We start from the raw sequence: 1037291 nt of genomic DNA on the forward strand, positions 1-1037291 counted from the left end.
TCAACTGTGTAAAACTCAAGCAGTGCTTTTGGTGAGAAGTGAAACATTTCTTTACCCAAATGTGTTTCCTTAGAGAAGAATTAACATAAAACATTTCAGAACAGAAAGACATAAAAACCCATTCAGAAGAAGCTAAAAGAACCAAAAACAAAAATGCAAAAAACAAACGTTTGGTCAGTAAAGTAAAATAGTATATTAAAATAATGATAAAGTAAATATTGAAGTCACTTAAATATGATTTATACCATACATACAGTACATGCATATATACAAATACAGCATCTCTTTCTGAAGTGTTTTTCTTTCAAAGCAATTCTAAGCTTGTCAGCGTTTTCATTCAACACATTGGCATTCGGTTTAATACAGGCTCTTCAAGCTGCCTATGATTCATAGGAAAATATTTATACTGCCATTCATTACAACACTTGAATAATAGATTAAATCAACTTTGTCCCTAAACAAGTAGGAATTACAATAGTGGTAATCTTACACATTTTGAGGGAACCATAGTAGGAAAGGTTGCACTGGAGATGGCTCCTATATTGCCTTTGCAGCTATTACCATCATTTGTTGCTCACATGTTACGCCAAAAGCGGGAAGATTCAATCGGCCACTTTGGAAGGGAACATAACTTTGAACCAGGACTCAAGTTTCTAATTAATGGTTGGCTATAACCACCATGACCTGGGTTAGATACCCATATCCCAAGCGATAGCAATAAAATACAAAACTACCACATCCATTAAAACACACAAATATTAAAACAGTAGCATACCCTATTAGATTTAAAAGGAATCTTGCTTCTGAATATTAAACTTAGTTCCAATAAAATCCCAATGTGATAAATGCCAAGACCTCCTAAACCAGTGGCTCTCAACCTGTGGGTCGGGACCCCATTTTGGGTCGAATGATCATTTCACCGGGGTCGCCAAACAACACAGTCCACCATTTTTTCCCCCTTTTCCTTAGCTGTGCTACTCCCTTTTATTCTACTGGCTTTTGAAAGCCAATAGAATAGACTCTCTTGAATAGAGTCTAATTCTATTGGTTTTCAAAAGCCAATAGGAATTGTCCAGGCTGTCTCTGCCCTGCTGAGCCCGCCAAAAGTCCCATTCTGCAAACGGTGCTGCAAGTTGTCTGCAGCGAAGGCGAGCTGCCTGGAAGCTTCCACCCCTCCCTGCTGAGCAACTACTAAAAATGTAAGTAAAAGAGGACCAGGGGTGGGAGGTGGGAGGCCGGTGGGCGCAGAGAGGGTTACTGGTGTGCGTGGGGCCCGGCGGGTGCCTTACCTCCCTTGGGCTGGGCCAGCTGGTGGCCCAGCCGGTGGTCGGCCTGCGCTGTCTCTGCCGCTTGCCAGCTACGCCTCGGCCAGCGCAGGGGGTGGCACCACGCATGCGCAGCGCTCCCGGGCAGGGAAAGTCCTCGACTTACGACCGGTTGAGGGTCGCGGCATTAAAAAGGTTGAGAACCACTGTCCTAAACTATTCCTGCAAATGTGTAATTCAAAAAGATCAGTTTAACATAAGCCTACATGTCTATTACAGCCTCTGTGTGTGTGTGTGTGTGTGTGTGTGTGTTTGTGCATGCACAAACAAGCACACACTTTCAAATGAGCGTTGGTTTCAGCGACTGCCTGTAACAAGTGCCTGCAATTTTCTTGGAAAGATTTCCACTAAGGCAGAACTAGAACTCTTGGTTTCCTGGTTTCTGGTGCCTTCACCACTACACCAAACTCACGTAGGCTCCATCCATTACAAGGTATCCTTGACTATTTATTCTTGGTGATGTATATAGACTATACTTTTATGCTGAAGAGATCTCACACTGTCAGAGTCTGAACTTCCAGGAAAAGGATGTGATCATAGGTGTTATTGCTGAAGCACTTCAAAATTGCTGGAATATTTGCTGGCTTCAGGAAACAGCTGTTTCCAATATCATTCCTACATTTTCCATACTTTTTTTCCTGCTGAAAGAAAACTCTCAGGGTGATGTCACTGCTCCTCCAAGTTTATTTGCTGAACCCTGAAAAAGTATGATGACTATCATAAATAAATCTTTGGTATCTCTAACCAGGCTTTATTTTGGGATTTGCACTCCAACCCTTCCAGAGCCTTTTTTTTTTCTGGGAACATAGCTATTTTTATCTTCAAAATAGATTGCATTTCTCTAATACAGGATTTATATCTTTAATATTAGCCTTGCAACCAAGTGCTCATTTGGTCAATAGGCAAGATGTATGGTTAAGGCAAGCTATAATGCTCCATAACTGCTGGAGGGCTACTGCAATCAAAATGGCAGCCACCTGGAGTGCTATCAGCGCAAGAGAAAGTTTTCTTGTTTATCATAATGTTTATTTAAAGGTTTGTAAACATGAGACTGTTTTAGAGCACCCAAATCAAACTTACACCATTTTCAAACATTTTTCAGGTCATGAATGCTTCCAAATAATGTTAAAATATATCCAGTATATTTAGTTGAGCAAATGTATTTGTCTTCATTAAAATCTGTGGATGTTTCCTAAGCCTCTCTGTATTAAATACTTTTGCTTGTGTTGAAAAGAGAGACAGAGAGACAGAGTTATTTCACCAATCTAATAAACTTGCTTTGTAACCACAGCAGAAGTAGATCTGGGGTGTTGACATTTTCAAAGAAATACTATTCCTGTATCACACATGTTAACTTTATTCCAATCATGAATTCTCAGCAAGTGATTGTAGCTGGGTGTGTTTTCTACTTCATTTTCATTTTCTACCATACACCTGAAATGATATGTAAATAGAATTTCCATCAGTTGCAAAGCAAAATCAGGAGTCTCTTTGCTTTGAATTTTGGATTGAAATACAAACATAAGAAATTGCTTGCAGAATCACTTTAGTTTAGGTTCAAATTTAGGAGTTCGTTCACAAGCTACTTTTTAATGGTGGTTAGCATTTCAATGTCTTACTATTGGGACATTAAATAATCACGCCTCAAGTATTGTAAACATTAGGAGCTGAGCAGGATCCCAAAACTATTTATCATGCTGTAATTCTCGCATAGTCTCTAAAATAATTGTAGAAATTACTGTCTAGTCAAAGATTTGCAGAAGTCAGTCAGAAGATTAAAGCAATCAATTGGATATTTTTAATAATGTATAGAATAATATAGTAGTAATTATATTAAAACATGGTGGCTGGCACAATAGTAACTAAAAGATAAGTGATGTGGGCAAAATCTAATTGAAACCATGAAATCATTAGCAGATCTATGTAGAAGACACTGCTGTTATTGGAAGCTTATATTTTGTACTAAATAAACTAAATATGTTGTCATAGCATGTGTATTCATCTTTCAGCTTGCAATTACCAGAAGCAGCTCTTTCCTCAAAGCTACACTTGAGCCCTAATCTCAGCCCAGTTTAGCAAAATCTAAGAGCAAGCATAGGAAAGACCTTCTCTGAGGTAAGACCATTCATCTCTCCAAGTCAGTTTTGTCAACACTGAGTAGCAGAGCACTCAGTTGAACACATCCTTCAGCTGGTATCTGATATTTTAACTAACAATGTGCAGGGATGCTGTGACCCTCCTGGTTGTGATCTTGTAATCTATTAAATTTATACTCATAGACCCAAAAAGTCCATAAGGAGTCTCCACGCATCCATGAATATCAATAATGACTTTTCTCTAATCAAAGAAGATAGTTTGGTTGTCTCAACAAGTTCTGTCAATTTCACCATTCATTCCTCCTTGGTGGGTAATACCAAATCTTTCCATCTTTGTGCGTATAATCATTTTACCACAGTAATTATACACTGAAATAATATTTTATGATTCTTTTATATATATATATATATATATATATATATATATATATATATATATATATATATATATATATATATATATATATTGTTTTCTGAGGTTGGGTTTTCTCCGCGTAAAATTGGAAGTGTCTTGGCGACGTTTCGACGAAGTCCCATTCGTCATCTTCAGGCTGGTGTTTTCAGCTTCGTGCTTTGAGCAGCAATCGATTGCTGCTTGAAGCACGAAGCTGAAAACACCAGCCTGAAGATGACGAATGGGACTTCGTCGAAACGTCGCCAAGACACTTCCAATTTTACGCGAGAGAAAACCCGAACAACCAAAGACCTACATATATATATATATATATATATATAATATATATATATATATATATATATATATATATATATGCTTGGCGACGTTTCGACGAAGTCCCATTCGTCATCTTCAGGCTGGTGTTTTCAGCTTCGTGCTTTGAGCAGCAATGTGTGGTCTTAGCTGTTTCTTCCTTTTAACTGCCAGTGGGGGTATGAACTGATTGGGTGGGAGCTTGGCTGTGTTCTGATTGGGTGGAGGTGTGTTCTGAATGGTTAGGGGCTTGGCTGTGCTCTGATTGGCTGGGGGAGTGTTCTGTTTGGTTGTGCTCAGGTTAGTCTGAGTTGCAGAGGGGTTTGAGATTTTGGGCTGCCTTGCTACTTTTTGGCTTCGCGTTCGTGGTCGTGCTTCATCTTCATGGAGGGTGTCAGTTTGCTTCATGTATGGATTGGAGGGGTTTAAAGTGGCTAATGATGCAGCTGTGGTCTGGCTTCTGGTTTGTGGTCGTGCCTCGTCATCGGTGTGGCTTTGGGTTTGTTTTTTGCGTGGATGTGTGGTGGTGACATCCTGTGTGGTTTTTGTGAGTGTGGGTCTGGTATCATTTTTTGTGTTAGGGAGTCGTTTGTCAATAAGGGCGGGTTTCCAAATGGCTGGTAGGCGGGAGGTATCATCTCGCTTGTTCATGCTGTGTGGGCGTTTTTCTATCTCGATGGCTTCTCTGATTATTCTGTTATTAAAATGTTCACTTTTGGCAATGGTTCTGGTATTTTTAAAGTCAATTTCATGTCCTGTGGCTTTAAGGTGTTGGACCAGGGAAGATGTTGGTTCCTCTTTTTTGACTGAGTTCTTATGTTCTTCAATGCGTGCACTTATTCTTCTGTTGGTTTGTCCGATGTATGTGGTGGGACAAGTGGTGCATGGGATTTCGTATACTCCTTGATTTTCTAATTCAATTTTATCTTTGGGGTTTCTAAGGATGGTGGATATTTTTCTGTTTGTGCAGAATGCTGTTTTGATGTTGTGTTTATGGAGGATCTTACTGATTCTGTCTGTGGTGCCTTTTATGTATGGGAGGAGGGCTTTGCCGTTTTCTTGTTCTTTGTCTTGGATTTTAGTGGGGGTTTCTTTTTGGATTAGGTTTGTAATCTTATTTCTATGGAATCCATTGGATGTTAATACATTGGTGAGAGTGTGTAGTTCGGGTTTTAGGTGTTGTTCATCAGCTATAATGCTATTGGACATTATAAGTCAGTATGGAGACTGTGGACCCACAAATTTTAACAGACTTTTGAGAGATTTTTCTAGAAAAGAAAAGATCAGTTTAGGATTAGGAGGATGAGCCTGGACATCTGTTAATAATCAGAACCCAGGTATCAGGTGTGGTTTATTTATTTATTTATTTATGAGACTTATATACCGCTTTAAGTGCAAGCACTCTCTAAGTGGTGTACACCTGTAAGCAATGTATATATATATTTACATTGCCCCCAACAATCTGGGTCCTCATTTTACCTACCCCGGAAGGATGGAAGGCTGAGTCAACCTTGAGCCGGTGAGATTTGAACCGCTGACCTGCTGAACACAGTCAGCTAAAGTGGCCTGCAGTACTGCACTCTAACTGCTGCGCCACCTGGTTCCAGAGACATGTCCAAAAAAGCCCATGTGATTGATTCAAGCTCTGCTTGAACAAATGTCACTCTACGTGGTTCCCTATGGTAAACTGAACGGGTTGTGTGGCAAGGGTGGCTGGGATCCCTCCTGCAATGCACTCATCCAATGAAATCAGCTTCTTCAGCCTCCTCACCAGGATTCCTAAATTCTCCACCAGGGTTGGGCTTATGAGGCAGTGAGTGCAGCCGGAGTCTATTAGAGCTCTTAATGCAACTTTTTCTGGCATCCCTTGCCTAAACAGTTGTATGGTTCTCCAATCCACCCTGGGGTTCCATTTCATTAGCCCCGCCATGCCTAACAAGAGTGGGCTGTCAATGCTGCAAATACTGTATATTCTTGCTTTGACAATATGCAAAACTGTCTGGCATTTATTGGGTTAATACTTAGCTTAGACTGAGCGGGGGGGGGGGGAAAAGCCCAGGAAAGAAAGAGGAAGTAAACGTTTGACCTTCTCACTAATTGGATAATGTGACCTGTGACTGCATGAGAAGGGAGGGGTTGAGCAAGGAAAGCTTGATGCCAGCGACAGGAAGTTCAGATTCTGGCATAACCAGTCCAACATGGTGACCGGCAAAAATTGTAGCTCTGCAAATAAAGACTTTAGGAAACATGCCTGAAAGTTCTTTGAAGTGCTTCATTAGTCGGAACATGTGACATCATGCCAGAATCCACACTTTTTTCAAACGATCTACGTCCCGATCTATCAACAGCTGTGACATGGGCATTCCATTCCACGGGTCACCACAAACATTTAAAAAAAATCTCTCCATGATTTTTAAAGATCACTTATCAAACAAAAATGTCCTTCTGCTTGAAACTAAAAGAATGTGTAAAATTATTTGGAAGATGTGCTGATAAGAGTAACATGGGGGTGAGATTCCCTTTTGAAAATCTGAATAAAATATTCCGTTTTGAAAATCTGAATGAAATATTTTATGTGTAAGCTCACCTATAGCTTTTACTAAAACAGCATGAGTAAAGTGTGGGTTGAGAGGCCACAATAACCCAAATCAGCAGCTATTTATTTCTTCCAAGAAGAGAAAAATTGATCAGTCAAGGAGAGGTAAGCCAAGAACTCATCTTCAAATACTTCCCTTCAACCAATATTTCAACTAGCAGGGTTTCATTGGGGCCTTTAACAGGGCACAGCCGGAGGACAATATTTACCCTGGTGTGGGGAAAGGAGAGGGCACACTGGATGATCTCCAAAATTTGCATGGAATTGCTTCAAATGCAAATGCATCCATGTATTTAGGTGCAAAACTCTACATGAGAAAGTTTGTCTTCTTGGCATTTAATGGTTTGACTGTGGCTGAAATACAATTATTACCCATATGGCTAATAGGTTTGATTTTAGCATTAGTAGCCTGTACTAAAAGATCCTGAATTTGTTGTTTTTTCAGGCAGTGGAAGATTTGAAACAAATTTCCAGGTATATCTTGACCTGCTCAATTTGCATATAATTTCCAGTTATGCAAGCTGTTTGGCTCTTTGTGATGCATCTGTCATCATTCTCAAAGGTTGATTTCCAGCTTTTATCTTCAGAACAAGATGTGCAGGCCATTCCTGGACACAAGCCAAGAAGCAATGTCATCAGCATTTGGAAGGATAGAAATTGATTGGCGGGCCAAGGTTCAGGGATGGAAATCAAATTTGGTGTGAGCCTGAAACAATGTTGTTAACAGAAAAGATAAATAATAGAAGAGCTAAAATATTGCCACGTTTGATTTTTCTCAGAGTGGGAATGGAATCCGCTGTGTCATTATTACATGAATATTTAACAAGCATAAATGTTTTCATATAGCATTTTTATACGTTTATCAAAAAGTGAGACTGTTAATGCCCTTCACAGCCTTTCCTGAAAATTGACTAAAAAGCCATCTTCAAATCAATGAAGGTGGCTTAGAGTAAGCTTCAATAATATTTTTTATTTAAGAACTAAATTAGTACTATATTTATATTGTCAGGCATGAGGAACCAAGAATGTATCCAGGATCTACTCAGAGTAGTTTCTTTATTGCTGTCCACCCATAGACCGGATTTCTTGCCAGACTAAAGCACAGTCTGCCTACATATTAGACATATAATCCCTGTGAATTGCTGAGGGGAGGGGGGGTTCCACCTTGGGACTCCTGCTTACCAAGGATTCCAGGATGATTTGCCTTTTAGCTCCTTGGGAAAGACCCCTTCTCTCCTATGACTCTGCCCCACATTCCAGGACAATATAAATTATTATTATTTGTAGAAATATGTATTTATTTAAGATTTGTTTAATAAATTGGAATTGCTTATGGCAACATTTGGTCATGTTAAGAATTGTCACAATAGTAACTATTTGCACCCATGAGTAAATATGAGTCCCAGCACAGCAGCCCCCGTTCAGGATTTATTGTTAGCTGCTTTGGGATAATCAAATATGAGGATGTCTGAAGGAGTTTCTGGGAGCCAACAGGTACTGTCTCAGAAAAGGCCAAGCATGAGCACAAACCACAGTTTCTTTTCTGAAAGTGATTGCTGAATGAACATTTCAGTTCGTTATATTATTCATTATAACTACCAATATGCATATACGTACATACACACACACACATACACACGTACATTTATATACAGATGGATCTCAACTTACGACTATTCGTTGAGTGACTGTTCAGAGTTATAACAGCACTGAAAAAAGTGACTTATGACCCTTTTTCACACTTACAATTGTTGAAGCATCCCATAGTCACATGATGAAAATTTGGGCATTGACAACTGGCGTATAATTATGATAGTTACATTGTCTCAGGGTCATGTGATCACCATTTTAACCTTCCCAGCTGGCTTCCAACAAACAAAGTCAATGAGAGAAGCCAGATTTCCTTAATGACCACATGATTTACTTAACAAATGCAGTGATTTGCTTAACAACTGTGGCAAAAAAATATATCATAAAATAGGCTAAAATTCACTTAACAACAGAAATGTTGATCTCAGTTGTGGTCATAAGTTGAGAACTAGCTATATACAGTGGTAGGATTCAAATATGTGAACAACCGGTTCTCTGTGTTGGATGCCGCTTCCGGAAGTCCATTCTGGGCCTTGGCAACAAAAAATTAGCTACTGGTTCTGCCGAAGTGGTGCGAACCGGCTGAATCCCATCACTGGCTATATACAAATTCAAATAGAAGGAGACAAAATGAATGGGATTAGAATCTTATTAGATTTCCTTATTTCAGCATTTTTTATCCCTGGGCAAAGGAGAAGAGGCATGCTTTGGATCTGAACTTTACTTGCTCATGCAAACAGTTATGAACAAAGATTCCTGCGTGAGTAAGGAAGAGAAGCCAGTCCTGCTTTTCTGCCTTTAAAAGGTTACTGGATGGACCAGGGATAGGCAATCTTGGCTCTTTTATAGCTGGCTCAGGAATTCTGGGAGTTGAAGACCACGAGTCATAGGAGAGCCAAGGTTGCCTACCCCTGGGATGGACTCATGATCTGAGCTGATATAATACTTGCTTCATATTTTACTACTTATTCACTGGTTGGTTTCTTACATTCACACCTCACATTTTCTCTAGCAGCAAAAGATAACATACATACCATTTCCTCCTTCACTTTCTCCCACAAGAACAATCCTTGAAAGACTGGGCTGAGAGGGTGGCTAGTTCAAAGTCATCTAACAAGTTTCTATGACTAAGGGTCTCCCCAGTTCTGATCCCAACATCTTAACCACTACATCGGCACACCTAATGGAACATATCTTAATCATAGCCAATTGAACAGCAAAACATTCTTAGCCATTGATGAATAAGGCATCCAATAATGCCTGGAAAACTTGGGCCTAAGAATCTGGATATATATATAGAGTTTATTTTCTGAAAACAGGTTCTAAAAGCACATGAAAGGGACACGCTTCAGAATAAAACAATCTCTGGTATCTAGATAGATTTAGAAAAAGAACAATCCTGCCATCTATATACATAACCTAAGAAAAAAGAGTGATGGATTCTGTGCTCTTTCATTGTAATTAGATAGAAATAAAATGCCAAGAGGCGGGTGCTATTTGGCTGTAAAGGAAAGTGAGAACATAGACATATTTCAACATTGATTTTAACCTGGTAACGAAGATTATCAGAGAAACTTCTTCCACATAAGTCAATACTAGAGTTGTCTCATCTTTGCTAAAAGCATCAGGGCTTTTTTTTTTTCTCATAGAACACCTAGAACAGAGTTCCGGCATCTTTTTGGGATGGAACCTTGTAGGGTGGGCAAGGCGGGTTGTATGACATGTGTGAGTGCTGGGACCTTTTTTTTTTTTTTTTTAGAAAAAAAGCACTGAAAAGCATCTTTTAAAAATAGAACCAGAAGCCATATTTAAGTTACTAAGTGCCACAGACAATTAGCATTCATATCAGCTAAATATTTAGATATGATATGAATCACAGCCATGACCTGTGGCTGGATTAAATGTCTACCCTGAGTTCTAATATATTTCACAAAATATGTTATTTTAAACCCTGAAGTGTTCTGGGTTCCATAACAAAAATCTAAAGTATATCTATCTTGGAAGATATGTAGCATTACTGGAAACACAGCAAACTATTTAGAAGAAGAAGAAAGCTATTCTGAGCAAATGTCTTGACCGTTATCTGAATGTTGACTTTATAAATATTGAAATATCTGAATTTCATCCCTCTATAAGGAATATAGCAAACAAATTGCTAAAAATTCTTATCACTCAATAGGGAAGAATAAATATAATTAAATTATATACACAGAGACACATATGCACACTAGGAAAAAGATCCTGAAGTTAATAAGTATGTGAAATATATTGATAAGTCATTGAGAGAGGTTTTATAGGATAGATAAATTCTGCCCTCCCTCCAGGGTTTTTTTTAAATCTAACCTGTGTCTTCCATATAAAGATAAGGAGTTTAATTTTCCTGATTTTCAACTTTATTGTTGGGCTTATATTTTGATTTGGATATATTTGTGGTAGCTTTTTCCCGTAAAACACTAAGACAAGGATGTAAAACTGCCGGCCCGCGGGCTGGATGCTTCATACCAAAACCACGCCCACCCCAATTCCAGCAATGGGGAAAAAGTCGTGATATGTTGCGACACGTCACATGACATGGCAAGTTTCACACCCCTGCACTAAGACATATTTGTTGATATTTTTCCTATTTTGACATGGCAATTTTCTTGCTGGAAATGTGATATATTTGAAATGATCACATATATGGTTGGCTTTTGCTCTCCAGTTGTTCCACTTGGATTCAGTATTCATATTATTGTTAATCTGAAATAGAAAGTGAAAGAGAAATAGCTTCCAAGATATTAATATGATATTGAATTTATTTATGACAAAATTCTGAAGAGAGACAGATGATAGATATTGACTCCTGACAATTGTCCCTGCAGTTTTTTGAGCAAGATTTCAGAAGTGATTTGCCCTTGCCTACTTTCTAGGGCTGAGAGAGGATGACTGGCCCAGGATCACCCAGCTGGCTATTTGCCTGAAGCACAGCTAGAATTCATAATCTCCTGATCTCTAGCTTGATGCTTTCACTGCTTATATCAGACTGTCTCTCTCTATAATAGCTACTAAGATTCCCTAAGTATTTTACTGTTAATTGTATTGTAACTCATTTGTCTAATCCTAATAAGGTATTTGAGTGGCTTCTTGTTTTAGGCATGTTCATAGAAATTTTTCCCCCTTCCCCAACAACCCCTAAACATAACAGGATACCTACATTTCCAGCATCCATGATTTTGTTTTCAAGGTAATTTAACACTCGGCCTTGCCTTGCTGCAGGGAACTGGAATATTATGTGAACAGATATGCTTATCTCAATGTGATTAGATAAAGACATATGGTTGTTGTGGCAGTGGCCCAGGAAATGGCTGAGTACATCATGCAAGCAAGAAAGAACAGCTATTGAATATGCATTTTTCTGAGTTGCCAGCCTGTTTTTTTAAAAAAAAAAAAAATCAGGGAGGTTAAAAAAAAAAAAAGAATTTGCTCCTCTTTCTGTGAAAGGAGTTCCAGCTAAGTAGACTTTTTCTTGCTTCAAAGAAGGTGAGGTTTGGAATTATTGTCTCATAGAATATCAGTACCCAGTAAAATGCCAACCAGTCCTTTTTTTGTCCAAACATGAGGCACAGGTTCCCTTTATTCCCTGGATCTTGAGGGAATAAATATATATTTATTCAATGATTAGGGGACTGGAGGCTAAAACATATAAGGAACGGTTGCTAGAATTGGGTATGTCTAGTTTAACGAAGAGAAGGACGAGGCGGGACATGATAGCAGTATTCCAATATCTCAGAGGCTGCCACAAAGAAGAGGGAATGAAGCTATTCTCCAAAGCACCTGAAGGCAGGACAAGAAGCAACGGGTGGAAACTAATCAAGGAGAGAAGCAACCTAGAACTAAGGAGAAACTTACTGACAGTGAGAACAATTAATCAGTGGAACAGCCTGCCTCCAGAAGCAGTAAATGCTCCAACACTGGAAGTTTTTAAGAAGAGACTGGACAGCCATTTGTCCGAAATGGTGTAGGGTTTCCTGCCTTAGCAGGGGGCTGGACTAGATGACCTCCAAGGTCCCTTCCAACTTTACTACTATTACTATTACTAATATCCTCTTCAAATGTATATTTTATTCATTTATTTTCAGGCTGTATATACTGCTCCAGTTGGTACCTTTTTTTGTAAATAAGAGTCAAAATAAACAATGTCTGTTTGGTAGAACATTCAAAAGGTTTTCAAGAGAAAGATAAAGTTTTCACCACAATTATTTTTGTTAGGTATTATTGTAGATTGTGATGCTAAAGAAACTATTTTAATGTTGAATTTTATTACAGCCGCAAGGTTACTGGTTGGGCAATATTGGAGGAAAGATTCTTTGCCCACTATAGAAGAATGGTCGCTTAAAGTTTCTAATTTAGCAGAAATGGCCAAAAATTCTGCTTATGTGAAGGATCATTCACAAGAAAGATACATCTCTGTGTGGAGAAGATGGATAAATTATGTATAGAATAAATATGGGATTAGAAAGTATCATTTAGTTTTTGAATAACTTATAGTTTAAAGTGGGAATTGTTTATATTGTTATTTTTGTTTTAAATTTTCTTGTATTTGAGTTAAAGTATTTTACGGATTTGGTTATTGGTATAGTTGGATAAGCTTAGTTAGAATTTGTTTGCTTATTTGTAACCCTGTAATCAGCTCTGGGAAGTGAGGGGGGGTTAGGGTTAGGGTGGGGGGGAGGGAAGGAGGGATATTGTATTGTAATAAAATGGAAAATTTGTATAAAACTTTTCAATAAAAATAAATAAAAAAATAAACAGTGTCTGGTTGCTAAGAGTTGACAATGACTGAATGGCACATAATCAATTAATCTTAATAATAATCTGCAGTAAAAGAATCAGCAATCATGAAATGCATAGTAGACTAGCCCTAAGTAGAGAGGCAATGAAGACCTTGGAAAAGATGTTCGGATGCAGAGATGTGCCTACTACTACAAAAGATCAGAATCATGTAGGAATGGGCTTCCCTGTGACACTCTATGGAAGTGAAAGCTGGATTTGAAAGAGTATTGAGGAGATTCCTGGGAATATCATGGATAGCCAAGTAGATAAACAAATGGATAATCAAACAACTCAAGCCAAAGTTCTCACTTGAATGCTCTGTCTCTTCTGCTACTTCAACCGCTCAGAAAACCAGAGTACCACTTGATTGATGCACAGAGGCCATATAGGAACAATCTAATCCAAAGCCCTCATCACATACCCATTCGATGCAGAGATTAAAACCTTAGTTGAACTACATACACATCCCCAAGAAAAAGCCTAAGCCCTCTGTGAAATCCATCTGGATCTATTAGTCACCTGAATGAACTGGTCAAATAAATCCTCCCTGTAGCAGAAGGCAGCACCAACAAGCTGAAAGGTGATCAGAAAGCCAAAAAAGTCATAAAGTAAAAACATCAAAGAAGCCCCAAGTAAGGGGAAACTAAGATGTGATGGAGAGAAGGAGCTCATTGTAAGAAAGGTCAGTGGAGATATACGGACAGAATTGTGTAAAGGCCCTCTTTGCCACAGCTGTTACTCAGGAAATGAGGGTCAAAAGGGATTCCCAAATTATGAACTAGTTTGACCTTGGGACTACAACCTTGTTTAAAGATGGAATACTCCTGGAATTGTCACTTAATACTCAGATGGGATTGTCACTTAAAACCATGCTACCTCACAGGGACTGAGCTTAAGTTTGTTAGGAGGCTCTAACAGCCTCCAGACAATACTGTGTCCCTGAAAAGGAGAAATAGCAAAGAGATGAAATCAGGTTACAATGATAAAACATGGGGAGAACTTCTCTACAAAGCCCATGAGATGGGGATACGGATCTTGTCTTCTGAATCAGTGGTTCTCTGCCTTTCACATAGCTCTGCCTTTCACATACTTTAAGTCATACCTGACATGTTTTCCTCCTAGCAGTCTGGATAAGGAACAGTTAATTCAAAAACTAGTAATATTTATTAGAAAGAAGATGAAGATTAAAGTACAAGAATTCCATTTGTTTTCAAATGAGGTTTCTCTATTTACCCAATTTTGGCAGCTAAAGCCTTATATGTTTTCTCAGGCTCTCATAATAAAGGGGACTGAAAGCCAGCCGTTTGTGTAAAGACAAGAAAGCTTTGCACCTGTTCATGGTTCTGATAAAAGTTGTAGTGTCTTTAGCAGCCTGAGAATCAACTCCCACATCAACCGTCTCTGTCAAAGAACCTTCATGATTCATCCTTAAAAAATGCACTTTTCCCAAGAAGGACGTTTACATAGAAAGGAGAGCATGGAGATGGGCATCCTTGGTGAATGCTCCCTTCATTAGCAGTTTATCCCTGAGGCAAAAATGCCCCCCTCATTCTTAGGGCCCTCCAGAGAACAATTAAAACTTGTCTTTCCAGAGCAGGTAGAGAAAGATCCACATCAATATTGCTTGTTCTTGTGTACAATTCTCTATCTTTTTATTACAGTACATCCTCTCTTTTTTGTAAAATCCAGTCCTTGCATTGTTCCTAGATTTTGACTTTGTATATTGCCTAGAATTCTGGAATAGAGTAGTTTGTAAACTTTATCAATAAATTTAGGCATTCTGCTGTAATAGTTATCATTTGTGACAAGTTTCAAAAAGTATAATTTCAAACACTTACGTTATGTTCCACTTACTGAGTCCCATCTAAAATCTGTTCTAGACTGCTGATCATCCTACCAACACATCCAGCCTTTGCTCTGTTCCCATTTATGCAGATTGGCCTCAGCTTATAACCACAATTGAGCCCAAAATTTCTGTTGCTAAGTGGGACATTTGTTAAGTGAGTTTTGCTCCATTTTACAACGTTTCTTGCCACAGTTGTTAAGGGAATCACTGCAGTTGTTAAGTTAGTAATATGGTTGTTAAGTGAATCTGGCTTCCCCATTGACTTTGCTTGTCAAAAAGTCGCAAAAGGGGATCACATGACACTGGGACACTGCAACCATCATAAATATGAGTCAGTTGACAAGGGGCAAAATTTTAATCATGTGACCATGGAGATGCTGCAATGGTCGTAAGTGTGAAAAATGGGCATAAGTCACTTTTTTCAATGCCTATGCAACTTCAAACGATCACTAAAAGTACTGTTGTAAGTCGAGGACCACCACCTGTACTATCTTCTCAAGAACGTTGTTTATTAATTTGCAAAATGTGTGTGGTGCCCATCCAAGCCAGGATTTCATTTGAAGCCTAGCTCTGAACCTTCTGTCTTTTATTTGGGATTGAGCTTCCAAAATGTGGGAGTCTGTGGACACATTTCAAATTTAGAATGGGTTTTAGGGGTGCTCTGACCAAATGGCTGCTAGGACGGACCATCCACCAGATGGTGGAATTTGCTGAAGTTTATCCTCCTTCTAATCCACCGAAACAATCCAGCTTATTCTTCTCTTCTCTTTCTGGGTAAACTTCCAAGCAAGGCAGTGGTGGAGTAACCCATTATTTTCCAAGAATGCTGTGAGGTTCTAACCCAGTGTTTCTCAACTTTGACAATTTTAAGGCATGTGGACTTCAACTCCCAGAATTCCACAGCCAGCATTGCTGGCTGTGGAATTCTGGGAGTTGAAGTCCACATGCCTTAAAATTGTCAAGGTTGAGAAACACTGTAAAAAACCTTTTAAGAACTACGCTTGATGCCGGAGATTAATTTGCTTTTACATGGATTTTAAATTTTGACTATTAAAAAATATTTTTAAAAAGTTGAGAAAAAGGTAAGTGAGTCATCAGAATATCAAGGAAATCGTAACTTCACCGGAACTCATACAGGCATTTTTTGCAGACCTCGACTAAGTCAGATAGAAAGCTCTCTTTGATTTTGGATGTTTGATTTATAGCTGCTGGATTATTTGAACGGTGGCCTGCATAATCTTCTGCAGGTGCAAAAGTTTATGCCAATTTTGTGCTATCAAAAACCTCAGGAAGCTGAACCTCTGGAGACAGCTTGGTGTTCTCCAAACCACACTGAAGTTTGGCAAGTGAATGGCAGTGGTGATGCATAGCATGCTGGATTAAGCAATGTAATTCTCCAGGAGCCAAGATTACAGTTGACTGGTTTCTATTCCCATCTGAAATGAAAATATGTGGAGTTTAGGGTTGACATAAGGAGTACTTGGTGCTCTCTGAGCTTGGTTATTTTCTTGCAGACCTTCCATTACCCAAACTAGCTAACATCATCATTGCTAATAAGTAATGGGGTTTGCTCTGAGTTTACATTCTAGTGGCTTGTCTGTCAGTGTTGGTGAGGGTGGTCTTAGAGATTCTTGGTTGGGCTGTTTACTGTTGGCTTGTTTGGCATTCCTTGACTGGGTATTGTTGACTTGATTGTTGGTCTGTTATTAATCTTGGAGTTAATCTATGCTCATCTGGATGCTGATTGCTGGCGGGGATGTTTGGGTCTTTTTGATCCCTTTTTGGCTTATTGATTGCTTCTTTTGCATAGTAGGTGTAGACATTGTTTATGTCTAGTGTCTATTGATGGCTAATTTGTCAGAGGTCAACCACCATTACTGCCTTGCAATTCTGGAATGTTGAAAGGATACATCTGGTTGATACCACCAGTCTTGGTTGGAGATGTGGAGCCATCCTGCCATTCCTCCTCCCCTTTTTCCATGGTTATCAGTCTCAAGTGATCTCCACTAAAATCAGTTGTGCTGCCTTTTTTTTTCTGTTCACTGGAACTTGCCAGGCGATATTATGGCAAGTGGGAAAGGAGACGAGTAGCTAATGTAATGCTGCAGAGATTTGGGGTGGGAATAGTTTTAAAAGTAAGGGAAGAGAAAGTGGGACAGGCATGGGAAAGTAACATGGGAAGTTTGTCCATGGCCTTTTCAAAATTAGTCATGCCATCACAAGAGAGCAGCCAAAATTCTATTCTAGCACATGTTTTGACTAATTGTGTGCTCAAAACTCAGTTCCCTTGCAATTAATCCGGTAAACATATTAAACTTATTCTACTGGTTCTATTCTTACTTATGCTTCATTTGATCCTTTTTATTGCTGACTGCTTTTCTTATATCTGGCTGCCAAATAGGGTCCTCTATTGTTTTTCATGTTAAAGCAAGAAAGGTTAATTAACGCCCTCCATTATATGTGTTCCTTTTAATTGTCCAATTAATCCATGTTCTATCAAGATAATGTTGTCTCTCCTCAAAGCTTATAAAGAAAAATCAACAAAATCTAGGGACGCTCTTTAAGTTTTATATTGAACTCTGCATTTGATATATTCTTGTGCCCACAAGGGATAAGAATGCAAGTACCATTACTTTTTTTTATTTTGCCAGAACTATAAAATAGTAGCAATTAATTGTTATTACCCAAATGAGGCCTTGAACTGAAAAAAAAACCTCTATACAATTTAGAGATAATTTATCGTCATATACTTAGAATGGAGTCACAGGGGTAACCAAAACACTCACAAAAGGAGAATTGGCAAGGTCAAGAATTTTCACTGCATGTAAAAAATAAATCCCGGGGAACTTTATCAGGGGAAATGGAATGCTGGATGAATATGGGAAGCTCACAGGGTAGACCTGAGGCAACGGAATGGAATATTCTTGAAAGGGGCATGACTGGCTGGGCAGTAAACCAGAGCATTCTATACTACAATTTGGTATACAGGTGGTTCTCGTTTAGTTACCAAAATTGGCCTAGCAACTCAGACATTAAGTGAACCAGGGCTTTTTTTAATCACAGAATGCCCAGAACGGAGTTCCGGCACCTTTTTTAGATGGAACCTTGTAGGGTAGGCAAGGCGGGTTATATGACATGTGTGAGTTCTGGCACCTTTTTTTTTTTTTTTACAAAAAAAGCACTGAGTGAAACTGTGACTATACTTGCTAAGAAAAATCATAATTCACTATTCCTTATTTGTCCACCTAGGAAAGAAGAAAAGCAAGCATCAGCAAGCTTCAGAGAACCTTAAGATTTCAATAAAACAAACCTAAGGATTGTAGACCCTTCTAAACATTAAAGTAGGTGTGGAAAGTATTATTATACAGGGCATTTTCCTATACAACTTTTTCTTTGGGGTTCTATTTTCTCTATATAATATCAGCTAGGTAGGTGAAGTTTGTTACTTTTTTTTTTAATTATAAGCCACACTGGAAAGCATTTGTTGATGGAAAGTGGGTGTATACTTAATAAATATTTGCAATTATCTAAGGACAGATTGTACAATCATACCACTGACTCCACATCATTTATCTACTGCCAATATGCCAAGCCTGAATAGTCCTTATCACAGGCCTTGAAAAAAATAATGAATATTGTGCAAAAGACCACAAGGTGTACTATCAGAAAAGAAACAGTTAAATTCTTGCAGCTATTCAGCAAGATTCCAGTCTGGCCTTTTAGGATTTCTGAGATCTCAAAATGGACCAAACAAAATAGCTTTTCAGTTGACTGCAAAAAATATCTGGTATTAAGAAAATCACTGAGAGCAACTGATCTTTCACACACACACACACACACACACACAGAGAGAGAGAGAGAGAGAGAGAGAGAGAGAGAGAGAGAGAGAGAGAGAGAGAGAGAGAGAGAGAGAGAGAGAGGAGACAATCTCAGCCTGTGACAGTCATCTGGAATGCTTTCCAAATATATTCTGGTACATAAGCTATGTTTTTTAACTCTGTACTTGAAGTATGTTTGTCTGCACTTCTTTTTCTGCAATTAAGTATTGCTTTAACAGAAAAAACAGCCACAGAACAGGCTTTTTTTTAAAAAAAAATTAGAAATATGGTTCTCCACAGGGTATGGTGGAAAAAAAAGAAGACAGTGCAGTCCAAGCTCTGCCTGGTTTTTATGTGGATTGCAGAGCTTGTGTCACACTGTTGCAGCCTCCATCTTCACTTTTTCCACCACATTTTTATTATTAATGTGTTTATTAAATTCATATACTGCCCATCTCACTATCCAGAGCAACTCTGGACAGCTTACAATACATTAAAAATAGAAGTATTTTAATTAAAATTAAAATTACAAGAACTAAATAGACTAGGGATGTCTTGGTTAGGAAATATAGACCACCAGTGAAGACAAATTCTGGAAAGATGTTTTCTCCCACATGATCTTGTCTGAAATTTCATAGCTGCTCTGGGCATTCTGGTTGTTGAACAAGATGGGTTCAGATGTTGGGTGGAATGAACTAACAAGCAGACTGCTGGGGATCCAAATTTTATGCTCAGGTTTTGTAAAGAAAGGCTTGTATTCCAAGCACCAGTTATAAGTCATTTATTGTCCATTCAGGATCTTCTACTGTAATTACAGTTATAAATACCGTCCGGGGACCATGATTGAGAAGTCTTCCTGAGAGTAGGAGAAAGGGACACTCCCAGGTTCTAGTATCGACTTTTTCATATTCCAGGCAATAGGTGAATAAATGTCAATGCTAATTTTTAATTAATGTGTTAACGGTTGGCTTAGTACTGAACAAATTTAAAAGCACCCTTTCTATTCCCATCCTCATCACTCGCTAGGATAGCAAATGGGAGGGGGGGGGGGAGAATTGAAGCATAATTAGATACCTTCAGTTTATTACACTGTGGTTTAGTAAATTAGGATATGAAGAAATATTCCCTCCTGTATCCATCACTTCTGATTCATAGAACCTGTGAAACCTGCCAGGAACATTTCAGGTAATTTAATTCTTTCTCTCTTTAGCTCTGTTACACTCAAACTGGGAAGCAATTCAGTAAGTTGCCATTTCAATAATACTGTCAGTGCCTGGCAACATCAACCAAAGCCCATTTGCTAAAAAAAAAAAAAAAATGAGCTAAATAATCACTTGGCCTTATAGCACTAATGTCATACTAAACAACTGCATTTATTTGGGGCCAGGAACCAAAGAGCAAGAGGTTTTGCTAAAATCAATTTATAGGTGTACTCATTAAGCAAAAACCTGATTTTTAAATAGCCTTTTGGGCATCTTCGGCTCAGAAAGCTGGCAGCTCAGAGAGTAAGAGAAAAATGACTGTGAATTTCATGTAAAAAATGGCTAGCAGTTATAGATCTGTCTACGTGAGGCTAAGCAGGGCAGAAAGGACACAGATGCTGTCATTTATTATCGCCTTAATTGTGAATTGTCTGCCATCTATAGGTAAATACAGACATTGCAGGAGAAATATATAATTTCCAGATGCTTGTTTATTGCCCACCCCAACCTCCAAAAAGATTTAGAAATATATTACAGTATAAACATTTCAGAACTATAGCTCATTTCTATCTTCTTAGCAATATTTTTACATCAGATGAAGGTCATGTAATGAGTGACCATAGGAAAGTATGGCAGGAAACGGTTCTCTGCTAGCAGAGAATTGGAAACTACAATTTGGAGATGGGAGAGAGGTGCAGTGGATGTACTGTGCATATGACAACATTATTACAATATACACAAGAGTGCTGTTGGACATAGTGATCCTTTGCAAGGGTCTAGGTGGAGAACAGAAGACTTCAGCTGAACTCTGGCAAGACTGAGTGAGGGGTTTGGGGGCCTGCCAATTCTAGGACTATTTTATTTTATTTAGTTATATCCCGCATTTATTATTTTTGTAACTAAGCATTATATAGATAGCCTTCAACTTACGACTACAATGGTGCCTGCCCATTATGTTCGTAAATTACCACAGTCATAAAGTAGGTCATCATGTGACTGACCCAATTTTACAACCTTTTTTGGGGGGGCAGTCTGTAAGCCAATCATTATGGATGTAAAGTGAATTGAGGTAGTCATGGGGTGTTTTTGCCGAAAACCAGAAGTAAAGGCCGCAGCAAAAATTTTGTAACTTATGGTCACATGACCGTGGAATGCTGCAAATCGACATAAATGCAGGTAGTTGCTGAGGGCCTGTGAGGAATGAAATTTAACTCCAAGGGTGTTGGAAAACAAAACAAGTTTTATTGAAGCATTTGCAAAGGCTGGTGGACCCTTATACCTGCAAGTAAAGGGCCACACCTAGATTAGTTCAGCATAAACCTTTATACCTGTCTTGTAGAATATGCCACATCCTTCTTTTCCAGACCCAGTTGATAGGTCCAGTCTGGTCACATGCTTTCTAACTGCCTAGTAGACACTCCAGCTATACAATTAATAATTCTCCTTTGTTTTATCTTTATCTTTCCCTTTTCGTGTTCCTGACATTCAACCAGCTCAGCTCACAATAGGATTGTGTTTGTCTAAGCTGGATGATACAAATATTTCAACCCTGTTCCCTTGCCTATCCATCTACAATTAATGCTTGCTTCAAACCAAAAGTTGTGTATGTCATCACTTTAACAAGGTTAAATACAGCTGCACTTTGGCTACATGATTATACCTTAAAATATTGGCTCTAAATAGTTTTTATAAAATATAAACTAATCTATATTATGAAAAATTTTAACATATACATTTATGTATATGACCCAATCGGCAGTCACTTAGCTGCAGAGGCCCCTAGCCATCAGAATTTCCAAAGCAGGTTGTACCTTTTGGGAAGTCTGTCGTGACTTCAAATGGTTGCTACGTAGCCAATTGTAAGCAAGGACTACCTGTAGTGACATAATTGGGGCAAAGGTTTTTAAGGTATGTGGAGAGACAGCAAGAAAAAGAGGGAAAGAAGATAGCAATACATAGAGATAATACATAGATGACAGATAGATAAGTAGGTTGCAGTAAACTTCATGGAGAATCAGTGCACCAACTTTGCATCATTCTGATGCCGAAAAAAAGGTTGACTCTCCCCATCATTTCTCACACTTGTATTAAGTATGGCCTTCAGCCTCTAAAAGGTTTCTTACTTTTGTTTTAATCAATTACCTGGAAGTACCCCCATTTAACCGGTTTGTGCTGTTAGGCCCCTTCCACTGATAAGATTGCTTGGCCTGTGACACCCCTCACCCCCTACTCCCCAAAAGCAACAAAATTTCCAGGTATCTTCACAATGTATAATTGTGGAGGTAAGTCTGCAGTATTTACTGGAGCTGCAGAATAAGTGGTTCTCTACTAATTTAATTCCCTTGGTTCCTGAATTTTTCCTCAGCCTGCCTCTTATTATGAAGATATTGTAATTCTGTGACCTTTCACAGGCATTGAGGAGAGTAAAGATAGTCTCATAAGACCGCTGCAGAAGGTAAGGGAGGCAAAATTAACAGGTGTGCAGAAGTGTCCCTAGTAATTTTACTTGGTAAAAATGCCAAAATTTAAGCTATATGTACTATTATTACTTCTATTCATTATCCCACCTAAAAAAACCCACATCTTTTAAAAGAGCAAATGGAGTTTTAATTCTCTTTTTTCCCCATCTTGAACTTCCTGACTTCCTGGGATACTTGTAGGTAAAGTTAATGTAACTAACATTGGTCTTTTCTTCCTAGATGGATAGAAATGGTGGGGGGAATTGAAAGATCATGGGGGAAGAGGGCAGGGAAGAATTAGGACATTAATTTTGAAAAAAACAAATGAACAAACTTTGGAATTCTGTGTTGTGAATACAAAATTGAAGGCCGAAATCAAAAGGCCTTTTCTAGGCATTTGGTTTTCAGTGGGTGTTTCTTAATGCTCCAATAATTTTTAAGACTAAAAAAGACTCTATTTTCCTACCTTTTTCTTCCTAAAAGTAGGAATTAGGGCCTTCTTTCTTGCCCTACATATTTTGGCCTGCCTCATGTTTCTGCCTCATGTTTCTGATTTCTCAAATAATTTGTTCCATTTTTAAATTTTTACTACCCACTAAATAATAGGGATATTTAACTTTACCTTTGAGCAATATCTGTCATGTAACTACCCATTTAGTAGCAATACATTAAATCTGAAGTATGGGACTCTGAAATGTGATTAATCATGATGGCAGCCTACAGTTTGTATGTTCAGAGTATTATTTGTCAGAACATAAAAAGAAGGGAGATCTAGTTCTCTCTGTGTCCTTTTATTTGGTTACCCAGAAATATCTCCACAGCCTCTGTTGAAAACTGTAACCTTGACTATCGATGCAGTCATTAAAATGCAATATTCAGGTAGGTCATCTTGATATAATTATATCAAGATGACCAATCTGAATATTGCACTTTAATGTAGAATATTTTGAACTTTAATGTGGAAACTTTTTAATCCATAACCTACACATAGCTTTATGGGAACTGTTGAAATTAATGTAAGCATTTAATGTTAATTTATTAAGTGAGTCTTCTGTCAAAATCTGAAAGTTTTGGGAGTTTTTTGTGTTTTTGGTTCTGAACTTCCTTTAAGCTGCTGGTTTATGGGCTTTAGCTGTGATATGTTGTGGCCACGGTTGTCAGGCACAAGTAACCAGGAACAGGAGTTGAGTTCAAAGCACTAAAAGTTATTCCATGCTACTTATAGGTAAGAAACTAATGATCAAGCCAAATTGGTGCTAGATAACGGTCAAAGGAATTCATGGGGGAGTGGGCTGAACTTGGGTCTCTTGTGACTGCGCAAAAGAATAAAGTTTTTTTTTTTTTTTTTTGCTTTTAGAAGATTTAGAGCAGGGGTCTCCAACCTTGGCAACTTTAAGACTTGTGGACTTCAATTCCCAGAATTCCTCAGCCAGCTTTGTTGGCTGAGGAATTCTAGGAGTCGAAGTCCACAAGTCTTAAAGTTGCCACGGTTGAGGACCCCAGATTTAGAGCACACCCCAATCCAAATGGATTTTGGGTGGAGTATAACAAGATCAAAACAGAAACAAAATGTTAAAAATCATATAGAAATAATAAAAATCATCATGTTATTTTTAATCTTCCAGGTATGCTGAAAATGCATTATGTTCTACTAGCATCCCCAAATATGTTGGCAGAAGTTAAGATATTTCACTCATAGACTATTGCAAATAGAGCTCTCAGGATTCTGTCTTTGCAATATTTATCAGGTTTTATCAACATCGTTTTTGTTTTGTCTATGGTCAGCATATATCCAGGAATGGGGTGCTTGTTTCAGTATCTTGGCTTGGCTAGGTCATCTTGGCCTTACTGCCATTTGTTTTATGAAATCTGTATTATGAGAATTTTATCTCAGTTATTGTTTGGTCGCTTTTCTCACAACTTCCTCAATTTGAATCTTGTCTTTTTGACATTCTACTCTGTATTTCTCCACTGTATTGACATTTTTTGTCTTGCAACTTGCCGAAGATCTTACTTTGCCCTTGATATTCAAGTCTGATTTTTCATCGGCTCTTTGTGAGATGCCTAGTCTTACTTCAGCATTGCTTCTCCCATTTTAAAGGTTTCCATCCATTCACACATTCAGACGTGTTATGTATTTGGGAAGTTGATAACAAAAACAGCAAAGCAAACCAAAGGCTAGCTGTGATGTGACAATCTTTCTCTGTGTTTCGTCCTCTACAAATCTTTCTTGCTACTGAGATGTTTCATGAGGCAGGTGGGCTTTGTTCAAAGCATTTAAATTACCCTCTCTCTTTTTTTTTGGGTATACATCTTTTAAAAATGTATAAGGCAGCATTCCCTTACTATATAGGGGCCATACTTTGGCATCTTCCAGATGTGTTTAGATCAGTGGTTCTCAACGTTTCTAATGCCGTGACCCCATAATACAATTCCCCATGTTGTGGTGACCCCCAACAACTTATACATCACCGGGTGCCAGGGGCGTGGCCAAAGAAAAGGGGGGAAAATGGCGGACAGCCTTGTTTGGCGACCCCTGTGAAATGGTCGTTCGACCCCAAATGGGGTCCCGACCCACAGGTTGGGAACCACTGGTTTAGATTGTAACTTCCATAATTCTCAAACAGCTGTTGGCCAAGAACCTGGGAGTTCTGATCCCAATGCATCTGGAGAGCACTAGATTTGGAAACAATGACGTTAACAACGACAATAAAGTAAATGAAAGCTAGGCTTTAGTGACGCTTTCTCACTCACTGGCAGCTATTCCTAAAAGGAACGCATTGATTGCATACATGCTGGGTAGGCAGCTTTGTATCATAAGTTACCATGGTACTCTATTCGTTTGCCATTATGTTAAGCCAGATTGTAAATCAGGGCTATAGGGGTGCAACCAACATAGAAAGAACTCTAGCAAAATATCTTGGTGTGTTGTTGTTTTTTTTGTTTTTTTAAAAAAGCATCTTCGAGAACAATGTAAACCTGGCCGTTGCCAGCAAATGTTTCCCCAGGAAACACAATCGCAAATCTCCCACGGAAGCTATTGGCAAGATAACCTCAAGCACATTTCAGAGTAGAAAACCAAATGTTTGCTTCTTAGTTGAGAGGCTTGATAAGTATGTACAATTGTCCCCCTTGTCCCAAAGCAAAGGAAGATGGAGTAATTATAACAAATAATGGCAATGCAAGGATATTTTCCAAGAGCAAAGCACAAATTTAAAGCAGCAGGGAGACAATATTTGAGGACCTGAGATAACAATTCTGCCACCTCTCCTTCTGGAGTGCTGCTAGGAGGATTCTTACTGTCGGAGGAGGACTTCAAGGATAGGTGCTGAGGCCTCCCACTCCCAATGCCAGTGTTATTTTCCACACACAAAAAAAACAAAGAAATCATTACCCTGCTAAAAGTTGTCACCAAAACTCAGTAGCAGCAGCAGCTGAATTTACAAGACAGTGGGGGTGGCCTGCAAATGGAGCACTGTTGCACCGCAAATAGCTTTATACAGAAGACAGAAGGCATATAGAGGGAAACACTGGAATATAACTTTTATAAGAAATTATTTGGGGGGCCGGGGCTTGCATGAAAGAAAAATAAATATAAGCTTTATTTGATGGGGGGGAGGAAAACCATGGTAACCGGAAAACCTGAGTTACTTAAACTAGTCTGCAGCTAAGAACATTTAATGTGCACCCCTCTGTTACGGGAAAAAGTGCACGTTGAAGTAAAAAAAAAAAAAAAGGAGAAGTCAACCATGAGTGAGACAATGCAATGAAAAGACAGCCCCAAGAAGTTCAGCTTAATCAATAGGAGACATTTCAAGGGGAGACATCCAAAGTAAGAATTTTAGAGGAGGAAAGTAAGTAGAAACAAAACTGGATATATTCTTTTCTCTAATTAAAACGGTCAATTTTGCCATCTCTGTTAGCTCTATCACTTTCTCCATTGGTTCTTCTATTGTGAGGACTGATGCATCTGTCCATCTCTGTGCATGAAGACTTCTCACTGCAGTCAGTGGATACAATAATGAAGTTCCAAATCTTTTTTCCAACCGTAATCTTTTCCAGACTCTTCTCAAGGCTGCCATCACTAGACCCTTACAGGCACCCATGTCTCCCACTCAAGATCTCTTTGATATCATCAGCTCCCCCCCCCACGCTCCTCCTAAGTTGCCGCTGTGCGCACACCCTTATGCTCTCCCACCTCCAAAATGCTGAACCTCAAACACCAATTCTCCTTCTTCCCATCTCCTTCTTTTGTGAGATTCTGCCCGATGAAGAGTTCTGAAGACCCTTAAAGTTTTCATGCTCATCCAGGCCATTTTTCTGGCTCTTAGTAAAGGAAATATTATTCTACGATTGGATTTTTTTGCTTTACATGGCAGTCAATTTTCTATTCTGAAGTACTAACATATTTTCCCCTTCTCCCAACAAATATACATGGCTGCTTTGCTGTAGCTACCAGTGCATGTAATGGGGGAGATAAAAGCCAGCATTTGCAGTCTACTACAGAGTAATAGCTCTCCCTCCCTCAACATATTTTTCCTTTAGCTCTCCATTATCCAAGCAGATAAATGTGTGCTGAAAGATAGCAGTGCAAACAGCTCTTCCTTCATCTGCTATGTGAGCAAGATAGCCCGATCAAGAGTTATCCTAGGCAACTGCTCAGAATCACCCAGGGTGGGGGCATTCCTCTCACTCCTGCTTATTTGAAAGCTCTGGGCATTGTTTTCATCAATGAAGCCACAATTGCATAGTTAATACAAATGAAAATGCAGATGATAGAAAACCAGAGTCCCCTCCTTAGAGGATGTCCTTCTCACCAGTGCTGGATGAGGCAGTTTGAGGAAGGGGACGTTGTTTCACCATAATTAGAATAAAAGAGAAAATTAAATGCTCCATTCAAAGCTGTGCCAAAAGTTCTGCCTTTGCTTCATTGGCCAGCATAGGCATTTTCCCTCTCATTCCCAGAAAGACTGACTTTAGTTTGTTGCAAGCCTTGTTCTGTATCAATCTCCTTGGTTTTTCTTTTTTTTTCAATCGAATTAATGGAAGTTAAATAAAGGGAAAGGGTACCATGCACTGGAAAGATTCTATGTGAATCTTTGGTTTTTACTTTCCCTTGCCTGCGGATAAGATGGTTAGACAGTCTGAACTTTCAAAGACTATTTGCATTTTTCTAGAAAATGCAAGAAAATGCAAAAGCCTGACTCCATTGCTCAGAAGACAAATTTCTTGAATGTTATTGCAGAACTGAAGAAGAATTAGTCAGTTCTGGTAAAATTAATGTTATTAACTCCTGGTAAAAAAAAAAATAGGGGATTTCAACAGCAGTAAATACTTGGTTCATTTAATGACAGAAAAAACACACATTTCCAATGTTCAGAACAATCTTCATCTCCCCCCCCCCGCATTATTATATTTAATGAGACAGAGCTTGATCAATAATAATGTCAAACAGTATCTTTTATGTATTCGGGATTCAGGCATTACACGAAGGCACATTGTGAACAACAAGCTTCTTTATTTATCTTCTCCTTACAACCAGCAAAGCAAAAATGGCATGCAGGCCTTTTATAGTGTTCGGACCATGGACAACAACAACCAATAGAAATCTGGCTATTTCGCACCTTGCGCATGTGCGCATGTGCGCAAGGCTGGCGCCAGCCAGTCTAGTCCTGAGCAGCTTTTGGTTTGCCCGGGACTGTTTGCAACATTTCTGAGCCTGCTGAATACTTCAGCAGGCTCAGGACACAACACACCTTAGCTGTACACACAGGTACATTTGTTCAAGGGGCAGGGAGTAGTGGAGTTACAATGACTTGCACACAGGCAGAGCACTTGTACAAAATAATTATTTCAACTAACAAAACTGCACCCAAATCATATATTGTATATAACACTCTGTACTGAGTGTTAGTCAGCTTCCTGTTCCAGACTAGCAAGGTTCCCTTTGCCTTGACAGAAACCTCACATAGTCTCCAAGACGTTTGGGTGGGCACTTGGCCCGATGTGACCTTCTAATGGCCAGTGAGTGTGCCTGGCCTACCAGCTCGCCTGCCAGGCTAGGCAGACCAGGACTTTGATGCTCCAAGGACCCAGGTGACCCACCCAGCTGCTGACTGGCTGGATCCTCTGAATCCAAGCCAGGGCTCCTTGGGGGGGTGGAATTCCCCAAGTCCCGTGGAAGGGTAGAATTCCCAAGTCCACAATGGACCCGTCTTGGGAGCACTGTCCTTCGAGCCCAAAACCAGCAGCTGGAGTGGCCTGAGTGGTGGAAGTGCCCCAGTACCCCCTAGCCCCCATGTACGTGCCGGGGGTGCCAGAGTCAGGAGCCGCCTCCATGGCAAACCCCCTTTCTGGAGACTTCCTTTTTGGAGCAGTAGCTGAACTGTGTGAGTGCCCCTGGTGAAATTCCCTGTCTGGGGCTATATTTGAATTGTGTGGATACCCCGGTGCGACTCCCTGTCTGGAGCACTATCTGAAGTATTTGGATTATGTGGATACCCCCGGTGCGACTCCCTGTCTGGAGCACTTGCTGAAGTTTGTGAAAACCCCTGAACTGCCGCAGGAGCAGTTTCAGCATTGTGTGAGATGCTGCTGGAACTGAGAAACTATGAACCAGAATGCAGATTATGGTCCTTCTCCCCCCCCCCCCCAGAGCAGAGCCAGGAGCGGAAGTGTTGCTGTGAAGCCTCCAACGCAGTTGGTCAATGTGTCTGCGGATGATATGTCCATCATCCAAGGCCACTTTGTATGATAGCAGCCCAGAGACCTTGCATACCACTGCTGTGACCCAGAGGTGTCCAGGCCTATAGTTCCTTGCCCAGACCGGATCGCCCACCTGAAGTCTCCTGGGTGCTCGCGGCTGTGACACCTGTGAAGCCACCTGGTCTGGGTGCAACCTGTCCAGTTTGGTGATGAGGCGGCAACCCCAGCAGAGTTCTGCTGGGCTCTTTCCTGTGGCTGTGCAAGGTGTGGTGCGGTGTGCAAGAAGGAAATCTGCTAACCTGTGATGCCAGTTACCATAAGTCAGTTTCTTGGGAGCATCTTTGGTAGTGCACATCATCCTCTCTGCTTGGCCGTTGGAAGATGGGTGGAAGGGAGCAGAAGTCGCATGCCGGATCAAGTTGGCCTGAAGAAAAGCCTGGAACTCAGAAGTGGTAAATTGGGGGCCATTATCTGAAACCAGGACATCTGGAAGTCCATGTGAGGCAAAAATTCCTCTCAACACCTGGATGGTCCTGGCAGTGGAGGAAACAGGAACAACCTCTAGCCACTTGGAATGGCTGTCAATGAGGAGAAGGAAGAATTGCCCCTGAAAGGGCCCAGCGTAATCTATATGTACCCTTGACCAAGGGGTTTGTGTTTCCTCCCAAGTATGTACTGGGGCCTGAGGCATTTCAGGCCATGACTGTTGGCACATTTGGCACCCATGCACCTGGGCCTCGATGTCTTTATTGAGCCCAGGCCAACAGAGATGGCTGCGCGCAAGCGCTTTCATCCTTACTATTCCTAGATGTCCCTCATGCAGAGAGAGCAAGACTCTAAACCTCAATGAGGCTGGGATGACTATCCTACTACCCCATAACAGGCACCCTTTGAACGTGGAAAGCTCGTGCTTCCTTTGCCAGAAGCTTTGAAACTCAGTATTTGGACATGTGTCAGGCCATCCTGACAACACCCATATCAGCACACGTGTAAGCATGTGATTAGTGGCTGTTTCAGCAGCCATATCCCTAGCATTGAGGGGAGATTCAGGCAACTCCTGAATGGAGAGAATGTTGTAACAGGAGCAGGATCTGCCTCTATCTGTTTTAGAGGTACTCTGCTAAGGCCATCTGCATGGCCCATCTCTTTTCCAAGTTTGTGAATGAGGGTGTAATCATATGTTGACAGGAAAATAGACCACTTCAGCATACGTGGAGAAATGACGTGTGGTGTTTGTTTGTTTGTTGTAAACAAACCCAGCAGAGGCATATGGTCTGTGTAGACAGTGAAGTGGTGGCCATATAAGAAATCATGGAATTTCTTTATGCCAGCCACTATGGCCAAAGCCTGTCAATCTGAGCATAATTACGCTCTGCAGATGACAGAGTCCTTGAGTAGTAGGCCACAAGAACTTGTGTTCCATCAGCCTTCAGGTGACTAAGTACTGCTCCTACACCATAAGGGGATGCATCACATGCGATGCAAACAGGCAATTGCTCATTAAAATGTGCTAACACAGCATTTGAAGAGAGCAAGGCCTTAACCTCATTGAAACTCCTTTCATGGACTTTAGTCCACTGCCATGGAGCCTGCTTGTCTAAGAGCCGATGTAATGGCTCTGCCACTGCAGCCTTATGTGGGAGAAATGTGTGATATAAATTTAAGAGTCCCAGAAAAGCCTGAAGTTCGCTTTGGGACTTGGGGCCTGCTGAATCACTTGAAGCTTGGATTCAGCAGGGTGGATGCCTTGAGCATCAATTCTGAATCCTAGGAAGTCAGTAGAATTGACATTTGTCTTGCTTTAATTTCAGGCCTGCTTGGCAGAAATGAAGCAAAACAGCCCTTAATCTTTCTGCTAGATTTTGAGATGACTCCCAGCAATGAGGACGTCATCAAAGTAGGGACAGACCCCAGGAATACCACAAAGCGTGCGCTCCATCACACTTTGAAAGATGCCAGGAGCTACATTAACACCAAACTGTAGTCCTTGACTTTGAAGGCTCCTCTGTGTGTTACAATGGTTTGAGCCTCAGCTGTTGCCTCATCAACAGGTAACTGTTGGTAGGCCTGAGCCAAATCAAGCTTTGCAAAGAGACACCCCTCCTTGAGGGAGGCCAGAATGTGGCTTACCACAGGCACTGGGTATGCATGCTGCTGCAGCGCTTTATTTAATGTGCACTTATAGTCTGCGCAAATTCGGACTTCTCCATTAGCCTTTAGAGGCATCACAATGGAGGTTTCCCATGGACTAGAGTCCACAGGCTCTAAGATTCCCTGCTGGAGCAGCTTGTCCAGCTCTGCATCAATTTTGCTTTTGAGAGCAAAAGACACCCTTCTAGGCTTAATCCTAATGGGTGTGATAGCTGGGTCTAAGCATAAGGAAATGGAGGGGGGGCTTGTAGGAACCAAGCTCTGAGCTAAACACATCAACAAACTCCTTGCAGACTTCTGCAAGGCCTGGCGTTTGCAGGCTGTGCAGCCCAGTCACTTGGATTCCCAGGGCCTCAAACCAATCGAGGCCAATAAGGCTTGTGTGATCACTCCCAACTATCACCACATCTAGTAGGCCTTCAAAGGCCTTACACTGCACTTTGAGCATAGCCTCCCCCTTTACACTGACTCTAGAATTCTGGAAGTCAGTGAGAATTAAGTTCGATGGCCTGAGTTTGACTCGAAGGCCGCTACTGCTGCAAATCCTTTTGAAGGTGTCATGTGAAATGATTAATAGAGCGGACCCTGTGTCCAACTCCATCGATAAGGGAACCCCTTGCAACTTCATGTCAATGCGAAGCTTTTTCTTAAGGGGCTTGTGTGTCCCTGTCCTCAGAAAGCATGATGCGCAGAAACCCACCCTGTGTTGGCTGGGGACCCTGGTACCTTTCTGAAGCAATTCTTCCCTAGGTTGGGCCTTCTGGCGACCCAAACAGATGGCAGCAATGTGGCCTTGCCTGCCACACGCCTGGCAGATGGCGGAGCAGAATCTGCAGTCAGCTCACTTGTGGCGTCCTCCACACCCGAAGCACTGAGGAGATGCTGGGGCCTTGTCTGGACGCCCCTTTGGCCTTCTCTCTGCTGGCTGGTGAAGTCTGTCCACCTCCTCTTCAGGATCCGATTCTAGATCTTCTCGAGAGACCTCTTGATGGACGGTCACGGTGGCTGGAAGGTTTCTGGCGAGCCGCAAAGGTTTCATAGCTCCGCCCGCTGCTTCTTCAGCTGCAACCTCTCTCAAGGCATCTTGGAATGAAACTTCTTCTTTGGTGAAGATCTTCTGTTGCAGCGCTCTACTTCTTAGACCGCAAACGAAGCGATCTCGCAGCCTCTCTTCCAGATCCTTGAATTCACAAGTTTTGGCTGCTTGTCTTAAGGCAGCAATAAAGTCCGTGGCAGACTCACCCAGCCTCTGGTCTCTCTGCTCGAACGTGTGCCTCCAAGCGATTACAGACAGTTTAGGCTGGAAATGTTCCTTAAGCATTTTCTTTAAGTCTGTATAAATCACAGACTCCAAAAGCACAGGGGCCACCAAGTTCTCAGCAATGTCGAACATTTCCTGGCCACAGACACAGAGCAAAGTTGCCGCTTTAAGGCCATCTTCTCTTATTTGATTTACTCTAAAGTAGTTCTCCACCCTTGCTACATACAAATTCCATCGTTCCGGGTGGGAGACATCAAAGTCCATCAAGTGGCCAATTTTTGACATTGTAAAATTTTACTGCCCTCGTTAATTGCCTCCACTGCAAGCTTGTAGTTGGGGAAGGGGTCTGTTTGCCGAGCTCACCTCCAGCGATGCTGTACTGGCGGGCTGAGTTGCGAATGCAGGACGCCGACTTCCCAGTCTTCAGGCCCTTCTTGGTGAGTCCTACTTGTTTCTCTTGCTTGCAGGGATCCCACCTTCGTCGCCAGTTTTATGTATTCGGGATTCAGGCATTACATGAAGGCACATTGTGAACAACAAGCTTCTTTATTTATCTTCTCCTTACAACCAACAAAGCAAAAATGGTACACAGGCCTTTTATAGTATCCGGACCCCAGACAACAACCAATAGAAATCTGGCTATTTCACGCCTTGTACATATGCACAAGGCTGGCGCCAGCCAGTCTAGTCCCAGGCAGCTTTTGGTTTGCCCAGGACCATTTGCAACATTTCTGAGCCTGCTGAATACTTCAGCAGGCTCAGGACATAACAATATCCATTATCTGGACAAGTCTCTGCAGTTTTCTTTCAGAAATATTTTGCTATTGCCTGATCCTTCCTTGTGCTCAGAGAGAATGATTGGGCCAAGGTTACCCAGCTGGCTTCATGACTAAGGCAAAATTTGAACTCACAGCTTTCTGGTTTCTAGTCTGGTATCCTCACCACTATACCAAACTCACTCTCTACTGTCTATGTGTTACTACAATAACAAAAAGGGACTGGATAATGTTATACTATTTTAATGGGAACAAAATCAAGGCTTTGTGGACTGGTCAACTTTTCTTGGCATCTCAGTCCAAAAGGAAATTCCCATACAGACCTTTTCCTTATTAGACTACAATATGAAGTGAACCAACAATTTGCTGCCTTCTCCTAACAGCCATTATCACTAGTCCTTCTCCCTAATTAGTGGTAGAAATGATCAAGATACCATGGGTAATTTTGCTGACCACTCTGGATCTTTGATTGGCAAGCTTCTTTGTTACAGAACTCAATACACAGATAAAAGGACTGTGTTATCCTTTTCCTGCTGATTAACTAAGGGAAGGGCAAAAGATGGAAAGCTGTGAATAATGGCATTGGAAAGGCTGTGGTCACCAGCACTCTTCCTAGTAACTTAGAAGAACAGAAAGAAGATGGTACTACAACCTCAGGACTTTGTTATTCATCCCAGAGCATGAGGTCATTGACACAGAACCCACATGGGCTCATGACCTCTCCATTCTACCTCTCCCCTGGATTGATTCATTATTCATTTATTAATGTGTAGGCCACCTGACTTCATTGCCACTCTAGGTGGCATGCAAGATAAAAGAGCTTAAAGCAATACAATGCAAAGCATACATGTGGAAAGAACAATAGATTCATCTGATAGTGTGTTGGCTACACCCTCCAGCCAAAGTCCTGGAGGAACTGTTTTAGGGGCTCATTTAAATAAATGTGAGAACAATATCAGAGGCCAAGTTCTATGACAGAAAAGACATACTTTCTGGATCCCTTCAGGTGACACTGTTTAATCAATGGGACCTAAAGCATGATGATTCTGCTGGATTGTATGAGATAGGCAGAAACTACAGAAAACAGATGATCCTTCAGGTAACAGGCCATATTGTAAGTAATAAACAACATCTGGAATTGCACAAACAACATCTGGAATTGCACCTGGCCAGTGCACCTCATGAAGCAGAAGTGTCAAGTAGCTGTAGCTACAGTGGTTGTTAGTTTTTATCTGTTCTTTAAGAGAGAGTGAAGACTTTGACACAAGCTATTTCTGCTTTATTTTTCTGAGTCATCCTTGGGAAGACTCAGCTAATTATAAGAAAATTAATTTCCTTTATACACAGACTATTTGCACAAGGGAGAAAAGGGGATTGATCTCAATTAGGCCAAAGAAGAAATACATCACACTCTTCTTAAAAGGCTTATAATCAAGTTATTGAAAAATAATGCAATTATTTGTCTCTTGTCTCCTGAAACAATTCAGGCTGGAAATGGTATTGGCATTGGCCTTAGATGGTTAGCAAGACAGATAAGACTGAGATGGTCTTTGATCAAAAGTCTGAATTATTTTTGATATCACAGTGAGGGAATCAATTCCTCCCTATGAATGGATGTCATGGGAAAAAATAAACATTCTTCTGTACTCAGTTGAAAATCTTTTTTCCAATGTGTTCTGATCATTTAGATTTGATGTGAAACTCAATCACATTTAAATAGGATATCAGCTTGTCCAAATGGATAAAGATTTCTGTAATCCTAGATTATGCACAATTGCAATTGCCTGCAATAAAATAACCATTGGGGATATTTATCAATTGTCAAAAAGTCATAGACTAAATTTCTCCAGTAGTGGGATCTTGAAAGCAATTCTTCAGAATCTTTTTTTGCTAAAATCTTGCCCATGTACTTGGCTAAAAGCAATTTGCCTGAAATTAATGAGACTTATTTCTGAACACATACATAAAAATCACTTTATAATTAATGTCACTGTTGTTCCACTTTTAATAAATATTAAAAATGCATTTAGCACAACCTGCTACTGCTTTGAGGATGGCCAATTACAGTATTTCTATAAAAATAAGTAAAGTCTGAACATTTGAAAGAAAAAATATATTTCATATATTTCGAAAAACGACTGAGATATTGGTAGGATTATTCTTTTTTCATTTCTTTAAAAAAAAGCATTTTACAGGAGTGTGTAATGTTGAAAACACACGGGAAAAATGGAATTAGACTTTGTTTTAGTTAAATAAGTACCTTAAAAGCACCACATTATTAGTCCTGCTTTTCCATGACAGCTAGTGACTAGATGTGACCCTGCCCTTAGGCAAAATGAGAGAGCTTCAGGCAGCTGCTCTCTGGATATCATGAAATGGCAAGAAATTGTCACGTATTTAATTAATTTTCGTTGTAACTTTTACTGAAGGAAGAGGAGGAAAAATATTGTAGGCTTTCCCCTTCATTGGCTAAAATAACTTTGCTGGCCTTGTAATCCACTTTGATAAGACAGCACTATTTATTGTCTTGGCTGAAAGACGAAATGTTTTGTGGCAGCCCTAAGAAGGTCTTGCAGCATTGTTGTGAATTGTGAATGGAAGGACTGCCAAAGAGCTTTTTATGGTGTAATTGTTGTGCCGTATTGATAAAATTTGATAGATGGCCTGGTCATCGTCTTTAGTTGTAAATCTCCTTGGTTTTTCTCAGATACCTTATTCATTTAACAGTTCTAAAGCAATTTTGGGTCAAAAGCTTTAGTCTGTTTTGTATATTATTATTATTATTATTATTATTATTATTATTATTATTATTATTATTATATCCATTCAGTGATTATCACAAACTTTAGACTGATATACAGCAGTCTGTATAAATTTGGAATTTAAAATTTGGAATTTAAAACCAAATGCCAGAGAATTAGGGAATTGTTGCTGCCATACATTTGTTCACAAGGGAAAGAATGAGTGGCCAACAGCAAAGAATATTTTCATTAGTATTATTAGAAATCCCATTGGAAGCCTCATCAAACTATGAAAATGTTCTTCTTTATAGTGACAAGAAATGGAATGCTACAAATGAATATTCATATTTTACTGGGTTTGTATTTCACCCATCCTATTGGAGTTCAGGGTGACTGTTCCCTTCCCATTCACAGGGATGGAATGGCAGAAAAAATATATTTGAAGAACAAGAGGAAGAGCTGCAAACCAAGACTACAGACAAATAAAAGAAATCTACGGTTCTCATCAAGATTAAGGGAGACGTAAGGGGAAGCGCATTCAGATTCAGAGTGTGCAACTATGCTTTCATAATCAGAGATATATTGGCCTTCATGTTTTGGTTTCCTAGTCTGGCCTGCCTTAAAGGGTTGACAGGTTAGAACGTGTGTGTGTGTGTGTGTGTGTGTGTGTGTGTGTGTGTGTGTGTGTGTGTAAAGTTCTGGAACCCCTGATTAAGGGGGTTGGGGCTTCTGCACATCAGCTGACAAACTGCCTTTTCTGGAGCGACTGGCTGAGTGCATTTGAGAGCTTTTCCCCATTTATTCCTTTGCAGGGAGTTTTTTTCTCCTTAGTCCTAGAAGGGACTATGGTACTAAAGACAATATTTTTGAGGTTTTGAATATTGAGGGAAGCAGAGGGCTGAGATTTGGTGGAGGACATCTCATGCCAAGTAAAACCTCTAATGGGAAATAATGGATTGCTGCATTTTAAAATAGCCTACTGTTTACCTCCAGTTACATTCAACTTCTATATTTTAAAAGAAAATAAATTGCTAAAAAAGACATTCCCAGACGTAACCATTCCCAAGCATTCCGTGTTTCTTGGCGATGTCCATGTTCCTATCCGAGTTCATGTTCAGGGTGCTTGGGAACAATAAGGAGGGCACTGACATTTCTACAGTGTCCTATCTATCTATCCTGGTAAAATACATGGAAAAATGCTATTTGGGAAAATTCCACTTAGGATTAGAGTTAGGTCACCATGAAATCGGATTGCAAGATGGACATCGGCAAAAAACTCAAGAGTGCTTAGGAATCGTAAGGGGGTCACTGACTTTTCAACCTACCCTATCTATGTTACCTGGTAAAATATATGGGAAAATCATATTTGTGAAAATTCCACTTAGGGTTAGGGTTAGGTCACCATGAACTTGGAGAGAAAAATGCTTGGGAATGGTAAAGAGGGCACTGACGTTCCTATCTATGTTTCCTGGTAAAATACAGGGGAAAATCCTATTTGGGAAAATTTCACTTAGGGTTAGGGTTAGGGTTAGGTCAGCATGAACTCAGATTGCAAAATGGACATCAGCAACATATTCGGGGTGCTTGGGAATGGTAAGGAGGGCACTGAATTTTCTAGCCTGTCCTCTCTATGTTTCCTGGTAAAATACATGGGAAAATCCTCTTTGTGAAAATTCCACTAAGGGTTAGGTTTAGGTCAGCATGAACTCGGAGAGGAAAATGGATATTTCCAACAAACTCAGATTGCTTGGAAATGGTTAGCTGAGCACTGACCTTTCTAGGCTTTCTTGTCTATGTTTCCTGGTAAAATACATGGGAAAATCCTGTTTGTGAAAATTCCACCTAGGGGTAGGGTTAGGTCATCATGAACTTGGAGAGCAAAATGGACTTCGCAAAAAAATTTGGGGTGCTTGGGAATGGTTAGGAGAGCACTGACCTTTCTAGGCTTTGCTGTCCATGTTTCCTGGCAAAATACATGGGAAAATCCTATTTGGGAAAATTCCACTTAGGGTTAGGGTTAGGTTACCAGGAACTCAGAGAGCAAAATGGACATCGGCAACAAACCTGGAATGCTTGGATATGGTTAGGAAAGTACTGAGTTTTCAACAGTGTCCTATCTATGGGAAAATCCTATTTGGGAAACATGGGAAAATCCTATTTGGGAAAAATCCACTTAGGGTTAGGGTTAGGTCAGCATGAATTCGGAGAGCAAAACAGACATCGCCCACAAACATGCATGCTTGGGAATATTTAGGAGGGCACTGACTTTTCTAGGCTGTCCTATCTATGTTTCCGGGTAAAACCCATTGGAAAATCCAATTTGGGAAAATTTCTCTTAGGGTTACATAATCAAATCCAAAGATGCTCCTTTTGGGAAGTGAATTTCTCAGGAAGGGCAGTGAACACCTATCAAATACAGACTTTCATTACATTTGTTAATTTTTGCTTTTGATTAGTGTAATATGCTCCTCATTCCAAACTGAGAATGCCTGCCCTTTATTCTATAGCAATTTTTAGCTATGCTTGTTCTTACTGTCCCCCCCCCTGTTAATAAGAGGTAAATTTGCTATAAGAACATACCTTTATTACAATTCAGCACGCATTTGGCAATCAATGCCATGTAATGACCTTCATTTTAATAATCTGAGACTAGAAATTGATCTCAGGCTCTAAGATGACACATATTAGCAGAATTTGGCTGTCATATAAAAGATAAAAATATCCTGAGCTTGAGCTCAGCTCTTGCAGTGTTGTTGGCTGTAAAGAGCTTTACAACTGCTTTCTTCCAGGATGTGTTGTGTTTGTGTGTGTTTATATTCCCAATCTACCCTGCAGCCCAAATTCCTAGGCAGCTTCCCAAACAAGTACTAACCAAGGCCAATCCTGTAGAGCTTCCAAGATCAGCCAAGATTCTGCAGACCTGTTGAACAAACAATAAGACAAAAAATTCAGATCTATTTAGTAGTCTCAGGCCTTGGCCAAGCTTTGAAGTACAAGATGAGCTCATTAAATACAAAAATGTTTTAAAATATCCCACTGATTACAGGGGGACTTTTTTTTTTTTAATCTTCCAGCTGGGCATTACTTCCTGTAGTCTGGCTTTGCAACAGGTCTCTTGAATGAAGTTACACTAAAGATACCAACAAACAGAATCCAAAGACCAAAGACAGAAAATGAGCCAGCTAGAATTCTGGGGCATGAAGGAAAGGATTAAAAATCAAAGGCAGCATATATGGAAGATGTGGCAACAGGACTGAGAATCAAGGTCTGGAGCAAGCAGATCAGGGGTAGGCAACCTTGGCTCTTTTATGACTCATGGACTTCAACTCCCAGAATTCCTGAGCCAGCCATGAGTCATAAAAGAGCCAAGGTTGCCTACCCCTGAAGCAAATAAAGGAATCTGTATAGCCATTTGCTAAAAATAATTGTTTAGACTGAGGAACCATGTTTAGGCAATACAGGCAGTCCTCAAACTACAACCAGAATTCAACCCAAAATTTCCATTGCTCAACAAGACTTTTGTCCCACTTTACGACCTTTCTTGCCACAGTTGTTAACTGAATCACTGCACTTATTCAGCTAGTAACATGGTTGTTTAGTGAGTCTGGCTTCCCCTTTGACTTTGCTTATCAGAAAAGCGATCACATGACCCTGAGACACTGCAACCGTCATTAATACATGCCAGTTGCCAAGCATCCGAATTTTGATCATGTGACTATGGGGATGCTGCAACGGTGTCAGTGTGAAAACCTGTCATAAGTCACTAACCAATTGGTTGTAAGTCAAGGACTATCTGTAGAAACATAATATGAGGCAAACCTCATTAGTTTTCTTCGTTAATTGGTCCAGCTGATTTGTTAAAGTGAAGTAGCAGTTCCATTCATTTGAAGAACGAGTACAAAAAGTCCATGCCTGCCTTTCTCCTACAGCAGGAGTGTCAAACTCAATTTCATTGAGGGCCGCATCAGCATTGCAGTCGCCCTTGGGGGGGCAGGTGGGTGTGGCCAGGGTGGGTGCGGCCTACTGGGTGGGTGTGGAGGGAGTGGGTGTGGCCTACTGGGTGGGCATAGTCAGCTCTACATCATTCACGTCAATGGTGCCTGTGGGGGCCTGGGCAGGAGTGGGACAGACCTGAGGGTCTCTGGCAGAAGGGGGTGGGACCAGGGCAAGTGCCAAGGCATGGTCCACTGGAGGAGCCTCACTGTTCCTCTCAAGCCATGTGGGGAGGGGCTGGATGGTGGTGCGGACTGCCCGCCCTGGGTAGCAGAGGTCAAATGCCCAGCCTGGCCCTCGAGCACCAAGCCTAGCCCCACTTCCCAAGGGGGTGCCCAGCTGCACTTATCTCCTCCTCAAGGCTGCTGCTGCTTTGCTTGCTCTCCTTAGCCAGGTTGTTCATGATGGGTACCAGGGCAAAGTCAGAGGGAGACTGAATGCGTTTCAGCATAGATGGCCATCACAAAATTGTACATTAGCTCCAGGCCGGCCGGCCTGGGCCAGGGCCAAGGCAGTGGGGGCCATTCCCTCACTGTTTCCAGGATGGCTTTGTGGACCACATGAAACCACTTCGCGGGCCGCATCCTGCCCCCGGGCCTTGTGTTTGACATGTCTGTCCTACAGTATTGAGAATAAGGTATCTAGTCCCAGTTAGATGGGTCCCTAATTCCTGTGCATTGGCATCTTATTAGTATTTTCTAGGATTCAAAGTTTATTCTTCCATGAGTGTGCAAGATTGCCTAGAAAATAAACAATATAAAACCCACAAAGGGTACCTTTTGTTATCCTCTTGTACTGGTTCTTGATCTGTAAAACTTGTGATCAAGTATTATCAATCAGAGAGCTTTATGTGCCCTCTAGTGGCAAAGCACAGTTTGGGAGTTATTTTAAATTTTGGCCTTATGGAACAAAAACACAGCTTCACATATTGCATCTACACGGTTCCGAATCAGGTTGGAGGATCCTGTGTTGTTATCCCCACTGGGCTGCTGAGTTGATTTATTTCCAGATGAGCTGAGGAGCCACAGGAATTGTTCTTGAAACCATTGAAAAGCAGAAATGCAGGAATTCAACATTTTAAGACTGGCTACAGGGAGGGAACATGGGACCTGATATGAAACATTTCTTAAATTTGGGGAAATAAAAACACTAATGTGTAGAAGTATGCATAGCATCAAATTTGATTTTGTTTTATTTCAACCACATTTCATATGCATTAATATAGAATTAAGGGCCTGCCTGACTTAGTTTTAGATGTGAATTCAACTAATTATGGCTTACTCAAACCATTTTTTAACAAAATCATGGGATAGTATGTGAATGCAGCTAGTATAAGAAAGCCTCTGGGAACGTGGAGTGATAGGTTGCTTGCACAAAGAACAGAGTCAACAAAAACATTCTAAATAATTTAGTCCAACTTTCCTACTTGATGCAGGAAATCAGAGCGGAAATGTTGCCAATGGCAACTATCCAGTTTTTGTTTGAAAATTCCATGAAGGAAGAATCTATCACCCTTCTACTGTAAGTAATTAGATTCACATTAAGAAAACTGTTCTGAAAGCAAAATAGCCAACAAACCCTAATAAGATATGGTCTTTCTAAAAAGAGATTTTTAAATTGGCTGAAAAGTCTTTGTTCTGCTCCCCCTGTACATGACAGCCTATATCTGGATTACTGGATCAACTGTGCCTGGTCTGGCCTAAATGGCTCACTTGCCCCCTGCCACTTACAGCCCTATGCATGCCAGGGGTATATATCTTCATTTGCCCAAAAAACCACACAAGGTTAGTGTGCTGTGATGAATGCCTGATTCCAAGCGAGGGCTTATTTGGAGAAAGGGTAAAATGACTGCCGTAAACATCTCCAAGACTTACATCATTCATTTTGCCCCTTAACCCCCCCCCCAACACTTGTGAATGCAAAAAAAGAGGCTAGGTTTTGGGGACTCAGTTAGTTAAGTGGGCTAGGAAGCAGAAAAGGGATGATGGCACATTTTTGTATCCTTGATATATGCTTCCATCTGGTTTAAATGTAGTGAAGGTGGAAATCAAGGATTTCTAAGAATAAAAAATTATGCAATGAAGCAATCAGACAATGCAGTCACATGAATCTTAATTAGGAAATAAAAATGCTGAAGGCAGAAATTAATAAACTGTGGTAACTGTACACCAATCTTCTTGAAAGGTATGACTCTTCATGAAACCTATATCTTTGTTTTGTTTTTGCTTTTATTATTACATAGATGGTGAACCTTTTAGAGACTGAGTGCCCAAACTGCAACCCAAAACCCACTTCTGCATCGTCGGGTGCCAGGTGGGCGTGGCCCATTGGGTGGGTGTGGCCCATTGGATGGGCGTGGCTGCGGTGGTAACGGCAGATTGGGTGGGACTAAAAAGTTCAATCAATCAATTCCAACTTTGCAAGAACTTTTTTTTTCCCCATGAGAAGTTGAAATTGACTGATTGATAGAACCTTTGGGGGGGGTACACGGCAACGGAGGCCTAAAGCAAAAAGGTTTTATAAAACCCAGCTGAAAGCCTAGGACTGGGGCGACGGCACGCGTGCCCACAGAGAGGGCTCTGAGTGCCGCCTCTGGCACCCGTGCCATAGGTTCGCCACCACTGACATAGACAATTAATTGCAAAATGTCAGAGAGACAAAACTATGTTCCTTTTAATAGTAATTTTATTAAAGATTATAATGACAACAGTAAAAACTAATACAAGATAAAAGAATACAAAGAAAAAATAGAAGGTGCAGAAAAGAAAGAGAAAAAAGGGAAAAGTAAGAATAAAGAAAAGTAAGAATATAGTAAAGAAAAACAAATATATAAAGAAGTGATTTCCCCCCTTTATGACAGCTAGGGACTAGGGGTGATATGATAGCAGTGTTCCAATATCTCAGGGGTTGTCACAAAGAAGAGGGGGATCAACCCATTCTCCAAAGCACCTGAGGGCAGGATAAGAAGCAACGGATGGAAACTAACCAAAGAGAGAAGCAACCTAGAACTAAGGAGAAATTTCCTGACAGAACAATTAATCAGTGGAACGACTTGCCTCCAGAAGTTGTGGGTGCTCCAACACTGGAGGTTTTGAAAAAGACATTGGACAACCATTTGTCTGAAATGGTATAGGGCAGTAATGGCGAATGTTTTAAAGACCGAGTGCCCAAACTGCAACCCAAAACCCACTTATGCATCGTCGGGTGCCGGGTAGGTGTGGCCCATTGGCTGGGTGTGGCCAATTGGGGTGTGTGGCCCATTGGCTGGGTGTGGCCAATTGGAATGTGTGGCCCATTGGGTGGGCGTGGCTGTGGTGGTAACGGCAGACTGGGTGGGACTAAAAAATTCAATCAGTCAAGTCCAACTTTGCAAGATCTTTTTTTCCCCCGCAAGAACTTGAAATTGACTGATTGATTGAACCTTTTTTTTTTTTTTTTTGCACATGGCAGCGGAGGCCTAAAGCGAAAAAGTTTTATAAAACACAGCTGAAGGCCTAGGACTGGGGCAATAGTGCGCATGCCCACAGAGAGGGCTCTGAGTGCCGCCTCTGGCACCCGTGCCATAGGTTCACCACCACTGGTATAGGGTTTCCTGCCTGAGCAGGACAAGACCTCCAAGGTCCCTTCCAATTCTGTTATTTCATTAAAGCGAAAGTATAAACAATTTTAGTAACTTATCACCTTTTCTTAAAATACAACAAATGATTTCTTCTTCCCATATCCCATCTCCTACCTCTCATGGGTGATCTCAAATCCTCTCCTTTACCAGTGAGGAATTACTAAAGAGCCAATCTACTCGCTGGTTTTTCATTCCACCACGGTCTTTGGCTCCATTTTTTCGCAAAGCCATCTCCACCATTTCTCCCTCAGAAGTTCTTGAGTTTGTAGATAAAGAAGCATTAAGAAGCATCTCCTTCAAGGTGACCACAATCCCTGGTGAATTTATGCTCATGCCTATGTCTATGTAGTTTCCTTAGCAACTAAACAGAAATGGCAAATCTTTGTCTTCTTTGGGGATATTTCCCATGTTAGTCCATAACTTTGGGGTTTTCTGGGTGGTCTCTCATTTAAAAACTAACAAGATCTAGCTCTGTTTGGTTTTTAAACTTTAAGTGACGTGAGCGGAGTATCACCATCTTGCAGTCTTTAACTGAGATATTTGCTTATGTTGGTAGTTTACATTGCCTCTGGGAGCTTAAGATGTTATACAGAATTTTTTCTCTTCATCTCAGAACATTGGTTGTTGTTGTTGTTGAAGGACGTCCCCCCAAACACCCAGAAAACTTCACGAATGAGTTGAAATTTAAATCTGGGACTTTACTGTCAGGATTCTTAGTCTACTCTACACATCACACTAGTTCTCCTCTTATGTTTTTCTCCCCTTATATAATTAGTTATGGATCTTCAGGCTAACTATATACCGTAAATGCCAGCGTATAAGGCGACTTCCGCGAGCGCTGAAATCGGCGCCAAAGACGGGGGTCGTCTTATACGCCGAGTTGTCTTATACGCCGGAAATACTGGTAGTTTCCGGCGTATAAGATGACGTTCTAGGAATGCGGCCCGGCTATAAAGACGGGGGTCGTCTTATACGCCGGGTCGCCTTGTACGCCGGCATTTACGGTAGGTACTTCTCACTCAATGACTGCCCTGTTTAGCAGCTAATCAAAGTACAGCGGTGCTGAAAAAGTAACTTTATAACCAGCCCTTGCATTTACGACTGTTGCCGCATCCCCACAATCATGTGATCAAGATTTAGGTGCTTTCCAGCTGGCATCCATTTACAGCTATTTCAGTGTCTAGTGATTACATGTTTGCCATTGGTGAATTTCATAGCCGGCTTTCTATAAAATCAACAGAAAAACCAACAGTAAAATTGTAGGGCATGGTCATGTGATGTTTTACTTAATAACCCCATCACTTAGCAATGGAGTTGCTGGTCCCAATCATGTTTGTTAAGTGAGGATCATCTGTATTTATTTATTTTGAAAATGTATACATGATTGGTTTACTTCCCCGTTACTGTTGCATGGAATGTCACCTTCCATTCAGTTCTCAAGCAAGAACACTGCCCTCTCAGCATAAACCCTATTGATGCCAACGGACAAGCAACTTCTGCCAATACTTGTCACAAAAGAAACACTTTATCTGTCAACTTCTGATCTGTCCGAAATGGTGTAGGTAGGGTTTCCTGCCTGAGCAGGGGGTTGGACTCGATGACCTCCAAGGTCCCCTCCAACTTTATTATTGTTATTATTGTTATTATTAGTAGTAGTATTAGTATCTGAGTAGTTACGAATTTAAAAAGCTAACATATAATGAAGAGATTTTTAATTATAATGATGACAGCAGTAGGTTTAAAAACATACATACTTGACAGATGATAACTTTAACTGAGAGGTAACAAGCCCTCAATCGGTACATCAAAAGGGAACTTTCTCAAATGCTTGCAATCCATGCTGTTTCCATTAGATTGGTGTAAGGCTGATAAAACAGCAGTTGTTTCTTTGGGAAGATGTATTGCCTGAGGAACCTGGAAAATAATAATGACTGTTCACATTTCAAGTGTCAAACACAGTGTCAGAAGGAGCATTATGGGCACTGGTTTTCCCCAGAGTTGAGAGGAGTGTGAAAAAGGAAGTGCAGATTGTTGTTCTGTGTATGGCTTTGAGTGTTGTTCTTGTGTACAACCACCTCAGGAATTTCCCTTTTGGGGGAATGGTAGATTAATGTATTGTTTAAAATGTTCCAAGAGGAAGGCCATGCTGGTCTTTGGTGATGAAATAGGAGGATTCTAATGTTTGTAAATCCGCTTTGTGTAGCCTCCATCTGCAGAATAGCCTTATCTTACCCTCCCTTTCCTATCCCCATCTTCCCTCTCAATTTAAAGCTACATCAGTCTAGCCACTTTATGCATTTCATGAAATAAACTACAACACACAAAACCTCATGCTCTTCAAGCAAGTGTATTAGCTAGAAAAAGTGCTAGCAGACTCATCTTTCAAGTAACCTACAAAACATCTTTCAACCCAGATGATACTGGATATAAACACATCCGTATGTATCTCTCAAACAACATTCAGGTATCCTGAAAACTGGTATCTTTAATTTACTTTGTATAAGCAAGGATTCTGAAAGCAAACCTCTGAAAACACCTGAAACGAAATGGTATGGGGCTAAAACAGGAGATAATTTTGTTATAACTAAAAAGTGAAAAACAGTAGAGATGATTCTGAACTATTTTTATGTTTAAATGTAGTATAAAATTCTGAAATATGTTCCAGTGAAGGGAAGCTCTGTACATTGGATTCCTAAATATAATTTCTTTGCACAACTTATCTTAATCATGTAAAGGGATTTTTTTTGTATGGGATAGATATTACTATATTAATTTCTTAATTAGTTATATTTATAGTTACGCGTATATCCCTTTTTGCCTTCAGGAGGTTAAGATATACATGGTACGTCTCTGTTTTAACCCACTACTACAACTTTGGGCAAGCTTGGGCAAAGTCTGAAAGTGTGATTGGCCTAAATCCATCCAGTAAACTTTATAACAGTGGCTGAAGGTGGGCTAAAACCTGGATCTCCTTAATGCCCTTAACTACCCCAACAGCTGTCATAGAGTTTTTTTAAGAGTTAACAAAGAAGAAATATGTGTATGGAACAATAATTTACAGTTCAGATTTCAGGTCATATATAGGAACACACAAGTAACTTCATGCCTACAATCCAATTGCTGCTGCTCAACTCCTTCAGCCTTTATTGTTGGCTTGTCTGATTCTGTATTATGCCTGAATCAGGATCCTTCACAAATTCTTCTCCTAGGAAACCAATGCCACAAACAAACAAACAAACAAAAAAAGCCTTGATCAGAGATCTTCTGTTTCTTTCATCCACTCTCACTAGCAGGAATAGATATAGAGAGCAGATGGTTAGCATTTGTTTGCCTATTCCAACATCTGAACCAGTCAGAAGAACTGAAGAATGCAGAGGAGACCATAATATTGGAACAGGTGGTTTCATGCGTTGCTGGCTGACACAAGAAATTACATCTTTTGAGACATTTCCCATCTGTTTCATTACATTACATTTTTTTAATCAACAAGCAGAAATTGAAGCACAACTGAACTATTGCCACAAAGGAAATGTAGGTCACTGCTCCCCAGAAACAATAGTATGGCACCAAGCTTATAAAGCGCAAGTAGCATCAGGCATTACACCGTAGAGGAGAGAAGATTCTCCAGTGTTATCTTCCTTTCTGAAGAACTTGTACACGTGTTTCACAAATGTACAACCTGGTTCAAATGAGCATTTAAAAGCATTGAAGCAAAATGCTACTAACGAAGTGCTTGCTTGCCTCATGTGTCCGTTTATTTTAATCTACCAGGTTAATCCACTGGCTAATGGACCAAAATTTCTACACTGATAATTCATTGCATGGTATTCTCCAAGCTTCCGATGTATTTGGCTACATCAGATCTCTTTTGAGCCAAACAAGAAGAGAGACGTCAAAGGGAGAAATATCAGGTTGAAATGCAATTTTTGTACCACATGATGCTGGCAAGAAAACAGTCAGTAGCCGCTTAGTTGGGTAAAATATATTTCAAGAAAACACATGCATATGTTATGCGTGTCCTGTATTGCAATCAAGATCGTACAAGACTGTTCTGCATTGAAAAGGAAATGTGAAACAAAGCAGGGAAGTATTGGTCCACCCAATTACATTTTTTTGATTGCTGTTGAAAGTTTGGTTTTCCATCTAAAGCGGTGTGGAAAATGTATCTGATTTGGAGTTGCCCTATCCTTCAAGAAGAAAGTAATGTTTCTTTTGCATGTATCTGCACATTTAGCCGGGGGGGGGGAGATTTCTTCATTTTGATGCATTTGTGCAAGTTCAATTAATGTGCATTGTACCCATCAAGATATCATTATGCTTCCTCATTCACTTTCCCAATTGTTCAAGAAAGATCTCCAATCGAAACATGCATAGAAAAATATGTAATATTGGGCAAAAACACAAACAAAACTTTTGGTGAAACCCATGTCCCAAATGCATTGTATTAAGGAAAACTGCTTGTCAAACAGTGTATTAAAATGGCATATGAAACCAATTTAGATTTTAGAGCTGCATGCCATTTAAAAAAAATAAAAATAAAAATGATAAATTAAAGCAGAAAGAACCTAAGGTCATAAAAATGAGAATTTGAGCAAAACTGAAATGTATATATTCTTTATTTAGTGAAAATAATTGAAACAAACATTTTAGTTAAGTACTCTAGTTCCTATAACACAATTCTCACTCAACTTCTTCCCTTCCTAATCCTTCATAACAAGAGGAAGAGGTAGTATCAGTGGCTGTAGCAGTAGTAGTAGTACTAGTAGTAGGATTAGTAGATAGCCAGCTTTCTTCTAGTTTGTGATAAATCTGCGCAGGTCTGGGAAACATGTCCCAAATGAGATATCAACATGGAAACATGCAGAATTGGAGCTGATCTAGGACTGATCCAAGAATACATATAGATCAGACATGTCAAACACAAGGCCCAGAGAACAGATGCGGCCCGCAAAGTGGTTTCATATGGACCACGAAGCCATCCTGGAAACAGTGAGGGAACGGTCCCCTCTGCCTTGGCCTTGGCCCTGGCCCAGGCCAGCCAGGAGCCAATGTACAATTTTGTGGTGGCCATCTATGCTGAAACGCATTCAGTCTTAGCTCCCCAAGGCCGTCTGGAAACAGTGAGGAATCAGCCCCTGCTGCATCGGCCCCACTCCCTTGATGCATGCTGGGGAGGTGTCACCCTTTGCGAGGAATGAAGAAATGCACCATCGCCTGGAAGTGGCCAGCAAATGGCCCTCGCCTATTTCACATATCCGGCTTGATGGGCTCCGGGGGAGGGGTTTCGGCAGGCAGCAGGGCGCTCTCCTCACAGCGCCGAGAGGCTGAGCCGGGTGGCACGAATCCAAAAAGTACGATGCCACCCAGCCCCCAGCCTACCCGGTTTCGAGGGGCTGGGCAGCATTGTGCAGGTAATGTTGACTCTCACACAGTTCATGACACCCCCTCTCCCAGCCAGGTCTACTCCATGGAGAAGGAATGAGCCTCCCTCTGACTTTGACCTCATACCTATCATGAGCAACCTGGGTAAAGAGAGCAAGCACAGCAGCATCAGCCTTGAGGAAGAGATAAGTGCAGCTGGGCGCCCCTTGGGGAAGTGGGGCTGGGCTTGGTGCTGCGGGTGCTTGAGGGCCAGGCTGGGCATTTGACTTCTGCTGTCCAGGGCTCCGGGTAACCTGCACCACCATCCAGCCCCCCCCCGCATGGCCTGAGAGGAACAGTGAGGCTCCTTCAATAGACCATGCCTTGGCACTTGCCCTGGTCCCACCCCTTTCTGCCATCCCCAGATCTGTCCCACTCATGCCCAGGCCCCCACAGGCACCCTTGATGCAAACGATGTACAGCTGGCCACGCTCACCCAGTAGGCCACACCCACTACATCCATGCCCACCTGGTAGGCCACACCCAACCTGGCCACACCCACCCGGCCCCCCAAGGTCAACTGCAATGCTTATGCGGCCCTCAATGAAATTGAGTTTGACACCCCTGATATAGATGGTAAGATATTAGAAGTGTCATTCCAAGATGGTACTAAAAGATATCTCCCTTCAAAATACATTCTGGAAATAACAGGGATTAATAGAGGGATTAGGGAGTCACAGATCACTCTGAAAGAAGCTTGGAGTTCTAGGAACTATCTCTATCAGAGTGACAGATTTATGAATATATATATTGGGTGCCAGAGAAAGCATGGATTGGTAACCTTAGATACATTGTGAAATATAGGTTACTATGATTTAAGGAAAGGAGAGAAAAAAGACACAGGCCCATGTTTCCAACTAAAAGACACAGGTCCATATTTCCCAACCAATTTAATACCAAGTTCTACATTCCAAAGGAACTACAAATGATTTACATATTTCTTAGAAATTCAAAGGCATTTTCCACTAAATTCAATGGATCAAAATTAGCAGTAAAAATAATCAGCTGAATCCAGCATGCACTATATATATATATATATATATATATATATATATATATATATATATATATATATATATATATATATAGAAAAAACAAACACCAGGATATAATAAACCAGACTGTTTAATATAAACAAGCCTGTGGTTAAGAAGAGTCACTAAGCTTTCGTCCGGCCAAAAAACTGCCAGCGTCATCAGAGTTAGAATAGCAGGAGATCGGGAAGGCAGCTCATATAGCTGTCAAAGACTGTTTGCCTGCTGCGGAACAACTCTGTGCGATACGGATTAACACAATCAAGGGGGCGATGACACGCTCAAGGAGCCAGGCGCAGAGGCAGGAGGCTATATGAGCTCCCTTCCCGATCTCCTGCTATTCTAACTCTGATGACGCCGGCAGTTTTTTGGCCGGATGAAAGCTTAGCGACTCTTCTTAACCACAGGCTTGTTTATATTAAACAGGCTGGTTTATTATATCCTGGTGTTCGTTTTAAAGCTAAAAATTCGACTCTTGGGTAAGTCCATAATAAAAACCAATAAATACCGATCATCAAGAGGAAAGTAGTAAAAAATTTAATGAGCTGAGCTTTCGTTCCCAGTGACTGCTTTTAAAGCCCTGACGATGTTGGGTGATCCTAACGAAAGCTCGGCTCATTAAATTTTTGAAAATAAAAATGTGATTCCTGGGTAGTCAATTACCAATAAAACGTGAACACCAGGAATATAATAAACTATAAAAGTTTAATACCATCACCGATCACCAAGCTTTCGTCAGATACTTCTGACATCGTCAGGGTTAATGCTGGTCTGTGGGAGAGTGCCTTTATAGGTGAGCCGTCATTTGCACATGGCTCCTAGATCTTGTCGTAGGTCCTAATTGATTTAACTGCTTTTTAATTATGGCTTCCATACTGATGACTCCTCTTTTCTTGCTTTTACTGCTTGTGGGTGTGTCATTGTTCCCCTCTACCTCCCACTGTCTTGAATTAGGGAGGTTCTTTCCTCCCCTTTTTTGGTCATTCCTATCTCTAAGTTGTTCCCTCTTCATACCTCCATGTCTCCTACCTTCCTCCTTCTTCTGATCTTTACTTGCTCCCCAATTGTCATCCCTCATTCTATGGGGGCATGCTCTCAGCCTTTCTCCCCATCCCTTGCTTTCCATTTCCCTCTCTTTGGCTGCATAAACTCCATTTCTGTTGTTGCCATTCCGTCTGACATCTACTTGCTCTTTCACCCCATTATCAATGTTCTCAGACTCCACGTCAGATTGAATCCTTTGAATATCTCCTTCCTCCTCATACAAGCCCTTGTGTGCCCTCCTTTTTTGAATATGTATGCCTGGTTCCTTTGTATCCCTCCCAAAAAAGGGAGGGGAGGAAAGAACCTCCCTAATTCAAGACAGTGGGAGGTAGAGGGGAACAATGACACACCCACAGCAGTAAAAGCAAGAAAAGAGGAGTCATCAGTATGGAAGCCATAATGAAAAAGCAGTTAAATCAATTAGGACCTACAACAAGATCTAGGAGCCGTGTGCAAATGACGGCTCACCTATAAAGGCACTCTCCCACAGACCAGCATTAACCCTGATGATGTCAGAAGTATCTGACGAAAGCTTGGTGATCGGTGATGGTATTAAACTTTTATAGTTTATTATATTCCTGGTGTTCACGTTTTATTGGTAATTGACTATATATATATGCATTATTGAACATATGTGTGTGTGTGTGTTTGTGTGTGTGTGTGTGTGTGTTCAATAATGCAATCTTCGATCTCCAGGAAGAGTATAACCTAGTTGTTTATTGTTAAAACAATATTTAAAACAATAAAAACAGTTATATACAAAGTTAAAAACAACTTAGCTTTCTCTGGTCCTCTGCCAGCGTCCTCAGAGTGAGGCTCAGGGGGCGGGGAAGTTCTTTTTATCTCCTTGCCGATCTAACTGCTTGCTCATTGCTCGCGTGACAGGGCCACTCTTCCTGATTGCCTGTAACTGCCTTAGTTGCCCCACCCTCTTTTTATTGCTCTCCAATTTTGCATTTTTCTGCTCTATCATCCTTGTCCAGCCTCCTCCTCCCTGTATTGTTGTTACTGATATATTCTCCAATCGCTCTTTACTACTCATTGCGGGGTACACCTTCCAATCTGGTATTACAAGAGTCCTGCCATGGGGTTTTCCCTTTTTATTCTCCTTGTTGGTCTGCTGGTCTGCCTGCTGTTTTTGCATTCCATTATCCATTCCTATCCCATCTCCCTCCTCCAGTTTTTCTCCTGCTGATCTATATCCCATTTCTGCCTTCCATCATCCATTCTTATCAATCCTCCCTTCTCCAATTTTTCCCCACCCCCTGAGCCTCACTCTGAGGACGCTGGCAGAGGACCAGCGAAAGCTAAGTTGTTTTTAACTTTGCATATAACTGTTTTTATTGTTTTAAATATTGTTTTAACAATAAACAAGTAGGTTATGCTCTTCCCGGAGATCGAAGATTGTAATGTAAGGCAGCGAGATGCGTTTTAAGGTTAGTTGCATTAAAGCATTATTTAAGCACGTGGACTCCCACTGCAGCACGGATGAGTTTAAAAAGGAAGAGAGGAAACACCTCTTCCACGTCTGTCAACATAATGGATATCCTATGAGATTTATCAGACAGCATAGAGTGACATCCCACTTCCGAGGCAGTCAGCGGAGAGATGAACCATCTTTACAAAAAACATGCATCTCGCTGCCTTACATTAGTAATGTCTCGGAAGCAACGGCCAGACTGCTGGGCCCCCATGGGATAGAAGTGGCTCACGAACCCAATCAGACTTTGCAGTCCAAAGTCATGCGCCCCAAAGACCCATTGCCTGTTATGGAAAAATCAGCAGTAATTTATAAAATCAACTGTAAAAACTGCCAGGGCAATTATGTGGGTGAAACAGCTAAACGGCTAAAAACTCGGCTCCACGAGCACAAGCTAGCCATAAGACGGGGTGAACAACATTCTCAAATATGGATGCACATGGCACAACATGGACATCAATTTGACTTTGATAAGACACGTATTATGTCCAATGATGCCACAAAGGGAGGCCGGCTGCTGAAGGAAGCTTGGTTCTCGAATAAGAATTCAATTAACCGCCATATCAACCTGTATTCAGCGCAATAAGCATTGAGAAAGTGGGACTCTAATCATCACTCCACTCGTTGTAAACAACTAGACCAACATCTGCAACATCGTAGATATGATGTTATATCCGATTCTTGTTCTGAATGGGTGCATGGAATTCCAACTGACCACCAATACTCCACTGATGCCTCCTCAACATCCAATCAACAACAACCTGAACAGCTGAGGAATTCCCCGCTGTTGAATACATATAGACGCGCACTGATTGTGGACTTCCCTCCGGAAGAGAAAGGGGGGGGGGGAAATCCACCGGGTAGACAACTTGTATACTCTTCAACAGTGTCCCGATAGATCCCCACCTTTCAGGTGGAAGAGAAACAATGATAATGACAATAGGGAATTGGAAGATCTAATGGTGAGATCCCTGAGCTTGGGGCTATTTACGGTAACGGAGAGGGATTCCCAATACAATTTCATGAACGGACGAGAAGCAATGAATGAGGAACACTCCTATTTGCAATTAGATCCTCCTCAGGAGGAGCGTGAAAGATCTACTCTGGACACTAAACAACGAAAGACAGTTGATGCAGAGAACGCTATGATGGAGGGTGGAAACATAAGCACCGGAATGCACAATGCCCGGATAAATGTCACTCATATGGTTAAGGGAGAGGGGAATACAGAACAGGAAGAAAATACCAATCTACAATCAAAGGGGGTGAAAAGTACTTGGAGCCCTAATGGAATGAGGATTAACACTGAATCAAATGCCCCTGAGACCCGTAGCAGAAAGAAGGATGTGATGAGAGCAAATATCACCGAAGGGGAGGGGGATACGAGGGTGTCAATAGACTTAAAAATTAACAACAAAGGGGCAGGTAGGAAGATCCGAAGGAACAATAGAAGAGAACGTAACACCAAAGAAACATCTGGAACATTAATTGACTAGCTGAGGCCGGTAACGCGGTCTAGGAGCCGGGTGCAGATGTCAGCCAAACCTATTTAAGTCATTCTTGTTAAACTGGCTTTTTAGCCCTGACGATGTTGGGAGTTCCCAATGAAAGCTAGGCAGCTTTTAGTAAAGTATTTTTTACTTAAACTCTCCTGGTGATCGCATATTATTTATTCTATTCATAATTATGCCCGGGAGTCGTATTTTTACAGATATTATCATATATATATTAAAAAGAATATTAAAAATAGAAGCATGATTCCTGGGTGTATACATGGTGAGAGTAAAATATGATCACCAGGAAAAGTTAAAACATTAAAAGTTTTAATATAAAACAGAAGTTTTAAATAAAAACTTTAAAAGTTTTAAAAATTAGCAACCTAGCTTTCGTTGGCTCCTGCCAACTTCATCAGGGCATACACAAATAATGGGAGTAAACATTTATATGTAAGTTAACGCCTGCGCTCGACTCCTGGATCGTGTAATAGGTCCAGGTCGGCCAATCATAGCATTCACTGCAATTGCTGCATGATTGAGTGACTCATCTACTTGTATCACGCGTCCCCCATCAGAGTTTAAACAAGCCTCCGACTCTCTACTCATCCGTACCCGTGGTCTAGGAGGATCCTCGATCTTATTCCAACTCGAGGTGTCATCCCCACCACCAAGTCGTCTCCCCCTTCTCTCTTCCTTTGAACTCTCCGTGAGTTTAGGGCCCTCCCCTTCTCCACCATTCTGACATCTACCCTTAACATCATGATGTTTTTTACAACGAAGCCTCACTCTGGGTAATGTACTTGTGCTCTCGCTGCATAGTTCTCCCGCACGCACTATTTTCCCAGCTTTCCCAGCCTCGCTAAGTTCTGTAACAGTTGCTCTCCCCTTTTTTTGAGCAACTGCCAACCCATTGTGGGGGTTGGACTGTAAATCATATTGGCCAATCATCGAGGCCGTCAAAATCCCCAAAGGTGGTTGCTTGCAAACTCCAGTGGGTCGGCTCTCCTCACTTCTCCCCCGGAAGGGGGTGTGTGATGTAAAGCGCGATGCGGATCCTGATGAAATGCACACGCTATCATTCACCCCAGCTAGTAATGCTGCCTTCCGTGATCGCGTGATTATTCCTTTGGCAGGGGGTTTACGACAACAAGGACTAATATCCAGTCAAACAATAGCCGACGGCCTGAGACTCCCCGGAGCACTGCAATAGAAACGCGATCACCATGCCAAGAAACACCTGCCGGGGCCAGGGATTTAATCCCTGACACATTAGGCATCTTCTCCACCTCCTCAGAAACCCCCGTGATGACCAACCCGTATGTCGGTCGATCGGAGATGCGCTCACCTCCGTGGAGTGTAACGCGAGCTCGGATTGACAGTTTGACCACACCCCCTACAGACACACAAGGAGAGGGCTACCGTAAACCCCCTGCTGAAGGAATAATCACGCGATCTCAGAAGGCAGCATTACTAGCCGGGGTGAATGGTAGCGTGTGCATTTCATCAGGATCCGCATCGCGCTTTACATCACACACCTCCTTCCGGGGGAGAAGCGAGGAGAGCCAACCCACTAGAGTTTGCAAGCAACCACCTTTGGGGATTTTGACGGCCTCGATGATTGGCCAACATGATTTACAGTCCAACCTCCACAATGGGTTGGCAGTTGCTCAAAAAAAGGGGAGAGCAACTGTTACGGAACTTAGCGAGACTGGGAAAGCTGGGGAAATAGTGCGTGCGGGAGAACATGCAGCGAGACCACAAGTACATTACCCAGAGTGAGGCTTCATTGTAAAAAACATCATGATGTTAAGGGTAGATGTCAGAATGGTGGAGAAGGGGAGGACCCTAAACTCACAGAGAGTTCAAAGGAAGAGAGAAGGGGGAGACGACTTGGTGGTGGGGATGACACCTCGAGTTGGAATAAGATCGAGGATCCTCCTAGACCACGGATACGGATGAGTAGAGAGTCGGAGGCTTGTTTAAACTCTGATGAGGGACGCGTGATACAAGTAGATGAGTCACTCAATCATGCAGCAATTGCAGTGAATGCTATGATTGGCCGACCTGGACCTATTACACGATCCAGGAGTCGAGCACAGGCGTTAACTTACATATAAATGTTTACTCCCATTAATTTGTGTACGCCCTGATGAAGTTGGCAGGAGCCAACAAAAGCTAGGTTGCTAATTTTTAAAACTTTTAAGGTTTTTATTTAAAACATCTGTTTTATATTAAAACTTTTAATGTTTTAACTTTTCCTGGTGATCATATTTTACTCTCACTATATGTGTGTGTGTGTGTGTGTGTGTGTGTGTATACACATACTAATTTCGCTAAAAACACGAATCCTGGGTATAGTCATATTATAAAAACAAACAAACACGAACACCAGGAAAGATTTAAAACTAAAAACATTTAATCTAATGCCAACTCGATCGTGATTGAAAGAAGAGAACAACTCAGAACACCATAGACAATACAAGGACCACAACGACAGATTTATAACGAACATAAAAAAGGGGGGAGGAACAAATGGCCACCCCACCAACTAACCCTATATGCAAGCATAGGGCCATGAGAAAGAGAGGTGTAGGCTCAAACACACAATGCAACAATACCCCCATGAAGAGTAAATGTGTACTAGCCACATTAGACAAAGGCAACGGATCGAAACAGAGACTGCAACGCAATGATCAGCGCGATGCAAACGTAATGAGCATCGGAGACGAGAAAGAGAGGGTGGAGACCATAGGAGGTGATGTATGCATAGGACATGGCCATGAATATATGGGAAGGATAGCGGGGGGGGGGGGGAAGATGAGAGGAGAATACCCAGCGCACAGCCCAATGGAGCGAGAAGGAGTTGTAACGATGCTAAGAAAAAGACTCAGGCATGTCTTGAGCAGAGGTTTTGAAGCTGCATGACACAGCTTCACACAGCTTCTCCAACTCTGAGTTTATTGTTTTTTATATACTTTTTACATACATAGGCTTTACCATTAACTGCTGACATTTTACATTTAGAAGTTTAACCTTTAGTTGTTGACATAAAGTAATTGAAAAATTCCTTCATATAAGCAATTATTTTCTAGTAACACATTACCTGTTGAGAGCAGGTAAAACAAATACAGGTAAATTAGAAAAGGAGAAAGAACTGATAAAGACAAGAAGAGATAAAGACAGGAAGAGATAAGGGGGAACTTATTATTTAGGTAGGTAAGATATTAAGTCAAAAGGGGGTGATCTTTTGGCTGCTTCCTTGGGACAAAGGGTATCAAAAGGTTATGAGGTTTGTGGGGGGCAATGCATGGCAGTTTGCTGCACGTGCAAATTCCTCCACAGGAGTAACTGGGAAAACACGGAGGAAACGAACGGCCAAAAAAGGGGGGGAAGAGTATGCCGAACTCAGGAGCCTGTAGTGAGGAGATAGATAACAACACACGTACGAAGAAGGAGAGTGGAGGAAGCAGAGCAAGTAACGGAGCAGCAGCATCAATCAACATCAAGAATATAACCAACACACAGCCCAATCAAGTAGGACGATGACGAGGTCCAGGAGCCATGTGCATAAACTGACTAGCACTATAAAGGAGACTCCCATCGACCGGCTTGGCATTAGATTAAACTTTTTTAGTTTTAAATCTTTCCTGGTGTTTGTGTTTGTTTGTTTTTATAATACACACACACACACACACACACACACACACACACACATATTTTTTAAAAGAATGGATATCTGTATGTTGCTAATCACTTATGGCTCTTAAGGGATTATGTGGCATTTAAATATCTAAATTAAGCTAAGATTAACTAAAAAATATTTAATGAGTCTGCATATTTGTAAATCAATTGGATAGTAATGAAATGCTTTGGTTAGCCAGTTTATACTACAAACTTTTATTAGGTTTTTACTGAAATAAATTCATTACTTTTTCTGTTTTTCTTATAAGAATTGCCACAGTGTTAAAATATGAGACAGCTGTATAGCTGGAAGCTTTGAAACAAAATAATAATAAACCTGGTATGAAATCATTACAAGGAATGTTGCTGACATAAGTCATTCTTCCAAATGCACAAGAATTTTCACAACGCAGTGTAATTTAAGATTAAGAATCTATTTTTTTTACCATCAAACCATGTGCAATTGTAGTAGAACTGAAAACAGGTGAGCTCTCTTTGTTTTATCCTGATCTAATTGTAGCACTACCCCCGAAAGGGCTGCTGGAGTCTGGATTCCACTGGCCTTCTTTTCCAATCATCCAGGTACCTTCCCCTGCTACAGTCTGTTGTTATAGCTGCTAGCCTACTCTGATCCCTCGCTCAGGCACCTCCACTTGTCTGGATCAACTGGACTCTGCTGTCTTGTCATTCCAGCTGGTCCCTTGTGCAGTCTCCTCTCAGCAGTCGGATCACGCAGTGGGGGGGTGGTAGTCCCATTGCCAGTCGGTCCTTCTTCCTCTCTCCTCTCTCTCTCTCCGTCCCCTCCTGCTGCTTGCTGGTTTCTCCTGCCATGGCCTCTATTTCTTCATTGATTCCTCTGCCTACCTCCCTATCAATCTCTCTCTTTCCTCTTCGTCCTTCTCTTTTCCCAACTTTTCCTCAAACACTTTCCCCTACTTTCCCTACACTCCTTTCTCCATCTTCTCTCCCACTCCTTTTTTCTATCTTTCTTCTACCTATCCTCAAGCGCATTCCCCCCTTCACTTAGTGGGGTGGAGGCCAAGTAGGCCAATAGCCCCTTTTTCCTCAGGTCTGTCCCCCAAAGAGACTCACCTCTCTCTCTTGCCTTCTCTCTCTACCTTTGCTCTCCTTGCCCACCAAAACCTCCTCCTTTTCATTCCCCCTTCACTCGGTGGGATCAAGACCAAATCAGCTGGTACATCCTGCTTCTCTCTCTTTTCTCTCAGGCCTGTCCCACAAGGAGAGAGAGTCTCTCTCTCTATCTCTCTCTCTCTCTCTCTCTCTCCCTTGCTCTCTCCCATTTCCCACCAAAACCACCTCCTTTCATTCTTTTTTCCCTCTTCCCCATGCTACATAATATTAATGTTGTTTGTTGATAGATAGATAGATAGATAGATAGATAGATAGATAGATAGATAGATAGATGTTTAGTTAAATAGGTTGATATAGATGATAAATAGAAAGTGTCAAAAGAGGGAAAGATCACATTCTATTCCATAAAGTTACTACAGATTCCTCAACTGCAATCAACAAGCGCAGATCTGATGCATGAAATTGCATAGTTTTCAATCTATACATCTGCTTGCGAGAGGATGAACATCTGTTACTGCCATGCAAATAGATTGGTGTCATTAGCCATGACAATGGGAATTTGCCGCAGAAGCAAAGCGATGCGGCAGACACGGACCGAGACATGGTACACAACCCAATGCAATTCCCTTTGCAGTGAAAAAAGAATCCAGAAGCCTATTTTTTTTTTAGACTATCTGTTTGGGCTGCTTTAATCAAGTGGGATTTGGAGCACTCTTTGCTCAAAGACAGCCCTCTCCTCCCACCTATTAATCTTTTATAGCTACAGTCTTTCTAGCAGACAGCACAATATTCTTGTACTCCAATAACGATTTGATGAAAGAAAAGTAAAGTATGGAAAAGTTTACAGCTCTTGAAACTTGGAAATACTAGACACACAACATATACATACTGGTAATAATAACCTTGTTTCTGAAGGGATTAAAAATGAGACCCTTAAAAATTCAGGGAAGGTTTATGAAGTTGGCTTATTTGATCAGAACTAAAAGAGGAAAATAGTTGTATCCAGTTCCCATACTGGACTTTGACTGGCAAGGAACAATGGATGAAATACATGGATTATGTTTTTTTTACCAAGTGGTCAACTATGGGTGGGTGGAGAGAGATTATGTTGTATTTAGAAATATGAGTTATTAAAATTGTTTTTAATTGCTGGGATGAAGTTACTCTTTCTTTTCTCTTTCCTTTTTCATACCTTTTTTCCTTTTTGTATCTCTTTGCATTTTTCATAGTTTGCATTTGCTTTTATTTCTTTCATTTATATTTTTTAAATAAAATTTGCAAAAAAGGAAATATGTCATAAACTAAAAAAAAAGACACACATCCCCTTATACATATGCACACACCAAATACATACCTTACATATGTGAGTCTTTTTTTTTCTAAAAACCTGTTTACATTGTTGTTGTTAGTTGCGAAGTCGTGTCCGAGCCATCGTGACCTCATGGACCACGTTCCTCCAGGCCTTCCTGTCCTCTACCATCTTCTGGAGTCCATGTAAACTCACGCCTACTGCTTCAGTGACTCCATCCAGCCACCTCATTCTCTGTCGTCCCCTTCTTCTATTGCCCTCAATCTTTCCCAGCATTAGGCTCTTCTCCAGTGAGTCCTTCCTTCTCATTAGGTGGCCAAAGTACTTGAGTTTCAACTTCAGGATCTGGCCTTCTAAAGAGCAGTCGGGGTTAATTTCCTCTAGGACTGACCGGTTTGATCACCTTGTAGTCCAGGGGACTCGCAGGAGTCTTCTCCAGCACTATAGTTCAAAGGCCTCAATTCTTTTGCGCTGTTTACATAGGTGTGTTATAAAAAAAAGAATTTGGGAGATATGATACCAATCTGTGAAAAGGAGTGGATCATCTAACCCACAGGTGTCAAACTCGCCATGTCACGTGTCGTGACATATCGTGACTCTTTTTGCATTGCCGGCAATGGGATGGGTGCGGCTTCGATATGATGAAACTGGCCCACGGGCCAGCAGTTTGACACCCCTGGTCTAATCTCTTATATATTATGAAAGAAACCATTGAAATTAGTTGAGGAATAATGTTTTCTAGTGGGAAATGAAACGTAAGGGCCACACATACTGTAATTTATATGGTTAGGTATGACAAATAAACCCAGGATCAAGATAGTGTAAATAGCACCATGCTTACTTATGTTTGTTGTGCAACTGCATCTAATTAATACCTTCGCATATATTTTATTCTGGCCCACCTACTCTTTGCTGAAGCCCCATCCACCCCATGGACCCCAGGAGAAATGTGGTCCTCAATGGAAAGAGCTGTTCATCCACATCTTCCATCCTGAAAGTCTCATACATAAACATAATAGGGTTTCCACTCCATACTGGGAGCAAATTGGCTTTGAATTATACTGAAATCTCCAAACCCGTATTTTATAGCCATTTATGATCAAATACAGTTCTGTTTCCACATGAATTCACATGTTCAAATATTTATACCACAGTTGTGACTGTCACACTGAAGGGTTTCTTTTTCAAACTCCATGAAAATATAGGCTGATGTTTTTAAAAAGCAGCATTTTCATTGTATGAATAGCGAATGTCAAAATTAAGAATACCTGCAGATGATGACAGTACCATGTGAATAGTTATTCTAAATGCATCATTAATATTCCATAGACAGAATAAACTGAATGAGACACATACTTTTTAAAATTCTTTCTTTTTGTCTCCCTGTCCCTCCTCGCATTGCATTAGTGAAATATGGGAGAGAGGCATCCGGATTATGAATCATGCTTCAAGGTACAATTATAATATGTGAAACAAAGTCCTTGCCATCCAGGAAAGTAGGCATTAAGATTTCCAAAGTTTTGCTTTGTCAATGTCAAATGACACTTACAGTTGTTCTTTTCTCTGGGATTATGTAGGTCCTTTGAGGACGCAGACCTATGGCTGAAACCACTGGGCTCCTCTGAATTCTCTTAATGATGAAATGGACTGGGAAAAGGAATTCTATAGATCATTTGCCAGGTTATTGTCAGACCCAGGCAATAGATTAATACATGAAGAGTTCAAATTCACTACGTTATTGCAATCCTATCTATAATAAAGGAATCTCCCCAGACTTCTTATCTTCCCTTGGGAACAGATAGATAAGGTTCCATGAAGCTTGGGGAGGGGTGTCACTTGTGGCTGCACAGTGATTCAAGGCTAACTCCCTGCTTGACTTCTCCTCTGTCTTGCTAGGCATTCCCAACAATTATTAACTGCCAGTCTTGCAAGTTAGCTCAGACAGAAAGCATGACTAGATGGATTAATTCTACTTTATAAGGTCACACTAACAGAATTGTGCAAGATTGAAAGTACACGCCCCCCATTTTTACAGCCCAGGAAACTAGGCAGAATCCCTTCTGTGGCATTTGCAATGCCCACATTTGTGTTGTGGTCTAAGCTACATTTTATCAGACTGTTGTCTAGTCTGTGGCTCTTCCTCCTTTTTACCAAAGTCTTTCTCCCCCATATCATTACATTGAGGGTCTTAGGATCTTAGGGTCTAACTAATACTTCTACTTCTCCTAGTAAAAAAATGACATAGTGCTGGATTACTGCTGGGAGGGTCCAGGATGAAATCTATTTTCTGCCTTGAACCTAAAGAAGTAACTTTGGGCCAATCATTTAGTCCAGAACTAGGTATTCTGATGCCTTGAAATATTTTGGGTTTCAGATCCTGTTTGCTTCAGTTAATATGGCAATGGCAAGTGACTATAGGTATTCAAAACATCTGGATGACACCAATTTTGCAAGCACTGAAGTATCTTACAAGACATGACGTTTACATATGAGAGAGATGATAACTGTGATTCTCAGATTAAATTATAAAAAATATACTACAATTATATATTACTTGACCATTCTTAATTTATTTATGCTGACAGAATACTTTTCCTGTGATCCGGCCACTAAAATACAGATATCCATCCTGCTAGGCTGGTTCTGACATGGTTATATACATAGTGGCTGGACAGATTTTATTTATTTATTTAAAATATTTCTATGGCCCATCTTAAAACCAGAACTCTGAGTGGCTTGGTGGGTTTAGGGTTGGAAGCTCAAATATAAATCTATCCCAGGGCCACTTAGGATCTTTTTAAAGTCATTATTACTAATTTTGGACTGTAGTTTTTATATCCTTATTTGAGTGAACTAAACTGAATTTCATGAAGAGCAACTTTTCATAGAACCATTCCAAGTAGGTTCTATGTCATGCTTGCATCATTATGTTTGCTTAAATAATTTTAATTTGATGTGAATTATGTTTGATGTGGGAATGGTATTAAAATAAATAAAGTAGACCACAACCTACTCCCTGGTAAGCTAGAAAAAGGTGGAATGCACAACATCACCACCAGATGGATCTGTAGCCGGCTGGCAAACTGTACTCAACGAGTAGTCTTCAACGGCACTACATCCACATGGGAGAGAAGTAAGCGTGGGGTACAACAAGGTTCCGTTTTAGGCCCAGTACTCTTCAATATCTTCATCAATGACTTAGATGAGGAAACAGAAGGGGAACTCATCAAATTTGCAGATGACACTAAACTGGCAGGAATAGCCAGCACCCCAGAAGACAAGTTCAGAATCCAATAAGATCTAGACAAAATTGAACAATGGGCCCTATCCAACAAAATGAGTTTGAATGTGGAGAAAAGCAAAGTTTTACATTTAGGCAGGAAAAATCAAAGATACAAATACAGATTAGGCAAGACCTGACTTAAAAACAGTAACTGTGAGAGGGACCTTGGAGTCCTAGTGGACAATCACTTGACCATGAGCCAGCAGTGTGCAGCAGCAGCCAAAAAAGCTAATACAATCTTGAGTTGGTATAAACAGAGGCATAGAATCAAGATCATGCGAGGTATTAGTACTGCTTTATAAAACCCTAGTAAGACTACACCTGGAATATTGCAGCCAATTTTGGCCAACATGTCACAAAAAAGATATTTAGAGTTTGGAAACAATTCAGAGAAGAGCAACTAAGATCAAAGGCCTGGAGACTAAAACATATAAAGAACGGCTGCAGGACTTGGGTTTGGCTAGTCTAAAAAAAAGAAATAGGGGAAACATGATAGTAGTATTCCAGTATTTGAGGGGCTGCCACAAAGAAGACGGAGCCCCGTTATTCACCAAAGCAACAGAGGGCAGGACAAGAAACAAGGGTTGAAAACTGATCAAAGAGAGAGAAGCAACCTGGAATTAAGGAGAAACTTCCTGACAGTGAGGACAATTAACCAATGGAATAGCTTGCCCTCAGAAATCGTAGGTGCTCCATCACTGGAGACTTTTAAAAAGAGGCTAGACAGTCACTTGTCTGAGATGGTATAGGTTCTCCTGCTTGAGCTGGGGGGGGAGGGCTGGACTGGAAGACCTCCAAGGCTCCTTCCAGCTCTATTCTTTCTATTCTAAAAATATTTTAAATTATTAAACATAAATATTTATTCAGATTGCTTCATCTCACAAATATTGCTTATGCCTTTAAGAAACTGCATTTTTTTCTGGAGGTAACTTGTACATTTATTTACATGGAAAGAGCACGAAGAATTTTCTAACAATGAGAGAATGTAAAATGTAAGCAATTAAATAGAGAAAAAACTGTAGCTGGTTAAATTAGCAAAATAACTCAACCCAGATACCCTAAAGGTAAAATAAGAATAAACTCTTTGGACCAAGACTGAGGAAATAAATAATGTCTGGGTGAGATGTTCGTATCATATTTAAATGAAAAATAAATATAATTTGTATGAATTAATGTGGCATATCCAATCTGCCTATTATTTAGTTACTAAAAAGTAAACAAATTCTACTATATAAATCAATAAAATGAATATTTTGTATCTCATTTATGTAGAAATCAACATTTTAACTAAGGAAAGTCATTTCTACTTTTAGTCACTTTTCCATATTATTTACAGTACATCGGTATGAATATATGCTATCGTGAAATAAGATTATAACTTTAATGTCATTGAGAGTTAAAAACAGATTTGGAGAAACCCCAAATTTGCAAAAATAATATCTAATTTAGCAAATAATTTGGGTGCCTGTAAAATTAGTGGGAGGTGGAGGGCACAAAAACTAACCCTTCTGAAGGATGACAGAACATTAAGCATGTGACTGTCCATTGTTTTTCACAAATTATAAAGCCCCAATTAGTTCCCAACTGGTTCGGAACTGGAGTGTTTGAGGGGCTATGAAAATTTTATGAAGCCCTCACTGCCAGAAATACATTTGCCAAGCAAATATAAGAAGGCCTCCTTCTCCTTTCTTAGTCCCAAGCTGTGGAACATGTTCCTTTGCTTTTCTCCATTGTTATTCCTGATGTTAGGAAAGAGTTCAAGCTTTTTAGTAGGTTTATAATTATTGTAATATTTTTAAATGGTATATTAAGTTAATTTTTTAAAAAAAATGGCATTAGCAAGCCTATAAGTGCCTGCCCTAGGGACAGAAAAGTAGGATATAAAAATAAAACATGGGAGGTGGTCAAATAATGTAGTAAAACCAGGGCTTTTTGCCCAGAACAGAGTTCTAGCACCTTTTTTGGATGGAACCTTGTAGGGTAGGCAAGGTGGGCTGTATGACGTGTGTGAGTTCTGGCACCTTTTTTTTTTTTTTTAGAAAAAAAGCACTGAGTAAAACAGGTCACTTATTGGCTGTCTGGATGATTACATCTGCAACATTTTGATTCTAATTTTGTATTCTGTACGTATAAAAGCTATGTGCGTGTATATACAATTAATTATGTGCCGTCATGTCAATATCAACTTTTAGGTACTGCATAGATATATTTTCTCCTTGATGATCTGTCCCTGACCTGGTCTTTCAGGTCTTCCAACATCCCTTTAACTGAGTTCATCCACCTTACTGCTGATCATCTTTTTCCACCTTTCCCAACATTAGAAGCTTGTCTAAGGAAATAGAGTCTTCACATAATGTGTCCAAAGTAAGATAATTTGAATCCATTCATTTATGCCATAAGTGAAAATTCTGGCTTGATTTACTTAATTATCCATTGGTTTCTTTTCTTGATTGAGCACTGCATTCTCAAAAATCTTCTGAGTTTGTATATTCTCAATATAGCATGTCTAACTTAATGCTTTTTGAAATCCAAATTAACTGTAACTTTATCATATCACAAATATCCATGCCACCTAAATCTCAGGTCATGTGTTCCTAATTCTAAAAGTCTTTTATTTCTCAACAACACCCATACCAAACTTTAAGCTGCAAAATATAATAAAATCAATCCTCCTCTTTCCTTTGCATCATATAATAATCTTATTTAACTTGTGGCTTTTTCCTGTGCCATACAAACTTAGGTAAATTTTTTGCCATTTTTTAAAGTGATACATCATTTGTCAAATCTGGGTATTGTCTGAAACAAAAACATTATACTATTTTTCATATCTAGATTGAAAAAAAGGAGAAAACGGAAAGAATCAAAACAGAGAAAAAGGCCACTGCAGTAGCATATTCCTCATAAGCTGCCCAAGAATTTTCAGATGTGTATGCTGTTTTGAACTTCCTTCAAAGGGGCCTGACCAAGTGGTCCCTAAGAGTGGGGACAGTACAGTGCCCAGTGGCAAACTTCAGGGTGACATGGAGTTAGGGTGAGCAAGGGTCTGTTGTCAAATTCATGTTGGCACAGATAGGTTTGTGTATGGATAGAGGTAGTCCTTGGCTTACAACTGTAATGGAGCTCGCCCATTATGGTTGTAAGTCATGAAGGTCATAAAGTGATTACCATGTGACGGGACCCAGTTTTATGACTTTTGTGGCAGTCATAAACTGACTGCTGCAGTCATTAATCAACTACTTTGGCCACCTAATGAGAAGAAAGCACTCATTGGAAAAGACCCTGATGTTGGGAAAGATTAAAGGCAAAAAGAGAAGGGGATGGCAGAGGATGAGATGGTGAGATAGAGTCACCGATGCAATCAGTATGAATTTGGACAAGCTCTGGGAGATAATGGAGGATGGGGGGGGGCAGATGTGCTATGGTCCATGGCAGTGGTTCTCAACCTTTTTAATGCCGCGACCCCCACCGGTTGTAAGTCGAGGACTATTCAACCGGTCGTAAGTCGAGGACTACTCAATTGGTGCAGCACCGTTTGCAGAATGGGACTTTTGGCGGGCTCAGCAGGGCAGAGACAGCCTGGACCATTCCTATTGGCTTTTGAAAGCCAATAGAATTAGACTCTGTTCAAGAGAGTCTATTCTATTGGCTTTCAAAAGCCAATAGAATAAAAGGGAGTAGCACAGCTAAGGAAAAGGGGAAAAAATGGCGGACTGCGTTGTTTGGCCGTGAAATGGTCATTCGACCCCAAATGGGGTCCCGACCCACAGGTTGAGAACCACTGGTCCATGGGGTTGTGAAGGGTCAGACATGACTTAGCAACTGAAGAACATAACAACCTCCAGTTCTGACCCTAGTTGTCATATCTTCCAATCCTATAATTTTTATATTATAGTCTTTAATTCTGAATGAATTAAAGGCTCCTTATTCTGAATAATTGTAAGAGGTGAACCGTATTTCCTCTCACCAAAAGCCCCTGCACACCTGTTGCTTTACTTTCCTGCAATAGATTTGTTTGTTTTTTACTTACATGAAAGAGACTATAAAAGTGTTGCATTAGCTTTGGAGAACTACAAGTGAATGCCATTTATTTTCCTTGAAAACTTCTGTGAATGAGTTAGAGCGAGAACACAATGAAACCATCTTATCTGCAAATGTCTTTAGTCTGTGTGTCCTCTTTCTATTTCTAATTCAAAAAGCATTCCAACAAAACTTACAAATACTGTTTAAACAAGATTGGTTTATTTCAATAATATGAAAAAAAGGAAATTGTTGTTTCTCTAATGGATTTCCTACTGGTATTTCTAAATCAGCCCAACCATGCTTGAATTGCATCTTATAATAGGCTCATTTGTGCTAGAGGTGTATGCTCTGTAAAAAAAAATGAGTACATTCTTAAAAAGAAAGTCAAAAGAGAAAGATGTTGGCCTTAGGAATCAGAGCCTTATGCTTGAATAGACAGGAATTATCTCTGAAGCATATTTTCAATGCATACTTGCAATAAAAGGAATATTTTTGCTTCTATTCAAGAAGCAAAACAAGAGTAATGAAAGCCATTCTCGTAGGATCTGAGTTTCAGCTATGAACATAATGTCCCATTTTCTCTTCTTGAGGTGGATTGCATAGAAAGACAAAGTCCTATTATAAAGCCGCATTCACATAAACAAGGAATAAAGTGGTCATATTGCACCTGCACTGTATCCCAAGAAGCCCACAATCATTCATATAGGAACTTTTCTGCATGCACACACATACACAAACACACACACGCTATATACTACTCATTGTCATGATCTTTTAACTGGGCGAAAAGAAGTACTGTATCATATGGCAACAATTTTTGAACCAAGGATCTCAAATGGGTTATCTTACAGAATGTAACCGAAATCCAGGATCCATGACTCCCAAGGGAATGAAGTTTGGAAAAGTTGTGCCTGCTTCAGTGCTACTAGCAGCTGCTATACTGATGACGCAATGATGTTATTTTCATTTTTAATGTTCTATGAAAGTTTCCAGGCCAGTCCTCACTCACTCCCCCCCACAGCAGCAGCTACTTACCTGCTACTGGAAAGAGGAGGGAAGGGTGGAGAGGAAGAAACCCCTACACACCCTTTCTGACCCATGCCAGCCTATGTGCTCCCCTGACCTGTACCACTCCTTGTGCGCCTTCCTTGACCCACATCCCCATGTATATTTCCTGACTTACGAAATACATATTGTTCACTCTCTTGCACCCTCCCTGACCCACCTTCCCTTCCCACATGCCTTCCCCCACCCATGCATCACCTTTTCATCATACCATCACACCCTTCTCAAACTACACCATCTCCCTCATGTGCCATCCCTGACCTTCCCAGTATCTCATCACATTCTCAAGCACCCTCAGGCACTCTTCCCAATCTACGTCATTCCCTGTGCGCCATACCCAAACCGCCCGTCACCCCTGCAACCCCTATGCATTCTTCTTGATCCATGCCCCCCTCGTGCACCTTACTTGACCTGGATGACACCTTTTACACATTTGTGACCCACACACTCCTGACCTATACTGCCTACCATGTACCCCCCAACCCATGTGGCATCTCTGGCGCACACCCATACACCCTTCCCAACCCACACAACACTTCTCACACACCCACACATACCATTCCTGACCTGCACCTCACTCCCTCCCTCACCCAGCAGTAGCTACTTGCGACTTCCTGCAGGTTTCCCCACTGCAACTTCCTGCAGGCTTTCCCACTGACATGAAGGAATGAAGGAAGGCACAGAGAAGGAATGTAGAAAAAAAGGGAAGAAAGAAATGGTGGAAGAAACTGTAAGGGAAGAAGGGAGGGAGAAAGGAAGGAAGATTTCTGATGCATCCTGCTAGCTTCCTACAAGGAAACTCAATGGAGAAGCTGGTAGGAAATTGATGTTGCTCCTTTCTCACTGTTTTTTTTTTTTTTTTGCCCACCCATTGTCATTCTGTCATTCTGTTTCTCATACTCAGTTCCCCACTTTCCAAATCTCAACATGGGGAAAAGTAATACTTCTGGAATTATTATAAGGATGACAATTGGATGAACTTCGTGTGATTTTTAAAAATATTATTTGAGTGCTTTTATTCATCATTATATCCTGAAATGCACATTATCTGGATGTTTCTTTATAAAATGCTAAACAGTCATCTTCATAAAACGAATTCTAAGCTCTGATTATTTTAAGACTGTTACAATAATATTAGAAATTAAAATGTCAATATACTAAAGTTGAGAGATAGGGACTTGCTAAATCAGCAAGCAACAGAAGCAATTTAAAATGCTGAAGTAATTGAAATGGCCTTGAACTGTTATTGAAAGCAGCACAAGGTCATCATACAGCCTATTCTTTGTAGAAAAACTTTCAGTAAAGGTCTTAGGATGCTTTAGAAGCATTTGCTGAAGGATATATAAAACAGTAGTGTATGTGAACAATAATATATTGTTATTTAAGCAATCAAATTGTTTACATTCTGATAAAGGTGAGTCAGACAAGCCTGATGCTCAAGAAAAACCTAATCGTAGCTTATGTTTATAACAGATACAGCTGCATTTAGACACTGTCACAGGATAGTCAAGAAATTCTTGCTTTTCGGTTACAATTCTCTGAGGTCCATCAGAAATTTTGAGGGTTCTTAGAAGCATTACTTTAAAAGATGTCTTGGCAGCTTCTTGCTGTTGCACAACTGAATCTGAGGTTACCTTTGCTTTAAAGTGTTTTCTAAATGTTTCTGAACAGAGCATTCTAAATATACCAAATCAAGAAGTCACAGTGGGATTATATCTGAATGAAATGGTTATATTGTACTGGAACAGAACAAAATAATCATGACTAGAAGAAGAAAGTTCAGATTTACAGAAAATATAAAATGAGTGTGTGGGAAGTCAGCCTCCCCCCCCCCAGAGAAGGAAATATTAAAAAGGCAGAATATTATATTTTCTCGACGGATCTTAAAAAGGCAGAAAAGCATGCCCAGTTTTTCTTAATAGCCCCAAGTCTCCCTCCCCCAAGCAGAAACCAGCTCTGTAGAAATGCAGATTATCATAATCCTTTCAGAAAGACTGGCACCAAGAAGCTTAGAGCTGATGGGATTAGGAAGACAAAGATCCCTAGAACTAACAACCCTTCACCCAAAAAAACCCAACACAGGACAAAGCAATCAGCCACAATCACAGCCCCAGGGAAGCAGGATATGACCTTTAGGACATAATAGGATTAACCCACCACCATCAGAATACCAGAAAGGCACACTGAACCTTAGGTCAAAGTTTATGCCACAGGAACAACTCCAAACACAAAAGCCCAAGAAGGTATAAAAGCCCACCACTCCATGTGATCAGCTTTCCCAGAGCCATGCTTCTTTCTGGCTCTGCTCTTCAATAAACTACAACCTTCTTTCTAAAGCAGTCTCCATTTTGTTTATTCCCAGCCTGAACTGGACCCTGATGATTTTTCTTTCAACTAGTGTTTGGTATGGTTTATTCCCTGGAAAAGGTATGCATTGTTCATTCGCAAAGATTGTAACTGAGGACTTTAATATTAGTAGACAGCAAGTCTCTACCAGTACAATGGATGTGGAAATACACTCCCCCAAATGCTAGACAATATTTGTGTTTTAACTGTATGATTATGTCTCTTAATGGGTATTGTGTAATTCTTATACTATTTAGACGCCCATCATGATCATAGAACAAGTATCAACACAAAAACAATTATGTAAGTTGAAATTTTTCTTGAAAGGCAAAACCCAAACCAGCTTTTCTATAATGAGAATTTTAACGTATGTATTCCTAAATCAAGGTGCTGACTAAGATCTTTGCAAGATTGAAAGGACACAAGGCATTGTAACTTAGAATGAAGTGTTTCAATTAGGATAGCAATTCCAGAAAGAAGTGTTTTAACATTAATGTAATTTGTTCATAGCAACTCTGAGTTATTTACTTAGTGGCACCTTCACACTATTTTCTACTTTATCTCCAGTGTGCTTAGATAAAATAATCTGGACAGAGAGAAATAGGTAATCTTTGTGTTTAAGGTATAGAGAGGCAATCTAAATCCCATCTGCTGTTATGCATTAAATATATAGATATGAAAGCATATATGAATAAGAATTGTTTGTCTTTTGATCAAGCAAAAAGGAGAAAGAAAAATGCACCTAACTAGGAAAACCATGAGTGAACAGTCTGGGACTGGCTACTGAACAAGCTTGCATATGACTGTTGGAGAAAAATCTGCAAGATAGAATTCCTGAATTCATTTTCATCATACTTATGACTTAATAAGTTTTTCTCCCTTCTCCCTTGGTCGCTCAGGACAAAATGAACTTCATTTTCTCAGTCAAGGGGGGCACCAGAGACCTTCAGTTTCCAAATTTTATTACACTGTCTGCAAACCCAGATCAAGCAAACAACGGCCCGTTTAGTAGTACTCCATGGACAAGGCCTCAAAACAGAGAAAATATCTTAATGATGGTAATTGGGACTGGCAACTCCATTCCTAAGCAATACAATTATAAAGTACAATATCACTGTTATGTCCCGAGCCTTGCAAACGGCTTGGGCGTTTGCAGGCAGTCCCGGGCAGGTGCAAGGCTGCCCGGGACCAGACAGGCTGTCGCCAGCGCCGTGCGCATGCGCGGGTGCTGGCGCGGGAAAAGTAACACATTTACCTGGGAGTTGCCTATATAAGAGGCTGCGAGCGTTTGGGAAGCTTAAGGAAAAGCCATCTACTTGTAAGCTGAACGCAGAATAAAGAAAATGAGAACTCCAGCTGCTTCTCGTGTCTGCTTTGCGCCAAGGACTCAACACTGGCGACGAAGGTGGGATGCCTTACACCGCCTGGAAAGGAAGAAGTGTAAGCTTACCCAAGTGAGTCCTGAGCGGCGGAACGGTGTCGACTCGGCAGCTGCCCGCCAATCCAGTGCGCATTCGGGGGTAGGCTGGCTGATAGACCCGTCTCCTGAAGATGGCAAAAATCGGAAGGCTTTCAGAGTTCGACGTCTCACATCCAGAGCGGTGGGAGTCCTACGTAGCCAGGGTGGAGAACTACTTCAAGGCAAACCAAGTGAGGGAAGAGAGCTTGAAGGCTGCCACCCTGGTTTGTGTTTGCGGTCAAGACGCCTTCGACATCGCAGAAAACCTTGCAGCACCTGTTCCAGTAGAGTCTGTCAGCTACGCAGATCTGAAGAAGCTATTGAAGGAGCACTTCCACCCCAAGATGTCTGTCATCGCATGGCGCCACACCTTCGAGCAGAGGGATCAACGGCTCGGTGAGTCGGCCAAAGAATTCATCGCCGCATTACGGAAGGCCGCCAAGCACTGCGAGTTCAAAGACCTCGAAGAACGACTGAGGGACCGATTCGTGTGCGGGTTAAGGCATCGAGATCTACAACAGAGACTTTTCGCTAAAGAAGAATTGTCCTACCAAGATGCCTTAAGGGAAGTCACCGCAGAAGAAGCAGCCGGCGGCGCTGTCAAGAACATGCGGCCGATCAGAAACAGTCCAGAGGTTGCATCCGTGCACCAGGAAGACGTCCAAAGAAACTCCGAGGAGGATCCGGACGAGGAAGTCAACCGTCTCCACCCCACGAAGGAAGAAAATCAGAAGGGAAGCTCTTCAACTCCGCTCAAGTGCATCGGCTGTGGAGGTCGCCACAGGAGAACCGACTGCAAGTTCCGCTTCGCTACCTGCCGGGCATGCGGCAAACAAGGACACATTGCAGCTGTGTGTCTGGGCCGACGAAAGGTACAACCTCAGGAAGAACTGCGCCTGAAAGGTACCAGATTCCCCAGCCAGAATAGGGTAGGGTTTTGCGCTTCGCGAAGAAGCATCCTTAGGACAGGCACACACAAGCCCATTAAGAAAAAGCTGTCACTCAAGGTGAAGCTACAAGGGGTTCCATTGTCTATGGAACTGGACCCAGGGTCTGCCCTTTCAATCATCTCCTTGCATACATTTAGGAAGATTTGTTCCGGTAGTGGAACTCAGGCCAAGTTAAGGCCTTCTGACATTGTGTTAACAGATTTTCAAAATTCAAGAGTGTGTGTTAAGGGGAGGCCACCCTTAACGTGCAATACAAGAGTTTTGAAGGTCCACTAGACTTATTAGTAGTAGGGGGTGAACGAACGAGTCTCATAGGACTCGATTGGTTTGATGCCCTGGGGATACACGTCACAGGACTCAACAGTTTACAAACACTCGACCTACAGGAAGTCTGCAAAGAATTTGCAGATGTTTTCAGCCCCCAGCTGGGCACATTCAAAGGACCCCCTGTGTCCTTAAAGCTAGACCCCACTGTCACTCCCATTATAATTAAAGCAAGAAGGGTCCCTTTTGCTTTAAAGAGTAAAATTGACACTGAGTTAGACAAACTGATTCAACAGGGAATCCTAGACCCTGTTGATTCCAGTCCTTGGGAGACCCCCATTGTCACGCCTCTAAAGGCAAATGGGGACATTCGCATTTGTGCTGACTACAAATGCACTCTGAATAAGGCATTGCAGCAACATGCCTATCCTGTTCCTGTGGTCAGTCATATTCTGGCCTCCCTCAAAGGGGGGCGCGTTTTTGCAAAGCTTGACCTAGCTCAAGCGTATCAACAGCTGCCTGTTGATGATGCTGCTGCTATAGCTCAGACTATTGTGACCCACAGGGGAGCCTTTAAGGTAAAAAGGCTGCAGTTTGGAGTGAATGTCGCTCCTGGGATTTTCCAAAGCGTAATGGAAAACACACTGCGGGGCATACCGGGGGTTTGCCCCTACTTTGATGATGTCTTAAGTGCAGGAGACTCCACACACATTCTAGCTGAAAGGCTAAGGGCTGTTCTGTTAAGGTTCAGGAAAACAGGCCTCAAGCTCAAAAAAGACAAATGCAAAATTGGGGTGCCTTCTACTGAATTTCTGTGATTCAAAATTGATGCTGCTGGAATTCACCCTGCTGAATCCAAACTAACTGCCATTTTAGAAGCACCTAGGCCAAAGTCCAAGGCCGAACTTCAGGCCTTCCTGGGTCTCCTGAATTTCTACAATTCTTTTCTTCCACCTAAAGCTAGTGTAGCTGAGCCTCTTCACAGGCTACTAGACAAGCAAGCAGTGTGGCGGTGGTCACAGACGCATGAGGCCTGCTTTAACGAAGTCAAGGCCTTGCTCACTTCTAACAGTGTACTTGCACATTTCAACGAGTCTCTTCCTGTGTGCATCGCGTGTGATGCGTCCCCTTACGGGGTTGGGGCTGTCCTGAGCCACCTCAGGTCTGATGGAACTCAGGTTCCTGTTGCATATTATTCAAGAACATTGTCTTCTGCCGAGCGCAACAACGCTCAGATAGACAGGGAAGCTCTGGCTGTTGTTGCGGGAATTAAAAAATTCCATGATTTTCTATATGGCAGGCATTTCACGGTCTTCACTGACCATAAGCCTCTGGTGGGACTGTTTACCACACGTAAGCAGACTCCCCAAATCATTTCCCCTAGAATGCTTAGGTGGTCTATTTTTTTGTCTGCATATGATTTTTCTTTACTCCACAAGCCTGGGAAAGATATGGGCCATGCTGATGGCCTCAGTAGACTGCCTCTGCCAACAGTGGAAGCTGACCCTGCGCCAGCTGTCAACAGTCTATCAATCCAAGCCTTGCCCGAGCTCCCTCTTAGTGCCAGGGATGTTGCCGCTGAAACAGTACAGATCACACACTTTCACGTGTCCGTTCCTGGGTTTTGTCTGGTTGGCCTGAGCACTGCCCTAGTCCTGAGTTTCAGAGTTTCTGGTCCAAAAGGAACGAGCTGTCCCTTTCTCAGGGTTGTTTGCTTTGGGGAAACAGAGTTGTCATTCCTACCTCAATGAGGACTAGGGTCTTGGAATCCTCCACGAGGGTCATCCTGGCATTGTTCGTATGAAGGCTCTTGCACGCAGCCACTTATGGTGGCCTGGTTTAGATAAAAATATTGAGGCTAAGGTGCATGCATGCCACCTGTGCCAACGATCTCGCCCAGAGATGCCCCAAGCTCCCGTGCACCGATGGGAGGAAACACAGTCCCCATGGTCTAGGGTGCACATTGACTACGCTGGGCCCTTTCAGGGCCAGTTCTTCTTGGTCCTTGTTGACAGCCACTCGAAATGGCTTGAGGTTGTACCTGTCTCATCCACCACCACTGCAAAGACTATTCAGGTACTGAGGGGGATTTTTGCTGCACACGGGCTTCCAGATGTCATCATGTCTGACAACGGCCCTCAATTCACTTCCTCCGAATTCCAAGCTTTCTTACAGGCTAACATGATTCATCATGCCACTTCTGCGCCTTTCCACCCGTCCACCAACGGTATGGCTGAACGTATGGTGCGCATCACAAAGGACGCCTTGAAAAGACTCACCTACGGGGACTGGCATCACAGGTTGGCTGACTTTCTCCTTTCTTATCGCACCACACCGTCCACTTCTACAGGGAGAAGTCCAGCTGAACTTCGTTGGGGGCGTCAACTTACTACTAAACTTGACCGGTTGCATCCGGACAGATTGCCTTCATCTACCTCACATCCTAGGGCACCTAGACAATTACTTGAGGGTGCCCCGGTCTGGACTCGCAATTACGGGCCTGGTCATACATGGGTCCCCGCTTCTGTCTCCAGGGTCACGGGTCCTCTATCCTACGAGGTAGCTCTGGACAACGGTCGTGTCCTGCGCAGGCACATCGACCAACTCCGCCCTAGGCGGCATCTTCCAGCTGAGACTCCTGGGTCTTTTCCAGGGGGGAGAGGGGGACCCTTTGGAGCAAAGGGAAGGGCACGAGCTGCTGCCCGTCTCCACTGATGGAGCCACAAACGGCCCATTCCAGGGTTCCGCGAGAACTCCGAACAAGAATTCTATGAGCCTACCCAACTACCAGGCATCCACGCCTACTCCAGCCAGGGAGTCACCCCGGGGGCATACTCACTTTCCACACATATCACACAGCACTCCAGTTACGGAGGATACCCGGGGGCATCCCAACAAATCATTCCCCGCAAGAGAGCTGGCACACAATCCCCAAGGTTGGCCTGACCTTACCCCAAATCCTACAGGGGGTCAAACATACAGGGAGGTGGTCGAGGAACCAAGTTCCGACTACAACACCTCTAGCCCAAATCAGGGAATAACTGAGTTTGGGGAAGGTACAGAAACCCACACAAGCCCGGACACAGAATGGGGTTCAGGGAATGGACAGCCTCCTGACAGGTCTTGGACGGACCTAGGAGGGTCAACAGAGACGCTCAGCAGTGGCTATCACTTCAGGGGGCCCAAGGGTCTACAGCTAGGCAGGTCAACCAGGTCACAAAGTGACAGAAGCCCTGGCCTGACGAGCCCGGTGGGCGAGCCAGCAGGCCAGGCATCAGGGCACAGCCCTTGGAAGGCACCAAGACAAAATAAGGAGAACAGGCTCACATCTCCCTACAGTCAGGGAACTCCTGCTAGTAACCCAGAGCTGAGAAGGTCACAGAGAGCAAAGAAATCTCCTAAGTACCTAGAGGATTATATAACATTGCTGGCAAGGCAAAAGCCAGCAAACAATGGAAGCACTGGGGAGCGGAACGCTGTATAGAACAAATGATTATATGTTGGTAGTAGTTTCAGCCCGGGGGAAAGGGGTGTTATGTCCCGAGCCTTGCAAACGGCTCGGGCATTTGCAGGCAGTCCCGGGCAGGTGCAAGGCTGCCCGGGACCAGACAGGCTGTCGCCAGCGCCGTGCGCATGCGCGGGTGCTGGCGCGGGAAAAGTAACACATTTACCTGGGAGTTGCCTATATAAGAGGCTGCGAGCGTTTGGGAAGCTTAAGGAAAAGCCATCTACTTGTAAGCTGAATGCAGAATAAAGAAAACTGAGAACTCCAGCTGCTTTTCGTGTCTGCTTTGCGCCAAGGACTCAACAATCAGGTAAGTGCACCAACTTGCAATGGCAATTCTGGCAGTCCTAGTTGCTGTCATTAAGTGAATCTGGTGCAGTTACAGCATCCTGCAATCATATAATCACCATCTGCAACTTTCCAACAGCTTTCCCACTGACTTTGCTTATCAGAAACCAGCAGTGAAGGTAGCAAATAGCAATCATTTGACTGTGGGATGCTGTGATGTCATAACTGACAGGCTGTTGCAAAGCGCCTGAATCACCATCACATGACTGCAGAACAGGGGTGGGGAACTACAATATGGCCCTTTTATGACTAGTGGACTTCAACTCCCAGAATTCCAGAACCAGTCATAAAGGGGCTGTAGTTCTCCACCTCTGTTGCAGAAGGATTGTAACAGTCACAACTACAAGGACTGTCATTAACTCCCATTTAATTAGTGCTGTTGTAGACTTAAGCAGTCAATGAGCAAGAGAGGAGTTCCCACTACCTGTGTTTATGACTGAGCAAAAAGGAACTACAGAAATACAGGAGTGGTTACAAGTTGATTACCGTAGTCCTTGATTTACTATCCCAATTGAGCTCAACATTTGTGTTGCTGAGTGAGACAGTTAAGTGAATTTTGCCCCATTGTATGACCTTTCTTGCCACAGTTGTTAAGTGAATCACTGCAGTTAAGTTAGTAACACTATTGTTAAGTGGAAATGGCTTCCCCATTGACTTTACTTGTCAGAGGTTGCAAAAGGTGATCACATGACCCCAGGACACTGAAACTGTCATAAATATAAGTCAGTTGCCAAGCATCTGAATTTTAATCACGTGACCGTGGGGATGCTGCAGCGTTTGTGTGAAAAATGGTCATAAGTCACTCTTTTCAGTGTCATTGTAACTTTGGTCCCTAAGTGAACTATTGTAACTCAAGGACTACCTGTATAAAAAGGGAACAAGTTTAAATAGATTCTTTATGCTGCATCACATTTGTTAAATGTCAAAACCACAACTTTGTATTAATTCTAATTCTCAGATCAACTTCCTCTTGAAATCTAACTGCTAGCAGAGTTACAGTTATGCTACAAGCTTGTTAATTAATAGTTGCTGTATTTAAATTTCTTGCTTTGCACAGGACCTGCATGAAAAAAAAACATATTAATATTCAGACTGCTTACATTCTTTTACAACTGTTTTGCACAAAAGTGTTATTTATTTCATTTTACAAATGTTCTCTCTCAACAGATACAACTATTTAACTGCCATTCCTGCACATCCAGCAATAACTTAGTTTTCATCTAAGTAGCTGTTTTGGTTTGCCAATTCAAACCATTTTGAGCTGCTTTTTAAGGGCCCCCCCCCCCCCGTCTTCCCAAGCTGTTTTGTACAATTATTCAGGAACCGAAATGCATAAATGAGCACCAACAAAACTATTTTTACACACTCCCAAATCTCTAACATAATAAATTACCAGGATTTCATGCACAAAGACAGGCTGACCTTGATCCCTATTGTTATATTTCCCATAATCCTGTTTTCCAGCCTTGAAAATATAACAAGTGCATGCATTATCCAGACGTGATTTCCTTTGGAATGAGGTCACTGGAGGTTGATGGCTTTGCTTCTTTGTCTTAATGCGAGAAGGTCATTTAAAGTTTATTTATGCATGTCTACAGGAGCTCAAAGTAATCACGTGCCAAATAGATATTGCTATCCATCTGATTTTTTTGCAAGCTCCTGCATCCTAAACATACTTCCAAAGTAGTATAACTTAACTGCAATGACTAGAAACTGTTCTCACTTTACAGATCTTAAAAGAGCAGCACAGAAGGCTTAGGTCTTTTTCCTAATGCCGTAGCCCAGGGCTTTTCAACCAGTGGTACGGGTACCACCTGTGGTACATTGGCACCTGGCAGGTGGTACACAACCATCCTAGAAAAGTGGTAGCAGGGGAGGGGAATGAGCTGAACCGGTGGCAGCAACGCACAAGCCTGAGTGAGAGATGGCTGGAGATGCAGGGCTGTCAGGGCTCAGCGGAAGCTCCAGGATCAGTGCTGCTTTCCAACTGATCAGAGCTTCTTCGGGGCTGTCAGGGTTCAGGGGAAGTGCCAGGATCAGCGCCAGGCTCCAGCTGGAGCTCGGCATTGATCCTGGTGCTTCTGCTGAGCCCTGAAGAAGCATCGATCAGCAGCATCTCCAGGGTATTGTGATTTACATTCAGATGCTTGGCAACTGATTCATATTTATGACAGTCACAGTGTCCCAGGGTCATGTGAAGTGACAAAAACTTGCTGCAACCACCCAGCAGATGGGGGGAATAAAAACCAAACACCCCCCACCCCACCTCCGCTGCCAATTCTCCACCGAAATGCTCACAATAATGGAAACCTCAGACAGGAGGAAGAGCGCTGCCGGGTGGGCAGGCAGGTGTCTTGTTCGGCTGTGGCTTGGGGGGCACTTTTTTCAATGCCATTGTAACTTCTAACAGTCACTAAGCAAACTATTGTAAGTCAAGGACTACCTGTACTTTATCACTTTTTTCCTTTTTGGGGGAGAGGGGATCATCAAGTTTTTGACACCTTGCTAGGCGACTGGTGGTACTCGGATGTTGCCATATCCTAAAAGTGGTACAATGGGTGAAAAGGTTGAAAAGCCCTGCCATAGCCCTTTTTCAAATATTTCCCCAATAAAAAATAAATGCAGCAGGCTGCGCTGGGGTAATATTGGTTTTCCAACACAAAAGTTTAGTTCAGGCTTATTCAGCTATCCAGCTTGGATCCAGAACAGATGTGGTACTCTTGAGCAACAGAAACATAAAGAGCAAGACCTGCAACTTACTGGTAACAAAAGACTGTACAGTATCTTTTAATATGCTTTTTGGAACTTGGAAGCCTGCAGAATAGGTGGGACCAGATTACATGTGTGGGCAGGACTGAACTGCTGCTGGGTGTTTTGGAGCAGTGGTGTGTTTATTTTAGGACCTATATTACAGGGTTTCTCTGTTTTTCAACTCAAAGGGCAGGAAATGGTGTTGTCAGTTTGCAGCCATCATAGACAGCAGGTGATTTTGAAAGCTGTTTGGGCTCTGCAGAGGTGCACTGTTGCAAAGCAACAATCTAGCTTTGCTCTGGTTTCAACTAATCTAATCATTTATCTCCCCCAAAGAGTCGACATTGTGAAATCAAACATGCCTGTGGCTGCTTCTGAAATGTAAGAGGCCTTGTGTTGAGATATCTTATGTCAGAAAATGGACAATCTATAATTAATCTTATCTACTGCAGTATGTGATAAAGCAAGCTAACCTGAAACAGTGATTTCCAATTTTTACTTTGTTTTAAACCACCAAGATCCATCACATTTCCAGTAAGCTGAAACTGTTTAGATAAAAATAAGCCAGGTTTAATGAGAAAAGGAAATAAAAATACTGAATATCCCTATTATAGGGCAGTGGATGTTGGAGAAAGGAAATATCTGAGTTTAAAAGCACCTGACACTGAATCACAATCTTAATCCAGTTGGGAGAAGCTTTAGAAGCTTCTGTTTAAAAGATACTAGTGAATTTCAATAAATATCATCTACAATTATTATACTCCTCCAAAAAGATATTTTCTCACTAATGTAATGGATTAATAGAAGGTATAGATCTATAAATCTTCAACCTTTTTACCCATTGTACCACTTTTAGGATATGGGAATATCTGAGTACCACCAGTCGCCTAGCAAGGTGTCAAAAACTTAATGACTCCCCTCCCCCAAAAAGGAAAAAAGTGATAAAGTACAGGTAATCCTCGACTTACAATAGTTCGCTTAGTGACTGTTCGAAGTTACAATGGCATTGAAAAAAGTGCCCCCCAAGCCACAGCCGAACAAGACACCTGCCTGCCCACCCGGTGGTGCTCTTCCTCCTGTCTGCAGTTTTCATTGTTGTGAGCATTTCTGTTGAGGATTGGCAGCGGGGGGGGTGTTTGGTTTTTATTCCCCCCATCTGCTGGGTGGTTGCAGCAGGTTTTTGTCACTTCACATGACCCTGGGACACTGTGACCGTCATAAATATGAATCAGTTGCCAAGCATCTGAATGTAAATATATTTACTGGTGTACACCGCTTAGAGAGTGCTTGCACTTAAAGCGGTATATAAGTCTCATAAATAAATAAATCACAAGACCCTGGAAATGCTGCAACATTCCAGCTGATCGGCGCTTCTTCTGGGCTTGGCAGAAGTGTCAGGATCAGCGCCGAGCTCCAGCTGGAGCCGGGCGCTGATCCTGGCACTTCCCCTGAGCCCTGACAGCTCCGAAGCTCTGATCAGTTGGAAAGCGGCACTGATCCTGGCGCTTCCACTGAGCCCTGACAGCCTGCAGCTCCAGCCGTCTCTCTCTCAGATCTCTCAGGCTTGTGCGGTGCTGCCACCAGTTCAGCTCATTCCCCTCCCCTGCTACTTTTCTAGGATGGTTGCGTACCATCTGCCAGGTGCCAATGTACCACAAGTGGTACCCATACCACTGGTTGAAAAGCCCTGGTATAGATCACTATATCACATACTTGGTATTTTTTAATGTTTTGATAACTATATTTGTATACAATTGTTTTCCTTTGCAACAGTCTGTAGCTATGTATTTTACTTTGTCTATATTTTTTCTGAAAGGGCTCTTTTAAGTTTTACCAGATTCTCAAAGAGGGTTAGTTCCCTACGATTCTCAAGGTATTCCTGCTGTGTACTAACATAGTAAAGTAAAACACTCTAAAAGATGCTACAGATACTAACTTAACTTAGTTTGCTGAACTTTGCCTCTTTATACAGTGGAAAGGGTGGCTTAGTTTATTTTCCTCTGACTAATCATTTGTATTCTTTTATTAGATGGGTTCACAGTTACAATTTATTTATATCTCTGCTTTTATTGTTTTTATAAATAACTCAAGAGGTGGGCATATCCTACAAACTTTCCTCCTATTTTTCCCACAGCAATAACCAGGTGAGGTGGATTGGCTGAGAGAGAGTGACTGGAGCAAAGTCACCCAATTGGGTTTCATGGATAAAGATTGAATTAAGAGTTACCTGCAACAGTGCATAGGTGTTGCCACATATACACGCTGCCAAGGGATTCATGGATAAGCATAAATTGCAGATCGCTGCAGACAGGGTGGTGCATACATCTCCCAAATACCAATTGCAATGGTGAGGAGGTGCATGTCCTGCACGATGATTGGTTGATCCAACTTCCTGTTCAGTGCTCTGCTGTTTGAGCACTCATAGCCAGAACGAACATTTGCAGAGTATAAATGCAACAGCTGTGCAACTGTATTCAAACAACGATGCGTGTTTCCTGATGTGCGGTGCTAGAGAAGTCTGCTCGATCCTTAAACCAGGGCTTGAACGCATGGCCCCCTCTTTCTAGCCTAGTGCTAATCTTAACCACTAGATTAACGAACCAGCATTGCCTAATTGACCCAAACCTAAATGATACATGAAGCATGTCATCAAATTGGGTGATGAAAAGAAAGAAGCAAAGTGATGTAAAACCTTACTTAAAATTATAGCAACCGCCTTTTGGATTCCGCTAACATACAAACCATAATTTAAAATATGACCGGATTCTCACACTGCTCAAAACCCTAACACGGTTTAGTCGATTTTGGCTTGGGGGAAAAAAAAAGTTTTGTAAGCAGGAGGCGTTACCCTCATCTCTCCTTCGCTTTCTCTTCAGCTTCTCTTAAGCACGTCCCGAAATTTTGTGAAACTCCGCCAAGCTTTCTTCTCTCCCGCCCCTTTCTTTGGGCTGCACCGCCCCACTTTTATCTTTCCCAATAAAAAAGCAAAGCAGCGCCCTGCGTACTAGGGCTAGTAATAACGCTACCTAGTAGTGAGATCGCGTGCTCTTTCACCGAACTCTTATGGCAAATCCGGAATTGTCACCGCCGCCTTCCCCGACTAAAGGGGGGCACCCTCCCGCAGGTAAGGAGAGGCGGGTTAGAGAAAGGGGGGGCAGGTGGGGAACCTGTGACGCAGTTCTTCAGTGAAAGTTTCTTTCTTTTGGAGAAAAGGTGATTCTTCCCCCGCCCCCAAAAGCTAAGATTTACTGAAGGAGAATGAGGCGGCTCCAATCTTCTCCATGACGGCTTAAGCTTGGTACTTTGGGTGGACTTGCCAGTTTTTTAAAGCCTAAAGAGTCATCTTCGCCTGCACAATAACAATTAGGGGGGGGGGAGATAGAGAAATGTGAAAGTATACGCTAGATACATGACGCTTTCACCTCCCCCCCCCCAATCTGTTTCGCCGACGTCAGGGGAGGCTGCAAGGGTCTCTGTTGCCCACTTCCGCCCTCCCGGGATGCCGTTCTGCCTCGTCTGGGTTCACTCTCTTCCGCACAACAAGGGCCAAAGTACAGCCTTGTTTTGCTTGGGTTTTATTCAGGAGCAGCGGAGCGCCGGTGGAGGGGGAAGGGCGATGCTTTGATCTTTTATGGCGACTGCGGTTTACGACCCGAGCCCTTCACTTTCCCTCAGCCAGCCGCACCATCCAGGCTGCGGCTCCTCCCCTTTCATCTGAGGGTCTGCATTTTTGTATTCGGGCTTCTTACGCGTTGGCTCGGGGACGCGCAGCTGTTGTTTCCATCCCAGATGTTTTGAAACACGAGCCTTTGCATTTCCACAGCCCTTCCCCTTGGGAAAGGAGCCAGGTTCTAGCTAGCAGGACATATTTGGATCACGGTTAGGCCGCAAACGTCTTTAAGTCTTACAGATAGGGCCACACACGCGCTTTCTGACTTAAGCTTCTTCACGTGCATGTGGTTTAGCTTTGCACCTGGGTTTGATCTGGTTAGCAATTGAGATACATCACTAGTTGGATAAGTGTGGTACTGGCTTAGTTTAATGGTTACCTGTAATTCACAAAATAACTTTGAATGGAGTAGGAAACTGAGTTAGCTGTGGTAGCAATTGCCTAATGTTTCCTCCAACTAAAATTCCACACCAACAAGAAAGCTGTATTGGCAGTCCCTATCATTCCCCACATCCTGTAGAAATCAAAAGCCAACATAAGAATGCCAAAGGAAGGCAAATTTGCTGATCTTACTCCTGTTTCCACCAGTAAGTGGATCTGAAAGATTTTAAACTGTAATTAAAGTAGAACTATGTGAGGGTGCAATGTACTTCAAGTGTAACATAGTAAGTCATACCACAGTTTGATTTTGGCCTAGGCATTGTGTTAATCATGCTACAGTACATAAACTATGATATAATTGTATAATGTCCAAACTGGTCAGCTTTGGCTGGGATTGCACTACACCAGTGGTTCTCAACCTTTCTAATGCCGCGACCCCATAATACAGTTCCCCATGTTGTGGTGATCCCCAACCACTTATACATCACTGGGTGCCAGGGGCGTGGCCAAAAAAAGGGGAAAAAATGGCGGACAGCCTTGTTTGGAGACCCCCGTGAAATGGTCATTCGACCCCAAATGGGGTCCCGACCCACAGGTTGAGAACCACTGCACTACACAGAGATTAAAGTGTGGGTAGTTTGTCTTGATGTGACTTGTTTATTCAGACAGCTACAGTCTTGTTTATCCAGACAAATACAGTCATATAGTCAATGGTAAGATAGCACTGATAGTGAGTTACAGCAGTGATACTTTATGAACACCCTTTCCCCCTTCCTCATTGGTTGGGCAAGGAAAAATGGGTTTGGCTTGAACATAGCAGCCAATCAGTGTTGTATACTGTAAATCTTTTTTAAAGACAATATTGTTTCCTTGAAGAACTTAGTGGGGATTTTGTTCTTGTACCCCAATCTGACCAAGGGAAGATTGTTTTATTAAATTGAATTAATCAGGATTATGGATGTGTATAGCATGCATAACTTAGAAGTTATCTGTTGACTGTATTTATTATTAAATTTATTTGCCACCCATCTCGCTGAAATGTTGTCTGAAGGCAGGTGATTTGGGGTAATTCAGCAAACTGGGTCAGTGTGCTGTGCAACTATCAAATATAGTTGCTTGTCCAAAAATCAGTTTAGTCTAGTGATTAAGGCACCAGGCTAGAAAGACTCTGAGTTCTAGTTCTGCCTTAACCCTAATCCTGAAAGCCAGCTGCGTCAGTCCTTCTCTCTCAGCCCAACTCACCTCACAGGGTGGTGATTGTGGAGAAAACTGGAGGAGGAAGGAGTGTTAAGTATGTTTGCCACCTTGAGTTGTTTATAAAAATAATAAAGGTAAGATTAAAAATGTAAAAAAAATAGTTAAAAATTATAATTTATCAATTCAATAGTACAAGTTAATGTTAAACTGTGGCCAGTCACTACACTATTCTTCATCCTATTCTTTATTCTTCCTTACAGCAAGGAAGCTGTAAATACTGTCCTAAGACACATAGCATAAGATTGGAATAAAACTTCTTTCAGTTTAACATTGTTTAAACATGCTACTGATTGTTCAAGAATTGCAAATAGCATAGCTTTATTCTCTAACAGAAAAAAGCAACAAAGGACTCTCCAACTTTATTTAACTGAATTCTTCCTGAATACTGCATCCTAATACTTTCCATTCCCCTTTATGGTTGGGAAACCCTTACATTCGAATTACCTAAGTATAATTCTTAGCAGATCAATAAAGCAAATCAGTACTGTAATTATTTAGTCCCAGTGCTATTGCTGCTTTTGAATTTCCATAGCTGGGAGGAATCAGTTGAGGTTCCTAAACCAGCAATCTATTTTTATAGTAAATTGATGAAATGGATACTGTTTACATGATTTTGGAGCCCTGAAGTTGAATAATGGAAGGTTGCTTTAAAAATGTGGCATTAGTTTATTTTTTAAAAATAAAATTATACTTCCGAAAAAGTGCAGGTAGCCCTTGACTTACAACAGTTCATTTAGTGACCATTCAAAGTTACAATAGCACTGAAAAAGTGATTTTATGACCATTTTTCACAGTTACGACCTTCGCAGCATCCTCATGATCATGTGATCAAAATTCAGATGCTTGGCAACTGGTTCAGATTTATGACCATTGATGTGTCCCAAGGTCATGTGCTCACCTTTTGTGACCTGACAAGCAAAGTCAATGGGGAAACCAGATTCAGTTAAGAACTGAGTTATTAACTGATCAACTGCAGTAATTCAAACAACTAAGGCAGGAAAAGTCATAAAATGGAACAAAACACACTTAACAAATGTCTCACTTAACAACAGAAATTTTGGGCTCAGTTGTGGTTGTAAGTCGAGGACTACCTGTATTTCAGGTATAATTGGATATCCCCCAAAATAATATTATAAACCTTGGTGGCAATGTCTTGCTGTTGAAAATACAAACTAGGAATTAAAATATTCATTCATATGCTCTAGTTGTGTCCTATCAAATTTTTATTTGAAATCCCCCCCCCCAAAAAAAAATGACTTAGTAACATGACTTAGAACAAATCAGGGCAGGGTAAGAACATAGCGGTTTGGTATGGATATATCTCCAGCACTTGGACTTTATTAAAATATCAAGAACTGGATTTTTACAAATGGATGATGGCCAAAATAAATATATACAATAATAGGAAAAGAAGTCTAAATCTGTTTTGCAACAGCAGATTATTAATATGTGTTTTTGGCAATATACTTTAGTTGTTTGAGATAAGGAAGAACACTTCACAGAAAGTAATTTAGTTTTGGATATTTTTCATGTTAATTGTAAAATCAAGTCTCCTTTAAGTTGAGACTAAATCTTGATGATTTTTCAGACATATCTGTGTAGTTTTCTTGGTCATATCCCAGATTTAAAAAAAAAAAAAATTTTCCAGATTAGTTTATAACCTTGGGCTTGTTTGGTAGTTTCTCATCCAAGTAAGGCCTATCCTTACTTAGTTTATGGATTTATAAAGATCAGAAAAGTGGTGTCACATGCTGAAATTCTGTTAATAGACAGCTGCTAAGTAGGAAAAATAGAAATGCATGAAGACAATGTGATATTGAGATCTGGACATTGTCCAAAAGACAAAGAGATACTTAGTTATTTCTTGTGGAAACATGTAGCAATTAAATATTTAAGTCAATTTAGAACATCAAGTAACTGCAACGATAAATTGCATTTAAAATAATATTTGTTTGCTGAAGTCTTATTTTCTTTTTCTGCCCAGAAGGTAGTGCCTTAAAAGAAAAATTCAGATGTCACACCAATAATTCAGAAGAAATAAAACATTTAAAAATGCTGCTTTAAGAACCTTGACAAAAACAGATTACATGGTACCAAAAAAATATCGAGGCACCTAGTGTACATATTCATACATTCTCTTCTCTCCTTTGTTAACCCTTAGTCAACCCTTAGTCAACTTCCTCAGCCGACATACCATTTTTTAAAACTTTGTCTCTTTTTTTCCTTAGATAAAATATAAATAATATATCTCTTTCCTGGGCAGGGGCTTTTTCTCCAGTACAGCACCAGTACAGTGTGTTGTCATGTGTTCTCCTGTACACAACCAGCTACAGGTCCTGTTTGAGTTAAAGTTTCATTAGAATGGAATCCTATTTGTTAATATTTTCCAGGTTAATTTTTATCAACTGTAAACTATAATGACCCATGCAGCTTAATAGAGAAGATATAATCATTGTACAAGTATTTAAATACGTATCTGAATTTCATGTTTGCCTAAATTATCTTACTATGGTGATGTTTTTATACATTCTGGATTTTTTTATGCTTCAGGAGTAATTTTTACTATACAACTCTGTACTTTTTTCTTTCCTACCATTAGTTTTTTTGCAGTCCATTTCAGTGGAAGGCAAGATTCTCTCTTGAGAGTTTTACTGTAGAGAATAAGACAAAGTTTAAAAAGCTTAGCACTGGTGTTCAGGTTTAAAACACCGTAAATCCCTCAGTTAAGGCAGAAACTTTTTCAATGTGATGTCCCAATTGATAAAGAGAAGAAGGTGTATCGGATGTGTTTGCGGTCTTGAGTTATTTGTAAAAATAATAAAGGCGAGATATAAATAAATAAATAAATATTACAGTGTTGTTTAATTTGATGTGAATAATATTTAGCAATATTGGACATCCACATGTCCAAGTAGGTCAGCTAGGGTGGGCATGCTTCTAGTCCTTTCCCCAAATATTGTCATCTAATGAATCTTTCTGGCTCTGTAGATCAGCAGCACCTAGGCGGCTGGTGGGGGAGGGGATGGTTTCACATTCGTGCCTGCCCCTTGTGCAAATGGAGCTTTGCACACTCGCCTGCCACTTGCACGGACCGGTTCCCAACGTGCCATGGACCAGTATCAGTCTGTAGACCAGGGTTTGGGGACCCCTGTCTAATGGGAAGTAGGAAGTGGTGGCAGCCCCTGCCTTGTGGCAAGTGTTCCCAATCCCCAGCCTGTGGACCAGCACTGGTCCACAGCATGCAAGAAACTGGAGCGAGCAAACAAGCGAAGCCCCATCCACGGGATGCAGGCAGTGTGTGAAACCACTCCCCTTCTGGTCTGCGGAAAAACCTCTCTCCATGGAACCGGTCCCTGGTGCCCAAAAGGTTGGGGGGAGCACTGCCTTATGGAATACTTTGCCTTCTGAAGTTCAGCCCCACCCTCCTACCTTTCCATAAAACTTTAAAGATCTAGCTTTTCCCTCAGGTGCTGGAATATGATTGGATAACGGGACATTAGAAGGTTGACTTGGTGCCAGGTGTTTGTTGTTTTTAATGTTTTAATCGGTTTAATTTTATAATTTTAATACATTATTGCATGTTGTTTTAACTTTTGATTGGGTGGCATCCAAGGCTTGTTGGAAAATGGGTGGCTATATAAATGTTTTAAATTAATAAATTCAAATAAATATGCCACACAAAAATCTAGATAAGTGAGCTGTTGATTTCAAACTTTTTTAATGACTTTAACTTCCATTTTAAATTGTAGCATAGCTTTAATGGGGGCTAATTGGTTTTTTTGACTGGCAAGCATATTAACAGAACATATAATTATGTAGCAGAGAACATTTGACTAACATAGCAAAAAATAATTTTTAATATACTCCTGGGAACATCAGTACCATGCCATTTCTCATGAAGTATCAGACGCTTCAAGGCAGATAGCAATTAATACAATTCTAATAAGCACTGTTCAAAATTCTGAAAACCCCAATCCTATTCACTTTGTGACTCAAAATAAATTTTTTAACTGGTGGCAGAAATGTAAGGCATAGTTAGCAATGAATTGGGTTGTGATTGCTCAGTGGTTCAAGACATTGAGTTTGTCATCTCAAAAGCTGACAGGCTGGGTTTGAGACCCAAGCATTGCGCAGGAGAGTGACTCCTGTTCCTGCCCATCTAGCAATTTGAAAGCACACAAATGCAAGTAGATTAATAGATACCCCTTTGGTGGGAAGCGATCAGTATAGCCATGTTGGCCACATGAGCACAGAAAATGTCTTTGGCAACGTTGGCTTTCTCGGCCAAGAAACAGAGATGAGCCCGTGCCCTAGAGCAGAGGTCCCCAACCTAAGGGCCGTGGCCCACTACTGGGCCGTGGCCTCTTGGCCACTGGGCTGTGTGAGTGGCGGGCCAATGCACACACGCATGTGCATGCACTCACCCCCTATCCTTGTGCTGGCGCTAGGTGGGCTGCGAGCTGCTAGCTGAGCTACAAAGCTCTCACTGGTGCTAGCCGAGCCATGAGCCTCTCGCCGGCGCTAGCCAAGTCACGAGCCACATGCTGGCAGTAGGAGAACTGCAAGCCATGCACTGGTGCTAGGAGAGCCATAAGCCTCTCACCGGCACTGGGCAAGCCGCGTGCTGCATGCTGGTGCTAGCAGCCCCATTTGCAATGCCACATGCTCATGGCCCTGTTTGCGCACACACTGCCATATTTGCAGGTGTGCACATGCACACCTAAAGGTGCCTGTCCCTCCCTTTCCCACCAGGCCCCCCACTCTAGGACGGGTTGGTGACCCCTGTCATAGAGTCAGACGTGACTGGACAGGGAAACCTTTACCTTTACCTTAGCACAGTTGCTGGCTGAGGAATTCTGGGAGTTGAAGTCCACAAGTCTTAAAGTTGCCAAGGTTGAGAACCCCTGCCTTAGCAGTAAATTAAAATGTTTGTTTCTCTTTCAATATTTTGAAAAATTATATCAAGATTTTCATGTACAAGTGTAATTTTTTAAGTAAATATTGTTAGATAACTGCAACACTCCCAACAGGGTTCATATTAAACTGCCTGAAGACAATTACTATAAATACATGGGACAGGTCTGCTGATACCTTTATGAATGCCACAACTACATAATGCTTTTCAATCTATTGATATGCCATTGGGAGAAAGAGATAGCCTTATGAATTATAGCTACTTATGATGTTACTTATAGTTAGGGTGTAGAGTAGCAGGGTTCCTTCCTTTCTCCCTCCCTCCCTCCCTCCCTCCCTCCCTCCCTTCCCGTCCCTGCCTTCTATTTAGCCCACATTTATTATTTTTATAAATAACTCAAGGCAGCGAACATACCTAATGCACCTTCTTCCTTCTATTTTCTCAACAACAACAACAATTCTATGTGATGACTTAGGCTGAGAGAGGGTGAGAAGCCCAAATTTACCAAATTTCAATGTAAGGCAGGGTTAGAACTCAGAATCTCTTGGTTTTTAGCCTGAGGCCTTAACCACAGATTGAACTGGCTCTGTGTAGCTAGGAGAGCCTCATAAAAGAACACATTTCACAATTGTAATAAACACAATGTTTCTGGTTAAATACCACTACCAGCATTCATTTGCCTTCAATGCATACAACTGCATGAATGTCTTTTTCGCTAAATAAGAGGGACAATAATATCTTTGTTTCTAAGTGTAGCCTAAGAATTAAGATATTCAAGGGGATTAACTTGTAGACAGAAAATATGTGGCTTCCGATGCTTTCAAGTCCATAAGAAATATTCTGCTTGAAGATCAAAACAACTGTGCCAGAAAACAATATGGAGGGAAACGGACCTGTAGATTGATCCAACAGCTGAATTTATCCAAGTTGCAAAGACATAATATGGTTTCTATGATTTTGTTTTGTGAACTCAGCCAGTAAATCATGGTTTGTGGGACAAACCATGGGATAGCATAGATGCTCATCTAGTTGACATCCTCCTCCAATAATTGTTTTGGTGGGATTAGGATTTGATAAGAAATAAGTATAAAAAATCATTTTTAATAATAAATTTTACTCTATATTTCACAAGAGTTTTCCAGCTTTCTGGGCTAACACAAGCATAGCAGAGAGTGAGTCTTGACAATGCTCAAGCTTTTCCTGATTAGACTGTAAAAAAAATGTGACCACAACTCCCCCCTCTCCCCCTTCCACAGTTGCTCCCGATTCTTGGGCTGTGATCCATAGTTTGAGCGTCTCTGGCTTAACATAATGTGTTAATTGAGTCTGTGACAACATTTATGTAACACAATCAAGCCATAGAGCAGTTGACTTGTTTGTGTACAAACATATCTCTACAGCCAGTTCCTGCATACTTGTTTGTGGCTTATCATGTTGTGTGAAATGAACCCTGATTAAAATAAAGCTTAGCATATGAAGTATGAATTTAATCTTATTTCTTTTTAGCATTTTTGAATGTAGATTTGATAATATTTGCATAATATTTGAAAAATACACTAACCCTGCTTTTTTTCAACAGTCAAAGCTGGAGGCATGAGAGTTTCTCAGAAGCTAGAAAATGCACCAGTTGAAAGAAGTTCTAAACTCCCTGGAAAAGAGAAGACTAGGTATATGACCTGCTCGTGTTGTTTTTTTTTTATTATTATTATTTCTGTTGAACAGTAAATGAATTGTGGCATAACGGAAGGTTTTGCGTGGTAAATAGCACTTCAACAGCAAAATGAAAATTTTATGAAACAATTCAGAGAGAAAAACAAGTACAGCGTGGTCACTGGTCCTCTCTGAGCGTGGTTATTTGCTTGCAGATGTTTCATTATTCAACTAGGTAACATCACCAGTGCAAGTGAATGTGGGGTTTGCTCTGTGTTTAAATTCAGTGGCTTACCTCAGGGGTCCCCAACCTATGGGCCGTGGCCCAGGATTGGGCTGCGGGCTCTTGGCCAGCAGGCTGTGAAAATGACTGGCCAGTGCGCGCATGCAGGGTACGCATTCCCCCTCACTTGTGCTAGCACCCATGGTCCCATTTGCATATGTGCACAGGCACAAACGGGGCCACTAGCACTGGGCAGGTTGCGCAGCCTGTTTGCGCAAGCACAAATGGGGCCGCTAACCACCACGGGGATATGCAGCCGTTCACGCATGTGCACGATGCCAGCACATGCTGATGTTTGAATGGGGCCGCTAGTGCTGTGCCAGTGCACGTGGCCCCATTTGCATTTGTGCACACGCACCAATTAGAAAGCTGTTCTCCTTCCCTCCGGGCCACGATCCCAGAATGGTTGGAGACCTCTGGCTTACCTTACCAATTTTGATGAGGGTATGATTTTCTCTTTAGTAATTCCTTGATTAGGGTATTGTTTTGCATTCGTTCTTACATAGGTCCTCTTGTGGGAAGTTATTACTTCGGTAATGGAGCACTTGGCTATTACCAAAGTACCCAACCATAAGTATTCACTCTTCCTACATAAGAGGAGTTGTGTAAGGATATTGTTCAGACAAATGCATTGTAGCAATCCAGAATACCAAAGACACCAAAGAGTCACAATTCAACATATATTTTCTTCTATTGGAACATGAGACATATTCAAGCCTAGGAAATTGTGTGCGGATAGCTGTTTTAACTGTTCAAAATTAAGGACCTTCTAAACTTCCATTTTTAAAATAACTTCGTAGCTGCTCGGCCTTTATATGCAGGGATAAATGTTTAAACTGCTACATTACCAAATATTGTTTCTGGCATTTACTTAATTCTCACTTCCTCAGGAATATGCACTGGAGACTTTTCATTGTTACCTATCTCACCCTTTCAGTTGTAAAGTGTTTGAAACAGTTTCAGGACATTACAACGTTTTGAGCTATATCTTAAACATTAGAATGATGGCCTTTATCCACAACCATTAAAAAATACACTTGTTCCTTAGTGTGTGTTTTATTATTTGGAGCATATATGCTACTTCTGGTAAAATTCATAAAGCATTCATTCTATTATTTGAAAAACAGTATATACACTAAACCTTAAAATAATGTTTAAATAAAAGCTGAGGAGATGTGCTTTGTGTAAGGTTTTTTTATTGTTATTTTCTCTGGAACTAACAGCATTTTTTAAATAAATCTCTCACACAAAAAAAAATTATTTTAGTTTTTTCTTTAATCTTATAATCCTATTCCCAGACTTAGGCTAAACTATTATCACTGATTTCACTTTCCATTCATGAGCAAGATAGAATTTGCTCTCTTTAATTATTGCCTTTTATAGTAGAAAACATTTTAAAATGTTTGAAATATGTCACTGTACATTCTTATTCTAATTTCACAGCTGCTTACTAGTCATAATTAAGGGGTGATTATGTTTGTGATCCAAATAATATGTAAAACCTCAGCCATTTTGGAGTTTACATCCCTAAGACAAGGATTGAATCAACAATGCTGGAGTTGTGCTTAACCTTTTTAATCGCTAGTTAAATAAGAGCCAGTTACTATATCAAAGAAGGGAAGTCTGGGGAAGAAGAACAGAAATGTAGGTTGTGGCTTACCTGTGAGCATAAAACATACCGGTAGGTGCTACAAAACTTTTATCAAATTCCCCACCCTCAGACATCATAATTTTCACTGGGGAATCTTTTCCTGAGACTATTCAGTGACTCAGGCATTTTTAAAAAATCAAAATACTACTTTTTCCCTGCAAGATCAGCTCTTATCAATAACCTTATTGTACTAATCATTGACCACAACAGGTTAGTTTTCTATAGATGATTTTCAGTTCAAATGTTGTAATGAAATTATATATGTTTCACCCAATATAAAAAGTTCCACGTTTATCCTATATGGTTTCCTTACAGTGACTGGTTTTCACATCAAGTTAAAGTATTATGATAGCAGGACTATGGCACCGAGGGGCTCAAGTGTTATTTAAGAGGAATAAAAATGGAATGTACAAGAGGCCAGATGCTCAGTGTCATCTGATTTAATCATAAATTTGGGGAGGGGGACTTAATTGGTAATATCAAAAACTTTTCTATTTATGCTTTGCAGCTCTGCTCCAGTTATAAAAGTACAGAGCATGAGTATCTTACTGGCAGATACCCTCCAGAAAGTAAGTATAGAGCAAAAAGCCATACTTCATTCAAGATTTTTCATTTGAATTGATAAGGACAATATCCAGAAGTAGGCATATATATTAATGTGCAGTAACATGAGTAAAAATTAGTGTTATAATATTTTAATCCCTAGTGAATGGATCTGTTCTGAAGTAGTTTGCTGGCCTTGTTGCTTTATTAGTTTCTTTTCTCAGTTGAAGATCCTCAACTAGTATATTTTATAAATTTTTAAATGTGGTAGGGAAGAGGGCAAAAAAGTTGGACAAACTGCCATGATCTTTTTATGAATTATATTACAATGGATGGAAGCTTATCAAGGAGAGAACCAACCTAGAAATAAGGAGAAATTTCCTGACAGTGAGAACAATTAATCAGTGGAACAGGTTGCCTTCAGAAATTGTGGGTGCTCCATCACTGGAGATTTTTAAGAAGACATTGAACAGCCATTTATCCAGAATGGCATAGGTCTCCCGCTTAAGAAGGGGGATGGACTAGAAGATCTCCAAGATCCCTTCCAACTCTGTTATTCTGTTATTAGTGACCACTTCAAAATATGAATTGATGATAGAAACAGAATCATCTTGGGAGAGGCCAGTGTACTTTTTTTTTTTTTTTTAGTAAATAACAGATTTAATTTGTCATTGTCAGATGATATGGTAAATGTTTATAAGATATGCAGTCAGGATATTGGATCTTACTGGGTGATTCTGTTATCAACTCTTACTATTGTGAATGGTTATTGTACTTACTTTGTATACAGATACACTGTGCATAGAAGCTGTCCTATATGTATTGCAAACTAGGAATATGAAGGCAGGATTATATCATTGGTTTCTTTGTCATCCGCTCCCAAATTGCTGATAATGTAGTAAGGGGATAGACAAAAACTAAAACAACAACAACTCTAGACAGCTAATATTTTCTGGCCTTCTAACTGACCTTTAATTTAGGATGGTGAATGGAAGCAGGGATCATATTGAGGAATCTGAAAAGAGGAACATTAAGGCAAGGATAGAATTCTAGGCCTGCTTTCTTGTTATTTTGCTACCTCCTTCCCTTCCTTCTGTAATATAGTAAAGGTTAAGGAGTCCCTGCAGATTTTACTCCGCTAGTCCTTGCCAACTAGATGGGGTGGTACTCATCTGCATTTCAAGGCCATTGAGCCAGTGCTGTCCAAAGACATTTCTGCAGTCATGTAGCCCGTATAATGTCACGGAGTGCTGTTACTTTCCCACCAAAGTGATACCTATTTATCTACTCACATTTACATGCTTTCAAACTGCTAGGTTGGGAGGACCTGGGGCGAGGACGGGAGTTCACCCTGTCATATGGCACACGGGTCTCAAACTTGGGCTGCTGGCTTTGCAGCCAACGAGCCCAGAGTCTTAACTGCTGAGCCACCATGCCATCCCTTTGTATAATATAAATTAACTAAATATTTCCAGGAGGATTATTTTGTTTATTCGTCCTAATATGGTATTCTTTTTTATTCAGTATTAAAGTTCCGGGGTATTTAAAAGTTTGCTGCTTCCTTCTTCTCCTTTTTCTCATAGGCCCATTTTCTTTAGGATCTCATCTTTAAATCTAGCTACCTATTAAGTGATCAGGAGCACTCTGAATATTTTGAAACTGAGCCATCAGTTTGATATGTAACTAATAAAGGAGGTCTTTTGTTAGGTTGGATTTGAACATGGATGATTTGTAAGCAACAATTAAATTATTTCTTCTTTTTTAACTCCTGCAGCTGAGGCATAAATTTCCAGCCACCGCAGCACAAGGAGCATATGAGAAGCCACGACCTACTCTGGAAAAAATTATATTGCCCAAACGAATGTGCATTATTCAGCAGCCTCGGAAATGTTAAACATGTAGAATAAAATATTCATATATTTGACAGACCTGCACTTAACAAAAACACCAGTTAGCTAGGCAAGCAGTAAATAGACCAAATTGCTCAGGCATTTTGTTTTTCTCACAATAAAAACTGTATATATTCCATTGTTGTTGTTTTTTTCTTGAAATGATTTTTGTTTTAGTATGGCTTCTTAGTGACCACAAACCCTTATTTTACCATTTTTCACCATGTTATTATAGCAATTACAGCTTGGAATAGAGAAGCACTTTTCTGAAACTATATCTGCTAGAGTGGCAGAAATGTTCTAGCCTCATTATGTATCCTTTAAAAAAAAGCAAACAAAATCATTACGAATGTGGATATATAGAGAAAAACAGAGAGCAGTAGAACTTTCATAACTTCTGTATTGTTATTAATAAACTAATTGTTTCCTGATAATAGTCCAGGTTCACTAAGGATAAGGATAAATAGGGACACTTTGTTTCTCTGGAAACTGTTAGGTTGGTTTGGAGAGAGAAAAAGAAAATTATTAGTTGCTGTAATGATGGGTCTATTACCAGCACATGAAAAAATTAATTCTTTTGCACACAAATAATCTTACTTACTCCTTAGAACCTAGGTTTAGTTTATATGTAATAGTTTAGGCTATGTCAAGGAGCATGGATCTTTAATGGCCACGATTTCTATTCCAAAGGGTCCAGGTTCATAAAAGTTATATTCTGGTGCAACCAGCAATAGTGCCTTAGAATAACAGCAAAAAAAGATAATAAAATTTGTAGAAAAGTAGGTAACACACCAAACAAAAAAATTAAGTTCTCCTATTTGGATGCCTCTCAATGTTAGTGCTTAGGACTGATTAACAATGATTTAATTTAATGTATCTTTTAGAAACCTTCAAGTAAAATCAACTCTATCCCATTTATATCTTCCTTTTTTTCTCTCCAGGAACTCAAGGCTATGTATGTGATTCTTCATTCTCTAATACTATTGACCCACAATCCTGTGAGGCTGAGGGTTTCATGCCCGAGTGAGAATTTGAATTTAATCCAACAAGCATAAGCAATAATTCTTAACTGAGTAGGAAGTCAGCTTAAATGTAAGTGAACCTGGATAAAAACTGCCTTTGCCTGCTAATGGAAGAGTAGCTAACCTACTTTCCCTTTGTACAGAATCCGACCCCCTTATGACACAAGGCCTATAGCAGTGGTGGCGAACCTATGGCACGGGTGCCAGAGGTGGCACTCAGAGCCCTCTCTGTGGGCACGCACACCATCGCCCCAGTCCTAGGCCTTCAGCTGGGTTTTATAAAACCTTTTTGCTTTAGGCCTCCGCTGCCATTTACAAAAAAAAAAAGATTCAATCAATCAGTCAATTTCAACTTCTCACGGGAAAAAAAAAATCTTGCAAAGTTGGAATTGATTAATTGAACTTTTTAGTCCCACCCAGTCTGCTGTTACCACCGCAGCCATGCCCACCCAATGGGCCACACCCACCCAATGGGCCATACCCACCTGGCACCCGACGATGCTTAAGTGGGTTTTGAGTTGTAGTTTGGGCACTCGGTCTCTAAAAGATTCACCATCACTGGCCTATTGGATACATGCTTGACAATATTTGTCTGAAAAAAATGAAAACAGACAAGATTGAAATAGATTAACACAGAGAAATAAAAATTGAAAGAGGTGGGAAAACCTACACAATTTGGGATTGGGCTACTACAGCTACTTTTAAGGAAAAATGTAAAACTCTACATTTCTGCCCAGAAAGACATTTGTGCTAATAAAGGAGAATATTTATAGCTCAGGGTTGACTTGAGGGGTCCTTGGTGTTCTTATGAGCTTGCTTGTTTGGGGGGGTTTGGTTTGGGTTGGGTTTTTTTGCAGACCAGCACTAGCACTGATGATGTTACCTAGTTTGGGGAATGAAATATCTGCAAGCAAACAAGCAGGCTCAGAGAGCACCAAAGACATTTGTGCAGATGTAAGCTATTTAAGACATTGAGAGTATCTTTGAATAAAACAATCCTTAATTATAATATGACTCAACGCTCTACTGTTGTCTTAATAGTACTAATCCAAATAAAGATGTGCAGTTGTCAGTCTTGTAAGAATGAGTCAACAGGTTTTAATAGCATCCTCATAAATCTTCAAAACTGCATTTGTTGATTTTTTTAATGAAATGTGGTATCTTCCAAAATCGGCTTCTTTGTATTAAAAATTGGTATCAGCCATTGTGATGCCATTTTTTTTCCAAACAAAATATCAGAAATTAAATAGAACAAACCTTGATGTCTTCAGACTGGTGCCTAGGAAAGCTGTGCTTAAGTGCGTAAAATCTTATACCAGTGATGGCGAACCTTTTAGAGACTGTGCACCCAAAAACTGGCCCCACTCTTGCCCCACCCTCTGCCCCACCCCCACTCCGCCCCATCCTGCCTGCCCGCAGGGCTACTCACCGCCTCCTGGGCCCGCCGCAGATCGCCCAGGCAGCCCAGCAGCGCCATGGCAGCCACGCCCTCTGCCAGCGCCCCACAACATCAGCTGCATGTTGGGGCATGAGGGCAGAGTCTTGTCTACGCTGTCTGGCTGTCATGTCCTTGGCTGCGCTGCTCGGGGGCGATTCTCCTCCAGGGAGGTTGCTGGTGAGGAGGGGGTCGCAGGCGGAGGCAAGGCTGGGGCAACGGCACATGTGCCCATAGAGAGGGCTCCGAGTGCCACCTCTGGCACCCGTTCCATAGGTTCGCCACCACTATCTTATACATATAATTTTTAATAATTCACAGACTTTTTTTCTTTAAGAATTTGGAACAGGTTACTTTAGCCTTGAAAAGAACATAGTAGAGAAATAAAAAGGGTCTCTTTAAAGCTATTTGCATTTCCAGGAGAGCAAACATGTAGAGAGATAAAAGGGAATAAGGAGAAAGTTATTTTATTTTATTTTTCTTTCTTTCTTTCTTTTTTGTCTTACAGCTTCTTGCTCTTTTGCATGATGAGCATGAATTCAAGTAGGCAGAAATGTAGAATCTAGAATCTAGGCTAGAATGGATTCTGCAGAAGTTCATTTTGACAAATGAAAACATATTATTAGCTTAGGAATTAATGCAGTGGTTCTCAAGTAATTCTACAAATAGCACTTTTTGCATGATCTCATCTGTTGAAAAGCTCCCAGTCTTCTGCTAGGAAACCTCAGCATATTGCAGAAAATGAGGTCATATTTTCTAAAATGCAATTGGAATTCATGCTGGGAAAGTCTTTGCATTATATGAAATGAGTGATATGCAACATCAAGAAAGTGGATTTCCACTGTCTTGTTCTTGACTTTAAAAAAGTCATCGATAAAGCATATTGAGTTTAACAGTGCGGCCATTTAAAGTCTCTTGTCTAAGTCAAAATTCTGTCCATTGATATGCTTTCATGGGTATCCAGCACCTTTTTCCAAACCAAACTGGAGTTTTTATTTTTAACCTTTCAAAAATGTTTGACTGAAAATCTCTTGTTTAAATTAAACTTTTGCCCTAACAGCATGCTTTCATTTGTACTTAGCACCTTTTCTGAAAACTATAATCCTGTACAACTCCATGATCACAGTATAGTTAGATATTATTTAATGGTTAAATCAAAACAAGACTGTTTCTCCAACAATGGGTGTGTTTGCATGGATTTTATCATTGTTGCATTTGTAATCTGGCTTTCCCTGTATTGCCAAATGACAACTGCCAGTTGTCCCACCCACAACAGCCATTGCCATAGTGAATTAAGCTTCTGGAAATCATAGTTTGGCTTATTTGGAAGACAGAGAATCTTCGTTTCTTGGAATGGCTATTTCATCATCCCAATTCTCTTCCATTTACTTTGGTACACAGTATTGATTTAATGAGCTGTGGAACAATTTTCAAAAGTTAAGGAAAGCAGGTTGTTGCAGGAGTAGACAACTTGTAGGTCTCCAGATTGCTGAAACACAACCTCCAGCTATAACTCTCATTGGTTATCAGGCTTTTAATGGCTGGCATCGTACTTCAATAATGTAAGTAGGTCAGCAGGTGTCTCATTTTTACATTCAGTCTTATGAATTAGATGGTATTTCACATCTACAGCCTGAAATATTACATTTAGATATTTAATCACATTCTTTGTATTATCCAATCAACAACATTTCATAACTATCTCACAGAATTAAGATCTTCAGCATATAAATATATAATGGATGACAAACGATTTCAGCAACTTTTGGAATTTATCCCAAGGCTGAAAATGAATCAAAATTATTTTTTCTTGAGTATATTTCAAGGGTGCTCTTGTTTTTATGTAAGAGCTTTTCAATATTTTTAACCATTGCCTCCAAGCCTTTATTTTTACTGAACCAAAATAATCTTGCCATTATTTAGCCAGTGTTTTAATCAGATTAGCTATCACTTTGGCATATTTTTGTTTTGTTTTGATATGGCATTATTCAATAATTAGTCGTCTACTCTAGATTTTATTATTTTATTTTGTTACCACCAGAGGGTAGTATATGCCTACAATATATATACAACTCAAATCGTTTGAAGTTACCCTTTGGACTAGATACTGTCTTTTTCCCACTCTTGACATTTCTGTTCGGTCTGTAAACATAAAACTGTTGACTGCAACAGTTAAGAAAACTTTGTATTTCATAATATATTGAACTTTGCATTAAGCTCTCTCCCTTCCTCTCTAAGTGCATGTACAAATAATTAATAAAAAGTGGGCCATGATACAATGAATAGTTTTAAATACATAAATATGCTTAAGTTTCTTGGAAATCAGAATTATTCTGTAGTGGGATGGGTGGTCAATAAATTTAATAAATAAATAAATAAATCACTTAATGCCTTTATCACTTTTATATGTTAATATCTTGTTCTAGGCAAAAAAAATGTAGACAAAATGAACTTTTTAAAAACTGATGAGCTTAGGTGATTTTGCCTTTATGTCATTTTAAAATAATATGCCAGCCTTCCAAACAAAAGGCTGTAATTTTACATGTACATAAAATGGATATAGTGGAGTTACACCCATGTCTGTATATACAGAATTGTACTCTACGTTTATTGCTCAAGTTGATATTTCAGTGTATAATATTTGTGTGTTGATATAACGTTTGTAAGTCAATATACTTTTATAAAGTTTAAATTGTACTGATTTTATTATACGCATTTTAGGACTGGGAATGTTTTCATTGTAGTAAATCCAATTGATTTTAAAAAGTAGTACTGTATATAAATGCATGAAATAAATAACATTCTGTCTTCACGGATTGGCTGCCTTAATTCTTTCCTTAAGCCTCTCTTGACACTCTCTGTTTAGAGTATTTCAACAAGTTACTGGGCTCAGAATTGTCAGCATGTTGGATATGGTTCTTTCCTCCTTAAATACATCATGAAATGTACCAGCTTACATTCAGAAACATTTCACTTTAACTGATTTTATTTGACAACTGATGGGGAAGAGATGAAGTACTGTATATAGATTGGGGCTGCCTGGATCAGCTGCAGAATCTTAATATTTAAATTTAACAAGTCTTAGGGTTGGGATGAAAAGTTTATTTACGTTATGTTCACACACTCTCTGGCTAATAAAGGGAAGCCACCTATATCAGAATCCAAACACAGAGGGGATCTGTCCACATTCCTTACAAACCGAGATCAAATAAAGAGAAATCCTACAAAATTTTTCCAACCTCTTCACCGATCTAGAGGGCCTAAGGAATGGCCTTGAAGTATAGTAGGAAGAACCACTACCAAGGCAAGTGCAGCTTACCTCCATTCCAAAAACTAATTTGAGAAAACAGATACAGGGAAGACGGAACGGGACAAGTCACCACAGTCAACTTGCCACGGGACAACTCACCACGGTCAACTTGCTGCAGGACGACAAACGGTGGGACAATGTAACAATTCAATTTAATTATTTAAAATAAATGAATGACTATTTTAATTTTTGTCATTCTCATTTCATTCCGTCCCTGCTTTGGCATCCTTTCTTTAATGATTCTATTCCACCATTTCTTTGCTATTAGTATAACTCTTGTCCTGCAGTGAGTTGTCTCATGCCGAGTTGGCTGTGGCGAGTTGTCCCACATCGAGTGGGCCGTGGTGAGTTGGCTGTGGCGAATTGGCCATGGCAAATTGTCATAGACCCCAGAGAGGGAGCGGGAAGCCCATTCAGACTTGCAAGATTCTATTACTATAGCTAATTTAATTAAAGTAGTTCTAAGTCACATGGCATTGGTTTCTTAATTGGATCTATACTGAAGGACTGACTACTAACAATGACCCTAGTAAAAGCCTGTGTTGGCTTCTATGTCACAAAATAACATGTGTCTGTATTTATGATCTTAACATTGAGTTTTTGTATGTGATATGTGTGCAGTGGTAAACACAGGGCAAGCTGCCTATAGTCTGAGCTGTATGATCAAGAGAAAGTTAGGGTGGATCAGTCTGCAACACTGCCCCACTGTGATATTTTTCTTGAATGTTGCTTGATCTGGCCCATTTTCAAACTTTGCATTTCTTTTGCCAGCTTCCCCTGTCATGTCCAATTTGGCTCTGTTCCACTCAATTTTAAGAGAATTAACCAGCTGATGGCAGACAGAGTCTCAAGGCCCTTTATGTATTTCCCCCCCCCCCAACATTCCTTGGGTTAAAAAGAATTTTAAAAAGACCTGACAGAAAGGATGGGCTTTTTTTTGGTCAGTCAGAGGTACAGCCTTCACGTGTTACTGCTGCATCTGACTTAATTCTTCAAAGCTCAGTTGTGATGGCCAGGAATGCTGTTATGATGGTAAGCATTTTTTTAAAAAAATATTCAGTTCCAGCAATTAACAGAGCAGCTAAACTGTTATCCAGCATTAGTGGAACAGAGTTAACCCAACTTCTTTATAGAGTTGATTGGGTCTCCTGATCTTAAATGCCCATTATTTTCCATAGCAATGTATGCCTGATCAATGAATTGTTTTTCAATAGATTATAGGCTTCTTCCTTTTATCTTTCTAGGCCATGTTTTCCTTCTAGTGAGATTTCCTTGCTCTGAGTTTCAAAATTCTGGGTATTCTTGCTTTTTACTAAAGCATCTCAGTAAAGCAAGAAAGCTTCTTCCACTATCATAACTCTTGTTTTGTATTTGCCTTAGGATCAAGTTCTCAGTTAAATTGTATGCAAGTGTTTATAGTTTGTTATCTGACATACACTGGCCCTGTGGTTTTTATTCCTATTCTCCAAATTATTAGTCTCTGAACAATAAAAGGATACCTCTTATCCCATGACTCCTACATTTGTTTAGGAACCTTTGATCGGGGAGGTAGCCACAATTCTTTCAAAAGTCCAAGTAAACAATTAATACAAGATCACTCTTCCCACGTGGTAGGTTCATGAGCAATGTAGCATAAATGTGCAGGAGAGGTTGGCCTAAATTAGGACTTTTGTTTCTTCTACATATAGTCCAAGTAATTGTGAAATACTCCTGATGTTTTATGTGCAGCAAGAATAATAATTTTGGTTTAGTTATTTTAAAGGCCTCATGGGTAACTTGGGAAGAACACTGACCTTGGGGCATATGGTAAACATGATTATTTTTAAAAAGTCTGTATCAGCAACTAAGTCATGCTTTCCTGTAGAATGAATTCAGAGGCTTGGCTCCGTAGAAAAGTCAGCATTCACCAAAGATAGAATGGATTCGTTAATTATACAGATCAGTATGGAAATCCTGACCAAGTCAAGCCACCAGCATGCCTGGAATTCAAATTTGTCTAACAACTGATGTGATCTGTTATAGAATTTGCATCATGAATTGTCAGCCTGAAATATACTTAAGGTTTTATCTGGCTTAGGTCTCACAGAGAAAGGAACTTCATAGCTCTCAATTCGACGCTTAGCAATTTATCCAGAAGCAAAAAGAATCTGCAGATGCTTACATTAGGTGTATGTTTCTTTTACACTGAGTGGAAACTTGTCTAGGTTTAAGGCCCCTCTTCGCTCACACACATAATGCCCTAATTTGGCCCCTCGTAAATCACTGTCTTCTGCCAAAAGCTTTCATGGCTTCATCTGGTAGCAATGATTCAAGTCTCTTGTTTAAATTTCCTGTGAAGCAACACTTCCTCGGAAGCATTCCGATGTGCCGTAGGAAGCTTTTATAGTGGCTCTGAACTGCTAAAGCATGCACAGAGATTGGGACAGATATTAGCAGTAGATCCTGCCTGAGCACTAGGATTCTTGCATCGGCAGAAGAATGCAGCTTGCTGATGCTAGATGCAGTAATATGCTTATGTCACATTGACCATACAGGATAATGTAACTGTGATTGTGATATTCTAATTAGCACCCATTTGGGGTGTAATGGTTTTGTCCTATGTTAGGATTAGGCATTCTGCTTCACACTTCTGCCAATTATTCAGGAGTAACACTTCCACCATATTTAGCCATTAGTGGTGAAGGAGTGTACTGATGATAGCTGTAATGTAAAATAAAAGATTAACAGAATAAGAGAGTTGGAAGGGACCAGGGAGGTCTTCTAGTCCAACCCCTTGCTTAAGCAGGAAACCTTATACCATTTCAAATAAAGGGTTGTTCAATCTCTTCTTAAAAACCTCCAGTGAAGGAGCACCACAACTTCTGGAGGCAAGTCATTCCACTGATTAATTGTTTTAACTGTTAGGAAATTTCTCCTTACTTCTAGGTTATTTCTCTCCTTGATTAGTTTCCATCCGTTGCCTTCAGGTGCCTTAGAGAATATCTGTGGAAGACTACGGCACCTACCTACTTTGTGTAAGATTTCTTAGGAAAATATCTGAAGGGAGCAGTCATGAAAGCATGGTAAATCTTTGCTGTAGTGCGGCCTCGCTTAATCTTGTCTATAAGTTTCTTTTATTTTTGAAATGTGACCTTGAAAAAAGCATGGCTTTGTGGAATCCCCTGAGCTTTCTGATAATAATTACTTTCATGGTAACCACCCAGCAGCATCAGAACGGATTGACAAATAAATTAACTCTGACAGCCAGCAGGCTGAAATAATCAAAAACAGATTGTAATTTTCCTTGAGCAACAGGCAATAAAAATGGGGGGAAATGTTATAGATCATGTACAGGAAAATGTTTTTATCCTCCTCTAAATCAAAGTTGCACTCTTAAAAGATGTACAGTTTGAGAGTCGCCTATACTAAATGATGGTCACTCTAGTGTCCTACATGGCTGAAATGATTGAAAGAATGTTATTCTGCACCCCTACTGTGTAAGATCATCCTTCTGGCAAAACAGCACCACCAACTTTTTGGGGGTAGAATTTTATACTGAATGCACTAATGGGAGTATTTAATGATCACCTGTGAGTTGTTTTAGCCTCTTCCTTGCAGATTTAACTTGCACTATGGCTTATCTGCTTTGGGATCTGTCTAAAGCCCAAGATAATTTTTAAACACCATGTATTATGAATATTATATTACAAAGATTTCTGCTACCTTAAAGGCAAGCTTTATTATGCCAAAGTTTATATTGGCACAATACTTCCAAACAAAAATAGTGTCACAGGGGATTACTATTAATTTCTTTTGCCAAATAACACTAACATTATTCATAGGATCCAATAAAATCTGTAGGCTGTTATTTAGCATCAGATTCTAGTAATAACGGCAATAATAATAATTACAAATAATAATTGGCATTACCCATAGAAGGTAATATTTGTAACTCAGGGTTGAAATGAGGGGTCCTTGACACTCTCTGAACTTGGCTGTTTTCTTACAGATATTTCATTACCAAACTAAGTAATATCATCAATGCCATAGGTATTGAAACATCTGCAAGAAAACAACCAAGCTCAGAGAGCACCAAGGACTCCACAATAATATGGGCCTTATGTGCAATCCCCAAACAAGTGGAGCACCACTTAAACACCATTGGCATAGACAAAATCATGACTGGTCAATTGCAAAAGGCAGCTTTACTTGGAACAGCTTACATCCTGTGATGACACCTGTTAATACAGGGCTTTTCAACCTTTTCACATATTGTACCAATTTTAGGATATGGCAATATTTGAGTACCACCAGTCACCTAGCAAGGTATCAAAAACTTGATGATCAAAAAAAAAAGGAAAAAAGTGATAAAGTACAGGTAGTCCTCGACTTACAACAGTTTGCTTAGTGACTGTTCGAAGTTACAACGGCATTGAAAAAAGTGACTTATGACCACTTTTCACACTTATGACGGTTGCAGCATCCCCAGGGTCATGTGATTTACATTCGGATGCTTGGCAACTGATTCATACTTATGATGGTCACAGTATCCTAGGATCATGTGATCACTTTTTGCAACTTTTTGACAAGCAAAGACAATGGCTGGGGGGGGGGGCATGGCCAGCTCATTGCTCAGATCGCGGGGCACCTGTGGGGTATGTTGGCGTGGCTGTGGGGGGATCTCTGGTGGAGGGGGGATGGGACTGGGGAGGCGCTAGAGCATGGTCCATCAGAAGAGCCTTGCTGTCTCTCTTGGGCCATGCAGGGGTCTCCTGAACAGTAGCGTGGACTGCCTGGAGCCCTGGGCAGTGGAGGGCAAGCACCTGCCTGGTCCTTGAGCTCCCGGGGCACCAAGACCCTGCAGCCCAACCCACTCCAGCCCCACTTCCCTGAGGGGGCATCTGGCTGTGCTTACCTCCTCGTCAAGGCTGCTGCTGCTTGGACAGGTTGCTCATAGTGGGTGCAGGAGGGCAAAGTTCTTGGGTCAGAGGCAGGCCCACTCCCTCTCCTTGTGAGGAGATCCGGCTTTGTCATCAAAGCATCCTTAGTGATAGGATGGGAGACCATCAGGATAGGCCAGGAGGAGGGGGCAAGGGGATGGCGAAAGGGCAGCAGGGCTGCTGGTGGCCAAGTGCTAAGGCAGGACTTGTCTCAGACCCTCCCTCCTTCTCATTCCAATCTCCCGCTTTCCTTCCTTCCTTCCTTCCTTCCTTCCTTCCTTCCTTCCTTCCTTCCTTCCTTCCTCCCATTGTCTCTTTCTTCCTTCCCTCCCTCTCATTCCTATCTCCTTCCTTCCTCTATGCCCAGGAAGGGACAAGGTGAGGGGGAGAGACTGCCAGCATGGCTGGTGGCCATGCTGCTGGTGGCCATGGCTTGAAAGTCCACTGTAAATTCCTAGACAAGAGCCGCACAGTCTTAAGAGCAGAGTGGCGGGAAGATATTTGTGATGAGGGAGAAAAACAGGCAAGAAATGCAGCTAGGGAAGGGTTGCCCTCCGGGAGGAATGAAGAAAGGCAACATCCCATGAAGGAGACCAGCAAATGGCCCTCGCCCACTTCACACACCCGTGGACTCTGGGGGAGTGGATGCCATGAGTGGCGTGAGAGTCCACATTACCTGTGCTATGCCGCCCAAACTCCAACCTCCCCGGTTTTGGCCGGCAGCAGCGCGCTCTCCTCACTGCGTGAAGAGGCTGGGCCAGGCAAGGTGAAGTTGGCGAGAAGCTGAACCTGCCTGGGTGCATGCAGAGGAGGGGGCGAGCGCCTGCCTCCTGGTGTCCTGGGTGAAAGGGAATCGCTCAGAACATGATCAGCCTGCAGAACAAAACAGTCATCCGGGACACCAGAGGCCACGCTTTGCCTCGCCCCAGCCGCCTTGCAGCTCCTGAGGACTCTCACAGCAAATCCTGCACTGCGCCGTTTTGGCTCGTTCCCTCCCCCGCTACACTTGGCTATGCTAGACATGGTCGCATACCACCTGCCAGGTGCTAATGTACCACTGGTGGTACATGTACCACCAGTTAAAAAGCCCTGTGTTAATACCATCATACATCAACATCTGTCTAACCCCAAGTCTTTGGGAAGGAATTGAGAGATGGATAAAAATGCCAAATAACATGAGGTTGACTGTGCAATAAATCCTAATAATAGTAAGATAGTAATATTTTTGATAGGTATCGATGCTTTGTCTATCAATATAAACTTTTTACTAAACATACTGACCTTTAAACTTAATAATAAAATTTGATTTTATTTAAACACTTAAATTCAATTATACAATAATTTCACACCAGCATTTCTAAATAATCATATCTGGATATATACAGCACATCCTGTTTTGTACATCTGAATAAATGAGGTGGAAATAGTTAAAGTATATTTATATGCAATATTATATTAACATTATTTATCAAGGTCTGTTGTTTTCAAGCAAAACAGGATTTCCAAACTCACAATCAATATGAGATTGTTTATTTGCAGTTTTTGTTTATTTTGATGTAATATCCACATTTGGATATTATACTAATGAAGAAAAATGACACTACCATCTATTCATGATTCCATGTAGCCTAACAATCACAAAATATAAATAAGATACGAATGCTATCTTGGAAATAGCCAACATAAATGAAAAAAAAATACATTATAAATATCTCATCGATCTATGTTATTAGACCATATGTTTGAATTCCTTTCCTTCAAAATGTATCATCCCCTTGTGAGTGATATGTATGCTACAGTGTCATATAACCCTCTCTCCCCATCTTTTTCTATTTTTTGCTTTTAATCTCAAAATATAGTACTAATCCTTATTAATTACAGGCTTCTTAAAAATATAAAATGTAGAATTTGTATGTTGCTATCTACAAGGATTTTCCCGTTAGAGCAGGGGGTCTCCAACCTCCGGGCTACAGACTAGTCCCGGTCCGTGGCCTGTTAGGAACTGGGCTGCATAGCTGGAAGTCAATGGTGGGTGAGCAAATGAAACAGAAACCACCACCACCCCAGTCTGCATAAAAATTGTCTTCCACAAAACCGGTTCCTGGTGCCAGAAAAGTTGGGGACTGCTGCTTTAAAGCATCTCTCAGTGGTTTACTGACCATCTCATTTGTTATTTTCTTCAGCTGTTTTGCAAAAATCCAACACAAACTCTTACCCACATACACAGACTGTTCTGGCACTACTTATCTCCAGTGGCTGCTTAAGGACGAGCAGGCTGTGATTACAATGCAGGTGGCTAGATTCTGCGCAGCAGCACTGGGGATTCGTCGGAAACATAAATAAGATAAACATAAATAAGATAAACATATCTGAAAATATTATTTCCAGATTTTGTATATTGTGATTTTATAGAGGTAGTTGGGTCTAAAGACGTTACTTCTAATTCTATCAAAATTTACAAGCCATTTGGATCTATTTTATTCTTTCTGCTTTTATCAATAAGAAGGAACATGTTTCTATACCCTCTATGCAGTAAAATCTGTTTAATAACTTAATAACTTATAGCCTAACTTATAGGAGATGGCAAAAAGTCCAGATGCCATTGTTTATTACACGTCAGAGGAATATATCCAAACTTTAATAAGACTGTATCAACTAGTGATGAGGCACTTTATTTTGCTGGTTAACAGTTAACACGGCTGACCTTTTGGCTGTAATATAGATGAAGTGGTTGTTAAACAAATGGCTGTAAGTCAAGGACATTGTACCATCATTTGTTTGGATACATTCATCATTTTTAATAATACTTTTTAAAGTTATTTTTATTATATGTGTTCTTATTTATCATTAGATCATGCTCAGTGCATTTTTATGTATGTACGTACGTACGTATGTATGTAAGTAGCCTACAATTGGATATTTTACTGTTTCTGGCCATATGGCTGTAATAAACTGATTTGATTTGATACAGAGACCAAGATGCTGGAATTTTCACTTGCCTGCCAGTTATTTCATTTTGTTACCTTCACACCTGTTTAAAATAAATATAGAACAAATGTATGAGCAAGAGTGGGCAGATCAGGAGTGGAAATCTGAATATCCTTTTAAAAACAGAAGAAAAGCTACTCTATAAAACTATGAATTTGGTTAGGATTATAATGCAGGTTACTTGGAAGCAATACCATTTCATAAATTAGAATCAGTTTCTTCCTCTCTTAGGAAGAATTCCTAAGATAACAAATATTGTAATCAGGCAGCTAATTAGACAATTCCATTCGATTAATGACATAGATTCAAATACCATAACATACCATACTTTTTCAAATATCACATGTTTGGTCATCTTTGCTACTACTACTACTTCTGGTGGAAGGATTTGCCAGGGGACACCCAGTTGGGGGCTATTTTTGTGTCCCAGTAAAGTTGCTCGCCAAAGTGGTACTCCTCTATCTACTCATGCTTGCCCGCTTTTGAACTGCTGGGTCAGCAGGAGCTGCAGTGTGATGGGAGCTCACATCACCCATGGCAACAACGGGCCTCAAATGCAAGCCCACCAATCGTCTACCCAGCATTCTAACCTCATGAGCCACTTGTCATCTTTGTTGATGTTACTATATTCCTTAGGGTAGTAAAATCATAAGGGATTGCACCAAAATTCTAATCAATTTGTCCAAAATGGATGAACTGACTTTACAATGTCATATCCATGTAGTTCATTGTAAAACAAAACAAAACAAAACAAAAAAGTTAAAATATAACTGCTAATAATTCCCCGACAGAAACTTTTGGGAACCACACATTTGGCGTACTATGTATAGCAGAGGTCCCCAACCTTTTGAGCACCAGGGACCGGTTTCATGGAGAGAGGTTTTTCTGCAGACCAGAGGGGGTGTGGTTTCATGTACTGCCTGCATCCCGCAGATGGGTTTTGCTTGTTTGCGTGGACCAGTTTCTGGCATGCCGCAGCCTGGTACCGGCCCATGGACCGGGGATGGGGGGCCCTGATGTATAGTTCTGGTCACCATACTTCGACATTACAGGGCTACAAAGGGCAACCAATTGATAAAGGGTCTAGAAAGACTCAGCAATTTGGTCTTTTAATTTGGAATGAAGGATAAGGGGAACATGATTGAGGTATGTAAACCCATGCAAGCATGTATAGATCATATAGATAGATACTTTTCTCCCTCACAACGTTAGAAGTCAAAGTTGGCCATGTAAGAAAATTCAGGACTGATCAAAGAAACACTTTTGTAAACAGCACATAGATAATTTCCCCACTAGTGATTCATAATGTCCTCTAAACTCATCCAACCATCATTGTACTGAAGTAATGATAATGAAGATAGGGTTTATATCACTTCAGTGATATCTGGATAATGTTATGAAAAGACTATAAGTCACTACTAATGAAATGGTTGTAGCAGTGATGCCCACAGTGAGGATCAAAATCAACAACATGATGGACAAAGTGTTGTGAAATTACATCACCACAATCTTGTTGATTTTCACATCCAGAGATACTATTGAATCATAGTTAAACTGGGGAATTTACTGTGATAACAATTTACATGATTTTGAAAAAGGGTTGCACCTTTCATGGAGGATCAGGCCATTAATGGCTGCTAATATTGATGGTCCATGACTGGTTTGGGTAGAATAGCAGTTAGTTTCTGGTGAAGGTGATCACAACTTTGTGTTGCAAGGTGTCAATGGTGAAGTGAACCTGTCTTATCCTTTTGTTAAGATGTTCTTGTGCTTTCTGTAAGATCTTGTCTGCTCTGTAACTCTTGACTGTGGATTGCAGGCATAGGCTTGTTGGAATGAGGCTCTGTTGTCTCCATCTGAGGTTAAAGTGTAGGCGATTCCTGTAGTCTGTCACACTTTTGCTGTCTTATCGTATTCTGAGACCATCCTCAGGGTTTCTTTCCAAAATGTGTGGCAACATATCAATAAAGATTCTCAGTCATCCTGGTAAAGGTGTCTGGAAAATGAGTCATGGCAACTGGATTTCTTTTCTTGTTGGTTCGAAACATGTTGTTGCTTATCAAGTAGCTTCTTTGGGCTGAGCAAGTTGGTTAGGGTGAACCCATATATGTCCTCTAGGAGGTCACCTAATCTGGATGGGCTCATTAGGTGAGTAGGCAGAGAGTCACTGGGGTGATGGTTTTACTTAATCAATCATAGGTAGCAGGGCTTAAAAAACGGCTGTAGCAGGGAAAGAAAATTATTGACTTCAACTCCAGAACTGAAAAATATCACAGACAATAAGCAGTGGGAGGAAGCTGTATCACCAGTTTGTTTTTCAGTAGAAGATATTTAATAAGTGGCCATCCAAGAATACCCCCAGCTCAAAAGCATCTTTTGTAGATCAAATCCAAAATGCTGCACAGCTCTATTGGCTTCTTTAATCTTAGTTTACTAAATAGGTCAAAATTGACATTTGGTCATTCACATAATACACGAAAAGTGGTGACCCAAAGCTTTTAATGGGAGTGGGCATCTGTTGGAGATCGAGTCTAAAGAATTACCTAACATTAACAAAACAAAAAAATTGAGATGACCACAGTGTGGCAGCAGAGGTTTAGAATTTAGACTTTTTTATATAGCTCTTTGCTGCCATCTACTGCTCAAATGAATTTTTGCAATCCTAATTGGCTAACTGCACACAAACATGAACCTGGTCATTAAGACTTTGTGAGAGGCAGTGGTGGCTGAGAGTTTAGAAAGACATTGGTATTTGATGCAGCAAAACTATAGAGACTAAGAAAGATCACCTTTACAGAAATATATAGGAACCATTATCTAGGCAAAGGGCTGAAGTATTTTTAAAGTCCAGAATGACATTTGACATTGGCTCAGGAAGATGCCTCCAGAATTAATTGAAGTATAAGAAGGAAAGTCAGCCTTGCAAGATTATGTTATTCTAGATCAGGGGTGTCAAACTGCCGGCCCATGGGCCTGATGCATCATAGCAAAACCACACCCACCCAATTGCCAGCAATGGCAAAAAAAGTCGGGATATGTCACAACACGTCACATGACATTGTGAGTTTGACACTCCTGTTCTCGATAATTTTAGGCAGTTTTAGGCAACCTGTAGAGTTTATTTCTTGGTCTGTTTTACCTAGTACAGCTGATTAAAAGCCTACCAAAATATACTTTTACTTTAGGTGTAGAAACATAATTCAAAACTGCCTCCTCTTAAACAATTCAAAATGGTCTTCTGTCAAACAAATACAGGTGAAAAGGACCAGAGACTTTATGCTCTTGGTCTAAACATTCTTTAATTATCTGCAAGGCAGAAGAATGAAATGACACCATCATCATAGGTAAAAAGAAAAGGAACTTGAGGTTTGCAAAACTTCTGCAAAATATATCCTTGTTTTTGTATTTGGTGCTTCTGGTCGCTAATTTTTTTAGTTCTTTGTAAAAGACCAAACAGAGACCGTGGGAAGCTTCTGTGCAAACATGTTCCAAGAAGCAGCTGTATCTCATGAAAGCTCTATTGTTCTAAACTATATGCTGGGCTCTCTATTTATACCCTTAAAAAACCTTTTAGGGTCAGCTGCTTGTGCTAAAACAAAATTGATAATTATTAGCCATCAACTGTAAGCACTGTGACCATTGCTTCTTATCCTGGAACAGTTACATTTTGGTGCCTATGTGCTGCACAAAATGAGTTCCTTTGAATAGCCTTCTTCTAATTGCGGTAGTCTGAACAAAGGAACGCAACCAAAAGAGCAACTACATTTTGTAACTAGAAACCATAGTAGAAAGTAGCCAAAATAAATGGCTAGGAACAAATATGTTATAGCAGGAGGGAAAGTTTCTGAACTCCCAAAGCTTGGACCAGCCTTTTGCTGCTGTCATTCCTAGCTCAGATTATGTTGGTTGATAACTTGAACAGATTTCTCAATACTTTCAATTTTTGCAAGGGGAAATTTGAGAAACTGAAAGCAGACACAGCTCCTATTTTAAAAAAAAAAACTCAGAAAGCTGTTTGGCTCAGACAAATTATCTGAATATCAGAGCAAGAGGAGAAGTCTTAAGTGGAAGAACAGCTGTGAATTTGGCTCCTTCTAGGAGGAAGCTCCTGAAGATGATAATATTCTGTTTCTTTCTTTCCGTATCATTAGACATAGTACCCTAAAAAGCATAATATTCCAGATTCCAAACCATTCTGTTGAGATTCTGTTTCTTTTACATTTAAGTATTCCAGATCATATTATTATGCATGGGATTACCACATCTGCTTAACAAAGATCGAAATGATAAATAGCAGCAAAGAGATGCAGAAAACTACAATGGGATGGGATTGTTGTTTTTTGCTATTTAGTGGTTGTCTGAATTTCTGCAGAGCAGATTTGATAATCCAATTTGTGTACTATTAAAGGAATTTAATAAATCAGAAATGTCTTGTCTGTAAGAAGTTTCCTACAGGATTTCCAAAAATGTGCAATGATACTAAAACCATGGTTTAACTATTGTTTCTTGAAAATGTATTTAGCTGGCTGCATTCATATATTCATGCTGAGTTCATTAGCATTCATTAAGAATTATAAATTATACTTGTGAATTCAGATGATACACTAAAGCCGGTTAGTGAGACTGGTTACCTTTTTCTTCAATCAGCTACACTTGAGGATTACAGAAACCAGTTTGCTACCTATGACAAACCATAGATACCCATTCTAGTTTTTGTAAACTCTAAATGGCAGCCCCTTGAGATTCAGACCAGATAAGTCTAGGTCTTCAATTAAAATGCTGCACGAGACTGAGGGAGTACCATGCCAATTAGGCAAACATAGCTTAAGCCAAAAGAACCAACCATGTAATGGGTTAGTGCAGACATGTCAAACTCGCGACGTCACATGACGTCGTGCAACGTATCAGAGCTTTTTCCCCATTGCCAGCAATGGGGTGGGCGCGGTTTCGTGATGTGTCTGGCCTGTAGGCCGGCAGTTTGACACCCCTGGGTTAATAGGATGTGTAACAGTCTTGATCCCACTGGCAGAAGAAGAATTGTCTTCAGGATGGCATCTTAAATCAATGTATCCCCATTTCTTGAGCTCACACTTAAAACCATGTCTTATCTCAGGGTTATGCTGATAACCATTCCCTGATTACGTGAACAAGACATTCCAAAGTATTTCAGCCACACCTTCTGGGACTTCACTACTTAATGGGCATTAAATTCTTCCAGAGATAACAGTTCTTTTATTTACCTCATCTGTCAACACAGGATGAAAGGGAGACAGACAGGAGTTTCTAATCTTGTCTCTTGCAAGTCATTTCAACCTGAATAACTCTTGGAATATGTACCCAAACCAGATGGCAAAGTTTGTCCAAGTCAGATGATTCTATAAACTGGGGAGGGGGGATTTTCCCCAAGGTTATGGGCCCATGGAGTTCTGTCGACAGTGGGAGGGGGTGGAACCAGTTGACCAAGGATAGAATTTGCATCATTACAAGTATGGCTGTGGTTTCTCTTTGCACCTATTCTTTTACTTTTTTTTTTAAAGAAAACTGGTATATGTTCTGTACACAACATGGGTGTAATTCCTGTGGAGCATTTAAGAGTGGGAGGAATGGTTCCCACATCCAGAAGTGAAATTATAAAGAGATTCTAAGTTTGAAATCTGGGGACTTCAATCCCAACCAATTAGATTAAACAATCACGTTATTATGTTCTGCCTACAACACAGGAATCTCCCTAGTCTGGCAACCTAGTCCTGGGAGCAAATAGATAAATCTCCAAGGAAGTTAAATGTGTGTATGTCTGGGTCAAACCTAGCTCTTTTGTGGTTATGCAGCGACTCCAGGCTAGTTCCACATTTGGTCCTTCCTCCCTGCCACCTGGCTGGGTGCTTCCCAACATAACCATCCCCAATAACTTTTTTCTATAGCTGTATTTAAGAATTAAAGGAGGCTGATATTTATCAGACTATACATTCGTTCTCTATGCTTTACATAGAGAACCTATTTAAGTTCAAACATATTAATTTTATTTATATATATTTATTTATTTATTAAATTTGTTTGCTACCCATCTCACTATGGGTTAACTTTTAAGTATGATTTGTTGACTAAGCTAGTTTGCCAGGTTTAAACATGGTACTAATCAATCAACCACTATTTATAAATCAAAATGGCTTGGTCCCCATGTTGTGAAACACTAAAAGAAAGCAAATGATACTATGGGATGTAATGATTTGTAAATCATGAATGTGAGAAATTTGTTTAAGAAAATGGTAAAACTCCTTGCTCTAAAGATGTGGACAGCAATATAGTTCAGGCTAAGAGCAAAGTAATCATAGAGATTATTTTACTACATGATTAAAAGCTTTCAGGATTTTTGAAATAGCTTCATCCCCCATCCTTTCTAGTAAAGTTTTTAAAGAATTCAACTGATCATTATTCTGGTATTCTTGTGGAAGGAAAATTGATATAATTCCAAATAAGGAAAGATTTTCAACTGATTCTATTCACAAAATATAATTGACAAAGTATCAGACTGATATTATCCTGTATATTCCAATATTAAAAGACCCTCTAGAACAGTGGTTCTCAACCTGTGGGTTGGGACCCCATTTGGGGTCGAATGACCATTTCATGGGGGTCACCAAACCATGCTGTCCGCCATTTTTTTCCCTTTTCCCTAGCTGTCCTACTCCCTCTTATTGGTGGCCACACCCACTTGGGGGTCACCACAACATGGGGAACTGTATTATGGGGTCACAGCATTAGAAAGGTTGAGAATCACTGCTCTAGAAACTATAAATGTTGGGAGATAAAAGACATCAGGGTAATGATACACAGATAAGTAAGATGTCTGCAGCTAGACTGATATAAAGCAGTAATTTCTTACAACAGAGCTAATTGTGAGTTCTCTACAAAGAAAACTAAAAGGGTTGCTTTCAACTTTATAGGTCACACTAAATTGTGATGGAGACAGTAAACTCAGAAATTTTTTTTTGATCTTATGCAGCAAATTAAATCAATACAATTATAAAGCACCAACCGATCAAGATTGTACTGTCACTAAAAATTCAGCTGTTATTGATATAGTTACTTATAAGTAATTCTTATTAAATAACAGTTCTGAATAAATATCTAATTGCATTTTTACAGATATATATGCAGAATAATAAAATTATTGGATCAAAATGTTAAATAGCTACGTTTGTGAAACCGCCCCCTCAATACTTCTATTATAAAGATGGTGGGTTCATTTTAAGGTTGCCATCTTTCAAAAGTCTTAGGCTATTTGAAATAAGTTACATACTGGTAGTCCTTGACTTACAAATGTAATGGAGCCTACCCATTATAGCCATAAGTTGTGATGATTGTAAAATGGGTCATCATGTGACTTTTTTTATGACAGTCATAAAGCAGCCACCATGGTCATTAAGTAAATCCATGATTTTGCTGAAAACTGGAAGTAACTGCCAATTTTTGACAAAACCTTGGTAAAAGGTGATCATGTGATTGCAGGATGTTAAACAGCTATAAATGCAGCTAGGATACTGGGTCCTGAAGTTCGGTCATATGACCACTGGGGGAGGCAACCATTCAGACCCCTGAATCTGGATCGTAAATAGCCGCCTGGTAGGTCCGTTATAACTTCAAATGTTTGCTGTGCAATTGTAAGTCGAGGACTACTCGTAATCAGGTACAAATATAGGTAGTCCTCATTTAATGACAATTGGGACAAGCGAATTCATTGTTAAGCAAAGCAGTTGCTAAATGAAACTGCAACTGTAGTTACAATCTTACTTCAGCCTTCCTTTGCTTTATAGACCTGCAAAAGTTGTAAATGCATGGCTTGATCACAATTACTTTTTCATCAGCGTCATAATGGCAAACAGTGAAGCATTATTTATTTACTGAATTCATACCCCACCACAACTCCAAATAATTATGAATTTATTTCTTCTAGAAATCAACCATGAGGTGGTCAACTATATAAATTTTAAAAATAAAATATTTGATTTTCTGTAAAAGATTTTAAGGATTTTTTTTTTAAAAAAAAATCAGGGTTGAACAACTCTGCTCTCACCTTAATTTGGTAAAGAGGAGGGAATTGTGAGGCATAGGAGAAAGATGGAGAGAGAAAAAAAGTTGGAAGAGTTAACAATAGATTGAGCAAGAGAAAGGAAAGCTCTCTGAAAGTGATCAGTTTAGACCTCTGGCACAGAGGAGTAAAAATGACAGATAGGAAAAAGCCCTTTCTACAAATGATAAGTTTAGGCCTTTGGCTGACAGAAGGCAGTGGAAGACTGGATTCAAGCCATAATGCAGTTTATTTGGGTTTGACTCATATCCTTCAGCTGACAGAAAACTTTTTATGTACATGAAATCTGCTGTCCCCATTACAGATCTGGCTGTTTCAGATTAGCACAGTCCCCTTAATCTCTAGTTAGACAATTTTATAGGCCTTGTTGCTACTCTTGGAAGAAGTGGGAAGAGGAGGGGAAATGGTGTTTTAACTACAGAATGAGAAATCATAAGAAGGCAATGTTATGTGGGAGCAGGGGAAGAGGCATACAGGATATGCTTGCACTATGCTTAGGTGCAAATGGGGAAAACCTGCTAAATTAAAAAGGGGGGAGGGAAGTAGTTCTCTGTATTTGGTTCTGCCTTTTTGCTGCTTCTGCTGTACAGTCCTCGATTTATGACTACAAATGGAACAAGAATTTGTTGTTAAGCAAGGCAATTGTTAAGTGAATCATATGGTCATTAAGTGAATCCAGTTCTCCCACCCCCGACTTTGCTTTTGGAATCTAGTTGGAAAGGTTGCAAATGATAATCACGTGGACCCAAGTGCTCCAACTGTTGTAAATACATGCCTGTTGCCAAGGGCCTGAATTCTGATCACGATTGTGAGGTTACTGTGATGGTCCTAAGTTGAGGACCAGTTGTAAATAACTTTTTTCAGTTTCACTGTAACTTCAAACAGTCATTAAATGAATGGTTGTAAGTTCAGGACAACTTGTACTCCACGGACTTATTCTTGTGTACCCCACCAGAAAGATGGTCCTGAAAAAGAGGAAAAACAAATCAAATCTGTTTGAAAGGGTTTTTTTTTTAAGTGTCTCTTTTCTTTTTTAAAAAAGGAAATTATTACAGCAGAGATATAGTAAGAATTCAGCCAGATTTATTTACCAAATATTTGAAAAGTATTTTTACTCAAAGGACAAGATATATGAGTCACCTGAAGGCAGGTAAAAACTATAAAGGTGTTCTTTTTTTTTTAACGACAACTTTTGAAGATACTGCCTTCATCAAAAAGGGGACACTTAATCTCAGTCCTCTAAAACACCTTTTCTTCATTTTTTAATCCCAACGCTTACCCCTCAGGTGAAAAACCTGTGTCTCTTGGAACCACAACAATGAACTCCAAGTGCACACAATGGCAGAGCTTACATTGTGTGGAAGCCGGTCGCAACACGCAGGTCTTACATACTTCACAGATACCAGAGAGCGCGCAGCAATCCCCTCCCCACGGGCTGCTTTCTTTGAACCCTGCCAGCAAAAGGACAACCCCACAGATCAGGCAAACAACGCGCAGTAGAAGACAGATGTCAGTTGCATTTTTTCCCCTTTCGACCGACTGACTCTACATCGCTTCCTCCCCCCCCCTTTGAATGTCATGCCCCGGCCTCCCCCCACCCTGACTTCCAGTTCGCCTTGTTGATCCTGGGAGGGAGAGAGGGAGGCGGGAATGCCAAAGGCCGGGGCTCTAAACCCGGCCTGCAATCCTGCTGAGCCCCTTCCTGCTAATTGGTCCCAGATAGTTGTGCTTTTTACCAAGCAATAGGAACTTTGGCCGCCCGGGGTGGGGGGAGGGTAAAGTGCGGGCAGGAACCGAGGAGGAAAAAAAAATGGGGTTGCCGCGGTGAGTTGGCCGCGCCCAGGGGGGGGGGGTGAGGGTTGGCTTAAGCTGCGGAGTCTCAGCCCAGCCTTGCCCGGCCCTGCCGCCCAAATCAGACGGGTGGAGGAGAAGGGGAAGACGCGAGACATCCATTGCAACCTGGAAACTCCTTCCCTTCCCCCAGCACGAGACTGGCTGCCCAGGGAAAGGCGGCCTGAGGGAGAAACGCGGAAGGCGGGGACTGGGGCTGCTGGCTTCCAATGAGCTCACCCGCTTTGCTTTGCCTTGCTTGCCCGGCGCTACTGGAGGAGTCTCGGTCGAGAGACGCTCCGAGAGACCCTGAAACGCCTTAGAGGCGCTGGACGGCCAGCCAGGCGGTAAGTGCCCGCTCGCGCAACGGCGACGACGACAGCAGCAGCAGCAGCAGGGCGCTTCCTCAGCCCTCACTTTGCACCGCTAGGCATCCGCCCTGACTCCCCCGCCTCGGCGTTTACAGCCTTTCCTATACAGAAATAGAGGTAAACATATCTATTAAATGGAAGCAAAGCGAGCCGAAGTTTCTGGCTGGAGCAAATGTGTGCGTATGTTTGCGGCAAAGATTCGGCTTCCTGCTTTCCGCGGCGGTGAACCGCGCATTCGGGGGTGCTGTCTGTAGGTTGCAAAAACGCGGACGACCACGAGGCGGCAGAAAGCATTGGCGTTTTCTGCCCCACTTGGCTCACTTCTCGTGGTCCTCGGGATTTTCGCAGCCGGATCGGGTAGCCCTGGGAGAGGTGGAAGCCCAGGTGAGGGTGGAGCTGGGAAAAAGCTGCTCTAAAGCTGCGCGTATCGGATTCCATTGTGGGCACCGGAGGCTGGCATGGACGACGAGGTTTTCCAGGGCCTAGAGGCGGTGCGGCTACAGGCAAACGATCTTGATCTTTACCTCACCGGCACGAGAGGCAATCCAAATTCGTTCACATTGCACTCAGGAATTTGAGGAACAAGAGGGGATCTTGCCCTGATGATGAGCATAGACCTGGTAACTTGGTTTTGTGGAGTAGCCAGTCTTCTAAAACAGGCTGCGTGGTACATACTGACAAGAAGGTCAGTGGTTAAAGGGTTCTTCTTGGGTGGCGTGTGTGATCAATTGTCAAAGATGAGAGAATCGCTTCACAGGTGGCAATTTTTCTACATGGCTGGAGGAAAGCTACAACTTTAGTTGAGCATGATAGAAGCCTGCATGCATTTATGGGAAAATAGACGAGGATTACTTGTTCAAGCTGTGTTGTATTTATGGATGTGATTTTTCTAGGCTTGTTTAGGAGGATCATGAAGCAGCACAGTTGTAAGAGAAGTTGGCAGCAAGGTAGCCAGGGTCCCTTCAAATTTATGCATTTCTCTTAGAATAAAGAACCTAAGGCCTAGGAGGCAGCGTGTTTTTCATGTCATCACTGAGTAATCTTCAGTACTGTACTTCCAATCCACTTGATATTAGAAAACAAAAAGTTTAGCATTAAAAAGTTATTTTTCAGGTTCAATATTGATCACAGGAGTATGCTCCGAATGTTCTGTTTGGAAATAGGATGTAGGGCAGAGAGGGAAGGTAGTTAATACTGTATATTGATCATCTTGGAAAATTAGGCTTAAGGAAGATTGAAGCACTTGGTATTATGATTTTTAAAAAAGGAAGGCTAAGCTTATAGTGGTGTTTCCAAATGGAAATGTTTCAAATAGGCTTTTGTATGAAAAGAGGCTTTTGTATGAAAAGGTGAAATAATATTTTTGGCAGAGAAGTCAGAAGCACATTTTATTTTTTTTTCCTCAGTTAAGTGTGCTTATTGCGTATCTAACCTACAAATGGTGATGTCTCTGTGAAAAAAAATTCAAGATTAAATGTTGTTTTGCAACATAGAAAACTTATTTTGTATTGGCCTTTATCAAGTAAATGTCATCTGTAATTAGAAGTAGAAAGATACAGAATCAGGTGGCATGTTTCTGCCTTGGTTGATTTGTCTTTTAACAATTAAAAAATGGATGTAACAGAGTTGCCCAATGATGGTAAGGGAAAAGAAAGGGAATAATCTATTCAAAAGGAAAGGTGACCAAGTAGTTCTGTTCTCAAACTAAGATCTGTGGATTTAGTCCAGATTTAATGTATAATTTACTTCAGTGTACGGTAAGTTTTATGTAAAATCTTCCTTTTCTGTGTATAGCTGAACAGTCTATTTGCTTAAACAAGTTGAGTCAAGCATGATTTTAAGGCTGTGTTAATATATTGTGCTAAGACAGAATGTGGTTTGTTTGGTTTTGGCTTATGTTAGTACCGGCATTATCTATTGTAAATCATGTCTTAGGACATGCTGTTAGAACCTAGCCATTTGTTTCCACTAAACATTTGTTTAGTATAATATATGAATTCCTTTTAATCCAATTCTTGTTCCACAAATATCACTGGCATTGTCTACTCTACGGTATCTTCTTTGCAGCAGTTGAGCTGGGCACTCTGGGGTATGATTCCAATCCACTGAAGAGAGAGCAGTAATGAAGCAAACAAAATAGTATTTAATAAACTGGCTTCATTTTTATGTTTTACATTGTCAGGTTTTCACTGAACGCTGTTCTTTATTATTTGTGTATTGATATGAGATTGTCTCTAGCGTGTACTGGGAATTTTTGTAATTACCATTTTTTTAAACATACAGTACAAGCTGGTTCTTTCACTCAGAATGCCTAAACCACTTAGCCCATGGGTGTCAAACTTGGCACGTCACGTGACATGTCATAATGTATTGTGACTTTTTCTGCATTGCTGGAACCGTGATGGGTGCGGCCTCCGCATGATGCAACTGGCCCATGTGCCAGCAGTTTGACACCCCTGACTTAGCCACAAATCTGGTCATGGCTGTTGTCAGAGTTGGCTCAAGGGTTACCATTTTAGGAACATGGAGTATCGTTCTGTCCATTTCCTCCAATTGGATCTCAAACTGATGAGCACTTCTGATGGAAAAGCACTGACAAGGCTTTATTACATCAATACCTCCTTTTCCCCATTGGCTAGTAGGCAGTAGAGATCATGGGTATAGTTCACTATCAGGACTTGGAAGATATTGCCTTGATATTCTATGTGTTTTTGAGTAGGACTTGAACTGTATCTTACAGATGATTGGATTTTCAAGTTTTCATAACATAATTGACTAGGAGAGGATAGTTGACTCACAGTTGCTTTTGGCCCAATAAGTACTTGAACAGGCTGTCCACACCTCCCTTCTCCAGTTGCTTTAAGTGTATTAAGTGAATTACGTTGCTGTCTTTATATATTAAATTGTGACTTGTTTAATGATAGAACAATAAACCAGAATTGTTTTGCATTCATGCCACTTGCTAAGCCATGATTTACAAACTGCAGTGACTTGGTTCACAAAATAGGGTCAGTCACAAAAAAGCAGAGAATATTATAGCTGAATATATTGTGTCACAATAACCATTGTCTCCTAATGCAGAGGTCCCCAACCTTTTGAGCACCAGGGACCGGTTCCGTGGAGAGAGGTTTTTCTGCAGACCGGAGGGGGCCTGGTTTCATGTACTGCCTGCATCCCGCAGATGGGGCTTTGCTTGTTTGTGCGGAACGATTTCTGGATTTTCATAACACATTGTTCCACATATTGGCCAAACACATTCTGTTCTTGCCTGTTGAGTGTTCTCAATCTCTGCCAAACAGAGTTGACAGTGCTAAACTAGATAGAACAGGGGTCCTCAACCTTGGCAACTTTAAGACTTGTGGATTCAACTCTCAGAATTCCTTTGCTGGCTGAGGAATTCTGGGAGTTGAAGTCCACAAGTCTTAAAGTTGCCAAGGCTGGAGACCCCTGAGATAGACCAATGCCTGACATGGTATCAGGAAGGATTCTGTGACAGCAAATAAACACCATGAACTAATCCTGGTAATTTTCATCATTTATGGTTACATAGTTTGAATCTTTTAAAATATTTTGTATACAGTTCAGAGCTAATCCACCTCTAGAAATTCATATGATCACCAAATTGTTCATGGGAGACTATTGAGGAAGAAATAGTTTATCAAAAGCTACCTGATTAGCAGTAAGTTGGAGATTCTGTTTATACTTTAGCTCTTAAGACTAGCTGTCAGTACAGAAACTGTTGTTGTGGGTGCAGTGACTATTAATACTTATTATGGAATGTTTCCCTAGATAACACTGAAGTTTTGTTGGTGATACTCATTGTACTTTCTTAATACCGTTCTGTCATATGTAGTTATGACTCTATTGGCTTCTGTTGTATATGGCTAGCAGTGGACACTAGTGATACTGCCTGATATTAAAAGTATCTAACAGTAGGGTATCCAAAGTACCAAGATTAATAAAAATGGAAAAGATGGATAACTAAATCTTAATTTTCAAGAATTGAGATTTTAAAAATTACTCTGTATGTGGTGTCTAAATCTGGTTCTCTTTAAACAGGGTTGAGCACCTTGAAGATACACTTAACTGAAGTGCTAAAGGTGGGATATTACAACAAAGTTTACAGCTACTATATTTGGGCTCCAGATTCTGAGGTACAGTTTGATGGTAGCAGAGAGTACAAGTATGTGTTATATATGATGCCATCTTGTGATCATTTGGATTTTGCAGCTCAGATATGATAGCGGGCAGAGCTGTGTTGTGTTCATGAGCAGCTCAGGGATCTTTTTCCCCCTCTTTCTGAGAACCAGGGCAGGTGTGGTTTGTTTATTAAAGAATACTAAGTCTACTTTAAAGTTCACATTTCGGCTTTTAGATTTTTTTTTGTGGGGGGGGGTTGCCTCAAAATGCAAAGAAACAATAGTGTTTAGATGGAGTTATTCCACTTTAAAATAGTAGAAGCCAAGGTAACTGATGTCAACTTCTCTGTGACTTATCAACTGCTATAATCCATTTTGAAGAAATTTGAAAGACAAATGTTGAACTCACCATTTAACTAGGTTTTTAGAAGCTTAACTTGAAACATTCCCAAATGATTGCTAGTTAAAATTTATGTTGGATACTGATATAAAATCTCTACATCTTATAAAACTAATTAGATTGTAATGATACTGAGGAGTCATGCAATTTCCTTGGTACTGGTTTAGTGTCAATTGTGGTTTATTTGGAAAACAAATTATGGGTTAAGAAGATGTGTGAATCCCAGTGATGGTTTAATATATAAATCAATTTTTTGCCCAAGCCATAGCATCTCAATTAAAATCTAAATGATCAACCCTTTAGTTCTAAGCTCTATTGAATTAAAATAAATCGTGGCAACAACAAAAGTAACCCATAAATAATATATTTGGGATGAAGGTTTTCTGCTTGGGGAAAACATACTACTTTACTAATGTGTTTGTTAAAATTTCTTTCTAATAGTATGGTTCTTTTGTAACTTCAAAAGAAGTTACCATTGCTTTAATTGTGTTTGTTATAGTGTTTGCATGCGCATACCCAAACAGTGGTGCTTAAAGATTTTTGAACCCTTTTGAATTTTCAATATTTCTGCACAGATATGATCTAAAACATTATCTGTTCTGCATAAGTCCTAAGAATAGATAAAGATAATCCAATTAAACAAATGAGACCAAAACACACACACACACACACACACACATGTACAAACATACAGACAAAACCACTGTGTGCTTTATTTAGCTGGTCCATTAAAAAAAAATTAGGGGTAGACAGTGAATTATCAGCTGCTTGCAGAATTTGTCAGCTATAAACTTTGGTCTGTGGCCTTAAAGAGAAATCCTAGCATAATATCCAACTTGCATTACGAAAGGAAATGAAGGCAATATCTTACATCCTTCAGAATTTCCTTTTAAGAGCTGATTTTATTTGTGTGCGTGTGTTTTGGGATACAAAACTACTATGAGACTTCCTAGTTTTTGAGGAGCGTTAATGAGAAATTTGATGTTATGGTATTTATTTAAATCTGTTATGAGAGAGCAAATGATTAAATGTGAAAATTGGACTTGATGTGCAGGACATGTTTATGATAGGGTAGAAGGAGCTTTACAGTATAAAGTACCAGTTGTTCTGCTTTCTTGGTTTAGTTAACCACTGGAATGTCCAAATGATGATAAATTAGGTCTACTACAGAGCCAAAGCATACTTGGTTTTTTTCCAGAATTGCTTGCTTCCCATCGCTGCCTCTTTCTGCCTTTAACTGTTTTATACAATCGATGCCATGGCAGTTCTGAATTGGAGGGACATCATTTTAAAGTCAGCTGTGGAATCTGTACTAAAGTGTATGTGTTTAAGGAAAAATGCTATCTAGGGAAGTTTCCCTTGAATGATATATGCAAGCCACTTTCTAGTTAAGCCAAGTATATTAATATTTAAAACTAGGTTGTGAAAATTATTTCATGTTTTCAAGACTTAGAACTTTAAAAAGCCTTTGAAAACTTTCCAAACTCAAAGTGGATCAATGGAGGTATAAAAATAGGGTCTAATCTATATTTTAAAAAGATGGTATCATCCTAGAAATAACCATATAGAAAATCTGAAACCAAATAATCATATACATACCTTGGGAAATGTCCATTATTATGATTATGAGAAGTTTGTATATTACAGGGAGCAATACATTCTCTTGTCATCTGTGGAAAAAACTTGCTTGTAGGAATTCTTTATTCCTTTCATTGCCAGGGAATACAACAGTTCTTTTGACCTGTATTGTTCCTATGGCAGGTAATTGATTTATCAGCATATACAGTCATAGATCCCTCATCCCAACTCACAGCTGCATTATTTTTACTTTGTGGGAGTGAATGGCATGTACTTACCAACTTGTTTATACTATAGTGCTGATTTTGTGCAATTTTAATGACTAATCCTGGCCAAAATGACATCATCACTTGTAGGAGAAGACACTATAAACATATTTAGAAGAACTCTGCAAAGTTTCAGAAGTGCAAAGAAACCTATTACTGAAATCTTTCCTTCCCAAACACTCAAATGAAAACTGACCCTGTTCAGTGGTCCTGAATGATTTGTATGGGGTAGGAAAAGAGGATGGAACTGGATATTGGGGGGGGGGACTTGAATAAGAGCTCTTCCCTTTGCAGCATTTATTTATAAAATAAATGGATCCCAATTGGTTTATAATAGAAGAACACAATAGCATCAGCATTACAATTACAAACTTAAAAGTGGAAAAAATTAAGACTTCCAGCCTTATCCATGCTAGTTTACCCTTTTGCAGTAAATGCGACTGATGAAGAAGGGAGAATCTCCAGATTACTTTCTTCTGGATTTGCTCTGTTCCTGGGAAAGACAACGGATACTCAATTTGCAAGCCATTGCTTTTAATGTGATCCAGGAAATAGATTCACACAGAGACTTCAATAAATTTGGAAGCCATTGCTTTTAATATGATCCAGGAAATGGATTCACGCAGAGACCTTTATATTGCATACATATGATTCTCTTGATGTATGCCACCAGATCAAAAGACTCGTTTACATCCATATGTTTCCCTTTCATTATGTAGGCATATGAAAAGGGTGATTCCCCACCCCCACGGTGACTGCTGCATACAGAAGTGACATATTTGGATTCCTTCTGTTGTCGTGTAAATGGATTTCATATATCACAACTTTAAGCGCTTTTGTAACTGTAAAACGTATAATTGCTAAACATAATTTTAACATACAATTGTTAAAAAGACATAATGGGGATGTGGTTAGTGGCTTTTGCATATTATAACTATGATGAGTGAGTATTTTTAGAATTATTCCACGTGGGAGCTGTAGCACAAAAATAAATCTAACTCTTGTGGTTGTGGATATGAGCTCTGTGGATATAAAATGGTGAACTTGTACTCTCTGCTTTTTTCTGCGTAGCATGTGTCCTATCTAGTTTAAGAAGGTTAATAGAGGGACATTTTCATCTGCTTCTTCCCTTGTACCCAATTATGACCTCTAAAGTCTGTCATTATATTCAAGATTTTTGTGGGAAGAGTTGCAGCAGTTTGTTGAAGGAAGACCAAATTTGTCCTCTTCTGCATTTTCAAAAGCACCCCTGATTCTAGAGATTTTAAATTTATTTATTTCTCATATACCACTCATCTTTCATGTAAGTGACTTTGGGCAGCATACAACGTTTAATTAAAAAACAAATACATAAAACTATCACACTTAAAAATAATTATAAAGGGCACACAAAACAGGAGAGGATGATAATTATCATACAGTTCTTGATTGTATATTGTAGATGCTTTGCTATTATTCCTTACTGTAAAGTGACAGGGATGTATAGTTGTTCTGGTGGTATAGAATTTTAATTCTTTATTAAGTAAATTAGATAAATATTTTGTTAGATTTTTTTTGGGGGGGGGGAAGAGTCCAGGTAGATTAAGAAGGGAGAAGTTGGGAAAGTAGCCTTTTATGAATTATCTTAAGCCAAGTTAATTTAGGCTTTAAACCTAATTCATCATAAAAATGCATATTCTGAGAAAAAAACTTTTTTTAGAATACCTCTTGTTCAAGTCTACTTACTATGGAGATTGCCACATAGTTTTAAATTTTGGGTTAACTACCACGTATGGTTATGAACTATTGTCCATATAACATATTATAATAATGTCACAATAATATCATCTTGCAAATAATACCCAAATTCCATATGGATTTTGAATGTGTGTTTGTGTATGTGAGACAATATTTCTGGATGGATCACATATATCTCTAAGCCATGGTTTCCATAATCATAATTACTGAATACAATGCAGGGCTTAGTTTTTGAAACCTATTGAACATGTGTCTGTATTTTGGTTTTGGTTTTTGTGCTAATATGACCACAGTCTCAGTGCTATCCTATTGCTGAATTGCTGATAGATAATTTTTAAAAGGAATTTAAGTATTCCATTCTAAAAGGATATAATTACTTAGGCTTAACAATTTAGCAGTAAGTTTCAGGAATTAAGTGTATCAATCTAGCCAACAGCTTACTCCCTCTGTTCTGATGATAGCCTCCTTGGGGAATAAGTCTCACTGAAATGCATAGGATAGTGATGGCTAACCTTTTAGAGCAGCGGTTCTCAACCTGTGGGTCGCGACCCCATTTGGGGTCGAACGACCATTTCACGGGGGTCACCAAACAACGCAGTCCGCCATTTTTTTGCCCTTTTCCTTAGCTGTGCTACTCCCTTTTATTCTATTGGCTTTTGAAAGCCAATAGAATAGACTCTCTTGAATAGAGTCTAATTCTATTGGCTTTCAAAAGCCAATAGGAATTGTCCAGGCTGTCTCTGCCCTGCTGAGCCCGCCAAAAGTCCCATTCTGCAAACAGTGCTGCAATTTGTCTGCAGCGAAGGCGAGCTGTCTGGAAGTTTCCACCCCTCCCTGCTGAGCAACTACTAAAAATGTAAGTAAAAGAGGGCCAGGGGTGGGAGGTGGGAGGCCGGCGGGCACAGGGAGGGTTGCTGGCGCGCGTGGGGCCCAGCGGGTGCCTTACCTCCCTTGGGCTGGGCCAGCTGGTGCCCAGCCGGTGGTTGGCCTGCGCCGTCTCTGCCGCTTGCCAGCTACGCCTCAGCCGGCGCAGGGGGCAGCATCACACATGCACAGCGCTCCCGGGCAGGGAAAGTCCTCAACTTACGACCGGTTGGGTAGTCCTCGACTTACAACTGGTTGGGTAGTCCTCGACTTACAACCGGTTGGGGGGTTGCGGCATTAAAAAGGTTGAGAACCACTGTTTTAGAGACTGAGTGCCCAAACTGCAACCCAAAACCCACTTATTTATCACTGGGTGCCAGGTGGCCGTGGCCCACTGGGTGGGGGTGGCTGTAGTGGTCATGGCAGACAGGGTGGGGGTGGCCAAGATAGGCATGGTCACCTCGATGCTGCTCATGGGGAGGGACGCCTGTGGGGGCCAGGCAGGGTGGGGGAGATTCAGGGGGTCTCTGGCAGGTGGGGTGGTGGGCAGGAGTCTCGTCCTGCAGGGTGAGGCGAGGCAGGGTGGGGGTGCCATTGTTGCAGGGCAAAGTGAGGCCGGGGTGGCTGCTGCCTGACACCATCAGCCCCCGCACACACAGGCCAGTGAGCGCATGGGGGCCGACAGTGTCTGTCAGCAGCCACAGCTTGCTGTCACCTTGACCAGCGCACTCTAGAGCTCCACAGCCTACCACCAACAGTTCAGAGAAGCCGCCTCTGAGCTGGACGGCCGGCCAACAGCTGAGGAGGCAGTGCAGTGAGTTGTGCCGGGAAAAGGAGAGCATGCGAGGCCAGGAGGGATGGGATGGGAAACCAGCTGTGCTGGGATGCATCCGGACACGTGGGATCTCGGCAAGTTAGCGGGCGGCCAATTGAAGAGGGACGGCTGCCATCTCCAGGGCATGGTGTGTGTGCCCACAGAGAGGGCTCTGAGTGCCGCTTCTACACACATGCCATAGGTTTGCCACCACAGGCATAGGATTATATCTCAAAACAGGAATTACAAAATTATGAAAAAGTTGGCTAAAGTTTTGCTTGATTAAAAACGGGAAATATTTTAAGACGTTAAAGGTCATACTTGTGTACCATTTTAGATGCTGTCGCTTAAGGAAGGAAAACTGAATAAAAAACTTTTACTTAGAGGTGATGTGCTGTTTAATGAATGACAGAATAACAAAATAGGAAGGGACCTTGGAAGTCTTCAAATCCAACCCTCTATAGCAGGAGTGTCAAACTGCTGGCCAGTTGCATCATACGGAGACACCCATCTCAGCTCCAGCAATGCAAAAAAGTCACAATTTGTTGTGACATATCACGTGATGTGGAGAGTTTGACACCTATGCTCTATAGAAACCCTATACCATTTCAAACAAATGAGAGTTTAAATATCTCAGAAAAGCATCTTTTTTGAGAAAAACAAACTTATAAAGGCTGTCACCCACCCAGTTAACACACTTCCATTATTTAACAATTCTGCTTTCTAATTATATTTTGTAACATAAAAACAATTATGTAACATGCAGATGCTTAGTTCTAGCAGGATTGTGTTCTCCAAAGTCTAACATTTCTTTATTCAGGAGCTTACTGATAGAAATGAAGATCATACAACAGTTGAGTGTCATGTCTTTTCATGTAGTTGGAGAAAGTTTTATAAAAACGTTCAAAGCTAAGAAAATAGAAGTAGAAGAAAAAACTGAGATTGAGAATCAAACAGCATACAAACTTCATAATTATGATATTATTTAATGAGAGTATATGGAATGCATGAATATCAAATATTTATATTTCATATTTCTTAACTACTCATCTCCCTTTACAAACTGATTATTTATAGAGTTAGTCTTTGTTTAGCGATTGTGTCAGTCAGCAAGTCTTTGCAGTTACAATAGTGATGAAAAGGTAATTTTGTGACCAATGCTCATATTTAGAACTTTATCAGCAACTCTCAGTCACGTGTTTGCCATTATTATTAGTCCTGTGCCTTTTTCTCCCCCCCCCCCCCAGTGGAGAGAGTCATTAAACAAGCTATCTCTTCTTGGGCTGCTGTTCTCTGCAGTGCAGCATCTAAAAAAATTAACAAGTTCATCTCTATGACCTTAATTGCTAGTTGAATCAAACCCTCTGCCAGCTGGCTGGTTCTGCTCCTGATGCTGACCAGACCCTAATTTCACACTGAAGGATTTTTTGCCTCCTAAGCAGCTAATGAATTCCTGTCCATGTGATTTCTCTATTGTGTGCATGATTACTCTCTTGTAATCCTGTCCTCTGCAATGAACAAATACAAATACCAATTCTCTTGCCAATTATCTCCATGCCAGGTGAGCATCCCAAAGGATGTGGGGTTGGGGAAAATGGGCTATAAGATTTGCCATTTTATTCAGCTTCCTTGTGAGTAAAGTTCCAGAAACTTTATGGGTCCAGGTTACTTGAGGGACTGTCTCACCCCAATGGGATTGACCCGTACCACTAGTGCCAGTAGTGGAGGCATGTTGCAGGTCCCATCAACCCGATTATTTCAGTTAACGGGGTCCAGAAGTAAGGCCTTCTCTGCTGTTGCTCCTGCCCTCTAGAACATCTTGCTCCCCGATGTGAGGTTGGCCCTAACTCTCCTATCTTTTCATAAGGGTTTAAAGACGTGGTTTTGCCAGTCAGCTTAGGGTCCCAGTGGGGGATCAACGCAATGGAGGTGGTTGATTGAGTAATAATAGATCCCACCTACCCCTACCCCCCACTCCATCCCCATTCACCCCATGTGTCTTTGGTTTTAATGTTTGATTTTAACTTTTTATGTTTTAGCTTAGAATAGATGTAACTCTAAGCTACTCAGAGTTACCCTATGGTAAGATGGGCATCCAATAACTGTTAGCCATAGAGGGTCATTAGATGACTTTGAGCCAATCATTCTCTTTCAGCTCAATCTTTCTCACAAGATGGTTGGGAGAAGATTGAAGAAGGGAACATCAAGCCTTGAGTTCCTGGAGAAAAGGTGGGAAATGGCAGATAACATGATTCCTCAGTCTGCAAAGGGCGTTCCAGACTCCCCCGCCAGAAAGAAACACAAGTCTTCCACAGTGGAAGCAGCGGGGAGGCTCAAGGCTAAGGCCAGGGCTCAGTCCACTAAGAAGCCCTCGAAGGCAGCTGAGAAGGAGGCCAGTAGATGTCATCAGGCCTTGGAGAAGTAATTCTCCAAGGCACGGAAACTAACTGCAGGTGAGGCAGATTTTTTTTTTTTTTTATTGAAATTTTTCAAAATTTTACAAATAAACATCCCCCCCCTCCCAAACCACCCCACCGTCCCCCCCCGACTTCCCAGAACTGAATATAGGATTATTTAACAAATTTTAAAAAATAACGTTTACAATTTATAAGATAATTAATAAAAATAATAAAGATCATAATAATAATATATATAATAATATATATAATAATAATATGCATAACATAAGCTTTAAAATGAATAATATGTACTAAGAAAAAGAGAAAAAAAAAGGAAAAAGAAAAGAGAGAGAGAGAAAAAAAAATAGACGAAAAATAGAACATATATATATAAAAAATATATATAAGTAATAATACGTAAAGAAAAAAGGAAGAAAGAAAGAAGGAAAAAACAATCATTACAAATTATAAAAAAGCTAAATGATATTTTTCCATATCCAAATTATATTGTATGAAATTTATCCATTTTTCCCATACTGCAAAGAATTTCTCTTGAGATTGCTCCTTTAAAAAAGCCGAAATCTTTGCCATTTCTGCCAGATACGAAACTTTGTGAAACCACTCTTGCAAAGTAGGCAAGGATTCCTTCTTCCAATATTGCCCTATTAACAGCCTAGCGGCTGTAATCAAATTTAACATCAATATAACCTCCTTAGCATCACAATCAGTAACAATACCTAGTAAAAATAATTGCGGAGTAAATTTTACCCTCCGTTTAAAAATTCTTTGGATATTCCACCATATCTTAATCCAAAAAGCTTTTATATGCTTACACGTCCACCAAGTATGATAATAAGTAGCATCCAAATGTCCACATCTCCAGCATTTCGGCTGCAGATTAGGGTACATAATGGACATTTTCTTTGGATCAAGGTGCCATCTATAAAACATCTTATAAAAATTCTCTCTTAAATTTTGCGCTTGTGTGAATTTAACATTTCTTATCCAAATAAGTTCCCAGGTATCCATTGAAATCGTTTCACCAATATTCTGTGCCCATTTAATCATACAATCTTTAACTAATTCAGGTTCTGAGTCCAATTCCACTAAAACCCCATAAACTCTCTTAATATGGGTTGGCCTTTGATCTCTTACTTGTTTTAAAATAGCTTCATCTTCTCTAAGCCAGCCCATTTTACAATCCATCTTCCATCTGTCCACTATTTGTCTGTATTGGAACCATGAATAAGTTAAATTTTCATGCGTTAATTCTTCCAAAGATTTTAACTGCCAATCTTGGCAGGTGAGGCAGATATTAACACTCCTGCTCCACCTGTGATATCGCTGTTCGAGCCACAGCTAGTCCCCTCTAATCTGGCTCCAGGGGCGTGGTCTCCTTAGCCTTCCATCCTTCCGGGGTAGGTAAAATGAGGACCCAGATTGTTGGGGGCAATGTAAATATATATATATATATACATTGCTTACTGGTGTACACCGCTTAGAGAGTGCTTGCACTTAAAGCGGTATATAAGTCTCATAAATAAATAAATAAATAAATACAGATGGAATCCACTTTCCCTAGCCAGGGTTTGGAACCGCAGAGGGTTTTCCCTCCAGTCACAGTGTCATCAGGGGCGGAGGCAACCTTTACGCCCACCGCAGCGGGGCTTCGTCCCACAGGGGCACAGGTAGCATGGCCTGATCCGTTTCAATCAATGATGGCTCAGGCCTTCGCCCAGTTTATGGCCTCTTCAGCCTACCAGTGGCCCCGACAGGAACCTCCAGTTCCACTAGGGTTGTTCCCTCAGACAGCGGTCCCTACATTTCCTTATGCGGCTTCTTCCATCAGATCCTCTCATGACGAGGAATCAGGATCTGAGGACTTTGAACCATTGGATCTACTCCTGTCAGACGATGAGGAGGCTCCTTCTTCAGACCTGTCACCGCTCGCCGGCTTGTTCGACCAGTCACTGTTTGGTTCTCTACTTCTCAAGGCGTGCACCTCAGCTAACATCGCCCCAGAGCAGGAATCTCAACCGGCTCCTTCTACCTCCCAGGGCCCGAATCCTTTGTACTCTGAGCCAGTGGTGGCACAGAAACATATTCCCTGCCCGCCTTTCTTTCGCAACACAGTCCAGAAACAGTGGGCAAACCTGGGCTCCTTCCCCATGCCTGCTGTATCGGAAAAAAGTTATTTAACGTAGCTCCTTCCTTCTCATCGTTACTGGAGGTCCCCCTAGTGGAAGAACCGTTAAATTCTCTGTTTTCTAATCCCACTGTTCCAGGGGACATGGCCGAAGCTCTGAAGGCGGAGGACAGGAGATTTAAATCTGCCGTACGCAGATCCCATCAGGCTTCGGCATGGGCGGTAAAGGCATCTATATTCCTGGCCTTCTTTGCCAGAGCCTCCATCATCTGGCTACGTGAGCTTCAGGATATGGTTCCCCCAGACCAGGTTCAAGTGCATCAGAACCTGGGTAAGTTGCTGGTGACATCACAATACATGGCGGACACTTCTCTCCATGCTGCCAGGTATTCTTCACAAGCCATAGCCACAGACGTCTCAGCCCACAGACTGCTTTGGCTCAAACAGTGGCGAGCGGACTTGAAGTCCAAGTGGCGTTTGGCTACCGCTCCCTACAGTGGAGGTCAGCTTTTCGGTGAGATTCTCAACCCTTATCTGGTTGAGGGAAAAGACAAGCGCAAAGTTATGTTACATAGGAAAGCGAATAGGCGGTCCCACCAATACTTTCGCAGACAGTCCTTTCATTCACCTTCCACTTGGGACTGGTCTCAACCCCCTCGTTCCTTTCCCCCCAGACCAGATCGTCCTCAGGACCGTCCTGCACCCAGGACCAGATCACAATTCCAGGCGAAGCAGTACTTTCAAGGCTCGGGAGGACGTCCTTTTAGAAGGACCAGGTGACTCCAGGGACGATTCTCCCATAGGTGGCTGACTGTCCCTCTTTGCCAGCATATGGGAAGCCACCACCACGGACTCCTGGCACTCATGGTCTACCCTGGAATTCCTGTCCAGTCCTCCAGAACGTTTCCATTCTTGTCCTAAACCCAGGGACACAATCAAAGCCAGTCTCATGTCAGAGGCTATTTCCCAATTGTTGCAAATAAGGGCCATAGAGCCAGTTCCAGAGGATCAGAGGGGACGGGGGTTTTATTCCAATCTTTTTGTCGTTCCGAAGTCCTCAGGGGGCTGGAGAGCAATATTGGATTTAAAAAAGCTCAATTACCACCTAACTTACAGGAAGTTCAAGATGCAAACACTCCAGTCTATCCTAGGCAGCATCAGGAGGGGAGACTTCCTGACATCCATAGACTTAATGGAGGTGTACTTGCATATTCCCATCCTTCCTGGACATCGCAAGTACCTCAGGTTCTGCCAGGCCGGCCAGCATTTCCAATACAGAGCACTTCCATTTGGTCTCTCCTCGGCCCCTTGAGTATTCACGAAGGTCCTGGCAGTGCTGGCCGCCTACCTGAGACAAATTCCGGTACGAGTCCAGTGTTACTTGGATGATATTCTGATCCAGATCTTCAGTGGCTCCAACTAACCGTTTGGCAATTGAGCGACGGGCCTTGACCCGGGACTGGTATTCATTGAGGGTGATCGCCATGATCCAGCAATCCAGGCGCCCCTCTACAAATAGGATTTACGATGCCACATGGAGGAACTTTTGTCTCTGGGGTTCAGGGTACAAGGTGCAACTCTCGTACATCACTATCCCAATAGTTCTAGAATACCTGATGGATGGGCTGGACAAAGGGTTTCACCAAATACCATCCGCAGACAGGTGTCGACCCTGTCCACGGTGCTCCTTTGTGATAATTCCGCCCCTTTGGCACACCACCCCCTGGTGCGCTTCTTCCTTAAGGGGGCGACTAACGCCAGGCCACCAGCGGTCCACCGTTATCTCTCTTGGGACCTGCCCCGGGTCTTACAGACCCTTACCTCACCACCGTTTGAACCTATTAAGACACTAAGGCTAAGGCTACTGTCTATGAAGGTGGCTTTCCTTGGGGCGGTCACGTCAGCCAGGTGAATATCAGAGCTGGCTGCCCTCTCCATTAGAGAGGACCTGTGCGTTTTCCATGCAGACAGGGTGATCCTTTGTCTGGATCCTTCCTTCATCCCAAAGATTAATTCCCTGTACCACAGGTCCCAGGAGGTGGTGCTTCCTAATTTCTACCCTCACCCGTCTCATGAACTAGAGAAGCAGTGGCATAGTCTGGACGTTCGCAGGGCCCTGTGGCGTTATATCAAACAGATTTCTGCCTTCTCTAAATCTGAGGCACTGTTTGTTTCCTTTCAGCCCTCTTCCATGGGTCAAAAGGCTTCCTCCTGGACCATAGGCAGGTGGATTAGGGCTTGCATTGCTCAAGCATACTGGTCACAATCATTACCCGTTCCCGGTCACATCACTGCCCATTCCACCCGCAGTGTTGCTACATCGGCGGCGTGGGCAACCCAAGCTTCGATCGGGGAGATATGCAGAGCGGCGACTTGGTCCTCGCCCTCCTCGTTTATCAAACATTACAAAATTGACAAATTTGCCTCCACGGATGTCTCGTTTGGACGGAGGGTGTTACAGCAAATGGTATCAGCCAGTAGGACACAGGCCCAGACTACTTTCCCCCCTTAGGGACAACAGGGCTTTGGTATGTCCCACTCGTGGATTCTCCATCTCCGTGCTGAGAAAAGGCGTTCAGGTAAGACAATGCCCCTTCTCAGCATGATGATAGAGAATCCACATCCTCCCTTTAGTGTCCATCTGGCCCTGTATCCAGTGTAGGAGGAGCATTTGTGTCGGACTATCGTCTGTGCCTTGCCTTTGTCGTAAACTGGGGTGTTCTAGCCCAGCAGAGGCATGGCAACTTTCAGACTTAGTCTAATTTGAGCAGGAAGATTAAGACAACCCACTCGTGGATTCTCCATCATCATGCTGAGAAAAGGCGTTCAGGTAAGGCAACGCCCCATTTGCTTTATAAAGCAAAACTGGCTTTATTTCAATTGCAAATACTTACTTATGCTAGTATATAGAAGAAGTTTGGCTCTTTATATAAAGTAATGCATCAAGTTACGTAATGTAAAAGTGTATCTAGCGGGGAGTCATTAAGCTATTTATCTAGATAAATATTAATTTAATATCTAGAGTTGGCTCCAAATATGAATGTCACAATATTTATATGCATTATCTTATAAGCATTTGAATATAGTTTGAAATCCTGACTTTGTCATGTACCTCCAGAAGTCTATTGAAGTGATTATTGGATAAAAGTTATGTATTGTTCTTGCATATTTTCATTATGTTCCATTATGTTTACTTATTTTGAAATCTCTTGATATTTTAAGGAACACTTAAAATAATTAAAATTAATAAGAAGTCCAATTTTACAGAATTTCAAAAAAAAATCCAGTTTTTTTCTTTTTAATTATTTCTTACCTGGATATGATCCATAACAAATTTTCCTAGGTCTTAGCGTCCTTTCACAAGTTTTTACCGGCTTGGTTTGACAAATTACTACTTGTGTATTGAAGGGCAAGATGTATTAATAGTAGTTCCTTGAAATTAATAATAATATGCTGTGATCTTACACATATCTACATTTTGTTTATGGAGAATAGAATTTGATCAGAATGTTTTCAGCTTCTCAGTTTGTACGTTATTTGGGCTGGTGTGTACATAATCATTATTCTTGTTTACACTATAAATGTGTTGTGGTACAAAATATTACTACTGTAAGCATGCAGTTCAGATTAGGATCTTTGGAAGTAATAATCATGTACCCTTAAAATAAGTGTGCAAACTATTCCATGAAATATTGGTGACCATATTCCTATGGATCTTTTTAGAGTTTAAAAATGCAAACTTGTGTATATTTATTTTATAGAAAAGTTCTATAAAAGCTTGAATTTTCTGTTCTGTATATTTCTATGCTTCCAGTCCAGAAGGATCTGGTTATTATTTTTTAATATATAATTTACTCTTACAAAAGCAAGTAGCACATAACCTGTCACTCTAGTCTAGGTTTTTTAATTTTGTAAGAAATGTAACTTGTCATTCCAAATATCCTTGGGGAAAAAAGAAGGTATTAGGTCCCTTGATCCATTTTCATTTTAGAAATTTGCGAACTAGATTTTAGAAGCTCCCCAAACAAAACCGGTGTTTATGAAGCAGGTATAAAGTCTGTACCTTGCTCTCCACTGTACATTCAGAAACCTTTGATATTCACATATATAGGGGAAATGTGCAATCGTTAGTTTAGGAAATAATTTTTAAGATATAAGTCACAGCAAGTCACAAGCTTCTACATACAGTCGAAGTCCATGCTTGTGGCTACAAGTCATTATTTAAATAACAGTGATTAATAAACATCACTATATTGCCAGAAAAAGGCTACTTTTTATGCATAGCCCGCATGCTCCTGTATGCACTACTGGGCAGCAATTTGCAAACGTGAAATCCACCAAGGTAAATTTTGGTGATCAGGTGGTGAGTTCTCTTTGTTTCTGTCTCATGGGTAGTAACAGCCTTTTACTTTCAGAAGGAAGATTTGTCTTCCCCTCCCCTTCTGATAAAATACTGTGGAAATAATTAGATGATAAAGCCACATAAAGAACTACAGGATTATAATTAACACTGATGGATTAAACAAAATGAGATGTTGGAGATCCATAATTAGCTATTCATATATATTTTTTTAAAGCCATAGGGATTGCTATGGGAATGCAAATGCTTACCTGCATGCTGTTTTCCTACACTAAGTCTGTATTTGTGTGACAAGCTGACCCATGGTTAATCATGGTTAATGAAATTAACTCAGTAAATCACTACATAGGCTGATTCACACAAACTGAGAACTAACCAAACTGAGAGCCAGTTTGGTGTAATGGGTAAGGCATCATGCTAGAAAGCAAGAAACTGTTAGTTGAGGTCCCACCTTAGCCATGAAAGCCAGCTGGGTGACCTTGGGCCAGTCATTCTCAACCCAACTCACCTCACAAGGTTGTTGTGGGGAAAATAGGAAGCTGGGTTGTATATGTTTGCCACCTTGGAAAAATAATGTGGGATATGAATCAACAAACGATAGGCTGATGTGTGGTTCCTTGTGTTATACAAACATAAAACTATCTGTTCATATTGGTTTAGAACAGGGGTGTCAAACTGCTGACCCCACGGGCTGGATGCATCATGCCGAAACCATGCCTACCCCATTGCTGGCAATGGAAAAAAACTCACGATACGTTGCAACGTGTCATGTGACATTGTGAGTTTGACATCCCTGCTTTAGAACCTAGCTGATTTTATTCAAGTTATGTGTTCTCTACTGTGGTAAATAACAGCTTAAAAGGAATAAATACAATGAAGAAAATAGTACAAAAGGCAAAGGTTATTCCCCTTTCCTTGTTCTATCCAGTTTGAGCCTTCCTACAACTGCTTTTGAAAGACCAAATAACCGCTTTCCTACATTTCCTCTGGATTGGCCATTAAGCAAATTGGAGAAAAAGAAATGTAGTGGTTGTTTGATCTGAATATTTTAAAAAAAGCCTTAATAGCATCATACCACATCATAAGATTGCTTTAGACTTGCTTCCCCACCTCCTACCCCCATAGGCATATACTTGGGGGAGGGAGATAATGAGTCATCTTTAGCAATTTTTCTAAACTGATAGGAGTTATTTTATTTTATTTTCTGATTTCTTGAATCTTAACAAATTTCGGTACTGAATCACCCTCTATTATTTTTTTTACATTTTTAAAAATGTACACATTTTCATAAAGAGTTACAAAGTTCATAAATAAAAAAGAAAAGTGGTAAAATATTTGAGGAAGTCTAAAATACTTGACAGCTGTTAATTTGCATAATTGCCAAAATATGGGATACTAAAATATTGAAGTTAATCTTAAATATACTAAAATAGCAATTTTTGCATGTTTGGTTACTATAAATAATGAAAGGCTTAAAACTTCCCCTTTATTAATAATTCCATGGAATAGAGAAACTGCTTCCGAATATAGTTGCCTGAAAATGACTCTGTATATCAAATATATTTTTGTCTCTATTTTTTATTTATTTCATAGAGAATGTGTAAGATGAGGAAGGCTTAACCTTTTCTCATTAAACTTTCCCTGGCACAGAAATGGGAGATGGTTGAGAAGGAAAAATTAATCCTGTGTGGTAATTCCAATTTGTAATGCTATCATGCAATTTTAGTTGGCACAAAAATAGAGAGGGAACTATATACTAAAGCAAACACAGTAGATCCTCATAGCAAAAGCATCTTCACATATTTTATTAAAATATATTGTGTAGAAATATATAATGCTTGGGTCCAATTTTGGCATAAGTATCCTTGCTACACTCTGAGCTCCTTACACCACATCCAAAGAGCTCTTCCCTGCTTGGAATACAAATACTTTAATAATATGATTTGATCAATTTTGGTTTAGCACAGTGGTTCTCAACCTGTGGGCTGGGACCCCATTTGGGGTCGAACGACCATTTCATGGGGGTCGCCAAACAACGCAATCCACCATTTTTCCCCCCTTTTCCTTAGCTGTGCTACTCCCTTTTATTCTATTGGCTTTTGAAAGCCAATAGAATAGACTCTCTTGAATAGAGTCTAATTCTATTGGCTTTCAAAAGCCAATAGGAATTGTCCAGGCTGTCTCTGCCCTGCTGAGCCCAGAAAGTCCCATTCTGCAAATGGTGCTGCACCAGTTGAGTAGTCCTCGACTTACGACCGGTTGGGGGGTCGCGACATTAAAAAGGTTGAGAACCACTGATTTAGCATCATGTTTGGGGTTAATTTGACACAGTATTTAAATAACATTATGCTTTAATATCATGCGTGAACCCATAATGTAGTTTGTGGAGGCAGAGCTGGATAGTGAGTATTGTTATAGACTGCAGCTACACATAGTTACAGGGAGGTGAACTTCAAGACAGTCAGGTAGATGATGAGTCAGAGACAAGAAACCGAAACTAGTCAAAGCCCAATTACTCATCCTAATGTACTCTGGAAGATTTGGACTTCTAGTCCCTTCAGCCCTAGCCATATAATAAGGAATGGAGGGAACTGTAATCTAGAACTTCTGAAGACAACTTCTTGTTGTCTTCTCCTGCCAAAGTATTATGAGTCTGTTGCAGCTTGAATTGAAAAACTGGATTGACTATGAGGGATTTCTAGTATATGCAGGTTGGATGTAAAGTTAGCAGGCTATATTAAACTTGGGAAATAAGCTGTGAAACAGCAACCTCAGGGAGACCAGGTGACCTACTTTGCTTGATGTTTTGAGGAACCAGTTTTTGAACCATTAATTCAAGAGGCAGGATTAGAATGACCCTGAAAGAGAAATAAGCCATTCTTCCCTCTTTGGTGAGATATAGAGCAGGAGAAAATGGTATCTTCTGGGTGATCTTCTGATCTTGTGGAAGTCAGACAAGTCTTTTAATATGTATTATGGGGGTCTATAGAGAATATACCTTTTTAGTGGTTACTGCTTACCTGGAAGCATCATGGAAATGAGGGTAATAACTAGGGATGGAGGAGGCAAAGGGGTCTCAGTTGCCCTTTTTGTGGGGTCTCCTTCATATTTCAGCTTTGTTGATGGCATTCCATGATATAGGTATTTACTTGTGTCTTCAGTTCTCAAATGTACAGTTAGGAATAATGTTGATGGAGAGGCAGGGCTCCTTGTTTTATGCAAGTGTTCATTGGCTTGAACTATTTGGTGGAGTTATATGATATCGACCCTAACCCTAACTTGGGACCATTTTACATTTTATTAACATAATATTCCAAAATGTTTAGATTGGCTATCAAAGGTTGATGGGAGGATTCTGAATCGAAATATTTTTATATGTTTCTTTTAGCCACAGAATTAGATAAGGGAAATCATATGAATAAGGGATATGCTAGTCCAGGTGTAGGCAACCTTGGCTCTGTTATGACTCGTGGACTTCATCTCCCAGAATTCTTGAGTCAGCCATGTTGCCTCAGGAATTCTGGGAGTTGAAGTCCATGAGTCATAAAAGAGCCAAGGTTGCCTACCCCTGTTAGCCTTTATAATATTTGAAGGCAAGAGCGAGTTACTAAGGATTGTTCAAAGAAGACATATCAGACCTCAGTCTAATATGCACTTATTTCACATTAAATGAACACATCTGTCTGTATATGAAAGATATGAGCAAGAGAAAAATCTGTGAGAAGGCCAGAACTGGTTTTTTAATTAGGCAAGGTGTGAGGAAGCCTGTATGTGATATTGGCAGGTGTGTAGAAAAACACAATTTTGGAAATGTTAAGAAAGTTAAAAAATACTTTTGAAGACTGGCTTAACAAACAAGGTAAACGTAGTTTTCTATGGGCTGTTTTAAGTAAAAGCAAGTCTTACCAGGGAGAAGCTGCAACTTGTTAATCAGAGAAACGCCCTTATTCAAGAGGTGTGTATAGGGCTCTACAGTATGTGAATAAGAACTGTGTAGCTGGATGTACTTGTTGCAAACTCTTATTTACTTTTAGGGTAGCTCTGAAACATGTGGTGTAACATAAATTCCTGCCTCCTCTGAATCTTTTTTTTTTTTTTAAAGTGGGGGAAAAAATATCCTACATCAAACTCAGTTTAAATGTACTATACACTATAGATCTGAATCTTTTGCAGACCAGTTTGAAAAGTTTTTAATTACTAAAAATCTAAGAACTTGCTGGTTTTCATTAGCTATAAACCACTTTAGCTCTTAGGAGGGTTTTTTTTTTAAGAATTCAAAGCAACATAAAGTTTTTGCATTCTGCCTTTAGCTAGAATAAAAACAAATAAAATAACTATTGGGCAAGAAAGATATTAGAAGTTTGGAATTAACTTTTTCTTGGGAAAATCAAACTTTCCCCTTTTCTCTTTTGTTCCAACAGAAGATAAAAATTAATGTGAAAGGAAATTTAACATCAGATAAATAAAGTAGATGTAGATAAAGTATTGTTCACTTCAAGTATAGCCACATCAGGCAGTGACTGTATTTGCATGTTATGTTAAGGCATATGATGCAGTTATAGGTGAGCTGAATAATACTCTATGCCTTCTTCCATCGGTATACAATTAACAAACTATAAATGATGGTTTCACTGTATAGGGCAAATTCTGGATTAATATGACATGCTGAATAAATGTAGTTTGTTAAGCATATATATCCATTTGGGAGGGCAGAGCAATGAGTTTAGTGACACATGTATTCCATCATATTATAGTACCGTGGTGGCGAACCTATGGCACGGGTTCCGGAGGCGGCATGCAGCGCCGTCTCTGTGGGCACGCGCACCATCACCCCAGTCCTAGGCCTTCAGGTGGGTTTTATAAAACCTTTTCTCTTTAGGCCTCTGCCGCCGTGTGCAAAAAAAAAAAGGTTCAATCAATCAATCAATCAATTTCAACTTCTCACAGGGAAAAAAAGATCTCGCAAAGTTGGAACTGATTGATTGAACTTTTTAGTCCCACCCAGTCTGCCGTTACTGCTGCAGCCATGCCCACTTAATGGGCCACACCTACCCAATTGGCCACACCCACCAAATGGGCCATGTCCACCCGGCACCCGACAATACATAAATGGGTTTTGGGTTGCAGTTTGGGCACTCGGTCTCTAAAAGGTTCACCATCACTGTTATAGCATATATTGATGGCCCGTTGTTTTGAATCCATCTCATAGAATACAACAAGCTTGTATTTATTCCCATTGTCATTGTTAAATTGTAGGATAACCAAAATCCTTCCATGTGCCTGAAGTTCAGCATATTCCATAGATATTCAATGAAACAAATATTGTGATTGATTACACCAGTTTATATCAGTGGTGGGATTCAGATATGTGAACAACCAGTTCTCTGTGTGGATGCTGCTTCCGGAAGTCCATTCTGGGCCTGGGCAACAAAAATTAGCTACCGGTTCTGCTGAAGTGGTGTGAACTATCTGAATCCCACCACTGGTTTATATGTAAGTAAAAGTGATGCTGACAAAGTCAGGGATGGCAACTCATAGAGAAAAATAGCCATATGCTTGTTCTGTGTTCTAAGATGGATGGTAAGGAATTGTTTCTGCCAATTTTCAGGTCTGTCTCCATTTGGAGATGGAGCTGTGTGTTCTGCAATAATAATAAACATAGCTTGAAAGAACTTGTACTTGTTCTTCTGGTTTGTAGTCAGCAGCTTCCTCTGCATTCACAAGTGGCTCATTTTTTAAAGCACCATGAAAACATTGCATAAAGCTCAACATTTATTGCTTTTGTAAAATTCCTGTATCCTGTTTTGGGAAATATTTGACAAGGAAAAGGAATTCCATTACAAGTTGAATATGAAGATTAGATAAAATCTTATTGCTAAAACTCTATCCTTTTCTTATTGCTAAAACTCTATCCTTGCGAAAAAAAATACAACAAGGCACTGTACTGTTGGAAATCAGCTCTGTTGAACTCAGACAAGTTTCTGAATGTTTATGTATTTGCCTCAACTGTGATAACTTCTGGATAAATTCATGCTGCATAAAAGAGTCATATTATCTCAGGAACATGTAGATAGGTGAATCATAGGGTCATAAACTCAAAGCATCTTTCCCTTGACAACATGGTTCTTCATCAGCGTGTGAACAGTGGCATTGGAGCAGGGGTCTTCAAATTTGGCCCTTTTATGACTTGTGGACTTCCAACTCCCAGAATTCCTCAGCCAGGCACGCTGGCTGAGGAATTCTGGGAGTTGAAGTCCACAAGTTATAAAAGGGCCAAGTTTGAAGACCTCTGCATTGGAGGAAGGGTTTTAGCAAATTTGTATACATTTGAAAGCTATATTTGTGATTGAAGAGATGTGGAACTGAATTGAGATGCTCACTGGTTGGGGAGAGATTGTATTCTGGCTGTTGCTAATCCGAGTGGCCACAATCAGCCTGGTACTCTCCAGATGCTTGGAACTACAATCCTTAGTGCATTGCTGTTGGCTTTGCCTATACCCAGCCTCAAGGCTTAATGATTTTATTTTAGTGCAATCCATTTTGGCTAAAATTACAGTCACTATAATGTTTCTGAATTCAATTGATTTGCGTGTTTGCTAATTACCATAAACTGTGGTTTAACTTGAGAAGTACATTGTGTGCTATTTTAAAAAGTATTTTGTTGTAAGGAAAAAAAATGGATATAAAGAAGCATAAGGCTTCATTCTGCTCAGACGTTGTGTTGTGTACACCCACTTGTCATCTGGAGTTCCATTTTTCCATCTGAGCTGTGAGAAAGTCACTTTGCTACAAGCAGCTGATTGGCAATGCAGTCCGTCCTATACATGGCTGTTCAGAAATAACCATTAAGTTCAGTGAGGCATATTCAAGGTAAGACAAAGGATTGTAAACTAAGTATCTTCAAAATAGCAACGTGTAGGGTTTTTTCCCCAGTTTTGTAGGAAAACCAGTTTGAAAAATGAATTCACAAAATGAAGCATTAAAAAGGCAGACTTCATTCATCTCAGTTTCAGAACTTCCGGCCATTTCCTCTTTTGGCTAAAACCATTCTTTCTTTTTAGAATGGTTCATAAAAACAGCCTTCATTTATAATAACAAAAACATCAGCAGATGCTACAGTTTAAATAGTCATGTTTGATTCTTATCCGTAGAGACTTTTCAACACAAGTAGTGAGGAGCATTAATATATTTTATTTGCCTAATTCTAAACATTCATACATAGCATCTTCCCTCACTTTCAGATAAAACTAAACACCTAACTCTACAAAAATTATAATCAATATATTAAAACGTTTCATTCAACTTTTAAAGCTTTTTGAAATAGGCAGGTGGTGCCTGGTAGGTAGTACATCCATGCATCCATACCGTATGTATGTAGTTGAACAGATTTATAGGATGCTTCATACACACAGGATGACAGTATTCAATGTATAAGCCAGGGGGACTTCAAACTTGGCCCTTTTATGACTTGTGGACTTCAACTCCCAGAATTCCTCAGCCAGGCACGCTGGCTGAGGAATTCTGGTAGTTGAAGTCCACAAGTCATAAAAGAGCCAAGTTTGAAGACCCCTGGTATAAGCTATAATACAAGTAAAATATAATTGATAAAGTAGTAGCAGGATAAAACCTCAGTTAATTTTAACTATGCCTGGGCTAGAACAAACAAGTTCTAAGAGCTCCCTGAAGGGTAACATGCCTCCATCCCAGAGAAGGTATTTCTAAAGATGTAAGACCACTGACTGGTCTCTGGAACTTGGACATAAACTGTAAAAAGAAAAAAAAAAGGCCAATAATTGTTTGTCTTCTAGCATAGTTTGGGCTTGTACACTTAAGAAGTTTTTTTAACCTACTTTGAAACAGATTCTTTTCATTTCTGTACCAGTTGCAATTACAAGACTTACTTAAAGTCCATCTCACATAAAGTGTGTAATGACAATCAAGATTAAATGTAACAAAAGTATGTATTGCTAATGGAAGGTCAGCTTTCTCTAGATAAGGTTGTAGCTAACTGAAGCTGAAAATGCATTCCTGGCTAAAGATACTTTCTACACCTGCATGATAAGAACCATGTGTAAGCCATCCAGAGCCAGTTGATTCTACCCCGGCATAACTGAATAGGACAAAAAACTTTATTTTCCTCCCTTCCTAACTATCTTGTTTATAACATTGCTACTATTAGCAGTGTTTCTCAACCTTGAGAATTTTAAGGCATGTGGACTTCAACTCCCAGAATTCCACAGCCAGCATTGCTGGCTGTGGAATTCTGGGAGTTGAAGTCCACATGTCTTAAAATTCTCAAGGTTGAGAAACACTGTGAGGAAGCAATGACTGCAGTCCAACTGGGTTGTCAACTGGCAGAAGGGAAGAATGGACCTGGGACTCCTTGCACGTGGACCTTGAGTTTTTATAGACTACAAACCCTATTGCTGTGATACCATTTCAAAGAAAGACTTGTCTCTTATTTTCTCCACCCTTATTTCTGAAGAGACTTGTGGGTCTTTTGAGAACATCTAAGACTAAGGAGTTTCTGACAGGATTAAGTAGGACCTTGAGGCTGTAAAGTATAGACTTTGCCTCTCTAATTATACACAGAAACAATGTGTTCATAAAGGACTATTTTTCCTTGTTTTGAGAAAAATACATTGAATTCTTTCTTTGATCCATTGACAATTTATTGCTCTTAGCACTGTTTGAATTCTTAATTAGCTAAGCAGTCTCAGTAGCTTCCATAAATCTTCTGCCTACAAATGACAAATAATTCATTATCTTTTGATTTGCTATTCACCTTTGCAGCAGTTATTGCCAAAATTATTTATGCAATTTTCTTCTATTTATTATTTATATTTATAACTGATTTACACATGGCTTGTATTTCTAATTTACTATATGGATTTATTGTTACAAATGTGAATGTTTTCTTCAGCAAGGAAAAAAACATAAGTTATTCCTGAAGCAATTAACAATTTCAATAAAGCAGAATATTTGTAGCTTAGCGTTGAAATGAGGGGTACTGGTTATGTTACTTTGTTTGGGTAATGAAACGACTGCAAGAAAACAACCAAGCTCAGAGACTACCAAGGACCCCTCACTTAACAGTTTGTATGCAGTTGTTTTTGCCTTGAAAATGCTTAAGATATTACTAATATATTTTTTTGAAAATCTATAGGCCTGTTGGTCCAATGAACCAAGTAAAATTCTATGAATGTAGGATGTATCTATATGTAGATTCTAGATCTGCAAGAATCACAGATTTTGTTTCAGATCCCACCTGCCAAAGAATTTCGGCTGTTGGGGTCCTGGAGAAGAGCCTTTTCTACTGTAGCCCCATTCTTTGGAATATTCTCCCTCAGGAAGTGAAGTTGAAGAGCATCAACACCTGGTTTCTACCAATTGGCCTGGAGCCCTAATAAGGGTGCTTTACGCTGGGGATGGATGTAGAGAGATCTCCACCTCCATTTTTCCTGTCCTCTGGGTTTTTAGTCTTTATTTAATCTTTCTTAATTTTAATAGTTTTGTATTATCTTTGTTTACCCTTCTTATCATCAGAGTAGCTGCAACAATATAAATTTAATAAATAATGACTAGAGCATGGATGATTTCTAGCTGTGAAAGGTGTCTGAGTCACCTTGGGCCAGTCACTCTCTCTCTTCCTAATTCATCTCACAAGGGAAAAATAGGAGGAGGAAGGTGTGCTGTATATGTTAGCCAACACCTTGAGTTATTTGTAAATAATAAAGCTGGGGTACAGATAAGTAAATAAACTCTGTGATGGTCATTTGCTATTTGCAGGAAAATGAATATATATTTTGGGTTTTTAATACCTGTAAACAGCAGTGTTCTTTAAGTATTCTTTTTCCCATTGTATTCCAAATCTTCACCTCTGCAGTGAAAATGACCTTTTCACTTCTGGTAGAAATAAGATCGTGTTTGTATAAGTTGTGTCTTAGTGAATTATCTGAAAGCTTGGTCTCATTTGTGACTTATTAGATGTATGAAAATATTTCAAGTACTACAGAAAATCTGAGCTTGAAAGAAAGTTGTGTCCCAGATTATTTATTCATATCTATATCTATATCTATATCTATATCTATATCTATCTATCTATCTATCTATCTATCTATCTATCTATCTATCTATCTATCTATCTATCTATCTATTTAAAATAAGGTGAGCACCAGGGTGATAAAACTATAAAAGTTTAATTTAATTTAAAAACGCCAAGCTTTCGCCGTCACCTGCCGGCATCCTCAGGGCTTAAAACGCCAGGGAGTGAGAGAGTCTCTTATAAGCAAGCCAAAGTCTGCGCCCGGCTCCTCGATCTCGTCATCGGACCTAATTGGTTGGATTGTGCTCCGGTGATTCGTTTCTTCCTGCACCCCCTTTTTTCGCGTGTGTCCTCATTTGCCTTCTTTTCTTTGAGCTCTAAAGTAGGTGGAACAACCTCCTTGTCTCTCTGATTGTCTCTGTTCTCTCCCTCGGGTTTATCTAGTGGTTTGCATTTCTCCTCCTTCTCCCAATCCACATCTGCACGACTATTCTCTCTCTGAATGTTTTCCCTTTCATCCCTAGTACCTCCCCCTTGTGCCCAACTGCTGTCAAGATGGTCACATGTACCACTCTGGGTTAACTGGGATGTAGTAGTAAGCTGGGATGATTCAATAAGTTGTTTGTCCATGCAACCAGTCTCGTAGATGCGGCCATACCCAGTTAACATGCTCCCCCCACTTTCTTTCGTCTTCTGCGCTCTTTTTCCCCGCGTTATAATCAGAGGCCTCGGTCTGGGATGAGGTGGGGTTACGATCTTTCCGAACGTCACAGCATTCCTCTTCCATCCCCCTCCTCGCTCCGTTGCCTCTCATTCTTGCGTGCCTGTGACAAGGATCTTTGGAGTCAATGGGTGCTGTTGATGTGAGGCGCGGTAGGCTGATCCCGCAAGCTCCGCCCTCTCACGCGTTCCTCCATCCGGGTTCGCTCTTCTCTCCGCTCTCCAGAGTGTCCATCAACTCGCAGTCACTCCTAGAGCTATCCCACACCCCATACATCCCCAACTCGGTTGGCATTATAGAACAGAGGGGTCGTCCCATCTTCTTCGGATCGATCGTCCTATTCCTCTCGAGCCATAGATGAGGTGTTGGTTTTAACAATCCCCCCCCATCTCCGCCTATATTGCTTTCTGCCGTATCAATTGGGAAGTCCCTGGTGTTCGTAGTATGGGGATTCTGGGTTTTAGTTTTTATCGCCCTCCTGGTCTTTTGGGAGCGCGTCAACATTGTGGGGGTGGTGGGGGTTCTCAGACGTTGTTCTTCCTCTTCTGGGTTGTCCACGACTAGTCGGGGTGTTGGCATGTCCTCCTTGGTTTTTCCACTAGGTCTGCTGTCAGGCCGTCAGTAACAGGATGGGTAACTGGCCGCACTCCATGATCTTAATGTCAAGTGTGCAGAGCAGAGGTCAATGTGTCGATTAATGGAGTTACTATTGGAAAGCCATGCCTCTTTAAGAAGGCGGCCTCCCTTTGTACTGTCACTTGCCAAGACGCATACCTCATTAAAATTAAAGCGGTGGCCCAATTCCGCCATGTGAACCCATATCTGGGAGTGCTGCTCGCCCCTTTTCACTGCTAGTCTGTGCTCATGGACCCTAGTCTTCACTCGTTTTGAAAAGGGGTGCAGGAAGAAACGAATCACCGGAGCACAATCCAACCAATTAGGTCCGATGACGAGATCGAGGAGCCGGGCGCAGACTTTGGGTTGCTTATAAGAGACTCTCTCACTCCCTGGCGTTTTAAGCCCTGAGGATGCCGGCAGGTGACGGCGAAAGCTTGACGTTTTTAAATTAAATTAAACTTTTATAGTTTTATCACCCTGGTGCTCACCTTATTTTAAATATGAATATTCCCAGGGTTCATATTTTTAGTGTTATTAACCATATATATATATACACACACACACATATACATACACATACACATACATACATATATACATTTTACATTTCAGAATATACAAAAATAGTTTGGTTTTTCCAAGAAGAGAAGGATGTTGATGTCATGTTTACCATGTGCACTGCTTTGAAGAAAGAAAAATAATCTGATAATTTGCATGTTCTTGTTACAAAATATGGAGAAAATATTTAGACAAAATCTTCAACCATCGTGGGACAAAACATTTCAACAAGTGAAATGTGACAGCGAGATGAAAGAAATAAAGTTGAGTAATTTAGGAGTTAATTTTATTTGAGGAAGGAAAAATTACAAAATCAAGGAAAGATGATAAATATGTAAGGTTATGATTGGGAAAAAAATTTTTTACCTTTAAATGAAATACTCCTCACTACTAATACTGAGTTTTGTTGAAAATGTTCTGTAGGTTAAAATTAAACACGATTATTTACATTGTAATCCTCCCTCCCTCCCTCTATTGAACTAGGCTGAATTTTTATCTTTTGACTGTATGAACTTTTCTGCTTGGTTCCGTTTGTGCTACTCAACAGGCATTGCCCTACTTTAATTGCCATAGGTTCTGGAGCAGAAAGGAACTTTCTCTCAGCCCTAGGAAGGAGATACTGGCAAACTATTTCTGAAGGAGTTTGCCAAGAAAACTGCAGGGACTTGTCTGGGTAGTCTTCGAGAATTGGACACAATCCAACAACAATAAGAAAAAAAGTTAAGAGTTAATGTTTGTCCGTTAGATTTTCCTGTCTACTTCAGTGATATCTGTTGATAGGTGGCACTACCCTTTAGGAACAAGTGGGGCTTTGTTGGCCTGAATGTCTGACTCCCACACCCACTGCAGGTCAGCCAGGGTTTCTTTTTTAGGCCTAATACAAATAAGGCTGGTGTTCTCCATGCATACTGTCCTTTGATAGGGTGGCACTACCCCGATTGCACAGTTGGGGTACAGTCCCGTCGGGGCGCTTGGCTGTGGGACAGAGCTTGAGGCAGCATTTCTTGGCAGTGGCTCTGAGTCTAAAGTAGAGCCCTCAGAGGGGAGGGCAGCTGAGACTACTGAAGAACCAGGGACTCTATTTCAGCACCAGAGTTGCTGGCGCCGAGGTGTACCACTGTGCAGGATGGTTAAAGGGGCGGGGATAGGCAGATGGAGAGAGTTGAAGCACCCATGTAATTGTAAGTGTGGGTGGTTTGCCAAGTGCCCAAATTTTAATCGTGACTACCTGGGTGCTGCAACAGGCATAACTTCGGGAACCCAACGCAAACACCTTTCGTTCAGCACTGTGATAACTTCAAATGGTCACTGAATTAATGTCTCTTAAGCAAGGACTACCTGTAGAGCAGGGTGTCAAACTGTAACGTCACGTGACGTGTTGCAACGTATCACAACATTTTTTTCCATTACTGGCAATGGGGTGGGCGTGGTTTTGGCATGACGCATCCGGCCCATGGGCCGGCAGTTTGACACCCCTGCTGTAGAGAGATAGGAGAGTTAAAATGAAGTGTACTATATGGATAAAGCTACTTTCTGCTTCAGGTATTTTCACCAATTGAGAATTAAACTTGTTCTCTCCATTTTTATTCTGTTTCTGTTTTTTTTTTTCACCTTATATTCTATATTGTCATATAGGACACATAAAGGTGTAGTGGAACTAATGTTATGTTTATAAATTTGTTTTTAAATGCTTACAGAATTTTGTGGGTTAAGCTGATTCTTCAGAAGAATGCCAGGTTCTCCAGCAGGATGGCTGTAGAGTCCACTGGATGGGTTCTATGACAGCCTTCCTGCCCGACAGACTGGGTAAAAACTTTGGCCACACCCTTCCTTTGGGCGTGACCCCAGTTTTGACTCAGTCTCGAAGCCCGTTAGCAGCTAGAATCTTAGCTCCTGACAAAAATTTTACAATTAGGCCTAAAGCCCTCTTCTCTCTCTGCCAAATTTACAATCTAATTAGAAAACTCACAGTGAGTCGTTTTCTCTCAGCCTTTGGCTCGGGGCTCCGAGCAGCCGACAGATCGCCGTTCCCTGAGAGCGTCGCTCCGAGGAGTGGTGAGAGTATCAAAAAAAAAAAAAAAAAACAACTGAGAGAAGCTGCGAGAAGCAGCAGAGGCATTAGGGAGCGCCGGCTGCCCTTTATCTCCTGGATCAGCTGGGGCGCGCAAGATTCGAAGCCCCCAGGGCCAGTTAGAGCCGCGGCGCCCAGGACTAAAAGCAAGGTTGCCAGCAAACGGCAACTCTTCCCTTGGATAATGGCCGTTTTTATTTCAACCCGCGGTGCGCCAGATCGCCTGGGAAAGCCGCGGTCCGTTCCGGAGGGCTTGTGGAAGGTTTTTTCGCGCCTAACTTCGGCCGCCCCCCAAAGCCTCCTCAGCCGACGGAGCGACCGTTGGAGCCAAACTCGCCATTTTGAACCTCGTGGTTCTCCTTGGCAGTTAGCAGGAAGGCGTGGCCTTCACTTAGACTCCATTTTGGGTGTATTTTCTTATAGCCTCCATCTTAGGTGGCTCATCTACTTGGAGATTTTTCACAAGGAGAGAGGGACAGAGAGAGAGAGGGAGAGGTAGAAAGAGCGAAAGAGAGTTTATGAGCACACCCTGTGGACTGTCTTTACAGCCACATATTGGGGAATACATACTCACAACGCCAGCAAACGATTTGTCTTCTAATCCGGGCCATTGCAATCGCCCTTGGTGAAGGAGAGGGAGGAAAATTTGAATTGCTCCACTGTTCTTCAAGGTGACCTTTAGTCACTGCCCCACAGGATCCTTCCTTGCAAAGGGACCTGTCTGTCCGGCCATTGTTTTCTTCTGTGCAGAATAAGCCTTGTAGGCTTCAATCATCTGCAATCGATCTGTGTACAATTTATTCCCCACTCCAGGTATTGCCTACTCAGGATACCTGGCCACAATGGCAGACAATGTCTCGCATTCAGCTATGCAGGGTCCCCAATTGCCCCCCCCCACAACAACAAAAACGCAGATCCTCAGAATCTGAGGTGGGGGGGGGAAGAAGAAAGCTAAAACAAAGCACCTTACCCAAAGGGGACCATCCAAAACAGCTGAGCGAGAGGCCTCGAGGAGACATTTGGCTCTAGAAAGACAGTTTGCCAGGGCCCAGAAAATCAGTTCCAATGGGACAAGCATGGTTTCCCCTGCCCCATTGGTGGCCCCTACTACAGAACCTACTCCCCAGGAAGTTCTCAGAACTTGGTCTCCTCTGGGGGAAACTGAACAGTTGGATTCCTCCCACTCCTCTTCACCTGCCTCCTCACCAGACCATACTCCCATTGTAGCTGCGTCCATGGACAGAGCTCAGGAGGACATATGGTCTCCCAATTTCAGGCATTCATGCAGGATGCTTTTTCCCAGTTTATGGCTTCTAAGGGCCAAGTAACCTTTCAACCATCCCTTAAGGGACGAAACAAGGCTCCGGCTACAAACATTTCTGAAACTTCCTCTCAAATAGGAGAGGGAGAATCACTAGACCTAGACATGACTGACATGCCCCTTTCGGAGGATGAGGGGACCGCTCCTGAGCAGATGACAAGCTCTGGCCTCTTTGATCCAGCTCTTCTTAAATCACTTTTGATAAAGGCAGTCTCTACGGTCAATTTGACCTCAGTTCAGGAGGAAAATCCTTCCACAAGCAAGGAGGCAAACCCCCTCTTTGCTAAAAAAGTACCACAGGACAAGTACATTCCTTGTCCTGAGGTTTTTCGCACCTCTGTAGAGGAGCAATGGGTTTCCCTAGCAACGCCACCTGCACCTAACAGCGTGGAAAGGAAGCTATTCAATATGTCTCCTTCCTTTTTGGACATGCTAGATGTCCCCACAGTAGATAGTCCCCTGATTTCATTATTCTCTACTTCTGCGATTCCAGGAGACATGGCGGAGGCCTTGAAACCAGAGGAAAAGAAATTTGAGCACTCCCTCCGTCGTTCCCATATGGCCGCAGCCTGGGCGGCCAAGTCGGCAACATCATCGTCGTTCTTCGCCAGGGCCTGTATTATGTGGCTTTGCGAGCTACAAACCACTGTACCTCCAGATCAGGTCAGAACTCACCAAACTTTGGCCAAGATACTGGCTGCCTCACAATTTATGGCTGACGCCTCACTTCACGCAACCAAGTATGCAGCAAGATCAATTGCGGCCACAGTAGCCTCTCGCAGATTACTGTGGCTCAAAAATTGGAAGACAGACCTAAAGGCCAAGTGGCGTCTATCGACCTCCAAGTACAGTGGGTCACTCTTGTTTGGATCCATTTTGGATCCACATGTAAGTGAGAGTAGGGACAAAAGGAAAGTTCAAGTCCACCCATCACAGAAATTAGACAGGAGAGGTGCTCAGGAATTCCGGAGACAAGGTTTCCGTCCAGGCAGCTCCTGGGACTGGAGACAGCCCTTTCGATCAGGGCAATCCTGGGACTGGTCTAGAGGCTCACGATCCTTCTATTCAAGACAGGATCGCTCCCAGGATCGCCCAAACATGGGAGCCAGAGGCCAATTCCAATCCAGGCGTCCCTTTAGAGGATCGGGAGGCCGACCCTTTAAACGCTCCAAGTGATGCCATGCAGGACACTCCCATAGGAGATCAGTTAGGGAATTTCATCGAGGTCTGGGAGCAGACCACGACCGACGCCTGGGTATTGGAAACAATCAGACATGGCCTAACCTTAGATTTTTGCTCTCCCCCACCAAACCGATTCATCAGATGCCCCATTTCCAGAAAGACACACAAGGCAAGGTTGGTAACCTCGGCCATTGCACACCTCTTGTCAATTCAGGCAATAGAAAGGGTACCAAAGGAAGAGGAAGGAAGAGGATTCTACTCCATCCTCTTCGTGATCCCAAAGACATCAGGAGGGTGGAGAGTGATACTGGACCTAAAAGGCCTGAATTATTATGTAACCTACAGGAGGTTCAAAATGCAGTCCCTAAAATCCATCCTAGCCAGTGTCAGGAAGGGCGACCTCCTATCCTCATTAGATCTCACGGAGGCGTACCTGCATATTCCCATCCATCCCAAATACCGCAAATTTCTCAGATTTACCTACGCACACCGGCATTACCAGTACAGGGCTCTACCCTTCGGACTTTCCTCAGCCCAAGGGTATTTACCAAAATTCTAGCAGTAATAGCGGCCCATCTCAGGTTGATGCCGGTGCGTGTTCAGTTTTATCTGGACGACATTTTGATTCAGTCCAGCTCGCACGAGCAAGCAAAATTAGACCTTCAGACCACAATCCGCATTCTACAGGACCACGGATTCTCAGTCAATCTAGAAAAGAGCCATCTCACTCCCACAAGGAAGCTCCAGCATCTGGGAGCGGTGATAGACTCATCCCAGTGCAGGGTATACCTTTCCCAGGAGCATCGAAGCAGCATCTCGAAGCTGGTCCATCAGCTTCAGAGAGACAAGAGAGTACCTTTGATACAGCTCTCGAAGCTTCTGGGGAAAATGATATCCTGCATAGGCATTGTTCCATGGGCAAGACTCCACTCAAGGGAGTTGCAGTGGTTCCTCCTCCCCTATCAGAGGAGGAACCTCAGTACCTCCAGCAGGAGGGTCTTACTGAGATCACTGAATTGGTGGATATCGCCCATGATGCTCATAGGAAGCATATTCAGGGAACCGAACCGGGTCACGCTCATGACAGATGCGAATCTATTCGGATGGGGAGCCCATCTGGAAACTCAGATAGCGCAGGGCCAGTGGAATCAGTCGGACCTCACTCACAGCATCAATTGGCTGGAACTTCGGGCCATTCACCTGGCTCTACGTCAATTCTCCCACCTAGTAACGGGAAGGCACGTTCTCGTCCTAACCGACAACGTAGCAGCAAAGGCCCATGTCAACAAGGAGGGAGGAACACGATCCGTGGAACTGATGCAGGAGGCATCAGCTCTGGCTCGGTGGGCGGAAGCAAAATTGGGTTCCATCAGAGCGGAACACATCTCAGGGGAGGCAAATCTCCAGGCAGACTCCCTGAGCAGAGCCAAGGTGGACCAGGCGGAATGGCGTCTGGATCCGGCTCTGTTCGAGGAAATCTCCCGGAGGTTCGGGCGACCGCACCTGGACCTATTTGCCACTCTGAAGAACACGCAACTACCCAGGTTCTTCTCCAGATTCCCGACTCCGGGAACGGACGCTCTCAGATGTCGATGGCCGGCGCAACCCCTGTACGCCTTTCCACCACTCCCATTAATACCGGCAACCATACGCAAGTTGATCCTGGAAGGTGCAGAAGTACTCTTGATTGCTCCACACTGGCCACGGCGTCCGTGGTTTGCCGACCTTGTGGATCTCTCAATATCACCCCCGTGGAAGATTCCCCCGGACCGAGTAAGACTCAGTCAGGGCAAGCTTCTAAATCCAGACCCTCAATGGCTACAACTAGCCGCTTGGCATTTGAGCGGTAGAGTTTAGCCATGCAATCCTATTCCTCAGGGGTGATATCGATCATTCAAGCATCGAGACGACCTTCGACAAACAGGATCTACGACGCTACATGGAGGGGGTTCTGCAGGTGGTGCTCTCTACATCACCTAGATCCAATTTCGGTGATTATTCCCAATATCTTAGACTACCTATTAGAAGGTCTTAATAAGGGCCTATCAGTCAACACCATTCGTAGACAGGTAGCGGCCCTCTCAACTGTCCTTTCCTGTGACAATTCAACTTCTCTGTCGCAACATCTGGCGATTAGCGCCTTTTTAAAGGGAGCAGTCAATACTAAGCCTCCTGTTATACACAGATATCCTTCTTGGAACTTGTCTAAAGTTCTTCAAGCCTTGACATCAGCACCTTTTGAGCCTCTCGACTCATGCTCTCTCCATCACCTATCATTAAAGGTAGCCTTTCTAGTGGCTATCACTTCAGCGAGAAGAATCTCGGAACTAGCAGCATTATCAGTCAGGAAGGATCTCTGTACCTTCTTCAAGGACAAGGTGGTCCTCAGACTGGACCCTGCATTCATTCCGAAGGTAAACAGCATCTTCCACAGATCTCAGGAACTGACCCTTCCTGATTTCTGTCCGAATCCCAGACATAGGCTAGAACACAGATGGCACAAGCTGGATGTGCGTAGAGCGCTGTGTTACTACGTAAAGCGCACTTCGTCTTTCCGTAAGATGGAAACTATTTGTTTCCTTCCAACCATCAACTATGGGGAAGAAGGTATCATCTTCTACCATAGGAAGGTGGATCAGAGCTTGTATAGCCCAAGCCTACGTCTCTCAGGCAATTCCAGTGCTACCACAGGTAACTGCTCATTCAACGCGCAGAGCGGCCACATCAGCAGCGTGGTCCACACAAGCCTTGGTGGAAGAGATTTGTAAGGCCGCAACTTGGTCTTCTCCCTCCGTATTCGTCAGACATTACCGTTTAGACTCCTTTGCGGCAGCGGAGGCTGCCTTTGGAAGAAGAGTGCTACAGCAAGTTGTCTCTGCTCAGGATTCAGTGGCCTAGACGCTCCCTCCCAGGGGGACATGAGGGCTTTGGTATGTCCCATCCAGTGGACTCTACAGCCATCCTGCTGGAGAAGGGGCGTTGTCTTACCTGAACGCCTTTTCTCAGCAGGATGATGTAGAGTCCACACCCTCCCAGGTATTAGGTCTAGGCAGGCATTGGACAAGGAGCTACTGTATAGAATTCAACAAACAACTCTTGTCTCAGTCAAAACTGGGGTCACGCCCAAAGGAAGGGTGTGGCCAAAGTTTTTACCCAGTCTGTCGGGCGGGAAGGCTGTCATAGAACCCATCCAGTGGACTCTACATCATCCTGCTGAGAAAAGGCGTTCAGGTAAGACAACACCCCTTTTCCCCTTTTCTGTGTCCTTATTTGAGTATACAATGGATTTCTTTGAATATATAATGCTTCTTTTTTTCATTGCTTTCCCTATCTGTGAAATGATTTGGGTTTATTCAGAGTAATGAGCACAAATAAAATTGTTATATATTTGTTTTATATGGGGGGGGGGCAATGGGCATATTCCTAGAAATTTAATTAAAAATCTTGCCTCTGAAGACAAGATAGAAGAGGTGGTTGGGAGTGGGGCGGGGATAAAACATATTTCGATTTGTTGTAGTTGAGGATTGACATAATGTGCTGTTGGCAGTCTTGTCCTAGCACTGCCTCCAAAAACAAAGCAATTAATTTGGCAACGTCAAGACTCCACATCTAATATCTTCCTTTGGAATCAGCAAGATTGTCTGTCACCTGGACATTCCTTTCTCTTTTTCCGTTGTGTGCTTTAGGCCTTGCTTTTCAAATATGTGCTTTGTTTTGCAGCTTTGTTACTGAAGTCTGCAGTAGAGTAGAACATTTTTCAGTTCATCAAAATATATGTGGGAGTTTGCATTCTGCATTTTGGAGACGCTTCCTCCCTTTGCTCCTGTCTTTGGATAGCAATGTGCTTGTTGAGGCTCCCCCCCCCCCAATTGGTAGCACAAAAAGACTTTTGTTTAGAAATCCTTTTAGGCTTATTTCAAAGCGCTGTTAAGGAAATATGTAATGTAGTATGAAGAAAGCCTCTACTGAATTAGGAGAGAAGGCTACAATGCCATCCTGGTATTTTTGATATTCTGCTATCCAAAATGATACATTGAATGAGGATTCATTTTGAAGTTATGGAATGTGTGTTTTGTGGAACTCACAATACTCCAATTCTGTCAGTTGAACCATTTATCCTTTTAATATCATGTAGCTCCCCCATTCACTTAGGTCTGTGTTTTAGTTATTTACCACTGCAGTATCCTTTAGATGTAGGAAGATCAAAGAAGGCACTATTGCTATGCTATCGTTAATTTTCTGTTTGATATTCATCCTCCATAGTGATTAGTAGTGACAGTGCCACATACTCTCTTTTTTTTTTTCCACCCAGGCAATGCAACAAGGAGTCTGCTGTAGTATCTTCAAACAGACCTGCTGTTCCTTGCAGTAATTCAGCAGAGGATTTTCAAGCTGTCATGCTATATACAGCAGATGCACAAAACCGTTGATTTACTCATACTCCCTCTCTCTCACACTCCTTCAGAAAATACCAGAAGTCATCTGGGCTGTGTTTAAATTAAACAAATATTAATGCGTTCAGGGAATTCTGCACTCTTGAGTGTTTTTCCTCTCATTTTATATATGGTTTCCAGAAATTATATTAAAATGAGTCTGTATTTTTCTGGTAATTACAACAAAGATTTGTTTTGTTGTGTGTTTCTGAGACCAATACCGGGGAAAATTGTAAATCAACAGAAAGCAATGTTCCCAGAATTATTAAATGCACCAAAACCAAAACTGATCAGTAGTTATGCAAGACATCTGGCACATTAGTTTATATCAGGTGTCTGCGATATTTTTTGTATTGAAAACCACCCTCTGTTTTTACAGGGCTGCTCAAAAAGAAAAAAGAAAAAAAAAAGAACAGGGCCAAGACAGACAAATTCAGAATAACAATTAATTCAATAAAATGGAGCTAATTAAAATATAATTAATAAGATTACTACCCTTAAAAAAAACTTTCCTGTTCTGTCATCTTTAATAGGATGTTCAGTCTAGCACCAATGTTGGGAGAAATTGGACCACAATTACAGTTTTTGGGTTAGTACTGTATTGCCTACAGTCCTGAGGTCTTGGATTGTGCAGATCCGATTACAAGTTCAGAGGATTGTGTTCTGTTTGGCCAGAGATTTCAACACCATCCTAAGGTATCTTATAAGAGGAGCATGATCAGGGGCAAAGTGTCTCCAATGCAGACTTTATTGATAGATTTGACAAAAGTGGTTAAAAAAAAGTGAGCAGCATTGAAACATTTTTACATGGCAGCATCATTTTTGCATGGAATTAGTCCATGTTTCATTTAATTTACTTCCCTTTCAGTATTATCCATCCAAGATAGTGGGATTCAGAAGAAGAGCAAGTTTTTCCCCCACTTTATTCATTTATTTGCTCAGTGAATTACCTTCATTTGTACGCTTTCTTTCTACTCAAATGAGTACAATGCATGAGGAGTACAAGGTTCCTCAAGGCATGAAGAAAGATACTACACTGTTAGTAATATTAATACTGTAATAGTAATGTGAAAATTAAGACTAAAACATTCATCAATTGAAATGCTGACCAAGAGATGCAAAGAATTTCAAGCATTTAAGTATGTTCATTAGCCACAGTTGAAAATATCGTATTTATTTTGTTACATAAATGTGGATTGTTCTAAAAAGTGAGTTGATTACCTGTAATGAGCATATTTTATTGAATCCTGCTTAGAATAGATCATTGTAACTAATAAGTAGTTAATTACTCCTTCATGGTTAAATAAAAAGTTCATTGATTTCAAAGCTCTGTTTGAATTCAGCCCCTTAAGAATTTATCTGAAATTTTCTCATTTATAGTAAGTTATATGTAATGTAAAGATTTAAAAAAAAAAAAAAATTAAAGAGTTGTATTTGGAAAGTTACCATCCATTGTCAAAATTGTATAATGTTTTGCTTTTTTAAAATTAGTTTTATGCAATATTGCTGTAGACTGTATAAGTCAGTGGTTCTCAATCTGTGGGTCGGGACCCCATTTGGGGTCGAACGACCATTTCACGGGGGTCGCCAAACAACACAGTCCACCATTTTTCCCCCTTTTCCTTAGCTGTGCTACTTCCTTTTATTCTATTGGCTTTTGAAAGCCAATAGAATAGACTCTCTTGAATAGAGTCTAATTCTATTGGCTTTCAAAAGCCAATAGGAATTGTCCAGGCTGTCTCTGCCCTGCTGAGCCCGCCAAAAGTCCCATTCTGCAAACGGTGCTGCACCAGTTGAGTAGTCCTCGACTTACGACTGGTTGAGTAGTCCTCGACTTACGACTGGTTGGGGGTCGCGGCATTAAAAAGGTTGAGAACCACTGGTATAAGTGATCACGTAAGGAGAAACATGTATGAAAAGATGGGGGTATTGAAATCTTATAAATTTCAACTTAACTGTCTTCCATTAACAGACAATTCAGGCTTCTTCCAATATTTCTGATTAACTTGTTTCTAAAATCAGGCTAGGTAGCTTATGCATATTTTACATATTTGATGTTATTTGCATAACAATACAATTTATACTTTTATATCACATGTCAATTTATGTTATTTGTATAATTAATTACACATATTTTATAGATTTCCTCATCTGATTTATATTCTTCCTTTCTTTTAGAGATTCTGGGGTGGTATCTAAAACACTTCTGCTTCCTTTTTTCCATACAGCAATTGTGTGAAATTGTTGGACTAAGAGAAATAAAGAGACCATCACACAGCAAGTTTTCATGGCTGACAATAGATTCAAACTTAATTCTCCTTGTCCTAGTCCAGCACCTTATTTGTTACACTGCCCTGGCTTTTAAATTACATACATAAACAGAATTGATACAAATGTTAATTAAATAAATTACATAAAATAATCACATTAATTATGTACATTACAAATTATTTCCTTCAGATTCAACACATAGTTTGGTTTAATGGATGCACTCTCCCCATGTCTTGTTAAATTTAATTTAACAGAGAGGAAATTGGTTTTAATGATATTTGAGGGAATTGTATTATTCATTCTCAAACTGCCCACTGACCAGGTACATAGTGGTAATTGTCGATTCCTGCAATAAAACTGTATAAGATAAAAGATGGATTAGTAAATTATGTAATCAAGCAGGGGAGATGGTACATCAGAATGAAGGAAAACAATGGGTAACATATGAATTCTATAAAAATCTTTATAAAGAAGATGAAAAGGTTACTGAGGAAAGAATATCACAATATCTTATGAAAGCGGACTTACCGAAGGTTCCAGAAGAATCCCAAAATATATTAAATAAAGATATAACAGTCCAGGAAATTATAGAAGCAATTAAAAAGCAAAAAAGAAATGAAACACCTGGCCCTGACGGATTACCGTCCGAAATATATAAGAACCTCCGAGAACTTTTGGCCCCAACCCTACTGGACATATTTAATGATGTACTAAATATAGCAAAAACCCTAAACTCATGGAAAGAAGCAAACATCTCACTAATTCCTAAAGAAAACTCTGATTTGGCCTGCATTAAAAACTATAGGCCCATCTCTTTATTGAACACGGATTATAAGATTTTCATGACCATAATGGCAGAAAGATTAAAAAAATATTTAGTTGAATTTATCCATACCAACCAAAATGGCTTTTTGCCTAAAAGACAAATTAGACATAATGTTAGGATTATACTAGACATCTTAGAATATTATGAATTACATAGCGAAAAACAAATAGCTTTGATTTTTGGTGATGCTCAGAAAGCGTTTGATAATGTTAAATGGAATTTTATGTCGACTCAAACAGATGAAATTTGGGGAAAAAATTATAAACATGTTTAAAGCAATCTATTCCAAACAAGAAGCAAAAGTAATCATAAATGGAGAATTAACAAATAGCGTCCAAATACAAAAAGGCACGAGACAAGGTGATCCACTGTCTCCGCTATTATTTATTCTTTCTTTAGAATCACTCACAAGAATAATTCGAAAAGATAAGTTGATTAAAGGATTAGAAAGCAGAAAAGAGACATTTAAATTATAGGCTTATGCAGACGATTTAGTTTTCATTCTGGAAGACCCCTTAGAATCTGGAATAAGATTATTACAGGTGCAGGACTTCCGGTGGTTAAAGCGGCGATGATGGCGGCTACTTTGTAGCCATCCTTCTGAGACGGTGTCAGATCCGCGGAGCACAGCGTTCATCAGCTGGCTCGCGGTTCGAAATCCCCTTCCCGGGCGAAGGAAAGGGGTAGAGACTGCATGAATAGAGGTAGAACCTCTTAACCTTCCCTGGATTTTTTTTTTAGGGGGGTAGAAAGAGTGCTCCCTCGGAGTTCATTGCCTTCTCCGCCTCTCAGCTGTCTTTGCTTCTTCAGAAGCAAAGCGAAACGCCGCTACCATCTCCGCACTCAAAGCTGCTTGGTGAGTGACTTTTAAAGCGGACAGAACTGTTTAAAGGATTTTACTTAGAGTTAGAGATTTATTTTCTTTATTTTTTCTTTTTAGTATAAGCTGACTTTTCTTTTCTTTTTTTCACTTTCTTTTCTTTGGGCGGAGAGTGAGAGTGAAAGTAAAATGGCGTTTTGAAAGTTTTTTTTTTCCTATCTCCGGAAAGAAAAGACGGACTGATTGAACCGTATGCTCAACATTGTTTTTTTTTCTTAAGCCTTTTTTTTCTTTTAAAGTGCCTTGGGAGTTTTTACTTTTATTGTATTTTTTCTGGTTTTTTATTTGTAAGGATTTAAGTACTTTTTTCCCTTTTTTAAGAAGAAAGAAAGATAGTTTAAAATGGCTTCAAAGAGACAACCAGCTTCTATAGTTTCTAAGGTGATTTCTTCTCCTGTTACTGCAACTGTTCAACAACAACTTAAAGTAACACCACCGGTGCAACAACCTAAGGCTATATCTCCACCTTCTCCTCCCCCATCAGGCACATCTGCACAAGATTTTAAGGATATAATGGGAAAGGCTGTGTCTTAATTTAGGGAGGAAGTGAAGCAACTTCTGGAACAGAGCAAATCTGAAACTAAGGAAGAATTGAAGAAGGAAATGAAGGAGCTTTATGTACAGAATAATACTATCTTGAGGGAAGATACAGTCTCAGCTTTATCTGGATTGGCTTCTGTGGTTGTGAAGCTGGACTCCAGAGTGGAAGAAGTCGAAGAAAAGTAGAATTTTTGGATTATAAATTTCAAGATATGGAAAAAAAAGTGGAAACCTCACAAGATGATATTCTTATGTTTCAGTACAGACAGATGGAACATGCCTTGAGAATCAGAGGCCTTAAAGAAGATAAGAATCAAGATCTGATGGAAATGGTGATCAATGATTTGGCTGTTGTTCTGAATATAGATAAAGATGAATTACGTGGAGAAGTGGAAAAAATCTACAGAGTTAATTCTTGGATTGCGAAACAGAAGAATTTGCCTAGAGATGTGGTGATCTATTTTGCTAAGAAGTCTCTGCGTAATCAGATTTTACAAGCTTTTTATAACAAAAGATTCCAGATTGCTGCTCAAGATATTATTATTTTAAAGGAAATCCCATCCAAAATCTTAAGAAGCAGAAAAGATTTTGCTTTTTTAGCAAATGAACTCAAAGCAAGACTGATTTCATTTAGATGGGAGATTCCGATGGGTATTGTTTTGAGCCATGCGGGGACATGTTATACACTTAACACAGTTGCTAAAGCTAAAGAATTTTATAATACGGTCCTGGGTGCAGGCTCATCCTCATCTACTCAGAGAGCCTTGAGTGATAAAGAGGTGGAACAGCAGTCTGAGGGATCAGGCTTGATGGCTGCTGGGCAGGTGGAATGGATGCGTCAAGCAGAGGTTAAAGAATAGAGAATGACCCGTGCAGCATATAAACGTAAGGAAAAGGAACAACAGAAGAAAGAAGCTAAAGAATCTGCTCATCAGATCGTTTCGATGCCGGTGGGAGGAGCAAGACCCAAAAGTTCTGCAACACATTCTTCAGTAGCAGATCTTGAGGGAATCTTCTCCAGGCTCCTGGTTGAGGGACATGGCAAAGTTCCTGACCTGGAATGTTAACGGTTTAAACATCCCCCAGAAGAGGAAGAAAATCTTTCATTATCTAAAGCAACATAACAATGACATTATTTGTTTGCAGGAAACTCATATTTTACTTAAAGATCAAAAATACTTAGTTAACCCTCGCTTGGGATCTCATTTCATATCGCCTGCCCCTGGGAAAAAAGGGGGTGTGGTAATTTATGTTAAGCAAAATTTACCAGCTTTTTGGTAGAATCAGATCCCCAAGGAAGATATGTTATGGTTGAACTTGGTTTATATGGTAAGAAAATACTTATTGTGGGACTGTATGCACCAAACCAGCAACAGGAACAATTTTATAAGTTGTTACATCAGAAAATAACTGTTGGACTATAGGTCTGTGATATTAATGGGAGACTGGAATGGTGTTTTAGATACACAAAAGGACAAAAAAGGTTCTTCTATTTTTTTCAAACAGGCTAAACTACCTAAAGCCTTTTTTGAATTGAAAGAAGATTGGGAACTGAGAGACTATTGGCGCGAACGTAATCAAGAGGAAAGAGACTTTACCTTTTTCTCAGACAGACACAAATCCTTTTCAAGGATTGACTTTTTTTTGATTACAACAGATTTATATAACAGGGTGAAGAATATCAAAATCTTTCCTAGGACATTGACAGATCATAGCCCAGTTTGGATGGAATTGGTCGCTGAGAAAGAAGAGAGGAGATCCTGGAGGTTGAATGAGAATTTATTTAAACAAGAAAAAAATGTTCAAAAACTAAAGGAATGTTTAAAGGAATATTTTGCTTTAAATATGAATAAGGGAACATCAATGTCAATGGTATGGGATGCAAGTAAAGCCTTTATGCGTGGGATTTTGATAAAAATGAACAATTTTCATAGACAGAAGCAGACTCAGAAACGTAAAGAATTAGAAGATGAGATTAAATTAAAAGAGAAGCTTTTAATTTCAAATCCTTCAGATGAAAAGGTGAAAGGAGCTATAGAATTGTTAAAAACACAATTTAATATGTTGATGGCTGATCAAGCTGCAACCAACTTATTGTTCATGAAACAAAATACATTTTGTAATGCTAACAAACCAGGGAGATGGTTGGCTTATCAGTTAAGAAAGAAACAGAGACAGAGAATTATAGACAAAATAAATTATAATGGAAAATTGGTTTATCAGAAAGAATTGATAAAGAAATCTTTCTTAGATTATTATCAAAAATTATATAAGAGTACTAATGTACAAACTACAGATATAAATAATTACTTAAGTAAAGCTAATTTTCCTAAATTAACAGAAGATCAGAAAAAAGAGATTAACGGTTTAATTATCAATGAGGAAGTTGTGACAGCTATTAAGCAATTGAAGTTAGGCAAGGCGCCGGGTACGGATGGTTTGACGTCTATTTATTATAAAACTTTAGTAGAAGAGATGACCCAACCGTTATGTGAGCTTTTTAATAATATATTACAGGGCTTAGAGATCCCTCCGTCATGGCGTAATGCTTTTATATCTTTGATTCCAAAAGACGACCAAGATCTCACCTTGCCTAAGAACTATAGGCCTATATCTCTTTTAAATGTGGATTATAAAATTTTTGCAAAAATCATAGCCAATAGGTTCATGGGGGTTTGGCAGCAGCTTATACATAAGGACCAATCGGGTTTTATAACTGAAAGGTATATGAAAAATAATGTTAGACAAATTATTAACTTATTAGAATATTTAGATAAAAACAACCAAGTCCCTGCAGGGCTGATATTTTTGGATGCTGAAAAAGCCTTTGACCAGTTGAACTGGCAGTTTATGTTATGTTTAATTAAGGAGATGAATTTTGGACAAAATATATTACAAGTTTTATCTAATATATATCAAAAACAGACTACTCAACTTATTGTAAATGGGGGTTTATCAGAGGTTTTTACAATAGAAAAAGGTACAAGACAGGGATGTCCATTATCTCCGTTATTGTTTGTTTTAACATTGGAAATTTTGTTAATTAAAATTCGGGAGTCTCAAGAAATAAAAGGAATAGAAATTAATAAAAAAGAATATAAGTTAAGAGCTTTTGCAGATGACTTGGTTGTTACTTTGTATCAACCTACTTATTCGGTAGTTAAATTATTACAACTGATTCAGCAATATGGGTGTGTCTCGGGTTTTAAAATTAATAATAATAAGACTAAAATATTACCAAAAATATGACTAATTGTGATAAACAGACTTTGGTCAATTTAACAGATTTTGAAGTTGTTGACAAGGTAAAATATTTGGGGGTTACACTATCTGCTTCTAATGCAAAACTGTATAAAAATAATTATGAAAAGTTGTGGATTGGGGTACAGAAGGATTTAATGAATTGGAATAATTTACAGTTATCTCTTATGGGTAGAATTGCAGTTATTAAAATGAATGTTCTGCCAAAGTTTCTTTTTTGTTTCAAATGTTACCTATTTTAAAGAATGAACTTAACCTAAATGAATGGCAGAAAGGTATTAATAAATTTATTTGGGCAGGGAAAAAACCAAGGGTCAAACTTAAAATTATGCAAGATTTCCGTGAGAGAGGTGGACTCAGGGTACCAAATTTGAAATTGTATTATGATGCGGTGGTACTAACATTGATTAGTGATTGGGTGAATTTAACAAATGTAGAAATACTCCATTTGGAAGGCTGGGATTTACTTTTTGGATGGCATGCCTATTTAATTTTTAATAAAAAAATGGACCGGGTTTTTAAATCTCATAAGAATTTCTTTGCTTAGGGTGTGGAGGAAATATTATAGAAGTGATTTTAAAATACCATTATGGGCCATACCTTGGCATGTGATAGAGGGAATAAAGAAAGGAGTCAAGATGGATACGGTTTCTTATATACAATTATTTAGATGGGATGGTCAAAATTGGCAGTTAAAATCTTCAGAAGATTTAACACATGAAAATCTTACTTATTCATGGTTTCAATATAGACAAATAGTGGATAGATGGAAGACGGATTGTAATATGGGATGGCTTAGAGAAGATGAAAATCTCATCAAACAAGTAAGGGATCAAAGACCAACCCATATTAAGAGGGTTTATGGGGTTTTAGTGGAAATGGATTCAGAATCTGAATTAATTAAAGATTGTATGATTAAATGGGCACAAAATATTGGTGAACCAATTTTACTGGATACTTGGGAACTTATTTGGGTGAGGAATGTTAAATTCACACAAGCACAGAACTTAAGAGAGAATTTTTATAAAATGTTTTATAGATGGCACCTTGATCCAAAGAAAATGTCCATTATGTACCCTGATCTACAGCCTAAATGTTGGAGATGTGGTTGTTTGGATGCTACTTATTTTCATATTTGGTGGTCGTGCAAAAATATAAAAGCCTTTTGGATTAAGATATGGTGGAATATTCAAAGAATTTTTAGAAGGAGGGTAAAATTTACCCCGCAATTATTTTTATTAGGTATTATTACTGACTGTGATGCTAAGGAAGTTATACTGATGCTAAATTTGATCACAGCCGCTAGGCTGTTAGTTGGACAATATTGGAAGAAGGATTCTTTGCCTACTTTACAAGAGTGGTTTTATAAAGTTTCGTATTTGGCAGAAATGGCAAAGATTACGGCTTTCTTAAAGGAGCAATCTCAAGAGAAATTTTTTGTTGTATGGGAAAAATGGATAAATTTTATTCAACACAATTTGAATATGGAAAAATATTTAGCTTTTTCATAATTTGTATTGATTGCTTTTTTTTTCTTTTTTCTTTTGTTTCCGTCTTATGAACTTTTATTTTATTCTTTTTTCCTTCTTTTTTCTCTCTCTCTTTCCTTTTTCTTTTTTCTCTTTTTTTTAAGTATTTTTTTTTCTTAATGCTTATATCATATATATATATTATTAATTATTTTATAAGTTGTAAATGTTGTTTAAGTTTTTTTTTAACAAATTTTAAATAAGCCTATATTCAGTTCTGGGAAGTTCGGGGAGGGGGGAGGGAGGGGTGGGTTTGGGAGGGATTGGGTGAGGGTTGTTGTTTATTTGTAAAACTTTTTAAAAATTTTCAATAAAAAAAAAGATTATTACAGGTGCAGGAAAATTATGGAAATGTTGCAGGGTTGAAGATCAATAAAGAAAAAACTAAAATGTTAGTTAAAAACATGTCCAATTTACAAGAAACTGAGCTAGTAGAGAAAATCAATATCCAGACATCTAAAAGAGTAAGGTACTTGGGGATCCAACTGTCGGCAAGATGTATTACACTCAAAAGAGAAAATTATGATAAATTAATAGATCAAATTATTAGACAGATGGAAAAACTTGCAGCTCTCCTTTATGGAGAGAATAGCAACAATCAAGATGAATATACTTCCCAAATTACTCTTTTTATTCCAATGTGTACCAATTAGGCAAGGATTTTTTTGAAAATTTAAACAGAATTACATCCAAATTTATCTGGCAAGGTAGAAAACCGAGAATTAAATTAAAATTATTACAGGGTGCAAAGGAAAGAGGAGGGCATGGCCTCCCGAATTGGGAAAAATATTATCAAGCAGCAATATCGGTATGGATAAAGGATTGGATACACTTAAGGAACAGAAGGCTACTGGCATTAGAAGGCCATGACATGCAAATAGGGTGGCATGCCATAATGTGGGACGGGAAATATAAGGCTCATCAGTACTTTCAGAATCACCATATTAGACGGACACTATTAGACATGTGGATAAAAATTAAAAAAAAATAATTATATAGAAATTCCCAATTGGCTATCCATATTAGAGATATTCATGCACCCCAAATTCATAAATTTAGGAAGAGTAATCACATATAAAGATATTTTGGACGAGAATGGAGACCTGAAAACAAGGAAAAGATTATTAGAAAATGGTATAGAGTTGGAATGGTGGGCATACTTACAAATACAATCGCGATACAGAAAAGACAAAAAAGAACCAGGGATAAAATTAGAGCATACACAATTAGATAAAATCCTTCTAGGAACAGAAGATCAAATGAGAAAAAAGATATATCAATATTTATTAGAACAAGATTTATTAGAAGAACAGGTAAAAGAAACAATGTTAATATGGAGCAAAAATTTTGGTTACAGTATTGACCTAGATAATTGGCAATCATTAAGGGATAGAAACGAGATAAATGCTAGCTATCTCATATAAAGAAAATCCATACAAGACATTTTATAGATGGCACCTTCCCCCTACAAGGCTAGCAAAAATAGATTAAAAAACCTCACTGACATTCTGGAAGTGTAGAAGGCTTCCAGGGACTTACTGTCACATGTGGTGGGAATATTCAAAAGTGCAAAATTTTTGGCATCAGATAAAAAATTGGTTAGAAGGAATACTATTACAAAAAATTGATTTAAACCAGAAACCTTATTAGGGATTATTAATGATAAACTCAGCAAAGCATCTTTCGACTTACTATTGCATATTTTAACTGCAGCAAGATTGGCATACGCCCAAAAATGGAAAAGAAAGGAAATCCCCACTGAAGACGAAATAATAAATAAAATCTTATCCTGCGCCAAAATGGACAGGTTAACTCTAGAGATTAAAAATAAAACTGAAACAGAGTATTATGAAATTTGGAAGAATTTGTATGGTTGGTTAGAGATGATCACTGAGATGATTATCGATTGATTAGTTGATATCGTAAGGACTTCTTCTATATTAGGACACAACTGAAAGATACGTAAATACGTTGACGACTGAAAGATGGTTTACCAAAAAAATTATAGATGTTATATGTACAGTTTGTTATACTCTGTCTTGTTATAGAATGAATTTTAAGTGTCTGTTTTTCTTTCTGTAACATAAGGTAATACTAATAGCAGTGTTGTAGCCAGGGAAGTTGAATCATGTCCACTTCTGTTTTTAAATGTACATTTAATAAAATTTGAATTAAAAAGAACTGTATAAGCCATGGCCAAGATTCTACAAAAAGTGAAAAACCAATAGTGTGGAATTCTAGATTTAAAAAGTAGATGTTCTGTAAAAAGTGAAAGTGGTGGTTTTTTACAGTTATTTGTTCAGATGTTACCCTCTCTCGACTTAATGGATAGAGGATGTGCTTTACCAAAAAGCTTAATGCCAGAATGATGGGATTGCAAAGGGACTCTCTGATGGATAAATAATTTTTTTTTTTACAAAATGCAAATATTGAGTAAGGATAGGAAATAGAATCAAGCTTTGGAATATTTCTGACAGCTGAGGTTTAGTTGATTGAGATATTGGGGAAGGTTCAATAGTAGATTCTCCAGGAAGAAAAAACTCAAACAAAAACAGAACAAATCAGAGAAAGGATATGAGGTGATTGGTGATGCCTGTGTAATGATTTGCATGGATCAACTAGATGGATTTTCCTATGCTTCATGCCAACTAGACCAGGGGTAGGCAACCTTGGCTCTTTTATGACTCATGGACTTCAACTCCCAGAATTCCTGAGCCAGCATGGCTCAGCTTGGAAACCTCTCCCTTTCCCCTCAGCATGGCTGACTCAGGAATTCTGGGAGTTGAAGTCCACTAGTCATAAAAGAGCCAAGGTTGCCTATCCCTGAACTAGACTTTCAAAAAAAACTAGAAGAAATAGCAAATATGGGAACAATAATAATATTCAATACCACATAAGCAATTTTACCTGCTCTCCACCTCCCCCCACTATTTGATAAATTATAAAGTAAGAGAAAAAAGTAGAAGTGCTTATTAGATTCCCTTTTTTTAAAAAAAAATATCTTTTTCTGTGTAGTGACAATATTTACCGACTCATATGTTTTCCATTCTTTACTTGTTACATACAGTATCTCATCGGTGTTTTTAAAACAGAGAAATATTCCTTAAAATATTATGTGCTTCTTGATAAAAGATCCTCATTTTATAAGACCACTTTTTACAATGTTTCTATGTGGATGTTAAATTGTAACTCCTGAACAGCATTCTGAGAAAAGCTGTAGGAATCATGTGATTCCTCTTTCAATATCTATTATAATGTAACTAATGGCACCAATCAGGAAAAATCACCATGCAAAAAAAGATTTTATTGATTGGTGCAAAAGCACAAATGTCATATCTATGTGTTGATATGTCTGCTGAAGTAATATATCCTTGTAGCTTTTTCTGGTAAGATTTTTGCCAAACCAAACAATGAATAGCCATGCTTTTAAGTTAAAAGATGAAATACAGTTTAAAAAAAGAATATTTAAATCCCCTTTTATTAGAGTAGGCCTACCTTATACAGGCAATCCTTGTTTAGCATTGTTCTCGTTACAGTGGTGATGAAAAAGTAGCTTTGCAACCAATGCTTGTGTTGTATCTTTGCAGTGTATCTCTCTTTTTGTCTCCCTTGTGTTCACCATTACAGTCAGTTAGTATGCATTGTCCTGTGTCTGATCCTGGTCTAACTGCAACAAGTGTACTGTATGACCTTAATTGATTAGAACGTGGCAGCTGGCTGCCATTGCTGCCTGACCCCAACAAGACCCTGATCAGTTTCACACTGCTTCCTAAGTGGCTTATGGCTGGCATCCATGAAGGTACTAGGCAAACAGCTGGCACTAGCGGATTGTTTTCAACATGTATTCCCCATTGTGTGCCTATTTACTCTCTTGTAATCCCTTCCTCTTCAGTGAATGTAAATACGAACATTAATTTCCTTCTTGCTAATTATCCCAGGACCAGCATTCTACAGGGCAGAGGAGTGGGGTGGGGGGTAAAGGCTATTAGATTTGCTGTTTTATCCTTGTTTGACAGGTTTCAGAAACTTTCCCCACCATTTGGGTTAACCCACCTTTTTGGGGTCATATCCTTTTGATGTTGGTAAGCAAAGAAAGTTGAAGTAAAATTATAAGCACAGTTGTGGTCATGTGATGTTCACTTAGCAACCATTTTGCTAGAAAAGAGAAGGTGGCAACCATCAGCAAGGTGGTGATAAGTGCATCATTGGGATACATTAAAGAATAGATTGGAGATCTATTGTCCTGAAGGCAGGACAAGAAGCAACGGGTGGAAAGTAATCAAAGAGAGAAACAACCTAGAACTAAGGAGAAACTTCCTGACAGTTAGAACAATTAACCAGTGGAACAACCGACCTCCAGAAGTGGTGAATGCTCCAACACTGGAAGTTTTAAAGAAGAGACTGGACAGCCATTTGTCTGAAATGGTATAGGATTTCCTGCCTGAGCAGGGGGTTGGACTAGATGACCTCCAAGGTCCCTTCCAACTTTATTATTATTATTATTATGGATCATCGCACAGTCAGCCAGATGTTCAGACTGGATTTGGCATTTTGTCTACCTATCGAGACCTTACCCAGGACCTGGGATGATGATGAAGATGATGATGATGATGATGGTGATGATGATGATTTAGTGAAGGCTTAATCAACAGAATTTTGTGGCTTCCCCAAGATTGTTTCAGAATATTGCAGGCTTTTGGAAAGTGCAAAATTTCATCAAAGTGGGAAGGCAATTATCAGAAATTGTCACCCTTCCTTATCTGGTAGTGGAAGCCTCTATTGCAGAGGTCCCCAACCTTTTGGGCAACAGGAATCTGTTCCATAGAGAGAAGTTTTTCCACAGACTGGAGAATGTGTGGTTTTGTGTGCTGCCTGCATCCCGCGGATGGGGCTTTGCTTGTTTGTGCAGACTGGTTGCTGCCATGCCGTGGCCCAGTACTGGTCCACGGACCGGGGGTTGGGGACCCCTGCTCTGTTGTATCAAAAGCCTTGTATCCATAGTGACCGTCCATCATTGGATATAATTCTAATAAATGAAACATGCTGTTTTAATCAGAGTCGAAAAATACAGATTCAACTCTGTATATTAAGAGAAATATATTTTGCTTCAGTTTTCCCCCAGCAATTTGATGGTGATAAAAAAAACCATATCTGATTCAGAAAATACAGATCAGTATTGTAAGGAACATTGTTGTATTTATAGAAATTGATGATGATATTTGTTTCCTTTGATGAAAATTCTGCAATTACTCCTTTATATAGAAAATAAAAATGAACAAATAAATAAGCCTGTGGCATTTTGCAGACTAAGTTCCAATTAACTGATAGAGTAACTACTACTGTATGGATTCCACATCATTCTAATTATATAATTTTCAGAGGAAAATATATAGAACAATCACCAATACTTTAATCATGTAACAATTCTTTGGATTGAGTAAGGGAAACTATCACAAAGAGTTTGTACAAATATGCCCAAGACCTCTTTGTATCTTTTCTAATTAGCTTTTTCCTTCTTTTTAAGCTGCCCAGTTATATTGTCTTTATAAGCTGTTGCAGTGGCTCTAAAAACTTTGAAGAAATAACTTAAGCACATTGATTATGTTTTTCTAGGGCTTTATTTAAAAAGCTGACTTGCCTGTAAACTAAAAATACTCTAGGCAAATGTTCTCATATAAAACTATGTATTTTCTCCTCTCTCTTGTTCATGTTTTGGAGGAGATTAATTGTGTAACAACATCCTCAGGAATGTGATATCTCCACCATCTTGTGCTTTGGAACAGATACTGTGCACGCACTCTTGGTTGAAAATAAGTATTATAGTTGTCTGTTGAAATTGCTTTGTTAAAAGTAGTGCAATTAAGCTATATAAAACCAAATCACTTAATGTCATTAATAGTACATTTGGCATATTTCAGTCGAAATATACAAAGGTTATAAGATTATGTTTTCTTGCAGACTGCTGCTGGTCACTTTATCGTTTGAGGTTTATGGCAAATTGTTTAGAGAGGTCGTTTTAGAAGTTTATATATAGATTCACTATCCATAGGTACATATCTGCTCTAATGCAGCTCTTTAAGTTAAACAAAGGAATTCAGCATCTGTTTCCGAGAATCTTGCTTTTAATGGTTCGGGTAGGCCTCTAGTTTGAAAAGCATGGAGTTAATTCAAAGGACTTACAGTAGGTCTTGATTTAATGTTCCAATTATACTTGTAGTCCTATTTTATCCGAAGAATCAAGTATTCTCCTATCTATAATGTAAACCACATGTAGAAGGTTGAATCCTGTTTTGTGCCAGCATTTTGGTAAATTAATTTTTGATCCCAGCTAAGCTTATCAGCCATCTTTCTACAGAGATCAGACAGGATATACTGTACATCTAACAAATGTTTCTGGAAGTAAACATTTTTAAATTGATGATATGGCAGTTCAATTTACATTTTAAGTGCTTCAACATCTTCCTTGTGGACTTGCCCCCCTCTTTCCTTTTAATAATTGTTTAAGGGTTTATAAAAAAGTTGTGGGTTCAGTTTGAAAGCATATGTATCGTACTCAGTTCAAACATATGTTTCATTATAAATATAGCCATTAGGAATTCACCTGTTTTTGACATTTTGTTCATTTTGCATTCTTTGAAAGGGAAACAATTAGAAGACACAGGCAGCATCTGGAAGTAAGGGTGGCAGGGTAAGATGGACCAAAGCAGCATTGGTGATGTTGTGATGCAATACTTTTTCCATATGCCTCAAAATATTGCATGCACCCAGAAGACACTGTCTCTTTTGTTCCAAAGCTTATTTGGCTCACCTTTCTTCCTGGCTGTTCCATTGGTTTTGAAGCTATTAGATTTGTTATATTTAATATTCCCTTGTCTGTGAGCAAGATAAGCAGATCCCTGTTGAATCCTCCTATAGTCAAGGAAGTTGGATGGGGACAAACTCTGTTAATGCTCAAATCTTGAGTGCAAGCAATGAAGTAGTTTAGCTCATCTTTGATTGGAGAATAAGCCAAATTTCCTGAAAGATTGCCTTTCAGTTTCAGACTGGGTTGGTCTCAAAAGTGTAACTAATATTTAAGAAAAAAGTTGTAAGAATTGTAAGGTTGAGCCCGAGGGAGGAGTCAAATGAGTCATCAATCTCGAGTCCCTTCATGCCCATAAGAGATCTGAGTCCAGCTCATCTTGAATGAGTCCAGCTCATCTTGAATCCAATTGACTCTTACCTACCGCCAATTTGCTTTGACCGTTAGTAGTTCAGATTCTTGTAGAGAGCATAAGCTTGCCATAAAACCTTTATATTCATTTGAACTGCTTGGACCTCTCATTTCCCTGTGCTTGATAAGTGTGCTTTGCAGCTTTTATTAGCAAAATCGGCTTATAAAGCATCGTATACTGCAGGCATTCTGCACTCATTTCTTTAGTTATGCCTTCATTCCCTCAATTCAATTTTCTACCCTGGCATTTTTGTTATCTAGGCTGAGCATCTGGGTTCTGATGGCTTTCCTTCACAATGGAGGAGAAGGAATGAAGTCTTGTATATGTGCTGCTACAGGTAGGCCTTGCTCAATGGTGCCAATTGAGACGGAAACTCTGTTGATAAGCAACACAATAGTTAAGTTGAAAAGCCATGTGACCACTCCACAAAGCAACAGCAATTCTGGCTGTCCTGGCCACATGAGTCATTAAGTGAGACGTAACATGACTGGCTTTCAACTTCTGCTGGTTTCCCCATTGACTTTGCTTGTTGGAGGCTGGCAAGAAAGTCACAAATCATGATTATATGTCTGTGGACCACTGCAGCAGTCACAAATCCAGGCCAATTACCGAGCACCTGGATCACAATCATTTGCCTCAGGGTCCCAGTGACTGCCAGAATTTGAGGATCGGTTGTAAGTACTATTCATTCAGCATGGCTTAAGTTCAAACAGTCTCTGAATGAGTGGTTGTTAAATGAGGACCACCTGTACTTCCTTTTCCTCTGTGTCAGCACATCTGGTCTGCCTGAGTCAGGGTTAGGAAGATGAAGAGGAGAAAAAAATCAGTGCATGTTCTCTGCATTGAGAATACTGGGAAACTAGGGTACACTACTGTGGCAGTAAAGGATGGGGAGATAATTAGGTGGGAGATAATTACTCTGTTTTCCTGATGCAGTAGTCTGCCTCTAGGGCTGTATAAATCAATAAATATTTAACATAATTTTTTCTACAAAGTTGTGGTACTTGTAAAATAAATAATTATGGTGTAACAAATGTTTATGCGGCTGAGAGGTACAAACTAAAACAAGTTTAGCTTGCATTACTTCTGAAAGGAATCCCACAACTTACAATCCTTCCTGCCTGCCTGCCACTGACTTCTATAGTGGTTAACTGACAATTTATGTTCATTATCAACTAATAGTGAAATGTTCAATAAAGCACTACAATAAATAAACTAACCCACCGTCATTTCATAGCAACAGAAAATATATTCACTTCAGTATATTAAAGCCCCTAGAGCAGGGGTAGGCAACCTTGGCTCTTTTATGACTTGTGGACTTCAACTCCCAGAATTCCTGAGCCAGCATGGCTCAGCTTGGAAACTCTCCCTTTCCACTCAGCATAGCTGGCTCAGGAATTCTGGGAGTTGAAGTCCACTAGTCATAAAAGAGCCAAGGTTGCCTACCCCTGCTCTAGATTGTTCCAGTCAATTAAGGCACAATATATGGAAGAACTCAGTTTTGAACAGTTTCTGAAACAAGATGTGGGCGATAGCAAATCTAATTTCAACAGAGAGAGTGTTACAAAGAGTAGGTGCTGTTACTGAAATGTAGTACTGCACCTCAGCCCCCTTACTTCATTGAAGTAGGCTACCACCGGCAGCTTCTGCTGGGAGATTGGCCATGCTGATTTTAATAAGGGAAACATATCATGATGTATACGACTGTATAGGGCAAAATCTGCACTTTGTATTGGATTCTGAATTCTATTGCTTAGCCAGCAGTTGCTGGCTAAGACACAAGGTACTGCATCTTGTATCAACCTACAGTCTTACGTAGAGCATATGTAGAGCACATGTAGCAGTCCAGGCAGGTAGTAATAACAGCATGGGTTACTCTGCAGGGTCCTCTCACCAAATAGAACCAGAACTGGCTTACCATAGAGCAGTGGTTCTCAACCTTTTTAATGCCGCGACCCCCCAACCGGTCGTAAGTCGAGGACTACTCAACCGGTCGTAAGTCAAGGACTACTCAACTGGTGCAGCACCGTTTGCAGACTGGGACTTTTGGCGGGCTCAGCAGGGCAGAGACAGCCTGGACAATTCCTATTGGCTTTGGAAAGCCAATAGAACTAGACTCTATTCAAGAGAGTCTATTCTATTGGCTTTCAAAAGCTAATAGAATAAAAGGGAGTAGCACAGCTAAGGAAAAGGGGGAAAAAATGGCGGACTGCGTTGTTTGGCGACCCCCGTGAAATGGTCGTTCGACCGCAAATGGGGTCCCGATCCACAGGTTGAGAACCACTGCCATAGAGAGTAGGATGAAGGCCTCTAGCCACAACCTCCACTTGATCAGCCAACAATAAACTGAGTCTAGGAGGGCCCCTTCCTCAACAAGAGAAAATAATATAGTCAACAGAGCCTCTTGATTTACAGTAATTAGACATCTTGTTTGTTGGGTTCTGCCTTAGACTGCCATGCTGCATCCAGATCCTAGATCATCCTTTGGCATGATCTTAAGTTATGATGAAAAACTGCATATCATCCTGACCCTGGTGCTGTAGTTCCCCAGTCCAATTCATGACCTTTTCTAATGGTTTCACCTAAATGTTAAATATCAGGAAAGAGAAAACTTTTGTTTTTACTTTTGTTGTTTTATCTGATGTGTGCTGTCCAGAGTTGCCTTTGGGGAGATGGATGACTGTATAAATTAGACAGACAGACAGACAAATAAAACCCTCTTTCCTTACTATCCTCAACTGGAGCCACCTGTTAGCAGGAGCAGAACAGTGCCTCTAGTCCAGGCTGTCAAACTGCCAACCCACGGGCCAGATGCGTCATGCTAAAACCGCGCCCACTCCAGCTCCAGCAATGGGGAAAAAGTCGTGATACGCTGCGACACATCAAGTGACATTGCGAGTTTGACATCCCTGCTTTAGTCCCTTGTCCTCAGAGACAGTCCAGAAGGATTCCATGGTGGTGTTGAAAGCTGCTGAAGACCAGAAGAGGCATATTCCCCCATTCAAATCCTAGCGGAGGTCATTTGCTTTGCCTAGGTCTTTTTTCCATCATTGGGAGTCCTGCTTTTTTTATTTATTGAGTCTCATTTCCATAAAATGGATTTTGAAAAAATAAAGAACCCCACGGCTGTTGTAAGATATGTTTACTCTGCAGTGTCTTGCACAATAAAATATTTATAGGAAGTTTGTAAAGAACACAATGATCTTCCTCTGTTCTCTTGTAGTTTCCTTTCAAAGAAATGATCTTTCATTTAATGGAGAATAATAGTAATTCCAGATCAGCTCCATTATCCACTTTCATTTCCTGATATCCTTAAACTAAGATAACATATTGTATTCACATGAAGAAAGAATTAGTGTTGTTAGTATAATTACATTTTGAAAGAATTCTTAAGGTCATAAATCTGATGATAGTGTCTTATTTTATTAAATGCTACATGTAGCTTGTCTCCTAAGTCTAGTAGCTTTTCTCAAGTTTCACTTTTGGAGAGTTTGTTGTTTTCCAATGCTACATTTCTTTTTGCTTGGCTATCAATCTGTTGTTACTGAAAATAAACTCATTCAGAATTGATTTTTTAAATGGGAGACTGTTGACATGTTGGGTACATGTGGTGCAGATAATTGAGTTTCAGCCTCTGCCAGAATTTTTCAGACATTATTAGACTTCACCATCTCCAATAAAGTTGACCCTGTAGGCAGACAAGTCTTCCACATCTCCAGGATTATTCACTGTATACATCTGTCCCTCTGATTGTTATGCTCCCATTGAAGTTAATGAAATTAAACATTAATATTCTAGACCAGGCGTAGGCAACCTTAGCTCTTTTATGACTCGTGGACTTCTGGGAGTTGAAGTCCACGAGTCATAAAAGAGCCAAGGTTGCCTACCCCTGTTCTAGACTAAGGCATTTGTGGGTGCATCAGCAGTCTTTCTCAGTAGTCTCAGCACCTGGCTGATCATATTTGGGCCTTGAAGCTCAACAGGGTTTACCTGGCTAGGACTGAAATGGGAGATTACTATGGAACTGCACTGCTGGCATAGGAATCATCTGGATCAGGGGTGGGGCAATTATGGCCATTTTATTCTGGCTCAGGATTTCTGGGAGTTAAAATCCACAAGTCATAAAGGGGCGATAGTTCCCCACCCCTGATCCAGGTGATTGTTAGTGTTGCTGTTCAGAATTCTGTATGAATGTATCCTTAGTGTTAGCACAAATCAAATTTAACTTGAAGGATTTTATCCCTGAACATAGCTATTAATAGACTTGGTATTTATTTATAAAATCCATATGGTTTTCCATCTTACCAAAAGTAACTTTGGACATTGCCCAACAGTAAGATAAAATAACAAATGTAAAAACAATAGGTATAAAATATAAAAATCTATGTTAATATATATCTTAATAACCAAAGATACAAACCACAGGTGAAGGAGAGTAAGAAGAGCCACCACAAGAGTGGAGTCATTTAAGAAAGCAGGTATGAAATGTAATATTAAAACATGAGGATGCAAATTTATTTTCTGAAGTTTTCTTTTGTGTATTTTGGAAGAAGATGGCCTTTTTCATAGTTCAGAAGTGATGTTTTTGCTCTGTTTCTTTTCTTACCAGTTTAGGTGTGAAATTTCTGGTTGTTTTTTTTTTTAAATTTCTGACAATTTAGGAAGTGGAATACATATTCTTTTCCAAAGGAAATAGTTTTTCCGTGAAATCATCTCTTTCTGGAAAGGAGGGGGAAATTCTAAATTTAGCTTTCCTCTTATAGCTTTATTAAGCTTTGAAAAAAAAATTAAATGGATTCATAGAACTTTTACTTTTTCCTCCATGCACCATGTCCCATTATTGCAATAAAAGCAGGATTAAATGCTATTTTTTTCTAATAATTTTTAATATAAGAACCTGTGTAGTCATGTAAAAAAAAAGCAAAGGAAGCTATTTTATTAATATATAATGCAAAAAAGGTCAAGGAAGAGAGAAACAATTCATTTTTTTAAAGTTGTTTATCCTGTTTAAAAAAACAAGGAGCTTTCATGTAAGATGTTTTGTGCTGCCACATTACCTCACACGGAATTTTATGGGACTGCTGGTGTTTTTAGTTCTCTATTTAAAACATATTCTGTGTCTTCACAATTTCCCCCCCCCTTTCTTTCCTACTATAATGATAGAATTGATAGATGATGCTTGTTGATTGGTAGTGCTAGAAAGATATAAGTCAGATTTAATATAGCCCTTATTTTTAATGATTTTTCATCTCTATTATTACAAGGGTTGTGTGCTGCCTTGAATTCAACCCAGAAGAGATCTTTTGGGGTACAAATGCACAACTAGTCTATAACTTATTAAACCAATAGCATTTGTTCCCAAGATTACACAGCCAAAGCAATGGGTGGTAGGTTGTACTGTGTGTCCAAAGCATTTTTTTTTTCAAATAAAGTCTAAAACATTGCACTGTTCTTTTCCCTGCTTCCTCCTTACCCACTACTTTCCCCTGTATGTGAAAACTATGCTAATTGAGGATAGCTTATCAACCAGAGATTATTACAGGTAGTTCTTGCTTAGCGACCACTTGTTCAGTGATCAATTCAACGTTACGACAGTGCTGAATGAGGAGGATTGCAGTCGGTCCTGGAAGCTGCAGTGATCACAGTGTCCCCACAGCTGCGTTATCACGAATTTGGGAATTTTGCAGCGGGAACACACTTAACGATAGTGGCAAGTCACGTGGTTATCATTTGCGGCTTTCACTACCGGCCTCTGACAAGCAAAGCCAATGGGGAAGCTGGCAGGAAGTCAGAGGTTGTGCTCATGTAACTTTGTGCTTAACAACCTTGCATGATTTGCTTAATGACTGCCACCAGAACTGCCACTATAAGTCAGCACAGTCATTTGTTTTACAACCATGTTGCTTTATGATGGAGTTCCCAGTCTTAATTATGACTGTTAATTGTGTACTACCTGTAATATATAATGTATGGGATGAAAATACACCACAGTTTTTGGTAGACATTTCATTCCTTATATTGGAAATATAGGAGCCGAAGTGCACATACAAAAAACTGCAGGTTGGGGAAAACTGCTGTAATATATATATATATTTAAGTGGCAGCAAGAAAGAGAAAGAGAGAGGGGAGAGAGAGAGAGATTTTGCTTGACAACTTGACACAGGATTTAAACAGCTAATTTTGATGGAATTTGATACTGGATATTGGATATATAATTGCATTTTCCATAGTAGTTTCCATCTGCGTCTTCTGGAAGCCTACGAAAGTCCCAACTCGTATGTCTTATGGAAGCAATATAAGATTTTATATTACTGTGACAAGAAGGAGCCAGATGCACCTCCATCAGTGCCAGGGAAATGCCAGCACAGCTGAGCCACAGTACAGCTGAACAGCAACAAGTAATGCTACTGTTGTATTTGATGTGGCAAGCATGGCAAACTCTCTGGTCAGCAGAAGCAACTTGTGCTTCTAGGAGAAGAAGTGATCAGGAAAAGCTCCAGGGAGCAGCCAGACCCGGGAAGCTTCACTGAGCTGAACAAGATACTTCACTATTTGAACTATTCTGAGGAAGCTTTTTTGTTCTAAGAACTTCAAATGAGAGAGGTTTTTTTTTATAACTCTCCATGCATTTCTTCGCCATATAGTGCACCTGGCAAATAGGAGCATTTTAAAAAAAAATTAAATTTCAATAAGAGCAAAAGGGAAAAGAGGAGGAAAATATCCTGGGACAATAATGACGAATATTTATAAGGATCTGGAAACCACTATCCGTTGGCAAGAAAATTTAAGCTCTCAGCTGTATCTCTCCACAATATAAGTTGAAAAGGAGGTGGTTGATATGAATATTTTATCTACACAAGTAATAAAAAGAAAACCATATGCCCAGAAAATTGTTTTTGTTGATGTATCCTTAACAGCTTTATTTTTTCTAGCGTCATGAAGTAGGTTCCAGGGTTTAATATTTTGTAAACTAAATGCATCTACGTAAATAATGTAATTCTTTACTCTGTCACCCTTCATTGCATTTATTAGATTTCAGCTAGACCATAGTGTTGTGCTTGGGTTAAATAATTAGCGCTGAGTTAGTACATTACCTATTACCTAACCATAATCCTTAAGGAAAATGGCCAAGCTATAAAGTAGTCTGTATAGGATTTGATGTTATGAATGCAGTTTGCTTGAAAAAATGTTTGAAGTGTTCTCTGGATCTCTGTTTAACAAGACCATTTAATTAGTCTTCATTCCTTACCAAACTCTTCCCTGATTTGCAAGTCTGTTATTAGTGGTTACTTCTTGGGTTCAGTAACTCTCTAATCTGCTGGTTTCTTCCTTTCTTCTGAACGTTGCCACACCGGCTACTAGGGTGGAACTGTGCTTTTAACTTTGAAATGAATAGTGTTTTACCACAAATGGAAAGCATTTTCATTCTTGTGCCATACTAACTATGCATTTATCCCCAAATACATTTTGAGCATTATTTCTCTGACCTTCCTTGGGTACTGAACTGCTGAAAACCTTTCATGAATTTCTTCCATCTCTATTTTAAATAAAAACAAAAGTTATCTTTCAATTCAAGCATATTTATCGATTAATTTTGGTGATTAGACTATTAAACCTCTGAGAGGACTATAAAATAAATTCCTTCATGTAGTTTCCCCCCCCCCAAGGAAATGATGGTATTTTAAATAAGGATGATTGAAGCGTATCAAACCAGCTTAAGTACTTTGTGTGACCAGGTTGAATTGGTTATTGGTTTAATTGGTTATTGGTTTAATATGAACTTCAACTAAACTTCAAATATTTCTTATCATAGAAAGTATTGATCTAATTACAATAGTCTAGTATTTGGAACTGATTTATGGAACCGTTTGAAATCTGTGTAGGAATGTTTTTTCAGTTGGAGTTCAGGGTTGGACAGCCTGTGAACCATAAGTAACCCTAGCCCAAATTTTTGTAACTGCCAGGGACCTCCAAGAAAGTACTACCAAATTTATCTACCAACTGGCAGAATAGGTGCATTAACTTTGCTGTTAATTCTTCTATTGTGCTTCTTGTGATCATTGCTGACCTTTGATGGCCAAATAAATGCAATACAGTAAGAACAAAGTCCAGCTCCTGGTGACACAAAGATTGACCCTGAGAAAGTTAAAATTAACACATTTAAGATGTAGGAGATGACCTGACTGAGCCCAGGGGTGGGATTAAGGGCATCAGTTTAGAGTCACTATGACCCTGTAAAACATCTAAGTCCAGCCCCCCCTTGGAATCCATTCACTGTTATCTGGCGTCAATTCTCCGTGACCATTAATAGATCAGATTCTTATATATAGGTTGCATGGAATTTAGAACTGTATCCTGGCTCCTGATTTCCTGTGCCTGATATAAATAGCTTACGTATGGTAAACCTGTAAATATTGCCACTTGATCATATAATTGTTTTATAAATCAAATTTATAATTGATATCTCACATTAAAGAAAAAAAGTATTTAATCTAACTATTTTCAAAAACTGTGCTGTAAGGAAAAGAGTGGACTAAAAATCATGTTGATAGGCTCTCCCTTTGGTGTAATGGCAGTCTGTAAACAAAAATGATGTTTATGTGGCTTTTAAGGAAGAATTGAACTGTACATGTTCAGAACATAATGTATTCAACTGTTTGTACTGTACCAAAAATCAGAATGCATTATTTATTAGATTTATGTGCCACCCATCTCTGCTAGAGGCGACTCTATATTTAGCCATGATTTGCTAAAGAATCATTAGTCTGGTGGTCTTCACTGTGATGTAGCAATGATTTGTTTATGGTTTAATAACCTGTTAAAGCCTGCAGTTTCTCAGACTGATCTCCTTTGAAAGCTGATAAATAGTCTCAGATCAGTGTTTTCCTATATTAAAGTATATTTCACAGCACACCCTTCCTTTTTACATGATCACTCCCTGGCAGCCTTCCAAAATACCTACCACATTACTTCCCATTTCCTCTAAAACCTTAAAAACAATCTCTGTCATTTTCCCTTTGCTGAAATGGTTTGGGCTTTACATATCTTAGTCCCTAGGAACCATTGATCTGGTGCCCTTCGACTGCTATTGCAAGAATTCTTGAGAAGCTCTTGTAATTGAAAACAGAAGGTCAAAAGAAGTCTCAGGATAATCTGTTAAATTAAGTCAGGCTTTGTGCATTTATTTCATTTTACTTTAGAATGCAGCAAGAAGCCTGGTGTACACACACCTGACATATTATTCCTCTCTCTCTCTTTTTTTTTTTTTTTTGAATCAGGCTGACTCCTAACTTGCTCTTTTCTCCCTTTCCATGTGCCACAATTTCTAAATGCAAAGTTGTCATCATTAATGTTGATCCATCATTGTTAAGATTTAAGCTATAGTATTCACTCACACGAGAACTTTTGGATTGTTGTATTGACATGGTGGGTGGGAATCATTGTTAAAGTCCCTCCTGCAAAGGCTAGGTATAACAAGAACCAGGAGCTTCCCTGATCCCAGGGGAGGAGATAGAAGAGTTGTGACAAAGGAGGGTTTTGCCACTGGCTTAAAAGGTGCAGCATATATTGAAGAATTTCAGAAGTGCGTAATGTTATCTTAAGCGTGGTTCTTTTGTGTCTATTTGCTTCATGGACTTTACTAGACTTCCTTGGTTTAAACTTTTCAAAACCAGTTTGGTAAGCCAAAACACAGCTGCTCTGGAAGGAGAGGTTTTCACTTTTATGCATTTTTGTTCTTTTTTTTTTTTCCCCTCCAAAACTTCCTTAAATCCTTCCAGTGATGTTTATAACTTTTGCTTTGCTGGAGTTAGTATGAATTGTTTAATGTTTAACTGCTGTTCTGGCAGGTTGTCAGTATTTTCTTGGTAGAACCAGTGAGAGAAGAGGCCAACAGCAAAAGTTTTTCAAAGTTCCTCTTTGGGCATTAGTGTAATGGTCGGTAATTCAGTTACTCAGTATTAGAGCAAACACAGATATGAAAGAGAACTACCAAAAAAAAAAAAAAAAAAAACTACCTCCCCTACACTGATAATTCTTTCTAAGATAAAAAATCTAACAAAATGTTCTGTTTGACTCAATTTAGAATTGGCAGTTGGGTTATAAAACTGGGGATGAGAAGTGGAATAAATCCACACTATTCTGTTTCTTTCTACCAATGACTTGCATTGCATGGGTTCTCCATCTTTTCTGGAAAAAAAATTATGCATTTAAAAGATTGAGATTATATAATGAGCATCTAGAGCAGTGGTTCTCAACCTTTTTAATGCCGCGACCCCCGCAACTGGTCGTAAGTCGAGGACTACTCAACTGGTGCAGCACCGTTTGCAGAATGGGACTTTGGCGGGCTCAGCAGGGCAGAGACAGCCTGGACAATTCCTATTGGCTTTTGAAAGCCAATAGAATTAGACTCTATTCAAGAGAGTCTATTCTATTGGCTTTCAAAAGCCAATGGAATAAAAGGGAGTAGCACAGCTAAGGAAAAGGGGGAAAAAATGGCGGACTGCATTGTTTGGCGACCCCCGTGAAATGGTCGTTCGACCCCAAATGGGGTCCCGACCCACAGGTTGAGAACCACTGATCTAGAGAGAGCCAATTTAGTCTAGTGGTTAAGGCAGCAGTCTAGAAACGAGGAGATTTTGAGTTCTAGCTCCACCTTAGACACAAAGCCAGTTGGGTGACTTTGGGCCATTCACTCTTTTTCAGCCATAAGAAGGGACAGGTAATGGCCAGCCACTTCTGAAATCTTGCCAAGAAAACTTATCCAAGCAGTTGCTGGGAGTCAGCACCCACTTGAAAGCTCACAGCATCAAAACGCAATGGCTGCTATAGAAGGTATAGTCAGCCACAATGTGTCCAGTGCTTTCAGAGTTGCTTTGCAAAGATAACAGGAAAATAATTGTAGCAACTGTTTGGACCAGTACTGGGCTGTGGCATGCCAGCAACTGGTCCACACAACAAGTGAAGCCCCATCCGCGGGATGCAGGCAGCACACAAAAGCACGCTCCCTCCGGTCTGTGGGAAAACCTCTCTCATCGGAACCGGTCCCTGGTGCCCAAAGGTTGGGGATCTCTGGGTTAGCGCATTATAAAGCAGTAGTTTTCCAGAACACAAGTGGTTGAGGGTACCTCCCAATCTCTCCCTTTTATTCTGCCCCAGGATATCCTTTGTTCTAACCACTAAAACGACTCAGAAGAAAACAGTAGCAAACCACGTCCATGTTATTTCCAAGAAAATTTTCCCCATTTTATGACTTTTTTGCCGCAGTTGTTTAGCGAATCACTGCAGCTGTTAAGTGGATCGTGTGGTTATTGAGCGAATCTGGCTTCATCCATTGACTTTGCTTGTCGGAAGCAGGCTGGGATAAATGCCTGCCAGTTGGTCACATGACCATGGGGATACTGGCAACAGTGGTAAGTAAGTGTGAAAATCAGTCATAGATCACTTTTTTTCAGTGCTGTTGTAACTTCGAACGGTCACAAAATGAATGGTTGTAAGTTGAGGACTAGTGGTATGCATCCAGGATTCAACTTCAGTCAAGGGAGTTAATAATATATATGAATGAACCTACATAGGCACCTCACCTTTTGGATTTTTTTTTTTATTTCAAAAGCAGATTTTTATGGTGATGCAGAGTTTGGAATATGTGCATGACTAAAAGCAATTATGAAGAACAGTGCAAATAATTGCATAGACATAGAAGAATTATGATTGCTAATGATCATACCTCTCCTGCTAAAACCTGTTAGAGAGTTGAATTCCTTGTGGACTTTCAGGAAGCAGTTGTTAAAAAATAGTGTCGAGCTAAACTGATTATTGTGAACAGACTGCCTTTTTTCTGCTAGACTTCTCAAAGAAGCATTTTTATGCTGATTACTGGTCCAAATACATTTTGTTTCCCTAGGCAAGTTGCCTACTAGTATGTACATGTCTGTTGTTTTAGACCACCAAAAATGGTGCCTATATATTCTATATTATAAAACTTGGACAGAAATCATAGCCCTTTAGTGCCTGAAGATTATCTAATATACTGCTTTGAAATGCTGTGTGTGACTTGAGCCTCTTTTGGTTGTCGTGTGGGATGGAGAAAGTCACACTACTCTTTGACCATGAAAATCAAGAATAAATTTTAATTACTCTCAATTTTCATGCTCAAAGAGCATACACACTCTGGGTCCTCCAAAGGCTCAGGAACTGCACTTCTAGTTCTATTTGATGCTTATTGATAGAGTGCTTATATGCAACTTACTCTGAGAGAACTACATGCAAAGGATAAGATGAAGTCAAGGATTTATGTTGAGTAAGCCTTGAAAATTTGTGCAACATAGAAGAAGGCATTCTGGACGAAGGCAGAGAAATTTCATGGCTATTTTGTTCAATTGATGGAAACTTAAGATAAAGTCTCCACGTTGAGGAAAACATCCATGAAGTTTCCCTGTTTTCTTCCAGATTTTTCTAAAAATTCCCCACCCAGCAAAACATATGAAATGAATCAGTGAGAAAGGACGAAAGTCTGGGGAGGAGAGAAGATAACATCTAATTTTAAGGGATTGCTATGAAAGTTTCAGCTTCACAAAAGTCTTCTTTGCCAGCTTTCTTTTGTTTGGGTAGCTTTTTGAATGCTTTGCACTAAGCTGTTGCCTGATATTTCAAAGTCACCTTCCAAGTCTGTACACTGCATAGAATACCAATTAATTATTCACTACATGTCCTGATTTCACAGTAGATCAGTTAATATTTCCATGCTAACTTTAAATCACTACTCTGTTCATTTTAAAAATACCCTTAGCATAGATGCTACTTATTGCCAAAGATTTTCCTACTAGTAGAGTCCATTGATCTACAATTTGGGATCTGTGGTAAATTAATAGAAAATAATATTCTATATACCAGTGATGGCGAACCTTTTAGAGACTGAGTGCCCAAACTGCAACCCAAAACCCACTTATGCATCGTCGGGTGCCGGGTGGGTGTGGCCCATTGGGTGGGTGTGGCCAATTGAGTGGGCACAGCTGCGGTGGTAATGGCAGACTAGGTGGGATTAAAAAGTTCAATCAATCAATTCCAACTTTGCAAGATCTTTTTTTTCCCCAAGAAGTTGAAATTGACTGATTGATTGAACCCCTCCCCCTTTTTTTTTGCACATGGCGGTGGAGGCCTAAAGCAAAAAGGTTTTATAAAACCCAGCTGAAGGCCTAGGACTGAGGCAACGGCACGCATGCCCACAGAGAGGGCTCTGAGTGCCACCTCTGGCACCCGTACCATAGGTTTGCCACCACTGCTATATACATATTTTAAAAGGCTGCTTGAGATTATATTTAATGTATACAGTAATTGCAAATCTAATTGCTTTGTTCCTATTCTACTTTTCCAGACATTAGGACTTGTTTTCTTGTCAGAACATAAGGCATTCCATTTATTTTTGGATAGAATGATTGAAAGTTTTAACGTTTATGAAGTCTACATTGCTTCAGGCCTCTCATTTTCTTCCTCCCTACTTTATAGCAATAGGAAAAAAATATTTTAACATGCAAATCACTTTTAATTTCCCTTTTTTGGTTTCCTGATATATAATCTAAGAGAATGTCTAGGGCAGGGGTAGGCAACCTCGGCTCTTTTATGACTCATGGACTTCAACTCCCAGAATTCCTGAGTCAGCTGCTGACTCAGGAATTCTGGGAGTTGAAGTCCATGAGTCATAAAAGAGCCGAGGTTGCCTACCCCTGGTCTAGGCAATAATGCTTGATACTTTTTTTAAAACTGCCATGAAATACATTGGCAGAATTTGTGGAATGCGATCCCATGGCTTTGACCTACTAATTACATATTATTATACAGTACTTTTTCCAATTTCTAAAAAAAAATTCTTAAAGTGACTTGTGGCTGAAACAAATATACTGGAATTGAACATTGGCAAGGACAACATGGAAAAAAAGGGTCAGTTTCTTGCCATTTGTTCATAATTTCTAGTTCAAAGATTACTAATATTTTGCAAAGTAGAAAGCTACACAATGTTTACCTTTGGATAGTTAAGTATTTGTTGTAGGTCCTACTTTTGACTTACCATTCTGCTAGGTAGTCAGTGTAGTAGATATGCACAAATCACTCTTTTCAGTGGTTAGTCCAGGCATGTCAAAGACGCGGCCTGCTGGCTGGATGCGTCCCACGCAGGCCACGCCCACCCAGGCCAAGCAAGGGCAAAACAAGTCACTGTACAGCCTGCGATGCGATTGAGTTTGACACCCTTGGGTTAGCCCATGAAATTGCATACCACTAGTATTCATATAATCCTTTGGAAATGTAAAATAACTCTTATGGAAAGATTGTTCAGTAGACACTTGTAAATATGATAGGACAGTGGTGGCGACCCTATGGCACGCGTGCCAAAGGCGGCAGTCGGAGCCCTCTCTGTGGGCACGCGTGCCATCGCCCCAGCCCTGCCTCCCCCTGTGGCCCCCTCCTCACCAGCAGCCACCCCAGAGGAGAAACGCTCCCAGACACGTCCCACGTGGAGCAGCGCAGCCAAGCACATGGCAGCCGGGCAGCAGGGACAAGAGTCTGCCCTCCTGTCCCATTGCTCGCAGTTGATGCTGTGGGGCATGGGCAGAGGGTGTGGCCACCATGGCACTGCTAGGCCTCTGGGTGATCTGTGGCGGGACAGGGAGGTGGTGGGTGGCCCTGCGGGCAGGCAGGGCAGGACAGGGGGGGGCGGAGCGGGAGGTGGGGGTGGGCCAGGGGGGCGGAGCGGGTTTTGGGCTCTCGGTCTCAAAAAGGGTTGCCATCACTGTGATAGGAGATTAAGAAAAACATGATTTCTAAATCTAAGATTGTGCCATGTTCCCAAAGCAATATTTTGCAGTGTGAAGAAAAACATTTGGATGCTTTTCGTAGGTGACATTAAAGACTGCCCTATTGCTATTCACATGAGTTAGGAAGCTGAAAAAAGTTATTTTAAAAACCAAATGTGATCTGGCTATTCTAAGTACTGAACTGAATTCAGATTATAGATGTGGGAAATGCAAAAAAAGTGGCTTTTGGAAAAAGGCTTCGGGGTTCTGCCTAAAATTAGAACCATGCTGTTCTAAAATGTTGTTTAGGAGAGTGGAAAAGAGAACAATGAGATTAAGAATCTGGTGTTTGCAAGAGGAAGTAGCAACAATAGAGGCTCCTAGTAGTTTTGGCTGGAATGTTAGAGATGTAAATCACAGCTGTCTCATGATTTTGCAGTACTTGCACAGCTGTGGGGCTCTGAAAACATCAAAGAAGTCTGCTGATACTTTGAGCAGAAAACATATGGACTCCACCACATGTAATAATTTGTCCCTCTTTTATAAGTTGGAGCCATGAACATTTTTTACAAAATACATTAAAGAATATATAAAGAACATACTGTATTCAATTGCAAAATAGGCACAAAGGAAAAGGCTTTTGTATTTAAAAAAATATTTTTGCCATGCACTAAAGAAAAAGTAATACTGTTCCTCAGTGTCAACAAGGAAATTGACATATCCAGAACAGAGGTATCAGCTTTGTTCCAAAAGTATACGGTGATATCTTACTTTTATTCCTTGCAGATCACTGCCACTTCTGGGCAATTCATAAGTGAATAATATTGTACAAAATAATGAAAATGAAAATAATTACATTCAGAGATTTGTCTTCCAATGTCCCCATTCCCATCCCTAGGATATTATCCAAATAGAAAGGGATTGATACTTCACTACAAGTTCATATAGTTTTATTCTTACAGAGAAAAGTGAATAACAAAATAGTATAGCCATTTCCTCCCTACTGAATATCTCAAATTAAAAAAAAGTATAATTAATTCTAGTCATGGTGCCTTAATGTAGTCAAAGACTTTGTGGTATGAACTTTCATGGACTATGTTATAGTTCATAAGATGTATGTTCCTTTGATAAGAGTAAATTTCATTTCATGCAAAAATTATCCATTTCATAATAAGTCATTTTATTTACTACACAAAATTTCAAATTTAAAAAAATCAAACAACGTTCTTCCATTTAATACAACTCTCCTAGATAACAAGGATTTTTCTTCTTATCTATTCATAAAGAAGAAATAAACTTTAATGCAACTGCTGCAATTTACATGCATCACATTAAGTGAAAAAGTGCTTTCATGATACTGATTATAATTTTGTCCAGATAATAATCAAATACTATAATTATGCCAAATGTTTTCACATCATGGAACAGATGTAAATGGTAATTCAACAAAAAAGACAATGGCAGGCAGGAGTGGAGAGAAAACCAAAAACTGAAGTGATAATGACTTTCTTGGCACCAGATATTCTTAAAACAATTATTATAGTAGATATTTTTCACTGGTGAGTTGGTTGGCATATGTTGCATAAGAACATTTTGTCCAGTCGTCGGGTGTGAAAGCTTAAATCTCCTAGCTATTTTGTGATTAAATATACCTCCGTAATTCTCTTGATGAGAGACGATCTCCTTGAAATCAGAAGTAACATATTGCACTCATTTTTGATGGTACTATTAGATTCCTGTGAAAATAGGAACATTACTGGGACATATTGGCAAGATGACCAGATATTTCTACTTTCGATGAAAGTGCAGGGAGGAAGGATTAGGGTTTTACCCTATGGATTTTTAATATTATAAGCCATCCAGAGTCACTATGTGTGTGAGTTGGGCGGCCATAAAATTGTGCTTAATAAAATTTGTGTTTAATAAAAATGTGACATAAACATATCCAAGATGGCAAATGCTAGGGAATTTCAGACACACAGGTCTGAAAGCAAAAAGGTAATTTAAAAGCCAAGGATGTATGAATGTAGTATTTACTTGCAACTCCATAAAGCAGCCTACCTTTTCAGGAATCGCATAGCTGCTGTTCACAGGTGTCACACCATCCAAGGAAATAGATGTATTTAAATAATGGGTTGAAGACAGTTTCTATTTTTGTGCTCTTATACATTTTGAAACATCTTTTCACTTCAGTCCAAAAAATCTTGCACCAAACTGTTACCTAATATATCTGCTGTTAAGAAAGGGGGAAAAAATATTTCTAGAAAATGTTATACTAAATATCCTACCTTTAAAAAAGTATCATCCATGGGGCATCTGGAGTATCTAAAGTGGCCTTCAAGGATATGGAACCTATAGCGCTCCAGATGTTGCTAACTACAAACCCCAGTAGTCCCAGGCAGCATGAACAATGGTGAGGGATCTTATGGGTTGAAGTTCAGTAAATACTTGGAAACTTCTAGTTCTTTTACTTCTATAATTCAGACTTCACTTTAAATCTGTTTTTACATAGGAGTTTTAGAACATACTGAGGAATGTTCTTTCAAGGATGCTTATCTTGCCTAGACTTCCCTCGTTTATAGTAGATAGTGTAATGGTACAGATTATTTCCTCTCTTGATGAACTCTGGTCAAAAACCAGACATGCTTGTGCCCAAGTGCCTAATGGTAACTTATCCAGGTTTAGCCTTCTAACCTTAATTATATGTGGAATGTGGAGAATGTTGTGTGCTGTTTTTCTTTATTAACGAGACAGTAAACCCCTGGCCACTTGCTTTTAGTATTTAATCGTTCTTTTTTACCATCAGTATTTGGTTTCACTAATGTAACATGATTGTTTAAAAATAGAAGTATGCCCTCAACATGTTTTGAATTATTATTACATTTGTTTATTTGCGTGCAATGTGCAAAAATTAAATACACTGGTATTATCTCCATGTGCAGTCATTTAAGACTATAATATCCTGTGTTCTGTTTTTAGGAAAAAGAACAGTGCTAAAATGTTAAAAGCAGTTTTGAAAAAAAGCAGAGATGGTGGAAAGGCAAACAAGAAGGAATCTGGTAGGATATTTTACTTTATTTAAACACATATCCCATATTATGAGCAATTAATTGCTAAATATTTTACAGTTGATGACAGGTGGAGAATTAGTGTACTTCAGCTATAACTCTTAGCTTCCCTTCTTCTTTCCTGCAGATTTAAAGTTCCTAGGAATTAAAGATTTCCCACTCTTGAAATAGATTGCAATGAGTGACTATTAGGTCCCTGAGGACTGTATAGGACTAGAGCAGGGGTCTCCAACCTTTCCAGCTTTGTGGACCTCCAGGGAGGGGGAAAGGGAATGGTTCTGCATAAGCAGCGGGCACGTGCGCTCACATGCAGCTCCACTTACACAAGCAGCTGGTGCGCGCACTCACCACTCCCACAAATTGAGCTATGCGCACTTGCCTGCCGCTTGCATGGCCTGATACAGGTCCCCAGCCTGGGGGTTGGGAACCCCTGGACTAGCGGGAATATCCTTTTAACTTGTCAATCCCAGAGTAATGGAAAGCTGGACATGGATATTCTTTGGAAAGTAAGAGAAAGGAAAGGAATTTTTTGCAGGTGCATCTTGATATGTAGGGCAAGGCTAATCACCTTTGTCAAGAGATGGAAGACATGAAACTTTCTGATGGTCCTTTGTCCTCAGATTGATGCTATCATTGGTCCTTGCTCTCCTGGTAAGATGTATTTTCGTTTATTCCTGACACCTCCCAGGAAAACAGAGAAATGTACTTTCTTGCAGGGAATTGAGAAACAAGCCTGTAGGTTAAAAGAGTGATGAGATACTGGATTTAATAATAACTCTAAAAGTTTCCCTTATGCAATTTCTCTTTAGAAAATAACTCCATGACTTAGCTCTTAAAGAAGAGAGCAGTGCCCATTTATTCCCTTCACACGATTATGTGTTTTTCATATGATTTACTTGATAAAGAATTCAGCCAGCTTCCTGAGAAAACTCCATGAAAAGAAGAAGGGATACCTAAACTTTAGGGTTGAATGGTGTGCAACAGTGAAGCAGTTGCGATGTTTTGATAAAACATATTTCATTTAGATTGGGGACATACCTCAGTAAGACTTGAGCCTTTTATGTTACCTACATTCTTATCCCATGGAATACATTGTCAATATGTGATTAATATCTGCTTCCAGTACATATGATTAATATGTTGGAGACTGAGAGGATCTGGTTTCAAATATCTAAGTTCATTTTATTAGCTCTTATCTTAATCTAAATTTTATAGGTATTAGCGCATTATGTTTTGTGAATTCTAGATATACAGGCCTCATACATGCAGTATGCCATCAGAAGCCCTAAAGTAATACCAAAATCATTTTCCTCAATCTCTGAAAGCTTCAGATAAGTTATAAAATAATAAAAGTTTATCTCAGTGATGCAATATGTAATATTTCTCATTCATTCATTCATTCATTCATTCTATTCCTGAAGCTACTCAAGGCATAAATTAAATATCATTTCACCTTCAGCTGGATAAAAATATTGTGAGAATAGTGGTGTACAAGGCCACAGCTATTAGGCTAAGGCTGACATTCATTTCTAAACACGAATCATTTTGTCTCAGATTTCCAGCTTAGTGTATAATGAAATTAGAGTTACAAACGTTTATCCAAAATGCCTTCTGTGAGCAAGACGTCTTTTCATTTTGAATGTAAAATGTAAAGTTCCCTAAACAAAGAACTTAAGCCAAGGGTAGGCAAAAAATTTTGACTTTTGCCTTCCTGCAATGCCTGAGAAACGCCTAGTGATACCATGACATCATTGCAACTATATTTTAGAAAAAAATGGATGAGTGCATTTTTTATTTCCTCTTCTGACGAATATAAGTTATAACTGGATCACATATAAGACTATAGCATCCCCATACTTGAAAGGCCCTTTTAAGGCCCTTTCTTGGCTAAATTAGTGGCATGCATACTGCAAAATGCCCCCCTTCCATGCTGCTACACAATAAGAGAAAATCCAAACCACATTGAAAAGGCTTCTGTCATTTGTCTGGCCCCAACCTTAATAAGTCATCCTTCAGCATAAATAAAGAAAATATACTAGAAAATCTTTGCTGTAAACATAGCAATTTATTTGCTGCTTGATAGCATGCTAAAAAGTTATTTTGATAAACAAGAAATTATTTTCTGGCTCATTGGTGACTCTTTGTTCAAATTGGACTGACTGGAACAGTTTGCATGAGTGACAGTATTAGATAAAACTCTATGGCAAGATTTAAACTCTCATCAGTCCCAATCAGCATGGCTAGTAGCAAAATTGAGATCTAAAACAGCTGAAGGGCAACAGTTAGCTGCCAGAAATCTGTAGTTTGATTTAATTGTATTTTTTTTTAAAAGTCAGACTCTTGCACACAAATAATGATATCAAACAGTCTTTAGTTTGTCTCATGTTAATTTGTTTTCCTTCACCTCCTCTGAATGTAGAGTTACTCTGCATCAGAGCCATTTTAAAGATTGCTGAGACTAGTTGATTTCCAAAAGGGGCAGGAATCATGACTGTTCTCTTCTGACCCAGAGCAAAATATAGCTGTTAAAAGTTTTATTCTGAAGCCTCCTGGGCAAAACTTCATTCTCTTATGTTGCTTCTTTCAATAAGAATGCTTTTTAAAATATTAAATCTTTACTGTTGAATATGTGGGAAAAGTAGCCCTTAGTAATAATGGGGTCCTGCAAAGAGAAGCAGCTGTGGGAATTGTCGCAAGAACATTTTAATGAGAAATTAAAGTGGGTACTCTTGACAGTGAGGGAAGTTGTAGATCAAAGTAAAACTACATCTGTTATATTATTGGTACTGTAGCTAAGACTAAAATACGCATTTGATATTGTTAATTAGATACAGATTAAAATGCCCATAAAGTGCTTCAGAATTTCCCCCCCCCCCAACAACTGGATACAGCTAGGTTGAAGAGTAAAATCTTGTAAACAAAAGTATATTGTCAGACAGAATAAGAAGAGAAGCAATGGTTTGTAAAAGTGTCAGAGAAAGATTTATAGTATGACATTTATCTGTGGTTTCATATCTCGGTTTGGCATCAAGCAAATTCTAGGCCTTTAAGATGCTGAAATAACACTCTAAGTCTGTCTTCTCTCTTGGAAACTCACTTCAAACCAGTTTGCCTCAGTTCAACCGTCCTCACAGGTTTGTTGTGGGGATAAAACATTGGAAAACCTCCCTGTAATAATAAATAATTCATCACATTTATATACTGCTTGATTCTCAGTGACTCTGGGTGGTTTACAAATTGCTAAAAACATTTTTTTTAAAAAAAGTAATACGAGAACACAGAGCAAAGAACCAAGATGGCTGAGAGGAGAACAAGGAAAAGGGAATAAAAGGACATCGGTTATGCTTACCAAAGGCCTGGGCAAAGAGCCAGGTCTTCAGAGCCCTTTGAAACAAGAGCAGGGTGGAGACCATTTATATCTCAGAAGAACCTCATTCCAGAGGTCTTGCACTCTTTCTGGGTTCCCAAAAGATGGCATTGTTTAATCAATGGAACCCAGAGTATGCCACCTCTGCTGGATTGAGTCAGCTGGACAGATATTATGGGAAACCGGCAATCCTCAAATAATTTCGTCCTATGCCATGTTGGGCTTTATAGGCAGACCAACACCTTGAATTGCACCTAGAAGCAAACTGACTGTCAGCTCTCCTAGGTAAACCAGACAGGAAATACGACTGCATGAAGTAATTCTACTTTACTGTAAGATTACATTAACAGACTCTCGCAAATCTGAAAATACAAACTTTCCACCCACCACTTTTAACTGCTTGACCCATTAGGACAGGGGTGTCAAACTGCCAGCCTGCAGGCCAGATGCGCCATGGTAAAACCGCGCCCACCTCATTGCCAGCCAGTTGAGAGTTTGACACCCCTGCATTAGGATATGTCCTTCCTAAGTTCTTTCTCTGACGGTTAAGACATTTGGGGCTTCTGTGTCTCTTGTCTGATTGTTTCCTAGGTAGTATCTCTTCCCCTTATTCCCCAGAGCCATCTATACATTCCATTACAATGGCAACCAGTGCAATTTGCAAAGCTGAGGTGTTCCGTGGGCATTCTAAGGCATACCTATTACTGCCTGCTTCGCTGAATTGTGGACCAGCTGCAGCTTCTGGGTGATGTTTAAAGGTAGCCCATGTACAGTACATTCAACCATAAAGTGACTTGGGCCTGAATGTGTGAATAAAGGCCTCCCCTCAATCTAAGAAAAGGCACAACTCACTGGACAAAATCCTACCACATAAAGCAGGACCTGTGAATCTAAGCAATCTCAAATTGCACGCCACTGCATTCCAAAAAGTTGGAATATCTTCAGATCTAGGTGATCCAATCCCCATGTCACTAGGTTTTGATAGGAGTTATTCAAAGATGGTTCTTCCCCATCTAATTCCACACAGCATCCAAGCTGTCCACTGTGCAGGGACAGAACCTATACAATGCCTTGAACAGGGTATGGACTATTAATAGGGTTTTGATATCTATGCCAGATGACTGCAATGAGTTGGAATTTTCTATATCTACTAGATGCTCAGCCAGAATATGGGAACCCTAACTGTAAATTGAACAAGTAAATATATGAAGAAGTCTGATTAAAACATATAATAGATGCGACTGACTTGAAGCCCCAGTTCCATTGAGATCTTGAAGTAGCTCAAAGTAGTAGAAAAGCCCAGTGGAGCAAATATGTTACGTACACAGTTTATTCACTATAAACCATGATTCCCATTAATCTAGTTTACTATTTCATGCAGGTATAACTACTAGCTGTGATGTATATTGTGGATAAATCCCATTGTAGTTTGTTTAGGCCACGGGTCGGCAACCCGCGGCTCCGGAGCCGCATACGGCTCTTTGAGCCATCTCCTGCGGCTCCGGAGCCGCCGCCTCCCCCCTCCCCCCTTCTTCCTCCTGCTGCCCTCCCCAGGCTTCAGTCCCGGCTGGGGCGGCAGGAACATCACTTCCTGGGCCATCGAGCCGGCCACGTGTCTGCCTGTGCCAGGCGGAAGTCCCGGCTGGGGCGGCGGCGGCATCTCTCCCTGGGCCGTCCCCTGGCCACTGAGTCAGCTATGCGTCTTTCCAGGCCGGGCTGGGCAGCAGTCCAGGCTGGGGCGGTGGCAGGAGGGCATTGCTTCCTGGGCCGTCCCCGGGCAGCTGAGCTGGCCATGCATCTCCTTGGTCCGGGCTGAGCAGCAGTCCCGGCTGGGGGGGGCGGCGGCGGGGGCATCGCTCCCTGGGCCGTCCCCAGGTCGCCAAGCTGGCCACACGTCTCCCCGCGCCGGGCTGGGGACATTCCTTCCTGGGCCATCCCCGGGCCGCCAAGCCGACCACGTGTCTGCCCGGGCCAGGTGGCAGACCTGGGTGGGGCGGCGCTTTCTGGGCCATCCCCAGGCCGCTGAATCGGTACGCGTCTCCCTAGGCTGGGCTGGGTGGCAGGGGGACATTGCTTCCTGTGCCGTCCCTGGGCCACTCACCCGGCCATATGTCTCCCTGGGCTGGGCAGGCTGCAGCAGGGGGGCATCACTTCCTGGGCCGTCCCCAGGCCGTTCCCTAGGCAGCCTAGCTCACCATGCATCTCCTCGGGCTGGTCCGTGGGGTCCCGGACACCTTTCAGCGACTTTTACCGCCTCCTGCCTCCCTCCCCTCCCTGCCCCTTTGGCGCCGTCTGCCTTTCTTTCTCTCTCTCTCTCCTCATCTGGAGAGAGGGGGGGGCAGAGGAAAGAGAGAAAGAGGGTGACTTGTTCGGGCAAAGAACCAGTGGGGGACAAGGCGAGCTAAGTCAAAAGACACGGAACTTTCGTGCTAGCTTCTCCCGAACCCTTGTTATCCCTGCCACAAACTCAGCTCATCCGCCCTCACTCTCTCCTCTCCTCTCCTCTCCTCTCTCTGCGGACGAGGCTGCTTGCTTCAAAAGGCTTGCTACCCGGGAGTCTGGCAGGCAGTAAGTCTGGATCGAAGTATTTTGTTGCTGTTGTTTTGCGCACGCATGGCGCTGGTTGGGAACAGAGCCAAGCAAGCTCTGTGGTTGGAAGTCCCTGCAGCTTAGGAGCCAGGATTTCCCCCCTCTCAGTCCCAAATCCCAAGCAGGATTCACCACTTTGGGATTGGAAGTGAGCTGCGAGGAGATGGTCTGTCTCTTTTCCTCCCCTGCTCCCTTCCGCGCCGGCTACTGAGGCTCCCTGCTGGGCGCAGTCGGCCTGAAGCGGAGGAGGGGGAGGAGCCTTTCAAAGCGTGACATTGCAGTGGATGGGACAGCCTTTCAGGAGGGTGCGGATGAACTGTAGCTCTCCAGATATTGCTAACATACAGCGTTTGCTGTCCCTGCAGCAGAATTGATGAGAGGTGCTGGCATTTCTCTTTGTCAGAATGTGGTGAATCCACATTGCCCATCACTAAAGGAGGAAGTTAAACGTTTTGGTAGGTGAACTGGTTCTGTTAGTAAAGGGGGGGGAGGTGAAGAGAAAAAGAGAGGGAGAGAGAGAGGAAAGAGGGAGGAAAGAAAGAGAAAGAGGAAAGAGGAAGAAAGAGAAAGGGAGAGGAAAGAGAGAGGGAGAGGGGAGAGAAAGGAAAGAAAGAGAAAGAGGGAGAAAGAGAAAGGGAGATGAAAGAAAGGGAGAGGGGGAGAGAGAAAAGAGGAAGTGAGAGGGGGAGAGAGAGGAAAGAGAAAGAGGAAAGGGAGAAAGGAAAGAAAGAGAAAGAGGAAGAAAGAAAGGGAGATGAAAGAAAGGGAGAGGGGGAGAGAGAGGAAAGAGAAAGGGAGGAAAGGGAGAAAGAGGAAAGGAAAGAGGAGAGAAAGGGAGAGGGGGAGAGAGGAAAGGAAAGAGGAAAGAGAAAGGGAGAAAGAGGAAAGGAGAGAAAGGAAGAAAGGATAGAAAGGGAGAAAGAGGAAAGAAAGAAAGGGAGAGGGAGAGGAAAGGGGGAGAGAGGAAAGAGGAAAAAGGGAGAAAGAGAGGAAAGAGAAAGGGAGAAGAAAGAGGAAAGAGAAAGGGAGGTAGAGGAAAGGGAGAGAGGAAAGGGAGGGGAAAGAGAAAGAGGGAGGGGGAGAGAGGAAAGAAAGGAAAGAGGAAAGAAAGAAAGCGAGAAAGAGAAAAGAGAAAGGGAGATGAAAGAAAGGGAGAGGGGGAGAGAGGAAAGAAATAGAAAGGGAGAAAGAGGAAAGAAAGAAAGGAAGAAAAGAGAAAGGGAAAGGAAAGAGAAAGAGGGGGAGGGGGAGAGAGAGGAAAGAGGAAAGGAAGGGAGAAAGAAAAGAGAAAGGGAGATGACAGAAGGTGAGGGAGAGGAAAGAAATAGAAAGAGGGAGACAGGAAAGAAAGGGAGAAAGGAAAAGAAGAAAGAGAAAAGAAAGGGAGAGGAAAGAAAGGGAGGGGAGAGAGGAAAGAGAGAGAAAGAGAAAGGGAGATGAAAGAGAGAGGAGGAGGAGAAAGAAATAGGAAAGAGAAAAGAGGAAAGGAAAGGAGAGGAGAAAGAAAAGAGAAAAGGGAGATGAAAGAAGGGGAGGGAGAGAGAGAGAGGGAAAGAAATAGAAAGGGGGAAAGGGAGAAAGGAAAAAAGAGAGAGAGGAAAGAAAGAAAAGAGGAAAGAGGGAGAAAGAGGAAAGGAAAGAGGAAAGAAAAGGAGAAAGAGAGGAAGGAAAGAGAAAGGGAGAGGGAGAGGAAAGGGGGAGAGAGTAAATAGAAAGAGGAAAGAGAGAAAGGAAAGAGAAAGGGAGAAGAAAGAGGAAAGAGAAAGGGAGGGAGAGGAAAGAAAGGGAGAGAAGAAAGAGGGAGAGGAAAGAGAGAAAGGGGGAAGCGCAAGTGCCTCTCTCTCTCTCTCTCTCTCTCTCTCTCTCTCTCTCTCTCTCTCTCTCTCTCTCTCTCTCTCTCTCTCACACACACACACACACACACACACACACACACACACAGGGAAGAAGACTAGCAGACCAAGGGCAGAAAGAGGGAGGGGGAGAGGGAGAGAGAGAGAGAGATCCTTTTGACATCTAAAATGAAGATAAGACTGCATATATCCATATATATATGGATATATGCAGTCTTATCTTCATTTTAGATATCCAAAGGGTTTTGCGGCTCCCTGTGTTTTGTTTTCAGTGGGAAACGGGTCCAAGTGGCTCTTTGAGTATTTTGGGTTGCCTACCCCTGGTTTAGGCTCAGCATAAAATACTAATTAGGTTTTTAGTATAAAGTCATTTAGGCTATATTAAATAAATAAAATAAACAAGATACTCAAACAATTCTTCAAGGATTACATTCCAATTTTGATGAGTTCAAAATTAAAGCAGCCCTGAAAATGATCTATTGATTGTGAGCCATCAAGTTGTTATCAACTTTTACTGGCCACGTAGATTGTCTCCAGGACAATCTGTCTCTGGCCTGTGTCCTTTGGAACTTCTAATAATGCATCCATTGCTGCTATGACTGTCTATCTTGCTGGTGGGCATCCTCTTTTTCTCATTCCTTCCTTCTTTATCAGCATTATGGGTTTACCCTATGAGGGTAGGTCTTTTTTATATATAATGCTTCCAAAATATGATAATCTGAGCCAGATCATTTGTGCCTCAAATGAAAACTCTGGATTGTTTTCTTGGGCATCCATAATATTCTGAAGAGTTTTCTCCTGTAACAGAATTCAAAACAATCAATACTCTATTTTGCTTCTTCAAAGTCCAAACCTCCTAATACCTTTCCAAAGAACCAGCAAATTACTGATTACTTATGCATAAGATTATGCATTGAATATGCATAAGATTCTAACCTCCTTAACAGAGATGTGAGTAATACAGTTCTCTAATGAGACAGGAGTTCCTTTCCAGAGTGATACAAAATGATCTAGGAGATAGTTTGTTTTCCTATGGAATGTTTATATTGCTATTTGCACAATACGATTTTTATACATTCGGATATAAATTCAGCTGTGTTCTATGAGGCATATTCCTGAACAAAATTGAAATGGAAAGTGCAGCCTTTCCTTAACAGTATTAAATGGATTGAATCAAGTAATAGTGATTGCATTTCTAACGTTGGAGCACCTTGTGAAAAAAACAACAGGAATTCTTTTGCTCCACCTGCACTCCTTTTGACAGATGGCTTAATATTATATAAATAAAGCACATGGTGCATCCAATTGGTTGAAGCAGACTTTTATCAGCAATTGTTACAATGACCTTCAAATTGTGCCATTCTACTCCCTACTATTTTTCAAACAAATAATAAATTATTGAGGTCCTGAATGCAAAAGAAAAGCTGAAGTAAAATGGATTATCTAAAGTTGATAATTTAACATATTTGCTGTTATCAAGTTGTCTTTGCTTTTAAATGGTTATAGAAAGGATCCAGCAACAGATAGATCCTCAATTGATAGAATGGATGTCAAATTAGCATGCTCAAAAGAAATCCCCTAGAGAAAAGGAAAAAAAGATAAAAAGCAAATGAATATGGGAAGAGTAGCACATAGCTGTTGAAAATAACACTTTATGGATTCCAGCTGCTTGGGGCTCAGTATTTTTTCAGGACCGGGTTTAGCTGCAGGATTACACTCTTAGAAATAAGGCAGTGCCAGACAATTTGTGACAGTTCAATGTATTACATAATTAAAAAGCCATTGTCTTCCATGTAGAGATCTCTAGTTGAGGCCAGAGTTATAATTCCTTCTTTTTTCTTTTTTCTTTTGGTGGTGGTGTGTGAACACAATAGCAATCTGAAACAGTAGTTATTAGTACTTCTGTGATGGGTCTCCAAGATTTTCAATTTTCAAAATCATAAACATCATTTTTGACAACTGAAAAGCTAAAACAGGCAAGCTACGTTGATGTGCATCATATAGGCCATATGTCACAGGCTTTTAATTTTCTGGCATGAAAAGTTCAGATCTGTTCATTGTAAATATTGGGCTTTTCTTCAAATCTTTTCAAGCTGCAATCTGATTTTTAGCATAATTTCATCAACAGTTTTTTTTTAAAAAAATTACTAAATATATGGATCTGTTTATGATTTAATCCTATTCCAGTTTTCAATAGTTGTTTATTATAAAACATTTAATACAGTAGCATTTCTACAGCACAGTTGGCATTATATAAACATATTACATACTCTAGGGCAGTGGTTCTCAACCTGTGGGTCGGGACCCCATTTGGGGTCGAATGACCATTTCACGTGGGTTGCCAAACAACGCAGTCCGCCATTTTTTTTCCCCTTTTCCTTAGCTGTGCTACTCCCTCTTGAATAGAGTCTAATTTTATTGGCTTTCAAAAGCCAATAGGAATTGTCCAGGCTGTCTCTGCCCTGCTGAGCCCGCCAAAAGTCCCATTCTGCAAACGGTGCTGCACCAGTTGAGTAGTCCTCGACTTATGACCGGTTCAGTAGTCCTCAACTTACGACCGGTTGGGGGTCGCGGCATTAAAAAGGTTGAGAACTACTGCTCTAGGGTTTTCTTTTTAAAAAAAGCTCTATACATTTTTAAGTATTAAAACCAGTGTTTTAGTTATTATTTCAAACTGGCATAAGGTACATATTTAACTATCTTTCTCTTAGATACAGTGTTTCTCAACCTTGACAATTTTAAGGCATGTGGACTTCAACTCCCAGAATTCCACAGCCAGCAATGCTGGCTGTGGAATTCTGGGAGTTGAAGTCCACATGCCTTAAAATTGTCAAGGTTGAGAAACACTGTCACTTAGAACCTATAGTTGTTGGGTTTTTTTAAAGTAACAGAGTTGGGGGAATTCTTGGGGCAATAAGCAGAATTTGAATGGGAAGAGGATGTTTCTATCCATATGTAATAATGAATAAAATAATCTAAAACTTAGGAAAAGGAAACAAGAATGAGTATATAGTATTAATAATAAAGCCAATCCAGTCCTTTAACATATTATTAAATCTAAATCTGTAGAAGCGTACTTGAATGTGCTCTATAACTTCTGCAACCCTGTTTTCTTTCTACTTATGTAAGCAGTACTCAGTTTACAACCATTTGTTTAGTGACCGTTTGAACTTGTAGTGGGACTGAAAAAAGTGATTTATGACCATTTTTTTACACTTATGACTGTTGCAGCACCCCCATGGTCACATGATTAAAATTCAGACGCTTGGCATGCAATTATGATGGTTGCAGTGTCGCAGGATCATGTGATGACTTTTTGCGACCTTTTGACAAAGTCAATGGGGAAGCCAGATTCACTTAACAAACGGGTTACTAACTTAACAACTTGGGCAAGAAAGATTGTAAAATAGGCAAAACTCACAATAACTGTCTTACTTAGCAATAGAAATTTTGGACTCAATTGTGGGTTGTGAGTTGAAGAGTTTCACTAGTTTGATTTCATCTAGTACTTTGTTATGAGATTAGAACTTTTAACATCTTAGAAGAGTCATAGCCTTTTCTCAGCTGCCCTTGCTTCATGTAGGACAATAAATCTGATTTTGCTATAGGAAATTTTGACTTATATACATTTTTCTTATATTTTTAATGATACTTTTATACTTTATATTATATGCCTTTTCTATCATGAGATGTAGCGCTGGCTATCAACTTGGCTGACTTCAAAAAAGATTTGGATCAATTCAGATTTGGGCCACTGGAAATCATCAAGCTATTAGTCTTGATGGTAGCAATAGCAATCACACTTAGACTGCTTCATAGTGCTTTTTACAGCCCTCTCTAAGCAGTTTGCAGTATCAGTGTATTGCCCCCAACCATCTGGGTCCTCATTGGAAGAATGGAAGTCTGAGTCAACTTTGAGCCAGTCAGGATTGAACTTCTAGCAGTGGACAGAGTTAGCCTGCAGTACTGCATTCTAACCACTGCACCACCATGTGCTCTTAAGTCTGGAAGACTAGCAGCTTCCTTGTGTACTTGATTGGACTGTGAGAACTAACCAGTGGATTAGATGGACAATAGGGGCCATCTAGCAGAACACGGGTTCTGTTCTTATGTCATTGGTCTCACAAAATAGTTAGTAATTCAGTACTCTATTCATAAATCTCTTTTCTAGTGAACTAGTTTTAAGTGTTTATTATAGTATTCTATTACTTTTGTTTATAGTATTCTTTTAATTTGATCCATTTTATTTCTATAAATCACCTAGAAAATATTTGTGTATCTTAATCTGAACTCTGTAGCCCTTTTACCAAAGAAATTATAAAATGCCGACCAATGCCTATATTAACAGTATTACAATTTGATGTTTATTAAAGCTTGGGCCCATTGATTCTCCAGCACTGGAGATGGAAAATCCACCAATGGGTTTAGATTGTATTCCTGCCCAATCAGATCAAGTCAGCCAAAGTTGCCACGCTCCACCGGTTCCCAGGTGGTAGGCGCGCTTGTGCGCTAAATCACTACCACCGATCAGCTGATAGGCGGCACAGGAGGGGGGAAGTTTAAAACAATTGGCTGAGTTTTTTCTAGTTCGGGAGACAGATTTAAAGCAAAAAGGGAGCTCTCTCAGCAGTCTTCTCTCTCGGAGCCCCCTGAAACAAGGCAGACGCAGCCATCGTTTTCGCGGTGGCCGCCATCTTGGACCACGTGGTCCCGGACTTCGGAAAGTTCCATTTATTGTGTTTGGAGGAGGGGGCTCCTTCCTCCTCAAAACGTTGTCCACTTCCCAAGAAGTGGATTATCTCAGGACAGGCGAAATTGGGTGGGCAGTCTTCTAGGAAGTACTGCAGATCCACCGTCACTAAGCAGGCAGTCATTTAGGGGGATGGCCGCCATCTTGTTTATGCAATCAGCTTCACTTTACATTAAGTCCTGACAATTCTTGGTGCTCGTTGTTGAGCTCTAATTGGTTTCCACTACAATTGTTTGATATTAAGATCTAATAGGTTGTTGTTATAGAGCAGTGGTTCTCAACCTTTCTAATACCGCGACCCCATAATACAATTCCCCATGTTGTGGTGACCCCCAACCACTTATACATCACTGGGTGCCAGGGGCATGGCCAAAGTAAAGGGGGAAAAAATGGCGGACAGCCTTGTTTGGTGACCCCCGTGAAATGGTCGTTCGACCCCAAATGGGGTCTCGACCCACAGGTTGAGAACCACTGTTATAGAGAATCCACAACAACCCAGATTCATTCCTTGGTTCACTACCTCTATTAGCTTTTTGCATACTTGGTGTCTCCTGGCTCGGTTCTGTTAGCACTGACCCATTGGATTTGAAATTTCTAATTCACTAACAAGTTTTCCTTGGGTTCCAGGCGTACCCCATCGTGCGCCTGTTCTTACCCATAACAGCCCTTCCCGGATTCCAGGCGTCCCCCATCGTACGTCTGTTCTTATCCATGCACAGATATAGCTGGGTTCCAGGCGTCCCCTATCGTGCGCCTGTTCTTATCCACACTGCTGACTTACCTGGATTCCAGGCGTCCCCATTAGTGCGCCTGTCCTTATCCAGTGTTTAATTCTCTCTGCATCTCAGGGGCCCCCTATCGTGTCCCTGCAGTATCAAAGAATGGAGGAGTCTATGTCAACCACACTCTACCATCCTCAGTGACTCCTTTGAATCCTAATCCTACTGGCCTGGTGAGCGCTGATAAGCCTGCAGCTAAAAGCAAGGACAAAACTACCAGCAAGGCTTCAAAGAGGTCAGAAAAGCAGGCTAGCCGGAGACACCAAGCTCTGGAAAAAGAGTTTTCCAAGGCACAGAAGAGGGCCGGGACAGAGGCCTCCCAAGTGGAAGAGTTGGCCTTGGACCTACCTTTAGGCCCCCCAACCTCCCCCCTGGGCATATGGTCAATGGGGGATTCATTCCATTCCCCAGCGCAGAGTGGAAGTGGCAGAATTCTGCCGGTTTCCCAAACCATGGCTTTACGGGCTCCTCATGGAATCCCAGAGGCGACATTCACTCCTACTGCGGCCAGTCTCCGACCAAACGAGCCCGTTCTCCTCCCTACGGAGGACCATCTCACCATATTGATAGCACAAGCGGTAGACCGCGCTCTTGATGCCAGGGCGTAAGCTTCTGGTTCAGGGACTGTCCCTCCTCCTACTATACACCACTCGGTCCCTCAGACCTATTATGCCCCATCTTCTCCGTCTGGGTCCACCTGCTCTGAGGGTTCTTCCCTTCAGGCACACGACACCGAACAGGGGATTCCAATGTCTGAGGAGGAGAATCCTACCCCAGAAGCCCCCTCATTCAGTGGTCTCTTCAATCCTTCTTTCTTTGTCACCTTGCTCCGCAAGGTCACATCCACAGCCCACCTAGGCCCACCTTCCACATCTACAACCACCATTTCCCCAGAATCGGAGGCGGATCCAAATTTCATCGAACTGGTGGCTGCTCAGTACCGCATCCCTTGTCCCTCCATGTTCTTGACTGCTATAAAGAAACAATGGACATCTCCCGCCTCCTTCCCTCTTCCAGGTAATACTGATAAAAAGTTATATAATGTGACTAAGGATTTTGGAGGAGGCACTGGAAGTGCCTGTGGTGGACGATCCATTCGGGCCCCTTGTATCTCCCACTGCAATTCCCGGGGATGTCTCTGAAGCCCTGAAAGCATAGGACCGTAAGTGCGAACTCACTTATTGCAGAACGCATCAGGCTGCTGCATGGGCTGTTAGGGCGGCCACCTCAGCATCTTTTTTCAATAGATCCACTCTCCGCTGGCTCAGGCAACTTCAGGCCCCCGTACCAGCGGAGGATATCCGTACACATCAGGATCTTAGCAAACTGGTGGCTGCCACAGAGTACGCGTCAGATGCCACCCTCCAGGCTGCCAGGTTTTCTTCCAGAGCTATGGCGTCTAACGTGACTGGTTGCCGGATGCTGTGGCTGAAGCACTGGCAGGCAGATGCCAAGTCTAAATGGCACCTCTCAGCTGCTCCATATCAAGGGGGTAAGTTGTTTGGGGATGCGTTAAATCCTTACTTAACTGAGAACAAGGATAAGCGCAAGGTCCTTAATCACCTCATTAAGAGACCAGACAAGCGGCAAAATTATTACCAAAGGCGACAGTCATTTCGCATAGGAGCTAGGTATAGTTGCTCCCAACCTATGTGTTCCTTTCTGCCCAGACAGGAGAGACAACCTGACAGACAGACAACCAGGCCTAGACAGCAATCTCAGGGCAAGTGGCTCTTTCACGGGAACAGCCGACCTTTCTGCTGATCCAGGGACTCTCTGGCGAGTCCTCCCATAGGGGACAGACTCTCCCTCTTCGCCCACCAGTGGGAGGCCATCACCATAGACACGTGGGTACTAAACACCGTACGTCACGGTCTGTTCCTAGAATTCATTTGCAGCCCTCCAGCTCGTTTTCTCTCTTGCCCCTACCCACGAAACCGAACAAAAAAGAAATTAATGAGGGAGGCCGTTCAACATTTGTTAAACATATGGGCCATAGAACCGGTACCCGTGGACCAGAGAGATCAGGGATTTTATTCTATCCTCTTTGTCGTTCCAAAAGCGTCAGGGGGATGGAGAGCCGTTGTAAATCTCAAAGGTCTGAATTTTCATCTGGCTTACCACAAATTCAAAATGCAAACACTCCGCTCCATCTTGGGAAGCATGAGAAAAGGGGACTTCCTCACATCTATCAACCTTACGGAAGCCTATCTTCATATCCCCATCTCTCTCGACCACCGCCGGTTTCTAAGGTTTGCATACAAGGGGAGCCATTTCCAATACAGGGCGCTCCCATTTGATCTCTCTTCGGCTCCCAGGGTCTTTACCAAAATCGTGGCGGTACTAGCAGCTCATTTACGAATGATACCAGTCAGAGTGCAATGTTACTTGGATGACATATTAATCCAGTCATCGTCCATCCAGTCCGCAAAGGTGGACCTCAAACTGGTGGTAACACTTCTCCAAGACCATGGGTTCTCCATAAATTTTCCAAAAAGTCACATGGTCCCCACAAACAGACTGTTGCATCTCGGGGCCATTATAGACACAGTGGAGTGTCGGGTGTACTTGTCTCAGGAACGCCGGTACAGCATAAGAGACTTCATCCTGAAATTACACGGGGGGCGATCAGTAACATTGGTCAGTCTTTCCCAACTGTTAGGCAAAATGATCTCAGCCATAGCAGTCATCCCCTGGTCCAGCCTTCACTCCAGGGAACTACAGTGGTTCATGCTCCCGTTTCAGAGACAGAACCTCAGTTCCTCCCAACGATGGACAAGTCTCCCACCACAGGTGGTGCATTCTCTCAGGTGGTGGCGATCAGCCACCAGAGGGTTATGTTTCAGGGAACCAGATCAGATACTGATAATTACAGACGCCAGTCTATTCGGCTGGGGAGCACACCTGCGTTCGCAGTGGGCTCAGAGCCGCTGGTCTCGCTCAGACCTGCGCCACAACATAAATTGGCTAGAACTAAGAGCCCTGCGTCACTTCCACAGTCTGGTGAAAGGGCATCACGTACTGGTCCTCACGGACAATGTGGCCACCAAGGCTCATGTGAACCGCCAAGGGGGCACCAAATCTTGGGTCTTACTGACCGAGTCGCTCTTACTGGGTTCTTGGGCAGAAGACAATCTGGCCTCCATCAGGGCCGATCATATTTCAGGGGAGGCGAACACCCAAGCCGACCTTCTGAGCAGAGCCACGGTGGATCACTCGGAGTGGCGCCTTCACCCGAGACTCTTCAGAGAGATCTGTCACTGTTTCGGCCTTCCACTTGTGGACCTCTGTGTCCCCGAACAATGCTCAGCTGTCTCAGTTCTTCTCCCGGTTTCTGTCTCCAGTGGTGGAGCAGACGGATGCTCTTTGGAGCCCATGGCCTCAGGGTCTGCTTTATGCATTCCCTCCTCTACCTCTTATTCTGGCGGTAATCCGCAAGCTTCTTCGGAAACGAGCGGAGATACTCCTAGTGGCCCCTTATTGGCCAAGGAGGCATTGGTTCGCCGATCTGATGAATCTCTCCATAGCAGACCCTTGGCGGATTCCTCCGGAACGGGTCTCTCTCAGTCAAGGGACCATCCTTCATTCGGACCCCTAATGGCTCCAGTTAGCCGTCTGGCACTTGAGAGTTCACTCTTAACGCAGGAGCTCTGCTCGCCAGGGGTCATTACTGTCATCCAGGCCTCTCATCGTCCTTCCACAAACCGGATATACGAGGCCATGTGGAAGAATTTCCAATCATGGTGCTCTGGCCGTCACTTATCACTCTCGGAACTCACGGTTCCACATATTCTGGACTATCTGTTACAGGGCCTAGAGAAGGACCTGGCCACAAACACGCTGTGCAGACAGGTTGCTGCTCTTTCCACGGTCCTCACCTGTGACTCGGTGGGGTCCTTGGGACATCATCCCTTAATTCGCTCTTTCCTTAAAGGGGCTTCTAATTCCAGGTCTCCTACGGTACAGGTACCCTTCATGGGAACTGCCACGGGTCCTTAGGGCTCTTATCAAGCTTCCCTTTGAGCCCCTGAGGATGTGCAACGTCCACTACCTGTCCCATAAGGTGGCATTCCTAGTGGCAAACACGTCGGCATGCCGTATTTCAGAATTGGCAGCACTTTCTACAAGGGATGACCTATGCATTTTTCACCAGGATAGGATGGTCCTTCGACTCGACCCTACTTTCATCCCAAAGGTTAACTCTCTGTTCCATAGGTCCCAGGAAATAGTGCTGCCGGATTTCTGCCCCAACCCATCGCATGCGCTGGAACGGCAGTGACATAGCCTGGATGTCCGCAGGGCACTTAGGTACTATATTTCGCGGACAGCGACATTCCGCAAATCAGAAGCCCTCTTTGTATCCTTCCATTCTTCCTCCAGGAGGCGGAAGGTTTCCTCTTCCACGATTGGCAGGTGGATCAGAGAGTGCATTGTGGAGGCATATCAAGCTGAGTCATTGCCGGCTCCACGAGAGGTCACGGCCCACTCTACACAGAGTGCAGCCACTTCTGCGGCATGGGCCACCCAGGCGTCCATTGAGGACGTCTGCAGGGCGGCTACATGGACTTCTCCATCTCCATTTATATAGCACTACAAAATTGATCGGTTTGCCTGGGCTGAGGCTTCTTTCGGTAGAAGAGTTCTCCAACAAGTTTTACATCAAAGTGCCACACTGGACCAGTCTACTACCCACCCTCAGGGACAGTAGGCTTTGGTATGTCCCATTGGTGGATTCTCCATCTCCAGTGCTGGAGAAGAGACATTGTCTTACCTGAATGCCTTTTCTCAGCACGGAGATGGAGAATACACTCCCACCCTTGTAGGTTCTCAGACCTAGGGTTAGTTAGTTAACTTTTTTTGTGAGCCACAACGTCTTGCAGTCAGTCAATTGCTACGTTCGCATCAAGACTGGGATCTCTATGGTCCAGGACGGGCGTGGCAACTTTGGCTGACTTGATCTGATTGAGCAGGAATACAGTCTAAACCCATTGGTGGATTCTCCATCTCCGTGCTGAGAAAAGGCGTTCAGGTAAGACAACGCCCCTTTTCTAAGATTAGATATTCCATTCTTTATTCCACAGATCATATATCAACTAATATGTTTTGGGTGTTTTGTATAGAATTGGCTTTATTTCAAATACTTAATATTTCGAATATTCAAGTATTTGAAATGCCTCTGAAATGGCTAACAGTTTGAGGCCATACTGGAATGGTCTGTATTTTAACAATACATGCTTTAATTGTATATATTGCCAAGGAGCTGCTTCAGGTAAATTATATTCAAAATGTAACTTCTAAAAAGATCATATTAACTCTCAGGTACCCTGGTGGTCAACTATTTGAAGAAAATGTGTGCATTTTGTACCGTGGCTATAGTAGGGTGTATCGATGGAAAGAATTCTTCTAAATTGTTGCTAGTATTTCCTGGTTCTTCATTGTTGGTTTAGAGCAGATGTAAAATAACAGTTCTTTGGGATTTCTATTTCATCTGTTCTTTCTTGTCTTTTTACTGCTTCTAAAAATAAAATGGCTCTTATGCTAGGCAACTAAATAGGATTTATTATCCACGGATGTACCAATTCTATAGAATTACATTCAGTGGGAAAATAAATTAGTTTTTTTTAAATTGGCGGCAGAATGTTTTGTGTCAATATATGCCTGGCTTAAATATATGGATAACATGTTTATTGAGAAAAGAGCCCTAGCATTGCTTACTGTATAAGTATAATGAAAGTGATACAGACATCTTTGCTACCTGCTGAATATCACAGTATGTCTGTTTTATTTAAGTAAAGCATCATGGAGATCACAAAGTTCCGTTAATGTGCATGCAAGATTTCTATTTTTTTAAATCTTCTGTAAAATTAGTTTTTGATAAAGATACAACAGAAATCCACGTGTTTCAGTTGAATGTCTCTTTTCATAACCTTAATATACAGGAAACATTGGACATGCACTCATATTTCCTCTATTCTCCTCAATACCAAGTCATTCTCTTGGTTTATCATTTCTATTTTCCTTTTAATTTTTAGTTCAGCCAATTTGTTTTCAATATACAGCAAAACATCCTTTTCCAAATCATTCTCTTGGCCTGTCATTTGTAGTTCTATTTTCTGTACTGAAAGTGTTGATATTGTAGCTACTAATATACGGCTCCATTCTTCAAAGATTTCCTTTAGTATTTCCAAAGTTATAACCTTTAGGGTCATTTTGTAAGTCCCAATATGAACTGACATCAAGAATAGGCTTGTCTCATTTTTCCTTCTGCTTAGAATCTTTAGTCCCTCTAGTGTCCAGTTTTCTAAAATGATCACTTATCTTTGTTATGGCATACAATGGCCAGCATAGCCAAAATAAATCTGTTTCCCACAAGAAGCTATTCTTTTATGATTTAATTCCAAATTTTTTTAGTAAAAGCCAATATTCCAATTTTATTTGGATCCTTAATTCATTTATAGCTGTATTAGATCAAAAGCTTATTTAAGGTTTGCTGTTTATTTCAAATTCTTTAAGTTCTTAAGTTTACAAGTAATGTTTCTTTTGTTTAAGCCTGCCCAATGAGAACTTTCAGCCTTGACATTCTAAAAATAGCTAATACCTTTAAGATGGTAAATAGGCAATTTCTGAAAGTGATTAGAAAGAGATGCTTGAAAACCTAGTGTCCTTTAAAATGTCCACTGCAACTGCAAGCAAGACGGCTGGTCCCCATTGTCTCCTGGTGCTCAAACCCATGGAAAACACAGTCCTGCAGTCTCCTCGTGAGGAGCAACTTTTCAGAGCAGACATGAGTGATGTCCCATTTTATCTGGAGAGGTTCCAAGGAATCAATCTACTCATTGGTTCCTTGATTTCTGCCTTGTCCTCAGCTGGTTGTCGGCAGCTCAATTAGGCATATCTCCTTCAGAAGTCTTAGTTTGTCATACATTTCTTAATGCTTTCGTATTGTTTTCTTTCTTCTCTTCCAATGCTCCTAAAGTCCTTTAATTACCTTTGCTTAAATTTGTCCTCTTTGTTATGCTGTTTCTTACACTTGGGGCTCTTTTCTATCTAATATATCAGTTACTTAGCTTTTTAAAAACATAGCATTTGCTTTTCTGTTTTTCATTCTAATTTCTTTCTGTTTTTCCCAAAATAAACCCAAATTTACTTTTAAGCAAGCAGCAGGGTATTGTGTTGCAAAACAGAATGCCTTGCTGGAATCAGAAAGCTTTAATCTGTTAATGAAAGTGCTAGTCCATTAAGCGAATTAGGTACTGGAATCGAAGAGAGTCATTTTTTATGTATATTTCATTTTTGTTTTCTCAGTAAGACACCGCTTTTTAGGTAGTTTTTAAGTCAGTCTTTTAGATTTTGAGATTTGTTAATCTTGTTTTTGTTAAATTTACACCAAGGTATTTGCCAATGTCTTTTTTCCCTTTTTAATTAGGTCTTGCTTGAAAACATTAATGAATTATAGAGGCAGAAAATACATCACTATGCTGATGTTATCTTATAGTTGGGCCAGGAATCTATTCCTAATCTCATTTCATGAATACATGAGTTTGGAATCATGTTTGATTACTCTGTAAGATGGTGTAAATCAGGCTGGATGTCAACATTGGCTCAAAAGAGAACAAAAATACAGCTTATATATCTTTACCTTACCCTCAGTTTTTTGTAACAGTCAGTGTCTTATCTACATTTTTCTAATCCACAGCATCTTATTTCATCATTTCACCAAGTACCCTTTTCATATTTCCATTAACATAATTCTATGAAATTCTGTAACCCTCTTACATAATTATTTTCATACTTCTTCAAGCAGTTCTACGTTCTTTTTTATGTCTACTTTATATTACTTCTGTTGAGATACTCATCTATCTTCTATTTTTTTCATACAAAATTTTGTTCTTTATCTTCCTATAGTCATTCTTTTTCATTATTTGGTTTCACCTTGTTCCTTTCCTTCCATGCCAGTTATTTATTTATTTATATTCCACCTTTACTATTTTTATAAATAACTCAAGGAGGCAAACACACACATTCTCCTTCTCCGCCTTACTAAGTTCCAGCTTTTATATTACCAAAGCTCATTTCCTTGTTCATGTACATCTTTAATTGCCTCATTTTTAATCAGAAACAATCCAGTTATATTTCTAGATTTATATTCATTATTTTGCCATATATCCAAATTAGTGGAATGATGATGACCATGAATTTTAGAGAGACTTGTTCTACTCAGACATTGTTCAGTCACCATTCTTATTCATATTTGGATGTCTGAATGGTCCTATCGTTTTTTCTGTCCTGGTTTATCTTGTTCCAGCTGTGTTATATAGCAGAATAATGTTTTCATCTGGATTGTATTTATTCACATCTTGAACTCCCCCCCCCCAAGTTCCTCAGTTATCACCATTCTATGGAACATAACCTGCAATTCTCATTGATCTTTGGATACTTACTTACTTATTCATTCATTCATTCATTCATTCATTCATTCACTCACTCACTCACACATACATACATAAATACATACATACATCCGGTATGTCGATGACACCTTCGTGGTGATTAAAAAACTAGACAAAATGGCTTTATGGATAAACTGAACTCCGTTTACCCGGACATCTGATTTACGGCAGAGGAGGAGAATTAAGGAGCCCTCGCCTTTCTAGATGTGTGGATTAAACGCCAACCCAATGGATCGCTGCATATAGTCGTCTATCGGAAGCCAACTCACACGGATAGGATGCTGCATTATAGAAGCAACCATCCGGTAGCACACAAGATTAGCTGCATTAAGACCTTATTTAAACGCGTTGGCTCACATTGCAACACGGACAGAGCTAGAATGGATGAAAAAAGTTACTCTACCATGTATGTAGATGTAACGGTTATCCGACGGAGTTTATTAAATGGCACAGCAGACCACAACGACCACGCGTTGACGCACAAGACAAGGCGACATGCACACAGCCCATACGAATGACCCTGCCTTACATCAACGGAGTATCAGAAACAACGGCCAGACTGCTAGCCCCCTTCAATGTGAAGGTAGCCCACAGACCAGACCAGACCAGACCAGACTCTCTGCGCTAAGATCATGCGCCCCAAGAACTCACTCCCCACTGGAGAAAGATCCCCGGTAATATATAAAATTAATTGCAAGGATTGCCCCTGCAATTATGTTGGTGAAACCTCCAAGAGACTTAAGACCAGGGTCCATGAGCATGAGCTGGCAGTTAAGAGAAGAGAGCAATATTCACAGATGTGGACTCATATGGCCGACTACGGCCATGGATTCGACCTCACCAACGTCGAGGCCATATCCCAAGATAACACCAAGGGAGGCTGTCTCCTCAAAGAAGCCTGGCTGTCAGACAAACACTCCATTAATCGCCACATAGAGCTCCCTCCAACATATCACATACTAAAGGGATGGGAAGGACGGGGTGCTAATTGGAAACACAGGCGACCAACTCACTCCGTACAAGATCAGAAAGAGGGGATGACAGGGGAGGTGATCACAACCCTGAGAGAGAGCGATGAACTGGGGATACACCCCACAAGTAAAATGACGTCTCTAACCCATTTAAACATGAAAGAGGAGAGGAGGGATGACACAACGCCAGCAGACAACCCACCCCCAGGAGCTGATGTCCAGATCCATGGAAGAGCAAGGAGGATGAGAAAAAACACGAGGGAAATATATCCCACAGGCGTCCAAAGCATAAACAACTCAATCCAGTCAGGATGAGGGAAGGAGAACAATGAACAGGTACCACCGGATGGCTTCCCTCGAGGGGCATACACACATCCTGGGGAAAAGGGAAAAGCTCCGATATACCCCGTTGATGACACCTGGCCAGACAGACAAGTACACCCGCTAATGAGGAAGGTAGCAAATGAGAGGCAAAAGCACCTGGACACCCCCCCGGATGACTATAGATGCAGGGGAGGGGCAATAGAACTTAAGAATGGGGGAAATGCACCAGAGGCGTGGCTTGTGAATGACTTGGCAATAGAATTATGGCCCCTATCAATGGGAGAACAAGCGAGTAATAGCGAGTGCAAACGGGATGGGTACCTTCTGCGCTCTCATATATGTACCAAGGGGGCAATGAGGTAACAAGTAGTGGAGCCATTCCAAAGACACGCCCGGTTAGCAACCCCTTAACACACACAGGAGCTCACCTGTTAGCGAGAGAGGGGGGGCGATAGGAAACAGGAACAACGAGACGACCAACCCCCAGGAGTTTACACATGGGCAAGGAAAGCAACAGGGCTGGCAAATAGAAGAACAGAGTTTGAAGCACACAAGCTAGACAGCGCAGCAATACAGAGGCAAACTAAGATGAATGAGGGGGTGGGGAGAGACAACTGGGAGCGGATGAACAGCAGATCTCCAGGCACCCACACATGCACAAAGAAAACAACAGCAATTGAAGAGGAGAGGACAACTTTAGAAACGGCCCCTTTAAGAACTACACAGCCGATGCTAATGAGCGGACCAATGACCCGATTCAGGGTCAAAGTGCAGAGGCAGCCAGCCACATAAAAACGGACTCCCGGATCCAGCATTTTATACCCTGACGATGTCGGTAGTGTGGCCGACGAAAGCTTGGTTTTGTAGATTAAACATTTGTGTTTATGATTTTATCCTAGTGATCACCTTATTTTATTTCATACATACATACATACATACATACATACATACATACATACATACATACCATCCATCTTGCTATTTGGGACAACTCTAGGCAGTTACAACATAGATGACATCAGTACATACTTTTAAAAAAATGTATTTACCAGTTCCACTTCATAAAATCAAACCACCAATTAGATCTATTACATTCTTTCTGTTTGACTTTGTTTTACTCTGCACACAACTCATTTATTTTTCTTTTTTTAATTAATTCATGTTCTTTACTACTAACTCCTCTTACATTCCAAAACAGAATCTTCCATAGACCATACTTGTCACAAATGGGGACATACTGATTGTTGCTATCCTTTGTGGCCTATCATATCTTGTATAATTGGGGTTTTCACATAACACATTTTAATAAGTTTAAAAAAAGGTCTAGACTAGTCTACACGCTTTAGTCATACCTATGCTACATGCAGAAAATTTGCTAAAGGAAAGTACATATTTTCTCCAAGGATATATTCTATTCTAGGCAAGATAGGATCTCAGATCTAGAGACTGTCTTGTAAGCCAACGTATTGTTGTCTGCTTCCCACCAACTGGGAGGTAACATGATATTCTGGGTACCGATACACACTAAGGAAAACAGAATTAAATTATTTACCACTGCACTATAATAATACAGCTTTTACTGTTAGAGAGAATATAATTGGAAAAGTGGACAAACATGTCTTCTGTTTAGTGTCTAGAATATATACAGTATTCCTTTAATCAGTTTTTATTAACGGCTGTTCAATCTTCACTAATCACTATTTTGGATTGTAAGGCCAGGAAGTGTGAATATCAGTATTCTTGGTATATAGTTTTGAGATGTGAAGTAACTATTTTTGTAATGGATATGCTCTAAAAATAGAAGTGTAAGATTAGTTTTTAATTTGCTGTCTTCCTGTTATTTCCAGAATTGTATACTGCATAAATTTAAAATTATTTAATATGATAGTTGAGGTAAATTAAACATAAAGCTAAATGCACAATTAATAGCTACATACTTTTTTTAAAGCAAAAATAAAATTACGCGAAGTTAAAATATTTTTCTCATTGGTGTGATAAAAAATGAAATTCTTGCCCCCTGCATTATATTAATCCTGGAAGATAAGTTTACCCCATTTTTCAGTGGGTTGCTGCTAGAAACCTTATATAAGAGTATTCAAGTAAAAGGAATAATTTTTTATACAGGGACTGGGTTTACTCATCAGGCTTATATACCATCTTGAGTTCCTGAAGGAATGTCTAATATAAATCTAATAAATAATTATTTGTTGAATAAACCAGAACCACTTCGGTTCACACCATACTAAACCATAAATCGTGGTTTATAAAGTACAGTGGCTAGTATTAAATATTGCACCAACATTATGACTTACTATGAAACCATGTTTTCCTCCTGTCTTCATAGTTACTTTCAGATCGTTCAGCTCAATGTGCTTTTTTGTATGGATTCATGGAAACCTACCTGGTTCTTTAAAATATGTTGCCTGACTCTTACTGGCATGTTAATAGAAAATATATTTTCCTTTTTAACCACTTGAGCATCTTAACGTGGACTCTCGCTAGAGCAGTGGTTCTCAACCTTTCTAATACCGTGACCCCATAATACAGTTCCCCATGTTGTGGTGACCCCCAACCACTTATACATCACTGGGTGCCAGGGGCATGGCCAAAGAAAAGGGGAAAAAAATGGCAGACGGCCTTGTTTGGCGACCCCCGTTAAATGGTCGTTCGACCCCAAATGGGGTCCCGACCCACAGGTTGAGAACCACTGCGCTAGAGAAATATATTGTAATGAAGGAATGATTTCAGATATTCAGCATGGGATATTTAGATGTTTTATATCTGCCCTAGAGCTCTTCAGATGGATAAGAAGAAATCTTTGTTGCAGGAAATCCCCTGGCTGGCAGCCAAAGACATAGCTGGGTGTGGACAATGGCATTCTTATCAAACAATGTTAATAATCTAGGTATGAATGACTAATTAGGGCTTTCATCCTGGATACTTTTCTCAGCCTAAAATCTTGCAATTTTTATGGTATATTTTTGTAACTATTCTTAATTCCATATGAATTATACACTGAAGGCAAAAACTGTACTTTCAAATAAAGAGGGACACAACTGTGAAAAGAACAATTTGTCAGGTTGTGAGCTTTTTTCCAAACGTAGACACCACAGTCTAATAGAACTGTTAAACATTTTTTAAAAGGATAATCTGTGTAATGAATTTGTGTTTGAGTTGAAAATTGAATTAGAGTCTGAGATCATGTTCTTAACTGCAGCATGGCTCCACAAGAATTGTAAAAACACACCGTTTATCTTTTATAGGATCTTGGATGTATTTAATATTTCAAATATGCATGGGATGTCCTAATGCACACAGAAATTCTATAGTTAGCTATAATTACGCTTTTTTTTCTAAAGCAGGAAACTATATTACTAGCTTCAATATAATACAGATAAACCATTCAAATTAATATCTTTCTTTCTTTTAGATTTGGCAACCATCACACTTCCTGGTTCTGATGAAAAAGGAAACAATGATTAATAGAGATTTCCCATTTTTAGTTATGCTGTGCTGAGGATGGGACATAATTTTAGTATTCATTAATATCTCAATTTATGGAACCAGTAGTAGTAGTCACACTGCGATAATGGCTGCTCTTGATTAACAAAGCAGGACATATATTATAATAATATTTTTATTGAAAGAAACAGGAATATGCCATGAACCAGAGAAACTTCCTTGGGCCAATGAAAAAAAGTTTGTGTAATGTACATTTTTGGGGCCAGAGTTTTAAAGCCTCCCTTCTCCCCCTATACTTGCACATGACAACAGTTCAATCTTGTTGCATAGCTGTTGCTCTTAACACAGATAAAAATGCCCTGATTTAAATAAAGATGAACATTATTAAGTATTCATAGCTGGGCATAATCTTTACTAGGACAAATAAGGTCATACTGATTCAGCACCCAGCCTACAATCTGTAGCTTTGTGCTGACTTTGCCCAGCAAACTTTATGACTTAAACACAATTTTGGGACTTTTATATCTTGTTCCCAGTTATTTTTTCTAGCATCCTTCCTAACTGTAAAATACCAGAAAACTAAAAAAGCCTGTATATATTTTTCTGTTATTTTGGTTAGTTCTAATAAAGATACTTTAAAAACTTCGTTGATTGAAGTGAAGCTAAACAGAGAGTCTGAAAATAGGTGGGAAAAGCCTAATTTTGTTAATATCTGTATTTGAGGATTAGTTACATAATTTTCTTAAAAAGTTTGTTTTCTCTCTCTACTTCATCCTAATATAAGTCTTCTACTATAAAGTACTATTCAAGATGTAAAACATATAAACTGTTAACTGATTTATTGGTGTGCATGTAATTAATGATTCAGTGGCTAGAAATTGGCAGCTGTAGACTCTGATTGTGAGAATATTCTGTCATTAATTCTATGAAATATACAGACCTAGCAACAAGATACCAGATCAGCTTTCCCCAATCCAATGCCCTCCAGATGTAGTGGGATTACTGGCAGATTTCAGCCTCAGAATTACTGGCAGATTTCGGCAAGAGAAAGAAGTAGAGTTGATGTAATTTGGAAAAACATTTTGTTGCAAGGCTTCCAAGTTCTATTTATTTTGAAGATTTATAGTTGGTCTTCTGCAACAGACTGCTATAAAACAAAACAAACTTTCCCACCTCCTAACAGTTCTTTGAATGATGAATGGAGACAGCATATCCTTCTCTTCAGTTCTGGCATCCTATGGCAACTGGCTCTTAGAGCCAAGTGTTCTTTTTGAGGTTAGGGCAGCAAACGCCTCGCAGATGCTCTTTCTAAGTGTTTGGGACTAAGGATGATCAAGGAGCTTGTCTCCTTGCCATGACCTTCTTGTAAAAATAATCGGTGGCGTATAATTTTAAAATGCTACATCCGGCATGTAGCGATAGCTTCTTAATCTTAGTTTTTTATTCTTTAATATAATTTTAATAGTTATTCTTTTAATATTTTAATCTTTCGTTTTATTATTACTCCTTATTTAATACCAATAGGGCTAATGGTTTGGAAGAGTTGTATTTTTTGTGTGCGTACCTCCAAATCAACATTGACTCCTGGTGACTGCCTGGACAAGTCCTTACAGATTTCTTTGCAAGATTTCAGAAATGGTTTGCTATTCCCTGCTTCCTAGGGCTAAGAGAAAGTGACTGGCTCAGTTGGCTTTATGCCAAGGGCAGGGCCAGGAGTCATGGTCTGTCTAATCTAGTGCCTTAATCACTACATCTAACTGGCTCTCCCTAGAGATAATGTTGCAGCTGTACTATGAGAAAACAGATCTTTGCCTTGTATTTAATTTAATTTCTTTAATGTTTTTAATACTTTTGGTATTTATGATTTTCATTGTATGTCACTCACTATTGCTTTTCAGAGTGAGATGGATGCTGTATAAATTTAATAAATATTTTCTTCAACTAAGCAGGACAAACAAGAACAGCAGCAGTGGTCCAGTTCCTAGCAAAAAAACTTGGGATAGTTGTTTTCTTTTGACATTGTGTATTCTAATTCAGATTTAAGAGTTTTGAAACTGGTATAGCAACATGAATTCAGTAGAAAGCAAACTAATGTAATCTTTTTGTTCTAGTTCTTAGAACGTGAAGCAAAGTTTGTCCTGTTCATTGACTATTTCTGTTTCTAGTTCTCTCTTGTGACCAATGCCACTAAAATTAATTTTTGCTCTGTTGCTTTGCCAGTGCATCAAAGAGATGTGTGTCTGATCAATTTTGTAGGACTTACGAGATTCGTTTGCTAAGTAGCTTAATTTTTCACTGTTTGTTTTAGGTGATTCATGTTCAGAAAGTGTACCGCAGATCATATCCACATCTGGCCACAGTGCAGATTTTCAAAGTGGCATCCAACCTGTATCTGAAGATGTCTACAGAATGAATTTGGCCAAAGGAGTTTCAGTCTCCTTGCCATCATCACCTTTGTTGCCTCGTCATGCTTATTTGATGCAGACAAGAGTAAGCAAAAAATCTCCAGGTAACTAGAAAGACTCACTCGCAGTTCCATACTATTTAATTAACAAAATAGTTTCCAAATGGCCATGCTTTACAAATCCTTTAATTCTGACTTAATTACTGCCATGTTGATTTTTAGGGGTATCCTCCTTTTTGTGCCTCTGAATTAACACCTGAAATGAATTATCTCTACATCTTAACACATATATGTGGATGGACTGCTTGTCTGAAGTTTTTATCTTATATACCATAGCTGAAGAAGCCATAATGCACTTTGTTTATTTTTGGCGTAGCATGATGTGTGAACCCATTCAAAGAAAAGTTGTAGTTTACAAACCATAGTTCTTGACTATTACATTTAGCACCAATTCTTGAAGTCACCTATTGTTTGAATAGATACCTTACATGCCAGAGGTGTCTACTTGGGTTCAGTGCTGCACGTTGGATGCTGAACTATAAAAAGGTACATATAAAATTAAAATTGATTTAATTTTACAACTAAAAAGTAATTCCCTAAGCATAAAAATTGGTATTACCTTTCAGAATACCAAGATTTTTTTCCCCACATGTTGTAGGCTCTAATTATATGGCTGGTCCAATTGGAAATCTGAATATAGAATCAGATAAGGTGATAAAAAGGAAGAAACTGGGCTTTGCAATTGTTACTCCTCCTAAATTTTGACTGCCTATTGGGTGATCTTTATAAGACCTTTTGAGGACAGGTATAAAGCTCCTGATTGGTCAGTTATCAAAGATAGTTCATTATCTCAAATCCATGCTTGCTTGCTCAGTTTCCTTGGTCTACTTGGGCAGCTTGGAATTTTCTGAGGCTGTTGCTAGTAAGATCTTGACTCCTTCTCCAAAAGGGTCTAAAAGCTATTCTTGGTCCTGATTGACCTTATTTATTTATTTATGAAAATGTTTTTCATCACTTCTGAACCATCTGCTAAGTTCGGATATGCATCTTATTTTTCACTGTGTTCCCTTATTTGGTAACTAAAACTTTGTCACTAATTCCACAAATAAATAGAAAAACAGATGGCTTTGTTTCTCCATGCCATATTAATACCTGAAGCAGTGTTTAACTTTTTCATCTTTAAAAAATGATTAATAAATTGGGTGAAAAATATCTCCATGTTCTTTTCCTAGGGCAAAGCAATGTTCAATATATATGACTGAGTAGCACCCTCACAATGTGGTACAAATGTGTTAGCTCATCTGTTCTGCACACTTACATGCTTAAAGATATGGGAAAAAGTTGAAAAGAATATTTAAGGTAATAGAATGAGGGATGGACAGGAAAATATAGTTATAAGAGCCCAGTGACATAGAGAATGCTGCTGAAAGGCTTTTTGTAACTTGTTGATGTAATTAGAAATGTATTTGGTAAAATTAGCTATAAGTGTGTCAGATTGTGTCTTTGTAAAATAAGTGTGAAATCATTAAAAAATGAATCTTGCATATTTACTTTGATTTTTCGGGAGGGAGAATCCGGCTATATTACTTTGCTAAAACTCTTATTTCATAACAGATTTTAGAAAACATGAACACTCAATACAGCAAAATTGGGACTATATTGCTGTGCCTAGATTGTGTCTGATTTATAAATTACTTGTCAAGTTAAATATGATTCGGAAAATGGAGAAGAACTGTTTGGTTTGGAAAGAACAAGTCTTGAAAGATTTATTTGTAACAATAAATAGAATGTTTGTATACATATCTTCCTCAGTAAGGTGTATTTATTAACTTCCTTTTTATCAATATATTGGACTCAGTCCAGTATAGTAACATCATTTTGATGTTGCTAGGCTAGAGTTCTAGGCGTCTGCAGTAGTTTGCCAGGTGCTTTTTATCTTTAGTTTTTGTTTATTCTAAATGATCCTTCTTTGAACACTTTATTTGTCAGTGTAAGGTAGACGTGTCAAATTCGCAATGTTACATGACGTCGCACAACATATCAGGACTGTTTTGCCATTGCTGGCAATGGGATGGGCATGGCTTCCGCGTTATGCGTCCAGCCTGCAGGCCAGCAGTTTGACACCCCTGGTGTAAGGGGTAGCCAATGCTTCATATATAACAAGAGAGAAGCACCCATAGAAACTTGATATGTAATTTCTCCCATTTTTTCATTTTTATACATTAGTGTAAGTACTGCTCTTTCTCATACAAGCACCAAGGAAGCTTTAATTGATTTCCTATGTAAGCTATTAAAATTAAATATTATTGTCATCCAGGAACTTAATTTAAAAATAGTTTTGCCTTAAAAATTTAGTATATTTTAAAAATACAGCTGGAGTTTATTTTGGTTGATACACTGTTATGGAGCCAACTGTAGGTTTCTTTTTAAAATCTCTTTTTCCTAGTAACAATAGAAAATATTTCCATTACATTCCCATTACATCCAATTTTGTTCTGACTTTTACAGAAAGATATATCAGCTTGATTATAGTTAACTCCTGAACATATCCAAAAGAATATTTAGTAAATAAACAAAGCACCTAGTCAGGTGATCCAATATTAGTGCTTAATGCTTTTGGGATTAAGAAGCTTAATTTTATTTTGAGATGAATATTGGCATCGTAATTATCAGAATGAAAAAATAGGTGGCATCCAGACAAATATTAAGAGTTCAAATTTGTTATAAATGAAATAATAATTAACAAACAAATGTCCAGTGTAATTATTAAACATTTGAGTTACTTTAAAATTACAATCCAGAGACAATTTGGAAAACTATGGAGGCTTTACCGAGATTATGTTTGGAAGTTTAATTTCATTTTGTTACATAGTGAAAGAAAATGATTTTTTTAAATTTATTTATTCAGTTTCTATGGCTGCCCATCTAAGTCAACGACTCTGGGCAGATTACAATTCAAAAATATATTACAGTTAAAAATATTAGAAACATTTTAAAATAGTAAAAATGTGAATTATCAGCTGCATATGCATCAATATATTCCCATGCCAGACCAATTGCAATGTTTTCCTGAAAATATGACCCAACCAGAAAATAAGCCCTAGCATGATTTTTCAGGATGCTTGTAATATAAGCCCTGTCCCAAAAATAAGCCCCAGCATTGTGGTTGCCATGGGGTGGTGGTAGTCAGCTTGACATTGTTTGCATTGGGGGTGCTTGGTGGAACCCGGGCAGGGCTGTGGGGATCCAGGAGTCTCTGGCAGAGGCGGGTGAGACCAGGATGGGCGCCAGGGCCTGATCTACAGAAGGAACCTCGCCAACCCTCTCGGGCTATGTGGGGCAGCTCCGGGGCTGGGCTTGGGTGGGGCAGGGAGTCCAGGCTGCCTCTTTGGGATGGGGGCTTTCTGCCCTTCCTGCTTGCCAGGGCCAGTGCGGGTGGGGCAGCAGGCAGCAAGCTAGCTGGAGGACCAGGTTAGAAGTGTGCAGGAGCTGTGGCATGGTACCACTCCCACCCCGCTGTCTGTCTCGCCTCACCCTGGTGGCACAGCAACAGGCAGAGGCACAGAGGGGAGGCATAGGAACTATGGAGTTTTGCATGGTACAAACGAGGTAGAAGATACTATTATTGCACCAAAGCCATTTAGTGCAAGGTGGCCAGTGGATGTGGTTTCAGCTTTTACAGTGTCCCTTGACTAGAATATTAGCAGGTCTACTTCAGGGATCATTCCCCTTTTCCTTCAGCATGGCCCAAGCTCCCCCTTGCTTCTTTTCACTTCTGCCTCAAAGCCTCAGCGATTCAGTTCTCTCCATGCCTTCCCAGCATGCAGTCCTAACCCCATCCCTTTACTTCAACTACCACCTCCTCATTTACCTATTTCCACCCATGAGGGGCAGGCTTTCTTTCTCGTCAGTTCTTCTCTGGGACTGTTTTCTTGCAGAGGGTCTACAAGCATGGCTTTGAGGCAGCAGCTGGGTGAGTTTCAATTGCCATGTGTGGCATCTCGACGCTGCAAGTTCATTGCACTGCAAAAGTTTTGCTCATTTATTTTCTCAGCAGCAGAACACGCCCCACTCTGAAAGGAGATGTCAAGCTATGAACCCTACCGCCTTTAGGACCGCAGCGTGATTCTAACTTGGCAACGGGGTGGGGGGGAGGAAAGGGAGAGAGCTTTCAACCTACAGATGTCCTTATCAAAGTGAGACCCGAAGCTGCTGAAGAATTGTTTTGGCAAACTAAAGTTTGTTCTCATAGTAACTACTAGAAGATGTATTGGACAATGTGACCTGTATTGTCAGAGAGGAGTGGAAGAAGTTTCATTCTTTTAATTAACTTCCCGCCATTTCCTTGGAGCTAGCTTTCCTTTGACCCTGCTGGTTTGATTCTGCTCAATAAAAGTATACATTAGAAGTTTACAATGGCTCTGATGTTTTGCTTGGTTGGGCTTTTCAGCAGGAGGTTGACTGGAGAAGGAAGCACTGCCTGTTTGTTTTTGGCTTATTGGAGGGCTCTGCTCGGTTTGGTGATTGGTTTACAGGAGGGCTCCTCTTCAGCCTGATACAAGCTATGTGCTGAAGTTCTGCCGATTTAGCAAAGTGAGGTTTAGCAGGCTGAGCCACGCTGTGGCCCCTGTGCTCTCAGCCTGCTATGTGCCCTCCCCACGCCTCTGCTCCACCTGCTGCTTGGAGGGCAATAAAATAAGACATCCCCCCAAAATAAGCTCTAATAGGTCTTTTGGACTAAAAATAAATATAAGACCCAAGCTTATTTTCGGGGAAACACGGTACTATAGTGTGTTCACTTTAAATTACTTAACATGTTGTTTTGAATGCTGAAAACTTCATTATCAGTGACTCATAATAATGATATAACGTGAGTAACAAAACTCCTTAAGCATTTGAGCAGGTGTCAGTCGCAAAGAATCAGGATTATTCCTGTAGGTTGCAGCAGAAATTATTTATTGAAGCCTATACTCAAGAATCAACTAATGGTCAGTTCTGAATTGGTGCTAGATAAGGGTCACTGGAATTCAAAGGGGGCTGGACTTGGGTTTCATGTGGCATTGCAATGACTCTGAACCGATGACACATTTAACTCCATCCTCCAGTTCTGCCTGTTCTTCTCCTACAGCAGGTGAATAAATGTTTTCTGTGACATCTATACTTAAACTTGTTTAATTGTACTCCCAACAAGCCATTCTTAAACAAGTGAACAAAGTCTGACTTAAACCTGACCTGCAATAGTTACCTCTATGTAAGAATTCATATTGTGATTTAGTAAGTTAAGGTACGTGGCTTATCACATATAGAAATAACCAGTAATTTGGGAGTTATCTTTCCATATTGGAAGTTACCTTTCCATATGCACAAAAACACATAAATATAGTGATAGATCACAATTTTGAATAATTAACTCAGGCATCTATTGTTACTCATTTTATTCATACTGTGTGGTCGACAATAAGTTAATTGATTTTCTATTTATACATTGCCTGTGGAGGTACCAAGATGTATATGTACGTGTTCAAACATTTGATAGGATGCAAGTGAAGAACGAAAAGACAAATATTAAACATAGTAATTGGTGACACCATGTGGACAACACTAGAACAATTTCTGGGTGGCTGAAGAAAAGGAATAATTGATGAAGAGAAGGACAAAGGAAATAATGCAACATAGAGTAAAAGGATCAGCAATTCAAGGGATATTCAGGAGTAGCAACAGTGAGAATGTAGGAAATAGTAGGTCAAATGAGGGAGGGGCACAGCTTCCTCTTTACTCTCACCTTTCTCATTTGCAGTTTCCAAAACTGTGAGATAATGCTTATAATGCCACTTTAAAGTGTTTCATTCAAACATGCATGAAGTCAAACATGCTGTGTTTTATGTGTTTAATATTTTATGTGTTTAATATTCTCTCAACAAGAATTCATAGCTGCAATGAAATTGGATACTGATAGATTCACATTTGCTTCAGTGTTTCCTGTAGTTCTATTTCTATTGTATTTTGTCTGTGCTATTTCTTTTTGGCCAACCAAATTATGCCAATTCATTGGCAAGATGATCTAAATACTTATTTTTTTTGTTTTGGGATGAACATTGGTTCTACAGCTCTTCTTTATATGGCATTTTTAGCAGATGGAAAGTAAATTAAGATTTTTTGAAGGCAATGTTGACTGATTTTGAAAGCTTTATATTTTCCCATAACAGCTGTATTGTTCTGAATACTTCTAAAGTTTTCATTTGCCAGGGTTTGCCCTTAAATTTGTGGTTAGAAGTTCATGACAATCGTCTGCAGCTTTTGTTTGTTTGTTTTAAACATTGCTGTGATGTCTGGTCTATGATGATTTCAGCAATAAGTTTCCATTGTTCCTACAATAATGAAAATTTGGAAGGAAGCTTCGTCAGACGGAGGCTTAGGATCTTTTCAGTCTGTAATGTTAATTTTACCCTCTTTTGTTTATTACTCTAATCCAGATTCTAAATGGTTGTCCTCTCATGTTCTAGTTTACTGTATCTAATTATAGCATTACTTGGCACTAAAGAACAGAAAGGACTTGTCTTTTGAAAGGATGTGGTATGAATGTTAAATTATGAATATTAGGGTTACTCCATTTTCATTTGGTCTTGCTGCTTTTATTTATGAACAAAAAACATATCAAAGTAGCACCCTCTACTGGTATTTTTATGTTTAAATATTTTTAGATTTATATTAAAATCCTTGATTTTTAGATTTATAAAAGTCTTTTTCTTCTGCATATCCCTCGTATTGAATGTAGAAAGCTTATTGAATCATTTTGCTAAGCATATTTCAAAATTCTGAAAGGCCATGATGAGCAGACCAGACAAGTTTTAAAATAATGTACTTGGGCTCACTTAAAAATCATTTAAGAGGGATGTAATGTTTACTATTAATGGTCTTAGTTCATTTATTGATACCGAGTATACTGTATTGTAAAAGAAATGTATTTGAAAGCCAGGGTGGAGTTGATTTATATAAAAATAGTTTAAATCCTGATTTAAGGTACCGGTCTACAGGATTTAGTTTAATGATTTAAACCAAGGTTCTCAAGCTGTGACCTATGGAACCCTGGGATTCCATAAGAACCTCAGGAGAGCAACAACAAAAGCTCATTTAAACACAGACAATTTTCTGTCGCTTGAGTGTTGCCTCTTGATCAGTGCTAAAAAACTACAGGTAGTCCTTGACTTACAACCATTCGTTTGGTGCCTGTTTGAAGTTATAGTGGCACTGAAAAAAAATGACTTATAATGGTGATTCACACTTACAACCGTTACAGCATCCCCATGGTCATGGTCAAAATTTTTTGGAGGGTGGCAATTGGCATGTATTTATGACAGTTGGAGTATCCTGGGGTCATACCATTTGTAACCTGGCAAGTTGTCCGTGGTGAATTGTCCCATGATGAGTTGGCTGTAGCAAGTTCTCCCATGGCGAGTTGCCCATGTTGAGTTGGTCGCAGCAAGTTGTCCTAAACCATTGGTTCTCAACCTTTTTAATGCCGCGACCCCCAACCAGTCGTAAGTTGAGGACTACTCAACCGGTCGTAAGTCGAGGACTACTCAACTGGTGCAGCACCATTTGCAGAATGGGACTTTTGGCAGGCTCAGCAGGGCAGAGACAGCCTGGACAATTCCTATTGGCTTTTGAAAGCCAATAGAATTAGACTCTATTCAAGAGAGTCTATTCTATTGGCTTTCAAAAGCCAATAGAATAAAAGGGAGTAGCACAGCTAAAGAAAAGGGGAAAAAAATGGCAGACTGCGTTGTTTGGTGACCCCCGTGAAATGGTCGTTCGATCCCAAATGGGGTCCCGACCCACAGGTTGAGAACCACTGTCCTAAACCCTCCAGCTTCTTACAGTGTTTCTTTTTATCAGAGGCTGAAGGAACTTTCTTATTTTCCCTTCCTCAGTATAGCTGAGTAACTGAGGACATCCCTCAGTTGCTATTCCTCTAGTTCAGGGGTCCCCAACCCCCGGTCCATGGACCAGTACTGGGTCATGGCATGCCAACAGTTGGGCTGCAAAAACTAGGATGCAGGCAGCACGCAAAACCATGCCCCCTCCATTCCATTGAAAAACCTCTCTCCACGTAACTGGTCCCTGGTGCCCAAAAGGTTTGGTCCTCTACTCTAGTTCAAAAGGGGGAAGGGTTGAGTAACTGTTCTGGATCCCAACAAACAGGTGTGGATGTTTTTTATGTTTCAGATCTTTGCGACTTAAGTTACTTCTGGTGGAGCTCATTTTAAAGTTACTGTCATTGGCCTACATCTTTTTGCTACTTCTGTGTGTAAGAAAATAAATATTGCCATGTTTAGATTAGTTACTATTAGGTGGAAGAAAAGAGTAGGCTGCAACTTTTTAATATGAACTTGATTGACTGCCAAGATGAAGTACAGAATAAAAACTATTTTTATTTTACACATGGGGTTGGTATGAGTTCAAGCATGGTATATTACTGAAATTTAAAAGTGTGTGCCATTTTTTAAAAAAACAGCAGTTTATGACCCAGAGACAATACTGTAAAGAAAACAATCTTCCAGTAAATTCAGAATAAGGACAATTATGAATAATTTAATTTGAAAATCCACTTGAGGCCCTGGAAGCAAAGTCATGATTGTGCCAAACATTTCAGACTGAACCATCTTAAACTTGAAACGTTGCATCTCAAATACACAATTCTCTACCTCTTATGCAAATTGGATATTTTGAACATTTTGGAGGTGTTGAGCTGAAGTGTTTCCCTACTTGAAACAATATTGTTCAAATGTTCAAGGCGACATATTTTGCATTCAAAATAGGCTACTTCACAGCTGAACTAGGGTATTTGGAATTTGAAATGCTTGTATTCAATGTTTTGCATTCTCCCATTAGTAAAATTCTTTTTTCCCTATCTTGTATTTTTATGCTGTACAGGGTCTATTAAGAAGATGGAACTTTTGAATTAGCCTTTTGCACATAGCCAACCTTACTCTCTGATACATCCAAAATAAGCAACAATACTCCTTTTTTTAGTTCTCCCATCCCTCAGGAAAGGATGTTATTAGTTGAGATATTGAAGCTGTGGGTGGTTTATTGTTGAATGTAGTGGAAAAGTTACCCAGTGAAAATATGGTTAGGTTTAAGAATAATCCTACTGTATTGGCATCTTGCCTCTTCCTAATAGTAAGGCCATTTGGCTTCAAAAATCCAGGATCACTATAAATTAACTATGAAATAAAAAAAAAATAATGCAATTAGGTAGAACTGCAAGGAATTGAAATTAAGTCAATAAACACTTTGCTGATTTTATTTTTTTTATAAAAATACCTCCTAAAAGAACTTTTAAAGAAACAAAATAGATAATTAAAGACATGCAAACTATACCTTTTTGTTCACAAAATACAGCTTTTAATCATGAAAGTAGTGAGATGTTAGAGCTGTTAGACTGCTTTCTGATCAGACTCTAGTGCAACATAGAACTTTCTAGGTATGTGAATATATATACAAAATCAATATATTTTTAATATACTTGACTCTTATCTAGTTTTATATATGTTAACTATACTTTCAATATATCTTCAGTTAAAAAACAAAACTGCTTCTTGTGGCCTTTTGTTTTAATTACTGGTCCTTCTAAGTCTAGGGCAGGGCTAGGCAACCTTGGCTCTTTTATGGCTCGTGGACCTCAACTCCCAGAATTCCTGAGCCAGCCATGCTGAGGGGAAAGGGAGAGGTTTCTAAGCTGAGCCATGCTGGCTCAGGAATTCTGGAGGTTGAAGTCCACAAGTCATAAAAGAGCCAAGGTTGCCTACCCCTGGTCTAGGATAAGGTTTTCTCACTCTGAATGGCTTGTACAGATAAACATTGACTTACAACAGTTCATTTAGTGACTACTCAAAGTTACAGCGGCACTGAAAAAAGTGACATATGACCGTTTTTCACATTTATAACCATTCCAGCATCCCCATAGTCATGTGATCAAAATTCAAACGCTTGGCAACTGACTCATATTTATGACGGTTGCAGCATCCTGGGATTATGTGATCCCCCTTTTATGACCTTCTGACAAGCAAAGTCAATGGGGAAGTCAAATTCACTTAATAATCGTGTTGCTAATTTAACAATTGCAATGATTCACTTAACAACTGTGGCAAGAAAAGACATATAATGGGGCAAAATTCACTTATCTTCTCACTTAGCAACAGAGATTTTGGGCTCAATTATGTCGTAACTCAAGGACCACCTATATTTTGAAATACATATCTTTTCAAGGTAATTCTTAAGGCTTCAGCCTTAAACACGTGAAAAAAGTATGATTACATAAAAAGGGTATAACCTGCATCATTTCATGTTAGATAGTAGAGTCTAAGCTGCAAGCGTGAATAGATTTATAAGAGGAAAGTTCCATTGAAGATAGTGGAATTTCATTCTTCACTTCAGTTGTGATAAAATTGATTGTGATTGTCTTTTGATTGGTTGCTTGATATATATTTATTAATTGATCCCAGTTCAGTTAAGCACGGAAGATGTAACAGTTAATAACTTGGGCAGCTATTGGAAATTGGATGCTCTTTTCATACAAGTAAGAATATTATTTTTACAGTGCATTTCTTACTGATATTGACAAGTAAGAAAATGTTTGATTGGCCTAATTTGAGAAAAAAAATTCTTGGGCTTAATAACCAAGCTTACTTGTTAAGACTATTGTAAAGCGGGGATATAGAATTTATTTAGAACAAAAATCACATTCTTTCTGAGGAAACAGGGATTATAGCTAGGTGCTACTGCTGAGATAGCTAAATAGCAGTTTGAACAGTTGCAAGCAGTGTCTGTTCTTGAAGAAGAGAATTGGACTTTAGCTCTTATTTCAAACGTAAGTTACTTTGGTACCCTTCACATGAAGATTGTAAAACAAAATTGAAAATTCATCCATTACACAATGTGGTAGTAATTGCTTTCTTTTGGTGAGCTTCTGCTTATGGTGTCATATGTCCATTTTAATGCAAATAATTCGACACTTATTCCCATTAGCTAAACACCTATACATCCGCAATACAAGAGTTGTTGCTTATTGGCTGATGGACTATAGAATTCTATGGTGGAAGGAGGATTCTGTTCCATATGTTTGCATTCTTGGACATTCTACACAGTAGCGGGAGCTACACCTGGAAGCTGTGATGAAATGATGAATATTGGTGGCTGCAGTATGTGGCATTTCTTCATGAGTACTGTTTCAGTCAATGGCAATGGTGCAAATTGTGATTGGTTGCAGCAGTGAAAATGCAGTGGGGATGGTGGCTGTCGATGCTCCTGTGGATCTTATTTCTAATAATAATTCAGTTGTAGGGTGGGAGGGTAGGATGACAAGATTGCAGTGAGAACGTAGGATAGCCCAGATTGAAGCTATTGCCTCAGTACTGAAAGCCTTTCTCTAAAGAAGCTTTAGATGGCAGTATTTTCATTGTGACTACAAATTCTGTTGTTCCTTTAATGTTTCCAGCAATTGTTGCATTTGGTAAAGTACATTGTCATCAATAATTTAAATATCCTAATGAAAGTACTTTGGCCTTTTTTTTTTTACTACATTTGATGATATCTGTTTGATGAACAGTTACCTCCACATGGACCCAAGTGAAAGACATGTTTGTGAAATACGGATTATGCTTTGGCTTAACCTAGCTATTCATTGGCAAATTGTTGTAGGTCTCTTTTAAAATGAAAATATTGAGAGAGCTGCCAAATGGATATTTTTTTTTCTCTTTTACTTCCTCTCATCACTGACTTTTGTGCGTCATCGACTTGGCCAAAAATACCCTACTCAGTAATATAAAGCTATAGATAGGGGTATTAAGAGTGCTAATGCTGCAAGCTGCCTTTGTAATCATTGCCTCCTAGTTTCAAAGATTATTCTTATAAACAAGGGTTATCTTCCAACTGAGGTGAAAAATAGGGATTTTGCCTCCAGAGACCAGTGCTGATGCTTGTGTGGCTTTTGATCATGTCAGCGCCACTCTCTTTATATATGCTGGAGGCTGCTTCAGGGGCATCACAGCTAGGAATCTGCTTTTGTTCTACAGAAGAGTTTACATTCCAAAAAGTGAGCCTAAATACAGCTTTCTGTTGCTGCTTTCCCCCCTGACAACAGGCTGCACAAGTGGAAGTATGAGAGAGATTGCTGTAATTACTGTAGTATATGTCGAGGACAGTAGTTGCGTGATGAACTTCTGCTTTTAGTGTATTCTGATTATGTCTTCTGAAATCTGTATTCCCTTTGGGAAAAAAAATATTACAAAAGGTAATAGTAAGTATTTTTGCATTTCAGGTCCGGTTAGGAAGCCCAAGTATGTGGAAAGTCCTCGCATACCTTCAGATACAGTTGTCGTTCCAATGAGAAAAGTACTGGAGCCAGCAGAACCTAACCAGAATGGTAAGCATGTGTATTTTGGAATTGTTTCCTTTTGACTAAATGGCTGGATGTTGCCTTGAAAGGGAAACGGTGATGAACGTTTTACGGGCTTTGCATTGGTGAATATATGCTGTGGTTTGGTTGCTTGACATTCAGGAATGATGTGTACAGAATCTTCAAGCAAAATTTAGGCTGATGGTTGGGGGGGGGTCACTTTTAATGTGAGAGGCTTGTTTGGAGTTAAGTTTCTGAACTTGCTTTCAGGGTTTTTTTTTTTTTTCCCAAATAAGAGTGTTCCACTTATGCCATGCCACAGCAATGAAAAGCTTGCTAAAATCGGACAGCAATAACAATAGATGACTGTGTCAGCAAGACTAGTAACAGCCTGACCCTGGAGTTAATTGGTATTCTTGAAAAGTTCCATGTTCATTAAATTTGACCACGGCATAACAGGGTGCAGTTTCAGTGAATGTCAGTGAGAAATTACAAGAAAATGCTCTATAAGTATTTGTAATATAGTAAGCATTTCATCTTCAGCATTATATTTCAGATTCACAGCCTGGTTGACATCAGTAAAATCAGTATATAACATCTTAGTTAAATAAGTTATCTCCTTGTTTTTCTTGAGCTTGAACTCTCAAAACCTCTTGCTATTTGAAGCATAGATTTTTCTAGTAGAATTAAAAGCTTTGTCTGCCTGTTCTCCCACCTCTCCCACCTCCCCTCCCTTCCTCAATGAGAAATGTACTATGGCCCTGATTCTCCTATGGGTATAGCCAGGGCTTTTTTTCTAAAAAAAAAAAAGGAAAAAAAAAGGTGCTGGAACTCACACGTCATACAACCTACCTTGCCTACTCGACAAAGTTCCATCCAAAAAAGGTGGTGGAACTCCGTTCTGGGTGTTCTATGAGAAAAAAAGCCCTGGGTATAGCAAAGCTAATTTCTATAACATAAATAGTGTTTATGCCTCCAGTTTTTTTCCATAGATTCAGGATATTAATGGAGAACTAAAACAATTTACTATTATAATTTCCAATTATGGTTTTATGCATATTAATGCTGTCATAGATGTCAAGCCAAAAATGTTTTGACAGTTATATTGTTTTTGAGGATCTTTCCTTCAAAATGCTATGCTCATTCCTTTATTCTATCAGATGTGCATGCAGTGGCTGGGAAGGATTGGCAGTTTTGTTGATCCAAAGGTAACATCTTTTTTGTAGAAGAAAGATTGTAATTAATAGTGCAAAAGAATTCTTTGATCATCTCCAATGTCCTATTTATTACTAGTTCTGTTTATTCGACAGAGAAGACCTAGGGCTTGTAATCCAGAAAAGTGACTAAAGAACATCGTATAAACCTGAAGAAATGCATTAATTTTGCTAGTTTGTTGATTTAAATCTCCACCCTTATTAATTTTGCTAGTTTGTTGATTTAAATTTCCACCCTATCAGTCATATATGACAGGATATCTCTCTGCCACATGATCACTAGTCTGTATGTAACATATATTATTTATACTTAATATATTAAAATAACAAATTCAGACAAAAAATAAAATAAGGTCTAATATTTGATAAGGTAGGTAGAAGAAATCACAGATGCATCTGTGGACCTTTTTGTCTACATTATTTGCATTGGTTTTGACTATTATTCCGCATTGTTTATTATCATGTAAAGATTGCTATAATAATCACAATTTTTTGAGAAAGGATCTTGATGAATGGACTCAAATAGCAAAGCCATTGCTAAGTAAGATTTTTGGCATAGCAGGCATTATATGAATGCCATGGCATATCTCACAGACATGGTAAGATTATATCTTTTAACTTTCGTTACGTTATAAAAGCATTCTCAGATCAGATCCATACAAGTCTTTATTAGGTGTTTGTTCTAATGCCTACCTACTCAGTTTGTTTATTTTAGCTAGGAAAAGCCAATTCTAATTTGGAGAAAGTTTGTCTGCTTGTCCCAGGAGCACTGTGCTTGTGCAATCTGCTGGGTAAAGGATTGTGGAGCTGGTTGGAGTGGAGGTGCTTTGGCTCATAATTGTGGGCAAATAATAATTAAAATGCAATATTTTGATTTAAGCATCTTGAATCTTTGGCAAATTTAATAGGTGGGATAAATGACCTAACATAGGATTGAATGGAATTCAGAGAAATTTGATTTGTCTCTGATGAGGAATTAAATTGGATTTTCTCTAGTTAGGAAAGCTCTGGCAGCATCATTAATTGTAAAAAGAAGGCTTTCTAAATGTATATATTTTCAATTCTAGATTAGGCCTTTTACTTCATCCTCTACTTTTCACAAAACATTCGTCCATGAAAAAGATACTTGAAACAAGGTATTAAAAAAAAGGTTGAAAGAAAAGTTAATACATTAGAGAAGAAGACAAAGCATTTGTTCATACAATACATTAAGTTTGTCTTGTCTTGTTTTAATATGATATGAGAAACTAGTAATTATTGAAAAGTCCTGATTAAACAAACTGTGTTTTAGTGAGTTGAGTAAACTTAGTCAGTGTGATGTTGACTTCCCAGAATATGGCTTTGGGCAAGTTATTTGAATCTCTGTCTCACAAAGTTGCTTTTTTTGTAGTGTCAACTACAGTGACGACAGCAAAATGTGGTCATAGGAATTGTGTGTTGTGTGGATTAAACATTGTCTTTTTCTTGTAATCAGGTTACTGCTGTAGGTAGTTTTTTTTTTGTCTCGATCTCCTATATCATGATTCCAACAGCAAACAGCTGCTAAATCTATGTACAAAGCTTGCAAGTGTTATATGATGACAAGAGCATTCCCCTTCTTGTCTTGAGCATCTGGGATTCAGAATTAACTGTATTTGGACATGAAGATTCCCTTAGCTTCTGTAGCTGATGAAAAGGTCTCTGGAGATGTAGCTGGCATGATTATAAGAATTTACCTTGGATAGAACCAAGCGAAACTGTGATGTACATGACAGAGAATGCTGAGAAATAGACAAATCTCACTTTCTGGAGTAGCTAGTTGCAAGATACTTCTGCAGAGCAAATCATATATTTTTTTTCTTAGAAGAAAATGAATTGCCAAGTAAAACTGAAGCATGTGGATTCTTGCTTTAGAACGTTGTCCTGTAAATAGACATCATTTAAAATTGTATTGTTATTAAGATTGTTTTATCTTTTATCATGTCACTTATTTGTTAAATTTACTTGCTGTGGGGCTACTCCAGGCTAATCAATACTGATATGACACATTCTGGTTGGAATTTTTGTCTATACCTTCATATAAAGAAACAAAGATACAATGGAAGAAAGTGGATTATGTATCAGCTATGGGTGAGAATGTTTCTTCCATTTAAATACCTCCTTTCCAGCTATTGATTCTATTCAAAAGTTGGAAGGGACCTTGGAGGTCTTCTAGTCCAATCCCCTGCTCAGGCAGGAAACTCTATACCATTTTAGTCAAATGGTTGTCCAATCTCTTCTTAAAAATCTCCAGTGTTGGAGCACCCACAATGTCTGGAGGCAAGTCTGATTAATTTTCTGATTATTTGTTCTGTATATGGGAGGATAAGTATGCTAGAATATTTATTTGATTGCAAGAATTAAAAAGGCAATACTCTTCTAAAATAACCATTCTTGTTTACTCATGGAGTTTTAATGCAATTTAAAACACAAAACAACTTTATTTGTTAAATATATTTATTTAACAGAAATTTAGCAAATATAACATCTAGGAAGCAAGCCTGAAGCTATTTTGATTGATAGCATAGCTGCTAACTGAATTGTTTCATATGATCAGTCATGAAGTATTATCATAGATTTAATAATAATAATAATAATAATAATAATAGTAGTAGTAAAGTTGGAAGGGACCTTGGAGGTCATCTAGTCCAACCCCCTGCTCGGGCAGGAAACCCTACACCATTTCGGACAAATGGCTGTCCAGTCTCTTCTTAAAAACTTCCAGTGTTGGAGCATTTACTGCTTCTGGAGGCAAGCTGTTCCACTGATTAATTGTTCTCACTGTCAGGAAGTTTCTCCTTAGTTCTAGGTTGCTTCTCTCCTTGATTAGTTTCCACCCGTTGCTTCTTGTCCTGCCTTCAGGTGCTTTGGAATTTGCTGACTGTGGAATTCTGGGAGTTGAAGTCCTCATGCCTTAAAATTGTCAAGTTTGGGAAACACTGGTCTAAATCATTTTAAGAAGTTGCTATTAATTTCCATAAAAATATAGGTGTAGGTGTGTAGACACATACTGTACATCCACATAGGCACACATGTACATAAAAGAGACTCGTGTATGACCACATAACTTTTACAGACATAATCTGTGCATTTTTGTGTTTTCATTCATGGAAAAAATAGCACCTTCAGATTCTACTTATGGGTGAAAGAGAAAGGCACTCTCTATTCTAAAAACTCAGGTTGGATGCAAAACTGAAATAATTTAGTTGCAGATTGCAGTAGTATTTACACCTAATTTAATTCTTCAATTTCAGAAAAAGGTGTGCTAGGGTGTCCCTTTATATGGGGAGTTCCATTTAATAAAAGGAAAATAAAGGTGCTTTCTTTAATGGAGTTTTGTTAGAATATGACAAAATAAAAATTGTTGATAATAACTTGTTTAAACTTCATCATTTGCCTTTATGCTGGAAGCCACATTCATTTGAAGTGAATATATAATTAATCTTTTTTGTTCCCTTGAATTTACCTCTTTTTGAACAGAAGCAAAGTCAGAGAAGGAATCAAGCTGTTCACCAGCAGCTCAGGAACTGATGACAAGACTTGGGTTTTTACTGGGAGAAGGGCTTCCAGCTTCTGCCCACATCTCTGCAGAAGAAAAACATGAAACTATGGTATGCGAATGAAAGATGCTACGTATTACTTGCTTTCAAAATATTTCACCAAAACATGTAAATATGTCAAAACAAATAACTACAGGAAGTCCTCGAACTTAACACAGTTCGTTTAGTGACCGCTCAAAGTTATAACGGCACTGAAAACAGTGACTTATGACCGTTTCCCACACTTACGACCATTGCAGCATCCCCAGGGTCATGGGATCAAAATTCAGACACTTGGCAGGTGACTCATATTTATGATGGTCGCAATCTCCTGGGGTCACGTGATCCCCTTTTGTGACCTTCTGACAAGCAAAGTCAATGGGGAAGCCAGTGTCACTTAACAGCAGTGTTATTAACAACTGTAGTGATTCCCTTAACAACTGTGGCAAGAAAAGTCGTAAAATGGGGCAAAACTCACTTAACAAATGTCTCCCTTAGCAACAGAAACTTTGGGCTCAGTTGTGTCCTACCTGTGATAAACAACTGATATATTTATTGGTATTTTTCTTTGCTTTTTCTACAGAAACACTATTTCAAGATACCCACATAGAATTATTATTGAGTAATTATTTTTAATTCAGATGATTCAAACTACTTGCCATAGAAAATATTTTTAAAAATCTTACCCCTCTTTTGTCTGAGTCACAATGAAGCAGGGTATGTAGGATACTTGACTTGCTGGATCTGTGAAAAGCTAAATGAAATTCTCTCCTGGCAGAAAAATTAACTCTACAATTTTTGTCTGACATTTGGAAATCAGTTCTGGGTCATGATGCAACTGAAGATGATGATTTTTTTTTCTTTACAGTGCAACATACATAGTTACTTTGCCTATGAACTCTGTGTATATTGAATTAAATGTTTTTTCAATTAGACAGATTTATTGTTTAGCACGATATAGGAAAATCTTCTACAAAATATTTAAAGGATGGGACCTCTGTCTAACTAAATAAAGTGGTTTATTAATCTGTTTCATTCTAAACCTATAATCAGTTATGACTAAATGATTTTAAATAAGATCTTCTATATCCTTCTGGTTTTTTTAAAAAAAAGCTAATGGAATATAACCTGCATTTTCCCTTCATCCTGAAAACCCAATAGTTGGGGTTTACATTGCTGGCTTTTAGCAAGATAATTTTCCACCAATATTTTAGAAAATCCTTTACAGTTCTGGCCTAGAGTGTCAAAGGTCCATAAGTTGATACAACTTCTTATGTGGTCATGGCCGTACTAACTCTCTTAAAAAGGATTCAACAGATCATTCTGAGAAACGTCCGAGGGAACTTTGTATGTCTGTGCAGTTTTTTTCCTCCCCCTGCTGAATATGAACTGTTCTCTTTGTGTATTGATTGTGCTATGTTTGTTAATTCCTTGTTTCATTCATTTTATAGTGCACAGTAGCTAGTCAAGGAGTCAGTCCCTGTTCTACACTAACGAGCAGCACTACGTCTCCTAGCACCGATAGTCCCTGCTCTACTCTGAATAGCTGTGCTGACAAAACAGCAGCCAACAAAAGTAGTCCCTGTGGGACCATTAGCAGCCCAAGCTCCACATTGGAAAGCAAGGACAGTGGAATTATAGGTAAGCAGTTTAATTCCTACTAATGCAGTGGCTTCTGGCTGTCTCTTTTGCAGCTTGCTTTTTTTGTGTGTCTGTAAAGGCTATCTGCCGCAAAGAAAACAGAGCTGAAGCTTGAAGCTTTCTTTTCTTAATTCCTGATAGTGCTTGGCTCCAATTTCTTTAAAAAAAATGTAAAGTGATCTTTCATTCAAAACTATGTCATTCTCCAGGATTCTTTTGACTATTTTTTTAGATCTTTAATTATGTTCTATTTACTTACAACCCTTATTGGGCTAGAAGGAGCTGGAAACCTGACTTCATTTATTACAAGGTTGTGATTTTCAGAGGTATAGTACGTTGGGTGGGAAAGATGGCAGTTTTGCTATAGAAAGAAAGATAATGTTGCTATGATGTGGTAGTTAATAACTTGATTTACGAATTTCAAAGTCCCTTCTTCAGATTTCAGTACCACTATGATCTTGTTAAAGTATCTTCAAAGTTGACTTTGTCCCTGAATCTCATTTGGAATTCAAGGACAATTCTGACCAATCCGGTGGTAGTTTTAAAGAAGTTTCCCTCACCCTCATTCCTTTAAGATGCTTATTACACTACTGGTAGCATCATATATTTGAAGCAAGTTGACCACTTAGCTAAAACTAGGTATGTTTTCATTCATTCGTTCATTCATTAATTTCATTTATATTCCACCTTTATTATTTTCACAAGTAATTCAGGGTGGTAAATATATCCAACCCAACCTCCTCCTCCTATTTTCCTCACAACAACAACCCTGTGAGGAGGGTTGGGCTGGGAATGACTGGCCCAATGTCACTCAGTTGGCATTCATGGCAAAGGCAGGATTTGAACTCATGGTCTCTTGCTTTCTAGCCTCGTGCTTTGACTGCTAGACCAGACTGGCTCTTATATTTTTGATATTGTATTCTTTCTTACTTTGGTCCTTAATAACAAAAGCAAGAAGGTCTTTATGGAAAGATTCTCATTCTATCATTAGAGATATATAATGAGGCCTACTAGATAGACCAGGCCAGGAAATCAACTCCAGAAGAAGGCTAAAACTATTTTTATTGAGATTGCCTGTAATAACAAAATCATGCAAGTCTGATTGCACTGTGCTACTTCCTCCTCCTCTTCCTCCTGCTGTTGCTGCTGCTGCTGCTAGCAGTTCCAATGAATTAGGGAAGTGTCTGCCTGAGCTCTTCACAAATGTTATTATTCTGGATTTGAAAAATGTTTGAACCACTTCTGTCTAGAATAGACCAGGGGTAGGCAACCTTGGCTCTTTTATGACTCGTGGACTTCAACTCCCAGAAGCTCAGGAATTCTGGGAGTTGAAGTCCACGAATCATAAAAGAGCCAAGGTTGCCTACCCCTGGTCTAGATAGTGATTTCTGCATATTTCTCTCAAGGTCATTTTCCTTACCGTCTATATATACAGGTAATCCTTGACTTACGATTACAATTGACCCCAAAATTTCTCTTGCTAAACAAGACAATCGTTAAGTGAGTTCTGCCCCATTTTACAACTTTTCTTGCCACAGCTCTTAAATGAGTCGCTGCAGTTGTTAGTAACATAGTTATTAAGTGAATCTGGCTTCCTCATTGACTCTGCAACTCAGAAGGTCGCAAAAAGGGATCACATAACCCTGGGACACTGCAGCTGCCATAAATATGAGTCTGTTGCCAAGCATCTGAATTTTGATCCCATGGCCACGGGGATGCTGCAACGGTGTAAGTGTGGAAAAGGTCATAAGTCCCTTTTTTCAGTGCCGTTGTAATTTTGAATGGTCACTAAATGAACTGTTGTAAGTCGAGGACTATCGTATTCACAAACCTGTTACTGTAGCAGAGTGCAGAGGATTTGCAGTATCTGCGTTGTGGGGATGATGAGTGAATGGTTCAGTAGTGTTACCTAGGTATAGTCGAGGCTTGTGTGCAAAATCTTGGATATATAGTGCTCATCATTGTCCAGTTGTTACTAACCTAAAGGGACCAATGATGTAGCTCTATAAGCAGAAGTCTAAAACAGGTCTCCAACCTCTGGGCCAGCGGACTGTGAGTTGTTTGCAACTGTGCCATGGAAATGGGTGAACGAGTGAGCGTGCATGCTCATCCCCACTTGCGTGAGTGGCAGTCACATGTGCACGTAGCTTGTGTAAATGGAGCTATGCACATGTGGGCGCTTGCCAGTCCATTGTGCAGAACCATCCCCCCCCTCCCTCCCTGCTGGTCCACAAAGCCTGAAAGGTTGGGGAACTCTGGTTTAAAATATGGAAATAATTGTGCATATATTGTGCCTATTGCTAGTGCTCTATTGCTCAGCAAAAAAGCTCATCCCCACCAGGATGTCTATGTTAATTAGAAGTTACTATGCCAGGTTTAATTGCTTGGAAAATTGTTTTTCTTTTATACTGGGAAAGCAACACTAGTATGTATGAAACTAGAAAAAAAATTCTGAAGTAAATGTGCAAACTGGACACTTAAGAGTTGCTTTCTGTGAAATGGGCAGCGATATAAATTTGACAAATAAACGCAAATAAGTTTTCTTACAGTTTTTGTGAAGCTATATATTTGCCTGGGAAGTGGCAGCGCACAAAGCATTTAGCTGTTTGACTTTGAAGTTGCTGTGGCAAGGTCAAGCCTGGAGTTCAGAATGGTAGTGAAGACAAACAATGGACACTGGTAAAATGCTGCTTGTCTCCCAAGAAATAAGACAATGTTGCTTATTTTTAAGATGTGAAAGCAGAGAAATTTTTATACTAAATGAATAGTTTGCATGCTTAGTTCAAAATTGGGAATGTAAAATGAATACAAAGTAAGCTATGAAGATCGGAGCTAAAATGAAAGTTTTGGAAAATCTAGAAGAAAGCCAAGGTAAAATAACTGGGACAATAAGGATACTGAAAGAGTATCTGTCTCAACGTGCATAAGTTCATATCATTTATTCTTAGTGCTGTTACAAAAATATATAACGTGCATCTTTCTGTCATACCTACTTCCCGGCAAATATTGAAAGATGGTAGTGATTTTTAAAAGAGAAAATTTAAAATGGAATGAAAACAATGGACTAGTTTCTTCTGTTTGCATTTATCTATTTAGTTTATTTCTCGTTTTTTCATTCATACGACCGTCAAGTCACTTCACAGCATTCAAAGAGTACAAAACTAATAATAAAATGTTCCACGAGTTCTTTATAGATCTACTTAGTCTGCATCTATTTGATAAGGGAAGCAGATTTCATTTTCCAAACCTACCAGGACTTTTTTTTTTTAGTTTTATGTGTGCAAATATATTATTAGCATTAATGTTCATTCAGTACACAGTTTAATAAGTATGCCTTTTGTAAGTTTTTTTTGTGAAGGGAGGGCAAGCTTTGCTCAACCATGAAAATAGTTGTTCTTCTATGCCACTTAAGTCGGCTTCCAGTCTGTTTCCATTCCGGCTAAGTTATTCTGGGCCAGTAGCTCCTTTGAGTGGAAGGCCACCTTCCCCTCCTCCTCCCACATTTTTTATTGGCTTGGATAGCTTTCCTTCTCTTTGGGGTGTTTTATTGCCTTAGCTGAAATTTGTCTGTGCCTCCTCTGACATAAAAAAAAAAAAAGTAAAGGCAGAATTTCGTCTTTTCCAGGGAGCTAAAGAAGAGAAAGATCTGGGCCAATGGCCAAAAAGAGCGGAGGGGGGGACATTTGGCAAGATGCCTTCTTTTCAGGATTACAGACTTGAGTGGAAAACCTCTTCCGTAAATTAGAGAATCAGGAGGGAGTTTTGTTTCATAATATATCAAAAGACCATTTTTTAAAAATCAAAACATTTAATAATTCTGTCATATGGAAGCATACCATAAGGCTTTCTTCATATTTTTACATATTTCATAGTGCTTGAGTTTGTTAGTCATCGCCATAAAACGATAGTAGTTTTCATGGCATATTTTCTTGAATGTTAAGAGGCGTGCAGTATATATAGTCAAAACTAAGAACATTTACAGGGACTATCCTATATTTTCCCAAGGATTGTAATTTAAAATGACATGAAAGAACTTGTAGACTTGCCAGATGGGTCACATAATTATCATTTTTCCTTATGTCAATTCAGATTTTCCCATGATTCTGTGGGTGTAACCAAAACTGTACTACTCTTACCCAGGAGTGTATTTTTATGGATTTTTGCTTGTCGTCTTTTTAGGGACAGTAACAAGTTCGTCTGAAAATGATGATCGGAGCGGATCAAGTTTAGAATGGACTAAAGAAGGAAATCTCAGGACTAGTGTACACCAAGGAATTATTGACCGAAGGACAGATAATTGCTCGCCAGTTGCAGAAGAGGAGACAACAGGATCCTCAGAAAGTTTGTCAAAAGCGGAAGCATCTTCTGGAGATGGCCCCATTACTTACATTCAAAACTGTGGCTCATTAGGAATGCCTCGACCCAATTCTGTTGCAGGTAAGGAAGAACTGAAGGAGTAAATGTTGACTGCCTTCCAGATTTTGTTCTACTTAAGTGAAAATATTTTCCTTTAATGCTGCTCTTGTATTAGCATAAGCCAGTTCTCATAAACTTAGATCTGTTCTTCAACTAATGGGCGGATAGATGCAGAGCGCAACAATAGGAACTTTCAAATGTACAACATAAATCATAAATCTGTTTTAGGACTACTCTGACGTCCATAATGGTTTTTGCAAAAACACCCCTGTGCAATTTTATAGGAGTCTAGTCAGGGAACAGAGGTTCACATCCGCTTGATTTGAGAAGAGGAATTTGTCATATATGAAAGTACCGTATTTTCCGGCGTATAAGACGACTGGGCGTATAAGACGACCCCCGACTTTTGAGAAGATTTTCATGGTTTAGAAAGTCGTCTTATACGCCAGAAAATACGGTACTTTGAAATATGATCAAGTCCATTCCTGCTGAATTCCCTTCTGTTTGTTTCTATAAGTTTTAAATCAGGGTGATGGTGGTAGTTCCTGCCTGTCTTTATTTTTACATGAAATGAATTTCTTTGTGAAGGCTAGATAACTTAAATTCCTCACCCCTATATTTATGGCTCATATAGTTCATTCTTGGTTAAAAATATAGCAGTCGTAGGATGGATGGGCAGGATTGTTGCCTTAGTGAGAAGAGCTTGTCCACACTGCCAGAAGTATATTAAGCATTGGTCACTCAATAATATGCCTTGCTTTTCTGATGAGGTTGCTATGAAATGTCAGTCCATTGAATTGATCTTGCTCCAGTAAGCCTAAAGCAGAGGATGGCCCAGCTGCGTATAATACAGCATCTGTGGAATGTTTTTATTGCAGATAATTTGAGGGCAGCAGGAATAGAATTATCATCTTCTTTTTGCAAGAAATAAAGACGGAATATATATACAGATTTTAGCATTTTGGGCTGAATTGGAGGCATGAGGTACCCTACTTAATGAATGTATGAAAAATGACGCTCAAATTACATGATTGCTTGAGTGCCTATTTATATGCCTGGCATGACTTTCAAGTCTTCTAGCCAAACTGATGATTTTAGTCTTTCGGTAGTTAATTCCCAATATATTCTTCCTGCAGAATTGCATAAAGACCTTCTGAGTCCCACATAATATTACCACCCTGTCTATAATGAAGTGGAAACAAATTTATCTCCCAGTTTAAGAATATGAAAGTGGAAATTTGGTAGGTAATCTTATCGACATTTAGATAAAAGTTAGAGCAATGGGATTACAATTCATCCCTGCTTAGATACCCGCCTTGTTGATATTAAATAAGGTTGGTGCTCATATTCAGATAGTTCTCTTTTATTGACCATTCATATAGTGACCATTTGAAGTTATAGCAGTGTGGAAAAATTAATTTGCAGTCAATTTTCAATCTTTGCAGCATCCCTGAGCCACATGATCTCCATTACATTATGCATTGTCCTGTGCCTGGTTGGACACAACAGTTTATTCTCTTGAAATTTCTTCCTCTGTAACATCTCCACTATGGGGTGAGGGAAGGAAACATTTTGTAGGCAATCTCTCCTTTGTCTTACCTTTCTTCTCCCCTTACTCGCAGAGCAGAGAGATTGGAGAGGAAGGAATTGTAAGAGAGTACTATAAGCTAAATGGTATAAGCCAAATCAGTTGCCCAATGCCCAGACAAAGAAGACAGATAGAATATAGATGATCCTTGGTGCTAGGTTCTGCCTTGCCAGCAGTGAACAATCCTGAATAGGATTTGCACCTCACACGGTGTCTGCTGCGAGTCACTGTATAATTGGGGTATAGCATCCTTGCCTCAGTGTGACTGCAGGGTCCCACATCAAACTGTAGATCATATCATGACCGGCTGTAAGTTGAGGGTATATGCCCATGGTGGCGAGCCTATGGCATGGGTGCCACAGGTGGCACGTAGAGCCCTCTCTGTGGGCACGCGCATTGTCGTCCCAGTCCTAGGCCTTTAGCTGGGTTTTATAAAACCTTTTCGCTTTAGGCCTCTGCCGCCGTGTGCAACAAAAAAAGAAGGTTCAATCAATCAATCAATTTCAACTTCTCATGGGAAAAAAAAGATCTCGCAAAGTTGGAATTGAACTGAATTTTTTAATCCCACCCATTCTACCATTACCACCATAGCCACGCCCACCCAATGGGCCACGCCCACCCAATGGGCCACATCCACCCGGCACCCGATGATGTGTAAGTGGGTTTTGGGTTGCAATTTGGGCACTTAGTCTCTAAAAGGTTCACCATCACTGGTATATGCCACTCAAGTTTCTGATTTTTTTTGTAGATAAACAATGCTGCACTTCAGTGGTTAGTGACCTAGACATTATTATCTGAATATAGACCTTTTTATGTATTTATTCATATTTTATGTGTTTTTAATTTAGGTGAAATATTAGTATATATTGTAAGTCAATGTTTGTTATGCCATATGCATAACATAAATAAATAACTACAAGCTGTTTGTGTAGGGGGAAGAAAAAAAACTGAGCAGAGAGATTGGAGAGGTAGGGTTTACAAGAGAGGAAGCTGTTTACTGTTCTACACATCAAAAGCAGTGTGATTGCACTGGTAGCCCAGGGCCGGGAGCCGCAGGCCTGCTACACCAGCAGCTTACAGTATTCTCTTGCATCTTGTCATAGGAGTGTAAGATTAATTCAGGCTCTGCACATAAAAGAAAGAACTGTATCCTGAATTTGCTCTTAGGATAGTTGCTGCATTATTGCCTTCTCCAGTTTTGGGAATGCTTAATGTGGCAAGAGGCCGCTGAGGAATACATTTTAAAGAGAGGGAAGTGGTCACTTTCAAGTTGAGGAATAGCCTTTAAAAACTGATCTTTTTAAAGCAGCTCAGTCAGTCTGTGTAGGCAAAGTAGGACAGCTGTCAAAACTCATTTCTGTTTTGCTTGGGCAAACCTGCAGTGGGCTTGTCTAGGCAAGCTGGGGAGCAAAAACCTGAAGCAACCTTTGAGAGAAGACTAAACCCATTGATAGAAACATTTGTCAAAGCCATGCGCCAATCACAGCAATTTTATTTAGTTAGTTAATGTTTAGTGTTTTTCAAGGGGAGATCACACACATTCATTTATCATTTTAGAGACCATCACAATGTCACAAAGTGTAAGAACTTTCTGTAAAGTTATCAATGCTTTCCTCTTTGGGGTTGCTTTCATGCTTTTTGTTAGCCAAATGAGGCAGTCAGATGTGACCTTGCATCGTCTGTAATTCTGTAGAGAGATTTGGATCCCCAGTGGACCTCCGTCCTCTCCCCCAGTGTACGGCAGAGGCCCATTTCCATGGATCTCTGCTTTCCAATTTTCTTTCCAGCTTGAAGTGGCTCCGCAAGTTCAAACAGTGCCCTGGAGTTCTTTTCCCTCTTAATGCAATTGGCCCACTTAGACAAGGAGGTGCCTTTTCCATTGTAAATGTCACTGCTTGAACAATCCAGGCATGGATAAGAGCTGCTGGATCTTAGCCTGCCCTTGAATGGCGATTCTAAAGAAGGGAAGACAGAAGCTGCATCTGAGTTCAAGGACTCCCTCTGGCTTGTTGTAGTGTTGCTTCTTTGAGATGAACTGCTTGTGTTCTTTGTGGGAATTACAAAGCTCATAATTCATCTGGGTGTCTCTCAGTGTCGATCCCTTCCCCTTAAACAGCATTTTGCTGTCTGCTAAATTGCATTTAGCTAATGTTAAAACGTGGTTTTCTTGCTCTACAATTAGAAGTAATAGGACAGCTCTTCTTTTCATCAAATTTACTTCTGTTTTCAAGCCCTTATTTTCTGATATGCATAAAAAAACCTAATTATTGTCATTTTATACAACCGTTATTACAGCTAACTTTGACTTCATTTGCTTTTCTGATGTGTTTTATCCACTTTCTTATTTTTGTGTTTGATTTTTCTAGTTTTTGTTCTTTCTTCTAGAGCAATATTTAGTAAATCTTAAATGATGCTTAAAGATGCTTAAATCTTTGGAAATAGCTCCAGAATTTCTAGTTTTGTTTTTTTTTTTAATAGGAAGAATAATTTTAAAAAATCTTTCAGTTTAAGGACAGCTTTTGTATACAAATCATTTGTATACAAATCTTAATTCCCAGACTTGTATTGGATGTGTTGTAAGAGTTGAAGGCTTTCAATTTCTACATGCAAACAAACTTGGAATCTCTTTAAATTAATGAACTTTTGTCTTTACTACAATGTATATCAGAACTCTTTAAAAATTAATTCTGCTGTTCAGTTTATCTGAGAAATGGAGCTGTGCCAGGATATATATTGTTGTTACTTCAGTTGAAAATAATTGAGAAATGTGACATAGTAGTCAGGTAGATGTTGCCTAAATGGAAAAGAGCTAAATGGGAATAGTCCCTTACAGCAAGATACTGGAAATTATCCAAATCTCTAAACTAAATTATATCATAAAGTGAGTTCAGCTCTTTTGGAAAACATCATACAAATATCAAGATGCTAATTGTTACTAGCCAGTCTCTGCTCTTGGGTGACCCACTGAGTAAATGAGAAATGTTTCAATGATTATGGATAGCCCACCCATTACAGTTGGATAGCTTTGGGGTTTCTCCCCTAATTTATATATAAATGTTAACCAAGGTTTTTCTTGGATTTCTACTGCATAACTTAGAGTTCTAAAACGGCAAGATTCTTGAAGGTTACACCTTTGTAGGTTGTGCTGTTGTATAGCAGTCTTCCTCCCCTGCCTCTCCACCTTCCCAAAAAAGCAAAAACATGGACTTGGGTAAAGGTCTCTGGTTTGGACCTGAACTCTCTATTTTGATATGATTTCTCTTATTAATCCTTTGAGGTAGCTATTAATTCTGAAATTCACCAGTTTGTTTCCCAATCTCTTGAAAAGATTTTATGATTAATTATCTTTGGAAAAGTGAGGCTGGGAATACAATCAATAATTGTTTATTGTCAAATGCTGCATAAAGTCTTTCTTGCCTCCGTTGGATATCCATTGACTCAAAATTCATCTCAGCTATCTTGCATTATAGAAAAGCAGGAAGTTTAATACATGATTTGAATGTCAAACATCCTATTAAAATTGAGTCAGATACTGCCCAATTGTCAATCAGTCTTAAATCCGTTCCAATGTTACATTATATTAAAAAATACATATCACAAATCATATATTTAATTGAAAGAAAGGAGCCTTGACCCAAGCAATTTAGGCAGATATAGGATATTTGAAAAATGGTGGTTTTTTTACAAATAAGGAAGTTATACATAGTAAAAGTGGCTTTCATACACAGATTTATTCCCTACTACAAAATATTTCTGGTTACATTATGTCTTCAAATGAAGAACATGGAAATGTCTTGAGTATCTGGTATTTCATAATACGACAATCACATGAAGCATTTATTTATTTATTTATGAGACTTATATACCGCTTTAAGTGCAAGCACTCTCTAAGCGGTGTACACCAGTAAGCAATGTATATATATATTTACATTGCCCCCAACAATCTGGGTCCTCATTTTACCTACCCCGGAAGGATGGAAGGCTGAGTCAACCTTGAGCCGGTGAGATTTGAACCGCTGACCTGCTGAACACAGTCAGCTAAAGTGGCCTGCAGTACTGCACTCTAACTGCTGCGCCACCTCGGCTCATAATAAATTAAAGCATAATAAATTCTTAAAATTTAGGATCATAGGACATTATGATTGACAAATTTATAGAGAATAGTGATTTAACTCTTAATTAACTTCATACTCGGGAAAGTTCAAGGCTTTATTTTCAGAGTGACAAAACTGCCAAAAGCAGTCGTGTGGTTCTGACAAGGAAACATTTCAAAGATCATTGCTGCTGTTGTTGTTATTGTTGTTTCTTGTTTATATCAGTTTTTCCAAAGAATACTAGAGAACATATTAATTTCACATTTTCTCTTCCTCAAAGAAAGAAATGTTCTTCGTCTTAGCTTGGCAACTAGACATAAACTTCCTTTATATGAATAATAGCTGAATATTTTCCTGAGAGTGAATGTAGCTTCAAACCATGGCTTTATAATCCTGACCCTTTTTTCCCTCCTCTTCCTCCATTTCTTATCTAGAATTAAGAAGAAAGAACTGGCAGGGTCAAGAAGTGTTTTTTTTTTTAATTTTATTTTAACCCTTATACTTTTCCTACTTAAAAATATCCAAATATAGAGTGATACTTAATACATCGTGCAAATCAGCTTTTTCCAACGGCAACGCTATAAGAATATGTGGTAGCATGCAAGGTCCTTACTATCTGGGGATGGTTTTGTAATCCCTGCGTGAAGATAAAAAGAAAAACACTACATACAGTGTGGCTTCCTTCTTTTGGAGCTACATAAGAATATACTTGTATTTTTGATCCTTTCGTTCAGGCTTGTTCAGTTCTTACCTTTCTGATTAGCTATTCCCGTTACAGCAACAAGTTCCACAAAGCTTGAAGATCTGAGCTATTTGGATGGACAGAGGAATACTCCTTTGCGGACCTCAATTCGCTTACCCTGGCACAGCACTGCTGGAGGGAGAGTTCAGCAAGAAATAAAAGGTAAGACCTATGCCAAAGCCATAATTCATTATCCTTTTTTAGAAGGCAGTACTACCAATAGAAACTGCAGAGGGTGCAATTGAAGTCTGTTTCCTTCTTTATGACATTTCTTAGAACTGATTTATCCAGCCTCAAATTACCAAACAGCAGGGACAAAAATGTCATCTTTCATCTGTATGGTGGACATGGTGGACTGCAGCACTAAACACCCCAATTTTAATTGGGACTTACTTGATAAATTCATGCTTGTGAGAGTACAAAATAAAAAATATAGACACATACATATTAAATGTACAGAAATGTCAAATTTATTGGCATTGTTAAAAAAACAGGGCTGCAGTCTTCAGTTGTTGAAGAAACAACTCAAATTAGGGACTATGATGATACCTGGGTTTATGATTTCCTGCCATGTTTTTCCCCTTTGTGCTGTCTATTTTCAAATTAGGTATTCTCGGATCTTGTGACTTGTTCTGCTGCTTCTTCTCTTTCTAATTTATATGATAAATGCTGGATCCCCATCCTTTCCCTAATCCTCCTTCATTTCTGTTAAGTCTTAAAGCACACATTTATTCAGGAGAATTAGGCTTACTGAACATGACTGTTGAAACTAAGAGCATTTTGGATGAAAAATCTAGTGAGCTCATTAGAGAGCCTAGCTTCCTGATTTGTTTAGTATTCCTGCTGGAAGGAGGAGTCGTGGGAGTAATGGGACAATCTGGACAAATACGTTTTTTTTTCTTTAAAAAAAATTGTCTAACTCTATCTGGGTTAGATTATTGAATTTCAAAGTAGATTAGATGTTTCTGTAGGATTTAAGTTCTTTTTTTTAAAAAAAACAACAACCCTGTTTTTTCATTGCTTTATCTTCTAATAAAGTCTTTCCTTCTTTTAGCACGTTTTGTCCCATATAAGCCTCAAGATATTTTGCTAAAGCCATTACTGTTTGAAGTGCCAAGCATAACAACAGACTCTGTGTTTGTTGGAAGAGATTGGCTGTTTCAGACAATAGAAGAAAAGTTGAAGAATCCCAAGCAGACAGAGACGAGGGGAGCTGTTGTAATTGGAAATGTGGGATTTGGGAAGACGGCTATTATTTCCAAGCTTGTGGCACTGAGCTGCCATGGAGGTCGCATGCGGCAAATTGCTTCCACCAGCTCTGCTTCTCCCACAAGTAGGTTTGAAATTTCTTTTTTTCTATTTAAGGGGGAAAAAATATTTAATTCTGTATATATATATTTTTTGTGTAAACGTGTCTTATATGGATTGCCATTCCTAAAGGGTAGTAAACTTTCCATTAACCAATTATAAAATTGTTCTTCTTCCCCTACCATCACCACCCTGTTAATATGGAAAGACGAGCCCCTGTCTAAATCCTCAATTTATTACCATTGATTTAGTCACTGTTCAAAGTTAACTTTTTAAAAAAGGGACTTAACAACTGGTCTTCATACTTAAAATTATTGCAGCATCCCCACGGTCACATGATCAAAATTCAGGCACTTGGCTACCAGCCTGTCTTTATGATAGTTGCAGCATCCCAGAGTCATGAGATCGCCTTCCAGCTGGCTTCAGAAAATTAAAATAAAAGGGGAAGCCAGATTTGCTTAACAACCACACAATTCACTTAACAACTATGGAAAAAAAAAGGGAAAAGTTGGTAAAATTGGGCACAACTCACTTAAAAACCATCATGTGTAGCAATGAATCTTCTAGTCCCAATTATGGTCCTAAGTTAAGACCACCTGTATTCACATTGTATGTCATCTTCAAGACCTGCCTGAGATTCAGTTGTTGCTGCTTGATGCTTCCTAGCAGAGAAGGACGTGAAGCTCTCCTCCCCCCCCCGCCCCCGGCTGCCTGGAGCTGCCTTCTGATTTCAGAATCAAACCGGGTGGCAAAATTTCCCCACCCCAATTCTGAGGTGGGGAACACATGAAAACTACAAATATAAGCCCTAAAATATTTAATACTATTAAAACTCTCTCACAAGATCAGAGAAACACAGAAAATCTTAATTTTGCTCATGTGCAGCCTGCTGAATCCTTACCCTTTCCCTTCCAAAGATGGAAGGGAGCCTCTTTTACTGTCCTTCGCTGCAACAGGCTTTACATGCAACACTCCAAATTACCACAGCAATTTGGTAATCATTGGAGCAATGTTGTCATTGTGTACGTGATGCAAATTACGTCATTGACTTGTTTATGTCATTTGCATAATTACAAGTTATATCGATTGATGCAAATGATGTAATTTGCTTCCTGACATCATGCAATCCAACTGACATTTGTGGATAGTGAACATCCCCTCCCCAGGGTTAGTTTGATAAAAGGAGATGTCATTTTAATTGTGGCTTGCGTTAAAAGCTTTTTATCCTAGAAGTTGATTTCATGAGCCTTCTTGCTTGTGGTGCCAGAATAACAAAACGAATCCTGCTTTGAATATTTCCCTATCTCCTTCACTTTTTCAAAAAAAATGTTTTATTGATTTTCTAATTTTACATTTAAGTATTTAAAAAGCAATGTGGCGGCTGGGTTAATCGAAAATTCAATGACATACAAGCATCTTTAGTGCAAGTCTCAAACTACCACATTAAATATTTCCTCTCTTTTCCTCTTAGTATTTACTGTCTCATGTTTAAACTAATACAATTCTTATTATATCAATTAAATAAAAATAACATTTTTACATTTATCAATAATTTTTATCTCAGTTCATAACAAAATCTAGTATTCAAAGTACACATCTTGTCTATTTAAGTATATTCTATTTTAATCCTCACTAATGAGTCAAAACCCCAATTTTCTTCAGCCTTATTCTAGCTTTCGTTTTTTGCCAACTCGCCTTCCATACCCGTGCTTTTAAGTCATCAAATAGTTCTCCCTCTGTTATTATATATGTTGTTTGAGATTTAAAAAAAAAGGCCATCCAATCTCCATTTTTTTGGAAGGGCTAACAAATCGTCTCTCTATTTTTCCATCTTGATGTAGTTATCCTGGAATGTTTATCTTCGGTCTGTTCTTCTTTTTGATCCTCAGGTTTATTTTGGTTTATATAGAACGTCTTTTCCATTTTCAATGTTGTCAGTCCCTTTTCTGGGTTTTCCATTAACTGTGTGTGTTGATCAGTTGAATCTTCTCTCATAATATTTAATTGTTCTTCTATTATATTTTGTGTAGTTAGTTCTTTAGTGATAATCAAAATTTGGGTTCGTATAACTAGGCTGACATCTTGTTCTTTTCTGCAGCTTCTTATTTCATATGTGGCTGTAAGAATAGTTTCATAAATTGCTTTCAACATAAAAAGAATCTGTTCATGATCTTCTTCCATGTTCTCTTAGTGATGTGTTAAATTAAAAGCTTTACAATCAGAGAATGAAAATAATTTTGTCACTGAGTATAAAACACAGCTGGGATTCTCACAGCTGATATCTGCCAAGGTTGCAAAAGACTTATCTATGGTCAGGGCTTCAAGCCAAGTCTCTTTTAGGCAATAACAAGTTGTAATATCAGGTTTAGCCACAAGATGTTGCCCACACTGTTTAAGATTTTTGTTTTTTTTTAAGTCCAAAATTTTTATAATCCTTTCTCAATTTTACTTCTTTTTTTGTAAGTAAAAAACCCAAATCTTCAATAAGAATAAGAAATCTTTTAGTCCTCAAATCTTAGAAAGATAAAAATCCGGTTAGAATCAAGTTATTTTTTCAGCGTTTTAAACTCCCCTGGATATTCAGTCGCTTCCACCCTCCTGTGATCAAGTGGGGATCCCCTCCTTGCTTGTCGCCCCTACAGGGCGACTTGCAACCCTTTCCAAGGTTCTCCAGTGATGTGAACTCGGACATGGAAGACGGAGCTTGCCTTCCAAGAATCCGCGGCGTCCGCGGAAGCAAACCGGAAGACCCTATCTCCTTCACTTTTGATAGTTGGAATCCATCAAAGACTTTTCTGTTTCAGCAGATTAATGAATGTTTTTTTCTTAATCTGCTAACTTCAGATGTTTATGAATTTTTGCCACATATGTGTTTTCTGGCTTAGTTTTCATTTATAATTGTATCTGATTTGTACAGGTAGTTCTTGACTTACAGCAGTTCATTTAGTGACTGTTCGAAGTTAACAACGGCACTGAAAAAAGTGACGTATGACCGTTTTCACACTTACAGCCATTGCAGCATCCCCAGGGTCACGTGACCAAAATTCAGACACTTGGCAACTGCAGTGTCCGGGGTCATGTGATCCCCTTCTCTAACTTTCTGACAAGCAAAGTCAACGGGGAAGCCAGATTCACCTAACAACCCTGTTACTAATTAACAGCTGTAGTGATTCACTTAACAACTGTGGCAAGAACGATCGTAAAATGGAGCAAAACTCACTTAACAAATTTCTCACTTAGCAACAGAAATTCTAGGCTGAAGTTGTGATCGTAAGTCGAGGACTACCTGGTACTGTAAACGGTCTTTTTTGGACTAAATGTGAAAGTTGTTTGGCTGCAAAGTTCCTCTCCTTATGAACTATGCAATCCACTTGCTTAATGGGAGATTACTCCTTTTTGCCTGGATGGGAGATGAAGGTGTGGTTCTGTTCACTGGAGTATGCTTTTTTTCATAAAGATCCTGGAAAAAGTTCTGAAAGATGTAGGTTAAGAAGCTAAAGTGGCTTGAAAAAGGAAAGTCTGAAGAAAATTAAGAGGAATCCTAAAAGGAAGGGGGGGCAGAGCAAGTGAAAGACCCATTGTGCTGATGATGCCGCCTGCCATTTTCTTGGATTGTGTTTTGGCAAGGAAACTGAAGAGCAATTTCTCCCGCAGGCTTCAGTGAAAAGTGTGTGGATCACGTCCAGATCCTAGTCAGTGTATGTCAGCCACTTTTATCCACACGGATAGGATTCTAGGTGCCATCTTATATGTGCCGGATGGATTTGACAGCTGGTGACAGGGAGCTATTTATCCTGTTTCCAGAAATGATGCAAAAACTGGTGTGTGAAGAGAGGACACAGAGCTTCAGCCAGAGGCTGTTTAGCTACAGATAAAATTGTGGAAGGGCCAGAAGATCAACACTTTAAAAGATGCCGAGGGAGCTCTGTGGGGCTAAAGGAGAAAATAAACTGTCTAAATTAAAGGAAAAAAAAGTGGAAAGTTTGTAAATCATATACTGAAAAGAAGAAACAATCTTATGTTCCTTATCTCACTGCCAAATCCACAGATTCAATACTTACTTGTTTTGTTTCACAAGATGAATTTATACAAAATTTAAATTGATTCAGTTGATATTAATGATCAGAGCCATTCTTTCCCCTCCTATTCTGTTCATAGCATAGCTAATCACCACATTTAACAGGGTCCCTGAAACTGGGATGGATTTAAGGAGAGGGTAGAATGGATGTGAAGGAAAGATAGAGAAGGAAAAGTCCTATTTCATCATTTATTTGTTAGAACCCGTCTCCATCCCGTCTCCATACAGTACTTGTAGAATGAGTGCTTTTTGTCTTGAGCTCTTGGCTGGTTTCTAACTACTCTTGAGGTCCATTATGTGTCATAATATCTCTCTCTCTCTCTCTCTCTCTCTCTCTCTCTCTCTCTCTCTCTCTCTCCCTCTCCCTCTCCCTCTCTCTCTCTCTCCCTCCCCCCCCTCTCTCTCTCTCTCTCACACACACACACACACACACACGTATGGTACCTATTATCATTTGTTGATTTGTAGCCTTTTTGGAATAAGATTGTGTGACAAAATGTGATTGTTTTAAAAATTCTGACATGAAGATACAAACAAAAATCAGTGTAGCATGACACAATTTTGTGGAAGCACGGGGGGGGGGAAGTGTGTGTGTGTGTGTGTGTGTGTGTTTGCCCTTTCTGTAATCCACTTCTTTGTTTCAGTTAACTTCTGGTGCCAAGGTTTTGTTACCAGAAGACTCCAAAGGGAAGCATAGCCAGAAGCTATATAGTGGAGTCATAACTGGTAACACCTGAGAAAAGAACACAAAATTCAAGCAATGTTTAGGTTTCTCTTGTAGTCTAAACATCTCCAGCATTACAGATACATAATTTGCACCAAAATTGAATGCCATCGGTTATAACTCTGGTCTCTGCTTCTTCCCCTGCAGCCAGTGATCCTTGTCAGGAGATTCCTCTCAGCCAGCTCCCCCCATCTCTGCTTCCTTCAGCTGGAACCAGTCCAGCCAAAACTTCAGCCCGTCCTCCTGCTCAGGAACATCAGAACCAAATGGATGAATCAGTTAGACGCCTTGCATCAAAGGTAGCACATTTAATACTAAATGGGTTTTTTTTCCCCCCAGGTTTATGACAATACGAAAGCCGTGGTTTGTGAACATGGTTTTTTTTCTATCTGACTTTGGCAGGGCTAATCTGTAATTCCAAAAGGAACTATCCCCCCCCCCCAGTTTATTCGATATAATTTCCTTCCTCGTCTATTGGGAAGAAAAGGGGGGAAATAAAACACTGGGTTTAGCAGCTTACAGTGTGTTCGTCACTGATTTATCTAACAGTTATGTAAACTGGAATTAGCAGATTGCACCAGGGATAATTCTAATGCATTTACTTTGGTTGGAAGGATTGTGAAAATAGGAAAGCCTTGCAAAGGATTGAAAATGAAAGAGGATTTGCTTTGGTGTTGAAGTATTTACTTAAAGCAATATTATGTAACTATTATCCTAATGCTGTCAACCTCAGTGCCATGCTATGTTTAGAATTCGATAGAAAGCACACACATTAATGTAATTTAACATAGTTTTAATATAATTAAAGCGACAGTTTTATACACCCTTACTTGGGTTTACACTCTGTGGAATTCAGCTGTATTTCTGAATAATGGAGTACAATTGCTGAAATTAAATTGAATGTCCCTACTATGAGTTCACTAATTGAATGTACCTAAACTGTGGAGGCTCCAAAAGGAGGTTCATGACAATGATTTAATTCTTTGATACCACACTTTCAAAGAAACATAGAGTTGATTGTCAGCAACCAATAGCCTTCTGCTAAAAAGCAAACAAATGAACAAAAAGATAGACTGTACACTGGATTGGGTTGCCACTCTATTGAATACATGAACTAAAACTTCCTGGTTTTATTTACGTATTGGTAGGAAGTCCCCAGTGGGGTTAATGAGGAGCCATGTTTATTTCCTATTGCTTTAACTATTTATTCTGGCTTTGGGTACAGAGTAAATTCTTTCAGCGTGCAGCACAGGATCTCTGATGCTGACCAAGATTATAGGAGGGAAGGTAGAAGCTTTTAAACATTTTCTCCTGCTGAATAATTGATCCTAATTAGCGGTGGGGAGCTTTGTTTGCAATTTGCATTGCCAAAAAAGTTCTTTGGCTTCCTTAAATAAAGTGAAAGGATGAGAAATTAGCTGCATCTAATCCCAGTTCTGTTTTGATAATATAATAGGGGACAAAATGTATATGTATTCTTAAATAAGACAATATTCTGTAGAATGGATGAAATTGATGAGTTTCTCTTGAAAACTAAGTACAGACCATCAAATGAATTACATCTCATGACTTTCAAAGGACTTTTAAGACTTTCTGTAAAATACCAAGCATAAATTAAGAACTCCATCCTAACTGTTTCTTGAATATTCTTTAAACATTTTACATCAATATGTGCAATATTATGTAATACAGAAGATTTTTTGTTTTGGAAAAGAAAAATAATGTTTTATAGAGATATTTATAGGTGAATTTATACAGTTAAGAAAAAGAATGCCATATTGTGATTCTGCTGTTGCAAAAAATAAAAATAAACTACTCAACTGTTGCATAGTGAATTATATTAGATGTACAATGCTGGGGGCCAGATATATTTAGCTAATGATGTACTCTGTTTCCCTGAAAATAAGACCTACCCCAAAAATAAGCCCTAGTTTGATTTTTACACATGTGCCCAATATAAGCCCTGCCCCCAAAATAGGCCCTACTCACTCCATTGCATCTGGTTGCACAAGGTGGGCGAGGTGCACAGATAAAAATCAAGCTAGGGTGGGGAGGGGGGGAACTGCCCACACACCCCGTACCCACTTACCTTAGGACACTTGCAGCCAGGCCTCCCATGCCCTGACATCTGCCTCGCCTCACCAGCCCACGTCTTATGTGGCCACTCCACCAGAGCTTGTGCGCATCGCCCCCGGCCTAGGGAAGACCTCTGGCGGTGAAACAGAAGCCGAGGTTGCCGCATGCATCAATCCAGAGCTTGTTTCTCGGCTGCAGAGTCCTTTCTGGAAGGCAAAATGGAAGCTGGGGCAATGTGCGCGAGCAGTGGCAAGCAGCTGCAGAAGAAGTGGGCCGGCGAGGTGAGGAAGGTGTCAGGGCGTGGGAAGACCTGGCTGCGGAGGTCCTAAGGTAAACGGATAAGACACCCCCCACATATAAGACCTGGTGCCTCTTTTGGAGGCAAAAATAATGCAAGACCAGGTCTTATTTTTGGGAAAACATGCGTGCGTGCTGAAGAAAAAGATTTGTTAGTTTTAAAGATAGTATGTTAAACTAGAGCAGTGGTTCCCAATCTTTTCTATACCCCACAGCACTAGAATGCTTCTGATATATTCTCGCACCCTTACAAAAGTTCGAAATAACGGCAACGAATTATGCATATACACTATAATTTTGAAGACCCAAGTTTTTGCACCCCCTGGAATATCATCTCGCATCCCCAGGGGGTGCAAGCACCCCTGGTTGGGAACCCCTGAACTAGAGCATTGAGATCCACATATACAGTTTGAATATTCTTCTGAGTTTTATGTCTCAAATGGTTTAAGGAAAAATTGGAGTGCATTTCAGCATGGGATTCTCCTTTTCATGATTTTGTGTGGTTATCAATCAGAAATTCTAAACAGTCTTTTTTTTTTTTAAAGGTCGTTGCCTATCACTACTGCCAAGCTGACAACACTTACACATGCCTTGTTCCAGAATTTGTGCATAGTATCGCAGCTCTACTTTGCCGGTCACCTCAGTTAACAGCATATAGAGAACTCTTGATAAAGGAACCACATCTACAAAGTATGCTTAGCCTTAGGTCCTGTGTTCAAGATCCTGTGGCAGCATTCAGAAGAGGCGTGTTGGAACCACTAGTGAATCTTAGGAGAGGTAAGGCGGGAAACAAACATGTAGGCAATATGGAAAAGTATATAAAGTATCTCATAGCAGTGGACTGGGGAACAGTGGAGAATTTTCCTTTCTTTGAAAGAGGGCAACAAATACTACACAGAATGAAACAGAATGGAGATGATGTAAAAAAAGGTAAGTGTTTCCCTGTCCAGTTGTGTCTGACTCTAGGGCGTGGTGCTCACCTGTGTCTTGGCCAAGGGGCCACGTGATCAGCATAGCTATATGCCAAAGGCACACAAACCACTGTTCCCACCAAAGTGGTACCTTTTAATCTACTCGCATTTGCTTGCTTTTGCATTGCTGGGTGAGCAGGAACTAGATCCCATTGCATAGTGTTCAGGTCTCAAACTTGGACAAGCTCAGCACTTTTAACTACTGTTATTATTAATTAAACTTGTATGCTGTTGGACTCTGGGCAGCTCACAGCAATCAAAGATGTTACAATAAATAATAAATTATTAAAAGATAGCAAGCGTGATGAAGTGAGGGACCTCACTTTTCCTTACTTGTTCATTCCCTCTCGTCCCCTCCCCTCCCCTCCCCTTCCCTTCCCTTCCCTGGGCTTCACAGCTCTTCTAAACAGCAGTCATCTGGCTCTCAGGAACCCCGTTCCAGAAAGCAAGTGCTGGAAGAGGGAAGACATATACTTCCAGGGTTCTAGAGATGGCATTATCATGTATATGTCATATAGGGCTTTATAAGTAAAAATTAGCACCTTGACTTGTACCCGGAAGCAAATTGGTAACCAATGCAGCTCATGAAGCAGAGGTGCTATATGGGCACACCTTGGAAAGCTGCTCAGTAACTAAGGTGACTAAGGCATGAATGACCATCTGAAGCCCCCCCCCCCGATCTAGGAAAGAAGGCAATTAATGTGTCAGATGGCCGTTGTGCAAAGGCCGTCTTGCCACAGATGATACCTTCTATTCAAGCAGGAGCTGTGAATGCAGGGAGCTCCCCAGGTTGTGTATATATTTTTTAGATATGAGAGAGACACTTGATATATTCATCTTAAATTAATAATGAACATTAGCATCAAAAGTTTTATATATTTATGGGTATGCTTCCAAACTGTCTGATCTATACAATAATGGGAAACACGAATTATTCATGAGAGGCGCCGTGCATCCATTTGCAAAATGGAACCTCAGCAGTGGGTACTGTGCAGATGTTTGTTCCACAGTCTAGAAATGCTTTGTAACCATTATACTTCTAGCAATGTCGCCACAGTCTAGATAAAACGAGCTGCAATTGCTATCCATTCATTTAAGTATATCTGCTAGATAGAAATTGAAGCTAAATACCAGCCACTTTTTGATGAAATATCTTCTGAGTGGATAAAACACTTAGCATTTTTTTTCTCATGCTTGATAATGTTCTCGATCGTTCCTGAGATTCTAAAATGGCTATATAATATAGTATTTATTTTATTTTATTTTTTGGTCTATAATCCATTGTGTAAATTTAAAATGGGATGTTTGGGTTCCTTCAAGAAGGTATGAAGTACTCAGTGCTGTGTTGCTTTTTTATTCTCATTGGCCATTTTAGTGAATTGTAGAATTTGTGTCAGTATTGTTTTATGTTAATATTTGTACCTTTTTTAGTTACATCCTTCTATACAAAGAAGTGCTATAGGTTGTAATTAATGATAGTGTGTGCTTAAAATGTGTATTTAATACAGGTAGTCCTCGAGTGTAATGGAGCCTGACCATTCTACCTATAACTCAAAAACTCATAGAGTGAATCTCGTACCTCAAACAAGATTACTTCCTTGCTTGTTAAAACGCCCGCAGCACGTTAAGTGAACATGAGTATCTCAGGGTGGGGAAGACCAGGAGGGCCCAGTGATGGATCAGGCCCCCAAGGCTTCCCTGACCCACTAAGATACCGCATGCTTCCCCCTTCCTTCCTGCCGCGTTGGACTCACCTGGAAAAGATCCGTCTCCTCTCTGCTGCGGTTCTTGCTGCCGCCCGGATCTGAAGCCGGGGGACACTTCCGCACCCCCCGCAGCCCGATCCAGGCTCCAGAGGCCTTTCCCAGGCTGCTGCCACCTGGATCTGAGGGCGGCAAATACTTCTGCAGGACACCCCCCAGGCCTGGAAAATGCCTCTGAAGCCCAGATCCGTAGGAACGAGGAAGTGTCCCCTAGCTTCAGTTCCGTTCTCTGTTGCAAAGAACAGAGACCTAAAGTACCATGAGATCACGCAAGATCAGTAGCGTGAGATCTCGCCCCACTGATCTCACATGATCTTGTGTTACTTTAGGCCTTCATTCTCTATGAATGCACCAAAGGCCTGGAGCAGCCAAGAAAGCAGGGGATCTTGATCTTCATAGGGTGAGCATTGAAGGCCTGGTGCCTAGGGAGACCTGGGGAGGGGGTGGGGAAGGAAGGAATAACCAGAGTGAATGTTGCAGAGTCACTGCAGTCACTCGTAAGGGCGAACGACTGCCGTGGTAATATTCATAACTTCGAGATTTGCTTGTAAGTACTAGGGGGCGCTCATCATGTAACTTTGAGCATTAAGTGAATGCTCGTAACTCGGGGATTACCTGTAACGTTTACAAATAGAACAAAAACAAAGATATCACACCTTGAGAATTTTTGTAATATGTTGATAGATTATACTGCTGCATAAGAAATAACATAAACTAGACACGCTATAAATATTTGGGCAAGTAGGAGGTACTTTTTCCAGGGATGAAAGCACATTAAAGCATGTTGCCTTCTTATAAATAAATATCTTGGAATCTGTTGTCTGTTTTTAAATTAGTACTATTGCCAAATGTAACATTTTGCTTGAGTGAACTATTTTAGTATTTCTATTAACATACAAAGGACTTTTTTTCTTTTAAAAAAACTATTCAAAAGTATGAGCACGTTTCTGGGAAATTGGCAGAGTAGGATATTAGTTTTTCCTTTTAAAATTAAAATACTTATTTTTTAAAAAAAAGATCTAGTTTATTAACTATCTACCTTATTAAGATAGAATAACTTTTGTGGGTAACTTTTTTAACTTCACAATGGTAGATTCATGGCAAACATTTGAACAGATTGATCTGATTTACTAGAAAGAAGTCCCCTTTATAGACAGTAAAATAACATTTAGCTATGCCATTTTTTAGTAAAGGAATCTTCACTGTAGGTTTCTTAGAAAATAGTTAAAATGCACTTTTTATATTTAAATTCGTAGGCCTATGTGTGTCAAGAGGAAATAGCCTTTTATTATTTGTTTCATCCTGTATTCCATATATGAAAATTAAGGGACACGAATACTTGTTTTTCTAATCAGAAATCACATTGCTGCAATATATTAATAAATGTTCTTACCTCTTTTGCTTTTTCACAATCGTGTCCTTCAGAACAGAAAATTTCAGAAGAAGAATGCATCATTTTGGTAGATGGTTTAAATGAAGCTGAATTTCATAAACCTGATTATGGGGATACAGTTTCTTCATTCATCACAAATATTATTTCTAAATTTCCATCATGGCTAAAACTGATCGTGACCGTAAGAACAAACTTTCAGGTAATATTTAAGCAAATGGTGGTGTAGTTTTTGCTCTGTTAATAACATTGTACTCTCAGAACAGAAAATTTTACTTGGAAGGACTAATCTGAATTCTTGTGAGAGTTTCTGCTGTTACAAATCACACATACCTAGGAATGGCCATCATCATAGTTTATACACCGTGGAGGCTTGTACAAAAGGTCATAGTGTATTTGTTGTGGGTTTGTAATATTTGTATTCAAGCATTTTCATTGTGTAGTTAAATGTTGCTCCACACCAATGCCACTGTGGATCAGTTTGACTCACAATGATGCTTAGCAAAATCTAAAACATGGCAGCTGAGAGTGGTGTAGCATTCTGAAACAGCTGCAGTGACCTGATGCAAGTCTCACACAGGTCCTTTTGCTAGAATTTCTGTTGTTCTTCCCACTTTCTCTTTCGTTATGAAACATCTGTGGTTTCAAAGTTTTATTTTTTAAATTCCTTTTCTCCAATATAATCCGATTTCAAGATCTAGACTCTAAATCTCTGAATTGAAGAATGCTATAGGGATCAGTTTAGAGCAGGATTCACTATCCAGTCTTGACCACGGTAGGAGGCTAATCAGGAAGGCTATCAGAACAGTATGTCAGAACATCAAATAATTGTTCCCTATTAAAGCATAAAGGGAGGAAGCTTTTTCATGAACATAAGATGTCTCATTGTTTTGTATATCTCCTTGTTATTGTAAATTGGGCCTTTAGCTTTAAGAAACTCTTGTTTGGTCACAAGAACAGAGTCAGGGTCAGCCACTGTTAAGTCATTAAACTTGACCTGTATCAAAGTTTACCATTTTCGAGTGCAAATAAAATATTTTGAATGCTTTTTTGTAATATAAAACCATTGGTGCAGACTAGAATAAATGCATTAATTTGTTTCATGTATATAAGAAATCTGGGTTTGTTTTGTTCCTGATATGTTTGAATATTTAATTTCTATGTGAATATAGGAAATGACTAAAGGTATTGTTAGACCAAAGAGTTACACTAGTGCTAAACCTTCTTTCTGATTCTCACTCAAACAACTTTCACCAGGTTTAATTTAGCATGGTTTTAAAATCAATAGCTATAATAATGAAGTTTGACAAGTGCTGTAAAGTACTTATTTCTTCTTCCTTCTCTAATGCAGGAAATAACCAGCTCACATCCTTTCTTCACAATCTCCTTGGATGATTTTTCAGACAACAAAGAAGTACAGTCTGATTTAAATGCATATATTCAGTACAGGATCAATGCCAGCCAGGATATAGTAAACAATATTTCCCTCAATGGAAAAGTTGATGCGGCGACTATTGGGAAAGTGAGCAACCACTTGATCTTGAGGAGCATGGGATCTTATCTCTATTTGAAATTGACATTAGATCTCTTCCAGAAGGGTCACCTGGTGATTAAAAGTGCAAGTTACAAAGTAGTTCCAGTATCTCTTTCTGAGCTTTATTTGCTTCAGTGCAACATGAAATTCATGACAAATTCGGCCTTCGAAAGAGCCCTGCCGGTGCTGAATGTGGCTCTAGCATCCCTTCACCCAATGACAGATGACCAGATCTTCCAAGCAATTAGTGCTGGCCAGATACAGGGTGAACAGGAGTGGGAAGAGTTCTCGCAGAGGATGGAGGCTCTTTCAGGCTTTCTGATAAAAAGGCGTGACAAGACACGGATGTTCTGCCATCCTTCCTTCAGGGAATGGCTTGTTTGGAGAGCAGACGGTGAAAGCACTGACTTTTTGTGTGAACCAAGGTAAAATATAGTAGATAACTAATAATTGTTGATAATTCTTATATTACAGTCTGTAAGAGAGAAAATGACACTAGCTACGTGTTTTCTAAGAAATAAAAAAGCTCTATGAGCCATGATATTTTACACTTTAGGTTAGTTAAAGGATACATGAAATTGAAAAATAAAAACTCAGAAGTGTACATAACCAAAAGTAGAGTGTCCTACAATCATTAAGGATGAATTATTAGATTCTGCACTTTAAACCTTAGTAACAGGAAGGATGATGTTCTCATCTGCTGTAATGCTAGTTAGTCTGACTGCCCAGCATTGAAAATCCTTTACCAAAATCTTTCCAGGCAAGACTTTCTCCGTCTTTGCAGAGATTAAAGACCCTTCGACAGACAGAATTTTTATTTTATTTTATTCATTCCAAACATGTATATAGTTGCCCATCATCTAGAACAGTGTTTCCCAAACTTGACAATTTTAAGGCATGAGGACTTCAACTCCCAGAATTCCACAGCCAGCGTTGCTGGCTGTGGAATTCTGGGAGTTGAAGTCCACATGTCTTAAAATTGTCAAGTTTGGGAAACACTGATCTAGAATAATATGGAAGGAGGGAACCCATTGGAGGAATTTATTAACTTTTTGAATTTGGGGCATTGATAAGTATTTTTCCATCCCATTTGTTATTTCTGAATCCCGTAAATAAATTTGGGTACGCTCTGCAATGAAATTATTATTGATGTCTACATTGACATTCATATCATTTGGGGAAAAAAAGTTCAACTCTCTGAGATTTATGGGCCCATGCTGCTTGGTGCTCTAAATTTAGAAGCAGTTCAAAATTTAATGAAGGAGAAGGAATGAGCATGTTGGCTCCTGGAGAAGGAATGAGCATGTTGGCTCCTGGAGAAATAATATTTCATCAGGTCTATTTTGCTAAGCAGATGTATCATTTGCTTGCTAGTCCCGACGCTGCTGCATTCCTAACAATTCTCTTTCCTAGCTCCGAGCATTTAGTGCTCAGCTTGGCTATCCTTTGAGGCTTTCTTAAGTACACAAACATAACACTGACTGAGGCTCTAGCAGGTCTTTGGATGAGTTTTCATGCCACAAAAATTACAGTAAGCTATGGCTGAAACCCAGGCATATGTTAAAAACAATGTGATGTGATTTTGGGGGGAGATTATTGTTCAAAATAAAAATAGTGAAAGTTCAATTGCATGTGTGAAAACCTTTAAATACCACTAAAGTATGTGTATAGTAAGGCCATGGTTTTCCCAGTTGCAATGTATGGTTGTGAAAGTTAGACCATAAGAAAGGCTGAGCGCCAAAGAATTGAGGCCTTTGAACTATGGTGCTTGAGAAGACTCCTGCGAGTCCCCTGGACTGCAAGGAGATCAAATCAGTCAGTCCTAGAGGAGATCAACCCTGACTGCTCTTTAGAAGGCCAGATCCTGAAGTTGAAACTCAAGTACTTTGGCCACCTAATGAGAAGGAAGGACTCACTGGAGAAGAGCCTAATGCTGGGAAAGATTGAGGGCAAGAGAAGAACAGGATGACAGAGAATGAAGTGGCTGGATGAAGTCACTGAAGCAGTAGGTGTGAATTTAAATGGACTCCAGAAGATGGTAGAGGACAGGAAGGCTTGGAGAAACGTTGTCCATGGGGTCATGAGGAGTTGGACACAACTTCGCAACTAACAACAACAAATTTTCTTCGAGGTGTCTTTCAGTTCAGAACAAAAAAGCATTTATCACAATAACCTTGTGAAAGGCAGATTGTGCTAGTCAAGAGTGGGCAACTTGCAGCCCCAAGTCTGCAGTCAACCCAGAGTTATCTTTTTGTGGCCCAGGAAACCTCTCTGATGATTCCCCAAACCTGAAGATATGATTTCCTCCTATTTTGAGGAACAAAATATACGTTTTGCTCCATTTTATGACTTTTCTTGTCACAGTTGTTATGTGAATCATTGTTAAGTTAGTTAACGTGATAGTTATAAGTGAACCTGGCTTCCCCATTGACTTTGCTTATCAGAAGGTCGCAAAAGTTGATCAAATGACCCCAGGACACTGCGACCCTCATAAATATGCCAAGCATCTGAAATTTTTATTACTTGACCATGGGGGAATGCTGCAAAGGTCGTAAGTGTGAAAAACATTCATAAGTCACTTTTTTCACTGCTATTATAACTTTGAACAGTCAGTAAATGAACTTTGTAAGTCGAGGACTACCTGTATACAGTATGTGAGGTGGCCTCGCCCATTTTGCGGCCCTCACCCATCTCAGAAAATGCTGAGAGTATCCATTGTCACCAAAGCATGGCTTTCCCTTACTATTGTAATGAGTATAATTACTCAGAGTTGCTGCGAATTGCAAATGGGCGGCATATAGAGTTAATAAATACATTTTAAATAAAATTAAATAAAACTATTCTGTATTATTTGATAATTCTTATTTATTATGAAGCATTGTTTTTATGTAGGCAGCATATATTTTGATTGATCTTGAAAACTAATCTGGTTAATCTTTCATTGGGAGAAAATTCTGAGGCTAGACTGAGACGTTCGGGAAAAAAAAAGCTTTCTGTATTATTTGAAGAATATAATATGGATATGTCCGTGAGGTCACTAAGAGCTGAGCTCAAATAAGTGATTTTCTTTTTGTTTCTTTTATATCTCTTACATGCATAAAATATTAATCCATTGAAATCCTTTGGAAGCCATCTTTTTTTTTTTTGAAGATCTAACGATGACTGACATTAACATAGTTACATTATTATAGTTTTATGATGAGCAGGTAAAAAACAAAATATGTGTATATCCGCTTACTGTTTGAATATTGCGCAGAGAGATGACCGTGCAGTTTGCACAACTTTGTAATCCTGCGTATTTGTACTTAATTTGTACTGGTATTATAAATACAATACATTTTCTTCATTAAAAAGAACTAGTTTTGTTTCAGAACGATGTACAAACAATCCTTAACTTACGACCGGTTGTTTAATGACCATTAGAAGTTATGACAGACTAAAAACCTATGACCAATTCTCAGAGTTACAACTGCCATCCCACCCCACAGCCACATGGTTGCATTTTAGGCCCTGGGCAGTTGGCTCGAATTTATGACTGCTTGCAAGATTCCATGGTCACGCAATCACGTTTTGCAGTGTTTTCGCTGTTTTACAGCAAAAAAAAAAGCCCATTGGATAAGCTGAATGAGGACTTACAACCATGTGATTTGCTTATTGACTGCAATGTCTCACTTAATGACCTTTATAAAAACGATCATAACATCGCATCTGTTCACACGGTGACTCGATTTACAACCGCAGCAACTTACAACCAAAGTTCTAGGTTGAATTGTGGTCACAAATGAAGGACTATCTGTACTGCTAGTAGTTTTCTTTACTTCTCAAGTTTATTATATCTTGATATTTAAACTTTAGGCAGAGGAAAGAGAGAGAATGCAGATCTGTCGATGGCAGTATTCTGAGGGGACTTATTAGGAACCTGTTTAAATTTGTCTCCATCCTTTTTGTTGTTGCCTTTAGGAACGGGCATGCTCTTCTTGCATTCCTCTTTTCACGTCAGGAAGGAAAACTTAACCGTCAGCAAACAATGGAACTCGGGCATCACATTCTTAAAGCTCACATTTTTAAGGTAAGAGATACATTTTATTCTGCCACTTAATCTGCCTTTCGTCTTATTCTTTCTTAGGTATTTCTGTCACAATGCCTTACATTACAACATTCTTGGTGCTTAGAAAGAACTGTGCAGGCAGCTGTGACTTCACATTGTTGTGGATAATAAGAGTCGTTCTTTATTATTGTTACTTGCTTCGTATACAAAAGCATGCCAAAACAATTTATGAAACGCAAAATACCCAATTTTTTTTTTAAAAAAAAAAAGGAGAAAGGGAAACAAATACAGAAACAAAAGCCCTTACTTGAACGTTCAAATAGAGGAGGCTTGGTTTAAGATACAGATTTTCAAGTGCAATTTTAAGATATAATGTCAGGTGCTCTGAGAATTTCAGTGATTTCTGCATTCGAGAATGGAGGCAAAAGAGAGAAAACCTTTTTAACTAAGCGGATGACTGCCGACAGAAGGCAGTTCCTTGTTTTTCTGGGTACATGCATATTAAGTCCTCTCCCAGTGATCTGAGAAGTAGGATCAGCTTATAACCACAAAGATAATCCCTTGGCTCTCCTGATCCTAGGTTGTTCAGAGCTTTGAACCTATCCCAGCATATAATTGGCAGCCAGGACAGTTTCTTCAACAGAGGTGTAAAATTGACCCAGACAGACACCCCTGAATAACCTGCATTCTAACCAAGCTCCCCTTTTGAAACCAACTTGAAGGGTAATTCTATCAAAAATGCATTGAAATAATCTAATAAATCTGAATTTATCACTGCCTGAATATTAATAGTTAGACCAGTGGTTCTCAACCTTTTTAATGCCGCGACCCCCAGCCGGTGGTAAGTCGAGGACTACTCAACCGGTCGTAAGTCGAGGACTACTCAACTGGTGCAGCACCGTTTGCAGAATGGGACTTTTGGCGGGCTCAGCAGGGCAGAGACAAGAGAGGGCAGCAGGGCAGAGGCAAGAGAGTCTATTCTATTGGCTTTCAAAAGCCAATAGAATAAAAGGGAGTAGCACAGCTAAGGAAAAGGGGGAAAAAAATGGCTGACTGCGTTGTTTGGCGACCCCCATGAAATGGTCGTTCGACCCCTAATGGGGTCCCGACCCACAGGTTGAGAACCACTGGGTTAGACTGTTCCTGTCCAAGAAGAGCATAGTTGGAATACCCAGTGAAGTTAGCAGCAGGGTCTCCTGGTTATTCATAGACCTCCCGTATTCTTGACCGCTCTAGGAATGCTTCCAAATCAGAGGTCTGTTCTTCTGAGAGAATCTAAACCCACTGAATGTGGCAGAGCATCCCAGTTCCAATACTTAGGAACTATCCATCCACAAAGTATCTGTCTTGTCAAGATTCAGTCTTGGTTTATTGGCCTTCATCCACCCATCCAGTTGAGATGCTGGTTGAAGATCAGTAACATCTCTAGCCTTTACTAACTCCTATTGATGACACTCAGCTCCAGGGCTTTATCTTGAGGCTAAATGCCAGTAGGATCAAAATCATGCCCGTACCTGTCAGTGGCCAGAGGTATTACTCCTCGGATACTACTTTCTGAATCCCATCTCTCCAAACTAGGGTTAGGGTTAGGAGGATATCATAATTGGCAGCATCAAAATGTCCCAAAATTGAACTTCCTCTGCTGTCTCCTGTACGGTTATCTGACAGGATGAGAGTATAGGCAGACCACAATTGAGCCCAAAGTTTATGTTGCTCAGTGAAACATTTGTTAAGTGGGTTTTGCCCCATTTGAGAATCTTTCTTGCCAGTGAATCATTGCAATTGTTAAGTTAGTAACATTGTTGCTAAATGAATGTGGTTTCTCCATTGACTTTTCTTGTCAGAAGGTTGCAAAAGGGGATCACATGACCCCAAGACGGTGCAACCGTCGTAAGTATGAGTCAGTTGAAAAGCATCTGAATTTTGATCACGGGGATGCTGCAACAGTCATAAGTGTGAAAAATGGTCATAAGTCACTTTTTCAGTGCCATTGTAACTTTGGCCACTAAATGAACTATTATAAGTCGAGGACTACCTGTAGTTATACTGTATGGTTTTTCATTGTTTTCATTATTTTTAATGCTTGTATTGTTTGTATGGTTCCTTTATTTTTATTTATTTATTTATTTTTGTTAATATTTTAATTGTAAGCTGACCGGAATCATAATATATGAGAGAGATGGCTATATACATTGATTAGATAAATTGAATAGTTAGATAGACAGAAAGACAAATTATTATTTTTTTTCCAAAGCCAGACTGGAATTGAAGGTGAAAAAGGTTGAGATAATTGGGGGAACGGCTAGAGCTACACCTATAGCATTCTCTCAACCATTTGTTCCAATAAGATAGGATAGGATAGGATAAGATAAGATAAGATAAGATAACCTTTGTCATTTTTTTTTACTGGGCACAATAGCACACAAAAAATAAAAATTTAGTTGCCCGCTCTCAAGATGAAATACATACATACACACACCTAAAACATACTATATACAACATATGTATAGACTCGCACCCCTACAAATACCTAACAAATAAATACTAAATACTGTTCATCGTGAATATATAACGGAAGGAGGAAGCTGTATGGAATGAAACTATGGCTGAATAGGCAACAGTTGGAAAATTTCTGGATGCAGGGTGAGCTTCTTCAGGAGTGGACAGACCACTTTGATACAATACAATTCAGGGACCTTTGAATTGGATGGGCAATCTTTTTTGTTCCAAGAGCTGCATCTGTATCTATGCAAACATGTTAGTTACATGTCTATCTCCCTTCTGGGCAAGTAAAAAGAGTTTCCACTCCATCATATTTTAATTTTCTTCATACAGCAGGTCAGAAAAAAAGACAAGGAAAAACTTTTCTTTCCTTCAGGCAGGGAGAAAGCTCTGCTGCCTGTTGCTCTATCCGTGCTGTGGCACCAGGAACCCTGATCAGGCAGCAAGGACAGATCCTAAGGCCTTTAGGATGCAGAGTGGCTACATGCGCTTTAAAAGATTATGCAACTTGAGTATATTTTTATGCCTGACAAGCCATTATGATAACCACCCTGAACTGTGAGAATTTAGTCCATGAGGGCTTTTAAAAAAAAAAAATGTCAAGGAGCGTTCAAGGCTTCTTTCTGTAATTTCTCCTCCCTGCAATTCTGTTGTTTCAGTTTTTATTATCATCAGTGTTCGTTGTGTCTTGCAGGGGCTCAGTAGAAAAATGGGCATTTCTTCCAGTCATCTTCAGGCCCTGTGGATTGGCTATAGCACTGATAGTTTGTCAGCAGCACTTGCGTCTTTGAGAAATCTCTACACACCAAACGTAAAGGTAAGAAAATAAAATTTTATTTTATTTTATTTATTATTTATAACATTTATTGGCTGCCCATCTTACCATAGGGTAATTTTGGGCAGTGTAGAGTTATATATACTGTGTTTCCCCGAAAGTAAGACCTACTTCAAAAATAAGCCTTGCCTTGATTTTTGTGGGTTGACCTAATATAAGCCCTACCCCCCAAATAAGCCCTAGTTTTGCAACAAGGCACACACCTAAAAATCAAGCTGGGGTGAGGGTGTGGAGTTGCCCCATGTGCCCCACACCCACTTATCTTGTAGCCAGGCCTCTCCTCGCCAGCCCACTTCTTCTGTGGTGTCCCCAGGCCTGCATTTCACAGTCAGAGGCCTTTCCGGAAGGCAACTGCAGCCGAGAACTGAGCTAAGGATTCGAACCATAGCTCGGTTCTCAGCTGTAGTGGCCTTCCAGAAAGGCCTTTAACTGTGAAATGCAGGCCAAAGCTCCATTCTCAGCTGCAGAATGAAGCTGCTCCTTCAGCTGCAGAAGAAGTGAGCCAGCTGGGCAGGGCTGTCAATGCCAGAGGTGAGTGGAAAAGACACCCCTCCCCCACCCCCAAAAATAAGACCTGGTGCCTCTTTTGGAGGAAAAAATAAAATAAAAATAAGACCGGGTCTTATTTTAAGGGAAAACACGGTAAGTTAAAATATAAAAAGTTAAAAACAAACATTAGAAACCAAAGATACATGGGGATGGCCGGGGCAGAGTGAGGGAGGTAGGTGGGATCTGTTATTATTCAATCAACCACCTCCATTGCACTGTCCCCCTACTGGGGCCCCAAGCCAACTGACAAAGCCACATCTTTAGGCCCTTATGAAAAGATAGAAGGGTTGGAGCCAACCTCACATGGGGGGGGGGAATGTTCCAAAGTGTAGGAGCAACAACAGAGAAGAGCTTCCTCCTGGACCCCACCAGTCAGAATGATCGGGTTGACACGACCCGCGGCATGCCTCCTCTGCCGGCACGAGTGGTATTGGCAAATGCAGTGAGATGATCTGTCAAGTGACCTGGATCCATGCGATGAAGGGCTTTAAAGGTAATCACCAACACCTTGAATTGCACCCGGAAGCAGACTGCTAACCAATGTAGTTCGCGGGACAATGTTATTGGGGCCATTCTTGGGGGGGTCCCAAAACTACCTGCGCTGCCACACTCTGCACCAGCTGTAGCTTCTGAATTCTCTTTAAGGATAGCCCCACGTAGAGCACGTTACAATAGAGATGACTAGGGATTGAATGACCTGGTGCAGGGAATCCTGGTCCAGGAAAGGCTGCAACTGATGCACAACACAAAGTTGTACAAAGGCTCTCCCAGCCACGACTGCCACCTGTTCCTCGAACAGGAGTCGCGAGCCCAGGAGAATGTCCAAGTTGCAGACCAGGTCTTTCTGGGGCAGTGCGTGTTGAGGTCAGAAAAAGCAACCAGTTGTATGAAAGAAGGCATGTGCCACTACAAAAATATACACAGGTTCAGAAGAGATATTTGGCTATCTGCATTTGCAGAATTAATTGAAAAAAAAAATCCCCATCTCAGGAGAAAAACTTCAGTGGAAGAAAGCTGGATGAAGTTATTGCTTCTACAAATATTAAGGCAAGACAAGGTTAAGGTGGCCAAATTCTCTAGCATGTATATTTGTTAAGCAGCTCTCAAAATGAAATTTCAGTGCAAGAGTAGATAGAATTCTAGCTTCTGCATTAAGAATGAGTGTGCATTACTTGAATAAACTGATTCTTCATTTACATCAAAAAGTCATCCACACTGGAATAGCTGAAGTTAGTCCCAACTGACACAGATTCCATAGCGTGTAATCATACTTTAAATTAACCAAATCAAATGTCCTCATTAGTGTCATTTGGCCTGATACACTACCATTAGAGGACTAGAAGTGTGTGTATGTGTGTATATGTAGTCTTTATAATTTTAAGGATTATAACTGTAATTGTTGAATAGTGATCCATAGAACTGATTGCAATTCAGCTTGCATTTGTAATAAGGACCCGTAAGCTGTAGGATTCTAAGTTTATGGTAATAATGGCAGCAGTTATACTGAGTAAATTGCCATAATGTTTATTAGCTTACTCCAGAGCAATGTTTAAGTGGAAAATCATACTGAGTCAATTAAATTAAAGTCTGTGACTGTAGCAGTCCCAGATAAATATTACATTAAGATATTACTAAAACATATTGAGAGACCATCGGTCTCTCTGCTTCTGTTATAAAGAAAATACTATAATATGTCCTTTTTTCTTCCATTCAATCATGTCTGATTCTAGGAGACTGCATGGACAGGTCCCTCAGGTTTTTTTGGTAAGGTTTTTCAGAAGTGGTTCGCCTCCTTCCTAGGGCTGAGACAAAGTGACTAGCCCAAGGTCACCCAGTTGGCTTTGTGCCCAAGGTCACCCAGGTGGCCTTGTGCCCAAGGTCGCCCAGGTGGGCTTGTGCCCAAGGTCGCCCAGGTGGCCTTGTGCCCAAGGTTGCCCAGGTGGGCTTGTGCCCAAGGTCGCCCAGGTGGGCTTGTGCCCAAGGTCACCCAGGTGGCCTTGTGCCCAAGGTTGCCCAGGTGGGCTTGTGCCCAAGGTCGCCCAGTTGGCCTTGTGCCCAAGGTCGTCCAGTTGGCCTTGTGCCCAAGGTCGCCCAGTTGGCCTTGTGCCCAAGGTCGCCCAGGTGGCGTGCCCAAGGTCACCCAGTTGGCCTTGTGCCCAAGGTCACCCAGTCGGCCTTGTGCCCAAGGTAGGACTAGAACTCTCATTCTCCTGGTTTCTAACTTGATGCCTTAACGGTTACACCAAATTGACTGTCTTTAATATGAATAGATTGTGTTAAACCTTATGCTGTGTAGGCACAAAGAAACATCGATTGATTGCTATAGATCAGGGGTGTCAAACTGCCGGCCCGCGGGCCAGATGCATCATGGCGAAACCACACCCACCCCATTGCCGGCAATGGAAAAAAAGTCACGACATGTCGTGACACGTCATGTGATGTTGCGAGTTTGATACCCCTGCTATAGATTATAAAGTGACATCTAGAGGAGGGGTTCCCAACCCCGTCCGTGGACTGGCACCAGTCCGCAACATGCCAGAAGCTGAGATGCACAAACAAGCGAAGCCCTATCCATGGGATGCAGGCAATACATGCCCCCTCCGGTCCATGAAAAAACCTCTCTCCATGGAACTGGTTCCTGGTTTCCAAAAGGTTGGGGGCCGCTGATTTATAAAGCACTTGTAAAGTGAATAATTTAAGGCACAGCAGCCTATAGATATAATAATAATGCAAACATGTAGGATTATATGCCGTTGTGTAAACATCTTACACAACCATTCTTATTCCTTTTGCTCATGCAAAATCCTGCCGCTTGATTTTACCTAATTCTTCCTTGTCCCTCTTAGGAGTTTTTTTGGGAAAAGCATAGGAAGAGAAAAGTATGCAGAATGTTTTCATCTTTAAAAACCAGAAGGAGCAACTAATATATTTTATTCCTCATAACAAGGAAATCCACGCCTTCCTTTTAAGTTACTGATTTTTATAAAATATAAAGGACAGTAGTGAAATTTCTATCTGTAGCTTTAGCGTATTGAAATTTCTTACAGTTTTGATTGGTTTGGGCTGTCATTTTTCTGTACACATTTTAATTGTTGTATATGTTTCAATGTTTATTTAATCTCAGACTATAAATTAATAAAGTATAAATATGTATTTTATTAATGGAAGGAAGGAATGATCTTCAGGTGGCCTGAGTCATTTTCATGTTTTAACATTCAGAATCAAATAAATTTCAAAAATAATATCAAAATGAGACGGTGATTTATTTATTTTTTAAAACCTAGGTGAGTCGTCTGCTGATTCTGGGTGGTGCAAATGTAAATTACAGGACAGAAGTCCTCAACAATGCCCCAATATTGTGTGTGCAATCTCATCTTGGGCATGAAGAAATGGTCCTCCTCCTTCTAGAATTTGGGGCTTTGATTGATGGAGCATCTGAAAATGGGATGACTTCACTTTGCTGTGCAGCAGCTGCAGGCCATATGCACATAGTTTCACTTCTTATCAAAAGAGGAGCAAAGGTAAATTTCACAAGAGACTTTGCATGTTTGGAGTTGTAGCAATAGCAATGGCACTTATATTCCACTCCATAGTGCTTTAGTTGTAGCAGTGTTGTTGATAAACAGAGCACGCTCCATCAGGCTATGCTTTCTGTCAATCAAATGTGAAAATTATGAATAAAACTGTAACCATGGGGCTGATGTCCTGCTTAGGTTTGTGCAAAATTGCTTGGCGAAAATTAAGTTAAAAGCCACAATACGCAACTGCATATGGCCCTACGTTTCTTTATGTATCTTAGACTTGGTAATAAGTATTTTTATTATTTCAGAAATATGTACCAAGAAATGGTTAAAATGGTAATATAAGTAATTAAATAATTAAATGGAAGCATTAGCAGAATCTCTGAGGAAGAGTAGATGTTTTGCAAGAAGAAGATAAAAGAAATGAAAGGGGGAAGAGCTCAAATTGAAACATCTGCTGTCAGAGCTGTAAGATTATTAGAAGAAGCTTGTGCCTTCCAGAGATTTGAGAGGTGAAACATTGACGTGTACAGGTAGTCCTCGAGTTACGAGTGTAATGGAGCCTGTACATTCCACTCGTAACTTGAAAACTCATGGGAGTGAATCTCGTACCTTCAACGAGAAAACTCCCTGCTCGTTAAGACGCACGCAGCTTGTAAAGTGCACATGAGGTATCTCAGGGTGGGGAAGGCCAAGGGGGGGGGCTAGTGATGGAACACGCCCCCAAGGCCTCCCTGACCCACTAAGATACCTCATGCTTACCCCTCCTTTCCTGCCATGCCGGACTGACTCACATTGCAAAATTCGTCTCCTCTCTGCAGCAGCTTCTTTCCCTTTGAGGGAGAGGAGAGTCAGCTTGGAAATCACACCGACAATGGAAGCTCCCCACAATGCCTCCCTTTTCAATTGAAGGCTTCGTTCCTGCAAGCAGCGCACCCTGGCCATGGACGGCATTGCTTCCTGCACCTGGCTGACTCTAGTTCTGTGCTCTGTCCCATAGGCATGCAAACGAAGCAAACACTCCCCCCCCCTCAGCAGAATGGAAGCTTCCGTGGGCCGTGATCTCTTTTGCAGAGAATTTGTGTTTGAACTCGGGTGATATTACGGCACCCAGGAGCTTCCATTGTTGGTGTGAAAAGCATTCCCAAGCCGACTCTCCTCTCTCTCAAAGGGAAAGAAATTGCGGCAGAAAGGAGACAGATTTTGCAAGGTAAGTGAGTCCGACAAGGCTTGAAGGGAGGGGGAAGCAGTTGTGGGGAAGGAGGGGGGAATAGCGTGAATGTTGCAGAGCCTTTGTGGTCATTCGTAAGGGCGAATGACTGCCGTGGTGCTGCAATATTTGTAAATTTGGGATTTGCTCATAAACACTAGGGGGCGCTGGTCATGTAACTTTGAATGAACGTTAAGTGAATGCTCATAACTCGGGGATTACCTGTACTTAATGCATGCTACAAAATCAGCCTGATCCAGTGGCCTCTATGGAGAGCAAGAAGAGTCATGTTTATAAGAACAGCATAGCTATACAAGTTCCATCCCTTTTCTATGTGTTTTGACATTGCAAACATGCCCCAAAATTTATAGCATGACACTCAGTGCTATTTTTATGGGTTCTGGAGCTTGCCATAGCTTTGATCTCATCCCTCCATTTCTGCAGGGTTCTTTTGAGTAAGGAGGAATGATTACTAACTAACAGGTTGCCTCTCCCTTCAAATAAGTGTCATAGTGCTGTTACTGTTTTTTCTTCTACTTTCTCCAAGCTTCCAAAGTATCGGCATATAGTAAAGAAATTATATCACCTCTTTATTATTATTGCTTTGATCTACTACATACTATTTCACGTTTTGATACTACGAAAGAAACATTGGCTAGTAAATAATTTTTGGTACTGTGTAATGTTTGATGACTGATAGGTTGCCAAGAAATCCTGTGTGAGAGGACTTTTGTTGTTTGCATGTACCTTGGCCAGTCTTTTATGGCTGAAAAACAACTAGAGTCTACTACAGTAATTTATAACTAATTCAGTTGCTATAATGAAATCATTTGGGAAAGAGAAAAATCATTTTGTTTGAAACATGTTATTGGGCCTTCTAATAACTCTTTAAAAATGGCCTTCCTTATGATAAAATTAGAGGGAGCAGAGACTATGTTTATTTTGTAATATGTGAGATGCCAAAAATCGCATCCCTAAAGGCCTCGGGGATCCTCCTCCCATTGGGATGTATTCTTAACTAGATTATTAGCTTGATAGTTATTTTGATTATTATTTTGCTTGATACATCTTCTTCTCCCTTTAAAATAGATCGATCACTTGGACAAAAAGGGACAGTGCGCTTTGGTTCACAGTGCTCTAAGAGGACATTCTGATATTCTTGAATATATGCTCAGCATAGATTGGCAGACTTCGCCTCACCAGCAGAGCTGTCTGTCAAAGAAGCAGGCTCTTCAGCAGGCTCTGACTGCCTCTTCAAGCATGGGACATGGTCAGGTAACTTGTCTTCTCTCGTTTTTCCACACAGCCTGTTCTCATTCCTTCAGGGTAGACCAGATTAGGAAAGTCATGGAGGCCACCTTTATTATAAAGCTATTGCAACAGAATCTTGCCAGTCTGAATACATGTTCTCCCCCCCCCTTTTTTTTTTTTTATCTTCATGAGAACTGGGGAGCTTCTTGTTTGCAATGCCTTCTCAGGCTACAGTTCTGGCCTGGACTCAGATTTCTTTTATCTATTATTTTGGTTAAAGCTCTTCTTCCTGTTCCTCAAGGTTGTTCCAACTGCTCGTTACATCTGTTCATTGATTTAAAAAAGAGACGCTTTTTCCTCTTATAAAGAACCATATTTATTACATCTATGTGTAAAATGGGAATCAAAAAAAAGGTTAGCATATACAATAGGTCTGCTTATACTGGATTGACACTGAACCCAGCCTGCATCACTGCCAAACTTGGATGCTTGCCCTTTTAGCATGTATAGCAAAAAGAGTCTCTTGACTGGTACTTTAAAAAAAAAACAAAAAAAAACTCTTGCCTTTGATTTTGGGCTTAGTTTAAGCTAGCTAGACAACATGATTTAGTGTGTAACTAAAGCTACTTCATTAGCAAAATTGGGCTCAAAGGCTCAGCTGATGCATCTATAATTTTATGAAATTAATCTTTGCATACTTTAACATCGGTAATATTTTTATTGCCACTTTTAAAAACATGTGTTGAACTCTATGCTGTGCATGGAGTAAAGGAGGATTAGGTCTGCTGTGTAAATATAAGATTCCTTTTGGTTTTAAAATAAAATCCAAAGTGAAAAACTTCTGTTTAATTGGAACAGAATATCCAGATAGTTATTAGCAATAATCATTTGTGATTCAATTCATATTGAAATAATTTGCAACCCTCCCTTCTGTTTGTTTTTCATCTTCGCAGCTTTAACATGTTCATCTTGGAGCTGATTATTCTTTACTAATGTTTTACTTTTTCCCCTGCTTTTTAATTGTTAACTTTTATTTAACCTATCAGAAGCACCTAAGATTCAAACTTCAGGCTCCAAAAATTCCATTTTTAAAAAGACAACATTGTGGGAACAAACTTTCACTGTCTAATGGGCATAAATGGCTTTTTTTTTGTTTTGTTTTGTGAAAGGTCACAAAGCTTAGACAGGCATTTATTAAACTGGTTTGTTGCAATCAGTCCTCTCATTTGTGAGCCAAGAGACTTCTCAACAAGGAATTCCTTTGAGGTTCACATCACACCCAGACTCTAGCTTAGAAGTCGCCTCTTACCCCAAATATCACAGGTTTTCCCTTCAGTCAGAGATACATCTGCTGAGAGTAGACAGGGGAATTTATAACAGAGCGTATGGGCAAGCAGGCTATGTGGATGAGGCTTTTCTGTGTCAGAGAACAGGGAATTTGAATTGACTCTTGCTGGGAATATAACTGCTGAGAATTAGAAGTGACAAAAAAATCCTGTTTTTTTATTATTGTCCATTACTTAGTTAAAAAGCACAAGAATATCTGCTAGCCTGAACCTAACCCTCAACCAAGAAGGAGGAATTGGTTGAAGAATGGTGATGAATGCGTTGTGGGCAAATGATTATGTTATCTTTGAATTTGCAATATCCAGAAGAAAAAAGTACTGACTAATACCTCCATAATAACAAATAACAGATTTTGATGAATTGTGAAGGAGGAGAGATTAGTTTCATTGCCTTAAAATCGTGAAAGAGAAAAATATCCAGGAAGGATAAAAAAAAAAATACCACGAAACAGGATATGACGAAACAGTTGTAAATAACTTCTATAAAAGTAGAAGATCTGTAAAGAGGCCAGCATGGATATATGCAAAACTTTCTAAAATGTTGAGGAGAAAAAGGGACATACATATACAAGAAAGTGTTAGGGAAGAGAAGGAGATATAATCAAAGAAGAATATAAGGTGGTTCCAGAAAGCTCTGGAACTATGGATTGCAAAAACTGTATGTCAGAAAGACTAAAGCTTAGAATCAGCTGAATCTTGTGGTGCCAAAAGCAACAAGAAAGGCTTCCTTAGGTACATTAGAAAAAAATGTAGGTCCATTGCAAGCAGAAAGTGGTTAACTGATCAAGGGAGACGGTGAGAAGCCAAAACTCTTATTATGTGTCCTCTTTTAAAAAGGAAGTGGAACTTTACATGGTCCTTGTTATGCCACTAAGAAAAGGAGGGAAACTGCAGGTTAGGATAGACAAGGCCAGATGGATTATATACTACAATCCTAAGGGAACTAGTGGAAATAATCGGAGAACCACTCTTAATAGTCTTTGAGAACTCCTGGGGGACCGGCAAAATCCCAGAACACCAGAGAACTGCAAATGTCCATCTTTAAAAAGAAGAGAAACCAAGAAACCGTAGATTTGCCAACTTAATATCTGTCCCAAGCCAGCATAGACACTACCATGTGTTTGTTGCAAATAAAGTCTGCAGGTCACACAAACTAACTTTATGTTTTCTGCTTCTCTCAGTGGCTAATGCTTTAGAAAAGATTTACTCAGGCTTTGATGGTAGGTTGAAATGAAAAAAGATGGAATTTAGCTGGGAGAAATGTACAGTTCTACCTCTGGATAAGAAAAAGAAAACACATAAGTATGGGAGGAGGGAGATCTGGTTTGATAGCAGTACATGTATAAAGGATCTGGATGTCCTCCATGAGTAGACATTAAACATGGCATAATGATCAAAGATTAAAACCAAAATCATACATTACAAAACACCTGTAATACATACATCAGAATTCAAACATTTAAAAAGAGGCATTACTTATCTAGAAAGATACTAATAGCATCCCTGCCTGTTTGGATTGATGAAGTAGCTATGTCTTCACAAATCATTGATCTTCAGGACTATTCAGACATCTGGAGAGATGCGACTCCAGAGCAGGGAGTAGTGAGAAGCCATTTTTCTTTGGTCCTTCTAAGTGGCAACCTCTGATCCAGGGGATGGAGGAAGTAGCTGCCTTATTAAATCTTCACGATTGTCTATATATAGCATTCACATTTGAAAGTGGAAATATTTATTAGAATTCTTCATTTATACCTTTACTTTTTCTCTCCAATAAGTCTTACTAATTAAAACTTAGTCTTGATAAAGCACCTACTTATGTTCCAGATTTTGAACCTCTAAATCCCCAGGTTCAGTTCTCTAACATTTACCACATTTGCTGATTTGTACTGTGTATATTTAGCCTTAGCCAAATTTCTTTTCCATAAAGTTCCATAAAACCATCCAAACCCAATCCAATTGTCTTCTATATGAAGTTCAACATAATTATATTGAATATTGATTAATAACACAAATCAAACAAGCTCTTACGTTTTCAAGATTGTATTTATATGTTAACAATTGTTTCAAACTTCAAGAGCATCATACGCAGAATCATCTTAGCATTTCCCATGGAACTGTTTGATTTTTATTTTTTATGCAAAGGTCTGTCAGTAAACTATTGCTACTTTAATGAAAAATAAGTGATTTCTTATACCTGCACATTGCAGTCAGAAATGAGGAGGTGATAAGCCGCCTGGGAAAGCCAAGGGAAATCATCAAAAGAATTAAAAAACGAAAATTAGAATATTTTGGATATGTGATGCGACACCCAGAAAAATATGGCATACTCCATTTAATCCTCCAGGGAAAGATTGAAGGCAAACGAGGTCCAGGCAGAAGAAGAACATCATGACTTCAAAATCTAAGGGACTGGTTTGGACAAAACTCAGCAGCACTTTTTCGTGCAGCTGCTGATAAAAACAGGATCACCAACATGATCACCAACATCCGATAACGGATATGGCACAAGAAGAAGAAGAAGCACATTGCAGGGAATAAGACACCAATAATAGGCACATTGTGTTCTGAGACAATCTATTGGCCACTCCTGATGATGATCTAGTTCAGTGGTCCTCAACCTGTAGGGGGGCACAATGTAATCAAAGGGGGCCCACAAAAGCTTTTGAAGAAATGTTATGATTTAAATCTTGAATTAAGTCTTGGGGATCCGAGGTCATGGTCCGTGGCCACAAAAGGTATTTAAAGATGGTCCGTAGTGAAGATGAGATCCAATGATCTAGTTGATGAATAATTGGGGTTTTAATTTAGAACTTTTCAAGGCTAAAAGGTAAAAAGGTCTGCTTTATTCACAAGCTACATCTATGTCAACTTTGCTGTTAATTTAATTCAGTACAATCCATGTATAATATGACCTTTAATTGAAACCCAGTGTTTACACAAGCACCATTCACAGTAATGAAGTGCAACAATTGAGCAAACTCATGATTTGATGGACTTCATCAACTGTTTTTCCTCTCTCCCTCTCTTCCTCCCTTTTCATTTTTCTTCTCTTAGGTCATTCATTTTTTGATAAGAATTGACAAGGAGCCTAAAATTGACATCAATGAAACAGATACTTTGTGGGGAGAAACAGGTATATGTGCTAAATGTTTTTTTTAGCCTTTTCAAACAATGGTACATTGTAAAAGCTAAGTGAAATGTGTAGATTTAGAGCAGGGGTCTTCAAACTTGGCCTTTTTATGATTTGTAGACTTCAACTCCCAGAAATCCTCAGCCAGCGTGCCTGGCTGAGGAATTCTGGGAGTTGAAGTCCACAAGTCATAAAAGGGGCAAGTTTGAAGACTCCTGATTTAGAGCAATGCTTACCAATTAGGGGGCACATAATTACCAAGCTTTATTCATTATTGAAAATTGGGGGATGTTTGTGGTGCGTGCCCAGAGATAGCAATGATAGTGTCAGGGTGGCTATGTCATGGTATTAATACTCATAATAAGCATGAATAGGGAACTGAATGCTGTTACTTTCTGTGAAGCAATGTTAGACTTAAACATTCATATTTTTTTGTCATGACAGTGCTTATTTATTTTAAAGTTTGCTTGCTTCTTTTGTCAGAGCCTCTTCCCATTTCTTTGTGGAAAGTGTACAATGAAAATGTATTTAAGTAAATGAAGTTAATGTAGCTTCTTATCATTTTAATGTTTAATTCCAGTTAGTATTTCTGATTGCCCCCACGCACAAAGCATTAATTTCCATTTCTTTGTATGAATTTTTTTTTTTTTTTGAATTAGGGAATGGTCCTTGTCTTTTTTTCAGGAGGTCTGTCTAATGCAGTGTTTCCCAAACTTGACAATTTTAAGGCATGTGGACTTCAACTCCCAGAATTCCACAGCCAGCGTTGCTGGCTGTGGAATTCTGGGAGTTGAAGTCCTCATGCCTTAAAATTGTCAAGTTTGGGAAACACTGGTCTAATGGTATAATATATAACAGTAGAACAAAAGCTACTGTCCTCTTTTGCCAGAAAAGATGTATTCTAGAAATAAAATTCCAGTATATTTTGTTCCACTGTAGCAGAAGGTAGCTGTGCACAAAAGCCAACATTTTTGAAACCGAGATTATTTGAAATGCCACGTGAGATACAGTAAAGCGAACGAGACAGCTTATATCGAGCGCAGCAGCTTTCAGCTGTTCAAATCATTTAACTGAAAAATGTCCTTTCCTTCACCCCAACGTTTTTCAACATTTGTGGCAGCATTCCTCTGGTCTAATGGGTCGCTCTCATATTTTTCATTTTGCATCAGCTTCTTGTTTAGATGTTCATTTAAACTTCTTTCCTAAAGTCGGACAGATTAGAGATGAGGTTTTCCCACTAGAATGGTTAGCATTCCTGAGCATAGTTCCTCCCCCCCCCCCCAGGAACTTGTTTGTTTAAGCCCAGTGCAAGCTAATCTTTGTCTTGCTTTTTCCCCAATATGGTATACTTGAGGTTCATTGTTTTTGTTTCTTAAGTGACCTTAGAGCTATGAGCAATATTGAGATAGAACACAGGTCTCCCTTCTGTTTTTACTAGGATAGCTAGCCTTGCCTTACACAACCCATAGTGATCAGTTAGAAAGGATAAATACAACTTTCAGACTGCTTGGGTCAGCACAGTCCTAAAATAAATAGTTATCCCCAATGTCAAATGCCACGTTTTTAAAAAATGTGAGTGTATTTCCTGTAGTATTTTAGATAAAGTCCAAGCATATTTTTTAAATTTATGTTGAGTCAAATAACCCTACTAAAATCTGGACAAGAGTTCTGATTTTTAATGTTGTAGTCTGTATTTTATACAAACAAACTGAATTATTTTCCTCTATAATTGTAATGAAGGCTAGTATATGAAGATATAGAGAAGTTCCCTTTTATTGATTATTTAATGATAGGCTTTATCTGGCCTTAGTACACAGAATGTCTTTAAGGTTTTTCCTTAAAGTTTCTGCTCCCCTTTATATCACTTTTTTCTTTTTCTTTAATTTTTAGCTTTGACCGCTGCTGCTGGGAGAGGAAAACTGGAAGCATGTGAGCTGTTACTTGAACATGGGGCTCTGGTTCCAAGACCTAATAAGAGAGGGATACCTCCGCTTTTCTGTGCTGTGCGTCAGGGGCACTGGCAGGTGGGGCTACACGCTTATGCATAAAACAGTTATGATTCACAGAATGAAAGAAACATTCATAATATCAACTCAGAGCAGCCATTTTGGAAATCAAAAGGAAATCTGATGAAGTAACAAAAGCCACGGTTCTATTTAGATGCCAAGTGTGTAAAACCAGTTGATTTAGGAAAGAGTAGAGAAGACAAGAGAATTCTTTATTGGCCAAGCGAGATTGGGCACATAGAGAACTTGTCACCGGTGCATAAGTTCTCAGTGTTTTTCTCAGCTACAGAGAATTCTGGAAGATCCCATTTTTCCTTCAGACCAAGCTGTTCCAGGTTGGTTGGTTTCTGGTAATAAATCCTTTGATGTGTATCCTTGAGGAGGCTTGTCTCAAAATACGACTGTTTTGTCCAGATTATTTTCTGGGACATCTCAAACCACTTCTGGGTCACATCTTTACCTGTGGAAACTCACCACTACCCTCTGGTCTAGTATGGTTAATATAAATTTGTATTTTGTAGTTTGACATTTGTTTCAGTCAGCTGGCCAGAGTTTATCTAGGTTCAGATATTCATGTGAAGGATATATTTTCTTTTTCAATGATTGTGATTTTTGCAATGAGGCTTTTTTCGTTTTTCCAGATAGCCAAGCTTCTATTGGAACATGGTGCTGATATAAATTTAAGTGACAGGCAAAGCAGAACACCACTCATGGTGGCATCTTGTGAAGGACATCTGACCACTGTTGAATTTCTAGTCTCTAAAGGTAACAATAACTTCTCCAAAACTTTTTTTTCAAATTATCTTATTTTTTTCAGTTATTCTAATATAGTTGGTATTTATTACCGCTGTATTTCTGAACATAGATTGCCTTTTATGAATTCAGGCAAAGACCAAAAACTCCAATTGAAATTAAATAGTGTCTGGTGCGAGCTTTCAAGGGAAAGTCAAGCATTAAATGAAAGATATCATATATGAATATCAGCTTAATAAAAAAAAATTCTCACTCAAATTTTTTTTATTCGTTTGCAATGTAGGTGCTGATATTTCATTAGTGGACAAGGAAGGCCTGACAGCATTGAGTTGGGCTTGCCTCAAAGGACATAAGAGTGTGGTCCAATATTTGGTTGAAAAAGATGCCAAAATAGGCCAGACAGACAAGAATGGAAGAACTCCTTTGGATCTAGCAGCATTCTATGGAGACTCAGATATTGTAAGCTAGGATGTATTTTATCTTCTCTGTGAATTTTACTACCTGAAATCAAGTAAAACTATCGGTATTTCACCAATTTGAATACTATTTAAGCAAATTCAGACTGCTTTTTTTTTTTTGTAGGTGCAGGAAAGACATTTAACCGATTTTTTAAAAAATGTAACTGCTATTCAGTGTTGAGTACTTTAGAAATGCATATATTTTGATGCTCATTTGATTCTCAATTAAAATACTTTCAATGTTTGTCACACCATCAGATCAAAATACTGAAAGGAATAATGTTATAACCTGGTTTTTTTCTGTATTGCCTAACATCAGAATTGCATTGTTTATTGTGATTTCAGTAGATGAGATGCAAAGAGATGCTTCACAAGAGGTCCTTGAGTATAGCTTCGATATTAATTTTTGCAGTTTGTACTTCATATATTTGTAGACTGTACACTTCCATATAGCATGGATGCCTGTAACAACAGTCTAGCTACACAACTATTCATCTAATAAATTTATACAGCTGCCCAACTCACAGATAGGTGACTCCAGGTGGCTTACAACATTTACAAATTTAAAAGAGCCATCGTATAATAAAAATCCCTACCCCACACCCATGGCAGAACAACACAAGTAGATTAACCACTTAATTAACTCCATTTCAATCTATTGTCCCTAGGCCAGTGGTGGCGAACCTATGGCACGGGTGCCAGAGGCGGCACTCAGAGTGCTCTCTGTGGGCACACGCGCCGTCTCCCCAGTCCTAGGCCTTCATCTAGGTTTTATAAAACCTTTTCGCTTTAGGCCTCTGCCACCATGTGCAAAAAAAAAAAAGGTTCAATCAATCAGTCAACTTCAACTTCTCGCGGGAAAAAAAAGATCTTGCAAAGTTGGAATTGATTGATTGAACTTTTTAGTCCCAACCAGTCTGCTGTTACCATTGCAGCCATGCCCAGCCAATGGGCCGGCACGCGACAATGCATAAGTGGGCTTTGGGTTGCAGTTTGGGCACTCAGTCTCTAAAAGGTTCGCCATCACTGCCCTAGGCCTACTAACAAAGCAGCGTTTTTATGGTCTTTTGGAAAAGGAGCAGGATGGGGACCAACCGTATCTTGAGGGGGGGATGATGGTCCATAACAAAGGGACCATCACCAAGAGGACCCTTTTTCATGGTTCCACCAGATGACAACCCCTAATTGATGAGACCTGTAGCATTCCCTGTCTTCCCATCCTGGTGGGGGTGGATGGATATAATAAGGGAGAAGTAGGCCTTCAAATAACCTGGCCCTAAGCCACATAGGGCCTTAAAGTTGATAACCAAACTGTGAGTTGTATCTGCAGCTTCTGCAGAAGAGTTGACAGAGGTTCAAGTTTAGGCTTGAGCAAAATTAATCAGGCTGCTTTGTTCTGAACTAGCCAAGTATAAAAGTATAAATAATGTTAGGGTATTTTATGGTTAAAGTCCAGATATTCATAAGATAAATGGTTAAGAACCTGGTGATTTTTAATACTATGTCTGCCTGTAGAAAATAATTTTAATTTACAAACCAAGTTATACCAAAGGTTTGTTGAAGCTTGATGGATTACATTAAGAAATATTAATTAAATGTATCTTTCAAGATTATGCTTCATGGAAAAACTGCCATAGAACACTTTATTGATCAAGTAATCTAAGCATTACAGTAGTAGAAAATTGATGTACGAAACAAATACATGAAATAAATTCCTGATTGTACAACTTCAAATTGAGGATTGAGTAGCTGCACCAGTTATCATAAAGCAGGGGTAGGCAACCTTGGCTCTTTTATGACTCGTGGACTTATTGCTGCTGATTTTTAAAAAAGCTTTATTGCTTTACATTTTTATTTTTTACAGGTGCAGTATTTAGTGGAGAAGGGAGCCGTAATTGAGCATGTTGATAATAGTGGAATGCGCCCACTGGACAGGGCCATTGGATGTCGTAATACATCAGTGGTGGTCACCTTGCTTCGAAAAGGAGCCAAACTAGGTCAGTGAAAGAGAAAATAAAAATGGTTCTGTTTAGGATTGTTTTGAAGCCCAACCCATTTGCATTAGACTGTTTTATAAAACTGATTTTAGTACTAATATTATGCCTATCTAAATACACTGAGACTTCTAGCAATTCAGATTTTATCTAGTTCAATTTAAATTCTCAGCCTGTAAGTATCCAAAGCTCGGGCATTAACTCCCTGGTACCGCCAAACTTAATGCTGAATTGTAATTACAAATATGTCAGAAAGGTAGAATTATTAAACATGTGAAGAAGAATCAGATTAATAGTTCAGTTAATTCATATAAGATTTCATGCCTGTCTGTTTTTTAGAAGGCAGACCCCCCCCAAAAGGCTATATATCTGTTACAGATCATGAAAAATTAGCATCTATAATAGAAACAAAATAAGATTAGAAAGAATGGAGTCATCCAAGAACAAGACAGAAATAGATTATTCCATGTTGCTAAGTTTATTACAATATTTCTAGGCTGCCAACTCCATGTGGACTTTCATTAACACTAATATAAAATAAACATTTTAATTAAAGTTATATTAAAATCCCTCCCATAGTAATGCCTGGCAACATTGCATGCTAAGTGTTCTTCTGTGAAAGCTATCGGAGAAGGCTGTTCCTTCAGGATGGAGCATATATAGAGAGACAAACTAGCCTAGCCGTCTACTCATAAATCTCTGTGATCCCTGCCCAGTATATATTATGGATAGATCGTTTGTCTTCAGTTCTATGCATATCTAGGTTATGTAGAATCATGCAGAATTTTAAAAGTAATGACTAGCTTTTGTAACCAAAAGTCCACTGGCTACCAATACAAGTGCTCTGAATAGCTACACTGGACATTTTCAGACACTGCACCCCAAGTGGGCTGTGTATTTTTTTTTATTAATTGTCACTAGTTTTAAAATATAGCCCCATGTAAAGCATATTGCAGTAATCTAACCTAGAAGAGCCTGGATGATTGCTCCAGGTTTTCCTCATGCAGATAGGGCTTGACATGACAGTCCAATAGAAATCATGAGTCTTAAAAATTCTGGACTTTGGGGAAGTACTCCAACTTCAGAGTGATTTATTAAGTTATTTATACAATTAGTTGTAGACTGCTCACTTCCAGAAAGAACATAAAAGCATTCGGGAACAGAGCAATAAAAACAATAGTCTAACCTGATTTGATTAACTCAAGACAACCTTCGTACTGTTAATGCCCTTAATCACTGGGACAAATAAGGAGGCAGATGATTCCTAGACAACACATCCAACTTGCTTGGATTTACCTTTGCTTTGCATCTTCTCACTGAGATTCTGACTTCCTCCTGACTCTGGGTGAGGACCTCCACACTATCTCCAGGGTAGAATGATTTTCTTTCTTTGCATAGTGCTAATTCTTATGTGCTGCCTTTGTTCCCACTATCCAGAGCAGTGAGGTAGGGTCCATTTCTTCTTGGGAAGAACTCACAATGCAAGCTCATGCTGGTTCAGGAGAGATATTTCAACATTTCCACAAGTGCTAAGCTGCAAATACAGTTAGGTGATTGTAAGCCAAGAGCCACTCTTTTCAGTCCAAGTGGCAAAACAAAAAAAGTTTGGATTTTCTTTTCCAGCCCTTAAAATATAGGCTTAATAAAACCTGTGAAAATCCTAGAATGTTTTAATTGTTCTTTTAAACAATACATTCAAATACCCGGATTTTAAGAGAGAGCTGTAGTGACATACACGGAATTCCCAAAACAGCAAGGTATGCTAATAAAATCCAGTACAGGGAATCTGCTCTATACATCTTAAGTTTCAGAGCCTGCAGAATCAATTTCGGAGATGTTGGTTTCAGAGCAGCAAGGCCTCCTGACGCCGTTGGAAGACAGACTAAAGCCTCCCACTTTTTATGGGACTCTTGGATCATGAATAGCTAATCACTTTTTGGAAATAGTTAATCTACTTGCAAGCAACATCCATTTTTCATGTCAGGATTTAGCCTGAAAATTCAGTCTAAAAGTTAAGATTGCCTTCTTAACTGCATTCTTCATTTGTAAAAGAGCAGGTTTGTTCTAGCCAGACAAACCATTATGCTGTAAATCTTCATATTTGGATAAAAATTGGGGGGGGAAAGCACTCCTGATAGAGTCAACTAAGATTCAACTAAGTGAGTTACATAAATAGAAGAGTTGTCAATCATTTGAAAGATTTCTTAGAATGCATTTAAGTGTTAATTTTACATATTTCAGGAAATGCAGCATGGGCCATGGCTACTTCAAAACCTGATATTCTGATTATCCTTCTACAGAAGTTAATTGAAGAAGGAAACATAATGTATAAAGTAGGTGGATACTTGTGCTAATTGAGATCTGAATGAATGAGTGAACTGATATATGTACTGGTAAAACATCTATAGTATGGATTGCTAAACTACTGTTACAGTGAAGGAAAAAATATTTGATCCTCTGCTGATTTTGTACGTTTGCCCACTGACAAAGAAATGATCGGTCTATAATTGTAATAGTAGGTTTATTTTAACAGTGAGAGACAGAATAACAACAAAAAATACAGAAAAATGCATTTCAAAAAAGTTATAAATTGATTTGCATTTTAATGAGTGAAATAAGTATTTGATCCCCTATCAATCAGCAAGATTTCTGGGTACCAGGTGTCTTTTACACAGGTAACTCTCTTAAAGGGAATGCTCCTAATCTCAGCTTGTTACCTGTATAAAAGACACCTGTCCACAGAAGCAATCAATCAACCAGATTCCAAACTCTCCATCATGGCCAAGACCAAAGACCTGTCCAAGAATGTCAAGGACAAGATTGTAGACTATACAAGGCTGGAATAGATTACAAGACTATTGCCAAGCAGCTTGGTGAGAAGGTGACAACAGTTGGTGCGATTATTCACAAATGGAAGAAACACAAAATAACTGTCAATCTCCCTCACTCTGGGGCTCCATGCAAGATCTCACCTTGTGGAGTTTCAGTGATCATTAGAACGGTCAATGATCATTAGAACGGTGAGGAATGAACTACACGGGAGGATCTTGTCAATGATCTCAAGGCAGCTGGGACCATGGTGAACAAGAAAACAATTGGTAACACATTACGCCGTGAAGGACTGAAATCCTGCAGCACCTGCAAGGCCCCCCCTGCTCAAAAAAGCACATGTACAGGTCTGTCAGAAGTTTGCCAATGAACATCTGAATGATCCAGAGGAGAACTCAGTGAAAGTGTTATGCTCAGATGAGACCAAAATCGAGCTCTCTGGCATCAACTCGCCGTGTTTGGAGGAGGAATGCTGCCTATGACCCCAAGAACACCATTCCCACCATCAAACATGGAGGTGGAAACATTATGCTTTGGGGGTGTTTTTCTGCTAAGGGGACAGGACAACTTCACCACATCAAAGGGGCGATGGACAGGGCCATGTATCATCAAATCTTGGATGAGAACCTCCTTCCCTCAGCCAGGGCATTGAAAATGGGTCGTGAATGGGTATTCCAGCATGACCATGACCCAAAACACACGGCCAAAGCAACAAAGGAGCGGCTCAAGAAGAAGCACATTAAGGTCCTGGAGTGGCCTAGCCAGTCTTCAGACCTTAATCCCATAAAAAATCTTTGGCTGAAGGTTCAAGCTGCCAAATGTCAGCCTCAAAACCTTAATGACTTGGAGGGGATCTGCAAAGAGGAGTGGGACAAAATCCCTCCTGAGATGTGTGCAAACCTGGTGGCCAACCACAAGAAATGTCTGACCTCTGTGATTGCCAACAAGGGTTTTGCCACCAAGTATTGCGAAGGGGTCAAATACTTAAATCAATTTATAACTTTTTTGAAATGCATTTTTTAGATTTTTTTTTGTTGTTATTCTGTCTCTCACTGTTAAACTAAACCTACCATTACAATTATAGATTGATCATTTCTTTGTCAGCGGGCAAATGTACAAAAGCAGCAGGAGATCAAATAATTTTTTCCCCTCACTGTATGTGCAAAGGGGCTTTGTACTATAGTATAATTGTTTATTTGTAATATTAATAATCTTAATCTTGACTGCAGGAAAAAGATAAATAAAATAACTTTATTTAAAATGGAAAGGTGTAAGCGAGGCAATGATTATTGCAACTAATGTTTAAACGTTGATTTCTGTACTCATATAGCAGCTGTGCACAAATATAATACAATGTAACCTTGATTCTAGTAAGGTTTCTCTAATGACAGAGAAAACCACGTGAAGAAATTATATAAGTAATTGTGAATCCCAGGTAAGTTTACATAGAAGAAATAACAGTGACTAGTTGTGTACTTCTAACCAGTACATTCAGATTCACAGATTTGTGCCCGCAAAGTGCTACAGCTCTGGAACATTCTAAAGTTGGTCATTTGGTTGGGCTGCTCTTTCCTATTACATACCCTTCAGAGGGTAAGGTTGAGGACCTTGAATTGATAAGAGGCTCAAAGGGGAGGGGTGCTTGAATGCTCAGTTATAGAAAAGTGAACTCTCATTATTCTTTATGACTCTCTACGACACACATTGGATGGCCTGCGATAATGTAGAACAGTACACTGCCTTGTGAAAAGCTGCATGAGGCCAGTAATGCCGGATGGATTGGAGCTGGGAACATTGCGTGAGTGTCCTGCTTGGGTATCCTCTGGCAGTGGCAGCAGACATAAAAACAGCCCTTTAAATTCTGATGAGCTGTGAGGTAAGCCATTTCCCACCATTAAAGGCACTGAGCTTTGAGGTCTTCGTGACAAAACAAAGTGCTGAGTTTTCTGGCATGCGTATAACTTTTCTTGTGTGAAATAATGTAAGGTTCACTGGTCTGAAGAGCACAGAGTTCTCTGGTGTGACATACAGAGCACAATTTTCATGGTCAGCAGCCCTCGGAGAAGTAGTAAGTTGCCTTAGGTCCTAGCAATTTTTTTTTTATTATTGAAAGTTTTATAAATTTTACAAAAAGACAAAAACAATACAAAACAAAAGGCAACATATACAAAAAAGAAACTAAACATTACATATATAAAAAAAAAAAACCCCATCCCCCACCCCTCACAAAAACCCTCCCTTCCCCCCCTGAGCTTCCCAGAGCAGAATATAGGCTTAATTAAAAATTAAGAAATAAAAATAAAAAATTAAATTAAAAAATTTATATTTATATATATATATAAAAAAAAATATCTATATATATATATAAAAATAAAACTTATAAAAAAGCTATGTGATATTTTTGTATACCCAATCTAAATTGTATAAATTTTATCCATTTGTCCCAAACAGCAAGGAACTTCTCTTGCGTTTGTTGCTTTAAGAAAGCCGAAATCTTTGCCATTTCCGCCAGATAAGCTACTTTAAGAAACCATTCCTGCAATGTAGGCAAAGATTCCTTCTTCCAATATTGTCCTACTAACAGCCTAGCGGCTGTAATCAAATTTAACATCAATACAACCTCCTTTGTATCACAATCTGTAACAATGCCTAACAAAAATAATTGCGGAGTAAATTTTACCCTCCTTCTAAAAATTCTCTGGATATTCCACCATATTTTGATCCAAAATGCTTTTATCTCTCTGCATGACCACCAAATATGATAATAGGAAGCATCCTTATAACCACATCTCCAACATTTGGGTTGCACGTCAGGGTACATAAGAGACATTTTTTGTGGATCAAGGTGCCATCTATAAAACATTTTATAAAAATTCTCCCTAAGGTTCTGTGCTTGTGTAAATTTGACATTTCTCACCCAAATGGTTTCCCAAATGTCCAATGAGACTGGGACACCAAAATTCTGCGCCCATCTAATCATACAATCTTTAATTAATTCCGTTTCTGAGTCCATTTCAACTAATACCCCATAAATTCTCTTGATATGGGTTTGTCTTTGATCCTTGACTTGCTTAATAAGATTTCCATCTTCTCTAAGAAAACCCAATTTACAATCCACCTTCCATTTATCTACTAGTTGCCTATATTGAAACCAAGAATAAATAATATTTTCTTGCGCTAAATCTTCCCGTAATCTTAACTGCCAGTTTTGCCCATCCCATCTAAGTAACTGACTATAAGACACCATGTCCATTTTTACTCCTCTTTTTATTCCTTCTATCGCATGCCAAGGTATAGCCCATAATGGAACTTTAAAATCACTTTTATAATATTTTCTCCAAATCCTAAGTAAAGAAATTCTTAAAATAGGTCCTAGCAATTTTTGAAAGACCAAGCAGGAGTCACTTGGAGAACTAGAAGATTAATACTTCATAAACTAAATCCATTCAGTATCTTTTAAATTAAAGATTAAGAAAAAAAAGCGATTAAGGGAGAAAGGAGTTTGTGCTTATTCTCCAAAGGGAAAGGAAGAAGCGGACAACCTAAACAGAGTAGAGAGGGAAATGGAGAGATACACTGGACCCTGTGAGAACTGATCATTCTGCCCTTAGAAAGGTCTAGAAAACCGATGATGAGACAAGAGGACCAGAGACGCAAGCTATTATGAGATCTCTCTCCCCTCTTTCCCCCTCAATTTTATTTAGAATATGGGGCTATGGCAGCCATCTTCCATGCATGGTGCACCAGCAGGGACTGTAAAGGAGTAAAACGGGAGGCAGAACAAATGTAGATAACTACATGAGACCAGTTTGATGATGAAGGTTAAAAAAGCCCCTTGATGCCTTAAAGCAACTGTTTTTAAATGAGGCATAGGGAACGGATAGCTGTATTTTAGGGATAAGGTATATAGATGGGACTGTATGTCTGATGGAAAGATATACAGTCCCATCTCTCATTAACAAGATGCCTACTGAAACATTTACTATACTTCCAAAAAGCCTTAAAATCCCTGGCCAAAGAGTAATCTTCGGAACTCATCTCAGTAAACTGAAATGCTAACACTGATATAATGATAAAGCTAAGCTCTGGAACACAGGTGTCAAACTCAACACATCACGTGATGTATCACGACTCTTTTTACGTTGTTGACAGTGGGGTGGGCGTGGCTTCAGTATGATGAAACCGGCCTACAGGCCGGCGGTTTGATACTCCTGCTCTAGAATGTTTTAGAACCATGGTTTTGCACACACCTTTGTGTGTGATGCGTAAAGACAGGTGCATCATTTTTCAGATTTGAAAGGACAAAAAAGTACTTCACAACTAACAGCCATCAGCAGCTCCTTAAAGTAGTTGCCCTCTGCAACTACAACACGATCCCAGGAAACGCTGGTGTTGGTTTAAGGAGTTGCCAAGTGATGGTGCACATGCACCACTGTGCTGTGAAGCAGCCTTTCTCCTTCACATTCAAAACAATGAACAGCTCTTATTTTAACCACAGTTAAGGCTTGTGTTAAGACAAGTATCTGTATAAGACAGTGTTTTTCAACATTGTCAACTTTAAGATGCATGGACTTCAACTCTCAGAATTTCCCAGACAGCCTATGTAAAATTGTAAAATTGCCAAAGTTGAAAAACACGGATATAAGGTGATGTATTGCAACTGGGACAGCAGGGAGCGCCATTGCTTCTTCACACACTTTCCAAATAGGAATTACCCAGCCATCGCCAATTATATTTTAGATCAGGGATTCTCAACCTTGGCAACTTTCAGACTTGTGGACTTCAACTCCCAGAATTCCTCAGCCAGCAAAGCTGAGGAATTCTGGGAGTTGAAGTCCACAAGTCTTAAAGTTGCCAAGGTTGAGAACCCCTGTTTTAGATGAATGTGCACACAATTTGAGTCCTGCTTAGGTTGTATCTCAGTGCAGTGGACACTTTAAAGAGAAATGTATTATTAAAGACATTTAAAAATACATACCTCCATAAATGCTTTAACTCTCCAAAACGTGTGAAGTTGTTCACTTGGATGAAGAAATTTGAACTATCCGGATATAAGGCAATATTTTTACTAGTAATTAAAATATATGGAATGTCTTTCTGTTCGTTAAAAAGAAAATCAGTATTACAGCTTAAATTGAAATTAATTAAACTACTTTCAAGTTAAAATTAAGATAATGAGATTTAAGGAATTGCACCTTATCACTCCTATGTTCTCATTCTTTTTATAGAACTTTCATTTGTGAATCTGCCTTATGGTGCTGATTAATTGCAATTTTAAGTGTTTATCTACATAGTGTGTTTATCTACATCCTTTAATAATTAACTTCATAAATGTTATCTAAACATATAGTTACTACTTTGCACTCATTCTTCTGAAATATCTCTATATATTGGTATCGCTAAACTTGATAAAATCAATGCACGATTCAATGTAGTTCACTCATAGCTTTGTAGCCTGTAAATTATGCTATCTTGTATAGTATATAGTATAATCTTTTTCTCCTTACAAACATACATGTTAACAAAACAGCAAAATACTAAAAATGAAAAATTAATTGCCTTTATTATAAGCTTAACTTGTTTTTAAAAGAATATTCAAAACACTGCCATGTATTTAGTTCAGGTATGAAATATAGTTAAGTTTCATCAACTACATTATTTGCTTCTGTACTTGATGTAAAAGATGGCTATTGTTAGTTGAAATCTAGTTAGTTTCCAAAATAAAATAGTTTCATAACCTTTAAATTGATTGGTAAGATGTTAAATATTTACATAGGATATTACATGGGATATTTTAAACATTCCAGTATCATTAAGATACAGAATGCAGTTTCAGATATAATAATCATTATTTTTTAAAAAAGTCCTTGTGGTCCCTATCGTATCACATAAGAGACCCTTGCCTATACATACATAAGTCCCGAAGGTAAACATGCAAGTATTCCTCAAACAATTTGCATGAATTTCTAAGTCTGTATTAACCAATAAAAATTATTCTTAGTAAAATATATAAAGTACTAAATAGTACTACTGTTTATCGTGAAAATCAATCTTTTTTAGTCTTTAATGATGCTCACTGGGCTACCAGTTTATTTTAAAGGTGAAAACCGTTTTAGCAATGAAATATTACCATTCTGTGGTTTGATCTGCAGAAAGGGAAGATGAAGGAGGCCGCCCAGCGGTATCAGTATGCCTTAAGGAAGTTTCCGCGAGAGAGTTTTGGAGAAGAAATGAAAGCTTTCAATGAACTCAGGGTTTCCTTATATCTGAACTTATCAAGATGTCGCAGAAAAACTAATGTAAGCCTCTTTTCCAAGTTTTCCCCCCTTGGTATCAACTTGCAAAAAACAATTCTGGGCGGAACTGCCGTTTTAGATAATGCTAAGTCAGCAGCTTTTGGGGATAATAGGCAATTGCCTTAAAAATTGTAATAACTTAAGGTTCATCCAGGAATGTAGAGTTCTTGAAAGATTTGGCTCTTTTAGAACGGTTTAAATTGGGTGGGGCTAAGGGAGAGGACAGTGGACACCATCGGAATGTGTTGTAGACACTGTGTTGTTAAGCCCTGTCTTACGTGACTGCCCGCATATCTTTTCAGACGTCTTCTATTATGTCTTATCTTTCAGACATCGAGGCATTTCTGAAAGCAGTTTGGGTACACACATATTCAATGCATGGCAATTATCTGTATCTCAGATACAGATGGATCCCAAACAGATTCAAACAATCAGCAGAAGTGGGGTTAGGAAGATGCCTCGAGATTATCTGAGCAGATACTCCTCAGTCCTTACTTTAATTTCTGTGCGCTGTGATTTTGGCAGGATTTTGGCATGGCAGAAGAATTTGCTACCAAGGCCCTTGACCTCAAACCCACATCCTATGAAGCGTATTACGCCAGGGCAAGAGCCAAGAGGAACAGCAGGTACTTAAAGCTCTTTTGCAATAATGTTTATTTGGGTAATATTTTTTAAAACTCTGTTAAGAATAATGATATGGCCTTCAATATTACATTTTGACAAAATACCAGGAAGTTTTCTATTGGTTTCCAAGCTGTTCATAGATATTTTGTGTTAATTCTCTTACTTTTGTTTGTTTATGCTGCCAGAATTTCCAATCTTGGTGGGCTACCATGATGGCCTGAACAGAAAATCTCTTTATTGATACTTATAGTATTATGAGGAAAAAAATTAATTGGGATATTTTTGGAAGGAGCACAAAGAATGGCTAAAATCACCTCCTTAAATGCCATAACCAAACACGGACTTCACAGAGAATTGAAAATAGGAAGCCATTATAGGTTGTGCAATATACACGAAACAGCCCTACCATCACCTTTTTGGGTATAATTTTCTAAAAAGAGGGGAAAAGATAATGCTTTGCTAAAAGTGAGGCTTGGTTATGTGTAACTATTTCCTTTCCAAACTGAGGTACATTTCTGGACAAGGCTATGCTCTGTCTAAAACAGCACTACATTAGCTTTTTTGAGTAAGAAACCACATTTGATAAACTGGATGAGGCCAACACAACAGATAACATTTTATATAATTTAAAGGCAATAACAGAAAATCATGTTAATTAAAACATTAGTATTATTCCACATTTAATTTAACAGGGTTAGGGTTTCTATTGTTCTTCGTCAATAATTTTTGAAAGCGTTTTGAGGTCTACCGTTCATGTAATTGGGAGGTGAGGAGGTTATCATGCTACTCTTTAAAGGGATTTACAAGTGGGTTATAAAATACATAGGGAACTGCCAAAATAAATATACTGCTGCTTGTGGTTGTGAAAAAAGGAATGTGCCAAGCTTATTGTTTTTGGATTTCCTCCCTTTCAGGCAATTTCAGGCAGCCCTCACCGATCTGTGGGAAGCCATAAAGTTGTGCCCTGGAAACCAAGAAATCAAGAGACTGCTAACTCGAGTCGAAGAGGAGTGCAAACAGCTCCAGAGAACACAACAACAAAAGCAGCAGTGTTTTCAGGCAATGCAGCAGAGCAATGACTCTGACTATGAGGGTGAAGTACTTGTGCAGGATCACTTCAGCCTGGAAGAAATAAAAGAGGAGGAACTTTTATGTGAGCAGGAACCTGGTCCAGCTAGGCCAAGATTGCCACTTTTCCAGGCTTCTTTATCTTGCAGCAGAAACCCTCAGGAAGGTACTCAGCAGAAATTCAGGCCTGTATCTCCTCCAAACAGAGCCGGCAGTACATATTTGCGAGAGTCTGTGCAGCCCACGAAGCAAGCTCAGATAGTAAAAACCAATCAGCATCTGAATTCTGCCCAGGCTGCAACAAGACCTAGTTCTAGTCAGTCTGGCACAAAGATTCAGCACCTCCAATATCTTCCTCCAAGCCCTGTGACTTCCAGACATCTTATGACTCCAAACAACAAAGCACAGCATTTAGATGGGGCACACACAGTATCGGCAGGCGGTAGCTGTGCGCTTTTCAATGAAAGATTAGCAGCTTGCCAGCTTCCCTACTTGCAGCATAGTGACAAAGGATCTTCTTTCATGAGTAAGTCCAAAACACACGAGAAGCTGAGTGTGCATCCTCCTCCATCATTAAGTCAAGGACCCGGTGAATTAAGGCAGCAAAGTAGTGCCAGTTCGCTTTCTGTCAACAAGGTACCTTCCAGCTCAACAAGTAGCTTTTCTGAGAGCATGGCAGGACAAAATCTCGACACTCGACTCAAGGAGAACAAAGCTGGGCTTGGTCAGAGTGGATCAGTCGAACACCGGTCCCGCAGTATTCCATTCATGGGGATCATGGATAAAACTGTACGCTTCCAACAGCAGCAGATGAACCCATCAAATCGCAGTTGGCACAGCCAAGCTACAGAAGGGCTCCTGAAGAGTTCCGGGACAACTTTATCTGCAAGCTGTGAGTTTTCTTCCAAACCACCAAACAACTCTGCAAGTCAGGGCTCGTCTTTCTTTTCTTCTCCCCTAATAATAGGAGACAATCTCCAAAATGGAACTCAGTCAAAAGAACTGGAGGAACTGAAGCACCAAGCGTCTGCCAGCCCTCAAGAGAACAGGATAGGTAAGCCAGTGGCTCATTTATATCAGGAAGCTCTCTCCAAACAGCATTCTCAGCTGAGCAAAGACATTCATTCAGGACACATCACTTCTACAAAACCAAAGCGATCTTTTGTAGAATCTAACGTATGATTCACTGTTCTAGGGCAAATTAATAACAGGGATGAATCGTGGCTTTTGGTTGTAAAACTTAACTGCAATAGTGGCATTTAGGTTACTATTAATCATATTTTAGGGAGCGTATCACAAAAATGAGATCTTATAGCTGCAATATGAACATTAATCTAGCTATCCTGTCCTTTTAATTGAAATATGTTCTTAAGGTGTTTGTTAACACAGTTGAAAAGTTCCATCATTTATGTCAAACCTTGCAAGTCTGGATTTATGCAGCCTGCGGCAGTATAGCAAACTAATCTTTCTTAAATGTTTTTCTTTTAAAAATCTGCAGTCCTGAAGCTGCAGTGGTATATACACTCACTGGGGACTAAGTCTCGATGAACATAAGTACAATTTACTTCTCAGACTATAGGATTGTGTTGTAAAACTCACTTTGTTTGGTCATGTATATTGTTTATTGTTTAAATTGGGTTAATTGCTTCCAGAGGATGGAATCCACAGAACCTTTACTTTTGTCAGTGAATATTTTCTTAGAAGGAAGACTGACTGTTATTCTCCCACTTTTATAAATATGGCAGATATAACTTATATCATCTCTACAAATATTTCAGCAGCGATATTTTTTTCCCCATGCAATTGAGGCTGTCTTATCATTATTGCAAGGGAAGAAGTAAAATTTTGCATGCATTTTATTCAACATCTTTGTTATTGCACTGAGTCACATGACAAGTTAACAACATACAATCGGCACTTTACATAGTTTATCTAAACATCTTTTGAGGTGTTATATCAGAAAAGCAAGAGAAAAACAGTCATAGAGTATTTTTATAGAACATCTAATATCTATCCGAGGGAAAAGCTTACATAAAGGCCACTGATACTTTCCTCAATATCGCAGTAAGAAATATCTATTTAAATTACAAACTGTTCTTGAAGAGGCACATTTTGTAAGGATGTTCCTGTAAGTAATAAAGGTTGGTTGTATAAGCTGGAAAATTCTGTAGCCCCTTTAACAAATTATTCCCATATGTACAGAATGTATGTTACGTTATAACAACTTCACACATTTTTTTTAAAAAAGCATTAAAAAGTCTGTTTTGGAATGACTTAATCTATTCTGTAGCTTATTTATTGTTTATCTTGATATTTGTACAATCTTATTCTCTTGTTCTGTAGATCTATTTTTTGCACAGCTACTGTATTTTTCTCTTATTAAATAAAAGATTATTAATATAGTCTCTGGTTCAGTAGTGTAGTTTTACAGCACAACACTGAGCGGTCATCACTAACGCAAGTTTGATTAGGATCCATTTCAAACGTAAAATATGTGAACAATCTGCATGGATCGCTTCTCTCTTCCAAAAATTGTTGGAACACAGGTGAGTGTTTAATATTTGTAGATCAGCTCAACAGTCTGATCTCCAATGAGCTGATAACTATTCCAGGCCAAAACTTTGGTTGAATTGTCAACCTTATATCTAGGCTGCACCTCTGGAAAGTTTACTGAAATGGGAGTGTACTGCAGTTCTACAAAGTTATAATTGATCATGAGATGCCCTTTTAGTTAAACTGTGCATAGTTTGAGTTTTTCATTTCATTCTTGAGCATAGTCCTCTGAAGACTGTTTATAATAGCTAATAAAAAGAAGACTTGTTTCAGGTCTGGTAGTAAGAAGTGGTAATTCTGCTGTTAACACTTAACTAAGTCATGCAAAATGTTACTGCACAGGTTCACGCCAACTTGATAAATGGCCTAGAAAATCTCAGAACTGGAAAGCTAACTTCAGGCTCTTGCTCCTTGCGCTAGCTCTTTTCTAAGCTCAACAAAACATGACACCAGACCCATCTCACAAAGGTATTTGGAAGAAGGTTGGGCGAGGCGGGAAAATATAAGCACCTGTTGCTCTCTGTCAGGGCCACGGTGTTCCTCCATTCTTTGGAATAAACAGGAACATAAATATGTACATTTAGAGATCCAGGACAGAGGCAAAAAACCAAAAAAACCAACCATGTACCTCTCTGGCCTCAATTCTGTATTTCTGTCTACTATGGGCTGGGCCCGGGAGTTTTGGGAAGCTCTGATATCCGAATAAGCTGCAGTAGGAAAAGGCACATAATTATTTCAAAATAACTTTTTACAGCGCATGATCTATTACAAGCTGTATATTTTCTTGAAATTAATAAAACTTAAATGTTCTATCCCATGCATACATAATCAAAACCAAGTCCTACTGTCGTCTATGGAATCCATTAATATAAATATCACTTCGGCCAGAATTTCATTCAGTAGCAGACACTTAAATCATTTGTAATACCCAATAGCTGACAATCGTCAAGGATCAAGGGACTTGAGCTAATGTCATCAATTATCCCCACGGTAACAAAAGTGTGCTGTATCCATAGGCAGAAGCTGAAATGTTTTACATACCTTTCAATTTATTTCCTCTAATTTTGAAAAAAAAAAAATGACAGTCTTTAAGGTGCTTGCTTTTCATTATATTTTGGCTGAGTTTCCAACCAGCGATTAATTGCCATTTTTAGGGTTCGGTTTGGGGTAAGTACAAGTCTCTGAAGAGGGAGATTTGTCATAGGACTAGAACGCCGTTTTTTAATTATCCAATTTTCCATTGCTTCCTTCTCATAGGAATAGCCATCTAAAGAAAGAAACAAACATTCCTGAAAACAAGTGCTCTGCAAATCATACCTTAAAGCAAGATATCTCTAGATAGGAAATGGACCAACTTCGTATCAATAGATACAAATGCATATCTATTATCTAGAAGAAATCGGTATGAACTTAGCAACTGCATCCTTTGACTCTCAGTAAGAATCTACTGATGTACAAACGTAAAAGATTAATACAATGTAGAACATTTCATTAAATACTTTTTAATGTTACACAAAATCTTTCAGCACCGCTGCTTGAAGTGACTGAAGTGTCATGTCTTTTACATCTTTTACAGCCACATTGAAGGCTCCTGCTGCTTTGGCAGCAATTCAAACTGGAAGTGCTGTCTGCTAGTCATTCATATTCAGACGCTTTGGGGCAGCTCCTGAAGCAGCCATGCAGAGCTTTTGAAAGGCTCCAGCGTGGCGAACCGATCCAAATAGGTTTGCACAGCCAAAATACATACATCTCTACCAAGCTGGGGTCGGGTATGCTGGCTCTATATGTGGAGGGCCCCTGTTGCAGAGAATTGTGCTACGTGAAGAGGCCTTTCTTGGCAATTTAAATTTGCAGAATCTGGACTGTACAAGGATTATCTTCACATACTGAATTTTTTTTTCACCTGCAGTATGTAAACAGGGAAAGCATGTCTTTTCCTGCTGCCCTCAAAACTAAATCCTGTGTATTATACTTAACGGATGACAGCCTCATGAAAGACTACAATTTTTATGTACTAGAAGGACATTTTTATAATTGTAGGCAAAACCTTTGCCCCAAAATAAAAAAATACAGGTTTGACAAAAATTGAGATTGCACAGATTTGACAAAGACCCATTCTCAATAATGCCAAAGAAGGATATAAACTTATGGAATAATGAAGGAACTTGCAAATAAAATATTTTCCTTGTATTTTAAACATTATTCAGTTTTACATAGCTGCAACCACTTGTGGGGCAGAATGTAGGTTTTACAAATAGAAAAGGGTGAGCAGCAGGCCTTTGCAGCCCCACTTGCATAAATGGCAGGTGCAAGCATTCATAGCCCCACTTAACATGAGTGGCGGGCCCTGGCGCTCACAGCCCCACTCATGCAAAAACATCCCCTTCCCCCCCCCCTTGCGCGCAGGGCCATCCACCTGGAAAGGTTCGGGAAAACTGCTTTAGAAAGCCACTACATAACCTTTAGAAAGTTAGCCTTCATAATTAAGGAATCAAATAATTTGTACAAAGCAATTTTGTACAGTCTGATCATGACCAACCGAACTAGCATTTATAATTTTGTTCAGATAATTTTTTAAAGTGCACATACTATACTGGTAATTTTTATGTTTTTTTTTAGTTTTTATGATTACTGTTTTTTTTAAGCACTATTATCTTTGAAAGTTTTTCTTTATAATGTGTCTTTTTCTAGAAGCAGCAAAAAGGCAGTGATGACTTGAATATATATGCACAACTCTTCAAGCTACATAGAAATAAACTGAATATCTCTTTGTGTGTGTATGTGCGCGCGCGTGTGTGAGACACAGACGGAGAAAGTAATATGAAGTTACAGTATATAAATAATATGTGTAGTAGTAATAGCAATATCTATCTCACTGTTTTAAGATAGTGTAAGAATTAAAATACTGTATTCCAATCAAATATGTCTGAACCTCATACCATATAGTCATTCATCAGACAATATGAATATTTTCTCATGTGTAAGTAACTGATTTCCATGAAATTAAAATGATGGAATAAAAAAGTATCACTAAACATTTTCTACTGATGGATAAACACATCTCACTCTCATTCTCCCAGTTTGCTAAAAATGAGCTAGAATTCTCAGTATGTTGAGTCTGTTACTTTAATCCTGAGTTTAAAATTAATTTCCAAAAACTCATCACAAAGCTGTCAAAGGAATAATCAAAACTGCTACACAGAGTCCCTTGTGTCCTAAGCTTTTCATGTATAAAACAGAAGCACAAAATTGTGACGTGACTAGGAGATAAATGCAGTTACCAGGCCTGATTCAGTTCTGCTATGAAAAAGAAATAACATATAAATGTACTGCCAATTTTTGTAAAGGCCGTTGCCTACTTACTTAAGTCTCATACACTTTCCAAAGAATTTGGAAATTTGTAATCTACTTTCCCTCACCTCCCTTTTGAAATAATGAAATAATTTAGTGTATGCAACATTCAGATATAGTTTTCCTTAATGCAGGCATCAAGAACGTGGGCTTTCAAATGTGGGGATCTCCATTTCCATCATGCTTAGTTAGTATTTTTCAGGGAAGATTTATAACTTCATATGGCCACCCATCCAATAAATAGGACTTGCAGCAGCTAACAATTAAAAACAGTAAAATCAATAACCAAAATTATAAATGGCATCAAATAGCAACAGAGGACTTTACTACACCCCACAACTGATACAACCAGGAATTGGGCTCACCCTGTATTATCAGGACTCCTGGCTTAATAGCAAAATCAGATAATTAAGGCCCTGTGAAAAGCCAAAAGTTCAGGGTGAGTTTGATCTCTGGGAGATATTCCAGAGAGTGGGCATCATAACATCTTTCTAGTCCCACCAGCAACCCCGTCACCTGCTGGATCTAATAGGGTGGGCAGATACCAATATGGAGGCTCACAGCTTCCTAATTCCTACTTCAGCAGAAATAACTTCCCAACCCAACCTTCTAGTATAAACAGTGCATTCCTGGCAGGGAATCACAGAAGATTCCTCATTTTTCTGTCAGATCTGTTTGCCTTGTTCTTCCTCAGCTAAATTCCTTGATCACAGTTGCTGGCTCACTCTAGCCAGCACGGGTTTGTTAAAAACAGATCATGCCAAACCAAGCTTATTTCATTCTTTGATAAAGTGACCAAATTAGTAGACCAGTGAAATGCTGTGGACATAGTATACTTAGATTTCAGTAAAGCATTCGACAAAGTAGATCACAATCTACTGCTTGGTAAGCTAGAAAAAGGTGGAATAGACAACATCACCACCAGATGGATTTGTAATTGGCTGATAAACCGTACTCAATGAGTAGCCCTCAATGGTACTGCATCCACATGGGAGAGAAGTAAGCAGTGGGGTACCACAAGGATCCATCTTAGGCCCAGTACTCTTCAATATCTTCATCAATGACTTAGATGAGGAAACAGAAGGGGAACTCATCAAATTTGCAGATGACACTAAACTGGCAGGAATAACCAACACCCCAGAAGACAAGCTCAGAATCCAAAAAGATCTAGACAAACTTTAACTATGGGCCCTATCCAACAAAATGAGTTTGAATGTGGAAAAAAGCAAAGTTTTACCTTTAGGCAGGAAAAATCAAAGTTATAAGTACAGATTAGGTGAGACCTGGTTCAAAAACAGTAACTGAGAGAGACCTTGGAGTCCTAGTGGATGATCAATTGACTATGAGCCAGCAATGTGCAGCAGCAGCCAAAAAAGCTAATACAATCCTGGGTTGTATAAACAGAGGCATAGAATTAAGATCACGCGAAATATTAGTATTTATAAAACCTAGTGAGACCACACCTGGAATACTGCAACCAATTTTGGTCACCATACTATGAAAAAGATGTTGAGACTTTGGGAAAAGTTTAGAGAAGAACAACTAAGATGATCCAAGACCTGGAGACTAAAACATATGAAGAACGGTTGCAGGACTTGGGTTTGGCTAGTCTAAAGAAAAAAAGAAATAGGAGTGACATGATAGCAGTATTCCAGTATTTGAGAGGCTGCCACAAAGAAGAGGAGGTCACATTATTCTCCAAAGCACCAGAGGGCAGGACAAGAAACAACGGTTGGAAACTGATCAAAGAGAGAAGCAACCTGGAATTAAGGAGAAAGTTCCTAACAGTGAGAACAATTAACCAGTGAAACAGCTTGCCTTCAGAAATCACGGGTGCTCCAACATTGCAGGTTTTCAAGAAGAGACCAGACTAGAAGACCTCCAAGGTCCCTTCCAGCTCTATTCCTATTTCTATTCTATTCTATTCTATTCTATTCTATTCTATTCTATTCTATTCTATTCTATTCTATTCTATTCTATTCTATTCTATTTCTATTTCTATTTCTATTCTATTATTCTATTCTATTCCTATTATTCTATCCTTATTGCCTGATGTCTTCCTAACGTAGGAATGATGCCTGAGGGGGAGCTGCTTACTCATAAATGCAGTTCTAGCCACTAGCAGTCACTTGATTACTGAGTCAGCTACATCTGTAAGTTCAGACTGTGTGCTCAGCAAACAAGCAAACCTATCCCAGGGCCAAGAATCCACACCATTCCACAAAATCAGCCAAAGCCCCTCCTCTACCTCAGATCACCTTTGTACCGGTAACTTGTAAGCTCCTTTATAAAATGCTTATGTTCCTGTATGTTCTCATATACACGTGAGCTCTATGTTTTTACAAACTTTATACATAATGGAGAACTGAACAGAATGATAGCCATTCCATAAACCTTTGCCAGAGAGATGTCGCTTTAAAGAAGCTAGGTTGACAGATTGTTTACACGATTAAAGCAATCTCCTCCCATTATTCAAACCTATTAGTGTTCAATTGGCAATCATATGTCCATAGATTATATGCAATTCTATTAAGTTTGAAGTGTGTGTATATTCTAAGATTATATAATAATAATAATAAAGTTGGAAGGGACTTAGGAGGTCATCGAGTCCAACCCCCTGCTCAGGCAGGAAACCCTATAGTTTTATTGTTTTAAAATGTTTTAATATTTTGATTATAATATGTTTTTAGAGACACTGATTGAGATGGAGAAAAAAAAAGAAAGAAAAGAAGAAAAAAGAAGGAAGGAAGGACTTAATTTTAAATGAAGCGGTAAATTGCATCTAAATTCCCTTGAAATAGTAGGTTTGGGGTTTGAGGACACACTCAAATGTGAAAACTAAGTGCCCTGGCTTTTTAAATAACTCTTTAAAAATGATTTGAGAACCAAGCAAGAGTTGCCCATGCCAGATTGAAAGGGCCAACATTCAAGGGGAACCTTCAGCTGTCCTTGCAAGCTTGCAGAAAAACTCTTAAAGCCAGGAAATTTTCAACAATGTCACAAACAGATCAGTCTCTCTCACGTGTATATGAGAACATACAGGGTCAGAATTATGCTGGCCTGATAAGGGATTAAAAGGCACTGGGATCAATTTAAGAACATTAAACCCATCCCTGAACTTTCAAAACAGTCAATTTAAAATAATTCAAAAATTTTAAAGAACAAATAGTATTTTTAAAACCTAAAACTGTTATTAATAATCAGGTATGAGAAAAGCTCCAGCTTCTGGCTTCATACAGTTTTGCTTCAGATTTAATGAGATATTCTATATCTCTTTCATGCATCTTGGAAATAACAAATATGAACATTATGCAGTATTGGGCAGCCAGTTATACACATACCAAATGTGAACGTAGAAAAGCCACCCACTGGATACACCCTCCATCATATATAATATAGTATTGCAAATTGTCTAATAGATTTTCACTCTATCATGATTATACTATGGCTCATTTCTATTGGTTTCTGGGAATGTAATCAACATGGTGATAATTAAAACTAAAAATGTTTTCTCTGTGCCTTTGATAGAAAAAGATTATACGTAACTTGCTTTATAAACATATATTCTTATTACTAAATCTCTACCAAATGATAAATACAGCTAAGCCATCTTCAGCACGCTTACCTGCGGCAATCACTGGCTCTTTCATAAGTTCTTTGGTTATGGGGCACAGGAATTCATCAGGAATATCTAGAGAAGCAGATTTCATCTCATTCCTGAGCTCCTCAATGTTACGCAAAACTTTACTGCGAAGACCTAGAGATTCTGGAAAAGTTATATTAGACTTCTTAGTGACTAGATCTAACTGGAAAAATAATACAAGGCAATGTACAGTTAATTATGTAAAATGATTTTTTATGTAATTCTCCTGAATATTAAAAGCTAAAATTATGTCTTTCTTAAATTTGCAGAGAGAACACATCAAATGATGATTTTATGTAAAGCTACCTGTAATAGGGACAATATAAAATGAAAACATTACATTCACTTTTGCCTACTTAGGTTTAGCTCAAGTGACAAAAAGACATTATAAAAACAGAAAAAAATTATAGCCAAGAAAATAAGCATGAACACACATGGCACGACATGGCCAAATAGTATCTCTAAATGGCCATGTTGTGTTATGCCGTTTGTAAAACCAGACACACTTTGATTGCATCAGTAATCGTGTAGTAAATTATATTGTTTTATTTTGTTTCAGTTGCTGCTCACTTGTTGAATTCCAGTCAGTGACTGTAATAAATATCACAAGTACTGTATCATCTCTATCTGAAGAAACAAAAGAGCTTTGTAATTCCATCCTGGACTCAATTTTTAAAAAAGACAATGTAAATTTATTTCAAATTTGGAAACGAATTGGGTAGGAACTTATTTGAGTGGTGCCTAATTGCTGATGATCCACCTGGTGGTCATCTTCCCAGCCAATCAATGTTTCTAGAGAATTTAAAAAAAGAGAGAGAGAGCACAAGAGCTAAGCAATTACTATAAAATAATAAAAGATGGTCCATTGTCTTAATTTTCAATTTATGAATTTCTTTTTTTATGCAAAGCTTATTAAATCTGAGAAACGTATTTTTCAAAAGGACAAAAGTATTCGTAGCTCTTAACAGACTTTTGCTGAACTGAATGATGAGTTTTATAATTTGATTACTAATAAGGAGTGAGATGTGGGGGAAAAGAGATTTTTTTAAAAAAGATCTGAAGTAATTTGTTTTTGTCTAAAAGGAGAGGGCAATCAACTTTTATACCTTTTGTATTTTTTACCTCTGAATCTCAGGCCAGGAAGGAACAAATGTCTGCATCTTCATTTTTTTTTAAAAAAAATTTTTTTCTAATGTAACCAATTCCATGATTTGTTTAAATTTTATTTATTTTATTTATTAGAATTATGCCCATCTCACTATCCAAATTATGTGATAGTTTGAGTAGTGGATGGGTGTGCCATATCAAGGTATCAGAAGGTCTTTGGATTCAACACATCTTCAGTACATTGGATGTTGCAACATGCCAGCCTCAGAGGCTGGTAGAAGAAACTGAATTTCACTTTTGTTTCCGGAAGTCCGACATTCTATCTGAACTGGGAAAATGCAAGCAATCCTGTAGTTATTCGGATTTCTCTCGAAGACCATAAGACTGCAGTCTCAGGAAATGTTAATTTAAATTATCACAATTATTACTACCACTTGTTAATGTTATTTCTCTTTCAAAATACTAAGCTAGAAGATTTCAAAAGTTAAAATTCAGAGAAATTACAGCTATTAAACTATCACTTTTTAAACTATTATTGCTCTTGAATTTTACAAAAAAAGTAACACAGTTGAAGTAATAACGCTGAAAACATTAATTTTGTCAAAAAAGAAAGAAAAGTCTCTGGGAGGTTGGCCTACTCAAGGAAAAGGTTTCTGACTTAAACAAGGCAAAAATAATAAATTCTTTTCAAGTTGTGGAGATCAGAATCTATACAAGTTCTGAAAACAAAAGAAGAACAGCTTAAGATATGTTGTATGTATAATATTAAAAGAAAAAGTCCTCATAAGGATTTTTCAAAAATAAGATTTTTTTTCTTTTTTTCAAATTAATCTATCTCTACATTACTTTGACAGGAAATATTGAATCAGCATGTAATATTATTAGATAAAGCTATATAGAATAGTGTTATTCTGTTCTATAATGATCATGATGAAGAGGGCCTGCACAACTGTTTTCAATCACAGTCCTAATCCAACCGAGTTAAACATCAGGAAGACAAATTTATATACAATTATATGCTGAGAAATATTGTGCAGTGAAACAATGGAGAAATGACACACACCTGCAGGTACACCTGCCTTCTTCCTATTCAGTTAGCTTTATCAGAATTATGGAGATCAGCAAATTCTGCTAGCATATTTTACATTTTGTTTATCCACTTTATACTGCAGATCTCATTATGATCAACTCTGCCAAGTTTCTTATTTTCCTGTTTGTAACTAGTAATTAATTCTCAGTGGTGTCATTAAAAGTCCCTGTACACTGACATGTTATTATGTTGATATTTCGACAGAGTGCTGATGCACTTGCGGGAGGTCAGCCTATCTTCAATCCCACTGATTTCAATTTTTAATATAAGCCTATCATCAGCATTATCTAATTAGTCTCAACTGATAAGCTTTGCAACTTTGGTACCCTTGAATTCAACAAAATGCACCAAAGCTCTTGATGGAACAAAAGGGAACAATTGTGAACATTATCTGTGATTTCCATGTATACAAAACTCAGATAATTTTCATATATACCAATATGTATTTTCATATCATTATTTATAGAATAATAGTGATTTTTAAAAATTAGATAATTTGATGAAATGGCTTTGTGGTTCTCACCAGAAGTACAACCAATAGTAAACACGATTAAAAGACTAACAAAAAGGAAGATCATTCATTTTCAAATGCATTTGATTCATAAACCAATTGCATTCAATAGGTTATTTATTGTTAAAACCAACTCTGTTATACAATCCTCATCCTCATTTGTTTGTATTATCAAATCATTATTTGATTACCTGTATGATTGTTTCATTAAAAAAAATCTGACAAGGACTAAAATCAAGGAATAGAATCTATTTGATTACAACAGTCAAGTCATCTGTATCTTTTACATGAAAAGGCACTGAAGTTCTATAACTTGTTTATGAAATCAAGTATTTAGGTCTAAAAACTGTTGCTTGGTTTCCACACCAAAAAAACCTATATAAAGTTATTTATTAAATGATAATCAATTGATAATACCATCGGTTCATATCAGAATGGAATATTTTGACAACCTGGACTTGTTAAATGTTACATGTTCATATTGTTCTACATGAGACAAAAAAATTCAAACATTCCTAAAATGATTAATGTTACTAATAACTATGCTGGGTTTTTTTGCATAAATTATGTTCAGATTAGATCAGAATGTTCAGCTTAAATAATACTGTAAAATACTTCATTCAATTGTCTTACCAATTTTTAAATCATCAGTCAAGCTCTCTTTTGTAAGATTTAACAATTCTTTACCATCAATATTGTTTCTTTTAAAAATCTCAACTAGGTCTTGTAAGTTATGTGCTCGAAGCCAAACAGAAACATCTTCTTCTGTCCAGTTATCAACAGAAATCTTTGATTCCTGTATCAGAGGACTTCCTGAAAAAAGATTAAAATGAACTCACGTAACTAAATAATATATATTAAAAGAAATAATTAAAACATTGCTCCAAGTGTGAAGGGTGGCACAAATGTAACACTTATCCTCTTTTTTTGCATCAGATTTTAGCAAATGCAACCTAACATAAATCTTCTTGATATGCTATACAATTAGAAGGCAAATATTACTTTATTACTTGCTTTTAATGTATTGATCCAGACATGCGTTCAATATCTTTCCTTGTGCTGTTAGAAATACTTATTTTTTTTAACCTGATTCATTTTTCTGTGTTTCCCCCCAAAAAAGTACTTTTGGAAGACTGAGAGATACTTGAGAACAGCACAATAATTCACAAAGCCATGGGCAACAAGGAAAGAGTGGTAAGAAAAGCCACTCTATTCTCTTCTTCCAATGTACAGCTTCTGGAGGATCCTATTTTCTCAACCAATGAAGAGGGACAGTCTATACCTAATACACTGCCTTACTGTTTTCATTATGTGATATTTTAAAGCTTTTGTAAAAGACCAAATAACAATCAAAACAATCAAAAACACAATTAAAATGTTATCTTTCTTTGAATTGCAGTAGGATAAGAAACTCTTGCTTGAGTCCCCTTTGAGGCCAAACAGAGACAAGAGTGACTAAGCTGAATTGCCAGCTTGAAAATAGCCTGGGAATAACTTGCCTTTGATTATAAATAAAGATACAATCATCCAGGGTGGTACAAAAATTGGTTAATGCTTCTACTGAGGAGACAGACATGGGTTCATCCTTAGGCAATTTCTTTAACTACAAACGAGTGTCAATCCCTTTAGATATGCCTACATACCAAATGTAATGAGAAATTGATAAAGTAATAAGAACATTCATTTTGTGGGAGATATTAATTGGTTGGGGCAGGTGAGGTGCTAGCCACAGCCTATTTTAGATGGTTGGTTACAATAATTATCTTGTATAGTGATTGGATTGCTTGAGTTGGCCACTAGAACAACAAACTAATATTCATTGAAAAGTATATAAGAACACAATGATTTAATCCTGGATTGATACTGTGAACAGACGTGTGATTTAAGCCTGGTTGGATAAAAATGGGAGGGACAATTTCATTCAACTGTACAATTGGATTTCCAAATATATCTTTCAAAAATTACTGAATAGGAATTTTTCTTGGAAGAAAATTGATTATTTCTAATTTAGGCTTGGGATTAAATGAGGAAGGCTTCCGTCTGGAGCCTTACTTGAGACAAAAGGCAACAAAGAAATTATTTTACATATAAAAGTATGTAGGTTTAAACTTCGGTGGTAATGATGTAAAACAAATTGATATAATGTTTACAAGGCAGGAGACAAAAACGTTTTGGTACTGACCTGTGAAAAGTTGTTCTGGTTCCAGTTGCCAGATATGGACACATTTATCCATTGAACCGGTAGCAAATAATGGCATATCTGGTGCAAAGGCACAAGTTGTAACATATCTAGAAATAACATTACTTGATAAATATATGTCACCCTTCAAATGCTATCCTTGAAATAATAATAATAATAATAATAATAATAATAATAATAATAATAATAATAATAATAATAATAATAATATATGCCACCTCCTTTACATGGACTATCTGAAGCTGTATGGAAAAACTCCATCTGAAATAGAACGCTGCTCAACACTGTCCATATATATAGCCAAGATATTACAATAGAGTGTGGATTGCCACACTCACTATCAAACAAGGAAAAATAGTGAAAACTGAAGGAATCAAGATGCTCTACGAAAATAACATTAAAAGTCCGGATGAAGATGATTACTATAAATACCTGGGCATCCTTCAAGCTGACAATATCAAGCACACTGAAGTCAATAAAAAGATTAGAGGTGAATACACCAAGAGAGTGAAGAAGATCTTAAAGTCCAAATTCAATAGAGGAAATAGCATCAAGGCAATCAACACCTGGGCAATTCCAGTCATTAGATACACAGCTAGAATAGCGCACTGGACTCAAGCAGAACTAAAACCCATGGATAGGAAGACCAGAAAAATAATGACAATGAATCACACCCTTCATCCTCGCAGCGACATATAGACTCTACCTACCAAGGCAAATAGGTGGGTGTGGAATGTTGCAAGTACATCAGATGGCTGAAGAAGAAGAAAGGGCTTTGGAAGAATATCTGAAGGACAATGAAGAAGTTAGTATGCCAGGAAGGCTTACTGATTACTGGACAGGCCAAATTGGCCTACAAGAAAGACCAAATGAAGAACAGAATGGAGGCATGAAAAGACAAAGCACTACATGACCTGTACATTAAAAAAAATAGCAGAGAAAGCATATAATAACAAGACCTGGCAATGGCTAAGAGCAGGAAAGTTGAAGAAAGAGACTGAGGGACTAATTCTGGCTGCACAAGACCAAGCCTTAAGGACAAATGCATACAAAGCTAGAATTGAGAAGATAACAACAGACAGTAAGTGCTGCCTATGCAAAGAAACTGAAGAAACAGTGGACCATCTGGTAAGCTGCTGCAAGAAGATCACCCAGAGTGACTACAAACAACGGCATGGCAAAGTAGCAACAATGGTGCATTGGAAGGTCTGCAAGAAATATCATTTGCCTGCAAGCAAGAACTGATAGGATCATAAAATAGAGAAAGTCATAGAAAATGAAGAAGTTAAATTACTCTGGGACTTTAGAATTAAAACAGACAAGCACCTGTCACATAACACCCTGGACCTAACAACTGTCAATAAGAAAGACAAAAAAGTCTGGATAGTGGATTTGGCAGAGCCTGGAGACAGCAGAATAGAAGAGAAAGAACTGAAGAAGATAACAAAACACCTATAAACAGAAATAGAAAGACTGTGGCAAAGGCAAGCAAAGGTAGTACCAATAGTAATAGGCGCCTTGGGTACAATACCAAAACAACTGGAGTACCACTTGAATGCCATTGGCATTGACTAATTCACCACCAGTCAATTGCAGAAGGCGGCTTTACTGGGAATAGCTTCTATCCTGCAATGATATCTGTAACACCATCAAACATCCAGATCTACTACTCCCAGGACCTTCGGAAGGACTCGAAAGATAGACAAAAATGCCAAATCCAATCTGAACATGAGGCTGTGCAGTGATCAATACTACTACTACTACTACTACTATATAGTAATATACTAATACATGCTAATGGCCTACCTGGTATGCTGAGTCAAAATGTGTAGGCTGCTCCCAGTGTTCTGTCCAAAATAAACAAAGAAACAAACAAATGATAAGGCAATTTAAATTAATCTATACACCATTTTTATATCCAAAAATTACAGGTATACATAATACATTTACAGATACAGTATCTATAATTAATACAGAAAGCTGAATTTATTAAAAATTGCAGTAAATCATTATCAAACAGAGAAGAATTCCAAAACTACAAATATCCCTTACTCAACTGGGCTTACAGGAAAAAAACCACTACCCAATATTTATATATATTTTTGAAGATTATTTAAGATTACAATAATCTTCAAAAATATTAAGAAATAACATAAAGGTGACTAGAATTAATTATGCTGCCAGCTAAGTTAAATGGATAACAAATCCTGTAGTTGGCATCTAACACCACTAGATGCTACTCTTCACATTGTTCTACTTCCATTGGAAAAGCTATTTTTTAGTATATAGTTTCCTATAATATTTTTTCTCATTCTTAATGTGCCATAAAAGTCTTTATTATTTTTGCAATTCATAATTTTCTCTAAAATTTATCTAAAATAAGACATTGCAGTATTATACATACAGTACTTAAATTCATCTCAGAAAAACTAAGGAAATTATTCCAAAATTAACTATTAAAATATCCTATGATTGTATAAAAAACAGGTTTGCAATAAAAAAACTTACAAACAGATAGCAAGTACATGCTCGTTTTTCATTACTGTACTATATTTCATTGCATTGGCCTATATGCACTATCATACAACTGCTTATACAACTTGCTATCTGCCCATCACTCGTCACTATAAGGTCCATCATATGCTTTATTCCTTGCCATATTATTTGGATCGCATATACTCTGAGCCAAAGTAAAACTATACAGCTACAGACTCTTTTCCTCAGAGAATCTCTCTACAAAGCCGAAGAATCTACCTTGCTATTTGGTGTATCAAATCCCCATTTTATATTTTTAACTTTCAGAGACATTTGGACTAACAGTGACTAAAACTTTTGTATCATTTAAAGACAGACATATTCCTCTAGAGTCTAGATCAGGGGTAGGCAACCTTGGCTCTTTTATGACTCGTGGACTTCAACTCCCAGAATTCCTGAGCCAGCTATGAAGTCCACGAGTCATAAAAGAGCCAAGGTTGCCTACCCCTAGTCTAGATGATCAAAAAGTACATGGAAAAAAAATACCAGTGTCAGGTTTCAGTTGAGACTGCAATCCTTTCCACATTAACAGTACATAGGATATTAAAAACGCCTTTCTCTCCTCCCCCCAAAAGTTTTTTTCTTCATCTGCATCAGAAAATTGCAGCCCCCCCCCCCTTAAATTTGGTCAATGGCTGATGAAATGTATCCACTGGCAGATAGTTGACCCTGGGTATAACCCATCTTTTAAAACTTTTTTTTAATTTAAATATATAGTCTTTAATGAAGTAGAGCATTTTCTTGTTGTCAAGAATAGAAACAGAAATGATTTTTTTCTGCACCCTGTAAACTACTTGGAACTGTAAAGCAAACAAGTGACAAATAAATATTCTAAATACTTTTTACAAATAATTCTGTGGAATAACAAGCAGATTCAAAGGGGGGAAAAAAAGCTTAAGCAAATACCTGGCCTACACAGCTTATCATGGAATAAGTTACTGAATAAGCAAATTTTGCAATGCCTACTAATAGAAAAAAGAATGTTAATATATTGTTATCCTTGCATAATGAGGGCTTTCCCTCTTAAATACTTACAGTTTCAAAAATCATTACAGTTTTGTCCACAGACCTAGTGAGAAAACAAAGATGAAATAACATAACTGTATCAGAACTCATCCTTCAATAGTTAAAAAAAAGGTTTTAATTGTCCAAGAATCAGAATAGTGTGAATAGCAAACAGTGAGCATAAGCTCAATGTTAGAGCACAGTGATTATTATGAATATGGTAGTTAACTTTACAATAACCTCCTCTGAAACTCAAAGGGAATGAAAAGAAATCCAGGAGGATAAGAATCATTAAAATAATCTGTTGAACATTTTAAAAACTGAGACTCCAATCATTAAGAATTCTATAGTTGTCTCTACTAGAAGGAGTAATATATATACTTCTTAAATGATTTTGCTTGTTGGTTTTGATTTGTATTCTGTGTACAGGTAGTTTTCGACTTATGACCAGTCGCTTAGCAATCCCTCAAAGTTACAATGGACCCCGTCAGGGCTACTTACAACCCAAAATTCCAACAGCCCCCAGGACAATTACATTTTTGGTGCAATTTATGATGAGTTTTTTTTTGCCCAAGCCCAGCATTTTCTTCAGGAAAACTGCCTATTGAAGACAATGGGTTCACTTAATGGCTGCTGTGTTCACTTAAGTCATGATGACTCATTTAATGATTTTACAGCAAAAAGGCTGTAAAATCAGACACATGTATTAGTCATGCTTAACGACAGGCATGACCTATGATCATAATTCCAGGCTCAATTATAGACATAACTCAAGGATTACCTGTAGTTCTGATCCACTGCTTGGTTGAACAAAAGTAGTATTAAAGCTGTCTTGCTCCATAACCTTGAAATACACTGTATTAATGTAGAATAAGCCTTTCTGCAAAAGCAACTGACTTTTTTTCATATTGCATCTTAAATGTATGATTGTTTATATTTACTTTCTGTTGCAAAAACTTAGGTTTTGAATATGTATTTAATGGAGACGTGCCATCTATACATTTTTTTTCTTTTAATTCACATAGAAAGGTTGATCACAGGTACACAAGTTGCAAGTAGACTTTTTCTTACATATTTTTTAAATTTGGGAGATTGGTCTATAGTGGTTTTGAGTTCATTACAAATGTCCAACACTACTTTCAAATAAACCTTCTCCTTAAAATGATTCATGAGCTTAAATGGATATAATGTGATGCTCAGTATTGTCAATGGCATCATAGCACTTACCGTGTTTCCCAGAAAATAAGACCCAGTCTTATATTTTTTGGGGACACCAAAAGACGCATTAGGGATTATTTTGGGGGAAACACGGTATCAGGGTGATCAGCCTGGCCAGGCGCTCCGTCCCCCGTGCGCGCACAAGATGCGGCGAGTGTGGAGGGGCCAAAGGTGTCTGGCAGCAGCTGCAGCCTGCTGGCCCCAGGGCACAGTGCAGATAAGTCTGAGCACAGAGGCAGAGGCAAGGGAGGCAAGCAATCTGGATGTGCGCACAGTTGCCTGTCTCGCGGGAGGCTCGCAGGACAGCATCGGCAGGAGGCAGAGGCACGGGGGGAGGCAGGCGATCCGGACACACTGTGGGCTGCCTGCCCCAGCACAGCCGCAGATTAGCCAAGAGACCAAAGGACAGAATGGGCAGTGTGTCCGGATCGCATGCCTCCTCCCCATGGCTCTGCTTCCGCCTGCTGCCGTTGCTGCCGTGCAAGCCTCCCACGAGCACAGTGTGTCTGGATCGCCTGCCCCCCCGCCTCTGCCCTCAAACTTACTTGCAGCTGCGGCTGCTGCCAGACACCATCCGCCCCTGCACACTTGCCGCTTCCTGTGCTGGCCACGCCCACCCCCAGGCTTATTTTTGGGTAGGGCTAATATTAAGCGCACCCCCAAAAAATCAGGCTAGGGCTCATTTTCTGGGTGGGTCTTATTTTCAGGGAAACACAGTATCAGTGTAGAAATAAGCTAAATAAAGGTCCATCTTTATAAACATAGAAATGGGAAAAACTAAGAACCAATTGAGCAAACCAACTGCAGAAGTAGAATATATAAATTAAACAAAGATTCTTACCCAGTAACTAAAACCTGCCCATTCGAGGAAAAAGCACAAGCCAGAACTGGGGCAGTATGTCCACTTAAAGTACATCTATATCTCAGGTCAAATCCTAAACATTGAAAGGCGAACAAATATTTAATGAAAATATTCTTTATCAAATTGCAACCTTATCACTTTTGAATACAAAGTAAAATATACTGCACAATGCAGTATCTAGCTTGTGTTTTGTATTGTAAATCTGGCTTCTCTTTAATGTTCTAGCTTTGTATTCCATGAAAGCAATGAGAATAGGATAAAATGGATACCTTTTTTAAAAATTTTATTTTCATAACAAAATTTTCTGATCATTTCCCTCCAAAATGTGCTTTGGAAGATCTTTAGAGCCAATTTAGGAGCCAAAATAGGGAAGAATTCAATCTGACAGAACCATACACCACTAGGGTATTATTAATGAATTCATGCTAATGAATATGAATTCATTAATATGAATTCATATTAATATTAATGAATGAAAAATATATTTTAACCCTCGTTCTAATATCAATCAAAATAAGGAACAATAAATAATTATATATGAAAAAGCTTCACACTCTCTTAAGAATGATTACTTTACCTTTCTCTCTCTGTTGTTGGTGTTTTTATTGTTTTATTGCAGGGGTATCAAACTGCTGGCCCGCGGGCCAGATGCGTCATAGCGAAACCGCGCCCACCCCATTGCCAGCAATGGCAAAAAAGTCGCAATACATCGTGACACGTCATGTGACGTTGCGAGTTTGATACGCTTGCTTTATTGTAATATGTTGCTTTACAGTAATGTACCATCAATTATTTCCTTTTTTCCTTTTTATACTTTTATAAGCAATCCTTTTGTATTATCAAAAAGGATTATTCACTTGTTCAGTAAGATACTTCCGTTTTCTTTTGTCTTATGTTCGTTGTTTGAGCAAGACCTAATCAAAAATCCAAGCAGTGGAAAGGCAAGTAATTTTTTTAAAGAATAAGCATTTTTAAATTATTGATACCTGTAGAATCAGAAGATGAAATGAGCCAGATCTTACTTATGCCATCCTGACCAGAAGATGCCATTTTGAAATAATCAGCATCTGGCTTATCTGAGAAAATAGATACATATTCAGAAATGCATGAGAAACACAACAAAATAAGGTTTTCTATTTTTTCCAATATCTGCTTCTAGTAAACTAAGCACAATTAGAGGTTTGCTGTGCAAAACTCAGAAATCTGGTGGACTGTATGTAATGCAAGTAGTCCTTGACTTATGACCAGAATTGTGACCAAAATTTCTGTTGCTAAGCAAGGCAGTTGATAAACGAGGAATGCCTGATTTTATTACCTTTTTTGCCACAATTGTTAAATGTATAACCACAATTTTTGAGTGAATCATGTGGTCATTATGCAAATCCAAATTCCCCTATTGATTTTGCTTATCAGGAGCCAGCTGGGAAGACCTCAAGTGGCAATCATATGACTCTGGGATGCCGTAACCATTGTAAATACATGTCAGTTGCTAAGCGCCCAAATTTTGATCACATGACTATGGGGAATCTGTGGCAGTTGTTAAGTGCGAGGACTGATTATAAATCACTTTTTTCTCTGCCACTGTAACTTCAAATGGTTGCTAAACAAACAAATGGTTGTAAGTTGAGGACTACCTATATCTAATTTGTTTTGTGTTGTAAATCAGACAGTTCTTGAATTTTCTGGCTTTGTGTTCCACGAGAGCAATATAAAATATGCTAGAATGGAACGTTTTTTCGCCCTATAATTACAATAGTTCTATATAGTGTCTCCAATCCACACACCTGTTTAATGTAACACAAGTAATCCCAAATAGGCAAAGATAAATGGACATCCCAAAGGTGCTTTTTTAGGAGGCAACTGGATTTTCTTGTTTTTCTTTGAAGATGTTTCACTTCTCATCCAAGAACCTTCCTTCTTCAGCTCTAACTGGATGATGGGGAGTGAAAGGATTTATATTGCTTGAAGACAGCTGGTCATTTGCATTCTTTTAGAGAGTTGTTGGGACCATTTGGAGATTTACCTGTGTCCTCTCCTGAGTAGTGCAAATGTGTGTGGAGCCTTCTCAGATAACAGGATGTTTTTCTGCCCTGTGTCCCTCGCTATTGAAGACAGGTACAGGCGGTTAGGATGAGTCTGTGTTGTCTGAATCTCAAACTAAAGCACAAATGGTTCCTGTAGTCTGCAATGTTTCTGGAAATCCGTTCATACTCTCCCACCATTCGACTCCCCACCATCCAGTCAGAGCTGAAGAAGCTTCTTGGATGAGAAGCGAAACATCTTCAAAGAAGAACAAGAAAGTCCAGTTGCCTCCTGAAAAAGCACCTTTGGGACAATCACACCTGGATGACTGAGAGTCCCCATAGACTGGCTGAGGAATTCTGGGAGTTGAAGTCCACAAGTCTTAAAGTTGCCAAGGTTGAGAACCCCTGCCATAGACGATAAATGGACATCTTTCATTCCAATTTTAACTATGGTAATTTAAAAATCATTGTATATATTTTAGGAGGACTTCATTTTATATATGGATGTTAACATTTTCCCTACGATACTGGAATTTGAAATCATAAGACTAGCTGAACTGAGCATAGAATACTCAAGCAGAAGCCAATTAGCAGTTCCAAAATCATGTTTATTAGGGAAAAAAATAAAAAATGAAATTAATTGCTTTGAATTCGACATTTTCCATATGAAGAGAGATTAAAAGTAAAAGTTACTGTCCTTTTAAAGTATGTTCAGTGAAAGCAAAGCAGCATTGTATATGTTCGTTGCCTTGAATTACTTATAAAATAAAAAAAATGAGATAAAATCAAATAAAAATAATAAATAATTTCACATAATTTTAATTGCAGCCAAAATTCTCTTCTACTTCAAGCACAATTTCTTTAAGGGGAAAGAAAAGTATGATAAACTTTTTACACAGTACAGTCCTCTGCATATATACTATGAATTAAGTCCTACTGTGATCAGTAGAGCTTACCCCCACGAAATGTCTTTAAGATAACAGTCTTATGTGCCATACATTTGCAAAAGAGATAGATCACTGGGCAGGAAATATTACTTAAGAAAAAAATCTGGCTTTAAATCCATTACAATAGAATTAAGTTAAAGAGAAACTTCAAAAGGAATTTATATTCATCAGTTATAGATACTAAGGACAAGAATACAAGTAACAGTTAAGTCTGGAACTGACAAAATATTAAAAGGATTTATTTAAATAGTAAATTATCTAACCAGAATGTGGCCTTGAAGAAAAATCACAGCAGGTAACACCAAGATCATGAGCTTTCTCATTATGTAAGCACTTCATTTTGTCATCCCAGAAAGTTAGATCTCCACAGGATGATCCCATCACAAAGAAACGTCCATTAGGAGCAAATGCACAAGCTACCAATGATCCATCTTTAACGCTACCAGATCTAAAAAGCAAGAATAAAGGAATTTGGTAGCTACATGTTTGGGGAAAAAAAAGAAATTAAATCTAAAAGGAGAATATTTCAAAGTAATCTTTGATATAACAAACAGAGCAATGTCAAAGCTGCCTACACATGTACTATAACATTTTAATTTGTGTAATTATAAAATTTCAAGACTTATTGTTAATCACTTGTCAAGATTAGGGGTATATTTTAAAGGCATTGACATTTAGGGAACTACTTATATTCCTTCTTTTTTTGCTGCGTTTTATATTAAGTGTAAATTCTAAATTATGTTAAATCTTAATTATAATTATTTAGAGCAGGCAAGAATCATTAATTTAGTTTGTAATTGTTTTATTCTAAGATATGCCAGGATTCAGATAATAGGCAAGTAGCTATTAATCTTCATGTAAACAAAAACTTCAGAACAGGATATTGCAGTTGCATCAAAGGAAAAGAGAGCTAGAGCAGTGGTTCTCAACCTTTCTAATGCCGCGACCCCATAATACAGTTCCCCATGTTGTGGTGACCCCCAACCACTTATACATCACTGGGTGCCAGGGGCGTGGCCAAAGAAAAGGGGAAAAAATGGTGGACAGCCTTGTTTGGTGACCCCCGTGAAATGGTCGTTTGACCCCAAATGGGGTCCCGACCCACAGGTTGAGAACCACTGAGCTAGAGCCACAGTTTAGCATTATGTCCAGCGAGTTTACTGATTCACATGAATACAGCACAAGAAAATTGATCATTCTTATTGAGACATTTTACCCCTAAAATAATAATTATGTCTACATAAAACTGCATTGTTTCATTCTTGATAGAGTGTTTTTAAACATGATACTGTACAGGACATGTTAATTAAAAAACAAACAAACAGAAACAAATCTTTCCTGCAATACTTGAATTTCAAGAACTCTCTTCAATCCATTGAAGTCCAAGGATCGTTTGCCCTGACTTTCATAGAAGCAGTCCTAACTTTATCACTAAATGAGACAGCCTGATCAGCCAAGTGGTACCCTTAAAATCTATTGGGCCTAAAACTCGTTGAGGTCTGGTTCACAGGGTTAACACAGCCAGTTTTGGTCACCACGATGTAAAAAAGATGTTAAAGACTCTTTAGAAAGAGTACAGAGAAGAGCAACAAAGTTGATTAGGGGACTGGAGGCTAAAACATAAAAGGAACGCTTGCTGGGATTGGGTATGTTTAGTTTAACAAAGAGAAGGACGAGGGGGGACATGATAGCAGTGTTCCAATACCTCAGGGGCTGCCACAAAGAAGAGGGAGTCAAGCTATTTTCCAAAGCGCCTGAAGGCAGGACAAGAAGCAATGGATGGAAACTAATCAAGGAGAGAAGCAACCTAGAACTAAGGAGAAACTTCCTGACAGTTAGAACAATTAACCAGTGGAACAACCTGCCTCCAGAAGCGGTGAATGCTCCAACACTGGAAGTTTTTACGAAGAGACTGGACAGCCATTTGTCCGAAATGGTATAGGGTTTCCTGCCTGAGCAGGGGTTGGACTAGATGACCTCCAAGGTCCCTTCCAACTTTATTATTATTATTATTATTATTACTACTGGAGTAGAAATGGGAATGCAACTTCTTCCATTATAGTAAGCATAAGCAAATAAACTTAATAATTCTGAAAAAAGTATTTCTAATTGCCTCAGATTTGGTATACTCACCGAAACAATTTTAGGGTCTGAACATTCCACATATTTACACTTCCATCAGCTGCTCCTGAAACTAAATATGTAGAATCAGGAGAAAATCGACAAATTCTTAGAGGGTTTCTACAGGGATGCTCCAATATTCCCCGTTTCAACCCATCTTGAGTATTCCACAAAATTGTGTTGCCATCTGTAGAACATGAAGCCAAAATATGCCCCGAAGGAGAGAAGCAACAGCAATGGACAGCATAAGTGTGACCTTTCAATGGTGAGTAAGGAACCTCACTAAAATTGTTTAACGAATACAGACGGACTGTTTTGTCCAAGGAACATGTAGCCAAATAGGAAGAAGAGAAGGCACAATAGTTGACATCATCATTGTGGTCTGCCAAAGTGCAAATTAATTTAACCATTTGGTGATATAAAGTTACCTGAAATAAAGAGAAACAAAAATCAAGTTGATTCATAATTTCTAGATTAAGTTACACTCCATTGAACATTGTACTAAGAAAGCTGATCTATCATTACCAAAATATTGGTCCTCACAAAAAAATGCTTTCTCACTAGTTTCAATCAGAGTAAAGGTGAAAAGCTAAACCCAAAATAATAACCCATAATTTATGGATGATATTATATACTTATAGAGACCTTGCGTCCATTATTCTTTATTTTAGGAAGCTGTCCTTTAAATTTATTTGCTTGGTTTTGCTCTTGAATTATCCTTTGTAAAGCAAAATTTTAAACATAAACAATTAACTTTTTTTTCTCCTTATAAAGCTCTTTCAGATTTGCCCTTTTTTCAGGTTTCTCCTTTACTTTTTTCGAGAATATACGGTCGCTATAGGTACCTTATAATCAGGCACACTGGAAATACCTACCTGGATTTTGATTTACAGAGGCTGGCAGCTTCCAACCTCAGAGTCACCTGCAACGTCAGAATTGCTTTCTGTACTCCCTGACACTTAACTCTGTCTGCTTCACGTTCGAGAGACGTAATTTGAAACAAACATTTTCAAGGCAGAGGTCTGACCATTTCAAAGTCTTAAGACTAACACTAAGAGACCCTTTCCCCGTTTCCTCTTTCCAGAAGATGGGGGGGGGAGACCCAGAATAGAGGGGCTGGGACAGGCAAACAGGCACCACCCACCACCGGGGGGCGCTCTCGTTCTAACGGCCCCGAAGCGGCCCCAGTACTCTCAGGAGTCCCGCTTCAGCCCTCCAATCCGAGAGGGGAGGAACAGGACCCTCCCTCAACTCTGTTCCTACCTCTCCCTACGGCGGCGCGGTGCCTTCGGGACTCGCCCGTTCTATCCGTGAGGAACTGAGCGACTGACAGAGGCCTGGGGACACCCGACCTGTCAGAAACAAAACAAGGTCACGTGGCCGCGCCCATCGCTTTTCTCCGGGGGGGAAGATGGAAGTGCTGTACACAGTAAAACCGGCCGAACCTGTGCTCACGTGACCGTCTCCTCCGAACGCGGAAGCAAAATGGGGGGGCGTGTTGGTGACCGTCGGGGATGTGACGTCACCATTGTAAACAAAGTCACTACGTTCCTGTTTTCTCCTTCGTGACTCCCCGATCCTGTGCTTCGTACCTTGAGGCTTCACACAGGCGGGAACTGCATTTAAGACAAAATGGAAAAAAGAGGGTTGCGAGCCGTATAGTCCAATAAATGTGCCCGAATTAAAAAATAATCTGCCTTTTACAGACTTACCTTGAGCTAAACCCCTTAAAAATTCGCTGCGACTTAAAGGTGTGTGGGAGGAAATTGCATTTGGTCAACTGTTCAGTTTCCAGATTTTCAACTGGCAGACATTCAACAGTCTCCCATCTAAATTTCGGGACTTAATGATTGTAACATAAACACGTAAGGGAAGTATCAACCCGAATTGCCATATCCAAGTATTCCTGACATAAAACAGGAAGACGAGGGTTTGTTATCAATCATATCTACATATGTCAGGTGTGGTGACTTGTAATATGCACGAGTTCTTTTTAGGCACTGTGCTGTAGATAGAATGTAATTTGCCTATTAGTTTAATAAATGGCGCTGCTGTAATAGCCTTATGGTTGTTAATAATAGCTTTAAGAGGTTGGATCCAATTATATATAATTTATTGACACTCAGAGAATAATCAGGAATGTAAAGTTTTTACATGTTTAGTTAAATCTGAGTCCCAATCAGAACTTACATTTTCAAATATTTTATGGGGTAAAGATATGTTAGATTTAATGTCATTTTTAAGTGATTATCCATATAGTTGATAAATGACTGTGCATTTTACTGAATTATTTGGAAGGAGTTCCTAAGGAAACATCCTGTCTCCTATAGTGGTGAATCAGATATAATTTAAGGTGTACATATCAATGGCCATTACATTGTAGAAAACTCCATAGTATAACTATGTGTGGTATGAAATGCTTCCTTTTACCTGTCCTGGATCCCAGATTCATCTTCATTGGATGACTGGAGAAGTGGGAGGGGAGGGGAGCTAAAATTTAAAAGTGACTCAAAATTTCAAATGTATTTTTGTTGTTGTTCCTGCTTCAAAACTTTACTTTGGATGGTAATTCTATTTTTATTGCTTTAGAAATATTTATTCTTTATGGTTGTATCGTTTTTAATGTTGTAAGCTGCCCAGAGTCACTTCAAGGGGAAATAAGTGGCAAACAAATTTAATAAATATATAAATAAAAAAATAGCAGGGTCTTCCATTCAAATTAATGCTTATTAGGAATGTTCGCTCAATGGAATTATGTTAACAGATAAAATGCTTCCATGTCCTTGATCCTATAAAATTTGCAGTATGTGAATGTCTATGTCTGTAGAAGATAGAAGGAATTAATGAAAATCTACAAATCTCCTCCTTCAGTGGAGGAAGTCTGAGAGAGTCATATTCATGTGTTGAGATCCAAACCAATAAATGTACTTTCCTAATCATCAGTGCTATGTAAGTATCCCTTCTGGCAACTGGAATTAAAAGTTTTGTTAATGTGAAGAAAATATATTCTGTGCTTTGCACGTAATTGGAGTATCCCTTGGACAATAAGTATATTTAAAAATGTACTGAATGCCAAGTGAATTTATAAGTGGCATTAAGTTTTAGGGCACTGAAAATTAAGTTACTATAGTATTGATATTTATAAAATTAAATCTATTACTATTTTTGTGAACATGAATAGGATTCCTCATAGTTGTAGAGCATTGTATTCTCTAGTACACACTTTGCATCATATTACTTTGGCTAGTAAATGCTGCCACTGCTACTCCTTGGGCTCCCTCTGTTGTTTTTATGTGTCATTTATGGCAATTGTGCACTTGAAGATTTATACCCATTTACCTGGGAATAAGTGCTATTGAACTCAGCAGGACATTCTTCTGAGAAGACATGTAGAGGGTTGAACTGTAAATGAACTTCATGTGCTCCATGTCATGATACAGCTTAAACATATTTCTAGTTCTGCAGATTCTGTTTAAATCACGCTGATAATAAATCTGTTCACTAGAACAAGCGATTCCAAAATGTTTGCAGCAGCTGGAATGTGGTTATTGCTATTGCAGTAAACAAAAGAAAAATTACGTTTGAGAGTTTACGGACCCTGGCAGTGACTTCCTTTACTGATGGTTTCATTTCATGGATGCTTTGAAGGAAATGACCAAATATTTAAAGATTCTGATTGATGCTTAAAATGTTAATTGTTCAAAAGTAGGAGTGAATTGCAGACTTTTTAGAAAACATGGCAACATTAGTTTTATTACAAATAATAATTAGCTGTCCTTCACAGCAGTAATGAACAAAGACTCTGCTGAAGCCCACTTACTTTGAGGAAAAAGGTGCTGTGTTGGATACTTTTAGGCACATGGAGACAGGTCTCTGCTTAGTATGGCCACTAAAATTTAGGCTTTGTCAATGCTCAGACAAGTATATTAACATAATAATTGGATACACATCCATACATACATAGAAGCATTAACAATATGATATAGCACTGTAATTAAAGAAGAAAGATCAGGAAAATTATACAAACAATTCCAACAGAGTTGAGCAAATTTCTTAAAAGTCCTTTCTTGAAAAAAAAGTTTAATTCAGATGTTTATATAAACAAATATACTGTCAACCAATATTTGCCGATATTAATAATTCATTTGGATCATCTCCATTAACAAAGTTCACCAATTCTTAGAATCTTCTTGAAAGAGTCCAAGAAAAATGTATGCATTCCTGACCCACAAAGATGTCTCTGAAATTGTGTCACTGTAAAAAATTATTTCCTTTGTGTTTGGTGTGTGTGGGAGTATGTGACATGCTACAGTCAAGTTAAGGCATTTTCTGAATTTTTGATATGCCAAACCCAAAAGATTAACCATCACTGCTCTAGAACGACTCAAAGATCTTACCTTACTTGGTAAAATACCCAGGAAATTCTTATCTTTTTTATGCAGTTATCAGATTGATCTGACTCAGTGTTCTTGAACAAAGCTAAATTTTGTTATATAGTACTGCCTGTAAAATTGGGCAGAATTTGATTATCCCTTGATGAACTACTATCAGTTATTTATAATATTTTATCTTTTGTTTTGACTTTACTTGTAAGGAGTTTTTGTTTGCAATTCTGACCAGTGACTGTAAAGAAAATATTCATACCTTTCCCCAAACCCATAAGGCAGGGTTGTCAAACTTGCAACGTCACATGACATGTCACAATGTATCGTGACTTTTTTTTCATTGCCGGCAATGGGGTGGGCATGGTTTCGCTATAATGCATCCAGCCCATGGGCCGGCAGTTTAACCCCTCTGCCATAAGGCATTCTAAAACAGGCCAGCTTGCTGTTTGCATTCTGGTTGAGCTAGCTTCCCTCAAAAATTTGTCAAATAGCACTGGCATTTCTGAAGACTATTGAAATGCATATTTCAGTAAGTGTTCAATCCTGATGAACACCTGAACTAACTTTGATCTTGCCACCTTCCTAGGACCGTGAGGGAGTGACTGACCCAAAACCACTCAGCTGGCATCATACACAAGGGAGGGCTAGAACCGACCATCTGCCTGTTTGTAGCCTTGTTTCTTTAACCACTGTACCAAAATGGCTGTAGTAATCAGTTCTTAAGTCATATGTACTATACGGTATAACCCAGAAATAGTGCAGTATAAGTGCCACACATCTGAAATTCTCACCAGTCTAGTGACAAAAAGTATTAACAATCCAGTAGCAGAAAGAAAATACATTCCTGTGTAAGTGCTGTGTACCAGAGAGTGTTTAGTCTTCTTAATGATAAAAACTATAAAGATTTCCAAACATTTACAATGTCCTTAGAGTCTCAGTATTTTTTCCCACAGCAACCCTAGTTTGCGCAGTGTCTGGTAGACATCAATTATTGCTGTTTCCCTCAAAACTGAGGTGCAGAAGTGCCAACCACAACTCTAAAAAATTGTCCTTGTAAAGTCAAATTCTTTGATATTAGTACTACAGCTATGAGCTTTACTTCTGATCACAAAGGTAATCTGCATTTTGAGTGAGTGCAATACAACAGTGGAGACCAGGAGATTATATACAGTTTGGGTAGAAAATGGCCAAGTCTATCAAAACACTACAAGAAAATCTCACAAACTCTTAGGAAAGTTTTCTCTGACAAGTGTCTATATTTTCCAGTTTGTTTGAAAATGTAGCAGTTGAGCTACTAACTGGAGCAAGGTACAGGGCTCATATCAGTCTGTACTAAAAGATCTGAATTGGTTAACGTTTATGGTATTGATACTGACCTTTCAAATTCTGAACATTAACGACGGCTTTTTCTGTTATGAACATGCCTGGCTTATCCAACATATGGAAAAGTTCCCTTTCAAGACACAGAGATCCCGCTGTCACATGGGATAATTTCTTCTGGATAGTTTCCAGGTTATGAAATGTATTTTGGGAGGAAGTTGTCCCCTTGCTCATTCTCACTCACTCATACAAAATATTATTTTATTTTTTTTAAAAAAAATTGTTAGTCATCTTGAGTGTTTGCCAGACCAGAAAGACAAAGTATAAATCAAGTAAATATTAAAGTATGTTAAGTTTGAAAGAGTAGCACAATGTTAACTTTCTGAGGTTGTCAAATAGATATTAAGATCTAGTGTTGGTGTTCTCCATAGATGTGAGACATCAGTTATTGGTCATCTTCCTGAAGCAAGACAGGTTTTAGGAAGAGTACTGGTGGGCTTGAATCTTCCGAATCTAAAGCCCTATGGTTCTCCTACCAGGCATAAGAGATCAACAATGCCAGACTAGAACTGCTGTAGATAATTTCAGGAAAATTCTATTCTACTGGGTGGAAAAAAGTAGGAGTTGGGAAAGCATAATAGACTATATATTATTATTAAACACAAGGACTGTTGTGTTAATTTTACTATGATATTCACGCAAGTAATTTTCCTAGCTTTCATAATTCCAGGCAGCTATAAAGCTGATGTTCCAGAAATAATAGATTTTAGTTTAACACCAGACTGAAGTATATCCAAAGCAATCTGGTCATAAGCTGTAGCTCTGATTCTCCTACTTCTATCTTTTACAGAAACAAACAACAGTGTGCAAAGGACAGCATGCTGGGGATAGAATGTTTCAGGAAACAATAGGATATTCTGGTTTATTAAAAAAAAAAAAGAGAAACTCCCAGTATTTTACAGAATGTTCTGTTCCCAGAAAGATGAGTTTTGCCTTCAAATGTTCTATATAGTACATTTTCCATTCATAATTGCAAGGAAAAAAATCATGTTGCTAGTAATGTCAGATTTCTTAAAATTTGTTTGAATAACATAGAATTAAAATAACTGAGAAAAAAAACTGGTTTGCAAAACAGTCTTTTATTGTATCCGTGCCACACATACTAGTGAAAAATAACACTCCTAAAAAAAAAGAATGCTACCTTTTCCACAACATTTTGTTTTAAATGAAACTTCAAGTACTCTTACATAGGTACAAAAAAAAGTCTGATCTATCTGCCTCCAACAGGCCACCACAACACACAGTAGATAAAACACAGTGGTTACAAATTTTTTTTCTTTTTTCTTTTTTGTTGTTTCTGTGGCAAGGCAAATGGAGGGAAATGTTTTTATGAAAAAATACTGTGTGCGTAAGAAATTGTCACATTTTTATTCCACATGGATACAAATGATTATACTCAAATTTGAGGCCCTGGTGGCTTGAAATTATATAACAAAATAGAAAAATGGAAAACTAATATCCCCTACACCCTGTTTTAAAGGCAGGCACTACAAAGATTAAGGAGACTCCACAGTGTTGGTAGAGGATACTTACTGTACAAGCCATATAGCTGTAATTACCTTTAAACTAAAATAAAATGCTACAGTCCTTTCTAAGGCATAAACAATAATGTCTGCAAACAATATGTACACATCATACATATTTAAAACAAGACTTAATATAAACAATAATGAACAGTATATACATATGTTTCATTTTTTCTTCACTGTTTTGAAATACAATTTAACTACACAAGTGATGCAGCAACATATATATAAATGTACTTGTAACTCTACAGTAAAGTTTAATTTTTCGTGCTTTTTACAGCACATCAGTGTAAACAGTTTTACTTGGCTTTGTTTTGTTTTGTTTTTTTTTAATTTTAAAACATTCCTTGTTGTATTTTTCAACATTTAAAGCAATTTTATTTTATTTTATTTTTTTAATTCTTCCTTTTCACAGAAAACGAAGAGTCTGGATGCTATTTAATCATAAATAATTCATAAAATTAAATACATTTACTAAAAATAAACTACAAAGTAAAAAAAAATGAAAAATAGATATTTATTGAAAGGGGAAATACAACTTTTTTCCCCAACTAGAGCTCTGGTGGTTGAATATTCAGTGCGTTTTGATATATTTTAAATTGCTATTGCACTATGACACCCCTTACATTTAAATTCTTTGGGTGTGCTTCCCTGTTCTACCTAAAATAGTTTGATAAAACACACAAACCAAGAACCAAGGGCCATGGTTGCTGAAGGAGAGAAACCTTAAGAATTAGCACTACTCCCCGTGATCCCTTAAGGAAAAATAAAACAGTCATTAGTTATGCATGTGCCTTGTACTTTAATGTAAATACACTTCACATTGCTGGTCTTATTTGTCCTCATTTAAGAAAAGAAAACATGTTAGACTGTAATTACTTCAGCTCACTTTGAAAATCTCTGTCCATTTTTTTTCAAAATGTTTTCTCATGTTGTGGCCAGCCCGACCAATGTCAGAATCATCTTCATTAAATGTTTCACAGTTGTCAAACACAAGCCTGACATCTATAGCAAAAGCTTCAAGATTAGGATACCTGAAACAAACAAACAAAAATAGCATTCTTTTTAAGTGGCGTTAAAACAGAAAAATAAAACTAAGGCACCCAAGGAGAAATGTAGTGTTTTGTTTAAAAATTGGACAATGCTATAAATCAGCAGATTCTACCAAAGCCAACCATTACACATTTTCTATATAAGAATAAAGTCTAATTTTAATACAATACTCTACAATGGTAACACACTTTGTAGAATAATTTCATCTTTGATTGATTGATCCTATGCCATCAAGTCAGTATCCACTCATAGCAAGTCCCACAGGCAAGCCTTCTCAGGTTGATCTGTCCTCATCTTATATAGAATCATATTCATTTAAAATGCCTCTGAGAGATTTATACAGGTAGTCCTTGACTTACAATAGTTCATTTAGTGACCGTTCAAAGTTACAACGGCACTGTAAAAAGTAACTTATGACCATTTTTCACACTTAACGACCTTTGTAGCATCCACACGATCATGTGATCAAAATTCAGATGCTTGGTGACTGGTTCATACTTACGACCGTTGCTGTGTCGCAACGTCATGCAATCACCTTTTGCAACCTTTTCACCAGCAAAATGGGGAAGCCAGATTCACTTAACCGTGTTATTAACTTAACAGCTGCAGGGATTCACTTAACAACGGTGGTAAGAAAAGGTCATAAAACGGGCCAAAACTCACCTAACCAATATCACACTTAACAACAGAGATTTTGGGCTCAGTTATGGTCATAGGTTGAGGACTGCTTGTACCTCCACCTCGTCTCATTAATAGCGTCAATTGGTTAATAGATGTGGTACGATCAAACAAATGAAAAGCATAAGCTTACAACATTTCAAAGCTATGGATGTGTTCCAAAAGTGGCCAGTGTAAATTTTAGCTGCGGTCCAGTTCATATTTATTGGAGTAAATCAGTCTCATGGAAGGACCTGACTTCCAAACACTCTCAGGAAAGCTTAAGGGCTCTTGGGGAATACAATGGGTACACAAATGTTATTTCCCCCCCCCCCATTCAATCATGTCTGATTCTCTGAACAAGTTCCTACAGGTTTCTTGGCGAGGTTTGTCAGAAGTGGTTTGTCCTTGCCTGCTCCTTCCTAGGCATGAGAGTAAGTGACAGAGCCAAGGTCATCCAACACGCTTTGTGCCAAAAGTGGGACTAGAACTCACTGTCTGATACCTTTATACTACTGCACCAAACTGACTCTCAAAACATTGCATAATTTAAAATAAATTAAAACTTGATTTATTTTAAAAGGAACTAAGAGAATATTCATAACATCCACATGTACATACTACCTCTGTCTGGCTACGCTTCTAAAGGCACTAATCTGTGCAGTGACGCTGCCCAGCGTGACCTTCCTTCCAGCTCAATTTCTGAAGTTTCAAGTGTATTACAGATTGCTTTCTTTCGCCATATCAGCATTTTTATTTATTTACTTATTTGTATCCCGCCTTTATTATTTTTACAAATAATTCAAGGCCTCAAATGTTATCTAACACACCTTCCTCCTCCTATTTTCACCACAACAACCTTGTGAGGTGGGTTGGGCTGAGAGAGAGAATGACTGGCCCAAAATCACCCAGCTGGCTTTCACGGCTAAGGTGGGACTAGAACTCACGATCTTCAGCTTTGGAACCTGATGCCTTAACCACTAGTTCAAACTGGGTCTCATATATTTCTCCCTTTTTAGATCCAATCGCACTGCGAGATGAATGGCATGTAAATTTGATAACAAACAAACTCCTGTTTAATAGTATCTCACTGCTGCTATTAGAATTTGAAACCAGAATTAGTCTTTTCAGGAGTCTTTTCAATCCACCACCAGCAGGCTCCACCTGCTGGTAGTTTCCATAAAACCAAAACTATGCCGCATAAAATGTCATGCTCATTTGTCCTTTGTTCAACACTGTTATCAAAAAAAGAAAAAAATGGGTGAATTATTTTCGCCCTGTGTGTGTGTGTGTGTGTGTGTGTGTACACATGCGCTTCCTCACCTCTTGCCAATCTGCAACTGTGCTCAAATTCAGTATTGTGCTCAATTGTGCTCAAATTCAATCTGAAATGAAGGCATTATTGCTATTTCTAATCGATCTTCCTGCCCCCTCCGCCCCTTTGATGAAGTTTAAAAGCTTTTTAGAATGCCTCTAATGTCCTGGTATTTGTGTTCGATTGCTTATTATTGATCTTCCTGTACCCTTTCTCATACTCCTCCCCCAAGACTTTTAAGAAGGGCTTCTGAACTGCAGGTTTAGCATGAGGGCACCAAGCGTGCAACCACATTCAGAAAGGCCTCTGGTGAAAATCTGTTGTCCTGACAACTGGCTGCCATGCCACCATAATTTTGGGCCTGCAAAAAGAAAAGACTTCTGAATGAAGATGTACGACTATAATACCATGGAACTACTGTAGCCAGGTGTGTTCGCTTCTGTATTTCCATTTTTACTATTTTGTTTCATACCACCACTCACAGAAGAGGCTTTTTTTGATTGCAAACCAACAAGTGTAGATTAATACAAGTTCAGACATAAAGGATGTAAAACTGCCAATAGCAAAATAAAATCACACTCAGCTATTTCTTAACTTGAAGGTGATACTCTTTGAAAGTTTTGAGTTCGCAATGCTACTAAAATGTGTTCTGTATCGTTTTAGAACCATGAATATCAGCATAAGTCAGAAGAGACCGAAAAGAGAATGCAAAAATATTCTGATTTCATTTACATGTGAAAGGTAAAAGCAGGAAATTCATCATATGGTGATTTATAGTAATTGTTGCTACTTGTATTGCTAGGTAAATAAATTGATTGATCTTGAATAATTCATGCAGGACAAAGCTTTCAATGGCTATACTGCTATAATATTAAACATTATAAAGCATAAGTGGAAGGATACTATTATGTTCCTGACTTGTCTCTTTCCAGAGGCATTTAGCCGACTGCTGCATACCTGATTATGTGGGCTTTGATCTGATCCAGCAAAGCTTTTTTCTTTTTTTAAAAAATGCAGATATATGCATTGTCTGATATATGCATATACTTGCTGCTTCTCTTCCTCCTGCTGCTGGTCCTCCATTAAGCCCCAAGCATTATCCCACGTCCTTCCAAAGCACCATAATATAACATATAATACAGTATAACAGTACAACACATTATGTACTTCTTCCATTACACCATTTTTCCTGACTCTGTAAATGTTCTTTGATGGTGGTCCCAAGATCTAATACATAATTAGACAATCTTGAGTCCATGTCTGCCTTTTGAAGTCATCAATAGTGAATTTCCCTTTGAAATTCAGCTAATGAATTGATTTTCCCACTTCAAACAGAGTTTGACACCAGACCTCAGATATCTTGCAACAGCTATTTCAGAACAGGTAAGAATAAATAATAATAATAATAATAATAATAATAATAGTAGTAGTAGTAGTAGTGGTAGTAGTAGTAGTAGTAGTAAAGTTGGAAGGGACCTTGGAGGTCATCTAGTCCAACCCCCTGCTCAGGCAGGAAACCCTACACCATTTCGGACAAATGGCTGTCCAGTCTCTTCTTAAAAACTTCCAGTGTTGGAGCATTTACTGCTTCTGGAGGCAGGCTGTTCCACTGATTAATTGTTCTCACTGTCAGGAAGTTTCTCCTTAGTTCTAGGTTGCTTCTCTCCTTGATTAGTTTCCACCGTTGCTTCTTGTCCTGCCTTCAGGTGCTTTGGAGAATAGCTTAATTCCCTCTTCTTTATGGCAGCCCCTGAGATATTGGAACACTGCTATCATGTCCCCCCTTGTCCTTCTCTTCGTTAAACTAGACATACCCAATTCTCGCAACCATTCCTTATATGTTTTAGCCTCCAGTCCCCTAATCATCTTTGTTGCTCTTCTCTGTACTCTTTCTAGAGTCTCAGTATTTCTGCGCACACACACACCATGTTTGTTTGTGTGTGTGTATGTAAAACATACTCATCACAGTGTGGATGCTTGCAGAAGCTATCAAATAGTTCTTTACTGGATATATATCTGATACACACAGTCCAAGAAGACAACAAAAGCTTCACTCTCCAGTGTAACTACTAGTACTACATATTTACTCACCTTTCCAGCCCTGAGTGTTCACCATTATGGTATTTTAGAATCTAAAATATTAGACATCAGACTCTGTCTGGGTTTTAATTAATCAAAGTGGATTTAAACTTTCACTTTTTCTTTTCTGTGCTTCCTCTGATTTTTACTTACTGTCCATTATTCAGCTTCTCTCGAATTGTAGAAAAATCCATAGGTTTTTTAATAACTTTCCTATAACCAGGAACATGTTTCAAATTTACAGGAAGGAGGAAAGGCCAGGCATCTTCATGAGTTTCCAATTCAGACAGGAGCACACTAACAATATTTAGAAAGAAAGTCACAAATCAGTTCTCAACTATTTTGCACCTCATGTTGCAATGAATATCAATAAAAAAAGTCAAATGGTGTATTAAAAAGTAACACATTTATTAAGGGATTAGCTACAATCCACATCATCTGATGCAGAGGAATCTTTAGAAAATATTTGGGACAGAGGAGAACAGTAAAAACCAAAATGAGAAGAAAATGATACTACAGAAGCTGTATAGATTTGAGAGACCAAAATAACCACATGAATATCAGGCACTGAATTATGCCCAACTTTCTGCACTTTGCATCAAAACCTATTTCTCCCAGTCAAGCTTTGACAACAGAAGGGAGATTAGGTGACTTCCGGTAAAAAGACGGCCAACGGACGACGTGCCAAGGGAAGGATCCTTGAAGGATTTTCCCCTCGACTGTAGCTTTTTCAACTTACCAACAGAAGGAACCAACATTCCTTTAGTTTATATGACTCTCCTAGATTAGGGAAAGTCCTAGAATTATCCCACAAGTTCCTCCGATGCAGCAAAGATCTGCAAGTAGCTTCAAGAGCTGTGTTTGACGCAGCATGCGTGCCGAAAACTGGGGAATGGGGCTGCAATTTGTTCGTTGTTGAAGAAGCAGCTTTTTTGGAATTTATTTTTCAAACGGACAGTAAGTTATGACTTTCATTTCTTAATCATTTTTAAAGACTATTAATCTTCATTAAGCTAAAAGAGGCTCTCTTTAGCCACAGCTTCCTTTTTGAAGATCTGTGTCATTTGGGGGATTTCTTCATTGTTAAACAACAAGGAAGAAGGCTGCTGAAGGCAAGCTAAAATAAGGAAGTGTGGAGTATCTTTTTTTAAAAAAAGTTGGGCTTCTGGTTTTGCGTCACTGCAAGAGGAGAGACGGGAAGGCAGAGTTCTGCCTTCCGCGCCTGATTTCGCCCTGCTGGGGGCCCTGAAAAGGGCGTAAAGTTACCCCGAAGAGGCAATGAAGAAGGAGGGGTGCGGTCTCTCCATTTGATCCAAGGAAAGTCCTATAAACTGGTAGGGGAAAGATCGGCCACACCTCTGTGGCCGGCCCTTAGCTGCTGACAGTCGAAGAACAAAAGCTTTTAATTAGCACATTGTAAACAGCATGTTTGGACTGGGTGAGAATTGTTGATCCTTTCTTTACTATTTTACAACTGAATTACCTGGGAAAGGCTCCCAAGAAACTTAAAACCTCCAGATGTGAATGGAAGCAGCGTTTTAAATTTTTTATGGGAGACAGAAATACACAATACTGAAGTGAAAGTAATACAAAGCTAGTTTTGATAAATCTGAGAACTGAGATAATTGTTAAGGTTTTCTCTTTGGGAAAAAAAAACAATGAGGTGAAATATAAGAAATATAAGAAATCAACCCTTGGTTTTAAGAGTGGAAAATGGACTTTGAATGACATCTAAAGGTGGATTTGAGTACAGCACTATAACTAGCTCCTTGGCTGATTGGTGACTTTCAGCTTAAGGGAAACTAGCTGGTAATAAAGGAAAATATTTTGGCATATTTATCATCCTGACCTTCATGGACTATAACTATCTACTGAGCTTGTACTTTTGATCTCAAGAGCCAGTGGGAGAGAAAGAAAAATTTGACTTTTGGATATGTCTGGCTGCAGGGAGGTTGAACATTTTGAATACTGGGAATATTGTGGATTACAACCTTGCCTGACTGATAATTTTCAGGATACTTGATATAAAGGATTACTATAAAATATTGCTATTAGGACTGGATTATAAAGGCTATATACAAAGACCAGAAAACTAGAGGAAATGTTGTTTCACTCTTAATGAGATTGGTGATACCAGAGGATTTCTAGGAATGATGCCTCAAGAAAAAAACAAATACCTTTCAGAAGGAAATACTCTCTATGCTACAGCAATTTCATCAAATAATTCTTGTACACAAAGAGGACATAAAAAGAAACCATAATGAGACTAAAAATAACGTAGATGATATAAAGGACCAAATCTCCAAATTGAAGCTACAATTGGAAAGCTCCCAGACAGCAACTACGAAGTATAAACAAATAAACCAGAAATCAGAGGATGAAGCAGAAGACATGGACTTACAGATGGAGGAGATAGGAGAAGGGAAATAAGGACTGCTATACACAAATAAAATACTGCAAGACCTACCTATAACAATGAAAATACAAAAGACCCTTTATTCCTTTCTCCAAAATACACCTGATGTCAAGGAAGAAGATTCTAGAAAATGGAACATAGAGCTGGCAGGGGAAATGTCTAGGGAATATGGATGGGCGGAGTTCCCCCCCCCCCAAATACTCTACCTAAATTGTCTTTCTCATGCCAAGCAGCTTTCACAAAAATAGAAAGAAAATTCTTGGGTGATTTAATTTCCTTGGCCTGGAAAGCTGCTTGGCAAAGAAAGAAAGCGAGAGTTAGACTTAAATATAAACCTCCCAACACAAGTGAAAGAAGAGCTCCAAGAACATCTGCAACTTTTAAAAGGACAAGTTTGGGATTTTTTCCTCATGGACATTAACAAGGTTGAGAAAAAGAAAAGCTTATAACTACTTGACAAACATTCCAGACAAAAAAACAATTTTACTCCATGAAGACAAGCAGGAAGGAGTGACTTAATGAGTCAATTGGAATTAGGATGGATTTTTATTGGTCTGATATTTGTAACTGAAAGAAAGTCTTAATCTAAAGTTTGTAAATGTATTTTTTCCTTTATATATAATGTGTTTAAGTAATCCCTAAAGTTTGCAAAATATTATTGAAAGTATATTTGAAAGTATCTATCTTAAGAGAAAGTTAAAGAAAAAGATGTATTAGTTTAAAGAAAAGTTTAGAGTTTTAAAAAGGATGTATACAAGAAGAAAAAAATGTTCTATGAGGGTAACTTGGAGGGAATGATCCAAATTTAATGAGTTAATTGGAGTTGGAAATTTATTGGTCAAAGTGAACTTTAAAGTATGTACGTTAAGAGGCAGTTTTTTAAAAAAAAGTTGTCTTAGAATGTTGTGATTTTAGAAATGTTTTTAAAGAAAAGTTTAGTGTTTTAAAAATGGATGAAAAAAAGTATTTTTCCCTTTAAGGTTAAAGAATCTGAACGAATACAGTGAATTTTGTTAATATAGTGATAGTTTATAAAAATTATTAAGTGCAAATAAAAATACATATTATTTCCACAGCAAGGAAGATAAAGCAGAAATGGTTAAACTGATTGTTTTATTCAAAGAGGAGAATATATTTAATTATGTTTTTTATTTGGATATCACTTCTGGATTTTGTGCCTGTGATGAAATAAATGAAACTTTGACAAATAGATAGATTTGTTATTACAGAAATAGCTAGTTATATACTAATGTGTAAAAGTAAGAAGTTGAGGTTGTAATGTTGTTATCTTGTACTGTGCTAAAAAGAGTCAGAAATCAACACTTTTTTCTTTCTTCCCTTGTACCTTATATTTTCTTTCCTTCTCCTTTTTTTTCCTTCCCTTAATTTCCCATTTTTATTTTTCTTTGTATTTTATACATTGATAAAACAATAAAAGTCATGAGATAAAAAACGAAGGGAGATTAGGTGAGGAAGTGAGGCAGGAAAGAAGCTATGGGAAAGTAGAAGTGGCGTTTCCATTCATCTGTTTTGATCTTAAGTTGGGGCTCTTCAGATCTGTCTTGCATGAGATTAGGGCAGGCTCAATTTTAAGCAGCTCCTGTCATACTTGAGAACCTCAGTTTATTTTCAGATAAAATATACAATTCATATACCCAAGCAATACCTGCATAAAGCCAAGTCCTTAGATTCATCACGTTTCATTTTCTTCACAGGGGAGACACTTTCCTGTTTTGATGGACTGACAGAAATGCCGTCTTCAATTTTTCTCTTTTTGGCCTCCGTTTTTCCCCTTTTAACAGAGCTGCTTACAGATGCTGAGTCCTCATCTTCCATCTCTACCAGTGGAGGGAATTTCTTGCTTTTCTTGTGTTCATTACTTTTCTTCCCTTTTATTTGATTTTTTTTAACTTTTAAAGTTTGACCACTTGCCTGTATTGGAGGAGAAGAAACCAGTAAGAGCAGAGCAAGAATGTATTTATCTCAGTTAGCAAACTTAGTTAATATGTATCACCATGATTTTGTCAATTTTGCTTTCATCTCAAGAGGGCCACAGTTGGCCACAAGCTAAGCCCACTAAAAGGAATTAACTGTGCAGAACCTTCCTAAAAATGTCTTTAAAAAGTTATGAACCAGATGCTTTCAGGAAGCATCTGTGTTATCAGCAGTTTTCTTCAAGGGCAAAGCTTTTATGCTGTGAGAACATGGCACATGTCGATATAACCACGCGGATGAAAGGACAGCACTGGAGATGAATTTATAACAAGGAGCGTTTGACGATATCAACTTTCCCAATTCAAAATTTCCAGGGACAAGAAGTGCTGACTGTAGGTCCTACTAAATTTAAGTCTGGGTTACAAGAGGTTTTGTGAAGGCCTCTGATCCAGCTACCAGTCCTATATACACAATAATGCTCTTTATTAATACTGCCACTTTATCTTCTGATGGTCCTTGGTACATTAAGGAGCCACCTGAAGCTAGCTGGCAGGGAAGCAATCATATAAAGTAAATGGATCCTCTTGGCAGGCAGAAATCAAGGACTCAACAGAGCTGCTATAAAGTCACTGGGAAAGTCCTTAAATGCTTGTAGAAAGTCTAATTCTAGTCTTTCATTAATAAACTTCTAAATATCCACGTATTAGACTGATTTAGTAAGTCAAAGAGGTGAATTCTCTTGTACCTCAGAGACATCTACGAGTAGTCAAGATATTAATGTATAAATTAGAAGTACCGTGTCTTGTAGTTTAGGCACAATAATTACATGCAGTCAGCTGAGGGGAAAAGTGTACAGCTTTATCTCCAATTCACATTACCTTTGCTATGCAGGCAGGACAAAACCAGTCACCATCTGGAATAGTACTGATCTTGGGCCGATGGCAGTATGTATGGCAGCCTTTATCACAGCCATCACAGAGAAGCAGTAGTTCCTCATTATCTCCTTTTCGACATATTTGGCAGTACTAAAATACAGAGAAATTATTTCAGATCCATGCATTATCTTCCACTGGAATATGATAACCAGCATGCTATGAAGACTATAGCAACACTTTAAAATTATGCTCAATATCTGTTGTTATATGGACCATTTACACTTACAGCAGAAGCAGAGAAATAAATACATAGGCAGTCAAATAATTTCATCCACCTACTTAATTTCATTAAACTTACAGATCTTATCTAAGCCAAAATTCCCAACCAACTCAATTAGGGAGGAATCAGGAAGATTTTGTAATGTTCTTAAGGCACTTGAAAATTATTCCCAGTTGCTGTATATTTTGTATTTTCAATTGTGCCATATTTGTGTTTCAGTCTATGATAATTTGGAATTCAAATAAAAATATGATGTTCCCACTAATGCTACATAGAGAAAGTATTAAATCAGGAAAGGTATATAGTGTTGTGTCCTTATGTTGAGTTTATTGCTTGCTGGTTAAGAAGGATGTAAATTTGGCATGGACAGTCCAAGCCCAAAAGCTAAATAGGAGTCACAATTGTCCCAAGACTTCATTTTTGAAGACTATTAATGATAATCTATAATCTTCATTCCAAAGTGTATTTGCTTTTATGACATAAACAATGCCTAAAGTTTGGAAGGAGATGTTTTAGTCCCCAATTTTTAGTGAAGAAACACCATATAAAATGACAGAATTTCCAGTGTTAATGGAAAATCATTCCAGTGCGCACTATATTAATAAAATGTGTTGGAAACATGCACATCACAATAACCAGTGAAAAATAAGTTTGAGAGTTTGTAGCAAGTTGGAGAAAGAGAGAGTTATTTCAAGAGTGACACACTCACTGTTTGTTAGTACTTTCCCCCATTGATTACTACAGCATAAAAAGCTTTATTTTCAGAAATCTGATGCCCAGGATTCATGCAAAATCTCTTACATGCATTTGCATGCAATTTATGAATATGCAATTAACATAGCAGTGCTTGTTAATTTGTTACTTCTATGCGGAGATGGACATCTCAGCTTGTTATGCTGTACAGCCATCCAATCTGCACATACCGTTGTACTGGGTGGGCATGCAAAGAAGCCATGCACATCTTTAAGCATGTACTTTGCATCTCATCTTTCTGAAAAAGCCTTTCATTGCAGTCTTTGACCCAGAACCCTTCTTATGGTAACATAGAAGGCGTCACTTTATTAACTGCATCGAGACCTCTCCCAGGGAGGGGCAAAGAAACTCCATAAAATTCAAAATAAGCCAGCAGAAAGGCTATTTGTCATGTGGAAGGTCAGAATACTGAATTTGGCTACAGGAGGGCCCTATTTTCTTTTTTTCTTTTCAAAAATTTAGCCTGAACCGTGTAAAAGTGCCATTTAATTGTAATTTTGGGATGCAGCGACAATGCTATCAACTTAGGTATCTGGAAAGGAGGAAAATAGGATATGTAAAAATCAGTTCATAACACTTACAACTTTCATAATAGATTTTTCCCATGCTATTGTTTTCTGTAACTGCTGAATGCACAGAGCTACCTGTGCAGCACTGCGAGCTTCTGACAATGCCCTTCTCCATACCCTTAGCCCTGGAGCAATATCCTCTTCCATTCTGCATTGAAATATAGAGAAATTAAGCAGGTCACATCCATTTTCATCAGTTTCTGAACGTGGAACAATCATCGTCACACTGAAAGCCAAGCAATGACAAAAACATACACAGCCAATAAGGGTAGTAAAGCTTAAGCAACTAAATTTGATGTAGTGCACAGACTGTGGCTACGTGCCTCAAAGCTCAATCACAACCATAAGATAACTTTGCAGGATTAACATACGAAACAGAAAAATAAATAAACAAACAAATCTTTGCACAGCACCATGCATAAAAACGCAGTCCGTATGGATCAGAGACATACAAGAAGATACATAGATAAACACACAATAGAAAAAATAGGCTCCAATTAGCAAAGAAGCACAATAATTTTTCAAGTTAATCTCAATAACCTACCCGTCACCATCACCACTAACGGATGGTGCAGGAGCAGGGACAGTAACTGTGCCCACATTATCCAGTTTGATCTGAATGGTGGTACTTAAGGGGCTCTTCAGATACCTTCGCTCTATGTTCCGCTCCAAGTCAGCAAGTCTGGTTACAGCTATATCTAGAGGGTTGTCACTCTTCCGTTCTAGAGTACTTCTACTGCCTTCTTCTCCACCAACACAATCACCATCACGCTTCTTGTGCAATGGAGTGATTGATTTATGCTCATAATATACCAAGTCTTCCCTTTCCGATGCTGGTTCGGGGCACATCCAACCCTACATTTTAATACAAAATTGTGCACATATGTGTTTGGTACTGTAACCATTTCAGTTTGAACAACGGATGGGTCATTTGTTCACCTCCCTAAACTGTGCATCTCTTTCCAGGAGTTCTAAAAAAAAAAAAAAAAAATCAGAGAGCTGATTCTTTCTTTCCTATACTACTGAGACAACCACCCACGTGGACTTTTAAATCAGAGGTTTGTGTTACATTTTTGGGAGAGAAAAAAAAAAATCTGCAATCCAACAAGTTCCTAAGTAATAAATTGGTTTTAACTCACATCCAAGAGCCAGTGCTCTCGTGGGAAATATATAACTGGCACAAATCCCAGTTTCACATTTTTAATTTGTTTTTTTTTTTAAACCTTGTAATCATTTCTGATGACTCAAGAGTAACAAGGTTAGTTCACATTAATTATATGTGATACGTAACACTTTCATATTGCACATTTTGTTAATTCCACAAGAAAAAAAATGCAAATATTTACATATATTTCTTTTTCTCCCAATTTTTAAAAGATGCCAGAAGTCACATGTTGATCAACATGACTAATGGTGAACGTAAATGGAATCAAAGAGCTAGCCTCTGCTCTTCATCAGTGGAACTTACTATTCTGTTTGCATGGAAAATCAAAGGCTCTTTCCCACTTACATGATAATGTGTCTTCCCCTCCTCACGAGCGGAGGAAAAGAGAAAATCGGAGGAAAAGAGAAAATCGTTCTCTACACAGTGATCTTTTTGCTGTACTTTGAAAATAAGGGCAGCAAATTTGCTGCCTGCATATGAGGGTAGTAGGTGCAGTGATTGCTATGGAGCTGCTACTTTTGGAAAAATGAGGAGTGAAAAGAGGACTTTTTCGTCCATCTCCTGAAGCAAGATCCCTGCTTTTAACTCTGTGCTTGCTGGGGAACACAGCTATCTCTTTGCTATCCAGCAAACATGGAGATTAGAGCAAGATCACTAAGACAGGATAGCAGCAGGGATTACTGATAGGAATATTGATCCAGGAGATGTTATTCTTGCTAGAATCCAAAGAAAAAGAAAAGTTTGGCTGCTGGGCGAGTCTCTGTTGTCTTTGGCAGAGGATCCAGGGACGCCCGGAGTCCCACGGGCAGATAGGAGGCTGCTGACCTCCTTCAAGTCTTCCTCCACCATGTGAACCAGAATGTTCACAGATGGGGACACTTGCATTTGCAAAGCACTTTGCTGCAAGCTATGTCCTCAATGGCAGCAGTCAATTTGGAGCTATGTGGATGACACACAAGGCAGAAAATAAACTGCTCAAAGTTGCATTGCTTGTATAGCATCTTTTCCCATATACACTGGGTAGAGACGCTGTTTCAGATAAACTAGTCTATCTTCCAATGAAGATAAAACTGAAACTTTATAGGAGACAGAAAATAGATGCTATTGGTCTCCACTACTCCAACACCTGACAGAAAAAAGTCTAAATCTACACTCAAGTGTTTCCCTGAACCACGCAAATATGAAGTATGATCCCAGAAATGCTGTATTTTGAATTTAATAACATTGCATTAAATTCTACTACATGATTCTGAGGACTTGCGGATCTATGATGGTCATCTTTCCTCCATAATATTTATTTACTGACTTATTTTTATCCCATCTTTATTATGTTTATAAATTACTCAATATTAACATACCTAATGCTTCTTCATCCTCCTATTTTCCTCACAGCGACCCTGTGAGGTAGATTGGGCTGAGAGAGAGTGGCCCCAGATTATCAGCTGGCTTTCATGACTAAGGTGGGACTAGAACTCACGGTGTCTAGTTTAGTGTCTTGGTTCATGAAAATAGTTATATTTTTAAAATCCCATTTCCTATTTTTTCTTTGAAGATTTAACAAACCATAAAAATAAAGTCCACTCCATAAGAAAGGATGACATATTTCATTCCAGGTAGTGTTAATACCATCCTCAAAGTCTTTTGATTTCTTTTATTACCGAGAATAATGCTTAACTCTAGAAAATCTACCCTTTGTAAGTTTGAATTAGCACTTTAGCCAATAATTACTAAATACAGATTTTACTGAAATACGTTTTACCTTGATCTGCAAACTAGCTGATGCCACTCTTCTCTCTAAATCCTCTACCTGTTGAAGAATAGCAATATCTGTATCCATGGCTTGCTCTTCTATGGACCAATTTTCTACAATATCTCGTGTTACTTGGTTTTCATCATTTTCATTTACTTCAATAATTGCAGCTGTATTTAGAAATTAGATTAGGCTATTTTAGTAGGACATACAGATCAATTGTTTTGTAGTAACAATGAGGTCAATTGCAACAATCATTTTATCAATAGAAGAGGTCACAATTAATCCAACAAGAATTATTTCTATAGACATATACTTGTAAACCCAATTTATAGATCTGTAATGCGTTTTGCTTTTCAAATGAATTTAATAGGTTAGAATGTTTGATAATCTTTAGCTCAGCAAAAATGATGCGAGAATGGAGATAAGAAAGTTTTATAAAATTATGCAAAGCACTGAGGGGAACTCAGTCAAGACAGGTTTTTCCTCTTTCTCAAAACACTACAGCCATGGAGTTATCTAGTGGAATGACTGGAAGGAGATTAGAACAAACAAAAGGAAGTATTTCCTCACAACAGCATAATTTAACATGTGAATTCATTACCACCTAACATGGTGCTGGCCACTAAATTGGACAGCTTAAAAGGGGACTGGAAAAATTGAGATCAATCAATAGCTGCTAGTCTTGGAGACCCATTGTTATTCTCTGGGTTGAGGTAGCATGCCTCCAAATACCAGCTGCAGGATAAGAGAAATATCTCCTACTTGTCAACACACCAAGTTAGCCATTGTGAGAAACAAAATACTGGACTAAGACGGGCCTTGGCTTGATCCAGCATGGTTATACTTATATTCTAATGTATTTTTTATTAAAGAAAAATGTCCATTAGCCATTTCATAATTAATAGGTCACCTAGACTTAATGTTACTTCTGTGCCATCTGGGCCATTAGAAGGCAATCTTAAAAGATCTAGTTCTCATTATACCGTTGCATTACTTTTTTTTTCTCATTTCAATTACATACCATCTTTATTCTTGAGGCAAGCGAGAGTAATATAATCCATATGTTTTTGAATTTGCTTCTGTAAGGCCTTTTCTCTAATTCCCCTGAGATGCAACACTTTAACCAAAGCTTTTAGGTCCTCTGGGTCAATAATTCTCCACCAGCCAAACTGCATTTCTGAATCAAAATATGGAGACAAAGAAGGATTTAAAATATACAAATATTCTATATGGGAAATAGGTACCCCCCAAAAAACTGAGTTGTCTGAGATTAAAAGACATGGATATGTGACATCAGGGAGAACTACAGGACACTGAGATCCTTGCTGTTATTGCCATTGTTGCTGCTGCCACAGAAAATAAATCAGTGGTCTGCCACAACAAACAAACTAGGTCATTTTTAAAAGGCCTAGTCTCTAACTAGAACAGTGGGTCTCAACCTTTTTAATGCTGCGACCCCCCAACCAGTCGTAAGTCGAGGACTACTCAACCGGTCATAAGTCGAGGACTATTCAACTGGTGCAGCACCGTTTGCAGACTGGGACTTTTGGCGGGCTCAGCAGGGCAGAGACAGCCTGGACAATTCCTATTGGCTTTTGAAAGCCAATAGAATTAGACTCTATTCAAGAGAGTCTATTCTATTGGCTTTCAAAAGCCAATAGAATAAAAGGGAGTAGCACAGCTAAGGAAAAGGAGGGAAAAAATGGCGGACTGCGTTGTTTGGCGACCCCCATGAAATGGTCGTTCGACCCCAAATGGGGTCCCGACCCACAGGTTGAGAACCACTGAACTAGAAGAAGATGAACCAGGATTCTGTTAGAATTAGTTAGAAACACCTCTAAAAAGAAATAAAAGGATACTGACCTTCTGGGATAGGCTTTGGACTAGGATAATCAGCTGGTTTGGCTACTTCCACAAGAACTGAAGATGGTACAGAAGTTTGCTTCTCAATCTGTGGCACAGGTGACTCGCTTTTGCTTGTGGGAACACTGGGTGTCAAGAAAGAACTACCATTGCCCTCTGACAGTCCTAGGCCAGACCCCATACCAGGCAATGGAGATGAAAATGGATGATTTGAATTGATAACACCAGTAGGCCATCCACAGAACTGAAGTCCCATTACAGGCAATCCTGTCTTCATCTGCTGTACAAAAACAACAACCACCCCAATTTGAATAGTTACAACTATTTGTTATATAATAACTCCATGCAGAAAACTGGAATCAGAATAACAGAATAAGAGTGTTGGAAGGGATCTTGAAGGTCTCCTAGACCAACCTCCTGCTCAGGCAGGAAACCCTATACCAGATATGTCAAACACAAGGCCCGGGGGCTGGATGCGGCCTGCAAAGTGGTTTCATGTGGCCAACAAAGCCATCCTGGAAACAGTGAGGGAACGACCCCCGCTGCCTTGGCCTTGGCCCAGGCAGCCGGGAGCCAATGTACAATTTTGTGGTGGCCATCTATGCTGAAAGGCATTCAGTCTTAGCTCCACAAGGCCATCTAGAAACAGTGAGGAACCAGCCCCTGCCATGTTGGCCCTGCCCCCTGGGTGCATGCTGGGGAGGTGTAACCCTTTGTGAGGAATGAAGAAATGGACCATGCCTTGGCGCTTGCCCTAGTCCCACCCCCCTTCTGCCAGAGACCCTCAGATTGGTCCCACTCCTGCCCAGGCCCCCACAGGCACTCTTGACGCGAACGATGTAGAGCTGGCCATGCCCACCCAGTAGGCCACACCCATTCCATCCATACCCACCCAGTAGGCCGCACCCACCCTGGCCACACCCACCCGGCCCCCGAGGGCAACAGCAATGCTGATACGGCTCTCAATGAATTGAGTTTGACACCCCTGCCCTATACCATTCCTGAGAAATGGCTCTCCAGTCTCTTCTTAAAAACCTCCAGTGTTGGAGCAACCACAAGTTCTGGAGGCAGGTTGTTCCACTGATTAATTGTTCTAACTGTCAGGAAATTTCTCCTTAGTTCTAGGTTGCTTCTCTCTTTGATTAGTTTCCATCCATTGCTTTTTGTCCTGCCTTCAGGTGCTTTGGAGAATGGGTTGACCCCCCTCTTCAGTACAGTAAAAATCAGTACAGCTTTTTAGTAAGAAGATGAACTTGCAATAATTCTAAATCAATAAACACCAAGCCCCAGTATTAAGATATTAGATCCAGGTGTAAATCCCCACTTGGCTGTAGCGCTCACCAAAGAACCTTACATTAGTCATTCTTTTTTAGACCAACTTATTTCTTAGAGCTGCCAGCGTCTGCCATTTTGAGCTCTCAGAGAACAGATGGGATAGAAAAGTATTGACTAATAACAAGCATGTGCAAAGAGTTCCATAAACGGCCCCTCCTGTGCATGGAACAGACAGCATCTGTTCTGGGAATAGAACTATGATACGCATTTTCCAGAAAGATGTTTTGGAATAGGACAGGAAAGAAGGGAAATAGGGAAATACCACAGCCATTTGCAGTGGTACATGGCAACAGTAGCAACTAAAAGGAGGTAAAGGAGAAGGAAGGTGGTAGAAAGATTTGGAAAGCGATGAGTGGGTTGATCTGTTATACTTGAATTCATAATCAGAAGTCACAAGCATCAAGGAGGAATGGCACTGGAAATAGGGGGAAAGGGGGGGCTGTAATTGACGGGTTTCAGAGTATGGATTTAGCTCAATAATGAGCAGTTATCACTTTAAAATATCACAAAAAATAATGCTTTCGCAGTTGTTGACATGCAAAAATATTTGCTTTCAAATCTTTTTCGGGAAAATATTGTAGGCAAAATGAGATTGCCTCATTTTGTATCCAAAGTGTTCCCTTAGTTTAGAAAATGCACATTTTCTAGCATATGCTTCATATGTCCTCATTGATTATAATAGGGAAATTAACAAATAGCCTTTTTTTCAGTTCCCTTTGAGAACTTGTAGGCACAGTAGTGCTTTCTAAGGGGTGAGTGCCGGCCAAATCTGAGAAAAGTAAATATAGGATTTCAGTGTTGAACTCCTATCAGGTGGGAGGGGCCTTCTCATTTCTTGGGAGAAATTTGCAGGCATGGTTGTATCTTCTTGGAGACAAAGTCTACTAAGATGAAACAGGACACTGTGCAAAGAACTACTTCAAAGTAGGAGATTCCATCTCCTCCACTCTAGTTTGTAAATAGTTTGTAAGGAAATAGTACGTACACCAAAGGTACCAGCAGATAACTACATTTAACAAACTTCAGAAGTAATGGACATTTCTGTCCCAATTCTCCATCCCCTTGAATTAATGTAGCCTCTGAAATCAGGACAGTTAAGATATATTACATGGTATTTACATAATTTGTGTTAATTTACATAATTACACAAATAACGGGAATTACTGCATATAACATATTTTCAGATTGAACAGATATTCAGAAATAAGACACACTCCCTCCCCTGGAATGGTTTGTTAAAACGGAGGTTTTACTTGAATACACAACTGTCTAGATTTGGATATTACGGTAAAGTTTCACCTATACTAATTCTGCATAGATAAATATCAAATATCCATAACTGAGTTCACACTCTATGCTAAGCCATAGTTAGTTTTAAGTATGGATCACTGAAAAAGACACAATGGCTCAATTGACAAGTAGTCAATTGTGACATAACCCGTGCTTTACAAACTATAATGACTGGTTCAACTAGCATGATTTCAAACATTCCATTAGACAAAACAAAACAATCATATTAGGGCTTAGTACAATGTTTGAACAAAACTACTGGATTGAATTTTGGAAGCGATTCCAATCAAGAGAAGCTGGAGGGAGAAAAGGAGAGTGATGATTAAACCAATTCCTTTCCTCCTTACAACTCCCTGCATCACCCACCCACCCCCAGCTGACCTGACCCCCAAGATCTTCACACTCATATGCCCACAACTAGTAATTAACTTTCCTTCTTTACAACAAATGGTAATCAGTATTCCTATCAATACTCCTAGCATCATCTGTACTCTTTTTTTCCCCTGTAGAAAGCACACAGAATGAAACTTCCTGTAATGAAATAAAATGCTTACCTGAAGTGGTGACAAGGCAAATGGACTTAATCCTATTGGGCTTGGTGAAGAGGCTGAACCAATAAGTGGAGATGGAACAGGTGAGGGTGATTTGGATGGAGGATGAGAATATGGAGTGAGGGATGAAGAAGTAGTGGTAGCAGCAGCAGCAGCTGGTGAATCTAGGTGGGTAACCGATGTGTCATCACAAGGAGTTCTGGGTAACAGGCTGAACCACTGCCTGCTCTTTTCTGTAAGAGTCTTTAACAGCTGGTCATTTGAAATTAATGGAGAACTATAAAATTTCCCTGGCCCTGTCGCCACAGGATTAAAAAGATGATTTGGATCAGATCGTTCACTGCTGCTTTGTGATGAAGTGGCCTGGTGGCTACACAGTGAGGTTTTAGAGCTATTCTGATAGGACAATGAGCACCCATTTGCTGCGCTGCCATTGGCTTTAGGGGCCAGAATATCCGACTCAGGAGGCATTTTTGCTACTTCTAAAAGTTTGCTTAGCTTTGAGAAAGAGCCAGGCTTCTGCAGGAAGAGATTTGTGCTATCCTTCTCTTTGAGATCCTCTTTTGGATTACAATGTGTCGCATTTAAACAATTTATTTTTTCTTCAGAGGTCTCAAAAATTTCTTCTTTGATATGAATATTTTTGGCCTTTTTCAGCTTCTCTTTTTCTTTTGCAATTTCTTCCAGACCTGTATGCATAGAAAGACAGTTACTTAACTCAATTTACAGCCACAATGGATTTGGTTTTCAGCTGTTCCAAGCGGAAAAAACACATTCTCATCTAAAAAAAAAAATACTCTTGATTTACAGAATAATTTTTTAAGATAGGATATTCATCTAGCATAAAATCAACAATGATAACCGAAAGAATATAACCAGCATGTATGAGGCTGATCACAATTTCACTTCAAGAGATGAAACAGAAAAACAATCAAAAGCTTCCTCTTAACATCTGAACTGAAAATGTTTGATGCTTCAGCTGAAGTTGCTACCAGACAGAAGAAACAGTGTTATTAAACGCAAAGGGGATTTTATGTGGAGAAAGACTTTTTTGCATGCTCTGATACATAAACATAAGTAAACACTTCACTGCTTGTGGAAACCTGAATAAGAGAGGAAGAGCAAGAGAAATGCATATATACTATACCTTAATTTTAATGTCCTAACTTATTCCGTGGGTGCTGTTCCATTTTAATGATGCAGAATATTTTTTAAAAAATAATATGAAGATACGCTTGTAGTGTAACTAAAATTTCTCCAACTCTTTATTGAAGAAAAAGATAACATTCCACAGAATATTTAGAATATCAGTATCAAATATCTCTTTTACACACAGACCCTCCCTCTAAGACAGTGGTTCTCAACCTTTTTAATGCCGCGACCCCCAACCGGTCATAAGTCGAGGACTACTCAACTGGTCGTAAGTCGAGGACTACTCAACTGGTGCAGCACCATTTGCAGAATGGGACTTTTGGCGGGCTCAGCAGGGCAGAGACAGCCTGGACAATTCCTATTGGCTTTTGAAAGCCAATAGAATTAGACTCTATTCAAGAGAGTTTATTCTATTGGCTTTCAAAAGCCAATAGAAGAAAAGGGAGTAGCACAGCTAAGGAAAAGGGGGAAAAAATGGCGGACTGCGTTGTTTGGCGACCCCCGTGAAATGATTGTTCGACCCCAAATGGGGTCCCGACCCACAGGTTGAGAACCACAGCTCTAAGATAATTGAAAAGTAACTATCCAAACTCTGTTCTAAGTAGTATTCCAAATCACAAAGGTAATACTGTTGGGGAAAGACCCATATTTTCCAGAATTTCAAAATAAAAAAACGGGGCTGTGTGTAGACAACAAAAGCAACATGGAGTACTTCCACAAGGTGAGATATTTCCTAACCCATGGTTTAATACCAGCAATAGGGCTTTTATGGTTTGGCAACAAAATTCTGACAAAACATTTTTTATAAAAATGTTATATAAAAATTCCCATTCCGTGCCACCCATCATACTTATGCTTCAAAGAGTCTCAAGGGAAATTATTTTTACTTAATTTATTTAATGTATTCTTTCCAGTGCTTAAATTGCTTATTTTTTAATTAACAATTCTCATCTCAAAGTGCCTTAAAATTAGGCATTATCCTACTATAAGATTCAAGTACCAGCATAAGAAATGTAGTATTGGTTTTTGTTATCAAGCCTTTTCTCCTTTTGTGTTTTTATTAAAGGTGAGTACAATAAATTCAATAACATACATCACTCAAATAAAAGAATGTGGATGAATGTATAATCAATTTATACCTATAAGTCCTCATAAAGGAAATAAAGAGGAACAGACTCTCCTAATTAAATATTTGACAAATATTCTGAAATGTAAACTCTCCAGAATTCTATTAACTGTGTTCAAAGAGCGGTTCCATTTTTTAAATAAAGAAAGCTTTCATTCTTTATCCCCACATTTTCCCACTTCTCTTTTAAGTATGGGTCAACATGCATTAACAATTTCTTCACAAAAAGCAAAAAAAAAAAAAAGGGAGAATCAGATAGAAAGGAACAGACAAATGGGAAGGAAAAGAAATGTTTGGTGTTTCCTCTCTCCGAATTTCAATCTCTCTAGTGACAGTGCATTTGGGGTACCTTTAGGATAGATGATAATCACCTTTAAAGGGCAACGGGCCAGGTTTCTTGCAAGGCTGCCTGTCTCTGTGGGTTCTGCCAGTCCCATTAGATTCAACAGCGTGGGCATTCTTCAACTCCCCTTGGTGTAACAATGTCACCTTGGCATGCCTAAGAAACATCCTTTCCCTGTTACAGCACCTGCCTTATAGGACACTTTCTCCTCAGAGATTGAATTTGTTCCAGATTGTAAATTTGGGATTATCAATAGTTCACAAGGCAACACAAAAGCACATTCAGTCCTTTAGTAAGGACTTGCATACTAGCTTCTGGCTAAACAAAGACTTCGACAGAGAAAAGCATGGACATTTTTTTCAGAGTTCCCAGATCTAGCTAGCGGTTAAGATGCTGGGCTTGTTGACTGAAAGGTTGGCAGTTTGAGACCACTGTGCAATGGAGTGAACTCCCATTCTTGCCCCAACTCCTGCCAACCAGCCTTCTGTGCACTTCAGCATATAATCATGCTGGCCACATGACCACATAAGTATTTTCGGATAACACTGGCTCCCTCAGCTAAGAAACAGAGATGAGCACCACCCCTCTAGAGTTGGACAGTTGGATGGGGGAAACCTTCACCGTTACCTTTTTAGTTCTAGCTTATTACCTTCTCCACTTTCCATGCCTTCAACAAAAATACCCCCACACTGGGGCAAAATCCAGTATCGACGTCTGTAACGATCCTGGCCAAACATCATTGAACGTAAAGAGTGAGAAGCTTCAAATAGCTTTCTTCTGTACTGGTTTTGTTGCTGTTGTATAAAAAAAAGACAATGGTATGGTCATAAAGATTTTCTTCAAAGTTATGCCAATGAATGAGAAACAATTCACCAAACTTTTTGGATATTTAAGCTACTTTCAAACGATACTTTTGTTCTGTGTTTGAGAAATTGAAAGAGTCTAATTGGTGATGATGTGTCATGCTGGACAAAATTAAAACAGATTGAAGGAGACAATCCATAAGCAAAGTTTGACCTTTTGCTACCAATTTCCAGACAACAAAAGAATCAAAGATTTTGACTGCATGAAAGCAAATGAAATGTTAATAGAGTAGTGTAGTGTAGCGTAGCACAGAACATAATGGAACAGAACAGAATAAACAGAGTTGGAAGGGACCTTGGAGGTCTTCTAGTCCAACCCCCTGCTCAGGCAGGAAACCCTATAGTACCATTTCAGACAATTGGTTGCCCAATCTCTTCTTAAAAACTTCCAGTGTTGGAGCATTCACAACTTCTGGAGGCAAGTTGTTCCACTGATTAATTGTTCTAACTGTTAAGAAATTTCTCCTTAATTCTAGGTTACTTCTCTCCTTCATTAGTTTCCATCCGTTGCTTCTTGTCCTGCCTTCAGATGCTTTGGAGGACAGCTTGACTCTCTCTTCTTTGTGGCAACCCCTGAGATATTGGAACACTGCTATCATGTCACCCCAGTCTTTTTTTTCATTAAACTAGACATACCCAATTACAGCAACCATGTTTTATATGTTTTAGCCTCCAATCCCCTGATCACCTTTCTCTGCACTCTTTCCAGAGTCTGAACCACTTTTTTACATCGTGGTGACCAAAACTGGATGCAGTATTCCAAATATGGCCTTACTAAGACATTATAAAGTGGTATTAACACTTCATGTAATCTTGATTCTATCCCTCTGTTAATCAGCCTAGAACTGTGTTGGCTCTTTTGCAGGCTGTAGCACACTGCTGACTCATATTTAAATGACTGTCCACTAGGACTCCAAGTTGCCTCTCACAGTTACTACTGTTGAGCAAGGTATCACCTACTCTACCTGTGCATTTGGTTTTTCTTGCCTAAATGTAGAACCTTACTTTTTCACCATTGAATTTCATTTTGTTAGATAGTACCCAATGTTCAAGTCTGTCAAGATCCTTCTGTATCTTAAGCCTATCTTCTGGAGTGTTAGCTATTCCTGCCAGCTTGGTGTCATCTGAAAATTTGATGAGTTCCCCATCTATCCCCCTCATCCAAATCATTGATGAAGATGTTGAAGAGTACGGGAGCTAAAACAGAGTCTTGGGGTACCCCACTGCATACTTCCCTCCATGTAAATGCAGTTCCATTGAGGACTACACGCTGAGTGTAGTTGGTCAGCCAGTTACAAAACCATCTGATGGTGATGCTGCCTAACCCACATTTTTCTATCAGTTATCAGTTATGACATGTAGCAAAGTATGTGTACATCTATTATAACAAGTCACGCTAATCTGAGACTTTGTGGCTCTTTATATGTAACTAATGAGATATTATATATGGCCTTGAGATAAATTATGTTTACGATAATTGAGCTGTAAACAAAGCTAGTGCTCAAGTGTCCACAGATAAAGACAAAAAGTTAATATGCTGAATGCCATATTTTTGTTTCAGTCGAAACAAAAGGTAACAAATGTGCATTAGACCTGAGAATATGCATTGCCACCTGCCTTTCAAACTGGAGAGGCAGAGGATCAAAAATTTCAGGTAACCCTTTTCCTGATCTAACCTAATAGTTTTGTTTTATTATAATTGTTTCACTATAGATAGAACAAAAAGGTAACATTCCACCTTCAAAAAAACCATCAGCAGTTTGCACCAGTTTTACTTTGAGAAAGAAACCTATGTTATCTTGGATTCACAAAATAGTTTTGAGATTTTTGTAATCCTAGTGAGTAATATTAAAGTTTCTCTCAAGGGGGACAAGTCCATTAGCATGTTCAAGTCTTCCAAAACACACAAAGACTACTCTGGCTCCAGAAAAGAATAAAGAGCACATTAGGATCACACAATTCAAACAATAGATCCCCAGAATAAGGCAATATGATGTGTGTTTTGGAGTGCCCTTTGCAGGTTTTTGTCAGCATCAAATTAGCAGTCATCCGTCTTCTGGATACAGCCCTGGATTTCTGCCTTTTTATAATATCTCACAGATTTAAATTAACCCAGGACCAAGAGCTTGCTTTATTTATACTTCGTGATATCTGTAGCAAATCATCTTTCCTCATTCTTCAACAAGATGAAATTTGGTTAAGACAATAAGGAAACGTCTGGTGAATGTGTATAAAAACTAAGGATCTAGTTAAGAACACTTTAAAAATAACTTTCATCTACCTTATACTATACTGACAGAGTAAACTTTAAATTTATAAAGGTACAGCTTACCTTAGTAAGTTTGTCAATCTGTTTCTCTAGTTCCTCAACACTTGCCGTCTGATCCCCATCATCCTATCACCAACAAATAAAATATGGTAATGCATTATTTTCCATATACTAATTGTGCTCATGGTTATAAAACCAAAATTTTATGAAATATGCCTCAAAAATAACAAATGCATTGCAATCATAAATATTTATTATGGGATGTGGTCCCCAAATGGTATTTTTATTCTTTACTTATACATAGGAAGGCACAAGCATAGCTAAGGACTAATGATTTTTTTTAAAACGTATTGATCTCGGCAAGGCTAGAGCAGTACATATAATGGCATTATGGCTTCATTCGCACATCATGCTGAGCCATGGTTCACTTAATAGGCCATAAGTCTTGATTCCACATAACACTAAGTCATAACAGGCAATTGCATATCACTGTAAATCAAAAACAGAAAAACTTAATGGCAGTTTATTTTCAGCAAAGGACACAACAATAAAGACCTGCTAATGTTTTCCTTCCATGCCTATGTAGTTGGTAAATAAGAAATGTTGATGTTACAATCAAACAAACTCTTGTCATAACCTCTTTAGCAATTTTCAGTCAAGGCTTTTCGTATAACACTACATTAAAGTCACACATACTTTATAAAAGTCAATATAAGTTATCTGATTTATCAGCAACACCTACTTCATCTTCACAAATATCTTTCTTTCCCTTTTTATCATCTTTGTCATCATCTTCTTCCTCATCTTCATCTGCTTGATCATCGCTATAATCATCGTCGTCATCATCATAATCACTCTCCCCTCCCTTCCGTCTCCTCTTTCGGCCTGGTGTGGGAGTACCTAGTGAATGGGGTTCTTCCCCTATATCACCTCCTCCTGTGACATCTCGCTTGCCTGTTTTCTTAGCATGAATGATTCTAAGCCTTCAAACACATGGTAGACAAACAGTATTATGGAGCGTTGCTAAAATATACATATACACAGTTCCTCACATTTCACTGAGAGGAAATCATTCTCCTTTCGCATTTGAACCATTTCTGTCACATAATTTATTCCAGCTTCTGAATCAGCATTGAGAAATGTAATTCACCAACAGAACCATTTTTATTGAAGGTATAAATTTATTTAGCAAGAGCTTTAAAATTTTTTGATTTTATTTGCTAAGAATCATCAGAAACCACAAAATCTCTACTGTTATTTAATTCTTCACCAAATATTTTAGGTCTAACGTGAATGTTACTGTATAAAATTCTGTTACAACAGCTAGGAACAGCAGAAAGATTTCCAGAACTTTTCCTCTAAGCTGAAGAAACAAATTTTTAGCTATATTATTCTTTTGGTCAATTTCCGTAACCTCTTTCCGGACACATTTTAAAAAAACAGTGCTAACTCTAATCAAAAATAATCAATCTGATGCTTGGTTGCGGATTATATGAATACAAATCACTTCTCAAGTGTCTACATATTACTTTATATGATGTCTTAGTAAGCATTAATCTTGTAGCACTCTGGTAGCAGAAACCTTAGTTTCATGTTTATGAAACAAAAGAAACTTACATACCAGTAAGTAAAGTTGTGGTAGCCCTTCATCTCTTACCCTACAAAACAAGATTCCATACAGCAGATGTTACAGCTCTAACTACCAGGAATCTAACAGGCAAATATTCTGAAACAGCCTTCAATAGCCAGGCTGCACACACCCTTTTAATATTTTGGCATGTAACAGAATTTAAGGAGATATGAAAATGTGTTTTTGAAAAGGCAAGGATTTTACAAGAAAGAAAAGAAAGGAGAAAGAGTACGAATTAGGATGGCAAAAGTAGATAAATTATGATAATTGAATGCGTCTAAGTATTTTTTTTTTTTTTTTAGTTTCCTTTTCTTCCTTTCTCCCCCCATCCTACAAAACAGTATTCCATACAGCAAGTGGGTATGATGCAGTGAAGCTGGCTTCTTAAAAAGTAGTCTGGAACTGATTTTTTTAAAAAAAACTCAATCTGGAAGAAGTTTATCAGACTAATTTAAGAAAGATAAAAGGATGACTTAAAATGTTTAACTATCCTCAGTAAGCTCTTCTTTTAAAGCAAAAGATGAAGTTTACTTTTAATGTTCTAATTTGCAAATAATTAAATGCCCACTGCTTGACCAAGGACACATAAGGCTGAAATTTTATACCACAACATATGCCTTAAGTAAAAGGATAGATATCTCTGGATTAAATATCTGCACCAGTATTACAATCATTAAAAAAATAATTAATGATGCATTTTGTGCTTGCACCTTGACAAAGCTCCTACAGCATCCTTTTCTAAAATATTATAGTTCAGCATAAGTAGTACTAGAATAGATCAGCCATCTTGGTGAAGGTAATGAAAACATTAACACAAAAATTAAAAACATAAATGTAAAACTTACATCGATAGTCATAGAGTGCCACTTGATTTTGATTTTCTTCCCAGAGATTTTCTACTGATTTATTGCCATGTTTAAACAACCTCTACTGCTGCTAGTCAATATATTTTACTTTTCTCTACATTCAACTAACAAGAGTAAACTAAAAAGACAGTTCTGGCAGTATGCAATTACTTTCACTTGCCCTTCCTAACCCCCAGTAAAGTAATTGTTTGTCTCTCCATCATTTACTTAGAAGGTTGAAGTCACAGCATCAACAAAAACAGTAAACAGCTGGCTTGATGTTTTCAACATGGATAAGCTACACATTTCTTGTATCTTTGGCAAGGTACAGCATTTTTTTTTAAAAATCACATAATGTCTCTCTTTAATATATTTATTTTTAAGGTGACCAACCATCCTCCTTTAGGGAGGACAGTCCTCCTTTTGTAAATTCTGTCCTCCCTCGAAAAGTGTCCTCCTACATGTCCTCCTTTTCGATATTTGAAGACTAATCTGCAGAGCTTTTTTTTTCTCATAGAACGCTCAGAACGGCATTCGGGTACCCTTTTTTTGATGGATTTTTTCCCCAACTTTTGCATGAGCTGTGCTACTCCCACTATTGGCTTTCGAAAGCCAATAGGAATTGCTGCTGAGCGCGCCAAAACACCCGGCTGGCAAACTTTGCACATGCAAGTTGTCTGTATTATTGTTGCAATGAATAAAATGTTTCTTTTATTTACGATATTTTTTCTTCAATTTATTTGTGTTCTCCTTTTCATTGTAAAAAAGTTGGTCACCTTATTATTTTAGACCATTATCACTCCAAATAGAATAGGGCTGTATTTTACCATTAAAAAAATAACACAACCCAATAATGAGACCGTTCTAATTAAAGGGAAGCATCTTATGATAGCGTAGAAAACACAAGATTGGAATTTGGCCAAAAACATTGAATTAAAATGTTTAGTTAGGCAATAAAACTAAATGGATGAGTGTGGCAAGGTCAACATTCTTAGTTTAATCATCTATACAGCAATCTTAGATTTTGGGGGAAGAAACAGGGACACAGCAAATGAACTTTGGGAGGACGGGCAGAATAAAATTATAATGTAACCTTTTCACACTCAAGAGATCATGAAAATACATGCTTAAGTAAGTCTGATGGAAAAGAAACAGAAAAGTAAATATGAATAATCTTACCTTCTACTAATTAGGTGCATTTTATGCCTATTGTGAATGAATGCCTATTGCGAATAATACTTAATAAAAGCTTTATCATCTTCTACAGCTAAGGATGATACACATCATATAAAAATCTGAAAGAGGAGGATCTGAACACATGCTTTCTTAAGATTGACCAATGAAATACTTTACTCTGTGAGACTTCAACAGATGCAAAATGAAATGAACCCTCAGCTCATCCTCATGACAATAATGAATGGCTAGTGAAAGAGAAATAGCGGCATCATACAAGGTGAGAATTGGGAGTGAGAATGAGAAGCTGAAAGTCACAAAGGAAAGGTTTAGAAAAGTAAAATTTGCCAGGTGGTTGTTTTTTTTTTTTTTTTTTTTTTGTAGAGCTAAATAAAAGAAGAGAAGCAGTTATGACCCTCAAATCTAGAACTGTACTTACATTTTTGGAAGAACAGTTAAGAGAAGACTGAATTCCCCCCTAGGGGAATTGCATAAGGGACTGCATAAAGGACTGCAGGGCAACTTCAAATGTTAATTAGCCCATGGTTAGGGTGATTTAGTACAGTTTTTACAGGAGTTAAGGATTACAAGAGCTCCCAGTTATACTCATGAACACACGGTATGAATTTGGAGCCAGTATCATTAACAGAAATTCACAATCAAGATCTTTTTCTTCCTGTAATTTGATTTAAACCTCTCTTTTTTTTACTTCTTCTATCTCCCTCCTGTAGTTCTCCTTTAGTTCTTCTTTCTTCAGAGGTGCATTAAAATGAGCGGGGAAGGAGAAATAGGATTAGAAACACAAGCACTGTAAGAATTCCTTGATTTGCTAAACAAGAAAGAAAAGTGACTAAGGAAAAGAAAGTGGAGCCTGGCTATGCATAGCACAGGGCTATAGAGACCTCTTCTGATTTACAATTATCTTCCCTTCAAATTCTATGGTAGACTGAGCTATTATTATACTTGCTGTATGGAATTTTGTTTTGTGCAATGGAAAATATAGCATCCTTAAAAACTTGAGTATTTGTTTTGTACCAAACGAAACTACCTCAATAATGGCAAGTATTCCCCCGATATACCATAGGAAATACTTAAAATTATATGACAAACTTTGAGGTATTTTTAACCTATTACCTAAATAATTTGCAATTCTAAAGATGATCAGAACGAAACAACTTGTCCCTATAAATCCTCTTTCAGAAATAAAAATACAGAATTGTTCCAATCAGGTTTTACTAGTGCCAAAAAAACCCACGCCAATTTATTAACTCCACAAACCTTCAAGCGAGAAACAAATTTCTTACAAGTACCACAGTATGGCTTTCTTCCAATTTGAGTCTTTCTAATTCACTACTTTTTTTTTCTTCAATGGACTATCAAAAAATAAGTTACATGATTTACAAAATTAATTTCCCATTTTAATTAAACAAATGAAATTGCTACTTTATTTTACAATGCATGTGGTTTGTCTTTGCAAATAAGCCACATAACAAGTTAAACAGAAATGGTATGTGCTGGAATATTTTAGAGAAGTATCACTTACTTCCGAAGTTTGCCTTCAACCATCCACTTATCTCTTCTTAAATTGGACATATAATCTATATTCTTTTCTATTTCACTGTCAAAGCAGAAAACATTATCAGGCACAATTTATTACATGACATATTCCAAATATATTTAGTATCTGAGAAAATATTTTGTTACCAAATTTATGCGCTACCTATTCAAACTAGTATGAGTCAAGAATAAATAAAATAGTCAGTTTAATGATGACAAATAAGCACAATTATTTCATGGAATGTTGTTGGAGAACCTGTTTTGTTTTTGGTGTTGTTCTTTTAAATGATAGCTAACTGTTGGTACAGAGGTCCATTTAGAAGTTCAAACCTATTACTGATCATTTTATTAGCTTCACCAGAAGCATGCACAGAGAAAATTCTTACCTTATAACACTTTTGCTACAGGCTAATTCATTAACAAGGAAAGCAAGCACAGATGCTTTCTGAGCTGGTGTATGCGCCTGAAAAGCTTTGGTTTTCAAACTCTCAGTGAGTTCAGTTTGCCCACAGTGACCTTCCATAAATATCTGCAGGATTTCAGACACATTGTCTCTGTTGATGCCCACATTCAACAAATGATCCCCAAGAATTGTTTTGGCCTAGAGAAAAAAGTCTGCTTGTAAATAATTGCACTTTGCCCACAGTAATGACAGCACATATGTAATACAGCTTTCTGTTATTTGATAACAAAGAGAAAACAAAAAACAAACAAAATACAAGCCATAAACCAAAGGCATGACTATCTATTAGTTTGGAACCTATTACTATTTTATTTTTGATGCCAGCACTCACAGAACCAATATACTATCTTTAATTTTTAAAACATTTATTTATATTGAAATATACAATACATTTATATTGAGACTTAAAGACCTTTCCCAAGCAACTGCCTATCTTAGCTGTGAGATCTCGCACAGAAAGGTAGATTCAACACCCCTAAACTAATTTTAAGAAAAAAGATATTCAAAGAAATCTAGAGTAAAATAAAATTTGGGAATTACCTGGGGAGGTAGGCAGATGTTTGGAGACCAACATTGGGAAATAATCTAAATATGCTGAAACTAAAAGCAACAGACTTATAAAATGGTATCTGGTGAGGACAGATTTGAAAAGCTAAATAGTCCTCACCATTATTTAAGCCCAGATATAAAAGCAGACATTACTATTAAGTGTTAATAAATGTTAAACAACAAACTAAGATTTGTTATACTCCAAATGTGTATGAAATACAGCATCCTATCTAAGTTCTGTTCAGTCCCTTCATAGCTAACTGAGCGATACTGGAGTTCTAATTGCATTTAGCATCAGCTAATGGACAGAGAAAGGTTGGGATATGTGGGGAAGAGTGTAATAACATTTATACGTGGGTCTTAAGACATGGTTGATTCTTTAACAGAATAACAGAGTTGGAAGGGACCTAGTCCAACCCTCTGCTCAAGTAGGAAATCCCATATCAAATCCCTAGTCAATGTGGTCAGTGGTGTAGGATGATAGGAACTGTATCTCAACAAACAGAAAAGTATTCAGTTATGTGATACAATCCATAAGGTACACTTACTGTACTACCAACTGAATATTTGTCCGTGATACTGTAAAATATTATCATAAGATCAAGGATAGTGTAAGAGTACTCATTACCTTGTATCCTGTTATTAGTCCTGGATCACAAATTGCAGCCGAGAGCAACCTCACTAGCAGATCTTGTATTTCTCCCATGCTGTCTCCTATGTTCAACAATCCCTCTTGCAGAACATTTAAACTTGGGACATCCAGATTCACATCAAAGCCAAGAACTTTGCCGAAGTTGCTGAGGAATTGTACCACCATGAGACAATCTGAAAATGTACTTCCTGAGAGAACCAGGCCTGGAATGCGAGGCAACTCTGGCAAGGGCTAAAAAAAGAGAAAGAACACATCTTTTGCATCCCACAGTGCTGATCTTTGGCAAACTATTTCCAAGAAATGTAGCCAGCATCAAAAGGTTTGTATGTTTTGAAGTGAATAATGCAGACTATCCGGCCTGCAAAATAACTGGTTGTGCAAGTGTTTCAAACAAGCATTCCAATCAAAATGAATACTCAGAACTCTAGATTTGCTCGTTAGACCTCGTTCCCCAATTCAAAACAGATGAAACAGAGAAAGACATTTCTAACCACAAACAGGGTATCAATGATTTATGCATAAATGGTTTGAAGTTTCATTTATTGATAGGGATCATATTCTAGACCCATTAAGTTTTTTCTGAAGAAAAAAAATGGGAACCCTCAACATTTATAATCTAGTTATTATGAAAGCTCAGGTTACCCATAAGTTGCTACTAAATGATTATGTTTGACTTTGACAGAAGGAGGCAATTATTAAATATACCAAGAATAAATATAACAATTTGATTTAGTTAAATTTAACATTTGATCAAATCAAATCTAGCTTTTATTCTGGCTCCAGCATGATACTCAAAGGCTAAGTGTGATTTTTAAACCCAGAAAGGTTGCACAAGCCTGTCTGAGTGAAAACTGCAGCTGGCAAGGTGCCTGTTAACTAGCTGTGCTCAGAAATATCGTAAAACACTTTCTTTGTGCTTGGCTTTCACCTAAAAATGTCTATTTACCTCCTTTAGTTGTGAAAATGAAGTAATGAGAGAACAATAGGCCATAATCTATTCAGTTGCTTTGTAAGGAGTCATAAATTCAATAATAATTATTAAAATACATTTGGCTACATGCTATTTCTGACTATTGTGCACCTATTTCTTACTATCTTACATCCTCCTTGCGGAATTTTGGCAACAAGTCTAACCTTTTGTTTGAACAGGAAATTAGACCAGCAATCACACAAGGCGCCCAAGCATGGAGCTAAAGCAATACTCCCACACATGTCTTTAATAGAAGAGTTTTTATACTGAAAAGGGAAAATAACTAAGCTTCTGGAATAAAGCTAGAACATCACACATTGCATTTTCCTAAAATGTTAATGAAGAAAATAAAGAACAAATACTAGGTCCAGTGTATTCTAGCAATAGCAATCAAAGAGTTATTCCTGATTACTCTTAAGATAAAATATTTACACTTTGTTGTCCATTTCACTCAGCAATAAGCCCATCTGAAGTCTAAAACAAAACAGAGCTGGTCTATGTTGTGGGTAGAAGCAGAAAAGAGAAATCATCAATGGGTTTGACCATATTGGTCTTTTGTTTTAACCTACACAAGCCCTCTTTACGACACGCTTAGTGTGCAAATGTTAATAATATCTAATGCAGTTTGGTACCCTGCTATAAACATTCTATTATGGACTATTGCAGACTATATTCACTTTATGATAACCGCCAGTTTAAAACTGCAAGGTACATTTTGGACCCAGATAAAGTCAGATAAAAGATTAAAAATAAAAACAAATAAAAATATTAATTTTCACCCATCATCTCTTCTTGAATAGCACCTGAAATCAAATTGACCTAGACAGATGGGAAAAAGCTAATTTTCAAATTATGCTCCATTGTAGTTTGTTTTCTGAGGAACAGTGACTTTCTCTAACGAAAAATGTTTTCCTTCTGCATCGTGCAAAATATAACTCTGTACCATGGAACTGGTGGTGGAAAAAAAATTCTGAGAAGCTATGAGTGTAAGAGCTATGCTGGACCAGATGAAAAAAAAATGTTCTTGTTCCTTGAAAGGAGCAACCAAATGCCTCTCAGAATTCCCAAGCAGGGTATAAAGGCAAAAGCTTAAAGAGGCATACTGGAAACCTAGCCAAGAGAGTTTGAACAAATACCCAAACATTACAATATTGACTACTAGTTAAAGAAAAACAAAAGGAAGCATACAACATCACAGTATCTGCTTTAGTGTGGATACCGGTCATCCTGAGACACTGATATAATATTATCAAGCAATCTAAAGTAAAATGGACATAATTTTAAAAGGCAATATAGTAAAAAAGAAATTGCTACAACAATAAGAGAGGAAGAAAGGATAAGCAGCAAGGAAATGAAAGGTAAATTTACATGATTCTGATTACCTTCTGGTCTGCTAAGCACATATCTTCATTAGGCTTCTTTAGCTCCTTAGCTATTTCTAATTCTAATCTTCGCTGTTCCAGTTTTCGTTGTTTGTTTAATCTCTTTTCATCACGTTTTTCTTGTTTTAACCGCTCTTTCTCCTTAAGTAGCACAGGACAGATAAAAAAGAATTAAACCCCATAGAGTCCACTTACAAAGGAACAATTCAACAATTTGAAAAGCAATGGTTACATAATCTTAAATCATCATCCCAGCAATTAAAACATTTAGGTAAAGGGAGGGGGGGGGGAAAACGCCTGAATTTTAAATACACAAAAGACCAAATCTTGCAAGTGAGATCTGCCATAGTCATTTCTGCAGGAAGATGCTACTTAATCAGTCGGCTCTGGAGTCTTATTTTCAAGAACATGAATGAATTCTGTACTGTGAGAATACAAACAAGAGCTGCACTACATTTACTGTAAATGCACAGAAAACTCTTAGGCTTAATTGAGGCAGAGTTTCTAGAGTCAGCAGCATGATACATCCTCTTAAACATCCCTACTTTTAAATGAATTGCTATGTGACAGAGTGTGAACACATCTGATTCAGTACCAAATGCACACTCAAAGTCAAGGCATGTTGGAATTCTGACATCTGCTGAAAGATTGCCTCCAACTTCACCGGAAACAGCAGGGAGACATATGTATGCAAACATCCCTCCCTCCCCCAAAACACATGACAGCAAACAAAAGTACTAATAGAAGTTCTAGTTTCCAGTTAGAAGAGAACACAGGATCTAAGCCACCATTTTCATTCCCTTTTTTTCCTAGATAAAAAAAAATATTATCCCAGCATGATATATATATTACCTTACTGGTATACTTCTTTTATTTTAAATCTGAAACCACCTGTAACTATTTGTACAGTATTTTCATTTGTAATGGTATGTGGGAATGACCTTGGGAGGCAGTCGGAAGAGCCACAGGCCAGACAAACTATCTGATATAGTAAAAATAAAATCTTGAGTCCGCAGATGAAATGGGGGCATGGCAAAGGTCTCAGAAGGAAGCCTCCCTAGTTTCTTGAACAGTAAAGGTGTGGGGGGGGGGAAGAGATGCCCTTTCAGATTTGCAAGGTTCTATTAATGTAACCTTACAATAAAGTAGAACTAGTAGTTCTGGGTGTGCTTCTTGTCTGGGTTACCTTGCGGGGCTGACATCAACAGAAGAAAGGCCCTGAATCGAAAACAGAGGAGCGTGGAAGCAAGAGGACTCTCCTAGTGATAAGGCCAAAGGATGACTTCTCCTTAACGATGCTGCAGTTGATAATGATGACCAAGCCCTGCCTGCCTGCCTCTGGGCAGCAAGAGGAACCAATCAAAACACTGTTGATTGCAAATTTGCACCGAAGCGGACACATAGGCAAAAATTTGGCACATATAGCACAGGAGAGAGCCTGGCACTCCCACAATGCCTGCTGTCACCCAGCGGCAGCATATAATCCAGATTCTCAGAAACCTCCCCAGAATAGGATTCTTTATCCCCAACACACATGGTCTGGGAGTCGTGTGCATCCACCTATCTTTCTCCTGCCTCATTTCTTGGACTAACTTCCACCTTGCAAAGGGAGAGATCAAGCAAAAAAAAAAAAAAAGAGGTTCAATTTGTTCTTATTTTGGGTCTGAGTTTTGTGTGGTAGGCCACACTGTCAGTCTGTGATAGCTCAGTAGATAGTTAGATCTAAGTGATCATGTAACTAATACAGTATTGATAAAGCAGGCAGATTATAGGTTTTAACACTTAATAAAAATGGAAGATCCTGAATATATTGATTTAGGTGTTAAAAATCCACCTACTGAAGACATCAATCCTATGCTTGTCCATTCAGAAATAAACTTCACTGATTTCAGCAGGATTTCTCGTCAATTCAAAGTATATCAGACTGAATCTAAATATCGTTGCCAATTAATGATTGCTCTGTTTGGCAATGGTTTGAAGTTATGAGGTACCTGAAAAAATAATTTCATGACCAATCCTTGAAATTATGACCGTTAGTGTTTCCTTGGTTACATAATTGCGATTCGGGTACCTTATAACCTGCATGAATTTATGACTGTGACAATGTCCTGAAGTCACATGATTACCATTTGTAATCTGCACAGCTGACTTCCAAACAGTAAAATCAATGGAGAAGTTGGCAGTAAAATCACAACTCACGGTCATGTGATGTCTGCCATAATGACCACAGGTTATTTGCTTAATGATCACAATAGGACTGGTGTTCAGTCTGGTGCGGTCACATAACCTTCCCCTTATGAACACGGCATTTAGTGACAGAGTTTCTGGTCCCAAATGGGGTCATTAAATGAGGACCGTCTGTTTTAAGTAACCAACAAAAGCTTGTTTTCCCTCTAACTTTGTCTTTTATCTATGAAGTTTTGCTCCCAAAGTAGTATGGATATGCAATATTTGCTCTTATATTTCAATTATACCCCACTAATACTAATATCATGTGAAACTAAGGTGGATAAGCCGGATGCTCACAGGGTCCATGTAAGAAGATGGGACTAAGAAGATACTGTATTGATCAGTTCCTGGGAGGCAACTGGACAGATAAACATAGAATGATAAAAGCTCTATTTACTCCCTCTACTAAGCATTGGTTATCTCTGCCAGAGTTGCTATTTATTGTAGTGTGGATGCTAATTGCATGATTAATGGATGCTCTTCGATGTCCCAATGGCATCACAGACCTTCCAGCCAATCCTGCAAAAAGAGCCTTGCAATCCTTCTTCGTGCAGGTGGTTTACTATTTCATCTGCTTCCTCATGCCTGCCTATCTCTTTGAAGCACTGGGCTGCTATTCCCCTTTGTTTCCTGGATGATCTGATGCAACTGTATTGTGCACAAGAGCCTACTGAGTTTTGGCTTGCTCATGTTTGAATGGAAGAAACCACGGGGGTGGGGGGCGGAGCCCTGCAAAGCTGGTATCCATGTAGAAGGGGCCCAAGTTAGAAAATGAACAGGGCTTTCCTCTTGTGTATCGTACAAAGAAGTCTTGCTTTGCAAAGCTACAGAGTGAAGGATGCACTGATGCTGGACACTATAGAAATGCCCAATATATTTATTCATGCATAGTCAGTCTGCACGCTATAGCATTCTTAGCTGAGCAGAATTGTACTCATTAAATTCCAGGGCAATCTGTACCTATTATTTGAACATGGGGAAACTGCTTAAATAACCCATATTGCTGCAGCTTTGCATTGCCCAGGGGAGCCATTATGCTGGGTGGGCTGGGCAAAACAGAACCTTCAGGGGAAAACCGACTTGGCTTGCTTCTAAGCTGTATTGTTTATTCAAGCCTGCTGGGCTCGGAAAAACTATGCTTAATCATCCTGCAGCATTACTTACCTCCTCTAATAATTAATAAAACATTCTTGGCTGCTGCATTTGGTTTTATCGATTTTAAACGGTCAAAGCGTACACACAGAACACTTAAAACTGAAAGATGAGTTTTGTTAAGTAAAACTAGGACTAGATTCCCCCATGGTCTGTTCAATAGGCAACCAGGTGGTATAAATCTTCAATCATGGAATATTCAGAGCACAAGACTCACTCGGGTGCTGTGAATTTAATTCTGCTTTCAAACTGCTTATTAGACAACTTCTAAAACCTGAGATACGCTTCCATATTATGACTGCCGACAAAACTGCTGACAGCGCTGCTTAGTGATAAATGCATGTTTAACAACCTTTTGTTGCTTATTGATCCTCTGAGAGTTATTGGGAGGGAGTTGGAGGGAAGGAAGAACCAGTGGTACAATTGTAGCACTTTGTTATAGAGTTCATAGAGGCAAAATGAAGATAAATTTCTGGGTGCAGCCGTCTGAAGATTTAATGGCTCTAAGAAAAAAGGCAGAGACTTGAACAAATATAACTAACACAGACACACACAGAGACACTGGACCCACTGATGGTTGCCTCAACTGTTCAAATTTCCAGAACCTAAGATCTGCTCCCAACAGACTATCTACAGAATCTGGATGACCAAGGCATTAATTCACAGAAGTTTATCTTTCATAGCATTTGAAATTGCATATTATTGATATGGTGTTTTTAACCTTTGAAATTAATTAGAGTTGATATAGATTCTTTTCAGCTATAACTACTTAAATATGTAACTTTATTTGATTTATTAATCTTTGCTTTCAATGTTTTCAGCTGGATTCAAAAGGATATTGGTTTCTGAAATTAAGATTTTAATTGAAGAATATTTTAAGCATGTTAAATTAATCAACCAAAGTATTAGTGATATATCCGTTATGTTGCACACTGTATTTGAATCTAATTGCCCTTGCGTTATTTTATAGCCTATGCATGATGATCATATAGTATGATCTGCAATTATTAGCCCTTACTCTCTAGCAATGCCGAGATAAATATTTTTTAAATTTTGGCTTAATTCGGAAATTTATCTACAAAGCTTATACTTCAAATTCTGGAACCAGCAATAATTTGGAGGAAACGCTAACAGTTCTAATAGTTGACACATAATCTTAGTTGTTATTTGACAAGATTGCTAGTAATAAGTATGGTATGTTAGTAATTTCCCAATTTTTGCCTTTAGATAACATTTTTCACGTTACTGTTTTCCAAGCAACTTCCCCATATATCCTTACTCTTTAAGCAAAATTCACACAGAGAGAGATTATGTTTCATGCACGCTCACCATGAAAAAATAATCTAGATCAGTCTTGGTTACTGTATGGATAGGTGACCACCATGAAATCCCACTATTTATATACTATTGCTGAAAACTGTATGAAGGTGTCTTAAACAGACACTATGAGTCAAGACCAATTTGATGGAGTATTTCCTTTTTAACAGTTCTTTATAATTGCATTACAGAGGAAAATCAAGCAGTTCTTATTTTCACTGAAGCATCCCTGATTATTCTCCAGAAAATGTAATATTGCCTAAAGTTTAAATACTTATTATATTTGACAGTGTCTGACAGCACTGGAATGAATAAGAATTCCCTCCCTCCCGTAAACAATTGTGATTCTGAACAAGACTATGTCTTAGTCCCAATCCAGGTCAGGCCCCTACAACAGCTTTTAAAAAATCAGCCACATGGAACCAAATGACACTAATTGAAATTGCTTCATGCAAATGCCATGCCAAATGTAACCCAGAGTTCCATTTGTTTCTTGTATGTGACAGATTTGATCGAGCAAATAGGGAAATATGCACCTATAATTATCATTTATTTCAGAGTTTTATATAAAAATCACAGAGGAGAATATTCTGCACTGGGTTCAGGGGGGGCGGGGGGAGGGGCAGAAAGGCAAAATCTGCAAATTTAAGGATGACTGCATTTGCAGGTAAAATTTAAGAGCATGAAATGACCTAATGGCAAAATGAAAGTAGATTTACTGACTGTAGTTAAACTACCACTTGTGCTTAAGAAGTTTGATTAGAACTAGATTTTTTTTTAAAGAATTAGAATATTGGAAGAGAGGAAATAGAATCAGACTTTAATACTCACTTCTGCTTTTTTACGTGCTTCCATAGCTTTCATCAGCATCATATGCTGCCTTCTTCTTTCCCGTTCCTATTAAATCAAATCAAATTAGAACAAAGTACTACTGAAAGTAAGAGTTTATATATAAATATATATTTAAAAAAATTTCCAGAACTTGACAGGACACGTTTTAGCATTAACAGACAAATCAGGGTGTATGCTAAATAAAAATTATAGCGAGTCTGTGCATGTTTTAGTTCAGGTTTAGAAAGCAAATACAAGTACAACTGAAAGCAAAAAAGTAAAGCGATGAACATGGAGACAGTGTAAAACAGAAGCATACAGATTTACTTATGGTCAGTTGTGAGGCTCCTTCAGAAGCTGGCTGAACAAAAAGCATAATGGTTGGCTGGAACAGGCCAGTTACCTTACATATGCTGTAATAGGAAGTTTGTAGTCGCTCGCCGAGTGGCCAATTAAATTTTTAAAAACTGTAATACAGATAACTTTGGAAAATAACCAAAAGTTACTTTCCCCCCCAAAAATATTCAAAAACCATTTGGGCTACACATTGGTTATAACATTCATTTGGGTATGTGTTGCTGATGATACAATTAACATTGGCAGCCAATCATTGAAAATCAACCTATTTGGTTTGAAAACTAGCTTCCGATGAAGTAGCCATATTTGAACAGGAATGCAAAGAAATAATCCTCTGGGTTGTCCCTCTAAGGCGAGCCAAAGAAGCTGCACCCAGGATTAGGTTAATGTTGGTTTAGTCCTGAACTAGAGCACAACAGGGGGGGGGGAGAAATGGCAAAGGTTTATCTAAAGACCAAAATCGTGTGGGTTTATTTTAATATAGCCCAAAGACTGCATGCTCTTTAGTAATTTCAAACTGAGGTATTTTTTTTTCCAATTGCACAACACTGAAGTAATCTAAAACTCACATGTCTCTTTGATGTTAGCATTAAATAAATTGAATATCATTTCCCAAATCATGTGCGCAAATGGCCTAGTGAAAATCACGGATAACCTATTTATACCTTGAAAAAATAAGTGTAGGGTAATGCAAATTGGAACCCTCATTACGTTCAGCAGTCCAACTTGATACTACAGCAAAGAAGATTCTGTTAACAAGGCAACAGCCTCATGGGTGGCTCAGATGGGTCAATTTATGGTTAAGTTTCGGGTAAGTTGTGTTCTTTTCTTTTACAGACAAGACAAGCAGATGTATGCAATGCACTGTGCTGGAAAGCCATGCAGCAGTATGTAATATGACAGCAGCCAGTGCTACATTTTATGCATTGCTATGACAACCATATCACAACCAAATCACAATGCGGTGTTAGATGTACAAAAGTAAACATACCCATACCATATCTAGTCTATGCCTCTCCAACTCCTGGTAGAAAGAGTTGGCACAATATTATGAAACAGAAATCACAGAGTCAAAAAAACCACTTTATAATTCCCCTCTCCCCCCCACCCTGATCCCATACCAAAGCAAAGCTATTTACCCATAAGGTGAATGAAAACATTTAAGTAAAATGTTTATATATATTTATAAGTATATACTGTATATGGGAGAACATTTGACAATTTGTCCTCCAAATTATTTAGGTGTTCATTCAAAAAGAAAATTTCTGTTGTTTTTTTTTAATTAAATTTTGGATACATACCTGATGTTTCAGAAGAACAGCTTGCTGTCTCCTCATTTCCTTTTCCTTGAAATATGAAAAAAAAATCAAGTATCTGATAAATGTTACTATCGACTAAAGATGACTTTTCTACCATACTGATCAAAGTAAAAAATTCATGTTTTTTTAAAAATGTAATCCCACTGTTATTTATTTTTCTAATAATCTTCAATGACTTGTTGAATATCTTGAAAACACAATGTGTGGAAGATGCACTACAGTGGTTATCAGATCATGCCGCGATCAGGAATGAGGCAACATGATAACAAAAAACAAGATTCATATATTCTGCATAGACAGGCAGTTGTGTAAAGCTATCACCCCAAACCTGACAGGAATAAAGTAGGATTCAAATGTTCTGTTTTACTACCCAAACAAACTTGCATTGTCAGAAGAAAACTTTTATGACCTTCACGGTCCAATTCTTTTTCTATAGATTAATTTCTTTCCAACAGTAGCATGGAAAATTGGGAACAGATCCAACAGCTTGAATCAGAGCTCTTTACATGTATTTCAGAGTTGCCTCAAATCTAGAGAAATAATCCACTTCCCCTCTTCCTTCTATTGTTGAGTCTCCAGTACTACACTGGATAATTCTCTACACTTAAAGAGGAATTTTTAGGGAACAACAGTGAAAATAGAGATTGACAGCAATAGGGAACTCTGCTCTGCACAGAAGATAACACATAGTTTTTGGGATCCTGACCTCAATCTAAATGTAAAGCTACATATTTATTTAATGGCTCATGGGTTTTTTTTTTTAAATCATGTATGAACTTTTAATTGTTTTCATTATTATTACTTACATATACATATACTTACATATACATATGGAAGCTGAATGTCAGAAACATATGCTTCAAACCCTTTTGTGTTTTAACAGACTATATATGCACACACACAAAACACAGAAAGACACATGTATATGCCTATACAGAGCAAAGCACTCAGAATAAAATGGTGGTGATTTTTAAAGAAAATATTTGGATACATTATCAGGTTTGATGTGTATGATCATACAATTCATTTTTTAAATGGTTGGAAAATAAAAGCTCTGATGCTTCTCTAAACTAACCTTTATTCGTTTCTCGGCTTCCAATAATTTGGCATTTGCTGCTTCTTCCTTCTTTTTCTTTTTAGCCTGTGCATGCAAAACAGGTCCCAAGGTCATGCAAGAGAACGCTACAGCTTGAAAATAATCTCAGACCAGCAATAAGGCTTCATGCTTCACAAGGTGCGAAACAATACTACACACCATGTACACATCATAACAGATTTCTTCCTCAGTTCTTTTTTTGTGTTACAAGTCATTCCATTGATTTTTTTTTCTAGAGGAAAGACTTACATATGTACAATCTAGGAAAAACATCATATATAACAACATGTCATCTTACAACACGGCTGTACTACTGAACTTCTAAACTTTTTGCTTGAAGTGGCATGTTTACAAACAAATGAACAATTAATGATGAATGATGTTTTTTTTATTCCCTGGATAAACTTCATTTGTGAGTACACTTTTCAGGATCTAATTAAGTCAGTATATATAAAAAAATAACATCTCTTTGGCATATTATAAGAACCACATTTTCCCCGATCGATGGTTAAACAAGTATAACAACCACGATTAAAAAGAAATGTTGCCAGAAAGATCAGAAATGGAAACCTGAAACAGGAATCTTAAACCTCCATTTTCTCCAGTTTAGTTACATATAGAATAAATACAAACAACATTTTGCAAAACACAGATTCATACATCTCTTAGAAGTATAAGCATGCACATTCTTTAAGATTAAAATCATGCTATTCAAATATCAGCCTTAAAGATGCTTTCTTAGAAATACACCTTTGTTTGTTCTAGTGATTCAACCAAATTATCTTTCCCTTCTTGGCCTTCATCATTTAGCTTTTTGATATCTACAGGACTAAATAGGCAGTGCTTACTTTCACACTGTTCTAGATAGTCATTCCCAGGGGAGACACAAGGCATAAAAGGGTGAGGAGAACTGGTCAGACTATCTCCTCTTTTCTTCCAGCAATTGTACCAGTGAGTGCAAATAATTCTGCATTCATTCAGAGAATATTAAATTGATAAAATATATCAGAGCAACCACATGTCTAAATTGTATTTTGCTGCTTTTTATTTGGTTGGGATGAGAGAATGGATGTTTCTGAGAAAGAAAAGAAATTTCTTAGAAGGCCACAATCTGAGTTTGGATGCTATGGGTATTTGTGGTATGGTAAAGTTAATGTGGATGTTAAAAGTTATTTTATTAGTCATACTGTATTGAGAATATGCAATAGATATAACTCAGGTTATACCTAAAAGTACCTTTATAGATCTCAGCTCAAGAAGCATATTACAGAAGAGAAATGGAGATAAAGATAAATGTTTGACATACTAGCACTTATTGGAACATTATCAAGGCGAATTTAAGATCAAATCAAGAGAATAATTAATAGAAGAAGGATATGTAGTTGTCAATGGTTCTTTCATTTAGTTACCTGAAAGTTTTAAAATGGACAAAAAGACTTATGGTATAGAGTCACAATTTGTAAGTCAGAATTTGAAATACCATTGTATACAGATGATGAATTTTATTTATGAAGAGAATTGATAAAAACATATAAACTTTTGTTGAAATTTGAAACACAGGAAGAAAAGATTAAAGAATGTATGATAATGTAGGCTAAGAATTCTGGTTATACAAACAGGCCAATATGTGATTAAAATTTTGAAATTTATATTGTCCTATGACCTCAAAGAGAATTTTTAACAAATGTACTGTTGGTATATGATGCCAGAAAAATTATCTAGAATATATAAAGGAACTTCAAATGTACGTTGGAAATGTGAACAACATGAAGAGACATTCTATCATGCTTGGCTAACGTATAAAAAAAGCTAAACAGTTATGGATCCAAATACATACTTTGCCACAAAGAATTGTAAATATTAATATTTAATTGAAGGCAGAACTTTTTCTCTTAGGATTAATGGTTAAACAGTTAGAAAAAAACCATGGAAGATTATTTCAATATATGATCGCATATGAAATGGAAAGATTTGACACCACCCACTATGGAAGAATGGTTGGCTGACAGATTTTGCTGAAATGGATAAATTGACTTCTTTGATAAGTTACCTACATTTATTGCTGACTTGTGGACTTTTTTGCGTAAAAATGGAAAAAATTAACTTGTGATTTATGGTTTTGATGATTAGACAGGATAGCATATAGAAAGATGAATATTATGATATAAATTTAGAGAGAAAGGTCAAAATATATTTGTACTTATAACTGCTATGAAGAATACTGAAAGCCATTTCTTTATACTTTCTTTTCCTATTTTTTTCTCTTTCTTTTTCTTTCATTTTTTACTTTCCCCTTGCTTTCTCTTTTTTTCTTCCTTTTTTACTATCTATTAGGTTGTGTTAGCTAATTAGTTTTAATCAAAATTATATTTAAAAAATTATAAAAAAACCAGAGGGTTCTCTCTCTCTCTCTCTCTCTCTCTCTGTGTATTTTTGTGTGTGTATCTGTATGTCTGCGTACACTGGAATATGAGTGAATTTACCTACTGCATCCTGAACATGAATGTATTTATTGTGGCATCAGATTTCATAAGAGTACAATCCACTTCATCAGATCCTTCTGGTGAACATGATGCCTCTGTCAAAGTTGAGCCCAGTATATTAAAGTGTATTTGTACCCTATTAAATGTGTTACTTTTTTAAGTATAAGAAGAGAATTCCTCTGAATGGGAATGGGAAGTTGGCAATAAACGAATACATTTCTTCTAGAAATTCCTATACATATTAACTGTTCTGTGAAACGATTTTATATCCATTTAAAAATAAAAATTCACAGCTTGGGAGCCACACTTTAATCTACGGTCTGAAATTTCTGCAAGACCATATAATCCTAATACAAAATTGTTAAATTCTTGCAAGAGCCCTTCTTTGTATTTGCCATTAAAAGTTGGTCGTACCTCTAATATTTGCTGAGCTCGGAGTTCTTTTTCCATTCGGATTTGCTGTATTCTCTTAATTTTTTCCTGCAACAAGAAAGGCTTTTATTTATTTAAAGCAGCAGTAATAATGGACCATACCCCCTTCTGCCATAGCTTAAAGTGAATTTCCACCCAGACCCATCCAATCCGGGCGAAGCCTCCCCTGTACACTCGCTGCTTGCTATTATTCCATTGCATTCCCCTGGAAGAGGCCAACCACAATTATTTCATATGCAATACCAGATCATGCAATGAAATCTGCCAAATAATGAAATGTTAAGACTGCAGCCCTTTTCTAGGTGGTTGGGGACTTCCAGGCATTATGGTAGCACTGAAAGAGGACCTTCTATGAGCTACAATCAAAGTTAGTAAGAAAATGGCCCAGATGCTTAAAAATAATGCTTTTCTACGGTTCACCTGCACCAAAGTCTCAACTTTGGCCCAAAACAAATGGCTGCCAAAATAACATGTGTTCCAATACTGAAAAACAAAGCATTTATAAGGATATTGTTTTCCCTATATAATTAGCAGAACACACAGCAATATTAGCCACATTATTGACCAATTTTATTAAAATCATTGCTGTTCCCACCATGTTTCTATAATATTCTGGGACGGAATTTTTAATAGAAGCAAACTGCAACAAATACAGAGGGAATCACTTCTGAGTAAGAATGTATTGTAAATGTCTTCATTTCAATTTGTGTCTCTGTATGAAGATCTAGATATCATAAAGGTTGCTGCTGGGTCCTCTGATATTTCACAGCCTCAGGAGCTGATGGCAATAACTGAATTAATGGAGAATATAATGGACAAAGAAAATAAATTCTATGCAATAAATTTAGGATGAACAGTATGCGTGGTTAAACGGACTGAAATTCATATTATCTTATAATTTAAGAGAGAATTTCTACAAAACAAAGTATCATTGGTATATAACACCAAAAAAACTAAGACACGGATGTCCATCTTTTTGACTTGCCTTGGGCTGTACTGAGTGAAGAGGAATTGTCTTGGGCCGCATATAAAATATATACTATAGTTAATGCATATTACTGTTAAACATTTGTGATCTTGTGGAGTTGCATTACTAGCTGTTCAGGGCCTCATGCGGCCCATGGGCCGGGAGTTGGACAAGTCTGATTTAAGATGTACAAATAGTCCTCATCTTACGAACATAATGGAGTCTGCCCATTATGATTATAAGTTGGGACAGTGGTAAAGTGGATCATCATGAGACCAACCTGATTTTTTTTTTATCTTTTCTTGTAGTGAATCAACATGGTATTAGGTGAATCTGTGGTCATTAAGCCAATGGCAGTGTTTTTGCTGAAAATCAGAAGCAAACACAAGTTTTTGGCAAAAACATTGTAAATCATGGTCACCTAACCGAGGGACATTGCAAGCGGCCATAAACATGAACTCTCCCCAATCGATCCTGGAAGGGCAGGGCAGAAGAAATGGAACAAAATGTTCCCTTATGCCCAAGGTTGATTGTGTATCAATGGACATGATTGTACATTACCTCTTTTTTTTTTAACCTTTCCTCTTTTTTTGCTTTTCCCCTTTAAATGCAACTTTATCTGTAGAATTTGCAGATGATGGCACATGTTCATGCTTGAAATGCATTTTTTCCCCCATAATGTGCTATGGATCATCAAATTATCCAGCTGAGCTTGAGCAAAGCAAAATTGAGTTTTCAAATGGTAACCCCATTACAGATACACAAATGCACATACACACACACACACATCCCACTAAAATAGTACATTTTGCAAGGCGCCTAGTTGCAACCCAAAAGACATAAATTACCTGCTGTTTCATTATTTTTATCTGCTCTTTTTGCTTCCTTTTCTCTTCTGCAGCCATTATAGCTAAGAATAAGACAAAAACATGTTGGTAGTAAATAACAGTCAGGATAATGGAAACACAGTATCTACGGTTTCAAAAGCTGTAATGTTCTTAAGAAGATGTGTAATACTGACCTTGCTGTTTTTTTGCTTCCTTAGCAGCTCGGGCCTGCTCTTGCTTCTGAATTTTTCTCAAAAGCTTGATTTGTGCTGCTTGTCTAGCAATTTCTGGAACACAAAGGGGAAACGCTTAGAGTATACTAAAGATTGCTTATTGACACAAGGATAGTTGGACAATGGAGAGACAAAAACAAACGAAAATGGGCAACTCAGCGCTGAGGAAATCCTTAATATGATTTCATACAAATATTTTTTGTTTTGTTAATACTCCAGGAAAAGTGTGAAACTGCAGATGTATGTCAAACCATCACTTCTTTTCTTTTTTCTCCCTTGGGTAATTAAAAATATATATTAAAATAATATGGATTGTCACTCAATTTCTGGAAGATCACTGGAACAATTATTTTTTTGACTTGCAAGTCAACAGGTTACAATTCGGCTTGGTTATCCTTGACAAAAATGAAATTTTCCTTCCTGTCACTCTGCCATCCATTATTCTGAACCTGCTGTCTGGAATCAAAGAGAGCAAATCCTGATTTTTGACTCCGTGACATCATCTCAGGTAATTGAAAAATACTATTGTATCATTTTATAACATTTTCAAAGTTAAACATATCCAGTTCCTTCCATCTCCCTTCATAGGGCTTAGTTTCTCGTCCCTTGATCATACTCATGTTTTCTCTGAATCTTAGAGGGTGATTCCCAGAAATGAACACAATAATTTGAGTTAAGGTTTGAGAAATGCAGAATGATGTGCAACTATTATTTCCAATGTAATTTGAAACTACACTTAGTAGAATTCTCTCTTGCTATGTAATAGTTTGAATCTATTATTTTCCCACAGCAAAATTCAGTGGCAAGACAAGCTACCTTACGAAAACAAAATAAACCACAAGTCTAGAATTAGAGGCAGAGGATTTTTACCCATATGGCCTTTGAAACTATAACATAGGTGCCAAGTTATGGAATCAGGCCATTGGCACATGCCTGGATAATTATTCTTCTCCCCTAAGTGTTAAATACGTAACCAAGCTCTGCAGTGCTGATTACATTATGAGACATATCTACAAACGCACAAACAGCAGAAATATGGATGAGAACCAGTGGTGGGATTCAGCCAGTTTGCATTGGTTTGGTAGAACCGGTAGTTAATTTTTTGTTTACTTCGGCAAACCAGCTGATGTCCTAGCCCTTTTTCGCAAGGCCCAGAACGGACTGCCAGAAATGCTTGGACACCACTTCTGGAAGTCCGTTCTGAGCCAGGGAGGCCTTCTAGCCCCAGAATGGCCCACCAGAAGTGTGTGGACGCCACTTCTGGAAGTCCGTTCTGAGCCGGGGAGACCTCCCAGGCCCAGAAAGGCCTACCGGAAATGTTGCAGACGCCACTTCCAGAAGTCTGTTCTGAGCTTCGGAGGCCTCCCAAGCTCGGAACGGACTTCCAGAAGTGGCATCCATACACTTCCGGTGGGCTGTCTGGACCTGGGAGGCCTCCATAGCTCAGAACGGACTTCTGGAAGTGGCATCCATGCAGAGAACCGGTTATTCAGGTATTTGAATCCCACCACTGATGAGAACTATTCAAGGAAGGCACCATAGCCTCATTTTTTATACAGAAATTTTAGACAGGTAGAAAATAATAATAAAATCAATAATAAAATCCTTACCTTGGGCTTGTAACTTTCTTAAGAGTTTAGCATCTGTATTGTCAAGGAATTCAGTGCTACCAACATTTGGCGGCCGACCTTTGCGACGTCTCATTTTTGATTCCTCCTTACTACGCTGTCTGTCAGGATTTGGTGGCCGGCCCCTACGACCTTCCATTGCTCTGATGCGGGGAAGGACTTCCTCTCCTTTCAGCAGACACCACTGCATCCCCTTGTAATTAATATATTTCACAGAAAGTAATTATAAACAAAATGGAAAACAAAATTGAAATAAATATATATATGCATCAAAGCATATGTCTATATCTGTAAGTATTAGCACTGCAAGCTTGGAGTGACTCAATTAGCAAATTAATGAAGTAATAGTAAATGGACTAGAATTTGTCCTTTCAGCAAAGATTGAAGAATACCAACTATGCACAGTCCACAGCTGTCTTGGTCTCTTTTCTTTCTATTTATTTCACAATAAAGAACTAAAACATGATTGCCCTTCCATATACACCCAAAGACAACATGTACCTGTACTGAGGGGTGATAAGACTTTCTATTTCCTTTTAGAAACCAAACCTATAAACTGATGAAACTCCAGTGAATACAGAATCAAGAATTTCTTAAAATCTGGATCTTCCAAAATTCTGATAAACTGCTCTATTTGACAGCCATGTGGGTTCTGGTATACTGCCAGCAAAATGGAATTAGCCAACATGCTGGCTAAATGTGATGAAAAGGAAAATATGAAGAATGACTTTTTTCTTGAAAAAGTGGTCACATAATTATGAAAATTACAAGTTGCCTAAGAGAAACAAAATACTAAAAGAAGAGTTTGTTAATACAAATCTATAATTACTCCGACAGTTGCAAGTAAGTCCCAACAGTAAGGTTGCTTAGGATTGTAGCCTTAGTGCTCAATTCCCTAAACTTGATGAGATTACTTTTAAATGACTATAAATATATTTGAGACTTGAGTACTTGCCAGAAAAAAAGATGAGGCAGGAATCAATTGTAAATAAATAAATGACCCTAATATATCTAATTATGCACCTGATTTTTCTGAAAGCTGCTTGTGATTAGAATATTTATTGAATTATCCATTGTAACTATTTTGCAATGCTCTATAGTTTTAAAACATTTTTTGACTTGCAGAAATGGGAGCTTGGCTTCGTACCATTCATTTCAATTTTAGGAGTATCTTCCACTTAATTTGTCCAACAGGAGTCTTGTACTATCTTTACCAAATCAGATATTATAATGTAATCTAGTATCTTCTGAATTGTTTTTATCTTTGTTTCCTCAAGCCTAGTTATCAATCAGTTGGTCAATATGTATCTTATTTGTAACACTTCAAACTACATGTCAAGACTCAAGTAATAAATGCTCTTCTAATTATCTCTGCACATGGAAATGCAGCATCCTGCTATATATGTATTGCTCAATTCAGAATTTGTGAATGGAAGTCTGGTCATGAAATATTCTTTGGCAGGTGAGAAGATTTTTACACATATTCCCCACATACTCTGAAAACTACTCCAGAAAGTTGGAAAGCAATAGAGCAAGGGAATCTCCTTTGGATCATAGTCCTTTACAAGAATGGAAAGATAACTCTGAATTCCAAGCTTTCAGTCTCTCTCTCTCTCTCTCTCTCTCTCTCTCTCTCTCTCTCTCTCTCTCTCTCTCTCTCTCTCTCTCTCTCTCTCTCTCTCTCTCCCTCCCTCCCTCCCTCCCTCCCTCCCTCTTCCTTCCTCCCTCTCTCTCTCTCTCTTTCTCTCTTTTAAAATAGACTACTGACTTATGGGACAATGAGCACAATCTGTTTTCATATAAGAGTCTAACAAGAATTTAGATACCTTTGCTATACAAATTAGAAAGTTAACTATATTAGACTTGAATTCTAACCCCATCTGCATCAAATACACACAAATAATTCACCAAGATTTCTATAGGTGTAACAATGTGTATACGAATGGGAAAGATTCTGTTTTCATAAAGATCTTTTACTGGATTAATATATGTGGGCCTGTTCATAAAATAGTACCCAAATATTTCAATTAAAACACACATTTATCAACAGGTCTTAATAGCTCAGTATCAGACCACAAGCTCTACATAGAAAATGTAGAATCCCTGGATGCCACAGAGGGCTGGAAAGACTTCTGCCTGAAAACCTGGCATGCTTCTACCTCAGAAATCATGGCCTAGATAGATCAGTGATCTGACAATACTTTTTTCCCGTATTATTAAATAAGTTAGGGTGCCCTAAGATTGATTAAATTAATTATTGAATGAAACTTAAAAATAAGTACAGCTTGCATAAAACTGAAAGCAAATAATCAAGTGCTTACAGATGTGTTTTAAGAATGGCTTAGTTTAATTGGTATAAAGAAAACAGTCTTCCCCTATCCATTGTCTCTAATGCTTAGAACTACAACTCCTATTATATTCAGCTAGAATATGATCAGTGGCATGCTAAATTGGGATGATGAATATAACAACTGACTATATCAGAACAGAACCAGATTATAGAAGACATTGTAAAATTACAATAAATTTAGAGCTTACAGCAGTAAGACTCTTACAGACATATACAAAAATGCATTCAAAAAGCATTATTTATGCAAACATAATACCAAAGGTGCTATTCTGAATTTTCAAATTCATACTTGTTGTAAATTGTATTTATCTCAAGCACACATACTGCAATTTAAAAAATCCTATCAATGAACAGTTACTCACCTTATTTTCTCTGTAGCTTACATAAGCTCCAGACTATAACATAAAAATGCTTCTATCCTTCAAATTTCTTAAAGGTGTTTTGCTAACACCCAAAATGAAGGCAAAAGTGAATTTAAAACTAACATTCAGCACAATCAAATGGTTTATTTGGTTTGCTTAACTAGAAATTTACTCAAATTGACTATATCAAATCAAAGACATACTATATCAAGAACTGGATAAAGGAAGTGACAGTTAGAAGTTCTATAACGGACAGTTAAGCCTGGCAAGAAATCTAAATTCTCTACAATTATTCCAGTGTTTAATATCAGCATAATAATGGCATTTCAATGGAGTTACATGGCTTTTTTCCAACAATGTAAATATTTCTACCAATAATAACCATTCTAGAAAAGTGGTAGTGTGGGAAGAGAATGAGCTGAACCGGTGGCAGCAATGCACAAGCCTGAGCGAGAGATGGCTGGAGCTGCAGGGCTGTCAGGGCTCAGCGGGAGCATCAGGACCAGCGCTTCTTTGGGATTGTCAGGGCTCAGTGGAAGCATCAGGATCAGCGCCAGGCTCCAGCTGGAGCTCGGTGCTGATCCTTGCGCTTCTGCTGAGCCCAGAAGAAGCGCCGATCAGCTGGAACGTTGCAGCATCTCCAGGGTCTTGTGATTTACATTCAGATGCTTGGCAACTGATTCATATTTATGATGGTCACAGTGTCCCACACAGTGAAGTTTGAAGTGTCCAAAACCTGCTGCAACCACCCAGCAGATGGGGGGAATAAAAACCCCACCCCCGCTACCAATCAACAGAAATGCTCACAAAAATGAAAACCTCGGACAGGGTGGGCAGGCAGGTGTCTTGCTTGGCTGTGGCTTGGGGGGCACTTTTTTCAGTGCCTTGTAATTTCGAACAGTTGTAAGTCAAAGACTACCTTGGTGAACTGTTGTAAGTCAAGGACTACCTATATTTCATCACTTCCTCCCCCCCCTTTTTTTTTGGTCATCAAGTTTTTGACATCTTGCTAGGCGACTGGTGATACTCGGATATTGCCATATCCTAAAAGTGGTACAATGAGTGAAAAGGTTGAAAAGCCCTGATCTATGCAACATAATATGCGAGTAAGAAATCCGAGAGAAACGGTCGTAAGGTCAAAATTGTATATATCAAACTGTCTTAATTGTCATTTATCATTACACCATTTCCATTTGTTATGGGTTTTTCCAGGTTACATTAAGAACTGTACTTCTGAGACAGGGTCTATAACTTCACTAAAGATTCTGTTAATTGCTCACTATACCATAGTGTACTTAATCTCTGAGAGGAATCCATTATTCTAAGAACCTGATCATATTAATAGAATGGCTTTCTCCAATAATCCTGGGAATTATAGCTTGATAAAGATTCTGAAAACACTCCATCAAAAGTCTATAATTCTCACAGGATTTGCTAATGGGAGGAAATAGCCATTAGAGTTTCATCTGTATAGTACTGCAAATATTTTTATTTTATTTCAATAAAATAATCTAAAACCATTATCATTAAAAATAACTCAAGATCAAAACAATCCATTCTAGTCCTTTAAGAAGCAAAGGAAGTAATTATACTTTTTTTCTTATTTAATTGGAACATGCTTACATGTGTGCATGCACCTCGTTGCAAAAAAATAAAAAGATAGAAATGTTTTTTTCAAAAATGAAAATAAAAGGGAAAAAGGAAGTTTAACTTGCCCTTTTCCCTGACTTTCCGGTTTTGAAACTGCCAGAACTTTTCACGGGAATGAATACGAATCTTTTTTTTGTTTCGATCCATTATCTCTATTAATGACCTGCATTATTGACATCTTTTTACATGAATAAACTTTCATAGGAATAACCATAAGCAGTGCTTTTTTTGTAAAAAAAAAAAAAAAAAAGGTGCCGGAACTCACATATGTCATATAATCCGTCTTGCCTACCCTACAAGATTCCATCCAAAAAAGGTACCAGAACTCCATTCTGAGCGTTCTATGACAAAAAAAGCCCTGACCATAAGCCTCCATTTTTCTTCACCTACTGGATAAAATATTCAAGCAGAACCATTTTCTTATCTATGTGGCTCTACATGCTATGATTTTTTTCCTCGTAAATACCCTCTTTTTGTAGGCTTCTAGATACATGCTGCAATAGCTATATAGAATAGTTCCAGAAGTTTTGGAAAGCATTTTTGGAGCATATGGCAAATATCTGCAAATATCTGATTTGTAGCTATTACACATACTGAGGAAGAAAAGATTGTACATTAAAATCAAAGAGGAGGAATGCTACTTATTACATAGGAATATATCAGATAGCATATGATGTAATATGAAGAAGGATACTAAGGCAAGGAATATTAAGGATAAGCAAAGTTTTCTGGGTAAAAATCCCCCCCCCAAAAAACCAGACATGAAATAAACCAAGAAAGAAATCACTTTGTAAACACTTACAACTATGTATATTGATATATTTAAAAATAAATCTCATTGACCTCATTAGGAGTTGCTCCTACATAAACCTGCACAGGATTAGACTGCATTTAGTTATCTATAACTGAGCATGGTGTATTATTGGTAAAATGATTTTAGAAAATACTCTCCACCATAGTGTCCCTGACTGCCTTTTCAACTTACTTGCCTATGCTTTGCCCAGTTTCTCATGCATGCAACAAACACATCTGTCTTTCATATTTGAATTAACATCACACAGGTTACTAAATAACTAAGAAAAGAATATCAGAGACACAAATATTAACCATATGTAATTGCCACTCGTCTAACACAGACACAAAGCTTCCACAAATGTTGAAAGGTATATACCAACACTGGTGTTATAATAGATGGAATAGTGGTGTCTATTGATGAAACCCAATAGTCTAAGGCTACAGATGCCCTACATACACATTTTAAGTAGGATTTTTATGGAGGGTTTCCTAACCTGCTCACCCACCCACCTATGTTTAGGACAGCGGAACATACTGAGCATTACAGACTAATATTATCGGATAATGGTATTGACTGCAATTTGAACAATACTAAATTGAGTTCAACAAGACACTGAATAGCTTAGCAAAGTCAAAACATGAAATTGTAAAGGTTTTTTAGCACTTTCCTTGACCATGTGCTCAGTTCACTCACCATCTCGACAATAACATCACAAGTACTGCTCTAAGAATGAACAACTACCAATAGCAATACTCCCGAGAGTAGTGTGTATGTATATGTATATGTGTGAATGTGTATATATGTGTGTGTGTATGTGTGTATATATAGACACACACACATATACATATGTATATATGTATATGTATATATATATTTCACTTAGATTTATGATACTATTCCTCGGATCAAAGACTTTACTTTTTTAAAAAGCGGATACCTGCAATCCATCTCTGGCTTCATAGAAGTCACCCACTCCTATTTTTGCACTGAAGCTGAAATTGTCCCTTGAGATATCCATTATTCCATTTCTGCTGAGATACTGAAAAAATCACATATTTTTCCACTTCAGGTTTTAAGTCATCACAACCCAGCTTTGATGTATAGCTAATATTAGAGAATTCAAATACTGTGCATATTCTAGCAGGGGACTATGACTTTACAGTAGGTGAATTCAGAGACAGGTTAAGGATCATTAGCATCCACATTGCAGGCCATTTTGTATAAAAGAACTTTATAGGAAGAAAAAAAAATTCACTTAAACACAAATGTGCATGCTAAATAAATACCCAAAGCACAATGTTTAAAATATACCTTTACAACTTCTGGGTACTGCCTTAACTTCTTTCCACATGGTGCATAATATGCTACTTCTCCCTGAAGGCGGCCACCAATATTCCTTATTCTTGTTTCCCTTTGCCATCTGCAAATAATTATAGTTCTGTGTTAAGAGACAAACTAGGAAAGGAATTGTCCACATACTTATTTGGAAATAGGTCTTTTTAGAAGGTAGAAAATTTACTTCTTCATAAACATGGATGTGGTTGAGAAGAGATGGAGTCAGAAATAACTGGTACTGGGCTAGAAGAAAGAAAAGTCATGAAGGTGTTGGAGTGGGACTGTGGAGACTCAAATTGAAGTACACCCTTAAGTTCAATGGATTACTTTGGGCCACAGGATTGTAGCAAGGCAAAATGGGAGGAAAGGGTACTATGTGTAGTACCTTGAATGTCTAGAGGAATGGTGGAATATAAACCTAATAGTATAAATACATACATACATACACAAACAAACAAACAAATAAAGCAAACACAATTTTCATATGAAATAATGAAGGTCCTTTAAAATTTTCCAAGTCCTATTTGTAATTGACATTTTGACAAAATATCATATACAAAAAATTAAACCTATACTGAAAAACATGCATCTGAAATCTTAGCAATAGGGTAAAATTAACTTTCAAGGTAAAGAAGGACTGGGCTTGATGATGATCTGATGATGAGCTGTGGTGATGCAGTGGTTAGAATGCAGTATTGCAGGCTGACTCTCCCCATAGCCTAGAATTTGGTACTGACCAGCTGAAGGTTTGACTCAACCTTCCATCTTTCCGAGCTCAGTAAAATGACGATGCAGACTGTTGGGGGCAATATGCTGACTCTATAAATGGCTTAGAGAGGGCTGTAAAGCACTGCAAAGTGATATATAAGTCTAAGTGCTATTGCGATTGCACTTGGAATCTATATAGAAAGATGGGCTATTACAAACTGATCCTGAACCAAGATCTAACCTGAATTCCCCATATGAAGCAAGAAGAAAACACGGTTTGGAGTACATTGACTGGAAGAAGTATGATGCAAAGACACTTAGCAATGCAAACTAGTTTAGGGTGTCTGAAAAACGGAAATGTAAAAAACTGAGGATGTTTTACTCTCCAGCAGGATTAATATATTTTGACAATCTGGACTAGATGACCTTCAAGGTCCCTTCCAATTCTATTATTCTGTATTTTGATTGCCTGGACATATTTCAAATATGGCATATCTGTTCAGAAAAATATAGAGAAAGAGTTCAATGTAGTTCTTGACCTATGACCAAAATTAGGACCAGAATTTCAGTCACTAAGCAATGTTTTCACTAAGCAAGTCATTGAGTGACTTGACCCAATTTTATGATCATTTTACTGCAGTTGTTAACTGAAACTGCATGGTTGCTACGTGAATCATGCAGTTGTTAAGCAAATATGGCTTCCTCTATTGACTTTGCTGGTTGCAAGCCAGCTGGGAAGGTTGCAAATTGTGATCATGTAACTGCAACATGATGCAACTGTTGCAAATATGAGCCTGTTTTCAAGCACCCAAATTGCAGTCGCATGACCGTGGGCCTGGTACAATGGTCATATGTTCAAGAATAGGCTATAATTTACTTTTCAGCACTGTCATGACTTCAAACCATCACTAAACAAATGGCCGTAAGTTTACAAGGACTATCTGTATAAGAAACTTTAAGGTTTCCTATGAAATGCATTGCTCTTCAGTTACCTACAAGCAGATTTATTTCTCCACAACACATCCCAAACATTATTCTATGTTTTGGATTTAGTTTAATAAAGAGCCTCAGAGGTTATTACCTATTAAAACTTTATGTTCTCTCTATGAGGCAGAGTAAAGGAGAATATGAATAGAGGAGGTAGGCCTCCAGGCCTCCATCTCCCTTCAAACGGACCCCTAAGCAGTTTTAAATCATTTCCTTCTATTCCGATTTCCAAAAGTGAATGTAGCCTTGGATAACTAGCAAACTGATACTGAGAGGAGAGAGATCCAAGGTTCAAATGAAGCTAAATAATGTCCCACCCATACATTCTCTTCCACAAGTGCCTCCTGTTTAATATTAGATTGTAAATATGAGCCAAATATGAGTATTCTGTCTTCAGGATTGATAATTATAACACTTACATTTTCAAGATAAAAAAAATCTAACAAGATATAGCATAAATCAATATTTTATTCCTCTTCCATCAAGCCTAAACTCAGAGCGACATCTTAAAATCATTCCCTATCAGAACGGTAAAAGCACACAACAAATAAAGGCTGCAAAGATTTATTTTCAAATTTATTGTACATACCCATATTCCAGAGGAATGCGCAATTCTCTTTCATCTGTGACTCGTCGCCTTTTTGAAGAACCTTAAATAGAATTCAAAATGTCAATTTATAATGAAACATACAGAAATTAAAAGTAGTTGACAAACAGAAATTAGAAGCTGATCATTTTCATTTGCCAGCATTTCTCATATCCTATAAAATCAATAGGAGTACAAATTTACTGATTTACTGATTACAATATTAAACCGTATAATTCAGCTGAACGGAAGAGAGGGACATTATCTCCCAATAATGTGTCAATCCACGAGAACTCCAGAACTAATTCAAATTTGCACTGCTGCTGTATCATGAAGTAATGTATTCAACTTAGTTTCACGAAAAATGAATATTTCAAAGGCCTAGTCCTCAGGCTTTTAACAACTTTTTTTCTGCTTCTGATAGATCTCTGCATCAATTTTTCACTCCTAGCAGTAGGCTTTGTCAATTAATTACTAAATTGGATACTCACTAGAAAAAAATATGGTGCAAAATTATTTAAATATCTTTTTGCAAGCAGATATGGCCTAAGTCCTCATTTTAGTGATAGAATGCCAGCTCTGCATGCCAAAGGTCCCTGGCTCAATTTCCTGCATCTCTTAAGTATGGCTGGGAGAAAACAATTTCTGAAATCATGGAAAGCTGTATATAAATCTTAGCCAAAATGATCGGTAATCTAACTTGGTATGACAGATTCCTTTGTGAGGTCCACCAATTTGGATGGCTTTAAAAGAGGATTAGACAATTCCTGGAGAATAAGGTTATAAATGGATACTAGGACTAGATTATCCCCATTAGTAAAAACTTTAAGCCTGTTAACTCCATGTCGCTGGGAATTACTGATTGTGGGCTTCCTAGAAGCATCTTCTAATCAACCACAGAACACTAAGTTAAATACACCTTTGTTCTAATCTTTTTCTTATATGCCACAATTCATGCAATTCATATTGAGTCTGGCAGGCTTTCCATTTTATTTTTTACCTAAAAATAAACCAACAATTTTACCCACCATTAAAAAAAAAAAAATCTCCTTTGCAAAGTTATAGAAGTAGCATTACTAGTTGAAAGATTTATACAGCATGCAGTAATATTATTCTATGCTAAAAGTTATTTGCTGACAAATGGTAAGGAATGGGATTAGAAGTAGTCCTTGATTTACAATCATTTGCTTAGCAACTGTTTAAAGTTACAACGGCACTAAAAATGATGACTTATATCCAGTCCCCATCCTTACAACTGTCACAGCATGGTCACGTGATCAAAATTCAGGTGCTTGACAACCAGCATATATTTACTATAATTGCAGTGCCTGGGTCACATGATTGCCATTTGCAACCTTCCCAGTCAGTGGGGGAAGCTGGATTGGCTTAACTGCGTGATTCACATAACAACTGCAGTGATTCACTTAACAATCATGGCAAAAAAGGTTGTAAAATTAAGGACAATTTCATTTAGCAACTGCTTTGTTAAGCTATAAAAATCCTGGTCACAGTTATAGACTAACTGTACATGTAGTTGAAACCTGGATATAAGAGAAATATCTGGGCATTTAGCTAGCTAGAAGGCAGGATGAAACTTCCATTAAGTTTTTAAATTTTATTAAAAATGAAAACTATAATTTTTAATACCTATAAATGGAAACAGCAGACTTGTATTTTTATCAGATCAGGAACAAGGTTCCTTGACAGTATGAGCAGCTGAACACAACTGTTTTCAACATTACATATCCCTAGGTCTTGTTGAAACCAGTAACATATAAACAGACATAAAGATATGTTTTTTAATCTATTACGCACCTATTTTATCCTGAGTCAATAGAATTTACATATTTTTGATATATCTCATCTACGGGTCTTATAAATTTTGGAAAAAATATGATTCTGAATAGATTATGTATAATATACAACTAACTTAGTCTAATTCAGCTGATGGGTCTTCTTGACCAGGTTTTGTGATAGAGCCAGGGTCCTTGGCAAATGTGTAAATTTCAGGCTCTAATACCCTTATGAAATACTCATTCTCTCTTCATCACCTTCTGGACTAGTAATACCAGAGGATAATTCTGCTGTTTTTCCTTGAAAGCCACAATTTATGTAAGGCAGTTTTTATGTAGAAATAATGTAGTGCAAGTCACTCTTTGCTGTTCAGTAAAGCCCTCCATATGTTAAAGCCCCCAGTATCCCACTCAGTCAGAATACTGAAAATTATATTCCAACAATATCAAGAAGACTACCAGTTTCCCAGAAAGAGCTGTTCCCCAACCCAGGCACATAGAAAAATCTTAAAGTCAAAAAATATTATTAAAAAAGCCAGATTTGAAAACTGATCAGGTACAATACCTTTTTGACTTTAACCAAAGATCATACAATACTGTAGGTCTTTTAGAAATAATAAATAAATGCTATACCACAATGAGTGCCTGAAGCAAGTCCAGATGATGGTGTTCCTACAAATACCGGTGATGGGGACTCAGGGCATAACGCAGCTGGAGCAGAACTGGGAGTCTTTGCTACTTGGAGATTAAGTGGTGTCGAACAAGTGGCAAGACTACTAGAAGAGCTTTTAGTGGAAGAAGGGGTTTTGTTCAATTTAATTGTAGATTTTTCTCCCTCGGTATCAGATTCTGACTCATCTGGATCTTTATCATCTTCTTCCTCCTCCTCATCAGACCCTTCAGTGTCAGACCCTTCTGAATTACTATCAGATTCTTTGAGAAAATAGAGAGAACCATGAATTACTTAAAACAAATGAACCCTCATCCCAGCATTCACTAGAATATGGAGAAAAAAAAAAATAAGCAGGACCCAAGAAATCCAAATATTGTACTGCAGACAACAATTGCTGAGTCCACCCCCTGGCGGTGCTAGATGAAGTAAGAGAAAAACCACCTCTGCATTGGGAACCCATAAAGTTCCCTGATTTAATGTTGCACATCTACTGTTCATGCTCTCACAAGAAAAATGCAGCCCATGGATTATAGGTTGAGTCTATCAAATACGATCCCCAAAAAGTAGTCCAAAGCAGATGCTTTCTTTTCATCACCAGAACTACTGATTGGCTACTCTTCACTTTGTAATTCATAAAGAGAGGATGCAGGTCTGTTTAAGTTTTAACAGTGTACAAAACCTCTTGTAGACACTGATACTAATTCTGAAGCTGAACTTGAACAGAACATCATAGTTCTCATCAATGCTGATTTCTAGCCTACATTTACTCAGAAGGTTGACAGTTTCTTCATGAAGAACCATCCAGTAGCTACATGATTTAACAAGTATTTAAACCTTACCTCAGTAAGCATGTACCCAATAGGTATTTAGGTATGCATTGATTATAACTATCGTGCAAATAAGCAGCACAGCTTTTGTTGTACCCATGTGTATATGTATGTGTATATATGTATATTTTACACATGTAAACATATACACACACACAATCTCTTTCTGAATCCAACTAGCTCATTTCCAGGAATCTTTAGAGACTTGTGCCTAAAATAGTTAAACTAGGCCATCACAGCTACTCCTCTCCTCTCCCTCCTTTAGCAAATCTTTATTCGAGAAACAAATCTCCCTAACTCAATGTTTCTTCTTCATTGTGTGACCAGATCAAATAGTTATCTCATAATTACTGTCACCCTCCTGCAAGAAAAAAAAAATTGGCAGTGGAATGTACAACCTGTGACACTCCAGATTTTGCTGCTCTGCAATTCTCAATATCGCTAGGAAGTTTAGCCAACAGAGAAATATGTTGGGAGCTATAATTCAACAACATCTGAAGTGTTGCTGGCCTACTGTGATCTAAGAGCAATTGCAATAACAGCGTGGCAGCAGTCCCAACATTACTAGTTTAAATTAATTAGGAATTTTGCTGCATTAGGGTTGGTTCATCTCTATAGTTCTTATCTCAAATATCAGCATTTCATACAGAAACCATTATAGAACTAAAAGCCTCAGCATAAATTCAAGACACTTGCAGCACAGAAATGTGTGTTTTAGAAAGAGGCAAGCATGCATTTTACACAGGTTCTTTAAAGTAAATAAACCTGATTGACTATCATCAGAATCTTCATCTTCATCATCCTCGTCTTCATCATCATCATCATCCTCGTCATCTTCGTCGTCATCATTTGAATCTTCAGAATCTTTACTGCTTAGAACATCTGAATCTGTTCCTCTGAATTGTTCAACTAATGATTTTGCAGAAGAATGACTATGTTGTGTTTTTACTGCTGTTACTGTATTATTGCTGACTGCCTTTTCCTTTGCTGGGCCAGGTAATACAGGAGAGGTAGAAGACATAATAGGTGTCCGGTTGCTTGGTGTCTTTTTCCCACATGTGGTTAAATTGACCGGTGAGGAAAAGGTTACATTGCTGGAAGTAGATATGTTTTCGTTGACCTTGGGTTGAGATTTGGATTTGGTGGTAAGTGCTAGAGGAGCCTCTTGAATGACGCTCTGAATTACTCCATTAGGTTGATGATTACCTAAAAGTGCATTGGTCAAGAAAGGATTCGAATGGTTGTTTTCTAAAGAGGTGTGTTTTTGATGAGCTGGTGATGAACTGGTTGGCTTTGGACTTGATAATGCTGTGATAACCTTCTTCAGGTTCTTGGATGACTCGTGCTGTTTCTTGAATTGTGCTGGGAATGTTTGTTTGTACTGTTCCTGCAGAAACACAAAAACATAACAAATGTCATCAAATACAATAGAAAATGTGTGGGTGGGTGAGTGTGCATATAAGATCTATCTATCTATCTATCTATCTATCTATCTATCTATCTATCTATCCATCCACCCACCCATACATCTTTTTCATACTAGTGATATGGGAACAGGAGCAGGAGATGCACAGTTAATGAAGCATCTATTGCTGAGTGTAGAAATGAAATGTTGAGCTAGATTTAGCTGATCTTGGAAAGCTGCTTTTAACTTTCTGATAAACAAGCTTCAGAATCCAACAAATTGTCTTAAAGTTCACAAATAGGAAAAAAAATGGTTAATCAAAATTATATTATTTTAAAAAAGATAAAAGTAAAGGTTTCCCCTTTCCAGTCCTGTCTGATTCTAGGGGGCTGGGCTCATCTCCATTTCCTAGCCAAGGGAGCCAACAGTGTTAGAAGACATTTCTGTGGTCATGTGCCAGTGTGACTATACGATTATACACTGTTGCCTTCGCACCAAAATGGCACCTATTTATCTACTTGCTTTTACATACTTTCAAACTGTTAAATGGGCAGGAGCTGAAGCAAGTAACAGGAGCTCACCCCATCATGCACTGCTTGGGTCTTGAATCTGGGCTATCAGCTTTCCGGCTGACAAGCTCAGCATCTTTAGCTGCTGAGCCATCACATCTCCTAAATCAGTGATAACGAACCTTTTAGAGACTGAGTGTCCAAACTGCAACCCAAACCTCACTTATTTATCGCAAAGTGCCAGGGCCGCACCAGCAGGGGTGGGTGTGGCTGGGGTGGGTGTGGCCACCTTGATGTTGCTCATAGGGGGATGCCTGTGGGGTCTGGGCAGGATTGGGGGAGATCCAGGGGGGTCTCTGGTGGGTGGGGCGGTGGGCAGGAGGCTCGTCCTGCAGGGTGAAACGGGGTAGGGCGCGAATGCCATTGCTGCGGGGCAAGGCGAGGCCAGGGCGGCTGCTGCCTGACACCATCAGCCCCCGTGCACACAGAGGCCAGCAAGTGCATGGGGGCACGCTCTACCACCTCTACTCGAGCTTGCTAGCCAGCTGCTTCACCTCCTTTGTGCTGGGTGGGGCTGCCACTCTGGGCACTAGCGGTGGCCTAATGGACCTGCGCGAGATGGCGGTGGTGGCAGGTGTGCCCACAGAGAGGGATCTGAGTGCCGCCTCTGGCACGCGTGCCATAGGTTCGCCATCACTGCCCTAAATTATTAAATAAGGCAAACCTGAAATGTTACAAATTCAGGTTACTTTAGCAACAGAAAGTAGATGAATATATTCTCTGTAATTCTGTATGTATTCAAAATAGAATTAACAGACATCCCAACAGTTAAGGGCTGGATAAGAAATCTATGTGCATCTACTTGCATTATTTAAAGCAGGGTTTTTCAATCTTTTTACCGATTGTACCACTTTTAGGATATGGCAGTATTCAAGTACCACCTAGCAAGGTGTCAAAAACTTGATGACCAAAAAAACCCAAACCTGTTCAAAGTTGCAATTGCACTGAAATGACTTATGACCATTTTTCACACTTATGACCATTGCAGCATGCCCAGGATCATGTGATTTATATTTGGATGCTTGGCAACTGATTCATATTTATAATGGTCACAGTGTTTCAGGGTCATGTGATCCCCTTCTGCAACCTTTTGACAAGCAAAGTCAATGGCAGAGCTGCTGGTGGCCAAGTGCTAAGGCGGGACTTCCTTTCCTTCCTCCCTTCCCTGCCTCCCTTTTTCTCATTCCCATCTCCTTCTGAAGGAAGAATTTGAACCCCCCTCCCATATTTTCCCTCTTCCATATATTGATCAAACAAGGAAAGGTCTCCAGAGACATAAAAGATCAGCTGCTGAGTGAACTAGCTTAAAAAAAGCACATTCCCCTTTAAGAATTAGCTACTGGCTAGAAAGGAAAGTAAGGAGCGCAGCCGGCACTTAAGGAAGAAAAGAAAATGTAAATACTGGCTGCCAGCTAAGGCAACCTCCCCAAATGGCTCCATTCATAAGTAAAGGAATGCTATAGGCAAAATCCATTCAGGAGAAAAACACTTCAAAATCCCTTGCAGCAAAACTTACAGCTAACAGCACAGCAATAGAAGCTAACACCAGCCATCAGCCAAATAGAAATTGCCAAACACTCCTTAAGAATACAAAGCCCTCATTGCACAAATCCCAGAACTTCAAAGTCACAAAAGCACATCCACTCTCCATCTCCTTCCCTTCTCTGTGCCTCACCTCCAGCCATTGCTGACTTTTTTCATTCCTCTTGGAGGGCGACCCCTCCCCGGCTGCATTTCTTGCCTGTTTGCTGCTGCCAGCACAGGTGGCTGCCACAGCAGTTGCAGATCAGCTCATGGCCAGCCTGCTTGATCTCCTCTCCCCCCTTCCCCTCCCCCTCCTTCAGTGCAGCTGACTCTGCCTCCTCCCAAGGCTGCTGCTTTTTTTCTCTCTCCCTCTCCTGCCCAAACTGCCTCCTTTTATAACCTCTCCTGTCTCCACCCCCCTCCTCCTTTCTCATGAGGGAGGGTGAGCCATAAGTGAGCCTGAGGTCTTTGCAGCTCCAGAGGGCTATCTCATTGTAAGTCCTTGCCTGTGCTGGCTCTTTCCCTCCCCCACTGCACTTGGCTAGGCAGGGCTGCGTACCACCTGCCACTCATTAATGTACCACAAGTGGTACGCGTACCACCGGTTGAAAAGCCGATTTAAAGAGCCATGATAATATCCACTAAGATTTGGTATGAAAGAAGAGAAATTGGAATGCCTAATCCATTTACCTGAACAAACTGCACTACATACAAAGTATGTATGAGGGGAAAGAAGATTTTGAAATAGTGAATAAATAAAATATAATTTTTTCAACAGATAGGAATAATGCAATGTTAGTTAATAATAAAGTACTGCTAATAAAGTACAGGTAGTCCTTTACTTATGACCATGATCGAGCCTGGAATTTCAGTCTTAAATTGTTGCAGTCGTAAATCAAGACACTACGTGACTGGACTCAATCTTAGGACTGTTTTTAGAATGGCCATAAAGTGAGTCACTGAGGTCATGAAGTGAATGATATGGTTGTTAAGTGAACCATGTGGTTGTTAAGTGAATTCAGCATATCCAATAGATATTTTTTGCCTTTATTTGCCAGAAGACAGAAAAAAATATCGCGAAATGAGACTGTGGAATGCTGCAACCATTGAAAATGCAAATTGGTGGCCAAGCGCCTGCTATGTGATCAAATGGAGGGGGGGGTTATTGTGGCAGTTTTAACTTCAAGGATGGGGGTAAGCAGCTTTTTAAAAATCCATCAAGTTCAAAGGGTCATTAAGTCAAAGTTTACCTGCATTCCAATCTAATCAATTGTAGTGTCTTTGCTATATTTTCCACTCAAATTCTATATATTAATATTCACCATTCTATATATTAATATTCACCCATTGTTCATGAGTATATGAACTGAATGAGAAGGAAGGACTCACTGGAGAAGAGGCTAATGCTGGGAAAGATTAAGGGCAATAGAAGAAGGGGACGACAGAGAATGAATGAGGTGGCTGGATGGAGTCACTGAAGCAGTAGGTGTGAGCTTAAATTAATTCCAGAAGATGGTAGAGGACAGGAAGGCCTGGAGGAATATTATCCATGGGGTCGCGATGGGTAGGACACGACTTCACAACTAACTAACAACAAATACTTGTTCATCATCAGAACCTCCACTGTAAATCATCCAGGTTTTCACCCAAGAATGTGACATCATTTGCATACTGAATACATACAGTCACATCCCCAATCAAAATACCATTAGCTCACCACAAGTGCTCCTAGACTTACGACCACAATTGATTGCCCAATTTCCATTGCTAAGTGAGACAGTCATTAAGTGCCACATTTTACAACCTTTCTTGCCACAGTTTTCTTTTCTTTACAACCTTCCTTGCCACATCTTCTTTTCGGAACCTGGGAGCAGAAGGACAACCGTCGAGCGAGGCCTCGGAGGAAACGGCCCGTGTCCGTCTTCGGCGCACAAGGTCGCCCTCTGGTGGCGCCTGTGGCTGCCATTGACGCTCTCCGCATCCGGGGAGGAGGATGTTAATTTGACTGTTGCGAGTTGCTCACCTGGAGTGGCCGGCAGGCTTAATTATGACTGTTGTTGCCAGTGAGTTGGCAACCCTGGAGCTGGAAGACCAGCGGAAAGGAGACCCCCGGAGACAGAGCCAGCCAGTCGCCATTGCCGCATCGGCACCGCCCAGCTGGAACCTTGCGGGAGAACCGCCGCCGGCAGAGGACGAGTGTAGAGGAGGAGAAACACTAGGCCCTTCTTTCCCCGTGGCCTCCGGCGGGCTACACCCCTTCATCGTGTGGCCATGTTCGTCGGTCCGGCCTTGCGAGACCAATGGGGCCGCCACGCACCACGGGGGGCCTGGCTGGCACCATCCTGTTGTCATTGCTGCCGCTGCTGCGGGGAGGGGGGCTGGCCCTTTGTGACTCTTGGACCTTGATTCTCAGAATCTTTTAGCTAGTGTATGCTGATTGTATGATTGTTTTTTAACCTTTTTTAGTTCATTGTATTAGGGTGTGTATGGGTGTGAGTGATGGAGCTGGGAACAAGAACTGGTGCCCCCTCTGCTGAGTGTGTAAACAGAAGTGGAGGGGGAGGCGGATGTACTTCCCGGCTCGATTTAAATGTGAGATGTGGCCTGCCGGGAGGGGGGGATGGTGGGAGGGAGACCTGCGGGGTGGGTGGGGAGTTTTCGGGAGTGGACGTGGGCTGGAACATCCCGGTTATCGTAGGGAGAGGTAGATATGGCGGGAGCCAAGGGGTGGGCCATCTTCAGGGAACAAGGACTCGCTGCATTAGAGCGATTACCTGTTCCGACCCCTTGGACTCTTCTCCAAAACCTGGAGAGGGGGGTGTTCAGGACTCTGGCCTCAGGTTGCTGCTTCTTAATGCCAGGTCAGTTATTAATAAAGCCCCCCTCATCCGGGATTTGATACTGGATGAGGAGGCCGACCTGGCATGTATTACTGAGACCTGGCTGGGCCAAGAGGGAGGTGTTCCTCTCTCAGAGATGTGCCCAGATGGGTTTCAGATAATGCACCAACCGCGACTCCAGGGAAGGGGTGGGGGAGTGGCGATTCTTGTCCGAGAATCCCTGAGACCTCGCAGGATCCCAGCCCCAGAGGTTGTTGGGTGTGAGTCCCTTCTCTTGAGGTTGGATTCAAGGGTTCAGTTGGGCTTGTTGTTGACATACCTGTCTCCCAGCTATGTGACAACAGCCATGCCTGAGCTGCTGGATGGGGTAGCCAGGTTGGCGGTGGAATTCCCCAGGCTTATGGTGCTGGGGGATTTCAATTTGCCGTCACTCGGCGAATCCTCTGGTGTGGCTCAGGAGTTCATGGCTTCCATGACAACCACGGACCTGACCCAGATAATTCAGGGTCCGACCCATAGGGGAGGACACACGCTCAACTTGGTATTCCTCTCGGGGCAGTGGAGACGTGATTTCGATTTAAGGGGTATAGTTACTTCTCCCTTGTCATGGTCGGATCGCTTCCTGTTGAGGTTAGATTTCTCGGTCCTATTCCCCCACTGCAGGGAGGCGGAACCGATTAGGTGGTTCCGCCCCAGGCGTTTAATGGACCCGGAGGGGTTCCAAATAGCGCTTGGGGGTTTTCCTGATTCCCTCCTCCACGAACCGGCTGAGTCCTTGATCGCTGCTTGGAATAAGGCGGCATAAGGGGCGTTAGACCGGATTGCGCCTTTGCGACCTCTCCGTGATTGTGGATCCCGGAGGGCACCTTGGTTTACCGAGGAGCTACGGGAGATGAAGCGTCAGAAGAGACATTTAGAGCGACACTGGAGGGCTAGTAACTCCGAATCCGACCGGATACTTCTAAGAGCCTATATTAGGACTTATTTAGTGACGATACGAGCGGCAAAATGTTTGCACTTTTCGAGCTTCCGGTGGGAGGCGACGGCGATGGCGGCTAGCTTTTAGCCGTCCAGCTGGGGAAGTGTCAGAGCCGCGGAGCGCAGCGCGCATCAGCTGGCCCGCGGCTCGGAAATCCCTTCCCGGGCAAAGGGAAGGGATAGAGAACGCAAGAGTAGAGGTAGAACCCCTGAACCCCCTCTGGATTTATTTCTAGAGGGGGTGAAAGGAGTGTTCCCTCGGAGCTCTTGCTGATCTCCGCCTCCCAGCTGTTTTTGCTTCCTAGGAAGCAAAAGAAACCGCCGCTTCTATCTCCGTGTTTACAGCATTTTGGTGAGTAATTTTTAAACGGACGGAGCAGTTTAAAGGATTTTTTGTTATATTTTAGGTGTTTATTTTTTTTATCTTTTGATTTTTATATTTTTCCTCCTTTTCTTTGTTATACTAGTGAAAGGACTTAAGATGGCGTTTTGAAAGTGTCGGAGTTTTTTTTTCCTTTCTCTTTTGTTTTACTTTCCCTTTTTAAGGACTGTTTTTTGCTTTTGCTTTTGCTTTTGGCTTAGAATTTTTTCTTTTGAATTGTTTGCTCTTTTACTACTTATTCTTGGGATTTATTTTGGACTTTTAATGATTATAGTTTGTCTCTTTTTAAAAATTCTTTTTTTCTTTTTTTCCTCCTCCCTTTTTGGCTGGAGGGGAAAGGGAAGTGACAATTGTGCTTTTTAAAATGGCTTCAAAGAGGCAGCAGCCTTCCTCAATACCCAAGGTTATTTCTTCTCCTATAACTTCCACTGCACAGCTACAACAACAATCTAAACATGCACCACCGGCTCAGCCACCACCCTCCCCTCCTCTACCTGGACTTTCAGTACAAGAGGTTAGAGGCATAATGGGAGAGATTGTAGTTCAAATGAGAGAGGAAATGACTCAATTTGTTTCACAGATTAAATCAGAAATTAAATCTGATCTCAAAGAAGAGATAACGGGGATAAAGTCTAAATTGCAAGAAAATAATAATGAATTACGACAAGATATACTGGCAGCTGTTTCAGGTTTGGCTACTGTGGTGGTTAAGCTCGATGCAAGGCTTGAGGAAGTGGAAGACAAAGTTGACTCTTTAGATGACAAAATTCAAGACGTGGAAAGGAAGGTGGACTCCTCACAAGAAGATATTTTGATGTTTCAGTACAGACAGATGGAGTATGCTCTGAGGATTAGAGGCCTCAAGGAAGATATGAATCAAGATTTGATGGAGGTGGTTCTTAGTGATCTGGCGCTGGCTTTGGATATGGATAAAGGAGAATTACAGAGAGAAGTGGAAAAAATTTATAGACTCAACTCCTGGATTGCTAAGCAGAAGAATTTGCCCAGAGATGTGGTGATTTACTTTACAAAGAAGTCCCTGCGGAATGAGATTATACAAGCTTTTTACAACAAAAGATTTCAGATTGCCGCCCAAGATGTCATCATTCTAAAGGAAATCCCATCTAAAATTTTAAGAAGTAGGAAAGACTTTGCTTTTTTAACCAATGAGCTTAAAGCTAGATCGATGCCATTCAGATGGGAAATTCCGATGGGTATCGTTTTGAGCCATGCTGGGACACGTTACAGATTGAACACAGTTGACAAAGCTAGAGATTTCTATACTTCGGTCCTGAGTGCAGGCTCAACTTCATCTGGTCGGAAATCTTTGAGTGGTAAGGAACCTGAGCAGCAATCTGAGGCACTAGATTTGGTTTCCGCAGGGATGATAGAAGTGGCAAAGCAACGCCAAACAGAGGCTAAAGAGCAGAGGATGACTCGTGCAGCCTATAAGCGTAAAGAGAAAGAGCAACGTAAAAAAGAGCCCAAAGAGAATTCTCCTGGAAGTGCATCACCGCCGGTGGGAGGAGCAAGACCCAAGAGTTATGCAACACACGCAGCTCTGTCAGAGTTTGATGGTGTCTTCTCCAGGCTGCGTGCCAAGGGAGATGGCAAAGTTTTTGACCTGGAATGTTAATGGATTGAATTCTCCTCAGAAACGGAAAAAAATCTTTTATTATTTGAAGCAACATACCAATGATGTTATTTGTTTACAGGAAACTCATATTCTACTTAAAGATCAGAAATATTTAGTTAATGCTCGTTTGGGATCTCATTTTATATCTCCTGCACCTGGGAAGAAAGGGGGAGTTGTTATATATGTCAAACAAAACCTGCCAGCTTGTCTGGTAGAATCAGATCCCCAGGGGAGATATGTGATGATTGAACTTGGTATTTATGGTAAGAAAGTACTTATAGTTGGACTTTATGCTCCAAATCAACAACAGGAACAATTTTATAAACAGTTACACCAAAAAATAACTTTGCTTGATTATAGATCAGTGGTATTAATGGGTGATTGGAATGGTGTCTTAGACACACAAAGGGATAAGAAAGGTTCCTCTCCTTTTCTTAAACAAGCAAGGCTACCTAAAGCCTTTTTTGATATGAAAGAAGACTGGGAATTAAGGGACTATTGGCGGGAACGTAATCAAGAGGAGAGAGACTTTACTTTTTTTTCTGACAGACACCAATCTTTTTCAAGAATTGACTTTTTCTTGATTACCACGGATTTGTATAATAAAGTAAAGAATGTAAAGATTTTTCCTAGATCACTGACGGATCATAGTCCAGTTTGGATGGAGTTGATTCAAGAGAAAGAGGAAAGAAGATCCTGGAGAGTTAATGAAAATTTGTTTAGACAAGAGAAGAATGTTCAAAAACTAAAGGAGTGTTTAAAGGACTATTTTGCTTTGAATATGTACAAGGGGACTTCAATGTCAATGGTATGGGATGCAGGTAAAGCATTTATGCGCGGTGTTTTGATAAAAATGAATAATTTTTATAAGCGAAATCAGATTCAGAAACGTAGAGAACTTGAAGATGAAATTAAACTAAAAGAAAGGGCTTTGATTCTAAATCCTTCTGATGAAAGTACTAAAGAATCTGTAAAGTTATTAAGGTCACAATTTAATATGTTGATAGCAGATCAAGCTGCAACCAATTTATTATTTATGAAACAAAATACATTTTGTAATGCTAATAAGCCGGGGAGATGGTTGGCTTATCAATTAAGAAAGAAACAGAGACAGAGAATAATAGAGAAAATAAATTATAAGGGTAAACTAGTTTCTCAGAAGGAATTAATTAAAAAATCTTTTTTGGATTATTATCAAAACCTATACAAATCTACTAATGTACAACTGTTAGATATAAATAAATATTTAGCTGAGGCAAGTTTTCCTAAACTGACTGAGGATCAGAAATATGAAATTAATGGTTTAATTACTAAGGAGGAAATTGCCTCAGCAATTCAACAATTGAAATTAGGGAAAGCACCGGGTACGGATGGGTTAACAGCTGTTTATTATAAAGCCTTAATGGAGGAGATGATCCAACCATTAAATGATCTTTTTAATGGTATCTTACAGGGTTTAGAGATTCCTCCTTCATGGCGTAGTGCTTTTATATCATTGATTCCAAAGGAGGATCAAGATCTTACTTTACCAAAAAATTATAGGCCTATATCTCTTTTAAACGTGGATTATAAGATATTTGTAAAAATTTTGGTAAATAGGCTTATGAGGGTGGTGCATCATCTTGTGCATAAAGATCAATCAGGGTTTATAACAGGAAGGTATATGAAAAACAATGTTAGACAAATTATTAATTTATTAGAATACTTAGATAAGAACAACCAAGTTCCTGCAGGGCTCATATTTTTAGATGCTGAAAAAGCATTTGACCAACTGAATTGGCATTTTATGCTAAGAGTAATGGAAGAAATGAATTTTGGTGAAAACATATTACAAGCTCTTAAGGTAATATATCAAAAACAAACAGCACAACTTATTGTTAATGGAGGTTTGTCGGAGGTTTTCACAATAGAGAAAGGTACTAGACAGGGGTGTCCTTTATCGCCATTGTTGTTTGTTTTAACATTGGAAATATTATTGATCAAAATTCGAGAGTCTCAGGAAATTAAAGGAATATATGTTAATAAAAAAGAATATAAGTTGAGAGCTTTTGCGGATGACTTGGTTGTTACTTTGTCGCAACCTGATTATTCTGTAGTAAACTTATTACAGTTGATTCACCATTATGGTTTGGTCTCGGGTTTTAAGATTAATGTAAATAAGACTAAAATTTTACCTAAAAATTTGTCGAGTCAGGAGAAGCAGATTTTGGTTAACTCGACGGGTTTTGAGATTGTTAATAAGGTAAAATATTTGGGGGTGATGCTGTCTGTTTCTAATGCAAAATTATTTAAAAATAATTATGAAAGGTTGTGGGTCAGGGTACAGAAAGACTTGAAAAACTGGGAAAAGCTGCAATTATCCCTCATGGGAAGAATTGCAGTGATAAAAATGAATATTCTACCCAAGTTTCTTTTTTTGTTTCAAATGTTACCAATTTTGAAAAATGAGATTAATTTAAATGAGTGGCAGAAGGGTCTCAATAAATTTATTTGGGCAGGGAAAAAACCAAGGGTTAAGTTCAAAATTATGCAAGACTTCCGTGAGAGGGGTGGACTCAAGGTACCAAATTTGAAATTATATTATGATGCGGTGGTTTTAACATTAATTAGTGACTGGGTAAATTTGACAAACTCTGAGATACTTTATCTAGAGGGATGGGATTTACTTTATGGGTGGCATGCCTATTTAATATTTAATAAAAAAATAGATTGGGCTTTTAAATCTCATATTTTAAGAATTTCTTTACTTAGGATCTGGAGAAAATATTATAAAAGTGATTTTAAAGTACCATTATGGGCTATACCTTGGCATGCGATAGAAGGAATAAAAAGAGGGGTTAAAATGGATATGGTGTCTTATAGACAGTTACTTAAATGGGATGGACAAAACTGGCAATTAAAATCACGGGAAGAATTAGCACAAGAAAATTTTACTTATTCTTGGTTCCAATATAGGCAACTACTAGATAGATGGAAGATGGATTGTAAGGTGGGTTTTCTTAGAGAAGATGAAAATCTTATTAAGCAACTGAAGGATCAAAGACAAACCCACATTAAGAGAATTTATGGGGTTTTAGTTGAATTGGACTCAGAAACGGAACTAATTAAAGATTGTATGATTAGATGGGCGCAGAACTTTGGTGAGCCAGTTTCATTGGACACCTGGGAAATTATTTGGGTGAGAAATGTCAAATTTACTCAAGCACAGAATTTAAGGGAGAATTTTTATAAAATGTTTTATAGATGGCACCTTGATCCACAAAAAATGTCTTACATGTACCCTGACGTGCAACCTAAATGCTGGAGATGTGGTTATAAGGAGGCTTCCTATTATCATATTTGGTGGTCATGCAGAGAGATAAAAGCATTTTGGATCAAAATATGGTGGAATATCCAGAGAATTTTTAGAAGGAGGGTAAAATTTACTCCGCAATTATTTTTGTTAGGTATTGTTACAGATTGTGATACAAAGGAGGTTGTATTGATGTTAAATTTGATCACAGCCGCGAGGCTGTTAGTTGGACAATATTGGAAGAAGGAATCTTTGCCTACATTGCAGGAATGGTTTTTTAAAGTAGCTTATCTGGCGGAAATGGCAAAGATTTCGGCTTTCTTAAAGCAACAAACGCAAGAGAAGTTTTTTGCTATCTGGGACAAATGGATAAAATTTATACAATTTAGATTGGGTATACAAAAATATCATATAGCTTTTTCATAAGTTTTATTTTTATATATATTATAGATATCTTTTTTATATATATAAATATAAAGTTTTTAATTTAATTTTTATTTTTTTTTATTTCTTAAGCCTATATTCTGCTCTGGGAAGCTCAGGGGGGGGAAGGGAGGGTTTTTGGGAGGGGTGTGGGGTGGGGTTTTTTTTTTTTATATGTATTGTTTAATTTTTTTTTCTTTTGTATATGTTGTTTTTTGTTCTGTATTGTTCTTGTTTTTCTTGTAAAATTTATAAAACTTTTAATAATAAAAAAAAAAAATGTTTGCACTTTTCCACACTTATTGTGTCTGCAGAATCTCGCCCCGCCACCCTGTTTAGGGTGACCCGTTCCCTACTTAATGTTCGAGAAGCTGGGGAGCCCTTACACGGTAGAGTGGAGGAATTTGTGCAATTCCTATCAGACAAAATCGCTCGGATTCGGACAGACCTAGATTCCGATTGGGCAGGGCCTTTTGAGATGACTGGGGCAGGTCTTAGCTCAGTTCTATGGGATGAATTTGAGTCTGTGACCGCTGAGGAAGTTGTCAGAGCGGTGGGAGCAATGAGCGCCCCTACTTGTTTATTGGACCTGTGTCCTTCCTGGTTGGTCTTGGCTGCCAAGGAGGTGACACGAGGCTGGCTCCAGGTGTTGATCAACGCTTCGTTGAGGGAGGGGTCTTTCCCGCAATCCCTGAAGGAGGCAGTTGTGAGGCCCCTGCTCAAGAAGCCTACCCTGGACCCGGCTGATTTAAATAACTTCCGTCCAGTCTCTAATCTCCCCTTTGTGGGGAAGGTTGTAGAGAGAGTGGTGGCACTCCAGCTCCGATGGTCTCTGGATGAAGCGGATTATCTAGACCCTTTTCAATCTGGCTTTAGCCCCGGCTTCAGCACAGAAACCGCTTTGGTCGCGCTGATGGATGATCTCTGGAGGGCCTGAGACAGAAGTTATTCCTCTGTCTTGGTGCTACTTGACCTCTCAGCGGCTTTTGATACCATCGATCATGGTATCCTTTTGCAACGACTCGAAGGGGTGGGAGTGGGAGGCACTGTTTTACGGTGGTTCTCCTCCTACCTCTCTGGCCGGTCGCAATCGGTATTGGTGGGAGGGCAGTGGTCAACCCCGAGGCCCCTTGAACGCGGCGTGCCACAGGGGTCGGTCCTCTCTCCCTTCCTATTTAACATTTATATGAAGCCGCTGGGTGAGATCATCAGACAGCACGGGGTGAGGTTTCATCAGTATGCTGATGATACCCAGTTATATATCTCCTCCCCGAGCTCTCTCAGTGAAGCGGCCGATGTGATGGGCCGTTGCCTCGAAGCCGTGAGGGTCTGGATGGGGGTTAACAGACTCAGGCTCAATCCTGACAAGACCGAGTGGCTTTGGATGTTGCCTCCCAAGGATCATGTCGACTGTCCAGTGTTGACTCTTGCGGGGGAAAATATACCCCCTTCGGAGCGGGTTCGCAACTTGGGTGTCCTCCTTGATCCACAGTTGAATTTGGAACATCAATTGACGGCTGTGGCTGGGAGTACCTTTGCACAAGTTCGCCTGTTGCACCAGTTGCGACCCTACCTGGACTGGGAGACTCTCCTTACAGTCACTCACACCCTTGTCACCTCACGTTTGGACTACTGCAACACGCTCTACATGGGGCTACCCTTGAAAAGTATTCGGAGACTACAGTTGGTCCAGAATGCAGCCGTGCGAGTGATAGTGGGTGCTCCTCGATACACCCACATTACACCTATCCTCCGTGAGCTGCACTGGTTGCCTATTGGTCTACGGGTCCAATTCAAGGTTTTGGTCATTACCTTTAAAGCCCTATATGGCTCAGGGCCAGGCTACTTGTGAGACCACCTACTACCTCATAGTTCCCTACGTCCGGTTAGATCCCACAGGCTGGGCCTCCTTCAGGCCCCGTCGGCCAAGCAGTGCCATTTGGCAGGGCCGCGGAGGAGGGCCTTCTCTGTGATGGCACCCACGCTTTGGAACCAGCTCCCCCTGGAGATTAGGACCGCTCCCACCCTGTTGGTCTTCCGTAAGCTACTTAAGACCTGGCTTTTCCGGCAGGCCTGGGGTTTATAAAACCTGACCCCTGGATGATTGTCTTTGTACTGTTGTTCTGTTATGTTTTATGTGTTTCTTATTGTTAGCCGCCCAGAGTCCTTCGGGAGTGGGGCGGCTTATAAATTTTAAAAATAAATAAATAAAAATAAGTTTGTTCAGTGAATCGCTGCAGTTGTTAAGTTAGAGTAACATGGTTATAAAGTGAATCTGGCTTTCCCCATAGACTTTTGCTTGTTAGAAGATCGCAAAAGGTGATCACATGACGCCAGGACACTGTAGCTGTCATAAATATGAGTCAGTTGCCAAGCGTCTGAATTTGGATCATGTGACTATGGGGACACTGCAACGGTTGTATGACGAACGGCCATAAATCACTTTTTAAAGTGCTGTTGTAATTTCAAACAGTCACTAAATGAAAGGTTGTAAGTTGAGGACTACCTGTATATATTTAAAAAACAACAACAAGGGGATATCTTACTCCCCAATCAGTATTGAACAATTCACTAAGCATTCCATCTATACCGGGGCAGGGAACCTTGGCTCTTTTGTGACTCGTGGACTTCAACTCCCAGAATTCCTCAGCCAGCATGGCTCAGCTTGGAAACCTCTCCCTTTTCCCTCAGCATGGCTGGCTCAGGAATTCTGGGAGTTGAAGTCCACGAGTCATAAAAGAGCCAAGGTTGCCTACTCCTGATCTATACCTAAGCCCTAGACTTACAACAAGTCTCTTTGCGACCATTCAAAGTTACAACTCCCTCTCCCAAAGTTACTTATGACCTGGTTCCGAAGTTCCAATGGCCAGGGGCCCTTGGTCACATGACCATATGTGGGGCACTTGGCAATCATTCTGCATTTAGGGCCATTTACAGTATTCTACAGTCACTTTACTGCCATTTATGACCTTTTTTGCCAGAAACCAGCATTTATTTCCAATTTTCAACTAACAGCACACATGGCAAACAAAAAGGGTTCACTTAATGACTATGGTGTTTGCTTTACAACTGTGGTGTTCACTTTACGACCATTGCAAAAACTCATGAAATTGAAGTCAGTCTTATGATGACCCACTTTACAACCATCAAGATTTATAACCAGACGCAATTACAGTCCTAAATCAAGAACTACCTATACATGCTTTATTTCTATTATATATTGTTTTTACCACATTCAACAACCAACATTAAACTCCATATTGTCAAGTACCAGGGAAATCAGGAGATTCAGGCAGTTCAAATGAGAATAAAGATTTACTGCAACCTTAAGCTCTCAACAAGAATCTGAGCTACTAACGGTCAGGGGAAATTAGCAGGAGTTAAGAATAGAAAGGAATTCAAAGTGGGCTGATTTAGATCTCTTGTGGGCATGCAGAGACTCCTAATTGATGATACATTTGATCCCCTCCCTGGGGCTCAACCTGGTAATCTCCTACACATATTCATGTAAGACATTTCAGAATTTCATCTATTCGTTTTATTGTACACTTTTTCTAAATCAACAAGAATAGAATAAACTTTCTGTTTTAATCTTACATTTCTCAATCAACAACTAGAAAGGAAAGTGCCTGGCATAAAGCCACACTGTAACTTTCCAAATGTTACTCAATGTCATCCCTCATGCCGTCAATCAGAATTTTGCTGAGCACCACCTCATGCTCATTTAACAAACTAAATACCCTTTAATTTTACATTCATTCTTGTTACTTCTACCTTTGCATATAGGGCATAAAAATAGGATTCTTCCAGTATTCATCTGGAGATGCAGCCTTTTCATTGCACTCATTAAACAAACATAGCCTCTCCATAAAGGAAACCCTCTATATCAGGGGTGTCAAACTCGCAACATCATGTGATATGTCGCGACGTATCGTGACTTTTTCCCCATTGCCGGCAATGGGGTGGGCGCGGTTTCGGCATGACACATCTGGCCCATGGGCCAGCAGTTTGACACCCCTGATCTATATTTTAACATTTCTCCTGTTAAAGGTAGTCCTTGCTTAGCAACCACAACTCCATTGCTAAGTACCCTGGTCACTAAGCGAAATATCATGTGACTGCAATGAGCTTCCAACCTCACTTCCCTGTTAATCGTTAAGTGAATCATTTCAATTCTTAAGCAAAACATCAAGTCTCTATGACTTATGATTTTACTTCTGCCTTCCATATTAATTCTGTTTGTTGCGAATACAGTTGCAAAGCGCACAGATGGCCATCACGTGACCATGAAATGCTGTAACAGTTCTAAATGTGAGGATGGTTGCAAAGCTTTTTGTTTACATGATTGTAACTTTGAACAGTTGTTAAACAAGGCATTTTGTAAGTGAGGACGACCTGTACACCATCTACACTTATTATTTCTCAACATTTTTTTAGCATGTATGACATCCTTTTTAATCAGTTTTTTTCTTGAACATTAACATTTATAGTAGTTATTTCAATTCCAAACTTATACGTTACTATCATTCAAACATTTAAAATAGTTCTTTAAGCATTCCTTCAGTTCAATTTTATCCTAAATAAGTTCTTAATTTTTATTTCTAATTCCATTCTCTCTATCAGAGGCACCCTTAGCCATTTCCACCCAATTTCCAAAAGTGTTTTATTTCCATTAAAATTCCCCCGCATTTTCTTTGCTTCATTTAATCTTCCTGCCTCTATTTGATTATATTCTTTCCAGCTGTGTTTTTTTTCTTTGACTACATTATACAACATCTTCCTCTCATCCTCATTTTTGCAGAAATAGTTTTCTTACATGCACTTTTTCATTAGCCACAGTTTCTTTACTTCGTTATTCTACTAAGCAACTTTTTTCTTACTTTACACTTCAGACCCTTGTGTGGCACTTTGTAACTGTGTTCAGTTCTTTTCATTGTGTTGAAAGCAGCTTCCTCATTTCTTTTCCTTATGTTCACTTTCTGTTCAGAATTGCATGTAAATGGAAATCAGAAAAATCCATAGGCAATTTATAAAGGTTTTTTTTTTAAAAAAATACTGATTTTAAAATATTGTTATGTAACATTCGTAGCAACAAAAACAAAACAAAACAGAACTCTAAAATGCTCCATTAATATAAGCTGAAAATCTAAAAATGAGAACTGACACTACACAATGAGATCCAGTATTTCTGGGGAAAAATACAGAGAAACCTGGGTAATTTCCTGCTACTTTAAAAACAAAAGTATTTTATATACAATTGCTCAAATCTCCACTTTTAATCATGAAGCACAATTGTGTAAGCAGCACTGATAACAATTATACTTTGAATAGACTTTGATCTAGTTTTAATACCAATAAGAATACAGCTACTAAAGCAAAAAATAATAAAATAATTGTAAGAATATGCATATAAAATTGTCATGGCCAATTTTATATACAAGCTGTTAAGAACTGCATTCCAATCCACTGTGTATCAACAACAGTTCAATTTGTTTGAAAGCTTTTGCACTTTTAAATAACACAAACAGATCCCTACATTTAAGAATTCTTTGTAGTGTGAGATGACATGATGGAAAATAAGACAACCAACTCTTCCTTTGCAGAAACCAAGCATGAAGGTCAGTTTAAAAGGATGTCTTGTACTGTGCTTAGAATTCTGAGGTTGGTGCTTTTGTGCAACCTATTTTTCAATAGGCATTTGGCTCACATATCGGAGATGCTTTGTATGTACAAGGAAGCAGCGTGAAAAAAAATGTAAGTGACCTATACCGTCACTTGGCAGGCTTCTGGGTCTCATCAAAAGAAAGGGATATGCATTCCCACATAGCACTCTGGACAAGATGTGAAAGTACAATGAGAGAAAGTACAAGCAATCCTTTCATTGCTTTTTATGTGCTGTAAGGTCTGATCTGAGGTATATTATTGACCACAGTCCCTTACAAAAAGTGTGAAGGGACAGCACAGAGATGAAAGTAATAATATGTGCTATTTATCCATTCCAACAAGTCTGGTAAAAAAAAATATCCAAAGTAAAAAAACCACAGATTAATTGCTGCATAATCTCTGAACTTTTCCCAAGAAGAAGGAATAACAGGAAAATACTTGAGGCAGTGTCCTGGATTCATGAAAGATTATACCATACTTACATTCATTTTTATATTGCCAATAGACCCAGCTGGTCTCCACATACCCCACATCACTGTAGCATTAAATCTGTGGGGCCCATTATCCTTGTTGGAGAATAAAGCTACCATACAATAAGGCCAGAAGTAGTACTAAGCATATTCATATCTTTTTTTCTGAACTGTCCCTAATCACTTCCAAATGGAAGGCTTTTCAAGGTTTTTTTAAAGAGTACTTAACCCAGAGGTTTTTTCTTCCTTAATAGCTTCTTAATAGGCAACTCCCGCCTGTTTAGAAAACCAGAAGGGTTATAAGGTGAAGAAAAAAGAGTATGAAACTTCTCTGTTTGTGAACATAATATGACAGCATGATCAGGCCTTATTTGGAAACATCTGTGGTTCAAAATTAATATTTTCTATTTAATTCACATGCCACACCAGAAATATTTATGGAGCTACCATCATGACTTCATTCCTATTTGTAACAGCATTGGATGTCAAAATCCCATTCTGGATTTTCATAGATCCAGGATTTATAACAAAGTACAAAACTATACCATGCCAACAGAGCAATATATTTTGTTTTCCTGTTTAACTATTTGAAAGCTGAAACATCTTCCACTGAATATTTGGTGGCATCATGCTCAACTATATTTTTAAAAATTGGGCTCGTTAAAAAGAAGATATCTTTCTCAAAAAACAATTGTGATTTTATCAACTGTATTGCTTTAAAAAAAGTATTTTATGAATGCATCCCCTCTGTCTTCAGTAGCAGTATTTATACCTACAGGTATATTAATGTCCTTAACACAGAAACTACAAATGTTAATGGGTAGCTCACTTTCAGGACCTCACGTGTTCATACATGATGCATAGAGCAGCCCATCATAAGCTTGTTCTAAGCACTGTGAGAATAACAAGTCCTAAACCCCACTGGCATTATCTCAGTACTATTAAACAATTACTTCCTTCTTAGCTCTCTGCCCAGCCTCAGCTCCAGCCCCCCCCAGCCCCCCCCTACTCTCCACTTGTATCTGAAGTATCCACCTGAGGAATACAGTCCTATCAACACTCATACAAGAATTATTCACCTGCCCAGGATCTGTCTTCCATTCTACAGGGGAGGTACAAGGTTGCCACTACTATACAGTATCTCTTTTATCATGCATATATTAATTATTTTAAAGCATTCAGCATGAAAGGCTGGAGGCAAGGGAGCCCAGATTTTAGTGCAATCTTTCTCCGTAAAGTAGGGGATGAGATCTTTTTTAAAATGTGCAACTGCATAATCAGCATTTATGCAGAGCACTCCATGTATGTTAATTGCCAGGAGGAGAAAGCAAAGAAAGAACACGTTCTTCTGTGAACGAAAAACTGTGATTCAGCAAATCCTCTAAATCAGGATTCAATGTATTCATTTCATTGATATCCTGCCCCAAGCAGCTTGGGCCTGGTATACATGGTTCCTCCCATTTGTCTTTTCAATAATCCAAAATGTAAGTTGACAGGTTAGGCTGAAAGCTGGCAATTTGCCAAGGGCCCCTGATTTATCTATTTCTATTTTTGCCCCAAGCCAAAGCAACGTAACATTAAACTATTTTATAATATATAATTGTACTGACAGTAACATAGCTATCATTCCTCCAGATATGTAACATAATCTTAAATTAAAATTAACATATACATGCACACACACACACACATACCCAAAACACACTTTCTCAAAAAGTTCATATAAAAGGAAAATTCATCTCACCCGGTTTGATCTGACATCAATGGTCAATGCGCTAGCTTCTTCAGAGGTATTTTTATTCCCTGTCTTGAGTAGATCAGGAGAAGGAACTATAAGTTTTAAGAAAGTTTCCTTTTTGGCTTGATTTACCAAAGACAAAGGGTTCACATTGGGCACCAATCCAGTAGACTGTATTACACTTGTGTGTTTGTTCACAGATTCCACCTTTGCCTGAGAGCTTTGGAAAATAAAGGGAAGTTGCTGTGACAAAACCTGAGGCTGCTTCTGCTGGGCCTGGAATGATGAGTGAGTCTGGCTATCAGACGCAAGAGGTATTGGCTGGTGTGGTCTCTTTTCCTGGGGCATTTCCTGGGATTTCTGTCCATCTCCTTTCATGTCTGGTCCACTATGCATTAGCACCTGTAAATATGGAAAAATAGCTTGTTGGAGATATAGGGGTGCTTGAACTATAAGCCACCAAAATAAGATAGGCTTGAACTGGCTCTGGCCCCCAAGCCCTTTTTAATGCCAAGGAATTGTGAGGTCCTAGCCATAAAAAGGGGTACTTTCTTGTGATTACAAGCAATTTCAAATAAAATAAAATAATAAAATAAAATAATACTGTATCCATACAAGTGCATACAGGTAACAAATCATTTTTAAATGAATCCCTAAGTATCATTACTAACAAAATAGTATTAGTATTATTTCATCCAAGTACCATAATGACATACTTGATTGTCACTGGCACACACCCACAACAGGCAGGCAAGCAGACACACCCATCCACTCATAACTACTTTAAACATAAAATAACCTTACAATATATCTTCTTTGGCTTATTTCCCACAAAGTCCTTTTACAACATCAAGTTACAGTTTCTAGGATAGTGAAAAAATACTATGGAAAAATCAGTTATTTTTGAATGTATGTCACACGATTAACTTAACGGAACATTAAAGATTACATTCTGGTTACTGGTTACTGGACAGTATAACTGCTCTGCAAGGAAAAGAGGAGCTGTAAACAGAATTCAGTAGTCATGGCAACACTCAGGACACCCAAACCTTTGCGACACAGAATATTTCATTTGCTTGATATCCATGGGCCCGTTTACAACCTAGATTTCCCCTTTTAGAAGAATATAAACCTGTACTTTGGCCAGCTAATTTAAGGCGTTTACTTTTTTATCCTAAACAGAGTCATTTGGGAGCATATTTTACTGAAATCCAAGGGGATTTTTTCCCCAAAACAGAAGGACTAGATTATGCTGTGTTTCTTTCTTTCTTCCTTTTTTTTTTTGACACTTTAAATGCGCCGTTCAATCTAAAATGCAGTTTAGACTGAGGCTTGCAGAATAATAAACTCAAGTCAGTAAATCATTAAAGGGTACGAAAACATGGTATCTTTTACTCTTTACACTGGCTTGTTGGTTTCACTCCATTTTAAAAATATGGAACAGGTTTCTGAGAACAGCTGGCTATTTCTATGAATGCTTTGTGTGGTTTGGGATTTCGATTCCCAGGCAACCCAACACGTTAATATATCAGGACAGAAAAGCATCAGACTTAAAACCTGCCCTGTTGTTCCAACCACATTGAGAACTTTGAAAGGGAGCACATTTAATAACTAATAATTCATGATATCCAATGCAACCTTACAAAGAGTCCCATAAATCAAACAAATGCCCTGTAAAAAAAAAAAATATCTAGCAGTTCAAGGCAGCTTGTGATATGAACACACCTTGTTCTTATTTTTCGGCTGTGCTTCATTCTCAGAATCTGAATCATCATCTTCACTTTCTTCAATGCTTTGATCATCTTCTTCTTCCTCCTCTTCTTCCTCTTCCTCTTCTTCCAAGTCATCTGAGTCGCTGCTACTGATGCCTTCACTAGAGGTGTCTGAGGAGGAGCCAGAATCACTTTCACTGTTGCTGGAACTATCCACTGCTTTCTTTCTGGGTTTCTAGGAAGGAAGGTTGAGTGTTGAAATATTTTATTATTAGAAATATTCAGCTCTTACTCCTATTGAGATTTATCTTACAATGAGCTGGCATGAATTTTAGAATTCAGTTGGGTTTTACTTAGATAACCAGTTTGTTCCACATTATGGGAAATCTGTTATCTTCAATTCCCCATCTGCAAAACGGGGATATCTAATTCTATTTATTTGTTGAATTTATAATATCACTATTCCAGGAGCTAAAAGCAGAATTCATAACATTCCTTCCATTTTTTTCTCACAACAACCCTGTGAGAAAAACTGGGTTGAAAGAGTTACTAGCCCAAAAATAGCCAATAAGTTATGGACAGAGTTGAACCTTTATCTCCTCAGCCTTAGTCTTAACCATTATATCACATTGCAATAAACCTAATAAAATGAAGGCTGCAAAATGTTCTGCAAATATGTAATGCTGGCCAGCTGACAGCCCCCGCTGATATGAATCTGGTATCTTCTAGTTGTGCTGGGACATATATCAATGCTGGCAAAGATTAATTTGGAAAATAATATCTTTGTTCAGCGAAATGATTTAATCAGTTGCTGCAAAATACCGCACATTAAATTTAGGAAATTATGCTCGTACAAAGCAGAGATATGCAACAGCCATGTTTTTATATCACCCCACCTACCCATCCCATAATTGCTGTAATATCTACCACATTAGACAATCTGGCAAGAACAAGCCATTTCTTCTTACTGAAAAGCACATGGTTTTATATACTGTAATTGCTCTGATGTGTGCTATTGCACAAAAAGAAAAAAAAAAGTTTGGCATAAAATCATGACAGAGAGACCAGCTTCCAAATGTGAACTGTTTTGGTAGCTCATAACACTCCACACCATACAAACATTAAATACAGACTAGAAACATCTGAACACATGTCATTAAAGTACAACACTTGCTTAATATTATCAGATGTGAGTTGGAACATACATATTGATCTTTATTACAACATGGATAGAATGGCATATCCATAATCACAACTCCTGCTTGAAGAGGAGGTGATAGCTGTTGCCAAGAGGACCTTTGCACAGATGCACCTAGTGTGCCAGCTGCCCCCTTTCATGACTTCAGAGAGTCACTCATGCCCTGGTTATCTCACAAATGCATTACTGAAATGCACTGTAGATGGTGCTGCCCTTGAGATCAATTTGGAAGATAGAGCATGGGAAGTTTTGGGCATTCCTTATTATGCCCATATGACTCAACTGCTCCACAAGTGGAAACTGATTACCAGTTGGTTTCCAATTGCAATTCAGAGTGCTAGTTATCACCTAGAAAATCCTGTATGGCATACGGCTTATTTATTTGAGGAATCGCTTTTCTTTAGTTGTTTCTGTCTGAGAGTCAAAGCTATTATATTGTAGAATATATTTAGTATAATACAGTGGTTCTCAATCTTTTTAGACTGGCAACCCCAGTCATGAGCAGGCGACGCGCATGCGCGGTGGCGCCCCCCTGCGCGGCACACATGCGCGGTGGCGCCCCTGCACGGCACGCATGCGTGGCACCGCCCCCTGCGTGGCACGCATACGTGGCGCCACCCCTGCGCAACATGCATGTGCAGCAGCGCCCCTGCGCGGCACGCATGCACGGCGGCGCCCCATGCACCGCCCCTGCGTGGTGCGCATGTGCGGTGCGTATGCGCGGCACCACCCCATGCGCCGCCCCTGCGCCGGCTGAGAAAAAAATGGCGGATTGCGTTGTTTGGCGACCCCCGTGAAATGGTCGTTCGACCCCAAATGGGGTCGCGACCCACAGGTTGAGAACCACTGGTATAATAAATTCCCAAGTAAGCATACACAAAATTTCATCATTCTTACCAAAACTTTCTCTTTCTGTTTCTTTCTCTTTTCCCCATTGTTTAGGCTTGTCTACTACTCCAATCAGTTACTATATTATTCCCATGTTTTTATAATTTTCCATCATAAAGATATTGCAATACCCATTCTGTAATATAGCAACAGTGAAGCTCCAATCCATAAGCTTACCCAGACTAGCCTTTCAGCTTGCAGGCTCTCAAAGCAAGTTTATTCCCTACACAACTGCTACCCCAAGTCCCAAACCCATACTCAGCATTTCTGAAGGGCAAAGTCTTGATTTATACAGAATGGTTTTAGGTATTTCATGTCTTCCCTCAATGAATGGTTCTTCTCAATTTCAACTTCATCGAAAATGATAAGGATACTTAAAATTGCTCCTAGATGAGGTCTAAGAGTACTGTTCATAATACATATTTCAGACCTGATCCTTTTCTAACTTTATGTAGCAAAGATATTATAGGCAACACGTTATCGCCATCCTAAGAGTGCATTAAATCTCATGCCCCCCTGGGAATAACCATCCTGAGTAGCAGACATACCAGTTATAGCTCACAAAAGGGATGACATTTATACAAGGATTTTCCCTTACAATCTGAATAACTACATCTTGTCTTAAAATTTACCCTGGTTTTTTTTTCATTCTTTTTACCTTGTCTTTAATCTTGGCAGCTCTTGCATCCAGACCCTGGTTTTTATTTTGTTCCTGGTTACATTTGCGGCTTCCTCCTACTGAGATTATAACTTTTGCCTGTCCTGCAGAACTTGCAGTGGTGGTGGATAACACAGAGGTGTTGATGCCTGATACTGAAGTGGTACTATTTCCATTTACAGATCCATTAACACCTTGAAAAACAAAAGTTATGTTTATTTTTTTTTCTTTTTAGTTACAGTCACATAAGCCTCAATGAAAAGATACATGTTGAAAGAACTCTATGTCTATCAGAAAGCTATCAAACAATTTTCTTTTTTAAAGAAGCACTACAAAAGAAACTACTTTGCTTAAATTGGTCCTTTTTTACAGAAAGGAAAGGAAAGGAAAGGAATGGAAAAGAAAGGAAAGGAAAGGAAAGATATAATTACCACAATAATCACAACATTTTTCCAGATATGTTAATCTTACTTAACAGAAACAGCAAAAATATAAACTTTTTCTAAAGATTGGGAAAGGCGTGGGACAGCCATTAAGAGGGGCAGGAAAGAGTGAAGGGTGTTAAGGGGGAATTTTGTGAAAGATTACATAGTTCTGAGACAGAAGGAAGTGAGAGAAAAAGTTCAAAATAATTATATCTTGATTCTGCTTAACATTTGAAGGGACAGAAATGGACTTTCGAGATTCTTTTATTTCACCTTCCTACAATAAACAACGTTGCTTGAATTCCTGCCATGCCTGCTACTTGATCTAGCCTACACTGAAAGAAGGCAAAAATCATGCATAAGCAATACATTAACAACTGAATGTCCCAAGTTATTAATCTGACAATTACTTAACAGAAAGAGATTCATGCAAAAGTTTATAGTATTGCAATTATCAATACCAAAATAGATGAATACAAAGCCAAAGAGGACATTTTTTCCTCTAAACATAAAAGTATCGTCTTTTTCTGAGTATCTGTTCCCAAAATTCTCAGCAGAATCTATCACATTGAATTTATTTTTATCTAGAGTTATTAAATCAAATGCTGGATTTTATGAACGAGGCTTCTACTGTTTTATTATCTACGGTTTGTAAGAGATGATGGGTAAGACTAGCTATCTGCCGTTTCCTAACCATATTAAAAGATGTTTGACTGTACACATGGCTGTACTAGTGTTGAATGTATGCTGAAGACTATGGTTCATAAAGGAAGTAAAATCAACAAAGAAATGGATCTAGAGAGACCACTTTAATAGCGTTAATTTAATATAAAAAGGTCAAATTATTATTAATTAATTTATAATTTATTGTTATATAATGGTATAATTTTTATAAATTGTATAAATAATTTATGTGTAATTTACATATATTATAATATACATTGTTATATATTTAATAATATAAAGTCTACAAATTTCAAGTTAACGTTTGATATATTTTGGTATATCATACATAGTTAGTTCAGTTTGGAGTCTTGTGGTGGCTACAAGAGTAGCAAACATGATTGAATAAACTGGCATGGAACCATTCTGATGAAGTGGGCTGTGATTAACAAAAGCTTCTGTGATAACAAATGAACAATTCTTTACAGTATCACAAGACTCACTGTCATATTTTCTGCAAAACACTAACATGACTTCCCATCTGGTAGTAGGTTAATTATATAGGGTTTTTCCCCCCCCCCAGTATTACCTCTATCGACAGGCCATGATCAATGCAAGTTCCAATACTGCAATATTCAACTTAGCACAATTTATGTATTGATTCAGGTACCTGTACCATACCATTTAACGTGAGCCAAAATCCAGTTAGTGCAAGGCTAGCAAGCAGGTGGTTGAGGTTAATGACAGTACATTTGCTTTTGGGATTTTGAATACTAATTATTGTGCATGCAAAATGGAAAAAAAGGAAAGTTCTGTTCAAGGAATCTCAAAAAAGAGGTTTATTTTGAAAAACTATAGCAGGATACCGATGTTAGCAGGTATGCTTTGGGTATGCATTTATCTTCCAGCTTGTCCTTTATTCACCTGATGATTTATTTTTAAAATTTATAAGATCTATTTATCTAGTAGATTATAGGAATGATGTTTAGATATTTTTGGTTTTATTTTGCTTTCTATAACTAAATTGGGGCTTTGCTAAAAATAAATTTTAAGTATATTCTCTTAATCTTTTACTGTTATATTCATCAATAAACATATAAAACTGCCTATTTCCACTGAATCAGAGCCAGTTATCCTATTTTCCATAGAAATATCACCTTGAATAGTGCAAATTCAAATAAAGTGACTGAGTTAGTTGAGAATAACTGTAGATATTAATTCATCATTTTTTATGTGAAGAGGACAGATTACCACCTCTCACCTAGAAGGAAGAAAATCCTTCCTTCTCTTTCACTTTCACTATTTGTAGATATATTTACAATATTTATAGCATAATTAAGTATAATTAGATATACCGAATTCTTGTCTGACTTGAAATTTATTTCTAAGCAGACAAGTGCCCATTGAAACTACAGCTCATGTCCTGCTATAGTGTATCTTCTATAAGGATTCACAGACTCATTTTATAACACCTCACCTATTAAAATACCCAGGAAATATTGATATCTTTTATGTACAACTACTGTTATCAGATCAGTATGTAGTAGTTCTTTGAATTTTTTTGTCACACTGTATGCAAAATTAGGCAGACTAACTGCCCCCTGGTAATCAACCACTAATTGTAATATATTATTTGTCTGCTTTTATTTTTACTGTTTTTAATGCTTTTATTTTTAATGCTGTTCTGTAACCGTAATGAAACTTGATTGATTATTTCTAAGATGTATTCAAGCTTTGAATACCAAAATCCCCCTTTCTTGTAGGTTTGTGGATACATCTGAGTTGAACTGGGAATCCAAGAGAAATATAAAGTATCTCTCTAGCTTTATGCATGCACACACACACTCACCCCTTCCAGTCCCGGGCAGGATGCTGTGGGCATGTCTCATTCAGAGCTTACCTTTCTCCAAACTTCCTCGTGCACTTTTTCCTGGGGTCCTTGAATGGAATGCAGTAGAGTCATGATTTTGGGCGGGAGGGGCAAACAGAGGAGAGATTCCAAGTAGCGGTGGGAAAAATGTAGTGCCAGTACGGGAGTGCACATCTGCATTCCGCCACCATTCTGCATATTCAATGCAAAGAAAATGAAAATAAAAGTCATATTATTTATTCTGCTTTTGCACTTTATGTGTTCTTGTGGCTACATAATCATATACAGATCTCAAACGTTAATAATGCACAAGTCAATACTGTTAAGTATCAAGAGCTCCTGCACTTAAAATCTATATGAGGCTATATCTTTCTTTAATGTTTTGAACTTTAAATATGCCCCTTTAATTTCCCAATTTTTAACACTGTATCTTTACATTTAATTTATACATATATTTTCGTCAATCAAATGTTGTGTACCACTCAAAAGTACGTTACAACGTTTTGCAAATAAAACAGAAAAAATGTAATTATTACAATTATGTGCAGCATCTACTAAACAGAGAACAAAAAAAGATTCAGCAACAAAACTGGTCTCAACATGCAAGAGGCAGAAATCATTGACTGCAGGCAAGGAGAGATTTGTGTAGGAATTGGCATCTGAAGGGTGTAGCAAACCTTTTTTTTTAAATGCTGTAGGGAGGGTATGAGTTGCTACTTAGGTTTTGTTTCAAGTGCTACAAAATATTGGAATGATATTGATAAGCAACTGAGATCTTCTGCCATATTGATGCCTAGGTATTCTGAGGAACTATACAACATGACGGTGGGGCAGTGATTCAAACTCAAGTGATGCTAGAGTTGTAATGACCACAACTGAACACAAGTAAATACAGTTTCAACTTATACTGCAGATAAAAATCTTCATTTTCATCTCTAACTAACCAAGGTGTTTTAAGAAGTAAAATACTTCTTACTGTAGCATCCCAGCTGGTCCTCTTATTCTTGACATTGCTATGTTCTGCAAGCACAAATTAAGGATTTGAACAAACTAGGGAGATTCAGCTAGATGGGATTGTGAATGTCAATGCTTTACAGAGGGCTTAATACTTTCCACCCTTAAAAAGATGGTAGTAAAATTTCTTTTGAAAAAGAATCAAGCTCTAATACTTTGATCAAAGGACATTAATGCTCAATGTCCTATTTTATAGTTCTGAATATCGAAGAAAGCACTTCCACTTATCATAGCAGAAAGACTGGCAAAGCTCCCTGCTTCATTCAGAGTAAGGATACACTCTGGACCATGTAAAACAGATGGTATTTTAGCCCAGATTATTTATTCCCCTGTGTAAAGTTGTGTTTATTGCTCTTCATATGCCTTATGTGGATAACAGAATTTGTTCCTTAGAGATGAAACAAAACTGCACACTATTATAATCTTTACTACATATGGCAAGAGTAACCACTGATTAACATGGGATGGCTCTCAGATGTGGTGAGCCAGTCCTTTTGCTCCTTCTACTATCAACTAATAAGCTAATCAGTACTGCCAAAGCCAAATCACAACCCACTGATTAAACCAGAAGACCTTTTCTGAACAGTAAATTTATCTCATGAAACATGAGTATAGCCCACTCCCTGGATTCCACTTGCTGCTTATGTTCTGCATGCAAATGATCTGAAGATCATTTCTGAATCTTAATGAAAATTGACAAACTCTACCTAACTGTTGAATCCCAAAGGCAATTTCTTATATTACTGAATTACAAAGATACTAGAATTGCTGACTTCATCATGGCACAGAACAGATCTTTCATGGGTTTGATCAATTCCATAAATTTAATGTGCAATTTTTTTTCTCCCCCTTTACAGTGTTACAAACCATATGGAGATAAATTATATAATGAGCCTACCCACATATCATTTTTAAACCTCTTTCTTGGCTTTGGAATGAATGGCACAAATTGCCTGATATGGAACAAAGAATTAAACACCATTGTAATCCCAGAATAGTAGCTTAGAAAATAATTGTTCCTCAGTAACAAAAGGCAGCAATAAAGAGTGTATTTTAAAAAGAGTTAGCCGAATAAGAAATTGGTTATTGACGAATACCATACCAGGATAAATACTTTATAAAATACATTATAAAAATCTAAAGAAAATCATAGGATTTGATATTGGGCAACCTATAATAAGCAAGTGTGAAAATCATACTGCTCAAACTGACATAAGTTACAAAATATTGAAATGTATAAACACTAGCTTAAGCAATTATGTTTTTCTGGAAATAGAAAAACACTATAAAAACTACAACTTGAATTGCCTTTCTGGCTGTCAAGTGATTTTCCAAGAACCACAGCAGCTTTTGATCAAGTTTATTACAAAAAATTGAAAATAATGTAAAGCAGAGCATTCTAAGTCATTTGTCTTCTAATAGTGCTATTCAGTGGAGTTCATTAGCATATCTTGAAGACAGAATTTGGAACAAGCTTACAGAGTGAATGGGAGAACTATTAAAACAACGCAAATACTCAAGAGTGCTTTGGAGAACATGGGAGTGAAGCTGCAGTGTGTCCAAATGCCTGAGAAGCAATGGAAGAAAAGGAAAAAGAAATAGATAATTTAACAATCTGGAAAAAGGTGTTTTGTGTGCTTTGGAACATAGGGGAGCTATATTCCAAAGCACTTCTTTTCAAGGATCCGCAAAGCCTTCATCTCTCTCAACTTACAGGATTAAGAAAAATACAGACAAATACTTTGAGAGTAACTGAGGCAGATAACAACATTATCTCATCCCCTTGTCATCACATATGCTTTTCAGAAAGGAAAGGAGAAAAACAGGAGAAGCTATTGCTTTTAAAAAAGACTTAGGCAAATGTATAGGTGATGCCACTCAAAATTATGACGTAATCCTGCTTTAAAGCCATTTCCCTCTCCCGCTGCTCTGCAGGAGGGCTTCCTAAGGTGCATTACATCAAGTTCATCAATGAGCTAAGGCAGAAATTTTGCCAACAACAAGCAATCTGCCGTCCTTATGCCACTGTGAAGCTAGAATCCAGCCACCCTAGTTAGGTTCATGGAATTAATTTGCACCTCATTTATATCAATGCTTTTGAACATAAATTTTGAACTATTTATCACACATCATGAAAGAAGGGCTGTTTAAAAAAAGAAATCTCAAGAAGAGATTGCTTATGGTAATAAAATACCTGATGATTAGGTAGAAAACTGGCTTTCTAACATGCATCACTATTTTGAAAGCTCAAGCATGTCAATAAATTAAAGAAAAAGTAAGGGAATGTCAAATGCCATGTGAAAGTACTCATTTATATGGTTTAGAAATATAAATGAATACATGAAGAAGATAGAGTCTTAAATTGGACCTATCATTCGGCAGAGTGAGAAATCTCAGTTGGGGGGCAGTGAAATATATAAGTTCTGCATATAGGGGGAGTGATAATTTCCTCACTGGTACAGTGTTCTGAGATCGGAGAACTACATGTTTAAGGATTCCATCCTTTCACTCTGTTTACTCTGATATGATACCTTTCAGTTTACATCAAAGTTCTCAAGCTGCTTCTGCACCAAAGGAATGAGAATTAGATATCCTATCTAATTGTGATGTTATTTCTCATATGCAACAAAAACACACATTCACTTTCGATGACTTGCCAAGAGCCACAAAACTGTTACTAGGTAACATGCCAAAATAGTTTACCTAAGATATAGATAAAGGCCCAATCTACTCTGGAAAGAGTGCCAAACTAAATTAGAGAAGCACATGGGGATCACACACTATAATAGGTGGTGGCTGCTTCACTTTCACACACTCATCCAGTCATTGAGATTGCTTCTGGGAATGGAATGGGGATTCCTTTACCTTCTACTATTGGTATCTTATGATTATATTAGCAATAGCACTTAGACATATACCATTTCACAGTGCTTTACAGCCCTAAGTGGTTTATAGAGTCGGCATATTGCCCCCAACAATCTGGGTCCTCATTTTACTGACCTTGGAAAGATGGAAGGTTGAGTCAACCTTGAGACTGTGAGGATCAAACCCTTGGCCGTCAGCAGAATTAGCCTGCAATACTGCATTCTAACCACTGCACTATTACAGCAAATATTACTTGGGTGTTTGTATGTACACAGAGAGCTTATGGACTGGAGACAAATTCCTTTGTGTCCAATCATACTTGGCCAATAAAGAATATTCTAAGATTCTAATTCTTTGCCAAAATCCACTCAAAACTGCCTTTCATAAAGTAATTAGGTATTAAGATAACATTGACAATGGAAATTATTTTGAAGCCTTGAGAAAATGGGGTATGTCCCCCTTTCCCCCTTTGTCTTAGCAATAGTAGATTGAGGAAGGGATCCCTGCCTGGGAAAAGAATTAAGTCATAGCTTGGGAAATGAAGATGTGGCTTTTTAAAGCACATGTATCACTTAGGGAACATACACAGGCCACTTTCAACCTATAAGCCACAGATTCTCCATTCCTGGCCTTGGATGCCTCTTGAGTTGATATTATACTGACAAAACAGAAAAGAAACAGTCTAAATTAATTTTTATTCTGGTCAACAACAGAATGTGCTTCGCAGCTCATTTCTATATAGTTAAATGATGCATTAAATATGTAGTATAATCTACCCTTCAAATTTTAATTTATGCTAGAGTGTACAGATCCGGAAGTCTTAAAAGTTATTTCCCACTCAATTTGCAAACTACATGCTTAAAACCAAGTCATAGCTGATGCATAACTAAGTTTATGGCAAAATATATTTTAAAAACAAGTTACACTGAAAAAGTTTTGTCATCCAAATACAGACACATTAAATACAAATAAACTATAGATTTGCAATTATATAGCCACCAACCCACATAATGCGCTACAATTCTGATAGATGAGTAGGACTTTTATGATAAATCTTATGTTTACTGAAATAACATTGAGTTCAATGAAATTTATTTGGTTCAGAACAACTGTGCACAAAACTGCAGGCTTTTTTCTCTTTTCTTTTTTAAAAATAAGATTCTCAGTCTCTTAATTATAATCTGAAAAATGCAAACATGCCCACCTTTGAGAGTCCTAAATTAAAGCTATATCATCATAATTACCAATTATAATAATCTAGTACAACTTACTCCCAAGCAAGTGATAAAAAATTGCAGACTCATAGTGCAAGCTTACACATGCTTACTCAGAAATAAGTTTCTAATATGATTTATTTTGTGATGTTTATATAGGATTGTAGCCTTACAAAATAATCATCCATGAACTTACTGGAAAATAAGCATTTTAACACTTAAGTAACCAGGTCCTTTTTCTAAATAAAGTGTCAAACTCAATTCATTTTCAGCTAGAACAGCCAAATTTTGATTCTTAGTCCTTGGAGGCTGATCAGATATTTTTCATTCCACAAAAGTTCAGATAGATTTGAGTTAAAAACATGCAAACCAAATGTATGGAAAGGTCTTTTACAAAATAACAGGAGACTTACTTGTGTTCAGTTTTTTAAAAACATGCCAGAAGATGCCTGATTTAGGGTGTTGGCAATATTTTTCAGATTAGTGCTAAAGCAAATCATAACCTATCTAAATAATTTTTATTACAAGTAGATTAGAAACACAATTAAATAAACAAATGATGGGAAAAGTTGAGGAGAATAAAGCAAAAACAAGCTAGAACTGGCCAGCATGCATTACTATTCTCTTTGTAATCATGCAATGTAACTGCCTCAGCTGTATTTACTCATCTGTAAGCCTCCCTGAGATCAAAGGGGTATTTTCAGATCAATGTATATAGTATTAGGGATGTTCCTGATGTATTAGAATCTGGATCTTACTGAAAAAAAGCTGTTCTTTTATCTTTAGTATGCAGAATATAAACTCTATGCCCCTTTACTCTGAAGGAACATTTGTGGCTGCATTTCCAAGCAATTTTTTAAAATGGAAGATTGTTTTGAACATATAGACTTATTTACCTGGAAAAGTTGTTAGCTGGGGGTGCGCTGCTAAGGCTATGGGTGTACCAAGTGACCCCAAGCCACCAAATTCTGTATGCCCTGAGCTGGCTGTATGTAGACCAAAGACTGGGTGGCTGACCATTGGAAAGGCACTCGACACTGTGGACAGGTTACACGGTTGATCCCCAGCTGTTCTGAATAAATGTCCTGAAGGGGGAAAAAAGCAACACTTGAAAAGGTCCTAGAAAAACACACGCTCCTCTTGAGATATTTCCGGCTTTGAGGGTTTTGAATTTGGGTTCTTCTATAGATTTCAGCAAAATCAGCAGCCATCAGCTTCAAGCCAATGGAATAAAGCTGGCATTATAAGGATGCTACTTTCTACGGCCATACTACCCTGAACGCGCCCGATCCCGTCTGATCTCGGAAGCTAAGCAGGGTCAGGCCTGGTTAGTACTTGGATGGGAGACCGCCTGGGAATACCGGGTGCTGTAAAATTTTTGGAGCTTCCGGTGGGAGGCGACGGCGATGGCGGCTAGCTTTTAGCCGTCCAGCTGGGGAAGTGTCAGAGCCGCGGAGCGCAGCGCGCATCAGCTGGCCCGCGGCTCGGAAATCCCTTCCCGGGCAAAGGGAAGGGATAGAGAACGCAAGAGTAGAGGTAGAACCCCTAAACCCCCTCTGGATTTATTTCTAGAGGGGGTGAAAGGAGTGTTCCCTCGGAGCTCTTGCTGATCTCCGCCTCCAAGCTGTTTTTGCTTCCTAGGAAGCAAAAGAAACCGCCGCTTCTATCTCCGTGTTTACAGCATTTTGGTGAGTAATTTTTAAACGGACGGAGCAGTTTAAAGGACATTTGTTATATTTTAGGTGTTTATTTTTTTATCTTTTGATTTTTACTATTTTTCCTCCTTTTCTTTGTTATACTAGTGAAAGGACTTAAGATGGCGTTTTGAAAGTGTCGGAGTTTTTTTTTACTTTCTCTTTTGTTTTACTTTCCCTTTTTAAGGATTGTTTTTTGCTTTTGCTTTTGCTTTTGGCTTAGAATTTTTTTTTTGAATTGTTTATTCTTTTATTACTTATTCTTGGGATTTATTCTGGACTTTTAATGATTATAGTTTGTCTCTTTTTAAAAATTCTTTTTTTCTTTTTTTCCTCCTCCCTTTTTGGCTGGAGGGGAAAGGGAAGTGACAATAAAATGGCTTCAAAGAGGCAGCAGCCTTCCTCAGACCCAAGGTTATTTCTTCTCCTATAACTTCCACTGCACAGCTACAACAACAATCTAAACATGACCACCGGCTCAGCCACCACCCTCCCCTCCTACCTGGACTTTCAGTGCAAGAGGTTATAATGGGAGAGATTGTAGTTCAAATGAGAGAGGAAATGACTCAATTTGTTTCACAGATTAAATCAGAAATTAAATCTGATCTCAAAGAAGAGATAACGGGGATAAAGTCTTCAAGAAAATAATAATGAATTACGACAAGATATACTGGCAGCACTACTGTGGTGGTTAAGCTCGATGCAAGGCTTGAGGAAGTCAAAGTTGACTCTTTAGATGACAAAATTCAAGACGTGGAAAGGAAGGTGGACTCCTCACAAGAAGATATTTTGATGTTTCCTGTGAGGATTAGAGGCCTCAAGGAAGATATGAATCAAGATTTGATGGAGGTGGTTCTTAGTGATCTGGCGCTGGCTTTGGATATGGATAAAGGAGAATTACAGAGAGAAGTAGAAAAAATTTATAGACTCAACTCCTGGATTGCTAAGCAGAAGAATTTGCCCAGAGATGTGGTGATTTACTTTACAAAGAAGTCCCTGCGGAATGAGATTATACAAGTTTTTTACAACTAGGTGGTACTATTGACATCACTTGCACATAGGAGAAATCTCTGTGCTTCTGAATGTTCTAATTATTTTAATTATCTAGGACAAAGAAGGTAGAACTCTGCCTGAAGAAAATGCACTGACTCTATACAAACAGGCACAAAACGGTAAGAAAGAAGTGATCTAAGGGCCTAGGAAAGAAAGAAATATCTAAATGACAGTAAGAGGCATTTCTTTCAGAACTCTTAGAATGCTACCAAGTTCAACTTCTGGTTATTTACTGTAATTTAATCTATAGAGTTTATCTTCAGGTAGCCATCTTTTCAGAGGTCAGTTATATTTGTCAATGTTACCTGGACAAAGTACCCAGATAAAATGCAGCCTGGCATGCTTTGACAGGCCAGCCATGAGGGCCAAGGGGGTGATTCCTAAATAGGTGTGGCCTTAACAATGTGCCCCAGATGGACTGCTGTGGTCCCTTCCTTACTCCCTCTGATCGTGGTTCTCAGCCATTCAATACAGGTAGCCCTTGACTTATGATCGCAACTGAGCCCAAAATTTGTGTTGCTAAGTGACAGTTGTTAAGTGAGTTTTGCCCCGTTTTACAACCTTTCTTGCCACAGTTATTAAGCAAATAATTGCAGTTATTAACTTAGTGACAAGGTTAAGAAAATCTCCCTTCCCCGTTGATTTGCTTATCAGAAGGTCACAAAAGGTGATCACATGACCCTAGGACAGGGGCCTTCAAACTTGGCCCTTTTATGACTTGTGGACTTCAACTCCCAGAATTCCTCAGCCAGGCACGCTGGCTGAGGAAGTCTGAGAGTTGAAGTCCACAAGTCATAAAAGGGCCAAGTTTGAAGACCCTTGCCCTAGGACATTGCAACCATCATAAATATGACTCAGTTGCCAAGTGTCTGAATTTGATCATGCGATGAGAGAATGCTGCAACGATCATAAGTGTGAAAAACAGCTGTAAGTCACTTCTTTCAGTGCCATTGTAACTTCAAATGGTCACTAAATAAATGGTTGTAAGTCGAGAACTACCTGTAGTGATGAAGATGAACCTGCAAGTTGCCAGCCCTTGTCCTAGACAGAACAGACGACATCCAATTTACCTGAAAAGGACCCACATTTCTCTTGGATTTTTTCTTTAGGATAGCTAATGTTTGTCAGTAGACAGCCAGAGATCAACCCTAATTAATTTTCCTATAGTACTCCAAGCTTCAGCAACTGCCCTAATCATCAGGAGTGGCTCCCAGGCCAAAAACCTAGTGGTGACTGATAATAACCATAACAATAGTCATAGTAATAAAATGCATCACACACCATTAGAGTGTGGGGAACATTTGGAAGCTGGCACAATAACAGCAACATGTGGTGTCCAGGCATTATATACTAAGAGCAAACAGATATAAACCAGAGGACGGGAGAAGAGAGAACAAAGAACAGCAAAGTTTACTCATTCTAGAAACAACAAAGTATCAACGCACTTGGCATTTCCCCCTCAATTATACTGTTTTTAAATTAATCAGGGTAGGCAAAGAGGTAAATGCCTGATCCCTTGAGTAAGGATTATCTTCAGGAGACAGACAGAGAGATTTAACGCACTAAATAGGTCCTCTGGTATGTTAAAGAGCCAGTCAGGATAGAAAAGGGAGAACAGAGTTGAAATCCTTGTTCGGCCAGGAAGCTCCCTGCTAGCCTAAGCTATTTTACAGGGTTGGTGAGAAAAAACACAGAGAGGCAGGCATTTGGGTCGGTAAGAAAAGGAGGAATATAAATATGTTAACTAACAAAACAATAGGGTATTGTTGTTAGCTACTACAGATAGTCCTCGACTTACAACAATTCATTTAGTGACCGTTCAAAGTTGCAATGGCACTGAAAAAAGTAACTTATGACTGTTTTTCTCACTTATGACTGTTGCAGCATCTCCATGGCCACATGATCAAAATTCAGAGGCTTAGCAACTGATTCATATTTATGACAGTTGCGGTGTCCCAGGTCATATAATTCCCTTTTGTTACCTTCTGACAAGCGAAGTCAATGGAGAAGCCAGATTCACTTAACAACCATGTCACTAACTTAACAACTATAGTGATTCACTTAACCACTATGGCAAGAAAAGTCATAAAATGGGGCAAAATTCATTTAACAAATGTCTCACTTAGCAACATAAATTTTGGGCTCAATTGTGGTCATAAGTTGAGGACTATCTGTACAACTTACCATATATATCCACAGACATAGATATTGATACATTTATACACTATACTGGCCTGATGTGCTTGTCCTATACAATAATCCTAATCACATGTTTTGTTCTTAGAGTTTGGAACTGTTTTGTTGTATTTATTATATTCTATTTATATTGCTGTAGATGCCCAAAGTCCTATTTTGTTATGAGTTTATTTTTCCCAAAAAACTTCCTACATGGAGTATGCAAACATGTACATATGCCTTTTTTATGATTTAAAAACATGAGCAATTGCTTATTGGAAGAAACTCCTCAAGAAAATTGCACAACACATATGCACATGCCTTAAAAAGCTATCTATTTCTTACCGGATATAATTTAAGTTTTGATACTAATCTTTAAATCCCTAAATGACTGAAAATTTGAGTATGGGACCATCTGTCTCATTATAATATTTTTTTAAGATCTGCAAGAGAGGCCCTTTTAAAGATGTCCTATCTCCAGTCAGAGGTCCGGGTTTCTAGCATTAGGGAGGGGGGGGGATTTTGGTGTTAATTTTAATCTCTCTCAGTTTTTTTAAATAAGTATTCTGTTCGTATTTACGGTTTTGTTAAACTTTGTTAGGTACACCTTGAGTATCTACTGAACAGAAAAACAAGACATAGATCAAACCAACTCACATATAAATACTGTAACAGCAACTTAGTTATATTGCTACTTGTAAAAAGTGCTAACTTTCGCAACTTGAAAATTGCCACTGAATGGCTCCTTGTATTAGGTAAATCAGGGTTCCCCAACCATGGCAACTTTAAGACTTGTGGACTTCAACTCCCAGAATTCCCCAGCCAGCCTGGGGACCCCTGAGGTAAATCACCAGGAATCAGAGCCAAGTAAGTCAGTCCTTATTAGTCTGCCAAAATCAATTGTCCCCATTTCTGAGACAGATAACCATTGTAGAGAAGCAAAAAGAGAACCTTGGAGAAAATACGCAACAACCATAGCAAAACATAAACTCACCCAGAGAAAACAGGAATGAGAGATTTAAAATTGCCCTCCTTGACTCTCTTTGATATAAAAGGGAGGGAAGAAGAAATCCTACCAGGCTTTCAAGATTCAAGACTACTACACTTGAATAATAAAAAAAAGAGTTCTACTATTTTTAGTGAAATCAGTTTCCTGACCTACTCTTAGCTTGAAGAGTTTTCTTTCGAAGTTGAAGAATTAAATGCCATTTGCCACAGAGGTCATGTTTAACAAATTTCTTCCCGATTACTAAAAATGCAAAAATGCTTCCTGATAGCATGATATTTTAACCCAACACTACCTATTTTCCAAAGCACCTGAAGGCAGGGCAAGAAGCAATGGATGGAAACTAATCAAGGAGAGAAGTTACTTAGAACTAAGAAGAAATTTCCTGACAGTTAGAACAATTAATCAGTGGAATAGCTTGCCTTCAGAAGTTGTGGGTGCTCCATCACTGGAGGTTTTTAAGAAGAGACTGGACAGACATTAGTCTGAAATAGTATAGAGTTTCCTATTTGAGCAGGGGGTTGGATTAGAAGACATCCAAGATCCCTTCCAACTCTATTATCCTGTTAAGATGCAGCTTGGACAAATGCTTCCTTCCAAAATCCGTATTGTTCAAAACCACACTTTTTCTGAAACTAAGACCTTTGCCATGAAAATTGACTCCATAGTGATAGTGTGCATATGTGTTAAGGCATTCATATGAAAAAGATTGCTATAGAGCAGGGGTGTCAAACTGCCAGCCTGCAGGCCGGATGCATCATGGCAAAACCACGCCCACCCCATTGCCGGCAATGGAAAAAAAGTTGCGATTTGTCGCGACACGTCCCGTGACATTGCGAGTTTGACGCCCCTGCTATAGAGTTATTACTTTATTAAAGTTTGCCATTTTCTATGGAAATTGTACCTTATGCAAGCTAGTGCATAACATCAAGTATCTCCAGCAGATATTCCTAGGGATATTTAATATAAATTCAGCAGACCAATTAATGCAGTAATTTAACTCAAAAATGTAAGAAAAGGTTGTGATTTTATGTTCACAATATAGCGAAAGATAGGTGCATCAAGATTTAAAGGTATTACCATTAAATTTAAGATGATCTGTGTCAGAAAATTTAACATTATTTTGTTTCATTTGCAAAGTTTCCTAAAAACAACTATGCAACATGAAAACATACCACATTTTTGAAAATACTTTTATGGGATATAAGAAAAAGATTAAAATATGCTTTGGAAATTAGACATAGTAATTTTAAAATACATATTTTATAAACAATTATGTTCAAAAAAGAATCAGATTGTAGCTTATCCTCAAAGCAAGTCATACCGAAGCCTGGTGAATTAAACAGATTCCTTCCTTTCTGCCAACTCATTATCTTTTTGTTTCTTAATACATTAATATTCTGACTAGAGATGAATATTTGTATTTCCTTTCATTTTTTTCCTTTTGTTTTTTGTTCCCCTTAAAAAGTGCCAGCTTTCTGCATGCTTATAATGAAATTTCATACAAAACTACATTGCTTAAGACTCTTGACTTATATTATAATAGGCTGAATATTTTTCAGCAAAGCTTTTGAAATTCTACTAGCCAGTCCGTAGATAAATGATTGAAAGTATTACCCAAAAGGCCAGCATCCATTTCGACAAGGCTGGTGTCTTAGTAACAAGGAACGATAAAGGCAAATGCCTTTATTAATATTAATGAATTTTGTGCTGCACTGTAATAAGCCTTTTCAAAAGAACTAAAATGGATAAATACTTAACTAATGCCTTAAATGTAAAAAGATGGTGAACAAAATCCTTTGAAAAGCAACAAAGGCACAAAAATGACTAGCTATATCCTCACCCCACCTCGACTACTTGTCTATTTAAGACACAGGAGATAAAAGACATTAACATGAAGGACGAGGTTGGTGATTTTAATGTGAAGCTAATGCAATACTCTTTACTATACATTTTAGTCAATGTGAGTAAAAGCTCTACTTTCATGATTTAAATCATTATCTGAATGTAGCCACAACATTCACACCTCTGTACTCTGTGCAATTTTACCTAAATGCAGAAATCTCTGAACAGCTTGTTGCAACATGTCTTTCAAAGATCAGATGTGTAAATTCACAGTACTGGCAAGTGTATTTTCTGAGTTAAAACTGAGAAGAGTGCCTAATCATCAGGAGCGACTACCAGCCAAGTAAAGGTCTCCTGTTTTAATTAACATTTCTCGTAATTTGGTACAATACTGAAAGGTTACAAATCAAAAGCATTTGCTTCAAAATCGCTGGCAAATCATAAAAAAACACATACCACAATGTATATACTATTGGAAATAAGAGACATAGATACAGTATGAATGTATCTCCAAAGCTATGACAACATAATTCTCTTCTTACTGGTACAAATGCTGAATATGTAGTGTCCCTATTGCTTAAAACTTTATTTTCTAAATCATAAATAGGTGAATGCAGAGTAGATACTAAAGGCTAACAGAATCCTGCTATTTTAATCATAATGCCTTCGAATCTGCTGGGTTTTGAATTACAGATTGCCTTCTTTCTTGCTCTCCTCCTCTCTCTTTGCCCATCACACATGAAAACTGCTCTCCACTATTCCTGATTAAAGGAAAAAAATATGTTTTGTCTAACCCATTTGTGATAAATTAAAATCTTATTCTGTCCTCTTCAAAATCTCTTCTCTCCATATAGAATCTCTCTGTCTATATAAGAGAGAAACATGACAAATATATGAGTCCAGTCTAATAGAATTCTTTTTTTTTTCTGTAAACATTGTATAAAGACAAATATTTTGACTATATATTTGTCTGTTTCTTCCACCATTTTGGCTTACACAAGTATTGCTCCCTCAGCTTCATAATTAAATCCTCCATAACTTTAATAATTGAAACTACATATCTGGACGTTGCACGTCTCATATTTAGAAGAGCTACCTGATCCATGACACTCAATGATTATAGGTAAGATGCTTAAAAAGCCTGGGTGTGTACAGAAACTTCATGATCAGCCACTATAATTTAATTATAATTGGTGCTTGCTTTGAAAATCAGGATTGAAAACCAGGATAATCATACAATACATGCACATCTTGAAATAAGCCATCTTTAAATAAAGAATGACAGAAATCAGGAACAAGTAGTTTGCTGCTGGAAAGGGGCTGGGGAACACAAAAACTGGGCCTGGGAATTGCCAATTATTCTTAAGAATGGGCTCCTTCCTTTGCTGGAAATATATGCTATATATGATACCCTCCTCCTCCTCCTCCTCAATTTACAATCTGAAATGCAGATTATTTCTAGACCGCTAAGTAGAATGGTATAATTTCTTATTAGAAACAGATACAAAGATGTTATTATTTATATTTGAGATCCAGATGCTAATTAGCACAGAATTGTTTTAAAAGTTAATTTCAGCATGTGGCTTGAACACAGATTCCTATGTTAGCACTTTGGAGATTACATTTCTAGTAGGGCTTCACAGGCATGTCTGTCATAATTGCTAATAGCATAACCTTTGAATCAGCCCTCAGGGAAGTCCACTGAAATCTATGGGTAGCATTCAGACTGCGATGGAATAAGTGACTTGTGATTCAGACTCATAATGAGGACAAATACTGCAGAAAATGTATGTATAATGTAATTACCATACTCAAATTACATGTATTTGGAAAAAGTATTTTTCCAAAGTCACATTTTATAATTATAGCAGAGTAACCACAAATAACAGCTGATCTGTAACATAATCTTTCTGGCACAACATCTAGAGTTCTAGTCTGGACTGTCTCTGTCTTGGGATTTGTATGGCTGAAAGACTGAAGTTTATTACAAGCCTGCTTAATAGACTATTGATTACTGCAAAGAAAATAATTATATTGCATTGGATGAAACCTGAACCCCTCTAACTGCAAGCCAAGATGAAAGTGTTTTTAACAGTATAGCACTGGAAACAATAACTGCTAAAACTGTAAAAGATAAATGCTCAATTATATAAATAGATTTTTTTTCTCTTCACAAGATACAGGCTGGTAAGTTAAGAACTTATCACATGTTTATCTTATCAAATATCACATGGAGCATTAAACTAGGGCTAAAAAGATGCAATTATATTTTTTCTTCATTCTAGAATACCTGATAAATGTAATTTCCACTAGATTTTACTTGATAATTGCAGGGTGAAAAGCAGCTTCATATGTGTTCCTACTAGGGTGTAATCAATAAAGGTATTCTAATATTAGACATGATCATGAGCTTTCACCAGATACACCCCAACTTGTTAGACCAATACACACAGAGACCTAAGCAATTAAATACAGTGGACAAATATTTACTCATTAGTCTCCCTTTCATACACCCAGCGAGTAAGAGAGTAGTAGTTCTGTCTGAGTATTCAAACTACATGACAGCAGACTGTATGAGGGAGATTATGTTACCTTGATTAGCTTTTATAGTGATGGCATGGAGCAGAATAATACATGGAGTGGGGGGGGGGAGGTGAAGAATACCCTGCGAATGTGTTGTGCCTGATTCAACATCCCACATGAGTAAAGAAACAAAAAAACCAAGATCAAACAGCCATTATTCCTGAGCTTTTTTTTCTAATTATCCAAAATATGGATAGACTTGTGTCATGTTACTATCCTTCTCAGTGCCTAATGAGAAATATTCCACATAAAGTAAACAGCATTCTAAATTTTGATTTCATACTACCATAAGAATATGATTATACTCTACTATTCTGTAATTTATTTCTTTCATCTTTAGCCAGCCACTGACTGTTCATTTATTTAAAATACATGTTGTTAGGCAGAAAGCCGTTTGGGTTCAAGGAAAAGCAGGTGTGAGAAGAAGAAGCATTTTGGAGTTTTGTTTGGCCAACTCGGAGTCTTCAGTTGAGACAAAAAAGTGCTTGATAATTAGAGATTCATCTGAGATTCATTCTACACACAAGAGCTACTTATCTAAGATTTCCACCATGCTATGTGGCTTTCATAGGTCTTTGCAAGTTCAGGTGATTAACTCATCCTCAGTGGTTGCTCTCAGGGAATTCCCAAAGGAATATGACAAATAGGTTTGTGCCAGTTTCCCACTGGTAGCAATTCCCACTTCTTTCCTGTTCTTTCCCGATTCCAAAGTACTGTGGCATCTTACAACCCTCTTCCATAGTTTCTGACCATGTGGAGATCCCACACACAGAGGCCTGTTTTTGTTTACTGCTTTAGTTTTTTCACATTAAAAAACAACAGCCATGCTATGGAAGAATGGGAGAAGGTGCCATCTGATAAAGTGTCATTTATGGATCAGCAAGAGCAGTGATGGCGAACCTTTTAGAGACCAAGTGTCCAAAAATTGGCCCCGCCCCTGCTCCGTGTCCCCATCCCCTGCCCCGCCTGCCCACAGGGCCACTCACCGCCTCCAGGGCCCACCGCAGATCGCCCAGGCAGCCCAGCAGCGCTATGGCGGTCATGCCCTCTGCCCATGCCATGCACATCAACTGTGCACAATGGGATGTGAGGGCAGAGTCTTGTCTACGCTGCCTGGCTGCTATGTCCTTGGCTGTGCTGCTCCACGTGGGCCATGCTCAGGGGCAACTCTCCTTCAGGGGGGCTGCTGGAGAGGAGGGGGTCACGGGGGGAGGCGAGGCTGGGGCAATGGCAGGTGTGCCCATAGGGAAGGCTCTGAGTGCCGCCTCTGGCACCCGTGCCATAGGTTCGCCACCACTGAGCTGGAGGGAGAGCGCAGGATCAAGGAGAATACAGGAGCATTGAGCAATAGGGCTATTCAACAGTTTGGATTTGAAGAGGAATCCAAACTATGCAGGGTAGTCATGTCATTCTTGTTATCTTTAAATAAGGAGAAAAAATATTCAACATTGTCTGAATAATTTTTAATACTGTGAATCTCTTTTGAATAGTTCTTCTAAGCATCCTTAAGTGGCAGTTCAAAAAAGTTCTCAGAGTTTGGGGAGTGTAGCTGATTATGGAAGGACCTTTATTTTGTTGTGTTTTTCATGTCTTGAGCCAAATAGTTATCATCTAAATGATACATACCAAAATTACTATGTTAATTAGAAACAAATCTTCAATATGAGTAACTTCTCTAAGATTATCTTTCTAACATAGTCGTTCAAATGTCTCACCTCTGCTGCTCTGGATATTATCAATGGACCAAACCAATTATTTTACAACTTTTATTTAATTAATGAAAGGGTTATATAAAACAAAATAGGTTAACAACATCTGTAGTTCACTGAAGGTCCACAAATACCAATGTTTTGATGTTATACTATGAGCCATATCTACAAACATAGGAAACTGCAGTGATCTCTGTAAATGCTGAGTTTTGCTCCTGAATGTGATTATATTTCAGAAAATTTAAAGCATTTAGGTCTGAAATTATTAATCTCAGATAAGCCCCGAGAAAATCAATTTTAATTTAGATTGAGATTTAGAGAGGTTTTTTGGTTTTTGAGATTGTTGAAGTCTGCATTTTAAATTATAGGAAATTTACTCCGTACTGGACTCTGAGTGAAGCCAATTTATGGATTTTTTTTTAATATTTTTTTTTTTTGCGGTTTGGACAATCAAGCTAAGGGAGATGAAATAACTCCTGTCTGAAATCTCAAACTTCTGCTGACAAAGTCAAAAAAGAAGAAAAAAGCTAAAGAGAACAATAGCATTCAGCTGAAGGTAAATGTTTAGGCTCCTCAGATTATTCAAAAATAAGGATCCTATTCATCCTAATTCACCCAACACGTCTCCAGAACCTGCACTGGATTACCCAATAAATGTTCTCCTCTTGGAGGCAATGGGAAAAATGAAGTATATATTTATTTATTAATTTATATGCCACCCATCTCACTCTGCAAAGTAACAAAAGCTTCTCCTATCTTCTTGCTCAAGATAGTGGCAACTTTTTTGTCACAGATCTCTCCACAACCTCTACCAACAGCTAAAAATATAGGTATCATGTAATTAGTAACGTTGATAGGTCAAAAGTAGAGCATCTGCTTTAATTTAAAAGGCTGTAGATTCAATCCTAGACTTGGTGGAATGGGAAACATTCTGTCTTTCTCCTTGGCAAACTGATGCCACTCATGAACTAAATAGGCCAAGAGTTTAACTACAAATTTAATGAATAAATAATAGAAATAAGATTCCATATGCATTGAAACTTCAATATAATATATCCTCATTTAATTAACCAAATTTCCATTGGAACACCCTCCTGAAATCAAAAAACAAATTGTTGAATCCTACGAAAGTTGCTTTATACTTTGATTGGAATGTACTTTATAAAACAAGGAACAGGTGTGGAATGATCCACAAAAGAGACAAGCTTCTAGCCCATTATGCCGGAAAAGCAGGAGGAAATAGATAAAGAAATTGTCAACTTAATTGTCTATACATACATGACTCACTTGATAACAAGAAATTTGCTAGAATCCTTAACCTTCCTGCAACTAAACACTATTAATCAGAGGTTAAAATTCTCATTCCTTGGAATATGTGTTTCCAGTCTAGATTGCCTGGAGGGAAGTCTGGCAAATCCAAAATAGTTTGAACAATCCAGTTAAAATTACATTAATTTAATTTCAATTTTATTACATTGCATAATGATATCATTATGCAAATAATGTAAATCATCAAGATGACATATCGGTAAGACTTGTCCCAACTGACTTAATAAAAAAACTATTTGCAAGGACAGACTTGCAAAGCCACTGAAGTACTGATAAATAGATTTAGTGCAGTAAAGTTAATGAAGCCCTATTTACAATGAAACTTCTAATATCTGTCCTTCTTTTTCCTTCCCATGCAATTTGAAAACTAGAAGCTCACTGTCTTTTGTTCTGGTATGAGGTATTAAACTGTTTGCTTCTGACTGCATAAGGATGTATTCACGCTTATATTTTCATATTTATCAATATGCCCCCAAATACTCAATTAAAAGTACTGTACAGCATTTCAGTTTGTTGATTAGATGGGTTTTTATCTTATTCAAATAATTTCTTGACACGTAGCCTATGCAATCTTAGAAAACACAGAACTGGACAAAAAGAAGAATCTGTGAGGGCCAAGACAACTTTACTCAATAGGATATAATCAACAACAAAATGTTTTGATCCATGACTGTGAAAGCAGCTTTCGATAACTACTGCAATTATCTTAAGCTTCCAGTTGTTTCTTTAATAATTTATTAATTACTTTCACACCCATAGGAAACTTATGGCATCAGATCCTATTTGGATGTAAGAAAATCAAAACAATCTACAAATCATACATGGTATGCAACAGCCTTCCTCAGTGTTCTCAGTTATCTTGAGGCTGTTTCTCAGAATTTTCAACTAAAGTATCATTTGCAAAATTCTTGCCCAAGGTTGTCAGTGTTGAGAAGTTCTACAAGCTCCAGTTCCAAGTCTCTAGAATGGAAACCATTCTTACTGATAATTGTATGATTGCTTTAAAGTTCCTTCCTAGCAAGGCATCCATTTTAGTGATAGTTACACTGAATGGCAAAAATGTCATTTCTCTTACATACAACTTCACTACTTTTCTTTTCTTTTTTTATTGCGTTCAGATCCCAAACCTAGAAAAATCCTAATACACAGTGAAACCTTGACTTGGCAGACCTAAACACTAAATATGGCACATGCAACCCACCATATTTGTTAGATTTATGCTGTTTCATAGTATTACTGGGTTCGCTTTCGAAGGGAGGGCCAAAACAGTTACGAAAGTGGTGGCCGCAACCTGCATATAAGGGGGATGAGTCTGCGATCACATGGTTACAGCTGCCATCTTTAAACATCCCCCATATCTTTATCATTTGTGTGATGACATAGTGTGCAAATGTCATCATTTTGCATCAATTTACATCACTTATCATTAATAATGCATTGCAACAAGGTTTCACTGTGACATAAAGTCATCTGGATGCCTTGATACAAGCCATCCACATGGCGCAATATCACAAATATGACATATTCACCACAGGCGTTGATTGTGGAGCTAAGTGACGTGGCTCCAGTGGAAAGGCCACCTTTGGAAATTGCTGAAACAATAGATGCTGAGGACAAGGCAGGAGATGAAGCTGCAGTGGAGGAGGCTGCTGTTGATGTTAACCGTTCTCCAGACTCCATATCTGAAACAAAAAAAAGGACATGTTAAAAAAAACACACATTAAGATGACTGTATAAGGGATTATCAAGTATTTCACCAAGATATTCTGCATTTTGCAAAAACTAATGAATTTAAAAAAAGAACAGAATCAAAAGGATATTTTTTCTTTACAATGGGGAAACTTACTGTTGGATTTTATACTATAATCCCAAATGAATTTTGGGATTTTGCTTGCTGGAACTATATATATATATATATATATATATATATATATATATATATATATATATATATATATATATGTATGTATGTATATATATATAAAATATATATTCAATCAATTGAAACTGGGTTCTTCTTGCCAAATATTTCTATAATATCAAACTATAAAGAAAAGCTTGATTGATAGAGATAGAAGATAGATAGACAGATTGAATAGATATACAGGAGATAGATAGATAGATAGATAGATAGATAGATAGATAGATAGACAGACAGACAGACAGACAGACCAGAGACAGTGTAGATGATAGACAGACAGACAGACATACTGTAGATATGCAGTAGAGATAGATATCGATATACAGGAAGAAAGAGAGGGAGAGGGAAAAGGAGATGGGGGGAGCGATAAAATAATCTTGGAAATGTTTTCCAAAATGGTTTTCATTTTGCTTGTTAGGTTGAGCTATAAAGAATAAATCATTCTTCATCTTCACATATACAGTATCTTAAGTGCAAAGACAGCTCTCTTGAGCCAAGGTGTTCCCTTTCTTCTTTTCCTGATAAAAGTTTTGGGTAAACTGCAGAAGTTGGGCTCCGCTAGTGAGTTATACAGTAGTGATTTGAACTTGAGTTCTCAGCAAGAATTTCTGCCTGATAACCTATCTGACTCAACCAAGAAGAAATTTTTATTTACTTATTTGAATCCCATCTTTATTGCTTTTACAAATAACTCAAGGCAGCAAACATATCCAACATATCATCCTCCCCCTATTTTGGACTAAGAGAGAATGAATGGCCCAAGGTCACCCAGTCATTTTTATGGCTAAGGTGGGACTAGAACTCATGGTCTCCCACATTTTAGTCTGGTGCCATAACCACTAAACCAAACTTGCTCTATAATCATGATAATCTGAATTGTGTATGCGTTCTGTGTATGTTCTTTGTTCTTGATGATTCCTTTGAGATTTAGGATGCCTACACAATGAGTATGTTATCTTCTTGGCACTCTGAAATTTCTATAATCAGCAGGATAAAAAACAAGAACGAGCCTTTGTCTGTCTTTCCTTCTGCTATGAAGGAGGTAAATGATTGAAAGAGTTATGTGGTGTCTGAGAGATGAAAAAGACAGACCAGCTTCTTTCTCCTCACAGTCTGCTCAACAAGAATGCCTTATACCAATGGTGGCGAACCTATGGCATGGGTGCCAGAGGCGGCACCTGGAGTCCTCTCTGTGGGCACACGTGCCATTGCCCCCACCTTGCCTCCCCCTGCAACCCCCTCCTCTCCAGCAGCCCCCCTGAAGGAGACTTGCCCTCAAGTGTGGCCCACACGGAGAAGCGCAGCCAAGTACATAGCAGCCAGGCAGCGTAGACAAGACTCTGCCCTCACACCCCATCATGCAGTTGATGCTGCAGGACGCGGGCAGAGGGTGTGGCCACCATAGCGCTGCTGAGCTGCATGGGCAATCTGCGGCAGTCCTGGAGGTGGTGAGTGGTCCTGTGGGCAGGCAGGGTGGGGGATGGGGGGGCAGAGCAGGGGCGGGGCCAGTTTTTGGGCACTCGGTCTCTAAAAGGTTCGCCATCACTGCCTTATACCTTCAGGACAAATCGGTGCTTTAGGTTCAAGGAAAGCTAAGAGCTAAGGCTCTTAGACAAGCATTTGCAATGGCAATAAAGAATTTTATTTGTTAACTCTTGGCCATTGTCTAGCAGTTTACCAGATTTTTACAGCAAAGAAGCTTGTTTTCTATGTGCCTATGGCCAGAATATCTGAAACATTTTTTATTTTTGTTTCATCTGAATGCAGAACAAGCAAATCTTTTGCTTTGTCTGAACTGCAGCCAACCTGAATTGAGTTGACAGAACTTCCAGGACATAATGTTTTGAGTTTTAAATAGACATTATTTACAGAGTTATAAATAAAATTCTTCTATCCTTGGACTCATGGTCAGTTCAGGTTATGGCACCGGAACTGCTAGACAACAGCCAAGAGTTACAAATAAAATTCTTTATTGCCATCGTAAATAACATTATACCCTTATGTTTTCCCAAATGTTATAACACATTAGGCCCTAGTTTTTGTCTTGGCTTTATCTTTTCTTCTCCTTACGGGAGTGAAGAATCAACAACCCATTTCAAGATCTGTAGTTCCTCTTTGTTTTTTGATTCTGAGATATTCTGATTCTAATATATCATGTAAATTGCACATCCTGACGAAGCTCATTATTTTATAGAAAAACTTTTTTTATATTATTTTATGTACTTGAAATGGTAAGATTTCAAATTATTTTTTTTCACAATTGTGAAAATTATAATGGGGAAGCATAGATTTATAGTATTGTCAAAGGTGAATATTTAGGATTAGATTTTTCTAAAATGGCATTTGCTGAAATTGATGCTCTGATACTTGGGTGGATCTATTTATATCAAAAAGAAAGTGGCCCTATGTTTTTGTCAAATATTTTAACATGCTTCTTTTTTTTTAAATAACATTTTAGAAATTGTTCTATTTTTTGTATTGTGTAGAAAATTTCTAATTTAAAATATTATGTACAAGTTTGCACAATTTATTTGCAGAATTTAGTTAATAAAATATCTGATGGCCAAAGCTAAACAAAAGCATACAAATATTACCACAGGCACACAAGTACATCTGAAACAAAAAAGAAACAAATCCTGAAACACTTCAGTAACCACAATTATTTCAAGTTAAGCATGAAAGTAATAAAACTCAAAGATATAATTCTATGACTTCTCTGAAAATAATCCCCACTGACCTCAATGAACTTAATTCTAGATGGACTTTTTATAGGGTTGCATCATTAATTAATGGTGTCTCCCACTGGTTTCAATGGGATTAAAAATACAGTCTACTTAGATGTAAGCCCCACTGTACTCCCAGTTAAATTAGTACAGAATTGCAGCTCTAGACTTTCCTAACTTCAACTGATTAGAGCTCAATATAATTAACATTATTTATTATGAACATTAATATTAACACAATTTTATGTTAATTAAATAGGAAAAGCCTATAGCCCAAGGGATGCGCACACAACTCCTGCACGCTCCGTTTCAGGTAACTAGGTATTGAAATTAATATTTTATCACATTATTTTATTTGCTATATATATATGCAGTGCTCTCAAGTATCAGTGTTATCTTTTCACAATTAAACAACAAGATCACTCTTAAGATTGGCACCCAAGATTATTTACAATATGTGATACAACAAACTTTCTCAGAAACAGGAATTAATTGAAGACTACGGACATGTAGTATCAGTATTTTAAGATAAAGAGCAGTTGGCCAAAAATTATTTTTCCATATATAATAGAATTGAGTGGCTATTCAGATATTCCTTACAATTACTCATTTAGGAGAAACTCTCAAAACAATGTCCTCGACAGCCAAACTTCGTGGCTTATTAAATGTGGATCAAACCAGCTAAAATACCGGTATGTCACCTAACCTCTGTCTGTAGCATCTTCTACTACTGTGCTTTGAGAGACCTAAGAATTTTGTTTTTAAATTTAAGATTAAGCCTTAATTGTACCCAGTTAGTTCATTACTCTAAACCACAGCAGATGGCTGACATTGTAAGAGATAATCCCTGAAAGAGTCATTAGTGAGGATCAACGATAATTAGACTGCAACCCCAAAGGTTCACAAGAGAGAATAAAAAAAGTATCAGTATAGCAGCTCTCCCTATGATAAGCAACAAGTGCTTATTCCATTTTTTTTCTTTGCCTAATGCACTGTTGGCAAATACAACCAACTGTGTCAAATGAAAGAATCTTATTACAGATAAAACATACTTTAGATAATACAATAACTTGCCCTTCTATCCTCGTATTATCCAGAACAGGTATTTTTATTTATTTATCCTGACAAGGACTGAAACTTCACTTCCAGGTTGCTTAGCGATGAACAGGGTTTTTAACAAGCAGGAATATCCAGCTGAACTGAAAAGGATGAATGGTGTGCCTCCTTTAACACTGTGAGCAAAACCTGTCTTTTTCTCTCTACTAATTACTATATAAATATTTCAAGGCACACTGAAATATTTTGGCTCAAAGAAGCCAAAGAAGTAAATAATGTATTTCATAAAAAGACACATGTTGCAATCCTTTTCAAAATGACAACTGCATACTGTGTAACAAGCTGATAAGTACCCAGCATTGGTTTGTCTTTGTACCTTTCCAGAAAGATACATTTATTAAGAGAATGCATTGGTTTATTTTATGGGCAGTGAATCTCATAGCACAGGATCTGTTCACATGTCTATCATGTTTCAGATTCCAGTTGCTAGGTGTTGACTGGAAAGCACTGGTCCCATTGGGGAGGGGTAAATTGGTTATATCCCCTGACAAATTTCTCTTACCATTAGAACTGTCCAGCTGAAATATCCTAAACAAACGTAGTTTCCTTCCTATATAATTTAAACTTTAAAACTCATTATTACTTAAATCCATGTTTTAAAATAAAATCTATTGTTGTTATAATAATATTTCAATAAACAAAAAACATATTTTCTCAAAGACTGGTGGTACTTGTTGAGGTAATACAAGTGTTTCCTTAGCAAAATAAGTTATGATGTTTCAAAATATTTTCCTGTTTGCCCTTGATTCTTTATCCAATACTTCTCTCCCCAGCAGATTAAGCATGGGATTTCTATGGTTTAGAACATCTCTTTGGCTAAATCTGCATTCCACAGAGGGAAAGACATCTCCAGATGTTGATCTTATAGATTCACATGCTGCTCAACTATGGGACAACCGATACGAAAATCAACATAGATTTCATGCTCCAGACAATTAATAATGGGATACAAAATATGAATGGGATACAATCTCTAAAAGCACCCATTATTTCTTATCTGATGATTTAATATAAAAAAGCATAATTTCTCCAATCTCTAAAAGCAACAACTATTTCCTATCTGATGATTTAATATAAAAAGGCATTACTTCTCCAATAGTCTCTTACCTTTAATTATATACCAAATATGTAATTGAAATAATATGGTCTGAAAGTGCCCAGGTCTTAGATGTCAGAGAGACCATAGATACATTTAAGTTAGACTCAGTGTATTTTAGAACATGGGATAATTTTTATCAATAGCTAGAAAAATGAGTTAGGGAGAAAGGAATGTGATATATGACATTGAATATATATTGGTAAGAAGATGACTATTGGGTGATTAATTACCATATTGTTTATGATAAATAATTATTATTCATTGTTTCTTAAATACATGAACCCAGACATGTTGTTTGCTAAATATTGAGAATGTTATTTTAAAAATCCTAACCCTAATCCTGACCCTAATCCTGTTCCTAATCCTATAAAAATTAATACATTAATCAAATAAAAGAAAAAATGAACACCAGGATATAATAAACCAGACTGTTTAATATAAACAAGCCTGTGGTTAAGAAGAGTCACTAAGCTTTCGTCCGGCCAAAAACTGCTGGCGTCATCAGAGTTAGAATAGAAGGAGATCAGGAAGGCAGCTCATATAGCCTCCTGCCTCTGCGCCCGGCCCCTTGAGCGCATCATCGGCCCGTTGACTGTATTAATCCGTATCGCGCAGAGTTGTTCCGCATCAAGCAAACTGTCCTTGGCTCCACTGGTTGTTTTACGATCCTCAAGTGCTCTCTTAGAGCGTGTGCAAGGACTTGGAGGGCGGCTGTCAATCCGTTCCTGAGCCCAGTCTCATTTTTTCTTTTAACATAATGGCCAGGATTCGCATTTTTAGTATTTTAAAAGACAATTATGAGCAGGCTGTGTTGCTCCATGCCAGGAGATGGGAGAAGCTCGCATGGCGTATATCCATTGGCTACCGTAAACTGGCTTTTCTTCATGATTGCCTCCGAGGAGATCTATCCCCCAAGTCATAGACCCCTCATAGACTCGGCAGAGTGCCAGAGGTTTACCCGTCAATTCCAGTATCGCACCATGTGCGCTTTAATCAACAAACATCATAGGCGCATAGGAATGTGGAAGGTAGGAATCCAAGAACATCGTGAATGCTGCCATGCCACAATGACACATCAACACTATCAGGCACTCCACCAACAGGTCCACCAGGCCATTGTAAGAGCGAGCTGGCAAAAAGCAATGGCACTCCAATGCAAAATGGACATCTTACAGGCGCCAGATAACGGTGGGCACACTATTAAGCTAGTCCACAATCTATCCTCCAAACCCCTGACCCAGGAACAGATTTCCCTCTGAGAACGGGATGCAGGCCACAATCTGACGGACACATGGGCAATTGACTTCATGGCGTCCCTAGAGCCTACCATTCAATGCATTGAGGCCAATGACGAAGTCAGAAACACAATCAGACAGCGGGTTACCGGCCTGCTGATTAACCATAAATGGCGTCAGGTGCTACCTAGAGAGGAGGAAGAGGCCCTGGAACAATTAAAATAGGACAACACTATTGTCATACTCCCAGCTGACAAGGGCAGGCAACTGGTTATGGACAGATCAGCGTATTTTGACAAAGCCCAGGCATTACTTAATGACACCACAGCCTATAGAGTCATCACCAAAGATCCGATGACAATGCACACAAACCGCATCAATAAGGTACTTAGCAACCTCAAACGTCGGGGTAAAATCAACGATGACACATTGAGGAGGATACGTCCCAGCGACGCAGCCATGGCTATGTTTTATGGCCTCCTGAAAGTACACAAAGAGGGGATCCCCCTACGATCTATTGTGTCCTTCAGGGGCACACCCAGTTCGGGACTAGCCAAATGGCTTAGCGGTCGCATCAGCCACTTGGTCAGTAACAATGAGACCACTGTGAAATCAGCTGAGGAGTTTCTAGAGAGAGTAAAGCCCCTAAGGATAGAGAAAGATGAGGTAATGATATCATTTGATGTTACCTCACTCTTTACCTCTAGCCCTCAAGATCTGGAGGTCACGGCAACAAGGTACCTCCTACAAGAGGGGCCAGAACAACATAAGGACTCTTTCCATACCAATGATTTAATACAGTTGCTAACCTTATGCCTGAAGACATACTTCACCTTTCGGGGCATAGTATACGAACAAATAAAAGGGATGCCCATGGGATCCCCCATCTCAGGCATTATTGCTGAGGCGGTTCTTCAGCGGCTAGAGTCAATAGTAATGTCTAGGTACTGCCCAAAATTTTGGGCGCGTTATGTAGATGATACTTTTGCAATTGTCAAAAGACGGGATAATGCCAAATTCTTGGAAGAACTGAACTCGGTATATCCAGACATCTGCTTCACTGCAGAAGAAGAGACCCAAGGCAGTCTTGCCTTTCTGGATGTACTGATCAGCCGATGCTCTAATGGCACATTGTGCATGTCTGTATACCGTAAACCCACCCATACAGAATGCTACATTATAATAGCAACCACCTGATAGCACAAAAATCAGCTGTATCCAGACGCTATTTAAACGGGTTAATTCCCATTGTAGCACGGGCAGAGCTAAAGTCGAGGAGAAAAAAACATCTTCATCACATCTTCATGCGCAATGGCTATCCCATGGGGTTTGTGAGACAGCATAGTAGACCACATCGAAATCATAGAGACTCACGCTCCAATGTGACAGCAATGCTGGCCACACGAACAACCCTCCCTTACATCCATGGTGTCTCCAAGGCCACAGCACAGCTGTTGGCCCCCTACAATGTGAGCGTTCCCCATAGGCCTGAGCACACCCTTAGGTCCAAGGTCATGCATCCAAAAGAACCACTCCCCAATGGTCAAAGATTGTCTGTGGTTTACAGAATCAATTGCAAAGACTGTGCAAGCAATTACGTTAGGGAAACTACTAAAAGGTTGAGGACCAGGGTCCATGAACATGAACTGGCTATTAGAAGGCAGGAGCAACGCTCACAAGTGTGGGCTCATATGTCCAGCTGTGGCCACACGTTCGATCTAGCAAATGCAGAGGTTATAGCTCGTGAGGCTACCAAGGGTGGCTGCCTACTCAAGGAAGCCTGGCTCTCTAATGAAAATTCCATCAACCGGCATATAGATCTTTTGCCAGCTTACCAGACTCTTAGGAGATGGGAAAAACAGCACCACGGCCTGCTGAGAAGACATTTAACTCTTCCTTGGCAGGATTGGGGCAGTAGAATGATGGATGAGATGGGCACAATCTCTAACGAAAACGATGACAGTGTTTTGCATAATTTGGACGATGGCTCTATAGGTGAGATGACCACGACTCCCATGGACCGAGATGATGGACTAAACGGCCTAAGCCAGGGACGGACGCACTGAGGCGATCTGGAAGGAGGGGGAGGAAGGGTGAAGACAGAGAGCAAGAATGCCAGAACAGCTGCTTGTTGTAGGACTGGAGCGGAGGAATTACAACAACGGCCTTGGGGGCAGGGGAGGATAATGGCCCTGGGAGGGAGGGAGACTGGGCTCAGGAACGGATTGACAGCCGCCCTCCAAGTGCTTGCACACGCTCTAAGAGAGCACTTGAGGATCGTAAAACAACCAGTGGAGCCAAGGACAATTTGCCTGATGCGGAACAACTCTGTGCGATACGGATTAACACAATCAATGGGCCTATGACGCGCTCAAGGAGCCAGGCGCAGAGGCAGGAGGCTATATGAGCTGCCTTCCCAATCTCCTTCTATTCTAACCCTGATGACGCCGGCAGTTTTTGGCCGGACGAAAGCTTAGTGACTCTTCTTAACCACAGGCTTGTTTATATTAAACAGTCTGGTTTATTATATCCTGGTGTTCATTTTTTCATTTATTTGGTTAACATAATGCCCAGGATTCACATTTTTAGTATTTTAAAAGAAAATTATTATTATTATTATTATTATTATTATTATTATTATTATTATTATTATTATTATTATTATTATTATTATTATAGGTTTTTTATTGCCTCTAGTTATTACCAAATCATATTTAACGTAACAGGAAGAAAACATCTGTTGCACAACAGAAATGTCTTTTAAAAGATTTCTACTTTTGTTTAGGGAAAAAAACCTCTGTTCAACTGTTACTGCCGTATAGTGAACAATATTAGTTTTAGTTAGAATATGAATAATGACTTGGGATGGAAAAGAATTTTAGATATGCAATGTGATCAGAAACTCATTCTCTGCTTTGGAAAATTGGTGATATTATGAATTGAGTCAAATTTTCTTCCCAGAATTAATGTAATTCCTTTTTCATATTTTCATCTAGATGCATTGGGAAGAAGATTAAAATAAAGCAGAATGCTCGTCTTGTATGTGCCTTTGTATTATTCCTATTAGATAAATTCCGGGAATTGTTGCTTTTCATCCTCTTCTATTTTGCTGTTAAGAATCAGCTGTAACTCTTTGTCCCACTTCAGGCTAACAACAAAAAAATAAAAGCCAAAAACAGTATCTGTGAGTATTTAAAAACAAAAAATACTGAGAAACGAGAAAAGCTGCATTGTAGTGTAAAAAGTAAAACAAGATAAAAAAAAAAGTCATATACCATCACCAACAGATAAAATCTGAAAGAAAGCTTCTGGCAAGTCTGACCAAGAGTAGCAACTCCCTCCCCTTCTAAGGGCTTTTCTGTGGAGTTACACAGAGAAGAACATTTAGGTTCTATCATCTCTGAACTTACTTCTGTATGGACTTAGTTCATTTTTTAAAAACACAGCATAGAAATCACAGCTGCTGGACTTAAGTAGGAATCCTTTGTTTTCAGGGTGTAGTCGTGTGCATCGAATACCACTGAGCATACTAGCATCTCAATTATTTAATTTCCCTGAAGAATTGTTTAAAAGGTACTATTTCTATAGGCTCCTTCTGCCTGAAATGGATGATAGGAATCAATATTTTAGCCTGCTGTTTCCACTGTGTCACACATTTCTGTTTGTGCCAACAGTTGTTATTTTATTTTCTTCCTTCTTCTCTGTCTTCATCTCATCTTCAAAACAAGTACCAAAAGAAGAAGCTGTTTTTTGTTGCTTTTTTGCTATATAAGATTTCATTATGGTAGTCACATAAAATGGGATCAAATAGACATTAGTGGTGCTTTTATATCACCTGTGTCCATGATTATGAGTTGTAATGCAACAATGATTTAGAAAAAAATCAGAAAAATGGGTAAGATTTGACCAGAATGATTAGAAAAAAGAAACCTCTAGAGACATACAAGCTAAATGTAACAACACATCTCTACCTTTGCACAACTCTTAGGCTCAGGCTTCTCTTTTCAGAGAACAAGAATTACAGGTAATTAATTTTATTTTTTGACACAGTGCTTATATAATTGGCATAAAAGTAAATGAAGTGCCAAAGAAACAGTAATAAGAGGAATGAAATTTTGCTAAAATCTATTACATTTCAAGTATGCCAGAGAGTTGCAGAGGACAGATCTGCTCAAAAAGATAAAGTGCCTATCCTACTAAAAATGTAGACATGGGTGAATGTGTGAAATTCAATTTCACCCCATTTTTTTATTTTTCCAAATTTAGTTTCATCCTATTTCCTGATCAGTTGACTATTTTTAAAAGTTAAAATAAAAAGTCTTATCAATCTTTATATGTTTTTAATTGTAATATATGACATTTTGGGGGGTAAATGATGGTCTTTAACACATTTTGGTATATTTCCTCCTAATCTACCTATTTTTCTTTAATACAATAAACAAACTTAATTACAAATTTCAGATACAGGAAGTTTTCTTACTTGCTCCTGGGTTCATTGATATTTGAGAACTGTCGATTGGGTGAATTTTCATTAAAATGCAATCTAAACATTTCTACTTTCTATTTTTACACATAATTAATTTACATTTCATATCTATGATCTAATAGTACAAGGAGAAGGTAATTGACTACTAAAGAAATACAGGTAGTCTTCGATTTATGGCCACAATTGAGCCCAACATTTCAGTTGTTAAGTGAGACATTTGTTTAAGTGAGTTTTGTCCCATTTTATGAACTTTCTGGCCACAGTTGTTAAGTGAATCACTGCAGGTATTAAATTAGCAACACAGTTGTTAAGTGAATCTGACTTCCCCATTGACCTGGTTTGTCAGAAGATCACAAAAAGGGATCACATGACCTCAGGACACTGCAAACGTCATAAATATGAGTCACCTGCCAAGCATCTGAATTTTGATCACGTGACCCTGGGGATGCTGCAATGGTCATAAGTGTGAAGAACGGCCATATGTCACTTTTTCCAGTGCCATTGTAACTTCAAATGGTCACAAAATGAACTGTTGTAAGTCAAGGACTACCTTAGCATATTGTGGTATCTAGGATTTGTAGAAGGACAATAAGGGACTTCTTTTTCCCCATGTACCAGGAAACCTGCAGTTCAGTTCTCAAATGCCACAGCACTCTCAATCACTCTTTCATGGGTGTTCTTTTCTTCCTCCCATATTCCTCATCATACCCTTACTCAAAATGTTCTTTTCCATATACAACAAGAACCAAAATAAGTGTGACTCTATAACAATAAAGTTGATATAATTAAGCACTCGAACTTGCTTTTATGGTTAAGTGAGGCACTGGAATCTTTCACTGAATTACAATTCAGTGGATTTTGATACAATGGACTGTGCATGCAATGGACCCAATTTCCACAGCAATTTTGCATAATATGTGTAATGACATAAATGATGTCACTTGCATCATTTTGAGTAATGGTACCATTCATACAAATGGCTTCAATGACATACTTTTGTAACTGAGAGATGTTTGTGAATAAGGGGCATCCTTCCCCTTAATTAGTTTGTCAAAGCAAAGTTTCACTGCGCATCTAAGAAAAGGCATACAAAAAAACTAGACATAGTAAAACCAGACCACTAGCAGCTCTTTCTGATCACAAGCTTTCCTTGGTGTAAGCTCTTACGCCGCATATCAGAGATGAGCGACAGCTGTGATATTTAAAGCAGAGAACTCTTGGAATAGGTTAAAAGGGAATCTGATGCTCACTTACATTTCTTGTGGTCTCTCAATTTTTTAAAGAAACATTCTCCCAAAATTGTTTTCAAATGATATGGCAGCAGGATGCAGTAAAGACAAGATCTGACATTTGAAAGACCTTAACACTGCCATTATACATAATTAGAGGAACAAGGTGATTTTTGGTTTGGTTTGGTTTGGTTATCATTTATTATTTGTTTTGTGGTGTACAATGAAAAAAAACTGATATCTAAGACACATTCATAAAGAATTTAATGACCTAAAATAAAAAAGCATTCTAGCATCCATTAACACAGAATATTAAAATCAGCACCAATTGTAATTAACAGAGCTCTACTTAGTAGTTAAAAAAAGGGATAAGGCACTACAAAATGGGTTTAAAATCACCACAGAAGGGGCAGGGCAGAATTCACACTGATGATATTTATTTCAAAGGTATCTCAATTTGTATCTATGACTGTGGGACTGTCTATCTTTGATCAACAAGGTGCATACTTCAGGTCCCATCTATTAAGGAGTGTCATTTAGTGGGATCTAGGTATCATGCCTTCTCTAGGTGTCAGCAGGGCTTTTTTTTGTCATAGAACGCCCAGAACGGAGTTCCGGGACCTTTTTGGGATGGAACCTTGTAGGGCAGGCAAGGCGGGTTGTATGACGTATGTGAGTTCCGGCACCTTTTTTTTTTTTTTTAACATAAAAAGCACTGGGTGTCAGCACCTTCTCAGACACCCGGATGGCCCTGATCCCATTAACCTTTTGTAAGGCATTAAAGCCCTGGTTGATCCCCCCAAACTTTTGGGCTGTGAAGCTCTGTTGACTGATTTGTCCTACAATTAGAAGTGAATATTTTTAGACCTTGGGCATGCATTTATATTTATTTTCTTGCTATGGGTTATTTATACTATTCCTTTTTTTTGCTTTGCTTTGAATCCTTGTTTGTCAACCAGAGTTACAATATTTTGAGATAAGTAACTATATAAACAGGATATCAAACAAACAAACACACCCCATAGTATGGAAGGTTTCCATGGGGGAAGGCTTCTTATATGAGCACCAGAATTTGGAAGACTGAGGATTATTATAAATGGAAGGCAAATACATCTGGACAACCGCTTAAGATTCTTTGAACAAAGCGAAGGAATTGAACTTCTGGAAGCACACTGGCAACTTCAGTGCAGACATTGAACTAAATACTGTAATAACAATATCAACATGTTGATACGACGCACTGATCCGGTAAAAATCTCAACTCAGTTCACTGATCCCACATTTGGTTTCACCTGAGAAGTGAAATGTACTAATTTTATCCTGTGCTGCATTATTATCAAGGCAGGCAAGGATCAGGCAAGTACCACCTTCGTACTACTTTGACAACCAGGCTATTTTCCGAGTGTAAGACTTCATCTCCCATCATTCCTAGAACACATTAGAAGGCACCAGATTAGGAAAAGCTTTTCTAGATTAGCAAGTGTTTAACATCATCTAATCCAAAATAGAGGTTTAGGCATCTTAATTAATTTTGCAGAGTGAGCTTAATGCCTGTTCCCTCAGATGAACGCCCCATCACATCTTGTGGACTTGATTCCCAAATAAACAACAGGATCACAGCTTTATGCAAAATAGAAGCTAAACCCTGTTAATTGAAATCAGCAGCAGTCTCTTCTGTTCTAAAACTGTGGTGCCCCTTCTTAAATTGTAGCTCTCTTCAACAGCCCAGGATACAATTATATGACTGACACAATGTGGGTGGAATCACACTGAGTAATGCTTACTGCCTTGAGTGCATAAACTGAAGCAAGGGCAGTATCCATTCTTTTCATCTCCTGAAAGGCCACAAGCACAATGAAATGAAAGGAGGGGAGCTGAACATAAAAAAACATACTCGGCTCAATCTGGACCATTATTCCTATTTAAGAAAAAAAAGTATGATAGGAATGTTCTTTTTTCCAAAGAAGTTACACAAGGAAAAAAAAAACTTTTCAACCTTCACCAATACTGATCTGGAATATTGTTAAAATTAGGCAGAACTTTGTAAAGTACAGGAAATACAACAAACAGAGGTCGGTGATAAAATAATATCTAGGCCTGTGGTGGCAAACCTATGGCACGCGTGCCACAGATGGCACGCAGAGCCCTCTCTGTGGGCATGCGCAATATCGCCCCAGTCCTAGGCCTTCACCTGGGTTTTATAAAATCTTTTCGCTTTAGCCTCCACCGCCGTTTGCAAAAAAAAAAAAAAAAGTTTCAATCAATCAATCAATTTCAACTTCTCACAGGAAAAAGTAAGATCTCGCAAAGTTGGAATTGATTGATTGAACTTTTTAGTCCCACCCAGTCTGTCGTTACCACCGCAGCCATGCCCACCCAATAAGCCACGCCCACCCAATGAGCCACCCCCCACCTGGCACCCAACGATACCTAAGTGGGTTTTGGGTTGCAGTTTGGGCACTCGATCTATAAAAGATTTGTCATCACTGATCTAGGCAATTGAAAAATTCAAATGCTGAACTGGACACTATAAATCACCATAAACAAACATTTGATATAAGAAAAGAAGAAGAAGAAGAGAGAAGATTGTAATTGATAATGGCATCAAATAAATTCTAAAGTATCTGTGCCATGTTTGCACCATCATTTAGTCCATACAAGAAATATAGTACTGTATAGTTTGCTTTAGTGGTGAAGGCACCAGGTTAGAAAGCAGGAGCCATGAGTTCAAATCCTACTTTAGGAATGAAAGCCAGGTGGGTAATATTGGACAAATCATTCTCTCTCAGCCCAACACACCTCACAGGGTTGTTGTTGTTATTGTGGGGAAAATAGGAGGAAGGAGGAGGAGTGTTAGGTATGTTTGTTGTCTTCATTGCTTATAAAATTAATAAAGGTAGGCTATAAATAAAATTTAAAAAAAATAAAAAAAAAATAATGCATAGTCATGCATTCAGTACTACACTGAAACAAATAACAATGTGTGCTTTGCAAAATAAAATAGCAAAAATATTTCAAAGCACATTCTGTAGTTTCAGGAACTCCACTATTCACTTCTTTTCAGTTTGGAAAATGTTATTTCCTGGACAAAAAAAATCATTTTTACATAAGCTAATATAAAACTAAGCTCATTATGATTATATGGCATTCCGGATTTGTTTTTAATAAAACCTGATATCATGTTCTTATTACTAAGGTATAAAATAAATAAACAAACAAAAATGGTACTATTTCTTTACAATGATTGAAAGCATTTTAACTGCAGTTATTTTATGTATCAGAGGTTTGATTTAAAAAAACACAAAACATAAAATTTCCAGCATGTAGGGAAAAATCTTATTTTTAATTTTAATTTCAAAACACATGCATAAATAAAAATTTAAATTGAATTGACATAATTACCAGTAATTTACTAGGTGGCAGTTTGGGACATTATTCATGTATACTGTGGCTATTATGGATCATTTTCACATGGTAGCTTTTTTTGTGTGTATATCTTTTCCCATATCCCCATTCCCTTTTACCATTAATAAGGTTTTTGGACTGCATAACACCATATAAAATTCAGTCTCTCATGTAAATACATTCAGAATTCCTTAATTCTACTGTCACAGACTGATTTATTTCAATGGAAGCATCTACTTAATTCCGTAAAATTAATCATTTATTTATTCTACTCCATTTTAAATGCTAAAGCCCAAATTTTTGGCATTCAGTCTGTTGAAGAAGCAAATTACAAAAATAAATATGCACATCTAGATTAAAGATAATTATTCTTTTTCTCAACCGCCTATTTAAAAAACCCTCACTAAACAGTTAATGTTTTGCTCTTACATGTTGTCCTATTATTATATAGCAGCTACTATGTTATAAGATATTAAAGCAAAGATTTATTCTTCCATTAAAACTTACATTTCATCTAAAGAAAGTATTTAAAAATAAATAGTTCACTGTACACTAGAGGCTAAATACTCTGAAAGTTCAAGGGAAGATGGAGTTGAACAGCACGGCTTAAGAACTATTCAGCATGCCTTCTGATCTACTTTATTTAAATTTATTATAGCTCCCATTCCAATAGACTGAGGCACTTTCAGAATTAAAATAAATAAATAAATAAATAGTTTAAAACCTACCAAGTTACATGCAAACCTCCCCAAGCCTTATTACTATTTACTTAATAAAAGTGTTGATCCCCAATATTTATATTATCATGATACTGAAGATGGCATACACAATGTTCTCCAATAGTATTTCCCAAGATGGTGCCCTGCAATGCCCCCTCAAGGGCTCCCCTGGTTTTGCTCTTTACTTACCATTTGAAATTCACAAGAGCTTCCTCAAGACTACGTGGTTAGTGCACAGTATCAGTTTATTCATTTAGAAGCACAGCTGTTTGATCTAAGTTTTTCTTTACATGCTGAAGACTTATTACCTCCAGATCTGTGACATCTATAGTTAATTTTATATAGTGCAATGTAATACAGGTAGTCCTCAACTCACGACCACTGAGCCCAAAATTTGTGTTGTTAAGTGAGAAATTTGTTAAGTGAGTTTTGCCCCATTTTATGACTTTTTGCCACATTTGTTAAGTGAATCACTGCAGTTCTTAAATTAGTAACACGGTTGTTAAGTGAATCTGGTTTCCCCATTAACTTTGCTTGTCAGAAGGTCACAAAAGGGGATCATATGACTCCGGGACACTGCAACCGTCATAAATGAGAGTCAGTTGTCTAGCATCTGAATGTAAATCACGTGACCATGGGCATGTTTTAATGGTCATAAGTGTGAAAAATGGTCACAAGTCACTTTTTTCAATGCCCTTGTAACTTTGAACAGTCACTAAAAGAACTGTTCTAAGTCAAGGATTACCTGCATGTGTAAGCAAAGTTGGGTTTTACCAATTCTTCCTTCTTTAGAGAGAGGTTCTGTACTGTAAATATGGTGCTAAAATTATTGGTAATCTTATACTCTGCTTCTTTCAAATTTTATGTCTTAAAATGGTTGAACACTGTCAGGGCAAAACAGGAGCAAAACAGGTTGAACAGGGGCAAAAAATAGATTATGGTGCTTCATTGGTGTTAATTTTCCACTCCTATCTTGGTGGGAAATACTTCATCTTGCATAGAAAACCTGTTGCTAGTCCCATCTATTCTCTGAAGATACCTACTGCAAAGAAACCAACTTGGAGGCTGGTAATATCATCACATGCAGAAGGCAATATGAATGAAGAGCTGCAGCAGGTAAAGAGGATTCTGTAGGAGCTCAGCATTCCAACTGATGTAAGTGCTACCATTAGATGAAATACTAATGTTGGATTATGATCATTACGTTGTCCACTCATGAAGACACCTTGATAACTTGAGTGAAGCCCCCTATTGTTTTATTTTTAAATAGCTTGGTTATTATCATCATGGAAAATTCAAAAGCTGATTGTGTGTATTGCATGGGAAGATCTTCATATAAAAAAGTAGGAACCAGTTAGGAATTTTTTTCAATTTGACTTCAGTATTTTTTTTTAATTATCCACAGAGACAAGTTACACCAAATGATGAAGATTTTAAAAGTTACCCCCGGTCTCAACAACAGGAAAAATTATTATGAGTGGAAGCTTGGGTGAACCAGAATTAATAAATTGCTTACAGGTTTGGAGTACCTGGGCTCTGGCACTATAATTGTTTTTTTAATGCATGGTATGGCATAGAGAATATTAGAATACTCAGTAAAATGTGACTTAACCTTCAGCTACAGTTCATGGAAGTGCACTGAAGCATTATGACAGCTTCAAATCCAATTGAACAATTGTCATCATTTATCTGCTACTTTGTTCAAAGTGGCTCTCAATTTTAATACAGAAACACATATTTTACACTTACATAAAGGTTCTCTAAATGAGATGGACGTCAACTCCACTGTCTGAAGTTCAACATACCTCAAGGGGAAGGAAGGCTGCATCAGCCATTTTAAGGCAACAACGTTTAATAACCATACAAATACTAGTAACTATTTAACAGGGTCTGGCAGTTATTTGTGTGTAATCATTTCTACATATGGAACATATCTATCTCCTCATAGTTTTAAACCCAATTAAATGAAAGGGAACTTGTGACAGCAGACTAAAGAGTCCAGATACAACAACAAAGCAGAGGCTACTATGAAATTGAATTTAAAATGGTCATTATCACTCACTAGTTTGCCTGTATATTATCAAAAAACATCCCCAAGTTGAAACCTCCCAAATGCACTCAGAGTACAGGAATCTATACCAGCATATTCATTGACCATCTGGTTGGGAATTATAGTCCTAACATATCTGAAAGGCGCCAGATTGATGAATAGACTTTTTTTAAAGGATCAAATGAGTAGAAATAGCTGACTGAAAACAAGAAGAGCTTCATCTTCAAACTGTTTTTTTAAACTCCAGTTAATCTAATATTTATATTAGATTTAGCACAGAAGTATTGAATTTTAATAAACAGTATGTCTAAGAAATGCAAAGCTTTTTCAGAGAGATATATCAATGCTCTTCAGCAATATTCCCTAATGTCAATTCCTTATTTGCATTACAACATAGGTAGAAAAATCATTCTTCCTGTGATTTAAACTTCTGAAAGCTTCTAGACTTGTCATCAAGTCACTCCACAAAATTAATCTTTCCCAACTAATTCCACCAGGAAACTGCATCAAAATGTGATTAGTTTCATGCCTTTCTGTCACATCTGTATAACAATGTTTTTTAGTTTGGACCCATTGCCCAATTAAAGAAATCTCAGCCAATCAAGAGAAAACCATACACGGTTAATTTGTTGGTAAGCTAGTTGATATTCCTTAGGAAACAGCTTAAATCAGTGGTTCTCAACCTTTTTAATGCCGCGACCCCCAACTGGTTGTAAGTCGAGGACTACTCAACCGGTCATAAGTCGAGGACTACTCAACTGATGCAGCATTGTTTGCAGAATGGGACTTTTGGCGGGCTCAGCAGGGCAGAGACAGCCTGGACAATTCCTATTGGCTTTTGAAAGCCAATAGAATTAGACTCTATTCAAGAGAGTCTATTCTATTGGCTTTCAAAAGCCAATAGAATAAAAGGAGTAGCACAGCTAAGGAAAAGTGGAAAAAAATGGCGGACTGCGTTGTTTGGCGACCCCTGTGAAATGGTCATTTGACCCCAAATGGGGTCCTGACCCACAGGTTGAGAACCAATGGCTTAAATATTGTTTTGCTGGCAGCACTGAAAATTCTTAACAGGGCAATACTTGCCCTAACCTACTGTAAAAGTCCTGCAATCCAATCCCATAAGCTTTGATGGTGCAAATTTTCTGTCAACAAATGAAAAACTGTCCCCACCCCTCACTTGTCTATTTGCAAGATCAGAATATCTTTCATCTGCCATTGGGTGCAAGCAATATTTCTCTGTTAATCTGTTCACCAAATAATCAGTTCTAAATGCATACATACGTAGTTCAGATTTAGCCAAGAACATTCCATTTTTCTCCCAGAGGTCTACATAGAAACCATCCATCTTGTTTCCATATCTCTATTCCTCAAAAGCACCTTGAAGTTAGCTGAGAGTTCTTTCCATAGTCACCAGGAAGCTAACTCAGCAGCTGAACTGGGAATAAGTCTGTTCATCTCTTGAACCTAATTAGTGTTATAAGAGCTCCAAGATCCAGAACTGGCTTTATAGTAGCCAATCCTAATGAAAAAAGAACATGAAGTCCCAAGACAGAGGACAAGATAGTCTTGCCACAACCAACATAACCAGATCCATATAAACTTCTGAAAGAATACTGCCTTTTATAGAAGGTGTCCTATTCCTTCGGTAGAAGATAAACTAAAGTACAGTAAAGATTCGTTTGTATCTTCTTCTGCCGAAGCTCCTGAAGTGAGATTAATAAGCAACTATTTTAAGGACTGGGCTTATCACAAAACTACTCTGAAAAAACTTGCTTACATATGAAACATAATTTGAGAAGCTGCTCAGTACTTAATGATTCAGGCACAAAGTTTGATTTCTTGAAGGTTAGACATGAACTGTTTACTTTGACAGTCATTCCATTTTAACAGCTGTTACCTATGAGGAACAATTCTATCATTTTTTTCTGAGTCCAGATGTTTTCTATGGAAATCCCTGAGGTTACTTCCAGGATTGGAATGCTCTTGTTTCACCTTAAAGATTACAAATGCTACATAATTCTAGATTTCAGACATTTCATTACGACAGTGCCTAATGCAGAAGAATCTGTGCATAGCACAAATGTAGGTATAACTATTTAAAACTGTCCTTTGGGGCTGCCCATTCAACAAAGGAGGCCTCCACCTGCAGCAACTAGATCCCAAGGTCACAATGCTACTGGAGGTCTACAGAAAACTACAATGAGTATTCGTATTATTTTTTGTTTAGAAGGCACCTTACAGATTTAACATGCTTTGCGGCCTAACAGCTTAGAGACCACGAAAAGGCAGATGGAGAATCAAGAAGAGGAAGAAAACAGCATGCTTGGGCAACCCAAGGGGAAATCAAGACAGGATAGTTCTGATAACAGGTCAGGAACTAAAAGAAACGTGACCAGAACTGTGCACTAATTAACTTGGGACGTGGGAAAGTACAACCACAGAGATATGATATTCCCAGTACTAGGCAGTAGTATGGGTAAAATTGGACTGGGTTCAATTAAGTGCTTTTTTTCCTTGCTTTTTTGTTTTGCTTTTTTTTTTTTTTTTTGAAAAAGTGAACACAAAAGACTTTTCCAAAAGTAGAAAAAAGTTCTGCAGAAAAGATAGTATATAAGTTTAAAGAGTTGATTGCAATAGGATTCTGGAAAGCACTACTGAAAGAAGATTTTTGAGTAAAGGCATACTTCATACACAAAAACGTATATTATGAACAGTCAGCACATGAAGAGCCCTCTGTTATACAGACTAGAGATCTTAAATAAATAACAATGTTTTGGGCAAACAAACATTTTAATCCAAAGAGCATATTAAATAGGCTTATTCTGGCTGCAGTGTCACTTAGAAGGCAGAACAGGGGTTCTGAGGACCATTCTCAAACTGGCTGCTTGAGACATTAGGGACAACCGTGATGGTTTCAACAGTTGTTAGGCTCCAGGTAAAACATAGCAATATTGATCAGATTTGTAAAATTATGCTTAAAACTTTTCCCACTATCTCAATGTACCTTTCATTACAGTGGTGGGATTCAGATATGTGAACAACCAGTTCTCTGTGTGGATGCTGCTTCCGGAAGTCCGTTCTGGGCCTGGGCAACATAAAATTAGCTACCGGTTCGAAGTGGTGCGAACTAGCTGAATCCCACCACTGCTCTCATATACAAATTGCATAGTTGGATTTTCTGGTCACAAAGTCCCTCTTTTAGATGTTGGTTTCTCCTCTGCTCTGCATTCCACTTTCTAACTGGCTAGGGTAGCGCTCTGTCAAGGGACTGTATGTTCAAAATCAAATTCTTTCTAGATGGATCATGATTTTAAGATTGGAACTCTGGTATCTTCACTTAAGAAAGAATACTGTAAGTGAAAATAAGGGTTAGAGAAACTCTACTAAAACGGCTGAAGCTGGGGAAGACCAATGACTTGGCATGCTTACATGATTGCATTCCAACCATTAAACCTACTTAAGTTCTACAACTGATACTGTGTAGCAAAATACCCTGTATTTCTAGAATTTGGGAAAACAAAACCGAGAAAGCACGTGGCATTTAATTACACCCATTTCAAATAGGCAAAGTGGAACTACAGGTTGATGAACCACTGAAGAAACACCTTTAGAGTCTGTTTCTGTCTCTCTTATACTGCAAAATTACCTCTGTATTGGAGCCAGAGTGACTTTCATCTAATACTCCCTTTAATAAACATCTGACTAGATGGGAAACATAAAATCTTTAGGTTCATCCACAGCAACACATTCTAGATCAGTTCTATCAGCTTCCTGATACCTACTTTTAAATTACCAAAAAGACAGAAAAAGCCCTGAAAGAAATTGCTCAGATAACTAAACATATTCTCCTATTGCTTGAGTTGGGCCTAGTCCACTGGAAATAGATGGAGAGTTTGAGTTTTTTAAATCAAACAGATGCTTAAAATTCAGCACCCTAAAAGGGCTAACTATTCTTTGACTAGTAGTTTTTAAAGTTTTACGAGAACCAAAAGTATAGACAATTTTACAGAACATGTTTAATTTTGTGGCATCAGGGTCCGTTCTTCTAAACCATTGCCATTTCAAATTAAAACACAACAAATAAACAAACTCACAATGATGGGTTCAGACTCAAAATCACTTACTCTGAAGTACTCACAGTAATTTTATGAAGATTTCCAGAGTTAGCAGACAGATGACTGTGGTCTGTTATCTGTTTAACTGTAATTTAAATTGTGAAATTTCTCCCCTTAAATGATGTGCTAACATCTTTTTCCTTTTTCTACAAGTTTAGTTTCCTGCAATTCAAGCAGAGAATTGCAATACTAAAATGCAGCTTTAAAATTGCTGCAGTTAAACTAATTCCAACACTATTCTTTATTTTTGTTGTCCTCTGTTTTTTTTCAAATGTGAAACACTGATGCTGTGATATAAAAAGCATCACTCTGCTTTCTCCTTAGATTCTAATTCGGGATTCTCATTGTTCAGTTGTCAAATTACTCCCATGTTGTTAAATCATAATGGTTATTCAGGCCAGACCTGGCTAAGATCCAAATTTAAAAACAATCCTATAATTAACATACTTAAGGAAATAAAATTCAGAAAGGAAGCAGTGTGTGTGTATGTGTGTGTGTGTGTGTAGTTCTCAATTTATGACCACAATTGAGCCCAAAATTTTTGTTGCTAAGCAAGACAGTTGTTAAGTGAGTTTGCCCCATTTTACAACCATATTTGCCACAGTTCTTAAGCGAATCACTGCAGTTGTTAAGATAGTCAGTTGTTAAGTGAATTTGGCTTCCCCATTGACTCTGCTTGTCAGAAGGTCACAAAATATGATCACATGACCCAGGACTCTGCAGCCATCATAAATACAAGCTAGTTGTCAAGCGCCCAAATTTTGATTACAACACCATAGAGGATGCTGAAATGGTTGAAGTATGAGAAACAGTCGTAAGCCATTTTTTTCAAATGGTTACGAGTTGAGGACTACCTGTATATATTTGCTCTAAAGAATCTAAAGTCTGCTGTAGTCAAATATTAACATTTGTATGCCATTAACTTCGTATGGACTACCAGTTATTAATTCTAAATCAATATCAAACCAGAAATCTCATTATGCAAAGAAATTCAATGTTGGGACAGACACACTCAATTAAATTGAACATCAACAATGGTTATATCATGGAGTTAGTGCATATGACTGGAATAAAGGGATAAATGCCTATTGGCTGGGCCCTTCCTCTGCACCTATTGATGCAACTTGGGAATTATGATATGTGCAAACTAATAGTACACCTCAAAGGCCTTGCTTTGGGAGTTGACCAGCTTGGGCAGGGTTCAATAGAAATGATGCAATGCACTTTGATATGACAGTACAGACTGTTTAATACTTGTTTATATAGAATAGTCATTTGAATTTATATGTTAAATAATATACAGTGATACCTTGGTAATTATTAATTGGTTCTGGGAGGTGTGATGAGTACCAAAAACAATGAGTACCGAACCATTTTTTTCCATAAGAAATGATGTAGTGGGTCACAAGGCTCACTATATCAGTACAGGGACAAACTTTTTGTGTCCAAATGCATTGACTATCAAATTCAATGAGTTTCAAAGCAGTTGGATACCAAGGTACCACTGTAATCATATATATGGCCTATAACGAGAATGATGAATATGGAATGGTTTTGTCAATCTATGAAATTTCACTGATTTAAAGTATTCTGAATGACTAATATTTGGCTTTAATAAAAATATTGTTTCTGTCTTTTTCAGAACAAAACTATGGCCAGATACTCTGCTCATTGAGACAAACTCCTGCCCATTGACACCATTAAAATGCAGAAGTTATTCTTGTGCCCGAAACTGAACAACCGTATAGGGCAAAAATACAGTACAAAATTTCATAACATCTAAAATCAACTACTGTATGTGAATAATAATGTGACTTCTCTCTTCCAATTCTATTATTCTATGACATATTAGACAAGTAAATCAGCAATAGTTGTTTCACTGGTTATGAGATGACCTTTAATATACTGAAGTTTACATTTTTATAACTTGTCTTGGATATACTGGGTAGTCCTTGGGCTATGACTACTCTTTCAGTGACTGTTCAAAATTACAATGGTACTGAATGAAGGGGACTTGCGACCAGTCTGCAAACTTTCAGCAACTGCAGTGCCCTTGCATGCATATAATCATGATCCAGACGCTTGGGTGTCCAGCTTCCAATTACCATACTGCAGCAAGCTGCACTCACTGCAACAAGCCACTTGCGACCTTCCCTGCCAGATTCCCACAAGCAAAGTAAATGGGGAAGCCAGCAGGGAAGGTTGCAAGCTGCTCCCATGAATCACTCCCATTGCTTTTTCTCCCAAAGAGTCCCACTATGCAGTGCAAGATCCCAGGGATCTCATATTCCATAGAACCCATCTCCCGGTGTTGTTCTTGCCAGTCCTCCTGCATTCCCAGTACCTGCCAATGCTTCCCAGCACCTGCCCATGCTTCCCAGCACCTGCCCACTACTCCTGCTGGCCTACCCACAGTCCCCAGAACCAACCTGTGGCATCCCTTCATTCTCTTCCCACCTGGAACTCATGTTCTTCTTACACAACAACCTATGGGGTCCTGGGATTATGACAACAACAGGAACTCCTGGGATTGTCATCACTATGTAATGTGATCACATGATGTCATGCTTTATGACTACCTTGCTTAGTGATGGATCAATCTCAGTTCCAATTGCTAGGATAACCCAATGATTACCTATATACGTTTTTTCTTCTCTTCTAGTAATTGAATTAAAATGTGCTATTGAAACCCATCAATCAATGTTTTAATAAATAATATTATTACTTCATATATCAAGATGCTTCAGGGAACTCATCAAGGTCATTTAATATCTCCACTTGTATTTAATTTATTGTTTAGAAACTTTGGCTTCTTTATTAGCAGAGTATATTTTGAATATCAGAGTAACTAAAGTTGAATACAAATTCTTACATGCTGATATTTTATGTATTTATGTATTACTGATAACTATTGATATTTTTTCCCAGAATTTTGGCTATAGTACAATTTGGTAATTTATCAGGTAAATAAATTAATTTGAATAAGCCTAATATACTTCCTATAAAATCAAAGATTATGAAAAATTGTAAACAAAAAAATACAGTTTTAAGTATTATTTGAATTATTTTAAAAAACTGGAATAATTATTCAAAGAATGATATTCTCATTTGTAGGGATAAATATTTCAAATTGTTTACATCAGATTCATACTTACTTTAACAGGTTAAACATAACTGCAAGTTTATTGGAGGGATAACACTGTTAAACTGACATACCTTCTTAGACAGATTCCTATATTAATATATGCTAATATTTTAAACAGATTGATAAGATTTGTTTCTATGAGATGAAGGTTACCCTAGTTTTGCTTATCTAAATTAGATAATTCTAAAGTTGATGGTTTCAACTTTCCTAGTTCTCAGATTTATCTACTTCATATAGAATTGAAATTTTTATCAAAGACCTCAGTGAATAAAATTAGACAGTGATCACTTGACCCCTTTGACTTCTTGTCAGGAGCAGAGATTTGAATCTAGTAAGATGTTTTTTTTTCAGAATTAAAAGCTGCAAGATATTTTTGCATAAAGTTGAGAAAGAAACTTAAATTTTATGCCAATTTCCTTGAGAATTTTGGGATAATCCTAGTTTGAAAAATGTAGGAAGCTTTCTTTTGAAGTTTCTGGGAAAGAAAGGTATTGCTACTGTTAATCAAACTTTGAAATAAATGTCTACTGTCTTGCAGCAAGACTTTGGGTTATCTAAAATTGCTCAGCGGTAATATATTCAATTAAAACATCTTTAACAAGGTCAGGAACTCCTAAATTATTGTCAATCGATAAGTTTCAGATGCTTCTGTATGGACAATTTCTTTTTTAAACCACCAAAGAATATCACTCAAAGAGTCACTGGTAATAAAAAAAATGAAACAAAGCATTAAAATGCCATATTTTAACAAATTAATGGACTTTAAATGGGTTTTAAAAATGTTTAATGTACACATTATGATCCTGTGATTAATTTAATAGAAGAGTTGTGCTGATTGGGCACTGTAGAAGATGTTAAAACAAGAGCTGGCTGTCAACTTTACTAAGTTAGAAGTGCAATATGGCAGTAGAAACACTAATACATGAGTTCTGGATTTGTATTTGGTTGTCCTGTTTTAACTTAATATTTATAGACTCCATTTTTTCATATATAGTTGAGCATGACAAAGATGTAATATCATATGCAATTATATATAATAACCTTGGAATGTATTGCTTTATAAAGAACTCAGGATTTCTCATGCATGAATGTACCTCAAAAGATGTTTTGTTTAGATGGAAATAATCTTGTCTCCCCACGTTTAAAATCCTGAAAGGAACATACATGCTTGCTCTTCAGCTATAAGTTGGTTTGCTATGGTTGTTTTAGAAAGGCTGACAAATATTGTTCTGTGTGATAGGGTTTAAAAATTGCTGTTTAAAAACTGAGTTATTTTCTGACATATATTTTATTGTACATTTTGCTTTTGCTTTTTTTTATCTTGTTAATTTTCATGCAGCTATCTTCAACTACTTTCTTAACTTGGAGAAAAATTTATTCAAGGAGTGGATAAATTTATACATTTATACCTTCTGTTTTAACGTAAAATGCCTGAAATTCTGGGCATTTTAAAATTAAGAGAAAGAGAAAAGGATAGAAATCAGTCTTTCATTCAAATACTAGCCTAAGACAGGTAACCATAAATTGTCTATAAATCAAAGTAAGCTAGCAGATGAATACATTTTTGCACACAAAGGAGCTATACAGCTAAATATCTTGCAAGCTAATAACTTTTTTGCTTAGTTAAAAACTTGCTTTTATAAGATTCCAGTTGTTTTTATTTCTGAACCAATAAAAAGCATCAGAACCAAAATGAAAACTTGCTCAAGCATCTCTTCTAGCCTTTTTTCGAAGTCCATCTCATTCCATGAAGATATCTGTTCTGAACTACATATTTTAAATAGTTCTTAATATAACCCAGTAAACACAGACGCTATTCATCCACTTCACTGAAGGATCTTACTGAAGAAAACTGTTGTGCTCGAGGCATTTACTACACTCTAAATTGTTATATAAAGTAGTGGCCCCCAACCCTTTGGGCACCAGGGACCAGTTTCATGGAGAAAAGATTCTATGGACCAGAGGGAGCATGCTTTTGTGTGCTGCCTGCATCCTGTGGAGGGGGCTTCGCTTGTTTGTGCAGCCCAGTTTCTCGCATGCCATAGATCGGTGCCGGTCCATGGACCGGGGGTTGGGACCCCTGGTTTAAAGCATTTAATAATTTGAAATATCCATAGGAAGAACATGGTCTTTGGTCTTGGATCACTAATAGAGATTCTTGTAAAATGTTGAAAGAAAATGCTGAAGTTAATTTTATAGTTAAAGTTCATTGCAAATATGAAGTTAACAAACAAGAAAATTCTCCATCAAAAATAAAAGAGATATTCATAATGTTTTTGACTTCTGGAGTTTCAAAACTTACACAATGTTAACTGTTCATCCATGGATGATCCAGAATGAAGCATAGTATGTGGAAAGTACAAGAAGAAGGAGGGTGCCAACTAAATTATATTCCTTGCTTCTCTGCTGAGTCTCTATTAGATCAAAGGTTCTTACAATCACTGAAGGAATACTTCCATTAATGGAAAGGAATGCCTTTATTTACCAATAGTGATGGTCATTTCTCAATACTTTCAGCTTGATACTTAAAAGTTATGTTTTAGCACAGTGGTTCTCAACCTGTGGGTCGGGACCCCATTTGGGGTCGAACGACCATTTCACGGGGGTCGCCAAACAAGGCTGTCCGCCATTTTCCCCCTTTTCTTTGGCCACCCCCTGGCACCCGGTGATGTATAAGTGGTTGGGGGTCACCACAACATGGGGAACTGTATTATGGGGTCGCGACATTAGAAAGGTTGAGAACCACTGTTTTAGCATGTATGTGAAAAAAAAATGTTCCAAAACCCCATTCCATGTTCACAATTTAGTGCACAATAATATATTGTGGGGTGCCCTAATATATTGTGCTGTTAATCCTAGATCTATGGATCCTACCAGCAGAGCTGATTCAAAAATGGGTTTGTCTGAGTAAGAAATCCAGCGTTATCTAAGGTTATGAGGAATTAAAGCCACTATCACAACCTTATGCCTTCTATTTATTTGGATTCTATTGTTTATATTCAACCAGCCACCATGTCCAATATATCTGAAGCACAGGGCACCTGGCTAGGAAGGCAAAACCAAAATACAGTTAATAGATAACCATCATATAAAACAATTACATAAATTGGGCAACGAGACATTCTCAAAAAGATTGTGGAATCTGATCACTTCATTCACTGTAACCAATTACATTTTCGTCAATGATAAAAAATTAACATTTTTGCCGATATATCTACAAAACCTCCTTGTCACCAAATATAGATAGTCCATATTCAGCAACTACCTTGTTCATCACTGCAATTACAACAGTGATGAAAAAATAACTTTACAACTAGTCCTTGCATTTCTGACCTTTGCAGGTCTATAAAGCAAAGGACAACTGAAGTAAGATCATAAGTGCAACTGTGGTTTCACATAGCAACTGCTTTGCTTGAGTTGCTAGTCGCAATCATGATCACTAAATGAGGACCACCTGTATTGATTTTATATAGACACAGAATTTCACATTCTGATCTGATTATAGGCCAGATATTATGAACTTGGCATTTTTGATCTTTCAATCATGGTCAATCAAAAATTAAAATAAGTCTTTCCAATATTGATTTACTGTGATACCTTCACTTTCAAAATGGTTTACCAGCTGATTTGACAATATAAGGGAAGTTGCTACTTAAGCCTCATGTTTACTCAGAAGTTTGTTGCAGAATTTAAATGGGATTTATTATTAAATATCAATCTATGTCTAGTAATGCACTTTTCATCAAGCAATTTTTAGAAAGCTCTTGGCTTTATTTTGGGGAGCATATTATTTTATCAATAGTAGATGGAATATCATGATGTATTCAATTTCATTTTGCTTTTAAAGTTTATATTTACTCATGTTTGATCTTCAAATATCTAACATTAGACTCTCAGACTTCCCAAAATTAATGCTTGTACTATATGAAGCTGTTAATAAATACTTAAATAATGGATTCAATCACTACAAACTGCATGACAAACTGGTGATAAAAATAAAGCTTATATCCTGTTCATCATAGTTCCTAAATCATTATTTGTTTTTAAAACAAGTTAAGTCAGAATTATACTAGATATATAGAAATCATTCAGACGATATAACTAAGTACCTAAATAGTTCTTTTCAGCTCATATAATATGGCAAATACCTTCTATCCACTTTGCTTAATGAATGACATGCTACAGTTCCTTTTCTCCAGAATATATAATAATTCAAATACTTATATAATTAATGCACACAATATAACACTGTTGTATAATTTTGAAACATTAAAGCTCATAGGTAAAAATCAGGCGTGCCTGTAGAAAAATATTTTACAGCTTTAATACTCAAGAGCTTAAACAATTTTTTTACTTTAAAAGGCAGAAGAAAGCAAAACAGAGAAAAATGAAAGCAAGCATTTAATCCACTATCCATAAACATGTTAAACTGAAAAATCCTTAATTATTTTTCTTCTGAAAAGAAAAAAAGCATTAAGCACGTCTCCTTTTTCAAGCAAATAGAGATGTAATATGAACAGCTTACTGTGAATAGTGGTTTAATCAGGAAGTAGCCATTACCCCCTCGATACAGAACAGTGACAGCACTCCAAAACAAGCCGTGATATTTTCTTTTTTTAGTTGAGAGGAATGAAAGAACACCTACTATTGTATCCTAGCTCTTCTGACCTCTGGGTCAGCAGATCTCTATTATCAAATGCTACCAAGACAGCATAATCCAAAGCAAGCATTTACAGCACTCTATTTGTGGAAACACCTAAAATCTCTCTTAACACAACCTCTCTCTCCCTATGTTACTCACAAAACATGGCTGTCTTATTCAGAGATTAGCAATTATTGTAATGAGATACTGCCGGAGAGGGTCAAATAGTACTTCCTGCAGTTTACACATCTTGATTTCCTGGTAAACAAACTGAAAGGCAGCTGGAGCACTTAGATTACCAATAAACATCCATGTTCATGTGACCAAAACCAACCCAGGTAAGGTATGTGACTTGCAAAATATAAGGTACGAATTGTTTTACTGAACTGTGGCAACACCCTATCTAAAGCAGTTTTAACAAAAGGAGTGTTCTCTATGCAAAAGCCAATTTCGCCCCCCTCAGAGAAACAGATGAAAGGCTTAGTCCACATTATGTTATCCCCTTTGCTATAACAAGGAACTAAGATTACCTGGATTTTAAATAAAAGCTTAAATTTCACTGGCAGCTAGAATTAAAGAAAAATAGAACAGCCCAACTTCTCAAAGAACAAGGAAGCTGCATTGGGCTTAAGCTAATATAATACAAATCAATATTACTTTCCTGAAAACATACTTGAATGAATAAAAACATGATATAATTCCCTGTCAAAAAAATATACACCTGCACTTTTTCTGCAAAAAAATCTCTTCCCTTAACACCAGCAGTGAATATATACCTGCCAAAGAATAAAAATTAATATAAAAACCTAAGAACAACCCTGCTAAGTGAGGCCAATGCCTTTCTTAATACAGTTTCCAATTAGGTTTCTCAATGACCGACCAAACACTTCCAAGATGGTCACAAGCAGGAGATGGGACAAGTTGTCCTGAACCTGGAAGTCTCAAGACCAATGTCCTCCATAAATTAATTCAATCCCCTTCTAAAGACATTCCAATCAGTGGTCACCATCATGTATTGCGATAATGATTTCACAGGTGAATTATGCACTAAGTGAAGAAATGCTCCTTTTGCCTGTTCAAAATTTTCTAATCAGCTTCATTGCAAAGTCCTTGGACTTAAGACTTTTGAAAGAGAAGGAAACCTCCCTGTTGACTTTCTCCAAATACATTCATTCATTCATTCATTCGATTTATGCCGGCCATCTCATCTAAAGATGACTTTGGGTGGCTTACAAACATTCATGTACTTTGATCCCATCCCCCCATCACCTTTATTTTAAGAGAAGGTCTCTAATTGTTTTAGCTTTGTCTTGTAAGGAGAGTGTTCAAGCCCTTTCAGTTTGCTAGCACTAATAATGTTACCTAGTTTGGTTAATAAAATGTCTGCAAAAAAACCAACCAAGCTCAGAGAGCACCAGGGACCCCTCATTTCAATTCTGAGCTACAAATATTCTTCTCTACTGGTACCCCTTCAATTTCTCTGATAATTTTAAAAGCCATTAAAATAAAAAAGTGAATGGTTTCCAAAAAACAGTCTTTCCCATGAGAGCAATACAGTCTCTTTCTCCAGATAAATTGACCCAACTGTAATATATCACAGGCAGAAAATCAGGATACTCTTACAAGAAGCACTTGCCTAAACATAATATTTGGTACTGCAATCACTTACAAGACTATGGAAAATCAAAAGGCCAGTTTAGTCAAAATGTCTATAGACCACTGCACCAACCAAATGAGTTTATTACAGCCAAAAGGTCAGATCCAGTACTCAGCAGAACTATGTCTGTCTGTCTGTCTGACTATCTATCTATCTAAAAGCGTCAGCATAATAAGTTCTAAAAATATGTATAATAAAATAAAATGGTGTTATAAAAAGCGAAGAATAAATAAATGTCCAAACTTAGCTAATGGTGACATAATGTACAGATGGTAGCACAAATCTGGGCAACTTCAGAGGATATTTTTGAGTTTTTGTCTGAAAGAAGAATAGTAAGCAGAAATCCCATTCCCTGCCTGGAAATTCTTCAAGACTGGGGAAAAAAGGAAAGTCAGTCTAGAGTTCTTATATACAGAGCAGCATAGTAAAATATGACTTAGAGCCATATTTCTCAACTTCAGCAGTTTTAAGATATGTGTATTTCAACTCCCAGAAGTTCTCCAGCCAGCACACTCACTACAGACATAAATGACCAAGCTCAAGTCTTACATCAGATACATTATGTGATGACTTAGCTCTTAACAGAAGGCTCTAATGCTAAGAAAGAGAAGTGAACAACCACCAGCAAAACTGATAGATTCAGTTACAGTGCTTATGAGTGCAACTTTGGAAGACCTGATGGACCAGGTTTGGGATTGAATATCTATCTGTAATCACTAATGGTCAGCACTGATGTGGTATCACTCCATCCATCCATCCATTTGATCATTGGGTTACAAATGATGACCTAAATTATCAACATTAAGTGCCAGACTTTCTCTAGGGGTAAAACTGTTTCTTCCAATAGGACAACAAGTCCACTAAAAATTCTGTCTGGATTACTTCTGGGAGGGTTAAACGTACTTTTTTGTACTTGTAAAATCGGGAAGAATGCTTAATTCTACTGTATTAAAAAAACATTGTATGGTTATAATTAAATATTGGTAGGGGTTTTTTTTTTGGTCTTTTTGTACAATGCCCGAATCAAATAGTTTAAACTGGACAGCCATAAAAGGGCAAAAACAAACAATTACAGATTTGTTGTGGTAATTATGCTATGAAACTCTTAGAATAGGACTGTACAGATATATACCTCAGTCGGTCCACAGTACTCCTAACTCCTGTGCAATTTCAAATCAAAACAATAGTTTGTGTTTCTGTGTGTAGTCTATATTTGTACTTATTAGACTTACACAGACTGAACATTTTCAAAATTTTGTGAGGCAGTTTTTCAAAATATACTGTAAAATAGCATACAAAAACCAATTTTCTTTGTTTTTTTAACTTGCAGAATGAGGCATATAATAACAAAAACAGAAAGAAAAGACTAAAGAGGAGCTATATGTAAAAGATGAAATAGGATTAAAACTGATCCATAAAACAAACCCCTATAAATACCAACAGGATAATCCAGGCTGCAGAATATTTAATAAAATAGAGATTGAAATGGATATATAGAAAATTATAATTATAATAAAGTGGAAAGTATAGCATTTGTGTAAAAAAGATGTTGAGACTCTAGAAAGAGTGCAGAAAAGAGCAACAAAGATGATCAGGGGACTGGAGGCTAAAACATATAAAACATGGTTGCTGTAATTGGTTATGTCTAGTTTAATGAAGAGAAGGACTAGGGGTGACATGATAGCAGTGTTCCAATATCTCAGGGGTTGCCACAAAGAAGAGGGAGTCAAGCTATTCTCCAAAGCACCTGAAGGCAGGACAAGAAGCAACGGATGGAAACTAATCAAAGAGAGAAGCAACCTAGAACTAAGGAGAAATTTTCTGACAGTTAGAACAATTAATCAATGGAACGACCTGCCTCCAGAAGCTGTGAATGCTCCAACACCAGAGGTGGGATTCAGCCAGTTCGCACCAGTTTAGCAGAACCGGTAGCTAATTTTTTGTTGTCCAGGCCCAGAATGGACTTCCGGAGGTGGCATCCACACAGAGAACCAGTTGTTCACATATTTGAATCCCAACACTGTCCAACACTGGAAGTTTTTTAGAAGAGACTGGACAACCATTTGTCTGAAATGGTATAGGGTTTCCTGCCTGAGCAGAGGGTTGGACTACATGACCTCCAAGATCCCTTCCAACTTTGTTGTTGTTGTACCCAACATACACCAAACTGATTTTTCGAGGGGAAAGGGACATTATTAGAAATTTTATTTGAATTTAAACAAACATACATATTACTTTTAGAAAATGCAAACCCTTACAAATCTTTTGAACCAATTTTTGAAAATGGGGCTTGCAAAATTAGAGGAATTTAAGGAATAAGAAGTGGAACAACCAGCAGGAGGGAGGCAGGAGGGAGGTGTTTCCTAAAGGGCAGGGAATGGGCAAATGTGAAACAATAGTTCACTTACTTTCAGTTAAGATAACTTGAAATACAAGTTTCTTTTAAGTTATCCTCTGTCTATATTGAAAAGCATGAATGTACATTTGCACCCCACCCACTATACATCATCCAGGATTCATAAATATTGTGGATAAACCTGGAGATTCTGTAGTAGTAGAAGATAATTTTGCTAGGAATAAGGTCACAACTTCTAACTTTGATTCAACTTCATAAGGTAATAATCTACAAGACTGAACCATCTCAACCAACTCAAAAGATCATTCCATAAACTAAGTAGGCATCCATAATGAATCATATATGCATTAGATGCCATCAAGTTCTTGCAAGCCCAACAAATGATAGTTGTATTGACATTTGGTGCTTTTGTACAAAAGCTGAGGAATGTAGGTCTGGATAGATGATGATACATCTACAGTAAGTGTCATAGAGGATTATTAGTGATGGGCAAGGCCAACGCAGTGCTCACAGTGGATTGGTTCAGACACGAGCCAAGTTTATTTTTTGATTGAAATAACTGAGATTGTTTTCTGAGCTAACTACACTCCCTTGTCCATTCTCATTTTCTTGTCAATCCTGTTATCCTTCAAGCACTTTTTATTTTTTAAAGACTTAGAAGCTGGATATAGCAGTAAGAAAAATGACACAAAGCAGCCATCAAGAAGTTATTCTCTACGTTTTCTTGGAATTGGAGGAAGTTGCTCTTCTACTCCTTTCAAATATCCTATGTCAAAGGCTTCTATAATATGCAGAAGCCTCTGAAGCAATCACTTATTTTCTGATGGGAAGAAAAGGGAGTCTACATTCCAGTTTACTAATGGTGCTAATACAAGAGTTCTTATTTGAGTTGTGGTGGTGCACTGGTTAGAATACAATATTGCAGGATAATTCTGCCAACTGCCGACTGCCAGCAGCTCAGCAGTTCGAGTCTCACCTGCTCAGAGATGACTCAGCCTTCTATCCTTCTGAGGTCAGTAAAATGAGGACCCAGACCATTGGGGGCAATATGCTGACTCTGTAAACCAGTGGTTCTCAACCTGTGGGTCGGGACCCCATTTGGGGTCAAATGACCATTTCACGGGGGTCGCCAAACCACGCTGTCCGCCATTTTTTTCCCTTTTCCCTAGCTGTCCTACTCCCTCTTATTGGTGGCCACACCCACTTGGGGGTCACCACAACATGGGGAACTGTATTATGGGGTCACGGCATTAGAAAGGTTGAGAACCACTGCTGTAAACTGTTTAGAGAGGGTTGTAAAGCACTGTGAAGCAGTAATAATTAACCACATCTCAATTCTTCCACACATGTTCACATATTGTTCCTCCAACTATTTTCCCTCTTATATTGGCATGCCAAGTAAACAAGGGAGAGCTCTGGATTCCGCAATCCGAAAGACTCCCTTCATATACTCTCAACACGTCATTTTATTGTTGGAGCATAGTTATGGAGGTTTAGTGTCAGACATGACCATCTTCAAAATGAGAAGGCCTCCAGTGCCAACCTCTTTCTCCATCAATACCCATGGACTCTGTGACTCCCTCCCAGAGATGATAATGATGATCATCATCATTTATTAAACTTGTATGCCACCCAGCTCTTAATGACTCTGAGCTCAGATTTATCTCCATAAATTATTATTTATTGTTAATAAAAATGGACTGCGCAGCAATCATTCAAAACATATAAAAACCAGATTAAGGCTGAAAAATGTTAATGATTTGATCTATCTTGCACTAATCTTTACCATTTTTTTTTCAACAAGGATTCCTAAAAATCATAACTTTCCAAATTAGTGGCACCATGTGGAAGAAAATGTAAATCACTGTAATTGTTATGACATTACTTTTAGGTATAATTTTCACAACATTTCTGCTTACATCGTGTCACTCAAGATATGAGATTGCCCATCAACCTCCCATCCAGATACTGACTTGGTTCCAACAGATCATGTACAGTACTACCGTATATGCCGCCGTATTAGGCGACCTGGCGTATAAGACGACCCCCGTCTTTATAGCCGGGCCGCATTCCTAGAACGTCGTCTTATACACCAGAAACTACCAGTATTTCCGGCGTATAAGACGACTCGGCGTATAAGACGACCCCCATCTTTGGCGCCGATTTCAGTGCTCGCGGAAGTCGTCTTATACGCTGGCATTTACGGTATATGCATACTCTGGAATTGGTTTCCCAGGAAACTAATTTGGCTTTCAAAAAGTGTCCTTTCTCCTTGAGTTTGATTGTAGGGTAAGAGTGTTCCTGACCTCACCTACTACCCATCACCTGAAAACTTGGATGCACCCCAAAGTTCCTTCAAATCTTATAATCAAATTACAATATTTTACGTGATAGAAGAGAGAAATTATTGAGTGCATACTTAGTAATCTTTATATTGTCCATATTTAACTTATCTGACATTTAAAATAAATTTCATTTTCTGGCTCCAATAATTCTGTGGTATACGGCCCCTCCCCCAGCCCCCAACACATACCATTCAAAGCCAAATGTAATCCTTAACACAATCAAGTTTGCCTACTCCTGTTACTGAAAATGAGGAATGTTTGCAGACTTTTAGCCCAGTAGAAAGTATTCTTTTAATTTCAAAACTACAATATTTGTACCTGAACAATAAAAACCTAAGTTGGGATAAAAAAAGATCTATTAGCCACCAGTTGCTAACTTTTCATTACATCTTCCAAATCATATCACTAGTCCTCTGAGCTGAAACTAACAAGAAATTCAGAGACAGCAAGAATAAATCATATCATCTCTGGAAACCCAGGTGCTTATATTTCTGTCTATTTTCCATAACCATATTGGGCTACGGTAGGGTAATAATTTCCTACACTCATTTTAATATTTCAATTGATTATACTACAACAACCATTCAAACAAAGTTTGCAGGTTTGTGATCATTTATAACATTGGTGGCAAACCTATGGCACGGGTGCCAGAGGCGGCACTCAGAGCCCTCTCTGTGGGCACGCGTGCTATCGCCCCAGTCCTAGGCCTTCAGCTGGGTTTTATAAAACCTTTTCCCTTTAGGCCTCCGCCGCTGTGTACAAAAAAAAAAAGTTCAATCAGTCAATTTCACCTTCTCGTGGGAAAAAAAAAGATCTTGCAAAGTTGGAATTGATTGATTGAACTTTTTAGTCCCACCCAGTCTGCTGTTACCACCGCAGCCACACCCAGCCAATGGGCCACACCCACCCGGCACCCGATGATGCATAAGTGGGTTTTGGATTGCAGTTTGGGCACTCGGTCTCTAAAAGATTCGCCATCACTGGTTTATAATCATAAACATTTAAAATATTTTATAGTACGGTAATATATTACAATATATAAAATAAAAAATATGTATATAGTTATTACAGTAGCCATAAGGAAATGAAATTCCTGTATCACTTTTATAAAGGGATAATAAGAAAAAGATAGTATCAGAGTAGTTCCTTTTGTACAGAGTAATAAAGCTTTGCATACTCAGACTGGCAGTTTTCAGGAGGTTTCTTGCTTAAATGTAACCCCTCTCCAGCAGAACATGAAAAAAACAACCAAATTCATTCTGACTATCTTCACTGTAATGGCAGTTAATTTGTACAGGGTACCATGTATTAAAATATTCATTAATATGCAGCTCTTAAAAGCTTTACAAGAACAGAAGGGGAGGGGGGAGGATAAAGTGAATCAGAAGCTTTGTTTTTTTTCCCTATAAAATGCATGAAAGTCTGTGAAAAACAGTAAATATATATCCTTTCATTTATCCATCAACAGAAAATAGACACACAGCCTGAGAGAATGCAATATTCATTTTGCTGCAGAAGAACAGACATTGCATAACAATGAGATTTGCTAATGAAATCAACCATCAACCTGGAATACATATGTATTAAACCAAGGCCTCGGTGTCATTTTCTTTTTGCATCATTTGTTCTTTTCCTGATTCTACCCCCTGCCTTCTCTTTTCAGCATTTTGTCCTTCCCTCGGTTTTCCTGGATTCAAATATAGCTGTGTTGTACGACAATGTTTAAATATTATAGATGCTTTTATTTTATTTTCTCCCTGACAAATACCAACAGCCTAGGTTCCATCAGCATTGTTAATGTACCCTTGAAGGAAAAATCAATGGGTACTAAGGAGACAAAGACGATTTATTTTCTCTGGAAAGTATGTTGAAAGTATTCATCAAAACTGTTTTGCCATTCAGACTACAGAAGTGTACCAATATATAATAATATATAACATAATAGAGGGTGTTTAAAAATAAAAGTTATGTATACATTGTAATTCAATCATTTTCATTCCGCAATAATTACTTATAATGGTTAATAACTATCCTAATTATGTTTTTATTTCAACTGTATGGAAGACCACCATGGTATAAAAATAATCTTAACTATAATACATACTATGTATCACCTGGAAACTAGAATTTCAAATGCCATTTTTAAATTACAGGATGTGACTGAATTGTTGGCAATTAATGATATTCTTTTGTCACATGCAAAGTCATAGCCCTTTAAGAAGAAGCTATTCACTTCAGGATGAATTAACAATGGAAAGTTTGAGTTTTTAAAAAACCCTATTACAGTATTTAAGTCATGCCTCTGAAAAAAAAAATACCACAGCCTTTTTCAAAAATGCTTAAATTATTGGCAAGCAACAATATTCTTCTATAAAGTGAAAGCTATCATTCTTTAAGAAGTCATTTATTCTAAAATACAAAAATGCAAGCTTTCATTTTGTGAAATATTTTACTAAGTGTGCATAAATTAGATTTAATTAACCTGCACATAACTAGGAAAGTTATCACTACATCCTTCTGTTGATGTAATTAATCCTAATTCATGGCACCAATAATTTCTGAGATAGCCGCACTGCTATTAAATAAGGGAATAACTCATCCAGTACTTGCTACTTTAAAAATCTAATTCATACTGACACAGCTTATGTAGGTGGCCACATAAAGAGCACAGAATTTTATGGAGGAGTAAACCATTGTTGGACACGAAAAGGAAGCTCTCTTTTCCATAAACACCAATTCAGCTTTCAACTATTTCCTAATGTTTTCTTAACTGTATAATGCATGTGAGCATGGACTAAACTAGAACTGTCATCCACCTAAAATTTAGATTCTAAAGAGGTCAATGTAGTCACAGGCTATAATTAATCACCACAAGCAGAGAAAATGTAAATTATTAACTCTATGGGGTTTGCAACACAAGCCACTAATCCAAAACATTCCTGCTGGTATTAGATAATATTATGTTGGATTTACTTAGTTTCCCCCCCCCAGTTGTTAAGTGAATCACTGAAGTTAGTAACATGGTTGTTAAGTGAATCCGGTTTCCCCGCTGTCTTTACGCATCAGAAGGTTGCATGATCCTGTTACACTGCATGCCCGTTGTCAAGTGTCTGACTTTTGATCATGTGACCATGGGGAGGCTGCAATAGTTGTAAGTGTGAAAACTGGTCATAAGTCACTTTCAGTGCCATTGTAACTTTGAATGGTCATTAAATAAATGGTTGTGAGTTGAGGATTGTCTGTACTTTTTACTGCTATTAACCTTCCCTAGTTCCTATTAACAATGAAGCATTCACTCTTGGATGTAATAGAAACAAAATGTCCTACTAATAAACTACAGATTCACAAGGAATCCTGAAGATAGTGACACCCTTGAAACTTCTTTCATCAACCTAAAGGAGGTTGGGAAAGGGGAGAGATATTTCATCTTTTCTTTCAGCAGCAGCCATCCTCCCTGTTCCTCAGTTGAATAATTATATGATAAATGGAATTTCAAATCCATCGGTGAGATTTTGGACTAGTTAGTTCAAACTTCAAAAAATATGAATTCAGTTGGACTAGCCTAAGCCTAAATAGTTGTAGAATAAATCAAAAAGCCCCTTCTCAACTTGGTAACCTCCAGATGTGTTGGATATCCAATTCTTATTCTTCTGTAACCATCATGAACTAGGACAGTGATGGCAAACCTTGTAGAATCCGAGTGCCCAAACTGCAATCCAAAACCCACTTATTTATCACTGGGTGCCAGGTGGGTGTGGCCTATTGGGTGGGCGTGGCTGTGGTGGTCATGGCAGATTTGGTGGGTGTGGCCAAGGTGGGCGTGATCACCTCGATGTTGCTCATGGGGAGAGACATCTGTGGGGGCCGGGCAGAGTTGGGGGAGACCCAGGGGGTCTCTGGCAGGTGGGGCGGTGGGCAGGAGGCTCATCCTGCGGGGTGAGGCGAGGCAAGGCAAGGCAGGGCGGGGGTGCCATTGTCACAGGAAAAGGTGAGGCAGGGGCCGAGGCAGCTGCTGCCTGACACCATCGCCCCCTGCACACAGAGGCCAATGAGCACATGGGTGCTGGGATGCATCTGGCCATATGGGACCTCGGCGAGTTAGTGGGCGGCTGCTTGAAGAGGGACAGTTGCCATTTCCGGGGCATGGCATGTGTGCCCACAGAGAGAGCTCTGAGTGCCACCTCTGGCACACGTGCCATAGGTTCGCCACCACTGAACTAGGAGTTGCAGTCCGAACACCTGTAGAGGAAACCGATTGGGAAAGGCTAGATTAAAGATTTCTTAATTTACACATATTTTGTTTTCAGCTTGAGACAACTTTCAGAGGTAGTTTTAGGATTCCTTTGCTCTCACTCGGTGACTTTTCTTATCTTGCAATCAAATCCAAGTGAAAGTGGATCCTTAGAAAACTATCTTTTTTATTTGGAAATAGAGCACATATTTTTAAAATATGCACAGATTCCAACAAATTATGCATCAAGAAAGACCTTCATCAATTTCTTTGAATGCAACTATGTTTCTCATGCCTGATAACCAGTCTTGTACTCCTTAGGGAACCAAGCATTCCTATGGAAACTATAGGGAATCTTTAATGTCAGCCTCATATTTTTATTTCTTCTTTGATCCTGAAGCTTGAGGTTCTACAACAGCTGATAAGAAGTTACCAAATATCTGAATGTTAAGCACAGCAGCAGCACAAAAGAAATAATAAATAAATAAATAAATCTGAGTAGCCATTTTGAATTGCAAGACTTCATTCCTCCTCTGCCCATTGAAATCGGTTCATATTCTAAGTCAGAATATCAAATAGGGAGCAGACACACTGTTAGTTTGAGAGTAGGCTAACTTTTGGGGGCAAAAACTATAACCTCAGTACTTTGAGAGACTGCAGATTTTAATGCAACAGCCATGACACTGGAAAACATAACTTTGTTTATTGCTTTCTATACCCCTAACGATTATGAACTGGATAATAAAGACTAGCCAAGGCAGATTATGGATATGAAATCTTCATTTTAATTATTATTTGTTGCTCTAAAATATCTCCAGCTGAACATTTTGGCTGTGGTTTTCAGTAATCCCATGCTCAGATTGACATCAAGATACTTTCAAAAGTTGAAGGACAGCAGACGTCCCTTGAAATATATAAGAACCATATTAGTGATTCTTGGTACAAGTTTATTAAGAGAAAAGATTCTAAATTAGGTAGTTAGAGAATGATTAAAATAATGTATTCAATTATTCACAGATTTCTACTATAAAACATGTTAAACAAAAACATCAGTTTAAAAAGGATAATTATTTTATGCAAGCCCTAAATGAATGATAGTAGGTATTTGAATGCTAGGAGGTGAGATCATTATGATTGTTATGCCATACTGGAACCACCTGTCTGAAATAAAGTGGAAAATGGTGATTCTTAAAAACGTAATTCTTTTTTAAACAAACAAAGTCAGCTGAAAAGTAGGTTAATGCCTCTATCTTGAGGGAGGCAGGGAATAGCTGTAGATTGCCCACTTCTGTGAGGCACAGTTGACACCTTTGTTCTCTTTCCACTACAGTGAAAATATTTTTTATTCTCCAAGGTCTTTTAATATATAAATACGATAATATTTTAACTTTTCCACTTCAATGGAACTTTTATATTAATGTAATTTTAGCCATTCCTTTTTTATTTTTTTATATGTTGCATATTTGTTGCACCAAATATCTTTTTAAATAACTTTTAAAAAAAGTTAATCCAGTAATATAACCTTATTACTGCCCTCAGAGTTATATTTTCCAAGTGAAGAGATCCTGCTAAGTAGAAGTTGCTTACTCTGAACTAGGTATTCTGTGAGCTACTATTTAATTATGCTTTTTTTGAAAAGTGGTTCAACGTTGAGAAAAGGTGCCTTAGGGGGGAAAAATTGAATAGATAACACCAAATCAAAATATTTTTTAAAGAAATAGAAGCCACTATTTATCATTACGGGTAATCTTTGAATTGCAATAAGCAATTGGTTTTGCTTTTGTTAAATGATGTGGCTGTAAAGCACAATGTCACATGACAATATCACTTAGCAACCAGGCAGTCCTGGTTGACTTCATAAGATGTCTGGGTCAATAAATGGAAAGTGGAGAGAGATAAGAAATACGGGAGTGCCACAAGTGGATGGGGAAGGCCCTGGGAGGCCCCTACAGGATGCATGTGAGTTGGGATGGGGGCGCTGCAGGGAGGCAGAGGGAAGGAGGATGCATGTTGGTGTAAGAGCAGAGAGACTGAGGGAAGAAGAGCACATTGATGTGCAGCAAGGTGTGTGAGGAACCTAGCAGAGTGATCTGTAATCTTCCTTCCCGACTTCCCCATTGATTTTGCTTGTGGAAAGCTGGAAGGGAAAGCTGTAAATGGTGATCACATGACTATAAGATGATGTAATTGTTATAAGTACAATCTGGCTGCCAAGCACCCGAAATACAATCACATGACTGTGAGGATGCTACAACATTCAGAACTTCAAGGACCAGTCATAAGTAGCACTCGCTCAGCACCACTGCCACTTTGAAAGGGTCATTGAACGAGCAGTTGGTGAGCAAGCACTATCTGTATTCACACTTGTTCATCTTTTCCATACAAAAGAGCCAGAAATGGCATTAGTGTGAAATTATCGTAAACGCTTTTCTGACTACACTTTGCCTCACGAAAGCCAACTGGCCGGTAAAACGGCAACCTCCAGAATGTATATTTAGAATTAAACACTGACAACATTATTCTCCCATTTTGGGTTTCAAGTCAGAAATACAGAAATTAGTCTTTAACTTACAACCAGTTTGAAGTTAAAACTGCCTCTGAAAGGGTATTTTATAGCTTATAAAGTACTTCCAGCATTATAAAACATCATGTTGATCCTCCCACAAGTAATCTGATCACATTTTGGGCATTTGGCAAGTAGTTCACATATACAACCGGTTGCAGCATCCTGTGGTCATGGAACTGCAATTTTGAAAGTTTTTGTCAGTTCCCAACAAAAAATACCTATTCGGGAGAATGGATTTGGACTTATGACCGCATGGTTTGCTTAACCACATGATTGACTTAACGACTCTGTGATTTGCTTAATGATGTCATAACCCGGTCATGTGGTGCCTCGATTTACAATCACAATGGCTTGCAACCACAATTTCAGACTCAGTTGTTGTTGTAAGTCAAGGATTACCTGTAGATAGTTAAAAGAAATATAAAACCATCTTATTTTTGAAATCAGCTAACCTCAGTCTGACCTCACAGGCCTCTATGGGAGGCTGAAGGAGGACAACTGATGAAACAAGCAGAATGCAAGTATGAAAGGTCACAGTTTGCATCAAGAAATACAGGTAGTCCTCAACTTACAACCATTCATTTAGAGACCATTCAAAACAGTGAAAAAGTGACTTATGACCTGTTTTCACACTTAGGAGTATTGCAGCATCCCATGGTCACATGTTCAAAATTCGGGCACTTGGCAAGTGCCATACATTTATGACAGTTGCAGTGTCCCAGATTAATGCGATCACTATTTGTAATCTACCCAGCTGGCTTCCAACAAGCAAAGTCAATCTATGGGGAAGCCAGATTCACTTAACAATCACATGATTCACTTAAGAACTGCAGTGATTTGCTTAACAACTGTGGCAAAAAAAGGCAAAATGGGGCAAAACTCACTTCACAATTGTTCTGTTTAGCAATGGAAATTTTGGGCTCAACTGCAATTGTAAGTTGAGGGTTACCTGTTTACAATACTTCATCACTATTTCATCACTGTAGTTCCACCAGACACCTAAATTCTGCCATCCACAAAAAAAATCCTGTCTTTTATTAGAGAACGTAGGGCTTAGTAGGCTGATGTTTTTCAGCTTTTTTCCATTAAGCCACATACAGTAGTTACCAATCATTTTAATCAAAATCAATGAAATATGACGCATTGACATTTAGCTTTGATCTAGAATAACATAATCCATTATGGTGTAACATAGGCAGTTTATCAGCTGAAAAATCTTAAAATGTTCACATGGCTACAATTTCACCCATCCTCGTTGATCAGATATACCAAGGTTTTGTACTTGTGCCTTTAAATATCTTATTTTCTGTTCTCTTTCTCAAGATTATTCCAAAACAATACTAGCTCTAGGGCCTAGCAAAATGTAATTATTTTAGGTTTTGTGTCTCTTAATTTTAATCCTATGGCCTTTAAAAAAAATGCTGTGGTTTCCTATCTCTATTCAGGAAAGCAAGCAACTTAAAAGCTGACATATTAAGCATGTAGGTAATAAAGTAGGCTTATGTTCCTTTTATAATGAAACAGCTCAATTTGTCTTGAATTATGATGACGACTATTTATCTACTTTTAAGGAATAAAAAGCAGAGGACAATTTATTAAAGCAGAAGCATAACTCCTGAACACTGGAAGGTCACAGCCCGTGAGTTGAGCTGCTAGGAAAAACATCTCCAATGCTCCAGAGCTGCCATTTTTCTTCCTTGACAGAGACTCCATCTGCCACAGAGCCATTTACAGGCTCAGAGTCGGAATATCAATGATTTTCCAGCATTCTGCAAGTCTGCTTTCACCTTCACATCACCTCTGTAATACATCTAAAACAGATGATACGTGCATATCTCTCTTCCAGACTACATCCCAGCCTTACGTGGCTGAGAGGAATTCAGTTCTGATGAGCCATTTTACATTCATGCCCCACTGGGGAAAAAAAGGAGGGTTTAAAAGCTCCAATGCTTCCTACTTTTCTGTTCTGCCTGTATATCCAAAATGAAGTTCCTTTCTCTTCCTGGGGAGAGAAAGCATTGTAGCCCAGCCATATTCTTCATAAGGACATTCATCAACTGCATTTATTGGGTTCAATGGTTTGAGAAACAGCAGAGCTAACCCTGATGCTGTAGCCCACCATCGGAAACGCATTACAGGTAGTCCTCAACTTATGACCATAATTGAGCTCAAAATGTCCGTTGCCTAGCAAGAAAGTTGACCCATCTTACGACTTTTCTTGCCACAATTGCTAAGTAAATCACTGCATTTGTTAAATTAATAACATGGTTGTGAAATGAATCTGGTTTCCCCCTTGACTCTCCTTGTCAGTAGGTCGCAAAAGGTGGTCACATGACCCCAGGACACTACAACTGTCATAAATCCATGCCAGTTGCCATGCTGCAATGGTCGTAAATGTAAAAAATGGTCAAAGTCATTTTTTTCAGTGCCACTGTAACTTTGAATGGTCACTAAGCAAATTGTTGTAAGTTGAGGACTACCTGTTCTTGTCTCAATTACAGCTTTTCACAGTAACTAAAATGTAAACCTGGATGAAACAAGCACATTGTCTTCTGCAACATAGCCCTTGTACGTAAAAGAAATTTACCAAGGATTTCTGTGAGATTGGATCTGAGAACATACAGGGCCAAACATACGTACCATTAGGCCAAATGAAACATCTGCTTCACATAAGAGAGTCTGATAGACATGAGACAGCCCGTAAGTCTGCTCTGAATGCAAAAGGAACATAGATGGCCTTCGTTAAGGCCAATCTCGATTTGGGCATGGACAAGGTGGGATGGAAGGGAGTGGGTACATTTGCTGTTCAGTTGGGGCAGAAAAAATGTTTCGGAGTAGCTTTGGAGATTGGCCAAAAGAGACTCTGCTAGAGCTAAGGCAATGGTAATAATGCCTGAACTCCGCTACTCTCATAAAAAATCTCCATACACCACACATTGTTCAGGAGGAATCTGCCTGGAAAAGAATGTGTTTCTGAAACTGAAATGCAAAAAGAAATTGTTATGTTAAAAAAAAAAAAAGACAGCTTACACTGGAGAAACATCTCTAAAGAGCCTGCCTTAGAGAAATGTATTAACAAGGTATAACCTCAGGGAAATTTATGTTGTAAAATTTCTCGGGGACTTTATATTAGCAGCTATGCATATTAGGGAAAATTCGTATCAAAACCCTGGATATGTAGGATGGTTGGGTATGAAAAAAGATGTCTAGTGTATTTTTCACTCTGAAAAAGAAATCATCTGGAATATTGTCCCAATAATGAGACAGTAAAATCTGCCAGTTTTACACCGGTCCATATATTGCTATTTATTGCTGACATGCTGCAGTCTATAATGAGATGACAAGATGATGACAGGCTCTTTCAAAAGTGAACAGAAGCATCTCTTTTTACAATACACATGTATTTGTTGATGCCACAGATTATCCTCCAGATTTGGATGCACTTTACACTGCACAATTAGGCCACCCAGGCTATCTAAACTGAAGCTTTGAGCAACATCAGTTGTCAGTATAAGCTTCTGTCAGGAATACTCTCCCATGTGTGTTTTTTGTATTTTAAATGTTCTCAGATTTTAAAAGTAATGCTACATACGGAACCCGTTTGGGGTGTGCTATGTGCTGTTTCCATTTTCTATCCGTTGTTCTTCAGATCTCAGTAGAAACTAATAAAGCAGTAATGCCACTCCAACAGCTGTGATTCCACGAAGATAAAGAAATTACAGATGTAATTCTCAGGCAGATAAATGGAGGAGTGAAGAGTCACAAGTAGCATTCTGCAACAAGTTTCCATCATAAAAAGCATTCAGTAACAATATTTTTCTATTTGCACTTTAGACTTTTATTACTGAGGAATTGCATTTAAACCCACAGCTTTCTGATGACCTGAAATTATGAAATTCCAGAAAATTTGTCATATATGGTTTGTCACAATCAGACAAGGTAGCAAAACTGCAGGGTAGATTCATACATGCTGATGTGTCAAAAATGAGGTGTCCCAATAAAGAACTGTAAGATGGCACAATATAATCTCACCATAGCAATAATACTATCAACAGAAGTGACCCTTTAAGAGCAATCAAAATCTATTATTTGTCTGCATTGATTTTTGGGTTGGTAAAAACACCCTGCAAATATTGTCAACCTAAGGCCAAAAGCAGACATCACTGGCTGCTGAAATGTACAAACATTGTTACAGAATTTTTTTCCCTGAAATCTCTTATCTTCCTGAACTATCTCTCTATCCCACAAAAATTTCTGCAGTGGGCCGCCAACCTATCAAAATAAATTTAAGGATGGATGCAGAAAGGGCTGCAGGAGAGGGAAATTATCCCCTTCTCATTCTTCTGACAGTAACTGACTAACATGGCATATATTTTGGCAGTAAGATCCAAAAAATATAAAGAAAAATAGTGATGAATTATTTATTTTGTCTCCTCTAGTAATAGATGGCTAGGACTTGTGTTATTTTAATTTCTGTAAAGTTCCCAACAGAAAAGTTATAGTAGCTTTTTGTAACAAAACCAACAAAGTCTTATTTCATGCATCTGAAAATGGAGATCAAATCACCCTCAAGTCAGCCTTGACCTTGGATGGCTGCATCTATGCAGGTTTTTGGCAGGGTTAAAGAAGGGGCGTTGTCTTACCTGAATGCCTTTTCTCAGCACAGAGATGGAGAATCCACCAATGGGTTTAGACTGTGTTCCTGCCCAATCAGATCAAGTCAGACAAACCTGCTACGCCTGTCCTGGACTAGGGTGTCCCAGTCTCGACGCGGGCGAAGCCATTGATTGACAGCAAGACATGTTGGCTCACAAATCTAACCCTAGGCCTAAAGAACCTGCGCGGGCAGGAGTGGATTCTCCATCTCCGTGCTGAGAAAAGGCGTTCAGGTAAGACAACACCCCTTCTCCAGCACAGGAGATGGAGAATCCACCAATGGGAAATACCAAAGCCTACTGTCCCTGTGGGAGGGGAGCAGGCCGGTCCGGGATGACACCTCGAGGTACAACCTGTTGGAGAACTCTCCTGCCAAAGGAGGCCTCCACCGAGGCGAATCTGTCCAGTTTATAGTGTTGTATGAAGGGTGATGGTGAAGACCACGTAGCTGCCCTACAAACATCCTCAATGGATGCTTGAGTGGCCCAAGCTGCAGAAGTAGCCGCACTACGTGTTGAATGGGCCATGACATGTCGTGGAACCAGCAATGAATCGGACTTGTACGCCCCCACAATGCACGCCCTTATCCACCTGCCAATTGTGGAGGAAGATAACTCCGAGGGCTTCAGAGTTGCGAAAGGTGGCCATCCATTTGATGTAACAACAGAGTGCTCTACGAACGTCCAGAAGGTGCCATTGCCGTTCCAGATCATGAGAAGGATTAGGGCAGAAATCCAGAAGCACAATTTCCTGAGCCCTATGAAACAGCGAGTTAACCTTAGGGACAAAGGTAGGGTCTAAACGAAGGACCACTCAGTCCTGGTGAAAAATGCATGTCATCCCTGGTGGAAAGTGCCGCCAACTCAGATATCCACCGTGCAGAAGTGATTGCCACCAGGAATGTGACCTTGTGAGATAAGAATCGCAGATCACACGTCCTGAGAGGCTCAAAGGGCGGTCTGGTGAGCACCCTAAGAACCCGCGGCAGTTCCCAAGAGGGATACCTATGCACTACAGGGGGCTTAGTGTTTGTGGCACCCTTGATAAAAGATCGAATCAATGGGTGTTGACCAAGGGATACTGCAGTGTCACAGGTAAGTAGAGTGGAAAGAGCAGCAACCTGTCTGCATATTGTATTTGGAGCTAAGCCCCTCTCTAGACCCTCTAGAAGATAGTCCAAGATCCTTAGAATCGTCAAGTCCGATATAGTCAAGTGATGGTTTGTGCACCACACGCAGAAATTCTTCCATGTGGCCTCATAAATACAGTTGGTAGCGGGCCGTTGAGAGGCCTGGATCATGGAAATGATGCCTGGCAAGCAGGATTCCTGGGATAAGATCCTGCACTCAAGCGCCAGGCGGCTAATTGGAGCCATTGAAGATCCGGATGATGCAGGATCCCCTGGCTGAGCAAGACCTGATCCGGAGGAATCTTCCACGGGGGCACTATGGAGAGGTTCATGAGGTCGGTGAACCATGTTCTTTGCGGCCAGTACAGGGCCACAAGAAGAATCTCCGCCCTCTCCTGAAGGAACTTGTGGACCACTGCCGGGATAAGAGGGAGAGGAGGAAAAGCATATAGCAGTCCCTCTGGCCACAGACACCGGACAGCATCCGCCCTTTCTGCTCCTAGGGATGGGAACTGGGAGAAGAACCTCAGTAGATGAGTGTTTGTCTGGGAGGCAAAGAGGTCTATAATCGGTAAGCCGAAGCGGACTGAGATTTCCTTGAAGAGGTCTGGATGTAGACGCCATTCTGAGTGGTCCACTGTCAACCTGCTCAGAAAGTCTGCTTGTCTGTTCGCCTCCCCTGATATGTGGTCGGCCTTGATGAAGGCAAGGTTGGTCTCTGCCCAGGAGCCCAATAACTGGGCCTCGGTCATGAGGGCATGGGATCGGGTACCCCCCTGCCGGTTCACATGCTGCCACGTTGTCTGTTAGGATCAACACGATGCCCCACAATCTCGTTGCGGAAGTGACGGAGTACTAGGTGTATGGCTCTGAGTTCCAGCCAGTTGATATCGTGCCTCAGGTCTGAGTGGGACCATCGGCCTTGGACTCACTGCGACCGAAGGTGCGCTCCCCAACTGAACAGACTGGTGTCGGTCGTGAGGGTGAGTTGGTTGTGTTCCTGGAACGAGGACCCTCTGGTCATGGCTGGAGAGAGCCACCACTTGAGAGATTGCAAGGTGTGATGAGGAACTCTTACCCTTCAATTGGAGGAGCTGATGCTCAGCCTTTGGAAGGGGAGTAGGAACCACTGGAGATTTCTGGAATGTAGCCTGCCCATGGAACTATGGCTATGATCGATATCATTTTCCCTAGCAATTGGGAGGGGATGGTCAACGTCACTGCTCGGTTTCTCCATATGTTGAGGACCAACTCCTGGATACTGTCCTGGCGTTCCTGGGAGAGATAGATCTGCATCCTATCATGTCTATGATAGCCCCTAGGTATAATAGCCTGGTTGTAAGGACCGTATGGCTCTTCAAGAAGTTTACCGAGAACCCATGGTTCTGGAGAACCTTTAAAACCAGTCTGAGGTCTGACTGGGCGGCCTGAATTGAAGATGACTGGATCAGAATGTCGTCCAGGTAACACTGGACTCGGGCAGGCACCAGTCTCAGGTGAGTGGCCAGAACCGCCAGGATCGTGGTAAAGACTCTCAGAGCCGAGGACAGACCAAATGGGAGTGCCCTGTACTGATACTGGTGACCCATATAAGTGAACCGTAGAAACCGGCATTGGTCGAGAGAGATGGGGATGTGGAGATACACTTCCGTGAGGTCGATGGACATCAGGAAGTCTCCCTTTCTTACGCTTCCAAAAATGGACTGGAGTGTTTGCATCTTGAATTTTTTGTATGCAAGATGATAGTTCAAGCCCTTTAAATCTAGGATGGCTCTCCATCCCCCCGACACCTCGGGGACAAAGAAGATGGAGTAAAATCCCCAATCTCTCTGACCTTCAGGTACCGGTTCTATGGCCATTATGTTCAAGAAGTGATGAATGGCCTCTTGCATTAGTCCTTTCTTTATGGAATTCCTTGACTGGGGGCAAGAAATGAAATGCCCCGAAGGGCTGGAGATGAATTCCAGGGACAGGCCGTGACAAATGGTATTTAGGTATTTGGGGGGCATAGAGGGACAATCTCCCCCCTATGGGGGGAGCCACCCAAGAGTCACTTAGACTGTTGGAATGGGCGTCCACCCCCTCGAAAGGGCCGCTTACCCTGAAATTGTTGCCTGGGTCTGGGAGCTGTTCTGTCAGGCGGGCGGTCCTGCCTGGCTGTAAACGGATGGTTGGATTGGGTATAGCCGGGGCTGGCTCCCGACCAAAAGGACTGTCTCCGGGTGTAAGGGTTGACCCATCTGTAGGTACATTTGATAAGATGGTTGAGTACCTTGCATTTGTCTTTGTTCTCCATCAGGTATGGCGCTAGGGCTTCCCCGAATAGTTTACCTCCCTGGTACGGAGCTGCTGACAGGCGCCATTTAGACTTAGCGTCAGCATGCCAGTGTTTTAACCAGAGCATACGACGTGCTGTCACGTTAGATGCCATGGCCCTGGAGGAGAACCTGGCGGTGTGTAGGTTTGCATCGGAAGCATATTCTGCAGCCGCTACTAGCTTGCTCAGGTCCTGATGAGTGCGAACATCCTCTGGGGGGGATCCTGGCCTGGAGCTGTCGAAGCCAGAGAAGAGAGGACCTGGTGAAAAAGGATGCTGAGGTGGTAACTCTAATAGCCCACGCTGCAGCCTGATGGGTTCTGTGGAATGTAAGTTCTCATCTCCGATCCTCTGCCTTCAGGGCCTCAGATATATCCCCTGAGATAGCTGTGTGGGATATGACAGGACCCAGGGCTCGTCCACCGTGGGCACCTCCAGTACATCTGCCAAGTCTTGGGCAATGCTGAAGAGCTTCTTCTCGTTCCCACTGGGAAGGGGAAAGGTGCCTAGGGAGTCCCACTGTTTCCGGACCGCATTGAGAAAAAGGGGCGGACAAGGTACATGGTGTTGGGTTGTTACCGGTTCGGTGAAGACGGGGTCCGTCTCTGAGTTGGGTGCAGTTGCCGTTGCTGGCGCCAAGCGATTGGACCCGATATGGGCAGTGGAGCTGGCCTTGCGAAGCAGGGATAGAAAAAGAGAGGGATTAAAAAGACCACCAAAGGATGGTAGTTCCGGGGAAGGTTCGTCCTCATCCGACCATGGAGCATCCAACTCCTGATCAGACTCATGAGGGGATGAAACCCTGCTATATGAGGACTGGGATGGGGAAGAAGGCTCGTGATAAGCCGCGGTGGCCAATTGGGGAATTGGGAGAGAAATAACCGAGTCAACCCTGGATATTTGTGACCTGGCCTCAAGAGCCCGCTCTACCGCCTGAGCAATTAGCGCTTGAAGGCGGTCCTCAGGGGGAGGGTAACTGATTCGGTTGTCCTGAGTCCAGCAGCCGTGGGAGTGAAGGTAGCTTCTGGAGCTGGGCGCTGGTACCATGAAGCAGGTGGGGGTTGAGAGAGATCGTGATCTGGACCATGCGGAACGGAATTTCTCCTGGTGACCAGACTCCCTGGGAAGAGGTAGATGATCCCAGGGGTAAATCAAAATGAGGGGCCTCAGCCTGTTCGGCCTCAACCCTGGCCTGCTTTTGTGCTTTGGAGAATTCTCTCTCCAGGGCCTGGTGTCTCCTGCTGGCCTGCTTCTCTGCCATTTTGGAGGTCTTCCCGGCAGAAATGGCCTTGGCCTTGGCTGAGATCCTGCCGGTGACCTTCTGGTTAGATGATCTGTGCCATTTCTAGCCCGAGGAGGTAGGTAAGGTATCCTTGCTCATAGGAGCCATATTGTCCACCATCTTAGTGGAATAAACACAGGTGCACAGGAGGGTACCCCCTGGTTTGTTTGAGGAGGCATAGGAAGGAAGGAAAAAAAGGAAGAAAAGAGCAGGGAATGCACTGGTTGCCCTTCTCCCCTGGTCACCATACCAGTACTACTAGAGTGACCAGTTGTGTCTGCAGCTGCGTGGTGTTGCCAGGCCAGCTATTTGGGAAGATGGCAACGCGGCTTATGCGACGGGCGGGTCTGTGGAACGGCGAAGTCCCGAGTGCAGTCACAGCAGGCACTGCCCACTATAAGGTGACCAGGTATGGAGACACCTGAAACAAGATCTGGAGAAAGGCCCAAAGGGAGCTTGAAAAGGGGAAATATATATGCGCTTTATTATTTCGTTTTGGAGGTATTGGTTCTTGAAAGATCTCCGAGAGTTGTGGCGAACCCCTTTTTGCGCGGCCCACCAAGGACTGAAAGTGTTGAGGCCTATGGGCCAAAAGGGACTCGGACCTAAATGCCTCCCAAAATGGCGGCCGCAATCCGAAGGCAGTTCCCCTGTAGTGTATGAAGGTAAGAAAAAAAATGGAGGGAAACAACGGATCCCGTCTGCCCCAGAATGAGGAACCGATCGATTTGGTTTAGGGCGAGCGGAGAAGGGATCCTCCTCCTCCATGTGTGCCTCTCGGCCCAACTATCACAAGGCCACGTGGTCCGCAAAATGGCGGCCACGTGAGGTAAAAAGCTCTCGGAACGGATGGCAGGGGCGAGGGATGAAGCTGAGCCTCGCTCCCTTCCAAGGAGCTCTCTGACGAAGTCAAAGTGTTGGCAACCTCCCGGAGGATAGCCACCGAGACCAAATGGCGAAAGGAGCCCTTCCTAGTGCTCTCCGAACGCGCATGAGCTTCAAACGGCCATTCTCAGCTGGCGTGCACGTTCGGCTGCCAGAGCTGCAGCCACAGGCTCCGACAAAGGGAGAAAGCTCACAAGGTTAGTCCCAAGGGACTGGGAGGAAGGGAAAGTAGCTGTACCACTGATTCCAGTGCCATTCGAGGGGGAAGGAGAATGTAAGTCTCTGTTCTGAAGAGGGGAGGCAGAGGGCTTTGAGGCTTTACTGCCTGTGGGGAGGAAAGGAACGGAAGCCTCCGTTCAGTAAGAAGGGAAGAGGGAGTTTTGAGATATGGAGCAGTCAGGCTGGAACAGCGCTGAATTCAACGCTGCCCAGGAGACTGAGGAAAATGGAAAATCCACCAATGGTAGTCTACCTGCCTAAGAGCCAAACTTGCACGTCTGTCCTGGGCAAGGTCAAGTTGAGACTGGGACACTCTAGTCCAGGACAGGCGTAGCAGGTTTGGCTGACCTGATCTGATTGGGCAGGAACACAGTCCAAACCCATTGATGGATTCTCCATCTCCTGTGCTGGAGAAGGGGCGTTGTCTTACCTGAACGCCTTTTCTCAGCAGGATGATGTAGAGTCCAATGGTTGGGTTCTATGACAGCCTTCCTGCCCGGCAGACTGGGTAAAAACTTTGGCCACACCCTTCCCTTGGGCGTGACCCCAGTTTTGATTTAGGCGAGAATTGTTGTTGTATTCGATACAGTAGCTCCTTGTCCAATACCTGCCTAGACCTAACACCTGGGTGGGCTTGGACTCTACATCATCCTGCTGAGAAAAGGCGTTCAGGTAAGACAACGCCCCTTCTCCAGCAGGATGGCTGTAGAGTCCAATGGTTGGGACATACCAAAGCCCTCATGTCCCCCTGGGAGGGAGAGTCTAGGCCCCTGAATCCTGAGCAGGTACAACTTGCTGTAGCACTCTTCTACCAAAGGCAGCATCCGCTGCGGCAAAGGAGTCTAAACGGTAATGCCTAATGAATACGGAGGGAGAAGACCAAGTTGCGGCCTTGCAAATTTCTTCCACCGATGCTTGTGTGGACCACGCAGCCGATGTGGCTGCGCTGCGTGTTGAATGGGCCGTCACGTGCGGGGGCACTGGTAGTGCCTGCGAGACGTAGGCTTGGGCTATACAGGCTCTGATCCACCTACCTATGGTAGAAGATGACACCTTCTTTCCCATAGTCGATGGTTGGAAGGACACAAATAATGCTTCCGTCTTACGGAAGGACGAAGTGCGCTTTACGTAGAAGCACAATGCTCTACGTACATCCAACTTGTGCCATCTCTGTTCTAGTCTATGTCTGGGTTTTGGGCAGAAATCAGGAAGAATCAGTTCCTGAGACCTGTGGAAGATGCTGTTTACTTTTGGAATGAATGCAGGGTCTGGTCTAAGAACGACCTTGTCCTTGAAGAAGGTGCAGAGCTCCTTCCTCACTGATAGTGCTGCTAGTTCCGAGATTCTTCTCGCTGAAGTAATAGCCACTAGAAAGGCTACCTTTAACGATAGGTGATAAAGAGAACATGAGTCAAGAGGCTCAAAGGGTGCTAATGTCAATGCTTGAAGAACTTTGGGCAAGTTCCATGACGGGTACCTGTGTATAACAGGAGGTTTAGTATTGGCCGCACCCTTCAAAAAGGCGCTAATCGCTGGATGTTGTGCCAGAGATGTTAAGTTGTCACAGGAAAGTACAGTTGAGAGGGCCGATACCTGTCTACGAATAGTGTTGACTGATAGGCCCTTATTAAGTCCTTCCAATAGGTAATCTAGAATATTGGGAATGGATACTGAGGTTGGATCTAAGTGAAGTGGGACACACCACCTACAAAAACCTTTCCATGTAGCATCGTAGATCCTGTTTGTCGAAGGTCGTCTTGATGCTTGTATGATCGATATCACCCCTGAGGAATAGGATTGTTTGGCTAAACTTTGCCGCTCAAATGCCAAGCGGCTAGTTGTAGCCACTGAGGATCTGGATGTAAAAGTTTGCCCTGACTGAGTATTACTCGGTCCGGGGAATCCTCCATGGGGGTGATATTGAAAGATCCACGAGGTCGGCAAACCACGGGCGCCGTGGCCAATGTGGAGCAATCAAGATTACTTCTGCACCTTCCAGGATCAACTTGCGTATGGTTGCCGGTATCAATGGCAGCGGTGGAAAGGCGTACAGGAGTTGCTCCGGCCACCGATACCTGAGAGCATCCGTTCCCTCCGATCCCGGAGTCGGGAATCTGGAGAAGAACCTGGGGAGTTGAGTGTTCTTGGGAGTGGCAAATAGGTCCAGATGCGATTGTCTGAACCTCCGGGAGATCTCCTCGAACAGAGCCGGATCCAGACGCCATTCCGACTGATCCACCTTGGCTCTGCTCAGGGAGTCTGCCTGGGTATTTGTCTCCCCTGAGATGTGTTCCGCTCTGATGGAACTCACATTTGCTTCTGCCCACCGAGCCAGAGCTGATGCCTCCTGCATTAGTTCCGAGGATCGTGTTCCTCCCTCCTTGTTGACATGGGCCTTTGCTGCTACGTTGTCTGTTAGAACGAGAACGTGTCTTCCCGTTACTATGTGGGAGAATTGACGTAGAGCCAGGTGAATGGCCCGAAGCTCCAGCCAATTGATGTTGTGAGAGAGGTCCTTCTGATCCCACTGGCCCTGCGCTATCTGAGTTCCCAGATGTGCTCCCCATCCGAATAGGCTCGCGTCTGTCGTGAGCGTGATCCGGTTCGGCTCCCTGAATATACTCCCCTTGAGCATCATAGGGGATATCCACCAATTCAATGATTTCAGTACATTTTTTGGTACCAAGACCTTCCTGCTGGAGATACTGAGACTCCTCCTCTGAAATGGGAGGAGGAACCACTGCAACTCCCTTGAGTGGAGTCTTGCCCATGGGACAATGACCATGCAAGATATCATCTTTCCCAGGAGCTTCGAGAGTTGTATCAAAGGTACTCTCTTGTCTTTCTGAATTTGATGAGCCAGCTTGGATATGCTGCTTTGACGTTCCTGGGAAAGATATACCCTGCACTGGGACGAGTCTATCACCGCTCCCAGATGCTGTAGCTTCCTTGAGGGAGTGAGATGACTCTTTTCTACATTGACTGAGAATCCGTGCTCTTGTAGAACTCGGATTGTGGTCTGGAGGTCTAATTTTGCTTGCTCCTATGAGCTGGATTGAATCAATATGTCGTCCAGATAAAACTGTACATGCACCGGCATCAGCCTGAGGTGGGCCGCTATTACTGCTAGAATTTTGGTAAATACCCTTGGGGCTGAGGATAGACTGAAGGGTAGTGCCCTGTATTGGTAATGCCGGTGTGCGTAGGTAAATCTGAGAAATTTCCGGTATTTGGGGTGGATGGGAATGTGCAGGTACGCCTCCATGAGATCTATTGAGGACAGGAGGTCGTCCTTCCTGACACTGGTTAGGATGGATTTCAGGGACTGCATTTTGAACCTCCTGTGATTTACGTAATAATTCAGGCCCTTTAGGTCCAATATTGCTCTCCACCCTCCTGATGGCTTTGATATCACAAAGAGGATGGAATAAAATCCTCTTCCTTCCTCCTCCTTTGGTACCCTTTCTATGGCCTGAATTGTCAAGAGGTGTGCTATGGCCAAGGTTATCAGCCTTGCCTTGTGTGCCTTTTTGGAGATGGGACATCTGATGAATCGGTTTGGTGGGGGAGAACAAAAGTCTAAGGTCAGGCCATGCCTGATTGTCTCCAAGACCCAAGCGTCGGAGGTGGTCTGCTCCCAGACCTCGATGAAATTCCCTAACCGACCTCCTATGGGAGTGTCCTGTCTGGCGTCACTTGGCGTGTTTAAAGGGTCGACCTCCCGATCCTCTAAAGGGACGCCTGGACTGAAATTGGCCTCTGGCTCCCCTGTTTGGGCGATCCTGGGAACGATCCTGTCTTGAATAGAAGGATCGTGAGCCTCTAGACCAATCCCAGGATTGCCCTGGTCGAAAGGGCTGTGCCCAGTCCCAGGAGTTGCCTGGACGGAAACTTTTCTTCGGAATTCCTGACTGCCTCTCCTGTCCAATTTCTTTGATGGATGGACTAGAATTTTCCTTTTGTCCCTACTCTCGCTTACATGTGGATCCAGAATGGATCCAAACAAAAATGACCCACTGTACTTGGACGTCGAAAGACGCCACTTGGCCTTCAGATCTGTCTTCCAATTCTTGAGCCACAGTAATCTGCGAGAAGCTACTGTGGCCGCAATTGATCTTGCCGCATACTTGGTTGCGTGAAGTGAGGCGTCCGCCATAAATTGTGATGCCGCCAATATCTTGGCCAAAGTTTGGTGAGCAATGACCTGATCTGGAGGTGCAGTGGTTTGTAGCTCGCGCAGCCACATTATACACGCCCTGGCGAAGAATGATGATGATGTTGCCGCCTTGGCCGCCCAGGCTGCGGCCATGTGGGAGCGACGGAGGGAGTGCTCAAATTTCTTTTCCTCTGGTTTCAGGGCCTCCGCCATGTCCCCTGGAATCGCAGAGGTAGAGAATAAAGAGATCAAGGGACTGTCTATTGCAGGGACATCTAACATGCCCGAAAAGGAAGGAGAAACATTGAATAGTTTCCTTTCCACGCTGCTAGGTGCTGGTGGTGTTGCTAGGGAACCCCATTGCTCCTCTACCGTGGTGCGGAAAACCTCAGGACAAGGAATGTACTTGTCCTGTGGGACTTTCTTGGCAAAGAGAGGGTTTGCCTCTTTGCTAGTAGAAGGATTTTCCTCCTGAACTGAGGTCAAATTGACTGTAGAGACTGCCTTTATCAGAAGTGATTTTAGAAGAGCCGGATCAAAGAGGCCAGAGCTCGTTGCCTGCCCAGGAGCGGTGCCCTCATCCTCCGAGAGGGGCATATCAGACATGTCTAGGTCTAGTAAATCTCCCTCTCCGATTTGAGAGGAAGTCTCAGAGATGTTTGTAGCCGGAGCCTTGCTTTGTCCCTTGAGGGATGGCTGAAAGGCTACTTGGCCCTTATAAGCCATGAACTGGGAAAAGGCATCCTGCATGAATGCCTGAAATTGTGCAGACCATATATCCTCCTGAGCTCTGTCCGTGGACGCGGCCACAGTGGGAGTATGGTCTGGTGACGAGTCAGGTGAAGAGGAGTGGGAGGAGTCCAACTCTTCGGTTTCCCCCAGAGGAGACCAAGTTCTGAGAACCTCCTGGGGGGTAGGTTCTGTAATAGGGGCCACCAATGGGGCAGGGGAAACCATGCTTGTCTCATTGGAACTGGTTTTCTGGGCCCTGGCAAATTGTCTTTCTAGAGCCAAATGTCTCCTCGAGGCCTCTCGCTCAGCTGTTTTGGATGGTCCCCTTTGGGTAAGATGCTTTGTTTTAGCTTTCTTCTTCCCCCCCCACCTCAGACTCAGAGGATCTGCGTTTTTGTTGTTGTTGTTGTGGGGGGGGGCAATTGGGGGACCTGCGTAGCTGAATACGAGACATTGCCTGCCATTGTGCCAGGTACCCCGAGTAGGCAATACCTGGAGTGGGGAATAAATTGTACGCAGATCGGTTGCAGATGAATGAGCCTGCAAGGCTTATTCTGCACAGAAGAAAACAATGGCCGGACAGACAGGTCCCTTTGGAAGGAGGGATCCTGTGGGCAGTGACTAAAGGTCACTTTAAGGAGCAGTGGATCAATTCAAATTTTTTTCCTCCCTCTCCTTCACCAAGGGCGATTGTAATGGCCCGGATTAGAAGGCAAATGATTGCTGGCACTGAGATTATGTATTCCCCAATGTGTGGCTGTGAAAACAGTCCACCGGGTGTGCTTATAATCCTTTCTACCTCTCTCCCCCTCTCTCTCTCTCCTTCACTTTTTGTGGAAAAAACTCCAAGAGTATGAGCCAACTAATATGGAGGCTATAAAGAATTACACCCAAAATGGAGTCTAGGTGAAGGCCACGCCTTCCTGCTAACTGCCAAAAAGAACCACGAGGTTCAAAATGGCAAATTTGCTCCAACGGTCGCTCCGTCGGCTGAGGAGGCTTTGGGGACGGCAGAAACTATTTTTAGAAACTTTCTTTTGCTCCAAGAAACCCCCCCCCACGAGTCCTTGAACGGACCGCGGTTTTCCTGCGTGCTATGGGCTAAATATAAAACGGCCGTCAAAAGGGTGGAGGAGTTGCTGTTTGCTGGCAATCCCCTAAATCCTGGGCGCCGCTGCTCTAATTAGCCCTGGGGCTTTCTTGCTCGGCCCAGCTGATACGGGAGACAAAGGCAGCCGGCGCTCCCTAATGTCTCCGCTGCCTCTCGCAGCTTCTCTCGGCTGTTTGATCTCCTCTCTTTTTTTTTTTTTTTTTTTTTGAGATACTCTCACCACTCCTGGTCGACGCCTTCAAGGAACAGCGATCTGCGGCTGCTCGGAGCTCCGAGCCAAGGCTGAGAGGAAAGGAATTCCCTGTGAGCTTTTTTTGCTTTGAATTGTAAATTTGGCAGAGAGAGAAGAGGGCTTTAGGCCTAATTGTAAATCTTTGACAGGAGCTAAAATTTTAGCTGCTAACGGGCTTCGAGACTGAGTCAAAACTGGGGTCACGCCCAAGGGAAGGGTGTGGCCAAAGTTTTTACCCAGTCTGCCGGGCAGGAAGGCTGTCATAGAACCCAACCATTGGACTCTACAGCCATCCTGCTGGAGAACTGGTTTGCTACTGCCACTTTTTCAAATATTTTTAGCAGCCCAGTAATGATCCACAAAAATGTAATAATGCATTTACTGGTCTTGAAGATGCCATGAAAAGTTTTGTGATTTTAAATGTACAGTTGTACAACCTTTGTGCCATGTCTTCACAAAATGGACATCCACTAGTTCAACAATGTACCAAACCATTTTCTTCAGCAACTGAAGACTGCAGCCCCGTTTTTTTAGCAATGCCAATAAATTTGACATTTCTGTACATTTAATATGTATGTGTCTATATTTTTTATTTTGTACTCTCATAAGCATGAATTTATCAAGTAAGTCCCAATTAAAATTGGGGTGTTTAGTGCTGCAGTCCACCATGTCCACCATACAGATGAAAGATGACATTTTTGTCCCTGCTGTTTGGTAAAACATTCTGTAAACATGGTCAGTTGGATGGCTCTATAAAGAGGCTTAATTCCAAATAAGCAGCCACATCCTATTCCTGGAATTAAGATGGTGGTGTTATTTGAATGAATTTAAACTATGAAACTTACAATGCTCAGGTCATCATATTGTTAATATTTCCCCATCTCAATTTTATTTTGACCTTACCTATGAGGTACAAGACAGAAGCAGGGATGCATATCAGACTATTCAATTCTGGGTCTGCAATAATCTAGCTGAAGATGTTCAATGTTTTGGTCAATGGTCACAACTGCACTTGTGAATCCATATTCTTTATCTTGGCTGTGGTCTACCTAGGGTTACTAATAGGCACCAAAAGAGATATCCAGAAGCACCGTATCAGGGAATCCAGATCAAACTGTAGGATGACATTTAATGCAGTTTGATTTATTCTGAGTAGATAAATATACATTGCTAAGGCATATTACCTTTGTAAATGCAAATTCTCAATTTCATGTTTGTTGGGTTAATGTAAATGGAGAGACAGAGTCTATTATCTGCTCAAGTCTGTTTAAGATTTAAATTATGTCTCTCTTTGGGAATAATTTTCAATGTGTAGTTTATGTATATTTGCACTCAGGAAACCAGAATTTATTTCTTCAAGAACTGAAATGCTGTTTATATGATTAAAAAAAAATAAGCTAAAAAAAGCAATTGCTGTTCCAGCAAATTAACATTTAAAGCCATCTGCCTTATATTTATAGACTTATTTAACATATTTATCCCTTAAACAAGTTACAGAAACTTTGTTGTAAACAACAATTCCTTTGGATGCTTTTGGCACCTCCTAAGCAATAGCAACTAACAGGAATTCTCAAGGTTTATTCAAACATATTACTGCTATTTGACTAATAAAACCAGCTGCTCTGAGTAATAAAATGACAGCATAGAAAATTCAGTTTACATCCGAATCCTTCCAATTGCCATCTGTACAGTAAAGCTTAATAAACTGCTTATTTCCCCTAACAGATGCTAATCATCAACTGATAATGCACAATCAAAATCTGTTCTTTAATGCTTTTAGGCAATGGGCACTAGCAATTCCACCCAAACAAACTTAAAATACCCTATTTAGTTCAAGGAGTCTCACTCCTATGTTTCCTTAAATTGGAAAGCTGCTTCTTGCTAACTATTAATACAAGTGTCTACCATAAGAATAAAAACATCTGTGGAGGTAGAATTTAATTTAATTCTCATAACATTTTTGGAAAAGTTTGTCTACTGATCAGAAATATAGGTTATTTTATTAAAAGAAGTGCTCACTGTTACAATATATATTTGTATTAAATATATAGAGAGAGTGAAAATTCTTAGTATAGTGATTTTGTTTATTTTTATTCATGGGTATCAAGCAGATATAATTCCATTTTTTTTAATATACAAATATGGATACATTTGGTAATTAGAGCAAAACTCAGATATAAGATAGATGTAACTACCATGTCTGGGAAATATTCAGCTTTGCAGAAATGCAGAAATTACAAAAGTGATCCTGAGAAGTAAAAATGGGGAATCCAAACCTAAATGAATTATGACAAAGTGCGCTCAGAAGTCCTGGAATGCTTGTTGATATTATTGCATGGAGAAGAAATTGGAAAAAAGTGGAACAGAAAATGGTATGGATTATAGTTCAAGAGAGCATGGCTAGCTGAAAGCTTGCTGAGAGAATTGCATGGCATGTTTGTGTGTGTTTCAATAAATGAATCCTCAAGAAAAAATATTTCATTTACAAGTTATCAGGAAAAGACTGACGTTTATTTATCTACTACTGCTTTGTTGTGAGCGACCTAGTATCTGATAGATGTTTGAGATTTCAAGTTTTATCATCCCTGTCCCTTGATCATATTGCCTGATGCTATGTGACAACTGAAAGGTACTAGATTGCCTGTCCCACAACTGAATTTATGCTTCCTCTCCACTTTCAGTTGGAACATGGAACATGAGTTCTTTGTATGAATGATCCTTGCTGAAATAAATTTTGCTTCTAAGTTTGGAATTCGTGGAGGAGACATTAACATCAAAAAAGCAGTTTCATTTTCAATTTTTCCTTCAAATTAATCTGTATTCCTCAATCATAGAACACAGGTTTTACTTAATCTTTACTGCTGATTTGTCAGCAAATCTCTGAATTACAAACACTAAATAACTCATATTAATTTGCAGCACTTCAGACTTAATATTTGTCTCTTTATAATCTACAGGTATGTTTTGCAAAACTGCTTTCCTTTAAAAAATAATCTTGAGATGTGTAATTACTTCTTGCCTTCCATTTTAAACAGTTTTTCTTATTGCAAGCACTTAAAGCACTGCTTAGAGATCTTATTCTTTTAGGTTTCTCAGGTATAATTATTGTTATTATATGGAAGGAAAGGTTTAATTAAATCTGCAGGTGCTGAACGAACATACAAAGTAGTGAATTTTTAGTTTTCTTTTTGAACTGTCTGTAGAAAAGAAATGATTTTGTTTCCATAATATTTTGGGATATTAAAATAACATTTATGGTTTCATGCTGTGTCTGAGAATTCACTATACCCAGAATAACAAAAATCATTACCCTTAGGTGAGGGAATAAAATTCTTAATTTGGAATCCCTATTTTCTCTCTCCCCCCCACATACACATAAACACACACACACACAAAGAGTCTTCTGTCAAGACTGCCTTAAATTAATGAAAAAAAAAACTATAGCAAAAAAGGGCAACCACATCCTCCATTTTTAAGCATCAAAGAGATGCTTAAAGAAGAAGAGAAAGGTGTGTATTTGTTTTTTTCCCCTGTAATATAGCTTGCCATTTAATAACAAACTCATTTAGCAACCATTCACAGTTACAACAGGAATGAAAAAGTAACTTTGCGACCAGTCTTGTCATTTATGATCTTTGGAGGTCTATGAAGCAAAAGAAAGTTGAAATAAGATCATTAGCACAGTAGTGATTTCCTATAGTAACTAGAACAGTGATGGTGAACCTTTTAGAGACTGAATGCCCCAAAACCGTCCCCGCCCTGCCCACTCTGCCCCGCCCCCAGCCTGCTCTGCCCCCACCCCACCCACCTCCATGACCCGCCACAGATTGCCCAGGCAGCCCAGCCTCTGCCTCTGCCTGCACCCTGCAGCATCATCTGTGCGTAATGGAGTGCAAGGACTGAGTCTTGTCCCCACTGCCCAGCTCCATGTGCTTGGCTGCGCTGCTTCGCGTGGGCCGCACTTGCGGGTGACTCTCCCCCAGGGGGCTGCTGGTTAGGAGGGGGCCATGGGGGAGATGGGGCTGGGGCAACAGAGAGAGCTCTGAGTGCCGGCTCTGGCACATCTGCCATAGGTTTGCCACCACTAAACTAGAACCAATTTGGTCTAGTAGTTAAGGACCAGGCTAGAAACTAGGAGATTGTGAGTTCTAGTCATGGAAAACTATCTGGGTGACTCTCAACCCAAATCACCTCACAGAGTTCTTGTAGGGAAAATAGGAGGAGGAAGTAGTAATAGAGATGTTCATTCCCTGGAGTTATTTAACAAAATAAGAAAGGTAGATTAAAAAAAATCTAATTTAATTTTTTTTAAATCTAACCTAATCCTCGGATAACAACTGAGTTGCCAATACCAACTGTGGTTGCTAAATAAGGACTTCCCGCATATAATTTTAAAATAAAAAGCCTTACTTCTGTAGGTCAAGAATTTGCCCAGTACATAAGGATGAAGACATCTATCAGATAATTTCTTATTATTATCAGAAGAAATATTATATATTTGTATCAATTTACCAATATTTCAAAGAAACAGATTTGCAGCTCATATCGTGTGATAACCAGATCAGTGGGAGTGAGCAGACAGTTTAATAGCACAGAGGGCAAATCAGCTCTCTGTGCCCTCTGAACTGCTAACAGAAGAAAAGGGGTTATTGTGGATAAGAAAGGATTTTTTTCTACAGGATCCAGTAATCAATATATTGATTGAAATCCTTATCCTGACAACCTTCCCACCACATGATTAAGATTACCTGATGGAAACAAGAAACAAGTCTGTTGGCTCCACTCTTTTCCATATACCTTCATCAAGTGGTCTCATATAATTATGAATATTTCATGAAAATATTCAGCATGTCTCCCTGGTCTTCCTTGCAGGCAAATTTAGATACGACGCTGCTGACTCACCCTATGGCCAGTCTTCACTGATGTATGGTCAAAGCAGAAGGTAAATCGGAGGCCAGTGCCAATACTGATTTATACAATAATACAGGAATTTTTTCTGTTCCTGATAAGGTGCAGATCCATTCTTATATCTTTATTGGTCAGTTAGCTGGTTTCTGCCCTCTGGTTGCTTCAAATGTATATGAGAAGCGGGAGGATATTTTGATTTTCACAGGAACCTGTTAGGGTACATATTCCTTTGGCAACTAAAGCACTTGTTTCCCCCTATTTTATAGATTTAACCTCCAGTACTGCAGGCTAACTTATTGCTCATTCCAGGAGTTTGATTCTGAGTGGTTCAAGGTTGACTCGGCCTTCCATCCTTCCGAGGTCAGTAAAATGAGGACTCAGATTGTTGGGGGCAATGTGTAAACTGCTTAGAGAGGGCTGTAAAGCACTGTGAAGAGGTATATAAGTCTAAGTGCTATTGCTATCTTACAAATCTGGGCATTTCCTCCATTCTAAAAAAAAAAAAAACCATGTTTAAGATGACTTTAAATAGTTTCATACTCAACTGTGGACCCTGACTGTCTCATAAGCATAAAGCATCTCCAACTTGGGAACCATTTAAAACTAACCTTTAAAAGGATTCCTTTTAGTCAGCATTTCTAAAATAATCGTTTTAGCATTCTCCCACCCACCCACTACCAGATCTGATTTTAACCTTACTGATTGTAAAGCACCCATAGGACCCAGGCATGAAGGTCGCTGCTGAAATACAAGATTGCAGACTATGGTAAAATATTCAGCTTAGGCTAAAGAAGGAAAAGATAAGTGTTCTCCTGCCCGGGATTCCCTGACACAGTTAAAATACAGCAGCATCAAACAAAGGCTCACCTTTATCTTTGACTACCAAAGGCAGAAAACAAATTAATTTTCAATTACAACAGCTATAAATTCCATTCAAACTGTACTGGTAATCATCGACCACTTTTAACAATCCAAAGTGATGGAAAGTCTCAGATCTCTCCAAAGGAGCCAGCTAAAGCATCCAAGACTCAGACAGCAATAAATAGACAGGCTCTCTATTTTAAAACTGTCCTTTTTTCCCAATGCACAATCAGCTTCAACATGAACAGCTAAGTTACAAAGAGGTTTGGTTTATATGCTTCTCAAAAACAACTGGCCTCTTGAACAAGTCATTTTTGAAACCAGGAGAGATATGCAGATAATGTGCTACATTACACGGGAGCATGTATTCATAGGATTAGAAATAGTCTTCAAATAGTCCTAATTATTGTTAAGATTACCTAGAGTGCATATATCAGGAGGTGGCCAGGCTCAGATAGGACTATTGTCTAATTTGGGCAATATCTGACTGGACAATCATTTCATGACAGCCTTTCAAAATCATAAATATTAGAGTAATTTGGATAGTTAAGTGAGCCCATGCCTAAATCTGATAAATAAAAAATAAATAATGATATATCAATTCATTTTTTAAAAGTTATGTTATTTCAACACAGATAAAAAACATACGGTAGCATTTTCCTGTCGATAAAATAGAAGTTCTCAAATTTTGCAACACCACTCACTACAATCACTACAATTTCAGTTAGGACTGATCTTGTTTATCACCTTGATAATACACATTCAAGAATCTGATCTAAATAACAGTGTTTAACTAATATTAGATTGAAACCTTTGATGAATACAGTGACTTGGGAAGGCAAGCCTGGTAGGAAAAAAATTCCATATAAAGAATTCCTTTCAAACTGGATGGCATCTATTAATAATAAAAAATAAAAAAAATATGATTATGATTGCTTTACTCAGAAGACAGAAAAGATGCAGTAGGCTGACATGCTTCTTAAGTGTGGATGGTAAAAGTATGAGATCTTAGAATTTTATTCCTTATGTCTTCCCTCTGTTTTTAGTATTGCTGATATATCAGTTAAATAATTAAAATATTTTAAAGCCTGCCCTATACTAATTTTAAACTCACTGTCCTTAAGTCTACTTATAACTGAGTCGATTTAATACAATTTCAGGCTAAAAGTCCTACTGAACTAAATAGGCATAGTACGTTTTTTAAAAATCGAAGTCTTTTCCCATAAAGTACAATCAGGCACATCACATTCCATTAAAAAGGAATCAACAGAAAATAAATTCTCCTCTAGATACTCAGATCCTAGTATTTTAGTTAGAGCTAAGCTCACTCTGCCTAGACACGATGAAAGCTCAAAGCTCAGTCTTCTCAAGGATCTGGCTTTGATTGTACATATTAATCCCGATCCCTTTCTTTTCCACTCTATCTGGATAAGTCAGCTTGTCCAGACAGAACAGGAAAAAAAATGAGTTTGGGACTCAGCTGTAATGATTGTGGCAATTTAGCAACCTGTGTTCACAAACCAGACTGAATTGGCTAGATTCTTTTCCTAGCAAATTGGAAAATATACAAGTTCACATTTAAAAAGCTAGCTTTCAGCATAGGGTGGTGAGGCAGAAGTTCCACACTGTAGCTGTGACCGTTGCTAAATAGTGTCATAGACCTTATTAAAGAAGTCTAGCTTTTTCTTATTTAGATTGTAGGGTTTTGGCTGTTATTTTAATCATGACAGAATATTAAAGCAGAAGAATGTGACAAATCCAGATACAAGCTGTTCTAGCCACAACCAGATGGCTAGAAGTACAATGGCAGTGAAGAACTTGGCATCCAAAACTAATGGCTGTTCTTAGCAATAGGAAGAGTGAGGTCATCTTTCTAGGCTTTTCTTCCATCAGGGGTGCAGTTCAAGGAGAGGCTGAAACCTCTTCTTTAGATTAATCCCAGGTATTCTAAAGTCAGGTTAAGGCAGCAGGCTAGAAATCAGAAGACTATGAATTTTAGTTCTACCTGAAGCACAAAGCCAGCTGGGTAAACTTGGGCCAATCATTCCCTCTCAGCCCTAGGAAGGAGGCAATGGCAAACCACTTACGAAATCTTGCCAAGAAAATTGCAAGAATTTGCTCAGGCAATTGCCAGGTGTCAACAGTGATTTGAAGGCAGCCCCCACCTCCCTCAAAAGCATTTATTCTAAAGCAGACATGTCAAACTCGTGACGTCACATGATGTCGCGCGACATATTGGAACTTTTTCCCCATTGCCAGCAATGGGGTGGGCACAGTTTCGTGATGCGTTCGGCCTGTGGGCCAGCAGTTTGACACCCCTGTTCTAAAGGGTGCTTAAGTTCAAGTAAGATTAGTTATAACCAATCAGCGTCATCATTTATGAGTTGAATTTGTCATAATAATAATAATAATAATAATAGTAGTAGTAGTAGTAGTAGTAGTAGTAGTAGTAGTAGTAGTAGTAGTAAAGTTGGAAGGGACCTTGGAGGTCATCTAGTCCAACCCCCTGCTCAGGCAGGAAACCCTATACCATTTCGGACAAATGGCTGTCCAGTCTCTCCTTAAAAACTTCCAGTGTTGGAGCATTCACCGCTTCTGGAGGCAGGTTGTTCCACTGGTTAATTGTTCTAACTGTCAGGAAGTTTCTCCTTAGTTCTAGGTTGCTTCTCTCCTTGCTTAGTTTCCACCCGTTGCTTCTTGTCCTGCCTTCAGGCGCCTTGGAAAATAGCTTGACACCCTCTTCTTTGTGGAAGCCCCTGAGATATTGGAACACTGCTATCATGTCCCCCCTCGTCCTTCTCTTCATTAAACTAGACATACCCAATTCCAGCAACCGTTCCTTATATGCTTTAGCCTCCAGTCCCCTAATCATCTTTGTTGCTCTTCTCTGTACTCTTTCTAGAGTCTCAACATCTTTTTTACATCGCGGTGACTAAAACTGGATGCAGTATTCCAAGTGTGGCCTTACCAAGGCATTGTAAAGTGGTATTAACACGTCACGTGATCTTGATTCTATCCCTCTGTTAATGCAGCCTAACACTGTGTTGGCCTTTTTGGCAGCTGCAGCACACTGCTGGCTCATATTTAGGTGATTGTCCACTGTAGGACTTCTCTCCTTTAATCACAAGCAAAATTAACCACATTACATCCAGGACATATACAACATAAAATATATTTTTACTTTCTGTAAAATCTGCGATAAAGGATCTGAGAAGAAAGAAAAGATGATAAAAAGTCCAAAAGTATTTAATGAGTAACTTTTAAATGCTGCAAACAGATTCTCACATAGCTTTCCTGAGCTTGGTAATCCCAAATGATTTGGGACTAAAAACCTCTGGATTCCCAGCACCCTAAAAATTCTGCAACCCAAAAATGGATGAAAGATTACAAGCTTACTTAAACTGGAATGTTGTTTTTTTTTCTTTTTCCATTAGTGTGGCCAAAAATCCTGCCACAGAAAATGTAAAGTTACAATAAAACAAGCAAAAAAGAAATAAAACAAAATGTTTCTAGAAGCATGTTGTTATAAAAGTTAAAACAGACCTTTACTATTTATTTAACTTAAAAGAAAAAAAAAGAAACACACACCCATACACATGCCCAACCAGAGAAGCAAATGAAGACTTTTCTCACAATAAAGGAAACTGAACTGGGCACATCCCTCAAGATTCTGTGCTGGAATCGATGCTATTTAATATTTATAAATATCCTGGAGATTGGAAGAACAGTTAAATATCCAAAGCTATAGGCAAAGGCTGCCAAGAGTCCCTAAAAATCTTAATAAACTGGGTAAATGTTAGATAAATAACATATGAGTTTGAATTGAAGGAAGGATAACATATTGGTGCACCATGTGCTGATTTTTGGACCAGGACATGGGGAACAGGACTTCAAAGTCCTAAACAGCTTGGGTCCAGGACACCTGAGGAATCCTTCAAGATTTCCTCTGCCCAGTAAGATTATTGGAGAATCTTACTGTCAAGCAGCAGCCAACCTACTGGATCAATGGAGTTGATGTAAACAGAATGTGTGGATGGCCTTGGAGAATGAGGGGAAGAGATGCTGCCTAGGAAATTATCAAACAAGAAGGCAGGAGTACCAGGTGCTTAAAGGTCAGACAAAGAAACTTAGGAAGAACCTGCACTGGTGGATCAAGAAGTTAAAAGTGGCAGTGGGAAATTGTACTGTCAAACTTGCAAAATTCTACTAATGCAGCCTTACAATACAGTAGAATTAGTCCATCTAATTGTGTCTCCTGTCCAGTTTACCCGGGAGAGCCAACTGGTTGAAATTCACTTCCCAGTATTGTAACTAGACTTCCTCATGTGTTAGCCATTGAGAAATCTTTAATAACATCTGTGTCAATTGGCCACCATCTTTAATTGCTTAGTTTATGATTTTTTGAAACTTGCCAAAATGATACAACAACAACAGCAACAACAATAATAATAATAAAGTTGGAAGGGACCTTGGAGGTCATCTAGTCCAATCCCCTGCTTGGGCAGGAAACCCTACACCATTTCGGACAAATGGCTGTCCAGTCTCTTCTTAAAAACTTCCAGTGTTGGAGCATTTACTGCTTCTGGAGGCAGGTTGTTCCACTGATTAATTGTTCTCACTGTCAGAAGTTTCTCCTTAGTTCTAGGTTGCTTCTCTCCTTGATTAGTTTCCACCCGTTGCTTCTTGTCCTGCCTTCAGGTGCTTTGGAAAATAGCTTAATTCCCTCTTCTTTATGGCAGCCCCTGAGATATTGGAATACTGCTATCATGTCCCCCCTTGTCCTTCTCTTCGTAAAACTAGACATACCCAATTCTCGCAACCGTTCCTTATATGTTTTAGCCTCCAGTCCCCTAATCATCTTTGTTGCTCTTCTCTGTACTCTTTCTAGAGTCTCAACATCTTTTTTACATCGTGGTGACCAAAACTGGATGCAGTATTCCAAGTGTGGCCTTACCAAGGCATTGAAGAGTGGTATTAATACTTCACGTGATCTTAATTCTATCCCTCTGTTAATGCAGCCTAGCACTGTGTTGGCCTTTTTGGCAGCTGCAGCACACTGCTGGCTATTTTAATACTATTTATATCTATTTTAAATATAAGAATATGTCATTTGTGTATGTTTATCAAGCTGATCTTTGGGGCACTCGGTTTATTGCCTAGGAACTTTTATGATATATGATGTAAAAACACCTGAATGAAATCAATAAATACATGCTATCAAGGACTAGGCATTACCAAAGCTGAGAGTAGACTATTGTTTTTCTAATTATTTCTGCACTTAGGTTTATAACATACTGAAGCAAACACAGCAGTTCAATGGGATCTAACCATGGGCACTAGAGGGAACCAACCAACCATTATTATGCTTGAATACATCATTTATGGTTCAGCAAAAGGCTTCCCAGAGTGCAAACTTAGAATAGTTTTATATGGAAACCTCAACTCACTGATATTTTGATTTATCAGGAAATACATCTCACTCATTTACCTTCCACACAGTGCAATTACAATTATAAAATCCAATCTGATTTTGTTTTTTAAAATGTCAGAATCAGGCCACCTCTACATTTCTTATTCTTTCCATTCGCTTCAGGACGACTTCCGAATGATAATAAAAAAAAGTGCTTTGCTAATTTGTACCAATTTGCTGGAAATGGTGTGCTCTGTGCAGCAAATGAACCATAATAATGATAATATCAAACAGCATCCTGTTTAATAGTAAACAGAAAATAAGGACTGCTATTTGAAAACTGTGGCTGCTGCAGTGGGCAGCCTATGACATTTTGCTACCTGCAGTCAATGGCAAAATGATTCCATATAAAGAAATTTATTTATTTATTTATTTATTTATTTATTTATGAGACTTATATACTGCTTTAAGTGCATGCTGGCTGAGGAATTCTGGAAGTTGAAGTCCACAAATCATAAAAAAGCCAAATCTGAAGACCCCTGCAGTAGATGAATCTTACTTCAGCCATAGAAACAGAACAAGATCCTCCTCTATATCTAAAGGAAGCAGGGTAGCTTATGAAGTGCAGAGCAAGTTCTGTGCATTCACTGTCCTCATTTTACCCTGCCAGTATCGACAATTGGTACAATTTGCAATGGAACCTTAAAATGGCATTTACTTCTCATTGTTATTGGATCAGCCTTGCAAGATAGTCCAGCCAAGAGGGACACCCAGAAGTATTAGCTCTAACTTTACTGTATGATTATATTCACAGAATTTTGCAAATCTGAAAGCAATCTCTCCCCTCCCTCACCTTTACAGTGCAAGAAACTCGGGAGAGTCCCTTATGCCACACCCTCATTCCTTCTGAGTGTTTAGCTGTCTTTTATCTGACCATTGTCTAGTCCAGGGGTGTCAAACTCAATTTCATTGAGGGCCGCATCAACATTGTAGTTGCCCTTGGGGGGCTGGGTGGGTGTGGCCAAGGTGGGTGTGGCCTACTGGGTGGGTATGGAGGGAGTGGGTGTGGCCTACTGGGTGGGCATGGCCAGCTTTACATTGTTCGTGTGGGCCTGGACAGGAGTGGGACAGATCTGAGAGTCTCTGGCAGAAGGGGGTGGGACCAGGGCAAATGCCAAGGCATGGTCCACTGGAGGAGCCTCACTGTTCCTCTCAGGCCATGTGGGGGGAGCTGGATGGTGGTGCAGGCTGCCCGGAGCCCTGGGCAGCAGAGGTCAAATGCCCAGCCTGGCCCAGTTGCACTTACCTGCTCCTCAAGGTTGCTGCTGCTGTGCTTGCTCTCCTTAGCCAGGTTGTTCATGATGGGTACCAGAGCAAAGTCAGAGGGAGACTGAATGTGTTTCAGCATAGATGGCCACCACAAATTGTACATTGGTTCCCAGCCAGCCGGCCTGGGCCAGGGCCAAGGCAGTGGGAGCCATTCCCTCACTGTTCCCAGGATGGCTTCACAGGCCACATGAAACCACTTCCCAGGCTGCATCCAACCCCCGGGCCTTGTGTTTGACATATCTGGTCTAGTCTGTGGCTCTCCCTCCTATCTCCCAAGGTCATATCCACACACTATATACACTGAGTATACTTAGGTACAGAAAGTCCCCTGAGTAACAGCATCACTGCACTGGAACTACCCAATGGTATATAGTAGGCTAACTCTGTCCAATATACTGCTCTCCAGATATGAAATAGGTAGGTAAGTAAGAAGGTAGGTATATACATAGTGAGAAATGCTATATACAGGAGAGAAGGGGCGTTGTCTTACCTGAACGCCTTTTCTCAGTATGGAGATGGAGAAAGAAAGAAGACATGCTTCAATCCAATTATAACTAATTAGCCAATCATATAAAGCTACACAAAAGTTACTTTGGTGTAGTGATTAAGACATCAGGTTAGAAATGAGAAGACAGTGAGTTCTAGTCCCATGTTAGGTACAAAGTCATCTGGATGTCCTTGGCCAGTCACTCTCTCTCAGCCCTTTGAAGAAGGCAATGGCAACCATTTCTGAAAACCTTGTCAACAAAACTGCAGGGATTTGTCCAGGCATTCTTTGAGAATTGGATATGATTGAACAGAAGAAGAAAAAATAAAGCTATACAATTTTTCACACATTTAACTTTCTCGGAGTCATGCCCAATATTCTTAAGTGCTCAATACGAGTCATACTTCGAAAAAAGTTATCTTAATATCAGACATAAAGGAACTAACTTACTGCAATCAATGTGGTCAGTTCTGCGGCATCACTGTTTTGCAAGCTGAAACACAAAAGAAAGGCAACATTCAGTTGAATTATTCCTAGATGCTAAACAACATCCTATAAGCAGACGCATGAGATGTAATATTCAGGAATTTCCATAAACAATCAAGAATTATCAGCAGACAATAAATATGCACAATGGAACGCCTGATCATGGACACTTTTTAAATAAAATGTGCAGTGTGCAGTCTGATTCCACAGGAGTTGGGAGAAAATTGCTTCTTTCATTGTCCTGGCTTGACAAAATGCTGGTACACCAGTTCTACCACATGTCAAGAGAATTGATGTTCTACTAAAAGTCCTCCAGTCTAAGATCAGCATGTTGGCATTGCTGAACAACTACTAAAGCCCTTATCTGAGAAGGATTGCTGCATTGCCAAACCCTTGTGAGTTACTTCCCTCTGTTCTTGCTACTGTTCTTCCTTCCTGATACAATCAGGACGAAGGGAAGAAACAGCAGCATCTATTTGCCTGCCCTGCACCCCCACAAGTACGCAACTCTGGACCCCAAAGGGCAAAACAAAGTCAGTGGCTGTTGGTGATGGCAGATAGGAGGTGGTACTCAACAGTATAGTCAACATAGATACTGAAGTCCCAATCTTACAGTTGAAAGAAAAAGATAGCTTCTCTACCCATAAACAGTATTTCATTGAGTGACAAAGAAGAAAGGGAAAATAATGTAGACCACTTCTACTAACCCTTTAGCACGCTCTTTAGGTTAGCCCCCCCCAAATGAAATCAAGAATATAAAGTTGGCTTATATGAAAAAGGTTAAAATGTATATGTTGTTTCTGGTTGCTCTTAATGTTTTTTTCTTCTTTAAAATTTTTATTTATTTATTTTATTTTTAACCAACAAAACACACACACACACAAACACACACACACACACACATACTCCTCTCCCTTTTTTTTTAACAGCGATTACGTAACGGTAATCTTCTATTATTTACATTCCCCCTCTTATTTTTCTTTAGAATATTTGTCCTTATTGCCCCGTTGTTTCTTATTTACATTTTTCTTCCTTCATATTCTACTTCTTACTAAGAATAATTCATATTATTATTATTATTATACATTATTAAATGTATTTTTCTTGATAGGCAAAATGATGAGGCTTTAAAGTTTTGTTTACAGGTAAGTGTATAGGGGAAGAAAATAGTTTTATTGTGTTTTCAGAGAAAGTAATGTTACTGTGTTATAGTATATTCAAAGGAAAGGAATATAAAACTGATTTATTTGATTAAGATTTTGTATGTATGTATGTATGTGGTTATTTTTGGTAAATCCTAATAAACCTTTGCTGATTAGGACTGAATATCCTTTACTGTTGTATCAGAGAAGATGGTAAATTAGTGAAATAGTCTGTGCTTGTGATGAAGGGGAAAAAATTTTCTTATGCATCTTTTTTTCTTTTCATTATTCTTTTTCTTTTTCTTCTTTATAATTCTTTACCTCTGCACTTTTAAAAATATTTTTATTATTATTAGGTTTTTTATTTTTGTATTTGTAAACTTTAAAAAACATTATTAAAAAAAGAAAAAAATGAAATCCTAAAAGAGTGACTAGAAAAACTGAGTAAAGGTGCATGGTAGAGTTGATAAACAATTGAGCCTGCTCTTACATATTTAACAAAAAAAGTCTGTAGAAATGGGCAGTTGATACATTTTAATATGGAAATAAAAACTACGCATTAATATCTACAGACTAAGCTTTGATAAAGCTCTGGATAAAAGTCAATTGAACCTATCTAAATGGCAATCCAAAATCAGAGATGTTAATCCTAACATTTACATAGATTCTTACTAATTTAATCACTCTCAGTTTCAGGCAGTTTAGCTCCTGTTATTATTTATATTATTTTTATGGAGCTTAGTGGAAGAGATCAATAAAATACTAGAAGAGTAAGTAAAGAGAATGGCATTTTTTCAACTTGAACATATAATATTCTTGGTCTCTATGAAACCTTAAGTTCCAAATAAGCATAGGTCTACAATAAATTTAGAGTTTCAGCCTGTATTTTCTATTCTAGGTACCATATTGAAAAGGACAACTCAAATGTCTATCTGTTGAAGATCTTCAAAATTATTCAAGAAAGCAACTAAGCAAACTTAATGACATATAATATAATGCTTCTACTAAACAACAAAGGATGTTGATGAAGTATACATTAATAAAGCCTACTATGAAACAGAAAAAGAACTTTAAAAACATCTGCTCTGACTGCAATATTCCCACAGAAATTGGAAAATGCTTCATCTACAATATGAACCTTACTAGAATAAAGAGGACCACTAGAAAGGAATGCAGAAGCACAAGGCAATGCCATTTGACAAGTGTCAATGAAAAGATTCTTACTTTAACCTATCTCTCAGTGCATTATGTTTTATTACATACACATCAATTCTGCACAGCTTTAACACAGTAGTACACTTTGTGTACTATAATATACTTTGAATTTTTCACTGTACAATTTAGTGCAAGAGCAATGTCTGGAAGTTCAGGAAAGTTTTATGTATATAAATAAAACTTTATTAAGAGAAAATATTGTGAATACATTATCTACCCTGTTACACCCTACCCAGCCTACCTATATTATAGTACATTCATACTGTAATATGCCAGTGTAGCAATCTCAAAGTAAATCATTGCCCGTTGTGAAATGTGTTTAAAAGTTTGTGGGCTAAGCTAGCTAGCTAAAGATTATGTTTTTCCAGACTGAACTTTTATAACATAACTGTTCTGCTTATTTCTAGAATTTTGTAAGTGGAATTACTGATAATATTGTTCTTTCATAGCCCTTCCCTTTTTTTCTATACAACCCAGTGGAAAGACAGAACAGTTAGCATTAGAAACCTTCCTCTGGAAGCAATCTTGCAATCATACAACTAACATTAACAGCAATCTGTTAACCATAAATAAATTTTAAGTCAGGATTATTGCCACAACTGTCAAAGTTAGCCTCTTGGACTTAGACCGTGCTGCCCTAGGTTCAGCTCAGTATTTAAAACTTCCTGGGTAATATTTCCATTTCCCCTTTAAAAAATATTTGCCTTTTCCAATTCAATGTTCTCCCAATAATGGCCAATAAAAGTATACATTCAGAAGACAAGCAGAGAGAGAAGAAACTTACAGCAAAATTAAATTACGGATAAACACCCTATATCTAAGATGCAGTCAGTTCTTAATAAAGGTTCTTAATAAAGAACTTTTCCAGGTACCAAAATTGCATAATCAGTAAGCATCAGTAGAGAGGGCATCCTTTGGAACTTAGCCTTAGTGGCATCTCTCCTTCACCTGTGAATTCCAAAAATAAATATGGGGAAAAGAGCCTTCAATACAGATAGTCCTCGACTTGCAACAGTTCATTTAGTGACTGTTCAAAATTACAATGGCACTGAAAAAAATGACTTGTGCCTGTTAATCAAACGTACGACTGTTGCAGCATCTCCATGGTCCTGTGATCTAAATTAAGATGCTTGGCAAACTAACTCATATTCGTGACAATTGAAATGTCCTGGCATCATGTGATCATCTTTTGTGAACTTCTGACAAGCAAAGTCAATGGGGAAGCCAGATCCACTAACAACCACGTCACTAACTTAACAACTGCAGTGACTCACTTAACAACTGTTGCAAGAAAAGTCATAAAATGGGAAAAATTCCCTTAACAAATGTCTCACTTAGCAACAGAAATTTTGGGCTCAATTGTTCTGAGGACAACCTGTATTGCTTTGGTTGACAAAGTGTATCAATCATACAAGTTCTTAAGGTTTCTCAACCTAACATTTCTCAGGATTCTTGTAAAGGTCAAAAGCTGGAACGAAAGAGGAAAGGAGCTTCAAAATGAAATAAATGCAATGATAATGGATCAGAAAATCTAACAAAAGTAACTGATAAGCTGGTTAGAGAAAGTCTATTTAAGGATGAAAATACCACAAAGGTTTCTGTTTTACATATTATGACTGGCAAAAGGATGATCACGTTATGGATAACTGTTATTTTAGAAAGAGAAGAAAATGGCAATAATGTTTGGCTGCTAACTCCAAGGCAGCATTGCCTTTGGCTTGGATGGTCACACAGGATGGAACGGTCACAATGACAAGTTCTCCTTCATACTGCATTTTTTTCTAATTGCGTTCAACTGTTGATTCCGGCACTGTGTGGCATTGCACAGATGCCTGTCTGAGATTGTCAACTCTGTTTTTGCCTATGTGTCGAAATATAGCTTTCATTTATATCGCTTTGTGTGTGGTTTGTGATGTGATCTTTGAGTGATATTTAACTCTACTGTGAACATTTAATCTGTTGGCTCTTTATATACCTGCATTTTACTCCCTTTCCATACCAACTGTGGGGATGTATATGCATGTACATATGCAGGACTGGTGGGTGGATCTACCCTAAACGATTGTGCTTCATTCATTTTGGATCATGCCAGCTCCTGCTGAAAGCCAGTTTTTTTTTATTTTTGTCTAGCAGAGGCCAGCAGTATTGTTCTTCCTTTTGATAGACTAGAATGTTTTGTTGTTGTTGTTCACATCCTGGTTTGCTGCTCAAGAGCTGCTTGCTATACACTGTTAATCATGCTCAAGGGCATCTTACAAATAATCCTGTACCTCGAAGACAACATGTCCATATTTCATATTTTTAAGCTCAGCTATGTTTAGAAATTTATCATTTCCTTACATTTTAACATTGTTTCCAAAGCATATTGAACACTGCAAGGTCAAGAATTAAAAATGATTGACAAATATCTATTAAAAATCATCTTCCAAGGCAGAAGTTAAATATATTCCAGCCTCTCACTATAATTAGTAAAAATTGTCATGCTCTCATTATATTCTTAAAATAACTCTCTTCAGCAGAAATGAGCACACTGGGTAGACTCTGGTTAAAATTGCAAATGATAAAGACTAAAGCTGCCTGATATATTTGCATTATACTCCCCATTACATACAAGAAATCAGAATTTCTCAATAATAATAATAATAATAATAATAATAATAATAATAATAATAGACGAGAAAGAACTGGAGAAGATAACAAAATACAAAGACCTACAAATAGAAATAGAAAGACTGTGGCAAAAGCAAGCAAGGGTAGTACCAATAGTCATAGGCTCCTTGGGTGCAATCCCAAAACAACTGGAGCACCACTTGAACACCATTGGCATTGACAAATTCGCTATTAGTCAATTGCAAAAGGCGGCCTTATTAGGAACTGCTTCCATCCTGCGACGATATCTGTAATACTATCAAACATCCACATCTGCCTATCCCAGGTCCTGGGTAAGGACTTGATAGGTAGACAAAATGCCAAATCCACTCTGAACATCTGGCTGACTGTGCAATGATCCATAATAATAATAAAAAGTAGCAACAATGGTGCATTGGAAGATCTGCAAAAAATATCATTTGCCTGTAAGCAAAAACTGGTGGGATCATAAAATAGAGAAAGTCATAGAAAATGATAAAATTAAACTGCTCTGGGACTTCAGAATTCAAACAGACAAGCACCTGCAACATAACACCCCAGACTTAACAATTGTCGATAAGAAAGACAAAAAAGTCTGGATAGTGGACGTGGCAGTGCCTGGAGACAGCAGAATAGAAGAGAAAGAACTGGAGAAGATAACAAAATACAAAGACCTACAAATAGAAATAGAAAGACTGTGGCAAAAGCAAGCAAGGGTAGTACCAATAGTCATAGGCTCCTTGGGTGCAATCCCAAAACAACTGGAGCACCACTTGAACACCATTGGCATTGACAAATTCGCTATTAGTCAATTGCAAAAGGCGGCCTTATTAGGAACTGCTTCCATCCTGCGACGATATCTGTAATACCATCAAACATCCACATCTGCCTATCCCAGGTCCTGGGTAAGGACTCGATAGGTAGACAAAATGCCAAATCCAGTCTGAACATCTGGCTGACTGTGCGATGATCAATAATAGTATAATAATAATAAGTAATAATAATAATAGTAGTAGTAGTAATAGTAATAATAAAGTTGGAAGGGACCTTGGAGGTCACCTAGTCCAACCCCCTGCTCAGGCAGGAAACCTTATACCATTTCAGACAAATGGCTGTCCGGTCTCTTCTTAAAAACTTCCAGTGTTGGAGCATTCACAACTTCTGGAGGCAGGTTGTTCCACTGGTTAATTGTTCTGTCAGGAAGTTTCTCCTTAGTTCTAGGTTGCTTCTCTCCTTGATTAGTTTCCATCCGTTGCTTCTTGTCCTGCCTTCAGACGCTTTGGAGAATAGCTTGACTCCCTCTTCTTTGTGGCAGCCCCTGAGATATTGGAACACTGCTATCATGTCCCCCCTCGTCCTTCTCTTCGTTAAACTAGACATACCCAATTCTCGCAACCGTTCCTTATATGTTTTAGCCTCCAGTCCCCTAATCATCTTTGTTGCTCTTCTCTGTACTCTTTTTAGAGTCTCAACATCTTTTTTACATCGTGGTGACCAAAACTGGATGCAGTATTCCAAGTGTGGCCTTACCAAAGCATTGTAAAGTGGTATTAATACTTCACGTGATCTTAATTCTATCCCTCTGTTAATGCAACCTAGCACTGTGTTGGCTTTTTTGGCAGCTGCAGCACACTGCTAGCTCATATTTAAGTGATTGTCCACTAGAACTCTGCGATCCCTCTCACAGTACCACCTATACTATACCTGTACATTTGGTTTTTCTTGCCTAAATGCAGAACCTTACTTTTTTCACCATTGAATTTCATTTTGTTAGATAGTGCCCAGTGTTCAAGTCTGTCCAGATCCTCCTGTATCTTAAGCCTGTCTTCTGGAGTGTTGGCTATTCCTGCCAGCTTGGTGTCGTCTGCAAATTTGATGAGTTCCCCATTTATCCCCTCATCCAAATTGTTGATGAAGATGTTGAAGAGCACTGGGCCTAGAACAGAGCCCTGGGGCACCCCACTACACACTGCATGTAGATGCAGTTCCATTGAGGACCACACGCTGAATACGGCCAGTCAGCCAGCTACGAATCCATCTGGTGGTGATGCTGTCTGATTCACATTTTTCTATCTTATCAAGTAGTAGGTTGTGATCTACTTTATCAAATGCCTTACTGAAGTCCAAGTAAATTATATCCACAGCATTCCTCTGGTCCACTAATTTTGTCACTTGGTCAAAGAATGCAATAAGATTTGTCTGGCATGATCTATTTTTGACAAACCCATGTTGGCTTTTAGTAATGACTTTGTTTGCCTCTAGGTGTTCGCTGATTTGCTGTTTGATTATCTTTTCCAGAATCTTCCCAGGTATTGAGGTCAGGCTGATAGGTCTGTAATTTCCTGGATCCATTTTTTCCCCTTTTTTGAAGATGGGAACTACATCAGCTCTTTTCCAGTCCTCTGGTAGTTCCCCAGTGCTCCAAGATCTTTGAAAAATATAGTTCAGTGGTTCTGAGATCACATCTGCCAGTTCCTTGAGAACCTTGGGGTGTAATCCATCTGATCCTGGTGATTTGAACTCGTCTAGGCTGGACAGGTGCTCACTTACCATTTTCTTGCCTATCTTGTGTTTCTATTCTGTTTTTTATGGCACTATTTTTGATAGGTTGGACTGTTTTTTTCCTTTGTGTAAAGACAAATGCAAAAAATTGAGTTAAATAGTTCTACTTTTTCCCTGTTGCTTGTCACCTTCTTGCCACTTTCCCCCACTAATGGACCAATCATTTCCTTAACTTTTTTCTTGTTTTTTACATGTTGAAAGAAGCTTTTTTTTTTGTTATTTTTGACTTTGGTCACAAGCCTTAGTTCATTTTGAGCCTTAGCTTCCCTCATTTCATCTTTGCAGGCTCGGGCTATTTGCTGATATTCTGCCTTAGTTATGTACCCCTCTTTCCACTTTTTATACTTGTCCTTTTTATCTTTCAATTTATCAGAGTTCTTTATGCAGTCATGCTGGTTTCTTTTGAGAGCTGTTATTTTTCTTCTTTGTTGATATTGTGCTAGACTGGGCTTTTATTATCTCACTTTTCAAAATTTCCCAAGCTTCTTGAGTAGTTTTCCCCTTGAAGATTCTCATCCATGAATCCTTCCCAAGCCAGAAGAAGTTTATTGAAATTAGCTCTCTTAAAGTCCAAGACTCTAGTTTGACTGTATTCTATTGCTTGTGCTTCCATAATGTTGAATTCTAATATTGCATGATCACTTCCCCCCAATGTTGTTGTTGTTGTTGTTGTTGTTACTATTATTACTATGGTTCATTGCAGTCAGATGCTTAGACTAGATTTGGCATTTTATCCACCTATCCAGTCCTTCCCAAGAACCTTAGATAGGCAGATGTAGTTTAATAGTCTTAGAGGCATCGTCGCAGCATGTAAGCTGTTCCAAGCAAAACTGCCTTTTGCAATTGACCAATGGTGATTTTGTCAGTGCCGATGTATTCAAATAGTGCTACAATTGTTTGGGATTGCACACAAGGCACCTATTAGGATTGGTGCTATCTTTGTTTCATTTTGTCACAGTCTTTTTATTTCTATTTGCAGTTCTTTGAATTATTGTTATTATGATTCATTGTACAATCAGGTAGATGTTTAGACTAGCATTTTTATCCAGATTATCAAGTCTTTCCCAAAGACCTGGAATAGGCAGATGTTCTTGTTTGATGGTATTAAAGGTATCATTGTAGGATGTATTATTTTTCAAAAATATAAATGATAAAGCAGGCTTTTTAGCTGCAATTTAGTCAAACCTAAGGAACACACACACACACACACACACACACACACACACACACACACGAAAATCCAAGTAGGAAAATTTTTAATAAAAACCAAGCTTTCATCGGAAACTTCCAACATCGTCAGGGTTAAGGCTACTTAATGGGAAAAACTTATATAAGATTACCAAGCATTTGCATCCGGCCTGTGGACCCGTCATCAGTCCCAGCTGATTAGATTGTATTCTAAATGTATTCTTGACATCAGCATGCAGCCCTCTCCTATTCCTCCTTCGTACACTCCCATTCACTCCCTCGTCACTGATTCTTAGGTTAAGTGGGATCCTCCCCCCCTTTTCCGGGTGATCATTGTTTCCATACTCCCCTCACCCTCTTATACATTGTTCTTTTCACTAGGGGTCTTGGGGTGCAGGCCATTCAATCCTCCCTTGATCCCACCATGTGCTCCATTCGGACTCCAACTGGTTCTCCCCGCCCCTTTGGGTTGTAATCCGGGCGTCTCTCTCCGCTCTATGTCTTCTACTCTCATATATATATATATATATATATATATATATATATATATATATATATATATATATATATATATATGTTTTCGGAGGTTTTCGCGGGTATTTGTATGTAGGTCTTTGGTTGTTCGGGTTTTCTCCCACGTAAAATTGGAAGTGTCTTGGCGATGTTTCGACGAAGTCCCATTCGTCATCTTCAGGCTGGTGTTTTCAGCTTCGTGCTTCAAGCAGCAATGTGTGGTCTTAGCTGTTTCTTCCTTTTAACTGCCAGTGAGGGTATGAACTGATTGGGTGGGAGCTTGGCTGTGTTCTGATTGGGTGGAGGTGTGTTCTGATTGTTTAGGGGCTTGGCTGTGCTCTGATTGGCTAGGGGGTTGGCTGTGCTCTGATTGGCTGGGGGAGTGTTCTGTTTGGTTGTGCTCGGGTTAGTCTGAGTTGCAGGGGGATTTAAGATTTTGGGCTGCCTTGCTATTTTTTGGCTTCGCGTTCGTGGTCGTGCCTCATCTTCATGGTGGGTGTCAGTTTGCTTCATGTATGGATTGGAGGGGTTTAAAGTGGCTAATGTTGCAGCTGTGGTCTGGCTTCTGGTTTGTGGTCGTGCCTCATCATCGGTGTGGCTTTGGGTTTGCTTTTTGCGTGGATGTGTGGTGGTGACATCCTGTGTGGTTTTTGTGAGTGTGGGTCTGGTATCATTTTTTGTGTTAGGGAGTCGTTTGTCAATAAGGGCGGGTTTCCAAATGGCTGGTAGGCGGGAGGTATCATCTAGCTTGTTCATGCTGTGTGGGCGTTTTTCTATCTCGATGGCTTCTCTGATTATTCTGTTATTAAAATGTTCAATTTTGGCAATAGTTCTGGTATTTTTAAAGTCAATTTCATGTCCTGTGGCTTTAAGGTGTTGGACCAGGGAAGATGTTGGTTCCTCTTTTTTGACTGAGTTCTTATGTTCTTCAGTGCGTGCACTTATTCTTCTGTTGGCTTGTCCGATGTATGTGTTGGGACAAGCGGTGCATGGGATTTCATATACTCTTTGATTTTCTAACTCAATTTTGTCTTTGGGATTTCTTAGGATGGTGGATATTTTTCTGTTTGTGCAGAATGCTGTTTTGATGTTGTGTTTATGGAGGATCTTGCTGATTCTGTCTGTGGTGCCTTTTATGTATGGGAGGAGGGCTTTGCCGTTTTCTTGTTCTCTGTCTTGGATTTTAGTGGGGGTTTCTTTTCAGATTAGGTTTGTAATCTTATTTCTTTGGAATCCATTGGATGTTAGTACATTGGTGAGAGTGTGTAGTTCGGTTTTTAGGTGTTGTTCGTCAGCTAAGTGTTTTGTTCTGGAGATGAGTGTCTTGGCTACGGAGTTGATCTGTTCTGGGTAGTGGTGTGAGAGAGCGTGCAGATAGCGGTTTGTGTGTGTTTTCTTCTGGTAGATGGTGTGTCCTAGTGAGCCATTGGATTTCTTGTAGACTAAGACATCCAGGAAGGGAAGTTGGTTATTAGCTTCTGTTTCCATGGTGAACTGTATTTTGGGGTGTAGGCTGTTGAGGTATGTGAGGAAGTTATCCAGTTTTTCTTTCTCCTGTGGCCAGATTATGAAGGTGCCGTCTACGTATCTGAGCCAGAGTTTGGGTTTGTGATCTGATTTTTCTAGAGCTTGGGTTTCAAAGTGTTCCATGTAGAGGTTTGCAATGACAGGTGAGAGGGGTGATCCCATGGGTGCTCCTTCTGTTTGTTTGTATTTTTGTCCATTATAGATGAAGTATGTGTTGGATAGGCAGTGGTTGGTCAGATCTAAGATGTGTTTGGGGGGGGTATATTTGTTTTGGATAGCTGTCAAGGCTTCTTTGATAGGCACTTGGGTGAAGAGGGATATGACATCGAAGCTCACTAGTAGGTCGCTGGGCTGTAAGTTTTGTTTCTTTATGATCTCTATAAACTGGAATGAGTTTTTTACGTGTGAGGTGATGGATTCTGCATAGGGCTGTAGTTGTTTGGCGAGAAATTTGGCTAGGTTTTGTAGACGTGAGCCTATGGAGCTGACTATGGGTCTGAGTGGGGTTCCTTCTTTGTGTATCTTGGGGAGACCATAGAGTTTGGGGCATCTGGATGATTTCTCTCTGGGAATGATTCTTTGCTGGATCTCTTCGCTAATGGGGGAGGCTTTTATTTTGGATCTAGTGTTTTTTCCAGGTAGGTGGTGGGATCTGTGTTTAGGGGTTTGTATGTGGATTCTTGGAGTAGGTTGGTTAATTTGGTTTGGTGGTCAGATGTGTTCAGACTAACCTGAGCACAACAAAGCCCCCACCCAAACAGAACACCCCCATCCAATCAGAGCACAGCCAACCCCCCATCCAATCAGAGCACAGCCAACCCCCCCATCCAATCAGAGCACAGCCAAGCCCCTAACCAATCAGAACACACCTCCACCCAATCAGAACACAGCCAAGCTCCCACCCAATCAGTTCATACCCCCACTGGCAGTTAAAAGGAAGAAACAGCTAAGACCACACATTGCTCCTCGAAGCTCGAAGCTGAAAATACCAGCCTGAGGATGACGAATGGGACTTCATCGAAACGTCACCAAGACACTTCTAATTTTACGTGGGAGAAAACCCGAATAACCAAAGACCTACATATGTATGTATGTATGTGTGTATGTGTGTGTATGTATGTATGTGTGTGTGTATGTGTATATATATATATATATATATATATATATATATATATATATATATATATGTAGGTCTTTGGTTGTTCGGGTTTTCTCCCGTGTAAAATTGTGTAAAATTGGAAGTGCCTTGGCGACGTTTCGACGAAGTCCCATTCGTCATCTTCGGGCTGGTGTTTTCAGCTTCGTGCTTCGAGGAGCAATGGTAATGGGTGCTCCTTTTATATATATATATATATAAAAAAAAAATTCCATACATACATATATACATACATACATATATTCCAGATGCCAGAAAAAAGAATCAAATCATCTACGAGCATAAGATGTAAACCGATGAAAAAGTCTGGATAAAATTTGGGAAAAAATGAAACAAAACATTAAGAACACTAAATATCATTGTGAAATGAAGAGAGAATAGACTCTAAATCTCTCAGTTTTGTTCTCTGCCAAAATACTTGGCATGTTTGCCTTTGCCGGTGCGATTGGCAGTCATTCCTGGGCTATAGCCCATTTATCCTAAAGTGGGATTCTGCCAGATTTCTTGGGAAATTACTGTGATGCCTTTATAAAACTCAGAGTGCAAAAGTTCTCTCAATATTAGGCCTACATTTAATTGGCCTTTTATCTTATTCTCTCTAGTTATGCTCCCTTCCATTTTGCTCAACAATTCTACTCCACCCTTCCATTTAACTCTTAGAAAAGAGCCCTTTAACACTCTCAGTGCTTTCGAAAATATTAGCCGGGTGCTCCAAAAGGAGAACATTTGTAGAGCAGCAGGTCTGACATACAGCTGCCATGAAGGCTACAGGGCGTACATGACAGGAAAGCCATCTGTAACCAAGAAAGTGCAATCTGCTCAGTCAGAAGACATGAGGGGGAAATTATATGCCAGTAGAGCATTTCTGTAATGGATATAGTATACAGGCAGCTGGTTGTAGGCAAAAAACTCAAATCTGTTTTCACGTCCTAGTAGAAAAGGAAAGTAAGTCGAAAGCATGAGCAGGTTTGCATGGGTGTGTGTACAAATGATTCTGACTTTCTGACGCAGAGATTTTAATAGCTGTGCTGGTAACTGTACAACAGGTAGGACTTTTAAGCACAACCAGTTCTGGCCCAGTATATGATATTGGTGGGTTCAGAGAACTGAATCAATTTTTTCCAGCTCCATTGATTTACTTAAAGAGTTGTGTATTTTTTGTAGTTCTGCAGTACCACAGAGATTGTGGGTGGTCTATTATCCCACTGATGTGAACTGAAGTTTCACCCTGCCTCCCACCTCCTAGAGTTCCCACCACTAAGCTTCAGTGTTCTGCTTATTTAAAACCCATCTCTTTCCTTGCTTCTCTCCAGCCATCACATTTACAAAGGTGCATAGTTGCAAAAATATTGATGTGCTATTTTTCATTATCACAGCTGGTGGGTCTTTACAGCCACTTGAGAAAAGGTAGCTTGATGATTTGTATCTCCTGCTCTCAGAAATCACTCATCTTTTTTTTTTTTTTGCAAGTGACCAGACAAACACTAAGAGCACAAATAAAAACATAGATTCTGAGGGGATTGTTACCTTTTTTTTTCTATTTGTGGTGAGTGGGCTCCAAAGGATTTTTGTTATTCCAAGATCCACAGAGAGACCAGTAATTGGTTCATGGTATTCTCTACACATTCTTTTTATTTCAAGGTTGGCAGAATTGAAGATGATAATAGCTCAGCTTCAAACTGTTTTGAACAGACCGAGTAGTGGAAATCGTAGCACTGAAGTAACCAAGAACAAAAGCCGCTTCCTGCTTTCCAAATTTTGCTCTTAGCAGTACCTTGCTTTTTGTAGTGTGACTGAAACCATCAGACACATGTGCTACATGGGAAGCAGAAACAACTGTGCAAGCTTTTGAACAAAATCCTGTATTTATTAACACATTAGAATAGAATAGAATAGAATAGAATAGAATAGAATAGAATAGAATAGAATAGAATAGAATAGAATAGAATAGAATTCTGTGATTGGACACAGAAGGAATTTGTCTCCAGTGAATAAGCTTTCAGTGTACATGCAAACAAGTCATGAATCATGATCATAATCATAAAATACAATCATCATAAATAATAAGATACAACACTCGGTGATAGTCATAGGATACTAAATAAAAGCAATCAACATAAATTATAATAGGATACATATATGAGTATACATTAACAGCTATTAGTATTAGGAATGGAATAAGAAGATGAAATGTAAATGGGTTATTATTATTTCAGCGAGGAATAAAATTTAATCATCCATATTCAATATTTCTGCTTATATTTGTACAGTCAAAGTTATTCATTGGGAAAGCTCTGCTAGTATCAATGATAAATGATAAACTTTGAGTAAATTTATCCTGCATTTTATGATTCTTTCAGTGGCCCACTTTATTGTGTTAATTTTAAAACATCATATTAAAAGGATATCAATTTTTTTTTGAAAAAAATCAATTCCTTAGAGCAGTGTTTCTCAACCTTGACAATTTTAAGGCACGTGGACTTCAACTCCCAGAATTGCTGGCTGTGGAATTCTGGGAGTTGAAGTCCACGTGCCTTAAAATTGTCAAGGTTGAGAAACACTGCCTTAGAGCCTGATTTCTTTCTAGATGCACCAAATGTATATACAATATACATTTATGTAGATTAATAACTAAGATATATAAATGTTAATATAAACCTACATATATATATATATATATATATATATGTAGGTCTTTGGTTGTTCGGGTTTTCTCCCGCGTAAAATTGGAAGTGTCTTGGCGACGTTTCGATGAAGTCCCATTCGTCATCTTCAGGCTGGTGTTTTCAGCTTCGTGCTTTGAGCAGCAATGCTCGAAGCAGCCTTGCTGCTCGAAGCACGAAGCTGAAAACACCAGCCTGAAGATGACGAATGGGATTTCGTCGAAACGTCGCCAAGACACTTCCAATTTTACGCGGGAGAAAACCCGAATAACCAAAGACCTACATACAAACATCCGTGAAAACCTCAGAAAACATATATATATATATCCATCTTAAATCAAAGTAAACAATAATGTCTAGAACTTTATTCTCTCTCATATATCTGTGTAATATAGTTGTCCTTGACTTAACACCACAAATGAGACCAGAATTTCTGTTGCCAATTTCTGTTGCTAAGTGAGTCACTCAATTTTATATTTTTTTCCATGGTTGTTAAGTGAATCATATAGTTAAGTGAATCTAGCTTTCCCCATTGACTTGTCAGAAGTTGGCTGGGAAGCTTGCAAATGGCAATCACATAACCCTGACATGCTGCAGCCATCATAAATACACAACAGTAGCCAAGAGAATGAATTTTGAACACGTCACTATGGTGATGCTGCAATGGTCAATAGTGCAAGGACCAGTTGTAAGTCACTTTTTTCAGTACTGTTTGAACTTTGAATGGTTGCTAAACAAATGTTTGTAAATTGGGGACTATCTGTACTTTGTTTTTTCCTGTAGGCATCTTTCTCACTTGTTCTTTCTTTCATTTGGTTGCAATTTATACTCTCTCTTCTAAAAAGCAGTACAAATTCCACAAAATATATAATCCTATTGCTTCTGGGGAAGTTCCCCAGGGATCCTAACATTGTATGGTTTCCAGAATTCCCCACTGAATTCTAGCATGCTAGGATCAGTTTTGCAGATAACAGGACTGATATCATTCAGCAGCCTAAAAAAGAGGTGTAGCAAAGGGTAGGATAGGAAATGGCAGTGTGAGGTAATGGTTAAGGCAGGGCTGTTCAACCAGTGGTACGGGTACCACCTGTGGTACATTGTCACCTGGCAGGTGGTACGTGACCATCCTAGAAAAGTGGTAGCGGGGGAGGGGAATGAACTGAACAGGTGGCAGCACCGCACAAGCCTGAGTGAGAGATGGCTGGAGTTGCAGGGCTATCAGGGCTCAGCGGAAGCACCAGGATCAGTGCCGCTTTCCAGCTGATCGGCGCTTCTTTGGGGCTTTCAGGGCTCAGCGGACACACCAGGATCAGGGTCAGGATCGGCGCTGATCCTGGTGCTTCTGCTGAGCCCAGAAGAAGCGCTGATCAGCTGGAATGTTGCAGCATCTCCAGGGTCTTATGATTTACATTCAGATGCTTGGCAACTAATTCATATTTATGACGGTCACAGTGTCCCAGGGTCATGTGAAGTGACCAAAACCTGTTGCAACCACCCAGCAGACAGGGGGAATAAAAACCAAACACTCCCCCACCTCTGCTGCCAATTCTCAAAAGAAATGCTTGCAACAATGAAAACCTCGGATAGGAGGAAGAGCGCCATCGGGCGGGCAGGCAGGCAGGCAGATGTCTTGCTTGGCTGTGGCTTGGGGGACACTTTTTTCAGTGCCATTGTAACTTTGAATAGTCACTAAGCGAACTGTTGTAAGTCGAGGACTAGCTGTATTTCATCACTTTTTTCCTTTGGGGGGGGGGTGTCATCAAGTTTTTGACACCTTGCTAGGCGACTGGTGGTACTCAGATATTGCCATATCCTGAAAGTGGTAGAATGGGTGAAAAGGTTGAAAAGCCTGGGTTAAGGTACTGGACCAAAAAACTCACCTGGTAACTTTGTGCCAATCACACAATGGCCCAGCAGCATTGCTCACAATTGGTGCTAAAAGAATAAAACCAGGAGAAGGGCAGACTTCTATACACAGGTAGTCCTCGACTTATCACACTTTGCTTAGTGACTGTTCAAAGTTAGGGTCACTACAACTGCCCATCTTATGTATAAACTGAGAGCCAGTTTGGTCTTGTAGTTAAGTTACCAGGTTAGAAGGCAGGAGATTGTGAGTTCTAGTTCCGACTTAGCCATGAAAGCTAACCGGATGACTATGGGGCAGTCTTACTAAGATGTATGATGTAAACCTATAGTGCCTTTATTAATGTCTATAATGCCAACCCACCTCACAGGGTTGTTATTATGGGAAAAACAGCAGGAATTGGAATGTTCACCACCTTGAGTTATTTGTAAAAATAATAAAGACAGAATATAAATAAATAACATTTTTTTAAAAATTCAAGGAAACAAAAACTATCTGTCCCATTCCCAAACCTAACCTTCAGTAATGAATTTCATTGAGAAACAAATGATGATGAGTTGGCATCATATGCTCTAACACCTTGCTCAAAACGGAAAAAAAACTATTTTTCCCTTTAAATGGTAGGATTTGATGAAGATTTTTAAATTAAAAAAAGAATCTTACTCCACTCCTTTTAGATGTCATGGAATTGCAATTGATACAAAGAAGTTCCATACTAGAGATATTCAAAATGTTCTTCCGGGATTCAGTTCTCCAGACTGCAATTTTTATGACAACAGAAAATGGTACCTTCCTCCATCATCTTGTCTAACTCAGAAAACCAGATTGAACGTGTTATTTATGAATAAAAAGGATACATTCCAATTTGGACAAGCCTTTGTTGGTCATTCAATTCATGAAGATCTGAGTCACTGATGACAGCCTTAAGTACTTTTCATGTGAAACTTGTTTTGTAATGAAAATCATTTTTCTGTGGTACTTAAAAGGAACTCCCTTTTTAAATTTGGCAATTGGAAAATACACATTAATAGCTTTTCCATGAATGTTTCATTTATGGTGTTGGAAATACCGTGCTAAATTGTTCTTGCAGACATATCAGATTAAAACAATGTTTCTGGTAGGCAGACTTTATAGCAAATGGAAAATAAACTAAGGTTCAGCCATGAGGATGTGATCTGGCATACAGCTGAGGAAGTTACACAATATGAACATGTTTATACAATAAAAATATCAGTCAGAGGCACAGGAACTTTTTAAAATTAGCTGAAGTTTCTTTTCAAATACTATTGTGTCAATGCATGCAATATTTTAATGTCAACATTTTCCAGTGCTAATAAGAGCCATATGCTAATGTTCAGGTCTTTATTAAATTCTATGAGACTTCCCTCCCCCTCCCAATGTTTGGAAAGTTGATGTGTGTGCGCATTTATGTGTGCTATGTTAACTTCATTAAAAGATTGATTTAAATGCTATTTATTTTTAGGACTCATTAGTAAGAATGAGCACATATATTGCCTGATGAAAACAAAAAGTTAATGTAATTCCATGGCATAGTTGCACAATTAAAATGCATAAAACAAAGTCTTTAAAAGGTCAATTTCCAAACACAGCATCCTCACAAAGATTACACCAAGAATGTTTTTGTGTAGCTCTTTTGAAACTTCCAGTGTCATTCAGCTTCAATATCCATTTTAATTTTTGTGCTATAATTTAGCTGCTTTGTCTTTCCTTTTGGCTCATTAAAAATCCATCTCTCAACTTTTGTTGAAATTACAGTTTTGGTTGCCCTTTTGTTTAAATTTTGCTCCTCAGAGGTGAATTCCTGATTCTGCAGTTTACTTATTTATTATGTCTGTTTTCTACCTTTTCTCTAAGGAATTCAAGAAATTAGTCTAAATTATTACCTTCTATATCTACACAAACACACCAACTTCTGATCCAGCCATAATTCCTGAATCAATAAACCTTGGCTGTTCAACAGGAATGTGTACTCCCGGGGAATAAGCCCTCTGCTACAAGCTCTTGCTCCTCATCTTCTAACTACACTGACTTTACTTTAACAATTTCATGCAGGCAATTGGTTTCATCCCATGGTTGGCACATTATGGAAACTATGTTCTAACATACCAGGCAGGGCTGAATTAAGAGGTATTAGAGAAACAACAAAAGAGAAAGAGTTGGGAAAGCACACAGTTCATTAGAGTCACTTTCCCTTCCATTTCTGCCAACATCAAAATTCATTTCTGTTTTTTTTTTTTTTTTTTTTTTTTAAAAGAAACTATGGTACTGTGACACTATGATTCCCACATAGTTTGGCTCTCTCCTGATATTACAGAATGGATGTTGTGCAATGGAGGACTTGAGGGCATGTTGATGAACTGCCACAAAATACTCAACCTATCTTCTAATTGCACAGAGATTGTTGTAAATAGGATAGCACTTATAAGCAGTCCATGAGATGGGGAGAAAATCTTATATTTGAAACCATTATCAAGCCCTTCTTAAAATCTTACAAATATATAAATCTTCCAGAGATCATGGATATGCACTGTTACTATTTATTTTATTTAAATATTGGCCTTTTGCTTTAAAAAGCCAAACACTCTTTTTGTATGGACACCTTATAGGACATTAATGTAGCAGCACACTGCAGAAAACCAGCAACTTTGGAAAAAATGTTCTTATAAGGCCATGAAAATTCTAACGTTCAGCTGTAACATATGGGCTGATGCTTCCTGTATTTCTCCATCATTACCAGAGAGCAAAACTAGAAAATTGTGTTATTTATTTAAATCATATTTATATAGTCACCAATCTCACAGAACATGTCTCTGGGCGGTTTGTGTCTCAGCAGTACGAGCCTTCATTGATATTAAATTTCAATATAACCTAAACTGAAAGAAAAATTGGCTTTCCATTGCCAGCCCAAAAAATTCCACAAAGTGGAAGGAGTAAGATGACTAAATCTATTACTCATCAGCTAAAAGAGTTGTGGTGACTCAGTGGTTAGAATGCAATATTGCAAGCTAATTCTACCAACTGCCAGCAGTTTGATTTTTAACAGCTCAAGGGTTGGCTCAGTCTTCCATCCTTCTGAAGGTCGGCAAAATGAGGACCCATTTTGTTGGAGGCAATATGCTGACCCTGTAAACCTCTCAGAGAAGGCTGTAAAGCACTGCAAAGTGGTATATAAGTCTAAGTGCTATTGCTATTAACTCCTTTATCTATATTCTGGAACATTAGAGAGTATGACTTGATCTTCTAAGTGACATCCTTTCAGGTATCTAATGATGCTTTCATATCCTTTTAATTTCTAGTACTTAATCAAGTATTCTGATCCTGGTCCTATTTCTCCGATTCATTTTTTAAAGAGTGATGCAGTATTAGAAACAGGATCTCAGAATGAAGTGTAGCAATAGCTTCCTTGGAAAATATGCTTCTGTTAGAGCTCCAGGAAAGAAATAAATGGTGGACTGAAGATGGCTCCACAAAAAATGGAGCTGACGACCTTGGCAGAATGAAGAGCTGGTGACCAGACTGGCTCTTTGATAATTTCTCTCCAAACAAGGAGATCTTCCATAAGAAGATCTTCCAACCCCCGGTCCTTGGACCAGCACCAATCTGCAGCATGCTAGCAACCGTGCAAACAAGCGAAGCCCCATCTGCAGGATGCAGGCAGCACACGAAACCCCGCCCCCTCTGGTCCGTGGGAAAATCTTTCTCCATAGAACCTGTCCCTGGTGCCCAAAAGGTTAGGGGCCTCTGCTTTAGAGAGCTGCTCTTCACAAGGAGATTGCAAGATAGTACACTCAGAAAGTTTGGAACTTTTGGAGACAAGAGAATTGATTGACATATTTTATAGCACCAGGTCTTGTAAGTTTCCTCCAATCCTTAGCAAAAGAAGTTTTAACTACAAGGGTTTTTTTTAAATAAAGAGCAAAAGGATGATAAAAGCTTTGATTTTAGAAAGTTAAAACAGATTAAGAGTCTGGAAAAACCTGAAATAATGTTTTGGGATTAATTATGAAGAATCCTTCCTGTGGGAAAATGCTTCTGTTTTGAATTTTAAAAAAAAATAGAAGGAACCTAGAGGAAACTAAAGATTATAATTAAAGGAGAAAAATACTTAAACTAGATTTACAATTACAGAATGAAGCACAATATTCTGTACTGTACTGGACATACTGAAAGATATTTTTGGACAATGGACCCAGAAATTAATTTTAAAAATGTCTGCCTCTAAAATTTGCTATGGAAGAGGAACAAGTGCCTCTTGATAAGTTCCTCTACTTGATAAGATAAAGACTGATTTGAAAGTGAATTTAAAAATGACATGGAAGGGGCGTTGTCTTACCTGAACGCCTTTTCTCAGCAGGATGATGTAGAGTCCAAATGGATGGGTTCTATGACGGCCTTCCTGCCTGGCAGACTGGGTAAAAACTTCGGCCACACCCCTTCCTTTGGGCGTGACCCCAGTTTTGACTTAGGCGAGAAACTTTGTTGGAATTAACATTGCAGCTCTTTATTATATCTTTATTATATCCCTGCCTAGACCTATCCTCTGGGTGGGCTTGGACTCTACATCATCCTGCTGAGAAAAGGCGTTCAGGTAAGACAACGCCCCTTCTCCAGCAGGATGACTGTAGAGTCCAAATGGATGGGACATACCAAAGCCCTCATGTCCCCCTGGGAGGGAATGTCTAGGCTACCGAACTCTGAGCAGATACGACCTGTTGAAGAACTCTTCTGCCAAAAGCCGCGTCTGCTGCTGCTAGGGAGTCTAAACGGTAATGTCGAATGAAAACCGAAGGTGAGGACCAGGTTGCGGCCCTGCAAATCTCTTCCACCGGAGCTTGCGTTAGCCACGCCGCAGATGTGGCTGCGCTCCGAGTTGAGTGGGCAGTCACCTGAGTGGGTGCTGGCAAATCCTGTGAGACGTAGGTCTGCGCTATGCAGGCTCTGATCCACCTGCCTATGGTGGAAGAAGATACCTTCTTTCCCATAGTTGATGGTTGAAAGGACACAAATAATGCTTCAGTCTTTCGGAAAGCCGAGGTGCGTTTCACGTAGAAACACAGTGCTCTCCGTACGTCTAGCTTGTGCCATCTGTGTTCTAGCCTATGTTTGGGTCTTGGACAGAAATCAGGAAGCGTAAGTTCCTGAGATCTGTGAAAGATGCTATTTACCTTCGGGATGAAGGTCGGGTCTGGTCTAAGAACGACCCTGTCTTTGAAAAAGGTACACAGATCCTTCCTTACTGACAGTGCTGCTAGTTCTGAGATTCTCCTTGCTGAAGTAATTGCCACAAGGAAAGCTACCTTCAGTGATAGGTGATGGAGTGAGCATGTTTCAAGAGGTTCGAAGGGTGCTGATGTCAAGGCTAGAAGGACCTTAGGCAGGTTCCAGGACGGGTACCTGTGTATGACTGGGGGCTTTGTGTTAGATGCCCCTTTTAAAAAGGCATTAATCGCTGGATGTTGTGCTAGGGAAGTTAAGTTGTCGCAGGAGAGTACAGTTGAGAGGGCTGATATCTGTCTGCGGATAGTATTGACTGACAGGCCCTTATTAAGACCCTCCAATAGGTAATCTAGGATATTGGGGATAGATACTGCGGTCGGGTCTAGGTGAAGCGAAGCGCACCACCTACAAAATCCCTTCCATGTAGCGTCGTAAATCCTATTAGTGGACGCTCTTCGTGATGCCTGTATGATCGATATCACCCCTGCAGAATAAGATTGTTTAGTTAAGCTTTGCCGCTCAAATGCCAAGCGGCTAGTTGTAGCCACTGGGGGTCTGGGTGTACGAGCTTGCCCTGACTGAGTTTTACCCTGTCCGGGGGAATCCTCCACGGAGGTGATATCGAAAGGTCCACGAGGTCGGCAAACCACGGGCGCCGTGGCCAGTGAGGGGCAATGCAGACCATTTCTGCGCCCTCCACGATCATCTTGCGTATGGTTGCCGGTATTAGTGGCAGCGGTGGGAAGGCGTACAGGAGTTGCGCCGGCCACCGGCACCTGAGAGCATCCGTTCCCTCCGATCCCGGGGACGGGAATCTGGAGAAGAACCTGGGGAGTTGTGTGTTCTTGTGGTTGGCAAATAGATCTAGGTGCGGTTGTCCGAACCTCCGGGAGATCTCCTCGAAGAGAGCCGGGTCCAGACGCCATTCCGACTGGTCCACCTTGGCTCTGCTCAGGGAGTCTGCCTGGGTGTTTGTCTCCCCTGAGATGTGTTCCGCTCTGATGGAACTCACATTGGCTTCTGCCCACCGAGCCAGAGCCAATGCTTCTTTCATTAGTTCCACTGATCTCGTTCCTCCCTCCTTGTTTACATGTGCCTTGGCTGCTACGTTGTCTGTTAGTACGAGGACGTGCCTCCTCGTTACTAGGTGTGAGAAATGGCGGAGGGCCAGGTGTATGGCCCGGAGCTCTAGCCAGTTGATGCTGTGTGACAGGTCCTTCTGTCCCCACTGGCCCTGTGCTATCTGTGTTCCCAGGTGGGCTCCCCATCCGAACAGGCTCGCGTCTGTCGTGAGTGTGACCCTGTTCGGTTCCCTGAATATGCTCCCCTTGAGTGTCGTGGGGGATAGCCACCATTTTAGTGATTTCATCACCTGTGCTGGTACCAGCACACTCCTGTTGGAGGTGCTGAGGTTCCTCCTCTGGTAGGGTAGGAGGAACCACTGCAACTCCCTCGAGTGTAGCCTTGCCCATGGGATGATGCCCATGCAAGATATCATCTTCCCCAGGAGCTTCGAGAGTTGTAGCAAGGGCACTCTCCTGATCCTTTGAATTTGGTGGATTAGCTTGGATATGCTGATCAGTCGCTCCTGGGAAAGGAATACCCTGCACTGTGACGTGTCTATCACCGCGCCCAGGTGTTGCAGTCTCCTTGAGGGAATGAGGTGGCTCTTGTTTAGATTGACCGAGAATCCGTGCCCCTGTAGGGTTCGGATTGTGGTCTTGAGATCTGCCCTTGCTTGTTCCCGAGATCTGGACTGGATCAAGATGTCGTCCAGATAAAACTGGACGCGAACCGGGATCAACCTGAGATGGGCCGCTAGTACAGCTAAGATCTTTGTGAATACCCTTGGTGCTGACGACAGTCCGAAGGGTAATGCCCTGTATTGGTAATGTCGCCCCGCGTAGGTAAATCTGAGGAATTTCCGGTAGCTGGGGTGGATGGGGATGTGTAGGTACGCCTCTGTGAGATCTATTGAGGATAGTAGATCGTCTTCCCTGACGCTGGCTAGTATGGACTTTAGGGAGTGCATCTTGAACCTCCTGTACTTTATGAAATAGTTCAGGCCTTTCAGGTCCAAGATTGCTCTCCACCCTCCTGATGTCTTTGGGATAACGAAGAGGATAGAATAAAATCCTCTTCCTTCCTCTTCCTTTGGTACCTTCTCTATGGCTTGAATTGACAGGAGGTGAGCTATGGCCGAAGTTATCAGCCTTGTCTTGTGTACTCTTCTGGAGATGGGACATCTGATGAACCGGTTTGGAGGGGGAGAACAGAAGTCTAAGGTCAGGCCATGCCTGATCGTTTCCAGGACCCAGGCGTCGGTAGTGGTCTGTTCCCAGACCTCGGTGAAATTTCCTAACCGACCCCCGATGGGTGTATCCTGTTTGGCGTCACTTGGTACGCTTAAAGGATCTGCCTCCCGCTCCTCTATATGGGCGTCTGGACTGGAACTGGCCCCTGGCTCCCGGGCTTTGGCGATCCTGGGTTCGATCCTGTCTCGGGTAGAAGGATCGTGAGCCTCTGGGCCAGTCCCAGGATTGCCCTGATCGAAAGGGCTGCCTCCATTCCCAGGGGCTTCCTGGGCGGGAGCCCTGCCTCCGGAAGTCCTGACTGCCTCTCCTGTCTAACTTCTTTGATGGATGTACTAGGATTTTTTTCTTGTCTCTGCCTTCGCTGACATGTGGATCCAGAATGGAACCAAATAGGGCCTCTCCACTGTATTTGGACGTCGAGAGACGCCATTTGGACCTCAGGTCTGTCTTCCAGTTTTTGAGCCACAGTAGCCTACGCGAGGCCACTGTGGCCGCAATGGATCTTGCCGCATACTTAGTTGCGTACAGTGAAGCGTCAGACATGAACTGAGAGGCCGCAAGGAGTTTGGCCAATGTCTGGTGTACTCTGACCTGGTCTGGAGGCACCGTGCCCTGCAGTTCCCTCAGCCACATGATGCAGGCCCTCGCGAAGAATGATGATGAGGTGGCTGCTCTGGCCGCCCAGGCTGCAGCCATGTGGGAACGCCGGAAGGAGTGTTCAAATTTCTTCTCCTCAGGTTTCAAGACCTCCGCCATGTCTCCTGGAATCGCGGAGGTAGAGAATAATGAGATCAAGGGGTTATCTACAGTGGGAACCTCTAACATGTTAGAGAAGGAGGGAGATAGGTTGAAAAGCTTCCTCTCCGCGCTGTTAGGTGCCGGTGGGCTTGCAAGTGAGGACCATTGTTCCTCCAGCGTGGTCATGAAGACCTCCGCACATGGAATGTACTTGTCCTGTGGGACCTTTTTGGCAAATAGAGGGTTGGCCTCCTTGCTTGTCGATGGCCTCTCATCCTGTACTGATGTTAGGCTGACTGTGGAAACTGCCTTTATCAGGAGTGATTTTAGGAGCGCTGGGTTAAAGAGGCCAGAGCTCGTCTCCTGCTCAGGTGCGGTTTCCTCGTCCTCCGATAGGGGCATGTCTGACATGTCAAGATCTACTGAGTCACCCTCTCCTAGTTGAGAGGAAGATTCAGAGATGTTGGTAGGGGGTGGCCTAGCTCGTCCCTTACGGGGTGTGTGAAAGGCCACTTGCCCTTTGGAAGCCATGAATTGGGAGAATGCATCCTGCATGAATGCCTGAAATTGTGCCGACCATATGTTCTCCTGCGCTTTGTCGCTGGGGTGAGGCGCTGGAGTGTGGTCGGGTGAGGGAGAAGAAGCTGGTGAGGAGGGATTGGAGGAATCTAACTGTTCAGTTTCCCCAGGAGGAGACCAAGTCTTGAGCACTTCCTCGGCAGTAGGTTCTGTGCTGGGTGCCGCCACTGGGACAGGGGAAACCAAATTTGTCCCATTGGCATTGGTTCTCTGTGCCCTGCTAATTTGTCTTTCTAAAGCCAAATGTCTCCTCAAAGCCTCTCGCTCAGCCGTTTTAGACTGTCCCTTCTGAGTAAGGTGCTTTGTTTTAGCTTTCTTCTTCCCCCCCACCTCTGATTCAGAGGATCTGCGTTTTCGCTGCTGCTGTGGGGGGGACAATTGAGGGACCTGTGTGACTGAATACGAGACATTGTCTGCCATTGTGCCAGACACCCCGAGTAGGAAATGCCTGGGATGGGGGAATGAGGTACGCAGATCAGAGGCAGATGCTTGGGACTGTGCCCTCCTCTGCCTATACAAACAATGGCCGGACAGACAGGATTCTTTGGACAGAAGATCCTGCCAGGCAGTGACTAAAGGCCACTATAGGAACAGTTAGGGAAGAATATTCCTCCTCACCTCCTCACCTAGTCCAGACAAGGTGCAGTTTATATCTCTCTCTCTCTCCCCCAGTCTGTGGCTGTGGCAACAGACCACGATAGGAAAACGGTTCTTTTTGCTTTCCCTCTTCCTTCCTCTGTCTCAATTTTCTTGGGTAACCTCAGATCCTTGCAAGGGAAAAAACCCTTTGTTTGCCGGAAAATGGAGTCCGGATGATGGCCCCGCCCCCAAGGGGAAACGGCGGGAAGATCAATTTCCAAAATGGCGAATGGGGAAGAAGCCACGCCTCCCAATGGAAGCCCGGGAATCCACGAGGTTCAACAACAATGGCGGATCCTGATTTTTGCAATCAGGAAGACTCCTCTAGTCATGAGGGGGCTGCGCCTTTCCTCTGGATAGAAGGAAATTCAGCGCCGGCTTTGCTCTTGCCGCGTTGTCTATCGCGCCGCTCAGCTGATCGCAGCCGAGCGGCGACTTGGTTTGCCGCTTCCCGCGCGGCTCAGCTGTTTCGCGCCGAGCGGCGCTCAGCTCCCTCGGCCAGGCTGCTCAGCTGTTGGGAGGGCCCGGGGGGCTACGCGCAACCCGGTGAGATCCCCCGTGCCAAACAGCTGCTCGGCAGGCCGGAAGAAAGGGTGAGCGATCCGGCCCGTTCCGAGCCTCCCCAGCTAGCCCCACTCACGAGTCCGCCGATCCTGGCTGCCTCTCTCAGTTCTAATCGCTGCCAGGAAGTTTCTCTTGCAAAGGGAAGAAGAGGGGATTCCTTTTTTCTGTTTTCTTTGAGTTTAAATTCGTTTGGTTCTGAGAGCTGCCTCTCGCACTTGTACCAGGCTTCGAGACTGAGTCAAAACTGGGGTCACGCCCAAAGGAAGGGGTGTGGCCGAAGTTTTTACCCAGTCTGCCAGGCAGGAAGGCCGTCATAGAACCCATCCATTTGGACTCTACAGTCATCCTGCTGGAGAAAAGATGTTACACTGGACACACAAAGAAATTAGCTGATATCTTAACAATTAAAATGAATAAACAAACAAGAAAAACCAAGACAGTGACCTGGAAATTTTTCTCTATGGGACTTACAAAAAAAGTTTTGTTAAAATTTTGAAGAATTTTGTGAGAAGCAACAAATATAAAAATGAAAAGAAATCAAGTTATATGACATTATTTGAAGGTACTGAAGGTTAAGTTTGGTAGAAATTAAAGTAAGGAATATAAAGTTTATATATATTTGATTAAGGTTAAAATATATAAGTTGTTAGCTCTGGTGAATCTTAATAGACTTTTGGTGATATCAGGATTAAAATGAGAAGGCTTTTAGGTTTATAAAAAAGAAATGAGGTAAGGGAAAAAGATATCATTTGTTGTACTTTAAGAGAATATGATTAGTTATTAAAATTGTTTATACTTCCAATGAAGGCAGGAAGTAACTTATCTATATATTTTTCTTTTTCTTTACTATATTTAGACTATAATATTTCTATTTTTTCCTTCTTTCTTAAATTTTCTTTTGATTCTTTTTTCAGTTATTAGTTTTTACTGTTATAATATTTAATAAAATTGCTATTAAAAATAAAATATGCTTCTGTACATCCAATTTTTTATATATGCCTTGCACTTTTGACTTATATTTAACAGTATTTTCCAATCAATTGTATCAAGTACTAAACCAAGGACTTTTTCATAAATACCATTACCAAGCTTGATATTCCTCTATATCTGTGCATTTGACAGGAATGTTGTGTTTCTTAAAAGTTATTCTATCATTTTGATACAACTTTTTTAACTTACCAAGATATATCTGAATTTAATTCTTCTCTTCTAAAGCATTGGCACATCCCAATCAGTTTTGTGGTATCCACAAATCTAATAAGTATAACTTTCACTTTTTCATCTGATTCACGTTTGAGCCATGGCTCTCCATTTAATATACTGCCCTAGATATTATTGAGAAATATAAGCAATCAATGTATCTACTTAACTGTAATCTGCACAAGCCCATGTTTAACTAACAGAATGTCAAGAGATACTGTACCAAATAGATTGCCTACACACACACACACACACACACACACACACACACACACAAACTCTTCCATGATTTTGACATAAATAGGCTTGCATTCAATAAGTCATTCTTCCATCGATGAATGTCAATGGCTTCCATACATGAACATAATATATTGCTATCAAATGCTGAAATGTCGAAGATTTTAGATTAATTTTAGTTTTACTCAGTATAAGCTGAATTCCTCTTTTCTGTTCTAATCTTATCAACTTCCAGCAGTTCCCCGCAACCCTGTCATAAAACAGTAGATTTTTAAATCAGCATGCTCTGAAATGCATTATAAACAAATGCAATAAATAATTCATTTCCTTTCTTACCTTTCTGAGAAATTTGGGCATCACATAGTTTAATTAATAAAACAATATCTCACTCTCAAATATCAAATAGCACGCAGGAGTATTTTCAGATTTTATGAAAGACATACAAAAGACTACATGGATCAGTTCTTCCAACCACATTACTATCCCCTACCCAAATCATCACTTTCTAAAGAATGGAGGAAAAAAAAACACCTCACAGATGTTTAAAAAAATGGTCCTTGAAATCCTATACTTTGTTAACGTGAACTGTCAGGATTGTAGCTAAGAACAGATATTCTATATGCAGAACAGTTTTGATTCAATCCCTGACATTTCCAGGCAAAAGGGTCTGACAGCATAATATTGGAAAGAATTCTGCCAAAGATTTTGCAGAGCTACTGTCACACGAGTGTATCTCATTTCATGGGCTTAAGCTCCCAGAATTCCCACAGATGGCACCACTATTGGAATTCTGGGAGTTTATCTGCACTTCTGGAAAACCTCTAACTTGGAAATGTTAAAACAGACAAACAAGAATAGGTAGGCCAAATTGGATGGCATAGGCAGATTTCTGCAATTCTGTCAAGACTTCACACCAAGCTCAGGTGTAAACCTTGGTTCCCTGGATACTTAACCCCTTATTCACAAATTGGCTTCCTTGGAAGTAGGGCTTCTTGACCAGATTAGACTCTTTATTGAATACAAAAATGTGGCCATGGCACACAGAATACACCCACAATATACTTACACAAAAGCCAAAGCTTTATATAGGACTATATTCCAGGGTTTCAACTCTAAAATTTTCCTTCTGCTTTTCCAGGTCAATGGATGTTTGGTCATTCTTGAAGGCCTTGATTGGCATCTAGTATGTGTTGACATATAAGTTCTCCCTAGCCCAGCAACCACAGGTTCCTGCTTCGCCGGATTCATTCATTCATTAATTCTGCACTAAATGAACACTAATGTTTTGATGGGAACTATTTTGAAACTGAATTACAATTTGTGAATTGTAGATCAATAAATTATATTGCATCAAAAGTAATAGTGTTAAATGATATGATGGAGATTCAAACAACAATTCTTTCTGTAGCTCTCATTCTACTGAGTAAGGGTTCGACATAAATGATTGACACAAGGAATATTTTATCAAACAATAAAGAGAAAAATAAATTGCTGCTACTAATATCAAGGTCTATTTTCAGCAACATTATGCATCTTCAAAATAAAAAAAAATCTACCTTGGTAAAGCTGCTGATATCCCTAGTGTACTATCCTCTGACAATAAGCCGGGAAAGCTCTATAATCAGTCATTTGAAGGAAAGTCTAACATTTGCAAATGTGTCAATGGAATAAAGTAATTTCATCTTTGAATCAAACCCATTTTGACAGAATTGCTGAAGAAAAACTACAGAAGTTGAAAAGTACTGTTACGGGTTTGTTTTGTAATGCTCTTCATGTACGTGAGGGAGATGATAGTTTAGAAATATGAAATATAAATAAATTGGTAACTTGATCTTGTTATTGAAAAGAGAGTAACACCTTTGGCAAAACTGAGTAAAAAAAAAAAAGGAATCTCTCTTTTACAGGCATTCCTGTTAGTTCAGTAAGCAGATGACCAAATCATTAACCAAATACCAATGGGAGCCATGGCAATTAATGCTTTCACAGAGAGAGAGAGAGAGAGAGAGAGAGAGAGAGAGAGAGAGAGAGAGAGAGAGAGAGAGGGGGAGGGAGGGAGGGAGGGAGGGAGGGAGGGAGGGAGAGAGAGAGAGAGAGAGAGAGAGAGAGAGAATTTAACTAGTAGTGGACAGGTGCTAATTTTATGTGCCATGTCAAGCTGTTTTTGCCCCTCATTCCCAATCCACATAAACAAGCAAAAACAAGGAGAGTGTAGCACTTTATATTTGCAGCAAAAAAGTGTTTTGAATAGGTGAACAAATCATACAGGTCTTAAAAAAATTGCCTCTTTTGTTAAATTCATAAAATAGCCATGCAATCCCAGAGAAATATATATTTGAGGTCAAGAATCCCCAACAACATCCTGCCATCTATGTCAACATTTTTTTGTCACATCCTACTGGTTCTTCTTTCTTCCAAGATAAGGGTCAGGTGAACACTGCACAAAAACAGGCATATAAGAACCAATAGCACTGGAAGGCTACAAAGAGCTGTTTCATGACCTTCCATGCAATTTACATGGGGCTTGGAGAACACATGACTTCAAAAGGTCCTTGAAACAGTCACAGTGAGGGTTCAGGAAGATACAGCGGGTGTGTGTTTTGAAGAGCAAAGTCCTACAACAAGACTATAGGATAGAACAAGTTATATGGTGTAAAACTGTATCTTAATATTGCAAAAAAAAAAAAAAGTCCTTGACTTAGGGCCACAACTGAGCCCAGAACTTATGTTGCTAAGTAAGAAAGTTCTTAAGTGAGTTTTGGCCCATTTTACAATTTTCTTCTTGCCACATTTGTTAAGTGAATCAATGCAGTTGTTAAAGTAGTAACACTATTGTCAAGTGAAGCTGGCTTCCCCACTTTCTTTGCTTGTCAGAAGGTTGCAAAAGATGGTCACATGATCCCAGGACAGGGCAACCATCATAAATTTGAACCAGTTGTCAAGCATCTGAATATAAATCACAAGACCATAGGGAACCTGCAATAAGTCTGAAAAATGGTCATAAGTTACTTTTTGCAGTGCTGTTGTAATTTCACACGGTCATTAAATAAACTTTGTTGAGCACAAGAATCCCCAACAACATCCACAAATGCCATCTATGTCAACATTTTTTTGTCACATCCTACTGGTTCTTCTTTCTTCCAAGATAAGGGTCAGGTGAACACTGCACAAAAACAGGCATATAAGAACCAATAGCACTGGAAGGCTACAAAGAGCTGTTTCATGACCTTCCATGCAATTTACATGGGGCTTGGAGAACACATGACTTCAAAAGGTCCTTGAAACAGTCACAGTGAGGGTTCAGGAAGATACAGCGGGTGTGTGTTTTGAAGAGCAAAGTCCTACAACAAGACTATAGGATAGAACAAGTTATATGGTGTAAAACTGTATCTTAATATTGCAAAAAAAAAAAAAAGTCCTTGACTTAGGGCCACAACTGAGCCCAGAACTTATGTTGCTAAGTAAGAAAGTTCTTAAGTGAGTTTTGGCCCATTTTACAATTTTCTTCTTGCCACATTTGTTAAGTGAATCAATGCAGTTGTTAAAGTAGTAACACTATTGTCAAGTGAAGCTGGCTTCCCCACTTTCTTTGCTTGTCAGAAGGTTGCAAAAGATGGTCACATGATCCCAGGACAGGGCAACCATCATAAATTTGAACCAGTTGTCAAGCATCTGAATATAAATCACAAGACCATAGGGAACCTGCAATAAGTCTGAAAAATGGTCATAAGTTACTTTTTGCAGTGCTGTTGTAATTTCACACGGTCATTAAATAAACTGTTGTTGAGCACTACCTGTGTTTGTATCAGTTATGTACACAAATATGCCCCCACAATCTGAATGATAATTTTGTGTATATCGATATGCACATGTGTGTGTGTGTGTGTGTTTGCATACATATACAAAGGGAGAGAGTTTTTAAAAATGATTCACTGAAAGCATGAATGGGATGGAAAAAAGGATATGAATGTAGCATTAATAGGGGCTAGGTGTACAATGATTTGTTTGTTCTTAGGTTGGAGTTCTGCCCTGTACAGACACCAAAATATTTTGCCACTTGCAACTGCTACCTTTTTACCTGTAGTCATCAACATAAGGAGAAAAAATATAAGCCATCCTTACTTGCTTTGACTTCTCTCCCTAGGCAACAGGGCAAACTGAAATAAAAGGATCTGGCTGGTGAAAGGAAGCTTGAGAAGGAGCTGACTCATGAATAAACACCACCAGTGTTTCACAGAACTTAAGTGAGATGTAGACAGTTTTATGCCTCATTATATTTCCTTTCACTCACAGAAACATTCTGTAAGGAAATAGATGTGTCCACAGGCAAACTAATCAATCAGAAAGCCTAACTGTGTTTGTTCTTTTGTTGTTACAAGATACCAGGAAGAGAGAGAAGACATCTATGGAGCTTCTGAAACCCAAAATGAATCAGTTTTAACCACAAGTGAGTTGCTGTGTAGCTACATATGTGACCACATGCCACATTATATCTTGAAATATTTGATGGAAAAAGCTAGACAAAACATCTCATTTTGTCCACAAGAATAATTAACGATTTATGCTTTTATATAGATGGATCATGGAAGAAAGCCAGAACTCTGAAATTATCTGAAATAACTTTTTAAAAAGCTATTATAGCAAAATTCGGGCTGGGGGAAAAAAAGCAAGCCTTGATTATCATTAAAATGTTGATGCTAAAATATTCAGCTACTCTGAAAACTGTATTATCATAAGAACATTTACATATTCTATTAAAATACACAGTGAACAATAACACACAGTTAAGGGGTAGTCATCCTGCTTTTAGAAAAATAGATAGAGCTTCTCAATGTTGAACTTCCATTCACATAATTCAAGAACTCTTCAAGGAAATTACTGCACTTTCAGTGTGAGAAGTTGAAGCCCTCCTTTTTAAAAACCACATATGACGATAGTGGCTATCAAGGGACGTACCTGGGACCTCACTGGTGTCCATAGGCACCAACTGCCTATCTTTGGCACAAAAAGAGCTTTATACAACATCAGAACAGAAGTGAAACTAAGAGTGCAGAGAAAAAGAACAAAGATGATTAGGGAACTAGAGGCTACAACCTATGAAGAAGAGTTGCAGGAATTGGGTATGTGCAGTTTGATGAAAAAAAGGACTAGGGGTGACATGATAGCAGTGTTCCAATATTTGAAGGGCTGCCACAAAGAATAGGGGATCTACCTATTCTCCAAAGCACCTAAAGGCAGAACAAGAAGCAATGGATGGAACTAATCAAGGAGAGAACCAACCTAGAAATTAGAAGAAATTTCCTGACAGAACAATTAATCACTGGAATGACTTGCCTCCAGAAGTTGTGAGTGCTCCAACACTGGAGGTTTTCAAAAAGAGATTGGACAACCATTTGACTGAAATGGTATATATAGGTTTTCCTGCTTGAGCAGCGGGTTGAACTAGAAAACCTCCAAAATCCCTTCCAACTCTGTTATTCTGAAACAGACCAATAGTGTTGTTAATCAAGCTTCCTGCCCCCACAAAGAATCCCTTGAGAAGTCTAGAACAAAAACATGCACTTAGAAGCCCTCTCTGCTTCTCCCTTCTATGCTATTCAGATATTGGCGATAATGTACAAAGATTAGTAGCCATTAATAACTTTATCATTCAGGAATTAGTCCAGTCCTTTCTTCAAATCATAAAAATTGATGGCCATCCTATAATTTGTGACAGTATTATAATTTAATTAAATTTTATCTGAAGAAGCGCTTCCTGTCCTGTACCTCCTACTACAGAACTTTACTGAATGACCCATGAATCTACTATGATCAGTTTCCTCCACAAGACTTTCCTTTAAAAGTTACCAGCATATTATTTTGAAACACAGTATCTTAATTTATATCCATCCACACAAGAACTACCTAATTATTCTCACTCTTTGCTTTCTGTCTTTCAGTTATCAGTTTTCTCAAAGTACCAGAATCCTCTTTACCTGCAGATTTGGCTAGTAGTCTTTGGCTTTTCTCAAAAGGTTTTTACAAATACAAGGAACTAGGGTCTATGCCCCTGCCCCCAGCTTCCTGATATTGTCTAAAGAAGGGGTACAAAATGGGGAGAGGGCTTCATAACGCCCATCTCATAATGCCCTCTCATCTTTAAAAAAAAATGGGGAAAATTAAGGGACATTTTAATACTTAAATCCTACTCCCATGTTCATTTAATCTAACCGTTAGAATACAAACCTTGACATGTAATATCAAGGTCTGTAGGAATCAAGTTATGAGAAAGTATACAATCCTGTTCTAAAACAGAGATGGGAGATAGGTCATCTTCTAGTTGTTGCTGGACTCCAGATTCAAAATAACTCTTGACAACTTAATGAAACAGGCATCTTTGAAGAAACCATGTTAACACTTCTTCAGCGAACCTTGAAATCCAGTATGCTTGATAATTATCTTAATGTTCACTATGATCACCACTCAAAATATTCATATACCAAATTAAATATTATTTTCTTGCAGCGTACACTTTAAGCCCCACAAGCCTCCTTACTATTTTTGCTTTGGAAATCGTTGCAAGGCAAGCCCTATGGATAGAAACATAGAATAAAAATTGAAATGAAACACAAAATAACATTTGCCCATTATAAATGCCAATTGCTTTTAATCTCCTGGATCTTAAAAGGTTCTCTTTTTTAAAATTAACATTCCACTAGATTATTTTTCAACCTTCTGGCATCAAGACTGACCAACTGATACTATTTATGATTATTGTTTATTATAATTACTACAGCTATTTACCATTATATTAATCAATGTTAACTGAACATATGTACCTGACAACAATCTGCTTGCTAAAGTTTGAAAATGTTATTGGGGGGTAACCCCAATGTTGTTTCCAATCCCATCCTAACCCCAATCCCGATCCTAACCCCACCCTGAACCTTAATCCCTATCCCGGTCCTAGCCCTTCCCCAACCCTATAAAACTCAATAAAAATTTATATTAAAAAAAAGACTGACCTCGGAAATATGTTATGTATTTTTGAACAAGAACAAGAGAGAGCAATCACTCAAGATCAATGACAGTTGCTCAGGCAAAGCCCAAATCTTAACCAGACAAATTTATAAGTAACAAACCAGAGAAAACCAATGTGTTGCATAGTTAGAGGTAATATTTTTTTAGGTTGAGAAGACTTTGTATTCTCACTCTTTGATCTCTAGTTGTGAATACAATAGTTTATCACAATGACCAGATAGCCCTACATCCATCAGAAAGTTCTTGATTCCAAATGCTTGAAACTCTCAAAAGTGTAGTTTTAACAAATCTTTTAAATTGGATATGAAGTGACAATTTGTCTATCAAAACTTGGATCTAGTATGCTAAAAAAAATAACACAACCAAAAGTCGAATATAATCTGTGATGGGATTACTATGTATATATTTAATGATAGCATTTTCACGTTTCCTTCTTTTTATAAACTTCTTTATAAAGAGATTGTTCTCTTTTACCTATTCTGTTACATTTAACTTTTGCTCTACTCACAAGCCAGATGCTTTAACATGTCAATTGTAATCTCAAAATTAAGAAACAGACCATCTTTGGAGAGCTAACCACAGACTGAAGCAGCCACCAATTGTCACCCACAATTGGCATAAATAGAACTTCCACTACATTTTTAAACTGTATCTGTGGATACCTAAAATTGTTTCAGGCTTCAGCATTATGGGCCCAAAATTAAGTAGCCTGCCAAGTGGAACTCAAATCATATGAGGCAAATGCTGTCCCAGATGTAGGTATTACCATGTCTTTCATGAGAATAAGCCCTAGTGCATGCAACTTTGTCATAAAATTCTTCTCCAGACCCTTGATCTGTGAACCCAAGATATCACATGTGAAAATAATAGTATTTTTGATAGCATAAGTGGACATAGATCATTTTCATGAATTCAGTAAACATGTAAATACATTTTGGATCTGCACCTTAACACTGCCCTATGTGCAAATGAAAGGTGGTCCTAGAGTCATGGAGAATCTACAAAGCTGAACCAGAACATCAGTATAAGAAATAAATGGTTGTAAAGCAGTGGTTCTCAACCTTTCTAATGCCGTGACCCCATAATACAGTTCCCCATGTTGTGGTGACCCCCAACCACTTATACATCACCGGGTGCCAGGGGCGTGGCCAAAGAAAAGGGGAAAAAATGGTGGACAGCCTTGTTTGGCGACCCCCGTGAAATGGTCATTCGACCCCAAATGGGGTCCTGACCCACAGGTTGAGAACCACTGTTGTAAAGAAACAGTATTGGATTCAAACAGTTCCAAGCTGTTAATTGTAATATTCACCTTCCTGAATGTTATCCCCAGAAGTTGCAATCCAGCTCGCCAAAGGCTAATAAGCTCTCTAAAACCTATAGAGGTATAATGTCCCGAATTGGTTTTGGCCTTTTCATGACCATCACTGAGGAGAGCCAAGGATGAGATGGATGAATGAATGATGAAACATGGATCACTTAAATACTGCAACTTACGTACTTAAAACATCAGGCTATAAGTATGTAAGGGTGATGTTTATATGATATCACCATGCAAGTCATTTTGACATCATCATGGTTTGCTGCAGAAATTCACAAGATATTTTGAGAAGGCAAAATTAGTCTTGGTCTGCTGCGCTGGCTGAAGTCCACAAGAGTGAAGTCTGGCTCCAGCCTTCCATGGACAAGTCTTTGGCTCAAGAACAGCACCTATCAAATCAGACAGTCTGGTGATGACTGACCAGCTACCACCATCTGTATCCCATTTGGCCCTATTTTACAGGAATCTGTTTTGCCTCATCGATGAGGACAGAATATTTCAATACTGGGGAAGAACTAAGGGTTGAATGTTTTCTGGTCTCCCAGACATATTAACGCAAATGGGCAATAACAAATAACTCAACATCATTTCCATTGTCTGTTGTATATCACCCTCTGCCAGGGACCCATAGTATAGAGGAACATAGAAATAACCCTGACGAAGGCATGAAAGAGCTGTTAGGAGAACATAAAAAAATTTGTTATGAAAAAGAGAGAGATAAGGGAGGTGAAAAAACTCTAGATATCTTTGTTATGGAACATTGTTTGCTATAAAGGAAGCAGTTTTTCAAGAATCTCTTATTACTGTTATTATCAATATACTACTAAAAACTCTGTAACCAATTATCTGAAACAATGTATCACAGGACAATGTCAAGGTACCTCAAATGCACTACTAATTTACAGAAGGTATATACAATTCAAGACCCATCACTCCTGTGGAATTTAAATTTCAAGGATCTTCAGATGAGTTATATTTGCAAACTTGTGGCCACTGTCAGCTACAGTCACATGCCTGATTTCCAAGACTCCTTGTCAATTTCCCACAAAGTCAGTGGGGAAGCTGACAGGAAGCTGAAAGTAGATCCAACTCCCACTGCTTTTTTGCCTGCCAATAGTCATTTTGTTTCTCCCTTTATGCAAGTAAATATTGACAAAGAATGACCCAATGGGTCGTAGGTTGACTAGTACCCTACAACATTAAAGTCAAATTCCCATCAACCTTGCAATGCCTGTTTCTTGTCTACCTTGAAAAACTAACACAAATATATTTTAGCTCCTTTTCCTCTGTTCCACAACTATGACTGTGCTGTCTTTTGGGATAGTTACAATTAAGTAATTGTAAATTCCACTCACAGGAAACTTTGCTTAGAACCAATCCAACATCAAGTGACAACTGTTATGCGATGATCTGACTTAGGAGATAGGTGATTCAGTAAAATAAACCCTCAGTTCTAAATATACTTACCAGGACACTGTAGACCAGGGGTGTCAAACTCGCAACGTCACGTAATGTTTCGCGACATATTGTGACTTTTTTTCCATTGCCAGCAATGGAGTAGGCGTGGTTTCGGCATGACGCATCCGGCCTGCGGGCCGGCAGTTTGACACCCCTGCTGTAGACCTTACTGGAATTAAGTAAACACAGGGGAAGGGGAAGGGCTGTAAAAAGTGAGATTAGATTAATGCTATGAAAGTTAGATTCATGTTATTTTTTTTCCAATCTGCCTTACTTTCTACAAACTGTCCATTCGCAAAAGTATTTTAAATTCTATTTAGACAATCTTAAGCAGCATTCTGGGTTTATCTGCACAGTTTATATAATTTAAGACATTTAATTAAGATATTGTTAAAAAATGAAGATCAACCTCCTTATTTTAGTCACAAATTACAGTGTACACTGCATTTCATCATGAGCCTTAGATAAAGCTGACAACTTGTTTTACAAACAGTACTTAGGATGGATGGAATAAAAGAAAATTGATTAAACGGTTCTTAAAAAAATTGTTAGCTTCTATACATATGTCTGAAAATCAAAACATCCATTAATGTAAACTCAATAGCAAAAATATGGAAAACCGAAGTATAATGTAAGGAAAATATCAGCTAAGATTTTTTTTTATCAGGCTTGTCTTTCACTAACTACCCAGAGTTTCTAGAAAGATCAGCTGTCTACAAGGTCTCCAAAATTAATGAAAAGGAACTGAAGGGCTGGCTGTTGGCAGTAAGATTCTCTAGGTAATAAATTTTAGCACGGCAAGATCTAGTTGTTCAAAACTGGCTGTCATATTTTTGAAGCTTCTGTCGACATCATGTGACTTGCAGTATAATGGAACGTTTCGGATGGATCAAAGCACTAATCAATATGAAATTAAAGGGAGGCTAGAATTTCTAGGAGGAAGGGTTAGCACCCTCCAGTTTTTTTTTCCCCCTTGTGTTAAAAGGTGGCCATTTCCATTGAGGCTTCCTGGGGAGTGGCTGCTGTTACAAGCATCACAGGATTTATGTCCAGGACTGAAATCATGAATACATTCAAGGCTTAAATCAAGGCAGTTTATGGGACAGAGGAGAGTTTTACAGATGCTTTGTGCTACTGTTATTTTGCCAGTTGTTACTGAACAATATGTGCGTTATGTAATCTCATATGCAATATTTCCTTCAGTTAGCATTTGTAGTCACACGTCACCATAGTATTGTTTCAGGTTAAGCTATCAAAGTTATCAACAGAAGCTTAAAATATTTATCCCTTGGATTTTATTTCATTAAATAAATTATTCTTCCTTTCTTACTAAGCAGGAAACTCCATCTTACTTATTATGTTCATGGGAGTTTGTCTTGATATGGCAGAATATCCTGAAGCTTTCTCTGCACTTTTGTCAAATTGCATTCTTTATGCCATTATTGCAGGTGGAGAAAATTTAAAACAATGTAAACTAGTGGCTTATTTTGTCCTTTTCCTCTCAGAGAATTTCTATTTATAAAACTAAAATCAATTTTAAACGTCATGTGCTTAATTGCAGGCTATTTATAAAATAATCTTGTGATGCATCTGTTTGCACAAGAAACTTGTGATGTTTCTATTCATAGAAAAGTTAGATGAAATAATTAATTCCTTCGGTTTATAGTCATTATAAGTCCTTTTAGACACTGTCTAATGGAAACAAACATTTCAACAATCAGATATCAGATTGTAATTTTCAGACTACTAATGTTATTTACCCATTGACTGAACTAGCTTGGAAACCTTAGAAGCATGATGAATTTGATATGTTAGTATTTTATTTTCAATTAGATGATACTAAGTGCAGGAGTCAGGATAATATGCTGCATAGAGATAGTCAATTTAGGACCACAATTGGGATCAGAATTTCCCTTGATAAGCAAGCACCTGAAGGCAGGACAAGAAGCAATGGATGGAAACTAATCAAGGAGAGAAGCAACCTAGAACTAAGGAGAAACTTCCTGACAGTGAGAACAATTAATCAGTGGAACAGCTTGCCTCCAGAAGCAATAAATGCTCCAACACTGGAAGTTTTTAAGAAGAGACTGGACAGCCATTTGTCCGAAATGGTGTAGGGTTTCCTGCCCGAGCAGGGGGTTGGACTAGATGACCTCCAAGGTCCCTTCCAACTTTACTAATATGAATATGAATATGAATTTTATGACCGTTTTGCCACCAGTGTTAAGCAAATCACTGCAGCTGTTAAGTGAATCATGTGAGCATTAACCGAATCCGTCTTCACTCATTGACCATGCTAGGAAGGTTGCAAATTATAATTATGTGACCCTGGGATACTGCAACTGTCAGAAATACATACTGTTTGCCAAGTGTCCAAATTTTGATCATGTGGCTGTGGGGATCCAGTAATCTGGCATAACCAACTAGTTGTAAGTCACTTTTTCAGTGCTAATAACTTCAATACAGTTGCTAAACAAGTAGTTGTAAGTTAAGGACTATCGGTAATCATATCCATATCCAAGGAAATATTAGCAGGATAATAACTTTTCCTTTGGGACAGAAGAATGGAGAAACTCACATTTTCAATGGAAGAAAGGCACATAACTACAGAAGTCAATCACAAGACCCTCTTCTCAACAGTAAGTTGTAATTCTGCTGCTGTTCTGCTTTTTAGCTTTATAAAAGCGACAACAGCATTGGCATCTTATTTGACAATTTGATACTTTTCATTTGTGCGTATTTTTTTTAAGCTGTCCTCTGATAGATCTAAGGAGATAAGAAGTGTCCCACAGTGCTGTTTTTTTCTGAGTCCTCTGTGTCTGTCTATCTTTGCAGTTATCCATATCTTTATTGTTCCTTTAAATGGATTTATTTCAGCAAAAGATTAATCTTATATCTCAAGAGTTCCCCTTTTGTGTGGAATCATATTTTCAATACATATTATATTAATTAATCAGGAGATGCAGGAGTCCCTTGATTCGATAAAATTTAACTCCTAAGATTGTAATTTTAGAGACCTAACAGCCAGTACTAGGGCTAATGTGGAACAGATTTATAAATAGCATTTCTCTCAGAACCAGAGCTTGGAAATAAGTATGGGAAGTCAGGTCCTCCTGCCAACGGGGGTGAGAATTTGGCAGACACTCTGCTCTCAGCTGCCAGAATGGACCATGTTTATTTTTGATTTCCCCAAGAGCCCGTTCTTGGAGTGGTGATGATGTAAGGGTTGGCCACGGATTCCAGAGTTATAACTGGCTGTCTAGTCAAGTGGGCCAAAGATGAAAGCAAGAGCAAGATAAATAAAGCATAAGAAAAAAAAGGGCTGAAACTTAAGAACTAAATGACAACCAGGCCATTTTATTTCATGCTGTTTACAGGTTCTGAACGTAAGGCCCCAACAGTATGTGAAAGCTCCAGCGTATGTCATTGATTATAACTCAGAGTAAGAGCTCATATTACACACCACTGAGCCTGTGGCTGTCATTAGTGAATACGTACTTACCCTGCATTTGTTTTCTTACAGTACTCACCTTGCGCTTCTATTTACTTTTCTCCATCTGTGACTACTCAGTCCCAATGCAAGCACAGACTGAGCCTGTTTGCAGGGACAAAAACAAGGTGACGATCACATCGAGTTATTTTATGTATGTGCTTCAATAAAGAGCAATTGTCCATGCCTTGCTAAAAATAGTGGAAAATGCAACTGGCATCTCAATATTAGTTGACAAAAAATTAAAGACTAAAAGAAGTTAGAGCCCAGCATTTGTAGATATTTTTCTGTGTTTCATGGACTTTAGATAGGGTAGTTCCCTTGGAAATTGGTTTGAAAGTAAATCTCATACGCTGAAATTTTACATTTGAGGAAGCTCGCAATGTCTCCTAGGAGGAAACAGTCTGAAAAAAATAATTTTCAAGTTGTAAACATTACCCTCTCATAGAACAGATATGGCAAATTGTAAAAATAATATTGGAAAAAAAAAGGCAAATATCTACATAGACAAACTGAAAAGGTCCAAAAATGCAATGAAATTGCACTAAACTACAGAAATATCCAGATATTCATATAGTATTCAGCTGCTGTTCTTCATTGAACCAGCATAGGCTAAGCTGAGGTTTGTTTAAATAAGTTAGCATGGGGGACAGACTTCCAGAAAACAAGTTCCTGGACCTCCAATTCAGTGGTTAAGACCAAATGGAAGACATAGAAGTGCTCTGAGAGATAATAATAAATGTTATATCAGCCAAAGAAACAGCTTACCTCATGAATATGTGATTCAGCAATGCAAATGTAGAACTCAAACCACTGGTAACAACCAACACAAGCTTGATAAATCCCCAGGGTTCTTCATTCCAAGCAGGTATCAACATAGAGGCCTCAATCCTGTGCTATGCTACATCAATCACTAGTCAATATGAGGGGTCATATATTTTCTCAACTTATCTTTATATAGTGGGGAATGGGAGGTGAATTTACTTTGAAGTTTTTGTTTGTCCTTAATATCTTCTAACATTGGAAGTGGTAATTAGTGATAGTCTTATTTTCAGTTAGCACTAATGGTAATTCTTAAATACAACCAACATGGAAGTGTGGCAAGATTGCTCCCGACACGATTGGAAATGAAGTTGCATGTACGCATCTGGAAGCAATCTATGTCTACAAATTTTCCCAGAAATATATAATATTTGTACTGATCCAAAACTTAACAGATGGACTAGCTTACAGTCCTTCCTCCATGTATTTTATATCAAGAAACATTCAAATATGCAACTTTTCACCTATTCTTTGAAACAGGGTGGTTCAGAAACCTTACTATGCTACCTGATGTTCTTAAAGATAACTCCAATGCGACATATTCTTTCTCTATCTCATTTTACTTGGCAAGTTGCAGAATTAAAATTATAAGAGCCGAGGTGGCGCAGCAGTACTGCAGGCCACTTTAGCTGACTGTGTTCAGCAGGTCAGCGGTTCAAATCTCACCGGCTCAAGGTTGACTCAGCCTTCCATCCTTCCGGGGTAGGTGAAATGAGGACCCAGATTGTTGGGGGCAATGTAAATATATATATATACATTGCTTACTGGTGTACACCGCTTAGAGAGTGCTTGCACTTAAAGCGGTATATAAGTCTCATAAATAAATACATAAATAATGTAAAAATGCTAATATCAACATTTATAAATTAATTTAAAATGTTATAAAGGGTTTCCAGTTGTAAATTGCTATTGCTCTCTACATTCCAAAATACTATTGCAATTTTTATGATGTGGAAATGTCCAGGTTTTATTGGACCAAATGTTTCAGTTTTCTGAAGGCTATAGGATATGCCCAATATAGTTTCAGTGGATTTAACGCTGTGCCTATTTTCCAATAGGGAAAAGGTTACTGACACCTTTCCAACTGTCAGCAAAAGTTAGTTGGCTCAGGCGTGTATTAATGTGATTTGAATGATATTTTTTTTTTTTTTTATTTAAATTTTTCAAAAGTTTTACAGACTTCCCAGAACTGAATATAGGATTATTTAACAAATATTTTAAAAATAACATTTGGTAATGAAATAATATACATAACATAAATCTGTCAAACAGGAAGAAAGAAAGAAAGAAAAAACAATCATTACAAATTATAAAAAGGCTAAATCCATATGCTAACCGCAAAAAATTTTTCTTGAGATTGCTCCTTTAGTCTTTGCCAACTGCCATACGAAACTTTATGAAACCATTCTTGTAAGAGGCAAAAAATATTGTCCTATTAACTAGCGGCTGTAATCAAATTTAACATCAATATAACCTCCTTAGGTCAATAACAATGAAAATTTTACCCAAAAATTCTTTGAATATTCCAGCTTTTATATGCTTACACGTCCACCAAATATGGTAATAGGTAGCATCCAAATATCCACATCTCCAGCCGGCTGTAGATTAGGGTACATAATTTTTCTTTGGGTCAAGGTGCCATCTATAAAACATCTTATAAAAATTCTCTCTTAAATTTTGCGCTTGTGTGAATTTAACATTTCTTATCCAAATAAGTTCCCAAGTATCCATTGAAATCGTTTCATATTCTGTGCCCATTTAATCATACAATCTTTAACTAGTTCAAGTTCTGAATCTAATTCCACTAAAACCCCATAAACTCTCTTAATATGGGTTGGCCTTTGATCTTACTTGTTTTAAAAAAATTCCATCTTCTCTAAGCCAGCCCATTTTACAATCCATCTTCCATCTATCCACTATTTGTCTATATTGGAACCATGAATAAGTTAAGTTTTCATGTGTTAATTCTTCCAAAGATTTTAACTGCCAGTCTTGGCCATCCCATCTTATAACTGTAAAGAGACCTTGTCCATATTTACCCCTTTCCTTATACCTTCTATGGCATGCCGAGGTATAGCCCATAATGGTATTTTGAAGTCACTTTTATAATACTTTCTCCACACTCTTAGCAAAGAGTTTCTTATAATATGAGACTTAAAAACCCAATCCACTTTTTTATTAAATATTAAATAGGCATGCCATCCAAAAAATAGGTCCCAGCCTTCCAAATGAAGTATTTCTGTATTTGTTAAATTCACCCAATGTGATTTGAATGATATTAAAGTAAGGATTGCAAAAGGTTGTCTTAAATCTGTCAAACAGGTTTGAATCTTGCTAATCTAGTTTAGTTTAACATATGAAATGAAGAAAAAAAATCCACTGCAGGTTTGAAACCCAGCCAGAAGCTTTAAAAACCTATCATTGCCTGCATTTCAACAGTTTCAAAAATGGGTTTCATAACTTTTGGTTTTCATCTGTATCAACAATGACTGAATAGGAAAAACACTTTTATTAATGAAATTATAATCAGTTGTGTGTATGGTAACCATGGAAAGGAAACACTTGTGGATTTTTGCTTCAAGCCATTTTAAACTAAAATGTAACACATGAACAAAGATATACTCTGAAGTTTGTTTTGAAAACCTGCAGAGAATAAACCTGTAATCACTGTTAACTAAGTAACTCAAGCAGAAGAGTGCACTAATGTTTGTTTCCCACTTGCGGGCTTCCCACTAGAATCTAAATGGCTATTACAGGAACTATACAATGGACTAGATTTTCTAATCTAGTTGGGCTCTTAACCTCCCCACAAAGAGAAGAGGCAGGTAATCTAGGACAACCTTTTCCACACATGGCAGAAGAATCAGAGGGGTATTGTAATCATACTATTACCAATTCAAGATATCTAGAAGATTTTGGACTGAGAAAGGCTGATCCAAAATCAATATTTGCCACAAGGGTCAGCATTGCTGGTGCTAAATTTCTCTCATTCACAGTGTAAATTTAATCCAAACATGATGGGGCATTCAAAAAATGGATTTTCTGAAAACTAGCAGTAAACATGATCAAAGTAGACTGCAAATATGGAAGCCAACAATATAAAGGTAATGCTTTTTACTATGAATGCTAAGAAACGGGGTGAAGCTCCAAACATAACTTTACCCAAGTAACATATATAATCCCTTTAGGCAAATAAAATGTCTAAAACAGTTCAAGGAAGCACTCAATGATCCATCAGCAAAAGCCGCCATTTCTGAGACACCCAGAATCCAGTTTGTATGTGTGGGTATTTTCATGAAAAAGTCATATAATACTGCAGTAGTTAGGGTTGTTGTCAAACACTACAGAACATGGAACCTTCTATCAGAACTGGAAAATTTGCTTGCTACCTATTTTTTTCCCGAGGAACATCCCTTTCCCAAAATTCTGCCTAGTTTGGGCAGGGGAAATATAGCCCCTTATATCTTGGCTTGATTTTCATAGATACTATCACCATCATACTAGGGACTGAACTCAGGTCACCATCCATACCATTTAGTTGTTCAAAAGTCCTTCAACAGATAGCCACTCAGTAAGCGACTCAGCTCATAAAAAGAACTAGCTGTCTGTATGGCATGGTATGCATGCTTCAGTTGGTTTGGGAAAAATGTACACCTATGTACAGATTATGAGCGACCAGGACATTTGGAAAAGCTGCTTTCAGTCCTCTCAAGTCAAAAGATACAGCAGGATCTTTTTTTTTTGCAAGAACACCCACCTCCCACTGTTACTGGCTACCACACTAGATCTAACAGAGATACATGCTCTGGGACCCTTCCATCAAACAATGCCATTTTATTAGATCAAGTAATATTTTCTCAGTGACATTTCCTGCCTATGGAACAGCATTCTTCCGGAAATCCAGATATCCTTGGTTCTGTTAATTTTTTATAAGGCACCGAAGATCTGGCTGTTCCTGCAGACATTTGTTCAAGAGGTTAAAAGATTCAGTGACTCTCTTAGTTAAAGTTGTTTTTATACATTGTATTGTTTTAATCTCAGATTTTGTGGTTTGAATCATGGAATTGTTGCTTTCATAGTCATTTCTGTGAGATGGGCACCCATATGTATCATTTAAATAAATAAACTCAAGTATACTTAGCAATCTATTGAACAATTGCAAAGGCACACTTACACAAATGCACATACAAATGCAAAGTACAAATGGAAACAATTTCAAGAAGGCTGCTCTGGAAAACTGAAGTGGAGCTGAAATATTCAAAAAGCCAAAAGAAGACAACAAGTTTCATGATGTGAAACTGATCTCTAACAGCTAGTGGGATGCTGATGCAACACAAGTGCTATGGTGCAACCTTTTTGTATTTATCATGTCAATGGGTTTATTGGTGGTGGGTTGGGAAGTATGCTATGTGCTTTTGCTTTACTGATATATGCCATCTAGAAGCTTGTGCTTTGGGCGGTCTAGAAATTCTGTTAAATAAACAAGACTGCTTATTCTGTCAATATTGGCATACAAGCTTCGCATACTGATGTTGTAATAAGTTGCTCCTCAAATACTCAAATGGTAAACTAACAGGATAAAAACATTTGGATTGGAGTCTATCATTTTTAACTAAAAGCACCAAGGGGTGATTTTCCAGTGACAGGGCTGATTAGTCTACCCATGCAACAAAAGATATTAGTAGAATTCTCAGACCACAGTGGCAAGAGTGCTAATTTTAATCTTCCACTTGTTATACATAACTGTGTGTTCTCTCCTCTCTCTTATAGAAAAAGTTCAGAATCTTCTCCTGATCAGATGATCTGCAGAAATTACTTAGGTATTTTTCTCTGGTTGGAGAACTAATGAAATGGTAGCACAATGAGGAAACGGAAGGCAGTGAAATGCTTTGCTATAGAAAATTCTAGGTTTTTTTCTATCTTTCCACCAAAATAACTTTGCCCAATGCCCCAGACCAAGGTAGGCAACTGTAGGCTTGATCAGTCATTTAATAATCTAATGAAATACAGACCATATTCAGACCAACTGTTGAGGAAAGTACTATCCTGTGACTCTTAAAATAATATGTCGTGTGATATAACCTCTGCAACTTTTAAAAAACATTTAAACTAGCAGAATCTTCTAAAGGTGTATTTAAAAAAGGACTCCCCCGTAATTTATAAAAGTCACTAGTAGATGTCAGGAGCTTTTTGATACTTGAATGGTAGTATGTTCTCAGAGTAACTATATCACTTCAAAAATTTCTATTTCCTGCCAGACACTGAGATCAATTTTTTTGAAAACAAGAAAGCATTTTCAGATTTCCTTCAGAAACTGAAATGGCTAGAAAACAGTAGGCAATAATTTCCAAGCTTTCCAAGCTTTTTTCCCCCGAGATAAGAATTTAGTTTTCATAAAAAGCGAAGTGGAAGAATGGAAATAAGCAGAAGATTATCAGTTTCAGTTGCAAGCCTGTTTCTTCTTCCATGTCAAGCTTCCAGTTTCCTTGGCAACCAGGCAGCATCAAGGGACACTGCATGAAGTACTTTCACAGAGGAAAATGTTAGCCTTCAAAAAAAAAAAAATCAACAACTTTTTTCAATAGAAAAATTATCTGACATTAACCCAAGTGATCAGTGGACTTTCCATTTCCAAGCACAATTACTTGGAATTTAAATAATTGGTACTTACTCTTGTATACATAGATTTAAGTTTGAGATGGAGGTGTGTTTTAAACAATCAGAAGTAAATGCATAAAAACTAAAATGAAGGATTCTCGTCTCTCAACTTGATCTGGAAGAGAGAATACAGATTGGATCCAAATATTCTCTTTCTCTTGAAAGATCCAACAGCAACTGTAAACATATCTGTCCAACTTCAGCTTTTTCAAAATGTCCCAACTCCAACTCTCTTTGAAAGTCTGGTTGATGCAAGGACCAGCACAATAGAACCAGAAAGCCATATAAGTCTTTTAACAATTCTGAAGCTGATACAGGTGTGTCTTCTTCCACAATTCAATTCCATCAGCTTCTTTGCCTCTCTTCCATTCCTTTCTCCTGAAGCTAGCAAGATATTTCTTTTTCCTTAAATGATGTCAGGGGAAAACCAGAAGAAAGTAGCAGTAGCCACACTGTAATTTGGCAACTGTAACATTTAAAAGGTGGAAAGAGGGTGTACAAATACATTATGTGTAGGTGTGTGTGTAAGTGCTTGTGTGTATTTTAAATGTGATAGCAGAGTGAGCCTCTTCCAAGCTGGGAGATAGACAAATCTGTCCTGTCCTGTCCTGTCCTGTCCTGTCCTTCCTTCCTTGCTAGCTAGCTAGCTAACTAGCTCCTGGCATGGGGGAGGCTCAATCTACTATCACACACACACACGCGTGATATATATTCTGTAAATTTAGATTTTGCTGACAAAGAATTAAAGGGAGACTAGTATAGCCATTTCGAGCTATTTAGCTCTCAATGTATATGTATATGTGTGTGTGTGTGTATGTGTGTGTGTGCATATGTGTGTTTGTATGTATCAGAAACTGTTCTGAACATATATTTTAAAGTGTATGCTTCCAGGTATAATTCCCAAATTCTGGAACTTACGAAGGCTAACAGGTAATTGCTTTAAAGATTTTCAAATACTTTTAAAGAGGAATTTGAGACAAACAGAACTGTGTTTTTTTAAATAATTTCTTAGATATGAACTTTGCTACATCTGAATTTGCTGAGGAATTCCAAATATATACAGATTCTTTACTACTGAGATATTTCTATACCTTATCATTTGTCATCTTAAAAATACTGAAATTTATGTTTTCTTTTCATAACTACTTAAGCTCAATTTTTGAAATTTCTACTAAGGAGAAGCAGTCTAGACACTGTTTCCAATTATATACTTGTGAAAAATATACTTTCCTTTTTACCCCCCTAATCCCCAAAAATGTTAGTGTAAAGTTTCCCAGAACTTCCTGCTTCTACTCCTAACTGCACTGAAGGTTTGCTGGATCATGTCAATTCAATCTGTTCCTCTCTGTAACTAGGAGTGAATGTAAGTGGAAAAGGAATTTTTTGAAAAATGTTTTAACTTCAGTTACAAATTTCACATTCACTTCTTCATTCTGACTAACCCTGAAAACAGGTTACATAGAAGCTGACTTCATGCATTAGATTATACATGGTTTCTTTAAACAGTTTTTGATTAACTCTCAATTGGTTTGGTTTCCACAATACAATCAACCATAACCATGGATTATAAACCAAAATAATTGGTGTTAATACAAATGTTTTAATAGGTTAAATAACAAAAATAACAGTTTGTCTTCCTTTAGGGGAAACAAATTTTCAATCAGAATTTTGTCACAGAAAAGACTGTGTCTATATTCCCACCAATCAAACTTCTATTGATGGTGGTCTAACAAGACAATTTCTGAAGCAAATCAATTTTTAAACTGGTTCATACTGTACGGGAAAAGATGCATCTTTCAGATATCCTTTGTACTAAGAAGCGTAGAAACTAGTTTAAAAAGTGAAACAAGGACATGGCCCCACTCCTTTTCTTGTAAAGCAGTTGATCAACAAAACAGAAAATAAGCATTAATAGCTTGGAGTTGTTCTGCTTTTCCCACTGTCCTATAAAGGTTCTATTAATAATTTTTAGCATAACGCAACCTAGAAAATTATGCAAACCAATATTGCAACAATTTCAATAGTACAATAATTAAACAAAATCTGTATTTAATACTAATCAACCTGATAATGCTTAATCAAATCTACACATATTAAATAAGAATAATGTCCAAAGTATTTAATGTTAGGCTAAATAACAGAATATAGCCTCCAAACACAACGTAGTCAGTATCGTATGTATTAAAAAAAAATCTTTCATTGCTCCATAGCTGGCCTTTGTCAGATTTTCCTTTAAGAGACAAAAATACCAGAGAATTTAAAAAGCATTAAAATGTACGGCAAAGCTGATGCACACAAATGTGCTAATGCATCACTGACTTCTTTCATAGAAAGTTACAGATTTGATATTATTGCAATAAATGGCTGATCTGAGAGACTGACAAGGTCTTCTGCATGCAGCATTCCTTCTATATTATCACTTTTACTCCTAGGCAACATACTTCCAATGGAAGCAAAATTATGTATACAGGCACATTTCAGAAACAATTTACAGCTGAAATGCTTTTTCACTTGCATTAAAGACATGTATTAAAAAAACAAAGAGAACAGTAGGTGCTCTTTTTCCAATCTGCAGTGTTTGAAAGAGAGAAGGATGCAATATATTGCAGAAGATATAGAATTCTCTACTATACTATAAACTATATTATTTATTTAGACTTACCTAATAATGCCATACAGAAGATAAAAGAATTAAAGGTCCTATCATGTACAGTGGTTTAATCACCCCATACTTATGGTCTAATCCCCAAAGCATCACAGGATGGAGTAATTCAGAGAAAAACTACAAACTCGTAAGCTTATATCAGGTAAGGAGAAGGGGCGTTGTCTTACCTGAACGCCTTTTCTCAGTACGGAGATAGAGAATCCACCAATGGGTTTTCTCTGTCTGCCTGCTCTTGAGACCAAGTAGCCAAACTTGACACGCCTCCTCTTGCTAGGAGATCCAGTCTTAACGAGGGTAAAAGTGGCTGAAAGTAGACGAGGTGTTGGCTCTCAATTCTCTATAATCGGCCTAATTGACCTAAGGGGCGGGTGTGGATTCTCCATCTCCATACTGAGAAAAGGCGTTCAGGTAAGACAGCGCCCCTTCTCCAGTACAGGAGATGGAGAATCCACCAATGGGACATACCAAAGCCTCACTGTCCCGATGGGTGGGAAACAGATAAGGCCGGATCTACGTCCCCGGATATCACCTGCTGAAGGACCCTCCGACCAAAGGAGGCATCCGCAGAAGTGAAGCGGTCAATTCTGTAGTGGCGAATAAACGGGGAGGGCGAGGACCATGTCGCAGACCTGCAAATCTCCTCGATGGACGCCTGAGTGGCCCATGCTGCAGAAGTTGCAGCACTGTGAGTGGAATGGGCAGTAATATGTCTTGGAGCTGGCAGGGAAGAGGACTGGTACGCCTCCGCGATGCAGGCCCTGATCCACCTGCCAATAATGGCAGCAGTAACCTTCTATCCCAGAGAAGCCGAACAGAAAGATAGAAACAGGGCTTCAGACCTACGAAAAGGTTCCATGCGTTTGATATAACGCCACAGTGCCCTGCGGACATCCAGCATGTGCCACTGCCGCTCCAAGTCATGGGAAGGATTTGGGCAAAAATTTGGCAAGATAACTTCTTATGCTCTGTGGAAGAGTGAGTTTACCTTGGGTACAAAGGCAGGGTCCAGATGAAGGACCACCCTATCGCTGTGAAAGATTGCAAAGGTCATTCCTGACCGACAGGGCGGCCAGCTCAGAGATACGCCTGGCTGATGTGATGGCAACTAAAAATGCCACCTTAAGAGATAGATTCCGCAACGGAATGGTCGCTATGGGTTCAAAGGGTGGTTTTGTTAGAGCGCGGAGGACGCGAGGCAATTCCCAAGAAGGACACCTGTGAACCACAGGGGGCCTGGTGTTGCATGCACCCTTGATAAAGGCACGAATCCTAGGATGGTGAGCTAAGGGAATGGAATCTGCGCAAGTGAGTAATGTGGACAGGGCTGCCACCTGTCTGCGAATAGTCGCAGAGGCGAGGCCTCTGTCTAGACCGTTCAAGAGGTAATCTACGATCTGGGGAATGGTCAATTTGGAAATGTCCAGTTGTCGTCTACGACACCAATGGCAAAAAATGTTCCAAGTAGAATCATAAATGCGATTGGTCGCTGGACGACGAGAAGCCTGAATCGTGGCACGAGGGGAAAATAATTCTTGTGCCATTATGCTGCGCTCAAGCGCCAGACAATCAACTGTAGCCATTGAGGATCCGGGTGTTGGAGGGTCCCCTGGTGTAGTGAAACGCAATGAGGGGGAATCTTCCATGGGGGTGATTGGGAAAGATTCATCAAGTTGGCAAACCATGGCCTCTGTGGCCAGTACGGGGCCATGAAGACCACTTCCGCCTGCTCCTGGAGCAGCTTGCGGATGGTCGCCGGTATGAGCGGTAGGGGAGGGAAGGTGTAAAGAAGACCTTGTGGCCACGCAGTCCGCAAGGCGTCCGTCCCCTCCGCCCCTGGAAGGAAATAGCGGGAGTAGTACCTGGGGAGTTGGGCATTGGTCAACGACGCAAACAGGTCGAGGATCGGACGGCCGAACCTGTGAAAGATTTCGGAGAACAGATCCGGATGTAACCCCCCCTCAGAGGGATCCACCGTAGCGCGACTCAGGAAGTCTGCTTGCTGGTTGTTCACCCCCGAGATGTGCTCGGCCCTGAGGGAGGTCGGTTGGACTCTGCCCAGGAACCCAGGAGCCGTGCCTCGGACATGAGGGACCTGGACCTGGTACCCCCCTGACGGTTGACGTCTGCCTTGGACACCACATTGTCCGTAAGGACCAGGACATGACGACCCCTGATCCAGTGCCTGAATTGGCGAAGAGCTAGGTGGATGGCCCTGAGCTCCAGCCAATTGATGTTGTGTCTCAAGTCTGCGCAGGACCAACGGCCCTGCGCAAACTGAGACTGTAGATGGGCTCCCCAACCGAACAGATGGCATCTGTCACGATGGTGATTCGGTCCGGTTCCTTGAAGGGTGATCCTTTGGTCACTGCCTGTGAGAACCATTAGCGGAGCGCCCTGCGAATGTGAACTGGAACCCTGACCTGATGGTTGGATGTGCTGGCATTTACCCGCTGGAATGGTAGAAGAAACCATTGGAGGTCCCGCAAGTGGAGTCTGGCCCAGGGAACTATGGCTATACAGGAGACCAACTTTCCCAATAGTTGGGAAAGTAAGACCAATGTTCCCTGTACACCCGGCGAGCCAGCTCCCTGATGCTGACCACTCATTCCTGAGAGAGATAGACTGTGCAGTTTGTGGTGTCTATAACGGCTCCCAGGTGCAGCAGCCTGGATGAGGGAACTGTCTGGCTTTTTTGAAAGTTGACTGAGAAATCATGTTGTTGAAGGACCTGAATGGTGTGTTTCACGTCCGCCTGAGCTGCCTGGAAGGATGATGCTTGAATCAGGATGTCGTCCAGATAACACTGGACGCGTATTGGTATTTTCCTTAACTGGGCGGCTAGCACGGCCAGGATCTTGGTGAACACCCTGGGTGCTGAAGAAAGACCGAAAGGAAGGGCCTTGTACTGGAAATGTCTGCCCCTGTAACAGAACCTCAGGAACCGTCGGTGAGTGGATGAATGGGGATGTGGAGGTACGCTTCCGTGAGGTCTATTGACGCCAGGAAGTCTCCCTGTCTGATGTCCCCCAGGATGGATTGGAGAGATTGCATTTTGAACTTTTTGTAAGTGATGTAATGGTTGAGATGTTTGAGGTCCAGAATCGCTCTCCACCCCCCGAGGCCTTGGGAACCACAAAGAGGATGGAGTAGAATCCTCCTCCCCTGTGGTCTGGGGGTACCGGTTCTATGGCCTGAATTTCTAGAAGGTGCTGGATGGCCTCCTGCATGAGACCTTGTTTGAGTGGATCCCTGGAAATGGAACAGACAGTGAATCGGTCCGGGGGTTTGGCTAGAAACTCCAGGGACAGACCAAATTGGATGGTTTGCAAAACCCAGTTGTCCGTGGAGGTAAGTTCCCACTGGTGGTAGAAGTGGACTAGCCTTCCCCCGATGGGAAGGGCAGTGTAGGAGTCACTTGGACCTCCTGTAGGGACGTCCTGCCCCACGAAATGGCCACTTTGCCTGGTTTTGTTGTCTGGACCGAAATCCTGGCCTGTCATAAGGACGGACATACGGTCTTTCCTGTCTGGGAGTGTATGATCGGGAGGGCTGAATGGCTGTTGTACCTGTTGTCTGTCGAAAGGACTGTCTGCGAAAGTAAGGAGTGGGACGTTTGTCGGACTTTTTCTTTAAATGAGCCATGACCTTATGCTTGTTCTCTACAAGGTATGGAGCCAGGGACTCCCCAAAGAAATTATTGCTCAGATAAGGAGTAGTCGCTAGACGCCATTTGAGCTTGGCGTCAGCCTGCAATGTTTTAGCCACAGTATCCTCCTGGCAATAATATTGGATGCTATAGACCTAGAGAAAAAGATGGCCGATTGAAGCATTGCATCCGCAGTGTACTCAGTGGCCGCCACCATTTTGGCTAGGTCCTGGTGCATCCGAATGTCCTCAGCGGGGACTCTGGCCTGAAGTTGTCGTAACCATAAAAGGGTAGTCCTGACAAAAAAGGACACACAGGTGGCCGTTTTAATTGCCCAAGCCACTGATTGATGGATCTTCCGGAAAGTTTGTTCCCATTTTTTGTCCTCCACTTTAAGTGCTTCCAACAGATCCCCAGCAATTGCAGTCTGGGATACGAGAGGGGTCCAGGCTTCATCTACCTTGAGGACCTCCAGTGCATCAGTGAGGTCTGTGGAGGTGCTAAAGATCTTTTTGTCAGTTCCGCTTACGGAATGGAATGAGGAAGGGGAAGCCCATTGTTTCTTGATCCCTTTCAGAAAAATGGAGGGGCACGGGACGTGATGTTCGGTTGCTACCGTTTCAAAAAATATCAGATTGGGGCTGGTATCCGATGGTGCCTGCGGTTGAGGAAACCGATCGGATCCTATGTTTGCCGTGGAAATGGCCTTGCGCAGGATTGTGAGAAAAAGAGCCAAATTGAATAGACCCCCCCGAAGGGGAGAGCTCAGGGGGAAGTTCCTCCTCCTCTGAGAGATTAAATTCCGGTTGTTCCTCACCTTGAGGGGAAGAGTAACCGCACATGGAAGAATGTGCGGGAGACGTTGGCTCCTGGAGTGCAGGGAACTCCGTGGGAGGATCATAAGATGGCATAGCTGATGTGGAGGCCCCTTGATCGGGTGTATGGAAGGAATGCTGTGCTAGAGCCCGGTCCACGACCTTGGATAGCAAGGCCTCAAGGCAGCCATCGGAGAAAACATCTCCGATGTCCGGTCCCCTGAGTCCTGCAGCTGTGGGCGTAAATGGGCTGGTCCTGAAACTGTTGTTGTGTGTTGAGCCATTGTGGGGGGTGAACCTAGTGTAACTGGTGTCCCTGGGATGGACCATGTGCCCTGAGCTGAAGTTGAGAGACCTAAAGGGAGATCAACTTCGGGTGTTGCCAATTGATCCGCATCTAATCTGGCCTGCCTCTGTGCTCTGGAGAACTTCTCCAGAGCCTGGTGCCTACGGCTGGCTTGCTTTTCCGCCAACTTGGAGGACTTCTTCAGCGTGTGCTTAGTCTTAGCTTTGGACTTGCCTGCCGCCTCCTGTTCGGAGGGTCTATGGCAGCCGTAACTGGAGGATGCAGAGGCAGTGCTCATGGGTTGAGGCAGCGATGAACCTTCCATCCTAGTTGAGCAGTCTCAGAAAAGTTGAGATGAAGCTCTGGCAGGCAAGTAGCTGGCGGAAGCGAAATTGGAACAAGTAACAAGACTGTTCCCTTGACCACCTGACCAGAAAAAAACTTTCTCTCTGGGCTTTGGTCAGGGCAATGGAGTGAAATACCGAAGGCACGTTTGGAACCACTCTCTGGGCTCCGCCCAGAGGCCTTAGGTGGCCAGGCAGTGTGCACCAGTAAAAAGGAAAAAAGACAAACAAAAACCCCAAAGGGGCACAGAGGCCTAAAAGAAAGGGATGTCCAAACAAAGGACAGATTAGATCTCAATTTGGCAGTTACCCAATTTGAATTTGTATTGAGAAGTGTGGAGTGAGCGATGCACCCCCAGTTGTGGCCTAGGTCTGTTTAATGACTAGGAGTAGATCCCGTTGGCCTAAAGGAATTCCATGTGTCGTTCAAAATGGCTTCTCCTACTGCAAATAGGCCTGTTGGACCTGCAGAAGCTCCGTGTGGAGTTTATGGTAGCGGCCTATAGAGGGTGGACCCACAATTTGCGCCCCGCTAAAAGAGGGTGTTCAGAAATTGATTCTCTGAGGAAAGACGATTTAACAGGGCCACCAAAGGAATTGCAATGCTGCCAACGCCTTAACGAAGGCCATTTGCGGCTCCCTGTAGTTCACAGCATTTCAAAATGGCAGTCACGACTCATTCTCTACTGAGAACAGTCTCTGCGGCCTTAGCAGCAAATTCCTGGGTCCGGGGTAGTCGCGGTGGAAGCACTAACTGCTGCGTTGAGGAAAAGCTTCGTGGCCTGCCTCCCAATGGCAGGCAAAGCCACGAGGCTTGAATCGCCTTCGGTGCCTGAAAGGGCAACCAAAATGGCGTCCACGACTGTCCCTGGCTGCCTGCAATGACTCCGACGGTCTGAATCCAAGTTTGAATTCAGACCTGCAGCCTGAAAGAAAAAGCGCGCCGGAACGAAGGCAAGGAAGCGGGGGAAAGGGGAAGGTGGATAAGTTCCTAGCAGCCCCAGTTGTAAGTTTTCCCCAGAGCCCTGGGGAAAGGAAAATAGGGAAGCTGCAAAAAAAAACTCCCCCCCCACCCCACACACCTTGCTCCCATCGCAATTAGTACTGATCCCAGTACTTGTGTGCAAATTTTGTTAAGGGGGTTCCAAATTATTGTTTAGGATTAAGAAAGGAAAATTCACCAATGGAGTTTATCTCTAACCTGCTATCTGTTGCGAGCCAAACCTGATACGTCTTCAAGAGCTGAGACCAAGTTAAGATTGAATCTCCTAGCAAGAGAGGGCATGTCAAGTTTGGCTACTTGGTCTCAAGAGCAGGCAGACAGAGAAAACCCACTGGTGGATTCTCCATCTCCTGTACTAGAGAATATATTATCATAGCCTTCCTTGACTAGGAAACATTTAACTGTGCTAGGATTGAAATCCCAGAAACTGTAATCCAAGAATATCTAGAAAATATTGTGCAATAACCCAATGAAAGCTACTGGTTAAGATATAGGCCTAGGACCAATACCATAATCCAGTACCAAGAACCAATACCTTGAATGTTCAAGTTCAGCAACGTTTAAGGTCCATCCTCAGCCACAGATGCTGAGGGAATTGGGATCAGTTGGTATCTCCCAGCTCAACTTTTTTCTTGTTGTACAGAAAAAAATAGAGATGTGAATGTAATGTGCACCACCTTCAGTTTCTAGAAGGAAGGAAGGAAGGAAGGAAGGAAGGAAGGAAGGAAGGAAGGAAGGAAGGAAGGAAGGAGGGAGGGAGGGAGGGAGGGAGGGGGAGGAAGGAAGGGAGGGAGGGAGGGAGGGAGGAAGGAAGGAAGGAAGGAAGGAAGGAAGGAAGGAAGGAAGGAAGGAAGGAAGGAAGGAAGGAGAAAGAAATATGGACATATTTTTAGTTTTAGAAGGGAACTTAATGCAAAGACTTTTTTCAGATTCATGATAACTGATTTGTTTGCAATTTCACTTCTGCCAAAACTAAGTTGAATGTATTAGTAGGGATAACCTGTATTGAATAAATAATTAAAATGACAATGCCAAAGATGAAAGTGCCTGGAAAATGAACTATACAGTTGCTAATGGTTGCTGCTACAAGTATTAGGAAATAGTTCATAACAGGCCTCTGTGAATAAATACCTTAAGTAAGGAAAATGGTGTAGCTTTTTATTCAGAATTTTACCCTTTCTTATATGAAGGTTGCTAGAAAGAAGACCATTATACCTTACTCTCTAGAATTTACAATTCAGGAAGAGCAGAGAGGTTGGAACAAGAAAAAAACAGATGGGGAGTAGGAAATCAGATACCCTCTTTTTTAGAAATATTAATACCGCTCTGTGGTTTTCAAATGTAGTCATACCAATGATTCTGGATGAGGGGACTCAATCCTTTCATTCAAGTCCCTCAGTCCCTCCTTTTCAGGTGCATACCCAAAGTTTCTTCCCCCCCCCCATCCAAGTAGACTTATTTAGTTTGGGAAAGCATCTCTTCCTCAGTGCTCTGATCAGCGTTTCTTTACCAGTTCATGGCTGCTGTAAATACTGTGAGGACAAGCAAAGGATCCTTTCTCTCACTGCTCCAATGAAGAGTGAGTGGGATATGGGGAGAAAGCAAAGGGAATGCAAAATCATCACTGGTTGTAGCAATGTGTGAAAGTAAATGCATTCAGAGGAGGAAAGTACACAGGATTATTTTTTAAAGCAATTCTTGGATACAGAGGATGTTTCTGAATACTTGTATGTATATAATAAATACTCAAAAAGGAACCTAATAACCTCAACTGGACAAAATATGTACTTGGACTAATCAAAAAGCCACATGTGTTTGTAGAAAGTTTTATGTTTTCCAGAACAACTGACAATTCTGAGGCACTAAAGCCTGTAATTAAACTAGCTTAAAAGTTAAATTGACTCTTTTCCTGAAATATAGTTTACAAAGGATTATGGTATTAGATTTACAGGATCAGGAATTCTGGCAAAAAAGAAAAGAAAAGAAAAAGAAATCAACCTCCATTTAATGGAAAAACAAGTGCTCAGCTGCAGTTGACATTGCTAGCTCTACATGGGAATCAATTCCCGTATAGGAACAGTCAGTATTTATTTCTGTTAATGCCTAATGTTTTTTTTCAGAGCTTCCTATATATCCAAAAGTTTTTGACAAATTGCCATTTTCTATCCTTCTCTCTCTTATGTGTCTGTGGAGCAAGATTTCATCTTATACACAATGTCAGATTGCCACTTCACTCCTTTTTATCTCATGCTAGACTCAGGTCTATGGGATGAAAGGTTACAATTTTTCCTAAAGGTTTCAGCAAATATTAGCATATAGTGAATATAAAAAGTCTAGACACCCCTGTTAAAATGCCAGGTTTTTGAGATGTAAAAAAAAAAAATCAGACCAAGATAAATCACTTCAGAATATTTTCCACCTTTAATATAACATATAAGTTATACAATTCAATTGAAAAACAGATTGAAATCTTTTAAGAGGAAAAATAATAATAACATGGTTGCATAAGTATGCACACCTTCTCATACGTAAGGATGTGGCTGTGCACAGAATTAACCTATCACATTCAAACCGATGGTAAACAGCGGTCAATACATACTTGCCATCAATTAAATCACTGGAGGTTTCTAAGCGGAGATTGGACATCCATTTGTCTGGAATAGTATAGAGTCTCCTGCTTGAGCAGGGAGTTGGACTAGAAGATCTCCATGGTCCCTTCCAACTCTGTTATTTTGTATTGTGTATTCTGTAAAATAACTCTGATCAAGCTCATATAACCTTCAGCCATTTGAGTAAGATTTTTCTGACATTTACTCAGTTGCTTCTTATAGCAAACAATCTCATTGTTGGAAGATATCAGTCAACAGGCTACAAAACATTGTGGCTATACCATGGAACAGGGTGAAGACAGTCATCAACCAGTGAAGAAAACAGGGCCTAACAGTGACATTACCAAGAACTAGTTGTCCCTCAAAAACAGATGAAAAAACAAGAAGAAAACTGATCTGAGAGGCTGCCAAGAGGCTTACAGAATTATTAAATGAGTTGTAGGAATTCCCGACAAGTACTGGTTATATATTACATGTGACAACAATCCCCTTATTCTTCATATATCTGGGCTATGGGGCAGATGGCAAGATGGAAGTCTTTTCTTACAAAGAAAAATAACCAAACCTGGCTACATTCTGCAAAAACCTTCATCAGGTCTGACAAAAACATGTGGAAAAATGTGTTATGGTCTGATGAGACCAAGGTTGAACTTTTTGGCCAAAATTCCAAAAAGTATGTTTGGTGCAAACATAACATTGCACATCACCAAAAGTACATCATAGCCACAGTGAAGCTTAGTGGTGGTAGCATTATGCCTTGGGGTTGCTTTTCCTCTGCTGGAACTGGGGTTTTAGTCAAGGTGGATGGAATTATGAACAGTTCCAAACATCATTCAATTTTGGCACACAACTTTCAGGCCCCTGCAAAAATGCTGAAGATGAAGAAAAATGTCACCTTTCAAGACGACAATGACCTAAAGCATATGTCCAAATCAACAAAAGAATTACTTCAGCAGAAGATCAAAGTTTTGAAAAGACCCAGTCAGAGCCTGTGCCTGAATCAAACTGAAAATCTGTGAGGGCTGAGTACAGGAGATGCCCTTGCAATCTGACAGATATTGAGATCTTTTGCAAGGAAGAGGAGGAAAAGATTCCCAAGCTGATGGACTTCTATACCAAAAATTGGATGCTGTCATAAAATCAAAAGGTGTTTCAACGAAGTATTAGTTTAAGTTTGTGCACGCTTATGCAATCACGTTATTGTACCTTTTTTATTGTAATTTTCCCCCTAAAAGATTTCAGTTCATTTTTCAACTGAATTGTACAGCTTATATGTTATACTAAAGATGAAAAACTTCTGAAGTAATTTATCTTGGTCTGTTTTTTTTTATATCTCAAAAACATGGCATTTAACAGGGGTATGTAGACTTTTTACATGCACTGTAGGTAACAGAAGGAACTTCTTAGTTCTTAATTCTTTGAGAAGTTCTCCCCTTTAGCCCCCAAGTTACATCTTGAAGGTTCACATTCAAATTAAAGCAAACAATCTAGAGTTCATATTCTTTTCATTTATCATGGGAAAAAATGGTAACAGGATACTATTTGAAACATTTTTCTTCCTGAAGTAAATCCCACTGAAATTCTGAGTAAATATATGGTTAAGTCAGAACTTCACATTTATACTCACAATCTATCTCATGCTTGCCACTTTATCACTACCCTAGACAGCACCAAAACTGCATAATCAATGCCAGATAAATGAAAAACCTGTTTAAATACTGCCATCCTGCTATGAAGAACATACAATTAATCTGAATAAGAAGCATCGCAGGAAGAGGGTTAAAATCAAACAAATGCAGGTGCTGACTTGAGTATTGCTTTTTTTAAAAAAGAAAACTATGTAAAATAAGACAAAGGCTCAGTAGTTAGTTCAGTTGGTTTATTTCCTGATGAGCTTAGACACTGTGGAAAACTGGGAAGAGTTTTCTAAGTAATTTTTTATTCCTTCACTTTAATAATAATAATAACAATAACAACAACAGCAACAATAATAAAGTTGGAAGGGACCTTGGAGGTCATCTAGTCCAGGGCTTTTCAACCAGTGGTACGGGTACCACCTGTGGTACATTGGCACCTGGCAAGTGGTACGCGAGCATCCTAGAAAAGTAGCGGGGGATGGGAATGAGCTGAACCGGTGGGAGTACCGCACAAGCCTGAGCGAGAGATGGCTGGAGCTGCAGGGCTGTCATCAGTGGAAGCGCCAGGATCAGCACCAGGCTCCAGGTGGAGCTCAGCGCTGATCCTGGCGCTTCTGCTGAGCCAAGAATCGCTGATCAGCTGGAGTGTTGCAGCATCTCCAGGGTCTTGTGATTTACATTCAGATGCTTGGCAACTGATTCATATTTATGATGGAATCAGTGTCCCAGGGTCATGTGAAGTGACCAAAACCTGCTTCAACCACCTAGCAGACGGGGGGAATAAAAACCAAACATCCCCATCCCACCCCCACTGCCAATCCTCAACAGAAATGCTCACAACAATGATAACAGGAGGAAGAGCGCCGCTGGGCAGGCAGGCAGGTGTCTTGCTCGGCTGGGGCTTGGGGGGCACTTTTTTCAGTGCTATTGTAACTTCGAACAGTCACTAAGCAAACTGTTGTAAGTCGAGGACTACCTGTACTTTATCACTTCCCCCCCCTTTTTTGGTCATCAAGTTTTTGACACCTTGCTAGGCGACTGGTGGTACTCGGATGTTGCCATATTCTAAAAGTGGTACAATGGGTGAAAAGGTTGAAAAGCTTTGATCTAGTCCAACCCCCTGCTCATTTCAGACAAATGGCCGTCCAGTCTCTTTTTAAAAACTTCCAGTGTTGGAGCGCCCACAGCTTCTGGGGGCAGGTTGTTCCACTGGTTAATTGTTCTAACTGTCAGAAAGTTTCTCCTTAGTTCTAGGTTGCTTCTCTCCTTGATTAGTTTCCATCCATTGCTTCTCGTCCTGCCTTCAGGCACTTTGGAGAATAGCTTGATTCCTTCTTCTTTGTGGCAGCCCCTAAGATATTGGAACACTGCTATCATGTCCCCCCTCATCCTTCTCTTCGTTAAACTAGACATCCCCAATTCCAGCAACCGTTCCTTATATGCTTTAGCCTCCAGTCCCCTAATCATCTTTGTTGCTCTTCTCTGTACTCTTTCTAGAGTTTCAGCATCTTTTTTACATCGCGGTGACCAAAACTTTCCCTTTCTTTTCTGCCATGCAAAGTACAAAACCACTATGCTGGATTTTAAGACCATCACATGAAGAATATAACCTTGGCTGTACTCAGCAAATCCCATAGTCAGATCAACAGAAGCCATCAAAGGACTGTAAGGGTTGGAGAATCCTGCTGCCAATACGCAAAACCTAAATTGCATTTAAAATGTATGACACCACAACTTCATACAGATAATTTCTTCCAAACTTTCAATGCTTTAACCTTTTTTTCAGCAGTTTGGTAAAATTAAATATTTAAAACCACATCTTCCCTACATTGCAAGCAGAGCTGAAAGGAAAGGCAGCAACCAATTGTTAAAACATATAAAGATCAATAAACAAGTTATCGGGATATACACTGAGCTCAATAATCAGGTTCTGTGAGTGAATAATCAGTCTATACAGGTTTTCAAAGGATGGCATGTTGGTTGAAACTTGTAAGTAGCATCCTCCAAGGGACAAATAGGCAACTAGTTTGTGTTTTGGACTTAGGACCAGTACCAGAGCAATTCAACAGTTTCCCCTACATATTAGCTCTGTTAGAGATACAAATAGTGGCAAGCTTCAGAATAAATAGAGCCAAACTATTGGCATTTCACGCATCAGGTCCATTATCACAGCAGGGATTGCCAATCATTGGAACATTCCTATAACAGCTCAGGCAATATGACAATGATCTTCCATGAGGGGAGGGGAAAACACAATCTCTGCAGCATACTGAAAGTCTCCTTGCCAGCTTCATGCTTTTTAATTCATCCAATCAGATTGTCAGCCCTGACCTAGCAGAAGACTTGCATCAAGCTTCAAACATTTAAAAACATCAATCATAAAAACAAAGACAGGACATTGAATTATGCAGTATTAACCTCCAGGGTTTGCATACAAAGACCTTAGATTTATTTATGTCCCAATGCGTTAAGAGCTTCAGTACACCGTTCTTTGCACCAAACCGGCTGCCAATTTGATGAACCTCTCCGCCCTCAGCAGGAGTGCAGCGTCTTTGATTAATGAGTGCATGCTTGTGGAAAAGTGTAAGAACAGAAAAACAGGGTTAAAAACACACAATTATAGCTCTGCACATCTATTGGACCAGTGCAATAATTATCTCCGAACTGAATTTCCTGTCAGTGAAAACAAATTAAGTAGTTTTTGCTTATAATATAGATTCATCCAAATACTAAATGCAAAACCAGTCTTTCTATATATTTTCTTACAAATACAAATGTAAATGAATGTGCATCTCTGTGCAATTCTGCTCCCATTCCAATATAACAGCCTTTGATGACTTTTCTTGAAAAATGTTTTCCAAGTCTCCATTTATTGTTTCCCCCACTCTTAAATGCATTAAATAAAAAGAACTCAAAAGAACAAATCAAAGAGTTGGTATAAAAGTTTTCTATCTATTATTAGATATTCCCCTCTTGAAGTTAGTGATCAATGTATTAAATACTAATGGACTTATTTATTTCCATGTTCCTCCCAATCGTAATTGTACAATGGCAACTGAAACACAGCAACACTCATATTCTTGAAATAAAAGCCACAGGGAATAGCAATCTTTTAAAGTTTACTACCATCTGTGAATATTGTTTTTCTTCAATTTTCACATTTGAAAGAGAATGTGGTCACAAATCCCACAAAGGGAATAGAAAAACAGGAACCGTTAAAAATAAAACAGATACTTACTCTAAAGATCCATTACAGCTCATGTTCATTACTAAACTAATCTCCAGAAAACCAAAATACCCATACCTGTTGTTATTACCTCACTAAGGATAATTTATTATAATACATTATTTACAGCAGTAAGTAATTTCAACAGAAAATCCACAAAGTAGCATATAGTAGTTTCCCTTTTGTGATTACACTGGCACTTTGCTACGCAATGAGCAGAAATTAATCTATTCATGCTTCTCCTGGTATGGTGTTACAGACACTTTTTGGTGAAGGCTTCCCAAAAAAGGGAGGAATGAAGGTAATATTGCCATTTCTGTGGAGTTTAGCTTTAAAGATAATATTTAAGAGTTCGACTACTTCATAAAAATACCAACAATTAAGGTTAATAAGATCAGCCATTTAGGAACAAGCCTTATTGAACTAAGCAGGAATTACCGTAGGCACAAAAGACAAAAGTATACTACTTGTTGAGGTTGAGAATCAGAACAAGAAACCTTTTCTTCTTTTTCAACTCTGACATGTCAAAAGTACTAATTCACTGGGAAATCTGTATTAATTAAAAAAAAAAAAAAACTACAAACAGAGGTTTGCCTTCAACATGTGCAAAGTGACCTAAAGGGCAATGAACAGGAGGTGGAGCTAATATGCCAATTGACAAAACAGCAACAAAGGAAGGAGGAACTACGTAGTATTCACAATCTTTCTCCCATCACACTTTTTGCACTCCCAACAGGATTCAAAAATGTGCTCAAAATTATACCACACTAATTCATTAGCAGGAAATACATGAGTGTATCTGATGGCTGTGTTCTCTTTCACCACATGAGAACCAGGAAAGGGCAATCAAGTATAGGTTGGAAGTTCGATGCAAATCCAAATGCAAATCCAAATTTTGGTGGAAGATACTTTATTGGTGTAGTTTTTAAACCATACAGTCACACTTAAGACAATGATGTGCATACTAGAAAAGCAATGAAATTATTTCAAGCCAATGGTAGCCTTTAGCAGCTTGACAAAACTAGCATTTCAAATCAACTCTGAACACATTGCAAACATTATTTTTCCTTTGTAATAAAGTTTCAGAGGGAACTTAGCTGATTTATGAGTCTGAAATGTTCCTGCAATAGTGGAGAATTTGGTTGTATTGTGCATGTTAAAGCCAGTATATTCCCCAAATATGATCTTTTTTGAAATAATGCATCAATTGGGTTCATTTTGACCCTTTCCTCTCCCTTTTAAATGGAAAACCATTTGTCTTTTTCTAATTTGGGTCTGTTTCCTCTGCTAAAATGAATGGAGAAGCCTTGACAAGCAAGGTATCTCTTTTCCTGAAATCCTTAATCAGCAAATCTGCAGTGAATCAAACTGGATCTATACAACATGTGTTCTCCATATACACAAAGACGATCAAGAAGATATAGCACGTATAGCCCAATGGCAAAACATCAATTTGCACTGTAGAATTATCCCCTTTAAAATTCTTTACTAAAATTAGCAAGAGCTACAACTTCGTGCATACAACTTCATGCAAAATCTTATTTCTGTTCATTTGCGGTCACAAGAAAAGATAACTAGTGCTGCAATCCAATGGCAGTTAGCTTCTAAATAGACACAGACCAAATCTTGCTGCTGATCTTCCCGAGTCAAGAAATCCTCAGTCCAGATATCCAAGATATCTATTTAAATAAAAGATTGGCAATCATACACAAGCATACTCTTTCCCCTGATTTCAATAAATACTTTTTATTTCTACCTCATTTTCACTCTTTTTTGAAAGTATGCAAATATTTATTTTTATTTTACTAGGCTAACACACTGCTCTAATCATCAATTAATTCTGAACTCTTACCAGCCTACCATTGGTAAGCAAGATTAAAACTAAAGAAACAAGATTAAAGAAAATATTACATAGTGAAATATTCCTATCTGAAATATAGGTACTTCATTTTTAACAATACTTCAAAATAAATATCTCTGATTGCGAGCAGCTAGAAAAAGTGTCATAAAACAGACCCTACTAAATACACATAGTTACGTTACAGATTCTTTGCCTATTGGAGATGTACAATACATTAGAGAGAGGGGTTTCACAAGATTTTAATGCAAAGCACTTCTGATCTTTTCTAAGGTTCTTTGAAAACTCTACCCAGATGTGTGTGCGTACCCAGACACGTCTCTTTTGTCAATTAATATATTCAGTAACAGAGACTGCAAAGCAACTCTTAAATGCTTTGCGCAACCCTACCTACTCTGGATGGTCACAAGGATAGGAGAGAGAAAATTATGTGTGAATGCATGAACTGAACTGGAAATTAAATGTATTGCTGATCATCAAAAAAGTTTTTTTGTGAGCTAACTATTCAATACTGTATCTGTTATTCGGCACCTACTCACATGGCAGAAGCCCCATCTTTAATTACACAATGGAACTTCCCCTCACTCTCCTCCCCCCATGCATGCCCCAATTCTAATCTAGAGGAGGCTCCAATTAGATCAAGGACAATATATATGGCTTCGCAAGTGGGTAATTCACAACCACCTTCTCATTAGAGTAGATCTACTGAAAGCATCTTTCTTGGGAAAAGCTGTTGGTAGTGCAGCATTTCATTGGACAAGGGAGGCCAAGACCTGGAGGTGTTATTTCTCTGGGATGTTTTAAGCCCCCTGGAATGGTCTCTCCCAGGGGTGAAATTGATTTCATGCAGAAGAGCTTTCCAGAAGTTAGTTATAAACCAATCTATTTTAGAGGGCTTTGGGACGTTTATATAATGTTTATATGTGACTTGAGCAACCTGATTATTTATAGCTTACTGTGAATATTCTAACTGTTGTACATTATTGTCATTAACAATCAAGAGTCACAAGGTGTGTGGTAGGTAGATTTAATAACTAAAACAAACAAATTTTTCAGGCCGAAATAAATTTCTTTCTAGCCAAACACAGGATCAAATTATACATTATATTACAATTATACTGCAGTTAGGAGATATCCTTTTGCTTTTTACCACTGGGAGTGAGAGAGGTTTTAATTAGCAGTTCTTACCTAATGAGCATACTGGTATGCTTTTACTGGTAACTCCTTCCATAACACATTGGGTATGTTCACAATATATGACACATAAGGTACATGGCTTAGGGAAAAAAGTCCCAAATAGTGATTTTTTTCCCCCCAAGACAGGAAACTGCCCCTTACTAATGGAATTACTATTGATGCAAGCAAGGTTTGTTGGAGTCACCTATTCAAAATAAAAATGGATCTCAGCTTCGACAAGAAAAATCAAGACGAACTGCTAAGCTTAACATAGCTTCATAGTCAGTTACATGAAAGACCCTTCGAACATCCTTGAATTGCGAACATGACCAATTTCCATCCCCTTAGATTCATGGGCCTACTCTAATTATATCTGGAGCCTACCCACACATACACACAAAACACACACAAAATAATAAACCCATCTTGAAAACAGATCAAAGAATATCCCAAGAAGTAAACAACTGGCATAACTTTGTGGAAAGATGCTTTCTATACTGCTTGGCTCTGGCTGTTCTGAGTCTTAATAGCAATCTCTAGTTGATCTTTTTAACTGAAGATGCTACGACTTCTACATGCAAAGCCCAGACTCTCTCACTGAGCTACGGATCACTGGAACCAAGTCTCTCGGCCTTTTTACTATTAGCTAGGGCCCAGTGACTGTGAATAGGACTGTGCCTTGAGCTGGAAGATCCTCTCCTTCGGATCCCAGTTCAGCAGCCACAAAGTCACTAGATAACATTAGAAAACCCATTTTTCTCTTAGCTTCGGGCCTCCAAATAGAATATGTCGATAATGACATTTATCACTCAGATAGTAAGTGTGGAATGCTTTGAATACTTGAAATTTGCTATACAAATGCTATTCTTATTTTAATAATTTCTCTCAAGTTGTTTTCTGCCCTGACTATAAGCAGTTCATATGAAATGGTTTTCTTCACAATCTATCTTACAGAAAAATGCACCTTCTCCATTGCTTGATTTCATTAAAGCACTAATTCATTTGCAGATCAATTTTCAAGCAGCCTTCCGATGTGAATACATAATTGTTCGTCTTACTAACTTTGTCAGCATTTTTCCTGCCTATCCCAGCATTTTGTAAATACATTTATTTTAAAAAGAAAAGATCAGAGGTGTGTTGTCAAAAAGTGTTCAATATAAACTACCAACTAGCAAATCCCTCAAGGTAATAACATTGGAAAGCCTCAGCTACAATTTCCAAATACAGACATTTCTGCTAATGCTTCTCCTCCTTGAAAGCAGATTAGTGCCTTCCCAATATTCAGCTCACTACAATAAAGACAAATATATTTCTAATCCTGTAACAGAGAAAATCTGTGAATTATATTGCACTCTAGGCCTTAATGTATTACATACAAGACCTATTGTTTTCCATTGGACTTAAGTGTGCCGAACTGTGCTGGATTGTGATAATTACTTTTAAAGCTGAAATGCACTCTTGAAAATAAATAACAGCATGTAGCCAATCTTAGCCACTATTCCTCTACCTATGAAGGCTAGAAGGAGAATAGTGTCAATACTGAGACTATTTTTATCCTACTGTGTTCTTATAAGTTTTGAAGTCTTTTATGCTACAAACTCTTTATATTCTAGGAAAAAAATAATAAAGATTATTGAGCATGTAGACACAACCAAATCGCAGCACATCTTTTCACTGATTTACAGAGATCCAAAAGAAAGATAGGGCTTCCTTGCAACTATGATATTCTACATCTTGGGTAGGAACATAAAAGTACAACAAAGACATTAACAATTGCAGTTCAAGCTGAGAGTGACTGTTCTGTTTCAATTCAGTGACACCACTAATGGCTTCTTAGCAGCTCCATGAAATCAACCAGCTGTCAGGCTGATGCATCAGAAGAAACAGTTATGTTCCCCTAAGAAAAAGCAACACATCAGGATGTTTGGCAAAACATCTGCTCCTTTGCACTGCGGTTTTATAATAAACATGCAAACAAAGAAATGAGGGGGGGGGAAAGGAGAAAGGCACCCAGAAAGCAAATGTTTCCACTGCACCTTTACCTAAATTTGAAATAAGCATCTTTTGAGGAAACAAATCAGAACAGAACCAAAACTACACTCTTTACCACAGTGTAAATGGTTTATTCTTATACTGTCACCAAACAGAAGGTGCATTATTTAAGTGATGTACAAACATACTTTAGAAGTGCTGGTACTTATTTTAAAGAAATATATAATCTATAGCTAATTTGCTCTCATATACATACAGTACACACAAACAGAAATGTTAACAATTTTATAATTATACGGTACTACAGCTAACTTTAAAACTGGGTCTCAGTTGGAATATAGAACTACAATATAGTAAATAAGTATTGTGCAGTTGAAAAATCCAAGGAACATATTACTTAAAATATATTTATCTACTAATTTCAAAGAATAACAACAGTACAGCTAATCACCCATTAAAAGAAAAAAGGAAACCAAGAACTCCAAAACTTCAAACCCTTATATTTACTATCTATTACCACTTTCAGGCACAAAACTATAGAGGCATGCATTAACAGATTATGTTATTACAGCATTTCAAAATCAACATTACTCCAAGAATTAAAAATAAAATGTTTTCTTGCCAGAACAGATTTGAACAGTCTGAAATTATTTGAACATTTGAAATGAAACTCTTAAATATTTAAGATTTCCAACTCTCCCATGTATACCCAATATGGAAAATTGTTACAGCTCTAATTTTCTCAGGATTTCTTGCTTTACTGATTATGCATCATAAAATGTAGGCATCGTTTACAATAGGTATGAGATATCAAATGTATTAACTGCCATTTTCTTAAACTGCTTATCTTCTGTGGCTCACCATTTATAATCTGTCAAATCTTCCAGGCATTTTTGCATGTATAATTTAAAGCCATCTGTTCTATGTTCTTTTAACTATTTCAACGTTTTCATCTACCTAAGATCCACATAACTGGCAGCCATTCAATTCAGCCAAGCTTTCTGAAGTGGCTTCTTTTCAAAGAAATAAAGGGGGAAAAGGGCAGGCAAGAAAGGAAAAGACATACTAATGTAAATAGCTTAATTTTGTAAACATGAAAGCATACTTCCAATCCAAGCATAAAAATACACTAAATCTCTCCTTCAGTTTATACTGTATTGGAAGAAAAAAACTTGACATACTAAAAAGGTTCCTTTTAATTTCCATTTAACTGTAGTAAATGTTGGGGTTTTTTTCTTTTCCACCCACAAAAACAAAGGAAATGCAAATTAAACACAAGGAATTTCATGAGATGTTAATGCAGATGTTACTGAGATGTTAGAGTAAATACAAAACAAATGCAAGAAACAAGAAAGTAGAAGCCTGCTTAATGATTTTATTATTTATGAAGTGCTCAATGTTTTATTAAGTTCTGCCTTGTGATCAGGGTAACTTTATAAAATGAAAAGGGGTGTCTGTTGAGAAATAAAATGAAGCAGCAGTTTTTCTGGTCTCCCTTTTTATAAGCAAAGACATCAAGGTGAGATGATGCAACTAAGATGTTTTTCGTTTTAATCTTATTAGGGAGCAATTGGGAATTTAGCATACTAATAGTATTTTGAAAGCCATAGCATCTGGAACACAATCCACAGGTCCTTTCCAGAATGGGGCCAGGGTATGGTATTGGTAAACCTAAGAAAAACAATCCACAAACTTTAAAAAAAAATGTAACTGCAGCCGATATATTTTCTGTGCCCTCAATTATGCCAGGAAAATTTTTAAGTACCTCATCTATATATGGCTCAAGCACAGAACTACAATATTTACAAATGAAAATACTTGCTTTTCACTCAAGTCTTATCCTTTGTATAGTATTACCATTTTAACCTGATAATTAACAAAAAAAAAATCTATGGATGAAAACTGAAACACCACAAAGAACATAGTCTGCCCTATAGAAAACCAATTCTTTCTCCACCTGTCCCAAAAATTCAGGCCGTACAACTTCTTCTGTCCATTTTATAAATGTAAATTATAACCTTCATTCGTAGCTTAAAACTTGCTCGACCAGAAATCATTTGGAAGAAAATAAACATCCAAGAACGCAACGTTGTAGGGAAAAGAGGGAGGGGGGAAAAATCCCTTTTAAACTTTACATGACGTCACTATCCGTCCTTGTAAGATTGCCTAAACTTTGTGGGTTATTCGCCGGGACTTGAATCATTTCATCCTCTTATCCTTTAAAAGACACACACGCACGCAGACCCGGACTTGATTTTTTTTTTAAAAAAAAAAGCCCAAGATGGCGAAAGGCTTGTTGTTTAGAGGGCAGAAAAATGGAGGATATTGTAATATACACAAAGGGATAAATTTCAACAACTCGGCTAAAGGCAGCAGCTGCGTCTCCGGCTTTATAAGGAAGCGACACACACACAAAAGACCGGAGGGGGGGGAGAGAAAGAGGTTGTTGGAAAAAAGAAAGCAGCAAATGCCCCGAGAAAGCAACCACGACTCCCGCCCGCCCCCCATCCTTCTTAGCTGTACCCACACCCCACTTTTTGCAAAGCGGCCGCAGCCTCGGATTCAACGCTGGCCGGGGAGCGCTTTAAAAAGAAAACGCATAAAGCGGGAGGCAAGGAGGGGGAGTTGACTGTGAAAGCGGAGGGGAGGGGAAAGAGACGGGCACGGCCAGAGACCTCGAGGAAGGCGAGGGAGCCTCGGACTCCTTCGTGCCCTCTTCCCCGGGAGGTGCCTTCTCCCACACTTGGGGGGGGGAGCCAAAGAGGGAGAGGGCAACCGCCCCGTATCTGAGGCTGGCTGTCATGCTCAAAGTCGCCTCAGCAAACGAAGGAGAAAGCGATTCAAGCAGCCAGGCAGGGCGAGAGGGCACAAAAGCGCAGCGGCAGTTCTGAAGCGAGGAAGGTCGCTAGCGGGCGGGTACCAAAAAAGACTCTCGGAATCGCCCCCCCCCCCAGACTTTTATTGCCAGCCACGGGGGTGGGGTGTGGGGGTGGAAGGGTGTTGCAAAACCCCAGGCACCAAAGGTGTCCCCCACCCACCGCGGAAAGCCGCGGCTCCAGCCCCCGAGCCCGTGTTAAGTCTACCCGCCCCTCCTGTCTCTCGGGCACAAGGTCAGTTTCACTTTGCTCTACTAGTTGAGCCACCGCTACCGCAGATGCACCGAGCCGGCGACTGGTAGTCCCCCCCCCCCGTCTCTCTCTCTCTCTCTCTCTCTCTGTATATCCGTCTGTGAACGAACTGTCGAAAGACCGAGAGATAGACGGGCACCCAGCGAACGCCCCTCGCATGCACAAGCCAGCAGCGCCCTGGCAACAAAGAGCTGCCACAGAGAACCGCCAGATACTCCCGAGGCTGCCAAGAGGTTTTCCCCGCGCCACCCCCAGCTTCTTTCTCTCCCATTTTCTCTGCCGCTCCCTCCCCGCCCCCGCCGGCTTGGAAGCCAAAGCTCGGGGCGCCTCGGCCGGCAGCACAACTTGCACTTCCCCCTTAAGCCACCCTTTTCCCTCCGCCTCCGGAATCGATTCGAACTCACCTTTGCAAATGAGACGCGAAGCGACGGCTTTCCCCGCTCCCTTCCACGCGCGCACCGCTCCGGTTGTGTGATCTGGATGCTGGGAACGCAGCCTTCCTCCAAACAGGCTGGAGAAGGGAGTGAAGAAAGACCGGGCCGGGGTGTGTGTGTGGAAGAGAGAGAGAAAAGGAGGGGGTGAATCTAACTAGAAGGATTCATGATAGATAACCCGCCTCGTTCCCGCTCCGTCTCTGCTTTAGTTCGTTCCAGCGGCAGCAGCTTGAAGCCGATTCTCCTCTCCTCAAGGTTTATTCAGCTTCACTTCCAGGCAAAGGCTTCACCGACCCAAAGTGACGTCAACCAACTCGCTCCTCTCTTTCTAACAATGAAAGTTGCTGTTAAAGAGACCGGGGGGGGGGGTGGAGAGAGAAAGAGAAAGAAAGAGAATTGTTTATCTCATTTCAGCTTCAGCAATACAGGACCTATCAGGCCAGGGAAGCCGCAACAGCAGCAGCAGCAGGCCAGGAGACCAAGGGCGCCGTTCCTTCTCAAAGTTCACCCTCTTGCTTTGCTCGCGTTTCGGACCCCTCAAGGAGCACCCTCTCAAGTTGGAAGAAAGTTGAGCCGCTTTGTTTTGGGGAAGAGGTACCGCTCGCTCGCCCCATAAGGAAGGGGCTGGCCAGACGTTGGTCCCTCAGGCGGGGTCCCGAAGTGAACGCATCCTGGGCAAAACGCCGGGAAATCGTCACTAACATTTTTAGGGCGCTGTACATTGGCGGGGGTGTGTGTGTGTGTGTGTAAACGATTGGCACGGAAAGAAGCAGCTCCGATTCCTTCCTGAGTAGGAGTGTGCAGGCTACCCAGCGATGCAGGCACACTCCAAGTAAGAGAAAAGGGAGAGCCGGCGAGCTGGCCATCCTTATATCGGCCCCCCAGCAGATAAATGCTATCTTCCCTCGGCCAATAGCCGTCTCCTTTAAACGGAAGAATATCAAAAGATATCCCAATAATTGTTTTAAGTAGTATTTTGCATCCTCATTAAGACCGCAGCAAGACAGCCAAATGTGTTTTCAGTATCCAAGCTATCAGCTCTTGGCCTTTTTGCTATGTATAAACATAGTCTAATATATGGGGGCTTGGTAGTTATTGTAGACACAGATAATTACATCTTTTCCAGAAAAAAAGAGAGAAATGCAAAAGAGTTCTAAAAAAATTAATCAGTTTTCTGATTCAGTAGTTTCTAAAACGTCTCCTGGCATTGGATTAAAGTTGTGCTAAGTCGGGGTTAAAGTACACTGCAAGCCAACCATTGCTTCCTGTGAACTATAAAACATATAACCTTAAAACCTACAATGGAGAAGAGATTTTGACAAGAAATAGCAAAGTGCAAGAAGATATTATTGGGTTTGGCAATCTGAAATTGGAGCATGCAAATTGCTAACAATTCTTTGCATTGTGAGTAAAGCCCTCTAAAATCTGCAGATTTTTTAACATCAGTTCTGAACAAAAGCTGGTTGCAACATCAAAATTATATGCATATGTAGATACCATTGTCCTGGGTTTCCTCTTCAGACCCTGGCTGTGATTTTAATTGTACTGGAGGATCTTCATTAGTATTAGCGCATGGAGAGATTTCACAAAGCTGCTTCATTAGGAGAGGAAAAAAAAAAACAACTCTTGGCAGGCTAGGTCTTTTTGCATGCAATGAGAATGTCAGCCTTACCTCGGTCATTTGTAACATAATAAGTGCAAGCACAATGATTGCAATGCAAGAGCCACTGGGGGAAGGGCTAAATATCCTGCCCATCTAACAAGGCTATCTGAAAAGCTCCTCATTACACAGGAAAATGTATTCCAAAAGAAAAAAAAATGTAGAAATAATGTCTTAGCAAGTTGATGACAAAATCTCAGTTAATGACCTACAATTTTAATTGTGCAATTGGTGGTAGTTTGTTTCATTCCTAGTATTCACTTTCAGCAGCAAAATTGTGCTAGCATTTATTGATTTTTTGTGTGTGTGCTGCCACATTCCCGGAATACAGATTTTAATCATTTCACTATTCCACACTCAGTAATTTCATTAAAAAACTGGAGCCTTCTATCCCCAGAAAAGCATTTAATTTCAATGACACACAATTTCTCTTAGTAGCGAACTGTCTGAACAGTAAAAGCTGGCCTATAGTTCAAATGCATAATTTAATCCTGAGTTTCTCTATGCTCTGCATTCCTTTGAAGCTATAATTTGAGTAACTACCTAATAACAGTAATAACAATAATTTCCTTATAATACATTATTAACCCACATTTAATTAACTCAAAGGCCGAAGTCTGTAAATGTTTGATTGGGTCACTAGTTCTATAACCTCAAAATTTACTAATAATCTTGGAGTTAAAATATGGCATAAGAATATAGTTATGAATATATAGACAATCAGATCTCTCACTCAAAAAGCTGTGGACCAAAAGCTAATACTTTTCTTAGAAGAATCAATTTTTGCCTCTTTTAAAAGACAACCAAGTTTTAAAATACACAAAAGTAAACAAGGTATTTAGATAATGCACAGAGTAAATGGTAATAGTTTTCAGATCCTGGAAATAAATCCATCATTGAAAGAAAAATCTTTCAGCTAATAATGTCAGGGAAAAAACTGTTAATCACATGTAACAGAAGAGGTAAAGACATTTCATTGTATTGGATAGTACAGTATAAAATGTTTATAGTGCTGTAATCCTAAAAATTGCATTGCGGCAAATTTAACTATATAGATAAAGGAACAACTATATAGATAAAGGAACATCCTTGTGTAGCAAGCATCAAAATTTATGGCATTGTTGGATTGTCATTTGGATCAAAACACTTGCTTATCTAGATACACAGGAATCAAGGGGTTGCTAATAACTATCATATACCTGACAACATCTTAAGATGCCATCCCATTCAGAAGAACATTATAGGCAAGCCTCCATCTTTTCCATGCTTTGCTTTTCCAAATGTTATATTTACAAGGCATTTAAACAATATCTGCTTCAATTCACTGGAATTGAAACAATCTACTGGAATTGGGGATGGGGGCTTCAATATGCATTTTAAAATATAATAAAATCCACTGATGGTGTTTGTAGTCAAAATCAAGTGGAATTCCCATACAAGAAGTGATAGTTGCTTTGGCTTTCCATGAACTAATTGTTCCCACAGACAAAATATTCATACATATCAAAATCCCTGTTATTATATGATATCTGTAATCCCTATGCATAATTATTCATTGAATTTTGACTGCATATAAGTATAAACCCTCCTATATTCCTAAATAATTCCTAAATGTGGCTTCCTCGTCATAATCTGGGCTTTTTTTAAAAAAAAAAATAGTGGGAAAGTGTCTGTATGGCCTGGATGAATTAAATTTAAAATATCTTCCATCTTTCCAAGTTTTCACCCTTTGTGAAAACACCACTGATGTGCCACTTCCTATTTTGGTCCCCTGTTCTTTGCTGTCTTCGTCTTCCTTCTCCAGGCGATGTTTTGACATGCTTCTGTCAATTTTCTGTGATTTACCTACCAGTTACTGACTATATGGAAATAACTGGAAAAAGACACCTGCTGCAATCAGAGAAAAGGCAGTTCTTGGAATGTTACGTAGTCTTGGCTTATGTAAATGAACTCCATGCATTGATATGCATTTGGTTGTGCAAAGCATTGATAGCAAGGTAGTTTTTTTCCATATTAAATATGTTATTTAAGTTTTGTGTGCTGGCAAATTAATTGTGGTATAACTCTTAAAGAGCATTGCCCTATTTGAAGTAAGGATTTCCCAAATCAACACCACTATTTTGGCACTGCTGCTTGTTGCAGGAATGTAATAGGGAACTGAGCATCTGACTCCCACAAGTCTTGTCCATCATTATTAATTTTCTAGTTAAACTTCCAAGGAGCTAGACATTTTCTGGGTACACAGTCTAAAAGCAACAGTGAATTCACTGTTGCTTTAGGAAGCAAAAACCCCAATGTATGCAATCATGTCAACAGGAAAGAAAAGTCCTGTACCTGCAAGATTATTTCCAATTTGTGTGACCTGCTACTGAAATCTGCCACATTTGTATGTGTTTTTGCAGTGCTCACAATGTGCATAGTGAGAGCAGTTGCATGATAACAATGAAGAAGCTATTGGAAAGTATGTGCAGTAGGGCCGCAAAGCTAGACACGCTTACCCAGAGGTTAGATCCACTGAACTCAGCAGGGTTTATTTCTTATTAGACCCCTATGGAATTGCCCTGCAAAAACATAACATCAGGGCAAAAATATTTCTGCAAAGTGTGCATCAACCATGTTTCTAGTAAAAAATGGAAGCATTTGTAGGAAGGACGTGCTATGAATTGGAAAGAAAAAGCATTATAGTAGATTTGTTTTAAAAAGCTAATTTTTTCATTCAATTATGGTGCAACTATGCCTTAAAATATTATACTTATAAGTAAGACCTCAGTGGAAAGCTCTAAAAGCATAACTTTCGTGCTCAGAAAATTTACTCTGGGTTTAAGAGCTTTACTTTTATCTCAGATACTTGTTGGCACAGAAGAGCTTATGCTCTCTGAGGGCTATTTATACAGTTTAACATGCCTAAGTACTCCTGCCTTTATGCTGTTACACTCCCTGGTTTATGATGTCACCCTAGAGTAGTCAAATGAATGTGGAGCTACTTCATTTCCCTATAATCAAAGAGTACAGAAGGACAAAAAAGCTCGTGAATACTTAAAACACAACTTTAATAGCTTTGCAGCTAGATTGATCTGTTGTTGATCACCGTGACTTGCCTGTTCTGAAATAATTATCCTGCTAGAAATGAGCCTGAAAGAAATTCTACAGGAAAGTCAAGGCCCATAAACGGGTTTCGTGATTTACAGAACATGAAGGGTGGGTTTTTCAAAGGTGGGAGTATAGAAATTGGACCCACATCTAAGAGACAAAAACAGCTTTTCTTTCCAAGTATTGCATTGTGAGCAGAGACAATCTTTCATTGTGCCATTATGGGAAAAAGGGAACAAATGTACCTTTAGGAGAATGAAATCAAGGTAAGGTTCATATCCTGCATAAATAAAATTGACATCAGAGTTGATACAATCACTTACTATTTAGGTTTTAGACCCAATTCTTTTAAAGGCTTTTTACATCACCAGTTACGGGACTCTTCTGATTAGATGATCTGAGTTGATTTTGGAAATACTATATTGTTATTTGAATGATTAATTCCAAAACCCAGTGCTGTACTAAGAGAGTGTGACTCTGCCTAATGGTTCTACAAAGTTCAATTTTTTGAAATATTTACATGAAACCATGAAGTCAGGTTATCTGGAGATGTGGGTTAAAATTTCACTGATACAAGATGACATCTGTTCTTTTCATGTGGTCCAAGTAAAGCAAATAATGGTCTGAACAATTTTGCAGGAAGATGAATGAGCTAAAAGTCAATATACTGAAATTCCATCTGAAAAAGATGATGCTTAATCTTCTTCGAGAGGGAGCAAACTTCCCAAACCAGGATCTTTCACATGTGAAGGGTTATAACTTTCCATCAGCCACAATATACCCAGCAAGAGCATGACATCAGATTGGGAAAGGCTGTTATAAATTATCTGGATTGCATTTTAGGAATGGTCTTGGATTGACATTGAGCACTTTTGATCAGTTCAGATTTGATCTACTAATTCCCAGGCCTAACTTCAAAAAATAGAAATAGCTTTATCACTCTCAGCCTCACTATTAACTTCCCAGCTGGAGACCCATATAATATTACATGAGGAGTGGCCTTTGAAGGAGCCAAGGAAACTTCTACAACTCCAAAATGGGGCAGCAGATGCTCACTCCATTATGATTTTATTACAGTACAGGTGCTACGATCCATACTGGCTTCTTGGTCCTTTCCCTGCCTAAATTCAAGCTACTGTTTTTCACTTTGGAAGTCCCAGTTGGAAGACCAATTAACTGAAGGAGTTTCTCCTCCCTTGACATCTCCTGAGAGGTCTATTGCCTTTTTTGGGAGCCTCTGCAGAATGAAGTAATGCAACTGATTCTTAAAAAGTAGTTCTGGTAATTTATTCTGCTCCAATGGTTTCCCCAAGTTTGTCTGATGCGAAACTGGGTTTTTTTCAGTGCCATCCAAAGAATTTTTTTTTTTTTTATTCTTCCAGGCTTCTCAGTCACAATACTTGGATATTCACCAGCACACGGAAAAAAAAATATATTTGCAGCATGACTGTACTGTCCTTGCAGCAATTCTTTGTTTTAGATTGTACCTGATGTTTTAAATATTGTTAAAAAATAAACAGATTTGATGATTTGAAGAAATATGTTAATCATATCAAAAACTCAGAAGCCAAAATGGCACGAGACTGGAAAATGACACATTTTTTAAGGAACTTCAGTGGAGTGTGGTTGGGGACAGTGCTAGTTTCTCTACCAGAGAGATTACACTTGAAATGAAGATGTCTTTATTTTCACTGCAGCTTAAAAACCACCATGATTTCTCCTTTAAAAAGGGGCTTCTTTACAGGCCTCTTAGCTTAACAATTTCGTTTCTCAAGAGGAGACTCCTGAGCCAAGTAGTCATTAAGGACGCTGCCTAGTATTTGTTGATTGACTGATTATTGGATTTATATAGAAAAAATAGTTCCAGAATGAACTGCTGATACGTACTATTTGTTAAATTTTTGAATAGACTTTCTTCAACAGAAAACCAAGAAAGAGGCCTTGTCAAATTTTCTTTATACAGTTCATTGTTAATTCAGACCACATAGTTTGTTAGTATTTGTATAACAGTGAAGTAAAAATTAATATTTCTATTAAATATTACAATAGAATAAAATATTAATGTTAAATGTTAAATATATTATTTTCCTATTATTGGCACTGCCAATGTTTTTAATGTTAATTTAATAAAGTATACTTGCACACAAACACAACATACTTGCTTTATTAAATTAACATTAAAATTATACATAATTAGAATAATATAAACAACTATAATATAATTATAATTAAAGTATTATATATACTCTCAAAGTATAGAAATATAAAAATACAAGCTGAATGTATTTAGAGAACTACAGTAGACAATGGAAAAGAATTTGCACTGTCCCCTTATCACAGTGTTTCCCAAACTTGACAATTTTAAGGCATGTGGACTTCAACTCCCAGAATTCCACAGCCAGCCTTGCTGGCTGTGGAATTCTGGGAGTTGAAGTCCTCATGCCTTAAAATTGTCAAATTTGGGAAACACTGCCTTATCCCATCATCCCAATGGGCAGGCAGCCATTCCTAGAAAGTGGAAGCACCAAAATTGCCCTCTGATAATATTCAGGCTAATGTATGATTCTCATTGTCTCTGCTGGCATCTAGTTTTCTGGGCAGACGTGTTTCATTATTTCTCCCTTCACTTTCTGAGGATGAAGCATCAGCCCCCAAATCCAACTTTTGCTATTTCTCTCATATTTGTTCCTGACAATCATAAACACTGAAGGCAAGTATAATGCTCTGCGTGATCCAAAGCTTATGATTATTTTACAATGGGTCACAACTAAAATTCCATTTTAATCTGCTCATCTGCATCCGCTCCACATTAGAATTTTGAGCACGTGAGCATAGAGATGCTGCAACAGTCATAACTCATTTTTTTCAGGGCCATTATAACTTTGAACGGTCATTAAACGAATGGTTGTAAGTCAAGGACTACCTGTACGTAAGAGACCAGAAACACAACATGACAAAATATAGATGTACGCTTCACAGTGATATGAAATCAACTTTGGACTTGACTTCTAAGATGCTAAGCACAATAATTGACCACTACTACTTCAGACAACATACATTAATTATTTCAGTAATTCTTACAATAGTCATACTATAATAGATCAGTCCACGTGGTCCTTGACTTAAGACCACAACTGAGTCCAAAATTTCTGTTGTTAACTAAAACATCTGTTAAGTAAGTTTTGCCCCATTTTACGACCTTTCTTGCCACAATTGTTAAGTGAAACACTGCAGTGTTTAAGACAGTAACACAGTTGTTAAGTGAATCTGGTTTCTCCATTGATTTTGCTTATCAGAAGGTCACAAAATGTGATCATAGGACACTGCAACTGTCATAAATACGAGTCAGTTGCCAAGCATTTGAATTTTGATCACGTGACCATGGGGACGCTGCAACGGTCATAAATGTGAAAAACGGTCATAAGTCACTTTTTTCAGTGCCATTGTAACTTCAAACGGTCACTAAATGAACTGTTATAAGTCAAAGTCTACCTGTATTATTTTAGGATTGCAGAAAGATTAATTCAAAAGTGTCTTTCCACTCAATCTTTCCTTAAGGTTTGTTTAAAGCCTCTTTAGCTAAGGAAAGCTTACACAAAAAACTTCCTGACATTCATGGCTGCAAGACCATTAGTGGCTTAAATTAAAAAAAAAAACTTATGTTTGAATAATATTCTAAATGGTATCATGCTTTGGCTCATGTTTCAGGCAAGATGACAAATGAGGATTATGAGAATGAGCAGCAGAGAGGCGTAGGATTATACACTTCTCCTTCTCACCTCCTTCCTTTCCCGTGGCGTGAAAGACAAGCCTGTACATCTACTTCACAGCAAATCGTATTTTTCTTATTCCCTTCAATGAGGCAAAACCCATGACTTATGTAGATCATACTGAGCCACATCGAGAAGAAACCACAGAGTATGACTCTAATCTTTTTTTTTAACTAAGCAATGGAGACAGGAGAAGGGAATTGAAGTTTATAGAGGATCATGACCGATATGATAAATCCTGATTTGTTAATGCATCAGAAATAAGCTTTTAATTTTTTGTTTCAGTACTTGAAGAGTCTAAATTAGGGTTTCTCAACTTCAGCAACTTAAAAATGTGTGGACTTCAACTCCCAGAATTCCTCAGCCAGCATAGTTTGTTTGTTTGCTTGTATCCTGCCTCTTTTAGGTTTACAAATAACTCAAGGCAGCAAACATATCCAACACACTTTCTTCCTCCTATTTTCCCCATAACAATGGTGAGTTGGGTTGAGAGAGGGTGACCGGCCCAAAGTCACCCAGACAGTTTTCATGGCTAAGGTAGGACTTGAACTCACAGACTCCTGCTTTCTAGTCTGGTGCCATAACCTCACCAAACAACCATTACACCAAACTGGCTCTTTAGATGACAAAATACTGAGACTGGATCTTTCTATGTTGAATAATATTGCAAAGAAAACAGATTGCTTCCTGTTGTGTTTATTATTAACTGTAAACAATTACACAGCTTCTCTCAGTGTGAGGATTATTCCTGGTGACTATGTGAACACCGAAGTCTACAATATGTCAATTTCTTGGCATCATTGTTAGGGCTAACATATATCTAAGTAGCAGAAAATCAAAACAACCACTAGATGGCAGCAAAGAGAGAGTCTGGTTCCCTTTGCTGCTACCTAATAGTAATCTGGATTTTTACAGTCCAGAAATGCTTTCTTCTTAGGTATTTCTTTTTTTCTTTGAGATTTTCCAGTCTAGTTTCACCATGTCCTTTCATTCAAGTATCAACCAGGTCTGAAACTGCTTAGCTTTTTTAGGATAGGCCAAGTTCTTTAAGTTATTCTGTCTTTATTTAGAGTTTTTTTTCCTTTTAGAATGCAATCATTACCTAATTTAACTGGTATCCTCAAGATGTATGGCCAGATATTGCTTCTATTCTAAAGATACTGAACTACATGTAATACTATTCTAGTAGTTGTTTGCATTGAGGACTTACTTTGCTGTTTTGTCCTTCTTCTTCTAAAACCATTCTGGAAAGTTTCTAACTTCCAGAATAAGGAGTCACATAGGAATGATGGGAGAATGGGAGTCGATTCCATCAATACTGTAGGGGGAAGCTATTGGCGACAGCACTGAAATTGTAATAATTGTACATATATAAAAATAATTACATTCCAAGATAATGTATACAAGATGAAGAAAGAGAACAGAGAGAGAGGAAGGGGGAGAGAATCATCCTACAAACACTAAGATGCTTATCATTTAGTTTCTTGTATATCTGTGAAATATTTGCTACTAGCTCACCAACTGATGGGCTGGTATCTGCTTTGTTTAAAGCTGCCTGGTTTCTCCCTGTCATATTTAAACCAAGAGTAGAGACAAATTTGATTTTTTTGCAGAAAAGAGGAAAATGTAGGGAAGGGAAGACTCTCAAGCCTTCTCTCTGGTCTGTAGCTCCCCTGCATTTCATCTCCCTCCCCCACTTTTAGTAACTGAACTCAGATAAAATAAAATACCGTAACACTTTAAAGGCAGTTTACAAGGTTGCATTTAGACAGCAAAGAAATAGCCCCTTCCTGAATGACTTGTTCCTGAATGACTTGTACTCCTGCCTTTTGTGTAGGAAAAAACCAGTTTAAACAAATAAGTTTGCTTCTTCTTCTTTTTTTAAAAAAGCATTACTGTAATATTATCCTAATGATTCTTACTCTGATTATGATGCAGTTGACCCACCTAGGATATGATCCCAAGCTGATGTAGTGGTCCTTCAAAGCAAGCTTAACTCCTGGTGACTACATGGAAACAAGTCAACCTTGGCTCCTTGTGAGCATATGGACACATCCATTCAGTTTTCTTAGCAACATTTTTGGAAATGATTTGATATTATCCTCTTTCAGAATGTTTTTCAACTTCCTAGTCCAGTGCTGAGAGGCAATGAGTGGCCCAAGGTCACCAGCTGGCATTCATGAGTAAGGGATGACTAGAACCCAGGTCTCTCTTCTCCTAGGCCAGCACATTTAACCACTATACCAACTGACTCTTAGAATCTCAGTAAGTGCCACCATATACAAGGAATGGCATTAAGAGCCCTGGTGGTGCAGTGGTAGAATGCAGTATTGCAGACTAATTCTGCCCACTGCCAAAATTTTGATGATGACATGCTCAAGGTTGACTCAGCCTTCCATCCTTCCAAGGTCAGTAAAATGAGGACTCAGATTATTGGGGGTAATATGCTGACTCTGTAAATCACTTAGAAAGGGCTGTAAACCACTATGAAGCGGTAGATAAGTCCAAGTGCTATTGTTTTTTCTAATGAAGACTTAGAACGGGACTTTGTGGGGGAAGGTGCTAGAAAGGGTAGGAGTCAACCTATTTTCTCTGGACATGGTGATCCCAATGCGGATCAGGATATGTGGGTAAACTTTTAAATACAAAACAGAGGGGAAATGATGTGCTGCATAATTAACACAGCTTGGAATTAGGAATCAAATCCAAGGCAAGTTGGTTTTTATTTGTTTATTTGTAAGACTTACAAATAAGCTGATTTTGAGCAATGTAAAAGTCCCCCCCCTCTGTCAATAATTAAATATAGCAATATAAATAATAACCATAAAACAAGTTGACAGAAAAGAAGAAAAACTGTGGACAAAAAAGCTAAAAAAAAAACCCACCAGGAGTACCACAATCAATAGCCCAAAAATTCAAACATTTTTCCTCACTGGAAGGAGCACTCATAATATTCTATCCCCAGTGGGCGCTTTTCGTATTTCTCTGCATTCCAAAGCCATGCCATGTTTTAAACAGCAGAAGTTCAGAAGTGTCTTGGTTCACGTGCATTCGTAGCACATTGCAAAAATATTTTTCAGTGCCAGTTTGCCAGTTGTTTGTTATATAGCCAGAGTTTTAGGATTTCCTGCCAATCTGCAATTTCTTCACCCAAATAGATTTTCAGCCTAATCAATTAAATTTCTCAAATTTTAAATGCTCTTTTGGAATGTTGGGTTAGACCAGAGCAGTGCTATCTTCCACCATCAGCTATAATTCTCTCAGCTTTCTTTAAACTTTGCATTAAAGCTTGAAAAAGTTCTTGGAACAAAGTTATGTTTTCAGTCATTTTTAAACAGGCAGTGCTAATAATGCATAATAATCTTAATTTGCATTTGGAGAGCTTAATGTGAAGCGACACTTAGGAGCCTTATTGATGTATTTACTATCACTATAGCACAGGTAGTCTTTGACTTACAACCTTTTGTTTAGTGACTATTTGAAGTTACAACAGCACTGAAAAAAATGACTTACCACTGGCCCTCATGTTTACAATCACTTCAGCATTCCCATCATCACCTGATCAAAGTTTGGGCACTTGGCAACTGGCATATATTTATGAAGTTGCAGCATCCTGGGGTCATGTGATTGGCATTTGTCACCTCAGATGTCTTCTGGCAAGCAAAATCAATGGAGGAAACCTGATTTCACTTAACAACTACAGTGTTTTGCTTAACAACTGGTCACCAAAAGGTTGTAAAACTGAGTGTGACTCAACAACATCTTCCTTAACCACAGAAATTCTGATCCCAATTGTGGTCCTAAATCAAGGACTACCTATAATACATGCCCACAATTTCTCCTTGTCAGGCATTTAAAAGACCACCAACACTTCCCAAAAAACTCTAATTAGATTTAGGTATGGTTGAACATTTCAAAAGGCAATTTCCAGCAATTCCCTGGTAAAAGCAGCATATAATCTATAGAGAGATGATTTGTCCTATCTGCATACATGTCTTTTATTTCCTCTTCATCTGATTCCCACAACTTCTTTTAATTAACTCCCTTTTGTTTCAAGTTGTATTTAAGCCACATAAATTCATTACTATCCCCTACAGAGATTTTTTTGGCAAGACTCGGGGAAGGAAAAAAATGCCTAAAGCACTTTCTGGCATTGAGTAACAACTAATTTGTGGTTCTGTGTGAAGTCTCAGGAATTCTCACATGTGAGTAAATTTATGTCGTGCTTGAGCTTTATTGCGTGTATTATCTGCATTGCCTTCTTGAAAATTACTTTGCTCCAATCCCAGTGCTGGCTCCTTAAAAATCAAATAAAAATTAATCTTTCATAGAATAGTTGGACTGAAAGGAAAGAAAGGTCTACCCCTGGGACTTGTGTAATAATTGTAATGCAATTAGTACGGTAATAGAAACAAAGCAAGAAATGTATCCAAAAGGAAGTAAAAGGGGAAAAATAATGTCTAAACGTAAAGCATGTCAGATGTTCAATTATAAAAAGAAAAGGATTATATAATTTGCAGTAGACAAAGTTAGATGTAGAAGTTATTAACACCAAATGCAATGATGGCAACCAGTTTAGACTGTTTTTAAAATTTAGGAGAAATCCAAAATTTTCAGAAGGGGACATGAGAATTATATGCTATCTAATTGTTAAGGCACAGAGTAGAAAGCAGGAGACTGTGAGTTCTCGTCGCCTTACCCATGAAAGCTGCCTGGGTGACCTTCAACCAGTCTCTCTCAGCCCAACCCACTTCACAGGACTGTTATTGTGGGGAAAAATAGGAGGAAGAAAACATACTGTATATGTTTGCCACTTTACATTATTTGTAAAAATAATTAAGGTGGATATAAACTGACTAAATAAAATCTTCAGAATCCAACATAGCGCACCCTAAATACTGGTTGCACAGGAAAGCACAGTTGCACCAGAGGCACCTCAAGAGGGCTGAAGCAGCCCAACCTGTACCAGTCCACAGCCCATTAGGAACCAGTCCGTGCAAGAAAGCAAAGCTTCACCTGCACATGTGCAGGATCTAGGTAGCGTGCAAAACCACACATCCCGAGTCCACGGAAAAATTGTTTGTCCCTGGTGCCCAAAAGATTGGGGACTGCCACTCTATTGTACATTCTCTTCCCCAGCACCATCGTTACCTTTCATTGTCCTGCCCTGGTGGCCAGTCACCCTATTAGATCAGAACAGGAAGAAGATGCCACGCCACCTCAGTTTTATTCAGAGGATCACCGCAGAATAAACCTTAGATAGGTATCCTTGTTTAACGATTGCTTCATACAGTGACCATTTGCAGTTGCACTGGTGATGAAAAGACAGTCCTTGCATTTGCAACCAATCCTTGCATTTACAATCTTCACAGATCTGTAAAGCCAAGAAAAGCCGAAGTAAGATTATAAGCACAGTTGCAGTTTCATTTAGCAACTACTTTATTTAATGACTATGCTGCTAGTCCCCATTATGGTTGCTAAATAAGGACTACCTTTACAATGATTAGGCAAGTAATTATAGGAGAAGACCTTTCAGAGCTGGAGGACAGAGTAAAATGGATCATCAGTTTATAGTCCTTGAGCTGCCACGGGAGATTCCCTTGAATTCTGTTTTATTTATTTATTTATTTATTTATTTATTTATTTATTTATTTATTTATTTATTTATGAGACTGTTGACCCTTATTTGGCACCAATTTAATGCTGACCATTACTTGACAAAATTCTCATGTACAGGCTTCAATAAATCATTTATACTGTAACTTACATGAATGGTCCTAATTCTTTGCACCTGACAGTAATTGAGAACCGCCTCATATTTGCTGCTATCCCAGTATGCAATCTGAAGCAGTTGCTTCATTGCAATTAGTGGCTGACTGTCTTGTCTGTTGTCCTCCTACAGGCTTTCTGGATGCATGTGATTGGACCCTGGAATAACCCATGGGAGTAAATGGTCTTTTGATTTGTTCTTACATTATCTTAGTGCTACTATGAAGACAGTGGCTAGACAACTCACCTCTGCCAACTCGCCACAGCCAACCCAACCCAACCCAGCGCAGCCCTCTTACCATGGCCAACTCACTGCAGGACAATCCACGCAGGATAATTCAACGAAATAAATTTATCTGCTGCTGTTTTGTCTATGTTATTTCCATGTTTGTCAATGGCAATAATGTTGAAAAAACAGTGGTGGGCAACATTTACCATGTTGAGTTATCCCGCATGGAATTGTCCTGCAGCAAGGAATCCCACAGCAAATTGGCCACAGCGAGATGACCACAATAATATGGCTACACTGGGTTATATAGGGCAAGTTGGCTGGGCAAGTTGACTGCTGCAAGATGGCTGCAGTGAGTTGTCCCATTCTGAGACAGAATTCTAACCCAAATAAGCATCTCAGAGAAGGCCATCCCTAGTTCCCAAAAACATAAAGGGAGGGAGGAGGAAAGCACCTTTATAATATTATAATCTTATAATAAAAGTGGTATTGACCTGCCTGACTTTGGTATAGTCTAGTCCAGGGGTTAGCAACCTTAAACACTCAAAGAGCCACTTGGATTTGTTTCCCAGAGAAAAGAAAACACTGGGAGCTGCAAAACTTGTGCGCGTGGACGCGCACAAGTGGGAAAGCTTGATTGAAGAGTTTAATTAAAAAGAAATAGAGGCTGCTGTGCGTGAGTTCTCTCTTCCTCTCTTTGTCTCCCCCCCCTCTCCCCCCCTCTCCGATCTTCTGCTCACTTGGCAAGCTGGCTTCACGACAAGCTGACACACATTCTTATTGGGCTGACTGTCTCCTGCCCTTGGTCTGCCAGTCCTCTTTCCCCACTCTGTGTGTGTGTGTGTGTGTGTGTGTGTGTGTGTGAGAGAGAGAGAGAGAGAGAGAGAGAGAGAGAGAGAGAGAACTGCTGCTTTCTGCTTTCTGCTGCTTTCTGCTTCCTGCTGAGATGCAGCAAAGGCAGGAGCCCCACCCAATAAGCTTGTTAGCTTGTTCGAGAACAGCATGAGGCCACTCTCTTTTTTACACACACACAGAGAGAGAGAGAGAGAGAGAGAGAGAGAGAGAGAGAGAAAGAGAGAGAGAAGAGGGAAGTGCAAGTGCCTATCTCTGTCTCTGCAAATTGCGGAGGAGGCTGGGAGCCCCAGGAGAAGGCTCAAAGAGCCACATGCGGCTCTGGAGCCGTGAGTTGCCAACCCGTGGTCTAGTCTATAAAGGCTGACAGCTACCTGAAGTCAGGTCTAAGTCACTGAACCTCATTATCACATTCTAAAGCTGATACATTGTCAATTGAATCTTATTTCAACAGATTGGTGACCACAAGGCTCAATGTAGAGTAAGTGACAACATAGGTGTCATGACATCATTGTGAAAAGACAAAGATGATTACAGTATATACATGGCTCATGTAGCTGTGTATGTATTTGGTTTGGCACTGAGGCTGATGACCACTGAGAGGTCAACAGCTCAGCAGTTGAAAACCTGAGAGCACACATTGTGATGCAATAAGCTCCCATCAATTTGTCCCAGCGTGATGACCTAGGGCACGACATTGAGGCAACACAGTCAGCTGACAGTTCAAACTGCCCCTTTATTGCTTCAATTGTTCCCCAAACACTCCCACGTTTCTGGCAAGTCCCGGAGTAAGTAACAACATACACACACACACACCCCTTCAGCAGCATCTGGCTGCAAGTAGTTTCAGAAGAGAAGCCAAAATTCAATCTGAGATTTGGAGCACCAAATCAAGTTTGTCAGCCAGTCCAATGGTCAGAGTTTCAGGATTTACAAGTAGAAATCACAATACAGAATAGGAGATTAGTGAGTTGTTTCCAACGTCAGCAACGGCACACAAACCTTTAATAATTCAGTGTTTGTTCCCGACAAATGCCCCTCCTCACAGCATCTCCTTAAGTCTCAGTCCCCAGGTGTGCCTTGTGGAGAAGGGTGGGGCGCTCTCCTCCCGAGTAGTCAGGTCTGCTGGTGCTGTTTCCTCCTTCTCTCCACTCTCCATGCTCGAGGATCAGAAGGGGGTGACCCTTGTGCTCTGTCTCTCGTGTTCATCCTGCCCCTGTTCCTCCCTGCATTCAAGTCGTCCCAATCCTGAAAGGCCCTGGCCTGCCTTGGCCTGCTCCTCCCCATATTCCTCCGAAGCCAACAAAGTCTCCCCCTCACTCTCCGTCAGCTCCAGTTTCAGCTCATCTTCCTCAGCAGATTCAGGCTCCAATGGGGTCATGACACTATCCCCCCGCAGCCATGGATGGAAGCCATAACTGGCAAAGAACGATGACACACAGGTGGATGCATGCTGGGTATTGTTGTAGGTGAACTCCACCTCCGCCCAATTGTCCTGTTGGGTGTTGCTGAAACAGCGGAGGTTCTGTTCCAAGATGGCATTCACCCTCTCTGTGCCCCCATCGGTTTCAGGATGATGGGCGGATGACAGACATGCCTGTACCTGCAGTTCCTTGAGTAGGTTCTGCCAAAAGTGTGCCATAAATTGCACCCCCAATCTGACATTACTCGGTCCAGTAACCCATGCAGCTGAAACACATGGGTGATGAACAACTGGGCCGTTATCCATGCTGTAGGGAGATTCACACACGGAATAAAGTGGGCCATCTTGGTGAGCATGTCCACCATCACCAAGAGGGTTGTAGCACCCTTTGATGGAAGCAACTCAGTAATGAAATCCAACGAGACCGCCCCCATGGTCTTTCTGGTGTGGGTAGCAGCTGCAAGAGGCCAGGGGACGCACAAGTAGTATACTTGGCCTGTCAACAGATCCCACATGATGCCACATATCCCAACATTTCATGCCGGAGTTGCGGCCACCAAAACATCCTGGAAATGAGGTGCAGTATTTTGAAGATCCCAAAGTGGCTGTCGTGTCACTGTCGTAGGATGAGGCTACAAAGGGGTCCTCTAGGTACATAGATGCAATCTCGGAACCACAACAGGTCCTCTGTATACATCCAAGGTGTCTCCTGTCCTCTATTCCCATCCAGCTCCTGACAACGAGCCATCACAATCGGATCTTGCTGCTACGCCTCCCGAATCCTAACCCGGACGTCCACGGGCTCCTCAGTGGCCGAGAACTGCTCCAATGGAATCACTGTTTGAGGTGGGATTTTGTCCTCTCTTTGGGTATACTCGGGCTTCTGGGACAGCACATCAGCATGCTGATTCCACCCACTAGGAACATAGGTCACCCAGAAGTTGAATCGAGCGGAAAACAGTGACCATCGCCCCTGGTGCTGGTTCAGTGCCTGGGCTGTTTGTAAATGTTCCAGGTTGCAATGGTCCATCCAAACTTCGACCTGATGGCGGGCTCCCTCCAGATGGTGCTGCCATGTCTCGAAAGCGACCTTAACCTCCAACAGCTCCTTGTCCCATATAGTGTAATTTCACTCCAGAGCTTACAGTTTCTGGAAATAATAGACACATGGGAACAAAATGTCTGTGGGGGCATAGGCCTGTAGGAGTACTGCCCCAATGGCCACATCTGATACATGGGTCTCCACCGCGAATGGCCAGAACAGATCAGGATGCTTAAGGGTGGGCTCAGAGGTGAAGGTGGCCTCAAAGGCTCCCTGCTCCTCAGCATCCCAATGGAACTTTCCCCCTTTTTTTAACAGATTGGAAAGGGGAGCAGTCAATGCAGCAAAGTGGGGAACAAATGTGCAATAATAATTCACGAACCCCAACAGTCAGTGCATGTCCTTCAACCACCGCGGAGGTTGCCATGCCTGCAACAACTTGACTTTCTCCATTTCCATTTCCACACCAGCAGGTGAAATACGATGACCTCGAAAGTCAATCGTTTGTGCGAACTGGCACTTCTCTCACGCTGCAAATAGGTGGTTGTCCCGCAAGCGTTGTAGCACCAGCCGCACGTGTTTCCAGTGGTCTTGCAGGGACAATGAGTAGGTCAGGATGTCATGCAGGTAGACGACCACAAACTGATCCAACCAATCCCTGAAGACGTCATGCATAAAGTGCATGAACACATCAGGCACTTTGGTCAAGCCAAATGGCATCACAGTATATTCAAAGCAGCCATAACACATCTGGAAGGCTGTCTTCCACTCGTCGCTGGCCCGAACTCAAACAGGGTTGTAGCCCCCCCCCCCGCAGGTCCAGCTTCGTAAAGACTTTGGCCTGACGAAGCCGCTTGATCAGTTTAGAGATGAGAGGAAGTGGGTACTGGTTCCATACTGTGATTGCATTAAATTTCCAATAATCACAGCACAGTTACAGATCCCCCGACATCTTCTTGACGAAGAGCACTGGTGCAGCCAATGGGGAGGTAGAAGCCTGGATAAACCCCTTCTGAAGATTCTTCTCTATGAAGTCCTGTAATGCCATCAACTCTGGGCTGTAGTAATCAGTGCTCAGTCATTGCAGGGTTTATTCTTTTTAAACAGTTTTCCAAGCAGCAAAAGTTTAACATGGCAATAGCATAGCAAAAGCATTTCATTGGTTAAACTCTTTACCAATCCTTAAGGATAGAAAGCCAGAGGCCCAAAACAGGGTGCAGTTTGTTGCAACATCCTGTTGGTGTAAGCTAGCTAATATCAGGCAGGTGAGGTCATTGTACCAGCCTGGGGTATTTTCCCACATTGCCATGGTGATGTGAAGGGATGAGATAATGTAGAGAGAAGAGTCACACAGGCTTTGGAGGGGCAGTTTGCTGCTCACAACCTCTACCTGGCCCGTATCTCTACATCGGTAATGACAGGGAGTAAATCTGGCCCACAGGCAATTTGGCATCGGGCACCAAATCAATTGGGCAGTCATAAGACCGATGCGGGGGCAACCAATCTGTCTCCTTTTTACCAAACACATCAGCATAATCCACCAACTCTATAGGTAAGTCCAGGTCCACATATGTAGCCACATCCCCTGTGCAGGCATGCAGGTGATGAATGGCACACTTCTTGCCGGGGAACCGCACTGCCCCAGACACCAGATGATATGCAGATCATGAGCCCATAACCACTACAGCCCTATCACTACTGGGAAGTGGGGCATTGCAGCAACATAAAACACGGCTTCTTCCACATGTGGCCTAATGTGCATATGAAGGGGTCTGGTCACAGTAACCACAGGGTTAGAACAAAGGGGCCGACCATCAGTCATCTCCAAGACTGGCAGTGGCACCTGCTGCTGGGGAATGGACCACTGCATGGCAAAGGCCGAATCCATGAAATTGGCCTTGGCCCCCAAGTCCACCAGGGCCTGGATCTCTACCACTCCCTGACCAGGCATGAACATACTCGCTGTTAGCAAGAGTCAGCTGTGATGGAGGTGGCTGGCCCATTGCCAAGCGAGCCCGACCTATGGAGCCCTCTAGGCTGGGCCTTGCCCGTTTCCCACCTCTGTTTTGGGTGCCTTAACAGGACACTTGGCCGCCATATGGTCTGGACCGCTGCAATACAGGCAAAGGTCTTTGCGGCGACATCAATCCTTTTCGGCGTGGGTCAGACAAGTCGTGCAGCCCCCAACTGCATCAGTTCATCCGGAGGTGGTACAACAGTGACGCCATCTTGACGGTTGCAATGAGGCCTCCATCTGTCATTCAGCCTGTCTCTGCTGGAGCCTTATGTTGATGTGGAGGCACAGGTTCATGAGCTCTTGCAATGAGTGGGGGCATTCGGTGTGCACCAGCTCATCCAGGAGATCCGATGAAAGACCTTCCTGGAACTGGTCCATGAGTGCCACCTCGTTCCACTGCAGGTCCTGGCAAACCACCCGAAAATCAGCTATGTAGTCTGTGAGTGATCCATGCACCTGCCTCAATTCTCTCAGCTTCCTCTGAAGCCAACGATGCCTCCCCCTCGATCTCTCTTGGCTCTAGTTCCAGCTCATCTTCCTCAGCAGATTCAGGCTCTGACAGGGGCATGACACCCAACTCCTGCCAATCTAGTTCAAAAGCATGGAAAAACAAGTAGATAATGGGAAAAATAATAGGGACATGAAAGTATTCCCCTTGGGCATTCCTTGGGCTGTCATGAGCTAATCCTTTCAACTCAGAACTGCCTTGGCTTCCAATACAAATGTAGTAATAGTATATATTATATCAAATTATATAATGTAGGCCATGTGTGCAATGACTTCATTATGCATAGCTTTCAAAATTGATATCAGCCCTTTGAGGTAGTCCAGTTCAGGAAACACACTGCACAAGAAGTGTAAAATTCCACTTTACAGTAGTCTTCAGCTTATGATCACTTGTTTAATGGTGACTTGGAAAGGGTGTTTTACAGTCCATAAAGCACTTCTGGTCATCATAAAACATTGCACATCCTTCCCACAGTCACATGATTGTAATCTGGGTGCTTGGCAACATATTCACACTTACAACCAGTTGCTAAAATGCCCCACAATCAAGTGATCAGCATTTGCAATATTCTCTGTGGGCACTCAAGTCAATGAGAAAGCTGGCAGGGAAGTTTGCAAGCTACTGCCACCTGCCAAAGGATTTTCCTTCCCCTCCATATATGGAGAGGGGGGAGGCTTGGGGGCAGAAGTCCTTATCAGGCTGCAGAAAGGAAGCTCTGATATTCAGGATTCCAGCTATGTCTCTCTAGCCCAACTCAGGAATTTCCTTCCACACACAGAGCGGAGAAGAATGCCTACATAAGGCTGGAGAGATGAAGCGGAGATCCTGAAGATCATCTTTCCAGTCCATTAATGAATTCCTTTCCTCACACAAAGGGGAGAGGAACTCCTACACTGAGCTGGAAAGACAAAATGGAGATCTTTGTGATTTTTTTGCATCTGTTTTCTGAGAGTATGCCCCTGATTTCTAATAATAATTGAAATGCTGGTGCTTACTCAGAACAAAGCTTCTTTTGAGTTCAGTCAGATGTACACCAATATAAATAAGTAAAAGATTACAGGCCATATTATTTCTATTTCACAAATCTTTTTAATTGCTTTCAAACCCACAGTGCCAGTAATCGTAGCTATGACCATCATTAGGATTATTATCTGCTTTTGCATTTTGACAAATATACCCAGCATATCAAACCAAGGAACAATTATGTTGGAGTCATAATAGGGTAGATAAAATATACCTTTCTCGGGCTGTATAAGCATGTAATGGGAATACCATCTAACTCAAAGAACTCACACTTTAAATTCACTTAAGCCTGATTTGGACTTCACATCAGGGAACATATGCATCTGTTGTTCGGAGATAGTTGCATAGAAATTAATATTTCTGCAAACATTAATGTCCTAGCTAGGGGGCACCTGAACAACAAAGCACTGAAAATTACTCTCGCAGTTGCTTCCACTTCTTTTTGCATCTGGATCTTGCTCTGAACTTCTTCTAATTTCCCTCCATAAATGGGCTGTTATCTCCTGGGTTTTCTAGTTTTTATCGTTGCATCATACAAATGTTTATTATCTGTTCAGTTCGTCAGAAGCCTCTCCTCTAGCTGCTCCATTCTGTGATTTGAATGTGCCTTGCCTTCGGCCTGCCTCCCAACAAGAAGTTGGATCAACCAATCAGCATGTAAGACCTTCATCTCCACACAATGCATAGTTGAGATGTGGGAGGTGTGTGTATTGATCCATTTGTAACCATCTGCAAATACGCTTATCCATCAACCCCTTCACAGCGTAGATATGCATCAATGCCTGTGCGCAGTTGTGGACAAGTTTAAATCAAGCTTTAGTATCCAAGCACATGCAGGCCTTTCCACTAATTTCAGTAAAAAAAAATCAGATCAGATAACAAAAACTGCCCTATAATCAGTAGTAGAGTACTTCAAGTATGACCTTAGGGTGACAGTTCAGTGTCCCTCAGCTAAAGGATCCCATAAAATGATACCCTAGACTGTGGTGGTGAACCTATGGCACGCGTGCCACAGGTGGCACGCAGAGCCCTCTCTGTGGGTACGCGCACCTTTGCCCCAGTCCTAGGCCTTCAGTTTGGTTTTATAAAACCTTTTTGCTTTAGGCCTCCACCGCCGTATGCAAAAAAAATAAAAAAAGGTTCAATCAATTTTAACTTCTTGCGGGAAAAAAAAGATCTCGCAAAGTTGGAATTGATTGATTGAACTTTTTACTCCCACCCAGTCTGCCATTACCACTGCAGCCATGCCCACCCAATGGGGCACACACCAATGGGCCACACCCACCCGACAATACATAAGTAGGTTTTGGATTGCAGTTTGGGCACTCAGTCTCTAAAAGATTCACCATCGTTGCCCTAGAAAATGACAAATGTTGGGACATTAGTAGTCAAGATGGCAGCAACATGATGGTAACAAGGCTGCTGAAGCTCCAAAGAGGCTCTCCAGCCTATGCCCAACATATTCCTTTTTATCCTTCCTGATACAGGCCTTCAAAAGGAGATCCAAGATCAGATCTCTTTCTCGGTTCATTATTATGTTCCCTCACCACAACACAAACCTATTCCTAGACCTCTTTCTGTATTTCTTTGTGATATTGCTTTCCTTTCATCCTCAACCCACTGTTGAGGCAGTTTAGCCTTGCCTTTAGCTAACCCACTTTTAGAGTAGTGTTTTTCCCCTCCTTCCAGCAAAATTGGGGCTGTAGATATAATTCAGTGTTTTTCATCAGCAATAGGGTCCCTAGCAAAGTCAGATAGGATCTGCCCAGCTCCAACTAGTCACTTTGGATAGCTAAGGGCATAGCCCAGGGGTAGGCAACCCAAAACACTCAAAGAGCCACTTGGACCCGTTTCCCACCAAAAACAAAACACTGGGAGCCGCAAAACCCTTTTGATATCTAAAATGAAGATAACACTGCATATATCCTTTTTTACCTTTATTATAGGTGTGTGTATGTGTATGTGTGTGTGTGTGTGTGTATGTGTATATGTGTGTGTACACACACACACACACACACACACACACACATATATATATACACATTAAAAATAAAAGTAAAAATATGACTCTTGGGAATATCCATACTATTAAAACAATGATCACCAAGAGAATGCTTTAAGAGAATAAAATTACATACACACACAGGTAAAAAAGGATATATGCAGTGTTATCTTCATTTTAGATGTCAAAAGGGTCTCTCCCTCCCTCTCTATCTGCCCTTGGTCTGCCACTCCTCTTCCCCCACTCTCTCTCTCCCCTCTCTCTCTCTTTCTCTCTCTCTCTTTCTCCCCCCCCTCCTATCTGCTGCTCACCTGGCAAGCTTCAAGCTGTTGTCCAACAACCTCCGGGGTAGGCAACCTCGTCTCTTTTATGACTCATGGACTTCAACTCCCAGAATTCCTGAGTCAGCCTAGCTGGGCTAGCTAGCTCTCTCCTGCCCTTCCTGCTTCCTTCAGAGACGCAGCAAAGGGAGGAGCTCCGCCCAGAAAGCTTTTCAGCTCCTCGGAGAACACTGTGAGTGCACTCTCTTTTACACATACACACACACACACACACACACACAACACACACACCCAGACACACCCAGACACACACACACACACACACACACACACACACACACAGAGAGAGAGAAGCAGGGAAGTGCAATTGCCTCTCTCTGTCTCTGTCTCTCTCTGCAAAGGCAGAGGAGGCTGGGAGCCACAGGGGAAGGCTCAAAGAGCCGCATGCGGCTCCGGAGCCGCAGGTTGCCGACCTGTGGCATAGCCTCTTCCCTCCAGTTATTGGAAACTGCCCTTTGTGGTCATCTCTCCTTAGACTGCAGGACTCACTGAACCCCTGGGTTCCCCAAAGGCATCAAACCATGCATTTTTTTCCTGCATTTTCGAAAGTGTTATGAGCTCTAATGCATACCTCCAAGATCTAGTGCTTTTTTGAAAGAATGCCAAGCATTTCTTAAACATGGGATTAGGGCTCTTTTGAAAGAACAGGACTAGCACTTTCTTGTGAAAGTGTTAACTTCCACTACCCCAAATCAATTTCAGTTGGGAAAAAACTGGGGTTTATCAGCTACATACAGCTGATTCTGTCATCTCTGCCATTTCATGCTGTTGCTTCTTGCTCCATAGCTGTTTGTATGTTACATCCAGCTACAAGGAGAAAGTTGAATTTGTTGCTAACTGCCATTTATTTGCAGACAGGAAAGAACTTATTTAGTACAATATTATTGATCAGTCCCATTCACTGCTTCCTATGCCTGTTCTACACCTGAAACTTCAGGCCTGTTTTTGAATACATGTTTACTTTTCTTTCATAAGAACACTAAACCCATGTTGAGAAATAGCCCAATGGACCAGTTTCATTCAGCTGTACCTCTACATTTGTAATCTATTAATTGAGCAACCTACTGATTGATAAATACATCTGCCCACAGTTATCCATTCCCATCCCACCAAACATTATGGAAGTTATTGTTTTCCTGTCAGTAGGCAACACTTGTTAAAAGAAGCAAAACCAGGTGAATCAATTCATTGCTTTGAATAATGTGTCCTGCATGAAAACAGTAAGCACACCATCTAATAGTAGCCTCATTATTGAGACAGGGCTCAATAATAGGCTGAACAACTGTAGCTGCATATTTTACACCAGCATACTGTTTTGACTCAAAGTCTGGTGGATATCTCTTTAACTCAGCTAATTGGCTCTCTCTTTCTCTGAGCTTGGGTGTTGATCCAATCTACTCAATAGCCATTGGGACATCTTTCCAAGAGCCAAAGAACTGAGACTTATATAAGGCTGAATTTTTGAGGGTTACAGAATAAAAAAAAAAGTAGCATGTTCTTGTCATATTACTTATATTAAACTGATAAGAACAGATACTACACTTGATCTTAGCCAAAAGGCCGAGAAGCGATGTCATATTACTTATAGTAGAAGAGAAGAGAAGGAAGGAAAGGGTAGGAAGAACCAGTTCTGCCAGAATCAACTGCAACAACATAAATAACAAACTGAGCAAACAAGACAGAACTCTACAAGAAGTTAAAAAGCTTTCTTTATAATGCTTATACTAGAGGCAGATCTCAGGGGTTTCTCTGGGCAATTCAAAGAGGCAGGTGGAAGAGAGATAAAGACTGGATTCACACAGTATATGTTATCCTTTATATAAAAGGAAAAACATACTAAATAGACAATTTATTCAATTGCCATTTCGTTGTCATTGGTTGACTAACAGGCAAGGAATTAGTTTGATTATGGGATTTAAATCCAAAGCACATGACTCACAGAGGGACTGAGACACCTGATGTTGTCATACATGTTTTAAACAGATTTTGGCCAAAGGCCACATTTAATTTTTGAATAAAAAGCTGGAGATCACATGCCAAGAAGGAATGAAAGCCAGGGCAAAAACTGTGATGAATTTAATTTAAATCAATATAAATTGGAATTAAAGGCAATTGAAGTCAATGTAAAACCACATTTTTTTTTCTTCTGAATGATTAAACACTGAGGCAACTCTTAGAATGGTTCTTGACCTGAGGCCACCCCCAAGGCACTGAGAAGGGCAGATTATTTGATGCTTCAGTCTAAGGAATGTCTTTGGCAGCCATAATTACAAAAGTTCATGCCATTAGTACAGTACAGGTTATACTGACAAGGCTGCAATCAAATTTACCAGCAAATGATCATTTGGTGGAATTGTTATTTACCAACAGTGAGACATCTAGAGGAAATTCTTGACAATTCCTAACCATTTTCAGATCTAACCAATAGAACTTTTGAACTTTTTCTAAACTGCATAAATCTACCATTTTAATTATGCTGGAGTTACTTTTTTGGGTAGATGCTTCCCATCAAACTCATTTTTTTCTGTACATCATCCCTTAAGAACAGACACAGTCCTTCCTTAGTTTCCCTCAGTTACTTTAATGAAATAATGTTGAGGCTCAATCAAACCGAGTGGTCTATTAGAAACATCTATGGAAATTCCCTTTGTTTTCCTACACAGTCTTTTAAGAAGTACATATTTTGAAAGCCTCATTCAATTTCCTAGGTCTCAGTCCTCATCTTGGATTCCATCTCTGGCAAGGAGGAAGAACAAGAAACATGGTGACAGCTGGCCTTGTTTCCCTGTTGGGCTAAGCACATATCTTGATTGCAAATGCTGGGTTGAGAACAATGTTATTAAACTAATGGAAAACAGCTGCTATCTGTTATGTGCTTTGCCTCTCAGTCCTCAGGTGGGTCTGCCGGCCTTTTTTGTCTTAGTTTTTGGGCCTGATGCCCTTATTTTGGCCTTCATTCCTGGGCACTGAAATGATATCCTCTCCCTAGAAGCCCTCAGCAGAGGAAAATACCCTGCTGTATTGTTATTATATAGAGGTATAGCCCATCTTAGATCAAGATGGCATACCTAATACTTCAGCTTCCAATATAATCCTCACAAGCAGAGCTCTGTCAGGTAGACTGACTGAGGGAGACTGACTGGCCAAGTGTCCCAGTGAGCCTCCATGCTTTAGGATGAATTTGAGCCTATCGCCTTAATCCAGCATTTTAACCATTAGACCCCCCACCACTGGCTTTCTCTACTACTTTTTTCTCCAGCCAATTTGCCTCCTCCTCCCTTTTGGGTTGTGTTCATATGTCTCCTCAAGCCACCTTGGTTTACCTCTGTAGCCTGCTCCATTAGCAGCGTTCCCTGGTGGAAGGGCTGGTTGGGGCCTTGGCCTTGGAATTATGACAACAAGAGGCTCCGGGGAGATTTCTGGGAAATGTAGTCCCCAATAGAAGGAATTAAATCAGAGTGCTGGGAGTAGGATGACAGATTCGGGCAGCTCAGAAAAAAAAGGACTGGGGGGGGGAGTGAAAAGAATGAAGCTGCTACAAGGAAGAGAGACTGGACTCCTTTAGAAAGAGAGAGCAATTATCCCCCTTCAGGGGAGAGGATGGCTATATCTTGGCCTGGAGACTATATCCTAGCTGCCATGAGAGATGGATTCCATAGGCCTCTGACTGGGCCTACAGAAGACATGTTTATGAGGCAACATGATTGGTAAGGAACCATTTTGTCAAAAAAAAAAAAAAAACCCTCCGAGTTTGGGACATTTTTAGTTTGAGCAGCATTGCTCATCATAAAATTTAATGTTTTATATTGTTTTGTTGTTTGATTCTTACCTTAATGGCCATTATTTTTAATTAAAGTCTATAACTCCCTCCAGGGTATGTTGGTGTGCCTAGCCAGGTGGGTTGGTCACCTGGGAAAGGGATAGAAGGGCTCAATTGCCAGCAGCCCCTTGAGGAGGAAGCACTACACTGTTTAAATACTGCAGTGTTATTGGTAAGCAATTCATCTCTTCCCCAGTTTAATTTCTCAATTCTAGTTTGAGGATTTCTGGGGCCCCAGATGATCTGAGCAGTTAGTAGTACATTTATCTATCTAATATATAACTAAGCATAGTACAAATGGAGAATAAATATCAATGCTACTACTACTACAAAGTGCAGTCAATGATAAAATCAAAGTTGGAAATAAATAGCCTTTAGCCTAAAACGCCTATAACATACAACATTAACATCTATGTGTTAATAGATTTAAAACAAAAGTTAAGAAATTAATGGGAAAAATACTTTTTTGATGCTTTAATTAATGCCTCAAATCCCAAATCTGGTAATTATTTATGCAGGAGGAGAGGCAGCTAAGACAAGATACTCAGCAGGGACGAACTCAGGAGAACTGATGGACTTGGTCTGATATGCACATTAAATATACCAGTGTATTGATTTAACAAATTTATATAGCCGTTCATCTCACAAAAAGTGACTCTCAGTAGTGTGCAATACATTAAGTATCATAAAATTAAAAGAAAAAAGATAAAAATTCAAGATAGCAGAAGAGACAACCATCATTTAATATCATACAACATTTTGTCAGTTTACCTTGTGGTCCCAAGGTTGATGAAAAAACCATATCTGCAGAGCTTTCTGGAAGGCAACCAGAGATGGGACCAATCTTTCCTCAGGAGGAATATTCTAGAGCAGGGGTGTCAAACTGCCGGCCCACAGGCTGGTTGCATCATGCGGAGGCTGCGCCCACCCCAGCTCTGGCAATGCAAAAAAAGTCGTGATACGTCGCAACATGTTACGTGACGCAGCGAGTTTGACATCTGTGTTCTAGAGGATGTGGGCCATAGCAGAAAAGGCATACTACCTGAGTACCACCAGATGTAAATCCTCAGTACATAGGGATGGCATAGCATACCTCTCCTACTTGACCTAATGGGATAGGTAGATAAATCTGGAAGTAATCTCAAATAATCTGGTCCCATGCCCTATTCACAAATGACAAAAACACAGTAGGTCTTTCAAATAGTTGGATGTGATGATATGCATATATGTCACAATGTGGACTGAATCAACCTTTTTAATCAAATGATTGGATCAGGTTTACTGTATGAATCTTTTTAAATATCATCACACTGAAAAGATTTTCTATGCTTGGTTTATATCTTAGTCTTAAGTGTAAATTTAGTCATTCTGGTTTATGCAACACAACCTGTTACAATAGTGATTTATGAACCTATGCAACATAAACAGTGAAAGTATAAAGAAAAGGAGAAAAGCGTACAGAGGAGGAAATGTGGCATCCTCCTGCATGAAACTGGGGAAAGATTAAACTAACCAATCAAATTGGGATTAAACTATTTAAGAGGAAACTCTTGGGAACTCTAAATTTAAAAATAAAAGACTTGAGGATTCCTTCTGCCAAAAAGGAACTTTCAGGTATAGGATTTTATGCAACTCCATCTGTCTTCTAGAAAAAGTTACCATGGGCTGAACAAACTCATTCTCCATGAATTCTCTTGTAACCCCAGGTTTGCTCTAGGGAGAGATCTGGGGAATCACTGGGGCAGAATGCAGACAGAGGACAATGGAAGGACTTATTAAGTAAGAGGAAGTCTGCTTGTGCAATTTATAACAAACTGTGTGTGCTAAACAAACCAATGAACCATTGCTTCTTCTCATTCAATATGATTATGGTTTAATAGCATTCTAACCAATCGTGCCTCCCTAGATTTCCGAATGGGGGTTGGACCTAGACCTAGATAGAGGTATCTGGATTTAAATCTGAGGCTTGTTGCATATAAAAGAAGGGAATAGGCAATATATCTTAAGGGAACAAATATTAATTATGCAACATGCACAGAAACTCTTTCTTTGTCCTGAACCTCAATAACAAAAATTATTGTGGTGAAACTAATTATTTTTCATTTATTTTTGTGTGCTATTCTGTTTAAATACTTTGTGATCATTAGAAGGCATAGTGTAATAATCAATAGCTGCTAAAGTTATTGAGAAAACATCACCAAGGCAATTTTTAAAGAATGTGCTATATGTAACATCTGACTAATTCATTCATTATGTGTCATGAGTTCGGTGCTGACTCTAGTGACCACATGGATATCTACCAGATGATATATGTGTCCTGGTTTTCCACCTAACACATGCACAAAATATTTATAAAATAATGCAATTATATAATCAAGAACAAATTAATAAACACATTGAAGAATGAAGCAACACAATTTAATACAAAAAGAATATCTTTTATGTGCATATATACAAACATACATATGCACATGTGTATATGCCAAGATAAAAAAGAAAGAAACCATATTCCAAATGTTCTTTAAAATTAAATTGACTTTTTCCATTATCTGAAAAGTCATTTTTCTGTGAAATGAATTTTATATCTCTGATAATGGTATTGAAAAGACCCTGTTGTTTGATACAATGCTCCATTATTACAATATTCTGCATATGCAGTAGAACCAGTTCGTTAGGGGTGATTTAAAGAATGCATAGGTTTATGTGGGAAGATTTTGGATCTCCATAAACTCTATATTTGCCCAGTAGATTAACAAGATTGAGTCTTTAATTTTCTGGATTTTTCCTGCATTCCTTTGTGTAGTCAGATTATTTTATATTGATTAATTTCAACTTTGTGGTAGGAAGGATTATTTTAGGAAAAAGCTGAATAATGTATTTGAGTAGGTCTATTCTTACAGTCTTTGATATATACCATAATAGCTGTAACTTTTTAATTTTAGTTCGTTCTGGAAACTATTTTTGCTTTATTCTGTCAATGTATTTCAGGCACTTGCATCTTTCCAGTACTTTTCAGGAAAAACTTACATAGATACTTCATTCAATTACTCTGCATCTCTCTCTCTTCTCAGAAATTATTTTACACTTTTATCACTGAAACTTTGTATATTAAGGTAGTGTCTAAACCCAGATATTTATCTGCTGTGTGAAGGATGTCAGCAACAGTTAAAAGAATGTTGGGTTCTGTTGAAATAACAGTGTAGACAAGGGAAAACTGTCAATTTGCCATTTTCACATTAGAACCATGTTCAAAGAACTAGATTTGGCAGATCTGTCTTTTGTTCAATAGGGAAGACATTAGTAATCTGGAGCCAAGAACTGGGAGAATAAGGAAAACCTCAGACAGAGAAAAGAAGCTAGCAGTTGCTATTGTAAGTACCTGTAGGGCACTGTTAGGAGACTCAAATTAGCAGAAGCTCTACTATGGAGTTTCTGTTTTACCTTTGCACAATCTTGTCAGTCAACAAGATTTTTGTGTTATTCTCTTCAAGTTCTTTTTTTCACACCCCTTTTGGAAATTGCATAGCTTAAAAGAACCGCATCCACATTCTTGTGGCTGAGAGTTAGTTTTCCAGGCTAACTTTAGGTGTCAAGGGATGGATGTGGCAGTTTTCAGAATCAGGAGCTTGAAACACTTCTTGATTTCTACAGTGATGACGTATTCAGAGGAAACAATTTTTGTTACAATTTATTTTTCAGCTGAGAACTCTATTAAATTTATCTAAATCATACTGTCCTATCTTTTGAAACTTACTGAAATCAAGGTGAGGGGAGAGGGAATGTTGAAAGAAAAATCTTCATCAGGGTCCAGTCCAAGCTGGGAATAAACAAAATGGAGACTGCTTTAGAAAGAAGGTTGCAGTTTATTGAAGAGCAGAGCCAGACAGCAAGACAGCTTCTAGCTTCCTGGTTCCAACCTTCCTGAATGGATTATTACATCTGCATTTCTAAAAACTAGTTTGTGCTTGGGGGAGAGGGGCTGGGACTGATTTTGGGGGGCTGTCTTTTTAAAGATCTTCTCCATTATTCCTTTGGGGAAACATATCCTGCCTTTTTAATATTCCCCCAAATATTTATTCCTCTGGATTCTTCCCATGGGAACATAATCAGCAGCTATAGTATTTAAAAAAGATCAAAATGAATGATGAAAACTTCTCAATACTAAACATTCCTTTTAGATGGCTATATCCCAGAGGCTAAAAGGATTTCTGAATTCTAAGCCCCAAGTTATCCAAGTTCTGTTTGCTCTAATGAATTGCAACATTAGAAACTGACAAGTCATAGAACACCTCCAAATTTTCTGCAACTAGCTGAACACTGAACACGCTAAAATTTTACAGCCAAGAGAATTGAGCTGTTCTTGCCTAGCAAGATAAGTAATTAGCAAATAAGAATTGATAATTTGGTGTCTTTAGCAAAGTAGCCCAAGTCAGTACAAATCAGGCTTGATGGACCCCTGAACTGTATGGAATCAGCTACACAGGCTGTCCATTCTTCATACAATACTTGAAAAATAATACAGGATAAAATATGAAGTAATGATGGGTTTGATAACAGCATACCTGTTGCACAATTCTGATATCACCCTGTTTGTAAATTTTATTTAAGCCCATCACAAAGCCCATCAATATTTCAGTGTGGAAAGCGGAGAAGCAAATAGCCATGATCTCAACCATGAGAACCTCATAAGGGCCCTTGAGTGCTGAATGGCTTGCCTGAAGGGACCAGTTCCAAAGATCTTACAGCGCCTTTCATTAATAGCTGATGGAGCAGACCAGAATTTTTTAATCTTTTTTTCACTTTGGAATATTTCAAGGTTATCTAGTGCTTATCCTGATATAAAACAGATTTCAAATAGCTCTATTCTCTTTTTTTTCCTTTATTTTTAAAAGAGCAGAGTGGTATTTGTTACTGAATTTAATGGAACAGTGCACCAATATAAAACACTACTTATATTTTAAACAAACCATTAAAATACAAGACTGTATAAATACAATCTGCTTTTCTGGGAACTCACTGGAGTTAAATGATGAATGGAAAAAAAAGATAGCTAATCTCCTTTGAAATATAGATTTATTATGTTTTTTTAAGTGAAAACATAAAAGATAAAAGTAATAGAAATAACAGCTAAATATATATGACTGTTAATGGAAGCCAGAATTGTCAGTTTTTGTTAAATATAAAGAAGAATTAGACTTCCCAATTTTGACATAAAACTCCAGCAACTTGACCATATAAGCTCATATGATAATCCTCGACTTACGACTCCAATTGAGCACGCAATTATAGTCCTAAATCATGGTGATCAAGTCATTAAGTTGGTCATCATGTGACCATGCCCAATTTTACAATCTTTTTTCACCTGACCAAGGGTAAAAGCAGTTCATTGGGAATTCTATGAATACTGCTTAGCATCAGATGTAATATTTTTCTTAAGTTATATGTAAAAAAGCTTACTTGAGCTTTTATCTAGCTGTAATTGTAAAAACATATAAAATGTTTCTCTATAAACTGAAAGTGTTGCCTTGTAACTGATGCATGTTAGTGCTATGGAAATAATAACACTGCACTAGCAATTGTAAACTTCATTTCTTGGGTTTCTGCATCTGATTGCTAGAAAATTTGCCCACCTGGAGAATAAAACAAGAAAACAAAACAGAACATAGGGGAACATAGGAAGGAACTCTTTCTCTCCTTAGGCTACTGAATGTTTCCTAACCTTTTGTTTGTATTTAAATCTCCTCCTCCTCCTCCTCCTCCTCCTCCTCCTCCTCCTCCTCCTCCTCCTCCTCCTCCTCCTCCAAAAGAGTAGGAAATGCCAGTTTTTCTTTTGGGGGTACAGGACTTTTCTTTTTAATTTTTTTTTCTTTTTTCAAAAACAATATGCTGACATGTCTCTTAACTCTCTGTGGTCCAACTTTTCTGCCTTGAGAATTATTATGGAAACCCTATGGATTTCTTTGGGATATTGTCTGATCCCAGAGCTGTTGGAGCTGGGGTGTAAAACCTTTGAGATGGGAGAAGGAAGGAGGAAGCAATCTTGAGTTTGACCAGATTGTCTTCACCATTGACAGTCTTGGATCTGCTAGAAGTTCTATTATGTGCAGTCTATGACCATTTTTCAGATGTAAATATTGGTAAGTATTCGGGAAGGGAGGTAAGGATTACACAGGAATTCATGATAGCTTCCCTGGCTGTAAACTATTTGACATGATTAAGTATAGTAGCCAATCTGGGAAATTAGCCAGTAAATAATGTAATATGTCTGACTTTCAGTTATCTGATTTACAAATCAAGGATGATTCCATTGAATCAGAACTCTCCAATGTGGTATCTTGGGTATTCTTAAATAAATCCATACCATGACATGTGTGTGTGTTTGTGTGTGTGTGTGTGTGTGTGAGAGAGAGAGAGAGAGAGAGAGAGAAATATATGAAGTAGTGCATGGGTGTGGCAGAAGCAAGGATAGTTTGCAAAGATAAAAAGGTACAAATATAGCAAATGCCCATTGTTGCAAACTTGATTTAGTTACTTTCCTTTTCTTAGATTTTATTGCCGGGCTTTGATTTCTTCAATTTACCATTTCATTTTCTGTATATTGTGCCTTGATGTCATTGAAGCTGAACAGATATTGGGAAGCTGTGAGGATCTGAATTGGCTGATATGAATGCAAATAAAAGCTTACCAATACCTGTACAAAGTTGTTTGTGGACAGCAGAAAACACATTCCAATAATATTGTTCCTGGTAGCTACCATGCGGTCGCTCATGACTTGGGGTTCTGCTGGACTCACAACTCTTGTTCAAGACATAAGTGGAAGGCGCAGCTGGGTAGCCATTATCCAGCTGTGGCTGGTGCAATAGTTATGACCTTACCTGGACCAGGATGGCTAGACTTCAGTCATGCATGGCTGAATCCCATCTTAACTGAACTGCTGCAACAAGGTCTATGTGAAGCTGCTTTTGGAGACAACACAGAAATTATAGCTGAATTTTGAGTTTATGTTTGTTCATGTAAAACATAGGTAGCAGCAAACGTATTGGCAATTCAGGCCCATCAGTACAGAATTGAAACTGTATACAAAATAACAGCATTGGTTACCAAAAACTTTCTAGACCATGGGTGTCAAACTCGCCATGTCACTTGATGTGTCGCGACGTATTGCGACTTTTTTTGCATTGCCGGAGCTGGGGTGGGCGCGGCCTTCTTATGATGCAACTGGCCCACAGGCCAGTAGTTTGACACCCCTGTTCTAGACTCAGTTCAAAGTGCTGGTCATTATCTTTGAATCCTTAATGGTGCAGCATTAGGATACAATAGGCAATGCTTTGCCAAAATCGAATCTTTCCATCTGGTCCTCTCAACAAGACAAGCTGTGTGGCATGAGATCTTTAAAGCATGGGTTAGATGGCAGACCTTCTTGGTAATAATAATAATACCCAATGAAATACTCCTCCCCTCAACATGTAGCCCCTCTTTGCTGTACTGTCATAAACAGATTGAAACTTTTATTTCAATGAGCTTTTAATCCCAGCTGACTGGGACTATCCTGGGTTTTATTTGGGGTTTATCCTTGGTGTCTGTGATTATTTTAGTAGCTATTTATTTTTTGTTGTTGATGTTGTACATCAGGGGTGTCAAACTGGCAGCCCATGGGTCAGATGCATCACATGCAGGCCACGCCCACCCCGGCTCCACAAAGGCAAAAAACATCGCGATACGCCAAATATATCACATGACGTGATTGAGTTTGGCATCTGTCTTGTACACCATCAGAATACTTTGAGATTTGGAGAGTTTCCGGATGACGATGTTGGTCCTAGACCCTGGGACACAAACTCTCCATGCCCAGGGTCTGAATTTCTGTCGCTGGCGGGCCCATTAGGGCTGAATGCCACCCTGGAGGGGTGGCCACCGAGAGGTGAATTCTTTAAGGCAGGGGTAGGCAACCCAAAACACTCAAAGAGCCACTTAGACCCATTTCCCACCGAAAACAAAACACTGGGAGCCGCAAAACCCTTTTGGCATCTAAAATGCAGATAACGCTGCATATATCCTTTTTTTAACCTTTGTGCTATGTATAAAAAATTATAGTGTGTTGCATTTATGAAATCAATGAACTGCTACAAAGAAAACATTTTTTTATTTCTGCACTGCATGCAAGAAAAACATTTCGAACTAAAAAAAAAGATGCTGGGTTGAAGGTTACCTTCAAGTAAAATACCAAATGTCTATTTGAGTCCTCCTCATATTTATTTATTAAATAACAAGCCAAACTTAACTTATCCGCCTGCAGCAAACCCAAACATTGTCTGCTTGTCATTGCGTCCGTCCATCCACCCATCTGTCAGACCGCTCATCTGTCCGCGTATCTTCCCGCCCGCCAGTCCATCTGCCCATCCGTCCGATCATCCGTCTGTCTGCCCATCCATCCGTCTGCCCGTCCATCTGCCCATCTGTCCATCTGTCTGTCTGTCCATCCGTCTGCCCGTCCACCAGTCCATTTGCCCATCCGCCAGTCATCTGTCTGTACTGGAGCATGCAGTCAGCTGACAATGAATTAAAAAATAATTATTTCACTGAACGTCAAATATATATTTGCAAAATAATAATCAATTTTTATTTCAACATGCAATAAAAAACATTTTGAACTCCAAAAAAGAAGACTCTGGGTTGCAGGTTACTTTCAAATACAATAACAGCTATTTGAGTCCTCCTCATATTTATGAAATAAAAAGCCAAACTTAACTTATCCACCTGCAGCAAACCCAGAATGCTGTGCTTCTGTCATTCCATCCATTCTGTCCGCCCACCAGTCCGTCTGCTTGTCCGTCTGTCTGCCTCTCCATCAGTCCATCTGCCCATCCCTCAGTCCATCTGCCCGTCCGTCAGTCTGTCCATCTGTCCGTCCGTCCGCTTGTCCATCTGTCTGCCTCTCCGTCAGTCCATATGCCCGTCTGTCAGTCCATCTGCCCGTCCGTCCACTCGTCTGTCCATCTGCCCATCCGCCAGTCCATCTGTTTGTCTGTATTGGAGCATGCAGTCAGCTGTCAACCAATAAAAAAAGGACTATTTCACTGAACAGCACCAAATATATATTTGCAAAATAATAGCCAGTTAAAATATTTACTTTACCTGGTTAATGTGATTTTTGCTTCTCAACTTCAGCACACAGCATCTGAACATCAGGGCTGTAAGACGTCACCTTCAGCTTTAGACAAGATTGCAGGCTATTGTCTGTGAGGCATGAACGATATTTGTTTTTAATGTAATTCATGTTTGAAAAGACCTGTTCACATACGTATGTGGATCCAAAGATCGACAGGACTCCAAATGCGTATTTTTTCATATTTGAGTAAGTGCTGGGGATGGCATTCCATGTGTCGAATATAAGTTTGTCCTGTTTGGGAAGGTTTTCAATGTCACTCCATTTGTGATTCAGCGCAAGATTGGCCTTCTGACGGGCAACATCTTCAAGATTATCTCTCAAGCGTTGGAACTTGGACACCCATATATCTTTGTCGGCTATGTCTGCAAGTTCTATCTCCAGGTCGGGTTGACTTACCCCTGCAAATGCAGTCATATTAAATGCAGATGGATCGCTGGTCAGGGGAGTGACAGGGAAAGATAATGTGGTTTTTTCCTTTCGGAACTCACAGAATCGCTTCCCAAATGATGTCTGCATTGCAATGATTGCAGACTGCAAATACTCTGAATTTATCGTATTGTCACCTTCTTTGAACTGTCGCAAAGAGGGGAAGTGAGACAGTGTACCTCTCTGTAAATCTCTGCCAAACACTGTCAACTTGCGCTCAAATGCCAAAACTTCCTCCAGCATGTGCAGGGCTGTGCCGCCTTTACCCTGAAGAATTGTGTTCAGTGTGTTCAGGTGTGCTGTCATATCAACCATGAAGTGTAGCTTTTCCAGCCACTCTGGTTGTTTCAGCTCAGGAAAGGTGAGCCCTTTGCTGCCCAAGAAAGTTTTCACCTCTTCCAGACATGCAGCAAAGCGTTTTAGCACCTCCCCTCTGGACAGCCACCGGACTTTGTTGTGCAGCAGGAGATCAGAATATGTGCTTTCCACCTCCTCTAGTAGCAAACGGAACTGACAGTGATTTAAACCTTGTGCCATTATTTTATTGACAACCTGAATGACAACATTCATCACTTCTGTGCATTCCGGAGGAAATGTTTGAGCGCACAACGCCTCTTGGTGAAGGATGCAGTGAAATGTTAGCAGCTTTCTACCCAGCGACTTCTGCAGTAAAGCCACAAAGCCCTTGTGTGCTCCTGTCATACTCGGTGCCCCATCAGGTGGGTGGTGTTTATTTCATTGGTTCTTAAATAATCCAAGACAGCCTCACAGATGTCCTCTCCCCGTGCTTGGCCTTTTAGTGGTATCAACTCAATCATTTCTTCCTGTGGCCCAGCAGAGTTCACATATCGGCAGAACAGCGCTATTTGTTCAATATCATTTTTGTCTTTGGATGCATCACAGGCAATTGAGAACGCCTCAGCTGAATTGATGTCTTTAATTTGCTGTCCGGTGATGTTTTCCGCCATTTTTATGGTTCGATCTTTGACAGTCTTCGCAGAGAGAGGCATATCTCTGATTTTCTGCACAATTTCACTCTTGTTTTTGAAGTCCGAGAATAGAAGTTCTGAAATCTTAATGAATGATTCCTTGATATACTCTCCATCTCTGAATGGCTTCCCATGTCTGACTATTTCCTGAGCGGCCACAAAACTAGCATATGTAGTCGAATTTGCAGACTTCACCCACTTCTGAAAATGATTCTTGCTCAGATCAACCTTCCGCATCAATTCCGAAATGGCTTTTTTTCTCTCATCTCCATCCGGGTATTTTTCAGCAAAGGCTGTGTGTTTATTCTGGAAATGTCTTGCAACATTCGACTTTTTGTTGTTTGCCAATTTCTCATTACATATTAAACATACTGGTAAACCAGTCTTGTCAGTTGTGAAAGCAAATGAATGTGCCCATGTATCATTAAACACTCTGTTTTCTTCTGAATTTTTTCTTTTCTTGCATGATTTATCCATGGTTGGCCTACTGGAGGTTGAAAAGCACAATAAATCTCATGCTGGCGGGTGTCACATATTGGCAGTTATAACCAGTACTGGGAATCAAATCATTTGACAATCAGTTCACAGCAACATTCCCCCACCACCACCACTTCCCCCCCACCCTGGTAGAGCAGTCCACTGCCACTGCTGCTTCCCCCCCCAAAATGGAGCACTCCACCGCTTCTTTACCCAGTGGCGAGGGTGGAGTTTGGGAGCAATCCTGCTGTTGCACTTCCACTTCCTTCAACTATGATCCCCCCTCTCCAGCCAGCCAACTCTTCATGAATTTAACATGGACATTAAAATGTTTCAACACCTTTACCAATATCACAAAGAAAAGTTTAAGAACTTTAATTGTGCTTGATCAGGTTCACTCATTTTCCTCCAGTCACTCTCTTTGCATCTCTTACCCACTTCATCACCCTCTGAAGCCAGAGGACTCATAATGATCCACATTCATACAGAGGATCCTGCAATCTAATCTGAGCTGTCATAATCTTTTTTATAGCAGGTTATGCTCTATCTCTCTTTGTCCATCTCTGTCTCTCATTACAATGTTCTCTGTTTTTCAAATATTTTTATTAAGGATTATAAAGGAAAAGAGTAAAAGCCGGTGCAAACAATAAAAACCACAAATAGAAAAATAGAAAAGAAAACAAATGGGGGGGAGAGAGAAAAGGACAGGAGAAAGAGGGGAAAAAAACCCTTTCTCCTTCATCCCAACAGGTAAAAACAATTTTAGCAGCTAATCTACCATATTTAAATACAGCATAATTATCCCCATATTTCATCTCTTAATTAAACAAACATCAAAATAGTTCATTAAACATTCTTTACTAAAAGTCTAGTCAGGACAACAACATATATTCATATTCTCCTCCTCTCTCTCTCTCTCTCTCTTCCCCCCCCCATCTCCCTCCCCCTCCCAGCAGAGCACTTACTTGGAAATAGGACAAGGACCTGCAGAATTAACCAACCGGCTTTCTTTTTCTTTATTCAGAAAAGTATTCCAGCAGTGTTCAACAAATCACTGTAAAGAGACGAATACCTTCTTGTTAAGCCATTTTATTTGGATGAGTTGGATTTGTGTTGTTAAGTGAGACATTTAATGAGTTTTGCCCCATTTGTGACCTTTCTTACCACCGTTGCTAAGTGAATTACTGCAGTCAATAAGTTAGTAATCAGGATGAGAAAGTGGAAATTACACATTGCAACTAAAACGGCTTGTAGTTCCCTGTGCGATGCAAGACATGATATTCAGGGGTGCTCCTGAAGAAAAGGCTGAATGCAGGTAGAAAGGGTTATATTCCAGTAAGGGGGTGCAATGATTACAATAAGCTCCTGCATATAGAATAGAATAGAGCTGGAAGGGACCTTGGAGATCTTCTACTCCAGCCTCCTGCTTAAGCCTGTGCAGACAAGTGGGGGTCTTTAAATAGTCATGTCCACTTTTCCCCCTTTTTTCCTATTTTTTGCAACGACCAGTTGCAGACATCCACATGTGTATGCATGTCAGGTTTGGAAGCCTCCCTTTAAGTCTGTGCGTGTGCACAGACATACACTGACTTAGGAGTGAAAACACTGCTGGTAGATCTTGTGGGATTTTTGCATGCAGTTTACTTGTGTGCGGGGGGGAGGGGGAGCAGGAAGCACGGAGCAGTCAGTCAGAGTCCAGATTGTTTGCTTATTGAGAGAGGGAGAGAGAGAGAGGGAGGGGGAAAGAAAGAAAGAAAGAAAGAAAGAAAGAAAAGACAAGAAAGAAAGGGAAGACAAGAAAGAAAGAAAGAAAGAAAGAAAGAAAGGGAAGACAAGAAAGGAAGAAGAAAGGCAGAAAGAATATGGGAAGGAAGGTAAAAAGAGAAAGAAAGAAAACAGGAAGGAAGGAAAAGGAAGATATAACCTTCAGCAAAGCAAAGTCCCTGCAAAAGAAACACATTTGCATACAAGCAGCTCCCCCCTCAGCCTCGCTTGCAAAGACCTTGCCCTGCCTGATGAGGCCCTTTACAATCAGAGCAGTGGACACGGTAAAGGCTTTGCTTGGAGCAGGGAGGTCCCAAGAAGCCTTTGGGAGCCGAGCCTCCCCCCCCACCAAGCCCTTTAGCAGAGTGAAGCCGGGGCCGTTTATAACGGCAGCAGCAGGCATAATAAAGGCTTTGCTTGGAGCGGGGAGTTCCCAAGAAGCCTTTTGGAACCTAGCCTTCCCCCCCCAAGCCCTTCAGCTGAGTGAAGCCGGGGCCGTTTATAACGGCAGCAGCAGGCATAATAAAGTCTTTGCTTGGAGCAGGGAGTTCCCAAGAAGCCTTTTGGAGCCTAGCCTCCCCCCCCCCAAGCCCTTCAGCCGAGTGAAGCCGGGGCCGTTTATAATGGCAGCAGTGGGCATAATAAAGGCTTTGCTTGGAGCAGGGAGTTCCCAAGAAGCCTTTTGGAGCCGAGCCTCCCCCCCCCCCCAAGCCCTTCAGCCGAGTGAAGCCGGGGCCATTTATAATGGCAGCAGCGGGCATAATAAAGGCTTTCCTTGGAGCAGGGAGTTCCCAAGAAGCCTTTTGGAGCCGAGCCTCCCCCCCCCACCAAGCCCTTCAGCCGAGTGAAGCCGGGGCCATTTATAATGGCAGCAGCGGGCATAATAAAGGCTTTCCTTGGAGCAGGGAGTTCCCAAGAAGCCTTTTGGAGCCTAGCCTCCCCCCCCGGCCAAGCCCTTCAGCCGAGTGAAGCCGGGGCCGTTTATAACGGCAGCAGCGGGCATAATAAAGGCTTTCCTTGGAGCAGGGAGTTCCCAAGAAGCCTTTTGGAGCCGAGCCTCCCTCCCCACCAAGCCCTTCGGCCGAGTGAAGCCGGGGCCATTTATAACGGCAGCAGCAGGCATAATAAAGGCTTTGCTTGGAGCAGGGAGTTCCCAAGAAGGCTTTTGGAGCTGAGCCTCCCCCTCCCACCAAGCCCTTCAGCCGAGTGAAGCCGGGGCCGTTTATAACGGCAGCAGCGGGCATAATAAAGGCTTTGCTTGGAGCAGGGAGTTCCCAAGAAGCCTTTTGGAGCCGAGCCTCTCCCCCCACCAAGCCCTTCAGCCGAATGAAGCCGGGGCCGTTTATAACGGCAGCAGTGGGCATAATAAAGTCTTTGCTTGGAGCAGGGAGTTCCCAAGAAGCCTTTTGGAGCCGAGCCTCCCCCCCCCACCAAGCCCTTCAGCTGAGTGAAGCCGGGGCCATTTATAACGGCAGCAGAGGGCATAATAAAGGCTTTCCTTGGAGCACAGGGTTCCCAAGAAGCCTTTTGGAGCCGACCCCCCCCCATGAAGCACTTGGGCCGGGTAATAAGAGGCCGTTTTGAAAAGGGCCAACTTACCTTTCTTGCAGTCTGTGAAGACTGAAGAGAGAGAAGAGGTTTGTGGGCAGTCCCACAAACGGCTTGTGGGCAGTCCCACAAACCAAAGAAGTTCGTCCAATGAATTCAAACTTCGCAAGTTTTTTTTTTCATGAGAAGTTTGAATTGATTGGTTGAACTTCTTTAGACCCTTTTTTTTTTGAAATGCACATGGGCTGGGAGCCGCAGGAGACGGCTCAAAGAGCCGCATGCGCCTCCGGAGCCGCGGGTTGCCGACCCGTGCTTTAAGGAAAGGGAGCTGGCAGTAGCCAGCTCCCCAAACTCAAAATAGCCTCTGGAACCAGCGAGAGAAAGGCGGAGAGCTTTGAGTCTGCCGCCATCTTCAACAGATCATCGGAGACAGGAGTCAGCTGTTTAAGGAAACAAGCAACTGATCTGGGTGAGATGATATTAGTTTTTGATGCAAAGTGGACCCTTAAAAAATTGCCTGCCTTTAACGATAAGCTGGAAGCCTAAGGGGAGGAGGAGGAAGGGAGTTTTTGCTTCTCCTCCCTCTCAAAAAGCGGTGGTTTCAGCATTTTAAAAACTTTTGAAAATCCTTTGAATTGAAGCTACATTTGAAAGAACCAGCTTGTCTCATTATAGAGGAGAAGAAAGACCTATTATTATTCTAATTGGGAAAAGCCACCTTAACTGCTCTTTCTTAGAACTTTTTGGAATGTTAGTTTTGTGTATTGACTGATGGAACTTTCTCTTTTTTTTTACTTTCTCCCTAAGTAAACGGTGAGGGAAGAAACAGCATCCCCTGGTGGTTACTCTTGCAATTTCTTTCCTTTGTTCTCCTGCTACACTATATTTTTTTGTTTACATTATCTTTGTTGACACAGCTGTGGTGTTTGGCTCAATGCCCAGACACTTGGCTGACTGCCCAGACATTCCTACCTCGTTTGAAGATTACTAAGAGAGACTCCTCTCTATTTTCTGTTTTTTTGTCCTTGCTTGGTGTTTGATTCCATTTGTGGATTGATTTTATTCTCTTTAAAATAAGGGAACCATAGAAGAAGTTTTTTTTTATGTCTACATTTGGATTATAAATCAAATATTCTTTTTTTCTTTTTTTGTCTTTTTTGTTCTTCTTTTTTATTTGTTACTCTTTTTTGTCAGTCTTGTTGTGTGGATATAAACATATTTTTTTATCTTTTTTCTTTTTCTATTTGCTTTTTTTGCCCAGAGATCTACTTTTTGATATTACTATTGCTGGATATTTTTATTTTTATTTTTTTTCTGAGGTTTTTGGATTGCATATATATTTTTGGGTTTTTTTTCTTCTTTATCTCCTCTCCTTTGAGCTTTTTGGTGGAATATAACTGGCCATTGGGCCCTACCCTTGGATTACAATTAATTGGGCCATCGGGCTGGATGTTGGATTACAAATAAATACAATAAACACAATAATCAAGATGAGTTTTTCAAATTTGGCGAAAGAGGTGAGGAAGGGATCCTCTGCTCCTGCATCAACCTCAGTTAGTCCCGCACTTCAAAAATCGATTACAACTTTTTTACAGCCAGACATGCAGCAAAAGGATACGCAAGCCATTCTCCAGGCAATTATAGATTCTAAAATGAAAATGAAAAAGGATTTTGAAGACTCTAAAATGGAAATGAAAAAGTATCTTGAAGATTTGAAAAATGATCTGCTTAAGATGGACCAAAAAATGGAATCCTTTCAACAGCCAATGTTAGATACTCAACAACGAATGCAAAATATTGAAGACAAGTCAGTAGTAGTAGACCAGAAATTAGAGGCTTTCCAAGATGAAAATCAGAGATTGGTGCAATCTAACACAGAGCTGGAAGAAAGTATGGCAATGATGGAGTTTGAACGCACATCATATTTTCTAAGATTCCAAAATGTGATAGAAAAGAGTGATGAGAACTTGTTACTATTGATGACTGAGTTATTGACGGACTTGCTTGGAATGGAAATGGATCAAATCAAAAGAGAAGTTGATCAAATTTACAGAGTGAATTCACATTATGCAAGAAGAAATAGAGTGCCTAGGGAAGTTCATGTTAGGTTCAGCAAAAGAGCAGTATGGGATGAGATCCTGAGACTAGTGAGGAACCAGCCTCTGAAATACAAAGTTAAAGATTTGGTAGTTCTCAAACAGACCCCAAGAAGAATTAGAGAAGCTCAAAGAGAATACCAATTCTTAACAGTGAAGGAGTGAACTTCAGATGGTTGATCCCAGAAGGACTATTAATTTTTGGGACACAAAAAGATATAGATTGAACACCCCACAACAAGCAGAGGACTTCTTTAATAATCATAGAGACTTCTTGGAAAGAGGTGAGGCAGAACCTAAGAAACCAGAGGAAATGACTGCAGGAACATCAAAACAAACGGAGGAAGAAGCGCGTAAAAAGACTCAACCAGAGGAAGATGTGAGGCCTAAAGATCAGAGACAGATAAGCTCTCCTAGAAAATTGAGATCTCGACACAACTGAAACTATGGAGGAAATTGGAATTCTTTCAATAAATATAAATGGTCTTAACTCCCCATCAAAAAGGAGTAAAATATTTCATAGACTACAAAAGCTAAAAATGGATGTAATTTGTCTCCAGGAGACACACATTAAGTTACAACATTCTAGAATACTTGAACAATCAAAACTTGGTAAACTTTATTTTTCCTTGACATCACAAAAGAAAAGAGGGATAGCTCTACATATAAAAGAAAAGATGAATCCAAAACAAATTTATGCTGAGGAAGAGGGAAGAATACTGATGGTTGAGATTACATGGAATCAAAAACAAATATTGATGGTTGCGATATATGCTCCCAGTGAGAAGCAAGATCAATTCTTTCAGCAATTATATGATAAACTGGTGGACTTAAATTACCATAGCATGTGTATACTTGGAGACTTTAACGCAATTGTTGATCCAGTATGGGACTATAAAAGTTATAAACAGGGGAAAAAAGGAAGTAATATTTTACCTAAATCCTTTCTAAGAATGAAAGATGAACTTTGTATACAGGACATTTGGAGAGAGATGTACCTGGAAAAAGCACAATATACCTTTTATTCTAATAGACATAAATCATGGTCAAGAATTGACATGATATGGACTTCTTTGGACTTAAAGGCCATGATACAAGAAATTGAAATAGAATCTAACATTTGGGCAGACCATAAATCAATGAAAATGACCTGGAAAAGACTTAAGAAAAGACCGAGATGGTCCTTGAATAAATCAATATTGAAAGAAAAGGAGTTTTTACAATTCGCAATAAAAGAAATGGAATTCTTTTTTAAAGTCAATAAAAAAGAAGAAACCTCTATTCAAATTGTAGGGGACACGGCAAAAGCATATTTTAGAGGTTTGGCCATAACTTATCTTAGTTAAAAGAATAAGGAAAAGAAACTTGCTCAACATAGATTGAAAGAACAACTTAGTATGTTGGAAGCTGAATTACAATCAGACCCTCAAAAGAAAAAGTTGAAAATACAAATGGAACTATTAAAACATAAGTTAAACTTACTTGAGACAAATACAATGGCACAACAGATTAAAAGGTCTAAACAGAATTTTTTTGAAAATGCCAATAAACCTGGGAGATGGCTGGCATATAGATTAAAAAAAGAAAAAGAAAAGAGATTAATAAGTAAGCTATGGGATACGGACGGTGACCTACAATGTCACAATGATTTAATTAAAAAAATTACGAAGGAGTATTATGAGACACTTTATAAGGTGGAGACAGTTTCTAAAGATATAATTCAGGCTTATTTAAAAGAAGGAAATCTCCCAAAGGTTCCTGAGAATATGCGTCAGAGGTTAAATGAGAATGTTTCAATGATGGAGATTACAGAGGCAATAAAAAAGCAAAAGAAAGATAAAACACCATGGTCTTCCTGCTGAATTCTATGTAGCATTACAAGATACTATAACTCCAACTTTGAAAGACTTATGTAATGAAGTTTTTACACAGACAAAAATACCGGATTCATGGACTGAAGCTAATATTACTTTGATACCTAAAGAAGACACTGATCATACACTAATTAAAAATTACAGACCAATATTGCTACTAAATGTAGATTACAAAATCTTTGCTGCAATAATGGCAGAAAGAATGAAAAACTTTTTGAATGAATTTATACACCCAGACCAAAATGGTTTCCTACCAAAAAGACAGATAAAGAACAACTTGAGGATTATTTTAAACGTCTTGGAGTACTATGAAATTTATCCAGGGAACCAGATGGCACTTATATTCTTTGATGCACAAAAAGCCTTTGATAACTTAAATTGGCAATTTATGTTTCAACAACTTCAAGAAACGGACTTTGGTGAAAATTTTAATAAAGCAATTCAAGCAATTTATAAGAAACAAACAGCAAGAATACTTTTAAATGGAGATTACACAGATGGATTTGAGATTAAAAAGGCACTAGACAGGGATGCCCATTGTCTCCTCTGTTGTTTATTCTTACATTAGAGGTTCTGGCAAGAAATATCAGACAAGATACAGAAATTAAAGGTCTGGAGATTAAAGACCAGAAATATAAACTACGGGCCTTTGCGGATGACTTGGTCTTCATTCTAGAAGAGCCATTGCAAACAGCTGATAAACTCTTGCAGAAAATTGAGAAATTTGGAGAAGTGGCTGGCCTGAAAATAAACAGGGAAAAGACTAAAGTAATAACAAAAAATTTAACAGACAAACAGAAAATTCAACTCGCTAAAATGACAAATCTTCAAATAGTTAAAAAAGTCAAATATTTGGGTATTTATTTAACGGCGAAATATACTACACTAAAAGAAGATAACTATGAGAGATTAATGAAACAAATAAAAATAGACTTGGAAAGATGGGAAAATCTTCAATTATCACTTCTAGGAAGAATAGCGATGGTTAAGATGAACATTTTACCAAAGCTAATTTTCCTATTTCAAACAGTGCCTATTAAACTTACTAAGAATTTTTTTGATGATTTAAATGCAATGATTTTAAGATTTATATGACAAAAAAAGAAAGCGAGAATCAAATGTAAATTGTTACAAGAATCTAAGGATAGAGGGGGCTTTGGACTTCCAGACTGGAGACTTTACTATCAAGCGGCTATTTTGCTTTGGCTTAAAGAATGGATTGTATTGAGAAATAAAAGATTGCTTTACTTAGAGGGACATGACCTTCAGTTAAGTTGGCATGCTTTTATATGGTACGAGAAATCTAAAGCACATAAGTACTTTCAAAATCATGCAATAAGAAACATACTACTTTCAGAATGGGAGAAAATTAAACATAAAATATATATGAAAATACCTGAATGGCTCTCAACAATGGAAGCATTTGTTTATCCAAATCTGATTAATTATGACAAACTGGTTAGTTATAAAGACATTTTAGACAAAGAGGGAAAACTTAAGGACAAGCAAACTTTACAACTACAAGGTATTGACTTGAGATGGTGGTCCTATTTGCAAATTCAAACAAGATACAAAAAAGATATAAAATCGACAGGTTTTTACAAAGAATAGACCCCATTAGATAAAATTTTGTTAAAAACAGATGAGAATTTGATTAGAAAGCTCTATAAATTTCTTTTAAACTGGAAGATGGAAGAAGAACAAGTGAAAGAAACAATGATAGTATGGGCAAAGAACTTTGGACATTCTATAGATTTGGAAGACTGGCAAAAACTTTGGGATAAAAATATTAAGCTTACAAAAGCGGTAGCATATAAAGAAAATTTATATCAGATGTTTAATAGATGGCATATGACACCAGTTCGCTTAGCGAAAATGTTTAAAAATGTTTCGGATATTTGCTGGAAATGTAAACAACAGCCAGGCACTTATTACCATGCCTGGTTGGATATGCCCTATCGCTAAGAAATATTGGTCTAAGATCCATAGATGGTTGGAAAAGATGATAAAACTACAGATAGAATTTAAACTGGAATTGTTTTTGTTAGGAATATTAAGACCTAATTATGGTAAAGAGAATGACTACTTGATATTGCATGTTTTAACAGCTGCAAGGATAGTATTTGCCCAATTTTGGAAAAATGAGAATTTACCATCTGACCAGATTATAATTACTAAAATTTTAGAGTGTGCAGAAATGGGTAGACTAACATTAGAAATGAAAGAAAAAGAAGATTCAACTTATTTTAGAACTTGGGAAATTTTTTATCAATGGTTAGAGACACGTTAGAACTTGAAGGATTCAATATTTTAGAATAGATGACTGATTTTTAATCGAGTTCTAACTAACATTTTGATGATATGATTATTTTTCCCGATTTACTGATTCTCATTTGTTACTTTTGATTGTTAGGATTTGTTGAGATTTTATTAGTAGTGCTTGCTTAATAGATCAACGTATTTGTTTACTAATTGTTTTTAATATGTTACAGTCTAAGCTTTGGTAAAAATGGTCGAATATGATATTTACTCATTATTATGAGCTGGACGGTAGCTTGTTTGTTGAAATATGTGATTGTACCTATCCTTATTTTACCCTAATGCCTTATTCCCTTCCCCTTCCCCTTTTCTCCCACCCCTCCCTTTATCATACTTGTATTGTTCCTATTTTTCCTCATCTAGATAAACTTAATAAAATTTTGTTTTAAAAAAAAGAATACTTTGAGATTCAGGTGAATTAGAGAAACTATAAATAAATAGTTTCTTACTTCCAAAAAAAAGGAAATAATGAGTGTATATGTATATATAGTATGTAGGTTAGTTAAATATTCACATTGCTAACACTTTGGGTATTTAATCTATGTAGGACCAAAAATAGATGTGAGATGAATTTTATGAATGTAATTTGCATTTTGGGAAGAGATGGGAGAAGAAATCCATGATCAGGTATCACTTTTATACCCTTTTGAGTTTTTCAGAGTTCTTAACCTGGCAATATATTATAAAAAGCAGGGGATGTGGAAAAAGCACAGAGACCCCAACATTAGGCTTATTAAATCAACCTTGAGGTCTGTGGTATCATATCAATCTGAAAACAGAGATTGTACATGGGGCCACCAACAGTTTGTTTATTATTGTGGAACGTGTTCCTTGACAGAAAACAAAAAGCTAATGCAGCCATCCCTATGATAATTTGCTCCTATTTGGACTGAAGGAAAATCTATTGAGTTGTATAGAATTTGGGGTGGAATGCCAAGTATATGTCCATTATTCACATCATTGTAATGATAGATTTGACAATGGTTAAAACATTCCATATCTTTTATTTCAATTATTAGCTAAGGATCACAAGCTTCATCCCACTATGGTTAATGTAAAATAAGCAGACAAACCTGGAGGAAAAAAAGGAATATTAAAGCAAATGTACATTTGTACATGTAAGTATATAAATAAAGCAGAGACCAGTAAGACATTGATATATTTTCTACTTTTCTGCAATATCAGGGATCTTAGTGGGAAATTGTAGGATTTATAGTTCATGCAAGCATCATCTCTTGTGCTGAAGAATGGGTGGACTGGAGTTCTTCCATTAAATCAGGGCTTTTCAACCTTTTCACCCATTGTACCACTTTTAGGATATGGCAATATCCGAGTACCACCAGTCACCTAGCAACGTGTCAAAAACTTGATGACCAAAAAAAAAGAGCAAAAAGTGATAAAGTACATGTAGTCCTCAACTTACAACAGTTCACCTAGTGAATGTCCAAAGTTACAATGGCACTGAAAAAAGTGCCCCCCAAGCCACAGCTGAGCAAGACACCTGCCTGCCCACCCGGCGGCGCTCTTCCTCCTGTCTGAGGTTTCCATTATTGTGAGCATTTCTGTTGAGGATTGGCAGCGGAGGTGGGGTGAGGGAGTGTTTGGTTTTTATTCCCCCTGCCTGCTGGGTGGTTGCAGCAGGTTTTGGTCACTTCACATGACCCTGGGACAGGGTGACTGTCATAAATACGAATCAGTTGCCAAGCATCTGAATGTAAATACAAGACCCTGGAGATGCTGTAACATTCCAGCTGATCGGTGCTTCTTCTGGGCTCGGCAGAAGCACCAGGATCAGTGCCAAGCTCCACCTGGAGCCTGGTGCTGATCCTGGCGCTTCCGCTGAGCCCTGACAGCCCTGCAGCTCCAGCCATCTCTCGCTCAGGCTTGTGCGGTGCTTCCACCAGTTCAGCTCATTCCCCTCCCCCGCTACCACTTTTCTAGGATGTTCGCGTACCACCTGCCAGGTGCCAATGTATCACAGGTGGTATCCGTACCACTGGTTGAAAAGCCCTGCATTAAATCATTTACCTAACAAACATCATAAAAATATGTGGCTTGAAAGAGCAGGCACATGTCTGCCTTTTATTCAGATTATGGGTACACATCTTATTCTGGTAAGGAAGAACAGCAGACTAGACATGAATGCAAACAAGTTATTTCTTCAACTGAGTATTTCTTTCTATTTCTCTGATTACCAAGTAAATGTTTATCAGGGCACTTCCACAACTTTATTCTAGAGAGAAATCATATCAAAAAAAAATATTTGTGCGGGAAAATGTGGAAAAATTTATTCCCCTCCCCCCCAGATCATAGCTTCAGTGTTGGAAAATCATAATGTGGTCACAGTAGAAATGTTGGGAAGCCATCTGGATTCTACACAGCAAATGTATACATTTGTCATTAAAGAACAAAATCAAATCACATTTAAAAATGGAAATGTCATTTATTCTCAGCAATATTATTAGTGTTGACATTTTGAACACTTTATGGCTTGAATTAGCCTGCTACCGTAACAATATTGCTCTAATATGGATTATAGAATTTTTTTTGCATAACAGATTTTTGAGAAAACAACTATATACCAGGCATCTGAAACTTCTTTTTAGGATAACAAGAAATAAGTAATGCATGAGAATGATTCACAAACTAGATAAATTTCTACAATGTATTTTTTTTAAAGAAAAGCTTTGTGAATATCATAAATCTGTTGAGATTTGACTATCAATAAATTTCCCAATCCAGATCAAAAGATTAAGGGCTTTTTAAAACAAACTTGAAGTCTAATAGGTTTCTATGGTGACTATCCCAATTGACTTCAACTGGATGAAAGGCCATCATATTCACTTATTCACAAGGCTGAACGCTACAATACTATGGGACAAAAGCATTTGTTATAGTACCTGCACTTCGACTATTCACCTCACTAGATGCACTGTCATTATATCTCTGATTCTTCCATTTCCATTTGTCTATTTCTTCCTTTTAAGCTTGTATTGTGATGATTACAACTATCCATAGTGACTGAAGTTATAATTTACCCTTACTTCTTAACTAGGAGAACTCAATACATGATAACTGACAGATCTCTCACAAGACACCAAGCCATAAACCACAGTTTTCAATAAATAAAGATTGAGTTCACACAACACATACAGTGAAAAACAAAACACCCATTCTCACATCTTATGGCATTGTATATAGGTAAATCAAATAATTATACTTAAAGCAGTTGTTGGTTGTTGTTATTTGGTGAATAGGTGTTCCATGTTTTGGGGGGATTTTGTATGAATTAATGACTGAAGTATTACCTTGAAGTTTACTACCCTTATGGTCTGTGGAGTTAAATATTGATTTAAATACTCAGGAACAAATGCATTATGTACTATATTTATGCTTCACAGTCATCTTCAGCTATTATTTTGCTTATGCTAAAATATATTTGACCCAGGGTCTTAAACTTCACAGATAAGCAATAATCCACAATTTGATACAGCTGCACTTAAACATATAAAGATTTCTCCCCTTACTGTATTATATATTATTTAAATTCAGGACAAATATTCCTTGTTCAGCATTATGCTAAGTCTTCTATTACAACCTTAGCTGAGGAAGAGTGATGATCTTGAGTAAGAATCCATGGACAAGTGAAAAGCCTTGACGGATTTCAGAACTAGTAAGGGCCTAATTGATTAGGACCAAGCAGGGGTGGGGAGAGAATGTCACCCATTATGATTCCTGCATAATACCAAGTATTTTTCTGAGCTGAAAAGACAATCTTCAATATTGGTGACGGCATACAAAATAATGAATTTGGTGTCCATGTTTTATATACTGTATACAAGGCAATTTGGGAGGGGGGAATTGCAAATTGTAAGAAGGGACCATCTAGATTTATTAAAAGACAAAAGCCTGGACATTCAAAAAAGAAAGAGAGTCCCTTAACCCCAGAATATATACTCAATCATTCAAGTGATGTAAAAAGTGACCTTGTTCTCCTTATATTACTCTGGGAAAGAATGCATAAATTACACAACACAGCAGTGTGGTGTTTTTGCACAACAAAGCAATTTCTTAGCAAGGTATTTAAAGTCAAATTCAGATAACTAGAAATAGCTTGGTATGCTTTGTAGTCTGGTCAGCTCTTTTTTAGGTTAATGTGACATTAAAAAGAAAATATACAATGTTGCGCATCTAGTTGTATATGGAATAGGAAAAATCAGAATTCAGCTTCAGGATAGGTAGACTAATAAAATCTAGCATAAAGTATGAAGTATTAAATGGTTTTCATTAATAGTTACCTGAAACTCCTGATATCCCTCATTGTTTTCTCGATCAAGGGCGAGCTAATATGCCATTCAGGAAAAGGGGAAATATAACAAGAAAAAAAAAGAATTATGATAGAGACAAAAAAGAGAAGAATTAAAAGCCATTGATGATATCTTAATCAGTTTAATTTACTTTCTTTCTAAGAAAGAGCTATTTTTATTACAATGATTATATTTCACAAGAGAATAAGAAGATATTTTAAACTATAAAAGCCACATTTGTACATGACTAATTCTCCATTGTTTGCCTCACATTTTTGGCAAAATCATGCAGCTCTAACAAAGCAAAAAAAAAAAAAAAAAAGCAACATACTCTATGTTGTTTACAATGCCACCTAGTGGCCTCATGTTTCCAATTTTCACAATAACTATGCATTATGTATAGAAGCATCCTTAAATTGAATGTAACAATTAATCTTTTTAAAAATCAAGCATTTTCGGTAGTTGGAATAGAAAATTCCAGATACGGGGGTCAGGGACGCAGATGCACAGGAGGCCAATTTTTTTTTCAACCGAAATACAAGAACAGACGCCGAGATGAGATTCGTGGTGGAATTTCATGCTTAAAAATGATACTTTTTAAAATGATACTTTTTCCTGTTTTTGCTTTCTGGATAACTAAATTCCTGATGCTGGGGTCACGGATCAGATGCCGGGGAGGCCAAAATTATTTTTGATCCGAATGCAGAAACAGACACTAGGACAAGGGTCGGAATTGAATTTCATGCTTAAAAATGGTGCTTTTTCCTGTTTTTTAAAATTAAGCCGGGAAACAAAATTCTTGATACCAGGTCAGTGACATGGGTGCCTGGGAGGACAAAAATTTTGTTGACTCAATTGCAAAAACGGATGCCAGAGTGAAATTTGCAGTTGCATTTCATGCTTAAAAATGGTGGGTTTTCATGGGGTTTTAGTGGAATTGGATTCAGAATCTGAATTAGTTAAAGATTGTATGATTAAATGGGCACAGAATATTGGTGAATCGATTTCAATGGATACTTGGGAACTTATTTGGATAAGAAATGTTAAATTCACACAAGCGCAAAATTTAAGAGAGAATTTTTATAAGATGTTTTATAGATGGCACCTTGATCCAAAGAAAATGTCCATTATGTACTCTAATTTACAGCCGAAATGCTGGAGATGTGGACACTTGGATGCTACTTATTATCATATCTGGTGGACGTGTAAGCATATAAAAGCTTTTTGGATTAAGATATGGTGGAATATTCAGAGAATTTTTAGAAGGAGGGTAAAATTTACTCCGCAATTATTTTTATTAGGTATTGTTACTGATTGTGATGCTAGGGAGGTTATATTGATGCTAAATTTGATTACAGCCGCTAGGCTGTTAATAGGACAATATTGGAAGAAGGAATCCTTGCCTATTTTACAAGAGTGGTTTTATAAAGTTTCGTATTTGGCAGAAATGGCAAAGATTTCGGCTTTTTTAAAGGAGCAATCTCAAGAGAAATTTTTTGCGGTATGGGAAAAATGGATAAATTTTATACAACATAATTTAGATATGGAAAAATATTATTTAGCCTTTTTATAACTTGTAATGATTGTTTTTTTTTTTCTTTCTTTCTTTCTTCTTCTGTATTATTATTTATATACTTTTCTATATATGTTTTATTTTTCGCCTACCTCTTTCTTTTTTCTTTCTCTCTCTCTTTTCTCTTTCCCTTTTTTCTTCCTCTTTTTTTTAATATATATTATTTACTTTAAAGTTTATGTTACGTATATTATTATTATATATATTATTATTATGATTTTTATTATTATTATTAATTATCTTATAAATTGTATACGTTATTTTTTAAAATTTGTTAAATAATCCTATATTCAGTTCTGGGAAGTCGGGGGGGGAGGGTGGGGTGGTCTGGGAGGGGGGGGTGGATGTTTATTTGTAAAATTTTTGAAAAAAATTCAATAAAAAAAAAATGGTGGGTTTTCCTGTTTTTAAAAATGTAGCCTTTTTTGGTGTCCGAGGAAAGAAATTCCTGATGCCCAGGACTGTCAGACCCTCAATACATTTATTTCTTTTCGGTTACTTATACTCTTGTACTCCAATTTTGGGTTCTGCCATTCTGTTGGGAGGGGGGAGGATATTCTACTGTTGGGACCAGGGGGGATGTATTCGCTTCACTCTGATCATCTTCTTAGCTATGCCCTCTCTCCATGAAAAAGGAATGTGCCCAGAGACATCTGCCTTATCTCCTGACAATGGAGCCTAGGACCGTTGGGAAACAAAACCAAGAAAGAAATTGAGAAGGGTGTTTAATCACTGGGTTCTCAAAACATCTTAGACACCTATGGATTGGCTGGAATTCAACCAGACGATGGGACACTGGGGGGGAGAAGTTGAAAGGGCACTTGTGGTATAATGTTTCCTGTGGGAAATTCTCAGATCTTGCCTTGCTCTCTTGTCATCCCTATCTCTCAATAAAAGTTCCTTTTGAAAAATGCCTGTTTCAAGAGTTCTGTTTTCTTGGGAGGATTAGTTGTGGCAGATCCTTACATTAGGCAAGATCTGTAAAGTGCCCAACTCTAACATGGGGGCTGTGCAAGCTATGTCTCTCCATGGCAGCAAGGCAGACGAGACTGAATGCTGGAGCGAATCCACCACAAAGGCTCACCCTGACAAATGCTCCTTTGGATGGGTGGAAGAAGCATCTGCCCTGGAGAGTCCCATGAAACTGAGATGGTCGCTTGGGGTGGGGAAGAAGGAAGATTGGGAAGGAAGAGCCCAGAGAGTAACCTTCACCCAGGGAATCCGAAAGAAAGGCTGGAAGCGAGACAGGGAATTACTTTCAGATGAAGAGTAGTCCGAGAGGGAGAGAGACCCAACCGACCAGATTCTGAAGTGAGCCATGCAATTCATGGTGGAAGCTTTTCAGGAACAGAAAGCAAAGTTCGGCAGTTGTGCAGAGAAGGAGGAAGAATGGGCTAAGGAAGTCGAGTGTGGAGAAAGTGAATCGGTCATCACAAAAGTTACTGGGGGAGCATTGGGCTCTATGGAGATGGTGGAAGCCACTTCAGCAGCATGAGACCAAAATCTAAGCCATCACACTAGCCCTGGAAGATGCTGCAGCCCGTTGGATGATGACTTTGCACAAATGCGATGCTTCCGAGCTCCAGAATTTTAACCGGTTCATGACTGCCCTGAGACGCTACTTTGAAGATCACCTGGCTGACTGAAAAACACAAGACCTCATAAAAACAGTGAAGCAGGGGCATTGACTGGCGGCTGAATACACCAAAGAATTTTGAGACCTGGCATGCTGCCTCAATTGGCCCAAAGACATATTAGTTAGCTGCTTCTAGGACAGGCTTAACGATGACCTGTACAATGCCTGTGTGACTTGTAGAGCACCAGGACACATACAACTGCATCTTGGTTGAAGAAATTGAGATTGACCAGAACTGCAACCAGTACCACTCGGGGAAAGTGGGAAAGCGAGCCCTACTGGAGAAGAAAGGAGAATCGGTTAAACCCTCTCTGCCACAGCCATGCTCTATTGCTTGCTTCAAGTGAGGGAAGGAGGGCTCTCATGCTCTAGAGTGCCACAGCAAGACTCCTACTAAGAAGGTGGACCACCAGTCCAGGGAAAAGTTGAGTAAGCCCACTCAATGCCTGAGAGAGACGACCCTGAAGATCCCCGAGTCCCAAAGGCAGAGGGTAGAGCTCCAACCCCACCAGAGAACAAGGCGGGGACACTGGAAAGCGATTATGAAGATGACCCCCTAGTAGGTGGGCCAATCTATCTGATAAACATGCACATAGAACTGTCAATCCCGGGCACAGAGAGAAAGATGGCCTTGACTACCCTGCTGGACTCAGGTTGCACCCAGTGCCTAATAAGCCCTGCCCTAGTTGAGAAATTGGGGTTCTGTTAAGGAGACTTAAGGACCCAATTGCCCTTTTCCAACTTGATCGGTCCGTTGTGGGGGACATCCCAGAAAGTTTTGCCACTGAACCCCTGGGATTGGTTATGTGAAGCCACTCAGAGATTCTAGCATTCATTGTGGCTCCTGGAATGGAGTGGCCTCTCGCCCTTGGGTTAACTTGGTTGAACACGCTAGTGGATTGGAGAGAGGGCTGATTGAAATTCCCCACGGAAACCCCCCCCCTTCGCTAAGCATGCATGGCTGCGGAAAAGGGGGGCTGAGTGTGCGTGGTTATAAAGTAGAGGTCTTGAAGCGGGAATGGTGTCTGCAGTGAGTGAGCAAGAGCTGCACAGTATTCCAAAGGAATATTGTGATCTGGCCAAGGTTTTCAGTGAGAAGAGGTCGGATGAGTTCCCCCCTCATCGACATACAGACTGTGCAATTGAGATCATCCCAGGACTAAGCTACCAAAACTGAAGCTGTACTCCATGATTCCCAGGGAATTAGATGAACTATGCAAGTTCATTGACAAGAACTTAGCCTGGGGGTTCATTCAACTGGCCAGACCCTGGGTAGCAGCCCCTGTTCTATTCCGAGAAAAAAAGGATGAGTCACTTTACCTCTATGTGGATTATAGATGCTTGAATGTGGTGTCCATGGAGAATGTGTACCCCCTGCCCCTCATGAGGGACATGCTAGCCCATCTATCGAAAGGGAAAATCTTTTTAAAGCTAGACCTGAGGGAGGAATACTATCGTATCAGAATCATACCAGAAAGCAATTACAGAGTTTTCTGGGGTTTACCAACTCCTATAGACAATTTATCCCCTCATTTGTGCAGATTGCACTCCTCATTAAAAATTTGTTGAAAACTAAGGGGGAAAATAAGCCGAAGCCTAGTCAGCCTTTAAAATGGATTGCGGAATGTCAAACCACATTCAAAAAGCTGAAGAGACTTTTTCCCATGGAGATGGGGCTGAAGCATCCGGATCCAGAAAAACTGTTTATAATTCAGGTCAATGCCAGTGTAGTGGTAGATGCAGTGCTGCTTCAGAAGAAACAGAAGTGATCAGGTATTGTTGACTCCCGATGAAAAAATGATTTAAAAAATTGTATAACCTTTTATTGAATTTAAAAATGGAAGATGAAGAAGTGAAGAAAACAATGATTATATGGGCAATTTTGGGGGATATAGCAGAATTAGAAAAATGACAAAAACTTTGGGTAAGAAAGTATAAGCTAACAATGGCTACTTCATATAAAAAAACGTATATAAAATGTTTTATAGATGGCATTTTCCACGTGTTAGATTAGCAAAAAATTTTAAATATATGTCTAGTAAATGTTGGAAATTCAATCAAAATCCTGGTACATACTATCACTTATGTTGGACATGTGTTAAAGCAAAACAAATTTAGACCAAAATACATACTTGATTAGAAAAGATGTTAGGGAAACATGTAGATTTTAAACCTGAACTTTTTTTACTAGGCATAATGCCAGAAACATTTGATAAACAAAATGTATATTTAACATTACATGTATTAACAGCAGCGAGGGTTGCATTTGCACAGCACTGGAAAAATAAGATAACACCATCGGAGGAAGTGATAATTAAGAAAGTACTGGACTGTGCAGAAAGGGATAGACTCACATTGAGAATTAAAGAAAAGAAGATACAAAATACTTTCAAACATGGAATTTATTTTATCAATGGTTGAAAAAACGAGATAGAGAGTAAGAACTTAACTTTTATGACTACGCAAAAATTAACCCAGACAAGACGTTGTTCTTTAAGCACAAATGAATTATAATGACAGAAAATTAATAAAATACTTTAAAAAAAGAAGAAACAGAATTGTCAGTTGCAGCCCTGCACTTATACATCCAAGAAATTAACTGAGACTGAACAACAATGGGCTGCTTGGGAAAAAGAAGCTTATGCAGTGTGATGGGCCCTCCTAACTTGGAGTCATTTTTTGGAAGGCAGTAAAATCCCCTTCCAGATGTGGACTGGCCATAAGAACCTGGAAGCACTGAAAACCCCTAGGAAGTTGTCTCTGAAACAGGTGCGCTGAGCCCAGCACTTTCACCAATTTAACTTCTCCATCCACTATTTGCCAGGGGGAAAGAAGTTCCTAGCAGACACTTTGTTGAGAATGTCACAATATAACAGTATGAGGTCAGGCTTGGTTAAGCCTCTGCTTTCCCCGCAGCAATTGGCAGCTCCAGTCACTATGAGGGCGCAGACTAAGGGCACCCTGCCATTAGACAACACAGTGGACAGGGAGTTCAAAAAGGCACTGGAACTGGAGTTCAAAAATGGCCCCAGAACCACTGACGAGTGGTTCTGGGACCATAAAAGCCCCTGTTCAATGCATGATGGTTTAGCTTGGGATGGTGGGAAGTTATATGCTCCTACAAATCAGACTTTGGGTTTGCAAAAATCCTTCACTTGCTTAAAAGACAATTTTGGTGGCCCTCTTTAAAAAAGGGCATTGAAATTTATGTGGCCAGTTGTCATATCTGCAGAAGGGAAAACTTCTGGACTTCTACAGATGATGGCAAGCCCTTCAGCACCTTGGAGAGAGATTTCTATGGATTTTATTGTGGAGCTACCCGAAAGTGCGGGAAACACTGTTATTTGGGTCATTACCGATTTGTTCTCCAAATAAGCCCATTTTATCCCGTATCAGAAGATTCCGACTGCAAAGACTTTGGCTAAATTGTTTGTGCAGCATGTTTATTGATTATATGGGGCCTCACAGCATATAGTATCCAATAAGGATATCCAATTCACCTCTAAGTTCTGGAAAGCCTTTCTGGATCTTTTAGGTTCTGATCAGGGACTGTCATCTAGTCATCATCCTCAAATGAATGGGGTGATAGAATGACCAAAGTCTTCTAGAACAATACCTTTGATGCTTTATCAATTATCAACAGGATAATTGGACTGATTTATTATTGTTTGCTGAAGTGGCATATAACAACACGGTGTGCTCCAGCACCAGTTTCACTCCATTCCAAGTAGCTAATGGACAGAGTTTCATTCCTATGCCTGAATTGCCTGTTAACGAACCTGCCATTCCTTCCCTTAAGGAGTGGGTGCATCGGTTGCAAAACATTTGGCCTGTTCTTAGGAAAACTCTGGATTAAGACAGAGCAGCATATAAGGCTCAGGCAAATAAGAAACAAATGGAGCCTAAGACTTTCCATATAGGAGACAAGGTTTACCTTTCCACTAGGTTTTTACAGTCATTACAACCATCAAAAAAGTTAGGGCCGAAAGACACTGGTCCTTTTCCTATTACGATAAAAAAGCGTATTATAAATTCTGTCACAGTGGAACTAGACCTCCATAAAAGTTTACGACAAATCCACCCCATCTTCCACTGTAGTTTGCTGAAACCCAGGATTACTTCTACATTACAGTCTGCCACTGCTCTTGCTCTACAGCTCATTATGGTGGAGGGTGAGCAACATTTTGAAATTAAGGACATTTTAGACTCTTGCAAGCATCACAGGTCCACTCAGTATTTGGTTGCCTGGAAAGATATTCCTGCTTGGCAGAACGAATGGGTTTATAAAAAACATGTTAGGGCTCCTTGATTGCTCAAATGGTTTCATGAACCAGATCCCGATATGTTTGTTTCCCTCTCTCTCCCCTTCCTATTTTGTTTTGCAAGTGGATTTGTCTTGCTTTGCTCTCTTGTTATCTCTAACTCTCAATAAACATCCCTTTTGAAACAAGGCCTGTTTCAAGAGTTCTGCTTTTTGGGAGATCTAGTTGAGACAAGTCCTTACAAAATTCCAGATGCTGGGGTCACAAACACGGGTCCCCTGGAGGCCAATTTTTTTTGGCCCAAATGCAAAAACAGATGCTGGGATGAGATTCGTGATTGAATTTCATGGTTAGAAATGGTGTTTTTTCCCTGTTTTAAAAAAATAATTCATCTGTTGATTTCCGGGGAAGGAAATTCCTGATCAGAGACTTGGGTGCCCAGGAGGCCATTTTTTTTACCCAAATGGAAAAATGGACACTGGAATAAGATTCATGGTTGAATTTCATGGTTAGAGATAGTGCTTTTTCCTGCCAGTAAAAATAGAGCCTTTTTTCCTATCCCGGGAACGAAATTCCTGATGCCGGTGTCGGGGACATGAATGCCCAGGAAGCCAAAAATTTTTTGACCTGGATGCAAAAACTGACGCCAGGAAGAGATTTGGAAATGAATTTCATGCTTTAAAATTGTTCTTTTTCCTGTTTTTAAAAATTGAGCCAGAGTCAGTGATGCGGGAGCTTGGGAGGGTAACATTTTTTTCAACCCAAATGCCAAAACAGACACCGGGATGAGATTTGGAGTTGAATTTCATGCTTAAAAATTGTGTTTTTTTCTGTTTTTCAACATTGAGACTTTGGGGATATCTGGTGAAGGAAATTTCTGATGCCAGCATCAGGGACTCGGGCACCCTGGAGGCCAAATATTTTTTTGACCTGAATGCAAAAATGGAGATTCGAGGTTGAATTTCATGACTTAAAATTGTGCTTTTTCCTGTTTTTAAAAATCAGGCTGTCAAGCTATGAACTCGGCTACCTTTAAGACAGCTGCATGCCTTTAGCTTGCCTAAAGAACGGGGGGGGGGGGAAATGGAGCAACAGAGCGGAATCCACAGATGGATTATCATCGTGAGAAAGCATAGAAGTGAAAGGTCTGTTTTGGCAAACAGAAAAGCTTCTCACAACAAACACCTGTGATTTAATTGAACATTGTGACCTGACCAGTCAGAGAGAGAGGAGGAGAATGATTCATTTAATTCACTTCCCACTTTTTCTTTAGAGCCAGCTTTCGCTTTCTAACTTGCTGCTATGATTCAACCCATTAAAAACAACATTAGAGGACTTTTTGACAGATGTGTTTCTTGGTGGGGAACTCAGGCGGAGGTTGATACTAAGCTGGCTCTCTTAAACTAACAACAAAAAGGGGTCCTGAGCCCCTGCCGCTCCCCAATAATTATTGGAGAGGTGAAGACTCAGGAGATGTCTGGATCAGGTTCAGGACTGGCCAACAGAATTCTAGGGAAGTTGGGATCAGCTGGGTGGACCCCCATTTGTGGCAATTTTGCCAGGAGGAACCCCTGTTGGAATGACAGAGGACACCATGACCCCTCCTCCTGCAACTCGACTGCATTCAACCGGCCTGAAATGGAGAAATGGAGGGAAGTGATGCGGAGAGCCGTGGAAGCTGAATTCCAGTCATATTGCCCTCAACTTGAATGGGAAGGAGGAGTAGAATTGTGGAAGTCAAAGTCTGCTGAGGGGATAGGGCAGGTAGATCAGTACTTGTCCTGGAGTGGCAGTCAGTCAATGAAGCAACTGAGACAGAAGTTCAGCAGACTAGACACCAGGGGAGGAGAGCTAGCCATGCGGCCAGACTCAAGACCACAGATGGGGATGACTCCATTGGGCACTACGGCTGCAGCAATGACAGGTGTGGATCAGTCAACTGGATTGAACTGGCTGATGCGCCTCAGCCTGAGCTGACCACTCTACAGCATGCCAGAGACTTCTGCTCCCCAAATGGGGGGAATTGGCTGGTAACTGCAACAGCCAGTGGCAGACCTTGGTCTCAGGATGTTGGGGGGATGACCACAACCAAAACCCCAACCTGGAACTCAGGTGGGGGGCACCAAGCTGATGGAGGGGGACTACAAGCACCTCAGCAGGAACCAGTACTCTCGGATATCCCCATTGAGAGCAACATTCAACGGAAACCCTGAGAAATTGGCATTTTTCCTGAACCAGGTCTGGTCCCCTCTTGATCGCTATTTTCTTTTTCATCTTCCCTTTCTTTATTTTTTTCCTTTTCCTTTCCTTTCCTTTCCTTTTTCTTTCTTTTTCTTTTTCCCTTTCTTTTTTCCTGTTTTTCCTGTTTTTTCTTTTTCCTTTTTCTTATTCCCTTTCTTTTTTTCTTTTTCTTTTTCCCTTCATTTTTTTCCTTTTCCTTTTTGTTTTTTCTTCATTTTCTTCTCTTTTTTTGCTTTTTTCTTTCTTTTTGTCCTTTTTCCTTTTTTGTATTTTTTCTTCTTTTTCTTTCTCGTTCTCTTTTTGTTTTTACTTTTTATTTTTTCTTTCCCTTTTCTTTTTTCTTTTTCTTTCTCCTTTCCTTTTTTGTTTTCTTTTTCTTTCCCTCTCTTTTTTCTCTTTTTCTTTTTCTTTTCCTTTTCTTATTTCCTTTTTTCTTTTTTCTTTCCTTTTCCTTTTCTTTTTCCTTTTTTCTCTCTTTTCTTTGTCCTGTTCTTTATTTCTTTTTTATTTCTTCTTTATTTCTTCTTTTTTTTCTATTTCTTTTTCTTTCTTTTTATCTTTTATCTTTTTCTTTTTTCCTTTTCCTTTTTTCTTTTTCTTTTTTCTTTTTCCTTCTTTTTCTTTTTTCTTCCTCTTTCTCTTTTTGCTTTTACTTTTTGTTTTTTCTTTTCCTTTTCTTTTTTCCTTTTCCTTTTCTCTTTTTTCCTGTTTCTTTATATTTTTCTTTTTTCCTTTTCCTTTTTCTTCTTTCTTCTTTTTTTCCTTTCTTTTCCCCTTTTTCTTTTCCTTTCTCTTTTTTCTTTTTTCCTTTTTCATTTTTTCCCCTCTCCATTTTCTTTTTTCTTTTTTATTCTTTTTCTTTTTTCCTGTTTCTTTATATTTTTACCCTTTTCTTTTTCCCTTTCTTTTTTCTTTTTATTTTTCTTATTTTTCCCTTTATTTCTTTTCCTTTTCCTTATTTTTCCCTTTCTTTATTTCTTTTCCTTTTTCTCTTTTTTCTTTTTTCTTTTTCTTTTTTCTTTTTTCCTTTTTCCTTTTTTCTTTTTTCTTCTTTCCTTTTTTGTTTTTTTCTTCTTTTTCTTTCTTCTTTTTCTTTCTTTTTTCACTTTCAGTTTTTACTTTTTCTTATTCTTTCTCTTTTTCTTTTCATTTTTACTTTTTCTTTTTTCTATTTCTATTTCTTTTTTTCTTGTTCTTTCTCTCTCTCTCTCTCTCTCTCTCTCTCTCTCTCTCTCTCTCTCAATAAAAAGTTCCTTTTGAAACAATGCTTGTTTCAAGAGTTTTGCTTTCTTGGGAGACCTAGTTGAGGCAAGTCCTTACATAAAGCAAGGTCTACATCAGTGATGGCGAACCTTTTAGAGACCGAGTGCCCAAACTGCAACCCAAAACCCACTTATTTATCGCCGGGTGCCAGGTGGGTGTGGCTCACTGGGTGGGCATGGCTGTGACGGTCATGGCAGATTGGGTGGGCGTAGCCAGGGTGGGCATGGCCAGTTTGATGTTGCTTGTGGAGAGGGATGCTTGTGGGAGGTGGGCAGGGTTGGGGGAGAGCCAGGGGGTCTCTGGCAGGTGGGGTGGTGGGCAGGAGGCTCGCGAGGCAAGGGGAGGCAGGGTGAAGGTGCCATTGTCACAGGGCAATGCGAGTCAGGGGCTGGGGTATCTGCTGCCTGACACCATCGGCCCCTGCACACAGGCCAGCGAGCGCATGGGTGCTGGGATGCATCCGGCCATGTGGGACCTCGGCAAGTTAGCGGGCGGCTGATTGAAGAGGGAGAGTTGCTATCTCCGGGGCATGGTGTACGTGCCCACAGAGAGGGCTCTGAGTGCTGCCTCTGGCACGCATGCCATAGGTTCGCCGCCACTGGTCTACATAGTGCCCAACCCAGAGAGGCGGCTGCCCTAGTGAGGTGGGTCGCAATCGAGCTGGTGGAGGCAGTCTTGAAGCAAACTATGGAGCACGTGAGGAAGTCCTTTGAGGAGATGAAAGCACAGCTGCGGGGACTCCCAGAGTTGGAGGAAGAAGCGGAGGAAAAACCTGATGGAGAACAACTAGTTGTGACTGAGGTGGTAGCACCAGTTTTCCCCCCCCCATGGTAACTCCACAGCGAGCATGTCCTCCCCAATGACCCAAACGCTCCTGCCTATGGAGGTGAAGCTGATTACTGTTGGGGGTAAAGTTCGATGGGAGGTTCTTCCTTGTCCAGGTTTTCACCTACAGGCAAGTATATGAGAGGACACTGCCAAAGGACAAGGAGAAGGTCAGGGTAGTCACCTGGCACTGGAGGTTAGCACAACTGATTGGATGGTGACCTTGTCCAACTGCAATACTCCCAAATTGAAGGATTCCAACTGATTCATGGCAGCCCTCCGATGCCAGTTCAAAGATCGTCTTGCAGATTGGAAAGCCCATGACTGCACCAAAACGGTGAAGCAAAGGCAATAACTAGTAGCTGAATACACAGAGGAATTATAAGAGCTGGCCAGTCATCTAAACTGGCCAGAAGACATCCTGGTGAGTTGTTTCCAGGATGGGCTCAATGAAGATCTGTACAATGCCTGTGTGGCAATCGGAGCTCCAGGGCAATTGTACAATTGGTGTCTCTTGACAGAAGAGGTTGAGATAGATCAATGCAAATATCAGCATCGTTTGGTGAGACCGGGAAATAAACCGCAACCAGAGAGGAGAGGAGAAGGAGCAAGAATCCCACAAGCGCAACCCCACTTCACTGCCTGCTTCAAATGCAGAAAAGGCCACCAAGCAGTTAACTGTCACAGCAAAACACCAGCAAAAAGGGGAGACCATCACTGAGTGGGAGATCAATGAAAGCCACATTGCACCAGAAGCAGTCAGCACTGAAGACTGCGGAAATCATAGAGCTCCCCAGCCCTATGGGCAGAGGGTCGAGCTCCAACCCCACCGGACGATGACTCAGAAGTGGTAGGGAGCGACTACAAGGACAACCCCTTTGTAAGTGGGTCAATCGATGCAATAACAGTGCCCTTAGAACTGGCCATAGTGGGCACTGGAAAGGAAATAACGTTGGCAGCCCTGCTGGACTCAGGGTGCACCCACTGCCTAATCAGCCCAAAGCTGGTGGGGAAGATGGGGGCATCCCTCAGAAGACTAAAGACTCCCATTGTCTTCTGCCAACTTGATGGGTCCATTGAAGGTGGGATCCTGGCCAGTTTTGCCACCAAACCCTTGAACTTATTAATGAGAAGCCACTCAAAGACTCTAGTGTTTATCGTGACCCCTAGCACAGAGTGGCTGCTAGTGCTGGGGCTAACATGGTTAAAGAAAAGGAACCCCATAGTCGATTGGAGGGAGGGATGCCTGAAATTCATGAAGAAGAGTGCTCTTTCCCCATCCAAATATGAGAGTGGGAGGTGTGAATCACACTGAAAATTAGCATCCACCCTCAGTGAGCAGGAATTACAGAACCTCCCTCCAGAATACTGGGACTTAGCAGAAGTGTTCAGTGAGCAGAGATCAAATGAACTGCCACCGCACTGACCTACAGACTGTGCCATTGAAATTGTCCCGGGGGCAAAACTCCCAAAGCCAAAGTTGTATTCCCTGACCCCTTGGGAGTTGGATGAACTTCGCAAGTTCATTGACAAAAACTTGGTGCAGGGTTTCATTCAAAGTGCCAGACCACGAATGGCTGCTCTTGTCCTATTTAGGGAAAAGAAGGATGGATCTCTTTGTCTCTGCTTTATGCATGATGTCTTCAGGGATTGGCTGGATCATTTTGTGGTCATCTACCTGGATGACATCCTGATCTACTCATCGTCCCCACAAGACCACTGGAAACATGTGTGGCTGGTGCTACAACACTTGCGGGACAACCACCTATTTGCAACATCCCAGTCTGCATGGTCCCAGAAGAGAGGGCTCTGCAGGGGGGAATAGTGTCATGCCCCCATTGGAGCCTGAATCTGCTGAGGAAGATGAGTTGGTACTGGAGCCAACAGAGATTGAGGGGGAGGCATCGTTGGCTTCGGAGGAATGTGGTGAGGAGCAGGCTGAGGCAAGACAGGGCTTTTCAGGATTGGGACGGCTTGAAGGCAGGGAGGAACAGGGGCAGGGTGAACATGAGAGATAGAGCTCAGGCAGCAAACAAGGGCCACCCCCTCCTGATCTTAGAGCGCGGAGAGAAGGGGGAAAAATGCAGGCAGGCCCGACTACTTGGGAGGAGTGCACCCCACCCCTCTCCACAAGGCATATCTGGGGACTGAGACTTAAGGAGACGCTGTGGGGAGAGGCATTTGTCGGGAACAAACGCTGAATTATTGGAGTTTTGTGTGCCGTTGCCAACATTGGAAACAACTCTCCGATCTCTTGTTCTGTGTTGTTATTTCTACTTGTAAACCCTGAAACTCTGACCATTGGACTGGCTGACAAACTTGATTTGGTGCTCAAACCTCAGATTGAATTTTGGCTTCTTTTCTGAAACTACTCAGGCAAGCTTGTTAAATTTTGATGTATGTTTCTTTTTTTTTCTCTCTACTTGGCCTTGAATAAATTGCTGTTCTAATCTAGATGTGTGTGAGTCGAAAACCTGTTCCATACAGACACTTTTCCTGCCTGAGAGAGTGACAAACTTTTGAAACTACTTGCAGCCAGAGGCTGCTGAGGGTGTGTGTGTGTGTGTTGTTACTTGTTCTGGGACTTGCCAGACGCGTGAGAGCATTTGGAAAACATTTGGAGACATAAATGAGTGTTTTGAACTACCAGCTGTGTTGCCTCTGTGCCATGCCCTGGGTCTTCACACCCTATACCTTCTTATGAGACAATTTTGGTAGTCCTCATTAAAGAAGGAAATTGAGAGCTATGTGGACAACTGCCCCATGTATGCAGCAGCAAAGCTGCAACAAGGGAAAATGCCAGGGCTGCTTCAGCCGGTAGCAAGCCTTTCAGCACCCTCGAGAGAGATCTCTATGGATTTTATTGTGGAGCTTCCTGAAAGTGCAGGAAATACGGTTATTTGGGTGGTTACGGACCTGTCTCTAGGCAGGCCCACTTCATCCCATGCCCCAAAATCCCAACCACCAAAACACTGGTTAAACCCTTTGTACAACACATTTCATGGGGCCCCACAATTTATAATCTCAGACAGAGGAGTCCAGTTCACCTCCAAGTTCTGGAAAGCTTTTCTGGATCTGTTGGGTTCTAGTCAGAGGCTGTCATCTAGTCATCATAATCAAACAAATGGTGGGACACAGAGACTGAACTCTATTCTACAACAATATCTTAGATGCTTCATCAACGATGAACAGGATAATTGGACTGATTTTTTGCCTTTTGCTGAGGTTGCTTATAACAATGCTATGCACTCAAGTACAGGTTTCACCCCTTCCCAGGTTGCAAATGGGCAAACCTTTGTCCCTATGCCTGAGCTACCTACTAAGGAACCTGACATCCCTTCTCTGCAGGAATGGATTAAGCAATTGCAAAATACCGGCCTGTAATTTGGAAGGTTCTGGATGATGCCAGAGCCGCTTATAAAGCTCAGGCCAACAAGAAGAGAGTGGAGCCTAAATCTTTTAATGTAGGAGATAGAGTCTACCTTTCTACCAGATACTTACAGTCTTTACAGCCCTCTAAAAAATTGGTTTGCGCTTGGAGCTGGAGGGAAACAAAACCGAGAGAGACCTTGAAAAGCACGCCAAAAGAGCCAGTTACCAAAACAATATACCACCTGTGGATTGGCCGAGATTAAAACGGACAGTGGGATCCAGGGGAGAGGAGTAACAAATACTGCTTTTGATATACTGCTTGCACAGGCTATTTCCTCAGACCTCACTTTGCTTCCTTGCTATCACTAACTCTCAATAAAAAGTTCCTTTTGAGACAATGCCTGTTTCAAGAGTTCTGCTTTCTTGGGAGACCTAGTTGAGGTCCTTACACCCCTAGAGGCTGCTATTCTGATCCTGAGCCCTGTTCACATTGTAAGCTTTTTTTTCCACATTTGTTTGCTGTAGGAATAAAGTGTTACAGCATCTCCAGCTTTATTCTATTGAAATTCTTTTTATTCTTTCAGATCATTTAATGGGGGGAGTTCAAATACAAGAAGCCTGCCCTATTCTTATTCTCTCTACTATTTGCCCCCCAGTCAAGAAAGTCAATAGTTTAAACAGCAACAATTTATGCTTTATTTGTAGCAAGTTTTTTAAGTGAGTATATGCGTACAAATGTTTGTATTTATAAAAAAAATACCGGTGTTATTGCCAAGCAATAGCACTCAGTTCTTTGTTGCATAAGAAAGCTGAGAGAAAAAAAAAAAGAAATAGGGATTTGCCAGCAAGAAAACAGAATGTGTATTTTATTTTATTTGTTAAATTTCTATGCTGCCCATCATACTAATACAGTGACTCTGGGCAGGTTACAATATAATAAAAAGATAAAATGTGCTAAAAAAATTGTATTAGAATAAAAAGATTAAAAGATAAGAAACGAAATGATGAACAACCTGGGGGGGGATTTCTGTCTGGGAAATATCAGTTAGTGTAGAGCGATGTCTCCTAACCTTGGGAACTTTAAGATATGTGGACTTCAAGTCCCAGAATTCCCCCGGCCCTACTGGCTGGGGATTTCCGGGACTTGACTACAGGTTTTAAAGTTCCCAAGGTTGAGAAACACTCATCTAGAACATGGTTGGGAAACTTGCAGGACTGCATTAAGACCTGGTGAGGCTCTAAACTGGTGGCCTGAGGTCATGTGTCACCCTTAATGTGCAGCCTGCATCTCAGTTACAAATAGGGAAATGCAGTAGCTGGAAACCAGCCAGCACCTTACTGATTCCCCCCTTAAGCTAACAAGAAAGCATGCTAGGAATCTGAAATGCCTTCTCTGGGTACCAGTGGCTGCAGGGTAGCCACACCTCCCACCATATCACCATAACACTTCTTTGCTACAAGAACTCCTGTCTTGCCAGAGTGCTCTGGCAGAGTAAGGGAGTAAAGCCAGGGCCAGGGCCAGGACCATCCATTGTTGCTGGGCACAGAACTGCATTTTCCCAATTAAAAACTAATCATCTAACAAAACTATTGATTTTGCAGCCTTCGTTGTGTTCCAAATACATGTAACTGAGAAATACAATTTCTGAATTAATTCTTTTCACAGCTGCTAGTGTTAAAAAACACATACATGGTTACCTAGTTCAGCGGTGCCAATCTTGAAAATCAATACGCAACCTGCATGAGGCCTGCTTTGAATTTTACATAAAATGTAAAACACTTCCTTTCCTGATTTCTAGAAAGCAAAATTCTTAACAATATCATCAAATGAGAGGTTAAGAAGGTCATTGTGGAAAACCGTTCCCCTCCCCCCCCAGCCTGGGGTTTTACAGTTGATTCTTGATCTATTTCATCTGTGAACATTATCTTTCTTTTGAGCAATTTGTTACAATTAGACTTAATGAATACTGCAAAATTGCTCACCTATCTGGGGGAGCCTAGTAAATTTTATTTTGATGATAACCAAATACAGATGGCACAAAGATTCTTGTATTTAGATAATTTTGCTTGGTATTTAAAATTGTGGGTCTTTAAAACAAGCCCTGGTAATAGGGAGCCCATATTTTGGCTACATTATGTATAATATTTTCCCACTTGTAGTCTTCTCTTTATCCATGTTTATTGTTTTAACTCTTTGATTAGTTTTGTAATATGTGTTAATAGTTTTATTGTACATTAGTTCATATAACAATGGCAGCCATATCAGGTTGTCTAATGAAATGATTAAATAAGGAAACACTTTAGGGTAATTCATGAGTATACTGTGAATATTTCCATTTGACAACAGCAGTAAGCAGGGTGCTCTGATAAGTCACCTGGGTGTCTCCAAACTTTTTTGCATTAAATATCTTAGGTCCTGACAATCTCTCCTGTTATAAGCTTGTCCAGCCATTAAACGTTGCTGAAGAGGCCTTTCTGAAGATGCTTCCTTGCAAGGCCCTATCTTTCTTGGACACAGAGGAGGACCTTGTCCTATGTTGTACCCAGTTTACTGAACCCATTCCCTTAAGAATGGGACTTGGCATACTGTCTCCAGGTTACATCTCTTTTGTCAGGTTTTCAATGGTTAGTTAAGGGTTTATTTTAATACAAATGTTACTTTTTATTGTCATATTTTTTGTTCCTAAATTGATTAACCACTTTGTGTGCACACGAAAGGTGCAGGAGGCAACTAAATAAGTATATTAGAGCACATCATAGTTGCTCTCACAAAAATGATTTGACTAATCTTAGAGTCTTTCTTGACTAGAAAAAGAATGTGTAACACAGGAAGTTGTGTTGTGAGCATATTCCTGACCCGATTTCATTGGCTACCTCTATGTATAGGGTATAATTAGGTGTCTTTGCTGACATAGTCTCACATTTCTGACTTTGGTATAATTATAGAATTTTACAAGTAGCATTCCTCCCCTCCTGGGATTTAAGACACAGGAAATGTTTTACTGGATTGACATCAATAGTATAATAAGAATATAGGTTTGCTTTGCCCTATAATGTTTTTAATATAAAATGGTTGCTAACAGATTTCTATAAAATATAGTACTCAAACTATTTAGAAAAAAACAAAATATACACCCAACTTTAATTTTTCTGTTTAAAATGAGTTAAAATTTGATTTGCTATGACTGAACATTTTTTAATCATTCATAAGGAAACCTCTTTTTCTGGAAAAAAAAAAGGATTGGGGATGAATGAATATCTACTGATTTTTGAACATGAGTATTTCATCTTTTCATCCAAATAGTACTAATTGTCTCTAGAGTAGAGGTGTCAAATGTAACATCCAAGTCACTCAAGTCAAATAGGGAAGCCAAGGATTGGCCATGATTATATGGATGAAATCATAGGAAAGTCAAAGACTGACTATGATTATATGGGTGAAATCATAGGGAAACCAAGGATTGACAATGATTACATGGATGAAATCAATTCATGGGATATTATAGTTCCAGGATTTTAAAGGTTGGAGAACCAACCCTTTGAATTATGACCTGAATCAAATTGGCAGCCCCTTCAAGAAGGGGCTTAATCCTGCCTTTCAACTTGCCCAAAGGCTGTAGAAAATTATTACAGTTACCACCAGAATGGGCAGAGGCAATTTTTGCTTTTTGGAAGCAGACAAACAATAGAAGTGGCAACCCAAATGAATTCCATTTCCATTTTTAATCTCCTCCCATGCAATAATCCCAAATTATGTAACATTTAACAAATAGCTGAATCTCAACCTCAGACTTTGACTAAGGAAAGATTCTGGGAGATGAATTAAGAGGGAATTAAAAACGCTTTCCCTTCTAATGTCATTTTTTTTAAAAAAAAAAAAGACTATGAAAATCTGTCATTTTGTCACTGGATTTTCAGTGGCACAATCTCAGGGTTACTGGACCTGCAGCAGCTCATAAGTTTGCTTTAAAGTGAGTGAAAATTAGTATCAGTAACAAGCTGGAATGGAATACATTTAAGTAATTGATTACATCCCAAAAAACCCCCTCTTTACCAATATACAATGAATACCTTGCCTGAGAACAAACAATTTGGTCCACTGTATCTTCTAATACCCTTCTGCATGTCAACTTTGTTTGACATGGTAAATCTCTTAATAGTTTTCATTGTGTTAACTCCTCCTCCTGTCCATTGATCAACAACCCAGTAAGAAGACGGAATCTGAAGTAGCGGAACAATTTTGAAGTGAAGTAAAGAGCGTTCTAATTATTCCACCAGCTACACAGGAAGAACTAGTCTAATCTGTAGTAAACATGGTGTGGGTAAAAAGCTGGGAATGCCAAGGATTCTTTGAAACTTCACTTCTTCAGGTGCGGGTAAAAAGCTGGGAATGCCAAGGATTCTTTGAAACTTCACTTCTTCTATTTTCTATTAAACCTTAGCCTGATCTTGGAGTCTTTCTACTGTTGAGGATGCAGTAGGAAGAATGCAACAATGAAAAAACATGGAGATAGTTTAGTAGTAGTTTTCTTCTTTCACTTTAATTTCGGAGGCAGAAAGATGAGCAATCTATTTTATAAATGTCCAATGGGTCAAAGAATTTATTATTAATCATATTTTGAGTAGGATACCCATTAAAATCAAGGATCAGTTAGATATGCTTAATTTCAATCACCCTGTTTTAAATTGAATTACTTTAAATATGATTAAATCTAGCTTTAACCAGTGACATTTAACAGCTGAATATTTTTATAATTTAAAGAAATTTATGTGCATAATGTTAAACAAATTAAGAGTCCAAGAGTTCAATCATGGAAACCCATAGGTTATTATGATTATATCAAAAGCTTCAGGAATATATTTGATTTCTGAAAATCTTGGATGTGGTTTATAGAGACCTCAAAAAGAAGCCAGATTTTGTTTTTCATTAAACAAATGACCAGAAAATTGTATTAACTATAATTTTAAATAAATGTAACTGTAAACAAAATCAAACTTTGTTGTCCTGGCCCCATCTATTACTTATGGACTGAGAAAGTTTTGTACCCTAAAAATAAAAGATGAATATCTCCAAGAAAGGTAATAACAAGGAAATTCCCTTGAATTGGTACCCATCAACTCATAAATGTAGTTTTATTTTCCCACTTTGGTAATCATTTCAGGATAATCATATTGTTATTTACAATCTATTTTAAGATTGCTCAGCTACTTTAATTTTAAATTAAAACCAATTTTGCCAGTTATAATATTACCTCAGGATAAGATGCCATTCTTTATAATCCTGGTATTTAACATTAAAGTACAGTGTTGGCATGCTGAAAAGCAGCAAGTGATCAGGGATAGATTGGGATATATTTTGAATTATAATGGCTTTAAAATGTTACTAAACCAGTGTCTCAAAGATGTGAATTCAAATTCAGTGTTGTGATATACTTAATAGAGCACTTTGTTACCTTGATTAGGAGCCTTGAAATGACTTTGTATTGACTCAGATTTTCTGTTGAATCAGTTGCCATGGAACTGAAATTCTAGTTTGGTAAAAGGAGAACTAGAGAAAATATGGCTGATTACTGTTATATATAGAGTAGGTTTTCAGTAATGAGAATTCTGTAATGAGAAAATATCCAATTTTATACAATCTGATTCAGATGTTCTACATTTAGGATGCATTCCGTATATCGTGCTTCAGGAGGGTACCACTGGAAATGAAAACTAAAGTCATTACAGATAGTCCTTGAGTTACAACCATTCATTTAGTAACTGTTTAAAGTTATAAAGGCACTGACAAAAGTGACTTACGACTATTTTTCACACTTATGATTGTTGCAGCAACCCCATAGTCATGTGATCAAAATTCAGATGCTTGGCAAATGGCATGTATTTACAACAGTTGCAGTGTCTCAAGGTCATTACAATCTTCTGACACATAGTCAATGGGGAAGCCAGGTTCACATAACAACGGTATTACTAACTTAACAATTGCAGTGATTCACTTAACAATTATGACAAGAAAGGTAGTAGAATGGAAGAAAACAACTACCTTGCTTAGCAATGGAAATTTCAGGCTCAATTATGGTCATAAATCAAGGACTACCTGTACCAGATGGTTCCTGAGGAATTTATTATTAGCAGTGCTATTTTCTGGAACAATGCGTGCACTTTCATGTAAAGACATAGGCAGAGATATTTCTCTTTTTGTTTTCCCCATTTTTTTTATTTCAGTGGTTTAGATAATTTTATTTATCTGCACTGTCATGAGATGGCAGTTTTTATACACCTTTCCCCCAAATTTCACTTAGCTATGTAGTTGTTTTACTTTTTAATTGAGTTTTAATTCTTTAAATTTAAAAGCTGCTTAGAGAGATTGTATTATTGAGTGAACTGAGAATAAAATAAATGAATGACCTCACACTTTTTCTCCAAAGTAGCCCCCAAGGAGACTGGAAATTACTATTTCAAGAGTATCAGGGTCTGGCTGAGTGGCATGGATTGCGGTAGGAAAGGCTAGGAATGTGACTATCAAAAAAATAGATGGAAGTATTTTCATGATTAAATCTGAACATGAATCCATAGGTGGTCCTGTGATCGCCTCCTTTTGCCCTAATCCACGTCATGACCCATTTCACTTGGCATGGTTCCTCAGCCCTGAAGGGATCATTTGCATGGGACTGGGATCGGAGAAACAAGCAGTCAAGGGATCATGGAATTTAACCAACATCTTTCAAAATATCTGTTTGGATCCAAATCAATATAATTAGTGAACAAGTTACAACCATAAATTATCACACAGTTTTATTTAATATTCTTGGCTTTATTCAATAGTGCATCTTGAGGTTGCTTTAAAAGCAGAAGCAAAAATTTCTGATTTCATCTTGGTGATAAGATGTTAGTCCTAGACTGTAGATCAGACCAATAAATCAACTCCACATTAAGATTAAAACTATTTTTTATTAAGATTCATTATGGTAAAAGAAATGTGCAAGTCTTAGTATGCTTTAACCTCCTTCCCTCTTATACTGCTGTGAATTAGGAAAGTGCTTGCCTGACATTTTTGCATACCTGCTGCATGACTTAAGCCTTAAGCCATATTTTTTGCCTTGTTGATTTGGTAAAGGATCTTAACTCTCTACATCAGACATGTCAAACACAAGGCCCGGGGGCCGGATGCAGCCCGCGAAGTGGTTTCATGTGGCCCCCAAAGCCATCCTGGAAACAGTGAGGGATCGGCCCCCGCTGCCTTGGCCTGGCCCAGGCCGGCCAGGAGGGAGCCAATGTACAATTTTGTGGTGGCCATCTATGCTGAAACGTATTCAGTCTCCATAAGCCACCCCCCTGCATGGCCTGAGAGGAACAGTGAGGCTTCTCCAGTGGACCATGCCTTGGCACTTGCCCTGGTCCCACCCCCTTCTGCCAGAGGCCCTCAGATCTATCTCACTCCTGCCCAGGCCCCCACAGGCACCCTTGACAGGAACAATGTAGAGCTGGCCACGCCCACCCAGTAGGCCATACCCACTCCATCCACGCCCACCCAGTAGGCCGCACCCACCCTGGCCACATCCACCTGGCCCCGAGGGCAACTGCAATGCTGATGCGGCCCTCAATGAACTTGAGTTTGACACCCCTGATCTACATACTCTCTGTACTCCCTATACCCCGCAGAGGACAAGAGAGGGATTTCTTTGATGATTTTCTACAGTTGTTGGAACAGAAGTCTTTTCAGTTTATCGGAAAGGAAAGTGAAGTTCTAGAATCTTTTAGAGTTAACCATCTGCTGAGGTTCTAAACTGTTTGCTGAAGTTAAAAGGTATGAAGATACAGCAGCTAAAGGCAGGTAAATAGAAGCCTGAGGAAATAAGCCTAGATTTAGAATTAAGTAACAGATACTCCTGTGAGCATGTGTAGTCCACAAATATACTTTCAGCACTGTATTACAATAAGCTTAGTAAGCTCTGTTACTGGTTTTCTTCAAGATACCTTCATTTCAACAGTCCAATTCAGGACAAAGGAAATATATAACTTATTTTTATTTATAGTAGTTACAGGGAAGCTTTATGTCTAGATAACCTATTCCTCATGATTCCACCCCTTATTGAGCAGGGGTGTCAAACTGCCGGCCCATGGGCCGGATGCATCACGTGGAAGCCGTGCACACCTCATTGCTGGCAATGGCAAAACCGGACTGATACGTTGTGCGATGTCACGTGATGTCGCGAGTTTGACATGCCTGTTACTGAGGAACAAGTACAGGTAGTCCTTGACTTACAACAGTTCATTTAGTGACTATTCAAGTTTACAGTGGCACTGAAAAAAAATGACTTTTGACCGCTTTTCAGAGTTATGACCTTAGCAGCATTCCCATGATCATATGATCAAAATTCAGATGCTTGGCAACTGGTTCATATTTATGACCACTGCAGTGTCCCAGGGTCATGTGATCACCTTCTGCGAACTTCTGAAGAGCAAAGTCAATGGGGTAGTCAGATTCACTTTAACAATCAGGTTAGTAACTTATTAACTGTAAAGATTCACTTAACCACTGTGGCAAGAAAGGTCATAAAGTGGGACAAAAGTCATTTAACAAATCTCACTTAACAACATAAATTTTGGAGTCAATTGTGGTCATAAGTCAAGAACTATATTAAAGTTTGAGGAATTTTAAAAATAGATGTTAAACATCCATGGTTGAAAACCATTTTCTGTTCATAGATGAGAATCTCAGAAGATCTTTCTTGCTGGATAGGATAAAGGCATAAGTAATCCTGCTTATATCTCAGCTTTATGCAATACTATACATACAGGAAATGATATACATATGCCAGGTTTAATAGCCTTACCAAGGGATATGTAACATTTCAGATTTGAAGCTGAAAAGATGCTTTGGAGCAGGTGTAGCATGTGCTACACATCTGTCAGCATCTCATTAAAACACTGCCTCCTCTCCTATGCTCACAGTGTAATTCTGGGGAAAAATGCATTTGAATTATGGCTCCAAAAGTGTGTCCATTCCTGCTTTGAAGCACTTTATTGCATCCCGTTGATGCCTCCTTTATTCAAACATGTATTTTTCTGGGATTTGTGTAGCTAGTTCAGATTTACCAAGAGTTTTCTCTTGGTTTATTCTCTACTTCTCTTCTATATCTGCAACCTGTCATCCCAGGTATTTTGAATGCTGGTTTATTATTCTTTTGAAAGTACTTGATCCAATTCAAAAATAGTTCAACATACTAGTCACAGGCATAGGGCACGTTCATGCCTGAAACTTGTTTAGGTGGATAATTTGATAGGCAGCTAATCCTGCCATTCAAAATATCGAACTATGCTTACCTGGCTTCATCTACTGCAAATTAAAGAAAATGATGATTGTTTTTCCCAGTGGCAGGTGACACTTCACGAGGGGAGAAATAATGTCAAGGGAATGCACTTTCATTGTTTTTTTTTATTTTAAACCAGGAATCTTCAAACTTGGCCCTTTTATGACTTATGGACTTCAACTCCCAGAATTCCTCAGCCCAGCACACTGGCTGAAGAATTCTGGGAGTTGAAATTCACAAGTCATAAAAGGGCCAAGTTTGAAGACCCCTGCTTTAAACCGAAACACTAGCTAGCTAGCCTCCTTAATGAGAAAGAAGGCCGGGCTTTCAGAGCAGCCAATTTAAATTAGCAGCCTGCTTTTGGGATTGTTGAGTTGCACATCAACATTTACATAGAATAAATAAAGTGAACAAAGCTGACTGGCTCATAAAGTGAACAAAGCTGGCTAACTCTTTTGCAATTTCTTCTTTGGCGAAATCCGGTTCCTCTTGTCTGGTGTGAGTGTGCATGAATAAGATCCCTACATTTTACAACGGGATTTCTTCCCGTCTTCTCCCGATACCACCCCCTTTCCCTCTCACAGCTCCGAAACGCCCATCCACGGCACAATATGTAATGCCGCCCAGTGACGTATGACGTACGCCACCGAAGACGAGCGCAAAGTGAGCTCAAAGCACCAACGCAACTCCGCCATTTCCGCTTTCCCAGCAATCTCCGGGTGAGCGGCTGTTCCCTCGACGCCTTGGGGAAAGCCCGAGAGCCAGACCGCCCTCAGTAAACTTCGGGCTAGATAGCCGTTGTTCTCGCGAGAGTTGAAGGGGCGGGTGTCGGTTGACTCCACGGTGATTGGCAGGCGGCGCTGAGGTAGCTTCCTCCTCAGGGCAGTACAGTAGTCCGCGGCCGCCATTGACGGCTCGGCGAGCGGCTGGGGGAGCCCGTGAAAGCGGCAAGGGGCGCTGGTGGAGACGGCGGCCAAGGCAAAGCAGGTGATGTCTTGCGGAGGAGAGAAAGCGAAGCTGAGAGGCAGGCGAGGCCCTGGCTTCGCGGGGATTGTGCAAGGGAAGTGACATGGTTTGGAGCTGAGGAGTCTCCATTTTGTGGGCTTGGGAGGCGAAGTTCTTGGCCCAGTTTCCTCTCCTTCCCGTTTGCCTTGTACGGTTCGGAAAGAGAACTCTGACTCGGCAAACGGGCTCCAGACCTGCGCGTCTGCCCTGGGCGCGTCCGCGTAGACGAAGACACCCTCCTCGATATGGGGCTCCGTTGTGCAATCGAGTCCGGAAAACAGAAACCTCCAGCTGTTTTTACTATTGGTTGGCGCAGAAGGGGTTTGGAAGGAAATGCGGTTTCTTATCCAGCGATAGTCCAGTTTGAGAGAGGTCAGGAACCTTCTCTATACATTCATGGGATAAATTAAAATTGGAACTCGGATTTTCCTGGTCTAAGGCTGTATCCAGCATGAGGTCATTGGGGTGTTTATAGAGTACTTAAGTCAGCTTCGCATTCAAGTTATGACTAATCCTTACAGTCTCTTTTTCTGCTTTTTAGGATTGCTTTTTTATCATCTGGTAACAATAGCAGTTCTGTTTGCTGCTTCTGCCTTGCTGCTAACCTTAATTTGCTAACCTTAATTTGAATTTTGTATTCAAATAGATGGGTTGGTTTAAATGACTATTTAGAAAAGGTGGTTAAAAAAATCCTCAGCAATTATGCAGGATCGCAGTTTTGAGTGTATTTGACTTGTTAGAGGACTACTTGTTCATTTGTCTTCATTAACTAGGTAATGATTTCCCTCCAGTGAAAAGTATTGTATTTAGTTGGAACCCTATGACCATATAAGTATTAAATTTTATATTAATTATTGACCAGTAGGAGGCACTACATGGCCAGTTTTGTTTTTATTGGGTCTCTTCAGGGATAAGTATTTTATCCTCCATACTAGATAGATTTTAATTCTTTAACATCCAGTATTGAGGTTTCCTACATCTGGAAACTCCCAATAAGGGCAAAACCAGTTGTGTAGTGCCTCCTACTGGTCGCTAGCAAATATAATATGTAAGCCATATAAGCAAAGGAAGCAATCTTGAGGCCTCTAGCATGAGGCCCAGACTAATAAAAAACACAAAACTTCTAATTTGAGCACATATAAAGAAATAAAAGCAATCTTGTGTAGCTTCTATAAATAAGAATTCTCTAGCTATGGTTTTTACAGTGAAAAGGCTATAAAATAGATGGAGAACATATAGGCTGGATGTTTATCCATTGAATAACAAATGTGCTAACTTGCCCTAAATTGGATTTCTGTCAGCAGGATTGATATAGTTTAGCTCTGTGGATTGAATAAGATGCTATGTTTGCTGGTTCCTTCTGTCTTTGCATTTGCATGCATCCTTCCTCTTCATCTGTTTCAAAGAGATACCCTTCAGCCTATCTCAGAGTCTCAATAAGCACAATAATTTTAACACATAATAGCTAATTCATTAGATATTTGTAAACACTTTCATATGTACTAACCTGTTCTCCTCCCTGTCCCATTTTAATTTAAATGTTCCATGTATCTGTTAAAGTGAGTTACATTTCATGAAAGTGTGTGTTTTAATAAAATTGTTAAATCTAAAAAATGTTACCAAACTCTGATTTTCTGCAACAGTTAAGGAAATAGTAAATTGCTTCTCCCTTCCTTCCTCTAATTGGAATGTTGTAAGCACAGCATCAGTCATGAGTCCTCCTATTACTGAAATACACATGTTGAAGGCATCTCCTTTTGTTTAATGCAGTTTTCCCACTTAAAACTAGTACTTAGAACAGTGTTTCTCAACCTTGACAATTTTAAGGCATGTGGACTTCAACTCCCAGAATTCCACAGCCAGCATTGGTACTTTATTAAAATTGTCAAGGTTGAGAAACACTGACACAACAATGCAGTAAGACTTGTCTGGTTCATTTTAAAATGGCCTGGAGATATAGTATTTAAAATTCTGTAACTGATCTTGAATCATGTTTGAAATGTTCTGGAATATTTTATTTTTTATGAACTAAGGCTGGTAAATGCCCAGATACTCTCATGGACCATTTTGCAAATAAACCTATACTTCTTTCTATTATTCAGTATTACCACAATTTTTTGAAATTGACATTGTAAGGAGAGAACTATCGTTTTAAGCTGCACCAATAAAATAGTTATAAATAAACTTTCTGTTACATACCATGTCCTTTGTGAGTAGAAAGGAAGATTGGATTGTTCAGCTAGATATGTACTCTTGTTTATTAATAAGAATTTAATTTCTCTTCTTTTAGTTTTGATTTTGCTGTGGTCAAAACAGTCAAAAGTAGGACAATATGCACAACTTTGATTATATATGAATCCAGGTTATGAGAAGAGTAGCAACCTTCAAAATAATTATGTTGGCTATTTTAGGTCTAGTTTGATATTGGATTTGCTAGCTTACACCTCTGCAGAAATGAAACAATATATAGTACTTCAGTGTTATTTCTCCTCTCTATCAATATAATTGGCTAATGTTGGATTTTTAAAAAATGCAATGTTTTGGATAATGATATCTACTAAGGTCCTAAGGGTTTAAGATGTACAGATAACTAATATATAGGTATGCTTCCCATATTAGTAAGAATGTATTTTTAGCTAACCATCCCATGATCTAAGTTGTATTTTTCATTTTTTTTAATATTCCAAAATCAATCTATATATATAATACAGTAGAAAATCTGAGATTGACAGAACAAGTTCTCATGTAAAATAATATTGAACACAGAGATAAATTGTATGCATTAAAATAAGATAAACTTGAATTTGCCTGTAAGACTTATGTTTATTTCTAGGCCATGTGTCTAAATAGTTGTTTCTAAACCAATGTTCGATACATTGCATGTTCTTTATATTCCACAGTTTGTTTTTTTGGGGAGGGGGGTAATTTGAATTATAAAATAAGGTATAATAATATCTACTAAACTAAATTTTTAAGAGTATCTTAATGCTGTACTACAAATTTGTTAGATTACATGATTGTGTAAAGATTAAAATACTAAATTGAATAGTGATGTTTAATGGTGACCTTTGTCCAACTTGGTTATAAAGCCTAAATCATACATGTACCAATATGGCGTTTCTGTGCTTTTATCAACATGTGCATTACTATCATACAATGCACATTTCAGAAATGTTTAGCCAATTGATGTTCTGTCTTTAGATTTTATGGATTTTGGGTTTGCAGAATTTACATGTTAGTGGTCCCTAGAAAGTGATACTAGATTTTAGGTGGAATTGATGACATCCTATGCAAAGGCCTTCCTAGCCACAGCTGCCACCTGCTTCTCAAGCAAGAGCTATAAGTTCAGGAAGACTCCAGATTGTGCTTTTGGTCTGTCTGAGACAGTGCCACATCATCAGAACCAAAGATGGCAAAACCCAAAGATGGCAAAACCCCAGAACCAGATCAAAAAACTCAAAGCCACTTGATTTTGTTTTGTTGAATTGAAGTTTGTTGTGTCCTATCCAGGTCCTCTCACAGCCTCTAGGCACTGAGATTGAACCTCCATGGCATCTCTCAGGTGACCTGGCATGTAAAACTAAGTATCATCAGCATACTTAACATGTCATTCCCAGCCTGTAGGATGACATCACCCAGCAGCTTCATGTAGATGTGTTTTGAATGATATATGCTATTGCATCATCATCTACATCCTCACATTTAATAAAGTATCAATTTATAAAATTTATCTTTTTGATGCTTATATCTCATTTGTAGTATTTAAAATATTGATCAGAGTTTAATATACAAATACAGGGGCAAAATTAACCACTGATTACTATCTGAATTATAAATCTGTAGCTTTTCTTCCTATATTTTGTACAGTTCATTATCTAACTAGAAAAGTTGAATATTTATTTTTATATAGTGCACACAAAATGGAATCAAAGCCATCAAGAATTCCACGGAGGCTATCTGTTCAGCCATCTGGTTCTCGAAGTGCTAGGATAGGAGCTGGAAGTGGTGGAACAACTTTAACTGATTCATACCGTACGAGAGAGTCTTCAATAAGACTGGATTCTGGACGCCAGGTAATTTTTATGATGGTATATTTTCCATCTTTCTCTGGTTTATGAGTTCACATTGTTTGAAGTTAATCGACAACTTGTTTATATAAAAGATGCTGACTAATTTAAAAATTTTGTTTCCTTATTTTTTTCTGTTTAAAAAATCTTTCACAGCAATAGCTGAGATTGCTTTGTGATACTCCATTCTCTTTCCCTCTTGACAAACTTACTGTTTTCCATTTCTTTTTTGTTTTAACATATTACATAGAGACTTGCAGTTTTAAGAATGCTGAATGACTTATTTACACAGAAAAAAAGCATTCTTTTACTAGAATCAAGAGCAGTTTAAGGTCTCATGAAAAATTATCTAGGCTGCATTGTGAACTTTAGAACTACAGGTAGTCCTTGGATTACTGTTCAAAGTTATGATGGTGCTGAAAGAGGGAGATTTAATGACTGGTTCTTGATGTTCAAGTCGCTGCAGTGTCCCCAGTCACATGACTGTGATTTGGGTGCTTCACATCTGGCTTATATTTATGATGGTTGCAGTGTCTTGTGATTGCCATTTGCAACCTTCCCTTCTGGTTTCCCACTACATCAGTTGGGAAGCCAACAGGAGATCACAAGTTGCTCCTGCAAGTCACTGCTGCCAGTTTTTTGCCCATTCACCTGCTCATGCTCTCTGCAGCATCCACCCACCTGCAACATTTATCCACCTTTACCCCATAGCACCTGCCTGCAGTCCTGGAGTTATAATGGCAACCAAGACTGCTGAGATTGCTGTCACTAAGTGATGTGGTCATATGTGCGGTCATTGTAGCATTGTGCTTTAGCCGTATCACTTAGCAATTCCAATCCCAATTGCTGCTCTAATCCGAGGCCTATATTTTCTCAGCATGTACTTTCTATCTTTTTCAATGTGTCACTGACTTGGACTCCTTTTTCATATTTTTTAAATTAGAAAAAAGTATTAATTGCACTCTTTTTATATGTTAGAACTTTGGCTCTTCCATGTGTAGCATAGGTAGAACAGTACCGAACTAGTGAATAAAGATTCTGCTAAAAGTACCTGATAAAATTGCTTTTTAAAAAAACTGATCACAAATATTAGGCAACTGGCATATGGGTATTGCATAAGTGGAATTTGTTTTAGTGCTGTGTGACAATTTACTAGAACTGATTCTCTCACCAGAGTTCTTGAAGTTTTCCTGTAGGTATTCTGAAAAAAAACAACAATAGAAATGTAGATCCATATGTAAATTATTGAATGTTCCTAGGCAGGTTAAAATACAAAGCAGTAAAAAATCATTGTGTGAAATCAGTAGAACAATAGAATTAAACAACAAAAGTAATAAAACATAGTAGCTACAATGACAGAATGGCTTGAAAAAATCTAAAATTATAAAATGTATGGGAAAATAAAAATATAATTGAAATTAATATATTGTATTATGAGTTTGAGGAGACCATGTCAAATTCCGATACAATTATAGAATTCTTTAGATGATTTGGGATTATTTTCTTCTTTTTTTTTAATTAAAAGTTTTACAAATTTATTACAATATAACCCCTCCCACCCCTCCCCCCCTCCCCCACTTCTCAGAGCTGATTACGGTAACAAATAAACAAACATAATCTAACTAACATAAACCAACTATACTATCAATCAAAACCATAACACACTTTAAGTCCTTCTCAAAACATTAACCAATCAAAACAAAAATAATATAATTAAAACTATTAATAATTATCTAAAATCTACTCAAAAGCAAGGTAATACTTTTCAGTTTCATATTTCTTTTGAATATAATCAATCCATCTTCTCCAAACCATAATGTATCTTTCTTGTGAATGGTCCTTCAAATAAGCGGAGATTTTCACCATTTCTGCTAAATTAGACACCTTAAGTATCCATTCTTCCAAAGTAGGCAGTGAGTTTTTCTTCCAATATTGCCCCACTAATAATCTTGCAGCTGTTATAAAATTCAACTTCAAATTGATTTCTTTAAAATCGAAATCTACAATAATACCCAACAAAATTATTGCGTAAACTTTTTCTTTCTCTTAAAAATCTTTTGAATATTCCACCAAATCTTAAGATTTGGGATTATTTTCTTATCTCAGCCTAACCTACTTCAGAAAATGGTAACAATAAAATTAGACTCTTATGTTGCCTTGAATGCCAAGAAGAAAGGAGGGATATATAATGAAATAATACAGATATAAAAAGGAGGTACTGTTTAGACATGTTTAGAAATGAATATAATGCAACTTAGGTGATTTTAATAATTGATTAAATCAATCTTCTTGCTTTGGAAAGAATGGCCTTTGCATATAGGAATACCTTCAATTTTCAATGAACAGTGTGAAGAAAATACACTGAGTTTCAATCTAATCTGTTTTTGGGAGAGGAGCAGAACTTTTACCCCAGCTAAAAATCTAGTGAGGCTTTTGCCTTGAAGCAGAATTACTTTAGCCCTCTTCAGAACTATCCCCAAATACACTTTTTTTTTCTTCATGTTCATGATCATATTATGAACATGATTATTTATAAATCTGATTTGAAATATTACCTTCTTGAATTCTGGTATTGAATGATTCAGCCTCTACTCAGAAAGGTATATTGCATTACTTTCAATTTGAATTCATGGAAGTACATAACTTTATTTCCTATAATAAACATGAAGATACATTCCCCCATCCCTTCTCTTTCTATCACTTTGCTAAGTATAGTCACCTAGAAAAGTATTGTTTTTGAAAAGTAGCTTTTCAAGCAAAAGTTTTCTAACATGACTGAAAATGAGTGTTGAGTCTGGGAATTCTGCATGTATTCGGCTACTTATCTGTGGCTATTACCACAATTCACCCTATAGCATATGTTGCTTTATCCCTGAAAAAAGGATTTGCTGATAAAGAATTAATTGATTATAAACTAATAAGAAATCATTTCTATTTTAGAAATATCTATACAATTCTGTTTTTTCCTTTTCAACTCTGCTTTTCTCTGTTTAGTACTTTATTGTGTCAAAACTAGGTTAGTTTTTTTGATGTTAAATGCTCTCTTAAATGCTCTCTTCTTGATGTTAAATGCTCTCTCATGATTTGGTTTTGGTTAAAAGCAGTATATGAATTATTATTTGTCTGAGTTAATTTGCATTTTAGAGAGTCAGCTAGATTCAGTGCCTTGAAATAGAAAAACTTCACAACTGTTTTCAAATTTAGTATTTCTCTGTAAGAAATTTAAAACAAGGCATTTACCAAGTATTTGTACCATTTTTCAGTTTTTTTTCAGTATAATTGTGTAAAACAGTAATTTACAACTATTGTTTTAAAGTGACTTGCTTTTGTTTCAAATGTTGCCAGTGTAGCAGAATCTCAATAATCCTCTTCAATGAGAGGAGAATAGTAATGTTTGATCCTGCTTAGAAAATAATGGAAGCTGATTTTTTTTAACAAAGTAAACCTTACTCACTTAGGATGAGGTAAACTTATTTTTATAGATGGGGTAGGAACAGTTGACTCTTCTAGAAAATATTTAAATGTGATTAATTAAAAAGTGCAGATGTTATAGATTTTATTTTCTTGTGTGGAATGGTGGCTCGAGCAGGGCATTAAGTAATAAATATATTGTTTTGTAGGAATCTGGTAGGTTGCATAGTTCCAGTAGAGACTGGTCAGTTGAAGAACGAGAAGCTTATGAAAGTTCATGGAAGCTTCCAGCTTCTTCTCCAACTCACTACTCAGGAACACTTGATCGTCCATGGTCTGGAAGATTTTTGGGAAGCAGAAATAGATTGGTAAGATTTGCATAGTTAATCAGTTGAAGATAAAATTTTATCTTCACACACACACACACACACACATTCTTTTTTTAAAAAAAATAGTTTATTGATAAAAGATTAAAATATAAAACACCAAAATATTTAGAAAAAAACAAAAAACAACAAAAAAGACATTAACAAAAAAAGTGTCTTTAAAAAACAACAACACGTATACACATAACATCCTCCCTAATTGAATGCTAATTTGTATAATACAACAATTTTGGTTTCCCACCCCTTGCAAAACAGGCCAAAAGAATTTTAAATGTAAACTACTAAATCTACTTACAAATTGTTAGCTTGTCATTGGTAAGCCATATTAATAACAAAGTAGTTAGCAGAAAAAAACATATTATGTAAGGATATAAAAGTTAAAAAATTGTGAACAGTAATAGGAGAAAAAGTTGAAGTTCCAAAATCCTCTGTTAACATGCTGTTAATGTAATTAACTTGTAGAAAATTTACCACGACCTCAATACCTTATCATCCCAAATATTAACCTTAATTGGTCCTGGATCAAATATCCAAGTTTGTTTCTTTATACTATTTCTTATTAGTTGCTGATTGATTAAATATAATAGGTCCAGTCTCCAAAGCCAGACTTCCAGATAAAATTGTTCCTCAATTAGATGTATTAAATCCGTTTTCCACTCTCCATCAAACCACTTAAAGAAAAATCATTTGCTACTTGTCAGCCTAGAGAGTTCTCTGCTATTATATAAAAGTACAGTGTTAACCTTCCAGGAAGTGTATGGAGTTGGCTCTACAATTTCTGCTTGATGCCCAGGCTCTAAAATTTCAGCGTCTATATTTCTTCCTGGACAGTTTATGGCTGGGAAATCACATTTCTTCTTCTCAATGTTCTCCACCATCTGTATTATTTCTATATCATATTCCATATTTCTTCCCAACTACTAATCTACTGCTTTAAAAAAGAAATTCTTATTAAAGGCTTAAAAATGTAATCTCTGTTTTTTTTAATTGTTTTGTGCAAAGTTTATAAGTTCATCAAACCTTTCTGAAAAAAATAATAATCAAAGGATTGCACTTTGTTAGCCAGAGTCTGTTTTCTTCTTGGGTGTCAGCCTCCTCCTCCTCTATAATCTGATCTGTTGTTGGCTGAAACCAGGGTGGCAGTGAAAAAGTCAGGGAAGATATTTTTTGGCCATTTGATCCAAAATGTTTTTTCAAGTTAATAAAGTACAAATCCAAAGTCCCATGCGTTTTTCCATATGGAAGGCAGAAGGCAGAAATTAATAAGAAGAGTCAAATAAAGAAGTAAAACAAAATGGAGAAAAGAAAGAATCCAGCAGGGGTTGAAATAAATCAGCATCCAACCAGTCAATTAACATTTAAAAATAAAAAGCAAAAGCTCAGAAAGTGAAAGTTAAAAGTCCTAGCTTGTTTACAAATAAGTCTACGGGTTGGAAGAAGTATAAAAGGCCCTTGACTTTTCAGCTACTCCCTCACAAAGAGTTGCAGTCTTCAAGATTCCTCCTCCTGGGTGGGTGCACAGCTGTCCAAAGTTGTCTTGAGTCTTTCCTGCTGTGTTTTTCTGAAAATAAGACCCACCCAGAAAATAAGCCCTAGCCTGTTTTTTTAGGGTGCGCCTAATATAAGCCCTACTCCAAAAATAAGCTGGGGGATGGGCATGGTCAGCATAGGAGGTGGCAAGTGCGCAGGAGCTGCAGCCCACGTAGTGCAGGTAAGTTTGAGCGTGGAGGCAGAGCTGGGGGAAGACAGGCGATCCAGATGCACTGTGCAGCTACCTGGTTCATGGGAGGCTCGTGCGTCAGCAATAGCAGGCGGAGGCAGAGGCACCTGGGGGAGGCAGGTGATCTGGACGCGCTGCACTGCTCCCTGGCTTGCAGGGAGGGGGGGGAGACAGGCAAGCCTGACGCGCCACCCACTCCATCCCACCGTCTCTCGGCTTGCCCGCAGATGCACGTTAGGATTGCCTGCTTCCCACGGTGCCTCTGCCTCCACCTGCTGCTGGTGCCACCGCGTAAGCCTCTGTGAGCCAGGCAGCCACATAGCACATCCGGATCACCTGCCTCCCCCCTTCCCCTTCCTTTGCCTCCGCCTACTGCCAGTGCTTCCATGCAAGCCTCCCGCAAGCCAGATGGCCGCACAACACATACAGATCACCTGCCTCCCCCTACCTCTTGCTTCCACATTCGGACTTATTTGTGCTGTGCCAAGCGGCTGGATGGCTGTGACTGCTGCCAGACACCATTGACCCCCATGCATTCGCTGCCTCTTGTGTGCATGCCAGGAGGTGGGGCACCCGGCTGGGCTGATCACCGTGTTCCCCCGAAAATAAGCCCTATTTTTGGGAGCAAAAAATTAATAAATATAACACCTGGTCTTATTTTCGAGGAAACTCGGTAAGTGCCCCCATCAAATCCAGGGAGTAAGGCTGCCCAAAAAACCGCTCTGGCAGCATATTCAGCAGATTGTGGGGAAGAGAAAGAAAACTCTCACCCTATGACAGTCATTTGCGGAGGAGTCTCTCCTATATACATTCTTTTTTGAAAGAAAAAAAAATGGAATTTGCCAGAATGGAACATTTTGGATATGCTTCTTTAAAATATTGTCCAACTCAAATTATGAATCTAATTTTTAATTTTCAAATAAATTGTCTACTTTAATATCAGAGACTAAAATGAAATTTCACAAATATAGTTTAATCTTACAGGGAGAGGGCAAAGAGAAATTGTATTTGAAAAAAAAAGCATTTGTGATCTTCTGTCATTGTTTTCCAGAAATGTTTAATTTCTATCTTAATGCTTTTTTCTTGTTTAAAAGTTAAATGCAACATCTTTCTACAAATTGGAATTCATGCTTTATATGCAGTTGTTTACCAATTCATAATAAGAAAATTGGATATGACCAGTGCAGAATTTTGGACACCCCTTCAATCAGTAAAAGTAGTCCTTGACTTACAATCCCAATTGGGAACTTCTGTCACAAAGCAGTGCAATCATTAAGTGAGTTGCGTCCAATCTTATGGCCCTTTTGCCATGGTCATTAAACAAATCATCATGGTTGTTAAATGAATCACATGACTGTTAAGTGGAACAGCTTCCCCTGGCCAATTTTGATAACATGAGAAAATAGTAAGTGCAAGGCTATGTAACTTCAAACTGTTTTTAAAAGAATGGCCATAAATCAAGGACTACCTGTACTTTGTAACACCTTATTTGGCATCAGTTTCCAAATACTTGCTTTAGCCAACTAAGAGTTCTTACTTTTGGAATTTTTTCCACAATGCTCCTTATGGAACTTGTTTAGCTAAGAAAATTGTTGCATGCAGTGCATTTTTGAGGTTTCTTCCATAGATTTCAATAATACATTTTTTCTGTAAGTATTTTATGGTTGATTAGAGATAAACCTCAATCCTAGATCTTTTCAGCATCAGTTTTTCACTGATTGTGGGAAATTAGCTTCTAGGATATATCAGTATTTCATTGAATCTGTCCCAATATTGTCTATGCATTGTTGCATGCATATACATAGACCACTTAATAGTTGGAACGGTATTCCTTATGCTTCATATTTTTTCCCACAAATGTATTTTGATGTTGAAGAGGTTTCAGTCTCATTATTTTATTTTATTTCACAATTTTAGACCCTGATCAAGTTTGTTTTTTTTACAGATGTCAAGCAGTAGTGTGTGATGAAGAAAGGGTTTTCTTCTGAGAATTCTCTAGGATTATTGTTGTATGCTATAATGATCTAATCTTTTCAGCAGGTCATTTGCAGTGGCCTGTGAGCTGTATTTTGCAAGTCTGCCAAGTTTGGGGTAATTCCAGCAGATATTTTTCTTGGTCCTTCTAATCTTGCCTTGAGTTTAAATAGTTCCACGTAACTTCTATTTCTTAGTAATATTTCTAATAGTTTAAATTGCTATCTAGTAGCAATTTAGAGAGGGTTTTTTTTTATAGCTTCCCTTTGCTGGGAAGAAGGCAGACTCGGTGTGTTTTGGGGCCCTTCAATTGATCTATCGAGACCTAGGAAGCATGCATTTTCTGTATTGTACCTATTCTTTGGAACATTATTCCCCAGAGATCTCTGGGACTCTCATTTTAATGATCTTGCAGAAATCTTTGAAAAGCTAACTGTTCTCTCGGGCCCTTAAGTACTGTAAGATTTTTATGGAATGTTGGTTATATTTTCTGTGTATTGGTTCTCTCTTACTGTTTTCTCCCTGTAGGCTATGCAGAGTTGTATTGGAGTCGGATAGTCTCTGAATTTTGTAAATTAAAAAACATAAATAAATTATTTTTAGTTTTAGTTTTTTAGATGTTCAGACAGCTACTAATAGCCCATTGTTGTTAAAGTAAAAGAACAATAATATTTTGGGAGATTAGAAGGTTCAAAAGATCTCTTTGCCTGTGGAATTTACTTGGATAACAGTCTAATAGACCTAATATCACCTTTTTGGCTTTATTAATGATTTTTTCCCCCTTCCCTTCACTTGTGCTCAATTCTTGGATACTTCCTGGACAAGTTCTCACAGTTTTCTTGACAGGTTTTTTTTAAAAGTGGTTTGCCATTGCCTTTTTCCTAGGGCTGAGAGAAAGGGACTGGCCCAAGATCATCCAGTGGGTTTTGTCTCTCCCATTTTCTACCTGATGCCTTTACCACTATACCAAACTGGCTCTTTATTAATAATTTTACTATATGATTAAAAAAATAAGGACAGAATCAACTAGAAGAACAAATTTATGCAGTATATTGTTTTCTTTGAACTGAAAGCATTCAGTTGCATATAAATATGATTTGGAAGTACCCAACAACTGTTTCAAAAGAAATATTTAAGTTTAAAATAGTAATGTTATTTACGACTTGCATTCCTACACTGTGATAGAATTTATTATGAAAAATAAACAGTGCTAAACTGTGTAATTTGCTTAATACTACTGCTTGTAAAAATAAAAAGATATAGTAAACATAAAATCATAGATTGAAAACACTCATGGCAAAGTATCCTAAATCAATCACTAAAATCTCTCTGCTTTATTGGATTAATTTATTGTCACTAGTATTGGTACCTTGATTTCATCTGATAGATTATTTTAATGGAATTGGGATAGGGCAGCATATGGACAAAGATTTGGGGACAAGCTTATATAGGTTACATTCTTGTGTTACTTTTGTAAGATAGTGGGAATTATTTGAGTTAGATGTAGATATGACTAGAATTGTACTGTTAGAATTTTGAAGGTCAAGGTAGATTTGGCCTGAAATAAAATTGGCAGCCAGTTCAGATTTTAAAAAGACCAGGTATTGATAAATTTCATATGCAATTCCAACTGAGAAATGTGCTATACGTTCTATACTAATTGAAGTTTCTCAACTGTTTTCAAGGCTGCCCTAATGTACAACTCAGTTAAATTAAGAAGCTGCCTGAGTGTGGAAGATAAATTTTTGTGTTAACATCAAAATAGATAGTGGAAGATTGATAACAGCTATTAAGGATTGTACATATTTAAATGGATTTTACATTCAGTCTGTTTGAGTAAAAAAAAGAGCTTGCAAATATTCATATGAAGCAAACATTGATTTACATTTCAGGTTTTCCAAATATTAAGCAAATGCCATAATTAGAGTTTATAATACTGAATTATTTTGATAGAACTGTTCCAGAAATAACAAATTTTACCTTGTTTCCAGGACTAGGATGCATTTATATTTTATCTCTGGTGTAATGCAATTTGTTCTTTTAAAAAGGGAATAATACTTTATTGTAATTTTTGACTAATAGCCTATTAGACTATTCTTTTAAAATTACTCTCATTTACTGGTGTTGTTTTACCCAAGCCTTTTCACTATAGTAGTTTTGGTTTAATCTTGTTTACTATTATTGAACAAGCCATTTAGCAGTAAATTATTAACCTTCTCAAATCCCAATTTGTAGGTTACATCATCATCATCAATTCCTGCATCATCTTGGTTGGGTGAATCTGATAGAACTCAGGGAGCATATTCTTCAAGACTGCATAACCAACAACAAGATACTGATTCAAAAAGACCTAAACTTTCTTATACATCTACCTCTAGTATGAGAAGTAGTGGTTTAAACACAGTTTCAGGTAAATTGCATGTTAAATAGTAAAGAAAGTGTATCGATAAGGCTTATTAACACTCCAAACTGCCACTTTTGTTTCTCCAAAGGAAAAATAAGTAGAAGGTGTAAAAAACAAGAATGCCATACTCAGTCAAAATTAAAACACCATTCCTTATCAGAGTAATAATGGTATTTTTGTTACCGTAAATGCCGGCGTACAAGGCGACCCGGCGTATAAGACGACCCCCGTCTTTATAGCTGGGCCGCATTCCTAGAACGTCGTCTTATACGCCGGAAACTACCAGTATTTCTGGCGTATAAGACGACTCGGCGTATAAGACGACCCCCGTCTTTGGCGCCGATTTCGGCGCTCGCGGAAGTCGCCTTATACGCCGGCATTTACGGTACTTGTGGCCTGATGGCACAGCTATGTTCTTCAACATGACGAATGGAGAATCGACAGATGGGTTGATCTTGCCTTTCTGCCCTAGAGACTTAGTCAATCAACCTTTGCCACACCTCTCTTCCTCCGGCTAGGAATCCCCAGTCATGACTTAGTCTTAGCCCAAGAGAGACGTGGTGAAGATTGGCTCTTGTTTCAAGCAGAAAGACAAAACTGTGGATTTTCCCAGGTTGTACCCTTCCTTTTCCTTCTCTGCGCTGATATCAGCGCTGCTTTTCAAACTGCTGAGTGTGAAAGCAGTTTTGTGGGCTTCGGCTGAAGCCTCGAGCTATTTATAGCTTCCAGACAGGGCAGAAGTGCAGTGGTCACCATTTTGAGCGCCGCTTTTATTGTTTCTAAGTGTGTGGGGGGGTAGGGGACCCTCCCTTCCAGCGAGGGCTGTTTAGACTCAAATAGAGTCAATTTTGGCCAGAATTCAATCAGCAATCTTATTAGTCAGCCATAGAAGCAGCTGACCGCATTTATTAATTCGGACATAACGACGGAGTAGGAGGTCGCTTCCTTGCGGCCACCATCTTAAAAGCCTTACAAACACTCTCAGGCCATTCAGAAGGCCAGAATTAAGGAGCAGTATTTCGAGGGTGCTGCTTCTCCAGGCTCCTTGGCAGCTTGCCGCATACCAAGGCTATTACAATTAGAGGCAACAACAACAGCCTCCTTTACTGTGTCTGGATGCAATTTCCAAAGATTTCAGGGCGTGGCTGAGTGCCCGCTTTAACTGCTGCCATTTTCAGTGCCTCTTCCTACGCTGCTTATAAGTGTGCTGGCTACCACATTAAGTTGGTCTTGCCGCCACTAACAGGAACATAAGTGTGCTGACTACCCCATTAAGTTGGTTTTGTCGTCACTGCCAGGATTGTGAGTGTGCTGGCTATCCCATTAGGTTGGTTGCGCCGCCATCACTTGTAGCCACAACTTGGCTCCTTGTGATTGGGATCACCTCTCTGTTGCAAACACATTGAGATTGCCATTTCTGTGATATCTCTGATTTTGCAATGGCAGATAAACCACAGAAGTTCAGATATCTCAGGTTGCCTCCAGCAGTTCATCCAGGCACAAGAAATCCAGATCAGCCAAGCAGGAGACTGCTAAGAAACTCAGATCCAAAGCTATCTCTGGCAAAAGGTCTACCAAAGCTTCTGAGAAAGAAGCAAGCAGAATGCACCAGGCATTGGAAAAACAGTTCTCCAAAGCTGCAAGGCAAAAGAATGATGCAAAGGTTGGTCAGATTATTTCTGTTCCCATGGAAGCATCGGTTTTTGGCTTTCAACAAGCTTCTTCAACCTCTTCTGCTCCAAGTGCCTGGTCTCCAGAAGGGGAAACAGGTCAGTTCATTTTTCCCATGGCAGAATAGGTGGAGATGGTTCCAATGAGGTTCCATTCCAATGAGGGGATTGGCCTTCATATCCCTGCTCCGGGTACAGCTAGACCTCTGGGGCCATTCACTCCTACAGTGGCAGGGCTTCGCCCTCCAGAGGCTCAGGAGACAGAACTATCAGAACTAATACACCTTCTGATTTCTCAGGCTATTGCCCAAGATGTATCTTTGACCCTACACCAGAGAGCTCAACCCGAGTCAATAGCATCAGGGATCTCATCTCATAGCAATGTATCGTATCTCTCCCAGGCGGAAGTAGCCGCATACCAAGGGCCAGTTTTCCTTTCCAGTTCCTCCAGGAATAGAAGGTCATTCATAGGGGACGACGAACAGAAAGAGCAGGGGATGTCAGAAGATGATCCCCCTCCTTTCATAGGTCTGTTTAATCTGGCCCTCTTTAAATCCTTACTTCACAAGGCCAGGAGCACTGCTCAACTTGGTCCTGAAAGTGTCCCTCAGGCTAAACCTTCCACCAGCCAGGGACTTACTGGTAAGGTCTTTTCAGAACCAACGTTTACCCAACAGGACATTCCCTGTCCTCTCCTTTTCCTCAATGTAGTCCAAAGACAATGGGGAACACCAGGCACTTTTCCATCGCTGGGGGGGGGGGAACTGATAAAAAGTTATTTAATATGGCTCCAGCACTGTCGGAGGTGCTAGCAGTCCCCACTGTAGATGAGCCCTTAGCATCATTGGTTCCCTCCTTCACTGTGTCTGGAGATATAGCGGGGGTTCTAAAGTCAGAGGATAAGAATGCGGAGCTTAATTTCTACAGGACCTACCAAGCCTCAGCATGGGCAGTAAAGGCAGCTACTTCAACTTCCTTTTTCGCCAGAATTTCACTCCTCTGGCTTTGCCAATTGCAGGCTAGGGTCCCACCAGAAGAGGTACGGATGCATCTCCAGTATTATCTGGATCAGTGGTTCTTAACCTTTTTGAACGAATCTCCCCCTTGAGCGAATGAGGAAGTTGTCATCGCCCCCCTCCCTCAACATAACCTCTCAATCACAACATAGGAAATAATTCTTCAATTTATGCAAACACTTTTTCTGTTTTCTTTAAAATTGTCATCAGGACATAATCGATGCAAATAATTTATTTCCAGTCTTTTTCTCATAGCTCAACTGTGTGAAAAACTTTGGTGCCACCTGTCACTTTATTCCCAAATTTTGTGATTCATGTATTTCATTATTATCTTTTTTATTCAAGACACTTAAATGTAATGACCACTGAAAACAAAATTCAATTGCAAGAAAATGAAATGCCCAAAAAGAAAAACAGTAACATTTAATGATTGAATTACAAGTGAAATTTAAGACGAAAAAGAAATATAAAAAGAGCAAACCGCAATGCAGGAACTAAACTCTGAACCCAAATTAAGATTCGAGGAAAGTATATATAGTCATGCACACTGTAAAAAGGATTAAAAAGACACAAAGAAAATATAATATCGAACTGGAGTGCACGCTAAAAAAGTACAATACAAAGAGACACACAAAATGTTTTACAGAGCAGAACAAAAATTTGAAAATGAAGCCGAAGCCAAAAATTGGAACATGAAATCTAATGCAAGCAAATAAAACGATAAAAGCTCAGACAATTATTAACGAAAAAAATGTATGTGCACAAAAAGAAAAAAAAAGAACATTAATGGCTGCCTTGTGCTTGGTGAGCTGATGCCAATTTCTTGATGTCTGGAACCATTTTTGTTAATTGCATTCTTAAGTCACCGTGCTCAGAGATCTTCAACATGTTCCTTGACTTAGAAAGGATCTGTTGGACGTCGCTGAAGCCCCTCTCCACTAAATAAGTGGAAGGAAAGGCTAAAAGAAGCAACTTAACTTCCTCCCACAATATTGGGGAAGTGTTCCTCATTTTCACCCAAAAAGCTTCATAGCCGTAACTCTGAAAATGTGACTGGGCTTCACAGTCGTATTTCAGATCTGTCAGTGGCTCTTGCAGTTTGGGATGAAGTGCAAAGTCTGCTGTGAAAGGATTTAGCGCCCAAGTGGGCACTTCCAGATTTATCAGATCATAGAATCTGGTTTCCATATCTTCTTTTAGTTGCTTCATGTGGCAGCAAAAAACGTCCAAATCTTCTCCTTGGAGTTCAAGTTCATTACCAAGGTTTGGGAACTGATACAGCTCCTGGCGTCTCATATTGCTTGCAAGGAGGTCCAATTTGGAAATAAATGAGCAGATTACTCCCTTGGCCTTAAGAAAATTGATTTTATCTCCTTGCAGCTTTACGTTCACTTCATTCAGCTTGTCAAAAACATCAGCGAGATAAGCTACATCCAGACGTCGAACTTTAAGAGAACTCCTAGACTTGAGTCAGTGGATTCAAGAAATTCAACAACTGTGTCAAAAAGTTCGTGGAATCGTTGCAAACACTCTCCTTTTGAAAGCCACCTTACTTCGGTGTGCAAAAGGAGGACATTCAAACTCATCATTTTCTTCACAAAGCTTGTGAAAAAGTTGGTTGTTCAAGGCATTCGGTTTAATTTTATTCACAGCATTAATGACATAACATAGAGACTCGTGCAAACGGCCACTCAAATTTTTTGAGACAAGGTGCTGTCTATGAATGACGCAATGGATAGTCATAACTCCAGGTACAACCGATTTTAGATGAGCTTGAAAACTGCGATATCGTCCAACCATGGATGCAGCTCCATCGGTAGCACATGCCACAACGTTTGTCAAAGGGATATTTTTCTCATTAAAAAACTCTTCAATCTTTTTAAATATCGAAGAATCTTTTGTGTCGGCTAAATTTCGAACAAATAACACTTCTTCCCTGATCTCTTCATTTCCGTTGATGAAACGGACATAAGCCAATAACAAGGCTTCATTTTCACGAATCATTGACTCGTCGATCTACATCACAAATTCTGTATTTTTCAAGATGTCAATAAGCCTTTCTTCTACATCAGCCATTTCATCAATTCTTTTTGATACAGTGTCATTGCTCAAAGGAATCGATTGCGTGATAGTGCTTGCGCTGGGCCCCAACATGGTGGCAGCAATCTGTTTCACTGCTGGTATAATCAACGTTTCTCCGATAGTGTGAGGTTTGCCACATTTTGCTATCAACAAAGATACTTGATAGGAACAAATGAGCCCCTTGTCAGTGTTGAGTGACGATTTTCCAAATAACTTCCCAACAGTGCTGCAACCCTCAAACTTGGCCTTTAAGGATTGGAAAAACAATGCTGGTTTGTCAGCTTTATCCAAATGAATTCTTATCAAATGGTCTTTCAGTCGGGAAGGCTTTGTTGCTTCATTTGAAAATGTTTTCTCACAAAGAAGACAAAACAGAAGCTGTATATTGGAAGGAGATGGAATGAATCCCAATTTTAGGTATTCCGTCGAATATTGGCGATACTTCCTCTTCTCGGCCATGTTGAGAGGTCTTCAAAATGAAAGGCACTACCTGCAAATTAAATTTTTGACTGCACTGGAACACTAGAAAAACACGTGGATGTCAATAAACCTAGTTTCAACAGTTACGTTGACATTACAGCTGACGTCACAGGGGACAGCCACTCAGCATACAGTGTTTCAAAAGAAGCGCTCCCCCCTCCATCACTGCCCATTCTGACCAATGGCGCACCACTGTATGGGTAGAGGCTGCTGCGCAACGCGCATGAAAATAAACGATGCGTATTCACATATGTACGGAGTTCTGTACTGAAGCTAGCTAGAGGAACATTTGAAAAAACAATTCAATCTACTAATAGGCGATCAGATGTTTATGTACGACAGATATACAGTGATTCGCTGTACGAAAAAGTCTCAAAAGTGTCCCCAAAACTTCTCGTTCCATCGCCCCCATATTGCTCCCTTTTCGTTCCTTCACCCCCGTGTCACCCCTTTTTGTTCCATCGCCCCCCTGAAAAATGAAATTGCCCCCTGGGCGGGCGATATCGCCCAGGTTAAGAACCACTGATCTGGATGACATCCTCATTCAATTCTCCTCAGTCCAGTTAGCTCAGTCAGAACCAACATTGTCCATCAAGACCCTCCAGGACCATAGGTTTTCAATAAATTTTCAGAAAAGCCAGATAGTTCCCTCCACCCGCCTCCTTCAACTGGGCACGGTGATAGATACAAGGAAGTGCGAGGTTTACCTGTCTCAGGAACATTGGGACCGTATCCGATCCCTAGATTCAAAGGGAGCGAGTAGTCACTCTAGCAATCCTTTCTCAACTGCTAGGAAAGATGGTTTCCTGCATAGCAGTAGTTCCTTGGGCTCGGCTCCACTCCAGAACCCTCCAATGGTTCTTGCTCCCATTCCAGAGACTAGGCACCAGTTCCTCCAACCACAAGGTAGGGGTCCCGTCACAGACACTGAAATCCCTCCAGTGGTGGGTCTCCCCAGCGATGGCCAGGGGAACCTTATTCAAGGAGCCCAATCGACTCATCCTAACATTGGATGCCAGCTTGTTCGGCTGAGGAGCGCACCTGTAATTCCACTTGGCCCAGGGTCGGTGGTCCTGGTCAGATCAGAAGCACAACATAAACTGATTGGAGCTCAGAGCTATACATCTGGCTCTATAACACTTTTGTAACACAGTGGCAAGGCAACACGTTCTAGTCCTCATGGACAATGTGGTGGCAAAAGCTCATATCAACAGGCAAGGGGGTACCCACTCCAGGTCCCTCATGGCCGAGGCTCAATTATTAGGAACCTGGGCAGAGACCAACCTCTTGTCCCTCAAGGCGGAGCACATCTTGGGAGAGACGAATCGGCAAGCGAATTTCTTGAGCAGGGCCACAGTGGACCACTCCGAGTGGCGCCTGCACCCGGATCTTTTCAGGGAGATATCGGAGAGGTTCGGTCATCCTTGTTCGCTACCCCGGCGAATTCCCAGCTTCTGAGATTCTTCTCTGGGTTCCCATCTCCAGGGGTGGAAAGGGTAGATGCCCTACACAACCCATGGCCCAGAGAGCTCCTGTATGCGTTCCCTCCTCTCCCTCTGATCCAGGCAGTTATCTGGAAGATACTGCAGGAACGGGCAGAGGTGATATTCGTTGCTCCTCACTGGCCAAGACAGCCGTGGTATGCCAACTTTGTAGGTCTCTCGACCTCTCCTCCATGGAGGATACCCCGATACCGAATTTCCCTCGGCCAAGGGGTTCTACAACACCCAGAGCCTCAGTGGCTCCAGCTAACCGCTTGGCATTTGAAAGGAGACTCCTAACAAAAGAGACCTACTCATCAGACGTGATTACCATGATTCAGGCTTCAAGAAGGCCTGCAACTGATAGAATCTATGATTCCACATGGAAGAATTTCTGTTAACTGGTGTGGGAGACAACAATTAGATCCAGCTACAATTCCTATTCCAAGAATTTTGGATTATTTACTGGAGGGACTTAAGAAGGGTTTGGCACCCAACAGAATCGGCAGACAAGTTGCTGCCCTGTCCACGGTGCTCACATATGGCAACTCAGAGCCCTTGGCTCAACACCCCATAGTACGTCCCTTTGTTAGGGGAGCAATCAACAGCAAACCGCCCATGGTTCACAGATATCCCTCTTGGGACCTGTCCAAGGTCTTACAGGCTCTCACTTCACCTCCATTTGAGCCTGTCAGAACCTCCACTCTACGGTTCTTGACACTCAAGGTCGCCTTCCTAGTAGCCGTCACATTGGCTAGGTGCATCTCGGAATTGGCAGCATTCTCAATTAGAGATGACTTATGTATTTTTCATAATGACAGTGGTCCTACACTTAAATCCCTCCTTCCCCCAAATCAACTTATTGTTTCACAGGGCGCAGGAGCTTGTGCTGCCAGATGTTTGTCCTGAGCCATCCCACGATTTGGAACGTAAATGGCACACCTTGGACGTTCGTAAAGCCTTGCATCGCTATATTAAGCGAACTGCCTCTTTTCGCAAATCTGAAGCCCTATTCGTTTCATTCCACCCCTCTTCAATGGGTCAGAAGGTGGATGTGAACGCTGCTAATATTGAATATTCTTGCTTTGACAAAATATGCAGAACTGTATGGTACTTTTAGAGTTAATTCAGAGGAGAAGGGGAGAGGAGAGAAAAGCGTATGGAAGGGAATGGAAGTGAATCTTTGCTCTCCAGGTTAATTGGAAGATGTGAATCATGACCCCAAAATAGGGGAGGGGAAATGCCTGGAATGTTATGTGCAAAGGAAGAGAAATTCAGATCTTGGCATCTCCATGCTGTGCTGACGCTCCGTAACACTAATAAAGGCTTTTTAGGTTGAAAAATGCCTGAAAGTTCTTTGAAGTGTTTCATTAATCAGACACATGACAGTGAGTGCCTCTACTATCGGCAGATGGATTAGGGCTTGCATAGCAGAGGTGTACCGCACTCCTTGCCAGTTCCAAGACGAATCACCGCACACTCCACTCGCAGTGCAGCAACTTCAGCGGTGTGGACGACACAGGCGTCAATCAAAGAGATATGCAAGGAGTGACTTGGTTGTCTCCTTCTCCATTTGTGAGGCATTATAAGTTAGATAAGTTCGCCTCAGCAGACGCTTCATTTGGCAGGAGAGTTCTCCAAAGGGTAGTAACAGATAGTGGGACACAGACCCAGACTTCTTCTTGCCCATAGGGACAGTGAGGCTTTGGATGTCCTATCTGTGGATTCTCCATTCGTCATGCTGGAGAAGGGGTGTTGTCTTACCTCGATGCCTTTTCTCAGCATGACGATGGAGAATCCATTCCCCCCCCCCCCCCGGGTCCATCCGGTCCTGTGTCAAGGGTATTTGAGCCACCACCACCTTGAAATATCATCAACTGCTGCACCTTCATCGTGACTGGGGATTCCGTGCCGGAGGAAGAAAGGTGTTGCAAAGGTTGATTGGCTTAGTCTCTAGGGCAGAAAGGCAAGATCAACCCATCTGTGGATTTTCCATTGTCATGCTGAGAAAAGGCGTTCAGGTAAGACAACGCCCCTTTTAATTGATTTTCTAAAACCATGAGGGATAGGCCCTTTCTGATGTCCAGGGTCAAGCTATTCCAGAGAAGGGGGACAGTAATTGAAAAAGTATGGTTTTGAAGTTTCTTCAAATAGCAATATCTAATAGGAGGGCCCTGAAGTGGGCTTGCCTTACTTGATTTTATTGGGAAGGTAAATAATACTAGAAAAGGTAGTATCACAGATATCCAGGGCTGAAACATGAAGAGCTTAAAGGTGATAATTAGCACCTAGAATTGCACCTGGAAGCCAAGTGGGAAGTAGACTTGCTGTCAAAGTTGTTGCTTAAGTTTATCAAGACATAGCTATAGCTTCTCTAAACACCGTATTATGGATCTGCTGTAGTTCCAAATATTCAAGGATAGTCCCATACAGAGTTTGTTGCAGTAATCCAATTGAGAGGTGACTAAGGCATGAATGACTGAGTAATTCCTCCTATTGTAAGAGGATCCTAAATGATACACGAGGTTGAGATATGCAAATCCCCTCTTGGCCAAAGCCGCCCCCTGCTCATAAGTCCAGGAAGATTCCCAAGTTACAAACCAGTTTTATTGGAGGGGGAGTATGACTTCAGTCTAAACTAAATATGGTACTTCTCCAGAATGCAATGACTTATGAACACAGAACCACTCTATGTTTCTAGAATTAAACCTCCTCTTTCTCAGAATCCATATGCCAGAAACCTCAGGATCTGAACAGCAATTTAACAACATAATTCAGATGGCTCAGGATCTAGATGTAAAGTTGGGTATCATCAGTATAGCGTGATACCCAACCTTGTGTTGGTGAATAATCTCATGCTTGATTATAATCATAATCAGAAGAGAAACTTGCCCAAATAAAATAGTCAGTTTCAAGAATACAATATGGTATTAAATGTAGAGTTTCTAAAGTAAGTAACAAGCTGGAAAATAAAAATAGTTTTAACTTGTCTTTAGATTCCCCCTGGAGGTACAGTGATGTGCCCAGATCTTCATCTATGGTACTTGGATCATTAACAACTGAACTTGTGAGAGAGAGAAGAGAGCTAGAAAGGACAGAGCCATCTGTTAGTTTTGTGGATTGTAGTCAAAGGAATGGTGATTTCCCTCCATCAACATGTATGTATTGGAAAACTAATAGTTCAGTTACATGTTATTCCATATACTTGCATGGAATGTTTATTTTGCTCTCATAATATCTGACTATTGATTAGTTGCTTCATACATGCAGCTAGCTGGTTGATAATGCCATTAACTGTGGCAGTCAAGTCCTACTAGCAAGCATCTAGTTACTTTTTTTCATTGTTTAGAAAACTGTAGACTACTATGCCTTTTAAATGAAAATTGTTTTGAAATATAAGGAGCATGGTGGCTCACATGATTAGGATGCTGGCTTGACAAACAACAAGCCTATGTTCAAGACTCAAGTGCTGCTGTGGGGCAGGTGAGCTCCTGTCCTTTGCTCCAGCTCTTGCCAGGGACATGAAAGCTCCCACCTGGGCATCCCCTGGGGAACAAGTGATGTCACCGGCTAATCCGTTCAACCCAGTAGCAACTCGGTCCTCCCAACACGAGTGCAATGTGATTTTGAAATACGATATCACAATTTGAAATACTAGACCTTGAGATACTTTTTTTTAATGCATAATTAAACCTTAACCACATAAAATGCTACTGATCTTTCCATTTACAGTATATCAGTAAAGAGTTAGCTCAGAAGCTGATAATAGACACATTAGCAATTCAAGATCTTTGGTATATTTCCAATGCCAAAAAAGTAATACGTTTGCAGTTCCCTTTGCTCAATGAATGGATATTTTTAGAGACAGAAGGCCCAAGTTTTAGTATGTAATTCAGAGATACATTTATGTCTTACACTGTATATAGATAGCGTAGTAACTTAGGAATTTTAAATTAAAATAAGACAATAGTGGGCCAAGTCATATATTATGAATAAGTGTACCTTACTCATTTTCAGTATGGTGAGGTTGACAACCAAACACTTTAAACATGTTTTGAAATATCCAATAAATATGAAAAAGTATCTTACATTTGCAATGATTTATATTTATATTAGTTGTGTCAGAGTAAGATAATAAAGGACATAGGACATAATATTCTGTAAGATTCTTTGCTATTGATTTATTAATTGTAAATAACTAGGATTTACCTTAGCAATATTCTTTAACATTTTATAAAATACTGTAGATTTAGAACATCTAAAGCGCATTTCAGTACGGGAATTCTAGATTCTGTTAATACATATGGACCACAAAGTGAAATTAGGGTATGTTTTGAATATTCTGTCATTTTCAAATCTTAGGCAATCCAAAGGCTTCTTATAGTAACCCAAATTATTATTTGGCAGTAAGTAGATTTAAGGTATTAATACTCCACTTTCTTATGATTTGTTCCCATCCAAGAAATTTACTTGTAATTTTCAAATTAGAATTATTTCAGAATGTAAATTTCTCATGTGAATAAGAGTAAAAATAACCCCATCTTAGCTTTTTCTAATTGTGCTTCTAATGCAGAAACTATAATACACCTTGGCTGAAGATGGAAAAATACTGCTTGTCTTGCTACTATGTCAGCGGGGTCACATTCTTTCTAATTGTGCCAACAATATTTTTGACCTTATCATTTCATCCATAGATACACTAAACTCAAAATATGTATTCAGTGATAAAGCAGAGAATCAGGAAAGATAAACTTCCATTATCATATGATAGCTATAATTTAGATAAAGAAAATCCAGCAGTTTAGAAATATTATAGTACTTAATGGGCATTCATTATATTAGCATAGAAATACCTCTAAGTACATCAATCTCTGAAGTTATATGCATCTTTATATTTCTCTTTCCTTATATGCTTGATGGGATTTTAAACTGTTTGTTTCAATTTTATCTGGGTTAAAACATTTGAAATATTTATATCCATATATAAAGAAAGTTTCCTTGGAATAGCTATTCCCAAATTTTACCAATAATTTAAACAATTAAAAATCCATGGAAGGGCCTTTACATTGTATATGAACCTCAATCAAAGCTGTTCGAAGCAAGCTATATGCTAAAAGTTAACTAAGCAGTAAAAGTCTCATGATTTTAATTTTAAAAAAGAGTTGTCAAATTGTAAAAGTTATGCGGTTCTTGATCTTGAGCTACACAAATAACATTTAGTGATTGTATGGCCTGTAAATTTGATTTTTAAAAATGGTTTAATGTATCTTTTAATTTCCTGGCATATAAAATAACTTAGATATCTTTGAACTTAAAATATTTAAATCTGGAAAAATGGGGCAATTCTTTAAAATAATTGATATGGGTCAGGAGCAGAAAAAGAAAAAAAGGTTATAAACACATTTTTTAAAATGAAAAAAAAAAGGAAAGCACAACAAAAAGAGCACCCCAGAACAAATAAATGTACATGGAGAAAACTTTTTTAAAAAATAAGCCAGAAATAAATACTAGAATAAAAACTAAAAAAAAAAAAAAACCTAAACCCACAAGGATTCCTAAATAAGAGGTTCAGAAATTGTAACATAGGAACTCCACCTCCAGGGTCCATTGTAAATAGTCAGTTTTTTACAAGTTCTTTAAGATTATTACCTGTTTAATTCAGATGATCCTGCAACAATTAACTTTACAGTAACACTGGGGGAATCCAAGAGTTTTTTAAAAATTGGAAAAAGAAAAAAGATTTAATCTCTTTTTTATATACTAAATTGTTTTTACTTCTGAACCTTCAGTGGAAGAATATCTGGATCTATCATCTTTTCATTCAGGGGTTTTACTTGGTATAACAGATAAAAGTTTTATTGTAAATGAATTTATGAATCATCTAAATACATTGTTAGTGTTTCAATCCTATAATAAAGCTAGCTAAAAGCAGTAATTCTTTGAAGAACAATTAAAACATCAGGTTTCATAGAATGAATATATTTTTGTCTGTTTGAATTGGCTCAAAGATCAAGTATGTTCTGGTAGTTACACTGCTTCTGATTAGCTGAAACTAGTTTTAAGTGTGATTAAGGCTATTTAAAATTACTGATCCAGTTTTTTCTAATTGCTGTAATGTGCAAAAAAGGAAGAAAAATAGGGAAAACCCACATAAAAGGAAGCAAGGGAAAAAAGAACAGGAAAAAAGTGAATTAATAAAGCATATTACATTACATACAAGAAACCAGGTATATTTTTAAACATTCCTTATATTACTGAGCAAAATCAGCCTAGAATACATTTCATGGTAATGTGGGATTTTATCCCTGTAGACAGGGTATACATTTGAAATTTAATTTGTTTATTGGATGGGATTGGGTGGGTTTTCATTTCCATTTGACCCAAAAACTATATTCCACTGTTGTGAGATATTTGAGATCTACAATACAGGACTATATTCTTTTTAATTTTTATTTAAAGACCAAATATAATAACATATGAACAAAAGTGTTGATGAATATACCTTGCTTCTCTGCTTCTGTAAAATTTAGGAAAGTTTAGCAATTGAAACTAAGATGAAGTTGTAAAACAGGAATTTAACATTACTGCAGTCAAAATAAATTAACAATGGATGTTTGCAAAAGAACATATGGTTTTCCTAAATACTGAAAAAATGAAGACAAAATCCATCTCCCTGTGGAATGTTCCAAGTTCATTGCCTGGGAAGCCCAGAAAAGGCGTTTTCCCATATACCAGAAAGCTGAGATTTCAGCAGCAGGGGCATCTTCAGAATAATATCTCATGCTGATCTAAGGAACTGGGCAGGCTCATAGCAAAGAGAGGTCTTCTCTGAAGTAGACAGGCTCTGAGTAACTCACAGCGTTAAAGGTTGAATGTTAAATTGTGCTTATTCAGCAGTTCTGCCCTTTGGCAACTGAAAACCAGCATTGTCTAACTGTTAAGGTGCTGGACTAGGAATGGGGAAAGCTGAGTTTCTGTAGCCTCACCATAGACGTAAATGGTAGCTGGGTGATCTTGAGCCAGTCCTTGTTTGTCAATCCTAGAACTACTGAAAAATGTTGCCAACTGGGCTGATACTATAGTATGTTTGAGGGTTTGTGAAATGGTGAATTTTAATACACCAAATACAAATTATATATATGTACAATATATGTATGTATATTTTGTACTGAAGATTTGCCTTGTCGGATAACAAAACATCTGTGGGCAGACAACCAAGCTCAGAGATCACCAAGGAGTCTACAGATAGAGCTGTTTTAAAAAGTACATTTCCTTAATTTGATTAAGCCTGTAGCTGGTGTCTAATTTTAATTTTCTTTTTTTTATTCTTCTTAGATTTGCAGGAAAGACCTGCTTCTTCATATGCACAGGGAGCAAGACCAAAGGAAAACTCATTGAGTTCTTTGAGGCTGAACACATCCATGAACCGCCAGTTGCCTTCTGAACATGAATCTTCATTACTCTCTAGAGATCATAGCTGGAATTCAAGATCTAACTATGTCCCAAGAGAAGTAGAGATTTCTGAAAGGAATATACAGCCAGAGTTTAGTCATGGTACCACGAGAAGTGGGACCAGAACTTCAAACCATTCTGAAGGAGTTGTGCCAACCCAAAGGTCATTAAGTGAACCTTCTGCTGATACTGAAGGAAGGCGTTCAACAAGGCAATTACTATCTCGCTTGGCGTCTAGTATGTCCTCTACTTTTTTCCCAAGAAGATCTAGCCAAGACACTCTGACATCTTCAAGATCATTAGGTTCTAGAGATACAAATGTTCTAAGAACTCAAGTTTCTGCCCAGGCTACTTCTTCTAACACACTTACAACATCTGAAGGTATAGAAGCTCAAACACCTGATTCTGGTCCTCAGGGATTTAGCTTCCTTAGAAGACGCTGGGGTTTGGCAGGTGTTTCATCAAATCCTAGTGCTGGTTCAGAACCTGGAAATTACAGACATAATTCTGAAGGTAGAAATGCAAGTTCCTGGCTGTCATCTTCTTTGAGGAACAGATGTACACCTTTGTTTTCAAGAAGGAGAAGAGAAGGAAGAGATGAAACAGCAAGAACCTCTACCTCTGAAACATCTGCTAGGTCACTGCATCTTTTTAGGAGAAGAGAATCTGTTGGGGATGTACCTCTTCAACCACAAAGGGAATCTCTCAGGCCGAGGCCATCAATACCTGCAGTACCCAGTAGTACTATACCTGTTGCTTCAGGATCAGAGTCAGTGCCTCCTAGAAGAAATTCAGGAATATCAGGAATGTTTCCTGGCTCTCTCTTTCGGTTTGCAATGCCACCAACTTTGGGAAATAACTTGTCTGACAATGTTATGATAACTGTAGATATTATTCCATCAAGCTGGAGTCAGTCTAATGGGCAAGATAGCGACAAATCTAAAACATCACCTTCAAGAGATCCAGAAAAGCTTCAGAAAATTAAAGAGAGGTAAACATATTTTTATCGTTTGAATGATGTTTTAATTATAAATTTTGTTGGGCAAGTCCTATACTTATTGCAACAAATAATATTATCTGGGGAATGCTGATGTATCTGGTTAATGTCATAATATACAAACAGTTTAATTCAACATAGTAAACTTTCTCACCTCTGTTCAGTCTTCTTTCAGAAGACTCAGAAGAAGAGGAGGGAGACTTATGTAGGATTTGTCAAATGCCCTCTACATCTGCCACTAATCTCTTAATTGAGCCATGTAAATGCGCTGGAAGTCTGCAGTATGTTCACCAGGAATGTATGAAAAAGTGGCTACAATCCAAGATTAACTCAGGTAAGAATTCATTTTTAAGATCACAATTCAGGAAAAATAGACTAATTTGGAAGTTGATCACAAAAGAAGATTGTTAAAGTGTAGTTGGAAAATGAATGAAACTGGCTAAATACAAGTAAGAGTGAGGGTCCTTGGTTTTCTCTGGCGCTTGGTTGTTTTCTTGCAGATGTTTTATTACCCAAACTAGGCAACATCAATGTCTGCAAGAAAACAACCAAGCTCACAGAGCATTAAGAACTCCTCATTTCAACCCCGAGCTACAAATATTCTCCTTTTTTGATACAAATAAGAGTCCATTTTAGGAATTGCCTTATGGCAGTAAGAACAGCAAAACCAAGTTATTTTTTGCTCTTAACAAGTCCCCAGATGACTGCCCTGTTTAAAGTGACTTGTTCCCTCTCCAGGACTCTTATGGGGAATAATGAAGGCATCTAGCAGATAAAGTTGCTTAGATTCATTCAGAGAATGGATAAGACAGTAAGAGAAGCACCCCCCTCCCCCTAGGCTGGGAATGTTTCATCTTTAATCTTAAATGAAATTGCATTTTCTCTTTTGGATTGATGTGCAATTTGGGAATATATCTTTGAACTCAGCTTCTGCTTGAAGAACATGTAGCAGTTGTGGTTAGGAAGCTTTCTTACAGAATCAAATATTGTTTTGCTATATTACAGATGATCCTTGCTTAATGATCATTCATTCACCAATCATTTGAACTGGTGATGTTGCTGAACAAGTGTACTTAGGAACAGTCTTTTAAGTTTTCTACATTTTTCTAAGCAGTGTTCCACTATTTGAGGGGCTCCTGCGGAGATGAGGGGTTCAAACTATTTTCCAAAGCACTAAAAGGCAAGGCAAAACTAACCAAGGAGAGAAGCAGCCTAAACTAAGGAGCAAATTCTTAATGGTTAGAGCAATCAATTAGCTTGTATTCAGAAGTTGTGGGTGCTCCTTCACTGGAGGCTTTCAAAAAGAGACTGGACAACCATTTGTCTGAAATGGTATAGGGCAGGGGTAGGCAACCTTGGCTCTTTTATGACTCACGGACTTCAACTCCCAGAAGTCTAAGTCATAAAAGAGCCAAGGTTGCCTACCCCTGGTATAGGGACTCCTGCTTGAGCAGGTTGTTGGACTAGAAGACCTCCAGGATCCCATTCAACTCTATTAATCTATGTTTTAACTTCTGACCATCACAGGGTTTCCATGATCCCTTGGTTGTGATCCAGGTGTTCAGCGCCTGGCTGCGATTATGACATTAGAGCATCCTGTGGTCATGTGGTTACCATTTTTTACCTCCTTTGCTAACTTCTGACAAGTGAAATCAGTGGGAAAGCCAGCAGCAAGTCAAAAATGCAGCCATGTTTCAACACAATTTTCTGTTCAAGAATATTTCAAAATCCATTTAGAATTTTACTAATTGGAAGTAATACACAGAAATATGCATACTGAGATTACATATGTTTAGAAATATTCATATTTTAATGCAAATCCTTTTTTTGAAAAATACACAGCATAGTATAGAAACACAATAGAATGGGCAGGTATAAAATGTTTATTTCATCTTGTTGATCTTAATTATAACAATAATATTGTCTTAATACATAAACTGTAAAAACAATCAACAGGGGCACTTGAGTTTTAGATGGTTATCCTGATTTCTCTACTCTTGCATATTTCTCTTTGATTCACAGTTATATATATAGTAGTGAATTTAGTTTTCTGTTTAATGATATACTTTTCTCAACATAATTGTTGACTGTATCTTAATGTTTTCAGCACCAACGCTAAATAAAACAAAAAGTATAACTTCCTCCCTTAGGTTCTTCATTGGAAGATGTAACTACCTGTGAATTATGCAAAGAGAAGCTTCAGCTCAATCTTGACAATTTTGATATCCATGAACTCCATAGAACACATGCAAATGAACAAGTTAGTATATTTTGGCTGATTTGGTAAGTGTCAGTTCAGTGCTTGTGATTCAGGATAGGTTTTTGTTTTTTTTTAACCACTCGCTGGAAGAAATAATCTGTTCATGACAGATAGTTGATGTTGCTTGTATGTCGCGACCACCCAGCCATGCCCTTCTGGCCCTTTCAGGGCAACCATTATGCTGATGTGGCCCTCAACTAAATTGAGTTTGACACCCCTGATCTATATGATGTGGCTGAAGTAGACAAGTAAATATGGAAAAAGGTGGTCCTTCAGATAATCAGGGCTGGAGCCATCTAGGACCTCAGTTCAGCACTTTGAATTGCATCTGGATTGCGTTAGGTAATTAGCACAACTTTTAAAGCTGTGTGGTCATATAAGAATATCAATATATACCTATCACTGCCTGGGCCACTGTGTTCTGCATCAGCTGTAGCTTCTAGGATTCTTCAAAGTCAGTCCCATGTAGAATGCATTGCAGTGGTTTAAATGTGAAGTGACTAGGGCATGAGTGGCTAGGAGCAGGCTGTCCACAATCCAGGATTTATATACACAAGCTGTAACTGCAAACATCTTCCTAGCTGAAGCTGCTATTTGTTTCTCAAACAGGAACTCTTGAGTGTAGGAAGACCCCCAAATTACAAAGGAGTACAATCTATTCAGAATCAAATTGGTATTTCCTTGATATCATTCAGGCCACAAACTCAAAGTCATTCCGTTTTGGAGAGATTCAGTTGAAATCTGTTCATCCCCATGCAGACCCTGATAATCTCTAGGCATCGGGTCAGCACTTGTATTGTATCAGGAATGAGGCATATATTTGAGTATGATCAGAATATGGATACCAAACCCACAGAGGATCACCTTCAGTGACTTCAGGTAGATGTTAAAAAGGAATGGAGAGAGGAGAGAGGCGCTCCATAAAATAGAGGTCTCTGGGTAGATCTCTCCAACTGCCATAATTGGAACTGGGCTTGCAGGAAGGAGGCAAACCATTCCAATACAGGGCCTTCTATTCCAATCCCTTGGAGATAGTCCAACTAAATGTCATGGTCAATAGTATTAAAAGCTGCTGACTGATCAAGGAAGGCAGGAGGGTTGCACTCCCCAATCCCAGTCTCTTCAAAGATCATCTACAAGGACAACCAGTGGCGTTTCCGTGCTGTAGCCCAGCTTGAATTCTGACTGGCAAGAGTCTAAATAATCTGCTTCCTTTAGGGTGTTTTGCATTTGTAGGTCACCACTTCTTTTTAAGAAAAAGAAGGTTGGGAATAGGTCTATAATTGTTTAAATCAGTTGGATCAAGTGAAGATTTTTTTAAGCAGGGGCATCTTTGGAGATGACAGAAACATCCCCTCACTCAGAGAATTATTGATTACTTCTCAGATTCAACCCTCACAGGAGGCCTTAATAAACTGTGAAGACAGGGAACCAAGAAATGGAGACGTAGTGAAACTAAATACATAGGGTCCGATGTACTTACTTGGGACTCAGACTAATGATTCCAGATCATAAGACATCCAGTTGCCTCCACTGACAGAGAACAATTCATCTTGGATCTGAGCAATTGGATCCGTGTTGCCAAGTGGAGTTGCTAGTGATTAGCATGGGAAGCAGCACAAAGCAGCCTACTCAACTGACCCTTCTGGCCCACCTGCATCATTTTTGGTTTTCTGTGGAGTAGCACCTCTTGTTGCAACAGAGTCTTGCTGCCACTCAAAGGCAGCGGTTGATATAAAACCTGAAACTCTCATGGGCAGATTTCTAAGAGGGGAATTCCCTGTTCCTCCCCTATCCAAGTGCAGCAATACATACCAGATCTGCCCTCCCATTCATAAATCACTGAAGAGAAAAATCTTATTACAGACAGTTCTGCTATTAATAAGTGATAGGACTCCAAAGATCTGAACCCTGGCTCCTGGTATGAGCACTGGGAACTGGAAGGGGGTATTTGTATTTGATTTGTATATCATTCATTGAGGAGACTTTCTATGGCTTTTTCTTGTATGTGTGTGTGTGTGAGAGAGAGAGAGAGAGAGAGAGAGAGAGAGAGAGAGAGAGAGAGAGAGAGAGAGGGATGGAGAATGAAGGATGTATAATTTTATAACTTAGTTGTGCTGTGTTATGTGTTCTCAAAATTCACTTGCCTGGGGTTTTGGAAGATTTGAAGTTGAAAATGATATAAATGGGAAGTGAGAATGAACTTTAATAAATCTATCTTATTTGCTAATGCTGCTGAAATAAGGATCCTTGGGATTAAGGAACATGCATAAATCTTTCAAGATGCTGGATTTCTTTGGTAATGACAATTGGTTTTCCCTTCCAAAAAGGACTGCAATGTAATAGACACTTTACTAAATTTGAGCCTATGCTATTTTGCACAGTTGATCACTACCGTGTTTCCCTGAAATTAAGACCCGGTCTTATATATTTTTTGCCTCTAAAAGAGGCACTAGGTCTTAATTTCGGAGAATGTGTTACCTTAGGACCACCACAGCCAGGCTTCCCATATCCCAACACCTGTCGCACCACTGCTTGGCTTCTTCTATGGCCGCTAGCTGCCACTTCGGGCCGGACACCATGTGGTGCATTGCGCTGTTTCCGCTCCTCCCGGCAGGATGCCGCATGGTGCTTTGCGTCGTTTCTGCTCGCGGCAGGACGTCACATGGCTCTTTGGGCCGTTTCTGCTGGCAATGGCGAGCTAGCCGGTTAATTGAAATGAAGAATTATCAGGAAGTGTGATTTGACAAGTTATTTCTTTAAATGTTCAAGAATGTTCAGATCCAAGTCTGAAGTTATGGTACCCCTGCAGCCAAGGGCAAATAATCATGAAAATACAGTATTTATATATTTTGGAAAGCGTAAATATTTGATTAACTAATGCCTTTTCTTTCCAGGCAGACTATGAATTTATCAGTTCTGGGCTTTACCTTGTAGTATTGTTGCATTTGTGTGAACAGCGGTTTTCAGATATGCTGGGAACTACAAGTGAGGCCAACACACGTATCCGGGTAAGCAATGTGACTTGTTTTTGTAATAGAACCAGTTTGTTACTACGATTAAAGCACAATCCATCTCTTTCAAATATGATTTGTCCAGAACCAAAAGAGCATAATTTCAAACAGAGGCTTTCTGCTCTTCTTCCTGATGTTCTGTGTGGCTCCCCAAAAGACATTCAAGGTCAGGGGTTCCTTTTAAAACCATTTAAAACTGAAACAGTAAAAGGAATGCAGCCAGAGAGCAGCTAGACATGTGCAGTTTTGACACTGCAGTCTTTTTGCTTTGGGATTCTTTGAGTCTTTACATAGCTAAGGTAACACCTTCTTCAAAAAGTATGCTGGGATAGAAAACAAAGCAAAATATGTTTGGGGTATTTTACTGTAACCGAGCAACTATTTTATTGGTTGATTTACTGACCTGAAAATAAAGGAAAGGCTGCCTTCCGTTAATTTGTTTTAGTCTTACGTTTCTAAGTCTGTTTTCCAAAATGAGAACATCCTAGTTTTTGTTTGAAGGGAAAATACTCCAGTTGTACAGGTAGTCCTTGATTTACAGCAGTTAGTTTAGTGACCGTTCAGAGTTACAGCAGGACTGAAAAAGTGACTTATGACCGTTTTTCATACTTACAACCATTGTAGCATCCCCGTGGTCACATGATCAAAATTGAGACGCTTGGTAACTGACTCATATTTCTGATGGTCGCAGTGTCCTGGGGTCATGTGATCCCCTTTTGCGACCTTCTGACAAGCAAAGTCAATGGGGAAGCCAGATTCACTTAACAACCGTGTGGCTATCGTAACAAGTATAGTGATTCATTTAACAGCTGTGGCAAGAAAAGTCATAAAATGAGGTAAAACTCACTTAATAAATGTCTCCCTTAGCAAATTTTGGGCTCAATTGTGGTTATAAGTCGAGGACTACTTGTAATTATTTTTGTTATCTTTCTCATTTTCTAGCTCCTACATATCTTAAATATATTTTGGGGGAAAATGTATGTGGGGATATTCTTTTACTTATATTCTGTTCTTTTTTTTAATAATGGATATCCCAATATGCAACTAAATTATTAAGCACTTAGTTGTATCAGAAATGATGAAATACGCAAAAGTGAATGCTTTTCCTGCGTATACTAACGGAATCTTTTTTTCTAATGTGTTTCAATCTATTAGAATAGCAGCAGTTTAACAGCTTTCTTGAATTCTTCATCATTTAAAAAGTGCCCTTAATATTTAGACTCAGTTCTTAAATAGTTCTGTTTTATAAGGTAGAGCTTAATTATTGTTCTACGTTTCACTGAATGGCAGTGTTGCTGATTTTGCCCATTGGTCAGCTCAGGCTAAAACCTCCAGGAGAGTTTATATTCAAAACATGCTCAAATCATGCACCATTTTTCTTTTACATTCCAGTTGCATGCAGTTTTACATTTCTTAACAGAAGAATGTAACTGCTGGGTCACAGCTGTTTCCATTGCTGCATACAGTTTTCTCTACTTTAGAGGGGCTAAATGCATTTACAATCCACTAGTTCACATATTTTTACATAAGACTGTGTCCCTGGAGATGGTGAGGACTTTTCACGTACAGGTGAGAAATGAGGAATTCTTGAAGATTTTAATTGTGGTATTGGATTTTTAATGGTGTAAGGTCCTGGGAAAATTTGCATCTTTTAAAACTGCCTTTTTGCATTGCTTCTAGTTCATTAATCTTGCAAGAACTCTTCAGGCACATATGGATGATATTGAAAGTAGGTGATTTTACTTCTAAGTTAAGAAAAGGAATAAAGTACAATCTGTTCTTATATGTAATATTAAGTACTAAAATATCTGAGTTGATCTTCAGTTTTCAGATAGAGTTAGAATAAAATTGTAAAGGCACCTGAAGAACTCAAATATGGTTCCTAAGGAAACTCAATCAAACTACTTTTTTCAAAGTCCCCTGCACTTTGTTCTCTGTGAAAGTTTGAAGGGCAAAACTAAATAAAACTTACCAAAATATGCATATGCTTAACATTTATCATTGAAAGAAATAAAGTCTATCCACTGAAATTACTAGAATCTGGTTAGACTTGATTAGTTTTTATATACTTAAGGACAATGGTGAGTTTCAAATAATTAAACAACCGGTTCTCTGCCTCACCTTCCTTCCACCTTGGTCGGAGTGAGCTGCTCAGGGGGTCAGCTAGGATGGGGGCAGGAGATCCCAGCGGGGTGGGGTAGGAGCTCCCGGTTACGGAATTGCTGGACATCCCAGCTGCGGAGGACAGGAGGGTACAGTGGGGGGGCTGCAGGAGTCTTAGAATGGGGTGGGTGCAGGAGAGTCGGGTCAGCAGATCCAGGCTGGGGGAAGGTGAGAGGGTCTGGCTGGGGGGGGGGGCGGGAGAGCTGGGATGCCTCCACCAGGGAAAGCCACACCCTGACTGGCCGAGCCTCTCATCCACATTGCAGTCGGGTAGGATTGCATAGAAGGGGCACCGTGTAGGGGGCTGAAGGGGGAGCTGCCATCAGGGAGGGAATCAGCCACCACCATCTCCCTTCCTCAGCACAGCCCCTTCGGCATGGGTGGAGATGTCCCTGAGACAGCTGGAAGTGGGCCCTCGCCCGGCCTGGGCCTCGTCCGCTCGGCAGCTCTGATGGGGGTGGCAACTGCTGCTCTGAGTCCCTCAACCAGCCGGCCATACAGGGAAGCAGGAGGTGGCAGCAGTGATCCCTGCATTGCCAGGCCCGGCCGGCAGCATGCCGTCTCCCTTCCGCAGCACAGCAGTTGCTGGGACCGCACCAGTCACCGCCCCCACCAACGCAAAGACGGGTGGCACAGCTTCACTTCCAGAGCTGCTGCCAACTAGGCCAGCCAATGCAGGGATTGCCACCGCCTCCTGCTTCTCTGCGTGGCCGGCGGGGCAAGAGGCTCAGAGCAACAGCAGCCGCCGCCCCCATCAGAGATGCCGAGCAGACAGGGCCCGGGCCAGGTGAGGGCTCCCTTCCGACCGCCCTTGGGCTGTCTCCACCCACGCCGATGGGGCTCCATGGCTGGTTGGCCATGATGCAGGGCAGCACCTCTTATGTTTTTGATTACAAGTACCTTCCTTGACCACACAGTCTCCCTGAAAGCTATCAGTTCTAACACTGGACACAGGCAGTTGGAGAAAAAACTCTATACCTAAAGGCCCCACATGCATGATTCTACTATCCATTGCATAGGCAGTTCTTGTTAGGGTGATGATTAAAGGAACTAAAATCATTTTCTGTGAATGAACAGTATATTGTGTCCATAAAAGTTTTCCTTGGTGAAATATCATTTCCTTGTTCCCTGTTCTTACATACTGTATATAGGTATTTAATACAAACCTCATTTATCTCTTTGGTATTATTTACTCCATTTACAAATTTAGGCTTCCTTTTAAGGACGTTTTGGGGTTACCTGGCCATTCATTTGTACTAGGTACATCTGGATTTTTGTTTTAAAAGGGCTTAACACATTTATTCCATAATAATCTTAACCATGTAATTTAATCATACTTTTTCTGGGAAAAGTAACCCTTCTTTAGCCTTTTTGGTATTGAAGATGCCTCCCAAAGTTAGTTATTTATTGCCATTCTTATCACTGTACTTGCATATTAAATCCAAAGCAAAATTATACATGATGTGAAACACTTTATTGCATTGATAAAAATCTGGCCCTTTATTATTCTTAACCTGTGCAGCTGTAAAAAAAAAGAAAGAAAAAAAAAACACATTCCTATAGGTTTCTAACACATGTTAAATTGAAATGATGGGCAGAACATTATTCTGACAGTTGGCAAGTAAGTGTCTAACATTTTTATAGAGTTATAGTTATTAGAAGGTGTGCAAGAATTTTGTTAGTGGGCTCACATTGAGAATTAGTAAAATGGTACTTAAAGATAATTGCTTTACACATTTTACTTAATTTTCTAAAATATAAACAGATAATATATTTGTATTTTATCCTTTTCCTTCCTCTAGTTGTTTTTTAAGGAAACAAGTTTTGATTTCCTTTTACAATTCATGTGCTTACTAAAAGCAGTATACTATGGCATAAATATACATAGGTGCATTTTGATTTTTAGTTACAGAGATATTAAAGTAAAGTTGGATATAGTTATTAGTTTAGGGAAGCACTCCATTATGAAGCACCGAGTTCAAAGCTACATAAATGTGTTTTAAAATGAGATGCTGTGTCAAATTAAAAATAATGTCCTTGATTTTAGACTTCTAGAACAGTTTCTGATTATATCCTGTACTTCCAGCAGCTTCAGATGATGATGATGATTCTGAAGATGGTGATCTCGATAGGACCCTTGATGCTGCATAGATGGAGTGGAAGGGCTAAATGCTCAGCTGACACAAGTATCACCAGTGCACATTTATTTAGTAAACCATGCTGAATTCTATTAGATTTCTGAAGAACTGCTGAGTCAAACAGAAAATCTGCTGTTGCACACACTGGTATCCATAGATACTGGATATTGCTCATGCAGTCTGCAAGAGTATCTTTCTTCTTTCAGAGTATGACATGTATGCCTTCTTCTAAAATATGTGATTTTTATCTGTAAGGAAGAGTTCTTTTTGTATAAGCTTCTTACAGAAATCAGTTATAAATTCTGGGAAATGTTTCTCATGTTTTGCTCTTCTGCTGGCAGGCACTAAGTGGAACTTAAGTGAGTTTGCAACTTGAAGTCATGGGGAGGGCATAATTCTTTGTTAACTTACACTTAAAAAAATATATCTATTGGGAAGTCTCATTATTTTGATTCCAGTGTTAACACCTAGATTGAATGAGGGAGTGAATGGGTTCTGTGATTAGTGTTAAGTTTCTCTAAGTTTTTCTGGAGGAGTGTTTAACTCAAAGCAATAAACTTGCAAGGGGCTACTAATAAGTATTAATTAAGGCTTTTATAAGTATTGATTTCAAAACCACGGATTATACTTGATAATATTATGTACAATTTCCAATAAGGAATTACAGCAGTAAACAAGCATTTCAGCATTCCTGGAAGGAATAAAACTTATGGTTTAGAATCTTAACCAAGCTATTTATCTGAACGAACATTTTTTTTAGAACCCACATTCACTTCTGAGGCACTGGTTATCAATGTGTTTTCTAGTGTTGTCACTTGTTTGTTAAATAAAAATTGCAATCCTATGATTTGCCTACCTCTTTAAAATAATATTTAGAGCCTGTCATACCTACATAGGAATTTTGTCTGCTTTAAGAATGTCAGTGCTGATGGGATGTGTTGGGGCAAAGCAATAATGGTGATAGGTTTTCTGTGTTGCTCATAAGGCTCAGAAGGCTAATGTCTCCTTCTAGGTGAGTTCTAGTCTCGTAATTTCAGGTCTACATCCATACAAGTTTCCTGGCAATCATTCAGAAATGACTTGCCATTTTTTCCAGGAATGCAGTCTCTGAGAATGATCTCTTTACAGAGAGCATCCTTTCCCCATTATATGAATACAGGTAGTCCTTGATTTACAGCAGCTCATTTTAATGACTGTTGAAAGTTACAAGGGCACTAAAAAAAGATTTTTTTTTTTTAAGTTTTCACTTACAACCATTGTAGCATCCCATAATCATGTGATCAAAATTCAGATGCTTGGCAATTGACACATATTTATGACGGTTGCAGTGTCCTAGGGTCATGTGATCATCTTTTGCAACCCTCTGACAAAGTCAATGGGGAAGCCAAATTTACTTAACAGTTTGACTAATTTAACAATTATAGTGATTCACTTAATAACTCTGGCAAGAAAGGTCATAAAATAGGGCAAACTCACTTAACAAATGTTTCACTTAGCAACATAAATTTTGAGCTCAATTGTAGTTGTAAGTCAAGAATTACCTGTAGAAGATAGTCCATTTACTTCAAATCAACAGCATCCATTTTAAACTTCAGAATACTGCCTTGGCAGATACATTTATATAAAATACATTTATATTGCTTAACTTATCCTTTGACCACTTCAAAATGAGTTGATTGAGATTCATTGAGGGAGTGGGAGAAGGGGCAGTTTCCCAAGCAATCCAGGCTCCGGATCCAACTAAAGTCATAAAGCTATCATCCAAAGTACATTCTGCTGCCTTATTCCTTCCACAATAATCCCACTTAGAATTAAGAATTCCCACTATAGTTTCAGTCCACACAGAAACCTTTGCATCTAAAAGATCCCGGTTAGAATTAAGAATTCCCACTATAGTTTCAGTCCACACAGAATCCTTTGCATCTAAAAGATCCCAGTTGTTCCATATTACTCCTGTGTAGAGTTGAGTATTTCTTTGTAACATAGGTAGTCCTTGACTTATAGCCATTCATCTAGTGACCATTTGAAGTTGTAACGGCACTAAAAAAAAGCGAGAACCGGTCCTTGCATTTACAACCATTGCATCATCTTCACAGTTATAATCAAATCTGAGCATTTAGCAACTAATAGATACTTATGACATTTGGTCATGGAATCGCCATAGGTGGCCTTCCCAGCCAGCTTCTGACAAGCAAAGTCAGTGGGAGAAGCCTGGTTAGCTTAACACCTGAAGTGATTCACTTAACAAATTAGTAAAAAAAGGTGGTAAAATCGGGCGTGACTCATTTAACAATTGCCTTGCTTAGCAACAGAAATTCTGGTCCCAGTTATGATGTAAGCTAAGGACTACCTCAATAATTTGTGAGTCTTAATTGATAGAAGAATATATCTGGATATCCACTGGTGGGCAACTTTGCCCAACTGTAAATAGAGGATGGTACAGGTGGTCCTTGTTTAGTGACCACAATTAGAACTGGAAACTTGATTGTAAAATAAAGTGGTTGCAGAGATGGGGGGGGGGTCATTAGACCTGTTTAACAAATATAGGTTTTTCTCTGGCACTGAGAGCATGTAATTATCTAAATTATAAGGTCAGCATAGTAAAGATGTGGTGTCCATGTTTAACCATCCAAATGATAATTATGTATTTAGACGTTAGCCTAATTGTGAGCAATGCTAGTTCGATTTCCATCTGCAATATAACATGTGGCAAGCTTTGAATAATGTTTAAGCAATAACTTATTTAGTGATAATAAGCAGTAATTCTCAAACACCATCTACCTATCAATAATTAATAGCCTAATTGTAAACACTGAATTGCTTTATGTATGCAATTCTAGAAAGGACAACCTTAGTTACTCTTTTATTTGCGCTAAAAAAAATGCAAATATTGATATTCAAATTTTTATTTCATGGAACAGAATATTAAAATAGACATATATAAAAAGATTGAGATTGTGTTGAAGGTCCTTGCTGTTCTTTCATATTTTATTAATATATATAAAAAGCTGACATTCACTAGCAGAATAAGCAGATTTCGTCAGTTTTTAATAAAATGTCATGTCCATTGTTCATGATGGCAGTAGCTCCACCTTTTTTAAAGATAATATTTTACAATCTTACATTTTAAAATTTTGGGAATGATAAAGGAGTTTTTGTAGAGACTTTTAGTCCACAATTGGAATTCTGAACTTCATAAGCAAATGAGTGCTGTGAGACTTGTTGGCAAATGTCTCATCAAAATAAATTATCACAGTGTTGTTGAAAGAAGGAGCTGCTTCCTTCCAAAGGATCTTTGGGCATATTTGCCTTTTGGGATTAAAATGATTTCTAAACTATCAAGCACGTTGAAACATGCACATTTAGATAGAAAATCACTTCATATGCATAAAAACAATTTAACAAGCATGTGGATTATATTCCATTAGAATATAGGATAGTGGTTTTAAAGACTGTTTTTGTGCCATTGCCCCTGTAACAATATCTAAATGAAAACAGTTTAAACAGAATATTCATCTTCTATGAAAAATGTTCTGTTATCACATGGAATTTGAGTGATGGAATTATCACATCTTGGTCTAGAAGATATCCTTCTTTGATAAAGAAACCAGAGAAATGCTGCCGAGATTGCCACAATTATTGTTGATACTATGACTATGATGCCTGTCCAAACAGTTCCTGAAACAAAAGTACATAATCAGGTATATTGTTTTTTTGCAACTGAAATTACTGCACCATTTCCCTGAAGTGGCTTACATGCAGCTTTTTATTTATCCAGCAAATCTTTTAAGTTCTTTTTATTTATGACTGTGATGACTGAGAATCTCTGTAGACTTTTACGATACAGCTCAATGGACCACAACCCTAGTTCTCTAGGTGGGAAATTATCTGAGATCATAAACAGATCTAGAAATGTTTCCTTAATACTTTGGTGCTACCATGACACTTATTAATTTCTATACAGGTAATCCTTGACTTAAAAAAGTTTCCTTTTCTATGTCTTAGCCGAGAGGGCTAAGATTACAACCATTCATTTGAAGTTAACAATGGCACTGAAAAAAGTGACTTATGACCAGTTTTCACATTTACAATCATAGCAGCATCCCCATGGTCACCTGATCAGAGTTTGGGAGCTTGGCAACTGGCATGTATTTATCATAGTTGCACTATCCCAGGGTCATGTGAGCACCATTTGTATTCTTCCTAACCAGCTTCTGACCAGAAATGTCAATGGGGAAAGCCAGATTTGCTTAATGACTGCATGATTCACTCAACAAGTGCAGTGATTCACTTTACAACTGTGGCAAAAAAGACCATAAAATGGGGCAAAACTCACTTAACTGCGCTGTTTATCAATGAAAACTTTTCACTCAGTTGTTGCAAGTTGAGAACTACCTTACTTTATCCTAGATATGCTGGCAAGCCACATATACTGCTGAAGCATGTTTCATCTTGCTGTTCCAGATGTACCCAAAACTATCTTCCTGATGCTCACTTTCATGTCTTTGTAGAATGCACCAAATATAATTTTACCCTTTTCTTCCTAACATTTAGTCTAGTAAGAATTTTAATAAGCTTGAAAAATGGTTGACTTAACAGAGTTACTGCCTTTACAGAACTCTGATTTTCTGTGTCCTTCTTGCAGTGGACCTATCCCCATGATGTAAATACATTTCTCCATTATGTACCAGGCAAATGATAACAGAAATGTGGGGAATTGATGACATTTAACAGTGAATGGATATCTTTAATACAGCTTCTTGCATATCCAAATAGAATACACAATGATAATTCCTTACTTAGAAAAGATCTATTAAAATCAGTAGGATGGGTTAAATGAGTCATGGCTAAACTACATTGTTGGACCTGCTGTTGTTATAGCCACACATGGAAGCAATCCATGGTAACTGAATGTTATTCCTTGAAAAAGAAAACTGCTCTGAAATAAAAGGATAGCCTTATCACTGTTTCATTACTAGACAATATAAAGAAAACAAAGTGGATTACTCACCAAATAAGTGTGTTTTTTCATAAAGAACTTTAGCTATATGCAGAGGAAAAAATGAAAACATGTTTTGATATTTTTTTAAAAATCTACATTTTACTAACTCAGAGAAGTAGTGAGAATAATTACTATTCAATAGTTGGCAATAAGCCACTTAGTGACCAATATAAAACTGAAAAATCTGCTCCTATTCAAAAGTGGGGAAGAAATCCATTTGAGGAAGTATTTTCTGTGCATGGATCTTCCTTGGGAATAGAAATTGTGGGTGTAAATTAGATGGGTATTCAAATGCAGGTACAGTATTGTTCATCTGCCATGGGTCTACTGACTGCAGTTTGATTCCAGTGTTTATTTATGTTCTAGAATAGTAAACCAAATACTTTATACCATATGACTGGAATGTGTTTGTGAATAGGAAATGAATGAAATACGGTTTGTTGCATAATTTCTAAAAGGACAGATAGCCTCTTGCTTTAATTGTAATGAATTATATATTAATAATAGATTGAACACTATAATAATGAAGAGTATCCTCTTAAAATCTCCCAAGCAAGAACTCTTCCCCACTCAGTTTCCGAGAGCATGATTCAGACCACAGAAAGGAAAATACAGCATTGCGCTAATAAGAAAAATACGACCTGGTGTCCCGATAAGAATTTTAATACAGATAGGAATGGTAGTTCATTTTCATTATGGAGCAATTATTGACCCAGTTAGAATTTTAGAAAACCTAGAATGTGAAGTCTGTCACGTTGAAGTCTATTTGGTTTCAGTGCTGGAATCAGGAGACATCCAAACCAATGTCTTGTTGAATTAATATTTGGCAATTGCTTTCTTAAAAACAATGCTCATCCTAATATGCTTGCTGTTGGAATAACCAAAAGAATGTGTTTCCTAAATCTGATAATGCGGAAGATATTTAGCAATAACCCTACCAGACAAAGCTCCTTGATAGGGAAGTATATAGGCAATTTTTCTTGCATCTACCTTGTGCATTCTGCTATGTGAAAAGCCAAATAGCAAGATACAGTACTGTTTCCAGTTTCTCTTGAAGGATTCATTTGCATCTTCTAATTAATATTATCATAATTATTATACTGCATATATGACCAGTACAAGAATAAGATGACACTGGAATTAAGTTTAATGACCATGATAATTGGTGATTGATAAAGGGCTCCAGAGGACCTAAACAACAGCCCAAGTGTATCTACTTCAAAGCTCTTTCACAGCCTATGAAATTCCTGGCCTATAATAGAAAAACTTCAATACTGCAGCACTTTTTAAGGCAATGTTGTAGCATGGCTCTTACATACCAGTAGTTTCACACAGGATTTTAGTCAGTGGAATGTGTTCACAGGAGACTTTTTTCCATCCACCTGAAGCTGTATGCATAGTAGCACAAGTGTTTAGAAGTTCATTGTTACTTTCTTCTTCTATCCAGTTTGTAAAATTTACTTTGGAATCATCATACCATTTGAAAGTATCATCTGCAGCACAGTAGAGTTAAAGTTATTTTTGCTTGCTTCATAAACATGAGCCAAGTAAACATTTACATTGTATTTGTTAATAAGTGGTTTTAATTTTAGTTTTATTTATTCAATTTAGTGTAGGTTGTTGCTTAAAGAGAAACAGCAGAAAGCTTTAGGGAGGTAAGAAATGTTTTCCTAGTGCTAGAAATGCTTAAGATTATAACAGATGGATTGCATCAAACATTTGTATCCTTGATCAATAGCAGATAAAACTTAAGATTCCCCTCCAGGTACAAGTCTGTCATCCGATTTCATTTTTCTTGTGTTTGTCCAATTGAAGAGGCAATCCCTCACCCCCTGTATCTATTCTGTACCCCTAGTGTTGTTCCTCTAGGCTTTGCATTCACGATTCCATAGGGCCCATTTTCCAAACCCGGATCAAAGAGTTCTTGTAGAAGTTACATCTACAAAACTTTTTACCTTAAGAAAGGAAGGATCATTCTTAATCAAAATATAGTTCAAAAATTGAGAGAAGGTGGAGCATATTTCTAGCAGGATTTGTTCACTTACCATCTGTGTCAAAAAACATGCCAAGAGCTATGTATTCTGGACCATGCCAATTTGAGTGAAAATTACTTTGAATGAAGGTATTTTCATCTTTGCTATTTATAGTAATAATATCCGCTCCAGAGGCTACATTTGAGAAATAAAGACAAAGAATTAAGGCTGAGTGTCCATTCCTGTGAATGGGATTTAAATGCTGCAGTTCATTAGGTATATTGTAAGCCTTGATCATCCTGGCCATATGAAAAGGTGCACATAAACTTAGCAGGCAAGTTCAGGTCTTTTATTATACAGTTACTGACCTGGTTTTGGCTTCCGAAAACATAAACGCTCTCTGCAGTACTTCAGGATGCATGTGCATGTACGTACACACTTGTGCTGCATGACAGACAATGCCAAAAGATTTTCCTAAAATAAACAGTCTGGAAAATTCTGGAGTAGGAATCCATAAAATAGGAGCTCTCTCCGTCTCCAACATTAGAAATGTTTGACAGTATAAGAGAATGCTAGATCAATGCACTTGGGAAAGTCTGCATTCCCCAGCAATAGATTGAAATTGAATGAGATCAACCATAGAAACCCAAGAGCTTTCCCACCTGTACACTCCGCAGGTCTCTGTCCTGAGCAAGTAATGTACATGCTCAGTTAACCCCTGTGAGTACTAACATTCTTCAAGATGGCAAACAGACATTCAGATGTTGAAAGGATCCCTGATTCCTGCTCATGTAGGCTCAGCTGATTAGTCTCAGTGCATCACACAAGGTTGGGATGAGATTGGACAGAGCAGAGCTGTCTTACCATTGTCTTGGCAGAGCTCCCTGGCATCATCCATACTGTAAACCTCTGAGGATCCCTGAAGTAGGGCATAGCAGCTCTTTTGGAATGGAATCCAAGCAATGGAAGGACACGCTACACAAGGAAGAGAACATGAGGCCATCTGTTTCTGTTGTCAGTCCCAGCTTCACAACATACAAATGAAGTGAAATGAGTTTCTCCAAATGTTTATATAGCATTCAAAACAAGTTGGGCACAACCTAATCAGATTTGAAATAAATGAGATTAACTGCAATATTAAAAATTAGGCTGCTGTCCATGTTTTTATGAAGAGGGGTTAAGTGTAACCTTCAGGCACTTATTTCTTTAGTGAAACAAGTAGCTGCTAAAAAAAAGGGAAGGGTTTGATTGCAAAAAAGATGAATCTAACCCTAACCCAAAGCAACTTTTACTTTTTAGCTTTAAAGAACAATATAATTATAACTGTTTATTCTTGAGATTCTTCCCTTTGAATAAAATACACATAGTTTTTAACATTCTTTACAGCTATTTTGATGTATGTGTGCTTGTTTGCTATTTTGTCTCATGTTTAATTGCATCATACTTTTCACATTCATTTTGATTCTGATTTTCAAATCAACTGTACTATTTTGTAATCATATTAATCTTGCTATTTTATCTTGTTTATTATATCTAGCATTTAGATGCATCTGTCTCAGGGGTAGGCAACCCAAAACACTCAAAGAGCCACTTGGACCCATTTCCCACCGAAAACAAAACACTGGGAGCCGCAAAACTCTTTTGATATCTAAAATGAAGATAACACTGTATATATCCTTTTTTACCTTTATTATAGGTATATAATCTCATAAAGGTAAAAAAGGATATATGCAGTGTTATCTTCATTTTAGATGTCAAAAGAGTCTCTCTGTCTCTCCCTCCTCTGTCTCCCTCCCTCCCTCTTTTTCTTTCTCTCTTTCATTTTCTCTTTCTTCTCCCTCTCTTTCTCTTTCCTCTTTCTATTGCTTTCCCCCTCTTTCTCTTCCTCTCTCCCTCTCTTTCTCTCCCCCCTCTCTTCCTCTCTCCAATCTTCTGCTCACCTGGCAAGCTGGCTTCAAGCTGTTCTCCAACAAGCTGACACACATTCTTATTGGGCTAGCTCAGGGGTAGGCAACTTCGGCTCTTTTATGACTCATGCTCATGGACTTCAACTCCCAGAATTCCTGAGTCAGCATATCTGGGCTAGCTAGCTCTCTCCTGCCCTTCCTGCTTCCTGCAGAGACGCAGCAAAGGGAGGAGCCCCGCCCAATAAGCTTGTCAGTCGGAACAGGGTGAGACTACTCTTTTTTTCTCTCTCTCTCTTACACACACACACACACACACACACACACACAACAGAGAGAGAGAGAGAGAGAGAGAAGCTCTGTCTCTGTCTCTGCAAATGACAGAGAAGGCTGGGAGCCGCAGGGGAAGGTTCAAAGAGCTGCATGCGGCTCCGGAGCCACAGGTTGCTGACTTGTGATCTATCTTCAGAATCACTTAGCAAATCTTGAAGAATAAAGCAGGGTCAAATCTGATTCGTACTTGGATGGGAAATCATTAAGAAACCAGATCCTAGGTTACTGGGAAAGTTATGAAAGCCCTCCAAAAGAAGGCATACAATTGCCTTATTATTGCCAGAAATTATATGTAGTCCCTGAGAACCAAGCTCAACTCGTTTTGTATTTCCAGAAGCACTTGATAATATCACTATGTCTAATCTGGGTTTAATGTGATGTTGGAAGCCAGTTAAAATCTGTAAGGTTCTTCACATATCATTAAATTGCATGTGTAACATACATTCTTATGTAGAATGCACCCAACAGAACCATTCTCCCAGTAATCTTGTGTGTGAAATTTGCATCATTGCACATATAACTGCCTTTTAGGTATGTTCCATAGGAATAGAAACCTTGACAATCCAGGATATAACAAATTGGGCTGAAATTTTGCTGCATGTCCTGCTTAGGCATAAGAGATCAGGATCAGAAGACTTAGATGTTATGTAAATGGTGGACTGATCAAAATCAAAATCAAATAGCTTTATTATGTTCTTGGACCAGCCTTTACAATAAAAGACTACAGTAAAAGGAGAAATGGTTTAATACAGCAATTAGTTGTTAGGGAAGGGAAAAATAATGGAAGAATAAAACAGCATGTCTAATTACAAATGTTTGTGCAGTTGTGTAACTTGATAAAAATATTTGACCCCCTGGTATGTGAGTATAGAGTTAGTGTCCCAATAATAAGCATAAAATTTTTCTGTTGCTTAAGAAGGCAACAGGACCAGTTAGTTATAAAAAATAAATTCTGGAATTGCTGTTCAAGAGGCAAAATTTTAGTGATAGAAAATAGGTAGTACAGTAAAAGGAAACCCAGGATTAACTGATTGCTGCCTGTCCATACTAAAAGGGCCATTTGGGAACCATTGCTCATCAGAAAACTCCTGCCTTGTCCATCCAAAACTTCCAGTTGACCTTGCTCCGAGAGTGACGAGGGAAGAAGGATTCAGGCAAGATGATTTTGCAGAAGGCAGAACGGGCATGCTTTTTTTTTTTTTTTTGGAGGAGGAGGAGGATGAGAATGCCATGTAGCCAAAGTCATCTCCTATGTTAAGATCATGGCTATCATTTTATCCCTGTCTGATGTATCTTCCTTTCTTTTAATTGCTTAAAATGTATATACATTTCAATTTTTATAATATTACCTTCTCAGTGTTAATTTAATCTCCTTTTCCATCAAGAACCATGCATGTCTAAGAGTTTTCCCACCTAGATTTTCTCAACATGTTTTAGACCAGGGGTGTCAAACTCGCAACGTCACGGGCCGGCAGTTTGACACCCCTGGTTTAGACTATAAGGCTCACAATCTTCAGCTACTAACAACAGAGTCGGGATTATGGGGACTGTAACAAAAAATACCAGGCAAGAAGGGTACATCAAAAATTAGAAGGCTAATTTTAGCAGAATTAAAGGGACATCAGCCTAAAAATTAAAAAATAGTAAGCCCTAATCTTTGAGGCCTAAAGAGCAATTTGTAAATATTCTCTCCCTCCCCACTCCTTTGAGGATATCAGAAACAAAGATGATTCTATCTGAGGAAAGAAGAAACTGGCTGAGAAATCTTATGACCAGGTTAAGGAAAATAAACATATATACCATATATGCCGGCGTATTAGGCGACCTGGCATATAAGACGACCCCCGTCTTTGTCGCCGAGCCGCATTCCTAGAACGTCGTCTTATACGCTGGAAACTACCAGTATTTCTGTCGTATAAGACGACTCGGCGTATAAGACGACCCCCGTCTTTGGCGCTGAGTTTAGCGCTTCCGGAAGTCGTCTTATATGCCGGCGTATACGGTAATAGAAAGAGCAATACTCTGCCCAGCTAAATATCAGATTAATCTTACAACCCTGGATCTTCAGGTAGCTGAAGGTATATGTGTGTTTATGATTCATTCTATGTCATCAAAATAAAATGATTCACCAAACTCTTCAGAAAACATGCAGTCATATTTTATAACTTGGTGTCCTTGGAGTTTAGCACCATGCCTTCAAGGATGGGTAAGTAACTCAATAAATATGTTTTTGTTTGATAGCATTTCAAGAGAATACACCCCAGTTTAGCAATCAGTTTCACACAGGAGAAGCCCAATCTGGGTACTGGGACATATGAATCTGTTGCAAAACAGAGGGAGTCAGCAGAAGCCAAAGTTCTCTTTAAACACAGATCTCTTGCTTAGAAAATGTCTTAGAAAAGGCTTGGTAGTGATAACTTTATGACTTTATTATCCTTATCACTATGCAAGTGATTATTGTAAGATGGTCTACATGGAGCTGCCATTGAAGATCAAGAAGTTTTGCTGGAAATTCCATAGCCAAGAGGTTAGCAGAAGAGACCTCTTCTAGAGAAACATATATTTTGCCATTGTTGCATTGTCTGCCAATGGGCTTCTGGATCAAATCCAAAGTCCTGTTCAATACCTATACAATGTGGTGGTGCAGTTCCAGAGTACATCAGGGACCATTTTATTCAACACAATCCCCTCCCTTTCAGGACGTGGATTGATAAATTTTTATTGTGATCTTTTTGTGTTATACACCACCCAAGTCTTGTGAGAGAGCAATAATAGTAATAAAGAGTAGTAAGGGCAGTTAAAAAAAAAAAAAGAATGAGGTGGACTCATAATGAACAGAAATGACCGTCCTAGGCCTGAAAATTATAATTTCTAGCACTGATTGGACAAATATACCTGATCTGAAAAAGTGTTTATTTGTCATTCCTCGGTAGCAGACTCTGACAAGTTAATCTTTCTCCATATTGTCTCTTTCTCAAGCCTAGCATACATATTTCTGTACAGTACACTGTTTCTGGATAAAATCAACGTCTCCTCCTCTTATTGCTGCTGAAGTCATCTTGGATGTAACTTGGCTCCAGTGGAAACTGAATAGTTTTTTTAAAAAACAAAATCCCTAATAAATCTCTCCCTTTTTCTTTCTTTCTTTCAAATGTTGACCAATTTTCCTAAATCACCCACTTCCACATAATCCATGTCATCCTCTAATTTTGAAACTGGTTAATCAATTAGAGTTTATTCTAGTCACACGACCTAACCAACCTTAGCTGACCTAGAAGAAAACCTAGTATAGTTCAGCATAAGTAGTACTTAGATGGGAGACCACTAGGCTGCAGGCTAGTCCATGTTGAAAAAAACTTTCCAGGCAATAATGGCGATTCACTTCTGTACTGTTAGCAGGGAGGGACTCATGAACTCACCAGGAGTCAAGCTCAATTTAACAGAGGCTTTGATTGGATTGATTGATTGCAGATTTAGCTATATAAATACTTATTTTAGGCCCTCTGTCTGAAAGGTTTGCTTGTGTTCTCAATAACTACATCAGCCAAATGGATTTCAAACAAAGCCGCCTCCCAACCAAATGCAATTTCCTCATCTTCTTATGGATGAAACAGGAAATTGATCTGCCTGTCATTTTATTGAATTAAGATTCTTGTGGTGAATGAAAAACAGGAGGAAGCATATATTCCTTTGCCTCTGCAAATCCTTAGTTTCACTCCAGTCTGAACACATCAATCAGACACAATGTCTGTCTGTCTGTCTGTTTACCTCTTCTACCCCACAGAGTTCTGGAGCATTTAAACAGCTTTCTAAAAACCATTAAAAAAGGCCTCGCAGCAGCCCACCCATTTGGAGAACAGACATTTGACCCTGCGCCAAAGGAGGGGGAAACCTTTGAGCAGCGGACTTTTATCAGACTGCCCTATAATAGGAGGTGTAAGCAAAAACAAGAGCCCCGCACGGTACAGAGGACCGCCCCCACCTTCCCTAGCCCCGCCTGAGAGAAAGAGCGAGAGAGCGAGAAAGATTAAGGGAAAAGGGAGCGCCCGAAGCTTCAAACGCGTTGAAACTCCCACTCCTGCAGAGTTTCTACTTCGTGCGCGCAGTTTAATCTGGGTGGCAAAGGCAGCGCACCGCCTGCCAGAGGACAGGGCGCGTGTTTCCAAAAGGCGGCAGCTATAAAAAGCCTCGGGGGATTCACAAACTAGCTCTTTGGCGCTGCCCCACCTTCTCTTACCGTCAGTTCCTAAGGAAGATAACGCGGCCGCCAGGAGGAAGCCGCTCAGAAAACAGGCAGAGTAAGAAGCGGGCGAGGGGGCACCCATGGCCAGGCAGAGAGCTCCGCCCGGCCCACTCGCGTAGTTCAGAATTGGGGCGCGCAAGGACCGCCCACCGCCGGAGTAAGTGCCCTTTGAGCCCTGGCCAGGGCGAGGAAGGCTGGCCAAGGAGAGAAAGCAGAGCTCTCCCTCAGGCTGCTGCCTCTTGTCACGCGCTTGCGAGGTTCGGGAGGAAATGCGCCTATAGCGCTTTCTCTTTGGCCGAAGCAGCAGTGAGGCAGGCGTCCAGGAGTTTCCCAAATTCTCTTTGAATTTTTGAGCGTCGTTCTGCACTTTCAACGGCACAGGCGTTTCATCTGAAGAAACAGAAATCCTTCGGGTGGAATTAAAACAGTTAATCGACCTTTTTAAAAGATTTTGTTTTTAATCCCACCTTCATTGTTTTTATAAATAACACAAGGTGGTCATACCTAATATATACCTAATTCTAATATACCCAATACTCCCCCAAACTTTGAAGGACACTGACTGTAGCCCTCGGTAATGCACTTGGAGGGCCGATATAAAAAAAATTCCATACGAGCCGAGACTGTCCCTGTGGACAAGGGACTATCGAAACTATAGCTCATGCCCTACTATACTGTACCTTCTATAAGGACTCAGGGGTCCATCTCATAACACCTCACCTGATGAAACACCCTGGAAAACCAATCTCATGTACAATTGCTGTTATTGGATGAGTCTGATGTAGTTTTTTTTTTTTTAAATGTTGCTAAATTTGGATATACCCTCAGCAAATTAGGCAGACTTTGATTGCCCACTGACAATCCATCACTAAATGTCATTTATTATCTTGTCTTTTTATTTATTTTTTGATGCTTCATATTTGTAATGCTGGTCTGTGACCGTAATAAAAATATTATTTTTTACCTAATACTCCTTCCCTGAATTTTCCCCATAATAACAACAATCCTGTGAAGTGGTTTAGGCCAAGAGAGTGTGGGCTGGCTTTCATGGTTAAGGTGAGACTTCAATGAACAATCTCCAGTTTTCTAGCTTAGTGCTTTAATCACTAGATCAATCTGGCTTTAAGGGGAAAGCATTCTTTTTATTGTTGTTTTTAAAAGTCTAAACTGGGTTGATGGTGTTCTCTTGTCAGATCACTTTACTATTTCAAATAATTCCTTGAAGTCAAACTTTACTCCTAATGCCCATTAGGTCTGGAACACTTTGAATTCAAGGACAAAAAATTTCTTTGGAGTATATAGGACAGGGGTGTCAAACTCAATTTCATTGAGGGCCGCATCAGCATTGTGGTTGCCCTCGGGGGGGGGGAGGGTGCGGCCAGGGTGGGTGCAGCCTACTGGGTGGGTGTGGATGGAGTGGGTGTGGCCTACTGGGTGGGCTTGGCCAGCTCTACGTCGTTTGCATCAAGGGTGCCTGTGGGGGCCTGGGCAGGAGTGGGACAGATCTGAGGGTCTCTGGCAGAAGGAGGTGGGACCGGAGCAAGAGCCAAGGCATGGTCCATTTCTTCATTCCTCACAAAGGGTGACACCTCCCCAGCATGCACCCAGGGGCCGGGGCCAACATGGCAGGGGCTGGTTCCTCGCTGTTTCTAGACGGCCTTGTGGAGCTAAGACTGATGCGTTTCAGCATAGATGATCACCACAAAATTGTACATTGGCTCCCGGCTGGCCTGGGCCAGGGCCAAGGCATTGGGGGCCGTTCCCTCACTGTTTCCAGGATGGCTTCGCGGGCCACATGAAACCACTTCACAGTCCGCATTCGGCCCCCGGGCCTTGTGTTTGACATTCTGATATAGGACCTCACTGTAAGTTCTTAAATCTCCTTTTTGAAAGGATGCTCTAAAACTAAGATGATTAGTTGGACTGACCTGAAAGGACATGAACCTAAATGCACTGTGATAGGACTGCAACTTTAAGAACTGCAGAAGTTGCTAATTAGCTTCTGGGTTCAATTTAAGATGTTGGTCATCCCGTTAAGCCCTTCATGACACCAGTCTGTTATTCAAAGGATTGCCTGTCTCCAGTTGTTTCTGATGCGTGGTACAATTCTGCTGTTCAAAAACAGAATCGTAGAAAGCAGACTGGATATAATTAACATCTTTTAGTGCCGTGCTAAATAGAATTCAAGAACTAGTTTAGTGTAGTAATTAAGGCACTGGACTAAAAATCAGGAATCATGAGTTCTAATGTCACTAAAAGCACTACCTGGTTGGGTAATAAAACATCTGCAGACAAGCAACCAAGCTCAGAGAGCACCAAGTACTCCTCTTTCACATCTATCCTCTCTCCCTATCCTCTCTCATCATCATCATTTATCATCATCTCTCACTGTTGACATTTTTTTTAAATTTGAAAGTATAAATTATTAAGTATTTTTCTCTTAGGTTGATCTTATTTGATTTGGAGAGGTTTTACTGCTTCTTCAATTAAACAGGCATCTACAGTTTGACCAGCAGAGGGCAGGAGACATTTTCCTGAATATAACTGAATATAGTTCGTTCACAAATAATTTAGCTACTTTTTATTGCCATTTTTTACATGAGCAGTGCTGAAATCAACAGCATTGGAAAGTGCTTTAATATTTCATACTGAAACTGATCCAGGTCTAATCATATTAAAAATGAAATTCTTCCTCATCTGGACCACATTTACAAAGAAGTACACAATAAATGTAAATTTTCTCTAAGATTAGCAAAAGGATTTGTAAATGTATGATGACCCCAGCATCATCTGCCATGGATATCACGTCCAGGGAAGTCTACATTTCTGTGCAGTCTAGAATATAATTGCAGGGAATGTTAGGGGAGATCCTTATTTTCTGTTTATAATGCATGCTGGCATTTTCAAGTGAGAACATGGCAGGAGAGGAAACAGAACATTTTAATCTGCTAATGATTCCTCCATTGGTCTCCTAATTAGGCACAAACATGACTATTACATAGAAAAAAATGTTGCAGGATCCAATCTGAGTCAGTCATCAGGACCAGAGGTTTAGTCTTCCCAGCTTTTGGATTTGTGCTGAAGCCCATCTCAGGGAACTTCTCTCTACTAGAACGTGTAGAGAATGTGTGTGCCCATTTTTTTCCTCACGCTTGAAATCACTAGTTTTTCCTGAAGTTGTAGGGGATTTGATGAAGACATCATTCTGCCACTTACATATTGTGATCCCTTGATTTTGGATGTTATGGCAGTGAACATATTTTGTTTACATGTAAGTAGACAGAAAAAGAAAAGTATAGAGTACAATGCTTACTGTGGCAGCATCATACCGTGTTTCATGTCTGCTCCTACTCATACTTAAATGGATGACCATTTACTGTATAATAGAATTAGCAAATTTCCGAACTGTTGTGTAAAAGCATCAGATAGAGCTTTTTTTTGATGCTCTGTAGTGCACACTACATTGGCGCCTTCCAAGAGATGACTAGATGGTCTGTAGTCTTGCTACCTTAATTCAACCTAGGATAAGGTGGTATGCAGAAAGCTGTGTGCTTATAGCTTTGTCACACTGCCAGGCTCACAGAAGTTTAGGGAATCCAGCCATCAGAAGAAAAGTTGCCCAAATCAAAGGCAACTTAGCTAAAATTGCCTAGATGAGTGCTCAATCATAAATGGGAGATCAAAAGATGCTGGGATTGGCAGTAATTTAAATGATGCAAGCATTAATACTACAAATCAGATTATAAATCTAGAATCCAGTCCATCTCCAGCCATGGAAGCTCACGGACAGTCATTCTCATCCAGACCCACTTCATATTATTGTGAGCAAAGGCAGGCTGTAAATCTAGTAAGTAAATAAAAGGGGCTACTTAAGTGTCCTGCAAACACTTTGGATGGCCATTTTCAGAATCCCTGACCTTTGGTCATGCAGGCTGGAGGTTTGGGAGCTACAGTCCAAAACATCTGCATAGCATCTGGTTGCCTTGATTTCCTGTTTTTCTGGGGCAGTTTGACACATGCATGCTACTCATGGACTTCTATGGATGCTGGGTACATGGTACTTCTTAGCAAAGTCATGTGCACAAAAAGTATCATCCTTTTGACATGGTACTACTCAATGTCACTATGGTTTGGCAATTTCTCTGGGAGTCTCACAGTAGGTATTCTAAAGCGATGCCATCTTAGTTCAATTTGGGATAGTATGCGGAAAACTATGTAGCTATAGCTTTGCGCCACAGCCAGGCTCACACAAGTTTGGGGACATCCCATCGATCAACTGCAGGTCTTCTGCTTAGGTGAGTCGACTCTGAATGTTCTTGTGAAGGGAGAATAATGAATTAGGTACAGATGTCTTTGCTTCATGGATCCAGGTCCTAATTACTTGCTTCTCTTCATCCACATGTTCCCCCATTCCTTAGGAATTCTCTTTTTGCTCTGCCATTAGTGAAGTGGCCTTGCTAATGAATTTTTAATGTGCATTAGCTGGAGGGCTTTTGCCTTTAGACTGAAAGCAATACACTTTTCCCCCCAAGCTGCTTTCAGTGAGATACTGCATGAATGTACAATGGGATTGGAAGAGACAGCTAATGCTATCAACTCTGGGAAGTGTAATTTTAAAATCTGCTCAAACTGAATTAAGTTTAGTAGCTACAGTTTCTAGTTGCCTAATGTACAGAATTCTAAAACACAATTAAATGGATTTATTTTCTAAAATGGCCTGATATTTACTGAACTGATGGTGTCATTTATGTATTGTTGAAAAGCAAGCCCTTTTCCCAACTTTCTTCCTCACACTTTAATGGATTTAAAATATCTGAATATTTGCTTTACTGGCCCATGCATATTTTAACAGAAGAATCCCCAACTATTTGTCAATAGTTATCAAACACTGTTGGGTGCAAGAACAGCATCTTGAGAAAGGGGCACATCACAAACTTTTTCAAGGCAGAACGCAAAACTTCCTTCATCAAAATGGCTGACCTTACAGCATGGACCCAACTATGGCTCATCTCCTTATAAATGCAGTCATGACCCAGGAGAGGCCCAGATCACATAACCAGTTTATGCTCTGGGTATCTCACCCTAGCTTTGCCTGGCCAATTACAGTGTAAGGCTAGTGGATCTGAGTTACTTTATCTGCAGAGAGCCTGAATATACTCACAAGAGCCCAACGTGATTTGAGTGTATAAGGTCACTCTAAACATGGTTACTGGACAGCTATTGGTGAACACAACAAGGGAGAACTACTGGTGTTTTAATCCCTTATATTTGATTTCACTCATGCCTGATCAGTTGCTTTTTTGTCTTTCTCTTGATAGTCTCAAAGCATCATTCATGCTTGCTTCAGTTAGAATATCAAAAGAAAAAGGAAGCTATGTCTATCAAATATCCTAGATCTTTTGATCTGAAAATATAAACATTTATATAGGGGGAAAGGCAGCATTTGGGTAGGCAAGTGTTCTACCTTCTGAATAAAAATTGTAAACATTTTGTCTTTGTGATCTGTTTAATGACAGCTACCAAATTGGGATTGCACAAATCCTTATCACCTCTAGATGACAGTCAACAAAAAGGAGAAACTCATACTTTGCTGCCACCTAAGGAGGACTTAGATTTTTGCAGTTCGGATGGTAACCCTAGCTTTAATGTCCTCTTCCCTCTATAAATAAAAACTCATCAATGACTCTTTTTTTTAACAGTTTTATTAACACTGACATTTTTTAAAAAAATAATGAAACATACAAAGTATTTTAATGAGGAGGGAAGAACTGAATCAATGTAACTTTCTTATACTTTAAAACTAGCAATTATTGAAGCTTTTTATACATCTTCTGTTTCTCTTATCACCACCACAGGTAAGCTTCTTTGCAAACTCCCTCCAAGAGAGCTAATTAGATACATTAAGGCATCTGTATTAGTTCACACATTTTTTTCACTTGTCCAGGTATAGGACAAAAAATCAAGCAGAATTAAAACCATTTACAAAATAAGTTTTAGATTGTAAATCCTTCATAGAAACAGTGAAATATTTTGTTCATGTTTATTCCTAGGCTGTATGACTGAATAGCCCTATTCCATGTATAAATTCACATTAAAATAACCTGTGAGTGCAAAATAACCTGGTGTCAGTAGCGTTGTACAAACTTATTAAACAGAATATCACATACATACACAAAATGCTACTTGCTTTTAAACTCTTTATCTCGGACTAACAACTTGTGACCATGGTAATCAAGTCTTGTGAAAGTATGATTTTAACATATGGTTAAGTGGCCTGCTTTTCTGTGATCCACAGGGGTGTGTTCTGGGAACTCTTTTTCGGTCCTGCTATTTAGTGGCTGACTTGGTCTGACCGAGATGACATTAACAACTACCTCCTTGGCAAGTTGATTAAACAGTATACAAAAGTACTTATCAGCTAAAAACTTTGATAAAGGCATTTTATAAAGGCTTCCTTACACAGCCAAAGGGTATCTTTTCCCATCTTACTGTATCCATTTATCACTTGTTTAGCAGGCTGAACTAGGCTGTTAATCTAAGAACTACATCAAAGGCATTTCAGCACTTTTGAAAAAAAGTTTGGGATTTTCTTCCATGTAGTTCCCTCTAAAATGCTCTTGTTGCAAAGTTACATCAAACCCCATGTCCTCAATATTTGATAGACTGGTCATTCTGAGCTAATCAGGATAATGCGTTATCTATCAGACACTGCTACAAGAACAGGGTCACTGGCATACCACCCCTCAATGAATTTCTCCCATTTCTAGTTTTAGGTTAGGGCTTTGTCCCTTTGATTACTAACAGAAAGCATATATAAGCATCCAGGCATTTTGTTTTACAAATGATGTGGAAAAAATGACATCACTTCTTTAGTGCAAACTACCTCTTGTCTTTATTAGATCCTCATACTCACTGTGGTGATGTCCTGGAAAAGGTCATAGTAAAATATCCTACAATCGTTAAAAGTCAAGTGCAGAAACGAACATAAAGAAAGCAGTGCAATTAACTGTAGAAAAATTGGCTTTCTGTCCAGATGTCTTATTTACTTGTTTATTTAAAACATTTATATAGCCACCCATCTTATAACAAAGTCTGGGCTGCTCCCAATCAAGAATTAAAACAGTGTCAGTAATAATAACATAAAGCATATCAAAACCATAAACATAAAAAAATTAGAAACAAATGTTCACCTAGAGAAAAGGATGTATTTATGCACATGCTTATAAAGACCACACAAAACGTCTTGAAAAGAAGTAACTTATAGGCTTGGGCTTATGTCTTGCTGCAAGGTAAGGCAAGAACCACCACATCCATTAATTGGAACCATAGAATATAGAATTCCAGGCAAGCAAAGCATCTTTATTTTCATAAAGGGGAAGGGCACCTATCTGCATATATAGCATTTGTTTAATAAATGCTGTGCAGTGCATTTCTTCTTGTATATGAAATAGGAAACACACACCTGATTTTTTTTTAAAAAAAGAGCTATATATGTCACTAATTCCAGAGGTGCATATTCAATATCTTTTAAAAGCTCTAATTTAGCAATAAAAGAGCCAACTTAGCACTAAACATATTTCCCCCCCTATAATCTCTGATAGCGTTCCTCTGAGTTTTCAGAAGTGGATGTTAATTATCGGTCTGATGAGTTTTATTAAAGGAAACATTTTAAGAAATGCTACAAATCAAATCATAAAATTGAATTTGTTTTGGCATCTTAAAGGCTTTGGCTTCTTACTAAAAATCAGCTGAACTACATCTTTGGAAACTCTACTGAAATCAGAAGGTTTTTAATGACATAATTTTTATGAAGTTTGCTAAGGGCTGACTAAATATGTTTACTCTGTGTTGAATTGTTCCATATTACAAGTACCATCAAAGAAAGCTACACACAGCAAAGAATCAGAAACAGGAAACTGATGGTATGAATGGATAGGAGAAATCACCAATATAGTGCTATGGAATCAGGCAAGAACAAAACATGGATGCTCCAGTTTAAGTACAAGTAAAGCATTGACCATAAATAAGACTTTAGATTACAGTCAATGTATTTCAAAAACAAATAAAGAAAATACTTAGTAGTACCTCTTTTGAAAAATATTAAGGCTAACATAAATAATAATAATAAACACAATGTTAAAACTTTTACATTGTGCAACACACTCCCATTCATGAATCCTGAACAGTGAATTGACAGTGGGTTCTGAAACTTTCATTTAGCCCTTAAACTGAGGTTAACCTGTTCCTGTGTATACGGCAAATTCAGGAGAAAGTCGAAGAAAAATACAATTTGACAATAACTTGTTGCTGTTCTTTTGTTATAGCTACAGAAAATGTAAGAGTCAAGCTTTAAAAGTTAATACAGTAAAAGAATCCAAATCTAAATTGTAACTTTGATCAAGATGAAGAACCTTGGAATTTCCGATGCAGCAAGGCAAGCCAATACCTGCAGCATCTTCTCTACTCTGCATGGATTGCAGGGGCATTTCAGTCGAAAAGGCACTTAGATGTGAGATCTAGACTGTCAAAATTCTCTCTGGAAGAGAGAGAGATCTGGAGATGGACCATATGAATTTCAGTCAGCTGAATTCTGTAGAAACTGTTGTTTTCACAGCTGCTTGCAATCAGTTGGGAATTCCTGTTTTGTACCCTCCTCTGAGCCCCAAATGAAACCTTTTAAGGACTTGAGGCTTGACCAAACCTCATGTTTTTAATCACTTTGGACTATTTACTGCCTCTTTTAAGACTGAAAATCCTTCAGAACTACGAAGACTACAAGTTGCTGGGTAAATGTCCTTTCAATCTGTTTAAAAGAATGGAAACTATGTTTTTTTCAGTTTTGTAAATCTATTTTTTTTTGTAACTTTTCGCAATATAAAGTGAAGGAGTGACTTTAGAGTTGTTTTGAAACAGTTTTAATGGCGATGGCTTTAAGCTGATTTAAAGAAAGATTTCAAAACTAACTAAAAAGACCTCATGTGGGAAAAATCTGATTTATGTTTTAAAGCAAAACAAGTATATGATGGCTACTTTACAAGGAGCTTTTGATCTATAGGCTCTGAAATGTTTGAGCTGCTTTAATTCCTTAACAGTTTAACTCTAAAATGTTATTGAAGATGAACTCTTCTGAAAACAACTGAAAAGAAGTTTAAGGTGGACCTAAAAATTACAACTAAAAAAAAAAAAAAGAGAGAGAGAGAGAGAGATGGAAATACCAGATTTACAAGTGGATTTGGACAATTATTATTTTTTTAAAAAAACAACCACATACAAAAATATGTTCAAAATGGTGTGGACTGTCTTTTTAAATTGAAATACAGAAGATTTATTCGAATCACTTCATGGAAAGTTCAAATGGACTATGATAAGAACCTCAAAAGTAGAGGTAAAAAGACTACAGGAAAACAGGAGTTAGAATTTATTTATGGGATTCCAAGATGACTGGGAGGAAAAAGGAAAAAAAATACAAAAGTGGTTTATTTGACTATGATTAAATAACAAGTTGCTATTTTTGGTGATAATAACGGTTATTCAAACTGGATAGTTTTTCTTTTGGAAATTAATGGTATAATGGATTAATTTGTAATATTTACATTACCATTTTTGGAAATCTAAATAAGGCTTTATTATTTCTGATAATGTTTAACAGCTTTCAGTTTTATTATTCTTATTTTTGTAATGTTTAATTGTTAAGAGAGGGTTGAGGAGGATTTAGGCTAATTAGAAAAAGGGATTATATACTCATGTCCTTAGGTATTTTTTGTTAATTTTTAATCGACTTTTGTTGATTAATAAGGAAAGCTGAAGATTTAGAAATGAGTTTATGGAAATGGGATGAGGTATGGAATGAAGATGCATCTGGCTGTTAATTTAACAGACAGCAATAAATTGTCAATCTGAATAAGGTTATTGGGGATGAAGAGAGAAGCTTCCTTGTTTACTATCTTTTTTTTGGGAGAGGATTATTTTTCTATACTGCTTGGTCTTGCTTTTTCTTTATTTTTATATATTTTTATTAGGTTTCTCTGTAGTTTTATCTGTTTAATATACTGTAATTCTTAATAAATTTGTTTTAAAGATGGAAAGAATCTTTGAGAGTTTTTACTGAAAATCAGAATGGCCTCAAGAGATCTGAAAGATACTAAAAAGGATCAGATCAGAATGGCAATATCTCACTGACATTGGTTGATCTCAGAAATGGTAAGCAACTTTGGACCTGCTGATGCTTGGATGAGAAATCCCAGGTTTTTTCATTCTGTTGCCACGTAAATAATACACATAGCAATCAAAAGTTGAGCCTGACTCAACATAATCTTTAACTTTGAAAATATAATATTTTAATACCATAAACTAGCATATACTTTATTTTCAATAAATTATATTTCAAGTAATTCTCTGGCCATCTGCTCTCTTACTTCATTTGGGTAAATGGTACAGGATATCCTAATGTCAGGATAGTTCCATGCACCACACTTCAAGCCATGTGCAAATCTCAGGTCACGAAAAGTGCAAAGTTTGATTATTGTTAAAGATCCCTTTTTCCCCTAAACTTGAAAGAAGGGAAGGTGTCAATAAACCCCAAGAATGAAAGTCAATAGCATCTTTGGAAGATGCTTCAGGAGCTGATTTGGAAATTGGTTTCAGTAGGCCAAGCAGAAACTGGTCTTCAGTCATCACTTCTAGAAAACATGGTGTCAGTTTCATCATCATGCATTCCCCGCTCATAGCGAACAGAGGCCAATCCCGAAGAGTGTAGTCGCATCTTTCTATATAGGAAGTATGCTAATCCAACAAGGAGGGCTATAATAAATATAACACAAACTGCTATTGCCCCTCTTGAATGACGAGAGACTACAAGAAAAAGCAAGAAGAAAAGTTATTGAACTAGAGTAGTGAAACTACAAGCCATATGTGGCTATGGTCGTTATTATTATTCTCTTTATTTATATCCTATCTTTCTATCCAGAGGGTGATCCAAGTCAGTCACAACGTAACAATATTGAATAGACAAAATAAATATTAAAATATTAAGCTACATTTTAAATCAAATTAAATATTAAGATTATTCTAACATTTAAATGCATGGCTGAAGAAAAGTCAGTGTCCTGACATACATGGCTTCCTCACAACAGCTGGCTGCCTTCTTAGCCACTAACATACTGAGGCTAGCTAGACATGAAGATTTTACTTTCTCTCAATCATAAATGTCAAAGGAAACAAGCAAACCTTTTACTATATTATACTGTATCATAAAAAGATTACTCTATTGTGGAATAAGCAATTCCCATAATCTTTGGTCACAGCTAAAGATGATGATGATGATGATGATGATGATGATTATTATTATTATTATTATTATTCCATCCTATTTGCAAGCCGTAGTCTAAAATATCTGAAAAGGACCAGATAGCTTATCTTCATGTGACCAAACTAAATCATCATTACATACCTTCAGGAGTTTTGCAAACAACTCTGCTTGTTTCATTGTTGCAGTCTGCTTTGGACCATGTCCCATTGGTTGAAAAGATAACACTGCACTGACCATTAGCCTTTTCAGTTTCATTGGCCCAGTTTGTATATTTAATCTCAGAGCCATCAAGCCAGCTCAAGGGTTTGGCTGTAAATAAAAGCCCAAAACATTTCTTCTTTAATTTATGAACACAAATGTCTTTCACTTATTATGCAATATACATACAATTTATTCTATACTTGGTTATCAAGAGTTTGATGCGTATTAAATAGCCAAAGCTGTATTCTGGGTTCAGTTTATAAAAACGGTCTTAGTAACTAACCAATTAGTGATTTGCCATGCTCACAATCCGAAGTATTAAGTTAAAAACTAGGTCGGCCAAACAGGAAAGAATCATACCAATCTTGTAAAAACATACACTGGTTATTCCAAGAAGTATCCAAACATCAACTTGCATAGGGCCAAATGCGTACTCCTTGAGTTGCCGATGTAATTGGTGGCAGGAAATCTTATGGGAAAGATTTCCTGATCAGCAGCTGAGGCCAAATAACAGATGTAACAAAAACATGCCTTACAGACCTCTTTCTGCAACCTCTGACGAGGCTGCAATGCAAGGACTGAGGAAAACCTACACTATCATTATGGCAAAGCAGGCTTGCCAGCGCTAGCCATTAGCACAGGCCCCCAACAATTTTTGGGGTGCACAGCTACAGAATAAAAGTGGCTGTCACTTCCCAGTAGAGGCCAGATACTCTTTATGTAATTAAAGTGAGTGTATGCTCTTAAAAAGTTTCAAACTTTTTGACCTCGTGCAAGTACAGTGCTTCTCCGCCATTTGTTAGAGCATGTCTATATTTTTCAGGCTTCCCCACAAGTCTGAAACTAGATACAACTGCTTTAATGAACTGAATAATTAAAGCAGCCTGCCTTTACTGCCTTATTTAATTGCAATAATTAGATTAAATTATTATTTAACATGGTTCCTTTTCCACCCTTGTTTGTAAACGTGTGTGTGTGTGTGGGGGGAAGAGTGTGCATTTTTATGAACTGGAGGGAGACGCTGTGCTTGTTCTTTCGTAAGGCCCCATGCACTTCTTCCAAAAAATATTTCAAGTGTGCTCAGCTCTGTTGTGTAGTTTCTTAACATTAGTCTGTCTGCTTGAGTGTAATTACTTTGGTAGTTCATTTGAAAGTTGTCCTCCACAACATTTCATAGGGCTATTATGAAACAAACAAACAAACAAACAAAAACTAAAGAGATTACCTTAAAGAAACTCTACTTAAGTTCAAAACAGGAAGAAACATTAAAAAAAATCCTCAAACTAGCTCCATCTTTCAAGAGGAAGAGGGGGAAAGAAAGAAAATGCTGTTAGGCTTTCAGGATTTTGTTACTACAGCCTAAATCAATAGCGTTCCAGGATTACTTATGGAGTCTGCTTCCTGACCTGGGCCTACTCTGGACGGCTGACAGAAACCTATTCATCATTCACATTGTACCCATACTGATCGTCTTGGTAACTCTAGAGCAGTGATGGTGAACCTAGGAAATGCTTGTCAAAGGTGACATGCTATGATATTTGGGATGACACACCAGCCTTCACGAACACCTGACAACAACTATTCTTGAAAGCAAGGCCTGTTCTCAACACAATTTTTGGAGGCCATGTGAGAAAGGAATATGCTCTTATGTACCCCCCAGAAGTCACACAAGAACAGGACATCCTTTTGTGCTGTTTCGCTGTGGAAGAACATCTTTCAAAGTCACTTTGAAGGCTTTGTGCGACCTGGAGCAATCTCAGAAAGGCCGCAGAGACAGAAAGAGAACGCCCCCTGAAAAAGGTATGTGGCAGATCCTAGGAAGAACTAGGCCATGGGAGCAATTGTGCCTTGAGGGCCTCTATTTCAGGCCATACTGCTTGCTGTTCAAGGTGGCCTGATTGGAAGTGGGGGAGGGGACAGACAATTGTTTGGTGTTTGTGACACCCCAGCAGAGTAAAGTTAGGCATTTTCAAATTTTTGACATGCTGATCCTAGAAGGTTTGCCATCATTGCTCTAGAACAGGGGTGTCAAACTGCTGGCCCGCAGGCCGGACGCATCATGCGGAAGCTGCACCCACCCCATTGCTGGCAATGGCAAAAGTCCCCATACAATGCACATCATGTGACGTTGCGAGTTTGACATGTCTGCTCTAGAACCTCTCTCTGGTGGGGATTGAATGCTGCAATGGATACAGCTGAGAGATTTCCTCTTTTTTTAAAAAAAAATCATGTCCTTATTTTAACACTTAATTACAGCTTTCATCCATTTTCTGTGGTAAGTTGGAGGGAACTTTTGCTGTCCTTCTTCAACAGTCAGAGGATCACAGAAAGAGAATAGAAAAGCTCCATGCAGCTCTGAAACCACAGCTGTCTACGTTAGCAGAGAGGCAGGAAGATCTTTGAGGAGTCACTGGTTGAGTTGGTTTTATCATGTACAACAGGTGTGCAATGGCTGATCCTCCAACTGCTGTTAGAACTGGAGTTCTCTTCATCCGCTCACCACCATCCATGTCTGTTATGATGAGCATGAGTTTGGAGTTCACGGAGGACCACATATTGCCCATCCTACTATGAAGCATCCTACTGGCTGAAGCATATTTAGCAAATTGTCAAGATTCCCTGCAGTGAGTTCGGCAGGTCAGAAAACCTGGCCAAAGAAGCAGGCCAGAAGGAGAGCAGACTCTAATAAGGCTGGTGCCCCAGCTGAGTATGTGGGCAATAGCTCAGCCTGGCTTCTTTATTGGCTCCCCTTCCTGAGACAAAAGCTGAGGACAACATTTCAAGCCTCGGCTCTACCATATTTATCTTGTTGGGCTATGCCTTGGATTCTGAATTCCAAGTCCACCTGAATTCCATTCCATCATGTCTTATGCCTTTTCCCCTGTATATGTTGTTTGTTTATCAGACTCCTAGTTTCAACCCATGCCAAGCTGTGACTATACTACAGTTGCCTTCTTTAGATATAGGTAAAAAGAACTCTTTGCTTCTAAAAATTCTGAGTTTCAATATCATCGGACTAGGGCAGGCATCCAGCTTGTTATCCTGTTGTCTGGCAGGCCGCAGTACTGGGGCAAAAAAGGTACCCTGAGGCAGAGGTCTAAGCAGGAGAGCAGGAAGGCACAAGAAAGAACTGAATTTGGAACTATGGAAGGTAGGGAAGAGAACAATGCAGAAAAAAAATGGGGGCAAAGATGATCAGTGTGTGAAAAGATAAGGTTAAAATTAAAATACTGAACTAACTGGCCAAATATTCATTTCTTTTAACTGCATTTCTTACTGCATGTGTTTATATTTAAATTACTGGAAGTATTACCAAGAAATAAAAAGTATTACTTCTCTATTAATTTTTTTTTGCTATGCATAGCCCATTCCATATACACACTGAAAAAAATTCAGCTTTATTGTAAGCCAGTATCTTTGTTTTCCATGAACACGAATGTAGCCTAGACATTTTTACCTAAACCTTCTTCAAGTACTATATAGTTTTTGTCATTTCCAAATGTTGTTTAATATTACATCCAACTTTTCCTTACCAGTAAATTGCATTCCAAGCCATGCTTTTCCAGTAATAAAATAATATTCTTTCAAGTGTGTGCTCACAAACTTATTTTCCTCTACATCCTTGATAGTCAGAAGATTTGCAGAAGGATCTAAAGAGAAAACATTTATCTTAAATGAGGAAAATCTTAATTTATTCAAATGTCCAAAAGAAATTATTTAAGACATTATCTAAAATAATACCGAAAAATAACTCTTTAGCCAAGAAAAGAAATGCATAATTTGGGCATACCAAGTTTCTTACAAACTTTCCTAGCTGTGTCTGCAGTATATGTGGAATAATTATAAAATGCCATATCAAACGCGTAGCAATAATCTTTGTAGTATAGCCATGGTGATGCTCCATTAGGAGGGTCTGGACACTTTGATGATGTTTCGCTTTGCTTTAATTGCACTTCTGTGAAAACACAAATAGCATGATCAACTTTATTCAAATATTCAACTGACATTTTAGTATTGTAATAACAATTCAAAATATAAATAAAGCAAGGTTCTAAATATGTTTGCTAGTAAGTAATAGCACACCTTCACGGAAAAAAATGTTTTAATTCTTAGAAAGCAGTAGCTATAGCAAGGAATGAAAATGCCTGCATTAGTCGTGACTTTCCTCCCCCTTTTTTACAAAGCAGATGGTACTGCCCAGAATTGGCTTTAACTCAGTGTTTCTCAACCTTGACCATTTTAAGGCATGTGGACTTCAACTCCCAGAATTCCACAGCCAGCAGTGCTGGCTGTGGAATTCTGGGAGTTGAAGTCCACATGCCTTAAAATGGTCAAGGTTGAGAAATACTGCTTTTAACTCTTTAGCCTTTCACCCAAACAAATATACTGTTATCCTCCCAAGTGTGTGTGGGGGTGTAATCAAATCAATAACCCAGAACATCTTTTCTTAAATAGCTTAGAGTACTTTTTCCTAAGCGACTTAAAAACAGCAATTTAGGGAACAATCCAGTTGGCAGTTAAGGCTTGTGCAACCACTTTGACTTAGTAAATTTCTGTCCTGAGCTCATGAAGTGGATTTACATAAAAGACACTGCAGGAAAAGGGAACGGAGATTACAACTGAATCCAGCCTGAATCTCTTATGGCTTGAATTTTCTGCATGCCCACAAAAGGTCAACTTGTTAAAATCCTGGGAAGATTTGAAATGGTAAGCATTTTAGCAACAGCACTACAAACATTTCCATGAAATCAAATAAACAGTCATGCATTTCATACTTAGGCATATGTAGGAAGAAAATGTTGGTTAATAAAACTGACTCTAGATTAGGAAAACATAGCTAATATGATGGAATTGCATGAGGTAAAACTGTGCTCAGATTGTGGTGGTGGCCTGCTTTGCCAAAATAGCAATAGCACTTAGACTTATATACCACTTCACAGTGCTTTACACCCTCTCTAAGTGGTTTACAGACTCAGCATATTGCCCCTAACCATCTGGATCCTCATTTTACCGACCTCGGAAAGATGGAAGGCAGAGTCAACCTTGAGCCAATGAGAATCAAACTGCTGGCAATCAGCAGAATTAGCTTGCAATACTGCATTCTACCACTGCACCACCACGGCTCAAAACGGGCCGTTAAACTGTTCATACTATTAAGTAATCCTCCAAACAAATTGAATAGTACCAATAGTTAATAGGCACCTTGAGTGCAATCCCAAAATAACTGGAGCACCACTTTAACACCATCATCACTGAAAAATTCACCATCAGTCAAATGCAAAAGGCAGCTTTACTCAGAACAGCTTACATCCTGCAACGATACCTTTAACGCCGTCAAACATCCACATCTGCCTATCCCAGATCCTCGGGAAGGACTTGATAGGTGGATAAAAATGCCAAATCCAGTCTGAACATCTGACTGACTGTGCAATGAATCAGCAATGACTGTGTTACATGAAAGCCTCTGAGGTGGCTTTGCAACCCTACCTCAGTAGCACTGCAAGGCCACCTCTGAGGAAGAATAGCAGGAATACCTACTTTTACAAAGGAAGAGGAAGCAATTAGCCACTTGAGCAATATATTTCCATCTTAACTGGCAAATTCCAATAAAAACTATTAAAGCCAACTTTTCTTGTTTGCCTCCTCTTTTTAAATTCTGTGCCGTGTCCTTTTTAGCAGTCTGAAAACAAGAGCTGTCTTATTTTTATTATGCTCTTCGAGGCCTCTTTACAAGCTGAAAACTATTATCTTGTCCTGCTATCTGGTTAAGATCTGCTGGCCTCCAAGGAAATATATTCAGCACGGGATAGGAGAAAATGCCCATTCTTTTGTTTTGTAGTTTCTTAAGTGGAAAAGAACCAAATAACATAGGAATACCTATATACTTACTATTTGAAGAAGAGTAGCAGATAGCACCGTCGCCTCGAGAGGTGCATTTCCTGCGATTCCAAATTCCTTTAGTGTCCATAGCAAAACAGTTTCCAAAAGTATGAGAATGCTGATATTCCCAAGGCTGGTAGTCAAACCGGCTTCCATCGGACCACTCAAAATCGGAATCATTTCCCTGGGGAAGGTGCAACTTCTGTTGATCAATTCTGATGGTACACTTGATTTTAGCAAACGCTAGAGCAGTGGTTCTCAACCTGTGGGTCGGGACCCCATTTGGGGTCGAATGACCATTTCACGGGGGTCACCAAACCATGCTGTCCGCCATTTTTTCCCTTTTTCCTAGCTGTCCTACTCCCTCTTATTGGTGGCCACACCCACTTGGGGGTCACCACAACATGGGGAACTGTATTATGGGGTCATGGCATTAGAAAGGTTGAGAATCACTGCGCTAGAGAGCAAATGGTTATGACCTGAACTGATGACAAATTCAGACTCTTTCTTAACATTCTTTTCTAATATTCACCGTAAGACATGAACTCAGCTGCGCTTGGCTGTATTCTGAGAACTGAGCCCTCAGGGAATTAGTTTACTTGGCAACACTAGTGCAATTAGCAATTGTTTTAATGAGTAGGGTGGAGATTCAAAGACCCAACCCAGAGTAACCCCATCTCATTGCTCTTCTTCCAAGGTAAACGCCAACTAGGAGATGCTTAGCTGAGATATGTCTTATGGAGGAGGGCAAAGAGTTAACGTTTCATTATCTTACTGATTAAGGCCTGGATCAGATTTTTTTTTCCCCTCTCACTTTTTAATCTCTTCAAAATGGCATAGTAGCATGAGCAGAGGTATACAAACCTTAGCTTCTACAGCAGAGCTGTTGTAGTCCTAAACACACCCACAATAGCAAGAGGCATTCATTTTAATCATAAAAGATTACAATAAGTTTAGGATGGCAGGTCAATAAATTCTAAGAGCCGGTTCAAGCAGAATGCCATGTTTTTATTGGCAGAAAAAGTCCATAATGAGCCCATGCAATGTTAATGGAAGGTAGGTGTCTATTCCCTATTTTCTATCAATTGCTAATTATTCTGGTTTTAAGAAATTAAGTTTAATAACCCTTTAACTGATTTTAATGCTATGAAGTTGAGAATGGATTACTATTGTGACTTGCCAAAAGACCTGCAAAATGAGGAGCATACAAATACTGTAAAATAAGTAAGTAAAAAAAAAGAAAGAAATATTTTAAAATAGTGCAAGCCATAGTGATTATACTCATTTCCAAATGTGGATTGGGGAACAAGGTCTCCTCTGGAGAACTTACCAACCAGGCAATCCTATATGGAAGAGTTTCTTAGCATAGTCTCCATCTGTCAGTCAGATTCATATTTCAGATGCAGAGCTAAGCAGTTATATATTATTCTCTTCTGACCAAATAGACAAAGCCCATGCCATGATTTTTAATTTTTCTTTGAAAAGCAGTAACAAGTTCTCTTCTGCTCATTTCCATCCTCCTGAGTAAAGCACTCCCATCTCACGTGTGTGTGTGTGTGTGTGTGTGTGTGTGTGTGTGTTTTCAAGGCTGTGTTGGCAGTGACTAAAGAGCTAACTCATCCTTCCCCAGCTATGACTGCCCTCCTCTCCATCAGATATGGTTCACCATAGAGTGTGGCAATTAAACTTCTAAAATCTCCCCACTGATCTCTTAACATATGGAAAACATACTTTAGACCAGTGGTAGCGAACCTATCTTTTGCGTGCCAGAGGCGGCACTTGGAGCCCTGTGGGCACACGCACCATCATCCCAGCCCCGCCTCCTCTCACAGCCCCCTCACCAGCAGCCTCCCCTGGAGGAGAGTTGCCCCCAGGCACAGCCTATGCGAAGCAGTGCAGCCAAGGACATAGTAGCCGGGCAGTGGGGACAAGACTCCGCCCTTGCACCCTGTCATGCACAGGTGATGCTGTGGGGCATGGGTGGAGGGTGTGGCTACCATGGCACCGCTGGGCTGCCTGGGTGATCTCTGGCGGGGCGGGGAGGTGGTAGATTGCCACAAGAAGGGGAGGGGGGAGATGGTATTTCTGTTAGTCTAAATATGAGCAACTCTTGTGGGAACCAAGGTCATTCCCATGCCGGAGGGAAGGAGGAGGATCGTTAAGTCAGAAATCCCGCCAAGGTGTTCTATTGGGTAGCATGAATAGAGGGGTGAGAATTGTTACATTGTATTACTTTGATTCATGGAGGGAAAGTTTAGATCTGTTTTCACTTTTGAACATGCTGTATTATTTATCCAATAAACATGTTCTTTGAGGAACTTTCTTGCCTCGGAGTTCTGATTTATTTGGTCTTATTGATTGGAACCTCGACATGCAGATTGGAACGTGAGTTGCATGAACATGGAACATTAGTTTTGACAAAAACTAAGTTTATGAAAGATGTGTAGGTAGTAACATTGAAAAGGATTGGGTATAATTGCATATCATTTGAGACTAGAAATCGCAAAATCAAAATTATTTGGGGGTTTGATTCTATGATAAGAATGAAGAATAAAAGATGGGAGTACACAAGTGGAAGAATGTTAAATACCATGCTTATTTCTATATGGTAAACAGGTCTAGGAATCAACCATATGTGAAAAATAGGCTAAGAATCTCTGACTCAACTTACACCATGATTAGATAAACCAATCCACAATGAAAATCCATCACGCCTTACAATGTCTTCCAGAAAAACTTGTTCGGAAATACTATGAATGCTGGCTAAATCGCTTCCTTTCTGTTTGCATTCTTTCCACGCATCATACCAATTGAGCTGTTTCTGAAGAATCCAGTAGACGTTATTTTTGTAGGGCAGTTTTTCAGGAAGCGGAGGTTGGCTGACTTTGGTCTCTAAAGAATAAATTATGAATAAATTAGATGTTGCGTTCCCGTTCCTGCTTAAAGAAAGGTCAGTGGAATTTGAAATTCAGTCCAAGACGTATTTCTTACCCATGTCTATCTTGCAGACCAGGATGCTATTTAAACTGAAGTACAAGTATAACCGGTTGTTTTGCGAATGTTCATAAATATCCCAGAAGCCATCCATGTTAATGCCAGCAAGAAAGAAGTTATTCTTGATGTTAGGTCGTCCCATTCTCCAGTTGTTATATGACAAGTATGTGTCGTCATACCACTTCAGGAGATTATCTGTGGAGGAAAATGTATGATTTGGAGGGGAAATAAGCAATATCAAGTGTCATCAACTGGATCTGAAAATTTGAAAGGACTGAAAAACCTCCACTTTGGCAATATTAACACAATTTGAAAGGGCAAAGGTCAATAAAAATCAGTAGCCCTGCCCTTTTACAGGTACACCCCAACTTACAACCACAATTGAGCCCACCCAACTTACAACCACAATTGAGCCCAAAATTTATGTTGCTAAGTTAAAATATTTGTTAAGTGAGTTTTGCTTCATTTTATGACCTTTCGTGTCAGAGTTATTAAATGAATCATTACAGCTGTTAAGTTAGTAACATTGTTGTTAAGGGAATTGGCTTCCCCATTGACTTTGCTTGTCAGAAGGTCACAATAGCTGATCACATGACCCCAGGACACTGCAACTGTCATAAATACGAATCGGTTGCCAAGCATTCGAATTTAGAAAATGTGACCAAGTGGATGCTGCAATGGTCGTAAGTGTGAAAAACGGTCGTAAATCACTTTTTCCAGTGCCGTTGTAACTTTGAATGGTCACTAAATGAATGCTGTAAGTCAAGGGCTACCTGTATTAAGTGCATATTTACTGAAAGATTTTGAAACAGAACATTTTTACATTTGAACTATTCTTAAATTGCACTTATAATACTCACAGGAACGTTAATTATTTTTAGAAATGCCAGTTAATTACTATTTATCCACCTTTCGCTCTTTTAGGCCACTGTTCTAGTATGCAATAATTAAAAGAGTCTTAAATAAGAATAAAATATTTAAAAATAAGTTGGCTTTGGAGTTCCATTCACACCCAGTTGACAATTCTAACTAAAACAAAATTAACATTTTCTGATTACAATATAATAAAAGAAACACTGAACTCTTTTGGCACATCAATTTTCTGCAAATAATATAAAATTATTGTAGTCCCTCTGTAAATTCAGAAAGCAAGGAGCCAATAAATAACTTCCAACATACCCTTAGTGTCATAAAGCAAACCCAACCACATCCACTGAGCCAGACCACTGAAAGACTGAAACTGCTCAAGAATAAAATCATTTTCATCTTCATCCCTGATATTCAAAAGTGATGCATCTGGATCTGTTGAAGCAATATTAAAAAATAAATCATGGAATGCAATTGGAGAACTTTATAACAATATCTTTTAGAAGATTTAAGCAAAGGATTAGATCTGAGTACCACTGTCCATGAAAGAGATCTTAAAGTCACTTTATTGTATAATGGGAGTAGCAAATTCCATGTTAGACAAAGTTAAGAAACAATAACCAGGATTACAACATCTTAAATATTTGTAACATGTAGCTAAACATAGATATGTACAGCTGGAAAAGATGTAAACACCTGAAGTGTTTTACAAGCAACATCTGACTAGGGACTTTCCTAAGAAAAATAATATAGCTTCAAGCAATTATTAAAACGGATTGTATTTTCAAAACAAGAGAAAGAATACATTCTGTTCCCAAATTCCACAATTTAATAAAATTCAGTAGGAAAAAAATGGGAGCAAATTCTGAAGGTAATTAATATGTGGAATTCCATGCCAGAAGGTGGAGCAATCATTTATAGAACTTTAAAAAGCCATTATGGGAAATTCACAGAAAATAGTTGTCAACTTCTCCAAAGCACCTAAAGGCAGGACAAGAAGCAATGGATGGAAACTAATCCAGGAGAGAAGCAACCTAGAACTAAGGAGAAACTTCCTGACAGTTAGAACAATTAACCAGTGGAACAACCTGCTTCCAGAAGCGGTGAATGCTCCAACACTGGAAGTTTTTAAGAAGAGACTAGACAGCCATTTGTCTGAAATGGTATAGGGTTTCCTGCCTGAGCAGGGGGTTGGACTAGATGACCTCCAAGGTACCTTCCATCATAATCATCATCATCACTACCATTATTACTATTATTATTACTTTATTCATTACCGATGGATATAACCGCCAATTGAAAGTAATGAATGAACAGCAGAGGTGCTGTTGATCTGTGCATAATTTGGCTGTAGGAATTGTCCTGCCAGTCTTAGAAACAGGATGTTGAACTAAATGATTATTCTTACAGTTCAGCAATTTTGGCTTCATTTTTATTATACAAATATTACATTTCATTAAATATTGCAACTTGGACACTTTTTTTTAGGAAGCTTCTTTCGCTAGTGAGAGGAGAAGTGAGCGTCTAAGAAGTCACTTCTTTTAATCATACCTAGCAAGAAAATGTGTTGATTGAGGTTAGTATTAACAAGATATGTAAGTTGATCAACAATTAGTTTTATTATGTCAAATGAGTCACAGGGTATTTTAATATTATACAAATGTACATTCTCTAAATCAGTGGTTCTCAACCTTTCTAATGCCGTGACCCCATAATACAGTTCCCCATATTGTGGTGACCCCAAGTAGGTGTGGCCACCAATAAGAGGGAGTAGAACAGCTAGGGAAAAGGGAAAAAATGGCGGACAGCGTGGTTTGGCGACCCCCGTGAAATGGTCGTTCGACCCCAAATGGGGTCCCGACCCACAGGTTGAGAACCACTGCTCTAAATAGTTACATAAAAAAAAAAAAAATGGGTAGCTTTCTCCATGTACTGCCCAGTTGAAAATTGACAGTTTTGCATGTAGCAAGTTACAAACACAGTAACAGACAAAATTAAGGTGCCTCAGGTCCAAAAATGTTCTTTAAAAAGTCCAAAAGTCCACACCCAAAAATCAGAACAGACTTTAAAGAGGAACAGCTTACTCATTATCTTGCATAAATGGTTAGCTTCAACTGCTCTCAATCCTCTCCATGTATTTTTTGGTATTACGAATGTGTAACAACTGTTTCGATATGCTATCCATGGCGTATTTTTAATCTTGTGTGGACATTTAATTGATTCTTGATATGCTTCTTGGTTTTCAGTATCATCTGAAAAATAAACCTTTTTTAAAGGCAAGTCTTAATATCTGAAATACATTCAGTATTTAATACTATACTGCAACTTTCATCAGCTGAGAATTACTGGATGCATTGACTGCACCATGGTCATTGATGACATTATTTTGTGGTCATGGGGAAAAAAAATTGACTACCAAGAATGAGAATGCAAAACAAGAAGGATCAGAATGTTAAAATTCATCTTATAAAATCAAGTATTATTTATCTTTCTCCAATAGATGGAATGGCCCTTGGGCAATAATACCAAAAACCCAAGGGCATTTTGAGTTGAGATTCAAAGAATTACTAAATATGATGATTTGAAAGGGATGAGAATCACTTGCTCACAAACGCACACATTCTATCTAATCTCAGGCTACTCCACCCCACAAGATTGTTGTTGTGGCGAAAGTAGGAGAAGAAAGGAGTGTTATGTATATTTGCCACTGTGAGTTACTTCTAAAAAAATAAAGATGGACTTAAAAAAGCTAATCTTATAAAATAATTAAATGTATTCTCATTCTTTTTTGTATCTATGGCTTTGCATTCCTTATGCAAGGATTTCTGGTGGAAGGAAGTCCACAATCAAGAGTGGTGACACTATTGTGATAAAAACCCAGCCCCTTTATATGTGCATGTATAAAAGGGTGAGCAGTTGACTGCCTCAACTGTCATCTTGACTTCTCCGACATATCCCCACTCCGCCAAATGCCACTATTTTAGTATTTCTCAGGCTAGCTAGATTTTATTTATTTGTTTTCTGCTGTATACTCACATACCAAAAGTTGACACAGAAAGCAAAACAAGCAATTTAACCAAGGCAAGAATTGTAAGAAACAACCTGTTTTCATAAAGCAGCATATCTGTCAACACTTTTCCTATGCATAAATCAGACCAAACATTCTCTAATAGCAACAGTGAAGGCGCAAAATGTTACAACTTTGCCAGATTTTGCTACACTGATTCCCTTTGTATAAAAAGCATTAAGCCCCAACATCCGCTAATAAGGGGAAAGGTTAGTATTTTAATGTAAATGTACTAGAACAGGGGTAGGCAACCTTGGCTCTTTTATGACGCGTGGACTTCAACTCCCAGAATTCCTGAGCCAGCCATGCTGAGGGCAAAGGGAGAGGTTTCCAAGCTGAGCCATTCTGCCTCAGGAATTCTGAGAGTTGAAGTCCACGAATCAAAAAAGAGACAAGGTTGCCTATCCCAGTACTAGAATCTAATAATTGACCAGGTTAGACTTTTGTACATATTGATAATGCTATGTTCTGTTCTTTTTAGGCATCTATAAAGAGTTAAGTGATACGAGTGAAAAAGGGTGCCAGCACAGTGGCTCCCTACTCAGAATTTAGTTTTAGGAGCTCTGGAAGAAATCAAGTTGTCCATTAGCCTCTCCTCCCCACAGGCATTTTGCTATTTCTCAGGTAGGCAATGAGTTTACGTACATCCACAATTGAGGCCAGAGGCCAAAATAAATTTTTTAAAAATCAGTACAGAACCAGGAAGCGTTAAGCATATGTTTGATTCATTGGTCATTATATGAAATAGCTCACAAATGTGAGTGACCTAGGTCTCCAATAAGACTAACTTATTATCTCCAGAGCTGTCCTTTGGTGCTGGGTGCAAGGTAAGAGTTGTTTTCCCCTTCAACAGCTGTATCAGCCTTTCCCAAGCCATCACATCGGTTTCCTCCTTCACAGGAGTTCTGTAGACTCCTTTTTAAGGCCTTCAGGGCCTTATCAGAAGGTTAGAACCAGATTGGCCTTGGCTGGAACACACAGCAGATAAAACTATAATCAGTTGTACTAGTTCCCCTTCTCTCCCAAAAATAAATTCTTCCTCTGAGCCTGAATATATTTACAATATGGAGCCTAAACCCAACAGCACAAGCTGAGCTAGTCTCAACACCTTTATTTTGGGAACAGAGAGGCCTGAGCAGAGATGGCCTGGCTGGGTGAGAATACACTGTTTCAAAATATTGAAAAACAACGCACCTTTGCCACCACAACTAACGTTCATTCACCCAGACACACATTCACAGCATTCAAGACATTACAACTTCTGATTTATGAGGAAACAGATGATAAAAAAAATTGGCAAAGAAGTGGAGATTTATTTCAGAGAAGGGAAGAAAGAGAAGATAAATAAATCCCTTAAAACTTATTCTATATTCCAAAGCCAAAAATCAAGTGGTTTGCAGTCAGTTAAGATTTATGAAAGCGCTGGTGGGTAGCTGTGGAATTTTAAGTACAGGTAGTCCTCGACTTAACAACCATTCATTTAGTGACCGTTCAAAGTTACAACGGCACTGAAAAAAAGTGACTTATGACCATTTTTCACACTTATCACCATGGCAGCATCTCCACGGTTACGTGATCAAAATTTGGAAGCTTGGCAACCGGTTCATATTTATGACGGTCGCAATCTGCCGGGGTCACGTGATCCCCTTTTGCGATCTTCTGACAAGCAAAGTCAATGGGGAAGCCAGATTCACTTAACAACCAGGTTACTAACTTGACACCTGCAGTGATTCACTTAACAAGTGTGGTTTTAAAATCGAGTAAAACTCACTTAACAAATGTTTTGCTTAGACATTTTGGGCTCTGTTGTGATTGTTAAGTCGAGGACTACCTATACATATGTAATATACAGTAGTTTATTTTCTATGTTTTTCTTTAGCTATACATATATTTTCATTTCTAATTTAAAGGCCTAAAATATCTTCAAAACCATTTCCAATGCAAAACTGTAGACTCATGACATAGAGTAATGAAAGAAGCCCTACTTCCTGGTAAGTAGCAAATTGCTCCTGGTTTTTCTGCGTAACAATCAGACGTTTTCCAAAATCCATCCGTGTCCAAATACACACAGTCATCAACCAAATCCTTGTCTTCTTCAGACCAACGACTGAAACTAATGTGTTTTTTATCTGACCACTGATAATGTGTTCCATCCTAGTAACATCAGAAAGTAGAAAGATTAACTACATAAAACAAACTATTAACCTGTTCTAGAAGCTGTGACAAGAAATAATGAACTTAAAAATTCAAGTGAGTAGTTTTCGGATGGATGCCAAGAAAAATATTACAAAAACATGGAGGTCAAGTTTGCCAAATTAGCCATGCCAAATACTTGACAGCTTAGAAGGACAAGAGCTCAGGGTTGGTGGACTCTGAGAACTTAATAAGCGATTAATTGTTTTTGGAAGTTTTTATATTTAAGCTGGAATATGATACTTCCTGCATTGTTCAACACATTTTCTCACATAGACCTTTATTGGATAATATGAAAGCTGGGTATTTTTTCCCTTATTCCTATGATCTCTGCCTTAAAAAGGGGAGGAAATATTTCCAGGATTTAATGGAAACCCCCAAAGTTATGCAGCATAAAGTTTGTCATTTTTAATATAAATGTCTAAGAAGTTGAGCATCCCTTTTATTTTCTAGAGTCTAGACATTCTATCCAAAAAGGAAGCACATTCAGTGCTCTGCTGCTTCTCCATTTTAGCCTCCGAGCAATTTACTGAACAGAATCTCAAAAACAATTAAAATCAAACATTATTGCTTTTGAATCTTAAATCTCAAATTTGATTTAAATCTTACTACAATCAAATCTTGGTACAAAATCAGATCTTGGCTGATTTGCACACCCTTATTATATACATCAATTTGTAGTTAATGGTATTTATTTATTATTTATTTCAATTTACACATTGGCTGACTCCAAACCAATTCTGGGTAGATCACAATAAAACATGCAATAAAAATGCAATACAAGGCAAAACAATATTAAAATCCTGTTGCTTAACACAAAAATAGAGTGAAAAGCACATCTGACCAGGGTTTCATTCATCTTAATCCAAGCCTGGAAGAACCACCAGGTCCTTCAAGGCCTTCAAGGTCAATAGGGTGGAGCCACACAGATTTTTGTGGAATCTTATTCCAGAGGGTAGCAACAGAGAAGGTGTATCCAGGAAGTACCATTTTGGGTAAAATTGCTCTTGAACAATGTGGACGCTGGATTCGACACTGTGTTCTTTTTTTAAAAAAAATACATTGTGCCCATAATTTAAAGGAACAAAAAGAATTTACAACGACCAATAAGACATTCTAAAAAGGTATTTATGAGACATGTATCTGTAACTTGTTTCAGCACTATCAACAGCCCTAGGGCTCCTATTTTGCAGGTATTATTTAAAATATATTTGTTCATTCTATCATAATATTTTTTATTTCAAGAGTATGTTTGAAAGGGAAAGCAGAACCTTACATCATGGCTAGAGAGCCCAATCCAGAGCTGTTGGTTGTGGAGAACCACTTGAGAACCAAGAAAAGCCTGTTGGTATTGTTCTGTAATGCTAACCAGCCTCATATTGCTCTTCAGGCATTCTTCCTCGGCATCAAACCAAGTCAGGTTCCTCAGAATTAAGGTGTAGGTGACATTTAGGTATTTCATGGTACGTTCAGGCACTTGGATTGTCTGGTTTTCAACAACAACTGCAGAAGAAGAATAAGCAATTGAACAGAGGGAATGAAGTAATATACAATAAAGAAGTTTGTTTTCAAGAGCAGCATTTTCTTTTCAGGGAATATTAGAGCAGGGGTCCCCAACCCCAAGTCCGTGGACCGGCACTGGGCCGCGGCATGTCAGCAACCGGGCCACGCAAACAAGTGAAGCCCCATCCACTGGATGCAGGCAGCACACAAACCACGTCCCCTCTGGTCCGTGGAAAAATCTTTCTCCACAGAACCGGTCCCTGGTGCACCAAAAGGTTGGGGACCTCTGTATTAAAGCACATTGTATTTTGGGCGACTTAGTAAGATAAGTGTCTATGGAGATTTTCAGTCATCCAGGTCATGGTTGTCCCAAAAGTGCTTTTTCAAAAGGCAACTAGTCTTTGTTTTTCCTTGAAGACATTACGCTTCTCATCCAAGAAGCTTCTTCAGTTCTGACTGAAGACTGATTGAACCTTAGTAAGATTAGGACTGTAATGCTGCATCTCAATGAACCACTTAAATTAATCCAACTCATATACAAAGCCAATGATCCAGATTAATCAGTCAGATTTTCCTAGAAATAAATTTAAATACATATAAAGGACATCTAATGACAAGCGTCATACTAAAAAGCATTCCTTTGGGGCATAAGAGGAAGAATATTTCTCCTTCCTTCAAGAAGGTGACATCCAAGATTGTACCAGGAAGCTTTCAAAAGTAAAACATTGCTTGCAAAGCCAGTAGTACAGTGTTACATAATAGCTCTTATCCAAGATATATTTAATTTGGGAATTACTTTTAAAGTAACCAAATCTTACCAAAGAAAGTGAGCTATTTTTTAATTTTTTTTAGATCTTTACCATCTAGTTCGCTAATGCGGATCCAACAAGGTCAGGAGATTTACAAGTCGATCTTCTAACATTAAATATTTTTTGTACTGACTGAGTTATCTGGTCATCTAAAATGCCACTTAAAGTGAAAAGCAGGTATTTCAAACCTGTATTTCTCCACTCACGTACCTAGATCCTTCTGACATATGGCCAAAGGCAAAGTATCAGCACAAGAAGTAAAATTCCAAGTTCCTACATAACCTTTGGGATTATTTAGTAAAACACCACACTGGTTATTCCCTTCCTCATTAAATGCCTGGGGAGAAAAAGAAATATGACATTATATTACCAGTACTGGCATGTCCCATAAACAAATATGATTGAAATCCTTGACACAATCAAATTAAACAGGGATGTTTGGATGGATTGCTAAATTATACTTCTAGCTTTCACAAGAGTAAAATGGGCTTGTCAGCATACTCATTCCTCCTGCAATCTAACATAGCTACCGGAATGAGATCAGAGTCTTGTTTTTTTATTTTATTTTTAAAGTTATTGTGGTTTAATGTTCTACCTAGTAGTGGTGTGGAAAATATGCTGAAATCAAAATGGACAGCATATTCTAATGGACAGAGTATTCTAAGTTCTACGATTCCATTTCCCATCCCATCATTACTGGAGACTTTTAATTAATGAAGCAGTGTAATGATCTGCCCGCCTGCTATAGGCAACAATCAGGAAGGAAAAGCTTTGATGGAATCAGAATTGGCACCATTTGCCACCTGAAGGGATATGAAACACTGAGTGTATAATTGCATCCTAAGCAGGAACAGCAGCCAGGGGCCTGGCTCCGACTTTTCTTTATCAACCAAAACCACACAGCCCCTGCTCTCCCAATTGGCTCCTTCTCAGGGAGAAGAGAGGCATCCATAATGTGTTCTTACAAGCTAAGGGAAAGTGAGTACACAAAAAGTTCCCCTTTTGGCTATGCAGTGTTGCCCAACAATATATCATGTTCCTGATAATCCCGGTCCTGCATGAGGTTGTTCAGAGGAGGTGATAGGATTGCATTCACGTGTTCACATTGGACACTAACTTGGTAGAACAGCTGATTTCAAGATCACCCTCCTATTGCTGGACTTTTACAACCCAGCCATTGGAAGTTAGCTGAGGACTAGCTCCTTTCGTCATCGTTGAGATCCTTTGGCTGGCAAGCCCCTTTGTCTATGAATTTCATTTGTTAAAGATTCTTTTAATAAAAGAATTATCATTGGTTTCAATCCTTCCCTTTCCCAATTTTGTTCTAGGGTAGATGGAACATAGCACTAGCATGGACTACTGTTCCATCCACTTTTGCAGGCCTGAAATAAAATGAGAACACAAGAGACCTATTCTGAATTCTCCCGCAGTGTTACCACAAAAAAAGGTTCTGAGCTTAACTCTGACTTCAGAATAATCTTTTGTTTGCTTCTTACACAGCTCTAGGTTCTGAATCCAAAACTTCAGTTTTAACTATAATTTTACAGAAAGAAACCTTTTCACATCATGATTTATGAAACTACCTTGTCTCAAAAAAACCCCTGACCAAGTGATTTTGTTTCGATTCCATCTAAGCCAGGAAACTGAAAGATGAAGTCACAGAACAGAAATGACTGTTAGATTTGTTTTTTTTTTTAAGTGACACTATCTTCCTTTTCATTATAATGAAATTAAGTAAAAACTGATAATTATAGGTCCACATGATAACCAATGATTATAGGAAAGTCCACATTATCCTCTTGGTCAAAATACAGAAGGCTGTGCCATCACCTTTTTACATTTTTTTTCCACTTTTTTAGTTTAGTCTAATATTCTTCCATCCTACTCAGCTGACCCTGCTTAGCTTTTCCAAGATCAGCTCCAGTTGACTAGGTCAGTGGTCCCCAAACTTTCCAGCTTGGCAGACTGATGGGGGGGGGATGGTTCTGTGCGAGTGGTGGGTGCATGTGTATGCCCGTTCGCGCAAACAGAGTTTTGTGTATTGTGCTTGCACAAGTGGAATTTTGCATCCATGTGATTCGCCCACTACTTGTGCGGCCTAGTTCCAAACAGGCCACAGCCTGGTAGTGGGCTATAGGTTGGGGGGGTTGGGGACCCCTGGACTAGGTGATGCTACATACTGTGACTATAATTAAGCTTTTTACTAAAATCATATTCCTTAGGCTGCTGTCACAATTACATCACAAACAATATTTAACATAATATAAATGATCCAATCTTATACCTAAATTTCTGAAGAAGCTATCCAATTACAAACAAAATATTCAAAATGGATGGGATATACTGTACTTTCCTATTTTCAACTTCTCATTTCTCCTCTAACTTACATTAGTAAAAGCAACTTTTTTTCTGCTCTAAATAAATTACAGGGAAAGCCTACAGTGTAAAAAAAACAGCATCAACAACTCACATCAAAAGGAATTCTTCTTAGCTTTCCTTGAAGCAAAGGATGGAAATTGACATAATCTAAATCACTGCCATCAGCCCACTTGCTTACATGCAGATGCACCTGGGAACGTAAACCAATCCAAATCTTTGGGGGCAGACTGGGGAGTAAGGATGTTATAAAGTCTGTTGGGAAGAAGATAAATATTTGCACATTAGGATTAAATAGGTAAAGGAATTAACTTGCAGATAAGGGCAGTCCATAAAATCAAAATGGCAATACATAACTCAATAGAATATAAATTGGTTTGTAAATTACATTATTTTGTTTACTTCTAAACCTCACAATACTATTCCAATTGATAGATGCATTCAATAAAATAGCAGGATGCCCTATTAACTGGTCCAAATTGAAATTGTTGCCAATCAGTGGAAATTGGCATATCTATTCATATAAGGAATATCATTCCAGCATTTGTCCCACATCCTTTCAACATCTAGATAGGTGCATACCAAAGATAAAACCTAGTTAGTAACATACAATATAAATAAAATATATACATATGTTTCTTAATAGATGGGAATCTCAATAGATGGGAATCATTAAATCTCAAACTTTGGAGAAAGGTGAATAGTCTCACAATAAGTTATTCCCATATTTTGAGAGGAGTTCCTATTCAAATATCTGGAAATTATTTTCAGAAAATCAATTCCTTGTTTAGGCATTTTTATGGGGCTCTTTGATTACAAGAATATCTTTACAAAAATTGCAATTATCAATTCTTTAGGGAGGATTCAGTTTTCCAAATCCGAAGCTGGATCGATCTATCGATCTATCTATCTATCTATCTATCTATCTATCTATCTATCTATCTATCTATCTATCTATCTATCTATCTATCTATCTATCTATCTACCTACCTACCTACCTACCAACCAATTGACCTACCTACCTACTTACCTACCTGTCATCCATCCATCTATCTATCTATCTATCTATCTATCTATCTATCTATCTATCTATCTATCTATCTATCTATCTATCATCTTGGTTGGATGTATAATTTTAGGATCAAATATACTAGAATTCTAGTGTCTCTGGAAACAATTTTGTCAACTTACAATGTTATGGAAAGTAATGTTGACTAAAAAAAGATTTGATCTCTTTTTCCATGCTATATTGATTTTATGGGGAAACTCAACTTTAAAATTGAGAAAAAGTGATACAGAAAAAATGGATGAAAGCAGGGATACTGACTTTGGAACAACTGATGCTGAAGATGAATTTTTAATATATAAGAGATAAAGTAGTTATTTTATGTATTCCCCACCCTTATTTTTTATAAATAAAAATATCATCTTCAGATATAACTCAATGGCAATATTAATAGCTACAACATTTGTTAGCAACTTAGTTTTTATAAATATTTCAATTTGTATTTGAAATTGAACTGTATCATTTCTATGGTTTATAGATAAATGAATTTGATATACAGATGTTAAGAAAGTAGTTGAATAAAGAATTAAGAGATTTCTATATTGCCTGGACAATAGTAGAGTTTATTAACTTCTCTAGCAAGAGTGTCAATGGACCTTAAACTACAATTTAAACAACAAAAACTAATATTTAGAATATATTGGACTTTAGTACATTGGTACAGAAAGGTCTATATAAGATAGCATTTTATTGGAATTATAATAAGAGTAATGCTTCTTTAAAACACATATTTTTACAATGTCCTATACTTGGGAGGAAATATCTAAATTTTGGGAGGAAATATTTGACTATATAAATCTGACTGGGCAACAAAAGTTATTTCTTTTAAAGGATGGTATCTCTTGAATTACTTACTTACTATGTACATGGAATCTGAAAACTGGACAATGTAAATGGATCCTTTGGCCCTTACTATGGCAAAAAGACTGATACTGTAGTACTGGAAGATAAATGTATGGCCCCATTCACTCAATGCACTGAAAACCTGATCACATATGCCACCAATGGGGCAACTGTCTATAGATATAGATTTTATTTGGACTCTGTATAATGAAATATGGAACTCATTTATAGAAATTATAGCAGTGAAAAAAAGATATAAGTGTATCAGAAATAAATCTGTACCTGAACAATATACTGTATACATCAGATAATATATATATATATATATCTAACTATAGCTGCCGTAATAATAATGTATTATATTTTCTTTTAATTTTTTCCACTTTTATGTTTTTTAAAGAATATATTATATGTATTTGCATTGTAATTATTTTAGAATTTTGTTCCTTTTCTTTATTTTAAAAGCAATAAAAAAATAAATTCAAGATGGCAGTCGCAACCGTGTAATTGAAGCCATGCCCCCTTTAATATGGATCACAAGAAAAAAAGGGGACAGAGTTTTGATTGCATGGTGGCGGCCGCCATCTTGATTTTTTTGGACCCTCCCCCACAGCCCTGTGGCATATATAACACAATGAACCTATTTTGTTGTTGTTAATTTCCTGATTTTATCAATCTTCTCATGCTCATTAATGGAATATTAAAACATTCCTGGAAATGGATCCTGCAGGATCCATTGCCTGAATTCACTTACTTGTAAACACAGGAAGTGAGATCTGAGATTGTTCCTCCTTCCAAGAACAGTAATTTCTATTCTCTTTCATAAAGATAACACTATCATGCTGTGTTTTTTATTCACTATCTTTTCTACTCAAAGGATGGCAAACATTTGCTTCCTTTGGTAGGACATTCAGAGATTAGTGCCTTCTAGTTAGCTTGGGGGGAGTGTTATTAATCACTGCTAATCTTCTTGTTAGCTATGAAAATGAGGAAATACTCTGCTTTATAGGAATTTATATTGCTCTTGTTTTATTTATTCTAAACCACTTGGAGTCTGCTGTAGAAATATTATAATTAATTCATAATATCATACTAATAATATGAATTAATCATGATTAATTCATGAATAAATAACAGTATAACAATGCTTATATAATAAATAACAATGGTTATATTCACACCCACACAGTTTGTCGTAACTCTTAGTTTCAATTTTAAAAAACAGGAACCTCATAAGATTTTGAAAGAATAGAGATGATACCAACTGTAAAATTACAGTGCATTCTTACATAATTAATGATAATAATCACTATCCCTAATTTTTATTTGGAAGATGTGAGTTTTCTATTATACCAAGAGAAAGATATGCAAGAAAAAGAGATTTAGCAGAACAAATAGCATATCTCAGAATGTCTGCCCCTTATTTGTATACCTGTGATGTCAAAACACATGTGCAAAAAGGGCAGATGCTGATTTTGTCATTTGTCTTCCACACAGTGGATGCCCACAAATAGAATTTCCATTATTATCTCATACACAAAGCCTTTCTCAGGATCAGGTCCATGTTATTCAATGTCAAAAACTCAAATTACAACATGTATGTATACATAAAAGAATCCTGATATACAGACTATGCATGGAATAGCTATAGCACTTAGACTTACATACTACTTCGTGGTGCTCTGCAGTCCCCAACAGTCTGGATCCTCATTTTACCAACCTCAGTAGGAAGAGTGGAAGGTTGGGTCAACCTTGAGCTGGTCAGGATCGAACTCCTCCTGGCTGTGGGCAGAGTTAGCCTAATACTGCATTCTAACCACTGCGCCACCACGGTTCACGTATTCTCTTACCTTGTTCAATCTGGCTTTTGATTGAAGGGAGGAACCCTCCTAAAGATTGACAATGTTCGTCTGCTTTTCTAAATGTCATGTTCTTAGGGGTCATCTTTCGATAACACTGTAAAAGATTTTTTTTAAAAAAAATATAATCTCTGACGTAGATATTTCACAAATGTTTTGTATACTCAATTTCAACTGTGTTCATATAGTAGCCCAGTGTCAGTCACCAGGACCAGAGGTTAAGTCTTCTGAGCTTTAGGGACTTGTGCTGGAGCTCATCCTAAGGGAACTTCTCTGTACCGGAATGTGTAGAGAGAAAACTAGTATGCGGATAGAGAGAAGAGCCTAAGGATAGGCTCCAGCAGAAAAGTCTGAAATCTCGGAAGACTAAACCTCTGGTCCCAGTGACTGACCAAGATTGGATCTTCAAGTTTGTTAGTTGCAAGGTATTACAGATATTTACATGTTCATCCAACTAGTTTGATAACCAGTTCATGGCAAGTTCTGAGGACTGAAATATAATATTCAGAATTCCAAATTATTTATGCTTTACCTTATTTAGGAAAAAAATCCAATTTTCAGGGCAGCTTTCCTGAGGTGGTTTATAACCTGGCTTGCTTGTCTCCAATAATGATGCATTGTATTTCTCACAAATGAAAGGCAGTTTTGAACTGCAATCCAATGGACTGCCTGCAGAATAAAAAATAGAGCAGTGTTATGCTGATACCCTGTTATACAGACCTCTCCGTTTAACGTATGCAATAAAATAGAGTTTTAATTGATGACTGTTTGTAATACCCTTTGCTTCAAATTTAGTTTTATGCTTTGAACCAAGCAGAGCCCTCAGCAGTTAGTATAATTATACTCTGAATGAATATATTAATTAATCAATAAAGGAGAATATTTGTAGATCAAGGTTGAAATGAGGAGTCCTTGATGGTCTTTGATTGGGTTTTTTTTTTTTTTTGCTGATGTTTCGTTACCCAGATTAGCACTGATGATGTTACCTAGTTTGGGTAATGAAACATCTGCAAGAAAACAACCAAGCTCAGAGAGCACCAAGGACCCTTCATATTAATGAATGGTAAGAATCCCTTCTTGGTTCAGAAGCAAAGTCTATAGATGATCCCAAGTTCAACCAGAGGATTTTTAGTTAAAAGTACTTTAGATAATAAGAGTTGGACGGAAAATTTAAAGAGTTGCTATCAATGTCCAATTATTCAGACTATATTCAATTATTTAATTTAGTTCTGAAACTGCAAGGTCAGCAATAAAATATGTTAAGAGAAGGATATTAAATATCAGAACAATCCAAATCCTCACATCCAAAAGGATGAAAACAAGTTGTCATAGAGAGGGGATGAACAATGGAGACTGACAGAATTCCTATAGAAGGCAACAAGCTTACAGTCTCAGAAAAGTTATTTTCAGAATTCAAATTTTAAACTGTCAATTTCAATCAAGACAAGGATAGAAGCAAAAAGATCCATGAGGGTGAAGAGCAACCACATATATTTTCTGACTTTCCTTCCTCAGTTGACAGAATTAAAAGATTAAAAATTATGTAGTAGGAAACGTGAATCCCACAAAAAGAAGCCCAAAGGAAAACTAATACACTCTTCTTATTTAGGAGAGAGTCTGAGAACATTTCTAAAAATATAACTGATTACAAAAATATAGCTATTACCTCTTAACCAGGATCGATAAGAGATATGCCAACATTTTCTGGGGTGGTGTTCAAAATAGTGTGAAAAAAAGCTTAAGAAAAAACAAACAAACAGAATATTATTTATTTTTTTAAAAAAGGAAACAAGGTACATATAGCCACAGAGTGGTATCCAAACAGTATAGTCAGGGATAGAATGATGAACCATGATCAATGAATATTTTATGCAAATGTCGCAACTTACATTTAATACTTGTTAAACATATTTATAAAAAAATATATTTAAATAATGAAAATATGAAATGTACGTACATAATTGCAGTATCTATGGTACGATGATATGATAAAGTAATATGGTAAAATTAAGGGAAAGAAGCAAAGATAACTTTTCTTGGCACCTCCAATGCAAAGACCTGCTCTTTTATTCATATGTACAAGGTATGAAAAACAGAAAGACTGGATTATGATCCTACATGTAAGTCTCAATTTACAAGTACTTTTTTAATGATGGTTCGAAGTTAAGATAGCCTTACAAAAGTGACTTATGACTCATCCTTGAAGTTACAACTGTCGCACTGTGGACACATGATCACAATTCGGGTGCTTAGCAACCGGTTCCAATTTACAACAGTTTCAGCATCTTGCAATCATTATGATCATAATTTGCAACCTTCCCAACTGTCTTGTGACAATCAGTTAATCAATTCACTTAATGACTGTGATTCACTTACCAACCACTTGATATGCTTAACCACCATGGTGGTTCAATAAATACCATGGTAAAAATGATCATAAAATAGGGTCCAGTCTTGTGATGACTTGCTTAACAATGTTGCTTAGCAACCAAACGTCTGGTCCCAATTGTGCACATAAGTTAAGGACTACCTACACTTCTATCGTCTTTCCTCTTTCAAACCCACACAGATGGATGCTACTAGCAAAAAGGACTAATCCAGGCTGAGACTGACAGGAGGGGTGAGCAAGGTTGAACCAATGCTCCAACTTTAATCCAGATTAAAAACTCCACACCTTCAATTTTTATGAAATAACATTCCTCTAGACAAGACACTCTTAGTTCAACCTATTTTGGAAGTGTTTTTTTTTTTTTTTTTTTGCAAGACTTGGTATTACTTCTGGGCTTAGAAGCCTACCGAGTTGAACTTGAATGGGAGACTTAGGGAGTACCATGACTGAAGGCTAGATTTTGAAAAAGACGATTATTTATTTTATTTATACAATTTCTATAGCTTCCCTCTAATTGCCACTGTTCTTGAGATCACAGAAGTTAAGCTCAACTCCAACAAAATTTTACTTTTTATTTTTAAGCTACTCAAGAATCTGCAAGAACGGCGCAGTTAGAAATACAATTACACTTATTTAGTAATAAATACTAATATGATGAGCTGTCCCGTATAACTATACACACAAACTGCTTTCACGTTTTTCTTTTTCATTTGCATTTTAAAATAAAAATTGGACCTGGTGCAGAGATATGCTCCCACATATATTGAAGGATTTTTCTTAATGTAGCCAAAAAATAAAAATAAAAAGTGTAAAACATGGCTACTAGCACAATTGTTTGCACTAAATCTTGCAAAATATTGCCTCCCGCTAGCTCCTATGCAACTGTTTATGGAACAGAGGTAGCAAACCTTTAACCAATCCACTGTTCTTAAATTTCCATTTGAACCATTGTAAAAATATGTTTTAAGGACCAAACATAGTGTTAAAATACCCCCACTCCTGAGATTTACCATTTCAATATCTGATCTTCAGTCATATGCGGCAGATACAGCATTGCACTTGGTAAATAGTTTTCATAAAATAAATAATCTTTTGAACAACACAGATGGATGTTTCTACTTACGACGAACGGTAGTGAATTGTTGGAATTCTGTATTTGAACCACCAGTTCTGATTCTCATCCGATAACTGCCAAAAGCAGATTGTATTAGTGTGAAATGCAATATCCAATGTTACTCTCTTCCATGCGATACTAAAAAATGTTTTGCAATTGCACGAGAGCGAAGCAATCTTTGAGAAGAGCTCAAAAACCCTCATGACTAATGATTAGTTAGATGTTTTTCTCAAACTGCTTTTTAGGGAGCTCTAATGTCCAATGTAAAAACATTTTCTACAACCATAATAATAGAGAAATGCTAAGTTTACTGCAGCACGGTATCTGCAGTAATACTGCTAGTGCCATAAGACAATGTATTATAATATAAGAAATTAGAAGGAAGACAATGAAAAAAACAGCAAGGTTTAATTCAGGCACATCATAAGTGAGGGAGAAATTAAATCCAGGTATCTTAGTAAGACTGGCTTTATGGTAAATGTGATTCATGCTGACTTAACCTATAATTTGATCCAACTAAGAAGCCATCTATGATTTTCCCAAGCTCTGTAATCTTACTTGGATGAGCTCATATTTAAGTCATATGCAGTGCAAGACCTATTTTGCCACTCATTAATAACCATCTGTGAGATAGATTGGGCTGAGAGAATATACCAGCCCAAAGTCAGTCCTCTGTGACTAATGTGGCACTAGAACTTGGATTTCCCAGTTAACCACTGCCTCAGAGTGAATGAAGGATACTCTCTTAACTACAGTTAATCCTCGACTTATGACAATTGAGCCCAAAATTTCTGTTGCTAAGTGAGACAGTTGTTAAGTGAATTTTGCCCCATTTTACGATATTTCTTGCCACAGTGGTTAAGTGAATCACTGCAATTGTCAAGTTAGTTACACGGTTGTTAAGTGATTCTGGATTCCCAATGGACTTTGCTGATCAGAAGTTCCCAAAAAGTGATCACATTACCCCGGGACACTGCAACCGTCATAAATATGAGGCAGTTGCCAAGCATCTGAATTTTGATCATGTGGATGCAGTAATAGTAGTAAGTGTGAAAAACAATCGTTAAGTTACTTTTTTCAGTGCTATTGTAACTTTGAACAGACACTAAAAGAACTGTTGTAAGTCGAGGAGTATCTGTATCCAGAAAAAAAGATGTAGAAAAGATGTAGCCATAGTTTGCTTCAGTTATGGCTTCCTTCTCTGACTTCTTTCAAGTGAACTAAGTCAGATTCCCCATTAAAATATCTTAACAGTCAACCCAAAATTAACCTTTTATTGTTGTATCTATTCATGGATAGAGCAGTAGAGATGCACATGACATGCTATACCACATAGTGCAGATATGAGCAATCCACAGATTTCACATGATCTCCCGAGTCACCCAGATCTCACTGCTGAATTTTAGTAACAAATTACTGAACAGCAGCAGCATGGTTTCTTGCTCATTTTTTATGGAAAACTAAAGTAATTTGTCTCTGATCGGGTTAATGCACCCCTAAAAATACCCTCCATCAAAATCCACAAAGAAAAGGGATGTTGGCAGTCATTTCATTCAATAGAAATCACCCAAAATATAAATTAATACATTACTTTTAAAATTGTGTTTAGAATTCCATTCAGCGCTGTGAAAGAGGTCACATAAGCTAAGTCACTTCCACCCTCGGAACAATACATGGAAGCTTCTTGATAGCTCAAAGTCTTATTTGCCACGAACCAGAATTCTGACCCATCAATATTCACTGTTGGCCCATGAATTCCTTCTTCGTCTACAAAGAAAGAAAATCACATACGAAGCTTACACTCAGTACAACCTAACATGAACCAGCAACTCCATACAATCTGAATCATGATGTAACGGGGTGGGGGGAGGGAGGATGTGTGAATCAAAATTAAAAACGCTGGGCATCTGACTTAGAAACAAATGACTGAATCTGACTTCAATTCCTCCAGGTCTGATTTCAAACAAAAACATTACAACTCACTTCATCACATTAATCATTTTACTAAAGTTAACAAGTTTATTAAGTTAACAAGTTCTTTGACAATTAAACTGACCAACTTTCTTACTAATTACATGTTTTGGTCAACTCTCTAGTGCAAGAAAGACTGGGTTACACCTAAAACTTTTCATGAATGGTCACGTCGGGAAGGTAATTATCACTATCTGTAACTTCTGCCTTTAATTTCCTGATGATTTAATGATTTATAATCAACCAAAAATCGAACAAATAAATAAATAAATACATCATTCTAGGGCAATGGTTCTCAACCTTTTTAATGCCGCGACCCCCAACCGGTCGTAAGTCGAGGACTACTCAACCAGTCGTAAGTTGAGGACTACTCAACTGGTACAGCACCGTTTGCAGACTGGGACTTTTGGCGGGCTCAGCAGGGCAGAGACAGCCTGGACAATTCCTATTGGCTTTTGAAAGCCAATAGAATTAGACTCTATTTAAGAGAGTCTATTCTATTGGCTTTCAAAAGCCAAAAGAATAAAAGGAAGTAGCACAGCTAAGGAAAAGGGGAAAAAAATGGCGGACTGCGTTCTTTGGTGACCCCCGTGAAATGGTCGTTCGACCCTAAATGGGGTCACGACCCACAGGTTGAGAACCATTGTTCTAGGGCTTATGGTCGTCTGTGTGGAGTAGGAATTAGTGACATAGGTCTCATGCCATCCACATACAAATAATATGATGTACTTGCATCATGATATGAGCGTACCATTTATGCAATGACATCATGATGTGTCAACACTTCAATGTCACAGAATCAGAGTTGGAAAAACTTCCTAGTTATTCCTGAAGCTTGGCCAAGTTTCTTCTGGATAAAGGTAGTACTTATTTCAAATTTCAATTATATAAATCTTATTTCACGTTTCAATCATACACACACACAATATGGAATGCTACTGTTTTACAAAATATATTATTTATGCAATGCACAAAAACTCCCAGGCACATTCCAGCTATCTGAAATACATGAACTGGGATTAAGCGAACAATAAAACCGCCATGAGGCTGTGGAAAGAAAAGTCCCTGAGTTCAACTACAATGAAGTGTATGAAAACTAAGAAATAATCTTACCTGGTTTGTACCATTCAGGTGTCTTTGGAGTAGTACCTGTTGATAAAGGAAAAGCCTATCACTAGTATATCTAATGTATCTATATATCTAATCTCTCTGTCTCTCTCGGCTGTGTCACTTGTCACAGGAATGTTCAAACCTGAATTCAACAATAATTTAACACTTTCCATACATATAAAGTGTCTCGAGTCATTTTAAAAAACTGAATCTAATTGAGGCATGAATCCAAATTTTAAAAAGCAACTCTAATCTCAAGGGTTGCTTCCTTCTATTTAAGGCAGGTTTTCTTTTGCTATCAATACTACACTTTCAGACTCAAGTGGTTAAAAAAAAAAACCCAACATTTAACTGATCAAAAATCCATAAAGAGTTCTTGGAAAGAGTTGTATAAAGACATGATATTATCATACTCCAAGAGGGGACTGCAGATAGCAGCAAATGGAATAAGATACATATGATTATTCAGAGGACAATTACTTCATACAATGGAATTAATTTTATATCCACTAATAGCCAGAGAGAATGCAAAGAAATTACCTCACTTCTCTATCTATTGGCCTGTTTCACTTGTAAAATCTTGTTCCAAAACATAAAAAGAATTTATGATTTGAAAACACTGCCCCCCAGCATTGCACCTGCCTCAGCTACCAGTGTGTTTCTGTGTGTAAAATTCCTGCCCCAGCCATCAGTTCATGTGGGCTCCAGGGGGGCAATCAAGGGTTGGAGGCTGGAAGGATTTTGTTTAGTCTCCGCTTTTTTAAAAAAATAAATCATGGTTCCCCAGGGAACCTTTAGCGACCTCTTGCAGAATCCTAGGATTCTGCAAAACTCCAACTGAGAAACCCTGGGCTGAATACTAAACTAAAACATAATATTTGAATATCTAGCTTGAGATGCATCCATATTGTGCTGTCAGGCGGTGCTTTTGTTTCATTTAACAGCATTGTTGGCCCTTTAGTTAAATTGGATGGGAAGTCAAAAAGTAGTTTTCCATTTAGAAAGTATATGGTGGGCCCGTGGTTCTCAGATCAAGAGTTGGCAATTAAGCATACCTTTAATAATTGCCCTACTTCAAAGACACCATGCGAGTCTGTTAATTTGTAGGAAGAAAAAGCCACGGATCTGAACCACTATAAGAATGAGAGGCATCTGTATTTTTCTATCAACGTTTGTTTGGTTTCGTTGCTGCTGGCACTAAAAATTCTTATTCAGCCAAATCGGGTCTGCCAAATTGACTTATGCCAAGCCTTGCCTGGGAAATAAGGTTACTCAGGGAAAATCATGATGTCTGGGATACACTGCCAAATCCTAGTTGGGGGATATTGATACTGGTTAACAGTAGGACAGAAAAAGGAAGAAAAGGCTTTTATGTAACACACCCATTCTTGAAATAATGTATGCCAATGATGGGACTTCTACATTTGATTTAACCCTTAGTCAGATAGAAACTAACTCAAAGTTTGGGGGGGGGGGAAATATGGTATTTTCAGAGCTCAGATTTTTTCAGAGTTACAGGAAATTGGCCAGTCATAATGCTGACATGTTGAATAAAATTAAGGAAAAACTAACCCTAAATTTAATGCTTTAATCCTGCACGTTTTTATCTAGAATGAACCATGCTGAACACAATAGATCCCCTTTCTAAAACAACAACTGAAACCCAAATTTACCTTTAGCGATCTGGCACACCCATTCAAGGTTTACATCACAATGGAAAGGTTTTAAGTAGAAATCCTCTTCTTTATCTCCATATAGGTAAATATGCCATGGCGGCCGGCGTTTTTGTCCGAGGGTCTGTATAATTACAAAAGAAAAGCAGTGATAATATGCATTATTTCTTTTTGTAGTAACTCTCAAGTAAGTAAGTGTCCATAGCTAAATTCTGTTAAAAAAGATTCCCTTCCTTAATTAATTAATTAATTAATTATTATAAATCTCTTGTGTTCAGAGGAATTTTCTTTTAAATGGAACTCAGAACTGAAGTATGAGATTGCTGTGCTATGCTTAATAGGTTTATAAGCAAATATATTTGAAATATTTGTCAAAAACTGTACATACCTACTTTAAATTAGATTTTTTTCCAGATAAATAAAACAACCTATTGAAAGGATCACAGCTACTATACTTTTCAAGACAAATTATATTATACATGTTATTGCATTCCAGTGTAATATTTACAAATATAACATGGTTGAAAGGGGCTGTTTTATTCTGGTTAGGACAGCAGCCTTAACCAATTAGATCAGGGGTCTTCAAGTCTTAAAGTTGCCACGTTTGAAGACCCCTGAATTAGATATTCAGGAAGGATATGAGTAAGATGGACATGCCAGGGCATTGCAAGGTTGCAAGCATTCAGGAGGTTTTAGTTATGTCTATGTTCCTGCCAGAAATAAGATTAGGGTGGTTTTGGGGATGAGACAGTAAAGTCACAAGGACGACCTTGGATTCATTCTGTTTAAAAATTCCAGGACTGGCTCCATCTGGAACAGATATATTAATTTCCTCCATTTGAAATCAAGGTGACTGTGTGTGAGAAAACAAGAATGCCCAAATCATCAGAGTAATGCAAGCTTGCCTCCTACACATCTCTCCTAGGCAGTTCAAACAGGCAGGCTGTGGAAGCAGTACAGTATTCCCCCCCACACACAAACACACCTTTTTTTTTTAAGGGCTGTAATCTAAAACCTGCTAAATGTGATGAAGCAATTTCATAGTAAAAAGAAAAATTAACTGAGCACAGACTAAAAATCCGGTTAGGGCAGTCTAAGTGTCTAAATTGCAGGATTAATTGCAAGTATTAGGTCAACTGAATTATTTTACAAAATAACTGATTCTTCCAGTATTTTCTTCTCTTTAGGAGTTAGTAATCAAAAAATGTCATAATGCACCTTGACGGCTGCGCAGTCTCGAAGATCATAGTCATCTTCTCTAAATTCCAGGGGCATAACAATAGTTGAGACCTATGGATGAAGAATGATTTTAAAGCTGTTATGTTATTAATTTTAATTAGTGTGTTTTAGTAACAACAGCTACAATATCCCAGTTCTGTAGGGTCAGGAAACTTGAGAACATAAAAAGAGTACTTTCAACACTCATTAATAGATATATAAACTGAACCAGGTTATCTTCTGAAATTTCATGACAAAGCCTTTGCTAATTTGTTAAAGGTCACATTATGAATTGGTTACTGATCATAATCCAGAACTTTATATTCATTCTATGAAAGCCTGATTCTATGTAGGCATCTTTCTTTCTTTCTTTCTTTTTCTTCCTTCCTTCCTTCATCTTTCTTTTCTTTCTTTCTTCCCTCCTTCCCTCCGTCCCTCCCCAAGAAATGACCACAGTAGTGTCCCTATATGAGGTCTTCCATGTGTGTAATTATGTCTAATTTTACATAGAATAATAGTCGGCATAGGTTTTGAATTTCTGAACATTTTCATAACCAATTTAAGCTACAGTACATTATTTAAAATTATTATTTAAAGCCTGTTTTACTTTTCCTGTTTTTCTTTCAAAGCTTTTCAGCTTCAGAATTTCACCAATATTCTCCCACCTATGATTGGATCATTTAGCATTCTAGGTACGGTCAGCTTAACTTACTGGCTTATCATCACTCCATTGCCATGATCCCAGAAGATCAGGATTCCTCTTATTTAGTCCAATCCAGACCCATCTGTCATCACTGTAAATAAAAAAGTAAAAATGAAAAGGAATGTTCAACAATTGTTTTATTACTGTTAGGTATTTGGTGACCACTTTCATCATTTAAGATAATTGCTCTTTGAGATGCTCAAATCTGAAAGCATGTGAAAGATTATTTTGCTAATCTGCTGGCTCAGCATTGCATATACTTTTTTTTATAAATGTTCTCCTGAGAACCTGCATATATAAAGCCTGCAACATATAAGTGATTAAAAGTTAGAAAACAAAGAAAAAAGAAATGGGCTTGGCTTCAATAGTGTAGAATCTAGATCAGTGGTTCTCAACCTGTGGGTCGGGACCCCATTTGGGGTCGAACGACCATTTCACGGGGGTCGCCAAACAAGGCTGTCCGCCATTTCCCCCCTTTTCTTTGGCCACGCCCCTGGCACCTGGTGATGTATAAGTGGTTGGGGGTCACCACAACATGGGGAACTGTATTATGGGGTCGCGGCATTAGAAAGGTTGAGAACCACTGATCTAGATTCAGAAGCCACAAAAAAAAAAAATCAAAAATAGAAGCTGGGTGGTATTATGTAGTGAAAGGCAAAGCACTTAGGGGGATATAAATGCCAGTAAATAAATATATACTGTATTATATAGACTTACAATAAGTCCATCTGTAAATAAAGCCAACCCTGGAATTTTAAAGCAAAATACCATGAAAAATGTGCTCTCTGCTGATAGCACGCTGCATTTTTTAAATGATATTTTTGTTAACATTTTGTGGATTTATTTATTTACAGATTGGCTTATCCAGGAAAATATATGGGAATTAGGGGTACTTTTAAAAAGTATTATGTACATATTCGGGGATAAGCCCATCTGCAGAAAAACCAAGCCTGATTTTTGGAATGTATTTTGATACCTACAATTCTTGGCTTATCCAAAGTAATATATGGTAGATAAAAAAAATACAATAACTCAGCAGATCCTTTGGCAGCCACAAATCTTTTTTCTTTAACAAATTAGTTAATCAGCTGCCCTTGAGTTGGGCTCAATAGAGACAAATGTCCTCTAACCTGTCTGGCCTTGGTGAAAAACCTGCAATTCTTCCAGGGACATTCCAGAAATATCTCTAATCTTACCTATCTACATTTTTGCTGTCCTCCCTCTATGCCCCAAAAGTATATCAGTTTCTGCCCAACCATCATCATCTCCAACAGTCTTTATTTCTTCTAGAAATAATCTCAAATACACAGTCTCCTTATGCTGGTCTTTGATTGTTATGAAAGATTTGATGATGGTGATGGTGACACACTTACTCCTAGTGTTAATCAGCATATAAAAGAGATGACATATAAATGTTGGAAAGATTCTACACTTGACAGTTCCTTTAACTGATCCTTGAAACAGTTTTCTGTAGTTGATAATAAAAGTGATATGAAATCATACTGTAATAACATTAAATTTTTTAGGGGAAAAAAACAGAGGAACTTCTCCTTCACACTGAAAAGGACTGCCCAGGAACCATTTGCCTCCTTTCCTCAGTCTCAAGATGCCGCTGAGAGACTGGTTAAGATTGCTTGACTGTTCAAGCATTTTAAAAGCTATAATGCTACTTTATCGATCACCTCTGTTGTGGTAAAATACATGAAGATATATTTAGACATCAGTTGAATTCGCTAAAATGCTAAACTCTTGAGAACGTTACCTGATGATCTCCCTCAGTATTATATGGAGCTCCCTAACTTCTTCTGGGTGGCTGAAACTAGGAAGATGTCCTCCAAGAGCTTCACAAAATCTCTCAGCTTCTTCCCACGTTCTGGTTCTCAGCACTCTTTCCTTGTGAAAAAACTTTGTAAGGAAATAGAAAAAAAAATCCATTTTATCGCTGTACAATATTACTATTTTTTTAGACATATATGCTATTACTTTTACAGATTAATGAACTTTCCAATCTGCTTATTAACATTTCTGTTTTGCTTAATTTCAAATTTATCAGAACTTCATCACTTCATTTCTTTGGTTGGTTATCAAGTCCCAAGACTACTATTCCATCCATTTGAAGTTCTAATTGAAAGAAATGCTTTTTCACTTATTTTTTTTCCCCACGAAGCCTCTCTTATCTCTGAAGAATCCAACATAAAGGATGGGAGAGGCAGCTTCAGGAAAAATGGGAACTCCACAGAATTCCTCCAAGTTAGGCCAACAGAACCGCTCAGGCCATCTCAAAATAATTCAAGATTAAAATTGCCAAAGGAATTCAACATGGATCTGTATTAGGGCAAATTCATAACATTTGATGTAATAGATTTTGTTGCGGTAGAAAGGGTAGCACTGAACGAAGCCCACCAGCACCTATTTTTCTTTGCTCAAAGATCCATAAACACAAAACTGATTTGCTTGCAGAAATATTTCTGAAAAACAAAGTATGTATCTGAAAGTTGCATTTGGGGAAGCATTCTTTTTTTAAAAAAGCTTATTTTTATGGCTTTAAAAATGTAAAAATACTTTTAAAATCTTGCTTTGGGAAAATATGTAACAAATAATAATTTGTATGTTTTTTTTAAAGAAAAACCATTCCTCAATGAGTTAATATTAAAGCTTACATAGTTCAGGGCAGGGGTAGGCAACTTTGGCTCTTTTATGACTCGTGGACTTCAACTCCCAGAATTCTTGAGCCAACCATGCTGAGAGGAAAGGGAGAGGTTTCCAAGCTGAGCCATGCTGGCTCAGGAATTCTGGGAGTTGAAGTCCACGAGTCATAAAAGAGCCAAGGTTGCCTACCCCTTGTTTAGGGGATTTCAAAACTGAGGGGGGGGGAGAGAGGGGGAGGGAGAGAGGGAGGGAGAGGGGTCATCTAGTCCAACCTCCTGCTCAAGAAGGAAGCTCTATACAAGAGTATGTTTTCTTAAGAACTGAGAGAATGTAATTCAACAGAAAGAATATAATAATTTAATAAGCTTGATGTAATACCTTGTAACAAGCAAGACCTGAACCTCTGGACCATCCTTGCGGGCAAGGGTCAGTGATTTTTGGCAGTATCTCTGCTTCTCTCTTTGGTCCAATGTAGTTCTTGCAAATAGAATAAGCTTTAAATGTTTGGCAATTCTTGACTTCCCACTTTCCAAGGTATCTTCCACTTGACATTGCCACACATCCTCCGCGAAATTCTAAAAAGTTATTGTTTCAATTATCTATGCAATATTTTTAAGAAAACAGTCACCCAAGGCTGTATTATGAAGCAAGTATTAGTATTTCACTAAGTTCAATATTTTACCTGGTTGAAAGAAACCCCAATTTGTGTATTTTAGCATTTCATTCTTTCCATTCACGCTTCCCCATTTGTACTCTCCTGACGAACTGATATCTTGCAAGCCAGTCCAGAAGTACTTTTCTTCAACTTTATTATGCATTCTGATTAAATTATTTATAAATTCTTGTTCAAATCTGTAAAGGCCAGAAATTCAATACAAAGAATAATTATCACCAGATGTACAAAATGTATTTAGCTAGGATTAAAGAGAATATTTCTGCAAGGTATAGCACAATATTTTAAACTTTAAGAAAATTTAAATTTCTTAAATTTAAATTGCTTTTAATTTAAAAAATATTTGGCAAATCAGCCATCGCCTGAACAATTTTATGCATTTACTGTACAATACCTGTTTGCTATAGTAAGATTGCACACACTTCCAAAGGAGACTTCATTCTTGTCAATCCTATAGCAATAATCTCCATGTTTCTTCCATTCCTAATTTAAAGGATGATAATCATTTATTCAAAGGTAAAGGCAACATGGGATATAAAGTGATCACATTAATCATAAGATAGGAATGGTGAACTAGTGTAAATAGTCTATCTGCTTCTGCCCTCTTATTTTTCCACAAACAGCTTGCTATTTATTTCATTTTAAGATCTTGCCATAAAACCATATCACTAAAATGTAAGTTTTACATAACAATTTACTTAAAACAGAGACTAAATGTAAAATTGAAACACATACTTTCATATGCAGCCGAAACTTCAAGACAGACTTTCAACTGGAACTTTCAGTGATATAATGCTTGTTTAAATACAGGAAGATAATTGGAAAAATTGCTAGAGAATAGTTATCCTAGCTTGATAGGATAGGATAGGATAGGATAGGATAATAATAATAATAATAATAAAAAACTTGGAAGGGACCTTGGAGGTCATCTAGTCATCCCCTGCTCAGGCCGGAAACCCTATACCATTTCAGACAAATGGCTGTCCAGTCTCTTCTTAAAAACTTCCAGTGTTGGAGCATTCACCACTTCTGGAGGGAGGTTGTTCCACTGGTTAATTGTTCTAACTGTCAGGAAGTTTCTCCTTAGTTCTAGGTTGCTTCTCTCTTTGGTTAGTTTTCACCCATTAGGATAGCATAGGATAGGATCTGGAAGGGACCTTGAAGGACTTCTATTCCACTCTCCTGCTCAATCAGGAGAACCTATACTATTTCAGACAAGTAACTATCTAGTTTCTAGATTTATTGATTTTTTTGAGGGATATCAACATTGATTGGTTATGAATGGTAAAATTGGTATAAACTCTGAGTGACCAAAGAGATAGATCCCTGATGATCTGTCCCTAATTTGATCCTTTCAGACTTCCAATGGACGTATGGCCATCCTGTGTGTAAAACCCATTTCTTGAATCCTCATATGGGTTTCTAAACTAGTGATATACAAGTCAAAACACTAGCACCTGTAAAAAACTAATGAGAGTAAAAATCATAGAACTATGAAATACAATAAGATAGTTACTGAAAATATCCCAAGGCTTTGGAGAATTCTTTGCATATAAAATCGATGTTAAAAAATGCATGAGATTTAATGCAGGAAGAAAATAATTTCCAGTGGGAGAAATTTCTCTGCCAAATAATAGTTTCTCTGAAATATCTGGGTTGTATTTCACAGGATTTAATCAAGTCAAATTATAGACAGAAATTAAAAGAAATCTTGAAAGATGGAAAAACTTAAAGCTTTCTTGGTTAGAATCAATTGTGATTTAAGAATCTATTCATTTCAAATGATACCTATTCAAATTCCAGAAAAAATGTACAAGAATGGCAAAAAACTGTAAGTAAATTTATATGGAGTGGAAAAATCCTGGAGTTTAATTTAGTAGTTTACAAGACTCAAAAAGACAGAAGTGATCTCATTCTTCCAAACTTAAAAGTGTATTATATTGCAAAATATTTACCATGACTAACAGAATGAATAAAATCTACAAACAATAGAACATTAACATTAGAAGGAGCCTGTCTAACTAACAGGCTTCATAAAAACTTATGGTTCAAGGATATGAAAATTTTAAAAGGACATTATATAAAACAAAGCTTGATAAAAATATGGAGTCACCTCAAAGTGAGATGGATAACAAATCTAATAAATAAAATGTTATGAGAAAAATAATAAGCCCAACAATCTCAATGTTGGTCTCTCCTTTAAATACTTTCCATTTTGGAGCTAACTATAGTAAGAAAAGTACATTTATTATGCATATACAGTCCATTTAGATTCCATGAACATACCAATAACTACTTGGCAAAGGCTGGAACATATCAAGGTTGATGTACTTACAAATTGCTGGAGGGGGGGAAATTGACCACAAATATGAGGGAGGACTTTTAAGAAAAATGACAGAATTTGAAATGCTCATTCAGAATCAATATCAACTACTAGGGCATATATATAATCAGTTACCTGGAGACTGAGCAAATAAAGAACTGTATGATAAAATGGATGCAAAACTAAAGAGTCACAACACAGAAATGAGAAGAATTATGGAACAAATCTATTAAAATGTACTCAATAATAATAAAATGTACATTCAATAATAATGTAACTTATTATTGAACTTGAAGCAGCAATCATGTTAGGTATACCAAATTAAAGTTCATCTTTCATTTAGAACATAAATTTTTGTGCTATCTTTACCTTACTTGGCGAACAATCCTTATCAGATTTTTGTTCCTCTAAAACTTTTCCTTTTTTCATGCACACAAACTTAAGTTTACTATTACAAGGTAGGATGTTCCATCGGCCAAACTACAAAAAGGAGGAAACCAATAATTTTAGAACTCTCAAAGACATAATCTTCCAAATGAATGGTTTTTTCAATTGTTCATGTACTTTGCACTTATCTTTCATAAGTTGTAAAAATACACAGAAGAAAACCATTTCCTCACTAAATTCTTGAAATATAACTCTATGATATACTTCTCATAGAACTTTGAAATAAAATAGGGTAGCATAAATGAGGTAAATATATAATTAAACTTAATTGTTAATTATTTCACCTGTTACTGCTGTGGACAAGAGTTATATAGAAAACCCCACCTATTTTTCTGGACTGAGAAACTGCACCAAATTTAAATTTTTCAATAATGAATATAAGTTTCACTGAAATAAGAGGGGCTTAATTATGGCTAGGATTGCTAAACAGAAAAATCCTTCTGCAGGTTTTAAATACTTTTCATTCACTTTCATACAAGATTATTTACATTTTAAATTTCTTTCAAAGAAGTAAATCATTTTTGTAAAATTCTAGTTAAGTGAAGGATTGCATAGTCACACTTGATTACAAATGACCAAAGGATGTATGTGAATGACCACTTTCACTATCACATCAAAACTCTGCAGCCTTCTTGTTTAATTATTTTAAGTAATTTAATTCTTCAGCACAAAAGAAATATTCTCTGATAAAATAAGCCATATACTTTGTCTTCTATGAAGTTTACAAAACGTTTTACATAAGTAATTATAAAACATCCCAAAAGTTCCTTACCTTTCCAGAATAAGAGACACAGTTTGGAGGGCTTCTGGAGGAAACCTTTGGCTCATTTTGATCCCAGTATGTAAATACCACTTTGGAATCATCTGACCACTTAAACAAGGCTGGAATGTCTTTATTTATTAATCCTATCCATATTTTGTCTTTCGTATCTACAATCGAAGCAGAAATTCAAGCAATTCAAAAATCAAGAGACAAAAGCGTCAGGCACGGATAACCAGATCCAAGGGTGTAGATCAGAGGTCCCCAACATTGGCAATTTTAAGATTTCTGGACTTCAACTCCCAGAATACCTCAGCCAGCTTGGTTGGCTGAGGAATTCTGGGAGTTGAAGTCCACAAGTCTTGAAGTTGCCAAGGTTGGAGACCCCTGGTGTAGAGTTTAATTAGCTACTTTGTTGCTCATGCTTATTTCACAGGAATCTTCCCAGACTGACAATCTGCACCTGGACCACATTAGGTAAGACTCAATGCGTTCAGGAATGTGTGTGTGTATTGCCTTGCCTTCTTTTACCTACCTAAGGATTCCAAACTAATTCCCTGCTTGACTCGTCCCCCTGGCTCAGCCTCTCTCTGACAAAATAAAACCATATAATAAAAAAACAGAACTTTTTCTATAGCCACTTCTCATTTGTATCATAATAATAATGGAATTAAAGAGGTTTGGCCAGCAGACAAAGTAAATAGTATATACTGGGTTTTCTGTTGCTGTATAGCAAATAAATATGCTGAATGGCAAATAAATATGCTTGCTTAACAACTGCCCTATTTAGCAATTGTTCAAAATTATGATTGGACTGAAAAGGTAACTTCAGCTCTTTGCACTTGCAACTGCTGAAGTATCACTGGAGTCACATAATAGCCATTTGCATGCTTCACAGCTGGCTTCTGATAAGCAGAGTCAATGGAGAAGCCAGCCATAAAATTGCAAGTCAAGGTCATGTGGAGTCTTGCTTTACGACTGTGGTTGATTTGCTTAATGACTGTGGTAGAAGTGAGACTCTAAGTCCATTATGGGACATCTTGCTTAACAACCATGTTGCTTAGCAACTGAGTTACTGGTTCCAATTGTGGTCATTAAGCAACAACTATCTGTAAGCTAATGAACATGTGGTCATAGATTTAGTAATATCAGAGATTTACATTAATCTTTAATAAAATAATTTTTACTGTAGGTTCCAACCTCAAATTGAGAGTACTGTTTAAAAGAAAAACAGGAGCAACTCATATCCATTCCAACTTACCATTGTGGAGTTTTGTAACAACTAATTCAACATCTGCTAAGGAATGTATACTGATCAGGCTACTGTTGAGTTCACTGCATAGCTGATATGAATCATTCCACGAAGCAGCTTTGTTCTTTAGCATATAGCAAAATCCACTGTATGCATACCAGCCAGATTCACACACAATATTGTTCTGAATATCTTAAAAAAAAAAAAAGAACTTGAAAAGAATTTGCTAGAAAACACGATAATTTCTAAAAGCAATGATACAAAACTGATACCATAGGGAAGGGATCACGGCTCAAAGGGAACAAATTTTAGATGTGATAGATTTAAACTTTGGCATATCCAGTTAAAAAAATAAAAAAATCTCCAATAAAAAAATAACCTGAATTATTGTCACAGTACACAATACTAAATCAGATGGACAAAAAGGCTCAGTTGGTAGAAGTCAAAATTAGCCTGCATGAATTGTCCCTCTTACAGCATTTGCCTTCAAGATATATATATTTTTAAACAAATGACCCAGAATAAATTCTATTAATGCCAGAATAGAGATTTTGTATTTTTGGTTATTTCTGCAACTGCCCCTACTCACAATCAAGTCATAAAGAGACTGCAGCACCACATTTACACAGGGAACAAATTTTATTAAATCCTTCAAGTAAATTTTTCTGAGATCTTTTTGAATGGAAATTACAAAAATTCTCTGAAGCCTTCCATGTGTAATTAAAGAAAATTAATATTTTCTACAAAACTGCATTTTCCTACCTTAAAAATAATTTAATCCAAATTTTACTACACATTATTCTCTATAATCATATATGGCTGTGCACATACTGCATATTTATTTATTAGGCTTCCCATCCTATTCTCTATAATCATATATGGCTGTGTACATACGGCATATTTATTTATTCATTTATTTAATAGGCTTCCCATCTTATTTTCTATAATCATATATGGCTGTGCACATACCATTCATTCATTCATTCATTCATTCATTTAATATGCTTCCCATCTTACCTCAAGGTAACTGAATATGTCTTTAAGTATTTAAATAAAAACTTAGTGACTGAATCCATGCTGAGCTTGTAATTTCAACTTGAGGAAAAAGCTATACAAAGTTTACAAACATCTAAACTAGCTCTTTTGCTTCAAAGTACACTGTGAATCCTGATAAAGTTTTAATTTAGTAATCACATTAGGTATGTTGTGTGAACATAACTGCAAGCATTTGGAAAATCTGAAATGGTTCTGAAGTTGCTTTATTTACCATTATGTAAGAATTTGGCATTTTAACTGCAAAAACCAGACCCAAATTGAATTCACAGTGCATTTCAGACTCACCTGGGAAATCCGGTTGACTGTCATTAACTTGTTTCTTGCAGACATAAGGCATTGGAGTGTCACAGGGATAACTCTTCCAGTCACCTGTCTCAGCATTCATAGCTGCACAATCATTTCCCTCTAGTGGAGATACATTCTGCATCTCTGCAGAAGAGTAATGATTCATTATTAGGCTAATGATACACCACATCATGGATTATAACAGGTATTGGAGTGCAAAGGATGAGATTAAAATCATAGAATTTGTATTTTTATTTTAAAAAAAATCAACACAGTGAGTTCCATTGTTGATTTTACCCTGCATTCTAGACCAGCGGCCCATTCGGAATTGGGCCGTAGAAACGGGTGAGCATGTGCACACAGCTCCACTTCTGCGCACAGCGGATGGATGAGCACACATGTGCAGCTCCATGTGTGTGCATGTGCCCGCTGCTTGCCTGAATGGAGCTAAGTGTGTGCCCACCTGCCACTCGTGCAGAACCTTCTCCTCTCACTTCCTCCGCTGGTCCACAAAGCCAAAAAGGTTGGAGAGTGTTGTTCTAGACCAGGGGTAGGCAACTTTGGCTCAGGAATTCTGGGAGTTGAAGTCCACGAGTCATAAAAGAGCCAACGTTGCCTACCCCTGTTCTAGACTGTGCATTATGAACAAAGATTTAAAAAATTAAAGGGCTTGAGAAGAAAGAGATGAGGTTTCCTGGACAGGGCAACTGAAGCTCTCCAAGAAGAGTGGACAAATGAACACCCAAGAGCAGAACTCCTGTTGGTAGAAGCAGATACATGGAAGCCTGCCATCCTAACAAACAAGAAGACTGGAAGGTACTCAGTGCTAGAGGAGTCGTTCTTTCTTTAAGGGATAATTCATAGCACCTGTGCAACCTGGCCATAGAACACAGAGGAAGAAACCAGAACCCCTGGATTGAAAAAACCTAAGAAGCTCTTTGAGAAAGAAGCATATCATGGTGGTACGGGATTTCCTGAAGAGAGGAACTGAGATGGCTGTGTGTAGAGCTGATACAACATACTATATGGGAGGTAGGTTTTCCTCCAGTGCCTATATCCACTGCCTGCCTGAACTAGTTTCAGTATTCCAAATCATGGCTTGATTGCCAATGCAAGCAAAACAAAACAAAAACAAGAGCAACCCTGTTCCCAGCAAACATGGTTATTTGTTGCCTACAAATATAACTGTAGAGACCCACTGCTTATTTGTTTGCTATGAGTTACCTATCATCTTACTCCAAGTAGGAGGAATCAAATAATGACATTACTAGAATACAGAACATCTTGCTAAATGGCTGAAGACTGTATATAAACATGGCGGTGGGAAGGGGTAACATCACTAGGTGGACAGATATGAAAGGCTAGATAAACAGATTCCAGTATCTATGCCAAGATGTCCAAGTTCTCCACCCAAGGACAGTGTGAACTAAAGATATGCTATCATCTAAATCTTCTTCGGCATTAGCTCCATCTTTTTCAGTCAGTTCTTGTTACAGTTCCTTTCCCTGCTCTAAAGCTCATCAAATATGAATTAACAGAGAAGACAGGAAAAATCAATTACCTGAATTCCAGTTCACGAAGTTCAATGGAGTATGATCTGACCACTGCCAGCCTCCAGAAACATCCAACTGATTTAATCCAATCCAAAATATTTCTGCGATACCATCTTTAGCTAGAGAGTTTTAAACAAAGTAGATGATAATAGAACAGAACATTTCAAATCAATCAAGTCATAGTTGGGATTTACCTACTACAGTAAAACCAAACAACAAAAAACCACAAATCTTTATCCTTTGTCTCTGAGCTCAACTGCAATATTATGTTCTAAGACAACAACCTGTATTTTCATTGTTTTCTGTATGGTATGTGGAATGCGTTTGCACAAACATATGCATTTATTAGTTTCTGTGAAAAAAAACATGTGGTACGAAAATGTCACTCTTTTTTTTGACATCTTCAAACTGGTTTGAATATAAAGCTATGATAAACTGCAGCTTATTTATTGCTGGCTGAGAATGGATGCCTAAGATTGCGAACTAGTGCTAACATAATCCTAGTTTAATGTTATACATATACGAGATGCAACCAATGTTAATTTTAATTTTATTTAAATATATATTTATTTAAATATAACCAGTACCATGTACTTCTATGTGGGATACTGAGGTCTGAGAGGTATCCCGGTAGAATCAATAATAGAAATGTAAAGATCCAGATACTACATTTTGAAGACTTAATTTAAATGGCGTTTTCCTCTTAAAAAAAATATCATTATGTTTTAATCCCTCCCTTTCCCATCTACCTACTCTGCAAGGGAGGAAGGAAGAAAAAGAACAGGTCAGGCACAGGACAATGCATACTGACTAATGGCGATTATGTAGTTGAGGGACACTGCAGTCATAAATGCAGACATTGGTCATAAAGTTGCTTCAGTACTGTTGTAATTTTGAATGGTTGCTGAATTAGGCAATCCATAAAGCAAACCTACCTATACTAGTATTATTTTGATTGCATACTGGCTGGCTCCCAATGACTAGGATGATTGTTAATATTATGAATTCAGCCAAACGTTTTTAAAATCATCATTCAACTTATCAAATTTAGAGATTAGGAAAAATATTCTGTCCTGCAAGCCATGAAATCTGGTGGCCTGATTCCATCTTGAAATCAATCCACTTATTCTTCATTTGCCATTGACTGCTTTTCTCTAGAATTCAGTACAAAGTTGTAGTTAGATAATTTATTGACCATATCAAAATAAAAAACAAAAATAAATTACAGGATATAATTCCAGGGTAAAATAGATAAAGGGAAAAATACAGTAATGAAACACGTATGTTGTAAGTAGAAAGAAACAGCATTCATCTTTACATGATGCCCCAATGTATTCAACGCAACAGGTTCTAATTGCCTTGAGAATAAACTTAGCATAGTCTATAAACTGTTCTGCTCACACTATATACATTAGAGCCCAGAGGAAGTAGGACAACCAGCGATTCAGGTCCCAATGAGTTTTACTTTCAAGTGGAGATATTAAATATCTAAGCCTAAGAGAGGCAGAGTTGACAATCAAACAAAACATGACCAATATCTTTGATGGCTGGGGCACCATATACACATGTCCTCTCATGATATGGGCAAGTGATGGAAACATCCATATTTGGCCATGGAATACAACAACTCAAATTTTACTCTAGAACAGGCTTCTTTGATAATTGGGTCAAACTCACCTGACAAATATTTTTCAACCACCTTAAACATCTATTTGCTGCCAAGAACTCCTTATCAGTTTGAGCACTGATATCTAGGACTCTGTTTAAAAAATTTCCCTTACCTAGGAGACGGTTGAGAGTAAATACTGGGTAGAAAACCCATGCTGTCAAACAATTTTGGTAAATCGGCTTACACAGTAATTGGGCCGAACCATACTTCTGTTCTGCTAAACATATTTTGGATAGCCTATCAAGGTTCACTGAATGGATCCTCAGCCAGTATGCAATAATTTTAATTATTAATACGCTAAATATGGAGCAGATACCTGCAGGAGCTGGTATCTTTATCAGTTCCCAGTATATTTCTTTAAAAATGTGTCTGAACTTATTCAAGTGAAGTAGCTTTTAAGGCCCCCCCAAGTCAGCATTGGGACCATTTTTGTCCTGAATACATAAGGGTGAAGGACTGTGGGGCTGCAGTGACCACAACTTCAAAACGCGTCACAAGTAACTTTTGGGGGGGGGGGTGTCTGTTGTAACTTCAAACAGCTAAGTGACCAGTTGTTAAGTGAGAACCACCTGTAACTCAGTCCAAGACCACCCTTGATTAGCAGCTCATTAAGATTTGGCTGCATTTTACTTCTGCTTGTCTGTCAGCCTTTATTTTACTTATGTTACTTACACTTTCTGTATGATGTGATGTTTTATCAGGGCAAAGGGGGAGTAAGGTGGAAACACCCACAAGGACTCTTTATTGTTCTCTTCCACATCTATACCCCATGTTGAAATAGGCATGAATCAGCATATAGTTTCTCAAAATAAGCATTATTTTCATGGTCACTTGGGATGACCAGTTCTGTTAGAGGTTTAACAACTTTGCAGTGTTGTTGCTAATTCTCTCAGATCACCAAATTCTTTTTACAATACCCACTTGTTCAGTATCTGACAGAGTACCGAAAGAGTTAATCAAGTTTATCTCTAAGGTTCTTCAGAAAACTGACTTGATATGGGAGGTATAGATGATTTATTCAGGCTCTCTCTTCTCAAGAACTGTGGTGAGAAAACGTCCTTGGAGTTACCAACTTTTATGCTATAATTAAACTTTAAAGGAGGATCTCTCTTACTGTCAATATGAGTTATTTAATGGGCTAAATCCCCCAAGTGAAACACACATAATGGGAAAAATAAAATGGCAGAGTAACAGTAGAGCTGGAGGGGACCTTGTAGGTCTTCAAGTCCAACCTCCTGCTCAAGCAGGAGACCCTATACCATTTCTGACAAGTGGCTGTCTAGTCTCTTCTTTAAAGCCTCCAGTGATGAAGCACCCACAACTTCTGAAAGCAAGCTGTTCCATTGGTTGATTGTTCTCACTGTCAGAAAATTTCTCCTTATTTCTAGATTAAATCTATCCTTGATCAGTTCCTTGTCTGCCCTTTGGGTGCCTGCTCAAAAAAAAGGCTTTATTTTGAAGAACATGCTGGCAATTGTGGGGTGTTTGAATGAAAGCATTCAATTTAAAGACTCTCCGGGAGAAGAGCCGTTCAACTTTTGCAAATCAACCAAATGCTTTTCACAATGTAGAAGCTGACTATACGCTCTGGTGGATATAGACTTAGAACTCTTAGCTCAGGGGTTCCCAACCCTCGGTCTGTGGATCAGTACCGGGCTGTGGCATGCCAGCACCCGATCCGCACAAACAAGCAAAGCCCCATCCGTGAGATGCAGGCAGCACACAAAACCATGCACCCACCAGTCTGCGGAAAAACCTCTCTCCACAGAACTGGTCCCTGGCGCCCAAAAGATTGGGGACCTCTGTTTTAGCTTATTCCTCACTCTCTTTTTAGGTTCCAGATTAGAATCCACTTTTCTGGCACTATTATCTGCTTTTAAGTCACAATTGTCTCTGCATGAGCTTGTTTTAACTGAGTCATCAGCATCTATCTTGAAATCAATCTGCTTACTTCTCATTTGCCACTGACAGCTTTCCTCTAGAACTCAGTATAAAGTTGTACTTACCTTGGATATAATTTAGCTCGGATGCACTTGTGATGCTGACCAAATCACTCCCTTGCTTCTTACACGAGAGATATGCTGCTTTCCAAGAAAGAGCAGCCTGTGTGTTTAATTGGTAACAATTTCCAGAATCTTTAAACTGTACCCATGTATTTTGACAGCCATCCTCTGTTGAAGACAAGCATTCATATCTGTGATCTACAGGTACCATACCCATAATCTAGAACTCTTGAACATGTTGCCTTATCAACTTAATTTAGTCAACATGAGAGCAAATATACATATACACATGTTATCTTCATCTCCAATATTGGCATTCAATTTCCACTCTCTGTGCTATCCAGACTTACAAAGGAGATGGACTGGGATCTAGATGTAGTTTTACACACACACACACACACACACGTTTCTCCTTGTGCTGTCTGCAACAGGTTTGTAAAACACACAGAAAAAAAACAGGAACTAGTAAAATTATGAGAACAAGAATTCACAAGGAAGAAACATGTATTAATTAGGTTCTAGGTTTAAGATGAAACCGCATTTTTGAACATGTTTTTTATAACACAAACCGGAACCTCAGGCAAATAATTTTAATATCTTAACTTACTATAATTGTAATTGTATATAATACAACAGTATTGTTTAATCTGTATAAAGCTATTATTAGATGCAAAGCTCTGTCCATCCTTTTTCTCATGAAATACCAACATATATAATATGCATTAATAAACATTATTTTTTTCAGGATGCTATTTTAGGAAAGCTACTTGCCTCTTTTTAAGCAGAAGCCCCATTTTGTGTCTTGATTGAAGTAAGTGGTTGTGGAACACCATTCACCTCCTGAATACTTCTCAATGTGAATGCAATCATGATACCATGTATTATTAACTAAGAAAGGAAACTCACAAGGTTTTCCATAGGCATTCCCATCCCTGGTATAAATTTCTGCATGAAAGAAACCAAAAACAGATTTAACATTTTAAAAAATCTGGAAATGAGTCTATATCGTGTAAAAATAAACATATTTTTAAAATATTACTTTACTAATATTACTAAGACATGTATGATTACGGGAAGAATCATGTATGCACAGATCTTAAGAGTTACATTAGGTAGAGCCAACTATTAATGGAGCCAGAGGTCATCAATAGTCATAAAAAGTTAGGGGGAAAAAAAACTAGCATCAAAATCACAAGGTGATGATCTGAACTATACAACTTCAGGAACAATACAAATAGCCAAAGAAGGATTGGGTCTTCAGCAAAAAGTAGTGGGACATGCTACAGCAGGACTTCTGGAGACCAGCAGGTTTCCAACTGAGTACTAGAGCAGGGGTTCCCAATGCCCGGTCCGTGGCATGCCAGCAACCGGACCGTACAAACAAGCAAAGCCCCATCCGGGGGATGCAGGCAGCACACAAAACTACACACTCCCCGAACCGTGGAAAAACCTTTCACCACAGAACTGGTCCCTGGTGCCCAAAAGGTTGGGGACCTCTGTACTAAAGTATTCACACAGGAGGCTTTCTCATGTTTTCCAAAGGAAAACATGTATTTTCCTCCTAAATTGCCTTGATTGGGCTTCGGTTGCCTCAAAAGCAGGATAGCAATATAGTGATGACTGTACTGTGAAAATAGGACCTCAGTGAACCATAACCATCTTTGATCCAGGGCATGAAGCCTGTGTGCGTGATTTCTTGTCTTAGCTAAAATGCTTGAACATCTATGTCGATTTCTAGCAGATATTTGAATTGCTGGTTTTAAGGATCCTGCTTTAAGTTTGGAGGAAGACTTTTATAACAGTCAATACATAAGCCAGTAGATTAACTTTGCAAGGAGAATATGCCTTATCCACAAGGGAAAGTAAAAAAAAAAAAAAAAACTTCAAAATTGCCAGCAAAAGCAAGCCACATTTTTAATGCCAGAGCAATATGCTGATACAAACTTTTCGCCTGCACAGCTTTCATAACTTACTGGCATACCAAGCTTTCAGTCCTGTTCTCATGCTAATTAACATATACTGTTAAGTGCTGCCTGTTATTGCAATGAAAATTTTGTGCTGGAAATTCTAAAAAAAAAATAATTAAAAAATGGCAATGAAGTCTCAGTCTAATGCTTTTTGTTTTCAATATGGTCACTACTTTCAAATATATATTCATTTACATTCTCTGCTCAAAATAATATTAAAAGCAATATAAGTAATAAGTAAAAACACGTGGCCACATTTCTTATCCATGTAGAAAGTGAAAAAAATTCTTGCCAAGAAAAAAAAAAAAAAGGGATTTCAAAATCATAGCACTGGGGAAAGCAACCTGCGTCTCTTCAGACGCTGCTAAACTACAGTTCCCAGCAGCTGAAGCTAATTCAGCAACAACTTAATTGATTTGTGTATTATGTTCCTTCTTTTGTTCACTGCCTAGAGTTCCACTGGCAGCTGGACAACTATATAAATCTGATCACTGGATAGTAGGTAACATCTGGAGGACTAGATAGCCAGGTAAAATCTGGAGGATCTTAAGTTCCCTTTAGGTTTTAGCCTTCAGGGTTGACATGAAACAATCAGGTTGGCTAATGAGATATCATAATTTTCACCAAAATAACTTTCAATGGATGCAGTCAAAATAAAACTAGTGTTTGTTTCAAGATTTGTTTGGCTACTCTTGCTGGCTTTCTAACAGAGGAAGAGCATTCGTCAGAATTATTAAATACAAAATATAGGAAATATGACAATTCAGAAGTATTTATCTTGTGTGGAGTATTATTATTTTAATTGTTCTGATTCTTCTGCTAAAACTATTGTGAATATCAAGCAGACACAGGGCAAACATTCTAATTCCAAGGGCTGCATATTATACTGATGAAAGCTGCCTTTGTTGGGGTTGGAGAACAGGCATCTCTTCATACCAGCAGTGAAAGACTGTACAATCTTCTCATGTGAAGTGAACGAACAGTAATGAACCAAATCCCTGAGAAATTAAAGACTGTCCTCTGATAATCCCAGCAGAGATTACTAACTTGGTCTTGTTAACAAAAAGCCTAATCCACAAAGCCACAATACCGCAGCAAGATGTATGGCAACAAATTTAATAAATAGAAATAAAACAAATACATTTCTCCACTGCCCTGCTGAAAAGAAAAAAATTGGGACTGGTTCTAAAAGCTTAGAAAAGAACCAGGAAGAACATTGTACTAATTGTGCTAACAGGGTTTTGGCTACTGTAGATAAAAATAGCCTGAACTGGCTGAGGCTTAGGTTACGTCAGGAGAAAAGGCCTATGAATAAGGGATCTCTGGTGACTTTGTTGTAATAATTATAATTAATTTGAACAGCATTTAAATTTAGATCTGTTAAACAGAAGTTAAAAAACAAGATAGTTCTTGCTCATGAGTTTATAATTTAATAAACTTTATAATAAAGATCTAAAGGGCGGGGTGGAAGAAGGGAAAGAGAGAAAAACAAATACATTCATTCATAGTTATGTAAACACAAATATGGCTAGAAACAACTGTATGATACAGGCCTCATCAACCAACAGCTCCACAGAACAAGACAGAAATACAAAAGATGCCTTGAAGTAATTTCCATTTATTTGTTTAGGCATGCCCAGTGTTTTCTATAGCGAGCAGAAGACTGAGTGGTTTTGTTCTCTTAAGACTAGTGGAACTTCTTGTTTTCTGTGCACTAACTATAGAAAAAGGATAGCTAAAAAGGAATTCATAGGACTTCCCCAGAATTCCTTCAACTTGAAAATAATTTTATTGGTATCAAATTAGGGAGAGAGCGAGCTGATTTCATTGTTACGGTTAATTCCCCATTTTTATAAAAAAAAATGTTCAAAGCTTTCTCCTCTGCAAAAGTGAAAAAATAGGTTTATTCAGAAGTAAAGTTCAGAAACTTTCACTTCCACTTTGGATTAACCCCAACATAATGTCTAATATTTCACTGATTTTTCCACATGATATTTTCATCTGGAAATAATCTGTTTCATCCTGCAAAATCATAATAATAATCTGAGCCGTTTTAAAAATCATGAGAACTATATATGTTTTTCCAAAGGAACGTCAATTATTTGCATTGCTTTTTTCCTTAATTTATTTATTAGATTTTTTATCCTGCCTTTATTACTTTATATATAACTCAAGGCATATGCCATATATTCTTCCTCCAATTCTCCCCGCAATCTTGAGGTGGGTTGGGCTGAGAGAGGGTGACTGCCTCAAAGTCACCCAACTAGCTTTCATGCCTAAAGTGGAACTAAAACTCACAGTCTCCTGATTTCTAGGTCAGCACCTTAATCAGTACACCAAACTGGCTCTATTAACGGTCTTAGTGCTCCCCCAAATGCATTCCAAAATACATAGTTATCCTCCAAATTAACATTCTATTAGTTATTCCCAACTATGGATTTCAACTTCCCAAATTCTAAACCAGCATAGTCCCAGCATAGCTGTGAATTCTGGCACTCCCTCTATCGGGAAACAATCTATGTTAGAACATGGACAGGAATGTCTGAATTCCAGTTCATCACGTGACAGTATTAATTATGATTACTACTGCTTAATCATCCTTTGATGCAACACTCAACTGGGGATGCCCCTTTCTTCTGAATTCCTTAGAAGTCAGCATTTAACCACATTCTTGCTGGAACCCTTCTTTCCTTTCTATAAATGAAAGAAAATACATACCACTATATGAAAATTTACAAATCGTATCGCTGGAATTGCTTCTTCTCCAAGCATCAGAAGAGTTTAGGCTTACAGTGAGGATTCCATTCTTTAATGTTAGTTTGTTCTGAGATGCGGAGAGGATGGAATCACCAACACATCGCCACCAGAGATTGAGATCCGAGTCACAAGCAGACATTTTTAAGGTATTTGTAGACTTGGCAGCCTCTAGTCCAAGGCACTTTTGGGATCCCAAATTAAAAAGGCGATGCTGAGAGACCCATGTCCATAAGCTCTCATCTGTCTCCTTACAATCTCCTAATATTAGGTGCTGGCTTTTAACTTGGATGCACTTATTAGAGTTTTCATGCCGAATGGTGAAAAGATTGTTATCTGCATGGAGAAAAGAACACATTTTAGTAATTTTTCTGTTCTAACTTGCAGTAGATACAAAAATAATACTGAGATTATGCAGTAACACTGGAAAGCATTGTCAACATTAAATTCCATGACAGAGCACCTTAATAATTAAGGTGAAAATATCTGTGTCTATTTATATACTTACAAATAGCATTCTCTAGGCAGCAACAACATTACATATAGTTTTTGAAATAACTTAAAAAGCAACATGATCTCAGAAGGAAATAAAACAATATTTAAAGATAGACAATATTGGTATAACTCAGTATGCTCAAGATTCAGGGCCCTGGAATAACAATAGCAGCAGCAACAACAAAGAGATTATAAGAAAAGTATTAAAATCTCTGTGAACAGTGTTTTATAAGTGGGAAAACACCTCTTCCCTTTTCCCTTGCAAAAATTCATATGATCAATAGATGGCAGTAAAGAGGTATCAAGCATTTTAGCTGTTTGCCCTCTAGCAATAACCTGGATATTTGAAAGCTAAAACTGGTATAATCTTGTGTACTATCTACGCAAACATCTGTTGAAAGGAGCATTCAGAGAAGGTCTGTAAATATGACAAGATTTTTCTAATAGGTTGGTGAAAAATTGTTATCAAAATAAAAAATGGAGTGGAAGCTAGTAAAGATGATAAAATAAAGGTAAACAGGTGGTCCTCATTTAACAACCCCTCATTCAATGACTTCAAATCCATAATTTTTCTGAACGAGTAGTCATATAATCACAATCCAGACAATCAGTTTGCAATTATGACACCAGTATCCTGTAGTCATGTGATCTTCATTTGTGACTTTCTTTGCTGGCTTCCAACAAGTGAAGGGGATGCCTTCACAAACAACAACCATTTGATGTCCTCACTTAACAACAATTTGCATGAAACGCTGTCTTGGAGTTAATCTGCCTGCATCAAGCAATAGTCAGCAAACCCCTTGCTTGATACAGAACAAGATATTATTGCTATGTAAATGTATGCATAGAAAAATAACATTTATTATACATCTGATGCAAGCTTAACTAATTAATATAATTTATTAAAGAATAAATTATAAAATTATCTATAAATGAATTAAATTTCTGATTTGAAATGATGATCTATTTTATATTTATATATTTATGTGCTAATGTTTTATTCATTTTAAAACTACAAACCTTTTAAAATTAAATAAAAACAGTAAGTTGCCGAATTTTCAAAACCAGTTTCCTAGATCTTAAACCAATTAAAACCTATTTGCTGGTATAAAAAGACCATTGCGGTCTAGTTTGATTACTAAATTTCACATCATAAAGCCCTGATGAGAACAATTTTAATTGGTGTATGAATTTAACTTAGGCTAAAATTATGTCTTTTGTTATGCTTACACTGGAGAAAATAACTTGAGATAGTACACTAAGAGCACTGAATTGTGCAGAAACTGTACAAGTTCAGTGCAGTACTGTAGGTTTTCCTCAGTAATATTTATTACTCAGTTAAAATTTATTTTGTAGTGTACGAAATGTTTCTGCTTTATATTTTCTAATAATTAAATTAATAATAGATTCTAAAAGTCACAGCAGTGAATTAAGCACCCTACAAACAGAACACAAGCAAAACTTTATTTGAAACCACCTAAAATATTATGCCAATCTGGGATTTGAAATATTTATTTGCAATTTATTAGCCTGAATACTGGTGTTTTGTATGCAAAGCTTCTATCTAAAGCAGACATGTCAAACACAAGGCCCGGGGGCCAGATGCGGCCTATGAAGTAGTTTCATGTGGCCCGCAAAGCGAACCTGGAAACAGTGAGGGAACGGCCCCTGCTGCTTTGGCCCTGGCCGGCCAGGAGCCAATGTACAATTTTGTGGTGGCCATCTATGCTGAAACGCATTCAGTCTTAGCTCCACAAGGCCGTCTAGAAACAAGGAACCAGCCCCTTCTGCATCAGCCCCGCCCCCTGGGTGCATGCTGGGGAGGTGTCACCCTTTGTGAGGAATGAAGAAATGGACCATGCCTTGGGGCTTGCCCTGGTCCCACTCCCTTCTGCCAGAGACCCTCAGATCTGTCCCACTCCTGCCCAGGCCCCCACAGGCACCTTTGACGCAAACGATGTAGAGCTGGCCATGCCCACCCAGTAGGCTACACCCACTCCATCCACGCCCACCCAGTAGGCCGCACCCATCCTGGCCACACCCATCCACCCCCCCCAGAGGGCAACCACAATGCTGATGCGGCCCTTAATGAAATTGAGTTTGACACTCCTGATCTAAAGTATGTTTAGATGCACTGCTCAGGGTATTTTCCCTGGAGTCATGCTTCAAGCATTCTGTGGAAAGAAAACAATTGTGCTATAACGTTCAATGTATTTAACTAAATGCGCTTTGCAAATTCTGCTTGATTTTGAAAATGTCCCCCATGCATGGGGAGGATTTTTGAACACTCTGATGAACAAATAAATGTATTCCCCTCAACAATAACCCTGGGGAGGGGGTTAATACTGATTCATCTTCATGAGTAATGGACATATTTACTGGCATGATGTTCAGGTTTTTAGTCAGCAATACAGTATCTTGTTAATATGTTTGATTTATTATTTCATGCTTTATCAATTTTTTTATTATAGATCTATCCCAAACCACAGTGAAGCCAGGCCTGGGATTACAAAGCACACAAGCCCAATGGCAAGAACTAACAACCCAGTCCAGGACCAGGAGATGGAGGAACCCAGAGCAAGATGTCCCTCTGTTTCAACCATCTGCAACATTTTAAAAACCACCAATTAGCACGGGCCACTCTGCTAACACAACTAGCTCTGGTGGTGGTGGTGTGTGTGTGTGTGTGTGTGTGTGTGTGTGTGTGTGTGTGTGAATACATTCATGCAAGATGACACATGTAAAGACTGGCTGGGACCCATGTTGTGAAAATCCAATGTTCTGTCATTTGTTTTGTCATCCAAAACAAAGTGAAGCCATTACTTCTCATAAAATGGGAAACCATGCTATTGATGCAGCTTAAAATAATGTTTGCCTGAATATGAGTCAGCAATGACTCATATTTCTGACTCAGTGTCATGGTTCCGACAGATACAGAACTCCAAGACAAGAAGTTTCCTTAAAGAACATATTTATTGGCTATAAAGTATCTGCAGGATCAAAAGTGAAATCAAGACTGAAGTTCCCTCCCAAAGGTTACAAAGTTGAACTTCCCACCCCAGTAATATGTCATTAATTACATTCCCCAATAAACTACTTTGGCGGCTTTCTTTGGATCAAGACGCCAAAAGCTAAGCAGCAATGACCTTGGTTCCCACAGGACAATTTATTGTTTTGTCTAACCTTAAAAGCACACATCCCCCCTCCAAACTGTGGCAACTGAAAACAAAGTTGCAGTGTTGATACTCAGTTTGTAATCAATAATTCTAAAATCTTTTTCACAAACACAATGGTTAATCCAAGCATGAGCCATGCTGTATCTGTACATTTGATTTTGGTTTCCTAACTGAAAAAACTGCATTTATCTCTATTAAATTGTATTCTGTTTTACTAATAATTAAATTGCCTTAATTTCTTAAGATAGGGATGAATTTTCCTTCTCATTACAAGGGAATCCCACCAAATTCCATATAGACATCATGCACACTTTGATAAGGTTCATTCCATGACTTCTTACAAATCTTAAATAAAATGCTGGAAAGTAAGGGCCCAAAGATAAACCTTGTGAAAATTCACCAAAACTGTTATTCCTTTCCAAAGATGGTTTTCAAGATAGCTTTCTACCCATTTAATATTCCTGTGATCCAGCCTTCTAATCAGAATATTATGTCAAATGCTTTCTAAAATCACTGCATACAGTATATATTTATAGCATTCCCATACTGACTTCTGGTAATTGACATATTGTTTTCAAGCTATTTATAGCTCAGTAACTTGAGTATCTGCTGTAAAATTTTAAGTTTCAGAATCCGGTTCCTAGATCATCCTTTCTCCCCTTTTTGCAAATAGAAACAATAATAAGTCAGCCTTCAGTTGCTTAGCATTTTATTCTTTCCCAGAATCCTTCATGTTTGTCTAATCCATCACTATCCTAGGAGGCCATTAATCTGGCCCTGGAGATGATAACATTTTCAGAGTAAATAGAAACATGATCAAGAAATACCTATCAGTCTTAACTTTAATATTGTACCTTCATTTCATAATTTTCTGGAAGTACACATACCCTCTTACTAGAGAACACTTAATAAAAATAAGTGCTGAGTAGTTTTGCTTTTTGTTATATTAAAATTTTGCCATCTCCAACAAGTGTTTACTATATAGGTCAGTGATGGCAAACCTTTTAGAGACCAAGTGCCCAAACCGCAACCCAAAACCCACTTATATATTGCAAAGTGCCAGGGCCGCATCAGCATTGTGGTGTGGGCAGGGAGGCGCCTCTGAGTGCTGCCTCTGGCACGCAAAAACCGGGGGTGCAAAAATGGGCCACCGTGCTGCAAGGCGCAAAAATGGCCATGCCATGGGGTGCAGATACAAGGCACTGCATCATGCAAGAACAGGGCAGGGCTAGTATCATGCAGGTACTAGCTCTGCCCCATTTGCAGCACGTGCGTGCTTGTGGCCCCATGTACGCATGCATGCATGTAAAATGCTTCCCCCTCCCTTTTCTTCCAGTCCACCAATCGACAATGGTTGGTGACCTCTGCTCTATCACCTCTACTCGAGCTTGCTAGTTGGCTGCTTTGCCTTTGTGCTGGGCAGGGTTCCGGCTCTGGGCGGCAGTGGTGGCCTGATGCACCTGCTGCTGGTGGTGATGGCGCGTGTGCCAACAGAGAAGGCTCTGAGTGCCGCCTCTGGCACGCGTGCCACAGGTTCGCCACCACTGATATAGGTAATTCTCAACCTATGACCATTCAGTCAGTGGCTATTCTAAGTTACAATGGTGCTGAATGAATTATTATGCGTTCACCAAAGCCAATGAACAATCTCTCCTGCAGCCTAAACCAGTGGTTCTCAACCTGTGGGTCGGGACCCCATTTGGGGTCGAATGACCATTTCATGGGGGTCGCCAAACCACACTGTCCGCCATTTTTTTCCCTTTTCCCTAGCTGTCCTACTCCCTCTTATTGGTGGCCACATCCACTTGGGGGTCACCACAACATGGAGAACTGTATTATGGGGTCACGGCATTAGAAAGGTTGAGAACCACTGGCCTAAACAATGAACGCAGTGCCCAGTGATCAAAGATTCCTACAACAGCAACTTCATGAACTAAAGATTAAAACTGATAGAAGCAAAAGAAAGGAGTATAAAGTTGGCTCATTTAATTAGGGATAAAATATGAAATATTTTTAAAAACTTCTGGAAACCATTTATGGACTTTTTGCCAATACGTGGATAGAAATGACAACGTTTGGATTTGTGAACGGATAAGGGGGGGAGCTATGGTAAAAAGTAAACTTTATATGTAATCTGATAAGAGGTGGGAAACTATTAACTTGCTTTTACAAATAGTCCTCGACTTATGACTACAACTGAGCGCAAAATTTCTGTTGCCAAATGAGACATTTATTAAGTTTTGCCCCATTTTACAACCTTTCTTGCCACAGTTGTTAAGTGAATCATTGCACCTGTAAAATTAGAAGCACGATTATTAAGTGAATCTGGATTCCCCATTGACTTTGCTTGCCAGAAGGTTGCAAAAGAGGTTCACGTGACCCCAGGACACTGCAACCATCATAAGTATGAGTCAGTTAATAACAGTCTGAATTTTGATCACGTAACCATGGGATGCTGTGATGGTTGTAAGTTTGAAAAAAAGTCATAAGTCACTTTTTTCAATGATGTTGTAACTTCAAACAGTCACTAAATTAACTGTTGTAAGTTGAAAACCACCTGTATTTGTAACAAGAAAGTTCTGCATTCACTTCTTTAAATATTCTATCTTTTTTCCCTTATTCTTTTTTGCACTTTGCATTTATTTATTTATTTCCATTTTTTCTGATTTTCAGTTTGTATTTTCTTTTAGCACTATAAAAGTATTTTGTTTAAAAAGTGACAGAAGGAATCCTACAAAGTTCTGGACATTGTGGTAAAACTATCTTAGCCTTAGATAATGTTGATTGCCCTTTTCTGCACTTTGAGGAAATGCAATAATTATTATTATATGCCTGTACCATACAGTATTTTCGCTCTTTTATGAGACAATTACTTTTCAGCTTAGAAGAGATATTGAATGCAAAACGTATTTACAAAACTGCTCAACAAAGCGTGGTAGCAGCTTCAGGAAAGACACCAGGGGCAAGAGAAGGAATGAAGGCATTCCACAGACAGTACTGCAAAGAGCTGAAGAAAACCGAAGTTTAATTAGGGAGACTTATTTTTATATTTCCAGTTGCACAGCATTTAACTTCAATTCAACAGCAACAGATATCTATTACATGCCTCAATCTTTCAACAAGGAAGTGAGATGTGTCTTAAGATAAGTGGTGAATTTTTCTGCAAATGTGGGAATCAATTCTAGCCAAAAGAAATTTTCTGAGAGTGAAATGTACAAGTTTCACTTTCAATTTCAAGCTTCTGTGTATCCAAACACATATTGTATGTAATATGCTACATCTTCTTCTAAGATTTAACTTTTGTACAGCTATGTAAAAATATCTAGCTTTTTTTAAAAAATAAAAAAATTAAAACCTCTTTTCACCATTGTTCACTTTCAAAGTCTTCCAATACTAGTTCCAATACTAATTTCTGAGCTTCAAATATCTGGCTGACCATTAGATCAGGGGTCCCCAATCTCCGATCCGTGGACTGATACCAGGCTGCGGCATGCTGGCAACCGGGCTGCACAAACAAGCAAAACCCCATCCACGGGATGCAGGCAGCACACATAACCACGCTCCCTCCGATTCGCAAAAAAACCTCTCTCCATGTAACCAGTCCCTGGTGCCCAAAAGGTTGGAGACCTCTGTACTAGATGACATTAAAAAAAAAAAAAAAGAAAAAAATTCTTTGCTGCCATTCAACAGGCATGTAGATCTTTGCTGCCATTCAACGGGCATGTAGATCACACAAGATAACCTTAACCATTCCTTCCAAGCTGCACCTGTTTGACCACACTGAACCTATCATATTCTGGTAAAAGAAATGCGCAGTCACTCAGCCTGTTTCTTACAAGTCTGTGGTTGAGGACTCTGGTTCTAACCTGTAGAATATCTGGAGTCTAGAAGTACAAGGGGAAGATGGAACTACTTAACCATTGTAGCACACTGGCTCCTTGTTATTATTCTTTAATATAAAATTTTATTAGCATTCAAGCATACATCTATTGCACCTATCACACATCTAGAACATGCAGATTAGACAATACACACACACACAAACACACACACACATATATAATTTCCAGCATTTTCCTGCTCTCCAGGTAACAAAATCTTGTGCATATTTCTGAAGTCTGTCTGTCTGTCTGTCTGTGAATTAGGCCTCTGCCTACCAATTCAAATTATTTCCAAGTAAGTAAAAAAAAGACCACAGCTTTAAATTCTCAACGCCAACATGATTTTATCATTAAGAATATGAATAAAAGTTTGGCTTACAACAAAAGTATCTGCTCTTGCAAAGCCTCATAAGACACATTTAACTACTGTCAGAATTACAATGATGTGTGATACAAAGATATTAATCATTTCAAACAGCTTTCATGCAGTCCCTTCCAAATGAATGTTAAAGCAGAGATATCACTTTGTAAGAAAGTAATAGCTGGAATTTCAGCCTACTTCAATAAGTTCTTGCCTTTTATAATCAGTTGCCATTTTTGTGTTGTTCCTGCAATACCGATTATTATAAATTTCTGCTAGTATAATATCCTATCCATCCAGCATCAACTCAGGTTGCCTTTTCAGTTCCTTACTAGTTGCATTTTATGGATTGCATTTTTAACTGAGGTGAGACAGAACCATCCCATTCATCTTGCAATTTGGCAAATGTTGCTACAGTTCTGGAATGCTATGACCACACTCTTCGGCTTTGTCCATTTCACCGTCATTAAACATGACTCTGTGAACCAAGATACCAGTTTCATAACATTGCCATTTGGTCTCTGCGGTATCAACACAATTCCCTAAAACAGAATTATTTTTTCTTCCAGGAAAAGGGAGAAAATATTGATCTTTCTTCCAGAATATCTTACTCCAATTTATACTTAATGGGCCTGGTTGCACTCTTTGTTTCTTCAATTTCTGAGCACTGAGTTTTTGCCAGTCCATGGATTCTCTTTCATTAAAAACCCAATGAAATCATCCTAAAACCTTGATCATGATGGATCCATTGTCTACCAAGAAGTACGACACTTCCATAGTATCCAGTTAAATAGCATTTCCCAGTATCTCTATAAAAGGAAAGCCACTGCAGGTACTAGTTTATGGACAGGATAAAACTACATTATGTACATGTATATAATGGAGGGAGGAAGAGCTGTGGTACCAGCACAAGTAAGGAAAGTGAGGAAATTACAGTTTGCAACACAGAAACTATGATCAAAACGCAGGTGGATTGGCTGGGACCCATGACGAGGTCAAGAAGCCGGGGGCAAAGAACGCCACACTTATAAATAGCTTCTCCCATCAACTGGAGACTACCCTGATGATGCTGGCAGATGCCAGCGAAAACTTGGTTTTATTCTGGTTTTATTAAAACTTTTTATAGTTTTATAACTTCCTGGTGTTCGTATATTTTATTGTTTAATATGAGTCTACCCAAGAATCATTGTTTTGTTTTTAATATTCTTAATAATATGTACATGTGTATATATATATATATATATATATATATATATGTGTGTGTGTGTGTGTGTGTGTGTGTATGCACGTATATATATCTAATTTAGAGATTGCCCATCTCACTCATAGAGCAACTCCAGACTGAGTACAATTAAAAAATTGGAGGAAGCTCTTTAGTTCAAGTGGTCCATAATTATCTACCAGCAGCTTATTTGTCAGAACTAGATCACAGAGTGATTGTACAGAATAATTCAGGAAAGTCAAAGAAATGATTCCACATGCAAATGAGTTACAATTATTTGGATAATCTTTCCTGCTTTCAGATTACTTTTTCGTGAGTCTGCATCCCTCAAAGACATTCAGCATTCTCTTTCAAAATAAACCATTGAGAATACATATAGGCAGCTTTTTTTGTTAAAAAAAAAAAAAAGTGCCGGAACTCACACATATCATACAACCTGTCTTGCCTACCTTACAAGGTTCCATCCAAAAAAGGTGCCAGAACTCCGTTCTGGGAGTTCTATGAGGAAAAGAGCCCTGCATATAGGTAATCCTTGACTTAGGACCATAATTGATTCCAAAATTTCTGTTGCTAAGTGAGTTTTGCCCATTTTACAACCTTTTTGACACAGTCGGCAAGCAAATCTTTTGGTTATTAAGTGAACCATGTGGTCATTAAGTGAATCTGGTTCCCCCCATTGACTTTGCTTGTGGGAAGCCAGTTGGGAGGGTTACAAACAGTGATCATATGACCCTGGGACACTGCAATATCATAAATACATGACAGTTGCCAAGCACACAAATTCTAATCATGTGACCAAGGGGAATGTTTCAACTGTCCTAAGTATGAAATATCCTCATTTCACTTTTTTTAGTGCCATTGATCGTTTTGTTTCTCATCCAAGCTTTTTCAGTTCAGTTTAGAATGAACTGAATAGAAACAGAAATAGAACTTAACAGAAAATCTTGATAAACAATTAGTAAGAGAAATAATAAACTAGTTAGAAAAAAGTCCTTTCTACATAACTCTTTTTATACACACACACACTCACAAACTCTCTCACACAGGTAGCAATTATAGTGTACGTGAATGAATGTTAGATAAATCCTAGTTACACTGTTTACACATAAAAGGGTGTGTACTAATTCAACTGTCATGCTTGAAAGTATTTACATATATTCCAGGAAAGTTTTTAAATACTTACATTAGCATCAGAATAATAATCTGCTTAGAGACAACCCTTTCTATATAATGTAAGATTTCACTACATACACATACTCACAGAATCTCTCATAAGCAATTATAGTATAATGTGTGAAAGAATGTTAGGTAAATCCTAGTTACACTGTTTACACATAAAAGGGCTTATGTGCTATTGAACTGTCATACTTGAAAATATTTTATAGGTAGTTCCAGTGAAAATGATAAAGTTTTAAAATATTTGCATATGACAATTTAATCCATAGGAAGTTATAGTTTAATTTTTCCTTCAAATGTTTAAACCCAAAGACTTGAGATGTTTATACAGTATATAGAATTAATGTTATGTTCAAATTTTAACTCACAATCTCTTTAAAGCAATTTAAAAAACGTCATTTCAGAAATACCAGAAAATCCTTATTTGTGGAGCCCAGTATAATCTTGCACAGACCTGCAATATACTTTAATAGTCTGAGAGATTTCAGATAAACAGAAATTTATGAAATCAAACTGAAACTTCAATTCATCAGGATGATTTGGTTGCTACCGTTTTTTTCTGCCAGAACTTCAACATTTTTCATTACTGCAGAGATACAAAAACCAGCAATTTAGAAAGTCCATCAGTTAACTGTAGCATTGGAAAGAAATATGAACATCTGCCACCGGAACTGGAGCAGGGGAAACTACAAGCCCTGTCTTGAAGCTACAAACAAATCTCCCTGCTCCAATTCAGCCCCGCGCTCTTTTCTGCTTTACACTGAGCGGTCACCGAAGAGTAGCCAAGTTTTTAACTCTTAAATCAAACCACTCAAGGATTCTATCCCAAAGCCTATAAATAACTCTGGGAGAGAGAAAGCAAAAGGAGTCCGAATTAAGAGTGGCAAAAGGCCAACACCGCTGATCTGCCTCCGCCGCCCTTCCCAGTCCGCGGTTGCAAACGGCGAGTTAAAAGTAGTCGAAGGCGCCGCTAGTATCTCTGGTGGAAAATCGGGCTCCGATTTCTAGGAATGGCCCGGTTGACCTGATCGTCGGGGTAACGATATTCCGAGATTACTACTACTACTACTACTACTACTACTACTACTACTACTACTACTACTACTACTACTACTACTACTACTACTGGTTTCAGGTTAAAGCCTCTGGAATAACCTTAGTGCTGGAGGCTCAAAAAGCAAAACAAAACAAAAAAAAATGTCAAGTCACGGCTGTAAACTCGCGGCCTTGGCGCGACCTGGAGAACTCTTGCGCGCGCGCGCGCGCAATGCTGGAAGGAAAGAGCAAACCAGACTCCGCGAAGAGTTGCTACAGCGCAGTTCCCGGCGCTGCCTAGAGGCCACCTGCCACCACAGGGGCAGCCCCCCCCCGCACACATACGGACTCTTCGGAGAAGCAAGCGCGGGATGGGAGCATCCTCCACGTTTCCAAAAGCACCCAGTCACCTTCAGCCTAACAAGCCCCAACACATTTAAACCGAGATTTCCCATTTCCTCAACCACCACCTTCCCATCCTTTGGGTGCACCCACGCCAGAGCCCTCCAGCTTGCGCAGCTGCGGGTCGGCCGTTAGAGTTAAGGTTGTTCCTTCTTCAGCCTCCCGCAAGCCGCTTTCCCCGCGGGGATCAGCCATCTAAACTGAGAGGTGGGGTGCAGCGACCTGCCGGGTAATTACCTGAAGAAGCTGCTCTGTTAGTGCAGCAGCACAGGATGGTGACCATCAGAATCACCCGGCAAGTGGAAGTGGAGCCTCGGAGCATTCCCTTCATCCTCGAGGAGCAGCTGGGCAAACTGCAGAGGCCACGGGAACTAAAGGTAGCAGCCACTTTCGCTTCTCCAGGGAAACTGTCCCCCGCGGGCGGTTCCCGAACTCTGAGTTGCATTCCCCGCTGGGTGAGCTTCTGAGTCTTAAAGGCGATGACTGGCGGAGGGGAAGGGCCAATCCCGTCTTTTTCCGCCTCTCTCGTCTCTTGAGGAGCCAATTCTGGTTGGGAGAAAGCAGGCGCGGGCTGGAAAATCCAGGGGAAAGGATCGCAGGGCGAGAAATCGAAAGAGAAAGATGCTCGGCGTTGTTGCGACCTTCGCAACGGGGACTTTTTCAAAAGCAGGATTGCCCCGTGCTTTCTTAAGAAATCCAGTCTCGTAGTTCTGGTTTGAAGAAAGAAGGAACTGTACGCCACGGAAGTTTAAAGTACAGGTGTGTTCCTTATTAGGGTGCGGTAAGACAGCCTAACAGTTCATCTGGCCCGGAAACATATACAGAAAGGAGACATCGAATTGGTTAGATAGAACAATGTTTCTCAACTCCAGCCATATTTGAGGTTTGTGGACTTCCATTCCCAGAGTTCCCCGATCAGCATGTAGTCCACGCATCTTAAAAGTTGCTGAGGTAGAAAGCACTGAATTAGGAGAACTTTTCATAACCATGGGGGGGGGGGGAACCAAACCCTGAAACACCCAATAGGAGCTCTGCAGGGATTTAATAATGACAATGAAAACAGAAAAAAAATGTTCGTGTCTGGAACCGTAAGCCGTGGTACACAGTTTTGAGCGAGAGAAAAACAAACTGGGAAAAAATAATTCAGTAATAATAACCAGTCCAATTTCGATAGAGCCTGCTCAAAAACCACTTGTGTTGGAAAAGTTCCAGTTGACAAACACCATTTGGAAGCAAATCTTATGAAAAGCAAAAGGACGATCTTTTTCCACATTTATTATTTAAATTTGCTTTTAAATCTGTGCAAAACCTGGATAGTTTGTTAAAATAATTGAAAAGTGAGATAATAGAGACAGCAGGAAGAATTAAGCATTAACGTTACACCTTAAAAGCTCAAAAACTATTTTTTTGAACAATTTATTTCCCAGTAAAGATAACTTGAACCTCATTGTAACATCAGGATTGAAACTACTCTATTTAGCAGCAACCTGCTTCTTAGAGGAAAAGGGAGGAGGCAGTTACAGGAGACAAGCCATCAAGATCATTGTCAGCAATGAAGTTTTTTTTAAAACACATTTTATTGGTTTTTTTAAATTCTTAAGAAAAAGTACTCAGGACCCACTGTGGTGGTTGGGTGGTCAAACATTCAAAAGTAAAGACGTATATAAACAACTCAATACATTTCACTATCTCCTCTCTATTCCCCTCAATTAACATGATACATTTAAATATTCCATTTCTATTTTAGACTTCTATTACTATTAAAACTGTTTTATAACTTTATCAGCTTACAATTACAATAGTTTAAATTTAAAACAAGAAATTATCAATTCTAATTTTTAATCTCTCACATCCCTCATTTTATCACCAATCTCATTTATTTCTTCTTCCACTACACAATAGATATCCTAATAGCAATAAAATATTAATCAGCCCTATACATATGTAATCCCAGAGTCAATCCATCTCTTTAAAATAACGAGATAATATTAAACCTTAATTCATTCAAATTCATCAAACAAAATTCAAATTTTCTCCAATTACTTATCATGCCTTATCATGTCTTTGTTGTCATACAAGAAGTCCATCTTAGTAATTTAAAACACTCCATTAATTATTGAAAGCATCCCAATCTAAACAGTCATCATTTTTTCAATTGTAGTACATAATGATTTTCATATTATTCCCAAACGCTACATAAGTACAATCCAATACATTCTTAATCTGTTCTATTCTAATAATCACGCTCCTGTATATATATATACATACATACATACATACATACATACATACATACATACATATATATATATATATATATATATATATTTTCTTGCTTCTAACTCTAAATCTTAATCCTTAAAACAGTCCATAAATCCAGTATTGCCTTTTAATCCATTACACAGTTTTAGATTTCTCTTTTCAGTCTAATTCTGGCTTTTTTCCTAATGCTAGGAAGGTTTCCATAAATAAGCTTCCCTTTCAATCAGTCTATTTTTGTTGCTTGGAATGGCCTTTGAAGAAGTAGGAGTCCCATCCTCTGCATCAAGCGTCTGTTTCTCTCCTCCTTAAAATATTGTTGCTTTGTAGTTTCAAATCTCAATCTTTGCTTCTTCTGTTCCTCAAAGTTACACATGAGAGATTTGTAGGGTACAATAAGTTCCTCTTTTATCTCTGTTAATTCCTCTTCTAATATAATTTGGTTTGTAAAATAGTCAGGTGTAGTCTGGGCATCCATTTGAATGTTTGAAGTGAAATGTCTGGATCTTAGTTCTGAAATAGGTTCTTTCAATATGGCACAAATTTCTGCAGTGGCCTCATGTATCTTTTCCAGTATAAGCTTATAGTTTAATTGTGAATGCAATTTCTCCATTTTGATAGTAGTTAGAAAAAATCTCTCTTTTTTTTGTGGAGGCTGTATTTGATAAGAATTAGTCTATATCCACCCCCACAATTCCCACAGCTCAGCTTATCTTTTTTCAAAAATAATTTGAAGGTCAGGTCTGGTCTAACTTCAAAAAGTAACCAGAAGATGCAATATTAAATTTTCGCCACTAGATATCCTCAGTAAGTTAAGAAAGAGTCTTTTCTAGACACCATTGCCTTGTTTCTATCTTTAAAAGCAGTGATTCTCAACCTTTCTAATGCCGTGACCCCATAATACAGTTCCCCATGTTGTGGTGACCCCCAAGTGGGTGTGGCCACCAATAAGAGGGAGTAGGACAGTTAGGGAAAAGGGAAAAAATGGCGGACAGCAAGGTTTGGCGACCCCCGTGAAATGGTCGTTCGACCCCAAATGGGGTCCCGACCCACAGGTTGAGAACCACTGTTTAAAAGTATAGTGTGAAAGAAGAAATAATCTTCCAACACCAGGTGATAGTACAGTTCTTAGCAGAACAAAAAAGAGAGAGTTTTCTGTATCCCCAAAAATATGAAAGTAAAATTTAATCTTGTAAAACACCTTCTTTCCCAAAAACATAAAAGCTGCTTTCTCTAGCCAGGGAAATAATTCCAACAAGGCTCTTACAGGCAAAAAACAAAATCAAATAGAGAGAGTAACAAGGAAAAATCTCACCCGGATTACCATGGGGGCTCTTACAGCTTAGATGTTCTTGACTTGCAGTTTAAAGCAGCAGGGTGATCAGCCATTTTACTGGCCGATCTTCTTCTCCATCGGCCCTCAGAGATTGCCCGGACAGCTGGAGGAGCCGCTCCTCCTCCGCAGCTGAGCTGAAGCCTCCTCGACGGAAGTCGCACCCTCCAGGGCGACTTTCGACCCATATAAGAGTCGACCGGCGGAGGGAAAGCTAGCCGACGAGGAGACAAGTCTCCCCGTGCGACTGGAGACACCGCGAACTGGAACTGGAAGTCGTCAGCAATGAACTTTAATGTAACTGAAACATTATACTGATGAGAGGCCTGTCATGGTTCTGATAGATAAGACCAGTAAAAAGAATTCCAAGGCAAAAGGTTTTCTTAAAGAACATATTTATTGGCTACAAAGTATCCGGCAAGATCAAAAGTGAAACCAAGAGTAAAGTTCTCTCCCAAAGGTTACAATATTGCAAAGTTGAACTTCCCACCCCAGTACTATGTCATAAATCACATTCCCCAATAAACCATTTTGGCGGCTTTCTAACGGAACAGATAGCAATGACCTTGGTTCCCATGGGACAATTGATTGTTTTATCTAACCTTAAAAGCACACATTCCCTCCTCCCATACTGTGGCAACAGAAAACGAAGTAGAAATGGCTTCAACCAATTTTGTTGCAACGTTACCAGTCTGATCCCCTAAAGAAAGAAGAAATCCTCTAAATTAAAAAGAATCAGAGTTAGGAATCTCCCTGAGGCTTATGAGAGTGCTTATCAAAAAATCTACTATCAATCCAGCTGCTTTGACATCAGTACTGTTAACCCAAGTGGCCTCTGACAGTGGGTAACCTTTCCACTGTACTAAATACTGTAATTTGCCTTTGTACAGCCTAGAATCAAGAATTTGTTTTATTTCATGAGTCTCCCCCTCCACTACAAGGGGGCCAGCTGCCTGTCTTGGAGGAGGTCTTAAAGAGGACTCCCTGAAAGGTTTCAATAGACTGCAGTGAAAAACAGGGTGAACCTTTTCCAAAAGATGAGGGAGTTTTAACTCCACTGTGACAGGGTTTATAATCTGAACTATGGGGAAAGGTCGAAGGAATTTTGGTCCTAATTTTTTACTAGGCAACTTGAGTCTCAAATATTTTGTAGAGATATAGACTCTCTCCCCAACATGAAATGGTTTCTGTGGAGGCCTTTTCTTATCAGCCTGCTCTTTGTAAATCTTTGAGGCTTTCGCTAAAGCTTTTTTTGCATTGTCCCAAACAGTTCTCCAGGAAGTCACCCACTGATCTAAGGTTTGAGAAGCGGGAGGGTCCAGTGAGTATTCAGGCACAGGAATGAATTCTCTTCCAGTAGCTATTTTAAAAAGAGTGAGTCCAGTGCTGCTATGTACAGTGTTATTATAAGCCACTTCAGCAGAAGGGAGGAGGTCAGCCCAGGTCGTTTGTTGGTAATCAACATAACATCTACTATATTGTTCCACCATTGAGTTCGCTTTCTCAGCCACTCCATTCGTATTTGGATCAAAACCTGATGATAATCCCTGTGTGGATCCGATCAGTTTAAGGAAATCCCTCCAAACCTTTGCAGTAAATTGGACTCCTCTATTTGAAATAATCCATTTTGGTACTCCATGGAGACGGTACAGTAGTGGCCAAAATTGTGGGAACCTTTTGGGAAAAGTGTATTTTTGAGGTTTGATGGCTAATAACACCACTTTTTTGGGAGTAGTACCATAAAATTATATATCAATGGAAAGATAATTTAATCAAGAATGTAATGCAACAAAGTTTGAAAAGTTATAGTCAAATAACCAGAGAAAGGAAGCACAACTTGCTTTGGTTGATATCAGGTAGCTTTCCTTCATCTGATTGTAGCCAATGAGCATGAGTGTTTAGAGAGCCAATCAGGTGTCATCTTGTTTTGGCAACGAGTCAATCAGATCACAGTAGGATTCAATTATTCATGTCATGCATTGAAGCTGAGAGGAGGACATTTGTCAGTGTGTTATGTGATCTCTGTCAAGTTGGTTGGGTTTTTTTGTGTTCTTTCATTTATTGAGCTTGTAAAACGTATTAAAATTAAAGTAATGGTGCAAAGAGTTGACTGGTTGCCCAGAAAGCAATGTAAAATAGTATTATTAAGTGAACAAGGCTACAGTTATAAAGAAATTAGAAGAAAAATTAGTGGAAACTTAAGCAAAGGTGGCATTTCTACTGTACACTTTTCCCGAAAGGTTTCAACAATTTTGGCCACTACTGTATATAAGTTTAAGGAACATTTTGGCTAATTTCTTGGCTAAAGGAAAACCGGAACAGGCTATGAAGTGAGCCTGCTTTGAAAATAGATCAATAACAGTCCATATTACCGTATTTCCCCTACTTTCTGGTAATTCCACAATAAAGCCCATGGCAATCTCTTCCCAGGGTTGGGAAGGGTCTGCAACTTGTTGCAATAATCCAGGAGGCTTATCGGGACGTTTTTTCATAGTTGCACGTTGCACAGCTTTTCACATAGTTTGCAACATCTTTTTTCAAATCTGGTCACCAAAATTGCCTCCGGACCAAATGTAAAGTCTTTAGGTATCCAAAGTGGCCAGCTTGTTTGGTATCATGGCTGCACGGAAGTGCTTGGACTCTTAAGTGTCTGGCAAATACAGTTTTCATCCCTTCCAAGCTAGCCCATCTTGCTAAATCAATATGGATTTGTTTTCCTGAAACCAGGAATTGGTTTTCAATTCCTCCTTAAGCTTTTTTTTATTAATGGAGTATCTGGTTCAGGTGGGTTTGCCTGCAGTTGCCTTCCCGGAGTTATCCGAAAGATTGATTGTGGCTGTGGAATGATGGAGTTCACAATCTCCTTATGGCGACTTTTATACTGGGGCATTTTGGACAGGGCATCAGCTACGAAATTCTTTCTCCCTGGGATGTACTTTAGTGTAAAATTGAAAGAGTTAAAATATTGGGCCCAGCGAACTTCTTTGGGATATAACTTATGGGGGGGGTTTCAATGCCTTTAAATTTTTATGATCAGTCAATACCTCAAGGAAATGATGCAAAGTTAGCAGGGCCTACCTCACCTCAAAAGCTTCCTTCTCCCAAACAGCCCACCTTTGCTCAGTGTCTGTTAATTTCTTGGAAGTGTAGGTGCAGGTTTGTAAGTCTCCTTTTTGGTTTCTTTGCAAAAGGAATGCCCCCAAAGCTATATCACTAGCGTCGGCTTGGATGATGAATTGCTCCTCAGTGTTTGGGTTTCTGAGAATAGGCCCGGCCGCAGTCTTTTTAAGTTCTCAAAAGCGATTTGGCATTCCATAGAACATGGTAGGGGCTGACAAGGTTGTGGCCTCCCCCCGTTTTTAATAGTTCAGTAATTGGCAAAGCTATCTCAGCAAAAGAGGGGATGAATTGCCGGTAGAAATTTATGAATCCCAAAAAACGTTGAAGTTGTTTGTGGGTTCGTGGCAGTTGCCATTCTATTACAGCTTTAACCTTGGCTGGATCCATCTCCACCCCTTCATTTGAAATTCTGTATCCTAGGTAGTATAGGCACATTCGATGGAATTCACATTTTGAGAGTTTTGCATAAAGCTTGGCATTTAGCAGTTTTTTGAGTACTTCATGCACTAATTTAATATGCTCTGCCATGGTCTCTTGTGTAAATGAGGATGTTGTCAAAGTAAACTAAAACCCCTTTATACAGGTGACCATGCAGCACTTGATTGATTAATTGCATGAATGCGGCAGAGGCCCCTGCAGATCAGAAGATATAACTTTGAACTTTGAACGGGGCTGTTAAAAGCCGTTTTCCACTTGTCTCCTTTTTTAACTCTCACTCGATAGTACGTTTCTCTTATATCTAATTTGGTAAAAACCCTTTCCTTTTGCAAAATGGGCCAACATATCTTTCATTAAAGGGAAGGGTTACATATTCTTCACACTGATCACATTTAACCCTTTAAAATCAACACACAGCCTCAGCGAACTATCTTTCTTTTCTTTAAAAAGCACGGGGGCAGCTACATGGGATCTTGCTGGCTGAATGAATCCTCTGGCTAAATTCTTATCAATGTACTCTCTCGGCTCTTTTAATTCATGGGGGGGGGGTCATCAAGTACATTTTTGGCTTGAGAAGTTTAGCTCCTGGCAAAATCTCAATGGCATAGTCAGTCGCTCGGTGGGGAGGCAGGATGTCACATTCCATCTTGCTGAATGCTTCAACTAAATCTTGATACTCACTTGGGATGAGCGGCATCCCAGGCAGGGAGTCTGCAACAGTTTTTAGGGTCTCAAGGGATTGTCCCTGGTTTTCACACTCCCTGTGCTGCTAGGAGGGGTAGGAGGCAATGGTCCCATCACTAATCTTAAAGTCCTCACTCCATTTTCCCACCAGATCATAGGTCGCCATTTGTTAAACCAGGCTAATCCCAAAATTACATCGGTTATTTTTGGGACCACTACGAAGTGGATGAGTTCCCAATGTTCCCCCACCTCTAGGAATACTGGTTCGGTCAAGTGTATGGCAGGAGCTCCTCCTATAAGAGATCCATCCACCTGCTCAAACCTCATGGGTATGGGGAACAATTTGGCACCAATGCCTAGTTTAAGCACTGTAGGGAGGTTGATCAGGCATCGGGTGCAGCCTGAGTCAATCAAAACATGTAAATCCATATGGGCTTCTGTCTTAGGGACTAAGGGCTTTGCAGCAAAGGCAAGAGGTGGGACAGGCTGACTCACCATTGGGTCATCTTCTCATTCGTCATCACTGTCATAAGGAGCAGGCATAGGCAAGTGTTCCACCGGGGGTTCATGTTTCTCCTGGGGAGGAGAAGTAACCTCTGTGGCTTACTCGTGGCTGACCCAATGGAACTTCTCATGCACTGGCCAGGGTTTTTTCTTTGGTTTTGTAGAAGCAATAAGTCCTCTTAGTTGGAGGAACTGGACAGTCAGCTACTCGGTGTCCAAGCTGCCTGCATCTAAAGCATTTAATCGGGGGTCCAGTAGGTACTCTAGGAAAATCAGAAGTCATGGCAGGTGGAGGGCATCTGGGCACCCAATGCTTCTCTTGGCCTCACCTTGGTCTGGATCCTGACACTGTAGGTCTTTGGTAGTGGTCCAGTTCAATGTCTAAGTTTATAGCCAGGCGATACCATTCATGAAGTTGGTCAGGAATCCCTCTGTAGGTGCACGCTTGAAATAAATCATGGTCCAAACCGGCCTTGAAGTGGTGAATCAGTGATAGTTCAGGCCATTGCCTGATCTGCCCAGCCACCTTTTGGAATTCCCTTATGTATTCTTTCACTGGCCGGCCTCTCTGCTTCAAATTGTGGATGTCCTTTTTAGCTTTGAATCTGGTTCTCAGTTCATGCATAAACAGATTGATGTCCCACAACTCTGGTGCCTGCTCGTCGTGTAGGCCATTTACCCACTTGGCTGCTTCCCCTTCTAAGTTCATTGCCATGGCATCAACCATTCCAGCCTCGTCAAGCATGGGCATAATGATTCATGTGAGCCCACACTTGATTTAGGAAAAAGGACAGTTTCTCAGGATCCCCATTGAACGTGGGCTTAATTGGGATGGGTCCACAGGTCGCTGCCCCCAGTAAGCTTGCTGTATGCCTGGCCATTGGTGTTGGGGTCATGGAAGGGGCCATCCCTGGAAAGCCCTTGGCTGGGGTGCTGGGCTGGCAGGGCGTCACTAATGGTCAGGGCTCCACCAGTGCACTGGGCTTGATGTTAAGGCTGGTCTAGGCAGCGGGGAGGTGGCATAAGCCATCACTATGGAACTGTGGCTTTACCATGGGGGTGGACGGTTTTGGGGATGCCTGTCGTCTCGTCCACTGGAGATCACCTAGTAGGTAATCGGCTCCATTTCCCCCATCTCAAGTCGATCAAACTTCTCCCTCGAGCGTTTGACGGAATGACTGTGGTTGGCAGTCAGGTACCTCCATTCCCCTGATTCATCCCAAGTGGCTGGCTGCTTCACCTTTCTCAGCACAGGTGAGTGAGATCCGTGGGACCAGATGAATGGAAATTCAGCTTCCACAGTCTTAAAGATGCTTCTTTGTGGCAGGGTAGCATCCAATTGCCAAATCCCTCCAAGGGTCAATGCTCCTTCCTGCTGCACCAGCCTCTCCAGTGTGATCTCTTGAACTTTCGGTCTCACTCCAGCCGTAGGGGCTGCACTCTCCGCCTGGGTTATAGCCTGCATTCCATTGCCGTTGCGCCGAGGCTAGTGGCCAATTCCCCATTCTTCTCCATCTCAATGTCTTCCCTGAGTCTTTGTCATTCTCCCAAAGGTTTAGGTAGGCGGCCAGGGCTCAGGACCTCACGTTTTAAAATTTTTTGGAGTCTTGGTTTAATGTCATGGTTCTGATAGATGAGACCAATAAAAACAGAACTCCAAGGCAAGAGGTTTCCTTAAAGAACATATTTATGGGCTACAAAGTATCGGCACGATCAAAATTGAAACCAAGACTAAAATTCCCTCCCAAAGGTTACAATGTTGCAAAGTTGATCTTCCTACCCCAGCACTATGTCATAAATCACATTACCCAATAAACTACTTTGGCGGATTTTCTAACAAGGCTCAGCCCACCAAAGCTTAGGCAGCAATGACCTTGGTTCCCACGGGACAATTTATTGTTTTTTTCTAACCTTAAAAACACACATCCCCTCTCCCTTACTGTGGCACCCGAAAACGAAGTAGAAATGGCTTTAGCCAACTTCGTTGCAGCATTGACAAGGCCACAATAAAAATAATGTGCATAATATAGTTTCTTATGTTTAGTATATACTGTATTTCAATAGAAATAGAGAATCTTAACCAACAAAGGGTTTAAAAGTCAATATTATTATTTTTGAATTAAATTCAAATTGGCCACTTGTTTTGCACTAATAGGATTAAATTTTAAAAATGGGAAAGTCAGTTCAACCTACTTCAAAGGGTGGTTATTGTGAGCAAATTAGGAGGCTGGAGCATTACGTATGCTGCCTTGAATTATACAAATTAAAGCTGGAATATAGTGATAATCATAACTATAATTCTACAGTATTACAATACCCCAATACTGCCAAACAAGTCAACAGTAAACAGCCCAACCAAAGGACTATGAAGACTACCTCAGGGCAAGTCACTAGAATAAAAACAGAGAAAAAATCCTACTCCTTATAGTGTTTATGATGTTACCTGTTTGGGTAATGAAACGTCTGCAAAAAAAAAAAAAAAACAACCAAGCTCAGAGAGCACCAAGGACCCCTCATTTCAGTTCTGAGTTACAAATATTCTCCTATTCTGGGTTGTAGGCCAATGATTGGCAGAGGGGAAAGGCCAATTGAATTTAAACTATGAAGTAATTGAATTTAAACTATGAAGATTTAGTACTCAAAGTTGCTATCAATTTTTATTCAGTCATTTACCAGCAAATGAAAAACCAGAGTTGCTTCTATACTGTGAGGTGGGCAGCCGTATAAATGGATTAAAATAAATGATCACTTATGATACACAAATTACAAGTAATTACCTTTAATATACAGTACGTTAGATTCAGTCTAATGTTCAAGTTTAACAGTGTGAGTCTAACTTACGGTAGTATGTCTGAATTTTCAAGCATTTAATGCTCCTTAAGCAGTCTGGTAATATCATATTCTGAATAAAATAGTTTCTGATGTTTCCTTGTGAGATGGAAAATAAAAATCTAATCATAAGCTCTATGTGCACAAGAGGACAAACATTTTATTCTTTATGGAGCTCTTAATACGATAGAAACTTAGAAACAGCTATTAGGAGGTAGTGTGAATCGGAAGGCTTGTTTACAGAATGCCAGGAAAGCAAGTATGACATTTTTCAATGCAACAACCACTTTCTGTTATAATTCCTCTATAAATCAGTAGGTTATTGCAATGCAGTCAAGAATAAAAATTGAGAGTACATTAAAGATGTCCTTGGATAATCTGTATTCCAGAATCCCTTACTGAGAAAGCTGGAGGAGATTTAATGCAATAGAAATGGATTCTTTATATTTCTTTATCCCAGGTGTTAGGCGCTATCTCTTCCTCTAAGCCACCTTTCAAGATTCTTATGGAGATGAAAATGGAGAAGGGTGGCTGTTCCTTGAGGCTTTTGTAGGATGGACAGGATAAAAACACTTTTATTAGTTGCATCAGCTGGCAACGCCCAATGGATCTTAGCTGACCTCAGGAAAAAAAAGCCTAAGAAAGTTGGGCCTGACATTAATACTTGAATGGGAGACCACTGGGAGAGCCATGGCAGTAAATTATGCTGGAAGAGCTTCTGCAGTTGAGAACCGAGTTTGGTAGCTTGGTAGAAAATAAGACCTGGTATCTCTTTTGGAGGCAAAAATAAATAAATAATAAGACCAAGTCTTATTTTCAGGGAAACATGGTACACAGCTTATCTTTTGGTGAGCTTTTTTTTCCCCCCCAGGCAGATTTTCCTAACTCTCTCATGGGGGCACCCAACAGCTTATGTAACTTTTTTTTCCTTCTAAGAATTTCTAGCGTCCTCTGGTGGTGTCGTCACTTCTAGACAAGATTTTATTCAATCATCTAAGCTCTCTTTATCACAGCTGTGCTAACATGCTATTGAACCTGCTAACCTTGAGTTGACAGAATAATATGCTAAATAGGGTAGTCTCCATTTTGTGTTCTGAATACAAGACACTTTTTTCAGAAATCAGGTTTACTAGTCCGCAGGAGTAGTTAAGGCATCCATATTCAAAAACTATCAGCCAAAGTGGTTAATCTGAAAGAAATAAGCAAGGTTCATCTTGGTTAGTACTTGGATAGAGTCCATTAGACATGCCCTACCATACGAGACGTGTACAGCAGACTGAAAAATGTTTGTACAGATGGTCCTACACATACAACAGTTTGTTTAGCAACCATTCAAAGTTACAATGGCCCTGAAAGAACTGACTTATGACTTGTCCTCCCACTTATGACCATTGCAACATCTGCACAGCCATGTGATCAAAATTCAGGCACTTGGCAATCAGACGTGTATTTATGACAGTTGCAGTACCTCAGGGCCATGGGATAAGCATTTGTGACCTTCCCAGCTGGCTTCTGACAAGCAAAGTCAATGAAGGAAGCTGGGTCTGCTGAACAACCACATGATTCACTTAATAACTGCAGTGATTCACTTAGCAACCATGGCAAAAAAACATTGTAAAATTGGACCTGGTTCACTTAGCTATCTTGCTTAGCAATAGAAATTCTGATCAAAGACCACCTGTATATAATTTATATATAAAATTAATTAAATTAATATAAAATAGAAATATAAAAATAAATGTACTGTCAGTATGTATGTATGTATATATGTATGTATTCCAGAAGAAAGTGCACGATATTTTGATCAAGTGGCTATGAAAATGCTATAATGGTTGTAAACATAAGGACTGGTTATAAGTTACTTTTTTCATTGCTGTTCTCTAAAAATGAATGGTTGTAATTTAAGGACTACTTGTAATGGCAAACTGTTTATTATTCTAGTGCAGGGGTAGTCAATCATGCTGGCTCAGGAATTCTGGGAGTTGAAGTCCACGAGTTATAAAAGAGCCAAGGTTGACTACCCCTGATCTAGTACAGGGCTTCTCAACGAGTGGTACAGGTACCACCTGTGGTACATTGGGACCTTGCAGGTGGTATGCGACCATCCTAGAAAAGTGGTAGTGGGAGGAGGGAAATGATCTGAACCGGTGGCAGCACTGCACAAGCCTGAGCGAGAGATGGCTGGAGCTGCAGGGCTGTCAGGGCTCAGCGGAAGCGCCAGGATCAGTGCCGCTTTCCAGCTGATCAGCGCTTCTTCGGGGCTATCAGGGCTCAGTGGAAGTGCCAGGATCAGCGCCAGGCTCCGGCTGGAGCTCGGCGCTGATCCTGGTGCTTCTGCTGAGCCCAGAAGAAGCGCCGATCAGCTGGAATGTTGCAGCATCTCCAGGTTCTTGTGATTTACATTCAGATGCTTGGCAACTGATTCATATTTATGACGGTCATTGTCCCAGGATCATGTGAAGTGATCAAAACCTGCTGCAACCACCCAGCAGATGGGGGGAATAAAAACCAAACACCCCCCCACCCCACCCCTGCTGCCAATCCTCAACAGAAATGCTCAGAACAATGAAAATCTTGGACAAGAGGAAGAGCGCCGCCGGGCAGGCAGGCAGGTGTCTTGCTCGGCTGTGGCTTGGGGGGGGCACTTTTTCAGTGCCACTGTAACTTCAAACAGTCACTAAGCAAACTGTTGTAAGTCGAGGACTACCTGTACTTTATCACTTTTTTCCCTTTTTTTTTTTTTGGTCATCAAGTTTTTGACACCTTGCTAGTGACTGGTGGTACTCAGATGTTGCCATATCCTAAAAGTGGTACAATGGGTGAAAAGGTTGAAAAGCCCTGCTCTAGTACATCAAGGTGGCCATGTAATCATTCAATGAATTTCCTTTCCTTCGCTGCACTCCCTGGAGCAAATAATTTCAACAAAGCCCCTCCTACCATGTAAGGGGGACCTCTTAAAGACATAAGAGCTGGTCTTCTATCAGGAACTTTACTTCACATATTTGTTATTTCCGTCAGAAATATATACTATTGCTAGAACCCATTATTAGATCTTAATTGGAAAGCTTTCTTTTATATGGAATTCTTGCTTGCACAGCCAAGAAATGGAAAGGCTGATTATGGTTATTCTTCTGAGGAAGAAAAGTGAACTCTCTCTATACAGTACGCTTAATAGCTCTTTTTTTGTGATTCCTTCACTAATGAAGAAAGAGATTATCTTTTACCTAACTAGTAGCACTTATTTAAATTGTTCAAATGCTTGTTTATGTAGGAAGGCACCACATAAATACAACTCATAGAATAGCCCAAAGCACGTACTGTATTCCAGTAGAGAGTTCTCTGAAGATGGGCTCCAGCACAAGTCCGAAAGCTCGGAAGAATAAACCTCTGGTCCTGGTGACCGACCCAGATTGGATCTTGTCCAAGTCCTGTATGCAACATTAAATTGAGAACCCAGTTCTAACAAGCTCTGTTTTGCATTAAGCCTTGTTTAATTTTTTTGTTCTGCAGAGTCTCATTTAACCTCACATCTGCAGCACAAGCCATGTTATTAGATTTACTGTATGGATATAGTTATGATAAGCTTCATTGGTACAGAGTAGGAGGCACAAAGCATTTCCTTATTATTCCTGAGATGACTGAGATGTAATTGCTCCATTCTGTCATTCCTAATGGCTAATGCTAGACAATACTGACAAATAAAATAGACAGGGCTAACAAGGGCGGTCTGGATCTGAAGAGAGATATGAAAATGATGCAGCTTTCAGACTACCAAGCCTGGGCAGGTCTTCTCTCCTTTTTAACATTTATCAAAACTCTTGCCTCACCTGGCTATGTTAATTAAGGGTGGATTGAGAAAATGGAAAGAAGTAATAGATAAACTGCTTTATGGATTTTGTCTATATTACAACATTTATTATTGCATTTAGTTTACCTTAGTATATGTTTCAGCCATGAGTCACAAATTTAAAAAGTGGCATTTAGGCTTGTGTCTACTAAACTCATAAAAACAAACTGGCTAAATGATAATTATTTATTGGATAAATGATCATTTATTCCAAGCAAACTGAAATAGTGTGCAAAAAAACCCCCAAAGGATATACAGTAATTTCCTCTATCCCACTAAATTGTAGAGCACAGAATCAATTCTGAATTAACCTATTAGTTTAAAACACTTTGTTTATTTAAATTAAAACTGAATGCTTTTTCTAACAAGAGCAGTAAATGAATGATCTGCTCAAGTGTAGATTTTAAAATCTAAGCCAATGCAACAGGTCACCTAATATCTATATATTGTCCAAATTAAAGGATACATGCTCATAATTTTAAAGTTGAGCAATACATGACAATAGGTAATTCAAACTGTACTTTTGTGGAAACACTTCATATTCTTCAATTGACTGTGATTGTATTCTACCTCCATTTATTGTAACTGATGTAGGTATTTCTAAAAATTTATGGTTTCTTAGTTGCTGCTTATATTATGGAATCAATATGTCTAATGCAGTGTTAAACAATGCAGACTTTTGATTTAAAGAGATAAAATGCCATAATCCTTTGGAATTTTATTAAGACTCATTAGGAACAAAAGCTTTAAACAAATCATTTAATTTGAGAGAAGTTTTCTGAGACACCCTTGTGAATTTAACACAAAGCCAAGCTTTCTTTTTTTATATGAAAATATATTTTCACATTGATGCTCTGAAGGATTTTTATGGAAATCATTAGCACTTTTGCACTGGCATATAGGAATGAATATCAAATGAATTCACTCTAATTTAAAAATCAGAATTAACAGATGCTGTCCAGTACAATAATTATCTAGATACCCTCACTTGTTCCAGATGCACTGAAGCAACCATAAGAGCTTGCAGAAGATGCAAACACAGAAAATTTAATCTGTTCGCTAAGAAAAAATTAGATATAAGACCTCATTGATAACCAAATTAAATTGTATACTAAACATTTATTTCTTCCCACTTTCAGAGTCAGATGAATTACAGATGAATTAAAAATGCAAGCCAACAACAATAAATTCTAAGAAAAAATTCAACTGAACTCAGTAGAACTTCATTCCAAGAAGCTATGCATACAATATGGCATTCTAATAGATCTGTAAAGTTCCACAGATTGGCATGTTTTCTTTTTAAACAGGCTGCAAAACATTTTTTCTTGCATTGTATTTCTTCTCTGTCTCTTCTTTTCATTCCCACCTTAAGGACCTCTGGAGGAGAAAGGCAGAGAAGGCAAATGCTTCCTTTACTCCAAAAATGATCAGGAAAAACTGAAAGATGAGCAAACAAAGCTATTGTTTTACAAGTCAATGTTTTACCTATAGAATGATGATTTACCAATGATTTGCCAGAAAAAAAAATACAGTTACGCTAGCTTTCTCATCCCTCCCTCCTATCCAACAAGATGCCAATTAAAAATCAGTATTTTACCAAATTAAAATTAACACCAGGAAAAGGAAGATTTCAGTATTGTGGAGATGTTAGGTAGGAAACAAGGACAGGCACATGGGAAAAAATGTTGGTGGCAGGTGAACCGAATTCAATGCAAGATAAATATTTGGGTGTGAACCTAGTATACATCTTTCACTCAACTATGCTATGATGCTTCTCTAGATTTTATATCCAGGAATAATAACTATGCAAGGGATTCATATGGTTCCACTAGGTCCTAATACAACTTACGACCATTGCTGAGCCCAAAATTTCTGTTGCTAAATGAGACTTTTAAGTGAGTTCTGCACCATTCTACGACTCTTCTTGCCACAATTGTTAAGATCACTGCACTTGTTAAATTAGTAACACGGTTGTTAAGTGAATCTGGCTTCCCCATTGACTTTGCTTGTCGGAAAGTTGCAAAAGGGGATCACATGACCCTGGGGATGCTGTAATAGTTTTAAGTGTGAAAAACGGTCATGAGTCATTTTTTTTAGTGATGTTCTAATTTTAAACAGTTCCTAAAGAAACCGTAAATCAAGGACTATCTGTAATTTTATGATTTGTCTCTTTTATTTAAGAACCAAGTTCTTCAGGTCCCCCATTTTATATTTAAGACACTTAATAAGAGGCATGTCAACATTTCCTTTTCTCAGTTTCTTTTTGCAGCAGTTATTCTTATGTTTCTTGTCTTTTTTGTTCATTATTAAATCTAGCTTTGTCATTACTTAAAGAGTCTCAACATGTTCATGAAGGTTTTTATAAGCAATGCAGTGTATTTGTGTTATTTATTATAAAACTATTGAATAAACCTTAGATCGCCTCTTGAAACATGGAAGCATTTCCATTCTTAACACGGTGTAATGTATTACCACTGTCTGCATGTCAGCATTGTGAAATGTTCAGCGTGGTGATATGGAAAGCTCAGCGAAGCGTACCAGCACCACGCTGTTTGAAACAAACAATGAAGCAAACATCGGGGAAACCTGAATATAAGGGATGCTGCTTACAGACACCACTTCCCTTTCCTTGTCCTTTACGCTTTGCAAAACTAGGTATCATACTTTAATATATTTGTAATTGATTCCCATTTCACTTGAAGCTGAACAAAACTCCATTATCTCTTCTAAGTTTTATCAGAATTGGTCAACTGATAAATTTTGCTGTGCTAGGAAAATGAGTGAGATTCATGTTACCTTTTTTATTAAACTTTTTCAAGATTGTTCCACCTTGTAAAGTGTTATGTTTCCTAAATTTCACAAATCTTAAAAGCTAAAATCTGCCAGGCAAATGTACAGAATCTGATAAAGGTCCAATGGCTTATCTATATGGGTCTGTGATATGGGCCTAATTTTATACTAATATGAGCAGAGAACATACCTTGCTCATCTCCTAAAACTGCAGATAAGCCTGGGAGAAAGAAGGGTGAAAACTTGCTGCTGCAAGAAAGTACTATATATTTTCTATAAATTGCCCCAAAGCATTTTAAGTAATACATATACTATGCTTAACATATACTATGTAGCTTTTTTAAAAAAAAATAATGCATATATGCCCTAATTTATCTCTGTAGTAGTAGAAGCATTATAGTTAGGATTATGTCTTATTTGCAGAGTTAAAATGTTGGCCTTTTTGGTGATGATGGTGTTTGTTTTTTTTTATTTCCAAGTACTTTCTATAAGTTATTAATCATAATTGATTAGTTTTTCAATTCTGGAAATGTAAGCAGAACATAAGCTGACTCTTTGTGGCTTTTTCTTTTCTTGGGCATTAGGTTAGTAGGAAGCAGGATGCTGAATTAGATAGGCCTTTAACCTGATCTAGGATGACTTTTTTATGTATAATATGACAAATAGTCATGGAGAGAAGAATAACCACTGTACTTTATAGAGACATTTTATTCTGTGTGTCCTTTCTGTGAACTAAAAAGAACAATTTGCTTCAAATGTCGTGTTCATTCATCCAGCCCTCATTTTTCAATAAGCAGTAGTGATAAAAAAAAAAAAATACTGTTGCCTTGTATTACACCAATGTCTTCCTGATTAAAGGACAACATAATTCTAATCCATGTTAAAAACAAGAAATTGTTGGATTAAACAACCCTAAATGTTCAGGGAAGAGGTTAATTGTAGCAGCTAGTAATATAAATTATGTAGTCTCTTATTGGTTGTGAGGTTGTGGAAAATTCTCTTAACTTCACATTATTTGTTGCTCCTGTTATTGTTACTTTCTTTTCTCTCATGGTACAATCATATAGAATAATGTCTTTTTCTCCTGTTTCTTGGTGACCATTAGTATTTTTTTATTTGCAAGTAAAATACATATTTGTTTATAGGATCATGGTAAAACTCTTTAAGAAGGACAATTGAGCGAAGAAGTGAGGGAGAAAGAGAAATGAAGAAAAGAAAGTGCTGACATCACTTCAAAATATTGATCACAAAATGGTCCACTATTTTTTAAATTCTTCACAGTTCTTGCTGAGTAGAGTAATTCATACTATGCAAGAGAAAACCCATCACCATTATTATTGATTTTTATCATTTCCGATGAACCCAGTCTTAGTATAACAAGATCTTTGCTGCAGAGTTACAGGCTCCAGTATTTCAAGAATTACTGATATTTCAGAAACTTAATTGAAAAGGTGTGACATGTTTATTAATTTCAAGAAATAATACATGGATGATTTAGTTCTGGAAACAGCCCAGCATCTGTTTGAGATTTTGTACCAGACACTCCAGATTGCTTTATCAAAGGGCTATGCCAATGATTTTCTTGAAAAATTAACAAGCATCAGTTTCATACATTGATTTTTTTTCATCTCATGGCAAGTAAATAGGACCTATAGTTTGGAGGTTTGTGCAAACACATTAAAAAAAAGATCAGACATTTTATGTATGCTTAAAACATTTTCACAATATATTTTCATAGCAAAAAAATTCTAGCATTTGTTACACACACACATTTGCTACAGGTTAATAGAGTGGTAATTTTTAAAACCAATTTGAAATATCTTTTTTCTGGCCTTCAATATTAAATACTTCCTACTACATTCTTTTTTCTGGCCTTCAATATTAAATACTTCCTACTACATTCTTCTCAGATAATTGATTCTCTTTCATTTCTGTTTATAAATCTAAATCAGCATTTGGAGGTCTTAGAACTGCTAATACTATAGCATGTTATTTATAGATTTTGTATTAAATGGATCTGGAATATCTTATGCTGGCATCACCCAATATATTTTAAGTCCTGTATTACCATAAACTAGATGGAAAAGTGCAGGCCAACTAGCTGTTTTGGACCCACCGATTTGCATCAATTAGACCAGGAATTCCCAATCTCTGGTCTGTGGACCAGTACTGGGCTGCGGCATGCCAGCAACTGGTCCACCCAAACAAGCAAAGTCCCATCCGCGAGATGCAGGCAGCACACAAAACCACGTGCCCTCTTGGCCCGCGGAAAAACCTCTCTCCATGGAACCAGTCTCTGGTGCCCAAAAGGTTGGGGACCTCTGAATTAGATCATCTGGTAGGATTGAGCTTTATGGACCATAGTTTTGCAGCAGTCTTTCTTGCTTGTTTTTGTCCAGAAGATGCTGCTAGGGGAATGCTTGCTTCCTATTAATCGCACCAAATTATTCTGTGTGGTCATTCACATTAGTCAATACCTGTATGAAACTGCTGAGGGGGCATCTCTGCCTCGGGGCATCCAAGTGATTCTATTGAGTTGCTTTCCCTGTGTCTGTGCAAGTTGGGATGGGAAAAACTGACTGGCTCAACCCCAAATGATTTATTCTATTTTCTACTTGGAATTTATAATGCTGCTGCTATGATAATAATAATATTGTACAGATTGACTACAAAGTAGCAACAAAAGTGCATTGGAATACTTACAAGAAATACTATTTGCCTGCAAGCAAGAACTTGTAAGACCACAAAGTAGAGAAAATAATAGAAAATGAATAAGCTAAAGTACTCTGGGACTTTATAATTCAAACAGATACATATCTGCCACTTAATACCTCAGAATTAACCGGCAATGCCTGGAGACAGCAGATTAGACAGAAAGAACTGGAGAAAATCACAAAAGACAAAGACCTGCAAATAAAAGTAGAACAATTATGGCAAAAGCAAGCAAGGATAGCATCAATAGTAACAGTAGCCTTGGGTGCAATCCCAAAACAATTGGCGCACCATTTAAATGCCATTGGCATTTACAAAACCACCACCAGTCAATTGCAAAAGGCAGCTTTACTTGGAACAGCTGGCATACTGTGACCATACCTCTAACACTACCATGCTACATGTGCATATCCCAGGTCCTTAGGATAAAAGACTACCTTGATAGGTGGATAAAAATGCTAAATCCAATCTAAGCATCAGGCTGAGTGTGTGACCAACCAAAATAATAAAATTTATATGCTGCCCAACTCCCGGTGATTCTGGGATAGCTAGGTGGCCAGATAAATTTGATTGAGGAATTAAAATAGCTGTATAATTAAGGTTAGTGAAGAGACTATGACCCTCAGCTGGACGAATTGGGCCACAGTAGTTATCCATATCTACAGAAGATCTTGAATGTTGCAATATTTTCTAACTGCATATTAAAACTCTCCAGAATTTGTAGTAAATACAAAATGGAAATAAAGATACATATCATGGAATTACAAGATGCCTGTATTAAAGTATCTGAACTGGCTGCCAGTGGCATACTGAACACAATGTAAGATGTAAGTATCAACTTTTAACTACTACATGGCTTACGGCCTAAGAGATTAGCCTGTTCAGCTGTTATGATTTTCAAGAAAGGTCTTTTTGAAGATCCCCTACTGCCAGAGACCCATATTTCTAGAATACTGGAGAATACCAATAAAAATTGGTATGTACCTCTTCTTAAGCAATATGAGGATTTATAAAGATAAAAGAATAGTTGCCTTGACTACTTGCCTGCATAGAAAGATAGAGTGAAAATCAAATTTAAACATTCAAATGTAAAACAATATAAGACAACAAAATGTTGCAAAATATTTTTATTGAACACAGCAACAATCCTTTTTTTTAAAAAAATGTGTTTGATATGAAGGGATAAATCAGCTTGCATACAGTATTATTAATGGTACAAATCTGATTTGGAAGTATTTTCAGTTGGCAACATAAGAAAAATAGAAGAAAAGATGTCATTTCATAATGCCAATAAGAACAAGATGAAAACAATATTAATTATAAAATATAAAAGTAAGTACTAGTTTTCACTGAATTCTAAAAATCCCAAAATTGTGCATGAAGGAAATCAACAGTATAGTACATACTAATGAGATAAAAGATCTATATGTGCATAGAACGCTCTTCTGTTTTAACAATTTCCTTAAAAGCTAGACCAATTCAGCTAAGAACATAAATTCAGTCTTTATTACACATGCATACTGTATATGCAGTAAAAAAATGCTCCATGAAAATATTAAATGATGCATTTCAGTAGATCTTATTTCATACCCATCATTACTGTTATGGTTACTCTTTGGCATTTTAGCTTTGTCCAAGTTGGTTTCATAGTTCATCCTTGTAATTCTAATGTTGTATTTTCCAAACCAAATATATTTGTAAGCCACAACAATGGGAGATGTAATCTAGCCCCTATCATAGTGTGAGCCTATAAATATCTATTCAAAAGAAAATACCTCTAAGTTCACTGGGATTTCCTTCCAGTCACTGCATCCTGAATAACTTATTCCATTTTTTTAAAAACAATGTCAATAACTAAAAGTTACCCTTAAAAGTTTTGATCTGCAAAAGCTTTCTTCCCCTTCTCCCCTGATGCAAACTTCCTTGCCTGCAGAACTAACTCTTAGCATACTAAAAGCACAGGACTTTAATTTCATGTGACAATCTACTCAAGTGTTTTCTTTTGCCATCTGGCAAGCTCAATTATTCCCTCTGAGTCGCTAATATATGTCTGCCACATACAGTATTTTTCTCCATACAACTAAAGGGCTTTGGGGGAACCAAATGAGAATTTAAAAAATAAATAAATGAATAATTTTGAAGAACAGGATGAGGGACATAGGAGTCTTTCGTACTCTTTTTATTTTATTTTTATAACAACAGCTTCAAAAATGTGAGAGTTAGTTTTTTTTTTTTTTATTTCTAATGCATCATTGCAAAGCTACAAACTAAGAGCTGAACTGGCCTAGTGAATGTTTTCTTTTACCTTTTCAAAAAGTTGTGGAAGAAGAAAAGGAAAAGAGAAGGACAGGTTGGCTTCTCCTTAGTCCAGAATCTGGAAAACACTTTTACTGGATAATTATAGAATTTGATTTATGAAACTGAAATGAGCATCATAAATGGACATGTTCCCTGGGTATCAGCTTCAGTAGTAAACAAGAACAAACATAAATGAATAACAGAATAATAGAGTTGGAGGGACTTTGGAGGTCTTTTAGTCCAACCCTGCTCAGGCAGAAATCCCTATACCATTCCACATAATCTCTTCTTAAAAATCTCCGGTGTTGGAGCCCCCACAATGTCTAGAGGCAGGTTGTTCCACTGATTAATTGTTCCGTCAGGAAATTCCTCCTTAGTTCTAGGTTGCTTCTCTCTTTGATTAGTTTTCCTCCATTGCTTCTTATCCTGCCTTCAGGTGGGTCTTATTGAGTCTTTTTACCAATCTTGTTCCATTCAAAACATTTTTTGGACTATCTTAAATTTGGAAGGAGTGAAATGCCTTAAGTGTAACCATATGATGTAATCAATTCATGAAATTATTCTTCTTTACAAATATGGGCACCCATTTGCAGCACCATTAGTTATACTAAATGGATGAGGTTGCATTATGAACATCATTCCTCTCCAGGTTGGAAATGAGAATGCTTTCTTCGGCAACAGGAACTTCAGAGTGGGCTTCTCCAAGGCAAGCATTTCTGAAGCACATTGTAGTTCTAGATATGCGACTGGGCCACCACAAACATTTCACTATAGCACTTACAGCTATCAGCAATGCAGATAATATCACCAGGATGACTATCCTAGGATAGGATACTTGAAAAAGAAAGCGAGAAAGAAAAACTTGACAGTAACAGTTTTAGTTTCATGTTTAGGAATTAAAATATGGGAAAGTGATATTACATACCTTTCGCTGGTGGTACTGCAGTCTCATGATAACCTGAAAAATAATGCATAATTATCTACTTCATTGGTTAGAGCAGTGGTGGCGAACCTATGGCACGCGTGCCAGAGGCGGCACTCGGAGCCCTCTCTGTGGGCACACATGCTGTCACCCCAGCCCCGCCTCCCCTCGCGGCCCTCTCCTCACCAGCAGCCCCTCTGGAGGAAAGTTGCCTCCGGGCACAGCCCACACGGAGCAGCGCAGCCAAGGACATAGCCAGGCAGCAGGGACAAGACTCTGCCCTCGTGCCCCATAGCATGCAGATGATGCTGCAGGGTGTGGGCGGAGGGAGTGGCTGCCATGGCGCTGCAGGGCTGCCTGGGTGATATGCTGTAGTGGGCCATGGAGGCGATGCATGGCCCTGTGGGCAGGTGGGGCAGGGGGCGGGTGGGGGCAGAGCAGGCAGGGCGGGAGGCAGAGTGGGGGTAGGCGGACAGTTTTTGGGCACTGTGTCTCTAAAAGGTTCGCCATCACTGAGTTAGAGATTAGAGCAGGGGTGTCAGAGTGCCAGCCCACAGGCTGGTTTCATCATACCGAAGCCGCACCAACCTCATTGCCGGCAATGCAAAAAGAGTTGAGATACGTCGCAACACATCACGTGATGTGATGAGTTCGACACCCGTGAATTAGGGCAATATAGCTAGGAGTAAGCACTGCAGTTTGCACCTGATTTAATTAGTTTTAAAAGGTATTTTATTTTTTAAAAACTGGCACATGAAATAAAAATATGTGCATTTCTAAATTGTATCTAGATGCTTTATAGACATGCTTAGACATCACAGATGGTAATTTTGCTTAGAACTGCATCTCCCAACCCAGAGAAAAATGTCAAAAGTAAGATGGAATTATATAAAACATCCTGTTGAGTCAGATAAGAGAAGTCAAGAAGCATCCACAGAATTTATCTTCTGATAATCATTTCTTTTCTGCACACCATAGAAAACTATCTGAAAATAAGCAAATTCCATCCCAACCCCCACTGGCAGTTATTTTATATTTCTCCAAAGCTTCAAAATGTGCCTATCAGCCTCAAAAGATTCTTAGATTTAATAGTTATATTAAGAAGTTTTACTTGAACTAAATTTACCTCCTCAGAAAAATAGGAACGTTAAACAGGTTTCGTTAGGTAATAACATCAACAGTTTACTTGAACAAATCATCAAGTTTAAAGATTTTTTCCTGCTGGTTTTATTCAGTATACTGTATAGAGTTCTATGGGTATAAATATTACTTGTACAGCTTTTCCTCTTGTGAGTGTATTATTTAGAATAAAAATAGTTGCCGCTAATTTTGGCCCAAGTGGTATCCAAAAGTACTGTGTTTGAAAGGGAATCTTCTAGGAATAAAATGGCAGTTTTCTTATTCAATTAGCTGATTCGTGCACATTTTTTTAAAATTTAGTAAAATGGCACTGGAAAATCCCTGTCCAATTCATGCTCTCAAATGTGGAATGTACCTACAACAACATCTACAAGACTATGGGAAGACCTTTTGGTCCAGCAGAGCATGCTAATTAGGAAAAGATTGTTTGGAAAAAAAAAGAAGGCTAAAGTTAGAATTAAGAAATTAGATGATGGGATCTATCAGATGGAATATCTAAAGATTAAACACGTTTGAATATGGTTAAAGAAATAGAAAAGTTTTGGATATAAATGAATTTTAGTTTAAGAGGGATGAGCCCCTCAAGTAACAAAGTATTTTTTTTATGATATGAGAAATATAAAAATGTTGGGATGATTTATATGAGGGAAATGTTTTATATATTTAAGTGTAATTGATTTTGAGAAAATTTCAATTGATAAGAATGTTTTGAATAGATTTAAAAGATTAGATAATTGGATTTATTAGATGGAATATTTAAAGATTAAACATTTGAATATGGTTAAAAAGAATAGAAAATTTTTAGATATAAATGTGTCCTAGCTTAAGAGGGACATGTTTCTCAAGTAGTATACTATTTCTTTCTTTTTTTCTTCTCTTTTTTGTTTTTGTTTTAAGATATGAGAAATGTAAAATTGTTGGGATGGCTTGTATGATGAAAAAGATTTAAATACTTAAGTACAATTAACTCTGAGAAAATCTTAACTGACAAGAATGTTTTGAACATTGCGAGGAAAACAAATCTAAATAAGAACTTTGAAAACAGGATCTATGACAAGGTGATTAAGATGATCAATTAGAAAAGAAGCATCATATTGATGAGGATGTTACTTGTAGAAATACTAAAAAATGTTTTTATTCAACTGTTATCTATCAAAATACTAAGAAATGTATTAATTTAAGGTTGATAAAAGAGAATATTTTTGGAAGAAGAGAAAATCAAGGAAAGCTACTATGTGTTATTGTTTTTAAATATAAACCCAGACAACACGCTTTACCAAATATTAAGGCGATTATGTTAAAAAATAATAAAATATATTTAAAAAAGAGATAAATTTTAGTTACATATTCTTTAAACATAGGTTCATACCTGTTTTGGCTTTACATACAAATCCTTTTTTCTCATGACAAGGTAATAATTTCCAGATTCCATCTGCAGTTGTTAAAACAATGCAGCTGTTATCTTTCCGTTGACCCACTTCAGGTTGCTCAGTGCCCCAGTTTGAATACTGAACTGGAGAGCCATCAAGCCATATCACAGTAGCATCTAAGGGCAATATTAGTGATGTCACTAAAAAGTTGGGAGACTCCAGAATCCATGCATGAGACCTCACAATTCTATTTATCATTTTTTCCCTCACTAGGTATTTTCTTATATCAAACCTACATCCCTGTATGGATTTGAGGGGAGATATCTGTGAATAAATTAATGCGTTTGCATCGTAATTTCTTCAAAAATTAAATAGTCCCGGGACTTTGGAAATTAGGCGAGCGTCCTTCTAGCTCTAGTTATCTTTAAGGAAGATTGTGCATCATAACTGCAAACTACTTCTCATCATACAGTATTATCTAGAAATAATCATTAAATGTTTATGAAAATGCAGTTTTCATGGGAGCTGTCCATCTATTTTCTCTTTTTACGACATGAAATTAATGATATTTTGCAAGAGTCTTTTGGAGGAAGTAGACTGCAAAGTAAACAATGAAGAACTAATGCATTCATTTTAGGTTCAAATTAATTTTTACTTCAGAAATAATGCTATTCCTTTCTATTCCTTCAAAATACTTCTGTGTGTCATGCCTTAAACCAGTGGTTCTCAACCTGTGGGTCGGGACCCCATTTGGGGTCAAATGACCATTTCATGGGGGTCGCCAAACCATGCTGTCCGTCATTTTTTTCCCTTTTCCCTAGCTGTCCTACTCCCTCTTATTGGTGGCCACACCCACTTGGGGGTCACCACAACATGGGGAACTGTATTATGGGGTCACGGCATTAGAAAGGTTGAGAACCACTGCCTTAAACCTTTATGCAGAAGGCAACAACCTGTAAATATCTAAATGGATTTCTAAGTATGCATCTTCGTGTCTTATATTAAATAACTTTAAAAAACCTCAGAGCTCCCTTGCGAAACAGATGAATTTGAAAAATATTTTCACTCTATTTTTAAACATGGGATATATAGACAAGGTGCTAAGAGAGCCAGTATGGGATAATGATTAAGGTGCTGGGCCAAAAGTAGAGAGATCCAAGTGCTAGTTAGCTAAGAGAATGGTGGTTCACTCTCTCTCAGCCCAAGATACTTAGCAGAGTTGTAACGTAGGGGAAATAAGAGGAGGGAGCATTCTGCACATCACCTTGAGTTCCTGTATAAAAAGTGCAATATAAATTTAATAAAGTATGGAGACTAGTTTATTGCACATATGCTTCCAAACTTCATTAGAAGTGAAGGCATGTCAAAGTTCGAGAGAAAAAAGAGTAGAGATGGCTAAATAAAACTGGTTTCTGTTCCACAGAATTAATATGAAAGTGGTCATAGCAATAGCAAGAGCACTTAGATTTATATACCGCTTTACAGCCCTCTCTATGTGGTTTACAGAGTCAGCATATTACTCCCAACCAGTGCTTTTTTTGTAAAAAAAAAAAAGTGCCGGAACTCACACGTTATACAACCCGCCTTGCCTACCCTACAAGATTCCATCCAAAAAAGATGCTGGAACTCCGTTCTGGGCGTTCTATAACAAAAACAGCCCTGCTCCCAACAATTTGGGTCCTCATTTTACCATCCTTGGAAGGATCTAAGGCTGACGAGCAAACAAAATACTTACTAGCTCATTACAAAACTGAAAATGCAGTAGGAATAAGGAGTCCTATAATCAGAATATAAAGCAAAATAGTTATCATTAGCACGTTGTGTTAATTAAATGGCCCAGCTTATTTTAACTACAAAAGAAATTGCAAATATATGCTCTGTGCCGAAATCTCAAATAGTTGGATGTGACTTAATTTTTTCCCAGCTTCTGTTCACTTACTATCCATAAGGAAGTGAGTATTCAACCAAATCATTTCAACCACAGAGCCAAAAGAATGCAGTTCTTCTAAAATAAAAATATTTTCATCTCTGCCTTTGATTGTTAGAAGATTAGAATCTGAAAATGAACAAATGGCAGATTTACTATTAAGCAAATACACTTAAATTATAAAAATAGGCTCATGCAAGATTTTACTTTTAGGTTTACTTAGAATTTGCTTTAAAGAACAGAATTTCCACATTATGTATTTAATCAATTTACTGCAAGATTTCTGGATTAAGATTATAAAATGGCCAAATGAAACAAACACAATGTAAAGTCTGCAGCAAATTAAAACAGCCACAGAATAAAACCAAAGCAAATCCAGAGGCACAGAAGAACAGCAGTACAAGAACCATATTTTTTTTTTTAAAAAAACCCAAAAGACTAAAAAGTCTGGGGGAAAAAAAATCACTTTTTCCTCCCGGCATGGAATGTAAAAAGCAAAATATAGGTAGGCAATTGTGCCTGAAAAAGATGATCCATAACTAGGGCACCACTTTTATTTTTTATTTATTTCTGAATGTATTATATTTATATAGCCACCCATCTCACTAAAAGTGATTCTGGGTGGTGTATAAGAATTAATAAAGCCAGATACATAAAAACACTCATTATAAAAATATAAAGATGCTGCAAATACTGTATATTCTTGCTTTGACACCTTATTAAGATTACTGAAAGTCAGTTTGCTGTAGCAGTTCAGGTGCTGGCCAAGAAACCAGGAGACTGTCTTAGGCATAAAAGCCATTTGGGTAACTTTGGGCCAGTCCTTCTCTTTTACAGCACAGCTGACCTCACAAGGTTGTTGTTATGGGGTAACAAAGAGGAAGAAGGAGTATTAGGTATGTTCACTGCATTTAGTTCCTTACAAAGTAATAAAGGTGGAATAAAACTCTTAAGAAAAAATAAAAAGAAGATATTATAAAACATTCAAAATATATAAACCACACAGAGAAAGCAAAATATCAACCACGGTGGAGCCATCTATGAATACATCTGGATTACCTAGAAACCCCCCCCCCCCCGGTTTGGTGTGCTAATCAGATTTTAAGGAACTTTTGAAATGATAGCAAGGATGGAGATAACCTGGCTTTGTGTGTGTGTGTGTGTGTGTGTGTGTGTGTGTGTGTGTGAGAGAGAGAGAGAGAGAGAGAGAGAGAGAGAGAGAGAGAGAGAGAGAGAGAGAGAGAGAGAGAGAGAGATACTCCATAAGGCAGACACCACAGCAGAGGAGGCCCACCTCCTGGGACCAACTAAATGCAAATTCCCAGGAGATGGGATCCCTACCATTCTTTCTCTGCCAGATTGACCTTGCCTTGCTCAGGCTTTCCCAGGAAGACCTCAAGGTGCGGAACTGGAGCACAACCAGACAGCCCAACCCCTGCCTTTTTCCTGCCTCCGTGATTGCAGCTATCCCTCATGTTCAGGCCTAAATTCAAAACCCTTACTGATTTTAAACTAACTTCCCAGATTGGATCTAATAAGTACTTGCTTTCACAAGGTTTTCACCCATGCCTTCCTGCATGTTCCCCAGCTGTTGAGCTGCTGTGGGGAGTCATGGCAAAAATTCTCTCATTGGAGAGAAGTGCCTGGGGCCTACCTTGATATCCTTATAGCCCAAGTCAAGTAACTTTATTATTAAGGTGAAGGGTTCTGGAACAAAGGGAAATTGTTTAGTAGTCTAACTGTTGTTTTCTTGCTTTTTGTAATTGGCTTTTGCACCAGGGAAACCTCATGCAAGCGTGGGAAGCATGTACATGGATGCGATATACTGAAGGAGGGAATAAGGGTGTGTACAGGAATGACTGATGTCTTTCTTATGAAGTAATGGCTCTGTTGTCTGATTTTTATTGGCTAACAAAGTTTATAAAGCAATGCTACCAACTTTCTAAGGTGTGGCACTTCTGGACATAATTCTGCCAGCGTTCCAGATTCATGGCCACCCAGCTGCTTAATTTGATCAAATGAAGTGCTGCTTGATCAAGAAGTCTCCACTTGGATTACCTGATTAGATTGATATGATATCTCAAGTACAAGTAAGGGACTGGGACCTTACAAGGGCAACAGGAAAATAATATGTGATAAAAATGCTTGTAATTATGTTTAGTCAACTTTGCTATTTGCTATAACTTAGTGGCTTTGGGGAATATAGTTATCAATATGTATTTATTTCTTACTGATATTTCTATGCTACTCCATTCTAAATGGCTTAATGACATATAAAAGTAGCAGACTAAAAATAAGAGAAGAAACAAACTAGTGGTGCTGAATAGGCAGTCCAACAATGTTAGGCCCCAAATTTAAAAACTTCTTACCTTGCCTACTGCAAAACTCCAATGCTTCATAAAAGTTCAGATTCTCAAAAACAGTGGAAAAGCTATAGCAATTTCTGTCAAACCTTATCCAAGGTACAGTCTTTTCAACACACAATTCCTTATTTTCCATTGATTTATTCTCTGTGAATAAAGGTTCCAGCATTATCACAAACTTTGTATTTTGTTCATTACTTTTGCATTTTTAATTAATTTATTCAACCACAGGATTTTAATGTCAGACATGATTTTTGGGGCACTGGCAGAAAATTGGGCAACTTTGCTATTATCTTGCGTCCTAACGAATCCCATTCCTTCCAAATCTTTAAGTATTACATTATTTTTAATATTCCTGATTCAATTGCCATTTTCAAAAAAGCCAGAATGAGTTATAATTACCAAAAACATTTCAATGTTTAACATAAGAGCTGACTTACTTGGTGAAATATGGCAAATTGCACCACTCAAAAGCTTTTCACAGTCAGTATTTTTCCAGTGTCCATTAGTATCAATGTAAGCACAGTGTCCCGGACTTTGTGTTTCCTCTTCTCCCCAAAATGTAAAAAAAGGCCTGGTGCCATCTGACCACTCAAAGGGAAGGCCATCCTGCCAAAAGAAGTATTTGATTAGTCTCTGCAGGTCATTAACTCAAGAGGCTTTTATGCAGCAACTGCAATTTGATAAGGTACTTCATGCTACAGAAATGAAGCAATTCTGCTTGAAGTGAGGAGCAGAGTAAGATTATTTAGTGAAGTGATCTGGTCTTGTCCAGTAGTTCCAGTTATCCGAAAGAGGCTTCCGTGCATTTTCTAAAGCCTCTTCCAGTTAATAGGGCTGCCAGATAAGAGGCTTAAGAGCAACCTGAGATCAAGAACCATGGGTAAGAAACAGGACGCTCACTCTGACCATTTCCTGCAAAGAAAATCTCTACAAAATGTTCTATAGATGGCATCTCCCACCCATAAGATTAGCTAAAATGGATTCAAATGCTTCTTCCAAATGTTGGAAATGTAAGTTGGCAACTGGGACTTATTATCATATATGGTGAAAGTGCCCACGAGCCCGTGATTTTTGGAATAAGGTTAAAAAATGGCTGGAAGAAATTTTATTGCTAGTGGTAGAGTTAAAACCAGAACTCTTTTTACTAGGCATAACCACGCAGAAATACGACAAAGGGGTACTCTACTTGATGTTACACATTCTCGCGGCTGCTAGATTGGTATACGCTAAAACTGGAGGAATAAAGGAATTCCAACAGAAGAAGAGATTTTATATAAAATTTTATCGTGTGCTGAAATGGATAGACTGACAATGGAAATGAAGGATAAGACAGAATCGGACTACTTTGAAATCTGGGACAAATTTTATTACTGGTATGAATTAAGGAGAACTGCTCGGGCTTCAAGCTAGTGTTAAGACATAAATACATATAACTGTATTGTCACGTTATGTCCATTTTTGTTTTAACTGTATTATAAATAAAAAAACTTTTTTTTTTTTTAAAAAAAGAGCAACCTGAGATGAAGCAAGGTGCCTGCTTTGTTTTTTTGAAGCAGGGGAAGAGAGTCTGTTACTCCATAAAGCAGCTTCTAAGGGAGGTTTCACGTGAACTTTTTTTTGAAGCCAAGCATCTCTACCAAGCTTGTCTTTTTACTACTAAATTAGGATTAATATACTTTATTCACTCTCTTTTCCAAGAAAGGGAACGTAAATTATTTTCCCTGTTTAATAGTCACAGAAAACCACCGATCATTCTTAAAAGAAAGGAAGCTGCTTTATCCTAAGTCAGATCATTGAACTTTCTCTCTCTTGCCAGTTCTGAGATTTAAAATACTATTATCAATGAAATGAGGCCTTTCCGAATTTAAAAAATGAAATGTTTTTCAATGTATAGTGTCAAACAAAGACATCGACAAATATGAAGCTGTGATCAAATTATTTTTAAGGTTTGGTTTTCATGGATGCTAAGGCATATTAATGAATCAAGGAATCATGACCACTCAGAGCTGGGGTTTCCTGCTCATGTGCTGAGTTGCCAGCACAGCCATTGGAAACATTACAGAGGGGACTTCATTTTACAGGCTGGATTTGCTCCACCCCCATTTCTCTCCCCCTTCCTCTCTCTCCCCCTCCCTCCAGGAAGGGAATCTCTGCCCTTCAACACAGGCTACAGGCTGATGTACAGGTTCTCCCTGCTTCTCCCCAGAGCAGTTCTCTTTCATTTTAAAACTGGATTATATGGATGGCATGCCTATTTAATTTATAACAAGAAGGTGGATAGGGCTTTTAAGTCTCATATTTTAAGAATTTCTTTACTTCGAGTTTGGAAGAAATATTATAGAATAGACTCAAGAATTCCATTATGGGCTATCCCAGGGCATGCAATAGAAGGAATAAGGAAAGGAGTGAAGATGGATAGTATTTCTTATAAACAATTACTTAATTGGGATGGGAAGAATTGGCAATTAAAACATATAGATGAATTAGCACAAGAAAATATTATTTATTCGTGGTTTCAGTATAGACAATTATTGGAAAGGTGGAAGATAGATTATAAAGTGGGTTTGATTAGAGAGGATGAAAACTTGCTGAAACAAATTAAAGATCAAAGTCGAACTCACATAAAAAGAATTTATGGTGTATTAGTGGAATTGGATTCAGAAACAGAATTAGTTAAAGATTGCATGGTCAAATGGGCTCAAAATTTTGATGAGCCGGTTTTATTAGAAACATGGGAGATAATTTGGGTGAGGAATGTTAAATTTACGCAAGCTCAAAATTTACGGGAAAACTTTTATAAAATGTTTTATAGATGGCACCTTGATCCACAAAAGATGTCTCGTATATATTCAAATTTGCAATCTAAATGTTGGAGATGTGGTTGTCTGGATGCAACGTATTATCATATTTGTTGGTCATGTAAAAGCATAAAAGTTTTTGGGATAAAGATATGGTGGAATATTCAAAAAAATTTTAATAGAAGGATAAAATTCACTCCACAATTGTTTTTGTTAGGTATTATTATTGATTGTGATGATAAAGAAATTATTTTAATGTTAAATTTAATCACAGTGGCAAGGTTGTTGATAGGACAATATTGGAAGAAGGAATTTTTGCCTACTTTGGAGAAATGGTTTTTTAAAGTTTCTTACTTATCTGAAATGGCAAAAATTTTGGCTTATTTGAAAGATCAATCGCAAGAGAAATATTTCTTGGAGTGGAAAAGATGGATAAACTTTATACAGTATAAGTATGATATTAAAAGATATTATTTAGCTTTTGAATAATTTATGTTTAAAGTTTAAGATAATAAGTATTTTTATTATATATATATATTGGACTTAAAATACTTAAAATTTGTTTTTTTTTAATGTAATATTTGTTTGAGGTTTATTTAAGTTTAAATGTTTTGCATTTTTTAATTTTAGTTAACCCTGTATTCAGCTCTGGGAAGACAGGGGGAGGGTTTCTGGGAGGGTAGGGAGGTAGTGGGAGAGGGATTTTATTGTAAAATTGCAAAAAATTTTAATAAAAAAACAAAACAAAACTGGGAAGCCTCCGCCTGGTGCCAGTGATTCTGTGCATGGACGATCCTCCCATGGCTGCCTGCCCATTCCGTCCCACCATCACTTGGCTTGCCCATGGCGGGGCAGGTGGCCGCACGGCATTGGGATCGCCTGCCTCCCCCCCTCTGCCTCTGCCGACGCACATCAGGATTACCTGCCTCCCCCAGGTGGGTCGCAGACTTGGACTTACCTGTGCTGTGTGAGCAGCAGTTGCTACCGGACACCATCAGCCCCCCCCGCACTCACCGCCTCCTGTGCTGGCCATGCCTCCCTCCCAGGGCTGATGATGATCTTAACTGGGGCTTATTTTGGGGGTAGGGCTTATATTAGGAGCACACTAAAAATCAGGCTAGGGCTTATTTTCTGGTTGGATCTTATTTTTGAGGAAACACGGTACCTACATCTGAAGTGAACAATCCAATCCAGTGAGCGTAACCCACTCGATTTATTATTACGGTAAGGAAAGCTTGATGGTAGTAGTCTGTAATGCTGACCAATTCAGCCCCATTTTTTTTGCACATTTGTGAAGCCATGTTCCAAGTCATACTGCCATTGATCAATGTATATGTACTATTTGCATATTCTAAAGTATCCGGGATTGGGTACATCACCGAAGGATCAATGATGTGTCTAGAAGTATCTGTGATGGAGAAAATCAAGAGTCTTTTGAAAAAAAAATAATAAACTTAACATTAAGACACCGAACATTTTCAAACAAGCTATAGCCATCTCTGAAAGAAATATAAATGATAAGTATTGCAAACTATTAGAGTTGTGAGAGGACAGGGGATGGTGGTGTCTGCCTCTTTAAGACCTCTCCCCAGACAAGCTGCTTAGCAAAGAGCTGCAATAAAAGCCCTGCAGCAAAGCTGCCAGGTGTGTTGTGTTGGTTGTGGTCATTGGTGTGCTAGTTTTGGAGAAGCAGTGGGTTCAGAAGGGCTCGGGGAGTGAGAAGGGTTGTGAATTTTCTAACTCTAATAGGAAACTAGAAGCAACCTAAGGGAAAAGGAGAATTGGAGAAGCTCACTCTTGATAGTAAAACAGCTTCTTGGATGAGAAGCAGACCTTCCCAGTAGATCTAGGAAGATTGTGTAATCAAACTGGGACTACTACCCAAGGATCTGCTGGTGTCTGGATCTGGGTGGCTATGAGCTGTGATGGCACAGTAGTTAGAATGCAGTATTGCAAGCTAATTCTGCCAACTGCCAACAGTTTGGCAGTTTGAGTCTCCCAGGCTCCAGGTTGATTCAGCCTTCCATCTTCCTGAGGTCGGTAAAATGACCCAGATTGTTGGGGCAAGATGCTGACTCTGTAAACCACTTAGAGATGGCTGTAAAGCACTGTGAAGTAGTATATCAGTCTAAGTGCTATTGCTGTTGCTAAAACAAGGAGTGGGGCCATCTAGAGTTTGCGGAGTCCATTGAATTGACTATTGAAAAAAGAACCCTATGACAAGGCTTATAAAATAAGCCAAGAGGTAAATGAATACTATTGCTTGTCAACCTTCTCCAGACCAGTATTCTCCAGAAGTGCTGAATAATCCTTGCAACAAGAGGAGCTTGTGGAAGAATGCCACTCGTTTCCTGGCCCCTGCAAGCCTGCCCATGCTCAATTGCACCTGGCTCTGACGCCTGTCAGCCTGCCTGGCTCAGAAGACTCTGTGGGCAGCTTTCACCCATCCATCTGCAGCTTTCACCTGCTTGCCTAGAACTTTGGTCACATGAGATCCTTTCTTAATGAGCTGTGAAGTTTTTGGGTTACAGTGCCAACCGAGACAGTTGAGACTGCCATCACCATGTGATGCAATGTAACATCCTGCTATATGACCACATCACTTAGCAATGAAAATTCTAGTCTCAATTGCTATTAAAATCTGATGACTACCTGAACTTTGAAAGATCCCTGCCTATATATAGCAGGAAGAACACCAAATCACCTACAAGGGTACTCAAATTTATGCAGCTACCATATTCATTGTTCCCTTATCTTTAATCTGTAAACAATGGCTTATAAATAGTTGGTAAGCATTCTCATTTGCAGAAAGATAACACGATTCTTATAGTTTTTTTGTACTCTCTTGTCTCATTTTCATCTATTTATTCTTGTCATCAGGCAGAATAATTTCTTCCCCAATACCACAGTAATTCAGAATTTTGTATAATTTTTCTAAAAATTGCTTAATCAATTATCACCATTCACCAACGTGTACCATTGAACAGTTGCCCGTTTCTCATTATGGTGTAAGAGTATATATTGAACTAGCAGCAACAACCACACATAAAAGCCCCATCCCAGAAATAGATACAGTATCTTCCATCCTATCTGTAAGGGGAATCCCTCCGCACATAAACCTATATAAAGCATCAGAACTGAAATAGAAGTATTCACTGTCTTAAAGTAGATCTTTTGTGAATTGGAACTCTGTACAGCTTTAAATCAGTGTCTCTCAACCTTGACAACTTTAAGATGGGTGAACTTCAACTCCCAGAATTCCTCAGCTAGCCTGGATGGTCTTAAAGTTGGCGAGGCTGAGAAACACTACTTTAGCTCAAGGATAATTGCTGGATGGGTCATTTAGGTAGTAGATTTCATACAACATACAAAAGAGATTATAAAGTTTAACATATTTTTATATAAATAAGGTTATAACAATTTACCTTGAACTTTCTGGCAGACAAACCCATTTTTGTTCTCACAGCTTTCAAGGTACCACTTTCCCATTAAACTGAAACTTGGATTATTTAATATTGAGGTACATAGGACATCTTTTTTTTCAGTATCACCAATGTAATGATTCTGAAATTAATATATTGGGATAGGAATCAGTAGGAAAAGTCATAGACAAATTTTAAAATAAAACTGATAATCAAAGCATACATAAAAGAAAAATGGGAAATACCACAAAACACTGTACTACAGCTTTTTTCATTCCCCCTCCTCCCAGCTTTTTGGTCCCCTCAATTCACTGCCTTTCCAACAATCAATATGCACTGTTATTGGCTGCACTGCCCCTTTTCATTAGAGTTTTCTATGTTCTGCAATATTTTTAGAATTTTTTAAAAAATCTCAGTAAAACACATTGCAATATTTTAGCATAAGAGAGTGATACAGAAATAGAGTAAATAACACAGATAATAAAACTCATGTCATATTCTTATTGTTGATCTGTGCATGCAATGATGTATTCTTTGTTATTAGAAACACTTGATAGAATTGTTAGCAAATAGGAAATATTTAATTATGTTTACCCATAAAAAATTCCAATCAAACCTTTCTTTTGAGAGAGAGAATGAGAAACATACAGTTTTGCAGCAACAATTTTCTTGGGATTTTCCTTTGAGTTCTTGAAATGATCTTAGGTGAACCAAGACTATACATTACATGTAATTTCCTTTCACTGACAGAGTTTATGTTTGAATAATGAATAGGAGAGCTACCAAAGGACATCACTTTATTACTGAATTCATGAAATAATCTCTGGAAAGCAGAATTCATCAACAAGATCCCGGAATTCTAGTTTTGATTTTCTTCTTTGCTTATGTTAGAACTGCGCTATCAAATTCACTGATATTATGAACATTTTTGTCCTTTTCATAGTGCTATCCAAATTCAAATGGAGGAGGCTTGGAAGCCCCCATCTTACTGATAGTTCAGCATTCTATGGTTGTGCAAAGTGTTTAAAATATGTACTTCACAAAACTCCTTACACTGGACAAAGCATGTCTCATAGAAGCTTTAAAGGAGCTTCATCATCTCTGAGACTCATACAGCTGCTTTGAAAGGTGCTCCCATCTTCCTCTGCATGTGTGTGCAAGCCCAGTAATTTCATCTAATTGATGTGTTGCACATGCACACAGACATCCTTTGAAATAGCCCTGTGAACTTTGCAAATGACGTAATTGCTTTAATACTTTGGAGATGCTTTATTTGCACTAATCTAGTTTGCAAAGCACCAGAGTTGGATGCTGGATATGATTCAAAATGGATAAATCAAACACGTTTTAGACCACTGGCTAGACTGGGAATTAAGAAAAAAAATCCAAGAAGAAGGCAGACTATTTCCATAACACTTATAGCAAATGAACTTGATTCAAGAGCATTTTTATCTTTACCATTTTAATGAACTCTTGGTTATTCCTGATTAATATCTTCTTCAGGAAAGAGTTTTCTTTTTTTCATATTTTCTCCAGCCTTTCCCCTCCTCCTTCTATCTATGTAGGAAATACATTCATTATAAATACAATATAGGGTACAAAAAAGGTACAAAAAAGTAAGACTACATTGCCTTACCTGTGCTGGAAACCAGTTGGCATATTCCATTTGTTGTCCATTAAGCCATTTTTCATAACTATCACTCTGCAGACCAATCCAGACATTAGATTTATGTCCAAGTAAGTTCATTGCAATGAAAGCTAGAAAAGAAAACTAGAATTCAGAAACCTAAGGTCTGCTAAATCATCATTTTCAAATTAATAGTGATTGAAATTACACGAGATGAAAAGTAAGAAATGGATTTCCGGTTCCGGATCGCGGCGCTCGCAGCTGTGCAAGGAGATGGCTCTCCTTGCCAGCTGATTCTCCGTTGCCGGTAGACCCTTAATTGGGTCGAAAAGCCGCCTTGGAGGGGCGGCTACCAGTGAGGAGGTTCTCATCGTCCTTGGGAGAGCAGCAGCTTCTTCCAGGGACCGAGATTGCTCCTTTGGGCCGACGGTGGAAAGAACGGCCAGTAAAATGGCCGTTCATCTAGCTGCTGCAACCAGAAGTCAGAAGAACATTTAAGCACAGGAACCACCATGGTTGAGCCAGATGAGACTTTTTTTTCTCCCTCTCTTGGGTTTCTTTTTTTTTTATCCCTGTAAAGAGCATTTTTGAAATGATTTCCCTACTCTAAGAAGGCGACGTTTGTGAGTGTGGGGAAAAGAAGCTTAAATGGACTGAATTAATTTAAAGTGATTTTTTTTTCCTATTTTTATTTTTTTTCCCTTCACTTTGGGGTCTTGGAAAATTTTGTGAATATTGAATCTGTTATTGGACTTGAATGCTTCTTTTTTCTGTGTTTCCTGATCTTGTTTATGAGATTCCTGGTCTCTGGGAGAAAATTTTACATTGTACTGAGGACACCTTGTGGAAAAAGTTAAAAGTGCAACTTTCTCTTTTGCGGATTGGACTGACCTTGACTTTCAGATTATCATAAAAGGGAAAATACAAAGAAAATTAACAGCTGTACTGGTGGGGGTGGATACTGATTAGATGTTCTCTGAACACAGCCTCTACTAAATGATACAGACTGTTTTTGATTATCTTTGAAATGGAGCAACCCTTGGTTCAACTTGACTATAAACTTATACTGGAAAAACTTTATGAAGCTACTGATGAAATACATTTGCAAATAAAAGAATTTACGATGGAAATAAAAAATAGAAATCCTGCTTTGAACTTACAAACTGACTCCCAGACTCTGTCTGAGCACTCTATGGACCAAGAAACAACAGAAGCGGGATTAACTAAAGGTAAAGAAGATTCCATTTTACTTCATACGCAGGCTGATGAGATCTCTGAGGAATTAAAAAGGACTGTAATTAAACCACTTGCAACCCTAAAATTAACAGAAATGGACAGACAAACCCAACGAACTGAGAACGATGCTAGCTTGGATAAACAACTATTAGCTACAAAATTGGACGTAATTGAGCTAGCCACTCAACAGTTTCAAACGTGGAGATTGGACTTTGTCAAACAACAAGGGATTATTTACAAAGGAGCTAGGTTTCTAAAACAGAAAAGAAGACGTCTCTGTTTGATTCAAAGGACACTACAAGACATGAAAAATGACTTGCTTATTGATATAGTGACATTGTTATGGAAACCTGTTTGGCATAAAAGGAAAGCTAGAATAAGATTTAAGAATGGGATTGAAGATTTTATGTAATGATTTTAAAAGGCTTACTAGATATGGATTGATTTATGGCTTATGACAGTTAAATAAGATGTTAGATTGAATAAAAATTAATTAAAGGTCTGAACTTAATAATGTGTTTGTCTACGTATTAATATGTTTTGGATATAGTAACTTTGAGGACGTTAAAGAAATGTGATACTGATATTGAGGGATTGATTGTTAAATTATAAAGTATAATAGAAATAGAAAGGTTTTTTTTTTACTTTTTCTGTTTTGTTCGTTTTTTTTCTTTGTTCTTTTTCTTTTCTGATATGAACTAATATACTTTTTATATATATACATTAGAACTGATAGTTACTTTGTAATGGAAGAAGAATAGGGAAAAATAAGAATTGATATTAATAAATGTTTATTGAATATGTTAAGGAAAAAGGTAATGGGGAGACTCCCGAAATGTTAACTATGTACTTAGATTAGAAATATGGAATATAGTAATTGAAATAAGTAAACTTCATACAGGATCTGGGTTTGTGGATCTATTTAGATGAAAGGTTATTGAGGATTGATAGGATTGATCTAGTTGTATTGAAATATATCAATTTGAATATAATATGTTATTAGACGGAAAAGAGAGGTTTTTTTAAATGATTTAATCTGAATTTTATGAATATGACTTTGTTGTGTGGATAATTGATTGCCCTGCCACCACGTTGTTTCGTAAGCACTTGTCTGTAAAATGAAAAAAACAATAAAACTTGTTTGTTTTTTTTTAAAGTAAGAAATGCAGGCTGATACAACTTTTGGGGAAATCCAAAGTATCAATCTGAAAAGTTAGTTATCAAAGCCTCCTTTGGTTAGAATTACCATGGCCAGCTGCTAAAAAAGAACCTCAAACATTTAAAAAAGAACCTCAAACATACATGCCTTTTCAAGGTAAGCAGCATTGTATAAAGCAGAATACACTATACAGCCAATATAATTTGATCCTCATTCATTCTCTTTACATGTCCAAACCATCTCAAATGAGGATTTCCATGCTATTTCATTCCACACTCCTTATCTTTTAGTGTTTTATTTTGTCACTGACTGCAAAGTTCTTTAAGAATTCTATGGAAATGCCACTATGCTTTCCAGGTTAGAGAAGAAAATAGGTATCTAGGTTGAGGTCCCAGGAAATAGTTTTAGCTCTAATAGTTATCGAGGGGAGGTCTTAAATCCCAGGAAATGAGTTTAAATCTTCCCAGTACAAAGAGGTAGGAATTTATCCAAAGTTAAATAACTCTATAAAATGCAAATATATATGTGTTTTATAGCATTACTTACTTCTTTCATAGTTAAAACCAACTTATAACTGAAATGTAATACTTTTGGCTCTGTCTAAATGTTGAACAACGATATTTTACAGCCAATTGCAAGTGGTAAAGCTATTTTTTTTCTGATAGAAAATTATATCTAGTCTTCTATCAAGGATAATAAATATTCAATTGCAAGACATAAATTCACAATAGAAAACTTAGTCAAGAATTTAAGTAGCCTTATTTTGGATCCTCTCACTTTTCCTCGTATAATATCCAATACAGCTGTTGGATAAGTCCTACAAAATCTTATTATGCTTAAGGCCCAGAGGCTTAAATATAAATAGATATTAGAGGTGGTCTTAGTAATAAAATAAAATATGGAATATTTGTAAGAAGCATATTTATAATATTTTGATAAAGGTGTAACACACAGTATGGTACCTTGTTCAACTTCATTTTCAACTGACACAAGTGATGCATCATAGTAGCTGCAGGTTTTTTGAGCGGAATGCCAACTTTTTAAATGGGCTGAATCCTTTGGAATCTGCACCAGGAAACACTGTTTACAGAAAGAAAGATTGAATTGGGTGTTTAAGATAGCTACGAGTCACTCAAATAAAATTTTATTTGCAAAACTGGATAGGGGTAGGTTTGGAAAGAATGAAGAAGCTGAGTTAAAAGAAATGATAGACCATGCTTCTTGTTTAACACATTAATTGGAAAAGAGAAAAAGAAAAATAAACTACAATTTATAAATAGAATGGCAATTGAGAACACTCAGGAAGATAATCAGATTTTTTTTTAAAAAAAGACAGTTTTCTAGTGAAACATCAGATGGACACTGATTGATGGGGACCAGAGAATCAAGTTGGACTCCTGAGAGACTGTAGTACAGGTGGTCCTTGACTTAACAACAGTTCATTTAGTGAACATTCAATTACAACGGAACTGAAAAAAGTGACTTATGACCATTTTTTATTCCACCATTGCAGCATCCCCATGGTTAAGTGATCAAAATTCAGATGCTTGGTAACTGACTCATATTTATGGCAGTTGCAGTGTCCTGGGCTCATATGAGCCCCTTTTGTGGCCTTCTGACAAGCAAAGTCAATGGAGAAGACAGATTCACTTAACAACCAAGTTACTAATTTAACAACTGCAGTGATTAACTTAACAACTGTGGCAAGAAAGGTCATAAAATGGGGGAAAGTCACTTAACAAATGTCTCACTTAGCAACAAAAAATTTGGGGTCAATTGTGGTCATAAGTTCTGTATAGCAGAAGAAAACTTGACTATGTTGCTGGGTATGGTACTATTAACTGCTGTCTGTCTCTAAGACCACAAAGGCAGGAGGGGAAAGGTAAAGATAAATGGGATCACATTTATTTTCACATTGCTTTTAGCATTAACTTTAATAAAAACGTATTCAAAATTAGGTTACATCAAAGAGTAAGTGTGAATTTTCATTAGTAATGATCATAAGAGATGCACATCTTACTCTATAAAATATACTCCTCTATTACTCCTTTATTATATCAAATAACAAAAATTGCATTTGCTAGAATGATAAATATTGCCAAGGTGCAACTAAAAGCTAAGCTCTCTATTGCTCTTTTGAATATAACCCACATAGCAACAAGTAAAAATCAGAAATAATTAAAGTTAATGAAAAAGGATCCACCATAGTTTAGCACAGCATTATCCCACATGGATACTATATGGGTATCTTGTTGGATTTAGAAAGGAATAATTGTATTACTCTACATCCCTGCCTTGCTTTAATGTTCAAGATCTACAATTACTTGATTATAGATTCTAAGGAGATGTTCTTTAAAAAAATCAGAAAGTGGTTGCTTCAAGGGTGTTCCTGAAGGTTCCTAGTTGCATGTTTTTGATTACACATCAGCTGCTACTATTTCCTGACCTGCGTTCTTGTACCATTTCCTGAACTTGTTTTCTATATTCTAGTGTTCTCTCTTGCTGTTTATTCTATCCTTTACCACATTAAGCCAAATATACTGTATTCTCTTCTCCTGACAGTAATATTCTTTCTGAGTATCTGCTCTGAGTATCTGCAGTTTTATAACTGCACATATTCTTTTTAAAAATGTATAAGATTCATAAAGAAAAGATGTATTCTAGCAACACCAGAAGGCAGATCATGTTGAGTGAAAGATACGTACAAAAGCAGAAAATGAAATCAGGGAATTTCATAAAATATTTAAGTCACAGAACTAATCTTATCCCTGCTTTTCTAATCCATTTCTTTTCATTGGTCTAATGTTCAGGTGATATTTCATAGACCTGTTGGGAAAATTGGAGGAGGGAACATTATGTTTGTCCCCTTGAGTTGTACAAAAATAAAAAGGCAGGATATAAATTCAATAAACATACAAGCAAACATATCCAATGATGATGAGCCTCCAGGTTACTAATTTAAGAAATTAATTAAACCATAGTCTAATTATCTGGTAAAATCCCTGATATTTTGTCAGCAACTGTGACTGGCCACTTCGATTCACTATATCACATAACATTCTAAACCATGGATTAAAAACTAAAATAACAGTGTTCACTGCATGAACTGAAACAAAACTAAACAAGAGAATTTTGGCTTAGCATCACACTTGGGAACTCAGTCAAAATCTTTAGCTGAAGAAAACACACACAAAAAATGGGACATGTATTAGGTTCGTAATCTCATCTGAAGGATTACACGGTTTACAAATTTTGGGAAATTATCGGCCTTTGAGATAAAATGTGTTAATTCTTACATATTTTGATTAGATGAATTAGAAAACAGGTGATAAATGTGCTGGTTGGCTAAAGTTTTCAAGATATTTCACAATAAAGATTTATACACAGGCGAGTATATTTGCCAACAAGGGAGGGGGGTGTCTAATGATCATGGTACCTCGTAACTTCTCAACAAAGTACGGTAAAACAATGAAAATGGTACCACATGGAAGTGTATAAATTTAGTTTCACTTTGAGACTAAAGGTTATCACCTAACTGTAATTTATTGTTCTTTTATTACAAGGTACATTTGTCTGGGTCAGATCTACGCATGATACAGTTATATCTGGTGGCTTGTGAAAGTGTTATTGCATAACATTTCCCAGGAACAGTTGCGTGATATTTTCCCTCAGAAGCCAAGATGCCACAAAACTGTGTAAGCAGTGCAGATAACTTCTGCTACATTTGTGGAAAGGTTACATTTGCATCTCAAAAGTGCAGTATGACGGCAGTGATAAAAAAAGTCATATCACGTATATTTTGGATGCAAAATAGGGGATCAGGACAAGAGTTGGGCCCCTTAATATTGTTGTATTACCGGTAGATGTGCAACTTATCTGCATCATTGGCTAAACAAGAAGAAAAAGCCCATGCCTTTTGCAGTTCCAATGGTGTGGAGGGTTGCATCAATCATAGTAGCGGCTGCTATTTTTGCATGGTTCCCCCAATTGCAAAAAGGATCAAAGGAAAGAAGAAGTGGACCATGAAATAGCCAAACATTCCATCCATACTGCGTCCTGTTCCCCAGGGTGAGGACTTGCCAATTCCAGATCCACCAGAATCCTACTCTCTAGACTCAGATGATGATGAAGACAATGAACAGGATGGAGCTGATTCAGGGCTGTTGAGTCAGTGGACCCAAACTTTAGCCCACCGTATGCTCCTCCTGAACCACATCTAATTTCACAGAGTGAACTAAATGATCTGGTCAAGGATTAGAAATTACCTAAGGCTAAGGTAGAGCTACTGGGCTCCAGATTACAACAATAGAACCTTGTTGTTTAATCTGATGTTAGAGCTTGTCAGCTTTTCATGCAAAAAGCATGAAAATGTTACGTGAAAAACCAATAAATGAATGGAAATTTATGTTATTGGTACCAATAAAAAGATAATTTTATAATGATTGGTGTGGCACCATTCTCATTGCTATATCACCATTTTGCAGAAAAATTATGGAAAGGTTGCTGGCCAGCTGACTCACATTTATGACTGTTGAGGTGAGCCAGGGTCATGTGATCACCTTGTGCAACCTTCTGACAAGCAAAGTCAATGGGAAGGCCAGATTCACTTAACAACCGTGTTACTCATTTAACAACCACAGTGATTCACTTAACAACTGTGGCAAGAAAGGTTGTAAATTTGGGGGCAAAATTTACTTAATGTCTCTCTTAGCAACAAAAATGTTGGGCTTAATTGTGACTATAGGTCAAGGACTAGCTGTAATATTAAATTATCACTTTAGAACGAAGCAAATAATTTATTAAATTATTACATATATTTAATAATTTAAATACATAAAGACGTGCTTTTTTTGATTAGCAATGCACCTTTGGCCAACATACTACACTTAGGGTTAAGGTTAGGGTTAAAGTTTGAAACTCTGTAAGGTTTTTCTTTAAACCAGCAAGTACCTTGAATCCAAAGTACAGCCATCCTTTAGGACATGTTCCTTGATATTCTTCTTTCAAAATTTCTCTTTCAGTAATTTGTACATTTTGGCGCTTGCAGATACAAGGTAGAGAAATGGTACAATTTGCAAAGCCCCATTGTCCTAAAGGATGCAATAACATAATTAATAAAATTAAAATTACCCTGTCAGTATGGCATATTCCCTGTAATGGAATGTGTGGATGACCTTGGGGAAAGAGAGGAAAAGATGCTGCCTGGGAAACAATCAGATAACAGAGGCAGGAGCTCCAAGTGGCTTAAAGATCAGAGAAGGAAACATAAGAAGGAACCACCCTAATGGAGCAAGCAATTAAAAGAGCCAGTGGGAGTATATTCCTACCAAGACTGCCTCAAGTGTAATCATCCATACTCCCATAACAGTGAAAATGTAAAGCAACTCTTTCATATTTATTTATATTAATATAGAGGTAGTCCTTGGGTTATGCTGGCAATTGGGACCAAGATTGTTGCCCCTAAGCAATGCAATTGTAAAGCAGGACATCACGTGACCATATCACTTAGCAACAGCAAATTTGGGCACTCCTGGTTGCTGTCACAACCCCAAGATTATGTCATTATGTCATTAATGACCAACAGTTCATTAAGCAGGAGTGGAGGGAATCACCAATAAGGTGGGGGAGGCACTGGGAAGCTTGGCACAGTTTGCATACAAGTTGGGAGAGAGGGGTGGTGCTGCAGTGCAGTGTGAGCACAGGGAGACCGGGAAAAGGAGGCCATGGGTGTGAGTGCAGGGATGTTGGAAAAGGACTTACCACAGCAACTTGTGACTTTCCTTGCCAGCTTCCTGACTGATTTTGCTTGTAGGAACCCGGCAGGGAAGATTGCAAATGGCAATCGTATGACCACAAGGGTGCTGCAACAGTTGGAATTTTGAGGACCACTCTTTCAGCACCATCACATCTTCCCTGAATAAGTGGTTGGTAAGGAAGAAATTCTGTATTGCATTTCCTGACCATCTTTCAAAATGCACACTTCCTAGTGCCCAAGTGTTTTTGTCTCTGTCTTCCTTCAACATATTTGAATTTATTCTAAGATAAATTCATTGTACAGGTGTAAAACATAATTCTTCAAGTGTGGAGATGGCACTGTAAGAATTTGAGTTTCATAAAATGACTTGTCAATAACTATGTTCCCAGATCAGTAGGTAGAGAAGAACAAAGTAAAAGCAAATTACATATCGCACAAACCCTTTCCCAATATTAGATCATTTGACAGGCTAAATCAATTTATAAGAAGTCCTAACTTTTACAAAAGATTATATGGAACAAAAAGAGCTGAACAGGAAGCCAGCACACTGCAAATCAAAGCAGAGATGCTCAGCACCACATCTGTTTTAAATAACATTTTTTGGACCACCCAAAGCTTCCAGGTGTGTGTGCGTGTGTGTGTGCGCGTGTGTGTGTGTGTGAGAGAGAGAGAGAGAGAGAGAGAGAGAGAGAGAACATCTGAAGGACTAGCTGGCTTTGGCATTGGATGATACACCCACAGTATTTCCTTAAAAGTTCAAATATGTTTCTAGTAAAAATCAACAGTCCATTTCGTATAGACAGTGCTACTTGTATTATTTCCTGGGTTCCTCCTGCTGTATAAAATAAAAGCAGTCAATTTTTTAATCAAATCATTTCCAATATGATTGGTGGGAACTGAATGCTGAGCTCCCCTAACCTGAGCAGCCTTAAGTTTACTTTGCAGGAATCCTCCAAGGCAAGTATGGATGATGCCCAAGAAAAATTCAAGAAAGAAAAGTGCAGACAATATTATTCAATGGATATAATTTCTCGTGCCATGTTCAGTACTATAAAAAGTAATAAGATATTCTTGTTGGAATTAAGTGTTTGGAGCACGAAATCTGCATAGTATTTAAAGATTCTACAAATCAATATTCTCAGTTAAAAAATTGTACAATCTGGGAATACTTTTCATGATAACTTCAATTAAATATTTATTTAAATTTATATGGCCACCCTCTTAACATGGAATTCTGTAATTATCAATTAAAAAGCACAATCTAAATTTTTTAAAAATAGTGTACCAAATGTGGAGTGACAATACTTGTACCAGACATTGTTGGAGCTCACCCAACAATGTCTGGTACAAGAACCTGGTTTTCAGTGTCTTTCAAACATTGCAATAGTTAGAAGAATTCTTATCTAAGGCGATAGGCAAAGATAATAATAATAATAGTAGTAAAGTTGGAAGAGACCTTGGAGGTCATCTAGTCCAACCCCCTGCTCGGGCAGGAAACCCTACACCATTTCGGACAAGTGGCTGTCCAGTCTCTTCTTAAAAACTTCCAGTGTTGGAGCATTTACTGCTTCTGGAGGCAAGCTGTTCCACTGATTAATTGTTCTCACTGTCAGGAAGTTTCTCCTTAGTTCTAGGTTGCTTCTCTCCTTGATTAGTTTCCACCCGTTGCTTCTTGTCCTGCCTTCAGGTGCTTTGGAAAATAGCTTAATTCCCTCTTCTTTATGGCAGCCCTGAGATATTGGAATACTGCTATCATGTCCCCCCTTGTCCTTCTCTTCGTTAAACTAGACATACCCAATTCTAGCAACCGTTCCTTATATGTTTTAGCCTCCAGTCCCCTAATCATCTTTGTTGCTCTTCTCTGTACTCTTTCTAGAGTCTCAACATCTTTTTTACATCGTGGTGACCAAAACTGGATGCAGTATTCCAAGTGTGGCCTTACCAAGGCATTGAAGAGTGGTATTAATACTTCACGTGATCTTGATTCTATCCCTCTGTTAATGCAGCCTAGCACTGTGTTGGCCTTTTTGGCAGCTGCAGCACACTGCTGGCTCATATTTAGGTGATTGTCTACTAGGACTCCGAGTCCCTCTCACAGTTACTACTATTGAGCATGGTGCCACCTATGCTGTACTTGTGCATTTGGTTTTTCTTGCCTAAATGTAGAACCTTGCTTTTTTCACCATTGAATTTCATTTTGTTAGTTAGTGCCCAGTGTTCAAGTCTGTCCAGATCCTTCTGTATCTTAAGCCTGTCTTCTGGAGTGTTGGCTATTCCTGCCAGCTTGGTGTCGTCTGCAAATTTGATGAGTTCCCCATCTATCCCTTCATCCAAATCATTGATGAAGATGTTGAAGAGTACTGGGCCCAGAACAGAGCCCTGGGGCACCCCACTACACACTTCCCTCCATATAGATGCAGTTCCATTGAGGACCACTCGCTGAGTACGGCCGGTCAGCCAGCTACGGATCCATCTGGTGGTGGTTCTGTCTACCCCACATTTTTCTATCTTGTCAAGTAGTAGGTTGTGATCTACTTTATCAAATGCCTTACTGAAGTCCAAGTAAATTATGTCCACAGCATTCCTCTGATCCACTAATTTTGTCACTTGGTCAAAGAATGCAGTAAGATTTGTCTGGCATGATCTATTTTTGACAAACCCATGTTGGCTTTTAGTAATGACTTTGTTTGCCTCTAGGTGTTCGTTGATTCGTTGTTTGATTATCTTTTCCAGGATCTTCCCAGGTATTGAGGTCAGGCTGATAGGTCTGTAATTTCCTGGATCCATTTTTTTTCCTTTTTTGAGGATGGGAACTACATCAGCTCTTTTCCAGTCCTCTGGTAGTTCCTCTGTGTTCCAGGATCTTTGAAAAATATAGTTCAGTGGCTCCGATATCACATCTGCCAGTTCCTTGAGAACTCTGGGATGTAATCCATCTGGTCCTGGCGATTTGAACTCATCTAGGCTGGACAGGTGCTCACTAACCATTTTCTTGCCTATCTTAACTTGTGTTTCTGTTTTGTTTTTTATGGCACTATTTTTGATAGGTTTGTCTGTTTTTTCCCTTTGTGTAAAGACAGATGCAAAAATGAGTTAAATAGTTCTGCTTTCTCCCTGTTGCTTGTCACCTTCTTGCCACTTCCACCCACTAATGACCAATCATTTCCTTCACTTTTTTCTTGTTTTTTACATGTTGAAAGAAGCTTTTTTTGTTATTTTTGACTTTGGTCGCAAGCCTTAGTTCATTTTGAGCCTTGGCTTTCTTCACTTCATCTTTGCAGGCTCGGGCTATTTGCTGATATTCTGACTTAGTTATGTTCCCCTCTTTCCACTTTCTATACTTGTCCTTTTTATCTTTCAATTTTATCTTTCAATTCAGGATAAAATAACATAATTAGAGTGGAGATGTGATTTCGATTTAAGGGGTATAGTTACTTCTCCCTTGTCATGGTCGGATCACTTCCTGTTGAGGTTAGATTTCTCGATCCTACTCCCCCACCACAGGGAGGCAGAACCGATTAGGTGGTTCCGCCCCAGGCGTTTAATGGACCCGGAGGGGTTCCAAATAGTGCTTGGGGGTTTTCCTGATTCCCTCCTCCACGAACCGGCTGAATCCTTGGTCGCTACTTGGAATAAGGCGGCATCAGAGGTGTTAGACCGGATCGCGCCTTTGCGACCTCTCCATGATTGTGGATCCCAGAGGGCACCTTGGTTTACCGAGGAGCTATGGGAGATGAAGCGTCAGAAGAGACGTCTAGAGCGACGCTGGAGGGCTAGTAACTCCGAATCCAACCGGACACTTCTAAGAGCCTATATTAGGACTTATTTAGTGGCAATACGAGCGTCTGCAGAATCTCGCCCCGCCGCCCTGTTTAGGGTGACTCGTTCCCTACTTAACGTTCGGGAAGCCGGGGAGCCCTTACAGGGTAGAGCGGAGGAATTTTGGAATTCCTATCAGACAAAATCGCTCGGATTCGGACAGACCTAGACTTCGATTAGGCAGGGCCTTCTGAGATGACTGGGGCAGGTCTTAGCTCAGTTTTATGGGATGAATTTGAGTCTGTGACCGCTGAGGATGTTGACAGAGCGGTGGGAGCAATGAGCGCTCCACTTGTTTATTGGACCCGTGTCCTTCCTGGTTGGTCTCGGCTGCCAAGGAGGTGACACGAGGCTGGCTCCAGGTGTTGATCAATGCTTTGTTGAGGGAGGGGTCTTTCCCGCAATCCTTGAAGGAGGCGGTTGTGAGACCCCTGCTCAAGAAGCCTACCCTGGACTCGGCTGATTTAAATAACTTCCGTCCAGTCTCTAATCTCCCCTTTGTGGGGAAGGTTGTAGAGAGAGTGGTGGCGCTCCAGCTCCGACAGTCTCTGGATGAAGCGGATTATCTAGATCCTTTTCAATCTGGCTTCAGGCCCGGCTTCAGCACAGAAACCGCTTTGGTCGTGCTGATGGATGATCTCTGGCAGGCCCGAGACAGGGGTTATTCCTCTGTCTTGGTGCTACTTGACCTCTCAGCGGCTTTTGATACCATCGATCATGGTATCCTTTTGCGATGACTTGAAGGGGTGGGAGTGGGAGGCACCGTTTTACGGTGGTTCTCCTACCTCTCTGGCCAGTTGCAATCGGTATTGGTGGGAGGGCAGAGGTCAACCCCGAGGCCCCTTGAATGCGGTGTGCCACAGGGGTCGGTCCTCTCCCCCCTCCTATTTAACATTTATATGAAGCCCTGGGTGAGATCATCAGACAGCACTGGGTGAGGCTTCATCAGTATGCTGATGATACCCAGTTATATATCTCCTCCCCGAGCTCTCTCAGTGAAGCGGCCGATGTGATGGGCCGTTGCCTCGAAGCCGTGAGGGTCTGGATGGGGGTTAACAGACTCAGGCTCAATCCTGACAAGACTGAGTGGCTTTGGATGTTGCCTCCCAAGGATCATGTCGACTGTCCAGTGTTGACTCTTGCGGGGAAAAATATATCCCCTTCGGAGCGGGTTCGCAACTTGGGTGTCCTCCTTGATCCACAGCTGAATTTGGAACATCATTTGATGGCTGTGGCTGGGAGGACCTTTGCACAAGTTCGCCTGTTGCACCAGTTGCGACCCTACCTGGACCGGGAGGCTCTCCTTACAGTCACTCATGCCCTTGTCACCTCACGTCTGGACTACTGCAACGCGCTCTACATGGGGCTACCCTTGAAAAGTACAGTTGGTCCAGAATGCAGCCACGCGAGTGATAGTGGGTGTTCCTCGATACACCCACGTTACACCTATCCTCCGTGACCTGCACTGGTTGCCTATTGGTCTCCGGGTCCAATTCAAGGTGTTGGTCATTACCTTTAAAGCCCTATATGGTTCAGGGCCAGGCTATTTGCGAGACCGCCTACTATCTCATAGTTCCCTACGTCCGGTTAGATCCCACAGGCTGGGCCTCCTTCAGGTCCCGTCGGCCAAGCAGTGCCATTTGGCGGGGCCGCGGAGGGCTTTCTTTGTGATGGCGCCCATGTTTTGGAACCAGCTCCCCCCGGAGATTAGGACTGCTCCCACCCTGTTGGTTTTCCGTAAGCTGCTTAAGACCTGGCTTTTCCGGCAGGCCTGGGGTTTATAAAATCTGACCCCTGGATGACTGTTCTTGTACTGTTTGTTTTGTTATGTTTTATGTGTTTTTTATTGTTAGCCGCCCAGAGTCCTCCGGGAGTGGGGCGGCTTATAAATTTTAAAAATAAAAAATAAATAAATAAATTATGGAACCTCACCAAACGTTTCATATAATATTTTGAAATAATAAGAACCACATTCACCATGTACCTGTCTGGGAAGAAATAAAAGCACATTTTGGCCCTTGCGCTGGCTTTGGTCTCTCTTGATCTCCTGCCCAGTTCTGATATGATAATAGTGAGCCATCTGTCCATCTGTAAACAAAATTTAGATTGTATTTATTTATTAGAAATGACTTTTGAAGCTAAGATCACATGATGCAAGCATCCTGCTAGAGCTAAATTTCAGATCACTTTGCTACTTTTTCCAATAGGAAAAACAGATCAGGTATGTGACCACTGTCCCGTGTTGGGCTCTGGATGATCTGGTGCATGGCTGTCATGCAGGCAATGAACTCCTAAGCTACATCAGACACCGCTCCCAAAGGAAGGCAAGTTGAAATCCTCCAAGACCCATTGGTCCTTCCTCCATTTGGGGAAGAACTTATCTAATGTGTTTTTCACATTCCTAAATACACCTGGAACAGAATTAAAAGCTAAAATCTACATTTTCCTGAGTGCTGCTAAGTAGTTTGCAATTCAAAACTATACATAAACATGTACATATTAGGTGAAGTAGTGAAAAAAACTAATCAGCTAGGAAAAGTACTTTAAAAATGCATTGCAATGAAAAAGGGATTGTAAAACTAGAGAAAAATTAGTACAAATACATTGAGAATTTTAATTTTTTTTAAAAAAATACAAACTTATATAAAGCAAGTTAAAACCAATTTAAATCATTTCAGAAACTGAGATCCATTCATTTGTGATACCTGGATTGGAGATTTTCTGAAAGAATCTTATATATACCAGTACCACTTAAATTGCATTTAACACAGGAAATGCATACATACAATAAATATTTAGCAACAGCAAGTATTTCTTCATTTGGAGTGTTTATTAATGGTACATTTAACATTAATGACTGGCTATTTGTCAGGACTGCAATCCTGTAGGCAGTAAATACCACTAGGGTATTATGGAATTTAAATCTTTGTGCACTTAAAAAGGATAAGTGAACAAATCGGGGGATTCAGAGCAATCATGATTACTATTTACAAATTATACTGCAGTATATTCTATCTATAGTATTGTTAACTTTTCTGAACCTCGATCTCACTGCATCTATTTCTGTGCATTTTAAGATATATCAATGGGGGAACACTAAGGAATCCACCAAATTCACCCAAAAAAGAAATCTGTTTTAGAACCCTTACTTTTGCCAGAAAGAAAGGGTAAGAGAAGTAGGCTATCTTCTATATTATAAATACAGCTGTATAGGATATAGTTGCAATTGGGTTCTGGTTTGCTGCTTTTATATTAAATGAAAAGTAATTTCTAAGATTGGACAGGGAAAGTAAAATGTATATGACAATCTTACCGAAATTCTTCACTGGGTAATTCTGAACGCAATGCAATCCACCAATTGCTACTTTTTTTTGAAATCTGTAAAACATTTTACATTGAAGAAGTATTATGTAGATTTACTATTTGGCATGTATCCTTTAACTGGTTTATATGCTATGTATGACAAGAATGATAAAAATAATTGAAAAACAACAAAAAATTATAAATTACTGACACCAAAATATGCCTTTCCATTCAGAAATGTATCCCATTGAGTTCAGTGTAGCTTATTTCCATCAGAATAATTGGAGCCTAAATATAAATTATAGCACACATGAGATCAGCATATCTAATATACATGTATGTAATTCAGCATTTACTTCATACAATTACATATTGATATGACATCTGTGGATGCTAATTTGGAAGTATTATGGTTTGTGTGGTTACTGGGTTTTTTATTAATATTTATGGATAATTCCAATTAACTTGCTTTTAATTTTTTGCTAGCTGCCAAAAGTCCTTGAGGAATGGGGTAGATAATAAATAACGTTAAATAACTAAATAGAAAAAATAACATATTCAGTAGTTCTTATTGCATAATGATTACATGTAAGTAATTCATATGTACACAATAGTACCCAGAGTTGCAAAAATTATTATATGTTGAGCTAAAACACAGAGAATTGAAACTAAATTAAAATCCTACCTAAAAACACAATGGGATAGCTATTTTCAAATAAACATGGTTTATTGCAAGAAACAGTATTTAATACTTTATTCAATTCATTTTGAAACGTATATCCTGCCAAACATCTTTGAAAGGCATTATTGCTCTAATGATTTGCTGATCTGAATTAAACCAACAAAAATAAAGTAAAATATAATACGATAATAAAATCACAGAGAATAACAACCTGACTTAACAATTAGGGGATCATCCCCTTTTCTAAAGCTCTGCTGAAACAAAAGAATTTCACTAACTTTCAAAGAGGCTAGACTATAAAAATAAATGAACATAAAATATAAGTATAGAAGGGAAGAGGTCTTCTGCACATTTAACACTTTTGCAGAAGAAAAAGCAGGTGTATTTAATTATCCACACACAAAAAAGCTCCAAAAGTTGGAATTCCCCTTTCTGCAAATTCATTCAAGATGTAGGTGGTCCTGCTTTTACCTTCGCCATCCCAGCTAAAATTAGGGACATTTTTATGGTCACAATATTGCAGTAGCAGAAAAGGTTGATTCTTACTGATCTCTATCTCATCTCTGATAAGTATAGAAATCAATGTTTTGAAAGGTTACTAAAAACAGTAAAGCCAGAAAGAACTATCAAAGTAGCCTAAGCTGATGATTCAAAACCTAAAAATAGCAATATCTTGAAAAGTGCAAGAGTGAAAATGTTGCAACATTCATGGCCGGGATTAAAGTATTTTTAGCCGCAGTGACAATTTAAAGAAAAAAGGTTGCAACCCAGAAATGCCACAGTAGAAAAAGAATATATTGGCATTTTGTACATGCAGAAGCTGACTTAATTTCTCCATGGTCATCAGCTGTGCCTTTTGTTTATCTAGATCAGGGGTGTCAAACTGATGGCCCATGGGCCAGATGCGTCATGGCGAAACCGCATCCACCCAATTGCTGGCAATGGAAAAAGTTGCGATATGTCGCAACATGTCATGTGACATTCCGAGTTTGACACCCCTGATCTAGATCAACCTTTTGGCTTGGGTCTCACTGAGTGAAAAGGAATTGTCTTGGGCTGCATATAAAATACATAATGCAGTTAATGTATATAAATAATATACTAACGTTAAAAGTTTGTGATCTTGTAGGACTGTATTACTAGCTATGGCTTGCAGGCTGGACACACCTGATCTAGACTGTACTTAAGCCTTTAACTTGGCTCAATCCAAAGAAGCTACAAAATTGTATTTCACTAGTTGCTGCTATTTTAAATTGAAAATATATTTCAAACTGTGCCTTTTAATTTCTTGAATAATTATCTGTCTGTCTGTCTGTCTGTCTGTCTGTCTGTCTGTCTGTCTATCTATCTATCTATCTGGAAAAAAACGTGCTATGAAAAACCAGGAAAAATTATATATTACCTTTTTTATTCTGTTTTGAATAAATTCTTGTTCTTGAGAGGACTGTATGGTTGCTATATCCCCACGGAGCCAACCACACACAAACTGAAAACTGTCCCAGTTTGAGGGGCTGCCATAGAAAAGGTATTCTGCTCCTTGATAATAAAACCATGGTAACTCTAAAAAATAAGTTAGATACAATCTATTTGAATATGAGAAAATGTCTTGAGTTACATATTGTTTATTGTTAACGAACCAAATATCACAGACCTAATGCTCTACAAGGGCCAACACTATCAAACCTAATACAGTAGATGAGTGGATGCTAAACTACATTTATTTATTTATTTATTTATTTATTTATTTATTTATTTATGAGACTTATATACCGCTTTAAGTGCAAGTACTCTCTAAGCGGTGTACACCAGTAAGCAATGTATATATATATATTTACATTGCCCCCAACAATCTGGGTCCTCATTTTACCTACCTCAGAAGGATGGAAGGCTGAGTCAACCTTGAGCCGGTGAGATTTAAACCGCTGACCTGCTGAACACAGTCAGCTAAAGTGGCCTGCAGTACTGCACTCTAACTGCTGCACCACTTACCCTTGAGAGTTAAAGATTTAAATTTTAATGAACTAAGCATGTTCAATATCATTATCGTTCCATTAAAAAGCAGAAGTTATTCATATGCTTCATTTTCTGCCAGTGAAATAAATAGATTTAAATATGGTTGGTATAGCCCTAACTATATTTTACACTGAAATAAGAGTAATTATTTCTTTGAATGGAGCTTAACATGTAGAAACAATTGCAGATTCTCTGGTTTATATCCAGACAATAGCAGACTACTTAGCTAGCTATTTTTAGATGAATGCATTCTAAAATATACACAATTAAATATTATCTTTATCTTAGGAAAAGATTTCAATGAGAAAAAATTAAGCATTTGAACAACTACTGTATTAATATCAATGGAATAAAAGCACATCTAATATGTCATTGTAATTCTTCTTGGTCTTAAGAATGAAATATTTTGAGCTACAATTTATTGTATTAATCTTGTGATGACCTGTCTCCAACTCTTTGCCCCCATTTCCTTCTTCTGTGACTGACTGCAAATTTCACTTGTATTATGTTGCCCTGTAAACTACCAAGAATATAAAGAAGTTCCACATGCCCATTGTGCTGCTGAAATACATCAAGGATTATAATGTTCAATCATTTATTATACCTCCCTTGACATTGCCAATTGAATACCACACAGATCAACAATGCACTTTTGGGCTTGATGTAGAGAAACAAAACTTGTAACTCAATCACAAGATCACGTGGTAGAAATTTATCGGCAAAATGGCTAATATTTAACAATGTCATATTTGGGGGGTTTGGTGTTAAGTTAAGGGATTTTCATGAGGGTAGGAAAATTCTGGCAGGCAAAGAATTCTCATTCTTACAATTGAGCAAAAGCACCTAAAACAATAGTAAAGTGGGGGAAATCCCCTCTGTCCATTTTGCTCACAGAATTGATTCCCATGTCGGAGGCATCATTTAAGGTGCTTCCGGGTTTAAAGGATTAGCTGGTGACATTGCTATTGCCTGGGAGACGTCCATGGGGCTCCCTTCATGTCCTTGTCAATGAGCTGGAGCAATGATGGGAACTCACCCTGCCACACAGCAGCACTCGGGTCTTGAACGTGAGCTTGCTAACCTCCAACCCAGCACCTTAACTGCATGAGCCACCATGCTCCTACAGAAATGTTTTTTCAGGAAGCTTCCAATTATGCTATAGCTGCCTACTCCCCACTGCTTAGGATGAAATGGCTATTAAAATTTTGAAATCATAATTTATAGTTTAACATTTAAACTTACATAATTCTCCCTCCCTCCCTTCCTTTTCATCTTTATATCATCTGATTGAAAAAGTTGCAATTTATTGAAAACATGATACAGGTCGATTCTGGCAGTGTTTTTTCAACAAATTTTTACTAGATCTACCAATCTTCTTCAGCAACTCTTTGGAGGCAAAAGTCACTTCTTCACTTCCTCTATAAGTAAAACTATTCTCATTGAAAATCTGAATCAATCCCATCATTTAATAGCAAGATACTGGTAGAAGAGCTAAGAACAAAACCAAATCACCACAAATCACTTGTTAAGAGAAGCCCTTATTTTTTTCTAATCAACGCATCTTTCATAGCATTAATGCTTGCCCAGATCTGACTATAAGTGTCACCATCTGATATTTTAAATTGAATTAAGTACCATGTGCAGATAAGGATGCACTTCTAGTAGAAATGCTATTCTGCTTTTTGTTATTACTAAGTCATTTCTATAATATAAGAATTGCTTGCTGTTATTTTGAAATGAAATCTACAGGAAATCTGCCTGTTTGCTGAAAAAAGCCTCAAAAGATGCTTCTCGTATGTCCGTACACAAACACACACAAACACACATACATACTGTTTCAATAGTTGAAAAACATGTTTTTACCCATACCATTAATATACCATTGTGGAGTCTTGGGTTTCACACCTGAAACAGAAATAATGTTTTGGTTTGATGAATATAATGCAGATTTTTCTTCTTCTTTCCTCTTTTTTTGTCACTATTAAAATGTAATTTAACTATATTCTGGCATAGTGTCATTTTTTCCCCCTAGATATTCATTACTAAATTTCCATTAGCACATGACATTTTAAAGTAATACATAAAATATATAGGCACCAATTTCATAAAAGCGAATAGTCTGTTATGATTAAGAATAAAGAAACATCCAGTTGATACTGTCCTGCAGACTGGATGGAGCTGTCCTATACTTGAACAAGCCATAGAAGACCATGCAGCAGGTTCCTTTTAGATATGTTAAACTAAAATAGACATTTTGCCCAACCCAAAGAGCTGGTAAGACTGGTCTATTCTGACCACAGCTTTCAAAGGAATCCAATTTCTCCAATTTCTAAACCCTTTATTTAAAACTTGAAATACAGGTTGCTTATTCACCACTTGTTCAGCTACCATTCAAAGTTATGAAGGCACTGAAGAGACTTATAACAGGTCCTGGAAACTTTGGCAATCAGTGTCCCCATAGCCACATGACTGTGATTTGGACACTTCACAACTGGTGTGGTATTTACAACTATTGCAGCATCCAGTGGTCACATGTTTGCCATCTGTGATCTTCAGAGCCACCTTCTGGCAAGCAAAGTCACTGGAGAAGCTGGTAGGAAGTCACAGGTTAGGATCATGTGATGTGGTACTTAACATTCATGTGATTCACTTGACAACTGCAGATGGAACTGATAACATAAGTTGGTACAATCATACAAAATCATGTTTAACAATTGCACTGGTTAGTGATGGAATTGTTGGTCCCAAGTGTGGTTGGTAAATTAAGACTGCTTAATATTGATAACTGAATCTCAGACTTTCTTCATGCAAAGACTGATCATTTTAGGAAGCATATATTGCAAGACATTGTTCAAATTCTTCCTTACCTTTTGGTATTTTACATATCCATTCATGTTCTGAATTGCAGTGCAGTGGCAAAACAGTTCCATTAGTTTTATATGCGGCACAGTTTTTCACATTATCTTCAATAGACGCTTTCTCTAAAAAGGCAGATGAAACCTGCCACAGAAGTATGCATTAAATCTGAAGCATGATATAGAGACTAACTTTAATATTTTAATAAAGAATAGCATATTGTGAGTTAATTGTGTCTTATTCAATAACTCTACGGTTAAACAAAACATGGCTTATTGAAATATACACATCTGGTCATAGAATGAACACGGAATTGAAGATTTTTATTAGTTAAAAAGACTGTGTGTGTATGAATCATGAAAAGAATCTAGTAGAGCAGTGGTTCTCAACCTTTCTAATGCCGCGACCCCATAATACAGTTCCCCATGTTGTTGTGACCCCCAACCACTTATACATCACCGGGTACCAGGGGCATGGCCAAAGAAAAGGGGAAAAAAATGGCGGACAGCCTTGTTTGGCGACCCCCATGAAATGGTTGTTCGACCCCAAATGGGGTCCCGACCCACAGGTTGAGAACCACTGTAGTAGAGGTTTTTCTTCAGTCAGAAGAACTTCCAGCTAATGCTCCCAATTTAAATGACACTCTTCTATATATCACAACTTTCTGTATGACATCACATCTCCTTGCAGAAGATTCTAGAACTTTGAAAAGTGTGAGTGTGTATGTGTGTGTGTGTGGGGGGGGTTGTACAGGCATTCAGAAGAGATCAACAGAGGTTCCTCTACCCTGTTGTAATAAGAAGTGCCCCTTGAGCAGTCTGCATATTTTTAAGTAAAAAGTTTAACAGTCTACCAATCAATTAAATATAGAAAATCTCCATAGAAAAGTACACACACAGACACAGGCCCATGAAATGTCAAGATCATTATTTATTAGTTTGTTTGTTTGATTGATTTGCTTGCCGCCCATCTCGCTTAGAGGTTACTCTGAGCGGGACATAAGCTAATTTAATTGCAACTTATATTCCTTAAATCCAAATTCTGACCCTATTATCTGGTGCTATCTTTCATATTTATTTATGTATTTATTTACTTATTACTTACTTACTTACTTACTTATTAACCAAATTTATAAAGCCTTATTGGAACTCAGACAAAGATGATTATAAAATGAGAACTATTACTGTCCCTAATTTTTTTCGTTGATTCTTAAACAGAAAGACCTCCAGAAAGTGACTGAAAAACTGATAAAGAGGATCTGTTCCAGATATTGGGAGTGTCTCCCTATGTAAATTAGCTTGATATCATCCTGAGGTCAATATACATAGGTAACATGACTTGTTTAACACCATTATATTTTACAAGTTGGGGGAGATTATTTGCTAATATCTGTCAAACCTGAAAAAGAGCTATTAAACAAAGATTAGATTAGTTAAGGAATAAAATGGGGTAGCCATATTGAAGTCATTTGAACTATCAAAAATTCAGTTCCTTTTTACTTGTTTGCCACTCAGGTAAACCTATTAAGCAATCACTTTATAAGTCTTGAAGCAAAAATGTGGTAATGCATTAGGAATCTGTGTGCCATGCTAAAACTTTGATATCTTTTGTACAATTTTTCCTGTTAAAATTGTAATAGATTCTGTATGTTTTTTCAAAGGGACAGACATATTTTGCTTCAGAGAATTATTACAAGATAAAATACTGTGGATTTAAGATCTCAAGAACACATTATGTCTATAAGGAAGTTTGACAATATACCAGAAGTCCTTAACTTACAACAGTTCATTTAGTGACCGTTCAAAGTTACAACATCATTGAAAAGAGTCACTTAAGAGCATTTTTCACATTCACAACCACTGCAGCATTCATTCAGTCATGTGATCAAAATTCAGATGCTTGACAGCTGACTCATTCTTATGACGGTCACAGTGTCCTGGGTCATGTCATCACCTGTTGTGACTTTCTGACAAGCAAAGTCAATGGGGAAGCCGGATTCACTTAACAAACATGTTACTAATTTAACAACTGCCGTGATTCACTTAACAACGGTGGTCAAAAAGAGCATAAAATGGGGTAAAACTCACTTTACAAATCTCTCAGCAACAGAAATTTTGGGCTCAGTTGAGATTGTAAGTCAAGGACTACCTGTACTTCAAAAACCATATCGTTCTTCTGTAATTCTTAAACTAATAAGTTAACTGGAATAAGACACACAAAGGCATTTTTACAGATTACAGAACAATCATTAATACTAGAGAGAAAGCCGCTAAAGTAAATTGAACACAACCCAGTTTCTTGTCTAACTTTGTAAGATGATGAGTAAATAAAATAATATTTACAGGAGTTCCATCAGACCATTCCCAGGATCTTCCAGATAATGGATTCCTTTTGCTAAATCCAATCCAGAATTGTCTTTCATCATCTCTGTGGTTAAAAAGAAATAAATCCCATGACACAAATGCAAACTATATATCTTTTATCTTGATTTATCTTCAGTTTTTCCAGTACTTATGCATATATTTTAATATTTTCTTAAATTGGAATAGATCATATGCTTGGCACTGTGATGAAATCTTTGAACTTCTGAGGTTTTTGAAAAAATATGGCAAATAGTGTAAGCCAGTGGTCCCCAACCTTTCTGGCTTTGCGGCCTGGGAGTGGTGGTGGGGGGGAGGAGAGGGGATAGTTCTGCATGAGTGGTGGCGAAAGTGCATGTGTGCACAGCTCTATTTGCGCAAGTGGTGGGCGTGCATACATGCCGCTCACGCAAATGGAGCTTGTGTTGGTTGTTTCTGAGATGTTTTTGATGTGCGGTAGTGTGAAAAGGATACTTTTTCATAGCTTGTGTTGGTTGTTCTGTAGTGGATTGAGGGGTCAGGTACTTTTAGATAAAATTGTATGGGCATCCTTTTTTGCTGGAAAATGTTGTATAAGCAATCTGTTTCCTTCTTCTGGTGTTCTGGATTGCTATAGTGTGTTTGTACTCTGTTATACTGCATTCCTAAAATAGAAACAAACAAACAAACAAAAAAACCAGAGTAGATCCTCTCCAGCAAACAACATTCTGATGTGTAGGAATGAACAACAGAGAAACAATCAGGCATAAAACAATATCCTAATCAAGGAACCACAAAACAGCACACCCATACCAACACTGGCAAGGCAAGCTACTGTATATAAACAGGGAGCGAATCTACACTCATTAGCAACCATGATGTTATCTGGTCAGATAATGAAACTTCTACAAGCAAATAACCATGCCAGAGAGCACCAAGGACTCCACAGTAAAGGAACCCCCCCCCGCCCTATAAACAAATATAGAAAGCACTGACAATTGGAAGCAAATGCTGCTGTCCTCCCTAATTACCTATTATCATTACAATGAAAATATGCCATTTGTGTTGGAATAAATGTTAAAGTAGATCACATAATCCTTTTTTTCCAATTGTGGAAAAAATCCCAGATCCAGTAATAAACACAAAGACTTACATATGAAACATTGTGTTTAAAAGTTTGTTTAAAAATTCCTCTTCAAGGACTTGTTTAAAACTGGCAAGATGTGCTCCAAAATCTTGACACAGAGTTTCTGCTTCCTCCCAAGTTCTTTTCATTAATACTTTTTCACTATGGAATACCTGTAAAATAAGTTGAACACTGAAAACTGCCTGAAAATATATTGCCAAAGCAAAATAGTGATGATGATGATGATGATTATGATAACAACAGCAGCAATAACAACAATAATAAAAATGTAGGTGGTTGGAAATGAAAACTTGGGTTTGTCAACATTAATAAAAGCATCTTCCAGGATGGCTTATTATCACCCTTATTATTTGTCACTGCTATGATGCAACTTCTAACTTGATTCTGAAGAAAACAAATCTTGGCTATCCAACAGGAAAAAAATGTTAATAAAAATCTCACCTTTTTTATACAGATGATCTGAAGTTTTATGGAGAATCAGAAATTGAAATCCAGTCATTGACAAACTTTGTAACAACTTTTAGCACAGATATAGTAATGGAATTTGACCTACAGAAATGTCCTACAGTAGCAATAAAGCAGGATAAAATCACAAATAGTAATGGAATTGAAATACCAAATGGCCAAACCATCAGAAGCCACCAAGATGAAGCCTGCTAGTATCTGGGCATTTTATAGATAGATAACATCGAGCATGGACAAGTTAAAAATGTGAGATTAGTAAGAATACATCCAAAGAGTGAGAAAAGTGCTAAAGACAAAATTAAATGGTGGAAGTACCATCAAAGCCATCAGTAACCTGGTCATACCTGTGATATGATATATTACTGGGATTATTAACTGGATAAAGCTGAACTAGACAGTTGGACCAAAAAACAAGAAAGCTAACAACTATTCTCCATGCATGAGATTCCCAAAATGATACGGATAAATTATACCTGCCCTGCAGAGATGAGGCAGAGATTTACTTCAAGTCAAACAAATTATTGAAGAAGAAAAGCATGCATTTCCATTTTCATGTAATCAGCATGTTGATTTAAGAACAAGTATTGATGTAGTTAATGTTAACGCATTAAAACTGGGACTTACTGAACGTGCAGGAAACAAAACATGAATATCAAAATAATCATAAAAGGAGTAGGGCACTGGCAAGAACAAGCATTACAAGGCCAATTTCTACAAAGGATAGAAGGGAAAGTGGATAGAGATAAAACCCAGCAATGGCTTAAAACTGGAACTTTAAAAAAAAGAAACTGAAGGCTTCGTTTTGGCTGCTCGAGAGAAAGCTATTTAAACTAATGCAATCAAGGCCAGAATTGAAAAACACACTATAATGTGAGAATATTTTTTGCTATTGTTTTGAAATATTGTTTTCTATTGTTTTCTGTATCTATTGCAATCTAAGATTTAATATTGAAAATATAAAACATTATAGCAAAGATACATCCTATGGCAGTCAATTATGTTACGTTATCCAAATCACTCCTCTGCTTGTAATCATACAATTATGTTTTCTCTGCATCAGTTTTATTCCAAAGCCTAAATTTTATTATTTAGATTAAAGACACATGATAACTGAAAGTTTTTCTTCCATTATTTGAAGTATGTTTTAACAACTAAAGTTGATGAAATGGCAGATAATGCACTACATGGTATCTTATTTATTCATATATATAGTAATATGAATATTCATAAAACTGGACTAGGAAGAAACAGTTTAGAAAAGAGTATTGACATTATTGAATTTTGGTGTTGGAAAAAAGTGAACATCATGGATAGCTGAGAGAACAAAGAAATCTCACAAATAAATACAGGATTCTCACTTGAGGTATAAATAACCAGGCCCAGATTTTACACTTTGGGCATGTGAAGACCTGGCTCTCTAGAGAAGACACCTTTGTAAGACCTGAACGATCAAGTTAGTGAAAAATCACCATGAAGAAAATTTGTTTGTTGTATGTGATTGTTAAGAATTGATGCTGACTTGTCAGCACATAATCCATTTGCAAGGAGCATCCACCATCAATGAAGGTGTCTTCTAGGAAGGCAGCTTAATCCTGAAGAATCACAATATATAATAAAATTTTACTAGCCTATTCTCTAAATTTAAAAAAAAAATTAGAGGTATTAATAATAAAAGCAGACTATTGATTTCAGTGTTACACAATTTTTTATTATTATCCCATGTTTTATTAAAATGGCAATGGATCTCTAGATTCATTTCATTTGGGTTTCCATGACATTGTTCAATATTTTTCACCTTGTAGCAATTCAGCAGATAATGGTCTGATTCCCATCCACGCATGCAAGAATTAAAACTTTCCTCATAATTTGGTTGTTTATTGCTATCACTTTTTTCATGGAAAGAAGCTTCTTGTTTACACAATGATTTAGCCATGAAGGTTGCACAATTTTTCACCTCCCACATGCCGATGGGTTCTTCCTGTCGGATAACAACACATCCTCCAGGATATCCTAAAATAGGGTAGACGGTGCGAAGATATTTATCAATAAGTACAACTATTACTTTTTCTAATACAAAATGTACCTAAAATGTACCAAATCATTAATGTTAAGCATGTTTGTAATATTATAGACTACAATTTTATCTTCGTTACTAGAATGTTGACTAGTAACTAAAATTGATCCTGGAAAGGAAAAAGATTTTAACTTTTTTAGCTATTTTAAACATTATGATGTTACAAAGGAAATGTAGTTGTTTTTTGGCATTAGAGATTTTTTTTCCCTTATTTGGCTTAGAAAATAATTTTAGACAAAGACTTTCAAGGCTGGGTGGATGAAACTAAATCTAATTTATGACAGTACTGTATGTTTTCAAGTATAATCTATTCTGTCAAATGTTCAGCAAGTAAAGTTGCCCCATTTATGTTTGCAGCTCAGTGTTTAAGTTGTAAATAATACATGATGGAATACAGACATTAGCTGGTTCAGTATTATTTATGCAATATAAATTAAAATTATTGACATGGTAATTTGGATATTATCCAAATATTGGCTATGGCGAGTTGGCCATGGCAAGTTGTCCTAAACCCCTCCCCAAAATACCGACACTGAAAATTATCTAAGAACTGTTCTAATCATGACCAGAAATATACCTTTTAAATATTTAATGTGCTATAAAAATATAAAGATTTGGAAATCAAAGTAACTATACATTATTTGGCCATTATCTAGCTGACATACACTTGAAACCATGTTGCCATTCTCTCTGTCATTCCCTTTGCTACAACTTGATCATAGTTGTTATTACCTCAGTTGGGTGTCAGAATCTATAGTATAAAAGTATAGGTACTGCCAAGAAACATGGAATTTTCATATCAAAATTTTGTCATAAAACAATTTACTGAAATATTCTTGAAAAAAAAATGCAGATTTTTTTTTTAAAAAGTCTTCTCTGAGTTGATCTTAAATCCAAGAGACTACCTGGACATATATAGACTGTTTCCTTAGCAACAATATGTTTGCTGCTCGTTTTGTTTTTTTACTTATTTAACTCCCCACTTTAGGTTATTTTCTGGTAATATCTTAAAGTACTAATCAGGTTTGATTCTGACAGGTTTTGAAATCAAACAAAGTTAGATAGGTCCCTCTAATTCCTTAATTATCTTGGATAAAAATATAATGCCACATAACAATGCTCTGAAAGCAATTTATATTTTCACTTTATTTAACCAGTAGAGGTCACTCTTGAAAAATAAGAATAATTCTCTTCAAAAACTAAAAATGCTCTGTTTCAAGTATACATGAAATTAATAAGTGCCTTATGTTCCCAATGCAACTTTAAAATTATATACATAGAGACATATATATATATATATATATATATATATATATATATATATATATATATAAAACAAGATAGCTGGAATTGGGCATGTCTAGTTTAATAAAGATAATGACTAGGGGTGAATGATAGTAGTGTTCCAATATTTCAGGGGTTGCCACAAGGAAGAGGGAGTCAAGCTATTTTCCAAGGCGCCTGAAGGCAGGACATGAAGCAACAGTTAGAACAATTAATCAGTTGAATAACCTGCCTCCAGAAGTTTTTAAGAGACTGGACGACCATTTCTCTGAAATGGTATAGGCCCGCAGTGTTTCTCAACCTTGATAATTTTAAGGCATGTGGACTTCAACTCTCAGAATTCCACAGCCAACATTGCTGGCTGTGGAATTCTGGGAGTTGAAGTCCACATGCCTTAAAATTGTCAAGGTTGAGAAACACTGGAGGGTTTACTGACTGAGCAGGGGGTTGGACTAGAAAACTTACAAAGTCCTTTCCAATCCTATTATTATTATTATTATTATTATTAATCTCCTTTTCTATTGACTTCATTTTTTAAGCATCCTGATCTTCTCCAATGTCTCCTATTTCACATTATAAGTTTTTAATATTTTAATTTTTTTGTGAATAATTCCAGTAAGCAGTTTAGTCTAGTTTTAATAATTTGTTATTCCCAGCATTTTCTCCAGCATCATCACAATTGAAATAATTTTTTTCTTCAGCATTTCTGATGATCCAATCTTCAGTCATATGTTACCAGTGGGAAAATTGGCCTTGAAAATACATATATTTTTGTCAATGTGATGTTTCTGCACTTTAATATTTTGTCTAGATATATTGACCTTTCTTCCAAGCAGCAACATCTCTTTCTATAATGATCATAGAGTCATCATAGAGGCATGATGATCATAAGTCATCATGCCTGTGAATTTTTGAGCCTACACTTTTCAATTTTTTTTTCTCTCTATTTGGATTTGTTGTCACTGTATATTGATATAATTGTAGCGTTACCCCCCTCAGAGGTCGCCAAAGCCCAGGCCCTCCGAGCCCCACTCCCCTCTGTCACGCTCAGAAGCTGCACTCTCGAGACATTAATAAAGTGTCTTTTCCAGTGGGAGCTCACGAAGCAAGAAGGTGATAAGATTCTCGTCGTCAAGGGAGGGCTTCCAGGAATGAAAATAACTGATAGTCAATGTGTGGTGGTGTTTAACAGCCCCCGGCAGTCATAGCAGCAATAGTCAATGATTTTACAGCGACCATTCAGAAACAAAGGGGTGGGGAAAACCCCGGCCCCAGGCAGCATTGGGAACACGAACAAAGGTGGTCAGCGTTCGGCAGTAACAGCTCGCCCTGCGAGGGCAACTCCCCACAATGTCTATAACTTGTACAAGTAACAGTAATCAAAGTTTGGGTGGCCGCTAGTCTCCAAGGCAGTAGCGACCAGCTCTCCTTTTCTTTTGCTGTTGCTTGCAGTCCCAGGTCTCATTGGCATCAAAAACCCCTCGCCCCTTTTCTTTATTGTTAAAATCTGAATTTAGCAACCCCAGCAATTCTCTCTCTCTCCCTCCCTCTCCCTCTCTCTCTCTCCTCTGCTCAGGATATCCCCCTTGCGAAAGAAAGCAATAAAATTCCACCTTCTCTCTCACTCTCTCCTTCCCTCTCCTTCAAAGAGAGGGATCAGCTAAAACCTTAAATCCCTCTACAGCTTCACCTGGTTTCTCCCTGACAACAGCAACAGCAACCATCCCTACCACCTTTCTTTCCTCCTTTTTCTTTCCTTCCACCCTATCCATGCCCACCGTGCCCAAAACCGGCAGCAGCTGTTTGAGCTTCCCTCTCCCCAGGCAGGCTCCCAGAAAGCCTTTCAGGTAGCCCCGCTACATACTCCCCCCACCTAAGCAGTTTCTTTGGTCCCCCAAAGAATAGCAAACTATCTGCTACGAATCTATATTATCCAGGAGCGAATCAACCTTCATTACACAATAAGCATCGCTCTCGCTCTCTCTATGCCAGCGGTTCTCAACCTATGGGTTGCGACCCCATTTGGGGTCGATCGACCATTTTTCGGGAGTCGCCAAAGAAGGCGATCCGCCATTTTCCCCCCTCAGTGGGCGGTGCCGCGCATGCGTGCCGTGCATGGGGGCGGTGCCACGCATGTGCGCCGCACATGGGGGCGGTGCCGTGCATGCATGCCACGCATGGGGCGCCGCCACGCATGCGCGCCGCGCACGAGGTGCCGCTGCGCATGCATGCCACACTTGGGGGTGCCGCCGTGCATGCGTGCTGCGCATGGGGCGTGCCACGCATGCACACCGCGCATGTGCAGAACATTTGTGTGACGGGGGTCGCCGTCACACAAACATTGAGAACCACTGCTCTATGCTATGGCCCGAGGCATTGTATGTTAATCTCTTCACCCTTCAAATTCTTCCTCAATCTATCTACATAATTATGATGTGACCTCATCCACTGAAGTGCCAAAGACTATGTCTACCGGCAGGCGGGCTTCCCTACCAAACATCAACCAATACAGGGAATACCCGGTGGCATCATTCCTCGTGCTATTATATGCATGCACGATGGTAAAAATACGTTGTGTCCAATGTTGCTTCTGTTCTTCAGTGAGTGTCCCCAACATATCCAAAAGAGCAGAATTAAATCTCTCAGGCTGCGGATCTCTTTGTGGATGATACGGGGTGATACGGGACTTCTGAATGCCCAGTAAGCCCAGTAGTTGCTTAATAAGCCTGCTTTCAAAGTCTCTCCCTGGATCAGAATGTATGCGCTGAGGCAGCCCATAATGAACAAAAAACTTCTCCACCAATACTTTGGCCACCATGACAGCGTGCTGATCTTTTGTTGGGAAGGCCTGAGCATAACGAGTAAAATGATCAGTCACAACCAATATGTTTCCTCACCCCTTACACCTGGTTCCAGGCAAAGGAAATCAATGCAAACCAAATCCAAGGGCCCATAACTTTGCAAATGGCCCATAGGTGCAGTCCTTGAAGGTAGGGCTTTCCTCTGAACGCAACGCAGACAAGATCTACAATAGTCCCCAATTTCCACATTCATACAGGGCCAGTAGAATCGATCCATTACTAACTTAAAGTCTTTTCCGGCTCTAAATGCCCGTGCAATCAACACTGTTTCTCTGTGTTTCTCCGGAAGCAGAAGTTGCCACCTTTCTTCACGTCCATCCAAAGGGCCCCTCCGATAAACCACTCCATCACAAAGCTGTAAGCATTTAGCAGTAACAGCTCACCCTGCGAGGGCAACTCCCCACAATGTCTATAACTTGCACAAGTAACAGTTATCAAAGTTCGGGTGGCTGCTAGTCTCCAAAGCACTAGCGACCAGCCTCTCCTTCTCTTCTGTCGTTGCTTGCAGTCCCAAGTCTTGTTGGCGTCAAAACCCCCTCCCCCTTTTCTTTATTGTTAAAATCTGAATTTAGTAACTCCAGGAACTCACTCTCTCTCTCTCTCTCTCTCTCTCTCTCTCTCTCTCTCTCTCTCTCTCTCTCTCTCTCTCTCTCTCGTCTCTGCTCAGCATATCTCCCCCTGCGAAAGAAAGCAATAAAATTCCACCTCACTCTCTCTCACTCTCTCCTTCCCTCTCCTTAAAAGAGAAGGATCAGCTAAAACCTCAAATCTCTCTGCAGCTTCTCCTGGTCTCTCCCTGGCAACCACCTCACCACCTTTCTTTCCTCCTTTTTCTTTCCTTCCGCCTGATCCACACCCACTGCACCCAAAACCAGCGGCAGCTGTCCAAACTTCCCTCTCCCTGGGCAGGCTCCTGCAAAGACTTTCAGCCAGCCCCGCTACATAATCTTAAAGAGTTTTTTTTAATACTAAGCAGCAGATAGGTTTTTATACCTCTTCTACCTTCAGCAACAATTTAGCTAACTGTTCTTTGCTTCCAGCTATCAAAATGATGTTAGTAAATTACTGAAGTTCTTGAGTTTAATTTCAATTTCTTCTAGTTCAACATTTCTCATGACAGATTCTGCATGTAAATTAGATTAATAAAAAAGGTGACAGGATACAACATTCTCACCCTCCCCCCTCCCCCAATTTTGAGCAATTTAGATGTCACATATTCTTCTCTAACTGCTGCTTTCTGATCTTTACACATTTTTTTCAATAGACAGAAATGGTGCTCAGGTACATCCATGTTTTTAAGAGTTCTTCATATATACAATTAAGAAGAGGTGACTACCGGCTTCTAGTTCCGGTTTTTGACACTGGAGGACACACGGAGAGATCTCTCTCCCCACTGTCCGGTTTTTCTCCTTCGGAAGACCCTGGAAGGAGTCAAAAGTCACCCTGGAGGGGTGACCACTGTTGGGGGGGACTCTTGCTGGATCGCGGAGGGGCGGCAGCCTCTCCGTTTGATCTGCAGTAACTCCTCAGGACCGAAGAGGAAAAGAGTGGCCATTAACATGGCCGCTCACTTAGTTGAACCAGCCGAAAGCCCAAAGCACCATCTAAGCATGAAGAAGCAATTGGAGGAGTTGGGTGAGACTCTATTTTTCCTTTTCTCTTTCCCAATTACTTTCCTAAAAAAATTTGAAATATCCCTTTCCTCCAGCTGAATTGCGCAGCTTTGTTCATTCCGGGAATTTAAAGCCAAGAAATACACACACACACACACACACACACACACAGGAACAACAAGATTAAATGACCACTTATCTGGACTTGTAATATCTGGATACCTGTGCTCCCTAAAAGCTCTGTAGCTCAACAAAAAGTTACTCTATGGGTAGTATGTTCAATAGTTCAGATTTTGGTGATAGAGGATTGCTCGGGCATTTTCCCTCAGACCGCATCCAATTGAGAAGAAGAGGAGAGGGATAAGTAAATAGAAAGATGGAGGAGAGAGGGAGGGGAGGAGAGGAGGAAGTAGAAGGAAGGGGGAAGTGAAGAGATGAGAGGGGGATGCGGTCTGGGGGGGAAATGAGTGAGCAATGTCGGAATTTGTGTGTTGTATTTTAACTTCTTATGTATCTGAATTTTTTTTCTTATGATTGTAATGAAAATAAAATAATAAAAATTAAAAAACAAAAAGTTACTGCTTTACTTTTTTGTTAACTCGGGAAAAAAAGGGAATGTTCTTTGTTTCCTCTCCTGAACTGGAAAAAAGCCCTATTTTGTATGTCACTGGGGACATCTAGTGGTGAAATTTGGTACAGCAAGTGAAATAAATCTTTTCTGACTGGGAGATCTCCAAGACTAAAATTTGTCCTTGACAGCAACCAAAAGGTAAGATTGAAACAGCTGGGTGGTGAAAATATTTCTTTATAGTGGAGGTGGACAGTTATTGACTCTTACTAAAAATAGCCTCCACTAAAGGACTGTAAACATTACAGAAATGGAGGAATACCACCCACAGCCTTATGTCAAACTTATACTTGAAAAAATTCTAGAGGCTACTGAGCTAATGAATTCTAGAATGAAAGACTTACGTGCCACTTTAAAGCCACAAAATGCAGCTTTAACCCCATTAGAGGAATCCACACTTCGAAAAGCAACAGAAGAAGGAACTAATAACAAAGTGGATTTTAAAGAATCCCAGGAACAACCTACTCAGAACTTTAACACCCAGATTTTGACCTCACTTAAAGACTTTACAATTACAACAGCAACAGAAACTGAACAAAGATATGCTAAGATGGAACTTGTAGAGGATTTATGACAATACACTGAGATTCTAGATAATCTAGATGATCCAAAAACAATTACAACATTGAACATGAATTTTTATTTACTCCAGATGAAACCAGAAAAAGTACCACTTGGCCAACAATTTAATGACTGTGAAGGGACTGGCTTCCTTGATAGGCTGATGATTGGATGGTCTCCCCTGTTTCAAATGATATATCCAAGAAGGAAGGGAGAGCCACTTTAGGATCTAAAAGCTTTTTTATTGAAGCCGGCTTGGCATAAAAGGAAGACCAGAGTTAGAATTAAAAAAAAAATGGTTTTCTTTGTGTGATACCTAAGGGAAGAGCTTTAAACTTTATGTAATGAGCCAAGGAGATTTCAAAAGATATTATTAGATTTAATAGTTAAATGAGAATTAACTATTCTCTTAAAATGAGAATTAGAATATGATGGTGAAATAAATTAAGAATTTACTGGAATAAATAATAAGTGTATTTTAGATATGATATTATTTTGTATGAATTAAGGGAATTGTGGGCTATCTGAAACTTAAACGTTATTGGACAGTAAGCCAACTGGAATATTTTAATTGAAACCAGACAAAAGTTAAAAACACGATTTGGAGATATATAATCTAAAAGTTATTTATAAATGTTTTAAATGATTGAGTTATAACTAGCAACCTACTAATTTGAATTTGGTATAATGACTAAGGGAAACAGAGAGGAAATGTTTGATGATGTAAACTGATATATGTATGGATAAGCGTGTTATTGGACTACGTATTACCCAACCATCATGTTGCTTCCTTAAATACCCGGTTTGTAAAAATGGAAAATTAATAAAACTTGTTTTAAAAATAAATAAATAAATAAATAATAAGAAGTAACTACCACCCTTCTGATTAACTTGCTTAGAACACCATTGTTTGTTCTCTTAGCTAATATTTTTCTTAAGTCACAGCTAGATTGAAAACATCTCAGTGTCCACTTATTGCTAGAGTAAAACGCTCCTCAGCTATCACAAAGAAGGGTAATAATCAGGAATGACAGGCATTTTAGTTCTCACCTTTGAAGTAAAAAACAAAGCCAAGGCTGTCAAATACTTAAATCTGTTGTATTGTATAAAGAGAATGCCATTTTCTTTTAACTGTTGAAACAAAGTATTTTTTGAATATTTGACTACTCATTTGACTATTACTTTAATTACCAATGGACAAAAGGTTCAACTCACTGGGTTGATACTTTCTCCAGTTTGTATAGATCGCAAGATGATGTTTTCTATCTTCAGTGAGCCAAGTATATTCCCCTGTATTATTTAGATCTTGAAGTGCTATCCAAAAATAAGGACTGTCAGTGTTCCCTTGATGATGAATCATGCTGTTCAGGAAACCTTGTTCAAACCTTAAAGGATTCAATATTATTAAAAGTAATTAAATACCTTGTATTATAAGTAGCTTTTGTCATCTTTTTTAGCAATAGAAAAGAATAGCACTTAATGGAACAACCTATCCGAACAGCAATCTACTGAAAGAGACTAAATTCCATAGGCACAAGATATTCCACATACAAAAATATGACTTTAAATAGCATTTAGTACTCGAGCCATCCTGCTGAAATAAAACATGTTTCTAGTTACTCCAAGCAAGGCTACTAGATAGGTAAAAACCTATCCAGTCTGCTGCTATAAGGAAAGTCAACTAATACATGGCACAGACTTTCTAAATGTGCTTTGGAATATAACCTCAAATGGCAATTTGCCTACTATACTATGGCTTCCCTTGCTTATTTTGATATTTTATTTGTAATATGATGCTTGAATCATACAGCTTAAAGGACTTACTTATTACTCATTAAGAGACTATTTATTTCTATATATCCAGTAGTAATCCCCAAAAGTTCTAAATAACTTGGTTAGTGTAAATTTTATTCTTCCACTTGAAAATATATAGCTAGCAATTATTTCTTTGCAGCCAGTTCTACTCTAGATAAATGCAAAGCGTCTGATTGGAGCATAGATCTGGGGGCACATGGGTATTTAGTGCTTTGTCCAGCCCTACAGTTCTTATCCAGATTGAGTCTCGTATGCCTGACAATCACAACAGCATAAAATGAACAATTAAAGTTATAAAAAGATTAACTTAAACATTTACTGGTAGACGTGCTATCTATAACTCTATATAATCCCAACTGCTAACCAACTCAATTTTCAATATAATACAAAATTAATTCAGTCAGAAGACCTCTTTTTAATTTAGATCAGGGGTGTCAAACTGTGGCCCATGAGCTGGATGCATCATGTGCAGGCCACGCCCACCCCAGCTCCGCAAAGGCAAAAAATGTCGCAATAGTCACAATATGTCATGTGACGCGATTGAATTTGACACCCGTGATTTAGATGACTAATCAAATGGATTCTTTCTTTGATAAATAAGTGAAAATCGTTTGCTTCCCTGCCCCAAGAGAAATCATATAATTACATCTAATGTAAGAGATTTTCTCCTTTAATTAAAACAAAAATGAATATTCTTTCTTATTGCTTAAAACTAGTTGTTCGTACACAATTTAACAATGTAAACAACTTGCATAAAACAGCTGCAACTGGAGAGAATAAGGATATATTTGTTAAGATTGTTAGCAAACATTGAGCAATTTGCATAATGAAGATTTTGAAAATCAGCATTTTAAGAAGTAAAATGTCAGAACTCTTTCATGGATGAATAATTGTTTGTCACTGAATAATCCAATCCAGGTGATAGGTGATTCATGAATTCTATCCAATTCCATCTTGAGTCAAATAATGGCAAATTTGAGCATTTGTCTTCAGTTACTCTTATCCTGTAAAATAATAATTTCACCTCTGTTTCAATGCCACAGGAGAGTTTCTGTTGTTGAGTAAATTTAGCTACCTGCTCGTTATCGTTGCAAGTGAAGGACAGTAATAGCCATTCGATGCATGTTCAAAGCTTCGAGGGATGGTATCAACCTTGTAGCAATATGCACCATGTCTTTCCCATCCCTTCAAAAATAAATTTGAAATAAATATTAATTACTGTTATGTATACGGTAGAGTATTATTTCTGCATCTCTATCTGTAAATAAAATTTAAATGTCATGCAGAGACTAAATCAGGAAGCTTGTCAGACAAAATGTTGGGGAAGGAACATAGCTCAGTTCTAATGCCTGTGCTCTGTTATGCCTAGTTTTCAAACCTTTGAGGCAAGCCTGATAAGGAAACAGACACCATAAGAAATGCTAGAACTATACTACATTGATATAAGATATATTTATAGAGTCTTGAAAACATGACATTATTCCCCCTTCCATCCTCTTATACTAAATCACAGGTGTCAAACTCGCCATGTCATACGATGTGTCACGACGTAGCGCGACTTTTTTTGCATTGCTGGAGCTGGGATGGGGGCAGCCGTATGATGCAACCGGCCTATGGGCCGGCAGTTTGACACCCCTGTACTAAAGAGTCAAGGCAGGCAATGTTAAGCTTATTTCTTACACTTTGTTTTCCTGGCCTAAGCTCATGTTTTGCTAATGGTCCCTGCATATCTTCTCCAAGGTTATTTCTACATCAGTTCCATCGCTAGTGAAATAAGCAACAGCAGAACAGTTGGACACGTTTGTTTGATATAAGCAATTTTTGTTTCCATGCTGCATATCCACTTTATCATTGATTAAGACTGGAGAGAAGAATATCTGGATTTTCTGAAGAGACACAGCAGGCTACCTAGTGATACAGCGACTTTAGTGGAAAAGATAGAATCAAAATGTTTTGGCCTATTTTATGGAGAGCTTAGAAGTTAGGAATGGGAAGTCTCTTTAATTTCTACTTCTATATGTTCAGAAGACAGATTAGGCCACGGGTGTCAAACTTGCCACGTCATGTGATGCGATTTTTTTCGCATTGCCTGAACTGGGGTGGGCGCAGCCTCTGCATGATGCAGCCGACCTGTGGGACGGCAGTTTGACACCCCTCAATTAGGCAATTTTAAAGAGATGGCTTCCATGCACTTTCATAACTGAAGCACCTTTTGGATGCCCGGTTCAGTCAAGAAAGTAATAAATCAATACACAGGATCAGAGTGTTGAGAACCACTGAACTGTGCATATTTTATTCCATTGACAATCTGACTGATTTAATTTGTATGCTACAAATTGTTTCAGAGAATCAATGATAAATTATATTTCTAAAAGGAAACAATCATCCCCCATAGAACAATGCAGAAAAAATACAAAATAATAATAATAAATTGATTAATGTAGTCAATTTATTGATTCAGATCTGCTACAAATATAGAAGTAGCTGACCTGATCACGGTTGGATGATCACGTGAAAAACAAAATTCATGCTAATTCATCAACCAAGAAAATTTGGTATCTTCTTATTTTATGGTTTGTTAATTGGTAAAGTATTTCTCAGCTATTTTTTCTCAATAAAGCTTATTTACTGAATTTTCAGGGAAATATTTGAATGATGCTAAAACTTAATCTGTAATTTTTCTGAATAAGCACAGCTCAATGGTTTTTAAATTTTATTTAATTAATTATGGAGATATATGATAGTTTAACATTCTGGGAAGGCTATCAAGCTTTACGTATGCCAGTCAAGATATTGTTATGTAATTATATAGCACAAATGAGGATGTTACTAAAAAAACCACATCGACCTTTTAAAAAAATGCATAGTTGCATAATATTTGGGGCTAACAAAGAATGCAAACTGTTAAGTTCTCCAGGATTCTTCATTAGACAATATATAATTAGTACCCATGGGTTTTGTATTTTCAACATATACTTGGACAAGAAAAAATAAGCACGTTTTTGTTATGTTAAAAGTTGTAATAATATCTGGATATTGTAAACCAGGCAGTAGTGACCTGCTTCTGAAGTTAATCTAGCCATACTGATAGATTGATGACCTGGTTTCTCTGGTAATTCAAATTCTTTCAGGGTCTTTAATGCCGTATATACTACTCTATATGGCATAAAAGTTTATAGGTAGCTAGAGAATGAGAAATAGGGACACTTACTTATAGCTTAAGTTTTGGAAAGAATCATTCAGTTGAGCTAGCAGAAACATTCTCACTCACTTTGAGATGAGAAAACATGTCTATGTTTGTTTGCACTGGCAATTGTATACAAGTTAATGCTAAATATAAATATTAAACCTGAGGCAACATTCTATGGTAAAATTCTATCCAGGAACATTTTATAAACATGGAAACCTGAATTCACATATGCTCATTCAACATGAGTTAACGTTTATGTTCCTTATACTATAAGTACAAGATGAACTAAATAGGTAATCATGCCTTTCTCAGATACTTTTATTCAACTGATGTTTTAGTGTTTTGAATTAAAATATTTGTGCAAAAATAATCAGTTAAATAGAAAGATGTCTCCAGAAAAATATTTAATTACTTAAAAATTTTAGTGTTTTTTTTTAAATCAAAAACATGAAGAAGAATCATTCCCTTGTCTGGAAATTGAATATAGTTTTCTATTATCCATTTATTATCCATGTAGTATCTATTATCTGAACTTGAATTTATATTGATCCAATATCCCATTTGAAGACTGGATTTTGTATTTTGATTAGAAGAATTATTTAATATTATATTCACCAGTAGGACAGAAAGCTAACTGGACAACTGGACTAACAAAGTTTAAATGAGCATTTAATTTCAAATGAAACAATTATGTAACTTTGAGGGTCAGCAACACATTAAAATAAGATTTGGAATGATTTAAATGCAGCATGCCAAGGATGATTTTTAGAGAGGTTGAGTTAAAAGATACAGTTCCATTTAATATAAAACGAAAGTAAATGAGGATAAAAATGATGAACATTTCATATAAACATTCCCTCATTGTTATAGATGTAATCTAGCATTTGGCCATAATGCTTATGCAGAGATTTTTCTTTCCATTTAAGATGCTTTGCGTTTCAGATTCAGAACAACAGCATGTATATCCTTTAGAACTGCAAAGCATGTAAATCATAACCAAGTTATTTCATTTATTGCCTCTGTTTAATTAACTAAGATCTGTGGATGTTGATGGGCTTAGCTGCCTAGAGGCTGCGCTTCTTGTATGAAATACTGGCATTTCAAATGATGCTGTATAAATTCTGTGACCTTCCATTTAACCCAATTTTGTTAGGTTTGTAAGCAACATTTCTTCTTTTCTTCTTTGTCAGGAAAGTGACAGCTTCATGATATAATTCCAAAATAAGGCTTGAGGGAATGGGTTGATCATCACTGCTGTAGTGTTTAGACAGCTAGCTTAAGGAATTTGACCTCAGTAACAAAACATTTGCTCTTTGTTAGCAGTTTATAGATTGGAAAGACCAAAAAAAAAAAGGAGTTGTTGAATTAGTAATAAAATCACATGGCATATGGCCAGCTGAGCTGTAAGCCCTTTGCTTGCAATATTTAAGAAAGATATGGGATCATCAATTCATTAGAAGTGCTGTAAAGACAAATAAAGCCAGGCATTTCTCTGAAGTCAAGAGCAAATGAAAACAACCACATATTATGATGGAAGGAATGACTCTCATCATAGACAATTAATTAAGGCAGGCATGTCAAACTTGAGACGTCATGTGACGTCACATGACATATCGTGACTTTTTCCCCATTGCCGGCAATGGGGTGGGCGCGATTTCGGCGTGACGCATCTGGCCTGCAGGCCAGCAGTTTGACATGCCTGAATTAAGGAGTATCTAAACCTGTTTGAAATCAAAATTAACTTTCATCCAGTTGTTTGTTGACATTAAAGCAGTAGGAACCTTATGCAATTTGATATACAGCAATATCCTTCTCATTTTATGAACCAGTAATGACATAGCCCATGGACTTCTTCGGAAGACCCATTCTGCCTCTTTTATTAGTGAAATGCAGTTCACCCTTTCTTAACAATCCAGACCTTTCCCAAAATGACGTTGAGGAAAAATGGAAAAGCAGCACTTGGTTTGAAAAGAATTTCCCCATACATGGGTGTCAGCTCAAAACATATGGTTGTGTCACAAAAGAGCACAAAATGTTTGCAGTTGGAATATAATAGAACTGTTTTTATTTGTTTGTTTATTTAATGTATATGTTGTCCACCTCACTTCCCAAAGCAACTCCGAGATTTGGACTCTTCAGTAGGGCCCACTTTTCTACATTGGTTAGAGACTTTACTGTAACAGACACAACATTTAGTAAGGGATTTGAACTAATAAGGCAATGTTGGTCAAGTGATATTGACAGAAAATGTGGTGAGAAGTATCTACGGTGATATAATTATTATCAATTGTCACATATATTATTTAAATTTATTCTATAGTGATTACTTGAGCTGTTAAGTATTATACCAGGCATACTGAAGGACACGATTTTAGCAGATTGTGTATTACTAAAACTTTAATATGTCAAGCTCAGAGCTTTAGATAATAGCAACCATATAATTTTTCTTTCAAAGAGAAAAATCAGCAGCATCCTCAACCATGAATGTCAGTGCAACAGTGAAAAAGTTAATTTACCATATCAAAGAAATAAATATATTGTATACTGACATTCTCTAGAACTAAAATAAGTATGAAACTTTATCTAAAAGTTATTATTTGTACAGATGGTCTACAGTAGTCCTCCCTCTTTTGATGCAACTTCAGTCACAACTGCTGACAAGGAAGTGATCCACAAAATGAGCGAAGATTGAGAAGAAACTTTATGGCTTCACTTCATAGCTTCTTAAATGATCTAATATGTTGAGCAATTCCAAATAAAGAGATTTTATTTGGAACTGCTCAACATATAAAGAAATTCTTTATAAAGAATGTTTTTTTTCATTAAAGCAGATGAGCATTTCTGAATATGTAAGAATTCATGTACATGTTGACTGTCCTTATAGTAACAAATTCTGGAACTGGAATGTTAATTATGGAACAAATACTTGTTCTGCAGTGTGTGTATATATATTTATGCTAAGCAATTTAGTTAGAAATTAGAACTGTAAAAATATTAAACAATCTTGTGCACATTTAAATGTTTTTTCACTGAGTGATAAAACACAGATAAATTTTTCAGGGATTCTGCGTTCACTTTGCAGCCTTCTTACCTCTAATTTCATTAGAGCAGGGGTCCCCAACCGCAGACCGCACCAGTCAACAGCCCACCAAGAACCAGGCTACCCAAGCAAGCAAAGCCCCATCCACACATGCACATGAAACTACATCCTCCCTGTCCGCGGAAAAAATGTCTTCCACAGAACCAGTCCCTGGCATCCAAAAGATTGGGGGCTGCTGGATTAGAGGCATGACCAGAAAAATAAAAGTAACCAATAAATTACAGAATAAACTGTAATAGTTGCATAATCTAATGATAAGAATGAACAGCTCTTGTGGGTAAATAGTGGAACAAAATAAAAATATTTGCCAGTTTTATCTTTTGTTTTTGAGCAGCACAAGTTCTGACTCTCACAAATTATTAGAATTAGTGAGAATTATACATCAATATCCGCCATTTGCTCTCTTATGGCCTCTTTATTTTGGGGGAAACCCAAGGATTGCAAGACTAAGGCAGACAGACAATTGCTGTGTAGTTTTGTCTCGAAAGTCTTTTTCCAACTTGAGTAAAAGTTATCCAATAGAATCAAGGAGGTCAGGCCCTAGGGCAGATATTTTTAGCCAGCAACTGATTTTGTTGATCCCCATTTGTGCCTCTATTGCAATAGATTCTGCCTCCACATGTCAGATAGCTCTAGGTACATAATAAAGGACCACAAAGATAGATTTGCTTCCAGCATAGAAAAAGCCTTGTCCATGCAAGTCTATCTTTCATAAAATAGCTTTATGATTGCCTTGCCCTGGAAGGCTCAAATTGTAATATGGTAATATGTAAATCCCCACTGAAACAAAAATTGCAACCACATATTAGAGCAGAGTCTATAATATACTCAATCAAGGCTACTAGAAAGCAACACCAACACAGCTGTATACTGTATTTAACTTGCTTTGTCTTACATGAATCTGCCAGCGATGTTTTGTTAAGCATTTAGAAAAAACTATGGTTTTTGATCTTATAATAAATGATGGTACATTTTTCTTCAAAGTAGTAAGAGGCAAATGCCTGAAGGACTTTTATCTGATATACAGCTCTACCGTAACTAAACACAGAGACCCACCTTCGGCATACAACAAAGAGGTAACCTTTCTATAGGACATAACTGGAGGACAGAAACTGGGGTCATAAACTGCTTTGCTCAACAAATTAAAATGGAAATTAAAGAGAGAGAGGTTTAATATGTAGCCCTGCTTCATCCTGGTTTGGAAAAAAATACATTTTAGAAAGCCCTGAGAGTATAGTGATCCTTCATATGATCTTTCATACAGATTCATAATCAGCATAAGAAGCCAGCAATTAGTGTGGAATTTTCAAACTTCCTCCATACTATATTCCTTGGAATTTAGTCAAAGACTAATATAAAATCAGTAAATCCTTTTCTCAGTGGATATCGTGCCACTGATATTGGTTAACTGTTAGCCCAGTGGTTCTCAACCTGTGGGTTTGGACCCCATTTGGGGTCGAACCACCATTTCACGGGGGTCGCCAAACAACGCAGTCTGCCATTTTTCCCCCTTTTTCTTAGCTGTGCTACTCCTTTTTATTCTATTGGCTTTTGAAAGCCAATAGAATAGACTCTCTTGAATAGAGTCTAATTCTATTGGCTTTCAAAAGCCAATAGGAATTGTCCAGGCTGTCTCTGCCCTGCTGAGCCCGCCAAAAGTCCCATTCTGCAAACGGTGCTGCAAGTTGTCTGCAGCGAAGGCGAGCTATCTGGAAGTTTCCACCCTTCCCTGCTGAGCAACTACTAAAAATGTAAGTAAAAGAGGGCCGGAGGTGGGAGGCCGGTGGGCGCAGGGAGGGTTGCTGGCGTGTGTGGGGCCTGGCGCATGCGTTACCTCCCTTGGGCTGACCCAGCTGGTGGTCGGCCTGCGCCATCTCTGCCGCTTGCCAGCTACACCTCGGCTGGCGCAGTGGATGGCACCATGCATGCGTGGCGCTCCCGGGCAGGGAAAGTCCTCGACTTACGACCGGTTGGGTAGTCCTCGACTTACGACTGGTTGGCTTGTCCTCGACTTACGACCGGTTGGGGTCGCGGCATTAAAAAGGTTGAGAACCACTGTGTTAGTCCATCCTAAAAGCCAGCCTGCCATGGTGTCACAGTGGTTAGAATGCAGTACTGCAGGCTAACCCGCTGCTCACTCCAGGAAGTTGACTCAGCCTTCCATCTTTCCAAAGTCGGTAAAAGGAGAACCCAGATTGTTGGGGGCAATATGGTGGCTCTGTAAAACCGCTTAGAAAGGGCTGTAAAGCACTGCAAAGCGGCATATACATCTAAGTGCTATTGCTGTGCCTCCAATAAGATGTTTTTATTCTATAGTGCAGCCCAAAATTTCCAAGAAAGATGCCTTGCACAAAGATTGCTGTTTATATTAAGCAGACTGATTAATGTCAACAGAGAAACAATTTTTATCTTGGGAATACATCCTACTGATCCCAATACAATTTACTTTTGTATGTAAAATGCATATATTATAGATGCAAAAGAGTATTACCTCTGGACAGCCTGATTCCACTTCAGAAATGTGATTGCCTATATTCCCTCTTCTTTTACAAATATAAAAATATCTGCTTTTACAATTTTTAATTTTCCACCGTCCTTCCTGGTTAAAAACAGTTAAGAAAATAGAATTACAACAGAAAAACAACTGAAATAGCTCAAGTATCTTTTTTTTTTTTCAGAAATGCTTACTTATTTGAGTGGCCAATAAATTTAAAAAATAAATTTCAGGTGCTTTACTCATACATGTTAGGCTGAGAGTATTACTAATATCTTTAGATCTTCTGCAGTCTCCTATTATTTAGTGCATGAATGGGCTCTTTTGCACTGCTAGGTAGACCTTTTAAATGTACTGTAAATGTATTAAAATAAAACTGTGTAATAAAAACTCTAAAAACTAAAATATAAATGCATCATCTTTCTGTAGTTTATCTAATATTGTTGACTGCTTTGCACTTTATTGTTCTCAATAATTCATAGAGCTATTGTGTGATATCATAGAATATTTATCAAGATATCTTCCAAGTCAGAAAAAACATAAACATCAGCATTTTTTGCAAATTACTTTGGAAAAATTCAAACGTGCGAGCAACTGAAAGGCTATGAAACAAACTTGCCTGAAATAATGAGTCTGAAAAAGAACATATAAATGGAACATGCAAAGGCCTCAGATAATGCAGTATGGAAAAAGCAGCAAAATGAGAAATTGATTGTCCTTCATGGAAAAAGATGACTCTACTAATAGATATGGATCAGATAGGTGAGATAGCTGTGCAGAGACACTGTTTTGTCACTAATTGTTGTATGCACAAAAGTAATTGTTTTATACGAGTCATGCTGGCGCAGTGGCACAGTGGTTAGAATGCAGTATTGCAGGCTAATTCAGCTCACTGCTTTGAGTTCAATTCTCAGCAACTCAAGGTTGACTCAGCTTTCCATCTTTCTGAAGTGGGTAAAATGAGGATCCAAATTGTTGGGGGCAATATGATGACTCTGTAAACCACTTAGAGAGGGATGTAAAACACTGTGAAGTGGTATATAACTCTAAGTGCTATTTGTATATTGAATACCATCAAAGATACTAGGCTCACAATATTCTGTAATATCCATAGCACAGAAACACCCATGTAACATAAATGCATAATATCCAAACTCATTCACTGAATTATTTTAAAAAGAAAAAAAATCATACATGTTGCTGAGCCGAAACGCATATCTGTCCTTTCTTCTGAAGAATATTTGGTTCTTGTTTATTCCAGTAGGTGAAGATTACGGCAGATCCATCGGACCATTCAAAGTCAACAGGAGTCTTATTACAGCTTAGTCCAATCCAAGTGTCTGTCACATTTTCTATAGAAGATAACTAAGTGCATCTTAATACAACTTGAAAAACTAGAAAATGTTTGACTAATAGCATATTTTTAAAAAGTTGTGCACGCTTTAATTAGGCTTAACAATAGTAGATGATGGCACTTTGGCTGGACCTGAAAAAAAAATGAGACTGCAAAAAGATTGAAAATGATTCTGAGACTACCTGTTGCTCATCCCTCTTGTCCTATACATTCATGATATTGTAAATATTTCTTTTCTTGACGGCTCAGCATTACACGGGCTCTCCTGTATCTTGTCAAAGCTCAATAGTATTCTGTTGGCCAAAATCATCAAACATATGCCCCCAAAATGCCCATTGCAAACATGTACTTTGTAGGATATCTCAGTGTTGTTTTTTTAATAGCAGCTATTCAAACAAAACAAAACAAAACAAAACAGAACAACAGTTGGAAGGGACCTTGGAGGTTTCCTAGTCCAATGTCCTGCTCAAGCAGGAATCCCTATACCATTGTTCTGAATGGTATAAAATAATTGCACTGTGGCTTGCAATTATTTTATGAACTACCAAGCCCACCTTGCTTTGAATCTATCAAGACCTCTGAGACATTACACTCACTAAAGGTGATTTCGGTCAAATTATCTTTTCTTTCTTTTAACTTGCTTGCATTGGGGACTGTGCAATAAAACTCGGGCTCGAGAAACTGTGATTCACCAGAGATTGAACTACAGTTCCCAGTATCCCTCATTATTGGTCATGTTAACTGGTCCTTATGAAAGCTGTGATTCTGCAACATCTGGAGGTCTGCAGTCTCCTTACCCATGGAAGTGATTCAAGCTGAGATGTAAATGTGATACATAAAAAAAACAAATATCCAGGGTGCTGGTTATATTAATATGTCCACTAGAAATAAATGGAATGTTAAAAATGATTGTGCATCAGTTGTCCTGGGGCTTTTCAATGACAGTTTGATTTTTGGGTACTAATGTTATAATGGATAATATTTTACACAACCTCGTTACTCCAAGTGTAGTGGATCGTGTTCTCAAGTGGTTATCATCCCCAATTCAAGCCATCTTCCTCAGCATTAGGTCTTTTCCTACTGTTACTTCTGAGAGTTGGAGAGCCAATAATGGTGCAAAGCAGTTGGGAATTTCCCAGTGTAACCCTATCAACTTACAAGAATGCTGTTCCTGAACTTTACAAAGCTGTCTAATAATATTAACTTTTGAACCTTGAGGAAAGTTCCAAAAGAACTTCAGCAAAATTCTAGTACTGTAGTTCAAGTTAAACCAAAACGCCCTCTTAAGAGCATTAAAAATGCAAAAGGCCTATATGGTAAGACAATGTTCAATATCAACTAATTATAAAAAATTACCGTATTGAAGGAGGTTAATAAGCATCTCTGTATCAGCCAAAGAGGTTATGCTAATGAGTGTGCTATTATCATCCTGGCAGGAGAAAAATGCTTCATTCCAGTTCTTTTCTTCTTTATGAAGTTTATAGCAGTAATTATTATGTGGATACCAATTACTGTCACAGATAGTAGGATAAAATTTCCAGGAACCTTTTAATTAAAATATATTAAAACCAGCTATATTAATAGATTGAATAATATCCTACTTTTATATAATTTTATTCCACATAGTATGTGAGAACATTAGCTTTTTCACATTATTTTCTATTTTTATTTACAAAAATAAAAATGTATTAATATATAAAAATACAAGTGCAAAACAGAATAAGAATGTGCAATTACACAAATAAAAACTGCAAAATAATTCTTTGGCAATTTGATCTTTCATCACACTGACTTGATCCACGCTCTGTGAGGTAATGAACAAATTGAAACCTGATCACAACTGACTCTCAGACCTTCCAAATCTTGTATAATTATCTTTCAATCACAAGTATATTTAAAAAACATATTTTTAGTGAAAATTTGTTTAGATATGTGCATGATGAGTAACAATGAAAAAATACATATTTAAATACAAATTAAAAGCCAGAACAGGCAACGCTGTAATATTCGAACAATAATTTATTATACTATTAATCTGCCTGATAATATGTAGTTCACAAATGTTTACATGGCAGTAAATTCTTCTAGCTTTTAAGATATTTTTGTTGCAATTTCTTTTTTAAAAACCCACAGGCATAACTATAAATCATACTGGAGTTTGTGACTGAAAAATAAGTCCAAATTCCATGTTTGGACAATACTTTTGTTAAAGTTAAGTGGTAATTATAGTAATCATATATTTAAATGGACATTTTTATTTTACTTCATATGAAATGTGGGTGGATTGTGAGTAAATATACAGTATGTCCCAAAACAGGACCAAATGTTCTAAATTTATATTAGGGAAATTATCTATATATCTCTTTATATATGTAAAAGCCAAGAGTCTCTCGGAGAAAATAATAAAATTGTGTATGATCATGAAGTGATGATATTTTTGGTTTAAATTTTATTTTTAGAATGTTTGCCATTAATGTCTATAGCAGACATGTCAAACACAAAGCCCAGGGGCCAGATGCGGCCCACAAAGCCATCCTAGAAACAGTAAGGGAACCAGATTCGGTCAGAGATTTGGTTGAAATTTTAGCACAGTATGGACAGGTCTCTGGTTTTAAGGTGAATAAGAATAAAACTAAAATATTATTGAAAATAATAAGGGAAAAGATATTATAGTTGAAGCAACAGGTTATAAAGTAGTTAATAAAGTTAAGTATTTGGGAATATATATTACAACATCTAATGGAAAATTGTATAAGAATAATTATGAACGCTTATGGGTAAAAGTACAAAAATATTTAAATGATTGGCAAAAATTACAACTATCGTTACTGGGGAGAATCTCAGTAGTAAAGATGAATGTTCTACCAAAGTTTCTCTTTTTGTTTCAGATGATACCTATTTTAAAAAAGGATGCTGTTGAGTCCCTCGCGGAAAGCAGGACACGAGAAGCAGTTGTAGTTCTCAGTTTTCTTTATTCTGTGTTCAGCTCACAAGTAGATGGCTTCAGCAGCTCCCAAAACCTCCCAGCTTCTTATATAGGCATTTCCCGGGTCAATGCGATACTTTTCCCGCGCCAGCACCCGTGCATGCGCACGGCGCTGGCGACAGCCTGTCTGGTCCCGGGCAGCTTTGCACCTGCCCGGGACCGCCTGCAAACGCCCCGAGCCGTTTGCAAGGCTCGGGACATAACACCCCTTTCCCCCGGGCTAAAACTACCACCAACATATAATCATTATTTTATACAGTGTTCTGCTTCTCAGTGCTCCTATCGTTACCTGGCTTTTGTTTAGCCAGCAATGTTATGTAATCCTCTAAGTATTTAGGAGACTTCCTTGCTCTCTGTGACCTTCTCAGCTCTGGGTTTCTGACAGGTGTTCCCTGACTGAGGGGTGACAAGAGCCTGTTCCCCTTATCATGCCTTGGTGCCTTCCAAGGACTTTGCCCCAATGCCTGGCCTGCTTGCTCGCCCACCGGGCTCGTCAGGCCAGGGCTTCTGTCACTTTGTGACCTGGTTGACCTGCTAGCTGTAGGCCCTCGGGCCCCTTGAAGTGATAGCCACTGCTGGGCGTCTCTATAGAACCTCCTAGGTCCGTCCAAGACCTGTCAAGAGGCTGTCCAATCCCTAAGCCCCGTTCTGTGTCCGGGCTCGTGTGGGTCTCTGTACCTTCCCAAAACTCAGTTACTCCCTGATTTGGGCTAGAGGTGTTGCGGTCGGGACTTGGTTCCTCGACCACCTCCCTTTAAGTTTGACCCCCTGTAGGATTAGGGGTAAGGTCAGGCCAACTCTGGGGATTGTGTGCCAGCTCTCTTGCGGGGAATGATTTGTTGGGATGCTCCTGGGTATCCTCCGTGACTGGAGTGCTGTGTGATGTGTGTGGAAAGTGAGTATGCCCCCGGGGTGACTCCCTGGCTGGAGTAGGCGTGAGTGCCTGTTGTGTGGGTAAACTCCATGAATTCCTTTTCGGAGCACTTGCGGAAGCTTGAAATGGGCCGTCAGTGGCTCCATCAGTGGAGATGGGCAGCAGCTCGTGCCCTTTCCTTTGCTCCAAAGGGTCCCCCTCCCCCCTGGAAAAGACCCAGGGCTACCTCGTAGGAGAGAGGACCTGTGACCCTGGAAATAGAAGCGGGGACCCATGTATGACCAGGCCCGTAATTGCGAGTCCAGACCGGGGCACCCTCAAGTAGTTGTCTAGGTGCCCTAGGATGTGAAGTAGATGAAGGCAATCTGTCCAGATGCAACCGGTCAAGTTTAGTAGTAAGTTGACGCCCCCAACGAAGTTCAGCTGGGCTTCTCCCTGTAGAAGTGGACGGTGTGGTGCGATAAGAAAGGAGAAAGTCAGCCAACCTGTGATGCCAGTCCCCGTAGGTGAGTCTTTTCAATGCGTCCTTCGTGATGCGCACCATACATTCAGCCATACCGTTGGTGGACGGGTGGAAGGGTGCAGACGTGGCATGACGAATCATGTTTGCCTGTAAGAAAGCTTGGAATTCGGAGGAAGTGAATTGAGGGCCGTTGTCGGACACAATGACATCTGGCAGCCCGTGTGCAGCAAAAATCCCCCTCAGTACCTGAATAGTCTTTGCAGTGGTGGTGGATGAGACAGGTACAACCTCAAGCCATTTTGAATGGCTGTCAACAAGGACCAAGAAGAACTGGCCCTGAAAGGGCCCAGCGTAGTCAATGTGCACCCTAGACCATGGGGACTGTGTTTCCTCCCATCTATGCACGGGAGCTTGGGGCATCTCTGGGCGAGAGCGTTGGCACAGGTGGCATGCATGCACCTTAGCCTCAATATCTTTATCTAAACCAGGCCACCACAAGTGGCTGCGCGCAAGAGCCTTCATACGAACAATGCCAGGATGACCCTCGTGGAGGGATTCTAAGACCCTAGTCCTCATTGAGGTGGGAATGACAACTCTGTTTCCCCAAAGCAGACAACCCTGAGAAAGGGACAGCTCGTTCCTTTTGGACCAGAAACTCTGAAACTCAGGACTAGGGCAGTGCTCAGGCCAGCCAGACAAAACCCAGGAACGGACACGTGAAAGTGTGTGATCTGTACCTGTTTCAGCGGCAACATCCCTGGCACTAAGAGGGAGCTCGGGCAAGGCTTGGATTGATAGAATGTTGACAGCTGGCGCAGGGTCAGCTTCTACTACTGGCAGAGGCAATCTACTGAGGCCATCAGCATGGCCCATTTCTTTCCCAGGCTTGTGGAGTAAAGAAAAATCATATGCAGACAAAAAAATAGACCACCTAAGCATTCTAGGGGAAATGATTTGGGGAGTCTGCTTACGTGTGGTAAACAGTCCCAGCAGAAGCTTATGGTCAGTGAAGACCGTGAAATGCCTGCCATATAGAAAATCATGGAATTTTTTAATTCCAGCAACAACAGCCAGAGCCTCCCTGTCTATCTGAGCGTAGTTGCGCTCAGCAGAAGACAATGTTCTGGAGTAATATGCAACAGGAACCTGAGTTCCATCAGACCTGAGGTGGCTCAGGACAGCTCCTACCCCGTAAGGGGACGCATCACAAGCGATGCACACAGGAAGGGACTCGTTGAAATGTGCAAGTACACTGTTAGAAGTGAGCAAGGCCTTGACTTTGTTAAAACAAGCCTCATGTGTTTGTGACCAGTGCCACACTGCTTGCTTGTCTAGTAGCCTGTGAAGAGGCTCAGCTACACTGGCTTTATGTGGAAGGAAGGAATTGTAGAAATTCAGGAGGCCCAGGAAAGCCTGAAGTTCGGCCTTAGACTTTGGCCTAGGTGCTTCTAAAATAGCAGTTAGTTTGGATTCAGCAGGGTGAATCCCAGCAGCATCAATTTTGAACCCCAGAAATTCAGTAGAAGGTACCCCAATCTTGCATTTGTCTTTTTTGAGCTTGAGGCCTGTTTTCCTGAATCTTAACAGAACAGCCCTTAGCCTTTCAGCTAGAATGTGTGTGGAGTCTCCTGCAATCAAGACATCATCAAAGTAGGGGCAAACCCCTGGTATACCCCATAGTGTGTTTTCCATTACGCTTTGGAAAATCCCAGGAGCGACATTTACTCCAAATTGTAGCCTCTTTACCTTGAAGGCCCCTCTGTGGGTCACAATGGTCTGAGCTATAGCAGCATCATCATCATCAACAGGCAGCTGTTGATATGCTTGAGCTAGGTCAAGCTTTGCAAAAACACTCCCCCCCCTTGAGGGAGGCCAGGATATGACTGACCACAGGAACAGGATAGGCATGTTGCTGCAATGCCTTATTAAGAGTGCATTTGTAATCAGCACAAATGCGAATGTCCCCATTTGCCTTTAGAGGCGTGACAATGGGGGTCTCCCAAGGACTGGAATCAACAGGTTCTAGAATTCCCTGTTGGATCAGTTTGTCTAACTCAGTGTCAATTTTACTCTTTAAAGCAAAAGGGACCCTTCTTGCTTTAATTCTAATGGGAGTGACAGTGGGGTCTAGCTTTAAGGACACAGGGGGTCCTTTGAATGTGCCCAGCTGGGGGCTGAAAACATCTGCAAATTCTTTGCAGACTTCCTGTAGGTCGAGTGTTTATAAGCTGTTGAGTCCTGTGACGTGTATCCCCAGGGCCTCAAACCAATCGAGTCCTATGAGACTCGTTCGTTCACCCCCTACTACTAATAAGTCTAGTGGACCTTCAAAACTCTTGTATTGCACGTTAAGGGTGGCCTCCCCCTTAACACACACTCTTGAATTTTGAAAATCTGTTAACACAATGTCAGAAGGCCTTAACTTGGCCTGAGTTCCACTACCGGAACAAATCTTCCTAAATGTATGCAAGGAGATATTGAAAAGGCAGACCCTGTGTCTAGTTCCATAGATAATGGAACCCCTTGTAGCTTCACCTTGAGTGACAGCTTTTTCTTAATGGGCTTGTGTGTGCCTGTCCTAAGGATGCTTCTTCGCGAAGCGCAAAACCCTACCCTATTCTGGCTGGGAACCCTGGTACCTTTCAGACGCAGTTCTTCCTGAGGTTGTACCTTTCGTCGGCCCAGACACACAGCTGCAATGTGTCCTTGTTTGCCGCATGCCCGGCAGGTAGTGGAGCGGAACTTGCAGTCGGTTCTCCTGTGGCGACCTCCACAGCCGATGCACTTGAGTGGAGCTGAAGAGCTTCCCTTCTGATTTCCTTCCTTCGTGGGGTGGAGACGGTCGACTTCCTCATCCGGATCCTCCTCGGAGTTTCCTTGGACGTCTTCCTGGTGCACGGATGCGACCTCTGGACTGTTTCTGATCGGCCGCATATTCTTGATGGCGCCGCCTGCTGCTTCTTCTGCGGTGACTTCTCTTAAGGCATCTTGGAAGGACAATTCTTCTTTAGCGAAAAGTCTCTGTTGTAGATCTCGATGCCTTAACCCGCACACGAATCGGTCCCTCAGTCGTTCTTCGAGGTCCTTGAACTCGCAGTGCTTGGCGGCCTTCCTTAATGCGGCGATGTATTCTTTGGCCGACTCACCGGATCGTTGATCCCTCTGCTTGAAGGTGTGGCGCCATGCGATGACGGACATCTTAGGCTGGAAGTGCTCCTTCAGTAGCTTCTTTAGATCTGCGTAGCTAACAGACTCTACTGGAACAGGTGCTGCAAGGTTTTCTGCGATTTCGAAGGCGTCTTGACCGCAAACACAAAGCAGGGTGGCAGCCTTCAAGCTCTCTTCCCTCACTTGGTTTGCCTTGAAGTAGTTCTCCACCCTGGCTACGTAGGACTCCCATCGCTCTGGATGTGAGACGTCGAACTCCGAAAGCCTTCCAACCTTTGCCATCTTCAGGAGACGGGTCTATCAGCCAGCCTACCCCCGAATGCGCACTGGATTGGCGAGTAGCTGCCGAGTCAATGCCGTTCCGCCGCTCAGGACTCACTTGGGTAAGCTTACACTTCTTCCTTTCCAGGTGATGTAAGGCATCCCATCCTCGTCGCCAGTGTTGAGTCCCTCGCGGAAAGCAGACACGAGAAGCAGTTGTAGTTCTCAGTTTTCTTTATTCTGTGTTCAGCTCACAAGTAGATGGCTTCAGCAGCTCCCAAAACCTCCCAGCTTCTTATATAGGCATTTCCCGGGTCAATGCGATACTTTTCCCGCGCCAGCACCCGCGCATGCGCACGGCGCTGGCGACAGCCTGTCTGGTCCCGGGCAGCTTTGCACCTGCCCGGGACCGCCTGCAAACGCCCCGAGCCGTTTGCAAGGCTCGGGACATAACAGATGCTAATTTGGATGAGTGGCAGAAGGGTATCAATAAATTTATTTGGGGTGGGAAGAAATCAAGGGTAAAGTTTAAGATTTTACAAGACGCTTGAGAAAGAGGTGGACTTAAAGCACCTAATTTGAAATTATATTATGATGCGGCCACTTTAACTTTAGTAAGCGACTGGCTTAATTTAACAAATAAAAATATTCTTGCTCTTGAAAGTTGGGATTTATTATATGGTTGGCATGCATATTTAATGTTTGATAAGAAAGTAGATTGGGTTTTTAAGTCACACATTTTAAGAAATGCTTTACTTCGAGTTTGGAAGAAGTATTGTAGGTTAAATTATAAAATACCTATTTGGGGGATTCCTGGACAAGCAATTCAGGAGGTTTCTAAGGGGGTGAATTTTGATAATATTTCGTATAAAAGTTACTTATTTGGTCAGGTACTGATTGGCAACTAAGGTCTTCAGATGTGTTAAGGCAAGAAAATATTTTACAATCATGGTTTCAATATTTGCAAATAGTGGAGAGGTGGACCTTAGATAAGAAAGTGGGAATTACTTCAGCAGATGAAAATTTGGTAATTCAGATTAAAGATCAGAAATGTGCTCATATTAAAAGAATTTATAATGAGTTAATAAAATTGGATTCGGAAACAGAGTTAGTAAAAGATTGTGTGATTAAATGGGCCCAGAATATTCAGGAACCGATTTAATTGGATTTATAGGAGGTACTTTGGATTAGAAATGTTAAATTTACGCAGGCTCAAAATTTGAGGGAAAATTTTTATAAAATGTTTTATAGATGGCATCTGGATCCTAAAAAGTTGTCTTGTATGTACCTGAACCTGCAACCTAAATTTTGGAGATGTGGTTGCTTGGATGCAACCTATTTTCATGTTTGGTGGACTTGTAAAAATATTAAAGTCTTTTGGGTTATGATTTGGTGGAACATTCAAAAGGTTTTTAAAAGGAAGATTAAGTTTACTCCCCAATTATTTCTTTTGGGTATTTTTGTGGATTTTGATGCTAAAGAAACTATTTTAATGTTGAATTTAATAACAGCAGCAAGATTATTGGTGGGTCAATATTGGAAGAAAGACTCTCTGCCTTCTTTAGAAGAATGGGTATTTAAGGTTTCTAATTTAGCAGAAATGGCTAAAATTTCTGCTTATTTAAAGGACCATTCACAAGAGAGATATGTTATTGTATGGAGAAGATGGATAGAATATGTTCAGAAGAAATATGGAACTACAAAGTTTCATTTATTTTATGAGTAATAGATTTGTTTATAAAATTATGATGTTAAAGTTTGAAGAGAGTTAAGGGTTAGTATGATTTTGATTATTGTATAATTAGTAAACTTAAATAGATTATGTTTAATATGTTTGTATAACCCTGTACTTGGCTCTGGGAAGTGGGGGGGAGACGGGGGTGGGGGGAGGGAGGTGGGGGGGATGGGTTGAAGGTTAAATAGCTCAGATAAGTAGAAATAGTTTCATTGTATATAATATTATGTTTTATTTTGGAGAGAGGAATTGCTCGGGCATTTCTCCTGGACTGCATCCGGAATGAGAAGATAGAAGGAAAGGGAGAAGTAAGTAGGAAGGTTGAGGAGAAGGAGGAGAGGGGGAGAGTGAAGAAGAAGAGGGAAAGAGGGAAGTGAGAGAAGAGGTTAGAGGGTGGATGCGGTTTGGGGGGAAATGGGTGAGCAATACCGAAAGTTATGTGTATAAATTTATTTTACTCTTTATCTGAAGTATTTTTTATGATGTAATGTAAAATTGAAAATAAAAAACTTTTTACAAAAAAAAAAAAGAAAAAAAAGAGAAAAGAAACAGTAAGGGAATGGCCCCCGTTGCCTGGCCCTGGCCCAGGCTGGCCGGGAGCCAATGTACAATTTTGTGGTGGCCATCTATACTGAAACGCATTCAGTCTTAGCTCCACAAGGCTGTCTGGAAACAGCAAGGAACAAGCCCCTGCTGTGTCGGCCCTGCCCCCTGGGTGCATGCTGGGGAGGTGACAGCTCCCCAGCTGCGTTTCTTGCCTGTTTTTCTCCCTCCTTCATCTCAAATATTTTCCCACCACTCTGTACTTAGGAAAGAAGGAAAGGGAGGGTCTGAGGAAAGTTCTACCTTTTTCCTGCCCTGGTGCCCTTTCACCATCCCCTTACTCCCTCCTCCTGGCCTATCCTGGGGGTCTCCCACCCTATTTCTAAGGAAGCTTTGGATACAAAACCGGGTCTCCTCCCCTGGAGAGGGAATGGGCCTCCCTCTGACTCTGCCCTTGTACCCATCATGAGCAACCTGGCTAGGGAGAGCAAACATAGCAGTAGCAGCCTTGAGGAGGAGGTAAGTGCAGCTGGGTGCCCCCTTGGGGAAGTGGGGCTGGGTTTGGTGCCACGGGTGCTCGAGGGCCAGGCTGGGTGTTTGACCTCTGCTGCCCAGGGCTCCGGCAGCCCACACCACCATCCAGCCCCCCCACATGGCCTGAGAGGAACAGTGAGGCTCCTCCAGTGGACCATGCCTTGGCACTTGCCCTGGTCCCACCCCCTTCTGCCAGAGACCCTCAGATCTGTCCCACTCCTGCCCAGGCCCCCACAGACACCCTTGACGTGAACGATGTAGATCTGGCCATGCCCACCCAGTAGGCCACACCCACTCCATCCATGCCTACCCAATAAGCTGCATGCCCCCTGGCCACACCTACTCACCCCCCTTGAGGGCAACCACACTGCTGATGCGTCCCTCAATGAAATTGAGTTTGACACCCCTGGTCTATAGACCCAAGAATACAGCGGTAAATAACAACAACAAAAACAATAACATTTAACTGGTGATTATTTTTGCAGCTGTTTGGTGATGCAATATCATTTAGTTACCCCAAAATAAGATAATAAAATTGCTGAGACTGAACTTTACAAGATTTGACAGTTTTACATGAGTTCTTATCACAATCTGGTGATCTTGTAAATCTTCAGCTTTTTTTCCTTTCTAGTTTAGGAAATTGTGCCTTGGTATCCAACATTTAAAAAATACATTGACAAACCCAACATTATGGATTATTATTTCATGAGCTATACCTAATATTGTCAATACCTAAATTACAATCACATGATTTAAAAAAAAATGAGGGCATTCATTTACTTGGAAATGTCAATATGTTTCCACTGAAGAATATTATTTCATTTCTTAGATATATCAACATATATACATATAAATTAAATGCAACATTTACTCTGAGCCCTTGGCATGCAGAATAAGTAAACATACAAAAATGCTTAGCAGAGCTGACTATTTTTTATGGATTTCCATTAAGAAGCTCAGACTGCTGGTATATTTCCTTTATGTGGAATCCACAAGTATATTTCACTGGAGTTTACGTAATATAAACATAGGTTGTTTACTCCTGAAATCTACCAGACTAGATGGGAAGAAAATCTTTTGGCAACATTGATTTTTGATTGTAAAAATTATGTTTTATGCCTCCAAAATGGCACAAGAGAATTCTTAGATATTCCACCAGCATCAATGTTTATTTCATTAATTTAAAAATAAGGGGGCTATACTCTGTACTTCTATTATTTCTTTGCATCCAAAGCATAAATACCATATATCAAACTGTCTAAATCTAACCATGCACTAATGTATAATAGAAATGTCATTTTATTGCAAATAGAATTAGAGAGTGAAATTACAATACTTTGATAGTGATAACTTACCAACTGCTTCATGGTCAGTAGCATTTAAGTATTTTTTGCATACATATGGTAGTCTAGACTCACATGAGTAACTTGGCCAATCATTCTGTATTTTTAAATTAAAAGCTTTACAATGAGCTGGTCCTAGAGAACCGTCAATGGGATTTGTGAACACATTTATAATAATTTATATCCTTGCAAAAAGAAGCAAAATAGTCAGAGAAAATACTCCAGTGGCAGGAAAACATCTGTAACTTTTAGCCCCCATTGACAGGGGACTCTCAAGCAATAACATGTTTTTTCTGTGCACAGAACACACAAACATTATCCCATCCCTCAGGTGTTCTTACAATATACCACTCAGATTTCTTGTGTGATGACACATGGAAGGGTGATTCAAGAGTTCCGGCATTACTAGTCATTGGCAAACCATGTTGCCTATAAGAAAAAAAAGTATGCCTGAAGTAGCTGGGTCAACTTCCAAATCAATTATGGGTTCAACTCTTGATAATAGATTGATATCAAAATTGAATTACTGGCTTCTACTAAGGTAGTCAATTCTTAGCTTATTCTATGAATGTTGAAAGGAAGGAGACAACTCGCTGCAGCCAACTCGCCATGGCCAACTCACCATGGTCAACTTGCCACAGCTAATTTGCGGTGGTCAACTCGCCATAGCCAACTGGTTGTGGGACAACTCAACAATTCAATTTAATTATTTAAAGTAATTAAAAAGATTGTTTTGTCATTCACATTTAATTTTGTCTCTCCTTTGGCATCCTTTCTTTAATGATTCTATTCCACTATTTCTTCAATATAAGTGTAACTCTTGTCCTATGGCAAGTTGTCCCAGAGTGAGTTGGCAATGGCGAGTGGTCCTATGGTGAGTTGGCATGCCGAGTTGGCTATAGCAAGTTGGCTGTGGCGAGTTGTTGTAGAACCAAGGTTAAAGGTTAAATGCACAATGCTTATGGTATGAGCATGTTTGTCTAGAAAATCTGTGAATCCAGCTTCTGCATTTTTTTTTTCTTCAGTCATGTCTGATTCTTGGAGACTGCCTGGACTAGTCTTTGTATTTCTGTTTTTCAGAACTGGTTTGCCATTGCCTCTTTCCTAGGGCTGACAGAGAGTGACTGGTCCAAAGTTACCCAGCTGGTTTTGAGTCTAAGAAGGGATTAGAACTGAGGCTCCTGGTTTCTAGCCTGATGCCTTAACCCCTATAGCAAATTGCTTCTCTCTTGCATATTAGCATGCATTTTAAAATCACATTCAAGAAATAATCTCACAAGTTTGCTATACAGAGAGAGAAAATAACAAAGTTTCAAATTAGAAATCATAGTATGAATTTCATAAAACCTATCATCTTGCCACAGTTCTTTTATTTTGTGAACTGTAATTCGAAGACTGTATGTGGCCTTAATTCAATAATACTGAATAATTCATAATACACCATTTTGTTGAACACATATAGCACATCTAATTCTTCAAGAACAGCAAGAAAGTCCCTCTTTAGCATGTTAAGTTATGCAAATATTCTAACATGCTATTTCACATGTTCTAAGAAAGAATTTTTCATATTTAAGATTATGCACTGCTTAAATCATATCAGCAGCATTCCTTTCATTGGCACTTTGTACTAAAAATGTGGTAGGGAAGCAAATGATAAGATATTTTAAGATATATATTTTAAAAGAGAGAAAAAGAAAAACTAAACAGTATCAACCTGTCAGATAGAATTTGTGAGAAATATGCCTCTATTCAAAAGCAACCATTTCCTCCTATAATAGACAGAATTAGTTGATTCACTCAATCTATAACAGGGGTCTGCAACCCTGGGCCACAGACTAGCACCAGTCCGTGGCTCATCAGGAACTGGGCAGCGCAACCAAGCAAAGCCCCATCTGTGCATGCACAGAATCCAGGCACTTGTAAAACATGCTCCCCAGTCCATGGAAAAACCGCTCTCCACGGAACTGGTCCTTGGCGCTAAAGATTAAGGGTGCTGATCTATAGGACTGAGCTTATGGTTTTCCTAATCCCTCTCTGCTAGTACATTGTCAGCTGATTATTGATATTAGTTGCAATACGCAGGCATAACAGTACTGTAATAAATCCAAGTGGTACCCTTTAGCCAGTTCACCAAAGCCAGAGGTGCACCATCTGACCATTGCCAGCCAGCAGTTTCATCTAGTTGATTTAAGCCTGTCCATATCATAGCTTCTTTTGTGTTCAGTTGCTCTGTAAAATATATTAAACACTCATAAACATGTTGCCATTCAGATACCATCAGTTTACTCTCAATGATGCAAGGCACAAATTTTTAAACCAACAGAATGCATGGCTCTCCTTTGCCAAATGAGATTTCTGCAGCAGATGTAGAAGTCAGCATTCTGTAATTATTGTTTTCAGAAAACATCTGGATTTCTTCTTCCTTTCTCTTAACTCTCTTTATCATGTCAACTGTGCAATAAGGAAATAGAAATTAACCAAAGCAGGGAACTTCAGATAAATTCAAAAGAGTTGTTTATTTCATGGACTTCAAAAGCTAACAAGCAATCATTTAAGCAGTGCTGCTCCAGCCAAAAAGGATAAGCTGAATATGCACAACTAACCTATCCCAGACAGCTGTACCCAACCTTTTCTTCTAAATCAGTGTTTTTCAAAATTGGCTACTGTAAGATGTGTGGATTTCAGTTCCACACAATTTCACAATTCAGTTCTCAGAATTCCCCAGACACCATGATATTTGGGGAAGTCTGGGAATTAAAGTCTACACTGTCTTAAGGTACTTAAATATGAAAAACACCTAAATTGTTCCCATAATATAATCCATGTGTCATGAATAAAAAATCATAGAAGGCCAAAAAAAAGTAGAGGCAACAAAGTAAAGAGAAATGGTAACTTCCTATTAAAAATCTACTGTCTTCAGCTCCAAATAAGCTGCTATTGAGGAAAATGTCAAGAAAATGGAAAAAGGATGGGAAATCAGTTGAGAAAATGCAATATGTCCTTTTGAATTAACTAGCAATTAAGACTGCTGCCCCAGTGGACTACAGAAGCTAGCTAGAAAAATACATGTGTTCCTTTCCACCACAAAATTCCCATAGCCACACCAACAGATTGCAGGAAAAAAGAATTTGCAAATCTAAAAGTCTCTGTCGCTTATTCGTGTAGTATTAAATTTTGGTTTTCTTTCAGCCTGATGCCAATCATTTCTCTTGAGATGATGCATCTCTAAATCCCTAACCATTTTCCAAGTTGATTGGAGTCATAACAGGTTGACAAACACTAATTTACTGTTATTTATAAACTCAGACAATGAGATTTCCTAAACAAGAATCAGAATAATTGGGGCTTCCTTGAACGTTCTTATATTCCAGATTTCACTTATAATCACTTTTAAACTTACCAATTAGACCACCAATATACTCCTGTTCCTTCATATCTGTGATACTTAGCAGATCTGCTCCTTGTCCCTGACATGCCACACGTGCCTCATTCCAGGAGAGAACAGAAAGAAGATTGATCTGGTAACAAATCTGAGTATCTGCATTTATCTTCCAAAAAATATCACAGCCAGACCCTGTGTAGAAAACACAGCGTGATATTACAAAATCATTAAGAAACATAACACTCCTAATGTAACAATCTAAATTAATTAACACCTAATGGAAAAGTGGAAATGCTAAGATGATATTATTATGAGCATACTAAGTTGGGAAATAGGATGCACTCTGAAATTCAAAATTATCTTCATATTTCAAATAACTTTTAATAATATCAATGAATAATACAATTTAACAATTCAGGAAACAGTATTTTGAATTGATAATCAGCATCCACCCATATACATACGTCTCCACCCCATGACTACTATTCCAGTTATTAATCTAATAACTTCAGGCCAATGTATGTATCATTGCTACAAACAAATAAAGGAGTATATTAATTGCTACATACCAGAATTTGGGCACAATCCCCATTTTTCATCTTGTTCATAGTGGCTTGTTGTGGCACACCAAGGATAGCCATCTTCTCTGAAATCTCTGATACATTCATAGTGCCATTTATTGTTGTGTTTAAATGGAAAAACACACGGCAAACCAAGGGAATTTCCCAACAGGGTATACATTTCTGAATGGAATAAAATACTGCTGATACATCATTTAGAAACAAAATTGAAAAGGTGCAAAAACCTTTAATGGATATTCCTCCCCCCTAAAAAGAAGATCTGGTATTATAATAGTTTTGTAATTTGCAACAGTACATGTACTTTCACTGAAAGGAAGGACTCTGCTCTATCAATTTTTAATAAGGCTTACATTATGATAGCAACAACTTGATTTGCACTTGATAATTTTTGTAATAGCATTTGCCATCAGTCAGTTAATAAAGCTGTCCAAAGGAGCGCCCATACAAGCCTGCTGTAGTAGTAACATCTTAAAGTCTAACAAATTCATTACAATATAAGCCTCTTGCTTTGTAATTAATATATTTGCTATTTGTATTTTTGCAAGTTCAGGACATGTGATATTCATGGATTTGTAAGTACAGTACAAATTGCCTTTACTAAGTTTTCAGAGCCAAGCACTACAATTAGAGTATTTCTCAAGTAAAAAAAACTGAGCAGGAGTGGCTCATTACTATATTTTCAAGCCAGATATAAAATTTAAAAGTCATTCCCATGTTATCATTTTCATACTGATTTTTCTTACACTTAAGTCTTGAGAAGGACATACAAAACATTTGTAAATGTGTCTTCTTATATCATTATGCTGAACTATTCCTAGGATGGCTGTGTATTTTGTAATTCATCAGGTTTCTTGATAACTAAGGTGAAAGATAAAGCTGATCCATAAAGATATGTAGAATTGATCTAAAAAGCCCCACATTGCATTATGACTCTTTTCTTCTGGCATATACATCAACACTGTATAATTGCAGAAAATCCAAGCAGCAAGGTAATGTTGCTGAGGGCTAACTACTGGACCTTCCACATTACTTATCATGGAAGTTATAAATCTAACCAATTCCCCTATTAACTCTATAACCCACTGTAGATCTCTATGTGAATTGAACCTACTCAAGTGTTCACAACCTGCCTTCTGCTCTGCTCCTTTCATGTATCCAATAGTAAGCCAGAATTCATGTCTGCTTGTTTATGACCTGTTGAGCAACTAAATAGGCTTTATAGACCATGAATGCTGATTCACATGGAAGAAATTTTACAAAATATCTAACGATATGCCAGGTCCTGGATACATGGGCCATCGTGTAAAAGGCAAGAATTATGCCAGCACAGTGTTTAGCATTGGAGATTTTTATACATTCAAATTCTATGCAGCATAGGTTGTTGATGCACCCAACTGATAGCAAACAGAAGTAATTATCTTAATCATATAGCAAGATGCTGTTCTTATAACTCCCATGTTTAAGAACCACCTGTATTATTAAGGGAAGCATGACTTGGAAAAAAAATTACCTTCAAATGCATGTTCACAAAGGTCATCATGTGACATGAACTGTTTCCATCCATAGTTGGAAATCCTTTTAACTACAATAAATCTGCTATTTTCAACTGCTAATTTGAACTGTGATGCCCCAATAAGTGCCTTCCCATGGCACCGCCACTGCAGCAAATACCGAGGAGAGTCACATTGTGTCATTACTAGTGAGGGCTCCGGGTTACTGAGGTTCAGCCCCAGGCATCTGCTTCTGCCTATGTTGAAAAGCTGCTGTTTAGAACCCCATTTCCACAACATGTGTTTAGAAACTTGATTGCAGTTTTCAAGGATGAGCTCGGATGTTTCAGCGGTAATGCATGTACTCAAATTCTCACTTTGAATAATAAATATTCCTTTTCCTAGGACAAAGAAAGTTTTGTTTCAGATTATGTATACAGTAGGGCAGATGTGTTCTCTAGCTCAGGGGTCCTCAACCTTGGCAACTTTAAGACTTGTGGACTTCAAATCCTAGAATTCCTCAGCCAGCAAAGCTGGCTGAGGAATTCTGGAAGTTGAAGTCCACAAGTCTTAAAATTGCCAAGGTTGAGGACCCCTGCTCCAGCTGGTTTGGGCTGTTAGAAAAAGGCCTTAAATTTTTGCCCAGATTATATCTAACCAAAATCTTACATTTTTTTCCTGCTTTCTCAGTAAATTGGCTTAGCTAACCAAAACAGGAAGGAAAGCCCAGAAGGCATCTGATGAGGATTAGGGATACATGGCAAAGCAAAGCTAGAACCTTGACAGGACTGCCACACCCTCGGCTCTCCAGAGAACCAGCTGTTCCAGGGACAACTGGAAAAAGTCTGACCTTAGTTCCAATTATACTGAAAACTTTGGAACTCAAGCATACAATGAGCTTCTATTAGTTCTTTTCTTAATGGAACTAGATGTACAGATAGCCCTCAAATTACAGCCATTCTTTTAGTGGCCATTTGAAGTTACAACAGCACTGAAAAAATTGACTTATGACTAAAGTTTATAGCCCTGAAAAACAAAAATAGTCAAGTTGCTAGGACTGGGGACAGAATTTTGAGAATATTACAAAAAAGACTGCAATAGCTATTCATGAAACACCAATTTTCTTGTAGAGAAACTGATGAGATTGTTTCTTATTCTTCTTCTAACCCTCAGATTAGAACCTGCTACCATCCCGTTAAACCATTGTTTTTTCCTGGAAATTTTAACAAAATATAGGTAGCCCTCGACTTACAACAGTTCATTTAGTGACTATTCGAAGTTACAACGGCACTGAAGAAAAGTGACTCATGACTATTTTTTCACACTTCAGCATCCCTATGGATATGTGATCAAAATTTGGTCGCTTGGCAACTGACTCATATTTATGACAGTTGCAGTATCCCAGGCTCATGTGATTTCCTTTCGTGATCTTCTGATGAGCAAACTCAACGGGGAAGCCAGATTCACTTAACAACTATGTTACTAACTTAACAACTGCGATGATTCATTTAACAACTGTGGCAAGGAAGGTTGTAAAAATGGAGCAAAATTCACTTAACTGTCTTGCTTGGCAAGGGAAATTTTGGGCTCAGCTGTGATCGTAGATCTAGGCTTTAGTTTCTCATTACCGTATATTCCGGCGTATAAGACGACTTTTGAGAGCGATGAAACAGCCTCCGAACTCGGGGGTCGTCTTATACGCCGAGTCATAACGTTTATTTATTTATTTATTATTTCCGGCGTATAAGATGATGTTCTAGGCATGCGACTCGGTGTCGATCATCTTATACGCCGGAAATGACGTCATTTCCGGCGTATAAGATGATCGACACCGAGTCGCATGCCTAGAAAGTCATCTTATACGCCGGAAATAACGTTATAAACTACGTTTATTTCCGGCGTATAAGATGACTTTCTAGGCATGCGACTCGGTGTCGATCATCTTATAAGCCGGAAATGACGTTATTTCCGGCGTATAAGATGATCGACACCGAGTCGCATGCCTAGAAAGTCATCTTATACTCCGGAAATGACGTCATTTCCGGCGTATAAGATCATCGACGCCGAGTCGCATGCCTAGAAAGTCGTCTTATATGCGACTCGGCGTCGATCGTCTTGCGACCCGGCGTCGAACTCGGGGGTCGTCTTATACGCCGGGTCGCCTAATACGCCGGCATATACGGTATTTTATTTTTTAAGCCTATGCAAATCTCACAGGCACTCTTGTAAATAGAGATCATGCTAGAAGCTGATACCTTGCTTTGCACCTGCAGCTTCCAATTAAAAATAGCAATAGTATCCTAAGGATAATTAAAATCAAGATGGTGACAAGGGAGATGTCCAAAAGCAACATTTAACACATATATGTTCTAAAATCCTGATCTCATTCAAAATCACAACAAAAGTGTTTTGTGCACCATGGTTTTTTTTCACAGCCATCCATATTTAGCTTTCAATTGGACAAATGAACAATTTACACTCAGTCATACTTTAGATTAGGCTTCTTCAGTATCAAAAAATTTCAAGTATGAATAAGGTGACCAACTTTTTTACAATGAAAAGGAGGACACAAATAAATTGAAGAAAAAATATCGTAAATAAAAGAAACATTTTATTCATTGCAACAATAATACAGAATACACTATAATATGATAAATGCATAATAAAAAAAATTTGTAACAATAACATTTTATATTGTAATTATGCTTACATGCTGCGCCCCCGCCCGCAGCCGCCCCGCCAGCACTGCTGCCCCGGCGTGTAGAGCGGGCCCCACGGCTCCCAAAGCACCAGCTGCACTGACTCTGGCACCAGAGGGCAGTCCGCCATCAACACACCCCGCCTGCAGCCGCCTCGCCAGCACTACCGCCCATCCTGCGCAGCCCCATGTAGAGCAGGCCCCACGGCTCCCACAGCACAGGAGGCAGCCGGCCACCGCCGCCCCTCACACCCCCACCCGCAGCAGCCCTGCCACCCCTGCCTCTTGCTCCCACAGCCATTATTGCCCTAACAGGGCCGAAGATCAAGAGAAAGTTACTGTGGTGTCACCACTCCAGTCTCCTCCAGGTATCTTCAGGACTAACTAGGAGATGGTGTAGTTGGGTAGCAGGGAGGGATGCAAAGTTCCTGCCAATTCGCCTTCACTGCAGACAACTTATATGTGCAAAGTTTGCCGGCTGGGTTTTTTCATACGCGCTCAGCAGCAATTCCTATTGGCTTTCGAAAGCCAATAGGGGGAGTAGCACAGCTCATCCAAAAATTGAAAAAAAAAAACATCAAAAAAAGGTGCCAGAACACCGTTCTGAGTGTTGTATGGGGAAAAAAAAAGCCTTGCAGATTAGTCTTCAAATATCAAAAAGGAGGACATGTAGGAGGACACTTTTCGAGGGAGGACAGAACTCACAAAAGGAGGACTGTCCTCCCTAAAGGAGGACGGTTGGTCACCTTAAATTTATGAAGGCAGACAGGGATACTGTGCTCCACCTTCAACCTCTCTATCTCCAAAGTACTCATGTTGTCAGGGAAGTGCTGAAAAAAGTCTCGCAATCATTTCAACAAAATGTGTGAATTACACCTAATCAGAAACTCAACATAGTGTAATCACTCTCCCTGTCTGAAGACAGTGGCAGCCTACAGTTCCCCTTCTCTAGGAGAAAAAGTTTGCCTGTCTGCCCTCCATATTTGAAATTTTGATTACCTAGAAAAAAATTGGGAATCAACTGGCTGGACTTCATCTAGTTTAATAATCCTCAGGTATTGTTTCAGCTAAAAAGAAAAGCACTTTCTCTGAGGAAAAATTCCCCAACTTCATCTTTTGATACTATCAAAATAGAAATTGAACAATTCTACACACGCCTGCAGCATTACATGATTTGCTTTTTCTATTTTATCATACGTATATGAACAGATGGCAAGGGTCACTGAGAAAGGGAAGCAAATAACTTATGTAGGCAGTCAGAAATTTGGAAACTAAGGCATTTAGGGCTCTCTACCTCAACACTGCAAGTAGTATTCCTCATGCTTCGAATAGTCCCAGAGACAGTTTGCAAAAGATTTTAAAAGTGTTTACACTAGTAATGTGTTCTGGAACAATGATACGTTATCACTAGTAATACAGATAGGTTCACAGTAAACAGAAGAAATCAGTGTTACAGTCATAAACATACTGCTACTTAATACAAACAAAATGATATTCCCTCACATAAGAAACTGCCTGGAAAATGTTAAAATGCAGAGTCACATATAAGCAGATAATTGCACATGCCAGCTACATGCATAAAGCAGAGTTAAAACTGGGAATTGGAAACTCATTTTGTAGGACTGAAGCACAAATGTGAAGAGCTGGTCATGCGCAGCACACCGAGTGTTGAAAAAGTACAGGTAGTCCTCAACGTACAACCACAACTGACCCCCAAAATTTATGTTGCTAAGTGAGAAATTTGTTAAATGAGTTTTTCCCCATTTTATGACTTTTCTTGCGCATTTGTTAACTGAATCACTGCAGTTGTTAAATTAGTAAAACAGTTGTTAAGCAAATCTGGCTCTGCTTGTCAGGTTGCAAAAGGGGATCACATGACACTGGGACACTACAGCCATCATAAATGTGAGTCAGTTGTCAAGCATCCAAATGCAAATCATGTGATTATGGAGATACTGCCATGGTCATAAGTGTGAAAAATGGTCATAAGTCACTTTTTTCAGTGCTGTTGTAACTTTGAATGGTCATTAAGCAAAGTCGAGGACTATCTGTACAATAAACTAAAGCCAAATTAGCCAAATTTGGCCGCTCAGTTGTGCACTCTGGTGGTTAAATGGGTTTTACGTAGTCAAGCCTAGCAGAGAGCTAGAACTGACTGGTAAGGTCTCTGACCGGCATTTCAACTGGGAGGAATAGGAAATAAATTCCTCTGGACGTAGTAAGTTTTATTTCCTAAAGAATGATCCTTAAGGATTTGGTTCCAGCTTCCCCCCCCCCCCGCCTCTCCCTGGAGTGAGAGTTGTATCAAGATAAAGCATTACTCTTTATGCTAACCCGCTATATATAATCAGCTAATAGCAGGAAAGGAATGAATTCGAGGGAGAGAAAGAGAGAAAAAGAGCGGGAGAAAGCAAACAGCGAAATCTCCCTCAAGACAGCCGTCCGACCAATGGTTCAGCCGCCCGTCCAACTTACTCAAGAAGTAGGGCAATTGGTCCTGCGTCAACGCTGCAAGTTCCCTTTCGGCCAAGCAGGAGCAAACTACCAGCATGGAGCAAGCGAGGGGGAACATTGCCCCAAGCATTTTCCACCGGACTGAAAGGCTCTCGACTAACCAAGCCTTCGCGGAAATTACAGCACCAACCTTGGGGTGAGGAGACCCAGAGAAAGACAAAGGGGCGGTGGAGGGAGCCGCCGCGACTGCTCCTCTTGCTCTGGGGCCCAGCCGGGAAAGAGATATACTGACAGACCTTCCCCCATCGCTGCCTGAGGGAGGAGAGAGGCGTTTCCCATTTTCCCCCCGTCCCGGGGGAGGAAGAGAAGGACCGCCGAGCTTGTACCCGGCTCGCAAGTAGGCTATCCGCGTACGCTCCAAGCTGGCTAGGTTAACTCTGAAACAAACTACGAGGGGAAAGAAGCCACCGGGCTCTGGCTCCGTTTTTTTTTTCATGGACCCCTCTCGGTTTTCAGGATCAGGGCGGTAGAGTGCAGAGGTGAAGCTCCTGAGGGGAGCCGAAAGAGATGAAGTATTAGCCTGGAGCCTTGCAGCCCAAAAGCCCCTCGCAGGGCTGTAAACACCGTGATGTTTGTCATTTTCACAGAGGTATGCAGTTCTAGGAAAGATCGCAGGGAGGTGAATATGGCATATTGTTTTTCATTTCACTTTAGGAGGGTTATTCTCGTGTTGTTGCAAGCCCCATCTCTCATACTGCAATTCTAGAAGTAAATATTGGCCATTTTCATGTTTTAAAAGTTCCTGTAAATATATATGTCTATAGCATTGCAGATCTTTACCGATAGGGTGGAATGTTGCAAGTGTGATTTAGGCCTGATTATCTGGTTTATACTAAGAAGCATTTACATGAAAACCTTGATTGACTCAATCCATGATCAGTGGCAGAGCAATCAGTATATACAAGCCCATCTAGTGACAGTCTCAGGCTATGGAAGATGAAATGGGAAATGTTTGAGAAATGAATACTAAAGAGCAAGGCTTAAGAAATAGGTTGGAGAGAATGTGTGCTTGTGAGGCTAAGAGAAAGTGATGATAGAAGCATCAGAGATTACTTTTGAGGAAAATTGTGCAAGATTCGGATGAATACAAATTATTTTGTAGTGGTTAAAGACATACATCTAGAAACTGAGACACTGTGAGTTCTAGTCCCGCCTTAGGCACAAAACCAGCTTGATAACTTAAGCTCATTCACTCTCTCTCTGGACCCAAGGAAGAAGGCAATGGCAAGCCACTTCTGAAAAAAAAACAAGAAGACTGCAGGTCCAGGTCCAGGTAGGAGTCAACAATGACTCAGAGGCATAAAAACCAAAACTTCAAAAGATGAATGTGTGGAGGAAGCAAAACAAGCGAACACAGAAAACGTAATTGGGCCATTCATGACTTAAGGTGACTTGTGAGTATCTTAGAAAAGGCCTATTGATTTTGAATAGTGTACAGAATTTAAGCATGAATATCTTCATACATCAGGGGCAGTGTGGTGGTTCAACAGTTAAGACACTGGGCTTGTTGGCCTTCTAGCCGACAGCCCAGGTTCGAGACCTCATCCTGGCTTCTGCTAATCTAGCAGTTTGAAAGCATGCGAATGTGAAGTAGATAAATAGGTACCTCTTTGGTGGAAAGGTAATAGCGCTCTGTGATGTCATGTCTTCGGACAGCAGTAGCTCAATGGCCTTGAAACCAAGATGAGCACCACCCCCTATAGTCGACAAGACTAGTGGAGTAAAATCTGCAGGGTCTCCTTTATATTCATACATATGTGAAGAATAGATCAAAAAGGATCTTGAATTTAACTGTGATGACAGATTGAGATGATTAGCAAAGGATATGAGCGTAGTAAGAGGTCTTGAATATGAGAGTTGATTCCAACATATCTATAAACTAGCACTTGGCAAAAGTTACCTTGGATCTGATGTGATTTCCCCAAACCTTCAAAGTGCTGGAAGACCAATTTTGAAATCTAGGAGAAAATGATTAAGTAGGATAAAATTATGAGATTGGGGTCATTGCCTGATTTATTATTTAAACTGGCTATGAAGCACAACGATTATTATGGGCAGCCTCTTTTTCTGTTGAGCTACTCTGTTGCATTTTTAAAATTCTGCTTCATGAAATAATTTAAAATGTAAAGTTTTGTTCAACTTGCTTCTCTAGGTTATTAAACAATTTTATTTAATTCTTGGAGAAGAATGGACTATGATTGTCTTTTCTATACTAGTATATGATGTCAATTAAATTACTATTTTCCTATGTTTTTTATTTTTCTTCTGCAAATGTGTATGTGTGTACAGTCTTCTTTCTTGCTAATGTCTTGTGTCTTGTGATGAAGAGCTTGTTCCTTCTCTGTCTTTGACAGAGACTACATTCCCACTTAATCATACTTCTAAAATATACCATGAGGATCTCTGCTTATATTTCACAATGAGATGTGAATGTAGCCTGAAACTGATTTGGTTCCATAGAAGATATCTGTGGTGTGTAATTTTTAGGAGATATTGCCTAAAATCTGCCTGTCTGTAAATCTTCACTTGTTTCTTTTCCAGAAGGTCTATATTTCAGAAAATTTGTTTTCAATATTAACATTTAGCACAGATGGATAGATATCTACAGAATAACTATGACTATTCATGTGAACTATGTATTACATTGTCAAAGTGTTTCACAAAAATTTGAATGTCTACATTCTGAAGCATAATGGAAATCTTCACCTGGGCATATAAAATATAACCTATATCTATTCTGCATATAATAAAGTATTTTACTCTGTACTGTATTTTCTCTTGCTTTTGTACTAATCACAATTTCAACACAATTGAATATTTATAGTAGAAGACCTTAGGATAAATTTGCCCTTGAGAAACAAATGCATACAAATTCTTTTAAAATGAAAAGTATATCCGTTATGGAGGGACATAGTCTTCTACTTACAGCCATAATTGGGGCCAGGATTTATGTTGCTAAGCAAGGAGGTTAAATGAGGCATGCCCGATTTTATGAACATGTTTCCAATGTTAAGTGAATCACACGGTCAATAAGTAAATCTGCCTTCCCCCATTGACTTCGCTGGAAGCTGGCTGAGAAGGTTGCAAATGGCAATCACATGACATTGCAACCATCATGTGGCAGTTGCCGAGTGCCCAAATTTTAATCACATGACCATAGTTGCAGGAGAGCGGTTGTAAGTCACTTTTTTCAGCGCCATTTGTAACTTCAGTCACTAAAATGATTATAACTGGAGGATTACCTGTACCTCAGGAGAAACTATGAGGCTCCTGCAGCTTGGAAAAAAAAGTGAGGCCCAGTTGAAGAAAATGTTGAGACGCTGTAAAATTGCCTTTTGGAGGCAAGTTGTTGAAGTATGTAACAATCTCTTGACAAAAGGCATTTCTTGATGGTATAATCTAGTTAGATTCAGTAGGCTTCAGAACTGATTATTATGGGACTGAAACAGCCTTTGATACTCTGATAGATGACCTTCACTGGGAAATGGATGAATTAGGAACAGCAATTCTATTATTTTGCTCTCAGCAACTTTTAGTATCAACAGGAATAATATTCTCTATTCTAGGTTTAGGTCCTCCCACTTTTAACCATCCTCAGGAATGGTCTGAGAAGATAGTGCTGGCAAGATTTTTGTTCCATATCATAGTTACAAGTTTGTTTTTTAGGAGCCTAATAAGATAATTGGGAAAAATAACCTGGCTGTTTTCTTTGAAGTGTCATCAATATTCAGATAATATTCTGCTCTACCATTTTTCATTTCTATCTGCTCAACGGAGACTGCAGAACTTACTTCTATATATGGTTTATGATGAATGAGGGAGAACAAGCTGAAACTTAATCTAAATGACAGAAATACTCTTAAGATGAAGATTTAATATTTATAAACATGGAAAAGAACATACGATCCATATTATTAAAATGTATAGTTATTAATAAGGGAAATTGTAAGGATTTCTCTAGCTGCACTTGCTTGGGCTTCACAATTACAATGAAATAAAATGGCAATGTGTAACAACCTTATCTTCAATGCTTCATGGCAAATAAGGAAAGAAAATACTAGATATTGATTAGATATCAGGTTGAAAATAGGAAGAAATATGTTTCTGTCTAAATCACTAATTCAACTGGTTATTCCCTGATGCTCTAAGTAGATACAATGTAATAGGATTTATGGAGAAATGCAGATAAGGGAGAGAAAAGCAAAATATATATTATCTCTTGAGTGATAGCCCCTACCCCAAAACAAAACATTTCAAATAAGAAATGGTTGTATAACTATATAATAAAGAATATAGAGGATGTATTTGTAAATATGGTTTGTATTTAATTATATCGACCTGTAAAATAAAACCAGGTTGAATCTTTTACTAGAAGTCTCATATTAGAAGCATTGGTATAATATATATTAATATATAGATAGTCCTCTAGTTTTGACCAATCATTCAGCAACCATTCAAAATTATTATGGTGCTGAACTAGTGGAACTTATGATCAGTCTGTGAAGCTGCGGCCACTGCAGTATATTTAATGATCTGTAAACAATATGAACAATCAAGGTAGGAAAGAAAGGAACTGAACAAGTACATAAATAGATCGCCCATGAAGGTATTTCTTAAGTCCTCATGCAGTTGATAGAAATATTTCTTTCTAACTTTACTTACACATTTTTATTTCCACAGAGCATTTTAGGCTTCTGACCTGTATCCATGGGCCTAATCACATTACTGTGTGAAGTCACATGTATTACCAAGACCTGTTGGGCCCGAAAGGGCTTTTGGAGTTATGCCCGGCTGGGTTTCAAGTATGACTCTGGTCGAGAACCTGGGGCAAGGTTGGTGGTTGCTTACAGCTTTCGGAGGTGTTGCCCCGCAGGTCACTGGATATGAGACACTATTCATTAAGTTGGGCTCTAGGGATCAGTTGGGATTATTGCTGTTGTACCAATTTCCCTGCTGCACAGCAGCCTCCTTGTCTAGGCTCTTTGACTTTATCTCTGGATTGGCAGTGGTCTTGGGGACTTCAATCTGCTTTTCCTGGAATTGCGATCTAAGACAGGTCATAGCTACTGTGACAGCCATGTGCCTATCCCAGACCATCAGAACCTGACGTAGAACAGTAGTCACACACTAGATCTGGTATTCATGTCAGAGCAGTGGCTGTGTGACTCACAATTGGGAGAGCCCCCTTGTCATGGTGGTATCACACCCTGATTACTATGAGATTCTCTGGCACTGCAAACCATTGCAGAGCAGCTGAACCCTTTAGACTGGTCCACCACTGCTGTCTGATGGACTTAGAGAGGTTTCAGAGGGAGCTGGGCGATATTCTTGTTGGTCTGCGTGGTTCTTCAAAGGCCTTGGTTGCCACTTGAAATAAAGGGGCAGCTGAGGCATTAGATAGGATCACACCTATGTGGATCCTGTCACTCCCCATTTTTACAGAGGAGTTGAGGGAGATAAAACAGGAGAATAGATATCTAGATCACTGCTGGCATTCAACTAAATCCAAACTTGACCTATCTAAGCGCCCTACTTACAGTCACTCTTACCCTGGTCATTTCCCAGTTGGACTATTCCAATATGTACTGTGTGAGGCAGTTTTTGAAGAATATGTGGAAACTTCAGCGTGTGCAAAATGCAGTGGTGTGAGCAGTTATATATGTTTCTGGTAGAATGCATGTTAGACCTCTGTGCAAACTGCCTTAGTTACTAGTCTGCTTCCTGGTCCAATTCAAGGTGCTGGTGTTGATCTTTAAAGCCCTTGTGGTATGGGGCCATGTCTTAGCTTCCATAGGGACTTCAAATCAAATATCTGATAGCAAAGAAATTTCTAATTTCATTTTCTCCAAATTCTAATCCTTCCTTATAATCACACAGATTACACATACAATAGAGAAAGTAGCTATGATTTGAGAATATTTAAGGTCTATGGCAGTGGTGGCAAACCTATGGCATGGGTGCCAGAGGCGGCACTCGGATCCCTCTCTGTGGGCACATGTACCATTGCCCCAGCCTTGCCTCCCCCGCGACCCCTTCCTCTCCAGCAGCCCCACTGAAGGAGTGTCGCCCTCGAGGGTGGCCCACACGGAGTAGCGCAGCCAAGGACATGGCAGCCAGGCAGCGTAGACAAGACTCTGCCCTGTGGGCAGGTGGGGCGGGGGATGGGGGGGCAGAATGGGGTGGGGCAAGGGTGGAGCAGGGGCGGGGCCAGTTTGGGGGCACTCAGTCTCTAAAAGGTTCGCCATCACTGGTCTATGGTCTCTGAAAATCCATTGAGAATTGGGTGACATATAAATGTAATAAATAAAAAAATTAAGAATCCCTTTCACACACTGCAGAACTACAAAAAAACAAATATTAGATTTTTAAAAGTGTCTTTAAAAAGACCCTTTCCCAATTTTCCAGAAGTATAAAACAGGTTCATAATCTGGAGTCACAGGTCTATATACAGCTTGCCAGTGTTGCATATAGTTCAAAGGGTCATTCAAAAAATTGCACTTAAACTGTAATTTTTAATACCACAGAGAAATTATAAAGGGATAACATTTCATTGTATTTAATTGAATGGTTATAATTAAACACCTATAGTATATTTAAATTTTTGGAATATGGCCTTTGGCATGCAATGTGGCCTTTGGCATGAAAGATAAAAAGGACAAGTATAGAAAGTAGAAAGAGGGGCACATAACTAAGTCAGAATATCAACAAATAGCCCGAACCTGCAAAAATGAAGTGAGGAAAGCTAAGGCTCAAAATGAACTAAGGCTTGCGACCAAAGTCAAAAATAACAAAAAAAGCTTCTTTCAACATGTAAAAAACAAGAAGAAAATGAAGGAAATGATTGGTCCATTAGTGGGTGAAAGTGGCAAGAAGATGACAAGCAACAGGGAGAAAGCAGAACTATTTAACTCGTTTTTTGCATCTGTCTTTACACAAAGGGAAAAAACAGACCAACCTATCAAAAATAGTGCCATAAAAAACAAAATAGAAATACAAGTTAAGATAGGCAAGAAAATGGTAAGTGAACACCTGTCCAGCCTAGATGAGTTCAAATCACCAGGACCAGATGGATTACACCCAAAGGTTCTTAAGGAACTGGCAGATGTGATCTCAGAACCACTGAACTATATTTTTCAAAGATCTTGGAGCACAGGGGAATTACCGGAGGACTGGAAAAGAGCTGATGTAGTTCCCATCTTCAAAAAAGGGGAAAAAAAGGACCCAGGAAATTACAGACCTATCAGCCTGAACTCAATACCTGGGAAGATTCTGGAAAAGATAATCAAACAACAAATCAGAGAACACCTAGAGGCAAACAAAGTCATTACTAAAAGCCAACATGAGTTTGTCAAAAACAGATCGTGCCAGACAAATCTTACTGCATTCTTTGACCAAGTGACAAAATTAGTGGATCAGAGGAATGCTGTGGATATAATTTACTTGGACTTCAGTAAGACATTTGATAAAGTAGATCACAACCTACTACTTGATAGAAAAATGTGGATTAGACAGCATCACCACCAGATGGATCCATAGCTGGCTAACCAGCTGTACTCAGCGTGTGGTCCTCAATGGAACTGCATCTACATGGAGGGAAGTGTGTAGTGGGGTGCCCCAAGGCTCTGTTCTGGGTCCAGTGCTCTTCAACATCTTCATCAATGATTTGGACGAGAGGATAGATGGGGAAATCATCAAATTTGCAGACGAAATCAAGCTGGCAGGAATAGCCAACACTTTAGAAGACAGGCTTAGGATACAGGAGGATCTGGACAGACTTGAACACTGGGCGCTATCTAACAAAATGAAATTCAGTGGTGAAAAAAGTAAGGTTCTACATTTAGGCGAGAAAAACCAAATCTACAGGTATAGTATAGGGGGTACCTTGCTCAATAGTAGTAACTGTGAGAGGCACCTCGGAGTCCTAGTAGATAATCACTTAAATATGAGCCAGCAATATGCTGCAGCTGCCAAAAAGGCCAACACAATGCTGGGCTGCATTAACAGAGGATAGAATCAAGATCACTGTTGAGTCCGTGGCGGGAAAATAGACACGAGAAGCAGCTGGAGTTCTCAGTTTCTTTTATTCAGCGTTCAGCTTACAGGAAGATGGCTTCAGCCTCGCCCAAACGCCTCGCAGCCTCTTATATAGGCAACTCCCGGGTAAATGGGTTACTTTTCCCGCGCCAGCACCCGCGCATGCGCACGGCGCTGGCGACAGCCTGTCTGGTCCCGGGCAGCTGTGCACCTGCCCGGGACTGCCTGCAAACGCCCGAGCCGTTTGCAAAGGCTCGGGACATAACACCCCTTTCCCCCGGGCTAAAACTACTACCAACATACAGCATTTAGTTTATATAACATTTTGCTCCCCAGTGCTCCCACTATTTACTGGCCTTTGCCTTGCCAGCAATGTTATGTAGTCTTCTAGGTACTTGGGAGATTTCTTTGCTCTCTTTGACCTTCTTAGCTGTGGATTACTGGCATAAGTCCCCTGACTGGAGGGAGGCGTGAGCCTGTTCTCTCTATTGTGTCCTGGTGTCTTCCAAGGACTGTGCCCCGATGCCTGGCCTGCTTGCTTGCCCACCGGGCTCGTCAGGCCAGGGCTTCTGTTGCTTTGTGACCTGGTTGTCCTACCTAGCTGTAGACCCTCAGGCCCCTTGAAGTGATAGCCACTGCTGGGCTTCTCTGTAGAACCTCCTAGGTCAGTCCAAGACCTGTCAGGAGGCTGTCCATTCCCTGAACCCCATTCTGTGCTCGGGCTCGTGTGGGTTTCTGTACTTTCCCAAAACTCAGGTGTTCCCTGATTTGTGCTAGGGGTGTTGTAGTCGGGACTTGGCTCCTTGACTAGCTCTGTGTATGTTTGACCCCCTGTAGGATTTGGGGTAAGGTCAGGCCAACCTTGGGAATTGTGTGCCAGCTCTCTTGCAGGGAATGATTTGTTGGGATGCCCCCGGGTATCCTCCGTTGCTGGAGTGCTGTGTGATGTGTGTGGAAAGTGAGTATGCCCCCGGGGTGACTCCCTGGCTGGAATAGGCGTGAGTGCCTGTTGTGTGGGTAAGCTCCATGACTTTCTTTTCGGAGCAATTGCGGAACCCTGGGATGGGCCGTTTGTGGCTCCCTCAGTGGAGATGGGCAGTAGCTCTTGCCCTTCTCTTTGCTCCAAAGGGTCCCCCTCCCCCCTGGAAAAGACCCAGGAGTCTCAGCAGAAAAGTCTCGCCTAGGGCGGAGTTGGTCGATGTGCCGACGCAGGACACGAACGTTGTCCAGGGCAACCTCGTAGGAGAGAGAGCCTGTGATCCTGGACACAGACGCGGGGACCCATGTATGACCAGGCCCGTAATTGCGAGCCCAAACCGGGGCACCCACAAGTAGTTGTCTAGGTGCCCTAGGATGTGAGGTAGATGAAGGCAGTCTGTCCGGATGCAACCGGTCAAGTCTAGTAGTAAGTTGGCGCCCCCAACGAAGTTCAGCTGGACTTCTCCCTGTAGAAGTGGACGGTGTGGTGCGATAAGAAAGGAGAAAGTCAGCCAACCTGTGATGCCAGTCCCCGTAGGTGAGTCTCTTCAAGGCGTCCTTTGCGATGCGCACCATGCGTTCAGCCATACCGTTGGTGGACGGGTGAAAAGGCGCAGACGTGGCATGACGAATCAGGTTTGCCTGTAAGAAAGCTTGGAATTCGGAGGAGGTGAATTGAGGGCCGTTGTCGGACACAATGACATCTGGCAGCCCGTGTGCAGCAAAAATCCCCCTCAGTACCTGAATAGTCTTTGCAGTGGTGGTGGATGAGACAGGCACAACCTCAAGCCATTTTGAATGGCTGTCAACAAGGACCAAGAAGAACTGGCCCTGAAAGGGCCCAGCGTAGTCAATGTGCACCCTAGACCATGGGGACTGTGTTTCCTCCCATCTATGCACAGGAGCTTGGGGCATCTCTGGGCGAGATCGTTGGCACAGGTGGCATGCGTGTACCGTAGCCTCAATACCTTTATCTAAACCAGGCCACCACAAGTGGCTTCGTGCAAGAGCCTTCATACGAACAATGCCAGGATGACCCTCGTGGAGGGATTCTAAGACCCTAGTCCTCATTGAGGTGGGAATGACAACTCTGTTTCCCCAAAGCAGACAACCCTGAGAAAGGGACAGTTCGTTCCTTTTGGACCAGAAACTCTGAAACTCAGGACTAGGGCAGTGCTCAGGCCACCCGGACAGGACCCAGGAGCGGACACGTGAAAGTGTGTGATCTGTACCTGTTTCAGCGGTAACATCCCTGGCACTAAGAGGGAGCTCGGGCAAGGCTTGGATTGATAGAATGTTGACAGCTGGCGCGGGGTCAGCTTCTACTACTGGCAGAGGCAACCTACTGAGGCCATCAGCATGGCCCATTTCTTTCCCAGGCTTGTGGAGTAATGAAAAATCATATGCAGACAAAAAAATAGACCACCTAAGCATTCTAGGGGAAATGATGTGGGGAGTCTGCTTACGTGTGGTAAACAGTCCCAGCAGAGGCTTATGGTCAGTGAAGACCGTGAAATGCCTGCCATATAGAAAATCGTGGAATTTTTTAATTCCAGCAACAACAGCCAGAGCCTCCCTGTCTATCTGAGCGTAGTTGCGCTCGGCAGAAGACAGTGTTCTGGAGTAGTATGCAATAGGAACCTGAGTTCCATCAGACCTGAGGTGACTCAGGACAGCTCCAACCCCGTAGGGGGACACATCACAAGCGATGCACACAGGAAGAGACTCGTTGAAATGTGCAAGAACACTGTTAGAAGTGAGCAAGGCCTTGACTTCTTTAAAGCAAGCCTCATGTGCTTGTGACCACAGCCACACAGCTTGTTTGTCTAGTAGCCTGTGAAGAGGCTCAGCTACACTAGCTTTATGTGGAAGAAAAGAATTGTAGAAATTCAGGAGGCCTAAGAAGGCCTGAAGTTCGGCCTTAGACTTTGGCCTGGGTGCTTCTAAAATAGCAGTTAGTTTGGATTCAGCAGGATGAATCCCAGCAGCATCGATTTTGAATCCCAGAAATTCAGTAGAAGGCACCCCAATCTTGCATTTGTCTTTTCTGAGCTTGAGGCCTGATTTCCTGAATCTTAACAGGACAGCCCTAAGCCTTTCAGCTAGAATGTATGTGGAGTCTCCTACAATCAAGACATCGTCAAAGTAGGGGCAGACCCCTGGTATACCTCGTAGTGTGTTTTCCATTACGCTTTGGAAAATCCCAGGAGCGACATTCACTCCAAACTGTAGCCTTTTTACCTTAAAGGCTCCCCTGTGGGTCACAATGGTCTGAGCTATGGCAGCATCATCATCAACAGGCAGCTGTTGATATGCTTGAGCTAGGTCAAGCTTTGCAAAAACACGCCCCCCCTTGAGAGAGGCCAGGATGTGACTGACCACAGGAACAGGATAGGCATGTTGCTGCAATGCCTTATTGAGTGTGCATTTGTAATCAGCACAAATACGAATGTCCCCATTTGCCTTTAGAGGCGTGACAATGGGGGTCTCCCACGGGCTGGAATCAACAGGTTCTAGGATTCCCTGTTGGATTAGTTTGTCTAATTCAGTGTCAATCTTACTTTTTAAAGCAAAAGGGACCCTTCTTGCTTTAATCCTAATGGGAGTGACAGTGGGGTCTAGCTTTAAGGACACAGGTGGTCCTTTGAATGTGCCCAGCTGGGGGCTGAAAACATCTGCAAATTCTTTGCAGACTTCCTGTAGGTCGAGTGTTTGTAAGCTGTTGAGTCCTGTGACGTGTATCCCCAGGGCCTCAAACCAATCGAGTCCTATGAGACTCGTTCGTTCACCCCCTACTACTAATAAGTCTAGTGGACCTTCAAAACTCTTGTATTGCACGTTAAGGGTGGCCTCCCCCTTAACACACACTCTTGAGTTCTGAAAATCTGTTAATACAATATCAGAAGGCCTTAACTTGGCCTTAGTCCCACTACTGGAACAAATCTTCCTAAATGTATGCAATGAAATGATGGAAAGGGCAGACCCTGTGTCTAGTTCCATAGATAATGGAACCCCTTGTAGCTTCACGTTGAGTGACAGCTTTTTCTTCATGGGCTTGTGTGTGCCTGTCCTACAGATGCTTCTTCGCGAAGCGCAAAAACCTACCCTATTCTGGCTGGGGAGTCTGGTACCCTTCAGGCGTTCTTCTTGGGGTTGTGCCTTTCGTCGGCCCAGACACACAGCTGCAATGTGCCCTAGTTTGCCGCATGCCCGGCAGGTAGCGGAGCGGAACTTGCAGTCGGTTCTCCTGTGGCGACCTCCACAGCCGATGCACTTGAGCAGAGCCGAAGAGCTTCCCTTCTGGTTTCCTTCCTTCGCGGGGTGTAGACGGTCGACTTCCTCGTCCGGATCCTCCTCGGAGTTTCGTTGGACGTCTTCCTGGTGCACGGACGCACCCTCTGCACTGCTTCTGATCGGCCGCATGTTCTTGACGGCGCCGCCTGCTGCTTCTTCTGCGGTGACTTCCCTTAAGGCGTCTTGGAAGGATAATTCTTCCTTAGCGAAAAGTCTCTGTTGTAGCTCTCGATGCCTTAACCCGCACACGAATCGGTCCCTCAGTCTTCCTCGAGGTCCTTGAACTCGCAGGGCTTGGCGGCCTTCCGTAACGCGGCGATGTATTCCTTGGCTGACTCACCGGACCGTTGATCCCTCTGTTCGAAGGTGTGGCGCCATGAGATAACGGACACCTTGGGGTGGAAGTGCTCCTTCAGCAGCTTCTTCAGGTCTGCGTAGCTTACAGACTCTACTGGGACAGGTGCTGCAAGGTTTTCTGCGATTTCGAAGGCGTCTTGGCCGCAAACGCAAAGCAGGGTGGCAGCCTTCAAGCTTCTTCCGTCACTTGGTTTGCCTTGAAGTAGTTCTCCATTCTGGATACGTAGGACTCCCACCGCTCTGGATGTGAGACGTCGAATTCCGAAAGCCTTCCGATTTTCGCCATCTTCGGATCTTCAGGAGACGGGTCTATCAGCCAGCCTACCCCCGAATGCGCACCGGATTGGCGGGCAGCTGCCGAGTCGACGCCGTTCCTCTTCCGCCGCTCAGGACTCCTGGGTAAGCTTACACTTTTTCCTTTCCAGGTAGTGCAAGGCATCCCACCCTCGTCGCCAGTGTTGAGTCCTTGGCGGGAAAACAGACACGAGAAGCAGCTGGAGTTCTCAGTTTCTTTTATTCAGCGTTCAGCTTACAGGAAGATGGCTTCAGCCTCGCCCAAACGCCTCGCAGCCTCTTATATAGGCAACTCCCGGGTAAATGGGTTACTTTTCCCGCGCCAGCACCCGCGCATGCGCACGGCGCTGGCGACAGCCTGTCTGGTCCCGGGCAGCTTTGCACCTGCCCGGGACTGCCTGCAAACGCCCGAGCCGTTTGCAAGGCTCGGGACATAACAATCACATGAAGTATTAATACCACTTTACAATGCCTTGGTAAGGCCACACTTGGAATACTGCATCCAGTTTTGGTCACCATGATGTAAAAAAGATGTTGAGACTCTAGAAAGAGTACAGAGAAGAGCAACAATAAGGAACGGTTGCTGGAATTGGGTATGTCTAGTTTAATGAAGTGAAGGACGAGGGGGACATGATAGCAGTGTTCCAATATCTCGGGCTGCCACAAAGAAGAGGTAGGCAAGCTATTTTCCAAAGCGCCTGAAGGCAGGACAAGGAGCAACGGGTGGAAACTAACCAAAGAGAGAAGCAACCTAGAACTAAGGAGAAACTTCCTAACAGTTAGAACAATAAACCAGTGGAACATCCTGCCTGAGCAGGGGATTGGACTAGATGACCTCCAAGGTCCCTTCCAACTTTATTATTATTATTATTATTATTATAACTTGGTATTTAAAGAAGGAACTATGTCTTATGTCTCATACTTATAAAACATAAAAAATACTTCTGCTGGATCTATGAATATAACTCAGCTCTCTGTTTCATATTAACTGGCTCACCCAACATACCAACTAGTAAACCACAGTGGGTTTGCATAAAGCTAAAATTAAACCACATTGTGGCTTAGCAAACACATGCAAAATGGCCAGGTAGAACACCAATTGCCTTTAAAAAGAGTAATGTAACATTTATCACTATGGCTCCTGGCATACTGTTTTTATAATTTGATATTCCGTATAAAATTACGAATAGCATCCATAGATAATTCACTATGTTGTCTAATTATCCTGTTGAATCATCCCAAAAAATAGATACTTGAATGCTGAGATGAGAACTTCTGAGAATACATTTTTGAGAGAGATGGTGACTTTTCACACTTGCTGTTTCTTTTGTTCTGCTTGGATGTTGGTGGTACCAACTCTTCTCCTCAAACGCATATACAAATTTTCTGTGTACACCTGTTCAGGGACATATACAAATTTTCTGTGTACACCTAGAACTGTCAAAATATGGAGTTCCAATGGAGGCATGGTGAACTAAACATGCCTCCCTAGAGAATGGAGATGAAGACCAAAGCAAAGATGGAAGAACCAGTGAGTAAAGCGGTTCTTTGGAGCATATTTGGATAAAGAAAGGACAGAAGATCACCAACATGCTCCAGATGGCTGTTCCTCTGGAGGAGACCACAGGATAGATGTCTCCCATGGGTCTGAATGCCAGGAGAGGAAGTAAAGTAAATAAAAGGAAGTATAAAGTTATTTAGTTGATCAAGGTTAAAATAAGGTATGTTTTTTTATCAAATTTTGGCAACTCTTTACAGGCTTCTTGTTGATATCAGAATTAAAAAGTTGATATTTTATGGATTTGCTTACAGATAAAGGATGAGTTAAGGGAAGAAGAAATATCTGTTGGAAAATCTGTAGGGGTAAAGAGCTACTGTCTTCCTTTCTGTGTCTGAGATGAGTTTTTATTACTATAACTAAGCGTTTTCAGTAAAATTGTGTGCGTTTCCTTACTGTACACATACATAGAAATACGATATACAACTGATGTATATTACATGTTTCACAAAAGTGGATAATAATTAGCTCATTTTAGTCACATGTTTTTAAACATACGCATTTATTTTTATCAAATACAAAATAATCATGTTACACAAAATCACTCGGATAATGTCTTTCTTCATAGCATGAGGAAAGGCAGTCTGATGTACAACCCTGCTTTCTTCTTTCTGACTCATCAGCCTTATTTCATAAAACGTCTCTGAATCAGTAATCTGAAAGATAGTTCTGGGCTGCTGAGAAAAGAAAGGAGCCCTCTCTGGGAAATTTACATTTAACCCCTACATCAAAAGCAATAAATAGACAATTTAGATCACAGGTTACCAGAATAGAATAACAGAACAACAGAGTTGGAAGGGACTTTGGAGGTCATCTAGTCCAACCCCCTGCTCAACCAGGAGACCCTGTACCAGGGCTTTTCAATCAGTGGTACGAATACCACCTGTGGTACATTGGCACCTGGCAGGTGGTACGCGACAATCCTAGAAAAGTGGTAGCGGGGGAGGGGAATGAGCTGAACCGATGGCAGCACTGCACAAGCCTGAGCAAGAGATGGCTGGAGCTGCAGGGTTGTCAGGGCTCAGTGGAAGTACCAGGATCAGCACCAGGCTACAGGTGGAGCTTGGCGCTGATCCTGACGCTTCTGCTAAGCCCAGAAAAAGCGCTGATCAGCTGGAATGTTGCAGCATCTCCAGGGTCTTGTGATTTACATTCAGATGCTTGCCAACTGATTCATATTTATGACGGTCACAGTGTCCCAGGGTCATGTGAAGTGACCAAAAACTGCTGCAACCACCCAGCAGACGGGGGAATAAAAACCAAACACCCCCCCACCCCACCCCCACTGCCAATCCTCAACAGAAATGCTTACAACAATGAAAACCTTGGACAGGAGGAAGAGTGCGGCCAGGCGGGCAGGCAGGCGTCTTGCTCGGCTGTCCCTTGGGGGACACTTTTTTCAGTGCCATTGTAACTTCGAACAGTCACTAAGCAAACTGTTGTAAGTTGAGGACTACCTGTACTTTATCACTTTTTTCCTTTTTTTTTTTTTGGTCATCAGGTTTTTGACACCTGTAGGCGACTGGTGGTACTCGGATGTTGCCATATCCTAAAAGTGGTACAATGGGTGAAAAGGTTGAAAAGCCTTGCCCTGTACCATTTCAGACAAATGGTTGTCCTGACTCTTCTTAAAAACCTCCAGGGTTAGAGCACCCACAGCTTCTGAAGGCAAGCTATTCCACTGATTGTTTTCACTGTCAAGAAATTGCTTCTTAGTTCTAGATTGGTTCTCTCTTTGATTATTTTCCATCCACTGCTTCTTGTTGTGCCTTTAGGTGCTTTGGACAAGAAGTTGACCCTCCCCCCCCTTCTTTGTGGCAGCCCTTTAGATATTGGAACATTGCTATCATTATCACCCCTAGTCCTTCTTTTCATTGAACTAGACATACCCAATTCCTCCAACTATTCTTCATATGTTTTAGCCTCAGCCCCCCTACCAATGGGGTCTTCTATGCAGGAACAGTAAGCTGAGCAGAGGAGGCGGGTTTAAACATCAATTTCAAGGTGGCCAAATGGTTGTAGTTGATGTTTAACCTTAGTGAAGTGAAACATAGTTTACAGGTAGTTCTTGACTTATAACCACAATTGGGATCAGGAAATTTTCATTGAGTGGTACATTTATTATGCGAGGGATCACATGATTGCACCTGATTTTACCTTTTTAGCCACAGTGGTTAAGCAACATGCTGCAGTTGTTAAGCAAGACCTCATGTGATCATGATTTGTGACATTCTTCGCTGGCTTCCCTACTGACTGCTTGTGGGAAACCAGCTAGGAAGGTCACAAATAGTGATCGCATGGTGCTGAGACAGTGCAGTGCTCATAAATACCTGCCAGTTGCCAAGTGCCTGCATAGCATTCTAGTACCGTGAGGCCACTGCACTAGACATAAGTACAGCATAAAATAAATCACTTTTTTCAGTGCCATTGTATCTTCAAATGATCGCTAAATGAATAGTCGTAAGTCAAGGACTACCTGTAAGTTAATCATACCACCTGGTTCATATAACTTGTGCATGTAAAATGTAGACGAGTCTATACGTATTAGGGTTTGTAAAAATCAATCTCAGACAGAATATTTGACTTTCTTTTATGTACCCATTTTATATCACAGAATCTATGTGAAAACAATTAAATCAATTTACATATCAACAAATTAAAAATGTAACATAACATTCTTTTTTTTTTTAAAAAAAAAAGTGTGCCATTTGCATATTAGAAAATAATGCCAAAGGACTCCAATGAGTAATAATAATATTATGGTACTGAAAATGTTTTGGCCTTATTTTAGGTCCAGCCTTGGGTCAAAACTATTTCAGTAAAAATAACAAAAGACGTTTCCAGTGTTTTAAATTCACAGTACATTCATAGTAAAAACTCCCATCACCATTACCAAACATATTCTTCAAGATAAAACACAAATAGTCTGTTTTTACAAAAAACCTTTAAAAATCTGCATTATTAAAAACCAGATTTGCAGCATAGCTGATAAATCTTATTTATATATTTGGAAAAAAAACAACTCCATTAATCATAGGTTCCCCAATGGTTGGGGTCATTAGATATATTGTAATTTGGGAAGGAAATGGTACATTTCTGGTTGCCCTGAAGGGCAAAATGGCTGTTCACCAAAGAGATGCCACTGGATACAGTACAAAAACCAAATGGGTGAGGAATCTGAAAGATACCGAAGAAAAAGTCTAGTGGCTATACCTATATATCATGTTCTTAGCAACGTATTTCTCACTACCACCTTGATTCATCTGTAGTCAACATAGCTCTTCTTAATCCAGAGGGCTTTTGCTCCTCTAGAGGGCTAAACATTTCATAGGAAATTGTCTCATTTAACTTCATGGGACTTCAAAACAGAAGACATACGATTGCACCATGGTTAAGAATACAGCTGTAAGTGCTGGATATTTTATTAATAATCCTGAACACTTTTCTCTCTCACGTTTTCTTTATTGGAAAACTGAAATCTGTTTCTTTATCTGGTCACATTTAAGGTGCAAATATTCTAAAGGTATATCTTAAACTTGCAGTAAAATGCCGATTGGGACCGATAAAACTAGCTGAGCTGTACTCCTTAGCAGAGATTGAGAAGATGGTTTGTTCCAACATCTTGAATTACTTTGAGATCAGAAGGAATACTTGAAATGGGTTTCTTGAAAGGTCATTCAGACCAATTCCCAAATCTCATTACAGCAAAATTGCACCAGATATTATTTTCATGTCATGCTTAATTGGTGCGTTCCTACAAGCCCAGATGTTTCTTTGTCATTTAATCTCCTCTACTGCTGCTCAGCTTCCTCCCTGGTTCCAAAACATTCCAACTTTTAAAAGCACATATACTCTCACCTTAAAACTTTCATACCACTTTAGTAGTTTTTACTAGATCGATTCAAATAGATTTAGAAGAAAATAGAGCAAACTTCCTTTTTTAAATAAAAGTTTTCCAGAACTGCTTTCTTCATAATTTTGAATTATTAGTATGCATTGGCAGGACTGCCACATTGCCTTTCTTTTTGCTTGTATGTTACATTCTTAAAAGTTGTTGTGGAGCCTTTGTAGAGGGGGTTTGTTCCCTAGAAAAGAAGAAAAACACTATATGTAACAGAATATTTCACATCTGATTTTGTAGCTTAATTAAGCAGACCTAACATACCAACTGATTTTGGGGGGAATATGATTCATTCATAATCTGCTGAACAATGTGGCTTTAAGAAAAAGCCTTTCACGGTCTTCACAAATACTCAATATTGATTTAAAAATTATTAAAACCAAACAGTAATATGGACGTAGCTAGACCTTATCTATTCCTGTTATTTTGTCACAATAATTAAACAGCAAAATCTTAAACTGAGCCTCTTGACACTAAAAACTGTTCACAATGAAGAGCAAAATGGATCTTTCTTTTCATTCCCATTGTTGTTTGCACACCATTGCCTGGGAAGCAACAGGTATGGGATGGTGGGAATCAGCCACTCAGCAATAGCAATTAAAAACAAAAAACAACAACAACTGGTGCAGGCTTTCATGTCCAGTATCTGTTGGGCAGTGTTGAGCTTCAGGGTTTAGTGCTTTGGTCTATGTAACAGATTTCCTGATGTTCTATGAGCAACCAGCTCCGTTGAAGACCTATCAGAAGTCAAGTTACCAAGACAGAAGCCCAGTCCGTGCCTGCATAGCAGACCACTTTGCTGGCAAAATGTCAGGAATTCTGTTGTCTAGACCACAGTCGCTAAACCCTGTAATCCAACCTGCCCCAAAGAACTGAAAATATAGGCTGCAGTTGTAGCTGTTATAGCAACTGCCAACACTTAAAGAAGAGGAAAAACGGCCTTTGGGATTCTGGGGGCTCTTTAATCTCAGCCCCTTCTGCTGTGTAGCTGGATATGTGGGGAAGGTATTCTTGTGTGTGGTTGGGGCCTTTGTTGGCAAAGATCACATACATTTATACTAAACATTTTACAAGATGAAGCACTTTTTACAGCTACTGTGAATCCAATATAAATACTCATTTTTTTTAGAAACAATCTATATCAGGTTTGGTTTCTATTAATATTACTGACTTTTGCCATGTGTGGGGCAGTTTTATCACAGTATTGCAAGCCATTTTACATGGCTGTGAAGTGTGAGGTAGACATAATAGCAGGATATTGAGAATTCAATTTCTTGGGAATGATTGTAATGCATTCTTGCATCTGTCCAGCTGGAGGCATTATATCACCTGGGACTCTCAGACTTTGAAAAAGATTGAGTGTGGGAGATCTAGGGGTTCTAGGTTTATAAAACCATGCATGGCATAAAGTGGACAGGGATGTTTTTTGTCCTTTGTCATAACAATAGCCATTGATTACAGAAGATAGGAGATTTAGAATAGACAAAGGAAATTCTTCTTTGCATAGAACATAAGCAAATTTTGGATTTATTTTGGTATTAAACATGGTGATGGCCACTAGACTAATACTAATACTGATGATGATGATGATGTTGGAAGGGACCTTGGAGGTCATCTAGTCCAACCCCCTGCGCAGGCAGGAAACCCTATACCATTTCGGACAAATGGCTGTCCAGTCTCTTCTTAAAAACTTCCAGTGTTGGAGCATTCACCGCTTCTGGAGGCAGGTTGTTCCACTGGTTAATTGTTCTAACTTCAGGAAGTTTCTCCTTAGTTCTAGGTTGCTTCTCTCCTGGATTAGTTTCCATCCGTTGCTTCTTGTGATTATAGAAATTCATTGAGGACAGGTCTTATCAATGGCTACTGGATACCAAGGGTTCTTCTGTGTGGCAACATTAAAGCTGTTATTCAGCATGGAATTGGACGAAAGTTCTGCTGGCTTAAAGAACAGTGAACTGTGCTTGCAATCCTTAGTCACCCAATGTTGGCCACAAAGCACAACAAAGCACAAATTCAGGGGTAAGAGAGAGGTGGGGCAGAGAATTCTTTCTTTGATATCAGTCCTATTGCAACAAAGGAGCCATTGTCCCCTGTTTTTCTTCCCTTCTGTCTTCTGCTTCCAATTTCCTAGCTGGACAAGTCTGTTTCTAAGGGAAATGTCTCTCTGTCTATGTCTCCTTCTGTCTTTTTCTCTCCTAGCATTGGCATTAGGGTTAGGATTAAGATTAGAGTTAGTGTTCCTTGAAGTTCAGCCTAAAAGTCAATGTTAGATTAGGGTTAGGCTTCCCTGATGTCACAGCGAAAAGCCAATGTTAAGGTTAGAGTCAGGGTCAGGGTTGGCATTGACATTAGTGTTAGGAATAGAGTGAGTGCTAGGTTTAGAACTGGCATTAGGTTTAGGATTAGGTTTAGCCTAGGTGTTAGGCTTAATGTTGGGATTGGTGTTAGGATTTGAACTAGGATTAGTGTTTGGGTTAGAGTCAGATTTTGTATTGGCATTATAGTTTGAATTGGCATTAGCATAAAGATTAGGGTTAGTAATAGGGATAGGACTACTATTGAAGTTAGGGTTACTGTTAGTGTTAGCATTGGCTTTAGGGTTAGGATTGGTATTAGGGTTAAGGTTGTGGTTAGTGTTAGGATTAGGATTAGAGTGAGGGTTAGGGTTGGCATTAAGTTTAGGGCTAGGGTTAGCGTTAGATTCTGACTTCCCTGATGTCACAGCCAAAAAGCAACATTAAGATTAGGGACAGGGTTAGCGTTCAGGTTAGTGTTGGTTTTAGGGTTAGGATTATTGTGAGGTGAATTGGACTGAGTGAGAGAGATTTTAGCCAGCTTTATGTCTAAATGGGGCTATGACACACAGTCCCCTAGGCCAGCACTTTTACCACTACACCAAATTGGCTCTATTATGGTACAGTAGCAATTTTTATCTTGCAACTGTTTACAATAATATTGTCATGAATCTTGTTTTTTTTACATACTGTTTGCCATTTGGCCTTTGACCTCTCTGCTTCAAATTTAGCAACTTCTTTACGATCTTCAAATGAAATAAACAATTTCCACATGGAAAGTAATACAATCCCGGTGACAACTACTGCAGTAGAGACACCCAACATAATCATTGTAATATTTGGAGGTTGTGGGTAATCTGTAGAAAGAAAGTGTAAATAGTGAAAATTCTTAAATAAATAAATAGCTATTAATATGGGGGGGGGGAGAAATAAACATGCAGTATAGGTAATTGTTACTTCCACCTATAATCAGAATTCTGGAAATGTTGGAATGCAAAATTTGGAAAGTGTCAGAAAAAGTTGCTGTGAACTTTTTAGTTTTGTATAGATTTTGTTTAAAGATGGCTCAAATCCCAATGAGTTCTTCTGTACACACTCAGCATTGGCATGTATGAAAACTGCCTTATTCATCTAGGGAGGGATGAGCTATATATAAATCACTCACACATAAAAAGTAAGTGGGTCAGCCTTTGGGAGATCTAGAACAAATGAAAGATTGAACATACAATAGCTCAGCATTGACTAGCACATTCCTATTCTCCTTTATTTTGCCATATTTATGAATGACCACACGAAAAGACCTGCTTTAGGAGGCAAGCTACCTCTCACATTTCATTTTATTAAAATACGCTGACTTAGAATTTGGTAGCCATAAGCAGAAAGATACTGTAGAAGGAATTTGCTCATCAATCTTGAACTTTATGTGCCCAAACTCTCTTAACAATATTAAATGAAATGTAGGTACAGAGATTTTAATATTCTGTAGAAAAACTTTCAGGAAAGGGCTACAGGTAGTCCTTGACTTACAATCTTTCATTTAGTGACTGTTCAAAATTACAACAGCACTGAAAAAAGTGACTTACGACTGCTTTTTACACTTAGGACTGCTGCAACATCCCCATAATCAGGTGATCAATATTTGGATGCTGGGCAACTGGCTCATATTTATGACCATTGCAGTGTTCTGGGGTCATGTGATCACCTTTTGTGATCTTCTGCAAGCAAAGTCAATGGGGAAGCCAGATTCACATTACAACTGCGTTACCAACTTAACAACTGCTGTGATTCAGTTAACAACTTGTGGCAAGAAAGGTCATTAAAAAGGGCAAGATTCACTTAACAATTGTCTTGCTTAGCAGCAGAAATTTTGGGCTCAATTGTCGTAAGTTGAAGACTACCTGTAGGTGGGACAATCTTTTCTATAACTGCTATCTATCCTAAACCATATTTCTGAAACAGCCCTTTTTAGAACTAGATATACATTAGGAGGATATAGATTCAAGTACATCAAAATTTCTTAGCTTACTAAGATTAAAGGTCTTACCTTTTTGCTTTATGTTGTGAATGATGACTTTTCCCTGTTCATTAGCTGTCATCTGAAATGTGATAATAGATTCATTTTTCCCTTGTAACACACAACGAATCCATTTGTCTTCCATAATATCTGAGGATAAGGAAAAACCAATTTTACAGTTCAGAGAGAGACATATCAAGCAGTTCTTACGAAGATTAAACAGTTTCTAACATCAGGTTATTTTTTAACAGGCACTAAGAAACAAAACTGGAAATATACTAAAAGATTTGCAAATAATTGTTCTACCGTTGGGGGTTTCCTTGGGTTGTTGTTGTTTTTTTGTTACTCTTTGCATTGCTCAGATGATGAGGTCCAGGTGTTGCTAGTCTATGTGGACCATAAAGTTGGTAAAGAATGACCATTAAGTTGATCAAATATGGGAAATTTATTGAATTGGAAATGCTTCTAAGGAAGCTGCAAAAGCTATCAAGGGAATATAGTACAGGTGCTACTTGACTTACAACAGTTCATTTAGTGACTGTTCAAAGTTACAGCAGCACTGAAAAAAGTGATTTATGACCATTTTTCATACTTACAACCATTGCAGCATTGCCATAGTTACATGACTCAAATGCAGATGCTTGGCAACCAACTCGTATTTATGATGGTTGCAGTGTCCCAGGGTCCTGTGTAATCACCTTATGTGATCTTCTGACAAGCAAAGTCAATGGGGAAGCCAGATTCACTTTACAACTGTTACTAACTTAACAATTGTAATGGTTCACTTAACAGTTGTGGCAAGAAAGGCTGTAAAATGGGGGAAAAACTAACTTAACAAATGTCTTACTTTGCAACGGAAATTTTGGGCTCAATTGTGATCATAAGTTGAGGACTACATATAAACTTCATTAGAGTAAACATGGTGTCTTTATCTTTTCACTACTAGTAGAATGTCTAGATCGGGGTAGGCAACCATGGTCTAGATCACAGGTCGGCAACCTGCGGCTCCGGAGCCGCATGCGGCTCTTTGAGCCTTCCCCTGTGGCTCCCAGCCTCCTTTGCCTTCGCAGAGAGAGACAGAGACAGAGAAAGGAATTGCGCTTCCCTGCTTCTTTCTCTCTCTCTCTCTCTCTCTCTCTGTGTGTAGTGTGTGTGTGTGGCTCTTTGAGCCTTCCCCTGTGGCTCCCAGCCTCCTCTGCCTTCGCAGAGAGAGACAGAGAGAGGCAATTGCGCTTCCCTGCCCCCCCTCTCTCTGTCTCTCTCTCTCTCTGTCTCTCTGTCTGTGTGTGTGTGTGTAAAAGAGAGTGCACTCACAGTGTTCTCTGAGGAGCTGAAAAGCTTATTGGGCGGAGCTCCTCCTTTGCTGCGTCTCTGCAGGAAGCAGGAAGCAGGAAGGGCAGGAGAGAGCTAGCTAGCCCAGCTAGGCTGACTCAGGAATTCTGGGAGCTGAAGTCCATGAGTCATAAAAGAGACGAGGTTGCTTACCCCTGAGCTTGTTGCACAACAGCTTGAAGCTTGCCAGGTGAGCAGCAGATAGGAGGGGGGGGAGAAAGAGAGAAAGAGAGAGGGAGGGGGAGAGAGAGAGAGAGGAAAGAGAGAGAAAGAAAGAGAGTGGGAGAAGAGGAGTGGCAGACCAAGGGCAGATAGAGAGGGAGGGAGGGAGAAAGACAGAGAGAGAGAGACCCTTTTGACATCTAAAATGAAGATAACATTGCATATATCCTTTTTTTACCTGTGTGTGTATGTAATTTTATTCTCTTAAAGCATTAAAGCATTCTCTTGGTGATCATTGTTTTAATAGTATGGATATTCCCAAGAGTCATATTTTTACTTTTATTTTTAATGTGTGTGTGTGTGTGTGTATGTGTACACACACACACACACATAGACACACACACACACACACACCTATAATAAAGGTAAAGAAGGATATATGCAGTGTTATCTTCATTTTAGATATCAAAAGGGTTTTGCGGCTCCCGGTGTTTTGTTTTTGATGGGAAACGGGTCCAAGTGGCTCTTTGAGTGTTTTGGGTTGCCTACCCCTGGTCTAGATGCTGTTTCAGTGTACAGGATATTCCCTTATAAAGATACTAATCCTTTTCAAGAGGAATGCCATTTATTGCTGACAGAATGCTGCTGTTTAAAAAAAAAATAGCATCATGTACACATGTCTAATAACTAAAAAGAAATCATGATAGGAATAAAGAATGCACCTCAAGGTAACACAGATAAAATGTAAGGTATTCCCAGTTCAGTAATCAATGCTTTCATCTAAATTTCCTCAGGCACAATCCTTTTGATGTTTTTTCAAGCAGCTTAAAAAAGGTGGAATATGCATGAGGGAGCAGACAACATAAATAAGAATGAAATCTGAAAATGTAGACCCCCTAGGCCAATAATACCAGAGGCTCCATGTCTCATCAATATTACTCAAAATAATAATAATTGTTTCTGAATTTCCTGTGAAATCTATAGCTATGTTAGAAAAAGGATTCTACAGGGAGCCATTCCAAATAAAGTGATTTGTAAGTTTCACATTGCACCATAGCTTATCTGTATTTTTATAATATATGGCATTGTTCTCATTGCCTATATCTACATTATATATATTTTTCAGAATAAGCTTTCATCCAAGTTATCAACCATATAGACATTTTATTAAAGTAAGCAGGATATGTTTTTGGAAAAGTGAATAGGAAATAGTTGTTTAATTCCCCCCCCCCTCCTTTTTAAAATGTTATTTCCCCAGGGAATAGGATTTTTTCTAAGCTATTCTAAAGACACCCCACCACCACCACCAGTTTTTCTGGAAGAGGTAGTATATTAGTCCTGTGAAACAAAAACAAGCAGATGTTTTCTAATACCAGAAGTAAAACCATTTTTTTTTAAAAAAGAGATAACTTAAAAAACCAGAAGACTTCATTGCTTTAGCAACGTCAGGCTTGTATTTGTTCTCTTCACACTAGTTTTTTTTTGTTTATAAATTATGCTGATCCAATTAAATAGTTGAGTATAATATCCTGTAACAGGTATATAACATGATATGCAGGTCATATAAACACTCACAAGGTTATTTTACACCAAGCAGTTTCTGTTTCCAAATATTCTCAAGCTCTAAAATAATACTTTTTGTCACACCCACCATATTTAAAAATTTACATACCAGCACAACAGAATGCATATATTTTTGGCTTGTTTCCATTTTTGAAATTATGCTTTGCTATGCTCTTAGCAATATGTGGCAATCAGTTTCAAATTGCAGTTGGTCTAGCAACTGATCTGGATGTTGCACATTATTATATCTGTCTGAATTAAAAGTGAGCTCATGTCTGCAGAGTATGGATAGCAACTTTGATTGTTTTGCCTGTGATCAACCGTTACAGTTACCTTTAGTGTTCATAGTGATCTCACATAGCAATAAAAAGTTCTCCTTTTTCTCATCATTTAGATAATTTAGAGCAGGGGTACCCAACCCCCCAATCCATCGACCAGTACCAGGCCGTGGTATGCCAGCAACCAGTCCACACAAACAAGCAAAGCCCCATCCAAAGGATGCAGGCAGCACACAAAACCACGCCCCCTTTGGTCCATGGAAAAACCTCTCTCCACGTAACTGGTCCCTGGTGCCCAAAAGGTTGGGGACCTCTGATTTAGAGAATTATATTTCTTGATTGACAGCTTAAGGTCATATTTGTCTGGGAATCTCTATTGACATCATTAATATAAGAACTGAGGAATTTAGCTTACATAATTTGAAATGCCCCCTAAATTGTGAAGGATCTCAAGAGAGTAGACAAACATCTAATTTGGAGGTATTATATTATATACAATATAACAAAGATGTATATTATAAAACCCATCTATTTCAGGTACCATGGAACATCATTTTTAAGGAGGCTGTCACTAGATAACTTAAGCGACAGTGGAACACAATACTGGAATCTTTTTGTACACTATAAAACACAGTAGCCTCAGGATATTAAAGTTCAGTGTGTTTGGATTAAGATTTACTGAACGGCTGGCTGTTATGGCTGCTGGCACCAGAACTAGATTACCTTTTTAAAAAAGCAGCTATCATGTAGATTGGAACCAAGAGGATCTTTCAATCTGTCTGGTCAGATAAATAAGGGTGGCTTATCTCTTTCCTATGCAAAGCATCAATGTCCATCTCCCCAGAGGAGAGGGTGACTTAGCTGAAACTTTCCAGAAAGTCAGCACATCGTGGCTGAATTGGATCTTTTTTATTACACAAGAAAGTGAAAGCCACAGACAGTCTCGGATTATTAAGGCCGATTCCTATATTTATATTTTCCCTGAATTAAAAATCTATATCCTCTTCTCATATTTCCCCCTGTGTTAGAATGGCTCGCTAGTAAATGTCCATTCCTGGTTTATCTCCTTTGCATTTGTATCTGGGAATCTATTGCAAGAAATGTAACCACTGATGCCAAAGATAACTTCTGAGACAACCTCCAGATGCCCCCGATGGAATAATTCAAGTAGGGTAGCTAGCCCTGAAACTTTGGCTTGGTATTATGTTTGTTGGGCATCAAATGCATACATCAAACTGCTATTGCCATGTATTCTGATTTCATTCTGTGCATCTTTTAATTTGTATTATTTATTTTCTTATTCTTACATTTAATGGTTTTGACTTTTACATTGTGGGAGAGTTTCAACTGTTTAGGTGGTTTAGAAATATATATCAATAAACACACACACACACACACACACACACACAATGAAAATTTGCTTTGTTCCCTTTTTCTTTCTCACTAATACCCAGCTGAATTCTGGTCAATCTGGGATGCTGAGAAGAAAATATTTATTGTTTGAAACATGGAAATAAAATCCTGAGAATCGGCCAGTAAAGAGAGATTGAGAAGGGAGGAAGAGCAAGTAAGAGTAGATGTAATAGCTTCTTTCCCATCTTTTATGTTGAATTGAGTTTTCTATGTACTTCTCCCTTTAGTAACAATCCAGCTTCACAGCCAAGGATGTTCATAGCACAGAGATAGGAAAAAACAGGACCAGACTGATTATTAGGAAGAATAGTGCAACTACTTGATGCAAATGTATTCTGAACACAGTTACTGATTCTTATTATTTTTTCAGCTATTCAGCTATACTTAGTATGCAATCCATCCTTGGATATCTATTCCTACTCTGTTGTCTCAGGTGTGGAGGACACTATTTTATCTTATCAACACAGTTAATTAAAAAAAACCCTCAATTGTCAGTCTTGTCATCTTTTGTAAGGCAGACTGAAGAGAGTAGACAACATTGAAGCCATTACATCTTCACTTTCATTGTGATAAATTGCAAATAAATCACAGAAGAGCATCAACAAACAGACAAGCAAATGCAGTACTGGAGCCCTGACCCTGAGTAGCTTTAGCCTAATACTATTGAAAAATTTCCAAGAGGGACAATTGAAAATATACATCTAATCATATAACCTATGCACATACCACACACACACACACACACACACACACACACACACACACACACACACATCCCATGCAAGCAGCAAGACCTAGTTAAACCTATTGCTACACCTAATAATAGCGAAGCAATAAAGTACACACCTTCATCATGACTGATCATTGCATCAACCAATTTACATTTTTCAGCGCAGTCTTCCTCATGCGTTAGATCAGCAGAAGCTAGATAACATTCCACACAGCTCCTGAGAAAGATGGTGCAATGATTTATCAATCTCTTTTGCATTAAGAATAAAAAGAGAATACATACACAGCCACCATTTTTTAAAGTACCTTCTGAAATATCTGCAGTAGTGAATAAGTAATTCTCAGCATTTAGAATGTACCACACAGAAAAGGAAATTAAAAAAAAATCTGGTGGTAAAAATAACCCTTACCCCTTTTCTCTCTTTGGATGCTCACCAGATAAAAAATAGCTTCTCATGGGAACCATGAGAATTATTTTGGTTATCTAGGCTCATAACAATGATGAGCGAGTTTTACAGTTTTAGAAGCTGGACACTGGAGGGGTCTAGAGAATCTAAGAAGAAGAAAAAAAATGCAAGTCTGCCTTTGTGTTGATTAACTTGGATATACCAAATGATATAAACCATCATAACACTGGAAATATCAAAGGAGATTATTGAAGGATGGAGCTACAATTTAGTAGCTGCAGTGCCAAAAGTGTCAATAGTGATATCTGATTCTATGGATAAACTATATCCAACAGGTGGTAATGAAGGAGCGACAGATGTAGAGCAAATTTTGTTTGACAAGGTATAGAAAGTACAGAAGGTAGAATTACAAAGGACAGGCCAAGAAAATGATTTGGGAAAGGATGTTTTATTGGATATACAAAATAAATTGGCTGAAGTTTTAAAAATGAAAGGGAGAGTACAAATAATAAACAAAGAGAGTGACCTGGAAAATGGTTTCTTATTTGCTCTACAAACAGGCATATTAATCTTTGAAGACGTCTGCGTGATGGGATAAAGAATTGAAAACACTTCCGGTGGTTCCAGCGACGACGAATGGCGGCGTTTTACAAAGCCGCCCGTTCCTGGTGCGTGTAAAAGCCGCGGGACTTTGACAATCAGCTGTCCCGCGGCTTGAATCTCCTCCCTGGGAAAAAGGGAGGAGGAGAGCTCTCAGGTAGAGGTAAGAGCTCCCCTGGATTCCTGTTATTTTGGGGATCGGAGGGTAGAGCTCCCTCGGAGCCTGAGCAACTCCGCGTTCCAGGGAGACTTCATTCCGAAGTTTTTGGGATGAAGCAAGTTGCCGCTTCCACATCTGCTTTTTTTTCCAGCTGCTTGTGAGTATTTGAAAGCAGACGGAGCAGACCAGGAGAGACTGTGCTTAAGTTTGATGGTGCCTTTAACTTCAGCAAGTTTCCTCTTCCTTTTCTTTTGTTCACTTTCCCTTTAGAAGAAAGGGAAAGTGAAAACTAAAATGGCGATCGTCTTTCTTGCCTGATTTGCATTACAGAGTAAAACCTGGATACAGATTAACTCTTTAAATACAGAAGTAAGAATTTGGCTTTTATTCTTTCCTCTTTTTTTCTCTATTTTTTTTTCTCTTTTTTTTAAGAACACTTAAAAGAACTGTGCCCTTTTTTTTTTTCAATAAGAATCTTTCTTCTTGGAACTTAAGAAAATGGCTTCAAAACGTCTGCCTCCCGCCCCTAAGGTTCCTATTTCTTCTCCAATGCCTCAGCCTGCATCTCAGAAACCAAAATCACCTCCACCTTCTCCCCCTCCTCCTGCAATTTCTCTTAATGATTTACAAGATGCTTTAAAGCAGCATGCCTTGGATATTAAGGAGGAGGTAAAAGATCTTATAATTGCAGAGAGGGCTAATACAGAAGAATTATTGGAGAAAAAGAACAAACAAGTAAGAGACCATATCCTTCTGGCCTTTCAGGGCCTAGCCCTGCACATAGAAAGGATTGATGACCAGATGGAAAAGATTACTGAAAATGCATCAAGGATGGAATTTAGAATGCAGGAGGTAGAGAACAAGATAGAAATTACACAGGATGAACAAATCATTTCACAATATAGGGAGATGGAACACGCATTGCGTATCAGAGGCCTGAGGGAGAACCCTCAGGAAGACTTAAAGATGCTTATTGTGAAAGATATTGCTCCTAATATTGGTTGGCGGCCTGAAATAATTGAGAATGAGATAGAAAAATTTTTTAGAGTTAATTCACGGGTTGCTAGACAGAGAAATCTACCAAGAGATGTGGTTATTTATTTTTCTAGAAGATCTATCCGTAATGAAATTATACAGGCTTTTTACAAACAAAAGTTTCAAATTGCTGATCAAGACGTGATAATTTTAAAAGAGATACCTCCAAAAATTTTAAGAGCCAGAAAAGATTTTACTTTCTTGTCTGATGAGTTGAAACATCGTCAAATTCAGTTCAGATGGGAGATTCCAAGAGGAATAATAGTAAATTATGAAGGGATACGTCACAGATTAACTACTGTTTCCAAAGCAAGAGATTTTTATCAGTCTATCTTAAAAGCAAGATTGTCACCACCTCCACAAATAAGGATGACGGAAGAGTCTCTTATGGCAGGAGCCTCATCAATGATGGTTATGGAACAAGCTGCACCGAATTCTGACATAAAAGAGCAAAGGATGACACGAGCTGCCCATAAACGTAAAGAAAAAGAGCAGTTGCAGAAGAGTGGTGAAAGTTTGGTTGTTACAGAGCCTGTGGGAGGGGCAAGACCAAAAAGATCTTCGACAGCAGATCTGCAGGCCATGCTCCAGAGGCTCCAGGCCGGTGGAGATGGTCAGGTTCCTGACCTGGAATGTTAATGGCTTAAACGTGCCCCAGAAACGAAGAAAGATTTTCCATTATTTGAAACAACATAATAATGATTTGATATGTTTGCAGGAGACTCATATAACTTTAAAGGATTCTAAATTCTTGATGAATTCCCGTCTGGGCACACATTTTACTGCTCCAGCCCCTGGGAAAAAAGGGGGAGTGGTAATTTATGTGAAGAAAACTTTTTCAGCTAAACTAATTGAGGCTGATTCTGAAGGAAGATATCTTTTTGTGGAATTATTATTACAAGGCCGAAAGGTTCTTATTGTTGGACTATATGCTCCCAATCAACAACAGAAACAATTTTATAAGTTGCTGCATGGCAAGATATCTCAGTTGGATTATAAATCGGTAATTTTGATGGGTGACTGGAATGGGGTTTTAGACCCAACTATAGACAAAAGAAGTTCCTCTAAAACTTTTATTCAAACTAAATTACCTATGACTTTCTTTGATTTGAAGGAAGAATTGGAGCTTATTGATATTTGGCGAGAAAGGAATACAAGTGATAGAGACTTTACCTTTTATTCTGATAGACACCAGTCATTTTCAAGGATTGATTTTTTTTTTATTACTAGTGACTTCCTCCCTAGAGTGAGGAAGGTGAAAATTTTTCCTAGAACATTGTCAGATCATAGTCCGGTGTGGATGGAGTTATATTCGGAAGACGGGAATAGAAGATCCTGGAGATTGAATGAGAACTTATTTAATCGGGAGGAGTTCATACAAAAGTGTAAAGAACATTTAAAGGACTTTTTTACTATAAATATGAATAAGGGAACATCGATGTCTATGGTGTGGGATGCTAGTAAAGCATATATGAGGGGAATTTTGATTCAATTGAATAAAGTTTTTAGGGAAAAAGGGTCACAAAGACGTAGAGAAATAGAAGAAGAGATCAAATCAAAAGAACAAGAGTTGGTTCTTAACCCTACTGATAATAATTTAAAGGTATCTATAAAGATGCTTAAGGAACAATTTAACATGTTGATGGCAGATCAGGTGGCTACCAATCTGTCGTATATGAGACATAATACTTTTTGCAATGCGAATAAGCCTGGGAGGTGGTTGGCTTATCAGTTACGAAAGAAACAGAAAGCTAGAATTATAGAGAAAGTAAAATATAAAGGTACTGAGGTTTTTCAGCAAGATTTGATTAAAAAAAGCTTTTTGGACTTTTACACAAAATTATATTCAAGTGATAATATAAGGGGTTTGGATATAGATAAATATTTACAATCAGTACATTTTCCTAGACTTTCAGAGGAACAACAAAATGGGATGAATAGTTTAATTACTGTGGAGGAAATTGGCTTAGCTATTAAGCAGTTAAAGGTTGGAAAGTCTCCTGGAACAGATGGACTGACTTCTAGGTATTATAAGATTTTATCTGAAGAAATGATAGAGCCACTAAAGGAACTCTTTAATAGTATTTTGTTGGGTATGCAAGTTCCTCCTTCTTGGAAAAGAGCTTTTATATCACTGATTCCGAAGGAAGATCAGGATCTTACAGAGCCTAAGAATTATAGGCCAATTTCATTATTGAATGTTGATTATAAGATCTTTACAAAAATTTTGGCAAATAGATTAATGCAGGTTATGAAAGACTTGATTCATAGTGATCAAGCAGGATTTATAACAGGGAGATATATGAAACATAATGTTAGACAAATTATTAACTTAATTGAGTACTTGGATAAGAATAATCAGATTCCTGTGGCTTTTATCTTTTTGGACGCTGAAAAAGCTTTTGATCAATTGGACTGGCAATTTTTATTTTCTTTGGTAGAGAAAATGAATTTTGGGGATAATTTTTTACATGCACTTAAAGCTATATATCAGCAGCAATCTGCACAAATTGTTGTAAATGGGGGATTGACTGAGAATTTTAATATTCAAAAAGGGACAAGACAAGGATGTCCATTATCCCCATTGTTATTTGTTTTAACATTGGAAATTTTATTGATTCAGATTCGGGAATCGAAGTTAATTAAGGGTGTAAAGATAAGGAAGAATGAGTATAAATTGCGGGCATTTGCGGATGATTTGGTTTTAATTTTGGAACAGCCGAATCAGGCGATTGATGGTTTATTAGAACTTATAACACAGTATGGGAATGTTTCTGGTTTTAAAGTTAATAATTATAAGACTAAGATATTATCTAAGAATATGTCAGTTAAAGAAAGGGAAAGTTTGATTAAAGCCACAGGTTTTCAGATGGTAAAAAAGGTTAAATACTTGGGAGTATATCTAACTGCTTCAAATGGAAAATTGTACAAGAACAATTATGAACCACTATGGGCAAAAGTCCAAAAGGATTTAATAGATTGGAAAAAATTGCAATTGTCATTGTTGGGGAGAATTTCAGCTGTAAAAATGAATGTTCTACCAAAGTTTCTTTTTTTGTTTCAGATGATACCTATTCTTAAAAAAGAGGCAAATTTGGAGGAATGGCAAAAGGGTATCAATAATTTTATATGGGCCGGGAAGAAACCAAGGGTTAAATTTAAGATATTACAGGATGCTCGAGAAAGAGGGGGACTTAAGGCACCCAATTTGAAATTATATTATGATGCAGCCGCCCTAACTTGGTTAAGTGATTGGCTTAATTTAACAAATATGGATATTCTTTTTTTGGAAGGTTGGGATTTAATATATGGTTGGCATGCATATTTAATTTTTAATAAGAAAGTTGATCGGACTTTTAAATCACATATTTTGAGGAATGCCTTACTTCGTGTTTGGAAGAAGTATTATTATAGATTAAATTATAAAATACCTATCTGGGGGATTCCCAGACATGCAATTGAGGGAACCTCTAAGGGGACAAATTTTGATAAAATTTCATATAAAGAATTGTTAATTTGTTCTGGTTCGAATTGGCATTTGAAATCCCTAGATGTATTAAGGCAGCAAAATATTCTACAGTCATGGTTTCAATATTTACAAATAATGGATAGATGGACTGTAGACAAGAAAGAGGGAATAACACTAGAAGATAGACAATTGGTTATTCAGATTAAAAACCAAGGTCCGGCTCATATAAAAAGAATATATAATGTTTTATTAGAGTTAGATTCGGAAACAGAATTGGTTAAAGATTGTATGATTAAATGGGCTCAGAATATACAGGAGCCGATCTCATTGGATTTATGGGAGATAATTTGGATAAGAAATGTTAAATTTACACAAGCTCAAAATTTGAGAGAAAATTTTTATAAAATGTTTTATAGATGGCATTTAGATCCTAAAAAATTATCTTGTATGTATTCCAACATACAGCCCAAATGTTGGAGATGTGGCAATAATGATGCGACATACTTTCATATTTGGTGGAATTGTAAAAAAGTAAAGGCTTTTTGGATTATGATTTGGTGGAACATTCAAAAGATTTTTAGAAAGAAGATAAAGTTTACTCCTCAACTATTTTTACTTGGTATTTTTGTTGACTTAAATGAAAAAGAAACTACTTTGATGTTGAATTTATTAACTGCAGCAAGGTTACTAGTAGGTCTATATTGGAAGAAAGATTCTTTGCCTACTTTAGAAGAATGGATATTTAAAGTATCTAGTTTTGCAGAAATGGCAAAAATTTCTGCTTATTTAAAGGATCATATACAAGAAAGATATATTACTGTATGGGGAAGGTGGATAGATTATATTCAGAAAAAATATGGAATTAAAAAGTTTTATTTATTTTATGAATGAATATCAAATATTATAGAGAATTGTTTTATAAGTTATGGAGTTAAAGGTTAATTATGATTTTTTTTTCTTTCTCTCTTTTTTTTCTTTTTTCTTAATTATTATAATTTTCTTTTTCTTTTTTTTTCTTAACCCTGTATTCTGCTCTGGGAAGTGAAGGGAGGGGGGGGTGGGGGTGGGAGGGAGGGTAAGGGGGGGTTCTCTATTTTAAAATTTTATTGTATTTTTATAAATGATTGTATGTTTTAAAAAATAAAAATTTTCAATAAAAAATAAAAAAATAAAAAAAATAAAATAAAAAAAGAATTGAAAAGAAATCAAATTTTACAACAATATTTGGATGAACTAATGTTTAAGACTTTTAAAAGTAAAAGGAAAGAATATAAAGTTGATTACTTTGAATAAGGTTAAAATAAAGTTTTCTCTGCAAAGTTTTGTCAATTCTTAACAGAAATTTTGCTGACACCAAAATTCAAAAGCTGATGTTTTATGGATTTGTTTTATAGATAAGGGATGGGATACAGAACAATAGATACCAGTTAGAAACTTATAAAGAGTTACTGAATTTGTCTATACTTGTAATTAAGGTTGGAAGTCACTTCTTTATATATTTCTTTTTCTTTATCATATTCTTTCTTTCTTCCACTTTTTATTCTCTCTTGCTATTGTTTTTTTTTCTTTAATTTAGTTTGCATTAGCTTTTAATACTGAATTCAAAATGTTTAATAGAAAATTATATGCCAGAGCTCAGTCACAGCTGTGTGAGCAAGTTATTGGTCGAGGAAGCATGCCAGAGTGTATTTAGATTCATTAGAAGAGGGAAAAGACTATTTTAAAAATGGAACAGCTTAAGATGACTTTAACCTTCTACAGCAGGGGTGTCAAACTCAATTTCATTGAAGGCCGCATCAGCATTGTGGTTGCCCTCGGGGGGGGTGTGTGTGTGTGGCCAGGATGGGTGTGGCCTACTGGGTGGGCATGGATGGAGTGGGTGTGGCCTACTGGGTGGGCATGGCCAGCTCTACATCGTTCGCATCAAGGGTGCCTGTGGGGGCCTGGGCAGGAATGGGACAGATCTGAGGGACTCTGCAGAAGGGGGTGGAACCGGGGCAAGCATCAAGGCATGGTCCATTTCTTCATTCCTCACAAAGGGTGACACCTTCCCAGCATGCACCAAGGGGTGGGGCCGACATGGCAGGGGCCGGTCCCTTGCTGTTTCCAGATGGCCTTGTGGAGCTAAGACTGAATGCGTTTCAGCATAGATGGCCACCACAAAATTGTACATTGGCTCCCGGCCGGCCTGGGCCAGGGCCAAGGCAGAGGGGGCCATTCCCTCACTGTTTCCACGATGGCTTCGCGGGCCACATAAAACCACTTTGCGGGCTGCATCCGGCCCCCGGACCTTGTGTTTGACATGTCTTTTCTACAGTATGAGCTGGGGATGAGAAGAAGGCAATTTCATGAGAACATGACACAAAAACCCCCAATAACCATGGCATATTTGTGATTTGGTGCAGAGTAAAGAGGAAACTTAATATCTTAGAAGTTAAAATTGATATATTAGTTTTTTAAAAATGGATTGGTACATTACATGGTTTTCAGATATGTAAATCAGCTGAATTATGAGCAGTAATAAAAATCCCTAAATTGATCCGATACCCACACAAGTTTAATGAGCCAACTGAGGTTGGAGCTAAGTCTGAGCTTTCTGGTTGAAAAAAAGAAAAAAGAACAGAAAGTGGGCCAAAGTTATTCTCCCACAGCCAGTCTCAGAAATGACTAACAGTCATATCAGCTGGAGGTCAAAGAGGACAGCACAATCCTCTCACTTCCACAATATGTATACCACCCAGAGTCACTCTGTGAGGGAGATGGGAGGTTTCTAAATGTGATATATAAATAAATAATCAGCAGCTGTACTAGCAAATGTGCCTCACAAACCTGGCTGACTATATAATGCGCCTGGAAAGTATCCTGATGTCTGGCATTGCCATGGTTTTGCAAATCAAGCTACAACATTGTAGTAGCACTGGCTGGTATTTAGCAATACAGTTAAGATGTAAAATGGGTAATTGAAATTTGTCTGTGGTTTTGATTTAACAACTGCCTTTATTTATAAAACAACTGCCAGGCAACTTCCTCTCAGCTTGAACAGAAAGAAATATCTGAAATTGTATCAGGAAATGTTCGCAATGCTGCCGGATGTTTGAGGGGGAAAAACAGTTTGGAAATAGATGGAGAATGTAAAGTTCAGACAGATTTAAGAAAGTTAGTCTGATTTATTATTAATCTGAATTTGACAAACTGGAAATAAAAAACTTTCCTGGGAATGTACACAGAGAATAAGGAAGCTAATGATAAATCAAGAAGGACCCAGGTTCAATTCCTCATACTTCACTGAGGAAAAAGATCAAGTGAAATCAGTAATAACAGTTAGATCACAGATATAACTAGCAATCAAACTGCTAACAGAGAAAATGAAATTACTAACCCTTTTCATAGTTCACAGCAACAATAAAACGAAGCTTTTAAAGAGCATTTGAAGAAAGCAAGTACTGTAGGATTGCAGAGAGAAAGATTAAAATACCCTACTGATGTCATCATCTTCATCATAAAAGACTTCTGGTGACATGGGACAAAGCAACAACAGAATAAGCCTTTCTGAAGGCTACTTTGGGCAACAGACTACAGCAAATTGGCCCATACCCCATTCATTTTACTGCTGCTTATCAGAATAGTTGCTTCAATGGGTCTACGTTTTGGGCTTCTTGTGCAGCCATTTGTTACCCTAACATACTTTGAAGGGTCCTCAGAATTAAGTGGCTGGGCACCTGCCTATTGCTGGAGAAAGAACAGGTGGGAAGTCCTCATGGATGAAGACAGCAGGAGGGGGTGGATCCTCCTCTGACCTCAAGCATCAGGTCTTCTTGGGTTGTGTTTGTTCTTTTTAGAAAGTCTACAAAGGGAGAGGAAGCCAATCCCAGTATGAGAAAGAAATAAAACACCCTCTTGCTGAATAAGTAGCAGGTGACAGAATGTTCTCTAGCCATATTTTTCAGGCTGAGAGTTATATGTGATTAGCATGTCAAAGCTGAAGTTCAAAGAGAGGAAGATTAAAAATTACAGTTTAGCAGCAATATTTGGAAGGTCTCTAGTATTTATAACCAAGGTTTGATAGGTGTATATGGCCTTGGGGAGATAGGTTATACACACTGCTGCTTTACACCACTTCTCATTTTCTGACACAATACTTATGCATTATTGGACATTTACACTAATAACCAACCTCATTGGAATTCCTCAGATTACAGTATCCTTTCAGGGTCAAACCACCCTAATTAAGGAAGAAAACGATTAACGTGAACCTCAGCATGAAATTATTGTAAATAAATACAAATGTATTAAATGTATAGATAAGACAACATGTAGCATAATGAAAGGAATACAAAATGTATTAGAATTTAATGGAATAGGGAATACACAATTACCAATAGAAATAGTGAAGAATGGTCAGTTCCTTTGAAAACCTATTGTACATTTAGATATGTGACAAAAATAGACTTTTCTAATCATACTCAAAGAAACAGCTTACCATTTAGAGCTGCAAGGATCATCATATGTAGGGTATTTTTCACAGACGTTGCCTGAAACCCCAGAATTTGTGCATATACATTTTCCACACACACATTTGCCTCTCCCACTGCAGATGATGCCATCATTAGAAATACAACTCTCGGTATCTGTGGTACAGTTACAGTATTCACCTGTCCAGCCATGGTGGCAAATGCATTGACCACAGTCACAATCCCCATTACCTAAGAAAAAAAGAGGGAAGTCAACCCTACTTCAACTGCTTCCATCTTTGCCTTTGCTTCCTAATCCTTGAAAATTGCCAGCAATCCTCTGTAGAATGTTGTATGAAGACATTATTTCATATAATTGGAAAGAAACCTTCCAACTAGGTACCATATTAAAGTTCTTTATTAGGATTACATAGAATCACAAAGTAGGGAGCCAGCTGTTGAGTTTCAAACCCTACAGTACTTTATTGGTAGAAAGCATGACAGACATCTCATCAGGTAGGTAAGTAGGTAGGTAGATAAATATAAATGATAGATAGATAGATAGATAGATAGATAGATAGATAGATAGATAAGAAAAGAGACGGATAGCTAGATAGATGATATATAGATAATAAATCAGATGACAGAGGATAGATATAGAAAGAAATTGAGATAGAAATATAGATAGAAATAGATAGATAAAAATAGATGATAGAAATATAAATATGACTTAGAAATAGATCATAGATTAGATAGATGATAGATAGATAGATAGATAGATAGATAAGAAACAAGATAGATGGTTAGATAGATGATATATAGATAATAGATCAGATGACAGAGGATAGATATAGAAAGAAATTAAGATAGAAATATAGATAGAAATAGATGAGATAAAAATAGATGATAGAAATATAGATATAGAGAGAAATAGATGACTTAGAAATAGATGATAGATATAGATAGAAATAGATCATAGACTAGATAGATAGATAGATAGATAGATAGATAGATAGATCTCCTAAGATAGTAAGTCACAGAATGAAAATAAAGCATAACTGTTTATTCCAAACAGAGAACTCACCATGTTTCATTACCTCACTGAAATAGCCTTTCACAATCTTTTGCCTTCCAAACATCATTGGCTAAAATAGCCAATGATGTTTGGCTTTATACTGTTAGCAATTCTAACAGTATAGAGGGAATTATATTTCAGCCCATCTACCAACCTCAGGTATATCTGTCTTTGGTGCTAGCTAAGATCCTTCCCACAGCTTACAGACTAACTCATGTGATTGCTTATTCAGAATAATGAAATTCCGCAACCTTCAGAGAACTTCGGATCTTCCCAAAAAAATCTGCACAAATGCTTTTCTTTCTTGTGGAGTAGTTGTATAACACTACCAGCAAAGTGCCACAAGAGAAATGTGTTTGGAGCTGACATGAGAAAAGAGGATATTAAGGTTCAATCCCTACTCCTCAATTCAGCCAACATATCCAAATATATTTTGCAAATTACTTAGCAATGCACAAATGCATTTTATATTCTCTTCCCAATGACCTTTGTACCCCTCCTGTATTTTAATTCCTCCCCTTGGAAAAGATTTGAATACAGTGTTCTGTCACTGTAATGATGGCATATTCCTATAAATTCCACAGAAAGATGGGTTGTATTATTATTTTGTCATAATGTTTATCCAGAAATAAATTCTGCTAGATTCTATGCATTTTATTTACAGATAGGTAAAGGGAGACTAAATTTAGAAAAGCTTTCTGTAAGAATATAAATCAAACAATACTTCATGGTTTCCAATAGAAAAAAAAACATTAACATATTGTCTATTGGAAGGTTTAGATCTTTGAACGTTGCCTTTCCTTCACACCTTACGTACATCATTTTAAATATAATATTTAAAACAATAAATATTTACAATAAAACAAGCAATCCTGATTCATCTGGAAATGTTTAAAAGCAAAATGAAGAAGTACATTTCTTGATTTAAAAAAATTGTATTATAATTCAAAAGAAATATGATGAGGAATTTCATAGTGGCCCTTCCATAAACACAAACACATATTAACACAATGATTTAATGGATCCTTATTTAGTGGACTTTATGGTAGAATAGCCCAAATTTCCATCCGTACATCTATATATCATCTCCAAATGACCCCCCCCAAAAAGCCCATTGCATGTGGAAGAGTCCACATGAGGTACTTAAATTTTTGTTAAACTGAATTATGCTTACGTCAAATTAGGTTATTTGTGTAATGATGTATGTAAGGTGTGAATGATATACTTTCTGATTATCAGACTTTTCAGAAACATGAACTCCCATTCCCTGAAACAATCCACTTAATCAAGACTGTCTTTTGCATGTCCACATGCATTTATACATGATACGCACAATTGCATAATATATACACACTTTCAATACCTTACTGTATGCTTATTATGTAGTTACAAGGAAAATACAATTTAGAGCAGACTTACCTCCACAGAGCTGCCCTCTAAGTCTGCCACAAGAGAAATCGTCGCATTCACAGTATGGGCCATATATATGTCCGTATGCTGAAAGGTGGCAAATACATTGTCCACAATAGCAGTCACCTCTTCCATTGCACAAGATCTGTTCTGGGAAACTTTTACAGGACTCTGTATTCAGTGTCTCTTTTTCGCTACATTTACAGTCTGGACCCACGTAGCCGGGGTTACACACACATACCCCACACTCAAAAGAACCATTCCCGTAGTTGCACTTGGAGTTGTTCACCTCCATTTCCTTCTGACAATGACAGCTACATTCGGGCTGGATCTCAATCTCTAATGCTTCATTTAGACCAGTGGGCTTGATTAGGACTTTCTTTCTCCCTTCACTGCAAGCTGAAGGGCTCAAACCTAAAGTCACATTGAAAGTGACCTAAAGAACGGAGAGGAAAAACCACCCATGTGAAAGACACCCATCATCATTTTAGCATACAAAGCACAAAGTAAATATTTAAATATAAACTAACTTGGAAATATTAACTGCCTCCATTCATGAAATATAGGGTAGATATGTTTGACATATTGTTTTATAGCATAAAATCTCAAAGCTGAGAGGTTGAAAGCTGGAAGAACGCAATTCTTCCCGTATTGCTGCCAACAAAATCACATAGATGTGTCTCCAGGAGGTGAGATCAATTCAGGGACCTATTTACCTTCATTGGAATTTTTCTGGATAAAATATGAAGTGTAAGTGCTTTGAATATATGGAGATAAACCATAGGTTTTCCTGAAATCATCTGACACTGGAGACTTGAATGAGGATGATGAGGTGTAGCTCCTGAAAAATTATGCCTTTTAATAAAATTTGTTGGTTGTAAACAAATATAAATAAAGGCATAGAAACAGAATCACACAAAGTATTAGTAATACTTTATAAATCCTTAGTACAGGTCATCCTCAATTTACAACAGTTTGTTTAGCGACCGTTCAAAGTTACAGCAGCACTGAAAAATGTGACTCGTGACTATTTTTCACAGTTACAATCTTTGAAGCATCCCTATGGTCATGTGATCAAAATTCAGCCGCTTGGGAGCTTCCGGTGGGAGGCGACGGCGATGGCGGCTAGCTTTTAGCCGTCCAGCTGGGGAAGTGTCAGAGCCGCGGAGCGCAGCGCGCATCAGCTGGCCCGCGGCTCGGAAATCCCTTCCCGGGCAAAGGGAAGGGATAGAGAACGCAAGAGTAGAGGTAGAACCCCTGAACCCCCTCTGGATTTATTTCTAGAGGGGGTGAAAGGAGTGTTCCCTCGGAGCTCTTGCTGATCTCCGCCTCCCAGCTGTTTTTGCTTCCTTGGAAGCAAAAGAAACCGCCGCTTCTATCTCCGTGTTTACAGCATTTTGGTGAGTAATTTTTAAACGGACGGAGCAGTTTAAAGGATTTTTTGTTATATTTTAGGTGTTTATTTTTTTATCTTTTGATTTTTACTATTTTTCCTCCTTTTCTTTGTTATACTAGTGAAAGGACTTAAGATGGCGTTTTGAAAGTGTCGGAGTTTTTTTTTCCTTTCTCTTTTGTTTTACTTTCCCTTTTTAAGGATTGTTTTTTGCTTTTGCTTTTGCTTTTGGCTTAGAATTTTTTCTTTTGAATTGTTTGCTCTTTTACTACTTATTCTTGGGATTTATTCTGGACTTTTAATGATTATAGTTTGTCTCTTTTTAAAAATTCTTTTTTTCTTTTTTTCCTCCTCCCTTTTTGGCTGGAGGGGAAAGGGAAGTGACAATTGTGCTTTTTAAAATGGCTTCAAAGAGGCAGCAGCCTTCCTCAATACCCAAGGTTAAAATCAACAACAGGAACAATTTTATATACAGTTACACCAAAAAATAACTTTGCTTGATTATAGATCAGTGGTATTAATGGGTGATTGGAATGGTGTCTTAGACACACAAAGGGATAAGAAAGGTTCCTCTCCTTTTCTTAAACAAGCAAGGCTACCTAAAGCCTTTTTTGATATGAAAGAAGACTGGGAATTAAGGGACTATTGGCGGGAACGTAATCAAGAGGAGAGAGACTTTACTTTTTTTTCTGACAGACACCAATCTTTTTCAAGAATTGACTTTTTCTTGATTACCACGGATTTGTATAATAAAGTAAAGAATGTAAAGATTTTTCCTAGATCACTGACGGATCATAGTCCAGTTTGGATGGAGTTGATTCAAGAGAAAGAGGAAAGAAGATCCTGGAGAGTTAATGAAAATTTGTTTAGACAAGAGAAGAATGTTCAAAAACTAAAGGAGTGTTTAAAGGACTATTTTGCTTTGAATATGTACAAGGGGACTTCAATGTCAATGGTATGGGATGCAGGTAAAGCATTTATGCGCGGTGTTTTGATAAAAATGAATAATTTTTATAAGCGAAATCAGATTCAGAAACGTAGAGAACTTGAAGATGAAATTAAACTAAAAGAAAGGGCTTTGATTCTAAATCCTTCTGATGAAAGTACTAAAGAATCTGTAAAGTTATTAAGGTCACAATTTAATATGTTGATAGCAGATCAAGCTGCAACCAATTTATTATTTATGAAACAAAATACATTTTGTAATGCTAATAAGCCGGGGAGATGGTTGGCTTATCAATTAAGAAAGAAACAGAGACAGAGAATAATAGAGAAAATAAATTATAAGGGTAAACTAGTTTCTCAGAAGGAATTAATTAAAAAATCTTTTTTGGATTATTATCAAAACCTATACAAATCTACTAATGTACAACTGTTAGATATAAATAAATATTTAGCTGAGGCAAGTTTTCCTAAACTGACTGAGGATCAGAAATATGAAATTAATGGTTTAATTACTAAGGAGGAAATTGCCTCAGCAATTCAACAATTGAAATTAGGGAAAGCACCGGGTACGGATGGGTTAACAGCTGTTTATTATAAAGCCTTAATGGAGGAGATGATTCAACCATTAAATGATCTTTTTAATGGTATCTTACAGGGTTTAGAGATTCCTCCTTCATGGCGTAGTGCTTTTATATCATTGATTCCAAAGGAGGATCAAGATCTTACTTTACCAAAAAATTATAGGCCTATATCTCTTTTAAACGTGGATTATAAGATATTTGTAAAAATTTTGGTAAATAGGCTTATGAGGGTGGTGCATCATCTTGTGCATAAAGATCAATCAGGGTTTATAACAGGAAGGTATATGAAAAACAATGTTAGACAAATTATTAATTTATTAGAATACTTAGATAAGAACAACCAAGTTCCTGCAGGGCTCATATTTTTAGATGCTGAAAAAGCATTTGACCAACTGAATTGGCATTTTATGCTAAGAGTAATGGAAGAAATGAATTTTGGTGAAAACATATTACAAGCCCTTAAGGTAATATATCAAAAACAAACAGCACAACTTATTGTTAATGGAGGTTTGTCGGAGGTTTTCACAATAGAGAAAGGTACTAGACAGGGGTGTCCTTTATCGCCATTGTTGTTTGTTTTAACATTGGAAATATTATTGATTAAAATTCGAGAGTCTCAGGAAATTAAAGGAATATATGTTAATAAAAAAGAATATAAGTTGAGAGCTTTTGCGGATGACTTGGTTGTTACTTTGTCGCAACCTGATTATTCTGTAGTAAACTTATTACAGTTGATTCACCATTATGGTTTGGTCTCGGGTTTTAAGATTAATGTAAATAAGACTAAAATTTTACCTAAAAATATGTCGAGTCAGGAGAAGCAGATTTTGGTTAACTCGACGGGTTTTGAGATTGTTAATAAGGTAAAATATTTGGGGGTGATGCTGTCTGTTTCTAATGCAAAATTATTTAAAAATAATTATGAAAGGTTGTGGGTCGGGGTACAGAAAGACTTGAAGAACTGGGAAAAGCTGCAATTATCCCTCATGGGAAGAATTGCAGTGATAAAAATGAATATTCTACCCAAGTTTCTTTTTTTGTTTCAAATGTTACCAATTTTGAAAAATGAGATTAATTTAAATGAGTGGCAGAAGGGTCTCAATAAATTTATTTGGGCAGGGAAAAAACCAAGGGTTAAGTTCAAAATTATGCAAGACTTCCGTGAGAGGGGCGGACTCAAGGTACCAAATTTGAAATTATATTATGATGCGGTGGTTTTAACATTAATTAGTGACTGGGTAAATTTGACAAATTCTGAGATACTTTATCTAGAGGGATGGGATTTACTTTATGGGTGGCATGCCTATTTAATATTTAATAAAAAAATAGATTGGGCTTTTAAATCTCATATTTTAAGAATTTCTTTACTTAGGATCTGGAGAAAATATTATAAAAGTGATTTTAAAGTACCATTATGGGCTATACCTTGGCATGCGATAGAAGGAATAAAAAGAGGGGTTAAAATGGATATGGTGTCTTATAGACAGTTACTTAAATGGGATGGACAAAACTGGCAATTAAAATCACGGGAAGAATTAGCACAAGAAAATTTTACTTATTCTTGGTTCCAATATAGGCAACTACTAGATAGATGGAAGATGGATTGTAAGGTGGGTTTTCTTAGAGAAGATGAAAATCTTATTAAGCAACTGAAGGATCAAAGACAAACCCACATTAAGAGAATTTATGGGGTTTTAGTTGAATTGGACTCAGAAACGGAACTAATTAAAGATTGTATGATTAGATGGGCGCAGAACTTTGGTGAGCCAGTTTCATTGGACACCTGGGAAACTATTTGGGTGAGAAATGTCAAATTTACTCAAGCACAGAATTTAAGGGAGAATTTTTATAAAATGTTTTATAGATGGCACCTTGATCCACAAAAAATGTCTTACATGTACCCTGACGTGCAACCTAAATGCTGGAGATGTGGTTATAAGGAGGCTTCCTATTATCATATTTGGTGGTCATGCAGAGAGATAAAAGCATTTTGGATCAAAATATGGTGGAATATCCAGAGAATTTTTAGAAGGAGGGTAAAATTTACTCCGCAATTATTTTTGTTAGGTATTGTTACAGATTGTGATACAAAGGAGGTTGTATTGATGTTAAACTTGATCACAGCCGCGAGGCTGTTAGTTGGACAATATTGGAAGAAGGAATCTTTGCCTACATTGCAGGAATGGTTTTTTAAAGTAGCTTATCTGGCGGAAATGGCAAAGATTTCGGCTTTCTTAAAGCAACAAACGCAAGAGAAGTTTTTTGCTATCTGGGACAAATGGATAAAATTTATACAATTTAGATTGGGTATACAAAAATATTATATAGCTTTTTCATAAGTTTTATTTTTATATATATTATAGATATCTTTTTTATATATATAAATATAAAGTTTTTAATTTAATTTTTATTTTTATTTTTTATTATTTCTTAAGCCTATATTCTGCTCTGGGAAGCTCAGGGGGGGGGAAGGGAGGGTTTTTGGGAGGGGTGTGGGGTGGGGTTTTTTTTTTATATGTATTGTTTAATTTTTTTTTCTTTTGTATATGTTGTTTTTTGTTCTGTATTGTTCTTGTTTTTCTTGTAAAATTTATAAAACTTTTAATAAAAAAAAAAAAAAAAAAATTCAGCCGCTTGGCAACTGGTTCATATTTATGACCATTGCTGTGTCCCAAGGTCACGTGATCCCCTTTTGGGGCCTTCTGACAAGCAAAGTCAATGGGGAAATCAAATTCATTTAACAACTGGGTTATAACTTTCGAAAAAAATGCAAAGAAGAGCAACTAAGATGATTAAAGGCCTGGAGACAAAAACATATGAAGAACGGTTGCAGGATTTGGGAATGGCCAGTCTAGAGAAAAGAAGGACTAGGGGTGACATGCTAGCAGTATTCCAGTAGAGGAGGCCAATTTATTTTCCAAAGCACCAGAGGGCAAGACAAAAAACTATGGATGGAAACTGATCAAGGAGAGAAGCAACCTGGAATTAAAGAGAAACTCCTAGCAGTGAGAACAATTAACCAGTGGAACAGCTTAGCGCCTTCAGAAGTTGTAGGTGCTTCATCACTGAAGGTTTTAAAGAAAAGACTGGACAGCCACCTGTCTGAAATGGTATAGGGTCTTCTGCTTGAGCAGGGGATTGGACTAGAAGATCTCCAAGGTCCCTTCCAGCTCTATTTTGATTAATTAATAGTGCTACCAGAATCCTGAATTTAGATGACTGTACTGGATGTAGGCAAACTGAATTCCTGTTTTACCTCCAGGAAACTTCAAGTGAAGCAATCCTTAAAGTAAAACTACAAGCAAAGCAACTCCCCACCCCATTTCTAAGCAGTGGAGAATTTCCACTAACATTGATTAAGCAATGTTATCCATCAGGACCCATGAACCATACCTTCTCTGTTGTGATATCTGCCCTCTGAAATGAGATCCAGCAAAGATTCATGAGGATCCCGTTCTGATGTTTCAAAAGGCCTTGAAAACTTGGTTGTTCTCTCAGGCAAGGTGGGTGTGCCCTCCCTGTTTAAATATGTTTCAGTGTATATAGGCTATTGTTCAGACAGATGCTATTCTGTTGTTTATATTGTACTGTATATTTTCTATATTATTTGATTTAAATTGTGAGCTGCTCAGAGTCATCTGGAGTCATGTGATGCCTAAATCTAATCAAATAAAGCTTCTATCCAAGGAAAATGGCTGTTCTCCACCATGATATTCCAGCTGATTTGAAAGGAGCAGCTGACTAGCAGGTAATCTACAGTCCTGCTCCCTTTTCTTTACAGACCATATGATCAATATAAGGGAGAAATCCATGTGGTATAATGGTTAAGGTATTAAAGTAGGACTGGGGAGACCTGGGCTCTAGCCTGTTCTCAACCATGAAAGCCCAATGTTTGAAGGTGGACTAGTCACTATCTCCTAGCCCAACCTCTCTTAGAGAATTGTTATTCATAGGGAAAATGAAGCATCACACATGTTGACTTGAGCTCTAGGAGGAAATATGCAAGACATAGAAGAAGAAAGCATCACACATGTTGACTTGAGCTCTAGGAAGAAATATGCAAGACTGAGCCTGCCAACCGATGGCTTGCTTCAGTGAAAATGCATTTCAGTATCTCAGTATTTGTCATGCCTCTTGACCACCAATTTATACCAATTGGGAGTCATATTAAGACAGGGATGGAAGGCAATTTGTAGTTTTTCAGAAGTTGTTCAAGATAGCCAATAGAGGGGAATCCTGGGAGTTGTAGTTTACCAATACAGTACTCAGCAGGTCACAGGTTTATGCCAAATCCCATTTAGGGATCCCAACTGCAATTGGCTTTGCAATGGGAAATTACACTGATGAAATCATAATCTACTTACTTGTTCTCCCACTTTAATATGAGAGCATTTCTTCTGGTGTGGAAAGGTAGAGCCGTGACTGCAGATGGCAGTGAAAGCAAGTTTTAATCCAACTGTGTCCCCTAGCACCTCCAGCTCTATCTCAGACCTGAGTGACTTAGACACAATAGTTGACATCATGTCATTGGAAAAGAAATGCCTGATAATTGTAGAATTGATAACATCCCTTCCTGGAACTGAAGATTGGCTCTGCCAGATCTTCTCTAAGAAAGTAAGCTCAAAGTTGCTGGCAGTCAGGTAGCATATAAATGTAAATAATAATAATAATAATTATTATTATTATTATTAAAAATGGAGCAGAGATGCTTATGGGAGACGCCTTTTCAGAGATTTCACCCTGGGAGCTCAACTGCACATAGTTTGGAGTTGAACAACAATCAATTTAAAAGCATCTCCAGGTATTTTACCAGCGTTCAACTGCTTTGGATTCAGTGACTTGTGTTTTTAAGCCATATTTTCTTTTTATTTTCTGTTTTTTTTCTTTCAAATGGTTTTATTTATAGTGATGAGTTGCCATTGTTATAGTCTGATCTATACCATCTGATAAAATATATACATATACAGCTACAGTGAAAATGAAATTCTCCAATATTCATCCTAAAATGTTGTATAAACCTCAGAAAAACTGTCAATACTTATAACAGTCTTCTTGGTATCCTCCAGATGTGTTGGACTATAATTTCTATTACCCACAACCTTCATTACCATTTGGAGGGCAAGAGGCTGAGAAAGGTTGCTAACACATGCAAATGTGTGAGAAAGTGGACGGTTTCACAAACTGTACTAAGCCTAAATATGACTTATTTGGCAAGGACCATGTGAGAACATATTGTTTTTTGTAAATCATAGTTTATGGGTATTTGGGGTGAATCTCACCAATTCTGGTTTATTCAACAAAGCAGGAGTAGAATGCATTGGCATTCTTTTGAACATTAACTGCTTAGTAAAAGAAAATGGAATAGCTGTCTTGCTCTTTTTAATAATTTGATTTTCTGCCAGTCTGGATTTTATATAGGGTAAACTTTGAACACTTTGAAGACATCAAACATTTGATTAGTGTTCTTTACAGTTTTTGATTTCTCAAGGCGTGTACTTATATGCTTGCTAAAATCTATGACTCAGATTGGAAGGGAATACGAGAAGACTGTGCAACAAATATTTTGACAATTCAGTCTTCCTTCTTTTGCTTATTTTCTTTGGAATATTTACATGTCAACACATCTGTGAATAATAACCTCTTGAATTTCTGCCACAATTTTAAAATGCTTCCATCACTGGAACAATTTTAAAATGGAAACCCCTACCACTTAAGAAACTTTAAGTAAATCTCTTTTTTTTAATGCAAAGGACAATTGGGATCATATTTTTACTTCAACAAACTGCCAGACCACTCTCCGATCAGTATATTCTAAAGAAAAGCAGAAAATTCAGCCATTCTCTAAAATTTGACATTTTTACACACCCGTATTTAAGAGCTCATACCATCAGGAAATTCTTCCTAATATTCAGCCTAGATCTGTTTTCTTCTGCTTTCAACCAACTGGTCTAAAACATATTTTTAAAAAGACTAGGCTGAAGCAGTCATGAGATAAATGTGTACTGTACAAATAGGATTAGAAACTTATTGCTGTGTAAATAAACTACATTAGTGGAGCATTTGGCTAAAATCACATATTATGAAGAGGAAAGACTCTCTTTTTTTCTAACCATGATCCCAGCATAGTGATCGATGCTTGTAATCTATACTTTACATTTTTATGACTTTGTCTGAGTTTTTATTTGCTAATGAAACATTGGAGATAACCAATATTTCAGAGAGGGAATAATGCTACATCCAAATTAATTTCCTTACATCAAATTACAAAAATATGAAACTTTACTTGTGGTATTATCTTATTTATTGAATTTATACGCCATCCATTTTCCCGACAAGGCAACTCTTATTAATTTTACATACCTTATATGCATCTATAATCAACTGGAGGACATTTCCAGAATCATGCTGTAGTCTTCCAACAGTAGCTCCAGGAATAAGATCTGCATATTGCTGCAAAATAAAATTATAACTTTGCCTCAGGAAAAAAAGATCAAATTTATAAGGTCACCTGACAGATGGTAAAAAACAAATATGGTTCTTGGCCTCTGGTAAAAATATCAATGTTAGTCCCTTCATTTTAGGGACTTGTATTTTTTTCCCAATAATTTTTTAATTTATTTCCAAAATTAAAGTGCAAAATCAAAAAAAGGAAAAAGAAAAGAATAGATAATAACAACAAAGACAAAAAAGTATATAAAACAGAATGTCAAACATGCACATAAAATATCTCCCTGGTTGAATACTAATAAATATGTTTCATCGATAATAATTATTATTCCCCTCCTTGCAAAGCAAGCTCACAATTTATCACTCCTTTTACCTCTATATTTGCAAAATTACTACATAACATTAAAAAATACCAGAAGTGTAGAAATCTATTCTCAATCAACTGTTTTGATCTATCATCTATCCACTATATAAAAAAGCAATCAACAGGTAATTCCAAGAACAAAGGTAAACTTCAAAGCCCTCTGTTAACAATCTATTATTGTATTTAATTCACAGAAAACCCACAAGGAGCTTCTAATCTCCCATAAACCCACTATAACCATTGTCTCTGATCCATCCAGGATCAAATAAAATTGGTTTATTCTTAATGGTTAAAAAAAAAATCCTTCCAATTTATCATCCATTTTTTTTAAATTATAAGTGGGACCTTTCTAAACAACTGCTTCTCATTTCTCACAAACATAGGTCTCCATTGAAAATATCTCCATAACAATCGTTTAGTAAATTTTCCTACAAATTGAAACAGAATATCTCTTGGCAGCTGTCTTCTGGTTGCATATAGTAGTTTTATTCCACAAACTCCATCAGCTTCCTTCTCTTTCAAATCTGATAACAGTGAATTAATTTCCAGCCCATCCAATTGCATAGCTAATTTAACTACAGTTGCTTGTATCTGGATATCTTCTTTAGAATGATTTGAAACTGTGGCGAATTCATGACAGCTTTTATCAAATTTTTCATTTAAAGCTTGTAATCAGGAAAACCTTTTTTCAAAAGTTTCCAAAAAAGGCTTTAATGTGAAATTAATCTGATTTCCATCTTCTTTTTATGCCTCTTTTTGGAAATATTGTAGAATTTATATAACATGTAATATTCAAACCCCTTAATTTATTGTTACTTTAGTCAAGCTTTCACAGCAGGGTGTAAACAGTTCCTTTCCCAGAACAAAGAAAGTAAATATTCCATAACAAAGTAACCACAGAAAAAGCTGAGATAAGAATTCCCATAGCAGAGAATAAAGAGAAAAGGGAAAGAAAAGGAAAGAAAAAGGGGAAATTCCCATCTTTTTAAAATTAAAAGTAAAAAAAAAATCAAGGATTTATGCAAAAATAAAATGAAGCAATGGAGTTCTTTTAAAAAACTAGTAAAATACAGAATCCTTAGAGTAAGAATCTAGTATAAATCAAATCCTTTTCATTGCAAAGAAGGCCTTATACTGCCAACTTCCTTGTGGTGAAAGAGAAAGTATTTTAAAACTCCAAAGTTTACCAAAGAAAGTTCACATTTGTAAACCAGCAGGAGAATATAAAGCACATGAGCATTCGACCAGGCTAATAATTACATTTCAAAGCTTCAAAAAGTGATACTAAAGAGAATGACAGGAAAAGGAGACCCAACCCTCCAGCTGCTCTTACTGAGAATGGCAAACCTTCTAGGCCAGTGTTTCTCAACCTTGACAATTTTAAGGCATGTGGACTTCAACTCCCAGAATTCCACAGCCAGCATTGCTGGCTGTGGAATTCTGGGAGTTGAAGTCCACATGCCTTAAAATTGTCAAGGTTGAGAAACACTGTTCTAGGCAAGTACACTGTTGTCTGAAGGTCACTGTGGGTTGCTCCTAGTTGCTCCCATTCAAATCTGAGGACTGTGTTGCCAAAGAACCGGCTTTGACAGCAAAGTCAGCTGTTTGTTGACAGGGATAAAAAAGTGCCCTGCTGCTCAGTGCACCATTTTCTGGGGATCTCCAGGCACTTGTATTTTAAATTGTTCAAGCACTCCATAAGGCAATGCTGACCTTTGTTACACTATCGTAAGCTGCCCAGAATCACTCTGGATAGTGAAATGAATGACATATACATTTTATAAATAATAAGGGAGAAATAATGAAGGTTGTTTTCTGATTGTTGATTGCCGGTTTCCCAAGGAAATTCAATGGGGAAGCCGACAAGAAGCTGGAAGTCACTCCGATTCCCACTAACTTTTTGCCTACTTATAGCTATTCTGTTTCTCTGTTTAGGTAACAAAATATCTTTGAAAAGATGATCCAATGGATCATGAGCTGTCTAATATTCTTTTAAAAGTACAAAATCCAGGAGCCATGAGATAATTGTATGATACATCCCTGTTAGCTATATTAAATCTACATTGGGAGCCACATTTGAGTGAGTTTTATTCAGTGCCTTGAGATTGAGGAGATTTAACTAAGGCTGCAAGATTATATCTACTTTCCTTGAAGTTTCACTGAACTCAACAGAAACTCCTTTCATACAGATGTGGATAGGAATGTACTGTAAGCCGCACATGGCATTATTAATGGGGCAAATGTGGTTTGACAGTTTTTTCTGAAAGGCGTTTGGGGCATGATTGAACACTAAGGGAAATTCAGTCCATTCAAGAGATGAAAGGCTGGGAGTGGGTGGGTGGGTGGGTGGAGAATGGATGGACAGATTCTTAGATAAGGACTTTCTGGCTTTCTCTATCTATTATTTAAAATTGAGATAGTCACCACTCACTGATCACAACATCACATTTTCTTTGGAATTCTATACCCTTTGCTATCTCTCTGTACTTCCACTGTTATATGAACAGTTTCACATTACATTATTTCTTTTGTCATATCAGAGTTCCCAGGTGTTTTTGTTTGTTCCCCAGGAACATTAAATCAGGTTTTGTCCTATTCAAAACTCCCATTTTGTTGCTTTCTTTGGATAGCTTGTTTGTTTCTCTTTTAAAAATAAAATCCCTGCTGTTTTTGTGTTCCTGCTCTACCATTTTGTTTGCTACCATTTAGTGTGGGATTAGATTAAGTACCTGCATGTGTGCTAAATTTATCCTACTTCAATGAGATTAGGATTCTGAATCTAATAACATTTCTGCTTAATACATTGAATACATTTTTGGGTTACCATCCATCCCTTTCATCTTAATATTTATTTATTCGACTTAGAATGCCATTCAACTCTTTAAGCCTCTCTCTATGTTGTATAACATTAAAAAAGTAGGAAGAACTTCAGCTGAAATACACAGTTCTTGTGGTAATGTTGCCTCTGCTTCCCCAGCTCCCCCCCCCCGCCTGTCGCTTTGACCTACTCTTATTTTCAAGCCAATTGAGAACAAAGCTGTGCTAGAGTGCCTTGTGAGCCAATCAACTGTTCTGCAGCTAGCAGCACAGCCCAGTGGCAGCAATGGAACTGGCAGACCTGCTTTTAAAACATTTACCAGCACACTACTGAGTTCAGGAGTGGGCAGGGACCATATCAGTCCAACGTTCTCTCCTCAATGTAAAAAAAAAAAAAAAGAGCCAACCAAATTTCTTGATGGACAACAGAAGATAGGCACTAAACGATGTATTACTGGATCCGGATATGGTGTCATAACCAAGCACCCGCACCAAGGGCCATTGCAGAAACCTCCACAGTGTCCAGATTGGCTGGGTCACTAGCTGAAATGGAGATCATGTTGTGCCAGCCTTGGCATTGGCTCCTCAATCCACCAGGATGGTGGCCTTCCCCGCAACTCAACTGGGACAAGATTGTGGCCACTGCTGCCAAGCCTTTTGGAGTTTCCAAGAGTTCAGTTCAGCCCTAGCAATTCTAGAACTTCAGGCAACAAATGGTATGGCCCAACTTCAAATAACCTCAGTATCTTCACCCCAGAGCATTTTTCAGACACCATGTTGAATGGGCAATCTAAGAAGAATGTGAAAACCAGGAAGATTTAAATATCTTACCTGATACAAATGAACTTGTTCCTTGGTGACTGCAAAAATTAGCAGAATGTTGTTTTGCACAATTTTCTCTTTCAATTGTCCTAAAGTTGGATATTCCTGAAAAAAAACAAAAAGAAAAATCAGTGTTAACACAGATACATCAACTTTAAGTTAAAAAATAACTTACAAGTGCATGGTAAGCGCGTGAACAGTGCCAGATGAAAGACTCCCATATTGAGGGCAGATAGCACACAGTAGATTAACCAAAGCATAGATCCTCCATAATGCCTTTTTTCACCTTGATAGAAGAAAAATATTAGCCCTAGAATTAAACAAAGGCTACTCTTCCTTTATGGAAAATGTAAATTCATGTTTAAGAAAATGAGAATGGAATAGAATCTTCATTATTGCTTTTGAGGAAATGGCACCTGATGGTGGGATAAGGCTCAACAAGTTGCTGATTATTTGGTGATGTTTTGTTTTGTTACATATTGTGTATTTTACCTTCATTATGAAATTAAAAGGCTTTGATGGGAGTGACATGGAAACTTAACAAATAAATAAATGCAGCTGTGTAGATAGAAAGGCAGGGAGCAATACTTTGTTTGGAGTTCATCTGCGTCAGCCACACAACATTATGAAGCCCAGGGCACAGAATTGGGGAAAGGCTGCATTCAGCACTTTCACACTTTCACAAATTTGAGGTGCTCATTCAAACAGACTATGTGAAGAAAAGTTTCTTCATCACACTTGGATAAGCATCCATACTGGAGCAAGGAATGGCTTATGTTGAGGGGTCTTCATCAAACAATAAACTGTGTTTTTAAAACATTCTTTAAAACTCCAAGAAAACCATTGAGTGGTGGAGCTTGTATGTAAATGAATATGTATTGAAGGATCAGAAAAATAGAGCAAGAAATACAGTATATAGGACATCCCCAACTTTAAGAATTCATGATATAGGAATGGAGTTAAAAGCCATCTCAGTTTGATATAACAAGATGATGCTTTTTAAAATAGATTTGGAATGCCTCTTATTTAGAAAATTAATGTCCCTGTGGTGGTAAAGGATTTTATTGCTTTCCATTCTCCTAAAGTAGTGTAGGATAGTTTTCAAATAGGAGATGTCTCTAACCCTGCATGAAATAGAGTTCTGTGATAAAAAGGTAATTTTATTCTAATTCATCTGAAAATGGCCTTGTACAAATTATATTTTCTATGTTCATTTTAGAATATTTTAAAAGGCATAATGCATGGAGTTATATAAATACAATTTCTAACACGATGAAATGTACAAGACTGGAGAATGGGAAAGGATTGAATAAAAAAAAAACACAATTACCAAAACAGTTGACATGGAGTATTCATTCTGTTGATTCAAATGGCATTTTCCATCATTTGGAATAACTATTCCTGCTAATTTACTATCCATCCCAAAATGAGAATCAGCATCACTCACAAACACTAATAGATGTAATGAATCATTTCTCCAGCCAATTTTTTCCTGCAATAAAACATTAATAAGTTATGACAGGGAATATGAGATAAAGCAATATATACAATATTTTGGTTTCATGTAGAAGTATGAAATATGATTTATCTTATGATTAAAAACATGCCAAGGTCTACTCTATAAAAGAATGAAAATTAGTATTCAAAAGAACTATCGGAGACAAGCCACAAGACTTTTCTGCCTGAGGTGAAGTAATAAATACCACTCCTCAGTAAAACTGCAGAGCAATTAAAGTCAGCTATATTGTCTGCGTACTTGAGGTAGAGTATAATAAATTATATACAGAATCAGCAATTCAGAATATTATTTATTGGCTTCACAAGGCTGCCCAACTCCACAAGACACTGGGTAGCATATAGCTTTTAGAGAAAACAGTAAAAACACAATTCACATAATCTGCAAAAGGAATTCTTTAAACAGATGAAATCCTACAGGGAGCTTAACACTCACCCTAACCCAAGAGTTGGAGGAAAAACCAGGTTTTTAAACCCTTCTTGAACATTGTGAGGTATTTTCATATGGGATGTTCTGATCTAAGGTGAAGCTAGCAATTTAGCTAGTTCATTTATCTCAAATCAACATGAAACACAGATATAGTTTCTTTACCTTACAAACGACTGCCTGCATAATTGCATCAAATCCTCCTTCTGGAGTATCTAAATTTGCAGTGATTTTCTGCTTTTTCACAATTTCATTGAATCTTTCTGAGTCATTTGTCAATGAGAGAACATGCTTGTATCCAAATGTTGGCAAACAATCAAGTGCGTAATTTCTGTAAAGAAAAATGCTCATGTGTTTATAAACAACAATGAAGGTCACATTAAAAAGCTTTAGGGTTGAGGTGCATTTGGTATGGCCCTTTATTCTTTTCAGTATTCAGCAATATGATCTTCAGATGAATTATCGTTTATGATTGGTATCTCCCTGAAGATGTGTTCAGTACATTATAGCTGAGTGATGGGATTTTGAACCCACTGTTTCCAGGACCTCTGATTATATACCGATGCTCCAAAATAAAGCACAATTTACAGGACATTTGGTGAGGAGCATTACTTGCAGAAAAGCCACTATTTCCTAAAATAGCAACAGTATTTAGACTTATATACCGCTTCATAGTGCTTTACAGTCCTCTCTAAACAGTTTACAAATATGTCGTGCATCCTTGCCAGATCAGAAAGTGGAAGGTAGTTTCCTGTTTATTGAGATCAGTGAGAATATAATTAACCAGGATAATTCTATACTTGTAACTTTGTATTCCTATTGTAGCTTTGAGGATGTTGAGGAATTCAAGAATTCTTGTTAGTTCATAGATTCTGGAATGCCCCATCACATGTTCCACCAGTAACGTTTCACAGTGCCTCATGCAGTAGCCTGGTGCTACATGTGATAAGTTTTCAGTTGCCCTTTCAAGGAGCATAAATGAATAGCATGGACAAACTGAAATAAATAATATCCAAACTGGATTCTCTGGAATCTAGGCTAGAAACCATTCCCCACCATCCAGTTGGAATTGCAGAAGCTTCTTGGATGAGAAGCGAAACATCTTCAAGAAAAACAAGAAAGCCAAGTTGCCTCGTGAAAAAAGCACCCTTGGAAGGACCAGACTGATTAAAGTAGGACTAGAGAGCCCATAAGACCACTATATCTGATCCATCAAAGCTTTCTTCAATCCTGAAGTTTCGGAAAGGATGATGAAAGGTAGGTCTAGAGCAGTGGTGGCGAATCTATGGCATGTGTGCCAGAGACGGCACTCAGAGGCCTCTCTGTGGGCACACGCAACATTGCTCCAGCCCCACCTCCCCCCACGCCCCCCTCCTCACCAGCAGCCCCCCTGGAGGAGAGTCACCTCCAGGTGCAGCCCACATAGAGCAGCGCAGCCAAGAACATGGCAGCCGGGCAGTAGGGACAAGACTCTGCTCTCACACTCTGTTGTGCACAGATGATGCTGTGGGGTGTGGGCAGAGGGATGGCTGCCACGGCACTGCAGGGCCACCTGAGCGATCTGTGGCGGGCCGTGGAGGTGGTGGGTGGCCCTGTAGGCGGGGTGCGGGGTGGTTTATTGGCACTCAGTCTCTAAAAGGTTCGCCATCACTGGTCTAGAGTGTTGCCTTGAAGAGAATTGATTTAGTATGCATTCTCTATGTGCATAAGATGGGGGGGGGGCAGGGTTCTGATTGCATGTGAAAGGCCTACTGGAGGTGACTTCTCACTTTCAGCAATCCCTGACCTGTTCCTATTTCTGTATTAAAACAATGAATTCATCAAACTGCATTTAAGGAGAAATATCTCACTTAAATTCAAATCATATTTCTAAAGAGTCAGAAGAAATGTTTGAACTTTTCTACTAACCGGCAAGGATTTTGTAGCTCTTCTGTCAGAATATTAATGAATGGTAAAACTGGTTTTTCAACAAAAGACCCAAAGCCCATCTGAAAACTACTTGCGAGCTTAGACATTTCTTTGGATAAGATAGACCCCAGTTCCTTAATGGTTTGCAGATCATCATTCATAGAAGCTGAAAGGTCCATGAGGTAGTAGAGATCAACTGGACAATCTTCAGTCTGACGGACATTGATCTGTATTGTTTCTTCATTTCCTTGTGGAGCCAAAGGGAAAACAGAAAACAAATCAAACAACTGTGGTTAAAAAGGGGAAGAGCAAGTACACGTATTGACTGGGCCTCTCTATTCTCTATGCTATATGATGTTATTCTGTGACAAAGAATATCTCAGCAGTAGAATTAACTCTTTTAATAATTAATTGTCTGATATGGATAGTGAAAAACAACTGCAAAATATAATGGAAAAATATGCTTTATGGACAGACTACAACAAGAAACAACAAAGTAAAAGTTGGAATGACTAGTTCAAGGTTAAAAAAAACAACAACCCTGTTTTTCCCATCTCATTGGCCTGGAAAGCTTCATTCCTCTAGATTGAAGCATCAGAAGTTTTGTTTTGTTACTGATATTTTTCTTCTAGTTTTGAAAAGGGGTGGAGCCACTTTTCAGCAAACCTAAACTAAGCACTGTACAATGCTTTGAAGCTTTGCATCCTCATATGCCATTCACTCTGTGTACAGTATTCATTCATTCATTCATTCATTATTCATTCTGGAAGTTCCCAGAAAATTCTACCCAGCCTAATGCTATTGTGCCAAAACAGTTCTGTGAAGCATGGCATAAAGCCTGTGGCAGTCAATGCACATAAAAAGGAAAAAGAAAAGAAACTGGGAACACACCTTTCAGTAAAGGTTGGGCCACCCGATATCACATATCTACTCCTTTGAAAATATTTACACTTCTGATTGTCACAGAACTGTATTTGATCTAATACTGTATGTTATTGGCAAAGTCCAATGCTACTAACTATTGTTACACAATAATCTTTGTAGCATTTCTTATCTGTCATGCACCTCACCATGACAACACTTGAGTGAAAGCAGTGTATACATACTTCTAGGCCCGAGGGCCCCATATGAATTTTGAGCAACCTTCACTCATCTGCGATGGGCTGTGATGACCCAACTTGCTGATAGGCCACATGCGAAAAAGTAACAGTTGAGGCCAGAACAAAAATTTAATGTTACATTTAATTTCAAACTATTTAGTGTATTTCATTTAAATATTAATGTACGTGTGATTCATTAATATTACATTAGAATACAATATAGATGTATATGTTTAATGTTAAACTAGTTAAATATTACCTTTGTACTCCCTAAATTCATATACTAATATAAATCATATTGAAAACTATTTTCTGGTCATGATTTCCTCCCGTAGCACATACAAAATTACACTGTGGTAATGGCTGGAATGGAGCTGGTAGGGAACTCAGCAACCATCTTTGTTTTATCAAATTTACATCTTGTTCTATGTTCCTTTTTATTCCCACTGGCTCTCAGTGCTCTGAGGCTCCCATACTCAGTTTGCCTTATGGTCAAACCTCTCAAACTACCATCAGGATTAGAAATCATCAATCCAAAGAATAAGGACCCATGACCTCAGATTAGCAAGATTTCTTAGGAGTTGGAGTAACAACTCAAGGATTCCAGTGAATAACTTTACTTTCAAATAATTAATCCATATATCCTGTTCAAGAGAGCTAGTTTGCTGTAGTGTTTGAATGCACTGGCTAGAAACTGGGAGGCCATGAGTTCTAGTCCTACCTTGGGGCATAAAGCCAGCTGGGTGACCTTGGGCCAGACATTCTTTCGCAGTCTTAGAAAGAAGGCTATTTATTTATTTGTCTGTCTGGTCTGTCTGTCTGTCTGTCTGTCTGTCTGTCTGTCTGTCTATCTATCTATCTATCTATCTATCTATCTATCTATCTATCTATCTATCTATCTATCTATCTATCGAGTCCTTAACAGCCCATTTCCCTCATATCTGGATATTATGGTGCTTAAGGACCATTCTCATTTATGATGGTCACAGAACGGGTGCTTTATAGCCCATAAAATACCCCCTCCTGACTGTCACAAATGGTTGTATCACTCCCCCCCCCATTCCCCATGGTTCACACGACCACATGTTGGGTATTAAGCAGCATGGGCAGTTATGTGTGTTCCAAGAACTGCGTATGCTATACCTCTGATCCATGAGCTGTATTGGTTGACAGTTTTCTTCTGGGTCAAATTCAAGGTGCACTTTTATTTTATTTTTTGAAAATGATTTAATGAGATTGAGTAATGTTGGCAAAGTTCAAGAACATCACTTATTGAGGAATTATTTGAAAAGACAGAGAGTCTCTTTTGGAGAAAAACATTAGTAAATTGTTTCTGCTTTCACCAATTACTATTTCCCCTGCTACAAACCTGTATATTTTTCAAATCTATTCATCAAATGTGTTGCAATCATAGCTAAACAAATACACCTGTCTGGACTGAAGTAGCATTATAATATGTTCAAATGATAGATCTTTGCTTGTAAGTTATGATGGATTCTATTGTTCTGTGCCATATTAATATTGCAGCAGGAAAAAAAGGAAATTGCTGAAGCTATTGTAAACAAAATATTAACTTTACAGAAATGGTTCTGTGTCTCATACAGCCTCAGGTGTCCTTTTATTACTTGATTAAAAAAATCCCAAGGTGTTTATTCAGAAATAGATTTCTTAAGTTGAACAAAGCTTACTCTCTAGTAAATGAATTCAGATATCTCCTTTCAAATCATTACTGTATTTTTATAACCCAAATTGTGCATTGACTTTATTGCCATAGCTTTTTTTTTTGAAAATTTTTAGAAGTTTTTACAAAAAACAAAAAAGACAACAACAAAAAAAACAAAACAACCCTCACCCAACCCCTCCAAAACCACCCCCTCCATCCCCCCCCCCGAGCTTCCCAGAGCTTCCCATGGCTTAATTAAAATTTTAAAAATCCTAAAAAAAAGTTAAACAACTTATAAAATAATTAACAATAAGATATATATAACAAAAAAGACATAGGCATTAAAAAGAAAAAGTGCTTAAAAAAGAAGAAAAAAGAAAGAAGAAAAGAGATAAAAAAAGGAAAAAAAGAAAAGCCATAGCTTTTTATAAACTCTTACAATTCTTCAAGATGGAAAATAATAAATAAATAATAAATAAATAACCGGACTATTTTTTAAAAAAGTTTTATAGTTATGATGATGTAACTTACCTGGCCGTAGGAAAACAGTTATCTTTTGAGGAGAAATCTGAGTAACTTCTGAACCATTTATTTGTGGCCCACCACTCAACTGCTTGTTTTCATGGATCTCTACTTTGGAAATGGGAAATTCAATTAAATTCAGCTGGCATCCTTCTGAAATAAGCTTTTCAAGAGTGTCACACCTTTTATGAATTCCAGATGGATCAGTAAAATTCTATAAAGGAGTGGAAGAACAAAAAAACCCCCAAGTAAAATACAAAATAGGTTAATTAAGTCGATGGCTCTAATTATAAAGAGAATAAAATAATGCTTTTTCCATGAGATGTGTCACGTTAGATGTGTATGTACTTGAGAGCATGGGGCAAATAGTGTTGAGATGGATCATGTTGAAATTAGCTTAATCTATAAATTTGTATATGGGTAGTCCTTTGACGTACGACCGCAATTGAGCCCAAAATTTCTGTTGCTAAGTGAGACATTTGTTAAGTGAGTTTTGCCACGTTTTATGACCTTTCTTGCCATGGTTGTTAAGTGAATCACTACAGTTGTTAGGTTAGTAACACAGTTGTTAAGTAAATCTGGATTCCATATTGACTTAACTTGCAAAAGGTGATGACAAGTCCCCGGGACCCTGTAACTATCATAAATATGAATCAGTTGCCAAACATCTGAATTCTGATCACGTGCAGTCGTAAGTGTAAAAAACAGTTACAAGTCACTTTCTTCTGTGCTGTTGTAACTTTGAACAGTCACTAAATGAACCATTGTAAGTCAAGAACCACATGTAACTTTAAATTGCCTTTCTCTATTAATAATGAGATGTGTGCTTGCAGAACAAAGAAATAATTCTTGTGATGTGCATACATTGCATGATATTTCATCACTATGTTTTGGGACTTCCTTTGGATTTCCCCTCCTCTGTAGATATAATGGGATGTGGGAATGACCTTGGCGGATAGGGGATGGAGCGGGGGCAGGGCAATAGTAGGATAAGAGTCTGCAAAAGAAGTCTGTGCGTGGCAAACATCCTAGTAAAGATGAAGGAGGAGAAATGTAATTTCAGATTTGCCAAATTCTGTTAATGTATCCTTATAATAAAGTAGAATTAGTTTGAAAAAAAGAAAAAAATGGGATTTATGGATTTAATGTTTATAAAGGGTAGATTTTGGGAAAAAGAAAATTATGAAGTAACACACACACACACACAGAGAGAGAGAGAGAGAAAGAATAAAATATAAATATACTTAAAACTGCTGTTAAGAAGATTGAAAGCCACTTCTTCATTACCTTTTCATTTTTTCCCCATATTTTTCTTTTCTACTTCTTTTACCTCTTTTTTTATTTATTCATCAAACAAATTGATGTGGCCATCCAACTCACACACAAGTGACTTTGCGTGGCTTACAATACTAAATTTTTTTCACTTTCTTATCACTTTTACCTATTCTCTCTCTATTCAGTTCAAAAGTATTGTTTTTATTTTGTTGAATTTTTTTTAAATAAAAATGATAACAAATGAACAAACTATAAAGTAGAATTAACCTATTTTGTCATGCTTTCTGCCTGCATGCCTTGCTAAGCTGACCACAGATCAAATCAGATATCCTCTTGACTATTCAGGGGCTTCTAATGACATTAAGTTACATAATAGGGTGCATGGAAAGTTTCTGTGTTTCTTAAAAGTAATTTATTTCTTTTCCATATTCTACCAATAATATAATGGAATTATTTCAAATCATTTTGGAAAAGTATATGTTAGATCAAATATATTGCAGAATAGAAATTCATTTCGGATCCAAGGGCAATTTCTTGAATGATTCAGCAGAGAATTCCAACATACTGTTGGTTGGGTATCTTTCATTAATAAAGATGACTTTGTTCAGACAAAAATGATAAATACTCCATTTATCATAGAATGGCTAAATAGAAAAACTGTAATTTCTAGTTTAGAAATAATATTCCCACTTTAACATTTTGCATTAAAGCTCATAAAGCATATATGTTTCTGGAGTCTTTTTAGGTAATCCTGGCTAGTGTTTCCATATTTAAATCATTTGGGTCTATATTTGAAATATGGAACAGAATGTCCAAAGTATTCATCTGTGTACATTTTTAGAAATGATGCCACAAATAAGCTGGAGGAAACTAGTGTCTCACTCGCTTGTCTTTTCCTGAAAACCCATGGAATCAACCCTGTAATGTAATTTTTTCCTTAAAAAAGCAACAATGCCTTTCCACAGGAATCTTTGTACAGTAAAAACTTATGATGACCTACAATAAAAAGAACAAGAACAACATTCTGGCTTCTGATTAACAGTTCCACTTGATTTGAAATCTGAGGGCTGTTACTTACACCTGCTCTAATGTGGCCATTCTTTGTCCCTGCACTCACAGAAATATGTCAACTTACTGTGCACCACCTCATTGCTGTATTCTATTCTGCCTGAAAAACAGGCCTGACAGTGGTTACATAGTCCAAATGCAGGACAAGTAAAGGAAAGTGATTGGCGGATTCACCTGGCTCTACTCTCCCATTGGGTATCTCCTGGAGGTGGGGAAATATCTGCCAATTGCTCGCTTAATCTGAATGGACTGGGACTAAGGAGGAAATATTCCACATCCACCTATTTTCTTTGGTAAGCAGAGTCTGTCAATATCGCTGTGTGGATGAAGGGCATGATTATTATTACTGGTTTGGTACAAGTTTTCTTGTACAAGCAAAATATTGTAGTGTTCTGGAAGAACACTACTACATCCATGTCCAAAAGTAGTCCAACTATCAGCTCATATCAGATAATCAGATGCCTTTTGAAAGCATGCACACATCATGATAACACTAACCTTGATGTTTTGTTTGTATGTCCTTCTGGGGACAGATGAAGGTTAGTTCCCCCCTCTCTGATATTTTCCTACTAGGGCTGACATCCATCTATGAGCTTTCTTGGAAGTAAGCTATTTTAAGATCCATGGAGGACAGGTTTCAGCGGTGGAAACATGCCTCAGGCTACACAATCACAACATGGGCAGGCAAAATGTTTTTCCTAGGCAAACAATGCAAGCCTTTGCATGCCTACTGTGGAATGAACCAAAACCAAGGATCCAAGCACTACACAAAATTCAGTGAAGGATTTTTAATGCTATCCTGGGAAGGTTATCTATGGAGCTGCTAACAGTTAACACCAACTTGATGGCATATAATCAACGTTTTAATGATAATGATAGTCTAGGGAGATACAGAATCTTGAAAACTTGAAGAGGAATTTCCCAACCCCATTTATTTTGAGTTAATTAAGAAAGAGTCTCTCAGAATGATAAGCTATCATCTGACTTGCCTGCAGTTTCTTGTTTGTTTTGTCACCTGTCTGCTCCATTCCTTTCTCAGCCGCCCCATAATCTCTCATACTGAATGTGCTTCTTCCTTAATCCCCAGGTGCATCTGTGGATGCCAAGGTCTCTGGCAACCTCTATTAAAATGGGAGGCAATATCAAGCAATCAGAACAGAGACAGTATGCCTATAAACCCTTCAAATGCCATCTCCATTCCTGTCAAGGAACCATCCCAGATCATTCACGTAAACTTGTGTTTGAAGAAGAGGGAAATTGCCCCTTCCAAACTGGAACGGCTACATTTGAATGTATATTATCTGCACAGTAGGTTGCAGAAGAGACAAAGCCAATGCCAGGAGGACATATCATGTCCTTTAAAAATGATTAGTGAGGCATCTTTAAGATGCAGTTAGCAAGGTGTGAGGATAAGCCCTAAGAAAATCACATTAATCCCATGGGGTCAGTGGTGAGATTCAAATATGTAAACAATTGGTTCTCTGTGTGGATGCCACTTCCAGAAGTCCATTCTGGGCTTGGGCAACAAAAATTAGCTAGAGGTTCTGCCGAAGTGGTGCGAACTGGCTGAATCCCACCACTGCATGGGGTTCTAGTCCTGCCTTAGGCACAAAGCCAACTGGGTAACCTTGGGCCAGTCACTCTCTCTCAGCCCTAGGAAAGAGGCAAGGGCAAATGATTTCTGAAAACCTTGTAAAGAAAACTGCAAGGATTTGTCCAGGCAGTCACCACAAGTTAACACTGACTCCAAGGCAAACACACACAGACAGACACACAGACAAACACACATTCACAAAATCCTTAGGTTTCTTTCTTGAAAAGGGGAACTGAAAAACTATCCCAACATGCTTAGTTACATTTATAGCATTAAGATTGGCCTTGGCTATGGATCAGAGGAAAAAAAACACCAGTTGCTCCGCTGAGAAAGCACAGTGTATAATTATATGAATAGAATATAAATATACCTTTACCAAGCTTACTTTGTCAACATGATTTCTTTTAAATCAAGATTGCCATTGCTTCTATTCATACTAAAAGCAAAATTGTTTCTGAATTTATTCAAAATGGAAGTTGCCCTTTACTTTTAGAAATCAGACTTTCAAAAAGGCGTCAGACCAAATTATCTACTGTTGGACTTCCAGGGAAGAAATAGAGAAGTGAGGACAGTTCTGCTAAAAGCACAGCCAAAGACAACAGCGGAATTGAGAGCCAGCAAATACAGCAGCTCTTTATAATTCCTCTCTGAACAAGGAGAGGACTTAAGATTACCCACAATTGCTCCGAACAATTGTTTCTTGCAAAGACATTGCAACATAGCAGTCTCCTGCAGGGTTAGCGTTCTCAGAGATGAGAGAATAGCCATATTTTTGCTGAAACCATGGTCAGAACTTTCAAAAGAACACTTGGTTCACATATTTCCTTTTCACTTTTGGAAATAGCAATAGCAGTTAGGCTTATATACTGCCCCATAGTGCTTTATATCACTCTCTGGGTGGTTTACAATGAAGAAGCATTCTTTCCATGTTGCCCTCAACAATCTGGGTCCTCATTTTATCAACCTCGGAAGGATGGAGAGCAGAGTCAGCCTTGAATTGATAGAATCAAACTCCAAGCTGTGGGCAGAGTTTGCCTGCAATACTGCACTTTAATCATTGTGCCATCAGAGCTCTAAATGACATTAACTGGTTTTCAGCTATTAAGAATCTTTGGAAGGACAAATTTTACAGATCTATCAGAGTTTCTTTCAATCCTTAGCAAAATAAATTTTAAATTCAAGTTTAAGGACTTTTTTTTTTTTTTGGAATAAACAGGGTGATTAGAACTTTAATCGTAGAAAGCTACAAATGGACTAGGGGTCCATATGAATTTGAAATAAGACTTTGGAATTAATTATAACAATTCTTCCTATGGGAAAACGCTTTTATTTTGAATTCTCTTTTTTAAAAAAATGATAGGATGAGACTAAAGGTTGGAGACTAGAAGGAACCAGAAGGAACTAAGTAAATAAATAAATAAAGGGGTCTTCAAACTTGGCCCTTTTATGACTTGTGGGCTTGAACTCTCAGAGAATTCCTCAGCTAGGCACTCTGGCTGAGGAATTCTGGGAGTTCAAGCCCACAAGTCATAAAAGGGCCAAGTTTGAAGACCCCTGATTTAGAGCTAAGAGATGAGATATGGCATGGGGCCAGGTTACCTATGGAACTGTCTTCCTCTCATTACATCAGTCTATTCCACCTGGTCAGGCAAGGAAAGTAAGTTGTGGACCCCATCAGCCAAAGAATTCCGAGTGCAGGAAGAGAGACTTCTCTGTGGTTGGTTTTGTTGGCCATGCCACATTAGAGAAAACAGATCTCCATATAGACCAGCAGGTCATCTTGCCATAGAGGTAGTTTTTGACTTATGACCATTCGTTTAACAACCATTTCAAGTTAGGACGGCCCTGACAAAAGTGACTTATGACTGGTCCTTACAATTATGACCTTTGCAGCATCTCTACAATCACAGCGATCCTAATTCATCCAATTTATTTCCTCATCATTGAAGTTCCTGATTTTTTTCCCCCCTCAAAAGCAAACTGTATAAGCAGAGTTTTCTATAACCAACTGTTAGTTTCTTTCACAGGGCCAAGTTTGGGATTTACCAAAACAGCAACAAATGCCAAATAATGGAATGTGGAAACAGGACCAAGCATGATTTCTTCACTTGAAAATTTCTGAATATAAGAAAAAGTTTTACTGCTTTCTGTGAGTGCAATAAAGATTGTGTAAACATTAAGTCATACGGTTACTTAGAAACAGCCAACCCAAAGCTACTAATTTTCTACAGTTTTGAGCATGCACAATTTCACACAGAAGCTGGTGTCTGGCACCATATTTATATTTCACTTGCGAAGCAAAGGAGGTGCTACAGTCTTGCTATATGAAACATATTCCGTTCTCTATGATTTGGGTTCAGGAGAATCCGGCTCATGCTTGAATCGCTAGGTCAGCTGAACTGAGCCAGAAATTTCTAGTCTCTTTACTGGCAGAGACAGATTTGAAAATATTAGACAATTTCCAGGCTACAGTTAATAAATCTTTAAATGAGACAACTGTTTCAATGTGTGTCTCCTCGCTGGCCAGGTAATTAGATTTATTTCTTCTCATTCCTTGTTGCATATTTTAAGGGATGCAAGATAAGATTCAGAATATTATCTGTCCAAGAAAGATGTTCCTTGGTAGTACATCTTTTTTGGCTGTTATGTAAATTCTCTGTACACTAGTTTTTGCCCCTATTATACCCTCTGTGTTTACATTGTCTCTATTTCTTCCATAAGATTCGTCTTTGCCCCAAACTTGTTAATTATACATATGAACAATCCTTTGGAAAGTGTACTTGAAGATGATTAATGAGCCTGGTTAATAATCCTTAAAGCCCATCAATATGGAATTCAGGATTGCTTTTCTTAAGCAGCTGCTAAGTCACGAATTAAAATTTTTGTTAAATGGAAAGTTGTATAAAAAGCTTCTAACATTGCTTAGAAATCAGAGTTAGGGCCTAGAGATTAAAACGAAAAGGAAGTAACGGATATGCTACTTTCAACTGATTCTAAAGTAGGTATTTTGACCCACTCTTTGAATTACTTTTCTTCTAAAGAATGTGGTTTGGAGCAGAGAATTCAGAATATGAATAGTATATTATTTAACAAACACATAATTTGTAATTGCATCAAGTCATTATTTTTGTGTGTTTGAAATAATTCACCTCTTGGAAACACCAGCGGCAGCTTGGTCCAGAAAGCAAACAATCTTCACAGTTCATGGCACTCCCTGAATCACAATTTCCTACATGGCAAATCAAGGAAATGTATTAGATTAGCTCATACTTTAATTATGTCAGGTACATAACGTTCTGGGCAGCATTCTGATTTCCTTGAAGATGGTTTGTCAGAGAATCCAGTTTTACTTGTTTGTTTGAAAAGCCCTTAGTTATTTGCAAAAGAGATGGAAACGATCGTTAACATTTCAATAAGAAATAAACCTTGTGGAGCAATAGTTTTAATTGGAATCAGTGTCCTGCTTTATTCAAGAGGATAATTAGGATAAAGCAGCTGTTAATATTATTTTACATTAATCCTTGACCTGGTCTGTCCACCTGACAGTGAATCATTCTTCATGAAATCAGATCAAAGTCCTTGAAAAAACATTTTTTTTTGCTATATTTCTTCAAGATATATTATAATTATAGAGATCAGATCCAGATTCACAAAATCACACAAAACTCATGTGAACAAATAAACACTCTTAAGTTTGCATTCCATATATAAAATGAGCCTTACCTTGTACATTTCTATTCCTTTGTAGAAATAGGAAAAAAAGGCAGAGCAATTCAATCCCCATTCGCTTTCAGTTCTGGCTGCAGGCACAAAATATATCAAACATTAATTAAGCTCAGTGAAAAGTTCGGAAGCCGTTAATGTACAGCTGAAGGTTTTCAAACTATGGAGGTTTTCGAAGAATGTAACAGAAGGCTACATGGGTGTAAAGAAAACAAAACAAAACAAACCCTGGTACCTAAGCAGGTAGCCTGATAGATAGGTAAGCAGCATGGTTATGGAACTTAGCACAGTCCTCTTACTTCCTGGTTTGCCTTATAAGGAAGAGATAGGCAGCGAAAGGTGGAACAGTTCTCACAGGTGAAGTCCTGAACGTTTTCATTTTTTTTTAAAAGATCAAAGATTCATTTTACAGAACTCTGAAAGGAACGTATTTGCTGCACATTGTAAATATTGGAATATAATGCACTTAATTTTCTTACATAGGCTTACTGGTTTTTTAAAGCTTAATACATTAGCCGAGCTCTCTAATTTCTTAGCTGAACACCATTCTAGGGATTTTATTTCGAAAAGGAATCTATACACAATCCTTATCTGCAATACGGATTTTAAAACGTAAATTATAAAATCCTATTGAGTTTTGTGTTATTTGCACATTGGGTAGCCTTCATTGTCAAAGTCCACAAAAACGTGGAAAAATGCCAAAGCTAGGACCGAACGTTGTAAAAACAAGAACAATAGAAAAATAAAAATCACAAGCCATACATATCCTTAATCAAGTGGCTTTGTACACTTAACTTAGCACCAGTGGTGAGATTCAGCCGGTTTGCACCACTTCGGCAGAACTGGGAACTAATTTTTTGTTGCCCAGGCCCAGAATGGACTTCCGGAAGCAGCATCCACACAGAGAACCGGTTGTTCCCATATTTGAATCCCACCACTGCTTAGAACCCATCATGATCCAAGGCCTGGTGGAAGAGCCAGGTTTCTAGAGGCTTCTTGAACATCATCTGGGTGGGAGTCATGTCAATCTCTGGGCTAGATCCTGTCCCAGAGGACATGCATCTCAGCAGAGAAACCATGTTTTGTGGGAGCCAAAGACAATATTATTTATTCAAAAAGTCCTGGAGCATATCTTCTTTCCCCGATCATGCAAACAGGCAACTGGAGACAGGCAGTTCTGCGGAACCAGATCCTATGCCATGACTGTAACAAGCACTTTGAATTGTACTGGAAGCCAAAAGGCAACACAAGCAGCTTGTGGAGCAGTGGTGGCACATAGGCCTTGTGAGACATGCCCATGACTGCTTGTGTTGCTGCAGCTGGACTACAGCTGTAGCATCCACATGGACTCAGGGGTAGCCCCATGTAGAGTGCATTGCACAAAAGATAAGGGGGTGCGTGGCCATTGTGACAGCTTCCTAGAAGCTTTTCTTTCCCAGCTTTGCAACTTTGTTAGGTTGTATTCATTCTTCCTTGCAAGAAAGCATATTTCCAGCCAGATTCCAGCGAGATGGCAATGGGATTGGGCTGGTGTTCAGTAGGGACTATCGCCACTGAGCATTGGGTGTGTTTCTCTGCCCTTTGCCTTCCTATCCATATAGGGAAATCAAACCTTGTTGGCTAGCACCTGTGCAGCTTTGTACAGTCTACCAGTACAGTATCTTCTTTTAGAGATTTTCACTAGTCTTTGTGCTTTTCCTTTTATTCCCATGATTTTGCCCATAGAAATGTCTTAGCAATCTCCTTTGATATTCCCTAATGCAGACCCTTTCTATTGTTTCTCCCACCTCACCCCACCCCTAGCATCACTTGGCTCCAGTGTGACAGGAATCAAAGCCATAGGAACCAGGTGGTTTGCTCATTCCTACATTCCCCTCTAAGTCCCTGGGAGCTTTCTAGCAAGGACAACTGGTAGAAGGCATATAATAATAATAATAATAATAATAATAATAATAATAATAATAGTGATGTTGAAGGGACCTTGGAGGTCATCGAATCCAACCCCCTGCTCAGGCAGGAACCCTACACCATTTCGGACATTTCGGTACATCACCTTCACAGAAGCAAAGTGGCAGCCTTCCTGTGTTGCAGCTGAAATGTCTTTTTTTTAAGATAGGAAAGAGAAAAAAAAAACACAGAATAGTGATCAGGGAGTTAAGAGAGCAAGGAAAGCATGCTTTACCCAAAACTCCCTAGAAACTGAAGATATTCCCCCTGGGGGATATCAGGGCTAATTGAAGCACAGATCTCCAGGACTGAGGATGTGAGCCATTGCTGATTCAATTGCAAGATTTAAAACATTGCAGAGCACATAGTGGTCTGCACAACCCAGGATGAAATGGCTGCGCAGGAGAGTTACTGGCCATTAGCAGAATAACAGAGTTAGAAGGGATCTTGGAGGTCTTCTAATCCAACCCCCTGCGCAAACAGGAGACCCTATACCATTTCAGACAAATGGCTGTCCAATTTCTTCTTGAAACTCTCCAGTGATGGAGCACACACAACTGCTGGAGACAAGCCTAATCCAAACTTGGGCTACTATTAAATGAAACAAAGCCCTGGAAATACCCTACAGAATGGAACAATAGCAGTTTTGAATGGGAGCTAGAAACCACAAAGGAAGGACGGATTTGCAGTGCATTGGGAGAGGAAGGAGGAGATTGTCAAGAGTGGCTCATACTGGTGAAGGATCAAGCAGAAAATATCTAGATCTATGAAAATATGTTATAAACAAAGCTCTTAAAAACAGCTTTACTTCTAAATAAACACCTGTGCTGATCAGCATGAATGAGTCATACAATGAGTCCATCTTACCCAGTTAGTATTATTAAATGGCAGGGTCTCCAAAATCTCAGCCTTTTTTTTTTATGTCTTTGCCTATAGAGGCCAAAGATTGAACTTGATTTTCAACTTCTAAATAACCTACTCAACTTTTGAGTTATATATAGCCCCTCATACATCTCATGACTGATCCTCTAGCATACACTACATATTTTTAAACCTATCCAGAAGTGAATCCAGTAATTTGTCTTGGATCTAAAGGATCACATTATTCTGAAAGCTCCTTGATCTCTAAACAATTATTTTGTCACATTTCTGTTTTAAAGTTAAAGTTATTCATATCATATTAAACTTGTTTTCCCATAATATTGCTCTTGACTCACCCATTGAGGCCTGAATAAATAAAAGACTGGAGTCCATTGGAGGAAGTGGCTCTTCATGCTTTAACAGGCTGAAGGCATCTGACTTTATAGACTGAGTAGGCATGAGTCGAGGATCAGTGTCATGATAAGACTCATAGCTTACATAGCTTTACTGTGAAAGTCCCTTCAAAGCGTCATCCATCAGTTTTTGATCATTCATTATTCATCACTGATTATATTTGCAGTCTATCATATACCCCAAGCCACAATAATTCCTAGGCAATTCATAATAAAACAAATATTCTGGACAAATAACAACATGATCAAACAAACTTTTGCTTGTCCATAAGCTTTCTCTTCTCCTTTTCCCATTTCAGCTCCTCCCAGAAATATGAGGGGTCACACTTTAGGTCCAAAGTGAAGAATGAACCAACTGTTCTTTATTTCTCTATGAGAAGCGGAAGACACTAAATAAATTAACATAACCTTATTTTATGTATCTATTGTTTTATACACCACATTTCTTCCAAGTCAAGGTGATGCTTGCAAACTTTTCCTCTCCATTCATTTTATTTTTGCAGGTAAGTTAAGGAAATGAGGAGATGATAAACCACCTGGGAAAGCCAAGGGAAATCATCAAAACAATTAAAAAACGACAATTAGAATGTTTCGGACATGTGATGCGTCACCCAGAAAAATACAGCATACTCCATTTAATCCTCCAAGGAAAGATTGAAGGCAAATGAGGTCCAGGCAGAAGAAGAACATCATGGCTTCAAAATCTAAGGGACTGGTTTGGGCAAAACTCAGCAGCACTTTTTCGTGCGGCTGCTGATAAAAACAGGATCGCCAACATGATCGCCAACGTCCGATAACGGATATGGCACAAGAAGAAGAAGAAGAAGGTAAGTTAAACTGAAAAATAAATTAGTAGTTCCAGGTTATCCAAAGGTCTGGGGGAGGGGGGAATTTGAACCTGACTTTCTGAGGTTCTCTGCAACACTGTTCATACAAATGATACAATTTATTGAATGATATACCAGCCCTATTGTTTCATTCAAAACAAAGGTTAGACTGGTAGGGATGTGAAACAGGGCCTTCTCTGTTGTAACCCCTTTTGTAGAACACCCTTCCCTAAATCATATCACCAACATTCAGTGGTAAAATTGGCCATTTCAATTAATATGGTAGTATGTTAAGGAAATGGGTATGGTTTTTTTTCATGTTTACCATGTCATGTTACTTCAAACTAAAATAAAAACTGCACCACTATATTTCCCTCCAAATTTTGGTGGCATGAATTTAATGATATTGGAGGACAATAAGGAGAGTGTACTGGGAGTTTGACTTAGTTTTATGTCAATTAAATGAAACTATTTTAAATTAATTAATCATTTTTAATTAACAAGAAATAAGATTCTCTAGTTAGTGGCGAATAAACCCTAGGAACAATGAAGTCTACTGCTTAGGTTAATTCTCCATCTAGGAGGATGGGCTCTTAGGATGGACTAATAAACTTAGCATTCCAGTTGCTTCCAATAGCAGATTGTCACATTAGATTTTCCATCTATTACTGCACTCCTCACAAGATCTGTTGTGCCACAGCAAAAAAAAAATCACTAATAACTTCTTCAAATATGTATCTATTTTCTTATCAAATGTAAAATTTGAGTGAGGGATCTGTTAGTTCAGGGATGGGGATAGGGGCTCCTCCAGACATTGTTAAACCTATCATTGTTAACACATCCTCCAGACAGTTGTCATCATCATTGTCAACATGACCATTGATGAGAGAGGTCCATTTGAATATAATCTGGAAAGAATGAATGCCTGTAGATTATGTTCCTACTAAAGATACAAGTTGGGGGGGGGGTTCTAACAAAAATCAGACAGTGTGCTGATTAAAAAAGAGATGAGCTAAAAGGGAGAATTTTTTTTTAAAGTGTGAAAAAAATCAGAAACAATAAGGTATTCCTTTGATGTGGGCTTCTCCTGTCTGTGAGTCAAATTGCAAGCTTGATTGAATCTACTTTGCTAACATAGTATGCCTATGCCACACATTTTCAATAGTGATGCAAAATTGCCCCAAGTGATATTTATAATTACTAAAAACAGCACAACAGCAAAAAGGCAACATATTGCTTGCAGCCCCTCTGCCTATTACAAATCAACACCCTGAAAAAAAATATCAGAATCTGAAAAAGCAGACATCAGGTGTGAGATGAAACCAGACAAAAATATATCCTCAAGGCATGTCTTTTTAAAATATCTGATCTCCAAAGCTACCTGTACCTTCCCTAACAAGCAAGATCTTGTTTTGTTCATTGATTCAACACCATTTGAAGCAGCAGAAGGTTGCATGCATTAAACGTCTAAAAAAGAGTATTTATTTGTTCAGGTACTAATTGCAATGTGAGAACATTGACCAGGTGCTCAATTTTCTTTTGTGAAAATAAATGAGATTTAAAAGGGTGCTCTGGTTGATTCGTTGTAAGGGAGATAAACTAACGCTTTATTAGCGATCTCGGAAACAGTTGTAGTACCGTCTATGTGGCAATTTACAGAATAAAACATGCAGCCGATAAACAAAAACAAGCAATTGACAAGACAGCAAAGACTGAGAGAAAAAAGGAAAAACTAGAAAAGATGCTTGTTATAGATTTAGTTATACTTGAACATTTCTTAACTGTTTACAAACAGTTAAGATGAGGTCTCAGTGAACTTAATGTGGTTTACTTTTAAAGAGAAACTAGGACTGCTTTTCAAACTTTAATCAATGATTAAAGTTTTTAAGAAGAGACTGGACAGCCATCTGTCCGAAATGGTGTAGGGTTTCCTGCCTGAGCAGGTGGTTGGACTCGATGACCTCCAAGGTCCCTTCCAACTTTATTATTATTTTTATTATGGATCATCGCACAATCAGCCAGATGTTCAGACTGGATTTGGCATTTTGTCTACCTATCGAGTCCTTACCCAGGACCTGGGATAGGCAGATGTGGATGTTTGATGGTATTACAGATATCGTCGCAGGATGGAAGCAGTTCCTAGTAAGGCCGCCTTTTGCAATTGACTAATAGCGAATTTGTCAATGCCAATGGTGTTCAAGTGGTGCTCCAGTTGGTTTGGGATTGCACCTAAGGAGCCTATGACTATTGGTACTACCCTTGCTTGCTTTTGCCACAGTCTTTCTATTTCTATTTGTAGGTCTTTGTATTTTGTTATCTTCTCCAGTTCTTTCTCTTCTATTCTGCTATCTCCAGGCCCTGCCACGTCCACTATCCAGACTTTTTTGTCTTTCTTATCGACAATTGTTAAGTCTGGGGTGTTATGTTGCAGGTGCTTGTCTGTTTGAATTCTGAAGTCCCAGAGCAGTTTAATTTTATCATTTTCTATGACTTTCTCTATTTATGATCCCACCAGTTTTTGCTTACAGGCAAATGATATTTTTTGCAGATCTTCCAATGCACCATTGTTGCTACTTTGTCATGCCGCTGCTTGTAGTCAGTCTGTGCAATCTTCTTGCAACAGCTTACCAGGTGGTCCACTGTTTCTTCAGCTTCTTTGCATAGGCGGCACTTACTGTCTGTTGCTGTCTTCTCAATTTTGACTTTATATGCATTTGTCCTTGAGGCTTGGTCTTGTGCAGCCAGAATTAGTCCCTCGGTCTCTTTCTTCAATTTTCCTGCTCTTAACCATTGCCAGGTTTTATTATTATCTGCTTTCCCAGCTATTTTTTTCATGTATTGGCCATGTAGTGCTTTGTCTTCCCATGCCTCTATTCTGTTCTTCATTTGGTCTTTCTTGTAGGCAGTTTGGTCTCTCCAGTAGTTAGTAAGCCTTCCTGATATACTAATTTCAGTGCATCTTCATCATTGTTCTTCAGATATTCTTCCAAAGCCTTTTTTTCTTCTTCAACCATCTGATGTACTTGTAGCATTCCACGCCCACCTATTTGCCTTGGTAGATAAAGTCTGTCAATGTCACTGTGTGGATGAAGGGCATGATTCATTGTCATTATTTTTCTGGTCTTCCTATCCATTGCTTTTAGTTCTGCTTGAGTCCAGTCCACTATTCAGCTGTGTACCTAATGACTGGAATTGCCCAGGTGTTGATTGCCTTTATGGTATTTCCTCCATTGAGTTTGGACTTTAAGATCTTCTTCACTCTCTTGATGTATTCACCTCTAATCTTTTTCTTGACTTCAGTGTGCTTGATATTGTCAGCTTGAAGGATAACCAAGTATTTGTAGTACTCTTCCTCATCCAGACTCTTAATGTTATTTTCGTGGGGCATCTTGATTCCTTCAGTTTTCACTATTTTCCTTGTTTGATAGTAAGTGTGGCACATTTGTCCAAGCCAAACTCCATTACAATATCTTGGCTATATATACGGACAGTGTTGAGCAGCGATTCTATTTCAGATGATGTTTTTCCATACAGCTTCAGATCATTCATGTAAAGGAGGTGGGATAGTCTGGCAGATGTTTTTGATGTTTGATAGCCATGTCCTGAGTTATTCAGTATTGTTGACAGAGGAAACAGTGCAATAACAAATAGTAATGGTGATAATGAATCTCCTTGAAATATCCCTCTCTTGATATTAACCTCTCCCATCTTCTCACCATTGATCTGCAACTGTGTCTTCCATTGTGCCATCGATCTTTGCACAAATTTTCTGATGTTTCTACTGACTCCTGTTATTTCTAGGCACTTGATTATCCAATCATGTGGCAGAGAGTCAAATGCCTTTTTGTAGTCAATCCATGCCACATTCAGGTTGGTCTTCCTTCTCTTGCAGTTTTCCAAGATCATTTTGTCTGCAGTTTTCCAAGATGATGATGATGATGATGATGATGATTATTATTACTTTTCACTTACAATTCTATAGAATAAAATTAATGTTTTACTTTTGATAGTTAAGCATTTATTGCAAGAACTGGAGAGAAATGCTTGTATACATGTGTCTCTATCCAATTTATCCAAATATTTTTTTCTAATTTGCGTATATAATGGGGAAAAGCTCTATTCATCTAAGATCAATGATAAACAGTATATAAAGGAGAGCATATAAAACTCGTTAAGGAATAAAATTATGGCAATTGATTTAAAAAGCACACAATTTCTTTAGAAATAGGTCCTGATAGTTTTTTTTTATTTTCAAAATACGGAAGAATAGAGATAGTTGTTCACGCTGTCTCTGTGGCCTCATCATTCAAAACTGCAGAAAATCATGTAGTTGAGGGGTAAGCTAGGCGAGATATTGTCTTAGGTGCCGGTAAGATTTCCTTTCAATGCAAGCAACAGCTTTAATAATACAATAGAATGTTTTTCATCAGGATCTCAGCAACTGATTAAAAGGGATTAAATGCCCCCTTTCTACTATGCTGCTGTGATCCTGTCAAGCAGGGGGTTTGCTGCTTGCCGCAGCCGCTCCTCGCTTGCACCAGATGCAGGGGAATCCCCGGAAAGCAATTGGGCGGCGGAGCCAGCTAGCTGGATGTTGGGGGGCCGTTTCTTGTCGTTGCCGCTCCTCTGTAGGGCCAGTGGCCCGGGGAAGGCGCTGGTTGCTGGGGGAGGCCATGGCCTCATGGACGAGAGCGGACTACCTATTGTGGAGCCATGCCGGAGCTGGGCATTGGATGGATGCCAGGCAGGACAGCTTGGGCTGTGGAGGCTGTGCCGCTGTGTCTGAAGGGGGGGAGGGCAGAACTTGAGCTACGGCTTTTAGCCATACAGACCGGATGCTGGCTTGCTGATTGGAGTGGGGCTGGAGGGCGGGGCACGTTTATGTAAGGCACTGGGAGCAATTCACTGCCAGTGCTGACTTTTTCTTTGCATTAAAGTTTGCTGGTCACTTGTTCCTTCTGTGTCTGGAGTTTGTCAGCACCTAGCAGAGGACAGCTGACATCCTGATTAGCCGCTAGCAACTGCATATAGTGTGCCCTACGTTCTTTAAATAAAAATTAGAGAAAGTGTCCAAGATAGCAAACAACTAAATCCTTCTATGTCTGGGATGCAAAATTCCAGGCAACCAGTAAATGGCAATACAGAAATAAGGAACATCTCTTCCTATGCCTCCTATTAGACATACAGCATCCCCAAATGAATAGTCTCTGCTCTTGTAGGCAGCCTTAGATTTGCTGTCGGGCCCTTTAAGGCATGGTTGGATAAGCAAGGTACCACCAGCTGTTCTAGCGAGTCCCAAACATTGCTAGCAATGTTCCATGATGCTGGCTGGTTGATGTCCCAGAGAGGGCTGGCGAGGACACTGTACGGAAACCTGAGTGAGCCCGACATCTAACCGTGGACGTTCCTGGCTGATCTGCACATGCACACAAGCAAAATGGCATACAACGACATCTCTGCGCATGCGCAGTTACTATTAGGCACTTCCATACATGCGCAGAGACTTCTAAGCACTTCTGCACATGCGCAGTGACTGATAGGAGCTGAACTGGCAATAATACTCATGCGCAGAGGGGGTCACTATTCGGGACAGATCGTCAGCACCTGGGAAGTTTTTACAGAGCTGGATGGTGGTTTCTCGGGGAGGGTAATTAGGCGAAACTGATTGGTGTTGAGTGTAGGGAAAACAGGTGTGGGGGTTGGGTGTGGTTATGTACAAATAGTATATAAAGGCACTGAGGACGGAGAGTTCTCAGTACCGACTTTATTCATGCATCTTATCATCATTAAAGCATTGTTCTTCATGCCTGCTGGTTGTTTATTTGTTCCAAACAAAATCCCAGCCCAGGACGTCGTAACATTTGCTTTCTAAATCAAACCAGCTCTTACAAAGTTGGCCCAGATGCCAAGTGTGTTAGTGCTCCCATACTATGTGTCAGTGATCACAAGAGGTTGTTAATGTTAGATGTATATGATTTGCATTCTAAATTGACCTTGCTGGTTGAACCTATATTGTTCCAGAAGAAACGGAAAGGGAAAGGAAACTAGGAGCTCCTGTCCGAGTCTCAGTTATGTAGAGCATGAGCTGAATGTGGGAAGGATTACATGGGGCCTCAGAGGACACAAGGGGAGAATGGCTCTCCTCCCCTTACAGGCAGGAAGCCCAATCATTCCTAGGATTACTTCCTTTGAAAACAGCCTATCTTCCCCTTCCTTCCCTCTTCTATCCTGTCTCACACCAATTTAACTCCTGCATCAATCTAGTCACTCTAGGCATCTGATGAACATCTTTTGATAAGCCTAGTGAGTTAGGAAAACTACTACTGTATTTCTTCCGATTTTTGACCACCATCGACGAACCTGGCTAATCTGAGGCAGACCTTCTATCTGATTTTGGATCGGAGTCTTGTGCCTACCTTTCCTTCAGAATAAAGGTAGCATGCTTAGGTATGTTTTACAAAGCCAACATTGTAAATAATGTAAGTTGCAGTTTGGCTCTATGCACATTTATTTATTTTATTATTTTCTGATTCAGAAGGATGCTGGGCAGCAAAGAAGAAAGAAAAAAAATATGATAGAAAACACGCCATCCTAATAAAAGTAGTTCATACAATATTGCACTCTTCTCTCCTGATGCCTATAATCAGCTTGAGCTAAAGGTCTGATGGATAAAATCTGCTTTCACCTGCTATTGAAATGTAAGGTGGGTTGGGGCTTTCTGTACCTCTGGAGAGAAAGAATTTCCCCCAAAGTGGGACTTAGTAGAAGGCCTATATATTATCTACATCTCATGTACTTTGCAAGAATTTTTCTGATCTATAAATGTAGATCAGTTAGGCAGATTCAACTCATTTAGGTACCAGGACTAGAATTTTGAGTTGTCACCTAATCTTTGAGGGCTCTTTATTAAGAAATCCCTTGGAAGGATTTCCCTTTGAAAGTGATGACTTTAGTGGCTGATATTACAAAAAAGTAGGTTTTGTTTGTTTTGTGGGAAGTCAGTCCCCCAGAGAAGGAAATATTAAAAGGGCAGAAAAATATATTTCCTAAAAGGATCTTAAAGAGGCAGAAAAGCATGCCCAGTTTTCCTAATAGCCCCAAGTCTCTCCCCCAAGCAGAAACCAGCTCTATAGAAATTCAGATGTAAATAATCCAGGAAGGTTGGAGCCCCCCAGCTAGAAGATTAAGAAGACAAAGACACCTAAAATCTACATATTCCACCTAAACTCTAAGACAGGACATAATAGGATTAACCCACAGATACCAAAGGGCACACTCAGACGCAGGTCAAAATACATGCCTCAAACAGGAACAGGAAACAACTCCAAACAAAAGCCCCAGAGGGTATAAAACCCACTCCTTACATGTGCTCTTCTCTTTTCTTCCAGAGCCATCTTTCTCTCTGGCTCTCCTCTTCAATAAACTGCAACCTTCTTTCTAAAGCAGTCGCCATGTTGTTTATTCCCAGCTTGGACTGAACCATGATGAAGACTTTTCCTTCAACAGTTTGTTTATTTATCAAATTGACATACTGCCCACTCTCAGAATGGCTAGTTCATTGGGATAGGAACTTTAGATACAGTGTGATTCTGTGTGTTTTCTCAAAAGTAAGGCATACTATTTCAGTGGGACTTGGTTGCAGATAAATATAAGTAACGCAGTCTAATTCAAGAGTCTCAAGATTGGCATTAGTCCACAGCACTAAGCATTTCCTCCCTAACAATAGGACTGTGTTTGGGAATACACTCCCATCAACATTATCTCTGCATAACAAAACCTGCAAGCCACTTCAGTTTTGCTGGCATTCAGCTATAATGAAAAAGCAGCTCATAAATGTCAGTAGACAGATAATGAAGATAAGTGTGAGGTATATTTAGCACCAAATCTGCAGAAATTGGGCATCCACTCGGTTGAATCTGACCAGCTTTTTGGGTCCTGAGCACATTCTCATGCCAACAAGGGCTTTCATATACAAAAACCATGTTGCAATCCCACATGAGATCATAAAAAATTAGTGACACTAGTGAGAGTTTGAGAATTTCTGAAATTTGGATGACGATACTAGAATGATAAAGCATGTATCATGTCATCATTGCCTCAGCTTCACTGTTGCATGCTTGTGTTGCAACACTCCACAATAAGAAAGTGAGGAGTTTTCATTGTGTTTCATCACACACACATCCTCATCCTCCTGTGGATATTTAGAATGTATGTGTGATGGTTTACCATCAGCTTCATGCTATGCAAGTTGCTGGGAGAATTGCTATCTGATGAAATTAAAGCTTCTCTTCTAACATTAGTTCCTTTACAGCTATTCCAGCAATGTTCATATATTGTTTACATATTTGCAAATCATGAGTGAATGCTAGCTTCACGCCTACTAGTTGTAGATCAAGAGATGTAGTAGTAGTAGTAGTAGTACAGGTAGTCCTCGATTTACAACCGTTCATTTAGTGACCATTTGAAGTTACAACAGCACTAAAAAAAGTGGTTAAGTGAATCTGACCATTTTTCACACTTATGACCCTTGCAGCATCCCCATGGTCACATGATCAGAATTCAGAATGCTTGGCAACTGGCATATATTTAGGATGGTTGCAGTGTCCCAGGCTCATGGGATCCCTTTTTGCGACTTTCTGACAAGCAAAGTCAAAGGGGAAGCTAGATTCACTTAACAACTATGTTACTAAGTTAACAAGTGTGGTAATTCACTTAACAACTGTGGCAAGAAAGGTCGTAAAATGGGGCAAAACCTACTGAGCAATTGTCTCACTTAGCAACAGAAATTTTGGACCCAATTGTGGTTATAAGTCAAGGACTGCCTGTATAAGAAAAGAGACAAACTAGGAGGAGGAGGAAGACTGAACTAGTTATTGCTAAGAGACAAGGCCTTAACTATTCTTCCCCAGTTTGACAATTTACGGAATAACAGAGTTGGAAGGGACATTGAAGGTCTTCTAGTCCAACTCCCTACTCAAACAGGAGACCCTACACCATTCCAGACAAATGGTTCTCCAGTCTTCTTAAAAGCCTCCAGTGTTGGATCACCCACAATTTCTGAAGGCAAGTCATTCCACTGGTTAATTGTTCTAACAGTCAGGAAATTACTCCTTAGTTCTAGATTGCTTCTCTCCTTGGTTAGTTTTCATCCATTGCTTCTTGTCTTGCTTTCTGGTGCTTTGGAAAATAGGTCGACCTTTTCTTCTTTGTGGTAACCCCTCAAATATTTCCATTATATTTCCAGTACATTGGATAATTTCCATTATATTAGCTTATTATATTGGCTTGGAAATAATAATTTCCATTATATTGGCTGGAAATTTTGGAAATCACAGCCCCCAGGTGTCTGGGGTTCCAGACTAGAGAAGGCCTTCTGCCCCAGTGATGGAAGTTGAGAGTTCCCTGTATCCCTTCCCTGAGAACAGATCTGCTGGCTAGTATGTCTAATTTTTAAGAGTTAAATGATTTGCTCCAGCATCCTTCCCTATTTACATTATAGGCCATTAGATTTATTCATCAGTTTTACATTTGCTATACTTTGAAGGTAAAAACTGAATGCTCACAAGTAGCAAAACATAATATTTGGAATATTATATGGAGAAGAAGGCCATAAACATATGAAAAAAAATAAGGGGAGAGAATATCATCACATTTCTATGCTGTCTTCTTTAAGGGCCTTCTAGTTATCATAAAGCAGCAGGAGTCAAGATGGAACCCCTTGGTCTCTGCTAAGATGAGTAATTACACCTTGTCAAGCGGAACCTGCTGAAATGGAAGAATATTCAAATGCTCACTGAACCTCACAGTGGTGACACTACATTATTCTCTAATTATTTTCATCTCAATTGATTGTACATGTTTTTGGTTTTTTTTGGCTAATTGTAATATTATTGTAATTGAAGGTACACCACACTGAGATTGCCTTTGTTGATGAAAAAGATGATTTAATACATTTTTGTGTAAAAAAAAATCCTCCATGTTGATGAAGAATTTAACTGAAGTATAACTTCTTCAAGAAAACTTGCAGGTCAAGAAGTAAATCAGAACTACAGAACTCACGATAACACTCTGTATCATGCCATCCCTGGAAAATAAGTTGATAAGGACTGAAGATCACAATCCAGACACCAATTGAACTTGGCAAGCTGGTTGTCAATGTCTTCTAGGAAAAGAGCCTCCTTCCTCATTTACTATAAGCTGCAGGAAAGAACCTCAAGAAGGAACCATCTTTGTGGTTTGAGCCATGTAAATGATTACGTTAATAAACACAACAAAACACAGAGTAGCCAACCACATTTTGACTTCATGTTTTGTGTCAACCAAGCCCATGTGGTTCATTTATGGCTCAGCCTGTGGCGTAAACCCAGAAAATTCAGCTAGTTCACTAAATCATGATTCAGTGAACTATCAATAAGCAGGTCACACAAACTTAACCAAGGAGAGATGAGCCGGGATGAGATAATTCTGCATCGAAGGACATTGTGTGATGGTAATGAATTCTATGGTGCTTTGAGTTGTGAGCTGCCCAGATGGGCGGCTATAGAAATCAAATAAGTAAATAAGGTTCAAACTTTCAGACCTGAGAACCATTTAATTTCAACTTATTCTATAGAATGCACATTTTTGTTTCTTTTTTTAAAAAAATGTTAAATGAAACATTACAGCAAATAATTTTTCTTCCATGTTTTAATTTTGGAGTTCTTCCCATGGAGGAAAATACCTATATATGGGCTTCCAATTAAAATAAAAGGGTAGCAGGTAAAAAAAAGTTATATATTGCAGTACAGGTAGTCCTCAACTGCAACCATTCATTTTATGACTGTTCAAAGTTACAACAGCACTGGAAAAAAAAGTGACTTATAACTGGTTCTCACACTTATGACTGATGCAGCATCCCCTCGGTCTTGCGATCAAAATTCGAGCACTTGGAAACCGACATGTATTTATGACAGTCGCAGTGTCCTGGGGGGGTGTCAGGTGGTTGCCATTTGCAATCTTCCCTTTAGGCTTCCGACAAGCAAAATCAATGGGGAGAAGCCAGATTCACTTAACAACTGCATGACAACAACATGCAGCGACTTGCTTAACAACCATGGCAAAAAAGGGCTGCAAATTGAGTGCTATTCACGTAACCATCTTGCCTAGCAACAGAAATTCTGGTCCCAATTGTGATCATAAGTTGAGGACTATCTATAGTTGTAGTATTTGTATAACAAGGGGGGAATTTGCCCACTTTGCAGTTGTTCTTATCCTGTAGACTACCAACAATTTTGAGGTTGCAAGGAAAACAGCTATGGACAGGGGGTGGGATTCAAATATGTGAATGACTGGTTCTCTGTGTGGATGCCGCTTCTGGAAGTCCATTCTAGGCCTGGGCAACAAAAAATTAGCTACCGGTTCTGCCGAAGTGGTGCGAACCGGCTGAATCCCATCACTAGTATGTGGACCTTCATTAGAACATTCATCATTTCCTTTTTCCAGTGATCCATTACTCTACATTCTTAAACCCCTGAGCCTTCTGCTCTGAACTACAATTGAATGACCAGCAGCCCATAGGCTTTTGGTTATTTCAAAGAACATCTTGCTATATATATATAGCTATTTATACAAAGGGCTGCCTTCTTCTGATGGCAAGATTGCTGGGCAGGCAAAAAATAGGATGTTGTGTGGCATCCTTGTCAAGTGTTATTTAAGAATTTACAGACATAACCAGCACATTCCTGGAACATTCAATTACTCTGCTACTTCCACTTCTGTTTCCATCTCTTCCTCTTCCATTCATCGTCATCGTCATTGTCAGTTTGTATCTCACCTTTCTTCCCAAATTAAACATCTTTCTTTTGAGTTTAATATCCTTCTCCAATCATTGCTAAACTGAACGGTCGAAACAAGAAGTGGGAAACCTGGCATATGGATTGTTACTCAGGTAACCAGTAATTGGGATTCTGGATAGTTCAGGGGTAGACAACCTTGGCTCTTTTATGATTCGTGGACTTCAACTCCCAGAATTCCTGAGCCAGCCATGCTGCCTCAGGAATTCTGGGAGTTGAAGTCCACGAGTCATAAAAGAGCCAAGGTTGCCTACCCCTGGGATAGTTGTTCTTAGGGTAAGTTTTCTGTTACAATTAGTTAGCACATTTTGTCTACAGTGGTGACTACATCCAAATAATTTTGGGACTAAGTGAAATATTTATTCATTTATTTTTCACATTTCTATACTGTCCATCATCTTCAAAGAGGAACTCTGGGCTGTGTACAATAAAATGTTAAAATAAAACAGTATATATATAAAATTTAAAATGTTAACAAATTTTTAAGAGGAAGCCAGAGATCAACATTATTTAAAAGGAGAGGAGGGCTTTCAGGGGACTAACCATTCTACAGCTGCCTGCTGCTCTGGGCTTCCTATGTGAGGCTGCAGAGCCATAGAGAAACTCCTTTGTAAAAGGCCAGGAGAATGGGGACCTGCCTCAACTCCAAAGGAAAGATATTCCACAGGATAGAGCAATTCCTCTCCCAGTCAGAATTCTTTAAGTAATGGGATCTGCAGCATACCTTCCCTCCTTGATCAGTTGGGATGGATCAATGTAAAGGTTCTCTAGGTAGACTGGCCCCCTGCCAGGTAGGGCTTTCTAAGTCACAACCAATACCTTGGACCAGAACGCAAATTGGCAGCTCGCAGAACAGAGGTGTTAGATACACTCTTCTTTGGGAGCCTAAAATTGCCATTGGGGCCACATTTTGTACCGGCTGAAGCTTCCAGATACTTTTCAAAGGTAGCTTCATGTAGAGCATCTTGCAATAGTCCATATTGGAGATGACCAGGGCATAAATGATTCAGCAGAGAGCCTCCCTATCTAGAAAGGGCATAACTGTCACACAACATGAAGCTGAGCAAAAATCCTACTAGCCATGGTGGCCATTGGCTCTTCGAGCAGGAACTGTCCAGGAAGTCCCCTAGACTCATGGTTCCAGCTGAAAGAGCCTATGGCAACCATGGCTAGGAGAGTCTTTGCTCAGCTTCATGTTGTGTGACAGTTATGCACAGGTTATGCACTGGGTCTGTCTGGTATAATGCAACCCCATCCAAGACCAAAGATGATAAACTCCTATACAAAAAAGGGCTCAGCCACAGCCATGGCGTCTTACCAGAGTTTAGCTGAAAATTAACCAAATATTCATTGGGTATGGTTAAAGAATACACACAAACCTATTCAAACTTCACTGTCTTCACATCGCACATTTGTAATTATGAACATGACAGCATTCATAAACTATGCCATTTTTAAAGTCCATTTTGATCATTTTACACCTAGCCAAACTCAACTTAGTTCAAACTTAACAAAATAATTATTAATAGCCAATTTCACAATCCATTGCACATGGTGGGTGCAATCTAAGGTGTTAGTGGTTTTTTGCTAATGAAAGCTGGCATTCCTTCCTGCCTCCCCCCTCTCCCCTGAACACCCCTGACATCCCCAGAGAAGCAGGTGACTGCAAGAAGGGGAATTGATGATCTTCTATCACTGCAAATTGCTTCTCTTGATAGCAAGGCAGAAAATATTCCCTTCACTCAATATAAACAATGTGTGGTTTGCCAAAAATGTGGATCATGAGACCTTTATCTTATCTCAAATATATACTTCATCCATCAGCACTGCATTGTTTCCTGCCACTACATAGAGATAAATCAGACATGCATAGACAGGTGCGAATTGGGTATTCTGGAACCCCAAATAACCTGGATCAATACACTGCAAGTTTTTTTTCCTGAAAAATATGGACCATGTCCTTCCTTTGAGCTGCACACCACACAATCATGTGTACTTTTTATTTTCAAGTTGAGGTAAAAAGGCAACTATCTAAGCAACATTTAGTCTTAAACTGTACAGTTGTTTTAAACATTCAACTTAAACTTAAAAGTTTGTATATAATATTCATTATTTGTTTTAAACGTATTATTCATTTTAAGGATGCTTAAGATACTTCTTCGGGGTTCATAATGTATATCCTATTTGAGAGACACATAAGAATAAAAAAATATTCACACCATTGAAAACTGGGTTCATAAGTAATGTAAGTGGAGTATACTGTACCATTTGCTTAATAAGTACTGGGGCTTAAATAATATTCATATGTCTTAATAGCTCTTAGCTCTGGCGATAGCTCTTAGACTTAAAGTCTTAGATATTAATAAAGAAAATAACAGTACCAATTGTTTTTAGGTTGCTTCTTGATGGCAGAAGTACTTTGCTATGCTCTCCTTTGGGGAGTTTTCCCCTTCAGTTTGCTAATCTATTTTACTCCTGCAAATTTAAGTATTCATGCCCTAATCCACAAAAAACAACATTGCACAAATCAATTATGTCTGCAATGGGCGAAAACCTTTTGGATGTAAAATTTTATCACTAGTGAGAGGCAAAAAGAAAAAAGAAAAGAAAAGCCAGTGGAAGTATTATAGTCCTGTCACCTTCAGTTATACAAAATAAAGGTGGGATATAAATTAACTTAATAAATAAGGAAGAAATATTACATAATAACATATTACTCACTGGAGCTGTCCACAGCCAATGAATGAATAAAGTATTTGCTTCTGACCTACTTTGCAACTCCTTCTCTGTGTTTGGGTTTTTCTTTTCAAGGATATGGCATTTTTTAAATAATATGCTATGCGTACAATTGGAAACCTTGATCTGTGACTGAATTCAAAATTTTATTTTGCTTCTTGGACAAATTCCATGGGCTGTATGATTAGACCAACCATTAGCATTTTTATAATCTCGCAAGAGAATGCATGGGAATATCTTTGAGGGCAGATGGCTATTGCCTTGGCACTCACAGGTAGACAAAACTATAAACATTCTTGAAGGTGGTAGTCAGATATGGGGGTTTTTCTTGTTTTAAAAGATGCTATTAAAAAAAACAAAACAGAACCAAACCAAATCTGGAGCTATCACACAGCAACTCTTCCTTTGAGATCCTGCTTGGTATCAACAGCTGTTGTCATGTTGAGGCCTAATAATACTGTAACAATGTACCATCTATGGATATACTACTAAAACTCTCATGTCTGTTTGATAATGTGTAATCTTCAACTGGGCATAACGATGCACCAAGTACTAATAATTTTTAAATCAATGGACCTCAAATGGGCTAACTTACAGAATGCATCCAAAATCTGGGAGCCATAACTCCTGTGGAATTGGAATTTGGCAAAATTGTGGTTGCTTCAGTGCCACCATGCCTTCTGACTACACTTCACACAACCCATAGGTTGTATGGCACAAGGAAAGTTGGGGAGACACAACCCTGCCTGCTTTTCTGCCTCCCCCTGACCCTTGCATCCAAACAACTTGCTTTGGAACCAAGGCTGAAATTTGAAATGTCTTAATGGCAGCGGCCATTGAGGGAAGAACAAGGGAGTGACCAGGATGCCTACTGGCAAGGTAGGGCGGACTGGCTGGCTGTGCTAATATTTGATAGGTAAGTTCTGTTCCTCCCTGAAGGGAGGGGGCCCTTGGAGACATGCCAGAATGGGAAGCAGGATGAATTTTCTTTGTGGGTTGTCATTCCCTTTGTTTCAGCAAAGCAACAGGCATTTCCGCAGGTCAGCTGAGGAGGAAGAGGTTTCATTGGGGCTCTCCACAAGGTTCATGTACAAGCCTATATATTCTGTGTGGAAAGAAGAGTGAGCTGTTCAGTATACTACTAAAACTCTCACGTTTTGTACTTTGTAACCTTCAATTAGGCCAGGGGTAGGCAACCTTGGCTCTTTTATGACTCGTGGACTTCAACTCCCAGAATTCCTGAGCCAGCTGAATTACCCCTGAATTAGGCGAAACACTGCATCATAGGGTAAAACCTTGTCAACAAACATACCTCAAATGGGCTAATTTAAAGAATGCTGAGGCCCATTACTCTCAAGGGAATAACTTTGAGGATTTTTTTTTTTTTGCTGCTTCAGCACTGCTCCACTGTTGCTGTTTAGCACTACTGCAGTCAGCCACCGTCATACGATTTCCCTCATTTTCAACTGACAGCTTCCCAGACACTGATGGTGAAAATCAATGAAGAAATGGTGCAGACACTCTGTGCTCACACAGCTTGCTAGCCATTTGTGCACTCCCTCCTATCCTCGCCTACATGGATGCAGCCACATACCTGCCTGCTGGGAAAAGGAAAGGGAGAGGGAAAGAGGAAGAGGAAGGAAGGAAAGAAGGAAGGAAAGAAGGAAACTCAGCAGGAAGCAACATGAAGTCAGAAGTTGCTTCTGCTCCAACTGATTTTTTGCCAACTTGTGATCATTCATAAGGAAATATCTCTGGAACAATGACCCAACAAGTCATGGGTTATCTCAGTTGGTACTAAATGTAATGCTATTCAGTCGCTCCTTTTTTGAAATAGCTAAATGGATTTGGATTAGAGTCTCATCTTGCTTCTTCTTCAAAACTGAGAATTACTTTACAATCCCCTACTTCTTTGCAGAACTCCCCCACTTGCAAATCCTTCAATAAATTAAGAGTGATTTAAAATTCTTACTTTAATGCTAACATCAACAAATGTTTAATGTTAACATTTAAATAATGTTAATTTTTTCTGTTGGTTTTGGTTTCTATTGTTGTAGTGAGTGGCCCACAGTTGTGTTTTTAAAATAGGTGGCCGTGTAATTTAACAAACAAACAAACAAAAACAAATAAACAAACAAACATGGATCTCTGTCTAGACGAATAGAAATATTTTAATGAATTGGATCTATGAAAAGAGACAAAATTAAGCATGTCATGTTGTAATGGGCTGAAATAAGGGGAATCAAGTATTTTCAAATCACATGCCCTGCAAGAGTTTGACTAGAATTCCTTTATTGTTATAGTATGGGGAACTGTAGTAGTAACCCTTCGAAGGTTGTGAAAAAGGGCTCAAAAGATTGGTAATGTCCTTGCTATGACAGCATCTTCATGAAGAACCTTTGGGATTGGTATTTGAAATTTGGAATGTGCCCACTACAGGAAGGCAATTCACCCCAAACCACAATGCAGGCAGACAGTTGCAATCAACGACAGCTGTACTCCATTCCACTATATTAGCACTCCAGAAAAAAAAAAATCCAGCCATAGGCCAATCCAGTCTTGCTTAAATGTTTGACTTCAGCAATATCTAAAAATACTTTCCATTTCCTAAAAAAAAGGTATTTTGCAAAATAAGGTCAGCTGTTTTGACAACTTGTTTTGATTTTTTCCCAGCTACAATAATCCATAGATGCCAAACTTAGATATATACATGACAAGTATGATAGATAGATAGATAGATAGATAGATAGATAGACAGACAGACAGACAGACAGACAGACAGACAGACAGATCAGAATAGAGTTGGAAGTGACCTTGGAAATCTTCTAGTCCAACCCTCTGCTCAAGCAAGAGACCCTATATCAATTCAGACAAGTGGCTGTCCAGTCTCTTCCTAAAGACCTCCAGTGATGGAGAGCCCGTGATTTCTGAAGGCAAGCTGTTCCACTGTTTAATTGTCCTCACTGTTAGGACGTTTCTCCTTAATTCCAGGTTGCTTCTCTCCTTGATTAGCTTCCATCCATTGTTTCTTGTCTTGCCTTCTGTTGCTTTGGAAAATAAATTGAACCCCTTCTCCTTTTGGCAGCCTCTCAAATACTGAAATACTGCTATCATGTCCCCCCCCCCCCAGTCCTCCTTTTCTCTAGACTGACCTATCATCCATCCATCCATCCATCCATCCATCCATCCATCTATCTATCTATCTATCTATCTATCTATCTATCTATCTATCTATCTATCTATTTATCTATCATCTATCTAAAGATAGATAGAAATAGATAAATAGATCATGAAAGAGAAAGAGAGAGATGACAGACAGAGACAGAAGTAATAGATCTATTAGCTTCCACTGGTTGAGCACTTTTTTAAAAAAAAGTATAATTATAATTTACCCTACTCTGAGATTTTATGTTTGTGCATTTATTTATTTATGAAAGACATAAACTCCTTCAATCTCAAAGAAACTGTTAAGCAGTATGCAACAGACAACAGCAGCAGAGCCAGTGTGAAACAATAAAATAAAACCTAATATCTAACCTTCTAAGAACAATCACATCTGGTAAGATTGACCTTGAGAATTGCCAAGTTCAGCCCTGATAGGGAAACCATTCTTGCCTTGGGGAAGGGGGGCTGGCAAAATGTTCCATGGGGAGGGGACCCCCCTCCATAAAAGTGTCAACTTTCTGGGTTCCTCCCCATCCTTCCTCTCAATGGGTGGATAGAGACCTTTAGAAGGTATTTTCCGTTCACTTTGACTGGCAGGCAAAATCTGTCCAGGACTTGTAGAAACATCTATTTCTTTAAGATTTGTTTATGTTTATGATTTGTTTATGATTTATATACTAATTCAGACTGCACGTTATAATTATTGGGTCTTTTAAATGCACATCAGATGATTGATTTTATATGCCTAGGTTTCTCTCTCCATTATCTGTCTTCCTGATCCTAAATCAGATGCACCCTTTTGTCTTTCAAGCACGTGCCCTCTCTTATTAGAACAAAAAGTCAGCAGTGACTTTCTATTATAATTTATATAAGGCAAACCCATTTTTCATCACAGGGAATTGCTCTCAAAAGTACATAAATAGGGGGAAAAAAAACCTACTGATGAAGCATGATGCACGTTCACACATACACCCCGCCTTCTAAGAACCTCATTATTGTTCAGGGCTTCAGCTTCTTTTCTGAAAGTAATTCAGAGACCTTCTAGTTAATCATTATCTGACGCTTTGAGGAAAATTAATGCAAAGTCAATATACCGGAGCGCTGTTTTGTTAGACAGGAAATAAAAGCAGACGGTTGACTCATAGCTTTCTGTTAAATGTCTCATAAAATCTGACCCGGAGATTTAAAACATTGTTACCATCTTGTGCTTTTCCCCTCCTGGTTTGGTTCTACAAAATTAATATTTATTATTAATCTGTCTCTAAAATCATTCTCAGAAGTTTCAGAAACATAATTATGTGGATCAGAGTTCATGCCCACTGACCCCTTGCTGCTATCACTTCTGTTTCTTAAATAGCCCATTAGTTGTGTTTTCTACCAGGACTTTCCCCAGTTTCTACTCTCTATTTTTGTTGAAAGGAACATAAAAACGCCCTATATAATTACATCATCCAGAATTATCCCTGTATAGCAGACATGTCAAATGCAAGGCCCAGGGGCCAGATGTGGCCCACAAAGTGGTTTCATGTGGCCCATGAAGCCGTCCTGGAAATAGTGAGGGAACGGCCCCCGCTGCCTTGGCCCTGGCCCAGGCCAGCGGGGAGCCAATGTACAATTTTGTAGTGGCCATCTATGCTGAAACCCATTCAGTCTTAGCTCCACAAGGCCGCCTAGAAACAGTGAGGAACCAGCCCCTGCCGTGTCGGCCCCGCCCCCTGGGTGCATGCTGGAGAGGTGTCACCCTTCATGACGAATGAATGGACCATGCCTTGGCGCTTGCCCCGGTCCCACCCTCTTCTGCCACAGACCCTCAGATCTGTCCCACTCCTGCCCAGACCCCCACAGGCACCCTTGACGTGAACGATGTAGAGCTGGTCATGCCTACCCAGTAGGCCACACCCACTCCATCTACGCTCACCCAGTAGGCTGCACCCACCCTGGCCACATCCACCCAGCCCCCCGAGGGCAATCGGAATGCTGATGCGGCCCTCAATGAAATTGAGTTTGACACCCCTGCTGTATAGTAAACATCTTACTAACAGGTAGCAATCAGAGTTAGAAAAATATCCACAGAAGAAATATAATTCAGTGAATACATGAAAATCATGTGGATTGCAATTCAAGCTAAATTTCCCATTAAGATAGATGAGGATGTATACATATAGAGAAATGGGATTTGCAGTGAGAAATGAGCTAATAGTCTGAGGGAGAGAAAAATAGTGAAGTTTGGGGGACATTTATTCTTATTTTACAGAACTGATTTTGACGAAGGATGTTTGTCCGATTTTGAGATTCCAGATCCAGTATCCCATCTGTTGTTGTTATGATAAGAAGGAGAAAGAGCCTTGACATCAAGGTCCAGGTTTACTGGAAGCAATTCTTAAGCAAAGGGACAAAAACTTGCTTCGTCAGCCACCTGAAACTAATTTCGTTATGGGCAAGAGCATCTCTCAGTCCAGCCTTCATACAACAAAGGTCAACAGACTAATACATAAAGGTGCTTTCCAGTTTACCTTTATTCCTGTGAGCTACATTCCCAGAGTTTTCTTAGTAGTGTAATGGAAGTGATTTACCATTGCCCTCTTCATTTCAATTTCTTAGCCTAGCTAGCGTCCTTGGAATTTCCAAGCGTAACAATGTCCACAGTCAACTGCAGTGTTGCCCAAATGAATTGGTGCACCCATGTCATCATACAGATTTAATCTTTTGCTAGCCTTTTCTCCTCACCAATGATCATGCAGTTTCCCATGCAAATGCTAACCAACACCAGCTTAGCTTCTGAGTTCTGGCCTTTTATTGTGATCCAGTGCTCTGCATAAGCTCCTAAATCCCCATAGAAATCATGTGTTCGTGGTGTTTCATTTCAGCAGAAGAGTGGGGTACCCTCAGTCATTAAACATTTTTGGAAAGGAAAAATAGTTCTTACAATTAAATGTATGTGTTCAATTTTAATTTCATTTATTTATGCATTTATTTGATTCCTGCTTTTATTATTTTAACAAATAACTCAAGGTGGCAAACATATCCAACAGACCTCCTTTCCTCCTATTTTCCCAACAACAGCACTGTGAGGTGAGTTGGGTTGAGGGAGAGTAACAGGCACAAGGTCACCCAGCTGGCTTTCATGGCTAAGGCAGGACTAGAACTCGTGGTCTCCCAGTTTCTACCCTGGTGTCTTAATCAGTAGACCAAACTGATGAATAAGAAATAATCTGTTTCTACCCTGGTGTCTTAATCAATAGACCAAATTGATGAATAAGAAATAATCTGTCTAGTTAACTAACTTTGGTCAAAGTAATTGCTGAAAGCTCCCTATACATGTGCCAGAAAAGTGACAGAGATGGAGCTTCTCTTAGCAGGGAATTTTTAAAAAGTGGGAGGAGACTGGAAGACTGCTTGTTATAACTTCATCCAATCTGCCTTTGTCAGAGTTTAAAATCATGAGGCTTATATGGGAGGATGCAGTCATTTAAAGAATGTATAGATTAAATGCAACAAACTATTGTTCCTCCTATTCAACCACAAAAAATGAACTGAGGATTATATTCAGCAATAATAAAAATGAACAAAGATGCAGGAGGTACAAATGGCTGTAGGTGTAGATGCGTTAGAAAAACATGGATGCCTTTGAAAATCAGCAGTTGCTTAGGGAGGCCTGTTTGCCAGGTGAATCTAAGTTTTTGTAACACAGGAACAGGAGTTACCTTCCTTTTCCTGTTCTGTCCTCTTTGATTATCTTTTTGCCTTGCCTTCCTCCTCCAGTTTTGTCCCTTCCCTTCCTTTCCCTTTAACCCATTTTGGCACCGTTCTTTTTTCTTTTGCTACAGGAAGGGAATAAGGAGGTCATGCATGTTTCGATGTATGAGAGTAGTTTCTGTGTGAGAAAGACTGGTTGGTATATGTAGATGGGAGAATCTGTGTATTTTATAAGTGAGGAGCTCATTTTTAATCCATTAGTTTTAATTAGAAGCTTTTAAATAATTTCTTTTGTGCAGGCTTGCTTTGGAGGAAAGGGGAGAAACGAGCGTGGAGGAGGATATAGATAGATAGATGAGAGATGATGTGAGAGAGAGAGAGAGAGAGAGAGAGAGAGAGATGGATGATAGATAATTTGTATGTGTACAAGGACACCATGGATGCACATTAACCAGGCAGAGAAAATCTAGGACTGCTTACAGCTGGAATCAGGTGGACCTGATGGGAAGCTTGTACAATCATAGGACTGGAAGGGACCTTGGTGTGCTTGTACTCCCTCCTCAGGATCCTTATACCATCCTGGACAAATGTCTGCCCACTCTTTTCTTGAAATCTCCAATGATGGAGCATCTACAACCTCAGGATGTTCACCTGTTCAATGACTTAATAGTTTGTGTGGTCAGCAAATTCCTCCTTCCTCCAGTTTGGATGTCTCACTCTAAAGTTTCTACCCATTTGGTTCTTGTCTTTCCCTCAGGTACTAGGAAGAATAAAGCTACTCCCTCTTCTGTGTGACATTCCTTCATGTATCAGAAGATTGTCTATGGATACACACACACACACACACACACACACACATACAGAGGTGTTTTGAACACTGAAAGAACCTGTATTCAAAGTTCTGACATTCGCCCACCCACCCCTATGATCACATGACTGTATTTTGGGCACATGGAATTAACTTGCATTTATGGCCATTTGCAGTATCCTGTAGTCATGTGACCACAATTTACAATGTTTTTTCTAGAAATCAACATTTACTTACGATTTCCAGCAAAAAATGCCCCATCGTGACCATTGGTTAGATGAATGACTACTGCATTAAAGGTCATAAAATTGGACACAGTCATATAGTGACCCACTTAATGACTGTCATGACATATAACTATAATTATGGGCTCAAATCAAGGACTACCTGTACATACAGTATAAGGCAAAATCTACTACACAGGTACCCATGACAGTTTGAAGCTTTGCATGTGTCATTCTGCATGTCCAAGTGAAGAACTCTTTGCTTGATTTCCGTCATAGTTTTCTTTAGGTTGGGCTGACATGCCATGGTATGACAAATCAAAGGTGACAGTTTTCCAAGAGAAAATAAACTATGGGTACCTTGGTGCTCTCTGAGCTTAGTTGTTTTCTTGCAGATATCTCATTACCAAACTAGATAACAACAACATGAGTGCTAGAGGGAGTGGAGTTTGCTCTCATTTTATATACTAGTAGCTTGCCCAGTCAGTGTTGGTGGGAGTAGTCTTGGTGGTTCTTTGATTATAGACTGTTGTTTACAAGAAAACAACCAAGCTCAGAGAGAACCAAGGACCCCACAGTTCAACCCTGAACTACAAATATTTTCTTCTATTGGTAGCAAATAAGTATGTCTGCAAGAATAGACTGAGCCCCTGGCTCAGGGGCTCAGTCTATATTTCAGATGATTTTCGTATGGATCTCTACAGAACCACATTTTCAAATTAAGAAGTACGTATGACTCAGATTGAGGAAAGTGAGGCTCTTATGAATTCTATTTGAGTTTCTTCTAAGGTTGTTATATCTTAATAGGTATCAAGCACCTTAGCACCTTTCCTCTGAATTATTTAACTGCTGCATAGACAAATCCAGTGACTGACTCCAGTTTTAGCTGCCAGGTTGCCTTCTCTGAGAGAGGCTTAACCCCCCTCTCGCCTACTCCCATCATATCTCTCCATGTTCACCACCAACATGATATCTTCAGATTCCTGGCCTGGTGGGTTGTAGAGATTGTTGATGCCACTGACAGTGAACACGGGCCCACTTTACGTAGTCTTTTTTTAGCTTCTCTATCTCAACATCACTTTTGAATCAGTCATACCTAAAAGTCTATTCTACCCATTAAATCAGAGCCAGTTGTCGAGGTAATGTTCTTCCTGATTAATAGGAACTAAATGCTCGAATAGCCAACACAAATGAAATAAAACAGCTACTTAGTTTATTTATGTTCAAGCAAGGTATTAGCCATCTGAGTCAGTTCTGATGGAAGACAAATGATAGTTTATACTTTTGTTGCATGTGAGTTAATACAGTACTGAGATGACCCTAATCATGTTCTTAATATTCCCAGAAATGTTTTTGTTAGCTAATAATTTAATATGAGTATTTAAGTACTGAGACATATATTACTTAGGTCCTCAAAGCTCAGCAACTCAAACAGTTAAGTGCAGAGGCTACTATCTTCTGACATGTTGATGTAATAGCCACTAACTGAGAAGAGAGATGGTTACATTCTTCAGATACTTGAAAGAATGTCCCATAGAAGAATTCAATATCTTTTCTCTCTTCTTCCAAAATCCAAAATCCACAGAGTGGATTTAAATTACCAGAATAAAAATTCAAGTGGAGTTTTAAAAAACACTTCTGAAACATAAGCATAATATAACAATTATTTATTTAACATGGGAGTGAGGGTTCCCCCTTCAATGGGATGTGTTCAAGCTAACCATCTGTCTGGAATGCTTTAACTTGGATTTCTGCCCTCAGCAGGGAATTGTATTTTATTGCTTAAATGGTCCCTTCCATGCTGGGTTGAAATGATGTGGGGCTTGTGTACTCTGAGGAAGATGAGAGCTATGCCAGAGGTTCAACCATACTGGACAGGTCTCATCAGAGGAGTCAGACAAAGAGTGTCTCTCCCATAAAAAATATGGTGAGACGTAAATTTCAGAATGCCATACCGGCTCGGACGTCGCCCGGGTTAACAAGGTCCGCACTAGATATTGGAGTTCCTGGATATCTGGTGAAAAATGGGTTACAGGACTCAGGACTGTTGGCTGAGCAACCAGGGCCAGCAGCTGCAGAACTACTGGAAGAAAAGGTGTTTACCCGTCGCAGATACACAGTGATGGAAAACAAAGAAATAATGATCTGTTACTACAGATCAAGTCCAACAAGACGAGGATATCTAAAACGAATGCACCAATTCTGGAAAGAACAACATCCAGAATCAGAAATAACAGAACAGAGACTAGCAGATCAACGCCGATTTATAACACGAAATAAAGTATTCACAGAAACAGAATTGGACGAACTGCAAAGGTTTACCCAGGGCAAAGAAATCAAAGCCTTACCAGAAGTAATTCAGAATGTAGAGGCAAACCAGGGGGAGTTGGCAGTGAAGGAATCTAGCAGAGATATACAACTGTTCTCATTTGGAAACCAGGCACCTCTACCTCAGGAAGAACAAAACCCTCTAACTAAAGAAATAAAAGAATTGAAACAAAGAATAACTGAGCATCTTGAACAGCACAAAAACAACAGAATAAGGCTACCTGCATTGAAGCTTGTTCCAAAGAAACAGCTAGCACAAGCATTAAAAGATGCAAATATTGCAATATCAAGTATAAGCACCAATTCATTGCAAGAAACAAACCAACTAATGTACAGCACAGCTGCAGTTATAACAGAATACCTGGGATGCAAAATCAACAAAGAAGAAAAACAAACAAACAGTGCACCAGAAAAATGGAAGATAGAAAATAAGATCAGCAAGTTAAGATCACATGCAAGCAAGCTAGAACAGATGAAAGAAAAGAAGCTGAAGAACAAGAAGACCAAAGAATACCTAATCAAGAAATACCACTTAGAAACAAGGAAGATCAAGGAAGCACTGGAAATAATAAAGCAACAAATAACAGCTATAGCCAGGAAAATCAGTAGATATGAAGCTCGAATTGCAAACTATAGGCAGAACCTCCAATTTCAATCCAATCAGAAACGTTTCTACCAATCCATCAATGGAGAAACTGCAAGGAATCAGTCAGTACCTGACAAGGAAGAAACAGTGCAGTTCTGGAAGCAGATATGGGATAACCCAAAGAAATACAACAAGGATGCGGCTTGGTTAAAAGAGGTGGATGCAAATAAAACAGAAGTTGAAATGAAAGAACTAGTAATAACAACAAAAATGGTAGAAAAAAGAGCAAAGAAAATCAAAAATTGGTCAGCACCAGGTGAAGATGAACTGCATGGGTTTTGGTTGAAACATCTAACTGTTATACACCCACTCATTGCCAAGCAGTTCAACAATATACTACAAGGAGGAGAAATTGAAAAGTGGCTAACAACTGGGAAAACCTACCTAATAATGAAAAATCCAGCAAAAGGGGCAACACCAGGTAACTACAGGCCAATTACCTGCTTACCAACAACTTTCAAATTACTAACTGGTGTAGTAGCTGATGCAGTACAACAGCATCTAGTTGAAAACAATCTCTTTCCACCTGAGCAGAAAGGAAACCGCCCCAATAGCAGAGGAACAAAAGATCAACTCCTAATAGACAAAATGATCTTGGAAAACTGCAAGAGAAGGAAGACCAACCTGAATGTGGCATGGATTGACTACAAAAAGGCATTTGACTCTCTGCCACATGATTGGATAATAAAGTGCCTAGAAATAACAGGAGTCAGTAGAAACATCAGAAAATTTGTGCAAAGATCGATGGCACAATGGAAGACACAGTTGCAGATCAATGGTGAGAGGCTGGGAGAGGTTAATATCAAGAGAGGAATATTTCAAGGAGATTCATTATCACCATTACTATTTGTTATTGCACTGTTTCCTCTGTCAACAATACTGAATAACTCAGGACATGGCTATCAAACATCAAAAACATCTGCCAGACTATCCCACCTCCTTTATATGGATGATCTGAAGCTGTATGGAAAAACATCATCTGAAATAGAATCGCTGCTCAACACTGTCCGTATATATAGCCAAGATATTGTAATGGAGTTTGGCTTGGACAAATGTGCCACACTTACTATCAAACAAGGAAAAATAATGAAAACTGAAGGAATCAAGATGCCCCACGAAAATAACATTAAGAGTCTGGATGAGGAAGAGTACTACAAATACTTGGGTATCCTTCAAGCTGACAACATCAAGCACACTGAAGTCAAGAAAAAGATTAGAGGTGAATACATCAAGAGAGTGAAGAAGATCTTAAAATCCAAACTCAATGGAGGAAATACCATAAAGGCAATCAACACCTGGGCAATCCCAGTCATTAGGTACACAGCTGGAATAGTGGACTGGACTCAAGCAGAACTAAAAGCAATGGATAGGCAGACCAGAAAAATAATGACAATGAATCATGCCCTTCATCCACGCAGTGACATTGATAGACTTTATCTACCAAGGCAAATAGGTGGGCGTGGAATGCTACAAGTACATCAGATGGTTGAAGAAGAAAAAATGGCTTTGGAAGAATATCTGAAGAACAATGATGAAGATGCACTGAAATTAGTATATCAGGAAGGCTTACTAACTACTGGAGAGACCAAACTGGCCTACAAGAAAGACCAAATGAAGAACAGAATAGAGGCATGGGAAGACAAAGCACTACATGGCCAATACATGAAAAAAATAGCTGGGAAAGCAGATAATAATAAAACCTGGCAATGGCTAAGAGCAGGAAAATTGAAGAAAGAGACCGAGGGACTAATTCTGGCTGCACAAGACCAAGCCTTAAGGACAAATGCATACAAAGTCAAAATTGAGAAGACAGCAACAGACAGTAAGTGCCGCCTATGCAAAGAAGCTGAAGAAACAGTGGACCACTTGGTAAGCTGTTGCAAGAAGATTGCACAGATTACAAGCAGCGGCATGACAAAGTAGCAACAATGGTGCATTGGAAGATCTGCAAAAAATATCATTTGCCTGTAAGCAAAAACTGGTGGGATCATAAAATAGAGAAAGTCATAGAAAATGATAAAATTAAACTGCTCTGGGACTTCAGAATTCAAACAGACAAGCACCTGCAACATAACACCCCAGACTTAACAATTGTCGATAAGAAAGACAAAAAAGTCTGGATAGTGGATGTGGCAGTGCCTGGAGATAGCAGAATAGAAGAGAAAAACTGGAGAAGATAACAAAATACAAAGACCTACAAATAGAAATAGAAAGACTGTGGCAAAAGCAAGCAAGGGTAGTACCAATAGTCATAGGCTCCTTGGGTGCAATCCCAAAACAACTGGAGCACCACTTGAACACCATTGGCATTGACAAATTCGCTATTAGTCAATTGCAAAAGGCAGCCTTATTAGGAACTGCTTCCATCCTGCGACGATATCTGTAATACCATCAAACATCCACATCTGCCTATCCCAGGTCCTGGGTAAGGACTCGATAGGTAGACAAAATGCCAAATCCAGTCTGAACATCTGGCTGACTGTGCGATGATCGATAATAGTAATAATAATAATAATTATTATTATTATTAGTCAAGAAAAAGATTAGAAGTGAATACATCAAGAGAGTGAAGAAGATCTTAAAGTCCAAACTCAATGGAGGAAATACCATAAAGGCAATCAACACCTGGGCAATCCCAGTCATTAGGTACACAGCTGGAATAGTGGACTGGACTCAAGCAGAACTAAAAGCAATGGATAGGCAGACCAGAAAAATAATGACAATGAATCATGCCCTTCATCCACGCAGTGACATTGATAGACTTTATCTACCAAGGCAAATAGGTGGGCGTGGAATGCTACAAGTACATCAGATGGTTGAAGAAGAAAAAATGGCTTTGGAAGAATATCTGAAGAACAATGATGAAGATGCACTGAAATTAGTATATCAGGAAGGCTTACTAACTACTGGAGAGACCAAACTGGCCTACAAGAAAGACCAAATGAAGAACAGAATAGAGGCATGGGAAGACAAAGCACTACATGGCCAATACATGAAAAAAATAGCTGGGAAAGCAGATAATAATAAAACCTGGCAATGGCTAAGAGCAGGAAAATTGAAGAAAGAGACCGAGGGACTAATTCTGGCTGCACAAGACCAAGCCTTAAGGACAAATGCATACAAAGTCAAAATTGAGAAGACAGCAACAGACAGTAAGTGCCGCCTATGCAAAGAAGCTGAAGAAACAGTGGACCACTTGGTAAGCTGTTGCAAGAAGATTGCACAGACTGATTACAAGCAGCGGCATGACAAAGTAGCAACAATGGTGCATTGGAAGATCTGCAAAAAATATCATTTGCCTGTAAGCAAAAACTGGTGGGATCATAAAATAGAGAAAGTCATAGAAAATGATAAAATTAAACTGCTCTGGGACTTCAGAATTCAAACAGACAAGCACCTGCAACATAACACCCCAGACTTAACAATTGTCGATAAGAAAGACAAAAAAGTCTGGATAGTGGACGTGGCAGTGCCTGGAGACAGCAGAATAGAAGAGAAAGAACTGGAGAAGATAACAAAATACAAAGACCTACAAATAGAAATAGAAAGACTGTGGCAAAAGCAAGCAAGGGTAGTACCAATAGTCATAGGCTCCTTGGGTGCAATCCCAAAACAACTGGAGCACCACTTGAACACCATTGGCATTGACAAATTCGCTATTAGTCAATTGCAAAAGGCGGCCTTACTAGGAACTGCTTCCATCCTGCGACGATATCTGTAATACCATCAAACATCCACATCTGCCTATCCCAGGTCCTGGGTAAGGACTCGATAGGTAGACAAAATGCCAAATCCAGTCTGAACATCTGGCTGACTGTGCGATGATCCATATAATAATAATAATAATAATAATAATAATAATAATAGCAAAGAACTGGAGAAGATAACAAAATACAAAGACCTACAAATAGAAATAGAAAGACTGTGGCAAAAGCAAGCAAGGGTAGTACCAATAGTCATAGGCTCCTTGGGTGCAATCCCAAAACAACTGGAGCACCACTTGAACACCATTGGCATTGACAAATTCGCTATTAGTCAATTGCAAAAGGCGGCCTTATTAGGAACTGCTTCCATCCTGCGACGATATCTGTAATACCATCAAACATCCACATCTGCCTATCCCAGGTCCTGGGTAAGGACTCGATAGGTAGACAAAATGCCAAATCCAGTCTGAACATCTGGCTGACTGTGTGATGATCGATAATAATAATAGCAAAGTTGGAAGGGACCTGGAGGTCATCTAGTCCAACCCCCTGCTCAGGCAGGAAATTCTATATCATTTTGGACAAATGGCTATCCAGTCTCTTCTTAAAAACCTCCAGTGTTGGAGCATTCACCGCTTCTGGAGGCAAGTTGTTCCACTGGTTAATTGTTCTAACTGTCAGGAAGTTTTTCCTTAGTTCTAGGTTGCTTCTCTCTTTGGTTAGTTTCCACCTGTTGCTCCTTGTCCTGCCTTCAGGCGCTTTGGAGAATAGCTTGACTCCCTCTTTTTTGTGGCAGCCCCTGAGATATTGGAACACTGCTATCATGTCCCCCCCTCGTCCTTCTCTTCATTAAACTAGACATACCCAATTCCAGCATCCGTTCCTTATATGTTTTAGCTTCCTCCCCTAATCATCTTTGTTGCTCTTCTCTGTACTCATTTCTAGAGTCTCAACATCTTTTTTACATGGCGGTGACCAAAACTGGATGCAGTATTCCAAGTGTGGCCTTACCAAGGCATTATAAAGTGGTATTAACACTTCATGTGATCTTGATTCTATCCCTCTGTTAATGCAGCCTAGCACTGTGTTGGCTTTTTTGGCAGCTGCAGCACACTGCTGGCTCATATTTAGGTGATTGTCCACTAGGACTCCAGGTCCCTCTCACAGTTACTACTATTGAGCAAGGTACTATCTATACTATACCTGTGCATTTGGTTTTTCTTGCCTAAATGTAGAACCTTGCTTTTTTCACCATTGAATTTCATTTGTTAGATAGTGCCCAGTGTTCAAGTCAAATATGATGAACAGGTCATTACTACAGTCCTATTTTGGAACATCTTGGTTCCACTCTTCCACATGGAAGAGTCTGGAATTCCCTATGAGTTCATTCTTGCTTTGTGGGCTGCCAGCTACCAAAGTAAAAGAAAAGGAGAAAGACTATTTGTGTTGTTCTTTCATAATCTCTCCCTGAGACAGAGGAAATCAATTCTACAGTTGATTTGGATTTTTTTTTTATCTTTGTAGGATGAGATAATGTCTTGCTTGAATATAAATAAGAAGATGGGAAGGACTTTGGAAATTTGTGTCAATCAAAGAAAAGGAAATCTGAGGAATGTTCCCTGGGATATTGTTTTAGAGTAACAGTGTGAAGGTGGGGAATTTTCTCTCTTTTTTTCCTCCAGTTTTTGAATCACTCTTATTTTTTTTCATGTCTTCAGCCAATTGGTCACAACATTTCCGAGAGCATACTGTAGCTATTCAAAATCCTGAAAATTCAGTTTCCACTCAATTCTATTTGCTGTTTCTTTGCAGTAAATCTCAATGATTTTTTTTATAGTTCAAGAATAAGAGCCTCACTTAATATGATATCCCCAAATGGGTCCTTTTAAAAGTTATCCTTTTGGTTCATAGTTTAAAATTTCTCCGTTCAGTTTATTTTGGAAGCAGAATTCAACCTATGCAAAATGGGGGCACAGGAACAAAGACCCCAATCAGATGGTATTTCCACCTATGCAGAACATGCCTTTAGATCCAGACAAGATCCATTGCCATCTGGATTGCATTATTAACAAGATGGTCATTGTAAGTAATTTGTGCCACTAACCATGCCTGATCAGAAATACTTCAACATATGGGAGGTAAAATAAATAAATGGTTTTGCATTGATTTCTGTGTTACCATATTAAGCTATGCTTCTCTCAGCTCCTGTATATTTTGATGAATGACTCATTCTGTGTATACTCTCGGATACTGCTCTCGGAATTTTGTTACACTGAGATGGACAAAGAAACATCTGAAACGAGATGCCAATTTTTAGCCGATTATGGAGAAACAACAGTTTTTTTAAAAAGTCAAGTTTGTATACAGATCCAGTGCAATATTGAAGAATGAAGATTGAAACTAATGATTTAGAAAAAAGTTTTATGGGCAGGATGAGTTAAAGGGAAGCAGACAGCAGGATAGATGGCACATGAAAGACCCCAAAAGGGGCAATTTTAAATCTACCATCACGGTATACATTATGCCAGTGATGGCAAACCTATGACATGTGTGTTGAAGGTGACGCACTATGCCATTTTGGGGTCCTGCAGGCTTTTCTCACAAAGCTTCCAGAGAGGAGAGGCCATAGACAAGGGTCAGAGAGGCTTCTTTTGTTCAGGGTGGATTTGGGGATGGGGGTGTGACACACCATCAGAATCAATGTAGGTGTTTTCTGAATTTTTGATATGCCCATCTCAAAAGTGGCAAAGTTTTGCCATCTCTGCACTATGCTATCGAATAGAAATAAAATAAGCCTCTGAATAGCCTCATTCTCTCAGCTAGAATAATAACATAGAGGTTTTTGAAATTACTTCTGCACAAATTAAGGAGATATATCTTAAATTTAGCCAAACTTCAGAACAGGCCATAAAATGGACTGTCATAGCAGTTGTAACAAAGAAGCAAAATATGGCAGTCACACACAGCTGGGCACACAGGGAGGTGAAAGGTCAGGGAATTTCAGAATCACTGTCAAATTTAGGTTGAAATCAAAGTCAGCTTGGCAACCAGGCCGCCATTGATCTTTCCTGTTAAAATAACTGGGAGATGCAAAGATTAGGACTGAGAGAACAAGAGGTTTTATCAGTTGTACAAGATGTGGTTCTGCCAGGCTGCCACCAGCCTTTTTTTAAAAAATGGATTTTTATCCCACCTTTGTTTTCATATACAAGGCGCCGAACAACCAATGTTCTTTCTTCCTCCTACTTTCCACTCAACAACAATCCTGTGATATGGATTGGTTGAGAGAGAGAGAGGGTGACTGACCCAAAGTCACCCACCATTTTTTCATGCCTAAGGTGGAACTAGAACTCACGGTCTTCTGGTTTCTAGGCCAGTACCTTAACCACTACATTTAGTGTTTTATGAGCTGTGTTAGCTACATAACCTAGTCTAGTATTTGATTAAGTTCATGGGAAAAGGAGTGAGTTAAAAGAGAACATTTCTATGCTACTGTGTAATTCTCCAAAATTAACTTTGCTTTATTCAGAAAAAGGCTTTGTTAAGAAATTCCTTTCTCTTTGAACAAATTGTTACTCTATCTGACTCAAATTTGGCATGGATGATCCTATGCATGGAGCTCCTGTCTTGGTTTATTTCATCACAATTTATATTAGTGCAATCAAAATACAAACTACATTAATTTCCTCAAATTTCCTTAGCCGTCGCCTAAGAACGACATTATAATTCTGCTTGAAAAAAATGTTACTGACATTTGTGTCTTCCCTCTTTGGAATTGACAGACATCAAGCTAAATCAGGCTACCAAATGCCCCAAGATATATTGAGTTGTTTCAAGAGCTAGTATTTTAAGACAACCTTTTTAAGCTTGGAAAAAGCAATTAGTCTTTGTGTCTTCTCTGAAAACTGTAGGAGATGGGGCTAGTGATGATCCCAGAATGGTAATCAATTTCCCTCACCATAAACTATTCCATTCAGTTCTGTGATGTTATATACTGTGATGTTATATATGTTATATACTTTGTTCTTTCATTGGCTGTTTTGCAACTCTATGTTGCTGGCCAGATCGTGGGCAGTTGCTAACAGATATTATAAATAAATATATTATAAAAAAGGTTGGACCATAAGAAAGGCTGAGGACAAAGAATTGAGGCCTTTGAACTAGAGTGCTGGAGAAGACTCCTGCGAGTCCCTTGGACTGCAAGGCGTTCAAACTGGTCAGTCCTAGAAGAGATCAACCCCGACTGCTCTTTAGAAGGCCAGATCCTGAAGTTGAAACTCAAATACTTTGGCCGCCTAATGAGAAGGAAAGACTCACTGGAGAAGGGCCTAATGCTGAAAAAGATTGAGGGCAACAGAAGAAGGGGACGACAGAGAATGAGGTGGCTGGATGGAGTCACTGAAGCAGTAGGCGTGAGCTTAAATGGACTCCAGAAGAGGTAGAGGACAGGAAGGCCTGGAGGAATGTTGTCCATGGGGTTGTGATGGGTCGGACACGACTTTGCAATTAACAACAACAAAAAATTATAAATAAAAGTGATAAAACAGAGCAGGAGCTATTTTATGTGACACCATTGCATGGTGTGAATCCGTGATGGGTTTTTTTGGGTGTGTCTCTGTGTCTCTGTGTGTCCCTGTGTGTCAATCTGTGTAATAATGAAGAACAAACTACCAATTAAATAAGAGTTGTACCTTGAAGCATTAATGATAGATAAAAAGTGATAAGCAAGAAATGATTGCTAAGTATACTTTGGACAATTTTCTAGAAAGCCAGTGTAAGGTCCCACTTCAACTAACCACTCCAAAAAGCAGAACTCTTGAAACAGGCATTGTCTCAAAAGGATACTTTTATTAGGGGTCAGTGACAGTAGGGAAGTCAAGGCAAGGTCTGGGGAAAAGCCCGCCAAATAATATAGTTAAGCAAGCAATATTCCTCCTCCCACCAAAGTCATAATGTTCATTTGAAATCCAGCCAATCCACAGGTGGTCTGATGAGCGGGTAACTGGCACAGTTGGCGCACATCTCAAGGTCTTCTCCAGTTTCCTTTCTCTGCAACCGTCTCCCTGATAAAGAGAGGCACATTCCTATCTCAATGGGATGGAGGGAGGAGGGGAATATAGAAAGTTATCCCAAGCATATGCAAGTTCTCCCCTCCCCCAACAGAATGGCAGGCCCCAAAAGCAGAATATATGGCCAAGGAAAGAGAGGAGGGTTTTGGGGTCCTGACAGCCAGGTTTGGGATATGTAGGAAGAATATAATGCATTAGCTTTACCACTGCAAAGTGATAAAGTCCAGAATCAGATACTGACTAGCTAACCATGAAATCGGGCTTTTATTCCATTTTGAATGCTTGCACCCCATAGGACAGCAAATTTGGAGAAGATTATCTTTCCCGATCATTATCAGCATGTTATAAACTGTGTAAACTGTGACACCTAGGGTAATGTTAAAGTTTATTTCAAACTGCACACAAAGCTCCACTTCCTATGAAAAAAATGTTTAAAGAGAAAGAACAGACTCAAAGAATGCAATTCCAATATGAAAGAAGCTGATCTCTCCTAGCAATGATACAGCCCTCTGTAGTGCTTTTTTTGTAAAAAAAAAAAAAAAAAAAGGTGCCTGAACTCACACACATCATGCAACCCGCCTTGCCTACCCTACAAGGTTCCATCCAAAAAAGGTGCCGGAACTCCGTTCTGAGCGTTCTATGAGGAAAAAAAGTCCTGGTCCTCTGGAACAATTGTTTATTAGAATACAGATGATGAAAGTACTGCTAGAATGTTTTCTGATAGGAATCACAGATAAATATATTCCCATCTTTTGTTTCCGTGGTTTTATTATCACTACTAATTCCTTCCTTTGCTGTGTATTCAGTTATTTTATTGTGCAGCTTGTCAGATATAACACTGTTCAAAAGACAATCTTTTGACCAAAAAACCATTATTGCTTCTACATTATCAAGTCCCTTCTCTTCTGTGCAAATTGATGAACATCATTTGTTTAGTGATGTTGAGCAGATAAAAAAAATATATTTATCCAATGACTCTTAAGTAAGTAAGTAGACAACATCTTTCTTTGCCACTTTTGGGACATGTATTAAAGCACTGCAACTCCAAGGATTATGATATAAAAATGCAGACACATAGGCAGAATCCTAGAGAGCTTGGAATTGCATTCTCTGGTGAAAGGAGGTGGACAAGGAATGTAACTTTGTCTCCATAATAATAATAAATCTCCACCTCCTTAGATTTTACATTTTACTTGTTTAGATTCCAGTGTTATCATGCTGTCTAGAATTCTGGAAGAGGAGAGAGTAACATCGGGCTATGTTCGAAGGAAGGAAGGAAGGAAGGAAGGAAGGAAGGAAGGAAGGAAGGAAGGAAGGAAGGAAGGAAGGAAGGAAGGAAGGAAGGAAGGAGCATCTAGTACAGGGCTTTCCAACCTTTTCAGCCATTGTACCATTTTTAGGATATGGCAACATCCGAGTACCATCAATTGCCTAGCAAGGTGTCAAAAACTTGATGATAAAAAAAAGGAAAAAAGTGATGAAATACAGGTAGTCCTCGACTTACAACAGTTCGCTTAGTGACTGTTCGAAGTTACAATGGCACTGAAAAAAGTGCCCCTTCCCCCGGCCACAGCCAAGCAAGATACCCCGGCTGCGCTCTTCCTCCTGTCCGAGGTTTTCATTGTTGTGAGCATTTCTGTTGAGGATTGGCAGCAGGGGTGGGTGGAGGGGTATTTGGTTTTTATTCCCCCCGTCTGCTGGGTGGTTGCAGCAGGTTTTGGTCACTTCATATGACCCTGGGACACTGTGACCGTCATAAATATGAATCAGTTGCCAAGCATCTGAATGTAAATCACAAGACCCCGGAGATGCTGCAACATTCCAGCTGATTGGTGCATCTTCTGGGCTCAGCAGAAGTGTCAGGATCACCGCCAAGCTCCAGCTGGAGCCTGGCGCTGATCCTGGTGCTTCCACTGAGCCCTGACAGCCTCGAAGAAACGTCGATCAGTTGGAAAGCGGCACTGATCCTGGCGCTTCCGCTGAACCCTGACAGCCCTGCAGCTCCAGCCATCTCTCGCTCAGGCTTGTACAGTGCTGCCACCAGTTCAGCTCATTCCCCTCCCCCACTACCACTTTTCTAGGATGGTTGCGTACCACCTGCCAGGTGCCAGTGTACCACATGTGGTACCCAAACCACTGGTTGAAAAGCCCTGATCCAAATTTAAAATATTTTGATTGGGTAAAGTTATACATGGATAATTTACCCAGCTATTTCATTTATGTCCAGGCAAGTCTATCAATTTCTTCTGATTGGTTGGGTGACCTGTAATATACACCTATTGCAATGTCATTTTTTTATCTCTTTTATATTGACCCATATACATTCTGGAGGAATTTTTTCTTTGATCATGTGCATTTCTGTAGATATGTAGTGTTCTTTTATATATAATGCAACTTCCCCTCCTCTTTTTGTAGATCTGTTTCTTTCGAACAATTTGTATCTATCCATCAGTACATTTCAGTCATGGGTTTCATCCCACCAGGTTTCCGTAATGACAAGTATGTCATACCTGCTCTCGTGTACTATTGCTTCTAGTTCACCCTGTTTGATCCCTGAATGGGATGTGTTGTCACATCCATTCAGAACTCCTGCAGCTTACCAGTTTTATCACTCAGACTCCTAGATATAGTGAAGCATTCATTCCATTATTTGCAAGAGTATATTTTGTGCTCAAAATACCAACATGTAGGCAATGGCTGAAAAATGTACAGCTCTATTAATTTCCAATAAAAAAACCATCCCACTGAGTTTGATGATTCCCAGGTAACTGAGTCTAACAATTCAATATCATTTATTGATTTAAACTTTTTTTTCAGGTGAACTTTACACCTCTAAGTTCAGAACTAGGAAAACCTAGGAAAAGAATTGGTACAATAAAATTCCTCCAGGTGAGAGCTGATGCCAAGCAAAGTAGTACTTGTGCACACAAAATTAAATGCTTGCCTTTGGATATACTGAATATTTAATTACAATAAAGCAATTAAAGTAGGGTTTAATTGTTAAAACTTCATAAAAAGAAAAAGAATCAAGGGCCAAGCTGTCTGTCTAGAGGTATTGGGGAGAGGAGGGCGTGGGGCAAAACAGGAATCACAAAATTGCAATGCATAGTGCACTTCTTAGTCTTGTGTACTAGATGAGAAGAGCTTGAATTGTGATGTTACAATGTATACAGTACAGATAATTCTCAACTTGCAACCGTTCACTTAGTGACCGTTTGAAGTTAAAAAGAAACTTGAAAAGGTGACTTATGACTATTTTTCACACGTAAAACCTTTGCAGCATCCCCATGGTTATGTGATCATGGATCATTGGCAAATTCGGATGCTTGGCAACTGGGTCATGTTTAGGAGGGCTTCAGTGTCCTAGGGCAGGGGTAGGCAACCTTGGGTCTTTTATGACTCATGAACTTCAACTCCCAGAATTCCTGAGCCAGCCATAAAAGAGCCAAGGTTGCCTACCCCTGCCATAGGGTAATGTCATCATATTTTGCAAACTCCTAACAAGCAGAATCATTGGGGAAGTTCCACTGACATCTCTCTACTGATGCCCCTGCTTGCAGAATTAATATTTGCAATATCCAGGGATATTGTGTTTGAATACTTAACAATACAAATTTTCTAGACAGATCCAAGAAAACATTTACAGAATTGTTATGACTGTAGTGGTAAAGAAGTAATAACCGTGTGCCAGGCTTTTTCTCTTTAATTTCCTGTCGGCATCTGGCAATACATTATGCCAGTGATTTCTGATGATTTGCAGCCAAATTTTGGCACTATCATCTGGGGGACTATGCGGGTTGCAAAAAGATTAAGAAGTTGCAAGATATCTAACCCTGAAATCTGTGAACCAGAAAAGGAAGAGAGTTTTTTAAAAATGAAATTATGTGTACCATGTTTTTGAAGAAGAAATAATAATGCTGGTAATAAACAATGAAACTAAGGCATGAAAAGAAGACAAATCCAGAGAAAAGTGAATGCTATTTTGAAATTTTAAATGAAGACAATGAGCAAAAAATAAAGAAGCAATAGGAAAAAGACACCATAAAAGGGCAATAAAAGAAAGTTCAAGAAAACATAAGAGGGTCATATCTCTCCAGCACAGATATTTACGCCAAAAGATTAATCAATGGGTGAACACTGAATATAAATGTTCATTAGCAGAAATAAAGATAAATTAGAATGACAAGGGGGGAAAAACTAAGACAGAACAGAATCATGAAATCCAGTTTTAAAAGATGGGCACCCACAGATCTGCAGAAGAGAAAAGCTGCTCCCTACTTCACCCCATTTCTACAGCCTTTACTAGCCTCCCCAGGTACAACAGACAGGAAACATAACTAGATGAGCTAATTCCAGGCTACATTTACAGAAACTTGCAAGTCCAAAGGTACAAAGTTCCTGCCACCACTTTTCGCCATCTGACCAATTAGGCCCACAGGCATGTTAAACTGCCGGCCTGAGGGCTGGATGCATCATGGAGAAACAGCACCCACCCCATTGTTGGCAATGGGGAAAAAGTCCCGATACGTCGCACGATGTCACGTGACGTCGCAAGTTTGACATGCCTGAATTAGGGCATGTCCATTAAGCCTCTTATCTGATAGTTTCCTAGGCATAATTTTTTCTCCTTTTTCCTCAGAGTCATTCTCACATATCATTACAACCTTATTCCCATCCATCTTTGTATGAGTAGAGATGGGATGAGCCTTGTTTGAGGTGCACCCGCCTGGCCCCTTTCAGCTGTAGCAGCTTGGACCTGCTATAGCTGATTTCTTCCTCTTGGACTGCAGAATTAAAGGCTTGCTGTGCCATTTCCTAACCTCTTGCCCTGGCTGATATCAATAGGTAGGGACTTGTAAATGGTAGATAATCTGCCTACAGTAACACTAAAGGCAGATGCTGGATTGCCTTGTGTAGACTGGTACTATGAAGCAAAAAAAAACCAGCATGATTTAACTCCAATTGAGTTTATCTTTTTTGGAAATGCTTTCTTTCATTTTTGTATCTTCCCAATCAGTTGGGTTTGAATGTAGCTGCTGTTGGCCAAGGATGATAGATGGATGGAAAGATGCTGAAACAAATATTTGAATTCCTTCTCTTGAACTTAGTGTAGATTTTCAATACATTTCAGTGCTGGGACATAGATGGAAACCACCACCTCACCCTCAATATTGTGCTCCCTGCACAAAACCATAGTACTGTAATTGAAACAGTGAGTAATGTATCTCTGAAACCTTGTTACCAATGAGAAAATAACAAGATCTTGTATAGGTGTTGTCATGGTTCCGATAGATGAAACCAATTAAAAGAACTTCAAGGCAAAAATTTCTTCCTTAAAGAACATTTTATTCAGGAAACAAAATATCAGCACTTACATAGTTGAACCCAAGACTAAAGTTCCCTCCCTCAGATACAAAGTAACAAGTTGCAATTCCCACCCCAGAAAGGCTTTCATAAATCACATTCACCAATTGATCTAAAACGCAGGCTCTCCTCCCAACTTCTCAGCAGGTCAAAACTTTATCTAACACTGGCCTTGAGTTCACACACAGCTGCAATTGTTATGGTTAACTGAAAATACTCAAACATTCCCCCCTACCCCGCTTCTACATCTAAAATCCCAGAAAGCAGAAAGAAGCACAATGAAAGCAAAAAGTAAAATGGCTACAGTTTTCTCAATTGTCAGAGCGCTGACAGGTGTCTCACTTCCAACAGCAGATAATGTTCATTCTCAAAACTTGCTCAGCATACACTTTCTGTTAGCAACACAGGGGCTTAAACCCCAATCTAACATCTGGGTAAGAAGTAAAAACTAACCCTGAAGTTTCCAATGGTTCCTCTGACTCGTACTCTTTACCCTGTGGCAATTTTGGAAAGGCTGCTGGCGTTGGAAGGACAATCATTGTCTGGATCAGTGACACTGAGAACTGAAAGATCAACATCGATTGGACAAAAGATTGAGAGGAAGTATGACCCCTGTTCGGGAGGATTTTTCATCCAAAGAAAAAAGAAGATAACGGACAAAAAAATAGAATGACCTAAATTTGGCGGTAAAATGCATTTAAGTAATTACATAGAAGAGACATGATAAAATTCAGAGTAAAGGAGGCTCAAGGCAAGAACTGCTTTCAGCCATGAGTCCAGTCTGGTTCATCAAAACAAATGGTTGTACAAGCAGATATCAAAAATGGTCCACAGTCACAGTAGGAAGGTTCAGAATGAAAAGATGAACTCTGAACCACAGAGACAAAGACATGGAACATAACTGTCTACTGTAAGAAAAAGGATAACGTAGAAACTATGGAAATCTTACAAAGACAGTAAGGTCTCACAAATCTGCTATTTTTGGCAGGCATGGCATATTCGTCCTTGTAGATCTCTGTTCAGACAGAGCACTTTTCTGCAGTACTGTATCAGCCAATACGCTTGTCCTTTTGAGGCTGGAAGTCTACAGACTTTCCCTGAATTTGATTCTGCATATCTTCTTCTTTAAATGAGAAATCCTCTAGGAAAGGCATGACAGAAGCTTCCTGGACTGTAATAAAATTTCTAAATATAGAATTTTCCCTTGGTGCAGCTCCTAAACTATAACAGGTAGAAAAAAATCACTTCCTGCTGCTGTGCAATAGGTTCAGAGAGACAACCGGTAGATCCTGAGATAACTCTTTTTCCCAGAGAGAATTTCAGAAATGTTCTTGCCAGGGGGACACGTCTCAGTCTGCCACTAAAACTGGGAGGCATGCCCTTAAACTGAGGATGAATAGAATAGAATAGAATAGAATAGAATAGAATAGAATAGAATAGAATTGGAAGGGACCTTAGAGGTCTTCTACTCCAGCCCCCTGCACATGTAGGAGAATTTATACCATCTCAGACAGGAGATTGTCTAATCTCTTCTTTAAAATCTCCAGTGATGGAGCACCCAGGATTTCTGGGGATAAGCTGTTCCACTGGTTGATTGACGTCACTGTCAGGAAGTTTCTCCTTAATTCCAGGTTGCTTCTCTCTTTGATCAGTTTCCAACCATTGTTTCTCGTCCTTCCCTCTGGTGCTCTGGTGAACAACAGGACCCACTCTTCCTTATGGCAGCCCCTCAGATACTGGAATACTGCTATCATGTCTCCCCTATTTATTCTTTTCTTTAGACTAGCCAAACCCAAGTCCCACAGCCATTCTTTGTATGTTTTAGTCTCCAGGCCTTTGATCATCTTAGTTGCTCTTCTCTGAATTTTTTTCCAAACTCTCAACATCTTTTTTGTGATATGGTGACCAAAATTGGCTGCAGTATTCTAGGTGCGGTCTTACTAGGGTTTTATAAAGTGGTGATCTTGATTCTATGCCTCTGTTTATACAACCCAGGGTTGTATTAGCTTTTTTGGCTGCTGCTGCACACTGCTGTTCATAGTCAAGTGATCGTCCACTAGGACTCCAAGGTCCCTCTCACAGTTACTGTTTTTAAGCCAGGTCTCGCCCAATCTGTATTTGTACTTTTGATTTTTCCTGCCCAAATGTAAAACTTTGCTTTTCTCCACATTGAAACTCATTTTGTTGGATAGGGCCCATTGTTCAAATTTGTCTAGATCTTTTTGGATCCCAAGTTTGTCTTCTGGGGTGTTGGCTACTCCTGTCAGTTTGGTGTCATCTGCAAATTTGATGAGTTCCCCTTAAATTCCCTCATCTCAGTCATTTATGAAGATGTTGAAGAGTACTGGAACTAAGATGGATCCTTGTGATACCCCACTGCTTACTTCTCTCCATGTGGATATAGTGCCATTGAGGACTACTCGTTGAGTACGGTTTGTCAGCCAGCTACAGATCCATCTGGTGGTTATGTTGCCTATTCCACCTTTTTCTAGCTTACCAAGGAGTAGATTGTGCTCTACTTTATCAAATGCCTTACTGAAATCTAAGTATACTATGTCCACAGCATTTTGCTGGTCTACTAATTTAGTCACTTTATCAAAGAATGAAATAAGATTGGTTTGGCTTGATCTGTTTTTAACAAACCCATGCTGGCCACTGGTTATGACTTTGTTTGCTTCTACTTTTTCGCAGATCTGTTTTTTGATTATCTTTTCTAGGATCTTCACAGATATTGATGTTAAACTGATTGGTCTGTAGTTTTTTGGGTCCGTTTTTTTCCCTTTCTTGAAGATGAGAACCATATCAACCCTTTTCCAATCCTCAGATACTTCCCCGGTGCTCCAGGATTTATGAAAGATGTGGTGCAATGGTTCTGAGATAATATCTGCCAGCAATTTCAGAACTCTGGGATGTAATCTGTCAGGTCCTGGTGATTTATATTCGTCAAGGTTGGATAGGTGTTCACTTACCATTTTCTTGCTTATTTTAATTTTTGTTTATGTCTTTTGCAGTTGGTTTTTTTGGTGTCTTGGGCTATCGTTTCTTTTTGTGTGAAGACTGGTGCAAAGAATGAGTTAAGCAGCTCTACTTTCTCCCTGTTGCCTGTTATTTCCTTGTCATCTTCTCTCTTTAGTGGGCCTACAGTTTCCTTAACTTTTTTCTTGTTGTTAATCTGTTGGAAGAAACTTTTTTATTGTCCTTGATTTTGTTGCAAGTCTTTGTTCATTCTGAGCCTTTGCTTTCCTGACTTTATCTTTGCATGTTCTGGCTGTCTGTTAATAATTGGCCTTAGTTATGTGCCCCTCTTTCCATTTTTTTTGTTTTTGTCCTTTTTATCTTTTAGTTTGTCAGAGAGATATTTGTGCAGTCATGCTAATTTCTTCTTGAATTTCTTGTTTTTCTTTCTCAATGGTATTGTGCTGATATGGGTTTTTATGATCACATTTTTCAGGGTTTTCATCCATGGGATATTTCCTAGGTTCTCTCTGAGTTTGTTAAAGTCAGCTCTATTGAAGTTTAAGACACTGGTTGGATTGTTTTCTATTGCTAGTGTTTGCATTATATTAAATTCCAGTATGTTGTGGCCACTTACACCCAAGGTTCCAGCAATTTCAATTTGCTCTATCACTTCTTCTCTATTTGTAAGGATTAAGTCCAGGATAGCTTTATGTCTAGTTCCCTCCTCCACCTTTTGGGTGACAAAGTAGTTGGCTAGGTTGGTTAAGAATCTGTTTGATCTCCAGCTCACTGCAGAGTTTGTCTCCCAGTTGATAACTGGATAGTTGAAGTATCCTGTTACTATTGTGGTATGTTTCCTACATAGATTTGTTAACCGGTTGGCAAAGAGTTCATCTCTTTCTTCTGATTGGTTGGATGGCCTGTAATATACACCTATGGCAATGTCACTTTTGTTTCTTTTGAACAATTTGTATCCATCCGTCCATTCCATTTATGGGTTTTGTCCAACCAGGTTTCTGTTATGCCAACTATGTCATACCCTCCCTCATGTACTATTGCTTCTCATTAGCCCTGTTTGTTTCCCAGGTTTGAGCATTTGTATATAAGCATTTAAGACTTTTATGCTTGTCCATAGGTATGTTTCCTGCATCTCCTGATTGTTTGAATTTTTCTTTTTTTCTCATCATTGCCTACCTCATTATTTGATTTGTTTTCTTGGGATTTGTGATTGGTTTTGGGTTCTAGAGATTCTAGAGATTGGTCACCCTTCCCCATCAGTTTTAGTTTAAAGCCCTCCTGATTAGTTGGGCCAGTCTTTTTCCAAATACATTTTTGTCTGTTTTCATGAGATGCAGCCCATCACTTGCCAAGAGTCTTTTGCGTAAGAAATGCAGTCCATGATCCAGGAAACCAAAGTTTTCTTGGCGACACCAACTCTTTAGCCAATGGTTTATTTCTAAAATTCTTTTTTTCCCTCAATGGGTGTTGGCCTTTCATTGGGAGTACTGATGAGAACATTACTTGTGCTCCTAGCTTCTTAACTTTATTGCCTAGTTGTTTGTAATCTCTCACTATTGTACTCAGGTTTTTGTTGTGTCATTTGTCCCATTGTGGTGGAGGAGGAAGGGGTAGTAATCTGTAGGTCTAATTATTTTGGTTAGGTTCTCAGCCACATCTTTGATTTTTGCTCCAGGGAGACAACATACCTCCCTGGATTGTATGTCTGGTCTGCAGATGGATGATTCTGTTCCTTTGAGGATACAATCTCCAATTATCAACACTCACCTTCCTTTTGGGGGGGGGCTGCAGTCTGGGGTACCTTTCTGTTTATCTCAGATGTGTTTGTTGATGTGGCTTTTTAAGGGATATTTGAGGTGACTTTTTTAGGGGTATTTGAAGTTGTTTCTTGGCTAGGTGTCTGCATGTTTTCTTTGAGGGGGGGGGGTTGTGAGTCTGCATGTTTCCATCTAAGGAGAGAAATTGATTACTCAGTTTTATTCTGGTTGGGTAGGATTGGGCAGAAGGGGTTTGTCTGTTGCATGCTGTTTCTTTCTTTTAGTATTGTGTTTCCTTCTATGTGTGATATGCCTCCATTTGTCTTCCTCCAAGGGCTTATCAGTAGGGTCAAATCCTCTGGGAGTTATTTGTTCATTATTTGGTTCAGTCTGGGCAGAGCTTTCTTTCGGTACGTTGGGGTTTGGCTAGAGTTGTCTCTAAGTTCCTAACTTTTTCCTGTAGTAGTTCACATAATTTGCATTTAATGCATGTATAGTTTGGGTGTTTTTGTGGCATGAGCGCATAGGTGGAACATGTATTGCATACCACAATAGTATCAGTCACCTGTTCCATGAGTTTGTTGTTTGAAAATCCCTCTTTTTGGTTGGTGGATGTGCTTTGCTATTAGTGTGTCTAGCTTCTCTGTTCTGGGTAATTATGCCTATTTTTCTATTCTTTTTTCTGCCTTTGTGCTACCTTGTTATTTATTTAATCTTCTTACTATTATATTAGTTTTATTTATCCTTTTCTTCCCTCTATTTTTTTTTTAAAGTTTTTAAACTCCAATTCCTTTTTGTTTTTTACTGGGGGTCTTCCCTCCCTTCCTTTTGGGACCTCAAACTTGTTCACTTCTGTTGCTTGCTGCTCCGGCCTCTTGTTGTTTTCTCTGTCAGCTCTCTTCTGTCCTTCGGTGCTCATCTCTGCTCTGGTCAGGCCTCCGTTCAGTTCAGTTGCTCTGTTTGGTCTGTTCCTCTCAGCCGGCCACTCAGCTTGAGAAATCAGAGAGCTCTCTGGCTCGAAGTCCCTCTGTTGCTGCTGCTGTGTTTCTCCTCCACCCTCAGGTTTTGCTGCCTCCAATTCCTCACAGCCGAAGGATTGCTGTAGGTCTTTTGTCCTCTGCCAGGCCAGGCTAGCAGGGGCAGGGGAGGGGGCTGCAGATCCAGTCCTCCACCTGGGGCAAGTCTCCACTGGGGAGGGCTGCGGGGCTGGAAGGAGGCAGGAAGAGGGCTGTAGGAGTAGGATGAAGGCTGTCTCTGCTTTTCTGGGCCCTGGGTTGGCCTGCCTGGCTGCCCCCTCAAGCTGGGCTGTCTTGATTATTCAATTGCTGAATAAATGCTGTGACCCACCTGTTCGCTGCTTCCAATGGTCTCCCTCTTTGACTGCTGTTCAGATGCCGGTTCACTGCTCTCCTTTGCCTTTTTTTTCCTGCGTTGGGCTGCTCAGCTGTGCTCCGGAGCTGGCTCCCTCATTCTCTGTTGCCAGCTGCCTCTGACTCCATGTGCAGCCATTCATTCGCTGCACTTCTGTTTGCTGGTGTTTTTCTCCTTGCCCCAATTTTTTCTTTTCCTTTATCCTTTCTATCTTCCTTATCTAACTTTCTGCTTCTTTTCCCTCTTTTTCCTTCCCTCTCCTAGTACCTTCCTACTTAGTTTGGTTACTTCTCTCCCTGTGATCTGTTACTGCTTCCTACGCTGCCACCATCTTGGACCTCTGAACAGTGGTGGGATTCCGCCAATTCACACCACTTCGGCAGAACCGTTACCTAGTTTTTTGTTGCCCAGGCCCAGAATGGACTTCTGGAAGCGGCATCCACATAGAGAACCGGTTATTCACATATTTGAATCCCAACACTGCCTCTGAAGGAATCTGACCATCGTAGAGATTACTGAATCAATACAGACTTCCAATATCTCAGAGATAAGAAGAGGATGACTTGGAAAGAAGTTCCTTAGTTGCTTCTGTTGCCTATCCACTCAAGAAGATTATTTTATGGGTTCCCTCTGGAAGATGAATTGCCCCTTATTTCTAATATCAATCCCTCTCTTTGAATACATTGCAGAAACACTGTTCTGCCCCTGCTCCAATGTAGCTCTGATTGTCCACAAATCACAGGGCATCCCTTACTATAAAGAGGTGTGGAAGATCCTAGTGTAAGACAAATACAAAAGGAAGTACCACTGTTATAGTAGTTATGGGCACCCCCTATTTCCATTGTAACAACTGCAGTTTTCTTTAACCAAACCTCCTCTGACTGGGCACTATCCTGGTTCCATCTATTGTCTGGGTTGTTGCCTTAACTGTTAGCCTACTGCTGTTATCCCTTGCAGGATACAGTTCCCAAAACTAGAAGGGAAGGGAAAATCCCAAAGAACTGTAGTGAAACTAATGCTCTAAACTCAAAGTTCAGAAGAAATATGGGAGAAAAATGATAATATTGGATATTCACACAAATGGACAAACCTATGTACTCTAGGCAATCAGAAAAGAACTGAAATACAGCAGGAGTAACCACGCTGCTCTGAACCTTATCTCCACTTCTAATTTAAAATAAAAATGTAAAAATGGAAACAGTCTGTTACTGAAAGATTGCCAAATTCTGCTCAAAAAGCCACCAAGAGGTGTCACAAATGTAAATTACAAGAGGTCACAAAATGCAACAACTGCAATTACCCCCAAGGAAGTTATTATTGAGCTTAAGAACACCCTCCTGCCCCAGGAAAATTACAGAAACATCTATCTGCTCCTTAGCTACAGTATGTCCTAGGAGTATCCAAGATAGCCTTTCAATTTAGAGATAAATTACTTGAGGAGAAACATATTATTATTTGCAGGTAAGTACAATAATATTTTCCTTACATAAGGCTCAGAAAAAGCTGGTGAATAATATGCAGTGAAATTGCCCTGATTGAAATTTAACACACTGCTGTGGAAATAATAAAAAAAAAAACCTGAATACATCAGTGTAACAGGTAATACACAAACAAGAGACTCATTTTCCTCTCTTAATATTGCTGTTTAATAAGCTTTCAAGCAAACTCATCTTGGCCTTGAACTCTTTGACAGATAGATCACAGATTCTAATTAACTGGCAAATTCCAGAAAACCTACTCAAACATACCATTGTAACAATTTTAATTCATACCAGTAGGTCTGGATGTTATCTTTCATGCATATCAAGTAAGTTTAGGATTGGTAATACAATCTTCATTTTACAAGGAAAAAATAACACTTCAACAGTTGTAATAATCAAGCTGGGGAAAATATAAATTAAATGTAGTAATAATTCCCACATATCCACCTCTCTCTTCCAGCCTTGTATTAGGGCTTTTTGCATCTGTTTGAAAGACAGAGAACACATATCACAAATTGTTGTATGCCCCCAGTCACTTTTCGTGAGATAGGTGGCCATATATAATTGATTAAAGGGTAAATAAATAAACAAATGTTGAATTTGAGATGTGAATTTCACAAACTAAGCACTTCCATTAATTTCGCTCAGCGAAATGGTGTAATAAAACTAGCTGAAATTGAAATATATGTATTTTCATTTTATTTATTTATGTCGCTCTTCTTGCTATCAAGTAACTTTTTATTTTATTTTAGCCAAATGGCTGTTGGATTTTGCAGTACGTCTGCAGTGGATGGACATGCCTAATTTGTTCCCAGTTTTTTTTTAACAATAAAAGCAAAGAAAGAGAATTAGGTTAATAGTTTACCAGTCACCCAACAAATTAAGCTGCTGGTTTGACTGATTGGGAGAAAGACTGGAGAAAGGGACTATCAGGTCCCTTTGGATCTGGAAATCACATTATTTTCAAACTGGACTGATTGGCCTACAGCCTGCCTGTGTCTATCATTGCTTCCATTGATCTCAAATGTGTGGTAGATGTTGGGCCTTGATATGGCACTTTCTGAAATAATTTACTATCTAAAAAGGGAATCTATCCCCAGACAACATGAGAGCTTTATTGCCACACACTTGGTTGAATTATTCGATAACCTTTCAAAGGCCACATAATCTTGAACATCAGACTATGAAATATGAACCTTTTGACTGTGCAGTGGGCTTTTGTTGTTGTTATAACAAACCCTTGTGGAGTGCTCTAAAGCTTGAGGTTAGAGGACATTTTTCAGGGAACTGACCTTGTTGATAATCCCAATACTGTTTTAAAGCAGTTTGTAAATAATACATGTGAAAATGTAAATAATAAATGAAAAGTGCTTAATAGAATATAGAAGTGTTCCAAAATTCTCAAATGGATTTGAATAACAATCGAGTGAGACAGAACTGAATCATTGGCTGACACAGATGCTTAATGTCCAGCAATGCCAATTAGAAATGGGCACATCTTTTTTTTTAATCCTATCATAATACTACTTAATTTTTTTTAAACAAAAACATTATTTCATTAAATCAGTCTTGACAATCAAGGTTAAACAGATCGGGTAATCCTTGATTTACAGCCATTCATTTAATAACCATCTGAAGTTACAATGGCACTGAAAAAAGTAACTTACAATCAGTCCTCTCATCTATGACTGTCGCCTGAGCAGAATTTGGAGGCTTGGTAACCAGTATGTATTTACAATGATTGCAATATCCCGGGGTCATATGATTGCCACTATGATGTTTTCAGCTGGCTTCCAATAAGCAAAGTCAATGGGGAAAGCTGGATTTGCTTAATGATTCACTTAACAACCACAGTGATTTGCTTAACAGCCATGGCCAAAAAAAGGTTGTAAAATCAGGCACAACTCACTTAACAACTTAGCAATAGAAATTCTGCTTCCAACTGTGGTTTCATAAATCAAGAACTACCTGTAATAGGGATTAAAGACTCCGGTCACTGCCAAATTATCATCACTCCTCAGCAGCCTATGGAATTCATGGCATTAAGCCCCAAACTATAATTAAATGGTCAAAGCTCTTAAAGAACTCATTCATAGAAGCACCATGTCTCAGGGTGGCATATTCTCTGGCAAAGGGCAGTAATATCAAGGATAAATCTATCTGTTGATTTTGATTCCACTGTTAGACTGGGCCGTCTTCCATACTTTTCAGTAATGTCCAGGATCTCCTATGGACTAAAATAAACCACAATGGGATTACTAATAAATGCATTGCTAGATTCATCCCTACTGATCCTGCAGAAAAAACACTACTGTCAAGAACAACATGCATTCAGCCACCTGTGCCACAAGTTCGGTACATCTATAATAGTACTTACTTTTCAGGGTAGGGAGGAGAGTGCCAAGAGATATTAGCTCCATCCATCCTCAAACTGTGTTTGCTAGGCATTTCATTTTTCCTTAGTGTAGAAAGAAGCCAATTCCTAACTTTTGGGGGATGTTAGTCTACAGAGGGCGAAAGAAAATTTCAATGGAATGTTTTAGTTTTTGGCTTAGCAGGACGGCATGTAATGAAGCATATTAAATGAAAGATTAATAAAATAAATAAAAATAAGACTACATAAAGAACAAAGAGCGGGGAACGACAGAACGGCTGGTTGTTTTGCAAAGGCTTGTGCGAGAAAAGGTTAAAATTAGATTGACGAGCAAATGTGTTCGCTGACTGCTGGCTGACAAATGGCAAAGGCTCTGCCAATGTATTACTTATGCAGGAGATGAAGTGGAAGCGAGCAGGCGGCTAATATCTTTGCAACGGTCATATCTATATATTCAAACTTTGAGTAAACAAGGAATATTTGGGTGAGCACACAACAGATGCCTGCTGGAGAGGCAAAAGGCAAGTGGGTGCCGAGACATGGGCAGAGATATTACTCACATTTTTTTGTGGAGACGCCAAGGAAAGCTTGGTCATCCTGCTGATGGGAACATTCCCCATGGATGACTCTTCCACTGCCTGAAGATAAACCTGTTCCAAGGAACTTTTATGACTCATGCTCCATTTTGGAGAATTTAGATGTAAAGAACCCCAGTAAGGGTGAGGGCTCTTGAAATCTTCTGGAGGTTGCTGAATTACAAATCGCCTCCGCATTAATTATGCCTGGAGGCATACCGATAGTCCTTGACTTACAATAACAACTCAGCCCAAAATTTATGTTGCTAAGCGAGACAGTTAAGTGAGTTGTGCCCCATTTTACAACCTTTCTTGCCACAGATGTTAAGTGAATCACTGCGGTTGTTTTAAGTTAGTAACATGGTTGTTAACTGACTCTGGCTTCCCCATTGATTTTGCTTGTCAGAAGGTCCCAAAAGGTGATCACATCACCCTGAGACATTGCAACCATCATAAATACATGCCAGTTGCCAAGCAAACTAATTTTGATCACGTGACCATGAGGATGCTGTAACAGTTGTTAAGTGTGCAAAATGGTCATAAGTCACTTTTTTCAATGCTGTTGTAACTGTAGTAAGTCAAGGACTATCTGTAATGCGACAGCATCTGGAATCCAGGGTAATTGAAAAAACCATCAACCGTTTGTTCATGACACACTGTGCATTTTAGCACCTTCTCCCCCCCCCCAAATCATTTCAGAGTATTTTATGATGTTTTCCTGAATAGGTTTGCAGGTGCTATCTTGCCATGTGACTTGCCCTTTCCACAATCAAAACTACACTGCTCCTTTTGTGAAGATTGAATTCAGAAATGGCAAGCCTTGCCCTGAGGCAAGGGATAGGCAATAGGCATAGCACACATTTGCAAGAGTCTGGATGTCCAACGTCACTTAAAAAAAAAAAACAACCATTCAATTTTTTTTAAAGGGAAGTTTGCTTGTATAATAACTTCCTCCATTATTCCTCCCTGCCCCCTATCCAGGCCATTCCTAAGCCCCATTCACAGACTAATTATGGGTTTGGGGAGGCAAAAGCACAGGGTTTGGCTTGGAAAGGTGCCCATTTCCTCAGCAAAATATGAAAGGCCAGTGGAATTAGAGCAGGAGTGGAGTACTATTGCCCCTTTATGACCTCTGGACTTCAACTCCCAGAATTCCTGCTGGCTCACTCCTGAATTAGAGGAAGCCTTCTTGTGGTGGCTAAGTAGAATGATACCTAGTGAACAAGTGTTGTGACTGGTTATCTATCTATCTATCTATCTATCTATCTATCTATCTATCTATCTATCTATCTATCAATCAAATGTATACAGTACCCGTCTTACTGTTGTACCTGTCTAAGTGACTCTTGAGTGGTTTACAAATAAAAAAACCATAATAGCCATAAAATCTTTACAAAAGAGTAATGATGCTCCGGGCTGTGTACCAGTCTTAGATCCCCATGCAAATGGACAGAGCCAGTTTTATTGTCCTTGATGGCTATTTCTGTGATTTGGCAGGTGTTAAACCTCAATTTATGAGTGTGCCCATAACATATTTTCAAAATTCTGAATGACTCCTAAAATTTGCAGATTTGTATCCTTAAGGTCTATAAACTAAAAAGCAAGGTGCTTTCATATGAATGACATAGCAGCAAGATCAAAGAGTGGACAAATAAACCTCTTTTTTCTGTGCATCTAAAAATAACTCTCTCATTTGTAAGATCTCTCTAAGCACTGAAAAAGTAATATAAGCAGAGCATTTGTATCATCAGAAATGGCTCATCAAATGCAATCCTTTTTCACACGTAGCTCGTTTTTCCTTTTTTCCTTTTAGCTTCAAAAAATAATCATGTGAGGAAACACCAAGAAAATAATATCAAGGTGCAAATAAGACTTAAATAACAATTGATTTGTAAATTAATGAGGTTGGCGGAAGGAAAGCATTCAACTGACAGAAAATGGAATTACATGGCAGCCCATGGGATCAGGAAGAAATTTTGCAGAACAAGGATTTAAGGGGAAAGGTAGAGGTGGAAGAGTCAAATATTTGAAGGGAATAACTTGGCTTTTACAAGAATCAGTTACTTTGGGGCCCATTGTCATCCATCGTTGTAAGGGTCAACCATAAAAATCTCAAGCATTATTATGCTGGAATATCCTGAACATGAACTTATTTTCATACTTTTATAATTTGTTTTCTGGCTGACCAGATTTAGGCAGAAGTTAAACGGGCTGTGTTTTAAGGTTTACATCTACCCTGCTTCCGAGAGGTCATGGATGTACCAATTCTTCCTGAACAATATCGTCTTTCTGCCTTATGATATCCCATGTTCTCCCTTCTCTGCATTCTAGACTAGGTGGTGTTTCAGTAACTTAAAAAAGTAGCAACTTGGAAATGAAACACTTACTTTTCTTTATAAAAAGTGTGTCTCTCCCCCCCCTCCCCCCCATACAGGGTCCCTCTAAGCAAGGATCAGCATTTTGATTATCAGAATTGGGTCATCAGAGGTGTCAAGATCCTTCCTCACAAAATGTGATAACGCTGAGAACAGAGATTTTCTTTCTGTTTCAAAAATAGTAATGCTATGCTTCACACTGATGCTCTATGTGACACGGGTCACTTTTACTTTCTCTCTCTCTTTCTCTCTCTCTTTCTTGGTGCATGCAAACACCATATGACTTCAGCGTGAGAAGAAAGGTAGATAAGGTACTGCCTTGTCATCTGCTAACAGGGACCCACTGCGGCTGTTTTAGCCATGGAAATAATTGCCATTAGCCTTAGATCCAGGTAAAAGTATTACTTTCATACAATTTTGCAATGTGGCACAAAGAAAACACTCCTACATAATAAGCACAAACATCATGGGTGACATTAATGTATTGTGAAAAAGTGTTTATTACTAATAGAATATTTATAGCTTAGGGTTGAACCTGGAGTCCTTCGTGGTCTCTGAGTTTGGTTGTTTGCTTGCAGACACTTCATTACCCAACTAGATAATATCATTATGCTGATGATGTTACCTAGTTGGGTAATGAAATGTCTGCAAGAAACCAACCAAGTATTTATTTATTATTGTCTGCTTTGTTTCGATAACAGCCATGACCTCCGTCTTACTCCATTCATTTTAGGACTCGGGTTTCTTGGAGAGTGGGGGACTTGTTGCTTTCTATACTGCAGTCCTGATGAAAAATACCCAAGGAATCTCTCCTTTCTCCACAGAAGAAAACTACTTTGGTTAGTTTTGTCTTTCATAACAAATAGCAAATTTGGAGGAAGATTTTCCCTGATCTCGTGGTACTGTGGATAAAATTATTAACCTTTCTCAGCTACTATTTAATAATAATAATAAAGTTGGAAGGAACCTTGGAGGTCATCTAGTGGTCCAACCCTCTGCTCAGGCAGGAAACCCTATACTATTTTGGACAAATGGCTGTCCAGTCTCTTCTTAAAAACTTCCAGTGTTGGAGCATTTACTGCTTCTGGAGGCAGGCTGTTCCACTGATTAACTGTTCTCACTGTCAGGAAGTTTCTCCTCAGTTCTAGGCTGCTTCTCTCCTTGATTAGTTTCCATCCGTTGCTTCTTGTCCTGCCTTCAGGTGCTCTGGAAAATAGCTTGACTCCCTCTTCTTTGTGGCAGCCCCTGAGATATTGGAATACTGCTATCATGTCCCCCCTCGTCCTTCTCTTCGTTAAACTAGACATACCCAATTCCAGCAACGTTCCTTATATGTTTTAGCCTCCAGTCCCCTAATCATCTTTGTTGCTCTTCTCTGTACTCTTTCTAGAGTCTCAACATCTTTTTTACATTGTGGTGACCAAAACTGGATGCAGTATTCCAAGTGTGGCCTTACCAAGGCATTGTAAAGTGGTATTAATACTTCACGTGATCTTGATTCTATCCTCTGTTAATGCAGCCTAGCACTGTGTTGGCTTTTTTGGCAGCTGCAGCACACTGCTGGCTCATATTTAAATGATTGTCCACTAGGACTCAGAGATCCCTCTCACAGATACTACTATTGAGCAGGTTCTTTATAGTTCTGTTTACTGCTTTTATTCTGTTTTTAATTATTAGCCATCCTGTGTAATGTTCAAGATGGGCAACATATATGTTTTTAAATAAAATTAAAAAAAATATTATCCAATTTGGCCCTTACTGACTAGCAAACAAACAAATATTTACATTATAAGGAATGTTTGAGGAATGTTTTTTTTATTTCATCCATTAATTACATTATATTGCCTACCAGATTATACTGTTCATCTAGCTTAATAACTAGACAGATTCTGTATTTTCCACTCATAGCAATGCTTATAGATAGAGGTGTCATTCAAAAATATTTCAGGATTTCCTGGCCACCCTTGGCTGATATGCATCTGTCAGAAGACACCCAGTTCTTCTGGGAAGAGGGAGTGTGGAAATGATTCCTCTGCATACCTTTTGCCATTGGAATCATATTTCTGATAGCCCATCTAAATGCTGTCTGATGAGCTGTCTAAAGAGTATTAGGCTGTGTGAGATTTAGGGCTTCTCAAGGTCCAATAAAGTACTTAAACTATTTAGAAAATGATTTCTTTTTTTTTTTTCTGAGACGGTATCTATTTAGAAGCAATTTCTTGGGAGAAAGAGGCTGGAATTATGTAAATATTTTTTCACTTCTGTTAAGATTATTTCCTATCCTATTATATTTCTTTCTCTTCTACCTTGGTCTTTTCCAGTGTTGTGCCTGTTTTAGACTACCTCTTCCAACACCATATTACTATGCTGAATAACCACTGACTTTAGTTCTGCAATAGCAATAGCGATAGCAATAGCAATAGAAATGCTACAAGTAACATGCACACAAGTTCACATTGTTCAAAAGAAACAGGTCTACAAAAAGAGCAGGGGGAGTTGCACTATATGTAAGAGAACGCTACATATCTACAGAAATGTACATGATCAAAGATAAAATCTCTCCAGAGTGCATATGGGCCAATATAAAAGAGAAAAAAAAGTGACATTACCATAGGTGTATATTACAGACCACCCAACCAATCAGAAGAAATAGATGAACTCTTTGCCAACCAGTTAACAAATGTATGTAGGAAGCATACCACAATAGTAATGGGAGACTTCAGCTATCCAGATATCAACTGGGAGACAAATTCTGCAGCGAGTGGGAGATCAAACAGATTCCTAACCAACCTAGCTGACAACTTTGACATCCAAAAGGTGGAGGAGGAAACTAGACACAAAGCCATACTGGACTTAATTCTTACTAATAGAGAAGAAGAAATAGAAGGAGTTGAAGTTACTGGAGCCTTGGGCGAAAGTGACCTCATCATACTGGAATTTAATATAATGCAAACACTAGCAACAGAAAACAATCCAACGAGGGTCTTAAACTTCAAAAGAGCTGATTTTAACAAACTCAGAGAGAACCTAGGAAAGATCCCATGGATGAAAATCCTAAAGGGAAAAACAATCCAAGAAGCATGGGAAACTCTGAAAATGCAATCATAAAATCCTAGAGAAGCATAATACCACTGAAATAGAAAAACACGAAATTCAAGAAGAGACCAGTATGGTTGCACAAAGATCTCTCTGACAAACTGAAAGACAAAAAGGACAAATACAAAAAATGGAAAGAGTGGCACATAACTAAGGCCGATTATCAGCAGAAAGCCAGAACATGCAAAGATGAAGTCAGGAAAGCAAAGGCTCAGAACAAACAAAGACTTGCAACAGAAATCAAGGAAAATAAAAAAGATTTCTTCCAACATATTAACAACAAGAAAAAAGTTAAGGAAACTGTAAGCCCACTAAAGAGAGAAGATGGCAAGGAAATAACAGGCAACAGGGAGAAAGCAGAGTTGCTTAACTCATAATTTACATCAGTCTTCACATAAAAAGAAACGATAGCCCAACATACCAAAAAAATAACTGCAGAAGACATACTAGAAACAAAAATTAAAATAAGCAAGAAAATGGTAAGAGAACACTTATCCAACCTTGACGAATACAAATCACCAGGACCTGAGAGATTACATCCCAGAGTTCTGAAAGAGCTGCAGATATTATCTCAGAACCATTGCACCACATCTTTCATAAATCCTGGAGCACCGGGGAAGTATCTGAGGATTGGAAAAGGGCTGATGTGGTTCTCATCTTCAAGAAAGGAAACAAAATGGACCCAGGAAACTACAGACCAATCAGTTTAACATCAATATCTGTGAAGATCCTAGAAAAGATAATCAAAAAACAGATCTGCGAACAAGTAGAAGCAAACAAAGTCATAACCAGTAACCAGCATGGGTTTGTTAAAAACAGATCAAACCAAACCAATCTTATTTCATTCTTTGATAAAGTGATTAAATTAGTAGACCAGCAAAATGCTGTGGACATAGTATACTTAGATTTCAGTAAGGCATTTGATAGACCACAACCTACTCCTTGGTAAGCTAGAAAAAGGTGGAATAGACAAAACAGATCTGTGAACAACTAGAAGCAAACAAAAGTTTTAACTAATAGCCAACACGTTTGTTAAAAACAGATCATGCCAGTCTTATTTCATTCTTCGATAAAATGACTAAACTAATAGACCAGCGAAATATTGTGGCCATAGTGTACTTAGACTTCATTAAGGCATTTCATAATGCCTATATTTACTTAACTCTGAAATCTCTGCACATTATTGGGAATTGTGGATTTGTCAAAAGATGTTGAAAATACTCTTCCAAAAATATTATATTTCAAGTAGAGCAGGGGTGTCAAACTCAATTTCATTGAGGGCCGAATCAGCATTGCGGTTGCCCTTGGGGGGCCGGGTGGGTATGGCCAGGGTTGGTGGGCGTGGATGGAGTGGGTGTGGCCTACTGGGTGGGCATGGCCAGCTCTACATCGTTTGCTTCAAGGGTGCCTGTGGGAGCCTGGGTAGGAGTGCGACAGATCTGAGGGTCTGGCAGAAGAGGGTGGGACCAGGGCAAGCGCCAAGGCATGGTGCATTTCTTCATTCCTCACAAAGGGTGACACCTCTCCAGCATGCACCTAGGGGGCGGGGCCAACGCAGCAGGGGCTGGTTCCTTGCTATTTCTGGACAGCCTTTTGGAGCCAAGACTGAATGCATTTCAGCATAGATGGCCACTACAAAATTGTACATTGGCTCCCGGCCGGCCTGGGCGAGGGCCAAGGCAGCGGGGACCGTTCCCTCACTGTTTCCAGGATGGCTTCGCGGGCCACATCCGGCACTCGGGGCCTTGTGTTTGACATGTCCGAAGTAGAGGCAATATTACTAGGATTGGGAAGTTCTACAAGTTTATTGAACTGTGTCATCATATAATTCAGCACTTTTATAAGGCAATATTAACATATAAGCAATTTCAATGCCTCCAATAGAAGAGAATTATCTGTAGCTCAGGGTTGAACTCTGGAGTCCTTGTTGTTCTGAGCTTGGTTGTTTGCTGGTAGACGTTTCATTACCCAAATTGATTACGATGATACCTATTTGGGTAATGAAACGACTGCAGGCAAACAACCAAGCTCAGAGAGCAACAAAAACTCTGCAATTGCAATGTTTTCTTCTAATTCTTTTAAAAGAGTATCACCTAGCAACCTTGCCTCTTTTTATGTAGGCTTCGTTAAATTGTTTGCAAAAAAGCTGTTTGCAACTTCGACATAAGCATTATGGCTTATTATCCGTCTCTTTCCCCCACACCCGTTTAATGGGAAACTTTGAATCTCTGAGCCAAACGTAAAAACACAGAAATCGGGAATTGCTGCTTATTAGTTGCCCTCTAGCGGCAAAAGGAAACAACGCTTTTGAAACCACCCCCTTCTGAGAAGGAGGGGAAATTGGGGTTCGCCGTTCTTCTGTTCCCAAAACAGCCAAGAGAGGAAATGTCTGCTCAGCCAGTAAAGCGAGAGCGCTTCAGGAATGAGCAGCCCTGAGGGCAGGGAGGCTCTTCTGAGAAAAGCTTGACCTTTGCTTCGCAAGTCTCTCCTTCAAGATACGAAGGGGCGACAGCTTCCCGCCCTGCTCGCTGGTGGAGAGCTGGTCACGTGACAGCCGTCTGGAATCAATGAGCGCCGCATTCCCCGCTGGAAAGGCGGGCAGTGGCTGGTGCTTTTCTTCCTCAACTAGTTTTCCAGGCGTTTTAGTGCCTCTGCAAAATGGTTTCAGGCAGAGAATTCACCAGAACTGCTCATCTCCCCCATCCCCCCCCCAACTTAAACTTAAAGCAGTATCTGCCTTTTCCTCACACTCCTTCAGTTTGTAAAAGACAATCTGTCCTTCAATGGACAGGTAGGAAAGTATGTTTTCATAGCATGCGAAGGAGCACTTTTAAGTCGAAAAAGACAAGACAGATGATCTGTGAATATAGACCACGCATTGTGCTTGGCCTTCACTGTTCATACTGGACATCTACCCCCAAAATATTTTGATTCTCATATTTTGCTATTCTCAGTTTTCTAAGTATGGTTCTTAAACTGACTATCCTTTTCTTGGGCTCCGATAATGTTACTCCCACAAAAAAAGCAAAAAGAACTTTGTTTTACACCAGTGTCTGGGCAGTGGCAGCCTCAAACTGGATTCTTGATTCACAAATAAAGCAATTGCAAATTGCTCCAGGATATGTCCAGTTTACCTTCTTGCGAGAAATTATCCCAGCTTAAGAATCATTGTGCTAAGCCATAATGTAGTTGTTGTTGTTGACTTCATGTGTTTTGTGAAATCAAGCTGTTAAGGTATTGTAGAAGTAGATAAATTGCAATGTAGAATATAGTATTACAGGTTGATTCTGGCCACAGCCGAGTTCAATCCTGATGGGGCTTAAGGTTGACTCAGTCTCCCATCCTTCAGAGGTCAGTAAAATGAGGATCCAGATTGCTTGGGAGCAATACGCTGACTCTAAATTGCTTAGAGAGGGTTGTAAAGCACTATAAGTCTAAGTGCTAGTGCTATCCACTGTAGAATGTATGAACTATATTCATATTTAGGATGTGCTTCTAATAATAGGTTGAGAAAATAGTACCTCAATTCAGATGCAATCAGAATAAGAGTGTATCCTAGTGATCTTAAGGTGCCAACACCACAAAAATCTAATTCTGCCATTGATTGAGAGATTTACTGTACTATGGACAAAATCTGAGTCACTTCTTAGCATTCTATGAATCAAAGGCAAACCTCTACAGGTGGACCATGATGTGTAGGAGCGATAGGAATTACAAGCCCAGTGTATCTGAAAGACCCTGATTGGAGAAATCTGTATTAGGGATGCACGTTTCCCTACAACAGAGAGAAGGATATAAATAATATATAAAATAAATATCAGAACGTGGGTGGAAGGAGCCCAAGAAAAACAGCAGTAGGGCATAGTTAATTGGTACACTTAAAACAAACAATAAAAAGGCCACAATTTCTGTCCTACCCTATACTGAGATGCGGCAACATTCCTCTGTTGAAACTCTTGTTACACATTTGTAATAAACTTTATCATTGTTTTCTTTTGGTTTACCAAAGATGCTTAAAGCTAGATTGGTTGATTGATAAAATTTATGGCTGCCCATCTTACCAAAGGGTAACTCTTGGGCAGCTTACAGTCATTAAAAATGTATCTATACATGTACATTAAAGCATAAAATCTTTTTTTTTTCATTTTGGCACATTCCCCTCCATTCCCAGATTTACCCAACTGGCTTGTAACAGTGGCAGCACATAATGATGAGGCGTAGCTGTAACTCATATTCTTGACTCCCACTTTGGGAAAGGAGGTGGATATGAATATTTAAACAGGAGTCCCCAATATATATAAATTTGTTTCTACCCATATTATCCTTCACCCATTAATATCCAGGAATACAAAGGAAACCCTTTTGTCCCCTGTGCAAGCTTGGCATTTTCTTTCTAATGCATGGCTCAGAGGCTCATGGAAACTAATTGAAAAATATGCCAGAGCATGCATTTGGAGCAGATGCTCAGGGTACTATACAATCTGCCAGATTTCTGACCTGGCTATCTGCCCAGGGGAACGACATTATGCGCACCATCATGTGCCCCATGATCTTTGTGCAAAATCAGACAGCTCACAGAGCCAGTTTAGAAAGAAACACACTACTCTGCTTCTGAGAAGAACTGAAAATGAGAAGTGTGACTGCAGCAGTCCAGCAAGAATAAAAGAGCTCTTATATTTGGCCAACATATTAAAATTAGAGCGAAAACCATCTTCCTATTCTGACAAAGAAGAAACTTTCAGAGACTCTTCCATTTGGAATCCACAGAATCAATATTTTTACTGTAAATAATTCATCATCAGATACATTGGTCAGCGGGGAAAAAAAGAGGGGAACATGGCTGTTCTCAGAACTTGAAGTGTCTGCAGGGAGGAGGCAGACAAGCAGTGTCACAGCCATCAACCATTGCAAATTATATAAATTTGCATCAGTCACATCAGGATGCAAATATACAATGAATGATTTACATCTTTTGGACGATCTTGACATTTGCTATGTTGGTACCTGTACTTGGTACCTGTAA

The 1037291-nt window shown here is 39.1% G+C and overlaps 10 protein-coding genes, 1 long non-coding RNA gene, 1 other non-coding gene and 1 pseudogene across 63 annotated transcripts; 4 read left to right on the forward strand and 9 right to left on the reverse strand.

The window, feature by feature from the left end:
* Positions 1-83142: 83142 nt before the first annotated feature.
* Positions 83143-96625, forward strand: DAPL1 (death associated protein like 1). Its single transcript, XM_039328431.1, has 4 exons — positions 83143-83371; positions 92050-92137; positions 94563-94623; positions 96372-96625. Exons 1-4 carry the CDS (start codon positions 83311-83313, stop codon positions 96489-96491), a joined length of 330 nt encoding a protein of 109 aa, XP_039184365.1. The 5' UTR covers positions 83143-83310; the 3' UTR covers positions 96492-96625.
* Positions 96626-116905: 20280 nt separating this feature from the next.
* Positions 116906-120457, reverse strand: LOC120301320. Its single transcript, XR_005554860.1, has 3 exons — positions 120320-120457; positions 119602-119700; positions 116906-119214 (listed from the first exon to the last, which is right to left on the reverse strand). It is a non-coding gene; the product is annotated as an uncharacterized LOC120301320 (long non-coding RNA).
* On the forward strand, positions 120105-305167 carry TANC1 (tetratricopeptide repeat, ankyrin repeat and coiled-coil containing 1). 11 transcript variants are annotated; one of them, XM_039328411.1, is made up of 26 exons: positions 120105-120567; positions 194389-194468; positions 223331-223531; positions 235749-235853; positions 240539-240669; positions 242049-242238; positions 246418-246675; positions 253115-253240; positions 254133-254411; positions 259336-259487; positions 262107-262338; positions 265721-265887; positions 267037-267644; positions 271180-271288; positions 274464-274586; positions 278438-278674; positions 280974-281159; positions 285536-285614; positions 287502-287635; positions 288259-288382; positions 288654-288829; positions 290693-290825; positions 293064-293155; positions 299804-299950; positions 300473-300573; positions 301486-305167. In XM_039328411.1, the coding sequence occupies exons 2-26, from the start codon at positions 194408-194410 to the stop codon at positions 302819-302821; spliced, it is 5487 nt and encodes a 1828-aa protein (XP_039184345.1). In that variant the 5' UTR covers positions 120105-120567; positions 194389-194407; the 3' UTR covers positions 302822-305167. The 11 variants fall into 11 exon arrangements, with proteins under 11 accessions (XP_039184345.1, XP_039184343.1, XP_039184348.1 ...); XM_039328409.1 differs by having other exon boundaries at positions 120105-120426; XM_039328407.1 differs by lacking the exon at positions 120105-120567 and adding an exon at positions 120600-121135.
* WDSUB1 (WD repeat, sterile alpha motif and U-box domain containing 1) lies at positions 303661-328662 on the reverse strand. Of its 3 annotated transcripts, XM_039328422.1 has the most exons (12): positions 328070-328662; positions 327682-327728; positions 326819-327234; positions 324949-325133; positions 322701-322790; positions 321694-321787; positions 319665-319698; positions 317901-317941; positions 316077-316183; positions 314528-314707; positions 311169-311309; positions 303661-305459 (listed from the first exon to the last, which is right to left on the reverse strand). In XM_039328422.1, exons 3-12 carry the CDS (start codon positions 327214-327216, stop codon positions 305281-305283), a joined length of 1449 nt encoding a protein of 482 aa, XP_039184356.1. In that variant the 5' UTR covers positions 327217-327234; positions 327682-327728; positions 328070-328662; the 3' UTR covers positions 303661-305280. The 3 variants fall into 3 exon arrangements, with proteins under 3 accessions (XP_039184356.1, XP_039184353.1, XP_039184354.1); XM_039328419.1 differs by lacking the exon at positions 327682-327728 and having other exon boundaries at positions 328070-328659; XM_039328420.1 differs by lacking the exon at positions 328070-328662 and having other exon boundaries at positions 327682-328040.
* A 4969-nt stretch (positions 328663-333631) lies between these two features.
* Positions 333632-594201, reverse strand: BAZ2B (bromodomain adjacent to zinc finger domain 2B). Of its 23 annotated transcripts, XM_039328386.1 has the most exons (39): positions 590481-594201; positions 517925-517967; positions 444250-444402; positions 430223-430411; positions 424264-424425; positions 421276-421469; positions 418545-418766; positions 416826-417221; positions 413828-413926; positions 396664-397285; positions 395032-395331; positions 392609-392669; positions 390301-390409; positions 389927-390028; positions 383814-384024; positions 382165-382257; positions 381992-382053; positions 380159-380224; positions 377241-377306; positions 376148-376192; positions 375838-375870; positions 374490-374555; positions 368961-369101; positions 366585-366839; positions 365331-365545; positions 364931-365005; positions 360482-360722; positions 359803-359865; positions 357257-357401; positions 353990-354675; positions 350811-351090; positions 349969-350124; positions 348954-349114; positions 346574-346884; positions 346042-346177; positions 344431-344577; positions 343284-343549; positions 339355-339498; positions 333632-335131 (listed from the first exon to the last, which is right to left on the reverse strand). In XM_039328386.1, the coding sequence occupies exons 3-39, from the start codon at positions 444398-444400 to the stop codon at positions 334978-334980; spliced, it is 6825 nt and encodes a 2274-aa protein (XP_039184320.1). In that variant the 5' UTR covers positions 444401-444402; positions 517925-517967; positions 590481-594201; the 3' UTR covers positions 333632-334977. The 23 variants fall into 23 exon arrangements, with proteins under 23 accessions (XP_039184320.1, XP_039184317.1, XP_039184330.1 ...); XM_039328383.1 differs by lacking the exons at positions 517925-517967; positions 590481-594201 and adding an exon at positions 474609-475053 and having other exon boundaries at positions 350811-351087; XM_039328396.1 differs by lacking the exons at positions 517925-517967; positions 590481-594201 and adding an exon at positions 474609-475052 and having other exon boundaries at positions 346679-346884; positions 350811-351087.
* On the forward strand, positions 430584-430702 carry LOC120301339. The gene has a single exon (XR_005554861.1). It is a non-coding gene; the product is annotated as a 5S ribosomal RNA (ribosomal RNA).
* Positions 594202-615698: 21497 nt separating the features above from the next.
* Positions 615699-615808, reverse strand: LOC120301340 (annotated as a pseudogene).
* A 10372-nt stretch (positions 615809-626180) lies between these two features.
* On the reverse strand, positions 626181-629556 carry LOC120301337 (general transcription factor II-I repeat domain-containing protein 2A-like). Its single transcript, XM_039328448.1, has 2 exons — positions 627192-629556; positions 626181-627103 (listed from the first exon to the last, which is right to left on the reverse strand). Exon 1 carries the CDS (start codon positions 628351-628353, stop codon positions 627196-627198), a length of 1158 nt encoding a protein of 385 aa, XP_039184382.1. The 5' UTR covers positions 628354-629556; the 3' UTR covers positions 626181-627103; positions 627192-627195.
* A 38781-nt stretch (positions 629557-668337) lies between these two features.
* On the forward strand, positions 668338-708075 carry MARCHF7 (membrane associated ring-CH-type finger 7). 9 transcript variants are annotated; one of them, XM_039328369.1, is made up of 12 exons: positions 668338-668495; positions 672424-672586; positions 676201-676359; positions 682307-682481; positions 692201-692362; positions 696540-697647; positions 697818-697987; positions 699804-699913; positions 702811-702924; positions 704320-704496; positions 704608-704656; positions 707138-708075. In XM_039328369.1, exons 2-12 carry the CDS (start codon positions 672434-672436, stop codon positions 707143-707145), a joined length of 2385 nt encoding a protein of 794 aa, XP_039184303.1. In that variant the 5' UTR covers positions 668338-668495; positions 672424-672433; the 3' UTR covers positions 707146-708075. The 9 variants fall into 9 exon arrangements, with proteins under 9 accessions (XP_039184303.1, XP_039184300.1, XP_039184302.1 ...); XM_039328366.1 differs by having other exon boundaries at positions 707177-708075; XM_039328368.1 differs by having other exon boundaries at positions 707180-708075.
* Positions 708076-709008: 933 nt separating this feature from the next.
* Positions 709009-724022, reverse strand: CD302 (CD302 molecule). The gene is made up of 7 exons (XM_039328446.1): positions 724013-724022; positions 720678-721073; positions 715068-715178; positions 714276-714398; positions 713550-713723; positions 712240-712272; positions 709009-710906 (listed from the first exon to the last, which is right to left on the reverse strand). The coding sequence occupies exons 1-7, from the start codon at positions 724020-724022 to the stop codon at positions 710728-710730; spliced, it is 1026 nt and encodes a 341-aa protein (XP_039184380.1). The 3' UTR covers positions 709009-710727.
* Positions 724023-726369: 2347 nt separating this feature from the next.
* Positions 726370-797878, reverse strand: LY75 (lymphocyte antigen 75). Its single transcript, XM_039328447.1, has 35 exons — positions 797204-797878; positions 785183-785554; positions 781269-781442; positions 780501-780665; positions 776834-776944; positions 775273-775416; positions 773941-774123; positions 772692-772849; positions 771842-771952; positions 769544-769632; positions 769159-769328; positions 768855-769051; positions 767590-767732; positions 765837-765918; positions 765125-765196; positions 763907-764030; positions 762237-762272; positions 760744-760919; positions 759162-759226; positions 757316-757386; positions 756182-756318; positions 755641-755746; positions 751976-752136; positions 749716-749842; positions 748470-748696; positions 746986-747154; positions 744018-744185; positions 742246-742368; positions 741064-741261; positions 740744-740964; positions 738082-738256; positions 735983-736147; positions 735726-735842; positions 732133-732300; positions 726370-731534 (listed from the first exon to the last, which is right to left on the reverse strand). The coding sequence occupies exons 1-35, from the start codon at positions 797409-797411 to the stop codon at positions 731350-731352; spliced, it is 5298 nt and encodes a 1765-aa protein (XP_039184381.1). The 5' UTR covers positions 797412-797878; the 3' UTR covers positions 726370-731349.
* Positions 797879-820092: 22214 nt separating this feature from the next.
* Positions 820093-904042, reverse strand: PLA2R1 (phospholipase A2 receptor 1). 7 transcript variants are annotated; one of them, XM_039328428.1, is made up of 31 exons: positions 903803-904042; positions 898481-898861; positions 896959-897132; positions 896408-896581; positions 895123-895236; positions 893020-893163; positions 882457-882645; positions 880941-881098; positions 879744-879851; positions 872038-872147; positions 870363-870532; positions 861922-862136; positions 860103-860120; positions 859668-859813; positions 858518-858602; positions 856187-856319; positions 855189-855224; positions 852709-852866; positions 850635-850699; positions 849306-849409; positions 842698-842837; positions 838710-838827; positions 835362-835483; positions 833729-833867; positions 831473-831711; positions 827943-828111; positions 827509-827649; positions 825152-825268; positions 823212-823388; positions 820706-820738; positions 820093-820614 (listed from the first exon to the last, which is right to left on the reverse strand). In XM_039328428.1, the coding sequence occupies exons 2-31, from the start codon at positions 898758-898760 to the stop codon at positions 820388-820390; spliced, it is 4203 nt and encodes a 1400-aa protein (XP_039184362.1). In that variant the 5' UTR covers positions 898761-898861; positions 903803-904042; the 3' UTR covers positions 820093-820387. The 7 variants fall into 7 exon arrangements, with proteins under 7 accessions (XP_039184362.1, XP_039184357.1, XP_039184360.1 ...); XM_039328423.1 differs by having other exon boundaries at positions 903634-903923; XM_039328426.1 differs by lacking the exon at positions 898481-898861 and having other exon boundaries at positions 903634-903923.
* Positions 904043-920760: 16718 nt separating this feature from the next.
* On the reverse strand, positions 920761-1026500 carry ITGB6 (integrin subunit beta 6). Of its 4 annotated transcripts, none has more exons than XM_039328379.1 (16): positions 1026226-1026500; positions 972645-972721; positions 972071-972150; positions 964994-965198; positions 961700-961946; positions 959957-960122; positions 959180-959341; positions 957859-957954; positions 953760-953849; positions 951764-951898; positions 944490-944916; positions 942025-942247; positions 931991-932091; positions 926427-926546; positions 925073-925239; positions 920761-922272 (listed from the first exon to the last, which is right to left on the reverse strand). In XM_039328379.1, exons 2-16 carry the CDS (start codon positions 972703-972705, stop codon positions 922174-922176), a joined length of 2379 nt encoding a protein of 792 aa, XP_039184313.1. In that variant the 5' UTR covers positions 972706-972721; positions 1026226-1026500; the 3' UTR covers positions 920761-922173. The 4 variants fall into 4 exon arrangements, with proteins under 4 accessions (XP_039184313.1, XP_039184312.1, XP_039184314.1 ...); XM_039328378.1 differs by lacking the exon at positions 1026226-1026500 and adding an exon at positions 972880-972935; XM_039328380.1 differs by lacking the exons at positions 972645-972721; positions 1026226-1026500 and adding an exon at positions 968317-968448 and having other exon boundaries at positions 972071-972152.
* Between the last annotated feature and the right edge of the window lie 10791 nt (positions 1026501-1037291).

This window comes from Crotalus tigris, unplaced genomic scaffold, assembly GCF_016545835.1.
Source record: "Crotalus tigris isolate CLP2741 ecotype Arizona unplaced genomic scaffold, ASM1654583v1 scf7180000024376.1991246, whole genome shotgun sequence".
Classification (NCBI taxonomy): Eukaryota; Metazoa; Chordata; class Lepidosauria; order Squamata; family Viperidae; genus Crotalus; species Crotalus tigris.

Excerpts from the sequence above, each read along its gene's own strand:
- DAPL1 (XM_039328431.1), top strand. The coding sequence starts at position 83,311 with ATGGCAAATCCGGAATTGTCACCGCCGCCTTCCCCGACTAAAGGGGGG. Across the intron at positions 83,372-92,049 it reads AGGGGGGCACCCTCCCGCAG|TCAAAGCTGGAGGCATGAGA; the intron begins GTAAGGAGAGGC and ends TTTTTTCAACAG. Across the intron at positions 92,138-94,562 it reads CCTGGAAAAGAGAAGACTAG|CTCTGCTCCAGTTATAAAAG; the intron begins GTATATGACCTG and ends TATGCTTTGCAG.
- TANC1 (XM_039328407.1), top strand. The coding sequence starts at position 121,053 with ATGATGAGCATAGACCTGGTAACTTGGTTTTGTGGAGTAGCCAGTCTT. Across the intron at positions 259,488-262,106 it reads TTAGACGCCTTGCATCAAAG|GTCGTTGCCTATCACTACTG; the intron begins GTAGCACATTTA and ends TTTTTTTTAAAG. Across the intron at positions 290,826-293,063 it reads TCGAAAAGGAGCCAAACTAG|GAAATGCAGCATGGGCCATG; the intron begins GTCAGTGAAAGA and ends TACATATTTCAG.
- WDSUB1 (XM_039328422.1), bottom strand. The coding sequence starts at position 327,216 with ATGGTTAAATTAATTTGCACTTTGGCAGACCACAATGATGATGTCAAC. Across the intron at positions 322,791-324,948 it reads TTCTTCAAGGCCACATTCTG|ATAAGCCAGATGCTGATTAT; the intron begins GTTAGATAATTT and ends CTATTTTCTCAG. Across the intron at positions 317,942-319,664 it reads CTGTAATGATTTTTGAAACT|AACACTGGGAGCAGCCTACA; the intron begins GTAAGTATTTAA and ends TATTTTGGACAG.
- BAZ2B (XM_039328382.1), bottom strand. The coding sequence starts at position 474,693 with ATGCTTGCTTTGGATTATGCTGTCTTGGTAGCATTTGATAATAGAGAT. Across the intron at positions 421,470-424,263 it reads ACGAGGAAGTTTGGAGAAAG|GTGTTAATGGATCTGTAAAT; the intron begins GTAAGCTCTGAA and ends TTGTTTTTCAAG. Across the intron at positions 350,125-350,810 it reads TCCAAAGCCTATCCCAGAAG|AAATGCAGTTTGGCTGGTGG; the intron begins GTCAGTATCCTT and ends ATTTTGATTCAG.
- LOC120301337 (XM_039328448.1), bottom strand. The coding sequence starts at position 628,353 with ATGACAGGAGCACACAAGGGCTTTGTGGCTTTACTGCAGAAGTCGCTG.
- MARCHF7 (XM_039328366.1), top strand. The coding sequence starts at position 672,434 with ATGGAATCAAAGCCATCAAGAATTCCACGGAGGCTATCTGTTCAGCCA. Across the intron at positions 676,360-682,306 it reads TGGGAAGCAGAAATAGATTG|GTTACATCATCATCATCAAT; the intron begins GTAAGATTTGCA and ends CCCAATTTGTAG. Across the intron at positions 699,914-702,810 it reads GAACACATGCAAATGAACAA|GCAGACTATGAATTTATCAG; the intron begins GTTAGTATATTT and ends TTTTCTTTCCAG.
- CD302 (XM_039328446.1), bottom strand. Across the intron at positions 713,724-714,275 it reads CATGTTTTTTGACACAGATG|ATGATACTTTCAAATGGTAT; the intron begins GTAAGTGAACAA and ends ACTGTGCTGCAG. Across the intron at positions 712,273-713,549 it reads AATCCTGTGTGAAACTACTG|CTAAAGTTCTTTATGAAAAA; the intron begins GTATGTAAGAGC and ends CTCTGCATATAG.
- LY75 (XM_039328447.1), bottom strand. The coding sequence starts at position 797,411 with ATGCAACTCAGAGTTCGGGAACCGCCCGCGGGGGACAGTTTCCCTGGA. Across the intron at positions 771,953-772,691 it reads GTGTCTCTTATTCTGGAAAG|TTTGGCCGATGGAACATCCT; the intron begins GTAAGGAACTTT and ends TCCTTTTTGTAG. Across the intron at positions 765,197-765,836 it reads AATGGAGTGATGATAAGCCA|GTCTCAACTATTGTTATGCC; the intron begins GTAAGTTAAGCT and ends CTTCATCCATAG.
- PLA2R1 (XM_039328423.1), bottom strand. The coding sequence starts at position 903,742 with ATGCTTGGGGCAATGTTCCCCCTCGCTTGCTCCATGCTGGTAGTTTGC. Across the intron at positions 862,137-870,362 it reads CTGGAGAAAGTATCAACCCA|GATATCCTGGAGGATGTGTT; the intron begins GTGAGTTGAACC and ends ACCCTATTTTAG. Across the intron at positions 858,603-859,667 it reads TTAAACACAATGTTTCATAT|AGATGATGAAAGACAATTCT; the intron begins GTAAGTCTTTGT and ends TTTTAACCACAG.
- ITGB6 (XM_039328379.1), bottom strand. The coding sequence starts at position 972,705 with ATGGGGATTGAATTGCTCTGCCTTTTTTTCCTATTTCTACAAAGGAAT. Across the intron at positions 944,917-951,763 it reads ATATTAAAGTGGGAGAACAA|GTCACTTTCAATGTGACTTT; the intron begins GTAAGTAGATTA and ends TCCGTTCTTTAG. Across the intron at positions 925,240-926,426 it reads TCACAACATAAAGCAAAAAG|ATTACCCACAACCTCCAAAT; the intron begins GTAAGACCTTTA and ends TTCTTTCTACAG.